Source organism: Callospermophilus lateralis, chromosome 1 (assembly GCF_048772815.1).
Source record: "Callospermophilus lateralis isolate mCalLat2 chromosome 1, mCalLat2.hap1, whole genome shotgun sequence".
Classification (NCBI taxonomy): domain Eukaryota; kingdom Metazoa; phylum Chordata; class Mammalia; order Rodentia; family Sciuridae; genus Callospermophilus; species Callospermophilus lateralis.
In genome coordinates, this window is record NC_135305.1 from 180870442 (window position 1) to 182013801 (window position 1143360).

The 1143360-nt window shown below is 39.0% G+C and overlaps 7 protein-coding genes, 2 long non-coding RNA genes and 3 pseudogenes across 54 annotated transcripts; 7 read left to right on the top strand and 5 right to left on the bottom strand.

The window, feature by feature from the left end:
- Positions 1 to 5652: 5652 nt before the first annotated feature.
- Positions 5653 to 76788, bottom strand: Dennd6a (DENN domain containing 6A). 2 transcript variants are annotated; one of them, XM_076839713.1, is made up of 20 exons: positions 76494 to 76788; positions 63016 to 63054; positions 62873 to 62915; positions 55956 to 56068; positions 52701 to 52781; positions 51561 to 51666; positions 50410 to 50489; positions 49374 to 49436; positions 48148 to 48203; positions 40850 to 40972; positions 40231 to 40326; positions 38047 to 38141; positions 18476 to 18541; positions 17482 to 17546; positions 16090 to 16179; positions 10926 to 10979; positions 10710 to 10819; positions 10422 to 10524; positions 8551 to 8625; positions 5653 to 7870 (listed from the first exon to the last, which is right to left on the bottom strand). In XM_076839713.1, the coding sequence occupies exons 1-20, from the start codon at positions 76728 to 76730 to the stop codon at positions 7739 to 7741; spliced, it is 1827 nt and encodes a 608-aa protein (XP_076695828.1). In that variant the 5' UTR covers positions 76731 to 76788; the 3' UTR covers positions 5653 to 7738. The 2 variants fall into 2 exon arrangements, with proteins under 2 accessions (XP_076695828.1, XP_076695893.1); XM_076839778.1 differs by lacking the exons at positions 55956 to 56068; positions 62873 to 62915; positions 63016 to 63054.
- On the top strand, positions 12924 to 14098 carry LOC143412117 (BCL2/adenovirus E1B 19 kDa protein-interacting protein 3 pseudogene; annotated as a pseudogene).
- A 53911-nt stretch (positions 76789 to 130699) lies between the features above and the next one.
- On the top strand, positions 130700 to 290016 carry Slmap (sarcolemma associated protein). Of its 19 annotated transcripts, none has more exons than XM_076839893.1 (25): positions 130700 to 130784; positions 130990 to 132275; positions 197715 to 197868; positions 208443 to 208515; positions 213145 to 213181; positions 215196 to 215258; positions 218344 to 218439; positions 219604 to 219675; positions 220467 to 220607; positions 222726 to 222863; positions 224532 to 224700; positions 224789 to 224839; positions 225480 to 225530; positions 230081 to 230143; positions 246783 to 246842; positions 252775 to 252855; positions 253126 to 253185; positions 269619 to 269741; positions 271551 to 271625; positions 273901 to 274221; positions 274797 to 274914; positions 279601 to 279772; positions 284553 to 284687; positions 286663 to 286752; positions 288133 to 288220. In XM_076839893.1, exons 2-24 carry the CDS (start codon positions 132078 to 132080, stop codon positions 286744 to 286746), a joined length of 2535 nt encoding a protein of 844 aa, XP_076696008.1. In that variant the 5' UTR covers positions 130700 to 130784; positions 130990 to 132077; the 3' UTR covers positions 286747 to 286752; positions 288133 to 288220. The 19 variants fall into 19 exon arrangements, with proteins under 19 accessions (XP_076696008.1, XP_076696164.1, XP_076965305.1 ...); XM_076840049.1 differs by having other exon boundaries at positions 197715 to 197862; XM_076839976.1 differs by lacking the exon at positions 130700 to 130784 and adding an exon at positions 130795 to 130880.
- Positions 290017 to 348940: 58924 nt separating this feature from the next.
- Flnb (filamin B) lies at positions 348941 to 494472 on the top strand. 6 transcript variants are annotated; one of them, XM_076841327.1, is made up of 47 exons: positions 348941 to 349419; positions 409165 to 409413; positions 410988 to 411085; positions 413595 to 413742; positions 425062 to 425180; positions 425978 to 426055; positions 427543 to 427705; positions 428476 to 428673; positions 432302 to 432439; positions 433953 to 434079; positions 435951 to 436087; positions 437438 to 437631; positions 438902 to 439015; positions 440463 to 440606; positions 440823 to 440946; positions 441279 to 441439; positions 442702 to 442792; positions 443047 to 443216; positions 448398 to 448515; positions 450715 to 450977; positions 452188 to 452785; positions 453456 to 453629; positions 454227 to 454389; positions 455098 to 455258; positions 457943 to 458110; positions 459424 to 459516; positions 460312 to 460435; positions 461453 to 461609; positions 462723 to 462912; positions 464687 to 464934; positions 467956 to 468027; positions 468747 to 468849; positions 469610 to 469750; positions 471903 to 472031; positions 472970 to 473143; positions 474014 to 474172; positions 474457 to 474660; positions 475312 to 475464; positions 475564 to 475686; positions 478464 to 478730; positions 479248 to 479385; positions 480350 to 480465; positions 483709 to 483841; positions 485589 to 485765; positions 490591 to 490809; positions 491932 to 492135; positions 492751 to 494472. In XM_076841327.1, exons 1-47 carry the CDS (start codon positions 349128 to 349130, stop codon positions 492936 to 492938), a joined length of 7902 nt encoding a protein of 2633 aa, XP_076697442.1. In that variant the 5' UTR covers positions 348941 to 349127; the 3' UTR covers positions 492939 to 494472. The 6 variants fall into 6 exon arrangements, with proteins under 6 accessions (XP_076697442.1, XP_076697459.1, XP_076697487.1 ...); XM_076841344.1 differs by having other exon boundaries at positions 467956 to 467994; XM_076841372.1 differs by lacking the exon at positions 467956 to 468027.
- A 6369-nt stretch (positions 494473 to 500841) lies between these two features.
- LOC143408568 (protein SPMIP1) lies at positions 500842 to 504544 on the top strand. The gene is made up of 2 exons (XM_076868437.1): positions 500842 to 501364; positions 504426 to 504544. The coding sequence occupies exons 1-2, from the start codon at positions 500842 to 500844 to the stop codon at positions 504542 to 504544; spliced, it is 642 nt and encodes a 213-aa protein (XP_076724552.1).
- A 6778-nt stretch (positions 504545 to 511322) lies between these two features.
- On the bottom strand, positions 511323 to 578190 carry Dnase1l3 (deoxyribonuclease 1L3). Of its 16 annotated transcripts, none has more exons than XM_076841524.1 (14): positions 578047 to 578190; positions 577817 to 577896; positions 573918 to 574005; positions 547936 to 547971; positions 547028 to 547086; positions 542976 to 543098; positions 537153 to 537316; positions 530521 to 530609; positions 526092 to 526181; positions 525426 to 525538; positions 519904 to 520016; positions 516407 to 516564; positions 512925 to 513021; positions 511323 to 512619 (listed from the first exon to the last, which is right to left on the bottom strand). In XM_076841524.1, exons 7-14 carry the CDS (start codon positions 537291 to 537293, stop codon positions 512503 to 512505), a joined length of 918 nt encoding a protein of 305 aa, XP_076697639.1. In that variant the 5' UTR covers positions 537294 to 537316; positions 542976 to 543098; positions 547028 to 547086; positions 547936 to 547971; positions 573918 to 574005; positions 577817 to 577896; positions 578047 to 578190; the 3' UTR covers positions 511323 to 512502. The 16 variants fall into 16 exon arrangements, with proteins under 16 accessions (XP_076697639.1, XP_076697579.1, XP_076697725.1 ...); XM_076841464.1 differs by having other exon boundaries at positions 537153 to 537386; XM_076841610.1 differs by having other exon boundaries at positions 537153 to 537386; positions 573918 to 574024.
- Positions 578191 to 578285: 95 nt separating this feature from the next.
- Positions 578286 to 611238, top strand: LOC143399562 (biotinidase-like; annotated as a pseudogene).
- A 5627-nt stretch (positions 611239 to 616865) lies between these two features.
- LOC143408577 (uncharacterized) lies at positions 616866 to 635423 on the bottom strand. The gene is made up of 3 exons (XR_013092503.1): positions 634720 to 635423; positions 634195 to 634310; positions 616866 to 617695 (listed from the first exon to the last, which is right to left on the bottom strand). It is a non-coding gene; the product is annotated as an uncharacterized LOC143408577 (long non-coding RNA).
- A 2176-nt stretch (positions 635424 to 637599) lies between these two features.
- Positions 637600 to 825647, bottom strand: Ankrd28 (ankyrin repeat domain 28). Of its 7 annotated transcripts, XM_076841951.1 has the most exons (32): positions 825268 to 825647; positions 824634 to 824718; positions 824419 to 824478; positions 823247 to 823333; positions 785385 to 785457; positions 758162 to 758245; positions 726220 to 726298; positions 719273 to 719343; positions 712400 to 712600; positions 710608 to 710695; positions 705556 to 705698; positions 701925 to 702137; positions 694579 to 694657; positions 693091 to 693205; positions 691702 to 691784; positions 689767 to 689830; positions 687725 to 687793; positions 685335 to 685475; positions 665315 to 665426; positions 664104 to 664130; positions 663688 to 663762; positions 659084 to 659285; positions 657414 to 657501; positions 657053 to 657170; positions 656272 to 656491; positions 652434 to 652521; positions 652258 to 652341; positions 651483 to 651628; positions 650546 to 650628; positions 649877 to 649959; positions 648520 to 648611; positions 637600 to 639506 (listed from the first exon to the last, which is right to left on the bottom strand). In XM_076841951.1, the coding sequence occupies exons 5-32, from the start codon at positions 785400 to 785402 to the stop codon at positions 639220 to 639222; spliced, it is 3153 nt and encodes a 1050-aa protein (XP_076698066.1). In that variant the 5' UTR covers positions 785403 to 785457; positions 823247 to 823333; positions 824419 to 824478; positions 824634 to 824718; positions 825268 to 825647; the 3' UTR covers positions 637600 to 639219. The 7 variants fall into 7 exon arrangements, with proteins under 7 accessions (XP_076698066.1, XP_076698098.1, XP_076698121.1 ...); XM_076841983.1 differs by lacking the exon at positions 823247 to 823333; XM_076842006.1 differs by lacking the exons at positions 823247 to 823333; positions 824419 to 824478; positions 824634 to 824718.
- On the bottom strand, positions 669362 to 683126 carry LOC143412128 (palmitoyltransferase ZDHHC6-like; annotated as a pseudogene).
- Positions 825648 to 825790: 143 nt separating the features above from the next.
- On the top strand, positions 825791 to 827958 carry LOC143408583 (uncharacterized). The gene is made up of 3 exons (XR_013092504.1): positions 825791 to 825839; positions 826595 to 826690; positions 827734 to 827958. It is a non-coding gene; the product is annotated as an uncharacterized LOC143408583 (long non-coding RNA).
- A 249103-nt stretch (positions 827959 to 1077061) lies between these two features.
- Positions 1077062 to 1117142, top strand: Galnt15 (polypeptide N-acetylgalactosaminyltransferase 15). Its single transcript, XM_076842069.1, has 10 exons — positions 1077062 to 1077674; positions 1090797 to 1090963; positions 1093679 to 1093883; positions 1099102 to 1099269; positions 1100821 to 1100938; positions 1102310 to 1102507; positions 1108849 to 1108980; positions 1109394 to 1109498; positions 1112267 to 1112410; positions 1115109 to 1117142. The coding sequence occupies exons 1-10, from the start codon at positions 1077130 to 1077132 to the stop codon at positions 1115253 to 1115255; spliced, it is 1929 nt and encodes a 642-aa protein (XP_076698184.1). The 5' UTR covers positions 1077062 to 1077129; the 3' UTR covers positions 1115256 to 1117142.
- Positions 1117143 to 1143360: the final 26218 nt, after the last annotated feature.

A 1143360-nucleotide genomic window follows, 5' to 3' on the forward strand; every position in this document is an offset into this window, starting at 1 on the left:
AATCAACACCCATAAATCAAAGGCATTTCTGTATATCAGTGACAAATCCTCTGAAAGGGAAATGAGGAAAACTATCACATTTACAATAGCCTCAAAAAATAATAAAATAGGGGCTGGGGATGTGACTCAAGCGGTAACAGTGCTCGCCTGGCATGTGCGGGGCGCTGGGTTTGATCCTCACATAAAAATAAAAAAATAAAGATGTTGTGTCCACCGAAAACTAAAAAATATTTAAAAATTCTCTCTCTCTCTCTCTCTCTCTCTCTCTCTCTCTCTCTCTCTCTCTCACACACACACACACACACACACACACACACACACAATAATAATAATAATAAAATACTTGGGAATCAACTTTATGAAAAAGGTGAAAGACCTCTACAATGAAAACTACAAAATGGTAAAGAAATTAAGAAGACCTTAGAAATGGAAAGATCTACCTTGTTCTTGGGTATGCAGAATTAATATTGTCAAAATAACCATACGACCAAAAACACTATACAGATTTAATACAATTCCAATCAAAATCCCAATGACATTCCTCATAGAAATAGAAAAAGAAGTCATGAATTCATCGAGAAAAATAAGAGACCCCAAATGGAATCTTAGCAAGAAGAGTGAAACAGGTAGCATCACTACACGAGACCTTAACTATACTACAGAGCAATCATTTAAAAAAAAAAAAAAAAAAAACAGCATGGTATTGGCACCAAAATAGACTTGTACACCAGTGGAACAGAATAGAGGACACAGAGACAAACCCACATAAAACTACAGTTATCTTATACAAAAACATACATTGGAGAAAAGATAGTCTCTTCAATAAACGGTGATGGGAAAACTGGATATCCATGTGCAACAAAATGAAATTAAACCTCTCTTTCACCATGCATAAAACTCAACTCAAAGTGGATCAAGGAGCTAGGAATTAAACCAGAGACACTGTATCTATTAGAAAAAAAGTAGCCCCAAATCTCCATCATATCAGTTTAGGCCCCAACTTCCTTAATAAGACTCCTATACTGCAAGAGTTAAAATCAAGAATCAATAAATGCGATGGATTCAAACTAAAAAGCTTCTTCCCAGCAAAAGAAACAATCAGTGAAGTGAAGAGAGAGCCTATATTTTGGGAGTAAATTTTTACCACACGCACATCAGATAGAGCACTAATCTCTAGGATACATAAAGAACTCAAAATCTTAACACCAAAAAAAAAAAAAAAAATAACCCAATCAATAAATGGGCCAAGGAACTAAACAGACCCTTCTCAGAAGATGATATACAATCAATCAATAAATATATGAAAAGATGTTCAATATGTTTACCAATTAGAAAAATGCAAATCAAAATCACTCTTAAGATTTCATCTCACTCCAGTCAGAATAGCAGCTATTAAGAATACAAACAACAGTAAGTTTAGCGAGGATGTGGGGAAAAGACACATTCATACATTGCTGCTGGGACTGCAAATTGGTGCAGCCAATATAGAAAGCAGTATGGAGATTCCTTGGAAAAGCGGGAATGGAACCACCATTTGATCCAGCTATCCCTCTCCTCAGTCTTTACCCAAAAGACTTAAAAACAGCATACTACTGGGATACAGCCACCTCAATGTTTATAGCAGCATAATTCACAATATCTAAACTGTGGAACCAACATAAATGTCCATCAGTTGATGAATGGATAAAGAAAATGTGGTATATATACATAATGGAATACTATTCAGCATTAAAAGAGAATAAAATCATGGCATTTGCAGGTAAATGGAAGGAGTTGGAGAATATAATGCTAAGTGAAGTTAGCCAGTCCCTTATATCAGTCTCTGATATAAGGATGCTGATTCATAATGGGGTTGGTGGGGGAGCATGGGAGGATTAGACAAACTTTAGATATAGCAAAAGGGAGCGTGAGGAAGGGAGCAAGCATGGGAGTAGGAAAGACAGTGGAATGAGATGGATATGATTACCATAAGTACATGTATGAAGACATGAATGGTGTGATCCTTCTTTAGTTATGAAAATTTATGCATTATATGAATTGTATATCATTCTGCTGTCACATATAACAAATTAGAATTTTTAAAAAATGCCTGGGGATGAACTTAGTAGTAGAATGCTAATGGGTCCAAACCCCACTACCACAAAAAAAAAAAAAAAGTTATATTCTGTTTTACTCAAGAAGATATGGACAGGGGTTGGGGTCGTAGCCAGTGGTAGAGCGCTTGCCTCACATGTGAGGTACTTGGGTCCAATCCTCAGCACCACATAAAAATAAAGGTATTGTGTATATCTACAACTAAAAATATTTTTTAAAGAATCCTGACAAAAAAAATGTCATTTTTTCAGATTGAATTCAAAGTAGAAATAACCTATATGCTACCTACAATAAAACATTTAACTATAAAGACAAAATAAGGTTATGAGTAAAAGTATGGAAAAGATATAAGCTGGGCATGGTGGTACATGCCTGTAATTCCAACTCAAGAGGAAGAAGCAAGATGATCCCAAGTTTGAGGCCATCCTCAGCTATTTAGCAAGACCCTCAGCATCTTAGCAAGACCTGTCTCAAAATTTAAAAAATTCTAAATATCATTTAGAGACAAGGTCTCACTAAGTTGCTAGGGCCTCACTTAGTTGCTGAGGCTGAATTTGAACTCGGGATCCTCCTGCCTCAGCCTCCCGAGCCACTGCAATTACAGGTGTGTGCCACCGTGCCCAGCCGAAATTAACAAATTTCTTGAAAGACAAACTACCAAAACTCTCTCAAGAAGATATGGATAGGGGTTGGGAGTGTAGCCAGTGGTAGAGAGCTTGCCTCACATGTGAGGTTCTTGGGTCCAATCTTCAGCACCATATAAAAATAAAGAAAGGTATTGTGTATATCTACAAAAATAATATTTAAAAAAGAAGATATGGACAATTTTAATAACCTTTTAATCCATTTGAAAGATTGAAAGTGTAAACACTACTAATAATACTTTTATTACCTCAAAGAAAACTCCAGGTAAACCAGATGCTTGTGATGCAGAAGGATCATAAGTTTTAGGCCAGCCTTGCCAACCTAATGACACCTGTCTCAAAACATAAATGAAAAGAGCTGGGCTGCGGATGTGGCTCAAGCGGTAGCGCGCTCACCTGGCATGCATGTGGCCCAGGTTCGATCCTCAGCACCACAAACAAAGATGTTGTGTCCGCTGAAAACTAAAAAATATTTAAAAAATTATCTCACTCTCTCTTTATTAAAATAAAATAAATAAATGAAAAGAGCTGGAATGTAGAGAACCCCTGGGTTCAATCCCCAATACCACAAAAACAAAACTAAAAAATTATTGTGTTCTACAACCAAAAGCCTCTGACTATAAAAATATTTACCTCTTTCATTAAATGAAAACAATCATTTCAATAGTATCCTACTGAGGTATGAAAATACATTCACTTAATAACAAATATAACAACTTTGAAATGTATACTTACTATTTTCCAAAAAGGATTTTCAGTGACTCTAGAAGCAATTTATACTATAATGTATTCATACTGGCTGACATGAAAAAACGTGGGGGACAGAAGCAGTCAACCACAGTGGTGAAACTAGTAAAACAGAATGAGACCTATGGTTATTAGTTGACAATGATTTTTTTTTCACATTTTTTTGGTAGTTGTAGATGGACAACATGCCTTTATTTTATTTATTTTTATGTGGTGCTAAGGATGGAACCCATTGCCTCACAAATGCTAAGCAAATGCTCTATCCCTGAGGTACAGCCTCAGACAATGATCTTAATTTGGAGAAAGGTTTACCATTCAAGTAGCAGTAAAGAAAGGCTGGCATTCAGAAGTCTGAAAGTAACACTAGAGAAAAGGATGTGGTGAAACTCTACCATCTTTTCTTCCTCAACATCTGTACATCATGAGATAGGCAATGTTATAACTGTGAAAAAAACATCATAAGCTGGGTGTGGTAGCCCATACCTGTAATCCTAGCAACTCAGGAGGCTGAACTAGGAAGATTGCAAATTTGAGGCCAGCCTCAGGTAGTGAGGCCCTAAGCAACAAAAAATAAAACAAAGACATGAAGATCATAAACTTATTTTGCATTAACCAACTACTAGATTAAAATTTATTTATCCAAAAATTGGTTAATGTGGAATAAATTTTAGTAATCATATTTCTGTATCTTATATAAAATTGTTAGATCTTTTTAAAAACAGGGAAATGTAATTAGAAAAAATTTGGCTTTTTCATTAACAAATGCCAATTTCCACTTACAAATACTGAAATTTGGCCAACTTTTAGATGGCATATATGTAATACATCTTGGATATATGAACAGATAGTTATTTATGATAATTCAGTCATTACTTATACTATCATATAAGTTAATTATTTTGTTATTTTAAAATATTCATAATTAGGAAAGCTTTTGCCTTCAATATTTTGTAAAACTAATACTGGAAAATATATAATTTTTCCCCAAATTATGATAAAAAAGGAAAAAATTAATAAAACCCAGCTCTAAAAACCAATGAATGAAGTTATGAGAAAGTGAAAACAAAGACAAGTTTTAATGACATCTATGCCAACCTTTTCCAAGTCAAGGAGACAGGCCTCAGAATGAGACCTATACTGCTTAGACCTTGATCTTGCATTTCTAGTCTCCAAAATTATGAAAAAATAAGATTTCTGTTGTTTGGGCCATAAAACATATTTTAATGGCATCTCTTTTACTGCAATATTTTGCAGTGTATAATCTTGTAGGCCATTTATTATCTGTAATTTCAAAGAGGAATAACATCTAATATGTATTTAACAAACAAGTTAAAATTCAAAGAATAATGTATTTGCTATTTTAACATTCTATTTTTTCTTTTTGGCAGCACTGGGGATGAAATTCAGGGCCTCATGTGTGCTGAGCCAGTACTCTACCACTGAGCTATATTATGCTTGTTATATTTTAAAAGGAAGAGGAAGAAATAAATGTAACTTATTTAAAGCGTTACAGATTTTAAAAGTTTTTTCTTAAGTAGTAAATGAAGGATAATCTTAATAAAATCTAGATACTTAAAAAGATTTTTTTTTAAGACAGTGCCTTGCTATATTGCCCAGGGTGCTCTCAAATTCATGGGCTGAGGAGATTCTTCCACCTCAACCTCACAGGTAGTTGGGACCATAGGAATGTGCCAGTATGACTGGCTAAAATATTTTTATTGGAATATTTTGTAAAATCAATGCACTGTTATAGAAGGGATATCAAATCTCTTAATTAACCTGTTACTAATTGAACTATTCATCTGTTCATAGTTAGTACACAGAGAAAGGTTTTTTTTTTGTTGTTGTTGTTGTTGTTTTTTGGTACTTGGGATTGAACTCAGGGTCACTCAACCATGAAGCCACATCCCCAGCCCTTGTTTTTAGAGAAGGGGTCTCACTGAGTTGTTCAGGGCCTTGCTAAGTTGCTGAGGCTGGCGTTGAACTCAGAATCTGCCTGCCTCAGCCTCCTGAGTTACTAGATTACAGGCATGTGCTACAGTTCCTAGTGTTCATTTCTTAAAATCTGTCCAAAAATAAAAGGAATCTCTTAATGCATTAGTTTCATTAACTATGCTTTGCTTTTCCAAGCATTTCAAACTTAAAGAAATAAGACAAGACATCCAGGTGCTTTAAAATCCAAGGCCTTTAATTCAGTTTTGGTAATGACCAAAATGCCTTCACAAAATCTCTTTTGGACTATAAGTAGAAGGCACTCTAGGCATTACTTAATACCCTTAAAGCAGTGATTCCTTCTGATGCTGGTGGAGAGAAAACATTAAATGGCAGGGCTTAGATATTAACAAAGTCTTCTTAAAAAAACTCTGAAAATCACACAAAAAAAATTACCAGTCTTTCTCAGTTTCCAAAGTAACTTTAAGTTATTCTTACAAGTACATAATTTGAAATTAAAGAGATAAACTGTGTGAGTATAATGTTTTCAAACATGTTAAGTTTCAGTTACATACAGTAAATGAGGACACCATTATCATGCTAATTGGCATCTTTTGCTACTCTTCAGCTGTGCAAAATAAACTTGAAATGACACATCCTGTAGTGGTATAATTTAAAAGATCCTTGATATGACACTAATGACTCAAATTCTGGTCACAAACTGTATATAAATTGTAAGATTATTAAAATACACCTTTTTGAAAAATAATAAGATGACCATTTATACCTAAATAAAATTTCCAAGAAAGTTATGAAATACTTTAGCATAAAAAAGTAGTTGCCCCTTTTCTGAAAGGTCAACTGTTGTTTCACAAAATAACCCCTATGATGCTAGGCAAATGAGTTCTTCCAAATGCCATATGCTAGACGTAGAGGTATGCTTCAAGATACTGCATCCATGAGGAAAGGGCACATCTGGGTATCGAACCACAGTAGACCAACTTACAAACACAAGGAGCCTTTCTTAGGTCAGGAATGCCCTTTAGAATTATAGCAACAGAGAATAAGAGATAGCTTCTGAAGTCGCTTCTTTTACAAATACATACAACTATATTTGGTAGTTGAGAGGGTAATAAAGACACAGCTATTTACATTTGTGCTACATCATGTGTGCCTATTTCAAATAGTGGCTTCTGTAGGATATTCTCATTCAACACAAACCAATCTTACTAAAATAAATCACATTCTTCTTTTTTGGCAAGGAAGTATAAACAAAAGAGAAAATAACAACAACAACAAAAAAAAAAAAAAAAAAAAAAAAAAAAACCATAGTAACCATAACATTGATTCAAAACAAAAGTTCCCATGTTAAACAATAGGAAGAATGTTCGGAGAAACATTAGTTTTGGGGAAATAACACTACCCAACAAATAATGCTGGAAATCAACCTTATAATCACTCTAATAACTATCGAATAAAAGGCTTATGAATGCCTTTGAAATAATAAAACTTCAGTTTTAAAAAATATTTGATTATGAGATTCATAATTAGAATTGTCTTTAAAAAGCATCCAAGCTTATTAATTTACATAGACCCAATGAATAAAGGGTAAAGGAAAATAAAGTCTTCCATAATTAATACTAGATGCCTTCTTGCCTCTGGAGAAAGTGGTAAGATTACATTTTGAAAACAGTGAAGAAAATAATGAAATAAAAACCTATATGACAATTGAAAAAAACCACCATGCCTTCTAATAAATATTTTTAAGCATTGATTACTCAATATAATCCTTCATAAAATTATGTTTCATAATCAAATAAGAAAAAGCCTCAAGAATAGCAGCTGGACTTTGGGAAACATGAAGGACAACGAAAGGCACTACATAAGCATCAACTATAGTTGGACAGTTCAGTCTTTTCCTTCTTAAGAAGATAGCCAGTGTGAATGTTATTTTTATAACCCCCTGAGTTTTAACATGATTGGGCAAAGCAGCACCAATTTAAAAAAATATCTGCAATGCCAGCACTGCAGTTTGGAATCACGTATACCGATGGCCCCTCAGGTCTCTCATAAGAGCACTTTAGAACATGATTAAAAATATAGAACTGCCTTCGGTGTTTCAGTATTAAAGTGGAACTACCACAGATATCCATTTTTAAAAATAATGCAATAAAAAGTTCTGTTTATACAATACAGTCTTTCCACCCTGTATCTTAGCATTCACAGCTATTTTCCACTCTGCTGCCACTGGAAGATCTTTGTGCGTCTGGTTGAAATGTCAGTATGCTTCATGATGCACAATCCTTTTTGGCTGGAAAATATCACGTCATGCCTGTTTTGAGCAGTATGCCTTGCAGGTCCTCTGGTAATGCTAAGATAATTGCATCTATGTGTGTCCGTAACTTTTCCATAGTGTCAGGTTTCACAGGTAAATGCTCTCGATCAGCCTGCAACTACAACATTTGGCAGCATTTAAATGGATCTTTATTAATATATTATGATCTCTATATAAACAGTCTTAACAGTCTAACAACTTGGAAACTTTCAGTCTTTTTGTTCTCCTTTTTTTTTTTTTGGTACTAGGGTATTTTACCACTGAGATATACCCCCAGCCCTTTTTATTTTTTGAGACAGGGTCTTAACAAGTTGCTTAGGACCTCACTAAGTTACTCAGGCTGGCCTTGAACCTCAGATCCTCCTGTCTCAGCCTCCCAAGTTACAGGGATTACAGGTGTGCACCACCAAGCCTAACTGGAAACTTTCCATCTCAGACTAGAATTTACAGAAACTAAAAAATCAAAGAACATGCCATTTAAAAAAATACATGATTAAGCCAAAAAAGGGCTCCTATATAAATTCATAGATAAAACCTAGATATACTACATGATATTAAATATAACTGGCAATGTTTTTGTAGAATTCATTAAATTCATGTAAAAATATTTAGAATAATATGGCATCTCTATGATCTCCCTGAGTGACCAAATATTTTTGTTCAGATCTACCATCAACAGACCAATCTCAAATCTCCTTATTTTAAGTTACATCTGTGATACATCATACAGCATTAGCTCAAATAAAAAGAAAATATCTTCACACACCAATTTAATCTTCAGCTGCTTTGGCTACATACCAGCTTATTTTTCAGCTTCAGTACAAGGTCTACTATTTCTACTTCTGTGTGTTTCTGGATCCAGAGAAGTAGGTCCTAGAACAATAAGCAAATCCCAAATCAGTATGTACTCAATATTCAAACCTCTTTATTTTAATAGCCAAGGCTAATGCAAAAGAAGGAAAAAAAAAACAGTATTTAACTCATATATACCATTACAATATAAGAATAATTATCATAGTATTCTAGAAATTGTTCATTAGGTAAGTTTTGACATTAGTTAGAAAAAAATTTATACTATTTGGAAGTAAAACAAAATGGAAGAAAGTTCCTTTCTGAGATAGTCCTTTTAGGTCAACCAACAAACAGACAACTAAAACACAAAATTGTGGCTGGACACAGGGGCATATGCTTGTAATCCCAGCAATTTGGGAGCCTAAGGCAGGAGGATCACAAGATCCAAGGCCTGCATCAGTAATTTAATGAAACCCTATCTCAAAATAAAAATTTAAAAAGGAGGGCTGGGGATGTGGCTCAAGCGGTAGCGCGCTCGCCTGGCATGCGGGTGGCCCGGGTTCGATCTTCAGCACCACATACCAACAAAGATGTTGTGTCCGCCGAGAACTAGAAAATAAATATTAAAAAAAAAAAAAAATTCTCTCTCTCCTCTCTCACTCTCTCTTTAAAAATAAAAAAAAAAAATAAAAAGGACAGGAGATGAAGCTCAATGGTAAAGCACCCATGGGTTTAATTTTCAGTACCAAAAAAAGTAAAAATTATAGCTCAATGCAATATTAAATTCCTTTCCCATACCAATAAATAATTTATAAGAAATATTAGTAGCTGGATGTAGTGGTGCACACCTGTAATCACAGCGGCTCAGGAGGCTAAGACAGGAGAATCGCACGTTCAAAGCCAGCCTCAGTAATGTCAAGGTGCTACGTAACTTAGTGAGACCCTGTCTCTAAATAAAATACAAAATAGGGCTGGGGATGTGGCTCAGTGGTCAGGTACCCCTGAGTTAAATCCCAGGTACCAAAAAAAGATATATATATATATATTGATTAACAAATCAAGAAAGCTGAACATGAATGTATTACTGGATGTAAACTTTGTATCTTCAAATAAACTCTCCTGGACTTACTTTGTTGTTTTCTTCATTCTTTTTCTCAGAGCCAGAATCACTGGGAATTTATGATTAGAAAGAAAACACTGAGGCTAGGCTGCCTCAATATTTAAAGCTAAATACAAATGAAAAATAAGACTATATATTTTCACAAGTAGTTCAATTTAAAATAGGCTGGTGGTAAATTATACTGTATGGAAAACCAATCCAAGCCATGAAAAATTTGTTAATACTGAGTGAGAAAGATGAGTAAATCATATTGGGAAAGAACTGAAGTTAGATGGCTTGAATTTGAATCCTAACTCCCTCCAGTTGCTGATGAATATTAAGCAACCAGTTCTCCAGAAAAAGTCTTTATAGTATTTGCCAACTGTATGCAATTTCAAACTACCAACCTGAAGTCACTAAATGCTTAACTAGGAAAAGATGTGCACAATTAGCTCTTATGGACAAATGTAAGTGGACTCCAGAACACTGCTGGCTCTGCTACTTAGTGGTGATGTGAAATTAAGACAAGTCACTCAAGTTCTAAGTCACAAGTAAAGATCCTAACATGCCTATCTTGATGAATTGTGAAGATTAAAAAAGAAGTACCCTTATAAATCATCTACACACAGTCCCTGTCACAAAGTATATAATCTAGAAAAGTTAAATATCATTGCTATTTATAAAGATGCAGACATGGACATTATCTTTAACCTCTAAAGATAATTTTATCTTTACTTTCAATAGTTGTTAGTCATCACACAAACACACTGTTTTCTACCTCTTCACAAAGAGCTTCTAGATGGAGTGCCTCTAGTTTTTGAGTCATTTCTTTTCGCCGAGTCTTGAACCAGCCATCAAAATTTGGAGACTTTAGAAAATGCCTATTAAAAATAAATGCAAGAAGCAAAGTTTGACTATGACTTATTTCCTCTCTTTAGTACATTTCTTATCTATAATTCAGAAAAACATTCCAAATAATAGAATTTTCTAAAAAGAATGTATAAGGCCATTTTTTATTTTGTTTTCTTTTTAAATAAAGCTCTACAGATGAAGGGAAAAGACTAACCGGTAAAGTCCAATCCAATCGCCTTTTATTCTAGAAGTTAGCTGAGGTCCTGTTTTCTCAAGTGTTCTCATAAATTCTTCTGGAAGGAACTGTCTTAATTGGGGTGGACTCTACAAAACAAGATATACTATATTAAGAAATTAGAAATGGATACATTCAGAGAAGTTAATTATAATTACAAATTTTAAATAGGAATTTATTTGGATATATTCATACCTTCCATGGAGAGATACTTTTCTGCAAAGGCATCAAGCTTGCCACATACCTCTCCTAAAACCAAAAAAAAAGTTAATAAGGGCTGGGGTTGTGGCTCAGTGATAGAGTGCTTGCCTACCATGTATGAGACACTGAGTTCAATTCTCAGCACCGCATATAAATAAAGAAAATAAAGTCCATTGACAACTAAAAAGATATTTAAAAAAATAATAAGTTAAAAAAGTTAGGCATTCTTACCTAAAGGTCTTCTGGGGGCAGGGGCAGCAGTTACTAGGAACTGAACCTAGGAAGCACTCTACATACAGCCACATCCCCAGCCTTCTTTTTTTGTGTGTGGTGTTGCCAAGTTTTCCAGGTTTGACTCAAACTTGTGATCCTCCTACCTCAGCCTCACTATTTGCTGGGATTACAGGTATGTGCCACCATGCTCAACCCAGAGCTCTTAAACTTAAAAAAAAAAAAAAAAAAAAAAAAAAAAAATGGGTTTCCTAGTATAATATTATGATATATATTTTGGGGGTTTTATCCACAGTTCCTGACTTACAACTTCCTTCTCAAGGCGGCCACAGAATCTCTCCCAAGGTGGGTCATAGAGACTCTAATCTTCCATCTAACTAGGAACTGCTGAACATATAAATAAATTCTCTGATATACCTTGTCTGATAGTAGATGATGAGACCCCCATTTCAGAAGGGGTCCTGTCCCATACCCACAAGGAAGGAATGCTGAAGAATATGAATACACACACCTTGCTGGTTTTCTCTACTCAGTCTATTAGCATTAGATCATATCTTTTTTGTCCAATCACATATTAACATAGTTATCCATGCTTTAATCATGCCAATGCAATAAAGTCTCCATAAGAACCCAAAAGACAGTGTGTGTAGAACTTCCCAACAGCTGAATACATGAAGTTCCAAAGGGTAGTACAACAGGAGAGGACATGGAAGCTCCATGCCCCTTTCCCCCCATCTTACCTTATGCATTTTTTTATCTGTATCATCTGTAATACCCTTTATAATAAACCAGTAAATGTTAAATGTTTCCCTAAGTCTGTGAGTCATTCAAGCAAATTAATCAAACATCAAGGAGGGGATTGTAGGAACCCAAACTCCAGGCAGTTGGAAGCACAGGTAAACAACTTGAGGTTTCTGACTGAAATCTGAACAGAAGGGGTGCAATCTTGGGAACTGAGCCCTCAACCTGTAGGGTCTGATGCTATATCCAGATACACAATGTCAGAATCAAAATAAAGGACATCTCACTGGTGTCTGTGGCAGAACTGTTTGCTTGCTGGTGGACAGAAAACCCACACCATGTAGAGTCACAGAAGTGATCTATGTTGTGAGTGTACAGGAGACTGAATCATTTTTTTTCTACTCACCATCATATGCTCTTTCAAATTAACAGCAACAACTCCATCAATGCCCACAATAGATATAGCTAAATTTAGATTGAGTTGGAAGTCATTTACAACAAAAAATGTTACTAAATCTTTGACAATCCAAGAGAGAACATTTTTTGCTTTGTTTTGTTTTTTTGAGATGAGTGTCTCACTATGTTGGCCAAGTTGGTCCCAAATTCATGGGTTCAAATGATTCTCATACCTCAGCTTCCAAAGTAGTTAGGACTTACAAATATACATCACTGCACCCAGATCTTACTTTAGTGATAACTGCTAACCTTACTGAGTAACTATGTGCCAGAAAATATACTAAACATTTTACATGCATGATCTCTTGTAATCCTTGCAACCATGCTCTGTGTTAGGTATTACTGGGAAACCAAAGCTTCAAAAAGCTAAGTAACTTCCCTCTGTCTCTGAGCTTTGATCCCAGCCTGAAAGGTAGGTATATAAAGAGAACAAAAGTAATTGACATCCACACACCAAGAAACAACATTTCTTCCCCAAAATGAACAAAGATCTTCAGATTGCCCTCATATAATGTTCAGATAGATTATATTAATAACTAGACAAATAACTAGACAAAACTTATGATGCAGTCTCCAGGTAAGGACCACATTGTGATAGAGTCTGTATGTTTATGACATTCCACTGAATTTCTTAAAATAGTCATATCATTTATTTACTCCATAAATATTAGAATGCTATCACATGCCAGACTGAGGAAATGATAACAAGACAGACATGATCCCTGTCATCCTGAAGGATAGTTTCATGAATATGATATCAATCTATATTTAAAAAACCATAACAGAGAAAGAAAATCCAAGGTAACCTTCTTTTAAGGTACAAAACACAACAATCAAAATAGTATTTCAGCCAGGCACAGTGGCAGACACTTGTAATCCCAGCAGCTCTGGAGGGTGAGCCAGGAGGATTGTGAGTTCAAAGCCAGCCTCAGCAAAAGCGAGGTGCCAAGCAACTCAGTGAGACCCTGTCTACATAAAATACAAAAGAGATCTGAGGATTTAGCACAGGTAGAGCAATCCCCCAGCACTCCCTCCAAAAAAATAGATTTCACATTAAACTAGTATGTGGATGTGCCTAGGACAAGCTCCTTCTTCAGACTGACCCATACAGAGGCATAACCCTCAGCTCTGCATTGATCCCCAATCAGGCAGCTGTAGCTGCCCTCCAAGGTCATGTCAGAGCAGTTTCCAGGCTGCAGAAGAACCTGAAGAGCTATTGGATAGAACTGCACTTTAGCAATAATGGAAATGGGAGCAGTGCTTCAGTTTCAGTTTTTGTTTATAATGATGACATGGAAAAAATACTGCCAGGTGCCCAGCATGAATCTGGGATGTAGTAGCTCCAAGAGTTCTCAATGTGACAGCCCTCTCACTCATAGGCACCACTAGATACAAATAGAGCTTCTGAAACAGACACCCTTAGCATTAGAGAAAACAACAGCTCTCAGTCCAAGAAAGATGTTATTAAGGAAAGAAGCTGGAAGATCTTGAAGAAAAACTTGGATTGAATAAATGGCTGATCAAGTCATCTAAAAAATATATCTCCCCAAGGAGTTCCTCCTTAAATACCAGAAGTACACATCTACTCTCAGTATGAGAAACACCACACTAAAGAGAAAGGAGCATCTTCTTGGTGAAATTTCTAAAGGTTTTTCATCTCTGCTGCTCTTTCCTCCACTGGCCATTGGCCCAGGAACTATGTTAGAAGGCATATAACAGCCTCCACCAGCACCTTTTGATAAATAATTAGGTCTGACTTTGTTCATACAGTATGGATATATAGCTGAGCATCTGACAGTAACTGAAGACCTAACATGATCCTTGGATTGTTGTTCAACCTGTGTTTATTTGTTTTGTAAATGCTGTATTCCTAATATAGTAGATTGAAAGAACAGACATTAAACTATTATTACAAACCTGTGGAATCAATCAATAAGTGTGTCAATTGATTCATTGCTACTATAACAATTTAGTGTTGAATTTTCTTTAGATACTAGGGAAAAATAAATACCTAATGTAAATAATTATACTAAACCAGTCATGATGTATGTAGTATTTTCAAAATTACCTATAACTTGGGCTGGGGTTGTGGCTCAGTGACAGAGCGCTTGCCTTGCATATGTGAGGCACTGGGTTCAATCCTCAGCACCACATAAAAATAAATAAACATGGCTGGGGATGTGGCTCAAGCTCGCCTGGCATGCGCCGGGGTGCTGGGTTCAATCCTCAGCACCACATAAAATAAAATAAAGATGTTGTGTTCGCCGAAAACTGAAAAATAAATATTAAAAAATTCTCTCTCTCTTTAATAAATAAATAAACAAACAAAATATATTGTACCCATGTATAACTAAAAGAGTATTTTTAAAAAATTATCTATAACTTTAATTCACTTAAAACACTTTGTTTCCAAAGAATGAATAACACTGATATTAAAATCACTACATTAAGAGGTTTATACAAAATATTGTGGTCTTATATTCATCAACTGTAGAAAATACTGTTTAATTTACATAGTTGCAGGGTATCTACTAAAGACTACAATTAACTATGCTAATAGTTATTAATAATATAAATAAAAGTCCAGCTACAAATTATGCTGTAGCTAAGTGTAGTGGTGCAGGCCTATAATTCTAGCTACTTGGAAGAGTAAGACAGGAGAATTGGAAGTTCGAGGCCGGTCTTAGCAACTTAACAAGACAATGTCTCAAAAAATAAAAAGGGCTGGGTATGTAGTTCAATGTTATAGCACCGCTGGTTCAATCCCCAGTACCAGGATAGGGAGTAGAAAAAACATCCACTACTATATAGTTCATACACTAAACTGATTTTGTTTTTGCAGTATAAAAAAATTCAACTTCTGATTGTTAAGTAATCATTTGGATGATCAGTTTTATGTCAAAGGCACCTACTTAATATCTTTCTTTTTTTTTTTTCCCTGTATTAAGGACAAAACAGGAGTACTTCACCTCTGAGCTTCATTACCACCTTTGTTTGTTTGTTTTAATTTTGAAACAAGGTCTCTCTAAGTTGCCCAGGTTGGCCCCAAACTTGTAATTCTCCTGCTTCAGACTTCCAAGTTGCTGGGATTACAAGTGTGTACCACTGTGCCTACTTTTTCTTGGTATCTTTTACTGTTCATCACTCTGGATTATTGGATTTAATTTTATCACTCGCATTCAACTTTTGTGTGCTCTTAAAATCATCTTTATTCTAAGCAAAACTGTATCCACTTTCAAAGAATGGAAATAGAAAAAAAATATTTTTTGCCAAATTAAAAAAAAAACTCAGGTCAATGATCTCATTTAAGATTCATACATGGGGGCTGGGGATGTGGCTCAAGTGGTAGCGCGCTCGCCTGGCATGCGTGCGGCCCGGGTTCGATTCTCAGCACCACGTACAAACAAAGATGTTGTGTTTGCCGATAACTAAAAAATAAATATTAAAAAAAAAAAAAAAAAAAAAGATTCATACAAACATGGAAAGTATTTAGGTAAAGTAGAATTAGCCACCTATTACAAACATGGAAACTGAAGAAAAAGAGGAATGAACTGGCTTATCAAAGTTGCACAGTTAATACCAGAACAAAGAATCCAAGTCTCTTGCAAAGGGCTTTATGCTAAATTATTAAGCAGGCAAAACACACAACTTAAGGCTTTGAGGATGGGAAAATAGTTCATATACCTTCAACAAATCATTAAATTAAGCAAAGACACATTTGTTAACTTACTAATGGAATGATGAAACTTTGCGTCAGTTCCAAAAAATATCGACGGAGAATCACACTTTGAGCCTCAGAAGGACGTTTCTGTTGTACACCCTTAAAAGAGGAAATAATGAAAACCTATGTTATAGTGCCCAGAAATATAAAACACTGATAATTACCAAGTTCAACTTTGTAAACATACATTTATATTAACATAAAAAACCTAGAACTTAATCTTCCAGTAATTTAATTTGAAGTTAATTGTGTCTTATCCTGTGAAATGAATCATTTGCAAGAAGTTGGAAGAGTAGAGGGAGGGGAGATAGAGAAAGACTGATCCATTAGTTCTAAGTTACAGCCAGGATCAAGAAGTTCTGGTGTGCTATACTGCACAGTAAGGTGACTATAGATAACAATTATGTACTGGATATCTCAAAAATCCAGAAAAAAAGGAGTTTGAATGTTTTCACCATAAAAAAAAATGATGAAAAAAATTGATCTGATTTAAGCATTAAATAATGCATACATGCATCAAAACATCACATGGCACACCACTAACATGTATAATTTTATGTTTTTGCTTCAATTAAAAAATAAATTTTATTTAAACACAAACAGAATCTTTAAAGCAAAACTTAAAGAGACTTTAGCTTAGGGAACATCCTATACTTAAAAACGTCAATTCATGCTGTACACAGTGGTGCACACCTGTAATTCCAGCTACTTGGAAGGCTGAGGCAGGGGGCCTGCAAGTTCAATGTCAGCCTCAGTAACTTAGAGATCCTGATTCCAAAAAAAAAAAAAAACAAAAAAAAAAACCGGGGGAGGGGGGCGCTAGGGATGTAACTCTGATAGAGCATCCCTGGGTTTGAACTCTAGTAACACATACACACATCAAAAAAAATAAGTTCATAGTGAAGAAATCTTAATTTCATATTTTCTATATTAATACTATTTACATTTAAAAACTTTATCTCCTACCATTAGATGCTGAACTACCTCATGGTAGAATCGATGACTTTCTTTTTACTATAACTCCCAAGTTTCTAGAAAGATTGGCACTCCTTAGTAGATACAGCTTCAATATTCAAGCTATTACTTTGACTTTTATAAAACTTTGGTTTTAAAGTGAGATTCACTGGGATTGGTGGCACACACTTGTAATCATATCATCTCTGGAGGATGAGGTAGGAGGATTTCAAGTTTGAGGCCAGCCTCAGCAACTTAGCAAGACCTTGTCTTAAAATTAAAAAAAAAAAAAAAAAATGGACTGAGGATGTAGTTCAGTGTATGTATAGCACCTGTGGGTTCAATCTCCAGTAAAAAAAATAATAGACTCCATTTCACAAAGCATATATTGCCTAAATAGATATTACATACCAGAACAGAGACTTCATAATATGAACAAGTAATTACCTTCTGTAATTGTTTTATGATCTCTTCATCTCTATTTAGATATGGCTTATAAGAAGTATAAACTCCTAAGAAGAAAAGAAAATATGATAAAGAGAAAAATTATACTACCAGAAAAGTATATATTTAAAAATTAATAAAAGTCAATACCATCTCTTCCTGAACAGTGCCTGAGGTGGTCTGAGGTGATCTGTGAAAATGGTTCTTATTCTCTTAACCCAGAAAGTCCCCCAAAAATCACACAAATCAAGAGGTTCAAATCTTTGTGTTCACTTTAAGAATACCTGTGAAACTGCTCAGGCTATCAAGGACATGCATACATGAAGAGCCACCAAGTATTTGAAAGAAGTCACTTTAAAGAAGCAATATGTGCCATTCTAGTATTACAATGGTGGAGTTGGCTGATATTGCAGGCCAAGTGAGGCTGGACATAGGGTCAGTGACCTATAATTTTTGCATTTAGAATTTAAATTATAATAAAATTAAGTTCTTAAATAGTTAATTTCAATTAAATCCACTTATTTTAAATAGCTAAATTTTTAAAATTTTTATTCATTTATTTTTAATTGATTCTAATTACTTACACATGATAGAAGAATGCTTTTTGACACCTTGTACACAAATGGAGCACAACTTTAAATGGTTAAATTCTTGAATTTAGAATTTTTGCAATACCTGCTTAAAATGCAGAGAGTAATGGTGAACTTACATGTCGATTCTCTGATTATTGACCATACCAAGGGAACAAAGCACACAAAACACACTGCCATATTTAGAGAGCTCATGGTTGAATTAATCCATACATGAGCTCCCCTACTACACTGAAATGATCCTCCCTGAAAAGAAATAAACTGTTCCTAAACCAGAAGAGAAGGTTGCACAAAAGAAAAAGACATCCTAGAAGAAATAGAAGAAATCAAAACTTATGGCACAGAAATAAATTCAGCATAAAATAAATGTAAATAAAAGTAAGAAAAGAAAAAAAAGAAGTCAATACCAGGTTTTGAATCCAGAGTCTTTAGGTTCTTCAATTTTTTCACTTTAACTTGTTTAGGAATTTCACCTGAAGGAAACAGCATAAGCATCCTTATTAATGATTATAATCATACATATTACAAAACTAAAACTTCATATGATTAATGATCTAATAACTGTTTGTTAAGAGTGCTGTAAATAAAGCATTATTCTTAACATCAATTAATACTGAAGAGTTCATTCCTAATATATTAAAACTGGAAAGGGGAACATTGGATTATTAACACTATAGAAACAATTCAGGTAAACTGTACTAAAAATTGATATTTGATCTTTGATTAATATGTATCTATCATTACTTAAATTGTTCCCTTTTTGTTACTCAATTTGTAATTTAAAATGTATGTGCAAAGTACATGAAACTAGAAAATTATGTTTCAAATAGGAATAAGATACCCTTTAGGAGCAAATGAAAGGGTAGGGGTGTAACTCAATGGTAGAGCACTTGCTTAGCAGGCACTTGCTTAGCAGGGTATAATTCCTGGAACCACCACAAAAAAAAAAAAAAAAAAAAAAAAAGTAAATAGAAAAGAAAGAAACTCCAAAGTGACCAAGCAGATATAATATTCAAAAGTTTTATTTTTTGTTATTTCCACTACGTCCATCTTTGGACTATAGAAACTTACACTGTCATCAAGTGATAAGAGTGTGTGCAACCACCACAAGTCTGAGCCACAGATCACAGAGCTGAGAAGGCTGCTGTGTCGAATAGTATAGTACAGGTAATGGCCCTGGTCTTGTGGTCAAAGAAAGCCATAACCTGAACAACCCATATAACAGGCAGAAAAAAAAAAAAATGCCTCTAGGATCACACTTAAAAGTGTCACGAACAGGGCTAGGGTTGTGGATCAGTTGTAGAGTGCTTGCCTAGCATATGTGAGTTACTGGGTTTGATCCTCAGCACCACACACAAAGAGAAAAAATAAAGTTATTATTTTTTAAAAAAGGGTCATGAAAATACATGTTTTAAAAAACATTTTTTTCCTATTTTCTGCCCTCCCTCTCTTTGCTAAAGAGTAAAAGAAACTAAAGACTGAAAAAAAAAAAAATCTAAAAACTATCTAATCCAAGCATCTAAATTTAGAAAATATCTTTCTTTAAACATTACATAGATCAAACTGGTAAATGTGCTATATACAGGGGTGGGATTGTTGCAATAAGGAACACTTTCACTGGCAATCTTATATTGTTAAAAAAAATTTTAAGAGTATGTTCTATGGTAAAACAGATATTTTAATAATCTTTTTACCCTGAAATAATTTCAATCTTACAGAAAAGTTGAAAAACAATTCAATCTATACTCCAATTTTTCCAGCTGCCCAGATAACTTTAAACAGATACATGTTAAGAAAATCACAGATTTGCATTATTTTTCCATTGATCCAGTAAATAATGCAAGCGACATATAATACAGTCATAAAACAACTAAATCCTGATACCAAGAGGCTCATAGTCTAATTGAAAAATATGACACATAAAGATAACAATTCAGAGGAATACATGCTAGGGTAGAATTATAAATAAGAGACCATGGAAAAAAGAGTTTCCTGTACAAAGGAGTGAGAAAATTATTGAGGGTTCCTAGAGGAAGTAACATATAAGCAGTCTTATAAGAGAAATTAAAAAAAATCTGTATGTAAATGGGGGAAAACAACTTTCAAATAAATAGTTAAATCAAGAAGCATGAAGAACATGCTGCTTAAAGAGTTGTGGTAAATGGTAAGGAGATTAATAGTTGCTATTTACTAAATTCTTATTCTGTGCCAGTCTTTGCTCTGGGAAAACTGCACAAATTATTGCATTTAATTTTCAAAATAAAAGTGTGTTTATGATACCTATTTTAAAGATGAAGAAATTAAAGCATGAGCCAGGCACAGTGGTGCATGCCTATAATCCCAGTCTCTCAGGAAGCTGAGGCAGGAGGATCACAAGTTCAAAGCCAGCAATGGCAAGGCGCTAAGCAACTCAGTAAGACCCTGTCTCTAAATAAAATACAAAATAGGGCTGAGAATGTGGCTCAGTGGTTGAGTGCCACTGAGTTCAATCCCGAGTACCTGTACCACCCCCTCCCCCAAAAAAAAGAAAGAAAAAGAAATTAAGGCATGAGCAAAACTAGTGTTCACCTCATATGTACCAATACCAGTTGTTTACTGTTGTCATCCATTCTGACTGATGAGTACCCCTTTCAGACAGGTTGTTAGCTCTAATACAACTAGACTCAGAAAAACATGTCTAGGGATACACAGATAACATGGCTAAGTCAGGATATTAAGTAGGGCAACCAACTTCAGAGCTATCATGCTTAACCAAGACACCAAAAGAGCAGGGATGGAGAACTAAGTTACAATGGGCAGGAGATGATGCTTGAGAAGTGCCGTCAAACCAGGAGGAATTTTATAAAGATATCTGACATCCAAGGTAAATGAGTGATTGGAAGCACGGACATGTGAGAAATAGTAAATGAGGACAGTATAATGACATCATCAAATCTGTATTCTAACACACTCATTGCCACCAGGTGGTGATAGTGTATGCCACAATCAAAGGACTGAGCCAGAGCTATTGTGCCTGCACACAGGAGTCTGAAGTGCAAGAGAGAAAACTAGAGGATAACATGTATACATGGTAGAGCACTGCTCCTAAGTGGAAACAGCACCTGAAGCAAGGCAAGTACATCAGAGAAAGGCGAGAGGGAGATACTGGAGCACCATTGAGATAAAACCTATAGATTTACAGGATAGACTGAGAGAAAGGAAAGAATCCAGAAAACCTGGATTTCTTCCTCCCTCCCTCCTCCCTCCCTCCCTCCCCCCCGCCTCTCTCTCTCTCTCTCTCTCTCTCTCTCTCTCTCTCTCTCTCTCTCGTTCTTTCTTTTTCTTTCTTTTGGTGTGTATGTGGATTGGGGATTGAACCAGGACTTTGTTCATGCAAGGCAAACACTCTACCAACTGAGCTATACCACCAGTCTCAAACCTCAGATTTCTGTTTTTAATATCATACCCCGGTTTTTATTCTGTCAATTTAGTTTACCTATTCCCATTTATTAATTATTTTGAGAATGCCTCTCTTCTAGAATCTTAGGGTATGCTTCACAGAATTCAGCATAACTTGTCATCACAAGACTCCCCTCTCCTTCATAAATGCATATGTATTAATATATATTTATCAGATAACTAAAAAGCCATGTGACTCAGACACCAAGAATCCAAAGAATGTCCAAGAGTCAAAACCACAATGGTTTGAATAAGTACTTACATGCTTATTTTCTGTTTCCTTTTACTCCATCACAAAAGACCATCAAATCCTCTATCAATCAACCCTGTTTATTACAATATATTACAGTCTCAATATCATTAGGAAAAAGCAAATTAAACCCACTGTCTCACACATTAGATGGTCATAATGAAAAAGACAATATCAAATGTTGGCAAGGATGTAAAGAACTGGGAACCTCAAGAGTTGAAGGCTCAGTAGTAGAGCACTTGCCCAGCATGCACAAGGTCCTGAGTTCAACTTCAGATCAAAAAAAAAAAAAAAAAAAGAAAAGAAATAAAAACCTCAAACATTTTGTTAAGAATGTAAAGTACTGGAACACTTTGGAAAACAATATGGTAACTTCTTCCAATACCTTTATCAGTTCCTGCTACTGGAATAATAATTTTGTATAAAATTTCTCTATCTACACCCCCCCCAAGACAGTCATGTTTTAATATGGGAAGGAAAAATAAACACTAGTCTAGTATATTACAATTAATCAAATAGCCTAGATTAACAGAACCAAACCATGAAAATAAATATGAAGATTAAGGATTTTTTAAAATTCTCCTGTCTTCTTATATCTAAGATTCTAGTATGCTCTAACTGTTGCTCTCTGAACTATCATTAGTATCAAACAGGACACCAATGAAATGGCAGGGGACCATGACATTTATAGAGTGCCATGCAAGAGGTATTGTATTTAATCAAAGAACTTGAAGCTTACAGAAGCTGTTCTAATATCACACAGCTCTGATTGCCAAGGTGAAGCTCTTTGCTCTTTCCCCTATTTCATAAAGCTTCTAAGGATTTCAGATTAAGACTGAGTCCAATATTTATAAATAACATGATTTAAGATGTTATCTCTGACTCTAATACATCAATCTATATGTATGCGTATAGTAGAGAAGATAGCTTAAGAAATGTTATTTAATAATACATTAAACATACCTGTATATACCAAAAGGAATAATTTTCAAAGGTAGCATGTTATCTCATGTTCCAATTATTTCAGTGAAAATTCAGAAAGTCAAAGGACCCTACATTTTCACATAGGAGCTAAGTCACAAAACACCAGTGGATTGTGCAGTGCCTGCTGCCAAACCCCCCAACACCTCTCCACTCTCTGAGTATGTAGCACAAAAGGCAATAGAGTCCTTGACATGCTGCAATACCAATGTCAGCCCTGCCCTTGGACTGTGCAGCACAAAGGGCACCAGAAGGAACCTGTGCCAAACAAGTTCCATATTCTGCTTGGTAACATGCTGCAATGTCAGCACCTGCCCTGCTCTTGGACTGCACAACCCAGATAACTCTGGAATAAATCTTTTCCAGGAAAGCCAAGTTCTGCCTTATCTCATTCTGGCATGCAGGGCAGCTGAGAGGTAATCCAACTGACTATAGTCACAAACCACTCATGCTGGTTGCTTGGCAAGCATCATAGAGGAAAGAAGTAGAGAAATAATCCCCAGCCTTTGCTCTCTTCAAGAAACACACAGCCTAAAATGACACAGAATGAAACTCTGATCAGCACAGGTTGCAAACATCTGCTATTGCCTGCACAATTGAACACTTCAGTGGAAAAGAAAGTTTTTATTTTTTATTAATATTTTTATTACTGCCAATTTTTGTTTATATATACATATATATAAAGAAATATAAATATTTCTTTCTCTCACTTTTTTTTTTGGGGGGGGGATACTGAGAATTGAACCCAGATGGGCTCTACCACTGAACTGCACCTTTTCATTTTTATTTATTTTTTTAGTTGTATATGAATACAATATTTATTCTTATGTGGTATTGAGGATTGAACCCAGTGTCTCACATGTGCTAGGCAAGTGCTCTACAAATGAGCTACAACTCCAGCTCCTTCATTTTTATTTTGAGCCAGGGTCTTGCCAAGTTTCCAAACTGGCCTTAGAACTTGGAATCTTCCTGCCTTAGCCTTTAGCCTCCCAAATAGCTGGGAATACAAGCATACATGACTTATTTATTTATTTTAGTTGTAGATGGGCACATACCTTTATTTATCTATTTTTATGTGGTGCTGATTGAACCTGGTGCCTCATAAATTCTAGGTAAGTGTGCTCTACTATTGAGCCACAACTCCAACCCCCACCATTGCTCTTAATAATTTTTTCTTTTCTTCCCTTTTTTCACACTTTTTTCTTTTTACTCTTTAACTTTTCTCCTGCTTTCCCCTTTACTTTTTACAAGTTTTAATTTTTATTATTTTTCTTCTCCTTTTAAAAATTAATTTTAAATTTTTTATTTGTTAATACTTTGGTTTATTTTACATTATGTTTGCCCCCTTTCTTTTCTATTGTTGTTGATGTTGTGGGTTGTTGCTTGGTTTTTCCTTTTTGGTACCGGGGATTGAACTCAAGGGTACTTAACCACTGAGCCACATCCTCAGTCCTTTTTTTTTTTTTTTTTTTTTTGGAAACAAGGTTTCATTAAGTTACTTAGGGCCTTGCAAACTTGCTGAGGCTGGATTGAACTAGCAATCCTCCTGCCCTAGCCCTTTGAGCCACTGAAATTACAGGTGTGTGCCACCATGTCCAGCTACTTTATCCGTTTTTTTGGTTTAATATTTTGTTGTCTGTTTTCTTCTTTCTACGCCATGCTTGGGATAGGGTTTTGCCAATAGGGGTTGTAATATTACTGAGTTCCACTTTCAGCCCAACTCAGAAAAATTGCATCTTACTCCAGTCAGAATCTAGTCCCAGTTGGACCCTGGTGCATAATTCACCTTAAAGAATAGAGAAATAATAAGGCAATATGACACCTCTTAAAGTCCATAACTCTCTAGTAACCAATTCCAAATATGCTCAAGTGGATAAAATGCCATACATAAGAATCAATGTTTTTTAAAGCTCAGTGAATTCCAAGAGGATACAAATAAGACAATGCAGGATATGAAGGAGCAATTTTTTAAAAACAGTCAAACAGAAATCTTGGAAATAAAGTTTAATAAAGTTTAGATGAAAAACTCAGTAGAAACCATCACCAATAGACTAGATCAAGAGGAAGAGAGTTATCACGTCTCAAAGATAATTTCTCTAGGAATCATCATATTCAGACAGCAAAAAAAAAAAAAAGGGAAAAAAATAAGAAAGAATGAATAAAACAGAAAAGATATCTGTGACACCTATTTGGAATAGGCAAGAGGAGAAGGCTACATGCTGAAGGTATAGAAAACCTATTCAGCACCAAACATGATGGCACCTGTCTATAATCCCAGCTACTTGAAAACCTCAGGCAGGAAGATCCCAAGGTCAAGACCAGTCTGGACAACCTAGTGAGATCCTGTATCAAAGTAAAAGGTACTAGGTACACAGTTAAGTGATAGAGTATTCATCTAGCACACACTAGGCCCTTGGTTCAATCCCCAGTACTACCCTCCCCCCAAAAAAGACAAAGATAAATAGGAAAATTTATTTAGTAACATTACAGCAAAAACTTTCCAAATCTAGGGAAAGACATGGACATTCAGAGGAATTTAGAACCCCAAATAAACACAACCAGAAAAGAATCTTTCAATCATGTATTATAAACTCCCAACAGTATAGAATAAAGAAAGAAGATTAACAGTTGCAAGAGGCTGGGTGTGGTGGTACATGCCTGTATTCCAAGTGACTCAGGAGGCTGATGAAAGAGAATCACAAATTTGAGGCCAGCCTCAGGCAACTTAGCAAGATCCTGTATCAAAAGAAAAAAATAAAGAGCCAGGGTTTTATGCTCAGTGGTAGTGTGCTCCGAGGCTCAATCTCCAGTATAACCAAACCAAACCAAAACAAAAACAAATTGTAAGAGAGAAGCACCAGGTCACAACTAAAGGTAAACCCATTAGAGTAACAGAAGATTTCTCAGAAGAAACTCTAAAGCCCAAGAGAACACGGAAAGATTATTTCAAGTCCTGAAAGAAAATCACTGCCAGTCTAGGTTACAATTGTGGGAGGCCAACCTTCCGGGTGACTGGATTACACTCCCCAGCTGGGTGCTGAGGTGCTCAGTCACAGAAATGGGTGTGTCTTGCTACAGCCCCATGGGTGAAGCTATGATCACCTGTTCCTTTGTAATATAACCCCTTGCCCTGTTTAGGATAGAGTCTTCCATGGAAGTGCCTTGTGTGTGTCCCCTCCTCTTACTGTGCCCTTGGGTGTGGCCTACCCAGGTGTCAGTCAACCTGCTGACAGTGGACATCATGAAGATAGGCTCAGCCCCCTGAAACCTGACCCCTTGCCTCATTTGAATAGCTTCTCCTCAATAAAAGGGGTCAGCACATGCTCTCTCTCTCTTTCTGTGGACCCTTAAGGTCAGAGGAGCCGTCACAGCAACCCCAAAGAAAAAGGTATTTGTGTCTCTTGTGTGGTTATTTCGTGCAGCCCAGTTAGCCCAGTTTAACTAGAGTGACCCCTGAGCCTTTTAGTCATGAGAACAGAAACCCAGCATACAATACTCAACAAAATTTTGCTTCAGAATCTAGGAGAAATAAAGACCTGCTATGAAAAGCATAAACTAAGGAAATTCATGGCCAGTATTAACAAGCATCACAGAAGATACTTGCTGATTTGATTAAAAACAGAACCCAACAATATGATGTCTGCAAGAAACTCACATCACTGTCGAAGACATACAGATGGAAGAGCAAATGGAATCCATAAGCAAACAGGAGTAGCTATACTTGCAACATACAAGAGAGACTTTAAGCCCAAATCAGAAGAGTCAAAGAAGGTCATTACATAATGATAAAGGTAACAAATCATCAAGAAGATATGATTGTAAATATAATGCACTGCATATAATAGTACCCAATTTTATAAAATAAACATTATTAGACATAAAGGGAGAGATAGAGTCCAATACAATAATAGTGGCTGGCTTCGATATCCTATTCTCACAAACAGATAGAGCATATGGACAAAAAATCAACAATGAAAGATGAGAGTTAAATAAGACAACAGATCAAACAGACTTAACAGACGCACACAGAATATTCCATCCAGGGGCTGAGGCTCAGCAGTAGCAAACGTGTCTGGCATGCGTAAGGCACTGAGTTAGATTCTCAAATAAAATGAATAAAAAGGTCTACCAATAACTTAAAAATATCTATATAAAAAAGAGAATATTCCATCCAACAGCTGGAGGACAGATATTCTTTTCATCAGCATATGGATCTTTTCCAAAACAAATATCAGACCATAAAGTCAGTCTTAATAAATTCAAAATATTAAATAATCTTATCAAATTATAATAGACTGAAACTAGAAATTAACAGCAAGAGAAAACTACAGAAATTATACAATCCATGGAGACTGAAAATTACACTCTTGAACAAATAGTAGGTGCTGAAGAAATTGTAAGGGGATTAAGATATTCATAGACTCGAATGAAAAGAAACACAACATACTGGAATCTAGGGGTTACAGTGAAAGCCATACTAAGAGGAAAGTTTATAGCTATGATTGCCTAAATAACCTAATGATATATCTTAAGGTCTTAGAAAAATAAGAACAAACTAAACCCAAAATCAATAGAGGAAAAAATAATAAATATCAAGGTAGAAATAAATGAAATATACACTAATATTATAGACTATATAATATAAAGGATCAATGCAACAGTTGGTTCTTTAAAAAGACAAAATTGACAAACCCTCCACTAACTAATCAAAAAGAGAAAACACAAATAAACAAAATTGGAAATGAAAAAGGGGATATTACAAAAGATACCACCAAAATTCATAGCATCATTAGCGAACTGGAAAATCTAGAAGAAATGGATTTCTTAACACATATGACTTAACAAATTTGAACCAAGAGGATATAAAAAACAAAGACATCGGTTAACAAGCAGTGAAATTGAGGCAGTAATAAAAAGTCTCTTAACTAAGAAAAGTCAAGGACTGGACAGATTCACTGTTGAATTTTTATCAGACATTTAAAGAAGAACTAATACCAATGTACCTCAAACTATTTTATTTAAAAAACAACAACAACAACTATAGACCAACATTCTTGATAAACACAGATGCAAAAATTCTCAACAGATATTTGTAAACTGAATTCCAAAGTACATTTAAAAAGTTCATACAAAATGGACATGGTGATGCACATCTGCAATCCCAATGGCTCAGGAGGCTGAGGCAGGAGGATCATGAGTTCAAGGCCAGCCTCAGCAACTTAGCAAGGCCTTAAGCAACTTAGTGAGACTCTGTCTCAAAATAAAGTACAAAATAACAGTTGGTGATGTGGCTCAAAGGTTAAGCATCCCTGGGTTCAATCCCTGGTACCAAAAAAATATATATCAAGTTGGTTTCATTTCAAGGGTGCAAGGATGGCTCAACATATGCAAATCAATGAATGTAATAAAAGCCATGTGCAGTGACACACACCTGTAATCTTAACTATTCAGAAGCCTCAAACAGAAGGATCACAAATTCCTGGCCAGCCTGGGCAATTTAGTGAGACTGTCTCAAAATAAAAAAGGTTGAGGATGTAGAGAATCCCTGGATAAAATGCTCATTACTGCAATAAATAAATAAATTAGATAAATATAATATACCACATAAATAGAATCAAGGATAAAAACCACATGATCAATTCAATAAATTCAGAAAAAGCCTCTGATAAAATCCTATATCAATGCATGATAAAAGCCTTGAATAAATTTAGGTGTAGAAAGATTATACTACAAATTAATGAAGGTTATATACAACAATCTCACAGCCAACATCATAATGAAAGGGGAAAAAGAGAATGCATTTCCTCTAAAATCAAGGATGAGACAAAGGTATCCACTCTCAGCACTCTTGCTCAATATAGTACATGAAATTTTAGCCAGAATAATTAGGTAAGAGAAAAAAAAAAGAGATACAAATAGTAAAAGTAGAAGCCAAATTATCCCTGTATGCAGATGATGATTCCACACTTAGAAAACCCTAAAGACTCTATCAAAAGATTCTGAAATTTTAAAAACAATTTGAGTGAAGTAGCACAATACAAAATCAACATACAAAAATCAGCAGTTTTTTCATACACCAATAATAAACTAGCTGACAAAGAAATTGGGAAAATAATCCATTCACAACAGCATCAAAAGAAAAATAAACACAAACAACAACAAGAATTCCCTAGAAATAAATCCAAACAAGGAGGTGAAAGATCTTTACAATGAAAAATTACAAAACCCTGAAGAAGGAAACTGAAGAAGATGCTAATAGAGGCGGTGGGGGGGGGGCCTCCCCAGGGATTGGGAGAAATAATACTATCAAAATGATCATACTAAGGGGTGGGGTTATGGCTCAGTGATAGAGCACTCGCCTCGCACGTTCTAGACCCTGGGTTCAATCCTCAGCACCACATAAAATAAATAAATAAATAAATAAAGTTATTTAAAAAATGATCATACTACTGAAAGTGATATATAGATTTAATGCAATCCCCATCAAAATATCAATGCCATTCTTCACAGAACTAGAGAAAAAAAAAAAAAAACCCAAAGGATAGGAAAGGCAGCAGAATACAACAGACACTAGTATGGCAATATAAAAATCAATGGAAGTGTAACTGATGTAATTCTGCAATCTGAATATGGGGTAAAAATGGGAGTTCATAACCCACTTGAATCAAAGTGTGAAATATGATATATCAAGAACTATGTAATGTTTTGAACAACCAACAATTAAAAAAAAAAAAAAAACCTAACCTAAGATTCATATGGAAGCATTAAAGATCCTGAATAGCCAAAGCCATCCTAAGCAAAAAGAGCAATACTGGAAGCATCATAATACCCAATTTCAAAATATACTACAGATCCCCAGTAACAAAAACAGCATGGTATTGGCATAAAAATATACACAGACCAAGAAATAAACCCATATATCTACAGCCAACTGATTCTTAACAAGGGTACTAAAAGCATACACTTGAAAAAAGACAGCCTCTTCAATAAATGGTGCAGGGAAAACTACCACATGTAGAGGACTGAAACTTGATCCCTATTTTTCACCCCTTGAGTTTAAAAAACTCAACTCAAGATGGATCAAAGATCTATAACTTGGAAACTAGTACAGGAAGATATAGGGAAATACTTTTAAGATAGGCATAGGCAATGATTTCCTGAATAGAACTTCAGTAGTTCAGGAAATAAAAGCAAGGATTGACACATGGAATTAGATTAATTTAAAAAGCTTGTGCACAACAAGGAAACAATCAAAAAAGTAAAGAAACAATTTACAGAATGGGAGAAAATTTTTTCCAGCTGTGTACCTCACAGAGGATTAATATCTAGAATACATAAGAACTTAAACAGTCTCAACAATAAAATTACAAGTAATCCAATCAAAAAGAGTAAAAGTTCTTAGCAATTTCTCAAAAGAAGTACAAATGGCATTTGTATATGAATATATATACATATATTTCATATAAATGAAAAATTTTCAACATCTTTAAACATCAAGGAAATGCAAATCAAAATTACACTCAGAATCCATCTAACCCCAATCAGAATGGCTACAACCAATAATAATAATAATGACAACAATAATAACAATGATGATAACAAATGCTGATGAGGATATGGAGAAATAAGACAATGTGTGAAGGTAAATTAGTACAGTCACTATGGAAAACAGTATGGAGTTTCCTCAAAAATAAAAAAATCTAAAAATAGAATTTATACCATATGATGCAGCCATTATCACTCTTGGATACTTATTCAAAAGCAACCTTCAAAAGAGGTATCTGGGGGGATCCAACATGGCGGCGGGCAGAGAGGCTGCACTTTTAAGGCACACCCAGTGATGGGAACATAAAGTCGCAAGGATAACTCTTGGATTCGACCAACGGAGATTCTCCTAGCAAAATTCCACTGAAGAGAGACTGCCCGGGAGCTACTAGAATTTTTTTGAAGCGTCTGTGTGACCCGGACGAGCGGGACCCTGCCAGAGACGCGGAATTCCAAAACCAACAGCCACAATCCGCGCACCGCGGGCACAGCTGCAGATCCGTCCACCCGCCCGCAGCCAAAGTGACTGGGTCCTGCTAGACGCCGAGACACAGCTTGGCAGGAAGAAGTCTTTAGCCAAACCTCCACAAGCCAGAAGCTGAGGCGAACCCGGCCGGACCAGTCCCACCCCTCCCCTCGGACACTCCCGCAAGGAGCCTGGGGCCCGCCATAGCAGAGAGGTGACGTCATCGGAATTCGGCCGGCGGAATTCCTTCCTAGCAGAATCCACTTTAGCAGGTGCGTGACTTCCCATACTGATACAAGCAGCCAGGAAACATCATTGACTTCTCAGGGTTCGTGTCCGTAGGGAAGCAGAGGGGATCCCAGACCCCCAGCCCCACATATCACCAGCGGCAAATCCCGAGGTCTTAGCCACCAGTTTACCACAGCACTGGGGCTTAAAAGGGACACGGGGTGGGGCTGCAAGTGTAACTAGACCTTGGGGGAGTCACTTCTGGGGAACAGGACCTGGCTGGTAGACTGACAGGAGGAAGGGGGTTAAGAGCTGGAGAAGTGAAATGGCTCTGGACTGACAAGCCTGAGAGACCCCCAGGAGACGCCCTACAGAGATAGCTCTCGGCAGGTAGAGAGCAGACGCTCCGCTTGGAGGGCACAGCACCGCCTACTGGAAGAGAGGAAGGTGGATCTCTAAGACTTTAATTTTTTGTTGTTGTTGTTGTTGTTGTTTTGTTGCTGTTGTCGATATTTTATTCTCTCCTTCTTCTCTCCCTGTTCCTTTCTCCCCTTTTCCTTCTCTCTTTCTATCCCATTTCAAGTTTTATTGTTCTTTTCATTCCCCTCTAATCTATCTCTACCTCTATCCTTTTTTCTTTTTTTAACAGCACCCTCATTCCCCTAACCCCCAACTCTCATCCCAAGCATTACATCTTCCATTGCGTGTAATTGTCTAAATGCAAATACGTGAATGTCTCGAGGCTGTCTATAAGACTCATGAATACCTAGCTACTATCAGCACCCTGATCCAATTGCCTGGTAGTATCCACCTTCAGTGGAGCAATCTTCTAAAGTAGCCAAGACATACTAACCATCGTACGACCAGAGCACCCAACCTAAACATATAGTCCTAAGAACAAACAGCAAAACATTATATGCATACAGAACCTAGAAGCCTTATATGAATTGAATGAATCAGCTGTAAAGTACGACAAAGCCCAACATTTCTAGGCATAATCTCCCACCACAAAAGAGAGACAACAGAGATATACAAAGCCAAAACAAATGTATAGGAGAAAGCAGTTACTAAGCAGTCAAACAGAGCTGGAAAGCAACGTGAACAATATGAAAAAACAAGGAAAAAAAGGGTTACAAACAATAGAGGACAACCTAAATATACCTAAATATACAGGAGGGCCTAGAAGAATCAGAAACATGGACAGGGAAAGAAATCAAGGCATACCTAATTCAGATGGAACTGAATATTAGAGAAGACATGAGACAGCAAATCCAAGCATTGAAAGTATATTTTGAAGAGGAACTAACCACACAAATTCAATCCGCAAAGAATGAGCTTTATTAGGAGATAGAGGTGTTAAAAAAAAATCAAGCTGCAATCATAGAAATGCAAGAAACCGTAAATCAGATTAAAAGCGCTAATGAGAATATTACAGACTAGATCAAGTAGAAGTCAGAACATCAGATAATGAAGACAAAGTTTATCAAATTGAAAAGAATATAGTCAAGACAGAAAAGATGCTGAAATCTCACGAGCAATCTATCCAAGAGATATGGGACCTCATCAAAAGACCTCATCTGAGAGTCATTGGGATAGAAGAAGGCACAGAGAATCAATACAAAGGAATGGATAGCTTATTAAATGAAATAATACTAGAAAACTTCCCAGAGATGAAAGATGGAATGGATTGCCAAATCCTGGAAGCTTACAGGACCCTAAACATCCAAAACCATAATAGACCAACTCCAAGACACATAATTATTAAGATAGCTAACATACAGGACAAGGAGAGAATACTAAAAGCTACGAGAGAAAGGAGGCAGATTACATTTAGGGGTAAACCAATTAGGTTAACGACTGATTTTTCATCACAGACTTTGAAAGCAAGAAGATCCTGGAACAACGTATTTCAAAAACTGAAAAATAATGGATTCCAACCAAGAATACTGTATCCAGCAAAACTAAGCTTCAGATTTGACAATGAAATTAAAATATTTCACGATAAACAAAAGCTAAAAGAACTCGCAGCTAGAAAACCAGCACTGCAAAGTATGTTGAGCAAAATATTACAAGAAGAGGAATTGAAAAATAGCGCCCAAAACTAACAGTGGGAGGTATCTCAGTAAAGGGGGAGAAAAATAACCAAAGAGGTTATTTATTTATCTAAAATAAATAAATAAATAAACATGACTGGAAGTACAAACCATATTTCAATTATAACCTTAAATGTTAATGGCTTAAATTCACCAATCAAGAGACATAGGCTAGTAACCTGGATTAAAAAAAACAAATCCAACAATATGCTGCCTTCAGGAGATTCACATGATAGGAAAAGACATACACAGACTGAAGGTGAAAGGGTGGGAAAAATCATACTACTCACATGGCCCTCGGAAGCAAGCAGGAGTGGCCATTCTCATATCGAATAAAGTCAACTTCAAACCTAAGGTAATCAAAAGGGATAAAGAAGGACACTATATACTGTTAAAAGGAACCATCCACCATCAAGACATAACAATTATCAATTTGTATGCACCAAACAATGGTGCTGCAACGTTCATAAAACAAACTCTCCTCAAGTTCAAGAGTCAAATAGACCACAACACAATTATTATGGGGGACTTCAACACACCACTCTCGCCATTGGATAGATCCTCTAGACAAAAGCTGAACAAAGAAACTATAAAACTCAATAACACAATCAATAACCTAGACTTAACCGACATATATAGACTATATCAACCGTCATCAAATGGATACACATTCTTCTCAGCAGCACATGGATCCTACTCAAAGATAGACCATATATTATGCCATAGGGCGACTCTCAGTAAATATAAAGGTGTGGAGATAATACCATGCACCATATCTGACCATAATGGAATGAAACTGGAAATCAATGATAAAAGAAGGAAGGAAAAATCCTGCATTACCTGGAAAATGAACAATATGTTACTGAATGATCAATGGGTTACAGAAGATATAAAGGAAGAAATCAAAAAATTCCTAGAGATAAACGACAATACAGACACAACATACCGGAATCTATGGGACACAATGAAAGCAGTTTTAAGAGGGAAATTCATTTCCTGGAGTTCATTCCTCAAAAAAAGAAAAAACCAACAAATAAATGAACTCACACTACATCTTAAAACCTTAGAAAAGGAAGAACAAAACAACAGCAAATATAGCAGAAGACAAGAAATAATTAAAATCAGAGCGGAAATCAACGAAATTGAAACAAAAAAAACCATTGAAAAAATTGATAAAACTAAGAGTTGGTTCTTTGAAAAAATAAATAAGATCGACAGACCCTTAGCCATGCTAACGAAGAGAAGAAGAGAGAGAACGCAAATTACTAACATACGGGATGAAAAAGGCAATATCACAACAGACACTACAGAAATACAGAAGATAATTAAAAAATATTTTGAAACCCTATATTCCAATAAAATAGAAGATAGTGAAGATATCGATAAATTTCTTAAGTCATATGATCTGCCCAGATTGAGTCAGAAAGACACTCACAATTTAAACAGACCAATAACAAAAGAAGAAATTGAAGAGGCCATCAAAAGACTACCAACTAAGAAAAGCCCGGGACCGGATGGGTATACAGCAGAGTTCTACAAAACCTTCAAAGAAGAATTAATACCAATACTTTTCAAGCTATTTCAAGAAATAGAAAAAGAAGGAGCTCTTCCAAATTCATTCTATGAGGCCAACATAACCCTGATCCCAAAACCAGACAAAGACACTTCAAAGAAAGAAAACTATAGACCAATATCTCTAATGAACTTAGATGCAAAAATTCTCAATAAAATCCTGGCGAATCGAATGCAAAAGCACATCAAAAAAATTGTACACCATGATCAAGTAGGATTCATCCCTGGGATGCAAGATTGGTTCAATATACGGAAATCAATAAATGTTATTCACCACATCAATAGACTTAAGGATAAGAACCATATGATCATCTCAATAGATGCAGAAAAAGCATTTGACAAAGTACAGCATCCCTTTATGTTCAAAACACTAGAAAAAATAGGGATAACAGGAACTTACCTCAACATTATAAAAGCTATATATGCTAAGCCTCAGGCTAACATCATTCTAAATGGAGAAAAACTGAAGGCATTCCCTCTAAAATCTGGAACTAGACAGGGATGCCCTCTCTCACCACTTCTATTCAATTTAGTTCTTGAAATGCTAGCCAGAGCAATCAGACAGACAAAAGAAATTAAAGGCATAAAAATAGGAAAAGAAGAACTTAAATTATCGCTATTTGCGGATGACATGATAATATACTTAACAGACCCAAAAGGGTCTAAAAGAAACTGCTAGAGTTAATAAATGAATTCAGCAAAGTGGCAGGATATAAAATCAACACACATAAATCAAAGGCATTCCTGTATATCAGCAACAAAACTTCTGAAATGGAAATGAGGAAAACCATTCCATTCACAATATCCTCAAAAAAAATAAAATACTTGGGAATCAACCTAACAAAAGAGGTGAAAGACTTATACAATGAAAACTATAGAACCCTAAAGAGAGAAATAGAAGAAGATCTTAGAAGATGGAAAAATGTACCCTGTTCATGGATAGGCAGAACTAACATTATCAAAATGGCGATATTACCCAAAGTTCTCTACAGGTTTAATGCGATGCCAATCAAAATCCCAACGGCATTTCTTGTAGAAATAGATAAAGCAATCATGAAATTCATATGGAATAACAAAAGACCCAGAATAGCAAAAACAATTCTAAGCAGGAAGTGTGAATCTGGAGGTATAGCGATACCAGAGTTCAAACTGTACTACAGAGCAATAGTAACAAAAACAGCGTGGTACTGGTACCAAAACAGGCAGGTGGATCAATGGTACAGAATAGAGGACACAGAAACCAATCCACAAAATTACAACTTTCTTATATTTGATAAAGGGGCTAAAAACATGCAATGGAGGAAGGATAGCATCTTCAACAAATGGTGCTGGGAAAATTGGAAATCCATATGCAACAAAATGAAACTGAATCCCTTTCTCTCGCCATGCACAAAAGTTAACTCAAAATGGATCAAGGAGCTTGATATCAAATCAGAGACCCTGCACCTGATAGAAGAAAAAGTTGGCTCCGATCTACATATTGTGGGGTCAGGCTCCAAATTCCTTAATAGGACGCCCATAGCCCAAGAGTTAATAACAAGAATAAACAAATGGGACTTACTTAAACTAAAAAGGTTTTTCTCAGCAAGAGAAACAATAAGAGAAGTAAATAGGGAGCCTACATCCTGGGAACAAATCTTTACTCCCCACACTTCGGATAGAGCCCTAATTTCCAGAATATACAAAGAACTCAAAAAATTAAACAATAAGATAACAAAAAACCCAATCAACAAATGGGCCAAGGACCTGAACAGACACTTCTCAGAAGAGGACATACAATCAATCAATAAGTACATGAAAAAATGCTCACCATCTCTAGCAGTCAGAGAAATGCAAATCAAAACCACCCTAAGATACCATCTCACTCCAGTAAGACTGGCAGCCATTAGGAAGTCAAACAACAATAAGTGCTGGCGAGGATGTGGGGAAAAGGGTACTCTTGTACATTGCTGGTGGGACTGCAAATTGGTGCGGCCAGTATGGAAAGCAGTATGGAGACTCCTGGGAAAGCTGGGAATGGAACCACCATTTGACCCAGCTATCGCCCTCCTCGGACTATTCCCTGAGGACCTTAAAAGAGCACACTATAGGGATACTGCCACATCAATGATCATAGCAGCACAATTCACAATAGCTAGATTGTGGAACCAACCTAGATGCCCTTCAATAGATGAATGGATAAAAAAAATGTGGCATCTATACACAATGGAGTATTATGCAGCACTAAAAAATGACAAAATCATGGAATTTGCAGGGAAATGGATGGCATTAGAGCAGAGTATGCTAAGTGAAGCTAGCCAATCCTTAAAAAACAAATGCCAAATGTCTTCTTTGATTTAAGGAGAGCAACTAAGAACTGAACAGGGGGAAAGAGCATGAGAAAAAGATTAACATTAAACTGGGACGAATGAAGGGAGGGAAAGGGAGAGGGAAGGGAAATTCCATGGAAACGGAAGGAAAACCACATCGTTATACGAAATCACATATATGAGGTTGTGAGGGGAAAGGGGGGGAGGGAGAGAACGGAACAACAACAGATGAGGTAGAGAGGGAAGATGGGAGGGGAGAGGAGGGGGGATAGTAGGGGATAGGAAAGACAGCAGAATACAACAGTCACTAATATGGCATTATGTAAACATTGTGAATGTATAACTGATGTGATTCTGCAATTTGTATTTGGGGTAAAAATGGAAAAGCATAACTCACATGAATCAAATGTATGAAAGAGGAAAAAAAAAAAAAAGGTAACTGCATACTCATATTTATTGCAGCCGTATTCACAATAGCTGGGATACACAATCAGTCTAGATGCCCATCAACAGATGAAAGAATAAAGAAAATAAGGCATATATACACAATGAATAATTATTCAACCACAATGAATGAAACCATGTCATTTGCAGGAAGATGACTGGAACTGGAATACATCACATTAAGTGAAATAAGTCAGACATAGAAAGACAATTATTGCACATTTATTCTCATATGTCCAAAAGAAAAGGAAAAAAAAAAAAAAAAGATGACCCAAAAGTAGAAGAATGACTATTAAAGAAGGGAAAAATGGCTGTGGAGAGGATGGAAAGAGAAATAGAAAAGAGAAAATAGATGGGAAGGTGAACATGATCAAAGCATGACATACACATGTATGGGAATGTCACAGTGAAACCCATTAATTTGTATAATTAATGAGCATTAATAATTTTAATTTAAAAAAATTTTCCCCAAAAAAAGAATCCACATATTTTACTGGGAACTTACATTCTTCCCCAAAGGCTTTAATTTAGGATGCCTTAAAGAAAGCTCCAACAATGTAAAAAGTAACCAAGGAATGAAAACAAAAGGGAAGAAATAAACCTGCTCAGTCACATTACACACTAAGAATAGAATACCAAGTTTATACTTTACCTGCAGGCTTAAGGTCTCCTATTCGAATAATGTGTGGCCAATGCTGGAGTGTTTTAGCAAAAAAAGGGTTGGTTACTCCTAATATGACTGAGGGCCTATATAAAAATAAAATAAAACAAAATTTAAAAAGGTAAGAAAAATATGAATGTTAAACCAATGAAGAATAACTTATAATTCCCTTTGAGTGAACAATATATAGATATCTTTTCCTTTACTTAATTTATTAATATCAACTACATGCCAGGCAACATATTTAGTACTTCAAATAAAGATTAAAAGCACACAGAAAGAATACATACCTAAATATCATGCCCAAAATCATGACACTGAAGGTAGAATAAAATGCACAATAATCACAAAGAAGAACCTATGGTCTGCCAGGGTATTAAAGGACAGCCTCACCAAAGAAATGACATTTACACAAAGACATGAAAGATGAATAGTTTTCTGTCAAGTGAATAAAGGAAGTTAAAGGTAATGCAGGAGAACAAACAGTATGTGCCACGTGATGAGGTGAAACAGTAGTCTATTCATAGATCTACACACAGTTCAGCATTTTGGAACACAAAATGAGAAGGATGAGTAGACAAAAATGAGAGTAGATGGATGAATACCAAATTTATATCTAAGAAATTTAGATGTTATCTTATATGCAGACAAGCTATTGGGAACCAAGTGGAGACAAGTCACACGAATGAAAAAGAGATGCCCTACAAAGAAGGGTGGGTAATAGGGGGAAAGCAACAGTGGATATGAGAAAGACTAGAGACAATAAGACTGGGAAAGGAACAACGGAAAGAAGATAATAAACGTTAGGAAAAATATAATAGAATGCTGATTAATAGAATTTGGTTAAAATTTGACAGAGGGCATGTTAAGGAAGAGAAATTTATGACAATTTCAGATTCTGATAACTAAATGCCATTAAGACATGCAGGTGGCAATGTGCTTAAACAACAACACAACCTAGATACATAGGTCTGAACCTTAGAGAGAGATCTGGGGCAGGAAGATATTTTCAGTCATTAATATAGGGTTTTGTGCTTAAACAACATGCAGGTGGCAATGTGCTTAAACAACAACACAACCTAGATACATAGGTCTGAAACTCAGAGAGAGATCTGGGGCAGGAAGATATTTTCAGTCATTAATATAGGGTTTTGTTTTTTTGCTTTTAGTACTGAGATTGAACTGGAGGGGCACATGACCACTGAGCCACATCCCCAGCCCTCTTTATTTTCTGAGATGGGGTCCTGGTTCAGGACCTCACTAAACTGCTTAGGCTGGCTTTGAACTTGCAATCCTCCTTCTCTGAGTTGCTGGGATTATAGGTACGCACTACCATGACTGGTGGTACAGGATCTTTTAGCTTTCTTTCTATTTTCTTCTTCCTTGAACCCAGAGCCTTGAGCACACTAGGCAAGCACTCCACCAATGAGCTACATTCCCAGTGCCTCATATAGGGTTTTATCAAAGATCATGGGTACCAGCAAGACTATACAGAAAAAATTATCAGACTGAAATCAGGACCAGAACACAACAGTGGACAACATCAATACTTAAAAGGTTAATAGAGAAAAAGTCTGTAAAGCAGACTGAAATGTACCACCAGACAGCCAGAAGAGAGTGGGATCAAGGATTAAAATAATTTCAAGAAAGAAAAGGTGGGGCAAATAGGGAATAATACACCCTCTGGATCAGGCAGTAAGAAATATCTTGGTGAATAAGGCAAGAACAAATTCAGTGGATGCAGAGAAGTTGACCTGCAGTTCACTGAGAAGCAACCAGAAAATCAAGAAGTATAGACATCAAATGGAGATTTTTGTTATTCTAGAAACTTAGCTATGAAAAGAAAATAAGCAATAGAACAGGAACTAAAAGAAAAAGGAAAAATTATTTTTTCCTTGCTACAGATTGGAAAAGATTTTTCATAATGACAGCAGAAACAAAAGTACAGTCTAATGACAACACAGATTCCATTAATAAATAAAATTGCCCAAATAAAATAAGTTAGTAACACTTGAAATATAAAATTATTACCAGCAGCTCCTCAAACCTTCCTTTATAAAATCAATCTGCCTATAATTAAAATTTTAAATTAAAAATTTATTACCAAAAATAATTCTACATAATTTTGGTTACAAAGTTAATACATGATGAATAAAAGTTATTCTGTTTACTCACGGAGCTTGAGTACGGGTAGTATATTCTTTGAATTCACTGTCATGGATAGTAAAATAAGGTCGGAAATCACTGAAATACTTTAGTGGAGAAATACAGCTGTGGAACAAGAAAAACATGTAAAACAAAGGACAAAAATTAAAGGTCCTATGCCATAACTATGAAGCATCTGTATAAACAGTATATACCCACTGGGATAACTTATTTATTTTGATAAAACTAATAAACTCATTTCAAGGAACTAAAAAGACAAATGGAAATATGCAATATGGAATGTCATAATGAAAGAACACTGGGTTTAATGCCGCAAATAGGGTGAAATTCTGGCTTTCCCATTCACCAGCTATGTGCCTTTGATTAAACCCTTACCATTTGCACACTAACAGTTTTCAAGGGTTAACTTCAGGTATGTGAATGAATGCGCTTGTTTCTCATAACAACAAAGACACAGTTCTAGCCCTCATGGAACTTGAATGAGTATTCTCATCCATAAAATGCTGCTACAATAAAAACTACCTTGTGACATAATTGCTGTGTGGATGTTAAGTAATGATGTATTGGGAAACATACCACAGATGGGAAAGTGCTGAAAATATCACCATCAGGAAGCAAATATACTCACTTAACAAGAGCCAGTACAGTCTCTGATGACTCTGATGGTGATGGTGCCATGACCACAATGGGCTCTCCCAAAAGCACCAGCTCCCAAAGCATCTGACTATGAAGGAAAACTGGGCAGAAACACCTGGAAGGTATTTACACAGAAGAAATATTTTGTTATTTATCCAATCCTGCTTTTTAAATCCCTGTATAATCATTCTAAAAACTTCACACTGATCTAAATTCTTCCTGGTATTTGTATCTTGATCTGATATACTAATTTAGAACATGGCAATGTATAATCAAAAGCTTTATTTATTTATTTATCAGTGCTGGAATTAAACCCAGGGCCTTGAGCATACACTATACCATTGAGCTTCTACTTTAACTCCCTTACTTTTCTTAAAAGAGACAAGGTTTCACTGGCCTCAAACTTATAATCATTCTGCATTAGCCTACCAAGCAGCTGGGACTACATGCATACACCACATACTAGCTTCTAAGTTTCTTTTATACACACAAAAGTATATTTCAATTTGACACGTGCCAATTTTTATAAGATTAAATGCAATACATTATTGAAAAATGAAATAGCTGACAAACAACAAAAGCATATAATTAAACTGTTTTACCATATGATAATTCTATTTTATTAATATTAATAATTTAAATTTCTGTTCTAAATACTTTGAGAGAAATTTTGAAAACTAATTTTCTAAGGGGGGCATTTATTGGATGTGCTTAATTTACAAACCAGTGCTGGTCTCAGTGGTACAGCAAGTGCTTATTAACATGCCTGAGGCCCTGATTCAATCCCCCTCACCACAAAAATATGAAAAAGACAAAAGCCAATGCTTTTTTCATTTACTATTTATGATCCAATGCAATAGTAGGAAGGGGGAAGAGCAGAATAAGAAGTTTCATTTGTAACTGTGATACAATAAGAAGTTTCATTTGTATCTGAAGATACTGAGAAAATTCACTATCTTCAGATCAATAAAAAAGCAAGTACATATGTGTGTGTGTATGTGTGTACATTTTTTTTTTTTTTTTTTTTTTTTACTTTTCTTGTACTAGAGATTGAGCCCAGGGGTGTGTCATCACTGAATTACAGCCACAGTACTTTCTACTTTTTATTTGAGACAAGTCTCGCTAAGTTGCTGAAGCTGACCTCAAATTTGTGATCTTTCTGTCTCAGTCTCCCAAGTCCTTGGGATTACAGGTGTTTGCCACTGCACCTGGCTCAATCTTTTGATGTTAAAAATAATAGAGGGCTATTCTATCAGAGATAAATACAAACATGAGAAGGGAAAAAAGCTAGAGCAAACACTGTCATATTGTGTTGTAACTGAGGGTATCAATATGACTTAATGGTTATCAATATATATGGGTACATAAACACACACACACACACATATATATATAATACAGATTATGTGTCTATATGTGCATATATTCCCTCTCCTCCAGACACACCCTAGTTTTACCCACTAAAAAGGTCTAAAAACAATGATATCCCATACCTATTGTCTACTCTGCAAATGGGTAGAAAACCAAAATCTCTTCATTCTTAACATACAAGGGGATATGAGAGGGAAAATCCATAAAACTATGCCTAGGAACCAACAGTCAAATACCGTCATGTAAATACCCCTGACCCTAACTCTAAGAGATTCTAAGCCAAGAGAATGACAGTTTCTTTCAACTATTTTAGAAAACTGCTCTTCAATTCCAATCTCAACTTAAAAACTTAATGAAAGGACTGTTTCTGTGGTCAATAGAGAGAGATGAAACCAAACACATGGTCCTTGGGATAAACAGTAGCCTAACAAGTCTTGGACAAATGAAAGGAGGCACACAGGCCCCTAAATTCAACTGCATTTCTGCCACTCAACCTCATAAGCCTTTCCAGATTAGGTGTCTGTTCTTTGCTCTCAAACTCAGTCCTGGGGGCTGGGGTTGTGGCTCAGCGGTAGAGTGCTCGCTTAGTACGTGCAAGGCCCTGGGTTCGATCCTCAGCACCACATAAAAATAACAAATAAAACAAAGGTGTTGTATCCAACTACAACTAAAAAATAAATATTAAAAAAACCTCAATCCGGGGCTGGGGATATGGCTCAAGCGGTAGCGCGCTCGCCTGGCATGCGTGCGGCCCGGGTTCGATCCTCAGCACCACATACAAAACAAAAGATGTCGTATCCGCCGATAACTAAAAAATAAATATTAAAGTTCTCTCTCTCTCTCTCTCTCTCTCTCTCTTTAAAAAAAAAAAAAAAACCTCAATCCTGTTTTAACAATATTGCTTCAATATAATTGATATATATTTAAGTTCTCATTCAGACTAATAAATATAAAATTAAGTTCTACATACACAAAATAGAGTGCTATTATAGACAAAGTATTAAATGCTTGACATAATACTATCATTGTGTAAGATTATTTTTCAAAGTTTAGTTTTCTCATCTCTTGAAAAGTATTAAAAAAAAAAAAAACAACAAGTTGGGTTGGGAATATATCTCAGTGGTAGAATACTTGCCTAGCATGTACAAGGCCCTGAACTCAATCTCTAGTACTGCCAAAGCAGCAGCAGCAGCAACAACAACAACAGCAAACATCCTAGTTTGAAAACATTAACAAGTAACATATTCAGAAAAGACACACACTAATCAAAGGTGTTAGTGATGGAGGTAATTAATTACTCTTATAGCACAGATATCGGTAATAAACAAAAGGGCTTCACACTTATTTCTGAAGTTCAAAAAAATAATTTCTGTTAACTGAATTCTATGTTAATTTATGCCAATTTCTCAAATCATTTATTAATGAGTCATATATCAAAACTATCAGTAGCATGCCTGTAACCAGCTACTTGGCAGTCTGAGATAGGATGATCACAAGCTCAAGGCCAGCCTGGGCAACTTAGTGAGACCCTGTCTCAAATTTTAAAAAAAGGCTGGGTGTGTGGCTCAGTGGTAGAGTACCCCTTGTTTCAACCTCCAAAACTGCAATAAAACAAAAAAAAAAGTAGGAATAGTATATATCACTCTGAGTATATTTCCTGTGATATCTGTGTATTCATTTTGGGGACACTCTTTTTAAATTTTTTTTAGTTATAGATGGACACAATATCTTTATTTTACTTATTTGTTTTTATGCTACGGATTGAACCTCATGCTAAGGATTGAACCCAGTGCCTCACGCATTCTAGGCAAGCACTCTACCACTAAGCCACAACCTCAGCCCCCTCTTTTCATTCTAAGAACGCTCTAACATAATTTCTTAAGAAAAGTAATTTTGTTTTGAAGTCACATTTATAACCTATATACAGTAAGACTTACCCTTACCAAAGATAAAGAATTGTTCCATCATTCAAAAAATTTCCTAATTCCTCTTTTTTTAAAAAAATATTTATTTTTTAGTTGTAGTTGGACACAATACCTTTACTTCACTTATTTATTTTTATGTGGTGCTGAGGATCGAACCCAGGGTCTCACACATTGTGAGGCAAGCAGTCTACTGCTGAGCCACAACCCCAGCCCCTATTTTATTTATTTTCATATGGCGCTAAGGATTCAACCCAGGGCCTCACATGTGCTAGGAAAACACTCTACCGCTGAGCCAAAATCCCAGCCCCCTCATTCCTCTTATAATCAATTTTCCTTCCCCAGCCCCAGCAGAACACGGATCTGATTTCTATCCCTAGAGTTTTGCCATTACCAGAATATTATATGAAATCTTCCACTGAGTAGCTTTCAGAAGTATGGCTCCTTTCACTCAGCATGTTTTTGAGAGTCACCGATGTTGTTGTGTGAATCAATGGCTCATTTTCTTTTTCTGCTAAGTAGTATTCTATGGACATGCATGTATTATGCTTTGTTATCCGTTTACCAATTGATGGGTATTGAGGTTGTTTCCAATATGTGGATGTTATGAATAAAGCCAGTACATGCCATTATATAGTATAAACATTTGCAAACAAATCTTTTTTTTTTTTTTTTTTTTTTTTTGAGGGACTGGGAATTGAACACTAGGGGCACTCTATCACTGAGCTATAATCCCAACACTTTTTATGGGTCACTTAATTGCCCAGACTGACCTTAAATTTGCAATCTGACTGCCTTAGCTTGGATTATAGGTGTATGCTATCACACCTAGTACATACAATTCATTGTGTGGACATATGTTTTCATTTTTATTGAACAAATACCTAGAAATATAAGTAAGTATACAAAATAAATCAAGTATATAAAACAAATAAACTTAACTTTTTTTTTTTTTTGGTGGTACTGGGGATTAAACCCAAAGTTGCTGGGGCTGCGGTGTAACTTAGTGGTAGAGTGCTTGCTTAACATGTGTGAGGCACTGGGTTTGACCCTCAGCATCACATAAAGATAAATAAACAAAAGTATTGTGTCCATGTACAACTAAAAAAAAATTTTTTCTCTAAATCCAGGGGTGTTGGGGGCTGAGGTTGTGGCTCAGTGGTAGAGCGCTTGCCTAGCACATGCAAGGCTCTGGGTTCGATCCTCAGCACCACATAAAAATAAATAAATAAAGGTATTGTGCTCAACTACAACTAAAAAATAAATATTAAAAAAAAAATCTAGGGGTGCACTCTACTGCTGAATTACACCTGCAATGCATTCCTTTTTTTTATTTTTATTTTGAGACAGAGTGTCACAGGCTAACCTCCAATTTGTGATCCTCCTGCCTCAGCCTCCTGAGCTGCTGGGATTACAGGCATGTACCACCACATCCAGCAACAACTCAACCTTTGAGGCAGTATTCTATAAAGTTTAAAGTCATCCAAAAAATATAGCGGGGGGGGGGAGGGGAACTCCCCCTCAAAACCAAAAAACCTTACTCTATGTCTTTCACAACTTTTTTGACATATAGTAATCGCTCATTGATAGTAGTGGTTTCTCAAGCTGGGCTATACATCAGAACTTCGTGCAGAGCTAGAACTGGGTACCAATCTAAAGACTCTTATTTGGATGCTCTGGGTAAAGGCATAAACACTAGTATTTTTTCTTTTTCCTTCCTTCTTTTTTTCATATCATGCTAATTTGTGACTACATTTTATTATTTAGGGTCTAATATCCAGAACTGTTTAGATTTACAGAAAAACTGAGAAAATAGTATACAGAATTCACATACTGCATACATTCAATTTCTCATGTTAATACACTAGTATAGGGCTGGGGATGTGGCTCAAGCGGTAGCGCGCTCGCCTGGCATGCGTGCGGTCTGGGTTTGATACTCAGCACCACATACAAACAAAGATGTTGTGTCCGCCGAAAACTAAAAAAATAAATATTAAAATTCTCTCTCTCTCTCTCTTAAAAAAATGCTGTTTAAAAAAAATACACTAGTATATTTTATTATTATAATAGTTTTTTATTATTATTATTTATTATTATGTTTTATTATTTAAAATATACTAGTGTATTTTATTATTTATTGCCACAATTAACAAGCCAATACCGAATCATTAATAATAACAGAAATATATACTTTATTCAGATTTCCTTAGGTTTTAATCTGATGTCTATTTATTCTCTAGTTTTTATGCCCCCATAGGCTTCTTTTGGCTATGGCAGTTTAGATTTTCCTTGTTTTTGATCATGAGAGTTTTAAGGGGTGCATATTAGGTAAATTATGTAATGTTTCCCAGTTGGTATTTGTCTGATGTTTCTCTTATTAGACTGAAGTATAGATTTTAGGAAAAAAATCAAAGAGATAATATGCCAATGTTATCACATCATATGAAGAGAGTACAGTAAGATTATTTTCTCTTTTCCCTCATTTCCACATCGAAAATTTTGTGAGGAAGTCTCTATATACAGAATGAGTAGAGATTTACTCCTTGAGAATAGAGAACATACATAATTAATCTAAATGATTTATGCAAGGAACACTTATTTAATAATATACTATATCATTATAAATTAATGTATATTTATCTTGTACACTGGTTTTAGTTTAATCATACTTTATTTTTGTCATTGGGCACTCTTTCAGTTTGCTCCTAAAGATGTAAACTCATGAGTGTGGAGGTAGTGAGTCTATTTTTGTTATAATTTTATTTTTATTTATTCATTAAAAAAATTTTTTTTCTGGTCATATACAAAGTATATTCACACCATTCGTTTCTTCATACACGTACTTAGGGTAATGATGTCCATCTTATTCCACCCTCTTTTTGACCCCCATGCCTCCTCCCTTCCCCTTCCACCCCTATGCCCTATCTAGAGTTCTTCTAATCCTCCCACACTCCCTCTCCCAACCTCTCTATGAATTTTTCTTCCTTCTTAAATGCCAGAGTATCTATTTTTGTTTTTTTGCTTTGTGTTTATTTTTTATTTTTTTGGTGTGGGGGATTGAACTCAACGGCACTCAACTACTGAGCCACATCCCTAGCCCTATTTTGCATTTTATTTAGAGACAGGGTCTCACTGAGTTACTAAGCGCACCTCTTTGCTGAGGCTGGCTTTGAACTCCCAATCCTCTTGACTCATCCACCCAAGATGCAGGGAACACAGGCATGCACCATCAGTATCTCTGTTTTTTAAACTTTGCATTTTGAAATTTCCAAACATACAAAAATGAAGACAAAAATGTAAAATCCCCATATACATAACACGTAGATTTAACAATTAGTATTTGCTGTTTTTACATCATTTATTTTTTCTTACTAAAGTATTTTAAAATAAAACACAAACATCATGACATTTCACCCCAAAATTCTTCAAAATGCATCTCTAAAAAAAGTGTATTTTCTAACATCATTCCAAAACCATTCATACCAAACCCCCCCCAAAAAAAAAACAATTTGCTTTTACCATGAAATAGCCTGCCCATATCCAAATTTCTCTGTCAAAGCTTATAAAGATGCAGGCAGCCAGGGATGACATTAACCATTAATTGATTTTATTTATTTATTTAGGTACTGGGGATTGAACCTGAGGTACTTTACCACTGAGTTCTTTCATTTTTATTTTGAGACAGGGTCTCACTAAGTTGCTTAGGGCCTTTATAAGTTGTTGACACTGGCCTCAAACTTGTCATCCTCCTGCCTCAGCCTACCAAGTCACTGAGATTACAGATATGTGCTACCACAACCAAAGAACACTAATTTTGTTTTCTTTTTTTAAACCGGCAAACACAAATTTTTATCATATAAAACATTATGAGTGTTTTCTTCTGGTTTTTTACATATCCTACATAAGAACATTCTTTTTCTCAACAAACAATATCACAAAGCAAGAGAAAAAAGACATTTTTAAAAAGTTTTTTTTTTTTTTTTTTTTTTTTTTTTACCTGAAAAGATCCACTTCATGAACAGTAGGTAAAATAACAGATATGTGTGAGTCTACCTAAGAGGTAAAAGACAAAAACAAAAGAGAAGATGTCACTAAAAGATGCAGAAATTGATTTTTAAAGTATGCTTATCTCATGATCAATAAGCCAGGCTTCCCTGTCTACCTTTTGAAAATTCTATTCTGCTAGAAGGAACCAGAGAGAAAATGGGTCTTACCAATTTCCCATAGTATGGCAGAAGACAGAAAACACAGATACTATGAATAAAGAATTAGTTCAATAATCAGATGTAAGATTAGTTCACAAATGTATGAAATACTATCATTAATATAGTTGACATATGTAACAGAAAAATATCAGCTTTTTTACTGCTCTCAATTTTTACTCAATTCAAAGAACAAAGTGAATGCTAGCTAACACACCAGTTAAAACATTTCAAATGAAAAATTCAACCCCACCCATGAACAGATGTTGCTTTTGGAAAACTGGAGTGGAATCATAACTAGGGAATCTTTTGTCTATGTGTATGTGTGTGTGTGTGTGCACTACTGAGGATTAAACCCAGGAGCCCGCCTTTTTAAAAGTTTTTATTTTGAGATACAGTCTCCCTAAGTTGCTGAGGGTGGCCTTGACTTGCCAAACTCCTGCCTCAGTCTTCTGATTCACTGGGATTACAGGCAAATACCACTGTGCCTGGCACCACAGAATCCCTTTGACTGAGTCTTTTAAAATCAGATAGCTACTGACCACTCTTCTAAAATAACTGCTTTTGCCAGAATTAAGGCTTTTTTGGGGGAAAAAAAAATTCACATTCTCCTTGTCATCACAATTAAAGTTCTGGGTTCTCCAGTGTCTCCTGGAGAAATACCAAGGGGGAAAAAAAAGCCCAAGAAATATTAGAAAGTTTATTATGAATTAAGTTAAAAATTATTCAATACACTGGGCATGAGGAGGCTGAGATAGGAGGATCGGGTGTTCAAAACCAGCCTCAGCAAAAGCGAGGCACTAAGCAACTCAGTGAGACCCTGTCTCTAAATAAAATTTTAAAAATAGGGCTGGGGATATGGCTAAGTGGTCAAGTGCCCCTGGGTTCAATCCCCAATATCAAAAAAAAAAAAAAAAAAAATTCAATGGAATATTTTAGTGACATTCAAAAATATATAATGAACAAACTGCATTTGCTCATTTAAAACTTCTGGGATCATTTCACCATAGTAGCACACTACCTGCTGAGTTAACTGTACTATTTGAGTTGTTCCAGGCTTGTCATAACATGTGGGAATCCGTACCTTAAAGAGAAAGAAATTATCTTTGGCTATGAAAAACAAGAATAAGAAGCACCCTATCTTGCTACTTAAAGGTATACTTGGCAATGTCTAAAAAGCTATAAATATTAAGTATTCATATCAGATTTTAAAACTAAGGTCATATTAATTTTAGCCACAGTAGAAAGTAATTGAACCAAGGACTCTGTAACCGCATGCACAGAGAATAAATCACTAACCTACTGAGAAGTACAACTGTTGAAAAACAGAAAAAGGACATCAATCTCATACTGTTTCCTGTTTATCATACCAATCTTTGGTTCATTAATATACACCCACCCAAACACACCCTCTTAATCTTGCCAAATTTTTGAGTAAATCCCACAGGAAACTATCAGTATTATTTTTCATGATTTCCCATGGAAAAAAAGAATACACATTTAAAAAAAAATAAGCACATCTAAAAAGAGAACATTGTCAAAAGTAGGTCCAACTAGATAGTGAGTTGCAAAGCCTGAGAGTAAAATGCTAATTAATTTTTTTAAAAAAATCATCTTAACAGAGAATACTTAGGGATAGATATGTTTGGTCAACACTACATGTTAAGAAGATCATTTAGGTCTGAGAACTAAAAGGTTTCCAAATTTCTCTTAAATATTCAATTAAAAAAATGAACTGTTTCTGCTTACCACTGGAGGCATTAGTAGAAACATGGAGTTGTAAACTTCTAAGAAGCAACATTTATGTTTACACATATTACACAGGAATGATACTCCTGTGAAAACTCCACAGGATGCAATGGGACTGGATCTGCAGAGTTGTGTGACTAATGATTCTGTCAAGCAGGATAAACTGTAGTTTCTTTGTAATGCCTCACAACAAACAAGTGAAAACAATGACACTACAAAATATTATGAGGAAGTCAGTAAGTAAAACCCATGTGATAACTTCCTACCAAGTTCTTTAAAAAGGAGACAAATGAGCTAAAAGCTATTACCTTCATCACTACCCCCATAATGGGCAGATGTAATGTTTTCCCCGGCACTGGAGCAGGCCATCGATCAACATCATTACAAGCTGGAAAATATTTTCAAACAAAATGTTTTCTTGGTGTTAAGTAGAAATATTAAAGTGGGGTGTTAAAAATTAGAACTCTACTTTCTATAAAGCAGGAAAAATATACTGGGAAGAATGGTAGAGAAATAAAGTACAAGTGATGAAAATATCTTAACATTTCACTTAGAAACATGTTACAGGATATAAACTGATTATTTATATATATGTGTGTATATGTATGTATGTATGTATATAGATATATAGATATACAGATATAGATAGATAGCTTTTGTTGTTGTTGTTGTTGTTGTTACTGTTGTTGTTGTTTAGCATTAGGAGTTGAAACAAGGGGCACTTTACCACTGAGTTATATCCCCATCCCTTTTTATTTTTTATTCTGAGACAGGATCTCACTAAATTGCTTAGGGCCTCACTAAATTGTTGAGGCTGGCCTTGAATTTGTAATCCTCCTGCCTCAGCCTCCTGAGTTGCTGTGATTACAGGCACCACTGGGCCTGGTTAATAATTTTTTGAAAGCAACAAATTAATTTAAAGGAAGTCCTCCTGTTCATTTATTTTTTATGGTATTGGGGATTGCTTTACCACTGAGCTATATCCCAGGCCCCCTTCCCCATTTTTTTAGACAGGATCTAGCTAAATTACTGAAGCTGGGCCCAAACTGGCAATTCTGCTTCAGTCTCTAGAGCTGCTAGGATTACAGATGGTTGCCACCGCACCTGACTCCTGTTCACTTATTACTATTAAAGTTGGCTACAAATACACACCACACTCCAACTGTATCAAGTTACTAAGGATTCTGTTCAATGATAATAAGAACTGTCAACTCAAAATTCATTTATTATTATCCTCATAAATAGACATTGTCTATGTTGTTAGAGGAAATAACAACAGATACCATTTTTGGTGTTTGTGGGGGAAAAAGTGCCAAATAATTTTGTTTCTCTCTCCCACCATATAACCCTTAAATTCTTCTGATTTTTTCAGAAGGTAAACTTAATTTCTATCATACATTTTCAGTGGTCTTTTAGACTCCTTCATAAAGGTACATAACTCTTGCAATGATTAGCTTACCTGCCTCCAAATAAGGTTCATTCTTTTCAAAATACTCTGGTGCTATCTGTTTGAGCACGGTGTGAAAAAAATGAATATAAGGTAGTTTGCTGATCAAAACCAAAGACTGGAGGGGAAAAAGAAACAATGTTTCTTTTAAATGTCTAATGATTATAATTTAAATTTGCCATTCATGTCTCACAAGAACAATTACTAACAAATTGAATTCATCAAAAAGTATGCATTTTGAAATAAAAAGGCGTTTATAGCAGATAGTTTAAAGGAAATACAAAAATATAGCTACGGAATGCATAAAGTTTAAGCTTACTATCACACTTGAAAAGCATAAAGAAATAACTCAGATGTTCCTGTACTTTAAGAACAATTTACAATAAACAGATTAAGGTCATGGATAATTTCCAAAGCCTAGCTAATATTGTCCATAGCACAGGGACGTTAGGAATTAGCCATATGAAATCATCCTATTAAGGAAAGAACAAACTGTGATGCTTTCCCCAGAGACCAGAGACCTATGACTGTTGTGTTCTATAGTTCAATTGTCATAGCTATCTAATTAGAAATTGTGACCCTCTACTTGGATCACTTCAGATTTGGATTATGCCGATTTTTTTTTTTTTAATGAAGTTTTCCTAGAAAAACACTCTGTCTTTCTATACAGCATCCAATGGTGGTCAGGGCAAATTTTGGTTACAAATGGAAAAGGTGTGTCCTGCTAGCTGAGATTAAATAAAATTGAATTGTTTTTTTCTTTTTTTAAGGAAGAAAAAGACTAAGTTTACAAGAAACAACCGTAGCTAAGAAGTTGCTAAAATTTACTTATTGGCTCTTAAAAAAAAAAAGATACACAAGCTTTTATTAGTTGTAACAATATCATAATCTGTTTATTCTTTCTCTTATTCTTAAAAATCAAAATCAAGCAGACTCCTCCATATTAACAAACATTATCAGGAGCCTAGCACAGAGATAGCAAAAATTCAACAGCTGTTCAAAATCTAGGTACAGGTATCTAATAATCTAAAAAGTATAAAGTCCAGTATGTTTAAAGATAAAATACCAAAAATTGAAAAGTATTAAGCATAATCATTTCTACTTTACTAATCACAGTATAAAAATATTTGTACTAGTGTATATGAAAATTACCTTCTGAAAGTAGCCTCTTTTAAGGGTTTTATCTCGAACTTGCCGAAAGTATACATATCCATAAAAATAAGCAGGATCTTTCTAAGAAAGAATTGAGCAAAAAATAAATAAATAGCCATCTTTTAACATTAACATCAGCTTCCTTTATAAACCCAAATAGAGATGTTAGGTATATACACAAAGAATTATTAGTGCTTATCTAACAACACAATTCATGATAGCAATTACCAGATAAAAACCTTCTAACCTGTCCAAATTACAAAACAATCATAATCTAAATACTAAATGAGACTTTTACCCCTGTAACTTAGCTTACGTTCTTCATTCCCATCAATATTAGTTAAACTGAAGATATTTAAAATCTATATTTTCCCCAAAGCTATAGTAAGTTTTATTTTTTAATTCTGATTAAAATTTTGAGTTTAACAAGACTAAGGGAGCAGTCTTTTTCCAAACATGAGATGCCCTGATATAAAATCTTGAAAGAGAAAATAAAAGGAGTTAATGCAATCTGAATCTTACATAGCCAGATATATGTTAATCCAGTAATAAAGAATCATTAGAATGTTATTAACACATGATCTGACAGGTGATTACATTCCAAAACCTTTAGGGCTTTTATATCCTAATGGAATATTTTGACTCAGTCCCTTATTTGACTGTTATTTCTTAAAAAAAAAATTCATTGACAACCTACTTTAAACAATGTATTGTGTTAGAAAAGAAAAAGATGCATAAGACACAGTTCCTTTAGGAGAATACAATTTAGGATAAATAAGAAAAGTACAAAAATTATTATTATATAATAGGAGGAGGGTTACTAATGCAAAGCACAAAGTATTACAGGAAGGGCAAGAGAGAAGAATATGATTTTTTAACTGGACATTGAAGAATGGATTAAACAAAAACAAATACATTCTAGGTTTAGAGGGCCAGGAGTATGAGCAAAAAATAGAGACCAAAAACCACAAGCTATTTCAGGAAAAAGTACATAGTTCGGTTTTGCTAAAATATGGCACATGTATAGAAGGGAAATGAGGACGAAAACTGAAAAGGTAAAGGGTTTTATTTTATTTTTAAATCTTTATTTTTTAGTTGAAGGTGGACACACAATATCTTTATTTCATTTTTATGTGGTGCTGAGAATCGAACCCAGTACCTCACCCATGCTAAGCAAGTACTCTACCACTGAGCCACAACCCCAACCCCAAGGGTTTTATTTTATTTTTTTTTAATATTTATTTTTTAAGTGTAGTTGTACACAATACCTTTATTTATTTATTTTTATGTGGTGCTTAGGATCGAACCCAGGGCCTCGCACGTGCTAGACAATCGCTCTACCGCTGAGCCACAATCCCAGTCCAGGGTTTTATATTTAATGGTCCAAAAAGAAAGGACCCAAAAAAAAAAAAAAAAAGTACTATTATTAGCTCTTTTTTTCATTCAGCAATTGGTAGTCATTTTAGATTCTATTTTTATAATATATATGTATACTTCAGCTGGCAACAGCATGTAAGATGTAGTGTGTTAGAAAAAACAGCCACATCAATGTTTATAGCAGCACAATTCACAATAGCTAAACCATGGAGCCAACCTAGATGTCCTTCAGTGGATGAATGGATTAAAAAAAATGTGGCATTGGGCTGAGGATGTGGCTCAAGCAGTAATACGCTCGCTTGGCATGCACGGGGTGCTGGGTTCAATCCTCAGCACCACATAAAAATAAAATAAAAGATGTTGTGTCCACCAAAAACTAAAAAATAAATATTAAAAAATTCTCTCTCTCTTTCTCTCAAAAAAATATGTGGCATTTATACATAATGGACTATTACTCAGCATTAAAAAAGAACAAAATCATGGCATTTGCAGGTAAATGGATGGCGTTGAAGAAGATAATGCTAAGGCAGCAAATCCCAAAAAAACAAATGCCGAATGTTTTCTCTGATATAAGGGGGGTGACTCATAGTGGGGTAGGGAGGGAGAGCATGGGAGGATTAGAATAATTCTAGATAGGGAAGAGAGGTAGGAGGGAAAAGGAGTGGGAAGGAGATTAGCATGGATGGTGGAATGTGATGGTCATCATTATACAAAATACATGTATGAAAACTTGAATTGGGTGTCAACATACCTTATTTACAGAGATATGAAAAACTGTGGTATACATGTGTATTAAGAATTGTAATGCAAAAAAAGTACATGAATAATGGCATAAATTGATGTGAACATACTTTATATACAGAGATATGAAAAATTGTGCTCTATATGTGTAATAAGGATTGTAACTAACGCATTCCACTATTATTGTGTATTAAAAAATAATAAAATCAATTAAAAAATAAAAATAAAAAAAAAAAAATTAAAAAAACAAGAGGTAAATTTCCTGGTAGTAAATTTCTTACTCTCACGGGCGCTCAATTTCCTCATCTGTAAAAAGAACCCTTTCAGAGGACTATAGGTAGTAAATAAGTTAATCAGTGCTTCTTAATACAGTGCCTAGAACACAAAGAGCTTTAGTACATATTAGCTATTATTATCATCAGTTGGAAGAGCATGTTGATTGTGGTAGCAACAGAAAATGAAAATGGAGTAACTAATGACTATAAGACTCAACATTTCAAAAGGTATTATCCGTGCTGAGAGCAGGTTCCTGCTCTTAGTAGAAACAGGAAGGTTAATTTGTAAAAGTTGATTTTAGGCAAAATGATATTAAGTTCATATTTATTGTGCTGACAGGACATCCAAATGGGAATGTTCTTTATCTAACCAGACATACAAGCATGGAGTACTCAAAGAGAGAAACTTACATATTCCGAAATCATGAATTACTAAAATTGTTTATAACAGTAACTGCAAAAAAAATCATTAAAAATATAAAAGAAACAACTATATGTATGATGGACAACTTGGGGAACAACCACTTCAACATTAGATGATATTGACTACCTAGTACCACTCTACCCCCACATTCAAACAAATAATTATTAATGAAAGAAAATTACTTCAGCATTCTAATTCACTTTTATAATTCACAATGCCATTATGTTTCCAGAACATATTATAACTTATAATTTTATAAGGTCTCTTTCACTTAAACGCTGAATTCTTATCAATTAGACTCAAATTCAGCTATATAATAAATAAAAGCAAAATCAAATTTCTGAAAGCTATCAGAGGTAATGGAATAAATGAGTTCTACAGTAATAAGCTCTTCAGTTTCTTCTCACATAGACATTTTTTTATGACTACTTTTCCAACCTTTAAGTAAACTGGTAAATCTTTGTCAAATTGATCCAGGAGACAATGCAGTGACACCTTCCTCCCAGAAGACTGTCGAAATCTAAAACAAAACTGGGTATCTCCAAGACAACCTAATAAAAACAAAAATGAAAGATATTAAGGATAGCATAGCATAATATTTACTTATCCAGTTTCATCAATTTTAAAGGAACCATATGAATCGTTTTTTAAAATGTTTTTGGTTGTAGATGGACATAATACCTTTATTTATTTATTTTTATGTGGTGCTGAGGATCAAACCCGGTGCCTGACATGTGCTAGGCAAGCACTCTACCACTGAGCCACAGCCTCAGCCCTTGTATGAATAATTTTAACACAGTCTGTCATGTTTTTAAAAAGAAAAAGGAGATCCTAAAACTTCATGTGCCTCAAAAGACGACTCAAGACCTGGAGCTGTGGCTCAGTGGTACAGCGCTTGCCTAGCATGTGTGAGGCACTGGGTTCAATTCTCAGCACTGCAAATAAATAAGTAATAAAATAAAGATCCATCAACAACTAATAAAAAAAAAAAGATGACTCAAACCATTTTGCTGGTTAGAGGCAAAGCAATAAGTAAATGCAGAGCATAGCATAATATTTATTTATCCAAGTTTCATCAATTTTAAAGGAACCATTTTTTAAAATAGTTTATGTGAAGGAACCATTTTTTAAAATGTTTTTAGTTATGGGCTGGGGATGTGGCTCAAGTGGTAGCGCGCTCGCCTGGCATGCATGCGGCCCGGGTTCGATTCTCAGCACCACATACCAACAAAGATGTTGTGTCCGCCGAGAACTAAAAAATAAATATTAAAAAATTCTCTCTCTCTCTCTCTCTCTCTCTCTCTCTCTCTCTCTCTCCCCTCTCTCACTCTCTCTTTAAAAAAAAATGTTTTTAGTTATAGATGGACATAATGCCTTTATTTATTTATTTTTATTTATTTTAAGATATGCCCCTAAAGCATATCTTAACTCTAAAGTCTCTTTAATTTTTCTATTCCATTTCCCACATGTAATTAAAAAAATTTTGAAAACTGTTGCTGTTGAGCAAAAGAAGTCAAGCACAAAATAATACATATTGTTCAAATCCATGTATATAAAAAAGTTCAAAGCAAAACTATAATGATAAGGAGTACATGATTGGGGTCTGGGGTTGTGGCTCAGCGGTAGAGGACTTGCCTCACACGTGTAAGGCACTGGGTTCAATCCTTAGCACCACATAGAAATAAATAAATAAATAAACAAACAAATAAAATAAAGGTATTGTGTCCATCTACAACTAAAAAAAAATATTTTTAAAAGGAGTACATAATTGGATGATAAAAGTATAAAGAAAAGGGCTGGGGATGTGGCTCAAGCGGTAGCGCACTCGCCTGGCATGTGTGCAGCCTGGGTTCGATCCTCAGCACCACATACAAACAAAGATGTTGTGTACACCGATAACTAAAAAATAAATATTAAAATTCTCTCTCTCTCTCTCTCTCCCCCCCCCCTTTAAAAAAAAGTATAAAGAAAAGCAAAAAATTTAGTGGTTACATTTGAAGGTGAGGGGAAATAATATTGGAGGTGGCATGAAGAAGTTTCTGAGATGTTAGCCAAGTTCTGTTCCTCAATCGTGGATTGTTTCATATTTCACAATAAAAGCTCTTTCCTACACCACCCCATCCAGTACTGGGGATTGAACCCGTGGCTTCACATAAACTAGGCAAGCACTCTACCACTGAACTCATCCTCAGCCCAAAAAGCTTTTTTAAAAAGATATACTACAGAAGATTAAGAGCTCAAGTAATTGATTTACTACTGAATTTAAAATGAAGTTAATTATATTAGCCAATCTCTTTAAATGCAAACTTTAAGCTGTCAGGTATTAACTTTTTTAAAAACTATAGATACTCTAAAAAAAAACATGAAATAACTTGTCCCTCAAATTTTCCAAGTTACTATATTTAGAATTAGTAACTTTGTAATAAATGTGAAATGTGCTCAATATATTCCACCCATGGGGTGATAAAACTGTTTTAAAGTTGATTATGGCAACAGTTGCACAGTTCTGTGAATATACTAAAAATTACTGAATTATGTGGGACTGCAGCTATAGCTTAGTGGTAAAGTACTTGCCTAGCATACACAAAATCCTAGTTTGATAACCAGCCAATCGAAACTTGGATTGCATATTTATGGGTAAATTTATGTTATGTAAATTATATCTCAACAAAGCTATTATTTTTTAATTCATTTCACTGCCAATTGGAGAAAAAATGAAACTTTTCTTCATTTAAATACAAAAGCCCCTCTGAAAAAGGCCCCTCAGATCACAGAGCTCTAGAAATCAATGGTCTCTGGGCCATACTGTTCATTCAAGGAACCAATTCTTTCAATCATGGCTCCTCCTTCACGAGCAGGTAATTCAGCAAAAAGAGATCTCCCATTTTAAAACTATCGTAGGCACAGAGTATTCTGTAAGTTTTCTTTCCATCTGATACTCAAACTGAGACTGCAAAGTAAATGTAAACAGATGGAATCTTCCTATACCCCCCAAAAAAAAGTTTTTTTGAGAAAAAAAAAAGATTAAATATTTTACCTAAAGGTAACACATAACTTAAAAATATTATTTCTATATTATCACAAACACAACTACAGAGTGGGTTAGAATATGTATGACTAAGAAAAAATTTCTTGAGTCATCCCCATTCCTGGGCCCTCAACTTTACATAGTCACTCCCCCTGTGAGTAGCATGGCTAAATTGGAATTCCTGAGAAAAAGTACTTTAGATTAGAGATTCTCAAAGTGTAGTTGTTAGAATGATGCCAGTCCGCAAACTTTTGTTACTTATCCAAGACCAAATAAATAAGGACAGTGAGAATAAATATTTGAAAGGTTTATAGCAATTGGACATTGCTGTGACAAACTGAGATTTTTGTTTTGCATTCCTTGTTTTTTTCATTTTGTGTCATTAGATTATTTATTATTAGATAATTATCCATTATTAAATAATCCATTTAAATTGCATTTTACAAAAGTGTTGGTCCACAACAGACTGAACATTTAAAAAACCCCAAATGATCCTTCAATATAAATGTGCAAAGTGTAACATATGTAATAATGTCACTGCTGTATATAGACAAGAAATCATGAGACAAATATTATCAAGTCCACCCAGAGCAAAAACTGATTTTTCCCTTAGATTCATCAATGCTTCAAATTCTCTCTACTAATGCTGAGTTTTCTCTCTGGACATGTTATATAATACAGTATGTACTGTACTTGGGTAGCCAATGTAGCTTAAGCTGCAAGAACACCTAAATACAAATGATGTTAATGATAAACAATAAGGAGGAAAAGAATCTGACATGTATGTATCAGAGGGAAAGCTACTCAAATGGAATAAGGAATTGAACCCTAAAAACAAACCAAAGTTTTTTCTCAAGTCATTAGGATCTAAAGTAAGTGTGTGTGGGTTCAATCCTCAGCACCACATAAAATAAATAAATAAACAAATAAAGTGTGTGTGTGTGTGTGTGTGTGTGTGTGTTCGTGTGTGAGTGAGAGACAGACAGAAAAGGATTGTGAGACTGGCAAACCCATTCCACTGAGAATTCCAAAATCATTTTATCAATATAGCCTTCATACTGTCTAAAATGCTGCTTTACTTTTTCTTCTGCATATCCACAAACACAAAACCTTGATTTATGATACTTTCCTAAAGTCTGCTCCACCATGTCCTTCCATAGCACTATAAATCCATTCCAAAGTTGGCACAGCTTCCTTTTATTAGACACAGAAGAGAAGCAAACTGTTTGGAAATCATAACTGGGACCAATGATCTTAAACATGTACAAAATACATAGTCTCTTGCTGTCTAGTTAATGTTCATCAATTCAGATGGCAAGGTGACTACTTTCAAAATCTTTTATCAATTCCACTTGAAGTACCAATGATACTTTGGATAAAATGATGTGCAGGTTATTAAAAAAAGGCATTAGGGCTCGGGGTATAGCTCAGTGGAAGAGCGCTTGCCTACATGCGTGAGGCACTGGGTTCAATCCTCAGCACCCAGAAAAATAAATAAATAAACAAATAAAATAAAGGCATTTTGTCCATCTACAACTACAAAAAAAAAAAATTTTTTTAAAGGCATTAAAAAGCATCTCTAAGGCCAGACTGGTGGTGAATGCCTGTAATCCCAATGACTCAGAAAGATAAAGCAGAAGAATCACAAGTTTAAGGCCAACCTAGCCTTAGCAATTTATTGAGAGCCTCAGCAACTTACCAAGATCCTATCTCAAAATAAAAATAAACAAATAAATAGGGCTTGGAATGTAGCTCAGTGGTAAAGTGAACGTGGGAATAATTCCCAATACCAGAAAAAAAAAATGTGGGTCATTTATATGCCTAAAATATTGGAAAAAATTTTTTTTATTTACATAGATATACAATTGAGTTTAACTTCCAAAAAGAAAATGATACATGCAGAGGCTAACTATAAAACTAGATATTAAAACAGCTACTCAAACACCAAGGTATCTTCTTGAGAAATTAACTTCTATGACTGGGGCTGTACTCAGTAGTAGAGCACTTGCTTCACACTGAGTACAATTCTCAGCACCATATAAAAATAAGTAAATAAAATAAAGATACTGTGTCTATCAACAATTAAAAAAATATTTACCAAAAAAAAATTAACTTATATGCTTGCTGGGGTGGAGTGAAGTTTCTTCTCCACTCTCATAGGTTTAATAACTAGGACCCGTGTATTAAATCGACCAAAACAGATTAACAAGAGAAAATATTTATTTCACATGCACCTGAACACTTCACAGAAAAAAGTAATGACCTCAAAAGTTAGTTAGATCTGGGAGTTATGTAACATTTTAGCAAAGGGGATAAACTGCAGAGAAATGATTAGACTTGGGGTTTGGCTTCTCAAAACCAGTAAATTGTGGAACAAAAAATACATGTCGAAAAAAAACTAATGGAGGATAAGGTTATTTTAGTAAGACCTACTTATACAAACTGAAGCTAATACCATTCCAAGGAAGAGTCTTTTTCTTTTGTCTTTATTTTTTATTTACTTTTTTATTTTTTGCATTACTGGGGATTGCAGCCAGAGCCTGGCACATGCTAAACAAGCATTCTACCACTGAGTAACATCTCCAGCCCTGTTTTTCAGTTTGAGACAAGGTCTTGCTAAATAGCCCAGGCTGGCCTCCTACTCATGATCCTCCTGCTTCAGCCTCCCAACTACCTAGGATTACAGCATGTGAAACCATGCTCACCTAAGATAAGAGTCTTCTACAATGTTTCAGAATCTTTCTACCCTTCTCAGTATGACAAAGGAGCAAGTAAACACCTTCATAAATTTATGTCCTGCTTTTCGGAACACAATGAGAAAGGAGAGGGATCTTTGCAACTGCTGTTTCCCAACTGCCTTCAGCTCAAAATAATCCTGAGACCAAGCAGCATGAAGAGAAGGGGGTCTCTGATCCCCTTATGCTCATGTACAGATATGAAAAAAAGAGAGAGCTATGACAACCAGCTGTGGTCTAAAAGAGAAGAGCATAATACAATCCACTGGACTTCAATCTCAGAAATTTAATTCATCCTATAAACCACACAACTCAGTTGGAGTCCTAGAAATCCACTCCAACGCTAACTACAATTCAGAACTGAATGTGTAGATTTTATAAGAATAATATTGACTTAAACAAGGACAGATCCTAGAAGACCTCTATGTAATTATTTCATTAATAGGCAAAAATTAACTCGGTGCTGTGGCGCACACCTAATCCCAGAAGCTCAGGAGGCTGAATCAAGAGGATAAGGAGTTCAAAGCCAGCCTCAGCAACTTAGCACGGCCCTAAGCAACTTAGGGAGATCCTGTCTCTAAATAAAATACAAAATAGGGTTGGGGATGTGGTTGAGTGCCCCTTAGTTCAATCCCCAGTACCCCCCCCACCAAAAAAAAAAAAAAGGCAAAAATTACTAAAAATTCTAATAGTTACAGGTCAGAACAAAAGACCTACTATAATCTCCCAAAGGCAAATATCTAATTTACTGAGATATCTATCATTTTTCTTCCATATATTTCACCAAGGCTGCAAATTCCAAATGTATTGAAAAAAAACTCTAGAAACATTTATACAGAAAAGAGAAAAATGCTTAAAATTTTTAAATGTTAAATCTCCCAAATCAGATCAACTGAACTAAATTAACAGGATATTAGAAGTAACCACAAAAGGAAAGGGAAGTGGAGTGATTCTGCTTTATAGAGTTCTAATTGTGTGTGGCCCAAGAATCTGAATGTTCTGGTCACTGTAAGCCTAAAAAGTTGTTTTGAAAGTAAAATATAACAGGCAACCTGAAAAATGTCAACAATTAGGACCACACAAATGATACTTTGAAAGAGATTAGCAAAGTGAAGTTTAACAATAAGCAAACACATGATTTTTACACACCAAGCACTACTGCAAATACTTGTCATATTAATCCATAGAAAAATAAATGATAGTCATGTTTCATAACTGGATTCACTCTGTTGTTGTTTCTTCTTCTTACAGTTAGGCAAGCTCATAAATTCTGAACTCAAAGTAAACTACATACTCTAAGTCCCCAAACATACCAATGTTGTTAATTTTCAATCTCACTATTTCAACAGTTTATTGTCCCCTGATGTATTATTACCTCAGCACACTGTAAAAGTTCCTTTAAGAAATGAACCAACTAAAATCAACTATGACATGATTAGACATCATTAAATCAGGAATCAAAATCACTGATTTGTTGGGCTAAAATTGAGACTTCATTCTAATATGCCATTTCAATTAACTTTCACAGATTAAAATTATAACCAGTATTCTTAGTATATAATTCAACAGAACACCACATGAAAAATAGTTACCTGAATTTGAATCTGGAAAAGACAAATAGCAAATATTGGTTTTCTGAAAAAGAAAACAAAAGCTATATATGCTGACATACACACATCAATAAAAACAAACAGAAATATAACAACAGATTATACGGAGCAATAGTTCTACTTACTTCTTTATCAGTAAGTTTGGAATGTTGAGGATAAATTACCTGGAAGAAAATAATTAATTTTTGTTAGGCATATACATTAAAGAATACTTCTAAAATTCTAGTTAACTGTGGTAAAAAAGCTATAGGAAATACTTCAAAGCTAGTTATGGTGGCACATACATGCAGTCCCAGCTACTCAGGAGGCTGAGGGAGGAAGATCACTTGAGCCCAGGAATTCAAGGCCAGCCTGGCAAACTTAGACCTGTTTCAAAATTTAAAACACATGGGTTGGGGCTGTAGCTCAGTGGCAGAGCACTTGCCTAGCATGTATGAGGCACTGGGTTCAATCCTCAGCACCACATAAAAATAAATAAATAAATAAACAAATAAAGATATTCTTTCAATTTACAACTACAAAAAAAATTATTTTTTAATATTAAAAATATGGGACTGGGGTTGTGGCTCAGTGGTAGGGTGCTCACCTAGCACACGTGAGGCACTGGGTTCAAACCTCAGCACCACATAAAGATGAAATAAAGGTATTTTGTCCACTTACAACTAAAAAAATTAAAAAATATAAAATAAAAAGGTAGCTTAGTGACAGAGCCCTGGATTTGTCCAAATAAAGAAAAAGAAAAGAAAGGATGAAAGGAAGGAAAGACAGAAAGATAAGAAAAAAAGAAAGAAGAAAAAAAAGAATACAACAGGAAGAGAGAGAGGAAAAAAGAAACAAAAGAAAAAAATCTAAGCCAGGCACAATGGCTCACACCTGTAATCCCAGTAATTTGGGAGGCTAAAGCTGGAGGATCCCAAGTTCAAGGACAGCTTTGGCAATTTACCCTATAAAGAAGGAAACCTATCTTTCCACTGGGATCAACATTTAAGAAAGAATTTGATTGATTATAAGAAGTAATATACATCATTAATTACATATTAAGAGAAAAACAAAAAGAAACAAAAGAATTACCTGAAGTTTAAAAAGTCTTCCCTTCATTTCCCTTAAATAATCATTATACATTTCCCCAGACTGGTTAGTTTAGTACCTTCAGTGATCACAGCACCTTCTGAGAACTACTGCCCCTTGGACCCTTTGAAAGAAGAAGGATTAAGGCAGAGCATCTGCTGTCAGAAAAAACACTATTCAACACCAAACCCAAAGGGCATCTGTTCTATAGAACAATCCACTGCCACATTATGACCATCCTGATCTTAGAAGATGAGCAATAATTCACTAAAGTGACAAAAAGTGGGTACTCAATACTTGTTAACTAGCTAACTGACCCTATACATTCTTGAAGTACAAAAGGCATATTTTGGAACTGTCAGTAATACCTCTTCGTTATGGTATCAATATCATAAGACTGATTTTTCAAACAGGACATCAGAGGTTTGGTGCTGAAGGGCAATCTAAGGTTGAATGTTAGGCCCACAACACAAACATACATACACAATTTAGTCTTCCCTGTATAACAGGCAATGTTATAAATTTTTCAAGCTGTAAACTTTTCAATTCACAGTAAACATTTTGTAGTTCAGTTTTGGTTATTTGATGGAAAGAAACTTTAAATTCATACGCAGCCAAATCTACAGACTATGATTTACTATTACTCTTAGAAAGTTCTTTCTTCAACCTTTATATATTAAATCCTTGTTTTCTAAATAATCAATTTAAAAATTTTAATAGTTATTTGTATTTTAAGTGTACAGAGAAAAAAACCCCTAACATTCAAAAAATCAAAATAGCCTAGATACAAATGCTTGAGGCATAGCAAAGTAAAAGCAGCAGGTAGAGGTGGGGTGATGAGTCCAGTTAAAAATATTCAATAGTAGTACAAATAATATGACAGGGAATTGAAATTTGGAAAACAACTATTAATATTAGCACATTTTCCTCTAGTATTTTGTGGACTTCTTCTTATTTAATTCTGAGCTGTCTCTCAAACTGGGTTCCCCCCCCCCTTCAAATTTCGAATATTCTCAAAACTATTTGCTCCAAACAAAAATTCTATTTTACCATTGAGGCTGAAGATAGAGCTCAGGGGTAGAGTGCTTGTCTAGTTTGCACAAGGCCAAAGGTTCAATCCCCAGAAGCACCATCAAAAATTTTTTAAAATAATTAAATTACAAAGCTATTTCTTCCAGGCACGGTAGCACATGCCTAAATTCTAGTTACTTGGGAGGCTGAGGCAAGAGAATCACAAGTTCAAGTTTAGCCTCAGCAACTTAGCAAGACCCTGACTCAAAATAAATGGCTTCAGACATTTTTATTTCTCAGTGAAAGAGCACATCATGGTTCAAACCCCAGTGCAGAACAGGGGGCTGAGAATATTTGCCATTGATGTGTGATGCTCTATTGTTATCTTTCAATAACTGTTTCCACCTGCTATTAATATATTTAATAATTATATTTCATATCATTTAAATATAAAATATTTATCAGACCTCTACAGTGAAACAGCAGAAAGATAAGAGAAACCAAGTTCTTACCACATATTTAAACCATAAATTCAACTGTCCTTTGGATCAGGCATACCTGAGGACTTTATAATAACATGGATAAATTCTATTTTCTTATTCCAGTTTGGGCTGTTTTTGTCACTTTTAACAGAAAGAAGCATGGTTGACTTCTTTCCTTGAGAGAAAAAGGTACTGCTAGACTTTAATTTTCTAGACTTTAAATTTTCTTTGCATTAGAAAGGTATTTAAGGGAAGTCTGATTCTTTTCCCTATTGGCTATAATCCTTCTTGGTCCCTAAATAGAGACATTTGCTAAGGGTTAAATGTATCCTTTGTAAAATGCTATGCCATTCTTAATTTCCAACTATATAAATCCCAAACTATTTATCCATTTTTGTCAAAAATTGTTATTCATCACAATAAAACAGTCCAACATATGTCATTTAGCCATTCCTATACAAATGACTGCTAAAAGGAAAGGACTTAACCCACTTAAATATAACACTAAAATCTAACTCTCACATCAAGTTGTGGTTCTTTTGGTTTTGGTACTGGGGGTTGAACCCAGGGGCGCTTTACCACTGTGCCACATCCCCAGACCTTTTTATTTTGAGACAAGGTCTAGGTTGCTAAATTTGGCCCCAGACTTTCAGTCCTCCTGCCTCATCCTCCCAAGTTGCTGGAATTACAGGTATGTGCCACTGTGCCTGGCTTAATATCATGTTCTTTATTTTTTTTTTTTAGTTGTAGATGGACACAATACCTTTATTCACTTATTTTAATATGGTGCTAAGGATCGAACTCAATGCCTCACATGTGCTAAGCAAGCACTCTATCACTGAGCCACAACCCCAGCATTCAAGTTCTTTTAACAGTCTTAGAATCATTTCTCTAATTCTTTTTTCCAGAATAAATACAGCGTTATAGAATACCTTCTCCCCTTCTTTCCCCAAGTGCTGTGGATCCAACCCTCATATACTAGGTAAGCTCCCTAACACTAAGCTACACATCTAATCCTAGGATATCTTCTTGATGTTAATTTTTAAAGAAGTATCCCTTCAGTTCAGAAATCAATAGGAAATTCTCCCACAAAATAAATGCCTTGATAAATAGTTACTGTTTTCTTCTGAGAAACATATTCTTCCAAACCCATAAAGAATATCTCACACAAAATTCCCCTCTGAGGTCACATGAAACTGTGGCTGGCTTCTAAACTGAGAATAAATTTAGTTTTAAGAATCATTTTCAGGGGCTGGGGATATGGCTCAAGTGGTAGCGCACTCTCCTGGCATGCGTGCGGCCCGGGTTTGATCCTCAGCCCGGGTTCGATCCTCAGCACCACATACAGACAAAGATGTTGTATCCGCCAATAACTAAAAAATAAATATTAAAAAAAAATTCTCTCTCTCTCTCTCTCTTTAAAAAAAAAAGAATCATTTTCAGGGCTGGGGTTGTGGCTCAGTGGTAGAGTACTCACCTAGCATGCACAAGGCAATGGGTTCAAGCCTCAGCACTATTTAAATGTAAAATAAAGACATTTTGTCCATGTAAAACTTAAAAGAATCTATTTTCTCAGGAAATCTGGGGATAAATTTGGATTCCAATTCTGAAATGTCTAGTCCATTTGGATGGTACTATAACTGAATTGCCTCCCTAAAATTCTGATGTTGAAAGCCCTGAGCCTCATTGTAATGAAACTTGGAGATGCAAACTTTGGGACATAAGAATAATTAGGACATAAGAACAGAGCCTACATAAGGCTAGGTTCCTTATAATAAGAAACATGAGGGGTTGGGGTTGTGGCTCAGCAATATAGCACTTGCCTAGCACATGTGAGGCGCTGGGCTCAATCCTTAGCACCACATAAAAATAAATAAATAAAATAAAGGTATTGTGTCCAACTACAACTAAAAAAATTTTAAAAAAAAGAAACATCAGAAAAATTTATTTTTATTACACCATGTAAGGACATAGTAAGAAGATGGCTGTTTGAAAGCCATAAAGAGAGATCTTAGCAGAAACAGAATTGACTGGCACCTTGTTCTTGAACTTCCCAGTCATATTAAACACAACATCTATCTATCTCTCCCTCTCTTTTCAGTGCTGGGTATCAAAACCAGGGCTTTGACCACCCTAGCTCAACATAACACCTCTCTTTAAAAAGAGACCTACAAGATGCTGCTAGTCACATACTGACCTTCTTCAGGATTCTGCTGTCCTTGGTCTAATTCTGAAAACTGAAGGCTCTCCAAATGACTTAAAATAAAGTCCAAGTCTGGGAAGAGGTGGTTCAGACTTGAACTTAATTGATTTAGTGAAAATAATGACTTAAACATTTGAATTGGAAGAATGGAATTCATATTCCCTTTAAATCTTTCTTCCCTATTTTATGTTCAAGATTATACTGAACATATTAATAAACATTTTTTAATTTAATAATAAAATGAACATTTTCATTGATTTAAAAATAAGAGAGAGAGAGAAATCTAAAATAATCTACTATGTTTTGGATATGATTTGAGCATGTCCACTAAAGGTTCACATGCAGGGAACTTAGTCCCAGTGGGGGTTTTGAGGTGGTGGAAAATATCAGAGGTGGGGCCTGGTGGAAGATAATTAGGTCATGGGAGCCCTACCCTGAGAAGAGATTAATGCTGTCTTGAGGAGCAGATTAGTTCCTTGGACAGGAAGTTGTTATAAAAAAAAGCAGCCTGGGGTTGGAAATGTAGTTCAATGATAGAACACTTGCCTAACATGTGCAAGGCCCTGGGTTTGAGTTCCAGCACTGCAAACAAACAAAAAAAGAGCAGCATAGCTCCCTGACCCCACTATAGTCACTTTTTTTTTTTTTAATTTTTTAGTTACAGATGGACACAATGTCTTTATTTTATTTATTTTTACATGGTACTAAGGATCAAACCCAGTGCCTCACACGTGCAAGACAGGCCCTTTGCCACTTGCTTTTTATCTTAATCTGCCCTAATATGTGCTTCCACCAAGATTCCATCCACCCTGTTGTCATATAGCTAGAAAGCCCTCACAAGATTAAGCACACAACAGTGCCAGGTTGTTGAACCTCCAAAACTGTAAGCTAAATAAACCTAGTGTCAGATATCTCGCTACAATATCAGAAAACACAATAATATAGAATTCTCTCTGACTGGTGCTATATAAAAAAAAATTATTATAGCCTATCCAAACAGCCTTAGTACATCTTACAACAGGTACCCATCAAAAATTAACAATACACGAAAATTGATCCTTTATAACTTATAAAAGACTCTAGAGTTTGGCAGGAATTCATTAAATGACTAATACGGATATAATTCCTGCTGGAGAGAGTGGTGCACACCTGTATTATCAGTGACTCAGAAGACTGAGGCAGAAAGATTGCAAGTTCAAGGCCAGCCTCAGCAACTTAGTGAGATCTTGTCAGTCTCAAAATGAAAAAAAATATTAAAAGGGCTGGGGATGTAACAAAGGGAAAGCACTCCTGAGTTTAATTCCCAGTACCAAAAAAAGGAAACAACATAAAAAAAGAAAAGTATGCTTGAATGCCCTATAATATCAAGTTAACTATGCAGTATAGAAAAACTGAAATCTATTTATTCACCTAATTCTAGCATAAAACTAGATAAGGAGGGGTTGGAGTTGTAGTTCACTGGTAGAGCACTTGCCTAGCATGTGTGAAGCACTGGGTTTAATTCTGAGCACTGCACATAAATAAATAAAATAAAGGTCTATCAACAACTAAAAAAAATTTTTTTTTAAACTAGATAAGGATAATGGTTACCCTTGGGGAGGGAGAAGTGAGTGGTCATGATTGAAAGAGGAAATTTAGGGAAATTTCTGGGGCAATAGTAATATTCCGTTTCTTGATCTACATGGTAGTTATATGGGTACTCTCACTTTATGAAAATTCACCAAATTACAGACTTAGGATTTGTGTGGTTTTCTCTATGCATGTTATAGTTCGATAGAAAAGTTCGTTTTCTTTTTAAAAGTGGAAAAATGCTCTAATATTACAGTATCAGAAAAGGCTGGGCCTCAGACTCCAGCTCACTAAAAATCTAAGCTAAATTACACTACTGGAAAACTAATACTTTAAACATGGAATGAACAGTTAAGCACTTCCCTCAAAACAGGGTAAAATTTAGAAGCAATTGTCAATGTTTCACATCACTCACTCTTACAGTAAATAGAAAAAGCATAAAGCATTTGTGCAAAGGCTAACTGGATAAGAGGATGTCTCAGATTATCTCCAAGATGGGATTATATAATTTCATAACAGAATCATTAGTTATTAAAACTAAAGAAGCCTTTGTAAAAAAAAAAAAAATCTGGGGGGGTATAAGTGGCTCAGGAAGTCACTTGAGGCTTTATCTTCCAAATCAAAGAATTATATCAAGCTACTTATGAAGTACTACCAGGTTGTGAGGAAATTTAAAGGCCATTAATACCCTGCATTTCCTCCTATTATCATGGCCCACTTTTCCTGATACTATAAAACTCCATGAAGTGGGCAATGATTAAGGCTACATCTCCAGAACACATCTGTATTAGGAACATGGTAGTTGTCCGCTAAATATCTGAAGAGAGGGCTCAGTGAGACACCCTAGCAACATAACCCATTTCAATTAAAACAGTAAACTTCTGAGGATCAAACAGAGAGCATGGACACTCTGATGAAAAGGGCAAGAAACACGCAACTGCCTTTATTCTCTTCAAAAGAATAAACAAAGCACTGACATGTAATTCTTCTCTATTGTTAGCTTTCAATTTAGTTTGCTTCTGATGATTAAATCTAAGTCATTTGGAGGAAAAAAAAAAAAAGGATCAACAGAAACTTTGCTAAGATAAAAAAAAATGTGGTGACACTCCAGGATCTACCTTTTTACCAGATAAGGAAGGAACAGGCAGTAATTAAAAAAAGCAGGAGAGGGAGAGTCAATTCTGCTAACTGCTCTTTTAAAAATGGCCTAAGTTTCTCTTTACTGGAGACCAGAGCTGGAACAGTCCATCTATACCCAAGGCTATTTTATGACCCAAAATATTAAAAAGTGTTTATCTTTAGGGACTGGGGGAATAGCCCAGTGGTAGAGTATGTATTTACCATCCAGGAGATCCTGGGTTCAATCCCCAACACCAAAAGGGGAAACGAAGACAAAGATTTATCTTCAGTTTACAGGGAAATTAAAAATACAGGACAAAGGAAAGTATCTCATTATAGCTTAGTGGTAGAGTGCTCACCTGGCATGCATAACACCCTGGGTTCATTTCCCAATACAGTAGTCAAAAAAAAAAAAAAAAGGAAGGGAAGAGACCAATAATCATAATAAAGTCTATAAATAAATTAATGATACTTTCCTGTTTTATATGGATAATTTAAGTGGTCAAAAACTCTTTTCAACAAGAAGTAGAATGCAAAATTTATGTACATATAAATAGGCTGTATCGTAAACTATCAGCAAAATGAAATCTAATAAATTTGATTCCAGGAAAGGCTTTTAATATTGATGATATACATGCATTCCAGGAAATTGTGTATCTTAAAGAAAAAAAAATCACTTGACCATGGTTGTATATCAAAATAGATTCTACTGCCGTGTATAACTAAAAAGAATTTTAAAACATTTGTAGGCAAAATAATGGGAATGGGTGATTAGCCAAGAAGAGTCCCATTATGATTATTCAATTAGTCTATAAAATAAACTAATATATTGAGCAGGCATTCAATGATAGTCATCAGTTCTTACACGCATTCTCTCTTTACCTTCAAGAGTACTCGCAGGATATTTTCTCATTTTATAGTTAAGGAAAATGAGAGCTGATGAAATGAGAGCTGATGAAACTGGCTATTAATCAAGACAACTAGAAAATATTCAAAACCCCAAAGGTTGGGCTCTTTTCACTAGATTGAAATTCTGTCCAAGAAGTTGATAAGTCATAGCCTTCAAGACAGAGAGAGCTGAGTGATGTTTTGATTCTTACAAAATCTGGGGACCAGAGTGGATCAGGCAGCAATCCCAAATTATGGAAACATCAACCTTCTGTGAAGTGCCATATATTCCTAAAACATGAAGAACCTGAAAAATGGAGAACATCTCCAACATGTATACGAAGGAAGCAAACAACCCCCTACACTGTGTAAATAATATTAATAACTAAATATTAAAATTCTATGAAGAGTCTCTAATGATCCAGCAAATTGTTTATGAAAATGTTTATCAGGGGGCTGGGGATGTGGCTCAAGCGGCAGTGCGCTCGCCTGGCATGCGTGTGGCCCAGGTTCGGGTTCGATCCTCAGCACCACATACAAACAAAGATGTTGTGTCCGCCGAAAACTAAAAAATAAATATTTAAAAAAAAAAAAAAAAGAAAAGAAAATGTTTATCAGGTACATGTTTGTGGGACTGCTGCCCAATCCATGCAATAGAAGTGTCCCCTTCTATTGTAGAGGTAAGCCTAGGTGGCCTCTATTACTACTAACACTCTTATCTCCTGACCACAGCTGACTGAACCAAAGAGGGTACTGACCTTTGCTGAGTCAACTGGAATTTCTAGTATTTGCATTATGCTTCATACTGGTTTCAAAAGAAAAGTGTAGATTTTGGCTAAAATTAATACCAGGTACCTAAAGTAAGGCATAAGTTATGAAGGAGTAGCAATTGAGGCTCTGTTTACAGAGAAAAGGGGCATCAGGAAGGCATATGGAGCAGACATCCAAAGAGGAGCAGAAACAAAAGACCCAGAGACAAAGGCAAAAGCCTGGGCTTTCAAAATCCCATGAGGGTGGGCTGGGGTTGTGGCTCAGCAGTAGAGCCCTTGCCTAGCATGTGTGAGGCCCTGGGTTCAATCCTCAACATCACATAAAAATAAATAAGTAAAATAAAGGTATTGTGTCCAACTACAACTAATAAATAAATAAATAAATAAAGCGAAAATAAATAAATAAATAAAAATTCCATGAGGTTCATCCTTGCTTCCTGCACTTGGGTTTTGAGACTTCCTAGAAGCTTCTCAATCAATCTCCCTTTACTTGTAAATGAGATTTTTGTTCATAACAATCACATTGATCCTTAATTAATGTAAAATTTTATAAAGAGAAAAAAGCATAAACATAAATGCCAAATATTAACAGAAGTTTCCTCTTAGTAGTGGAATTAGGAGGGATATTTTCCAGTGTTTATGATTTTCTTTTTGGGTCAAGTTTTCAACAAGGAACATGTTACTATCATTCAAGAAAAAAACATTTTTTAATAAACTAGACAGTTCTGGATTCAGATAATTCAGCCCTTACTATATAATCAGATAATTTCAAAGTTAGAAGTGCAAGAGTCTATAAAATCCAGGGAGTTTCAAACCTTATTTCAGAGGACAAGGATTGTATGATGCTATCACTTCAGGGGAAAAGGTAAGTACATCTCCTAGAGTCAACACAATTTTCAATCTTTTCTCACCCTAAAAGATGTCCTTAACATCTCCCTTACCTAGGACAGGGCCTTCCACGGACATTTAATACAAGGTGAACCACTCTCGCACCCAGCCAGGTCTTCAGTCAATTGTATCTCAGTGGAAACCTGCTCAAAACATGGCTACCTTCCTCTGGTGTTTGGAAGATTCCAAGTATAAAAGATTCACTCTTCAATTATGCAGTTAAAAAGGGCAACTTCCACACCATAAAGAAGAGAGAAGCAGAAGTCAGTCTGTAGGAAGAATGTAGCATGAAAAAGATCCACAAAAGAGAAAAAAAAGAACAAGATTTCTTTTTTTTCCTGGCTCTGAGCTCTAGCCATTTTCTGAAGCTCTACTTGAATAGCTTTTAACACTCCTTTACTCCAAGGTCCCCTTTTCTGTTTGAACTAGCTTAAGTTAGTTTCCGTAGGGGCTGGGGTAGTAGCTCAGTGATAGAGCACTTGCCTAGCATGTGCGAGGCACTGGGTTCTATTCTCAGCACCACATATAAATAAATGAATGAAATAAAAAGATCTATCAACATGTAAAAAAAAATATTTTTTTAAAAAAGTTAGTTTCTGTAGTCCACAACCAAATACACACATGCAAGCCCAATTTTACAAATGATAAAACTAGGGCCCAACTTCAGAATGCAAAAGTCAGGAATTCTCTTCACTGAAAAAGGGAATTTCTAGGAAATAAGTGTTTCCCAAATAAAAACTTACATAGATTTGTTTCCCAGGCACTGTTCCAAATGCTTTACAAACATTACTTTGCCTTACCCGCACAAGAATGCCATAATATAGGTAGTTGTCCTATTATAAAGAGGAGGAATGTGAGGCTCAGGAAAAAAAGCTAAGTAACTTACTCACATGGATTTTGGCAGTTCAGCTCTAGATTCTAGGTTCTTGATCACTATTCCATACTATCATTTTAGTAGGGATTTAAGCTCAGTTAAGTGTCACTGTGTTTTTTTTAATATTTATTTTAAAGTTTTAGGTGGATACATATCTTTATTCTACATTTATATGGTGCTGAGGATTGAACCCAGTTCCCTGTGCATGCTAGGGGAGCACTCCACCACTGAGCCACAACCCCCACCTGAGCCACAACCCCCATCAAGTGTCACAGTTTATGCAATTGTAAGAAATCTACCAATATATGCTGTCAGGGCAGAACAGTCGCCTCAGTCTCTCTCAGGCCAAGGTTCAATGACTGCCTTTTTGATAACACAGGTGGGTTCCAGGATATTACTTTCCAAATTTTCTTTACACCTATTCTTTAATTAGTGTTCCTCTTGAGCCTCTTTGGTTGTACATTATAGGATGTAGGGTTATAGCTACTCTATGTCACTTCTCCAACACAAGTCTACACATTTCCATTCCAGCCACCCCTTTTATCCATTTCAACATGGATATGGTCTTAATACAAAAGTGAAACATTTTTTAACTAGTTTTTATACTAGTTACTAATTTGTGTTCATTTTCTGGTTTTTGTTTGTTTGGGTTAGGGGGGTTATTTTTTGTTGTTGTTGTTTTGTTTTTGTTTTTTTGTTTTGTTTTTTTAGTATTGGGGATGGAACCCAGAAGCCCTTTAACACTGAGGTACATTCCCAGTCTTTTTTATTTTGAGACAGGGTCTTGTTAAATTGCTTAGGGCCTCACTAAACTGCAGAGGCTAGTCTTGAATTTGTGAGCCCTCCTGTCTCAGCCTCCCAGTCACTGGGATTACAAATATACAAGATTGGGCTGGGGATGTGGCTCAAGCAGTAGCGCACTCGCCTGGCATGCGTGCGGCCCAGGTTTGATTCTCAGCACCACATACAAACAAAGATGTTGTGTCCACCGAAAACTAAAAAATAAATATTAAAAAAATTCTCTCTCTCTCTCTCTCCATCTCTCACTCTCTCCTTAAAAAAAAAACAAAAACAAATATACACCATTGGCTCGGTCCATTTTCATTTTAAAAGAGGCAAGGTACAATATTCCACATTCCTCCTTTAGAAACAAATAAAGCAAAATTGTTTTGTATCTCATTTAATGTGCTAATCTTTCTTTATTAGGAAATCTTTCCCACCCTCATCCTACACCTTCTAATATCAGTGATACTCAATCTGGAATAGAAGGTTCATGAATAAATTCAAACAGTCCATCAAAGCATATACATAATTTTGTCTTAATAGACATTTTGTAATAGAGAATTCATGGTGTTGACATTTTTTGAAGATTTAGGCACAAAAGAAGTTCAGAACTACTGACCTAAAGGAAACCCTGTACAGTTTGGGGAAATGAAATTAAAAATAAGTACTTTAATAATTCACATTTTTGCAGAACCTCAACTATGATAACCATCTTATTTCATTAAAAAAAGCAAAATCATATTCATATTGTAAAGAATGTTCCAAATGATGAGAATCCAAAAGGATCTCTTTTAGCTATTTTAAAATGCAGTCAACTACAAACACCCAATCCTATGCTTTCCGGCTAAATTCTACTTTACTGTACTTATAACTTCAGGTTAACATGTCAATGTAAACATATATGGTCTATCAATGTCTTGCTCACATATTCACTCATTCTGTCAACAAGTATTTACTGAATGCCACTGTGTCTGGCCCTGAATTAATTCTTGAATATACAAGAATATACAAGTTAAAGAATATCATTATACTTTAACTTGAATATACAAGTTAAAGTATATCATTATATTTATATGCCTAGTAACTTGCATACTGCCTAGATCTTAGCAAAAACTCAATGCTTATTGAACTGTATAATGATAAAACATCAAAAAGACAGGTTAAATATAAAAGCAGCAGTTCTGATCAATTTTTTTTCTCCGTCCATTTAGACCACCAAAGTCATAATGAGATTAAAAACTGTCATTAACACCAAAAGAAAAAACAACAACAAAATTTCTAAATATATGACCTTTTGATAACTTTTTTTTTTGGGGGGGGGGGTAAGGAGGAACACATAAAGACAATCTTTTGTGTTACAAAAAAGGACCTAAACACTATCAAAAATTACTGAAATCAATAAGATGACATAAAAAGACAGAAAATTTGAGATTTACAAGCAAATTATTTTCCCTATGTTCATCTTGACATAAGTCCTCAGGCCAACTACTCCAGAAACAGTATTAAGAAATAACAGAAATGAGTAATAAAAAGAAGGAACCGAACAAAATGCCTAAAAACTTGTTTTTTCAATTTCAGCTATTACAGTTCACCATATGTCAAAATATTGTTTCTTTCTCATGCAAGTCTCAAACATCCTGCCTGCTTCCTTCTCTAGGTGCTGCTAACTCTTTCAGTTATTCCTGTGACTTTTTTACATTTTTTTTTTAAGACAAGCATTTAGGAGGGGCCTATAGCTCACGTTTCAACCCTAGCCACAGCCCAAGATCCTCCCAAGGGAAGGGCAGACGGACCGCAGCCAGGCCCAGCCCGCGGAGGGGCGCGGGCCACGCCCGGATGAGCGGCAGCTGGGGTCTTGGCCGGCCGGCCCGCGGGCCACAGGCTCTGCTGGAGCCAGACGCGCCCGCGCGGGGGCGAAGCGTGGAGACAGGGTGCGGCCGAGCCTCACCTCCACCGCCTGGCCCAGCTCCAGGTCGAAGCCCACCACACACACGCAGTGCAGCCATGCCGAGAAACCGTCCCAGCGCAGCAGGCCCCGGCCGCGGCCATCGTCCTCTTCATCGTCCTCCAGCGTAGCTCCCGTCGCCACAAGGGCCGGCGCCTCGCGCCCCTCGGCCGCCGCCACAGCCTCGTCCAACGCCCCGCGGGAGCCGGGCCCCAAGCCAGCTGGGCCCCGCAGAGCCATCGGCCGCCCCTTTGCTGTTCGCACCGCCTCCACCGTGGACCGCGCCGCAGAGCGCGCGGCTCCGCGCACGCGCAGCAGCCGCTACTGCAGCCGCTGGGAACCCGCTTGGTAGGGGCGGGGCCTCAGGCCACGTGACCCTGGGAGCCCGGTTCGGCTTGGGTCTCCCAGAGCCAACTCGCAGACCTGGAGACTTCACGATGCTGCCTGTCTCGGTCTGTGAAGCTGGCCTCCTCTTAAAGCTCCTGAAGACTGAAACCGTGGCGTATGAATCTTTGCCACTCTCGTTCTCCGTCCAACGACCAGGCAATGACTTATTCTTGGAATGACAGCATTGACCATCACAGTAAGGTAGTATTAAATTATTTAAACGGCATTAACAATGGCAAACATTATTAAACTCTTACCCTGTGCCATTTGATGTGCCCGGTTCAAGTACAAATATTTACACATATTATTTACACCCCTCCACACTGAGGACTGGACCCACTGGCGCTCTAACACTAAACTACATCTCCATCCCTTTTTATTTTATTTTTTGTAATTTTTTTTAGTCGTCAATGGACCTTTATTTTATTTTATTTATATGTGATGCCGAGAATCTAACTCAGTGCCTCACACATACTAGGCAAGCTCCCTACCACTAAGCTATAAACCCAGCCCCTTATTTTTTATATTTTATATATAGGATCCTCCCACATTAGCCTCCCCAGTAGCTGAGGTTATAGACGTGAGCCACTGCACCTAGCCACATATTACTTTTGAATCCTCACATCATCGTAAGTTGGTAGGCATTATTTATTTCTCTTTAAATATAAGGAAATTCAGGTTTTGAGAGGTTACATTACTGGCCCAACAAGTATGACAACTCCAGTGACTGCTTGAGCTGTACCTTCCCTCAGCTGTTCTCTCTCTACTGACGCCTCTCCCACTTTTGTTGGTCTACAGGTTGACTTTCACAGCAACTTGTGGACCATGCTGTCTGCACACTAGGACAAGGGCTGGTCTCAGGCTTCTTTGTATTTTCTGAGATCAGCACTAGGCTGCACCCAGACGCACTTGTTCTGTTGAATTATTACTGATTATTGCTACAGCACCTACTATGCTGGCAATAAACAGGAGTGAAAGTAAAGAGAAAATACAATAATACCCCAAGAGAAAAATGGGTAGAAAACAATTGATGAGAATATAAAATGAACATATTTTTTAAACAGCAAAATGTTTATACTCTCATACTTATTATCATATCTAATATTCCCAACTACCCCAAAAGTCCTATTATTATTCCTATATAACTATTAGAAAATTGAAGCCCCACGTGAAGAATGTGTCACATTAATAGGCAGCAAGGTAACAAAACAAACTTAAACCCAGGTTTTCTGACTCATTCTGATCTCATAAGTATTTTTGCTGCACTACCCAGTTAAATCTACTCCACTGGACAAACACTACCCTCTCCACATCCTAGTAATTTTTATTTGGAGTAAGTGTTGGAATCTTTATTTTTAAAGCGATGGTCAAGTGTTCTCAGACATCAGTATTGGTGTCTGCTAGAAACTTTATTTAGGATAAAAGATGAACTAAAGACACCATTTAAGTTAGAGGCCAAGTCTTTGATCAAGTCAACCTGCCAGTATACTCCACAGAACCACTATCATTAAGAGAGGAAAATGTGGACTGGGGTTGTAGCTCAGTGGTAGAGCACTTGCCTCGCATGAGGCCCTGGGTTCCATCCTCAGCACCACATAAAAATAAATAAATAAAGGTATTGTGTTCAACTACAACTAAAAAAGAATTCTTAAAAAAAGAAGAGAGGAAAATTATATTCTGCCTTCATGAAAGGTTCTAAACATACTATATAGAAGAAAACAGTCAATATAAGAAAGAGGATTGGACAAAAAGTCAGTCTGGATACTAGTGCCAGCCCCATGCATGATCATGGTGGGCAAGAAGCTCTGGGCCCCAGTTTGTGCATTGGTAAATGAGAATGACCATTACTTCATTAACTGTTGGGGAGAGTCAAGCTATCCTAACACACACATTTTACTGGATGCTACTTCATTATTAATGATTAATGACCTCCAAAGACCAGTTGCTCCACAGGGCTAGTTCTTTGACATTTGACCACAAACTGCCATTCTCTGAAATGCTGCTTTATAATATTGGGCTAAAGGTAATCTTATCAGGGCAGGGGTCATAGCTTATCGATAGAGCACACATAAGGCACTGGGTTCGATCCTCAGCACCACATAAAAATAAATAAATAAAGATATGTGCCCATCTTTAAAAAAATTCTTAAAAAAAAAGTTAATCTTATCACAATATTGTACCCTTGAAACAACATATTAAGGAGCTGGGGCTGTAGCTCAGTGGTACAGTGCTTGCCTGGCATGGGTAAGGCCCTGGGTTCGATCCTCAGCACCACATAAGAAATAAATAAATGAAATAAAGTTATAAAAAATATATTTATTTTTAAAAAACAACATATTAAGAGGATCAGACATTTTATGAGAAATCAAGCTCACCAAGAATATAGAGAGTTTTTTTTATATTTATTTTTTGGTTAGACACAATACCTTTATTTTGTTTATTTATTTATTTTTATGTGATGTTGAGGATCAAACCCAAGGCCTCACACACACTAGGCAAGCACTCTACCGCTGAGCCACAACCTCAGCCCAAGAGTTTTTTAATGGAAAAAAAATCTTCAGTCTGTTTTGGAAAACATGCACATTTTATTACTTAAACCTTCATAACAGAATCCTTAGAGTCTATTTTGACAGTTTCTAAGGTTAATACTTGTATGGAACCTGGGAGGAAAAAAGAGTAACACCTTCTTAAGTTTTTATCATTAGAATCTTTGACTCTGGAAGGATCTTGGATCAGATCATCTCTTCAAACTTCGTATCCTATCCTTTCATCTTCTGATGTTCAGTCAACCTCTTTTCTTACACCCCCAAGTTAAAGTTAAGTCACTACCTTTCAGAGCTGCTGTTTTCAAATGTTCATAAGGTCTAGAAATTTCTTCCTTTTATGGAGAAAAGAGATCAGACACTTTGTAATGTACACCCATCAGTCTAAGTTGGGCTTGCTGAGATTACACAGAACAGTCCAACTCTTCTACATGATAGTCCTGTGAATGTTCCAAAATAGTTATCCCACACCATCATGTCTTCTAGTTTCCAGGGTAAATTATCCCAGATCCTCCAACTGTTCCTCAAAGGATGTAGTTTCTAGGCCATTCATCATTCTATTGCCCAATTTGGGCATACTCCAACTTCTTAGCATGGCTGTTAAAATATAGAGGAAATACCATCCTCCAGGTATGACCTGGCTACCGAAGAATATAACATGGGACTATTACTTTGCTTGTCCCAGCCACTAACCTTCTATTAATGGCAATGCAGATCAGATCACATTTGCTTGTTTTGGCAGTTAGGTCACATTTTGGCTTAGGTTGTGTTTATCATCAGCTAAAGCCCTAAGTCTTTTTTTTTTTTTTTTTTTTTCATGTGAGGAGCACTAAAGTCAGGGTAGGCTGCTTTAGCCAAGAGCATGACTGGATTCATGGCTCTATTGCTCTTCTAATATTACCAAGAACACTGAACACAGGATTAAAAACATTCCTGATGTCTCTATCACCCCTAACCAAACTCCTGGCATTTCAGTAATTTTCATAGGAGAGAAAGGGTAGGAATGTGGGGAGGGAAAAAGGAATTGCAATGTCAGATTTCTGAGCTTCGTTTTACCAAAATGACCTACAGGGAGAATAAATGCCTTAAGTATCCATCTGGTTGAACAACAAGGGGATTTCCCTCTTGCTTCTGAGCCAAATGTGGCCAAGGCTCCTGGGACATAACTACAATGCAGTGGCAAGAAAATATGTAGAGAAATACACAAAGGCCAGTATTGTGTTATCTCTGAAAGACAAAATGTTCTAATGCAGATTTTGAAGGTAAGACTGAACCAAAGACTATAAAACTATTAGGTGCTTCCTCAACAGTGTTCATAAAATCTTTAAAAAATTGGAAGAGTGTCGGGAGCCATTCTCACACGTGACTGGGTGACTCCCGGTTAGGGTCTGAGGCGCTCTGGCTGTGTCGGAGCTTTCCCGGCCCTCTCCTGTTGAGAGAACCTGTCCGTGTGGGGGTGTAACTGACCACTGACCCCGGAGGCCCAATCACTGACCCTGACCTTGGAGTGCGGCCCCCCTTCAACCTTCATTGGATGGAATTCTCCCCTGAGTTTCTTGCTCCCCAATAAAAGGCTACTCCCTGGCGTGCTCGCTCTCTCTCTCCTGCTAGCCCTGAGTAATCCTTGCTGCCCTGCCGGGCGGTTAGAGGAGGGAACCAGAGAGGGGAGCCGTCTCGGACCTGGTCATAGAAAAAGGTAACTGAGTCTGTGTGTTTATTTCGATCTCGCTAGCTAACTTTTATGCCAAGAACCTCATTAATGAAACCATTGTGCTGGCCGCATGGTAGAGAAGAGCTTTGTATTTTTTCATCTTTACATTTTAAATATGTATACAGTACCTCGCACATGGTGGGTACTTTAGTAAATATCTACTGGGAGTGAAAAAGTACACACACACACACACACACACATAAATATATACATCTCATATATATTACATATATCACTGTTCTCTTGTTCTACGGAATTTCCCTTCATGGTCAGTTGTGTAAACACATGAAAAGTTAATATAAGATCTTTTTGTATGTGTGTGTGGTACTGAGGATTTAATCTAGGGGTGATGTACCTCTGAGCCACATCCCCAGCCCTGTTTCACTAAGGTCTCACTAAGTTCCCAAGTCTAGTCTCCAACTTGTGATGCTCCTACTTCTGCCTCATGTGCATCACCACAACTGGCTTTAGATTTTCTTAAATATAGTGCACCCTTAGCTTATGAAAAGTAAATATATTAACACTTTACTTATTTGAAGGTTACTTTTCCAACTGTCTGACACAGTACCAGGAAGTAGATTTCACAGACCTAATAGCAGCTGAAATTCAAAGCAGAAAAGGTAATCAGTAAACTTCATGCTTTTCAATTAGAGAGATGTGAGGCATTCTCTCATGTATTTTTTTGTCTGAATTTTACATATAATTCTAACAAATATGTTTGTCTGATATCCCAAACTAAGCAGAAGAGCAAAGAGGCTACTTGAGGCTGAGAATGAAAAACAAAACAAAAGGTTTACAGGTTATAGAATAAATGTAAAAGAAAAAAAGCAGGAAGCAAAAAGAGTCAGAAAAATACACAGTAAACCATTAGAAGTAATTGTATTATTTGCCTCATGGAGAATAGAAGTGTTGGAAAATACAAGTACAGGTGAATAAAATAGGGAATTTTGCTTTTTATTTTACCAACTTCCATATTATTTTAGTTAGAGAGGGCCTATATTGCTTTCATAATTAAAACATTAAGAGATACTAAACTAATGTACCAACAAAAAATGTGTAAAGGAAAAAAAAGAAATATTAAGAGTATAAAAGAGTTGTTTATAGGGCTGGGGTTGTGGCTTAGTGGTAGAATGCTTGCCTAGCATGCATGAGGCACTGGGTTTGATCCCCGGGGCCACATAAAAATAAACAAATAAAATAAAGGTATTGTGTCCACCTACAACTAAAAAAAATATTTTTAAAAAAGAGTTGTTAATAATAGAAGAATTGGAAACCACCTATTTATTCAACAATGAGGACTGGATATGATAGTGTACCCCTATAATCCTAGTGACTCAGGAGGCTAAGGCAAGAGGATCACAAGTTCAAAGCCAGCCTCAGCAATTTAGCAAGACCTCAGCAACTTAGTGAGACAGTGTTTCAAAATAAAAAGTAGACTGGAAATGTTCCTTAGGACCCCTTCTTTCAATCCCCAGGACCAAAAAAAAATAGATAAATAAATGTTCAGTAAAAGGAAATCGATTGAAAAATATATATCCATTTAAAAGACTATTATGCAGTGAATAAAAATGTCACAGATTAATATTTTAGAAAGTGTTCAAATTATATATATGTGTGTGCAGTGTGTGTGTGTATGTGTGTGTGTGTATATACATATATTTATTTATTTATTTATTTATTTATATATGTATTTGTGTTTATTTAAGGTGCTGAGGATTGAACCCAGAGGTGTTCCACCACTGAGCTACATCCTCATCTCTCTTTTTTATTTTTATGTCTTTTTTCTTTTCCAGAGTGCTGGGGATTCAACCCAGGGCTTCACACATTCTGGGTAAGAACTCTACTAGTAAACTGTACCTCTAGCCTCTTATTTTTTATTTTGAGAGAGGGTCTTGCTAAATTATGGAGACTGGCCTCAAACTTGTGATTGTCCTGCCTTGACCTCCTGAATAGCTGAGATTACAGGCATCCACCATCAAAGCATGTGTTTTAAGTTGAAAATAGTAGGTTACAAACAAAATATAAGAAATGGTGACACATCACCCCAATTGGAGGAGGCACAGAGCAGAGCCACCGCCTGCACCCAGAACAGACCCAGTGGCCCACCAGTGTGGTACATACGTCACCCCAATTGGAGTAGGAGCAGAGCAGAGCCGCCCCACGTGCCCGCAAGGTAGGCAGACCTGCGACCGACCAGAACAGGCCCAGCGGCCTGCCAGCAGGGTAGACACACCACCCCAATTGGAGGAGGGGAAGAGCCGCCGCCCGTGCCTGCAAGGTAGGCAGACTTGCAACCGACAAGGAGAACAGACCCAGCGGCCCGCCTGCGTGGTAGACACATCACCCCAGTTGGAGGAAGGGCCCAGCTGCCGCCCACAAGGTAGGCAGACCGTGAGTCCCAGAGAAAGGGCCCAGCGGCCCGCCGGCCTAGTTGAAAGATCACCCCAATTGGAGGAGGGGCACAGCCGCTGCCCGCGCCTGCAAGGTAGGCAAACCTGCAACCTGGAGAACAGGCCCAGCGGCCCGCCAGCATGGTAAATAGATCACCCCTATTGGAGGAGGGGCCCAGCCGTTGCCCACAAGGTAGGCAGACCACGTGACCTGGAGAAGGGGCCCAGCGGCCCGCCGGCATGATAGACAGATCACCCCAATTGGAGGAGGAGCACAGCCGACGCCCGCCCCTGCAAGGGAGACTTTGCAACTATACAAGAGCAATATAAATATGTAGGGGGAAAATTCAATAACACAACAGTTTCACCAAGCAGAAAGAAACGCGAGCAGTATGAAAAGACAAGGAAAGAAAGGACCGCAAGCAATGCAGGTCAACTCAACTTTAGAAGAGGTAATAGCTGCAGCAGATGGAATGTCAGATAAAGAATTCAGGATTTACATGCTTCAGATGATCTGGAGTCTCAAGGAAGACATTAGACAGCAAAATCAGACAATGAAAGATCACTTCGACAATGAATTACATAAACAAATCCAAGAAGCAAAAGATCAACTAAACAGGGAGATAGAGGTTATAAAAAACAAACAGAAATCCTAGAAATGCAGGAAGCAATAAACCAACTTAAAAACTCAAATGAGAATACTACCAGCAGAGTAGAACACTTAGAAGACAGAACATCAGACAATGAAGACAAAGTATTTCAACTTGAAAAGAACATAGACAGCTCAGCAAGACTCTTAAGAAACCATGAGCAGAACATCCAAGAAATATGGGATAACATAAAGAGACCAAATAAAAAAGTCATTGGGATACAGGAAGTACATAGGTCCAAACCAAAGGAATGAGGAATCTGTTCAATGAAGTAATACAAGAAAACTTCCCAGACTTGAAGAATGAGACAGAATCCCAAATCCTAGAAGCCTACAGGACGCCGAATGTGCAAAATCATTAGAGACCCCACACCTAGACACATTATAATGAAGATGCCCAACATACAGAATAAGGAGAGAATTTTAAAAGCTTCAAGAGAAAGGAAGCAGATTACATTTAGGGGTAAACCAATCAGGATAACAGCTGGTCTTTCAACACAGACTCTGAAAGCTAGAAGATCCTGGAACAACATATTTCAAACGCTGAAAGAAAATGGGTTCCAACCAAGAATTGTGTATCCAGCGAAATTAAGCTTCAGGATGGAAGATGAAATTAAAACCTTCCACAATAAACAAAAGCTAATAGAATTTGCAGCTAGAAAACCATCTCTTCAAAACATCCTCGGGAAAACATTACAGGAAGAGGAAATGGAAAATAACAATGAAAACCAACAGTGGGAGGTAGTACAGTAAAGGGAAAAAATAATCAAAGAGGAAAAACAAACCATGTTAAGTAACAAAAATAAACAAATATGGCTGGAAGAACAATCCATATCTCAATAATAACCCTAAATGTTAATGGCTTAAACTCACCAATTAAGAGACACAGGCTAGTAGAATGGATCCAAAAAAAAAAAAAAAAAGATCCAACAATATGCTGCCTAAAAGACATACATAGACTGAAGGTGAAAGGTTGGGAAAAATCATATCACTCATATGGACTTCGGAAACAAGCAGGAGTGTCCATACTCATATCAAATAAAATAGGTTTCAAGCCAAAGTTAATCAAAAGGGATAAAGAGGGACACTACATACTGCTCAAGGGAGCCATACACCAACAAGACATAACAATCATAAATATATATGCTCCAAACAATGGTGCAGCTATGTTCATCAAACAAACTCTTCTCAAGTTCAAGAGTCTAATAGACCACCATACAATAATCATGGGAGACTTCAACACACCTCTCTCACCACTGGACAGATCTTCCAAACAAAAGTTGAATAAAGAAACTATAGAACTCAATAATACAATTAACAACCTAGACTTAATTGACATATATAGAATATACCACCCAACATCAAGCAGTTACACTTTTTTCTCAGCAGCACATGGATCCTTCTCAAAAATAGATCATATATGATGTCACAGGGCAACTCTTAGACATTATAAAGGAGTAGAGATAATACCATGCATCTTATCTGATCATAATGGAATGAAACTGGAAATCAACAATAAAAGAAGGAAGGAAAAATCATGCATCACTTGGAGAATGAACAATAGGTTACTGAATGACCAATGGGTTATAGAAGATATCAAGGATGAAATTAAAAAATTCTTAGAGATAAATGAAAACACAGATACAACATATCGGAATCTATGGGACACAATGAAAGCAGTGCTAAGAGGAAAATTCATTGCTTGGAGTTCATTCCTTAAAAAAAGGAAAAACCAACAAATAAATGATCTAATACTTCATCTCAAAATCCTAGAAAAAGAAGAGCAAAACAACATCAAAAGAAGTAGAAGACAAGAAATAATTAAAATCAGAGCTGAAATTAATGAAATCGAAACAAAAGAAACAATTGAAAAAATTGACAAAACTAAAAGTTAGTTCTTTGAAAAAATAAATAAGATCGACAGACCCTTAGCCATGCTAACGAAGAGAAGAAGAGAGAGAACTCAAATTACTAGCATACGGGATGAAAAAGGAAATATCACAACAGACACTTCAGAAATACAGAAGATAATTAGAAATTATTTTGAATCCTTATACTCCAATAAAATAGAAGATAGTGAAGGCATCGATAAATTTCTTAAGTCATATGATCTACCCAAATTGAGTCAGAAGGATATAGACAACCTAAACAGACCACTATCAATTGAGGAAATAGAAGAAAACATCAAAAGACTACCACCTAAGAAAAGCCCAGGACCAGATGTGTATACAGCAGAGTTTTACAAAACCTTTAAAGGAGAACTAATACCAATACTTTTCAAGCTATTCCAGGAAATAGAAAAAGAGGGAGAACTTCCAAATTCATTCTACGAGGCCAACATCACCTTGATTCCTAAACCAGACAAAGACAATTCAAAGAAAGAAAACTACAGACCAATATCTCTAATGAATCTAGATGCAAAAATCCTCAATAAAATTCTGGCGAACCGGATACAAAAACATATCAAAAAAATTGTGCACCATGATCAGGTAGGGTTCATCTCTGGGATGCAAGGCTGGTTCAATATACAGAAATCAATAAATGTTATTCACCGCATCAATAGACTTAAAAATAAGAACCATATGATCATCTTGATAGATGCAGAAAAAGCATTCGACAAAGTACAGCATCCCTTTATGTTCAAAACTCTAGAAAAACTAGGGATAACAGGAACATACCTCAATATTGTAAAAGCTATCTATGCTAAGCCTCAGGCTAGCATCATTCTGAACGGAGAAAAATTGAAGGAATTCCCTCTAAAATCTGGAACAAGACAGGGATGCCCTCTCTCACCAATTCTGTTCAACATAGTTCTCGAAACACTGGCCAGAGCAATTAGACAGACAAAAGAAATTAAAGGCATAAAAATAGGAAAAGAAGAACTTAAATTATCACTATTTGCAGATGACATGATTCTATACCTAGCAGACCCAAAAGGGTCTACAAAGAAACTATTAGAGCTAATAAATGAATTCAGCAAAGTGGCAGGATATAAAATCAACACGCGTAAATCAAAGGCATTCCTGTATATCAGCGACAAATCCTCTGAAATAGAAATGAGGACAACCACTCCATTCACAATATCCTCAAAAAAATAAAATAAAATACTTGGGAATCAACCTAACAAAAGAGGTGAAAGACTTATACAATGAAAACTACAGAACCCTAAAGAGAGAAATAGAAGAAGATCTTAGAAGATGGAAAAATATACCCTGTTCATGGATAGGCAGAACTAACATCATCAAAATTGTGATATTACCAAAAGTTCTCTATAGGTTTAATGCAATGCCAATCAAAATCCCAACGGCATTTCTTGTAGAAATAGATAAAGCAATCATGAAATTCATATGGAAAAATAAAAGACCCAGAAGAGCAAAAACAACTCTAAGCAGGAAGTGTGAATCAGTCGGTATAGCGATACCAGACTTCAAACTATACTACAGAGCAATAGTAACAAAAACAGCATGGTACTGGTACCAAAACAGGCGGGTGGACCAATGGTACAGAATAGAGGACACAGAAACCAATCCACAATATTACAACTATCTTATATTTGATAAAGGGGCTAAAAACATGCAATGGAGGAAGGATAGCATCTTCAACAAATGGTGCTGGGAAAACTGGAAATCCATATGCAACAAAATGAAATTGAATCCCTTTCTCTCACCATGCACAAAAGTTAACTCAAAATGGATCAAGGAACTTGATATCAAATCAGAGACACGGCATCTGATAGAAGAAGAAGTTGGCTACAATCTACATACTGTGGGGTCGGGCTCCAAATTTCTCAATGGGACACCCATAGCACAACAGTTAATAACTAGAATCAACAAATGGGACTTACTCAAACTAAAAAGTTTTTTCTCAGCAAGAGAAACAATAAAAGAGGAAAATAGGGAGCCTACATCCTGGGAACAAATCTTTACTCCTCACACTTCAGATAGAGCCCTAATATCCAGAGCATACAAAGAACTCAAGAAATTAAACAATAAGAAAACAAATAACCCAATCAACAAATGGGCCAAGGACCTGAACAGACACTTCTCAGAGGAGGACATACAATCAATCAACAAGTACATGAAAAAATGCTCACCATCTCTAGCAGTCAGAGAAATGCAAATCAAAACCACCCTAAGATACCATCTCACTCCAGTAAGATTGGCAGCCATTAGGAAGTCAAAAAACAATAAGTGCTGGAGAGGATGTGGGGAAAAGGGTACACTTGTACATTGCTGGTGGGACTGCAAATTGGTGTGGCCAATTTGGAAAGCAGTATGGAGATTTCTTGGAAAGCTCAGAATGGAACCACCATTTGACCCAGCTATTCCCTTTCTCGGTCTATTCCCTAAAGACCTAAAAAGAGCATACTACAGGGACACTGCTACATTGATGTTCATAGCAGCACAATTCACAATAGCAAGACTGTGGAACCAACCTAGATGCCCTTCAATAGATGAATGGATAAAAAAAAATGTGGCATTTATACACAGTGGAGTATTACTCTGCATTAAAAAATGACAAAATCATAGAATTTGCAGGGAAATGGATGGCATTAGAGCAGATTATGCTAAGTGAAGCTAGCCAATCCCTACAAAACAAATGCCAAATGTCTTCTTTGATATAAGGAGAGTAACTAAGAACAGAGTAGGGACGAAGAGCATGAGAAGAAGATTAACATTAAACAGGGATGAGAGGTGGGAGGGAAAGGGAAAGAGAAGGGAAATTGCATGGAAATGGAAGGAGACCCTCAGGGTTTTACAAAATTATATACAAGAGGAAGTGAGTGGAAAGGGAAAAAAAACAAGGGGGAGAAATGAATTACAGTAGATGGGTTAGAGAGAGAAGAGGGGAGGGGAGGGGAGGGGGGATAGTAGAGGATAGGAAAGGCAGCAGAATACAATAGACACTAGTATGGCAATAGGTAAATCAGTGGATATGTAACCGATGTGATTCTGCAATCTGTATACGGGGTAAAAATGGGAGTTCATAACCCACTTGAATCAAAGTGTGAAATATGATATATTAAGAACTATGTAATATTTTGAACAACCAACAATAAAAATTTAAAAATAAAAATAAAAAATAAAAAAAAAGAAATGGTACTGTTTTTATAGACTATATGCAAAAAATTTAAAAAGCCACTGGAGTAAGGAAAAAAAAGTCCTGGTATAGAGGGAATTTTTTTCTTGGAATTAAACATTTCATTTACTTTACCTGTGTAACATCTTTGAAATTAAACAATTTTTTATAACAAGAAAAAACTCTCAGCTAAAACAGAAGGAAAATAAAATTTAATGTTTTCACCAATATTTCTTGTGATAGAAACTGCTAGTCCAGAGCTGGGGTTGTGGCTCAGTGGTAGAGCTTGAGAGACCTGGGTTCGATCCTCAGCACCACATTAAAAAAAAAAAAAAAAAAAAAAAAAAAAGGTATTGTGTTCAACTACAACTAAAAAATAAAATATTTTAAAAAGAAAGAAACTGTTAGTCCACTATGATAATTAATTTTATGTATCAATTTGGCTGGACCATGAAGTGCACAGATATTTGGTTAAACATTTTTCTGGGTGTGTCTACAAGGCATTTTGGATGAGATTAACATTAGAAAATAAGTACACTTAATAAAGCAGATTCCCCTCCCCAGTGTGAGTGGGCCTGAAGAGGAAAAAAAAAAAATGCTGAGTAAGGGAGAATTTACTCTCTGCCTGACTGCCTTTGAGCTTGGACATTGGTCATCAGCCTTCTGACTCAGACTTGGTCTGGAACTTGTACCATCAGTTCTCAGACCTTTGGACTTAGAGTAGAACTCTTATCTTAGGCTTTGCTTGGTCTCCAGTTTACCAACTATAGACCAGCCTCAATAACTGTGTGAGCTGATTCCTTATTTTATATGGGTTTGCATATGTATATTATTAGTAGTTCTGTTTCTCTGGGGAACCCAGACTAATATAGATTTTGAATCTGAGAGTAAGGTGCTCCTATAACAATATCTAAGAATGTAGAAACAACTTTGGAATTGAATAATGGGTAGGGGCAGGGGGAATTTTGAGGTGCATACTAGAAATATAGGTATTAAGGATAATGGTTTTGGTGAGGTCTTAGGAAAGAGCTAAATATCTAACTGAATATTTAACTGGAGATTGTAAGCAAAGTGTTGAAGCAGTGCCTTAGTGCTTCTTCACTGTTTATAGTAAAAAGCCATGAAGGAAAAAAATCAATTGAAAGAGGAATTGTTAGGGCTGGGGTTGTGGCTCAGCGGTAAAGCGCTCGCCTAGGTGTGCGAGGCACTGGGTTTGATCCTCAGCACCACATAAAATTAAATAAATAAAATAAAGGTATTGTGTCCAACTACAACTAAAAAAAATATTTTAAAAAAAAGAAAGCGGAAGTGTTAAGCAAGAAGGAACCAGAACTTAAATATTTGGAAAAACTTCTCAGCCTATTCATAATTTTTAAAAAAGAAAAAGAAAAAGCTTATTTTGAAGAGAACACTGAATGTGGCTGAACAGTCATTTGATAAGGAGATTAGTACATATGAAACCTAGACCTAATGAGCCATTCTTTTTTTTTTTTTTTTTTAGAGAAAGAGAGAGAGAATTTTTTTTAATATCTATTATTTTTTTAGTTCTTGGCGGACACAACATCTTTGTTTGTATGCGGTGCTAAGGATCGAACCCGGGCCACACGCATGCCAGGCAAGCGCACTACCGCTTGAGCCACATCCCCAGCCCCATCAGCCATTCTTTAACTAAAGGGGATAGAGATGGGGCAAAATGCAGGAAGGAAATGGGACTTCTTAGAGCCATAATGTAATCATTATCATTGAGCTAAAGAATATTTATCTCACAAGGAAAGAAACAATTCTTCTTGAAAAATAATCTTCAAAAAAAATAGATAATTGAATTCATTCTCTCTTCATTCAAATATTTATTTAACTTATGAAAGATATAGTGCTAGCCAGGCATAGAGGCTCATGCCTGTAATCCCAACTACTTGGGAGGCTATGGCAGGAGGATCTCAAGTTCAAGGACAGCCTCTGCAACTTAGTGAGATTCTTTTTTTTTTTTTTTCCTTAGTGAGACTGTGTCTTAAAATAAAATAGCTGGGGATGTAGTTCAGTGGTAGAATTCCCTGGGTTAAATCCCCAGCACTGCTTAAAAAGGAAAAATAAAAAATAAAGTGAATTGTGAGGAATAAGCTGAATAAGATGTTTTCCCTTTTTTCCATATTTTTATTGCTGCATTATAATCATATGTAATAGTGGGATTCATTGTTACATATTCGTACATGCACACAATATAAGATACACACACACATACACACATAGAGCATATTTCTAGGACCTTATAATTTAATTTAGCAGGGCAGATAAAAAAGAAACCTATGTATACAGATGGGTTTTACACAATTCTCTGAGAATTAGGGAATTAGAGAAATAATATTTAGAAAACGTTAAAAATCTTATAATATTATTAGAGCTATTGTCACATTCCTCACGACTAAAACACTCAGGGTCACTCCGGGGGAACTGGGCTGCACAAAATAACCACACAAGAGACAGAGATACCTTTTTCTTTGGGTTCCTGCGATGGCTCCTCTGACCATAAAGGTCCTCAGAAAGAGAGAGAGAAAACACATGCTAAATCCTTTTATTGAGGAGAAGCCATTCAAATGAGGCATGGGGTCAGGCTTCAGGAGGTTGAGTCTAGCTTCCTGATGTCTGCTGCCAGCAGATTGACTGACATCTAGGAAAGCCACACCCAAAGGCAGAGCAAGAGAAAGAGACACACAAAGGGCGTTTCCATGGAACATTCTATCCCAAACAGGGCAAAGGGGTAATATCACAAAGGAACAGGTGAGTGTAGCTCAATCCATGGGGCGACATGCCTACATCTGAAGAGGCGTCCTCAATCTCCGAGACTGGGGCAATGTCCAGGTCACTACAAGATGTAGTGACAATCAAAAACCTCTCCATTCAGGGAAGGAGAATGCAAATCATTCAGACTGGCTCCCCACAAGCTATTAGAGTTTTTGGAGATGTATTGATTGTCCCAACACATGGTAAAGGAATTTGTAGCTTAGCAAACCAATGCCTTTCACTGTCTCACTGTCTCTGTTAGGAGAAAAGCAAAATACGAAGAAGTATTTCAAACTATGATTTTTCTTCAGCACAACCTATAATGGAAAGAGAATCTCAAAGGTCACACAAAAATATCCTTGATTATCCTTTTATCATTTAAAACAACCAAGGCTCCTCTTCAGTTACCAGAGTCTGGCTTCAGCTTTCTGTCATGGTTTTTCCCTCATTGATTTTTGTTTTTTATTAGTCTAACCTTGCCTGAGAAAAATCCCAAGCAACTTGTTTTCAATATGTTTATTCTCTTCTCTATTCTAGGAAAACTAATAGAATCTGTACAAAGTAAGAGAATTAACCTAAATGAAACTGAATCCAGGAAGTCTTCTTTGGCAGATTTCCCAGTACAGCAGTGACAGCCTGAACAGAAGACTAGGATACTGCAAATTCTAATTCAATCGTGTGTAAGAGCTTTGTCTAGGAAGAATAAAGGAAATACAAAGATGCCAACCTAAGACTGCTGTTCCTGGACACTGTCCTGTTAAGAATTTACAAAGAGGATTAGTTCTCATTATAAATAACAGATATGAACAGGTATTTTTACATTGTCACTGAGATGACAACTCCTATGAATGATTTAAGATAGTGGATTAACATCACACTATAGTGACACAGCCACATCAATGTTTGTAGCAGATCAATTCACAATAGCTAAGCAATGGAACTTGCCTAGGTGCCCTTCAACAGATGAATGGATACAGAAAATGTGGTGTATACACAGTGGAATATTACTCAGCCATTAAGAAGAATGAAAGTATGGCATTTGCCAGTAAATGAATGGAACTTGAGACTATCATGCTGAGATAAGGCAATCCCAAAAAACCAAAGGCCAAACATTCTCTCTAATATGCAGATGCTAATACCCAATAAGGGGGTTGGGAGGGAAGAATAGAATTTCATTGGATTAGACAAAGGGGAATGAAGAGAAGGAAGAGGGAACAGGAATTGGAAAGACAGTAGAATGAATCAGACATAACTTTCCTGTGTTTATATACAAATGCACAACCCGTGTAACTCCACATCATGTACAATCATGAGAATGGGAAGTTATACTCCACATATGTATAATATATCAAAATACTCTCTACTGTCACGTCTATCTAAAAAGAACAAATTTTAAAAAGATGGTGGGTTAAAAATTTAGTTTCAATATTGAAGTTGGAAGACTCATACTCCCTGATTTTAAAACTTACTACAAAGCTACAATAATCAAAACAGTGCAGGAGTGAGTGGCATAAAGACAGAGAGTCCAGAAATAAACCATTGCATACATATTCAAATGATTTTTTTTCAAATCATTTTTAATATGAGTGACAAGACCAGTCAATGGAGAAAGGACAGGCATTTCAACAAATAATTCTGGGAAAACTGAATATCAACATGGAAAACAATGAAGTTGCATCCTTACAACATCAATATCTGACATCATATTCAATTTATAATTAAAAATGGGTCAAAGATCTAAGCATTAAAATCAAAACTACAAAGCTCTTAGGAGAAAACACTGAATAAAACTTTATGACATTATATGTGGCAATAATTTCTTAGATATACACCAAAAGCACAGACAGCAAAGGAAAAAAATCAATAAAACTGGACTTAATCAAAATTAAATTTTTGTGTATCAAAGAATACCTCCAATAGAGTGAAAAAGCAACTCACAGAATGGGAGGCAATATTAGCCAACATTTATCTGATAAGGTAATAATAGCTAGAATATATAAAGAATTTCTACAACATAAAAACAACCCAATTCAAAAACAGAAAAAGGACTTGAATTTATTCAAAGAGAATAAACAGATAGTCAAATCAGCACATGAAAAGATGCTCAAAATCACTAATCATTAGAGATTGCAAATCAAAGCCATGATTACATACAATTTCATATCTATTAGGGTAGCTATCATTAAGAAAGAGAGAAGGAAGGCGAGGTGCATTGCAGTGATGGACACCTGTAATCCCAGCAGCTCAGGAAGCCAAAGCAGGAGGATTACAAGTTCAAAGCCAGCCTCAGCAAAAGTGAGGTGCTTAACAACTCAGTGAGACCCTGTCTCTAAATAAAATACACACACACAAAAAAAAAATTAGGGCTGGGGATGTGGCTCAGTGGTTGAGTGCCCCTGAGCTGAATCCCGGATATCCCCTCACCCCCCAAAAAAAGAAGTGAGAGAAGCAAGGCAGGAGCAAGTAAGGGAGGAATGGCAAGAGCAAGGAAGATCCAATTTCAACAAGGATGTGGAGAAACTGAACACTTATGCATTGTTGGTTGTAATGTAAAATGGTGCCACTGCTATAGAAAATAGTATGGAGGTTCCTCAAAAAATTTAATATATTGGGGCTATGGTAGAACACTTGCCTAGTATGATTCCACCATGAATTTTGAAACCTCCATAAAACTCCAAGAGGACAGGATTCAGAGATCTTCCAGGTTAGTGAACATATCAGTGCTTAGAGAGGGCATAGAAGCTCCACTCTCCACTTCTTTGGCTGTTTACCTTATCCATTTCTTCCACTTGGCTATTCCTAAGTCATAGTCTTCATAATAGATTTCATAATAGCAAATAAAATGTTTCCCTGATTACCATGAACCATTCTAGCAAATTATCAAAACTGAAGAGGAAATAATGGGAACACCTAAGTTATAGCTGGTTGATCAGAAGTATAGATGGCAATCAGGACTTGAGCTGACATCAGAAATGGGAGAGCAGTTTTGAGGTTTGAGTCTTTAATTCGTAGAATATGCTGCTGAATCTAGACAGATTGGGTCAGAAGTCAATTGAATTATTTGATAACCCGTTGGTATATGAAGAGTTCAAAAATTGGTTAGTGTGAGGGAAAAACCCCACATTTTTGGTTTCAGAAATAATGTAAGTAAAAGCAACATGGAGACTGCCATAACAATAGATCACTGACTGGGTGGTTTAAATGACAAAAACTTATTTTCTCATCATTCTAAAGGTTAGAAGGTCAAGATCAGTTAGCTTTCTGGTGAGGCCTTTCTTCCTGGTTTGTAGACAGCTGATTTCTTGCTATATTTTCTCATGAAATGTCTTGAGTGTGGAGAGACAGAGATACAGATAGACAGACTGAGAGAGGTCTGATGTCTTGTCCTCTTCTTATAAGGACATCAATTCTATTGCATTGGGAAGGCCTTATTACAAAATACAGTCACATTGGGGGTTAGGGCTTCAACAAAAGAAGGATTAAATTGACGAGGATTAAATTTAATCTATAACTCACAGGGAGGGCCTCTCAGAAGAAGGGACATTTTCATTGAGACCTAAAGAATCTATAGGAGCTTATTATGGTATGAGCCAGATAAAGGTCACTTTACAGAGAAGAAATATGTGTAGAAGTGTAAAGTGCATTTGTTATACTGTTTGAGAATAGTAAGTTATGCTACAGGTGAAAATTAAAAAAACAAGGTAGATAGATGAAACTCAAATGTATTAAGTAATTAGTGGGTGGAGCATGTGTATGTTAAATGTAGATGGAAATAAAAGGATTAATATTAATGTGATTAATATTAATATTAATGTAATTAATATTTTTTTTGAAGAGAGAGAGAGAGAGAATTTTTTTAATGTTTATTTTTTAGTTTTCAGCAGACACAACATCTTTGTTTGTACGTGGTGCTGAGGATTGAACCCGGGCCTCACGCATGAAAGGCAAGCGCGCTACCGCTTGAGCCACATCCCCAGCCCAATGTAATTAATATTAATGAGGCATAAATATACACAAAACACCTAAGGCACTAAGTATTCATAACAAATTAAACGTATACCAGATAGTTAATGTCCAGGATAGACTGACTATATGTGAGTGTTTAATATTTATAAGGTTAAACATTTTTTTTTAGTTGTTGATAGACCTTTATTTTATTTATTTATATGTGGTGCTGAGAACCAAACCCAGTGCCTCACACATGCCAAGCAAGTGAGCTACCCTGAGCCCAAGCCCCAGCCCCTATTTATAAGGTTTTAACCATTCATTGGTAATAACTATTCTGGTTCATGTGTCTTCTGACCAAAACATGTAAACTTATGGCCTAAATAAAACCCATATTTGTAGAGTTGGGGATGTAGTTCAGTAGTTTAGTGCTTTTCTAGCATGTGTGAGGCCCTGTGTTCAACCAGCACCACAAAAACAAACAAAAGCCATGTTTTGTTCAACACGACCATTTTCGAGTCGACCTAGAAGTCGTGTGTACTTGTCTCTCCTGAGTCCTTCTGGTAGAACAAATGTCCATACATGACCCCAGGCAAACTTCTCACTGTGACCCCTTTCTTTGAACCTCACTCTGGCCCATCAGCTGAGAAGACCGATGCAACACAGAAATTCTAATATTTCTACCTTCCTTGTATACTTTCATCATAATATTTGAAATTATCCCATTTCTTCCCCCCTTGCTTTACACTGTATTTTAAGTTGATTTAATAAACTGTGTGTGTGGTTCAAGCATTTTAATTTAGTCTGTTAGCCCTCCTGTTCTTCAATATTTGGGTTAACTTGTCTGATAATATAATTTAAGTCTACCATTGCATTAATTTCCTACATACAAAAAGAAAGGTCTTAAAATGGGACAATTTTGATGTCTTCTAGAATTGCCCTGCTCAATATGATAGCCACTAATCATATGTGGCTATTTAAATTTAAAATAAAATTAGAAAGTCAGTTCCTCACATTTTACATGCTCAATAGGTACATGTGATTGGTGGGCGCCAATGGACACCTGAACAGTGTAGAAGAACATTCTCATCATCATGGAACATTCTATCTGGTGGTGATGTTCTAGAAACTTAGAGGCCAGTTTGGCTTGAGGGTAATGCTGAGGACAGTGGCAAGAGTTTAGAGAGGAATGCTGTTTTGATGCTAAATGGGGACTTGTGCACCATGGGAAAGAATTTGAATTTTAGTCTAAGTATATGATGCACATACTCTGATTTATATTTTAAGAAGATTCCTGCTAGCAATTGACAGAAGAATAGGTTGGAAGAAGACAGTTAACATAGCAGGCTTGATTATTATCCTTTGAAAGCCCAGCTTACATATTGGTCCTTGGCTGGAACTTAGATTTGGGGAGGGTTCCTATCACCCAACTGATAAGAATGACTCATTGTATGTAAATTGTACAATGTACCTTATGATAATCTTATTAGTCTTTGTGGGCTGATATAAGAAAATATCATAAATTAAGAGGCTTATAAGCAACAAAAGTTTCTCACAATTTTTGAGGCTGGGAAGTCGAAGACCAAAGCATTGGCAGATTCTTTATCAATTAGGGGTCTGGCTCTGTTGCTCATAGATGGCACCTTCTTGCTGTGTCCTTGCATGGTGGGAAGGATGAGGAGTCTCTTGCCTGTTTAATAAGGACACAAATCCCATTCATGAGGACTCTGCCACTAAGATCTTAATCACCTCACAAAGGCCACACCTCCTAATACCACTGCCTCGTGAGTTAGGCTTTCAACACATGAATTTTGGGAGGACAAAAACATTCAAGTCATAGCAATTCAGAACCATCTGCTTTCCTTTGAGGAATCTGGAATTTTGGCACATGCCAGGCAGTGATTAAGAGACTAGCTTACAATAAAATTCCTGGGGGTAGAGTCATTCATAAGCTTCCATAGTTAGCAACATTTCACTTAATGTTGTCACAATGCAATGTTGACTCACGGGAGAGGACCCTTGGAAGTTTGGGCCTGATTTCCTCTGGACTTTGCCCCACATGTCTTTTCTTTATGTTGATTTTGCTTTGGATCATTTTGCTATCATAAATCATAGCTGCATGATTATATTCTGAGCCCTGAGTCTTCCTTGCAAATCACTAAAACTGTGCTTGGTCTTGGGGACCCCTGATATGGAGGGGGAGGAGATTTCAATAAAATGGGAAGATAATTTAATAGGCAATTTTAATTCAGGTGAGAGAAAATGATGGCTTGGACTATAATGGTAGCAATTAAGATCAAGAGAAACAAACAGGTAAATATTTCCAAACTATTATCTTTGTTGTAGAAATACAACTCAGAAATAGAATGGGAATCCCCATTTGAAATGGTGCTGGGAATTTTTTTTTTCTACCCAAGTCCCCACCTCTTCCAGTGTGTTAACTTTGATTAATTGTAGTAAGTATTTACCTGCCTGCTTATTATCTTCAAAGGGTGAGGTCAGCTATGTGTAACTTGCCTTCATTATCCATAACCACGCAAACCTATGTTTCCCCGACTTACACTGCTCTCATTTCTATCCCTTCCATCTCTTCTTTACCGTTGCTGGCCCCACTGTTGTATGTCTTATGATCTGTATTAATGTATCAATTTAGAAAGTCAGTCTTTCTAATCAGGTTCTTCCATCCTTAACCACTCTCAACATGATCTAATCTTCCTTGACTATCAATCTGTTCCTATTTTGGGCACATTAAATAACTTTACCCCAGTTTCAAGACTCTCCCCAAACCTAATCTCATCCTATTTAGCTTAACTTCCCATCTTTGTCCTCCCTGGCACTTATCCTCCTCTCCACAGGGCCCCACTGACAAAATGTGCTCATTCCTACCCCCAAGGTTTTAGTTATGTACTTCCCCCTTCACCCCCAATTTTCTCTTTCTTTGTCTTTTTCCAATTCATTCAAGACCCATTTTACTCATAAAAGCTTTCCCTGACTGGCCTTTCCTTGACTATATTTAGTTAATCCCACTCAACCAAAACATTTAGAGTAGATATCATACAATTTAGGATTTAAGTTTGTATCAATTAGGACTCTTTGGGTTTCAAGGGACAGAAAACTCAACTCTGAATATATTAAACAATAAGAGGTAACAATGATTCATATATCTTAAAAGTTCAGAGAATATCTTCCTTTATTGAAGCTCTATCCAAAGTCTCCAACAATGTCATCAAGATTTTTCTTATTTCTTCTTTTTTTTTTTTTAAAGAGAGAATTTTAATATTTATTTTTTAGTTATCGGCAGGCACAACATCTTTGTATGTGGTGCTGAGGATCGAACCCGGGCCGCATGCACACCAGGCGAGCGCGCTACCACTTGAGCCACATCCCCAGCCCCTTCTTTTTTTATTGTTGTTGTGATTGAGGATTGAACCTAGGACCTTGCATATACCAGGTAAGCACTCTATAACTGAGCTACATTCCCTTTCCCTACTATTGGGATGCTGTTTCTGGGTTCTTCCTCTCACTAAGTTGTTTTATTCTCAGAGAAGCTCTATGTGATTCCTCTTTTCTTCTCCCCCACCCAACAGCTTCAACTTCATAAATATCCAGATTCAAATCCAATGGAAAAATAAAGAGCACTTCCTCATGGAAATTTTCAAGAAACTCCTGGAATTCCATCTTTCAAATTGAGCCTGTCACCATAAACACTGTGGTAATAGGAATTCTGGGAGCTGACTGGTCAAATTTGGGTCACATGTTCCAACATGGTATTAGTCAGTTTTCTGTTGCTGTAATGAACACCTGAGATAAATTAACAGATAAGGAGGAAAAGTTTATTTTGGCTCACAGTTTCGAAGGTTTCAGTTCATGATCATTTGGTCCTACTGCTTTTGGTCCTGTGATGAGGGGGCACGCTGTGGTGAAGAGTATGTGCCAGAAAAAGATGTTCTCATAGTGGCTGGTAAGCAAAAGGAGAGAAAGAGAAGAGAGACAGGATCCCAGTATCCCCTATAAAGGGCACCCCCCCCAATGATCTAACTTCCTTTCTACTAGGCCCTACTACTTAAAGGTTCTACCACCCCAATGGGCCATCAGCTAGGGACCCAGCCTTCAACACATGAGCTTTTGGGGGAAAGTTTAGATTCAAACCATAACAAATTCTAAACCTGGAAGTTGAGCCCCAGTGACTCAAATGAACTCAGAATGGAATAAGAAGATTCTAAAAGAAAACTGAGATAGGATTATCTGAACACTGGAAGGCAAAAACATTCTATAATCACTATAATTCATGCAGCCTTAAGAACTGCTTCATAACCTGCAGAAACTTCACCTGTTATCTTTTTTATTTTTAATTTAATTTAAAAAATTTTACTCGTCTTTATTTTAATTTTTTTAAGAGAGAGAGAGAGAGAGAATTTTAATATTTATTTTTTAGTTTTCAGCGGACACAACATCTTTGTTTGTATGTGGTGCTGAGGATCAAACCCAGGCCGCATGCATGCCAGGCCGGCGCGCTACAGGTTGAGTCACATCCCCAGCCCTCTTTATTATAATTTGCTCTTTTAAAATCAAGTTAAATTTGGCACTGACTTCATCTGCTTAATTAATGCAATGACCACTGTTCAAGTACCTCTTACCCTTGAAGCATATAGGAATTCTTGTAAATTATGGAATCCAGGAAAGTTGAACCAAGAAGCTTCACCTTTTGTTCATCATTATCAATTGGAAATATCTACTGAGCTTATTTTCCTTTTGAATATGAGCAGCTCTGCAGACGTGATTTTCTCTCTCTCTCTCTCTCTCTCTCTCTCTCTCTCTCTCTCTCCCCCTCCCTCCCTCCCTTCCTCCCCTGTCCCTGTTTTGGTTTGGGGGATTAAACCCCAGGGTGGGTGCTTATCACTGAGCTATATCCTACATCCCCAGTCCTTTTTTTTTTTTTTTTTTTTTTTTTTAATTGAGACAGTCTTGTTAAGTTGTTGAGGTTAGCTTCAAACTTGCAATCCTGCCTCCATCTCCTAATTGCTGGAATTACAGATGTGTGCCATAATGGTTGGCTTAAGGTCATCTAATCTTTGTAGATTCATTGGAACTTTTATTATAGATTCCAAAGCAAATTTTCTTAGTATTGAGGGGCCCAGGTACCCATATACATCTTCATTGGTTTTGTACCTCCCCAGGACAGTTCAGAGGATCAGGACTCACATCTACATTAGTCATATACTTAAATCCCCTTTAAAGTAACTACTACACTTGTTCATGGGTTAGGTTTTTTCCCAAGCCAAACCGTTTCATAATTTGTCTTTGTATGTCTCACTATGCTGAGCATACATAATCCAGTAAATACTTGTTGATATGTACAAAGAAAAGAATACGCAGTTTCTGTCTAAGGGAATTTACAACTTCCCAAGGAAGCAAAACAAAAAGGGTAAGGTCCAGAAATGGCCACAAATCAAGGAAAAGAACAGGAGAATGAGAATAAAAAGGAAGGAAGCACAACAGAAGATTTTAAAAGAAGAGATTTTGCTGAGAGTTCAGAAGGACATATAAAGACAGACACATTTAAGAATATCCATGAAGCCTTTAACCTTTTCAAGAATAAAAACAAAAAAGGAGGGAGACTTTTTTTGATTTTCTAATTTTTTTGAAAGCAGTATTAATAAATCTAAAACAATACTATTTGGGGGGGAATGCAGAAGTCTGGAATACATTCTATTGTCTCTCCCTCTTGAACTCTCTTTATTAAGATTAGGGCTTCATTTAAATTTAATTTCCAAGAAGTATCATTTTATTAATTTAACATTTAATATCTATTAATTCAAAGTTGAACTGTGTAATTTAATTTCTTAACTAGTAGGTATGCTATGAGTTTTACCTTTCTGTTACCCATTCTTCTCTGCCTTCATGTCAGCAGTGGGAACCCTCCTCAATGGCAGTCTGTAGTGACAAAGAGGTTAACCAGCAGTTTAGGCATCAAGCACTTATTTCGTCACTTACCCTGCCACCAATTCCCAAGCCCAGAATAATGGTATAATAAAGTCAAATTTACCTATGCAGGGCTGGGTTGTAGCTCAGTGGTAGAGCACTTACCTAACATGTGTGAGGCACTGGGCTTGACTCTCAGCAGCACATATAAATAAAATAAAGGTACATTGACAACTTAAAAATATTTTTAAAAATTTACCTATGCAACATCACAAACTTACAAATACCATAACTGCCATGATACCCTTCCTCTTTCCAGGGACTTTTCCAATAAGCCTGACAATAAAACTGGCTGATATGATGTGAGACACTGGTAAAGGAGATCATGGTGACTTAAAGAAAGCATTCTCTTTTATTACATAAGAAAATGTTAAGAAGCAGAGAAATAAACATTTAATTACTGATTTATATTTCATTTGTATATTAGTGATGAATAACTAATCAAAAATGAAATTCTAGAATGCTACTACCATATTTTTGAAAAAGAAATATGAGTATAGCGTTTAGCACAATCTCTCAAAAAAAACAGTACTATAGGCTGGGGATATAGCTTAGTAGAGTGCTTGCCTCACATGCACAAGGCCCTGGGCTCAATTCCCAGCTCCACAAAAACAAAACAATACTACATAACAATAGAATCATAACTAAACTACTGTATTTCAAATAACTCTCTGCAGGACAGGCTAAGGAAGTGGGATCAGAGTTGGAAAGATAATGCAATATCAAGAAAACCAGTATTGGGCTGGGATTGTGTTCAGTGGTAGAGCTCTCGTCTAGCACGTGCAAGGCCCTGGGTTCGATCCTCAGTACCACATTAAAAAATAAATAAATAAAAAGGTATAAAAAAATTTAAAAAATAGTTAAACCTTTAAAAATAAATAAATAAATAAATAAATAAACAAAATAAAGGGATTAAAAAAAAGAAAGTTCAAAACACTGAATAAAAAAAAAGAAAAGAAAAGCAGTATTAAGGATAGAAACTGCCTTTCAGGAGCCAAGAGTTTTCTGATGGTTCTTTGAAGATTAGTATATATCAAGTATTAATTGAAAAAAATGGCTTGTAGGGTCCTTTAAGAGAATCACATTCAATAGATGCAAGGTGAGGGCTAGGAATCTGCATTTTTAACAAACCCTCTAGATTATTCAAATGGGAGTGATCTAAGGATTCTACCTTGAGAAACATTGCACCTTTAGAGCAGTCATTCCTTTATATTTTCTACACACAAGGCAGAAAGTGGAAAGCTCTCTAGTTGGAGAAGGTGGCTAGGTGACTTGTCCAGAAAGTTGTTTTAGAAAGAAAATATGTTGTATGTTTATTTGAGTTACTGAGGGGCTCCTGAGGGAGACTGGGACAGCCATTGGTTAAGGGATGCTCAAATGCAGTTCTTCTTAAGTTTTAAGGTACACATAAATCACCAGGGATCTTATTAAAATGTAGATTCTAATTCAGTGGAACTGGCTGAATTCTGAGAATTCTGTATTTCTAATAAGCTCTCAAGTGATGCTAATGCTACTGGACTTGGCACCTAGATAAGCAGGACTTTAGACTGAAAGTGAGGTATATTAAAAGAGAGATATGATCAGAAATTGCATGTGAAATGGAAAACCAAGACATGAAGTATAGCCAGGGTCTGAAATAATAATAATAATAATAATCCAAAGGTTAAGCAATTTTGAATCATGAAAGGAGAAATGGCTGAGTTAGAACCCCACTCAACCCACATTGGTTAAAAATAGATCACCAAGATTTTCAGTCTTTCCCACACTCATTTTGCTCTCCCACTGTGGAGCATGTTTGAGGCCTACCTGAAAAGAGAGGATTATATACATAGGCCAGGTCCTATCAGCCTGTATGTGGAAAATGTCTTTCAAAGTTTCTTAAAGTAACTCACTATTTTCTCTAATTAACAAATCCACTCCCCATCCTAGAAAATGTAACTTTTAGGGCTGGGGATGTGGCTCAAGTGGTAGCGCGCTCGCCTGACATGCGTGCAGCCCGGGTTGGATCCTCAGCACCGCATACAAACAAAGATGTTGTGTCCGCCGAAAACTAAAAAAAATAAATATTAAAAAAATTTTAAAAATTAAAAAAAAAGTAAATATAACTTTTAAACACAAGACAAGTAATAATCTCCACAGAAGATCCCCCAAGTGAAGATCTTATCATATCTTCCTCTGCTGAAAATCCTGTCTAGTTCCTGACAGATAGGGATTATTTATTTTTTTTAATATTTATTTTTTAGTTTTTGGCGGACACAACATCTTTGTTTGTATGTGGTGCTGAGGATGGAACCTGGGCCGCACGCATGCCAGGCGAGCGCGATACCGCTTGAGCCACATCCCCAGCCCATAGTTCCTGACTGTTAAGAACAAACTTCAGAATTCTGAACTTTGAATTCAATTTCCACCTTCTGTTCTATTGCTATGTTGCCAGTCCTTTCTCTTACCAAAAACCCATCTTGTCACACTTTTAAGTTTCTGCTCCAAGTGCAAAGACTGGAATACCCTTTTTCCTAATATGTTCTCCAAAGCCTATCTTAAATACCATAATAATGGTGCAAAAACAACCTATATGTAGAGAGTCCTTCCTGTTCACTAGACACTGTTACCTCACTGAATTTTCATTCCAACCATGAAAGATAGGGATTATGATTGTCTATTTGTTCATTTGACAAATATTTGTTGAGCCCTTGATAGTGGCTGAGAACTACTCTAAACACTGAAAACTGAAGAGGCAAGTCCCTTCCTCCAACAGCCTCCTTCCTCCAACAGCCTGGCATTCCAGCTCTAAGAAACAAATAACAAACAAATAATTAACCTAAACATACAATATGACTATGATAAGTGCTATCAAGAAATATGAGGATGTGGGCTGGGGTTGTGGCTCAGTGGTAGAGCGCTTGCCTACACATCAACGTGTAAAGCACTAGGTTCAATCCTCACCATCACATGAATGAATAAATAAATTAAATTAAATAAAGTTATTATGTCCATCTACAACTAAAAATATTTTTAAAAAGAAATATAAGGATGTGATAAAGGTAATATTTTCAACAAATACTTGAATGGAGACCACCATTAGCCTTTGAGAACAGCTGAAGGCACAGAAAACAGCAAATACAAGGGGCATATGTTTGGCAAGGGTAGAATGACTGAAAAGGAGGATGGTTAGATCAGAGAAGTGGGAGAGATGGATAAATCACACAGGGAGGTTTGTTGCTTTTTCCTCTAAATTAGAGAAAAAGCCATTATCTATTTTAAAAGTCAGAGGCTATTGTCTTGAAAATCGATCACAGGAAAACAAGAATAATTAGGGAGCTGTTAGGAGCTACTGTAAAGCCCCAGATAAGACATGATGGAGGTCTGGCCCAAAGCCAAAGCTGTAGAGGTGGGGAGAAGTGGTCAGATTTTGGATTTATTTTGAAGGTTCAACAGGCAGAATGTGATGGCATGAGGGCAAGAGAATGAGAAGAGCAAAAAACAACTGAGTTTTTTAGCCTCCACAACTGGAAGGATAGAGTTGCTATTTGTTGCTATCTTATAGATAAAGAATTTGAAGTTTAAGGAGGTTAAGTAACTCCTCAAAGGCAACTGTCTAGTTTTCTGTTACAGGATTATCTGGAAAGATTGAGTGGCAATTCCCTTTCTCCCCATCTCCTCAAGAAAAGTGCACTGGAGTCCTCCCCTTCCTTTGACCCAGCAGGGAATTAATAGGCCTTTGTTCTCCAAGAACTCTTTGCTAATATAAAGACAAGAAAAAACTGCACTGAGACTGGGGAAGTATTGTGGGATTTGGAGTTTTCCAAGTGTCTGCCTCCCTTAGAGAATCCTGCAAAGGACAGAACTCAGGTCAGGATGCCTGCAGGAGGCCTGGGAAACATGTTACAGGGTGGCAAAGGCTTATAATCCCAGCTATTTGTGAGGTCGAGGCAGAAGGATTGCAAGTTCAAGGACAGCCTTGGCAACTTAATGAGAACTTGTCACACACACACACATAAAATAGAATATACCTCATTGGTAGAGTGCCCCTGGGTTCAATCCCCAGTATGACAAGAAAAAACTAAACACCTTGGGAATAATCTGAATGATAAATGTTCAATGTTGTAGGAAAGGTTGATTAAATTGTATTTATATAGAGTATGGTGCCATGTACCCATTTAGAAAGCTAGAATAGATCCATATTTATAAGTATGAAAAGATGTCCACAGTGTGTAGCAGAAGGAAGGATCAGTGTATGTAGAGTATGATTCTACATATGATATACCCTGTACATAAATATACATATACAAACATGAAGGAACGGTTAAACACACGTTCACAAAATATTAACAGTGTTTATCTGTGGCTAATAGGTTTATGTAATTTATTTCCTGCTTTTCTGTATTAACTGACTTTTAAAAAATGAACATGTCAATTATGTAATCAGAAAAAAAAACAATATTTTGTTTTAGAAAAAATGTCTTCTATTTAGGATTTTGCGGTTTTACCTTTAATTCTGTTATAAAACTGTTTAAAGTATTCATTAGATATTTTACACCTTAGAAAATTTTTATTAAGCCTCCTTTTTCATCATTTTAATGTTGAAAAAATTAAATACATTAAGTGGTGTCTCTTTATGCTTGAGTTCTTTCCAGTAGGCACTCTGATAAAAAACACAGCTCCATTTACTGTTTGGGTTTTTTTTCCCCCCTTGGTCCCAGGGATTGAACCCAGGGGCTCTTAACCACTGAGCACAGCCCCAGTTCTTTTTTATTTTTTTTATTTTGAGACAGTGTCTCACTAAGTTTCTGAGGCTGCCTTTGAACTTATAATCCTCCTGCCTCAGCCTCCTTCCTGCCTCAGTCTTCCCAAGTGGCTAGAATTACACCACCACACTAGGCTCATTTATTCATTTTTTACATCACTTTCCTTTGTATTGACAAAGATTAAATGGCTACTTTTTAAAAACCACAGCTATTTCCACAAATAAGGTGGCATAAATTTTATTGGTAGTAATTTTTTTACTGAGGTAAAAATAGTTTTGAAACAATCAAAAGTTCTGTTCAAAGTCTGGCATTTTAGCCCATTTACTGCTGTGATTCTCCTTCCCAGCTTCATTATAAAACTATGATTTATAAATAAATTTTCCTTTAATCCTTGAAATACTAATGCTATGCACACCACATTTCCATATGGTATTATTTCTGAATACATAATTCTTGGGTAAGTAGAAATCAAGTGAACTGATTGAACTCCAAGTCTTGTAGTATTGGGTTCTAGACCATACTTAGAGGTTAAAATCACTCTGTTATTTGGAAAACAATTTCAAAGAATTAGATGGCTGTGGACAATGAAATCAAGAACAATGATATCCTCTCCAGTACTCAATAAAGGAAATTAAGATCCCTGCCACACCTATTATATATTTAATAAGGGGGAAGGATTTGTTTTGTTTTGTTCACAAAGAGCAGGAAGAGGAAAAAGAAAAAAAAAACAGGAGGAAGTATCAGATTATGAAGCTGATGCAAATTGACTGGAAAATAGGTGAAGTAAACAGAAGCAAAATTTAATTAATTTTTTTAAAAATTGGTGATAGGGCTGGGGATGTGGCTCAAGCGGTAGCGCGCTCGCCTGGAATGCGTGCAGCCCGGGTTCGATCCTCAGCACCACATACAAACAAAGATGTTGTGCCCGCCAATAACTAAAAAATAAATATTAAAATTCTCTCTCCCTCTCTCTACCTCTCTCTCTCTTAAAAAAAAAAAAATTGGGGTTAGAAAAATGGGTCATAGAGCCTAAAAAATTAGAGGTGATGAAATAAGCATATCAAAAGTTCAGTCTCTACATTTAATTAACCACCAGGTTCGGATGATGTGTTTAATCCTCAGCAAAACTGAAAGATATTAAAAAGTAGTCTTTGAGTTACTCTCACTACCTCTATTTGGTTCTAACCTAATTTTATCCCAGTTCGTATTTAAATCTTATTTTTAAGTGGCTTTACTGTTACCAGTTCAAGATAAATCTAGAACTCTAAATTTTATTTAGATTTTATTTTGCTCATGAAATTATTTACATTTTAATAAGGCATGCATGCATGAAAAAGCCTCCATATACTTAAATCCTACTGGGCATGCTGGCCCACGCCTATAATCCCAACAGCTGGGGAGGCTGAGGCAGGAGGATCAAGAGTTCAAAGCCAGCCTCAGCAAAAGTGAGGCACTAAGCAACTCAGTGAGACCCTGTCTCTAAATAAAATACAAAATAGGGCTGGGGATGTGGTTCAGGGGTTGAGTGTTCCTGAGTTCAATCCCCTGTACCAAAAAACAAAACAAACCCTTAAATCTCTTTCAATCTGACCTCACTTCCTCTTGGTCCTGCCCCAGAATAGTGTTTCTAGTTGCCTGCCCTCTGTACACATCTACTTAAAAGTACCATTCAAACTCACCCCATTACACCAAAAAACTTTCTTCTCCTCCTGGTTCTCACCTCTTCCCTTTCGTTTGTTTCTCATATTCTAAAAATATATCTCCTTTAACCCTCCAAGTCTATTTGTTCTTCCCTGTTCACATTGATAAGGTCTTAATCATTTTTCATCTGATTGTGCAAGAGTTTCTAAGTGATCTTTCTGCCTCCAATCCATTTTCCATTTGACCATCATTCTAAAATTTACTGTTGATTTATGTCAGTTGCTTGTTTTAAAATTCTTTAATGGCTCTTCATTGCCTTCAGGATAAAACAACAGATACAAGGAGATGGCACAGAAGGTCCTTTGTGAGCTGTATCCAGTCTGCTCTTCTAATCTCTCTCTACTTCATTCTTTAACCATGCACCCCAGCCATGTGGAACTAACTGCTGTTTTTCAAATAAGTCATGTCTTCCTACTTCTGGCGGTATGGTCAAGTTTTTCTTTCAGCCTGAAATGACTCCCCTTGCTCCACCTGCAAGCTCCTAGTCATCGCTGAAGACTTAACCAATAGTCATTTTTTTAAATGTTTCTTTTTTTTTCTGAAGACTTTCTTGACCTATGTAGGCAGAGTTTTACATAGACATAATTTCTATAGAATCTACAATGTACATTTTTTATTATCTATTGCTGCATAACATATTATCCCCAAACTTAGTAGCTTAACAAAAATATATTTATTATCTCTCAGTTTCTATTGGTAAGGAAGTTGGGAGCTACTTGGCAGGACAGCTCAGGCTAGGAGTTCTCATGGGGTTCAGTAAGATGTTAGCTAGGACTACAGTTACTTGAGGGCTTGAATGGGCTAGCAGATCCACTTCCCGGGGCTTACTCACATGGCTGGCAAATTGGTGCAAGCCTTGGCTCCTTCCCTGGTGAGTCTCTCCACAGAGCTTCTTGAGAGTCCTCATGAGATATGAGATGACTGCTGGCCTCCTCCATATCAAGCAACCCAAGAGACCAAAGCAGAGGCTGCAACTTACTCCTCAAAGTCACTAACTATAACCTCCGCCATAATTATTTCATTTAAACTAATCCTGATTCATCATGAAAGAAGACTACATTAAGGACAAGAAAACTAAAAAGTGAGGATCACTGGTAGTCATCTTGGAGACTGGCTCTCACATACAAAGTAACTCAATTATACATCAGATCTCACCAGTTAGTGACTATAAAATAAAATTATACTTAATTAAATTTTTTTGACAAATAATAATTATATATAATGGAGTTCAATGTGATAGATACACTATGGAATGATTATATCCATCATCTCACATTATTTTCTAGTGTGAATACTTAAAATCTATTGCCTTAGCAATTTTGAAATATATGTTACCTTATTATTAACTGTAGTCATTATACAGTGCAATTGATTTCAAAAACTTATTCCTTCTGTATAACTGAAACTTTAAACCTATTAACTAAGCCTCATGTAACCACTATTCTATTCTTCCCTATTATGAGTTTGACTTTTTTATATTCCACATATAGGTACCTGGTTTATTTTAATTAGCATAGTGACTGTCCTTCAGGTTCATTCATGTTGTTGCAAAAGGAAACTTTTTTCTTTTTTAAGGCTGAGTAGTATTCCATTGTGTGTGTGTATGTGTGTGTGTGTGTGTGTGTGTGTGTGTATATATAAATAGATAGATAAAGAAAACATATATATGTTTTCTTTATCCATATATTCTCTCTCTCTCTCTCTCTCTCTCTCTCTCTCTCTCTCTCTCTCTCTCCATATATATATATCCATTGCTAGATACTTAGATTGATTCCCTATCTTGGCTCTTATGAATAATATACTTCAATGAATATGGGAGTACAGATATCTCTCTTTGACATACTGATTTCAAATCCTTTAGCTGTGTTCCCAAAGTGGGATTGCTGGATCATATGGTAGTTTATTTTTAGTTTTTTTGAGGAAGCTCCATACAATTTTCTATAGTGCCTGTCCCAATTTAAATTCCCACCAACCGTGTGCAAGTGTTCTCTCCATATCCTTAGCAACCCTTATCTTTCATCTTTTTGATGACAGATGCAAAGTGGTCTCTCATTGTGGTTTTAATTTGCATTTCTCTGATGATAAGAGATGTTGAATTTTTTTTCATATACTTGGAAGCCATTTGTATGTCTTCTTTTGAGAAAAATATCTACTTAGGTAATTTGCCCATTTTTAAATTGGACTATTTGTTTTCTTGTTACAGAGTTATTATGGTTTGGATATGGAATCTCTCCCCAACATCTCATGTGTTGAAAACATGGTTTCCAGTGCAACAAGGTTCAGAGGTGGGGCATTTAGGCAGTGACTGGATCATAACAGCTTGGACCTCATCATTGGACCTCCACCATTTGCTGGATTAATCCACTGATAGCTGACTGGACTATTGGGAGTGAGGACCTAGTTAGAAGAAGAAGGTCACTTGGGCCATGCCCTGGAAAGGTTTATCTTTTCCCAGTCACACACCTCTGTTTTCTAACTGCAAAGAGCCAAACAGCTTTCTCCTCTTGTGACCTTCTGCCATGAAGCCTTGGAGCTGGCTGACCATGCACTCAATTCTTTGCAACCATAAGCCAAAATAATCTTTCCTCCTCTAATTTGTTCTTGTCAGGTAATTTGGTCACAATGATGAAAAGTTAACTAACCTAAGAGTTCTTTAAGTTCCTTATATTTCTCTCTCTCTCTCTCTCTCTCTCTCTCTCTCTCACTGTGGTACTAGGGATTGAACCCAGTGGTATTTTACCACTGAGCTACATTCCCAGCCCAGTTTACTTTTTGTTTTGAAACAGGGTCTCACTACATTTCCCAGGCTAGCCTTGAACTTGCACTCCTCCTGCCACCGCCTCCCAAATAGCTGGGATAATAGGCGTGCACCACCATGCCTGGCAATAGCTTTTATATTAAGGTTATATTTAAACTTACTGTTCAAATTACAATGGCTTAACTCTCATGGCTCATATCCTAGAAATAGCAACCTCTTCCTCTCCCCACATGTCTGATAACATCCCAGGATATAGCTCTCGTGTTTTCTGAAGCAGTCCCTCCTATTCTGTCCCTAGCCTTATGGATCTGCCGCAGCTCTGCTATCTCTCACCCTTGTGAGTATGCAAATCCACTAGGCACCACTGTATTGATGATTGTCACCATTGCTCCCATCACTGACTTTGGGAAGTGCTGATGTTCCTGCAAGAAACTGAAACAAGACAAATAGCACAACTGAAACCAGGCTGTGACTTTTGACAAGTCTTTAGACTTTTGTTTATAGGAAGTAGACAGGGCAATTTATATGGTCATTAGCAGTGGCTTCTCTGAGAGGTTCATAGTCTGGACTCACCCTCAGAATGGCACAAACCTAGGTCCTCTAGAAGTTCTACAACCACCAGATGGTGTCCTCTTGATTTACCCTACAGAAGAATAAGTACAGCACAGTCTGTCATCACTCCAATTCCCAAGGTCTAGGATTTTCAGTCTTTAATATCACAGGTGGAACTCAATAATCCATGCCACACAATACTGAGCTGAGCACCTTTCCTCCAGCATTGGCTGAAAAATCAAGTCTTCACTGTCTGTTAACATTCCTCCATCCCACTTCCACAACTCTCATAAATAATTGCCCAAAGAACGAACAGTCCTCTTAACTCTGCAAAGATAAACAGTGATGCACAAGCATAGGTCAGTCTTAATCCAACCTTAGAGAAAAACATAGAGGCGGGAAACTACTAAGAAATACTCTATGAGCCTGAAGTATCTACCTTAATTAAGCTTTACCTTAATTTTTCAGGCCTTCACCTTGAGCTAGACATGGGTGATTGCTTTGCATTTACATAACACTTGAGGTTATTTCCCAGGACTAAGGAAGAATGGGTACCAAAAGGAAATTGATCCCTTGGTTTTAGAAGTTAATGTTTCTAGCTGCTTCACTCACCAAGGTTAAAAAATAAAATCGTGACTTGGCCCAACTCAGTTATGATATCAACTGCTGTAATTACTTGCTGGAAAGCATGCCTCTTTTTCATTAGAGCTTGGAGGTCAGATAGCAAAAATAGAAGCTGGAAGAGATATTAAAGAAATATGTGGTGCCTACTGATAGAAAATGATGTCAAACAGTTTGTCACGTGAGAACAGTGGTCTGTGGTGAAATGATGAGAGATTTTGGACTTGAACAGATGTAAGTCTACATTTTGGTGGGACACTTCCTCCAAGGTAGGATGACTTGTACTTAACTTCTCCGAGCCTTAGTTTCTTTACATGTAAAGTGATGGTGATAATCTTACTTCATAGGATTGAAGACTAAATGAGAAAACATAATCAAACTCTGGCAGACAGGCAGTCAGTCTATGCTCAAGGTCCAGCACAGATGCTGGGAATAAAGTGGTGAACAGATGAAAATGAGCTACGATCAACTGGGCATTGTGGCATATACCTATAGTCTCAGCTACTTGTGAGACTGAAGTGAGAAGATCACTTGAACACAGGAGTTCAAGACCAACCTGAACAACATCTTGAGATTCCATCTAATATATATATATATATATATATATATATATATATATGCATATATGAAAAATATAAAAAATATAAGGATCCACTATCCTGTCCAGAAGAAAAGACAAGCATTAAACAAAGATCTAATTACAATTATGATGAATACTATAATGAGGCCTAGAGTATCATAAGAAGAGGACTGACCTAATTTAGGATGGCAGGGAATGTTGTCTTGAGGAAGTGATACAAAAGCTGAGGAATCTAGGTTACATATGTAAAATTTCAGTTAAAGCATTCTAGGTTCACCAAAGGTGCTCAATAAATGGGAGCTACTATAATTATAATTTATCCCAATAAACATTTATTGTCTATTATGTATACTCCACTACTATGCATACTGAGGTACAATAAAAATGTCAATTTGAGCCAATAGCTTAAAACTTATGAGCCTCAGTTTGCCCATCTATAAAATGAGAATATTAATAGTATCTATGTGAGCCAGGCCCAATGATAACTAAGGAGGCTGAGAGGGGACAATTACTTAAGCCTGCACAACACAGTGAGATCTATCACAACACACATACACAAACACACACACACACACACACACAAGTACATATTTAGTCTTTTTTAAAAGAATCAATGAGATAATGTATGTGAAATATTTAACATAGTGCCTGGCATAGAGAGAACATAATATATGTCAGTAATATTATTATTGTTCACTAATCAGGACTGGCTACATAATTTGCAAAGCTTAGTACAAAATGAAAATGTAGGGGCTGGAGATGTGGCTCAAGCGGTAGCGCGCTTGCCTGGCATGCGTGCGGCCCGGGTTCGATCCTCAGCACCACATACAAACAAAGATGCTGTGTCCGCTGAAAACTAAATAAATAAATAAATATTAAAAAAAAAAAAAGAAAATGTAGAGTTCCTTGTTAAAAAAAAAAATCCAGAATTTCAAAATGGCAATAGAAGAACATTTAATCAAAGGAAGTCCGAGTCACTACATAGTTACCACACTCATGAAGACAGCTATGTTAGTCTTTTCTTTTTTTCTTGGCAGTGCTGCGTGTCCAACCAAAGGCATTATACATGATAGGCAGATCCTCTGCCACTGTCCACACCCCCAATTCCAGCTTTCTGTTACTGTAACAATCATGCCTGAGATAATCAACTTAAAAGATGAAAGGTTTATTTTGGCTCACAGTTTTGGAGGTTTCAGTCCAGGACCAATTATCCCTGTTGCTTTAGGCCTGTGGAGCACAGTATGTCATGGAAGGAATGCTCGGTAGAGGGGGACTATTCACTTATTGCTAGGTTCAAAAGACAGAGGAAGAGGAAGGGATGGGGTTTTACTAGTCTCTTAAGTGAATATCACCAGTGACTGGAAATCCTTCCACTAACCCTCAACTCTCTTTTTTTTTAAATTTTTAAAAATTGTTGATAGATCTTTATCTTTTTTATTTATTTATATGTGGTGCTGAGAATCGAACCCAGTGCCTCACACATGCCAGGCAAGTGTGCTACCACTGAGCCCCAGCCCCAGCCCCTAGGCCTCACCTCTTAAAGGTACAATCATCTTCCAATTAGGCCACATGATGGAGACCAATCCTTTACAACATGGACCTTTGGAAGAACTGATCCAAACCACAGCAGCAACCCTGTCACTATTATGTCTATACATATATGTATTTATATAGCTTACCTATTCAAAGAGGTTGAATTTTTCTTGGGGGCAACTTTCATAACTCAATCTGTTGAACTTAGTATATAACATACATATACATATACACATATATATATATATATATATATATTTGATATACATATACATATATATATATATATTTGATATATCACTATATGATTGGTACTTCTATTTTTCTCAACATTCTATTAAGAAAAAATTTAAATAGCCAAATTCCAAGAATTTTACAATGAGCATACGTATAGACACCACCTAGATTTCACCTCTAATATTTATTATATTTCCTTATTATACAAACATGGATACTCCTTTATCCATCCCATTAGTCAATTTATATTGATTTTGATGCATTTCAAAGTAAATTCCAGATATCAAGATCACTAATTACATTTCCATTTGCTGTTTTTTCCTTTTTAATGTAAAATTGTCATACAGAGGAATACACATATCTTAAGAGTAAATGACAAATGCATACTGAGTTCTGACAGATGCATACACCTTTGTAACCAAAACCTCTATAAAGATGTTGAGCATTGCTGTCACCCTAAAAAGTTCCTTCATAATGTAAATTTCTACTAAATCCTCACCCCAGGTGCCAATAAAAGACCTTTCTTTGTGTGTATGTGTGTGTGTGTGTGTGTGTGTGTATGTGTGTGTCTGTGTCTGTGCGTGTCTGTGTGCACATGCACACGCGCATGCTTACATTTTTCAAAAGGAACCTTGATAAGTACTTAACTCCAATGCTTTCTTATAAGGGTACATAGAAAATCCTGTAGCCTGTAAACTAGGAGAGATAAATCTAGTATATTTGGGTGAAATCATCAAATATTTGTTGAGTCAAGCAGTAAAACTAGTGAAATCACTTGAATGATTTTTCTTTTTAATGTTTTATTCTTTGGTAAAAGTAATACAATGAGCATTCTAGAAAAAAATAATATGAAAAAATACAGAGGAAATTAAAAATCAACCATCATGGAAAGATAATATTTTGATGAAAAAACAGTGATTCTGTGTATGAAATTTGACATAAATGGAATCACATACATGTTATTGTGCAACCTAATTTCATCATTTAGTAATATATTATAGATATTTTTCATCAATAAATATGGGTTGAAGCTATACCACTCCTTGATATCTATCCAAAAGAATTGAAATTAACATATTGTATATGCATAGCCATATTTAGAGCAGCACAATTCACAATAGCCAAATTATGAAGCCAGGTTAGGTGTCTGTTAACAGATGAATGAATTAAGAAAATGTGCCATAAAAAAGAACAAAATTTGGGGCTGGGGCTGGGGCTCAGTGGTAGCGCACGTGTCTGGTATATGTGAGGCACTGGGTTCGATTCTCAGCACCACATATTAAAAAAATAAAGTTCTATCAGCAACTAAAAAAAATTAACAATTAAAAAAAAAAGAACAAAATTGAGCTGGGATTGTGGCTCAGTAGTAGAGCGCTTGCCTAGCATGTGTGAGGCACTGGGTTCAATTCTCAGCACTGCATATAAATAAATATAGTCTACTGACAACTAAAAATATTTTAAAAAGAACAAAATTATGTCATTTACTGAAAAATGAGTGGAACCCTAGAGCATTATGTTAAATGAAATGAATCAGACTCAGAAAGTCAATGGTCATTTTTTTTTTCCTCATATATGGGAGCTAGGGAGAAAAAAAGAGGGGAGATCTCATGAAATTAGAAGGGAGACCAGTAGAATAAGGGAGGGGGTCAATGGGAGGGAAAGGAGAAGTACGGGATAATGAAATTGAGCGAATTATGTTATGTGCATGTACAAATACATCACAATTAGCCCAACTATTATGTTTAATTATAATACACAAATTAAAACATTAACTAAAGAAAATCAATTGACCTTAAAAAATATGGCTTGAAATAACCATTTTAAGAAGTAACCTAGATGACTATACCCTTCTTAAATTAACCTACCCAAAAACATTTAGACTGTTTCCAAAATTTCAATATTATCAGCAACATTGCAATGAGGATCCTTTTACATGTATCTTTTCTGAAGCATGTAATTATTTCATTAGGATAAATTGCTAGGGGTTCTCAAATCATGAGTACATTTTACACATTTCCAAAAAAATAAGCACTAACTTACACCCACTGATTGTTTTACATTCTTCAGAAAAGAAAAGAAAATGTTTGTTTCATATTTTTCCATTAGACTAAAAAAGAAAGAAACCTATATGGCTAATAAGAGTATTAAAACCAGCAAGCAAAGTTGTATGTATGTAGATGCGCCCCTTAAATCACTCAGTGATAGAGTGCTTGCCTAGCAAGTGTGAGGCACTGGGTTAGATCCTCAGCACCACATAAAAATAAACAAATAAAATAAAGGCATTCTGTCCATCTACAACTACAAATAAATAAATACTGCAAATTAATCCAGTTGATTAATTGAATTAAACACTTATTAAACACCTACCATATGAAAAGATAGGGCTACCTACTAGGAAAGGTGAGAAGCCACGGAACCAATTTAAAATATTCATAGCCTTATAGGACAACTTCCCTAGTTATAGTGATTTATTCTACTTAAGCCTACATGGTAGGAATAGACTTCAACGAGTTGTTCCTAAAGAAACAATGACTCGTAGGTTGTTTTGGTACAAATTTCAAAAGACATAAATATAAAGCAGTCTCCCTCCCTTCCTTGTCATCCAGCTCCATACTTGTATTTGTAGGTCCCCTCTTCAGAAGTTATCACTATTGTCGATTTCCTGTATATATTCCCAGAAAATACTCTGTATATCTGTATATGGGCATGTACTAACCAGACAAAAATACTGATTGTCTACTTGTTACTTACTCATTTATGCAATCTTTTAATATGATAGCATTATAGTTACATATGATTTTGCAGATCACTCTTAAAAATACATATTGGCGATTTATCTGTATCCATTCATACAGATCTTTCTTTCTTCCTTCCTCCCTATTTTTTAAAATATTTATTCTTAAGTTTTAGGTGAACAAAATATCTTTATTTTACACGTATGTGGAGTGGAGGATCAAATCCGGTGCCTCGTGTATGCTAGGTGAGCACTCTACCACTGAGCCACAACCCCAACCCCAGCCTCTCTCTCTCTCTCTCTCTCTCTCTCTATATATATATATATATATATATATATAGATAGATAGATAGATATATAGATATATATAGATATATCTACATATATATATATATATACATATATATATATATATATTAGTTGTAGTTGGAACAATACCTTTATTTTATTTATTTATTTTTATGTGGTGCTGAGACTTGAACCCAGCACCTCGCACGTGTTAGTGAGCACCAAACCACTGAGCCACAACCCTGGCCCTTTCTCCCTCTTTTCCTCCCTCCTTCTCTCTCTTTCTTGAGGTCCTGCTATGTTATCCATATTGATCTTGAATTCCTGCACTCAAGCAATCATTCTGCCTCAGCCTCCCAACTAGATAGGACTACAGATGTGTACCACTGTTCCTGGCTTCATTAATTTTTTTTCCCTTGGAGTTTATTTCATACCCACTCTTGTAAATCTGCTTCATTTTTTTCTTACTATCCTCACAATATTGCAATATGCAATATTTATGCAATACAAACATTGCATGAATATTTTTAACCATTATTCTATGGTTGATTGGTCCAAAATTTTGCTAATACAAAGGCTGCTATGATTATCCTGGACTGAAATATTTTTGTAGTAAGAAATGACTGTGAAGTTAGTAATATTTGACTTCAAGTTGGTAAGTACTTGGCAGAGAAAATTTGGGGTCATAAACAAGTACTTAAAAATACAAAGCAGTAACTATATACACTGTGTCTGAAATACATCTCCCCAAACAATTGTTTTTAAAACAAAAGTATAAAAGCCAAAGGAAATCTCCACCCATTTAGTCAGACTCCTCAAGAAGAGTAAATAGATAGGCCTTATCCAGTGTCTTACAGGCCCATAGTGGAGCTCTGTCACACAAATAGCAATAATTCATAAGAGTACATGCCTTGGCACTAAGAACTTCCCCTAGAGTTTGGATCTAGCGGTAGAACACACAAATGTTCATTTGTCACATAATAATTCATCAAATGACCCTGGGACGTGCTAGTGGAAGAGCACATTTCCTCTGTCCTGCCCATTGACATTCTTTTCAATTTCATTTTGAAATAATTATAAACTTAGAGACAACTTTCAAGAATAGCACAAAGAACTTTTACATATCCTGTATCCAAATACACAATTGTAAAAGCATTTTGCCAGTTCCCTCTCCAACTCTATAAATGCATACACATTTTTCCTCTGAATTTTTTGAGAGTAAGTTGTATAATATCATGCCCCTTTATCCTTTAATACTTCAGTGTGTATTTCCTAAAAACCAAGATTTCTTATTAATTTTGGGGATGAGAAATTAACCTGGCCACTTTCCTGTTACTCTTTTTTTTAATATTTATTTTTTAGTTATAGTTGGACACAATACCTTTATTTTATTTTCTTATTTTTGTGTGGTGCTTAGGATAGAACCTAAGGCTTCGAACATGCTAGGTGAGTGCTCTATCACCACACCATAACCGCAGCCCCTTTTCTCTACTCTTTTATAGAATCATGGAATTGTTTCCAGAGGCAAATGTATCTCATTTTTAAGGGGTTCAGGAGAAGACTAATTTTCCTGAATGCATACTAAGTGGGCTGGTGAGTGGACATCTATGTTTTTTGCCTGACCAGATACCCTTCTCCCATCCCCTCTGAAAACAGCTTTAAGAAATCATTATTTTTCCATTAGATATAGAGTTAATGGGACTGTCCTTCAAAGTACCTTGTTCTCCTGGCCATGAAACAGGCATATGACTCAACCTAGGTCAATCAGCTTCCCTAGGCACCGGGAATCTTGAAGAGACTCAAAGATTGAAAAAGTTTAAGCCAATTGCCCCTAAAGGTGATGTCCTGAAGATGCTCTTATCTCTCATCAACTCTCTCATCCTTCCTCAGATGGGTTTCTTCAGCATTTCTTTCCATCTTCTGAGCTACCCCATGTCTTTCAGATAATTTTCAAACATTTAGGATGGACAGGGTCCCTTTTGTTGATTGGAAATAGGGCCCTGCTCAGTAACAGCTGACTTTGAAACTTTTTGCTTTCAAAAACACTTTCCCAAATGGAACTTTGATTTAGACTATACCAAAAAAAGTTAGCCCTGAGTATACCCTTCCCTGATCTGCCACTTGGTCTAATGACATCCTATTTTCACACTCCCCAAAGTGACCATTACTGAAAAAGCAGAGCAGCCCTTCTGTGAGTTGTAACACTTAGAAATGTCTCCAGCAAAGGGGCACTGTTTTAGTGGTTATTTTAACTCCACTGCCCCCAAACTGCTCCATGTGAGAGCCAGTGTGATGAAATACAATCTAACTTGAGCACGACAGCCCAGGACGGACTCCCGGTCTGAATAACTCCAGAGTCCACTGCCAGGAGGAAGTGAAGACACTGCTCATTGTTTTTCTTGACAATCTGTTCCTGACCTACTGTGACAACTTTTAGTAGGAACTCACACAAGCAATAATACACTAATTTCTCAAAAAGGACATTTAGTATAATCTAATTTACATCCTGGGAGGGGGAATCTCCATAAAAGTATGATCATGGACTGGGAATTATAATTCAGGGTGAGAATGATTGTCTGTCATGTGTAAAATCCTAAATTCAATCCCCAATACTGCAAAGAAAAAAGAAGAAGGGGCTGGGGCTGGGGTTCAGTGGTCGAGCGCTTGCCTAGCATGTGTGAGGCACTGGGTTTAATTCTCAGCACCATGTGTTAAAAAAATGAATAAAATAAAGGTCCATCAACATCTAAAAAAAAAATAAATAAAGAAGACAAAAAGCATAATCATCCACACAGGGGTCCCCAAGTTCATTTTAAAAACAGCCTTTTCTTTTCTTCCTTAAAGAAAATTATTGTAGGCTGGGGTTGTAGCTCAGTGGCAGAGTGCTTGCCTAGCACATATAATGCACTTGGTTTGATCCTCAGCACCACATAACAATAAATAAATAAATAATAAATAAACAAATAATAAAAAATAAAGGTATTGTGTTCATCTACATATATATGTAATTATTGTGCATAAAGGTTGAGCTTCTCAGACACCCAAGAACCAGACTTCAACTTTATCTCTGCATAACCAAAAATTCAATTTGGTTATCCTTGCATAACCAAAAACTGAGGACTGGATGTAGCTCAGTAGTAGAGTGCTTACTTAGCATGTGCAAGGCCCTGGGTTTGATTCCTAGCCCCACAAAAGAATAAAAACTCATAGCTGGGCTTGGTGGCACACACCTATAATCGTAGCAATTTGGGAGACTGAGGCAGGAGGATCACAAATTTGAGGCCAGTCTCAGCAATTAGTGAGACCCTGCCTCCCTCACCCCTCTTTTTTGGTACTAGAGAATGAACCCAGGAGTGCTAAACCACTGAGCCACAGGATCTTGCTAAGTTGCTTAGGGCCTTACTAAGTTGCTGAGGCTGGCTTTGAACTTGCAATCCTACTGCCTCAGCCCTGCAAGTGGCTGGGATTACAGTTGTGGACCACCATGCCTGGATTCCTGTATCAAAATGAAAAGGGGATATAGCCCCTGGGTTCAGTATCTCTCACAATAACAAACAAACAAATAAACATTAGCCCATCATGTGCCAAGAAGTGTGCTAGGTGCTGTAGGAAAGCAGAAATAGGGTCTTCATTCTCACAACACCTACAGTCTAGAGGGGATACAGATATTAATCCAGATGTTATATTAATATCTTATTAGAAATTGTTACTATGAAAGACAAGTACAAATATCTGTGTGGGAGATTAAGAATAATCTGTTTTCCTAAAACAAATAGTTTCCAGAATTCCATGTAAATTTCTTAAAAGAATTTGAAGACAAACCCTACCCTACCCTTTAGTCTGTAAGTGGTCTATAATTGCACTAGCCTAGCCCAATCCAAAATACAGTAGATCTAGTCCTCCTTTCAGAGCCAAACCTATAGGGTCTGCCTTTATTTTTTCAATACATTCATCATTATTGTTTTCAAAGTCAAATAGAAGAGAAAAATATTTCAGGGAAAATATCCTTAAGAAAAAAAGACTATCATTCAAAGGCAAATACAAATAAGAAGGTACATTTGTTATCTATTGCTGCCATAATAAATTACCACAAATTTAGTGAGCTAGAAACACCAATTTATTATTTTAGAATTCTATGTTAGAAGTCTGAATGGATCTCACTAGGCTAAAATTAAGGTGTCAGCACGACTGGGTTCCATTCTGGAGGCTCTGTGGGAGACTGTTTTCCTTTCATAGGCTGCTTTCATCCCTTGGCCTATGGCCCCTCTTCTTCCATCTTCAAAGTCAGTTACATGAGGTTGAGTCCTCATGTCACATCTGTGACCTATTCTCTGCCTCCCTCTTCCACTTTTAAGGACTTGGGTGATTGACAGTATGTCTGCCCAGATAATCCAGCTCCCCAGCCCAAGTTCTGTACCCTTAATCATATTTGCATTGTCTCTTTTGTAATGTAATGTAATATATCCACAGTCCTAGGGATTAGGACATGGACATCTTTGAGAGGCCATTACTCTGCCTGCTACAGAGGGCGTGGAAAATATTCAGGTTACAGGTGAAATGAAATAAAGATGTGTAATACTATACAGGCAAAGCAAGAGTTACAAGGTGATGTCATTTTTCTGTATGGCACCAAACTACTTACAGTGATTACCCCTAAGCAATGTAATTATGAGTAATTTTTTATTTTATTCTTTAAGCTTCTCTGTTTTCTATTTTAAAATAAAATACTTTAAAAAAAACTCCATATATTGTGATTATTTAAGAGAATGTTCCCATTGGTAAATGTACACTGATGTGTTTTTGGATGAATTGTCTGCAATTTACCATCAAAGAATTAGAAAACACATACATTGATAGTTAAAGCAAATATGACAAAGTGGTAGCAGCTTTGAATCAAGAAGTTATATATTTTGCATTCATTGTAATTTTTATTTTAAAATTTCTGTACATTTGAAATTTTTATTATATTAAGTTTGGGAAAATGTTTCCAAATGCAAATTTTTAGTGGACAGAGATTCTATATTGATGCTATATTATTCTCTCTCTCTTTTTTTTTTTTGAGAGAGAGAGAGAGAATTTTTTTTTTAATATTTATTTTTTAGTTTTCAGCAGACACAACATCTTTGTATGTGGTGCTGAGGATCGAACTCGGGCTGCACGCGTGGCAGGCGAGCACGCTACTGCTTGAGCCACATCCCCAGCCCCATATTATTCTCATTATCATTTTCAGGAGTAACTTCAGAGTCTAAGCTAGAATGAGAAGTTACAAAAATCAAACAAGCTGGGTACAGTGTCACCTGCCTGTAATCCCAGCAACTCAGGAGGTTGAGGTGGGAGGGCCTTAGCAACTTAACAAGACCCTCAGCGACTTAGCAAGACCCCCTAACTTAAAATTTTAAAAAAGTAATAAATAGGATGTGAAGAAAAAAGGATGAGTTTTACACTGTCTGTGGGATTGTAAATTAGCACAACCACTATGGAAATCAGCGTGGAGGTTCCGCAAATGACTAGGCATAGAACCACCGTATGACCTAGCTATATCACTCCTCAGTATTTATCCTTAGGAATTAAAGTCATACAACTACAGTGATACATGCACACCAATGTTTATAGCAGCATAATTCACATAAGCCAAACTATGGAACCAGTGTAGGTTCCATAAATAGATGAATGGATAAAGAAAATGTGTATGTATGTACACACACACACACACACACACACACACACACACAATGGAGTTTTATTCAGCCATAAAGAGGAATGAAATCATGTCATGTCATTTGCAGAAAAATGGATGGAACTGGATAACATCATGTTAAGAGAAAAAAGCCAAATTCAGAAATTCAAGAGTCGTTATTTTCTTTCCTACGTGGAAGTTAGAGAGGCAAAAGGAAAAGAAAGGTAGCGGGAGGGGAATCTTATGAAAATCAAAGAGATCAGTAGAGGAAAGGGACCAGGGAATGATATTGACTAAATTATATTGAGTGCATGTATTAGTACGTAACAACAAATCTCATTATTATGTACAACAATAATTCACTAATAAAAAATGGAAAAAATAAATTTAAACAAAAAAAGATAAAAAGGATTGGGGATGGGGATGTAGCTCAGTAGTAAAGAACCAAAACCAAACAAAAAAATCAAGGTAAGTTTTTTTCTGCTATTGCTTATCCCACTGGTTCTAACTTACCATATAATTAGATACTGTGAAATGGGGAAATGGGCCTGTCTGATTTCACTTAACGGGTCTAATTTCTCTAGGGTTACTGCTTCACTGTCAATAGCTCGCTAATTTCTTTCTCCTACAGCATTTCCCATATCATGCTGGTCAACATGCTTGCCTTGTACAGAGAAAAGAAGGCTGGGGTCTTGAAGTGGTTTATTTGAGGCAGGACCAGCTGTATAATTTAAGGGAGCCCGTGAGAATGAAAATGAAAATTATTGTTAAAAAATTGAGAATTTTAAAACAGTGCAATCCTTCCATGCATGGGCACGGATGTTGACCATTATCTGTGAGAATGCAATATAGTAGCAACCATGCTTTATCTGAAACAAAAGCTCTAAGGGAGCTTATTTAAAAGAAACACAAATAATTACATTTAAGAATGATTATTCCAATGTCATAGTTTTCCAAAATGAAGAATACACTTTAAAATTCTTTTAAAATCACTAGATGAACAAAACCACCACATATAAATGGGGCCTCTATTTTAATTGCTAACTAAGAAACAAACCCAGATATATCAATAAAAATTCAGAAAGAAAATGTCTGGTATGGCTTTTTGACCAGGCCCTTTTATCTTAAGCATATACTACATTCCAAGTAACATTATTAAATTAGGAAGAGCACAAGGACACTTTCAGTTATCAAAGGAGACCAATATAAGAGTGACAAAAATAAACATAATTTCTCTCTTCTTTTTTCCGCAACACAGGCCTTTTGCTGTCAATATAAATTATTTATCACTTTTAAGAATAAGGCTCTTGGTATTGACTTTCTTATTTCTATTAAATAATGTGGCAGTTTTTAAAAAAAAATTTTTTAGTTGTAGTTGGACACAACACCTTTATTTCACTTGTCTATTTTTGTATGTGGTGCTGAGGATGGAACCCAGGGCGAGGATTGAGCACGATACCGCTGAGCCACAACCCCAGTCCCTATAATGTGGCAATTTTAAAAGGGCATGCCTCATGTGGCTTGGAAAATATATCTGGAAGGATATAGCTGTTAAACTTAACAGCCCTAGACTGGGTATATATGACTGGGCTAGAGAGGACTTTTTAATTCCTTTTGATTATTTGAATATATGCAAACAGCATGCATTCCTATCAGTAAAAAAAAAAAAAAAAACAATAAATTTTTTTAGAAAGAAAAAAATCTCAACATGTATTTGGCTCTAGTATGGTAATTTAGAATCAGTCACATTGAAATGTTACAAGAAAATGCTTACCACATGATAAATACATATTTAAAGAAGTTTCTTTCTCTGGGCCTCAGTGTCCTTCCCTATAAAATGAGGAAGATGGATTAGTTGTCTGTGATATTTTCTAGAGTTAATATTCTGATATTCTGATTCCCTCTTTTTATATTCACAGAAAAAGATTCCTAGCTGAAAAAAAAAAATGTCTTTACTTGTCTTCAGGTAATTATTTTTCTTTCATTTCCTGAAGAACCAGGAAGCCAAACACAGATGAGCAGTGATTCTGGAATGTCTGAGCAACTCCACCCTGGGCACCTGGGAAATGACAGGGTATTTCCACTCATTAGAATCTCCCATTTGAGGAGAGCCTTCTTTAGTGGGAAAAGAATCAACTTCATTTTTAATAAGCAAGTATGTGACATTAAAAATATTATATACCCTCAGTTTTTGTCTTTGAGTTCTTCTACCTTACTCTTTTAATTGGTCTGCTTACCTACACAGTATTTCAATCCAGATATCTGCTTAAACAGTTATGCAAGGATTCCATAATTTATTATATCCAGTGTCATTAGTTAAAGTCCAATTGACTATTATCAGTTAAGGAGGGGTGCATATTAACTGAGCTTATAGAGTTATCTCTTGTATATCTGAAATGTTTAATACCACCCATCTTTGAGGGTACTAGTATAATAAGCTTAAAGTTATCTGCTTTTCTAAGGTTGAAAAGTAGCCTGAATCACAGAAATCATAGTACTTATCAGTCTATAAAAGGATAAAAAATTTAAAAGGGAGAGAGCAAGCTACAACATCAGGAAATATTGCCATTCCAATTTCTCAAAACATGACATGTTTTTTATTTAATTAAAATTTTGTATGGATACAGAACCATAGAGAGGAACACCCACATGGCTTAGAATTCAAAATATCTCATGTATGAGATTTCTTAATTTAAGCCTTTTCTGTGCCTGCCAAATAACAGTGGGTGAAGAACGCCTTCAATGCCATTTTGGCATTTCTAGCACCCTGTGTGTAAGCTTGGTAGGATTCTTTACCCTGCCAGGTTATAGTAGTCTCAACTTTTCTTATAGAAGAAAGCCCACTACGTTAGTTTGAAATTAATTTTAAGAGATGTAGTAGTACTAAACACAAGGAGACAGTTTTTATTTTTATGACCAAGTTATACAAATTAGAGACAAAAAACAAACAAACAAACAACTTGCTTCTTACTATATGTGGGAGGATGTGAGAATTTTATTAGCAATAATAATAAAAAATAACATTCTCAGACTTTCTACTATTTTCTAGGCATTATGGTTGGCATTTTATTTTGCATCACCTATTTAATTCCAACAAGATTCTGTCAGGTATTATCTACTTTTTTTTTTTTCCAAAAGGAGGAAACTGAGACTTAGAGACACTAAATAATTCACCAGTTACAGTGTTGGTAAATGGCCACATCATATCTGATTCTGAAATTTGGACTTTTATTACTCCATTTTGACCTTTTAGAAAGAAGATTAAATGTTCTGAAGTCTGTTGTATTGCCTACAGGCTTTTTAGCAGCAGAAGCCAACTTTCTTTTATTGGGGGAGGGGGTACTGGGGATTTAACCCAGGGGCACTTAACCACTAAGCCACAATCCCAGCTCTTTTTTATTTCTTATTTCGAGAGAGGGTCTTGCTAAGTTGCTGAGGCTGGCTTTGAACTTGAGATCCTTCTGCCTCAGTCTCCTGAGTCACTGTGATTACAGGTGTGTACCACCACGCGTGGCTGAAGCCATACTTCTGACCCCCTCCCACACCTTCTCTTTCCCCTTATGTGCCATTAATACAGATCTTCTTGTAATTCCCTTAAAAGTCCTGTTCTCTCAAGTCTCTGGGCTTTTGTGGATGATATTTTCTTGGCTTAAAATGTCTTTATCTCACTATTATTGGACTAATTGACCTACTCCTTTTTTTTTTTTTTTTTTTTTTTTTTTTGGTACTGGGAATTTAACCCAAGGATTCATAGAGCAACATGACTTACATCCCCAGCACTATTTTTTTTTTTTTTTTTGAGCCAGGGTCTCACTAAGTTGTTTAGGGCCTCACTAAATTGCTGAGGCTGGTATTGAACTTGGAAACCTCCTAACTCAGCTTCCCAAATTTGTGAGTTGCTAGAATTATAGGTGTGTGCCACCAGGACTTAATTTATTCCATTAAGTAAGGATCTTACAGTGTCAACATCTAAACTGTGAGCATTGTTGTAGTTCCAGATCCTGTATCTGTTTCTCAGAAGGTACTCAATTCGGTATTTATCAAATGAATGAAAGAATACATAAATGACTTACAAATTTATGCGCAGAACTCTTTAGGAATGTGTGGAGAGGCTTTCTTTGTTCCATTTAAGTTCAAAAGTTATCAGAAATGAAAAATTTCCATCCTCTTATAATAAATAACTTTCCAACATGTCCTTATAATTCTCTGGAACAAAGTATCTAGGACAGAGTAGTAATGAAACCAAAGTTTTGAGAGAAAACTCAATTCACTGCTTCTACTAGCAGATGGGGTCTGCACAAGTTGTAGACATCTGCAGCTAAGAAGCCTTCCAGATCTTAGTGGTGTACCATCCCCTCCAGTGTTGCAGCAGACCCCAGCAGTTCACTGTCAATTTCTTCTTCTTTTAGGAATCTTGTCCCGCGAATTCGAAGAATGAAATCCACAAACCAGGATAAGTAAGTGTAAGACTGGGATTAATTGAAGGATAGAAAAGGAATAGAACTTAACCATTAAAACATAATAAGAGTAGGTCCAATAACAGATTTTCTCCATCCACATATGCTAGTCTAGGAGTTTATATAGCACTTGAGTCACTGTTAGTGGTCTAAACTTATACACATTAGAGTTTGAAAAAGTACCAACCAACACCATTGGTTCAAACTTGCTAACTGGGGTTTGGAAATGTACTGAGGCTATTGGTCAACTCTTGAGTTCCATCTTCCTTTCAGGACTGCCCCACTCTATTTTCTCACCACAGGTCAGGAAGTTGAGGTCCTCAGATGGTCTATGTTTGCAGATTCTAGGCCACAGTGGGCTTCTGCAATGGGTGTCCACACGATGCCCAGGCCTGGATGCTGAAGGGTAACAGGTTGGCACACTTTGGCTTTGCCTTGTTTTGTTGGTAGTTTGCTGTGCCTTAGGCCTACCTTGCTGGTGTGGCAGGCTCCACATAGCTGTTGACTGTGCTTGCCGCCTGCGCTCCAACCCACTCAAGCTGCCACTCTCTGGTCTCAATTATACACTGCTGCTTCTAGGCAGGGACCAGTAGGCCAGCTGCATGACTTGGCAGCTGGGGAACCAAGTCATTCTCACCTCTGAAGAAGTATGCCTAACTGCTGTTAGGGGAAAGGAGTTATGTCTGCTCTGGCTATTTCAGGCTGAAAAGGGGCATCGAGGGGGGAACAGCAGTCAGGGTCTTTCTACAGAGGCCTATCTAAGTGTACCCAGTAGAAGGGGAGCTTGATTTTGGATTCCATGTGTAAGGCTATTTGGAACTTGTGAATCTCGCACATCAGTCGAGGTTCATGGTGGTGGTTGGTAGATGACAGAACTATGAATACATCAGGCAGATATCATGTTAAGACAACAATATACGAGTAAACAGCAGCACAAAAGCAATAAATTATTAGCCAATCCCTGAAAACCATTAAGATGGGTAACTTATTAAAGATTAAGGTGGAGGTCTAACAGTAACTCAATACATATTTGCTGGATTGATGAAGTCTTTTTTTTTTCCACATTTTTTATTGGTGCATTATAATTGTACGTGTTCATGAGATTTGTTGTTAAATATTTATTTGTACATATACACAATACACAATATAACAATATAATTTGGCCAATATCACTCCCTGATGAAGAACCTTTTTTAAAAAAAAAAAATATATTTTTTAGTTGTTGATCGACCTTTTATTTTTATTTATTTTTTATGTGGTGCTGAGAATTGAACCCAGTGCGCCAAGCATGCTAGGCAAGCACGCTACCACTGAGCCACAACCCCATCCCCTGATAAAGAATCCGGAGGATGTAGCTCAGTAAGAGCATTAGCCTAGCATGCACGGTGGCCCTGGGCTCAGTCCCCAGCGTATTAAAAAAAGAAAGAAAAGTAAAAAGAAAGAGCAAAGTACAAAAGTACCTGTCTTAAGCCTATTATCTCCAGACTCATTTTGCGCCACTTCTAATCATTAGTAACAGTATGTAATCTTTTCATCAATGCATCAAATATTTATTTAGTCCTGTGCCAGGCATATTGGTGTGCAACTTTTAACAGTCTCATTTCTTTTCTTGCTATCCCTTTTCCTAGAAACTTAGGAAACCATTCAGTAAATACCATATTTATTGTGGTTCTCCTATCTTCCTTCATTCAGTTCGGTTACCCAGAATGGTGATCCCTTTAGCATCTACTGCTTGCTTCTATCTTATGTCTGATTACATCAAAGTGAAGTTATACTTGTGTTTGACACCTCCTCCAAGCCCTCACCTTCCCCAATCTGAAACCAACAACACCTGCTATCCTCTCAGAGGGAAAGGATTGAGGTTTTATTCACCTACATCACCAGGGCCCAGCACAAAACCTGGGGTGGGGATAAAATTCTATAAATAGGTAGTTTAATGAACAACATGGTTTAACATCTTGAAGTCTCTCTACAACAAATGAGTTAAGTATTATTATCTTCATGATATAAAAGAGAAATAAAGGCTTGAAAACGCTTTGGAACTTCCCCAAGGTTACACTGTGGTGGAGCCTGTAGTCCCTGGAATTCAAAGAATGAAGTAAACATTGATGCTAAATGATAAAGATCTTCCCTATCTTTTCTTGAAGTTTTCATTTAGTTTTTGCTAGGTCTTCTTTAGATCAATGATTCCTTATCTACTTTAGGATTGTGAATGATTTTTTCATATCAGCAATTGGTCATCCCTCTCTGGAAGTAACACAAAAAACTTTTTTTTTAAGTCTCACTCTTCCGGGGTAGAATCCACGTAAGAGCCCTGGGGCACACAGTAGGTCCAGTAAGAAGAACGGTCATTCGAAATTAAAGAACTAAGAAATAGTTTTTCTTCCAGTACGAAACACAACGAACAGTTTAGCAGGAGGAGGGCAGTCTGCCTCACGTTCTCAAATCCTGAGACTCGTGGAATTTGCGGGCTCACACCTAGGGCGGCAGTGGGTGACTGTGTTGCCCACAACTAAGATGGCTGCTGATGAATATCACCTTTGAATGCTTTGTCCTCTTTGCTAGTTAGTATTCTCAGTGATAAATGCACTGAAGAAAACTTGGTAAAAGTTGGTACCTCCTTACTTAGAAGGTAAAATAGGAAGTAGGCATGGTTCATTTATGAAACTTTCAGCCACTCAAATTCTTTCCTGCCCTCAACCAAAATGGTGGTCAAGGTTTTCTGGAGGGCTGAAGCCTTCAGCCCTTAACTAAGATGGCACCCAGAATTTGGTTAAAAATTAGTTTGCCCTCGACCAACATGGCCTCCGCAGCGTCGTTCACGTGACATTCCCGGACTACGGCACGGGAGAGGGGGTAGGAGGGCCCTTGAAAAGGGTGCGCGTTCCCGTGGCGGTGCACCGGGTAGGTTTCAGTCAGAGTCACTATGGCGGCCGGCGCTGGCAAGGTAAGCTGAGGCGGCGGCGACCGCAAGGAAGGCAGGACCGGTCGTGGCGTTCTTGCTTCAAATCCCCGCAGCCTGCTTGCGGAGAGATCCACCGAGGTCGTGGTCAGCGACGGGTTCTGGAGGGGGTCTGGCTGAGAGGGGCGAGGGCTGAGACCAGCGGACACCGGCTCCTGACGGCCGTTTGTTTTGATGTTTTCCCCACCAGGTCGGAAAGTTTCCTGCCTCGTCGGGCACAGCCTGAGCTTGCCCCACTGGCCGCGAGTGGTGGAGGCTGCGGCGGACCCAACCCGGGGCCTCCAGGCCTCTCCCTCAACCTTCGGGCCAGTCTCCCTCCCCCACCTCTTCGTCCTCCGGGATCTTCGGCTGCCGTCCCTGAGATGCGACCCTCCCGGGGGCGATCCTAAGGGGTTGTGCTGAGCGGCAGCCGAGAGCTCAGGCGTCCAAGAACCAACTTCCCGCCGACCCGGTCGTCCGAGCCTCCCTGGGGTAGCGCCTCGTTCAGTCCGCACCGGCCTGTGGAGCCGGGTCCCCGCCCTGGTCGCGGGGACGTTCGCCAGGTGCCCGGGAGTCCGGATTCGGCTGCTGCCAGAGCCCCTGCGGGCCTCCACCCCTCGCGCTGAGGACCGCCGCCTCGGCTCGTGCCTGGCCGGGGACCCTTGCCCACTCCCGGGCGGCCTCCGCGCAGCAGTGGCAATGCAGACTGTCCCGCTGGCCCTCTAGACCCCCTCGCCGTCGCCTTCGCTTCTCCACCCCCGAGGCCCTTGAGCACTAGCGGTGGCTGCCCAGAGGTGCTTTGGCTACACCTTCCTTTGGCCTCGAAGGACCTTCCTGGCCGCACCAAATCGACCCTTCCTTCATGCTGCAGTGCTGCAACGTTTCCGCCACCAAGGGGGAGAAGCGCCCGCGATCTCAAACAAAACACAAGAATTGGTGTGTGACTCATCTGCTTGGATACCTTCAGTCCCAAACTGTCTTCCAGGAGTTTTCTTGGCCGAAGCTGCCCGATGTTTGAGCCTTTCCTTCCCAGGGAAGATGGACTGAAAGATGCTGGTTGGGGACTTTTTGTGATCTGGGCACTGCTGTGTTTTAAAGGAGGTGATGGGACTTGGGCTTGCTTGTCTCCCCACCCAAGTGAAGAGTTGTTGATGTTCACTGGTTATGCTTAGACAATGTGCAGTGTGTTTTAATTTAAAATTTTTGGGGGGATAGGGGTGTTGGCTTGTGAAGAGCATTCCGAATCTAGAGGAACTCCTTGTTGTCCCTGGTAGGAGAGACATCCCCAGTCTGTCCTCGATGCCGTCTGCCTTGGCCATCTTCACTTGCCGCCCGAACTCTCACCCGTTTCAGGAGCGTCATGTCTACCTGGATGAGCCCATCAAAATCGGCCGCTCGGTGGCACGCTGTCGACCAGCACAGAATAATGCCACCTTTGATTGCAAAGTGCTCTCAAGGAACCATGCTCTCGTCTGGTTTGATCACAAGACTGGCAAGGTAATTTCACCACATTGTCTAACAATCTTTTCAGTTTTTCTTTGCTGAGAGCCATAATGTATGCAGGATCCCAGGGTTGCATCCAGAGGACCCTGTCAAAAAGGCCATGGAACCAACTTTTTGTGTGCCTTATTCTAGTGAAAATCTAATTGAGGTGGTTGAATGAAAACAGAGAAGGTATTGTAATTAAATGACTCAGGAGGGCAATGGCATCTTGATAACGTGGTCATTCCCAGTGAAATCTCAAACCCTAATTCTTTTCGGAAAACTAGATAGTGAAATTTGGCATCTTGCTTTCAATCTTTTTAGAAAGGTGAATCTGCACTTCAGTGCTTGATTAAGCAAGCAGCCTTTCCCAAAGCAATTCGGGAAATTTGGCCTGTATTACACTGGGGCTCAAGTGTCCCTGTGGTGAAATGTAGTTAACACAGCTCTTAGTTGAGTTCAGATAAGGGCCTTTCTAGTAAGGATAATCGCTTGTGTAAGCTTAATGTTTTTCAAAGGTCTGTTACATATTTATACTTTTGAAGGAATAATTTGCAATAACCAAAGCAACTTAATTGTGAACAACTGTAAATTTTTGTTTTCAGAGTTTTGTTTACAAGTTGGGTGAAAAATATACCTATTATTTTTGAAAATCACTTTTTGATATTCTCTGCAGCACTTATTTATTTAGTACATAATGCTTACTTACAGGGTGATATTAAAACATTAGTGTTAGGAAATTAATTTATTTTCTGAAATTATATCCAATGCTATCAATTACAGCATTACTTAAATATAACAGAATGAGTTCAGTGCATTTCATTTTAAGTGTAAACATTTTGGCATTTTTATGTTGACACTCTAATTAATGTATGTGTGTGCTTTAATTTAAGAAATCAAAAGAGTAAGATCCTTTCATTTTTTAATCTTGTATGGGGGGGGGGGTATGTATACCAAAGAGTTCATCTTTGTGCCTAAACCTGAGGTTTTATTTGAACTGAATCAATTTATACTGAATCAATTCCAACTTAAAGTAAGGTATGTAAGGCTAATAGGAATATCTCAGGTTTCATCTCCTGACTTTTTGCCCCCTCTTTGAGTTAAATGATCAAGCTTTTCTTAAAAGAATAAAAGTCTTCAAGAGTAGTTTTTTGAAATGAAAGAAACATGAGCCTCATATCGAAGCAAGAAAATACTTCTGTGGCTACTGACTTAAAGAATTATTATTATTATTATTTTTTGTTTAAAGAGAGAGAGAGGTATAGAGAGAGAGAGAATTTTAATATTTATTTTTTAGTTATCGGTGGGCACAACATCTTTGTTTGTATGTGGTGCTGAGGATCGAACCTGGGCCGCACGCATGCCAGGCGAGCGCGCTACCGCTTGAGTCACATCCCCAGCCCCTTAAAGAATTATTAAATAAATTACCTTTTAAATAGAGGAGGATGAGATTGCCCAAGTGTGTGTGCTTGTATAATACCTATAATCTACTCTGTGTAGGATAAAATCTGAAAAATTATGTCAATTTTTCTGTATTAATATCAGCTGCTCATTTACCTGTGGAACAGACTCCTTTTTCTCTCTGGAAGCTAAAGCTTAGGTGCTTCAAAGACTTCATACATTTTCTGTAATCCTTTAAAATGAGTGTTCTCGGAGCTTATCTTTCCAGCTATTGAACTAAGTATCAGTTAACTAGTGTCTTAATTCAACCAGCTTTTACATTTTTGCCTTTTTGTCCCTGGACAACAGTTTGGTCCAACTTAATCAGATAATAGGTTTACTCACAGTGTATGCTATTAAATATACTTTCTTTGATTCAACACTAAAAGGAGACTACAGATTTTCTTTTTTTAAAATAGTGTTGCATGCACAGTGCTTCCCATGGCTATACCAAAACCCTCATAGTAGGTTAATTTATAGATCAATAGGAGCTGGGGAATAGATTGTTTAGTGGTAGAGCACTAGCCTAGCATGCAGCACCACAAAAACAAACAAGCAAACAAAATCCCAACTATTTTGGGATGACTAAGAATATATCAGTATTGAATAGTTATGAATTTAGATGACATGTTGAAATTTAATGGAATTTGTTATTTACTTTTTATCTTTTGGCTGGGAATATAGCTCAGTAGAGTGCTTGCCTAGCATGTGCAAGGCCCTGGGCTTGATCCCCAGTACTCACTCCCCCACACACATGTAAAAACCCAAACAAACAAAAACCTTATTTTTGACGGATAGACTTGTTTTATTTCTATTATTTTCACTTGTTTTTTTCTTTTGCCTTATTAGCTAAAATAACATTCAGGATATGAGGCAATTAATGTGTACATAGAATTATAAACTAACTACCACATAGTCTAGTTAAAATAATAACCTCTCAGTTCTTGCCATGCTTTCAACTTGTTTTAGGAATTAAAGCTTGATTTGACTAGACAGGTTTTTATTGAGCATCTATTATGTGCCAGATGCTGGGAGTTACTGAAGAAAACCATACCAGTTTGACCAAATATCATCATCTACTATTTTCTATGTGAACTTTGTAGTTTGGAAATTTATGCTGTGATCAGCTAAAAACAAAAATCCTCAGGCCTAATATATATCTCCAGCAAATTATAAAACACAAGAATCCTCTCCTATAAGAATCATTTCAAAGAAGTTTGTTGTTTAAACATTTCTAAGCTTCAATTTTATTTTCTTTTTGGTGCTTGGGTGCAAAGCAGAAGCTTACCACTGAGCTGTATCCCCAGCCCCCCTCTCATTGTTTTGAGGATTGAGATAATTATGTAAATCACTTAGCACCTTGTGCCTGGTCCTTATTAAGGGCTCAGTACTCAGAGAAGGAGGAGGGTGTTTGTGGGGGAACAGAGAATCCTTTTGACAGAATAGCACTTTGTAATTTGCTATTGTGCTATGCAATTTTAGGAAGCTAATGAAAAATCATTTTTCTTTAATGTGATACACGTTGAAGTAATTTTAAAAAGAGAAACTAATGAAGTTGATAACTTTGTCCAAGTAGACATTTTGCTTGAGGGGTTGGAAATGGGAGTAATATGCCCTTTGGTTGACTTTCAATTTGTGGGTAACTTGGGAGGGCCATTAAAAGTTGGAAGAAATAATAAATACTTGAAACTTTTTTGATTATTCAAATAACATTCATTATAGAAAACTGACAAAATGTAGGCAGATGGAAATCTAGCTGACACTTTTTAATGCTAAATCCATGGAATGTTTCATTGTATTTAAACCTGCATGTTGGAGGATGACAGGTTTGCCACAAAGTGTAGTTTTTAATATCTTTCCCAAATCATCTTCTCAGGGATGTAACAATTGTCCTGGCTCTGTGTATCATCCTTCATTGCATTTTGGAGTTCAGAATCTTCAAATTAGGTAACAAAACGATTATTAGTCCTTCAATTGACTCAAAAGTGCTCATGAGCAAGCAAATCAACCCATAAGCTAGTTGCACAGAAGGAGTTGGTGAATGTGATTTGAATGGTACCTTTTGATTTGAGGCTTTGGGCACTGGTGACAGGCTAGTGGTTGACACAGTAGTCTACCATAGTCTCATTGTAATTTACTTAGTAGTACTGGCTGTCTTGCCATTCTCACTTTGCATATGTTTGAGCACCTGTTCTGTCATGGTCTGTTTTAATGAAGGATATGGTATTGAGGTGAGAAGAAATGGCAACTCCTAAGAAGTGATTATTTCTTCTTTGTAGGAGCTTATTATATATTATATACAGAGGGTGATTATTCACCTTGAAAACAGTTGATTGAGATGATAATATATGTGTTTAAATCATAAGAAAGTGATGGGGTGGATAAATAAAAGTAAAGCTTTTTTTAGTTGTTTTTGTTTTCAGGGGATGTGGGTAGAATAAAAGAAAAGGAGAAAGGTTTGAATCAGCTTGGCATCTTCCCATTGCTGAGGAAACTGATTTTATTATATTGGAGTGTTCTTTTGGAGAGTTATGGGTAAACATCATCCATTTTATGGGTGTGATGTTGTTTTTATGTTTATGTCTTTGTAATTAATTATCAGACCCTGGAGGAGATGTGTCTGTTTCCTGCTATTTTGTATAAAGTAGATTTTGAGTAAATAAATCTGAGTAGTGTCATGTCAGGTTGTGCAGTGCCTTCATTACCAAGCCAAGAATGTGGCACCTTTGTTTTAGTAAAGGTCAAGGAGAGTTCTGAGCAGAGGCACTGACACCAAAACCACCATTTAAGAAAGAATGATGTGGGCTGGGGTTGTGGCTCAATGGTAGAGTGCTTGCTTATCATGTGTGAGGCCCTGGGTTCGATCCTCAGCACCACATAAAAATAAATAAATAAAATAAAAGGTATTGTGTCCAACTACAACTGAAAAAGAAATATTGTGTCCAACTACAACTGAAAAAGAAATATTAAAAAAGAAAGAAAGGAAGAAAAAGTAATGCAAGAACAGTATGTATAGACTGACCTGGAACAGGGAAAAATGAGTAAGTGTTTAACCAACACTTGGGCAATAACTATATGCCAGGCCCTGTACCAGGTCCTGTCCTAAATGCTTCACACATGCCAGGAGCAGTGACAGAAGCCTATAATCCCAGCAACTTCGGAGGCTGAGGCAGGAAAATCACAAGTTTGCGACCAGCCTTAGCAACCTTGCAAGACCTATCTCAAAAGAAAAACTTAAAAAGGGATGGGAATATAGCTCAATGGTAGAGCACCTCTGCGTTCAGTTCCCAGGACCAAGACAAGACAAAAGAGATTCAATTAACTGTTTTACCTTTAACTTATTTATTTAATCCTCAACTCTTTGAGATAAGTGCTTACTTTTTCCACACAAATGAGGAAATCGGGGCACAGAAATTAGGTTAGGTTAACTTGCCCAAGTTCACATACCTAGTGAATGGTAGAACTGAGATTTGAGCCCAGATATTTTTACTCTTGACTCTAGAGCCTGAGCTCATAACCAAAACCATTCCAAGACTTTGTAATATTTTAGCTAGGATGTGTGTGATTTTTGTAAGGTCAGTTGGAATAAAAAGATTAATTGCCAGAAATGAAATCAGACAAGAGTGTTAAATTGTCCATTAGAACTTCAGCAAAGAGAGAAACTGTAAGAACTAAAGATTTTATTGACCTTAGGACTGTGTGTGTGAGTGTGTTACTGCAGATTGAACTTAGGGTTTTGCTCTTACTAGGCAAGGTGGCCATTGAGCTTTAAACCCCAGTCTCTAGACCTTAAAATTTTTAATAAAGGGCACTCTATTTAGATAGAGTCAGTCAAGGAAAGGAGGAATTGCTTAAGCAAAGGCAAGGAGGATGAAGGATAGGACATGTTCCAATGACATTGCAAGGAAGTCTTTGCAAAGGAAAAAACCAAGATTGGTTCTTTCCTTTTTCTTAGCATGTCTAAACATGACTGCAAAGATCCTGGCCATATCTTTTGAGAAAGGTAGATTATACCTTCACTGGTTTTGTGTGTTTAACAGATAACTAATTTTTTTTTTGTTGTTGTTCACAGAAGTAAAAAGGTCATTAAAAGGTGCTGTTTTTTTTTTTTTGTGTGTGTGTGTGAGAAAATTGTTCGACACACACTATATTTAAGGTTAATGTTAACATGGATAGAAAGCCAGGTTGTATATATAAAGCACATATTTATTTCTTTCTATGTTACTTTTTGTGGTCTCACTAAGTTGCTTAGGGCCTGGCTAAGTTTTTTTGGGTGGGTGGGTGGGTACTGGGGATTTAACCCAGAGGTGCTTTACCACTGAGCCACATTCCCATCCCTTTTCATGTTTTATTTTGAGACAGGGTCTTACTAAATTGCATAGGACCTCACTAAGTTGCTTAGGCTGACTTTGAACTCACAATCCTCTTGTCTCACCCTCTCTAGTGCTGGGATTACAGGCATGCACAACCACACCTGGCCTGACTAAATTTTTGAGAGTGGCCTCAAACTTGCAGTTCTCCTGCCAGAATTGCTTGGAATTATAGGTGTACACCACTGTGCTCAACTCAGTGTTACTTTGTACAATAGTGGGAAATTGATGAACTATTTTCTCTGTTATTTCAAGTAGTTAAAAAAGTATGGGTGGTGGGTTGAGAATGTGGCTTAGTGGTATAATGCTAGCCTAGCATGCATAGCCTTGGGTTTAATCCCCAATTCTAATAACAAAAACAAAAAAAGTATGAGTGTTGGGGGGGTACATGCCTGTAATCCCAGCCACTTCGGAGACTGAGGCAGGAAGATCACAAGTTAAGGCCAACCTGGACAATTTAGCTAGACCTTGTCACAAAATAAAATGGGCTGGGGATATAGCTCAATGGCAGAGCACTTGCCTAGTGTGTACAAGGCCCTGAGTTCCAAGCTACCACAGGGTGGGGAAAATATACATATGTATAATTTTATGGGTGAGTACACTTAAAACCATTTTTTTCTCCACTTATTTGTAAGTAAGGTTAAATTCACTCTGGCTTCTCAGGCTCTTATTTGGTTTTCGTAAGTGGTATTTATGTTAGAGCTTAGTATCCATTCTCTTTGGTAAATAGAGAGGAGAGTGTCTGTCATTTAGGGTTTAAGTGAAAAGATTGCGAGATTGGTTCTTAGTGTATGTTGGTTACTTGGTGATTATTTGAATCAAGAAAAAGGTTGGCATTTATTAGCTGCTGAAATGTTGTCAGTACTCTTTCCTCTCCTGGGTACCACGCTTCTCTTACTGGTACTTCAGGTAGATGATTTATAGCCCTGTTTAAAAATCTTGGTTGTTGCCCCATTAATGTTTAATATTAAAATCTGTTCCTTGTTTTCTTTTTTTCCTCCCAGCCTTATCTTTTATTACAGTTTTTTCTTTATCCCAAACTGTGTATCAGCCTTTTGACAACGCTTACTGTTTCTACAAGTGCCTTTTGCTGTATTCCCTTCCAGAATGACCCCTCTCCTTCATACCTTGAGGCTTTGTTCCAATGTGAAACTTTTCCTGTCTCCCACTAACTGAAGAATTAATTGCTTCTTTCTCTATATTCCTATAGAACTTTGTATATAATTTCATTATAGGATATAGACAACAAAACAACCATGATGCAAATGTACTATTTCCCTGAGGCAAGCACTTGAGAACAAAGGAGTGGGTACTATATAAATTTTGAGTAAATGAAATATGAACAATGGAGTAGTTGTATTTCTACAAGCCCCTGGAGAGTCAAAGGGCAGAAGGTCATTCAAGTTAGTTCTCAATTTGAGATCATGGACTCAATTACCAATACATAGTCTTTGTATAAATCATTGTTGATTGAGAATAATAATGTTCAAGACACTTTGCTAAGTGTTTTGGGATTGTAGGTAATCATGTTTTGTTTTTTTTTTTTTTTTTAAGAGAGAGAGGGAGAGAGAGAGAGAATTTTTTTTTTAATATTTATCTTTTAGTATTTGGCGGACACAACATCTTTGTTGGTATGTGGTGCTGAGGATCGAACCCGGGCCGCATGCATGCCAGGCAAGCACGCTACCGCTTGAGCCACATCCCCAGTTCCCTCTTGTGGTTTATATTAGTTTTGAATATACATACATACACTCATGCAGAATAATACTTTCTTGGGGGAGATTTTAAAGTATTTTCTTATTTTATTTGATCTGTTTAAAACTCTTAAAAAGTAGAACACTTGTTTAACATTCTTAAAAAGTAAGTAAAACACTATAGTCTGGCTCCTTTTATCCAAAAAGAGTTTGTTTAGAGTTTATTTGCACAAGGTCATTTAGTAGTAATTAAAACTAGAATCTAGATTTCTTATCCCCCAAATAAAAACCAAGTACTAGACCCTTATTCTAAATTCTCACTCCCCACCCTGCCCTACCACTGGGGATTGAACCAGGGACACTTTATCACAAAGCTACATTCCCAGTCTTTTTTATTTTGAGACAGGTTGCTAGGGGCAGGGAGTAATGGGGAGTGTGATTGTTAATTTAGGGTCAACTTGGCTAGGTTGTGTTTTTGGTCAAACTCAGTCTAGATGTTGCTGTGAAAGTATTTCTTAGATATGATTAACATACCAATAGACTTTGAGTAAAGTGCATTTCCTCTGTAATGTGAGTAGGCCATTGTCAGTTGAATCAGTTGAATCCTAAGGAGAAAAGACTGAGACACCTTACCCCTGCCCCCAAGAAGGAATTCTGTCCCCACTGATTAAAACTGCAATAACAGCTCTTCCTGGACTCTCCAGTCTGACATTGCTGATTTCAGACTTGCCAGGCCCCACAATCACATGAGCCAATTTCTTAAAATTAATCTCTCTGGGGGCTGGGGTTGTGGCTCAGTGGTAGAGCATTTGCCTGGCACATATGAGGCACTGGGTTTGAGCCCCAGCACTACATAAGACTAAATAAACAAAATAAAGGTATTTAAAAACATTAATCTCTGTGTGTGTGTGTGTGTGTGTGTGTGTGTGTGTTTTCATACACATGTTATTGGTTCTGCTTTTCTAAAACCCTGACTGATATAGAGAAATACTACTAAATGGGTACAGGTTTCTTTTGGGGATGATGAAAATGAAAAATCAACTCTGGTGATAGTTGCATAACTGTGAATCGTATAATTTATTTACACACATATAAATATATTTATTTACCTTTTTTTTTTCCCCCAAACTGGTGTTTGAGCCTAGGTTCTCACACATGCTAAGCAAGTGCTCTACTACTGAACTACAGCCTTGGCTCTTTTTTAGAATTTTATTTTGAGGTAGGTTCTCCAAAATTGCCTAGTCTGGCCTTGAACTTGTGATCCTCCTACCTCAGCCTCCCATATAGTTGGAATTGTAGGTGTGTGCTACCATGCTTGGCTTAAGTTATATACTTTAAATAGGAAATTGTATTGTAGGCAAATTATATCTCAAGAAAGCCCTTAAGAAAGCCCTTATTAAAAAAAGGAACATTAAATGGAGTAATAGTATTAGTTTAGTGAAACAAATTAGGATGTAGGAATGGAAGAGAGTGAGTATTCAGATGTGAATTAATTCAGCATCTTTTGCAATATAGTTTGATTTGTCTCTATTAGTGCAAATGTCTTATTCTTGGACCTTTGCTTTAACAAATAGTGGATGGAGTATTTCCAATTAAAAAATATTTGTGGGGTTGGGGTTGTAGCTCAGTGGTAGAGCACTTGCCTGGCATGTGTGAGGTACTGTGTTCGATCCTCAGCACCACATAAAAATAAGTAAAGGTATTGTGTCTATCTATACAAGTAAAATATATTTTAAAAAATATTTGTAATTTGCTACAACTGTGGTATTATTTGGAAATTGTAATGCTAGAGTCTTAACGTGGGCATTGAAAAATGATTTGTAAGATGGAGTTTAAAATTCCCTTTCTGAACTTAGGAAATGTAAGATAGTAATTTTACTCATCAGTGATTTTTGAGGTATATGGCCATATAGAGGTTGGTAAAATATTATGGGAATGAATGATGCTGGTTGTTTTTTTTTTTTTTAAAGTGGGTGGGAGGGGATGGGGATTGAACCCAGGGTGCTTTACTACTGAGCTGCATCCTCAGCTCTTTTTGAGACAGGGGCTTACTATGTTGCCTAGGGTCTTGCTAAGTTGCTGAGGCTGGCTTCAAACTTTTGATCCTCTTGCCTTAGGTATGTGCCATTGCATCTAGCAAATGATGCTGTTTTGATTAGTAGAAACTATTCACTTAAATTGTAGTTGAACTTAAACTGGGATCATTATGCATTCTAGTCTAAAGTTTGCAGTGTAATATAGTGTCCAGTAGGTAGCTCTGTAAAAATATAATTATAATTCAAATAAATGGAACAATAGAAGTATCTGTGATTCATTGTTTCCAGGGAGCTAGGAGTGATGTGTTTCTTCCCCCAGGAATGGGGGCAGAAAGTGTGGGAGGAATGAAGAGGGCTTCACAGTGAAAGTTGTTTTTTAAGCCACTGTTTGAAAATTGAGTAGGGTTTTGCTAGGTGGATAAAAAAGAGCAGTGCATTCTAGCCTGAGGCAACAGCATGAGTTTAAGGCAGGAAAGTCTAAAAGAGAATGATATATTCTGGGAAACACAAATCCAGAAGTTAACAGAATTGGGGAGGGGAAATAAAACTGCTGTCAAGTCTCTGAGGTACCTGAACACTGCTGGCATAGGCCTGATTGAGGAGTAGTTAAATTTTTTGGAGTTGGTCTCCCTGAGTTGGAATCATGGCTCCATTGCTTCCCAGATGAGTGACCTTGGGGAGTCTTTGTGCTTCATTTTCCCCTCTATAAAAATAGTCTCGGGCTGAGGTTATAGCTCAGCCACAGAGTCCTTACCTGGTGTGCTCAAGGTCCTGGATTCAATTCCCAGCACCTCAAAAAACACAAACTAAAGAAAGCTAATAGTAAAATTTAGCTCACAAGACTGTCATCAAGATTTAATAAGAATTCATATAAAGCACATAACAGGATGTCTGGAACATAAGTATTCAATAACTTGTGGCTGTTATAATTTTTTCTTGTTTTGTGTTGCACAAAATACTTATATGCTTATTTTCTGTACAAGTACTTTTTCATTGTTAAAAATTTTCTTCTTTGAATAACTGTCTTTAGAGTTTTCTAAACAAAGTAAATTATTTTACATGTGTGAAATTTTTGAATGTGTTAAAGAAAGTCTTTTAGTAATACCTATTATTCCATACTCTCAGTTTATATATTTTCACTCTAAAAGCAGGAAATATCAGTAGCATGCTTGGTCTGTCTTACTTGAAGTTATGAAATTAAAAGAGTTCAGTAAACTAAAAGACAAGAATCTAGTCAATCAGGAAACACATATCAAAGTTTGTAATAGGCAATAGATCATAATGAACTTATTATGATGTTACTTCAGTCTTCAAGGATCTTTTAGTTTAATTGAGAAGCTAAAGCTAACTGCTGTTAAAAATTAGGGAAGAATTAAGTTGTAAATGGAATTAAGAGCACTGTATGATCAAGATAGGAACAGCTTATTTTTCTAGGAAGGAGCACTGGAATTAGAACCTGAAAGTTTAGGATAGATAATAACATATCTTTGACATGGAAAAGCCTAGCACTAAAAGACATAAGAGCAGAGTAATTATCAGAAGGCAACTGAGTCTAGAAGAGCTGTACATTATTTGGAATTTTAGTTGTGTATCATAGATACTATCTGTAGCTGATTTAAGCAGAACATCAATGTATTGAAAGGACATAGGGTAGCTCACAGAATTGCTGGGAATCCAGGTTTGGAAACTCTGATGCTAGATCCGTAGCCAAATCATGCCACAGAAATGGTCTGGTGTAGAGATGCTGCTGCATTCCTTGACACTGGATACCTTCCCTTATAATGTGACATTTGGAATGGGATGATTCTTTTGGCACGGTTGTCATTGCTACCTCTGGAAAGTGTGTACTTTCTACTCTGCCACCAATCATGTATATTTGTGATTCTAACTCCTCATGTAGGGTCAGAGGCTAAGGTGTTTGATTGGCTGAGCCTAGGTTATATGTCATGACTTAGTGTTAGTCAACTCTCTATCTCTGTGACAAATACCTGATATAAATTAACTTATAAGGAAGAAAAGTTTATTTTTGACTCACAAAGTTCAGAGGTTTCAGTCTATGGTCACTTGGCCTTGACGCCTTTGGGGCTGTAGTAAGGGAGCACATGATGGTGTAGAGCATGTGGCAGAGGAAGCTGCTTACTTCATGGAGGCATCCTTCCAGTTTAATTGAGAAACTAAATTAAAGTGATTAACTTCGACTAGATCCTACCTCTTAAAGGTTCCACTATCTCCTAATAATGCCACAGACTGGCAACCAAGCCTTCAACACATAGGCATTTGGAGACATTTAAGACCCAAACTATATATAGAACTACTATATGATCCAGGTGTCTTACTACTGATTATATATCCAAAGGAACTGAACTGAATGTGTTTCAAGGAAAGATCTGCATATGCAAGTTTATTGGAGTTGTCTTTATTTATAAAAAGTAGTCTAGGACCGGGGGTAAAGACAGTATATGACATTTCAGCTTTTGGTTGGGAATAGGCTTTGCTTCCTACCAAGTTGGTTAATTATTCAGTCATATCCAGGAATTTTAGATTCTGGTGTCTGGGAAGATGACCATTGTTCTCATCAAGCAGAGTTTGTGTATTAAGGAACCCTGCAACTGGATTGACCAGCTGGGTTAGGTTAAATGACAGAGATAAACTTGTTCCATTTTAAAAGAAGTTTGTGGAGGTACATGGTTAATGGGGCAAAAGGAAAAAAACCTTTAGGAAATAAAGACATAAACCTTGGGGAAAGAATTTTGTAGTTGCAGGTATGCGCAAAGCTATGCTTTCCTGAAATCCATGAAGGTAATCCTGATAACTAAACTAGTATGTTTTGAGGTGAATTGTGAAATACTCATCTGCTTTAGCATGCAGACTTCATAATAAGAAGATTAGAAAATGAGGAATATTGGATTCACAGGTATAGGGAGTGAATAGGTAAGACTTGAAGACATTACAAAATATGATTTATTATTTTCAACATTATTTCTATCTTGGCATATTATTATGCTTATGTATATTGTTTTGAGTTTTTTTGCCAATCACTTTAAATTTTGCAATAAATTTATTTAAATACCATTTCTCATATTGTTAGAAGTATAAATTTAACAATTTGAATGAAAGCTGAAAGAAGTTGCCAGGAATGATGGCTGGTATGAAAGGCAGATATGAAGTGATAGTACCTACTTCAGAATATCAATATGAAATATATTTTGAAACAAAATTTACGTAGTAGTTCTAGTCTTGTCATTTTAGATTGATATTGAGATTTACTCATAGTTCTAAGTATGTGGAGGCAGAGTTTTCAGATGAGCATCGGGTAAGTTTATTGGCATTACACTTGATTTTTATTTTTTATCGATACTTAATGATTGTACATGTGTATGGCATACATTGTGATATTTCAATACGTGTAATACGCATACAGAATGTAACAATTGGATTAGGGTAATTGGCATATACAGTTGGCATATACATTCCTTTTTTTTAAAATAATTTTTTAGTTGTTGATGAACCTTTATTTATTTATCTATTTGTCTATTTGTTTATTTATTTGTAGTGCTGAGAATTGAACCTAGGGCCTCACAGATGAAAGGCAAACACTCTGCCACTGTGCTACAACCTCAGCACTATATGTCATTTCTTTGTGTTTCAGGAATATTCAAAATTCTTTCCATTAGGACTGGGGCTATAGCTCAGTGGTAGAGCGCTTGCCTAGCATGCATGAGGCACTAGGTTTGATCCACAGCATCACATAAACATAAACAAATAAAATAAAGGTATTCTGTCCGTCTATAGCTACAAAAAAAAAAAAAAAAAAATCTCTCCATTAGGGCTGGGGTTGTAGTTTGGTGGTAGAGTGCTTGCCTAGCACTTGTGAGGCACTGGGTTCAATCCTCAGCACCACATAAGATAAAAAATAAAAGATGTTGTGTCCACATGTAACTAAAAAATAAATATTTTTTAAAAATTATAAAAACCACAAAATACTGATACTATACTTGGTATTAGTAATTTTTTTCTACCTCTCCCTTACCTATGATCTATGATCTTATTTGAGAATTGTGTCAAATCACACAATTCTCATTTGTGTGACTTGGCTGTAGCTATTTTGAAAGATGATACAATAGGCAAGCTATTCTAATAGTGTGTGAGAAAGTGATTAAAAACCATTTGCATTAAATTGTGGCATTGCTAAAATTAGTCATTATTGCTTCTTCCTTTTACAAATCTTTATTATTATTGCTTTATCACATAGCAATGTAAATGCTTAGGTGCACTAAGGAAATTATATACTTTAATATTATTGAGAATTATTTTCTTGATTGGCTGCTATACTGCTGATTGGCTGTTATTTTCTGTGTTTTATACATAAATATATGCATGCATGTGCACACACAAACACACATAAAGTGTTCATGTTTTATATATAAATCTTGCTGCAAAAATATTATTCCCCAAACCACGTATTTGTAGTGTTGATAATCTGAATGTTAGGGCTGATGGAGAAAAGCTTATGTTTCAAGTTTAGCCACTTTAACATGATTTACTGGAAGAGATTATTCTTTCTTCTTTTGAGAATCAAGCCATAGCTCCATTTTATGACTATGTAGTACTCTGATAATAGTAGCAATTAATACTGTTCTCTAAGTCATCTACCCTGTCAACTTTTTCTGTGTGTGTAATGCTAGATATATAACCCAGGGCCTTACACATGCTAAGTACATGCTGTATCTCTAAAGTACATTCCCAGACTTTGAATTTCCCAGTTGTCTGCATTGTTGGACTGGGTAAATCTGAGTTATATATGTGAGCAATTCAGGCACACAAAATAAAAATTTTATATAATTTTTTAAATGATTTTTTTAGTTGTAGATGGACATAATATCTTTATTTTTATTTATTTATTGTTATGTGGTGCTGAGGATCAAACCCAGCACCTTGTGTATACAAGGCAAGTGCTCTACCACTGAGCTACAATCCCAGCCCAATTTTATGTAATTTAACATTATTATTCTTGTTATAAACATTTCCCATTTCCTGTTGATATCACATGCCAGGTTTTATACTAATTCATACTTTGTGGTTTTTATCATTGACTCTTAAGTATGGATATATTTTAGACAAGTTCTGGATTTTGTTGTTATTCTAAATCAGAATTATTAAGGAAAGTTAACAGTTTATTCATGAAATTTTTCTAATGATCATAATTCTCGTTGATTTGTCCCTGCCCTTATTATTTTAAACTTTGATCATGTTTAACCCTTAATTTAACCATTACGTATATATTGCTTTGGGTTAGCTCTTTGGTTTATACAAGTTGAACATCACTCATCCAAAAATCTGAAATGCTTCAAAATCCAAAACTTTTTGAATGCTAACGTGTCACAAATGAAAAATCTCATAGCATGAATTTTTATTTCATGGCACAAAGTTATTTTTTAAATTGTATCAAATTATCTTCAGACTGTGTATAAAGTATATGAAATGTAAATTTTGTGTTTAGATTTTGGTCTCCTCCCTAAGATATCTCATTATGTATATACACATATTACAAAATCTGAAAAAAATCCAAAATCCCGAACATTTCTGGTTCCAAATATTTTTGAATAAGTTATGTTCAACCTATAATCTGCTTAAAGGTAATTTTAATAGACTGTTGTGTTATAGTTCTACAATACAGGTATAGTCCCTGGCAAGTAGTTAAAAAACACAATGCCTTTCTCCTCAAATTATAGAAGTCCTAGCTTTTTTTTTTTTTTTTTTTTTTTTAAATACCTCTTAGAAGAAAATGTAGGAGAATATTCCTGTGACCTTAGGGGTTGGGAAGGATATCAGTAATTTACAAAAAAAGGACCCACTGAAGGAGAAGATTGATAAATTAAAATACATTAAAATTAATTTTGTTAAATAGATGCCACATTTTTTTTATCCATTCATCTATTGAAGGGCATCTAGGTTGGTTCCACAGTCTAGCTATTGTGAATTGTGCTGCTATGATCATTGATGTGGCAGTATCCCTATAGTATGCTCTTTTAAGGTCCTCAGGGAATAGTCCGAGGAGGGCGATAGCTGGGTCAAATGGTGGTTCCATTCCCAGCTTTCCCAGGAATCTCCATACTGCTTTCCATATTGGCCGCACCAATTTGCAGTCCCACCAGCAATGTACAAGTGTACCCTTTTCCCCACATCCTCGCCAGCACTTATTGTTGTTTGACTTCCTAATGGCTGCCAATCTTACTGGAGTGAGATGGTATCTTAGGGTGGTTTTGATTTGCATTTTTCTGACTGCTAGAGATGGTGAGCATTTTTTCATGTATGTGGCATCTATACACAATGGAGTATTATGCAGCACTAAAAAATGACAAAATCATGGAATTTGCAGGGAAATGGATGACATTAGAGCAGATTATGCTAAGTGAAGCTAGCCAATCCTTAAAAAACAAATGCCAAATGTCTTCTTTGATTTAAGGAGAGCAACTAAGAACTGAACAGGGGGAAAGAGCATGAGGAAAAGATTAACATTAAACTGAGATGAGTGATGGGAGGGAAAGGGAGAGAGAAGGGAAATTGCATGGAAACGGAAGGAAACCCTCATCGTTATACGAAATCACATATATGAGGTTGTGAGGGGAAGGGGGGGGGAGGGAGAGAACTGAACAACAACAGATGAGGTAGAGAGGGAAGGTGGGAGGGGAGGGGAGGGGGGATAGTAGGGGATAGGAAAGGCAGCAGAATACAACAGTCACTAATATGGCATTATGTAAACATTGTGAATGTGTAACTGATGTGATTCTGCAATTTTTATTTGGGGTAAAAATGGAAGTGCATAACTCACTTTAATCAAATGTATGAAAGATGAAAAAAAAATTTTGTTAAATAATTTCCAAAGTGAAGGAGAAAAATATTGTATAAGAGATTTGTAATGCATGTTTCTTGTAAAGGATTAGTAACCAGAATATAGAAAGAACTTGTCCAAATTAAAAAAAAAAAAAAAAGACAACCCAACAGAAAAGAAATAGTTAAAAGATACAAATAAGAATTTCACTGAAGACATAAGAATGGCCAATAAACGATGTTTATTCTAACTTGGGAACTGTAAATCTAAACAATGAGATACCATTTTTCATCATATAAGAAGTTGAGCATCAATTATAGGTAACACTGTAGAACTAGCTATAGGAACTCTCACACTCTGTTACTGATATGATGAATTATGTTGATTTTTTTTTTTTTTTTTTTTTAATGTTAAACCAACTTAGCATTCCTTGGGTCAATTCCATTCCTTCTTCTCTTTAGTAAGAGTATCACTTTTTTATTTTTTTTGTACTGCAGATTGAAGTCAGGAGTGTTCTACCTCTGAGCTCATCCTCAAACCCCCTCTCCCTTTAAAAAATTTATTTTAGGACAAAGTATCATTAAGTTTCCCCAGGGGGAGACCTGAATTTTTTATCCTTCTACCTCAGGCTTCTGAGTAGCTGGGATTATGGTCTAAATAGAGATAGATAGATAGATAGATAGATAGATAGTTAGTCACCACCACACCCCAATTGAATAATCATTTTGACAGAGTTTGACATAGTTTAATGCTAAACTTGAATATCTACCTAACAACCCAGCAGTTTTATGCCTCGGTATATATTCTATGATGTGTGTGTGTGTGTGTGTGTGTGTGTGTGTGAGAGAGAGAGAGATGCTGGGATCTAACAGAGAGCTTTGAAAAAAATTTTTATATCAGCATCAGGATTCATTTTCAAGCATGTTTGTAGTGGAATTTTCATAGTAGCAAAAAATGAAATAATGAAAATGTTCATAGACAGGAATATGTAAAGCAGTTAATTTACACAATGGAGGGCTGTACAGGAGTGAACATGAATGAATAGTAGATGCATATATCCGTGTGGATCATCTCAGAAATGTTGAATGAAAAGAATAAGTTGCAAAGGAATATTTATACTTGATGCTATTTAATATAATTTTTTTAAAAAGTCATACTATTTACTCATGTTTACTACTATCCATAGTAATAGAATGGTAAGTGTATTTCCTTGTGGGGAAGACAGAAAGTTAATACAAAAATAGCTACATTTTACACATTATATGTTTTAAATTATTGATAAATATATACTTACTTATTCATCACTTCTTAATACTTAAAGCAGATACTTGTTATTTATAGCTTAGAAGCAGAAAAATCTTAACTTACTAAAGTCACACTTCTAATAAGTAACAGTCTTTGTAATCAGATCCAAGGAGTCATCTCAAGTCTATATTTTTAACAAGTAAGCCCTACTGCTTGTCATGATGTTTAGTCCGTGGCCAGCGCAGACGATATGAAGGTTTGGCTATGTGGGAAAATCCTAAGGGAGTTTAAATTAAAGACACAGACTCCAATTACCTTTAAACCAGCTCTAGGAGGGCTCCTCGAACCCCCAGCCTCAAGTTACCCATTAAAGTAACAAGGCTTACTGAAGAGGCTATCGAGAGACAGTGAGCGCGCCAAGGGGAGGACTTTTATTGGGGAACAAAAAATTCTGGGGAAAATCCCATCTAATGAAGGTTAAGGGGGGGTCAGTGTTCCAAGGTCAGGTGAGACGTGGTCAGCCACGCTCCACACAGACAAGTCCTTGGACCCAAGAAAGGTGGGGAAAGCTCTAACACAAAAAAAAGTGTCTGAGCCTTTCTTACCCAGCGGGACAAGTCCTTGGACCCAAGAAAGGTGGGGAAAGCTCTGACACAAAGAAAAGTGTCTGAGCCCCTCTCACCCAGCCGGGGAAGTAACTCAGTCACGTGCAAGGATGGCCTTCCACAGTGATGGAGAACAGAAAGGGGCTTCTCAAGCTGAGTGTTGGGGTGTTGGGTGAATAGAAAATTTGTTTTAATGATTTCTCTTTGTCTTGTTTGTCTGTTTTTTTGAGGCACTGAGTCTCCCTTTTTCTAGTGCCATTTAAATTCTTTTTTGATTGTCTTCTGCATCTTTTGGACAGTGTGCATTCATAAGCAAAACTTTACTTTTCATACTTTAGTATTATAACCTTATATTTAAACAGTGTAAAGACTGTTTTGTTAGTGTGACTGAGTTTTCATTTACTTAAAAAATAAGAAAAGTCTGTGTTTTTATGTGGTCCAAGTATTTCTTCTTAACTCCCTCCTTGCCCCAGCACTGGGAATTGAACCCAGGACTTTACAAATGCTAGACAAGCATTTTACTACAGAGCTTTGCCTTCGATATAGAAGAGAAAACATTTTTCTTTTAAGACAGGTCTTGCTAAATTGTTGAGGCTGGCCTTGAACTTAAGATTTTCCTGCCTCTGCCTCATAAGTAGTTGGATTACAGGTGTACACCATTGCACCCAGCTCCTTTTTATCTTTTTAAAACTTTATTAAGAAGTTTATTTGAAAAATGAATATGGAACTATTTTTATAAGCTTTTTAATTTAGTCTTGGTGCTTTAGAGCAAGAATTGTATGGGTGTTGGAGAATTACAAAAGTTGAGGTTCACTTTGTAGTGTTAGCTTAATGTTAGTTTTTAAATGAATATACAGTTATAGGATAAAATGGTAGCAAGATTCAGCAAACATAAGCATGTACTTTGTTTTAGAAAATTTGAGCACATCTCTTAATAATATATATATATATATATATATATATATATATATATATATATATATATATAATTTAAAACTCAATTTTATGATAGGTTAGGGATTACACCAGTCATAATGATGCCATAATTTCCTGAGAATCTTAGAGAATGAGTCATTTTAGCAAATTGTATTTTTTGATCAGATGAGAATTTACACCTTTTGCACCCAAATCTTAAAAAAAAAAAAAAAAAAAAAAATTGTACTTGGTATTGAGCCTAGGGCCTTGAGTGTGATAAAGCAAGCACTGTACCACTGAGCTATATCCTCAGCCCTTTTTAAATAAGATATTTTACTTTTGAGACAGGATCTCATTTAGGTTGCCCAGGCTGGCCTCAAACTTGTGATCCTCCTGCCACAGCTATGATTATAGGTATGTGCCACCACCCAGCCCAAATCATTTTTGGATGGTAGATTTTCAGAAGAGATCAAACACTTCCTTGTTATCTTAAAAAGAATAAATGGTATAATTTAACCTTTTCTTAGTGAACTAGTTGTATCTACTAATAGAATTACATACATAGGGGCATGAGAGATTATAATTTTTTTTTTTTTTACCCCAGCTTTAAGTGACTTTAGATTATCATGTTTTAAGATTACCAATATAGGGCTGGGGATGTGGCTTAAGTGGTAATGCGCTCGCCTGGCATGTGTGGGGCACTGGGTTCAATCCTCAACACCACATAAAAATAAAATAAAGATGTTGAGTCCATCGAAAACTAAAAAAAAAAAAAAAAAGAAATTAAAAAGATTACCTATATATGTTTATATTTTGGTTCTTCTGGATTATTGTGTTTTCCTTGTCAGTCATTCCTATGTTCTTAAATTCTTATTTAGTAACAAAATAACTAGACTTATACATTAAATACAAAATTACAATTAAAGTTTCTACTCAGAAAGGGCTTTTATCCCTTCCACTGGCATTTCATTGACCAAAGTATGTCATGTGGCCATACCTGATGGAATTGATCAGGGAAGTATAATTAATCGCATGTAGGAAAAAGCTGTAGAATAATGAGTATGGTAATATATTCTACCACACTCAGCTTTGCTTCCAATTTCTCAAGCAAAAGTTAGGTAGTAGCATTGGTAGCTATTAAGGATGCATTTGAGCCAGGCATGGTGGTACATGCTTGTAATCCCAGCAACTCAGTAGGCTTAGGCAGGAGGATCACAAGTTCGAGGCCAGCCTCAACAACCGGGAGACTGGGGATGTAGCTCAGTGGTAAAGTGCACCTGGGCTCAATCCCCAGTGTTAAAAAACAAAACAACAACAAAAAAAACCACTTAAAAAATAAAGTCGTTTTTCAGTCCGTTATGAACATTCTAATATCTATAAGGTAATTATCTTTTAAATTTTTTTAAAAAATTAAGGTATGATGAAATTATAATTTGAAGTACTGTTTTTCTTTTTATGAGAGAAGACTATGATTGATATACTACTTTATATCTTTTATGATTAATTCTGACATCTGATATTGAATTAAAAGGTTAATCAAAAGTGTTTTTTTCTTTTCACATCTTTCAGTCTACTTTATCTTACATATTCATCTGCTTTGTTGTGGACAGAATTTACATCAATCACATTTGAAGTAAAATCCTTGCATATTAGTTCATGGGGTGAGATGTTACAGTATTTAAAATAGGGAGTTTCAGGAATTATGGAGCATTTGCTTATTGGACATTTTTATGGCACATTTGTCAATTGACAGGAATCCAAGGGTGAAAAGATATGATTCCTGCTTTTAGGGATTCTGCATAAACAGACATGTATACAGATAATTATAATACAGTGAAATAATTGCTAACCAAGCTACTATTCAAATAAACTGCAGTTGAAATATTGAGGATGGAATTACCAGTAATAAGACAGTGAAGAAGGAAGGATTGGAATGGTTTCTCTAGAGGTAAAAATTGAAACAAGCCTTTAAAGAAGAGTATCTTTTGGCAAGGAAGTTAGGGGAAACACATTCTAGACAGAACTAATAAATATCTTGAGTGATAGCATGAAAAATAAGTGGCTTTACCTAGGTTTGGCGGTGCCCAGCAGCTGGGAAGGCTGAAGCAGGAGGATCACAAATTCTAAGTCAGCCTTAGCAACTTAGTAAGGCCCTGTCTCAAAATTAAAAAGGACCGGGGGTGTGACGAAGTGCCCCTGACTCCGGGTTCAATCTCTGGTACCAAAAAAAAAAAAAAGATGGCTTGTTTGAGAAACTGATTTTGTGTGGCATCATATGGGAGGGGACAAGAGATTAGGACTCCTATGTGAAGGACTTTAATCTTATGCTGCCTTTTCCTTTAGGATCAAGTGGTCAGGAGTTCCAAAAGATTTTAAGTGTAGATAGTCCCCAATTTATGATGGATCCACTTAGGAATTTTTTTCTTTTTGGGGTTGCTGTGGACTGAACCTAGGGCCTTATGCATGCTAAGCACATGTTCTACCATTGAGCTACATGTCTAGCCCTGGATTTTTTGATTTTATAATGGTGTAAAAGCAATATATATCCAGTAGAAGCTGTTCTTTTATCTTGTTCTTTCCTTGGACAGTGGCAACAGCCATGCAATTAGGGTAAATAACCAGTATTCTATACTGTACTGTGTTTCTAAGCTATCATGTTCAATAGGTTAAGTTTATTAAATGCATTTTCTTTTTTTTTTTTAAGAGAGAGTAGAGAGAGAGAGAGAGAGAGAGAGAGAGAGAGAGAGAGAGAGAGAGAGAGAATTTTTTAATATTTATTTTTTAGTTATTGGCAGACACAACATCTTTGTTTGTACGTGGTGCTGAGAATCGAACCCGGGGCGCACGCATGCCAGGCGAGCGCGCTACCACTTGAGCCACATCTCCAGCCCTATTAAATGCATTTTCAACTTAAAATATTTCAAAGTATAGTGGATTTATGTAGACATAACCCCATCATGAGTTGAGGAGCTATGCAATAGACTTGTGGTTAGATCTTTGTTTTTTGAACAGCTGTCTTGGTGATAATTTGGAAAATATATGTGCCTGGAGGTAAGGGGTCTGGGTAAAGTGATACAATTTAAAAGAGGGGGGGGGGAGGGAGGGAGAGAGAGATATTGATTTATTTAGTTCTTGGAGTGCATCCGGCTGGTTTGAGTGGAAGTAGATAGATTTGGGAGTTATCAGCCTCCATAGTGAAGGCTACAGATAATATACTCTCAGGGAAGTTTGTAGATGTCTAGAAAAGTGGATCCTGGGGAAAATCTTGTGGATGACCAGTATTTGAACAGCTAGTGGGGGGAAAAATATAGACTTGTATTTGAACAGCTAGTAGGGGAAAAGAAAACAGACTTGACAGAAAAAGAGAGGTCAAAAGGCCAAGAAAGATTGGATTTGTGTGGTACAGGGTAAGGAAGAATTTTTGAGAAGGGATAGCATTCAAATGTCCCTTTATAAAAGCTGAAAGTAGTCCTTGGATTTGGCCAGTAGGGATCTGTCTCTTCTGTGGCATGGGGGCTGTCAGTGGAATGGTTAGCTAGTGAGTATGAATGCTGTGAAAGTGCTTATGTGAGATGGTACCAAGAATAATTAAGCATTTCCATATGAAAAAAAATGTTTGTACACTTAAGGATGATAATTTGATTTTCCCCTAGTTTTGATTGTTGCCACTCAAACAACAGAGAGCCCTGCATGAGGGGTGAAATGTGGCATTAGAAAAGCTATGTAGGTCAGGCACTCTTTGTCCCAGTGAATTCCTCAGTAGGCTTACTTGTTAGTTGAAATCTTATTGAGTTAAATATAATTTGTGCAAATGGGACATGAGTCACAGATGTCAAATTTATAGAAATGTTAAAACTTTCTAATTCAGCATAAATTAGAAATTTAATAGTCATAGGTAATATTTTTTATGCTTGGAGTTTTTAAAGCTAGGAATTTATCTTTGCATTATTTTTGGTAGAAAAAAAGTCTATGAAAAGTCTTTGTAAATGTGTGTGTGAGGAGGGGGCTGGATATATATTCAGTTCTTACTGTGTCTAAAACATATGAATGAGAGGTTTTCTCAGGATTGTTTAATATGAAGATGACTGATTTTGGTTTTCTTTAATTTTTTTGGTACCTAGAATTGAACCAAGGGGTATTAACTACTGAGCTACATCTCCAGCCCTTTTAAAAATATATACCTTATATATATTTATATGTATATTTTATTTAGAGACAGGGTCTTGCTTAGTCTCTTAGAGCCTTACTAAGTTGCTAAGGCTGGCTTTGAACTCACAATCTTCCTGCCTCAGCCTCCTGAACCATTGGGGTTACAGATATGCATCAGCTAATTATGGTTTTACTTATGGCTCAAAATTAAAATTTTAACTAACATTTTATAGAATCCAACAAAAGGTTTGAATGTTTTAGTGTCCATCCTGACAAATACCTCACTTTGAAAGAAAGGTTACAAAAACTTACAAGGTCAGGACAAAAAAAAAAAAAAAAAAAAAAGTGAAATAATGTGGTAAAAGTATTAATCTGTTTGCAGTAAAGAGCTGTTTTAATTATCAAATTTAACTTTATCAACTTAACTTTAATACTTTTACCATTTATTTAATACTTTTACCAATCTATTCATCTAATTTTATAATAATATTTGACTTTTACATTCCTGTTTTTGTGGTAAGTGATGAATATGTGACTCTTCACTAAAATAGACATTCAACATTAAGAAAAATGAAGATATCAAGCAATTACCAATTAAAGACATGATGAATAATTCCTCTTCTTTTATATTGTCTAAAATGAGGTCATATACGTGGAAATATTTTATAAACTAGGTACCTATAAATTGGTTACCTTTAAGTAGAGTAAAACTGCCAAATATTCACTAAATTTAGTAGAAAAGCATAATTTAATTGCTTTTGAACAAAGGAGTCAAAGAAAATATTTTCAGTTTTAAAGTATCCGTGAATATAAAGATAATAAAGATGTACTGAAATATACATTTTAAGTACAATTTATGAGTTCTGAGATGGAAAACTAATTTCGGGCAGGGCTTGGGAAAGGAGGAGATTAGAGAAATAGGTTTTTGTGAATTTTTGGCACAGTATAAGTATATAGCAGTCTTATTTTTTAAAACTGCATCATTTGCCAGGCATGGTGGCACACACCTGTAATTCCATCAACTCAGGAGGCTGAGGCAGGAGGGTGGCAAGCTTGAACCCAAACTGGGCAACTTGGCGAGACCCTGTCTCAAAATAAAAATGGGCTGGGGATGTAGCTTAGTGGTAGAGTGCATTTGGGTTTAATCTCTAGCACTGCAAAATAAACAAAGAAAAAACCAAAAAAGATTTTAAAAAATAAAAACAAACTGTGTCATTTTATTTAGCACATGTTGTAGTTCTGAGCCTTAGTATTCTGTACTTGCATAATGTTTATCTATTGTAAAGCCTGTATGTCATAACCCCAAATCTGCATTGTCACTTCCTTCTTGAAAATCCTGATGTTACTAAGATAACATGATTGAAACAAGAGTGTTAGTTTCATCAAGTTGTAAAAAACAATTTGAGAACAGAAAAAAAAGTTAAGGTATGAACAATTTTCTGGTTACTACTGTTATTATTTAAAAGTTCATTTCAGTATTTTCAATAAACCATTCAGTGAATTTGTTTAGCAGAAAACTCTAAAAATTGCCTAAGCTTCTGAGCATAACATCTAAGTTGGCTCAAAACTACTCAAAACTTGTAATTTTAGTGGATAGTAGAGATCTCATAATGTGTATCTTTTACCAAACTTTAAAATTCAAATTGATTCATATAAAGACATTCATTAATGATATAAAATTTTGTTTTATATTTTAAATTTAGATAAAGTCTTAAAATAGGTAAATCTGAAGCAGTACTCTAATTTGGGAAGTATAACAGGGTATGTTAGTGACTTTTATTGCTATCTGTTCAGAGGAAATTGAACATGGGCTGTAGTTTTAATTGTATATGTCTGTTGCCTGCAGTAATCTTTAAAAAAAAAAAGTGAGATGAACTAACTAGTAACATTTATTATTGTTCTCACAATAAAGTACTTGGATTTAAAGAGCAAAATTTTATAATAATTGTTTTGATTAAAATTTTAAATGCAATCTTCTTAGTGATTTTTATATAAAATGGATGATACTGACTTTACTATTTAAACTTTTATATATTTGTATTAATGTTTCATAAAAAAATCAGTATCTGGGCTGGGATTGTGGCTCAGCCGTAGAGCCCTTGCTTAGCATGGGTGGGACCCGGGTTCGATTCTCAGCACCACATTAAAAAAAATAAATAAATAAAGGCATTGTGTTTTGTCCATCAACAAAAAAGATTCTCTCTCTCTCTCAAAAAAAAAAAAAAAATCAGAATCTTTTTTTTCTTTTCCATTTAAATTTGTAAGTAAATTAGCTGAGTCAATTATTGTTATCAGGACTGATAATGTAGCTAAGTATTAAGAGTAGTTGCAAAAAAAAAAAAAAAAAGAAATTAGTCTTATCTTTGTTGTAGCATTTATTACTGTTTTTTTTTTATCTATTCCTTACTTAGTTCTTCTAAGAATTAATTTTCTTAATTCCTTTAAGTTGGAGGCCTGTCTTATTTGCTTTTGTTTTCATCATTCTTAGTTAATATTTAATAGATTTTGACAGTTAGGTTTTATATTTCCATTTTAGATCTCTCAGATATTGGCTGTGTCCTCTTTTGTTTAAGGGGATTTTATCTTAGATATATTGTGTTCCTTAAATTTACCATGATGAATTTTTTCATCATGTGTGATGATGCTGGAATGGAACCCAGGCATATTAGGCAAGCACTATACCACTGAGCTATATCCCCCACTTGACCTGTCATGATGAATTATAAGTGAACTGTATATAGTTATTTGTGTCACCTAAATAGTTAAATCTTTAAGGAGTGCATGAACTCATATTTTTCAATATACTGACAGTATAAAAAAATACTAAAGAAGAGCCAAGAATATAGCTCAATAGTGGAATATCTGCTTAGCATGTGCAAGGACCTAGGTTTGATCCCCAGTGTCTCTCAAAAAAATAAAAAAACAAAATGGTGGTAGAGGCCAAAGATGCTACCAAGCATCTTAGAATGAACAGAGTCATTTCCTCCAAAGAACAATCCTGACCAGAATGCCAGTAATGGTAAGCTTGAAAACCCTGCTCTAGACCACTCTTAAGATACATACTTTATACTGCATCTTGTTTTTTTTGTTGTTGTTGTTGCTTTTTGGTACCAGGGATTGAACCCAGGGTCACTTATCCTCTGAGCCACATCCCCAGTCCTTTTTATTTTAATTTTGAGACAGGGTCTCATTAAGTTACTTATGGCCTTGCTAATTTGCTAAGGCTGGCTTTGAATTTCTATCCTGCCGCCTCAGCCTCCCAAGCCACTGGCATTCCAGGAGTGTGCCACTATTCTTGGCTACTGTATCTTATTTTATGTTGTCCTCTAATTGGGATGGTTCAATGCACATGAGTCTCAATCCCAGTTTTTCTACATACCCAGTTGTACAATAGTGCCCATGTTATTTAATTCTGGAGGTGAATATCCCTATCTGTGAAATGAGATAATAATATTTAACTTAAGGATTGTTTTAATGATTAAAATTAATTCAAATTAAAAAGGAAATTTATTAATATATTTAAGCATTTAATAACAGCAAGGGGCTAGAGTTGTGGCTCAGTGGTAAAGCACTTGCCTGGCATGCATGAGGTCCTGGGTTCAATCCTCAGCACTGCAAACAAATAAATAAATAGAAATTAAATAAAAGATTCATTGACAACTAAAAGTACTTTTTAAAAAATAACATAAGCAAGTTATTTTGTTTCTTATGTTCCTATCAGTTTGGTATTTTGATGGAAATTCTTACATGAAATTCTAGTTTTAGATCTCAGATCTGTGGCTTTTTAATCCATTAAAATCCTTTTTCTTGATGTGTCTTCATAAAACATATACACTATTTTATAGATTTCAAAGTTCAGTTCATTCTTTTAGTTAACTGTATTGCACGCTTCCTGTGTGATAATCACAGTTCCAGGTAAACTAAAGTTCCTATCCCCTGTCCCCACGAAGCTGACATTCTAGTGTGTAGAGTGTCATCATCCATCTTTCCTCATCCCCTCAACCTTGGATGCATCAGATTCCTCAGATGTTTTTCGTCCATTTGTAGTAAACTTCTAGGAGACTTGACATATGTGGTTGAAAGGTTGTAGAATTAAAAGTCTAGCATAGTGAATAAGAGCATGGATTCTGGAACCCACCTGCCTGGGTGTAAGTTCTGGCTGTGTAACATCCTAGCTGTATGATTTTGAGCAAATCATAGTTTTCTCTAGGCCTTCATTTCATCCCTCAGAATTGTTTCAAGGACTAATGTTAAGGTACATAAACAAGTCAGGATGGCACCTGTTATTTTGCCAGAGAAATGTTAAGAGTCTGTAAACAAGTCTGCATGGTGCCTGGCAAAATGCCAGAGGGAGTGGTTTGTGAAGTAACAAAAGCGAGCCATTAAGTGTGGAGATTCCTTATTGGTTGACTGCTGTATCTATTTTATGCTAATTAGATAAGCTGTGTAAAATGTATAAATATCGCTCAGGTCCTACAATAAACGGCTCCCATTCCTGCTGCATCAACGTACACAAGTTATTCGTCACCCCCTGGTTATTTTGCTGCAGCCGGACTGCGGCAGATGGTGGCCCGTACGGGGAGCCCCAGGACACTCGGGGGTAAGTGACGAAAAAAGCTGCCCGTCCATAGATAGGACAGGAGCAATCTGCTCGTCCCTAGGTAGATAGGGTGAGAGGAAAAATGGCCATTTCGAGAAAATGGAGAAGATTGATGCAGTATGTTTGTGTCTTGTTTTGTCTTGAAATGTTGTATTGTCTTTGTGATGAAAATATGGAAGGGGTGAAAAGTAAATTGATAAGGGAAAAAGGCACCCCAGTGGAACCAAGAATAGTTAGGGCATGTGTTGATAAAAGCCCAGAAACTCTAGTCAGAAAGAAAAAGAAAGTTCAGAAGAAGAAGGATTTTCAGGAAAAAAGTTGCAACAAAAGGCTATTACTGAATACTTTTCGATACCGGAGGGTGCGTGAAATGACAAGGCGCCTGCCACCTGCCCAAGCCAATCATGGCTCAGCAAGAATTTTCCAACCGGCAGTTGCGGGCTCTTCCCTGCCCCCCTGCCCAGGGGAGCAGATTGCCACTGTGAGCCCAAATCTAGACCTGACCTGGAGGCACAGTCTCGCAGGCTTTTGCTCCCTGTGCCCAGAAGCAGTTTGAGCCCAGGACTCTCCCCGGGGCCATCTGGGGCTGTCCGGGATGCTACAGCTCACAGAAGACGCTAGTGGCTTCCCTGAAGTTTGATCATTTCCAAGGCCAGTAACTACAATGGGTCTCCCACACCTGGAGGCTGATGAGTAATGAGTACTATTAAGGCTTATTTCAAATGTAAAAAACCTTGAGATAATGTACTAAATTGTTCAGAAGGTTGTTTTCTTAGTGAAATGCTACAGGATTTTCTTTAGCCATCCAGAGTTCCTGCCTTCCTCCCAGTGACGGTGAAAACAAAGGTGAAAGAATTTACAGTGTTGCTGAGAACCTGAGGAAACTTCAGCTGAGAATCCGAGGAGACTTCGGAGCTGTTGCTGTTTCTGCTGCTACAACTTAAGCTAGCTGCCTGCAGAATTTATCTGGACTGGGATTTACCTGGACTGTGAGTTAATCTATTGAGACACTGCTTTATCTGGACTGAGACAACAAACTGTAATCTACACAAATTATAACTCGGTATCTTTGCTAATGGTGTCGTTGATGGTATAATTTTTCCAAGGGCTTCTTGCATGGAGCCATCAATTGGCTTAATATTGTAACATTTTGTATCCTCCCTTTCTGTTTCTAGCAGGTTATTTATGGTGTTTCTGTAAAAAACACTATGGTCGTTATTTAAATTAAACAAAAGGGGGAAATGTTAAGGTCTGTAAACAAGTCAGGATGGCACCTGGTATTTTGTCAGAGAAATGTTAGAGTCTGTAGACAAGTCTGCATGGTGCCTGGCAAAATGCCAGAGGGAGTGGTTTGTGAAGTAACAAAAGCGAGCCATTAAGTGTGGAGATTCCTTATTGGTTGACTGCTGTATCTATTTTATGCTAATTAGATAAGCTGTGTAAAATGTATAAATACCACTCCTGTCCTACAATAAACGGCTTCCACTCCTGCTGTATCAATGGACACAGGTTATTCGTACCCCCCCCCCCCCCCCCCCCCCCCCGTTATTTGGCTGCAGCCAGGCTGCGGCAACTCAAGACCTCAAATAAACTGCCTGTACAAAAACACACAACAAGTAAGCAAAGGTAGGAGGAAAGGATAAGCCCAAAGTCCAAAATATTCTGCTTCACAATCTCGAAAATATCTAAGTAGAAAATTAGCTGAAATTTTCAAATGTCAAATTTAAGAACCATCCACTTCACTAAAAATATTCCTGGTAATAAATAATTTCATTAGGAAGGATCTTGTATACCTGTTAAAGCAGTTAACATTTATTGGGTCCTAATGGTGTGCAAGGTCCTATTATTAAGTCCTTTATATACATTAATTCATTTAATTCTCACAATTATCACGAGATATTATTATTATCCTCACTTTATAAACAAGAAAACTAATGCACAGAGAAGTTAAATTTCTCGCCAAATGCCACCCAGCAATAACAGGCAGAATCAGGATATAAACACATGCAATGATCTCCACTGCTGTACTCCTCACTTCTCAGCTCTTTACTACTCTACTACCATGACTTTTTTGTTACAGTCCAACTCCTCATGTTGTAGATGAGCAAACTGTGTTCCCCTTGGAAAAGAGAAATTCATTCAAGATTCATAACTATTTAATAGCAGAACTAATTTCAACAATTTGTTTTTCTATTCACATCATAAGGTTTTTCACCTCATTGGATCCTTTCCAAAAATAATTTGCTTTTCTAAGTATAAGATACTTAATATTGAAATCAGGAGAAAACAAAGTACAGAAGAAAATAAAATAACCCCTCCTGGTTTTCAAGGAGAACCACAGTTAATAGTTTAGCAAAGTTCTTCATACATATTACACAACGAAGATTCCACTTACCTTGTGTTTTTAAAGAATTCAGGGACATATTCTATATAGAGCAGTATATTTGACTTTTTCACTTAAATTGTTCCATAACATTTATATTCTCACACAGTATTAATATCTTTTGACAAAATGACTTAAATGGTCATATTATATTTCATACATTTCATAACCTATTTAAGGTCAACTAACTATACACGATAGACTTTTTGCAATCAGTCTCTTGGTTAAAATTATTATAGGTATGTGTTTATACTGCATTTTAAATAATGTTCTCAGATTCTGAGTCCCTAAGAGTGACATTACTGAGTTAAAGGATACAAGAACTAACACATGATGGTCACTATTGCCAAAATGTTTCAAGCACATCACAAATATTCTAAATTATATTTGAAGTTGTATACATATATTCACAGTGTATAAACACTTCACAGCACAGATATTCTAAGTGCTTCACAGAGATAGACTCTTTTAGTCTGCCGCAGTCCGGCTGCAGCAAAATAACCGGGGGGTGACGAATAACTTGTGTACGTTGATGCAGCAGGAATGGGAGCCATTTATTGTAGAACCTGAGCGATATTTATATATTTTACACAGCTTATCTAATTAGCATAAAATAGATAAAGCAGTCAACCAATAAGGAATCTCCACACTTAATGGCTCGCTTTTGTTACTTCACAAACCACTCCCTCTGGCATTTTGCCAGGCACCATGCAGACTTGTTTACAGACTCTAACATTTCTCTGACAAAATAACAGGTGCCATCCTGACTTGTTTATGTACCTTAACATTTTCCCCTTTTGTTTAATTTAAATAACGACCATAGTGTTTTTTACAGAAACAGCATAAATAACCTGCTAGAAACAGAAAAGGAGGATACAAAATGTTACAATACCAAGCTAATTGATGGCTCCATGCAAGAAGCCCTTGGAAAAATTATACCAGCAATGACACCATTAGCAAAGATATAGAGTTATAATTTGTTGTAGATTACAGTTTGTTGTCTCAGTCCAGATAAAGCAGTGTCTCAATAGATTAACTCACAGTCTAGGTAAATCACAGTCCAGGTAAGTTCTGCAGGCAGCTAGCTTAAGTTGTAGCAGCAGAAACAGCAACAGCTCCGAAGTCTCCTCGGATTCTCAGCTGAAGTTTCCTCAGGTTCTCAGCAACACTGTAAATTCTTTCACCTTTGTTTTCACCGTCACTGGGAGGAAGGCAGGAACTCTGGATGGCTAAAGAAAATCCTGTAGCATTTCACTAAGAAAACAACCTTCTGAACAATTTAGTACATTATCTCAAGGTTTTTTACATTTGAAATAAGCCTTAATAGTACTCATTACTCATCAGCCTCCAGGTGTGGGAGACCCATTGTAGTTACTGGCCTTGGAAATGATCAAACTTCAGGGAAGCCACTAGCGTCTTCTGTGAGCTGTAGCATCCCGGCAGCCCCAGATGGCCCCGGGGAGAGTCCTGGGCTCAAACTGCTTCTGGGCACAGGGAGCAAAAGCCTGCGAGACTGTGCCTCCAGGTCAGGTCTAGATTTGGGCTCACAGTGGCAATCTGCTCCCCTGGGCAGGGGGGCGGGGAAGAGCCCGCAACTGCCGCTTGGAAAATTCTTTTTTTTTTTTTTTTTTTTTTTAAGAAAGAGTGAGAGAGAGTGAGAAAGAAGGAGAGAGAGAGAATTTTTAATATTTATTTTTTAGTATTTGGCGGACACAACATCTTTGTCTGTATGTGGCGCTGAGGATCAAACCCGGGCCGCACGCATGCCAGGCGAGCACGCTACCGCTTGAGCCACATCCCCAGCCCCTTGGAAAATTCTTGTTGTGCCATGATCGGCTTGGGCAGGTGGCAGCCGCCTTGTCATTTCACGCACCCTCCGGTATCGAAAAGTATTCAGTAATAGCCTTTTGTTACAACTTTTTTCCTGAAAATCCTTCTTCTTCTGAACTTTCTTTTTCTTTCTGACTAGAGTTTCTGGGCTTTTATCAACACATGCCCTAACTATTCTTGGTTCCACTGGGGTGCCTTTTTCCCTTATCAATTTACTTCTCACCCCTTCCATATTTTCATCACAAAGACAATACAACATTTCAAGACAAAACAAGATACAAACATACTGTATCAATCTTCTCCATTTTCTCAAAATGGCCATTTTTCCTCTCGCCCTATCTGCCTAGGGACGAGCAGATTGCTCTCGTCCTATCTATGGACGGGCAGCTTTTTTCGTCACTTACCCCCGAGTGTCTTGGGGCTCCCCGTACGGGCCACCATCTGCCGCAGTCCGGCTGCAACAAAATAACTGGGGGGGGGTGTGACAAATAACTTGTGTACATTGATACAGCAGGAGTGGAATCCGTTTATTGTAGGACAGGAGTGGTATTTATACATTTTACACAGCTTATCTAATTAGCATAAAATAGATACAGCAGTCAACCAATAAGGAATCTCCACACTTAATGGCTCGCTTTTGTTACTTCACAAACCACTCCCTCTGGCATTTTGCCAGGCACCATGCAGACTTGTCTACAGACTCTAACATTTCTCTGGCAAAATACCAGGTGCCATCCTGACTTGTTTACAGACCTTAACATTGAGTTATCTCTTTGATGAAGGTATTTTGAAAAACTTTTTCAGCACTAAAAATCTCATATTTTATTTTCTTCAACATGTTTTAATTTTATAAATTAATCATTTAATTGCTGCATTGGTGATTGAACCCAAGGGTGCTATAACACTGAGCTACATCAGCCCAGCCCTTTTTATTTATTTATTTATTTATTTTGAGAGAGAGAGAGAGAGAATTTTTTTAATATTTATTTTTTAGTTTTTGGCGGACACAACATCTTTGTTTGTATGTGGTACTGAGGATCTAACCTGGGCCGCACGCAGGCCAGGCAAGCGCGCTTCCGCTTGAGCCACATCCCGAGCCCCCCAGCCCTTTTTATTTTGAGACAGAGTCTCCCTAAGTTACTGAAGCTGAGCTTAAATTTGCAATCCTCCTGCCTCAACCTCATGAGTAGCTGAGATTACAAGTGATTATACACATGTGCCACCCATAGAAATTTTTAAGGGTGTATAATATTTACAGGCACCATCTTCAGTTTTAAATTTAGAAAATGGCATAAAACCCAAGATAATATACTCAGTTGACCACCCCATTATAGGAAAAGCTAATATTATAACCTAAACTCAGCTAGAAATGGTAGAGCATGACTTCCAGCTTAATTCAATTGATGCATAGATATCCAAATGTTAGTAAAAAATAAATCAAAATATGTGAAAGTCACCTTCAGAATCAGCAACTATAATGAAATTTGTTTTTGGAATCCTGAACAAAGACTACAGAAATAAATTACTTTCATATTGTATCATTTTCTTTCACCAACTATATGAAATAATTAAGTTCTTCAATGAATATTGACTCACTCAGCTCTTGGATTGCTTTGGAAATTTTTGAGCAAGTCACACTCTGGAATCCAAGTATGTAGTGGCAATCCTAATGAAGATGGTTATATTTCTTTTTCTAGAGGGGTAAGAATGGAAACTATATTTTAATACATTTATTAGATCTTTATCAACTCTTTGTTTTATAATATAGTATAACTTAGTGGCAGCCTGCTAGAACGGTCATTATTTCTTTTAGAATATAAATTAGCAGAGCAACATTGCCAAGAAACAAAGGAGAATTTTGCCATAGTTAAGGGCCACAATTTGTTACATAGATAATGGAAGACATTCTCTACTAATTTAATAACTTATTTATAAAACATACAAGCTAAGCCTCATCACAGGAGAGAGAGAGTGTAAGACGTCTTCTGGTTTGACAGTTATAGCCAGTGGGTATTGTGACCTACTGACAGAAGGGAGGGCTTTTCCTTGCCTTTGGATTGGGTTTATCCAAGGGTGAGTTGTTTATGTAAGTATACAGTAGATGTGAGGAAATTCCTATTCTATATGGCAGTTAACTTATTCTATCTTCCCAGAGGTTTAACTCATTTCCTCTAATTCCCCACATATGTACTTCTTTGTGTCTACTGTTAGTTGGGTTCCATTAATTACAAGTTTTTATATATCTCTCTGAATGCCGAATTTCTGAGCTTTTCCTTTAGACATTTTGAGCTTTTTGTTTTTGTTTTGTTTTTGCCCCCTAATAAAATTTTTTTGTATCTTAATCTATAAGAGATCGATAACATACTTGCTTCTGAACATGCAAATTGGAAAGCTGTGGGTGGGACATTGGGAAGATGTACTTTTGACTTTACCACTAGACCTTTGGAACCTACTGAATATTTTTTCCAACTTTTAAAATGCAGTGTTTATGGAATAATTTAACCATTTGATTCACAAACTTGTTTGTTTTATAGGTTTTACTCTTAACAGAGTTAGGAATATAAAGTTTCTTAAAGTTGACCATGAATGATCCATTGAAAACATAATAATAAATTTATAATCTTCTTTTAAATGATCTGCTTAGACTTGGTCCACTGATAGGCACCATGGACTTCAAAATACACAAGTGATAGCCTAGTTCTACAGGTAGTTTGGGATCAACTGTAGCAAACTGGATACCATTTTTTTCTCAACGTCAGTTTCCTTTGATTCTTTAACACTAGCAAGATTGATCTTTACCATTTTATCTTTGAGAAGTGTAGTGGAGTCACTCTTTTAACTTCTTGAATTTCAAGTTGTGTATTTGATAACTGAGTCCAGGATTCTTCCTTGATAGTGGTAAGTCTGCAGCTCCAAGAGTATGGTCCCCTTTCCACATCTACAAGAGAGAGACTTATTAATTCCTGGACATACTGAATGTTCTTTCTCTCTACCCTTAGCCCAGGAATAAAGTTGCTTCTCTTGTAGTAATCAGTGCTGGATGCTGTTCTCTCAGCAGGTGCTCCCATTTTGTAGAGGTTTTATTCTCATAAACAGGTGAAAATATGAGGTAATTCCACAAAGTTGCCACCCTGTAGACTTAAAATATAAAGTCAATCAGATCTCATCTTTCCATTATACTTTCAGGCCAAACTGGTACCAGTTTCTAATGGATCTGAGCTCTGACAATGCCATTGCCCCTGTAGAAATTCTTGCATTATATGCATTGTTCTACTTTTCCTTTGGCACAACCTATTCTTCATCTTGTAACCTCTACAAGAATTTATGGGGGGCTGGGGATATGGCTGAAGCGGTAGCGTGCTCACCTGGCATGCGTGCGGCCCGGGTTCGATCCTCAGCACCACATACAAATAAAGCTGTTGTATCCGCCAAAAACTAATAAATATTAAAAATTCCCTCCCTCTCCCTCTCCCTCCCTCCCTCTCTCTCTCTCTCTCTCTCTCTCTCTCCCCCTCTCCCTCTCCCTCTCCCTCTCCCTCTCCCCCCCCCTCTTAAAAAAATTTAAAAAAAAAGAATTTATGGGACAGGGACTGGGGTTGTGGCTCAGAGATAGAGCACTCGCTTAGCATGTATGAGGCACTGGGTTCAATCCTCAGCACCACATAAAGTAAAATAAAGACATTGTGTCCACCTATAACTAAAAAATATTTAAAAAAAAAGAATTTATGGGACAGAAAATCTTTCAGTAAAGCTAACACCATGAACCCAGTAGCTGTGATGAGGTGTACTGTGGGATTTATCTCACCTGAATACCGCTACATTAATCTTCCTGATATAATACAAGAGACAGACACTAAATAATAGTTTTTTTGTTCATACAGCTGATTCACCTTTAATTCTATTTAATTCCATTCTGTACTATTGGAGTCCATATTACTTGCTGGGCATTGTTGTGACAAGAGGGCTGCCTTCTTCCATTTCATAATTTTTAATTTGCATCATTTGCAGTATTTTAGGATCCCACCAGCACTGTACTAGCTGGCTTTGGCGTGAGTCCACAGGGTAAAATGGGATGAGCATCTCCCTCTCCCGAGCAGATAGCAGTGTCAGTGATGTCACTCTCTGCTCTTGGCTGCAGGACTACAGAAATTGTCCCCCCCCCCCACTACACCCTTTGGTGCTGGGGATCGAGCCCAGGTCCTTTCACAGTCTAGGCAAACATTCTTATCACTGAGTTGCATACCTAGCTCTTTTTATTTTATTTTGAGACAGGGTCTTCCTAAACTGCCCAGACTGACCTTGAGCTTGTCATCCTCCTGCCTCGTTTCTGAAGTAGCTGTGATTATACACATGTGCCACCCATAGACATTTTTAAGGGTGTATAATATTTACAGGCTATACTTTTCACATCTTTCCTTCTATTGAATGTGTACCTGGTTTCTGCTTTTTAAACCACTATTAATCTTGTTTTGCTGCATATATTAAAAATCAGATAATTTTACATAACATTTTTATTAATTTGAATCTTGAGAAGTATATCAATGGGCAGGTTTTTATTTTTATTTTTCTCCCTCTACCTTCTTTCTTCCTAAGGGTGGGAGTTTTTGTTTTTTTCTCCACTCATTAATTTTCAAAAAAAATTTTATTTGTTCTTTTCAGATATACATGACAGTAGAATGTATTTTGACATACCATACATTTGTACATGATGTGGAGTTACGCTGGTCGTGTATTCATTATATGAATAGGAAAGTTGTATCTAATTCATTATACTGTCTTTTTCATTCCCATTCCACATCCCCCCCATCCAGTGAAACCCCCCGCCCTACATACACCTATTGTGAGTCAGCATCCACATGTGAGAGAGAACATTTGGCCTTTGAGTTTTTTGGGGGATTGGCTTGTTTCACCTAGCAAGATAGTCTCTGGCTTCATTCATTCATTGGCAAATACCTTGATTTCATTCTTCTATATGGCTGAGTAATATTCCACTGTGTATGTGTACCACATTTTCTTTATCCATTCATCTCTTGAAGGGCACCTAGATTGTTCCATAGCTTAGCTATTGTGAATTGAGCTGTTATAAACATGTGGCCAAAGGGCAGGTTTTTAAAGATTCCTTAGTATATAATGATAAACTGCTTTCTAGACAAGTTGTACCAATTCAGATTCCCCTTACTGTCAGTTTGTAAAAACTCTTATAGCAGTCTTGGAAGCACTAAATATGTATTATTTAAATTTTTTTTGTTTTTATTAGTAACAGATTGAATCTCCTTAGTTTATATGTTTTAAGGTCATTTAAAATGTATACACATGTGGTTGGATAATCTTTTTTATCGTTTTTTCTGTTCATTGGCTTAAAAATAGAAATAGCTTTATTGAGGTATAATTTACATGCCATAAAATCCATCCCTTGTAAATGTAAGTTAAGTATATGATGTCAGTGATTTTTAGTAATTTATTTGGGGGGCACTCTGGAGATTGAACCTAAGGCTTCGTACATATTAAGCACATGCTCTACCACTGACCTGTGTACCTAGTCCTGATTTTTAGTAATTTTGTACAGCTTTACAACCATCACTGTAATCCAACTGTAAAACATTTCTACTACCTTAAAAAGTTCCTTTATGCCTCTTTATAGTCAATCCTACACCCAGCCTCAGGCAACCACCAATCTGTTTTTTGTCACTATAGGTTTGCATTTTTTAGAAATTTTAAATAAATGGTATCATACAGTATATAATTTTTGTGTCTGGCTTCTTTCACTATATTTTCAATATTCTTCCATGTTGTAGAATGTACTACTAGTTGATGTATTTTTTAATGCTGATGTATCATGTTTTGTTTATTCAGTGGTTTATGGACATTCTTCAATTTTTGGTGACATGAACAATGCTGCTAGGAACATTTATATACAATTCTTTGTGACTGTCATTTCTTTTGGGTAGATACCTAGGAGTAGAATTGATTGAAACTCATTAGGTTTGCATCATTATTTAGCCACAAAAAGTTTCTTTTAAAGAATAAATGATAGGACTATACTTGAGAAGAAATATACATACAATTGAGTGATAAAAAAGAATCATAGTGGAATCATAGGAGCAGGCAAATGAAAATTTCTAAAGCATGTAGTATAACTATATAATAATGAAGACAACTTTAGAACTTCTTAAGGGGCTGGGGATGTGGCTCAAGTGGTAGCGCGCTCGCCTTGCATGCGTGCGGCCTGGGTTCGATTCTCAGCACCACGTACAAACAAAGATGTTGTGTCTGCCGATAACTAAAAAATAAATATTAAAAAATTCTCTCTCTCTCTCTCTCTCTCTCTCTCTCTCTCTCTCTCTCTCCCCTCTCACTCTCTCTTTAAAAAAAAAAAAAAAGAACTTCTTAATAAATGAAAAACTACCAGTTGAAGGCCACAAAAAGTGAATGTGCATCCAGATAAACACTGACAACTTTGGTTCCATGAAAAATGAGAAAAATAGAAGTGAATCATGATTTGCACTCATTGTGACAGAAAAATGAATGAAAAAATATATTACATAAAGTGTTCTTTCCAATATAAAAAATGACCATCAAGATAACTGTAGCCAGATATGTTGGCTCATGCCTATAATCCCAGCTGTTTGGGAGAATGGCAACTTAGAAACTAGCCTCAGTAATTTAGCAAGACCTTTCTCAAAATAAAAAGGACTGGGATGTAGCTCAGTGGAAAAGTGCCCCTGGGTTCAATCCCCAGTAGTGGATGAGTGGATTAGATCAGTAGGCAAAGGAATCAAGTAAATCATTTGAGATTTATATTCAAGGGTCTAGAGAGTAGATCAATGGGAGACTACTTGCCTAGCATGAATGAGGCCTGGGTTCATTCCCCGTCTTGCAAAAACTAAATATATAAATACACATACACACACACATTCACCTATTTATACATACATATATATATATATATATATATATATATATGTGCATCTCTCTCTATATATATATATAGTCAATGTAGTAAATGAATAAACATTCTTGGACTAACCACAGAAATAAATATTTTGCTAACTGGTTGTTACATTAAATTAGCAAAATCAGAATATGTAGTGTTACCTTATGATGGTAACATGAACTTTGTATGTTGGATTAGTGATTCTGAGGTAAATTTTCATTTTAGTTTTCTTGAGTATAATTAAAATGGTTTAGTAGTAAATTAGTAAGAGAGAGAATAAACCAAAAGGTAAGAGAGGTTACAGAATTTCCCATGGGCTGAAGTCAAGTCTGATCATGCCTTTCTCAACTCTTTCTCTTTGACTCACCCAAACTCCGGAGGTGCTAACCCAGCATAACTTCTTTTTGGACAAGAGAACTACATGTGTGCTCTGTCTCTGAATCCTGCTTTTCTAGCTTTGACTAAATCATGAATCCAGTTGTTCTGTAATTCAGTGACTCATACCTTAGGAGTTTGCCCCACCTACTCCAATAAAACGCTGATAACTTTTTCATTTCAAATAATTCTGTGTGTCCTTTCTGCTTTTTACTGATTTTGCTATAGACATTCATCTGAATATATGTTTCCTGTTGATATTTTTAAAGTTCTTTGTGGAGTTCTGTATGAGTGGGGCCAAATACTTATGAGTTACTCCTTCTTAGTTATACAGTCATCCAAGAGTAAGTGATTTTTAGTTTTATGAAGTATCTATCAAAAAGTGATAAAGAAGCTAAAAACAAGAAACGGAAATTGGTCTTTGCTCTATTTTCCCCAGTATCATTTTTTTCCCCCAACATCAAAGATTCTTTCCATTTTTTTATATTTTATTTGTTTTGGTTTTAGGTGGACACAATATCTTTATTTTTTATTTTTTTTAATGTGGTGCTGAGAATCGAACCCAGAGCTTCACACATGCCAGGCGAGCACGCTACCACTTGAGCACATCCCCAGCTCCAGATTCTTTCCATTTCTGATAATTTTTATTATTTGCATTGGTAATGTTTTTGTGTGATTACTAACATTGATGTTTCCTACATTAAATATGTTTTCTTGTTACAAGGGGATGTATGATTTTTTAAAAATATTTATTTCTTAGTTGCAGTTGGGCACAATACCTTTTTATTTTATTTGTTTGTTTTTATGTGGTGCTGAGGATGGAACCCAGGGCCTTGCATGTGCTAGGCGAGCGCTCTGCCGCTGAGCCACAAACCCAGCTGTATGATTTTTATACTGTTAATACTTGAGTTTATGTGAGGTCAAAGATGAGGAGGTAATGTGTGAAGAACAGGAATGATAAAAAGTATAGTTTATTCTTTTGGTTTTTGAAACTGGGAATTGAACCCAAGGGCGCTTAATCACTGAGCCGCAACCTTAGCACCCACCCAGTCCCCTTTTTGAGAAAGGGTCTTGCTAAGTTGCTTAGGGTCTCACTTAATAATTTGCTGAGACTGGTCTTGAATCCACAATCCTCCTGCCTCAGTCTCTTGAGCTTCTGGGATTTCAGGCATGTGCCACTGTATCGGGCCTCATTTTATATACTTGACAATTTTTAATTTATTGAAAATATATTACCAATTTAGTGTAAGAATTTTCTTTACACTCTACTATAACTGTAAATGATCTACTGCAGGTAGTAGTACATCTGTTAGGTTCCTTTAGTCTTTTCCATTCACATTAACTTGACTACTTTAGGACTCAAGAAGAGATGTCCCTATAGATTCTACTAATTTTTGAAAAGTTAATACAATAGAATTAGAAAGTCCAGGTTGTTACGTGATGTGAGTTTTGATCTCTTTGGATTTCTGTCAATTTATTTTGGTCACCTATGGGTTCTCTTTATATCCTGACTGGTAGAAGTATAGCCGTTGGCTGTTTTCCTGGCTTCTTTGTTATTTTTTTTCTGATATTTTTCCTTGTAATTTTCTGACTTTTGTATCTGAAATCCCTTTAAATATTTTCTTCATTGATTGATCCTTAAATTTTAATGTTCTTAGATGTTCAGTCACTGTTTTCTCTGTAAGTGTGCTTTTTCAGTAATTTCATATATTATGATAATTTTATTGACCACTCATATAATGATGCTTTTCAGCATATTGAGCCCTATGTCTGAGTTTTCTGTTTGTCTGCCTACATTTACTCATTGGATGTCCTATGGAGAATCCAAAAGTAATGAGGCATAGTGGTGCACACCTGTAATCTCAGTGATTCAGAAAGTTGAGGCAGAAGTATTGTTAAGTTCACAACCAGCCCCAGCAATTTAGCAATACCCTATCTCAAAAAAAAAAAAAAGTAAGAAGAACTGGAATGCAGCTCAGTGGTAAAGAGCCCATGTATTCAATACCCTAGTACCAAGGTGGGTGAGTGGAGAGGAATCTAAAAGTAAATATCCGAAACTGAAATTATTCATTCACTAGCCATTCCTCCTCCATTATTTCTGAGCATAAATAATGGCATTATTGCTGTCCAGTATCCCAAACTAGAAACTTATCTTTTTAACACTAAACACATAGGATCTGTCAATAAACCCATTTTACCACTTACAACTGTCCGAGTTCAGAACCTTGTTTATTTCAGTCTTGTACCCCTAGAGCCATTTTCATCCTAAACAAAATATCAGTTTTATCTTAGTACTTCCCTGCCTAGACCCTATATTGGTAAAGACTGTAGTATTTTATGTCTTGAGAGGTTGGGTAATCTCTTTACCCATCATATCTTTTAATTCTCAGCCTTAATTAATACTTTGCATAATAACCTTTCTCTCTCTTTCTCCTTTTAGCCCCACACATCATGCTGTTTGCTCATGCTATTCAGTCCTTTCCCCACTCATCCTGACTCACCCTCCATCAGCCTTTATGGCTCAGCAGGAGACAGCCTCTTTAGGAAGCTTATTCTAAATCCTGAAGTCTGAGCCAAATGCCTTTTCTCTCTACTGGATAATTCTTGTTAGTGTATAAGACAGTATACTTTTTCTTTTATTAAAAAAAAAAAATGTTCTCAGCTGGCACAGTGGTACACTTCTGTAGTTCCAGCTATTTGAACTGCTCTTAAGGCTGAGGCAGGAGGACTGCTTGAGCCTAGGAGTTTGGGGTCAACCTGAGCAGCAAAGTGAGACTCCATCTCTTAAAAAACAAAATAAAACAAAACAAAAACTCTTGATCCCACTTTCCCTTCTAGCTATTATTTATTTCTTTGCTTCACTTTAGAACAAAATTTAAAAGATTTGTCTGTATATGTTGTCTCTCATTTCTCTCTGTTCATTTTCACTTGAATCATTCTGGTTAGGCTGTCATCCTCCACTGTTGTTTTCTTTCTCTTCCCCACTCTCCAGGGATGCTCTGCCACTGAGCTACATCCCCAGTCCTTTTTATTTTTTTGAGACAGAGTCTTGCTAAATTGCTAAGTGTTGCCTTGAACTGCCGAGGCTGGCCTTGAACTCGAAATCCTCCTGCCTCAGTCTCATGAATTATTGGGATTACAGGCATGAGCCACAATGCCTGTCTTCCACTACTGTTTCCTTTTTCATACTTTTCTTATCAAGATCATTAGTGGCTTCCATGTTGCTATTTCCAGTGACCAGTTATTGTTCCTTACCTTACTTAATCTATCAGCATCATTCAACAATTGTTCTGTCACACATTCTTGGAAGATATCCTTCACACAGCTTCTAGGACATAGCACTTTCTCCATGTTGTCATATGTCACAGGCCGTTCTTTTAATTTTCCTTTGTGTATCTTCATCTCTCTGACCTCTAAATTTTACACTGTTTCAGGGCTCTGTCCTTGGACTTCTTGTGTATCTATTCTTGCTCCCTATAGTCTCATCTTGTCTCTTGACTTGAAATTCTACTTACATTCTGATGGCAACCAAATTAATACCTCAAGTCCATACTTCTTCCCCTAAACTCTAGGCTCATATATTCAGCTGCCTTTAAAAATGTGTTTTTAAAATTACAGTAAAAACATATAATGCAAAACTTATCATTTTAACCCTTTTTAAATTTAATGTCTTTTAGTATTGTTTTTATAGTTTTCATTGTACAAATCTTTTCCTGGTTAATTTCTAAGTATTTTATATTTTTATGCTATTATAGATGCATTTTTTGAGACTGAGTTTCACAACTAAGTTGTCCTGGTTGGCCTCAAACTTTTGATCCTCCTGCTCAGCCTCCCATGTAGCTGGGATTACAGGCATGTGCCACCATGCCCAGTTTAATATTTTTAGATTGTTCATTATTAGTATATAGAATTCCAACTGATTTTTGTGTGTTGACTTTGTATCCTACTTTGCTAAGCTTATTATTAGTTCTAACAATTTTTGTGGACTCTTCAGGATTTTCTACATATAAGACCATGTTTCCTGGGAAAAAATAATTTTACTTCTTCCTTTCCAATTTGGATGCCTTTTATTTCTTTTTCTTGCCTAGTTGTTCTAGTGAGAACTATGTTGAGTAGAAGTAGTGAATGTATATATCTCTGCCTTGTTCCTGTTTTTTTTCCCCATTGGGAATGTTATTCACTGTGAGATTTTCATATATGGCTTTTGTTATATTGAGGTAGTCTCCTTCTATTCCTAAGTTGTTGAATTTTTTTTTTCAATCATTGAAAAGTGTTGAATTTTGTCAAAAGATTTTTCTGTATCAGTTGAGATGATCGTGTGATTTTTCCCCCCTTCATTCTGTTGCTGTGGTATATTACATCAACCAATTTTTTTAATGTTGAGCCATCCTTGCATTCCAGGATTAAATTCCATTTGGTCAATATGTTTAATTCCATTAATATGCTACTGAATTCATTTTGTCACTAATTTTTGAGGATTTTGCATCAGCGTTCATGATATTCTTTAGTTTTCTTGTAATATATTTGTTTAGCTTTGGCATCAGTGTAGGCTGGCCTCATTGAATGAGTTAGGAAGTTTTTCCTCTTGAGCTTTTTGGAAAGTTTGAGAAGGTTTGATGTTCTACTTCCTTTTTGACATTCCCATCTGATGTCTAACATATATCTCAAATTTAGTATGTTCAAAAATGAACCACTACTATTCTCTCCACCCCAATTAAAATACTTCCCATCTTTCACTGTCTTGTAAAGGCAATTACATCCTTGTAAGCTGCGTGGGCTCCAAACTTGAGCATCCTTCCTGACTTCTTTCTTTCATGTCATATATCCAGTCTGTCAGAAAATTTTGTTCTGAACAATTATCATTTTCTGTGTACTGTGTTGCATAAAAGGTTAACATTATGCTTTTTCAGTCTTATAGCATTATTTTAAGGGCAAAGATCCTGAAGACCACAGTTATACCAAGTGCCTTGGTTTAAATTATCCTTAGGTAAAAAAAAAAAAAAAAACTCTCGTGGGTTATTAAAGAAAGTGATTCCTTTCAGAACTGGATCCTGTAATCTGAAAGAACAAAAGAATAACTGAACTGTAAAAACTTATCAAAAATCAGTGATTTTATTCCTGGTGTCAGTGGTTTGACTTCTGAACTCTGTTCCTCACATGTGTGGGTTGATGACAGTTTACTAATCCCTTTGAATGTATTCAAGTCTTTCCTCTTTCATCTCTCTTGATGTTTGTCTCTTTTCTCTGTTTTTGTGTGTATTTATCTCATTGTATAGTAATATTTGTCTTATGTTTTCTTTGTTCCCACCTTTTCATCTTTCTTACATTCTTTTCTACTATATTACTATAATTTGATAAAACTTTATATTCTTAGTCTTTTTTTTGTTGTTTTTTTTCATGCTGGGCAAGTGCTGTACCACTGTGTTACATCCCCTCCTTTTTAAAAATTTTGAGACAGGGTCTCACTAGATTGCCAAGATTGGCCTCAAACCTGGGATCTTCCTGCCTCAGTATCCTGAGTACCTGTGATTACAGGCATGAACCCCCATGCCTGGCTTTATATCCTTTTTAATTTAACATTTAACTCTGTAAGATTTATTTTTGTGAAGATAACTCTGTGGATAGTTTGTTCTCTAATGTGTCACATATTTGTTATATTAACGTATTACGTGTGTGTCATTTGTTATGGTTTAGGGATGAAGTGTTTCCCCAAAATTCATGTGAGACAGTACTAGAACATTCAGTGAATAAATGTGAAATGATTGGATTATGAGAGCCTTAACCTAATCAGTGCATTAATCCACTGATAGGGATTAACTGGGTGGAAATTGTTGGCAGGTAGGGTGTGGCTACAGTTGGGTCACTGGGGGTGTGCCTTTGGAGTATATATTTTGTCCCTGGTGGGGATTGCTCTCCCTGATTCCTGATTGTTATGTTCTTAGCTGCTTTCTCTATGGCCTTCACCTAGTCAAGAGCAGTGGAGTCAGCCGTCTGTAGACTGAAACCATGAGCCCCAAATGAACTTTTTTCCTCTAAAATTATTCTTATTAGGTCTTTTGGTCACAGAGTGAAAAAACTGACTAAAACATTATTCTTTTTACAAAAAGGGATTGTTGTATATTTAGTTATATGTTAATTCCTGTACATATAACTCTATTTAATTATCACTAATGATTACACAATATTTCACCAGATGAAAATACAATTAGAGTTGTTTCCAGTTCTTAACTGCTATTAGCCTAGCTTCAGTGAAGATGCGAATAAGTTTGCTAAGATACATGCGAATTTCTGTAGGAATTTTAGATTCCTAGATGTGGAATATCTGAGTCCAAGGGAATAAGCATTTAAAATGTTCATAGATATTACTGAGCTGTTTTTAAAAAAATCAGTTTATACTCTTATACCTAGTATATGAGAGTGTGATATCTCCACATTCTGGCCAGAACCAAGTAATACTAGTCTTAATCTTTGCCACTCTTATATCGAAACCACTTTAATTGTCCATCCTCCTGAGTTTTAAGTGTCTTAAGTCTTTAAGTGTCTTTAAGTCTTGACTGTCTGTCTGTATCTCTCTGTCTTTTTTTTTAGTTGCAGATGGACACAATACCTTTATTTTTTTTATTTAGTTTTATGTAGTGCTGGGGATCGAACCCAGGATCTCACATATGCTAGGCAAGTGCTCTACCACCGAGCTACAACCCCAGCCCAGTTTTAAGTCTCTTGACAGTTTTGGAGTCACCTATTTGTCCCCTCTCATACATGTCTTTTTTTTTTTTCTTTGTGGAAATTGTAAATAGTATAGAGGAGTATAACTGGAAAGTCCGTATCTTACCATAATAGTTTATAGGGTATCCCAAGAAGCATTTTGGATTTTTAACAGAGTGAGTTATGGCATTCTGTTAGCATCATTCTATGGCCCTGTCTTTCTGGTCCAGAAGTATAAGGAGGGCTCTGTTTTAGAAATGGACTTAATATGTTCGCTAAATACTACTTGCCTTAATTTAGTCATAGACTAATTCACACTGTTAATTGATCTGTCGATTGCTAGTCTAATCTAATATATATATTACATCTAAGCATATTTAACATATACACAGTAGATGAATATAATTTCCTTTTGATATAACTTTGTTTAGGAATGCTCTAATCCATACTATAGTGTTTCCTATGAAACAAAGGCTTTTTTTCTATACAGAGGTTGTAGTTATTTATGATAATGTTCATGTATAATGAGGCAATGGTAAACTATTTTTACTACCTGTATGTGTTAGATTTTAGCAGCTTCTGATCTATATGTCAATCAGGCATTTACTGTTTAATGAACTTGGCAAAGATCTTTTTTTCTAAGAACCTTAACCAATAGTCTTGAAGCAGTTGCCTGAATGAAGAAAATCACTGTGATTACATATTTATGTAAACTGTCAGTTTAATAATGGCCACTGGTTAACAGTTTCTATGTACAAATACTATGCTAAATCCTTTATATCATGTAACCTTTACTACAAACACTCAGAAGTAGGTACTGATAGTATCTTCAATTTAAATGTAACTGAAAGGAATCTCAGGTTAAGTAACTTGCTCATAGTCACACAATAAGTTAGAAGGTACTAGAGCAGGAATTAGAACCTTTGTTGTGTTCTGTGTTCCATATAGTTCACTGAATGTGATAGTTTGGCCTGCTCTGTGTTAAATCAAAACTTCATATTTACCATTCTAGAGTATAAATTAATTTATTGCTTCTGTATTTAAAGAAATTGTGACTTGTGCCTATTGAAACTTTCTGACAGGAAATGAAAGTTTATAGATGGGAAAAGATGGTGCTGTTCAAAGTGTGATTTGGAAATAGAGGTTTGAAAATTAGTCTCTAGTCGGAATTGAAGGGAAAGCGAGGAATGAGAGACGGGTAAGCAAGAAATGAAAGATGGGAGACCAGGTAGAGATAAACAAGAGAGATAATTTGTCAGAGCTGACAAAAAGCCTATCTCTCTATAGGAGAGAGAGACAAAATAGGCTTGAGTTCTGAGACTTTTATGGTGGAGGCTCAGGAATCAGAGCCAGGTGGGTCCTAATTCCGGCAGTTAAGGGTTGAGTTGGTGTAAGGGAGTGGGGAGCTGGCCTTTGGGTAGGAAAGCAACTTTTTCCTTAAAATGGCAGCTGTCACTTAAATGGCCATCCAGATGCTAAGCAAGGACCTTATAGGAATAAAGGTCAAGGAGTGTGTTTATTTATGAGAAATGTCATCTGAAAGAAAAATTTTATTTCTTACAATATTTAAATTAAACTTCAGAAAGAAAAGGAGACTTTTAACAGGTAGAGTGTGTGGCCAAGTGGAAGCAAGGGTTCTTCCTGTCCAAGAACCACATAAGCAAACCCAGAGGTCCAGGGCTTGTTTGGGGAGCTGCTAGTAGTTAGGCAAGGGTGAAATGGATGATTTTAGTAAGAGTAGAAGATCATTGTTAGTGGGATGATTAGGGTTATTTTGAAAGACTTTGAAAGTTATCACAGCTCTTGGATTTTATTTTGAAGTCAGCAGAGGATCAGTAGCCCTTTTATGAAGTGAAACAATGTGTTCAGGTTTGTATTTTAGGAAGTGAATTCAGTATCATTGTAGAGGGTGAAGTGTGGGATCATTTTGACAATAGTTGGGGGCCTGAGTTAAAGGAGAGTAGTAGGAAAGGTAAAATGAAATTGAGATTGTACTGAACCAGAATTCATAGAAATTGGTGACATAATAGATGCTCTGTGGGGTTATTGATTTTCTTTTTTCTTTCTTTGGTGTGTGTGTGGGGGGTGGGGGTGGGGGTACCAGGAATTGAACCTGGGTTGCTCTACTACCAAGCTATATCCCCAACCCTCTTTATTTTATTTTATTTTATTTTTATTTTGGACAGAGTCTTGCTAAGTTGCTGAGGCTGCCTTGAACTTGGGATCCTCTTTCCTCAGCCTCCCAAGTCACTGGGATTATGTGCCACCTAACCTAGTTGATATTTGTTATTACTGATAGCACAATAGCCCCTTGCCCAAGTTTTGCTTTCTATGGTTTTATTTATTTATTTTTTTTTAAAGAGAGAGAGAGGGAGAGAGAGAGAGAGAGAATTTTTTAAATATTTATTTTTTAGTTTGTATATGGTGCTGAGGATCAAACCCGGGCCGCACGCATGCCAGGCGAGCGCACTACCGCTTGAGCCACATCCCCAGCCCTGCTTTCTATGGTTTTAGTTACTCAAGGTCAAGTATAGTCAAAAAATATTAAAAGGAAAATTCTAGAAATAAGCAATGTATGAGTTTTAAAATGTGTGCCATTCTGAGTAACATGATGAAATCTTTCACAGTCCTGAGTAGTGTAATGAAATCTCTCCCAGTTCTGCTCTGTCCCTCAGGGATGTCAATCATCCCTTTGTTTAACATACCCCACATTGTGTACACTACCACCCAGTGATAGTCACTTAGTGACCATCTGAGTTATCTGATTTAGTGTTGTGGTATGGTAGTACTTATGTTTAAGTGACTCTTGCTGTTTTTTTTTTTAATATTTTTTAGTTATCAATGGGCTTTTATTTTATTTGCTTATTTATATATGATGCTGAGAATCAAATCCAGTGCTTCACACATGGTAGGCAAGCACTCTACCACTGAACTGTAATCCCAGTCCCAAGTGACTCTTATTTTACTGAATGATTATTTCAGAGCATAAGAGTAATGATGTTGGCAATAATGATACATCAAAGAGAAACCATAAAGTACTTTCTTCAAGTGAAAAGGCAAAAGCAAAGAAAATTATATGCTGAGGTTGCTAAGGATCTATGGTAAAAAGGAATCTTCTCTCTGTGAAATTGCGAAGGTGGAAGAAATTCATGCTAATTTTGCCATTGCACCTCAAACTGCAAGTTAAGGCAATGGTGCATGATAAGGGCTTAGTTAAAATGGAAAAGCATTAAATCTGTGGGTAGAAAATACGAACAGAAAACATGTTCCAGTACACGGTAACTTTCATATTACTGAGGTTCCAGGTATCCACCAGGAGTCCTAAAACATGTCCCCCATGAATAAGGGGTACTGTTGTATTTATTAATATTACTACTATGCTTTTGCTGTGATTGGTTTATGATAGTCACATATTTATTCTATTACCAATGGCTGCTGATTGAATTTCTGACCAGAAATACTGAGGAAATGGTGGGTAAATGACAAGATACATCTAGACTGGATATATTACACTCATGAAATATTTATTTTAAAAACTTCTTTTTTTAAATCATTTTTTAAAATATTTATTTTTTAGTTTTAGGTGGACACAGTATCTTTATTTTATTTTTATGTGGTGCTGAGAATCGAACCCAGTGCTTCACGCATTGCTAGGCGAGCGCACTACTACTTGAGCCACATCCCCAGCCCCCCAAAAACTTCTTTTTTAAAAAAAATATTTTCAGCTGTAGATGAACACAATATCTTTATTTATTTTTTATGTGGTGCTAAGAATCAAACCCAGTGCCTCACACATGCTAGGCAAGCGCTCTACCACTGAGCTTCAACCCACCCTTAAAATACTTCTTTTTAAGACCCATAATGCCTAAAGCAATTCTAAGACAAAAAAAGACAATGCTAGAGGCATCACAGTACTACTTCAAATTATACTACCGAGCAATAATAACAAAAACTGCATGGTACTAAAACGTGGCAAACCCACACATCTGCAATTATCCAATCCTTGATAAATGTGCCAAAAGCATACATTTTCTGTGTAGAAAAGAGAGCCTTTTTAATAAATGGTGCTGAGAAAACTCGTCATCCATATGTAGAAGAATGAAACTAGACCCTTATCTCTCACCCTGCACAAAAATCAACTCAAATTGGATCAGAGACCTTGGAGTTTGGGGCTGGGGTTGTGGCTCAGTAGCAGAGCACTTGCCTAGCATGTGTGAGACACTGGGTCCGATCCTCAGCACCATAAATGAATGAATGAATGAATGAATAAAAAAGGTACATTGGGGCTGGGGTTGTGGCTCGGGTAGAGCACTTGCGTAGCACATGCGACGCGCTGGGTTTGATCCTCAGCACCACATAAAAGTAAATAAATAATATATATTAAAAAACATAAATAAAGGTACATCAACAACTAAAAAACATTAAAAAAAAAAAAAGACCTTGGAGTTAGACCAGAAATGATGCAACTCCTAACTTTACACCAAAAAAATCAAATAACCCAATTAATATATGGGCAAATGAATTAAACAGACATTTCTCAAAAGAAGAAATACAAATGGCCAATAAGTATATGAAAAAAATGTCTTTTCAAGGAATTTGTAGTAGTTATGAGGTGTCTAATAGGCTGTTTGCTGTCCCTGTTTTTTTTTTTTTTTTTAATAATTTTGGGGAACATCTTTTAATTCCTGTCTTTTCATTAGACATGGCATACTGCTAGCATCATGGTATTCTGAAGTTTAGTCAAGGTAATTTATATAAAGCATACTACATAGGCTCTGGCACAAACAAATACTAGTTCTCTTCTAACCTTCTGTGGACATGGAAATTAGAAGACCCAATTTTTTATTAGAATTGTGTCAGATAGTATATGAATTTCTGAAATAAATTTTTAGTTTACCTTTATTGAAGTTCTAATTGCTGTCTTATTTTCATCATTGTGACTATAGATAGGTCACTTGCCTTAATTTGTCAGCCTCAATTTACTGATCTGTAAAATCAGTAAAATCATTCCTGTTTCATAGGGTGTTGAGAGAAACAAGTGTAGTATAGGTTTAAAATCACCAAACATAGTGTTGAATGGTTGAGATCAAAAAGTTTGAAATGGGGGCTGGGGTTATGGCTCAGCAGTAGAGTGCTTGCCTTGCATGTGCAAGGCCCTGGGTTCGATCCTCAGCACCACATAAAAATAAATAAAAGTTATTGTGTACAACTACAAAAAAATAAATATTTTTTAAAAAAATTTGAAATGTTTTGGAGGATCTTTGGCATGCTACTTAACCTCTTAAGTCCTAATTTCTTTGTCTATAATATGGGGATAATATATGAACTGCCTCAGAAGATTGTCGTAAAGATTAAGTAAAAAAAAAAAAACACATGCAAAGTAGTTTATCCAAGGACAAGGTATGCACTCAAAAACTGGTGGTGATTTTTATAAATTGTGAATTTCTTTTGTCACTATTGAAAAATTAACATTCTTTCTTTGGTTTGCTCTCTAAGGTTAAAATTTTTGTATAGCTGAATTCTGTATGTTAGTGCCTTCAAGGTCTTAAAATCAAACTTTGGCCCTAGGGGAAGATGACTAGGGCTTATATTTAATCCATAAATGGAGGAAAAATTTGCATGTAATACTATTACTAAATTTTAGTTCAAATTTTTAAAATAATTAGTGATTGTTTACTAGAAGCATTACTTAACCTGAGAAGCAAGTGGATATTATGAGGGATATTGGGAATAGATTGTGTTTGAACATTGGAATCATGTGGCAGCCAAAAATGAGGAGCCTCTGCACTATACTCAACCCTGTAAGGAATTTTTTTTTTCCTTAGTCTAAAGAGTCAATTTTCATCTCCGTCAAAATGATTGTTTCACAAATTGTATTGTTATTATTTCCATTTTTTACTTCTAGCCCTCAGTAACTTTGTTTCTTTTTCTTTTTTTTTTTTTAATACCTTTATTTTATTTATTTTTATGTGGTTCTGAGGATTGAACCAGGGCCTCATAAGAGCTAGGTGAGCGTTCTACCCCTGAGCCACAACCCCAGCCCTTTTTTTCTTTTTCAAAGTAGAATTATTATAAAGAACTCTCCCATTGATATGTAAATTGTCAAAGCCTTGAGGAGTTAAACACTGTGGAATTAACTATCAATAAAAATGGAGACACATAAGGGGGATGGAGTTGTAGCTCAGTGGTAGAGCACTTGCCTAGCATGTGTGCAGCACTTGGTTCCATCCTCAGCACCACATATAAAAAAATGAATAAAATAAAGGTCCATCAATATCTAAAAAAAAATTTTCCAAAAATGGAGACACATAAATAAAGACCAAGGTATTTTAAACGGTAAAATTATGTTCACTTAAGTGGTTGTGCCTAAATAACTGAAAAGGTCATCATAATTATTTTCATTACCTTATAAAGCATTGTTAAAAGTTATGAATGTTCTTCGATGGGGAGATGTACTATTTGTATTTTTAAACATTTTTACTGAATTTGTTGGCCAAATAAATTGTTTTATATGTAAGAAGTTTTTTTCCCCTAAATAATATCTGTTTTTCTATGTGTTGCTGATTTTGCCAATCTTTTTAAAGGAAATTTTTTATTTTTAGTTCCTCTTTCCCACCTCTTTCTTGGTGACTTTATAGATCAATATCAACTTTCCTTATGTTGAGCCCATTGTGTGCATTATTAAACAGTATGTAAAGCTTTAAACATAGTGATCTTGTTCTTTTTTTTAAATTTTAAAAATTTTTTTCTCTTTGCTGAGGATTTTTATTTATTTTTATTTTTTCCCATGCTTTTCTTATAATACAAAGTGATAGAAAATTTTTATAAAAGCAATAAGAAGTTATTGATCTTAGAAAATCATTGAACTATACATTGGTTCCATGACAATATGTTTTTTTTAATATTTTAATATTTATTTTTTAGCTTTTGGCGGACACAACATCTTTGTTTGTATGTGGTGCTGAGCATCGAACCCGGGCCGCATGCATGCCAGGCGAGCGCACTACCGCTTGAGCCACATCCCCAGCCCCGACAATATGTTTTTTACATGGAAATAATAAATGGATAGGATATATGTGTCAGACTTTTTAGAGTCCTAGAACATTATTCATAATACTGTCACCATCAGGTGTTGAAAATGTGAATATCCATACAAGACAGTTTCTTCATGTAAAATAAGATTAACAAAAGATTTTATCTTGACATAAACTCTTTTTTTTTAATTGTTGACATTTAAAATTTATTTTTTTTATTATTAGTTGTTCAAAACATTACATAGCTCTTGACATATCATATTTCATACATTTGATTCAAGTGGGTTATAAACTCCCATTTTTACCCTGTATACAGATTGCAGAATCACATCGGTTATACATCCACGTTTTCACATACTGCCATACTAGTGTCTGTTGTATTCTGCTGCCTTTTCTATCCTCTATTATCCCCCCTCCCCTTCCCTCCCCTCCCATCTTCTCTCTCTACCCCCTCTACTGTAATTCATTTCTCCCCCTTATATTTTCCCCCTTTCCCCTCACTTCCTCTTGTATGTAATTTTGTATACCCCTGAGGGTCTCCTTCCATTTCCATGCAATTTCCCTTCTCTCTCCCTTTCCCTCCCACCTCTCATCCCTGTTTAATGTTAATCTTCTTCTCATGCTCTTCATCCCTACTCTGTTCTTAGTTACTCTCCTTATATCAAAGAAGGCATTTGGCATTTGTTTTTTAGGGATTGGCTAGCTTCACTTAGCATAATCTGCTCTAATGTCATCCATTTCCCTGCAAATGCCATGATTTTGTCATTTTTTAGTGCTGAGTAATACTCCATTGTGTATAAATGCCACATTTTTTTTTATCCATTCATCTATTGAAGGGCATCTAGGTTGGTTCCACAGTCTAGCTATTGTGAATTGTGCTGCTATGAACATCAATGTAGCAGTATCTCTATAGTACGCTCTTTTAAGGTCTTTAGGGAATAGTCCGAGAAAGGGAATAGCTGGGTCAAATGGTGGTTCCATTCCCAGCTTTCCAAGGAATCTCCATACTGCTTTCCAAATTGGCTGCACCAATTTGCAGTTCCACCAGCAATGTACAAATGTACCCTTTTCCCCACATCCTCGCCAGTCATAATGGCTGCCAATCTTACTGGAGTGAGATGGTATCTTAAGGTAATTTTGATTTGTATTTCTCTGACTGCTAGAGATGGTGAGCATTTTTTCATGTACTTGTTGTGATCTTGTTCTTTATTTCTCCTAAGTGTCATCTCAATGATTTCTTTTTGTGGCAAGCAAGGCTGTTACTCTATGGGTAGAGTTGGGTTTTTTGTTGTTGTTGTTGTTGTTGTTGTTGTTTTAACTCAGAATGGTGGTACAATTATTTTATTGCTGTTTTAATTGATCTCCACATGGTTTAAGCTAACATTTTGTGAGGAGAATACTGACCTATAAATTATAGTCAGATCATGTGTGTATTTAAAATACCACAGTATCTTATTTTGTCCCTAATATGCTAAAATATATGAAACGTGCATAAATGTGCAATTATTTTAGATACTAGAATTTACATATTTTGAAGTAATTAGAAACCTCTTGAAGTTGAACAGATTGATTTTGGATAATAATTATCCAAGTAGGAGTCCAAAAAGAAAGAAAGGTACCCTACTGTGATTACATACTATCAGCAGGAAAAAAATAATCAGAATTTACTTGTTGATACATTAGTTTTGTGATGAGGGAAATAGGTTACTCTGCTCAGAATTAGAATTTTGTGTGGGCTTTCAATAGCCTCACCTCTTGAAATTGTAATGTTCTGATGATGTGTCTGTTTTTTTTTTTTTTTTTTTTTAGCTGTAGATGAACACAATACCCTTATTTTATGTATTTATTTTTATGTAGTGCTGTGGATCAAACCCAGTGTATCACACATACTAGGCAAGCCCTCTACCACTGAACTACAACCCCAGCCAACAGTGTGTTTGTTTTTATGTTGCTGATATTCAGAAATCTAATTTACTTTGTTTTGAATTCTCAGTGAAGAATTATCACAATTTGAAAGCATATTTGCTGGGCGTAGTGGCACACACATATAATCCCAGCAACTTGGGAGGTCGAGGCAAGAAGATCATAAGTTCAAAGCCAACTCAGCAACTTAATGTGGCCCTAAGCAACTTAGCAAGACTCTTTCTCAAAAAATAAAAAGGGATGGGGATATGACTCAGTGGTTAAGCACCCCAGGGTTTAATTCCTGGTACCAATAACAATAACAACAAAAACAAAAAATAAGGAAGCATGTTTAAGAAAGATATAATAATGCTACCTGTGTTGTATGTTTTGTAATGTTTCAGTTACATTTTTAAAACTTTCTCCTTCTTACCTTCTCTACTTTTGTCCTTCATAATCTTATCTCTGCTTGTATGTAGAGAGATACAAATATCTTTTCTTTCTCCTTTTTCCCCTGTGAAGTGGCCCCACAAGATTTATTGTACAGTGTCTGGAATGTCACTTGGAAAATGGGGAAAACATTTTGGCAAATTCATATTTACAAGATGTTTGAGTGAGAAGTTGACAAGTTTCATTGTAGTATGTGTGCAATTTCATTTTGGTGAAAAACATTTCAGCAATTTTCTGTATATTTTCCCTTAGCCTTCGAATAAAACTTGATATCCCTCCTGCTGCCTCCAGTGGCACAATTTAAAAGCTCTAGCTTCTGAAATGTACAGGAACTGGAAAGGCTATGTAAATAAATAAATTTATATTGAACATGCTTATAAAGACTAAATATGAGTACTCCATGAAACAACTAAATAGTTTGTGGCAAAAATGAACAAGTCATAGGTCACCCTATTTCTAGTGACTCCCACTGCAGTTCATCCTACACACAGCTGCTAGATCACCAGAGCTGTTAGAATGATTTCCTCAAAACAGTATTTTCACCAAATCCTTTATTAGTACCTTTTGTTTTAAGAATCTCATCTCCTTAGGTCAATGTTAAGGCCCTCTCTTCATAAAGTCATCTATCTCTCCTTTTTCTACTTGTCCCTTTGTTTTTTGTTAACTCTCTGGTGCTGGGCCCTAACTATATATAAATGTACTGTAATACCTGTTCCTTCTCCTCCTCACCTTTTCATTTCAATTACCACCCTCACTCATAATCTTAGCAACTGATTATGTTCTAACTATATTTCTCATCAGCCTCTCAGGATTTTGACATTTAATTCATACTCTTTTAATTTATTCTAAACTTAGGTTTGCCTTGAATATGGTTTTATGGATGTGTGGTTTTTTCAAGATGGGTGTTAAGTTAATGTTTACAGATTAAATGATTCACACTAATGATAGAGTTAGATTGAAATTAGCTCTACGTATTCTAATTGCTTCAAGAAAACTTCATAGGTGAAGTGGGGTTTCATCTGAGGTTTGGAATCAGAGACCAGAGAGTGTTTAGTCTAAATAGGGAAGGAAGGCAGTGTGGAAAGTTCTGTAGGAATAATTGTGTCAAGTCTACAATAACTGTGAGACCATGGCAGTCTGAGCCTCAGTTCCTCAGTCTATGAAATAGAATGGTAATATGTACTTTAATGTTGTTCTGAGAATCAGAAATAATTCATGTCAAATACCTGCATATAGCAGGCAGTCAGTAAATGGAAGCTATTATTGATTAGGAACTTGTTTGATTTGGCCCAAGTAAAGATTTGTAGATTAAAGGATGAGTAATGAGATTGACATCATGTAAAATGGTGGAGTAGGGGAGCTCCAGGAGTTAGTTCCTTCCCCCCAAAACAACTGTTGAACTAGCGTGCATTGACTGAAGCAACTATTTCAGAACTCTGGAGTCTAGTCAAGCATTTGCAACATCCAGGAGAATGCTTGATAAAGAAAGGCTGTTAAGTTTTAAAGGATTTTACTGTTCTGGTGTTTTGCATAGTGGCTACAATCTCCCATCCGTCATTTTTTCAGTAGCCACAGGGACAATGACCCATGTTTATGATGTGACTTGGTGGTCCCAGGGTGAGCAATAGGGACCTGGGGAAAACTGGGTTAAGAAACCCATTTTTTTAATTCCTGAGGGGCCAGTACAGAAAATGGCCATCCTTTTACACCTGCCACCTACCCTCCTGGAGTGGCTTACCTGGCATCAGACAAGGGGATTCAAAGAAAAAGAATTCCCCCACAACCCTGTACCTTTTCTTACTGGCTCCAGGCGTTTAAAGAAATCTGTTAGGTCATTAACTGTGAAGATAATGGAATAGACTTCAGTGACCACATACAACAAAGAATTTAGTCCTTGCCAAAGGGGGGGGGGGAAAAAAAAAGAAGGACAATAGTTTGAAAAAGTTACTAAACAAATGAATGTCTGCCACTTTCAAGTAACAATAGCAGTCTCTGGGGAAAGAGGAGCCTGATTTTCAGAGTTACCACTTTATAGTGGTCAAAATGTACAGTTCTCAACAAGAAATTAAAAGGCATACAAAGGAACAGGAAAGAATGGCCTATTGACTGCGGGGGCAGGGGAAATGTGATAGAAACTATTCTTGGGGAAGCCCAGATATTGGACTTACTAGATAGACACAGACTTTAACTCCCTGAAATATGCCCAAAGAGCTAAAGGAAACCATCGATGAAAAGTCAGGAGATTTCTAAACAAGCAGAGAATATAGATAGAAGTTATAGAAAGTAAAATAGCTGAAATAATTTATGGGTGGTTCAACCACAGATTTGAGTGAGGGAAAGAAAGAACCAATAAACTTGAAGGTCGAGCAATTGAAATTGCTCTTTCTGATTAGCAGAGAGAAAATATATGAAAAGAATGAACAGAACCTGAGGCACCTATATGAGCCAAACCAGGTATACCAATTTATGCATTCTGGTAATCTCAGAAGAAGAGAGAGATAAGAAAAGAAAAAATAACTGAATAAAGAATACTTGGAAAGTATTTTACGGTTTTAGCTTTTATGTTTAGGTCTTTGATTCATTTTGAGTTAATTTTTTGTATGTGATGTGAGCTAGGGTCCAACTTATTTATAATTTCTTTTTCTGTAATATAGGGATAATTATTTTACATGTGTCTATCCAGTTGTCCCAGTACCATTTTTGTCCTGTCCTCATTGATTGGTATGTATTTTTGTTGAAATTCACTTGACTGTAGATGTATGTATTTATTTCTTTTAATTCTCTTCCATTGATCTATATGTCTATCCTTACACCAATACCACCCTGTTTTGTTAGTGTAGATCTGTAATAAATTTTGGATTCAGGAAATATGCATTCTCCAATTTTGTAACTTTTCAAGATTGTTTTGCATGTTAAAGGTCTTTTGCCAATTTTGTATCAATTTGAGGATTTACTTTTTGATTTTTGCAAAATGGCTATTAGAATTTTGATAGAAATCGTGTTGAGAGGCTGCTTTTGGATGTGCATACACCTCTAATCCTAGCTACTCAGGAGGCTGAGACTGGAAGATCACAAGTTTGAACCCTGTCTGGGCAACATAGTGAGACCCTATCTCAAGAAAACAAAGCAAAAAAGATTGTGTTGAATCTTTAGATTGTTTGGAGTAATACCAACACCTTAAGAATATTAATTCTTCCAATCCATGAACATGAGACATCTTTATTTAGGTTGTCTTTAATTTCTTTATATAGTTTTCTGTGTTCTTAATATACAAATATTTTATGTCCTTGGTTAAATTTATTTGTAGGTATTTTTTTAAATGCTATTAAAAATGGAAGTGCTTTCTTAATTTCCTTTTTGGATTGTTCATTACTGGGCATATAGAAACAGCTGCTGAGCTGTGGGTGTAACTCAATGATAGAGCACTTGCCCAGCAAACAAAATCCTCAGTAATTTAAAAACACAAGTGCTTTTTATGTGTTGATTGTGTAAGCTGCAACTCTATTGAACTTATTAGCTCTAATATTGTTCTTGTGGTTTCTGTGGGATTTTCTTTTTTAAAAAAAAAATATTTTTTTTATTTGTACACAATACATTTATTTTGTTTATTTATTTTTATGTGGTGCTGAGGATCAAACTCAGGGCATCGAACATGCTAGGCAAGCGCTCTACCGCTGAGCCACACCCCAGCCCCTTCTGTGAGATTTTCTACATATGGGATCATATCATGTGAATATAAACATAGTTACTTCTTCTTTTCCAATTTATATTTATTTTATTTCTTGCCTCTGGCTAGAACTTCCAGTACATTGTTAAATAACAGTGGTAAAATCGGACGTCTTCAGCTTGATCTTAGGTGGAAAGCTTTCACTCTTTTAGTATTGTGTAATAGGTTAACTGTGGGTTTTTCATAAATGCTATTTTTCATGATGAACAAGTTCCCGTCTAATCCTAACTTTCTGAGTGTTTTATCATAAAAGAATATTACATTCTGTCAAATGCCTTATCTGCATAAATTGAGATGATCGTGTGGGTTTTCTCTTTCTACTAATGTGGTGTATTACATTGATAGACTTTATTAAGTTGAAGCACCTTGGATAAATCCCACGTTTCTAGGAGTGCCAGTCACTTTTCCAGCTTCGGTGAGTTCTAAAGTTGGCAAAATAAGGACTAGAGATGTAGCTCAGTGGTAGAACATCTGCCTACTATGCATGCAAGGCCCTGGGTTTGACCCAGCTCTGGGAAAATAAAAGGGTTATTGAGTTAGGCCAAACAAAGATAAGAAACTTTTTCAGCCCTTCAGGTCACCTCCAGAAAGGTTAAAACAGACATTATAATTTGTGATTAAGGTCTGCTCTGCTCCCTCTGGAATACCAGGTACCAGGATCTCACACTAGCAATGTTGGTGGCTGACTTTAGGACTTCTTTTGTGCTGGAGAGAGGGATGGGACAAGGGTAAGTTAGGCCCAAGCCTTCCTACGTTTTTAAGTTGTCATTTTCTTGATTTGTATTTGCTTGTTTGCTGTAAACCAGAGTTGGTTCTGATGGTTTTCTTGATTTTTCAGTGTTTCTCTGTAGTCACAGAAACTTGAAGTTGCCTACGCTATTTTGCTGGTGATACTTTCTTTCATTTCTTTTTGATTTTAAAAAATTTCCTCCCTTTTCCCCCCCTTATATTTCTCTTCAGACATTGTTATATTTAGCCACACTTATGTTCCTCCTACTTTGTGTTCATTTATGAAATGTTCTTTCCTTTTTATTTCTATTTCTTTTTTTTTGAGGTTTCTCTTTAAGAGTTTTATAGTTATGATTGATATTGTTCTTTTGTTTCTTAAATTATTTCCTAATAGCTTTTAGCTTGTTTTGAAATGGACTACAATTTTGATCTGTTCTCAAGGTGTCTTTCAATTTCTGTAAGATGTTATTCTGCTCCTTTTTCTCTTTTTTCTTAAAATAACTGTATGAGATGTGACATTGATAACTTTTTATTGCTCACTTTTATGTGAAATTGTTTTTTCTGTACTTTAAAAGGAGGTCATGGTTCACAATAACTTTTGTAATTCACAGAGCTCCCTCTTCTGTTGTTTTTGTAAAATGTTCAAAAATATGGTGGCCTCCTTTTTCCTTCTTCACTTTTATCTGGACCTTTTCTTTCTTTTTCTTTTGTTCCTGTCCTGCTCAATTTTGGTTCCACTCCTGGAAGCTTTTCCTCATTGTAAAGCCCTATCTTGGGAGCTAGCTTTTGAGTTCCTTCAGGTTGGTTTTAAGAGTTTACTTAGGGACTGGGCATGTAGCTGAGTGGTAGAACCTGGCTCACCATGTATAAGGCCCTGGGTTCAGTCCCAGGCACCAAAGGGAGTTATCTGACTCAAACTATTCCAGCCTTTTATGGGGCTTGCACTAATTTGTTGTTGGATTGAGCTAGACCTTTTGGCTTTCAGCTTCTCCTCTCAAACTGGCCCCCATACCATCCAGTGAATACCTAGTGCCTATTTTGATGCTCTTCTCAATTTTCTCATATGCCCCCCTTGCCTCTATGTGCGTCCTCCTACACAGATACTGAAACTGTGTGGCTCTGTGCTTCTTGGTAGTTTTCCCCGTTCACTTGAATTTTGGAGTTTGTGTGGATGCTGCTTCACCTACTCTTTTTGTAAATGGGATATTGGTTTGATCTTAGATTGTTTGATGTTAGATGGTGACTAAGGTAAATTAAAAATCTGTTGTAATCTGCCTTCTACACAGAATCCATTTTGTGTTTATATTTTGTACTCCGCCATCTGGACTTAGAGTTCATGGTGATCTATGGCATTTCTGCTGTTTGTGCTTTGTTGTGAAGCATTAGCTTACCTGTTAGTGTTTGGATATTGCCAAATTTATCAACACAGAAAAGGGTTAGAAAGAAGCAGTATATTGTTATAATAGAAACAAAAAGTATTTATAAATTGTAGCAAAGTTAAAAGTAATGCAAAATGCAAGTGTGTTTGATAGCTACAGCAAAAACTTTCTGAAAGCCAGAAAGCAAATTATGCAATCTGGGACTGGGGTTGTGGCTGAGTGGTACAGCACTCACCTAGCATGTGTGAGGCACTGGGTTCGATCCTCAGCACCAGATAAAATAAAGGTATTGTGTCCAAAAAAAAAAAAAAAAAAAAAAAATGCAATCTGAGTAATGCCGTGTCTGTCATTGAAAGTAATCAGCAAATGACTGAGAAAAAATGACTATGTGACAGAGGAAATTCAGAGGATTTTGGGGAAGTTAAAGTTCCCTCAGGGGAAAGCAAGAAGTTAATTGAAGAATTAAATACTGAAAACAATGGAAAGCACTGTTGTTGAACTTTGGCTGCAAGCCACAAAGGATTTTATAAAAAGTTTAGGGTTCCTTACACACCTGCTCAACATCAAAGTGAATGGTGGCTGTTGCAAACACTTAGAGCTATTAGGGCATTCCTAGGCTGCTGGGAAAGAAAGATAGTTAAGACTTCAACAGATTTAATTTTTTTTCTTTAGTATGGTCAAAACTGATTTCTTTTAAGGGGAGGGAGAGCCTGATAGAGGTTTCTTGGCAAAGAGAACACTTCTGATTTGAAAGTGACAAAGGACCAAATAACATACCTATTTCCTGGAAATGTATCCAGGATTATTAAATAAGTCCTTTTCCAATCCCTTGTAAACAAGTTGACATCTTTAGTAATAAATACAATAACTTCTATACAATATAATTTAATATTAACAGATTATTTTATAGACAGTACAAAATCATTATTTTTAATATCAGTCAGAACAACCAAGGGCATATATCTCTACAGGGAACTAAACTTAATGCATGTAGCGATACACAAATGCAGAGAGTCAAGTACATAAGTGGATTGATGTAATTGAGAGGGATAAGGGAGAAAAAGAAATGGAGTGACTGAGTTCAGAGAAGGAATCAGAAGCCAGATCATGTAGGACCCTAAAGGCTACAGTAGTCCAGACTTATGGAAGCCATCAGGTTGAGAAGAGAGAAAGATTGAGCAAATAATGGAAATGATATGTTCAAGCTTAAATAAGAGGCTCATGTACTACGATGTGCTTTGAACAGTAATATAGATGTAAAAATGAAAAGAACCTGGGTTAGAATTGATTTATATTTTTTTAAATTTGAAAAGGTGTTGCTATTTTGGAGTTACATAGGAACGACAAATGTGCGTGTATTTATTTGTTTTTCAATAGGTTTTGTGAAGCAGTACTGAACCATAGTTCATGTACTTTATTTTTATTCTGTTCCCTTTCATTTAAAAAAAAAGTATTTATTTTTTAAGTTGGACACAACACATTTATTTATTTATTTATTTATTTATTTATTTATTTATTTATATGTGGTGCTGAGGATCAAATCCAGGGCCTCGCACGTGCTAGGTGAGCACTCTACCGCTGAGCCACAATCCCAGCCCACCCCTTTCATTTTTTTTTTAAGCTAGTTGCAATGCACTAAATTGACTTAACCTACTAATGGATTACTACTTGAAGTTTGAAACCACTATAAATCTGGTATAATCCCCTTATTTTAATTGTCCAGGCACACATTACTGAAAACAACTAAACCAGAATCTAGTTATTGCCACATTTACTAAGAATATCTTTATTAAAAAACAAAAACAAGAAATAACTCCCATATACAGTAAATGCCAGTGCAGGGAAGAAAATAAATAAATAAATAAGTGAGGATAATTGTTCCTACCTGAAAGTATTGCCTGTGCTTATCTCCCTGGTGTTAAATGTTAAGGCCTGTAAATTTCAAATGGCTCTGTAAAATATGAACACAATTTTCTTTATTAATAGTCTGTAATTAAATCTATAAAGTCTAGCCAAAGTAACAGTTGGTGTAGTTGAATTATAAACAGAATAAGTCATTTATAGACAGCCTGATAGCCTTTAAATTGTCACACAAGAATTAATAAAATGAAATGTCATTTTCACATTTGCTGTCAAATTTCTTAGTCTTTGTTGTGTTTCATTTTGGAAGAGTACTGTGGTAAGAGTGAAGGGTAAATGAAATAATGAAGTTCAGCATGAAGTAATGGGGGAAAGTGGCCCTTTTATTTCTATTTTTGAATCCTTATTCAAGTGTTCCCTAGCTTTGTAACCTTTGGAAAGATATTTAGCATGCCTATAACTTTCACTTTTCTTGTTTATAAATGAAAGTGCACATACCTATACATTTATAAAGAGAGAAATATGTATACATGTATAAGGCTAAATAAGGGCTTAATGGCATGAAGTATATATTAATATATATTAGGTGTCTTCTTTCCATCCTTTCTTGGGAAGGAACTTCAGTGAAAATAATGTTGTTAGAATAAGTAGGACTGTAGAATGTCAAAAAATACAAAAAGAAAGGTGGTACATCTATTCTTTATTGGTTGTTCTCATCCTAATAAGTTGTGTATTCCTAGTTGTTGTTAATTACTTTTAGGTTTGCTAGGTGATAGACTTCCTGTGCTGCCTCCTATTTCTCCCATCTTTACTGGGGATTAAACACAGGGCACTTTACCCCTGAACTATATCCTCAGCTCTTTTTTTTTTTTTTTTTTTTTTGAAACATAGTCTCACTAAGTTGCTCAGGCTGGCCTTAAACTTGAGATCCTCCTGCCTCAGCCTCTTGAGTAATTGGAATCACAGGTTTTCACCACTGTACATGGCTTACTCCTTCCCTTTTTTAAAAGGGAAGATTATCCAAGCAACGAAAGGCAAGTTTGGGAGGCCAGAAAATAGTACTTTCATAGATGATTCCAATATTTTAGTATCTCAAATCTGCTTGATCACAAAGAATTTTTGAGGATGCATCAGTCTTGATAGCAAGTTATGTTAGATAATTGATAGCTATTAATTATAGGTGTTACCAAAAACCAGTTGCCCTTGCTTGTGCAATAAATACTGCTTCCTCTGGTTGGATCCAGTTACTTAGGAAAAAGATTGTAAAGTCAGGGTGTAGTGGAAAGAAAAAATTTTGTCTAGATAACCTTTTTAATTAATTTATTTATATATGATGCTGAGAATTGGACCCTGTGCCTCACACATATGAGGCAAGCACTGTACCACTGATCTAGAACCCCAGCCCAACAAATTTATTAAGATACAATTCAGATGCTATAAAATTCACCTTTAAAAGTGTACAGTTCATGGAGCTGGGATTGGGGCTCAGCGGTAGAGCACTTGTCTAGCACATGCGAGGCCCTGGGTTCAATCCTCAGCATCACATAAAAATAAATAAATAAAAATAAAGGTATTGTTTTTTTTAAGAAGTGTATGGTTCATTGGGTTTTCATTTTGTATCCTTCACTGCTACTTTTAGATAATTTTCTTCACTCTGCCAAAATGCTTTTACCCCTAAGTACCTAGTCTCCCTGCCAACCATTGTTTTTTGTAACCACTAGTGTACTTTTTGTCTTTATGAATATGCATATTCTGAATGTTCCATACATTTGGACTAATATATATGGTCATCTGTGATTGGCTTCTTTTATTTCCCTAATGTTTTCAAGGTTCATCCATGTCACAGTATGTATCAGTACTTTATTCCTTTGAAATGACAAATAATAATCCATTGTGTGGATTTACATTTAACCATTCTTCAGTTGATGAGCATTGGCTTTTTCCTACTTTTTGCCTCTTATGAATAATGCTCCTATGAATATTTGTGTACAAATTTTTGTGAAGATGTTCTCAATTCTGTTGAATAAATGCCTAGGAGTTTAGTGGTTGGATCATATGCTTTATTTGTGGTTGCACCATTTTGTGTAGTTGGATTTTATTTCAACTATTTTTAGGGTTTTAATTTCATATGTTGAACATTAGCTGAAATAAGTTTGAATTGATGAGGGGAATCCATCTGAAAAGTTTGCAAAGTTGAAAGTGCTTATTTTTTAAAGTAGATTTGGAATTATTAATCTTTGGCTTTTTTTTTTCCCCCCAGTTTTATCTCCAAGACACTAAAAGTAGTAATGGTACCTTTATAAATAGCCAGAGATTGAGTAGAGGCTCTGAAGAAAGTCCACCATGTGAAATTCTCTCTGGTGACATTATCCAGTTTGGGGTAGACGTGACGGAGAACACACGGAAAGGTACGGGTATGGATCGATTTTTCCTATTATTTGTTTCTTTAAGATTGTTTCTTTGTTTTGTCAGTGTTACAAAATGTTACATTCTTTTACATGCTTACAAAAGCTATTTAAATACAGCATTATATCTATACAGCGAGAAGTCAAATATCCTACTTCCCCTGTTGCTTTTCTAAATTTTAAATTCTAAAATATCAATTTATAATTTATATTTGTAATCACATTATGAAAACAGAGTGTTGTATCAGTTAGGAAACAGTTATTACAGTGACAGTATACCCAACTAAGATAAACTATAAACCATGGGGTATTTATTATTCATTTACTGAGACTTAATGAAAAGTCTGGAGGTAGATAGGTCTTATCATTTGTTCAGTTGACTGAGTGATATCAGGGTTTTAGGATCTTATGTCTTCCTGTACTGTTTCTGTGACTCTGTTTTGAAAGAACAATCTTTCACAGAATGCTTCCAACGTATTTTTTCTTATGTCCCACTGACCACGCAGGTCACATATATAGATACCTATAGCTACAAAGAAGCCTGGGAAGTTTTTTTACCCAGCAAAGGAGAGCAAGGAAATCCCATGACTGACATAGATCAGTTTTGATTTATCTTCTCAGGTTGTGTGTGCATTGTTGTCCCACCCCTACCTCACCCCAAATCAGAGTTTTGTTAGCAAAAAGGAAGAGGTAAAGGCTATTGAATGCATGCAGTTAATAGTACCTATCACAACTATAAAGAAAAATTTCATGTCTTAGAGTTTTTGAAACTAGAAGTTCTCTAGCTAAATAAATGTAGATTGGTTTTTATTTTCACAATTCTAAAGCTTCTTGGCTCTATCTAGGTCACTATTTTGTGACCATGACATTGTATGGCTCAATCATAAAACTAAATGGTTAGAAACCAAAAGTGTGCAGTTCCACTATATTATTTTAATAGGAACAATAGACAATTTGGCAAGTTTCTCCTTTCTGAACAAACTCTGATCTGGTGATATACTAAGTCATTAGACTCTGGTATTTTGCATAGTAGAGGTGAGCCTGATGGTGCTAATAGTGGTGAAGATGCAGATGTTAGTGTGTGTACATTCACATCCATATTTGTGTATATACATTCACTGGTATTGCAACAGTAGTTAGGTTTTTACTGGGTTTTGTTGGTCTCCTCGGGAAGTTAGTTTTTGATATTTGAGTTTGTACAGTCTTAGAAATTTTTATTTGCAGTTGTAAAACACAAAAGAAAGAGTTAATTTTGGTGCAAAATAATTAACTACTCCTACTAAAAGAACTTATGTATGACCACACCAGGAACAGCTGCATTGGATAGTCCTGTATTTGGTGTTATTATAATGTACCTCTCGTACCAAGTCATTCAACAAAGAGTAAAGCAGCCCAGCTGTGAGTAATCCACAGAGAGGTGAAGAATTTGATTACACTGTCTTTTTCTTCAAGGAATGTCTGTTACCTTGGCTTGTATTTCCCTAAGTGACTTATTAGGTGTTAATTGATGAAAAAAATGAAGTAATCAAATACATTTAGGCAGTTTAGTTAACCTAAAGTAAGCAGAGCCTTTAATATGCTAACATATGTGCAGATTTCTAGAGTGATGGCCATTATAGAATGTAGCTCTTTCCAAACTTCTTTCTATTCTTCTTTCCCACTTAGGACTGAAGAACATCTGTTTAGAAAATACTGTAGAAAAGCCAAGGATGACCCTGAAATTTAGGGATACTATTAGTGTATTGTCATTTCATCAATATTAGATTCTTGCAGGCTTCTTGGAAACTTCATTTATTTCCTTGCTTAATTACTTATTTATTTATTGTGGTTCTGGGGAAAATTGAACCCAGGGCCTCTCATATGCTAGCAAAAGGTCTACCACTGAGCTAATCCTAGCCTCTGTGTTAGCTTTAAGGAATTAAGTAAAGAAAAATTTATTCATTTAAAATGTTGAGAGTTTTTTTGTACTGACTGGTTTAAAACAGTCAACATGTTATTCAGAGTATACAAGTATGTCACAAGTTGAGATTACCTGTTTATGCTTATGCCAGAAAAAAAGGGTGGATTTTTCCTATACTATATAGTACTATGATTAGCTTTATACTATTTGAAGATTTTCTCTTGAAACTATATAGTATTATGGGATAATCCCAAAATCAAAGAAAAAATCAAAAGGAGTGTTTTAAACTGTGTAGAAAAGAAAAGAAACTTTTTAAAAATTTTTATTTATTTTTTTAGTCATACATGATAGCAGAATGTATTTTGACATTTAAAACATACATGTAATATACATACATCAATCATATTGTCTATTCTATTCTGCTGTCCTTCTTATCCTCCCTACTCCTCCCCTCCTCTCCCATCCTTTCTCTCTATCCAATCTAATGTGACACACTTTTTTCTTCTTTTTCTCAATACAACATCATATATGTATTCTGTATAACAATGAGATTCTCCTTCCGTCTTCTGTGCAACTCCCCTTCTCCCTCATTTTCCCTCCCACCTCTCTTCCCTATTTAGTGGTAGTCTTCTTCTCATGCTCTTCCTCCCTATCCCATTTTGAGTCACCCCCCTGTATCAGAGAAGACATTCGGCATTTGTTTTTTAGGGATTGGCTAACTTCACTTAGCATTATCTGCTATATCTTAATCATTTTAGCATTAATGATATGCTAACTTCTTTGAAGGATTTTGAGAGTTTTTTTAATCCATGTTTGGGATAGATAATGTTCACCTATTATCACAAGTGAAATTACTTATGGTTTTAATTTTTGTGCAGATAATGTTCAATTAATCTGTTTTTACACATAAGATCAAATTGAACTGTGAATCTCTATGATGTCTTTTCAATGGTGAATCTTTAATAGCTTTTTAGTCTCTTTCAAATAAATTGATTTATACAGGTTTTCCACTTGGGATAATTTTACTAGGATAACATTATTTTATTTTTTTGGTGTGTGGGGGGTACTGGGGCTTGAACTCAGGGGCACTCGGCCACTGAGCCACATTCCTAGCCCTATTTTGTATTTTATTTAGAGACAAGGTCTTGCTGAGTTTCTCAGTGCCTTGCCATTGCTGAGGGTGGCTTTGGACTCACGATCCACCTGATAGAGTGTGAGTTTTATGGGTCACATACAAACCATTACAGTAACCCTTTGTTGCAAATCTTGGACCAGTTTGTTCTATAAATTTCATATATAACTCTGATCAGCTCATCATCCCAGATCCACTTCACAGATATTTGTTTGTCAGTTAAACTCTTAATGAACAAAAGGCCTGGTAAAGTAAGGTCATTGGTATCTTATATTAGCTTTGCTCCAACTACAGTGAATTAAATTTACTTCCCACAACAGACCTTGCCTTTTCTGACCTTTGCACTTGCTTTTTCCATTCCTAGAAACCTTTCTTAATCCCACAAGGATAGATGAGGTGCTCTCCATTCCCCTGTTACACCCCATACCCTTCCCTTTTATGTATCTGCCTTCCTTATTAAACTGTAAGATATACAAGAACAGCTAATCTGTCTCCCCTCCTTATAGAATCTCCACACTCAGCCTGGCACATACTGCTTGCATAAATTTTAAAATGTCCCATGAATTTTCATCTACCATTTTATAAAAGTTCTTTCTGGCATCTTAACCAAGATTTTGACAACCCTCTTCCTAATCTTCGGAGGCTAATGTGAGGACATGATATTGGCAATCTTATTATCACTCACAGACTTTTTTATTCTGCCATCTTTCCTTAACCAGTCTAACCCTTAATTTCTTCATCTTAAAAAATGAAAATCATGGGGCTGGGGATGTGGCTTAAGCGGTAGTGCGCTCGCCTAGCATGCATGGGGCTCTGGGTTCGATCCTCAACACCACATAAAAATAAAATAAAGATGTTGTGTCCACCAAAAACTAAAATATAAATATTAAAAAATTCTCTCTTTCTCTCTCTAAAAAAAAATGAAAATCACGATCTTATTATCTACCTTACTGACTTGTGGTACGGTGTTTAATTTTCACTTTGCAGCACAATGTTCAATGTGAACATTTGAAGAGTATATATGAAGTGCTTGACTTGGAACCCAATAGTGTTGTTGTTACTAAAGTCTTTGCAAATTGTTTGTATAGTTATTGTTTGTCATTAAATTTGCCCCTCTTTCTTAGTAGATTCAGCTCTAGGGTTCTTTGTCTTTTGGAACCCATCATTGATCTGTTGAAAGTTACTCTTAATTTCCACTTTCCAAATGTTAAGGGAAATTACAAAGCTGATTCAGCACAGACTGCAGTAAATTTACCATATTGGCTAAGGGAACTTTTCGGGATTGAGCCCAGGTACATTTAGCCACTAACCCACATCCTCAGCCCTTTTTATATATTTTATTTAGAGACAGGGTCTCATTCAGTTGCTTAGGGCCTAACTAAGTTGCTGAGGCTGGCTTTGAACTCATGATCTTCCTATCTCATCTTCCTAAGCCACTGGGATTATAGGTGTATGCCACCATGCCTGGCCCAAGGGGAACTTTACTGATGGCATGGTTCTCAACCCAGACTTACTTCAGAACTTTGTACAACTACAGATGCCTGGACTCCTTCCTTCTGTCCTAAGAAGGAATATTGCAAGGGGTGGAACCTGTGATTCTGTTGTCCAACTGGGTTTAAAAACCTTGCTGAAATAGGTTCCTAGCATCGATTGTTTTGTATGCTTTCTCCTGTCCTAAAGTCCTACATTTCCCTCATTACCTTGTCTGCTATGAAACCATTCTTGGTGGCTCAAAACCTGTATGTACTCCTGATGTCTACTTGCTGTTTTCTCTTGAATGTCCCACTGTTGTCTTATAGTTATTTTATACAAAACTTAATTCCCTCTTCAATCCAGAGCATTCTACTGACTTCCCAATGTCTTTTATTGTTCCTTTATTGTCTCACTCTCGCTCAAACTCGACATCTTTTCTGATTCCTGTTTTACTTACCTCTAACAGTATTGTTGTCTAGATCATTTTCCTCCTTTCCCTACAACTTCCGTTGTTTTCCTATTGCCACCCCAGAGTGTTACAGTGGCTCTCCACTTCTGTCCATCATACTCTGCCAACCTACTGCTTCTAGGATATTCTTCCTTCACAGCTTTATTTATGGCTTCTTTCTTGCTTTGAGAAGCAGTGCCGTAAATAAAATCTGAAATGCTTAATTGTATATTTGAGGTCCTCATTTCAATCTTTTGATTCCCCCCATCACTCCCCTTAAATATGCTAAGCAGGGTTATTTAGAAGATGGTATGTAGAAAAGATTCTTTTGAATCTTAGCACTGCCTTTGATCAAAGGTCTGATCTCAAGGAAATTACTTTGGCCTCTTTGTCCTTAATCACCTCATCTATAAAACAGGGAATAAAAGTAACTATTGACATGGTTCATCATAAGTAGTTAACATGTATGTTTTCTTTGAGGCCTGGCATCCAGAGGACCTTGAAATGTAGTTTCTTTATATTCAATTTTCTCCAACTGCTCTCCCTACATGTACACTTTCTCACTTCCTTTTCTTCACTCATGCCATTTTCTCTGCCTTTCCTTCCATTTCCAGCTTTCAAATTTTATTCTGTTTTAGTTTTTTCTTTTTTACTCTTCATAAAGCCTTTTTTGACCTTGCCCATTCCAAATGCCCATAGTAGTTGGTACTTCTTATAGCCTTTATGGTCCCCCTCCTCATCTGCTTTCATTTTATATTAAGTATTTCTAGTTTATTCTTACTGTATTGAAATTTCCACAAAGCCAGGGATCTAGCTGTCATAATCATCTTGGTTTTTACAGTCATTCCCAGAATATTGCTTTGCAGCCATCATAATTTTTTAATTTAATTTCTTGATAAACCAAATTTTTACTCGCAAAGTTTAGTTTCAAAGGTTAGATTAAACTGTTTACAAGCAGGTCAAGTAAATCCCTTAGTGAATTTTTATTGAGTAAATAGGTAAAATCACTCCCCACAGACAAGTCAAAAAATAGATCCATGTGCAATATCACTCCATGGTATGCTCAGAGAAATAAAGTACTAAATGAATAACTATATTTAGAGAAAGAACTCCTTCTCCCAACTGTATAGAACCAAAATTCTTTGGAAAAATAGCTGACTCCGAGTCTAGAAGGTTTTTTCATGTCATAAAGCAATGAGCCCATCTAACACTGCTGGACTTCTAGGAGTTATCACAAGTGAGTCCCTGCTTATCAAAGATGGACAATTTGAGCATTAAACAATAATAATAGTAGTGATTTGAAATATATCAAATATGTTCAGATCAGTATGCTTACAGTGATACTAAAAAGGACAATAAAAGGGTTTTATTAACTTTGGAAGAACTTAGGAAAAAATTTATCATTCTGAAAACAGATAATTAAAGAGAAAGGATAAAGCAGTTAGCCATCTTTTCCTGTAAAAAGTATTCCTGAGACTGCTAATTTTGTAGCTCAGTGGTGGAATGCTTGCCTAGTACACATGAGGCCCGGGGTACATCCCCAGCACTGGGAAAAGAAAAAGAAGAATTTTACCTGAGGTAAACAAGTAGTTAAAGAAGGAAATTTTTTTCTGATGGCTGCACTACAGCTCATAAGTGAAGACAGAATGAGAGAAAAAAAATTCTAAGACTTAGAAGCTCTATACAGAAAAAAAAAATCAAGATTGAGAGTTCTTTTAACTATTTATCTTATAGTCAAAAGGCAGTTAATGCAGATAATTCCTCAGTCTAAAAATGCTTATGCCTCTGATTTAGGTCTTGATTTTTTTTAAATGTTCCTTAGGTTTTTATAGTCACATTCATTGACCTTCCTATTGCTACCAATCATTTTAAGAGGTCTTTCAGACCATTCTTAAGTGTAAAGTGGTATTGACCTTCTTAATTCTTATAGGGCCAGACTACAACATAACCCCAGAGTTTCAGTCCCCCATGGGGTCCAGGGACTCTTAACAATTTTAAACTTACCAAAGTGAACTGGGCCCTCTAAGTAGTATTTGTGTGAAGAGGCTGTAAGAAAGGCTGGGTGGGGCTGGGGATGTGGCTCAAGTGGTAGCGCGCTCGCCTGGCATGCGTGCGGCCCGGGTTCGATTCTCAGCACCACGTACAAACAAAGATGTTCTGTCCACCAATAACTAAAAAATAAATATTAAAAAATTCTCTCTCTCTCTCCCTCTCTCATTCTCTCTTTAAAAAAAAAAGAAAGGCTGGGTGTATGTACAAAGTAAATATGTTAACTCAAGAGCAAAATAGGTGGTCTGTATAATAAGATAACATAGGGAAAAAAACAGACAAGTAGCAGTCAGCACTAGTGTTACTCTGATATTTAATAGCCTCATACCTATAGCAGGCAAGTGCAGATTGTTCTTCCAGATGCCTTATTTTCTCAATTCATACACACCTGGTTTTTATGTTTTTAACATTTCTGAAATTTGCATATGTCTTATAAATATATGTGTATATTTAATATGGCAGTGTTCCAGTGGCCCCCTCACCCTCCTGGGAAGCTATTCAAATACTTTTCTGTTGAAAATCAAAAAGATAGCTAACATTTCTGTTGTCTGTGGATCTGGTTGACATGAGATCTTTCCAAAGGCAGAATTGGATGGACCAGATTGGCAGCTTAGCTAGACATGGTCTTTCTTTGAACTGTCTCTGAAACTGTGGCATTCCTATTCTGCCCAGCCAGTAATAGCCCTTGGTTTACCTCAGAGATTTATGTATCAGTCATTTGCTGAATTTCAGGTTGGTATATCTGTGCAACATAGTTCCTAATATAATATATCATCAATTATCAGTTCTGGCACTGCAGTTTTGTTTGTAACTAGTTCCCTTATTTGAAAAAAAAAAATTTTAATAACCATTTAAATATATTGTTAAATGTAGTTTTAACTGGATTTTCATCTTATATTGTGCTCTTGTATTTATTGTAAGCTCTTTATAGTAAATCTTTGGTGAAGCCATGAAGTTGGGATAAATCCATCCCTTCCTTGTCTTCTGTTAGGGAAAGAAAGGGGCTGGGTGGTTCTTATAAATGATGGTGAACCCTAAAACTTAGAAACATCTTTATCCCTGAGTAATGGGAGCTGTAAAATATTAAGCATTAATATGTTCTTTGACATAGTAAGCTTTTATTCAGTTTCCACTTTGTACCAAATGGAGACTGTCTCTTTGGTGAAGAATCAGAAAAGTATGAGCCTTTAGGATAAGTGGTATTGGTCATTAGGCAAGGGAACAAAGGATATCACTGACAAAAGGGATAGTTTGTATAAAAGCTGTGGGGTTATGAAAGTGTGTGTAGAGTGCAGATAGCTTGGCTTACAGGAAGCCTATGGTGACAGGATAGAGGATGAATCCAGAAAGGAAGGAGCCACATGGTTCATGACAGTGATTGCTATTCTATGCAGCTTTGAATATTATCTAATAGCTAGGCAGGTGGGCACACGCCTGTAATCCCAGCTAGTCGGGAGAATGAGGCAAGAGGATCTCAAGTTCCAAGATCAGCCTCAGCAACTTAGCAAGACTCTGCCTCAAAATAAAAAAATAAAGGGCTGAGAATATAGCTCTGTGGTCGAGCACCCCTGGGTTCAATTCCCAGTATCACAAGGGAAAAAAAGATGGTCCAAAGCCTGTGGTCTCCTTTTTCAAATGGGATTCTTTTAAAAACACTGAAATACAGGAGACTGAGGTAGGAGGATAGCAAGTTCAGGACAGCCTGAGCAACTTTGCGAGACCCTGTTTCAAAATAAAAAATTCAAAAAAAAAAAAAAAAAAAACCGACTGTCTAATAGGTGATTCTTGATCTGTTAGCACTTTTTGTATAATCGACTAATGAAGATCAATATTGAATAAACTGCCCTGAAATCCTTAAATTGAACACACATTACTAGATGACAATCATCGATGCTTCATGTTTATAATATTGTCTTATGTTACCATCCAATAAGTTGCCCCAAATGCATTAGCTTTGTTCTTTAATATCAGTTAAATTGAAGTGTAATTTATTCACACATCAATTTTACATATACAATTCAGTCAAGTTTGACAAATGTATATAGTCAACATAACCATCACTCCTCTTATCATTATATGGTGTATTCTTATCAGCCAACATCAGCTTTTAATCATTTTGTTGAACTAGATAATCAATTAGACCCTGGAAAGTACAGTATCTGAGGAATAAGGAAATTAAAAAAAAAAACCAGTCTTTAAATGAGGAACCAATTTTTTTTTCCCTATAAAATCCACACAAAGAAGCTCTGTACAAGTGCTTCATTGGGGTAGGTGTATCTCTTGAAGTCTTCAGTAGGAAAAGGAGAAATTGAAAAATAATGATGTGAAGCACACCTGTAATCCCAGAGGCTCAGGAGACTGAGACAGAAGGATGGTGAGTTCACAACTAGCCTCACAACAGAAAGGTGCTAAGTAACTCAGTGAAACCCTGTCTCTAAATAAAATACAAAATAGGGATGGGGATGTAGCTCAATGGTCGAGTGCCCCTGAGTTCAATCCCTGATACTCTTCACCCACCGCTGTCAAAAAAGAAAAGAAAACAGCCGTCAAAAAAGAAAAGAAAACAGCTGAGCATGGTGGTACACACTCATAATCTCAGAGATTTGAGAGGCTGAAGCAGGAGGATTGCAAATTTGGAGCCAGACTTGGCAATTTAGGGAGACACTGTCTCAGAATAAAAAGAACTGGGGATGTAGGTCAGTGGTAAAGTACCCTTGTTCAGTCCCTAGTACCACACCAAAAAAAAAAAAAAAAAAAAAAGCAAAATAAAATTTTTAAATTGAACTGAAGGAACCTCCCATGTGAGTTCTAGCAGGCATCTCTTGTATATTTACTACCATAGAATTGTGGAGGCACTTTCACATATCTGAGGTCTTGTAACCAGCCACCAAACCAAGGGAATTTGCCCGGATTGGCTACCTGCTTGCATAAGAAATAGGGGAATGATAGAAAAAGAAACAGAAATTTCTTTGTCTGTTTCTTATGTGAACAGCTGAACCTGGCTAGCTGGAATCTAGACAGGTTCCCTTGCCATGGCTGCTAAAAGTCTTGGTTTCCTTGCCCATAAAAAGGGGGAAATAATAGTATATTCTTAACTGTATTCTGAAGAATTTTAGCATTGTGTGAGGTGTGGTCAAGGACAGGAGAATTAGTAATAAGGATTATGTGTTAAAGGAGAGTCAAAGAATCCATGTTTGATGTTGGTAAATAGGGGGCAAAAGTGCCTTTTTCCTCTTCAGTTGCATTTACACATGTTCGGCATTTATTTATTTATTCATTCATTCATAGAATTGGATATTCAATCCCTGTTATTGTTATAAAACGTATCCTATCTATCTATAAATAAATAAATAAGTAATTTAGGATACTTTTTAAAATAATTCATTCTGTAATTCTTCCTAGCAATTGTGGTTCATTATGGACAGGGATATTTCTCCTGGGTAATATTGTCATTAAGTCACCAGACTTATTTATCCCCAGAAGTTACTGCTCTTAAGAATAAAATATACGTTTAGATACAAGAGATACAAAGTTTTATATTTTTAAACAATTACTTCATGTTATTTGTTTGTTTTAACCAGTTACCCATGGGTGTATTGTTTCCACAATAAAACTTTTTCTACCAGATGGTATGGAAGCCCGGCTCCGCTCAGAGTGAGTATAATTTAGTGCTGTGAAGTTTTTGGATTAATTACCTTGGATAATATTAGAAGATGATATGATCCTAATACTTCAGGGTCATTTTATAATTTTATAATATCATTATTACAAAACTGATGTGGTGCTTTTTGAAATATACTTGTTTAAATTGTTTTTTACATTATTTGCAATTGGAGTAAATAATAATGTACTCGGGGCAGAGGTTATTTTATTTCCAAATGTAACTTTATAATTTATATATGGAAGGATAATTAGTTACTTTCCACAATGTTTAGAGTATGTTATTGGTGAATGATAACATCTTCTTTGATCTTCATTTAAGATAGAGCTTCGTCAACTGTGATGAGCTTCATCAACTGTGATTGCCTCTGAAGTTAATAGCATTGTTATCATCTTATAGGACCTTGGTGATGATAATATAGTTAGTAGCTTATTTTGTTCAGAGTATAAGTACGCTTCAATCCTGTCCTTTTCAGATTAACATTATACAGTGTTGAAGGAAGTTAAGCAGTATTTAAACTTCAACTTTTTTTTATTTGGGGCAGGGAGGATCCCTTGAATATAGTAAAAGCTTGTTTCTAGACTCAGTATTTTCTGTCCACCAAAAGCTGTTTCTAGCCAGGTGGGGTGGTACATGCTTATAATCCCAGCAATTTGAGAAACTGAAACAGGAGAGTCACAAATTCAAGGAGAGTCTGGGCAATTTAGCAAGATCCTGTCTCTAATTTAAATAAATAAAAAGGGATGGGGATAAAGATCATTGATAAAGTGCCCCTAAGTTCAGTTCAGTGCCCACCCTCCTCACCCCCCTCACCCCCGAAAAAGCTGTTTCTATTATAACCTCTTTTTTTATTAGCAACTTGGTTTGGGTTACATGACAATACCTAGAAGTTAGAATAATGAGTTGGAAAGATGACGCAGAGAGAGGCCCTTTCATTACTGTGATAGTCTGCTTTCTTTGATTTGTATCACATTCTTTATGCATCAATTAGAAGCTACCTTTTTTTTTTAAAGATAGTTGAAGCAAAGCAGAAAATATTTTAAACATTTTTAATTTAAAGCATTATTTCCTATTTTAAATTAACTTAATAAAATTGCATTGAATTTTAGGAAATTTAACATAACAGCTTTTATTATGAGTCCAGAGTTTTTGTTTTAGAACTAGTCAACAGATGATGTATGACTTTTTAAAGAATTTGATATTTGTATTTGAGAACGAGATTTTTCTTTCATAAAGTTGAAAGCTTTGAGCAGTTACATAAGGAGTTATCTGTTCTCAGATTCCATCTAATAGAGCATGTGAATTTTTTCAAAGTCTGATTGCATGACTTGTGTCCCTATTGCTCTTGTTTCCCCAATCGTTTTAATCTTTGTCCCTGTCTTCTCATAGTTTCACTTTCCTTGTATAGTTAAATATTAACACCATTCAAATTTTTGCTATAAATTTCATTGTGTATAATTGGACTGACTTTCTAAAGAAAATGAATTTTGAACAGGCAATTCTCTAAAGCTGAAGTAAGATTGGAATAGTCTTTAGAAGTAGATAGTCCAGTTCAAAACCTGACATGACTTGTTTTGTATTTAGTTGGGCCTCAATTTTCTCATTTGAAACATGAAGATGTTAATAGTACCTGTTGAGCAGTAATTAGGGGGATTGTGAGGATTGCATACTTAAAGAGTTTACTGTATTATCTGGCATATAATAAGCCCACAATAAACATTAGCTGTTTCTGTTATTATAACCAAATTTTTATTAACAATATACATGGTTTTGGATATGCTAGAATACCTAGAGTTTAAGTCCACTGTGTAAATACCATCAGTGATTTTAAGGTCTTCATTAGGTCGTTCTCAGAAGGCTGACTTTTTTCTTTTTTCATTTTTGTTATATTGCATAAATAATTTTTAGATGATAAGAAATGGAGAAATGCTGGGCACAGTGGCACCCGCCTATAATCCCAGCAACTCAGGAGGCTGAGGCAGAAGGATCTCAAGTTCAAAGCCAGCCTCAGCCACTTAGCAAGGCACTAAGCAACTTAGTGGGACCCTGTCTCAAAAACCAAACAAATAAACAAACAAAAGGCTGAGGGTATATTTCAGTGATAAGGTATGAGAGGGTTCAATCTCAGTACCAAAAAAAGGAAGAAGAAAGAAAGGGAAAGAAATTGCTTATCATCCCATTATTGAAACATTAAGTAACAGTTTTCATTTTCTACATTCCCTTTTTTTTGCTTTTTGTATTCATGTAGATTTTTTTAGTTGTAGATGGACACAGTATCTTTATTTACTTATTTTTTTGTGGTCCTGAGGATCAGACTCAGTGCCTCACACATGCAAGGCAATTGCTCTACCACTGAGCTACCGCCCTAGCCCGCATGTGGATTTTTAAAGAACTCAAAATAAACCATATCCAAGGTAGTTTTTTGAAGATACAAATATCATTTATGGAATGTGTTGCTGAATACTTAGCCTTTTTTTGTTGTTGTTGTTGTGCTGGGAATTGAACTCAGGGCCTTGGGCATACCAGGATTTTCTAGCCTTTCATTTGTTAGTCAGATTTTCATGGGAACAGAAGAATTTGTACTTGGGTCTCTGGGAAAACTGGTTTTAAAAATTCTTGTTAATACTATTTGCTTCCACTTAGACATTTTTAAGTTCACTATTCTATATGCACATATCTGAAGAGTAAAGGATGTATATTCAAAGTGGTTATCTCTGGGTACTGGTATTGGATAATTTCAATTTATTTCATCATGCTTTACTTCATATATTTTCATAATCTATATATATTGCTTATATAATCAAGAAAGGTAAATGTATGGCCAGGTGCAGTGGCATATGCCTGTAATCCCAGTGGCTAGGGAGGTCAAGGCAGGAGGATCCCAAGTTCAAAGCCAGCCTCAGCAATGGCAAGGTGCGAAGCAACTCAGTGAGACCTTGTCTCTAAATAAAATACAAAATAGAGCTGGTGATGTGGCTCAGTGGTTAAGTGCCCCTAAGTTCAATCCACAGTACCCCCCCCCAATAAATAAATTTATGTTTGAAATGTCTGTTGTAGTTTTGTAGTATGAAAGTGAAAAACTTAAATTGTATATAATTTTTTTAAACCTTCACTAGATATCAGTTTTGTTAGATTCTGTGATAGTTTCTGGGGATGCAGAGGTGAATTGATAATAGTTCCTGAGACACAGGTGTATAATCAGAGAAGTACAGTATAGGATTATATAGGTTCAGGATATCAAGGGTGCTGGTACTTAATATTCTATTTTACAAGTCAGTTTCTCAGTTTTTACACATGATTAGCCACAGGAATCTGGGAACTTTTCCTAGTCAGGTTTTAAACTCTGGCTGTCACTTTAATGGATTCTAAGTTGTGGAGTGATAGCAACCAGTAGATGGGTGGCAGCCTTGCTCTATGTCCCATTGCCCACCCTCATCTCACATATAGTATATGAGCATTGTCAAATAGAGACCCTGACTTCCTCAACTGCTTACTTCTCATGGGAGTGGTCATAATGATCAGTTGTTCCTATATTTTCGACACTGTTTTAAGCTCTTTATTTATGTTAACACATTTAATACTCAAAGTAACCTAATGGGATTGGTTTTATAATTATCTCCATTTTATGGCTGAGGAAGCTAAGACCTATCTTTATAAGGCAGTGTGCCTTTCAGCTAGTAAGTAGATCCAGAATTTGAACCCAGATAGTACAGCTTCTAAGCCTGCATGCTTACCAGCTACTGTATTACCTGTCAATAGATTTTTATCAGGGCAGAAATGAAATTAGTACCAATTAAGGTCATTTATTTAAACTTTTTTCTATTTTATGTGTACATGTATCGGAGGTTAGTACTGGGGATTGAACTCAGGGGCATTTTACCATCAAGTTACATTCCCAGTCTTTTTTTTTTTTTTTTTGAGACAGTGTTTTGCTAAGTTGCTAAGGCTGGGCTAAAGCTTGCAATTTTTTTTACCTTAGTCTCCAGAGTCACTGGGATTATAGGCACATGCCATTGTGTGTAGTTTAATGCTTTGTTTTAAGTAATATTTCTTTTTGGTTGAACTTTACTTTTTAAAACTTTTTCCATATAGGAGTGTTTTAATTTTAAAATAATTTATATGTTGTATATAATTCAAATGGATGATTTAAATAGTACTTCTTTTCTGTATGAAATCAAGGAATTCACCATAACCCACAATAAGTAGTCGATCCTCAAGGAACATTTAGTACATTTTGAATTTAAAAATTTGATGTGGTGCTGGGATTGTGTCTCAGCGGTGGAGCGCTCGCCTAGCATGAGCGGGACCCAGGTTCAATCCTCAACACCACATAAAAATAAAGGCATTGTGTTGTGTCCATCTATACCTAAAAAATAAATTTAAAAAAGTAAATAAAAAATAAAAATTTGTTAGAAATACATTAATGTATTAAAAAGTTTTAATATGTATTACTTTATTTTCTACTGATTTCATCCATTTATAAAGGATTGAAAGTTTCATACTCTTTTAATTATAGGAGGGCAAATGTATCAATTTTGTGGTTTAAGATATTCTGGTTCTATCATGCTGTGTTTCCTCTGTTGTCAGGAAATTAGATAAAAATTCTAAATTTTACATTTCAGTGTCATCCATGCTCCATTACCAAGTCCTGTTGACAAAGTAAGTTGCTAATGATTATTTTTTCCTAAACTGTGCTTTTAAAATGTTTGTTTTTAATATGCTGTACCTAGAATTTATTTTACAACAAAACATGTGAAGTGCATAAAACTATACAGGTAATTTAATCTTCTAATCTTTAGTATTTGAAGAATTTAGAATGAATGTTTCTTTGGGAAAAAAAAAGTCTTGTAATTTTGAGTAAACTACTGACTGTGTAGACTAGGAGTACCTGTTTTGCTCTTAGCCAAAGGTAAGAAATGTTAGCTTTTACTTTTTATTCTGAATCAGTTCTGTCTAGAAATTTGTTGAAGCATCTACCCAGTTTAGTTTACTCAAAATATTACCCCTAAAGGAAAGTAGCACAGAAATATGAATTTACAGAAATTATTCCTTTATTATCTTTGAAGGTCAGTTTTAACACAGTTTGATTAGAAACTGCAGTAATTGCTTGCTACAAAAACATTCTTTTTTCTGTCAAGAGATAGTGCTGTCACTGGTAAAGAGCATAAAAACCAACAAACAAAAACCCCAACAAAACATCTTTTTCATCATTTAACATTAATGTGGATGTTATTTTCTTAGTGCAATAATTAAACTATTGGGGGAAATATTTTGCATCTTTTCTTCCATTTGAGTGAAGAGCAAATGGTTACCTGAGACTGAAGTGGTCTCTTAGATTCCTTTATTAGAATTAAAAAGAGGTTAATCAACTTCTGCAGTGCCAAAAATTATTTCAGAAGTAAATAATGGTCTTACTGATCTAGGACTAACTTTAAAAAATAATGCCAACTCTTTTAGTCATCATATTAATAAAAATATACTTTCTGTGCTTAATGAGGAATAATATGGTAATCAACTAACACAGTGCTTATTCGTGTTGAGGATGTGGGTAGATATTATAGCAACCAATTAAGTGCTCTTTTTTTTTTTTTTTTTTTTTTAATGCGGTGATTCTATTTCCACAGCCTTGCTAGGCCGTGCAGTAGTGCTCGCCTATAATCCCAGCAATTCAGGAGGCTGAGGTAGAAAGATCACAAGTTTGAAGCCGGGCTTAGTAACTTAGTGAGGAAGGGCTGAAGATGTAGCTCAGTGGAAAATCACCTCTGGGTTCAATCCCCAGTACCACCACCATCAAAAAAAAAAAAAAAAAATTATATATATTTCACAGCCTTGAAAAACTCTTCTAGAAAGTGCCTCTTCTAATACTCTTGGATTCTAAACAATTTGACTGATTTGTAGTGTTTAAGCACCATTATTAGGGCTGAGGATGTAGCTCAGTGATAGAGTGCTTGCCTGGCATACAAGAGGCTCTGGGTTCAATCCCAGTACTGCAAAAACAAAAAACAAGACTAAACACCATTATTTTCCATCTTTTCCAGAAAGTGTATTTATAATTGAAAGGGGGAAAAAAAAAAAAGAAAAGAAAGACAGGTCTGGCTGGGATTGTGTCTCGGTGGCAGAGCACTTGTCTCACACACACATATGAGGCACTGGGTTCAATTCTCAGCACCACATAAAAGTAAATGAATAAGATAAAAATATTGTATCTATCTTCAACGAAAAAATATTTTTAAAAAACTATTTTTATCCCCTGACCATTGAACATTGATAGATTTTATGTTGCCCTCCCTACTTCAAATAACATCTTGAAGATGGTTACTTCTAAATGAATTGTGAGTTGATATATTGAAGAACTATTTAATGATGAATCTTAAAGGGAAAATATGTGGATCTCTGGATTTAGGAGGTTTATCTGGATTAAGAAAATACTGGATGGCCTTTATACTATAAATTTGTGATTCAGCTTATCAAGGAGTGTTTTCATGAGTAGCACTTGTTGTACCACTAAGGAAATCAGTTAATTTGAAAAATAAACTTATGTGCATATTTAAATAGACATTTCAAGGAATTGGTCTTAATTTTGTTTTGTTTTTCTTTTTCTTTTTTCTTCTGTCTTTAATTTCTTTTATGAAGTTTTTTCTGTGACTGTTGACACTTTGACTTCTTTTTCTAGGTTGCTGCTAACACTCCAAGTATGTATTCTCAGGAATTATTCCAGCTTTCTCAGTATCTACAGGTAAAAGTAAACTTTGAAAATTCTTAGTCTTTAGAAGTACCATTAAACAATTTATATTTTATTTTGCCGGTATGCAGATAGAGGATAAAAAGTGTTGGCTAGATACAAGTACAAAAGAAATATCTTTTCAAAGAAGAACAAAGGATTAAAAATAGTCTTATGAAGAAAAAAGAAGTCAATTGTTAAATACAGAGAACATAAGCTTCTGTATAAGATTTTTTTCTTCAATATGAAGAACTTCCAAAACAGTTTTTTAAATCTATAGATGGCTTTTAAATAAAATTAGACCTGCTAAATAATAATATCATTATATTTTGGGATGCTTAATAATGTTAATATCGCATAATTATATAACACTATTGTACCCTAAGTTTCATTCTAGCACTTTACCTATATTAAGTCATTTAATCTTTACAGCAGTCCTATGATGCACATATTTTATTCCCACTTTTACAGATGGAGTAACTGAGAGACAGGAAGATTTAATAACTTACATAGTATCAAACAGCTAGTAATGGATACATCTAGGATTTGAACCTAGTCTGTGTTTATAGTGATTCAATAGTCAGACCTCTGAGTCTGCTATACTGTGCTACTGGATACATAGAAAGATTTATTGATAAAGCAGATACTTGGAATGGTCTCCTGAAGCAGTTAATGTCATATTTAAAGAGTAATTCAAATCTTTAAAAAGCCAACAAGTGTTTGTTTTTTTTTTTCCTGGTTTATGTAGATTTGGGCTGGATTGTGGTGAGAGAATAGTTAAGGAAAACCCTTGATTAGGAGTTTAGAGATTGAAGTCTTTTTCTTGGTTCTGCTTCTCAGTTAATTCTGTGTCTTTGGGTGAGTTATTTTACATGTGTAGGCTTTCAGTTGTCTTTTGTTTAAAATTATAGAATTATTCAATTATTAACAGGACTCAATGACTGAGAGCAGTTCCATCTCAGTTAAGAACATACACATCTGTAAAAATGATCTGAAAATAATGAATGAATTAATTAGATCTTATCTTACATCAGGCATAACGTACTGGTGCATAGAAAATATTTTTGCACATTTGTACTCTAATCAGATTCTCTAGATTCCATCCCTGACTTTAATTTCTGATTTGATCAAGAAAGTTGTTTAAAACCTTTGGACCTCATTTTCTGCAGGTCAGAAAAGGGTAGAACAATACTACCTCACCAAATTGTGAAAAATATGTAATTAATACACATAAAGCACTTAGAACAGTGCCTGGCACATAGAATGTATGCCATAAAATGTCAGTAGTCATTTACCATTCAATAGGAAGGCACCTTAATTGATTTAGGTGTCCTTATTAGAGGTAGAAGAAAACTGAGATTAATTTGGTGTACACTTATTTTTTATGAGAAATATATTAATATATTTATATTTTCTGAAACTATCTAGTGTTGTTAATAGCCACCATAGCCTGGGACTTTAATGCCCTGACTCAGAGTCTTTTTGACTTTTTGTCTGTTCTTTGAACATCCACTTTGAATTTGTTTAAATCACACCCCACAGTCTTTTCTGTATACATTCTTATTGAACTGCTGAAGTTCTTATTTAAATTGTGAACCTTTTGAATAAAAGCTGGAATAGATGCATTTTATGTCATAGAACTAAAAAGACCATTCCTGGAAATACTATATTTCTGTTAATGTGGTTCAGAATTAAGAAACTAATGGAATTGAAGGATAAGTGGTGAAATTACACCATCTAGTGGAGGTAGATTTTGTTTTTTAGTAAAACATTTTATGTCTCTTTAATTTCCTGGATATTATGAATGTTTTAGGAGCTTAAACATGGCAAATAATCTCTTTTAAATGTATACAGTTTTTGGGATGGGGATGTGGCTCAAGCGGTAACATTCGCCTGGCATGCACGCGGCTCTGGGTTCGATCCTCAGCACCACATAAAAATAAAATAAAGATGTTGTGTCCACCGAAAACTGAAAAATAAATATTAAGAAATTCATTCTCTCTCTTTCTCTCTCTCTCTCTCTCTCTCAAAAAAAAAATGTATGCAGTTTTAGTATAGATTCTTAGTATAGTTTTAGTATAGATTTGGTATGATTTTTAAAACAAAATACTTATATTCTGATTAGGCAAGGTTTCTCATAATCATTATTTATCAAGGATATAAAGAGCAATAAATTGCTTTAGACGTCAAATACTATGTTTAAAGCATACATTTTTCTATTGAGGTGACTCAAAGCCAGTAGGATAGTACATGTTCTTTGTATAATGACAGTAATAGAAGGTCTAAATGTGCCAAAATCAAAACAATCCTGTGAGCATTTCACCTTGACTTCTAGTGAAGGAGACTGACCTTATTAACAGCTATCAAATGTTATAAGTCACCTAGAAATCAAACTTTGCTCACCAATATCTTTCTTTGTAAAATATTTCTTGGAGCTGCCAAATATAACTCCTTGGCCTCTTGATTGCATGGAACCAATATTTGGTGGATGCAGTTTATTTGGGGTATTAATTCCTGCTCAGTGACATGTAGTTAGGGAAAAGACAAGAACACCTGAAAATGCAATAGATTATGAGAGTAAAGTAGTCTCTCTTTAAATACACAAATATTTATATTTAATAACATGGTTAAACGGGAAAATGTGAAGCTATTATTTAGATATATTGTGCAGTTAAGCCATTGTAAAGTAATCTTTGCTGGTCAGATTATTTTTTTCTTAGTTTGTGACAAATTTGTTCTGAAGTATATGCATATTTGTGGGTGTGTATGTGTGTGTAATACAAACCTACAAGATTTGTTAGCTTTTTAGAGTCTACGTTTTTTACAATTCATTTTCCAAATTAGGAAAAACAAAAATAAGTAGGTGACGTGTTCTGTTGTGGGGGAAGGTTGCAAGAAGAGTACTTCTAACTTAGAGCCCAACAGATAAAGCTAAAACAATGTGGTACATATATACTTCAAAGGGTTATTAAGTTTTAAATACTTTGAAATATGTCAAGGGGATATAAGACTATATTCAGGAGGTACAGAAAATTGATTATTCTTCAAAGGAATCATGATGAGTTTATTAGAATCTCTTTTGTGATTTTTATAATATTAGGAGGCCTTACATCGGGAACAGATGTTGGAACAGAAGTTAGCCACACTTCAGCGGCTACTGGCCATCACCCAAGAGGCTTCAGATACCAGTTGGCAGGTATTCCAGTAGCCTTTATATTCAAGAAGCATTTAAACAACTTAATATTTCATAGGTGTTGGATGAACCAAAATTAAAATTTTGTAATAAACAAAGGAAGGGGAGCGCTGAGGTGTAGCTTAGTGGTAAAGTGCTTGCCCAGCACGTGTGAGGCCCTGAGTTTGATCCTCAGCACCATGTAAAAATAAATAAAACATAGATATTGTGACATTCTACAATTAAAAAGATAATTTTTAAAAAAAATAAAGAGGGCTGCCCATGTAGCTTAGTAATAGAGCGCTTGCCTATTGTGTGCATGACCCTGGGTTCAATCCCCAGTACCACCAAAAAAAAGAGGGGAGAGTTATTTCCTAACTAAAGAATAGGTATTATGCCAGGTGCATGGAATACAAACTTGGAATACAAGTGATTTCGGAGCCTGAGGTAGAAGGATCAAAAATTCAGTATTAACTTAGTAAGACTGTCTCAAAATAAAAAGTTATGCCCAAGCGTGGTGGTGCCAGCATTTAAACCCAGTGACTTTGGAGGCTGAGACGAGGATTTGCAAATTTGAAGCTAGCCTCAGCAATTTAGGCCCTAAACAACTTAGCCTCAAAATAAAATATTAAAAAGGGCTGGGGATATAACTCAGTTGGTAGAGTACTTGCCTTACACGCACAAGGCTCTGGGTTCAAGCACCACACACACACACACACACACACAAAAAGTGCTGGGGGCCAGGAGCAATGGCACACATCTGTAATCCCAGCAGCTCAGGAGGCTGAGGCAAGAGGATTGAATGTTCAAAACCAGCCTCAGCAACTTAGTGAGTCTCTAAGAAACTTAGCAAGATCCTGTCTCAAAATAAAATATAAAGATGTGGCTCAGTAGTTAAGCACCCTAGATTCAGTTCCTGATACCAGTACCAAAAATACATAAATTTAAAAAATAAAATAAAAAGGCTGGGGATGTAGTTCAGTGGTAGAGAACACACCTGGGTTCAGTCCCTAGGACAGCACAGGGGCACTGGGGGGGAAGCAAATCAAAGTGTTAAAAAGTTAGCATTTACAGTGGATGTTGATCAGTTTTATAATTTTATTTATTTTGATGGCTGTAGACCTTTTTGATATATAGGGTTTTTTTGTTACTCTGGGATTTTATTTACATTTAATTTTTCTTCAACAGGCTTTAATAGATGAAGATAGACTCTTATCACGGTTAGAAGTTATGGGAAACCAATTACAGGCATGCTCCAAAGTAGGTATTTAATCTGTTACATAAAGAAGAATACATGGGTTTTTTATTATTTTTTTATTTATTTTTTGTTATTATGAGTATATGCTAAAACTTTTGTACATTTTCAACATTCTTTTGTCATGAGAAATATCAAACATACATGTAAGTAGAAGGAATTGTATAATGAATGTCAACAACTGTCTTTTTTCTATTGCAGTTGATGTTTGTTGCAAAAACTGGGTCATTTGCCCTCTCGAATTTGTCTCAATTTACGTTGTTATTTAAATATTTTTCTAGCTCCTATACACTCCATAAATTAGTATTTTGATCTAGATATTTGGTTTAATTTAGGGTGTGTGTGTGTGTGTGTGTGTGTTGTTTTTTTTTGTTTGTTTGTTTGTTTTTTTGCCAAAACTTCATGGATAATAATGTGTTTTTTTTTTTTTTATCAGAAGATAATACATTTGCCTCAAAATACTTGGTGCTTTTGAAGATAATTATTTTTTCCTACAGTGTCAATATGGTGACTTGCAGAGAATATCACAAATGTAAGAATGATTAATTTTACATATTTAAGAAAATTTCTCAATTGCCTTTTTTTTCTATTGGAAGCAGGAATTAACATATTTGTCAACGTATAATTTACTGATGCGACTTTTAAATATACTTCATTTAATACAGGGCCAGCATTGTTTCTGTTTGGCGGTATAACACAAAATTTAAAGAGCATCATAATGTGTTCAGCTTTTTCAGATAGTAGAAGCTTTTTAAAAAATAATTTTGCTATAATTGTAAATTTTTTTTTATTCTAGAATCAGACAGAAGATAGTTTACGGAAGGAACTTATAGCATTACAGGAGGATAAACACAATTATGAGACAACAGCCAAAGAGTCCCTGAGGCGGGTTCTTCAGGAGAAAATTGAAGTGGTTAGAAAACTTTCAGAAGTTGAGGTATTTCAATTTTAAAAATACTACGTGGTAACTTTAGATAGGGCAAAGGGGAGGAAAGGGAAGGGAGGGAGCATAGGGATAGGAAAGATGGTGGAATGAGATGAACATCATTACCCTAGGTACGTGTATGTGTATGATGGCACTAATGGGTGACTCTACTTCATGTACAACTGGAAAAATAAAAAATTGTGCTCCATTTGTGTACTATGAATCGAAATGCATTCTGCTGTCATGTGTAACTAGTTAGAACAAATTAATTAACTAATTTTTAAAAATGCCAAGTAGTAGTATTATTTTTGTGTGTGTTTGTTTGTTTTTACTTTAAAAATTCCAGGGCCCTTTAAACATAGGTATTATTATGTAGCTAGGATATATTTTCAGTCTCTCAAATGGGAAAGAACATGTATGCTGCTTACATTGACAGGAATTCTTAATATAATCATGTGAGTTCTGGTGCTTATGGTCCCGAGTCAGTGGCTAAGGAAATAAAGCCTAACCAGCTGGGTGCAGTCGTACACTCCTATAATCCCAGCAGTTTGGGAGATTGAGAAAGGAGGATCGCAAGCTCAAAACCAGCCTCAGCAATTTATTAAGGAAAATCCTGTCTCTAAGTAAAAAGTATTTTAAAAGGTTGGGAATGTGGCTTAGTGGTTCAATCCTTGATATAAACAAACAAAAAAGCCTAACCAGGGAATCTTACTGTTTGCACTCTGATGAGGATTCAGCCTCCCTATAATGGACCTTGATGTTTCAGGGAATTGATTTCTTGGCATAGATTTTGCTTTTTTTCTTGGTCACTGTAAGACCAAGAACATACATGTTCTTTCTTTACCTGTCCTCTCTAAATTTTCCTCTCTAAAATTGTCTTATACTTTGGAAGCTCAAAGGGAAACTCTCCAAGGCCCTTTCTGGGTCTTTTAAGAGTAATCAAACTGTGATTCTCAGGGCTGGGAGTGCAACTCACTGGTAGAACCATGGGTTTAAAAAAAAAAGAAAACAGTGTGTATGTCTGTACATATGTGTGTATATATATATATATGTGTGTGTGTGTGTGTGTGTGTGTGTGTGTGTATACATATATGCGTATATAAAGTATATATACTTTTTTATCATTGCATTAGGGGGAAAACCCTAATTTGTAATATGGGTCTTATTATTGTGTGTTATAATTAACACAGAAATTATCTGTCCCTCAGATTGGTTAAAATGTCCATCTTAAACTAAATAGTAACATATCCTTAGAACAGCAATAATTTCTATAATGACCTTATCCCAGAGCGCCTAATTCATTTTTATTTAATTTATTTACAGTTGCTAGCTGTCTTCTCTTTTTGGTGTTAATTGCTGCATATTACTAAACATACTTTAAGAATCAACAGACTTAGCCAGGCACAGTGTACACACCCCTGTAATCCTGGTGGCTTAGGAGACCGAGGCAGGAGGATCTCGAGTTCAAGTCCAGCCTCAGCAACTTAGTGAGATCCTAAGAAACTCAGTGAGACCCTGTCTCTAAATAAAATACACAAAAGGTGGGGGGTGCTGGAAATGTGCCTCAGTGGCTGAGTTCAAACCTTGAGTTCCCCTGAGTTCAATCCTTGGTACCAAAATAAAAAAAGAATCAACAGGCTTAAAGTATTTTCAAGTCTAAAAGTCACAGCTGTTGACCTTTTAAAAGTGTAATTAGCTGAGTACAGTAACACATGCCTATAACTCCAGTGGTTCAGGAGATTGAGGCAGAAGGACTGTGGGTTTGAAGCCAGCCTCAGCAGTTTAGTGAGGCTGTAAGCAAACTAGTGAGACCCTGCCTCAAAATAATAAATAAAAAGGGCTGGGGATGTAGCTCAGTGGTTTAGCACCTCTGGGTTAAACCCCCAATACAAAAAAAGATGTAATTACAGTGTCCCCTACCCCCCCAACATTTTAAAAAAACTTATTATTGTTTTAGTATGTAAATTGAAATCATTATGTTATTTAACTCAGCTTTATATAAAGTTCAGGAAATATGTTGATTTAGAATAGCCCATGGAGTTATATTTTTTACAAATTGAATTTAGAAGGAATGCTAAATAATAAATGTACATTTATTCAAAATAAATTGTCTGTGAATTTGAATTTCAGCGAAGTCTGAGTAATACTGAAGATGAATGTACCCACCTGAAAGAAATGAATGAGCGGACTCAGGAAGAATTAAGAGAATTAGCCAATAAATATAATGGAGCAGTTAATGAGATTAAAGATTTATCTGATAAATTAAAGGTATGTATTTATTTAATCTAAAAGCATGTTAAGTTAATAATCTCTACCATACTGGGTAGCTTTAGATATTGTTTAGATATTGATGAATAGTTGTTGTAAAATAAGGTGCTTCTATTCTATTTAGTTCAATCTCAATGACCAGAGATAATTGAAAGCCTGTAAAAGCTAATATATTTCCTCTGGAGGAATTTGAGTCACTGCCTCACAATTGGCATCTTTTGATATAGAAGAGGAAGTAAATGAGAATCAACAAAACCTAAGATATTCAGGGTTTTATTTTGTTCACCCTGAAACTGTTTATTTTTATCCCATTCCAAAGGTAAAGCCCAACTATTTAGTACTGGAATAAGCCCAGATGAATCTTAGAATAATCTGCTTGATTGCTGTTAGCCTTTAGGGATGGAGTTGATTCTGCTTCCACTGCCATTCCTTATAGCTGTGGCACATTTAGGATAAGGAGAGATCACATCATAGAGTAATGTCTAGTTGGTCCTTTGAAATCTTATATCTGAACCAGGCTCTTGGGAGTCTGAGGCAAGAGGATCTCAAGTTCAAGGCCAGTCTGGGCAACTTAAGAAAACATTGTCTCAAATATAAAAAATAAAAAGGACTGGAGATGTAACTCAGTGGTAAAGTGTACTGGGTTCAGTCCTCAGTACTGTAAATGAATGAATGAATTCTTATAACTGAGTTAGTGAAGACCCATATTATTATAATTCAAACCATGAATTGAATGCCTGGAAGATATTAATTTATTAGAGAAGACCAATGCATGGTCTTCTGTGTGGTTGGTTTACCCATGGTAGTTCTATTTTTATTCCATTCTTCTTTCTGTGGATTGAACCCAAGGCCTTGTGTGTGTATGCTATGCAAACACTATTACTACTGAGCTACATTCTCAGCCTTTTTCATTTTGAGACGAGGTCTTGCTAGGTTACCCAGGCTGACCTCAAACTTGTGGTCCTCCTGTCTCAGTGTTCCAGGTAGCTAGGATTACATGTGTGTATCATTGTGCCTAAATAGGCTATGATGGTTATAAAGATTGGTCTTGTTAAAAGGAAGTCTTTTTAAAAAAGACTTATACCATCATCCCTTTATCAAAGCATGATTTTGTTTAAAATTTCAGAATAAATTGTATTTTAGAACTTAAAAATTAAAACAATAATAATTTTAGGGGAACATATTACTTCCCACATTAAAATTGTGGTGTTTTGGGGTTAAGGATGTAGCTCAGTGGGTAGATTACCTGCCTAGCATGTGTGAGCCCCCTGGGTCTAATCCCTAGCACTATCAAAAAAATTTAAAAATAGAGTTTCATTTTGACCCTTTATCTCTAGATGTAATAAAACTGCTTGCTTGCTACAAGGTTTTCTTTTAGGTGCTATTATGGAGGAGTGAACCCAATGCAGATCACTTTTGACATTAGGTCTTTGTCTTTATTTTCTTTGCTGGTTTAGAAAAAATGGCTACATGTGACGCACTGGGTTTGATTCTCAGCACCACATAAAAATAAGTAAACAAAATAAAAATATTTTTTAAAAAAAGAAAAATTGGCATTATAAATACAATCTGAAATTTTGTATACATTCCTTAGAAGTTGAATAAAGGCAGTGCTGGCTTAGGCCTCTTAAAACAGCATCAGATTTAAATCTTCTTCTTCCTCAACAGGTAGCAGAAGGAAGACAAGAAGAGATCCAACAGAAAGGACAAGCTGAGAAGAAAGAATTACAACATAAAATAGATGAAATGGAAGAAAAAGAACAGGAGCTCCAGGCAAAAATTGAAGCTTTGCAAGCTGATAATGATTTCACCAATGAAAGGCTAACAGCTTTACAAGGTAAGTTAGCTAATCTAAAAATTCTTTTGATTTGATTTTTTTTTCTTTTTGTCTGTGAAATATCTTTTTCTTGGACTTTTATTTACAGTACGGTTAGAACATCTTCAGGAGAAAACTCTTAAAGAATGCAGCAGCTTAGGTAGGTATCATCCAAATTTCCTGTTTAAAGCTAAATTTTGTCATTATTAAACTTTTGACTTTGTTTATTATTTCATATTAGGTTCTTATTTTCTGTAAGTGGTGTTTTACATATTAGGTATAAAATAGCTACACTCTTAGAAAATTTCTTTTTAAGGGGCCTGGGTGGTGGCTCAGAGGTAGAGCGCTTGCCTAGCATGTGTGAGGCACTGGGTTCGATCCCCGGCGCCACATAAAAGTAAAAACAAATAAAGTAACAGTATTGTGTCCATCTACAACTTAAAAAATATATATATTTAAAAAAAAAAAAGAAATTTTTTTTTTTAAAATATGCTGGATTGCCACCAGTGGGCACCATTGTTTAGTCCTTGAGATAAATGAAATTTCTGCATCTGAGATGTTCTACTTAAATCCATGAACAGTAGAATCCTTTTTCTTTTGAGGTTCATTGGAAGGCCACTAAGCCTGAATTAATGAAAAAATAGCATGTTGAATCCTTCTTGTAAAAATAAATATAAAGTGTTTTATACAATCTTAATGTGAATAGGAATACAAAATGCCATGGTTACACTTGAGACCAAGTGTAATACTTAAAACATTACTTTCTCTGATCAGGCAATGATATACTGTCTTAATCCTAGGGATACAAGTTGATGACTTCTTACCTAAAATAAATGGGAGCACAGAAAAAGGTAGTGTAAAAAACTTAAATATTTTTCTTTCATGATAACCTTTTACTGTTTAAGCAGAATAGGAAATTCAGGGTTTTAAAGTTTTAACTGTTTGGAATGCAAAGCATACTGCTCACACATTATTGAATTCTATCATTTAAAAATCAGGGTTCCCTTTATTTTCTAAGACTTGTGCCATGATCTATTATTAGATATCCTTTGTTATATGGAAATTTCCATTAAATGATAAAAATTATAAAGTTCAACATTAGCAATGACTTGACTTAGTATAACTGTTTTTCTCCCAATGTAATTTTTAGAGAACTAGACTATCATTTTGTTCCATCAAGCTCTGCTTTTGGCTCCCCATCTTTTGGGGAGGGTACCGGGGATTGAACTCAGGGACACTTGAGCACTGAGCCACTCTCCAACCCTATTTGTATTTTATTTACAGACAGAGTCTAACTGAGTTGTTTAGCACCTCGCTTTTTGCTGAGGCTGGCTTTGAACCCGCAATTATCCTGTCTCAGCCTCCCTAGCTGCTAGGATTACAGGCATGTGCCATTATACCCAGCTGGTCCCCTGTTTTTAATGTGTGAGTTTATTTAAAAGCCCATTGTGCCTTGGACATGTAGAAACTGCTTTCTTTTTTCCATCTGTTTTATTGGATAGAGGAAATGAGGTCAGTTATTCTGCCATCAGAAAAAATTATTTTGTTAGTTTTTGGGTTGTGACCCTTTCTTCTAGACAGCATAGATGTTCTCTTGCCCATAACTTAAAGCCACTAGATATTGATTTTACTGTTACTACATGGACTGCTTTTTGCTCAATGACTTCTATAATCTTTTAGTCTTGAAGATACTTTTCGCCTTTTACACTTCCCCTTTCATCCAACGTTGATTGTCAGCTATGCCAAATTCTGCACTAAATACTTAGAGTACCAAAGAAATAAAACTATTTTCTTGTGTATACTGATATCACTATGTGCCTCTCATCTCAATTTTTATATAAAAATTAGTGGAAGATATCAAGGTTCATACCAAACTTCTATAAAATATTTAAACTCTATTAAATATTTTTTCCATATATCAGGGGATATCTTTATAGTTCTTGAGCAACAATCAAATTCTGGTAAAGTTGGGAAGTGGTTTATTTTTGTTTCGTTTGTTTGACTTGTTTTTAATCAAGAACTAGCAAAATAGGCTCAGGTGATCATTATATGTGAGCTGCAAGGTCAAGACCTAATAATATTTTGTTTATAATGGATTTTGGAACTCTCAATTAAGAAAAAGTTTCTTTAACAATTGCTATTTGACTATTCTCTTTATTTTTGTAAAATGCATCAATTTTAAAAATTCCAATTTGAATGAGTTTCAATTTGAGAATTTTTAAAGGTGTAGTTTATATTCATTGCACAAAAACTACTTGTTACTTTTCATTTAATAAACTTAGCAAACTGATGTAAAATGAATTAATCCTTTTCTTCTAAAACTTTGTCTTCCTTAAATGATTTTGTATTTTCTGTTATTATTTTGTTTATTTTTCTTTCTGGTATGTACACTTTTAAATCAGTCCCTCACTCTTTTGACTTGAATGTGTATTTGTTCATAGCATTAGAATTAACCTAAACTGAAAACCTCCTCTTTCTTCAATTGATAGAATTCTTTTATATACACAGAACCATCTTTTTACTATTTATATTTGTCAAATTACTGCATGAAGTTTTAGCCAGTTCCAACTGATTTGGGAATAGTAGAATGTTTTTATATTATAGAATATTATGGATTCCTTTATTCAAGATTAAATAAGATATTTTAGCTATTTAAAGGTAACTTCGTGCTTTAAGTATTTTTTCCTTATTGGTATATTTGGTTTTTGGCGATAATAAATTGAGTAATGTGGAGAGAGACTAATAGGATATTTTAAAAGATGCTAAGTAGGGCTGGGGTTGTGGCTCAGCGATAGAGTGCTCACCTAGCATGTGTGAGGTGCTGGGTTTGATCCTCAGCTCCACATAAAAATAGATAAATTAAACAAAGGTATTGTGTCTAACTACAACTAAGAAAAATGTAAGTGAATAAATAAATAAAGGTATTGTGTTCAACTACAACTAAAAAAAAAATTTTTTTTTAAAAAAGCTAAGTAGTAAATTTCTAAATAAACACAAAACCTTCATCACACCAGATTTACATAGTGAACTTTTGAGATGGGTTACCAGTAACATTCTGAATCACTTGTCATTTAATACAAACCAATTACCAAGCACTCCAATATTACCAAAATCTAGAACCATAATATTACCAGTTTTTAACTAAAATTATTCTCTAAGCAGTAGAACACCAAGAAGGATTATAAAAGAATATTTCAAAAATGTCTGAATATGTTAAAATTAATGTTTCTTCTAGCAAACGGCAATTTTTGAAATTAAATATAATGGAGCTGTTAAAAGCACAGGTTTTGTGCTATTTTTTGTATTTTATTTAATAATTATAATTTGAACATCTCTTAAAGAGTATTAAATAATGCAATCTAAAAGAAATATAATTAGAGCCACATATATGATTTAAATTTTTCTGGTCGCCACATTAAAAATATAAAAAGAAGCAGGTAAACAAATTTTAATAATATATTTTATTTAACCCACAATATCCAAAATGTTATTTTAACATGTAACCAGTTTTCAAAGATTATTAATGAAACCTTGCACATTACTTTTTTCTTACTAGTTGAATTCATCATCTCTTTGTTTTATATGTACATCTCTTTGTTTTATACTAGCCACATTTGAAAGACTCAATAGCATGTCTGGCTACTGACTGTAGTATTGGACAACATAGGCATAAAACATTAAAATCCATAGGAAACTCACATGTATAAATAAAACTCATTTTAAGTAAAGTGGTTTTCTACTTTACATTTTCATATTTGTCTTGTTTACATTCCTACAACACTGTTTAATATCATAAAGACCCCTTTTCTCACCAATAAATATCTACTTCCTTTTGGATTATCTGTGGCACACATTTTTGTAGCTTTGGCAGAGTGATTTCCAAAAGGCCTGAATTTAAGTAATAGAATATTAAAAGTGTCATAATATAAAAGCTTTATGTATACTATCCGTAAGACACTTTTCTTAAATGTTTAGGAGATGCCTTTGTAGAAGGGATATGTATGTAACTTTTATATTAATTTTAGAATTTATCTAAACAAGTTTATGATAAACATTTTTGTATCATGTTCAGATGTTAAAATCAGAGCGGATAAAAGGTTGATGTTTATCTGGTCAGATATGGTTGGGATATCCTACTTCAGTAATTTGAGTCTTTTGATATTGTTCTGAATTTTGGCTTCAGATAAGTTTCATAGAAGCCTTTAGTTAGGTTGAAATTTGGTTCCAGATGAGTTTTGATGTTTAACATGATGTTATGTAGTTTGAGTTTTGAAAGTATCATAGCTTAGAAAGAATTTATGTAAAATAGTTTTTTTATCTTTGTAGTTGCTATTTTACTAAGGGCTCCTTTTTTGCTTTAGTTGGCTCTGATTGATAAATTGTTTAAATTTTTTAAATTTTAAATTTCTGTAGCAGTTAGCATGTTTATGATGTGTATCTCAGTATTATGTTGTAACCAAGTCATGTGTTGATCTTTCTAAAACATGAGGTTATATCAGACTTTTTTTCTTCATGTTTTTGTCTATACTGATGGTTATTGTAAAGTGGAGTGCTCTGTAACTAGATAAAGAATAATAAATTTGAGAATAGAGGTAATGAAGGCAACTAACAGGAAGGATGTTGAGAGAGTGAGGCACCATCGTGCAGAGTTGAGATAATTAAAGAGGTAAAGTAGGCTGAGATAGAGAAGAGAAAGGAGGGTTTTACAGTGAGAGTGGTGCTGACTCATGCGTCCTTTTTTTGAAGATTTTAATGATTTCACACCTTTCACATCATATTGAAATATAATTTTAATACTGAAGTTTTCATAGAGAAAGGGTTATTTTATTTGTGTGTGTGTGTATATGTATACATGTATGTGTGGTGCTGGGGATTGCAAGTGCTCTAACACTGTGCTATATCCCTAGCCCTTTTTAAATTTGAGGCAACATCTTGCTAAGTTATCCAGGCTAACCTTGCACTCTTTTGATCCTCCTGTCTCAGCCTCCTGAGTAGCTGGGGTTACAGCAGAAAGGTATATTTCAAAGTGGGAGAAGCTGTTTAGGGCAGTATGTTTGGATATTTTTTGTTGTTGCTGTTGTTTTGGTTTGGAGGTTTTGTTTTAGTCTGGTGTTTTGTTTCGGGTTTTTTTTTTTTTTTTTTTTTTTTTTTGAGCTCTTTGGATAAAAACTGCACCTTTAAAAGCTCACTATTCAGGGGATAAATTAATGGTTATAAAATCACTATTTTCAGTCATTTAATTCTAAAATATGTTTGCTTGTAATATTAAAATGTGTATTCAACTTTTAGTAATCCTACTCAGAGTTACCCATGTTGATACATTTTTGTTTTCCTGTCTTTGCTGTTAGTTTTCAAAGACAGCAGCAAACTATATCCTTAAAGGTGTTTCTTTCTTCATTAGAGCACTTGCTTTCAAAGAGTGGCGGGGACTGCACTTTTATTCATCAATTCATAGAATGCCAGAGTGAGTACAGAGTATTTTTCACATTGATTTTAATAAAGTCAGGGACTGAAGTTGAAAAGTGAGAGTAATAATGAGGATCTTGATATGTTTATTATAGCAGAAGTACACAAAGCCAACTTTTGTGTGCCAACTAGACAGCAGTGAACCTTTTCAGACTGTTTCTGTTTTTGTTTTTTTGAGAAATATATTCCTATTGTATCAGCCTTCACAGAGTATTTTACATTAGTCACACACACAAAAAAAGACAAAATTTAAAACTTGTCAATGTGCCATCATTACTGTACAGAAATAAATTGGACTTTCAAGCACCTCAGCCTTTTATGTGAATACTTAATAAAGAGATGGTAACCATAATCTATTTTAAGTTGTAGTTCAATCACGATTTGAATTTTGAGGTTCTTAAATGAAGCCTTAAAAAGTTATTCAGTTTGGTCTGGGCACAGTGGCGTTTGCCTATAATCCCAGCAGCTCAGGAGGCTGAGGCAGGAGAACCACAAATTCCAGACCAGCCTCAGCATCTGAGCAAGCCCCTGTCTCAAAATAAAAACTTGTAGAAAAAGCTCTGGGGAGTGGTATTTTTTAATTAGTGACAAGCAGATTGCCACATATATAGTAAAAAATTGCTGATAATGTATATGCTTTTTCCTCTTGTGCAAACACTCTCAAGCACTTTTCTCTTCCTGTTCTCTTTGAAATGAATGGTTTTCCAAATTTTTATGCACATCCATCTACAATTTTAGGAGGATTTGAGAATTATAAAGGTCACAACTAGTATAAACAGCAGCATCAGTTCAGTAGATCAAGAATTATACTCCTTAGAGTATTTAAGGAAATGAGAAATTTCATTAAATGTTTTTAGAAGAGCTCTGATTTTTTCAGTCTTAAATATTATAATATTAAATGTAAGTTTAATACTACTTTGAGGCAATTTATTTAGTCAATGTGGCATTTCTTTTGTTCTTTCAAACAGTATTCATAAAGCAAAGATTGGTGCATCTTTATATTATCTTCTAATTACAAAAATCTCACTTTATTCAAAAACAGTACAGTGATTTGGGGCAAGATAATTGGTATCCACTGAAACCAGGAAAAAAGTATATAATCTAAAATATAAACTTTTTTAGAAGAAAAACTTTATACTTTTATTACATGTGATGATTCTTGGATAAGTTATTTTTATTTTGAACTTTCAAAGTTTATATTTTGAGCCCCCCAAAATAAGAGAATTGTCACAAGAATGTTTTACTGAGTTGCAGTTTGCAGAAATCCTTCTTTCACTTTAGTGACAAGAAAAGGTCACTAGCCTTTATTTTTATCACTTGATTATTTAAGAAAAAAAAATTTAATCTCTAATTTGTTGTCAAACATTTCATTCAAAGTAATATTATAAAAATATCTGTAGTTTTAATACAGAACAATGTTTATTTTAAATAAAGCAAAAGATGTTTCAGATTTTTATTGCATCATAGTTATGGGGGGAAATGGACTAAATAAACATAAGTGAGAGCACAAAAGTTAGGTAAATTATAAGAAATCCTCTCAATTAGAGTATTTGACCAGCTTATAAAATTATGTTTATAAGAACTATGTAATTGCATGGGAAAATATTAAACGTGGTACATAGAAAAAAAATCCATATAAAATCCCATTCCTGTTTACAAAGTATGGACCAAAGATGAGAAAAAATGAAATATAGGCATTCCTAGGTATCTGAATCCATTGGATTTCTGAGTACCAACAATAAAAATTTAAGCCAGAGCGGTGGCACACATCTGTAATCCCAGTGGCTGGGGAGGCTAAAGCAGAAGGATCATAAGTTCAAAGCCAGCCTCAGCAAAAGTGAGGTGCTAAGCAACTCAGTGAGACCCTGTCTCTAAATAAAATATAAAATAGGGCTGCGGATGTGGCTCAGTGTTTGAGTGCTTCTGAGTTCAATCCCCCTACTCTCCCCCGAAAAAACAGTGAAAGTTTAGACCATAAGCTAATATAACTAGGGTAAAGCCTATTATTTAAATGTTTGGTTTGAATTTCAAGTAGCAAGTAGCAGTCATTTGGTTAATGATGATTCTACTTGTATCTCAAAATTTTCTAAATTTGTTCAGTTCCTTAAATCTGTTTAGCCAGAGTTAAAATAGTATAGGTTAGTTCTTGCTCAGTTTATTATCAGAAGGAACATTTCATTATTTTATGACAAGCTGCCATTGTAGAAATTATTGATTTTAATGAGTATTATCACAAACAAGGCAAATTCAGCAAACATCTTACTCAGGTGAACTTACCCTCAGCACTTTTAAAACAATTTTGGAGTATTTATTGACGAGTCTACCCAGACTTTTGGGGGGGTTTTTTGCTTATAAGTATCATAAACTGGTTTATGATCTTGATCATAAAGTATAAATTTATTATACTGTAGTACTTAAGATTCTCAGTTCCTTTCAGTCTTGAAAAAAGCAAAGTTAAATACTTTGCCTTCATTATTTACTAGTGCTTATATAGAATAAATTCACCTTGTGCTTTAAAAATTATAAAGCAGATAATTCACTTCCTTTGTTTTTTTGGGGGGAGCGGGGGGTTGGGTTTTGGGTTTGTTGTTGTTGTTATTTTTTGTCTTGTTTTGTACCAGAGATTGAACCCAAGGGCACTTAACCACTGAGCCACATCCCAGCTCTTTTTATTTTTTATTTTGAGACAGGGCCTCCCTAGGTTGCTTATAGCCTCACTAAGTTGCTGAGTCTGGCTTTGAACCTGAGATCCTCCAGTCTCAGCCTCCCCAGCTGCTGGGATTACAGGCATGTGCCACCACACCTGGCTTCCTTTGGATCCTTTATGTTTATCTTTATTGTATTGATACATTTTTTTTTTATTGTATGTGTGTAAGAGAACATAATTGTTCTCCATAAAAAGACAACTTGATTTTTGGAAAATAAATGAGTTGGGACACATTTCAGACTTGTTTTCCTTTAATGGTAAAACAGATGATTTTTAAAAATGCTTCTTTTGACCTAAAGTTCTTAATCAAAGAGAAGGAGTTTGGAATTTAAATGTTTTGGGCTAGGGATGTGGCTCAAGCGGTAGCGCGCTCGCCTGGCATGCGTGCAGCCTGGGTTCGATCCTCAGCACCACATACAAAAATGTTGTATCCACTTAAAAAAATATATATATATTAAAACATTCTCTCTCTCTCTCTCTCTCTCTCTCTCTCTCTCTCTCTCCCTCTCTCTTTCTCTCTCTCTCTCTCTTTTTTTTAAAAAAAATGTTTTGCACAATTCCCTAAGCATAAAGTAGTATTCTGTATAAAAAGAGATTCATAGCATAAAATCTAGAATTAAAAAGTAACTTAAGTAAAACTTGCTCAAATTTTTTAACAATATTTTTTTCTAGGATTCAGAACATGAGTTTGGTTTAGTCAGAACTCCACACTCAACGTTCCCTGCACATTTTAATTATTTCAGATTTACTGTATTAACTTAATGGACACATTGAGACTTTTGTATTCTGTTAACGATGATTTCTGAGCCAACAAATTGTGCGCTTCTCAATCTGCTTCTACATGTCCATGAACTCTTGTGCTTGATTGACTTACATACTGAGCAAAAAATTGACAGGTGAAAGGTAGAAAATACAAGGCCATGGAGATCTTCCATCTCTTTTAGGCATAGTAAAAGTCATCTTTCTCTGAACTGTTGCCTGACACTTTGATTTTTCTTGCTGTTGTCTGTCCTGATGAGGGGAGAGGCATTTCTGCTGGGCACCAGAGAAACTTTCTCTGAAATCTATCTTTTAGAGATAAACTTTCCCCTTTACCCAGAGTATCTTCCTCTTGATAGTGGATTTAGCATTTCTCCTGAAGTGAACCTCACGCCTTTGTATTCTTAATCCATGTTTACCGTTTTGTTATTATTAGTTAAAAATTGAATTATCTTAACGTTTCGTATCTTACTGGGCTGTCTCCTAATTTTCAAAAAATTCTCTCCTTGCTCCCCACCTCATTTTGAATTTATAGGCACTATCTCTGTGTACTTCTTTTTTTCCCTCCTTCCTGCTAGGGCTTTGCTCTCACACAGAAATTGCCTTCTTTGGAGGAATGTATTGAATCAGTGTTGCTGTGTAACTGAATGTTTACTTTTCTTCCCTCTATGAGGTCAGCCTCTCTAAATAATCTCAGGATTATTCTAATTACATATTCTCCTTGAAACAGATTATTAAACTTTTTTTAAAAAAAAATGTATTTATCTAAGCCAAAACAGTTAATTTATGGCAAAGAATGGAAGGCACTTGATGTGTGTTAGATTATGTCCCTGGTATAGGAAACAGAGTGTAAACTAGATGGTGCTAATTTATTATTTCTTTGTCCTTAGTTTGTCTAGTCTAGGATACATTAGAGAATTATATTAACTAATTTTATTCTGCAGAATTGTATAACCTCGTGAGGGTCTGCATTATTGTAATTGTAACACAGAACCTTTCCTTTGCAATCCTAAAGCTGTATTTCGACTTGTGAATTGCTACTCTCTGAAGGTAGAGAAGTTGCTAGCTTGCTATTGAACATTAATTGTAATTTTCTACTTTTGTTGTATCATGATGTTCGTTCTAGTATCAGTTTCTTTACCGTATTTGTCTTTTTTTAAGGAATTTTTTTTTTGGTAGTTGTGGATGAACAGAATGTCTTTATTTTTATTTGTTTATTTTTATGTGGTGCTAAGGATAGAACCAGTGCCTCACACATGCGAGGCAAGCACTCTGCCACTGAGCTATAGCCCCAGCCCCCATATTTGTCTTTTAATAATCTTTTTGGTAACTTTTGCTCATTTCTATTTATGATGATTAGAATTGGATTTTTATATGAATCTTGATTTGTCCTCTCCCTGGTAGTGATTCTGGGCAAATTAACCTCCATTCTCTCATTTACAAAATGGGATGGTAATACCTACCTCAGAGGATTATTATAAAAATTAACTGAGATTGTATTTACTAAGTGCTCTATAATGCCTGACACACAGAAATACTTGTTAGGTAGTAGGTAGAAAATATGTGGGTAGGTGGGATCATGGAGAGGTGTTAGCAGCTTTTTTTGTCAAAATAACCTGTTTTCCTTTTTTTTTTTTTTAACTCCCCATCGTCTGACAGTAAAGACGGTTGATCTGTCTTCCCTATCACCCTCACCCTTGCCAGTACCAGGGTACTTAACCAGTGAACTATATCCCCAGCCCTTTCCTTAATTTTTTTTTTTTTTTTTTTAATTTTTGAGACAGCGCCTGACTAAGTTGCTCAGGCTTGCCTCAAATTTGCAGTCCTCCTGCGTCAGCCTCCCAAGTCACTGGGATTACAGGCATACGTGACTATAGGCATGTGCCTGGCTATCTAGCTTTTTATTGTTCATGTTAAAACAACATTTTCTCATAATCTAGAGATTTAAATTACCATATGCATACCTTCTTAAAATTTAGTCTCAAGCACATTGCTTTGATGGCCTAGTTATAACATTATTTTTTGAAAGCCAACTGTGAGATTTAGAAATATTTTAAAGTTGGCAGTTATAGCAGCAGATTATCTAGTTCTTTTATATTTACCTACTCTTCTATTCCACCAGATTGTTTGGGATCCCTAGGTAACTAACATCGGTAACTAACATCAGTATGAGATAGGCCATGCTATTTGAGTTTATATTCTGCTTTAACATTTCAATTAGTTGTAGCTGTCATGTGAGGAAAATGGGTCTTTTGCTTTAAGAATTCAATCCAATCTTGGCACACCTGTGCTTTCTTTGAGGTCATTGTTTGCCTTATTCTTTATTTTTATTTTGTGCTCAGTGGTAACATAGGACATAATTTATTTCTTTCAACGAAGAAATAAGCTTGGTTCTCTTTTGATTAGTTTTTAGGAAGATTTAACAGTTTTTGTAACTCTGTCACTTATTCTCGGACTAAACTTAATGCTTAAGTGATAGTTCTCAAATGTAGTCAAACCATCAGTTCTACTCCTTGGTAGGTAGGTTCTCTATGTGAATGCCTGACCATACATTTCAGGTTCAAATTCAAGGTTGTTTCTTTATTTTTTAAATATTTTGTTGTTGTTGTTGTAGATAGACACAATATCTTTATTTTTATTTACTTATTTTTATGTGGTGTTGAGGATCAAACCCAGGGCCTCACACATACGAAGCAAGAGCTCTACCACTAAGCTACAACACCAGCCCAAATTCGGGGATGTTTCTAACAGCAATATATACAATAATTCAAAAATGGAAGCAGCCCAGAACACTTTCACTAGCAGATGGATAAATATACTCCAGTCTGTTGGGTGAGAGAAGCCTGACATATAAGAATACATGCCATAGTATCCCATTTATATGAAATACAAAACTACTAAAATTATATTATTTAGTCATGCATATTTACATGAGGATTGTGAGAAATTAAAAATCAAGATAGTGGTTACCATTAGGAGAGGGAAGATTTGACTGAAATGGAGAATGTGGAAACCTTTGGAGCTTGGTGGGAAGATTCTGTTTGTTGATATGGATTGTGGTCACACAGAAATTTGCTTTATAAAAATTTATCTATCTAGGGGCTGGGGTTGTGGCTCAGCAGTAGAGCGCTTGCCTAGCATGTGCAAGGCCTGGGTTCGATCCTCAGCACCACATAAAAATAAATAAATAAAATAAAGATATTGTGTCCAACTACAACTAAAAAAATATTATCTGTCTATACTTTTGTGTCTCTCCTTTTATGTGTGTGTGTGTGTGTGTTTGTGTGTGTGTGTGTTTTAACAATAGGTACCCATGGTTTTTAAATAGGAGAAAATGAATAGTTAGCTCTCTGGAGTAAACTTAACAGAGGAAGTTTTTTTGAAAAACGAAAGCTCTCTTTTCTTTCACTCGAGATGAGTCAAATAGCTCTTTCAAAACACCTGTAGTTACCATTATACGGAAGTTCTCTTTGTGAGGGGTCAAAGGCAGAGATCTGATTCTCAACTGTTTTGATTGTATGTGTTACCATAGTAATTTTCAATCCTCCTAAAGCCTTGCAGTCACCACTCCACATTTGAGACTCAATAGAGATTTTTTTTAATGATATATATTTTTTAATTCCTTCATTATAGGCCATTAGTGATTCATTGGACTAGATAATATAACCTTAAATAATTTAAAATGATAATAATAGCAGTTAATTATTATTTAGCTCTTATATGCCAGTACTGTTAAACTTTTACATACATAAAATTATTAATTATGTTTTTTAGGATAATGAAAGCATTCAAACAATTTCTCAAAATTTTATTACTTTAAAAACAGATACTTAGCTGGGCATGGTGCATACCTATAATCCTTGGGAGCGTCTTGGGAGGCTGAGACTGGAGGATTGCAAGTTCAAAGCCAGCCATAGCAACTTAGTGAGGCCCTGTCTCAAAATAAAATATTAAAAGGGTTGGGGATTTGCTCAGCAGTTAAGCACTCCTTAACAAAACAAAAACAAAACAAACTCAATCTGTGCTTTCAACAAATATTAATTAAGCATCTACTATACATACACCAGGCATTATTTTAGCTATTGGGGCTTTAAAAATGCATGAGACAACCGGGAGCCATGGCTCATACCTGTAATCCCAGCAACTCTGGAGGCCGAAGCAAGAAGATTATGAATTTGAGGCTAGCCTTAGCATTTGTGAGAACTTCCTTCAACATAAAATAAAAAGGATGTAGCTCAATGGTATAACACACCAAGTTCATTCACCAGTACCAAAAAAGAAAAATAACTAAATAAACAAAACAGTGAGTTTTAGAAAACTTTGTATTAATGGAATTTACATCTCTTGAAGGGACCAAAATTTTAAAAACTGGGATTGGTAAATCCATTAAAGAAAAATAAAAGCATTTTTTTTCTTAGCGAATGAGATTCTAACTGCTGACCAGTTTTTCATTTTCTCTCAGTGAAAGTAAAGGAATTTAAGGTGATAAGAAGCAGCAAAGTTAGTATATAGCTGAACAAAAATGAGATTAAACTGTGTAAATTTTGTGTGTACACAAGGAAAGTATGTGGCGAGGTGGTGCATGCCTATAATCTCAGTTGCTCTAGAGGCTGAGGCAGGAGGATCCCAAACTTAGCAGGACACTGTCTAAAAATAAAATGTATAAAAGGGCTAAGGATGTAGCTCACTGGTAGAATGCTTATGTAGCATGCACAAGGCCTTGCGTCCAATCCCCAGTACCATACACAAATAAAGAAAGAAACTATGCGATAACCTAAGACTGAGATTATAGAGGTTTAGAACACCACAAATACCTTTTTAAAATAGAAGGCCAGATAGTAAAAATTTAGGTTTTGCAGACTATCAGGTTTCTATTGAACTACTAAACTCTGCCATCATAATATGAAAATGAATGAACCTGGCCATGTTTCCACAAAATAGCAGGTTGGATTTGGCCTGTGTGACTGTAATTATCGGTTTCCTGTGCAGAGCATATGGATTTTGTACATTGTGGTAAGGACTTGAGGTCTTGTTTTAAGGGTTGGTGACAGTTTTGAGCAATAAATTAGTTTTTGATGTGTTTTTATAAGCTGATCTTTAGATCTTCAGTATACTATAGAACAACTAGAAGAGTTTTCAAAGTCTGTTTATACTGTTTTATTATTATGTTTGAGTGTTAGTAATTTGTTACTATCTATTGTGTGCCAGATCTGTGTTAGGAATTAAGTTATTGATAAGATACCTCCCTACTATGACTAAACCCTAAATTCCTAGATTTATCACAGATATCTTTGTAATCCTTCGGAATTACTAATACCATGCCTAATGCAAAGTAAATATTTTAAGAGATTATTAGTATACTTCAGGGATCCGTGGGCCTTATATAATTGGTAGTTACAATATACCTTTATATAGACATGAATATATGAAAGCTTAGAGAGGAGAGAGAGAGAGAGCAGATGGTAGAAGAGGAATTCAGTTTTAGACATGGTGAAAATAAGCCTCTGGAGTTTCTGGGAGAAGATATTAGTAGAGTTCTGGATATTAATAGTGTTAAATTTGGCATCAGCATTTAGAAATTATTCAAATGCAGCAGGTAGTCAAAGCCATTAAAAAGGAGTTTGTGCTGGGCACAGTGGCACACACCTGTAATCCTAGTGGCTCATAATGCCTATAATCTCAGTTGCTTGAAGGAGGCTGAGGCAGGAAGATCTGAAGTTCAAAACCAGTCTCAGCAACTCAGCGAGGCCCTAAGAAACTGAGTAAGACCCTGTCTCTAAATAGAATATAAAAAAGGTCTAGGGAGGGCTGGGGCTGTGGTTCAGCAGTAATGCATTTGCCTGGCTATGTGAGACACTGGATTCGATTCTCAGCACCACATAATAAATAAAATAAAGGTCTATTAACAACAACAACAAAAAGAAATCTTTAATAAAAAGGGGGGGGTTAGGAGGGATAGGGATGTGGTTAAGTACAGAGAATCTGTAGATTGGGATACTTCAAATGTTGCTGAGAGGGGCTGGGGTTGTGGCACTGTGGCAGAGTGCTTGCCTAGCATCTGTGAGGTACTGGATTTGATTCTCAGCACCACATATAAATAAATAAAAATAAAGGTTTATTGACAGCTAATATATATAAATGTTGCTGAGAGTAGGGTGGACACAAGCGTCTTAGTGGAGAAAAAAAAAGTGGGAGAAATAAATGAAAGCCTCTGTAGTAAATCAGAATGCTCAGCACCACGTTTATACTCCCTCTGAATGCTGGTTAGAGGATTCTATTCCAGAGATACCCATCAGACAAAGACAAAATGTTTCTAAGCTTTATCTTTTCACCCCATAAATTGCCACTTGTCACCTAGCAAGTAAGAAGCCTGCATATTTGAATTGAACTGTGTCAGCTTTTTATTGCCTCCCCCTTGTGAATATAAAGAGACAGCCAAGATGACCAGACTTTTGAGGAAATTCTCTATTGAAGAAAACAATGATAAAAACAAACAAACAAATAAAATGCGACTAGGGAAGAAACAGGAAACAAATTTAAAAAAAAGGAAAAGGAAAAAGTCTTTTTTAAAATTAATTTCAGAGAAAGATAAATGTTTCATGTATGAAACAAGATAAAGATGGTTATATAGGTATGTATGTATTTGTGTGGTACTGGAAATAGAACCCAGGGCCCTTATGTATGCTGGGCAAGAGCTCTGCTAGGCACTGAACTACATTTCTACCCCTTTTTAATTTTATTTTGAGACAGGTTCTTACTAAGTTGCCCAGGCTAGCCTCACACTCGACATACTCCCACTTCATTCAGCCTCTCGGATAACTGGGATTAAAGGTGTGTACCACTACACCTGGCTGAGATGACATTTTTTTTTAAAGGAACAGAGTACACATTAAATTTTTGAAAAGTAAAACTATAACCAGATGTGGTGGCACATGCCTATAATTCCAGTGACTTGGGAGGCAAAGGCAGGAGAATCACAAGTTAAAAGCCAGGCTCAGCAACTTGGTGAGACCCTGTCTCATAAAGAGACTAGGGATAGGCCGGGTGTGGTGGCACACACCTGTAATACCAGTGGCTCGGGAGGCTGAGGCAGCAAGATCACAAGTTCAAACTAGCCTTAGGAACTGTGAAGCACTAAGCAACTCCGTGAGACCCTGTCTCTAATAAAATACAAAGTAAAGCTAGGGATGTGGCTCAGTGGTTGAGTGCCACTGAGTTCAATCCCTGGTACCAAAGAAAAAGAAAGATTAAAATGTGATATTAGATTTATTTTAATCATAAGGGTTATATGAAAAAATAAAGGAAATATTTCAGAAAATTAATAAAATAACAAGCTTTTTTAAGAAAAAAGGGGAAAATTCAAGAAAATTAAGAAATATTACTGGAGTTTTAACATCTGAATGAGTTTAAGAATAGAAGGGGAGGAGAATGGGAGAAAATGGAGGATAGACAACCAAATTTATCAGTTACATAGAATACAAAATGATTCACCAGTGCCGGGTTTCTGTTCTCTCGACTAAAAGGCTCAGAGGTCACTCTAGTTAAACTGGGCTAACTAGGCTGCACAAAATAACCACACAAGAGACACAAATACCTTTTTATTTGGGGTTGCTGTGACGGCTTCTCTGACCTTAAGGGTCCGCAGAAAGAGAGAGAGAGAGCAAGAGCATGCGCTGACCCCTTTTATTGAGGAGAAGCTATTCAAATGAAGCAAGGGGTCAGGTTTCAGGGGGCTGAGTCTATCTTCATGATGTCCACTGTCAGCAGGTTGACTGACACCTGAGTAGGCCACACCCAAGGGCACAGTAAGAGGAGGGGACATACACAAGGCACTTCCATGGAAGATTCTATCCTAAACAGGGCAAGGGGTTATATTACAAAGGAACAGGTGAGCATAGCTTCACCCATGGGGCTGTAGCAAGACACACCCATTTCTGTGACTGAGCACCTCAGCACCCAGCTGGGGAGTGTAACTCAGTCACCCGTAAGGTTGGCCTCCCACACACCAGAATTGAAAGATAGGATCCTGTAAACTGAAAAGATACCCTGAATGCCCAGGACAATATATTTTTGAAGATCAAAAACTAACCCTGCCACAAAAGGTCACACACTATTTTTCCTTTCTTATGAAATATTCAAAATAGGTAAATCCATAGAGATGGGAAGCAGAGGAGTCACTTCCGGGCACTGGGGAAGTGGGGTGGAAAGTAAATGATTAAGGAATATGGGACTTCCTTTTGAGTGATAAAAATGTTTTGGAACTAGATACAGATGGTGGTTGGACAGCATCATGAATATACTAAATAACTACTGAATTCTTGCTTTAAAATGGTTACATTAGGTGGATTTATCACAATTAAGAAAAAAAAAAGGCCATATGCTGAGGAGTAAGACATTTAAGAGCATTAGGATAAAGGGAAGATTAAGAAAACTTGAAGAGAAAAACAAAGGCTCTCATTAATCATAATAAGCCAAATTATAATTTTTTAAATATTTATTTTTTAGTTGTAGTTGGACACAATATCTTTATTTATTTTTATGTGGTGTTGGGGATCAAACCCAGGGCCTCACCTGTGCTAGGGGAGTGCTCTACCACTGAGCCACAACCCCAGCCCCCCAATTATAATTTAGTAGCAAATAAGCTTAGGAATCCCTTTTTTACTCCTTTACTCTCTTTCTCTCCTCTCTTCAAAACCTGAATATTTCTCTTTTTTTTTTTTTTGTCAAAATGTGATATCTTTTTTATTTTTATTATTTTTTTATTTTTATTACTTGTTGATGGACATTTGTTTATTTATTTATTTACATGTTGTGCTGAGAATCAGACACAGTGTCTCACAGTGTCTCTCAGTGCTCTACCACTGAGCCACAACCCCAGCCCAAAACTTGATATCTTTTTAAAAAAGATATTAGTTGTAGATGGACATGTTACCTTTATTTTATTTAGTTATTTATCTTTTTATGTAGTGCTGAGGATCGAGCATAGTGCCTCACACATGCTAGGCAAACACTGTGCCAATTGAGCTACAACCACAGCACCCAAACCTGAAGTCTTAATAGCTTAATTTGACAAACATTTATTTCTTACTCACGGTACATGTGCATGATGTGCTCCACATTGTCACTCAGGGGTCTAGACTGATAGAGCCTGCCAATTTATGGTGTTGCTGTCTTCATATGTTTTTAGAGTTCCTTTAGTGGGAGATGAGAGGGGATAGAATAGTCCCACTTTCTCTTAAATGTTCTAGCTCTGGCTAGCATGCATTCTATGAACTTCCCTCAGTTCTAAGGAGCTCAGACATAAAATCCTCCTAGGTACTCAGAAAGAACAGTCAGACCAGGTATAGCTGAGCACAAGAAACCTCTACTATGTATGCATACTCAAGAACAGGAGTCATCCTATCATCAGGCTTACCTTCTGGGTAGAAACTAGAAGACAATATTGTGTAAGAAAGGAAATATGATGCTTTCAAAATTCTAAAGGAAAATTATTTCTTATAGAATTATGTCTCATCATACAGTCAGTCAATCTGGGCACGATGGTACATGCCTATAATCCCAGAGGCTCAGGAGGCTGAAGCAGGAGAATCTTGAGTTCAAACCCAACCTCAGCAATTTATCAAAGCCTTAAGCAACTCAGTGAGACACTGTCTCTAATAAAGTATTAAAAAGGACTGGGGATGTGGCTCAGTGGTTAAGCACCCCAGGTTCAATCTGTGGTACAAAAAAAAAAAACAAAAAAAATGTCAATCAAATAAATGTGAGGGTAGAACATTAATAAGATTTTTCAGAAAAACAAAGTTACAAAAGCTTTTACCCTCTGTCCACCACTTCTCAGGATATTATCAGAAGTGTTACAAAAAAAACAAGAGAATAAAATAGGAAAGGAAGATTTAAAATCTAGGGTCAGGGAGTTTTGTACAGAATACAACACAGACTAGAGCAATAATGTTAAAAGACTGAGCAGGTACATTGCACACACCTGTAATCCCAGCCACTCAGGAGGCTGAGGAGGAGAATTCCAAGTTTCATGCCAACCTTGAGAGACTTTTTGTCTCAAAAAAATAGAGAGACTTTTGTCTCAAAATAAAAAGTAGAAAGAGCTGGGAATGTAGTTCAGTGGTAGAGCTTAGGTCCTGGGTTTAATTTCCAGCAGACAGACAGACAGACACACACACACACACACACACACACACACACACACAGATTATAAGATTGAGAGAAGGGAGGGATGGATGGATAATGTGATAGATTACCTGGATGTTTGACAGTATTGAGGAATTTTATTGTTCTCCTAAAACTTGGACTGTGTTTGAGAGAGAGATTTTTAAAAATCATTAAACAAAATGTGGCATTACAAACTCCAAAAATACTAAGTGTTGTGTAAGAAAGGAAATATAATCATATTATATGACACATATATAAAATAGTCAATAAGAATATTGATTATAGACTAGCAAAATGTAACTCTTGTGATGATAATAGTAAGTAACATATCAGAGAATAATCCTAAAGATTTTGAGTAATACCTCAAATGGAAGAGTTTAAAAATCAGTTTATTATTTAGTAATATAAATGTAAATAACCAAAAAATTACTAAAAGTTAAAAAGTTGTTGCTTGTAGGAAGGAAGTGAATTTCAGGAATAGAATGGAGTAAGAGGACAGGTAGGACATCTTACATTTTACTTCTTATACTGATGCCTTTTAAAATTATCTAAATCTTTTACTTTGAATTCTTGTTTTTAAAAAAACAGGGACAAATAGTCAATAAGAAATGAAAGTTATGTGAAGTAGCTATGGGCTTTGGCAGACAAAAGTTTGTAATGATCATGGAGTCGTTTCAGTGACTGACTGATGGGTGTAGGCAAGTTACAGCTGGTTGAAGAGTAAAAGAATACAGCACTTATTTCACAAATTGCAAAAGTAGATTAAAGAAGCTGGGTCCAGTGGCGCGTATCTGTAATCCCAGGGACTTGAGAGACTAAGGCAGATGGCTTACCAGTTTGAGGCCAGATTGACAATTTAGTGAGACCCTATCTCAAAATACAAAATAAAAAGATCTAGGCATGGCCAGTCTCAGTGGCACTCACCAATAATCCCAACAATTCAGGAGGCTGAAACAGGAGGATTGCAAGCTTAAGGACAGCAATTTAGCAAGACCATGTCTCAAAATACAAAATTAAAAGGACTAGAGGGCTGGGGATGTGGCTCAAGCGGTAGCGCACTCGCCTGGCATGCGTGCGGCCCTGGTTCAATCCTCAGTACCACATACAAAGATGTTGTGTCTGCCAAAAACTAAAAAATAAATATTAAAAATTCTCTCTCTCTCTCTCTCTCAAAAAAAAAAAAAAAAAAAAAAAAGGACTAGAGATGTAACTCGGTGAGTGGTTAAGCAACTCCAGTTTCAACCCCCAGTACTACTCTTTTGTTGTTGTTGTTGTTGTTATTTTGTTTGTTGGGATTTTTTTAATATTTATTTTTTAGAAGTAGTTGGACACAATACCTTTATTTTGTTTATTTATTCTTATGTGGTGCTGAGGATCGAACCCAGGGCCTCGCACATGATAGATGAGCACTCTACTGCTAAGCCATAACCCCAGCCCCTGTTTGTTGGGTTTTTGTTGTTGTTGTTGTTTTGATATCAGGGATTGAACTCGGGCACTCAACCAGAGCCACATCCCCAGCCCTATTTTGTATTCTGTTTAGAGATAAGGTCTCACTAAGTTGCTTAGCACCTCACTGTTTCTGAAGCTGGCTTTGAACTCACTGCCAAAGCCTCATGAGCCTCTGGGATTATAGGCATGCACCACCGCACCCTATACTACTTTAAAAAAAAAAAAAAGAATAAATTGAAGGATACCGATTGGCATGCAGGATTTTAAAAAGGGATATTCAGAATAGTTATAGTCTCTAGTGAAATGTAGAATATGAAAGTATGATTTCAAATAAATTATAAAGAAGATACGTTATACCTTTACTGATAATCTTACATAAAACAAGACTTTTTTTTTTTTAAGTTGTAGAATTTTTCATTTTCCTGAAGTATGTTCTATAGGCATCTTTGTTGAATTGTGTCAGCAGGGAAAAGTAAACTATTGGTATGACAAAATTTTTATTTCTCGTCTAAGTAAAATTCCTTTACAATTATTTTATTTCAGCTCAATATCCTTGACTTAAAAAGGTTGCATTGGGGGCTGGGGTTATGGCTCAGCGATAGAGTGCTCACCTTGCATGTGCAAGGCCCTGGGTTTGATCCTCAGCATCACATAAAAATAAATAAAATAAAGATGTTATGTCCATCTATAACTAAAAAATAAGAGTTTAAAAATGGGGGGGCTGGGATTGTGGCTCAGTGGTAGAGTGCTCACCTACCACGTGTGAGGCGCTGGGTTCAATTCTCAGCATCTCATAAAAATTAATAAATAAAGGTATTGTGTCCAACTACAACTAAAAAAAATTTTTTTAATTAAAAAAGAAAAAGAAGGAGGTTGCATTGGTTGTTTCCTCTGATTTCCTTCATAAAAAAGATCTAGACTTGCTTCTTTTTGTATTTTAAATAATTTTTTATTTTGGAGAATAGTATAATTTGACTTGACCTATGACTTCAAATAGGAATAAACAAATAATTAAATCCTGTTTCAAATGGAAAATATACATGTCTAGAGCTTTTTAAAAATATGTCAGTATAGACAAAACAAATTGATTCATTGCAATAAACAGGAGTTTACTATCTACTAATAACTAGTAAAGGTTAATTTTCTAAACTTTGAAGGTATGGAAGCAAGGCATTTTCATATAGACCATTTCATAGATTTTAAATGTTCTCAAAAAATTATAAGTATGGAGGTAATGCATACATTATTTCAATTTAGTCAATTGACAGTGTTTTAATTTAGTCAATTCACAATGACTTACTTATTAAATAAGGTGCACTCTAATGAAAATAAAATGCAATTGTCTCCCTACCCGCAGTTTTCTGCATTAACCTGATTGCTCTCTCATAGTTTAAATTCTCTTAGTTCCCCTTCCAGGTTCAAGTTTTTGTTCAAGCTTGGTCATAGGAGTAATGTTATCATCTTTAAATTTGGTCATGGAATGTGTTACACTGCCTCGCTCAGGGAAATGCTGCTCCATTTGGGCTTGGATAGTAACATTTATTTTCTTTGGCAGAGAAGCTGATCGTAGAGGGGCATCTAACCAAAGTGGTAGAAGAAACAAAGCTTTCAAAAGGTTCGTTTCTGTTTTTCTATGGTTTTTCAGAGTTCTCTGGGAAAATGAAGATAGATAAGTGTAAATTTTCAAGGTCATGGTATTTTAACCATCAGTTTATTTTTTGCAGCTTACAAAATGGCAATCTAGTAACAATTTCAGATGTTATATAAAATAGTTGGATTTCTCTTTTAGGAAAGATTATCTTGATTGGGAAGTTTCTTTCAAAGTGGGCATATATGTCTGTTTTTGTTTTTTGAAAGTTAAAGCTTGTTATAGATTTCTTCAGGCATTAAAATTGTGTTGTGATCTATTTCACTTCCAGCATTATTTTCAGCTTTGATCTTAAAATTTTAATCAAACACAATATGAACTTATAAATGCTTGTGGTTTTCCCTAGGGGTTATAGTACCTTTAAAATTTCTTATATTTCATGTTTTGTTGATTTTTGATATCTCAGTTTGATTTAAACAAAAACAGTGACTTTTGTCTGTAGAATTGTCTTATATTTTGTAATGAATGGTTCAGCAATTGTCCAAGGTAGTTTGTAATGTTAATTCTTTCCATTACAGTTATCAGACTTAGAGAAGAAAAGTGAGTTTTAATGCATCGAATCGTATTGTCAAGTCACTTTTATGCATGAGGAAAATTAAGCAAATAAATCTGGGTGGGATGTGCTCATTGTCATAGTAGAATTTCTTTTAGACTTTGCCAGTGTAAAACTAGCAATCCTTTTGGTCTGTTAAAACAATGAATGATAAAAATTTTATACTTAGTTTTAGTACATTTTGTTATGTTTAAGTAAGTTAGAGTCATTGGCTTTTTAAAATGTCTAAACAGATGTTGTTATTTCAGATATCTGGTGGCTTCTATTCTGAATTTCTTTTCACAGCAGATAACCTTATTTGGGGAAAGAATGCATAGAATATGCATCACTAATATTGTTCTGACAAACAGGCATTGAGTTTCAGAATAGCAAACTATTTTTAGGACAAATGGCAATTTATTTCATCTTATTAAAGGGAGATGAGAGCACACTTTAAAATAGCTTTTTACTTCATCACCTAAATACCTATTCAGATTAGTTGGTTCAGTAGCCAGCACTTTGAAATAAAAGTTAAAGCTTGGGGGGAGGGAAGGAATCAGTGCTTCTCTAATGAAAGAAAAGTGCCTTGCTGTCTAGTGCTTCTAATTAATGCATTCTAAATTTCAGTATGTTTGCTTCAAATCATGTGCCATTATTGAAAAATCTTTATGCAGTACTGCTGATTTTATTATTAAGTCTGTATATAAAATATGCATTGAAAGTTTTAAAGAATATATTTTTCATTCAGCAGTTTCACTTCTGGTTTGTTTTTTTTTTTTAATTTTTTGTAGTTGTAAATGGACAGAATGTCTTTATTTTATTTGTTAATTTTTTAATATTTATTTTTTAGTTGTAGTTGGACACATATCTTTATTTATTTATTTTTATGTGGTGCTGAGGATCGAACCCAGGGCCCTGCACATGCTAGGCGAGCGCTCTAGCACTGAGCCACAACCCAGCCCCCTGTTTGTTAATTTTTATGTGGTGCTGAGGATCGATCCCAGGGTCCCATGAATGCTAGACAAGTGCTTTGCCATGGAGCTACAGCCCCAGCCTTGGGTTTTTATCTTAAGGAACAAATTGAACAAATGTGCAAGGATGTTTGTTTCAGTGGGGTTTATTGTTTTGTTTTGTTTACAGTACTGGAGACTGAATTCGGGGCTCTCTACCACTAAGCTACATCCCCAGTCCCCCCCCACACACATATGCTAGGCCACTCAGCCCCAGCCCCAGCCCCCAAAATTCATCTTTTAAAAATGAAAATATAAAGCTAAGTTTTATATACCCAGGGATTTTTCTATCAGTAGTCAACATTTGTTCCCATTAATCTTTAGAGCAAACTGGATGGCTAAAATATGTTACATTTTAAACGTTTTCAGTCCATTTATAAAGCTGTTTTTTTTTTGTTTGTTTTGTTTTGTTTAATCTGGCTAAATGTCTCTTTTTTTAATGCTTTCATTGGTGATATTTTTGGTGAAATTTCTTTTTTACATTGAAAATATCAGTTGTTAGAAATTGACAATTGCAAACTGTTACAGTCTTAAGTATATCGTCTAAAGATTTCACCAAGTGTAGTGTGTTATCATAAATTGTATATGTTTTGTGTTTAAGGCCTAACTCAACCTAATCATTACAGTAGCTTTGGAAGTAAAAATAGAAAGAATACAAGAAGATAATTTTACCATTAAAAAACTATATGTTTTCAGACAACTTACTGTGGCTCTTTAAACATCAGTTGCCTCATTTGTAAAATGAAGTTTTCACTTGTCAGATTGTTGTGGGAATTTAATGAAATGTTGCTTAGTAAGCAGGAAACACTATTATCAGGTTTACCATTTTTTATATTTAACTTTGTTTTCCTGTTCCAGTGGTACAGGAAATTGTATATGACCACTAAATTCGTTTTGCCCATCTGTAATTATGTCTACTCAAAGATACCTTTTTTAGGATTCCCAGTTTGGGAACCGTTTTGGTATTGATTTGATAGCTTTCTTCCATTTTCTATATATTATTAATATACATCTTATTAAGCACTGCAGAGACAATCAGTAATAGGTGGATTGGGGAGGGTTTGTTACAGAAACTGAACTCTGGGTGCTCTATCACTGAACTATATCCTCAGCCCTCTTTATTTTTTATTTTGAGTTGCTGAGTTGCCAAACTAGCCTCACACTTGTGTTCCTCATGCCTAAACCTCCCAAATTTCTGGGATTACAGGCATGCACTACCACACCCAGTGATTTTTTTTTTTAATACTAGAAATTGGTGGCATCTTCATAATTGGAGAATAGGTGTTTTGAAAATAAGTTAATGCTCTAACTGAAGAATAGATGTTTTGAAAATAAGTAGACAGTCTCACGTTAGTTAGTTCATTTAGTTTTGTGTTTCATTCTTGAATAGAGTTGGTTTGCCACTGGGGGTTTTTTGTTTTGTTTTGTTTAAAGTGCTGGAGACTGAACCCAGGGCTCTCTACCACTAAGCTACATACCCAGCACCCCCCCCTTTTTTAATATTGTATGTGTGGCCTGTTGTATCAGGCCACACAATGATGGACTGTCATTTGACTCCCTGAAAACTTGCATTCGTATTCCAAAGTAGATGTGTACCTTCAATCAACTTCCTTCCTTCTTTCATCTCTTTCAGCACTGTTCTATGCATAGAAAATATAGTAGTTAATGAAATAGACAAAAATCCATTCTCTTAAGGAGCTTACATTTTAGTGAGATCTTGATGGAAGATTTGGTGCCCCACATTTAAGGCAATTTTATAGCACAAGTTAATACTCTAAATATAGGACAAAACTTCCTTCTAAGTCAAGGAAATACTTTTGAATATACACACTGTTAAATCCATGACACAAAGAAAAGACCATCGACTCCAATTTTAAATCAAATTAAAGCAAGCTTATATTGTGTACACAAGAGAACTAGTTGGCCAGCAGCTGTTTCACCCAAAGCAGAGAACAGCAGCCCAGCTCTCCAGGAAAAAGCTTTTATAGCACAAAAACTTACAAACGGGGGTTTCTTGGGAACTTACAGCTAACAGGATTCTGGCAAGCATAATTCAAAGGCAGATAGCAGATTAATGATCCACATGCTTTCAAGGTAGGGAGTAAATTGAGATTCCAACAACAGAATTTCTGAGGGGCTGCTAAGGTTTTAGGGAGGGTTGTTATCTGGTCAAGGAGAGCCAGGCAAAGGTGAGTTTAGAGCAGGGGAAAGAATTCCAAATAAGATTAGCCCTCAGAATAAGGTCAGGCCAAATAGTTATCTTAGTAAAACAGAAACGAACTTTTAATAACTTTGTGACAAGATGGTTCCCAATTCTACCTCTTAAGATAGAATTAGGTTGGGTTCATCAACACTTGTTTCACTTCAAAGTAAAGATCATAAAATTGCCAAAAATCAGCAAACATCCGGGGAGAGCCATTTTCCTATCTGTTCTTCCACAATGATTCTTTTTCTATCATTTATAGAGATTAGGTGTACAAGCATGTTTTATTTGAGAATATAACTTTGTGATCAAAACCAGAACATTCAGAAATGTCTGTCAGTGGCACACCATAATGTAGCAGAGGTCACAGATTAGGTTCCCATGGGCCTTGATGATCACTTCTAATCTGAGCTTCCTGTCACTTAGCAGTTGACTTTTTGACTAAAAATGGCAGTGAAAAAAGAAGCAAATTAAGCCACAAATTCTAGGAGTGTTTTAATATGAAACACCCTTAACAAGTTACATTTTAATATATTAAGTATTTTGACAGTAATAGCTGTTTTAAATGTATTTCTAATTTCTTTCAAAATGGAAAATATCTCAATTAGAAAACAGTATATATAGTCACTACAAAAATGTGAAATAATAGTTTAACTATATGAAATTAATAAATGTTTGCCATGAATCTTTCTGCATAGTTATACATACTCTTTTACTTAATAGTAAGTGTATCTTGAATATTTTCCATTCCACAGTATGCACATTTCATTTTCCCATAATGAACAATATAGTATTGAGCATCAATATACCCTGCATATACCTTATATAGACTTTTGTTTCCTTAGAAAAAATACTAGAGTTTGCACATTTAAAATTTTGATATATATTTCCACAAATAGTACAAACACATAATATTATAAGAAATAAGCATACACTTAGTGAATTTGTAATCCCACTAGAAAAATAAAATATATACACATAGACTTAGGTATAGTGGCTCATGCCTTTAATCCCAAAGTGGTAGAGCACCCAGGGTCCAAACCCCAGTACCACTATAAACATACATTTGCAAATAAATAAGATACAGAAAATTAGTAATAAAAATAAACATCATCCTGGAGAAATGAAAAGTATCTTAGAGATAATGGGGAGTTCAGCTTTATCTTACAGAAGGAATAGGCCAAGTTGAGGGTAGGGAAATACTTACTTGAGCAAAAAATTGTAGACTATTATGAGCTGGTACACCTCCCCTATAAAGAAGCTGACATGACTCAAGCAAAACTACTGTGGGAATTAATTTATGTTGCTAAATTCTGCAACATAAAGTTTGCCTGAGGGATTGTGGAGAATGAGGAAATGCTACAGGATTTTGGGCAGAGAAATTGCCTTCTTTGTAAATGCTGCCCTAAAGAATAGCATAGTATATGTGAATATGCCATTACAGATGAGAATCTGGAGCCTAATTAATTACCAGTCATCTTTAATAAAATGTTGGCCTATAATTAGGATTTTTGAGAGCAATTAGTTGAAAACTAGGCCTAGGGTGTCTTCATTGGACCTGGCAGAGCATCCCTTGCAAATAAGTACCAAACTTTTAAAAAAGTTTTTCCTCAGTGTGATTCCATATTTATGGTTTCTAAAGAAATAGATTGTTATTTTCTTATTCTAAAGGTATTTTGTAACAAATGTGATTTTTATAGGATTTTATTACATGAGTATAAATATTACTAAGGCAACCTTCTAGCTAGTGTTTTTATATAATAAAGCCTTTTTCTTTCATCCTCTTCATACAATGTCCACATTGTACTGGTAATTTTGCTATATTTGTTGCAGTTCTCTGAATACTTCAACAAAGCTTGCTTCATTTTTATTTCTAGTTGGCAAGTGGACAACCTTGAACAAACAAAAAAAAAAACCCAGCCCTCTGTGTAGCAGATACAATCCACATTATAATTTAATGTGAGCTCCGTGTAATAACCAGCATTCCATTTTGGACTGGGGTAGTGACAAAGTAAGATTCAGTGATCAGTTAATTTTTAAAATCTACTACTTTGCATAGTAGTAGATTTTGAGCATTCATACCCTGAAGCAGTTTTCTTGTTATAAGATATTTAATTATAATAAGATTTTTACTTTTATGTTTTTTCTTGGTAGAAAACCAGGCAAGAGCAAAGGATTCTGACTTATCAGATACTCTGAGTCCAAGCAAGGAAAAAAGCAGCGACGACACTACAGGTGAGTTTTAACCTAATGTTTACAAATCTACAGCTGTTAATAGCACTTTAGGTACGCAAGTTAATGTAGATGGAGATTTCAAACTTTGTAGGGGAAAAATAGTGCTTTCATTTGTCAATTCACTCCCTTGACTGTTAGATATTTCTTTAAAAACTACTTTTAACTATCCAACTATAGTAGCTGTGTAAATTTAGTTACTTATTTTGATAATAATAGATTGCTGATAGTTCTGAGTGCTCTCTGTAATTCTCTTTTTTCACCTTTCTATAGACGCCCAAATGGATGAGCAAGACCTAAATGAACCTCTTGCTAAAGTGTCCCTTTTAAAAGGTACTTTAATAGTTTTTATGACATTATAATCACCTTTTCACCTTTTGCCAGAAAAATCTGTGCCATATATTGTGTGAAGTTTTTAATTAAGAGTTTAAAATAGATTCTGTAAAGTAGCAGAAACTAAAATTTTAAATGTTGATGTTGGTGCCCAATGCTTTAAAAAATTATATTTAACATGTAGAATAATTCAGATCATAATTTTAAAATTATGAAGGGCAAAGCAGTAAGTGGTAGAATATGAAATGTTTACATTTGAACTTATTAACATAATCATGATAAGGTGAAAACCTTAATTTTCTAGAATCACCTGTTTGCTGTTTTCATATGGTAACAGTATAAATTTGCTAATTTTCTAATCTCCCTAGTTCTTAGGGCACTCATCAAGAAATTCTGGACCGAGAAATTTTAGATATGGCTAAAATAAGCAATACATGTAATTAAATCTTTTACTTGTCTAACCTCTAAAAAGGAATTACATTTATTTCTTGATATTTGTTTATATGAAATGGGTAGGAAATAAATCAATATTTATGAAAGTGTCTTTAAAGTACAGTGGGGTGCCTTATTGATAAACCTATGATTATCATCATTTATTCTCTTTTATATTGCCTTATTATACACAAGAAAAATTGACATAGACTATTAGCCCAGTCAGTTAAGCATATCAGAAGTGGTAGACTGACACCAGGAAGCTCTCTGGGACCAGAGCAACAGTAAGAGCCTAAGGAAGTTTCTTTTTGAAGAAGTGCCTATTGTTCTGGCTGAGGTATTAAGAGATATCACAGTCAGACCCTGAGCTTTGAGATTATATTTGAAAGGAGTCCTAGTTTCACCCTGCATGACCCAGCTGTTGGCCTAGTTGTATAGTGATGGGGATGGAGGGAGATCATCGAGATTTTCTTAGTGTCCTTTAATCTGGACCTCCTGGCTTTCTTTTTTTCCCCCATGGATACTGAAAACTATAAGGCTTCTTGGACTACCTTTGATTGAATTCCACAATCAGGGAAGTTCCTGAAGTCTGCTGGCCCAGGCAGCCAATTGCCAGTTCTTAAATTTGGTCATGGTTTCCAACACATTTACTGATCGATACTCTTCTTGGGGGACCTTTGATGTTAACAAGACATCCTTTTATTCTAGTGTCATGGTAATAAATATGTTAATGTTTGTAGGAGTCCAGGAATCTCCTCTCAGAAACACAATACCATTATTGTATAAAATGTTGTTTCTGATATTGAAAAAATATGTCAGAACCTGTGGGCATTTATGGGAACATGGAAAGCGAGAGGGGAGCTGAATGAATAATGAACACCCCTCATACAAAAGTAGCAATTTTTATGGTGTTTTGTACTACAAAAATTTCTCAGAAATCTTTTTTTTTTTTTTAGGGGGGGGTGGCTGTTACTGGGGATTGAATTCAGGGGCACTCAACCATTGAGCAACATCCCCAGCCCCATTTTTATATTTAGAGACAGGATCTCACTGAGTCGGTTAGCGCCTCGCCATTGCTGAGGCTGGCTTTGAACTTGTGATCCTCCTGCCTCAGCCTTCTGAGCCACTGGGATTAAAGGCATGCAGCACAGCGCCTGGCTCCCAGAAATATTTTTTGCAGCCAAGTGCAGATTAGTTTCTAAGTAGCATTTAGTGCTTTTTCGTTTTTATTTTTTTCAATCTGTTTTAAATTCGATTTTAATCCCATTGCCTACCACAATGCCAGTTATTCATTAAAATTTAGTTGTTTGATGAATTAATTAATAATAGGCCTCTTACATCTAAGTTATGAAGCCTCAAAACTATTAGGAAAATAACACATTCTAGCCACAGTACTAAGTGAATCCTGACTTTGCCATTTATTTGTAATATGTCATTGGGCAAATTGCTTAACTCCTCTGTGCTTTAGCATTTATCTTCCTCACTTATTAGATTGGGAAAAACTGTCTTCATAGAATTATTGTGAAGAGTACATACAGCAACATACATGGACCATGTTCCATAGTGGGAATGTAATATGTCAACCACCATAATGAAGACACATGATGGTGGTGGTGATGGTTGAAATCTATCTATTGAAGAACTTTCATTAATAGAATAAAATTTGGGGATTTTAAAATATTTCCTACTTTATCATTTAGGTAATGAATCTTTTCCAATAAATAATGCATCCAGATGTCAGGAAAATAATTTTAATCTATGAGTGTCATAGAAAGGCTAAAATCTGTCAAAGTGACAGATACTGATTCTCCACAATATAGCCTAGAGGCTAAGGGCGAGGGCAGGAAGAGAAAGCTGTAGAAGAAAAAGAGGTTTGAGATTTGAGTGTGCAAGAAGGATAGTGGGTATGCAAATACTGCTAGTAATTCTTTCAGGTGCTATCAATGAAGATGGGTCCAAATTTCCTTAACCTTGCTTTATCTAAAATGACAGAACCCTCAAATTTTTCCTTTTTTTTTCTATATGATGGGCAACTTTTGTTAATGAAATAGTATTTTTATCAACACCTATTGAAAGATTTTGCATCTTGATTTTAAGAATAGACCCAAGTTGAATTAGTCAATGATTGCATATAAAGAAAAAGCATCCAATTAGAGCAGGCATATTTTAGAAGAACTTCTAAGAAATAATCACCATAACTCTAAATGGTGATGATGGTTTTCTTTTATAAGAGTTTTATAATTTTCTTAAAAATAATATGTTTACTGATATATAATACAAATGTTAGGTTATATTTCATTTATTGTGTGTGGGTATGCTTTGTAATCTTTCTAATTAGCTTCAGTGCATTGACATAATTTTCCCCTAAGGGAAGTTTATAAATTTTTATACCTCACTGTCAACTTTTAGAGCTACAGAAAGGAATTACATATAAGTAGCCTACTTTTTTCTCTCATCAAAATGCTTTATCCAACTTCCTATGCCATAATTTTCATATTTTATTATTTCCCTTTTAAAAAACCAGCAAAGCTTTATTGAGAATTATCATATAGTGTCTTCATGTTATTCATCTAGGATTGGGAAAATAATCTAAAGTAGACTAAGCATTCATCATGAGATGTAAATAAAATTATAATAACAGTAGTACATTTTTTTCTGATATATTAATCGTTTCAATCAATTTATGACTTTTTCCCCTGTGGTACTGGGGAATGAACCCGATGATACTCTACAACTGAACTACATCACCAGCCCTTTTTATTGTTTTTATTTTGAGACGGGATCTAAATTGTGCAGGCAGGCCTTAAATTTGCAATCCTCCTGCCTCAGCCTGCCAAGAAGCTGGAATTACAGGCATTTGCCACCATGCCCAGCAACTGTTTATTTCTCTTTTGAAAGGGTAATAAAGAGTGGATCAAACTGCAGTTCTCTATGTGCTTGAAATCACCCGTCACCCGCCACGTAAAAAAAAAAACAAAAAAGGCCCCCCCTCCCCCCCCCGCGCCTGCAAGGTAGGCGGACCTGCGACCCACCGGCAGGTCAGGCCCAGCAACCTGCGGAGGGGCACAGCTGCCCCACGCGCCTGCAAGGTAGGCGGAACCGTGACCACTGACAGAACAGACCCAGTGGCCAGCCAGACACATCGTGCCAGTTGGGGGAGGGGCAGAGCCGCCGCGAGCCTGCAAGGTAGGCAGACCTGTGACCCACCAGCAGATCAGGCCCAGCAACCCGCGGAGCAGCAGAGCCACCGCCCGCACCTGAAAGGTAGATGGACCTGCCACCCACCGGCAGGTCAGGCCCAGCAACCCTCGGAGGGGTACAGCTGCTCCACGCGCCTGCAAGGTAGGCGGAACCGTGACCACCGACAAAACAGGCCCAGTGGCCTGCCAGACACATCGCCCTGGTTGCGGGAAGGGCAGAGCCGCCGGGCGCCTGCAAGGTAGGCGGACCTGCGACCCACCAGCAGAACAGGCACAGCAATCCGCAGAGCGGCAGAGCCACCTCCAGCGCCTGCAAGGTAGGCGGACTTGCGACCCACCGGCAGGTCAGGCCCAGCAACCTGCGGAGGGCACAGCTGCCCCATGCGCCTGCAAGGTAGGCGGAACCGTGACCACCGACAGAACAGGCCCAGCGGCCCGCCAGACACATCGCCCCGGTTGGGGGAGGGGCAGAGCCGCCGCACGCCTGCAAGGTAGGCAGACCTGTGACTCACCAGCAGATCAGGCCCAGCAACCACGGAGCAGCAGAGCCACCCCTGGGCCTGCAAGCTAGGTCCACTTGCCACCCACCGGCAGGTCAGGCCCAACAAACTGCGGAGGGGCAGTTGAAAACAATTGAAAAAATTGACAAAACTAAAAGTTGGTTCTTTGAAAAAATACATAAAATCGACAGACCCTTAGCCACGCTAACAAAGAGAAAGAGAACTCAAATTACTAGCATACGGGATGAAAAAGGCAATATCACAACAGACACTTCAGAAATACAGAAGATTATCAGAAATTATTTTGAATCCTTATACTCCAATAAAATAGAAGACAATGAAGGCATCGATAAATTTCTTAAGTCATATGATCTTCCCAGATTGAGTCAGGAGGATATTGACCACCTAAACAGACCAATATCAATTGAGGAAATAGAAGAAACCATCAAAAGACTACCAACTAAGAAAAGCCCAGGACCGGATGGGTATACAGCAGAGTTTTACAAAACCTTTAAAGAGGAACTAATACCAATACTTTTCAAGCTATTTCAGGAAATAGAAAAAGAGGGAGAACTTCCAAATTCATTCTACGAGGCCAACATCACCTTGATTCCTAAACCAGACAAAGACACTTCAAAGAAAGAAAACTACAGACCAATATCTCTAATGAACCTAGATGCAAAAATCCTCAATAAAATTCTGGCGAACCGGATACAAAAACATATCAAAAAAATTGTACACCATGATCAGGTAGGATTTATCCCTGGGATGCAAGGTTGGTTCAATATACGGAAATCAATAAATGTTATTCACCACATCAATAGGCTTAAAAATAAGAACCATATGATTATCTCGATAGATGCAGAAAAAGCATTCGACAAAGTACAGCATCCCTTATTTCAAAACACAGCATCCTTTTATGTTCAAAACTCTATAAAAACTAGGGATAACAGGAACATACCTCAATATTGTAAAAGCAATCTATGCTAAGCCTCAGGCTAGCATCATTCTGAATGGAGAAAAAATGAAGGCATTCCCTCTAAAATCTGGAACAAGACAGGGATGCCCTCTCTCACCACTTCTGTTCAACATAGTTCTCGAATCACTGGCCAGAGCAATTAGACAGACAAAAGAAATTAAAGGCATAAAAATAGGAAAAGAAGAACTTAAATTATCACTATTTGCAGATGACATGATTCTATACCTAGCAGACCCAAAAGGGTCTACAAAGAAACTATTAGAGCTAATAAATGAATTCAGCAAAGTGGCAGGATATAAAATCAACACTCATAAATCAAAGGCATTCCTGTATATCAGCGACAAATCCTCTGAAATGGAAATGAGGACAACCACTCCATTCACAATATCCTCAATAAAAATAAAATACTTGGGAATCAACCTAACAAAAGAGGTGAAAGACTTATACAATGAAAACTTCAGAACCCTAAAATAGAAATAGAAGAAGATCTTAGAAGATGGAAAAATATACCCTGTTCATGGATAGGTAGAACTAACATCATCAAAATGGCAATATTACCAAAAGTTCTCTATACGTTTAATGCAATGCCAATCAAAATCCCAACGGCATTTCTTGTAGAAATAGATAAAGCAATCATGAAATTCATATGGAAAAATAAAAGACCCAGAATAGCAAAAACAATGCTAAGCAGGAAGTGTGAATCAGGCGGTATAGCTATACCAGACTTCAAACTATACTACAGAGCAATAGTAACAAAAACAGCATGGTACTGGTACCAAAACAGGCGGGTGGACCAATGGTACAGAATAGAGGACACAGAAACCAATCCACAAAATTACAACTATCTTATATTTGATAAAGGGGCTAAAAGCATGCAATGGAGGAAGGATAGCATCTTCAACAAATGGTGCTGGGAAAACTGGAAATCCATATGCAACAAAATGAAACTGAATCCCTTTCTCTCACCATGCACAAAAGTTAACTCAAAGTGGATCAAGGAACTTGATATCAAATCAGAGACATGGCGTCTGATAGAAGAAAAAGTTGGCTATGATCTACGTACTGTAGGGTCGGGCTCCAAATTCCTCAATAGGACACCCATAGCACAAGAGTTAATAACTAGAATCAACAAATGGGACTTAAACTAAAAAGTTTTTTCTCAGCAAAAGAAACAATAAGAGAGGTAAATAGGGAGCCTACGTCCTGGGAACAAAGCTTTACTCCTCACACTTCAGACAGAGCCCTAATATCCAGAATATACAAAGAACTAAAAAAATTAGACAATAAGATAACAAATAACCCAATCAACAAATGGGCCAAGGACCTGAACAGACATTTCTCAGAGGAGGACATACAATCAATCAACAAGTACATGAAAAAATGCTCACCATCTCTAGCAGAGAAATGCAAATCAAAACCACTCTAAGACACCATCTCACTCCAGTAAGATTGGCAGCCATTAGGAAGTCAAACAACAACAAGTGCTGGCGAGGATGTGGGGAAAAGGGTTCACTTGTACATTGCTGGTGGGACTGCAAATTGGTGCGGCCAATTTGGAAAGCAGTTTGGAGATTTCTTGGAAAGCTCGGAATGGAACCACCATTTGACCCAGCTATTCCCCTACTCGGTCTATTCCCTAAAGACCTAAAAAGAGCACACTATACGGACACTGCTACATCCATGTTCATAGCAGCACAGTTCACAATAGCAAGACTGTGGAACCAACCTAGATGCCCTTTAATAGACGCATGGATAAAAAAAAATGTGGCATTTATACACAATGGAGTATTACTCTGCATTAAAAAATGACAAAATCATAGAATTTGCAGGGAAATGGATGGCATTAGAGCAGATTATGCTAAGTGAAGCTAGCCAATCCCTTAAAAACAAATGCCAAATGTCTTCTTTGATATAAGGAGAGTAACTAAGAACAGAGTAGGGACGAAGAGCAGGAGAAGAAGATTAACGTAAAACAGGGATGAGAGGTGGGAGGGAAAGGGAGAGAGAAGGGAAATTGCATGGAAATGGAAGGAGACCCTCAGTGGTATACAAAATTACATACAAGAGGAAGTGATGGGAAAGGGGGAAAAATATAAGGGGGAGAAATGAATTACAGTAGAGGGGGTAGAGAGAGAAGAGGGGAGGGGAGGGGGGAGGGGGGATAGTAGAGGATAGGAAAGGCAGCAGAATACAACAGACACTAGTATGGCAATATGTAAATCGATGGATGTGCAACTGATGTGATTCTGCAATCTGTATACGGGGTAAAAATGGGAGTTCATATCCCACTTGAATCAAAGTGTGAAATATGATATCAAGAACTATGTAATGTTTTGAACAACCAACAATAAAAATTAATTTAAAAAAAAATTTATGAAATTCATGGGCATAATAGCACATGCCTGTAAACCCAGCTATTTAGGAAGCTGAGACAAATTATAAATGCAAGGCTAGCCTGGGCAACTTAATGAGAGTCTGTCTTAAAAATAAAAGGAAAAGAGCTTGGGATATATTTCAGTGCTCAAGCATTTCTTAAAAATATTACTAACATTTACAAATCCATGTTTGAAACGGGAATAAAACCTGTTAGGAGTCAAGTGTACAAGAGCAACCATGTGGTGGAGCATAAGTTCTATGGGACAAATACAGTGAAAGATAAGACTTGGACAGACAGAAGACAGTGTCCAGGTTTGGGACTTCTCTGCATGAAAATGGATGGTGGTAGCAGAAGGAATTTCTAGAAAGTAGAACCAGTGGGAATGACAAAGGTGCCAACAAAAGATCCAACTTCAAGGAAGAATCCTGGCTGGTTAGAATGAATGGCAAAGAGGTAAGAATCAACTTTGAAGAGGCCTTTAAATTAGGCTGCCTCCTCCACCTGAGAATATCTCCTACAGCCTCCTATATCCATGATGGAAAAAGATTATGAAGGTTGTTCTTAGAAGCCAAGATTTTCTAAAAGAAGAAGCAGTGGTAGTGTTTCCTGCCTCAGCTAGATCACTCCTGTCAGTTGATATGACATATGTTTTAGCTAGATCAGCCTTCAACAAGCATGTACATGCAAATAGACTGGGGAAAAAATGTTTTGATTTGACCCATTACCGAGTGATTTCAATCACATTTAGAGCAAAGATCAAAGTTTAAGTTAAATCTCCAGCCACCTTTCTGAAGCTAAATTGGTAACACACAGTTTAATTTAGAATTATATTTGGTATTCCATAGGCCAAGGGCTAATTAACTTAGTGGGTTCATGCATTATGTGAATTTATATGAGTTAGCCTTAGTCTAAGAAAATCTGGTCCCTGGCTCATACTGTAAATCAAGCAATTATAAAAATGTACCATTTCTGTTAAGGGGAAAACAGATTCCGTTAATTTTTCTACCTGTCATAACTCCTAAATAACATTTATTTCCATTTGAATTGTACATCTAAGTAAACTGGATTTGGCTTAGGAAGGCTTTCATGTACCTTCATCTGAACATTTTGCATTAATACGCATCATCAGACTTTTCTAAACGTTATAGATTAAAATAAACACTCCCTTTCTAGGACAAGAGAGAGACCCCATGAGAGTAGACCTAAGCCACAATAAACTAATAATGCATTTTCCCACCCGACTATGTGAAATACAATGAGCTTTGATCAACCTTAACACAAAAAGATGTGCTCATTAGTCTTTGGTTAAAAAATAAATAAAAAATGTCACTTGGTTGTCTGGAAAGAGGATCTGCACACTAATTACTTATGAGTTTGTAGTCATTTGTGTTTACTAAACTTAATTTGTAAAGCTCATAGAAGTATCTCTACTTCTGTGTTCAAACAACACTATAAAGAGTGTGTTTGCATAATTTGATACATGGCAAATGTTCTAATTAAAATGCTTATTCTTTTCATTATATGATGCAGAGAATTAATTTGCAGATGGTGGGACCATGAGTTAGCATATCTCATATTTTTGCCTTGATGATATTGTTTCTTTTTTTTAATGTATCCAGCAACCAGTTTGATATTTTTTATTGATTTTTTTTATATATGTGACGGTGGAATGCATTACAATTCATTTTACACATATAGAGCTCATTGTTTTTGTATCTCTGGTATATAAAGTATATTCACACCAATTTGTGTCTTCATACATGTACTTTGGATAATATGTTCATCACATTCCACCATATTTCTAACCCCTGCTCCCTTCCCTTCCCTTCCCTCCCTACTCCACTATGAATCAGTCTCCTTATGTCAGAGAAAACATTCAGCATTTGTTTTTGTGGGATTAGCTAACTTCACTTAACACTATCTTCTCCAACTCCATCCATTTACCTGCAAATGCAATGATTTTATTCTCTTTTATTGCTGAGTAATATTTCATTGTGTGTATATGCCACATTTTTTTTTTATCCATTCATCTACTGAAGAGCATCTAGGTTGGTTCTGCAATTTAGCTATTGTAAATTGTGCTGCTATAAACATTGATGTGGTTGTGTCCCTGCAGAATGTTGTTTTTAAGTCCGTTGGGTATAGACTGAGGAGTAGGATAGCTGGGTCAAATTGTGGTTCTATTCCCAGTTTTCCAAGGAGTCTCCATACTTCTTTCCATATTGGCTGCACCAATTTGCAGTCCCACCAGTAATGTATGAGTGTACCTTTTTCCCCACATCCTCGCCAATACTTACTATTGTTTGTCTTCATAATAGCTAGAGATGATGAAAATTTTTCATATGTTTGTTGATTGATTGTATATCATCTTCTGAGAAGTGTCTGTTTAGGTCCTTGGCCCCATTTATTGATTGGGTTATTTGGTTTTCTTTTTTTTGGTGTTACAGTTTTTGAGTTCTTTATATATCTTAGAGATTAGTGGTCTACCTAATGTGTGAGGGGTAAAAATTTGCTCCCAAGATGTAGGCTCTCTACCCACCTGACAGATTGTTTATTTTGCTCAGAATAAACTTTTTAGTTTGAATCCATCCCATTTCCCATTTATTGATTCTTTATTTTCTTTTCCTTTTTTTTTTTTTTTTTATTTATTTGTGGTGCTGGGGATTGAACCCAGTGCCTGTGCATGCAAGGCAAGCACTCTACCAACTGAGCTATATCCCTAACCCTGATTCTTGATTTTAATTCTTGTGCTATAGGAGTCTTATTAAGGAAGTTGGAGCCTAATCCGACATGATGAAGATTAAGGCCTACTTTTTCTTCTGTTAGAAGCAGGGTCTCTGGTTTAATTCCTAGGCCCTTGATCCACTTTGAGTTGAGTTTTATGCATGGTGAGAGATAAGGGTTTGATGATATTGTTTTTTGAAACATAAGAGATAAAACCTGTTCCATTATTATTTTCTTTGAAAAACAAGTATTAGTTTTATTTCACAGCATCATTGAAAAAGGGAAGTGTTCTACTATAGACAAGAATTTGTTTCAGTCAGGCACAGTGGTGCATGCCTGTAATCCAAGAAGTTCAGACTGAGACAAGAGGATTGCAAATTCAACACCAACCTCATCAAAAGCAAGGCGCTAAGCAACTCAGTGAGACCCTGTCTCTAAATAAAATACAAAACAGAGCTGGGGATATGGCTCAGTGGTTGAGTGCCCCTGAGTTCAATCCCTGGTATCCAAAAAAAAAAAAAAAGTCTGTTTTTATTAGACTGTAAACTTTAATGGAGGTGAAATTACGTATGAATCTTCATTATAAAAGGATTCCTTGAAGCAAAACAGTCCTCTTTTAGTTGTTGCAATAATTCATTTACCATTAATAAGCTTATAATAATAAATGCAGAAGGACAAGATAAGTTGATACAGGAATTTAAGCAGAAATGGTTGAGGCTTCTTCTAAGATGATAACATTTTGATTGGTAATTTCAAGAGACCTTTCCTAATTATAAAAAATAACAAACATGAGAAAAGTTGAAGAGAACAAAAAATACCCATATATGCTCATTAGCTAGATTTAACAATTGTTTTATCATATTTCCCTTTTCTTCATTTTCTTTTTTTTTATTGGTTGTTCAAAACATTACAAAGCTCTTGACATATCGTATTTCATACATTAGATTCAAGTGGGTTATGAACTCCCATTTTTATCCCAAATACAGATTGCAGAATCACATCGGTTACACATCCACATTTTTACATAATGCCATATTAGTAACTGTTGTATTCTGCTACCTTTCCTATCCTCTACTATCCCCCTCCCCTCCCCTCCCATCCTCTCTGTCTACCCCATCTGCTGTAACTTAATTCTCTCCCTTGTTTTTTTTTTTTTTTTGCCTTTCCCCTCACAACCTCTTATATGTAATTTTATATAACAATGAGGGTCTCTTTCCATTTCCATGCAATTTCTCTTCTCTCTCCCTTTCCCTCCTATCTCATGTCTCTGTTTAATGTTAATCTTTCCCTCATGCTCTTCCTCCATGCTCTGTTCTTAGTTGCTCTCATTATATCAAAGAAGACATTTGGCATTTGTTTTTTAGGGCTTGGCTAGCTTCACTTAGCATAATCTGCTCTAATGCCATCCATTTCCCTGCAAATTCTATGATTTTTGTCATTTTTAGTGCTGCGTAATACTCCATTGTGTATAAATGCCACATTTTTTTTTATCCATTCATCTATTGAAGGGCATCTGGGTTGGTTCCACAGTCTAGCTATTGTGGAAGTCTGAGGGGTTAGACTTTTACATAGTCTTAAAATAGCTCTGCACAAGAAATAGTTAAAAATAGAAAATAATAACTTTATACTGGAGAAACCAGGGAGACAATACCTTAATAATATGCTCAAAGTTAATATCACCAGTGCACAATTCAATATCAGGTATCTCCTGATATAATAATACCTAATATTACTTTATTGATCTTGTCAAAAACACATTAATTTAATTATGAGGAAACATTAAACATATAAACAGAAGAACATTTTAACTGTCTTGTGCTCTTGAAAAATATCAATTTCATGAAACAGAGAAAGACTGAAGTGGGCTGGAGTACAGCTCAGTTGGTAGAGTACTTGTCTTGCATGCACAAGGCCCTGGGTTCAATCCCTAGCACCACACACACACATACACACACACACACACAAAAAAAAAAAAAGACTGAAGAACTAACTGTTCTAGGCTAAGGGAGAAAAAAAGAGACAGGACAATTGAATGCAATGTATCATGCAGGATTGTCTTTTGTCATAAAATACATTATTGAGATAGCTTTCAAATTGTGAATAAGGTCTATAAGATTTGAGAATAGTAGCATATTTCACTGTTAACTTTTACTTAATTTTGAGAATCATATGAAACAGGAACTATGTATTGAAGTATATAGGAATAAAAGCTATAATGTCTGCAACTGACTCAATGATTCAGGCTGAGAAGAGAGGGAAAAGAAAAGAAAGATTAAAATATTAACAACAGATAGGGGTGATATGTTAATATTTGGGGAATCTGAACAAGCATATGGAATTCTTTGTTCTCTTACTGCAACTCCTCTTAAGTCTAGAATTATGTCAAAGTAAAAAGTTAAAATAAAAATTTCTGGGGCTGAGGTTCTGGCTCAGTGGTACAGCGCTTGCCTAGCATGTGTGAGGCACTGGGTTTGATTCTCAGCACCACATATAGATAGATAAATAAAATAAAGGTCCATTAACATCTAAAAGAATAAAAAATAAAAAATAAATTTCTACATGTGATAAAACAAGAAAAACCAGGTATGGTGGCAAATGCCTATAAGCCTAGCAGCTCAAGAGGCTAAGACAGGAAGATTGTCAGTTCAAAGCCAGCCTCAGCAATGGTGAGGCGCTAAACAACTCAGTGAGAACCTGTCTCTAAATAAAATACAAAAAACAGGGGCTGGGATTGTGGCTCAGCGGTAGAGTACTCGCCTAGCATGTGCAGGGGGGCCCTGGGTTCGATCCTCATCATCACATAAAAATAAAAATAAAATGAAGATATTTTTAAAAATTACAAAAAACAGGGCTGGGGATGTGGCTCAGTGATTGAGTGCCTCTGAGTTCAATCCCTGGTACAAAAAAAAAAAAAAGGGAAAAAAAATATGGCAAGCTAGGCAATGTGGTATATACCTATGGTGGCAATTCCAGAGACTTGGAAGACTGAGGATTGTAGCCTCAGCAACTTAGTGAGACCCTGGTCAAAAATTAAGGCAAAAAAGAGAGAGAGAGGGAGATAGCAGGATGGGGATGTAGCTTAGAGATAGAATGTTCCTAGGTTCAATCCCTAGTATGTCCACACCACCACACAAGAAAATGACTAGTAGGAGACATTTGGGTTTTGGAGATTTGGGTTTTTTTTTTTTTTTTTTAACATAACCTAGTCCTTCTTTTATCTCTTTCTCACTGGCCCAAAAGTTATTTTAGGTTCATCTTGTACTTTCTCTCTCTTATCCCTAAAATCAACCATTTCTTCAGAGAACTCTGGTAGAAAATGGTATTTAGAAACCAAGATCTTTAGTGTTTGGTGTCCTCATTGCTACTGGTGTGTCATTTCTTCTAAGCCCACTCAATAGACAGACTTAAGAAATAGATGTGTAGGGCTGGAAATGTAGCTCATTGGTAGACTGTTTATGTAGTATATACATGGCCCTGGATTTATAATCCCCAGCACTGTAAACAGGAAAAAGTGGAGAGGGGAGGAATAGATGTGGGTACATATTTATATGCACACCTCCATATTTACATGTATGTTTACATAGTATCGCACAAATCCATATTAATTTTTTAATATCTTTATTTTGTTTATTTATTTTTATGTTGTGCTGAGTATTGAACCTGCAAGGCGAGCGCACTACCACTGAGCCATAACCCCAGCTCCCCAGCCCTTTTTTAATTGTGAAACAGGTTCTCGCTGAGTTGCTCAGGGACTCACTGAGTTGCTGAGGCTTGCTTTGAATTTAAGAACCTCCTGCCTCAGCCTTTTGAGCCTACTGGGATTACAAACGTGTGCTGCCATGCTTGGCTCCACAATATAGTTCTTTGATTGTTTTTAGAATACACAGGAAATGGATTCATTAGATACCGAGGCATACACCTATATAATCCTAGTGACGCAGCAGGCTAAAGCAGGAGGATCACAAATTCAAGGCCAGCCTCAGCAACTTAGCAAGGCCTTAAGCAACTCAGCGAGACACTGTTACAAAGTAAAAAATAAGGGCTGGGGTTGTGGCTCAGTGGTAGAGTACTTGCCTAGCACATGTTAGGCTGTGGGTTCAATCCCCAGCACTACATTAAAATAAATAAAATAAAATCATTATGTTCATTTATAATTTAAATAAATGAATGAATGAATGAATAAATAAATATAAAAAAATATGAAGAACTGGGAATGTAACTGGGTGGTAAAGCATCCTTGAGTTCAATCCCCAGTACCCCCTACCCTTAAAAAAAATTATTGAATTATTGGCCAATGTTTCTGTGGAAAAGAAAGCCATATGTAGGTCTGCTTGGTTTTTTTGGTTTTTGTTTTTGTTTTGTTTTTTTTTTTAATGTTTATCAAGTTGGAGCAGTAATCCTTGACTTGGGACCTTTACCTACGAGGGGACATTTGGCAATATCTGAAGACATTTTTATTTGTTATGATTCAGGGAGGTCTCCTGACATCTGGGTAGAGACCAGGGAAACTACTAAATATCCTACAATGCACAGAGAAGCCACCACAGCAAAGTATTATTCAACCCAAAATATCTGTAGTGCAAAGGTTGAAATTAACACAGCTAGGAAAATATTTACTCAACAGTTTTCAGTAGGATTTGTTTGTTTGTTTGTTTGTTTGTTTTTCTTGTCAAACCACTTGAAAGTAAGATACTTTCTTTTGTTTCTTTTCTTTTTTAAAATTTATTTTTTAGTTTTAGGTGGACACAATATCTTTATTTTATTTTTATCTGGTTCCCAGGATCAAACCCAGTGCCTCATGCATGCCAGGCAAACAGTCTACCACTGAGCCACAACCCCAGCCCAACACTTGATTCTTAAATACTCCTGAATATTAGGGCACTGCCTTACATGATGACTAAATCCAGAGACATAGACCAGGACCTTGCAGACTTCAACAGACAGTATGGAAAGAGTTGTCAAATAAAATTTGTAGCTGGTATGACAGTGTCTCTGCCACTAAATAATTTCTGTTTGTGTTCCCCACCCTGACCAAAAGAGCTTTTGAAATACAAATTGATAGATTGACTAGTATAAATGAACCCAGAATCAAAATTTTTGACAGGGAAAATAGAATGTGACCTATGAGTATGAAAATACATGCATATAAGTAATATCTGAGACCTACTATAATTTTAAAAAATTTTCTTTAGTTGTAGAGGGACACAATACCTTTATTTATTTATCTTTATGTGGTGCTCAGGATCAAACTCAGGGCCTCACACATGCTAGGCGAGTGCTCTACCACTGTGCCATAACCCCAGCCCTATGAGACCTGCAGTAATTTAATTGTGAAAAAATATTCTCAGATCTATTTTGAAGGACCAAAGTTTTTATGGCTGAAGTACCTGTAAAATAAAGTCATTCTCAAATAGAATGCAGTAGAAGAATATGGCTTGCCTGATTTGTTTATCCATCAGTAGCAGAAAGATTTAATAGAATGGAAGATGAGCAGCAAAACCAGAGAGAAAAGTGGTTAGGGGAAGTGTCATATTTGAGATGTAATGCTAGATTTAATTTATTTCAGTAAAACCACTTATATCATTAATAGTTCAACATATATTGATCTGTTATGTGTGTAGAGTTGGGGAAATGGTGATGATGAAGTAGGCTCAGTAGAACTCCCAGCCCCAGTTTTTATTTTGTTATGTAACTGAGATAATGATGCTAAACTCTTTTCTTTTTTCTATCCTTCCCTCCTTTCTTCCTTTCTTCTTTTTCTTTGTTTCTGTTTCTTTTTTTCTTCTTGAAGAAAAGTTTATTTTGTATTTCTATTTCCAGTTAAGTTCCAAATGAAATTTTTCTGACTTATCATAAGTTTTTAAATCAGTCAATGGCATTATGCCTATTTTATGGAATTCCAGTCTTGTATCAGCAGTACATGAGTGAAACATATCACTTAATATATATTAATATATGTATTTTTTAATTCCATTACCATAAATTACTAATATATGTGTGCATAATCATTTTGTTTGTTTATATAACTGTATTTGTATTCTTTCTCCAGGGTAAAATGACTAAAATACTTACTATAATTTTTTTATGCTTACTATAATTTGCTTCTAAGTTTTATTTAACTCAGTTGTGCTATTATTTAACTATGCATGTCTAAATATGAAAAAAGATAGAGATTGTTGTGATACTAACTCTTGCTTTTAAATTAAACATGTTTCTGTCAGATGACTTTCAGGGTGCGCAGTCAGAAATTGAGGCAAAACAAGAAATTCAGCATCTTCGCAAGGAATTGATTGAAGCCCAGGAGCTAGCTAGAGCAAGTAAACAAAAATGCTTTGAACTTCAAGGTGAGATCAAGATTACTTTGATTTGTCAGGGGATGTGAGGAGGCAGCTCAATATGGCTAGGTGGCCCCAATCTTGGAGTCCAGAAGTGTGGGTCCTTGTTCCAGGTCCACTAGTTTTGGATTTCAGGGCATTTTAGATTTCAGATTTTCAGATGAGGGATGCTCAACCTGTGCAACAAAAGGAGAAAACATAAAATAAATTTCTAAGTTTTAGTTACATGTAACTTTAGATACTCAGTACAAAGACAAGGGAAATTTATGTTCCCTCTGATGTTTTGGTATATTCTTCAGTAAATAAGAGGAACCAAGCAAGATTATGGCATAGAATCGTCTAACATCCAGGCCACTTTCTTTCCTAGTAACTCACTTATCAGTGTCACAAACCAGTAGAGTCTCTGATGTTTCCCTAGAGCTTGTATTTATTCACAGTAATTACCTTTTTTGTAGTTAATTAATATCATGGAGCATCTCGAAATGAGAAAGTGAATGACCTATGGAGTTCTCATGTTTTCTAAGATGGTCTTCCTGATCAGGAAGAAAATTAACATCCCAGGAAGAAACTGGAAACTTCTTATTATTATTCCCTGCTTCATAAAGAAATTGGTATCTTAAAGATAGTGACCTAGCTCAATGGAAGAGTACTTGCATGGCATGTTTGTGGCCCTGGGTTTGATCCTCAAAACTATCAAACAAAAAGAAAAGAAAAACAAAAGAATTGGCAGTGTTCCTTTAACTTGAAACTTTTTTAATATCCAGGCAGTGTGTGTGTGTGTGTGTGTGTGAGAGAGAGAGAGAGAGAGAGAATGAGCGGGAGAGCAGGGGTTACTGGGGATTAAACCCAGAGGGACACTTATCACTGAGCTACATCCCCAGCCCTTTTTAATCTTTTGAGACAGTGTCTCACTAAGTTGCTGAGGCTGGTGTTGAACTTGGGATCCTCCTGTCTCATCTTCCCAAATCATTGGGATCATATGCATGTACTGCCATGCCTGTCCAGGCGAATATATTTAATTACAATGAAGCTATATTTAGCTGTAAGCAACAGTTTAGTTCGGTGCTTACTATGTGCTTGGCAGTAAACATGAGGATTTTAAGACTTTTAAAAAAAATATCTATTTTTTTAAAAAAATATATATATAATATATATTTTTTAAATATAAGCTAAAAATGGATGATTAACAGTTAATGAAGAATGCTTCTTATGAAGAATACCAGATACTGGGCTGGGGCTGGGGCTCAGTGGTAGAGTCCTAGCATGCATGAGGCACTGGGTTTGATCCTCAGCACCACATAAAAATTTTAAAAAATAATAAAATAAAGATATTGTGCCCACCTATAACTAGAAAATAAATATTAAAAAAATACCAGATACTATCTTAGTAGTAGGATGTCTAGAAACTGTACTACTCCATACCTATAATCCCATTGACCCAGGATGAGGAGGCAGGAGGATTGTGAGTTCAAGGTCAGCCTCTGCAAAGCCTATCTCAAAATTTAAAAAATAATAAAAAGGACAGGGGATGTAGCATGTAGCTCAGTGGCAGTGTCCCTGGGTTTGATGCCTACCACCAAAAACAACCAAAAAAAAAAAAAAAAAGACTCATTTGAATAGCTTTATTATTTACTACTGTTTTGTGTTCCTGAAATCTTTAAACTGTCTAACTACTAATACTGATAATACTTATTGCTTAAGTATTAATACTATTGTTTGTTTCAGTAAGCTTTAGGAGAGTTTCTTAGGCATTTTTCAGCTGCTCGATTCTGAATACTTTAATTCATGAAATTAGATATACTGTGTTTTTACTTTTAGCTCTTTTGGAAGAAGAAAGAAAAGCCTATAGAAATCAAGTTGAGGAGTCTGCTAAACAAATACAAGTTCTTCAAGGTATGGAGCATCCCAAGGCTATTTAAAGTTGTTATTGTTTGTTTTTAGTATTCAAAAGGAATAGAAAATAAAAGTACAGAGGGTCCCCATTTGTTATGGCTTTGGTTCTTCTTTAGAACCTGACAGAACTTGGCTCTTGGAGCTTTTTTCCTTAAAGAAGATATAAGGGAAGATTCTCCAGTAATCCATTATTAGACACCTGGAGTGGAAAGAGCAGGGGTGAAGATTTGGATTGGATAAGACTGACAATTTCTGGTTTATGCCATGAGTCACTAAGGAGAAAGCTTTGGACAGGAAATTTGTCTGAGCTACACTTGTGCCTCTGCACTTTTATATTGCTGGTGTCATTTTATCTAATAATGCTCAAAACACACCTATATTACAACATGGAATAGAACAATGGTTTCTGTACTGCCTTTGTTGGTAATGGCTGCTCTTCACACATACCATTTTGCTGTCTCTCTGGGTTATCACAGGGTCATTAAAGAAATCACCAGAATGACCCCTGCCTGCCAAATGTCTACTTCAAGCTGAAATCCCTGGTCTTTAAAGCTATAATCCTGAGATAACCCAGGAGAAATCTTCCTTTCTTGTGCCAGTGTAAAATTCCTAAAGCAAAATTAATCTGCCTTCATTATCAAAAAGGAACCAATATTATTTTAAAACTTTAGCTGAAGAGGTAAAGTGAGAAGAAATTAAATAGACAAGGAATAAAACTTCAGAAAAGATGGGGAATCATCATGTGAGCCGTTTGATATTTACCCAAAAATACTCCATAGAAAAACTAGTTTTTTGAGTCCTGTTATTTTTGAAGTAGGACATTTGAGTTATTTAAATTTTTGAATTTTATTATGGTCAAATTAGAATTTCTAGGGTAGGTTGTATATATGTTTTAAAATTGAAAACTCTTTTAATTCTTATTGTAGTTTAATGCCATTTATCCTTTAGCTCATATAAATTGATTTACATCTATATTTCCATCAGATAGCGTGTATGAACAATTTTCAATAAAAGTTCCATGACAGTGCTGCATTTATCTTAAAGCTATATTGCCCAGGCATCATTGACTGCCCTCTAGTGCCAGCTTGTATATTTTGAAAATTTATCAACAAGACTTATCTATTGCCATTGTACCTTTTAAGATTTTGAACCTGTTACTTCAATCTTTCCTACAAACTTAAAAGGTCTATTGTCATCTTTAGTGTTTATGTTGCAACCTCCCTCTCCCCAAGCCCTAAGTCCTCTTAAATTATTTTATTATCCTTTGGAACTTTTTGTATTCATAATTTCCTGTTGTTATAGTAACCAAGACTAGTATGCTGGTTCTGAGCCAAATATGACTTTATACAGTTTGTTTCCAGGCTGGGTCATCGGGGCACGAGATCTGATCTTTTAGAAACACACCTCTTCAGTTAGAGATAAAATTCATTAATTCTGTAAGTTCATTAATTCAACCAATAGTTTTTTATTGTTCACACTGCCAGATATTTGGGATAGAGCAGTGAGCAAAACAAAGGCCCTTGTACACATGAGGTATATCTTCTAGTACAAAAGATAAACAGTAAACAAAAAATATGTAATGTGTTATCCTATAAGAGCTTTGAAAGAAAATAAAGCAGAGTAAAGGACTACAGAATGAATTATAGCTAATTTTTAGATAAGTCATCAAAGAAGACCTCTTTAAGGAATTTTTAATTTAAGGAAAATTTGAACAGAAAAATGAATCTTATTAACATCAAATGTTTAAAGCTTACCATTTGACCAAGCAATTCCACCTCCATGATTCATGCTAAGAACATTATCAGGATTGCATTATGAGCAAGATTGTATGTAATGATTAAAAATTGAAAGCCTAAAATGAAGGATTAGTTAAATAAATAACAGAGTAACTATTTTTGTTGAAAGATTTTCATCAGCTGGAGATATAAAACATAATATATATGTTATATAAACATTATATATTATGACCCCTCCTTAATGTTTTTGTATTGCATATAAAGATGTAAGAATAAGCTGGAAAATACCAAAAATGTGAGAATTAATTTTCTCTGTGTGGGGGAAATAAAGATCATCCCCCCACACACACTCTTATATTTTGGCATTTTCTGCATCAAATGTGGATTGTTTATATAATTTACTCAACAGCAACAGCTCTGACAGGTAGGCTGTGCAGTAACAATATTTCTTTATTGGGTTATTTTATTCTTAATAAGATATTCTTAATAAAATCATTTTCTGTGAACTAATAAAATAATAGATAAATATACTTTTGTAGGCCAGCTGCAGAGGTTACACATTGATATTGAGAATCTCCGGGAAGAGAAAGACGGTGAAATCACAAGCACTAGAGATGAATTGCTTAGTGCCCGAGATGAAATTTTGCTGCTTCATCAAGCAGCTGCAAAGGCTGCTTCTGAGCGGGACACTGACATTATTTCTTTACAAGATGAGCTTAAGAAGGTTCGAGCTGAACTTGAGCGGTGGAGGAAAGCCGCATCTGAGTATGAGAAAGAAATCACAAGTCTGCAGAACAGTTTTCAGCTTCGATGTCAACAGTGCGAAGACCAGCAGAGAGTGGAAGCAACAAGATTGCAAAGTGAGTAAATAAACTCTTAACTCCTGACAAAGATAACATTATAACTTAAACAGAATAACCAAGCATGTTTTTCTCTTTGACAGCAATCAATTATATGAAGCAGTATAATGGGCTATAAATATAATCTTATTCTACAAGTTATACAATAAATTGCAATTTTTACAATTCTGTACTATACATTTAAAAATTATATAGTATTCAAAATTGTCTTTACAAAAGTGAAGTAGAAAAAAAATATTACTCATGTTCAAGATGATGGAACTTCCTTGAGGTATAAATGCAAAGTAAGAAGAATCAAAAAAATAGCTGTGTAGGGCTGGGGTTGTGGCTTGGTGATAGCACTTGCCTGGCATGTGTGAGGTACTGGGTTTGTTTCTTAGCACCACATATAAATAAATGAATAAAATAAAGGTCCATCAACATCTAAAAAAAAAAATTTTTTTAAAGCCATGTAAAAACTCTATATGCTTTAGTTGGGGGGCAGGAGTATGTTCTCTAAAATATTTCCTTTTATCCTTTGAATAATAATAGAAGTTATGTTTCTGTATTAATAATATGTTTTGGGACTATTTTAGGTGAACTAGAGAAGTTGAGAAAGGAATGGAATGTATTGGAAACCGAGTGCCATTCTCTAAAAAAGGAAAATGTTTTGCTGTCATCAGAACTGCAGCGGCAAGAAAAAGAATTACACAAGTATGCAAGAACTCTATTTAAACTTAAAAATATTTGTCTTAAGGGTCTGGGGTTGTAGCTCAGTGGCAGAGCACTTGCCTCACACGTGTGAGGCCTTCGGTTTAATCTTCAGCACCACATAAAAATAAATAAGTAAATAAAATAAAGATATTGTGTACATCTACAACTAAAAAATATTTTTTTAAAAATTTGTCTTAAATTTTTATCTAAATTAAATATAATTTTGATACTTAAATACCTTTTGGGAGCAAAATGTTCAGCCAAACTCTATTTGGGTTTTAGCTGGGTAACTATGCTAATAAATAAATACCTCTTCATATTTTTCTTCCACCATCATCATCCTACATGTACTTTCCTTTTGGTGTAGCATGGAATACAGATTCATTAAATGTCCTCTCCTCACCAAAAAACAAACAAACAACAAAGGTCTATAATTAGTCATTGAACTTGACCTATAATCAACTAAATCTTTCAAGTATCCAGTACCTTGCAAGCAGACTGATAAATGCAATGGCTTTACATCAACAAATTAAGTGGAGTCCTGTTTTACCACCAACATTTGCCATATTTAAATAAAATACAAAATTGGTTTCTTTAAAATGTGGTCCATATTAATTAATGTTAATTTTTAAATCAATGTTTGTGTTCTAATTCAGAATTATGAAAATTAACATATTTCTTTTTGAAGTCACTCTTAATTAATTTCAGCTCCCTCCTCCACCACCCAAAAATGGAAATCACTCTCTTATTAACTTTTGTGTTTTCATTCCTAGAGAGCATTAAGTTTAGCAAAAATAAAAAACAAACCTTAGAGGAAAATAATGACAGTACTAGCTATATCAGAAAATAATGGGGTTTTTTTCCTATTTATAAAAACAATTGTAATGTTGATTATACATTTAAAGCATTAAGAATTGCTGGACTCGGCAGCACACATTTGTAATCCCAACAATTTGGGAGGCAGAGGCAAGAGAATCACAAGTTCAAGGCCAGCTTCAACAAAATAGCAAGACCCTGTCTCAAAATTTTTAAAAAAATAAGATAAAAAGAACTGGAGATGTAACCCAGTGACAAAGTAAATAAATAAATAAGAACTAACTAACTGAAGGTACAAGAGGTACTGATTTCTTCTCTGCAGTTCCTCCTTACAATGCCATGCATTTACAATATAAGTATCTATAAAGCACTTTTATTTTCTCTTCTAGTGTTATAACTTTTCCTTAATCTTTTTTTTTTTTTTTTTAATATTTTCTTTTAGTTTTCGGCGGCACAACAAACATCTTTATTTGTACGTGGTGCTGAGGATCAAACCCAGGGCTGTGTGCATGCCAGGCGAGCACGCTACTGCCTGAGCCACATCCCCAGCCCTTCCTTAATCTTTTCATATACTTTTTGTGTTACTTTTTGAATGTGGGAAGATAATTAATAACAAAGAATAAAACAGATGTTTGTTTATAACATATAAAAGTTCATAAAAGTTCTTCAAAAATATGAATAGGACATAGCCAGGTGCAGTGGCACAAGGCTGTAATCCCAGCAGCTCAGGAGGCTGAGGCAGGAGGATCTCAAGTTCAAAGCCAATCTCAGCAAAAGCAAGGTGCTAAGCAACTCAGTGAGACCCTGTTTCTAAATAAAACTCAAAATAGGGCTGGGGATATAGCTCAGTGGTCAAGTTCAATCCCTGAGTTCAATCCCTGCTACCAAAAAAAAAAAAAAAAGCTATTTTATACACACACAGTTGTGTGTATAAAATATATTATTTTGTATATTATATATAATATTTACATATTAAATATATATTTATTCATATATATATATATATGAATAAGACATAATAAAGGCCCAAAACACAAATATTTATATTTATATTCATATATACATATATATGAATAAGACATAATAAAGGCCCAAAACACAAATATTTACGCGGTTGTGTGTGTATGTGTGTAAGAGAACACATTTGGACAAATTATTTGGTATAAAATGTGTGTAAAATGATGCACAGATATCAAAGTTCTTCATGTTTAGAAAACAGTAGGAACTTGGTAAATCCAGTTAGGTTGATATTCTAGCAAGCAAGAAATAACAGTGTTTAATTATTAGTGTTGATTATTTTAATTATTCTTGTTTTAGAAATATTGATATTTTAAAGAAAGTGTTGAAAAACAAGTCTGCAGACTCTCTGTGATTATATGGCCTAAAAATACTAGGCCCCATTCAAGCATCATGACATATCTGTAGTCCCAGCTACTCAGGAGGCTGAGGTAGAGGATTGCTTGAGTCTAGACGTTTGAAACTGTGGGGAACATAGTGAAGCCCAGCTCAAAAAAAAGGAACAGTTAGGCATGGTGATACATGCCTGTAATCCCAGCAGTTTGGGAGGCTGAGGCAAGCAGGTTCGAGGCCAGCAAGAGGTTCGAGGCCAGCCTCAGCAACCTAGCAAGACCCTCTCTCAAAATAAAAAGTAAAAAGAACTGTGGGTGTATCTCAGTGGTAAAACAACCATGGGTTCAATCCCCAGTTACGTCCTCGCTCAAAAAAAAGAAAAAAAAAATGCCATAAAAGAAGGCTACCTTCTAAATACTACTTAAATTCTGGGGAGGCTTACCAAATAAATTTAGAGAACTGCATCAGAAATTTTAAGAAACAGAATTAATCTATCTTATATACTCTATGCAAGTTTATTCAGATGACCAATGATCTATTTTTCTGGATCCTAGGAAAAGGAGCCACTACAAGGTCTTATATGCCATTGAGTTCCTAGCTGTATTGCCCTGACATCATCAGAATCACCCCTAAGAATCTGTCTATCATATAATCTGATATAGTCAGAATAGAGTTTATACTGTATCATATCTCAGTTACAATATTAAATCTGATTCTGATTCTTATGATCCATTCTGAAAGACCATATACTGTCACCTTAAAAACCTTACCTTTTTGTTGTTTGTTTGTTTGCAGTACTAGAGATTTAACCCAGGGCCTCACACATGCTAGGAACCACTGTGCCACTGATGTGATCTCTTATTTTTAATTTTGAAATAGGATCTCAGTAAAATTGCCCAGGCTGGCCTTGAATTATGATCCTCCTGCCTCAATCTCTGGGATAATGGGTATGCGCCACCAGGCCCGGCTTGAACAAGGAATTTTTATTTACGCATATCAAGCTATTTTCCTCATGTGTAAATAATATTTTTATACCAAATTATAAAGTAATTATATAGTTTAAACTTCATAAATTATTGAATTCAGCCCTCTTGTTTGATATTGAAAGACATTGACACTTCCCTTTTGTTATTTGTATCTGTATAACATAGTACCTGGCACAGGTCTAAGCACAAGAAATGTTTGTTGAAAGAATAAAATGTGGGGCTGGGGTTGTAGCTAAGTGGCAGAGCACTTGCCTAGCATGTTTGAGGCACTGGATTCGATTCTCAGCATCACATATAAATAAATAAAGAAAGAAACATCAACAACTAAAAAATATTTTTAAAAAAGAAAGAATAAAATGTATTGCTAGGGATGTGGCCCAGTGGTAGAGCACTTGTCTCACTGGGTTTGATCACAAACACTGCAAATAAATAAATAAACAAAGAATAAAATGTACCCATTAATTGACTTGCTCAACATCCCACCGTTAAATAGTAACAGAACCAGGATCTAGATACAGCTTCCTAGTTCTTTACCCCATGCATTTCTCCCAGTTTGATGTTACTTCTCATTTGAGCAGGTTTATCTTTATAAGTTGATAGTAACACCAAGCTTTTAAGTTCCTTCCACCCATAATATTTGCCAGGTACTTAAACATACAAGAAAGTAGTTGAAACGTATATATTCTTTTTCTAGGGAAGACCTACTTCAATCTTTTAATGATACAATTAATATAATTTTATAAAGCAAAATATATAATAACCTCCTGTTTTATTTATTTATTTATCTATTTGTTTGTTTTGCAGTGCTAGGGATTGAACCCACAGGCTACCACTGAGGTACATCCCCAGCCCTTTCATTTTTTTTTTTTTAAGAATTTTTAATATTTATCATTTAGTTTTCGGGGGACACAACATCTTTATATGTGGTGCTGAGGATCGAACCCGGGCCGCACGCATGCCAGGCGAGCGCACTACCGCTTAAGCCACATCCCCAGCCCTCATTTTTTATTTTAAGAAAGGTACTCACTGTAGCTCAGGGATCTGAGGCAGGAGAATCACAAGTTCAAGGCCAGCTTCAGCAATTTAGCAAGGCCTTAAGCAAATAGTAAGACCCTGCCTTAAAATACAAAGGACTAGGGATGTAAAGGATGTGGCTGAGTGATAAAGCACCTGTTAGTTCAATTCCTAGTACCAAAATTAAAAAAAAAATTAAAAAAAGAAAAAAGGACTCACTCACTTGCTGGGGCTGGCCTTAGACTTGAGCTCCTCCTGCTGAAGCCTCCAAAATCACTAGGATTATAGTCTCAGCCACCACTCCTGGCTTCTATTTTTAAAATTTCAACCTTTATATATTATTTGATTTTAGCTTTCAGGGTGTTTTAATGCTTTTTATTTATTGAAAAAGTCTCATTCTGTTTTTTAAACTTCCTTCCTCCTCTGAAATCCTGTCTCACCTAGTGAAATATTTAAGAACTTGGACTTCTTGCTGTGTCCAGTTTCTACCTGTGAGTAACTGTTGATATTTATGTTGCAGTTCTCAGAAGCAGAGTTTAGAACTTACCAGTGATCTCAGCATCCTTCAGATGACTAGGAAAGAACTTGAGAACCAAGTGGGATCCTTGAAAGAGCAGCATCTTCGGGATTCAGCTGATTTAAAAACTCTTCTCAGTAAGGCTGAAAACCAAGCAAAGGATGTACAGAAAGAGGTAAAGCGAAAAGACATTATGAGCCCAATTATGGTTGGACTTAAAGCCAAAAGCAAATCAGATATCCATGCTAGTTAGAAATAAAGGGAAATGGAAGTCCATTACTTGTCACAAAGTTGATATTTGAAGCATCCCTGCTTGATGATTTCTAGCTGTATAGCATGGTCCGTGTATAGAGAATATATTAGTAGGGTTTGGTCTTAAAATTACAAATATATAAAAGTACATTTTGATTTTTTCTTTACCAGTTGATCCATTGTTTATCTTGCAAAGAGATTATCATATTTAACTTAGAATTCTTTTGGAAAGCAAGCTGGGGCCATACTATATAATGCTGGGGTTGTATCTGAGTGAAACTAGCCTAAAAAAAAATTACTTAATTTACCTCATACCCAGCCTGCCAAACACATTTTCTGACTTTTTACTTTCTCCTTCCCCTTCTTCCCCTTATGCACACTCAATTTTCAAGGCATTTGCTTAAAACCTTGATTTGGGTGACGTTTTTAAAAAATCATGTTAAAAAAGCTGAGGAGTATCTTTGGAACAGAGATCCTACCCAGCTTCTTCCTGAGCAACACAGGTACCTTTCCTTTAAGTTGACAACAGGGCAGTAAGACCTGTGATCAATCCTGCTGGTCTCAGATCACTCTCTGCATTGTCTCTGGCCAACCCAGGGAATAGAAAAGGCTGATAAAACTTATCTGCTCATCCGGGGACCACCCCAGCTATAGACTCACTTAAAGGAAAGATGCTTTATAAATAAGAAAAAAGTTGAAGACAACTTTTTGTCTTTAATAATGAAATTTCCCAAAATTGTTTTTTGAAGATCTGTTTAATCAATGCAGTTTTTCTGTGTGCTTTGCTTTCCTTGTAGTATCCTGAATTTTGAAATGGTTACTGTTCCTCTGTTTTTGTGTTTGTTTCTAAAGAAAAAAACTGTAACTTTATTTATTTTCATGTAGGCATATTGATTTTGTAATGTGTCTGTCTTTACCTTGCTAAGGATATGTGTTTTAGGAGAATTATAATTTTTGGTTGGAACACAAATTTTGTGCCAAAGTAAATTTCCTAGTATTTAATACTGTAAGCACTTTGTGTCCTTCCAGTCCATATGCCATAATTCTTTGAAAATCTGGGAAGAATGCTGTGGTTGGAAGGTGGTTCTGTTGTGTGTTACTATGGATGCATTTAGCCATTTTGTCGCATTATTTGTTCGCCTGATTTGGGTCACTGAGCAATCAGTGCAAAATGCTTTAATTGTTTCCACAAATGGCAGTGGCATGTTGTCACAGCGTCTAAACTGTTGGTAGTCTTTGGATTGCATTAAATGCAGCACATTTAAAAATATGTCTGAGCTTGTCAATATGTTTCCTATTTTCTTGTTCACTGTTTTCCATTGTGAAATGATGTGTAGCCATCATATTCTTTGTACTTGTGAAATTGCTCTTTCTGTTTGTCTGGATTTCAGTGTATTAGATACTAGTCTGTAACTAAATATTCTTTTCTGAGGTTCTATCTCTGTGTAATCCACTACAAATTAATTACCTTTTATTAATATACATCTATTCCCTTTCAACATTTTCCCTTTATTCTCCTTTCTCTCAAAATCATACTTAATATTAATATGCATAGTATCATGATTATGTATCTTCACTGTAACACCAAACTATTACAAGTTAAGCAAAGCCCAGATATGATTATTTTTATGAAGAAGAACCAAAGGTATTGGTGTAATATGTAATATGTCCCTCTTAATCAAGACTGAGCTCATTTCTCAACTCAAAGTTAGAAAGCAAAACTGGGCACAATGATACACATCTATAATCCCAGCAGCTTGGGAGACTGAGGCAGAAGGACCCAAAGTTTGAGGCCAGCCCGTACAACTTTTTGAGACTTTATCTCAAAATAAGGGGAGATAGCTCAATGAAAGTGTACCTCTGGGTTCAATCCCACTATCACCATCCCCCCCAAAAAAAGTTTAAGAACAAGATGGAGCAAAAAGTGATATCCAAGCAAGGTGTGAAACCACTGCTGCAGAAGGTGTTGTGTTCCATTAATTAAATTTTTATATATGGCAGTTTTCATATGAATGAATATCTTATAAGAAAGTAGAAAAAAAATAAATTTTAAATTTCAGTATTCAGAGAAAATAATGATCTATCACCTATATATTTAATATTAGAAAGCATCTGTGTATTTTAATTTAATAGGAACATCTGTAATTTAAGAGTTCCTAAAACATTGAGCACATGTCTATTCTATTGAGTTTGTCAGGGCTGGGATGTAAGGCTCAGTGGTATAGCATGTGCCTGACATGTGTGAGGCCCTGAGTTCAATCCCCAGCACTGTTTACAAAAAAAAGAGAGAGAGAGAGAGAGAGAGAGAGAGAGAGAGAGAGAGAGTTTGGCTTCACCATCCTGCTGTTTAAGCCAGTCCTCCCCACCCACACCCCTGCTAGAGGTGAGCAGGAAGATCTTTCTGAGCTGCCTTCCTGTGGTTCTGCTTCACAACTCCTGAAATGGAGAAATGATTAAATCCTTTGGTGTAAAGGGCAGTCTGGATGCAAGAATGGTGGAAAGGGAAAGTAAGGGAAAATTTTATTCAAGAAAGCACTTTTTACTTATACTTTATTAGTCACTGTTAAGAATCAGTTCATGGATCATTGAAAATTGATTACATTCTAAGGTACAGAAACTGGTCTAGGTTCACTGACTTTGCCTTGGCAGCCTGCCTTGGCAGCCTTTCTGCTTTCAGGAAGAAGTCCATAGACCTTCACATCAACTGGAAAGAAAAACTGTTATAAAGCCTGTGAATTTTACTCCTGAGTTCATTCTCTGGCATACTATTCAGGTTTATTCTGGGAACATTGTAAAGTAAAAGGGAATTTCTTTATATATGAATATTTTAGTTGAAGATGGACACAATATCTTTATTTATTTTATTTTTTTAACTTTTTTCTTTTTTTTTTTAGTTGTAGATGCACACAATATCTTTATTTTTATTTATTTATTTTTATGTGGTGCTGTGAATCGAACCCAGGGCCTCACATGTGTGAGGCAAGCACTCTACCACTGAGCCACATCCCCAGCCCTCTTTATTTATTTTTATGTGATGCTGAGAATCTAACTCAATGCCCCACACATGCAAGGCAAGCACTCCACCACTGAGCTACAATCTCAGCCCACAATACCCTTATTTTATTTATTTTGTATATAGTGCTGAGGATCAAACGCAGTGCCTCACACATGCTAGACAAGTACTCTATCACTGAGCCACAACCCCAGCCCAAAGGGAATTCTTTCATGTCTTTCTTACACCTTTCTGGTAATGTCCATGTTGACCCTGACCCTTATTCCCTCCCATCTCTCTTAATTACACATTTTTTTTATATAATAATTTTTTTTTCATCTTTCATACATTTGGTTCAAGTGAGTTATGCATTTCCATTTTTACCCCAAATACAAATTACACATTTTTATGCTTATTGAACACAATGATGAGTTCTAGTCACTCTGAGGTATTTGAATTTTTCAGAAGCACCATTCTAAAGGTGTCCTTTGTTGAGGAATTTTAGGACATAGGTAGAGAGGAACTATAAACCCTTCAGCCTCATAAGCCATATTTCAGGAAGAGGAACCTTTCTGACAATCTATACCCATTGTGTATTTATTTTGTAGTCCTTGTCTTTCTGTCTTCCTTCTGAAACATTCAGAGATGGCAAAGGGGGCAGTGGATACAGAGGCAAAGGCATGCCCAACAGAACAGTCTTCTCTTTGGGAGCCCAGTTTGTATGTAAGATGCAATATCTAGAGTGGAAACAGTTTAGAAGACCAGCTTTCTAGGGAAATTTAAAGTAGGGGCAAACAACACTATATTACATTGGTCTCACCTGTTTTCTAGGGATAGTTTATCTGAAAGTCAGTCATATATAGCTGTGTATTACATATTTTATATGGATATAAATTTATATTATAAACGTTTGAACCATGTTCAAACTAGAAAGTGGCATTTACTCTATAGAAAAATTTCTATCAGAAACAAAGTTGTTAAAATCATTTTTTTAAGAGAGAGAGAATATCTTTTTTTGTAGATGGACACAACACAATGACTTTATTTTTATGTGGTGCTGAGAATCGAACCTGGGTCCCACCCATGCTAGGCGAGCGCTCTACCGCTGAGCCACAGTCCAGCCCTGTTTTAAAATCATTTTTAATTAATGTTGATAGATTTTAAGGGGAGAAGTTTCCCGATCATGATGGGGGGAACTTTAGGTACATTTTTTTGCTTCATTTGCCAAAAAAAACAAAATCACTTAGCCAGGACACTTTAATACCTGGATAAAGGGAGATCTATTGGAAGTTGTTTTGTTTGTTTGTTTGTTTGTTTGTTTTTTTAATTCAAAACTAAAATAGCTTGGCTGACATTGCTTACTTGCCAGAATATAAACTCAGATTTCCTAACATTGCCATTTAACTAGGCAATGAATATTTTTTTTACCTGCTTTTCTTTTGCTCAGTTTGAAATTTCCCTTTTCTCCCATAACTCACTTGGTGGAAAAAGTGACCTTTTGTATTAGAAACAGATGACAAAATAATGTCTTCTGTTCACTTTTTTTTTTTTTTTTTTTTTTAACTCTAGGGCCAGAAAATTCTTACAACAAAAAGGCTTGACTTTGATGTTGAAGGTGACTAAATGGGATCTGGAATATAAGCCTGACTAGAACCATTACTTCATACCCATTTTAAGTCAAGTCTGCACACTCTTTTTTCTTTGCCTTTAGTATGAAAAGACACAGACTGTACTCTCAGAACTGAAGTTGAAGTTTGAAATGACTGAGCAGGAAAAACAATCAATCACAGATGAGCTCAAACAATGTAAAGACAACCTGAAGCTGCTCCGAGAGAAAGGAAATAATGTAAGTCTTTGCCAACTTGGCTTAGCTTTAATTGAGAGGAAGGTGAGAGACTTGAAATTGATATTCATAGAACTTTATGCTGATTTGAGAAACTAATTGGCCTTGGGTATAGATGAAATATGCTCTTCATTATGACATTCTATGATGAATCATTGTGCTGTTGGATTTTTTAGTAAGAATTTATCCCTTTTCACTTATGCCCTATAAGAGCTTGAAGACTGCCTGGAGGAAGAACCTTGTTTGCAATAAAACAATTTACCTAAGAACTTTCAGCTTTTCTCAGATGAGACTGAAGTTCTATCATCTGGTTCATATTTATTTCTTGCTGGGATGAAGCACTGTACCACATCAGGGACCCATTTAAGAAAAAGTACTACATATTGATCCTTAGCATTTGATTGTATTAAAAAAGGGAAATTTGAGATGGTTTTCATTTTATACTAATAATGTTCTCACTAAGGCACATTCTTTAAAAGCTCAGTGTCTCTTTGGCATAGTGTAAGTATTAGGAAATATTCAGTGAAATTCTGTAGGGCTGAGAGAGAGAAAGTATATATATGGGAAAGAGAGAGAGAGAAAAGCAGACAGGCAGAGGTAGGAGAATGTTTTGATATGAATTGAGTTTGACAATATTTGTTTTTTATTTCCTAGAAAGGTCTTTATAAAGATGTTATACTAAATAAATGTCATGTTGTACGTTTTGGTGATCATTGCCTTTGTGGGCCCTAATTGATGGATGTTCAGTGTGGTTGGTTGTGCTCTGACTTATTTCAAACTCTGTCATGGCTTGGACACTGTAGTGGACATGAGCCACATGCTTCCATGGAGGAAGGCACTTTGCTTAACTTACAGCACAAGTACAAGAGTGATGTTGCATGGCTATCCAGTTACACAGTTGTACACAGAATGCTCATGAGTTGTGTCCAGCTGTCCTTTGCTTAAGCATATGTTAGATTTAAACAGTAAAGGATTGTTGCTTTGATAGAAGCCTTTTAGAAATTGATAAATTGGATGTGAAGGCTTTCTGCTAGCAAAAATGGATTGCATTTGTTTTTTCAAATGTAGATTATAGAATTATTCTAAAATCAGATCATAATGATTTAATTACTACTCTTTTTTTATATTCATATCCCTCTGATGATGAAATTTTAGTCCACTTCCTGCTAAATTAACCTATGAAGACATCTAACGTAATCAGAATGGACCTCCCTATATATTTAGAATCTTTTCAAAAGTAACCATGTTGTTACTATTTATGTTGTTTAAAAAAAAAAAAATCCACCTTGGGGGTGAATTTCCCTTTTTTGCCATACTGAATTTATGGTTCTAAGTAATCTCTTTACATTTAAAAATTCAATTATATTCTAGTATGAAAACCTACTGAAAACCCTGAGACTCAGTTGCCTTTCTGTTATATGCCAAGTGTTTTCTCATACATTGTGACACATCTTTTGCCTGATTCAAGAAGTACACATGATCACAGGGCATTTATTTTTAAGCTTGAAAGTAGTATTAGCTCATTAACTAGAGTTAGGGTTGGGAAAAAAGCAAAAGGTCTTTGATAGAGGGATGAAATAAACATTAGCTTTTGCAAAAGGAGTGCATTATCGAGTAATGGGTTTCAGATACAGAACAAAATTAATATACTGTCAAACAGAGCATCATTTGGTGAAGTGTTGTCAGTGCTCTGACTTGTTAATGTGCTAGATTTCATTTGAGTGTTAGGGACACCCACAATGATCATTGTTTCCAGATGTTCTTATTAAAGTGGTAGTTTGCCAACATACACACCACAGTCCATCATTCTGGATTGTGTTAGATGTCTTTAAAATGTTTGAATCAGTGCAAAACCTGAGTGGTTTATTTCTATTACCTCAGTCTTCCTTTCCTTCCTCCCACCCTCCTGGGGTCTAAATCATCTTATCTGATTTTTTTCATAGCATAAAATGATTTTAATATCCCTTCCCTTCTTTAGCCTTCCATATTACAACCCGTCCCAGCCGTATTCATCGGCCTATTCCTGGCTTTCCTGTTTTGGTGTTTCGGTCCATTGTGGTAGAGAAAGGTACAAGCAATACTGTTGAGTCCTTGTCTGTTTGTCCCCGTCACCTATTTGTGCCATATTTGTAATATAGTGCATGGCAAAACCACACTGATATTTTGTTACCTGAAGCAAACCCTTCATTTAGTATGCCATGTGTTTGTGTCATACCAGTGAATGAACAATCAACTAATCACATAACATTTTGTCTTGTTTCCTTTGTAGTAATGCTAACCATGAGTTAATTCCAACCTAACCAGTTGTTAATATGCTTCCTTTAACTAAGTCTTTATCTTTAGCAAACTGGAGTAAACAGTGAATTTCTACATTAGTACCCCCTTCCCAATTATGTGTTTAATAAGATTTGAATGAGAAATGAAGAGTTTGCATCTTTGAAGTCTTCAGCCAGCTTTCCTCCCCCTTCTTCTTTCTCCTTTACCTTTTATAGCATAGCGTTTCTCTGTTTCAACCCTTTGCCTGTTTGCACTTTAGCTATGAAGATGAAAGAGAATGAAATTGGCATAATGAACTATTGGCTCACAATCTCAAACCCAAATACAATTTACCTGTAGGGATCTGAGCCCTATCCCATATTTTTTTTCTGAGTCCTGATCTGCAAATCAGAATATTTCTTTGAAAACCAACTTCTTCAACAAGACTCTTGCAACAATAAAGGTACCAATCAAAGCAAGTTTCATTATAAAGCCTTCTGAAAGTTAACAGGAAATAGCCCATTCATACTTGCCTCTAACTGGCATGCATATTAGTAGAACATATGACATGGATCACATGACTTTAATGACTTTATTACATTGGACAAGGTCTTTATCAGAAGTATCAGATAGGCAGTGTCCATAATGGCACTTCCCTATCTTGAACCTATGTGATTTTGTCTTCGTTGGTTTTAAGTTAGAGGATCAAAGTCTAGACCATTTTTTCTATCACCTAAGTCACCAGGCACTGTATAACTATCCTAACAGCTGAGCCTTGTTTTCATAAAAGAATAAATATTTTAGGAAGAAACATACTACAGGCATCGGTTATATGTACATCAGTTATATTGGAATCTGGGGTACCAGAGTAAATAAAGCAGGCCAACCCCAAAGGATTTTTAGAAGTCACTATTATATGTCAACTATAACAAAGTTGAGAACTGCCCAAGACTTTTCTGGGAAGTATTAGGCCTCCAAATAATGACCCTGCTATTATATAGCTCTCCTTATACTTGCACTCCTTCTCTCCTTTTTTTCTTTTCCTTTCTTTTTATACTTTATTCTTAAAATGCAAAGATAAAATTTTTCCAGTATTCTGTTAAGTATTCAGGACTCTGTGGAACCAAGGGGTTAATAGGAATGAAAAGAAAGGGGAGAATGTGATATTGACTCTTGGTTTCTTTCCACACAGAAACCCTGGCCCTGGATGCCCATGTTGGCTGCCCTGGTTGCGGTGACAGCCATCGTGCTGTATGTGCCAGGTCTGGCCAGAGCTTCTCCATGAGAGCGTTTCTTGAGTCCGTACACCGTCCTCCCTCTAGAAGCTGGCATCACACTCATGCTGGGGACAAACAGAACCATTTTCTTCTTTTTTACCTCTTAAAACAGCAGAAGTGCAAGAATACAACTGTAGGGTCATTGCTTTAAATTATATAAAATGTATCTGTCTATAGAGAGAATATAAAATTGTGAGTTTATTCTACTGTAAGCAATAATTTGCTTGCAATTTTTCATGTAATTTTTAAAAAGTATGTTGAGATTCTGAATATTATGGTGGCCTAATGTAGGCTTCTTGGTACACCAAATTATTTATACCATTAAATTTATGGGTATTTTACTCTGAATTCTGATGGCCAGATAATTCATTTTTCTGATTCGATAACTACCCAAACCAAACAACCTATACATACATGGGAAGAGAGGCCCTGTGTGCTCAGTGCCTATCAGTTTGAAATATATGCACATATATATATATTTTTTACATATTTACGCCATTTTTACTTGTTATAAAACCACTGAGCTATTGGGAACAAGACTTAGAGACAACTCTTTGTGTGGGTTTTTTGTTTTGTTTTGTTTTTAAGGGAAAAAAAAAACATTTGGAAAATATTCCATTTTAGTGATCATTTGGGGAGTAAGTGCACGCTTGTTCTGCCTTAATGTGACTTGAAGATGTGGAGGACATCAACTTTGAAAAGCTTTCCATGAGAGTGTGTATTTTCTTGAGCAACCTGAAGTATTTCTGGGAGCAAAACATAGTAATTACACAATTTCATTGCAGTCAACCAAACTGTTGAGTCAATTGGAATGTAATTTTATTAAACCTCATGTATTTAAAGAGATATTTTCTTTACAAGCCAAGTTACTTTCTCATATACAACATTTTAGGAAGCATGATTTTTTTTCTATCATCTGTTCCTCCAAGCATGTTTCATTGAAGAAAGAATTATATCTCTTTAGATAAGCTTTTATTGACTTAATTTGGTTATGATGTTTCAGAGCTAATTCATGTTCAAGGTGAGCTGTAACTTAACAACAGGTTTCCTGGTTGGGTACGCAAGTGGTTATTTTCTTTTTATTGTTATTAATTGGAACTTTCTGTTAATTAGAAGCACTATTCCCAAGATTGATAGTGTTCCATGCACAGTGAAGCACCTAAACACTGCTTGATTTTATAAATTTAAAACACAGAAGTCAAATTTTAGCTATGGTTTTGTGCAGCACCATAGTTATGTCAATAAAGTTTATTTAGGTCATAGAATATCCTAAAGTATCACATAGTTAAAATTTTCAGTCAGTAGAGACTGGGAGGGAATATCAGTGAATTGGCTTGAAGGTTCTGTGGGAATTCACAGGTCTAGCCAAATATTGAAATAGGAGTTTAGGATATAATTTGCCTTGTGATGTTTGGCAGTTATTGTTTATACTTAAAGGTTATATTTTAAGCTATTTGGGATTGCTGTTGGGAGGATCACTAGATTTATGGAGGAATTAGTCACAAACGACTATAGAAAATACTGTCATATAGTTCATTTTCATCATTTTCTGTTGCAGGAAGCCACTCCACCACAGAATGCTAATATGCCAGTGGTACCCAGTACCTCTTGTATATAGGTTATTGCAAATATTGTTCTGAAATGCTTAACTTCAGAATTACATTTTTTAAAGTAAATAATTGTTTGAAATCTATTTTGTAAAGATATAAAGTACAATAGAATTTCTGGAGTACAGATTAAACTATTTGCACTAACACACGTGATGTGCATGATTTAATAAAATAACTTTACTCTCCCTATGCATGTTTGAGTTGGACATCATTGAAATTTTTAGTGCTGATTCTACTATTCAGTTGTTAATAATCTTTGCTTGAAATGACTCTTTAGGCAAACATACCTTTGGTGTTATACGGGGTTTAAAAGAAAACACAGAGCTGTTTCCTCCAATTTTTATTAGCCTTTTATTTAACTTACTGTTTTAATTTTTTTCACTTTTAGTACGGTTATTGTTAAAATGTGACTCACTTGCCAGACAAGTCTCATTGACTATAATAAGTTCTAGTGTCAATATTTACTTTATTCAAATTGAATAAATGGGTTTTTGTAGTTACTTCCAGTTTTTTTCCTCAAGAATATAAGTGAGCCTATTCATAAGCAATACCTTCAGTTTTGTTCAGTCTACTTCTGGGTTAAATAAAGAGTAGGATTATTCCCCCATAGTGATAGTCATTAAGAAATTTTAAGGGCTGAGATTGTGGCTCATCCGGTAGAGTGCTCACCTCTTACGTGTGAGGCCCTGAGTTCTGTCCTCAGCACCACATAAAAATAAATAAGTGAAATAGAGGTATTGTGTCCAGCTACAATTAAAAAATAAATGTTTTTTATTTTAAAAAAAAGAAATTTTAAGCATAGCAGTTAAGAATCAAACAACCACTCTATAATGATACACTTAAGAATTATTCAAAGGTGGTATACGAGGGTCAGAAAATGAAAAGGACATGGTGTTTAAAGCTAAACGGAGCCAGGCACCATGGCGCACACCTGTTATCCAAGCAGCTCAGGAGGCTGAGACAAGAGAATCTTGAATTCAAAGCCAGTCTCAACAACAGTGATGTGCTAAGCAACTCAGTAAGACTCTCTCTCTTAATAAAATACAAAATAGGGCTGGGAATGTGGCTCAGTGGTCAAGTGCCCCTGAGTTCAATCCCCAGTATAATAATAATAAATATATAATAATAAATATATAAATAAAGGTAAACAGATCTATATTGACATCTTGACTCTGCCTTTTATTGGCTTTGTTACCTTGGGCAAATCACTTATCTCCTCTGAGTCTCCATTTCCTGATCTATAAAATGGGGAGAATAATACTTATATTTGTGGTGGTGGTGTGAAAATTAAAAAGATAATGTATATGAAGTACCATTCAAGTGATAAATAAGTGTTTATGAGAACATGATATTGAAAAATTGTTGCAAATATTAAAGTTTTAGGTTAATCAGTACATCTATTTTAAATGAATTGATTGACTCACCTATTCAGAATTTTTATGCATGTGAGTGATATGTGATTGTAACATTGTAAATCTCAAGAAGGCATTATCACCTGACTTAGTTCTTCCCCTTCATTGTTGTCTCTTTGGGAAATAATATACTTAGTTTGGTAATGAACCAATCGCCCATTACAGTTTGGAATTCCTACTATAATATTATTCAGACATTTTGAGTGACATTGCTGTATAGTCAGAGGCTTTCAGATAAAAAATAATGATGTATAGTTTGATCTCTCATTTTAATCACTAGACTTAAACCCCAGTAACTTTTGGTTTCTTCCATTGAGTATATATCTACTATCAAAAGGATGGGAATCTGCTACCAAAGAGAAAAGTAAAATAAACATTTAAGTAAAATAAACATTATCGGTATAGAATAGCATGGGTTGTATAAAGGAAAAAATGTAGACACAGCAGTACATGAATGAAATCCTAGTTGCTCCAGAGGCTATGGCAGCCTCAGCAATTTAGCATGGCCCTAAGCAAACTAGTGAAACCCTGTCTTAAAAAATAAAAAGGGCAATGGTGAAAGAACTCCTGGGTTCAATCCCCAATATCCCCCACACACACACCAAAAAAAAAAAAAAAAATGCAGCTTTAGTGCCAGGTGTGGTGGACATGCTTATAATCCCATTAACTCAGTGGGCTGGGGATATGGCCCAAATAGTAGTGCGCTCGCCTGGCATGCATGAGGCAGTGGGTTCGATCCTCAGATAAAAATAAAATATTGTGTCCACCTAAAGCTAAAAAATAAATATTTAAAAAATAATAATCCCATTAACTCAGGAGGCTAAAGCAGAAGGATCACAAATTCAAGGCCAGTCTTTACAAAAATAAGCAAGACCCTAAAAATTAAAAGGACTGGGAATGTAGTTAGTAGAGTGCTTGCCTAATTTGTACAAAGCCCTGAATTTAATCTCTAGTATAAAAAAGAAGAAAAAGAAAAGAAAATGCAATCTTGCTCCAAAAAAAAAAAAAAAATTCACTACTGCTGGGCACAGTGGCACACACCTATAATCCCAGGAACTCAGGAGGATCACAAGTCTAAGGCCAGCCTAGGAACTCAGTTAAAAAAAAAAAAAAGCAGGAGGTCATGGGGGAGCTAATTCATACTGTTTTAAGTAAAATAAACATTATTGGTGTAGAATAGCATGGGTTGTATAAAGGAAAAAAATGTAGACATACAGGATATGTTGGAACACTTGGAAAAATTTATATCCAGAAAATAGTAGTGGTTGTCTTTGCATGATTATCTGTTATTACCCTTCCCATTAATGATTTCAAAATTATTTTTAGTATTAAATATATGTTACTTTTGTGAATTTTTAAAGAAAACGTTGGTTTCGCTTTAAATTACAAACAAAAAGACTCAAAGTTTATTTTTATAGTTAAATGAATAACTTGTACATGTCTAAAGGAGCTAATGTTCATTTGTATTTGAATTCTAGTTGTCATTTAACAGTTTTATAATTTTAAACATGCTTTATGCATGTACATAGAATTATAATGCTCAAGGAACGCTTAGCAATCCTGTCTCACCTTTTTGCTCATCAGGGAGAAGATCCAGAGAGTTTTTTACTTGGAATCATAATAACAGTTTATTTATGAAGATGAAAACCAAGATATTCGTTTCTTTTTTCTGCTACTCTGCATGTGTCTCCAGGTTTCAAGGGCTTTATAATCATTCACTTAACAAATAATTATTGAATATCTGATATAAGAGACACTGTTCCAGATCCTGGCCCTGCTCAGTCCCTATCTTCATAGAGCTTTTAGTGTAGAAGGGAAATACAGGCAAGGAAGCTGACACAATACAATGCAATAGAAGAGACAGGAGGCCTGGAACCATAGGGGAGAAGTGCATTTCCCCTTACTTTCAACCACACTGTCATCCAAGCCCAGGAAATCCTGCTGCAAGCCAAAGGTGAGTTGTACTTCTAGATGGTCTGGAGAGCAGAGCTCATTTCTCTGAAGTTCTGTTTTTCTGAAGTACTTGATTTTGAAAACCATTAAGATCTGAAATTAGTTTTCTTAGAAAAGGCATTGTGAGGGGCTAGGGTTGTGGCTCAGCGCTAGAGCGCTTACCTGGCATGCACAAGGCCCTGGGTTCAATCCTCAACACCACATAAAAATAAATAAACAAAGGTATTGTGTACAACTAAAAAATAAATATTTGAAAAAGAAAAGGCATTATGAGGGCTGGGGCTGTGACTCAGCGGTAAAGCGCTCACCTGGCATACGATGTGAGGCACTGGTTTGATCCTCAGCACCACATAAAAATAAAATAAATGTTTTGTGTCCACCTACAATTAAAAAATAAGTGTTTAAAAAGAAAAGAATTCTCTCTCTCTCTCTCTCTAAAAAAAAAAAAAAAAAAAGAAAAGGCATTGTGATTGAGAAGTATTTTTAAGGTTTGGGGAGTACTGTCCTAGAATTTTGCCATGTTAAATTGTTTGAACTGTACCTTGCAAGTAACAGGTAACTAGTAAATGATTTTTTTTTTTTTTCTTTTTTAAGCAGAGGAAAAATGTTTAGCCAGACTCTCTTTGAAGGAGTCTTCTGCCAGGCACAGCGTGCACACCTGTAATCCCAGCAACTCAGGAAACTGATGCAGGGCAAGAGGATCATAAGTTCAAGGCCAGCCTAGGCAACTTAGCAAGACCCTGTCTCAAAATAAAAAATGATTGGGCATGTAGCTCAGTCATAAAATGCCCCTGGGTTCAGTCCCTAGTACTGCAAAAAGCAAAAAGAAAGGAGTCTCTTATTGACGGCATTGGGGCATGATTGGATGGATCCAATAATAAATCCCTTGCAGATGGAGGCATTTATTCATCAATCATCTCTTATTGCTTATATTTAGTGCCACTCATTCATTAGACTATGCAATGACATATTTCCTCCTAAAGATTTAGCATGTTTCAGTCCAAATCTATGATTTTTTACTCTATTATGCAAGGACACTGAGATAAAGCCCATAAATCTTAAAAAAAAAAAAAAAAAGACAGGAATATTGAGAATAAATAGACAAAAGGGACCAGGAGAGAGATGGGGGAGCAAGTAGAGAAGCTTTTGTTCATTATACTTCTGCTGTGCACAGTTGCTGTTCACCTCATCATCGCATTTTCTCCTCTTGAGCTAGCCAGTGTGTATCTAGATAGTCAGACCTCATTTAACAGAAATTCATATTTCTACTCTGTGAAATTACATCCTTTAGTTTTTTCATCATAAATTTTTGTGATTAGTTGTTCCATCTTTCATTCCACACAAAATTTGAATCAGTCATGCCACTTGAACAGCATTCATTTTCATCTTAAACAGATCCTTTCTAAATGTTCAACAGCTCTACCAATTAGAGAAATGCAAATTAAAACTACTCTTCAGATTTCATCTCGGGGCTGGGGATGTAGCTCAGTTGATAAAGTGCTTGGCTTGCATGCACAGGGCCCTGGGTTCAATCCCCAGCACCGCAAAAAAAAAAAAAAAAAAAAAAAAGATTTCATCTCATGCCAGCCACAATGGCAGCTATTAAGAGTATATAACTGGGGGCTGGGGATGTGGCTCAAACGGTAGCGCGCTCGCCTGGCATGCGTGCGGCCCAGGTTCGATTCTCAGCACCACGTACAAACAAAGATGTTGTGTCCGCCGATAACTAAAAAATCAATATTAAAAAAAAATCCTCTCTCTCCTCCCTCTCTCACTCTCTCTTTAAAAAAAAAAAAAAAAGTATATAACTGTTGGTGAGGATGTAGGGGAAAAGGCACACTCCTACGTTGCTGGTGGGACTGCAAATTGGTGCAGCCAATATGGAAAGCAGTATGGAGATTCCTTGGAAAACTGGGAATGGAACCACAATTTGACCCAGCTTTCCCACTCCTCGGTTTATATCTAAAGGACTTAAAATAGCATACTACAGGGACACAGCAACATCAATGGTTATAGCAGCACAATTCACAATAGCTGAATTGTGGAACCAACCTAGATGCCCTTCAGTAGATGAATGGATAAAGAAAATGTGGAAAATATACACAATGGAATAATACTCAGCATTAAAAGAGAATAAAATCATGGCATTTGCAGGTAAATGAATGGAGTTGGAGAATATTATGCTAAGTGAAGTAAGCCAATCCCCCAAAATACAAATGCCAAATGTTTTCTCTGATATGAGGATGCTGATCTATAATGGGGATGGGGGTTGGAGCATGGGAGGAATTGACGAATTTTAGATAGGGCAAAGGAGGAGAGGGGAAGGCAGGGGGCATAGGGTTAGGAAAGAGTGGAATGAGATGGACATTGTTACCCTAATTACATGTATGAAGACACGAATGGTGTGACTCTACTTTGTGTACAACCAGAGACATGAAAAATTGTGCTTTATTTGTATAATATGAAATGCATTCTGCTATCATATATAACAAATTAGAATAAATAAATAAAAACCAGGATCCTTTCCCACTAGGCTGAGAGAATCTTTCCTAATGGCAGATTCTATCGGTAGATAAGAGCTCCCAGAGCACTGAAAACCTCTACCATTTTCTCTTATTTAATCCCAGATTCCCACCATAAATTACATCCCTATTCATAGACTCTTCACGTAGTTATATCATTTTGATTGGGTTTTGTTTTATTTTGTTTTTTGTTTTTTGTACCAGGGATTGAACCCAGGGGTGCTTAACCACATCCCCAACCCTTTTTTGTGTTTTATTTAGAGATGGTATCACTGAGTAGATGAGGCTGGCTTTGAACTCACAATCTTCCTGACTCAACCTCTCAAGTCATTAGGATTACAGGTGTGCATCACTTCACCTGGCTCTGAGTTGAAAACTTACTGGATAATTTAGCCTCCCTATCACTCTCCTTTCTGCACTCCAGAGCCAATCTTAAAAGAATTAATTAGGGTTTTGTTTGTTTTGTTTTGGGTTCTGGGAATCAAATCCAGAGCCTATCCCATGCTGGGCAAGTGTTCTAACTAAAATATAGCCTCAGCCCAGTTTTGAATATTTTCAACCAAATTTTAATTTTCTTGAAAAAACTTACGTACCTGATTACTTTTTTTTTTTTTTTTTTTTAATGGTGCTGGGGATTGAATCCAGGGCCTCGTGCATGCAAAGCAGGCACTCGAACAACTGAGCTATATCCCCAGCCCCTGATTACTTTTTTCCCCTGCAAACTGAATTTGGTATAGGTTTTAAATTGGGCATTCTAATCTAGCACTTCATGTTGCTAATAAAAAGCTTTTTTTTTTCCTTTTAATTTTTGTCAGGCAGGTGTCTGTAATCCTGGCAACTCTGGAGACTGCTGCAGGAGGATCACAAATGCAAGGTCAATCTGGGCAACTTAACAAGACCCTGTTTCAAAAAAAAAAAAAAAAAATGGGATGTAACTCCTTGGTAGAATGTCCCTGGGTTCGATTCCCAGTATGTAAAGAGAAAACAACAAAACCTATATTCTGAGCAAATAGAAAAGATTAGCATCATTTCTCAAAACTGGGGAAGAGTAAATGGGGATTCATTATACTATTTGTTCTACTTTTAAATGTAATAGGATTTTGGGGGTGCTGAGGATCAAACCCAGGCCTCATGCATGCTAAACCCTCAGTCTACCCTTGAGCTACACTTTCAGCTCCTGATACATGTTTAAAATTTCCCACAATTGGGGCTGTTGGCTCAGTGGTAGAGGGCTTGCCTAACATGTATGAGGCACTGGGTTCAATTCTTAGCACTGCATATAAATAAATAAATAAAGATCCACCGACAACTAATAAATATATATATATATATATATTTTTTTTAATTTCCCACAATCCTTCCACCTTCTTCTCCTTTCCTCCTCTCTTTCTTCCTTTACTAGGGATTAAATACAGCTCCTTGTACATGCTAAGCATGTACTTTATCACTGAGCTACATCCCCAGCCCCACATCATTTCTTTTTGGGTTTTATGGTACTAGGGATTGAATCCAGGTCCTTATGCATACTAGGCAAGAGCTCTAACACTGAGCTACATCTGAAGTTTTTTTAAAAAGTTTTCATTTGAAACAGGTTGTTCCTAAGTTTTCCTAGGCTGACCTTGAGCTTGTGATCCTCAATTTCCCAGGTAGGTGGGATTACAGGAATGCACCATCATCCCCTTTTTTGTTTTTAAAAATGTACAATAATCATCATTCTCAATGAGGTGACTTTAGTAGCATTTTCATTAAGGCTAAGAACTAAACATAGATACCCATCCTCATTCCAGCTTCTCAACATTGAACTAACTAATGCAATATGATATAAGAAATGCAACATAGGAGTTGAAAGGGAAGACATAATATTAGATATTATGATAATCTGTGTAGAAAACCCAGCTGGGCACAGTGGCACAAACCTGTATTCCCAGTGACTTCAGGAGGCTGAGGCAGGAGGATTACAAGATCAAGGCCATCCTCAGCAAATTAGTGAGACCCTGTCTCAAAAAGAGCTGGGGACACAGTACAGTAGTAGAGCACCCCTGGATTCAATCCCCAGTACTGGCGGGGAGACCAGGGGAAAGGGGAGTCTTTCATCAAAGGAAATCAGGACCTAATGATGTAATTGCTGAATCCTATCAAACATATAAAGAACTAATTCTTCCAAAAGATATATAACTAGCAAGTTCCTGGGGGAAAAAAAATCAAGATGTCCAATAAATATTAAATCATTCAGGGAAATGCAAACTAAATATAAATATCATTCCATACCCTTCACATTAGAAAAACTTGATAGTTTTATATACTCTTAGCAAAGTATGTTAAAAAAAAAAAAAAGGAATTATCATTCATTTGGGTGGAACTGTAACAATATAGCCACTTAGGAAAGCAATTGAACAATATTTTTGAAGTATATAAGTAAATGTTAATTAGACAAATTTATTAGTAAACAGCACAGAAACAGATCATAATCATTTGGTAAACTCAGGGATTAAATACAGTTTTATTAAATAAAACTCAGTGAAATCCCATTTCTGTGTTCCTCTTGATGCTTCAACCACACCTTCCACAAAATTTTCTCTTTAGACAGATGTAACAGTACCCTGAACGCATAGCTTAACCTGACAGTCACTAGGCCAATTAAAATCATCCAGGATCAACTCCAGACATGACTAACCCTAAGTGCTATTCTGAAAGATAGAAAATACAGAGTTTATTGGATCCTATGGTCTTGACTATAAGGGAGGGGAATTTCCCCAAGTATTTTACATAGTTGAAAAAATATAACATTGAAAATGAATAATACTTTGAACAACCCCTCTACTGGTTATACCTATTAAAGAAACATGCACCAGGAAACAAAGATCCCCATTCACTGAAACGTTCTTTGTGATAGAAAAACTTACATATAGGGCTGGAGATGTAGATCAGTGCTAGAATGTTTGCCTATCATGTGTGAGGCCCTAGGTTCAATCCCCAGTACCACCAGAAAAAAGTAAAAATTTACTGGGCATGACTGATAGCATGCCTGTAATCCCAGTGATTCAGAAGACTGAGGGAGGAGGATAGCAAATTCAAGGCCAGCTTCAGCAACTTAGAAAGGCCCTGTCTCAAAAAAAAAAAAAAAAAAAAAAAATGTTTACATTGGGTGGAGATGTAGGTCAGTGTTACAGCAACCCTGGATTAAAAAAGCATCCCTGAGGGGCTAGGTTTGTGGCTCAGTGGTAGAGCGCTTGCCTAGCATATTCAAGGCCCTGGGTTCAATCCTCAATACCACATACATACATAAAATAAAGGTTTTGTGTCCAACTACAATTAAAAAGTAAATATTAAAAAAGCACCCTGAGGGGGCTGGGGATGTGGCTCAAGCAGTAGCGCGCTCGCCTGGCATGCATGCGGCCAGGTTCAATCCTCAGCACCACATACAAACAAAGATGTTGTGTCAGCTGAAAACTAAAAATAAATAAATAAATATATTTTTTTAAAAAAGCACCCTGAGTTTGATCCCCACCCCACCCCCGCTCTCTCACTCATACACACACGCGCACATACACACACAAAAAAAAAAACAACTAAAAATGTTCAGTAGAGAAACATGAATTGCAGTATGTGATGGGTCATTATGTAACAGTTAATGACTTGGGTTTATATGCATCAGCTCCAATAAAGTTGAAACAATATTAAATGCAAAAAACACTCTACTTTGTCTATGTAAAAAAAATATAAATAGTAGCTATATAATTACCAGCTTCCCAGATTTGCTTATGAAATGGTGGTAGAAGGAAAATTAAATTCAGTGGGATGAAGAAGGAGAAATGGATGTTTATTTACATATTTATTTAGCAGTACCAGTAATTGATATGAACTACACCCCAAACCTGTTTATTTTTAAAAAGGCACACATTGGAGCTGGGCATAGTAGCACACACCTATAATCCCAGCTATTTAGGAGACTGAGGCAGGACAATTGAAAATTCAAGGTCAGTTTGGGCAACTTAATGAGACCCTGTCTCAAGTTTTTAAAGTCTGAGGATGTAGCTCTGTGGTAGAATACTTGGCTAGTTATGTGAGAGGCATTAAGTTCAGTCCCTACTGCCTAAAAAACAAAAGGCAAGAAACAGGTCCTAAACTTTTCTTTTTAAAGGGTATTATAACTCCTAAAAAATAGGATGTACCTAATGTGCCCCTAATCCACAATTCCTTATGAAACCCTGGAGGCCAGATGTATTTTGTAATTGAAAGTTATTTTTTATTTTATTATTTATTTATTTATTTGGGTGCCAGAGATTGAACTCAGTGGCACTCAGTTAATTTTTATTTTTATTTATTTATATTTTTGAAAGTTAGTACAGTGGGGCTGGGAATGTAGCTCAGCAGCAGAACTCTTACCTAGGAGGTTCATTTCCCAGCACCAGAAAAAATAAAAGGTAATATGGTATTCCATAATCAAATGCAAAATTTCTACAGTGAACCATACGCATATTCAACTAAGCAGAATAAGTAAAAGCTATAAATTACCATATGTCAATTCAAATTAGGGTTTTCCACCAAATGAACTTTGGCACCAAACCAAAAAACTTAGTTTTCAGGGACTTCTGAGTTTTATCCCTAGCACAACCCAACAAACCAACAAAAAATTAAATAGACTAGCTTTCTGAAAACCTCAGTACATTGCCCTTCTTTTTCTTTTTCTTTCTTTTTTTTTTTTTTTTTTTTTTGTGTGTGTGTGTGTGTGTGCCCATACTCAGGTTTGAACCCAGGGCCTTGAACCGGCTGGCAAGGGCTCTATTATTGAACTACAATCCCAGCCCTGGCTAAAACAAATCTTTTGTCAACTGCCTCACTTTATCTCACTTTTGCAACAGGGAGACGCAACACGCGATAGCATTTCATAATGTAAAATGTTCCTTTCCACTAGAGTTCTGTCTTGTATGTCAGCTGCAATGGTCCTAGTTCTGTCTCTGCCCCCCAAATTGAATTGCATCCATGATCCTCTTCAGTTACTGGAATACACCCATCTAAGCTGGTAGAGGATCCACTGAGTTTGGCTTCCTCAGTGATCCCTGTCAGGTGGCAAAGTTGTCCTTGATGTTGAGTGCCAAGTACAACAGCAGTATTCTGTCAGATTTTTTAAGAATAGCTTCCTAAAGGATCTGAACTGCAAAGAGTGCAGTGGGATTGATTAATCAAAATAGCTTTATGTCTATGCATCTGGAAGGAGCATTAAATTTTGAACATCCAAGTTAAATTGATGATTCACATTGACTCAGAATCAAATGACTTCTCCAGGGATCAGCCTGAGAAATGAGTGACTTTGGAGACAGGCCTTGGACTTATTGGAGCTGTAACAGGAAGACCTTGCAAGAGGAAGGTGGGAAACTGTCAGGTGTCAAAGAATAGTTTTATGCAGACTCCAGTGAGGCTGACAGGGAGAGCAGGATTTGGAAAAGACACAGGGTAGGGGAAGCTTCAGGTGGGAGAAGTGGTTGAAGTGAAAGGGAGCTACACCCTCAACATGCAAAGGCTGCCCCACTGCAGGGGATGATTCACAATCTTAGTTGTGAGGAGGTAGCATTAACAGAATCAATCATGAAACCACTTCTGTTTCTCTCTTTCTGTCTTCCTCCCAGTTTCCATCAAAAATTGCCAAAGCAACCTCTCGTGCTCTCAGCGCCTGAAGGACATTTTAATAATCCTCCTCACCTTGAGCACTTTCCATTGCAGGAGATCTGTGGTGTGGTTTCTTTTCCTATTTACATAAATAGGACTATGTACTCACCTGAACCACCCTGTGCCTTAGGTGGTATATAGAGAAAATCTGAAATTTTGACCCTTCAGGAAGGTACTGAAAAATTTCCCCCTTCTATTTTGTTTTTTTGGGTTGGTTTGTTGCTTTGGCACAGCGGGTAGGGGCGGTATACTGGGGATTTAACTCAGGGGCTCTTTTTATTTTGAGACAGAGTCTCACTAAGTTGCTTAGGGCCTAACTAATTTGCTGAGACTGGTCTTTATCTTGCAATCCTGACTCAACCTCTCAGATATCTGGGATTAAAGGCATACACCAAGCCTGGCTCCACTTGTGTATTATTTCCTACAGTCCCTTGCAAAGATTCTGTTCTGTAGTTCTGGGCATTTATTACATTATTCTGATTAGATCTCTTTTCTGAGCAGGATGTTTTCCATATCAGGAAGTTTAATAAGGTCTTGAGTAAGCCACAGGAAGAAGAGTGGGGTGATCACAATTTTTTTTCCAGTTCCTGCATTGTTTTAGCACAAGAAAGGGATCTGGATCCTTTGCTCAACTTCTGTGAGCACCAGACTTGATCACCTTAGCTAATTCAGTGCAGATAGACTTCCTTTTCTTTGTAATTTTTTATTTTGATATGACTTCAAATTTACAGAGAAGTTACAGAAACACATGTAACTCACATTTACCCTTCACCCAGATTTACAAACTGTTTACATTTGCCCCATTTGCTTTTTTCTGAGCTGTTTACCTTTGCCTCTATAGACTTTAGTGTGTGTTCCCTAAGAACAAAGGCATCTCTTCTGTTTTTACTTACCAGGAGTTCTGGCTTCTTGCCCTAATATGGTGTTGACTGCCAATCAAAAGGTGGGGGAGGGCACCTGATGTATCTGAAGGAATTAGTCAAAAAGTGGTCACAGATGTACTGGGGTTGTGGCTCATGGGTAAAGCACTCACCTTACATGTGCGAGACCCTGGGTTTGATCCTCAGCATCACATACAAAAATAAACAAGTGAAATAAAGGTGTTGTGTCCAACTACAACTAAAAAATAAATATTAAAAAAAAAAAAAAAAAAGTGGTCACAGAATTCCCTTCCTCCTAACTAGACCTTGCCTGGACAGAAACTCACATGGACAAGTATGGGGCTGGGTATCTGTGGAAAAGGCGACCTGTTGTTTCTGGGTGAAATGCAAGCCTTGACTTCAGAGCCATAGTTTAGGGAAAGTGGCATCAATTAAGCCAGCCAATGGCAGACTTTGAAACATTTTTGAAGTGGAATCCAGAAGGGAAAGAAGTGATACTGTTGAAATTGTAAAGAAACTTTCTGTTCCACCTCCACCCTTGCTGCCTGAGGTTACAGTTGCAATCCTAACATCCCACCTAGAAGTTATCTCCCTGCCATCATCTGAGGCAGGGGTTCCCTAAACCTTCCTGCTTTTAACTAAGTTTCCAAAGACCAGGATTCAGGGGCACTCAGAAGCATCATGGGCAGCCACCCTCATTAGAGTCCCTTATTTTTAAATTTATTATTATTTTTAGTTGTAAATGGACATGATACCTTTCTTTTATTTATTTCTTTTTAATGTGATGCTGAGGGTCGAACCCAGGGCCTCAAATGTGCTAGGCAATTGCTCTACCACTGAGCTACAACCTCAGCTCCAGAATCCCCTTTTTGGGTGATGCCTGGTGGGTAGATAGGTAGAACAATTTCTTTCTTTTTCCAAATATAAAATCAGTACATACTTTCTGCAGGGGAAAAATCCCAACTATAGAAAAACATGAAGGAGGGATGTAGCTCTCCTGTCAGCTTGCTATGGTTCTGATACTCCTTCAGATCTGGCTCTGCCATTACTAGCTTGAGTAAGAGAACTAAGTTTTGGGGGGGTTTTTGTACTGGGAATTGAACCCAGGGGCACTCAACCATTCAGCCATATCCCCAGCCCTTTTTTAATTTTTATTTTAATTCGAGTAGAGTCTCACTAATTTGCATAGGACCTTGCTAAGATGCTGAGGCTAGCCTCCTCAAATTTGCAATCCTCCTGTCTCAGCCTCCCGAACCACTGGGATTACAGGCATGCACCACTACACTGAGCAGGAACTAAATTTCTTTCTCTTTAAGACTCAGTTTCCTGTATAAAATAGGATAGGACTGGGGTTCTAGCTCAGCGGTAAAGTGCGTGCCTACCCCACGTGAGGCACTAAGTTTGATCTCCAGTACCACATAAAAAATACTAAATAGAGCTAGGGCTGGGGCTCAGTGGCACAGCACTTGCCTAGCATGTGAGACATTGGATTCAATCCTTAGCACCACATAAAAATGAAACATGAAATAAAGGCATGTTGTCCATCTACAACTATGAATTTAAAAAATATAGCAAATAAAGGTATTATGTCCATCTACAACTAAAAAAAATTTAAAAAGAAAAAATAAATAGGATAATAATAGTGCCTGATTAAATAAGCTAATAAGCTAATACATGTCAAGGGTTTAGTCCAATACCTAACACCAAGCAATTGCTAACAAGTGCCAGTTCTAGATGACAAAAAAGGACTCATGCCAAACCACTGTGGCAGCCTACTATTTTCTCTTAGCTATTGTTTATTCATTCAACAGTTTTTGGTTTTTGTTTCCAGTACTAAGTATTGAACTTAGGGCGCTCTGCCACTGAGTTACATCCTTGGCCCTGTTTTTGATTTTTGAAACAGAGTCTTGTTAAGTTGCCCAGGTTAGCCTTGAACTCATGATCCTCCTGCCTCAACCTCTTGAGTGGCTGCAATCACAGGTGTGCACCACCATGCTGAACTCAACACATATTTTTTTGATCACCCACTATATGCCACAGGCATAGTACTAAGACCTGGCATTTTTTTATATTTATTTTTTAGTTGTAGCTGGACATAATACCTTTATTTTATTTATTTTATGTGGTGCTGAGGATCAAACCCAGGGTCTTTCACGTGCTAGGTGAACTCTCCACCTAGTACAACCCCAGCCACAACCCCAGCCCAAGACCTGGCATTTAAACAACAAAATCCTTGTCTTCATGAACTTAAATTGTATGGCGCATGCCAGTAATACCAGTTTATTTTAAGGCTGAGGCAGGAGGACTACAAATTTGAGATCAGCCTCCACAACTCAACCCTGTCTCAAAAATTTAAAAAGGGCTGGGGATATAGCTCAGTGGTAAATCACTCCTGGGTTTGGTCTCCAATACCCCTACAAAAATTGTATGGAGAGAAAGATAACAAGTATAAAGTATATCATGGGCTCATAAGTCCTCTGAGGAAACTTCAATGTGATAGGGCAATTGGCAGATTGTTATTTTATATTAAGTGGTCCCAGCACCTTTGAGTGGTGTTTGAGCAGAAGTCTGAATATTGTGGGGGCAGAACATCTGAAAGTGAGAATAAGCATGTGCCAGGACCCTGAGGCAGGAGCATGCCTGGTGTGTTCAAGGACAATGGAAAAGGCCATGGCAAAATTGAGTGAGGAAGAGGATATCAGGGAGGTAAAAGGAACCAAATTTTTAGGGTCCTGTAGGCCCTAAAAAGTAGGTATTTTACTTATAAGTATTTTTTTCTGTTTCTCTGAGTTGAGATAGGGACCCAGGGGAAGGGGGAAGGAGGAATGATATAACCTCACCCTCTTTAGATCTCAGTACTTGCGTAGCATAGTTGAAGTGAAAAGTTGCCCAGTTCCTTGGACTCTTAACCAGTTCACCAGCCCTGTGAACTCCTCCCCACCCAGAGCATCACTTGATCCACAGCCTGCCTGACATGATACAGCTCCCTGCCACCACAACCTGTTTTTTACATGGGACTTATATCCCGGCAGCATACCCAGAAGTTTCCAGGATAGACCGTACTATGCCTGGCCATAACAGCTACAAAATTCTTGTCATAAACCAGGCCCCTCCACTCAGGAGCTTGTTTAATCCTCACAGCCATCCCGCCAGGCAGCCGCTGTCATTTTCTTTTTTGTAGCTGGAGCAATGATTGATCTGATTCATGCAAGTTTCAAAGCTAGCAGGCAGGGAAAACAGGACTCCAGCCCAGTCTGTCAGACACCCAAGGACAGGGGGCAGAGATGAACAAAGGGGGTCCCCACAGTGTCTGGCACACCACAGTCACCCAGACAGCAAGATAGAAGGCTGCCTGAATGAATCTGTGCTCTTTGTGTCTTCCTAAGCCTCACTCTGTTGAGAAAATGTCTGAGAAAGCATTTTGCAAACTGGAAAACATTATATGAGTGTGGTTATGAAGATGATCAGGAGTCTGAAACCCCAGATTCTGGCTGGGCCCTTGATTTTTCTCATGGCTGCTTCCTCCTGGGTATTGACATGTCAGCCCCAAACACCTGAATTTCCCCAAACCTCAGCACAGCCCCCAGCTTCTCCTCTGCTTTGCTCCAAACAAAGCAGGTCTTTGATAAGCGGGGAAGAGGGCATGTGGTGGCCTTGCTTTGGGGAACATGCTTTCACCTCCTCCTAGTTCATTGTTTTCATACAAAATTCCAGACACACAGGGCAGGCAAACAGAAGTCTCATTCATAGCCAGTGGTCTCCCAGACTGGTGTGTCCACACCTCCTTCCCCTTCCCTCTCATTTTCAAGCATCTGGACCCACATAAGGCCATAGAGGGAGGCATAAGGCAAAGAGATTTTATATATAGCTGATGGGAATGGAGCAGAGTGGCCATAGTAGAAAGAGCCCAGGCTTTACCTGCCCATAGACTAAACTGCACTCCAGGTTGGTTCTGGTAATTAATACTCAAGTGACCCTAGACAAGTCCCTTATCCCTTCTCTTCTGAAAAATATGATTCTCAGAGTCCTTCCCAAGTCAGTGTTCCAGACAGCCATTTGCCTCCTGTGGGCCAAGAAAATGCCTTCTTCCCTGTTTGGTTAAATTGACATACAACTGAGCATGAGGGCTCCTGGTGGTTCTGCTAAATTATGTCCTGGTTTATTTAAAAAAAAAAAAAAAAAAAAAAGTCCTTATATAAGACACGCCTTTCTCATTTTCCACTGCTTTCCAAATCCTTCTGGCCCCACACCTCCCTGATTTTTGTCACTTGCAAGTAGTAAAACTACAAACTGCACTGTGTGTACATGTTTTTAAAAGCCTCAATCATTGACTTCCTCAGCCCCACACCTTCTGGTCGGCACAGGGCACAGCGCTGTGGCTCCAGACAGGCCTGGGCAGCAAGGGGAAGCGCCCACGACAGGGCTTGTGGGTGGGAAAGTTGTCTGGTCATGAAATCCAAATTTGTAATGTGTTGCTGTCCTTAGTTGAGCATTAATGTGGCTCTCGTGAACTGGAGGAGGTGTGGGTGACTGGTCTGAGATTTGCTAGGCAATTAAAGGGAACAAAACAGAAGTGCATACTTTCACACCAAGTGGGCCCTGTTCATAGGATGGCGGTATTCTCTAGAGTGTGTAATTCGGGAGAACATTTATTCTGTATACCTCTGTGTCTAAACTTTATGCAATACAATATGTATTGATTCTAGACCACATTTCTTAAATCTAAGATGTCATTTATTAAAATACATAACATTATTTTAGGTACTACCATGAAGGATACCACTACCAATTATACTATATATTTCATCTATTAGCAAGATACTTCCAGGTTTTTTTGTTTATTTGGCAGTACTAGGGATGAAACCCTATTTTACCACTTAGCTCCTAGGGATGGAACCCCATTTTACCACTTAGCTACATCACCAGCCCTTTTTATTTTTTGAGACAGGATCTTGCCAAATTGCTGAGGCTGGCCTCAAACTTGTTCTCTTCCTGCCTCAGCCTCCTGAGTCATTGGAATTATAGGCATGTGTCACGGTGCCTGACTACATCCAGATTTTGAGATGTTAAACTGGGGGGCTAGGGAGGGGGCCCGATGTACATTTTAGAATCGATGGAATGATACAATTTTCTTTTTTTAGTTGTAGGACACCATACCTTTATTTTATTTATTTATTTTGATGTGGTGCTGAGGAGTGAACCCAGTTTCTCACATGTGCTAGGCAAGTGCTCTACCACTGAGCTACAACTCCAGCCCAAATGATGCAATTTTTTAAATTAAAAAATATTTTCCATTTTTGGATAAAAAAAATCACTTAAGTTGCTTTTGCCTTTTACCCTCCTGCTCACAGTGATTTCCTCAAAAAACTGAAGGAGCAGTGTCTGGAGATGACTTAATTTATTTTTAACATTTATGTGCCAGTCTCGTGTCAGGCCCTGTGCTTTCTCATCCCTGAGTCTATCAGGGCCTATGAAAGCTAGTGGGAAGGGAGATAACTCTCCAAATAAGGAAGCTGAAGGTCAGAGTCATGTTCCTGATCACACAGTTGAATAAATGAGAGAAAGAAGATTCAAACTCAGCTGTTGTCCACTCCCATCTCACCTCAGCCTTGGATCTAAAAGTATCCAGAGAAAGGAGGCAATTAGATCCTTGGCCCCTGCCTGAAGCTTCAGTAAACAATGGGGCCAGGGGTTCACCCTATCCTACAAACTCCACTCCTATCTGGTTCAGGGAAGCTGACTTCCTCCTCACACATGCTTCTGCCAATCTGAGTGAGTCAGCCTCAAAAATGACCTCACAGTCCTTAGTGGGCTGCTTGACTGCCTGGTTTGTGTCACTGAGCCCTGGGTCCCAGCACCTCCGGCATGGGTTTATGAGCATTTTTCTCTGCCCTACTCCTCAAATGTGGCTAGATTTGAAAAGGTCACCCTTCCTTGTGCCCTCTGCCTCTCAGCTTCCTGTTCCCAGGCTGGATCTGCCCTCCAGCTGCTTAAAATGACCAATGATGGGAGGGCTGTTTTTCTCCTGCCAAACTCTGTGTAGACTGCCATCCATGGAGAGCTGGGAGCTTAACCTGGATGTTCCCAGTATCTGAAAAATCTGGTTGGATGACGGGGGACATTGCTTACCAGACAGTGGGCAGTTCTGGATATATGCTATAGCAAAGTATAATTTTCAGAAGGGATCTCATGCAAGTGTTTTACCAGCAAAATTGCAAAGCTAGTTTAAGAGACTTGAGAAAGTGTTCGTTTGCTAGGACTGCCATAACAAATAACCACCAGCTGAGTGGTTTAAACCAACAGAAATGCATCCTTTCGCACTTCAGGAGGCCAGAAGTCTGAAATCAAGGTGTTAGAAAGATTGGAAACTTCTGGGGGCTAAAAGGGAGCATCTGTTCCCAGTCTCTCTCCTGGCTTCTGGTGGTGGCTGGCAGTCAATGGCATTCCTTGGCCTATAGATGCATCACTCCAGTCTCTGCCTCTGGAGTCACATGGCCTTCTTCCTTGTATCTGTAGGCTCCGGATCTTCCTTTCCTTATAAGGACACCAGCCATTGGATTTAGGGCCATCCTAATCCAGCATGACCTCATCTTAACTTGATTATATCTACAAATTCCCTATTTCCAAATAAGGTCACATCACTGAAGGTTAGGACTTTACCATATCTTTTTGGTGACAAAATTGAACTTTTAACAACTACCTTACAAACTCATTTCTCATTCATTACTCAGCAACACAGACCCCAGAGCAATTTGGGGTGATAGAAAGAGCAGAGCCACAAGTAATTTTGGTGTCAGCTTTGCTCTGTCTCTGGCATTCTGAGATGCCTGTTAATAAGGCTTGGTGGAAGTCAAGCTGTCTCCCTAGGGGAAGACAGTACTGCACAGAATGTAAAGAGGGAAGCTTGAAGTCACCTTCCATGTTCATCTTCTAGCTCACTCCCCACTGGGTGTGACTCCTGATATTTCTTCACCTTGCTAGGTCTCAGATACCTCATCTGTGAAATGGAAGTACTCAATAGTACATACTCCATAATATAGTACTTAAAACAGCATATGGAAGTAAGCTCTAAATGTTAACTGTTTATTATTATTATTATTATTATTATTATTATTATTATTACTATTATTATTATTATCTAAATGTTCACTGTTATTATTATTAGGATGATTATTATGATCATCCTAATTACTCTCAATGAAAATTTTCCAGCCCTTGCAAAAGCACAGCGAGACCAGTTCCTCATTAAGATGAAGGAAATCTCTCTGTTTTTCACCTGTCCCGGGGATCTGTAGGATAGCGCCAGCTCAGTACTTTGGCCCTGCTTCCAAACTTGCCCTACTTTTGTGAATGAGCTCTTTTGGTTGCTGGTTCCAGGACTGATTTGAAAGGTGATTTCTCCAGTTTTGTTTTTAATACAGTCTTTTAGAGTTGATGCAACTGGCTGTTTCCCTTTTGAATATCTATAGCCCATGATAAGCTTGGCAGGGTGGTTTGGGGCCCAGAAGCAAAGACTGGAGAACAGCAGCCTCCCTGAGGCCAGCATGGCCAGTTAGAGACCTGTAGGGATCAGGTCTAGCCTTCCCATTCCAAATTGGGTGGAATAAGACCTGTCAGCACTTTCTAAGTGCCTAACCCATTGATCCTCTAGGGAGTGAGGGGTTCTTGTCATCTGTATACAGACTATGCATCCTTTCTCAGATGGATGACAACATGTGACCAGGCCAAGCCCAAAGAGTGGCTATTGTAACTGCTGCTGCCATTGCTACCATTTTTATTACTGTCTGTGGAAGGAAGACATTGACTGGTGGGACCACTATAGCCCCTTCCCACCTGGGCCTGACTCAAAGTTCATCTGAGAGTTCTGAGTTGAAGATGGAAGCAGCAGCCTGGACTCCCTAGGGCCCTTCTCAAACATACCCTCCCAACCCTTAAAGTCTTCCCTTTGTAATCCTGGGAGAGAACAACAGCTCTTCCTGGGTGGTTTTTGTTTTTGTTTTGTTTGTTAGAGGTAGATGTTGATTTCTACTGAAGACAAAAATTATATAGACATAAAGATCATAAAGCCTGAGGCTGGATGGAGGTAGGATTGATAGAACGTGAGCAAATGGTGCAAGGGAGGTATTTTCAAACTGGTTGATAATAGTGGTTGCACTATCATGTAAATTTATTAAGACTCACAGAACATTACACTTACTATGAGTGAATTGTATGGTGTATAAATTATTCTTCAGCAAAGCTGTTTAAAATGTATATATATATATAGGGGCTGGAGTAGTGGCTTAGCAGTAGAGCATTCACCTAGCGCGTGCGAGGCCCTGGGTTCCATCCTCAGCACCATATTAAAAAAATAAATAAATAAATAAAGGTATTGTGTCCAACTACAATTAATAAATAAATATTTTTAAATTGTACATATATAAATTGAATTCTCTCTCTCTCTCTGGTACAAGGGATTGAACTCAGGGGTGCTTAATCACTGAGTCACATCCTGAGCCCTTTTTTTTTTTTTTAATATATTTTTTTAGTTGTCAATGGACCTTTATTTATATGCCGTGCTGAGAATCAAACCTAGTGCCTCACACATGCTAGGCAAGTGCTGTACCAGTGAGCTACAAACCCAGCCCCTGAGCCCTTTTATTGTTTATTTACAGACAAGGTCTCACTAAATTTCTTAGGGCCCCTCTAAATTGCTGAGGCTGGTTTATGAATTTACAGTCCTCCTACCTCAGTCTTCTGTGCTGCTGGGATTACAGTCATGCACCACCGCATCGTGCTCAGAATTTTCTTAAAACCACAATTGGTGAGGGATTGCCATCTCCAAGGTATTTTCTAGGAGACCCTCTGATAGTGATACAGAATTTGGTGAAGTTGAATTGTAAGCTATGGACATTATGTGACCAAGGTCAGGTTTATACCCTCTCTGGCCTCAGTTCCCCATTGATGACATCCTGATGCTCTTGGAGGAGGTGAGGGATGCCAGGATGCTGGAGATGTGACTCCCATGCTGCCTCTGAAGTTGCTAAAGCCCTCAGGTCACACTGCAAATGGTGAGCTTTGCCTTTGCCCCAGGAGCACCTCTGCCTTCCTGTCTTTGTGCAGAGAATTTCCTCCTTCCAGCCCCACAGAGCAAACATGCAGCCAGGAACAATGGGAAAATCCGGGGTTGGCCTGGCCTTGTTTCCCCCCAATCCTGGCCCTCTGACCCAGACCAGGGAAGCAGCCAAGACACTGTCCTAGAGAAAACCCTCATCATGGATCAAATGACCTGAGCCATTTACACTTTGCCTGCTTTCCTTAATCCACCAGCAGCCCTGACAGGGAGCCTTAGCCCATATCACAGAGAAGAAAGTGGAGGCTCACAGGGAGAGGCTCTGTGTCCAAGACAGCACAGTGATCAGAGCTGAGCTTCCTGCAGTTTCCTGAGAATACCTGCCTGGAAACAGGTCAGACTCCTTGCTCAGGTGGCAGCTGAGCACACTGAGATGATGTCTTGCCTTCCTTCCTCTCCTGCCTTTTTCATTCTCGTCAGAATTCCTAGACAACTGAAATGCCTCCTCCTCTAAGAAGCCTTCCTCCAAACCTCTACCCACTCACCTAGCACTCAACTAAACAGGGTCCTTTTCAGGAACCACAAGAAACACCCCCGAACCATGAAACGAATGAGGACTTGGGCATCAGAAGAAAACCTGGTGCTATAGTCTGAATATTTATGTCCCCATAAAATCCAGGAATTGAAATCTTTTTTTAATGTTTATTTTTTAGTTTTTAGGTGGACACAATATCTTTATTTTATTTTTATGTGGTGCTGAGGATCAAACCCAGTGCCTCACGCATGCCAGGCCACATCCCGAACCCGAGGAATTGAAATCTTAATGCCTAAGATGACCATGTTAAAAGAGAGGGCCTTTGAGAGGTAATTAGGCCATGAGGGTAGAGCCTTCATTAATGCAATTACTGCCCTTGGAAAGGAGGCCCCAGAAACAGGGACACAGGGAGATTGTCTGTCTGTATGTATGCATGTAATTTTTTTAACATTTATTTTTTAGTTGTAGTTGGACACAATACCTTTATTTTATTTATTTATTTTTATGTGGTGCTGAGGATCGAACCCAGGACCTCGCATGTGCTAGGTGAGCACTCTACCACTGAGCCACAACCCCACCCCTGTATGTATGTATTTTGTGGTACTAGGGATCCAACCTAGAGTCACACCACAAGGCTAGAGTGACTATGAGGCATGGTCTATGAGGAATTGCATAAGCTTTCAGCACCTTGACCTAGGACTTCCCAGCCTCCAGAATTGTGAGAAATATATTTATATTGTTTATAAACCACCTAGTCTATGGAATATTGTTATAGCAAACTGAACAGGCTAAAACACCTGGCTTTTCCTCCAAAGGCAGTAGGAAGCCACAGCAGGATTCTGAGCAGGGGTGGGAAAAGCAGATGTGGCTTAAAAGAGTCACATCTTTTAACGGATAGAGTATGGTCAGATCAGAGTGGGGCTGGGAGGCTAGAGGACCTGGGAGGAGTATGCAACCTGAACCCCTCCATATGGGGCACTTGTCCAGCAGGAGGTGGAACACCAAACCTACTTTCCCCTGTTCCCTGCCTCTCCTTCCTCACACTGTTCCTGTCCCCTGGCCTACTCCCTGGAGCCGAGAATTGCCAACTTGCCTGATAAACTCTGGGGAGTGCCCACTTCCTTGCCTGCTGCTCCTCCCAGAAACTTGTTTCTTCCTGAGGTGTATTGGAAGGCTGAGTGGTGCAAACACAGGACCGAGTGGCCCTGGGGCAGCTAGGGCAGGGGAGGGGCTCAGCCCCAGGATGGGCTGGGAACAGGCCCAGGTCCAGGGAGAGTCCTGAAAGAACTACTCCTGGCTGACTCAGACCCTCCTGCCCTTCTTATCAGGCCTGACAGTGATAAGGGGCCAGTTCCTGGATGCGGGTGCTAGGCCTGTGTTTGGGGCCGCCAGGAAGTGACTTGTGGGGTTTGCTGTGGCTTAGGAGTGGGTCTGACTCACAGGGGCGAGGGGCTGGGTGTGGCGGCGGGTGTGTGGGGGGGTGCTTGCAAACACCAGGCCCTGGGCCATTCTGCACCAACAGACCAGCCAGAGGGAGGTCCCTCTGGGAGTGTCCATCCTTCACACCCTCCTGACAGCCAGCCACAGAGAGGATTCCTCACCCTGCTAGCTTAAAATGGGAGGGGTGGCCCAGGGCGTCTCCTCTTAATTTATTCTTCAAACAAAAAATATTTTCAGAATATTATTCCCCAAATGTATTGACTGTTTGCCAAATGCCAAACATTAAGTGCTTTGCCTGCGCAGACTTCTTCAATTTTCACCCAGTGACAACCACCCTGGGAGCTGGTGTATTACTGTCCATTGCAGATGAAGAAAACTGAGGATCAGGGAGAGGAAGGGTTCATTTCAGTTTCAGGACTCAAGTCCAAATCAAAATTCATAGACAACGCCCTTAAAAAAAAAAACAAACAAAAAAAACAACATGAAAACAATTAGGATAAGCAGGATGGACTTCAGGAGTTCTGTTGTTATCATTATTACTATTATTACTATTCTTTGTATTTGTGCTAATGGAACCCAGAGGCCCTCTATCACTGAGCCACACCCCTAGCCCTTTTTATTTTAAGAGGGTCTCACTAAGTTGCCCAGGCTGACCTCGAATTTATGATTCTCTGGACTCAGCCTCCCATTTATCTGGGATTACAGGTGTGCACTATCATGCTCACTGGCTTCAGGAGTTGTGTGAGTACCTCAGAAGCCCTCCATAGCCTCTCAAGAGAGCCTAAGCAAACCACTGTTTCATCCCACGGATTCCACCAAGATGGAGAAGGTACCTTCTCAGCCACAGTTCCCTCATGAAGGTGATGAGCAGAGAGACCAGATTAGGTGTTTTCCATGAACCAGACATTCAGTGAGTAATTTAAATTCAGAAATGAGCAGATTGGTGACCCTGCATCTGTCTGGCTCAGGCTTCCAGGCTCTTGAAGGGGAGGAGGGTGGGTGTGGTACTTGAAGATGAGATAAAAGCCCAGGAAATTCCCAGCCCAGTGGGGGAGACCAGCCTCTATTAGTCAAGACAGAAAAGCAATTCCGAAAAAAGGAAGGTTCTGACTCAGGTCACTAAACCATCTGTTGTCTTCAGGACTCTGCCCTCTCAGCTTATATCAATCAGGGCAGACATTGTTACCTAGATGACAACCAAGATGTCCTTTGGATGCCCAGGTTTATGCCCTGCCAGCCTGCTGGCCCTAGTGGAAAATCTCTGGGGAAAAAAAAAAAAAAGTCCCAGAAAAAAATTCTGATTGATTTATTTCGAGTCACATCACTGCTGTGGTCTGTGGAAGGGATTTTCTGATTGGTCAAGCCTGTCTTTTACCACCCATGCAGCCAAACTACATGGAATAAATGGGAAGTGGAAGAGATAGAGGCAGGCAAAAGACTTGAGACCTCATCTAGCGTTTACCTCCTCACCCATACTGTTTCTCCACACCTAGGCTCTGCTGGCCATTCCTGTAAAGTCAAGGATGATAGAGGGTTATCACTGGAAAGGAGCCACTCAGTTCTCTTAATTTAGGTAATGGATTGTGTGTGTGTGTGTGTGTGTGTGTGTGCAGTAGAAATTGAACCCAGGGATGCTTAACCATGGAGCCACATCCAAAGCCCTTTTTAATTTACTTTACTTTTCTTATTTTGACAGTCTAAGTTGCTTAGGACCTTGATAAGTTGCTGAGGCTGGTCTCCAATTTGTGATCCTCCTACCTCAGCTGTGCAAGTCTATGGGATTACAGAAGTGCAACACCATGCCCGACTTAGGTAATGAATTTTTAACCTCGGCACAATAGATAAAATGGGGGCCAGATAATCCTTTGTCCTTTGCACTATTAAATATTTAGTTATCCTTGGCCTCTATTCACTGTAAGTCAATAGAATCTTCCCTCTTCTTCCATTGTGACAATAAAAAAAAAAAAAAAAAAAAAAAGTCTTAATACCTTGCTAAGTGTCCCTAGGGGACAAAACCAGCACAGTTTGTCAAGTGCAGTGGTGCACACCTGTAATCCCAGTTACTTGGGAGGGTGAAGCAGGAGGATCAAAAGTTCCCCGGGCATCCTGGACAACTTACTGAGACCCTCTCTCAAAAGTAAAAAAAATAAAACAAAATAAATAAAAAGTACTAGGCATGTAGCTTGGTGGTAGAACACCCTGGGTTCAATCCCCAGTACCCGGAAAAATACAATAAAATAAAACAGCACTGAATGAGAGCTACTGATTTAGATTATTCCAGCAGATTTTAAGGTGAAGATCTCAGGAGTATGAGTAGAAGAGTGGGAAGGGAGTCTACCATGCGGCCAGCGCAATGGTTTCATTAATGAGGTTCTTGGCATAAAAGTTAGCTAGTGAGATCGAAATAAACACACAGACTCAGTTACCTTTTTCTATGACCAGGTCCGAGACGGCTCCCCTCTCTGGTTCTCTCCTCTAACCGCCCGGCAGGGCAGCAAGGATTACTCAGGGCTAGCAGGAGAGAGAGAGAGAGAGCACGCCAGGGAGTAGCCTTTTATTGGGGAGCAAGAAATTCAGGGGATAATTCCATCCAATGAAGGTTGAAGGGGGGCCGCACTCCAAGGTCAGGGTCAGTGATTGGGCCTCCGGGGTCAGTGGTCAGTTACACCCCCACACGGACAGGTTCTCTCATCAGGAGAGGGCCGGGAAAGCTCCGACACAGCCAGAGCGCCTCAGACCCTAACCGGGAGTCACCCAGTCACGTGTGAGAATGGCTTCCGACCAGGGAGGGTGGAAGGAAGGCTGACGATACAAGGGGAGGGAGCTTGTCACTGTGGGAAAGGGGGGCCAGATTCCTCAGAGGAAACCTGGGAAATAATATGGAACATGAATCTTACAGTTATCCCAGCTGACAGACAAAGGAGCTGGGGTACTTACACACTATGAGGGCCACTGGGGTGGAGAGGCATCAATCCAGGATGTGTCAGGTCTGCTGTGTGGCACAGATGGACTCTGGCGACCCAGAGGAAGCAGATGCTGTCAGCTGAAAGTTTGGTAGCAGACACTGAAGTGGTCAGGAGCAAGAGGTTATGGAGACTACACTCAGCCATGACAGAGCTTCCTGATTCTTCTTCCTTTGCTTTCCCTCTTCTAACTTCTATAACCACACAAGGATCTGGCTCTGAGGGCAGTCTGTGGGCCTGCCATAACCTCTGACTCCTTGCAAGGACTTCCATCTTCCAAGGCCTCCTCCCACCACCCCAGCCTCACTGACCTAGGTTAGAATCCTGACCCTGCTGTGTCCAAGCTGTGTGACTGTAGGCCTGTTTTATTTTTCCTGTGTTAAAACAGGGCTGATGACACCTGACATATGCTTCAGGGGATACTGTGGTTAGAATCTGTGGGTTCCCTCCAAAATTCATGTTGAACTTAATTCTCCAATGCAGCAGTATTAAGAGGTATGGCTTTTAGGAGGTGATGAGGCCATGAAGGCTTATTGCATCTACCATGTGAGGATGCAGCAACAAGGAGCCATACTGCAAGCGGAGAACAGCACCACTGACTCCACTGGTGCTTTAATCTTGAAATTTCCAGACTCTAAAACTGTGAGAAAGTAAATTTCTCCCGACAAGGTGGTGCACATCTGTAATCCAAGCCACTTGGAGTCTGAGACAGGAGGATTGCAAGTTCAAGGCCAGCCTCAGCAACTTATACTCTCAAGCAACTTAGTGAGACCCTGTCTCAAAAAATGAAAGGGATTGGAGATGTAGTTCTATGGTAGAGTTCTGCAAAGAAAAGCAATTTTCTATTGACAAGCTGGGGATGTAGCTCAGTATAGAGTATTTGCCTAACATGCAGAAGGCCCTGGATTCTATCTCTAGCACTGCAAAACATAATAATAATAATAAAGTAAGTAAATAAATAAATTACCTAGGGTAAGGTGTTCTGTTATAACAGCAAAAATGTACTAAGAATTTATGAGGCTTTAAAGAGCCCTATAGTAGCTGGGTCCAGTGGTACATGCCTGTAATCCCAGTGGCTCAGAAGGCTGAGGCAGGAGGACCATGAGTTCAAAGCCAGCCTTAGCAAAAGCAAGGTGCTAGGCAACTCAGTGAGACCCTGTCTCTAAATAAATACAAAATAGGGCTGGGGATGTGGCTCAGTGGGTGAGTGCCCCTGAGTTCAATCCCCAGTACAAAAACAAAACAAAACAAACAAACAAACAAACAAAAACCTGTAGTAGAACACAGAACATACTAGTGGTAATACAATTAACTAGCTTCACTATCCCCTCCTCCCATTAGTGACTGCAGCATCTTAGGGAAAAAATTCCCCCCTAGGTATATACTTATACTAGAACTCAAAACTAGGGCAGGTGGCTATTGGCAGAAAGGCTGAGTCAGTGGCACATGAGCACTAGACGGGGAGTGGTTCAGGAGCTCTATGCATTGCTATTGGATGATCACAGTGCAGTGCCCAAGGCAGTTATCCTGGCCTGAACCTTATTATCTTCACCCATTGATTGTTCATCTGAGCCCCCAAGGAGCTCAGAGCACAGCCTAAGTTCCCCCGGGTAGGCCTTGCTCAATCACTTATCACTGTGTGACTTAGGGCAAGTTCTTCACCTCTCTGGGCTCTTCATCTTCTGAAAAGGTGAGACAACTGGAAGGTTTTTGCCAGAGCCAAACAATAAAACCACAAATCTGACACTTGATAAGCACCTGCAGTATGCGTGCATTACGTAACTGAATCCTGACTGTATGATGCAGCTCCTACCCTTATCCCTATTTTATAGACACGTTAATGAGGTTCTGATAAGGTTTAAAATCCAGGTCTGCAAAGAAATCCTCGCTTTCCTGGCTCCTCCCAGGAACCTAAAAGATGAGTCTCTGTCCCCCTATGAACACATCTCACCCTGTTCAGCACCAATACTAGCACAGTGTCTGACCAGGTCAATAAGCTCCCATTCCAAACCTAGCTGTCAGGCACTATGCCAAGCACTGTGCTTGGGCCTTGTCTCCAAATCCTCCCAGAATTGCTATGAAGTGAGTAAGATTAACACCCTCATTCTAGAGAAGAGGAAACTGAGGCTCACCAGGGCAAGCTGTCTTCACACGCTAGTGAATGACTAATAGAGCGGAAACTTGAACCCAGTGCTAAATGAGTAACCAGAGCATAAACAAACAAGCCCAGGACCCAAGCAGGGCACCGCTAAGGAGATGTTGGTGGCCTCAGAGTGGAGGAGACACCCTCTGTCAGGACAGAGGCCTGGTAATTGTCCCTGCCCAGAGAGCACACAGCAGCCAGTCTGGGCATCCGCCCTCCAGCAGCTCCAGACACTGTGTGTCCCTCATTCACAGCCTGCTTAGCTCAGAAGAGGGTCCAGGGCCAGTGTCTGGGCCAAAGGGGCAACCAGGACATCCAGAAAGCGGCAAAGCAGACAGTGGATGGGGGCTCCGCCTCCCTCTGAAACCTGCCCCTGCTCTCCTGGGAAGGTAGTTGCATTACTGGATTCTGGCCAAAACCCTGGAGTTTTGTGGGTTTAATTTGCCACCTCCATGAATCTCTGCTGGATCATCCCATCAGCTCACCTCCATTCTGCCCCTAGTAGCACTCAGGCACCCAGCCTGCACAGAAATCTTCTGTGACTGTTACATAGATTTTTAAGGTATTAGGATGGGGTGAGCTTTGTATACATCTAGAATAATCCCGGCAGGGAACCCGTGGCCCTTTTACTGGAATTCCTGGTGATCCACAGCACAGGGATCACTCAGTATAGTATCAGTATATTATACTCTACCGATAGACTGGCAGGTGTGGTGGCACAGGCCTGTAATCCCAGCGATTTGGGAGAGTGAGCCAGGAGGATTGCAAGTTCAAGGCCAGCTTCAGCAATTTATCGAGGTCCTAAACAACTTAGTGAGACCCTGTCTCAAAATAAACATAAAAAGGTCTGGGGTGTGACTCAGTGGTAAATTGCTCCTGGGTTCAATTCCCAGTTCCAAATAAATAAATAGGCCTGGGGATGTAGCTCAGTGATAGAGCACACATCCACAATAAGGCAAAAAACAACAACAGCAAATTCTTAGGCAATGACAATTTCATCACGACTGCTGCCTGGCCAATAGCAATTGTGAAACTTATTGATCCTAATGCAGAGATGGTAAAATGCCCTTCTTGTAATTGATGAAATACAGCAATGCACTTATCATGGCTCCCAAGACATCATAGCATTGTGAGGACCCAGAAGAAAACATTCCACAAAATTACATAAGGCCATATATTTGCAAATTTATCCTTGACGAAAACAACAACAAAAGAAATACAGCAATACAAGAGGAAAAAAGCAGGGTAAGGTTAGAGAAAAGGCTGTATCTTTTCATTCTTGTTTGTTCACTCATCTATTTGATAGGTATTTCCTGAGCACATGCCGACCCCAGGAGACCTACAGAGGAGAAACCCAGTGGGAATTGGGGATGGAGAACTTCAGAATGGGAGCCTTGTTTTCTGAGACCCTCCCTCCCCCTTCCTTACCCACCTCCCCTGACATCAAAGTCTCTCCTAGTCATTGATCTAGAATGCTGGGAAAGAAAAAATAAAGTTGCTTCATGTGCCAGGTAGGGAGTGAGTTTTGAGGCCACAGAGTCAGGTGGGACCTAGGCAGGTCTCATGCACTCAGCCTGTGGTTCCTCCTGTTACACACAGAGGCAGGAAGCTCTTGTGTCCACTTGTTTCCCCAGCTCCTAACCCCTAACCCATCCAGCCCCAGCCCTAGGGAGGCAGCAGAGTCCTTGGCATTCCTAGGATCACACAGGATGCCCCTCAAACAGACCAGGGCGTGGTGGTGCACACCTGTAATCCCAGTGGCTCAGGAGGCTGAGGCAGGAGATTGTGAGTTCAAAGCCAGCCTCAGCAACTTAGCAAGGCCCTAAGCAATTCAGTAAGACCCTGTCTCTAAATAAAATATCAAAAAGGGCTGGGGAATGTGGCTCAGTGGTTAAGAGCTCCTATGTTCAATCCCTGGTATGCACACACACAAAATCAAACAGATCAGGACTCAAGTCCCTACTTGGCCTGTTTCCAGCTAAGTGACACTACCTGCTATGTGCCTCAGTTTCCTCCTCTGTGAAAGGGAGTAATTACAGTTTGACATTGATTTAGTTGTCATGAGTATTGAAGCAAACAAGCCATAAAAATGGCCTGGAGCATGGTAAATGTCTACATGTTAGCCCTTTTTATATTTTATATATTTTAGGTGACCTCAGCTCTGGGTCTCCCACTGGGTGCATCTGCCTTCTCCCAAATAGTACCTGTAAGTTTTTCTGCAACCTACTGACTATCATCCATTCTCTTCATGACTGACTTATGGTGACCTCAGGGTCTATTCCTACATAAGGTCCCAGGTTAGCTCTCTGCTTTCTCTCATTAGGAGACAGAGTTGAGCTTTGCAGACTCCCCATGAAGCCGGCAATGGAGAGCCTGGAAGTGAACTCCATTGTGGTGGGGCTGGATCTGCCGCCTCTTGCCCATGCCAGATTCTGGGGCTCATTATGCCTTGATCAGATGCAGGGCTATGCCTCCCCATCCTGTCCATCTTCCCTTAGGGAAATATGCTGCCCATGGAAAGGAAAAGTGTGTGAAAGATGTGACACAGCAAAGGAGTAGACATTGAACTAGGGCAAAGTGCAAATGCCAGATGCTCTTCAATCACCTATCACTCATAGGGCTCCGGGTCTACAGGTAAGTGCATGGTTCTGGTTTAGGTAGACCTGAGTTGACCCTTGACTCCTCCATTATTAGTCCTAGGATCTTGTTCCAGTCTCAGTTTCTTCATCTGTAAAACAGAATTTTATTGGAAATAGTGTAGTTGAAACTAAAGGGATTTACCAACACCCATGTTCTCTTCTTCTTGGGTCCCAGCCAGAATGCAATTCCCAGATCCCCTTGGTCTGGGCAAAGCTTTCTAGAGGGACTGGGAATAGTTTTAACTTAACAATTTAATTTAATAGTTTAGTTTTTATGAATTGATTTTTGCCTTGGGGGGATTGTAAATTGTGGAATTCAGTTACAAGTTAAAATGATCTGGGGAACTTTTAAAAAATACTGATGGCTGGCTTCTACCTCCAGATATCTGGATTCAGTTGTTGTAGGATAGGGCTGGGCAGAAGAGTTTTTAAAAGACCCACTGGTGTTTCAAATGTGCAGCCACTGATGTAATTAGTCATGTTTCAGGGTCATTTGAACTTGTAGTTCCTTCTGCCTGGAAGACTATGACCAGGTCCTCCCATGGCCCCATGCTTCTTGTCCTTCAGGTGTTGTGTGAATTTCCTAGGGTTGACATAACAAATCATCAGAAATGTGGCCTCACAATTCTGGAAGCCAAAACTCCACAATCAAGGTGTGGGCAGGGTTGGTACCTTCTGGGGGTGCTGAGATAGAATTGTTCTCTTCTCCATTCCCATGGCTACAGGCAACCCTCAGCCTTCCTTCCTATCTCTGCCTGTCTTCACATGGTCTCTTTTTCTGTCTCTTTATTAGCATATTTACTATTGGATTCAGGGCCCACATTCCTCTGGGAAGATCTCATCTTGAGATCTTTTTTTTTTTGTCAGAGTTTTTTGTTTGTTTTTGTTTTGTTTTTTTGCAGTGTTGAGGATTGAACCCACGGTCTCACGTCTGCTAGGCAAGTGCTCTACTTCTGAGTTATGTACCCAGCCAAAATTTTTGGGTATATCAATACCCAAATTCAAATCACTACACATCTTTTTTTTAAATTTTTTTTTTAATATTTATTTTTTAGTTATCGGCTGGCACATCTTTTTTTGTATGTGGTGCTGAGGATCGAACCCGGGCCGCATGCATGCCAGGCGAGTGCGCTACCGCTTGAGCCACATCCCCAGCCCCTCACTACACATCTTGCCAGGCACAATGGTGCATGCCTGTAATCCCAGTGGCTCAGGAGGATCGCAGGAGGATTGAGAGTTCAAAGGCAGCCTCCGCAACTTAGCGAGGCCCTAAACAACTCAGTAAGACCCTGTCTCTAAATAAAATACAAAAAAGGGATGGGTATGTGGCTCAGTGGTTAAGCACACCTGGGTTCAAACTCCGAAACCAAAAACAAACAAATAAACAACAACAAAAAAATCCATCACTCCATATCTCAAATGTCACATCCTCAGAGAAACCTTCCCTGACAACCCTTTCTACAACAGACACCACTATCACTATTATCGATGTTTTTTATTCTTCCTAGCATTGATTGGTACCTGAATTTAAATTATTTATTTATTTGATGGAGAGGCTTTTTTTTAATTAAGTGTTTTTTAATCTGTCTCTCCTCCTTCCCACAGCAAAATATAAACTCCAGACAGCAGGAATCATATTCATCCTGTTCTCTGCTATATCCCCCTCTTCATCATATAGTATCAAGCACATAATGAGGATCCAATAAATATGTGTTAAATGAATATACAAAGCATCTGTCTAGGAAACTCAAAACCAGACCTATCTTTACTAAGTGAGGGAGTTTCGTAAGTCTGTTTAGGCTTCCAGCCTCACTCTGGTCCCCTATTACTCTTATTTTCATTTCATCTCTTATTTTCCTATTTTTAATCTATTTTATCTTGCTATGTTGTGTTCAGATACATTTTCAGGGTGTCCTAAATAATTTGTAAACTCATGCATTCAGACATCCAATATAGGCCACTATACTCTTCTAGGCCTAAATATATATCAGTGAGGCCCTGGTGGTGGTGCATGCCTATAGTATACTTAGCAACTCAGGAGGCCAAGGCAGAAGAATCCCAAGTTCAAAGCCAGCCTTGGTGACTTAGTGAGAACCTGTCTCAAAATAAAAAATAAGCTGGATAGTGGCACATGCCTGTAATCCTAGCTGCTTAGCAGGCTGAGGCAGGAGGATCACAAGTTCAAAGCCAGCCTCAGCAATTTAGTGAGGCCCTAAGCAACTTGGTGAGACCCTGTCTCAAAATAAAAAATAACAAAGGGCTAGGGATGTGGCTCAGTGGTAAAGCACCCCGGGGTTCAGTGGTAAAGCACCCCGGGGTTCAATCCCTTGTACCAAGGGGAAAAAAAAATCTTATGATGATTGAATTTGGATGAAGGCATACAGAAATGAACTTTTTCTACTGCTGACTATTTAAAATTTTTCATAATAAATTTATTTGTTTTCTTTTTTGTCCTTTTTAATTGTGATAAAATATCCATAACATAAAATTTACCATTTTAGTCTTTTTTGTTGTTGCTATTTGTTGCTTGTGGTGCTGGGGATGGAACTCAGGGCCTCAGGCATGAGAGGTAAACCCTCTACCACTAGCTACATCCCCAACCCCATTTTAGCCCTCTTTGAGCATACAGTTCGGTGGTATTCACATTGCTGTGCCACCATCACCCCTATCCATCTCCAGAACTTTTTTTTTTTTTGGTGTTTATTTTTAGTAAAACAACCAAAGTTGTGTACAAATGTGGTATCATCTGAGTGATTTGAGGTAGAGATGGGAATGAGTAGAGAGCTGTACAAAATCTGAAGAAAACTGTGGAGAGATTAACCCTAAAGATTGATGGGAAACCACCACCAGAGTGGCTAAAGCCACCCCACTTTCTTGGATTTTAAGTTTTGTAGGCCTGGAGGGGAGGGTCCCATGAGGTCATCCTATCTAACCCCTTAACTCCAGGCAGGACTTAACCCCACCCACGTCCAGGTGTGGGGCTGACTCACCCCCCAGTTATTCACTGGTAAATTAAGCTGTTTTCTCCTCATCCTGCCTTCCAGGAAAACCAGACTTTTGGGAAACCTGGAGGCTAAAGCTTGCCTCTTCCTGCCAGGGGTGTGATGAGGGATGGATGGAGGCAAAGTGGTAGGGGCTAGCTCATCCTGACCTCATCACTCCTTGCAGCCAGGAGAGGTGAGTGGCTTCCACTCCTAGCCTTCCCAAACCTGCTGCTGTGATTTGTGCACTGGTTTCCAGATGCCATATGAATCAAGTGGGCCTAAGGACACGCTCCAGGAAGGGACCTATCTGCCTCCATTTGGAGAAGAAGCAGCCCAAACCTGGGCTTGAGAACTTGAGCTGCCATGTCATGTTGTATGACTCCAACTCAGTTAAACTATCTTGAGTCGGGGTAAGGATGGTGCCTAATATACAGAGTCATGTTGAAATCAGTCGAGATGCTTTAATCCTCTGCATAATTCCTGGGACATTGTTTTTGTTCAGTAAATATTAACTACCTGGAAAGTGAAAATATTAAAGACAAAATACTTTTTCCTTAGGTGATGGACCACCTACCACCAGTTTGATGAGACTGATAGTGCCCCAGTCTAGGCTCTGGGATGGGGACAGTGTGGAAGTGTCTAAGGACTAGCATAGCTAGTGGGTAAGGGTACAAACCTTGAAGCCAAGTGGCCTGGGTTCAGATTCCAGCTCCACCTGTCATTATCTACATGATGTTGGACAGATTACTTAATAACCTTCTGTGTACCTCAGTTTCCTTTTCTATATAATGAGGATAATAACAGCAACAGATTCATAGGGACAGCATGAGAATAAAATGAATTCTACATGAAAAGCTTAGAACATTGCTCTACAGTGCCCTATATCTGTGCTGGCTCTTGTCACCTGCACCATTGTGCCTGTCCAGAGCCCTCTTTGCCATCCCCAGTCATAACAATGACAAGAATAACAATAATAATATCAGCAGCCACTGGTCAGTATCCTCTCCCTCATATTTTATCTCAACAAACCCACAACACCATTCTCATCTTATAATTGGGGAATCTTAGGCTCAGGAATGCTAGGTGAGGCACCCAAGGTGACACTGGGGAGTCAGGACTTGAATTCAGGTCTCTCCAGAACCCACACTCTTAACCTTTTACTATATGTCACTACATAACACCTCATAAAACAGTGAGAGCAAGAGACAGTGGCCAGGTAGAACTGTTCATGGCCTATTGCAATGCAGGTGTTCAGGGGAGACTGAGTACTCAGGAGCTTGAGAAGTTGGAAGGGCCCTAGGGAGGAGATGGTCTGGCCTCTGGACCTTGAGGACTAGGCAGGATTTGGACAGGTGCACTGGAAAGGGTGTGGTTTCAGGTGGGGGCAAAGGTGTAGAGGTGGGGTGGGCAGGGCCTGGGCAAGGCCTTGGTCAGAGGCAGCATCTGGGGTAAGGTCTGGAGCAGGGAAAAGAGCTGGCCAGCTTCCAAGTGGAAGTCAGGCACAGGGCAGAAGGCTGAAGCCTAAGGCCAGGATCTGAGTACTCTCTTTTCCTGTGAGCCTGAGGACCCTCCTCCTCAGGAGGAGATTTTAGCTAGAAGTGTCCCTGTCCCTCAACATCCCAGAACTTAGAGATCCAAAGAAACAGTAGGTCCCCCTGGTCAGATTCAGCCTAAAGAGAGAGCAGGAAGATTGGGTGGAGGCCCACAGTCCCATATTATTGGTTTGTTCTGCTCTCATGGTGAACACACCCAGACCCGATCCACCCTTCCCTCCTTCCTTCCACTGCAGGATGTGGAGTGGGACCCACTCCTGATACAGACTCACTCTTGATCCAAAATCAAATCCACACCCTACCACCCAGAAGTGAAAGTTGTAGGGTTGGGGATATAGCTCAGTTGTAGGGCACTTACCTCGCCAGGAATGCATGAGGCCCTAAGTTCAATCCTCAGCACTGAAAAGAAAAAAAAAAAATCTGAGATTCCTTTCTCCCTACCCATAAGAGGCATATTTTGAAGGGGTTTCTCTGATTAGTCGTATCTCCACCCTCAAACCCTCACTTCCTATCCTGACCTTAGGCCTTCAGTAGAAAGCCTGAGGTCTTATGTTTGAACTGATCACACCTTTGCAAAGTGTTTTTACAAGGTGTTTTCTTTGTGTATGTTGGGGCGGGGGTGGGGGGGGGGGTGGAGGGGTGGGGGGGTTGTTACTGGGGATTGAATCCAGGGGCGCTCTACCACTGAGCTGCATCTCTTTTTTTTTTATTTTTTATTTTGAGGCAAGGTCTTACTAAATTGCTGAGGCTGTCCTCAAATTTGAAATCCTCCTGCCTCAGCCTCTTGAGTAGCTAGGATTACAGGTGTGTGCCACCATACCCAGCCAACCTACATGTTCTTTGTATTTTATTTTTTAGTTGTAGGTGGACACAATACCTTTATTTTATTATTTATATTATTATTTTATTTATTATTTAAATAAATAAATAAATAAATAAATAAATAAATGTTTATTTATTTATTTATTGGTACCAGGGATTGACTCAGGGGTATCCGACCACTGAGCCACATCCCCAGATCTATTTTGAATTTTATTTAGAGACAGGGTCTCGCTGAGTTGCTTAGCACCTTGCTTTTGCTGAGGCTGGCTTTGAACTCAGTATCCTCCTGCCTCAGTCTCCAAGATCCAGGGATTACAGGCGTGGACCACCACTCCCGGCTCCTTGATTTTATGTTTATGTGGTGCTGAGGATCAAACCCAGTGCCTCACGCATGCTAGGTAAGTGCTCACCTCTGAGCCACAACCCCAGCTTTATGTTCTTTATGAAAGAGAAGTTATCCCATTTTCTAGGTAGGAAAACTGAAATTCAGAAACTCCACACCCAAGTTGGCACTTCCCAGAAGGGGCACCTAAACTCTGGCCTCCAGGCTTCCTTAACCTGGAGTTGTTTCCCTCAAAGAAAGAAGCCAGGTACGAGCTGAAGGGATTGTACAAATGCTGCCAACCTCAGCAGCAAGGGGACTTGGGAAGAAAGGTCATCCTGGGGTCTGATGAGTCAGGGAAGGATGGGGACATTCCCCACATCAGCCTCAGTTCTGCTGACACAGGTCTGATGTGGGCCTGGCATTCGTCTGGGGTTGGGTGGGGCTGTTACAACATGAGAAATTACAGTTAACAAAATAAATAAAATTAAAGATGGTCCTTCTGGTTTAGCAGGAGGTGAATGGAGACAAAACAAAATTGGGAATGGGGGAGAGGAAGAAGAATAGGGTTTTATGGTAGAATCTAGCACAAACAGGCCCCAAGCCTGAAAGGAATTTTGTCTGAGGCCATAAGAAATCAGGCCCCATGTTGCCAGTTGCCACACATGTTGATAACACCTTCCTAAGGGACATGCATGCAGCCTTATAAGGAAACCCATAAAGGGATCATAAAGAGGAAGCTATTTAATTCTGCTTTCTTGGTTTCCTTGAATGAGGTTACATTATTATTATGGAATGAAATACAAATCCACAAAATAAGCTTGTACCTTTTGTAACCAGGCTGTTAATAATCTGGCTGACAGTATTTGAGCACTCTAAGTGCCAAGCATGAGACAGGCCTGGTGCTGCCCCTTCACATAGACAAGGTGCAGAGATTGAGAGAAGAATCTTTGAAACCAAGCTAAGTGCTCTCACACCCCAGTCCAACAGAGAGAAAGGAGAATCAAAACCTTTATTCAAGAAAGCTTATCATAGGGCTATTTGTCCTGTTTGAGTTCTCACTAAAACTTAGGACACCCCTATTTTTTAAAATGAACTTTTTATTTTGAAATCATTATAGACTTAAAAACTGTTGTTAAGTTAGTATAATGAGTTCCCTCCTCAGTTTCCCCATTATTGACATATAACCACAGTATATTTGTTAAACTAAGAAATTAACATTGTCAGGACTGGGTTTGTAGCTCAGCCTTCCATGTGTGGCACTGGGTTCGAATCTCAGCACCACATAAAAATAAATAAATAAAGATTTTGTGTCCATCTACAACTAAAAAAAATATTTAAAAAAAATGAACATTGTCACATTGCTGTTAACTGAATTACAGACTTGATTTGGATTTCACCTGTTTTTTCCTTAAATGGTCTAATATGGTGTTTTTTCTTTTTCCTTTTTGAACTGGGGTTTGAACCCAGGGGCCCTCTACCACTGAACCACATTTTTAGGGGGTATCAGGGATTGAACTGAGGGGCACTCAACTACTGAGCCACATCCCCAGCCCTAGCCCTATTTTGTGTTTATTTAGAGGCAGGGTGTCACTGAGTTGCTTAGTGCCTAGCTTTTGCTGAGGCTGACTTTGAACTCACGATTCTCCTGTCTCAGCCTCCCCAGGTGCTGGGATTACAGGCATAAACCACATTTTAAATTTTGAGATAGGGCCTTGCTAAGTTGCCTAGGCTGGCTTCAAACTTGTGATCCTCCTACCTCAACCTCCTGAGTCATGGTAATTACAGGCGTGTGCCACCATGCCTGACCAGAAAAATCTTTATTTTTGAAATACTAATTTAATTAGCTTTAAAAAAAAATTCCCATGGTTTGAAATGCAAAAAATACCAAAAAGAAATGTCTGTCTCACTTCTGTCCCTAATGTTGCCACATTCTTGTGAATCATTCCAGAGGTATTTTAATGCATAGACAAGCAATTAGGTATATTTTGCTCCACCTTTTTTACACAAAGGCAACACCTGTTTTGCACCCAAGTACAGGGTTGCTTGCACTAGTGAGACCCTGTAAGCAGCCCAATTGTCCCACTATGAGGAAAAGTTAAGTAAATTACATTCTGTATAGCAAAGGCCTGGCCATAGCCACAAGCAGTTACACAAATAAATGGAATCTGTCCTCATGGAAAAATAAGGTGTTGAATGAAAATAAAATCAAGGGCAGTGTACATTATGATTTCAATTGTGTGGAAGTTAACTGTTATGGGAATAAAGTGTAGAAGAGATCATAAGAAACTGTAAATTATTGATATAATGAAAGGCTTGTGAGTACAATGTTTGGCTAAGAATACAAGGAAAATAAAAAGATGGGGCTTGAGCCTTTGGGAACGCAAACATCAGGATACTGAAGCTGCCACAGGTGGATGGCAAGTCTGTGTTACTTTTTTCCTGGTCAAGGAGGGAAGGGCTGTTTGACCTTCTAGAATCTGTCTCCTTGGATTGACAGTGTTTGCAGTTAATTGCTTTGTGGAATTAAGAATAAACACCCCACCCAGGGCAGGAACAGGATGTAGATGCTTCAGACATGATCTGTCGGGCTTGAGGCCACACATTTGTGGGTGCTCCATGTCCTAGCCCTACTCACGGCCTGCAGGATGAAAGTTGCTCCTCAGCCTGACATCCTTTCATGCACCTATCCATCGCTCCATCTATCCATCATCCACTCATTTGTTTCCTGTGTTCACTCAGCATTTATCATGTGGCTAACCCGACACCATGGCCAGGAGTACAGCTGTGATTGAGAAGGACACAGCCCTTCCTCAGAGGGTTTAAGGTCTGTGTGGAACTTCCCAAGTGATGGGGGGAACACTTGGGTGTCCTTACAGTGTCCTGAGATCTCCATGCACTCCCCAACACCAGGGAACAAGCAGGCTTTGGGTTGGAGGGAGCAGCCAAGCTGAGCTGGGAGTTATCAGGCTTGGAGTACTGAGGAGAGGGAAGGGAACAAGCAAACACCCATACACTGTGTGTTGGACAACTCTTCATTGCTGTGACCAAGTTACCTGACAAGGAAAAGTTTATTTCGGCTCACAGTTTCAGAGGTTCAGTTCATGGTCTACTGAGTCCATTACTCTGTGCCCAAGCTGAGGCAGAACACCATGGTGGAAGGGTGTGGCAGAGAAAAGCAGCTCAGAATATGACAGCCAGGAGAGAGAGAGAGAGAGAGAGAGAGAGAGAGAGAGAGCGAGCGCTCACACACACTAGGAGCCAGGGACAAAATATAATCCCCAAGGGCATGCACCCAGTGACCTATTTCCTTCAACCATGCCCTACCTGCCTAAAGTTATCATCCAATAGTCCATTCAAATTATTAACCCATCAAATGGGTAATCCACTGATTAGGTCATAGCTCCCATGATCTAATAATTTTACCTCTAAACATTTTTGTGTTGTCACAGGAGTTTTTCAGAGGATACCTCATATCCACACCATAATAGACTGGCTCATCAAGCCCTTTCTCAGTCTGGGCCCTACTGGCTCTTGGCAGTCACAATTTCATTTCATCTCTACGGATACTGCCATGTCCATTGTAAAGAGGAGGATGCCAAAGGTAAGACAGATTTGGGTGACTGGCCCAGGGCCACACAGCCTATAAATAGCAAAGGCAGGTCTTAGATCAGGAGGACTGGTTGCAGAGTCTGTGGGTTTTGTTTGTTTTTGAATCGAGGATTAAACCCAGCGGTAATTAGCCACTTAAACACTGAGCCACATCCCCAACCCCTTTTTATATTTTATTTAGAGACAAGGTCTCTCTAAATTGCTGAGGCTGGCTTGGAATTTACAATCCTCCTGCTTCAGCCTCCCAAACTGCTGGGATTACAGGCATGCATTACCATACTGGTCTCAAGTCTGTGATTTTAGCCTCTATGGTATTCTTGAAACACTTAAAACTATTTTCCTTAGCCTCAGACAGTCTCCTCATTCTTTACTCTCAACAGAGAACCCTCACTAGTGGCAGCTGTTAGACCAGGACACAAGAAAAGACCACTGACTCCAATTAAAATCAAATTAAAGCAAGCTTATTATTTCGACCGGCCGGGCTGCCTTTCCCTCCCAAAACGGCGGGAACAAGACAGCACCCCAGCTTTCCTTCAGCCCAGCTTTATAGCCCAGAAAGTTACACAAAGTGGGGTTACAGATAACAGAACTCTGACAAGCATCATACTAATGGTAGTTTACATTTTTTGCTGGCCCCAACATCAGAATTTATGAGGACCATTAGAGCCTCAGAGAGGGTCGTTGTCTGGCCAGGGAAGGCCAATATTTATGAGGTGTCACTAAAGTTTCAGAGAGGGCTGCTATCTGGTCAGAGAGCCAGGCATGGGTGAGTTCAAGGCACGGGCAGGCATTCCAAGCAGATTCAGAATTTGCAGTAATTTATAGTAAAGCAGAAATTATCTTTTTCCTGGCTTTGTGGCGAGATTGCTCCCAATTTTAAGAAAAGATCAGGTTGGGTCTATCAGCAGCCACTGCTGCCTTCTACACCTCTGCCCAGGCTCTTCCTTCTACCTGGAGCCCATACCATCTCTGTACTACTTTAACTTTATTTGAAGTCCATTTAAAAAACAGATCTGGGGGGAAGTGCTGGGGAGTTATATTGATCAAATTATATTGTTATATTGTTTGCATGTCTGAATATGTAACAGCAAAACCCATCATTAGGTAAAACTGTAATATATGAATAAACAAATGTGGGAGTGATGGGTGCAGTGGTGGTGGTAATCCCAGCAGTTCAGGAGGCTGAAGCAGGAGGATCACAACTTCACCTGAGGTCAAGGTTGGTCCCAAGTTTCACTCTCTGAATAACAGAGCACATTCTTTTAGCTGGGTTCCTTCAGGGTTTGAAACAGAGGGAGACTGGAAGGTGCTGGGGTGCTGGATATGTGTGTGAGTTCAGTGTGCCAGAGCTCTGGCCTCCAGTCCAAAACAACATTGTTCCCATGGGCCCCAGGCCCCTGCAGGTTTCCTGAATGGAAAACAACCTTTGTCTCTCACAGCCACCCTGAGGCAATGTGTGTAAGGCCTCAGATTTCAGCTGCTGCAGAGTAGTTAGCCTTTCCCTGTCTCTGAGGACTTCTCCACGCTTTCCACCCTGACAATCTGAGCATTATTCATAACTAAAATATCTCAGAAAGCCACAAGAGCCCTGCCCTCCACCCAGAACTATAACAGTCTTCATGGCCCACGTTCTTTTAAAAGGCCATTTCTTCCTGTTGTCCATTGCTCAACCCACCCTAGGTCCTTCATGGCCCATCAGCTTCCCTGGACAAAGTAGAAATTGCGACTGGTGTCCCTAACTGCTCAGCCCCAACCAGGAATTTTCCCATTGACACCACTTTCCTCTCAGTGCCAGGTGCTGGGCAGCCAAGCCTTCCTCTCAGTCACCTGTGGTGAAGGCCTCACCTAGCCCTGCATGCTGTTACCATTTCCACCCCAGCCTGTCCAAGACAACATGGACATCTGGGAGAAAGCCTCTCCACAGACAAAAGGAACACTTTTAAACTGTTAGTGAGATTGTAAATTAGTATAACCACTATGGAAATCAGTATGGAGATTCCTCAAAAAGACTAGGCATGGAACCACTATACAACCCAGCTATATGACTCCCTGGTATTTATCCTAAAAAATTAAAGTCATCATATTATAGTGATATATGTATAACCAGGTTTATAGCAACACAATTCACAGTGGCCAAACTATGGAACCAGCCTAGGTATTTATCAACAGATGAATGGATAAAGAAAACGTGGCACATATACACAATGGAATTTTATTCAGCCATAAAGAAGAATGAGATTATGTTATTTGAAGGAAAATGAATGAAATTTGAGAATATTATGTTAAGCAAAATGAACCAAATGCAGGTCAAGGGTCATATGTTTTTCTTCATGTGTGGAAGTTAGAGAGTAAAAAGGAAAGAAAGATAGTGGGGGGAAAGGTCTCATGAAAATCCAAGGGAGATTAGCAAAGAGAAGGGACTAGGGGCTGGGGTTGTAGCTTGGTGACAGAGCGCTTGCCTCACACATGTGAGGCACTGGGTTTGATCCTCAGCACCACATAAAAATGAATAAACAAAATAAAGATATTGCATGCGGCTATAACTAAAAAATATTTTTAAAAAAAGAAAGAAAAGGGACTAGCAGGAGGGTGGAGGAAAGCGAAAGCAGAAATACTGGGCAAATTATATTGCTATATATTGGTCAAATTATATTGCTATATATTGTACATCTGTGAATATGTAACAGCAGGCCTCACCATTACATGTAATTATTATTTTTTTAAATTAATTTTTATTGTTGGTTGTTCAAAACATTACATAGTTCTTGATATATCATATTTCACACTTTGATTCAAGTGGGATATGAACTCCCATTTTTACCCCATATACAGATACATGTAATTATAATGCACCAATTTTTTAAAATGAAAAATCTGGGTGTAGTGGCTCACACCTATAATCCCAGGAATTCAGGAGGCTGAAGCAAGAGAATTGCAAATTCAAGGCTAGCCTCAGCAACTTAGCTAGGCCCTAAGCACCTAAGCAAGACCTTGTCTCAGAATAAAAAATAGAAAGTGCTGGTAATATGGCTCAGTGGTAAAACGCCCCTGGATGAAAAAAATTTTTGCAGTACTGGGTGTTGAACTCAAGGCCTTGTGCATGCTAGGCAATTACTCTACCACTGAGCTCTATCCCCAGCCCTAAGACAATATTGAATTGCCAACATTTACTGATCACTTTCTCAGTGCCAAGCACTGAGCTTAGCTCCTCATATGTCTTGACTCATTTAATACTGTGACAGCCAGTGCTGTGAGGTAAGGACCGTTACCACCTCCAGTTTACAAAGAAGCTGACTCAGAGCTAGGGCTCCAGGCCAAGGACCTCCTCCCAGGAACCCATCCTGGGCCAGCCTGAATTGCTTTCAGTTCCTCACCCTGTTATGCTGGCTCACTGCCTGACTTTTGTGCTCTATAGCAAAGGGATGTTAAACCCTTTGGTCATACAGTCAGTTAGGGGTTGAACCCCTGGATTCTAGAGATCCCACTGGGCTCAGATCCTGAACATTTACCACTTCAGCTGGCAGAATAATGCCCCTAAAGATGTCCTTATTCCCTGGATGTGGTGATACATACCTGTAATCCCAGCTACTCTGGAGGTTGAGACAGGAGGATCACAAGTTTGAGGCCAGCCTGGACAATTTCATGAGACCCTATCTCAAAATAAAATAAAAAGGTGCCTAGCCTGTGTTCAATCCTCAGCACCACAATAAATAAATAAATAAATAAATAAATAAGCCAGCCAGCCAGCCTGGGGATATAGCTCAGTGTGAGAGCTCTGGGTTCCATCTCCAGTCCTGCAAATAAATAAAGAAATATTTTAAAAGGGGTTAGGTATGTAGCTTAGTGGTAGAGTGCCTGTAGATTCAATCCCCAGAACTGGAGGTAAAAGATATTAATAGTAAAATAATAAATAGGCCAAGGGATAAGGAATAGTGCTGATCAGAGGGAGCAGCAAGCAGGAAGGCCAGGATCTGAGAGAAAGCTGTCATTTGAGGAGCTGAAAGCAATTTAGTCTGGCCAGAGGACAGGGCTAGAGGGTGAAATTACAGAAGCCAGGTGGTGCAGTGGTTAGGAAGGTGGGCACTGGAGTGATAGGTGCTTGGGTTTGAGGCCCAGCCTTGCTACCTCCCAGCTATGTGATTTGGGGCAAGTAACTAGATCTCTCTATGCTCCTTTCCTCCATTGTCTGTTACGATAACAAAATTTTGGGAGGCTTAAATGCATGAACAGCTTTTGGAACAGTGTTGTAGAGTAAGGGCTTGCTAAATCTGTTATTTGTGCCTCCTCATATGAATAAGGGGTTGGACACACCCTTGGTGCCTGGGTGAGGGCAATCCAGGGCTAGCCAATGTGTATGGGATTGGGTCAGAAACCAGAACCAACAGAGCATCAGTCCCAGACTTTGGTTAGATTTTCTGGGGAAAAAAAAACTCTGTCTCCTGATGGGGATATTTGTTTTGCCACCATATGGGAAGGGCTTGCCTGAGAAGGAAGTCTGGAGGGGAAAGCAGAGCCCAGGATGGAGTTAGGCACATCTTGGTGATGCATCAAGGTTCCTGGATTCAGGATCCACCCCTTGGACTGTCAGATTACAGGAACCAATCAATTCACCTTTTTGGTTTAGGAGTTTTATCTGAGTTTCCGTCACTATCAACCAGCAGTGTCCTGACTAATAGATGGGTACTCAGTGAGGGACTGAGTAAGCATTGAGGGTTCTGGCATTCTCCTAAGCCCTTTAAGTTCTGGGGTGATTGCATGGTAAGTGCTCTATTTCCCTGTAGAACTATAGGGACTTGCAGGGAATTCTTCGTTTGACCTGGGAAAGTGCTCTGTTCTTCTCCCTTGCTGAGTCTGGTGTCCAAATCCAGGTTTCTTCACAAGCAAGATGAGCCAGCTACTTGGGAGGCTGAGGCAGGAGGATCACAAGTTCAAGATAACCTGGACAATTTAGTAAGAACCTGTTTCAAAATAAAAAGGACTGAGGATGTAGCTGAGAGGTAGAGTGTTCATGTTTGAGCCCTGGGTTCCATTCCGGCAAGCATATGAGCACACGCGTGCACACGCACACACAGACAACCAAATAACATAAACAAAAAACCAAAGCAGGGCTGGGGATATAGCTCAGTTGGTAGAGTGCTTGCCTCACATGCACAAGACCTTGGCTGGGTTCAATCCCCAGCACCACACACACACAAAAAAAGCAGAATGAGGTACCTTTACACATGACCCAAGAGACTGACTCCCTGTTTTCCTTTCCTTGATCCAAACCCTCCCCAGCAAAAAGGAGTTCAGAAGGGAGGTGGAAATAGGGATGATTGCTGGAGTCCTGGGGACAGCCCAGAGAGATAAGTACCTTCATGAGTCTCATTTTACAGATGAAAAAACTGAGGCCAGAGAGGTTAAGTTACCTGTCCTCAAAGCAAGGTCCTGTTAAATGGAAATCAGCCCCCAGATCACAGCTTCCTCCTCCTACGTGGTGTTGGTAAATGTTTTCTGATTTCCTTGCCCTCTCAAATCTGGGTATTCTGATTCCTTATTATTGCCCACTCCTTGTTCTTAGGTCATAAAGAACAATGTGTAGCAGTTGGCTGGACCTGGATTTGTGTCTATTCCATGCTGTACAAGCTGTGTGTCCTTGACCCAATGTTGTCACCTTTCTGGGGTTGGTCCTTTCAACCAGGGCTATGGTGATAGCAAAACCAGATCCTGGGCTTTTATTTTTATTTTATATAAGTTATTTAATTTTTATTATTTAATTTTGTGATGTTGGGAACCAAATCTGGGTTTAAAGATGCTAGGCAAATGCTCTACTATTGAAGTACACCTCCCAATCCTGCTGTTATGAGGAGCAGCTGAGTTAACACATGTAAAATGCTTCAGACAATAAGTCCTTTAGAAGCACCCAGTAAATGCCATTATCACAAAATTCATTTCCTTCAGCTTATATAATACTATAGTGTAGTATTCCTTGAAATGCAAAGGGGCAGTAGAATTTCCAAAAATAAGTAAATAAATAATATAACTTTGAAAACTGAAGTTTCACCAACCTGAAATTTCACATTTTGCTATTTAATTTTGGAGTTTTTATCCACACAGGCAGAAGAGTCCTGGTGGGGGTGGGTTGGGGATGGGGGCAGGTGCTTCCTGCTTTTCTTTTTGTGTGTATGTGTGTGGTGCTGGGGATTGAACCCAGGGTCTTATACATGCTAGGCAAGCATTCTACCAACTGAGCTATATCCCCAGCCCTGCTTCCTGCTTTTCACTATGGTCTTTATATCAGGGCATATCAGGGCAGCCTTCCCACCAAGGACATCTAGAAGTGTTCCAGAAAGACAAGCCCGAAATTTGCAGTTGCCCCCAGGCTTTGAACTTTAATAACTGTGATTAATACATTTGGGAAATTAGATGATAAGAATTATAGCAGAAAACTAGAAACTATTTTTTAAAAAAAGAATGAAACGGAAATTCCAGAACTAAAAAATATACTACTTATACTAAAATTTGCATTTACTGAGATCACAGGCTGAGCCACACCACCCAGGTTTAGGACCTAGTTACAACCTCTACTATTTACAATGCCAGGCTTCCTTCCTTCCTTCCTTCCTTCCTTCCTTCCTTCCTTCCTTCCTTCCTTCCTTCCTTCCTTTCTTCCTTCCTTCCTTCCTTCCTTCCTTCCTTCCTTCTTTCCTTCCTTCCTTTCTTTCTCTTTTTTTCTTATTAAGGTAAAAATTCACATAACATATAGTGAACAATTTAGAAGTGTACAATTTAGCAGTATTAAGAATATCTGCAATGCTGTGCAACCTCAGTTCTCTGTAGTTTTAAAACATTTTTTAGGTCTGGGGATCTGGCTCAAGCGGTAGTGCGCTCGCCTGACATGCGTGCAGCCCAGGTTCAATTCTCATCACCACATACAAACAAAGATGTTGTGTCCGCTGAAAACTAAAAAAAAATAAATATTAAAATTCTCTCTCTCTCTCTCTCTCTCTCTCTCTTAAAAAAATAATAAAATAAAACATTTTTTATCACCCTACAAAACATCCTGAACTCTCTATCCCACCCCCCACTCAGTAACCTTGAATCTGCTTTCCATCTCTTCAGATTTGCCTATTATGGATATGTAATAGAAAATAAATCATATAGAGTCTGTGTGCTTTGGCGCATGCCTGTAATCTCAGCTACTCAGGAGGCTGAAACAGGAAGATCACAAGTTCAAAGCCAACCACAACTTAGCAAGATTCTTAATAACTTAGTGAGACCTTTTCTCAAAATAAAAAACAAAAAATAAAATGGGCTGGGAATGTAGCTCAGTGGTAAAGCACCTGTGAGATTCAATTCCTAGTTCTGGGGGAGAAAGTGATCTTTTGTGTCTGGTTTCTTTCACTTAAAATAACATTTTTGAGGTTCATTTAAGTTACAGTATTTTATTTCTTTTTTAAAATTTTTAGTTCTGGATGGAAATAATACATTTATTTATTTTATTTATTTGGTACCAAGGATTGAACTCAGGGGAGTTCACTGAGCCACCACCCGAGCCCTATTTTGTATTTTATTTAGAGACACTGTTTCACTGAGTTGCTTAGGGTCTTGTTTTTGCTGAGTCTGGCTTTGAACTCGTAATCCTCCTGCCTCAGCCTCCTGAGCCACTGGGATTACAGGTGTGAGCCACATTGCCCAGCTATCTACATATTTTATATGGTGCTGAGGACAGAACCCAGTGCTTGATATATGTGAGGCAAGCGCTCTACCACTAAGCCCCAGCCCCTTAGGGCTGCTTAATTTCTTAAAGGGCTTAAACCCCTTAAAGGGCTGCTTTATTTCTTTTTATGGCTGAATAATATTTCATTATCTGACTAAGCCACATTTTGTTTATCCATTTATCCATCAGCAAACATTTGGGTCATTTCTGCCTTTGGGCTAGTATGGATAATGTTGCTATAAACATTCAAGTAGGCACTCAGGAGTATTGCTTAATGGACTATGTGCAAAGCCCTGGGTTTGACCGTCCAGCACCAAGAAAAAAAAAAAGAAAGAAAGAAAAAAAAAAGTACAACTCTCTATGGTCATATATTTCTTCATTTCCCTTGGGCATATATGAAAATGTGGAATAATTATTTGTTTAAGACCTTGCTACAGTTTCCATGTCTATAAAATAGGGCTGGTGGTGATCTTAATTTACAGGGTTACATGAGACAATGCCAAAGTGCTTAGCTTGATAAATGGTTGCTGTAGATCACAGTTGTTACTCAGGCTCTAAGTATTTGTTGACATGTCTGTCTCTGTAGTTACGTTGCAGGTTCTTAGAGGCCAGGAATTTTCTTCCTTCTTTCCTTTCTTTTTCTTTTTGCAGTACTGGAGGGCACTCCAACACTGAGCTACGTCCCCAAACCACTTTAATTTTTATTTTGAGACAGGGCCTCACTAAGTTACCTTGAACTTGCAATCCTCCTGCCTCAGTCTTTCAAGTTGCTGAGATTACAGTGTGCACCACAGTACTGCTGGGAACGGGAGCTTTATAATACATGCTTGTATTGTCAGTGCCTGGCATTCTAACTGGCATGGAGCAGATCTCCAGTTATTTTGCATTCTAGAAAACCATTTAATTCAATGGACTCTGTCTCATCCAGCCAACTTGTTCAGCTGCCCAAGCCAATGGAGGTATTGCAATCAAAATGAGGAACCTACCCATCATCCCAAAAAGTGTAGGGGAAAAAAAAAAACAAATGTCTCACACTTCGACCTCACCTCATTGAGCTGGGCCATCCATATTCTAAACGTCTTCTTCTTCTTTATCACTGAGCTTCGGTGGCCAAGAGTTTTTCCCACTTCGGCCTTTAGAGAAACCAAGGAAATGTGCTCTGTATTAGTTTGAACCCCTCCTCTCCTCTTTCCATTAAAGACCTGCAGAGGATTCACCTCTAGCTATTTTGGAAGGGCCTATCAATCTCCTATCAGGTGCTGATTCTGGTCTGAGTTGAAAATGTATTTACTGGCCAAAGTCTGCTCCAAAGTAAACATGTCATCAACATTCCTTGCAGCCTGTAACCTCCACAGGGAGAGGAGTAAGGGAGGTGAGGAAATTTTATCTGACTCCATTTCAGCAAGATCCCACTTCATTTGCTCTTGGGGGACATAGGGGAAAGAAAGGAAGAGAGGTGTTTTTTTTTTTGTTGTTTGTTTTTGTTTTTTTTTGGAGGGGGTGGGTAATGGGGATTGAAACCAGGGACACTTTACCATTGAGCTACATCCCAAATCTTTTTATTTTTTATTTTGTGACAAGGGCTTGCTAAGTTGCTGAGGGTTTCACTAAATTGCTGAGGCTGGTCTGGGACTTGTGATCTTCTTGCTGCAGTCCCCCGAGTCACTGGGATTATAAGCATAGGCCACTGTGCCCAGCAGAAACAAAGCACATCTGGTACACCTGTCCTCACAATGACGGGTATGGGGAAGTAGAAGATTTAAAAGGCAAACATGTTATATATCAAATAGTAACCATTTTTTATGTGGGTATGGCTTTGAATTCTTATTGCTCATTTTCTGCCTATAAATGTAAAATAGACTTGCTTACTTTTCCTTTTCTTTTTTCTTTTTCCTTTCCTTTGATGATTGATGTACAGTAAACTGCACATAAAGTATACAATTTGAGGTCTGGGGTAGTGGCTCAGTGGTAGAGTACTTGCCTAGTGCATGTGAGGCACTGGGTTTGATCCTCAGAACCTCACACAAAAAAATAAAATCTACAATTCCAATGTTTTGACACCCACCCATACATGTAGACACATATACAGAAGTGTATGTATTTCCATGAAACCATTACTACAATGAAAATGGTGAAATATCCATCAACCAAAAAAGTTTCCACATACTCTTTGGTAATCTTTGGTAATCTCTTTCTCCTGTCCCTCTCTGCCCACCCACTATATTTTCCAGACCAGCATTGATCTGCTGTCAATACAGATTAGTTTACAATTTCTAGAAATTTATATAAAATGGAATCAAACAGTATGTACTTTTTTTTTTTCCTGGCTCCTTTTACTTAGTGCAATTATTTTGAGGTTCATCTATGTGGTTGTGTGTAGCAGTAGGTAGTTCTTTTTCATTACTAGACACTATTCTATTGTATGGGTGCAACAATTGTTCATCCATTCACTGGATTTTGTTTTATTGTTTTTTGTTTTGGTACTAGGGACTGAACCCAAGGATGCTCTACCACTGAGCTATATCCCCAGCCTTTTTTTTTTTTTTTTTGAGGCAAGGTCTCTCTAAATTTCTGAGGCTTGGTCTTGTGTTTGTTTTTGTTTTTGTTTTTTGGTACCAGGGATTGAATTCAGGGACATTTCAACTACTGAGCCACCTCTCCAGCCCTATTTTGTATTTTATTTAGACAGAGTCTCACTGAGTTGCTTAGTGCCTTGCTTTTGCTGAGGCTAGATTTGAACTCACAATCCTCCTTCCTCAGCCTCCTGAGCTACTAGGATTACAGGCGTGGGCCACCGTGCTGGCTTGCCCTTGAACTTGCAATCCCTCTGTCTCAGCCTCCCGAGTGGCTGAGATTACAGGCATGTGTCACTGTGTCCAGCTTAATTGAATATATATATATATATATATATATATATATATATATATATATATATATATATAACTTGATATTTTAAAAATAGTTATCCAAAATTTATTTAGGAAAAATGTGGATAAATGGATTTTCTATTAATAAAAAAACAACATTCCTCTTTCTTTTCAAAATAAAGGATTTATTTCATGCACAGAATGTAACCTGGCCTTTTAACTTCTTTCGACTTGCCCTGGGATTACAGCTGTCTAAGCCAGTTAGTGTCAACAGGGCTGTTAAAAGGCATGCATCTCAAGTGATGCACTAAAGATCACTAGGTCTTGGTGGCCGTATGCAGCCCTGACCAAGAACTATGCCCACATGATCCAAAACCTGAGAGAAACTGTCACCCAGTTGGATTGTAGCTTGGTGGCACAAGCCAAGATCAGACTCAGTGTTGGGGGAGGAGAGTGTTTTAACTTTCCCCAGAGGGTGCTATTTACCCCATCACTGGTTGTGACAGGTGGCCCCATGTGGAAACCTGAGTTCAGTGGCACCGCATTTCCATATACTCTAGTGCCATTTTCGCTCCTTCTGGACTGGCACCAGCTCTATGCATGCATTCTCATATATTAGTGCTAATTTATTTTAAATAATGTGTACACAAGTTGGATTATACAAATTCATGTTGTTCCTCCTTCCCTCTTTTTTTTTTTTTTTTTTGGTACTGGGGATTGAACCCAGGGGCCTTTACCACTGAGCTATATCCCAAGCCTTCTTTTAAATTTGTTTTTAATTATCGATGGACCTTTATTTTATTTATTTACATGTGGTGCTAAGAATTGAACCCAGTGTCTCATACATAAGAGGCAAGCACTTCACCACTGAGCTACAACTCCAGCTTATCCCCAGCCATTTTTATTTTGTATTTCGACACAGGGTCTTGCTAAATTGCTGAGGCTAGCCCTTGAACTTGCAATCCTCCTGCGTCAATTTACCAAGTAGCTGTAATTTCAGGCATGCATCACCATGCATGCGGGGCTCCCCATCTAACAATTAATATTGAAATGAGCCTGTAGGGATAGATTCATTACATTTTTTTTTTTTTTCTTTTCAGTACTGGGATTGAACCCAGGGCCTTGTGTATGGTAGACAAGTGTTCTACCACTAAGCTACATTGCCAACACTTTCTAAATTTTATTCTGTTACAGGGTCTTGTTTAGTTGTAGAGGTTTGAATTTGTGATTTCCCTGTGTCACCTTCCAGGTATCTGGGATTATAGGCACATACCATCTAGTCCATCACATTCTTTAAAAAAAAAATGCCAAGGTAGTTTATCTGCTGGATGTTTGTAAGGCAGTTCTTTTCAAACTTGAATAAGCAGGACTGGGGTTGTAGCTCAGTGATAGAGCACTTGTCTAGCACGTGTGAGGCACTGGGTTTGATTCTTAGCACCATATAAATAAATAAATAAAGGCATTGTGTCCATCTACAACTTAAACAAGCAAAGAAAAACTTGAATAAGCACTTGAATTACCATGAGGGGGTGGTTGTTGGACTCCAGCTTCTGATTCAATAGGTAGGGTGGTAACCTGACAAGGCGCTCACTCCCAGGTGATGTCCATGCTGCTGGTAGGACTGTGCTTTGAGAAGGAAAGCTATAATGCATTTCATCAACCTACTAGCCAGAGACACTAGGTTATCATTAATACCACTGCCAAATACAGTGGTACAAGCCCATACTTCAAGCCACTTGGGAGGCTGAGGCAGAAGTATCCCAAATTTAAAGCCACCTCAGAATCTTAGAAAGACCCTATCTCAAATTAAAAAATAAAAAGGGCCAAGGATATAGCTCAGCCATAGAGTGCCCCTGGGTTTAAACCCCAGTTCTGCAAACCAACCAACCAAAAACAGTGCTGCAGTAAACAACCTTGAAGATAGATTTTGGAGCACTGGAGACAAGGCTTTAAGGTCAGAAGGCATAAATAATATTGAGTTCTGACCATTACTGTGTGACCTTGAGTAAGAAACTTTACTTTTTTTTTTTTTTTTTTTTTTGATACTGGGGACTGAACCCAGGGGCGCTTTACCACTCAGCCATATCCCCAGCCCTTTTAATTTATTTTTTTAAATTTTGAGACAGAGTCTCCCTAAATTGCTAAGGCTGGCTTTGAACTTGTGATCCTCCTGCTTTAGTCTCCCCAGTAGCTGGGATTATAGTTGTGTGGCACCATGCCTGGTCACTTCACTTGTTTGAGTTGCCAGGTAGTCCCTGCTCTATGGCAACTGAGAAAGTGGTCACAATCACCTCACTTTTTTTAGATTGCAGGGATAAAGATAAACAGCATCTGTCCTTGAGAACTCTTAGAACATTACTAGTGATCCTGGTTTGCAGTAGATGATATAAGGTTGGAAAGAGCTTTGTCAGCCATACAGGCAACCACAAAAAGAAAGTGTTGTTCCAGTTGGAAGCAGGCAAGCTCTGCCAGGTGATCAGTGGCTAGACAGGTTTCTTTAGCAGAAAAGTGCTCTGTGGCATTTGTCTGCAGTTAAAAAAAAAAAAAAAAAGTAGACTCATACATAAATCTCCAGAAGTGAAAACCAGACTAGGTGGAGGAAGAGGGCCCCAGTCATTTGCAATTTTTTTTTCTTTTGCGATTCCAGAAAGATTGGGGTGGGGTTCGGGGCTGGCATTCCATCTTGGACTGGGAAGGCCCTGGTAGGAGGTGGGAGGAAGTCAAGGGCTTAAGCAGGCTGTATATCTCAGCCCTGTTGAATGCACAACACACAAATGTAGGGTGAATGGTGGCAGCTGACTTCATTCCTTTTCTCTCTAGGCAAGCTATGCTTTGAGTAGCTAGGGTTGTGGTCCTGAGGGACTGAAAAATTTAGCAATTCAGAACTGACTTCTAGAGTTGGTTAGACCATGGTTTGAATCCAGATTCTCACACCTAGTACCTATAGGACCTTGAGTAAGTGAGTTGGCATTTTCGAGCTTCTGTTTCCCTATTTGTAACAGGGAGATGATGACAGTATCAGGCTCACAGTGCTCTTGAGAAGCTTAAAAAGATAACTCATGGCCATGCACAGTGGTGCATACCTGTAATCCCAGCAACTCAGGAGGCCTGTCTTGGCAACTTAGTGAGTCCCTGTCTCAAAATAAAAATAAGAAGGTCTGGGGATGTTGCTTAGTGGTAAAGCTCCTCTGGGTTCAATCTCCAGTCCTGGAGGGGAAAAAAAAAAAAAAAAAAGGCGGTGGCTGTGCTCATTTTGAAATTTTGAAGCCCACCTTCATGGATTGGTGGGTTGGGGTGGGAAACTTGGGATAAGGGTCTGGCCTTCTTTAAACAGCATGCCTGGGGCTGGGGTTGTGGCTCAGTGGCAGAGTGCTTGCCTAGCATGTATGAGGCACTGGGTTTGATTCTCAGCACCACATATCAATAAATAAAATAAATGTCCATTGACAACTAAAAAAAAAAAAATATTAAAAAATCAACAACAACAACAAAAACAGCATGCCTGTCAGTAGCTCCACCTTATCTTCAGGCAGGACTGTTGGAGTTTCTAGGACCTTCAAAAATACCAGGATTGCCAGGTGCAGTGGCACACACCTGTAATCCCAGTGGTTCAGGAGGCTGAGACAGAAGTTCAAAGCCAGCCTCAGCAATGGCAAGACGCTAAGCAACTCTGTGAGACCCTGTCTCTAAATAAAATACAAAATAAGGCTGGGATTGTGGCTCCATGGTTGAGTGCCCCTGAGTACAATCCCCAGCACCCCCCTCCCATGATCTTTTGCTACTCTTCAGGGAAGGCCAACCTTCCTAGTACCCCTCCACCTTCTTCCCACTAAAGGGTTTTTCTCCTAGCACCACACCCAATTTGTTGCAGGACTTTCACAGCTGGGACCAGGGTTTGGGGTGGGAGTGGAGCCCTCTACCCCTCCAGGGAGTTGCTCAGGGAACCAGTTACTTTCCCTCTGGGCAGTAGAGGCACAGCGAATATTCTCAAATATATTTTGCTTCTCTTTTTTGCTGACAGGGTGTGGACACTGGTGTAAGATTACAACCCAGAAGGTCTGGGATAAAGAGGCCTAGGGCCCTGCCCCAGAGACCACATAAATTCTTCCTCTCCTCCTCCTCCTCCTCCTCCTTTTTTTTTTTTTTTTTACAGTACTGAGGATTGAACCCAGGTGCGCTCTACCCACTCATATACATCCCTAGACCTTTATTTTTTATTTTGAGAGAGGGTCTCACTAAGTTGCTGAGGCTGGCCTGGAATTTGTGATCCTCCTGCCTCAACTTCCTAAGTTGATAGGGTTACAGGTGTGCCTCTCCACACTCAGCCAAAAAAATTATTTTGCAAGGTCTATTTCTTCATTTCTGTTCCCTTTGGAAAGTGGGTGTCTACATCTGAAACTTGAGGTTTGGGGTGTAGCTCGGTGGTAGAGCACTTATACCTAGTATACCCTAGACCCTGGGTTTGACCCCCAGCACCACAATCAATCAATCTATCCAGAATATTCAATTGGTACTCTTTGGATATTCACTCCTGAAGATATACTAATTACCAGTTCAGTTCCCAAAAAAATTATATATATACATATATATGTATATATATATTCTAAAATATTGATTGCATGTTGAAGTGATAATGTTTTGGGTATAGTAGTAGGGTGACTAATTTGTTCTGGTTTGCCAGGGACTTCCTGATTTTAGGACTGAAAGGCCTACATCCCAGGATATGCCTTATCCTGAATAAATCCAGACATGTCCCCCTAATGTTTAATTAATTAATTATTATTATTATTGTTATTATTATTATTTTAATACCAGAGATGGAAGCCAAGGTTCACTTAACTACTGGGCCACATTCCCAGCCTTTTTTATTTTTTATTTTGAGACAGGGTCTCACTAAATTGCTGAGGCTGGCTGTGAATTTGTAATCCTCCTGCTGAAGTCTCCAGTCACTGGGATTACAAGCATGTGCCACCATACCCATATAAATATATTATTATAATAATTTTACTCATTTATTTTTACCTTAATGATACTTAAAAAAGGGAAACTTAGCACATTAGCAGCTACCAATTGGGCTGAGTTGATCATATAAGTTCCTCCCACCTGGCAGAGAGAGGTCCCTAAGGGAGTAAGAGACTGAGTGATAAGTTTTGAAGGATGGGGCTGGGGATGTGGCTCAAGCGGTAGCATGCTCGCCTGGCATGCGTGCGGCCCAGGTTCAATCCTCAGCACCACACACAAAGATGTTGTGTCTGCCGAAAACTAAAATAAATAAATAAATATTAAAAAAATTCTCTCTCTCTCTCTCTTAAAAAAAAAAGTTTTGAAGGATGAGTTGGGTGGAAGCCTCAGCTGGAAAGCCAAGGTTACCAACTCTGCCTCTGGTAAACTGCTGCTCGGGGGTCCATTGTGTGGACAAAGGCAAGTCTCAGTCTGGGCAATAGCACCAGGGCCCTTGGGCAGCACACAGGCTTGGAAATTAAACCCAGGTTCAAGTCCACCTTTGTTTAGTCTTTCCCAGCTGACCTCCAGCAAATCTCTTATTAATCAGTATCAAACAGTTATTGAGTTCCTATTATGGGTCTGGTCCAGGCAATATATACTTTCTCCCAGGCTGCTGGGTGCATTTCCTAGGAGTGAGGCAATCTGAGAAAAGTACTTCAGCCAGGTGTGGTGACTGACACTAGTAATCCCCAGTGACTCTGGAGGCTGAGGCAGGAGAAGCTCAGGTTTAAGGCTAGCCTGTGCAACACAGTAAGCCCCTGTCAAAAAAATGGCACCGGGGTGGGGTGGGGTGGGGTGGGGTGGGGCGGGGCGGGGCTTACAATTGCTCTACTATGGAACTAGAGTAGAGCACCCCTGAATTCAGTCCCCAGTACCCTCTCCCGACATACACAAAAGAGGAAAAAGGTCTTCAGTGTTGTATGCAAATGACAAAATGTTTATACTGTTCTCATAAATCAATGGATTCATCTGGGCAACCCTCAGGTCTGGAAGCCCTTGCCCTCTATTTTGCTCAATCTTTCTTCCTCAGGAAGCCTGCCAGTCCTGAATATCTCTCCCAAAGCTGGGTTAGGAGTCCCTCCTTTGGTTCCAAGACATCCTGGGCCTCTCTCATAGAGCTGGCTTCAAATTCTGATTATGCTATGTGTACCAGGTAAGTCACTTAACCTCTCAAGTAACTCTTGTCCAATGGGTCCCCACAGTAAGAAAATTGCTTAGCACAGTAAAAAAGTAAGAGCTCAAAAAATCAGCTCTTATTCTTAAAATTATTTAGGCTTTTAATAATAGAGAGCTGATTTGGGTCTCCACTGTTTCCAGCACCTACCACAGAATCTGAGTAAGTACAGAGTAGGTGTTTGATATATGATGGTAGGCAGAATAATAGCCCCCAAAGATGTTTACATACCGATTCTCAGAACCTATGACTGCTATTTTATATGGCAAAGGAAATTAAAGCTTCAAATGAGATTAAGTTTTCTAATCATCTGATTTTAAAATAGGGAGATCAAGGGTGGCACATGCTTATAATTCCAGTGATTTGGGAGGCTGAAGCAGGAGGATTCCAAGTTCAAGACCTGCCTCAGCAGTGTAGTGAGGCCCTAAGCAACTTAGCTTAACCTTTCTCTCAAAATAACAAAAAGGACTGGGTTGTAGCTCAGTGGTAAAACACCCTGAGTTCGATTCCCAGTACAAGAAAAAAAGGAAGAAAATTATCCTGGCCTAAAAACTGTCCCTATGTAATCCAAAGTGTCTTTAAAAGAGTTGCGGGTATGCAGGACATGGTGGCACATGCCTGGGGATCTATCAGTGGTAGAATGCTTGCCTAGCGCATACCAGGCCCTGGGTTCAACCTCACAACTGTTAGGAAAAAAAAGTCATTAATATTATTAAATCTGGATCTGTGAGTGAATACCTTTTTTTAATAAATAAATTTATATATGTATTTCAGTTGTTGATGGACCTTTATTTTATTCATTTATTTATATGTGGTGCTGAGAATTGAACCCAGTGCCTCACACATGCTAGGCCAGCACTCTACCACTGAGCTACAACCCCAGCCCCGTGAATACCTTTTTAAAAAAAATAGTTTATATTTTATATTTAATTTATATTTTACTTTGTTTTTTGGTGGTACTGGGGATTGAACCCAAGGGAATTCTTCCACTGAACTTCATTCCCAGCCCCCTTTATTTTTAATATTTGAGACAGGGTCTTGTTAAGTTGGTCAGGCTGGCCCAGAATGTGCAACCCTCCTGCCTCACCCTCCTGAGCTGCTGGGATTACAGGCATGCACTACCACACCAAGTTCTGATTTTGCAGGCTTTGAAGATGAGGAAGGGAAGGGTCATAGTCAAGGCACGCAGGCAGCTTCCAGAAGCTAGAAAAGGCAAGAAAACAGATTTCTCCCCAGAGACTACAGAAAGGAATACATCCTACTAATACCTTGCTTTTAGTTCAGTGAAGCCCACATTGGAAATCCACAAAACTGCAAGATAAGAAATTTGTGTGTGTGTGTGTGTGTGTGTGTGTTTTTTTTTTAACACACTGAGCTTTGATTATTTGTTACATCAGCAATAGGCAACTAATGTTTCATAGCAAACATTATGGTTCATACTACTACTAAGCTGTTTGTGACAGTTGAACATTAGCCTCTGAACTCCTTGAGGTTATGGAATACAAATAAGACAAATAAGGCAATTTGTCTTATTAGCCACTGCTTTGCAGGCTGAGTGCCTGGCACACCTCAGGAGCTTAACAAAAATCCTTATTGAATGCCCTCCCCACGCGCCTCTCCTCACGTCGCGGTCCCTGCCTATTCTAGCCAGCTACCTGCTTCCGGAAAGTTCCCTCACTATAGGCCTGGCCCGAGACTTTCTCCTTTAGCGACATCCTACTGAATAGAGCGGCGGGACACCTTGGAGACAGTGGGGAGCTGTGCACGCTTCAGGCGGCAGGGGGCGAGCGTGGCCCGGGAGCTCCCTTGTAGGCCCCTATAGGGCCGGGCCGGGGCGGGACTTCGAGGGCGGAGCGGCTCAGCGCGCAGGCGCAGGGCCAGGCGCCTCGCGCGCTTGGAGGAGAGCGACCGCAGAGCAGCTCCGGCCACGGCTACGGTAGCAGCGAGTTCGAACCCCCGCTCCCGCTCCGCTTCTATTCTCGCTTCCCCGGCCCCTGGGCCTTCCGACGCCAGTCCCCGGCAGCTCGTTGCGCTTTGCGTTTTCCCCGCCGCCAGGATGCCGGTGACCGAGAAGGACCTGGCGGAGGACGCGCCGTGGAAGAAAATCCAGCAGAACACGTTCACACGCTGGTGCAATGAGCACCTCAAGTGCGTGAACAAACGCATCGGGAACCTGCAGACAGATCTGAGTGATGGGCTGCGGCTTATCGCGCTGCTCGAGGTGCTCAGCCAGAAGCGCATGTACCGCAAGTACCACCAGCGGCCCACCTTCCGCCAGATGCAGCTCGAGAACGTGTCTGTGGCCCTCGAGTTTCTAGACCGTGAGAGCATCAAGCTCGTGTCCATCGGTGAGTACTCTGGTCGGGCCCAGGCGCCAAAAGGTGTACAGTCCTGTCCCAGCTCATGCACCCGTGCGAGAGGCAGGGGCTCCCCAAAGCATGCCCTCACCGCACTCCCCCACCGGGGCTGGGTGTGGGCGAGGAGGCAAGGAGAAATAGTACATGAGTGTGGGGACGTAGGGACCCAGGCCACCTCCTTGGTGCCATAGCTGAACTGGGACCTGGCGTGATTGCTCCCCGCCATACGCCCCAGCAGTGTTCCTGGGAGCTGGCTGTGGGTTGAGTGTTATTGTTGGGGTCGCAGGTGGAGATATGGCATTTCTTTGTGCCTGCGGCGCTCCTGAGAGAGATAGGGCCTGGAAACCCATGTCCGTGGCCCTCGGGGGCGGGACCGTCGAGTCAGAAGTTCTGGGGAGCGCTTGCCTTCTGCGCCCAGGACGGTGCGGTCAGTGGCTGCCTAGTGGGCGTTGGCTGGGAGGCTGGGCGGGGAGACCTGGGGAGGGACTCTCTGCGTTTGGGACCTCCTTGCCTAGGTGGAGAAAAGGACCTAGTACCCTCGCCTGCAGTCTCCAGAATGGCTGTGGGCCCAGAGGTTGAAGGGGGAGCCGCGGGGGTGTGTGTCCTTCTTGTTCCTTCTGCTCCCAGCTCACCTGGGGCCGGTTGAGATAATTTAGGGGTGGATGGAGTAGTAACAGCTTGTCTTGTTGAAGTCTCAACAAGACAACTAGTGCTGGCTGTATGTCTACAGCCCTCTGCTTTATTCCAGTCCCTATACACCCAATGAACTGAGGTGTAGACCCATTTTACAGATAAGGGTGTTCAGAGGGTTAATTGACTTCCCCGGGGTCAAGCAAGTAGGGCCCAGTTTAGAATTAAAGGAAGTGGGTGATAATTGGAAGGTGGTGGTGTTTTTCTTTCCCAGTCACCTACCAGGGTCTTCCTGAGAGAGGGAAAGAAGTGGTGTCTGGTTGTTCTTTTGCTGGACTGGGGAACAAGAATGAGAATGAGGTCTCCCTTATGGCCTGGGGGAGTTGGGGATTTCCAAGAGAATCACAGGGCTGCTGAGGATGTGTGCTGCGACAAGAGCAGGGGATTTGTAGTGTGTGTGTGTGTGTGTGTGTGTTCAGGTGTGTGCAGAGAATGTATGTGTATTGTGTATGTGTACAGAGAGGATGAATTTGTGTGTACACAGCATGGATGTGCACAGTATGTATGCAGAGAATTGTGTATATCTACATTGTATGTGTGTATCTTACCAGGGAGGGACTGGCCTGGGTCTGTGGTGTCTTCCTGAGGAAACCAGGCCATTACAGTGACTACACTGACAAAAAGGAAGGGAGGTAGGTGTGGCTGCTAGGACTTTCTCCGGTGAAAAAGGGGTTCCCTCTAGGCTGAGCTCCTCCTGGCTTGCCCTGCCTTCTCCCACACCTGTCCTACTTCCTGGGCCCAGGCAGCTGCCACTATCCAACTGGCTTCCTAGCTGGTCTCCCCTCCCAAGGATGGCTTCTGTATAGAAGGCAGCTGAGTGGGGTGCTTTAGTCTTATTTTGGGGAGGCTGTCTCCTGAATTAGGGAGGAAAAATCCCTCTGGATTCTAGAATTCTTTCCTTTTTAATAACCCACCTTTCCTCTAAGGAATCTCAAAGCCTGGCTGATCTCAACTTGAATCCATTCTTTGTTTTAAAAATATGTATTTATTTAATTAACTGAACAATGAAACTTAAAGTAAACCAGGAGTATCCAAACATGACATAAAATCTCTTAAAACAAAACCCACAGCACCAGAATATCCTGGACTGCTTTATACAGGCAGCAACTGCTTCCAGTGTGGCTTCACATCAGTGCTTCGAGCTCGTAGATCTCATTCTAGACTTTGTCTGGCCCCTTATATTTTTTGCTCCGTCCTGATTTTCATTTCTGAACCCACTCTGTCCTTAGGCCTGTGTAGTTCTGAATTCCAGGATGGGCTTCCCTTTCTCTGAGGTGGACCCATTGGCTGTTGGTAGCTGCTGCTTCTTCTTCTTCTTCTTCTTTTTTTTTTTAAGAGAGAGAATTTTTAATATTTTTATTTTTCTGTTTTCGGCCGACACAACATCTTTGTTTGTATGTAGTGATGAGGATTGAACCTGGGCCGCACGCATGCCAGTTGAGCACACCACCGCTTGAGCCACATCCCCAGCCCGGTAGCTTCTTTTTTATGTAGACCTCTTTTCACCACAAGTTACGTTGTTTTCTTTTTCCTTTTTAATTATTTCTTGGATCATATTCCCTAAAGTGACATTCCTGGGTCAAAGGGTGTGACCACATTTATGACTCCAGCCTAGTTAGTTGCTCTCCAGAAAGCTCTCTCACAGCAAACAGGTTTTCCAGCCTCTGGAAACCAGAGGAAATCTTGCCAGGTGCTAGGACTGCTGTGGGGGGTAAAGGCTGAGGCCTCATCCCTCTGGTCCTGGGGCTGTTTCCGGTAATGGCCCTTCCAAAGCTCAGGGTAGAATGGGGGAGGGGGTGTTACCCCCTGCTTGGATTTCAGTTTACTCATTCACTTCTTGCTTCTATGTTACCTTTTTCGACAATGACACTAGTTCCATCTGGGGGCACCCACTAGGTGTTAAGTGTGTTCTGTTGACCATTTGCATTGAGTACCCCAGAGAATTATTGACTGATAGCAATTATTGCCCTTTCAGCTAATGATCTGCCAGTCACTAGGAGGGTAAATGGCTTGACTCTGTTCTGCCTACCACAGGTAGGTATGTAGAAAATGGTTGCTATTATTATTGCCCTGGTTGTTGTTAATATTTTTTCCCTTCCTGGGAAACAGGAGTGAAGTAACTGTAGTGGTGACCTGACTAGGAGGTAAATGGTGACTAGAACTCAGGTCTGCAAAACTGTTGAGTTTGAGCCATAATTGATCCCTCCCAGTGTCAAGAGAAGAGTAAAATACAGCCCCTCTCCCCACATCAGAGGGCCCTTGCAGGATTTGCAGGTCTGGGGTGTTATAGTGGCAGCTGGATACCCACCCTTAAACCTCTAGACTTGGACAAAACGGGGATGTCAAGGCCTTGGATGAGTGACAGAATTACCCTCTTATGATGAGGGTCCCAGGAGTTGAATGTCCTGTCATGATAGTAGGTGAGGGGACTTGCATTGCTCATTGTTGAATCCACTGATGGATGGCCACTCTGCTCCATTTTGTTATTTTGTTGTTGGGATTTCCTGCTACTCAGTAGATCATATTTTACTCCATAATGCGGAAAAGTATTATTGAATGAATACAGGGTTTTGTGTGCTTTGGATAGCTCCCAAAAATATGCATCTTAGGAGTGCTCAGTATGGTGTACATGTGCCCAGTTGTGAGACATAAGATGGTCAGGCAGCTGCCAGAGGACTGTGTGGCTTTTCTACATAGAACTCACTGAAAGACAGTTCTGGCTATTTACTCACATTAGGCACTATCCCAAAGTTGAATTACCCCCCCCCCCCCCCCCCCCCCCCGGGCCATTTGTAAAATTGATGCATTATAGTTGTACATACTGATGGGATTTGTTGTTACATGTCTATATGTGCACACAATACACAATGTAACAATAAAATTTGGCCAAGATCACTCACCAGCACTCCCTCCCCCCTCCCCTTTAGTTTCTTGCATCCTGGGCAGTTCATAGTGAGGCCTCAGCATTTTTAGTTCCAGTTGTTTGCCAGGAGCTGGCAATGTTATTTACTTGTTTTTCCAAAAAACTTTCTGACTAGACAGCCCAGGCAACTTGGAGCAAAAGGGGTCTCCTGGCTCAAGAGGGTTGATTGAGGCTGCCTAGAAGTTTGGGAAGTGTGCTGTGGTTTGGCTCCTTAATTGATTCATAATTAATTATTTTTTGTGGTACTGGGTAGTGAACCCAGAGCCACTCTACCACTGAGCTACATTTCCAGCTTTTTTTATTTTTAATTTTAAGTCAGGGTCTCCCTAAGTTGCTGAAGCTATAGTCTTGAACTGCTTTTTAGCCTCTGGGCTAGCAGGCATACACTATCACATCTGGCAGGTTTGGTCCTTTAAGGAAAGGAATTCTGTTCAGTCTCCAGCACCACCACCACCAACACACACACACACACACACACACACACACACACATAAAAAAAAAAAAAAAAGGAAAAATTCTTTCCTTTTCTGAGATTATGGAGTGACCCTAATGTTTACTTAATTACCTGTACCAGGCTAGTGCAGGAGCAGTTGATGTGTGTTTCCAAGACTTCCAATCACTGGGCATTTTTTTTTTTTTTTGGCCCTAGGGATTGAACTCAGGGGCACTCAACCACTGAGCATCATTCCCAGCCTTATTTTGTATTTTATTTAGAGAGTCTCTCACAGAGTTGCTTAGTGCTTCACTTTAGCTGAGTCTGGCTTTGACCTGGTGATCCTCCTGCCTCAGCCTCCTGGGCCGCTGGGATTACAAGTGTGGGCTACCATGCCGGGTTGGGCAGTTTTTCAGGGTGGTGGGTCACCACTTCAGTTTCTTTTCCTTCCTCTTTTGTTATATCACCATCAAACTAATGTATAAATGACCCTAAATTCTGCTGTTTTCTAAGCTGTTGTGATCTCAGAAGGTACTTTAAAAGAAACAAGAGTAGCATACTTTGTCAGAATTAACAAGTTCTGGGCCATTTGCAACAAGATAGCACATTAGTGTGCTATGTGGCTTGTGTAGGGTTAATAAGAGCAAGAAGTCTTGGTTCAAACCTCACTTGCTGCTTAAGTGGCTATTAAGAAACTTTCATGCCTTGGCTTTCTTATCGATAAAATGGAGATAATAACTACCTCTGTAAAATGTTGTTGTAAAGATTAAACAAGTTAATATTTTAAAAAGTGCTTAGAACAGTTCAGGGTACATAGTAAGTGCTTGCTCACTAAATCAGGTACTGTCAATAATACTCTCAACAGTCCTGCTTGAGGGGTTTACACACTGAATGGACATTTAAAGTCAGCACTTCTCTGGGGAGACAGGCTTGGTTGTCTAATGTTGATCCTGCTTGCAAAAATAGAGTTATGAATTACCTAGAGAGTGCCCCTTCTTGGAAGGGGATGACCCCTGATATGTTATGGCTGCCTCCTGGGCCCATTCATACCAGCTTTGTTTCTGAACTGGATGGGAGCTCCAGGCGACTGGTCATTCCAACCTCCCACCCCGTTCAGGAATCTCTGGGCCAAATCACTTCCAGATGGTGGTTGGGCCTCTGTGGAGCTCCTCTAGCAACGCTGGAGCCAGAGTGCCAGTCAGCAGCCGCCTTCGTTCTTGGAGAGTCTGTGCGGGAGGAGGGCTTTGATTTGGAGCCAAGTTAGGTCTCCTGAGCACTCCACCCACGGGTCCTGGTTCTGCACTCTGATGCAGCATCAGAGTAGCCTGCTAGATTAGTTCAGATGATTTCCTTGTTCGTTGGGGCAGCAGATGCTCAGAGCCTGAAACTTTTAGGCCTTGCCTGGTTACAGGGTCAGGATCCTAGTTATCCTACTTTCTCTGTACACAGACAATAGGTCAGTGCATACTAGGCCGTATTGAGCCTAATAATTCAGAGAATGGGCCTGAAGCTAGAATGCTTGGAAGCTGCCCCCAACAGCTGAGCAACATGGACCCTTTCTGAACCTCTGTGTTCCCAGCTATAAAAATGGAGGAGAGTCATAGTTTTTAATCTTAGTTGCTGAGAGTATTATATTAGATTGGGTTAAGATATAGTACAATGCTGGCATTGTCATTGTTACTGTTGTTGTATTTTTGAACCTAAGTCTAGGACTTTGTCTTATTTTCCATCTATTCTCTGGCCGGTCCTGATGTTTTTGGAGTCCTGTTGCTGTCATCTGCTGTGTTAACTCTCCCCCTTCCCCTGCTCCCAACTTGTAACTTCTGATGAAGATGCCTCCTAAGAACCTTTTTTTTTTTTTTTTTTTAATCCTTTCCTCATTCAAAAATAAGTGAAAGACCAACTCTGAACCAAGTTCTAGGTGTTAGGATCACTGGAATAATGAGAAGTATGTCCCCTGCCTGCCTCATACACTGTTCAATAGGGAGAAGAGACAGGTAGCCAGAGAATTTCTTAAAGAGGAGGTCTTCTCAAACCTCCAGGCATGTACACATCACCTGAGATTGTTAAAAATATAGATCTGATTTGAGTAAGTGAAGGCTGAGATTCTTCCAAATGCTGTTGTCTCTGGACCATGCTGTGAGTAGTAAGGATCTCTATGGCAAGCCCTCTCAAGAAGAGGAACACCTGCCCCCAGGTTGGAGTGTGTGATATGGAAGGCTCCCTGGAGGAAGCATCCTTTAAGCTGAGAACTAAAGCTTGACTAGAATTGGGTAGGTAAAGAGGCAGCCAGGTGAGTACAGAAGAGTGTATCAGGTGGAAGGTCACAGTACTTGGATCAGAGGTGCAGTGGGAGATAGACAGGGCTGGTTCACAGCAGGCTTTCTGAGGCTGAAGGATGCCAACTGGGTGTTCTTCTTGGGCAAGCTTAAAGTAGAGTGGGTGAACCCAACTGAAGTGGATCATCTAATCTGGGGTCTTCCAACTATTGTTCCTGTTTTTATCAGTGAAAAGTTTTAAATGTTCCCCTTTCCCCTATGTGTACATTTATAAGCTGTATATGCATACCACTATCAATCATTCTGTGTATGTTAAGTGTAAAGATTAGTTTAGCTTCTTTTTAGAGAAATAATCCAAATGTAAGATCTAATTTTCCTGGCTCTTATGAATTATCTTGTGTGTCCATATCATGCCCCCAAGGGCCTGTGTTTTTATATTTAGTATTTTGTTTGTTTTTTGCTTTTACAGTGCTAGGGATCTAACCCAGGGCCACACCTCTAGCCCTTAAGTTTTTTTGATGCCTGCTTATCTGTCTGCCCTCCCATCCATCCATCCATCCATCCATCTATCCATCTGTCCATTTATTTATCTGTCTGTCTGTATTGGGAAACCCAGAAGTGTTCTACCATTGAACTACTTCCCCAGCCCTTTTAATTTTTTTTTATTTCTGGGTAGAGTATATGCTAAATTGCAAGAGAGCTCCTCCTGCCTCAGCCTCCTGAATTGCTGAGATTATAGGTGTGTGCCACCATTGTGCCAAGTTCTTTTTTTCCTCTCTTATTCTGCACTTAATTTTCATCTGTGGTTATCCTTAGGAGTTTGTTCTATAGTTATAACTCCTTCCCCCTATAAGTTTGAAGAGATCCAATGGAATGAACCATTTCAATCTAAAGGGAGCTATTTCCTGCTTTTATAATGATTCCAGTTGCCTTTAATGATACTTTACTAGAAGCCATCTTATATTACTGTTGTAAATCTAGTTATTCATTAAATGTTCTCAGGGATCACTTAATAGTCTCTGGTTATCATGTAATAAACAATAGTATTTTCTTATTCAGGGGCTTTGAAGTGGTCATGGATTTTTTTTTAGGTGCCCAGCTGACTTTTGTTTGCTGGGGGGAGGTACTGGGGATTGAACCTAGGCTTGTTTTACTACTGAGCTTCATTCTTAGCCTTTTTTTTTTTTAATCTTTATTTTATTTATTTTAATGTGGTGCTGAGGATCAAACCCAGTGCCTCAATACATGCGAGGCAAGTGCTCTGCCATTGACACACAATCCCAGCCCCCACTCCCAGCCTTTTTTACTTTTTATTTTGAGAAAAGGCCTCACTGAGTTACTGAGATTGGCCTCAAACTTGTGATCCTCCTCTCATGTGTTTGGGATTGCAGGTATGAGCCACCATTCCTGGCAACATCTAGTATTTTTGAATACCTACTTTTTGCTGAGCACTGTCCCGAGTGACCTTTATTACATCTAATCTTCATTATGAACATTGCAGAGCTAGTAGCTTCATATATTCCCATTTTTCAGATGAGAAAACCAAGCCTTGCCTTGCCCCACAGACCAGGCATCCTGCTTACCTGCATCATACTGTAATGTAGTTTCTTGTTGAGAGTTGGGGTCAGTACATTGTGAAGTGATGTATTGAGAGGATGTTGAAGAGACTGTGGTTTTGTACTGCTTCAGTTTTGTTTGTTTTGTTCATTTCTTTTTGTTTTGCTCCAAACTTTATTCATTTGTACTTAATTAATGTGACATTGAAATTTCCTTCTATAAGGGGCTGGGAGTGGGGGCTGGGAGTCGGGGCTGGGAGAGTGGTAGAGTGCTCACCTAGTATCACGAGACACTGGGTTCGATCCTCAGCACCACATAAATGTAAAATAAAGATATTGTGTTCACCTAAAATTAAAAAATAAATATCTAAAAAAATTTAAAGAAATATCCTTGTATAAGACAAAACTTTCGGGGTGGGGATATGGCTCAAGCGGTAATGCGCTCACCTGGCATGCGCGGGGCGCTGGGTTCAATCCTCAGCACCACATAAAAATTAAAAAAAAAAGATGTTGGGTCCGCCGAAAACTGATAAATAAATATTAAAAAAAAAAAAAGACAAAACTTTCTTGGGCCCATTTACCTGTTACAACACCAGGGAGTTTTGACTGGGGCCTTTCCTTCCCTCTCTGGAGACATTTCTCTAGATCTTTTCCTGCCTTTGTTTGGTTCCCAGAGGCAGTGATGTCACTGCAGGTCAGGGCAGCAGGGACCAGCTTTAAAGCTTTCTTCAAGGGGGCTGGGCAGGGCCTGGAAGCCAGAGGTGAGGAAGGAGATGCCCCTGGAATTCCTCCTGCTGCTGTCTTATATCCTAGGGGGCTCACAGTGCACACACAGGGCAGGTGTGCTTGAGTGTATGTATGGGGTAGGGGAGGGAGTTGTTGAGAGCCAGCTATGCCAGGACATCCTGGGTGACAGTGGACATTGGCCCAGTTCCGCTCTGTCAGAAATGACCACACCCACATCCCTTCCTTTTGTATCCTTAAACATTAACTGGTGGGAGGGTGTGCTGGGTTGTTTGCTGATGAGCTGAGGGTGCTTTTTTTTCCAGGCCTGGCACCTGGTGATCAATCTGGCAGCTCTGTTCAGTGGGCAGCCTGCTTTCACTCTAAGCAAGTGGCTTTCCACTTATCTTTAGGCAGCCTCATGGGCAGTCCCCCTGCTGTGTGCCACACAGGGAAGCTGTGAAGCTGCAAGGCAGCCCTGCTCCAGAGCCCAGCTTACATCCCCTGAGGACTTCTCCTCTCCTGTCCCATTCAGTGCTCAGCCTCCCCTGCAGCTCAGGGCTGGCTTGTTGAAAGGTCTGGGCGTTAACACAACACTCCTGTTCTCCCTCTCTGTAGGCTCTTTATGCTGGCATGAATTCCTTTTCTCATGGAGATCTGAAAGCTCTTTTGACTAAATGGGTCACCTTTCTGGGTATTTTCATAAGGCCGGTCAGCTTTTGCCATGCCAGACAACTTTTCTGGAATTTCCTTTCAGATAGAAAGGCAGCCAATGAGGTTGGAATTATTTGGAACACAGGATGGAATTTTGGCATTCACACTATGTAGGGAAACGGGTGGGGATTTGTGGCAGGGACTATGTAAATTTGCTGTGGCACATAAATTCAGATTTGAAGATGAAAAAGGGCTAATAGCAGTCAGCTTTCCTTTGAGAGACAGAAGGTTACTTTCTACCTTCTGCTGAGTGGGACTGAGGAGAGGCAGGTCTCCCATGGTGGCTGGCTTGGGAAAGGTTTTCTGAACCTAAAATCAATTCCCTTGATCTCCTCTGTGATCCCACGCCCCCTCAAGAAAACAGTCCAGTTCTTATAATGCTGGTACTGCACTTGTGTGAATCACTCTGACTTCCCTGTACCTCCCTGGAGTGACTTATCAGATTCCAGGGAAACAACAATGATTTGGCATTCTTCAGCCTGTGGGACACTGGCTGGGCTTGGAGCTTCTTGCCCAAGAACAAAGCAAACGTCCCCTTGGTAGTCAAGCAGCCAGGGAATGGGTTAGATGGAAAGGCCCTGTCTCCCAGGGGACCTCAGGGGCTGAGAGACTAAAAGGCCTTTGTGACTTTGCAGTTCTGTTAATTGAGTTCTGAGTTTTGTTGACAAGATTACTTTTCAGAAGAGGCAGAGGTGTGCCCTGGAAGATCAGGGATGTGCTGCTGGTGGGACAGAGGGCCCTTCAGTGGAGCTTCTGGAAACCCAGGGGCAGTACACTCAGAATGTGTTCTAAGTGAAGGAGCCTAGGCAGATCTTGACTTGAAGCACCTGTGCAGTCGCATTCCTCTTCTCCACTGAAGGAGGCTGGGAGCTAGCACCTGGGGGTGACTCTCTCAGGGAGTCTTTTACAGGAAGCCATCCAGATGTCACATTGCACTTCCTGCAGATCTACCTCTCCTAGCCATTTCATCTGTCCTATTTGCTTGGTTCTCTTGTTTGACATCCATGGGGAGTTGCTCCTGAGTTGGAGGCCCAGTAGAATTGGAGGCTGACTTGGAGGCAGGTAGAAGCAGAGGCCCCCTCTTGGACACCCACGGCCCTGTTTCAAAGCTGGATTGGTCTCCTAACCTGCCTGTCTTATTCTTCTGTGGATCACTGCTTTTTTGGGGTGGGACTGGGCTGTGTCACTTGTTCACTCCTGTCACTCTGAGCTTGGCTCCTAGTAGGATTTTGGTAATAACTTACAGAATAAACAAAGTTTCCAGTACAATGGGTTGAATAACAAGTCTGGAACATTGACTTGTTTGCAGTGTTTTCAGAAAATGCATAACAGTGGGCCTTTGCAGCTTGTGAGGTGGGAATAATGTATGGTGGACAACTGGGTTCGATATCCCTATAGAACACCTCAGGGTTTGAACTGTAATACTGAACTTAAAGAACTCAGCACTTCATATTCATCCCCTGAACATCTATTACTTACTTCACCTGTTAGAGGACAAGGCCTTTTCCAAGTTGCCAGTCACAATAATATAAGAAGAGTTTCCAATAGAAATAGTACACATGCCATGCGTGGGGGCACACACCTTGTAATACCAGCCACTTGAGAGGCTGAGACAGGAGGATTGCGAGTTCAAGGCCAGCCTCAACAACTTAGCAAGGCCCTAAGCAACTCAATGAGGCCCTGTGTCTAAAATACAAAAGAGGGCTGGGGATGTGGCTCAGTGGTAAAGTGCCCCTGGGTTTATTCCCCGGTACCAAAAAAAAAAAAAAAAAAAAAAAAAGAGAGAGATAGTGTATACATTGAGTACCTACCAAATATCAGGCATTCTTAAAAATAACTAAAGGAAACCCCAGTGCAACTCTGAGGTGCAGTTATTTTTGTAATCCTCATTATATACATGAGGAAACTGAGGCATACCCATTTTGGCTAGTGAGTTTGTGTCTGGCTATTATTCAAATCTCTGAGATTTTAATCTTCTGGTCCTATTGCTTCTTCTTTTTTTTTTTTTTAATATTTATTTATTTATTTTTAGTTTTTGGCAGACACAACATCTTTGTTTGTATGTGGTGCTGAGGATCAAACCCCGGGCCGCACGCATGCCAGGCGAGCGCGCTACCGCTTGAGCCACATTCCCAGCCCCCTATTGCTTTTTCTAAGGAAAGCCATCAGCTCAGATTGCTTTTGAAATTCACTTTTAAAATTCACTTTTGAAAATGATATTTTTTGGACATTAAAAATTTATATTTGTGAATTTATTTTTGTACAGGATTGAATCCAGGGGTGTTTCACCACTGAGCCATATCCCCAACCCTTATTATTATTATTATTACTTTAATTTTGTAGTTGTAGATGGACAGAACTCGTTTATTTTATTTATTTATTTTTTTTAATGTAGTGCTGAGAATCGAACCCAGTGCCTCTCACATGCTAGGCAAGCGCTCTGCCTCTGAGCTGTATATACCCCAGCTCTTTTAATTTGATTTGATTTAATTTTTTTTTTTTTTTTTTTTTTTGAGACAGGGTCTTGCCAAGTTGCTTAGGGCCTTACTAAGGTGCTGGGGCTGGCCTCAAACTTGCAGTCCTCCTGCCTCAGCCTCCTGAACCACTGGGATTACAGGCATGCGCTACCGTGCCTGCCTACATTTGTAAATTCTTTTCTTTTTTTTTTTTTTTAAGAGAGAGAGAGAGAGAGGGAGAATTTTTTTTTTTAATGTTTATTTTTTAGTTTTCGGCAGACACAACATCTTTGTTTGTATGTGGTGCTGAGGATCGAACCTGGGCCGCACGCATGCCAGGCGAGCGCGCTACTGCTTGAGCCACATCCCCAGCCCCTGTAAATTCTTAACTTTGCAAAAAATTACAAGAATATAGAAAAGCATTTAAATTAAAAGCATTTAAATAAAGAATTTCAGCAAGTCTTTTTCTATTTTCAGGGAGTTTTGCTTACAGCTGACTTTTGATTAGAATGAGAAAGAGGGAGATGCAGTTTCTCAGGAAAAATAGAGACTGTGGACTGGAAGTGTCTTGTGAAATCATTCTGATCATACTCATGGTTGTAATAAGATTCGCCTTTGAGTTATTGCTGAGCTCTGGCCAGCATTAAAATTGGAGTCTTATTTGAGTCTCATTATGGTTTGGAAGTCTCCTTTGGTCCAGGATTATGTTCTGGTCAACCATGGAACAGGCAGGGGTGTTGCAGAGTTTTTAGGACCAAATTTTATAGGGCCTGCCAGGGTCTGTTAATAACAGTTGTTATGTTGGTAACTATCGTTACCTTGTCTAAGGGTTAGTCTAGCATAGAAACTCATTTAGTTTTTAGTTGCTGAACTCCATCTGCCTTTTAAACATGTTTCAAAAGTGCCCCTAACAGAATGGTTCACTCTTGCCTGCTGGAACTTGTATAAGACTGAAAATTATATGCAGCCCTGAGGTCCTCAGCACACTGGGTCCTTGAAATCACTCCATCTCAGCTGTGTTTGAGGCAAAGGAGATGGAGGGGAAACACTTGGGCTACAGATTGAGCCTCTTCCCAAGTGTTTAGGAATATGGGTCATATACACTCTGGCACTTTCTAGCTGGGAGACTTGGGGAAGGCTGCTTGATCTCTGTGAGATTCATTATTTTCCCTCCTGGTGTTGTTGGAGGGAAAATAATGTATCACTGTATCATGACAACATGATACAGTCTCAATTTAGCACTTGCCCTGGTCCTTGAGGATCATATGTGCCCATGAATGGTCATCATGCCCACCCCCTACCTTTCTTTCTTACCCTCCACCCCATTTCTGGACCTGTGATGGCCCCTGCAGATTGGAGGACGATATGACCTAATTATCTAGGAAGGAGAGAGGTGATTGGAAGTATGCCCATAAATTGGTCAAAGATGTCTTATATCTAAAAGACTCTTTTCAAAAGAAGAGGTCACCTGAGATTTTATAATTTTAATAGTTTGAGTAACTATGAACCATAGGCTCGTGGCATTTTTCTGGTCTTCTGGCCAACCTTGCTTTGGGGGTAGAAAGCATGCCAACTTTTCTTGATGGCTTCCTCTACTTTTCTTGCTTGTTTGGCTAATGGACCTTTACAAAAACAAAAATCAAAACCAAAATACCACCTTTGCCTGCTCACCTTCCTCCTCTCTCTCCTCGGTTCCCCCCATTTTTTTTTTTTTTTTTTGCAGTGCTGGGGATTGAAAAGTTCCCTTTCTTTAATCCTTCCCCTTTGTCTCATGGAATGTCCTTCCCTCCCTTTATTTTCCTGGTTTTGTCTTTTCCGGATACCTCTTGGAGAGATGGGGTCTGCTGCAAGTGGGTATAATTATAACAACCTGGTCCTGTGTTTATTTGCTCATACATCTGAGTCTCAGGCTCTGCCCCATAGTAGCTGGCTGACCCCAGGAAACTGCTTTCCTCCAGGAGCATGTCTTCTAAATGCAAAATGTGACAATAAATGCTTTTACTGGTGGACTGACCTATAGTCTCAGGGGTGAGGCTGAAGGGAAGCCAAAGTTAGAGGATCACTTGACTCCTAGGAGTGAGTTTAAGACAAGCCTGGGCAAGATGCAGATTTTGTGTGTGTGTGTGTGTGTTTGATGTCTGTCTGTCGTCTCTGTTTCTCTCTCACACACATATACACATAGCTCTCCCTTACAGAATGCTGAGGTATAAAAGAGAATGTGCATCTAAAGCTTTTGGCACTGTGCCTGGCTCATAGTAATTGCTCAGTAAATACCAGCTGCTGTTATTGTGTCCTTGGTTAGCATCAGTGTTATTGCTGTGAGGCTTCGCACTTCCCACTTAATCTCAGAAAAAAAAAAGTCTTCATGTTAATGCATGGAGGCAGCTCCTGCTTCTCTTTTCAGGGTTTCTGGAGTGGGATGGAGAGTAGGGTATTGGAGACACATGGAGTCTTCTCTAGTTTTAAGCCTTACTCAGGGTGAGGCTGTGCTGGCTGTGCTGGCTAATATATATATATATATATATATATATTTTTTTTTTTTTTGCTCTGGAGTAAAGGGAGGTGTGCCAGATGCTTCCACCTCCAGGAGCCTGGCCCCTGCCTTGGCCCTGGGCATGGCTTTCTTGCCTTCTAATCCTGTCCATTTGACATCTGGGATCATGGTGGGGCTGCTTGGACCATCAGCCAAAGATCTTTGCTGCCCTGGGTGTGGCCTTAACTCTAGCACTATCCAACCTTGTGTCATAGAGCTGGGGACTTTGTTTTTAAAGTAGTGCTTGGAAACTACCCTGTTCATTAAGGTTTCTGGGCCAGGGTGATCAGAAGAGGCTGGTTACAGGGAATTTGGTGGCTCCTGAGACAAGAATGAATGGGTGGGGTGGGGGAGCACTGTTCTCAGGTCTTTTCAGGGATCTGTCAGTGTCTTGCACAAATCACCTGCTTCCTCCATTTCACCCCTTGAAACACAAGCTGCCTAATACTGCAGCATTACTGTTACTTTTAGGTCATCTCTTATGGGAACCCCACACCTTTCCCAGAGGTAGAGCTGGTGAAAGTTTTACTCACTTGACTGAGTGACTAATGCACATCTTTAGTTTTAACAATGGGAAGAAATTAGTCAGCCCAGGTGCTTTTTCCATGTGATAGGGCAAAAATTTAAATGGCTTGCACAATGGCTTTTGTTTCTCTGGCTATAAAAGTTGACTCTCAGTTAGCTGTTATCAATAAGATCAGCAGGTGTTAACCCACTACCCTTAGGCAAACCAGTTTCTGGCCCTAGGAAAAGTCCAGGGCATGCTGGGTTTGGTAAAATTGAGGATCCCAGGGGATGGCAGCACTCACTTTTATTTCCACACATACTCTGCCATCACTAGGACCTTGATTCTGAACCTTTTCTTCCATCTGTAAAATGGGAGAACAGGGCTAGGTCTGGTCTGTGTTTCCCAATCTTAATTCATAAAGGAATCGCCTCTCCTATTTTGCTACATCCTATAGCTGTCTCTATTTCATTTTTCACTTAATATTATTTTCCCCTACAGTTGACTCACTTTTTATAACAGATGTATTTGAAAAGGAGACTTTGTGTCACTATCATAATGGAAAAGCAGTGTCACTAAGTACATGGAAGGTAACCATAAATAAACCCAAACAGTGTCATTAAATCCCAGCCAGCAGGCTTGCCTGTTCTCAGCATGAAGCCTCCTGTCTTTTGGTTAAAAGGGGAAATTAGCAAGAGAGGGGTTGAAGATAACCTAGTCCCACACTGAGCCTTTCTCTTTGATTTACTGTAGGATCCAGAAAGAATTGGGTTTGAAAAGAGAATCACATCTGTCTGTGATGCAAAGTTACTGGTAGAGCTGAGGATAGGGCAAAAATTTAAATGCTAAGTGCTTGGATTAGTAATGTGCAGTGGTCTCCCCTTTTTAACTGTTTTGCCCTCCATGGTTTTAGTTACCTAAAGTCAAATGCAGTCTGAAAATACTAAAGGCAAAGCTACAGAAATAAATGATGCATGAGTTTTAAATTGTCCTCAGTTTTGAGAGTGTGGTGAAATTTTGTACCACCTTCCAGGGCAGGAATCATCCCTCTGTCTAGCACATCCACTTCCCACTAGACAGATACAGTATTATAGTGCTGATGTTCAGGTAACCCATATTTTACTTACTAATGATCCCCAAGTGCAAGAGAAGCAATGCTGATAATTTGAACATGTCAAAGAGAAGCCAAAAAGTATTTCCTTTAAATTAAAAGGTGAATATTATTACTATTTTTTGGATTGAACTCAGTGGCACTCAGCTACTAAGCCACATCCCCAGTTGTTTTGTATCTTATTTACAGACAGGGTCTCATTGAGTTGCTTAGTGCCTTGCTAAGTTGCTGAGGCTGGTTTTGAACTTGTGATCCTCCTGCCTCAGCCTCCTGAGCTGCTGGGATTACAGGCATGTGCCACCATGCCAGGTGAAAAAGATGAACATTCTTGACTAAAAAATTGTATGCTGAAATTGCTAAGATAAATCATGGAATTGTGAAGGAGAAAGAAATTGGTGTTAGTTTTACTGAAGCATCTCAAATTGCAAAAGGTCCTACCACAGTGTGTGATAAGTGATTATTTAAGATGGAAAGGCATTAAATTATAGGGCTCATTACTATCTCTAGGTTTAGGCATCCACTGGGGGTCTGGAGTGGATGCCCCATGGATAAAAAGGAACTATTGGCTCGACACTTTGAGTACTTGTGCCGCTTTTAACATGTGCCAGGGATATTGGGGGGCCATGAGGTTAGAGGGGGCTTTGGGACTTGGTCACTGATCTCAGATTGCAGGTGGTTAGGAGGGGAGAAAAAGTCACAGGAGTAGATTGAATGTAAACGAAGAGTGGAGAATGCTGCAGGGGGTTATGTAACAGAGTTATGAAATAACGAACCTTACTTATCCCCCCAAAAGCTGATTTGAGTTTTGGACCTTTGGAGTCTTTGTTAGTTGTAACAAGGTAAGCTAAAACAAGATGTCCTGATATACTCCTTGCAATGCTCATCCCCTTCCTCCATTAGCATATATTGTAATTTCTGCAAAGCAAGATATACACCATGGGGCTGGGGATATAGCTCAGTTGGTAGAGCCAACTGAGATAGCCTCCCATGCACAAGGCCTTGTGTTTTTAAAAAAAAAAAAAAAAGATACACACCAGGAATGGACCTTTGCCTCTGAAATGCCCATGCTATTGTTCTCTAGGAACAAACAGGTATAGCACCATTAGCCCCAAAGAAGCAAGTGGAGTTCTTTTGAAGTAATAGGATATAAGGCTGAATGATTTTTTTTGTTGTTTTTTAAAATCCATTCGGTAATTTAGGGCTCCACTTGCTTCTTAGGAGCTTTCAGAAGGGAAGTGGTGGTAAAGAAGGAGAATTTGGGAATCAGGCAGTTGAGGGAGTAATCATAGTTTCTACCTGAATGAGTAGGTATGGAAATTTAATGAGCTACAGTTTATAAAGTGCTTGGCACATGGGAAGTAGGACGTACTCATAGGCAATCCCACAATTATCCTATTGAAGGGGTCAGGTTTATACTACTCTGGGCTGGTAATGCATGAGACAAGGGAGATGTCAGATTTGGGGTTTGGTTAGATCATGCCGACTGGCATCAGGACATTCAGAAGGAAGATGGAGTTTGGGGCTAATGGTGCTATACCTGTTTTATTCAACTTTGCATTCTGTAATCAAAATACCTGACAAGAACAACTTAGAGGAGGAAAAGTTTATTTTAAAAATTAAAATTAAAACTTAATTTTATTAAGTTTATTTTATTGGTTTATTTGGTTTATATTGGTTTATTATTATGAATGTAGAGGTTTACTCCATGGTGGGCTGATTTCATTACTCTGGGCCTAAGGTGGGGGAGGACATCTTGGAGGAAGCGGTGTGGAGGAGTACTGAGTCATTTGCGACAGCCAGAAAATAGAGGGAGGGAAGAAGGGGCCTCTGGGAAAATGAATTCTTTTAGGGCATGCCTTCAGTGACCCACCTCCTCCAGCCACACCCCATCTGCCTGCAGTTACTGCCTAGTCAATCCATTCAAACTATGATGGACTGATTAGGTTATAGTTCTTACAGTCCAATCAGTTCATCTCTGAATACCTGTGCATTGACATAGGAGCTTTTTGGGGACATCTCATAACTAAACTATAACAACCCCTAAGATATCATGTATGGGTTGAATCAGGATGTAATGGAGAGCAAGAGGAGCCAGCCCTCAAGGAGGGAGTGGAGCAATTAGGATTCATCTATAAGCAATAGATAAAAAAACTTCCTCACTGGTTCCTATTGAAGGAAGTTGACTGGTTCATGTCAGCAAGCCCAGACAGCATGGATTATAGGTTTCTGGAATCCAGTGGCTTACTGATGTCATCATGGTCCCAGGTATATCGGGTCTCAGCTCTGTTGTTTTCATTAATCCTTCAGCTATTTCTTCTATGATTTTCCATAGCAGGGAATTCCTATAAGGTTGATAGAGAGTTCTTGAAGAGTTCAAAGAACTCTCCTAGAACACTGAAGCAAACCTCACCTTAGTTCTCATTGGCCCAAGTTGAATCACATGGCTGTTTTTGGACCAGTGCCTAGTCTGGGGGATGAATTACCCTCAGACCCATCGGGCCTTCCCTGGAGTGTGTGTTTGTGTGTATTATTTTACTTATTATTATTTATTTCTGATATTAGAGATTCAACCCAGGGGCACTCTACTACTGAGCTACATCCCCCACCCTTTTCACTTTTTATTTAGAAACAGGATCTTGCTAAGTTGCTGAGGCTGGACTCAAACTTGTGATCCTCGTGCCTTGGCTTTCTGAGTCACTGAGATTACAGGAGTACAGCATCATGCACATCTAGTGATAATTTCTTTGCCATTAAATATTTATTATTTATTTGAAGGAGGGATTGAACCCAAAGCTTTGTACATGCTAGTTAAGTACTCTACCACTGACCTCTATCCCCATCCCTTTTTTGAGATAGGGTCTCACTAAAATGCACAGAACTGGCCTTGAATTTGGGATCCTCCTCCCTCAGCCTCTTGAGTAGCTCAGATTACAAGTGTGTGCTGGAAAATATCATTTAAAACATGATCTTTAAATGGTACTCCAATCATAAGGGGTATATCCTTTTAAAATAAATTATATCTTTAAAAATGGAATGAGTGACTAAAAAGGAATCAAGTGGGGCATGATGGCACATGCCTGTAATCCCAGTGACTCAGGAGGCTGAGGCAGAAAGATCTCAAGTTTGAGGGCAGACTCAGCAACTTAGACCTTGTCTCAAAATAGAAAAATGAAAAGGTCTGGGCATATACTCAGTGGAAGAGTGCACCTGGTGAGGTCCCAGTACCAAAAATAAAAAATAAAATAAACAAAATAAAAAATGAGTCAACTAGAACTCTGCTGAGTTTGGGTTCTCCTAATAGCAGGGTTAGACACAGGGACCTGCGCCCAAGTGGAGGTGTTTTATTTTGGGAGGCTACCCTTGGAAGCAGAAGAGAGCAGGTAACGAGTGAGACGAGGAAGTAGGAAAAACAAATATTAGGATGAATTCTCAAGGTCACAGCTGTGGGTAGCAGGAGCTTAGTTCTGCTAGGACCCCTGAGAAGTGTGAAGGCACCTCTAGATTTATCCATCTGAAGAAGGATTGGAAGCTTCGGAGACCCATCACCTCCTGTTTACCAGCAATGAAAGCATTCATTGCCTGAAGCTTCTGAGCTGGGCACCCATGCATGTGGGTCCTGGTAAGGCAAAAAGGGAAAAGAAAAGCATGTGCTTGGGTTGGTCAGTAGTCCTGGGAAGGTGATCTGAACTGCCACAAAACTGTCAATATAGCTGTGGCTGAAATTCAATGTGGGTCAGTGGTGGATGCAGGCAGCAGAGGAATTTCAACGTGCATAACCCTGCAACATTTTACAAACATCATATAGAGTGGAAAAAGCAAACTACAGAGAGTAACATGCTGTGATATAATGTATAATGAAAATACAGATATAGTCACAGGGGTGATTATCAAACTTGAGATGGTAGTTGCCAGTGTGTGTGGATAGGGAGAGGGTATGAAGTCACAAAGGGGTATGCAGAGGTTTTTGATTCTCTGTAACATTTTATTTCTTCAGTCACATCATAGTTAATACTGTATTATCTCCTCCTTGTTTTTTTGGTGTGTATTGGGCTGAGTATAGAGGTGCACACCTGTAATACCAGCTACTTTGAGGTGGGAGGATTGCTTTAGCTCAGGAGTTTAGGAAAGTTTCAGTATAACACAAGTAAAAGTCAGCTTGACCAGGGGAAGGGGAAAAAATACCTAGCATTTATTATTTTGTTTGTTTTAAAGACAAGTTTGGGCCCAGTTTGTAACAAAGAAAACAGATCCTCCTCAGGATGTCAGGATGATATTAAGACAAAAGACATCCATGCTTAGCAGGATTTCTAACCCCCCACCCCCAATGTGTTGAAATGCCTGAGCTAATTACCTTAGAATGCAAGGCCCTCCTGGTGCTTGTGAACATGGCAGGCTTGGGGTTCTCAAAGACTTGGAGCTTCAGAAGTTTGCCTCCAGGAGCTTCCAATCAATAGCTTTTTGTCTAAGGGAAGGTGATGTTTCTCAAGGAAATATTTCAAGGGACTACTGGAATATTGCATTATCTCCAGAAGTAGGTCAAACTCCAGAATATTGGATAGTTTAACAGGGGGATGAATGTTATGAGAGAATTGGATTCACCTTTGCATTGTGGCCAAATTCAAGCTGGTCCATTTTTGTGCCTTGGTCGTCTCCAAATAATGGACTGTGGTCTGATCTCCCAGGTATCTGAATATATGAGCTCAAATGTGTTTTGTTGTTGTTGTTTATTTATTTTTATTTTTTAGTACTGGGGAGTGCATTCAGTGGTGCTTTATCACTGAACTGTTGAGTCTCATTAAGTTGTTTTCGTCCCTATAAATCACTTTACATTTTAAAGAGTTTTATATGAATGGAATCACAAAGTATGTACTCCTCTCTTTTAACCTAGCACAATTCTGAGACTCATCCTTGTTATGTGTATTAGTAGTTCTGTTCCTTTTCTGGTGCTGAACAGTATTCCCATTTTGTTTAACACCTTCTTCTATTGGTAACATTTGGGCTGCTTCTACAAGCTATTACAAACATTTTTGTGCCAGTTCATGTATGGACATCTATTTTTTTTTTTTTTTAGTGGAATATCTGGATTGTATGGTAGAGATAAATGTTTATCTTCTAAAGAAACTGCCGAACTGCTTTCTGAAGTGTTTGTATCATTTTACATTTCTATTGGTAGTGTATGAGAGTTCCAATTCTTGCACATTCAAGCCACAGGAAGTTTTTTTTTTTTTTTTTTTTTTTAACCAGCATTTTTTAAGTTCGTTGGTGAAAGTGCTCTGGCTTTAGTCACTATTTATTTGTCTGTCCACAGTTTCTGTAAATAACTACAGGAAAATGTCCCTGTAGTTCTAACATATAGCTAACTATTGGAGTGGTGGGTGCTTGTTGGAAACAAAACACAGTCACAGCCATGTTTAAGGCCTGATGGGTTAGATCATCCCTGCTGGGTGCTAGGGACTGTGTGGATTTACATGTGTATCTCACTTAACTCCAGCACTTCTCTGAAGTGCTCCATTTTACATATGGGGAAAAGGAGGCACTAGGAGGTTTAGTAATTTGCCTCATAGTCTAGAAACAGCAGAGACAGACTTTGAATGCAAGTGTATCAGTTAGGATGCATATAGTTCCAAGTCATAAGAAACCCAGCTTAATCCTCATTCAGCCCAAAAGGGAACTTTCGGATTCTAGCAACTGAGAAGTCTAGAATGTTGGACAGTTTTACCTAGAGGATTCCAGGTCACCAGAGAGCCCTGGCCCTTTTCTCTATGATTCTGTTGTGTCTGCATCAACAGGCTTGTGCAGCAGTTCCAAACCCCACAGCCACACCCTATACTTCCTATAAGAATAAGGCAGGTCCTGGTCCGGTAAGTCCCAGGAAAGGCCCGACATTGTGATTGGTCTAGCCTGTATACCTGCCCACTCTCCAACCAATCACCAGCCATAGTGTTTGTTGGAATTGGATCACACCAATATGACATTGAAGAGGATAGAAGAACTGCTTTCTAAAGTGTTTGTATCATTTTCCTCCTGGATTACTGTTATACTACCTTGCCATTTTTTCTTTAGAACCCCGCTTCATTTTATGAAACACTGTGTCACAGGCTGTGTATTTCTTGCCTGGTGACTTGGGGTAAACACCTTGTTCACACCCATGAAATGAGATTACCTCTTCACCCCACAGGCAGATCAAAGTGGGGGGTGGCAATACACACACATGTAAATTGTAGAGTGCTTGAGGTTTCTTTTAAGCTGTCTATATAATTAAAAGGTGCTACTTAGACATGGATATGAAATCAAATCTGACTTCAAGTTTAAGTGGCATAAAAATGCCTTTTAAAATACCAGAAAACATCATTTGTGAGCCTCAGTCTTGCAGACTTGGATTCCCATCTGAAGAGAGGGTGCAAAATGGTGGCTTAGTGAAAGCAGCAGTCACCCCCACCCACTTCTCAGGAGGAAGAGTTGAGAGACAGAATGAATGTGTGAGGAACAGGGGATTTGATTGCCATCCAGGATTTGTGTTGAAGGAGAGGAAAATGTAGCTCAGCCACAGTGACTCTCCCCAATTAAAAACTAAAAAAAGATTGTGGTTATGGGGCTTGGATTTCTGACAAGCCAGCAGCCTCAGTGAGTTTTGAGTGTTATTCCAGATTGGAAGATTCTGTTGGGAGGAAAGTGGAAGCTTCGAGAATTCCTAGTTGAACAATTAGAATGGCTCATCACAGCCCCTAGGTAGAGGAGACTACCTTGTTCATTGGACAGATGAATTGGCTACATACTCTCAGGCAACATAGGAAAGGTTTTATTGGAACCAACCTTCTGCGGAGATGGACTTTCTAGTGAAACCATCCTTTCCTCACTGGTGAGCTCACCAAGGCCCTTATTCCACAAAGCCTAATTGTTTTGGACCCACAAATGTAAGCTTCTTAATTAATTGACTCAAGTCTTAAAAAAGATTTGCTTTTCTTTATAAATAAATCCCTGAGCTTAAATGCTTCTGACTCAGAAGAAAGAGGATCCTGGAGCACAGAATAAGAAGGACGTGGAGTCGGAATTCCTGGTTCTTCTTTTTTTTTTTTTTTAATTTGTTCTATGTAGATAAACACAACAGTAGAGTATATTTTGACATATTATGCATACATGGAGTATAACTTCTCATTCTTGTGGTTGAACATGATGTGGAGTTTCATGGGTCATATATTCATATGTGAATATAGGAAAGTGATGTCCAATTCATTTCACTGTCTTTCCTTTTCCCATCCCTACTCCCTTCCCTTCATTCCTCTTTGGGAATTTCTCGTTCCTGTTCTGACCATGCTCTTCATCAGCTTTGTCTTTGGGCTCCATTTGCCCATCTGTAAACTTCAAGGATTGAAGCAGACTTGGGATCAGCATGTAGCAAGCACCCATGCTGCACATTCCTCCCTCCACGGCTGGTCAGTCATGATGTTCTTTCCCACAGAGCCCAGCCTTGGCATTAGAATTCTTTTCAACATGGTACTCCTGGTAGTTGATGGATCCTGGAGATGAAATCCACTTATCCTCTTGATGAAACTGCATGAATTTTAACTCCCTTTTGTCTTTGGTTTTTGAATCCCCCCTTGAGAAGTGCCTGCAAGGTACATTGTGCTTGGTAGGCTGCTGGTGTGACCTTCTGTCCCTTGCTTTAAAAATTTTTTTTTTAATTTTTGAAATTTTTTTGTAGTTGAAAATGGACAGGTTATCTTTATTTTATTTGTTCATTTATATGTGGTGCTAAGGATCGAACCCAGTGCCTTGCACATGCTAGGCAAGTGCTCTGCCAATGAGCTACAGCCCCAGCCCCGGTCCCTTGGCTTTTTTATTTTTTTATATTTATTTTTTAGTTGTAGTTGGACACAATATCTTTATTTTATTTATTTATTTTTATGTGGTGCTGAGGATCGAACCCAGGACCTTACACATGCTAGGTGAGCACTCTACTACTGAGCCACAATCTCAGCCCATGTCCCTTGCTTTCGATAGATGGTGTAGCTCTTCTTCACACCCATGCACCTTGCTCTTGCTTCTGCTAGACTGCTTGTGTTTTTCTTGTAGTTCAAAAACCAATTCAGATTTTTCTATCCTTTGTACAGTCCTCTTCCAGTCCTTCACATAGAATTAGTCATTTCTTTCCTCGTGTTCCCACAGGACTGAACATATAAATTATAACCATAAAATAACCCTGATAGTGTTTATGACTGTTGTCCTCCATGGACCAGTCTCTGAGCTTTATTTATTTTTTGTATCAGGAGTTGAACTTGGGGGCACTTAACTACTGAGCCACATCCTCAGCCCCTTTTTATATTTTATTTTGAGACAGGGCCTCACTAAGTTACATATAGCCTTACCAAGTTGCTGAGGCTGGCTTTGAACTTCGGATCCTCCTGCCTCAGCTTTCCGAGCCTCTGGGATTATAGATATAGATATTATATATCTGTGAGCTTTTTGACTTTCTTTTATCTCTATGATGATTTTTCAAGATGCTAATATTATTTTCTGAATGTTATTTTCTTTACATTTACTCATTTTTAAAATTCCTTTATTTCAAAAGGAACCATGGAACATGGTTATAAAAATAAAACCTCTGTTACTTGCCAGAAAGAACAGGCAACTGTTCTTTAAAAGACAAATAAAATCAATGAAAACAACAGTGTTAGTAGATTCTTAAGTTTATTGATGACTCTCAGCCGGAGGCTTGTTTTTACTATTACAAAGAGAGATTAGTGTGTGAGCTGCCAATGTCCTTTTAGCACTAGATTAAAACTGGCTTTCTTCCTGGCAGAATTTGAGTCTTTGTGAATAGATGGGTTTTAAAGATCTGCCTGCTCTTACCTGCAGTGATCTGCTTTGTCTATCCTGCCCCTCATACTCAGAGGGGCCCAGCCTAGGCCCCGTGGAACAGAGAGGTCTCTGTAGATGTGAGCAGCTATGTTGACTGTCAAAAGAAGAACTGCATAAAGATCATCAGCATGGTTGAGTGGTAAGTCAGACATGAATGGTTTTGGTTAGTTAATTGCCTTTCACTAGTTAGGATTTTATAGGGAAAAAAAAAAACCAAAACAAACAAAAAACCAGAAATGTGATTCTAGGCCAAGCATGGGGGCACATACCTATAATCCCAGCAGTTTGGGAGGCTGAGGTAGGAAGATCACACGTTCAAAGCCAGACTCAGCAATTTAGCAAGGCCCTAAGCAACTAAGCAAGACCCTGTCTCAAAATAAAAATAAATAAAATAATAATAATAATAATAAAAAGGGCTAGGGATGTGGCTCAGTGATTAAGCACACCTGGGTTCAACCCCTGGTACCAAGAAATAAAAATGTGATTTTACCTTTTTTTTTTTTTTTTTTTTTTAATATTTTTAGTTATAGATGGACACAATAACTTTATTTTATTTATTTATTTTTTATGTGGTACTGAGGATTGAACTCAGTGCCTCACACATGCAAGGTAAAAGCGCTGTATCACCGAGCCACAGCCATAGCTGATTCTACTCTTTTTTTTTCCAATATAGTAGTATATTGTTTTTTTTTTTTTTATTAGTTGCTCAAAACATTACAATGATCTTGACATATCATACATTTGATTAAAGTGGGGTATGAATTCTTTTTTTTCCACGTGTACAGATTGCAGTGTCACATTGGTTTTACAGCCACGTTTATACATACAGCCATATTAGTGTCTATTGTATTCTGTTACCCTTCCTATTCCCCTCTCCCCTCCCTTCCCCTCCCATCACCTCTCTCTACCCACTGTATGACACTTTTCTTTCTCTCTTTTTTTTTTATTCCTCACACCATCTTATATGTAATTTTGCATAACAGTGTGTGTGGGGGGGTCTCTTTTCATCTTCTGTGTGATTCCCCTTCTCTCTCCCATTCCCATGCATCTCTCATCCCTATTTAATGGTAATCTTCTTCTCATGCTCTTCCTCCCTGCTCTGTTTTGAGTCACCCCCCTTATATCAAAGAAGACATTTGGCACTTGCTCCTTAGGGATTGGCTAGCTTCACTCTTAGCAAATTCTTTGTGTGTGTGTGTGTGGGGGGGTAGTGGGGATTGAACCCAGCAAGGGTGCTTTACCACTCCAAACCTTTAACAAAATTATTATATTTTGAGACAGGGTCTCACTAATTTGCTGAGGCTGGCCTCAATTTTGCAATTCTCCCAAATTGCTGGGATATATGCTACCATGCCTGACTTGAGCAAATTCTGAATGGAAAGTGTTATCTTGGTTCTTTTGAGCTTTGAAAAGTGAGATTCACAGTTGACCAAGTCTTGGGGGAAACTTGGTTCCCACATCACACCTTGTTCCTACCAGACTTAACTTGTAGTTCAAGATACTAGGTAACAAACCAGAACCACAGTGATTAGACAGAGCAGAACTAGCCTCTGGGCTCTGAAAATGGAAACCTACTGGGGGTTCTTCTCCTTCCAGAGAATCCCAAAGTGCTCTGATTTGCTCTTGTAAGGACACAGTCACTTTATTGACCAATTATCCCCACCCACTCTTTTTTTTCTCGAAATGGTACCATGATTTTTTGGTGGGTAGGGTGTTTCAGGATTTGGCCTCAGTTGTTCAACACTCTTAGCGCCTGCTCCCTCCAAGGAGGTGGAGTCTCATACTGGGAAGAGATGCTCAGAAGTGAACTAGAGTCTAGGGGCTGTGTCTGACTGTGTCTGTTGTGCTCCCTCTTGGGCAGGATTAGCATTTGTTGAATATTGGTATACCCTGACTCTGGGTGCACTGTTTTGGGAGAGCAGATGAGAAAGTGCAGTTGGGTAGGAAAGGAAGCTGCAGCAGAGTGTTAATAAACAGTTACCTTCTACCCAAACCCCACGGAGCTGGCCTCTGACCAGCAGCATGATAGCTGTTTACATTTTTTATGGAGTCCTTGGCCTTCTCATTAAGTGGGAGGAGGTGGGAGCCTTCTGGTCTATGCTTGAAAGTCCTGATGGAACTGGGGTATCCAATGGGAATGGGTCTGAGGACCTGATTCTTTAGAGTGTATCTGATTTTCTTTCCCTCTATATTATTTTCTTTTAAAAGAGAGTGGGGGGGGGGGAGAGAGAGGGGGGGGAGGGAGGGAGGGAGGGGGGGGAATTTTTTTTTAATATTTATTTTTTAGTTCTCAGTGGACACAACATCTTTGTTTGTATGTGGTGCTGAGGATCGAACCCGGGCCGCACGCATGCCAGGCAAGCACGCTACCGCTTGAGCCACATCCCCAGCCCTCTATATTATTTTCTAAATATAATTCTCCTCCTCTTCCTGTTCTTCCTCCTCCTCCTTCTTCTTGTAGATCACAAAACAGATACAAGTTTGTTTACAATAGTTTGATTATTGTAGAAACCTAAAGTATTATTAGAGTGCTAACCATATGGTTGAATGCTTATTCTATGTGTACTAAGCAGCCTGTTAAACCTCATCTTGCTTAATGCTCATACAAGGTCTGAGAAATGGTGCTAATCCCCACTTCTCAGATAAAGGAAAGAGAGCTCCCTTTAAGGTCACCCAGCTGGTAAGCAGGTGGCTGAGGCTGGATGAACCACAGACCTGGATTGACTCCACAGTCTAGAGCTCTGTGGTGTCTCTGTGGTCTGTGGACAGAGAGATCTAACTTGATTCTTTTTTGCTTTCAGTATCATTTTACGTTATTATAATAAGTATGAATCATCAGGTGTTTGCATCCATCTCAGCCAGCTAAGCCCTTCTGTACTAGATTAGTCCGTGAGCCAAAGGACACATTGTCAGGGCCTCTGGGCTTTCTGATGCGTCCTGGACCCAACGGGCTTCTTGTTTTTCTTGAAGGACTTGCTTTTCCTGAACCAACCTTCTTTCCCAACAAGTACCTCCAGTGGCGTGAACCTATCAGTGTTAAGCCCACCTTCTCATTTCTAACTGTTTCCAAAGGATAGGCCACATATCCACCCTCATTGCTTTGGTATCTCAGGCGGGGGAATTAAAATACATGCTTTGAATCTGCCTTGAGCCAAATAGCCTTGGAGTTAGCCTTGGAATCAGTAGTCCCTTGTTTTAGCAAACAGAAGTTAAAGCAGCTGTGTAATTGCTCTGGGTCATCTGGCTCTGTGTTTTTGAAATTCTTAAATCCTACCTTACAAATCCTTCCTGGAACCCTGCTTTGCTCTTCTTTATGGACTTCCCTCAGGAGGCCATCCAGCCTGTCTTGACTGTAGTCAACTGGGTGGTCCCAGCCATACAATTTAACTGAAGAACGGCTCCCAAAAGGGTCCTTGGCCAGCTGACTTGCCTGAGTGCCCTCCCTTATTGCTTTCTTTTTAGAGAATTTGGAATCTCATTAGAGACTTTAGAGGTTTTAGCATTCCTGAGATTCTTTGTGTGGCATTTTAGTAAACCCTCTCTTCATTTCCCAATTGACCCAATTGTTTCCCTTGCCCTTCAAGGGATCATCTTAGGTGCTGGCCAGTTTTGCTTTCTCAATGAAGAAAAACTGCCTATGTTTGATGCATGGGGGTTTTCTGCAGTCTAGGCTGAAGTTTTTCAGAATCCTGAACTGTTCCTGGTTCATGCCAGCCTGGTTTTCCTGAATTGACCAAGAAAGATACCTGTGGTGACTTGGGTTCAGTATGCACTAGCCCTGTTTGATTTAGAGGACCTGATTAGTGTGTGGTAGTGTTGCTCATTCACATTTTAGGAGCTTTAGTGACTACAAATTCAGTCCCTCTCTTATCTCTTGCTGCAAAGCAGTTCTCAGGTTCTTCCATGTTGATTATTTTGCCCTAGGAATGTTTATGACAGTGATATGGGGCCCCAAAAGGAAATTAATTTAAGGAGGCGCAAGATTGGACAATATCGAGTGTTGACCACAGTAGGTTGATATTTCTAGACTTCAGTTATGATGGACTGGAAAGCAATTGGGAAATTTCATGAACTTTTTCTTCATCGTTGGATACTTTTGAGAAAACAGTTCATAAACCCAAGATAAGCAGTTGTTTTGGAAATTTGTTAGGCTTTTTTTTTTTTTTTTTTTTTTTTAAATCAATTGCAGTTCTGGGGATGGAACCCAGGTGCACTCTACTACTGAGCTACATCCCTAGCCGTTTTTAATTTTTTATTTTGAAATGGGGGTTTCCCTAAGTTGGCCAGGTTGGCCTTGAACTTGCAATCCTCCTGCCTCAGCCTCTAGTAGCTGGTATTCTAGGTATGCTCCATTGTAACTGGCATAGGCACTATTCTTTTGAGTATAAGTGAGAAAATCTCACTAGCTTAAGTTAAAAAAAATTATCTTTCATTACAAGAGTTTTATGATTCTTTTTTTAAAGTGGCGAGTGGTAGAAACCCATTTGAAATTCCTTAAAGGTATAAGAGGGAGCCACTTGCCCCAGGAACTGAGAAGTCTGAGTAGGACTCTAGGTCACCAGGGTATGATTTCTCTGCCCATCTCCACAGTGTCTGCAACAATCTTGGGACCTAGATGGTGAAAGAGTGGTTTCTGGCATTTCTGGACCTTTAGGCCTCTCAGATCAAAGCATAGCCAAGAAAAAGAGGAGGGGAGAAAAGGAGGGAGAGGGAGGAAGAGAAAATAAGCACAAAACTCTTTCCTTTAACTCCCATACAAGTCCTAGGATTCCCTGTTGGACCCCTTGAATCACATGCCTTGGTCTAAACTTAGGAGGGGCTGTTACATGCACCCACCTCTATACTGGGCCTTGGAAACATCCACTAATCCCTACAAGAAACCTGGGTTCACAGACCTGCAAGTAATCTGCAGTGGAGATTTAAGGAAACATGAAACCTAAAATAGAAAAGGCATCCAGTGGGCCTCTGGTTCCTGGTATCTTTCTTTCCCTTCTCACTGTACCTGAGTCCTGTCAGCACTGTACACAACATGGCTTTCCCACAGCTCCTGCTGTTTACATTTCACTCCATCCAGCTCTGTGTGGAGACCTCAGGAAAATCTGATGGAGTTTATGTTGCAGGTTCCACCCTATTCCAGTCAGCTGTGGACAGAGAGGGGCTGAGGTGGGATCTTTCAGACAATTCTGGGTGGTTGTAGTCTGCTCTTAGTGATGTTGGGCGGTATGGTGCACCCATGCAATCCCAGCTATTTGGGAAGCTGAGACAGGAGGATAACAAGTTTAAGGCCAGCCTGGGTAATTTTTTTTTTTTTTAACAGTTTAATTTCATTATTTATTTATTTTTAATTTTTTTTAAGAGAGAGTGAGAGAGGGAGAGAGAGAATTTTAATATTTATTTTTTAGTTTTCAACAGACACAACATCTTTGTTTGTATGTGGTGCTGAGGATTGAACCTGGGCCGCACACATGCCAGGCGAGCGCACTACCGCTTGAGCCACATCCCCAGCCCTGCAGCCTGGGTAATTTGGCAAGACCTTGTCTCCAACAACAAAAAAAGGTGTGTGTGCGTGTGGGACATCTGGCAAGGTAGATCAGTGAGTGGTAGTGTGTTTGTTTAGCATTCATGAAGCCCTGGATTAAAAAAGAAAAGAAAAAATGTTGGGATGTAGGTGGATGACCCATAAGGATAGACAGGTAGGTATTTTTGTCTGGCTGAGAAGCATTGTCTTAAGTACAAAATGTTGATAATAAATACTATCAAGGGCCTCTCTCTAAACAAGGAAAATGTCAAATGCAGTTCTAGCTGGACTACATGGACAGTCACTTCCTGCTGGGAAGCGATGCCCAGATCAGCACCTTGGGACCTCTCTCTGCTGGCCTCTCTGCTCCAGTGTGGGCCTTTCCTTCCTGCAGAGGAGACAGCATCAGTCTGAGAGGCATGAATGGGAATTTCCTCCTTCTAGGCCCAAGTCAGCATGACTCGGGATGCGTCGCCTGGAAAAACTGAATCAAAGAGTGCGCTCAGGCCAAGGATTTCCCCAAACACTAATCAACCCTGATTGCTTCCAGCATGTTGCCCTTGGCTCCATGAAGAGTTTTGTCCATTGTGGCTCCAGTGTCTGACTTCTGCTGCCCAGAGATGAGAAATGGGTTTGTAGGGATGAACCTGGGAGAAGGATGTGTTCTTTTACCATCCTGACCTCTATTTGGTGTGAAAAAGCCAGTCCATGGTCAGTGACTGGCTTTGCCTCTAGTATTAACACTTGCAAGTATGTCAGGAAAAACTTCCATAAAAATCCTCACCACAGTCAGCGCTGAAAATGAGTTTTCTCTCATGTCTTTGTTTTTCCAACTGAGTTACATCGCTGAGAATGAGGAGAGACGCCATCTGAGGGAAGTAACTCAAGACCGTGAACCTGAAACTGGATCTTGGATAAACTGAATGAAGTTTATTATTCTCTCAAGTTCACAGAAGTCTAGTCACAGAAGTGCTGTTTAAAATAGAAGTAAAAAGGGCTGGGAAGTAGCTCACTAGTAGAATGCTTGCCTAGCAGGTGTGAGGCCCTGGGTTCAGTCCTCAGCATTGCCTTTCCACCGCCCAAAAAGATTTGGAGTTGGCTTTAGTAGAATGTCTTGCAGAATCTCAACCTCAGTATGCTTTCTGGTCCAGCCCCAAGTTTTACAGATTGAAAGATAAAAGCTGGACTGTATCTAGTCTAGGTGACACAGGGGTTGTGGTGGCTGGGCTAACATCTAAGTCCCCTTGGTCACAGGTCACAAGAATTTGGCTTCTCTTAGTCTTACTTATAACTGTGGTACTACCTCTTGTTAGGAAGAATAAGGCAGAGCTTGCAACCAGGAAGAATGTATAGGATTTAAAAAAACAAAAGCCAGTTTTATTGAGATTCATATATCATAAAATCCACCCCTTTATAATATATAATTTTTAGTTTATTCACAGAACTGTACAACTTTCACCACTGTTTAATTTCAGAACACTTTATCTCTTAAAAAAAAAATGACTTGTAGCTGTGGAGATGGAAAGGACGGTAGAATGAGACAGACACCCTGTATACATGTATGACTACACTACCAGTGTAACTCTGCTCTACATACAGCCAGAGGAATGAGAAGTTGTGCTCCATTTGGCTCCTTTTGTGTACAGTGTGTCAAAATGCATTTTACTATCATGTAAAGCTAATTAGAACAAATTTTAAAAATAAATAAGTAAAAAAATAATACACTGATAAGCTAAATAAAACAGTAAAAAAACAAAACCCAAAACAAAACCCTGTACCCACTAGCAGTCACTTCTCCTTGCTTCCTCCCCTCAGGTGTTGGCAGCCACTGGTGTCCTTGTGTGTCTGTGGATTTGCCCGTCCTGGGCATTTCATGTAGTGGAATCCTACAGTGTGTGCTGTGGTGTGACCAACTTCTTTCACTTAGCAGAATGTTTCCGAGGTTCATTCATTCCATCCATACTTCATTTATTTTTATGACCAAAATATTGGGGTGTATAGGATTTGAATTTGGAAATAAAGCTATAAAGCTTTCAGATTTATTTTTTCCGTTGCCTGTTGTTGTTGTTATTATTTTAATCATTTAATGGAATGCCCAATCTCTTCTGCGAAGATTAAATGTGAGTCTTAGGCTGGGGATATGGCTCAAATGGTAGCATGCTCGCCTCACATGCGTGAGGCACTGGGTTTGATCCTCAGCACCACATAACAATAAAATAAAGATGTCGTGTCCACTTAAAGCTAAAAAATAAATATTTAAAAAAAATGCGAGTCTTTCTCGTCCTCCTGGTACCTTTTTTTTTTTTTTTTCCTTTTTTCTTGGCTTTTCTTAAGTATTTTGCACCTGGGAGAAAAGTTGGTTTCTGGAAGAAAGTGTGTTATTTCTTGTACCGCTAAGAAAATTAATACATTAATACAGGTGCTCATCAGCCAGAGTTGTAATGAACTTTTTTCTTGAATTTTTTTCCAGTGCTTGACATATTTAGAAAAATTTCATTTTTGTAATAATTCTCTCTCCCAATTCCTGGAAACTTTCAAACCTATAGGTAGTATTTTTAAAAAGTCACAGCACAGTCATAAAATGTTCCCCTATAGTCTGCAATAGTTATTGTTTTGTCACTTTTGCTTGTTTTGTCACTCTCTCTAAAAATACACATCACATACTTTTTTGGGGGGAGGAGGTACTGGGTATTGAATCCAGGAGTACTTTACCACTAGGCTACATTCCCCAGTGCTTAAAAAAAAAAAAAAAAAATTGAGATGGCCTTGCTAAATTAGTGAGGCTGGCCTCAAATTTGTAATCCTCCTGCCTCAACCTCCCCAGTTGCTGGGATTGCAGGTGTGTGTGTGTGTGTGTATGTGTGTGTGTGTCTGTGCCTAACTCCAAATCACACTCCCTCCCCACCCCTCAGGCCTCACACATGCTAGGCAAGTACTCTACCACTGAGCTACATCCTCAGCCCACACACTTATTTTTTTTTTTATTGAATCATCCACTTGGAGTTACCTAGTTTACAAGGTAGCCCTTCCCGACACCATACTATGACACAGTAGTAATATTATGTCCCCAGCCCTTTTTATTTATTTTTTTATTTTGAATGGGGTCTTGCTAAGTCAGTTAGGGCCTCACTAAATTGCTGAGGCTGGCCTTGAATCTCCTGTTTAGCCTCCTGAGTCCCTGGGATTATAGGCTTGTACCACTGTGCCTGGCTGATATTTTTGAAGAAGTTAGACCAGTGGTCTTGTAGAACCATCTCAAACATTAGGTACACACATGAGAGTCACTACTACTCGGGGCTCAACATTAAAATGCACATTCTGATTTAGAAAGACAGTGGGGGCCCGAGAGCCTGTGTTTCTGGCAAGTTTTCAGGTGATGCCTGTGCTGCAGGTCTGCTGCCCACACTTGGAGTAATGAGGCTGTAGAATGTTCCATGTTCTAGATATTTTTGTTTCATCTTGGTTAAATTCAGATTAAATATTTTTGGCAAAGGCCCCTCCAGTGGTCATAGGTACTTCCCATGGCAGCACCCCAGTAAGCATATCATTTCAATTTGTCCTGTCATTAGTGGTGATGCTAAGTGTGATCATGTGGCTCTCCATGGAAATGGTACCTTTCTCCTAGTATAATTATTAAGTAATCTGTAATTATAATTAATAAGTAATCTTTGAGATGGCATAATTATCCTGTTCCCCAACAATTTATTTTCACCCATTAATGAACTTTTGGGGGGAAAACGGCATCATGCAATTATAATCCCCTTCTGGCAACATATGCCTGTTTTGTAATAAGCAATTAATTGTGTGTAATTTTTAAAAAATGTAGTTAGTAGCGGATTTACTTCCACTTGTACTGTAAATATTGGCCCCTATTGCTTCCCAAATTTTGATGTTATGATCCTATTATATGTAATGCTGTGAGAAGTATCTACAACCAGGAGTATGAGGGCATATTTTAAAAAATAAATAAAAAAAATTTTTTTGAGAGCCTCTTGAGGTTTCTTGCTAGGATTCTAATTGTTACCCTTAAATATACCAAAGACTGCAGAAAATCACTCTTCTAAACTGGATAGGCAATTCTCACATGTTACATATTATTCTTTGTTTTTTATTTTTTTTTGTAGTTATAGGTGGACAGAATGCCTTTATTTAATTTGTTTATTTTTACGTGGTGCTGAGGATCAAACCTAGTGCCTCACATGTGCTAGGCAAGCGCTCCACCACTGAACTACATCCCCAGCCCACATATTATTCTTTTTGATTAAAATAAAGAGTTGGGTTGCCAAGAAGGAGCATTTAAGTACTTTAAGCTCAAGGGTCTCAGGTGGGTTTGGTGCTCCAGGGTTCTTCCAGCTATGGAGAAGCTGTAGAGGTGAGATTTCCAAGTGAGGATGGTGTGCTTGGCTATTTTATACATTGGTCCAGAACCTGTAGGAAGATTATGGTAAGGAGTGTTCAAGCTCTCATACTGAAAGCTCTGGCTCTCAATCCCAGCCCCACCTCTCATTGGCAGTATGGCCTTAGGCAAGTTTCTGAGCCTTATTTACCTTGTCTGTGAAATAAGAATAATAATGGGTCTTGGCCTCCTAGGGGTGTTGGAAGTATGAGGTGACTTTGTGCAGTGCTTAACACAAGGCCTAGTTCACTGAATGCACAAGCCCTGTTTATTGAATGAATTTCTATAGTTTGTTTGTCTCTCTCTCCTTCCATTGAACCCAGGGCCTCACACATGCTAAAGTGTTCTTTCACTGAGCTACAAACACCAAGTTCATTGGTTCTTTTTTTAAAGAGAGAGAGAGAGAATTTTATTATTTATTTTTTTTTAGTTCTTGGCGGACACAACATCTTTGTTGGTATGTGGTGCTGAGGATCAAACCCGGGCTGCACGCATGCCAGGCGAGCGTGCTACCGTATGAGCCACATCCCCAGCCCGAGTTCATTTGTTCTTAAAAAAGGATCTTAAACCTATTTTTGACTTAAAACTTGTAACTACATAGCATATTTATTTGCTGTTTTTTTAAAAAGAACCCATGCTCTTGATTTTTAATTTATTGCTAGTCAACAAATGAATGCTAGCCCATATAATCAGAGATTCTATGTATAAAATTTTGGCTTACTAATTTAAGAAATGAAATCTTCAAATTTTATACATTTGTACTATTATATGCTTGATATAAGTCAAAAGGGGTAGATGAATGAAGAAATTACTAGTGGTCATTTTCAACAACATTATTCAGGAAATAAACCTCATTGATGAGATTCCACTGCATAAGTATCACCTGAGCTTCTGTTCTGTGCCAGGCACTTTTCCAGTCCAGGGTGTACATCCTTGCCCCACAGAATTACTCCTGGTGATCAGAAATTCACATTTTCATGTCAGGCCAAGCTATTTTCTCTGACAATCAATGCATTGGCTGGAGGCCCATGGATTTTCTTACATAAATCACATTGAAAGTGCATTATATAGTTTCTAGTTTGGGCATTTTTAAAGTGGAGTAAGCATACTTGTGAAGTAGTGAAAATGCAGAACATTTGGATTTTTGTTCCATTCCCCCTACTACTTCAGTTTCTTATAGTGATTTCACTTATTCATAATTTAGCAGCCCCTAAGTTTCCCCTAAAGACAACTTAGTGTATATGTATATATATGTATATATGTTATATAACATGTATAATATATACGTATATACACACATACATACACACATCTAATAAGTTTGTTTATTCATTTATTTGTGAAGTGCTGGGGATTGAACTCAGGGCTTCATGCTTGCTCTACCACTACTGTACATCCCCTGCCCTATTTATGTTTTTGTTAGAGCATTTCTTGAAATCTTCAAGTGATAGTTAAAGATTCACATGTGGGTTGGGGTTGTGGCTCAGCGGTAGAGCACCTGTCTAGCAAGCTCGAGGCCCTGGGTTCAATCCTCAGCACCACATGAAAATAAATAAATAAATAAATAAATAAAATAAAGGTACTGTGTTCAACTACAACTAAAAAATAAATATTAAAAAAAAAAAGATTCACATATGTTCCCACCAGAGTTGCCAGAGAAAACACAGTTAAATTTAAATTTCAAATAAACAACAAATAACTTTCTTGTATGTCCCAAATATTACGGGCAGTCCTTACATCCTACAAATCATTACATGGAATATACTTATGTTAACAATTATTTGTTGTTTACCTAAATTCATAGGTGACTGGCATCTTCTGTTGTTATTTTTATTTGTAAAATCTGGTGATCCCTAGGTCCCACCACTGGCTCACAGATGCCCCAAGTTTGTGCATTTGCTAAGGGTGATGTTTGCAGCTGCAGAAGGTCCCCAGAGCAAGATTGAACTGTGGAGGCACCTCCTCACTGTGGCTTTGGGCGCTGGGGTGGGGGCCAGATTAGCAATTAGCTAAACATGACCTCACACAGGAGGAATGTGCTCTTGCTAGGTATTAGCAGAGGTTTAGGCTCCAGGGAGCCATTGTCAGGAGCTTGTCAGTGATGTCATCAGCTGGAAAAGCCAGCTTCCAGGCCTCAGGAAAAAACTCCAAAGCCAGAACTCCAGGTTTGGTAATAAATGGGAATGGAGTTTCACAGGTGGGGTGTAAAGGAATTTATTACCACAGGAAGCCTGATGGAGCCTCTTGCCTGTGTGCAGCCCCCAGCAGCCAGGTTTCTGAGTTCTGATGAACAACCAGAAGCTTCTAACTCAGGCTGTGATTACACTGTTGGCCCAAGGCCCTGGAAAAATTGGCTTGTTTTCTGTGAACACTCCAGGAGTTGCAAAGGGGGTATCAGAATTGTTTTGCTGTCCTGAGTGGGGACTTAAAACTGGGGAGAGGGGAGGCTGATGTGGAAATTGTTCATTAGGCTGTTCCAGAAAATTCTTTTTGTCCCGTGTGACCATCTGGGTCTTTGCCTTCTCTCTCATCCTTTACTGGGGAAGCCCCTTTCCCCAGCCAGGTGGGGTAGACCTCTGTATTTAGACACTCACAAGACTTTTGTTTACCTTGTGAGTTGGAAGAAATAGAACAAACTTTAAAATTTCCTACTCATATAAATTTTGTTTGTTTGTTTGTTTATGTGAGCTGGGGATCAAACCCAAGACCTCATGCCTGTGAGGGGAGTGGTCTATCTCTGAGTCACACCAGAGCCCTCTCCCAGTTTTGAAAGGATAATTTGCAGTACACAAATGGACTGTGAGATTAGAGATGGAACCTAACTTAAATCAATTGCTGTATATGGTAACTATAGCCTCTTAATTTTATTTGAGGTCTCCACAGAACATTCTGAAATGAGGGGTTCCAGAGTGCGAGATTCTCCTCATGGACTGGGTTTTGCAGTTCAGGTTTCTCTGGGCCCGTTGGAGGTTCCACTTAGGGAATGACTCTAGGCAGTTGTGTTGGGCTGAAGTCCTAACTTCGTGCCCAGCTTCCGATCTGTCTTTTGTCAGATTAAATTTTGGAAACATTGACCCTAAGTCACCAGGTGGGCTGAGACAGATTTGCCCAGGACCCCTTTTCTTCTATGTTGTCCAGGGTCCTCTCACTTATTGACATGTGGCCCTGAGGAAATAACATAGCTTTTCCAAGCCTCTGTTTTCATTTCTATAAAATTAGATAGTATGCATATTCATTGTGGGTGAACTGCTTTAGTCAGGGTATTTAGGTAAAAGCTATAAACCTGTGGGTTGCTGATATTGGCTGTTGGCTGATGAATGACATTTTAGGGAAAACCTATCTGTGTTGTGCCTGATCACAGTTTTGCCTGTGTGTACGTCTTGTCTTGGCCTAGCCATTCATTGCTTGGGACCCTCTCAATCTCTCAGCCCTTTTTGTAAAATAGGTGAGCTGTGGAATAGCATCAGGAACCAAAGGAGGTCTCCTCCAATGAGTGCTTGCCTCTCATTGCCTAACGCCAATCTACTCCCCTTGTGAGAAGAACAGTGGTTCTTTAGGAAAGCTGGTTTTTCTTTAGGAAAGAATTAGGAACATAGGGTCCTTCTAGCCCTCTCATCACCATTATGGCATATTTATTCCAAGGGACTGGCAGAATCATCTTTTTTTTTTTTTTTTTTAAGCTAGAATGTGGTTTCCTTGCTTTGAGACAGGTGGCTCACTAGTGTACATGAAAGTAGAGAGCTGTCAGGGGCACCACTAAGTTCTGAGGCATAGAGTTCTTGCTTTTCTTCTCTCTTCCTGGGTCCCATTCACACAGGAAGACTACTTGGTCTTGAGTGGTGATTTTGGTGGGACTTGTGTGAGGTCTACTTGCAAACAATGGTACTAAATATTGGTTGCACTGTAGAACCAACTAGAAAGCTTTTTAAAAAAATTACTGATTACCACCCTACCCCCAAGAGATGCTGATTTCATGTTCTTTTCTTTTCGGGAGAGGCATTTCTTTTCTTTCTTTCTCTCTTTTTTTTTTTTTTTTTTTAATTGCATGCTAGGTAGCCAGGGATGAAACTCAAGTGACTTCAGTGAGTAACAGTAGTGTTGAAGCTTGAGAAGAAAAGTTGGACAATCCAAACCTGAGGTAGGTAGGACTGGGGACAGTCCTACCGTCACATGGCTGGCATTAGCACCAAGTGACCATGACATGTTGGAGAGCTGGCTTGAATAGATGGAGTCAGGGGAGTGACTCATTTTATTACATTCACACTTGGAATAAAATTTAGATTGATTGTATTGGTGTGGTGGCTCATGCCTGTAATCGAGTGATGTGGGAGGCTGAGGCAGGAGCATTGCAAATTTAAGGTCAGCCTCAGCAATTTAGGAAGACTGTAAGCAACTTAGTTAGACCTTGTCTCAAAAAATTAAAAAAAAAATAAAAATAAAAAAGGGAATGTAGCTCAATTGTAGAATGCCCTTGGGTTTAATCTAGTATTCCCCCCCCCCCAAAAAAAAAAAGAACAAAAAAGAAAAATCAACAAAACAAACAACCCATAAAAATTTAGATTGAGGTATTTTATAATTAGAAAAAAATTGATGATCAGGAAAAACAAAAACAAAAACAAAAACAAACATACCATGTACTAACATAAGAGGTAACTGGAGTGGAGTTCCTTCAGACTAAGAACTTCTTCGAAGTAGACTGTCTGTGTCCAAACCCATTCTTGTATCTAGCATTATAATGGCCTCAGAGGTGGCTGGTTTCTCTTCCTTCTCTGAGGGAGGGTCCAATAATAGTGGTGCAGTCATTTGGCTCCTGGCCTGGTGAATAAGACAGCTTAGTAAGAGGGGAAACACTGCCTTGGGTCAGAAAGACCAGGCTAATGAATAGCCCCATTTTCTTATCTGTTCAGAGAAGCCCAGAAACCACACAAACTTCAGCTTCCAGACTGGTTTGTGTGCAGTGACTGTGACATTGATATGGATGGCAGGTTATCATCTGAGCAGCCAGAGCAATAGCACACAGCTTTGTAGCTCATGGCTGGCTGGTGTCCCTGCTGTACACTGATCTGGCCTGTGTGACTTTGGTTTTGTGGTCAGGCTTGGGAGGAAGTACTAATGGGGTGAGTGGCACACTCAGAGGCTGTTATGGAACGCAGCTATTGGGTAAAAGTCATGCCCTGTCTGGTCCTGTGATACACCTCTAACGGCTGGCTGGCACCAGAGCCCATTGTCACCCTGGTGCTTCTAAACTTCTACCCCCTGCCTTCTCCAATCCATGTTTATGAGGCCATTAGTATTCACTAGGCAATTATCATTTATGTTCCCCACCCTACCCCTTGTACTGGAATTGATCTTGTACATGCTAGGCAAGTGTTCTGTCATTGAGCTCCGTCCCCAGCCCTTTTTTATTTTGAGATACAGTCTAGCTAAATTGCCCAGGTTGGCCTCTAACTTGTGATCCTCCTGCCTCAGCCTCTTGAGTAGCAGGGATTGCAGATGTGTGCCATTGTGTCAACTCTCATTTATGTCTTTTGGCACTGTGCTAAGTGCAATCCATTGCTGCAAGATGAGAACATTGTTAGCCTGTTTTATAATGAGGAAAATGGAGGTTTTGGGAGAATGAGATCATGTGATGATGGAATCTGATGATAACTGTCAGATCAGGCTGTGCAGGCAGCAACCAAAGTTGGCAGATTTAAAAGGGCCGCTGAACAGGCTTTATTGAGATATCACTCCTGGGTGGAACTCAATCAGACCCACAAAGGGGACAGGAGAAGGGTCTGAGGAGAAACCGAGTGGAAGCTCAACCGGACTGGACTTTTATGGGGCTTACAGCAGGAAGGGAAGGGCTTGGGACAGGAAAAGGTGTCTCTAGGGTCCCTTGCCCCCTTGGAGTTGGTCAGGGGAGTTGGCTGAACTCCAGGATTGGCCAGGGGGTCCTGCTGATTGACAGGCGTTTCCGCCGGCATCTGATTGATGCTCAAAGCAGCGCGGGCTGCTTTGTTCTAAGTTGCCACTAACTCGCCACCAAGTTGCTGCCACGGACCTAACAATAACCATGTAGCCTAACCTCTCTGTACTATAGATCAATCGGCACTTTAGGTTTTCCACATTCATCTAGATTCTAGCCTTTTAAAAATGTAATAAAACAAACCAGGTGTGTTGCACACTTGTAATCCCAGCTATTTAGAAGGCTGAGGCAGGAGGATTTCAAATTTAAGGCCAGTCTCAGCAACTTAGGGAGACCCTTTCTCAAAATAAAAAATAAAAAGGGCTGGATATGTAGCTCAGTGGTAAAGCTTTTGCCTAGCATGTGCAAGACCCTGGCTTCAATCCCAGTATCACCATAACCAGAAAAAAAAAAAAAAAAAACAAAGCAGATTTTTAGTTAAATGTATTAATTTCAGAAAGTGGTCCTTGGCTACAGTTAGAGGATGTTCATTTCACAGAGTATAGTCTCACCAATTTCAAAGGTCTTTGGCTGGGGACATGACCTCATCTTCAAGTATAGTTATCTTGGAGTGAAGAAGAGAATGTGCGTATGTTGCTGTGGTATGTTTTATAGAGCATGGCTCATTATAGAACCTCCAAAAGTGGTGTCAGGGAAGGCCTGGGGGCCAGGGTGGGGTTGTGAACCTTGGGAGTTCAAGGGTGGGTTTAGGAGACAGGGGGCAGTCTGGGCTACAGAACTGCTTGGGCCTGGGAAGGGTTGGTGTGGAAGAGAACCTGGATTACCTGTTGCCTGGCCTGACTACAATGTTTGGTGCTTGCAGAGTATTGGAGAATCAGTTGTGATGTTGTGATGTTGGCTGAGGCATAAAGAACCTCAGAAACCATGTAAAAGGACTTTGATGTGAGAAAAATGTAGAATTGTGTTATCTACTAGCCACATGTGGCTAGTTAAATTTAAATTAATTACAATTAAATAAGGCTTAAAATTTAGTTCCCCGTTTAGCTGCATTTCAAATGTTGGATAGCCACCTATGGACTGTGGCTACTGTGTTGGACAGTGTACATATCAAACATTTCCATCATCACTGAAAGTTCTGTTGCCAAGTGATGTAATTCGACAAGAGTGTTGTACTAGGGGGTGGGGATATAGCTTGTGCCTTGCATGCACAAGGCCATGAGTTCAATCCCCAACACCACCATTAAAAAAAAAAAAAAAAAAGAAGAGTATTGTACTGTACAGATGGGCAAACTATGGCCTGTGGGCTAAATCTGGCCCTCTGCCTATTTTTGTAAATAAAGTTTTATTGGAACCCAGGTGACACCCATTCATTCATATATTATTTATAATCACTTTCTCATTATAGAGGTAGATTTGAATAGTTGCAGAGAAACTATGTGGCCCACAAAGCCTAAAATATTTACTATCTGACTCTTTACAAGAAAAGTTTACTAAACCCCACTTTAGACCTTAGGATAGGAGGTCTAAAGTTTCAAGTATGAAGTAGCATAAATGTACCTATGGCTTAGGAAGACCAACTCAGGTGGAGGTGGGTGGGCAGATTGGTGGGGAGACCCCTTCATAGTGACCTCCAAGGGGCCCTAGGAGAAATGACTGAGGTCTTGCCCTGGCATGAATATTCCCATTAATCTTTGTTTCTTTTTACAAAACATCCATCCTTGAATTCTTTTCACTTCTTGGTTCTAAATTATTAATTGAAACTAAGGTTCTTAACTATGGGTCTTGGATTCCTTAATCTGTCTAGAGACCCCACTCTTATGCATAAAATTACATATGAGGTTCAAAGCAAACCAGTTATATTGAAATATAATTATTAGAAATAAAATTTGAATATAGTAATATGCACATCTGTATTAATTTAATAATAAGATTTAGCAGCAAGTCTAATTACTGGCATAATTTTGACATAGTAATAAACAAAAAATTTCAAAGTCTTTCTAACAGTGGGGCATGATAGAAAAAGATATGATTTTATTGGTGATAGTACCACAGGTACTGCTAATCAGCCATGTTAATATGGTCTCCATTCATAATGGAAAGAAATGCTGAATTTTAGTTAGTGGTTACCAAAAATGAAGATCTGACTTTTTTTGTATTCAAGTTCCTATGTCCTCGAGCTCCCTTCTGCAAGACTGCCTGACTTACAATATCAGTCATAGGAAGCAAGGAGACTGTTTAGGAAGGTAGTTTCTCTTGCTAAATGTCCATGACCCTTGGCTTCCTAGTAGATCTTGTAGGAAATTTCACTTTTATATGGTCAGATATTCTCTTCAGCCGTAAAGCACAGAGACAAAGGGAAGGGAATGTGTCAGAGGAGGCTGAATCTTTTTTTTTTTTCATACCAGGGATTGAACCCAGGGATGCTTACCACTGAGCCACATCCCTAGACTTTTTTTTTAATATTTATTTTTTAATTATAGTTATTTTATTTATATGTGGTACTGAGAATCGAACCCAGGGCCCCCCACATGCTAGGCAAGTGCTCTACTGCTGAGCCACAACCCCAGCCCTCCCTAGACTTTTTAATTTTTTTATTTTGAGACAGGGTCTCAGTTACTTAGGACCTCATTAAAGTGCTGAGGCTGGACTCGAAATTGTGATCCTCCTGCTTCAGCCTGCTGAGTTGCTGTGATTACAGGTGTGCACCACTGTGCCTGACTACAAGCTGAATCCTGACAGATGACTGAGAAGGCAGGAGGGCAAAAGATGGGAGGGGAGGGCTACCGGCATTCCTCAGAAAGGGAACAGCTTGTGTTAATACTGGAGGGATACACAGTTGGTGTTCTCCTGATGACTGGAGCATAGGAAAGCAGCCTATGGAGAATGAGGCGAGCTGGGTGAGCTGGGTGGGCAGGCAGAGAAGAGCCTAGAGGGCCTTGTGACTTTGTCATGGATGCTGGAATGTTTGAAGACTTTGGGCCCTGAGCTGGGCATAGCAAATATAATAAAACACACTTACTTTCATCCTTAGCGCCCCCCCTCCCCCAAAAAAAGTGTTTACATGAATTGCTACAAAATAATTTGAAAGTTAAAAAAAAAAAGGTTTTTGCTTATATTTGTATTTTATTGTTTGGCTGTGTTTAATTCATTTATTTTACTGTAATTTCTCAGAAATCTTGGAACCTGAGAAAATGAACCTATAACTTGTTTTCAAGAATACTCAAATTAGTGATTAGTGAAGGCATTCATTTTCAGGCACTTAAGTCAACATTTAATAGTTTGAATATCTCTCAATTTTCTTATATTTTGTGTCTAGTCTAACTTGTCTACCTCTACCTAGCATGCAGATTGTTTCATAGATTCTTCCTGAGAAGCTGTACCGAGGGATATGAGGTGGCCCTGCTGGGGTTAGTTTGGGAAGAGTTTAGATCCATAGGCCTAGATGGCGTGGCCACCAAAGTTAGCCTGACATTAGCAGGACTGGGGAGCATCTCAAAGATGATCTGCAGGATTGGGGAAAAGAATAGATTTGGTGGGAGAGGGCAGGCAGGGATGAGTCCAGCTGGGATTTTATGGCTGTTTTGGAGTTTGGTTGAGGGGTGGATGGTCTTCTGTTGGTTGGTTGTTGGTCACTGGTTGCATAGTTAGGTTGGTTAGTTGATTGGTGGTAGTTGTTGAATAGTTGGTGGTTTGGTTGGACTGGTTTGTAATTGGTTGGTTGACTGGTTGATGGGTGGTTGTAGGTTAGGTAGTAGATGGTAGTAGGTCCCTACTTTCCCTTTTCTCCACTCCTTTTCCTTTTCTTCTTTCTACTGTGTGACAGGCACAATACTAGGTACTAGAATCACAGTGATACTAAAGGCAGGACCTGGGTTCTGTCCCTGTCATACATTACAGTTGACTACATCTTGGGTTTGGTTCCAGAACCACATGGAAGTTTACAGAGTGGATTTCATCAGCATCCAAACTGTGTGACTTACTGGCTATTATTTGGGCTTACGGGTTTTTAATCCCTAAGTAGCGTTTCAGTTATTATGGAAACAGTTCTTCCTTTCACTAAGTTCTCTCCCCTTTCCCACCTAGGATTTTTAAGCTAAGTGGCAGTGGGTGGAGGTTCTTGAGATCTCCCCCGTTCATAATGTTATTCCATTTGCCTCCATCAGAACAACTCTTTTCTACCCACAAACAGTGGTCCAGATTACTGGGTTCTGTCTCTGCTACTTCCCTTTTAGCAATATGTTATCTGTGGATGAAGATTTTGACATCCAGGAAGGAGAAGGCTGGTTTTGCCATGAATTTTTCTAAATTATTGCCTGTGTTTAAGATGTACAGTTTGTCCTGAAGCAATAAGATATCTCTCAGTGTGGTTTTGAGTGAGTTGGTTATCACAAAGTTTTATAAACACTGTGGTTACCGAGTTTGTGCAAGGGTGTGCTTCCCTTTAGCACCCGTGGTTAGGAATGATGCTTTGAGAGCTTGCTTTTTTCTGTTCCTCATTTCTGAAACGTTTTGATTCTGAGCATCAAGGTTCTCATTTCTTAAGCACTGACGCAGAAACACTTGTTTCCTGCATTCCTACTATTGGGATTAGTTATTGCCTGTCTCTCTCACCCTACCTCTACATTTTTATGAAATATAGTCTCCCAGATTCTTAACATGTTTGGGAGAAGCTTGTGGAGGATCTGAAGAAGAGTTTAAGATAAAATTCCCCGAAGTATCTTCTATACAACATCAGTCCCCTTTGAGATAGAATTTTAAAACGTTCCCCTAGTCCCATAACATTTTGGAAATTCTGCATGATATCTTAGTCCTTCCTTGGAGATTGTCAATTTACATTTGCATATTAAAAGCTCTGAGAAGTCCTGCAGTAATTTAAAAATTGTTCAGAGCCAGGAATGGCAGTATGCCTCTATCTGAGGTGGGAGGATCACTTACCACTTGAGCTCAAAAGTTGGTGGCCAATGTGGGCAGCACAATGAGACTTAAAAAAAAAAAAAAAAAAAAAAAAGACATTCAGTCTGTGTTTCCACAGAAACTCTTTTGTCTGGATAGCCAGCAAACATCTAGTGCAGTCTTTTCTAAGGCATGGTACTCAAGTTGATGCTTAGTGTTGCACAACTGACATTTAACAGTTGTAGCTGGTATTTTTGTATGTATTTAAAAAGTGCAGTTCATTTATTGAACCTGTGATTTCATAGGTGTAATTGCTTAAGATAGGAAAAAAAGAAAATATGAATTGATTGAAGGAAATCACTAGTAGATAGCTCAGGTGGTGAGAGGAGAGGGCTGGGTTTATGTGTGCTCTGGGGAACGCTGCACAGTGCTCCTTAGAGCCAAATTCAGGCAGTGCAGCTTTGAGTTGTAGGCTCCAGGGTGTTTTCTGGGAGCTGGGAGGGAGCTTCTGACTCTAGCACAGACTTTCGAGCCTATAATAAAGAGAGGTGGCTGTGGACTGCAGTCTTTAACCATAGTGGCAGCTTATGGCTGGGGCCGTGTCTTGGCTATTCATCGTGTGTCACTCACTTGCTCTGCACTGGGACAGTGTGCCTCAGGAATGTTAGAACGTGCTTCCCTTTCAGCGAGGCTGACCTGCTGTGTATTTGGTCTGTTTATCTTACTGCCATGACCGTCTATCATGGGACAGAGTTCAGGGGCACAGTGATAAATCTCTTAGGAGGATGATGTAACCCTCAGCATTTCCTCTTTCTTGGCTTTTTACAGTTTTGGCAGCATTTGTATCACCACCAAGTCCATGTATGGGCCTCTTCCTGTTTGTGCCTCTTCCAGGCTCCAGGGTGGAATGGTCAAGAATGGATTCTGGAATGGATGACCTGGGTTCAAGTTCCTGCTCCACTGCTTATGGGCTGTGTGGCTTTGGGTTTAGTTTACTCATTCATCAGTTTTTTAAATCTGGAAAATTGAGCTAATAGTACTTTATAGAGCAGTTGTGAGAATTCAGTAGGGTATTTGCCCTGGACTAGGTTGGACCTCTGCATCATGAAAGAGTGCTCTCAGGGTGCCAGGAAGGGGTCCTGAAAGGGTCAGAAAGGTATGGAGTTGATTTTGTTGTTGTTGCTGTTGGCTTGAAAAGCACCAGTAACAGCAACCAGATGACTTTATCCTCTTGCAATGTAATCTTCGGCATCTTCTAGTCCTCTGGCAGACTGGAAATGGCAAAGGCCATCTCCTAAGGTTTGGAGCCTGCTTGTCCAGGAGGGGTGTGTCTGGTGAGGAATGGGAAGCATTTAGTTGGCCACTGTGAGAAGATTGAGCAAAGGAGTTCCTCAGAAAGACAACTAGTCCCTGGGTATTCATTGTGGAGAGGTGACATCACACAAAGTGAAAGGCATGTGAGGTGTACAAGGTGAGGGCCCCTTTCTCTCCTACTCCTCACTGCCTGCTTCTCTACCCAGAAGCAATTGCATGATCAGTGAACCATTTCTTATCTCTTTGGGAAAGATTCTGTACACCAGGAGCCCAGTCCCCTTTACTCAAATGCAAACTAAGCACATTGCTTTTATCTTTTGATGAAGCCTGTTGATTTTTCCACATTAGTGCCTAAAGATTCCAACAAGCAACTTTGTTAAAATGAAGAGCTCCTTAATATAGACATTATTTCCTGGTGTGGTAGCATACGCCTATCATCGACCCAGTGAGCCAGGAAGCCAAGTCAGGAGGATGGCAATTTTGAGCAGGTCTCAGTAACTTATTGAGACCCTGTCTTATAATAAAATAAAATAAAATAGAATAAAAAGGGTTGAGAGTGTAGCTCAGTGGTAAAGTGACCCTGAGTTCAATTCACAGTACCAAAAGAAGAAAGAAAAAGTACATTATTATCTTTCTTTTTAATGGGTGATAGGTACTAAAATTTATTATCAAAGGAATATATGTAATTTAACATTTAAAAATTCAATAATTCAGAAAACAGTAACAACAAATGAAAATCTTCTGACACCACCTCCTGGGTCTTCTTCCTAGAGGGAACCAGGGAGGCCAGTGGTGTGGGTGCTTCCAGGCCCTTCTGTTTAGATGCAGAGCCAGGTTTTTTAAAAAACAGGATTACGTGATCCATACTTCTCTGCAGCTTGTCCTCTTCCCTTACTTAATACATCATGGATGCCTGTCACAATTGGAAGAAACACATCTTTCTCATTCTTTCCACCACAGCTTGTTACTCTTTTGCTTGGAAGTAAAATTTGTTTACCACTTTTTGTCAGAGAGGCATTTAAGTTGTGTTCTGCCCCTCCCCCCGCCATGTTTTATTGTTGTAATGAACTATTTTAATAGCTAAAATGATCACTTTAATACCCAAATCTCCCCCATCTCCTATTAGAAAAAGAAACCACATTATGGGACTTTCTTGAATACTTTGTGCTTCAAATTGAATTTATTGACTTTGCATTTAATTTTCTGTCAGCAGTGGCCTGGCCCATCCCCTGCAGACTGCTCAGGAATCTGCTGGAGGAGTCGGGGTGGCCTGCAGATTTTAGCAAACTGCCAGTTCATTCAGCAGCTCACTGAGCAGAGAACATCTTGATTCTATCAGCTTTAATCCCAGGGCCCTTATGGGCCTGGCTTTCGTGGTTGTTAGCAGATGGAATGCTTGTCTGTCTTGGAAGGCTGAGTTCTGGGGCATTGGGCTTTGAATAGTCTTGAACCAGAATAGAGTGGCATTGACTTTTTTTTTTTTTTTTAATACTAATGGGGCATTATTAGTTCCTAAACTTGTGTCTATTTATATTATTATAATGGAAGTAATAGTTGCTGTAGTCCCTGTTGATAGTATGGAACCACCATAGGCAGGGGTTACTGCCATTACTGCCTGATGTTACAACAGCTTGATGAGATGAGCCCAGCTATTATTCTCATTGTTCAGATGGGGAGACCAAGCACAGGGCATGGACCCCCTCAGTCCCACAGCTTCTGTGTCCTGCATACGGGAGATGAACCGGGCTTCTCTGACCCCCCCTCGATACCGGGATGTCTGGGCTTCTGGCTGCTTCATCACTGACTCACCTAATGTCTGTGACCTGGGTTACTTGAGTACTGCTGTATTTTAGCAGACTGACTCTTGAGTGGGCTCCGTGCCTTTTGTGCCCCCACCCTGCTCTTTTTACTCTGGATGTTGGAGAAGTGGAGTTCCACCTGTAAGATGGGCTGAGAGTTCTTTGGGGTTAGCTCTGTCGTGACTGAGCAGGATGTGTGTTCAAAGCCTTCCTCACTCATTGTGGGTTGAAAAGCTTCAGATTTGGGGGTGTACATTCTAGCAATCAACCAAGCTAATGTCCTAGTATAAGGAGGAGAACCATCCAAAAAGTGTCTACGAAGGAGAGCCGGGAAAGTGTCCCCTTGTCTGTCCTCTGAGAATTTCTTTCCTCTAACCTCATCCTCTTTCTGGGGTGTTGGCGAGAGCCAGCAGTTATAAATTATTTGGAATTTCCCGCGGCTTGATTCCTATTCAAGACTGTAAGTTGGGAGTTTTGTTCCTTTTATGACTTCACAATCTTTGGGCAGGCTGCCATTGTTGTAACATGAGGTGAATTACAGGCAGAAATGCAAACTGATTTCTCCCCTTTCAAATGAGGAAAGTCACCTTGTCTGGTTTTGTAACAATGTTGAACTTTTACAAGTTTGCAGTTGAAGGATGAATACGTATTCTATTCATTATTATAATTTTTATTTAATTTTTAATAATGAAAAAAAGAAAAGAAAAGAAACCATAGCCTAGCATGGGGCACAAAGAGCCAAAGAGTTTTTTACTCTTTTTTTCACCCTTGAATAAGATCTTTAGCATCTTGTCCTATGGAGACACCAGTTTTCATGTGTAATAATGTTGCCATCTCTTTGTGGAGTGTTTTAGAGCCAATCAGTCTACTTTCTTATTTAAAAGTTTATTTTGTTATCACAAGGCCTGGAGCTCAGTAGGCAGTTAGGAAATTTTCATTGGATGTAAAACCAGAAGATAACAAATTTGAGCCTGGTGTGGTGGCACATGCCTGTGATCCCAGTAGCTCAGGGGGCTGAGGCAGGAGGATCTTGAGTTCAAAGCCAGCCTCAGCAAAAGTGAAGTGCTAAGCAACTTAGTGATACTCTCTCTCTAAAATACAAAATAGGGCTAGGGATGTGGCTCAGAGGTCGAGTTCCCCTGAGTTCAATCCCTGATTACCCGCCGCACTCCTCAAAAAACCAAACCTCAAAGTCAAAACCCAGAAAATAACAAATTGGGCTTTCAAATAGATGAGGCCCCGAATTTCTCTTTTTCAGAGAAGAGCCAGGCTGACAGCATTGGACTCAAAGGATAGCTGTATCTTTTCCTAAGGAGTTGGCTAAGGAGGGGCCCTGTGCCAAGCTGTGAGATACACTAGGGACCTTCTGGATGCAGGACAAGACCATGATCATTAGAGAACCAAGGATTATAGTAGATCAGGCTCCCATTTGCACTTTCTGTGTCTTATGTAATCATTGTATGTACTGTCCTTCCGCTATGTTTTCTCCTGGAGGCTTATGGAGATGAAGGGAATAACTGGGTCAGGTAGAAGTCCAGAGGCCCTGCCTGGGAGTCAGAGAAGTCTGGTTTACCTCTCAAGGACAAAAACTTATTAGTTATAGGATTGTTATTCAGTCTTGTCATCTGCAAAATGAGAGTAATGACTTCTGGATTTATCCCATTGACCTGTTGTGATATAATGTGGATTCAGAGAAATAGCAAGATCTAGGCTCTCCCTATTTGTCACTGGCTTCATCTCTGTAGACCTGTTATTTCATTTGTAAAATGGGATTAACCATAAAAGTTCCTGTGAAGGTTTCAGGAGGGGATGCATGGCACATAAGGCCTGGCTCAAGGGAAGGGTCTGTAATACAGAGCTGTTTTCTTGTTTTTGTTGCTGTTGACAAATTAGGAGTCTTTCCCAGGTCTGATTTCTCCTGCCCTCATTCCTTTCCTCAAGGGCTTCTCTGAGGCTTGCAAGAGCACAGGGCCCCTGGGTGGGCCTGGCTTGTCTCCCAGAGAATGGAGCTGTTTGTCAGGTGAGGTGGCCTCTGCATATGACAAACTGAGTTGGAGTCAAAAGGTCAGGAGGATCTCCATTCACAGCCAGCATTTGTTATTTCAGCTGGACATATTCTCAGAGTGGTCAGTAGCTGGAAGCTGTGAGCCAGAGCCTAAAGGTCACCATGCAGAGGCCTGAGGGGATCCCACTGGGGTTTAACCTAAGCCTCCCAGAGGCTGGATTCTGAGCTCCTCAACTTACTGCTCATGCTCAGGAGTCCTTGGGGGCCTTGTCCTGTTAGTCGCTTAGTATCTGTATGGTAGTAACAGGATGAGTTTGTGTGGGGACCTATAGCTTTGAGGTAAGAACCCGGTTTAGAATGCACTGCTTTGACCATGTTGGAGTGCCTTTTCTTCTTTCTCAAAATCTTTCTAACAAGGTTACAGTCTTTATTCTAATAATTTGAAATTTCCCTATAATAGTAAGTGAAAGGGTACTATAATCTAGGCCCTTTAATATACCCATCTCATTATTTAGTCCTGTGGGGTTTTTTTGTTTGTTTTTTGAGGTGGGTATTGAGGATGAATCCAGGGGCACTCTACCATTGAACTACAACCCAGCCCTTTTTATTTTGAGACAGAGTCTTGCTAAATTGCTGAGGCTGGCCTCAAACTTGATATCCTTCTGCCTCAGCCTCCTGAATTGCTGGGATTACAGGTGTTCACCCTGCTCAGGTCTCACTGTGGCTTTATTGTTGGAGGTAAACTAATTTCTAAAAATTTTCAAAAGTGGCATTGAAAAGAAAACCACTGGGTGATAAAAATGGATTTTTAAAAATTATTTTTATTTGTTTTTTGGTAGAGTTGAACCCAGAGTGTCACACATGCTAGGCAAGGACTGTATTCCTAAGCTATATCCCCAACCCCAAAATAGAACTTTTAAATAAAGTGATGCCTCTTAACCATAAAATAGGGTGTTTGCAAAGCAGTTCATCATCAATCTGTGCTTTGAAAGTTCACCAGACTCTTTATGCCAAAATAAAAATCAGGTATTTATGAAACAGTTGGTTCCAACTATTTCAGGCAAAAATTGTCCAGCAAGTGAGAAACAGAAGGGATAGTTTACAAAATAGGAAATTTGAAGTGTGAGTTTATGCCTAAGGAATGTTTTATGGGCCTATAGTAGAAATCTCAAATTAGAGATTTGGGAATGTTTACTCAATTCTTTTGCAGAGAAATACTGGCCACCCCTTCTCTATGCCTTGCCCAGGACAGACATTACCAATCTGCACAGTAATCTTTCCTGAGCTTCCATTCCACATAACTTTTCGTGGCAGGTGTTGGTAATCCATTTTAGCAGTCTTTCTTGCTGAGTCCAGATGTGGCCTCAAAATCATTCTCAATCCAGCAAAAGGCTTTTCATACCACGTGCCAACACCATGGTGTGTTTTATCATCTCTTGAAAAATTACCAACATAAAGACCTTCTGAATGAACTCCTAAACAGTCTAGTCCAATTGCTCCTTTACAATCCTTGAACAGTTCATGAGCAGGAAAGAGAATCAGAAATCCAGCTGGCCCTGGTTTCCTGGTCTATCCTAATTTTATTGTGGTCTGTGTTTTCTCTTAATGATTGAAATACGCCCATGTGACTAAGATCTTCTAAAGCCCAGGATGTCTTCTTGTTGTAGTTCAACTACCATAATAAAGACGTCTTTTAAAAAGAACAGTGGTGGAAAAAATGTGAAAGGATGGTATTTTTCACCCTCAGGTTGGCATCTGATTCTGGGACCCAGGTTTCTTCCCCTGTCTTGCCAGGCCTCTCCCCAGGCAGGTCATATCGAGGTGTCTGGCTGGCAGTGGTGGAAAGTGTATGGAGAATGCTTGCCCATGACCCAGGGCCCCAAAGTGAGGGCATGCTTCACTTCTGCTCACTGTCCATTGGGACACAGCTGTACCACTGAGAGGCTGGGAATAGTTGTCTAGCTGGAAGCCATGTGCTTGGGAAGAAGGGGAAAAACTATTTCCCCCAGATACACTTCAGTCACTAGGTTGTAAGAATCTGCCTCATTTCCTACTGCCCCTCAATTGGTTTGCGAAGGGCTGACAGAGAAGAGGGGAGAGAAGCTGGTCTGGCCCTCTTTATCCTGCTCAGGGACCTTGGGAATACCTGAGCCAAATTGCACTGTCCATCATCAGCTATGTGAATGGGTTGTTAGACCCTTGGAAATGTGACCCTGGTCCTGGGCGACTGACTGAGATAGATCCTCTTTAACCTAGTCTCAGGGATAGGTTAGGATTCTAGGCATCAGAACTAGATACTCACTGAGGAGAGTGGTTGACTGCCTCCTTGTTGTTCAGGCTGCTCTCTTATTTAGACTAAGCCTGAGGACTACAATCAAGCCACCCATCACCTCCAGGGGGTGGGGGGATCTGAAAGAAGACCGGATGGAGAGAAACTGCAGAGCCAATCTGGCATGTCAGTGGGCACTGGGTCTTGCTGCCCAGAGTCTGGACTAGGTGATTAGAGCTGCAGTGTGGGTTACCTTGGAGCAGCCCTGTATAGGCTACTGCTGCTGCTTCAGGCTCACCCAGCAGCCAAGGCCCACAGGAAGCCCCAGTTGCAAAGTTGCAGAGCTCTACCTTGAATTGCTAAGCTTTCACTTTTTCCTCCTCCCTTTGCTGTCTCAAGGTTGATAAAAGTATGTGGAATCAGTGATAGTAAGAATATTAATAATTAATATCACTAGCACCATGTGAGGATCTGAGGGCTGCAATATTACTGCATTTGGTCCTCTCAGCAGTTCTACACTCATGTTCCAGCATCATCTCAGTTTACAGACAAAGAGAGAGTGGGTGGTGGAGCTGAGCCCATCACCTGCAGAGTCTGTACCTTTTCTGATCTATCTCTCCCTGGCTTCTGTGCTGCCACATGCTGTGTTATAGGTAGGGGCAGCAGGGTTCAGAGATGACCACAGCCTGGAACAGTTTAGATTTCTGTCTGAAGAGACTGTATATTTACTTTTTTTTTTTTTTTTTTTTTTTTGAGATGATTGTCTTGCTATTTTTCCCAGGTTGGACCACTCAAGCTACTTCAGCTTCCCAAGTAGCTGGCACTAGGGAATACACCACCATGCCTGGTTTATTTTTTGCATCTACTTTACAACATGCAGCACTGCCTCTCCTAGGACGCTGGAGGTGAGAAGGTGCCAGGGAGCTGAGTATTTGTTAGCTTGTTCCTCAGAGGGACTTGGTAGCAAAATCAACTAGGTTCCTGATTTTGTGGGGGCTGAACTTTTGCAGAGGAGGCACATGTGCCAGGCAGGTGATTCTTTAACAGTTGTAGGAGGTGCACTGAAGGAGAAGGGCATACACCCTGAAGGGTGCTTTACAGGGCGCCTTTTCTAATTTTGTGGAGTTGGATGAGGTAGAAGAGACATTAACCAGACCAAGAAAAAAGGAGATGGGAAGGGAATTCTGGGCCAAGTGGGCTGCATACCAAGGGTGAAGGGTGAGCTTGGGGCACCATGAAGCTCGGAAGTCAAGGGAGGGCTAAACATCCACCCAAAGGAGCTGCTCGAAGTTCTATACTCTCTTTCAGGAAAGTATGACAAATTATCAGGAGTTCAGTAGCTGGACTTTCTCTGGGTTTCTGTTTGGGGGGGTCTCAGGCCATGTTGGTCTCTTTTCACCATTCAACTCAGAAGTATTCTCCTTGTATAGACCCCACATGTCCCAGGTTTACTGCAATGTGGATCCGCATCCCCTGGGAACAAGAGAGCTCGGCCTATCTAATGAATTGCTTGTCTCAGAGAATTGAAAATAGAACATTTCTTTTTTTTTTTTTTAATTGGTTGTTCAAAACATTATAAAGCTCTTGACATATCATATTTCATACATTAGATTCAAGATGGTTATGAACTCCCAATTTTATCCCAAATACAGATTGCAGAATCACATCGGTTACACATCCACATTTTTACATGAAAATAGAACATTTTAATCATGTAAATTCGTAGCATATTTTCTTTGATTTTCCATAACACTTGGATTATGGCTTCTGGCTTTCTGGCACTAGGGAAGAGTGTTTGGCACAGCAAGTACTTAAATATCAGGTGAATACATGAGGAAAGAGAGAGTACCTACTGTGTGTCCTTCATTGTGCTCAACTCTTGGCATTCTTTGATCTGCCTACTCTTTATAACAATCCCATGAAGTTGTTCACCTTCCTACTTAATAGATGGGGGAGGAGGGGTCATTCTAAATGAAAAACAGTTGAGTTGCTGCTGGTTCTGGAGCCTGTTATTGCAACTACTCTGCCATGCTGCCTCTTGGAGGGTGATGGAGCTGAAGGGACAGGGAGAGAGAGCATGGCATTCTATTCCCAAAAGATCAAATCATAGTGTGGAACATGACTTTGGTGACATGTCCTAGCCACACTGTATTACTCCTTAATTCCTGTAGTCACTCATTGGCTGTTTCTGACCTTTCTATTAGCTGTGTTGTGGCCAAAGATAACCTTTCTTCGTGGGTTACCACCTCAAGGTGAACTTGGTTAATTGTTGACAGCCTTTGGGAACCCTGTGGATAATGCAGTGTTAGATGTGGTGGATTTACAGGTGGTTGCATGGATTGGCCCTGCCTATGGGAATGGAGATCAGAAAGGCCTTCGTCCCCCTTACTCTGGGGAACTGGTTCTCTAAATAGCCGTTTCCAAGATGCTTTTGCAGAGAGACTAAAAAGAGCTGGCTTCTACCTGTAAATACCCCCATTTCGTATATGGAATACATCTTAATGAGGGCTGGAGAACTGATGTGCAGAAATGACAAGTAGCTCAACTGAATTTTCCAGCAATTAAAATTTAAAAACAAACAAACAAACAAACAAAAAACTTCTGACCTCACTTAAAAGCAACACTGGATAATTTAACATAGTTCGAGAGAGAGTGTATGGTTTGAAGATCAGTGTTGTCCGGAACCAGGAATGGTTATGTAGGAATTGCAATTTGGGGTTTGGGAGGAGGAATGAATGCTCAGATTCCAGTTTACTGACATCTGCCCCCACCAGGAGATGGAGCAAGCATGCTGGGTGCTACCTTATTTCTGAAAAAGGCCCTCAAGCAACGCTCAACGTGTAGAGGCGTTTGACTGATTTGACCTTTTCCTCCTTCTACATTTCTTTTTATTTTGGTAGATGGACACAACAGAATTAATTAATTATTTGTAGTGCTGAGGATCGAACCCAGGGCCTCACTCATGCTAGGCAAGTGTTGTACCACTGAGCTACAGCCCAGCCTCTCCGTTTACATTTCTGCTCCATGTTTACAGTCAGTATAAACATTGCTGAGCACACTCAGGTCTGAAAATTCTGTAATCTGTGGTCATGGTTAGACAGTGATTCTGTGATGTTGTGTAGCCTTTTGTTTTCAAGCCTGGGGAGTCTCCTGTTTCCTGTGGATGGGAACTGGGGAGGCCTTTTGGGTAAGTTGCCATTTTTTATTGTTCCAAGAATGTGGTCAGGCATTTGAACTTTCACCTGTCAAAATCACTTTTGGAACAAGGACTGTTTTTCCTCCAGCTTCTTAGAATAGCAGAATGAAGGTATCATTTATCCCAGTGAGACTGTAATGGGGGCTTTCCCATTTGGACACCCACCTTGAATTCATTGGAAACAGAATCCTGGGCATTATGTTTTTCATAAATTTGGCTCAGACTTTAACTGAGTCATATTTCCCCCTCAAATCTTTTTGATTTAAAAAAGATTCTTGTCTCTTTCCTTTAGAGCAGCATGTGTAAGCTAGATAAAAATACAGCAAAACAGCAAACTTGCTTTGTGTTTTGAATTATGCATTAAATCTTCAGGTTTGCTTTTGAAAAGCATTTAACACAAAACTGAGAGGTTTTGAGTTTTGCACTCTGGTGGCTTGTGGCTGGGTGACACACATAAACTTCACTCCCCCACTTTCTCTTTCTCACCCTCCCACTTTTTTTTCAAAGTACTAGGGATTGAACCTAGGGTCACTTAACCACTAAGCTCCATTTGCAGCCCTTTATATTTTTTATTTTGAAACAGGGTCTTGCCAAGTTGTTTAGGGCCTCATTAAATTGTTGAAGGCCTCAAACTTGTGATCCTCCTGCTTCAGCCTCCTCAGTCACTGGAATTACAGATATGCACCACTACACCTTGCCTGCCCACATTTTTGAAGATTATTCTTCAAGCCTTTACCTTGAATAAAGGAAACTGGAATGGAAATTTGACCTGGAAATTCTGATGATCGATAGGTAATAAGTTGGCAATGAATAGCATTTCAAGGACAACCTTGTAACAGGATATATAATCCAAAAATTTTAGTCATGGTCAAGGACTGCCATGAATTAATTGCTCAGATACCAAGTGGAGAGTCCAGGGTTTTCTGTGGACCACTGCTCCTATATTGACTGGAGGACCTTAGAAGCAGGACTGGCCTTGTGTTCACACAACCTGTATGCTCAGAGGGGTCTCCACTTGATTTAATGATGTTGTAGTCTTTAAATTCTCCATGCTTTTTGGGCAAAGGGCCCTGCATTTCCATTTTTTTTTAAACTAGGTACTATGAATTATGTAGATAGTCCTGCTTCAAAGTTATTATTTGACAATTAATTACATAGAAAATTCTTGGATACCTTCACTCTTAGAGTGAAGATTGCTTGAATTTAGTTTGTCTAACCAGCCAGTTCATGATAATCTTTATTTGTCCAATGTACGTGATCAGGTTTTATTATGCCTGAATCTGCAACTGTGAAATTAGTTCTTGGTTTCTGTGGGTTTGGGTGTGGGCTTTTAGAGGATCTTTTGTTGTAAGAGATCCAACAATAACCAGCTTAATTTTTATATTTTTTTATTTATTTGTTTTTAAAACTTATTTTTTAGTTTTAAGTAGACACAGTATCTTTATTTTACATTTATGTGGTGCTGAGGATCGAATATTTTTTATTTTGAGACAGGGTCAGTGCCTCAAGCATGCTAGGCAAGCGCTCTACCCCTGAGCCACAACCCTAGCCCCAACCAGCTTAATTTTTAAAAAGCCCTCAGTCTTTCAGTTTTGAGTGGCACACCATGCACTCCTTAGTGGCATGTGGTTGTAGTTGGGTTTCATTGTGTGCAGTCTGGTGTATGTCTAACCCAGGTGGCTTGTGGTGGGGCACAGGGGTGACTCAAAGATGAAGAAGGATTAGTTACTCTCTACTAGGCATTCCTGGGGCCTGAGGGTAGGAGTCGGGGAAATGGACAGAAGGTCCTGTATTGAGGGAGAGGTCCTTGGCATGTTTACAACACACATGCTGGTGGGAATGTTGTACCACCAACCTTGAGGTTTGTGCCCGAATGATGAACCAGGGTTTGTCTTGCAGGAGGATGGTGTAAAGAGTCTTTACATCAAAGGAATACAGAATACCAAAAGGTCCTGGGGTTCAGAATAAGATATCTTGGGGGAATAGGCCATCTTTGAGCCTGAGAATGGGTTATGGTGGGTGGGTACGGGTGACAAGGGTAAAGCTCACTGGAACTTGTGTAGGTTCTTGTGTTTAAGGAGTTGACTGTGGGGAAGTCAGGACCAGGGAATAAGGACTAGAAAGATGGTGCTGGGTTATGTGAACAGAGACTTAACTTCTTCGATGGCTGTTCAAGATGCTGCAAAAGAGGAGAAGGTTGATGTTTATTGGAAAAGTATAGAGATTTTCCAAGAGATTAGGGTAGGGGGAGATGATACACTGTGCAAACTATACCAAGGGTTTGAAGGAAGATCCCAAGGTGGTTCTACTGTTTTCATCTTGGGGTCCCTGTACAAGGGGGTGGGGTGGATGTTTGGTGGGGAGGGAGATAAGAAACTGAGAGAGAGGGAGATAGAGATATTTAAAGATAATATTTATAATGCTTGAGTTTTTGTTTTTTTTTTATTTCATTTGTATGGGGGATTGAACCCAGGGTTGCCATATCACTGAGATACACCCCAGCTTGGTGGCAGGGTCTCATTAAGTCGCTCAGGTTGGCCTCAAACTTGTGATCCTTCTGCCTCAGCATCCTGAGATGGGACTTCAGGAATGCACTGTTGTACCCAGCTGTTGTTTGAGTTTTGTGGGTGTGGATGGAAGTTGGAAAAAGAACAGAGAACTGGAAGCGCTGGTCAAGGTGTGGTGTTTTGTCAAGCAGAGGGAAGACTAGAAAGGGGCTATGACTTTGGCTTCCCACTTCCCCCCTTGGCTTTGCCCATTTGTGTCATTTTAACTATTAAATTATTTCCTCTTTTGAAAAATTGACTTGTCAATTTTTGTCAAAACTGAAAACACTGAGCATTGGTGAGATTTAAGAGGACTCTGTCCTCTTAAACCTGTAGATAGGAGTATAAATGAAAACAATATTTATAAGGAAAGGATGACTAAGACATAATTAATAGTGAAAAGAAGCATTTAAAAGCTGATTGTAGGGCTGGGGATGCAGCTCATTGAAAAAGCACTTGCTTAACGTGTGAGACCCTGGGTTCCATCCCCAGCACTGCAAAACAGTCAACAGTATAGTATAATATACATTCAGGGCAGCAAACACTGTGACATTAGTGTATACAAGCATACACACAAACAGTCTAGATTGTGACACCAGGTTAGCAGGTGATTTTCTCAGTGATGCCTCCACCTCCTTTTAAAAATTTACTTATGTACCTATCTATTTATTTAAATTTTTAGTTGTAGATGGACACAATACCTTTATTTTATTTATTTAGTTTTATGTGGTGCTGAGGATTGAACCCAGTGCCTCACCTGTGCTAGGCAAGCGCTCTGCCACTGAGCCACAACCTTAGCTTAGATCCCTTTTTATTGTTTATATTTCTGAAATGATTTTTTATAAATTGTAAAAACTTTTTCTTATGAAAAATTTCAAGCATCCCCATAGAGACAATAGTATAGTGCATTCTCATGATCCAGTGGTGCCAGTGAATAACATTTTGGAATCGTATTTCCTCTATTCCCATCCTCAAGTATTTTGATGCAAATCCCAGCATTGTGCCCATTCACTCTCAAATATCTCAGGGGTGAGAACTTTATTCACTCAGGGACATGATTCATGTTTGGGTCACCCAAAAGAATGACCACACCTATGCCTGTCTCCACAGATAGCAAAGCCATTGTGGATGGGAACCTGAAGCTCATCTTGGGCCTGGTGTGGACGCTGATTCTCCACTATTCCATCTCCATGCCCGTGTGGGAGGATGAAGGGGATGACGATGCCAAGAAGCAGACACCAAAGCAGAGGCTTTTGGGATGGATTCAGAACAAGATCCCCTACTTGCCCATCACCAACTTCAACCAGAACTGGCAAGATGGCAAAGCCCTGGGAGCCCTGGTAGACAGCTGTGCTCCGGGTAAGTACCCTGTCTGCCTAAATCATCTCTTGGGATGGGAGTCATTGGGCCCTAAACTTCTGGGTTGGCCTCAAGCTTAGCTATAACTGGTGTGTGTCTCCTGGCTTTAGCCTACTGTGTGACAAATAATGGAACTAAAAATGACTGTTCACCCTTCCAGTGGCAGATGTTCTAGGTGTGTCCACAGATATGTTGGAGCATTGAATCTAGTCGTCTAAATTCCCAGCAAAGGCCTCAGTGCTTATGCTTGGAGCAGACCGTGGGTTTAGCTTTCAGATTCCGAAGTCCTATGTCTTCCCAATTGGTGCCTGGTTTCTGGATGGCTTTGGCAGAAATATGTAACCCTCTTAGGTGGCTTGGCATGAAAATTTAAAAACTTCCATAGAGTGGAAAGTTCTTGTTTTTATTAACCACTGGTTTGACTATATATGGCTTTTTTCACTCCTTTCTTTCTGTATTGCTGTGGAATAGTGCTTGATCAGGATCCAGTTGGAGTCTTTTCCACCCTTGATGGGCTCTTTTCTGAGTGGTTCGGTGTACACCAAGATTGTAATTATCCTCACTGGAAGGGTTTAGATTGATGGATAGAGTTTACCGCCCTACACTCAATAGAAAAATCAGAGCCAGTGTTTACATGCACCCCTTAAAATTGTTTTTAATAATAAAAAAAACTACTCTGATAATTATATTTTCCATTTACTGAGTGATCTGTATATGCTGGGCACATTAGATTTTTGTTTGTTTTACAATCTTGGTGTACACTGAGCCACTCAGAAAAGAGTCACCAGGGATAACCCAGGGGTATTCTACCACTAAGCTACATCCCCAGTCCTTTTTATTTTCATTTTGAGGCAGGTTTTCACAAAGTTGCTCAGGCTGGCCTCGAACTTGTTGTCCTCCTGTCACGGCTTCCTGAGATTCTGGGATTACTCTGCACCCAACTCACATTAGTATCTAATAAGGTAGTATCTAATAAGGTAGCAGTCCTAAATACAACCAAAGGAGTACTAGCTAGTGTCCTTTGAGTAAAGGAGGAGGGCTGATCAAGCTGCATTCTTCCTTGAGAGCCCATAACGTGGTATCATTCAGGAAGAACTTGAAGCACAGCATTAGTTCATCTCCCACTGCCCTCTTCTTCCATTCATTTAAAAACAGAACTTAGGATGCCTCTTCCCAATTTCAATCTGAGAATTTTTACTCCAGTCCTATACTTCTTGTGTTTATAAAGACTTTGAACCACACAGATGCTAGTTCTGTCTTTTTCAGCTCTATCCAGGAATAGGATCAAAAGAATTTCTCCCTGCAAAAGTCATGAAGCCCACATAATCTTATTGACTTTGTCATAGCAGATCTTCAAGGAATGGGGAGCCCCTGTCTTAAAGCGGGAACATAGCGGCCTAAAGGAGAAGCCTCTGCTAATGTAGAAGAGTGTGATCCTTAAAATATAGAATTCATTGAGATTTTAGTGGAAATTTTTTTCTTGAGTTAAGAGAGTAAATGGGTTTAATTTTAGACACGTGGCTTCTTTTAGTCTCTTGGATCTGTTCTGCTAAAAGCATATTTTGTGTTAACAGGTCTGTGCCCAGACTGGGAGTCCTGGGATCCAAGGAAGCCTGTGGATAATGCCCGAGAAGCCATGCAGCAGGCAGATGACTGGCTGGGTGTCCCACAGGTATAAACACACGTGCCATGTCCCATGAACCTGCCCCATCCATTTATTTCTGCCACTCTGGATACCTTTCTGGGTCATAGGGGAAGTCTGATCTTGGCATTCAGCCTTCCAAGAACATGGCCTTTGGCCCTCTCCCACCTCCCTAAGTTTACTCATAATAAATAATAGATTCTCGTGGATTTAGGTGCTTTTGGATCACCCAAAAATCTTATGTCACTCTTCTTTGTCACATGCTGGTAAACTTTGTTTTTCTTTTACTTTTTCCTTGTGTGTGTGTATGTGATATGATAATCAGTATTTATTACTAGGCAAGTATTACTGTACAGAAAAAAAATTATTCATCTGAAAGATAAGAGGTAAAGAATCCTCTGTTGCAGACCTGGAAGGGTGAGTCTGGGTGGGATGGCTGGGCAGAAAGAGCTCAGGTGGAGTCTGCTTACGTTTTTCCCCGATGTTGTTTTTCGTCACCATTTTCAGAGCAGTTCAGGGCTGCTGGAACCTCATGGACCTCACCAACTGGGAGCATTCTGTATCCATGTTTGTCCTCAGCTACATGCACAGCCAGTGTGGCCTGCGGTGTCCAGCTTGGGCCAGAACAGACACCATCTCAGCCTCGGTGTCCATAGGGCTAATTGTCACCTGGACTTCCTTTCCCTATCTCCAAATTTTCTACTTTTTTTGCTCCAAATACTTTAAAGGCAGTCTTTAAGCCCCAAGTAGCAAATGAGGACCTTAGCTATTAGGTTGAATCATAAAAAATTGCTAGTATTCAATCATCTTTTACCTATATAAAAGAAAAACAATTTCAATCTGATATTTTAGGGAAAGTCATAGGACTTAGACTTTTTTTTTCCCCATGAGTGGCAGGGGGGTTACTAGGGATTGAACTCAGGATCACTCAACCACTGAGCCACATCCCCTATTTTGTATTTTATTTAGAGACAGGATCTCACTAAGTTGCTTAGTGCCTCACCAGTGTTGAGGCTAGCTTTGAACTCAAGATTCTCCTGTCTCAGCCTCCCTAGCCACTGGGATTATACGCATGCAACACCATACTAACAGGACTTAGAACTTTTAAAAACACTATAAACAGGGATAACTCACTATTAATGGGAATTGTAGAAGAATTTGTATTGCCCAGGAATAACAAAAGAACTTGAAAACAGACTAAGATACCATCTATGATAGCCACATTGCTTAGCTGATGTCCATTCTTCCTAGCAGGGAGAAAATCCAGTGTTTCTTTTTAAAAAAACTACCTTTGATAGTTAAGCAACCATGACTGTCATGGTCAAAGTCCTGATCAAAGAGAAGTTGTAGATAGTTGGTACTGCGCTGCTGAGGACCTCATTGTAGGCTCCACTAAGGTCTGAGTTGGTGTTCAGAGCTGATTTCAGTGTATTTTGTAACAGGATTCCTAGGAAGGTAGAAAAACTTGCCTATTTCCTTGGTTTGGTTTTGGAATCATGTCTGTGCTACATGACCCATTTCTTGGCTCACCCACCCTCAGGAAGTGGTGTGGTATGTTTTTCATCTCCTTTTAAACCTAAAACCATCTCCTTTTGACGTTCATATGATGTTAGCACTGTAAAGTTTTAAAGGAGCTGCTGGGGAGAAATGCCAAACCTGTGCACATCAATTTTATATGGAATGTATTACAGGCCACTGTTGAAACCCAAAGAGCTATTTTGTTCTTGCAGACTAATCATCAGAATGTTTTCCTTTGTTGCTTTTTATGTCAGGGAGGGGGAAGTTGAATACATCGGTTTATAGCGGTTGGGTAACCTGGGTCAGGAGACCAAGCCTTCCCTTTGTTTAAGGAGTGGTGGCTTACCCGCTCAGCACCATTGTTGGGGACAGGGAGCATTTGGCATGCTGTTAGGTCTGGATCAGTGGTGGAACTGAGGCTTTTAACATCTTCATGGAGGTCACCTGTCCAATGTGGATCTAATCTTAAGCTGAGTGTCAGGAGAAATTCACCCACTCCCCATTTTATTTTTTAATGACTCCTGGTAGATTGAGACCACATATCTAATATGCCCCTGTATTGTCTCCTACTGATTTTGTTTATTTTTATTAGTAGAGTTAATAGAGATGTAGAGAGTGGATTTATAAGTAAAATGCTATTTTATCTATGTACTTTTTAAAATGGTATTTTTTAATCCTATGTGTTTCCTTCTTTCTTCTTCCTCCTGTTTGCCATAGCTTATTGCTTTATCTTTTTTTGGAAAGTTTGACCAGGGAAGAGAGAGGAGTCTTATTTTAGGAGGGAAGAGAATGAATCTCTGGAAATTATGTGGAGAATTTTCTGGAAAAGATCCCCCCAGCTTTATCCTCTAAGAGGTTAAAAACGCCAATCTGGGCATTTTGGTTTAATGTATTTCACTTCAGTGAGAAGCTGACTCAATTTCTTAGCATTTGTAGCATTTGGTTTAAGAGCTATTTGCAAAATTTTCAGTGGTTGCCAAGTGAGACATTCTGGGTATTCATCTGCCATGTTTTTTTCTAGGTCATCACTCCTGAAGAAATTATTCACCCGGATGTGGATGAACACTCAGTGATGACTTACCTGTCCCAGTTCCCCAAAGCCAAGCTCAAACCAGGAGCTCCTCTTAAACCCAAACTCAACCCAAAGAAAGCCAGGGCCTATGGCAGAGGTAAGAGCTGGTCCTTTTGGCTTTGAGGCTTGTCCTCTGGTATTGGGGATTGTTATGTGGTTTTTCCAGGAATGTTCTGAATGAAGACGATAGGACAGGCTTAATCTTTCTAGATATCCTAGGCCTTCTTTGTTACGTGCCTTTTTTCCTTTTATCCTAGAGATCCATTATTTCTGACCATCTTATGATAGAGAATGAAGAGTTTGCTGCTTTGTGATGTTATTGTAGTGACCCTGCAACAGAGAAAGGGCCATTGCTCCCATTTTCAGAAGAGAAATCAGAGCCTGTCCACAAGGAGTGGGGATAGGTCTTGCCTCAGGTCACTCATCACTGATGGGGGCAGGCAAGAGCTTGAGTCATCTGACCCTTGATTCATTTCTCCCGTTATGCAAAAATGGCCTCAGGTTTCCAGATGGGATGGGAGTTATTGTTAACCCCTGGCAGAAACTTCCTTATTGAGACATCCTGTTTATGAGACTCGGAGGCATCTACAGGACAGAGTGTTGCTCAGAACAAGATACTGGATTGAAGCCATTTCAAGGTATTTGGTGCCCTGGTTGGCACCTGGCTTCAAGTACACTAACTTTGAAAAGAGAACAGTTGTGTGACTGTACAGTTTGATTTTTGGTAAGGATCGGCACAGTGAGATACAACTTTCTCTCTTTTCTATGCAGAAGAGAAGAAGTGTGTTTTATTAATTTTCATAATTGCAGTCGGGATAATATTTATACACACTATATCCTATATAACCCATACCAGAATTAATAATTGTTACCATTCTAACTGAAGAGTTTTCTTTTTGCCTTTGTGTTTACATTTATTTGTGTCTTTCTATGTGTGCACTTGTTCAATTAGTAAAAAGTAAGCTGGGCATGGTGGTGCAATCCTATAATCCCAGCAACTTGGGAAGCTAAGGCAGAAGAATCATGAATTTGATGCCAGTCTTAGTAACTTAGTGAGATCCTGCCTCAAAATAAAAAGAGCTGGGGATGCAGCTCAGTGGCAGAGTACCGAGGGGTTCAGGAGTTCACCCTGGTACCTGAGACCAAAAAAAAAAAAAAGATGCAGGTATAGTGACATTTCACATCTCAATTCATCAGTAAGCCTCTCCTCAGAATAAGATGGCCTCTTATTTAATCACAGGATTCATTATCACATATAAGAAAATTGACCATAATTTCACATCATCTGATATCTGGTTTGTATTCAAATTCTCCTGAAAATTTTTCTATTATAATAGACAACCTTACATATCAAGATTTGATTGAGGTTTATATGCTACATTTGTTTGTTATTCCTCTTTAGACTCTTTAAATATAGAATAATTTCCCCAAACTTTTTTTTTTTTTTTTTGGTAGTATTGGCTTTTTGCAGAGTTCCAGGCATGTGTCTCACAGGATGTCCTGTAAACACATTCCCTTTGAGTAAAGTGTTTTCCCTGTAGGCATCAGCTAAGCCTTAAGATGACACATGTCAGACCAGAGATGTTGACCAGGTGTTGTTCTCGCTTTCAGTGGCTGGGTCTTCTCATGGGTCTTTTTGGGCACGTTTTAGACTCATGGAAAGCCTAGTAATGCTGGTGAGGATGCACTTGCCACTCTCTGGCATTGAAGTGGGGTCTATGCAATGATTTGTGTTTGTAGGAACTGGGGACTTTGTTGGAAGTCCTCCTTCCATTTGTACTTACTCAAAGTTGGCATGCTCGTGTTGTTTTCTCTGAACCATAATTGGAATGAGGGGATCCCTGAGTTTGAAGACTGTGCTTCTTTGTAATGGCATAAAAGCTGCAAAAACAAATCCCTGGTCAACAAAATTGACCAAACTCCTTGAATCTAATCAAGACATAAAATGCTTGTTTGTAATAATCTTATCACTGGCTGTCCCATTCCCTCATTGTTAAATGTGACACGGCTTCCTTTCACAGTGCTGTTTTCTAGAATGTGACCATTCACTCTGGTTCAGGAATGTGGCTGGTCGTTGCCATTTCCTCCTTCTGTCTCTTTGTAAGTGTTGGAGACAGGAGGAGGAAACAAACCTTTATTTCTTTATATATGTGTAGCTTTTTGTATTTTAGAAATCATGGTAGAGTGTTCTCTCCTCCTGGTAACCTCTTTTTTACTTTTTGTCTCTGTGAATTTGCATAGGTACCTCATAGAAATGGAGTCACACAATATCTGTGCTTTTGTGTCTGGCTTACTTCTCCTAGGATGTATTTTTAGTGTTCACATTGTCACATGGATCAGAATTTTATGGCTGAATATTCTGTTCCATGCATGTGCCACATTTTGTGTATGTATTTGTCTGTTGGTAGATGTTTGAGTTGTTTCTATCTCCCAGCTCTTGTGAATAGTGCTACCATGAAAATGGGTGTGCAAGTATCTGAATCCCTTCTTTTAATTCCACAGTGGACTTGCTGGCCCACCTGGCAATCTGGTTAACTTCTTTCCCCTTTTAAACTAGGACAGCAAAATGGTCATTTTAGGTGACAGGGCCACAATGTGAGGCTTCATAGATGGGGCCTTGAGACATTATCCTTATTCCATGGTGAAATGAAAGCCAAGGCTGGTTTTGTGCTCTCTCCTAGGTGGCTACATTGCTTTGTTTCTCTACCTGAGCCTAGGAATTGAGAATATTCCATCTGGTTTATAAAGGGTTGAGGGATTTACTCCCCCCCCCCTCTTTTGGATGTTGAATAGATTCTTGTGGCCAGTGAGTTAGCATTTGCAGATCCAGTCATTGAGCTCTGACTTGCCTAGTTTGTGTTGAGGGGGAGGTGAACCCCAGAGCCACAAAAAAGTTTTTGTGTGGTGGGCTCCCTTGCTGGCTTAGGTTTGTTGGAAGCATCCATCCATGAGCTCAGCAGAAACCTTTTCCAAAAATCTCTGTTCTATATGAAGCCTTTACTGCCTAGCAAGTCTTAAACACCCTTCCATTGGAGCAATCAAAGGAACCAGCTGTTTCTCAGCTTGGTGAGCCCAACTCCACAGGAGTTTATGGAGTGTGGGGCTGTGGTTCAACCTCCCAACCAACCATGGTTAGCTAGGGCCCCCCGAGCCCAACCAAGCCTTGATAAGATGCAGTAAGTTGGTGTTTAGGCTGTTGGAGTTAGATGAAGTAGATGTTTATCAATGTTGTAGGTGCATGTTTAAATTTATTTGTTAAGTGTTACCCAATCATCATGTAAATTTTAAGCAAAATGAAAAACCCATAGTAAACATAAAGTTAAATCCCACTTCCTAGTTGCCCATTCTTTTCCTTCCACCAAAGTCTGAGGCATTTCTTTCTATCCTTTTTGTTTGTGTGTGCTGCATGAGTTCTGGTTGTGATTTCTTCACTTTGGTTTTTTTTGGGGGGTGGGGGAGTACCAGGGATTGAACTCAGGGGGGCACTCAACCACTCAGTCATATCCCCAGACCTATTTTGTATTTTATTTAGAGACAGGGACTCACTGAGTTGCTTAGCACCTCGCTTTTGCAGAGGCTCAGCTTCCAGGGTTGTTGGCATTATAGGTGTGTGCTTCTGTACCCGGGTCACTTTGCATTTTTTACCTAACAGTATGAGGTCTTTATCCAAAATATTGTAACAAATGACCCAGTGTCTTAAACAGATTGGTATGAAGGATTAAAAAAAAAAAAAAATAGGGACATTAAGAGAGTAAATGAAATTTAAGAAATTATACGAACTTTATTTGGTTCCAAACTGACTGTTAGAAAGCTTCATGAAATTTATAAGATAATGGGAAACTTGAATTCCAACTGAATATTTGAAGATATTAAGGATTATTTATTATTTATTGTTATTTATTATTTATTGTTAATGTTTTTGATGTGATGTTGGTCTTGAGGTTTTATTTTTGTTTTCTGATTGTCTGTTTGTTTGTGGTGCAGGCCCTCACCAAGGCTAGGCAAGTGCTCTGCAACTGAGCTACACCCCCAGCCCTGGTACTGACTATTTACTAACAGTGTTTTTCTAAAGACACAGTGAATGTTCATAGTTGAAACCTGAGGTCCACAGCTGGTGTTAAAAATAACTCAGAAGGAGGAAAGAGGTCAGGGTGAAAGTGAAAGAGGTCTGGAGTTGATAGTTGTTCCATGGGGCTCACTGGACAGTTCTCTCTACAGCTGTGTAGGCTTGGAATTCTCCATAATAAAACGTTTTAAAAATTTAACTTTAAATTATTGCTTCTGGGTAGAGGAAGCAGGACTTTTTCTAGTTCTTCTTGCTAAGAACCACTAAATATCCTGGGTGTCAAATGTTAAGACAAAACCTGAGTAGACTCTGAAGGAGGACAAGTTGGGGTAGCTAAGGCCTGGACCCAAGGAGGGACACAATAGTGAGCTTTTTGGGTTTTCTTCAGCTTTGTCTATCCCAAACTTGGGGCTGAAGAAGATGATAAACACCAAAAACCCCAACAGAAGTCTGCTCTCTGTAGCCCAAAGACCAGGAAAGGGCCTAGTAGGGCAAAATGCTTTATACCATAGCTGCTGTCTCTACTCCAGCCAAACACCATGGAAAAATCAGTGCCCTGCCTCTTACACATGTAAAAGCACTTGGAGAGCCTAGAGTTTTACCACTCTAGAGAGAAGGAAGCAATGATGTCAGTAGAAGCCAGGTGAGGAGCAATAATGAGACACCCTGTCCCCTTTCAGCCCCTTGTGGAGGCCTTGTGGAGAGCTGGAACTCCCACCACCACCCACCAGAAAGAGCAGCCCAGAAAGGTGAGGCCTTGAGGATGAGCAGAGTTTGAATGGAGATCCCCAAAGGCAGCAACAAGGTGTGCACCTCCCCTCCCCTGCTGGAATGGAAGTAAAAGGCCAGTTTGTAAGCAGAAAGTTTATGGTTTATGTAAGATTCAGAATCTAGATATCCAAAGTATCAAGATTTCAGTTAAAAAAAAAAATCACTTGTCATAGAAGAGCCAGGAAGATCTCAAGCTAAATGAAAAAGATAAAACTGAGTTGATAAAGACCTTAGAGTTATCTGATGAAGATTTTTAAAGTGGCCATTTTAAAGAAGACTTCAACCAGCTATTATGGACATTCTGGAAACAAATGAAAAAAAGTGAACAATCTCAACCAAGAAATAGAATGCCCTAATAAGAAATAGAAGACATAAAGAATGGGAAGCTGTTCATAAAGCTGTACATAAAGAGGAAGCTGGGCATTGTGGCACATGCTTGTAATCCCAATGACTCAGGACGCTGAGGCAGGAGATCACAAGTTTGAGGCCAACCTCAGCAAATTAGTGAGACTCTGTCTCAAAATTAAAAATAAAAAGGGCTGGGGATGTAGCTCAGTGGTAAAGTGCCCCTGAATTCAGTCCCTGATACCAAATAAATAAACAGCCAGATGGAAATTTTACAGCTGAAAAGTATAATAAAATGAAATAAAAACTCATGTGATTGGGCTCAGTGGTAGCATGGGTGAGGCACTGGGTTCGATCCTCAGCATCACGTAAAAAAATAAATAAATGTTATAAAAAAAGTTAAAAATAGCAGAATGGAAGGACAGAAAAGAGAACCACTGAACTGGAAGATGGAAAAAAAGATATTACCCAGTCCAAAAAAGAGAAAGTACATAGCCTCAGGGACCTGTGGGATTATCACAAAACATCTAATGTTCATGTTAGAGGAGACCCAGAAGGAGAATAAAAAGAGAGTAAAACTCAAAAACTACTCAAAAAATAATTATACATATATAATTTTAAAAAATTAAAAAAAATTTTTTTTTGGTACCAGGGATTAAACTCAGTTGCACTTAACCACTGAGCCACATACCCAGCCTGTTTTTATATTTTATTTAGAGATGGGGTCTCACTTAGTTGCTTAGCACTTCGCTTTTGCTGAGGCTGGCTTTGAATTTGTGATCCTCCTGCCTTAGCCTCCCTAGCCACTGGGATTACAGGCTTTGCACCACCATGCCTGACTTGAAGAAATAATATTTGACTGAAGACTTTCTTAAGAAGTTGACCGAACCTCAGACAGGGAAAATATTACACACACACACACCAAAAAAAAAAAGACCAAGAAACATCTCACAAAACTAAGACAATATGTTTATTATTTGGTACTGGGGATTGATCCAGGAGTGCCCCACCACTGAGCCACATACCCTTTTTATTTTTTATTTAGAGACAGGGTCTTACTGAGTTGCTTAGGGCCTTGCTATGTTGCTGAGACTGGCTTTGAACTCATGATCCTTCTACCTTAGTTCCCCAGGTTGTCAGGATTGTGGATGTGTGCCACCATGCCAACAATACAGAAGTCTAAAAGCAGCAAGAGGAAAATGGCATCTTACCCAAGGGGGCAGAATAGTTAGAATGAATGACAGGTTTCTCATTCAAAACCATGGAGGCCAGAAGGACATAACACAACCTTTTTCAAATATTCAAACAGAAGAATTTTCAAGCCAAAATCCTGTATCGAGGGAAAACATCCTTTAGGAATGAAAAGAAACCATTACATTCTCAGACAAAGGAAAACTGAAAGAATTTGTTTCTAGCAGTCCTACCCAGAAAGATGGCCTTTTAAAGGAAATTCTTTGAATAGAAAGGAAATCTAAATTAAAGAAGAAATTGTGGGGGGGGCTTGGGTTGTAGCTCAATAGCAGAGCGCTTGCCTAGCACCTGTGAGGCACTGGGTTCGATCCTCAGCACCACAGAAAAATAAATAAATAAAATAAAGATATCGTGTCCATCTACAACTAAAAAAAAATATTTTAAAAAAGAAGAAATCTTGGAATAGTAAAGAGAAAGAACATGATGAGTAAAAATGTATCTATTTGTAGGAGACGTCCCTCAACAACCACAGACTACCAAAATTCAACCAGAATGAATTAGATAACCTGAACTGATCCTATAAACATTAAGGAAATTCAATTTGTAAAATTTAAAAGCTCTGAAAAAGAAACCTTCAGGCCCAGATAGTGTCACTGGAGAATTCTACCAAAAATTTAGAGAGGAATGAAAACCAATTTCATACAATCTCTTTCAGAAAATTTGAGGAAAGAACACTTATCAGTTCATTTTATGAAACTAATAACCAAACCAAGAAAGATACTAAAAAAAAGAAAACTGTAGGCCAGTATTCCTCAGAGTTTAGATGTAAAAGTCCATCCCAAAATATTACATATAAAATGACATATATCATGAACAAGTGGAATATATTCCAGTCATGCCTTCTGGCTCACTGTTGGAAAAATCTATCAGCATGATCTGCCCTATTTCAGTCACTGGCTAATAAAGAAAAATTACATGACCATATGAATTCAGAAAAAATCACCTGACAGAATTCAATATCCACTGGGCATGGCGGCACACACCTGTAAGCCCAGCAGCTCCGGAGGCTGAGGCAGGAGGATTGCAAGTTCAAACCCAACCTTAGCAACTTAGCGAGGTGCTTAGCAACTCGAGACTCTGTCTCTAAATAAAATACAAAATAGAGCTGGGGATGTGGCTCAGTGGTCGAGTGCCCCTGAGTTCAATCCCTGGTTACCCCCACCCCCCGCAAAAAATCAGTATCACCCATGAGAACTCAAAAGAGGGACAAAGAGGGAACTTCCTCAATTTAACACAGAATACCTACCCCAAGAAATCCATAGTTAACACTACAATTAGTGGTGAAAGACCTGAATGTGTTCCGCTAATACTGTTCTTCAACTTAAAGGTTGAAGCTTCCAACAGTGAAGTTAGACAAGAAAAGACATACAGATTGGAAAGTCAGAGATAAAACTGTCCCTATTTTCAGATGAATGTCTTATTGTCTTTGTTGAAAATCCCAAAGAATCTTAAAAACAAAAAACCCAAAGTGGGAAAAAACCTTCCTTGGATGAGTAAGCTCAGAGAGGTCACAGGATCCAAGAGCAGTGTACCAAACTCAGTTCTGTGTCATAGAGTATATACTAGAGGAAACATGTGGACCTCTGAATTAAAAATAGCATACCATTTACAATTTAATCAAAAGGAAAAATGAGAAATTGGTATAAATCCAATAATGTAAGTATAGAGCTTATAGAGTAGAAACTACAAAAATAGTGATGAAGAAAGAAAAGATCCAAGTGGAGAGACATTCTGTTTCACATGGATTATAAAAGGTCAAACAGTGAAGATGTCCGTTGTCCCCAAATCATCATGTCAGCATAATTGTTGTTAAAATCCCTGTAGTGGTTGAGTGTTTGCCTAGCATACTTGAGGCCCTGGTTCAATCCCTAGCACAGCAACAAAACTTAAAAAATGAAAAAAGAGAGAAACAAAACAAGAATAACAAAAACTCAGCAAGCATTTTCATAAATAGAGGCAGGATTCTTCTTTTAAAAGGTGTATTGAGGTGCGTATCTGTGTGGTACGGCATGTGCCTAGCCTGCTTGAGGCCTTGGGTTCAATTCCCAGCGTTACCACAAACAAAAACAAACCCACCACTCTTTTTCCTAAGATCTCTTTCTTCTAAATTTATCAAAACAAGCCCCCCAAACAGTCCCAAGCCAGGCCATGTTGTCTGTTTTACTTTGTGCTATCCGGTCACCTCAGACAGATACTCCATAGAGTATAGTATTTCTTTTCTTGTCCCTGTCAGGGGTCATTTATAAGAACTTGCGGACTGGATTTTACTTCAAAGATGTTTTGAAACAAAACTTTTTGTAGCTAAGAGGATGAGAAGACAAGCTAAAATGTTTGCAAACCATATATCCAGCCAATTGCCTGCACCTAGAACATCTAAGGAATTTGGAAAGCTCAGTAGTTGAAAAATGAATGGTGACAACAACCACCAAAAATTCACCTAACCATCCAGCCAGAAAACAGGCAAAAGACAGGAACATTTTCACTGAATAAAATATACAAATGCATAGAGGCATATGAAAAGCTGGCTCAATATTGTTAAACATCAGAAAACAAGAATTAAAACCAGTACCCTAACAGGGGCTAAAATAAAAATTAATGATGACAAGCTGGCGAGGATGCAGAGAAACTGGATTTGGATCACTTCTGTTTTGCTGGTGGAAATGTGAAGTGGTATAGCCATGCTGAAACAGGTCTTGGCAGTATCTTTAAAATCAAAACGAGCTGGGTGCAGTGGTGCAAAACTGTAAACCCAGCAGCTCAGGAGGCTGAGGCAGGAGGATCACAAGTTCAAAGCCAGCCTCAGCAAAAACAAGGTGCTAAGCTTCTCAGATCTTGTCTCTATATAAAATACAAAAATGGGCTGGAGATGTGGCTCAGTGGTTTGAGTGCTCCTGAATTCAATCCCTGGTACGCGCCTTCCCTAAAATCAAAATGACTAGCTGGCATGGTGGTTCACAGCTGAAACCCCAGGAGTTTAGGAGGCTGAGACTGGAAGATCACAAGTTTTAGGTCAGCTTCAGAAACTTAGAGAGGCCCTAAGCAATTTCATAAGACCCTGTCTCTAAATAATAAATAAAAAAGGCTGGGAATATGGCTCAGTGGTTAAGCGTCCCTGGGTTCAATCCCTGGGACCATAAAACCAAAACAATACAACTAAACATGCAACTATAATACAACCCAGCAGTTACACTCCTGATATCCCAGAGAATGAAAGCTTATTGTAAAGGAAAACCTTTTTCTTTTTATGTCCTCACAACTATGGGAGAAAACTATTTCAACTCTTAGTACTTTATTTACTTCTGGTCACCAAACTGTAAATTTTTTCTCACATTGACCATTATTCCAATTTATTATTCAGCAACTGCATGTCTTGTATTTTCAGTTTGATTCTGACACCGTCTGGAGGCAGCACAGGCAATGTTCGTTAAGGGCTCAGTCCTTAACTGTACCCACTTCATACACCAGTCATAAGGAGTGGGTCCTTAGGTTCACTCACAATTTCTTTCTGACTTGGCTACGAAGTGGAGGTCACCATGACCACCTCCATCTCCTCAGGTTGAATCAGTTGCTAGTGGGGCTCACAGAACTCAGGGAAGCACTTACTCATGTTTACTGACATAATACCTGATAAAAATGGATACCAGATGAGGAAGTCTATAGAATTAGGTTCAAAAGGGTCCTAAGTGCAGGAGTTTCTGTCCCTGTGGAGTTGGGACGGGCCATCTCCTGGCACATGAATGTGTTCACCAACCTAGAACCTTCCTGAACCTCATATCTCTGGGATTTTTATGGAGGTGTGATAAATACTCATCTTTAGCTCCTCCTTTTCTTTAAAAGAAGAAGGTGGGGCGTGGCTGAAAGTTCTAGGCTTCTGATGACAGGTCTTTCTGGAATCCAGCTCCCAGGTAGGAGCCCACTAAAAGTTGCCTCATTGCAACAAAAAATGCTCTCACCCAGGAAATTCCCAAGTGGTTTGGGAGCTTTGTGCCAGGGACTGGGTTGAAGACCAAACATTGGAGCAAAAGGTACTCCTACACCTTTAGCACTTAGGGAATTACAAGAATTTTGGGAGCTCTGTGTCACAACCAGGGGTAGATAATACACGCTCACACATACAATTATTATTATTATTTCACATTTATGTTCTCACAAACCTGTGAATATTTATGGCAGCTTTATAAGTAAGAGACAACTGGAAACAACTCAGATGTCTTGAATGATTAAGTAATCCCAGAACATGGAATATTACTCAGAAATGAAAAATAAGTGTTGTTATAAGCAGCAACCTGGATGAATCTACAGAGAATTTCTAATGTAACATAATTTGAAATGGTGAAATGGTCGAGATGGAGAATAGATTAGTGGTTGTCAGGGGAAAGAAGAGGGTAGAGTTGGAGGGAAGTGGATGAGACTCTGAACAATCCCTGTGGTGATGTAGTTTTCTGTGTCTTGATCCTATCAGTGCAATACCTGGTTGTGATATTGTACTGTACAGTATTGTACAGGAGTTTTGCATGATGTTACCATGGCAGGGGGAACTGAGTAAAGGGTGTTGTACCTTACACCCGCATCTATCTCAAATGAATTTGCTTCGTTTTGTTAAAATAAAAAATGGAATTGAAAAATGATCAAATATGATTTTTAAAAAATGTAATCAATACAGAATGGTGTTTGAAAAATGAGCCTTCTTCCTCCCCCACATTGCTTCCCTTAAGGCAAACTCTGCTGCTAGTTACCAACACATTGTGTTTCACCATTGTCTGAATTGCTCTATTTCAGAATTGGGTGTTGCTTATTTAACACGGACAAAAAAACACGGACAAAATTAAGGCTTTGGACCTGACTGATTATCCTGACCATGACAATTTGTCCGTGTCTCATGTGGGATTTGCAGGGCATGGTCCCATCTCTCTGTTCCCTGAGAGAGGCAAAGCAGGTGATGGCCTGGCCCAGCTTAAACGTTCTTGTGTAAACTCCTGACAGGAATCGAGCCCACTGGGAACATGGTGAAGCAGCCGGCCAAGTTCACTGTGGACACCATCAGCGCCGGGCAGGGAGATGTGATGGTGTTTATCGAGGACCCAGAAGGGAACAAAGAAGAGGTATGTTGGAGGACACTGCCTCTCCCATCCAGAATCCCCTGGAGACTAGGGATCTTTAACAGGTTCAGGGTCTGTGCCTCTGTTTTCTACATTTTAGCTCATAATGAAAATGTTCTTTATCAAAAGGATACTGAAGCTCACAGTGGCTAAAGTAACTTTCCTGAGAGCTGTGCTTTGAAATATAATAGAATTTTTGATTCCCAAGGGCACAGTGTTTATTAAATAAAGAATGTTTTGGATTTGGTAAAGACCTTGTTAATTGAGGTGTTAGAAGATTCTGGGAATTCTTGCTCCATTCACTTTCTTCCCATACTGACCTGTCTTTGGGTCCTTTCTTAGGGCATTTGCACATGCTCTTCTTGCTGTTTGCTTATTTTCTTAGGACCATACTTTATTTCTAGCGTTTAGCACAATCTGAAATTCTAAGCTTACTGATGTATTATCTATTTTTCCCTTTGGGGCAGAGACATGCCCAACTTGCTTATTGTTTTATCTGGCATTTCATAAGCTCTTAATAACTTCTGAGCTGACAAAGATTTGTGTTACTTGCTTCGTGTTCTGTCTCATCTGGACAGTGCCAGCCCTGAGACAGTGAGTCTTGAGTTGGTGCCGCCTGGTCTTGTTGCTATGATTTGGGCTGCTTCTCTCCTGGCATCCCCTGCAGGAATGGTGGGCAGGAAATAGCAAGTGCCTCCAGGGTTCCTGCTCTGCCTGCCTGCTGCAGGATTTGGCTGGCACAGCATGCTCTTTACTTACTCCCAGCACCTTCTCCAACTAATTTTCATCTTCCTTCCCAGGCACAGGTGACCCCTGATAGTGACAAGAACAAGACATACTCTGTGGAATATCTGCCCAAGGTCACTGGACTGCACAAAGTAAGAAGAGGCGCCATGGCTCTGGCTTGGGCTGCTGTTTTGGCCTTTTTTTGGGGGGGGGGTGGGGAATATATGCACAAGAGAGTTTAGGAAGTAGAGTTTTTTGGGTTGTGGTGCTAGAGGTTGATCCCAGGGCCTCTCTACCACAGAGCTATACTCCCCAGCACAGAAGAGTGAGGTGTTTGTTTTGATTTTTTTTTTTTTTTTTTTGGTGCTGGGGATTTTACCCAGGGCCTTGTATTTGCAAGGCTGAGCCATATCCCCAGCCCAGAAGAGTGCTTTTCTTGAGTTAACGTCAGTTATCGAAATATCCTTGCTCATTGTAGATAATTTGGAATCCCTGTGAATCAGTCTTGAGATATTAGCCAATTATTCTTGAGATATTTGCCATTGTTGAAACCCCACAGGCAAGTTCTTTGTAATGTCATAGATCCGTCTTGACTCCACCTTTGGGTGGCAGCTGAATGCCTGGAATGTAGATGCTTCAGTGACTAAACTGGTCCTTAGTGCTTCCTTGAATTCCCCTTTGAGGTAATCTGGAGGATCTGTCTACATTGAAACTTGGGGATTGAGGAAATGGCCCACTCAGTCCCTGGAGAAATGACTTTGATGGAGCCTGCAGGCCCTTCCTCTCAGTGCCTTGAGTTCTGTCTGAGATGGTATCCTGTGGCCCCGAGGGCAGAGGCTTAGACAGCCTGCATGATAGGAGGCTTGGATGATACAGGAGTGTGCCCTTCATTGGAAGGAAATTCTTAGCAGCACACCAAGGCCAATCCCTGTATACCAGGCCCAGATTGAGACATAGACACTACTTACTATCTTGGGCTTTGGTGAATTCACCCAGAACCTTGGCCTTAGGTTCTTCTTATACTGCTAGAGCATCATGAATTTGACAAAAGAGAAATCCTGAAGGGAAGCATTTATGATGTCATTCATTCATTGTAGCCAATCATGGGTTCACATGAAACCCAACCTAAATCCCTTGAACAACTTCAGTCAGAGAAATATGACTCAAGTTTCAGATGGAAATTATCGTACTTTGTCCCAAATCCGTGTATCTAAGAATGATCTTGTTCCCTTGGAAAACACTTTGGCTCTGGGTTTGAAATCTTGGGATTGTGCATTAAATACTGGGGGAATAGTGGCCTGTTCCATAGCCCCTTATTCATGTCTAGAGATTCTTGTATAAGTGGTTATTAATTTCCTTTTAGAAAGGCTAATTGTAGCTGGTGTGTGTGTGTGTGTGTGTGTGTGTGTGTGTGTGTATGTATTGCTAAAGGCCTGATGTCCCAGACACAGCCTGAGGCCAAAGGAGAAGGTGTGGTACTCACTGAGGTTGCTTTACTTTTCCCAGGGCTCCTGGTTTCAGCTCTTTTTGTGTGTAGCCTTGAGAAGGTGGAAAGAAGGTCATCAGTGCATGAGGCTTGCTAGTGGTCTTATGAGGCATATGGAGGAGGAATTATAGCTTACTTCTTTGTCGTTTGCAGGTCACAGTCCTCTTTGCAGGACAGCACATCTCCAAAAGCCCATTTGAAGTGAATGTTGACAAAGCCCAGGGAGACCCCAGTAAAGTCACTGCAAAAGGCCCAGGTTTGGAAGCTGCAGGAAACATTGCTAATAAGCCCACCTACTTTGACATCTATACAGCAGGTAATATGCCATTCCTCCATGGATTGAACTTTTGGACTTTCTTTCAAAGCCTGAAATATAATCCTCAGGAATTTGAAGGATTTGAGATACCCTACCTCTTATCTTTTGGGGAGGGTACCAGGGATTGAACTCAGGAGCAGTTGGCTTCTGAGCCACACTCCTAGTCCTATTTTTTATTTTATTTAGAGAGACAGGGTCTCAGTGAGTTGTTCAGAGCCCCACTGTTGCTGACTTTGAGCTCGAGATCCTCCTGCCTCAGCCTCTGGAGTCGCTGGGATTACAGGCGTGTGCCACCATGCCCGGCTCCTCTTGTCTTTTAGATTGAACAAACAAACAAAAAACCTTTTTCCAATGTGTGAGTTGCATTTTTCAAAATCAGCTTTTCTTTTTGAAAGACTTTTCCTCAGGTTTGACTTTGATTAATAATCAATTTCTTTGTGCGTGTCTGACTTCATCAAATTTTCCAAAGACACTAAAGTTTAATAATCATATACTACACCAAATTCTGTGTAAGGTCTTACAGGGGGAAAAAGAATGAATAAGAAATTTTCTTGAATTCGTTGACCTTCTTTTCAATTTAGAAAATAAAGGAATGTGAATCAAAGAGAAGTTCAGCACTAGCCCCGTACTCCAAGATCACAGCTGTGAATACCTTGGCGTTACCTTCCCAAGTGTCTCTCTGACCCCTTTTGTTTGCATTTTGCACTGATCAGTAGTGAGTTTTCTGAGAGCGGAGAACTTGAGCTCATGAAATGCTTGCTGTTTCACAGGAGCTGGCGTGGGTGACATTGGTGTTGAGGTGGAAGATCCCCAGGGGAAGAACACAGTAGAGTTGCTTATAGAAGACAAAGGAAACCAGGTGTATCGATGTGTGTACAAACCACTGCAGCCTGGCCCCCACGTGGTCAAGGTCTCCTTTGCCGGGGAAACCATTCCCAAGAGTCCCTTTGTTGTGCAAGTTGGGGAAGGTGAGTGACAGTGTGGCCAAGTACATCTATTTTTGGCATAGATACTGTGTGTGCCTGGACTCTGAGGCCTTGAAATTGGCTGAGGCCTGACACTGAGCTGTCCTCTCTTCTCTTTCTGCCAGATCCACTTCAGTGGGAAATGACTTCTTTTCCTCAGTATGTTAATACTAATACAGTTTCTGTCACTGTGACAAAACACCTGAGATAATAAAATGAATAGGAGGAAAGGTTTTTACATTGAGAAAAGGTTCACTGTTTCACTGTTTCAAAGGTTGCATTCTCTGGTTGCTTGGTTCCGTTTCTTTGGGCCTGTGGTGACACAGTATATCATGGTGGGAGTGTGTGGCAGAGGAGCTGCTCACCTTGTGGCAGATGGGAAACAGAGACAGTAAGGGGCTTGGATCCCAGTAGCCCCTTCAGGGACACATCCCAGTAACCTAACTTCTTCCTGCTAGGTCCCACCTGTGACACCTCATCTCCCAAACTTGTGGACTTTGGGGGGACATTTTAGATCCAATCCATAGTACAGAGTGAGCATCCCTAATTCAAAAGTCCAAAGAATCTGAAATGCTTCAAAACCCATAGTACAGAGTGAGCATCCCTAATTCAAAAGTCTAAAGAATCTGAAATGCTTCAAAACCCAAACCGTTTTAAGAACTGACACGATACTCAAACAGTTTCAGCTTTTGGAGCATTGTGTATTTTCTGATTAGGAAGTTTCAACCAGTAAAGTTGATACAAATATACCCCAAACAAGAACAGTAGAAACTCCCTGAAATCTGAAATGGTTTTGGTCCCAAGCATTTTGGAGGCAGGATGTTCAATCTGTATCTTCTATGAGCCACACAGAGACCTAAGTATATTAATTTGTGTTAGCTCACTTAATGAGTTAATTCCTCAGAACACTCCTACAGAGGAATTGGCACCTGTGATGGAGTTGGCAGCAGCAGGTGCCCTGCAGCCTCCTTCTCTTGGCCTTGGCTGGCTGCCAGGCACTTAGCATGACTGCATCTAATCGTCACACTAGCCTGTGTGCTACAGGTGCTATTACTAGTGCCAATTTGCAGGTGGAGACCCTGAGGCTTGGCTAACACAAGGTATCAGCCCTATGAGGTGTCAATAAGAGTAGCTGTGTGGTCTCTCTGGACCTGCCTTTAACCACTCTGCTAAACTCCTATGCAACAAGGAGCATACATTTTCCTCTAATATAGACTTTCTCCTGACTTGGTTGCTCTTTTTTGTTGGTTTGTTTTCCAACTCTGCTGCCTTTTCTAACCAATACTTGCCTTTCCCTGTTCTATCCTCCACATCTGCATCTGCAGACTTGGCTTCTTCTTCCGAATCCTGCCTCTGGGCCAACCTGGACCCCGAAGCTGTTGGCTTCCTAGTTGCGAAAACTGGGCCAGAGGCTTTTGCTTGGTAAGGGCTGGTTGGGTGGGGCGTCTGTGCCAGTTCTTTGTGCTTCTTGTTATCATCAGCTGAGTCTGTGCTGTTTGTGTGAGTTTGTTTCAGGAAATTCCTGTGCAGGTGTTATTACAAATTGCACAGCCAGACCCTAAGCATACTCTCTAATTGCATTTAAACATACCTAAGGCTTTGCAGGATGGCAGAAGATCTGGTGGTTTCCTTCAGACTCTGCAGCTCCACTTATTGTTTACACGAACAGAGCAGTTACCCTTTTGATGTTGAGGCTTCTGCATGTATTCAGAATTTCCATGAGTGTGTATATATCTTTTAAGACACATTTAAGACTTCTGAGGAAGTCCTGTCATCCTGTTGTGACTTATTTCTGGTGTGACCATCTTTTCTTTTTTTGATAAAGAAAAAAACCCCAAAATGTCCAACATATTCACAAATAAAACTCTTTTTAATATAAGGAAAGAAAGAATTTGGGACAGTGTTCACAACTCAACTAATGTTCCCCAAATTATTCTTACCTCATGGACTGTCCTTGTTTCTGGAACATCCATTCCACCCATCACTTATATTATGCAGTATTTAATCAGTAGACCTTCTCTTTTGATTTAAAAAAAAATTATTTTGGTAGTTATAGATGGCCAGCATGCCTTTGTTTTATTTGTTTCATTTTTATGTGGTACTAAGGATTTAACCCAGTGCCTCACACATGCTAGGCAAGCACTCTGCCACTGAGCTACAACCCCAGCCCCCTCTTTTGATTTTTCTCCCCTGGACTATAGTGATTTTATATTAAAAGAATCTTAGCCAGGTATGGTGTATCAAGCCTATAATTCCAGTTAGGAGGCTAAGACAAGAGAATCACAAGTTTGAATCCAACCCAGGTAACTTAGCAAGACCTTGTCTCAAAATAAAATAAAAAAGGACTGGGGCTGTAAAGGAGCTCAGTGTTAGAGCACAGTACCTAGCATCACAACAAAATAACAAAAAAATGTCCAAAAAACAAAACAACAACAACAAAAACCCCAAAATTAAAAGCTCTATCACATTGGAAAAATCAGTGTCACTTTAATCAGCTTTTTTTTTTTTTTTTTTTTTTTTTTTCCACTTTTTGTGACCAAAAGACCTGACAACATCAATAGTAAGGATGAAAATTTTATTTTGTGGTATGCAGTTTCAGAGGTCTCATTCCAAGGACAGCCAGCTTCATTACTTGGGACTCAAAGTGAGGCAAAACATCATGGCAGAAGATTGTGGTGGAGAAAAGTGACACTCAGGATGTCACCAGGAAGCAGAGAAGAGCTTCACTCACAAAGAAAAAATATATACCCCAAAGTCACGCCCCCAGTGATCCACCTTCTCCAGTCACACACCCATCTGCCTATAGTTACACCCAGTTAATCCCTATTAGGGGATCAATGCACTGATTAGGTTAAGACTCTTCGAACCCAATCATTTCACCTCTGAACTTTCTTGTATTGTCTCACACATGAGCTTTTGGGGGACACACTTCTAAACCATAACAAAGTGCTACCATAAACTTCCATCATCAATTTCTTTAACTTCAAGCATGTTTGTGTGCCTCTTCAAGTCAGGAGTGTAGCATTTACTGCTGATTCTTGCTTTTGTAGCTGTTCATTGCCAAGGGCCTTGTAACAGCCAGCACAGAAAGGCTGGTCTGCGGAACTGGTCTCTCTTGGCTCTCTTTTGTTTTGCCTGGCTGTTCGTGTGGAGGACAACAGCAATGATTAGACCTTTAGAAATGGCTGACCCAGGGTTTGGAACACAGATATTTTCAAGCACTGTATTTTCCAAGTCGACTTGAGAAAGTGTAGCCTTCCCAATTACTGGGCCCTTGAGGAAGGCAATGAGGTTTGAATAATGTCCAGCACTCAGTCTTAACCGCCCTCTACCCCATGAAAGGGATAAATGCCAGGACCCAGGAGCACAGTGAAGGTTTGCTGCATTCTCCTGTTTTTTGTTGCCAAAGTAACATTCCCCAGCCTTCTGTGGTATGGCTGGACAAAATTATGCTGTGTCCTTCTTTGCTGGTTAGTGTGCTCCCTGAATGGCATCGCTGGTCTTGGGCAACTGCTGCATATTCTTTGTGCAAAGCAAACATTTTCTTGGTGGGTGGCTCCAAGTTACCTTGGCTTTCTCATCTGTGACTAAAGAATGAAAGGTTGAACTCATGTCAAAACTGTGCTTGCAGCCTGCAGTCCAAATGCCTGCCGGGCCAGTGGCCGAGGCCTGCAGCCCAAAGGTGTCCGCATCCGGGAGACCGCAGACTTCAAGGTTGATACCAAAGCTGCTGGAAGTGGGGAGCTCAGTGTAACTGTGAAGGGTCCTAGTAAGTGCTCCTTTCTTTTCCCATCTCAGGTGTGATTTCAGCTAATTTTTCAGTCAGGGCAATTTGGATTTCATCCCACATACAGTCCGGATTGATTTATCCCAGAGAGCTATGACAAAGATTTAAGACTCTCTGGCTTCCATGGAAAAGGGAGCAGTAATTGATTAGTAATGTCTGCCCTGGATGTGGGCTAGAACTGTGGGTGGCTTGACAGTCTTACATTATATTAATACCTCTGGGAGTAGAAAAAGTAGTGATGCAAGGGAGTTAGGGAAATGTTGCTGTGGGAACAACTTGAAATGGTCCATTTTTCATTTGAGGAGACCGAGGCCCTGAATAGAAAGTTCTTACTCAAGATCACATAGCTTGTAGGCACCTGAGCTGGTATTCAAGCACAGTCTCCAAGGCCGATGATTTCTCCAGCACAGGTTGCATTTCATTGACTATGAAATTACATCAGTTACTACAGTTAGTGAAAGGGAATCATATTTCCCCAGATGAAGTTTTCATTGGAGATAAATGTGTGGAAGGCAAATTACACCCAGCAACCCATTCTTTGCTCCCTCTTTTGGGGAGGAATATGGCAGATATGAGGTCAAGCATCCTCCCTGCTCACAAGTTTTTCCCTGGTACAGAGATGCAGCTCTGCATTTCTGGTTACAGATATAGCTTACTGGTGGCTTTTAGTTCCTTGGCTTATGGGATGTGAGCTTCCTGTGCCAGGACTGCTCTCATCTTCTGTGCTTCCATTAGACTGGGGCAGAAGGGTTCCAAGCTCCAAAAAGTTAATATTTGGTCTCAGAACACCAAATTTTGAAGCAGAATGTGCCCCGAGGGCAGCCAAGGTTCTAAACTGCCCAGACCTGGAGCCAAGCTGTGCTGTGGCTGCCCTCCCTCCCAGCTTGTTGCAACAGGAGTCAGGGAGACATGTTTTCCTGACCTTGGAGACTTGCTTGACTCAACGGCTTTCCTGGCCAAACCTCAGGGCTCAACATAAAACAAGTTCTAGCCTGATGGCTGGGTCTGGGGTTTGTGGTATGGCATCTAAAACCCATCTTCTCATAGATAGCGAACATAAGGGCTTTATTGCTTTCGTTGTCCAGCGTTAGCAAAAAAAAAAAAATGATATCCTGGGATGCACAACTTAAGTCAAATACTCAGAAAGGTTCTCCCTCCCCAGTGTTTAAGGGGGAACTGAGAAGGGAAATGTTGAACTGTAACTAGATTTCTTACATAGATCCACAAGGTTCAGGACCTCAGGGTTCCTCAAACCTGAGAGAATTATCAGAAGCCACTTTGCTGTGAAATCTTCCATTTGTTTACAGTCTGAAGCAGAGATGTGTCTGCTTTTAGCTTTCGAGTCCTCTCCCATGTTTTGGGGGGCCTGCCACTCTGCATTGGCCCACTTGATTCTTAGATGGCTTACGCTTTGTGGATATTGCTACCTTTCTATTCTTATCACCGTTGTGAGGCTAGAATTGCTCTGGCAAGATTGTGTGCTTCCTTCCTGCAGAGGGCCTGGAGGAGCTGGTGAAGCAGAAAGGCTTTCTGGATGGGGTCTATGCATTCGAATATTACCCCAGCACCCCGGGGAAGTACAGCGTTGCCATCACATGGGGGGGACACCACATTCCAAAGAGGTGAGTCTTGGGCTGGGGATGCTGGGGACGCATCTTCTCTGGAGGTGTGCTTGGCTCAGGGCAGACTCACAGGCTGCTGCTTCCCAGGCTATAGGAAAGAAAGAGTTCTCCTTTGTTGATAGCTGCCCCCACCCCCGCTCCAGCCCAGCAGCACACAGACACTTGGCTTGTTTGCAAAAGCAGCAGAAAAGTTGCTGTGGTTTCAGCTGCCTTACTTTAAATCAGATGCTGGTGGTTCAGGGCTGGTGGGAGGCAGGGAAGCCAGAAGGCACAGTTATAGAGAGCAAATGGACTGTGTGTGTACACCCTCATATAAACTGAGATTCTCTTTTTTCAATGAATGCCTCTGTTCACAAATGCCACGGAGGCACAGTCTGCTATGGTTTACATTAAACCCATCTACGTGAGTTCTCTCAGGACCAAGGGACGCTGTCTACAGCTTTGCCTTGTGGGCGGTGAAGTTTCCACTCTGCACTCATATGTGTTTTCCAGCTCTCCTGGGGGCAGCTTTACATTCTGAATTAGTTTAGTTTGCCTCCAGAAATATTTGAGTGTTACAGTAGGCACCCCCTTATCCACCAGGGATACATTCTAAAACTCCCAGTGGATCTCTGAAACTCAGGTCATGCCAAACCCTATATGTCCTTTGTTCTTTCCTAGACACACATATCTCTGATAAGTTTGATTTATAAAATAAACATATTAAGAAGATTAATAGCAGTACTTAATAATAAAATAGAAACAATTATAAAAACTTACTGTAATAACAAGTTATATGCATGCAGTCTTTCTGAAAGTATCTTCCTGTGCTGTGCTCACTCACTCTTTTTGTGCTAATGTGATGAGGTAAAGAGAAGAGAATGATGATGTAAGTGCCCTGGCGTAAGATTGGCTACTGTTGACCTTCTGTTGATACATACTGCCTTTGACTGCATGTAACTGAAACTTTAGAAAGTGAAACAGAGGATAAGTGGGGACTATTTTATGGTGTTCTTGGTTTCTAGGCAACAAAGTTAAAACATGTTTGTTTGTGTATATGATAAAATCTGTTGTGTTAGTCAGCTTTATATAGCAGTGACCAAGTTACCTGACAAGAGCAACTTAGAGGGGGAAACCTTATTTGGGGCTCATGGTTTCAGAGGTTTAGTTCAGGGTTCTGAGCCTGAAGTGAGACAAAACGTCATGGTAGAAGTGTGTGGTAGAGGAAAGCTGCTTAGCTCATGGTAGTCAGAAACCAGAGAAAAGACAGAGTGCCAGGAGATAGGGACAAAATACATAATCCCCATAGCACACCCTCATTGACCCACTTTCTAGCCATGTCCCACCTACTACAGTTACCACCCAGTAATTTGTTCAAATTATTAATTCATCACATTACAGTTAATAAGGTTATAGCTCTTATAATCTAATCATTTCACCTCCTAAATTAATGCAGGAGCTTTTGGGGGACACCTCATATTTAAAACATACCACCTATTCAATCTGTTTTTCTTGTTGTAGCTGAAGTAGGATATGGAGAAGTGTGAACTTTTCTTCTCTCTAGGGCTTATAGTCTGGACAGCCCTGCACATAAGAGATTAATGACCAGCAAGATATGCAAGGCACTGAGGCTTGAGGGCCAGCCCAGTGGCCTCTGAGCTCCTGAGGCAGCCACATTACATTATATTGTTGCATAATAATGGCTTTGAGGGGTCCTTTGTGGGGGAAGAGCTTGCCTGGAGTTTGGGACTCCTGGTGAAAAGAGCAGTAAGTGGGAAGAATATGTGTTAAGAGTTTTTAGCTGTAGTTAGCTCCTTCTTCACTCTTCTTTAATGTTGCTTCTAAAAAAGAAAGAGAAAAAAAAAATGTTGCTTCTATTCCCTTCCTTCTAGCCCTTTTGAAGTTCAAGTTGGTCCTGAAGCAGGCATGCAGAAAGTCCGTGCTTGGGGCCCTGGCCTCCATGGTGGAATTGTCGGGAGGTCGGCAGATTTTGTGGTAGAATCCATTGGCTCTGAAGTGGGGTCTCTGGGTAAGTGGAGGCAGCTGACCAATAGCTTCTGGATGACTGAGGATTTTAGGGCACGGGGTGTCCTGGTGTCAGGTTGGGTGGGGGGCCTTGCCCAGCTTCACCACCCACCACCCTTAGCTTCCTGGCCTCCTGACCACTCCAGGTCTTCTCTGGTTGCTGCTGTACAAGTTCAGTTCTCTTTCCCCTCCTGCCTTTCCAGTTTCTACTGCCTCTGGCACCAGCATTCATTCATCCACTAGACCTTGAGGGCAGAGGCCTTATGTGGGTATTATGCCTAAACAGTGCTTAGAACATAGTAGTCACTTAGCAATATTGTTGACTGCCCTTAGTTTAGATGAATGAATTAATTTTGCTAAAATTTGAAGTTTGGGTACTAAATATTCTTTGAGCCATGACAACATATTTTACATATGCATCCAACTTTTTATATGATCATTTTAGATTAGAAGTCAGCAAATCTTTTCTGTAAAGGGCCAGATAGTAAATATTTTGTGGGTTATTAAGGTCTCTGTCACAGATATGTGACTCTACCATTGTAACCTAAAAGCACCTGTGGAAATGTCTGAATATGGCCCTGTTTCAGTAAAACTTTATTTATAAATAGACAGTGAGCCAGATTTGGTCCTTGAATAGTTTAGTGACCTATTTTAGGTAAAGAAATTAGCAAAAGAGGGAAAAATAAGAAATCATATTTAATTTTCCATACTGGAAAGATGAATCATCTTGGTATATTCTTCTAGTCTGCAGATGGTATTTAACCTTTTGGCATATCCTTCCAGACTTTTTTCATGTATATACATATATAAACATTGATTTGCCATATAAGCATTGATTTGCCACATAAACTATCTAGGGGAAGACTTTATATTTTTACGCATCAGATAAATATAGGGTATGCCTTTATTTTCTGTGGCTCCCATGGAATTCCATTGTATGTGTATATCTATTGTTGGGCTCTCCAGTTATTTCCAGGATTTGCTCTATAAACAATGCTGAGTGCATATTCTCTGTTATTTCCTTTAGATAAAAACCCAGAAGTGGGTTTGTTCAGGCAAGAAGTGGGTGTCACTTTAAGGCTTTTGGCACGTCTTGGCCATATTACCAACACAACGATTTGCTGGTTCACACCCAACCCCCCACCCCATTAGATCATGTAAGAAACAAATATATCTGATCAACCCTTCCATCTCCAGTAAAACATGGTGAACTGGGTTTTATGGAAAAGGAACACAAACAAATTTTATTCTGGCCAATGCTTGGCTTTTGCGGGGACAGAGGGAATGAACTGGTGGCAATAGAATAGATGATTCCTGCCATGTAACCAGGCTGGCCCTTCCACCCCATCCCTAGGGTTTGCCATTGAAGGCCCTTCCCAGGCGAAGATTGAGTATGATGACCAGAATGATGGATCATGTGATGTCAAATACTGGCCCAAGGAGCCTGGAGAATATGCTGTTCACATCATGTGTGATGATGAAGACATCAAGAACAGCCCATACATGGCCTACATCCATCCTGCCACAGGAGACTACAACCCAGACCTGGTGGGCCGCCTGTCCTGTTCTGTCCATCTTCCATGGCTCCTGGCACTCCCTCAGCCCCCAGGCCTGCAGAGTTGCCATAAGCAGCATGCCAGGAGATGGCAGAGAGGAGCTGTTGAGATCTTAGAAAGGAAATGGGACTGAATTTGAATTCTGCTGGTACTCTTAGCACTTTTGTGATGTTGGGCAAGTAATTTACCTCCCTGACTCTTGGCTTCTTCCTCTATAAAATGCAGATGATGGGAGGAGGGTCTACTTTCTAGAGCTTCTGAGATGGTTCAAAGTCACATGCAGAAAGACAGCCTGTAGCACAAAACCTGACCTATGTAGGGGGCTCTACAGCTGCTAATTTCTTGCAACCTGGAGCATCCTATTTCAGTGTTAGCATTGTCTGTAGTTATCATTTCAAGATGCTCCATAGATAAAGGTTGTTTCCACACCGCTGTTATTGCCCCCCCAGCTCCTCTTTTCTCACATTGGATCAGTATTTCTAAGGGCTTTCTCTCCAGCCCTTGCTAATCACCAAGTCTGAGTGAAGCCTTCAAATTGGTGACCCCACACTCCCTTGTGTGCTGCTTTTGACCCCTTGGGGGCAGCTCTGAAGAGGGTCTGGTCAATTTGGGCTGATAACTACCTTTTCTTTAACTAGCTGCTAGTCCTTTGATCCCTGGGGGCTGCAGATTTTTTTTTCCTAGATATTTTATTCATATTAACCAAATGCAGCTACAGCCTTTTTTTTTTTTTTTAAGAGAGAGAGAGATAGAGAGAGAGAGAGAGAGAGAGAGAATTTTTTTAATATTTATTTTTTAGTTCTCGGCGGACACAACATCTTTGTTGGTATGTGGTGCTGAGGATCGAACCCGAGCCGCACGCATGCCAGGCGAGCATGGTACCGCTTGAGCCACATCCCCAGCCCCGGCTGCAGATTTTTGTACTCTTGTCTCTGGTTAAAGGTTTTGAATTTCCTCAGAGTGAGAACATTGAAACTGGGCAAGGCTAGAGGTTCCTGCCCCACTTACTACAAGTTCTGTCAGAATAAGGCAGGGAACCTGGGCTTGTTTGGGCCTGGTTTTAGAGTTTTTATGAGAGGTTAATAATACTATTTGTCTTTAAGTTATGGCCTGTTATAGCTTTTTACTTCCCATAACCATGCTGTTACATGGATACCAAAAAATCAGGCACAAATCATTTTGTTCTCCCCTCGTTTACGAGTTATAGGGGCTTATTTGAGGCATTATACAGAAAGAGAATCATTATTGTTCTTTTCCCCCAGGTCCAAGCATATGGGCCAGGTTTGGAGAGATCTGGGTGCATTGTCAACAACCCAGCCGAGTTCACTGTGGATCCTAAGGATGCTGGAAAAGCTCCCTTAAAGATATTTGCTCAGGTAAATTTTGGGAGGCCACCTGTGCAGGTAATTGTCAGATTGAAAGTGTAATGGCAAGGGATGTGGCTCAGTGGTAAAGCACCTCTGGGTTCAATCCCCAGTACCAAAAAAAAGAATGTAATGGCAGGTCACTCAGGGTACCTGATCCTCAGTTTTCTTATCCACACATTGGGGATGATGAGAATATTATCTCATGGAGTTACATGAGGATTAAATGAGATTAGCATAAAGCACAGTGTTTTTCATGATTTTTATGATTAATATTCTGTGGAAAGACATTTTAATTGTTTCAGACTACCCTATAATGTCTTTCAGTTTGACTTAGGCTTTAGTGGGAAGTTTGTAAACAAATTAAAAATGTTTATCTAATTTAATAGAATTGGCCAAAAGAAGTAAAAGCAGAAATTGAAATTAGTAAGCATTGAGTATTGGGGCTGGGGTTGTAGCTCAGTGGTAGAGCGCTTGCCTCACATGTGTGGGACACTGGGTTCAATCCTTAATACCACATAAAAAATAAAGATATTGTGTCCATATAAAACTAAATTAAAAATTTTAAAAAATGTAAGTTTTGGGTGGCCATGGCTTGGGGAGGAGGGCAGGATTTGCTCTTAAAAATAAATAAATAGGGGGCTGGGGTTGTTCCTCAGTGATAGAGTACTTGCTTAGCACTTGTAAGGCACTGGGTTCAATCGTCAATACCACATAAAAATATAAAGGTAATGTATCCATCTACAACTACTACATATGTATATAGTATATAGATATTTATATATGGTGTATATAATATATAAATATTATTATATAATATGTTGTATATAAATATTATTTATATATACAGATATATAAATAAACAGAACTGGGTGTGGTGACATGTACCTGTAGTCCCTGCGCTTGGGTGGCTAAGGACAAAGGATCAAATGAGCCCAGGAATTTCAGTCAACCTAAGCAACATAGTGATACCCTATCTCAAAACAAACAACAACAAAACAATAACAAAACAGGCATGTAGAGCTGGGGTTGTGACTTAGTAGTAGAGTGCTCATCTCACATGGGTGAGGCACTGGGTTTGATCCATAGCACCACATAAAAATAAAATAAATGGGGGGCTGGGATTGTGGCTCAGCGGTAGAGCACTTACCTAGCATATGCGAGGGCCTGGGTTTGATCCTCAGTACCACATAAAAAAATTAAATAGAGAATGTGTCCAACTACAACTAAAAAATAAATTAAAAATAAAATAAAATAAAGGAATTGTGTCCACCTACAATAAAAAAATAATAATAAAAAAAAACAGGCATGTAACATTTTGTCAGATGTTGTCATTATATTGAGACAGTTGGTACTTTGTGGTTGCTCCATGAAGTTTTGTTGAGTGAGTGGATGGTGGCCTCATTTGGTGGAGACCATGTGAGGGATATCTCTGTTCCTAGCTGTGGCTCTTTTGCAGGATGGGGAAGGCCACCCTATCGACATCCAGATGAAGAACCGGATGGATGGAACTTATGCCTGCTCATACACCCCAGTTAAAGCCATTAAGCACACCATTGCTGTGGTCTGGGGAGGAGTGAATATTCCAAACAGCCCCTACCGGGTAGGTTGTGAGGTGAATCCTGGCTGATGTGTGAAAAGCCTGGTTATACACGAGGTCTGAACTCCATATGAGGTGAACCCATTCTTGGTGGGCCTGGAAAGGTGGCATGGCCTAAAGGGCTGCATGCTTTAGGCTGCCCCAAAGGACCATTTCTAAGAATGTTTTCCTGGGTCCATGTGGAGGAGTACTTGATGACTTTCTCCATGTCTTTTCTAGGTCAACATTGGGCAAGGAAGCCACCCTCAGAAGGTTAAAGTGTTTGGGCCAGGTGTGGAGAGAAGTGGTCTGAAGGCCAATGAACCCACCCACTTTACAGTGGACTGTACTGAGGCTGGGGAAGGTGAGACTGTGCTTCCCCAACCCTGTGACTCTTGCTATTTGGAGAAAGAAATTCTTTTTGTAACTTTCAGAAGGCAACAAACTTTGACCGGGAGGTAGTCCCTCTGTCTAGGTGACTGTTCACCTAATGAACACTGTGTCAGTTCCTTGGTGATATATCTTTGCTAATCCTCCATCCCTTTTCCAAAGCCCTGACTTACCACCTTCCCTTTCTTAGGTTTTCTACTGGAAACTTCCCTATTGTTCTTTTGGGGTGTGTTAGCCTGAGGTACAAGTGATGCAAAGGACGTGCTGTTTCTTGTAAACTTATGTTAATAAGCTGGTCTCTTCCAGGTGATGTCAGTGTTGGCATTAAGTGTGATGCCCGGGTTTTAAGCGAGGATGAGGAAGACGTGGATTTTGACATTATTCACAATGCCAATGACACATTTACAGTCAAATATGTACCTCCTGCTGCTGGGCGATACACTATCAAGGTTCTCTTTGCATCACAGGTGTGAATTGGGGCCTGGGAGGGAACAGAGGAAAGTGGGCCTAAGATCGTTCTGACCACCTTTTTGTATATCTCCTTGTGGGTTTTTTTTTTTTTTAGCAATAAGGAAGGTGTCTTGAGAATTCTTCTCAGTAGTTTTTCTTCAGTTCCTTAAAGCCAAGAAGGGAGAAAAAATAAATTTTCGCCACTTTCTAAAAGAAGTGAGGCACTATATTCAATGGTCAATAGCAAGGTTCTAGAAAGAGACTATTAAAAGCAATCTCAAGATTTTGATTAAAATGTAACTTCTAGATGTTCTACTTAGGTCTGTTTGAAGCGGTAACTCTGGCCTCTGTGCTTAATTTTTTTTTTTTTTTTTTGGTATGATGAGCTGCATCCCCAGCCTTTTTTATTTTTAGATAGGGTCTCACTAAGTTGCTTAGGTCCTTGTTAAGTTGCTGAGGCTGGCCTCAAATTTGCCATTCTTGCTTTACCCTCCCTAATCACTGGGATTACAGGTATGTACCACTGCCCTAAAACTTTTATACAGAGAGGTATTTTTGAAGTGTTAGGTTTATGTTGTGATGATAGGGTGAGCAGTACCCTGAAACAGGGAGTTTTGAAATCCTTATCATTACATTTGCATAAAAACAGGAACCTCAGGAGAACATTCTGTGCCTAAATGCAATGGTTTTCAGTTGACTTCAGTTAACCTATTCTGCCTTTATCCTGATAGTCTATAACTTTCTTTTTCTTTTTTTATTTAATATTATTTTTTTAGTTGGACATAATAGTTTCATTTTGTTTATTTTTATGTGGTGCTGAGGTTAGAACCCAGGGCCTCAAACGGGCTAGGCAAGCGCTCTACCGCTGAGCCACTGTAACTTTCTTTTTGAAGGATAATAATTGATGTATTTCTAATTATTTCGTTATAGTCCCCAAACATTAGCTCTAAGCTGTCCCTGCAGGATACCTACCTCCATATATTGTTGTCAGTTTGGGTTTTATTCTAGGTAGTGGTTTTTCATCCTCAGTATCCAATGCCGGTGTTAAAGGTCAGAGTCTTCAGTTCTGTTCATGTTGTCAGGTTCCAAAAGTGAGCAAGGACCTGTCATGGTCTTATCTGATGCTAGGGTATGCAGACTTCTCTGGCAGTAATGGAAGTTTGCTCACCACCTGCTGAAATACATGTCATGCTAAAGTTCGCCCTTTGCATTCGGGCAGAAGGCTAAGCTCTGGCAATTGTTCAGGGACTTTCCTTCTGAGACCGTGTCTCTGCTACAGGAAATTCCTGCCAGCCCTTTCAGAGTCAAAGTTGACCCTTCCCATGACGCCAGCAAAGTGAAGGCAGAAGGCCCGGGGCTCAGCAGAGCAGGTAAGAAGGCACGGGTGAGGCTGTCCTGAGCCTTCTGTGGCCAGTGTCATTGGGCATGTTTGGTCGGGACCTGGATAACTTATCTCCACAGATGGCTCTGATGTGGCAGAGGCATTGCACCTGCCTGAGCCATGGGCCAGCCCAAATGTTGGCTGGCCGCCATGGCAGAATGGTACTTTGAACCTGTCAAACTGGTTCTAAAATGAGGCCTGTCTGCCAGCCCTGTCTCCCCGCTTCACGGTATGTCCTTCCAGGTGTGGAAAACGGAAAACCGACCCACTTCACTGTTTTCACCAAGGGAGCCGGGAAGGCCCCACTCAACGTGCAGTTCAGCAGCCCCCTTCCTGGTGACGCTGTGAAGGACGTGGATATCATCGATAATTATGACTACTCTCACACCGTTAAATACACACCCACCCAGCAGGTAGAGTCCTTCTTGTCCCCTGCTCTGCTGGCCAGGCCCCTTTCCAGGCATTGCTTGGACCTCTGAGGAGTGATCTGGTGCTTGTGGAGGTGCTTGGCTGTGGGAGGTGGCTCCTCTTGCCTTTTGTGTGACCCTTTGGGAGAGTACTCACTGAAAGCCTGTGCAATTCCTGAAGAAGAACCAGGAAGCCAGTCCCACCTCCATTTGGGGATTTGTCAGAGAAATGCTAAGTTCTTGATATTTAGGATCTAATATGTAACTTTCTCTTACACACACAAACACACACACACACACACACACACACTCCCTCCCTCCCTCCCTCTCTTTCTTTCTTTCTCTCTCTCCCTACCCCACCGCCCCCCACTTCCTTTTCCAGCTGCCTCTCAGTCTTTCATTAATTACAGAGAAAGAGCTGCCACACCTGTGTTTTTCCTTGCTAGACTTTTTGACCTAGTTTACCCTTTTATGAGGTGTTTTAGTGGGGTCTTTCCTCAAAGAGCCAGTTCAGTCTTTTAGTCCCTAAGGCCTAAAACACTATTCAGGGCAGCACATTGTTCTCCTTTACAAAATGCAGAAATTCAGCTGGATCTTGCCATATAGTGTGTTTTACTCTGATTATTTTCTGTGATAAGGATTTCAAAAAAAAAAAAAAAAAAAAGAAGAAGAAAGAGCACCCCTCTGTTTTCATGTTTCTTTGTTTAAAAATTTTAAAATTAATTATTTGTTTTATCATGGTAAAATTCACATAACATTTGCCATCTTAACCATGTTAAGATGGTATTAAATACATTCATTGGTATTAAATACATTCATCATATTCTGCCACCACCACCATCCATTTCCACAACTCTTTTACACTTATGAAACTGAAACTTTGCACCTATGAGAAGTGTTAAAAAAATCTTGTTTTGCTTCATGTTTATACCTCTAGAATCTGGACAGCAAAAGATCCTGGCAGAAAGGCTGGATTTTTATACTCACATCTAGTGTTATAAACAGTTGTTCTAAGCCTCTGAAATTCTTTCATTCTGGAGGGAAAAAGTCCCTGTGTTCAAAATGCCATTTATAAGCTAAAGCTCTGGCTTCAGAGACTGCTCAGGAAGCATTACTTCTCCTGGGCCTCCCCAGTGGAGCTGGCAAGAGTGAGTGGGGAAGAATGAAGGAACAGGAAGATGAGGAGATGGTGTAACTGTTTTCTTTGCTTTGAGGGCCGCACATCCTTGCAGACCGAATCTTTTCTGAGAACTTCTCTGGCAATGGAAGGAGTTCTCTGGGGCAGGTTCTATATGTCACATTATGAATGTGACCTCTTATCTTTAGACTTGGTGATTTCTCTGCCCTAACAAGGGGTTCCTTATTGTAGTAGTGCTTCTACTACATGCTTCTGAAGCTACTGTGTCCTTTTCACATCAGGCTGCTCTTTTGAAAGTAGGTAATTATTTTCTCGCTGGTAGTTCTGAGGGCTGATGGAAGCCTTACCACCATGATTGTATCTTTGTTGCCAGTTCTCCACAACCTTATGAGAAGGGACCAGAAAGCCATGACCATGCATACTGACCAAGGTCACAAGGTCATATATGCTTCTGAAAACAGTTTGTTACTTGTGGGTTTTTGTTTTTGTAGTACTGGGGATTGAACCCAGGGCCTTGGGGCTTGCTAGGCAAGTGCTTTACCACGGATCTACACCCTTAGTCCATGACTTGTGTTTTATCCTATGCTTTTCTGACAAGGTCAGTTTGCTCTGTACCCCTGGAAAGAATAGTAGAACCCATTCCCCTGGTTCCCAATTGTCAGTCCAGGTAGAAGTCAAGAGCCCATATCTAGCTTTATTGAATTTGAAGTAATGCTTCAGTGGGAGACTCTTTATTTCAGTCACTCCAAGATCAAGTTCATCTAGTTCTCTGATAGCAATGGATTTGAGAACTGTTGGCACACTCAGTAGCCTCTAGCAGTTATTTGTTCAAATGCTGGCCATGATATGTGGAGGAGCTGGTAGAGTCGTCTTGATGTTAATTGTTGCCTTTTATGTGAGTGGATCTGATGGTGCCCCTTGGATCCTTCTTGTTTGTAGTGTAGAGTGAGGTTTATAGTTTCATTATTGGGGACACTTGCAATTCCGCATATTTCTCTGTAGCAAAGAAAATAGATGACATCTCTTTTGAATTGTGAGTTCTCCAAGGATATATTATGACCTACATGTATCTTCCTATCCCTAGCTCCAAGCCCTGGGTCCGGCACCGAAGGGGCGCCATATGGATTAATGACTAAAAGGGTGAATCAACAATGTGACGCCTTGATGTGATGCAGAAATGGCCTTAGGAGCATTGTAACTGGTAGAAGAGTTGGGCTAGCACCTCATCCTGAGGAGCCTCCAAAAGCTCAAGATCAGGTGCAGGAAGTGTGCCTGTGAATTGTGCTCTTGGATGTGGTTAAGAGGCCTGGGCTGCCCAGAAAGCTGCCAGCTCCATGGAGAGGGACCTACTTTGAGGACTGATGCCCCTGGGCTTGTGATGATGTTGTTTGGGAATAACAAACTGGAACTTTCCAGAAAGGCATTATTTGAGGTATGTGGAAAGGCATGGCTATGTCCTGGCCTTAGGTGGGTTGTTTCCACCTCAGAATACAGACTGTGAGGAGCCACTACCCTGCCTACCTGAAGAGACTGGCCCCTCAGGTTGATTGCTGGCTTTTGTTCCCTGCAGCTAAGAGGCTGCTGATCTTTCCTCCAGGGCCCCTCAGTTTTAGCTCACCTGCCTGGAATGGACTCGTGATATGCATGGTTGGGGAGGTGTCTGCCTTTATCAGGATATAGTGATTAGAACTCTTTTTGCCTTACTGGAGTGGGTTGAGGCTTGAGGACCCTCCTAGATTAGGGACAAGTAATTATTTTCCTAAGGACTTTTGCCTTGTTTACCTTTGGTTGTCTGTGGCCTCAAGTGGCTTAAAATTCTCACTCCAAGCTCCCCAACCCAAAACAGTTTGAGAAATTGGTGGCAGCAGTTACAGTACTTGCTCTGATTAGAGCCATTAGGAATTTCAAAGTGCTACTATGGCACCTTCAGGATACTTCATGAGCTCACAGAGCCTCATGAGGTAATAATCTTTACCTTGAATTCCCCTCCACCCTTGGTACTGGGGGATTGAACCCAGACTGCTCTACTAACCCATTTTAAATTATTTATTTGAGACATGGTCTCACTAAATTGCTGAGGGTCTCCTTAAGTTTCTGAGGCTAGCCTTGAACTTGCAATCCTCCCACCTCAGCCTCCTGAGTGACTGGGATTACAGGCGTGCATCACCACTCCTGGCTTGATATGTTCTTAATGTGGTGACCATGGCTCCTTGCAGGCAGCTCTGGAGGAGGGGATGCATTGGCTGACTCTCAGTCCATCCTCATCTGAGCTGTTGGGTCAGGGCCCTTGTTTATCTGTGTTTTGCAGATAAGGGTCAGGTCTCAGAAGCATATAGGGGGAGAATAAAACAGTCCTGCAGTCAGCAACATCTTGCTGGAATGAGCAGGTGGTCACGGCCCAGGCTGCCCTTATTTACAGCCCTGTGGTAATAAAACACAATCTATTTCTTAGCTGGGCCTCGGGAAAACTGAAAATGATATTGGTACTAGAGATGCAAATCTTGAAAGTTTTTTTTTCCTTCCCCCTTGTTAGGTTATTTAAGATAGAGTAAATTTCCTATCTGGATTTTTGTTTTGCTTTTGTGACTGGTAAGAAAACATACTTTGTTTTATGAGATTGGTGGACTTAACTGCAAGAGGACTTTCCCCGCCTTAGCACTTCAGGGAAGTGGCCAGAAAACTCATGGGGGTGAGGGAAAAGATATTTCCAGGACCCCTGGTCAGCCTTAAAGCCTAAGAGTTAGGGGCTTGTGACCAAATTTAAGCTCAGGAAGAGTTGGCATGTTGGGAGAGGTTAAGTAATAAATCAGTCCTCCCTTAAACATTACAAGGAGACCTTTCCTGTCCCTTGGCCAACTCCCAGTCCTGTTGAATTTGACCTGTACACATTTTATCATGAAATGTTATACCCTTGAGGTAGGGGTCATTGGCTTTGTATGCAGTATTAAAAAATCCTGGAAAATCAATCCTTCCCCCTTCATTGATGTAACCAATTCTTTTTCTTGGCTTTTTTCCCCTTCGTTATTACAAAAGGAATGTGAGAAAATATCCATAGGCCAAAAGCTACACCCTTTAATACTTGATCAGCAACAGCTTTCAGCAGGCCCTGCACGCCAGTGAGCATGATGGATTCTTGGGGAGAATCATCTCTCCTTCCCATGTCCCTTATATTATGCCTGGATGATTGAGGTGATGGGGACCTGATCTGTGAGATGGCAGTGGTCTTCCTTGGAGCCTTGGCATGGTGGATGGGGACTTGGCCAACGTGGAGAAAAGAAACCAGCAGTGAGCTGGCCTGGGATCATTCGGAGGATAACAACAGCAGCACACATGGCCATTGTGTGTCTCTGTGGCCATTGGGGCCACCGACAAGGGGACATGCCATTTCTGTAGCACAGTGTGCCTTTGCACTTGTAACTTTTTTTTTTTCTTTGCTAGAAACAGCAGTTAAACTGTATGCTGGCCTAACAACAGTTCTAGGTGAACCACTTTGCAGATCCCTTTTGCAGCCTGGTATCCTGAAACTGATGGCCAGGAGATGGAAAAACTGGTTCTATTCACTGAGAAGCCCCAGGCTTAGTGGCTTATCCATGGCCACGTTGGCTGTGTGTTGGGTGGGGAGGTGGTGTGGGAGCAGTGAGTAAGATGGTGGGTGCTGTGGGTCTGAGGCCCAGTGCTTATGTTTACCAGGTATGTGATAGGGCCACCTTCCTTTACCTCATGGAACTACTCTTTCTATTCTTGGAAAAATGGGGATGATAGAAGAACTGCCCCTTAGGACTTCATTCTTGAGATAGAATGAAGGGAATGTTTAAAAGAGCATATAGCACAGTGCTTGGCATATAGTAAGCAATTATTAAGTTGTCCTGCTTTTTGCTGCTCTTATTTGATCTGGTTTTTGATTATTATTGTCTGAGATATTCTCTAAGTCCATTGGAGTCATGCCCACTGTGTCTCTGGGAGGAACAAAGTGTCTGGAGGCAGATTTAAATACCCAGTGAACATGTTGGTACTCAAAAGTGCACTTTTTCCCCCCTCTCTTATTCTAGGGCAGCATGCAGGTTCTGGTAACTTATGGTGGTGATCCTATCCCTAAAAGTCCTTTCACCGTGGGCGTTGCTGCTCCGCTGGATCTGAGCAAGATAAAAATCAATGGGCTGGAAAACAGTAAGTATCTGATGAGGAGAGGGTCATTGAAGACCAGGAAACCTGGCTGCCATTAGGTTTCCTCGCAAAAATGAATTCAAGAGAAGCCAGTTCTATTTTAAGAGACTGCAGTGAGACAGACTTGGGTTTAAATGAGGGCTGTGTCATGAAACAACTGTGACCCTTCTGCCACTTAGCCTCAGCTTGCTCGTTAATACAGCAGGGGTGAGTAGATGAGAACACTTAACTTTCACAGGAATATTGTGAAAATTAAATGAGCTAATGATTCAGAGGCTGGCAGGTAGTCAGACTTCAGTAGCTATGTATATCGCTGTGAGAAGGTGGGGCCTGTTGCTTTTGTGTGTGTTATCTTTCCTTGGCTTCTGAATGCCATTCAAACATAAAAGCCAACTCCCTGGTGCTCAGTAACCACAACCGTAATGCACCCCCCTACCACCACCAATATTCCTTTAGTTTGTTAAGAATCTTACAGTTATAAGCTTGTTTTGTTTAGGGTGATATTTTCCCTTTTTTTTTATTATGGAAAAAAATTGAAACATACAAAAAGAAAGAGTATTGTGGTGTTGAACACTGATAGGCTCATCACTCAACTCAGATGTTTCACACATGCTCATAAAATCATTCTTACACAAGGAATATGTAAATCCAGTTTTCATCTGAAGCAAAATTACAGTTAAGAGTTCATTCCATCATTTCTGCCCCTTCCTAGGGTTGACCGAAGTTGGCAGTTCAGTTCCTCTGCTTCCACACCTTCTCTCTGTATCTTCATGTATAGATATTCTAGTAGAAAAGATCTGGCAAGATTTATTTTGCATTAATGTTATCCTGCTATGTGGTATGTCTCCAGCTAGCCCCTGTGTATGTCTCCCACTCAACTACATCCTCAACCTCAACCTGCCTTTTTTTTTTTTGTGATTCTGGAGATTGAACTCAAGCCCTTCCTTAACCTTAGCCAGCCTGCTTTGTGGTCAGCAGTGCATCTTGGAAATCATTCACACCTACATCCTCCTCGTTGGTGTTAACTGCTGGATGCAGACAGGAGGGACCCCTGCAGTGCACATTCAAGTGGTTTCAGAGCCACCAACCCAGCAGGCTGTGTGTAGCCTCAGGGCAGGGCTCCTGTGTCCCCTGTGAGGGTTGCTGTAGTGTCCTCAGTGAATACCTTCATTGATTTGTGACCTAAATGGACAATTTGTCCACAAGGCCGGATCCCAGTTCTGAAGGCTGCAGAGCAAGAGCTCCATGTGTTGGCTTTTGTGGGTGATGACAGGCAGATGTGAGCATAGGAACAGTCACTGCCCAACCTTTCACCAGGACACCAAGTGTTCTTACTCTAGAGCAGTAAAAGCTTGATGTCTCTTAGGAAAAGCTCTTTCCCTTTGGATCCTGAGGCTTCAAGATGCCCTGCTTGTGGTCCAGCAGTGTTCATCTTGGCAAGCCCCATACTACCCCAGAGTCAAGATTTCTTGGATTGTGGCAGGGCCCTGAGTTCCCAGTGCTTTTGTTTTAGTTAAAGTACCTTCCCCGTTTTTGACAAATATAACACTTAGGTTTCCTGTGGACTCTCAAGACCTTTCAAAAACCACACGGAGTCAGTTCTCAGGATGAGATTCAGTGCTCTTGCCTTTGCCAGCACTGTGTCTTCTTGTGGGGTGAGGGAAGCAGCTATATAGGATTGTATTTCTTGCTAAGAATTATTAAATAAAATATGGACCTATAAGTGTGTTTTCACATAAAGTTAACATGAAAAGTAAGTAAAGAACAGAGGATAGTGTCAGATTATAATTTATTGGTCTGCAAAGCAGATTGTAAGATTAAATAAATTTAGATTTGAGTCCCAGCTTGGTTGCCTGCTGGATATGCTACCCTGGCCTCATTTTCCCCACCTGTTTAAGCCATTCATTAATAATAAATACCCTTTGGAGTTTTGGTGAAAATCAAAGGAGACAATGTGTGCTGTTCTTTGTGCCTGGAATATAAAATGCCTGTAGTAATGACAGTTGTTATTATCATTAACCACTGTTCTTATGCCAATTGCTGTTGAGGCTGAAGTGCAGTTATGTTCACTTAGTCTTTCTGCCTTCTTATTGAAGAGGCTAAGACAAAACCCCATGTCCAGAGAACCATCCTTCCCTGCTTATAATGGTTCTTGCCTCTGGAAGAGGGCAGCTTCTCACTTTGACTTGCTCCCTTCCCCAGGGGTCGAGGTTGGGAAGGATCAGGAGTTCGCCATTGATACCAGAGGAGCAGGAGGCCAGGGGAAGCTGGACGTGACAATCCTGAGCCCCTCTCGGAAGGTTGTGCCATGCCTGGTGGCACCCATGGTGGGTCGGGAGAGCAGCACAGCCAAGTTCATCCCTCGGGAGGAGGGGCTGTATGCCGTGGATGTGACCTATGATGGACACCCCGTGCCCGGGAGCCCCTACACAGTGGAGGCCTCTCTACCACCCGATCCTACCAAGGTCAGCTTTTGATTTTGTTCTAGAACTTGCCCATTTGTTGTCAGATGTGATACCACAGTCCTTCTCTCTGGTCCTGCCCAGCAAAGACCTTTGGAAACTCATTTTGTGCTGAAAGTCAGTTCTCAGTGACCAACTTTGGTTCTCCCATCTATCAGCGTGAAGAGTCCCCTGGGCAGCTGGGCCAACCCCTGCTCTTTCCTATCACTGTCTGGCTAGAAGATTTTGGTGAGGGACTCCCTGTCCCTGAATTCTTTTCCTACGCTCGTAGCTTAATACTGGTACTTGGTTCAAAGCCAGCCTGTAAGTATAAGGCAAGCTAGTGAAGATGGAGACCTCTGGCCAGTGTCCGACACACAGACTGAGCTCACCCTACGGAGACTATGATAACATAAAATAAAAAGACTTTATCTAAACTAAGCATGGTGCTACACACTTGTAATCCCAGTGACTCGGGAAACTGAGGCAGGAGGATCTCAAGTTCCAGGCCAGCCTCAGCAATTCAGCAAGGTTAACTTAGGGAAATGCTGTCTCTAAAAAAATAATAATAAACCATATTAAAAGGGCTGGGATTGTAGCTCAGTGGTATAGATCCCTGGGTTCAATCCCCAGTCCAAAAAGAATACATAATCTTCATTACTTCTTCTGGTAGCCCTGACTCAAAAAGTTTTGGGTTTTTTCCCATTGTCTGAATGGTGTGAATCTATGAAATGGACTTAGTTGTTGAATCACAGATGAATGCTTCATCCCTCCCTCATTTTAACAGTTTGACTTTTTTATTGTGCAAGATTTATTGAATGAGATGTTGCATTTGTAGTTGCAGTGAGGTCTGGCCTTCTGCAAGCCCTTGACCAGGGAGACCTTTGTATGCTTGTTGGATAGGATGCTAGTTCTCAAAGTCTACCTCGGGGGTTCAGAAGAATATGGGATAGCAGTTAAAGGTGGGATTGCCATCTCAACTCCAGTTCCTGTCGCTTAGGCAAGCCTCCTGCCTGTGCCTTTCAGCAGTCATTGAGTTCTTAGCATTCTAGCTATTCATGGCATTTCATCACAGCTCTAACTTGGGGGTGTGAGTGAGTGGCACAGTAGGGCTGGGGAGAAGGACCACTTAGCGGAGGTACACTTCAATGCTGGTTGTAATCTTGCAGCAGACCTGGCTGAGCAGCAATACCAGTGCCAGCCAGGATTTAACTTTAATTCTTTCTTCATATAGGTGAAGGCCCATGGTCCTGGCCTTAAAGGTGGTCTTGTGGGCAAGCCTGCTGAATTCACCATTGACACTAAAGGAGCCGGAACTGGAGGTTTGGGCCTAACCGTGGAAGGTCCTTGTGAAGCCAAAATTGAATGCTCTGACAATGGTGATGGAACCTGCTCTGTCTCTTACCTTCCCACAAAACCTGGGGAATACTTTGTCAACATTCTTTTTGAAGAAGTCCACATACCTGGGTCTCCCTTCAAAGCCGACATTGAAATGCCATTTGACCCCTCTAAGGTTGTGGCATCAGGACCAGGTCTCGAGCTCGGGAAAGTGGGTGAAGTTGGGCTTCTTAGCGTTGACTGTTCAGAAGCAGGTCCTGGGACACTGGGCATGGAAGCCATCTCAGACTCAGGAACAAAAGCGGAAGTCTGCATTCAGAACAACAAAGATGGCACCTACGCGGTGACCTATGTGCCACTAACAGCTGGCATGTACACACTGACCATGAAGTATGGTGGGGAGCTTGTGCCACACTTCCCTGCCCGGGTCAAGGTGGAGCCCGCTGTGGACACTAGCAGGGTCAAAGTCTTCGGGCCAGGAATAGAAGGAAAAGGTGGGTTTTATTTTTAAATAAGGGAAAGGCTGGAACTTAAGGGCTACCAGAGGCTCACAGAGCAGGGGCTGTAAACCCAGCCCCCTAGACTTTTAGGGGCCAGGTGAGGTGTAAGAGGACATGTACCTGTGGCCTCTGCTTCAGAGAATGGTTGTGGGGAAACCTGGATGAAGTGGGGAGCACATTGCTTTTCCAGAGGCTGCTCTGCTGCCCAGCCCTGTTTCTGTTTCCCCGTGGGGAATGGGGTTCAGCATTGTCAGCAGATTTTCCAGATTTTTTTGTGGCAAAGCCAGAAATATTGATTTTTTGGGGGTGGGGGTCAATATTAGAAACAACTTATTTCATTGTCAACACTTCATTGAAAAAAATAGTTTAAATGTGATGCTGGCTAACACCACACATGCTGCAGACAGCAGGTCCGCCTGTACCCTTTAACTTGTCCTAGAACCCCACCTCTGTGTATGCAGGTCAAGACTTCCCTAAAAGGGGTTGTGTTGTCATAGACCAAGACTATCCTGAAAGAGGAAAAGGGGTTAATAGTCCTGATTTTGAGAGTAAGGAAACCAGTTGTCTGCTGTCATTGAAGTTAGACTTAATTCTAATGTTTTGGGGTTTGCTATTGGGTGCAAGGTGTTGTTGGGACATTCTTGTCTGTATTGTTGCTCTGCAGATGTGTTTAGAGAAGCCACCACTGACTTCACTGTTGACTCAAGGCCCCTGACCCAGGTAGGGGGTGACCACATCAAGGCCCACATTGCCAACCCTTCAGGAGCCTCCACTGAGTGCTTTGTTACAGACAATGCTGATGGGACCTATCAAGTGGAGTATACACCCTTTGAGAAAGGTAAGATTTGCTCTTCTTGGATGTGACCCTTAATCAAAGCCATGCTGACCCCTGACCTATGTGCTGGACCCATCTCAGCAGATGCATGTATAAACTGAAAAGGAATGTGAAACCTCCCTCCCCAGTAGGCTACTTGCCTGCTCAGTGCCTGGCTTGCTAGTCTTTTTGTATAACAGGTAGGCTGGGACTTAGCCTCAGCCTCACCTGAGCAGGTTATGGGGTGATGTCAAGGTATGTTGTTCATTTGTGCTACTTTTTTGTAGGTGCATATTGGGTTTCCCGTAGTCTGTTGGTTAATAGCTAGATGGAGTTTTCTTGAATTAGGATAATATACTTAGAATTATTGATTTGAATATAGATATATTGATACTTGCTTGGGGTAGCATGGGTGTGTTATGTCAAGTAAATTGCATTAATAGTTTGCTTTTTTTTTTTAAAACAAAGAACCCATCTATACCAAAATTATTGTTTTTTTCAACCTACTCTTTTCACATGACATAGACTTGAATGACAGATAAAACCCTTAAGTACAATAGCACTTTCCACAAATAAGTGAACTTTATGCAAATATTTATTTCTATTTGTTGTTTTGAACAGGTCTCCATGTAGTGGAGGTGACATATGATGATGTACCCATTCCAAACAGTCCTTTCAAAGTAGCTGTAACTGAAGGCTGTCAGCCATCACGGGTCCAAGCCCAAGGTCCTGGATTGAAAGAGGCATTTACCAACAAACCTAATGTCTTCACTGTTGTTACCAGGTAGGCAGGGCCCTGGACTCCATGTATTAAGTCTGTAAAAGGAATAGTCCTATGTAATTTAACTGCTTTAAAAAAGTTTAAGGGCTGTACCCTACAGATGTGTTATGGTCTACCATCATATGTTGAAATGCATTTTTGTAATATGTTAGTCATTTTCTTTTATAGAGACTATGTTGTAGAGAAAGACCAATTGTAGTACCTAATAAAAACCAAAAAATAAACAAACAAACAAAAAAACTTCTAAGCAAACTAGGACTAGAGAGAAGCTTCTTATTCTGATAATGCAGAAGTGTATAGCCAACCTTATATATAAAGGAATAATTAGAAATATTCCTATTAAAATGGACCACAAAGAAGGCTGAGGGTTGGGTCGCTCAGTGGTAGAGCACATGCTTAGCATGCACAATGCTTTGGGTTCAGTCCCTTGGGTGGAGTGGGCACGTATCTACATTGTATTTGCATTGTTAGCCAATGCAACTTGATAAGAAAAACAAATGAAGGAAGCATTGGAAAGGAGAGGTCAAGGCTGTATTTATATTATTAGACTGTTGAGAAATACCCTGGGAGAGAGGTGTTTACTTGTTTGCAGAATGAGGATGGCTCAATGAGATAGTTACTTATTATAAAGGGATTTTAAAATGAATTCTGGCAATAAACAGACCAGCATGGACTGTAAACATTTCACTTTTTTCTCTACCCTTTTCTCAGAGGGGCAGGAATCGGTGGGCTTGGCATAACTGTTGAGGGACCATCAGAATCGAAGATAAACTGCAGAGACAACAAAGATGGCAGCTGCAGTGCCGAGTACATCCCCTTTGCCCCAGGGGATTATGATGTTAATATCACTTATGGAGGAGCCCACATCCCTGGTAAGCTATGCAGTGGACAGCAGTCCAAACACTAACTGATTTTGTGTGAAAATAAGTTTGATTTTGCTTATTTCTTTTGAATAGGAAAAAAAAAAATCTGGTATTTGTGGTAGCTATAGAGGGGGACTTTTCCCTTTTCAGGATAGAGCCCCACCCCAGGAACCCAGGAATAGGAAGAACCTCAGTGGCTCATATAGTTTTCTCAATAACCTGGCATGATGCTGAGAGGGAAATGGGCAGGCTGAATGCCCCACTTATGGCTTTCTGGATTGACTCCTAAGAAGCTTGAGTCACCACACACTTCCCTGATTCTGTCCCCTCTTTCTCTCTTACCATGTACAAATGTGCATACATAGTCACAGTCACTCTCTCACACACATTGATCAGAAAATATTGGCATTGAACACAAATTAATTCTACTCACATGTCCATATGAAATGTCAAAGGGACAAGTTTTTCTTCAAATTTGTGCTTGTACTCATTCAATAGAGATTTTGAAGATTATCAGGGTATTTCAGCCTCTGCCTCCTACCCCTAATACTTTCTATTGTTTTTGCAACTGAAACTTGTAATAATTGCTAGAAAGAAGAATGGAACTAGGTGACAAGTTAAAGTTACAGGAGTTTTGGAGTTTTGAGAGAATTGAGCATCAAGAGGGAGAACATGGTGACTCTTAACTAGGTGGGTGATAAGCATCTGGTTGTGGCAGCATTAGAGCTCCTTTTGACTCTTGGGAAAGTGCTGGGTACCATCAGCCTTGGAATTCCCCTACAGAAATGGATAAGCATTCAGGCTCTGGTGGCTGACCCATGAGCTTACTAGAAAACAGAAAAAAGACTCATTTTGGGTATTCCCAGTAGATGTTAATGATGTCTGCATTCATTTTCTCCTGAACCCCAGAACTCTATCTGAAGCAAAGACATTTAGTTAAGTGATGGTTGTAGTCTTAGTGTTAAGCTATGTAGCTAAGGTAACTCCAAATGCACTGAAACATTTGGTGACCTGCTAGCTTCTAATTGCTTTCGTGGGAATTCTGGGTGGTTAAATATGAGCCCACTTTTTCCTAGAGATACAAACCTCTAGTGGGATTTTGTTTATTTGTTTTTTTGTCAGTGCTAGGGATAGAACCCAGAACCTCGTGCGTGCTAGGCAAGCATTCTACCACTGAGCTCCCTACCCAGCCCTCTAGTGGGGTTTTGAATAAAGTATCCTGTCATGCTCTTAATGGCTTATTTGTTTCCTGTGGTGGACCAGCTGTGGTCTGTTGGTGACTGCCAAGACCACCAGGTTGACTAGGATTCAGAGTGTGTCAGGAGGAAGGGCTGCCATGATTGATTGATGTCTGACTGAGACAGGGACCAGGGGACTGAAGGCAGACTTCCATCTTGAAATTAAGATTTTTACCTTTATGTGTTGCTTCATACCTGCTCTCATGCTGATTCTCTGATGACTTAGAGAGTGGCCCCAGAGGTAGTCCTTGGCCACGCCCCCTTGTCATTGAAGTCCTCATCTACTATGAAATGAAGCTCCAGTTTCTTTCCCTAAACCACAGCATGGAGGGCTGTGCTCATCTTTGCTGGGGTCAGCCATTATTTCATTTACTTGAAGAACTAGATGCCATTGAAACTCAGCTGTGTTGTTAGAAAACCAGGGTCTTGGTTCATTGTGTGGTCATTGTTATTTACCACCCCTAGATCTATAGATAAACTTTCTAGGATGTAAGACAGAGACTTTGGATTCCACGGCTGTTAGACATCTGGTAATTGTCAGGTGTCATGGGAAACATAAGAACTCTACACATGCAAGGAGTTCATGGAGCTTGGCAAGGGACTTGGCAGTTTAAAGACTGGTACTGAGGACACTGGGGCTTCTGTTTCTGGGGAGGTCCCTGTCCTTAGGGAGTTCCATTAGGATTCCTGCCCCAGACCTTGTTCCTCTGTTTAGTGCTTTTCTTATAAATTCTGATCTTCCTGCATTCTCCATATTTTACTGGTCTTTAAAATTGATACTGTGGTAGGAGTCAGAGGCCCTCAGGTTTGCTCTTGGGGTCAGCCATGCAGCAGGTCTATCCAGAAAGCTGTTGGAACCAAGAAGGCTGTGTGTGTTTGGGGCATGCTGGCTGTGTTGGAGGGATGGAATGCAGGAACCATTTGTGGGAGAGGAGGTTGGATATAGTCTTCAAGGCCTGCCTGTTCTCCCATCACCCAGCCTTCTCCTTCATTCCTCCAGCAGCCTGTCTTCCCCTCACCTCTAGGCTTCTGCACAAGCTGGTCCCTCTGCTGGTCCATCTACTTCCACTGGGTGATAGCTGCTCTTTCTTCTGTCTCAACTTAGATGTCACTGGAAGGTTTCCTCTGGTCTCCTAAGACAAGGTTCAGTGTCTCCTAAGTATTTCACCTGATACACCCTCCCACATATGTTATGTAGGATATTAGAGTGACATGCTCACACCTTGCCCTGCCTTGCAGGCTCCTTAAGGGTTGTTAGCCACTGTGTAGACACCTGGCACAGTGTCTACATGTGGTAGGTGCTCCATGACCATTGATTGGGCACATGGGTAGGCACAGCAAGGTAGGGGGAGCTGATAGAGGACTATTAAAATTGAGGTCCCTCGTGTGATTCTGTGTGTGCATAGATGGGTCTCCAATTACTAGACACTCAAAATCCCATGACCTATTTTCCAGGTAGCCCCTTCAGGGTTCCTGTGAAGGATGTTGTAGACCCCAGCAAGGTCAAAATTGCTGGCCCAGGGCTGGGCTCTGGCGTCCGAGCCCGCATCCCACAGTCCTTCACGGTGGACAGCAGCAAAGCTGGCCTGGCCCCATTGGAAGTGAGGGTCTTGGGCCCCCGAGGTAAGTATGTGTCCTGCCTCCCTGCCAACATCACTTATCTGGGTGGGGACAGCCATGACCCAGAAAAGGTACTTTGCTTTCAAATATGATCATGAACTTAAGATTACATTTCTTAAGTTATTTTATTGCTGATAATCTAGCTAAACTGTAAAAGATCCTGTTTAAAAGTAGGCAGGGCTGTTATTTCTCTAGAAGTCTGTCTTCCCCCATCCCCTTAACGACATGGCCTTAAATTTCTTTCTTTCTTTCTTTTTTTTTTTTTTTTGATACTAGGGATTGAATTCAGGGACACTTGACCACTGAGCCATATCCACAGCCCTATTTTACATTTTATTTACAGACAGAGTCTCACTGAGTTGCTTAGCACCTCACTTTTGCTGAGGCTGACTTTGAACTCACGATTCTCCTTCCTCAGCCTCCTGAGCTGCTAGGATTATAGGTGTGCACCATCGTGCCTGGCTCTTAAATTTCTTTTAATAATTTCACTTGTTAGAGTAGCTAGTTGAAGCAAGTAGTATATGGGCTCTCATGTAAAATTACTGCGATTGCCACAAGCAACTCAGTGAGACCCTGTCTCTAAATAAAAGTCCCTGGTACCAAAAAAAGAAAGAAAGAAAAATTTTGCTACTTCTTCATTACCTATTTCAGCATTTATGAGGTGTCTAAGGGGGAAGTCCAGAGGTATGGAAGGGGAGAGATTTGAAGGCAGTAATTCTCTTTGAGATGCCTCCATGCTCATGTAGAAAATTCCAGAATCTCTGAGAGTGCTAGCTTTGTGGTATTGTGTGGTTCAGCCTCTGGGAGAAGAAAGAGGGTCTTTTGGGGAATGGGGTGGATTTCCCCCCCCCCCCCCACTGGCCTGCCCTGTTTGCACTCTAGAATTTAGGATTGGTGTGGCAAGCAGGGTATTTGGGGACAAAACCCCAAACTGTGTTGAAACATGACTTTTTGGGTAAGTGACTGCATTTACATTCCCTCTTTTGGCATCTAAAATGTGCCTTTATTCTCATACACAGTTCTTAAATAATCTGGATTTTTCCCCTGTTCTGTGTTCTTGGCTTCCAGGAGTGACAAATAGGGGGTTCCTCCTTTGAAGAGGAACCTTCTCCTTAATGGGGTTCAGCAGGAGGTTAGGCCCTTTGAAGCTCAGGGCAGAAGTGGTTTGGGGGAAATGAGGTCATGGGACTAGACTCCAATTCTGTGAAGTTACTGAGCTTTAAGACATGCGTGCGTGCATGTGTTTGTGTGAAAGTTTTACTTAGATATCTTCTTTTATCATGGAGAACTCTCAAGTAACAGCCTTTTAATTTTAGCTGATGAGATGGATTCCCAGTCATGGCGCAGCCCCTTGAAAGCCATTTCAGAGTTCTTTAAAGGTGACCCGAAGGGTGACTTTATGGAGACAGGTTTGCATTTTTCCATTGGGCTGCTGCTTTAAATTATGTAACCTAAATTCTTCTTGCTGGCCTTGCCTCTAAAGTTGGCTGCCTCACCTGCTTTATTTAATGAGCATGCTATGCTTTGATTAGCCTACCCTGCCATTGACCGATCTTGACTCTCATGTTAAGGACTGCAGTCTGGAATCTATCAACACAGTGCATGCCTTGATTATGCTTTAACGTGATCTCTAAGCATCCCCTACAGACATCACATTGAAGGTCCCCTCATCCCATGAGATTGACACCCTCACCTGCCCTGTACCTATACCCCAGCCTGCTAGCATTTTATAGTGGTCTTTGCTCAAAAATGATCACAGATCTTGACTGGCCATCCCATTGGTTAACTTTTGCTGCTCAGGGTTCTGGGCTTTTGGGCACTTTCTCAGCTACAGAGTAAAAATTGCCACATCCCAAGCATGCCTAACCAGCTTGAAAGGATATAGCATGTCCACAACATGTGCCTTCACCATACACCCTCCAGCAGCAAGCACAGGCAGTCTCCTTAATTATACTCTAGGGCAGACTGAGTGTACTTTAGCCAACCCCAAAAGCTAAAGGTGTCTCTTGGGGTCATTTCTGCAACCATGAATTGGGGATCCTGGGATTTCTTAGGCCTATGATTATGGCCTGCTTGCCTTTATGTTACTCATCAGTGGAAACCAATAGCTCTTGGGGATAGATGTGATGCTGTTTCAGACGCAGCCAAGGGTGAAGTGAATTGGAGGCCAAGCAGTCACTCAGACCTCTCATCTCTGTCCTCAGGTCTGGTGGAGCCAGTAAATGTGGTGGATAATGGGGATGGCACACATACGGTGACTTATACCCCATCGCAGGAGGGGCCTTACATGGTCTCAGTTAAATATGCTGATGAAGAGATCCCACGAAGGTAAGTGCCTCTCACCTGAGGCATGGATCTAAACCAGCCTCAAGCCCACCCAGCTGCAGGATTGGCTAACATTGCTGTGGTAGCCCCACCCACCCACTTACCCATTCATCCAATCAGCAGATTTTATCCTGAACCTGTGTTTTCCACACACATTATACACTAGTTTGTTATTTGTGGTTCCCATTCTGCTGTCCTGCCTTTACTTTTATCCATCTTTAGTTTAAAAGCAAGCTGAAATTAAGAAGATGGGGAATTTTGGAAAAACAAGGAATGTATTAGTTTACCAGAAGCTCCCATTTGGTAACTGTGCAAATGCTTTTCTCATTAAGACAAAGGTCTTTACCACTTCATTTGAGAGTCTGGTTGACAGTAAACATTCTCAGAAAGATGTTGGGTAGCAGCTTTGTTCCTTGTTTATATCAATACAAAAAATGTGTAAGTTCTTTAGCTCTGGAATAACATCAAAATTTTTTTAATCATGCCCCTTAAAATGGAAGACTTACCTCTAACTTTAATATATACATTTTATATGGAGATCAAAACATAGCTAGCTCTAACTGTGTAGAAATTCATTATTTATGAATTACACTTGCATATTGCTTTACTTGACGATTGTGTACCATGTAAAGCATACTAAATATAGAACAAGAATAAATATCATTATAGAATGAGATAAAATATTAAAGACTGGTATTCTTTCCATTTTGGTTACCATTGTCTTAGCATAATAAAAGTATTAAATGGGTTTAACCCTGAGTTTCCCAAACTAATTTGGGAGCCTGTCTTCCCTAAACTATTTATATTTCATGAAATGAACTCAGGGCAAGGCTGGTCTGGCATATGATGGCTACTGCCTCATAATTCTAAATTTCTACTGGACTTAAGCCACTTTGATTAAACTCATTTTCTTATCTCCTATAGAAATACTCCCGTCAGTCCTAGTCTGGCTGTGTAAGAGAGGTCAGATGTGGCTGGACTGACCCATATCCTTACTGACGAGGGTATTTGTCTATCAAGTCCCTTTAAGGTCAAGGTTCTTCCCACATTTGATGCCAGCAAAGTGACCGCCAGTGGCCCTGGCCTCAGTTCCTATGGGGTGCCCGCCAGTCTGCCCGTGGAGTTTGCTATCGACGCCAGAGATGCTGGGGAAGGCCTGCTTGCTGTCCAGATAACGGTAACCTTGAACTGTTTTTTTGAGCCAAACCTTATTAGTAAGACCTAATTTTCTCGCCAAGGATAAGAACAAGGGTTTTCATAACTAAAACCAGAACTGATTCAATTATTTGTTAGATTTTCCAAGAGTCACTGTATGTGTGGGAGAATAAGCATGCTCACCTGAGAGGCTTTATTTATTTATTTATTTAGATGGTACTGGGGATTGAACCCAGGGCCTTCTGTATGTGAGGCAAGCACTCTACCAACTGAGCTATATCTGCATCCCAACCTGAGAGGTTTAACTCTGGGTGTCACTTTGTAGTAAATCTCCTGTATTTTCATGTTACATCTCTGTTTTTATTTTTTAAATGTTTTAAATTACCTATTGGATCATTTGGGACTACTTTCTGCTATATATCCCAGTAAACCCCCAAATAACTATGGCTTCAACATAAGATCATCCTCTCTTGGTAAAGAAGCCAGGTGATAAGCCACTGAGATATTCTATGGCTCTCCAAGGGAACCAGCTCCATCTCTGTGCTCCTCTGTCCTAGTGTGTGGCTTCTGTCTTTAAGTTCTCCTCATGACCATGAGACTGTCAGTGCTCTGGCCATCAGATCTACATGGCAGGCCAGGAGGAAGAAAAAGGGAAGATGGAGAAGTGGGGTGCTCTTCCAACTCAGTCAGCTATCTTAAGCAGCCCCGTCAGAAGACTTCCATTTGGTAGAAGTTAACCATGAATCACATGGCCATGTCTGGTACCAAGGATGCCAAGACATGGAGCTTTGTATTTTGGGGGCTATGTACCTCGCCAAGAATGAGGGAGTCCTATTAGTAAAGGACACAGGGAGAGTAGATGTAGCAGTATGTGAGCAGGAGATTCTCCCCTTACCTCTGTATTTCATGCATTTGGAGCTAAAACATTATTTGTTTGCTTAACAGATCATTGTGGTATGATCTGTGACCCTGTCCTCTGCCTACCAACAAAGCAGAACAAGATTATATTAAGCCATCACTCTGTCTCCTCCCACTAAAAGCACAAATCAATGAGCAAGATATGTCAAGGATTTCCATGAACTTGCTCTACCTGTTGGAAGCAACATCCTGAGTAGCATATCTCTTTTATCCACAGGACCAAGAAGGAAAACCCAAAAGAGCCACTGTCCACGACAATAAAGATGGCACATATGCTGTCACCTACATCCCTGACAAGACTGGACGCTATATGATTGGGGTCACCTATGGAGGGGATGACATCCCGCTTTCTCCTTACCGCATCCGAGCCATGCAGTCGGGTGACGCCAGCAAGTGCCTGGCCACGGGTGAGTGCAGGGTAACATTAGGGCCAGGAGGGTGGGTTGTGGAGTCAGAAAGCCAGGTTCTAGCCCTTCTCCACCACTTAATAGCTGTGTTATCTGGGCGAGTTGCTCAATCTCTCTGAGCTTCAGTCATACATAGATTGAAGATCTATTTGGGGAACACTCAGGTTCAAGAAGTTCTTGCATGGGTCAGAGACTGTTCCACAGGATTATTGCAAAAATTAGATGAGGGTGAGGCATGAAAAATGCTAAGCACAGTGCCAGGTTCACGGGAGCTATTTATTATATCACTTTTGAAGTGGCTATATTTGTTGAGGTCTCAACTATGATGGTGACTCCCATGAGAAGCTGCAATTTTCTGCCTTCATGAGTAGATGGTTGAGTTTTTTAAGATTCAGGAGCATTTCAGTTCAGCATCAGAGAAACACATGAAAGGATCTAGGGTTTTCCTTTCAAGAATTCTCCATGGATAACTGAGCCTCACTGTTCCTTCAGTTTCTTAGGCATGAATAGTTGACTGTCATAGGCCTTTCAATTTGTAAGAATAGCTCCTGCAGCTCAGGGTTGCTGCTCAAGCAGATTTCAAAACATGAAATGAAATAGATTTGCTTCTCTTGGGCCTGGGTTTTTGTTTTTGTTTTTGTTTTTAAGTCTTTCGTCTTACTCTGGCTTTTAGGTCAGGGTTGTCAACTGCTCCTCTTGGTCCTTTTTGTCTTACTCATGGCAAAAATTAAGAAATTTTGAAATGTTGGCCAGATTGCCGCCCCCCGTTCCTGTAGTGACCCCTGACCCTAAAAGGGCATGTTAATGTGGGAAGGGGGTTTCCTTTTTGCTTTCCAGACTCTGTTTCCTCCCCTAGCACAACCAGAGTCCTGAGCAAAATACTCTCCTCAACGGTGTGGTTCCTGTTGGCCAAACCTCTTGGTCTGTCCTTCATGGCCTTCCACAGATTGGCTCCAGTCTTCTCCTCTACCTACCCTCTGTGCAAATGTTCTTACCACTCCCTGATGCGCCTAAACTTCATGCTCATTTTTGTTGATGTGTTTTAGTTCGCACTTCTCTGTACTTTCTGATTTTATATAGATCCTGGGTAAAGGAGTGCCATAAGTCAGAGAAAGAGACTGGCTATTGTTTGGAAAGAGGTTACTAAACAAATGCCTATCCTTCAGAGTTGAACCATTTTTTTCTTTTTTGGGGGAGTGAGGGGGAAGATTGCCATCTATCAATGTGGCAACTCTTGAGATGTAAATTCTTAGAACCTTTGAATAGCTGGGAGGTGGAACACTTATCAGAAGAACGATTGATTATTTTATCTATGACTCAGTCCCTGCTGAGCCATTTCCATGGCAGATAGAGCTGTCATTGTTAGCACTGGCCCACATCTGTCTTGTTAGACTATGAGCATCTCAGAGGAGGGACTGTGTCTTGTTTCCCTTTGTATGGGCCTGGCTCTTAAGAGCATGCCTAGTGTGTTTGCTGATGATAGTCGACCTTCATTTCCATACCCTTGGACGTGAGCAAACCAGGCTGTTTCCTTTGGAGCTGAGGGGAACTCAGAACTGACAGTTGCTCTTATTTATGAAGGATGGGTGGGATATTCCTTAAGCGGCACCCGCTCCCTCCGAAAAGTGATCTTTGGGAGAGTCCCATGTGGCAGCAGTTAAATGCCTAATATATACAGCTACAAGTAGCACAAATGTGCATGATTTGTTCTTGGGCCTCTGGAGCATGTGTCCCTGCTCATGCTTCTATTATCTTCTCCTGAACCTTTCCACAGGTCCTGGCATTGCCCCCACTGTGAAAACTGGCGAGGAAGTGGGCTTTGTGGTGGACGCCAAGACTGCTGGGAAAGGGAAAGTGACCTGCACAATTCTCACCCCAGATGGTACTGAGGCTGAGGCTGATGTCATTGAAAATGAGGATGGCACCTATGACATTTTCTATACAGCCGCCAAGCCCGGCACTTATGTGATCTATGTGCGCTTTGGTGGTGTTGATATTCCAAATAGCCCCTTCACTGTCATGGTAAGTAAAATTCCTTCTCCACAGTGTGCTCTTTTTAGCAGATACAGTTACAGCAGCCATTTGTTGAGCCCTGACTAGGATATCCTCTTCCACAGAGTCACGACCTCATAGAGCCCTAGCATAATCTCCAGAATCATAGAGATCCTTTAGCTCTAAGGGTTTTGGGGGAATCTCATCAGCCACTATCATGCAATATCATGCAATATCATGCACTATCATCAAGTCCCTATCATGCAGAGGGACTTGGACAATGCCCTGGCCTAAGCCCAGTTCAAAAAGAAATACTCTCTTGAAAAATACACTTTTATAAAACAGAAAGGAAAACATGACAGTTTTCACTCTGCTAGTTCTTCCTGTGTCTTCCTGCCTACCTCCATGGTTAGAGAAGAGAGAGTCCTGAGGCTTTTCTGTTTGCAGATTTGATTTTCTTATCTCAGGACTCAAAGTACCTGCAGTTGTTTTTAGGGAAGGTTCACACTTTACATATGAGAGGGGAAACACCTTGTCTTTTTTTTTTTTTTAAATAGTTGTAGATGGAAAGCATGCCTTTGTTTTATTTATTTATTTTTAATGTGGTGCTGAAGATCTAACCCAGCGCTTCACACATACTAGGCAAGCGCTCTGCCACTGAGCTACGGCCACAGCCCAATACCTTGTCTTTTGAAGCAAGGAACATCTGGAATAGAAAGGAACCAGCATGTGAACATCTGGGCTAACTCATAACTAGAGTCTTTAATTTTCAATTTTTTGGTTGAAATAATCAAATCTTCCTCTAGTTAGGTTATTCCACCAGGCGTGGGGATAGAACTTTAGGAGAATTACCTTATGTAACCCTCAGCACCAAGCCTGTTGGCCCTTTTACAAATGAGGCGTGCCTGGTCTAGACAGATACCAGGTGCCATCCAGTCTCCCTCCCTATGCCCTTTGATGCAAGGAGCAGCCTCCATCCTCCACAGATTCATAGGCCCCTGATGACCTGGCCCTGCCCACAGCCTGCAAAGTGCTTTGTAATTATTTCTTGTTGTGCAGCTATGGAGAAGGACATAAAGGTTCCATTCCAAACAGAAGCCTGAGGACTTTCTTCCAAACAGTCTATAATAGATTATTTTTTTTCTTTTCCCTTGACATTTGTATGTTTGGAAACATCATGCCAGAGGTCTGGAGGTTTTTTTCTATCTCAAGTATGTAAATACTTGTCAGCTTTGGATGTTGTCCATTGGAAGTGTTTTTCCCCTTCAGGGAAAAAAGCAGTGTAGCTCAAAAGTGTGTATCCTTATTATACAGAAGAGTCCCATTGTAAGTTTTAAGAATCTGGGTTTTTTGTTTTGTTTTGTTTTTTTTGTCCCTAGTGAGTTTTATGTTGTTAGAATTGGATGGAAGAGCAGCCTCCAAGTGGAGGTCATGGCTCTGCTGGTACAGTGGCCTGGGGATAAGAGACTCCAGATTGATAAGGTCAGAGTGAGAAAATCAGGGTGTAAAACATTGGGAGCCATCTTAGCAGGTAAATGAGAGAGGCTGAAGTTGAGGCTTTTAACTTGGTTAGAATAAATGTCCCCTGATCCTTGAGTAAACAGGCAAGGATACTTTGTGGATGTTCACTACCCCCTGACCACTGCTGAAGGTAGAAAGGCATGATCCTTCATGGTACCTGGTTTGGTACTTTATTCTCCCATTTCACACTTTCCCTAAACATTTCTAAATGAATTGACTTCCACTGGATAAGTTTTCTGCCTTCCCTTAGAAGGTTAAAGGCAAAAGGACATGGGCACCTGGCACTGCATTGGTAGTGTATATCTCAAGGAGACCTGCAAGCTTATTCAGTTAGGTCCATCACATACATGGCCCATGGCATCATGGATGAGCAGTTTTACTGCTTGTCACTGTTGAGAAGTCCTAGATCAAAGGCCATAGTCTAACCCTTGGAAGATCTTTCTCCTAGCCAATGTAGCCCTGCATTCACCCCAACTTGAACAGGCCCTGCAAGGCCTGTTCCTAAACTAGCAGCTCACAAGGCCTGCAAACAGACCCCTTCTTGCATATACCACAGCACATAAAAAGAGCTAACCTGAGCACAAGGCCCCTGTAGAAGAAGGCTTTGCTGCTTATTCTGTTATGACAAAAGAAAGATGTTGAGGGGCTACCTCCACATTGGGTCAGTTAGATCAGAAGCATGAAGTCTTGAGATTTTTAAAAAATGAATTTATACCAGTGACTTGATGCTGAGACAGGAGGATCACAAGTTCAAGCTGGTCTTGGCAACATAGCAAGAAACTCAGCAACTTAGGAGACCCTGTCCCCCCAAAAGGACTGGGGATATAGCTCAGTGGTAAAGTGCCCCTGGCTTAACTCTCTGGTACCAAAAAAAAAAAAAGAAAGAAAGAATTTATTAAAAAAAAAAAAAAAACAACAAAAAACCCTGAAGATATTTATCAAGTAAAAAGACCACTTCTTTCCTGACCCCATGCTTCAGAGAGGACTGGTGTCAGTTTTTCTCTGCTTATACAACAGATACCTCAGTTTTGTACATAATTTTGTGTAAAATAACATATGTTATTTTACAACTTGCTTTCTTTTTTCAATATGCCATAGATACCTTTCCACATTAATTAATGGATTTCAGTGCTTCTTCAGAATGGCCACTCAGTGTTCCCTTGGACAGTCTTACCACAATTTATTTGACCAAAGTATCTTACTGATGGATATTAGGTTGCTTCATTCTTTCACAAGTGGCTCCTAGTAGAACTCCCTGTGCACATCAGTCATCTATGGTGTTTCCTGCAAGCATAGGCCTGCTAGAATTGGGATTCAGGATTAAAGGACATGTGCATTTGACAATTAAAAAGAGAACACCAACTTGTCCTCTAAAAGGTAGTATGAATGTATCCTCCTGCTAGAGCAAGCCCCTTCCTGCTGTACCAGGTGGAGCAGTGGGGAGGAGGCAGCTCCCAGGTTGTAGCATTTGTTGAGTTACAATATGCCTCCAATGTGATTCCCAACTAATCTCCATTTGCCACTGACCAGGCCACGGATGGGGAAGTCACAGCCATGGAGGAGGCACCGGTAAATGCATGTCCCCCTGGATTCAGGCCCTGGGTACACCTTTGTTTTTGTTTTTTCTTTTTCCTTTTGTATTTCTGTGTTTACTCAACCTTCATTTCAGAAAAACTGCCACCTGCTTCTCGGGATTGCTTAAGCCCTCTGGGTGTCCTGGTCATTGGTGTGTTCCTCCTACTGATCAGTCCATCATGATGATCCTGCTTTTTCTATAAGATCCACCTTTGTGTCAGCGTCCATGCTCCATGAATCGCCAGCCATCATGTCTGTGATCCCTCTTGGTGCAGTTTGTCTTCGTGTTTAAAGAGCAAGGTGGACAGTTCTCTGCAGGCCTCTTGCTGGCTCAGAGCTGCCACTTGCCCATTTGTTTTCTGTTCAGGGGCACAGCCACCTGCTGCTATTCTCTGGCACATAAAATGCACCTTCCTTTCCAGGCCACAAGCAACTAAACCTCTCCAGGTGGAGCCTCTTGGGACTTAGACATTGCTGTGTCTTACTTTTCCACTTTCTCATGGGCTCTGCTGGGAATTTTACAAGCAGGTTGCTGAGTGAATTTCTAGCTATTCATCAGTGGGACTTCTCCAATCCTTCAAGTTCTGCTCTGGGCCCTTTGGTTAGTTAGACACAGTGCATAGGCAGCCATATCCCCAATCTTGGCCTCACTGACTTGCAGAATTCCCAGCAGCTCTGCTCCCTATAGCTTCATTAGCTCATTTTGTTGCCCACTTGACCAGGTGATCACTGCTTCCTGTTTTTAGGTAACTGAAGAGGCATATGTCCCAGTGAGTGACATGAATGGACTGGGATTTAAGCCTTTTGACTTGGTCATTCCATTTGCTGTCAGGAAAGGAGAAATCACAGGTAAGCCTTCTTTGCATTGGGAGCCGAGAATGGTATTGGGGAGGTACCACTATCCCACAGACCTAGGATCCTTAACCCACTGCCCCTGGTGCTTGCTCTGGGGCATAGTCCTGTATTACTTTCTTAGGAGAGCCTGTGATTCCCTCTAGGTTTAGAATTGATATTTTAGATACCCCCTGACTGTTAGGTTCCTGTTCCCCCTTTTCTTTCTGCCTTTTTTTTTTTTTTTAAATATTTTTTAGTGTTGACAGACCTTTATTTTATTCATTTATTTATATGTGGTGCTGAGAATTGAACCTAGTGCTTCACACATGTGAGGCAAGCTCTCTACCACTGAGCTACAACCCCAGCCCCTCTGCCTTTTCTTATTTGCCCACTTTTCCAAATGCAGTTGATGCTGAGGTTAGTTATACAAGAGTTACTTTCTCTCCTTGCCCCTTTCTAATGCCAGCTTCTCTTTGAGTAAATGTTCTATTTATCCTTCTGGTTTTGTGGTCCTCTCAAATCCTATTTGAGCTTCTAATTTGCCAGTTGTAGAAACCCTTTACTTATGAGTTGCCTGCTGCATTTTTTGGAAGCCAAAGGGAACCAAAAAAAGCAAAATAGGTCTCCATTTTCCAGCTGTGGGACTTGGATGTTTTAGGCAGCATCAGTCTTCTTGGGTCTGAAAACCTGTGTTTTGAGGACGTTTCTGTGTTGCGCTCAGCTTCTTGGAGAAAGTCACCATGAGCCCATTACCCTGTGTCCCTGTGCTCCACAGGAGAGGTCCACATGCCTTCTGGGAAGACAGCCACACCTGAGATTGTGGACAACAAAGATGGAACAGTAACCGTCAGATATGCCCCCACTGAGGTCGGGCTCCACGAGATGCACATCAAATATATGGGCAGCCACATCCCTGGTAAGTGGGATTCAGCAGCGTGGCCAGCAAAACCAGCAGGACTCTACGATTCAAGGACCTGAAAAGCTGGGGGGCTGGCAGACGTTCCAGGCAGGCCGTGCAATAAATGGTTCTCAGTGGCAGGCTTAGGGAATGCAGCCTTGGCATCCCTGTGAAACCAGGAAGCCTAGGATCCCAGCACATCCAGCCAGTTTCCTGAAGAGATGATGCAGCTCTGCCTCCTGGGTCTCAGTGCAAGCCTTCAGGCCTGTGGTTGTTTGTCTTTGTTGCTGCATGATGGAGTATGACCAGAGGTCAAGCTGGGAGAAAAATGTGAGGCGCAGTGAGGGACTTTCCAGCCTGGCCTGCAGAACCCTGTGTGGTGTGGGGTTTGGGGCAGGGTCAGAGGAGGAACAGAAGGGTGGACAGCCTTGACGAGGAAAGCCAGCTCAAGTTTCGTGGCCATCAACAACATAGTGCTAGTCTTGTTCTTTTTTTTTTCCCTTTTGTCTTTGTTCAAATATTTTTTAGTCTCATTTTTTTGAGTAAGTAGCATATTCACATGGTTTAAAAACAAAAGCCATGTGGAGAACTGTTTCCCGCCCACCCACTCATTTCTTCCATCTACCCTCTTCTTGAATATATTAGTGATTTCTTATGCTCGATTTCAGGATATCTTAAGAAATGGATTAGGCACCCCCACCTCCCCATAAACATAAATAGTAGCATCTGTACACATTTATCTATCTTTGCTCTTTTCATCTCTCATATGGACTTTCACCCTGTTTGGATGAGCCATTATATATGTGACCAGTTTCCTTTCAGAGGGCATTTTTGGTTCCACCTTTTAGCTGTCACCAGTCTTTTTACTTCCATCTTCTCACATTTTTCACTGGGTACCTGTGGGAGTTAGGCCTTAGAGGTGTGGGACACAGGTGCTGTCTTCTGTGGGTTGGCTATATCTTGCCAAATTGTCCTTCCTGGGGGCTACTCCATCCATACCCCCACCAGCAGTGGAGGAGAGCACCTGCCTCTTCACAGCATGGACAGGGAAATGTGCTTTCAGATTTTTGGATCTTTGTGAGTATGAAGTTGAGGAAAGCAGTATCTCAGAATTGCTTTATTTGCTTTTCTCTTGTGAACCAGATCGAGCAACTGTCCATGCATTTGAGTGCTGTTCATATTTCTTTTGCTGTGAACTGAACATTTCTATCCTTGGTCTATTTTTCTATTTGGTTACTGGCCTTTGTCATATTGATTTTGGAGTACAATGTAAATATTAGAGAAATTAGCCCTTCATGATAGCAGTTGCTAATACTTGTCTGAGTTTCGCATTTCCTTTTGTTTATGTTGGTATGTATGCATGATATTTAAAGAACAAATGTATTATCTACATCTGTTTAAATATTCTAGAGATACAGATGGTAGAGAGAGTAAGAAAATGTCTTTCTCACATTGCCTTTCTACTCCCTGCCTGGGTAAATCAGATGTTTCTCTGTATCCCTGCTAACATGCATACAGTTGTGTTCTGTTTTGTTTTTGAAAGAAAGACAAATTGGTATTAATATTATATAGCAACTTACTTTTTCTCTTTTTAACACAACCTACTCTGGATAATCTCTCAAGTTAGAACACAAAAATCTCTCTCTCTTTTATTTTTAAATGGCCAACGAATAGACCTATTTCTCCTGTATCGTTGGACACTGGGGTCTTTTCCTGATTTGCATGTGAACACTGTGGGAATTAAAGTGTTCTTTGCATAGGGCTGGGAATGGATCCCCACTGTGGGATCCATTACTATCTCCCTAGATCAATAAGGTTGAATGGCACAGGCAAATGGCCTTCCAAAAAAGACTTTTCCAGACCTTTCCCTCTAGTAGTAGATCACTACCTCTCATACAGTGCAGCGATTCCTCTGCTTTAGCCACTGGCCCCCAACCCCAGTCTGGAGTAGCCCTGGGCACTGTTTTTCTCTTGTAATTGAGTGAAGGACTGATACTCATTTGACCCCCTCAGAGTCCTAATGTGGTGAGGCAAGGCATCTCCTTTTATCTTCCGCCTGTTCTCAGGAACCTGCCTGTGGTTGGGTGAACTAACATTAAAATACTGTCATCTGAGTGCTCGTTTATCATCTAATGAATTCCAATTTTGTGTTTTTCTTTGGCAAACCCAGAGAGCCCTCTCCAGTTCTATGTGAACTATCCCAACAGTGGGAGCGTTTCTGCATATGGTCCAGGCCTGGTGTACGGAGTAGCTAACAAAACGGCCACCTTCACCATTGTCACCGAGGATGCAGGAGAAGGTACTGGGTGGTTTACATGTTTATGTGCTTCTGGCCTTTCATTTGGGGAGTTAAGTGGACATGATTCCAGGGAAGCTTTTTAAGATGAAATTATTACCAGGTACTGTGGCACACACCTGTAGTCTCAACACTGGAAGGTTGAGAGGGGAGGATTACTTGAACCCAGGAATTTGAGACCAGCCTGAGCAATGTAGCAAGACTTTGTCTCCAAAAAAAAAGAAAATATTGAGTAGTAATATTTGCATTATCTTTTCTTTCACGTAGATCTACGTATCCTTTAGGTCGACTCTGTCTTCTACCTATCACAGAATTTCTTTTTCTGGGGACAGAATCGATGACTTTGAGCATGCTAACCAAGCACTCTACCTACCACTGAGCTATATGCCCAGTGTTCCAATTTTTGAAGTCCTGTGTTCCGATTAAAATCAAATTTGTACTATGAAATATTTTATATGACTCACCTGGAATTAACGTGCTTTTGTTGAAGATGTTCTTCTTGTCCTTTTTGCACATGTATCCACAGATCCTCCTGTAAGTTATTTTAGCGACTCATTCTAGTTAAAGCTCTGTGCCCATGTCCCTTGCATTTCCTAACCTGTGGTTCTAGTGGATTTCTGTGATGGTGTCTAGCTAACAGGGATAGAATGTGTCTGGCACCACCCTGTATGTGTTACTGACCTACAGGGTGGTGCCATTCTTGTCCCACACGTCCTGAAGAGTTAGGGGTTACTAGAGAGAACCCAAGGCAGACAATGGGGTGTCTGCCCAGTGAGCTTTTCCCTCTTTAAATTGCTTCTTTGTTACCTAGGCCCCTTGTACAGCACACACATGGAGTGTGTCAGCCTGTTGTCCCTGGCATCAGGGTTGCCCTGGCTAAGTTGTCCCTGTGGAGACAAGGAAAGTCTCTTAACTGCCCTCCCTCCCTGGTTCACTCACAGGTGGTCTCGATTTGGCTATTGAGGGACCCTCTAAGGCAGAAATCAGCTGCATTGACAACAAAGATGGGACGTGCACCGTGACCTACCTGCCTACACTGCCAGGCGACTATAGCATTCTGGTCAAGTACAATGACAAGCACATCCCTGGCAGCCCCTTCACAGCCAAGATCACAGGTGGGTTCCCTGGTTTGCTAGGGTCGTCCTCATGGGATGATATACCTGCCTCAGACAGCCATTCTCTCTGCATGAGACCAAGGGTGGCAAGCTGTATCTGTCTTTGGAGGAGCATCCATGGTGTAAGTCCACCTTCAGGCAGGCTAAATTCTTCTCTTCACTGATAACCTAGGGAAAAACAAAAGCTACCATTTTGAGGGTGATTGTTTTACACCAGTATAACTTCATCATGCAAAGAACAAGCCCTCAGAGAGAGGCATGCAGACAATACTGCATGAGTACAATAGTTCAGAGAAGTCCAGCATCACTACCAGGCAGTTTTTCTGTTCTCCATTTTATAGATGAGAAAACCATGGCTTGGTAAGGTAGTAGCTTAGTTGAGTTTTCGTGTGGGTATTCTAAGATTCAGGATAAGTTATCCTATTCCAAAGCCCATGTTCCTAACCGCTGTTCCACCTGTTGGGTTTGGTTCTAATTTTCAATGGGTTATAAGGAAAAAATACAAGTTGAGGTTCATGTCCCCGTGGTGTTTCGACTTGTCTGAAGCAGTCAGTAGTCCTCTGTGGACCACGATCAGTGCGTCCCTGAGAAATGCCAAACCATGACAACAGGTGGGAAGTGCCTTCCATTTCCATTCAAAGAGTGGCCTATAAGGATCCACATCCCCAGCTCCTGCCAGCTCCTAGTCTTCCCTTGAACCAGGCATGAGTACCAATCATTCTTTGTTGGTCCTGTGTGCTCATGGTCAGAGCCACATTTTGTCACTTAACTGGGTATTTAATTCTTACCTGTTAATGTGTCAGTGGCATTTGGAGTGAGGGCTTCCATGCAGCCACATGTAACAGGAGCCTTGTTGGGGCTGTTTCCCAGATGACAGCAGACGTTGCTCCCAGGTGAAGTTGGGCTCAGCTGCTGACTTCCTACTTGACATCAGTGAGACTGACCTCAGCACACTGACAGCCAGCATTAAGGCACCATCTGGCCGTGATGAGCCCTGTCTCCTGAAGAGGCTGCCCAACAACCACATCGGTGAGTGCCTTCCAGGTGGTGAGCTTGGACTCATGGCTGGGGGATGGGCTCCTGAGGTGCTTTCTTGGTGGCACATTGGAGTGTGACATGGTAAACTTGCTGGGTCACATGCATGATGAAAGTCTTCATTCTGATATTGACACCCTTGGATAGTCTGGGTTGTTGTAAATTTAGGAAGGAAATTGTCAATTATAATTTTGAGAATATGACATTCCCATTTCTCCACTTTCTCTCCTCCATCTCCTTCTTTCCTCTTACATACCTCAATGTGTGTTTTGGTCCAGGCATCTCCTTCATCCCCCGGGAGGTGGGTGAACACCTGGTCAGTATCAAGAAGAATGGCAACCATGTGGCCAACAGCCCTGTGTCCATTATGGTGGTCCAATCGGAGATTGGTGACGCACGCCGAGCCAAAGTCTACGGCCGAGGCCTGTCAGAGGGCCGGACTTTTGAGATGTCTGACTTCATTGTGGACACAAGAGATGCAGGTCTGTGGCATGGTTCCAGGGAAAATACCCAGAACTTGTAGGAACTGGCTTCTTTTTGCTCAATCTGCTTCATCTTCATCCTACCAACTCCCTTTTCTCTCTGAATAGTCTTTAAACTCAGAGAGGTACTTGAGGGTCTTTTTACCTACATAATCATTGAAACCTCATGACCATGGAATGAAAACATATTTGTTTTATAAATAAAGAAACTAAGGTTCACAGGGCTTATACCTGCATTTGCTCCTGAGATTTGAACCCAGATCCACAACAACTCACAGACCCGTGTTTTGTTGCCTATACTGCCCTCAGTTTATTCTTCTCATGGTGAGTCTCCTGGTTTTACCCTAAGGTGAAGAATGTTGGGCCAGGTGGCCAAGGTAGAGTTCTCCTGACTGCTTTCATGGACTTGGTAGATGTTCATGAGGAAAGAGTCCTTTGGATAAAGCCTTGTTCAGCAGTTTAGTCACTGCATGACTTCTCAGAGGCTTTTAAACTGCTCTCCTGTCCCAGGCTCTCCAAATAGGGCTGCTATTACTTTCTACTGTCTAGAAATAGTTTGCTTTTCAGGGGTCAAATGTCCCTTCTATAGTCAGTGGGCTCCCACTTGTCAGGGAGTTGCTATCAGAATGGCCGGGGGCTGCTGTGTTGCAGGTTATGGTGGCATATCCTTGGCAGTGGAAGGCCCCAGCAAGGTGGACATCCAGACAGAGGACCTGGAAGATGGCACCTGCAAGGTCTCCTACTTCCCCACCGTGCCTGGGGTTTACATTGTCTCCACCAAATTTGCTGATGAGCATGTTCCTGGTATGTGTTCTCTCTGCCTTCCTTTTCTGGTGCTTAGGATTTCTGTAAATGCTGTGCCTTGGCCTCTGGACGCTCATGAGCACCTTGTTGGTTTTTCAGGAAGTCCATTTACTGTGAAGATCAGTGGTGAGGGAAGAGTCAAAGAGAGTATCACCAGGACCAGCCGGGCCCCCTCAGTGGCCACTGTTGGGAGCATCTGTGACTTGAACCTGAAAATCCCAGGTGGGTGCATGGGCTCAAGGCATGGTAGTAGGCACCACAGAAAACCAATTCCAGACCTAGCTCAGAACGAGTTACCTGAGTCAGCTCTGGTGACCTTTTTATTTCATTTCATTTTGTTTTCAATATTTATTTTCACAGATGCCTATTTAAGAAAAATAAATTTATTTACCTGCTATCTTTCTCTTCTTCCAAATGAAAATGGCTTTATTATATTACATGGGCAGAACATGGATATGCTTTTAGGTTTACTATTTGCCAAAAAGAATAATGTCAGTGAGAGCACTGGTCACACTTCTAGATACAGATGCCAGTGTCTGGAAGGATTTATGTGACATTGGCCCTGCAGTGGCCTTCTAACATTTCTACTCATCTCTTTCATGCCTAAAATTAGGAGGAGGGCTGTACCGCAAAACTGGGTGGGCCACATCCAGCCCTTTGGCGATGAATTTTTCCTTGTAGGGCCAATGAGCAGTAAACAGGCCACACAGTCTGTCTGGAATGTGGTTCTAGTTCTTTCTATAGGGATCCTCCCAAACAAAATTCATGGTGTCAGTGAGAGTTCTGAGCTCCTCCACCCATAAGCTGGCATGCACCGATTCTGCAGAGAAGGAAAATCAAAACTTGGGTGTGATCTCCTTGAAAGAGGACTGGTTTTTCTGTTCCTAGTATATTGTATATCTATTTACTCTGCCTTCTCGGCTGTAGTTGGTAGGGTCTTCTTGTGTAGGCACAACAATGTTGGGTCACATGGGAATGTGTGAAGAAGCCTTGTCAAAACAAGATCACTTTAAGCTGGGCATAGTGGTGCACACCTGTAATCCCAGTGACTTCAGAGGCAGAGGCAGGAGGATTGCAAGTTTGAGGCCAGCCTGAGCAACTTAGAAAAACCCTGTCTCAAAATAAAAAAATAAAAAGAGCTGTGGACGTAGCTCAGTGATAAAGTGCCCCTGGGTTCAATCTCTAGTACCAGGAAAAAAATTAAAAAACAAGATCACATTAGAAGAGTTGTATAGATTGTTTTGTGATTGTAAAAAGTGCATATGTCCCACATTGGAGGGAGAATGCATGGCCAGAAGGGGGAATGCTGGGTGGTACATTTCACATGCAGCCATGACTTGGCTGATGGCCCTCCAGAAATGTATTGGTGCCCATTTCTACATATTTTCCACCAGCACTGCCTTTCATTCTCACTTTGGCCAACTTGATGGAAAAACACAATATCTGGTTTTCATTTTCATTTCTTGAATTATTAGTGATGAGGACTGTGTTTGCATTTGCTTTATGTTTCTGATTTTGCAAATTATCCATTCTGTTCTTTTTTGCTTATTTATTTCTTGGAGGAATTAGCAATTATCTTTGTATTAGTGTGGATGCTTGTTCTTTGTCTTAAGTCTCTTAAGGACTTTGTTATTCTTTTTGGTTACTTGGTAGCAGATGACTCTGGGAGGACACACAGTTCCCCTCATTACCCACATGGTCCCCTCTCCTCTGTTGGGGTGGCTCATCAGCTTCCAGACATCCTCAGGACCCAGGCTTTGGGCAGGGGGGACTGGATCTCTTGGTCAGTTTGGATTGCTATAATGTTGTAAATGAAGGACTACCAGCAGACATTTACTTCTCATGGTTGGTCAAGACTGGAAGTCTGAGATCAGGAGCCAGCATGATCGGGTTCTGGGGAGGGTGCTCTTCTAGACTGCAGATAGCTGCCTTCTTGTATCCTCCCATGGTGGACAGCAGAGAGAAGTTGGTAGGGTCTTCTTGGGTAGGCAAGCTCTTTTAAGGGGACTAATTCCATCCTGAAAGTTCTCCTTTCATGACCTCATCAAATCCTGATTTTTTCCTGTAGGGCCCCACCTCCTAAAACTACCACACTGTGGGGTAATGTTCAACATGAATTTTGGAGGAACATAAACATTCAGTACATAACCTGGGATGACCTCTCCTCAACCTCCCTTCCTTCTCTGTCCTCAGGATTCAGAGTCACGAACTCCTCCACCCAGATCCTGTAGGGCCCGAGGGTGCAGTTTCATATGGGCTGTAGGTGATGGTAGTGCTCAGTGTCCTATGTGTCCTCTGTCTGCCTGTCTCCTTCACATTGGCACAGGCACAGTTGTTAGCATGATGCGAGCAGCTCACAGCGTACATGTGGTCTACACCCTGGTGCTGGTGACCGAGGCATCTTGTGGCCTCTGTCTGATCTTCAGTCTGAAGCCTTTGCTTCTGAAAGCTTTTGCTCACGCATGGTTTTCCCTTTGCCATTGAGACTGACACGTGTTCACCTTTGTCTCTGCATCTGGTATTATTGCCTAGAAGAAATGCAAAGCTTCTTGACAGTAAAGGGTGAAGACCCTTGTGTTTTCTCCACCCTCACCTGCCTGGTGGAGAAGAACCATCCAAGCATGACAGATGGCCATGTCACCTTTGTTCTGGATGTACCTGAGCTACTCTGGTTTTTTATTTATATGTTGCAGCTCAGTTCCTGGTTTGAAGCTGTCACATCAGATTAACTCACTTCCAGCCAGGAAGGCTGTAAATATACTTGATGGGGCAAGAAGTGTCAGTACCCTAGAATGCAATCTGCACTGGGTGCCTGAAGGGCCCCACCCACTCTGCTGGCCACAGGAGGACAGGCCTCCAGCCGGAAGGGGAGGGGGCCTAGCACCCTATGTCCACCAGGCTGCACCTGCCTTGCCTTCTGCTGCTACCCTGCATGTTCCACCTGCCCCTGGCCCCTACTCTAATCCTCCTTTTTTTCCCAACCTCTTGCCTCCTTTCAGAAATCAACAGCAGTGATATGTCGGCCCATGTCACCAGCCCCTCTGGCCGTGTGACTGAGGCAGAGATTGTGCCTATGGGGAAGAACTCACACTGCGTCCGGTTTGTGCCTCAGGAGATGGGCGTTCACACGGTCAGTGTCAAGTACCGTGGACAGCATGTAACCGGCAGCCCCTTCCAGTTCACTGTGGGGCCACTTGGTGAAGGGGGTGCCCACAAAGTTCGGGCAGGAGGCCCTGGCCTGGAGAGAGGAGAAGCAGGAGTCCCAGGTGAGCATTCCAGCAGCTTGGAGGAAACTGAGAGTTGTTGGGGATGATAACCTGCACCCCTGGCTCTAAAGGGAAGACTTCTCATGGATGGCATTCAGGGACATTCCTTATTCAAGGCTTCTGTGGCTAAGTAAGTTTGAGGATTGCCCAAAGCTAAACAGGCTTCCAGGACTTCTCAGAGTCTATAACTTATTAGTATGGATCTGAAGCTCTAAGAGGGTCTGATGTGCTATGGAACACACTAGAATGCTGCAGAACCAATCGTCAGGGTCCTTTATTCCCATCCTTTTCTGGCTTCATTTGGGTGTATTCAAAAGATGCCAGTTATCTGTGAACTTAGTAATCATGGGCAATGCTTAGGAGACCACAGGGATGGCCCTTGCTTGGATCCTGCCTAAGGTTAGAGAAAGAGGAAAGGGCTGGTGAGGGACTAAACCAAGCACTACAGATTTGAACAGGTAGAGGGGCTGGGGCTGTCCTGGGCTCAGTCACTAACCCAGTGTTTTTTCACTCTCAGCTGAGTTTAGCATCTGGACCCGGGAAGCGGGTGCTGGAGGCCTCTCCATTGCTGTTGAAGGTCCCAGTAAGGCCGAGATTACATTTGATGACCATAAAAACGGATCATGTGGTGTGTCTTATATTGCCCAAGAGCCTGGTATGTACTCAAGGGTTGACTGAAAACATTTTGCCTATTCAGAGATGGTTAAGTTGCAAGGAACAGAAACCCATCTAACTCAAGTATCCAAGGCATTTGTGGGAGGAGGCATAATAGAGAGCTTTCTAGAAAGCCAGTTGCAGAAAATAACTGGGTCTCAATGGGGTGGGGACTCTTGTTATCATTTTTTTTCACAATTCTTTCTCCATTGCCATATTTGCTTTTTGCTTTCTTTCAAATGTTTCTGTCAACTCGTGGCCCAGGACAGGGACATTTGCCCCAGGATAGTGGCCTAGGTGTCTAAGTTTCCTAGAGCAAGGTTCTTCATCTATTGTGTCACAGGGATCCTTTTGGCATCTGGTAGAGTATATGGGGTCTGTTCTTAGGATGATATTTTGAAACAAAATATATTAGATTATAAAGGAAATCAATTATATTAAAATGTAGTTATCAAAATTAAAACATAGGTATTGATAGTTATCAGATATGCACCATAACAGTATATATTTCTCTCTCTTAATACATTAAATCATAAGATTTAGTGATGGTATACTAATGACCTTAATTTCAAAATAGTGATCAGTACAAATGATATACAAAATATTTATAAAACTTAAAATGGTATAAAAATACTATTTTTGTTGGTGATAAGTCATAGGTACTTATCCTGTGCTGTGATTTCTTATTGACATTTCTAAAGACTAAATTTCATTAAAGATGTGATTTTCTTCCCCCATTCGAGTCTGTGGATCTCCTGGATTCTCTGCATAGACCCTTTGGGGACCCTGTGGGCCTAACCCTGCAAAATTAAGAAAATTATACTGACTCTTTCATTCAGCTATGGCCATGGAGCAAGGCTGTGTCTCTCTCTGAAGACATTTTAGTCCTAGCTAAGAAGCGAGAGGCCACTCTGGAGGTAACTTTTTAGAATCTTTGAAATGATGGAGCTTTCCTATCCCTACAGGTAACTACGAGGTATCTATCAAGTTCAATGATGAGCACATTCCTGAAAGCCCCTACTTGGTGCCCGTCATCGCGCCCTCTGACGACGCCCGCCGCCTCACTGTTATGAGCCTTCAGGTGAGACGCAAGGAAGCATCCGTCTCCTTGGCCACAGGCCAGCCAGTGAGACCCCTGGACTCCTGAGGCCTCTTCAATCCCCACTTGGGTGCCAAGGCCCCTAGTTTCACTTTGACCTCAAGTCTTGCCCCTTGTGGGCAAGCATTCCCATGACAGGGTCAGCTCCCCACGAACTCAGAGCAGAAAACAGTTGGGTCAATCAACAGCACACCTAACGTTTGGGGACAAGTTTACTTTTAAATATTTAAGAGAAACAAAGGAAGCCTGTTAATAATTGGTTAAGGGATAAGGAGAGACTTAAACAAAACAGACAGAAAACCAGCAGCCCATTGATATTTAACCTGCTCTTGTTTGGCTGCTTTTTCCCTCAAAGTCAATTGCGATTTATTTTATAGGATGATTTTTTTTATAGAATAGTTGTAGCAGCCAGGATCCAGCTAGCATGAGATGGCAGAATAAGGTCTCTCTGACCCCAGAAACTGGGCTGTTGACTGCAGTTGCCTGAATCTTCACCCTGATCTAGAGGCAAATGGTTGCTTTGTTCACCCTACTGGGATACCAGGAGATGCAGCAACCCCCAACCCCATCTCAAACAGGTCACTTCAGTGTTGCATTGGCACCTTTAGCCAAACTAAGAGCCACTGGGGATGCATCTGCATCTGTTGCTCAGGACACTGAAAAATAATTTGGTGTGTGAAATCAGAAGTAGCATTTAAGTTGTAGAATAACACCAGACTCTCTAAAGAGGATTTCTGGTTAAGGGGCTTTCTGTATAACCTTTGGCTGCCCTGACTTCTCAAAAATATTGGCTTGATTAATATCCACTTTAGTATCTCAGTTTGGTGATATCATTGCATCTAGTTCCATAGGCTTCATTTACATTTGAGATTCTAGTCTTATTCTGGGGGAATTGGGATACTCCTAGATATTCCAAATGTTAGTCTTTCAGGTAGGGACTGAGACAGAACCCAAATCAGCATCATAGTTCATAGATTGAAGAGGCCTCATGTGGAGAATACCAAGGGTACTAACTGGTCACTGTGGTATAGATGTATTTCTTGTGTTTCATTTAAAGGCTTCTTAACAGAAGCTTCTTTTGTGGCTGGCTTAAACCTTTGGAGGGAGATAAACCCAGCATTTGTTGAGGGCATAGAGCTGCCTTCAAGCATCTCAAAGATTCCTTTTGGATCTTCTGAGGTGTTTATCTCCCTCTTGAGGATTTAGCGGCAAGCAGATTCAGGTAAAGTAAATGATTGTGTCCAAAATGAGCTGGTTTGGAGAAAACCTCTTCCGAAAACCTTTGCTATGAAGTCCTCACATCACAGTTTGGTCATAAATGTTTCAGTAAGCGTGCAGGAGGCCTTCTATCAAGCTTTTGCAACCAGCTGCTACAGCAAGAGGGACCTGTGTGTCTACATTATCCCCTGTTCTTTCTGGGTTATTTGATACTGAGGGTTGTGTAAATTATTTATCAGAGCCTTAGTGGAGGCCTGCACAGCCACATCTGGTGCTGGTTAGGCAAGAGAGACATGTATTGTTTTGTCTTGCTTTCGAGACTTTGTAGAAAATTGGAGTCGGCTGGCATTTCGTGGAGGAGGGAGTGGAATAGGGGTGATCTGGTGATCAAAGAATCCTTAATTTTGTGTTACGTCCTTCCTCCCCAGGCTGTAAGCTCTAGGCAACACAGTAGAGTAGAACATTCTGCAGCAATGGAAATGTTCCCCATTTTCACTGTGCTGCATGGTAGTCCCTAGCCACCTGTGGCTGGCTATTGAGCACTTGAAATGTCACTAGAATAACTGATAAGTGGAATTTGGAATTTTATTTAATTTTAAGTGCTTTGAATGCAAATATATTCATTTTATAGTCCATACATACGTAGGCTACATGTATTTTTAATTTCTATATTTACATACATACATATAACCACATGCGGCTAGTGACTATCTAACTGGACAACACAGCTTTAGGGACTTGCTACTAACATATGGTCCTTAGACCAGCACCCTTGGCATTTAGAAATGCCAGCACCTGGAAATTTAGAAATGTCAAATCCAGTCCCCACTGAGAATCTGATTAGATCTCCTGATGATGTGCTTGCATGGGAAGTGTGATCTCTACTTTCATTAGTGTCTGAGGTGTGGCTGTCTAATCAAGTTTAAAATAAAAAAGTGCTGACTTATAAAATTTTGCTGCTTGGGATTGGCCAGTCTTAATGTGTATTAAATGTTGCTGTTTGGTTTAGTTCCTAAGTACCTAGTTCTCTGTCCTTCCAGGGGAGGCTATTGGGTCCCAAATAGAACATGTGGAGTAAAACTGACCCAGGGAAAAGCAAAAACTACATTTCTCCCCATTGTTTTTTGTTTGTTTTGTTCCTTTGTTTTCGTTTGTTTATTTTGTTTTGGTGGGATGGGTGTAGGCATTTTGAAGCCTTTCTGTGTATGGGCCAGGCCTTGTGCTGAGTGTTGTACCTGTGTAACTTCATTTAATCCTCTCAACAGCTCTCTGAGATAGATGAATTTATTACATCCATAAATAATGTATTATTTATGTAAGTAATTCATCATTACTTACTGAGACTCAAAGAAGGATCAGCAGCTTAGTCATATTGCTAGGAAATGGTAGTAAAACTAGGTCCAGCTGATTTTTCATCTCACTGTACAGTCCTGCCTACATTAAATGTTCTTTCCATTCCTACCCTTGAGAGAAAAAAGAACAGTGGTATAAAACTTTAAGTTAGGGAGTGCATAGTTTGGTCAGCTTCTAGGCTTCTCTTAAAGGGGAGTTCTTATAACTTGCCTGGCCCACATGAGGCCCTGGGTTCGGTCCCAAGTGCAGAAAAAGAAAAAAAAATAAAGAAAACAAAAAGGAGTTCTTGGTTTATTTCAGCTTGGGAGATACTGCATTTTCTGCCCTGTACAGGTCTTGTTTGAGATGATTAGACAGTAGTATGATTGACCAAGCTGTCCCAACCCTCCAACCCCAGGAGCTGTCTCTTCCAGCCTAAACCAGCCTAAATGGTTTGAGTACAAAACTGTGCAGATGTGTGTCTTGGTTTTCTTGAACCCTGTACTAGAAATGTACGTGATCTGCTCACACTCTTTTGTTGCCAGATGTTATTTGGAAACATATTCTGGGCCTATTTGCACGAGAACTGTCATCTGAAGTCCTGGGTCAGGTCTGTGTGTGCCACTGAGCAGGAGCTCCAAGGGCCATAACCTGTCTAATATATTAAATTCTCAGGAATCGGGATTAAAAGTTAACCAGCCAGCATCCTTTGCTATAAGGTTGAACGGTGCAAAAGGCAAGATTGATGCAAAGGTGCATAGCCCCTCGGGAGCCGTGGAGGAATGCCATGTGTCTGAGCTGGAGCCAGGTAAGCAGGAGGCCCGCAGAACATCGCTGTGTGTCCCAATTCTGGTCACTGCCAGCGACATTGTTTCTAAATTGTGATTTAGACATGGAACACAGAGACTCTTGACTTTGGCATAAAATTCTTTTTTTCTTCTTCCTCCTTCCTCCTCCTTTCCTCTTTGTTCTTCCTTTTCCTTCTCCTTCTTCACAAATTCTGCTTTCCTTTCTGTTTGTTTTTCAGATTCTTTTCACTTGACATTCTTTGTGATTTTTCTCTCATTTTAACAAAATCTTACAGATTTTTGTTACACTGTTGACCTTATGACATAAGTAAGTATACTTTGATTTCATTTTGCTGTGAGGAAAAAGTAGATCAACATTCATCTGTAAAGTGAAAAAAGAGAATTTAGGTTCTTGAGCTTATTACCCTAAGATTTTCTTGTGTGGTGCCCTGGTATATGGAATTCTCTGACAACGATCAACTTTAAGGAGATCAACTTTAAGAAGTGAACATTTATTGTGTCAAGACATGGCAGGAAGATGAGGCTGGGGAATACATGCCCCCTGCTCAGAGCTAGTGAGCAAGGCCAGAAACCCGCACCACCTGGTAATGACCCCCGATGGTTCCTTTGTCACAGGAGAACTGATCAGCAGCTGATGAAAATGTTAGAGCAGGAGAGAGAAGCAGGATCAAAGTGTCTGTTAGCAGTGATTTGATTTGGTCATTCAGCTGTGTTCTCCAAGCCCCAAAGATCTTGACTTTTTCTTTTGCTTTGTGTGTCATTGTGAGGCTGGCTTTGGTAGCAAGATGGCTGCATCAGTACCAGATTTCCAGTCTTCACACTGCACCATCCAAGAGACATTTTCCTCTCAGAATTCATTTTCAGAAGTCTGAGAGATGCCTTTTCTTGAAGTCTCCAGCAAAGCTCCCCTTCCATCTCACTGAACAGGGACACATGCCCATGACTAAGTCATTTCCTGTAGCTAAAGAAATTGACTTAGACTTGAAGAAAGAAGGGTTTTCTTTATTCATTCAGGGCCCACATCTGGACATGAGAATGGGTACCCAGCTGGGAACTGCTATGGGAAGTACAGAGCTGAGCGGATTAGGGTGGGCAGCTCTAGGATATTGATCTCTGGAGAGTACTTGAGTAAAAAAGAAGAAGGTTTGGGTGGAACTTTGAGGGAACAGATTCTACAGGAGATGAAGGTACAAGGAGCCAGGGAAGAATTGAGAGACTAACCAGAGAGGAGGAGGTGAAGGAGGGCAGATGCTCTGCATCCCAGGCTGGAGAGGGTCACCTGGGGCATAGGAGATGGATAATCTAGGTGCCCACTTCAGTTAACAGATTCTCTTGCCACATGCTGTGACCCACACTCTCAACAACAAAACCTGGCTGTTGCCTGTGGTTGTTAGCTTTGGGCTTAATCAAGGAGCATTAATGCCAATTGGAACCATTTATTCCCCTTCAAGAGGCCAAGCAGCAAGACATTGTGAGAAGTGAGCTTTTCATAAAGGAAGTGTCCTGAGGCAGAGGCCAGAGTGTGAAACCAAATTTGAGACTTGGATGCATTTCCCAAAGGGCTGACCAGGGACACACAAATAGACCCGTCTGGTTTTGAAATCCACCGTGTTATGTTCCAGGCTCCCAGCAGAACCGTGTGTCTTTTTAAATGATTTTAAGGGTGGCCTGCAGTTCTGTGTCCTCACCTAACTCCAGCGTGTTCATCTGCCTGGTTTCACTCTGTAACTTTGATTATTCTCCTAGATAAGTATGCTGTTCGCTTCATCCCCCACGAAAATGGCATCCACACAATTGATGTCAAATTCAACGGGAGCCACGTGGTTGGAAGCCCCTTTAAAGTGCGCGTTGGGGAGCCGGGACAAGCGGGGAATCCTGCCCTGGTGTCTGCCTACGGTGCAGGGCTCGAGGGGGGCACCACAGGTAAAATATCATTTCATTTCTTATCTTTAACAAAGCCAGCTCCAGGGGCAAAGCCAGGTGGAAATCTCCAAGGCCTGCAGAAGCCACCTGTACACTCCCCCTGGGAAAGTGGAGTAGCATGTACTTTGGAGGCTCCTGCCGTCCACCATTGTTTAGGGAGATATGGCTTGACCTGTGATAAAGCCAGAGTGAGATCTCTGTGGCAGTATTATCGTGTCATTACTGTTCATTGTGGCCCAAATGTCTTCCTTCACCAAGTTCCTGGACCCCAGGGATAGGACACTGATAGTTGGGGAACATACCTGGTGTCATTAGTTATGAGTTTTTTTTGCTTGCACAGAATTCACTGGTATCATCCCTCCCCATCAGTTCTTCTGGTCCCTGGATTCCCAGAAATACACCAAAATAGTATAAAATCTGTCATGGCCCATTTCCTCCTCCTTTCTTCTCTACTCCTGAAATGGCTCAAGAATTCTGAAACTTTTTGGACTCATTACAATATATTTTTAATGTTTGCTCCATTAAAATGGGACATATCTGATTCTGGAAACATAGGAACTGAAGAAGGATTTAATGTGAAATTTACTTCCTTCCTCTGCTCCTGCCTCTCCCTGGCCCCTGGTCCAGGAGCAAATACCCCTAGCAGCTCAGAGAGATCTTCATACCATCTGCCTGTCTCTCATTTGTCTTCATTCTTGCTGGCTAGGTTGGTTAGCTACTTCTTTAAATGGTCAGATGGACGGTTTTGCTTCTTTTATTTTATGGAAGTGATCTTATTGCACAGATTGGTGAGCAGCTAGCTTGCTTTCTTCCCTTGACATCTTAAATATTTTTCTGTTTCCAAACATACAGTTCCACCCCCCTCTAAATGCCTATAGTTGGTTTTCATACTGTGAACTAACAGCTGTTTGCATGGTCAGCTAGAGATGGACATTGGCTGATATTCACTGTGTCACTGTTTCAGAAGATGCTGGGGCGGGGAATTTGTCCTCTTGGGTGTCTCTGCAGGGGAAATCTGTAGAGTATCTGTAGTGCATTTGATGTTACTTGGGGCCCTCTTGGGAAGGCAGCCCAGGCTGGTTTCTCAAGTCCCTTGTTTGTGTGCATCTCTCCTCTTAGCTCCCCTGCCCCCACCACGCTGCCCTGCTGTGAGTGGGATGGCAAAGAAATGTCTTCCTCATGGGAAAGAGGATGAGTGGCCATGGTTCTTGGCATCCAGTCCTGGATCAAAAGCGTCCTAAGTTCCCAAGGGTCCCTACTCAGATTCATGAGTGACTGATGGGCTGGAATGGCCTTAACAGCCCCCGCCCCTCCCGGGATGGCATTAATGCTGCTGGACTCCTCAGACCATCCAGATTGGCCCCCACTGAACTCTGAGCCAGCAGTTTGCCCTTTGTGAAGGGCCTTAGGTGAAATCCATTTGACAGTTGAGGAAAGGGAATCAGAGAGGTCCATCACCCCCAGACTCACTCAGGTAGGATGAGGCAGAACCAGGACTCAGCCAAGGTCCATGATCTGAGAGCCTGGTGATAGCCTAACCCCCAGGCTGTACCTCTTCCCTAAGTGCGCACTTACCTGGAGGGCACGCACGCACCTTCAGCTCACTTTGTGTAGTGTCCTAAACTAGCACTCCTGTCTTCCCAGCAGCCCTAGAATAATTTCCAACAGTACAGGCATTTGACCCTTGGCAGGCTACCCACTGAGCACTGAGGTGGGGTCCTTCTGCTTCTTGAGTGCACAGCAGCCTGTGTTCCCTGTGCCAGCCAGCAACCATCTGATCCCTCTGTTGGCTCATGCCTACAGTACCCAGTCTCTCCCACTTCCTCTTGGCGGATTGCATGCCTTCTCCAGAGCTCGGGTTTCAGACTGAGCTTTGCAAGCACTGGACATTGCAGGGAGAAGGAGCCTGTCTTGGAGGGAAGCTTCTGGCCAGGAGAGGAGAGTACAGAGCATGCTTGTTTCAAACCCTGTGTAAATATTGCTCTTGTCAAGGAGAAGGTGTCTTGTTTTTTCTAGCCCTCCCATTCCCAAGCCTTTCCCCAAATATCCATGTGGAGGTTACACAGCTGCAGTGTGAACGGATGAAGAGGTATCTGCTCTGCTGCTGAAGGGTCCAGCATGCTGACCTTCAGCACAAAGCAAACCTCCCTGTGTTTATCTTGGGTGGGTTTGTTGTATCTCTTGGCTCAAACTTTCAATGGTCCATTCTGCAGATTTAGGAACAGGGCATGAGGAGAATTTAGGGCAGGGCTCTGCTGAGGCTTGGAGGTCAGGAGTTAGACTAGGGAGGTTTCCACTCTTTGGAGCAACTGAGTGTGTTTCCTGATAAATGCTCCCGAACCCCAGGATACACCCTATGCCTTCTCCCCCTCTACCCTCTCTCACCTTAAAGACTAAGTTGCACTGCATTAAACATGCATTGAACTCACAGGAACTCAGCCAGGCTGGGGTAGGGGAAGACCATCATGTTGAGGTGTTTCTGGGTATCAGATCCTGGTTGTAGCTGGAGGTGGTGGTGAGAGACTTCTGTATGCAGGCTTTCTCTCTCCTGTCTTCTCTCAGACAGGTGTCTTAGTTCCAAGTCAGACAGACCTTATGTCTACATACCAGTTCTGCTGGTCCCCAGCTGTGTAACTCTGGACAAGTTCTTTGCCTTTCTGTATCTCCAATTCATTTTCTGTGAAGTGGAAATAAGGAAGCCTAGTTAATAAGCTTATTCTGAGTATTAAAGTAGCTAATAAATAGCCAGGTAGCTCTCGTCCTGTACTTCCTAATTTCCTTTTCCCACCTTATCATCTTTGCCTTTTTGGGCTCTCAGAGTCAGAATGAACTGATTTTTTTTCCCCCTCAGGAATGAAATAACTTGTTAAAAAGAGTGGGGTGGGGGGAGTGGAGCTGGACTAGGGATAGAGCTCAGTTGGTAGAATGCGTGCCTCATGTGCACATGGCCCTAGGTTCAATACTCAGCACCACAAAAAAAGAAAAAAGAATGGTGCTGGGCTGGGCAGCTTAGTGTTAGAGCACTTGCCTAGCACGTGTGAGGCACTGGGTTTGATCCTTAGCACCATGTAAAAATAAATAAATAAAGGTATTGTGACAATCCAGAACTAAAAATTAAAAAAAAAAAGAAAGAAAGAAAGAAAGAGTGGCGCTGCCAGGTGTGGTGACACATGCCTGTAATCCCAGTGACTTGAGATGCTGGAAGCAGGTAGATCGCAAGTTCAACAACTTAGTGAGGCCTAAAGCAACTTAGTGAGGCCTTTGTCTCAAAGTAAAAAATGAAAAGGGCTGGGGATGAGGCTCAGTGGTTAAGCACCCCTGGATTCAATCTCTGCTACCTAAGGGGGCAGGGGTGGGGTGGGTGGGGGGAGTTGGAGGTCTGTGCACTATAGCCAGGCCTTTTAAACTTCACTTTACAAATATCTTTCCTTATCGCCACCTTACAGCTACTTCCTGGACACACCACCCACTTGTTACAGACTCTCTACTTCCCCGCAGCGTGGCAGCTGCTGCTTAAGGGGCTTCTCACCTACATAGATTAGGAACCTTGACAAAGTTGAGATAGTGGGAGGGACTTGGGACAGGAGCCTTTGGAACTTCCAGAAACAGCTGGGCTGGGTTTGAAGGTCACACAATGGCAGTTCCTTTTCTTTTATTGATAACCAGAACAGTAATTCCTTCTATGATCTGAGGGCTATAATTAAACCAAAACATTCCCAACTGGGGTGGTGTCCAAGGCTCTGGCAAAAACAGCCTCCTGTGAAGGTGGTGTACTAGGGATGCCCCATAGAGGGCACTGTAGGGGGCACGCAGCTGATATTCTGACACCCAAGTAGCCCCATTGACCCCTGGAGTTGAGAGAGGGGAATGGAATTTTTGTGGAGCTGTGGGCTTAGGCAGGAGTGCCTTCATGGCCATCGGTTGGTGCTCTCTTTTGGGCTTTTGACACAAGCAAGATGCCCTGGGACACCCAAGAGGTTAGGTATCCTGAGGTTGCAGCTTGGGCACCTCCACTGTCTTTCCAGTGCCAAGAAGGGACTGGGCACCAGAGCCTTGCAGACTTGGTTCAGATGCTGCTTGCTACTTTCTGATGATACATCATGACTGGCAAGTGGTCAAACCTCCCTTAATCTTGGTGCCATTCTGTGAAACAAAAACCACTGTGAAAGGGTCCCATGCACATGCATGTAAAATAATGCCTGGCACAGGGTCTGAGCTTATGTGGGGTCTGTGGTTCTCAGCAGGAGCTCCTTTTTATTCCTGTTTTTGTTGCTGGAATTCATGGCCAAGGGGGTGGGCTGGCAGATCATAGTGATTACTCCAGTTTTCGGGATGGGGTGCAGGGTAAGGAGCCTAAAGGGGAAGAGAGGGGACACTGGGCCTCCTTGGCATCTCTAAATCTACCCAAAGGAGAAAAGAAAGGTCAAAGGGGCCCACGCCTCTCCTTCCCGCCTGCAGGCAGAGCTGGGCCAGTGGCTGAAGCAGCACTTTAGGCTTGCAGTGATGACTCAGGCTCCTCGCCCTCAGCCATGGCTCATGCCCGGAGGAGAGAACAGGGTGTCCAGGCAGTTTACACTTGTGGGCGAAATGTCAGCCACACTCCTGCCTCACCCTGGGTTAGGAAGCTACCCACCCAGGACCCAAGGTTCTCTGTGCCAGAAGTCAGAGCTAGACCAGTGGGTTCCCATGCCATCAAGGCAGGCCCTCTTTGAGGAGACTTACGTGTACACCACCATTGCTTTAACACCCCCAGCAATGTCCCCCACATGACACCCCTCATCCCTCCAAATCATTTACAAGTGCATTCCCTTTTCCTCTCTCCCAGGCATCCAGTCTGAATTCTACATCAACACCACCCGAGCAGGCCCAGGGACGTTGTCTGTCACTATTGAAGGCCCATCCAAAGTTAAAATGGATTGCCAAGAAACCCCAGAGGGGTACAAAGTTATGTACACGCCCATGGCTCCTGGCAACTATCTGATTGGTGTCAAATATGGCGGACCCAACCACATTGTGGGCAGTCCATTCAAAGCCAAAGTGACAGGTAATGATGAACAACCTCAGAGTTATTCTGCCCTATGAAGCTAGTCTTATCTGACTAACAATATGATTTTAGATATTAAATCTACTTTGAATCTTGAATGTAAAGAAATAGTATGACATTCCAGAGGCCAGTGTGTTGAAAACTTGCAAAAATAAGTCCACATAGTGAGGCAGTATAGACGTGGAGAAAGCAGGTTAAGTGGGTGTTTTTGTTTTTTGGTGGGATTGTTTTCCCCTCTATTAACAGAAAAGAAGAAATGTTTACATACTTGAAATCTAATGTATTTGTTTAATCAGAGCCTGAAAAAAAAACTTTCTAACCTTTTCATTTGAAATAATCAAAAAGTTTTTTTTTTTTAATTTATAAAAACATAGGCCAAGTGCAGTAATCCCAGCAACTTGGGAGGCTGAGGCAGGAGGATCACAGGTTCAAGGCCAGCCTCAGCAATTTAGTGAAGCTCTAAGCAACTTACTGAGACCCTGTCTCAAAATAAAAAATGCTGAGAATGTAGCCCAGTTGTTAAAGCATCCCTGGGTTCAATCACCAGTAAAAACAAAACAAACAAATTTATAAAACAATGTCTTTTTCCAAACACTGAGGGAAAAAATGCCAAATAGTAACAACTTCACAAGCTGGCACCCAAAGGTAACCACCATACATACTGTAGTAAATCCCTTCCATGATGACATGATTCACTGTTAGATAAGTAATATAGGTTCATCGCAGAAAAATGAGAAAACTTGGGGAAAACATCCTCTGTCATGTATAGAATCAATTTTGATAATTTATGTATGTCCTTTCAATGTGTATATGCCCTGCTTATACACAGAGTATTTTATATGAATGGAAAGATAAATTCTGCAGGGTGGCAGAATTTGTCAGCTAAGGCCAGACTGGTCCATTTGCCCAGAAAGGCAAATCCTAGTTGTGTGTATGGGTGAAGCCTCAGGGGATTTGGAAGACACTGTGGTTATGTGATATGGATATATAGTGGCTTTTGTATCCAGGTGTTGGGCTGTGGGGATCTTTCTGAGACTTTTACATGGGATACCTGCCTGTCCTCTGACTGAGAGTCCTCTGGTCTGGCCATGCATCCCTCCCTCCTGCTCTCCCATGTCCTAGGTCAGCGCCTGGTCAGCCCCGGCTCATCCAATGAAACCTCGTCCATCCTGGTGGAGTCAGTGACCAGGTCATCAACAGAGACCTGCTATAGTGCCATCCCCAAGTCATCCTCGGATGCCAGCAAGGTGACTTCCAAGGGAGCAGGGCTCTCAAAGGCCTTCATGGGACAGAAGAGCTCCTTCCTGGTGGATTGCAGCAAAGCTGGTAGGTAGCGTGGTTCCACTGGGGTGGGGTGGAAGGGAATGGGGCCTAGACAGGCCAAGTGTCCTCCTACACTTTGACCTCCCCTGCAAAGGCCTTCAGTAGCATCCACCCCCCCTCTCCCTTGCCCCATGCAACCCAACCACCATCAAACAACCATGTTTCTTGCCCTATTCTCCTGCACTTAATGTCTATACCTGTTTGTTCTCTCTTTGCCCCTTGATTCTTTGAGATGACCCCAAGGTAGTCATGAAAGGCAGTAGTATTCCCATTACAGATGGGCAGACTGATTTGGTTAATCTAGTCCCTTCTCTTCCACTAATTGCTCTAATTTCCATCTGAACTTGGGTGTCGGGGGTCAGTTGCCCAGGTTCTGACATCCAGAGCACCTGGACTAGAAACCTGGCTCTGCCATTTCACTTATTTGTTCTCAATGCTGGGCACATGAACCTCACTGTCAAGCTCTGTAAGTCTCTGTTGGTAATCACCACAGCCTCCCACCTGCTCAGGGGCCTAGCGTCCTCACAGAAGCTCAACAAGCAGTCCCAGGCTTATCTCCCTTGGTTCACATGTTCTCTTTCTCCTGCCCGGAGTGACCATTTTCCCTTTGCTCTTCAGGTTCCAACATGCTGCTGATTGGAGTCCATGGACCCACCACACCCTGTGAGGAGGTCTCCATGAAGCATGTGGGCAACCAGCAGTACAATGTCACATATGTTGTCAAGGAGAGGGGGGATTACGTTCTGGCCGTGAAGTGGGGGGAAGAACACATCCCCGGCAGCCCTTTTCATGTCACAGTGCCTTAAAATAGTTTGCATCAAATCCTGGGAGGAATTCTTATGGTTGCTTTTATTGCTTGTTTGTAATTCATTTTATACCATGTCCTCCAGCCTGTTGGTGGGTCTAAATCCCATCCCAAAACACTACCATTCTAAAGTGCCTTCAGAAATAAGTCCTAGACTTGACTCTTGAGGGGTGCATTGGGTAATCATAAGAAATGCAGATTTGTCCAATGGACTAAGAAGATCCAACGTATACTCAGTTCACCTCAGACCTTGGGGGCACAGGTCACTGCAGACAGACCAAGAATATGAGGAAGACTGACATTTTTTAAAAATGAAACTGGCCAACCTAAGCTACAGGTTTGCTGTTGAGCCTTTACAAAAGATGGGGGGTGAGGGTGGGGTGGAAGGGGCCAGGAAAAAGAGGAGACCAAGTTTAGGTTGTAATTTAGCAAAGGGATTCCTTCAGACCAGCTGGATCTAGTCCAGGGCCCATATTCCATAGGAAAAGGCTGTTAGGTGCTCCACCATGTTGACACTACTTCTCACCAATCACCCATTGCACTCTGGCCTCCTGACATTCTTCCTGGGCAGAGCCAATTGGTGGCACATGGCTTCCTAGTGTTTCTGCACTTCTCCTCTGGTGATTATTTCCTTGCAGAGTCATAAAAGTGTAACCATTTGGCTGCCACGGATCTGCTTTAGGTTTCCAAGTCCATTTCAGTCACTTGGTGGAGGAAATTCTGCAGTGACTAGCAGCAGCCCACTTGCCAAAGATCCCTTCTCACCAACACTAGCCCTTGCTTCTAACACACGCCCCAGTCACTTGTCAGCCTTACCAAAACCTTTAAAGTGACCTCAGGTGGGTGCACATGTTAGTGTTCGCCTCATGAAGGCCTATAAGGTGACACAACACTCATAGCCACCCCTGCCAACCTTGTGGGTCACTCAGGAAAACATTAGTATAGACAGGAAAGAATGAAGCTCATGCCAACTTTTGGCTGAGTGTTGGGGAATTGTTGAGGGGCAGGGAAAGGCAGCAGCTTCTTTGGTGATCTCCCCCTTTTGGCAGAACAGTGAAAACTGCGTAGCTGACAGTTTGCATCAAATCCTGAGAGGAATTCTTATGGATGCTCTTGGGAAAACAATAAGCAGGTGCAGATTTTTTTTTTTTTTTTAAATGGGGTATAGGGCAGTTTGCAAGCCTTTTGCAGACCTGAGCTGGCTTTGGGATTAAGTTAAAGCAATCAGGGATGTTGCCTCATGGCAGAGCTCAGATGTGTAGCTTGGGCCAGGCAGGCTGACTTTCTGATTTGCTGCTTAGTCCTAAGGAAGTGGCCACTGTCATCATGGGTGTGGTAGGGCTCTGGAGGTGTAGCAGTTGGAGGTGGGTGTTGGTGGTAAAAGTCCACCTTTTAGAAACTGGAGGCAGCCGGAAGCCTAATGTGAAGGGACCACAGGCCTTGGAAACGGGGACAGGGAAGCCAAACTGGAATCAAATGCCGACTGTAAATTGTATCTTATAACTTATTAAATAAAATGTTTGCGCCGTAAAGTTTCCCCTGGCGTTCCTGGGTAAAATCTTTTTTCTGAATAAATGGTTTGAGCCTCTGACCAGCTCTCCCAATCCCTGACTGAAAAGGCACAGAAGAGCAACTCATTTTGACAATGAGCCTGATTGATCTCTTTCTTCAGGGAAAGGTCTGTGTTCTCCTGAGAGGCCAGGTGGCACAGCCTGAAAGGTGAGGGGACTTTGAGAAGAGGGTGTGTGGACCCCAACACCAACACCTCTTGGAGAGTTCTAGATAAGAAGCTCACCCAGGTAAAAGCAGGGGTGGGTGGAGGCTTTTCCTGATTACATCAGGAAGTCCTTATTTTCCAGGATGTTCTCAAACAAGAACAAACCACATATCATCCCACTGCCTTAGACATGCAAGGTTAATATTCGGTGTCACCATCTGCCCTCTGTGTGCTCATGCTCTTTTTTCTGAGAGCTTTTTTTTTTTTTTGTGGTGGTGGTGGCGATTGAACCCAAGGCCTTATGATGCAAGGCAAGCACTTTACCAACTGAGCTATATCCCCAGCCCTCTCTTTTCTGAGAGCTTCTGGTTGCTGAATGGCTAGGATGGGCCTGGCCCCTTGCCTCCTCCTAGCGTTCCTAACAGTCCTGTGTCACCGTTGACAAGGCTATTGGGTGCAGTTTGCACACCAAATTTGCAGACACAGCTTACTTGGGGTTAGTCCCTGGCCCTTCTGACCCCAAATGGGAACTCTGCCCCTGTTGACACTGCTATGGAAGCAGAAGCCCTTGGGCAGTGGTTGAAAGTCCCTGCTGGGCCCCTGGCCCTCCAGTGTGGGGGCAAGAAACTGGATCTTTCCTATGTTTCTTCTGACACCCGGCTGTGAATCAGAATGATGATTTGTGTACCTGTGAGAGGTGGGAGGAAGAAATTGGAGGGAAGGAACACCCTTATCTGTGGCTTAAAGGACTAGCCTGGGCTCCTAGCTCAGGGGGCTGTGGGCTGTGGGGAGTCCACTCAGGCTCTGCCATGATGTTCTGGCTTTGCCCACCAAGGAGCACAGGGACATAGTCAGTGACTTCTCCACCTTCCTGAAGCCTGACCAGGCATTTGGGGAAGGCAGCATTTGTAGGTTAACAGCATGGACTTTGACATTGTTATCCCAGAATTTAAATACTGGCTGCACAATTCACTGGCTCTATGACCTTGGAGAAGTCATTTCACCCCTCCCTCTGGGTGGTGATGAGGAAAAGATGAAATCCCACTGGAAGCTGTAAGGAACAGTCTGCCTGAATCTCCCACTGCTATGGCTTATACCTGCTGTAGTATCAGGACTGTACCTGGTGGCCCCTACATGGGATTGGAGCACATTTCCACTGTAAAAATTACACCAAAGATATCTCAGAGTAGAAATCTGCACACCTCTTTACTGGCCAATGGCTAGAACCAGAGGGCGATTTTTATCTGACTTGGGCTTGGCTGCCATGGAAACCTGCTGTTGTTTGTGCAAACACCTTGAAAACTTTGAAACTTGATCCCTGGACAGGCCAGGTGCCAGGTCCTTTCCCACTTTCACTAGTTGACTTTGCCCCATTCCTAGCAGGGAGCTGACAGGATTGTCACTCTTCAGCACCTGGTGGAGGTTAAGCAGACAGCAACTGGCAGGTGCTCTGCAGAGATCAATTCTCAACACAGAAGAGGCCCTGTCTGCCATGCATGGATGCCCACCTCTTCCTCATTGGGGTTCACTTTGAGACCCAGGGCAGCACCCACCAACTGCTGCCAGGAAGGAAATGTTTTATTACCATGTCTTTGCTTCTAATGCTCTTGTGAATACCTGGGGTCTTGACCCCAGGTCTAATGCTAGGACTTCAAAGGGGCCCTGGAAGCCACATTGTGATGAGTTTGGTGTAAAATGAGTTGGGTTCATAGGGATTTAATTTCCCTTGAAAATTGCTCAGCCTTGAAAAATAGAATAAAGGTTAGTGGCAAAGTGAGTGCTCAATCCTTGCGAAGTCCTCAATAAATAATAAATTATTTATTTTTGGTTCCAGGAATTAAACTCGGGAGTGCTCTGCCACGGAGCTACATCCCCAGCCCTTTGATTTTTTTAATTTTGAGACAGTCTCACTAAGTTGCTTAGGCTTTCAAACTTGGGATCCTCCTGCCTCAGCCTCCTCCTATGTTGCTAGGATTATAGGTGTGCACCAACAAGCCTGGCTCAAGTTTGTCTTTAAACTGAGGAAGATCATTTATTATGATGTCTATTAACCTTGGTACTTGGCCTCATCTCATCCAGTAGGGTCAGGAAAGGAATGGAGTCTTTTCAAATCTCTGTAACTTGGCTAGAAGTGGGGGCTTCGATGTATAATTAGATTATTTCACTAATGAAAAATTTCTCAGAAATGTGTCTTACTTATTTTGTTGTTGTTTTGTTTTGTTTTGTTTCCTTCTCATAAATACCACATTGCAGGGAGTTAAGGCCCCAGGCTTGCCTGGATTCAATTTTTCTTCTCTGGCTTTGTCCCAAGGATGCTGCCCAAACACATGGTGGGAGGGATTTTTTTTCCCCCCCAAACAAAGGAATCCTTCTGTGCTTTGTGGCTTTGTCTGGGGGCAGCCCACGGGGACAGCTCATGTGTGTGGAATTTAGGGAGACCTACCCCTCACACCCTTTTTCTGTTCCTCGAGCATTAAAGGCAGGAGGAATTTAGGAGCCTGATGTGGGACACATAGCCAACCTTTCCACTTGCTTATCTTTCCAGGACAAAGACTGCGGGCCTTTTATTGCTCACCCTTTCCCCTCTGCCCTGACCACTGCCTTCCCAAGGCACCCGGACACCTCCCCCTGGCTTGGAGCTGCCCTTGCTTCTAGGCAGTAGACATTCTTAGGGCAAAGTTGGTGCTGGATCCTGGCAGGGTGTTCTCAGAGGAGAAGGAACCCTTGGCAGAGGTGCCAGGCCCTGGAAAAATTAGACTTCCGATGGAGCAACAAGCAGCTGCTTTAACAGCAGCAGTACAACCGTGTTGAGAAGTGCTCAGCAGATGCTACAGCTCAAGTCTAGATTCCAATCCCAGCTCTGCTGCTTACCAGCTGAAACCTCTCAGGAAATGCCCTCTCTGCCTCAGTGCCCTCATCTGTATAATGGGATCATAACAAGAAACTTCAAAAATCAGAGACCTACACTTTCGCTCCTCGCCCCCCTCCCCCCCCGCCCCCCCCGCCCCCCCGCCTGACCTGGGTAAACCCTCAACTCAGAACTGCCAGGAAAGGGGCTGCCTGAGTGATCCCAAAGTGGAGTGGAAGGAGTGACCCATTGTGGGGAAAGGTGGCTAGCAGGGAAGTTATTTAGCACAGTGGTTATGAGTACAGGCGTGGGCTTCCCATCCTGGCCCTTGCCATGACCTCAGGCAGCTCATCATCCTCATAGAAAACTGTGCCTCGGTTTTCTTTCCAATGAAATGGGATGGTGGGACTCACCCCATTGAATGTTCTGAGTATTAAACAACAAAATCTATATAGAGGGCAAATCTCAGTGTCCAGTCCATGATGAGGGCTCACAAAATGTTATTGGTGTAAGGTGACTATAATTGTTCATCAGTGGGAATGGTTGGGATGGGCCAACCACTGAACTCTGAGCTGGGATGTCAGTAGCCTGGGGGCATGGCCCCAGTGGTGGGAGGAAAATTGAGTCAGAGGTACTTGGAAAACACATCCCCGCCCCAACAACCTTTGTCCTTTTAGAGTTTCAGCCACCCTTTCCCCTTAATACAGGCCTAGACCAGAGACAGACCTTCACAAGTTAATTTTTCCAAGTATGAAAATTTTCACAACTAAGACTAATGGTAGGCTCAGAGACACATTATCCCTATTTTTTTTTTTTTTTTAATCCTAGAGGAATGTACCAAAACTCAGGTTGAGTGACTTGCCAGAAGTCACACAGGTAGTAATTAATGGTCAAGCCTCAATTTAGGAAAAGGGCCATGAAGTTTACACTGCTCCCAGACTCAGGGAACAGAATTCAAAAGCAATTCTCCTCATGGACCATCTGCTGTCCTTAGGCCCATTGGAAGGCATCACTTTGAGGAAATCTTTCTTTTCTTTTTTTTGAAAGAAATTGTATTGAGCTGAAATTATTTTCTTTAATATCTTTATTTTTATTTGTTGATTTTTATGTGGTGCTGGGGACCAAACCCACTCATGCAAGGCAAGCGCTCTACCACTGAGCTACAACCCCAGCCCTTGAGGATGCTTTTCTATACCTTCCCCAATTCTCTACCCTTGTCTACCAGGGTTCACCTTAGATTGCCTGAGGGCAGTCCCTGCAGTGGGAAAGGCGTGAGGTCTCTGAAGGCCCATGAACACCTGCTTCTGCCTCTCTACATTCAGGACACCCAGACTTACCAGTCCAGGGGCAAGGACAGCCTGTGCTCTGCCTGTCTTCATCTACCTTTGGCTCAGTGCCTGGCACAGGGTCAAGAAAAAATGAATTTTGTTGAATGAATGAACAAGAATACAGCTGGCAGCGAGCAGAGGCTTCTTGGAGTTCCAGGATCATACCCATTCCCCATGATGGTTTGACCCCAGACTCCTGGCACCCTGGGCCCTGCAACTCCTGATTCTTCCCTTCATTCCTCACCCGACCTGCCCCTGCAATGGGACCAGTATGAAGTGTGCCTGTTCATCATTTCCTTGAGTACATTCTGAGCACTGTGCTAGGCACCACCCCTAGACATGCCCTGAAGATAGATAAGGTTCTGGGCCAGACAGGGCCTGGAAGCATAAGCTCTGTGAGGCAGGGCGTTTTGCTGGTTTTGTTTCCTTGCAGCTCCTAGCAGAGTGTAGGCCCTCAGGAAAGAAGGAATGGAACGTGTGCCTTGGTCAGGAAGCCTGGATTCTAACCATCGGTGACCACTATGGGTGCTCAACCAAGACAGGTCGCACTTAGTCTACACTTAATCTTTCCAGATTTCCCAATCTCCCTTCCTGCCATCTCACCACAGGGGCAGTCTGCAACTGTGGGTTGCATGATGGGTGACTCCCTCCACACACCAGCTGTGGCCCTGGCACATCATAGCATTTCTCCATACATCCAGTCTTTCCTCCCCCACTCTGCCTGGCTAATTCAGGTTCGCAGTCTCTGTCAAAGGTCACTTCCTCCAGGAAGCCTTTCCTCCCCTCCACCCCCCAACACACCTTGTTAATGATTCTGTCCCTCCTTCTAAATTGTGAAACCTCCCTGTCTCTCCTTATCGGCCTTTTGGATTTGCCCAGTGGAGTTGAAAGCAAATGAATGTTTGTCAAAGGGATAAATGATAGCACACCCAGCCGAGTGGAAAGACAGTGGTCCCGGAGCATTGTGGGTAGCCTCCTTCTCTCTGGTATTCACCAGAAAGGCCCTGGTCTGGGAGGCAGAAGGTGCAAGGGTCCAAAGACTGACTTCAGGGTGCTGCTGGGCATCTGGTGAGCCCTCCTCTGCTCCACCCTGCCTGTGCCCTCTTGTGGTTGTCACGGTCCCTGGGAGTTTTGTGTCTATGACATCCATGGGTTTGGGAGTCGATCCCAAAGCAACCACTTAACATTGTCAAGCCTCAGTTTTCCTCACCGGGAAATGTGATGTTAACCTGTCTGCAAATCACTCTAGAATTGAGATAAAGCAGGGAAGCCCCAGCCTAGGGTCTGGCACAGAATGGGTGGCTCCCTCCACACACCAGCAGTGGGCCCTGGCATTTCTCCACACATCCATTTCCCTATCTGGAAGGAGCCATGGATGCCCTAGCAACACAGTGATTGTGGAAGACAACTGGTACCCAATTGGTGCTTGTTAAAGTTCAGCTGATTTTGATGGAGGGTTGCATAACACTGTCAACTCATTCTCCCAATACCAAGGGGAGTTCTCAATATCATTCCCCTGTGCACTGAGTCCACTGGGTTAACCAAGTGGCAGAACTCTGTTAGGAGCTGAGCTGCAGAATTGCTATGTTTCCAGAAGCTTCCTGAAGGTGGCATTTGGGTTTCCCTTGGGTGCCTACTGCATAGTAGGTGTACATCAAGGTTTGCTGCATGGAATAGAGGCCCTGGCTCTCCATCCACCTCTTGGGGACTCTGGGCATGAGGTGAAGGCCTGGGCCTGAGACCTTTGGGGGAAGAACAAGGCTCCTTGCCAGACACCCTGGGGTGAGCCTATGTAGCCAGGCTCTGCTCCTTTCTCTAGCCTGCTCTGTGCTTCTGCCTGTGGGTGGCCAGAGTCCCCTCACCAGCCCAGCCCCTCCTCTCCAATGGGGCCTTGTCAACCCAGCCCTCATTGGCTACACGTTTCCTTGGAGACTGACACCAGCTACTCAAACACAGGCCCCAGAACTATGGGAAGAATCTTTCTTTCTTCCCTCCCCGACCCTCCCCAGCCATGAGGGAAGTGTCATTCTCCCAGAACCAGGCCTGCTGGCAAGAGCACATCCAAAAAGAGACTGCTGCCCGGGTTGCCTGGAATATCCACTATGGCCACAAGTTCCTGAAGGAGGGGACCAGGGCCAAAAAACAGCCCAAGCAGGCCCCCTTCAGATCAGCCCCCGTAGCAGGCCAGGTGCCTGCCAGCAGCTCCCTTGTGAGCAAGGAGGTGAAGGTGGGACATCCACAGGTCCAGGGTGTCCAGAACCAATTGTCCAGTTTAGTGGGTGTCCAGGTCCCTCCACCCAGTGGTGTCAGAATAAGGAAGGCCAGAGGAGCCACTCAGGGCCCAGCAGGCCACAGCAGGCCAGAGGACTCAGTGATGAGGCAGGCCCCCTCAAGCACCCTGAAGCTGCTCTTCAAAGGTGTCTCCCACAATGGCGAAGGCCGGGCCCGGTACCTCCAGGAGCGGTATCAGCAGTTACCAGAGGAGAAGTTCCGGTACCCGATCCTGTCATCCTGGGAGTATGGCTGGCATGTGGGTAAGGGCACCATTCTCTTGCCATTTCAGGCCTTTGGCCAACCTCATCTTTCATCATCCATCTCTCCTGGCACATCAAACTGGCTTACCAACCCTGCCTTTTCATGTACACAGGTGCATATCCTGGCCTCCCCACCTGGAATGTTCCTCCTGCCCCTTCCTCTGTCCTGGCCAGATTTCACATCACCTCCTCTGAGAAGTCTTCCAAGAGTCCCAGGCAGATTTGTTGAGTTCACCTTTGTGCTTCTGCAGCTTTTTGGGTCTACAGAAGCACCAGGCCAACTGTCCCCCATTCCTTGTCCTTCCGGTCTGGAGAGCCCTTTGAGTTCCAAGACTTCTTAGTTAACTTTAGGAATGTTCCCTCAGCTTCCAAACTTGGGAGTGGTTCTCAGTGATGTGTAATGAATGAACAAATGAATGAACATGGACTAGAGAATGAGAACTTTATTTGGAATCAGGGGATATGAGTTCAAATCCTGATTCTTTGAGTTGTGTGATCTTTAGGCAAGAACCTGAAATTCTCTGGGCCTCAGTTCTCATATCTGTAAAATATAAAAAAGCTAGTACCTTCCTTCCTATGTCACAGAGTTTTTGGAAAAATTGGGCAGGATTGGGGAAAGCACCCGAAATAGGAATTATCCTAAAAACAAAACAAAACAAAAAAAACCCTGTGCAGTGGGATCTGAATGTGACACTTAATTTGGGACATCCTGTAGAGGAAGAGTTGAAAGTACTGAATGCCAGCTTTGCCCCCAAACTAGCTCTGTCCCAGCAACTTGGGAGGCTGAGGCAGGAGGATCACAAGTTCAAATCCAGCCTCATCAGTTTAGAGAGGCCCTAAGCAACTCAACAAGACCCTGTCTCTAATAAAATATAAAAAAGGACTGGGGATGTGGCTCAGTGGTTAAGTGGCCCTGGGTTCAATCCCTGGTACAAAAAACAAACAAACAAACAAACAAAAACTAGCTCTGAAGAATGACTCAGTTTGAAATTAGGAGACTTTGGTTTGACTTCTGTTTCAGTCATTCTTTTTTATTTATTTATTTATTTATTTTTTGTACCAGGAATTGAACTCAGGAGCACTTGACTACAAGCCACATCCCCAACCCTTTTATGTATTTTATTTGGAAACAGGGTCTGACTAAGTTGCTTAATGCTTTGCTGTTTCTAAGGCTGGCTTTGAACTCTCAAACCTCCTGTCTCAGCCTCCCGAGCTACTGGGATTACCAGTGTGCGCCACCACGCCTGGTTTCATTCATTCTTTCATTCAACAAATGTTTCAACAAATGTTTATTGAGTATGTGTCAGGAACTTTTGTTCCTGGGACTATATCAGAGAGCAAGATTAGACCAGAATCTGCACTCGAAGGGGTCAGGCCACAAATAGATACACAATGTAGGTCAGGCAGTGAGGTCCATGCTGCAAAGTGACACTTTTGGATCTTTACTGTGCATGAGGCCATCAGTGCAGTCTTGTTAAAAGGCACGTTCTGATCCAGTAAGTGGAAGGGCTATGGAAGAAGATTCTGCATTTCCAACAAGTTCTCAGATGCTGCAGCTGTTGGTTTGGAGACCACACTTGTAGTGTCTTAGGCGGTTAAGAGGAGTTAACTGAGGATGTAGAGGTTGTGGCTAAGGGTACTGTCCTGGTAGGTGGCTTTCTGGGGAAGGGACATGGGAGCTGAGTCCTGGGATAGGATGTACTGCACAGGACTTCTGGAGGAAGGGCCTGACTGCCTGCGTTCACAATCAGTCTCTGTTTTAAGTGTTGTGCAACATCTTTCTCTTCTGCTCTAGTCCCTGGGTCCATATCCACAGCCTGTGAAGGCAAGTCAATGTCACCAGCTCTCGCAAATAAAAATGCAGAATACCTGGTCTCATCTGAATTTCTGATAGCTGAACCTTTTTTAGTGCAAGTATATCCTAAATACTGCATGACAACTGTAATAAAAATTGAGTCATGTTTATCTGCATGTCTTTTTTTTTTTTTTTTTTTTTTTTGTACTAGTGATTGAATTTAGGGGAGCTCTGCCACTAAGCCACATCCTCGGGCCTTCTTTATTTTTTATTTTCAGACAGGGTCTCACTAAGTTCCTGAGGCCAGCCTCAAACTTGTGATCCTCCTGCCTCAGCCTCCCTAGTCTCTAGCTATTTGCATTTCCAACATAATTGGACATTCTGCAGCCCAATCACTGGAGTGCCAATACCCACATCAGAAGGCCTGATCTTGGATGCTCCCTGAGTTCTAAGGCAATTTCAGCTTCTAGGCAGAGGTAGAGAGATTGTTTACCTCTCTAGAGGTTCTACTTAAGCCCACAGTTGCGGCCAGAATCATTGGATCGTTCTGTAAGCCCCTGGCCTCACACCCCGAACCCAAGTCCAGTTCATGGATGAGTTGGAGAACAGATGATAGACTACTTCTCCCCTTCCTACCACAATTAGGAACTACATCAACCTAGTGGATACAAATAGACACAGGGAAGAGGAGTTGAAGGCATTGTCTGGGCTCCAACTAGGTCAGCCACAAAATGCCCTTGTATACTTATAAAGTGTCAGTTTAGTGCCTGGCACATAGTAAGTGCTGAATAAATGATATCTGGTATTATTGTTGACTCAAGAGGCAGTATTTACAGCTTACAGGCATTTTGGAGCCAATTTGGCCTTGGACCAGACCCCAGAGCTCTTACTATGGGTCACTGGGATGAGTGGGGTATCCCTGATAATGGGAGAAATGTGATGATGGATTGGAGTGAGGAGAGGGGTCCAATAAGTTAACCATTAGCATGACATCAGTGTTATCCATCAGCGAAAATTCTGTTCATGGTGCCAAAGCAGGATCTTGGGGTTCTCATGCTATCTCAGGTATTAGCCTTCAGTTATTGGATCATAGGGAGGCCTGGGATAGAGGTCAAGAAGCATAAGAGGGCAGTGACTATTCCTAAGTGACAGAAGTATTTCCATAGTTGTTACACTCTATCTCTGCTGGCCCCCAGTTCTTTGGGTGGGGTGGTGCTGGCAGGAGGATGGTGAACCCTGGTCACCCAGGTCTCTGCTGTATTCCAGGGGATGCCATGAAGAACTTCTCGACATCTCCGTATGCCAGGACCCAGACCATCGCAAAGACATTTTACCTCAAAAGTAGCATCTTCCATTTACCACGGCGAACAGACCAGCTCATGTGAAGTTGGCTGGGGAAGGGCCCTCAGCTGCTACTTTCCTTCCTCCTTGATCTATCTGGATCCTCCAGGGGACATGCTACCAGCCAACTCTGCCCTTCACTCTGCCTTTTGCTAAGCCCTACCTCCCTGGTTATATGTGGATGGGCATGAGTGTGCCTCTCATGCAGATGGACCTCTGGGATGTACAGGTGACCCCCCCCCAACCCCACAGGTTCTTGTCTGTGCTTGCAGATCTTCACTCCTTGCAGACCTGCCCATACCCTACCATCATCAATAAGGCCTGGGCACTGGTGCTCATTTCTTGGGGAATCAACAGAGTCTCACTGTGCTCTAGCAGCACACCTGGGGTGGGGGAGGGGCTCACCAAGTCCTTAAGGTGCTAATGGGGATGTGTGTGTGAATAGCTCCATGCTTTTTATTTCTCTACAGTCCGTTGTAGGGATCCAAATCAGAGTTGCTGTATCCCAGTGTATCCCACAGTTTAGTGAAGAAATAGTTTTCATTTCTTCTTACTGTTTCTCTCACACCCAGGAGCCTTCGTTAGTCAGGTTGTTATAGCCTCACTGCTATAACAAAAAGCTCCTAAATCCCAGTTGTTAAAACCAATAAAGATGTATTTTTTACACCATAATCCAATTTGATGTTCAGTGGACAAGGGTCCAGATGCTGATCTAGGAAAGGCTTCCCTCATCTGCTGTCTTGGCCATTGCCTAGGGCCTCAGAATCCTTCCCAGAGTCCTCTACATCCAACTGGGGGACAAGGAAACATGGAGTGTAGAGACACACACTCAGTCTTAACCACCTTGGCCTTCTCCTGGAACATTCTATTGGTGAGAACAAGTCACATGACTTCTAGGTGAGAAGAAGCCTGGATTGGTCTATAATTGTGTTTCAGTCAGCCTTTTGTCCCTGTGACAAATACCTGAGAAAAAGAACTTGAAAAAAAAAAAAAAGGTTAATTTTGGATCATAGTTTTGGAGGTTTCAGTACATGGTTGGCTGGCTCCAAGATACAAACACTATGGTGGAAGGGAGTGGTGGATGAAACCTCTCAACATATGGCAGCTGGAAGGCAGGAAAGGAGAGAGAGAGAGAGAGAGAGAGAGAGAGAGAGAGAGAGAAAGGAGGAGGAGGCTGGGTGTGGTGGTGCATGCCTGTAATCCTAGCAGCTCAGGAGGCTGAGGCAGGAGGATGAGTTCACTAAGCAACTAAGCAACTCAGTGAGACCCTGTCTCTAAATAAAATACAAAATAGGGCTGGGGATGTGTCTCAGTGGTCGAATGCCCCTGAGTTAAAAGTTCAACCCCTAGAACCAAAACGAAAAATAAACAAATAAAAGAAAGAGGAGAAAAAAAGAAGAGGTGAGGGACAAATTATAGTCTTCAAGGACACCCCCCCCATAGCCAACTTCCTCCAACTATGTGACTGCTTATAGTTTCCACTGTCTCCCAATAATCCATTCAAATTATTAATCTACTCTTTAGATTATAGTCCTCATGATCCAGTCACTTCCCAAAAGCCCCACTTCTGGACATTGTGTCCATAGGACCAAAGTCTTTAACTCATGAGACATTCCAGATCCAAACAATAACACTGTGTGCCCAGAAAAAGAGGAGAAAAGATTCCCAAACATCTAGCCTGTCCCTTCCCTGAGGATGGATTTGAGACACAGTCACCATCCTAAATTCAGTCATCTCCTGAATTAGTTTCCTCAGGCTACTGCAACCTGAGGGTCTCAAAACCACAAAAAATCATTATATCACAGTTCTGGAAAACCAAGGTGTCCGCAGGGCCATGTTCCCTCTAAAACCTGTAGGGGATGCTTCCTTGCATCCCTAGCCTCTGGTGGTTTGCTGGCAATCTTTAGTGTTCCTTGGCTTGAAACTGCATCTCTCTGACCCCTTCATATCACATAACGGTCTATCTGTGGTCTGTCTTCACATGGCTGTCTTTTTTTGGGGAGGAAGGGGATACCGGGGATTGAACTCAGGGGCACTCAACCAGTGTGCCACATTTCCAGTCATATTTTGTATTTCATTTAGAGACAGGGTCTCACTGAGATGCTTAACACCTCATTTTTTGCTGAGGCTGGCTTTCAACTCACAATCCTCCTGCCTCAGCCTCCCTAGCCACTGGGATTACAGGTGTGTGCCACCACTCTGGACCACAAGGCTGTCTTATAAGGACATCTGACATGTTGGATTAGGGCTCAACCTACTCCTGATTGATCTCTTTCCTAATCACATCTGCAATGACCCTATTTCCAAATAGGTCACATTCTGAGGTACTGGTGGTTAGGACTTCAACAACCTTTGTGGAGGGACACAATTCAGCTAAGCCTTGGTTACTGGGACCATGTTGATGGTCCTTCCTCTTTTTCTTGGTAAGTGGTCTTTTGCAGAATCCCAGACCATGTAAAGGTCCATGCAAGTCCATTGGATGTTGATGCCCATAGCCTTTCACAGCTTAAAAGGCCTCAGGGCATAGCTAAGTATGGTGGCACACTCCTATAATCCCAGCTACTCCGCTTGCTAAAGAATAGGATTGAAAGTTCAAGGCCATCCTGGACAACTTAGTGAGACCCTGTCTCAAAATAAAAATTTAAAAGGGCCAAGGGTGTTGCCCAGTGGTAGAGTGCCCCTGAATTCATCCTCTGTAACAGGGGATGGGGGAGGCCTTGGGCATAGAGAGCCCAAATAGTCATCGCTGTGCATAGCTCTTTGCAAAACCAAAATGCTCATGGGTTGGTACACCTTGTTTAATCAGAGCATCGTAGTACCCTCCTCTATCCCCACTGGGTCCCAAAGCCCAACTATTCAACAATGCTGTTGCAGTGCAGAGGCAGCCATGGACGACAATATAAAACAAGGTGGACTTGACTGTGTTCCAATTAAACTTTATTTGAAAAAAAAAAAAAAAGATAGTAGGTTAATTTTGATCCACAGACAGCATTTTGATGTACTCTGGGTTAAATTTTAAAAATATATTTAAGTTGATTTTAACCCCCCCCCCCCCAAGTGTCTGCTAGAAGATTCTAGGTTGCATATTGACTCACAGTGTATCAGTATTGGACAGAGCTAAGTTAAGCATTTTACAATTTTAATTCTGGGGGTTAACTTACCTTGGGAGAGGGATGGGGTGGGGTGTGTGTATGGTGTGTGAATTCTCATGACAGTTTAGAGAGCTCCCTAGCCAGGTTCCCCACTTCTGAGTGTGGAGCACTCCTGATTGCTTCCTGCTAATATCTTGACCTGAGGCTTCTAGTCCTAGATTTCCCTTGGGACTAAAGGGAAGTTCCTTGAATGGCCACCAGGTGATGCTGTTAGTCTACTTGGTCAATGCCTGGCTCTGCCACCGCTTTGCTATGTGGTTTTTGGACTTCAATTTCCTCCCTTGTAAAATGGAGTTAGACTAGACTAGTGAGAACATGAACTTTGGGGGCAGACAAAATTGGATTTGAATTCCAGCTCCATCAGCACCTCAGTATGACTTTTGTGGGTCCCAGATACTTTTCCTTTTAGGTGCCTTCCTCCATCAAAATTATTTTAAAATTATATTTTATAATGATGTCTGATATAAAGAAAAATATTAATACCGCATATTAAAATTTTTCTTCAACTAAAAGTTTATCATTTCTGTGGCTCCTAAAATTACTGTTGTGCCTACCTTGCCCAATGGGTGAGTCAGTTCTATCCTCCTCTGCTCTAGTTGTGTGAACTTAGGCAAGTTGTTTAACTTCTCTGAGAATCAGTTTCTTCATCTTCAGAGTTTGGATGATATCAAACCCCACCCTTTAGTGCTAGGATTGAAATTCAGTGAGATAGTGTACCATGCCTTCTTAAAACACAGCCTAGAACAGAGGAGGCTTTGCAAATGTCAGCTATTATTTGTTATTTTTGTCTTCTTTTCCACTCTAACCTCTGTGAATTGATGAACAGATCTCAAAACAAGCAGGAATCTCAAGGCAAATATCTCAGAATAATAAAGTGAAGTTTCCAGGGTATTTGATGGAGAAAGTAAAGAGTTTTCTAGAGAACAGAGTAGCAATAGACGTTTTTGCAAATGAACACAACTCCCTCCTGCCTTCAGAGAACTCATGTGAGGCAGGAACATGGGCTTAACCACCCAACCAGAAGCTGAGCTAGCTGGAGAATAAGTACCAGAAAAGGGAATCCTTGGGAAATGTGTGTGTATGTGTGCATGCGCTCATGCATGCATGTTGCACACATATATCCTTGCTTCCTTACGTTTCCTTTATTTCAGTAACTTCCCTGGACTCCTAAATCTTGAAGCCAGAGGTACCAGGGTCCTGTGGGTTAGCTGACTCCATCAGGATCATTCAGGGAAGCTTGGGGGATTATTCAGAATGCTGACTCCTTCAAAATCATCATCATCAGACTTGGCAACAGATGAAGGTGTAAGCCTCTTTTAGCGGATCTGATTTCCACCCACACCTGCCTGGGCCCAGTGCCTTTTCTTGTTCTGGAAGGGATGAGGGCTTTGGCCTCCAAGTTAGTCACCCTTTACTGGTTTGGCAACTGCCCTTTACACTTGCTTTCTCCTAGATGAGCCAGGCTTGCTAAACTGGAGAAACCCTCCCCATCCCCAACCTGGTAACAGGGACAAGGTAAAGGTCAATAAGGGAAGGTTTCTGTGTGTGAGGCAGGAAAGGGATGTTACTAAGAAAGAGGACACGACAAGGACTAGACTTAGGGGTGTCTTCGTTTCTCAGAGCTTGGTTGCCAAAATTCCTACTGTGGTGAATGATAAAGCAACAAAAACGGCAGGTTTCCTTCCATGGCAAAAAGGCATTCTGAATAATTAAATGAGAGCAACATGAACCCAAAGATGTTAAGCTGTCTACTGTGACAGAACAAGTTCTGATAAAAATATAGTTTCCATTTATGAAGGATTTAGTGTCATGCTCATACTCAATGTCCATCACCCAATTTAAACTTTACCTGTGAGCTCGATTCTCTTCTCATCCCCATTTTGCTCATTTAGAAATGGGAAGTGACCTACCTGCTTATGGTTGTACAGCAAGGAGGCAGTACAGAATATGGCCCTGAAATGACCATGCTATGCCTCTTCTAAGGAGGGCTAGTAGAGGAATTTCAAAATCTGGTCCTCAGATTACCTGCCTTTAGTATATCTGGGTTCAAGTGGGGGTGGTACCTGTTAAAAATGCAAGTTCCTTGGGGCTGGGGTTGTGGCTCAGTGGTATAGTGCTTGCCTAGCACCTGTGAGACACTGGGTTTGATTCTCAGCACCGCATATTGAAAATTAAATAAGTCCATCAACAATTAAAAAATATTTTTTAAAAATGCAAGTTCCTAGTTAGTAACAGTGGCATAGCCTATAATCCTAGAATGCTGATGCAGGAGATTTGAAAATTAGAATTCAACTCCACTCAGCAACTTAGCAAGACCCTGTCTTAAAATAATAATAATGATAATAATAATAATAATAATAATAATAATAATAATAAAATAATAATTATTATTATTTTAAAAAGGGACTGGGGATATATGCAGTGGTAAGTGTCCCTGGGCTCAATCCCTAGTACTGCAACAAACTAACGAAATCATGGAGGTTCCTGGAACCCACCCCAATCTTCTAAGAGAGACTCGGGCACCTGCAGCCTGCAAATTGGCATGGTAACTGGTTCTCTGGGATTCTGGTACATGAAAAGTTTCAGAAACTTTGGACAAAGTCAAGGCTGAGAGGGTGAGTTTGACCAGGGTACACACCCCTTCCTGAAAAACACTGGCACTCCTTGCCCTGCTTAGGCCAGGTGACCCAAATGGATGGGAGGTCTGTAGTTGCATTAAGTAGTGGACAATGAGGACAAGTCCTGTTCTTTGCCTCTTGTCTGGCAAAGTTTGACAGAATAATAGCTGGCAGGTGCTTTATAACCTGCTGTGGAGTAAGAAGAGGGGCACTTCTTGCTGGGGAGGAAGCTCCAGGGTATCAGGATTTGCTGACTCCAGGTCAGAGCTATGACTAGGCTCCTGTTTAGTACCTGTTCCACCTTGTCCTTGCCTCTCCACTGAACAGAGTCTGGAGCCCGTGGCCAGGGCCCTTGCCCAGTTGTGCCAGCTATCCGAACTTTCAGCCCTTTATGGAAAAAGAATGATGCCCTCTCTCCAAGATAAGCTTATTTGTGAAATGTTTGCTTGACCATTTTGAGCCTTGGAGATTGGAAAGTTTTCTGGGATATCCGTGCCTCAGAAAAGCGATGACAAATGTTAGCAGCCTTTCTGAGATTGTTGAAGTTAATTGGACATGTGGGGAAGATGGATTCTTTTAATTAGGCCTTTGGATTTTATTCCCTCATTCAGATGTTACATAATTGTGGATATCAGGCTGCTGTAGTTTGGATCCGGAGTGCAGCGCTATTGGGAGGATGTGGGGTCTTTAAAAGGTGGGGCCTGGAAGGAGGAAGTGGGGTCATGGGAGCAGGGCGAGCCCGCGAAGGGGATACTGGGACCCCACCATTTCCTGTCTCTCTGCTCCTGGACACCATGAGGCGAGTCTTGTGCGACGCTTCTTGCCCTGCACGATGTTCTGCTCCACTGCAGGTCCCAGAGTCATGGAGCCAACTGACTGTGGACGAAACCCCTGAAACTGTGAGGTGAGATAGACCTTCACTCTTTTGCCTTTGATTTATCTCAACTTTGTGTCACAGTGACAGAAAGCAAACACAGGCGTATGGTCTCTTTTTTCTTGCATTAGTCACACTGACCCTGACATAAGGGGGAAAGCAAGGAGCTGAACTCATGTGGTATTCCACACTTTATTTTAATTACATATGGTGCTCATTTTTTCACAAACTCTGGAAGTGCACATAATCTGGTCAGGGGCAGCTTGTGAGACGGGAAACCAGGGAATAGCGTTGCCATGTGACATTTCTTTTTCTGCTGCTGCTTTGGCACTGTGAGCATATTTAGCCTTGCTCGTGTTACTACTTGAACAAAGGCATAATATCAATAAAAACAAATCAAAACATAAAAATGCATATCTCGGTATAGGCAAAGTAGTTCCATGTAGCTCTGCACATTTGCAGAAAAAACAAAGTCCCAGCCAGCCAAAAGGGCATTTGTCACACTAAGACCCTCAATGAACTCTAGTACTGCCTTGGTGACAAATACAATGTGGTACATGTTCCAGTGGAGGCATAGGAAGTGGTGTCAAGGGCCCTTAATCCAGTCTGTGGGGCAGGGCAGGGCACCCAAGATGGAGCCAAGACCTGGAGGGAAGGAGAGCATATGATGGGCAGGGAAGAGTTGTCCTGCTCGAGCATGCAGTGCAAGGTATTGTCAGAGACCTTTATGATGCCCAAAGACTAAGCTCATGGTGATGAGAGCCCCTGAAGGATTATAGGGAGGTGATAAGAATGGGGATGAGCTGTAGACTGACTGGTACATCAGAGGATGACACTGGTGCTCACTGCGCTGGCTGACTTGAAGGAGGTCAGTCTGGAGATAGGGAGAACAAGTGGGAGTGGCCTCATCCATCCCTGTGATCTCAGACTGAAGGACTTGAAGGTGAAGTCTTAAACCAGTTAATTGCCCAAGTTATGTGGTGCAATTGGGGCCTTGGCATTTCTGCTCATTTCCTAGGAATTGGATCCCTCTGAAAGCTGTCTGTCTGACATCCTCCTGCAGCCTCCAGCAGAACAGGGTTAAGTAAGGACTAGTGACAAAGGATGGGGCTTGGGGACCTAAGGCCATTCTTTTGCATCACAAAGACCAACTTTTCCTTTAGGACAGTTCTTGGGAGGTATGAGCCAGAAGGGATGGCAGAAAATTCTCCCAATTTGGCTCAAGGCAGAATTAACTCAAGTGAAAAATAAAAGCAGCTGGACCAGTCATCTTTCTAGAGTGTGCAGGGATCAGCTAATACCTGTTAGGACCATTTATTTAGAGGCAAGAAATAGTTAATTAAACGGTGCCTTTGTATTTAGGAATGATTGGTCTTTTTTTTCCTCTTTGGAGCAACAGATTTTTTGCGGTTTGTGAAGGCCCTTGAAGACTGTAGTTTAAATTCAACTGGAAAGTGGTCACTGACATCCAGGGCCTATAAGAAGAAAACAGAATTAGTTTGAGAATTAGAAGATACTTGGTATAATGTTGTCATTTTGGTAATAAGCAAATTCAGGATTAGAGGGGAGATGAAATGCCTGAAGTCACCCAGTAGAACTGTTGAGAATGATCCTTGGTCTGGTGTCATTAGAAATTTTGGCAGGCCTTCAAATCACAGAGTCATAAGTATTGAGACTGCAGGTCCAGTGGCCCAATGTGGCATCTTCATTGGTGATCTCAAAGGGTTATCTGTACATCTTTCCAGGATGGTGACTCAGAAAGACAAGATGGCAGCCTTACCTCCTCTTCAGATAATTTGTAGGCTTTCTGGAAGTCAAAGGTGCCATTTGATCTGGGAACCACAGATTCAACTATCTCTTGCCCTCGAAGCACAATCCTGGAGCAAGGGGAGGGAGGACAGTCATGCTGTTGATTTTTAAAATCAAACCAAGATCTGTGTTTGACATCAGAAACTGTCTAAGCAGCCTGGCCCTTTCATGTGGTGCTTCAAGTCAGTACCTGTGATAGTTTGCACCCTAGAGGACAGTGCCTACAACTGTAAAATAGGTTCTAGGCTTGCTATGGCTCTATGGGCACCAGGACAGTGTCCCCTGTGTTGGCAGGTGTTTGGTGATACAAGAGCTGTTTTTATTCCCAGTACTAGAAATTAAACCCAGGGGCACTTTACCATGGAGCTACATCTCTAGTCCTTTTTAGTTTTTATTTTTGAGACAGGGTCTCACTAAGTTCCTGAGGCTGGCCTTGAACTTAAAATTCTCCTGTCTTGGCCTCATAACATGCTAAGATTACAGGTATGCACCACTGTGCCCAGCTTTAGGAGCACATTTTATTTAAAATCCATTGACACTGTACCTACCATGTAGTAATGGCTTGCATACTAAGATTGTTCCCCTTTCTGTCGTTTTTTTTTTTTTTACTTTTTTTGATTTGATTATGGAGAAATTCTCAGGTAAGTGTTGGTTTACCTTAAAACCTCCCTAAGGCCCCAGTTTGGCAAAAAGGACAGACTGCCACCTTCAAGGCAAAAAATTTAAGACAGAATTTAACACTGGGCAGTTTTCACTGAGCTTCTTTTTTTTCTACATTTTTTATTGGTGCATTATAGTTTTACATAATGATGGGATTTGTTACATATTTGTACATGAATACAATATAACAATATAATTTGGCCAATATTCAGCTGTGAAGAAAAATGTAATTATGTCTTTTAAAATTAATTTATTTCACTAAGAAACTAATGGATTTAAAGAAAAATATAAAGAAAAATCACAGTATAGGTGCTTTGTATTGATGACACCATTGGGAATTTGTTATTAAAATGGGTTTTGGCAGCAGACTCTAATGTTAACCTAAGTGTAGTGAACCAGGTGGGGATATACAAGGTCCTGACTAAGGAATAGAAGGTAAGACAAACTGCCATTCTATGCTACTCCATTGAGCTTTTCCAATTCTTTTTTTTTCTTGGTACTGGGATTGATCCCAGGGGTACTTTACCATTGAGCTACATCCACGGCCCTTTTTATTTTTTTATTTTGAGACAGGGTCTGGCTAAGTTGCTTAGGGCTGGCTTTGAACTTGCAATCCTTCTGCCTCAGGCTCCTGTGTTGCTGGGATTACAGGCATGTGCCACCCTGCCTGGCAAAAGCTTTTTCTTTTTTTTTTTTAAACTGAGCAGAGAGCAATGAGCAACATATTTAAAGCTCTTCTGTTTCTGACTTCTAGGGATATGTACGGGTCTGCTCTTCATGTTGTTTTCCCACTGTGGGTCAGGGCACAGATCAGATCTTGAACATCTTTGCTTATCCACCAGTGCTGAACACATGGGAGGTGTTCAATAAATATTTGAACACAAAACAAAGTGTCTCAATCCTTTTTTTGCAGGGTTGGGGGGCAGTACTGAGAATTAAACCCAGGGGACTCTACCACTAAGCTACATGCCCAGCCCTTTAAAAACTTTAAAATTTGAGGCAGTATGTCACTAAAGTGCTCAGGCTGGCTTTCAACTTGAGATCCTCCTGCCTCAGCCTCTCAGATATCTGGGATGACAGGTGCCACTGCATCTGGCCTAAGTCCATTTTTTAAACATCATTTGTAAACCACAAAATATACATTGTTATGGAAGCCAGAAAAACTATAGCATCAAGATAAAAAAAAAAAACTAATCTTTAAAAAATTTGGCATACATGTGTATAAATGAGGGTCTTTTTAGGAAGCATCTCCCCTGCCCCCAGTCTGAGGATTGAACTCACAGGCACTCTACTACTGAGCTACATCTCCAGTACTTTTTTTTTTTTTTTAATTTAGAGACAGGATTTTGCTAAGTTGCCCTAATTGGCCTCAAACTTGGGATTCTCCTGCTTCAGCCTCCTGAGTCACCAGGATTACAGAAATGCTCCACCATATCCAGCTGAAACATCTTTTCTTAACGGGTCTCACCATCCAACCTGATCTGCAGTAGACATCTTTCCTTGTGATTAGGTACTCTTTTGCATCATTATTTTTGATCACTCCCCTCTCATTGGCAGATCAGTGGGACTGGAGAAGGGATGTGACCTGTCCAAGGTCCCAAAACTGGCTTGGCTAGAGGCTCTTCCTGAATGAGGGAAAGAGATCTGGATGCTCAGTCTCCTCTGACTTCCCACTCGGGTTTCCACTTTTGAAAGTTGGAGTGATGACGTGTACGAAGGAAACACTAGCCCTGAAAGTCCCAAGAGGAACAAAGGAGGCCAGGGGATGGAAATGAAAGCCAGACCTTAAGACTGAGAAGTGAGAACTTCGGGCTGATTCCCACAGATGGCCATCTTGTGACACCTCATGTTCACTCAGCAACAGGCTGAGCTCTGGGAACTGTGGCCACCCACTGGACCAGACTCTCAGGGATTTCCCTGCCTGTGGTCTTTGATGGGGACTATCACTGATGTTTAATGCTTCAGGCACTCCCACTTCCCTCTACTTTGAAGAAGCAAAAGTGAAAGTCCTTGAAACTTTCCCAGCCAGACGTTAGAATGCCATTATTTAAATGTATTCACTCACTTTTAGGAATGTATAGCAGAAGCTTTAAAAATGCAAATCCTTTGCAGGAATTGCTCTCATTTTTATGCTTATACCCTGAGGAAATCAGAAATATTTGCACAAAATGAATATATAGGATGTTGGTTTCAACAGTAAACTCTTGGTAATATCTAATGACCAGTGAAGGAGACTGGGTCACTAAACTGTGATGTGTCTTTGTGATGGTATAGGGAACAGCCAATGAACGATTGAGCATTTCCGTACCCCAATTCATGTTAACAGCTTTATATATGTTTCTTCATTTAATCCTCATCTTCCTCAAAATCCTGTCTCTAAATTAAATTTACAACTGAGGAAATGAGGACACAAAGAGCTTAAATCATCTGGTCACAGATACATTAGGTGGTAGAATCAGGATTTGAACCCAACCTGTCTGATGTCAGAAGCAGTGCTGTGAGGCTTTGGTGTATAGCTCAGTGATAAAGTGCTTGCCTTGTATGTAGAGCCCTGGGTTCAATCCCCAGCACTGCTCCCCTCCCCGCAAAAAAGGCAGTGCTGGTTACTGCTAAGCGTTAATGCCCAGGGCAAAGAGTCATGCAGTTCATACACTGTCAGGGTCTGTGGTGGCAGGTTCTGAAATGGAGGTGACTTGGCTCTCAAGCTATGTGCTACATATGCCTAGAGGGAGGCTGGTCTTTCCAGCTCACAGCAAACACTGTAGGGGCTAGCAGGCCTGCAGAGCCACCTACCTGTCATATGCACAGTTGGTACTCTTCTTAACTGTGGTGTCCTCTTGGTCCCCAATCAGCCAGATGAACCTCTGGTCAGTTCTTAAGCGAATGTTTTTCCAGGCCTTCTTGGGGACATAGCTGCAGCCAGCATTAAAGTCACCCATGAAAATGAAATTCTGAAAGGCACATTTTGGGAGCATTAGCTGGTGGTCACTGCTACACAACACTTTCCCCAGAGATTACAAGCAGTGACACTACCTCACCGGCCCAGTTAACAAAGGGGTCTGTTAGTAACTGAATTGTGTTCCCACCCCAATTTATACGTTGAGATCCTGACCCCCAGTAAGGAGTAATGTGACTATGATTGGAGATAGGGTGTTTAAATAGGTAAATAATGTCAAATGTGGTCAGATGGGTGGGCCCTAATGTCTGGGAGAAGAGATGTCTCCAAAGAAGGGTCCAAGGAGTTCTTAGAAGAGAGAGGGAGCTCAACTCAGGACCAGTGGGGTTCTTGGCATACATGACAGAAAAGAATTTCAGCATGAGCCAAAGGCATAGACAGAAGTTTATTTAAGAAGGTAGATATACATTCAAGGGAGAATGTGGGCTGTCTCCAGAGAGAGAAGCAGCCCTGACTTGGGCTACTGGTCCAGTATTTATAGAAGGACTGTATCAAGGGCTGGATTGGAGGTAGATCCAGTGGGGAGCTGCACAATATCACTCCAGTTTTCCCTCATTTTACAAGAGCATGGGTCTAGGTTTACAACTGTTTTCTCCATCTCAGTGGCTTGACTCTGCATTTCAACAGCTTGTGGGTATTTTCCTTAAGATTCCATATTTCTCTCTCTTTATCCTAAATCCCTGTCTCACTAATCTAATAGGATTGGCCTTCTTAAAAAAAGAGGAGTGGTGGGGATTAGCTCATGCCAGCACAAGGCCCTGGGTTCCATATCTAGCACTGCAAGGAGAGGCTAAAAGGCAATTAGCATACAGAGAGACACTTAGAAAAGACAGTTGAGACAAGGGAAGAAGATGACCATCTACCAGCCAAGGAGAGAAGCCCTCAGGAGGAAGCAACCCTGCTTACTTTAATCTTGATGTCTAGCCTCCATAACTGTATTGTTTAGCCCACCCAATCTTTTGTACTTTGCTATGACAGCCCTTAGCAGATTGATAATGGGCTTGTCTTAGTTTTCTTTTTAAAAGAACAGGTGGCTTTACAACTGAGTCTGAAGGCTTTTTGTTTGTTTGTTTAACCTTTATTTTATTTTTATGTGGTGCTGAGGATCAAACCCAGTGCCTCACACATGCTAAGCAAGTTCTGTACCACTGAGCCCCAACCTCAGCCCCTTGAGTCTGAGTTTTGATGACTACCTGGCAAGTGAGTACGAGGAAGGTGAGATTTTTTGTTTTGTTTGCAGTGTTGGGGATGGGCCCAGGGCCTTGTGCATGCTAGACAACCACTCTACCACTGAGCTATATCTCCAGCCCAAGTAGGGTGTTCTTAATGGGAAGAAGGATGTTTGCTCTCATTGTTCCCTCTTGTTCTTAGTCACCATGTGTGTAGTTCAGCTGCAGAAATAGGTAGGAATAGAACCATCTAGCTAAGATATTCTCATGCATCTTTTGTCTCTGGTCCACATTGCTGCAGGACATAAACATATGAATGAATCAACATCTTTGTTTCCAAGCCAGAAAAATGTAGTTGGGTGGTGTGCTGGCGCCACTTTCTCTCTGCTATTGTTTTGAGATTGGAGACTTATTCCTGTGGAAATTCAGTCTTTGGAGGAAATGGGAGGAGGTTTAAGGGGAGGGGGTCATTGGGTGAGGTGTTCATCCCCACCCTAGGCCACCAACAGAAACTTTCTATTTTGGAAGTATTTTTCCCTGCAGGGCTCTTGGAATAGCATTTTAACATTCCATAATACAGAGGAAGTGTCAGATTTCCTTGTTTGAGCTATTGTTTGCGGTAGTTGCTGACTTTGAGTTTTCTTCAAGAACATTTCATCTTGACCTCAGCAATCAGAATTTCCCCTGAGATTAATAGGCACAGTTGAGGAAAGGATGACATCCCTACCTAACCTGAGTGATCAACGTTTTCTAATGCAGGGGTGATTTGCTGAACATTCACTATAAGGCAGGGCCAGCATTAAGTGTTTTCTAAAATTCAAATTGTTTCTTACAACAACAAACACTAGGAAGTAGGAGGCATCATTAAACCCAGTAGAAACAGGATAAGGGGATTAAGTGACCTGTTGTAGGCTACATAGATCAATAGTTCAAGAGGTAGAGAAACCCAATCTGCCTCACTAAAGGCTCCTCATCATAAATTTCCCCTTTTGTTTACCTTTGGGCACTGATACCACCCCAGGGCTGATGCTCAGTAGATGATCAATATATTCTTGTTGAATGAATGAATGATTTCATAATTTGGGGGATGAATAGATGAGACTTTCCCTTGTCCTGCTATTTACAAATAAATAATTAAAATGTGGCCCTTGTCCATTTCATGTTCCAACTCTGATCAACTGTGTTCACATTTCACTCATTTTGCACTTTGAGCACGGAACTGAGGAGGAGGAAGGGCCATCATAGGAGGCACCTCTCGAAAGAAGAAAAGAAGAATGTGGCGAACAGTCTCCAGAGCACTTCCACACTTTCCAAAAGCTTCCAGGGACCCTCATGGCCACAGGTGGTCCTGTTCCTGACCTCCAGATGAGGAAATAATATGACCCAGGAGGGATGACAGACATAATTTGCTCCTCCATTCAATGAGCCCCTTTGAGAACTTGTCACTTGCAATGGAAACACCCCTGACTTCTCTGTGCCTCTCTTCTTAGTTACAAAGTAGGACTCATGACAGTAACTTCCTGGGACTTTTGGGAGGATTGAGTACACTTTTGTTTTGGTACCAGGGATAAAACCCAGGGGTGGTTAACCACTGAGCAACACCACCAGCCATTTTTTTGTATTTTATTTAGAGATAGAGTCTTGCTGAGTTGCCTAGGGCCTTGATAATTTGCTGAGGCTGGCTTTGAACTCACAGTCCTCCTGCCTCAGCCTCCCTAGCCACGGGGATTATAGGCATGCACCACTGCGCCCAGTGAGTACACTTATTCTTGTGAAGCCTCAGCACTGTGCCTAGCATGAGTGAGTCACTCAGTAAAAATGTTGGCATCCATTATAAATTGTTCAGAGCATGAATTCCCTAGTCCTACATGGATGGTGCCCAGGCAGATTTAGCAAGAAGGATGTTTAGGGGTTGGGGTTGTCGCTCAGTGGTGGAGCACTCACCTAGCATGTGAGGATCCTCAACATCACATTAAGTAAGTAAATAAAAGGTATTTGTGTCCATCTCATGTGTGTTTATGTGTGTGTGTATTTATAAAAAAGAAGGATGTTTAGGGCTGAGGAAAGATCTAAAGTGAGGCTATGAAATGGTGGTGGCCTGCACATGCCTGCCCCCTCATCCTCCTTCACATGGACAGGACTTTGACAAACACAGAGATGCTCACCTCTGCATTCCAGCGCCATTTCACATCCTTGTAGACTTCAGCCAACTCATCAATCTCTTTAACGGATGTCTCCGGGGTTGTATGCAGGGGGACAATCACGAAGTCCTTGACAGCTAGGAAAACAGGAAGCACCAGAAGTCTCAGGCTTTCCTTGCCCAGCACCCTCCAACACTGCTTGTGGAAATAGGCGTTCCCTTCTAGAAGGCATGAGCTGTATGGTGTGGGTCCCAAGATCCCATAGGGTCTAGCCAGTGGCTAAGATTTTAATAATCTTGAGTCATTGGGCTGCTTATTTTTAGTACATGAAAGACTTTTTCTGTTGGGTGTCGTGGCACAGGTCTGTAATCCTAGTTACTCCCTAGGCTGAGACAGAAGGATCACAATTTTTTAAAAAAATATTTATTTTTTAGTTTTAGGTGGATACAATATCTTTATTTCTGTACTTATGTGGTGCTGAGGATTGAACCCAGTGCCCCATGCATGTTAGGTGAGCACTCTTCCACTGAGCCACAACCCCAGCCCCAGAAGGGTCACAAATTTGAGGACAGCCTTTGTGAGACTTTGTAAGTCTCTGTCTCAAAAACTAAAAAGGGTTAGGGATGTGGCTTAGTGGTAGAGCATGCTTGTGTTCAATCCTCAGCAGGAACACCACCACAACAAAATTCTTTTCTACCACTTGCCCTTCATTGCTAAAAGAAAAAAGAAAGCTGGTAGGTAGTGTTCCTTGCTAGCATTGTGGATGTTTTCTCTCTCCCTCCCTCCCTCCCGCTACTTCCCCCCTCCCCTTACCCCTCCATCCCTTTCCCTCTCTCTATCTCCCTTTTTCTTGGAAATCTGTATTTTTCTACTGGTTCATTTTATAAGTAAAAATTGTACATATTTATGGTTTTATTTCTTCTGCTTCTTCTTTCTTCTTCAATGCAGGAGCACTCTAACATTGAGCTATGTCCCCAGCTCCTTTATTTATTTTTGAGACGGGGTCTGTCTTACGTTGCTCAGACTGGCCTTACACTTGGAATTTGTTATAGGGCAGAGGCTTGCCACAAAGCTGAGGCAACCCCACAGGCCTTTTCTTTACCTTAACTCTTGAGATCATGTTAGAAAGATTTCAGTTGAGTCACTTAAAAATAGCAGGCATGAGTTTATTAGAAGGGATAGGAGATGGGAAAGGGAGAAACTCTCAAGGGAGAGAGTGGATACTCTTAGAAAGGAGAAGAACCTTTGGTGAAGGCGTTCCTCTTCCCACTGTCTTGACAAGGTCACAGTGAGGATGAAAGTCTTTGGCAAGGCTGCACTTTTGGAAACAGAAACCATGAGACCCTTTTTTATGTAATTGAGACTTTTTATTTTATAAACCTAATAGAAGGCATGAGTATACTTATTGCTAAACCAAATTAAATTCTAGAGTATAACAGGTGGTTGATGACTTAAAAGGCTGTTTTACTATCAGGACATTGAGGACAAAACAGAAAAGTATCAACAATCATTCTGGGAAATGTTACAGGAACTCTAGGTACCACAATTGATTATATCAACTAAGAATCCAAATTCATATGCTCGGTCTCTCAAAGAGCCTAAGCAGATAGTTATGCCTATTGTACGAAACCCACTATATGTAGCCTATTTGATTAAGGATAGGCTATGGTATTCATCCAGAGGAGAAAAGGCTAATAAAAATATATTTCCCTTCTAATAGACCCTCCTTTACTTTACACAGAGATTTATGATAAGCATAGTTAATGTTAGTGGCAGGGGGATTGACATATAGAGCCTGCCCTTTAGTTAAAGATTAGTAAGGAACTGGTGTACTTTGACTAAGGAAAAAAAAAAACTCTCTGAGAAGGCAGCTCAACCAGTTTTATGAGAATAAATGTTGGCATTTTTAGATGCTTTTAGAATATACTATAAGATTGTTACAAGGGGACTTTTAAATGGGATCCTATATTAGAAATAAAGTACAGGTGTGCTTTAAACTTAAAGGTTAATGACAGGTTAGGAGACAGAGTCTGGTTGCATAGTTTGGCATCTGTTAAACAAGGAAATGTTACATCCTCGGAAAATCTGGAAATTGTAAATTAATGATACATTTTACTAATGAGGAAAGGCAAAATAAAAGGAGACAGAGAGAAAGCAGTTTTATAGCTCTCTCTCTCTAGAGGTTGCTCCAACGGAATGACTCCTTGTCTCATCCTTTGTGCTGGATGCCACTCATCCTTCAGGACCCCCTGACCTCCTGTCTTTCCTGTCCTCCAGATTTAGTGGGGTTCCAGGGAAGTTTCCAGAGAGTTCTGCCCAGGTCCACCTCTTTACTTTTGACAGCAGGATGACAACAGACATGAAAACTCTAAGTCACTTTGGCCCATGCCGCTCAGTTCTAATTGGAACCAGTTCTTACACATTTTTATGGTTAAGGGGAATTATCCTTAGCTGCCTGAGATGTGGGGTCTGGTTTGTGTAAGGATCACAAAAATCCCCCCTTTTAGGGTAACTTATTGGCATTTCAAGCCTGCATCCCTCCTGCAGATAACAGGTTATTTGCTGAGGAATTTAACATATCCTATGTGGAGAAACTGCCTTTTTTTTTTTTTTTAAAAGAAAATAGTTGGGTGTGGTGGCACATGCTTGTAATCCCAGTGTCTCTGGAGGAAGAAGCAGGAGGATCCCAAGTTCAAGGCTAGCCTCAGCAACTTAGGGAGACCCTAAGAAACTTAGCAAGATCCTGTCTTAAAAAATAAAAAGGGCTGTGTATGTGGCTCAGGCTGGGTATGTGGGGGTCAGCACAGTGGGCCCAGCTTATAGAATTATTTCCTTAACCTTATATTCTCAGTGCCCATGTCTGTGCCTTACCAAAATTCTCCTGCTTCAGCCCTGAGTTGCTGGGGTTAAAGGCATACACCACCACACTAGGCTATATTTTATATTTTTAAAAGTGTAAATTTTTAAAGTTTTTATATTTTATATAAAGGGAAATTTTTTTCTAATTAAAATTTTTTTTGAAAAAAATTGCGACCAGTTCATACTCCTTTTGTAATCAAGAAAAAAGCCTAAAAAAGTTACTTAAAAAATAAGACAGCCTTTTGTGGAGTGTTTGAAAACCTTCCCCCACCACTAGGGATCTGTGTGACCATGAAGGCAAACATCAGAATCTTGCTTGCCTGCCTGCCAATATCAGTTGTCCTGAGCATCTCCTCCTCTGACTGGGTCCCCAATCCTGCCTCAAGGTGAGACTGTGGGGTGATCACTGCTCAAGCCACACTGGGGAGCCATCACTTAGACAAGCAAGAGATTCCAAGAGGCAGGCTGATGCCCCAGCCACCTCTGCTGGGCACCTCCTTAGCCTCTGCTTCATTTCCCAACCTCTCTGATCTCCAGCCCTCTGTATGGCTGGCTTTGACAAGTCAGAGCCCAAGAGGCCATCCCTAGTCACCCCATTCCTTGTCTTCTCCAAGAGGCCATCCCGAGACACCCCATCTAAGGTAGGCCCCCCATTCCACTATCCAGTGCACCCTCGTGATTATTTCCTTCATACTCTGAAATAATTTTCTTTGCTTCTTCTGTATTTAATCCACTAGAGGTGGCAGCAGACTTGTCTGTCATGTTTACCCTCTTTGCTCTATTATCTAGCACAGTGCTCAGCACACTGAAGGTGATCCAAAATGATGGATGAATGAATGGATTGGTGGATGGATAGACAGATGAATGAATGAAATAGCTAAGTCTTTGCATCTTTAATCCCAGATCAAGGGAACATAGATTTCCTGATTCAAGAGAGAAAACTCCATAGAGGGAGTGCTGTCTCAAAAGAGAGGGGATGGCTAGGGAAGGGGTAGGATGGAGGCTCAGGGCAAACTGGTTTGTTTAATAGTTCACAAAGGTTCAGGACTCTTGAGAAGAAATAATTATTTGGGGGTGGGGAAGCTTTCCCTTGTCATCCAAATACAAATTGTTTATATGACAAAAAAAGGATTACTGTATATGCTCTCTGAAGGGTATTTACCACCCTCAATATCCTCCTTCTCCTCCATGTTTATTTTCTGGAAATGTTCCTCCCTGAAAGAATTAGCCCTGGGCAGAAATAAAACTTCATGATTCAGGATGTTTGTATTGGTGTTTATATTGTTTATATGACAGTATAGATGATACAGATGTACATGTAGGTGAACTAATAAATCTACATATATTTGGTAATGGGGATTGAATATAGGGCTTTGTGCATTATAAGTATGCATTCTACCATGGAGCATACCCCTAACCCAGCATATATTTATTTGGTCATGATCTGTATGCCCTGCTAAAATATAACTCCATGGGGGCAAGGAGCTTTCCTGTCTTGCCCAGTGCCCTCAACATAGCCTGGCACTTAATAGGTACTGAAAATATATTTTATTCTGTGAGGTTGCAATCTTCAAACCAAATTTAATTCTTGTCTGTCCATTGAGTGCTGCATAGTGGTTAAGAACATGGGCACCTGAGACGGTGGCTTGGATTACAATCCTGGCTCATCTACTTGAATATCTGGGTGACCTAGGAATGTGGCTGCACCTTTTTGAACCTCAGTTTTCTTAAATGTAAAGAGGAGACAATCCTAGTCCCTACTGTGTAGTGTGTTGCAAGGGTTATAGGAAGCCAACACTCAATCAGGGATCAATAATATTGTTGTCAGAGCTCAGGGTAGAAATGATTTTGATTTCCTGTCTCCTGGCAGTAGTTCATGGGTGAAACTGCTACCTAGTGACTGCAAGGAGAGTGAAACTTTCAGCCAGGGTTCATCTTTGGTGGTCATTACTGGGACTTTTTAGACTTTTTGTACTGGGGTTTGAACCCAGGAGTACTCTACCAAGGCATACATCCCCATTCCTTTTTTAAAAAAATATTTTGTTTTTAGTTGTAGATGGACACAATATCTTTATTTTATTTATTTATTTTTATGTGGTGCTGAGGATCAAATCCAGTGCCTCATATGTGCTAGGCGAGCGCTCTACCGCTGAGCCACAAACCCCAGCACACTCCGAGCACTTTTTATTTTTTTATTTTGAAACAGGGTCTCATTAAATTGCTTGGGGCCTCACTAAGTTGCTGAGGCTGGCTTTGAACTTGCAATTTTTCTGCCTCAGCCTCCCAAATCGCTGGGATTACAGGTATGTGCCACCTAACCTGGCTCCCTGGGGCTGTTTAAAATTAAGGAATACTGTATTTGAGAGGGACCATGGAATTGCAGCAAATAATTTCCACGAGCCTAAATACTACATGGAAAGTAAGAATAGAATATTTATCACTGATCCTGGGAGATGAGATCCAGGTTGGGTGGTCTCGAATTTTAATATTCTGAGAAGCAAGCCTAGTGCCATCAAAGTACCTTCAAGGTATCAGAAGCAATAGCACATCTTCATCTCAAGCCTAGTGTCTGCCTCCCTGAAGATGCTGCATGTGCCCGGGAACCCTGTCCACATGGTATTCAGGTCTGCCACCCTCTCATGGGCCACTGAGGAGGTTCATGGATAAGAGGGCCCTGGGGGTCTCACCAGTGTATGGTGACTGGAACCAAACCACAAAGGGCTCCCTGGAAAACACATCTGTATCCCCATCCTGATAGTCATGGTAGAGGTACTTCTCTTTTACAGACACCAGCTTTTCCCTAGAAGAGGGGAAAAAAAAAAAACAAAACAGAATCTATGTTTGCTTACTTTGAAGAAGTAGAGATTTAGGTCCCCTTAGCTTTCAGAGCAGGCTCCAGCACTGGCAGCATCTTTTGCCTGAGAAAAAGGCTGAGTCAACTCTTCATATTGCCTGGGCCCTGGGGAGTTGAAATCTGGGTTGTGCTAGTCATCTGGGACTCCCACAAGGGAGTGTTCTGACAGAAATGACTAAAGAGAAGACTATGAAGTTCAGGAGTCAGTCATGCTGGGCAACTCTGGTTTCCAGCCTCAGGCCAGGACTTGACCATGAAGAATAAAGAACTGTCCCAGGCAACCATCAAGTCAACCAACAAATTAGGTGTTAGAAAGCTGCTCCTGTTTTCCAGTTTGAAGAGTTAATGTTTTGTATCCATCCCAATTTTGATAGCAATTATTTTTATTGATAATGAGAATTGGTTAGAAATCAAAATCTGGTTTTGGAGAAAAATTAATTTTTGACTAAATTTGTGTTCACAGTTTTAATTAGAACCAGACAGCATAGATTATACTTACTTGTAGATAAAGGCATACTGTTCTTTATATGTGTTTCTTCCAAGACGAGAGCTAATCACATAGCTGTATGTAATGTCTCTCCTTGAATTTCTAGAAAACATAAAGATTTCACACTGTATCTTAAAGAATGAATATCCCCACCCACCCCAACCCCCCAAAAGAATGAACATTCTGTGCTGCATACATTCTCCTCACTCCAATCTGCCTCCATATTCTCTATGGCATTGTGTGGAAGAGCTACCGATCACTATAGCTTTTCAGTCTGATAATAAGAGCCACCATTGATATTGGAACTGTGATCTGCCAGACCTTTACAGCCTTTGTTTTTGTTTTTTTTTAACATTTTATTTACTTATTTGTTGTGCTGGGGATCGAATCCAGGGCCTTGAGCATGATAGGTAAGCACTTTACCACTGAACCAAGCTATATCTCAGCCTGGCCCTTATTTCTTAGCCTAAGAAAGTGGATAACCTTTGTTAACCTCCCCTTTTGTAGTTTATGAGTACAAAACTGGGATTTGAACACAGATATGACTCATTCCCAAACCTACAAGCTGTGGCCTGCAACTGTTGAGACCATAGGTAATTCAGGCCGGCCCAGAAAACCTGCTGGGCTGCCACTCATCCTTTCTGTTGGAGTCAACCTTATCACGTGGCCTTGTCTGTGGCAGCCCCTAAGCATTCATCACATGTGAGAAAACTCTCCTCTGAAACTCAGGCATTTTCTCCCAAGTACGGGGACTGTGATTTCAAGTCACTCTTGTTCATGTCCTAGAGATGGGAATATAGTCATGACAGCCCATGAGCCCCACGTCTCGCCTACATCGGGGAAACTACTCCTTGTGCCTTTGTCAAACCAGCTGGTGACTCCACTTTGGCAGAGCCTGACACAGTTTCACTCCATCTACCCAAGAAAAGATCTAGGACCTGTCTACAACTGTGGCAGAGTCTCAGTGTCCGTTGGGAAAGAGCAAAGTGGCTATTTAGAGCCAGCTTGGACTCTGCAGAAATTCCTGGTACTTCAAAGACATGTTCTAAGCCAGATAATAGGGCCTCAGGAGTGAGGATGGGTTCTCAGTTCAGAAAACTGGCTCTCTCCTGAATCCAGCCTGTCAAGGCCTGAGTTGCAAATTGTATGCAGTGACTCAGCTGTGAGGTGACTAAGGCTCTTCCTGCCTATGGAGGACAAAAAGATAGCCTCGGTGACTGTTAAGTACAGTGACAGAGTGTACTCTTAACGTGTGGGAGGCCCTGGGTTCCATTTCCAGTGGGGTGGGGGGAGAGAGAGGAAAACAAAAGGGGCGAGGGGAGTCAGAATCCATGGCACAGTCAAGGCAGGTTGGGGAGCACTAGTGGTAGAAAGACGTGCCCTAGGTTGACTGTGGGGAGATGCCTGGGGTCCACCTGTACCCCACACTCCTGAAAACTAACCAGGGCCACTCCAAGGAAGACCCAGGGGGCTAAGAACAGAGCACTGGTTTTGAGTCTAACATGATTCGGGTTAAATGTAGGCTCAACCATTTACTGTCTGGGTGACCTTGGGCAGGACCTTCCTTTTTGTGCCTCAGTTCCGTCAGCTATAAGGGAAGCAGTAATAGTACCCACTCCACTGGGTTCTCTGGGGAGTAAATGAAATAGCACATGTAAACAGATTGGCAGCTGCCTGACCAGGAGTTGCATGTGGCCCCTTGGACGTCACCTGCCATTATAACTCCTTTTCATTTAGTAATTATAGACACCACTGGTACTTACTGATCATGCCTTTTCAGAAGGCACTGTTCAACCACCTTACGTGCAGGACTTAATTATCATCCTTGGATGACTTTTACATTATTAGCCCCATTTTACATTTGGGGGAAATGAGGCACAAAGAAGTAATTTGCCCAAGGTTGTGGCACAGCCAAGATCAAAATCCAGGTAGTCTGAGCAAAGCATGGGCTCCTAACCCCTATGAGGTGTCTCTGTCTCTACCTTTCAAAGATCAGATCTAGAAACAAGAAGACCTGGTGAGACTGAAAACGATAAGCTTATCTGGACTATTTTCAGATAAGAAACTAGGGCTCAGAGAAGGGTCGGGGCAAGTCTAAGAGGCCCTGTGGAAGCAAGAGAACATTCCTAGTTTTCCCTTACCGGGTCTAGTGAGTCCAAATTGACCCTTCCTTGCTAAAGAACAATGTGAGTTTTCCTAACTATCAAAGTCTAATAATGGCCAGATGTTTCTGTTTGTTAAAGCACAGTTTTGGGGCTTTTATGTATGTTTGAGAAATTTCATAAGAAGGGGGAGTATAACATTCTTATTGGAAAACGTAGAAAAATTAGTCTTAAATTGATTTTAAATTTGTACCCTGAAATAGTTACTGCTAATATTTGCTGCATTTCATTTGAATCTTGCTTTTTTAAAAACAATTGAGAGAAATCGGGTATGATGTTGCACTCCTGTAATCCCAGCAATTCAGGAGGCTAAAACAGGACGATCCCAAGTTTGAGGCCAGTCCCAGCAATTTAGCAAGGCCCTAAAGAACTTAGTGAGACCCTGTCTAAAAATAAAAAATAAAAATGGCTGGGAATGTGGCTCAGTGGATAAGCACCTCTGGGTTTAATCCCTGGTACCAAACAAAACAATTGAGAGAGCATGGTACCCATTGTGTACTCTTGTTTGTTGCTTAGTCTTATTATTTATAAAACACACCCATTATATTAGAAGTTTTAAAAAATTAAGGCATGTCAAGCTGGAGGTGTAGCTCAATGGTAGAGCACTTGCCCAGCATACACAAGGCCCTGGGTTTGTGGATTTCAATATTATAATAAATAAACAAAAAATTAAGGAACATCTGAATCACCCGGAAGCTTGTTAAAATACATATTCTCTTTCACAGATCTTCTTATTCATTGGGGTGGGGAGCATGAATATACATTTTAAACTCACTTTGGGGTGGTCACTTGGGTAGGTTTGGGTAGGTTCAGTTCTCATGGTTTGGAGAAGTGTCCTCTAAAAGCCCAAGAGTCTAAGGCTTGGTTGCCAACCTGTTGAGCTATTGTGATGTATGCAACCTTTGAGAGGTGGGGCCTGGTAGGCGGAAGTTAGGATACTGGGAGCATGCCCTTGAAGGGGCTATTAGAACTCTAGTCCCTTCTCTTTTCTCTCTTTCTTTGCTAGCCTGCTGCCATGAGGTCAATAGGCCTCCCCAACCACACATGCCCACCATCATGTTCTGCCTTACCACAGTCCCAAAAGCAATGCAGCCAACTAACCATGAGCCAAAACCTTCAGAATTGTGAGATGAAGTAAACCTTTCATCTTCATAAATTGTTAATCTCAGGTATTTGGTACAGTGATTGCAAGCTAACTAGTGAGTTGAATCTGCTGATCGTTCAGAAATAATATAAACCGTAAATATCAGCTAATGTCATTTAAAACTATTTGAGGACACTACGTTTTTGTTGCTAATATTTTTTAGTTATAGATGGATGCAATAACTTAATTTATTTACTTTTTTGTGTGGTGCTGAAGATTGAACCCAGTGCCTCACACGCTAGGCAAGTGCTCTACTACTGAGCCACAACCCCAGCCCCTGTTGCTTTTATTTTTAAATTATAAAAATCAACCTGGACTGATTATAAAATATTCAAATTATACAGATGTATTAAAAAGTAACTGTTCTCCATTCCTTAAGTGACCCATTCCTTTTCAATCACGCCCCCCTGGAGCTATTAACAGTCTGGAGCTCCCCTTCCAGTCTCTTCTGTGGTCTCCCAAACACAAATTTGCCCTTATTCGTGGAAAATATAACATGGGGTCTAGAATGAGTTGCTGTACTTACAGTTCTAAACTTTGTATTTTCAATATATTTCAGCTATCTTTTCATGCTAGAATATTACTTATTTTGTAAGCATGTTTTTTTTTTGTTTTTTTTTAGTACTAGGGATTGAACAGGGGGCGCTTTTCTATTGAGCTATATATCCCCAGCCCTTTTTATTTTATTTTGAGCCAGTCTCACTACTGCCCAGACTGGCCTTGAGCTTGTGATCCTCTTGCCTTAGCCTCCTGTGGAGCTGGGGTTACAGGTATGTGTATTCATGTCTGCCTTGTAGTAGGTGGATTTTTTTTTTTTAACAGTTGCATGATGTTCCAGCCTGAAAATACATCATAATTGTATTTATCTTACTTCTATTGTTAACATTCAATCTTTATAATAGAACTTCTTAGCTCAGAATCTTTGTTTTCATTTCTGTTTTAACGCATCACCTATTCCCCTTGTTTTATTTTATCATATTAAAACCAGTCAGGTAACAGTTTTAGGACCATGGCTAAGAGAGTAAGAAGTCTGACCAGCACTGGCCATCTGATTTTTATGGTCAGAATAAGTGCTGGCTCTCACACCAGTTTCAGACTTCCTTCAGAACCTCTGTCCCTTCCCCCTTGTATTTACCCGTTCAGCTTATCCATCAGCATGGGACAGATCCTATTGTTGCTGTCCTTGATTTCCATTAAGAGTATAAGGTCACAGCGTTTGATGACCTGCAGAGAGAGAATTCCCAGAGGGTTGAGACCATTTACTATAAATTATAAAACCTTTTATTAGACACTTATTGTGTTTTGAGTATTACATTAATGCTTGTTGAAATAATTTCTTCCCTGAGTTAAATGAAGGACTCTGTATTAAGTTCATTTTTGAGATAGGATCTCCCTATGATGCCTAGGCTAGACTTAAACTCCTGGGCTCAAGTGATCCTCCTGTCTCAGCCTCCCAAGTAGCTGGAACATAGGCACAGATACAGTTGTGCCCAGCAGGTTTTTGGTATTTTTTATTTTTATTATTTTTTGTATGTCAATTTTAAAGATAATGAGACTGAGGTTCAGGGAAAGTCAGATTAATTACACAGTCACCCAGTTAGAAATGGCCAACATAGAGTTTGAACCCAAGCAATCCAGAGCCCATAATCATGACCCCCTGTACATCCTACCTCTTGGCTTTGCTTGAGTAATTCCAATAATAATGGTAATAAATACTTATGCAGCCCTTGGTAATTAAATATACCAAGCTGGGTACTACAGAAATTAAAAGATATAATGTTAAGAGTTAAAATTTATCATGAACGTATTTAGTCTCACAACAACCTTATGAAATGACTGGTTATTATTCTACTAAACAGGTGGAAAATAAGCTCAGAGTGGTTGAGTGACTACCTAAAGTCACACAGCCAGGATAGATGGGAGATTTGACCTCAGATATATGACTACAAAGTCTACCATGCTAACCTCTTAAAATAAGGCTCTGCTGTCAAAGTCTTACAGTACAGTGAGAGGGACAAATGCAAACAACTAGCAATAATGGGAGGAAAACAGAATTTGTGCTGTGGGAGGTGTTGGGGAATAGTGAATTGCTTCTGCCTAGAGAATCAGGGAAGGCTCCTAGGGGGAAGTAGCATTTGAAAAGTCCATGATGGTGAGAAGGAATTCATTGGAAAATTAATATAAGAGAGATCCTTCAGGTTGATCAACAGCTTTTATCCAAGGTGCAGATCAAGCTTGCACCGCTTGGTGACCTCACAGGCCTTTCTGTGTATGGGATCCTGGTGACTTGTTGGTCAAGGATAAGGCACCACTAAGGTAATTTTGTCCTCTTACATGGCCACCAAAGAACATGAAACATGAGCATTATGTCACTGTCACTCCATTTTCACAGCATATGCTTTAATTCTGTCTTCAAGGGGTAGAGCATGAAGAGATAGCAGCACCCTACAGTCTAGATTGCCCTGTGACCAGGACTCAGCCTTTAAGAAGCTGCCCTGGGCTAAAAACCATCTGTGTATTGCCTGAGGAGGAAGATTGTGTCCCAAGCTGGGATCCTTCTATCAGCAAGGCTTGAAATCCATGGCATTAGCTGCAAAGGGATTAATGGGCTGGGTGCCACTGGTCAAACTACCCTGCTGGTTTAGCCACTGGCAACTGCCACATCTTTCTGGAAGAGACTTTAAAATGTATATTTTCTTTGATTCAGTTTTCCCACTTTGAAGAGTATCTTCTATTATAAGGAAATATCCACTACTTCTCTGCACCTCATCTATAAATTGGGATGAAAACAGTCCATCCTTTACAGAGTTGCTAAAGGGTTAAGTACTTAGAATTTTGAACAGCACCAGCCATGTAGGAGGCACATAGTAGATTATTATGATTACTTGTGGAGATCAAAGAGGAAGATGCACTGCAAAAAAAAAAAAAAAAAAATGGAAACAACTTAAGCATCCCCAAATAAGAAAGCATTCAATTTAAGGTGTTACAAATAGCAGACAGAGCATTATGTAACATTAAGTCATGTTTTGGGACTGCAGAAATAGCTTTGTGGTAAAGTGCTTGCACCTAAGTCATGTGCAACACCCTGAGTTCAATCCCCAGTACTATAAAAAGGACATTTGGAAGCGGGGTTTGTTTGTTTTGGCTTTTGCTTTGTTTTGTTTTGTTATTATTGTTGGTTGGTTGGCTGGTTTTTATGCTGGGATTGAACCTAAAAGTCATCTTTTAGAAGAATAGTACCATTGCAGGGAGGAATTTGTGGGGAGGAGATGATGGCCAGATTTTATTAGGACACGACAGGTACATTCCTAACTTATTAGACAGAAGTTAAATGAGTTGTCCTATATAATGAACCTAATGCTGTGGCTGGCACACAGTGAAATCTTCATAAAAGGTAGTTTTTATTACTGACTCACTAAATTTTCATTGTTACCCTTTGAAGTGGTCTTGTTAATGTCCCTACTATATAGTTGGCTACTCTGAAGCTCAGTGAGTTTTTGTAATCTGAACACCAAAGGAATATGGGATAAAGGGACATCATACTTGAGCCCCTTCTTGACCACTACGCTCGGAAGCCAAGGAGATCAGCACGTACTTGTGATAGCTCTTTCTCAAAGAGCAAGGTCTTTTTGGGCACAGTGGCACACATCTATAATCCTAGTGACTCAGGAGGCTGAAGCAAGAATATAAGCTCGAGGCCAGCCTCCGCAATTTAGTGAGTCCCTAAGCAACTTAGTGAAACTGTCGCAAAATAAAAGATAAAAAGGGCTGGGAATGTACCTCAGTGGTAAAGCACTGCTGGGTTCAATCCCCAGGTCCCCAAAAAACAACAAAAACAAAAGTCCCTTTTTGTGTTACCTATTGGCATTGGTACAAAGCAAACATAGGCCATGAGTTCAGTCTCCCTTTGCTGAGAGAGAGAGCTCAGCCTCCAGATTTCCTGTTTACAATCCATGTGTTGCTTAACAAGCACTTCTGAGCCCCACATCTCCAGCTGTTACTAATTTCTACTTCCCTTGGCTGGTCTCCTTGGTATCTCCGGGAATATTTCTTATAGACAAGAATCTACACTGCAATGAGCAGTAGCTCAAGAGCCCATTTTCAGAATTCTTCTCAGGATGGAACCTGTAATTTCAGCCAGTGGGCCTTCATTCATCCATGTACGTATCCTCCCACTCCCACCCATCTCTCCATCTATTGGTTCATCCATCTAACTAAATTTCATTATGGGTCTGCTGTGTGCCAGAGCACATGCTAGTCCTTAATTTATTCACAAATTTATCCCCAGCTCCTGCTGTAGCATCTGGCATGAATGAAAGAAAGACAGGAAGGAGGGAGAACCACTCTAGAACCAGTTGGGGCAAATTCATGAAGCACATATTATCTTTTCACTTTTAAATCTTCCTTGTAGCATTGAAAAAATGGGAATTATTTCCCTATTTAATTTTTTAAGAAATAATTTTGTTGGGCTGCAGATATAGCTCAGTGATAGAATACATGCTTAGCACATGGGAAGCACTGGGTTCACTCCCCAGTACCATAAAAAAAAAGTTTGTGTTGTAATTTTTTCTAATAGTAAAAATAATGGTGCTTTTTGTAGAAAGTCTAGAAAATTCAGAAGACAGAAGATTGTAAAAATCACAGATGACCTGAAACCCCACCACCCAGACTTTTCTCATGATTTCTATGCTTATTTACAAGATTGCCATCATAGTGATTAACCCATTGGTTCTAACTGTGGACTTTGAGTTAAATGGCCTTGGGGTTCATGTCTTGACTCAAGGTCACCAGCTATGTGACCTTAAGAAGTTTACCTAACCTCCCTGAAACCCCAGATTCCTTATTTGTGAACTGGGAAAAATAATACCCTTCCTATGGGAATTAAAGACTCCTCATAGGAATTAAAAGACATAATGTATATAAAATGCTCAACCTAGTCCCTGACACAGAGCAGGTGCTCAGCAAACAGTGGTGCCATTTATCATATATTTATTCTTGCCTGTCTAGACTAAAATTATATTGTAAGCATTTCTCCCACTATGATTGAATATTTACTTTTCAAATACAGTCTTGACACATTTTTCCTTACTCCAATTTCAGACCAGAGGATTAGGAAAAAATGTATTTCTCCTGGTTTCATCTCCTCAGGAGAAACCTGCAAGGATGAGGGCTCCAGAGCCAAGCCTTGAAACTCTTGAGATTTCCCTGACTAAAGCAAAATTCCTGACTGTTTATAGGAAAGGAGTGAGAATTTAAAGGGCTGTGTGTGGCTAGCATGAATGGAATTGGGCAAGGGGTGTCATGATTGGGCCAGGGGAAAGGAGAAGGGACAGTCTGGAGGACTCTAGAAATATCATGGACAGAGTAAGGCTCATGAAATCATACTTCATATCTCTAACCAGGGAGCAGCATAGCATGGTGGGGAAAACCCTGTGTTCTAGCCCTCACCTTGCCACATATGTGCTTCACAACCCTGAGCAACTTACTTTTTCTCCCTGGGCTTCTGGTGCCTTATCTATAAAATGGGCCTAACAACTAGAGTAGTTGGGAGGCTGAAATTGGATACTACCTATTAAGGGCCCAGCACATCAGAAGCACTCAGAAACCATAATTATCATGTGCAGTAAGCTCTGGGAAGAGGAAGACAGTGCCTTCTGTGTCCACTATCCCACCTCCAGTGCCTTGGAGTGTCTGCCACATCATCTGCCTTCAATGAATATTTGTTGGATGAACAAGCTGTGCACTGTAAGGGCACAAACTGAAGAACACAAGCAGAAGCAGGTTTTCCTGGGCAGGGTGTAGCATCTGGAAAACTTCCCATGGTAGGGGAGGGCAAACCCAGATGGAGAAGACGGCCTACCTCATTCTTCAACCTCCCAGTAAAGGTGAGAATGACAATGCGGTTATGGTGAATTACCTCCAAAGTGACAAGTCCATACGAGGAGTAGAAGAGGCATCCCAGGTTACATGGGTGAGTTATGTGACTGCATCTGGCGCAGACTCTTCCCCACTGGCTATGGAAACCTAGAGAGTCACTTCATCACTCTGATGAAGTTGAAGTGGGGGAAATGCCACCTATGCCATAATATTAAATAAGAATATAACTCCTGGCCTGTAATAGGTGCCCAGTTGACAGATCCTGAAGGCAATACTATTTTGAATCCCTGGCATTTGGTTTTAATTTTGAGTGCTCTTTTAAGTGGCTCTAACAGTGCTTTAGAATGGCCTCTGTTTACAGGATGGTTTTGCAGTATTTAGGAGGGTAAGGCAGCCTTGATAAAGACTTTATACACACTTGGTAGGATACAGTAGCCCAAGGGAGATGCTTTGTGTAGGAGTAGAATCACCACAGCAAAAAAAAAAAAAAAAAGCCTATAAGATTGTGATGACATTTTCAGGGTAGAATAAGTGAACTTGGTTCCCAGGCTCCATGAGGCCATGTGTGAAAAAGTGAGGAAATAGTCAGAGTTCCCCATTGAGCATGTCAGAGTTCCCCGTTTAAACAACGTCTAGAGGTCCCTGGGTACCATTCAAGGGACAGGGCTGACCAGGGTTGAGGACCATCAAAGGAAGAACAGAGTATGTCAACACTGTCTCTCCTGACAACACAAACACTTGCCTGTGGCAGGCTATGCTGGGGGGTCTCACCCCCCTGAATTCTCAACCAGCTGGTGCTGGTGCTGTAGGTGGTGCAGCCTCATTTTATGGGAAAGGCCTGGAAGCTGAGGGAGGTGAAGGGACTCCAGAGCTCTTGCACCTGACAGGTGGGATCTGAACCTAGGGCTCTTTGCACTCCCACCACTCCATGGGGCCTCTGGGTTTTTTTTTTTGTTTTTAAATATATATATATTTACATTTTAAATATATACATATAGATATTTAGTTATACATGGACACAATATCTTTATTTTGTTTATTTATCTTTATGTGGTGCTGAGGATCGAACTGAGTGCCTCACATGTGCGCCGAGTGCTCTGCCACTGAGCCACAGCCTCAGCCCACCTCTAGGTTTTTTAAAGCAATAACCACCACACCAGAGTCCTGGGGAACATTTTAGTCCCAGCATAAAAACAACAACAACAAAATTAACCTGTCCAACAAAGAATAAACTGACTCTAGAGAACTGTGATTTGTGGCATCTGCAAATACTGGCCATGTTACCAAGGACAGCATTCATTATCTAAGTGCAGAGAAAGAACAGAATTGAGAGTTGGGAGGAAATCAGAAAGTATACTTCATGGATGGTATGGAAGTCCAGGCTGGGCTGGCATCCCAGCTCCCTCTCCTACTCACCAGCTGTTTGTGCTGCTTCACCTTTCTTTGTTCGTCATCTCTGCATGGGGAATAATAATCCTTGCTCATGAGATGATGAAATAAAATCACGTATTTACAGTGCCTGACACAATCATTCAGTAACTGGTCCTAAAATCATTCTAGCCAGTCAATCCTTTTCTGGAATTTACTACGAGCCAGATACCTGTATTAATAGGCTTTATATTTACCTGTTCAGGGGGCAGGCAGTGGAGTGCTCCTATGGGAGGCACTGTTATCAGCCTTGTTTTAAGGTTTTAAGATGATGACAGGAGGTACTAAGAGGTGAAGTGGTTATTGTGACTACTGCTGTTCTTATCAATACCAATTCCAAGCCACCTGCTACCTTCACCCTGAAGGCAAAGTTTAAATTCCTTCAGAGTCTCCTAAAGTCTGAAGACAGAGGAGAGGGCATGAGGCATGTCCAGGATCCCACTGATGGGAATAGGGGCTCACCTTCACAATGACATCCATGGCATTTTGGTTTTCCTTCTTGCTTTGCCCAAAGGATCTCACGTTGAAGGAACAGAGCCTCAGGGCCAGGGAACTGTCGAGGGTGAGGAGGAGAAGCAGCAGGGTGGATAGACTCAGGGACATCCTGGCACTACTCAGGCTTCAGGCTGGGTGAGAAGACAGCAGTGCTGGGAGTGCAGGCTTCCGCCACCTCCCGGCACACTTGACTTATAAAGCCTGTGGATAACAGGAATGACTGGATTCCTCTTTGCTACTTTCACTTCTCTGAGGAACTGAAGATCATGTGTTTGAATCCCCAAGGAAATGAAGATACTGGGCTAGCTTTTTAGAAGCCCCTGTTATTGTCACCTTGGTGAGAAAACTGGCATGCCTATTTTAGGCACCATCCTCTACAAAGTCACTCCTATCTAGACCAGGAGCCAGCTCTGACCACTGGTTTTCTCTGCTGTGGTTGCATGCTATGGACCTTTCCCTGACAGTTCATTAACTTGGAAGCAATCTACCCAGAGGTACCTGGGGCAGAGGAGCCTTCTGGGGGACAATGAGGCAGTGAGCAGTGGGAAATCCTGCTGAGTTTTATATAAATCATTGGGATTTGGTGGCCAGCTGTCCCTAGATACACCCAGGCAGTTATTCTCTAAATACCCTGATGGGCATAAATTAAACTCAAATTGTTTGAATGACATAATTTTAAGGCAATTTTACTATGTACAACTTAACACAGTGTGTTGCCAGGAATGGCAATGCTGATCTGCTAGGATGGGCCAGTAAAATATCCTTGGACTTCAAGGACAAATAGCCTGTTTAAGCCTGATATTACTTTAATGTTTGTGGGATGTTCTTTGACCCCAAGAAAGAAAAGTTCTGCAAGAATTATAGACTTTCATCTGGGCGTAGTGGTGTACACCTGTAATCCCAGTGGCTCAGGAGGCTGAGGCAGAAGGATTTCGAGTTCAAAGCCAGCCTCAGCAATGGCGAAGCACTAAACAACTCAGTGAGACTTTGACTCTAAATAAAATAGAAAATGGGGCTGGTAATGTGGCTCAGTGATTGAGTGCTCCCTTAATTCAATCCCCAGTACAAAAAAAAAAAAAAAAAAAAAAAAAAAAGCCCAAACTTTCTTAGAGTTTGGGCAGGAAGATACAAAGATCTGAAAAGCAAAGGAAATATAAATTTACTCAGGTTATATTTGTGAAGTTTGGCAAGGACAATTCTGCAAGAAAAAGATAGAGAATGAGAATAACTCAAAGCTAACCTTGGGCTCTCCAGACCATCCCTCTGAATTGGCAGGGCTGTGACTACAGCCTCAGGGAAAAGCATAAGAAGGTTGCAAACAGTCAGCATTCAGAAGGCCACTCATGCCCAGGATATCTAAGAGAGAATCTGAAATTGTACATGGAAGGAGACAATGGTTTTCTTCAGCTCTTGGATAAGATGAATTTCCCCACTGTCTTCAACTTCAACCTCAGGCCTTTTTGAGTCTCTGGTAAGAAGTAGCCCTCGTTAATTTAATTGGATGGTTAAGTATCTCCCTCCATGAATGGATTTCTTCCAGCCAGAGGAAGATATAGAATTAAGTGTAAAAATGCTCAAGAAACTCAATCATAATACAAGCTTTTGTATTTAAAGATGAAATCTGGTATACCCCTGTAATCCTAGCAACTCAGGACACTGAGGCAGGAGGATCACAAGTGCCAGCTTGATAACTTAGTGAGACCCTGTCTCAAAATGAAATACAATGGCTGGGGATGTAGCTCAGTGGTAAAATGCTCCTGGGTTTGCTCCCTAGTGCCCACCCTCATAAAAAGGTGGAACCTGTATATGTGTACTTTTTTGTTCTAATTAGTTATACATGACAGTAGAATGCATTTTGACACATCAGACATAAATGGAGTATAACTTCTCATTCATCTGGTTGTACATGATGTAGAGTTACATGGGTCATGTAATCATACATGCACATAGAGTAATAATGTCCAATTTGTTCTACTATCATTCCTACCACCATGCCCCCTCCCCTGCCTTCACTCCCCTCTGTCTAGTCCAAAATACCTCTATCTCTTCTCCCTGCTTACTGTAAATTAGCATCCATTTGACCTTTGGTTCTTTGGGGATTGGTTTATTTCATTTAGCATAATATTCTCCAGTTCCATTTATTTACTGGCAAATGTCATAATTTCATTCTTCTTTGAGGATGAATAATATTCCTTTGTGTATATATACCACAGCTTCTTTATCCATTTATCTTTTGAAGGGCACCTAGTTTGTTCCATAGCTTAGCTATTGTGATTGAGCTGCTATAAATATTGATAGGATGCTGATTTTAAGTCCTTTTGGGTACAAACCTAGGAGTGGGATGACAGCGTCAAATTGTGATTTCATTCCAAGTTTTCTGAGTAACCTCTATATTGCTTTCCATAGTGGTTGCACCAATTTGCAGTCCAACCAGCAATGTATGAGTGTACCTTTTTCTCCACGTTGTTGCCAACATTTATATTGCTTGTATTATTGATGATTGCCATTCTGACTGGAGTAAGATGGAATCTCTGTAGTTTTTATTTGCATTTCTCTAATTGCTAGAGATGTTGAACATTTTTTAATGTATTTGATTGGTTATCTTTCTTCTTATGTGAAGTGTCTGTTCAGTTCCTTAGCCCATTTATTGATTGGGTTATTTGTTTTTCTGGTGTTAAGTTTTTTTGAGTTTTTTATATATCCAGGAGATTGATGGTCTATCTGAGGTACATGAGGTAAAAAATTTTTCCCATTCTGTAGGCTCTCTCTTCACGTTATTGATTGTTTCCTTTGCTGAGAAGATTTTTAAAAAAAATATCAGGTTATATTCTTTCTTTCTTTTTTTTTTTAAAGATGGACAAAATATCTTTATTTATTTTATTTATTTTTATGTGGTGCTGAGGATCGAACCCAGTGCCTCATACGTGCTAGGCGAGCTCTCTACCGCTGAGCTATAACCTCAGTACCTTGGGTTATATTCATTCTTTCTTCCTTCCTTCCTTTCTTCCTTCCTTCCTTCCTTCCTTCCTTCCTTCCTTTATTTATTTTTATGTCGTGCTGATGATTGAACCCAATGCCTCACACATGCAGGCAAGCACTCTACCACTGAGCCACAACCCCAGTCCCGAAAAGAAGCTTTTTAGTTTGATTCCATCCCATTTGTTGATTCTTGATTTTTCTTCTTGCACTTTAGGAGTCTTGCTAAGAAAGTCAGTTCCTAAACTGACATGGGCCTACTTTTTCCTTCTGTTAATTGCATTGTCTCTGTTCTAGTGCCTAAGTCTTTGATCTACTTTGAGTTGATTTTTGTGCTGGGCAAGAGGGGTTTAATTTAATTTTGCTACATATGGATTTACGTTTTTGCCACCACCTTTTGTTGAAGAGGCTATTTTTTTTCTCCAATGAATGTTTTTGGTGCCTTTGTCTAGTATGAGCTAACTATTTTTATGTGGGTTTGTTTCTGTGTCTTCTATTCTGTTCCCTGGTCTACTTATCTGTTTTGGTGCTAATACCATGCCATTCGTGTTACTATGGCTCTGTAGTATAATTTAAGTTCTGGTATTGTGATGCCTCCTGCTTCATTTTTCTTGCTAAGGATTGCTTTGGCTATTCTGGGTCTCTTATTTTTCCAAATGAATTTTATGATTACTTTTTCTATTTCTAGGATAATGTCATTGGGATTTTAATAGGAATTGCATTAGATCTGTATAACAGTTTTGGTAGTATGGCCATTTTGACAATGTTAATTTTGCTTATTCAAGAGCATAGGAAATCTATCCATCTTCTCAGATTTTCTTTAATTTCTTTCTTTAGTGTTCTGTAGTTTTCTTTGTAGAGGTCTTTCACTTCTTTTGTTAGATTGATTCCCAAATATTTTATTTGAGACTATTGTGAATGGTGTGTTTTCCTGATTTCTCTTTCAGTGGCTTCATCACTGAAATATAGGAATGCATTTGATTTATGGGGGTGTTAATTTTATATCCTGCTACTTTTCTGAATTCACTTATTAGTTCTAGAACAATTCTGGTGGAATTTTTGGGATCTTATAAATATAGAATCATGCCATCAGCAAATAAGTGATAGTTTGAGTTCTTCTTTTCCTATTTGTACATGTGTATCTTAAGAACTTATATAACATCTGAGAAATTTTTGGCCTGTTAAATTGAGAATTTTGTAAATACAATATGAAGTGTGCAATTAGGTGGATGAATTATTAGATTTGTGACATTTATTTATTTTTTATTTTTACTTGTTTTTTTTGGGGGGGTGCCAGGGATTGAACTCAGGGGTACTCAACCACTGAACCCCATCCTTAGTTTTATTTTGTATTTTATGCAGAGACAGGGTCTAACTGAGTAGCTTAGCACCTCATTTTTTTGCTGAGGCTAGCTTTGAACTCTCAATTCTTTTGTCTCAGCCTCACAAGCTAGTGGGATAATAGGCGTGTACCTCACACCTGGCTAGATTTGTGACTTTTTAAGTTGAAACCTTGCCAAGTTTATGTACAGATCTGAAACATTTTTAAGGACTTTGGGTTAGTACTATCTTTGCAGATTAATTTATTAGACTTAGACATATTTAGTACCAAAAAAAGGTGACTTTTAAACACTTGTTAGCTCAAACAATTGAAAAACTTTAAAAAGTAAGAAAGATAGGCCATATTAAATCTGCAAAAGAAATTTTGAGTGTTTGTAAATAGGTCCAAAACTGCTTGAAAGTAATTGGGGTTTAGGGTTTCCAGATTTAGCAAATAAAAATACAAAATGGTATATAGATTAGAATTTTAGATAACTTAATTTTTGTTTGTTTGTTTGTTTTTGCACTGGGGATTGAACTCAGGGGCACTCGATCACTGATCCACATCCCTGGCCCTATATTTTTATTTTGTTTAGAGGCAAGTTCTCACTGAGATACTCAGTGCCTTGCCTTGCTGAGGCTGGCTTTGAACTCACAATCCTCTTGCCTTAACCTCTAGAGCCTCTGAGATTACAGGAGTGTGCCACCATGCACAGCTAGATAACTTAAATTTAATTGGATGATTTCTATTTTATTTCAGAGTTTTAGTTGGACTTATAAAAATAATAAGAACTTTTGTAAGCTAAACCTACAAGTGTGGCATTTGGTAAGAGTACTGACAGAAGGTGAGGCTGTAGCTCCATTTCATCTCACCATGGGCTCAGTAAATCGTAATCACCTTCCACGCACTTTACTTGGGATATCTTTTAGAATTCCTGGGTGTGAGTGCCTGAAATGCTGACTGTTCTATGTTTGCAATGCAGGTGCACTTTGCCCTGTGTTTATGGCTACAGCCCCAGTCACTTGCTTCGGGAGTGGTCTGGAAATCCCAAGGCTAGCTTGGAGTTATTCTTACAGAATTTTCCACAAAGACAACCTGATTGGATTTTTCATTTCTTTTGCTGTTCAAAACTTTCTCTCTTCCTGCCTAAATCTTTAACAGTCATTGTAGAAGTAGTTCCTAGCATCAAAAAACAGCTAACCTGGGCTGGGGTGCTTAGTCAATTGAGGTTTTACATCCATTCCCAGTACTATACTAAATAAGCGAATAATTAATTAGCTAACCTGTAGGATAAAGAGAGTCAATTAATTAGTTTTTGAATTCTTAACTAATAATTTGAATATTAATTTGAAAAATTAAGTCAACCTTTAGTGATTTCTGCATATAGAAGATGCCCTTGAGGACTTAAAAAATTGACATAAACAGCCTGAAGAGGTGGATACAATTTTGTACTTGGCACACTAACTGCATAAAATTGAACTTTAAAAAAGTACCTGGATTCTAGAGAAACTCCTGAGTCAAATTTAACTGAATCCAACTCAGTGCAGGTGCTGTGTCCAGAGCTTTCTGTGTTTCAAGTCATCCAATACTCATCCAGTCCCAAGGATACTAAGCTTCTGCAAGACAGAACTGGGATTTGAACTCAGTCCCTCTAACTCACACGGGACTTCTCCCAACCTAAGCTAGGTTTCTCAGAACCATCTACACTGTGGAGTGAGAGGCCGTGGGGAGGAGCTGAAAGGGGGACTTCCACTTTTGACTATATGAGCTTGTATATTGTTTGACTTTTTTTTTTCTTCTTCTTCTTTTTTTTTTTTTTTTTTTTTACAAACACATGTACTTTAGTCATTGAAGAGAAAGAAGCAAGTGCTAAATGCTTTTCATACTAACTATGCCCATGCAAAAACACATTTCTGTCTCCGGGTGCCACAGAGTCAAAGGAAGTTCCTGCTCTCAGGAGTCACTGAGAAGGTGGAGGCCTAAATGTGTCTCTGCTCCAGTTAAAATTCTTCAGAGGCTCTTTTTATAGAAAGACTGAGAGAAAGTTTTGAACAGGGTAGTCCTGGGGGCCCAGGGAGAGAGGAGCCCTTCCTCCTGCTCTGAAGTTGGGTCCTAGTGCTGGGACTCGGGGCTCCCTGACAGCTGAGAACCTGGGAGGAAAGTTAGAGACTGGCCTGACCCTCACAGACCATTCTAGGCTCTCCTTACTTCTGTTATTTAGTGGCTGTGAATGACATTTCCTGCTGCATGTACTTTCAAACACTAGTGTGCAGGATGCTCATGGAATACAGGATAAATATGTATCGCTCCTTTCAAGAGACTTACAAGGCCTATTAGTGCATCAAATGTTCTGAGATGACCTGTAATTTTAAAAAAGTTGCTTAAATGAGTTGAAACAGGATGTTCCAAATTTATTGTCCTTCTACTTCCCTTTTTCCCCCCATGGGGCTAGTGGAGGTTAACCCAGGACCTCACACATGCTAGCGAGTGCTCTACCCCTGAGTCACATCACCAGTCCTGTTGTACTTTTTTCTTCAAGATTGCTTTGAATATTTTGAGCAACATCCACCTTGGGAATATGTTTGATTGTGCAGGGTTAATCAGATGACCTCAAAGCCTCAAGCTCTTGTTCTTGTTGGTAAGTCTTATGCATGTTGGGTGAATGGGCAGAAATGAGGGCTGAGAGTTAAGACACATGACCCCAAACATCACCAGCAGCCACAGCCATTTGCACAGGCCCTGGTGGACAGGGTACCTTGGAATCTGAGGAAGACACAGAGTCCAGGAGGAGCAAAAGTGTCACAGGCTGAATCATTCAAAAGCAGCAAAGAAACAAGGGACCGGCAGGAAAGTCCTCGCTACTAGCAGGGATGGGCCATGTGATTCAAACAGGTGTTTCCAGTGACGGGCGCTGCCCTCTGTCTAATGATGAATGAGCCCGGGCAATAATCTCATAATGCATGCAGATTGCTCCATGGTCACGTTTCACAACCAGCTTGTGGCATGGGGGTGAGGAAGGTGCATTATTTAAGGTTGTGTAATTGGGACAACTTCACCTTTGTAGGATGGTTTTCAGCTCATGAGACAGGCTCTGGGTTTCAACCTCACACAGCATCTTTTATATGGGACTATGCCTGGACCTCAAGAGGGACACTCTCTGAAGGACAGGCCTGAATGGGTCTCTGCTCCAGTTAAAATTCTTCAGAGGCTCTTATTATAGAAAGACTGAGCTCCTTGATGGGGCCTCTCCCTACCCACATTGTCAAGGCCATGTGCTCTACTCCTTCCCCACTTCCTCTCCCAGTGCCTCCCGTCACACTGCCCAGCTTTCAGTTCCCACATCAGGGCCTTTGCTTAGCTATCTCCTACCTGCAGTGCTGTACATGTCTTCTGTTTTCACATGTTGGCTTTAAGTTATTCCCTCAGTAGCCTTCCTGGCCCCCTTAGCTCATCAGGGTCTTCCCTCCTCTTATTCTATTTTATGGCACCCAGGTCTTCTGCTGCCTGGCATGTATCATAATGTATCATTGTGTGTGTGTGTGTGTGTGTGTGTGTGTGTGTGTGTTTCCTTGCCTAATGTCTTATCTCCCTGCTAGGTAGCTCTGGGGGATGGTGGTGATAGAGAAACCTCCATGTGTCTGTGCTGACCAGAACAGGTTGGGAATGTAGCAGATGCTCACTAAATCATTGTTGAACGCAAGATATAATGCTCTGACTTCAGAACCCAGGTTCTTGCCAGGTTGTCTGCAAGCCATCATGGGCTGTGTGTGAGAGCTATGCACATTTGAGTGTATGAGGGTACTGGCCTGACGTCACTGTCTAATTGGGCTGTTCAATATATGTGTGCCTTTCCTCTCGCTCTGCCTATGATCCCACACAGCACCTGAGATGGGCATGACTTGCCAGGATGTCAGTCAATCTGCTGACCACAAGACATCACTAAACAAGACTCCACCCTTTGAAACCCAATCCTTTGCCTTATTTGGGTGGAACTTTCTCGAATGTCTCTTCCTCAATAAACAGAAGGTTTAGGATGTGCTTGTTCTCTTGCTCCTGCCAGCACTGGAGCTGACCTTTGGGTCACTGAGCCATCATGCCTGAGAAACTTATGTTCATGTGATGCGTGGTTTCTTCGCCATTTTTTTAATTGTTGATACAGCCAGTTCCTTTGAACCCAGCTGATATTGCCAGTCTGGCCAGCTGGTGATACTAGGCATGGTGGTACATGCCTGTAATCTCAGCTACTAGGGAGACTGAGGCAAGGAGAATTGTAAGTTCAAGGACAGCCTGGGCAATTTAGTGAGATTATTTCTAGAAAAAATAAAATAAAAAGACCTGGGGTGTAGCTCAGTGGTGGAACACCCCTGGGTTCAATCCCCATTCTGGATAAAAAAAAAATGAGCCCAAGTTCACCACCACCACATAGGTGCTGAGCCAGAGGAACTCAGCTTCTCTGAGTAAGGAGAGGGAACCTGCCACACACACCACAAAAGGCAGCAGTGACAACAGCCACAATAGTGCCTCCTCTTATGGAGCTCTCAGTGCCAATTCTGGCCCTAACTCCCTGATTCAGGAGTAGAGCATAGAGCATACTTCTAACCCTAACCATAACCCTAACCCTACTGACATCTTGGGTCCTGCTACAGCTTGGATCTGGAATGTCCTCAAAGGTCCTTAAAGCTTAGTCCTTAGCTTGCAGCTATTAGTAGGTGGTGGAAACTTTAGGAGGTGGGGTCTGATGGGAGGCTGTAGTCACTGGGGCTGTGCCCTCAAAAGGAACTGTAGGATCCATCACTTCCTCTTTCTTCTTTGCACCTCAGTGAGGAGATGAGCAGCTTTGTTCCACTACATGCTCCTACCATGATGTGCTGCTTCACCACAGGCTCAAAAGCAACACAGCTAACTGACCAGGGGCTAACCCCGACCCCCAGATTGTGAACCAAAATAAACCTTTTCTCGTTATAGGTTGATTATCTCAGGGGTTTGTTATAGTGATGGAAAACTGACAAATGCAGGGCTAGATAATTCTTTGTTGTAGAGGCTGACCTTAGTATAGGATGTATAATGGGATTCCTGGTAACTACCCACTAGTTTCCAGTATATCCCTCAGTTGAGACTACCAAAAAATGTCTTCAGATGTGGATAAATGCTGTCCCAGGAGGGCAGGAATCATTCTATGTTGAGAATGTTGGTGTGGAGGTTAAAGCATGTGCGGTTCTATTTACTGGCTATTTGACCTTGGAAAAACAACTAAACTTCTCTGGGGCCATTTCCTCGCCTTTAAAATGGTAGAACTTGTGAAGATTTAGCCAGTTGATAATTAAAGGGCAGATTCAGCACAGTGCCTGGCCTTTTGTGGTACTCAGTCAGGTTGATATTCTGTCTTCAGAATAAATTGTGCTATTTCCATTTTGTAGATGAAGACTTGGAAGTCATCCTGGATGGCTATGAAGTGATGTCAGAGGCAGGCATTTGGGTTCTTAGGACTAACTCCTTTTGCAAGGCTTTTCTTTACAGGTGCAAAGGGGCCCATGTAACTTCAGACCTCATCTGACCAAGTGCAGGCCCAGAGCTGGTGGTGTTGCAATGAACAGATGGATAGATCTGTCAGTACAGAAACAAAACCTAAGGGAGTGACAACTCAGTAATCAAGGTCAATAATCTCATGCAATATTTTGTAGAAATAAAAATCAATGCAGAAAAAAATCCACGATGAATAGGGTATATACATCTTAAATAAAGACACCATTCGACCCTGCCCTTACACTTGACAGAGTCTCATTCACCTTGCCCTGATCCTGCTTCTGGGATTTTGCAGATCTGTAAAAAGCAGCCAGAGTCCAAGCTTGCTGCTACTAGAGTAGGAGATGGGGAGACCACGCCCTCTTATGGCCAATGGGAGCACTGCTCCTCTCCATGGCGCAGGGCTCGCCTTTCTCATCCCCTAAAGGCAGCATCTCAGCACTACAACACTTCTGACCCTGAGACTGCTAGGTTAAAAGGCAGGGGCAGGTCTAACGATGACAGCGGAGCACCCCCACCCCCACCTCGTCCCTTTTCACTGGCTGCACCTTTCTCATTGCCTTCTGTGTAAACATTTGCAGGACATGTCACCACTTTTGTGGCGATCCTAAAGCAGCCTGTTACTATCAAGCCGGCCTTTCCAGGCTGACCACAGAAGGATGCAGTGAGGCAACAAGGCTGCTAATCGGGGGCTCCACCTGTTTGGTGGGCCCAGTGCAGGCGAGTTCCTTATTCTCCTAAGAGCTTAATAGTTTCTTAGCTTCGCTTTACTTTTTATTTTGAAATAACCTACAATGTGCATAAAATCACAAAAATAGTACAAAGGACTCTTATACAACCCCTACCTAGATTCCAAGGAACATTTGTCACATTTGCTTTTTCATTAGCTTGCTATAGGGTGGGCATATAACTTGGTGGTAGGCTACTTACCTAGTATGTGCAAGGCACTGAGTTTGATCCCCATCACTACAAAAAAAAAAAAATCATTAGTTTGCTATCTGTACAGGTATTACTTTTGCCCCTCAGCAGTAAGTTAGAGACATTGTAACTCTTTACCATTACTTCAGGAAGTATTTCTCAAGAACAAGTACTTTTTTGTATATAACCACAGAACAATGATCAAAACCACAGGGTTTTACAATGATATGGTATTATTAACTAATCCACAAGTCTTATTCCAGTTTTACCAATGGTTTTAATAATGTTCTTTACAATAATTTTTTTTTTCTGGTCTAGGACTCAATCCAGGATAAACATTGACTTAACCTCTTTTCTCTGGCTCTACTTTGATCTGAACCATTCCTTAGTCATCTCTTTGGTATTTCATGACTTTGATATTTTTTATTTTTACAAGCTATTTATTTAGCTATATCTCCCTCAATCCGAGTTTCTCTGAGGTTCCTCATGATTGGATTCAGAGGATACATTTGGGGCAAGAAACCGCCTAGGAGATGTGTCTTCTCATGAAATTTCTATTTGTTTTTTTTAGGGCTGGGGATTGAACCCAGGGGTGCTCTGCCACTAAACTACATTCCCATTCCTTTTTATTTATTTAAAAAAAATAGAGACAAAGCCTCACTAACTTGCAGAGGCGGGCCTCCAATTTGCTATCCTCCTGTCTCAGCCTCCTAAGCAGCTGGGATTAGAGGCAGTCTTGAGTGTCTTTTGTAGCAGGGTGACCCTGATATACAGGAAGCAGATTATGACTTGAAATCTGCTAATAATATTAGCTGAAGTTACTGATACTCTGCATTCCATGACTTGGGAGATATTTTCTCTTTGGAACAGTACAGTGTGAGGTGTTGGATCACAACAATTATAAAGCAATAATAGTGGCTGCAGGTGCTTAGCTATATTAGGCTTCACATGCAACATCCTCTTTACGTGGATTGGATGCTTTAAGTCTCAACCACCCTGAATACTACTATCTTCTTCATTTTACAGATGAGCCTCAGAGAGGGTAAATTACCTGCATCAGTTCTCACAGTAAGAGGCAGAGCCAGGATGTTTGATCACCTGGTTAGGCTCCTACCCATTTCTCTTCTGCAGGTAGCAAGGGCTGCCAGGCTACCATACCAAATGAGAACAATGTATGTCCCGCTCCCAAGATTTCCAGAAGATGGGGATTTCTCTCTATATTCTGGAACTCCCCTACTTAGTTCATACTTGTCAACCTAAATCTCAATTGGAGAGAGATTCTCCAAAAAGTAATCACATTTATTTAGAAATGGCAGAACACTGCTCTGAGAATATGTGTGCCATAGTAAACATGGGCATGCTCAAAGAGGCTGAGGCAAGGGGAACTTTTTCAAGGTAAAATGAGGGGATTGGATTACAGAAGATATTTTGAAACAATAATCCTTAATCACAAGGCCACTAACAAAGGTGGCACCAAGTCTGAGAGATAGTTGAGCAGATAGTTGGAGGGCAGACATCCTTACAGAAGTATTTTTGCATGTCAATCTATTCTCCATGATTATCTTCTCCTTCTAGCTCAGCCTGCCTCATCTTGCTCTACTCTGTCCCAATGTCTATCCTACTTTTGACTCTTTGGATTGTTCCCAGATACTTTAAGGTCTCTGGCAATACATGACTAATTTTTATTTTATTTTTGGTACTGGGGATTGAGCTTGGGGGCACTCGACCACTGAGCCACATCCCCAGCCCTATTTTGTATTTTATTTAGAGACAGGGTCTCACTAAGTTGCTTAGCGCCTTGCTCTTTTTTTAAAAATATTTTATTTACATTTTGGTTTTTGGCAGACACAACATCTTTGTTTGTATGTGGTGCTGAGGATCGAACCTGGGCCGCACGCATGCCAGGCGAGCGCGCTACCACTTGAGCCACGTCCCCAGCCCCCGCCTTGCTCTTTTTTGTTAAGGCTGGCTTTGAACTTGAGATCCTCCTGCCTCAGCCTCCCAAGCCACTGGGATTACAGGCATGCGCCACAGCACTCAGATACATGACTAATCTTGATTGTTCCTGCTCCTGACACTGTTGGGACTCTAGAACTCTTTATCCCCAGAACCTCAATCTAAGCACCAGGACCACTATCTGAAGGGTGACTGTGGCCCATTGTTATGAATACATAACCCTAGTTGCGCATGACCTTAGCAGCTCAGAGAAGAGAGGACATGGGAAAAAAATGAGGATGTGTTATCCATGAGATGAATTAGGAGCATCAGAAAGCATCATGACTGGGCTGGGGATGTGGCTCAAGCGGTAGCGCGCTTGCCTGGCATGCATGTGGCCCCGGTTCGATCCTCAGCACCACGTACAAACAAAGATGTTGTGTCCGCTGAAAACTAAAAAAAAAATTAAACATTAAAAAAAATTCTCTCTCTCTCTCTCTCTCTCTTTAAAAAAAAAAGAGTGAAAACGTCATTATTTAAAAAAAAAAGAAAGCATCATGACTTAATTAGCATAAGTTAGCATGAATCTATATATGAATATGAGTATACATGAATACATATATGAATGTGAGTATGAATATATATGAACACAAAAATGAATATATAAATAATATGTGAATATTAATATATATTGATATTTACATATATGAATATGAACATGAATATATGTGTTGGTATGAATATATAGGAATATGTATATGTGTGTGTGTGTGTGTGTGTGTGTGTGTGTATGAGGGGCATGTATTCCTGTGTCCGCCCCTTCAGGAAAGTAGATTCCAGTGCTGTCTGTTCAGTATGGAGAATGGGTCAATGTGCCCTCCACTACTTGAGGAGAGATCTCCATGCCCTCCTCCCCATGAAGGGAGTAGGTCCCAGTCTGGAAAGTCACTCCCTGTGTCCTTCACCCAATGAGGAGTTTAGATATCCATGTTCTCCAATAGTGAGTGGAGTAGAATGATGCATATTTCACCCAATGAGGAGAGTTAATCTCTGTACACTTGATCTGATGTGCTCCTACTCCAGTTCAACCCTCAAAGTACAAAATAGGAGAAGACGTCTATATATGACTATGTATATGAATATATATAAGTATATATGATTATGAATAACTATATATAATATATATGAGTATACATATGAATATATACATATGAAGAATTATACCCCTGTGCCTTCCACTCAGTATGGGGAATAGATCACCATGTCTTCTGCTAGATGAGGGGAGTTGATATCCATGCCCTCTGCCCCATAATAGGAGTAGGTCCTGGTTGGGGGAGTAGGACCCTGTTCTCAGACATTTTCCTGTACAGATACATATTTGTGAGCAATTCACATTTTTGTATGTGTACATGTACACATTCATGTCCATGCACATATTCATATTTATGCATGCAGACATGTACATTTTCATATTCATGTACATGTACATTTTCTTATTCAGGCACATATTCAATTTCTTGTACAGGAACATGTCCATTCACATATTCAGATTTATGTACATGTATACCTTCATATTAATGTATGTGTAAATGTACATATTCATACCATATCCATATCCATATATGTTTACATATTCATACAAAATTTCATATTCACACATTTGTACATGCTCATATTCATGAACATAAATATGAATATGCATATGAATTTTGTGTGTACATGAAATTGAATGTGTGCATGAATATGTGCACATACATAATATTTATATTTATACATATATTCATATTCCTACATACATTCATATACCTGTATGTATACATGTACAGATATATGTATGTGCACATGTACATATGTATTCATGTATGCATACACATTCATATGTACATAGTCATATTTATGTACCTGTACATTACATTCATATTGCTATTCATAAACATTCATATTAATATGCCTATTCATATATAAACATGCATATATTCATATACATATATCTGTACATATTTATGCAATTATTTATGTTCATATTCTTCTTCAGATTCATATTCCTTCTTGTACATTTTCATATTCATACTTATTCATTCTTATTGATTTTATCTCTAGAGATTTCATCTCTAGAGCTGGGAATAGAGTTAGTGATGTTGAGTAAATGAATCATGTTTAGTAATGCTGTAATTGTATAGATGTGTGGATAATAATATCATTGTTTGATACTAACTATTCAATATGTATTTTGGGGTGACTCTGGTTAGTGGAGGAAGGTCTCCTAGGGATAAGAGTACAATGAGAATTATCAAAATTAGTAGAGGGAACTTATTTTATATACTAGATAATGACAGGGTGGTAGTTTTTTTGTTATAATTGAATAACATAAATATATTGATTGTAAGAATAATATAGATAAATATAGTTAATGTGGGATTAACTATAATAACATATTATTCAACCTATATGGGCAATTGATGGATATGCTAAATTTTGGTTTAGTCCTCCTCAGTCCCCTAATATAATAGATAAGACTGCTATTGCTATTATTAGGGAAAAGTTAATTGATGGCGCAATTTGAAATATGATTGAGACTGGAGCAATTTTTTGTCATGTTAATAGGACTAGACGTGATATTAGTGAATTCATTGAGTAACTTCAGGCACTCATAGATGAAATGGGACTAATCCTATTTTTATTGATAAGACTGTGACAAATATTAGGTATGAAATTTGGTTGGAAATATTAAAGTTCACTGTCCTGTATTTATGAAAAGAATAATTATGGCTATTTTTTTTAAAGAGATAGTGAGAGAGGAGAGAGAGAGAGAGAGAGAGAGAGAGAGAGAGAGAGAGAGAGAATTTTTTGATATTTATTTTTCAGTTATCGGCGGACACAACATCTTTGTTTGTACGTGGTGCTGAGAATCGAACCCGGGCCACACACATGCCAGGCAAGCGCACTACCACTTGAGCCACATCCCCAGCCCAATTATGGCTATTAAGATTATTGTTGCAGTGACTTGAATTAGAAAGTATTTTGATGCTCATCTGTGGGCTGCAAATTTGCTTTATTAATTAGAATAGGACTAATAGCTAATATGCTTATTTCTAGTCCTACTCAGATGAGTAGTCAGTGAGAACTAAATAGTTGAATGAGTGTTCCTGAGAATAAAGTAAAATAAATGGTAGATGAAGTTAAGGGATTAATTAATATGGGAAGGATATAAACCAACATTTTTAGGGTATGGGCTTGATAGCTTATTTAGCTGACCTTACTAGTAGGACATGGTGTATAGGATAGCACGAAGAATTTTGGGTTCTTATGTTAGGTCATATATGGTTCTAGAAATAGGAGGGCTCAAACTTCTGTTATTTACTCTATCAAAGTAACTCTTTTATCAGACATATTTCTTTAAGTTTGAGGGGGAACACATGCTATAATAATAGGTAGGGACATATGTTATTTGCATAAGACTAGTGTTAGGGGTAAAAGTTTTTATAATAGAGTATGAGTTAATCATATCAGAATCATGGATATGATACTTGAATTCATAAAAATATTGAAGTCAGGAGTAAGGTTTTTATAACAAAACTAAATGTAAAAGTTTCAAAGATTCATGGGTTGAAAAAGGCTCCTATGAAAAGGATTGTGGTTAAAGAATTTATTATGATAATATTAGTATATTCAGCTTTGAAGAAAGGACAGAGGGTCCTGTGGCATATTCTGTGGTGAATACTGATACCAGTTCTGATTCTCCCTCTGTCAGATCAAAGGGTGCTCTATTTGTTTCTGCTAATGTTGAGATAAATCATATTATTGCTAGGGGTCATGATGCTTAATAGTAGTCATATTTATTGTTGGGTTGAGATAAGGGTTGATAAGTGACCCATTTATTAGTAGGACAGATACTAGAATAATGGCTAGAGTTACCTTGTAAGAGATTGTGCTACAACTCATAGTGCTCCGATTAAGGCATTTTTAGAGATAAATGCTCATCCTGATCATAAGATTGCATAAATAGCTAAACTTGATGTTGCAAGAATAAAGAATATTCCTGGGCTGGGGATGTGGCTCAAGTGGTAGCGTTCTTGCCTGGCATGCGCGGGGAGCTGGGTTCGACCCTTAGCACCACATAAAAATAAAATAAAGATGTTGTATCCACTGAAAAAACTAAAAAATAAAAAAAGAATATTCCTATGGTTATAATAATAAGGGGGTATGGCATGGGTAGGGGAATTCACATCATAAATGCCAGGGTAAAGGCTAGGGAGGGGACAATAATTAATAGTAAGATGTAGAATGTTAAGGGCTTAAGTGGTTCTTTAATAAATAATTTTATTGCATCAGCAAATGATTGAAGTAAACCATAGGGTCTGACAACATCTGGGCCTTTTTAGAGTTGTGTATAACTTAATATTTTTTACTCAATTAAAGTCAGTAATGCTACAGCTAGTAAAATTGGGATAATTAAGAGAAGTGAATTTACTAGAAACTTGTTAAGAAAAGGGATTGAGGGCTGGGGTTGTGGCTCAGTGGTAGAGTGTTTGCTTAGCATGCACAAGGCACTGGGTTCACTCCCTAGCACCACATTAAAAAAAAAAAAAGTAAATAAAATAAAGGTATTATGTTCATCTACAACTAAAAATTTAAAAAAACCAAGAAGATAAGGAATTTAACCTCTGGTTATAGTCTTAAATCTTACACAATTATGGGTCTCTGCCATGTTAACAAACTCTGTTCTAGGGAAGGGTATATAATAATATACTAGATTTAGATTATTTCAGTCTGTTATTTTAAGGCACTTATGGGAGAAACATCTTGAAAGTGACCTAGATTTCTCCAGTCTTAAATCATGTAGAACTTTAATTGTTGAGTAAACGAATCATTAATAGTGGTTATTCCATTTTTTTTTTTAAGAAAGAGAATTTTAATATTTATTTTTTAGTTTTTGGCGGACACAACATCTTTGTATGTGGTGCTGAGGATCGAACCCGGGCCGAACCCGGGCCGCATGCATGCCAGGCAATCGTGCTACCGCTTGAGCCACGTGTCCTGATTCAACATTGAAGTTGTAAACCCTATTATGATTATGTACTCTTGAATAGGATTGCACTGTTATCCCTAATGTAATTTGTGGCATTGGTCAATTATTTGGATCAATTGATGAATTTAAATTTGGACAAGCTTTGTCTGGATTATAATCATTTGTAGGTTAATTTATACTCTATGTGAAAAACCAGCCTCTACCTCAGAGCAAAGCCTGTCCAAGGAAGGGACATGACCTTTGTCCTTGGAAAAACCCACAGAGCGCTCCTAGGCACATTCCCACCCTGCTAAGTTGTTTATCTACAGGAGAGATCTGCTGCACCAGGTGTCCCTGACTCTGTCAGGCTAGGTGGGGACCCAGAGCAGCCCCCTAGCAGCCACCAATCAGCATGAGACAGGGAAATACCTGGGATGCCAGATGACCCTCCCAATAGTTTATGATGTTGGGAAACCGTGTAGTTCAGCACGTACACCCCTCTTGGCTTAAACCAATCAGTTCAAACGAATACCCCCTTTGTACTGACCAATCACCCCTAGACAACTTGTTCCCGCCAGTAAATGTGCTAATCATGTTTTAGAGTTGTTATTTGATTTTCCCGCGGTGTGTGATGATTTGCTAAAAGAGGCTATGATGTATGTGAAGTCCCTGCCCTCTCCAAAAAATGTATAAAAATACTGCAAACCCTGGGTTCGGGGCCTCTCAGCGTCACCAGTTGCTGTGTGTGCGTGCAGAAGACCGAGCTAGCTCTCAATAAACACCTCTTTGCTGCTTACATCGATCTTGGGTCTCTGGTGGTCTTTTGGGGGTCCCGAATTTGAGCTTAACATATGGTCACTCCAAGCTTATTGGTGAAATTTTATTTCTTATCGAAATTGATTTAAAATGCTTAGGCTAATAAATTTAAGCTCTTGTCTTATTAACTTATTCCTGTCTCTTCATTGGGAAGTCAGTTTCACTGATTAAAAGTAAGAGACAGTCAAACCCTGTCAAGCCATTCATACAAGTCCTTATTTAAAAAACAAAGGATTTTGCTACCTTTCCATAGTCAGTATACTGTGGCCATTGAACATGTGTCACTGGCAGGCAGTTCTTCTAATACTGTTGATGCTAGAAGTGATATTTTTGGTAAACAGGTGGGGTTGATGTTTGCCAAATTACTTTTGCATTTTTTAAAAAATATTTTTTTTAGTTCTACATGGACACAATATCTTTATTTTGTTTATTTATTTTTATGTGGTGCTGAGAATTGAACCCAGGGCCTCACATATGAGAGGTAAGCACTTTGCCACTGAGCTACAGCCTCAGTCCCTTCCTTTTGCATTTTTAAATCTGTATGCATCACAGTGTTGGGTTAACAATATAATTAATAATGGTTGAATTATTCATATTATATTATAAGGTCATTAACTATCAATAAATTATTCTGATATAAACTTATACAGGGAATGTTGAGAGCCACAGCCCAGTCAGAATGGCCCCTGGCATTTTGCCAAAAGGAATGGTTGAGAGATGATGCCAGGAGCCATTAAGATGAAGATAATTAAGTTAAGCTGGGTATAATTGCTGTGACTGGATGACGCTGGATTGAAACAGACTGTGTATTCAGTTGTATATTAGACCCCTGCTGTCCGGCAATGGGGCGGCTCCTGCTGCCTCTGTGCCTGCTACTTTTGAGTTCTCATTGAGCTCTCACAGGGATTCCTGGAGAGTTTTCTTGGTTGGTGAAGTTCCGGTGGAGGGAGTTCCGGTTGGTGTGTGGTGTTCCTGGAAGGGCTGCGTGAGTGGCGTTCGCAGGAGTTCAGGCAATAAAGGAGTTCCTGTTTGAACCCACAAGTGCCTCGTGGTTATTTTGTGCCCAGCCAGACTGCCGCAAGGGAGAAATTATTTATTGTTATTTATATTAACATTATTGCTGGGGCTGGGGATGTGGCTCAAGCGGTAACACACTTGCCTGGCATGCGTGCGGCCCGGGTTCGATCCTCAGCACCACATACAAACAAATAAAAAAATAAATATTAAAAAATTCTCTCTCTCTCTCTCTCTCTCTCTCTCTCTCTCTCTCTCACCTCTCTCTCTCAAAAAAAAAAAAAAAAAACAACAACATTATTGCTTCTATAAGTTTATAGATTAGTCCAGTTTAGAATTAGTAGGTCAATTAAAATATTAATAGTAAGTTTAGTCAGAGTTTAGTTAAGCTTGAATGCTTTTTTAATTGGTGGCTGCTTTTAGGCCAACTGTGGAAATTTAAGATTTACTCTTATTTCCTTTTTCTAAAGAGCTGTCCCTCTTTCGAGTAACATTTAAACTTACATTAAGATTGTTGGTTCTTTAGGTAAATTTGAAGTCAAACTAAGATTCTAACCTGGACAACCAGTTATCACTGGGCTATATTGGCTTTTCACTTCTACTTATAAGTCGTTCCTCTATTTTGCTACATAGACATATTAGCTCTTTTAGCTGCTGGTAAGTAGCTTGTCTGGTTTTGGGTTCTTGGATTAAATTCTTTTTGTGAAGTTCATTCTGGTTAAATCATTATGCAAAAGGTAAAGGTCTTTGCTTTTTTGTACTTTAAATTATTCTGTAACCTTTCCTTTATGGTACTATCTCTATAGCTCCATTTGATAATTTCTATATTTTATACTTTTATAAAGGTAAATGTTTTATTTAATAAAATTGTGATATTAGAGTTTTGAGGCTTGTGGGCTAGCATTAGTTCAAAATGTTCAGTTGTGTGAAATCTTCTGAGTGTAAGCCGGATGCTTTGAATCGTTAAGCTACATTTTGATTACTCCAAACATACTTTCCAGTATGTTTACCTTATTATGATTTATCTCTACTTATATCATTGGTGAAACAAAATTTTTAGTTTATAATTCATAGTACTTGAAGAGGGTGACGGGCTGTATGTACATATTTTATTACTCTATTCAGTTAAGCTTTCTATTCTTTTTTTTTTTTCTTTTTGTATCAGGGATTGAACTCAGGGGCACTTGACCACTGAGCCACTTCCCCAGCCTATTTTGTATTTTATTTAGAGACAGGGTCTCACTGAGTGCCTTGCTTTTGCTGAGGCTGACTTTGAACTGGCTATCCTACTGCCTCAGCCTCCTGAACTCCTGGGATTATTAACCTGTGTTTCTCTGTCTGGCTAGGATGATTTTTCATGTAAATCCATATAGAGGGGCTGAAGTTGTGGCTCAGTGATAGAGCAATTGCCTTGCACATGTGAGACACTGGGTTCGACCCTTAGCACCATATAAAAATAAATAAATAAAGGTATTGTGTCCATCTACAACTAAAAAAAAATTTTTAAAAATTCCATGTAGAAATTATGACATTTATTACATATTTATTAAGTATGCTTTTTGTTTTAGGTTTTGTTGGGTTTTCTTCAAAACCTTCATCAATTTATGATGGATTAGGATTGATTATTAGTGGGGGGATTGGGTGTGGAATTGTATTATATTTTGGTGGGTCCTTTTTTAGGTTTACTGGTGTTTTTAATTTATCTAGAGAGAATATTAGTAGTATTTGATATATAATTGCTAGAGCAACAGAAGAATACCCTAAGACCTGGGGGTCTAATGTTGTAACTTGAAGAGTGTTATTATTAGGCTTTTTGGTAGAATTATTGATTGTTTTATTAACAGTGCTGTATGATGAAGTGGAGACTGTAATTGAGTTTAAAAATTTAGAGGACTGCGTAATGTTTGATGGTGATGAATTAGTGTTAATTCTTGAGGATTTCGTGGGGGTGGCTACTTTATATGATTATGGGAGTTGATTGATGGTTGTTGCTGGTTGATCTTTATTTGTTAGTATCTTTATTGTAATTGAAATTATTCGTGGTAATTAGATTACAATTGCTAATGCTACAATAATAGTAGGAATGAGAAAAATAATTTAATTAAAACTTTGTGATTGAAAGTTATGGTTGAGGCTATAATTTGGAGGCTTGCAATTGATTTTGGAGTTGTTTTTTTCTAATCAGATTAAGTCTAATAGGGTTGATGCTGATTTTTGACTTGTAGTGAGGTTTAGGTGGGGATATAGTCAACGAATTATAATTGGAAAATAATATGTTTGAGAATTTGGAATATTGGAATAGTATTTAGTTTTAAGATTAAGAGTTAATTGATTTAATTCTATGGCAATTGTGATTAGTAAAGCTGTAGTTTTAAAATATAAAAGTATAGTTATGAATAGGGTATTTATAAAAGGGAGGGATGTTATTAGATAGGAGAAATCCTTCGAAAACACTGCCAATTAAAAGGAGTTTAATTGAACTAATTAATTGGGGATTTTTTTTAATAGAAATTAGTGTAGAGAATCGAGGCTGTCCAAGGAAGGCATAAAAGATAATTCATATGCTATAGATGGCTGTATGGGAGGTAGCAATGAGTGTAATTAGGGCTCAGGCATTGGTATACGACCTGTTTGCAGATTCAATAATTAGGTGTTTGTAGTAAAATCCAGTTAGAAAAGGCATTCCTAAGTGCTAGTCTTCCAATAACAAGTAAGGAAGAGTTAAATGGCAGGATTTTGAACACTCCTCCTATCTTTTGAATATCTTTTTTATTTTAATATTTATTTTTTTGTTTGTCATTTAAGTTATGAATAACTGATCCAGAACACATAAATAATATAGCTTTAAGAATACATTTGTGGGCTGGGGATGTGGCTCAAGCGGTGGTGCGCTCGCCTGGCATGCGTGCGGCCCGGGTTCGATCCTCAACACCACATACAAACAAAGATGTTGTGTCCGCCGAAAACTAAAAAATAAATATTAAAAATTCTCTCTCTCTCTCTCTCTCTCTCTCTCTCCCTCTTTAAAAAAAAGAATACATTTGTGGGCTGGGGATGTGGTTCAAGCGGTAGCACGCTTGCCTGGCATGCGCGGGGCGCTGGGTTCGATCCTCAGCACCACATAAAAATAAAATAAAGATGTTGTGTCCACCGAAAACTAAAAAATATTAAAAAAATTCTCTCTCTCTCTTAAAAAAAAAAAGAGAATACATTTGTGCTAATGTGAAAAAATGCTAGTTTCTAGGGTTGATTAATGCCAATAGTCACTATTATTAACTCCAGTTGACTTCAGGTGGAGAATGCAACGATTTTTTCTTAATATTATTTGGGTTAATGTACAGATGATTACAAATAGTGTGGTGATGACTCCCAAACATAAGTGTTTGGATGGTTTTATTATTTTCTATTAGGGGATTGAAGCATACTAGGAGGAAAATCCCCACTACAATGATTGAGCTAGAATGCAGATTTCATCTCTAGAGATTTCATCTCTAGAGTATCTGCCCCAGTTTCATCATTTTGGGGTTTGAACTTGAACATTTTGGAGTGGGATCTCATCAGATTGATGGTATATTTATTTATATTGATGTTCACATACATATGATTAAACATTCATGCACACATTCACAATCATTCATGCATATGTATGTGTGGATGTTTATATTCCTATTCATGTACTTTTTAAGGTACATGTACCTATGCATATTCATACACTTATTCAATTTCGTGTACATGTCCACATGCATTCATATTTATGTACACTACACCTTAATATTCATAGTCATGTATGTGTACATTTACATGTTCATACCATACTAATATCCATATATATTTACACATTCATTTCATACTTATGCATGTGTACATGTACATATTCATATTAAGCACATAAATATGAAAATATGTATTTTTTTATTTTTTAGCTTTAGGTGGATACATTATCTTTATTTTATGTGGTGCTGAGGATCAAACTCAGTGCCTCACGCATGCCAGGCAAGTACAATACTACTTGAGCCATATCCCCAGCCCTGAAAATATGTATTAATATATACATGTACATGAAATTGAATGTGTGCATATGTGTACATATTTATGTGTGCATATGTACATATTCATATTTATACATGTTCCATATTCACATTTCTGCACACCTTTATACTCCTGTATGTGTATATGTACATATTTATGTACAGGCACATGTATATGTATATATTTATATTTATACATATATTTGTATTCATATTCCTCTTAATACACATGTACCTATTCATTCATGTATACATACACATTCATATTAATATACTTGTACATGTATATAGTCATTTATGTACCTGTACACTGTATTCATATTAATATTCATAAACATCCATATATTATACAGATTCATATTTGTCTGCATATATACTCATTCATATTCATATCCATATCCATGTACATATTTTTGCAATTATTCATGTTCATATTCCTCTCTAGATTCCTATTTGTGTACATGTACATTTTCATATTCATACTCATTCTTATTGATTTCATCATTTTGGGGTTTTAACTGGAACATTTTGTACTGAAACATGTCATTTTCATATTTGAACAAACTTTCATATTTATACTTTCTTGTACAGATTCATATTTATTTGTACACATTATCATGTACATGTATACTTTCATATTCATGTACATGTACATTTTCACATTTGTACACATATTCATATTCATTATACATTGATATGTGTATGCATCTTTTTGTACATGTATGTTGCATTTTTATGTTCATGTACATGCACATATATATTTTTATATTTAAACACATATTCATCTTATATACCTGTATGTGTGTATGGACATATTCATACACATATTTATATTCATGTTCCTTTTCATATGCCTGCTCATATTTATGTATAGATCATACACACATTCATATTCATATATGGTTCACATTCATATTCGTACATTTTTATATTAATATTCATGTACAAATACATATTCTCTTCCATATGCATACATATTCATATTTGGATCATATATTCACATTAATATTCAGGTACTTATACTCACTCATATTGATGTTAATATACATATTTGAATAGATATTCATACAAATAATCATAAATATATTTATATACATTTTTATGGCTTCTCCATTTATACTTTGAGGGTAGAACTGAAAACAGCTGGATTTGGAACTCATCAAAAGGGGTGTTCGTGTACACTATATTCATATTCATATAGATTCATCTACACAGACTTATCTATATCGATTTCTCTATATAGCATTTGCTCCAGTATGCATCCCAGTTTCATCTCTTTAGGGCATTAATTGGCACATTCTGTCATCAAATGGAGGTTATTTTCACATACACATTAACACAAATATTCATATTCATGTACATGTACATGTGTACATTCATATTACTATTCATGTACATATTGATATGTACACATACTTTTCTGTTTGCATACATGTAAAAATTCTTGTTATATATACATATTTCTATTTACATGTATATGTACACTTTTATATCCATTTCCATGTCCATGTCCATTTTCATATTTGTACACACAAATATTTATGTACACATTCATACATATATTTGCATGTACACGTATACTTTCTTAATCATGTATGGTACATGTATATTTTCACATTTGTACACATTCATATTCATGTACACTTTGATATTCATACACATGTTTTTGTACATATGCATGTACACTTTCAATGTACATGCACATGTACATTTTTCTATCTGAACACATTCATATTCATGCACATATGCACTTAATATTTATGTTCATATACCTGTATATGTGCATGGACATATTCATACATATATTCATATTCATTTCACATGCATATTCATATTTATTTATAGATCACACATATTCATGTCTTTACATTCATATTCATAATTTTCATGTTAATATTCTTGTACAAATATACATATTCACATCTGTAAGCATACATATTCATATTTGGATCACATATATTCACATAAATATTCATGTACCTATACCTCATTCGTATTCACGTTAATGTACATATTCAAATATAGATATTAATATTCCAATAAATAATAATTATCTTCATATAAATTTTTATTCCTTCTCCATTCATACTCTGAGGATAGAACTGGAAACAATCTGGATGGGAAATCATCAGAAGGACTGTACATGTACACTGTATTCATATTTATATAGATTCATCTATCTAAATCCTTCCACCTATCTAGATTCATTTATCTATCTGGATTTATCTATCTAGATTCATCCATCTATATTCATCCATTTACCTAGATTCATCTATCTAGATTCATTTACATATCTTCATCCATTTATCTAGATTCATCTATCTAGATTCATTTATATATCTAGATTCATCTATCGATGATAATCCATCTATGTAGATCAATCCATCTATCTAGATCAATCCATCTAACTAGTTTCCTCTTTCTATATAGATCCATCTCTCTAGATCCATCTGTATAGTATCTGCCCCAGTATCCACCCCAATTTCATCTTTTTAGAGTATGAACTGGACATTCTGTAATGGGATCTCATCAAATGGAGGTTATATTCACATTAACATTCATATACATATAAGTGTATCTATTATTATCATATTATGTACATGTACACATGTACCTTCATATTCCTATTCATACACTTTTCATGCAATATTCATATTCATACACATGGTCACATTCATGTACATATTTGCATCCATATCCATGTACATGTATATGAACACATACTTGTACATGTTCATATTCATATACATATACACATTCATATTTGTATGCATGTTTGCATGTAGATGTATACTTTCATATTCATATACTTGTACATTCTAATATTTGTACACATATTCATATTCATGTACACATTCATATTTGTATGCATATTTTACATGTACATGTACAAATACTCTCATATTTGTCTATTTGTGCAAGTACATTTTCATATTTGTGAACATATTTATATTCATATGCACATTTTGTACATGTACATATTTATATTTATATAACATACATGTATCTGTACATGCATGTATTTATATTATATATAAATATACATCTGTACATGTATATTTATAACATACATATATCTGTACATGCATGTATTTATATTTGTACATATTAGTATCTATGTTCATTTTATATGCATATTTGTGTACATATTTACATGAATATTCATGTGTGTTCATATTCATATTCACACATTTTTATATTGATATTCATGTACAAATCTACATGCATACATATTCATATTCAGGTTCATGTATATTCACATAAATATTCAGGTACATATTCTGATTCATATTCATGTTGATGTACATATTCATATATACATATTCATATTAATTCATATGATAAATATATTCATATACATATTAATGCTTTTTCCATTTATACTTTGAGTGTAGAACTGAAATAACCTGGAATGTGAAATCATTAGGACTGCACAGAAATGACTCCCCAGATTGGGTGGATTATACATGGTTCTACCCGCCCACCCCCCACCCCCATGGAGGGTATGGGAACCTGTGTCCCTCAATATGTGTAGTACACAGGTACCTATTTCTTCTGAGAAACTACTCCCCTCACTTTTGGGACGGTATGGAGTTATATTCTCTCATTTGGGCACAGCATACCATACCCCATACTAAGCAAAAGGCACTGGGATATTTCATCTTTAGATTGATCTGTAGATTCAGTGTAGATCTGTAGACCTATCTATAGATTCATCTGTAGATACACATATAGATCCATCTATCCATACTTCTTACTATTAAGATTTGAACTGGAATATTCTGGAGTGTTATCAGGTAGACCATACAGTGAAAGTCCCTTTATTGGGTAGAAGATAAAATCAACTTACATGGTGGAGTTCATGGGTATCTACTCTCCTCATGGGGTGAAAGACCCAGAGACCTACTCCCACTTGGGAACCAATAGTCCTCCTGATGTGGGGGGTGTGGATAAATACTCACCTCCTCCAGCAGAGGGCAGGGTGATCCATTCCCCATATAAGCAAAAAGCACTGGGATCTAATTCATATATACCTGCTTACATATACATGTACATATATTTGTATATTCATAAAGATATTCATACATACATTTATATTCATATATCAAAATCACAATACTTACGTACATGCTCACATTCATATTAGTATATACTATTCATGTATATATTCATGTACATATTCATTTACAAATATATGTACATATTTATATTCATGTAATTATATATACATGTACATATCTTATGCACACTGATATTCATATTCATGTACATGTGCTCATTCATATTCATTCATGTGCATGAACATATTCATACCTCTAGTCAGGTATGTGTACATATTCATATTCATATGTATGTTCATATTCATACATGTATTCAGGTATGTGTACATGTTCATATTTGTGTGAATGTTCATATTCATATACATTCATATTTGTGTGCATGCATGCATTTATATTCATATTTATGTTAATAATCATGTTCATATTTGTATTCATATGTACAAATATTCATATGCACACATATAGGTTCATGTTCATATTCATGCACGTTAATGATAATATTCATGTATGTATTAATAACAATATTCATACATACATATTAATATTCATATATTCACATTCACGTGCACATTTATATTCATATTGATTTCCACATTTATATATACATATTCATTTAATGCAATATGAATATATATAAATATTTATGTGAATTATATCCCTGTGCCTTCTGCTCAGAATAGGGAATGGATCACCATGCCATCTGCTAGACTATGTGAGTCCATGCCCTCTGCCCCATAATGGGAGTATTTCTCCATTGCTGTTGCAATGTTCTTCAGCCCATTTGGGGAATACTTTCCCATGCCCTCCACGTGGTAAGGGGAATAGAACCATGTATTCTCTACCTAATCAGGAAGTTAATCCCATCTAATGATTTCCCATTCCAGAATATTCCAGTTCAACTCCCAATGTATGGAACTGAAGAAGACATAAGTATGTCATATGTGTAACTATATGTATAGATATATGTTAATATATTCATACATATATACATGAATATATGTATATGTATCTAGCCCTACGCTAGATGAAGGGAGTTGATTTCCATGCCCTCTACCTTGTGTTAGGAATTGTCCCCATAGGAGGTGTAGGATCCTGTGTCCTTCACCTCATGAAGGGAGGGATCTTCATGTCTTTCACCTGGTTAGTAAAGTAGAACCATGCATCCTACACCTATCAGGGGAGTTAATCCCTGTACATTCCTTATAATGTTTTCCCATTCCAGAACATTCCAGTTCAATTCCTGAAGTAAGAAACTAGAGAAAACATGTATTGTGTGTGTGTGTGTGTGTGTGTGTGTGTGTGTGTATGAACATATATATGAATATACTACATATGAATCTATGAACCCATATATGAAAATATATATGGATACCCCTGTGCCTTTGGCTCAGTTTGGGAAATGGATCACTGTGCTCTCTGCTAGATTAGGGGTGTAGATCTCCATGCCCTCCCCACTGAGGGAAGTAGGTCTCTGTGTCATTCACCCCATGAGGGAGGTAGGTCCCTATGTTCCCCACATAGTGAGTGGAGTAGAACCATGTATTCTCCACCTGATCAGGTGTGTTCTCATTCCAGAACATTCCAGTTCAATCCCTAAAGTATGAAACTAGAGAAAACGTGTGTGTGTGTGTGTGTGTTTTCATATTTACGTAGTTATTGGAAGGGTCCCTCAAGGGCCCTAGGAGAGATACCAGGGACAGCTAAGGGGGAGAGGTCCAGGTACAATGACATCAGTTAATTGGATGATGAAATGAAACCAGTGAGGCATCCAGCTAGAATCTTTGAAAGCTTTTTGTTTTCTCAGTGTGAAGAACTCTGCCCTGAGGGGTGTACATACCTGCTAGTACCCTTCACCCACTGATCCAAAGCTCCTGTTTTTATATAGGAATATTCAGGGGTGCAATGTTTAGATTATGAGAGCTAAATCTAATATGTACAACCTCATTTGAATGAACTAACTGGATGGTAACTGTAGGTAGGTGCCATGTGACTGGAAGAGGTGGGTCACTGAGAGAGTGCCCTTTTTTAAGGGTTCTTCATCTTCCCTGTGGACCCTTCCCCAACTCTCTTGGCTTCCTGGCCACCTGGAGTGGAACAGCTTTTGTCTACCAAGCCCTTCTGCCACAATATCCTGCTCCATCTTGCACCCAGAGCAATGGAGTTGGTTAACCATGGACTGAACATATGAAATCATGATCCCAAAATAAGTTTTTCCTCCTCTGAGTTGTTCTTGTCAGGTATTTTAGTTACAGCAATGAAATGCTGACTAACACTCATATTTTTTTAATTTATTTTATTTTTAAAAAATATTTATTTTTTAGGTGTAGATGGACACAACACAATGCCTTTATTTATTTTTTTATGTGGTGCTGAGGATAGAACCCGGGTCCCGCCCATGCTAGGTGAGCACTTTACTGCTGAGCCACAATCCCAGCCCAAATAATGTTGGGCTTTAAGTATTGCCCTATTGCATCATGGGAGTGACAGATTGAGGGGATTTGGGAGTTCTTTTTGGAAGAGGCAATCTTAAGGTTTAGAGAGTAAAAGTGTTGCTGAAAGCTTGGCCCTTGTCCCTGATGGCAATCCAATAACGAGGATAAGGTTTTGAGAAAAAGGAAAAAGAAGGGTTATTGCTTTGCTAGCAAAAGAGAAACACAGATGACCCCTGTCCCAGAGACTGTGATTCTGCTCATCAGCAGGAACAGGAGACTTAAAACAAAAATAAAAACAAAAAAACTACACAACACACACATATTTTTTAGTTGTAGATGGACACAATACCCTTTATTTGTTCATTTATTTTATGTGGTGGTGAGAATCAAACCCAGTGCCTCACACATGCTAGGTGAGTGCTCTACCACTGAGCCACAACCCCAGCCCAGAAAAGGAAGCTTTTAAAGAGGTAATTTAAAGGCTACATTCCTTAAGTTCTCTGTTGGAGTTGTAATTCACTTGTTAATTAGGGAGATAGTAATTTCTGAGATCTGGTACCATCCCCAAAGTCTGGATTACTTCCTTCCTAGGTGGGTGTGCTTAAGGTCACACAAATCTACCTAAAATGGGGAAGAAAGGTAATCCACTGTTCCTGAGATTAGGGATGAGTAGGGAGAGAGGAAGAAAGAAATATGTCCATTTTAAAAATAAGTTGCAAGCTGGGCACACTGGTGCACCCTTGTAATCCCAGTGGCTCGGGAGGCTGAGATAGGAGGATCACGAGTTCAAAGCCAGCCTCAGCAAAAGCAAGGCATTAAGCAGCTCAGTGAGACCCTGTCCCTAAATAAAATATAAAATAGGGTTGGGGATTGGCTCAGTGGTCAAGTGCCCGAGTTCAATCCCTGGTACAAAAAAAAAAAAAAAGATGCGGTGGCAAAGGCTATATTCAAAGCATAAAGTAGACCACTGTTACAAAAGTATATTTTGGTGGTTTAGAAATGGAAAGGTTAGTGTGAACATTTGAAGGCAACTGGGCTAAGCTGTACAGGGGTTAAAGTCCTTCACAAGAGAAACAAATTAGAAATGTCATGATATAGAGTTTGGTGGAAAAATTATGACATATATTTAAATAAACTATAGAGAGGGCCAGGTTTCAGGGCTTTGCTGGGGACAACTGTCATGGCCTGGGATAATAATTTGCTTAAATTTTTTGAGACTTAATTTCTTCATCTCACTACCTCACCCTTAGAGGGTGGTAGTGAGAATTAGAGAAGTATGTAAGATATCTACTGGCCCTGTGGAGTGTGGTAATGGGAAGATACTGCCATGAAGTTCTTTAATAGAGTCATACTTTCTGTTGGTAGCCATCAGTAGCTACTCTTACATGAGACCGCATGTCTCATAACTCAGCGATTTTTATAGAAGAAGTGGAAAAAAAACTGAAACATAAATTAGTTTACTTTTAGTTTACTGGGGATTGAATGCAGGGGTGCATCACTACTGAAGGAAAAGTGAGGAATGAGAGATGGGTAAGCGAGACATGAAAGATGGAGACCAGGCAGAGATACACATGAGAGTTTGTCAGAGCTGACAAATAAAGGCCATCTCACTATAGGAGAGAAAGGCAAAACAGGCTCGAGTTCTGGGACTTTCATGTGGGAGGCTCAGAGCCATCTGGATCCTAATGCGGCTGGGTCCTAATGCCAGTGGTTAGGGTTGGGTTTGTATGAGGGAGTGGTGAGTCTTTCTCAGAAAAGCCCTGGGGCAGGAAAGTGAAACTTTTTCCTTAAAATGGTGACTGTCATTTAAGATGGCCGTCCAAATGCTAAGCAAGGACCTTATGATATCTCCAGCCCTTTTCATTTTTTGAGACAGTGTCTAAATTGCCTAGGGCCTCACTAAATTGATGAGGCTGACCTGGAACTTGTGATCCTTCAGTCACTGGGATTATGGGCGTGCACCTCCACACCCTGCAAAGTCACCCTTAAAAGAGTTTTCCAAAGTAAAGGGTAGAAAATTATCTCTGGTTTTCATTTTTTACACTGTTATACAAGATTTGATATCCTCATTGATTTTGTGTCATCTTTATTAAACTTAGGTCCTTGTGGCCTAAGGGATTGTGTCCTTTTAGGATGATGGTTCTTAAATTGAGGTCATAAGAGTCTTTGAAAGTATGAGAAAAGTGAAAAACTGTCAAAGCGCAGTCCTATTTCTCTTGTTATTTCATAATCCTCTATGTAGGAATCCCTGCACTGGGATATCACAGCTAAATATAAGCATCTGGTTGTGATACATGGGTTACTGTGATACTTATCATGCAAAGAGCACACAGTTATGATTAGTAGTGTAAAGAATGTTGAAAAGCATGTTGGGCAATGGTGTTTTCATTGAGTGAAATATTTCCCTTATTTGGTTAATTTTCAATCCTATAGGAGTATTAAAGAAATATACAGTATCCTTCAGCTGGATCCACCAGTTGTTAACAAGGCTTTAGCTGTCTCTATAAATATACATTTTTTAACCAATTGAAAGTAAATTGCATATATTGTGATACTTTACTGTTAAGCACTTCAGGGTATATTTCCTAAAAGTAAAGATAGTCCCCAAGAAACACAAACCATGATCAAAATGAGTGGTATAGTTTAATGATCTAATGTTTTGGGTGAAAGCATTCAAATAGAAATCAGACATATGCTGAGATTTATTTATATATTTATTTATTTAGTACCAGGAATTGAACGCAGGGGCACTTTACCACTGACCCACATCCCTAGCCCTATTTTGTATTTTATTTAGAGACTCTATCAGTGAGATAGAGTCTCTCTGAGTTGCTTAGCACCCCACTTTTGCTGAGGCTGGCTTTGAACTCAGGATCCTCCTGCCTCAGCCTCCCAAGTTGTTGGGATTACAGGTGTGTACCACCATGGCCCACATGAAGTTTTATTTTTGTAAAGGGAAAAACTGACCATTATTTATAGCTTGACAATAAGCCCTAAAAACGATCATGAGCTAAAATAAGGAGATCTGGGGGCTAGAGATATAGCTTAGTTGGTAGAATGCTTGCTTTGCATGCATGAGGCCCTGGATTCAGATCAACATTTTTAATTTAATGATATTTATGTTCATTTAGCAAGATTCTTGCTTATGTGACGCTTTATTCTTTCAAATCATTCTCAAGCCAGTTCTTTCAGTTAGGCCACCTGGCCCAGAGACTGCTCTTAACCACCAGGCTCCCCTATCTCCTGGCAGAAAACAAGATTCTTGAGATTGGGAATGTAGCTCAGTGGTAGAGCATTTGTCTAGCATGAACAAGGCCCTGGGGTTGATCCATAGCATCACACAAGGACCCAAAGACAGAGACACAAGATACACACACACACACAAAGAAGAAACAGCTTCTTTTAGTACTAATTTTTTTTCAATGACCTCAAAACAATTTCCACACTTTTGCAAATTTTTAGTATGCAGTTGAGGAAGCCATGAACACACTATTCTGAAAGAGTAAAGACCCTTACTCTAGGATTGTCAACGCTTAGTGCAGTGCTATGCCCAGGGTGCCTAGCCACATGGGGAACACCTGGTAATTTTTAGGCAAGTGGGTCTCATGTATAATTTTTCACATTTAGGAAAAGGAGATAATCTGGTTCAGAACTGCTTTACCTGTACATGGTTTCCAGTTTCAGTGCAGAAAACTCAAATGCACTGTCTCCCTTTTCACAGAAACCCAGAGTTTCTATCTTTAGCCACTATAGCAACTGCAATAACAAATCCCAAACCAATTCCTATTGCTCCAGAGGTATGAGCATCAAGCCTGTTGAAGAACAAAACTAAAATAAAACTTTGGGGCGTGTCACAGAGAGTGGGATTAGCACAAAACTTTAAGTCATATTTACATGGATCATAGAAAAATAAAGAAATGTAAAGACATTCTCTTTCTTTAATATAAATTTTTTTTAGCTAGATGTGATGTGCATGCCTGTAATCCTAGAGATCTGGGAGGCTGAAGCAAGAGGATTGCAAGTTTGAAGCCAGTCTCAATAACTTAGTGAGATGCTGTCTCTAAATAAAAATTAAGAAAAAAAAAATGCTGGGAATGTGGCTCAGTGGTAAAGTGGCTCTGAGTTAAATCTCCAGTACCAAAGAATATGTATATAAAATGTTTAGACTGATTTGTCAAGGATAGCAGTATGAGAGGAACAAGCTACTCTGATTGTTTGGAGAACTGTAAATGTATCCTTAGAACACTGAGTATACAAATTATCACATGAACACTAAGGGATATATCAAGTATAAAATCTCTACAAAACCTTATCTAAGAATACATTATGAAATATATTCTTTTACACTAAGCATGTATAGTTTTCAAATGTTTCCTTAATCTGCATTATTATAATTTCAAATTAAAAACACTATAATTTCTTAGAAGTCTTTTTAAAAAAATATTATTTTTTAGTTATAGTTGGACACAATACCTTTATTTTATTTATGTATTTTTATGTGGTGCTAGGCAAGCGCTCTACCACTGAACACAATCTTAGCCCTCTTTTTTGGAAGTCTTACCTTTGACAAGGAAGGTAGTTTTGAAGCACAGTGTGTCCAATGTCCATAGTATTTGCTCCTTTGCTTAGCCTAAAATCCTAGGCAGTTGTTGGTACTAGAGATTGAACCCAGAGGTGCATTACCACTGAGTCACATTCCTAGCCCTTTTTATTTTTAATTTTGAAATGGGATCCTGCTAAATTGCTTAGGGCCTTGCTAAATTGCTGAATTGACCTTGTGATCCTCCCTCCTCAGCCTCCAGAGTTGCTGGGATTACTGGCATGAATCACTCTGCTTGGCAAGGACAGTTGTTCTTGAACATGATAGAATACTGTGTAGGCAGGGATTTTGGGAAACTAATTACTAAAACAATAAAGAGGAATATACTCTAAATTAGATTGAGATACATTGAAAATAACCAATTTCAGTAAGCCACTACCAAACTAAATTGGATATAGGTAACAACTATAAGCTATAAGATTCCCAAATGGCTGTTTCATGGCCACCCTCAGAAGCTAACTGAACAATCCTGTGGGTGGGGGACTTATCCCGTAGTCCTAATTTGGGATACAATCAAATAAGCCACAGAATATCTCTCTTCCTGGAAATCCACAATGCATACTAGCATATTAAAGATACCAAGAAGTCCTATAGTAAAGATTGCTAGGGAACACTGGGTTAAACAAAACTAAATAACCTTATCTGAGTATTCTCAGGAAAACAAGTGCCTTAGAAAAAGTTTTATCCCTGAATATTTTCATCTGAAATGTGGTGCTAAATTTAAAATTAAAGGACTACAGAAGACAGTCTGGAAATATAGTTCTCCCTCCACATGCTGGAGAATAAGGGTACACTGTATTCACTATTCTACAGTTCCTGAATGAAGATAAAAATAGCAAGGTAAATGCCTTTGTTTAGCCATATGCCTTCTGGTGCTCAACAAAAACCACCTGGGGCTTTAACAGTAACAGTCCCAACTAGCCCTAGCACTACCTCTTTGTGGTTTTTATTGTATGACTGTGCAGCATCGAGATTTCTAGGAACATGTATGTCACAGACTAAGTGAGCCATGAACCTGAAGTGTCTGAGTTTCATGGGGTCTAAGGGAACCTGAAGTGTCTGAGTTTCATGGGGTCTAAGGTAACCTTCAATGCAGCCTCACTGCTCTTTGTTTTTTCCCCTCTGAGTTTTCTACCACTTGCTCTCTGCAGGATACTGCCATGGAGTCTTATCAAATTGTTCTAAAAGCTAAAAACCCACAAGTTTTCTTTCCTTTTTGAAAATAAATTTTATCACATTAATATAGGATGTCTTCTTAAAGAAGACACACTGCTTGCTATGCTATTCTACCCTTCTCACTGCTCATACTCTCTGCTTTTCCTTTAGGCAGGAAAAGACTGATATGGTAAGCTTTTTTTGGGTCAGGGTGGATTTCTGCCAGATGCTGGGATTCCTGTAGGACACAGTGCAATGCCACCATCTCTATATCTTATGTTAAGAGCGCTTAAGCCCTCTTCAGTCTTTGACACTTAAAGAAAACCACCCCCTCCATAGAACCCTTATAGAAAGGCTGATAAACACCTACAGAGTCTTGTGATACAGATTAAATGCTCCAGAGTGATTTCATATGTGACTGGAGATGCAGTTTAATATCACATACTTATGATAACAAATATCCAAAATCAAGTGATAAATGTGACAATATTTTAAATCTCCTATCATAATGGAGTAAGTATATAAGATATATACAAAAATAAGAACCTGGACAAATCACTGATTGCAATTTGGGAGAGTAAAAAGCTCTTTATTAACTTAGAAAAATAAAATAAAATAAAAACCTAAAAAAATTTCCATCCTGTAAAGCTATTTTTTGGGCTGTAACCCAAAACTCCTTTTGGAAGTTGCATTATAATTTTTCAGACAGTGGGATCCTACTTAGTAAATCCATTTGCATTCTGAATGACTTTAAATTTTCAAATGCCTTCCAAAAATGCTGAATTTACAGAAATATGAGCTAAGTATAAAAAGACTAAGTTTGAAAGTTATATTTTAGAATAGTTTCCCTTTACAGATTTGGTTTAAAATAGACATTAATATTTCAAGAACCATTCCTTAAAAGACCAGTTCACACAAACTAAAAACCTAGGCAAAAGTTCCTACCTGTTTAGTAACAGCATCTACGTCTCCTAGCAAAGTCACAGCACCAGAAGAAGACCATTATTTTCCAATTCTTCTGCACAGATGTCAACTTAAAAAAAGAGAAAAAGCTGAAGAACAAGTCATGTTTATTCTTAAAATATTTAACAAGTCAATTAAGGGATTGAGAATATAACTCAGTGGAAGAGAACTTGTCTAGCATGTATGAGGTCTTGGGTTCAATCCCTAGTACCACCAAAAAATCAAAAACCAAACAAAAAAACACCAAGAAGTCAATAAAGGCTGAATAAATAGACTGTGTTATATGTAAAATTTAATAAAGAAGATGTGATATTCAAGAAGTGAAGTGAAGTAAAGTAAAATAAAAAGGGCTGGGAATGTAGCTCCTCAGTGGTAGAGTACTGGCCTAGCATGCTTCAGGCCCTGGTTCAATCCCTAGTACTTTCAAAAAAAAAAGTAAAAATCCATAGATCTATTCAAGTATCATAGTATAGAGAACCTCATCATCTTCCCTCATTTTAAAATCTACTCTATGGGATTCTGGTATTATACCATTTGAGCTGATCAATTACAGTTTTGAATCTAACCTCTACTGAGCCAGGTGTGGTGGCATACACCTGTAATACCAGTGGCTCAGGAGGCTGAGGCAGGAGGATCTCAAGTTCAAAGCCAGACTCAGCAACTTAGCAAGGTGCTTAGCAACTCAGTGAGAACTGTCTCTAAATAAAATACAAAACAGGGCTGGGGATGTGGCTCAATGGTCAAGTGCCCCTGAGTTCAATCCCTGGTACCAAAAAGAAAAAAAAGAAAAAAGAAAGAAAGAAAAAATTCTACTGAATTACATCATTAAGGATTCCTACCTAGAGCAGGGGCTCTCAAATTTGAGTCTGTACTACCTAGTGGGCTTATTAAACCATACATTGCAGGAGTCCACCTTAGTTTCTGATTTCATTAATTCTGGAATGGGGTCCAGAAATGTGCATTTCTAACAAGTTTCCTAGGTGATGCTGATGCTGGTAGTTTAGGGACCACATTCTGAGAACCACTCTTAGAATATGGCATGATTATTCCATTTGCTCACAAGTTCCATTTCTGGATGGCCTTGGATAAATGAAAATAGATTTTGCAAAAAGGAATAATTTAGCTTCGCTAGAGGTGATGCATGGTACAGGTCTTAGGTTCAAGAGGAGAATGCTGGGGCTGGGGATGTGGCTCAAGCGGTAGCACGCTCGCCTGGCATGCGTGCAGCCCGGGTTTGATCCTCAGCACCACATACAAACAAAGATGTTGTGTCCGCCGAAAACTAAAAAATAAATATTAAAAACTCTCTCTCTCTCTAAAAAAAAAGAGGAGAATGCTGAATGTTTCATTTTAATCTATAATCCTACTTAAAATTCTTTTCTTTACCTTAAATATATCTAAACATGAAGAAGAGGCAAACTGTGCTTTTCAAACTATTTGAAACTTGATTTGAAAGGTTTTCTGGTCAGAAGTAAAGTGTAACACTACATTTTCTAGGTTTGAAAAGGCAGCTTACTTTGGTACCAGTAATTATGTTAGAAAATTTATAAAATCTACTTTTGTAAAAATAGAAAAGGTTCCTTACAAAAGCCAAGAAGAAAGCAGAGCTGATAATGGCTGAGAAGGAGAACAATGAACCACAAATAGCTCTCATTTGAAATCTCTTCTGAGTACCTGCATAAACTTAATATATGGCTGTTATATTGGAGGCAGCCCAAATGTAAAATCCAATTTAGTCTCTCCAATTGCAGAGGCCCATTTAAAAAAATCTGATATAACACAAAAAAGCATATTTGAATTTCTTATTTAAATTATTCTGCAAGTATCTCTGAAGTCTAAATAATTTGGAGCTTATTTATACTTTAAGCTTACAAATTAGCTTCAAGGGTAAATCTGATCTTTTAAACTAAAGTAATAAAAATCCTACTCTGTGTAAATGCTAACGTACAAGATGAACTAAGTAGAATAAATATGGTAGGTGGGGAGAAAATAGCAATTGCAGATAACTCATTAAACATCAAAAGGGATGGGGCCAAACCACATAGGGCAAACAGGGTTGTAAGCCACCACATAGGTAGTGTTTCTCTTAGGACAGAAACTGTAAATTTTATTTCATTTGTTTATTATGTTTTTAACACCTTCACTTTAGATAATGTGGAAAAAATAGTGAAAGTATAAAGAAAACTCCAAAATAACCCCATAATAATATCAACTTATAAGCTATCATTAGTGCCCTGGGGTCTTTTCATACAGTCTTTTTTGATATGCAAATTTTTTCTATAAATGAGTTTATATAATACTGGCTCATACACTTTTACTTATTATAAATGTTCTACTTTGTCATTAGTTCTTAAAGTTTTTAAAGGCTACATTTTTTTACACATATACCACAATTAAATATTCTTCTCAATTGCTGGATAATTTTTGGTATTAAGAGCACTGCACTATACATCTTTATGCTTGAATATTCTTTCTTTTTGTGCTGCTGAAGATGAAACCCAAGGCCTTAAGCATGCCAGACAAGTGCTCTACACTGAGCTACATCACCAGCCTTTTTTAAAAAAAAAATTGAGACAGGATATTCCTAAATTGCCTAGGATGGCCTCCAATGGCAATCATTCTGCTTCCATTTCCCAAGTAGCTGGATTATAGGCATGTACCACCATACCTAACTTGTGTTTAAAACTTTCTCTCTCTTTTTTTTTCTTGGTAATGGGGATTGAACCCAGGGGTGCTTTACCCCTGAGCTACAACCTTTTCCTTTTTGAGACAGGGGATCACTAAATTGCCAAGGCTGCTCTTAAACTTGCAAGCCTCCTGCCTTAATCTCCAGAGTAGCTTGGGGTTATAGGTGTGTGCCAATTTATGGGGTTCTACTGTGTAATTTTGGCAACTTACTTGTACATTGTCTTTCTCATCTATAAAGTGAACATAATTCAGAGCATTGTTGTGAAGACGAAATCAGTTAATACATGTAAAACACTCAGAATAGTGTCTGAACACAGTAAACTCAGTAACAGTTGACTTTACAACAATCTGCCTACTTGCTAGCCAAATATGATCATTATGTCTTGATTGCTCCAAGAATCTGATAAAAGACAATCAAATCATACCCAACTACACCGTTCTCTTTAAGACAAACATACTCTTGAATGTCTTCTGATCCTGTTGTCATATTCCTTCTGAATCATCCTGTCATTTCCTTTAGTTCAGGCACTAAGTCTTGGTTGCCCAATGGGCATATGTGCTGGATGTCCCACATGCATCTCAAACTCACATTCCAAATTGAATTCATCACCTTTCCCTTCCAAATTGGCTCTTCCCTGTATATTTCCCAGTCTCCGCCAGCGGCTCTATGGTCCACATAGTCAAGCAAATCCCAAAGAGAACCAGTCACCCATTCTGTACTACTACATTTCCTATTTAAGTATATCTTTTTCTGCATATCTTGCCTTTATCCTCTCAGAATTTGATCAAATTGAAGGTCAAAACTTTCCTTTATGTTTCTCTCTCCCACCAGTTATGGAGCACAGTATCCAAAACATAGTACACATTCAATAAATGTTTTCTGTATGAAGACAGCAGTGGCAGGTAAACTCACTTCCAGAAAAACAGTAAAGTATAGCTCATATTAACAGATCAATCACTTCATCTTCTCTCGATAAAAGAACAGAAGGTTCTCCCAACTAGGAAGAGTAAAAGTTAGAGGTAAGGGTATAGCTCAGCGGGAGAGAACTGGCCTACCATGCATTTGGAAAGCACTAGAGAAATGGTAAGCACTGAGTGTTTGCAATGAACAGCTGCTACTATTATCTATCATCGCCATAATGCATTAGGTTACCTGAGTCCTTACCACTTGCTAATTCCTCATCCTGACATACCTAATGTCCAGCTCCTGGGATGCAAGGGGGATGTCCGTGGTCACCGGGATGCCTAGGACGCCAAACACGAATTCCACATCCTGCGGGCAAGAGAACCGGGAATAAACTCTCGGTCCCACCCACGTCGCCGCATCCTCCGCTACCTAGGGGACGCAAAAAGGAAACCCCTGTAAGCCTCCACCCACACGATCTCCTGTCTACAGGACAACGCTTGGGGACCCGGCGGCCACCTGCACCGCGCTAATGTCGCTCCACTCTGTGAAGTTACTTTCCGGCATTTTCCATCTAAAAGTTCAAAGCACTCTCGCAGCTGACAGCCAAGCTGACATAAAGCCGCCTAGCAAAACAAACCCAGAGCCCTACTCAAGCTGCTCTTGCTGCCTCTGACTGACAGCAGGGTAGCCAACCGCTTTATATAACGGGACGGAAAGGGCGGGGCTAAACCAGTGGGCTCCCGGCGAGGTGAGATATGAACCGTCCTCTTCCCGGCGTAGGGTGTGAGAAGGAGGCAGGACTACTAGGAGGCCTCGGCCTATCCGTAACTCGGAAGCTTCTCGCCTACACCCAGCTCCACTGTCCTGACCCTCTTCTGCACAGGTGGCGCAAGCGCACGTAGGGCGGTAGGAGGGCGGGGCTTCCCCCCAGAAGGGGGCGTGGCGCAAGCCCGCTCCCGGCCCCACCTGGGCGGCTCTAGGGGTTTGAGGCCTGCGCAGAGGTTGCGAGAACTGGAGTGGCTGGAGCGCGTCTAACGGAGAAGTGGTCTGTGGGTTGTGTTGTCATGCTGCTAAATCCTCTGGCTTCATAGCGTTTGCACTCCATAAATCATAGTATTTCACGTTACTTAAATCTGCAAGCAGAAATATACTCTATCCCAGTTTCGTAGGTGACGCTGGGCTTCCATGAGGAGAGAAAGCCTAAAGCCCTGAGGCCCTGACTCTACTCTTCAGACTCTACTCTTGCCCGCTACCCACACTTTGGCCCTTGGCATAGGAGAAATTCAACCCTTGCTGCTGACCCATTACTCTCAAATACCATGTTTCCAATTTAGAAAATGCAGCTTTTCACAATTTTTAGGCAAGTCCCTACCTACAACCAGCGGGACCCCCAAAAGACCACCAGAGTCCAAGATCATGTAAGCAGCAAAGAGGCGTTTATTGTGAGCTAGCTCTGTCCTCTGCGCACACAGCAACTGGTGACACTGAGAGGCCCCCAAGCCCAGGGTTTGCAGCAGTTTTATACACTCTTTGGGGAAGGCAGTTACTTTACATACATCATAGCATCTCTTAGCAAATTATCACATACCACGGGAAAATCAAACAACAACTCTTAACATTGATTAGCACATTCACTGGCACGAACAAGTTATTCAGGGGTGATTGGTTAGTACAAGAGGATTCCTTCAAACCGATTGGTTTAAGCCACTGAGGGGTGTATTGCTGAATTACATGGTTTCCCAACATGTTATCAACCATCATAAATTACTGGGAGGGTCATCTGGCATCCCAGGTATTTTCCCTATCTCATGCTGATTGGTGGTTGCTAGGGGGTTTCTATGGGTCCTCACCTAGCCTAACTGAGTCTGGGACCTCTGGCACCACAGATCTCTCCTGTTATTTGCAGACAAACAACTCAGCAGGGTGGGTATGTGCCTAGGAGTGCTCTGTGGGTTTTTCCAAGGACAAGGGCCACACCCCCTTCCTTAGACAGGCTTTGCTCTGAGGTAGAGGCTGGTTTCTCAAAAATGGAGTCACATCAGATTCTCAGTCTCTGATCCCCATAGTCTTTCAAAACACTACAGTGGGAAAGATGTTTTGGTGTGCGATTTCTGAGGCTGTCTCAGTTATTAGATTGCTTCCTCAGTATCAATAAACATAAAAATAGCTAATCTAAAAAGTTTAAAAAAAGCTTAAAAAGTTAAGGTCACTTAAAAGTTAAAGAAACCCCAACAAAGTCTCCAATTATATCAAAAAGTGGAATTCAATTTTTTTTTTTGAGATTTTGTAATATTGTTAAATAAAAACGTCAGTGATAGAGGGCAAAGAGCCAATATGAGTGGGGGACAAGTCAGGTCAGTGAAACGAACGAGAAGCACTGGAAGTGAAAGGATTTCTAAACCTAGAGATTTTCAAAGTGTAGTTCAGGCCCTTTCAAAAGGCCTTCCCCTCTTTATTCCAACTCTTCTCCCAACCCTAAGCAGAGGAAAATTAAATGGTTGCCACCCTGTATAAGGGGCCCATCTAAGATGGAGATTTTTTTGAAGTCTTTAGAGTTCATCTAAAGAGTAAATGCAAACTTTGCATTCTACTCCAGAGTAGAATGTCATTTTTGACATATAAATGATACTTATTAAAGTCTAATAAACACAAATGTAAAACTATCAACAGTAAAATGAGTTTTGACAGTTATGTACACCTACATAACTTCTACCCAAAATAAAAATATTTTAAACTGCTTATCTGTCAAGCAAAATTGACATTCTAGAAAGATGCAAAACATTTTTCTGTACTTTGAATAGTTGTTGGCACAGGGTATCCTGCCTCTGAGATACATGAACCCCATTCCCCTCTATCATGTACAATTGTTTATATCAGCATTGCATGACAATTCCAACTCTCTGTGCATCAGAATCACTTAGAAACCTTTTTTGAAAACATGGTTGCTTGGTCCTACCCCAGGACTTGTTGTTAGACCACGACGCAAGAAAAGACCACTGACTCCAATTAAAATCAAATTAAAGCAAGCTTATTATTTCTACCGGCCGGGCTGCCTTTCCCATCAAAATCGTGGGAGCCAAGGCAGCGGCCAAGCTTCCTTGCAGCCCAGTTTTATAGCCCAAAAAGTTACACAAAGGGGGGTTACAGATAACAAAACTCTGAGGAGCATAACACAAGTTTACATTTTTGCTGGCCCCAACATCAGAATTTATGGAGGTCTTAGAGACTCAGAGAGGGTCCTTATCTGGCCAGGGAAGGCCAGAATTTATGAGGCGTCACTAAGGTTTAGGAAAGGGTTGTTATCTGGTCAGGGAAAACTGGGCATGGGTGAGTTCAGGGCATGGGCAGGCATTCCAATCAGCTTTACAATATTAACTAATGGCCAGGCCATACAGACATCCTAATATTTTTACAGAAAACAGAAATGAATCCTTCATAACTTGTGACAAGCTGGCTTCTGATCTAAAGAGAGAATTAGGCTAGGTATATATTGTGAATCAGCTTCTTGGGACAAGTTAGGCACTTGTTTGTGTGTATTTGTTTTTTAATTTTTAAGGTGTAGATGGACACAGTAACTTTATTTATTAATTTAGTTTTTATGTGTTGCTGAGGATTGAACTCAGTGCCTCACACGAGCTAGGCAAGTGCTCTGCCACTGAGCTACAACGGCAGCTGTGTGTGTGTGTGTGTGTGTGTGTGTGTGTGTTGAAGCAGCTACCTGATTTTGATTTGGTGAGAACAATTACCTCTATACTAATGCTGAAGGCAGGAATTTATAATTAAATGTCTGATTACCTAACTATTACCAAGTAATACTGTAGCAGGGAATGAGGGTCAGGACACAAAGATCTGGAAGCAATACTTTATTAGTGTTGCCGTGGCCCAAAGGGATAATTTCCAAAGTCTGAGTCCTGAGTACCACAAAGCTTTTACTTTTATACATAAGCAAGTTTGAGTACCTCAAGGCAAGGGAGTTGGTGCAGTTCTATTGGAGGGTGCATTCTATATTCCTTACATGGATGCAAGCTTGTCAACAGCCTAGGGACTCTTAGCTCATACAACTTAAAGACCTTTACTGCACTAAGCCTAAAGGGGGATTGTTCTGTCCCCATTGCTCTGTTTCCTGCTTCTGCTACTGCAGTTATCTTTTACAGGTATCTGTTAGACACTGCAGGCCTCTATGGTTAAATGTCAATAAGCAGAGCTGTTGTGTGTCAGTGTGCAAAACCACAGCCTGTCAGCTCTTAAGCTGCTAAAGTTCCTATTTTTCTCTACCGCAGTACTGTTGATTAATTTGGATTTACAGGTTCAAGACCAAACTTGTTTCACATTGGCAGCACAAGCTGTATAGATGCTTGTCAATTCATGGGATCTTGTGTCTGCTTTCCTGTCAAAAGAATCACTATCAGAAATACTCTATGAAGTGCAATGGAAACTGAACTCTGAGTTGAAACAATTCCCTAGGATTCAAATTAAGTGGTTTTGCAAAAGGAGAATTCCTTACCTGGCTATATACTGCCAGTTAGCAAAGAGAAAAGTCATTGAGATAGTTCTTGCTTTTACTTTTACCCCTTTCAGTTCAGTTCAGGGTGCAGCCATCCACTGTTCACTGGCCTATGATGATTCAGCAGGAGTGGTGAATCCTACCCCTAACAAGACCAAGGAGTAACTCCTTTTCAATACAATTGTAGTTAAAAGATCCTAGGATCTGGAATTTATCCAAGGCCCTTTGAATGGACTTCATAAGCATTGACCATGTTCTTTATTACTTTTGTTGGCAATAGGCATGGGTTTTTAATTTGTTTTGTTGACTTATTTATTTTTTAAAGAAGGAATAGGCCTAACCTTTTTTTTCTCCTAAAGAAAAGGCTGTTATTGATAACATCCTCTCCAAAAAGCAGAGCCAGTCATCCAAACCTGCATGTTAATTATTTGGGGTTATAGATTTCAGGTTATGGAAAGGAGCTATTTGACAACCCTCTTTCATCTGGGTGGAGACAAGATCTAGGCCCCAGGTAATTTAGTAAGAATAGTAAATACAGTGTCTAGAGAAAATATACTATCAGAAGACTCCAGCGTCTATAAACAGTAACTGCTTAGAACCTCAAATTATGATAGTACATCTTAATTTCAGTAAACAAACAAGGACACTAAGAATCCTTGTGATTATTTTAAAGCATAACACTAGATGAACTTATGGGAAATGTCCTCACGAACAATCTTTTATCAAGATGTGAACTGTGCCTGGCTTGGTAGTGCATGCCTGTAATCCCAGTGACTCAGGAGCCTGAGGCAGGAGGATTATAAGTTTGAGGCCAGTGTCCACAACATAGTGAGACCCTCTCTCAAAATAAAAAAATAAAAATGAAGTATGCAAATACTGCCAATGTGCTTGGGATGTGGCTCAGTGCTTAAGTGCCTCTAGGTTCAAGCCCCAGTACCAAAAATTAAAAAAAATAATTTTAAAGGGAAGTATATGGTTATCAAATGAAGAAATGAATCAGGGTTATTTGTGATGACATTATAAAATGGCTGAAAATGAAGTTGGCTGAAATATGAAAAAATTGAAACAGAATATCGTAAAAACAAAAGTCAGCAACAAGAAAGAAACTCTGGGGCTGGGGTTATGGCTCAGCGGTAGAGCACTTGCCTAGCAGTGCTGGGTTCGATCCTCAGCACCACATAAAAATGAATAAAACAAAGATATTGTGTCCAACTACAACTAAAAAATAAATAAATTTTAAAAAAAGAAAGAAAATATGTGAGGCATACTGTATTTAAAAATAACACTTAGGGCTGGGGTCATAGCTCAGTGGTAGAGTGCTTGCCTAGCATGTGTAAGGCACTGGGTTTGATCATCAACATCACATAAAAATAAATAAATAAAACAAAGGTATTGAGTCCAACTACACCTAAAAAATAAATATTAAAAAAAGTAACACTTAAAACTATATATCAGGAAATGTGATGTAGGAAACATGTCAAAAGAGACAAAGCAGGACATAAAATAATGCAATAAAATGGTTCTTTGAATAAAACAGGTTTAATTGATTTTGTTTTGTTCTCATTAATGGACTGCAAAGTACAAAAGCTCAGGGATAGTCTTGAAGCAAAACGGGTGAAAAGCAACTTTATAATGGAGCCATCGGTGACAGTGGACAATAACTGGATCATAAAAACTCCCAATGCCTGTTACAGGGTGACAGGCACTGAGAGTTTTTCCCAGTGCCTTCTAACCTAGAGAAATGTTGGATTTTTGCCCCTGACTTACACTGACAAGCCCTTAATCTTTGCTCTACATTTTTTTTTGAGAGCGAGAGAGAGAATTTTTTAATATTTATTTTTTAGTTTTCGGTGGACACAACATCTTTATTTTATTTTTATGTGGTGCTGAGGATCAAACCCAGAGCCCTGCGCATGCCAGGCGAGCGCGCTACCGATTGAGCCACATCCCCAGCCCTGCTCTGAATTTTTAAAAAATATTTTTTAGTTGTAGAATATCTTGGGCTGGGGATGTGGCTCAAGCGGTAGCGCGCTCACCTGGCACACATGCGGCCCGGTTGGATCCTCAGCACCACATACAACCAAAAATGTTGTGTCTGCTGAAAACTTAAAAATAAATATTAAAATTCTCTCTCTCTCTCTAAAAAAAAAGCCAGCAACAAGAAAGAAACTCTGGGGCTGGGGTTATGGCTCAGTGGTAGAGCACCTTTATTTTAATACCAGTGAGACCTAGGACTGGAATAGGGAGCATTATGGGAATAAGATGGGAGGAATGTTGTTTCCCTGTTTTAGTTTTGCTTCATCCATTAAGTATTTTTGTTTTTTAAGCAAAATTTTTCCCCCTTTAGGTGGCAGGGAGGGAACCCAGGGCTTTGCACATGCCAGGTGAGTGTTCTACCACTGAGCTGCACCCTCAGCTGTACATTTGGCACAGTTTGACATCAGCAGTAAACGTCACTGACAAGGACATTTATTTTGTGTGAAGTGAGCCAGGAAATGGCAGCAATTGTATGTTGTGTTGTGAGGACATAAGAGATTCATATCAAATGGCATAGAAATCATGATATAGACAGGTGTGGTGATGCATACCTGTAATCCTAGTGATTCAGGAAGCTGAGGCAGGAGGATCCCAAGTTCAAAGCCAGCCTCAGCAATTTAGTGAGCCCCAAGCAACTGAGACTGTCTCAAAATTTAAAAATAAAAATAAATACAGGCTGGGGATATGGCTCAGTGGTGAAGCACCCCTGGGTTCAATCCCTAGTACCAATAATAATAATAATAATAATAATAATACAATAATAATAAAAAATTGTGATACAGTATTTTCTCTTTTTGTGATGGAACTTCATACTTGGGAATGGTCCTTAGGGTAGGGGGACAGCTGCCACATATGAAATGTGGTACTAGCATCACCAGTATTGAAATATTTTCTGCTCATCTGTTTCTTCTGTTTAGCCATTATCATGCATTATAGCCCCTTTCTTCAATTTTTAAAACTGTACCTTTTTACTGGGCATGGTAGTGCACACCTGTAATCCCAGCTACTGGGGATGTTGAGGCAGGAGGATCATAAGTTCAAGGCTATCCTGGGCAACTTAGCCAGACCCTGTCTCAAAGTAAAATAAAAAAGGGCTGGGGGTGTACAGTGGTAGATCACTTGGCTAGCATGTGTGAGGCCCTGGGTTCAGTCCTGAAAAAATATTGTACCTTATTGCGTTGTTTTGCTTTTCATCTACTCTCTGTGTCAGCAAAACAAGACTCAACCCTAGGGCAGACTCTGAGTGATTCCTAGGGTGTAGAGGTGAAAGGGTACAATGCCACGAGAAAAACGTTTTCATGGTTAAGAACTTATGCCCAGAAACTTGTCTTTTCATTGTAAAGTTTGAGTTTCTTTTTGGAGCTTAGCTGTGATTTGTTGTTTCATACATTTAACATTTATGACATCTTTTAGACAAATGAAAGGAACAGAGATTAATACATCTATACACAGCACCTGGATTAAGAAATACAGCATTACAAATACAATAAGCCTCTGGTGTGTTCTTCCCCCATTGCATCTCCTTCTCTATCCCATAGAGTTAATAGCTATCTCTCTCTCTCTCTCTCTCTCTCTCTCTCTCTCTCTCTCTCTTTTGGTGGGGGTGCTGGGGATTAAACCCAGGAGCTGCATCCCCAGCCCTTTTTTTTATTTTTTGAGACAGGATCTCACCAAGTTGCTTGGGGCCTCAAAAAGTTGCTGAGCTGGCCTCAAACTTGCAATCCTCTGGTCTCAGCCTCTTGAGCCACTAGGATTACAGGTATGTGCCACTGGGCCCAGCAGATTAACCACTGTCTTGAATTTGATGTTTATAATTCTCACATTATCCATATTTAAGGTGATGGACATTATCTTAATCCATCTTCTGTTGTTGTAATTGAATAACTGAGACTGGATAATTTATAAAGGAAAGAGGTTTATTTTGCCTCATGATTCTTGAGGCTAGGAATTGTAAGAGTATGGTGTTAGCATCTGCTTGGCTTCTGATGAGGGCCTCATGACAGAAAAAGCAGATATGTGAGGAAAAAATGAAAAGGGGCAGAGCCCCTGAGATTGTGAACCCACTTATGAGAGAAAAGGTTGAATCCATTCATGGGGGCTCTGCTCCTATGAGCAGACACTTCCTGCTGAGCCCCCACCTCCCAGCACTGCTGCAGTGAGGAATTAAGATTCCAACACATGCATTTTGGGGAACATGCTCAAGCCGTAACAGATATTTAGATCCTCTTTAACTTTTTAGTATATAACCAGTGTGCTCTGAACATCCTTGCATGTTTTCCTATTGTGTGTAGGAGAATTTCTATGTATAGATATCTAGGTGGAAGCTCACTATCAATTTTACTAGAAAATGCCCAATTGGTCTCCAAATTTATACTTTCTATAATGGAGTCCACTGTAGGTTTTGAGTATAAACCTTGCTGCTTATATAAACCTTGCTCAGGTCACTTATTCAAAACTGGCATTTCCCCCCGCTTCTTCCTCACTCCTTTTCCCTAACAATAGGGGAAATTGTCAGGACAAACATTTTCCTGTCCCAGGGTAATCTATCATGTCTTTCAATGCTCCCAAGAATAAAGAAACCAAATATGGGAACTGGAGCAAGGGCTCTCTCAAGGACACCAGCTGGACTTTAATTAATTATGTCTACTGATAATATTTGGATCCCTGCCCCTATGTTCCTCTTTTAAAAGCCCTGTGTTCCTCTTGGCAGTTAGAATCGCAGGCTTTGAGACCTGAGTCTTCTGCACTTCTCTTTCATTTTTTCTCAAAACCTTGTCCTAGTTTTTGAATCAGCACTTGGAACAAGGACCAAGCTTTTAATATCACTCCTGCAGACTGTGTATGAGAACTCTCCTTTTTGTGTGTCCTCAGTTGGAAACTTTATTTTGCCACTCTGATGGATGTGAAATGGATTCTTTCTCATTTCTAGTATGCAGTCCTCTTTTTGTATTTTTATTTTTAATTTTTTTAGTTGACATAACACCTTTATTTTATTTATCTGTTTTTATGTGGTGCTGAGGTTTGAACCCAGCGCCTCATCGGTGTGAGGCAAGCACTCTACCATTGAGCCACAGTCCAGTCTTGCAGTCTTCTTCATCTGTGAATTTTCTCTATTTTTTGCCCATTTATTTATTAAATTATTTGTTTTTCTCATTGATTTATGGATGTTATTTATATATTCAGAATACTAATTCTTTTAAATTTTTGTTTACAGTTATTTTTGAGATGTGTTTTTTGTAGCTACATGTGACAATTTCCTTTCTGTTTTAAATTCTTTGTATTTTAAGAAAACCCTCTCACCTGAGGTTATGAAGTCTTTTTCTGTATCAAAAAGTTTTAAATTTTATTTTTCATATTCATTTATTTATTAAAATTTTTTTTAGTTGTAGAGGGACACAATACCTTTATTTAATTAATAAAGGTATTGAACCCAGGGCCTCACACATGCAAGGTGAGCACTCTATCACTGAGTCACTATTTTTCATACTTAAGTCTATGGTCTACCTGAAATTTTTTTTTTATATTATGGGAGGTAGGATTCCAGTATAATATCTCTATCAATTAGGTTTTCCGGGTAATTGACTATCCAAAACTTAGGGGCTTAAAACAACTACCATTTATATAACTTACATTCCTGTGAGGCTGGGCTCAGCTGGCTCACTTCTGGGTCTGTGGGAAGTTGCCTGTAAATCGCTCTGCTACTAGGGGTTGATTAACTGGGAGGTTGTCCTCCTGGGCATCTGTCATATCTGCTATGCATCCCTCATCATCCAGCTACCTGGATTTCTTCATATGATGTCAGCAGAATGCAAAAAGGAACAAGCCCCATTGTGTAAGAGTCTGTATGTCATGTGTGGTAGCATCCCATTAGCCATGGCAGGTTTCATGACTGATCTCAGACTCAGAGTTAAGGCATTAAAATTATATAAGAAGGAGCTGGGGTCGTAGCTCAGTGGTAGAGCACTTGCCTAGCACATGTGAGGTACTGGGTTTGATCCTCAGCACCACATAAAAAAATAAAATAAAATAAAGGTATTGTGTCCATCTATAACTAAAGATAGATATATATATATATATATATATATATATATATATATATATATATATATATGGATAAGGAATCATGGAGACTGAGAGGGGATGAATTTTTGGCCATTTTTATAATAGTCAGTTTATCAGTTATCCAAGCACCTTTTATAATATAGTTCATTCGTTTTTTTTAAGTATAGTTCATTCTTATTCCAATGAAACATAATGTTATCTAGTTTCTGTAAAAAAAAATAAAGAATACATAAGTATATATCTATTGATGTACTTTCCATATTTAAAACTATCCTTACCTATCTTGTTTATTTTGAAAATGTCTTGATGTTGGAAATAGGTAGTTCCTCTGCTTTATTCTTTTGAAAACATCTTGTCTCTTGTATTAGTTTTAAGGAAATAGAAGGGATGGAAATCTATAGATTAAAAGACAAAAGAAATATTAACTTTTAATGGGCAAGACTATAAAACAATAATGTCTAGGGATACATATTGGGTGACAAAGATGTCTTTTTTTTTTTTTTTTTTTTGGTACCAGGGATTGAACTCAGGAGCACTCGATCATTGAACCAGTTCCCCAGCCCTATTTTGTATTTTATTTAGAGAAAGAGTCTCACTGAGTTGCGCCTCATTCATGATCCTTCTGCCTCAGCCTCCTGAGTCACTGGAATTATAGCATGTGCCACTCTGCCCACAACAAAGATATTTTTTTAAAATAAGGATGCCACAGTCTGGCTGGGCACAATTCAGGAGCCACTTGTCAAAAGAAACGAACTTTATTTTTAGAACACACAAACCAAACCACACAGCTCCTCAGGAAAACCTTCAGAGCCCAACTGCCACCACCGGCTTCCCACAAGCCTTTCAACCGCCCCCACTCCTCCTGCTCTTGAGGCTGATTGGCTGGGTCACGTGGGCAGAGCCAAAAAAAGTCCCCCAATGAGCAGCTCTGTAGTCTGAAAGGGCGGGGAAACAGCCCAATGAGCATCACCGCAGAGGAGCCAATCAGTTGGCAACTAGAAGTTTGCTGGGGCCGCTGTGAGCCAATCATCAACTGGCAGCTGGAAGTTTGCTGGCAGCTGGAAGTTTACTGGCAGCTGGAAGTTTGCTGGGGCCCCTTCGGCTGTGGCTCTCAACATAAGGAAGCAATGACCATAAGAGTCAGGGTTATTCTTACTTGGTCACTTCTGGGTAAGGTTGTCAGGTTTAACCAAACAAAATCAGAAAACTAGTATATCCAAATTCCCAGTTAAATTTGAATTTCAGATTAATAGTGATAATTTTTTAGTATGTTCTAACATACTTGTTTATATGAAATTCAAATTTAATTAGGCCTCCTGTATTACATTTGGCAAAGCATAATTTTGTTCAAGATGGGGGTTTGCCTGCCTCAACCCTCCCTGTAGCTAGAGGTGGTCTTGGGTCTCTGCATGGATCAAATCAATTTAAATGAAGGTCACCAGGCAGGGCTTTGTGGAAGGCTGATGGAGCTAGCAGATACCCTTCCACCTCTGCACGGCAGGGTAACTGGAGTTATATAGTCATCTTGCTACCACGAGGTGACCCTGAAGATGAAGACACGTGCTAAGGACAATGAGGTGGAAAGAGAGGAGGACTCAGGTCTCACCTGAAGTCCTCGAGCTCCCACCTGTCAGGTTTTGTTATCAGAATTTTATCATTTCTTACTATATTCTGGGTCACATTAAGTAGCATCAGCATTATTTGTTCCTTTGAGGTTAGAAGAATTCCTGTAGAACTTTTCTGAGCCTGTTTAGAAGGTGAAGAATGAGAAGGAATATTAGTTTTGTTAAGTATTTCTTCTGTGATTCTTGGCTTGGTTTGGCTTTCTCTTTTATCTGAAGTTTTGGTAAAATAATTTTTCTAGGAAATTATGATTTTATTTTATGATACCCTGTTTTTTAAGATTTTAAAAATTTTGTAGATGTAGACGGACAGCATGCATTTGTTTAATTTATTTTTATGCAGTACTAAGGATAGAACCCAGTGCTTCATGTGCTAGGCAAGCCCTCTGCCACTAAACCACAACCAAGCCCCCTGTTTTATTTTATTTGGGAATTGAACCCAAGGTATTCCACTGCTGAGTAGATCGTTTTATCTTGTAATTTAATTTTTAATATTTATTTATTTATTTAAAATTTTTTTTAGTTGTAGATGGACACAATATCTTTATTTTTATTTGTTTATTTTTATATGGTGCTGAGGTGTGAACCTAGGGCCTCACGTGTGTGAGCCAAGTGCTCTACCACTGAGCTACAACCTTAGCCCTAATTTTTTATTTTTTAAATTTTGAGTCAGGGTCTCATAAATTTGCTAAGGTTGATCTCAAACTTACAATCTGCTTGCCTCAGTCCCCGAGGAGCTGGGATTACAGATATGCACCATCACATTCAGCTGAATGAAGGAAGCTTGTCATAAAAGGATGGATATTATATGCTTCCACATTAGACCAACCCCCCCATCCATTTAGAAATGGAAAACAGAATGGCAATGAGCAAGAACTGTTGGGGAGGGGAAAATGAGGAGTTGTTGGTTCACCGGGTATGAAGCCTTTCCCAATTGCAGATGAGAGTTCTGGAGATGGGCCACACATTGTGAGGAGGCTGGGCTGCCTATGACAGACAAGTGGTTGAGTTGGGATGCAGATCTTTGGCTTGCAGGAACATTAGTCAGACCCAGCTTTTAACCAGGTCTACTTGGATAATCTCTTTTGATTAACAAAATTAACTGACTTGAGACTTTTAATTACACATGTGAAATCCCTTCACCTTTACCATACTCATTGGCTAAAAGCAAAGCAGTTTTTACCTATACTCAAGGAAATGTTGTTAGGAGGAGTCCTCACAGGTGTGGCCAGTACACATTGTTTCCTCCTTCTTGTTCCGATTATCCCACTATACATATGCTGGAGGTCAGTTACCTGTCCTCTCCTATCATTCTCTCTATAATTCTATATTCACATTCATGTTGCTCACTTTTCTAATTCCTGAACCCCTTTCATTTTATTTACAGTATGATTCATGTGCGCCGCTTCCATATTTGCCTTTTTTTTTTTTTTTGTTATCTGAGCTCTGCCAGATGACACTTCATTTCTCCTTCCCCATCTTCTCCTCTCCTTCCCCTGCTCTTTTTCTCCCTCTTGCCATTTGTTACAGTTTGGATGTGAAGTATCCACCAAAAGCTCACATGTGAGACAATGCAAGAAGGTTCAGAGAAAAAATGATTGGGTTAATCAGGGTTAATCACATGATGGGATTAATTGATCGGTAACTTAAGGCAGGTGGGGTATGGCTGGAGGAGGTGGGCATGGGGGGCGTGGCTTTGGGGTATATATTTGTATCTGGCTAGTGGAGATCTCTCTCTCTCTCTCTGCTTCCTGATCATCATGTGGGCCGCTTCCCACATTCTTCTGCCATCTTCAGCCTCACCTGGAACCCCAAGGTAAAGTGCTAGACTTCTCTGAACTGAGACCTCTGAAACCGTGAGCCCTCAAATAAACTTTTCCTCTTCTACAGTTATTCTGGTTGGTCTTTTTTTTTTTTTTTTAAGGTTTTTCAATATTTATTTTTTAGTTTTCAGTGGACACAATATCTTTGTATGTGGTGCTGAGGATTGAACCCCGGCCGCCCGCATGCCAGGCGAGCACGCTACCGCTTGAGCCACATCCCCAGCCCCTCTGGTTGGTCTTTTAGTCACAACCATGAGAAAGCTGACTGAAACAGAAATTGGTACCAGAGTGGTTCTAGAGTAACAGAACTGTAAGGATGAATTTCCTTAGTTGGTTTTGTGGTTTCTGGAGTTGGCTGTCTAAATTGGTTAGGCCTGAAGTTGCTAAAGTCTCTCCTACTGGTACTATGGAGACCACTGATAATCCATGGTATGAACTGTTTAAAGAGATTCATAAAGTAAATGCATTTGATGCTTCCAATTTGCCCACTTGTAAAAAGCAAGGAGTTTAGTAACTCTATAAATGATACATTTGAACAGTTCTGGAAAACTAAGAAATATGATGATGTTGGTTTGTTGCTTCTGGCCTTTACTGGACAAAGTAACAAAGGAGAATGATGAGCTCAGAAATTCAGTTTCTCAACTGCAGATGTGCATAACTGATTTGAAAGCTGCTAAGTGCTCTGAAGATGAATCTTATTTCTTATAGTTCTAGGGCTGAGGGAGCTGAAAACCAAACATAAACCCTCATCTTGAAATTGGCTGAATTAAGATGAAAGTTTAACTGTCAGCCTGGAAAGGTGTCTAAGGTTAAAGTGAGGGCACTTCTTGGAGAACAGGATATTGTATATTGGGATGGCCACGAGTATGGGAAGTGCCTGAAGGGGCTGGGGACATTGGAACTCTCATATTCTTTTTTTTTTAAATTATTTTTTTTAGTTGTAGGTGGACACAATACCTTTATTTATTTATATGTGGTGCTGAGATTGAACCCAGTGCCTGACCTGCGTGAGGCGTGTGCTATATAGCTGAACCACAACCATAGCCCCAGAACTACCATATTCTGATGAGTTTATTCTGCCAGAAGTTGTCAAGTCCTCACCCTTAACCACGACTGAGGTATCCCTACTCTCACCCTCTGTGGCTTTGGCTTCTTCACCTCCCTTGGAGGGAATAAATTCTGTGTTGCCTATGGAAACAGTAGCAACCTTCTGTGATTCAGTTGCTCAGCTGAAAATGTTGATACTCCTCAGGATCCAGCCTCACCACTCACTTTTGCCTCCAGGCTATAACTAGATCCAAATCTAAGCAGGCCCCTAGAGGTGAGGTACAGAGTGTGGCCCACAAGGAGGTACACTGCTCTCTGAAGGAACTTCTTCAGTTTTCTAATTCATAAAAGCAGAGGTCTGGGGGCTGGGGTTGTGGCTCAGCAGTAGAGTGCTCACCTAGTAGGTGTGAGGCCCTGGGTTCAATCCTCTGCACCATATAAAAAAATAAGTAAATAAAGATATTGTGTCAACCACAACTAAAATAAATATGTATAAAGCAGAGGTCTGTGGAACATGTGTGGGAATGGAATTTAAGGAAGTGGGATAATGGTGGAAGGAACATAAAATTAAGTCAGGCTGAATTTATTGATATTGGCCTATTAAGCAGAGATTCTAGATTTAATGTAATAGCTCACAGTGTTAAAAAAGTTACCAATAGTTTGTTTGATTGGCTGAAGTATGGATCCAAAGATGGCCTACTATGAATGAGCTGGAAATGCCTGACATCCCTTGGTTTATTGTTGATGAAGGAGTTCAGAGGCTCAGAGAGATTGGAATGCTGGAATGAATCTGTCATGTAAGACTTTCTCCTCTATACTGGGAGCGTCCAGATGATGTGCCCTTTACCAAAAATATAAGAAACACATTGAGTGGAGCGCCAGCATCCTTGAAGAGCCTTTATTGTTGCTCTTCTTTGCATGCCAGACATTGCTGTGGGAGCTGCAGTCAATTAATTGGGAAACTCAAATACAATGGGAATAATTAGATCTCAGGGAGGAAGGGGCCAAGTGGCAGCCCTCAATCACCAAAGACAGGGTGGCCATAGTTACCATAGTGGACGGCAAAGGGGAAGAAATCAACAAAATGTTCTGGTGTTTCTAGAAGCAAATAGATGGGAAATCTACCAAATTCTTAATTGACTTATAAGCAGAAAAATTCCAAATGTACAAAAGTCTGCCCTGGATCATTACAGTAGAGAATCATGGCCCCTCACCCACTTCCCAGATTTGAGTCAACTTACAGATCCCAAACCCCTTGAATGAAGAGGAGGCCAGGTCCCCTTGAGGAAGGACCCTGGTACAATACCAAAAATCTTTGCTGTTAATCTTTCTCCCATCCTTCCCCAAAGGGACCTAAGGCCTTTTACCAGGGTAACTGCATTGGGGAAAAGGCAATGATCAGACCTTTTGGGGACTATTAGACATAGGCTCTGAATTGACATTGATTCTGGAAGGCCTGAAACATCATTGTGGCCTTCCAGTAAAAGTAGGGGCTTATGAAAGTCAGATGATCAATGGAGTTTGGGTCCAGTAGGCCCCCAAACGCATTTTGAGGTTATTTCCCCAATCCTGGAATATATAGTTGGGATAGATTTACTTAGAACTCTGGCAAAACTCCCACATTGGTTCTCTAACTTCTGGAGTGAGGGCTATTATTGTGGGGATGGTTAAATGGAAGCCTCTGGAGTTGCCTATACCTGGGAAAATAGTGAGTGAAAAGCAATACCACATTTCTGGAGGGATTTGTAGAGATTAGTGCCACCATCAGGGACTTGAAGGATGCAGGGGTGGTGATTCCCACAGCATCCCTATTTAACTCTCCTATTTGGCCTGTGCAGAATACAGATGGGTCTTGGAGAATGAGGGTTGACTATTGTAAGCTTAATCAGGTGGTGACTCCAATTTGCTGCTGCTGTACCATGTGTGGTTTCTTTGATTGAGTAGATTAATGCATCTCCTGGTATATGGTATGCAGATATTGATTTGGCAAATGCTTTTTTTCTCTGTTCCTGTACATAAGGACCACCAGAAGCAATTTGCTTTCAGCTGGCAAGGCCAGCAGAATACCTTCACTGTCCTTCCTGAGGGGTATGTCAATTCTCCAGCACTGTGTCACAGCTTAGTTTGCAGAGATCTTGATCACCTTCCTCTTCCACAATACATTACATTGGTGCATTATATCAATGACATTATGTTGATTGGAACAACTGAGCAAGAGGTAGCAACCACTTTGAAATTGCTAGTGGAGCATTTGTGTATCAGAGGATGGGAAATAAATCCCACTAAAATTCAAGGGCCTTCAACTTCAGTAAAGTTTCCAGGAGTCCAGTGGCATGGGGCCTGCTGAGATATCCCTTTTAAGGTAAAGGATAAGTTGTTTCATCTGGCCCCTCCTACAAATAAGAAAGAAGCACAACACCTGGTGGAACTATTTGGATTTTGGAGGCAGCACATTCCTCACATGAGTGTGTTACTTCGGCCCATCTACCAAATTACTGGAAAGGCTTCTTGTTTTGAGTGGGGTCCAGAACAGGAGAAGGCTCAGCAACAGTTCCAGGCTGCTATGCAGGCAGCTCTGCCACTTGGGCCATATGATCTGGCAGACCCAATGTTACTTGAGTTGTCAGTGGCAGATAGGGATGCTGTCTGGAGCCTTTGGCAGGCTCCCCTAGGTGAATCACAGAGGAGGCCTTAGGGATTTTGGGAGCAAGGCCCTGCCATCATCTTCAGACATCTACTCTCCCCTTGAGAAACAGCTCTTGGCCTGCTACTGGGTCATAGTGGAAACTGAACACTTGACCATGGGCCACCATGTTACTACATGACCTGAGGTGCCCATCATGAACTAGGTGTTATTGGATGCACCATGTCATAAAGTTGAATGTACAAAACAGCACTCTATCATCAAGTGGAAGTGGTACACACATGATTGGGTATGGCCAGACCCAAAGGCACAAGTAGGTTGCATGAAGAAGTGGCTCAATTGCCCACAGTTCCTACTCCTGCTGCAGTGCCTCATGTCCCTCAGCATAAACCTGTGGCTCCATGGGGTATACTGCAGCACTACTTCCCCTCTCTGGAACAACCCTGAAGGATGGCAGTGAAGGGAAATCTTCACAATGGGCAGAACTTTGGGTAGCGAATCTGGTTGTGCATTTTGGCTGGAAGGAAAATTGGCCAGATGTGCAACTATATACTGATTCATGGCCCCTAGACAATGGTTTGGCTGGCTGGTCAGGAACCTAGAAAGAATATAATTGGAAAATTGGTGACAAGGACATTTTGGGAAGAGGTATGTGGATAGACCTTTCTGAACAGGCAAAGGATGTGAAGATATCTGTGTCTCATGTAAATGCCCACCAAAAGGTTTCTCAGCAGAGGACTTTAATATAATCAGGTATATAGGATGATCTGATCTGTAGATAGCAGTCAACCTCTTTCCCTACCCACCCCTGTCATTGCCCAGTAGGCTCATAAACAAAGTGGTCATGGTGGTGGAGATGGTGATTACAACTGGGCTCAGCAGCATGGACTTCCACTCACCAAGACTGATCTGGCTACAGCCACTGCTGAGTGCCCAATTTGCTGGCAGCAGAGAGGGACCCTATTCCCCTGTTACGATATCATTCCCCTGGAAGATTTATTGCCTCCAGCTTTACTTATTTTTGGTAGGGCTGAAAAGTATACATCTTAAGGACTGTGCTTAGTTTATACTCTCCTGCTTAGTATTTAAGACCAAGTTGGTCAAAACTGATCTTGTTCCTATCTACTCTTAAGAGTCAGTTGAGATTCCTCAGACATAACTCTTGGGGACATATGTGAAGCTTCTTGGCTCCTTCAGCTTTCTTTTACCAGTGGTGCCATCTGCCAGGATGGGTCTGGGTCTTGCTGACCATACATAGCTTCTCTTGGAAGCATCAGGGAGGACATTTCCCTCTCCAATGATTCTCTTTGCAGAATGTGCACTGGTTGGCTTCCTGTTCTCTAGGGTCCTCTCAATCTCCCTGATTGGCAGATTGGTGACTCACCAGAGTTTCAGGGCCCAGAGAGGGGTCCTGTCATTCTCTGGATCCTGGCCAACTTTAGAGGGTAAGGGACAAAATGTTGGCTGCTTTTTCCTTGGTCCTTTTACATCCTTGTCTTTGGTCTCCAAAGTTTTTGGTTTTAAACATCCACAGGCCAGTTTCACCAGCCTTAAAGTGGGAGTAACAGGTTATAACTTCAATATCTATAATTTACAGGTTCCCCTTTGATTTAATTGGGGGTAAGTATTAGTACTGGAAGTCAACATTATATACTATCTGTCCTTTAGGTGATGGCTTATTATTTCAAATTAACTCAAGTTGTTTTATTAGAAGCAGTACCCTCTATTTGCAGGAGGTTTATATGGGAGGTGAACAAGGCCATTCTGTATCAAGGTACTTTCTCTCAGCTCTTTGAATATATCATCTTGCTTCTGTTTGTTGTTCAAATCACCTTATTTTTAAAGGTAAACTCTTTTCCCTTGAGTTGCTTAAGGGTTTTTTTTTTTTTTCCTTCAGGTGACCCCTGTCCTGCTCTGAATCTCCCTCAGGAGTGCTACCTTGGCATTTCTATTTCTCCTACATTGAAGACTCCAAAGATTTGACCAATAAATTGCCAAAGTTTTTCAACAGGTCGTGGGAGGGCTGGACTAGAAGCCAGGAGACCAGTCTCATTCTCACCATGAACATAGAATTTTCTCATCTGCTTTCATGGCTTTGCATGTCAGGAAGATAAACAGAAATAATGGATGTTGCTTGGCATGGCACATCTGTAATCCCAGCAGCAGCTCTGGAGGCTGAGCAGGAGGATGATGAGCTCAAAACCAGCCTGGGCAACTTAGTGAGACCCTAAGCAACTCAAAGCAACTCAAAGATATCCTATCTCTAAATTAAATACAAAAAAGGGCTGGGGATGTGGCTCAGTGGTTGAGTGCCCCTGAGTTAGGAAGGATGGATGTTAATAGTTTACATGGTATGTAAATTGCAATGTAACTTTGATACAAACTTTTGTTCCTATAGATTGCTTAACTTGGCCATATTTCCCTAAGCAGTGCTATATAGGTGATCAGTATCACTTTTTAAATCCAGTCACATTCTATGGACTGTTACAACTATAAGAAAAAAAGTTGCAATAAATTTAGAAGTTGTGAATAAAAGATGTAATAATTGTGGAATATGGTGAATAATAAAAGCTTTCATGAAACCAAAACTTGGAAAAGCACATGGTTTCTGGTTTTCTTATTGTAAAAGATATAGATGAAGTGTTAGGTTTTTTTCCTCCTTTCCTTCTTTTAATTTCTATTTATTGCATAAGAATCTCTGTGCTCTGTACTGTCGGGTATAACAAACAACAAAAAATTTGCTCTGCTATTGTGATTCTTAAAATACCCACTTGGAATTGCGATACTCAGTTGATCCACAGGGTGGCAGTAGCAAACCTGTGAAATCTTGGCTGACACAGCTGGGGTTCTGTCTGTATAATGTGAAAAAGACCATGACTTTTATCCAATTACCATGGGCAAAAAAACCTTTGGTAAAATACTTTGGAATTTTAAGAAAATGTTTGAAATTTGGGGGATTGAACCTAGGGCCTTGCACATCTAGGCAAGTGCTTTACCACTGAGCTACTTCCCCAGCCCAGGAAAAATTTTATTTTCCTTAAATTATGAAGATAATTTCCCACTTGAGAAGAGGGATATTTAAGTTACTATTTTGAGATCCTTTGATTGTTTATTTAGTTTAAGATAAATTATTCTAGTTAATGCAGTAGAAATTAGCCTTAAAGGCATAGTACAAAGTTACTTCTGTATATCATTCTCCTTTTTGAAGATAAAAGCTGTATTTTTTTTTTTTTAAGTGAAAGCACAATTTATTAGTTCAACCCAGTGGCTTGGTAATTTACTTATGGTTCCTGTGTGCTCAGCCTTGGATTTTGACATCATCATCAGTTACCAGTCACCCAAGTCTTCACATTTGACCTTTCCAACTTTGATGTCAAAAGTCTTGCTGGTGGAGGGGTCTGAATAAAGCTGTCCAAGCTGGCTGGTACAGACAAGCTCATAACCAGCATATTCAGATGGGAAAACCAGAAAACAAGAGGCAGTTATAAAGCTTTCTGGGAAATAAAAGGTCTCTTCTATACATTCAGATTAAGTAAATTAGGTGGTGATGGACATTATTTCCTATATAAAAGAACTTAGATGAGGAAATCACAAAATTTACAATAGTTTTTTTTTTGTGTGGGGAGGGGTACCAGGGATTGAACTCAGGGGCACTCAACCCCTGAGCCACATCCCCAGCCCTATTTTGTATTTTATTTAGAGACAGGGTCTCACTGAGTTGCTTAGTGCCTCACTGTTGCTGAGGCTGGCTTTGAACTCAGATCCTTCTGGCTCAGCTTCCCAAGCCTCTGGGAGCCACTGCACCCAATAAGAATAGTTTTTAAAGTAAACTGTAGTTTTTTTTTTTTTTTTTTTTTTTTTTTTTTTTGCATCGTGCCAGCTACACATAGACTGTGCAGGTTCCTGATGTCTTAGCAGGTCCATCAGGGTTTTTCCAGGATTTGACCTTTCCTGTGCTACTTTTCCTTATTTCCCTTTCCAATCATGGAAGCTTTATTCTACCTGGCAAGTAAAGTGTGACAAGATCTTTTATTACAAAGATTAATAAGTCTGCCTCTGAAATTGTCTTATTAAGAATGACTTAATAATCCTTCTATTGCTAAAGGCACCATTGTAACAGTGTGGCTTGGAAGGAAATACAGCTAATTGTCAAGATGAATCATTTAGCAAGGTAGGGAAAAATGTCCCTTACATATAAAAATATCTAGTGATTGACATGTTACCAAATATCTATGAAATAGATTTTTATGTAATTTCAATTTTGATTTCTCTTTTCCTTGATCAAAAGAACCTCCCTGATCAGGATTGGTGTTGGAGAAAAACTTTTCCTTATGAACCAAGTAGCAGAGCTGTAGGTTTTGCAAACATCAGTTGCTCACCTAAAGATGCCATTTCAGCATCTTTTCCAACCCTGTCAATCACTTCCATCCACTGGATACTTCCTGTTGGCATGTTGCAAGGACCTTGGCTTTTACTCTGTAGGAAAAGTGGGAGTCATTAGAAGATTATGAGGAGGTACTGTGATTGACCTAGGCTTTCTCTGGCTCTCACTGGCTTTTCTAATGAGACATTCTAGAGGAGGACAAGGGCTATGCAGGGAGGGGTTAGGAAGCCAGTGGGCTGTCCTATTATTTCTCTGTGATTCCATTTGGCATTCACTGTTCACCTAGGTTCCTTGACCCCATCTTCACTGCTGTCCTTGCAGCCTCAGGCCCTCTGCCAGAACCTCCTATTCCAGAAACCTGAATGCCTTCCATTCAGATCTTTGCTCAAATATCACCATCTCATTAAGGCCTTTCCCACTCAGTGTTTAAAATTTTCCCCTTCCATTCTCCCACCCTCCCTACTCCTTCTCTGCCTTTATTTCTGCTTTGTGCTTGTCACTATCTGACTTACATGTGTTTATCTGATCATGCTTGGTCTCACCCTGGGTAGACTGAGCTCTGTGAGGGAACCTGTTCACTGCTGTATCCCCTCATGCCTACACCTGGACCTGGCTCAGAGTCAGGTATTGCAGATGTCTGAAACAAATGCCCTCCTGGCCCTGCCACTTCCTGGCAGTGGGTTTCAGGTCACCTTTAGCCAAGGACTCCATCTCAGAGAGCAGAGCATGCTCACACAGGACCAGCACATCGTCACCTCAATTATGCATCCATACAGGTCCCCCTGCAGTTCAGTCTCCTATGTCAAATGCCTTTCAATAAAGGAGACTTTGTACTGCCTTGTCAGGCCAGGCACACCTCTGGTCACCATTTGCTTTAGGATCCAGGTCCTAACCATCACTAAAGATTAGTCAATTTGCTTGATTTCCAAAACCTCTCTGACTCCAGAGCTCCTTGTTCCCTGGGAGTCAGACACCCCAGTCCACCTGTGCATACTGTTGTGAGCAACCTGTGTCAAGTGTGGGGGTCTTCTTGGCCCCCTCCAATCCTGCCACTTTAAAATTGAGCAGCCCCCACTTTTGTTGCCTGCTGAGCCCTTCAAAGTCTCTGCCCCAGCTCCTTTTTTTCCCCCCACCTTGGGACATATATATGATGCCAAATAAAGGGCAAGTCAGCATTTGCAGCTCTAGTTAAAATGTCTCCTGGTTCACCGCTCTTTGGGAAGAGCAAACAGTTGTACCTATTTTTATTGTAATTATTCATTCTCTCCTACCTTATTAAGCTTGCCATCTTTCAAGCCTGAATACCTGGTTAAAATCTGCATAACCTCTTATTATCAACCTACCTTTGTTCTCGAACAGATTGCCACTTACTGCTCTCCTACCAGGCTCCCTTTGTAAATAATATAAATTTCATTTTCTCAAAATAGAAGGAAATGTGATATCTTACTGGTTTGGTAGTTTCCTTATGTTCCTGGATTCCAGATTTTTAAATTTCTTTCTTTTGTACTGGGGATTGAATCCAGGGGCACTTTACCACAAAACTGCACCCCCAGCCCTTTTTAAAAAATTTATTTTTCATTTTGAGACAGGGTCTTGCTATGTTGCTGAGTCTCACAAACTTGCTGGCCTTGAATTTATGATCTTCCTGTCTCAGTCTCCCAAGTTGCTGAGATTGCAGGATGTACCACTGTGCCCAGCTGCTGGATTACAAATTTCTTAAATGTTTTGTGTCCCCAAATGAGTGGTTCAGAACTGTCAGTTGAGGAAGGGGGAATGTCACTCTGAGCCCCAGGAACTCTTGACCTGCCTCCACCCCAGCCTGGTTTCCATGTCTCCTGGTGGGGCCATTGCCTTCCACTTTAAAAATACTGGCAATATAACTTTGAAGATGAAAGTTCTCTCCAGAGCCACTCCCCAGTCATCATTATGAGAGTAGAGATGGAATAGAAAATAGATTTTTGAGGCATTTTAAATTATTCCTTCCTTGTCTTTAGAGACAAAATTCAGATAAGAGGGCTTATCAATTATACTTTTGTTTCTACTAAAAAACACTGCTCAAAGGCTCGTTGTTCTTATCCGAAAACATTGTTGACAGTGTCCCAGATGAATGGCATCAAATGCTGGCATTTGGTGTTTGGATGGTACATTTATTCCCTGGGAAAAGAAGTAACAGTTTGAGATGGGGCAGGGATGGGAGGGAGAATGCGTCTTATCCTGAGAAGTATTAGATTTTGCAAGAATTCTGCATGAGAATCCCTAGTCATATTCTATTGCTGAAAATAATTTGTTTCTGGAACTTTGGACAAAAAAATAAAAAAAAAACTTATGACCTAGGAAGTTTGTTCTCAAATGCAAACACTAGAGTTAGTAGTTGAGATTTGGACAGAGTTATTTTTTTTTAAAGGACAGCAGTATGATTCCTTGATTTGTCTTTGTTACCTTGATGTTTAATTTGGATTCTGGAACAGTTGGTCACCCCCAGCTCATCTCCACAGGGCAGGTGGTCTGGCCATGGCACACCACCTGGTCAACCTGTGTGTGGAGGGAGGAGCTAGAGCTGGGAGGCCAGGTTTTCAGGATAGAATTAAAAATGCTTAGTACCACACACTATTAGAAGTAAACATTCCTATTCTTGGAGGAGTGAGGAAACACAGAGAAGTGTCATTCACTTCTAGTCTCTTATGGTAGGAACTACAATATGGAATTTACCTCTTAGAACATTCCAGTCTATTTTCTACAAAATTCTATTTGATCATTGCATTTTAAAAAAGGATTTTATTTCCAAGTGAGTATGTATGATAGCATTTCTTAAGTCAAGGAGGAACACAAAGCTGTGCTTTGGTTAGGAGACTGCTTTTTGCCTTTTGCCTATCCACAACAGAGAGAACAAGTGGCATTTAAATAGAAGTCTGCTGTTTCTTGGCCTCAAATAAAGAATGTTGTGCTGATTAAAGGGAGCATTTTCCATTGTATTCATTACTAACCAAAGGGAGAATTTTAATCTTTCTGGTTTTTACAGCTAGGAAAGCAGAGCTGTATTATTAGGATCATCATGACAATCATAGCTGGTATAGATATTTGACTGATGGTGTGTGTGTGTGTACAGAGGGCAGGAGGTGGAGTATGAAATACATCAGAGTTACATCCAATAAACAGAATAATTACTATTGCTTAAAATTTAACTGCACAGCTAGGAAAGTAGTGACACATTACAGCCTTGCTGAACACTGGGTAAGAAAATCATGGCAAACATCAAGTCTGTTTTGGAAATGTTCTAAAATGAGATTGTGAACACAGAGCCATTTTAAACGTAGCTTGGTACGTGTTTGGAAAGAAACACGCTCCTCAGGAACATGAAACAAACTCTTTGAGCTACAGTATCATGTGAGTGAGTTTAATTGCTGGGACTAATAAATCACAGCTGCAAACGTTAGATTCTTGGCAGGATTCCTTACTCAGCTGTTTTTCCCTTGCCCCATTACATTCCAGATTTATGGCCTGTATCTTGTCTGGAGCCAGCAGGAAACTTGCTCTTTTCTTCGTCTGTTATGTTGATTCCCTGGGAGGCCAGGGGCTTAATATTACATGGCAGCCCTTTATGAACACCACTCAGTCCTGAGTCCCAACCCTCTAGCTCTCACTACCCACCAGCAGGCCTTGGAGCTCATGAACCAGAACCTGGACATCTCTGAAAAGCAAGTGATGACTGCAGCCCAGAAGGCAATAAACACTCTCAGTAATTACCTGGGCTCCTGTCACAGAACAGAACAAAGTGTGTTTTGACCTTGGAGCAGTGGCTGGGTGGCCCTACACTTTCTATAGTCTCTGTGGAAATCATTTCAGCACGTAAGCCTGAGTTGACGTAGGTGGCTAGAGTCTTGCTATTTGGAGAATGGCCCGTGGTCCAGTGGCATCAGCAGCACTCAGTTAGAAATGCAGAATTTCAAGCCCCACCAAATCAGAATCTGCGTTTTAGCAAGATCCTCAGGGGATGCTTTTGTCCCTCAAATTTGAGAAGCCCTAGGCTCAGTTACAGATTCTCCATATGGCTGTGCACAGGAATGCCTGGGCCAGTTGTTAACAAATGTGGGTGCCTGGGCTCCTGAGAATCTGCTATATAATTGGTCTGGATGGAGTATGATCTGGGCATTTTATTTATTTAAAAAAATTTTTCAGTACTGGGGGATTGAACCTGGGGTGCTTTACCACTGAGCTGTATCCTCAGTGCAACCCCCTACTCCTGCCAATTGTAAAAAATTTTTTGAGACAGAATCTCACTAAGTTGTACCAGGCCTTCAACTTATGATCTTTTCACCTCATGAGGAGCTGGCATGTACCACCGTGGCACTGGGAAATATTTTTTTAAGGCTCCCTGGGGATTCTCTTATGCAGAAAAATTTGAAAACTGCTGACTATAATGAACTCCTACACTATGAGGCTTTCACAGCTCACCTGAAATAGTCAAATGTCCAAAGAACTGCCACTTGATGCCTGCAGATTATCTGGGGCTCACTTCATCTCTTATGCCAGACTGAACAGTCGGAGACCTTCCCCCAGACAGAGCTCACTCCACGACAAAGGGCAGGTCAGTGCCAGCCTTTGTAAAGGCTTCCTGCTTGGCCTCATTCCTCTCCTGCCAGGAAGCCTGAGGATGGAGGAGAGGTGCCCCATAGGGCAGAGGGGAATGTCAGTGTCAGAAGTGAGCAATTCCCTTCTGGGAAACCCATAACCAGAGGAGATTGGGCTTTAACCCTGGACCAAGTCCTGCTGCTTCAGAAGGCCCTGCTCTGCCTCCAGGGGAAGTAAACTCCTGTGCTATAACACACACAGGATATGTATGTGTATGTACACAGAGCTGATATTGGAAGGGAGCTTCTGATGGGTGACACACTGCTTTTTGTCCCAACTGACTCGTTTCTCCTTGAACACCTTCAGGGGCCCAGAACACACTGTTTGTAGGTGCACTCTTTCAGTGGTGGGAACTTCTGGATAGGCCTTCCTTTCAGTGAGTACCACTATAATGGCTACCACAGTTCTGTCCTGGAGCTAAGAGAAGAGCCCAAGTCCCTTACCACAGTGCCATCTTTTGAGACTGGCTGCAACGGCCCCCAGAATCTTACCCCCAGGCTGTTATTCCCAGTTCCTTGGGGGGCTTCCATCTCCAGCCCTGTGCTCACAGCTGTGTGCTGCTCTCCAGGTGCTGGCTGACAGTGCAGACTACAGGACACACTCACCGTCCTCATTCCAGACCTTGTCCCCTGCAAACTTGGCAGTGATTTCTCTCTGTGGATTCACAGAGCTCTTGCTGTCAACTAAAACTCCTGTGCCCTTCTCTCACACAGACACATGTGCTGCCATTACTTCCTGTACTTAGGAAGCTGAATGAGCACAAAAGCAAGCCTTCACACTAATGACATTAAATGTCATCATTCCAGCCTGAGGGATGGATTTAGGGATCTTTACTTGACCTCCCACATATCAGTTTCCTGTACGTCATTCACACATTTGGTACATACCTCATTTATGTCTCTGCTGAAGTCAGTGTAAAAAAAAAAAAAAAAAATCCCAGCCATGCCCACAGATGACCTGCTGCCCCCGATCCAGTCAAGGGCAGCATTCCTTGGGTGGAGGTGTTTGCTCCACTGCACTGAGTCTAGCACCTCTGTTTCACCCTCTCTTGCTTCTCCATCCTGTTCCCAAGACCGTCCTGGGACATTCAGTAGATGCCACACTGAATCCCAGAGATTGTGAGTAGGATTCCCCAGCTTTCCAGTTTTAATGGAAACTGGTGCCATGGTTTTGAGGAGACTGCACAGGCTGCAAGACACCGTTGCATTATTAGTGGTCCAGGGGAGGGGATGGAGCTATCAGAGGATCCGTTTGGTGCTCACTGGTCGCTCAGCTGCTCTACATGGCTGCGTGTGTTAAAGCAGCTGCTTAGACAAACTAATGGGGAGCATGTGTCAGAGTTGTCCATCAGATTTGCTTTAAGGGCACAGGTTCCTAAACAAGCCAACTGAAGTATTGCTCTCTTCGCGGAGGCACTCCGGGAAATAGGAGTTTACAGATGATTAGCTGGTCAGGCACTTGGGTTGGTGACCTTCCTTCATTCCTTAGAGGGAATTCTTGATCTCAGCAAAGTCTATCATCAGAAAATGGCTGGTGATGTTCACCAGGAGTGCTGACAGCTTGTCACATCAGACCCAAAGTTCTGCCCAGCTCAGGCTTAGTTCCTAGCCTCATTCCTGGCTGCTGTGTACTCATGGATTGCAATTTAATTTTTGTATTAATCTAATATGTATACATAAATCCATAAGGAACCATCCAGTGCTCTCAAAATTTTGATTTGCATTAAGGAAAATATCTGTTTACACATAAATTTCAAAAAGTTAAAGTATGACTTTTTTTTTTTTTTTTTTTTGGTACAGGGGATTGAACCCAGGGGTGCTCTACCACTGAGCTAAGTTCCTAGTCCTTATTTTTATTTTGAGAAAGGATCTTACTAAGTTGCAGAGGCTGGCCTCAAATATGATCTTCCTGCCTCAGCGTACAGAGTTGCTGGGATTACAGATGTGTGCCACCATGCCCAGCGAAAGCATGCCTGCAAATATAAATGAACAAAGTATTTATTTAATTCATTAACTAACGAAGTAACCAGTAACATGGTAAAGCTAGTTCAAAGGAGAATATGAGGAATGAAAATGTATCTATCAGCAGCCCATGGAATAGTGAAATGAATCTGCTAATAGATACAAAACTGACTAAAATCATATAGGACAACACAATTGTAATCTTTTTTAAAAATATTGTTTTTTTAGTTGTTGATAGACTTTTATTTTACTTATGTACATGGGGTGCTGAGAATCAAACCCAGTGCCTCTCACACAGCCAGGCAAGCGCTGTACCACTGAGCCACAGCCTTAGCTGCTGGGATCATCTTTTTAAAAACTTTTTTTTTTTTTTTTTAGTTGTAGATGAACACAATACCTTTGTTTTATTTATCTTTTTATGTAGTGCCGAGGATAGAACCCAGGGCCTCACATATACTAGGTAAGCACTCTACCGCTGAGCCACAACCCCAGTCCCTGGGGTCATTTTTAAAATAATAGTGGTATAATCTTTAGATAAATAAGCCTTAAGTGATCCTGTTAATCAATACTCCAGTATAATTTGGAAAAGCACTCATTCTTCATCTTGCTTTACTTCTAAAATTGCAGTAATTTTTCTTTATACAATCAACTGGTAGGGTATGGCCAGTCTCACTGTGCTGCAGGTCGTATACCTTAGTGTAACCTTTCTGGAAAGCTATTTGACAATGTGTGTTGGTAAGAACTTAAAATTGGGACTGGGGATATAGCTTAATAGCAGAGGGCTTGCCTTGCATGTGAAAGGCCTTGGGTTTGATCTATAGCACCAAAAAGGAAAAAAATATATAATTTTTCATACTCTTTAACCCAGAAATTTAACTTATAAAAGTTCATTCTAAAGAAACATTGAAGGATTTGGGCTGGGGTTGTGGCTCAATGGTAGAGCGCTCACCTCCCATGTGAGAGACCCTGGGTTCGATCCTCAGCACCACATAAAAATAAATAAGCGAAATAAAGTATTATGTTCAACTACAACTAAAAAATGTTAAAAAATGCAAAAACTTAAAAAAAAGAAACATTCAAGGATTCTAAGACTTGTGTACAAACCTCATTAAGTAAATGTTTTGAGTATGCTGTATGCAAATGGTCACCAGAGTTTTCTTTTTATCATAAAATGTTGGAAACAATTCAAATATACAATAACAAAGGAGGAAGTATGGTGTCCTCTTAATGTGGACATTACAAATGGATATGGAGATATGTGTGTGTACACACATACATATGTGTGTACACACACACACACACACACACACACACGCTTTTTGTTTAGATAGGGTCTCACTAAATTGCCCAGGCTGTTCCTGAACTTGTCAGCCTCCTGTCTCAGCCTCCTGAGTCACTGGGATTACAAGTGTGCACCACTGCCCCTGGCTAGGGTTGTAAGTTCTTCATTTTTCTGTTTTCTGAATTCTCTACAGTTAAACTTTGAAGCTTTTATAACCAGAAAACAGTTTCCAGTGCACTTCAGAAATAAGTGTCTCAGACTTGCTTGCTGTGTTAGATTTTCACACCTTCTAGAACCACCAACCTTGTCCACCTTCTGCACAGGGGCTGTGTTCTAGGCTCGATGTTTTTATTTTTTACTTATTTTTTTAGTTATAGTTAGACACGATACCTTTATTTTACTTATTTATTTTTATGTGGTGCTGAGGATTGAACCCAGGGCCTCGCACATGCTAGGTGAGTGCTCTACTGCTGAGCCCCAGCCCCAGTCCTAGGCTTGATGTTTTAATCCATGTGAATGGAGAGCAACAGCAGAATGAGGCACGGGTGCTGAGGGTTGACCCGTTTGAATTTTGTTAGGTTGCTGCAGACATCACAGGGAACTCAGGTTGCCCCCAGGTGTGGGAGAAGGCCTGTAAGGTGCCAGAGTCCTAATGTGGGCCTACTAATTCCCAGTTGGGAACTGAGATTTCAAGTGAGTCCTCATTTCCATGTTGAAATCAACACACTTGATTCTTACCCATTGGTCCCAGCCTTGGCTGCACATTAGAATCACCTGGGGATCCTTTAAACAAACGCTGTTGCCAGGATCCCATCCATAGTTAATTGAGTCAGACTTTTTAGGGGCAGGCCCCAGGATCACTGGTTTTTCAGAAGTTCCCCAATTGCTTGTAATCCTAGTGACTAGGGAGGCTGAGACAGGAGGATCACTAGTTCAAAGCCAGCCTCAGCAACTTAGCAAGGCCCCATAGTAACTGAGACCCTGCCTCAAAAAATAACAAGGGCTGGGATGTGGCTCAGTGGTTAAACACTCCTGGGTTTATTCCCTAATACCAAAAACAAAACAAAACAAACCCAGTTCCCTGACTGATTTAAAACAGAATGAAGTTGAGAACTACTGGAGTAGAGAGGCACCTCATCTGTTATTGGGTCCAATGTTTGAGGCCCTTTGTAATCAGCTCCACCTCCTATTTCACCACTGAGTACTCCAGACCTCTTCTAACGGCCTGCCGAGTAAAATTCTGCTCCTTCAGCAGCTTACTCACCCTCCTTCCCTGACACACTCAGGCACAAATGATGCATGTTCCTGGAGGACTTTGTCTTTGTGCCTTTAGGGTTGGACCAAGCAAGCCAGCATCCCCAACACTAGGATCCCTGATGAAAGTCCAGCCACCAGCTCTGTATCTCTGGCTCTGGTACAGTTAACGCCTCGGTGGTTGCCCAGGGTGTGAGCTAATGACTGAAGTGGCGCTTCTCGATGTCTGATACCAGACTACACTGTACTGTTATGACTTGCAGGGCGTGCAGATCATAGTGTTTCCAGAAGATGGCATCCATGGCTTCAACTTCACAAGAACATCCATTTACCCATTTTTGGACTTCATGCCATCTTGGAACCTGTGCCTGGAGTCCCACTGTTTCAATGACACAGAGGTACGTGAGGACCTTAGTCTTCCTCTTCAGCAGGCTGAGGGCATGGGGAGATGAACCAAGCTAGCACCCGAAAGCCAAGCATGCTAACTGAGATCTAAAGGAGACCCAAGGTCCCGAAAAATCAAACCCAAATTCCATGTGCCATATATTCATTCAGCTAAAAGACTGTCTGGTGGTATTAGGCATTTTCCATCAATGGATCTTTCCATTTATTTTCTACACAAGAAATACATGAACATAAACTTATTAAACAAGCCAAAGAGAAGTAAAAAGGTAAAAGTTTTTGTAAGCATATAGAAGTTTTTCTGTAAGATAAAATTCCTAGAAATGACATTTCTTGAAAGCTGTGCAAATTTTAAATTACCAAATTGGGCTAGGGCTGTGGTTCAGTGGCAGAGCACTTGCCTAGCACATGTGAAGCACTGGGTTCGATACTCAGCCACACAAAAATAAATAAATAAAAAAGGTATTATGTAAAAAAAAAAAAAAAGTACCAAACTTCTCCCTAAAGAGGTTTTTCACTTTCCATCCCCAATAATAGTAAGACCCGTTTTCCCATCCTTTGGTCAATGCAAATAGTATGACCTTTAGAATTTTTGCCAATCTAATGAAGGTGAAAAATAATATCTCATTGTTATTTTAATTTGCATTTCCCTATAACTCATGTGGTTCAGCTTCTTTTCAGCTATTTCTTGGCCATTTGTTTTGTTCTTCCTGAATCACCTGTTCATCTCCTTTGCATGTTTTCAGTGGTGATTTTTTTTCTATTGACTTATGAGAGCTATTATGTATTATAGACTCAATGAAGAATTTTTTATTAAAAATATGAGATAAAAGGCAGAATATTTAAAATTCACATTTATGCCCTTTTCTGCCCACCCTTCCAAGGTCCTCCAGTGCCCGAGTTAAATGGCCATCAAGGGAGAGATGTTCTTAGTGGCCAACCTTGGGACAAAATAGCCATGTCATAGCAATGACCCAGGGTGCCCAAATGGTGGGAGATACCAGTTTAACACAAATGTCATTTTCAGCAATAATGGAATCCTTGTTGACCGCTACTGAAAATACAACCTCTACTTCGAAGCAGCTTTTGATACCCCTCTTGAAGTGGATCACGTCACTTTCAATACCACCTTTGCTGGCAGGTTTGGCATCTTCACCTGCTTTGACATATTGTTCTTCAACCCTGCCATCAGACTGCTGAGAGACCCCAAGGTGAAGCATGTGGTGTACCTGAGTGCCTGGATGAACTAGCTCCTGCTCTTGGCAGCCATGGAGATTCAGAAAGCCTTTGCCATTTGGCCTTTGGTGTCAATGTCCCGGCGGCCAACATCTACCACCCATCTCTGGGGATGACAGGGAGTGGCATACACACCCCTCTGAAGTCCTTCCAGTACCATGACATGGAAAGCCCCAAAAGTCACCTTATCATTGCCCAGGTCGCCAAAAATCCACTGGGTCTTGCTGGTACAGAGAATGCAACAGGTAAAACAGACCCTTCCCACAGTAGGTTTTTAAAAATCGTGTCAGGTGAGCCATACTGTGAAAAGGATGCTCAGGAAGTCCACTGCGAAGCTGCCAGGTGGAAACATGGATGATCCTCCCACCTTTCACTCTGAGATGATGTATGACAACTTTACCCTGGTCCCCGTCTGGGGAAAGGAAGGCTATCTCCAAGTCTGCTCCAACAGCCTCTGCTGCCATTTGCTATATGAAAGGCCCACCCTGTCCCAAGAGATGTATACCCTGGGGGTCTTTGATGACTTCCACACTGTGAATGGCACTTACTACATCCAAGTGTGTGCCCTGGTCAAGTGTGGGGGTCTTGGCATCCACACCTGTGGGCAGGAGATCACAGAGGCCATTGGGATATTGGAGTTTCACCTGTGGGGCAACTTCAGCACTTCCTATATATTTCCTCTGTTTCTGACCTCAGGGATGACCCTGGAATCTCCTGACCAGCTTGGCTGGGAGAATGACCACTCTTTCCTGAAGAAGTGAGGACTGTCCTCTGGTCTGGTGACAGTGGTTCTCTATGGGCGGTTGTATGAGAAGAACTAAGACAAGTGTGTGATTTGTGAGTGGGCCCTGGCTGTCACATGGCAGCCCCGCCCCTCCACAGGCCACAGAGCATGTACACAGGAACACCTCCCCCTGGGGGTTGCCACCCACTTCTGGGGCACCAGATCCTACCTGGGAACTGTGGGAAGAGGTGGGAGAGGCAGGTTCCCTTCTTCTTCCTACACGTCAGCGCTTGAGATGTTTTCTGGTATTTTCTAATTTTTTTTAAGTTGTAGATGAACACAATACCTTTATTTGTTTTTTTATTTTTATGTGGTGCCAGAGACCGAACCTAGTGCCTCACACATGCTATGCAAGTGCTCTACCACTGAGCCCCAACCCCAGCCCCTGGTATTTTCTATTAACATTTGTCTTTTCAAGCCACGTCTTCCTCTAGCACATCTCTCAGTACACAATTAGTTTTAAGAGCCAAAACAAAAAATAAATGTCAGTTGATATTTTATTTAATCAAGTGACACACAGATGTGTAAATATTTCACAAGTTTTGAATGTTCTCTAAAGTAAGAAACAAACTCTCAAGAGCAAGAGAGGGCTGCTGTGGGGACCTTTTTTGTTCTGGTCAGCTGAACTCTATCCAGGTGAAATGGCAATGCCAGAGCCATCAGCAACGTCAGAAACACAGAACTGGAAACCGCTTTTAAAAATAGAAGTTTTCCTCTCGTCTGCTTTTCTGTCAGTAAATGAATGTGTAGGCAGAACTTGGAATAACTGGAGAGAAAGTGCAGCGCTCTGGGGTGGGGAATGGAAAATGCTGAAGAGAGGCACAGTGAGGGGGAGGAATGAGTAACAATTTTTCTGTACAGCACACAGCGCATCTCATCCAGGGATTCCAGGGGCCTTCATAAATTGCATGTTAGCTTTGGGAAAGCTGTTCAACTGTGCAGGACACAGTGACGCTGGTTTAATTCCATTTGTTTGCAGTCCCACAGAGGGTGTCTCCTTTGCAGGGAGGCAAAGTACCCCATAAAATTAAGTGTCAGGAACTGCCCCGGAGGTAAGCCCACTTTGGTCAAGCATTTAGTCATTCAGCAGGTGGTTTTGGAGTGCTCATGAAGCTGCAGAGGGGCTTCACAGGATATTAGTTCTAGATGCAAAATTATATTCAGTATGGTGAAGACATTTTTAGGCCATTGATTTCTATATGATTTGTAAGCAGTGTTTCAAAGGCATTTTTAAAGGATTTTTGTTTTGTGCCTCATAACTGTTGCAGATAAAATTTTAAGTGCAGAATGGATGATTAGTCTTATTTGCCTCTTAAATGTTGTAGCTATTTAGTTTTATCTCTTTTTTTTTGTTGTTGTTGTTTATTAAAACAGTACATGGGAGCTGAGGTTGTGGCTCAATGGTAGAGCATTTGCCTTGCACGTGTGAGGCACTGGGTTCAATTTTCAGCACCACATAAAAACAAAGGTGTCCATCTACAACTAAAATAAAAAAAAAAAAAGTATATGCTAGATCTGGGTGTGGTGGCACACAGCTATAATCCCAGCAGCTTGGGGCAGAAGGATAACAAGTTCAAAGCCAGCCTCAGCAACTTAGTAAGACCCTGTCTCAAAATAAAAAAAAAAAGGGCTGGGGATTGGCTCAATTTTTGAGAGCCCCTGGGTTCAATCCTGGTGCAACAACAAAGGAGTGTATGCTAGAAAAACACAGACTTACATAAAATATGAATTTCTCTCCCCATTCTCTGGCTGTGTAGTCTTCAAACCAGTCTGACAGGGTTTAAATGCATGGCCTCTCTATTCAGTCCTCACTGGGTAGGCCTTGACAACTTACTTAAACCTTCTTGTGTCCTCTTTGCTCATGTACGGAATGCATATGGACTATGCCAACTGGGAAAGAAGCAAAGCCGTCCCCAGCTCCTGCTAACTCACTGCTCCCTTGAAAATGCCGGGAATGAGTCACATTTTCAGGAAATAAACAGCATGACTCAGAATTCCTAAGGAAGCCTTGGGATCCCTGTGCCCTGGGAAGTTCCCCTGAAGCAGAAGCAGGAGCAAGACCTCTCCCACAGATGACTATCCCCCTTGCCCTCCCAGTGCAGACTCTGTCAGAAAAAGTGAGCTGGCAGGCCGGATGTGGTAGTCCAAGTCTATTCTGCTTCCCTGCCCCAGACCCTAGGGAGACCCAAATATTTTAAAAATGCATATCAATGCTTTATGTCAAGATGATTCTGTTCAGCCTGAGAAAAGCCACTCCTAAATACAGATTTGGTGGAACTACTTTACTCAATAAGAAACTTGTAAGCATTTGCTGGATCCATATTCCACCCAAAGTTCACACACCTTCTCTGAGCTTTTTTTTCCCTTTCTCCTCTCATGTTCTCTATTCTGAGATGGCCTCACTAAATTGTTGATGTTCTCACTAAGTTGCTGAGGATGCTCTTGAACTAAGATCCTCCTGCCTCAGCATCACAAGTCACTGGGATAGCAAGGTGACTGGGTGGTCTCTAAAGTTGTTTTCTCCTGATGATTGATAATGAACTGCTCATGAAACTGAAATAAGGGGGAAATCAAATAATGGTGGTACACAGTGATTTTTATAAATGAAAGAAGTGGCTGCCAGATGGCAGAACAAAGTGCAGGACAGTGGAAAATGAATAAAGTAATTTTCATGGAAAAAATATACTGAAATAATGACTAACGATTGTGACATGCTTTTGTGAACTGTGAGCCTAAAATTCAGGAAGCAAATGGTAATCTTGACCATAACACAGAGGCAGGAAATGAAGTGTATTTTTGGTTGAATCAGACTTGGGGAAGGAGCTTAGTCTGTGTGGTTTCTGATTAGGTGCAGCTGTGCCTGGTTCTCAATTTTTCTCACAAAGTGAGAGCCACAGTGAGCTGCATTATGCTGCACTTAAAATACCTGCTCCCTATCAAGTAAAAACTATGTCCTCTCACAGACTGTCCAGTCCCAGCACTGGCCAGCCTCTCTAGAAGGGCAGACTGTACATAGCCCCAGCTGAGGGGAAATGCACCTGGCCATTCCTTACCTACCCTCTGGCCACGGTACCCTGTACTAGAAGCAGGCACCTGATTTCAGACCAGCTAACAAGAGGGCTGGCTGGGAGCTTGTGAAGTGAGGGGCAGTGATGAGCTGTAACCCTGATGCCCAGTGAAACTCAGAACTGCTCACATTATCACAGAAGGAACACATGGTTTGTCAACAAAGTTGCTTTACAAATGGCAAGATAAATAGAAATGAAGTTAGAATAGTCTAAAATGTCGTATTGTGCAAAAAGGCCTAGAAGTGGCATGGAGGTGCTTGAGGACTGCTGTGGAGGCTGCTATTCCTGCAGAGGAGGGCCCACTCTCCCTGCTTCAGCCTTATGTCCTTGTCAAGCCTTCTGTTGTCCATTCCCACATAACAAATCACCCCAAGACAAGATGTGGTTTCTAATCTTCACATGAGTCTCATGTCTGTCACCCTAGGGTTCTAATGTGTTATCTGAAGATAACCACTCTGCTAAAAGCAAAGATACCACCTTTCTCGCTTATACCCTAGATGGTGTGGATGACTAGAACTTTACATTTTCTCTGAGTATGAAATTCATACAATGGAGCTGGAAGAACTTAAAATATTTTAAAGTGATTCCTGAAAAATTAAAAAGTGCTAAATTATGTACAGTGTGATTTTAAGATATAACTGTAGGGGTGTTAATTCTTTGAAAATTGTTGATCCAATTACTGATATCTTTGCAAATTTCAAAAACTCATGAATATATAACTGGAGACTATCATGCTAAGTGAAATAAGCCAATCCCAAAGGCCGATTGTTCTGATATGCGGATGCTGACTCACATTAGGTGGTGAGGAGGGAGGACTGGAGGTTCATCAGATTGGACAGAGGGAAGAGAGAGGAAAAGAAAGGGAACGGAAATGGGAAAGACAGCAGAATGAGCATAACTTTACTATGTTCATATGTGAATAGACCACTGGTATAACTCCACATTGTGTACAACCACAAGAATAGGAAGTTATACTCCATGTATGTCTGATATGTCAAAATACATTCTACTGTCATGTATATAACTAAAAAGAACAAATTAAAAAAAATTATTTTAAACAACAAAAAACAACTCAGGTATACACGTATGAAAATTGAGCATTAGCTCTGTGTTAAATACTGTGCTACAAATGTGGAGTCTGTATTCACATAAGAAAAGATCTTTATAGAGAGCTTGTTACACAGTGTTCATATAAACACAGGGTTTAAATATACACACATGTACCCAAAAAGAAATTGGTGAAAGACACTGTGGTAGATTGTATTTTCCCCAAATGTATTTCTAGTATTTCAGTATTTCCAGTCCCACTTACTCTTCTAGAACTTTGCCAGAGTTCTGATTAAGAGGAAGTCTACACTGTTTTCCTGACCCTGGGCAGGGCTTTGCAACTGCCTCACAGACCAGAATGCAGCAGAAGTGATGATGTATGACTTCCAAAGCTAGGTCACAAACCATTCAAGTCTGTCCTCTAGGGCTTTTACATGTAGAACCTGAACATTATGCTCTGAGGAAATGCAGGCTATGTGTGGAAGTTCCCATGGTAAGAAACTATGACCCCCAACCCTTAGCCCCAGTCAGCTCCTCACTGATAACAGAGCCAACTCGTCAGGCTTCTGCATGAATCCTTGTGAACTTGAGTCCCACAGCCTCAGATGAACTGCCCCGACTAAGGTGAGGGTCAGGAACAAGCCTTACCCACTTTATATTGCCCGACTTGCAGATATGTCACTAAATAAAATAAGTGATTATTGTTTTAAGCCATTAAATTTTGTGATGGTTATATATCAGTCAATAGTCAGAACTGGTATCAATCAACTATCCAGTTTTGGCATGTTTGAAGAACTAAAAAAATTAAAAACATCAAAGACTAGCAAGACTCCAACTGCGGGGGAGGGAGGCGGCAGTGTCACCCAGGTCCTGCAGGCTGAGGAGGAGTTTGGGTCTATCTGGGTAGCTACTGGAGGTGCTTATCAGGAGAATGACATGGTCATTTAAAATGACTCCTCTGGATGCTGTTGGGTTTTCATAAACCCGATCTCCAAGTCTTACCTCGTGACCAGTCAAGACCATTCAATGCACCACGAGGGAGTGCAATGAATGGCAACTTAAGGGAAAAATAGCACTTGTTAAAATTTATAATAAATAGCAATTCAAGATTTAAAAAAAGACAGTAGTTCTTTGGAATTAGCCAATTTAAGCTTAATGTTTTTTAATATAGTCCTGTGTCAGTTTTTAAAAAGATGAATAGACACATCAAAACCAAAAGAAGAAGAAACCCTTACATTCATAGATAACAGAAAGGCATTTGTTTTCAGTAAAAATACACATCTTCAAAGAACAGTTGCAATCCGAATCTTTCAGCAACCATCAAAAGAACAAAGAGGGTTGTGTCCTTTGAATTGAATATGCTTTTCATCTAAACTGCTGTGCATGGGGAAAGGGTGAACCATGCTGGGAGTTTGACGTATGTAAGGAAAATTATTGGATTGATGAACTGTAAAGACAAAGATATGCTTAAAAGGAGAGCCAATATTTTGGCATTATAAATGAATCCTGAAAGGGTGAAGAATTTCATTCCTTTGCAATTAACATACCACAGTATGACTCCTATATCATACCAGCCCCTGAAAAATTTCATTTCAGACCTACTGTTCACATAAATACAGGATTTAAATATACACACATGTACCCCAAAATGAATTGGTGAAAGACAATGTGGCATATTGTATTTTCCCCAAATGCCTGAAACAGTATTTCTAGTTCCACTTACTCTTCTAGAACTTTGCCAGAGTGCTCATTGAGAGGCAGGAATGGGTAGTTTATGTTGAACATATAAAACAAACATGGGCCACAAAACTGATTTTTCCTGCCAAGTAACTGTCAAGTAACTTTTTGTCACTGTGAGAAAATATCTGAGGTAAACAACTTACAAGGAGGAAATTTTTATTTTAGCTCACGGTTTCAGAGGTTTTTCAGTCCATGGTCGGCTGGTTCCATTGTTTATGTGTGTGTGTGAAGCAGAACTTCATGGCAGGAAGCACATGGTGGAAATATAACTACTCACCTCATGGTGTGTTAAGAAGCAGGAAGGGGTGATGAGGGAGGGAGAAAGACAAAGAAACAGGGACAGAGAGAGGACAAGGTCTCGATATCCCCTTTCAAAGACATGCACCCAGTGACCTAAATTCTTTCCACTAGGATCCATCTCCCAACAGTGGCACAGGCTGGGGACCAAGCTTTCAACACATAGCTTTTGAGGGACATTCCAGATCCAAACTGTAACATTTTACCCCGGGCCCCCAGAGACTTATGTCCATCTTACAATGCAAAATGCATTCAGTCCATCTCCAAGAGTCCCCAACGTCTTAACAGTTTCAGCCTTGCTCAAAAGTCCAAATCTAGTCTCTTCCCAGATACTATGAGCCCCTGAAAAACAAAACAAAGCAAGTTATATACTTCCAACATACAATGGGTGCATAGGGTAAACAGTCCTATTTACAAAGGAAGAAAAAGGAAAATAACAAAGAGACACCTGACCAAAGCAAGAATGAAACCCAGCAGGGCAAACTTAAAATATTGTAGTTCCATGTTTAGCATCTGGGGCACACAGGGGAGGGATGTGGGCCTTTAAGAACTTTGGTAGCTCTGCCCCTATGAACTTGCTGGGTGCAGCCCACAAGGCCACTTGCTTGGGCTGGCTTTGCTTGCTGCCTGTGGCTTCCTTTAGCAGGTGTTCTACATTCCTGGCATCTCTGATATTCTGGAGTCTCCACTGCAGCTTTGTCTTCACTCTCACAGCTTCTTATTATCCTCTCAGGCGCTGCTTGTAGGGACTGCCCCAGTCACACACTGCTTGGCTTTACAAACTTTCCTTTGAAATCTTGGTTTTAGACTCCACTACCCCAGAACTCTTGCATACTCTATGTCTGTAAAATCAGCATAGATGGATGATGTCAAGGTCTGCTGCAGGTGTGAGCACTAGCCAGGCCCACTGGGACCATAGCTGCAGAAGCCCCTGAGTGGATGGCTGAACACCAGAAACAAATTCCAGGGAAGCAGTTCTTGAGGCCTTGTGCAATCACGGTTCCTCCATGTCTGTCTTCTCAAATGAAAGTCTTGGAGCCTAAGGTGGATGTGGTCTTTATTCCTGAAATACACCCAAGGCATCTTTCCTATTATCCCCAGTGCAGAATACTCTGTCTGTGTGTGTGTGTGTGTGTGTGTGTGTGTGTGTGTGTATGTACGTATGTACTGAGGATTGAACTCAGGGGCACTCAACTACTGAGCCACATCCCCATCCCTATTTGTATTTTATGTAGAGACAGGGTCTCACTGAGTTGCTTAGCACCTCGCTGTTGCTGAGGCTTACTTTGAACTTGCAAGCCTCCTGCCTCAGCCTACTGAGCTACTGTGATTACACGCGTGCACCACCATGTCCAGCTTTTCTTTTTAAAAGCACTCATCTCTTCAGCAAATGCACTCTTCTTGGCCACAGTGGACTCCTTTTTTTGGCTGAACTGTTGAGTTTTTAAAAATCTTTACATTGTTTATTTTTTTAGTTTTCAGCAGACACAACATCTTTGTTTGTATGTGGTGCTGAGGATTGAACCCGGGCCGCATGCATGCCAGGCGAGTGCACTACCGCTTGAGCCACATCCCCAGCCCCTACACACTCTGTTTTTTGCTCCTAATTCTCACTATAAATTTAGCTAAAAGCAAGCTAGAAATAACTCATACCACAGCCCAAATGCTGTTTGGCCTTGAAATTTCCTCTTCCAGGTTAATTAGTCCATGACCTTTCAACTCAGGTTCTCATAAAGTCTCAGGGTCTGGACAAGTTCTATGTCAGCATGTTACATGAATGGCCTCTAGCCCAATTCCCAATAGAGCCTTCATTTCCATCTGAAATTTTATCAGTACAGTCTTTACTGTTCACATTCCTCTCAGCATCCTGTCTCCTGAGCTCCAACCAGAATTCCCCATTGAGCTCTGCTTACACAGTTCTAAGCTTTCTGTAGTCGTAGTCTGCTTCTCTGAACGTCTCCAAATTCCTCCTACAAATCAATTCCAAAGGTTTCTGAACCACACTGTCAGGTATAATTAAAGCAGTGGCTCCACTCCTGGTATCCATTTCCTCTGTTAGTCATCTTTCTATCATTGTGGCAAAATACCTGAGGTAAATGACTTAAAAGGAGGAAAGATTTATTTTGGCTTATGCTTTCAGAGGTTCAGTCCATGGTCAGGTGGCTCTGACGTTTTTGGCTCTGTGGTGAAGCACAGGTGGGAGCAAGTGGCTGAGCAACCTGCTCAAATCAAGGTCAGGAAGCAAAGAAAAGAAGGAGCAGAGGTCCTAATGTACTCATTCAAAGGCACATCCCCAATGATCTAACTTCCCTTCAGTAGGCTCCTCCTCCTAACATTTCCATGATCTATCAATAATGTTCCAGGATGGTGACTGAGTCTGACACGTGAGATTCTGGGGGACACTACAAATCTAAATTAAAACATTACAAAAAAGTAAATATAGTAAAAGTCTAAAAATTTAAGAGTGCTGATTTTAAGAGGAGTGCTGGCTTGGGAGTCGAGACAGGACTTGCTTCCCCCTGAATTTCTCTGTGACCTTGGGCACATACATGCCTTTACCTCCCTAGGCCTAAGGTTCTGAAAGAGGAGACTAAACTAGATGATTCCAGCTCAGAGGCCCTCTGATGTTTTCATTCTTTCCCATTTGCATTTCTTTTTTTTCTTTCTTTTTTTTGTGGGGGTGGGTACCAGGGATTAAACTCAGGGGCACTGGCCACTGAGCCACATCCCCAGCCATTTTGTATTTTATTTAGAGGCAAGGTCTCACTAGTTGTTTAGGGCCTCACTAAATTGCTGAGGCAATCCCTCTGTCTCAGTCTCCAAGGCCGCTGGGATTATAGGCGTGTGCAATTGCCCAGCTTTCTGTATTTTCTGATAGTAAATAAAGGGGGTAAACAGTATCACATATGACAGACAGAGAGGCTCTTATTATAGAATATTTTACGAAACAAAAACAAAGTTTCAACTTATTATATGAGTCATCTCTCTTCCAGTCTGGAGGCTACCCACTCTTTTCCAACTCATTCATCTGTTTAATATGTTTAGATTTTCACAATCAGTGTTGCGATTATCTATTAAGTTATTCTTTTGAAACAATGGCTCGCAAAACCATTTTATTTTGCTCTTGAACTTGGGAAGGGATCAGCTGTACTGCTCATCTATTTCCAGCTGGACTGGCAGGGCTGGAGAACATGCCCAGCATAGTTTTTCCAAGTGATAGGGACAGTGGGGGCGCTCCTCTGGGTCTCTCCATGTGCTCTTCCAGCATGCTGATCTCTGTGTGGTCAGACTTCTAACAGCTCATCTCAGGGTTCCCTGAAACAGTGTTACAAAAGACAGAAGAGGAAACTGCCAATGCATTAAGTAAGATTTGGGTCAGAAACAAGCACAGTGCCACTTCTGTTTTATTCTATTGGTTAAAATTGCCACAAAAGATTCCTAGATTCAAGAGGAAGAAACATAGACCCCAATTGTCAGTGGAAAGAATGTAAAAGAGTTTGTGGCTATCTTAAATCTTCCTGAAAGTTGGCTGCTATACTGATAACACATTTTATTTACTGAGAGTTTACTATTCTTGGGCAGAGTATCTCACTTAACCTTTTTAATAACTATATAGTCATTTTTTATTATCCTCATTTTACAGATGAGGAAACTGAGACAGAGAGAGGCTATATTACTGGCCCAAGACTACCCAGCTACATGTAAGCTAGGGTTTGAACTTGGGCAGACTGTACATGAGAAATCAATGAATTAACTAGGCTATTTATTTTTATAAATTCTTACAATAGTTTAGGGAAAAAAGTATTTTGTAAAACAAATACAAAGTTTTAATATATTATATGAGTCATTATTATAGAATAATCAAAGCATATTACGAGCACTATGCAAGGAGGTAGCCTTTCCATATTTTCTCAGGTGGGGATGGTCCCAGCTGCCATTTTGCCATGGTTAAGTCATGCGTCACGCCTAGAGGTTAGTAAAGGACTGCTAAAGGGCATCTGCCACCAGAATCTGTTGGCTTCTCTAGGTATAAATCTTGCAAATGATATAAAATTCTCCAAGTAGGTGCAAAAAAAAAAAAAAAAAAAAAAGAGTACCAGGGCCTAGGATATAATTGGTATGATAAAGGAAACAACTGAAGGGAATATTTTAGAGAGAATACAAGTTACATTGGCACACTCATGGTCACTATCTCCTGTAGAGAGGTGACAGATGGCACAACTAACAAATCCCTGGTCTGCATGGAACACTTGTGCTGGCTCCTTTGATGGCTATTACCTGGTTAATGAAAGGAGTGTCTCCTTTCAGCACCTGTTACCTGAGCAATGCCATGCTGCCCCCAAGAGACAAGCAAGAGTGTGTTTGGGTGCCAAAGTGATCAGCACCAAGATGCTCTTGTCAGGCGCTCAAGTACAGCCTCCGTATACACAGCCCACTTTTTACCTTGCCCACCTGCTAGCAAGCATCACTTTTTAACCTGATATTCAGATCACATTTTTTATTTCCTTTTTGCAGTACTCTGAACTGAACCCAGGGACATAGTACCATTGAGCTACATCCCCAGACCTTTTTATTTTTATTTTGAAACAGGATCTCACTAAGTTGTCCAGGCTGGCCTAGAACTTGTGATCCTCCTACCTCAGCCTCCCAAGTCACTGGGATTACAGATGTGAGACACTGTGCCCAGCTCAGATGGCATTTTATGGAAGTCAAGCCACTTTAATCCCCAGTCTCCTAACAATCCACAGTGCTCTACACTTCTAGGAACTGAGTTCAGTCCTCCCACCTTACAAGTTACCTCGTACCTTTAGCTTTCCCTGACCCCATTGGGAATACAAACTGCTCTGCAGTCTGTACTCAAGGCATCCTCTAGGATGGCTTATTGAGTCCTTACTGTCTCTCACTTTTTCCTGAACACTTTTGGCTGTCAACTTATCTAGTCCTCCCTAGGACCATGGAGTACACCCATCCACATCTGATGGCTTGATAACAGCTTAGAGAGGTTAGGGAATTTTCCATTAGTCTTGCCTGCCTCTACAATCCATGAATTTGGTCACACAGCTTTGCTGCCCCCAGCCCAAGCACAAAACATGTACTATCTCCAAGTCTAGTTCCCCATCAGGCAGTTGAACCCCACTAGGGCTGGGCCTAGTGCCAGGCAAGATTCCCAACACCTAAGAAAGGATTTTAGGTTTTTTTTTTTCTTTTTTTTAAAGTTGACGACATCTCCAGGGCTGCATAGTCTAAGAATTCTAATGCAGAGTTAAGTCGTCTTACACAACTCCTACTAAGTTAAGTTGTCTTACACAACTCCTACTCTAGGAAGCATAACTGACCCAGGTTTCCACTGCTGTAGTTTGAAATCCATCACTGTGCTTGCAATGGGACCATGCCACATAGGCTGCTTTTCATCAATGACTTAACAGCAGGGATGTGAAGACAGATTCATTCCTGGGAAAGAAGGCACTCAAGATCAGTAGCCACCTTGGCTCAAGAAGTCCCAGGTGCTATGTTAAATCTTCATTAGAAACAACCTTTGGGCTGGGTGTGGTGGCACATACCTGTAACCCCAGCAGCTCGGGAGGCTGAGGCAGGAGAATCTCAAGTTCAAAGCCAGCTTTGGCAACTTAGTGAGGCCCTAAGCAACCCAGTGAGATCCTGTCTCTAAATAAATATTTATTTATTTATTTATTTTTAATAAAAACTTTTTTTAATTATTAGAGCTTTATAGTTACACAGAGCATTTGGGTTCATCCCAACAAACTCATACATGCCTGGAATTCTATTTCAGTTTGTGATCTCCCTTTTCCCTCCATCCTCTTTTCCATTCTCCTTCCTCTACTAGAGTTCCTGTAGCTCGGCTATTAATTGGTATTTGATTGGTTCTTTATGTAATTTTTTTTTTAAGAGAGAGAGAGAGAGAGAGAGAGAGAGAGAGAGAATGAATTTTAATATTTTTATTTTTTAGTTCTCGGCGGACACAACATCTTTGTTTGTATGTGGTACTGAGGATCGAACCCAGGCCGCACGCATGCCAGATGAGCGCGCTACCGCTTGAGCCACATCCCCAGCCCTAAATAAATATTTTAAAAAAGGACTGGGACCAATATCCCTGATGAACACAGATGCAAAAAATTCTCAATAAAATTCTGGCAAATTACATACAAAAACATATTAAAAAGATAGTGCACCATGATCAAGTGTGACTCATCCCAGGTTGGTTCAGCATACGGAAATCAATAAATGTAATTCATCATATTAATAGACTTAAAAACAAGAATCATACGATCATCTCAATAGATGCAGAAAAATGCAGAAAAAGCATTTGACAAAACACAGCACACCTTCATGTTCAAAACACTAGAAAAACTAGGGATAGTAGGAACATACCTTGATATAGTAAAAGCTATCTATGTTAAACCCAAGGCCAGCATTATTATAAATGGAGAAAAACTGAAAGCATTCCTGTTAAAAACTGGAACAAGACAAGGATGTCCTCTTTCACCACTTCTATTCAACATCATCTTTGAAACTCTAGCCAGAGCAATTAGACAAAAGAAAGAAATTAAAGGGATACAAATAGGTAAAGAAGAATTCAAAATATCACTATTTGCTGATGACATGATTCTATATCTAGAATATCCAAAAAATCCCACCAGAAACTTCTAGAACTAATATATGAATTCAGCAAAGTAGCAGGTATAAAATCAACACCATAAATCAAATGCATTCCTATACATCAGCAATGAATCCACTGAAAGAGAAATTAGGAAAACTATTCCATTCACAGTAGCCTAAAAAAAAACAAAAAACAAAAAACAAAACCTGGGAATCAATCTAACAAAAGAGGTGAAGACCTCTACAATGAAACTATAGAACATTAAAGAAAGAAATTGAGGAAAATCTCAGAAGATGGAAAGACATTCCATGACCTTGGATAGGCAGAATTAATATGTCAAATGGCCATACTACCAAAAGTGTTATACAGATTTAATGCCACTCCTATTAAAATACCAATGACATTCTTCATAGAAATAGAAAAAGCAATCATAAAATTTATTTGGAAAAATAAGAGACCCAGAATAGAAAAAGCAATCCTTAGCAAGAAAAGTGAAGCAGGAAGCATCCCAATACCAGAACTTAAACTATACTACAGAGTTATAATAACAAAAACGGCATGATATAGGCACCAAAACAGACTTGTAGACCAATGGTACAGAATAGAGGACACAGAGACTAACCTACATAAATACGGTTATCTTATACTAAGCAAGGGTGCCAAAAACATTCATTGGAAAAAAGCCTACTCAACAAATGGTGCTGGCAAAACTGGAAATCCATATGAAGCAAAATGAAATTAAACCTCTATCTCTCACCCTGCACAAAAATCAACTCAAAGTGAATCAAAGACTTAGGCACTAGAACAGAAACACTATGCCTAACAGAAGAAAAAATAGGCTGAAATCTTCAACACACCAACCTAGGATCTGACTTCTTTAAAAAGACCCCTAAAGTGCAATAATTAAAACAAGAATCAATAAATGGGATGGATTCAAGTTAAAAAGCTTCTTCTGAGCAAAGGAAACAAAAACTTGAGGAGAGAGTCTACATACTGGGAGAAAATCTTTACCACTTATACCTCCAATAAAGCATTAATCTCTTAAGATATATAGGCAAGTGCTGTACCATTGAGCACTCTATCACGTGTGAGGCCCTGGGTTCAATCCTCAGCACCACATAAAAATTAATAAAAAATAAAGGTATTGTGTCCAACTACAACTAAAGAAATATTTTTTTAAAAGAACTCAAAAAACTTAACACCACAAAAACAAAGAACCCAATCAATAAATGGGCTAAGGAACAGACACTTCACAGAAGAAGAAATACAATTGATCAACAAATATATGAAAAAGTGTTCAATATCTCTAGCAATTAGAGAAATGCAAATCAAAACTACTCTAAGATTTCATCTCACTCCTGTCAGAATGGCAATCATCAAGAATACAGGCAACAATAAATGTTGGTGAGGATGTGGGGAAAAAGGTACACTCATACATTGCTGGTGGGACTGCAAATTGGTGCAACTACTATGGAAAGCAGTATGGAGATTCCTCAGAAAATTGGGAATAGAACCATCATTTGACCCAGCTATCCCACTCCTTGGTTTATACCTAAAGGACTTAAAATCAGCATGCTATAGTGACGCAGGCACATCAATGTTTATAGCAGCTCAATTCACAATAGCTAGACTATAAGACCAACCTAGGTGTCCCTTAATAGACGCATGGATAAAGAAAATGTGGTACATATACTCAAAGGAATATTACTTAGCTTTAAAGAAGAGTAAAATTATGGCATTTGCCAGTAAAATGGTTGGAATTGGAGAAAATCATGCTAAGCGAAATAAGCCAATCACACAAAACCAAAGGCTGATTGTTTTCTCTAATATGAGAATGTTAATTCACAATAAGGTGGTGGGAGGGAGGGGGCTCTAAGGAAGAATAGCGTTACCTTAGATTAGGTAGAGGGAAGTGATGAAAGGGAAGGGGAGGGGATGTGAGGATAGGAAAGATAGTAGAATGAAACAGACATTATTACTGTATGTATATATGTGACTACAAGAATTATGGGAAGGATAAAGTACAATAATGAACCAACATGATTCTGCAACATGTACACTCAGAAAAATAAGAAATTATATCCCATCTATGTATATCAAAGTGCATAAATGCATTTTACTGTCATGTATAACTAATTAAAACAAATAAAAATAATTTTAAAAAAGTAAGTAATGAATGAAGAAAGAAAAAAGGGATGTGGCTCAGGGGTTAAGCACCCTGGGTTTAATCCCCAGTAACAACAACAAGAACAACAACAGCAATAAAAAGATCAACCGTTGGTCCCTATCACTTTGAGGTTAGACTTGCATTATGGTTTAACAGCTTCTCAGGCATCACTGCTTCCACAATCTCTATCTCCTTTCACACAGGCATTTCCTCTGTTCAAATTCTTGCAGTTTTAACCCTATCTTGACATCTTTTTGGAGCACCCAGATTAATGCTATATGTATTTCAATCTTTGTGTGGTTGTCATTAATGACAGAGTCTAGTTCTACTCCCTCGGAGGCCATGCAGATGAGGGAATAGAATTTCACAGCAGCAAAGCCCTTTCTGAGCTGCCCTTCAAGAATGCTTTCCACATGCCAGGTCCTTTCTATGCAGCCTTTCTTTCATTCTCCACGACCCTGGGATGCATATACTATTCTCTCTCATTTCACAAATGGGACATTTGAGGGTGGGGGGAGCGGTTAAATTACTTGCCTGAAGGTCATTAAGTGGCAGTCAGAAAGTGGCAGAGGTTCAGATTCTAGGCTGTTCATTATCATACTTTATCCTTCCCATAATTCAATGGATTATGTAAGAATAATTATAGCTACCTAGCAGCTCAGGAGGCTGAGGCACAAGGACCACAAGTTCAAAGTCAGTCACAGCAACAGTGCAGTGCCAAGAAATGCAGTGAGACCCTGTCTCTAAATAAAATGCAAAATAGGGCTGGGGATGTGGCTCAGGGTTTGAGTGCCCCTGAGTTCAATCCCCTAGTACAAAAAAAAAAAAAAAAAAAAAATTGCTAACATTTGCTGTGTGCATATTACGTGCTGGATACCTCCAATATGTCTTTTCATTGAATTCTTAGCCACAACCTGAGAGAGTATTATAGAATACTATGGTGGGGGAGTATTGTTTCACAGCCAAGAAAACTGTGGTAGAGAGAAATCAAAAGGTTTGTCCAGGTTCACTCAGGTGGGAGGTGAAGGTGTCAGAATTCCTGCTGGGCAGTCTGGCTTCCACTCATCATAGCATTGTCAAAGCCATTTGAAAAGGTGATTGCTATAGCTGCTGTTTATGTAATTCTGCTTTCATATGCTGCTACTCAGGAAAGGAAGGACTTTCAACCTGGGAAACTAACCTTTCCCTGATTTCCTAGCCAGATTTGGTTCTAGTCTGGCTTTTGAATACAGGATCTTCTGATTTCCCACAATTTAAACCCATATAACAGCCTATGTATCCAGTATCTCAAAATGGAACAGCAGGAAGTTATTAAGCACCATGCTTATTTACTATTTTGTGTTTATACAAATGTATATTTTGATACTGACATGACCATAGGTATGTTCTGTGTTGACACAAAAAATCATAATAGAGCAAGTAAAAATAATGTTACACCACATCCTCACCAACATTTATTATTGCCTGTATTCCTGATGATTGCCATTCTGACAGGAGTGAGATGAAATCTTAGTTTTGATTTGCATTTCTCTAATTGCTAGAGAAGTTGAACACTTTTTCATATATTTGTTGATCAATTGTATTTCTTCTTCTGTGAAGTGTCTGTTCAGTTCCTTAGCCCATTTATTGATTGCGTTCTTTGTTTTTGTGGTGTTAAGTTTTTTGAGCTCTTTATATATTTATATATATCCTAGAGATTAATGCTTTATCAGAGGCGCATGTGGTAAAGATTTTCTCCCAATCTGTAGGCTCTCTCCTCATGATATCGATTGTTTCCTTTGCTCAGAAGAAGCTTTTTAATTTAAATCCCATTTATTGATTCTTGCTTTTACTTCTTGTGCTTTAGGAGTCTTGTTAAGGAAGTCAGATTCTAGACCAATGTGTTGAAGATTTGGGCCCATTTTTTCTTCTCTTAGGCGCACTCATACATTGCTGGTGGGACTGCAAATTGGTGCAACTACCATGGAAAGCAGTATGGAGATTCCTCAGAAAATTGGGAATGGAACCACCATTTGATCCAGCTATCCCACTCCTTGGTTTACACCCGAAGGACTTAAAATTAGCATACTATAGTGACACCAGCCACATCAATGTTTATAGCTGCTCAATTCACAATAGCTGAACTATGGAACTAACCTAGGTGTTCTTCAATAGATGAATGGATAATATCTTCTTATTTCCTCTCTCTATAGTGATTCCCTTTTTATCCACAGGGGATATATTCCAATGTCCCCAATGGGTCTGAAACAGTAGATAATACTGAACCTCATGTTTTTTTCCCCTATATTTACATATCTATAATTAATTTATAAATCAGATGCAGTAAGAAATTTACAACTAACGAAATAGAACAATTACAACCTACTGAAATAAAAGTTATATGAATGTACTCTCTCAAAATATTGTTAATCTTAGCATATGATTCCCCCCTTTTCTAATTCTGTCAAGAACTGACCCTTTTGTTCAGAGGAAGCCCACAATCTCTTCGGCATATTTGAATTGCTAGCATCGCTGCTCTTTGTGCTTTGAGGCCATTATTTAGTAAAATAAAGGTTACTTGAACACAGGTTTGCAGGAACTGATTTGATAACCATGATGATTTTCAGGTGACAAAAGGTGGGCAGTGCACACTGCATGGAAATGCTGGAACCAGGGGCATGGAATGGGTTGGTAAGAGATTTCACTACTACTTAAGAAATAGTACAGTTTGAAACTTATGAATTATTTCTGAGATTTTCCATTTAATACATTTGTCCCTCAATAGAACTACAAACAAGGAGGACTGCTGTATATCTTATTTGGTAAAGTGTCTATTATAGTGTTTAGTTCATTTTCTAAAATGGGTTGAGTTATTGAGTTTTAAGCATTCTTCATATATTTTGGATAACAGTTTTCTACTATGCCTTTTTTTGCAAATATTTTTTCCCAATTCACGACTTATCTTTCATTATCTTTTGTAGAGCGTAATTTTAAAATCTTAATGTAGTCCAGCTTATCAATTCTTTATGGATTATGTCTTGTCATAACCAAACCTAATGTCATATAGGATTTTTTTCTGTTATCTTCTGATTTGTAGTTTTGCATTGCATCTGTGACGTATTTTGAATCATGTTTCATGAAGTAAGTTTTTCTAGTCATTTTGTTTTGCAGATAAGTGTTCACTTGTTCCAGCACCATTTGTTGACATGGCTACCTTTGTTCTACTATATTAAAGAGCTTTACTTTTTTGCTCCAGATTAGCTGGCTATACTGTGGGTCTATTTCTGGGTTCTCTGTTCCACTGATCCATTTGTCTTTTTTCCTTTCTTTTTGCTAATACCACACTCTCTAGATTTCTGTAGCTTTACAGTATGTTGTGAAGCCAGGTAGTGTTAGTGGATTAACCTTGCGTCCTGTAACCCTACTATAAACTCCTGTTGATTCTAGAAGTTTGTCAAGCCTTTCAGATTTTCTACATAGATCAACATGTCATCTGTAAACAAAGACAGTTTGAATTTTCCCTTCCTAATTTGCATATTTTCTTTTCTTTAGTGTCTTTCTTGCATTGTGTACAACTTCCAGGATAGTACTGAAAGGCAGTGGGAGATGGGATGGGACATTCTTATTTTGTTCTTGGTCTTAGAAAGTTTTGAGGTTCTCACTATTAATATTAGCAGTAGGAATTTTTTCAGGTGGGGGTACTGCAAATTGAACAGGTACATTGTTAGTCCTTTTGAGACAGCATCTTGCTAAATTTGCTGAGATGGCTTGAACTTGTGATCCTCCTGCCTCAGCCTCCTGAATTGTTGGAATTATAGGCATATGCCACCTCATCTCAGCTAGTATAGTGGTAGGATTTTTATTTGAGTTGAAGAAATTCCCCTATTCTCAGTTAACTGATTTTTTAAAAAATTATAAAAATGGGTGCTAGATTTTGTCAAATACTTTTCCTGCATTTATTGATTCAGTCATGTGACTGTTTTTAGTCTATTAATGGGATGGATTACATCTTTGATATTTAAATATTGAACTAAACTTGCACACTTGAGATAAAATCCATTTGGTTGTGGTATTTTAGAAAGTATTACTGACAATTTCTCTAATAGAGTTATTTAATTTTTTTTTAACGGATTATACCTTTAGAGGAATTGGTTCATTTAATAATTTAGGTTATCAAATTTGTGGGATTAAAAATTATCATAGAAACCCTTTATTAATGTCCCTGGGCTCTGAGTGGAAGCCCTTTAATTTCTGGTTTAAGTTATATCTTCTTTGTTTTCTTAGGCTGGCTAGAGGATTATTGCTTTCATCAATCTTTTTTCAAAGTATCTGTGTTATGATTAAATATTGGTTATCCCACAAAAGCTCATTTGTAAGACAATGCAATAAAGTTCAGAGAGTAAATGATTAGATAATGAGAGCCATAACCTAATCAGTGTACTAATCCCCTGATAGGGAATAACTGGGTGGTAACTGCAACAGATAGGGTGTGGCTGGAGGAGGTGGATCACTGAGGGTGTGCCTTTGGGGTTTATATTTTGTACTCCTGAAGGGAGCTCTTTATACTTCCTTACTGTCATGTCTGGAGATGCTTTCCTTCTTCATACCCTTCCGCTATGATGCTCTGCCTCACCTAGGGCCCAGAGCAATAAAGCCAATCATCTATAAACTGGATCTTTTAAACTATGAGCCCCAATAAACCTCTCCTCTTCTATTTGTTTTTGTCAGGTCTTTTGGTCATAATGGTGAAAAACCTGACTAAAACAACCAGTTTTGGGTTTCAGTAACTTTCTATAATGAAACTGTTTTCAAGTTCACTTATTTCTACTTTTTTTTTTTTTTTTAATCTTCTGTTTACTTTGGACTTACTTTGTTCTTTTTCTAGGTTTCTAAGTAGATGCTTAGAATTTTTTTTTTTTGAGAGAGAGAGGGAGGGGGAGAATTTTTTAATATTTATTTTTTAGTTTTTGGTGGATACAGCATCTTTACTTTATTTTTATATGGTGCTGAGGATCGAACCCAGCGCCCCTTGCATGCCAGGTGAGTGTGCTACCGCTTGAGCCACATCCCCAGCCCAGGAAACTGATTTTAATCCTCCTTATTTTCTAATATATGCATTCAATGCCATGAACTTCTATTTAAGCACTGCTTTTGTGACATCCCACAAATTATGATGAGTTTTTCATTTAGTTTTTTGGTCATGTTGGGAAGTGAATTCGGGGCCTGTGCACGCTGAATAAGCACTCTACCACTGATATATACCCCCAGTATTCAATTCAATTATTTTAAAATTTCAAGATTTCTTCCTTGGGCTGGGGATGTGGCTCAAGTGGTAGCGCGCTCGGCTGGCATGCGTGCGGCCCGGGTTTGATCCTCAATACCACATACAGACAAAGATGTTGTGTCCACCGAAAACTAAAAAAAATAAATATTAAAAATTCTCTCTCTCTCAATCTCTCTTTAAAAAAAAAAAAGATTTCTTCCTTGACACTTGTTGTATTTAGAAATACTATTTAATCTTCAATATTTTGAGCTCTTATTCTCATTTAATTCCATCACTGTCTGAGAGCAGGTAGTGTATGCTTTCTACCCTTTTAAAATTTGTCAAGGTGTGTTTTATGGGAGAATGTTACATGTGAGCTTCAGAACAATGCATATTTTGCTACTGTGTTTATAGATGTACATTAAGTACAGTTGGTGATGATGAGTTACTGATTTTTATCTCCATTACTGATAAGAGGGATATGGAAATCTCCAATTATAAAAGTATATTCATATATTTCTCCTTGCAGTTGTACTAGGTTTTGAATCACTTTATTTTTTTTAAAGACGAAGTTTTTTTTTTTTTTTTTTAAAGAGAGAGAGAGAGAGAATTTCAATATTTATTTTTCAGTTTTTGTTGGACACATCTTGTGTTTTGTATGTGGTGCTGAGGATCGAACCCGGGCCGCACGCAAGCCAGGCGAGCGTGCTACCGCTTGAGCCACATCTCCAGCCCAAAGACGAAGTTTTTAAAAACTTTTTTTTTTTTTTTTAAGTCTGAGGTTCAAGTGATATTCCTGCCTCAGCCTGAGTAGCTGGGATTATAGGCCCATGCTACCGGGCCCAGCACATCACACATTTTAATGCTCTGTTGTTAGATGCATTGGCCAATGAATGAGAATGAGAATTTGAATGAAGAACATGAATGAAAGGGAATGGGAATGAGGTACATTTGGGAATCAGACTGTGAAAGAGGTCTAACTTTGTTTTGTTCTCATTAGTGGCTGCTATGCTATACCAGGAATGTGGTTGTTGGTTTTCAAAGCTACCACAGAGTTGGAGAGTAAGAGATGTAATTAGTACAAATTAAAATGCCACAACCATTTTTATAGATATTTAACAGTTTTTTTTTTAAAAATATTATTTTAGTTGTCAATGGACACTCTATTTAAATATTTATTCATAGGAAGTGCTGAGGATTGAACCTAGTTCCTCACACATGATAGGCAAATGCTCTATCACTAAGCTATAAACCCAGTCTCTCAAGTTTTTATTAAATGAATGCTCTTAAGGTTGCTGACAGCCATTAAGGTGCAAGACTTCTGTGAAAGTAGATTCTGAATATCTATATATTTTAGTTGTAGATGGACATAATACCTTTATTTATTTTTATGTGGTGCTGAGGGTGGAACTCAGGGCCCCACTCACGTGAGACGAGCACTCTACCATTGAGTCATAACCTCAGCCCAATTCTGAAAATTTTTACCAGTTTATCACTACTTTTGAGGCAAGGCAAAATTTGAGGTCCTTACTCTGTCATTTTCACTGATATCATTGGAAAAACTTCTGACTATTTATGGTATTTTAGGGTCCTGTTCCTCTTAATCACTAAACTGCAGGCAGCTGAGGTCCTTTTTCCTCCATGTCCTTAAAACATACACTGGCTACTCAGGTGCAAGGAGGCACAAAACTCTCCTCCAGAAGCACCCTCTCCTTGAATTCCTTCCACATTCTCTTGAATTTCAGCATTCCCTTTTGAGACTTAAAACATTAGAAGCACAAGTAACTTTTCTTTCACATGTGCCAAGTCCTGCTGTCTCAGTGACAGAAACTGGTGCTTAAACCAATAAACCAGTCCTCCTTTCTAGTCAAAGGACAAATGATTATGGGGTTAACTTATTATATGTACTTGGGTTAACCTCACTCAGAATCCTCAGGTTTGCTTTGGTGAATAAGCTCAGCATCTCATCTGTCCTTTCCTGCTTTTATTAGTCTGTTACTTCAAACACTCTACTTAGCAAAAAATCATTTCATCTTCCATCAGAAATGTGTTTGTGTAATCCTATAATGCATAAACACAAGCCATCGTTTTATCCTCAAGGACCTCTCCCAAACACTAGAACCCAAACAGTTCTCAGTTACTGTCATCTTTCTCTGCCTAACAATCACCTGGAATCATCTTGTCTGTATTCCTGACTGAAATTTAAGTGTCCCAAGGGTAGGGACTTTATCTGGTTCATCGTTAGGTCCCCAGGGTATCTCCAGTATATTTAAACAGTGCCTGCCACAGAGCACGTGCTTAAGAAATGTTTATTGAAGGAATAAACAGGCTTCAAAAATGAAAATTTAATTTAAAGAAAGTTTAGAGAAGGGCAAAGAGAGCCAGGTATGGTGGTGCATGCCTATAATTGTAGCAACTTGGGAGGCTGAGGCAAGAAGAAAGTAAGTCCAAGGCCAGCCTGGGGAACTTAGCAGGATCCTCAGTGAGGTAGTGACTCACTAATAAAAAAAATAAAAAGAACTGGGGATGTAGCTCAGTGGTAGAGCACACCTGGGTTTAAATCTCAGTAAGGGGAAAAAGGGTAAAGAGAGAAAGAATTACTATTTTCTCAAATTAACTTTTTCTGTATTTCAGTTCTCATTAAGATAGCAGACAAAATCAAGAGGGGATAACCACAAGGAAATGATAACTAGCACAAAAGAAGAATGAAGCAGAGGGATGGAAGAAATGATCTAGACAGAACATACAATTTTATATTATCAGCATTTTTTGTTTTGTTTGGTCTTAACAAGTAGTCACTGGCCAAACCTTACCATCTTCCTTTAGAGCAGGATCTGCTTTGGAGGGATGGCCACAGTTAAGACACCAGAGAGGGGACTGATGTTACTTTCTTCTGGAGACTGAAGTGGACAAGAGGTCGGTCCTCTACCTTAGGAAAAGAGCAGATTCAACAACTAACTGATCAGTCAGTCCTGAACTGCCAAGAATGATCTTTCCAACTCAAAATACATTTTTGCTATCATGCTTTATATCTAGACCACCCACACTAGAAGAATAGCACAAAAAGGGTAGGAACAAGCACAAAGAAAGACTACCGAGCATGCCCATGAAAAAACTGAAAACAGCAACAAACTAGTTGGCTCAGTTCAGGGCTATGTAAATTGTGGAAACTGAACCCAAACTATCCTCCCCCAAATGATAAAGAATACTGGCCCACCCCATGGAGACTGGCTTGGCCACATGACTTGCTCCGGCCAGCAAAGTCATCAGCAGAGGTGATGCACACAGAGGTACAAACCATGTTGGTGTGTGGTCAAGCTTGCCTTCCTGATTCCTACCATGATCGTGAGAGCTTCTGTATAACTTTTGTACTTCAGCCCAGGTCCAAGGATGTGCACAGATGGAGCAGACTGAAGTCCACCTTCTAACGGGTGGCAAAGCCCCACGGAAGCCCCAGCTTGAAGCAGAGTCACTCAGATAAGCCTATGTCAGCCAACCTGCAAAGGCATGAGTGAGAATGATTATTTTAGGCAATTGAGATGCAGGTGGTTAGACAGTAACTGAAACATAAGTAAGTTCTTTGAGGATGAGCTAAGACTCCTGCTCTACTACTGTACGCCTAGAGCCTCGAACAATTCCTGGTACACAGCAGGTATTCAATAAACATCTGTTGTGGTCAGATTTGTGTTTCTTCTAAAGACAGTAACCTCAGAGAATAAAACAGAAGAAACTTATATATAATTTAGTAGTTGATTATGTGTCCCAACTTCAAAATGACCAATTTCAACCAGAAAGCCTGTGAGAAGTCGTCAGCAGCTTAAAAACAGACTATGGAAACAACTACTTGGATTTGTCTAGTTTCACAAATTACCAGCCAGGTGATCTTGGGTACAAGTTAATTATTTCTCTTTCTTCATATGTTAAATGGTGTTATTAATAGTACCTACCTCATAAGACACAATGTATTTCAAACATTTACAACCTTGCCTGGTACATCATAAATGCTGTATAGGCATTTTCATATTATTACTTGCACAGAGATGATTTTAAGTAATTAGAGTTCTTTTCACCTGCCCCTCCAATCACCTAATTATATCTATGGGTTCTTACTTCTATTATCTAATCTCTATACATATTTAAAACCAGCTCTTTTGTAAGTTTCATGATTTTTTCTATGCTAAGGAATGCTGGGTACTGGTATGTACTCCATCACAAACTGACACTCCACCAACCATTTTAAGAATTTCTGGTTTTGGTTTCTTTACCTAGGATATTGTTTGACCTTCTCAACCTGCTAAAAACTTGTTTGATGTCCAGCCTTTGTGGCCTCTTCATGATGCCTATTCTGTTCTTCCCTCTCAAAGTGATATTTTTTATCTTTTTATTTTCTAATCTTCCTTAGCAATTCATCTCTACCTCAATCATACTTTTATTATTTTTCTCTTTCCTTGATAAAATTGTAAGCTTCTAAGGGACACCATCACAATTTTTACACTTTCTGTCCATTCTCACCCCTCAAGTACACAGCAGTAAGCAACAAATTTCTTTTTAATTAATATATTTGAAAATTTCAGTTAGGTTCATGTAACGTCTTATACAGCTTTAACGAGAAGCCATTAAATCCTAAAGAAAAATATAACTTGTCACAGCCAGACATGGTGATGCATGCCTATAATCCCAGCAACTTGGGAGGCTAAGGCAGGAAGATTACAAGTTCAAAGCCAGATTATTAATTTAGTGAGGTCCTGTCTCAAAATAAAAAGGGCAGTGGTTAAGTTCAATCCCTGGTACAAACAACAACAAAAACAAACTTGTCCTAAATGAGCACTAATTACACAATAAGACAAGGGAAAAGTTGCTCATATGTAAAGAAAAAAGACACTTTTTTAATTGCATTAAAAATTTTATTTAAAAGATCCAATATAAGCCAAATTAAACCCCAAATTTACAGCTACATTTTTGAGGTCTTCTGAACTAAATGGCACTGTTTTGAGTTGAATGTCCTTTTAAAGGAGGTCTTTGCTTTTACCATCATTTCCCCAAGTTGTTTCTGAGTAGAAGCTGGTATTATAATACACATCAGAGATTTCAGATGTCACCTTTCATGCAGAGGTTAAAAAAAGCAAAAAGGCTTTTCCATTCTGTGTGAGATAAGAAACACAACAGGGCCTGAATGCTTTTGACACATGAGGTGTAACTATAAAGAAACTTACTGTGGTTCTGTGTCTGCTCATTCAAGTAGCTCATGTCCTTATTCCAAATACTGATGCAGTTCAAATATTATCTCGAACAGTACATTGCAATCCCCCTCATCAAGAGTGTATCAGAGAAAATGGTTGCACAAGTTGGGGGACAGACTGTCACATGTGTGATTAAAAAGCAACAGAAAAGTTGTCCTAGTGGGCAGGCAATCCAAGAATTACTCAAATGTTTTCAGTAATGGCATCATTTACATAGAGTGATGCAGGATCTAGTTCTAGTATGTGTGAATATAAATGAAAAAAACTCGTTACTTTATAGCTACACCTTGGATTTCATTATATGTGATAAATCTGAGAGTGTGTCTGATGAGTCCTTCGGAAATCACTTCAGCAAAGGAGTCAACCTGTGAAAGAGAAGACATGGCAGAGGGAGGGAGACTCATCCTTCCAACATTCTCTCAGAGGACAGACCTGAGCCCAAGGACAGAAGTTACCAGGAGGGAGGCGTCAACTCCATCTAAGGAAGACCTTTCTAACAGTTAGAGCTGCTCAACAACTGAATGGACTGCTTGGTGAGGTAGAGTCACTGGAAGTATTCAAGGTGGAAAGATCACCCTTGTAGAAGGGACTCCTGCATTTGTTAAGAGGTTAGACTGGATGAACCTCAGGTCTCTTTCAATTCTGAGATTCTAGAAAACTCCCTCAGGGAATTCAGAAGAGAATTCCTAAAAGGAAAGAGAAAGCACACATATGTATACTTTTAGAATCCTCTTGAGTTTTCTTATTTTTCAAAAGGTACAATAGAAAATGTAGTCTACTGTCTTTAAAATGCATATTTACCTTCCTACCACTAATAATTAGGAAGGTTAATTATGACTTCTCTATATTATAAAGAAAAATGGATGATTATAATCTTTGTAAATATTTTAGAAAAAAGGCTTAAAATCTAGTAATCAATGCCCTAGAAACTTTATAGATTTTTTAAGATAATATGCACAGATACAAATACATTATTCATTAAATACAACTCACATCTGTGTTTTATTATACTCTAAAATATACAGGAATCTTGATGTACTGAAAGAGTGCAAGTAAATACAGTATTCAAGCAGTCACTATTTCTATGTACATGCTCATTAATTTTTCAAAAAACCCACAAAATTATCAAATAGATCAAAATACTGTTCTGTGTTTTCACACTTTATATTCAGAAAACCAGCTGATAATTTACAATGTCATAAAGTTTCCAGTTTCACAATACAAAAGGATAAAATAAAATTGGGTATCATTTTGCTGCAATTTATGAACTTTACCCAGACCTCTAAGACCCCCTACATAGGTGAAATAATTTTTACTGGGAAAGTGACAGTTACAGTAAAATCAGAACCACATAAAGTATTAGTCCAAATGTCAGCCTTTTCTCTTTTTTTGTTACTTGAAAGGTAGCCTTCAATTTGGCAGGCAAGTGCTTCTCCCTCCAAAGAGTAACAAGTTACCAACATGCTACTCCAAATCTGAACCTTGCCTAATACAGAAATGCCTTCCAAGAGACTTGACGATGTTAAATTTATGAACAACAAGGGAATATTTCTTTTTGATTCTGTACTTTTTCAAAACTCAAAGATCAAATAAATGATAACAAAAATCCTCTAACCCATTATGGAGGTATGAAAGTAACGTAAGTGACGAATCAGTGTCATTCAAAGTAGTGAAGTTGACTTTCATTCCCCAGGACCACTTAATTGCAATAGGGTGAAATAATCTACCTTTTGATTCCATGAAGTTTTTATTCTAGGAAATTCCTTACCTTTTTAAACAAAAATAGTTCCATTTTGAACCCAAACCACTGAAATCTGTCCAACAGCCCCAACCCCAATCCATCTCATGTCTATTTCACAAGTATTTTCACCCGTACTGCACCCAGTCAGCTGGTTTTCAATTCTAATATTATAAAAATTGGAATTTTAAAATTTTTATGCAAAAGAAAAAAATGCAAAAATACATCTGCTTTCTTTCATGGTTTAATACAGTATTGGAAGGCTTTCAAGATGTTTTCTTTAAAAAAAATCAACATTTAAAACCAAATTTTGACTTCATTTTCAGAAATATTGAAGTTTGGTTTAGGTAACGTCTCATTTCACCTACTCCAGTTTCCACAAAATGGCATTCTATTAAAAAAATCTTTAAGTTATTTGGTCCTTTGGCAATTTGCTGTGCACATAATGCCTACTGTACCAAACTTTTATTGCCTTTAAATTTAGTTGTACTTTTATTGATAATTTTAAATCTAGTGTCCTTATCTCTTCTTTTACAATAGTGTTGCTTGTGTAAGCAGGTTAGGGTGCACAGTGTCCCAAATTATTTCTGGCACTGCAAAGCCAAATTAAAAATTCCACAAAGCAATCTGACATCAATGTGTTTTCCTCTGGTCAAGTCTATTTCAATAATCTAGAAGTTCCTTTTGCAAAACTTGCCTTTAAAATTCTTCTTCCTAATGTCATCGCATTTCTTACATTTGCTCACTGTGCGCTCTTTCCTCTTAGGTTGAATATGAATAACAAAGTGCTTTTTTCCTGAAAAAGCACAGTTTGCAGCTTTAGTGTCAGAACTCTTTCCTTAGATCTTTTGCTTAGCCTCTCAGTAGGTCTCAGAATCAGAGTCATTGAGCTCATCGACGTCGGTGTATAAGTATTCCTGTTCCCCACCAATATTGTTGAAACTGCAGTAGGAGCTAGGTTCATTCCTCATGATAGGCAAGGCTTCAAAGCTCACTGTTTTTGAGGTGTTGGTATAACGGTTAATAGCATTGAACGTCAGGGATGATAAAGGGCTACTAGATGAGACAGGCATCATGGTGGCCAAAATGAGAGCCAGGCAATCAGCCACATCCTTATTGGGAGCACAGGCCAAAGCTGGAGTATAGCCTAGAATTAAAGATAAAATAAAAAAAATTAACATTGTGAGACGTACTTCATTAAATATATGAACATGTCTAATGGTCTCTAACTTGGGACATTTTAAATTATTTGGTTTATAATAAATTGTCATCAGAATGATTTGCAACTTTCCAATAAATAGAAAGAAAAGTACCGTAAAAATCTAGGGTGGGAGGAGACCTTACAGACTAACAGAAGAAGAAGCTGAGCCAGAGATACATATTTCCTAAAGATCTCACAATATATATATATATATATCCAACTAAATTCACAGAAATATTGGGTTAGAATAAGGAAAACAAATAACACAAATAAACAACAACAAAACAACCCCCCAAGATCAATCAATCTTTCATTAGATGGTGAACAAAGGCATACTATTAATTCAGAATTATATAAGTAAATCTTTATGTACTAAGAAATCTAAATGTGTATAGATCCATGAACAAGGCACTAGGCAGGTACTAGAAAAATATATATTAAAAGAATGACACTTGGTTGTCAATTTAACTTTTCTCTTGGGAGTTTTCATCCATTGAAGAAAACAGTAAGTAAACTTTAAAAATCTCTAATCCAAGACAAATGAATTTTTATAACTTTATTTATTTAAAGCAGAACACAACTGACATTAGACACAGGCCCTATAAGTATTAATACAGCAAAGGCAGGAGGAAAGATCTAGTACCTTTGTTGGTATAAAACCCAGCCTTGAGGATGGAATGAGAAGATGTTAATAATATACTGTGTGAAGGCCAGATATGGTGGCGGATACCTGTAATCCCAGCAGCTTGGGAGGTAGAAGCAGGAGGACTGCGAGTTCAAAGCCAGCCTCAGCAATTTAGCGAGGTGCTAAGCAACTCACTGAGACCCTGTCTCTAATAAAAAACAAAACAGGGCTAGGGATGTGGCTCAGTGGTTGAGCGCCCCTGAGTTCAATCTCTGGTACCCTCCCCACCACAAAAAAGAGTATACTATGTGATGGCCAGTTTCAATTATTCCACGTGGAAGTTTTAGTTCACATTTACTGTTTTAACTTATGTGAAGTCAATAGGCATTTAAGCTGCAAATATTTAAAAATTTTAATCTATTATGATTTGTTGCACATCTAAATATTCCCTATTACTACATTTACATTTTAGTATTCATATGCATATGTGCATATTTATTTCAAAAGCCACGTTTGTTTTTTAAATAGCAGATTGATTTATCACAAAATAAACTTTTGTATAACCATAATACAGGTCAAGAGAGAGAACATTACAAACAGATGAGAAGTCCCATATACCTACTCCCTAACATTACCCCTTTTTTCTTCCACCATAGTAACCACAATCCTGGCCTTCTATGTTAACCATTTTCTTGATATTTCTGGTCATAAATACTAGTTTTGACCTTTTTCTTTTTAATGTGTTCTAATTAGTTATACATGACAGCAAAATGCATTTGACACATCACACATAAATGAAGTATAATTTTTCATTTGTCTGGTTGTACATGATGTAAAGTTACAGATCATGTAATAAGGTAATAATGTCCGATTTCATTCTACTATCATTAGTTTTGAGCTTTAAAAAAAATCTAATATAAACTGAATAATACATATTATTTCATTCATGCTATGTTAGCCATGATAAAGAAAACACAATAATATTTTTCCCTTTATGAAATCCCCATTTTTGTCAGGCTGGGGTTGCTAACCTAGCAACCCAGTGAGGCACTGGGATCGATCCTCAGCACCACATAAAAATAAACAAAATAAAGAGGTATCGTATAAAAAACATTTTAAAAAAAAATTCCCATTTTTGTCAAAGGAACAACTAATTACCTTGCCAAGATGGCAGGGATAGCGGAAGGATGTACATGTTTTTAATTAATTAAACCATATTTGCTCAAATGACTAGGAGAAGGATAGTGTTTCTTTGCCCACACTTCTTTCAAGGGCTCTTCTGAAGAGCTGAAGATGCTGGCTGCTGATGCTCTTGCTGGCAAGCAGACTCATGAGTGTTTTCTAAATAGAATTTGACTAAAAACATACTCGTCTCTTGGTTTAGTCAGCTAAACAGAAATATAAAAGCAGCACACTTTTTGAGGACATTCTGTGCAAATGTAACATGTTCTTTCTCCTCCAGAAAAACCACCAAAATGTCACTATCTCCTTCTGAGAGTGAATAACAGGCACAGGATGTACTAGCCCCTTCATCTCACCTCTATTTAGACTTCAGAGCCCAATTAATCAACTCCAGTAGTTACTTGAGCAATTTATAACCACATCACTAGAAATAATTATAAAATGAGACTAGTATTTACCATAACTTGTCAACTCAGGACCACAATTACTATAAAATACTATGAAGTGTGTTAGAGGATATCCACATCACCACCACTTACCTTCATGTTTTATTATTCTTTTAATTTCATAAAAGATAAAATCAGATATACAAAATCTTAAAAACGGTTAGCAGATCTACATATCAGCAGGCATCAGTGATTGACTCAGTGTCTCATTATGTGGCCAAATGTCTTATATATGTTAGCATTAGGCTCCTCATTTTATATTATTTTGGGGGGTGGTACCAGGGATTGAACTTGGGGGCACTTGACCACTGAACCACTTCCCCAGCCCTATTTTGTATTTTATTTAGAGACAGGTTTTCACTGAGTTGCTTAGCACCTTTCTTTCTTTTTTTTGCTGAGGCTTGCTTTGAACTTGAGATCCTCTCGCCTCAGCCTCCATAGGTGCTGGGACTACAGGCATGAGCATGAGCCATGGCTTAGGCTTCTCATTTTAATCTATATAGTAGTTGTATCTCCAAAAACTTAATTCCGATAATGCAAGATTCTTTTAAAGCTAGGTGTGTTTGAATTTGTGTTTGTAGATGACATCCCTGCCTCTATGGATTTCAAGAAGTACATATGCTATTGCCTCAAACTCTATGTCCAACCTAGATCTTGCTTCTGGACTCCAGATCCAAATATCTAATTTCCTTCTTAGGGTTTCCACTGAATTTTTCTTCATTTTCCCCAAATGAACTAAAATCTGTCATCCTATATTCTTTACTCAATTAATGATATGTCTATCCACACAAGTACCACAAGTCGGATGGCCTGTGATTTTTTCACCCTCCAAACCTCTTCTCTCCTTGACCAAGACCCATTGAGCCTATCTTAAGATCTTTTTTTTTTTTGGGGGTGGTGGTGGGTGTACTGGGAATTGATCTAAGGGGCACTCAACCACTGAGCCACATCCCCAGCCCTATTTTGTATTTTATTTAAAGATAGGGTCTCACTGAGTTGCTTAGCTTTTGCTGAAGTCTGGCTTTGAACTTGTGATCCTCCTGTCTCAGCCTCTTGAGCTCCTGGGATTACAGGCCTGTGCTATCACACCTGACCTATCATAAGATCATTATAAACCATTTACATCTTTTCATCCCAGATGCCTCTACCTTAATTCTGACTACCATCTACATCTGAACTTTTAACTAATTTCCCCATTCTAGTCTTGCTCCCCTTCAGACTAACTACTATTTTTCTAATGAACAGCTAGATCCCTTATTATTTGATCCAATATTTATACTCACCTCGCGTTATATCTCTTACTCTCTCAGCTGAAAAACTGCCCTCCCCACTTTACACTTATCCTTTACATTCTGGCTTAGAAATTACTTTTTTTGAGAAGCCTTTTCTCTGATTTTATAAGAAAGGGTTTGAAGAACCTTTGATGTATTCTCACTGAACTTTAGGTTAACTCCAATTAGAGAACTTCAAGTGCACTGTAACAACTTGTTTATACTTTTGTCATTATAGGAGTAGAATATGTCTCATTCCACACTGCATCCTTAGAACTTAGCAGTGTTTGGCACAATCATTCATGCAACAAAATATTCACTGAGCTTCCACTATGTCCAGACATTCTTCTAAGCACTTAGTATACATTAGTGAATACAAATGACAAAGATTCCTTGATCTTGTGCAGCTTATATTCATTCTACTCAATAAAATAAATCATACACAATACGTGAGAAAGTAAGCTCTAGGGAAATTAAGAGGATAGAATAGAGAAGGTTAACAAGGACCAAGAATGTTGTGATAGGAGCATCCAGCAAGTTGTAGTACAAACAGGTAGTTACAAGAGGTTTAATTAAGAAGATGAAATTTGAGCTAAGATGTGAAACAAGTGAAAAATTAAGTCAAAGAATGCCTAGAGGACAGAGTGTTCCAGACAGAGGAAAGAGCCAGAATAAAGATTGTAATGCACACAGAACCCTGCAATGGAATCGATGTAATGGAATGATGAAAGAGAAGGAAGAATAAAAAAGTAATGCAGTAAAGGACCATGTAGGTCACTATAAAAACTATAAGTAATTATATGGGTATATCTCTGGGTCTTCTGTTACAATGGTCTTCATGTCTGTTTTTATGCCAATACAATGCTGTTTTTGTTACTACAGCTCTGTAGTATAATTTAAGGTCTGGGTATAGTGATGCCTCCTACATCACTTTTCTTGCTAAGTATTGTTTTGGCTATTCTGGGCCTCTTATTTTTCCAAATGAATTTCATAATTGTTTTTTCTATATCCATGAAGAATGCCATCGAAATTTTAATAGAAATGAAATCTGTACATTGCTTTTGGTAGTATGGCCATTTTGAAATATTAATTCTGCCTATCCAAGCACATGGGAGATCTTTCCATTTTCTAAGGTCTTCTTTAATTTCTTTCTTTAGTGTTCTGTATCTTCATTGTAGAGGTCTTTCCCCCCTTTTGCTAGACTGATTCCCAAGTATTTTATTATTTTTTTTTTGAGGCTATTGTAAATGGGATAGTTTTCCTGATTTCTCTTTCAGTTGATTCATCATTGGTATACAGGAATGTAATTGGTTTATGGGTGTTAATCTTATATCCTACTATTTTGCTGAATTCATTATCTCATACTAGACAAAGGCACCATAAACATATATTGGAGAAAAGATAGCTTCTTCAACAAATGCTACTGGGAAAACTGGAAATCCCTATGTAGTAGATTGAAACTGAACCTCCTATATCTTACCCTGCACAAAACTCAAAGTGGATCAAGGACCTAGGCATTAGACCAGAGACCCTGCGCCTACTAGAAAGTAGGCCCGATGCTCCTTCATGTTGACTTAGAAACTGACTTCTTCAATAAGATAGACCCTAAAGCACAAGAAGTAAAATCCAGAATCAATAAATGGGATGGTATTAAATAAAAAAGCTTCTTTACTGCAAAGGAAACAATCAAGAATGCCAATAGAGGGCCTATAGAACGGGAGAAAATCTTTACCCCCTGCGTCTCTGATAGAGCATTAATCTCTAAGACATACAAGGAACTCAAAAAACTTAACACCAAAAAAACCAAATAATCCAATGAATGGGCAATGGGATTGAACAGACATTTCACAGAAGAAATACAAATGGTCAAAAAAATGTATGAAAAAATGTTCAACATCTCTAGCAATTAGAGGATTGCAAATCAAAACTACTCTAAGATTTTACGTCGTTCCAGTCAGAATGGCAATCATCAAGAATAAAAGTAACAATAAATGTTGGCAAGGATGTGGGAAGAAAGGTACTCTCATATATTGCCAGTTGGACTGCAAATTGGTGCAACCGCTATGGAAAGCAGTATGGAGATTCCTCGGAAAACTTGGAATGGAACCTCCATTTGATCCGTTTTCCTACTCCTTGGTCTAAACCAAAGGACTTAAAAATCAGCATACTACAGTGACATACTCACAATAGTCAAGCTATAGAAACAACCTATGTGTCCTTCAACAGATGAATGAATAAAGAAAATGTGGTATATATACACAATGGAATATTAATCAGCCATAAAGAAAAATGAAATTATGGTATTTGCTGGTAAATGGATGGAACTGGAGAATATCATGCTAAGTGAAATAAGCCAGTACCAAAAAACCAAAGGCTGAACATTCTCTCTGATATGTAGATGCTGACCCACAATAAAGGAGGGTAGGGAGGGGAAGAATCTAAGTTCATTGGATTAGACAAAGGGGAATAAAGGGAAGGGGGATGGGAATAGGAAAGACAGTAGAATAAGTCGGACATAGCTTTCTTTTGCTCACATATGAACACATGACCAGTGTAACTCCACATGATGTACAACTATAAGAATTGGATCCTAATTGGAATAGATAATACTCCACATATGTACTACATGTCAAAATACACTGTCACGTGTATCTAAAAACAACAACAAAAGAACTATGAGTAAACTGACATCCAGAAGAAAAACATGTTCTTATATATATATATATATTTTACTGTATAATTTTTTTTTTCCCCTAGTACTAGGGATTGATTCCAGGGGCATTTTACCACTGAGCTACACCTCTAGTCCTTTTTATTTTCTATTTTGAGACAGTGTCTTGCTAAGGTGTCAAGGTTGGCCTTGAACTTGCAACTGTCCTGCTTCACTGCTTTAGTCTCCTGAGTTACTGGGATTACAGGCATATGCTACCACACCTGGACCTCGTGTTTTTTAAAAAGGATCCAACAGGGCTGAGGATGTAGCTCAGTGGTAGAGTATGTGTCTAGAATATGTGAGACCATGGTTCAATTCCCAGTACTGCAAAACACACACACACATACACACATACACACACCTCAGCAACAACCCACCAATGCGGTATAAATAGAGAAAAAAGTAGGCAAAGATAGATACATTTTAGAGATGGACTCACTAGTACATGCTGATAAAGTGTGTACTGGGTATTACAGCAATCAAGGACAACTCTTAAATTTTTGAGAGCAATATTAAGGAGAGGAATCCCCCCCGCCAGGATGACTATCATTGTTTTCATGACCTAATTAATTAATTAATTAATATGTAGTGTTGAGAGAAATCCCCCCCAAGGATGACTGCTGTTGTTTTCATGACTCTATCTATCTACCTACCTACCTACCTACCTACCTACCTATCTATCTATCTATCTATCGTGCTAAGGATTGAACACAGTGCCTCATATGTGTAGGCAAGTGCTCCACTAAGCAAGAACCCCAGCCCAGGAGAGGAATTTTCTTCAATCTAGATTAGCATGTCTGTGGGGAAAACAGGCTTTGTGATGTGTGTGTTTGTGTGTGTGAACATTTGACAGTTCAGACCTAGACTTATTAGGTTTGAAATATTTCTTAGACCTATATGTGCTACTGTCCGTTAGGCAGCTGGGTATAGGAAAATAGAGAACATAAAAAATCTAGGCTGGTAACATAAGTTTTGGAATTCTTAGCATTAGGTAGTTTTTAGACTGGCTCCTAAAATCCTCCAATATTAAAAAGTTAGGGAGGGGGCTGGGGATGTGGCTCAAGTGGTAGCGCGCTTGCCTGGCATGCATGTGACCCGGGTTCGATTCTCAGCACCACGTACAAGCAAAGATGTTGTGTCTGCCGATAACTAAAAAATAAATATTAAAAAATTCTAAAAAAAAAAAAAAAAAAAAAAAAAAAAAAAAGTTAGGGAGGCTGGGTGCTGTGGTGCATGCCTGTAATCCCAGTGACTTGGGAGGCTGAGGCCTTAAAAATTTATGGAGATTTTATCTCAAAATAAAAAAGGATCTGGAGATTCAGTGGTAAAAGGCTTCTGGGCTCTGGCTTCAATCCCCCATCAGGGGTAGAGGGGGAGTTAGGAAGAGGGAGAAATTTTGTGAAAGAAATTAGAAAGAGTAAACAGTAAAGTAGGAGGAAAACCAAGGGAGTATCAAGCCCCCAAAAGAAAAAAAGTTTACCAAAGGTAAATAAAGAGATAATTTTTTTTCCAAAAGCTGATCTGTTAAAGGTACTGAGACCTAGGAATTGACTTAACATCATGGGGTAGATTAGTGATTTTGATGAAAACAGTTTTGCAGTGTGGTAGAGGCAAAGGCCTGACAGTAGAAAGCCAATTCTTGAGTAGTTCTGCTGTAATGGAAAACAGAGAAAGCAGCAGCTGGCAGCAACAGGATATTAAAAGATTTTTTTCAAAAGACAATAGAACGAGGGGCTGGGTTGTGGCTCAGTGGTACAGCACTTGCTTAGCATGCATGAGGCACTGGGTTTGATCCTCAGCAATGAAAAAAAAAAAAAAAATCAAGATATTGCATCTACCTATAACTGAAAAATAAATATAGAACCAGTTATATCTAGGAAGAGAATAAAGAATTCTTGCAGAACACAAAAGGGAAGAACTATTGAAGGTGATATTCTCTGGTAAGAAAAGATACACACTCTACTTGTATGAGTTGAAAGACTGGCTTTGCATAATAAGACCCTTCAGTAGGGCCCTGATAAGTATTTATGGAAAGAACAAAAACAATGGCTACTAAGATGAACAATGTTGGTAAGTATAAATGGTAAATACTAACAGATAATATATTTATCAGATAATATGTAAATTCAGAAGTTCATCTCTTAAACTTTTCCTGTTTTTCTTGCCCTTATTCCTTTGCCATGAAGTACAACTCAATATTAATTTCAGCTTTCTTCTTTGCCCTATTAAAAAATAATAGGGCTGGGGATGTGGCTCAAGCGGTAACACGCTTGCCTGGCATGAGCAGGGTGCTGGGTTCGATCCTCAGCACCACATAAAAATAAAATAAAGATGTCGTGTCCACCAAAAAAATCTGAAAAATAAATATTAAAAATAATTTCTCTCTCTTTAAAAAAAATAATAATCCAAGGTTTATTTTACTTCAAATATGTACCATCAAAAGATAAAAGCTTAGTTGGGCATAGTGGTGCACACCTGTGATCCCAGCTACCAAACTACTCAGGAGGCTGAGAGAGGAGGACAGCATGTTTGAGGCTGGCCTGGGCAACTCAGTAAGACCATGTCTCAAAATAAAAAGGGCTAGACCTGAAGCTCAGTGGTAAAACACATGTCTAGAATGTATAGGGCCCTGGGTTCAATCCCTAGTACTGCAAAAAAGATGTAAAGTTTTAGCAATATATAGGTTAAAGGAAGAGAATACAGAAATACAGAGCCTACTTACCATTTTCATCTACTGCAAGGACACTTGCTCCTTTCCCCAGAAGTTCCTGAACCACCATTGTTAGCCCATTTCGGGCAGCAACATGCAGAGGTCTGGGGGAAAAATCGTACATGTACACGTATGAGCAGTGCACAAAGACACATGCCTGGTTGTAAAGAGCATTACTGCCAAATGGTAAAGACCCAGAAATATAAACGTGAGAAACCTAGTTCTAACCATAATGAAATGGGGGTGAGGACTGCAGATCTTCTGTACAATGTAGTGTCATACCCCCCCCAATGAGTATAAGCTTAGCCACAGGTTTCCATCTTCATTAAACCCTTTTGTTACACTCTAAGACACAATGTTTAAAAGATTTAATCAATGAAAAGGCATTCTAAAGTTGTTCTAAAACATGAGGTTGATAAACATACATAACAGAAACTGCAGTAGCACAGACTTTGAAAACGGCTCACAGACCTTGTGATTAATTTTTGGACCCTCAAGGGATCTGACTGACCTCTGAATGTGAACCAGTACTCTTAAAGATATTTTTTCTTTAACAAAAAGTGGGTTTGTTTGTATTATTAAGAACTTGATTTTTGAACATGCTTTTATAGTGATATATTTATAATTGAAGGAAAATAAACTTTCTTTTTTGGTACCAGAGATTGAACCTAGGGGTGCTTAACCACTGAGCCACATCCCCAGCCCTATTTATATTTTATTTAGAAACAGATTCCTGCTAAGTTGCTTAGCACTTCACTAAATTCCTGAGGCTGCTTTGAACTTGTGATCCTCCTGCCTCAGCCTCCTGAGCTGCTGGGATTACAGGCATGCGCCACCCGACCCAGCAAAACTTGACTGACTACTTCCAAAAGCTCTTTAGATTATCATTTATTCCTAGCGTCAAATAAGATTTTTACAGGGGAATTCAATAAAATACACAAAATAGTACTACTTTCCTTCAGAAAATTATGCAGGTTAAATAGGTTGTGAAAATATACATTATTGCCAATGTTCTAATACAGTTTCAGTTCAATAGCTTTTCTAGTATTAGGCTTTATTTTTATTTTTTCGTACTGGGGATTGATACCAGGGGCACCAAGCCACAGCCCCAGCTCATTTTTTATATTTTTTGAGAGAAGCCTCCTGAGCCACTGGGATTACAAACATATGTCACCACACCTGGCATGTAATAAGCTTTTCAATTGTGATGATTTCAGGAATAAGTTTTGTAAGTTGTAAAAACTGTTCTTCACTTTTTAACTGCTTCTATGACTTGTGAGACACATTGGCTACATACTTAAAAAATTCATTTGTCATTTTAATAATTATAAAAATAACAATATTTACACTAGATACTGAAAGTACTCACGTTTGCAAGGCTGCATTGGTTGCGTTGATGAGGTTTCTATCTGTTATCTTTTCCAGTATTAACAAGGCACTAGTTTCATGACCCTAAAATTGTGGCAAGCAACTCTTAAAAACTTGAGTACCATTAAAAATAATTTAAACATCCAACAATTCCTAAACGTAGGTCATACTATGTGTAATACTATACATATGAATTTTCCTGGCCAATCGCTTAAATATTTGCCCAAACATTTGTTAGGAGTGAAAGTAAGGGGAGAGGACAAGAAGAATTAAGAAACTGTGTTAGGTTTGTCTTCCACAATTTAATTTAATTTGCGTACATACACACGTATGTACACAAATACACACCCGCCTCTTTCCCTCTCCCCCATACTGGGGATTAAGTCCAGGGTGCTTCCCAGTGAGCTATACCCCTAGCACATTTTAATTATTTTTAGATAGTGTCTCACTAAGTTGCCTGGATTGGCTTGAAACTTGCAATCCTCCTGCTTCAGCTTCCTAAGTTGCCAGGATAATGGTAGTGTGCCACAATTCCTGGCAAAGCCAATATTTCTTTTCAAGAAATATGATATTGGCAATCATTACAGAGGTTCACTTAAGTGAAGTTGAAAAACTTCTAATGCCACTGTTGATTTATAACAATGAATATATCCTTAAAATCTGTACATACCTTGCCGCAAGCCAAATGGAGGGCGGTGTTTTTACTGTTATCTTGTAATGTCAGATCTGCACTAGCACTGCTAACCAGCATTTCTGGGAGGAAAAAGTGCATCAGTTCTTATGTTTATGAATATGTTTCTTAGATTATCAATAACTCACTGTAGAGAGATGAAGACAGAGCAAAAAATATCCCTCACAAAATCTTAAGTGCAAGAAAAATATCGTAATTCATAACATACGTAAGATAATGTGATATAATTGTATGTAACAATTATATTCTTGTGTAAATCAGACACTACCAACAGCAATTAACATTTTTGAGTGCTTACTAAAATACTATTTTAAGTGCTGTGGATTTACAGTGATTTATGTACCCCACCCCCAACAATCCTAAGTGGGTATGAAAAAACTAAGGCACAAGCTCTCTTTTAATTTTGAAATAGGGCCTTGGTAAGTTGTTCAAGATGGTCCAGAACCTGTGATCCTCCTGCCTCAGCCTCCCAAGTTGCTGGGATTATAGGCATGTACCACTGTGCCTAGCAGAGCCAGAGTTGTTCTTTTTTCTTTTCTTTTCTTTTTTTTTTTAGTACCAGGGATTGAACCCAGGGGTGCTTATTTTGAGACAGGGTCTCAATAAGTTGCTTAGGGCGTCACTAAGTATCTGAGATTGGCCTTGAACATGCAATCATCCTGCCTTACCCTGCCGGGTCACTGACATTCACTGTTCTTAACTGCTTTGTTATGTTGCCTTGCTAAACTAACTCTTTATATCAATAAGGGCAAAGTAAAACATTGTGCCTCTAAGTGAAAATGTGGACTGAAGCAGGTAAAGACTTTCATATCTCAGGAATAGTGAGATAATTAGTGGAAAACAGGGTTGGGACCTAAGTTACATATAAGCAATTTATATATTTTAGAAAAACAGAATTCTTAAACAGTTTCTTTACCAACTGTATTTGTTTGTCCATTTTCTGCAGCCATCATGAGAGGTGTTTTTCCAGAAGAGTCCACAGAATTGACTTGAGCATTATGGCTGAGCAAAAGCTGTAAACACTCTACATGGTCTGTGAAGGCAGCTGCATGCAGAGGAGTTCTGTAACACAGAGAAATTGAAATGCATGACTAAATGTTGTACACATTGGAAAAAACAATTCCTTTTTCCTTACTTATAACAAGCAATTTTAAGGGTTTATATATTAAGGCATTTCCTGGATACAAACAGGATCAATGGAGCTTACTAATTTTTGCCACAGAAATCTGCACTTTCAGTAATGTAAGAGGCTTAAGTAAACTAGAACTAGTCTAAAATAAGCATCAATTACAAAACTACTAAAATAAAATTACATTAGTAAAGAAAACTTCAAAAAGAAATAGATCCTGACCCCAAAACTACTACATATGCAACGGCTGGACTCTTCTTTCAGCTTTTATTCCTGTTCAGAAATTGTTAACTTTGTAAAAACATACTTCTTAAAAGAGGATGAAAATCTTTATATTTTAAAAAAATTAAAAAAGATTGACTAAAACCCAAAAATAATTATAAGAACCCTGGTACTAGTGGGGAAAAAAAAGGATTTTATAATAAGTTATACTTGCAAACATGAAATTCAATTTTCAATTAATTATGGCTTTTCTGTAAATTGTTCCACACTTGGTTAGTTGTTAAAATTTTTTTTCCTGTAGAGTTTTCCTAAGTGAAAAACTACATAGTTGAATTCCTACCTTCCTTTTGAATCTGTGGTGTTCACAATGCTGGCACCTAATGTATCAATTAACATCTCAGCAGCACCTTCGTTGTCATTTATCCTGTGTAAGGTAACAAGGTGATCACTCTCACAGCCAATGGTAAATTTTCTAAAACACTCAAAATAAATTTGATTTATTTAGGCTTCACTTACACAGCACAATGCAAAGGACTGAAAGCATTTCCTTCCATTTTCTGGAAAACTTCCTGTTCTAAAAGAAGTTCTACACATGTCTCATGGCCTAAGTAGATAAGCAAGAACCAGTTATTAAAATCTAAAAAGTACTGGCAAAAATCTCAAAAAGGAAAAAGTACAAATCCCCGTCTCCATTCCATCTCCCAGTTCTACTCTAGACTGTAACCACTGGTCCCTTAAGAGTTCCAGAAAATCTCTAGGCATATATGACTATAAGTGTATGCATACTTTCTTTTTTATGTAAACTGAGATTTTCCCCTGCAACTTTCTTTTTACTTAATAAACTATATATGTCCTTTTTTAGTATACAAATCTTATTCTTTAAAGTTCAAAGACTTCACAGTATCACTGTGTATCAAACATGATTTGATCTGGGCTGGGGTTGTGGTTCAGTGGTAGAGTACTTGCCTAGCATGTGCGAGGTGCTGGTTTGATCCTCAGAACCACATAAAAATAAATAAATGAAATACTGTGTCTAACTATGACTTAAAAAAAAAAAAAAAGATTTGATCTAACTATGGATTTTGAGGTGATTGCTAGTCTTTTTTTTTTTTTTTTTTTTAAAAAAAAAAACAACACTTTGTGATATTATTAACTAGTCTGTAATGATCTATTCTGGTCCCTTTTACAAAGCCAAGGATTAGTAAAACAAATAACCTACCCACCCACCTGTAGTACAGGTTTAGTATCTCTTATCTGAAAAACTGCTTTACATTTCAGAGTTCTTAAGATTCTGGAATACTTTTATATTTTACTGATTGAGTATCCCTAATCAGAAACTCAAAAATTCAAAATGCTCTGAAACCTGAACTGTAATGTAAACATTTTGAATTTCAAACTTTCTTTTAAAAGAGAGATGCTCAACCTGTAATATTTGTAAAAGGAAATTTTACTTCTTGCTGGGTGTATAGGTGCATGTCTTTAATCCCAGATACTTGGGAGGCTGAAGCAAGAGGATGACAAGTTCCAGGCCAGTCTGAGCAACATAATGAGACCCTATTTTAAAATTAAAAAAAATTAATAATAATAATAATAAAAAGGAGTAGAGTTATTAATGGTAGAGTGAGCCTGGGTTCAATCCCTAGTACCCCCAAACAAGACAAAACAAAACAAAAAAACCTGCTTCTTTTATCCTGTTATTCATTTGGGATCTGTTTTAGGAACAAATTTAGATTTCTACAGTCTACTTTCATGGTTTAATAGTTGGCTAGTTAAGCGATGCTGTACTTGGTTAATTACTCTTAATACTCTCAAATAATAGCTCAACTATTTAAAATTGTTTTGTAACTGTTAGGAAATCTGTGATTGTGCTCCATCTTTTATCAGATCTTTTCTCTAATTCTGTGGTTTTCTTTTCTTTTTTTTTTAAAGAGAAAGTGAGAGAGAGAGAGAGAGAGAGAGAGAGAGTGTGTGTGTGTTAGGTTTAATATTTATTTTTTAGTTTTTGGCGGACACAACATCTTTGTTTGTATGTAGTGCTGAGGATCGAACCCGGGAAGCACGCATGCCAGGCAAGCGCGCTACCGCTTAAGCCACATCCCCAACCCAAATTCTGTGATTTTCAAACAGCACAACTATGCCTTTCAGGAGGTATTTGGCAGTGTCTGAAGACATTTTTGCTTATCACAACTGGGTGTAGGAAGTGTTATGGGCCTTGAATGGGCAGAGGGATGCTACTATAGTATCTTGCAGTGCAGTACAGTCTCTCACAACAAAGAATTATCTCGCTCAAAATGCTTAGTTTGAGACACTGCTTTTAATTTCATCTCCTTGAATATTAACTCATTACTAAGAAATATCAATGGAAAGATGTTCAATGTTGACTGAAAAGCTTCTCATTATCTTGGCACATGGGTTCTTAGTTGCTGATGGACCTTTATTTTATTCATTTATTTACATGTGGTGCTAAGAATCGAACCCAGTACCTCACACATGGTAGGCAAGTACTCTACCACTGAGCCACAACCCCAGCTCCTCCTTGACTTTTTACACAAACAAAATTCACATTGGTAGATGTTTTCCCACTATATTAGTTATTTTAGGTTTTCCTCATATTCATAAATGTCAAGTCACATTATAAAAACAAATTAAATTTTAATGGAAAACTACAGTATCTTCTTTGAGTTAGGACTAATCTTTGGCCATTACAGTATAATCATTAAATACAAACTTCAGTGAGCTGAAAGGGAAAAAGAAAAGTCAAAGCCTATAGTTTTCAAAACTATTTTAGTTAAAGATAAAAGGTAGTAAAAAAGAAAAACAGACCAAGCTAAGCTTTTGGGATTCATAACAGATTTAATTATTTAAGTTTTTTTAATGGTTCTATTCATACTCCGAGTTGAAGGATGACCAACTATAGGATAAGCCCCATCTCCACACCAAAAAGAGAAGAATCTAAAAATTTTTGACAGTGAAAGAATGAAACTTTCAAGTCTAGCACAAGAATTGGTATAAAAATGGAACCTAGGAAATCCTATGAACATTAACTTAAACTGTAATTTTAAAGATTCAGATTTTTCCTTTTACAATAATTCAGTGGCATTGTCACAATGGCTCTCACAGTAAAAACCACAAGGCCACAGATTACAGGCAGGGAAAACCTCAATTATTTGGTGAACATATTCAGCTGATTTCAGAACAGATGCAATACTTGAATTAGAGCTTTGTGGACATGCTATAAACAACTAACATTAATCTCAATGTTATAAGTGAAATTCCTAACAAGTTTTAAAAACTTCTCTACCTGCGAAAGGCTTAAGCCCAAACTTTGATAGGACTGATGATCACACTGTATGTAATAAATCTGAATGTTTTCTAAGATGATCAAATCTATGGTCTATACAAGGAAAAAAAAAAAAATCAATAAACTTCACAATGTAAATTATTTTAGTGAACATTTCTATAAGCTAAACTCCTTTTTGAACAATTTTTTGGTAATGGGTGTTGAACCCAGGATTACTCTGTCACTAAGCTCCATCCCCAGTTCGTTTTTTTAAATTTTGAAAACAGGATCTCCCTAAGTTGCATAGGGCCTTGCTAAATTGCTGAGGCTGACATTGAACTTTTGATCCTTTTGCCTCAGCCTCCTGAGCTGCTTGGAGTATAAGGTATATGTCACTGCACCTGGTTCCAAACTCCATATTTAACATTAATATCTCAAAAATACCTTTCTGCTACCCTGAATGACCTTTTTGTGGGTCTATCTATAAAAGAGATGACTGTGACTGAGTCTCTAGAAAGCTAGAAATATTCTGTTCTAATAATGCAGAAAAGTTAACCTATGAAAGTTTCTAACATCTTAGAAACTAGAGGGTTTTATTGCTTTAAAACATTGAGCATGCATGTTAGTGGTGATTATAAGGATTTTATCTTTTGATGTGCTCAGGAAACATACATAGACTTCAATTTGGAATGTGATGCATTTCATTGTTTTCCCCACTTTACTAATTTTTCCTAATATAAGAACATTTAGAAAGTAAAAGTACATAATAAAAATACAAACATACCACACAAAAGACACAGGAAGTATATAAAACCTCTTAAAATGCAAATTATTGAAGGTCTAAGAACAATTTTTTAAAAGCTATCATTGCTTATCTCAAAGAACTTTGACAACTGCTATCCTGGCTTTTAGTATGATAAAGGATAGGACGTAGCTATATCTGATTGTTCCCAGGCTTCCTACTAAACTTAAATTTTAAGTTTACAAATATATTAATATTAGAATGTATTATAGTTAACTGTCTCTATGCAATATACAACAGGCACTTAATTCAATTTTTATCTATTACTTAACCATTGTAGCAAGCCCAATGAAGTGCTGTATATCCATGATTGTCTGCTATGGCTGGATTTGCATCCATAGATGCTGCTGACTGCAAAAGGGCTCCAAGAACACCAATGTGTCCACAGGCAGCTGACAAGTGTATAGGTGTCCGACCCCTGCTATCCCGTAGTAAACACTTAGCACCATGTTGAAGTAATGCATCTACACATTCTTCATGGCCTGTAACCGCCTAAAAGAAAAACAATTTACTTGTAGTCAAATGTATTATGCTGGATGCTATATGGCAACTTTAGTTAATTTAAAAGTTTTGAAGTACATACTCCTCATATCTTCCTGCTAACTAGGGCCACTTATTATATTCCAAATAATTCAGTATATTTTTATTAGAAGTGGTTTAAAAATTCAGATAAAGTAGTAATTCTGTTATAAAGTACTAGTAATATGAAAAACAAGAACAGAGGAGATACCTGTAAGTCAATGAAAATAATAATTCCAAGGTGAAAAGATTAAGATAAAAGTCTAAGAAAATAGTTAAGATAATGGAAAAATGCCAAAAACATATTAATTTTATTCAAGGTTTTAGGTATTTAAAATGTTGTTACAACATTATTGTTCTCTAGATTTTTACATATTATAAGTATTCCAAATTAGTATTTAAAAATTTAATTAAGAAACTCCAGCACTTATTGTTTGGTAGAAATTTAATAAAGAAAATAAACACAGTCTGGTTTAGTTCTAGGTAATATAAGGTCATAAGAGTTTTTTTTTGCAAAGAAAACAGATGGCTTACCCCTCTATGCAATGCTGTCCTTCCCCATTTATCTTTGGCATCTACATTTGCTCCTTTGTTCAGCAGTGAGTACACACAGTCTGTATGCCCGTTGAGCACAGACAGCATGAGAGGTGTCCTGAGCAACAACAGAACAGTTTTAGTGCTATCACTTAAGACTGTACTATATTTAAAAACAACAACAACAACAATAATAATGTGTTGGCCTGTTTTCTAAATATGCCTTGTTGGGTGTAACTGTAAGTATACTTACATTAAAAACTATTATTTGATTTACTCAGTTACATTACTATGACAGACTTACCAAGGTATGTAGAAAAACAAACACCTTAAAAGTAATTTAAAAATTATTGAAACTTACTGTCCATTTCCATCTTGGATATCTACTGCATTCTGTGGTTCTGCATTTCCTATTAACAGCCGTAAGCACTCTGAATGACCATTTGTTGCTGTAAAGTGAAATTTAAAAATTTCAGTAAATAATAAAAGAGAAAATGTCCATCTTAAACATTTTCTATTTTAGAGCACATTTAAAATGTAACTTTGGGGGCTGAATATGTAGCTCAGTGGTAGAATGCCTGCCTAGCATGACTGGGACCCTGGGTTTGATCCCCGCTATTAAAAAAAAAAAAAAAAAAAAAAGTCTATAACGTAACATTGGGATAATTTCACTGAATTCAATACATAAGAAGGAAAATTACATGTACAAAGTAGGTTTCTACTTGCTTTTGTTATTAAAGCTGAACAGACATGAATTCCTGATCAGAGCAGGCAGGCTGCCTACCACCACCTATTCTTCAACATGTGCCATACTAATAGAATGTTCACTGCACTTAGCTCTAAGTAAGAGAAGGTTGAACTGCCTCCAGTCAATGGCCAAAATGAAGTAAATTACATTAGACCAAGTCAATCATAAGAACCCCAATATCCTCTGATAGTGATCAGTTGCAAGATGAGTACTACTTCCCAATTTGACCACTGTGAAGTTGAGAGGCCTAGAAAGCTTCTAAGAAACCCTTTTTAACTCTGGATAATGGAAAGCCCCCTTCTTTCATGATTTAGGATGTGACCCTGAAAGAAATAGCCAGTATCCTGCAACATAAATACGAAGACAAGAGGAGTAACAGAGAATCTGGTGGCAGTCTGACATCACTGTGGAAATCAACCAATTCTGAACTGCATCTGCCTCTGGATTATTTTATGTGAGAGACAACTAAACCCCTGTCACTAGTCACTTTCAGTTGGGTACCCTGTTATTCATAGTTGAAAGAATTCCAAATGCTGTGTACATATACATGTGTGTGTATATATAAGAAAAACGACACATCTATAAAGAATATTTTTATATGTCCAAATGCATAAAACAGGCAAGTAGAAGTAGCTCAAAGAAAACATGCAGCCTTGAAACTAAGTTAAATATGCAAAATTCAAGACTTAGTGGTATTAATCTAATAATATAAAGGCAGCCTAGTTGGATTTCAGTAAAAGATTTTTTCAATTGTATTACTCTTGGCTATTTAAAATAAACACTGCCTTAGAGAGTTGTGAATTCCTTCAGAGTTGTGAATCTGTATCTTCTAGTGATACATTCCTGGCACCAAATTACCTGAATGACTTACAGATTTTAGCATTTTTTACATTTGAAAATAACAAAATTACAACTTAGAGTAGTTCTTGCATAAAGTAGATGCTCTATAAATTTGCTGTACAATGATAAAAATAACTAAAAATGTTTATCAACTGTTAAATGAAAGCACAAACCAATCTGAAATAGCTCCCATCAGAAGGTAAAAAAAGAAATACTGTACTGTTTTGTGATAAAATATTTCACAAGGTAGATTATTACATAAATCCAATTTCTAAGGCACATATTGAGTTATTTAAAAAAATTAGTCTTGCTGTTGGTTTTCCTCTGAAAATACAATCATTTGACCATTTTAAGTTAAAAAAAAAATCAAGATATATATCAGGAATATTATATACCAGAAACTGAAAAAGAACATTAGATAAATAGCATAGAATTTGGCATACCTGCTGCATGTATAGGTGTTCGCTTCAAAATGTAATCTTTTACTAAGATTGAGGCTCCCTGATTAATGAGTACATCCACACACTCAACATGGCCCTTAAATGCTGCAAGATCTAAGGGAGTTCTTCCACTACTATTTCTCACATCAAGATCTAACAAAGACTGTACCAACACTTCCAGTGCTTGATGGTGACCATGATATGCCTAGAAATAAAAAAAAGTAAGTCAATAAAAATACATATTTAAAAAACAATAAAATTCACATATTTAGACTTTCTACATTCTTTTCTTTTTTTCTTTAGTGCTTGACTGCCAATGAGCTGTAACCTCAAGACCAAACACTTTAGAAAAATGTAAAGTAAGCAAAGTTGTCTTCAATCATTATTATATTTGAGATATACAAACTTCTATACTGAGAATTCAGAAAATTTACTATACATTTTTTAAAACAATCAACACAGCACACTACAGTGTTGATTAGAAACAGGTATTCTGCAATTAACAAAAGTTTAATTAATTAAAGTCTATGGTTCCAAAAAAGTATTCTTAATCATAGTTCATTGAGTGTTTCATGTTAATTCCTGATAGATTTTTACTAATATTAGAGGGACAGCTATAGTAATGAATTGAATCAATACTTCAGTCTTTTGATTTCTCAAATTTAATTGACCACTCCATCCCATAATGTGCCATAGTTCAAAAATAAACTTTTCTCTTAGCACAAAAATACTTAATCAAGCTCTGCTCAAACGTCTGCCTTGTGCCAGGCATTGTCCTAGCTATATAAGAGTTATATATGAAGATTGTCAGACTGAAGGTTCCCCACTCCCTCCTTTCCTCAATCCAGTACCGGAGGCTGAACACACTGTACCAATGAGTTACACTTTTAGCCCTTTTTCTTTTAAATTTTGATATAGGGTCTCACTAAGTTGCTGAGGCTGGCCTTGAACTTATAATCCTCTTACCTCAGCTTCCAGAGTAGCTGGGCTTGCATGTGACACACTGGCTGAAGTCTCTTCTTTATATAGTATAAAATAGGGGGCTTTCTTAATAATTCATTTAAAAAGCCAACATGTATACTCAACACTTACAATGGACTGGATGTTGAGCAGGACATTAGACAATAATAAGATTTAAAAGACTACAAAGCTATTTCTTATACAAAATATTAGAAAGTACCAGCAAGAGATGAAGTTGCTCTGGGTCTAAGTGATCTCTTTGATGCTTCTGTGTAGGAAGTTCAATGACATATAAGCTTGACTACCTCAAAGATTAAAGTGACTGTACATCACAGAACACTATTGTTCTATTATCACACCAGTTTTTTTCATCAACACCCAATCACTGAAATTACATTACTTAAAGAATGAACTTTGAGGAATACTGCTGAATGTATAAGAAGAAAGTACAAAAAGAGAAAATAAGAGCTATGAGGCTTTGGTCATAGGGTTGTTGCCCTCCATCACATCCTCACAAAGGACTGGGAAAAAGAATGTGTATGTCTGGTACCAACAAAGTTAGGAATCAAGATTAGTTTCTGTAACCTCAGGTTAGTGTTTTAACTGTATCAGTAGCTCAAATGGGAGGTTAGCGTGAAAAATAATACAACTAATTTTTGAGGATGTCTTAGGGTTAGACATGAAATGCAAAGGTGGTAGTATAATCACATTTCATTGAGCCTACTTAGTAAATTATAAAACTGCTACTGTTTCTGCTTAAAACACTATCTAGCACATTCATGTTCACAGCAGTACTTATTCAGATAGCCAAGAGATGGAAACAACCTAAGTGTATAGTGATATAGGAGGAAACAACCTAAGTGTATAGTGATATAGGAAAGTATAAACAAAATGTATATACATGCAATGGGGTATTGTTAATCTTAAATATGTAAAAAATCCTGGCCATTGTTACAACATGAATAAATCTTTTGTTTTTCTTTCTTTCTTTTTTAGTTTAGATAGACAATACTTTTATTTTTTTTTTATGTCGTGCTCAGGATGGAATCCAGTGCCTCCCATGTGTGAAGCAAGTGCTCTACCATTGAGCTACAACCCCAGATCAACAAGATGGATAAATCTTGAGGAGGATGGTACATTAAGTGAAATAAACCAGTTACAAAAAATACTGGATTCAGTATTTTTAGGATTCAACTTATATGGGTTTTCTAGATTAGATTAGTCAAAATCATAGGACAGCTAGAGGGAGGGGGAATAGGGAGCTACTATTTAACGACTATATACAGTGTTTAGTTTTGCAAGGTAAGAAATTGAGACTTGGAGTCTGGGTGTACAACAACACAAAAGTATTTAACTCTCAACGTGAAAATATTTAACACTAAAACTGTACTCCAAGACAGAACATTGTGCTGGGCATAGTAGTGCATGCCTGTAATTCCAGCAACTGGGGAGGCTGAAGAAGAGAGGAGGATCCCAAGTTCAAAGCTAGCCTTAGCAACTTAGTGAGACACTGCTTCAAAATAAAAAATAAAAAGGGCTGGGGATGTATGTAGCTCAATGGTTCAGCATCCCTGGGTTCAATCCCTAGTACCAAAAACCAAAAACCAACCAAAAAAACCCCATAAACTTTACATTATTTTTTGTTGTCTTACCACCACAAACAAAACAAAACCCTTGATTAAAAACCAAACAACCCTCGCAAAACAAATGAAAACAACGACAACAAAAAAAAAACACCATATATGCGTGCGCCCCCAACCCACAAAACCAATCAATAATCAGTCACTGCATGCTTATAATCCCAGAGACTCAAGAAGCTGAAGCAGGAGAATTCCATGTTCAATGTCAGCCTAGGTAAATTAGTGGCAACCTAGAAAGACCATGTCTTAAAATAATAAGGGCTTGGAACTCAGTGGTAAATTGCCCATGGGTTTAATCCCCAGTACCAAACCAAACCCAACTACCACCAAAAAACAATAAATGAGACAGGGGTGGAGGGGAGACAAAGTGAGAGTGAGTGAGCACCCACTATTTAATGCAGATCATAGCGTTCATCTACAAGCACAAAAAGAGAAACTTGCCAAGTTGGTGGGGATATAGGGAAGGGCGGAAAAGAAAAATGTGAAATTTCAAAGGAAATAACATCATTAAACTAATAAGAGAATCCTACAAATTGATAAAAGAATTGCCTTGTCATTTCTTGACACCAATGGCTACTTTCTCTACACTGGTTTTACCTTTTCAGGATTATTTATTGTTCAAGTTTGGTAGAGGTGATAAGTGTTTCCAAGGACTCAAATGATAAGGAATAAAAAGCTTTAATATGCCTTCTTATTTAGACCATAACAGGAATTACTACTTCCATAGTTCTATACAATTTCATATGAATATAAAAATATTTCATATGGATATGAAATATTCATAAATTTATTTCATAGTACACTGGGAAAGAAAGCAGAAAATTCAGTGTGTCAGTGTTAGAACATATATAAGAACATTTAGATAAAAACTAACAATACACATGAAAAGAAACAAATGGGTCACTGAACTTGTAGTGATCCCCATTAAGTCATATATCCTAAAAAGCATTTTAGTATATTTAACATGAGACGTGTCACAATAGCTAGTGATAGTATCCTTGTCTCCTAATTATCAAAAAGATCCCCCCACCCAACCAACTATAATATACTTAGTTTAAAAAATAAATTCTTTTTTCCTGGGGATGTATCTGGGTGCTAAAACACTTGCCTAGCTTTTATGAGGCCATGGGTTCAATCCCCAGCACCAGCCAAGAAAAGCAACGATAATACAAAAACCTCAAAGAAAAAGCTAGATTGGGCTTTACTTAAAATTTCCTAAGGTACTGTAGCTCGCAAGTTCAAAGCCAGCATCAGCAAAAGCCAGGCGCTAAGCAATTCTGTGAGACCCTGTTTCTAAATAAAATACAAAATAGGGCTCGGGATGAGGTTCAGTGCCCGAGTTCAATACCCAGTATCCCCACCCTACCTCCCACCGGATTTTCCTAAGGTAATTCATTCCCATATTTGATTAAAAATTTTTTTGGTGAAATTCTTCCCTAACTTTCTGTTAGTGACTGATATTGAGAGGAAAATTCAGAGCAATCTTTAAAGTGGAATGGACATTATAGATCATGTTGTTAAATCCCATAGTGTGAATAACTTAAGTAGCACTGAAACCACAACTAATTAGAACCCCAAGATCACAAATTAAGCAAAAAACTGTAGAAATACCATAGAATTTTTGTTTATTTGTGTATATCATCTGCTTAGCAAGATAGAAGTCCTTCTACCAGGACAGCATTTGAAAGTTTATGTCACAGGCATATTCTTTTTATTTTAGAGTAGTCCCTGGGGAGAAGCCTGGGAGGGGGAGAAAAAGAAGAAGGGGGAGGGGAGAGTGAGAGTGAGAATGAGAGGGATAGGGAGAGGGAGAAAGAAAGAAGCAAGTAGCAAATTAAAAACATTTAAGTAAAGAATTCTGTAGATTAAAAAAGTTCTTAAAGTTTTAACTGCATGAAAACTACTACATGGACCAAAAAGTTTAGGGCACTAGTTTGAGTCAACATAAACAGATATTAGATATTTCAGTAAAGCAGCCATCAAACTGGCAGTGAAGGTAGTACTCACAGCCAAGTGTAAAGGGCTTATTGTTGCTCTGTTATCGGAATCACTCAGCATGTCTGTCCCTGAGGTTTCCATTAACTGAAAAAGAAGGGGCGTTTTTAATGTCAGGAATGAAACTATAGCAATTATTGCTCCCATCACCCTGTTCAAATCCACAATTCAGTAAGCTAATAGAATAGGATTATTACAAAAGTACGGTAAGGACCACATACTAAGATCTTTGAGGAAGGCTGTAAAACCAAGACTTTGGGGAAATATTATTTACCTTCCACCAGTAAATATCTCCATTCCCCAATATATATAATTTCTGCCACTATCTTTGTTCTCAAGGATATGTGAATACATCTTCAGCTTCAATTCTAATGAAGGCAAAGAAATACAACATTCAGAATAGTAGGGGAGAATCAACTAATACTTACAACATCTAAAGGAGTTTCACTCGCAATCTGAAATAAAGGTTAAAAAACAAAATATTTAGTTCATGAAATATATTTATATGAAGTCTCTATTTACACAGGGCATTTTAAACTTCTGTTCTAAAACCATATTTTCTTTGAGTCTAAAAGATTAAACCTTTTTAGTAAACAATTATAAATGGATCACAAATCTACATTTGTACGTCTAAGAATTTAGTCTGAAGATCCATAATCTAAAAAATATGTGGTATTTTTGTTCAGTATTCTAAATGGTTAAAGATATATTAACCTTGATTTTCTTTTATATCCTCTCTCCTTCAATTTTATTGCCTCTTGAAGGGAAGCAAAGTTTAATGTAATCTGAATTATAAGTCTATATAAAGGAACCTTTAACCTGAAGCATCTACTACACAGAAGTACATTTTAACTTATCCCTTAGCTTTTTTTTTTTTTTGGCAAAGTGGGGTGAGGTGAATGGTACATGTTCCAGGATAAACCACAGTGGAAATAAAAATTTCTTTGGCAGAGGAGAGTCTCCCTTATTAAGAGGTATTGTGAAAGGAAACAGCCTTTCAGAATTTCCTAAGAATAAGCTTTCTCTCATTGGAGCTTTTATTTCTCACATGAGACATGGTTAATTTTTTAGAAGCTTACAGAAAACATTTATAAATGCTGCAGACACACATGTGGGGTAATATAAGGTAAGGATGTAAGCAGACTTTTCCAGAGATTTGCTTTTTTTTTTTTTCTTCGTGTTTGAGATTGAGAATTTGGCTGTATTGAGAATCAGTACACAGACATTTCACTTTGTACACAATTCTTAACACACGTACCAGAAACCTAAAAAGCCTAGAGATTTGCTATTTTTGAGTTGGGGGTTTTGCTATGTTGCCCAGGCTGAATCCAAACATCTGGACTCAAATGCTCCTTCTGCCTCAGCTCCCTGAGTAGATGTGAGTATAGATGTGTGGCACTATACCCAAATCCTCATCAGAGACTTAATTTTATCCTTTCACCTTGCTTTTAAAAAGGAAGAGAATGAGTGATAACTTACTAAGAAGGCAAAGATGAATTTTAAGAGTTACATGGATTCTGAAAATTTTAAAAAGCAAAAGAAAGTTTGTTTCTTGAATCATTTATTCTCATTCTCTTTTCATTATGTAACTAGACCATAAGCTCATATTATTCCTTGAATAACAACTGAGAAATCTTACCAGTTGCAGACATAGACGGTGACCATAAGCAGCTGAATAATGAACTGCATTGTATCCTTGCTTGTCCCGGATCCCTGGATTTGCATCATTTCTTAATAAGTATTCCAGGCACCTATATACAGTAACAACATAATGAAAATTCTAAACCCTGCATAAAAAAAAACTTTATTTATTTATTTTTATGTGGAGCTGAGGATCAAACCCAGTGCCTCACTCATACGAGGCAAGTGCTCTACCACTGAGCTACAAAAATGACAATTTTTCTAACACTTGATTAATGCAAATATCACAACCATATCTATACTATAAAAATCTGTCATTTGAATGACATTCACGGAAGTATAAAAATACCAATGTAATGTACATACAAGAATCTCTATCCTTCAACGTGAATAACTCTAAAGTATATCAGAATAATCAGTATGCCTGAAAATTTTTAAAATAGCCACTATTTATGGCACCATTTACTCTACTCAAAACAACAGGACTAAACTCTTAGTAGTGTTAAGCATATGATGATGGCAATATTACCACTCCTCAAGAACACAGAGTAAATATAATGTCTCAAGAAGCTCAAGAAAGGATATTTAAACAAAAACAAACAAACAAAAAACCCCTGTAAGAAACAAACATTAGAACTCAACGATCTTGAATTAGAAAACCAAGAAGGGTAGAAAGAGTAAAAATGGTATGGAGGAAACAAAAAAGGCCTTCATTTTTATTTATAAAAAAAATAAAAAAATATTTTAATAGTTCAATGGTAGATTACTTGTCTAGCATGCATGAGGCACTGGGTTTGATCTTCAGCACTGCATAAAATAATTAAATAAAATAAAGGTACTATGTCCACTTACAACTAAAAAAATAAAAAATAACTTAAGTGTTCATTTCGGTGCAGTGGCACATGCTTGTAATTCCAGCTATGTAGGAAGCTGAGCAGGAGTTTTCCAAATTCTAGGCAAACCCAGGCAACTCAGTGAGATCCTGTTCCAATTAAACATAACAAAAACAAAGGGTTGGGGATGTAGTTTGGTAGTAGAGCACCTGCTTAACATCTGTAGAGCCCTGGGTTCAACCCCCAGTTTGAAAAATAAATAATAAATTAAAAAATGACACTGAGGTTATCTAAAAACAAATGGAAAGGAACTCAAGGAGATTCAAGATGGCAGATTAAAGGAAGGCTGAATTTCCACTTGCTCTATGGCTTGGGATTCAAGCAGCAGGAGTACTGCTTCTCAGCAAGGTAGAAAAGGCAATCAGAGTCTTTTAGAGACTCAAAAGTTTGTGTGCACCGAACAAAGAACAAGAGAGTATATTGGAGCCAAGTTAGCTGCAGGAGCAGCGACACTAATTCATCACAGAAAGGAGAGATAACACAGAGATAGAAACAATGGACAAATTAAGAATGAAAAACCTGTACATCAGAAAAGTAGCATAAATTTAGCTGATCTAGAGGCTATGCAGCCAATTGGTGTCTGTGCACACATTTCTCAAGTGGTAAGAAGAGAGCTGAGGTGGGAGCCATCATGAGGTGGCGATGTATGCATGCATGCAGCTGCTGCTAGGAAGCTAGGTAATCACAGCAAAAATCTGTCTCCACAAGCATCTACATTGTGGCCTAGGGTGTACCTAGAACAATGTGAGTGAAACAGGCATAGAGAAAACTACTCAGGAGGATTAAAGTTAGAAAAATGGAGGGGAGTACAACTTGCCTTTGAGTCTGGTGGCTCACATGAACAGCTCAAGAAGATTGGGAAACTTAAGAGGTGGGCATGGATACATACATTCAGAGACTAAGCCTGGGAAGGCTGTGTTTGTAGGTGGAAAAGTATGTGGAGGATTGGCTCTCCTGCCCTGTGAGTAAAATTCTTGGAGACTCCTGAAATCTAGACTCCTGACAGATTGGCAACAGGTGGGACCGAGAGATACGTTAATCTAATCTTTCCATAGCAGATGCCACCCAACAAAGTTCCTAAGGTTTCATTAGACCTAAGCCCCAGCCACCAGAAATTCCACCTCAGATTTTTGCACAGGTGGCCACTGTGATTGCATCAATCTGGCATGTGTGGACGAACCCCCAATCTACAGTATTTCCTATGCCATTCTACTTTATACTGATGGGAAGGGAACTCAGTTACTTCAACCAGTTTCAGTTTTAGGTTATCCCAGTAGGCAACACAAAGAGAGAAAGGATTAACAATCCCCACCCCACAAATCCCCTCAGCACATGGCCTAAGAAGAATAGGAAAGAAAGACAGTGGGGCATAGGCAGCTGACCAATGGAGATAACTCATTTTTCATCAAAAATCTTTTTATTTTTTTATTTTTAGGTGGGAGGTGTTCTTGCTGTGCTAATTGGTTTGTGCACATACATACATATTTCTTTCTTTTCTTTTTATAATAGTTATTTTTCCTTGTCTTTTGAGGGCTAGAATTTTTTGTTTCACTTGCTGTCTTTTCTTCATTGTTTCTGAACATTCTAAATTTTTTAACCTTCCTATTACATTATTTTCTCTTAAATGATCTATATGTTTACCATCTTTTAGAACTACGTGGTTCATAAAACTCCTGCCCCATCCATTTATGTTGCTGCAGTTATTAATACTGTGGATGACATGGTTGACACCTGCAGTTTGTTTCAATGTCAGGTCTAGTTCACAGCTATTTCTTGTTTTTGCTGTTGGCAATTATTGACCCTCTATCACTTTTTTTTATGGTATTAGTGTTGCAGATGTCATAGTAGGCATCAGGTATTTATTTTAATGCTATATATTGTTTTCTTAAGTTTCTGGAAATCTACAAGGACATCCCAAGTTCACTGAATAGAGATTCTGCTGCTGAATAAAACCCAGCCAAAGGTTAGCACAATTTGTTTCACACACAAATTAACCATACTCAGAATTCAGTGATATTTTAATACAAAGACCAGAACAGACAAAACCCCAAAGCCATTTCCAAGTAAATTCCCACTCATGGATGTCTATTCCTACAGCAAAAACAGAATACACACAAAGGCTATGGATACCTCACCTACTAGGGTTCTTAATCTAGATCTCTCTAGGAAACAGTGGCAAGAGAAGGCTGAGTCCTAAAAAAGCCCACACAAAAGAGTGAAAGAGAAATCCACCCCAACAGGTTCATAAAACCCAACACAGGAATACAAGAAATATGAAGAAACAGGTAACTCAACATATCGTAAAGTTCATAATTTACCAGCAACTGACTCTAAAGATATTGAAGTGAAGAGAATATAAGAGAAAGATAGTGGCCAGCCCATGAACACAAAAACAGTTTTAAAGAAAAGAAGTAACCAAGATCTGAATGTACAAGAACTCTGGGACAACATTAAGAGACCAAATTTAAGAATTATTGTTATTGAAGAGGCTGTATGATACAGACTAATGGCATGGATCACTTCTTCAGGGAAAAGATAATAGTAAAATTTCTAAAATTTGAGAATGGGATGGACATCCAGAAGCACAACACATTCAGAACCCCAAAGAGACAATATCAAAAATGAACTTTTCCATATCACATTATAATTAAATGCCTAACATTAAAAAACATAGAATTTTAAAAATAGAGAATACCCACTGATCTTTGATTTGACAGAATCCACATTATTGAAAGATAGGTAACAAAAACTGAGCTTATAATGAATATGACAAATGAAGTTCTTTAAGTATCTATAATATTATATAAGAAATATCAACTGAGGGGCAAACAAAATTATCACATGCTTCTGGTAAAAGGGGAACTCAATCTGCAGGTGAAGTCCAGAATGTGTAGCACATTTAAAACCAACCAACCAATGGCACACACCTAGATAAAACACAATTAGCTTACTTGAGTGAAATGTTTTTCCTTTTAGGAGGAAGAAGAAAGAAGTGGTAAAGAGGCAAGAATTCAAAGGCATGTGTAGAATGGCTTCTCTATTTCAAAATGGTAATAAAAATATTTAAATCATGGCACCAGGGAACCTCTGAGGAAAAGAATACCTTAAACAGAGTAGGCTCATTGCATAGTTTTTAGTAATAAGTACAATTTTCAAGTTGACGTAAATGTAAAGAATAATTTCATTTTAACAGTGGCTATATTGTTTTTCTTCTTGCCCTCTGGGGCTAGATCTGCTTAAGCATGACAGGGACACTTTTCCACATGGTTTCTAGGGAACCATCCTCTTATTCTTGGAACATCTACAAAGTAATCACCCAGAATTTTGTCTCCACATAAGCAGCATCATAACCCTCTTGTGGCTAAAATGAACTCCCTTTTTTTGTAGCTGTATTTGAGGGTTTTCAGTGTAAAAGATTGTGATGATTTTGTTTTCTTTATTCAATGGACAGTAGGCATGACTATAATCTTCTATGACTTTATAGCAAACACTTCTGACCCTCTCATATGCTTTTTGTTTCCACTGTTCTATTATTACACTGTAGTGGCAACAGTCTTCTCTTATTGGCCCCTCCAATTGATTTTCTGGGACCCTTGACTATGTAAATACCTTTTTAAAGTTCTTCCAACTACTTTCCACATCATAGGGGAAAACAAAAGACTGCATCTAGTTGGCAATATTGAATTTGATCTTTAGCCTTTTCTTCAGTCCATGATTCAAAATGTTTTGTTTCTGATTTTTTTTTTTTCACGTGGATAAAAACCATAATCCTAATAGCTATGGTTGTTTCTAAAGTTAATCCCAAGGCAAACAAGGTGGCAGCAAATGCAACTAATTCGAAGGGAACAACTGGAAGAGGATCTCTCTGTCTGGGCTGCACTCATATCAATCTTTACTGTGTTCTACTCAAAGGACAGCCAATTATAAGTTGAATGTACACAGTCATAACAAAAATGAAAGCAGCATGAATAAAACACAGTGGTGCTCAAAGAAAAAAAAAGTATGAACAAAGCATGATTTTGGTAACCACAACAGTTATTGATTCAAGGATGGTGATGGTCCATTTTCATTAGACATCTGTTACATGCTCTGCAATGATATAAAGACGGTGCCTTGTATGTTTGGCAAACAAGCTAACCTGAGTTTTCCAGTTTCCACCCCAAAGGAATAAAGCTGGGAGAGACAAAAATGGAGTTGAGCCAGGTGCTGTGATGCATGCCTGTAACCCCAGTAACTCAGGAGGCTGAGGCAGGAAGACTGCAAATTTGAGGCCAGCCTCAGCAATTCAGCAAGACCCTAAGCAACACAGAGAGACACTGTCTCAAAAAATAAAAAAGGTTGGGATATAGCTCAGTGGTAAGACACCCCTGTGTTCAATCCCCAGAACTAAAAACATTGCATTGAAGAAATTATAAATTTCTTTTTTTTTATTGGTTGTTCAAAACCTTACAAAGCTCTTGACATATCATATTTCATACATCAGCTTTAAGTGAGTTATGAACTCCCATTTTTACCCCAAATACAGATTGCAGAATCACATCGGTTACACATCCACATTTTTACATAATGCCATACTAGTAACTGTTGTATTCTGCTACCTTTCCTATCCTCTACTATCCCCCCTCCCCTCCTCTCCCATCTTCTCTCTCTATCCCATCTACTGTAATTCATTTCTCTCCTTGTTTATTTTCCCATTCCCCTCACAACCTCTTATATGTAATTTTGTAAAACAATGAGGGTCTCCCTCCATTTCCATGCAATTCCCCTTTTCTCTCCCTTTCCTTCCCACCTCATGTCTCTGTTTAATGTTAATCTTTTCTTCCTGCTCTTCCTCCCTGCTCTATTCTTAGTTGCTCTCATTATAATATCAAAGAAGACATTTGGTATTTGTTTTTTAGGGATTGGCTAGCTTCACTAAGCAAAATCTGCTCTAGTGCCATCCATTTCCCTGCGAATTCCATGATTTTGTCTTTTTTAGTGCTGCATAATACTCCATGGTGAATAGATGCCACATTTTTTTAATCAGCAATAGCCAGCAATAGCTGGGTCAAATGGTGGTTCCATTCCCAGCTTTCCCAGGAATCTCCATACTGCTTTCCAAATTAGCAGAACCAATTTGCAGTCCCACCAGCAATGTACAAGAGTACCCTTTTCCCCACATCCTCTCCAGCACTTGTTGTTGGTTGACTTCATAATGGTTGCCAATCTTCTGGAGTGAGATGGTATCTTAGGGTGGTTTTGATTTGCATTTCTCTGACTGCTAGAGATGGTGAGCATTTTTTCATGTACTTGTTGATTGATTGTATGTCCTCCTCTGAGAAGTGTCTGTTTAGGTCCTTGGCCCATTTGTTGATTGGGTTATTTGTTATCTTATTGTCTAATTTTTTGAGTTCTTTGTATACTCTGGATATTAGGGCTCTATCTGAAGTGTGAGGAGTAAAAATTCGTTCCCATGATGTAGGCTCCCTATTTACCTTTCTTATTGTTTCTCTTGCTGTGAAAAAACTTTTAGTTTAAGTAAGTCCCATTTGTTGATTCTTGTTATTAACTCTTGTGCTATGGGTGTCCTATTAAGGAATTTGGAGCCCGACCCCACAATATGTAGATCGGAGCCAACTTTTTCTTCTATCAGACACAGAGTCTCTGATTTGATATCAAGCTCCTTGATCCATTTTGAGTTAACTTTTGTGCATGGCGAGAGAAGGGGATTCAGTTTCATTTTGTTGCATATGGATTTCCAGTTTTCCCAACACCATTTGTTGAAGATGCTATCCTTCCTCCATTGCATGCTTTTAGCCCCTTTATTAAATATAAGATAGTTGTAACTTTGCGGATTAGTCTCTGTGTCCTCTATTCTGTACCATTGGTCCACCCGCCTGTTTTGGTACCAGTACCATGCTGTTTTTTGTTCCTATTGCTCTGTAATATAGTTTGAAATCTGGATCGCTATACCACCTGATTCACACTTCCTGCTTAGAATTGCTTTTGCTATTCTGGGTCTTTTATTTTTCCATATGAATTTCATGATTGCTTTATCTATTTCTACAAGCAATGCCATTGGGATTTTGATTGGCATTGCATTAAACCTATAGAGAACTTTTGGTAATATCGCCATTTTGATGATGTTAGTTCTGCCTATCCATGAACAGGGTATATTTTTCCATCTTCTAAGATCTTCTTCTACTTCTCTCTTTAGGGTTCTGTAGTTTTCATTGTATAAATCTTTCACCTCTTTTGTTAGGTTGATTCCCAAGTATTTTATTTTTTTTGAGGATATTGTGAATGGAGTGTGTTTCCTCATTTCCGTTTCAAAAGTTTTGTCACTGATATACAGAAATGCCTTTGATTTATGAGTGTTGATTTTATATCCTGCCACTTTGCTGAATTCATTTATTAGTTCTAGTAGTTTTTTTGTAGACCCTTTTGGGTCTTCTAGGTATAGAATCATGTGATCCGCAAATAGTGATAATTTAAGTTCTTCTTTTCCAATTTTTATGCCTTTAATTTCTTTCGTTTGTCTAATTGCTCTGGCCAGTGTTTCGAGAACTATATTGAATAGAAGTGGTGATAGAGGGCATCCCTGTCTTGTTCCAGATTTTAGAGGGAATGCCTTCAGTTTTTCTCCATTCAGAATGATGCTAGTCTGAGGCTTAGCATAGATAGCTTTTACAATGTCAAGGTAAGTTCCTGTTATCCCTAGTTTTTCTAATGTTTTGAACATAAAGGGATGCTGTACTTTGTTGAATGCTTTTTCTGCATCTATCGAGATGATCATATGTTTCTTATCTTTAAGTCTATTGATATGGTGAATAACATTTATTGATTTCCGTATATTGAACCATCCTTGCATCCCAGAGACGAATCCTACTTGCTCATGGTGCACAATTTTTTTGATGTGCCTTTGTATCCGATTCGCCAGAATTTTATTGAGGATTTTTGCATCTAGGTTCATCAGAGATATTGGTTTGTAGTTTTCTTTCTTTGAGGTGTCTTTGTCTGGTTTCGGAATCAATGTGATGTTGGCCTCATAGAATGAATTTGGAAGAGCTCCCTATTTTTCTATTTCCTGAAATAACTTGAAAAGTATTGGTATTAATTCTTCTTTAAAGGTTTTGTAAAACTCCGCTGTATACCCATCCGGTCCTGGGCTTTTCTTGGTTGGTAGTCTTTTGATTGCTTCTTCATTTTCATCCATTGATATTGGTCTGTTCAAATTGTGTGTATCCTCCTGACTCAGTCTGGGCAAATCATATGTCTTAAGAAATTTATCGATGTCTTCACTATCTTCTATTTTATTGGAATATAGGTTTTCAAAATAATTTCTAATTGTCTTCTGTATTCCTGTAGCATCTGTTGTGATATTGCCTTTTTCATCCCGTATGTTAGTAATTTGAGTTCTCTCTCTTCTTCTCTTCATTAGCATGGCTAAGGGTCTGTCAATCTTATTTATTTTTTCGAAGAACCAACTTTTAGTTTTGTTAATTTTTTCAATAGTTTCTTTTGTTTCAATTTCGTTGATTGCCGCTCTGATTTTAATTATTTCTTGCCTTCTGCTGCATTTGCTGTTGTTTTGCTCTTCCTTTTCTAGGGCTTTGAGATGAAGTGTGAGCTCATTTATTTGTTGGTTTTTCCTTTTTTTGAGGAATGACCTCCAGGCAATGAATTTCCCTCTTAAAACTGCTTTCATTGTGTCCCATAGATTCCGATAAGTTGTGTCTGTATTTTCATTTATCTCTAAGAATTTTTTGATTTCCTCCTTTATGTCTTCTGTAACCCCTTGATCATTCAGTAACATATTGTTCATTTTCCATGTGATATAGGATTTTCCCTTCCTTCTTTTATCATTGATTTCCAGTTTCATTCCATTATGATCAGATAAAATGCATGGTATTATCTCCACCCCTTTATATTTACTGAGGGTGGCGCTATGGCATAATATATGGTCTATTTTTGAGAAGGATCCATGTGCTGCTGAGAAAAAAGTATATCCACTTGATGATGGTTGATATATTCTATATATGTCAGTTAAGTCTAGGTGATTGATTGTGATATTGCGTTCTATAGTTTCTTTATTCAACTTTTGTTTGGAGGATCTGTCCAATGGTGAGAGAGGTGTGTTGAAGTCACCCATAATTATTGTGTTGTGGTCTATTTGATTCTTGAACTTGAGGAGAATTTGTTTTATGAACGTCGCAGCACCATTATTTGGTGCATAAATATTGATAATTGTTATGTCTTGTTGGTGAATGATTCCTTTTAACAGTATATAATGTCCTTCCTTATCCCTTTTGATTAACTTAGTCTTGAAGTCAATTTTATTCGATATGAGGATGGCCACCCCTGCTTGCTTGCGAGGACCTTGTGCGTGGTATATTTTTTCCCAGCCTTTCACCTTCAGCCTGTGTATGTCTTTTACAGTCAGATATGTCTCCTGGAGGCAGCATATTGGTGGATTTGTTTTTTTAATCCATGTTACCAGCCTATGTCGCTTTATTGGAGAGTTTAAACCATTAACGTTTAGAGTTACTATTGATATATGGTTTGTACTTCCAGCCATGTTTGATTATTTATCTCTCTCTCTCTTTTTTTAAATTTAGTTTGTTTCTCCATGATTAGCTTTCCCCCCTCAGTCTGTCTTTACTGAGGTACTTCCCACTGTTAGCTTTGGTTACTGTTTTTCATTTCTTCCTCGTGTAGTGTTTTGCTCAAGATGCTTTGCAATGCTGGTTTTCTGGCTGCAAATTCTTTTAGCTTTTGTTTATCGTGAAAGATTTTTATTTTGTTGTCGTACCTGAAGCTTAATTTTGCTGAATACAGAATTCTTGGTTGGCATCCATTGTCTTTCAGTGTTTGAAATACGTTGTTCCAGGATCTTCTCGCTTTCAGCGTCTGGGATAAAAAATCTGTTGCTAACCTTATTGGTTTACCCCTGAATGTAATCTGCCTCCTTTCTCTTGTAGCTTTTAATATTTTCTCTTTGTTCTGTATATTGGATATCTTCATAACAATGTGTCTTGGCGTTGGTCTACTGTGATTTTGTATGCTCGGTGTCCTGTATGCATCTACAATTTGTATATCTGTTTCCTTTTTTATTTCTGGAAAGTTTTCTGTAATTATTTCATGTAGCAGGTTACTCATTCCCTTAGTTTGAATCTCTATTCCTTCCTCTATCCCATTGACTCTTAAATTTCTTTTTTTTATGTTATCACATATCTCTTGGATGTTTCTCTCGTGATTTTTAACCAGCCTATCTGAGTTGGCTAGACTCTTTTCAAGATGATATATTTTGTCTTCATTATCTGATGTTCTGGCTTCTACTTGCTCCACTCTATTAGTGATACTCTCATTTGAGTTTTTAATTTGGTTTATAATTTCCTTCATTTCTAAGATTATTGTTTGATTCTTTTTTATAATCTCTATCTCCTGATAAAGATGCTTAACTTCTTCTTTTATCTGTTTATGTAATTCATTCTCAATGTGTTCTTTCGCTGCTTGAATTTGCTGTCTCATATCCTCTTTAAGGTTCCATTCCATCTGTCTAAGGTATTCCTTGAGTTCTTTATATGACCATTTTTCTGATGACACTATATCCTCCTGAATATTTAGGCTTTCCTGCATTGTCTGTAGTCCTTTTCTTCCTTGCTTTTTCATGCTGCTCATGTTGCTTCTTGTTCTGTTTGACTGCTGAGTTACTGTTTACTCCTATAAATTTATTTGATGTAATTCCCGGCAGGTCTCCTTTCAGCGGAATTTTGCTAGAAGTTTCTCAGCAGGTCGCATGTAGGTGTATTAATGGGTCTTTCTGATCCCGTTACTGCAGAGGCATTGAAAGTGCTGCCTCCTCGCCGGCCACCATGTTGGGTGTCTCGCAATTATAAATTTCAACAGTCCAATTTATCAGCATAAAGTTCATACTTCCTCCAGTATATAAGGAACTCAGAAAAATCTCAAGTAGACAACCCAATGCATCTCAAGGTGTTTAAAAATAAGAACAAACCAATTCCAAAAAGTATAAGGAAAGCAATTATCAAAATCAATGAACTTGAGAATAATAATAATAAAAAAACAACCCAAAGTATCAATGAAATAAACAGTTGGTTCTTTGAAAAGATATACCCTTAGCCAAACTAACCCCAAAACAGAGAAGACCCAAATTAACAACATTAGAGATGAAAAAGGAAAAATCACCACCGACATTACAGAAATCCAGAGGATCATTAGGGACTATTTCAAAAACTATACTCAATGATCTGGAAAACCTAGAAGAAATAAATATATTCTAGACTCATGACTTTCCAAAAGTGAATCAAGAGGAGATAGCAAACCTAAACAGATCAATAACTAGCATGAGAAGACGAAGTAATAAAAGGCCTTCCAACAAAGAAAAGCCCAAGACCAGATAGATTTTTAGCTGAATTCTACTAGAGCTTTAAAGAAGAATTAAAGCCAATGCTCCTCAAGTTATTCCATGAAATTAAAAATTGACTCTATGAAGCCAGTATCACACTCATAGCAAAACCAGTTAAAGACACTTCAAGGAAAGAGAACCACAGTCTATTATCCCAGACACAAAAATTCTTACTAAATATTACCAAATTGTATTTGGCAACATATTAAGAAAACTGCACATAATGACCAAGTTGGGTTTATCCCAGAGACGAAAGGATAATTTAACATATGCAAATCAATAAATGTAATTCGCTACATAAACAGAATTAAAAACAAAAATCATACTCTTCTCAATATATGCAGAGAAAGCCTTCAATAAAAGTCAGTACCCATTCATGATAAAACACTGAAGAAACTAAGAACCTACCTCAACATCATAAAGGATATATACAACAAATCTAAAACCAACATGAGGGGAATGGACCAGGAAGCATTTCCTGTAAAATCTAGAATGAGATGACAATGTCCACTCTCATCACTCCCATTTAACATAATACTAAAAATCCTAATCAGAGCAATTAGGAAAAAGAAGAAAATAAAAAAGGTAAAAATAAAAAAGGAAGAAATAAAATTCACTGTTTGTAGATGGTATGATAATAGATGACCCAAAAATCCTCACCAGAAGACTGAGTTAATAAATTCAGCAAAGTAGCAGGTTATAAAATCAATGTATAAAAAAAAACAATAGCTTTCTTATACACCAATAATCAATTTATTGAGAAGGAAAAACAATCCCAATCACAATAGCCTAAACAAAACAAAACAAAGCAAACAAAACACCTCTAGGAATAAAACTAACCAAGGAAATAAAATATCTCTATATAAAACAGTTAAGAAAGAAAATGAAGAAGACATAAGATGAAAAGACACCCCCCCCTCCGCTTTTCATGGATAGGCACAATTAATATTGTTAAAATGGCCATACTACCAAAAACAATATAAAGATTCAATGCACTCCCCATCAAAATACCAATGATATCCTTTACAGAACTAGAAAAAACAGTTCTATTTTCATTTGGAAAAGATGCAGAAAACCCAAAACAATTCTAAGCCAAAAAAGCAATGCTAGAGGCACAATAACTGACTTCAAATTCAAATTATACTATAGTGCTGTAGTAAAAAAACAAACAAACAAACAAACAAAAAAACAAAACTTAATGGTACTGGCAATCATCTGATCCTTGATAAAGGTGCCAAAAACATACACTGGTAAAAAGATAACTTTTTTTTAAAAAAAATGGTACAGGAAAGAATGAGACTAAATCCTGATCACTCACCCTGAACAAAAGTCAACTCAAAATGGACCAAAGACCTAGGAATTAGACCCAAAATTAATGTACTAATAATAAAACATGGGAGGGAATGGAGTTGTGGCTCAGGGGTAGAGCACTTGCCTAGTGTGTATGAAGTGCTAAGTTCGATCCTCAGCACCACATAAAAATAAATGAATAAAATAAAGGTATTGTGTCCAAATACAACTAAAATATTTAAAAAATGGGAAAAAAAGCAGCTCTAAAGCAATATAACTGATAATTCAGGAACTCTATCATATAAATTTGATTGTATAATTATATAAACTCTATAATATATGTGTGACATACGCACACACACACACATTTATACATAAGGGTCATCCTTTCAATGAGAACCTTTATTTCTTTAATGAATTACGTAAAACTCTTTAGAATTATTTTTGGAATTTTGATTTGATATAATACCCTCATGTTCATTCATTAAAGTGGAATTTTGGTATTTATGTATAGCTAAACTTGTTAGGAATCAAGGATGATGAATAAGGAAGACTGTTAAAATCGGTATCATTATGATTAAAAAAAAAAAAAACAACAAAAAAAACTGAGCCCAAATCTGGCTCTAAAGTAACAAGACTGTTATTTTTCAGTTTCATAAAATAGCTTTGAGGGAGTTTCAAGAACAGCAAATGTTTCAGGCCACATGTAAGTTGTTTGTTTGTAGACTTCCTATGTGCTCAGTTCGCTCCCTGAAATGTAGAAAAGGCTTGTCAGTATGTAGGTTAGTTTCATTACATCCCAGGCACAAACATTTTACCAGAAGGCATTACAAAACAAAATAAATAAGATATATATCTCTGTCCATATCTCTTTAATTATGTTTTCCAGATGTGAGGAAATAGTTCTCCCTTAGTGAGACCGGAGTATCAGGCACAGTCTATCAGTAGAACAAACTATTTTAAGATAACTCACTGATATATGAGTACTGAATAAAAGACTTATTTAAGGAAAGCAAAACAAGTTCTTGTTTACTTTCTAAAGTAGGAGACAGCCAGGCACAGTGGCACAACCCTGTAAACCAAGCGACCTGGGAGGCTGAGGCAGGAGGATGGCAAGTTCAAGGTCAGCCTCAGCAACTTAAACTCTGTCTCAAAAAATAAAGAGAGTTGGGAATGTAGCTCAGCGGCCCTGGGTTCAATTCCCAATATTCAAAACAAATCCCCCCTCCCAAAAGCCCCCCCAAACACAAAGAGGTAGGAGACTATGTTCCAATGCATTATTTACACTTTTCAAAATTTATATCACTAAATGATTTGAAATAATTGTTACACATGCAGTAGTTCTTAATGAACCACATTTCTTTAATTTTTAGCATTCACATTATCACAGATGGTAAACCTTATGCTACACAACAGAACTAAGTTAATTAATATTAATAAAACTCCTTTTACTGATAATGCCTTTAGATTTCACCAAGCAATATGCATTTTCATCACTATTTTATTAGATATGCTGGGTAAGCATTATCTTTAACACGTGAAAAAAATTACTGACACTTAGGAAAGTTAAATGACTTGTCCCAAATTTTTGCTAGAATAAAGTAAAGCAAGGAATAGACAGACCTCTGGTCTTATAATCTTCACCCATTTTTTTTTCTTTATATGCTCCTATAAAACTTCAGTGCAGTGGCTAATCAGTAAAAGATAAAGCTAAACTAAGTGGTTTGTAAAATACTGAATTAAAAAATTACTTGATACTAAAAATCTGGACTTAAATTTTAACATGAAAATGAGTGTGGGAGGTGAGTGACTGTTCTTTTTTTCAGATTGTAAATTAACACATACTCTTATAAAGCCAACATAATTAATACATGAAGATTCTCTACATTCTTTCTTTCCCCTGAAATGAAAATAAGTATGCAAAATCTGAAAGAATATTATGGCTTAAAAAAACACAACTATTCTTGCTGTTATAGTTTGTTTTTCTCATTTAATATGTTAAACAAACTAAGTATTTTTATCCCAATTAAGCACATAAAATAAATAAGAATGCATTTCAGATTAAACTTCTCCTACTTTCCCCCTGACCACTCATGAACCCTGACAATTTCAAGTTTGTACAAATTTGAACTGATTTAAAACTTCGTGTCCCATGGCTGGTCAAAGTCTTGGCTAAGGACTACTCCACCCAGATAAAGGGACATAGCATTGTTACTCCCAGAGGACTTCCTTCTTATAATGGTGTGTAATAGTGGCTGTACTTACAAAAACAACCAAACAGTTAATTTAAAATAAAGTTATCCTTCAAAGAAAAATTATAACATCCCAGCTAATATATTAAACCCATTTAAATCTCACATGGCTTATGAGTGTGATTAGGTTATTATCTCCATTTTATAAAGTAGGCATAGAGGTTAAGTAAACTATTCAATGGTCCACACAGTAGGCAGCAGAGCCTGTATCAAACACAGTGCTTTCTTACAAACATATACAAAATGAGTACAACAAACTTTGCTGGTAGAAATCACATAAAAATCAAAAGTATATTTTCTATATAACATTACAAACAAAAAGAAATTAAAGGTTTTGGCAATAAAATTTCACATACTTAGGAATAAATCTAAGAATTATAAAATCTCTACACAAGAACAACTGCGTGATTCCATTTAAATAAAGTTTAAAAACAGACAAACAATGGTGTTAGACCTCCAAATGTGATTCCATTTCATAAGACTGGCTGTGGTCTGAATGTTTATATTCACCCCTCCCCAATTCATATACTGAAATCTCAACCTGTCATGATTTGGGTATATGTCTCCCAAAAGCTCCTGTTAATGCAGGAATATTCAGGTGAAATTATTAGATCACAAGAGCTGTAACCTAGTCAGCCCATCCTAGTTTGATTGGACTGACTAGATAGCAACTGTTGGCAGGTGGGGTATGACTGGAAGAAGTGGGTCATGCCCTCCAAAGGCGCATCTTCCCTGTGACCCCTTCCCTCCTCCTTCCTTCTCTGCTTCCTGACCCTGCCAAAAGCTGAGTAGCTTTCCTCTGCTAGGTCCTCCCCGGACAAGTGCTGCCTTGCCTTAGGCCCAGAGTAAAACAGTTGGGCATCTATGGACTGAGCCCTTTGAAATTGTGAGCCCCAAATAAACTTTTTCTCCTTGTTGCGCATTTTGGACACAGGGATGCAAAAGCTAACTAAATCAAACACCAAAATATTAAGAGATGGGGGATGGGGCCTTCAGGAGGTGATGATGGTGCCCTCATGAGTGAGATTAGTGATCTTATTAAACATCTGAGGGCCTGAAGGAGTTCTTACACTGCCTTCCCTCATGGGAGGTTAAAGCAATATGGTGGTCAGTGAGAAAGTAGGCCCTAGTGAGACACTGAATCTACCAGCACCATGACCTTAGATTTCCCAGGCTCCAGAACTGTGAGAATAAATTTCTGTTGTATATAAGCCACCCACAATTTATGATATTCTGTTACAACACCTGAATGGACTAAGAAAACTGGTACTGAGAAGTACTATAACAAATATCTAAAAATATGGAAGGGGCCATAGAGTTGAATAACAGAAGCTAGAAAGGTAAAGGACTGGGGATATGGCTCAGTGGTTAAGTACCCTGGGTTTAATCACCATACAAAAAAAAAAAAAAAAAAAGAAAAAGGAAAGCACATGCAAGGCCTTTAACACTGATAACATGAAATAATCTACAAAATAAATATAAATAGAAGTGTTAATGATGATGTTATCTCAGAGTTGGCACAAGCTTCCTTCCTCATGTATGGTATAATCAAGAAAAACCATCTCAACCTTTCCCTTGTCTAATACACATTACACATAGGTATGAGGGAACCCTCACCATTCTTGCTCAAGCACAGTTTTACTTCTCTTCAACTGGCAAAGAGAACTGCATTTTTTTGTGGGGTGGGTGGGTACCAGGGATTGAACTTGGAAGCACTTGATCACTGAGCCATATCCCCAGCCCTATTTAGTATTTTATTTAGGGACAAGGTCTCACTTAGTGCTTCGTTGTTGTTGAGGCTGGCTTTGAATTCACAATCCTCCTATCAGCCTCCCTAGCTACTGGGATTATAGGCATATGCCACCGTACCTGGATGAATATTTAATGTGCTTACTATGTTTCTAAGAGGAGTCAATTTTTTGTTGTTGGATTCTAATATGAAGTGGAAATAAGGCACTTCAGAGGATTTGCTAACTCACAATTTTCTACAAAGAACACAAGTATCAGGATAAGGAGGGCAACTAACAGAATAATTAGAATGGATCAGAAATGATTTCATGTAGTTTCCAATACTTATTGAAAGTGAGGACAGAGGAACATAAGGCATAAGAGAAGTGTAATTACTATATGTCCCATCTAAATAGTAAAATATCAATGTCAGAGCATCAAAAATTCCAAAGAGCCTGGTGTGGTGAAGCATGCCTGTAATCCAAGCAGTTCAGAAGGGTGAGACCTAAGTAATTTAGCAAGGATCTGTCTCAAAATAAAATATATATATTTAAAAAAGGGCTGGAGATGTGGCTCACTGATTAAGCAATCCTGGGTTCAATCCCTGATACAAACAACAACACTACCAAAAGAACATATAAACAACATTGCCTGGTGTGACTTAAAGGCAAGAAGTGGGATGCTGACAGGGGATTATTAAAAAATAAGGCATCGTGGTGTATGCCTGTAATCCTAGAGGCTTGGGAAGTTGAGGCAGGAGGATCGAGAGTTCAAATCCAGACTCAGCAAAAATGAGGCACTAAGCAACTCAGTGTGACCCTGTCTCTAAAATAAAAATACAAAATAGGGTTAGGGATGTGGCTCACTGATTAAGTGCCTCTGAGTTCAATCCATGGTACCTTTTCCCCCAAAAAACAAGGATGGGGGGAAGAAAAAAAAAGATAAAAACCTGAGTTTATACTTTCACAAAGATTCCTAAGGAATACATCAATGAATCAATACATGATGACTTTAGACAGGACCCCTGGAATTCTGATACTTTAAAGACATGAATCAGATGCTCCAAGTTTCTTTTATACATACTATCTCATTTAGATTCATTTATAACTCTTAAGTGAGTTCCATTTTAATTTTGTAGAGAAAGAAACCTTTGCTCAGTAATTAATTACCTGGCTTGGGCTCAAACAGGTTCAATACGGATATCACAAGATTTGGGTCTTTCTGATTCTGAAAGTTCATAATCTTTTATTACATCAGGCTGCTTAACAGATACTCTGACAATAAATGTTTAAATAATTAAAGCCACTAGCCTACTTACTCAGAAAAGTTTATATTAGGCAAGAAGACTAATGATTTAATTTATTTTAATACTCACATAATTGTATAGAAAAAGCATACTGGCTAAAAACCACAAATTCCCAATACTATGCATTGAAATATGCTATTCTTCTGCCATAAGAATTCAGGTTTGCTCTTTGTGCTTCCTTGTTACCATGTCCTGGGCAACTTTCCTCTGCCATACCCTTCTGCCACGAAGTTCCGCCTCACCTCAGGCCCAGAGCAACAGTCATCCATCTATGAACTGAGGCCTCTGAAACTGCAGTTAGAAGACCCTTCCACAATTGTCAAAGATTTTAATAGCTAGACTTTGAATTACTAGGTCCTCAAGATCCACCAAGTTCCCCCAAGGCCACCTTCCAGCTGCTGCCACAGTCATTTTATAATGCAGGACTCGACTTAGATATCAAACCCTATTCTGTTACTGATGCATAACAAAACACCTCATTATCTCTCAGAGTCCCTTGGGGTTGGGAGAGAATTCACATTTAATGCAATTGTCTAAGGGCAGGAGGAACAAAGCACAATCTGTTGGGGGGGTATGTTTGTCCTTCAGTAGAAATTAGATTATGCTGAGTTATATCTAATAATCAGTCTGTGCGAATGGTAAAAAACTACAGATGGTGATAAAATCACTATAGATAAAAGCTATTTTCAGAACATCTAGACAGGCATGGTGGCACACGCTTATAATCCCAGTGACTCCAGAGGCTGAGGTTCTAAGCAATTTAGCAAGATTGTCTCAAAATAAAAAAAAGCAACAAATAGCTATAATTCAAACCCTGAAATTTAATAAACCAAAGTATTTTCTAATTTAGTCTTTATCACAGATTTTCTTTAAATAGCTATTATCACAAAACATACTTCAAATACTCCTCCCAAAGTCTATCTCTGTCCAACTTTTCTGCATATATATCAAATAGTCTAAAATGACATATTCCTGAAAATAAGAAGTATATTTTACTAATGCTGTGAAAATTAGAATTTTAGCCACAGACCCAACAACAACAAAAAGTTAACTAGAGAAATGATTTGAAATTAGTTACAGAATTTATATACAAAATTAACATTTGTCAGAGTTGACTACAGCTCAGTTGATAAAGTATTTGCCTAGCATGCATGAGGTCCTGGGTTTAATCCCTAGCACTTTCAGCCAACCAACCAACCAACCAACCAACCAAAAACAAAACACAAAAATAAACATTTATAAATTATATCACCAAATTATGCCTTTTAAAAATTATTATTTTTTAATTGTAGATGGACACAATACCTTTATCTTACTTATTTTTATGTGGTGCTGAGAATAGAATCCAGTGCCTCACATGTGCTAGGCACATAATTCAAACCCTGAAATTACAAAATTAATAAACCAAAGTATTTTCTAATTTACAGTCTATCTTCTCTATCACTGAGCCACAACCCCAGGCCCAAATTATGTTTTTTGAGGATAGAAAGTAAATATTAAAAGCCAAAGAAATAATTCTATGCTAAATGCAACTTCCAAGAAGTATGTTTATAAACATCTTTCCAAAGGAGTCATTACTTTTCCTAGCATTATTTTTACTCTTCACTGACTTTAGATAGCATGGGGAATACCAAAGACACTGAAGAGCTTTTTTCTGTTTTCAATGAGTTTACTTCTTTCAAGAAGAAAAAAACTATACTAAGGTAATATAAAATGGTCTGATAATTGAGTATTGCTTATAGAAGTTTATGTATTCTTTTGTTCTCATTCATTCTTGGCCAGCATTTACTTAGTCTGTCATCTAATTTAACCTTTCAAATGGGAAAAGTATGAAAGTGATATTAAAACTATTGTTTTACTATAACTATTTACTATAAACTATTGAGGAGGAAAAGAAGGGACCTTTATCTTTTTTACCACATTAGTCAATAAGGCAGGTTACTGAGCTGAGTAGGTAGTAATAACTATGATTTAGGAATAATAATAAAATCAAACTTATTTCTTAAAGACTCAGGGAAAGGTAATCAACAACAAAAACAATATAAAAAGGAAATACAAATATCCAATAAAAACAGTCTTCCACATGAAAGAAGCCAGTTTACAGAAATAATCATCTTTCACTCTTACCCCATGATACTTACTTGCCATCTGTGTCTGATGTAGCTGCATAATGTAGGGGTGTGCAGCCTCTTTCATCAAGGTCATTCACACTTGCTCCTGATCCCACAAGAGCAAACAGGCACTGGTAATTGCAGTTGGCAGCAGCATAGTGCAGTGGAGATCTGTGTGTCAAGTTAATAAAAGATAAAAGCCAGGGACATAAACAAGAGCATAGTTGACTTTTACTCTACATTTATAAACACTGTGTTTATGATGGGCCTTTCAATGACTTCTAATATACACCAAGTCTTTTTAGAGGACATAAAACTAGGAGGAGAAAGCAAAGTGGTAGAGAATGTTTTGGTATAAAAAATATAATCAAAACAGTTATTCAATGGTTCTTAAACAGCTGTAATTCAGTCCCCTGAGTGGATTATAATCTTCATATTCTGATCAGAAACTGGAAAGCTTTCATTTTAACAAAGCTTCTCCTACTGCTAATAAAAAAAATATAGAAGCAGAAGCCTCTACTCAAGTCTCAGTAGAGAAATAAAGTATAAGAGAAAAAAATAGAAGCATTATAAAGAATGCTCCATTATATCAACTGCATGATAAGCCTACATAGTAGTAGTATCAGACTTCTCATGCAATAAAGACAATTTTGAAGACTATTCACTACTCAGAAGAGTTAGAGTACTGTTTTAATTTCTAAAGACTGAGTATTTGTAGTTGATTTCTTTTTTGGCATCAGGAATTAAATCAAGGGGTGTTTAACCACTGATTAACAGCCCCAGTACTTTTTGTATTTTATTTAGAAACAGGGTGTCACTGAGTTGCTTAGCGCCTTGCTAAATTGCTGAGGCTGCCTTTAAACTTACAATCCTCCTGCCTCAGCCTCCTGAGTGACTGGGATTACAGGCGTGTGCCACTACCTTCCAGCTGTAGTTTATTTCTTTGTGGTTAATAAAGTGAAAGAGAATGTTACTAAATTATGAGTAAACTATTTTAGGATCACAAAACTGATGATTCCATAATTTCACTACCCTCCCCCAAACCAAGAAATACGATTGTAAAGTACAGTTTAGTCTTCACAGTACAATTTTTACCTAGTAAAATATTATTCTGTCTATGGTACATTATATAGATATATATTTAAAAATGCAATTAATCCTCAATTCTTTAAAGCTTATAAGGTCAGAATTTGCTTCAGAAGTCCCCACTGCTATTTATACTACAGAGTACTTGATATGCAATAAAATTATTTTAGACAGATTAAAGTATAATTATTAAAGCAAATTAACTATAAAATATTGTATTCCAAAGCCAAACAAAATGATTATGATATTGTGGGTCATTAGTTCCTTCCATTAGTAGGCTTATGAGATCAATCTGTTATTCAAAGCCATTATGGGGGTCAAACAGTTTTTTCTTTTGTTCTATTCATTTTTTATTTCCTACATGCACTGATATTTGCACATTTCCTTCTAATACACACTCTTCCCTGTCATAGACTTTGATAGGCACAGTTCTCAACTGTTGACACGTAATTTTGTTCATGATGCCACTTCTATCTTTCAAACAAATACCACCCATTAATTCTTTCCTATAGAGTCTTAATACATTCTGTGCTTTGACAGGAATATACAATGGTAGCTTCAAATATCACTACCACAAATGCTAGTTACAGTAAAGCCTGGGGCTGAACAGTGAGAAAACTGGCTGAATGACAACAAAGAAATCTGGTCATTTCATAGCTAACTTTCTGAAGATTATTCGCAGTGGGATATGTGAATGGGTGTATGAGATTTACATAGAAGAGACAGAAAACTCACACACACACATATTTGAAACCTATTTCCTCTCTTTAATAGTGCTTTGTAACCAGAAATAGCAAGTAGGATGTCTCACAAGGGAATGACTTTGGGCAAGAATTGTTACTGTATCCTAGGTACTATGAATTTCTTGAAGGACCATAGGTACCAAGGAATATCAAAATTTTTATCACCATAATTATGGGAGAAGTGGTATCAAAAAGCACTTACTTACAAGGGTAAGGCTGTGGCTAGTATTCTAGGGCTTTGGGAGGGGACCAGGTGGAAGGAGACTAAATGAGAACTAATATTTAGAAGATATTGACTTCAGATAGGACTCTCAATGAATCATGATCACAAAGCCAAAGATATGGAATCTTTAATTCTGTCTTCTTTTTGGTTTTTAACAATTCTGAGACAGGCCCTCGTTAAGTTGCTAAGGCCATCCTTGAACTTGTGATCCTCCTGCTTTAGCTTCCTGAGTCACTGGGATAACAGGCATGTGCCACTGTGCCCATCTCTGAATTGTTAATTTTTAGAAATCAATTAGAAGGTAAAGCAAATCGTTAAGTAAATAAAATCAATCAGTTTCTACAGAGAAACTATATAACATGACCTACCTCCCAAATTTGTCCTTTTTGTTGAAATCTGCACCAGTATTCAACAGGAGGTTTAGGCACTCCAAATTCCTATTAGGTAAAAGAAAAAACTTAATTGTCAGATATTTTGCAGTAAAATTGGTAAGTTTAATAAGAATTTTTATTCTTATTTATTTTTTAAGGTGGACACAATGTCTTTATTTTATTTTTATGTGGTGCTGAGAATCGAACCCAGTGCCTCACACATGCTAGGCGAGCGCGCTACTACTTGAGCCACATCCCCAGTCCTAAATAAAATTTTTTAAATGAGGATAAATATGAAAAAAAATAGCATGATTTACATTCTGTGAAGAATAAAACATTAGAATTCATCTTATCTAAAACTTAAGAAATTATGTATATAAATACTGGTACATTCACAGGAAATAACAAATGACTCATATCATTGTTTAGAAGGAAGAGCACATTTGTAAAAGAGGGCCTAAGGAAATTTTGGGAAACCATATGCTTGTAATTAAATGGTTTAAATTTAAGTGGTTTTCAATACTAAATTTAATAGATTAAAAAACCAAAAAACTTTAAAAACATACCCAAGTCAGTTCCCTATTATCTTCTCCTAAACTATTTTTTTTCAGTTGTAGAGGGACATAATACCTTTATTTATTTACTTTTATGTGGTGCTGAGGATCAAACTCAGGGCCTCACACATGGTAGGCAAACGCTGTACCCCTGAGCCACAACCCCAGGTACTCTTCTCCTATGCTATTAATGCTTACTTAGATGCCTCAATTAAAATAACAGGAGAAAACATAATACTCATGGGATTCCTGTAATTTAATTTTTATAATTTTGAACATCAATTTAGTTGAAAACTATAACTGCCAAATAATCAGACAAGTCTGTTGGTCCTCTCTCTGAGGGTAAGTTACATGGAAATTAGCTTTTAACCATAACACTCTCTGGAGACCACAAAAGAATAAGGGAGTCAGTCACATTCTCACAATCCATTTATGGATTGTGGTATTCTTGATTTAGAGCACACTTGTCCTCTGAAGTCTCTGGAAATTTTTAAGGAATTATCATTGGAAATAAAGTTCTTGCAAAATGTCCTTCTAACAATCACAAATTAAAAGTAGCTTATCACATATCTAAAGAAGCATTAGATTAGCAACATGCTTTCAGAGACTTAAGGGTTTTAATTGAAGTTTGTCATTCAACAGAACCAATTGCCTTGTTTCCCCATAAGCTATACAGTCCAAAATCTCCAATCTCAAAATTTTCTTTTCCCAGTAGTATCAAGACATAAACACCACCAACATTTTTTTCCCTGAAGATATGGTTTAAAAAGTATCTGAAGAGCATTAGTATTATAGAGAACATTCTAAATGGTTTGTTGTTCTCATTTGACTTTAGAAGACAATTTTTACTTGAGGAATCACTTTATTCATTTCTTCTTTTATCCAGGAATTGTTTTCACTTAAAAAAATATATATATACTTCCTTTTGTAGGCTTTCTCTCCTTCCTCCAGTTAAAATGTATGACTTAGGTAAGAGAGGATTGGGGGTGGGGGTGCGCGAGTGATTTCTGCTACTTTGGACTTCCTTTAGATATGTGTGTGTGTGTGTGTGTGTGTGTGTGTGTGTGTGTGTGTGTTACTGGGGACTGAATCTAGGTGCACTCTACCACTGTTAAATCCTCAGTCCCTTTTCTTTGTTTTGAGATAGGATCTTGCTAAATTTCCTAGGCTGACCTTTAACTTGAAATCCTCCTGCCTTGGTCTCCAGAGTTGATGGGATTACATGCATGTACCACTGCACTCAGGACTCGCCCCCAATCATTCCTTTTAAGTTTTCTTATTTTTTGGTGACCCAGAAATAAGTAAGAGGAACAAAAACAAGAAAAACTGCCATGACCAGCTTTCTTTGTCATTGTCATTGTGCTGGGGATCAAACCTAGGACCTCACACATTCCAAGAAGCATGTGCTCTACCAATGAGCTATATTATATATACTCCCAGCCTCCCCTCCTATTTTTAAAAGAAATAAAAATAGTATTTACATACCCTCCAGCTGCAGCTGCATGTAGACAAGTCCTGCCAAAATCATCTGGGGTATCGATTTCAAATCCTGTAAGAATGTATGTCTTATCAATTATATAATATTATAGATGTGTTACTTTAAAGTATTATATCAAGAAATGTCAAGAATCATAACTTTTCCTCCAATCCTAAATAAAAACTATGAGTTCTGAATATGAACAAATGAATGAAAATATTTTTAATAATATATAATATTACAAAAAACATTTACCAGTATTAGATTGGTGTTTCAAAACAAATATTAGAGTGTTCTTTTTAAAAGGCAATACCAGGCATGGTGTCATGAACTGTTAGTCTCCTAGATATGTAGGAGACTGAGGCAGGAGGATCACTTTTCAGAAGTTTGAGGTCAACCTTGACTATTTAGCAAGATCCTATCTCAAACAAACAACTCAGACTTCTAAAAAGGCCACAGGATACCATGGAATATTATTCAGCAATAAAAAGATAATGATAATGACACAAAGATGACCCTTATGAACACAGTAATTCCATTCTATGAACTATTCAAAAGGGGCAAATTTAAAGACATAGAAATTAGATTAGTGGTTACTTAGGGATAGGGGAGGGCAAAAATGGAGAATAATTGCTAATGTTCCTTTTTTATTTTTAACAAGGGATTGAAGATTTTTAAAAATGATCTGTTATAATGGTTATCCAACATACTAAAATACATTAAACTATATTCTCTTTTTTAATACTTATTTTTTAGTTGTAGTTGGACACAATATCTTTTATTTTATTTATTTATTTTCATGTGGTGCTGAGCATCGAACCCAGGGCCTTGCACATGCTAGGTAAATGCTCTACCACTGAGCCATAACCCCAGCCCCGAACTATATTCTTTAGAGGGGAAATCATAAGGCTTTTTCAAAGAGCAATAAGTGCTTGTTACCTGTACATTATTACTGCTAAGAGATACTATTTAGTATTTTATTATCATTATGTATTTAATAATTGAAAGCACTTAATAAGAATCATAAATTGGTAGTAATAACTTAGAAATCTATCATCTTGGTTTTGTTTTTTCCTTTTTGATACAGGGTCTCACTAAAGTTGCCCAAGCTGGCCTTGAACTTGTGATCCTCCTGCCTCAGCCTCCTGAAAAGCTGGTATTACATGTGTTAAGACATAGCACCCAGCTTGATCCTGTTTTGTTTCAAACAGACTATTAGAATTTAAACTACTAATTATATACTGCATAAATAATTTCATCAGATCACAGAACATACTTGTTTCTTGAAATGGAAGTCAAGACCAATAAGACATACAAATGAAGATTTTTTGCTTCCAGTTATTAAAGGACAATCCAAGAAGACTGCCATCTAATGAACAGAAGAAATATCTAAAAATATCCCATACCCCACTCCAGCTAAAAAAGAAGAGGAAACAATTATAAAATATTTTCTCTAGCTGATGAGAAAAATCAAGTTTTACAATTATACTATGTTTATGTATGAATATAACAAAATAAATTCTGTATATGTACACATCTATATAAAACTATAATACACTAATTGAAGTAAGAATATTAATATTGGTACTGTTAGAAGTACGACTACTACTAGAAAGAAGGTCAGTAGAGCAAGAAAATGGGGCAAAGAAGAGGAGCAGCAAAGGGAAGGTCCTGGGAACTGCGACTGATCAAATTATGTTATGTGCATGTACGAATATGGAACAATGAATTCCTCTATTATGTATAATTATAGTGCACCAAAAAAACAAACAAAAAAACTGAATAGTCAAACATCTAAGAGGTATTAATGAGTAATCTATACTTGGATCTATTTATATGTAATTAAAAAAAAAAAAAAGATAAAGATATTGTCTTAGCACTAGGAAGGGAGGGAAAAAACCCACAGAAAAACAAAAGAACTGGTCTGTGAAGGCTCCATTTACCTGAAGAAAGAAGTTTCCTGCAGCAATCTGAAAAACCACTTAAGGCTGCCAAGTGAAGGGGGAACATTCCATGTATGCCACGCCTAAAGTTAACAGAATAATACATTAATTACAACACAAGAAAAATATAATCATTTAAATAAATTACATACAGACTACTTAAGTAAAAGATACCAGTTGAGTCAAAATCCCCCCAACTTTGGAGAATAATATGGTCAGAGTGTGAAAGTAGGTAGAATTTACTACACAGTTATATTTTTCCTAGAGTAGGTTTTTTAACCTCAGCACTATTGTCATTATGAACTTTGGAGTATACACTTTACGTTCAGAATGTTCACCAGCATTCCTGGGTTATACTTACTAGATATAACATCTTCCTTCTCAACCAAAAATGTCTCTGGACATTAGTTTAGGGAGCAAAACTAACTCCCATTTTGCCCTACCATTTAAAACCATTCCCACAAGGCAAGATGTTCAAGAATGTTCATCAAACTTATTAAAAGTAAAAAGTAGGAAGCAAATTATGTTTGCAAGTAAGGAGGATAAAGTGTGAAACATTCATATAATAATTAAATCCCACAAAATAAAAGAATAGAGCTACTGGTAGAGACATCAATCAGTTCCAAATTTATATCTACACAGTAAGTCAATGTGAAATTCTTATAAAAGTTGCAAAAAAGATGTACAGTAGATATGTACAGCATGCCATTTATAAATGTATAGAAGATATAAAATTTCTTAAGGAATAGATAAATGTGATACACAGAAATAATAAACACTAATTTAAGTACAATATTCATTTCTGCAAGGCCCATACACAAGATCTCATCTTTCAAGTAAAATTTCACAGGAAACCTTATTATGTAAAATAAATAAAAGTGAACTGATCTGACTAAAGTGGGAAGCAGGGGACACACTGTAGTAGCAACCAAGGAATCCATGAGCTCTGCATAACACTCTGAAAACAATCATCTAGATAGTATTTTTGGATGAAAACAAAAAGTGTGTACAATTTTGTCAGACTTCCAAGTCCCTGGGATTACAGATGTGTGCCACCACACCTGTTAACTTTTTCCCCCAAGTCTCTTAAATACTTCCACACTAAAAATAAAGATCTCAAAAATTAAAAATCTGATCAAAATTGCAATTAGTTATGTTTGAAAAAGAAATGTAAAATATGTAAAAAAAAAATGCTACCTTGACTTGACAAGAAAATTATATTTACACATTTATATACCATACTGGCAATAAAAAGAATAAGGAAAAATTCAAGTATAATACTGAGGACAGAAATCTACATTTCCATCTGAAGTATTTAGAAAACTATACTTCACCCTCCTTTTGTATTTCCCTGTGATAGCTATCAACACCTCTGTAAGTACTACTTACTTTGCAGTGTCAGCACCACTTGTGATAAGAGTGTTGATCAGCAGCTCATGCCCATAACGTGCTGCTATGTGCAAAGGGGTGTTTCCATTCTTATCTTCACAGTCAATTACAGCTCCTGTAAAAAAAAAAAAAGGGCACAATGTCAGACCCTGAACTATATAAAGATCAAGTCCAACTTATTATGTGCAATGTAACATAAAACACCTCTTAAGCAGAAACTATTGGATACAGCACTTCTAACTAAATTTTATTCATACCATACTTACTGGGTCAAGAAGTTGGGGTTACAGGTTTTACGGCTGAAGCAGTTTTGTAAATTGAGCATAAAATTTTAATATACTTTAAAGCCAAGCATGGTGGTACACACCTGTAACTCAGCTATCCAGCTACTTGGGAGGCCAACGCATGAAGATCACAAGTTTGAGGTCAGCCTGGGCAACTTAGTAAAAATCTTTCTCAAAATCATAAAATAAAATAAAGGGCTAGGTGTAGCCTAGTAGTCGTATACTTGTCTAGCATGTGCAAGATCCTGGATTCAATCTACAGTACTGCTTATTAGAAGAAAAAAAAAAAAGATTTTAATATACTTAAAATTGACAAAAAGACTTCAAGGGTCTAGCAAAATGTAAAAACCATTATGTTAGAACAAAATCAAGCACACTTCTTTAGAACAAAATTTTTCAGAGCTTCAATGTGCACATTCTGCACCATTAAGAAGATTGTATATACTGCTCGAAAAATTATTTGATTATGAATTTGTTCCTAGTTTTTACCTACAAAACTATAGTACCAGCTGAGTGTGTGTACCTGTAATCTTATCAATTTGAGAAGCTGAAGCAGGGGGACTGCAACTTTGAGGCCAGTCTCAGCAATTTAGCTAGACTCTGACTCAAAAAATTAAAAAACAGCTGAGGATGTAGCTCTGTGGTAGAATGCCCCTGGGTTCAATACTCAGTACCAAAAATAAAAAAGCAGAAAAACAAACAAAAACACAAGGAAAACCTATAGTACTTATTCTATCTTGAGGACTATTAAATAGCTCCTTCAAACACGGTTTGTGAAATAATGACTTAAACATACCTAAAAGTTTTTTATTTAAAAGTTTAGCTTGTCTAATAATAAAGTCAAACACAAAATGAAAGAAGTTCATAAAAATCAACTAAAATTCTAAAAATTTAAAATATTCAAAAGGCAAAAAAAATAATATATGTTAATATATATAATACTTGTAGTGGAAAGGCAGTTTTCTACCAAGCAATGTTGATTAAAAAAAAAAATCAAAACTAACTGCTATGGAAAATTTATATATAGAAAATTAAAATTCTGAAAGATACACATGCATAGCATTTTATACTCTATAACTTGATTTTTTTAAGAGATCTGAAGTCAAATATTAAAAACTTATGGATTACAACAATTAATACCACTCATTTTGTGGATGTTTTTACTAAAATAAAGAAATAAAAAACAAACAGAAATACTTTTTACCACTCTGGATAATGGTTTGTGATCTGGAGAATCTACCGTGGAGGGCAGTCATGTGCAGAGGGGTTTTCCCATCCTTACTCTGAAATGATTGAACAAAAAACAATTTTTAAAAATTACTATTATTATATTAAAAAATACTATTAGAATATGTAATGTTTAGTTTTATTTTGAATATCCTCTTCTTCATCTTCTACAACTATTTCTCAAGCATTAAGTTTAGTTGAAGCCTATGGAGATAAAAATAGCTGTTCTGTTCAAAATTATGAACAAAATTTTTAAGCATGAATATCATACTATACAAATGTACAAAAAACTCCATAATCAAGTTTATAAAAAACTCTGTATGGTCCATAAGATATGATCTTAATATTAATCTTATTCCACAGGTGAGGAAACTGAGGCACATAACCATGAATGACACAATCAAGATGTGCTTCCTAAATTTAAGACTCAAAATTTCATACAGTTTCAATGCTTTCATTCTATGAAATCCTAAGCCCTATCATTTTTGACACACTGGGGATTGAACCAAGAGGTACTCCACCACTTAACAGGCCCTTTTGTTTTTTATTTTGAGGCAAGGTCTTGCTATACTGTCAAGGGTGGCATTGAACTCATGATCCTCCTATGTCAGCCTCCCAAGTCACTAGGATAACAGATGTGTGCCACCAAGTCTAGCTTGAAGGAGGGTCTTGACCAAGGAAAAGTAAATATTGGAATTAAACTTGGATACTATAAATCATTTAAAAAACTATATATAATAATTTGTTTATAATTATTTGTAATCAACATTGTTAATCATTTTCTCAAATCACTTAATACATTAAACTGGTTGTGCATTTATATACTATAGAAATTCTAAAGGCATTCTCAATATGAAGAAAAATAATCCCTGATGTAGGTAATAACTTTTCTTCAGAGTTAGGTAATTTCTTTCCCCCACTAAAGCTTTTAGGTTGGCTGGGTTCAGTGGCATATGCCGGTAATCCTAGCTGCTTGGGAGACTGACGAAGGACAATTACTAGTTTAAAGCCAGCCTTAGCAATTTATCAAGGCACTAAGCAACTTCTGTCTCAAAATAAAAAATAAAGAAGGGCTGGGGATGTGGCTCAGTGGTTAAGCACCCCTAGGTTCAATGCCTGGTACCAAAAAAATAAATAAAAAAACAAAATCTTTTGATTAATAAAAACATACAAAGAAAAGAAACTGTGTTGTAGTTCTAACTGCTGAGCAATACCTAGCATATTGATTGTGTACATACTGAAACTGAAATGTGACAAGTGCCCTAGGTTTATACTAACACCATTATAATAGAGACCTCAAGAAAGCCTCATGCCATGTGGACTATTACGAAAGCACATCATAAATACATAAACCTAGGTGTTTTAGTTTATAATTACAAAAAAATTTTTTTTAGTTGTTGATGGACCTTTATTTTTATTTATTTATATGTGGTGTTGAAAATCAAACCCAGTGCTTCACAACTGCTAGACAAGCCATAACCCAGCCCAAGTTCATAATTTTATATAAAATTTTCACACACACAAGCAAGTGATCCAAGTAATCTTAAAACCAAGTAATCTTAAAAAAATTTTCAATCCTGGAGGAAATTTGAAAAGGGATGAGGGAGAGAGGATACATGCTTGCATTGCTACTTGCCATAAGCAAAAATTTGGACAAGTTTCCTACTTGAGACTTCACTTCCTCAACTGAAAATGAAGATAATAACTAACATCTATACATCATAGATCTATTGTTCAGAGTAAATATGATACTTTTTGGAAAACTTCATATACCATACATACTATAAATGCTTATTTTAATATAAAATTATCATTTTTACTTCAAGCTTTTTTTTTTTTTCCTTTCGGGTAATAGAGATTGAACCCAGAGGCCTCTACCACTGAGCTACTTCCTCCACATCAATTTTACATTTTTTCTTTTGAGATAGGGTGTCACTAAGTTTCCAAGGCTGGCTTTGAATTTGCAATCCTCTTGCTTCAGCTGCTGCATTGCTGGGATTATAGGCATAATCCGTTGTACCCCAATTTACTTGATGTTTTAAAGCATGTCAGTTTTTTTTAAATTTTAATTTTTAAGCTATAGATGGACACAATATCTTTATTTATTTTTATGTGGTGCTGAGCTCACCACTGAGCTCTACCATTGAGCTATAACAGCAGCCCCCAAGTTGTTATTCTTTCAGTCAGGAAAAAACAAAACAAACAAACAAAAACCCCACAACAACAACCAAAAAACAAAACCATTTTAATAAAATAATTCTAATTCATTATTTGAAAATGTTTCCTACGTTGCCAATTTCATCTACAGCCTTTTTATTTGGGGTGTGTGTATATATGTGAGAAAGAGAGAGAGAGAGGTACTGGGGATTAAACCTAGAGGTACTTTACCACTAAGTCACATCCCTAATCCTCTTTACTTTTTATTTTGAGACAGGGTCTTAGAAGTTGCACAGGGCCTTGCTGAGTTGCACAGGCTGGCCTTGAACTTGCAATCCTATTGTCTCAGTCTCCCTAGCCACCGAGATTATAGACATTGGATACTAGCTCTACAACTTTGGTTCCCACAAAAAACAAAAACACCACCAAACAAAGAAAGACTTCTAATAAAAACTAGGATTCAGGGCTGGGATTGTGGCTCAGGGGTAGAGCATTCGCCTGGTGCTTGCAAGGCCCTGGGTTCGATTCTCAGCACCACATAAAAATAAATAAATAAAAATAGAGGGATTGTGTACAACTAAAAAAAATAAATATTTTATAACAAACCTAGGATTCATGAAATGATGAAATTGGGATGATCTCACTAGTTAACATTTATACACATAGTAATCAGTATATTTCAGGCCAGTTTTAAAACACTTAGATATACATATAAAATCAGTCATTTAATCCTCACAATCCTATTAGAAAGATACCATTGATCCTATTTTATATAAAAAGTAAACTAGGCCCTGAGGTTAAGGGACTCAACCAAGTCTCTGATCTAGTAAGTGGTAGAGTCCTTTATTGTAAGCCTACAGGCACCATTTGAGTAATATTTTTACTTTCTGCATACTGATCATAAAAAGTATTCTAAATATACAAAGGAAGAAGAGCTTTGCATTACCACATAAGAAGTCTGCCTTAACATGTTAGGAAGGCATATTTATTTCTCTCTGTACTGAAGAAGCAACATGGAGTTTTACTTAACCCCTCAAAGCAAATAAATAGAAAGACCCACAAACATTTTAAGAGTTGATATTGAATATGACCAAACCCCAGTAATAACAAAAAGGCCACACATTTTACAATTCTTAAGTTTAAATATTAAAAGAAGTACTTGATGTATTCCGTTTAGTTGACTCAACTTTATTCTTAAAGAACAGAGTGGGTGGGGAAAGGAGAGCTTATAAGTAAAACAATCAATGCAGAAGGGCTCATGTTAAGCAAATTTATAAAAACCAGACCTATGTTGCCTTTTAAAGTCCACTCATTTACCTCTTCCACTCTGTAGAATAACTGACTTAAAACCTTAGAAACTGAATTTTTATAAATTAAATGATTACAATTTTTAGTGATCTATATAACTTAAGGAAAGAACAACAATATGGAGACTAGTGTAGGAGGAACCGAATAAATGGAGAGGGGAAAAGAGAGAACATTAATGTTAGAAAAAATATAAATTTTAAAATTAAATTAAGTTAAAAGTTTAACTTTAAAATTTTAAACTAGGTGCACATCTGTAATCTCAGAAAAGTGGGAGGCTGAGGCAGGAAGATCACATGTTTGAGGCTAGCCTGGGCAACTAAAGGAGAACTTGTCTTAAAATACAAAAATAAAAGGACTGAGGATGTAGCCTCAGTGGAAGACTGCTTGCCTAGCAGCCTAGCATTTGTGAGGTCCTGGGTTCAAACCCTAGTGCTTAAAAAAAAAAAAAAAAAAAAAAAAAGTGGGTATTAACAAGGCCTTTTAGTCAATCAATGATTTAATAAATACTAATTTGACAAATGCAGTTAAATACAGATTTCAGAAATGAATACTTATTCTTTCTGGTTGAAAATGTAGAGCTATCAACAATTTCTGTATAATTTCAGAGTCAGAGGAAAATCATCAACATGGTAAATGTGTTTCATTGGAACTTGGCAATAAAATAACTTGGACAACTGCACATTAGTAGGATGTCACAATTCTTCAGAGAAATCAAAGCAACTTTTATAAAATCTGTTTCTAAATTAACATCATAGGCTGTTGCATTCAGATTTACTTAAAGGGTAAATCTTAACCCCTTTGCTAAAAAATTCTCTGTCATGTATGAATTTTCAAATTCATGAAGAACAAAACTTCAAATAGGACCATTGTTCCGAGTATTTCATAACTTGGCCTCTTATGGCACTGACACTCAAATTTCAAATTTCAAAAGAAAATATACACTTAATGTAATCACAGATACTAAACTTAGCTATGTAGACTGTAATATGAACCCAATGATTCATTATCAAATTATACTAAATATTCATTCCTAAATGTCAGTGTATAAATCAGGAAGCCTAATCTTTTTTATTTAAAGATAGCACCATGTAATAGAAAAATGTACAATAGCTGGGCATAGTGGAAAAGCCTGCAAACCCAGCAACTCAGGAGACTAAGGCAGGAGGGACACAAGTTCAAGGCTAGCCCTGGCAACTTAGCATGACCATGTCTCAAAATTAAGGAATTTAAAAAGGGCTGAGGATGTAGCTCAGTGGTAAAGCACACCTGGGTTTGATCCTCAATTTATCTTTCTCTTACACACATGCGTGCGTGTACACATGCGTGCGTGTGCACGTGCGCACGCACACACACTTCAATGCACAAGAAAAATACCTAATGATACTGGTAAGCCTCCATTATTTCCATGATACTTACTGTTCAACCTGAAAGATAATTTTAACTATAGCCATTTTAATCATAAACAGGTCCCACAGAGACCAAAAATTTGGTTGTAATCTTTGTTTCTAAGGAATGTTAAGATGATGCAGATTTTTTAAAATTTTTGATATAACCTAATTATTGGATCTTTTCGGGGGTGGGGGGTGGTGGGGGGTGGTGGGGGTGCTGTGGAGGGGAAGTGTTGAGGGCCACAGCCCAGTGGGATGAGGAATGGCATTTTTACCAGAAGGAAGTGTTTGAGAGTTGACACCATCCAGCCATTGAGATGATAATGGTTAAGTTAAGCTGCATATTCAGTTGTATATAGACCCTTGCTGTCCCCCTGGGGGCCTGCTAGGAGTTCTCCAAGGGATTCCTGGGGAGTTGGTGAAGTTCCAGAGGAGGGATTTCCGGTTGGGGTTGTTCCTAGAAGGGCCGCATTGGTGGCATTCCAGGGAGTTCGGGAACAAAGGAGTTCCTTTTGAACCTACAAGTGCCTCCTGGCGGCTCGGTTATTTTGTGCCCAGCCAGACTGTGGCAAAAAAGCAATTCTCCTTTTCTAAAGAGCTTAGCTATTTTTCTGGGCCTCAATTATCCAAAAAACCAAGAATTGTTCAGATTATAATAAGTTGTTCAAACTTAACAAAACATTTTAGAGTAATTAGTAAAATTATTAAAAAGGAGTCACTTATTGGTTTGTTCAAAAACTGAAAGCCTTAAATGTTTATTCCTCTTTATTCTTTGTTGTTTTGGTATTGGGGACTGAACCTAGGGGCTCTTTACCGTTGAGCTACTTTTTAATTTTTTGAGACAGGGTCTATCTAAGTTGTTAAGGCTGGCTTGAACCTGCAATCCTCATCCATCAGCCTCCAGAGTCACTGGGATCACAGCTGTGTACCAACATGCCCAGCTTAGTTTGTTTTTTTAAAAGATAGCTTAGCTCCAAGCATAATAGAAGTTCTTACTCATACCTCATGCCTCTCCTTCCTTGGGTGTGATATGAATAAATTTTATCCATTTGCTGGGAACAGACAATGTAAAGCAATGATCTAATTATAGGTGGGCTTGATGATGCTACAGCTGTCTGAGTGATTCAGTGCCATCATTAAAGGCCTCAATTAAGTTAGGTGAAAAAATGGATTCCCTTCCTATCAGTAGTCCGAAAGACATTTTCCATCATACCTAGCAAAGGATCTAAAATTGCACTTATGTAAAACTCCCTGTAAACCACATTTTTCTTTTTTGATATAGGGTCTCAATAAACTGCCTAGGTTGGCCTCAAACTTGCAATCCTTCTGCCTCAGCCTCCTTAGTTGCTGGGATTATAGGTAAGCGCCACCAAGAATGGGTTTCTGTAAACCATGTTTTAAGCTTAAATATTTTTAATAATCTTAAATGGTTCTGTGGTTTTCTTTTCTTCTTAATACAAAATATAGTTTGCAAGCAACAAGTGAGAGTACCTTGGAAAAATCTAAAACGATTATGTACCATATAATAGTGATGCTCAAAATCTTGGTCGTATGTGCTTTCTCACAGAATTAAATACAGTAAATTAAGAGTTGACTTTTTTTTTTTTGGTGGTCCTGTACAATCAGAAAAATAAGAAATTATACCCAATTTGATTCAAATGTATGAATTGTCAAGATTATTGTCCTGTCATGTGTAACTAATACTAAAAAAAAATACAGTAAATTATATTTTGGCTCTAAAATTTTGACAAATTTATAAAATCCAAATGCTTGTTACCGAACGTGATCATGACCAAAAAGTCAAAAAAGAACTATTCTTTGTATGTAAAACACAGATACTGCCACCCAAGACTGTGAAAAATCTCACAGAATTGTAGTGTAAATTTCCATATATGGACCATCTGAATTTTGCCACTAACATTTACTATGTCTTTTATCACATTATCAATCCATCCATTTAATTCTTTGATGCTTTTTAAAGTTAATCACAGACATCATTATGTGTCACATCTACACACCTCAATATGCATATCACTAGTCAACATTTAGGGTTTTTCTTCCTTCTGAGAAAAAATTTCCATACAACAAAGTGTATCAAATCTTAAATTATCACCTTATGAGTTCTGATAAATGCTTATCTATATAATACAAAATCCTGTCAAAATAGAAAACATTACCATTATTCCATAAAGTTTCTTCATGCCCCTTTCCCAGTTGATCCCTCTACTCAGAAGCAACAACTGTTCTGATATTTTAACTACAGCTTCTGGAACTCCACAGAAACGGAATTTCCTGTGTTCTAGAACTTTACATAGATGGAAACAGTATATATATATTCCTAACCTTAGGCAGCATATATTAAAAATTCATTCATGTTCTTGAGTTTATTAGTAGATAGTTTTTATTGCTAAATGGTATTTTCTAGTTTTAGTAAATGAAATACCTCAAAGATTCTGATTTTATTTCATACCTTCATATTGACATCAGCCCCATTGCCAACTAAAAGTTCTAAACACAGTGCTCCATGTGTTGATGCAGCAGCAAAGTGCAAAGGAGTAAATCCTTTTTCATTCTTTTGATTTACATTAGCACCACAGTCTATAAGTTCATTCACGACAACATCTTGTCCATTATAGCAGGCCACATGAAGAGGTGTGTTTCCATAGGCATTTGGTTCATTCATCTATTGGTAGAAAAAAAATGTGCAAATGTTAAAGTAGTCTTGATGACTATCATTATTGTGAATTATTTTAGGAATTTTCGTGTGGTTGTCATCAAATTATTAAAGCAAAAAAAAAAAAAGGAAAATACAGATGAGATCTACAGTGCTAAAATTCCTTTAAAATAATGAATATAACAAGTATTTTGGTGTTAAATGGATTCAGTACATTTAGAGATAGGCAATTCACATAGGGAATGTCTATACATATACAATGTCTACATCATGACAAAACTGAATGATTCCAAAAGGAATATTTTTAGGAGAATGAAAACAAGCATAATCTATTTTTAAAAGGCTTCAAAGTTAGGGACTTGATATGAAATTAACTCCAATAATTATGAAAAAATTAATCTGAAGACTGAGGTATATTCAGTTCAGTACCATGTTATTTTCAGCTTTTCATTTTGCAGTGACAAGACTAAGGTTACTAACAGAGATCAGGATTTTTAAAAATAAATGAAATTCTATTCATTTTTGTTATAGACTTGTAAATACATTCCAGTTTCACATGTTGACATTTTCATCAAAAGGCAGAAGAATGCTCAATAATGAGAAATAATCCATCCAACTCAGGTGGCTACCACCACCAATTCATTTCAAATAAATAAAATAGGGCAATAATTTAACATTTATGTAACTTTTGTGCAGTAAAGTTTTACCTTGATTGAAAAAAGATCTAGTCTTATCTTTGACTTTAGGGAGATAATCTGTGACATATCCCATACCTCAGGTTAGGTTGAAGAAACAGAATAGGTTTGACACTTGATACTAAGGTAGGGGCCGATCATACCAGTTTTAAACCAACACTGTGATTCAGGGTGGGGGTTTTGGGTCATTAGGTATCAGCAAACTTGGAGACTAAAATCAACCACTTGGGCAATAAATTAATCATGCCTATGATGGGGCCCCATTAAAAAACTAGAAATTAGTGTACGCACTGCATGCATCTGTAGTACTAGCAACTCAGGAGGCTAAGGCAGGAAGATTGCAAGTTTGAGGCCAGCCTTGGCAACTTAGTGAGACCCCATCTCAAAATTAAAAATAAAGGGGCTGGGGTTGTGGTTCAGTGGTTGAGTGCATGTGTGAGGCACTGGGTTCTTAGCACCACATATAAATAAATAAGGGTCCATCAACAACCAAATAAAATATTTTTTTTAAATTAAAAATAAAAAGGATGGGCTCAGTGATAAAGCATTCTTTGGTTCAATCCTTAGCATCCAAAACAACAACAAAAACACCTGTGAAAATGAAGCTCAGATGAGCATTCCTAGTTGACAAAACTTTGTGTATATTGTTATAAACTGATGCTGGGAAAGTAATGCATCCTGATTCCATGAGGAGGACAACTTAAGAACACTCCTTAGCTTTGTCCTATGTGTCTCCCTTCCTCTGGCAATTCTTAATTTGTACTTTCCTACTATAATAAACCATGATTGCGAATGTAATAATTTTCATTGAGTTTTTCTGTATCATCCTAGTCACTGAATGGTTTCATTTATTTATTTGTTTGTTTATTTTCTGGTACTAGGAATTGAACCCAGGTGCACTCTACCATTAAGCCTATCCCAGTCCTTTTTTTTTTTATTTTGAGAAAATTTCATTAAATTGCCCAGGCTGGACATGAACTCATGATTCTCCTGCCTCCACCTCCCAAGTTGCAAGGATTACAGGCATGTACCACTATATTCACCTTAAACCTCAATGTTTCTAGAAGCCCCACCACCACTTGTGGTTGGTCAGAAGTGAAGGCAGACTTGTGTAGAGAGAGACATCCCTCTAACCATGTAGTTGGCTCCAGTTTGTCATAATTTTGATATTTTCTTTTATGAGATGACTGGTAATAGAAACTGGAAGAATAAAAAAGTAACAGAGTAGATTTTGCCACTCTCAAAACCTTCAAAAGGAATCAACTTTGCAGAAACTGTGAATTAGAATTTCTATATCCCAGAATTTTTAGAGATTAGTTTCGTTCATAGTAAAGTTTTAGTTCATGGTAATTTGTTAGAGTATTCCTAAGAAACTAAAAAAAAAAAACCCATGCAATAAGAGATCATATATCACTAAAAGATCCCAAGTTGGACCATTTATTCTAAAGAACATTCTGCCACCAGAATTTATAAATGTTCGTTTTACTGTCAATAAAATAAGCTTCTAAATTGTGCTAGGATGAATTTAAAAGTGATTAGAAATGATGTTGCCTTTATTTGTGTTAAGGGTCTTTTAAGACACTAAGTTACTCTGTTGAAACAGGGCTATTAAGAACTATTGAGCTGAAATGGAACTTCTCTACTTTCCACTCTCCAAGAGCCCACAAATATGTTTGGTTTTTTAAACCTCTTCTGAATCCCACATTTTCCATACTTATTTGTTTTCAGCAAAGTGTTTCCCTATATCCTAAATTAGCAGTCCATTCAGCTCTATTGCACTGAATGAACTCCGTAGTGTCAAACCAGGATATCACTTACTTTTTGTTATTTTATTTTTTTTGCAGCTGAAAACTGCCTCCTTTTAGTAGATCCTTGCCTTCTCTTTCCTCCTAATTTGCTGCTTTTAAAAACAACCACGTTTGTCTTAACCATATAAAAATAAGAGTAAACATATTCAGACTAAAGAATATGTGTTTAAAGGATCACTTGTGAAAACTACAGGTACTATTAGTTGTCTCAGTTTAAGAATTAAATATACCCAGATACAGCAGTACCCCTTCCTCAAAAAAGAGAATCATATATTAAGCAACACTTAAACTTGGTGAGCAAGAAGTCTCTTGTCTTCCTACCTACCTCTTCCTGATATCCTATAATGGGTTCTGTGACAGCCATTTAAAAGGGAATACCTGACTAATTAAGTGAATAAGACTAATAATAACCTAGTCACATAATCCAAGTGTGCCTGACCTGCTGGTTTATGCAAAACTGGAGGAAATGGACCTACAGAGTTTGAAATGTGATGGAAAAGAAAACCTTCTGGAAAATCACCTTTGGAATTTACTTTACCTCCACATACTTTGACATATTACCTTGATTATAAATTAATACACTGAACTATAATCATTTGGTTAAATGACAAATATTGTAAGAAATCTTTTTTTTCAGGGGGGGGGGGTACTGGAGAATGAACCCAGAGCTGTTTTATCACTGAACCACATCTCCAGCTCTTTTTAATTTGGAGTCAGGGTATCACTAAGTTGCTTAGGGCCTTGCTTAGTTGCTGAGGCTGGCCTTGAAGTTGCGATCCTTCTGTCTCAGCTTCCAGAGTTACTGGGATTACAGCTATGATTCATCAAGCCTGGCTTCTGAAATCCTTTTAAATCTGAAAGTGTTTGCCAGTGTAATAAAGTTCATAAAATACTCCATTATTTTATATTGTTCTATATACCTACATCTACTCCAAGATCTAGAAGGTACTTGACTACACTGATCATTCCACTGGAAGATGCTGCATGAAGAGGCGTATAAGACTTCTTATCTTTGCATGTCACTTCAGCTCCATGTGCCACAAGTAATTTCACTACTTCAATATGACCTGGAAATGTGTTGAAGAACAAAATAGAGATGAGCATATATAAAATATTAAATATAATCCTGAATATATTTAAAGAAAGACAAATATGCATATTCATCACATAATGCATGATAACCAACAATCAATCTCGTTACAATTTGAAAAAGCACAGACAGAATAAAAGATTTCAGAATAATTTCTATAAATATTGGTAGAGGTAAGATTAAATATGATGCACTTTATTTAATTTGTCCAGTGTCAACACTACAACTGATAAATCTTTTGCCTAGATCTTCTGGTCCCCTCATACCCTCACAGATTGACTTAATGCATTCTTAAGTTAGTTTTAATTTTTAACCTTGTTTATATTTCTCAGCCTTACTGGAATCTTGTTCTTATAAATCTGGGAGTGACTTTGGTTTGTTTCTTTCTAATTTTTCTTTTTCATGTTTGAGATGGGGCATTGCTATGTTACCAAAGCTCAAATGCATGGACACAAGTGATCCTCCTGACTCTTCAAGGGAATGCCACAGCACCTGGAAGGCTTGTTTCTCAAGAAATTAGGTTTTCTTTTTGATACTGGTGATTGAACCCAAGGGCACTTTATCACTGAGTTACATCCCCACTCCTTTTTATTTTGAGACAGGGTCTTCCTAAGCTGCCTAGGCTGGCCTCCTGCCTCAGCCTCTGGAGTTGATGGGATTACAGGTGTGCACTACTGCATCCAGATAAAGCCCTGTTTTAAAAGGGGGTTATATATAGGGAAGTGAGCCACTAAAAACATTAAAAAAGGGTTTTCCATAGCCAGTTTGGAGGTGATTCATTTCAAAGAAAAAAGGGGAGAAAAGTTCTAGAGTGAAACAAATTATATTACTTTGCCTGGGTGGCTGTAGCCAAAAAAAGTCAATTTATAGAAAGATAAGCTGAGGACCAGAATTTAATTCCCATAGGGTTCTCTACCCTTTCAGTCCCAGTATAAGGGATTGAACCCAGGGGCACTCTACTCCAGATATATAGCCATGCCCTTTCTTATTTTGAGTCAGGGCCTTGCTAAATTGCAGAGGCTGACCTTGAACTTGTGATCCTCATATCTCAGCTTCCAAAGTTGCTGGGATTACAGGTGTGTTCTACCATATTTGGCTTCTAGAGCTCTTTTTTGAGTGGCATCCATGAGACATTATGGTATATAGATTTTAGAAGAAAATAATAAACACCATCTTTAATTTAATTCCCTTAGGAATTAAGAACATTTTCCACATTTTAATTTTGTTCAGGAATTTAGTTTTCTTGTCTAAGAAAACTAAAACAGGTTGTGTTAGAATTTATTTTCAGGGAAAGGAGGAGGAAAAAAACAGTTCATATTCATTTAAATTATGCACTGCTTCAAGAAGAAAAAAAAAGTTAACAAGTTGCTAATCAAGTAATATTAGCTGGGCAAGATGGACCATGCAGCTCAGGAGAGAGGCTGAGGCAAGAGGATTGTAAGTTCGAAGCCAGCCTCAACAAAAATGAGGTGCTAAGCAACTCAGTGAGACCCTGTCTCAAAAAATAAAAAGGGCTGGGATGTGGCTCAGTGGTCGAGTGTTCCCGAGTTCAATCCCTGGTACTCACACCCCCCAAAAAAGAAAGGAAATATTTATTCAATGTCAAAGTCCATAGTAAGAGGATTTGAGGCAGAACATGCCTGGATAAGGCTAAAAGTACTGAAAACACTGAAAAGATTGAGGAAGGATGATGGTAGAAGCAAGCATAAATTGAGGAGAGAGAAATGGCAATTTATTTGGGGTCAGGGTTGGGGCTAGAGAATCCTAATAGAGACTTCAATAACAGCATAAGGAGGTGGGACCTAATGGAAAATTTAGGGAACCTCAACCAGTGGATGAAAGGAAGCCTGTGAGAAATAAATCACAAGATTACATGTAATCCCTAGTATCTACTGTAATGTTTTTGAAGGGTGGAACTGGGGATTGATCCCTGGGATTCTTTACCACTGAGTTACAACCCCAGCTATTTTTTGAGACAAGATCTTTTGCTAAGGTGCTTAGGATCTTGATAATTTGCTGAGGCTGGCCTCATGTTTTCAATCCTCTTGCCTCAGTTTACGGAACTGCTGAGATTACAGGCATATACCACCAAACCAGGCTTCTTACACTAATGTCAATGGATTCTCTGGACATAATCTAGAGGTGACAATGTTTACACTTTAGGCTTGTCTTTAAGATGGGTGACCCATCAACAGTTTCCTGTTTTCACTATTTAGTTCTTTAATCCCATATGCCTAGAGTAGTTTTAGAAGCTATGTGTCATCTTGTTCAATGCTTGCAAATGAAAGGAGAGTTATGAATCTGAATGCTTATGCTCAAAAATTAAATGGCCAGTGCTATAGTTTCAATGTGTTCCAGCACTTAAACTTAATATCTAATGCAACAATGTTAAGATATAATTTTGTGTGGGAATGGGTTTGTTATAAACATTGAATTTAACTCTCCCTTCTAACCAGCGTGATGTCTTGTACCATGCTATGATGAGGCACAGCCTACACCAGATGCCTATGCCTTCATCTTGGGCTTCCAGCCTCCAGAACAAAAAGGAAATAAATTTCTGTTCATTACAAATTACCCAGTCTCAGGTATTGTTATGGTAGCACAAAATGGACCAAGACATGTAGTGATTTCCAAGAAACATTGAATTACCTTTTTCAACCATACTAGAAAGGTCTAAAATATGATACTATATCAGTGACCACAAAGCTATGCTACATCACCCGAGAAACACATAATCAACTATTTATGGAGTTCAATTATAGGAAACTACAAAATTACTCTGGCCTTCCATTTCATAAAAATAGCTGTTAAGACTAATTGTTCAGGAGGAAAAAGGCCTGATGCATTCTATTTAATGTGTAAATTTTTTAATATACAGTATTAGTTTTAAATCACAGTACTGTTTCTAAACCATCTTGAAAAATAAACTACAACAGAATATTCAAGAAAGTTTCCAAGACTTAAAGTAGAAAACTATCAGGTGTGAGGAAGAAATTTTAGTATGCCACAGAAGACTTGCTTCTGAATTTTTTACCTAAAAAGAAATTATCCATTACATATCTAAAGGCACATACTTTTGGTATGAAACACTAAGTTTTCAACCTCTGGCTATCAAAATATTTTATCTATCTATCTAATTTTGAGACAGGGTATCACTAAGTTTCTTAGTGCCTTGCTAAACTTGAACTTGTGAGTCTCCTGTCTCAGGTTCCAGAGTCACCAGGATTATGGGAGTTTGTTACCATACCTATTCTGGCTATCAAAATAGTAACATGTAACAAAAATGTTAATTTTCATTTTTAATCATTCTTTGCACCTATACTAAAATTTCAGAATTGCAATTCAGCATGGATTCTTCTGCTTTTGGGTATTTTACAGAGAATGGACTTTGCTGGACCTGAGAAGTATCTGTACTAAAATTTGATAAAGATGATACATAAGATTTGATACAGAAAGATACACATACATTGAGTGTTACAACTTATTTGCATCCATTTTACAATGTTATATAGGTTTTTAAGGTTAATCATCTTCTACTTAAATCTTTAATTTTTAAATGAGAGATAGGAAAAGACAAAACCAAGAATAGAAAAACAATGAGGAAAAGCTACAACTATCACATGATTCTTCCAAATTAGAAGAGACACAATAGCAAAAGCAGAATTATCAGAATGTGTAAGGCCCTGAGTTCAACTCACAGCCATGGCGGGGAACCTAAAAATGAATTACAACCTTTGGCAGAAAGAGAGGAAGTCCTGGGCTCCATGGATGCAAAGGGAGGGACTTCAAAAATAAAATGTCTGTTGAGCACAGTGGTACACACTTCTAATCCCAGCTACTAGGGAGGCGGAGGCAGGAGAATCACAAGTTTGAGGCCAGCCTGGACAACTGACAGAGTCCCTGTCTCAAATAAAAAAAAATCAAGGGCTGGGAATGTAGCTCACTACGCACTTGCCTAGTATGTGTGAGGCCCTATGTACAATCTCCAGTACTGCAAAAACAAAACAAAAACCAAATGTCTACACCCATGACTTTCTCCAAGAGGTAAAACCTAGCCTTAGAAGACTTCTAAGGTTCATGGCAGGTTATATTTCCTCCATGCTTAGAGATCTGTTTCTATCTGCATGGTCTCAGCACTCACAACAGAGTAGGAATGCTATTTTTATGCATTTCAAAATATTCTAAGATAGGCTGAACTGCCTCTTTAGTTTTCCAAATTATCTCAAGAATCAAACAATGTTTTTTTAGTGCTTGTATCACTAATTTGCATAAAGTACTGGGTGGTCTATCCCAGGATCATTTTCCTCATGAGGTCTAGTTTTATTTATTTTTATTTGTTCTAATGAGTTATAAATGACAGTGTAATGCATTTTGATACGTCATACATAAATGGAGTATAGCTTCTCATTCTTCTGGTTGTACACAATATAGAATTATATAGGCCATGTAATCATATATGCACATAGAATAATAATGTTTGAGTCATTCTACTATCATTTCTATCATGAGGTCTAGTTTTAGAGGGCAATCAAATAAAAAATGAAGATGCACAAGAAATTTAATGCTTGGCCCAATATAAGATTTCTTAATACATCTTCATAACTTTTAATATTAGAATGAAAACATAACCACAACTGGCTCATAGTAAACCCCAATCTTAAATTAAAATCAGAGGCCCATATTGAGATCTTCCTCCCTTTATAAATAATTTCAAATAGCATTTGTAGCAAAATTTCACTGTTACCAAGATGGTTCCACCTGAGCAGGAAAATCAGATACGGTGTATCTTTTAATTGTGTTAGAAATGTTAACACAAATAGCAAAAAATAAAATGTACTACTTTCCTAAATATATAATGTGAAAAAGTAAATTCAAAAAGTACATACCCATATATGCTGCCCAATGGATAGCACGCCTATCCTTCTTATCAAAAGCATTAATATTGGCACCTCTGGACAAGAGTAGCTTGACCATCTAGAATAAAATAAACACAGTTTCAATGAAATTCAGAAGTAGAATTGTTCAGCCTTGTGATGAGTACTTATCTTAATTTCTCTGGCACTATATTTCTGATAGAAAAGGAGCCAGATTGATTATTTAAGGCCATTTAACATAACAAGATAAAATATGAAAAATGCGTTCACTGTGGGTGTTACTGAAGTCAGGTAGTATCTTTCTAGAAACCATTTATTTCTGTCCTGGTATTTTATGAACAACTAAGTATAAATAAGAAGGTCTAAAGTTAGAATATTTAACAAGAGATTTTATTCCTATTCATAGTCCAACTGTTATTAAAATGCAAAGTGAATACTCTTCCCAGAAATGTCTTAAATTTAACTTAGGTACAAACTTAACATTTACAAAATGATTAAACTTGAAGGTTACTACATAGTCTACTTATCTCACAAAGTACCAAGAATAATAATTATACCTAATCATATTTACAATATTATCTTTGTTGAAGGGAATTCCAGATTTAAATTAGGACACATTTTGTGACCTTAATTATAATGGAGGCAAGGATTTATGCTGCAAAATCAGAGAAGTATAGTGGAAAGAACACTGCAGCCGACAGCTCCCCAGCTATGGAATCTTGGGAATGATTCTCTACCACTTGGGATTTTTGTGTCTACAAAAATGAAGGACTAGGAGCTGAATATTGTAACATATGCCAGTAGTCCCACCTATTCAGGAGAGGCAGAAGGATCACTTTAAGCCCAGGAGGTGGTAACCAGCCTGGGCAACATAGCAAGATCCTATCTCATTTTTGAAAAAAAAAAAAAAAAAAAAAAAAAAAGGCTGGAAAAGTTCACCTCAAAGGTTCCTGTAACAGTTTGGTTCTTCCCTGTCCCTTATGCACTTATAAACCCCACTCTTTGATAGGACAACTATTATAAGTGATGTTTGCTGGAAGACAACAAAATACTAATTTTCTTAAATTGATTTCTTTTGATGGTCTGTCACTGAAGAACTCTCTTGACTAAATGCTGAAACTAATTTATAAGAAAGCATGTTTCAAAATTCTTTGCCACTGGGCTGGGGATGTGGCTCAAGCGGTATCACGCTTGCCTGGCATGCGCGGGGCGCTGGGTTTGATCCTCAGCACCACATAAAAATACAGATGTTGTGTCCACCGAAAACTAAAAAATAAATATTAAAATTTCTCTCTCTCTCTTAAAAAAAATTCTTTGTCACTATCATTCTGAGTGAACAAAGAAATTGCTGTCTTCCCAGATTCATTTTTTCCACAATAATAGAACATACTTTTCATATTATGTTAGCTAGCAGGCTGTTACTCCAGGTTGACTATAAAATTCAAGTGCATAAGCAGCACAAACTAAACAAACTTCCAAATTTGAGAAAGTTTTATCATGGAAAATAAAGTTTGAAGATTTGCTATGGACAAAATTTGACAAATATGAGTAAAATATTTTTATTTCCTTTTACTATGGACTTATAAATGGCTAACAAAGGGAAATTCAGCCAGGCACAGTAGTGCCTGCCTGTAATCCCAGCTGAGGAGACTGAGGCAGGAGAATTCCAAGTTTTGAGGTTAGGGCAACTTGCTGAAATCCTGTCTCAAAATAAAAGTTTAAAAAAGGCAGGGGATGGGGCTTAGGAGTATAATACTTCTGGATTCGATTCCCAGTACTATGGAAGGGAAAAAATGTCACCTACCTCACCATGTCCACTGAAAGCAGCATGATGTAATGCAGTTCTTCCGGCTCGATCAGACACATTTACATTACTCAGAAGAGGTACCAAAGCTTCAGCACACTTTACAGCTTTATTAGCAGCAGCAATGTGTAAAGGGGTTTGCCAATTTTTGTCTCGAGCATTAACATCTGCAGAATGCTTCAAAAGCACCTGAACTGCTTCCTAAAACATATGAAGATAAGTTATAAAAGACAAAATAGTTAACTGTTTTAGAAATAAGAAAATTCTGCTATTATTTAATGTTAAGATGAAATTTATTAAAGGAAAAAAATTCAGAATTTACAGCTGAGACATTCTCTTTACATATGTTTCCATTAAAGGACTAACAATCTCTAACAAAATTATGGAACAAGCCAGGTTGTGGTGGCACACCTTGTAATCACAGCTACTTAGAAAGCTAAGGCAAGAGGATCTCAAGTTTGAGGCCAGCCTGGGCAAATTAGCAATATTCTACCTCAAAATAAAATAAAAAAGGACCTGGGATGTAGCTCAGTGGTAGAGTGTTGCCTACCATGTGCAAGCCCCTGGTTCAATCCTCAATACCACACTCAAACACACACACAAAATTATAAAATTAAATATTGACAAGCGTTCTTTAAAAACATTCATTTTTTAATATCATGTTTCTGTTAATAAGACACAACTTATATACTGAACAGTATTAGGAGATTTATTATTTTTCCAGTGAAAATATAAAAATTTGAAGTATAATATTTCTCAAAGTATTACACATGCTACATTTTTAAAATTGAAAAAAATCACAAGGTCTAGTTCATTAAATTATTTTTTTTCCAAGAAGTACATGGAAAACCCCACACCACCACATTAATAAATTGAGCCTCATGGCAGAATTCCAAGGATTTTAGTATGTAATCAACATTAAGCAATATAATCAGAAATAAACTTTGCAGAAAATTTTTTCTTACAGTGATAATCCTACCTTTGGTAGATAAATACCAAACTATGTATGAAAAAAAATACCAGAACCAAAACAGAATCTTAGTTCTGTTATTTACAAGGTATTCTAGTCAATCTTATAAAACTTGACTTCTGGTGGTTTTATCTATAAAAGTAGGGAGTGATGTGGTGGTATCATAAATCTTCTCAATTTTGCTTTAAGGCTAATAAATTAATATACATCAAGTTTAAAGTATAAATTGCTATAAATATACAAAGTATCAAGGAAGACAAAACAAAATACTATTGTCTATCAATCACTAACAGCTTTTTAAACCCTTAAATTAAAAAGTAATCAAAATCACGAAACGGCACAAGTACCTAATAGGGTTGGCAAAAAACTGAAGAGATGCGTAGTAATTCATGGGCATCCTACCTGCTAAGGAAGCCAATTAGCTAATCAAAAATGGGGGAGGTATGACTCCACAATTCCACTCCACTTATTTGCTCAATTATAAAAGCAAACAACAACAACAACAACAAAACCCTCAAAAATCAGCAAACAAAAAAACCCACCCCAGATCCATCTAAGAATGCTCACAGCAAGCCATGTATGGTGGTATATGCTATAATCCCAGCAACTTGGGAGGCTGAGGCAGGAGGATCCCAAGCCTGAGACTATCTCACTATTAGATAGTGAGACTCTATCAAAAAACAAAACAAAACAAAACCCAAACAAAAAAACTTCATAACATTTTTTAAGTCAAAAACCAGAAATGCAAATGTCTATCAATAGAAAAATGAAAAATAAACTGAAATACATTGTGCAATACAACTCAGCAGATAAAAAGGAATAAAGCAATAATAAATGTAACATTATAGAATCTAAAAATGTTATGTTAAAGAAATTAATACTCATTGAATGATTCTATTTTTATGAAGTTCTATAATACAGAAAATTACTCCATAATGAGAAAAATCAAAACACTGGTTGCCTCTGAAGGTGCCCATCCCCACTTCTAAGAAGGATACAGTATGACTTGGGGACAAAATAAACACTTTATTGGGGAAAAAAAGTGATAGGTATGTTAGTGGATGTCTTAGAAAATAATTAAAAATAAAATGTGTTAGAGTCTGTAAACAAGTCAGGATGGCGCCTGGCATTTTGCCAGAGAAATGTTAGGGTCTGTAAACAAGTCAAGATGGTGCTGGCAAAATGCCAGAGGGAGTGCTTTGTGAAGTAACGCCAGCGAGCTATTAAGTGTGGAGATTCCTTATTGGTTGACTGCTGTATCGAGTTTATGTTAATTAAGACAAGCTGTGTGAAATGTATAAATACCTCTGTTGTCCTACAATAAACGGCTCCCACTGCTGCTGTATCAATGTACACAAGTTGCTCGTCACCCCCCGGGGTTATTTTGCTGCAGCCGGACTGCGGCAAAAATGAAGAATTTATTACTGCATATATTGCAGGGTCAACACGCCTAGTAAAGATGCTGGAAATAATACCATTAAAACTTCTGCAGAAATATTTATGCTCTATTAGGAAGAACAGTAAAATCAAAACTATTGTTTCACTGGAAAGCAAGAATAAATCCAGTTCGTGGGGAGCTGGGGTTGTAGCTTAGTGGCAGAGTGCTTGTCTAGCATGTGTGAGGCACTGGGTTTGAATCTCATCACTGCATATAAACAAACAAACAAATAAAATAAAAAATTCTACAATGTAGTTGTCTATCTATAACTACAAATTTTTTTTTTTAAATCCAGTCTGTGAAAAGTAAGGATATGTAAAGTGGCACCTAATAAAGGCTGTAAATAAAGCAATTAAGACTCATAATCAAAATAGATTAGTGTTTAATTTACTTACTACTCAGAGTAATACTTATTCAAGTAGCAACCTCAGAGAAAACCAAAGAAAATTTCTAAAGGCTGGGACCTTTAAAAAGGTGAAATTTCAGAAATACAAATCAAAGAGCACAATGTCATACCCTACTAAAATTCGAGATCATATTATTGGTACATAAGACAAAAATGTGGGGATAACAAAGGGCATAAGTGGTTTCACCAACAATAAATATTACCATAACCTCAATTCTAATTTTTCAGTTATTACAGGGTATGTGTAAGAAATGCCTGCTGGTGTGCCTCAATTGGAAAAAAACCAACAAACAAACGAAATTTAAGTAACATTGTGAAATATAGAGTTATGGTAAAAGGTTATATAATTGTCCTCATTGTATTAATATCTTTGGAACAATCTAGACTAAGATTCCACAGTAATAACTAGCTTTCTCTTTGGTTCTGTCTGCCTTTTCTTTCTTTTTTTTTTTTTTAAAGCAATTCTTTTTTTTTTCCTATGGTTTTGCTTTTTATTTATTTATTTATTTTTTTATTGGTTGTTTGAAATATTACAAAGCTCTTGACATCTCATATTACATATAATAGATTCAAGTGGATTATGAACACCCATTTTTACCCCAAATACAGATTGCAGAATCACATCGGTTACACATCCACATTTTTACCTAATGCCCTATTAGTAACTGTTGAGTTGAAGGTGGCACTGGAAAAAGAAGGGTTAGCAAGTTTACAATAAATACAAAGTCTAGATGAACCAATAACATACAATATAACTGTATAATTTAAACTCAGCTATCTTGACAGAACTCTTGATTGGTCTTGATTAAGTAAAAAATAAGTTATAAGCCCTATAGAGGGTTCAGGAGTATGATGTAGCTTCTTAAAACACAAACACACACACACAAGAAAAAAATTAAAAAGAAACCCTAATACTAATAAAATTTATTTTCAGAAGGATATGCAGTACTTATAGAGAAGTGGACTATATGCTGCTCTTAAAGCATGACTGTCACAAATCAGAGTGACAAAGATTTAGGTAGCCAGTAAGGAGATAGTGTTTGGAAACCAGGTCACCAAAGAAGAGCAAAGAGTATTTTCCCTGAAGAAGTCATTCTCAACACAGGTTCAGTGAAGAAACTGAGCCATAAAGGATTAATGTTTGTGATAAATTAACTTCTCTCCTGTGCATCTTAACATGTTGTTAGCTATGCATGTCCTTGTGGAAATTAAGAAAATGATCAATCCAAATGGGCATGGTAGTACATGCCTGTAATCCCAGCAACTTGGGAGGTTGATGCTAGAGTTTGAGAGCAGTCTCAGCAATTTAATGAGCACTTGTCTCAAAATAAAAAGGGCTAGGGACATAGATCAATGGTATAGCATGCCTGTGTTCAATTCCTACTATCAACGAAAGAGAGAATGAGAGAGAGAGAGAGAGAGAGAGAGAGAGAGAGAGAGAAAAGAAAACAATCACTTCAATTATTTTGTATAGGGTTTTTCTTGTGGTATGTCAAAAACCTAAACTAAAAGCTACTTAAAATTTTGCCTCTGAAAGACCTACCTCTTTACATATCCCTCTATGTCCACAGCTATATAACCAGTAAGTATAACTCACTTTGCTCTTAGGATGAATCAAAACAATTAAAGGAACACAGTGAAACTGATAATTTTGAGTAGGTTCTGTATCAGTCCTTTAAAAAATTTTTTTTCTGTAGTTATAGATGAACAGAATGCCTCATTTTATTGGTTTATTTTTATGTGGTGCTAAGGCTTGAACCAGTGCCTTACACATGCTAGCCAAGTGCTCTGCCACTGAGCTAGAGCCCCACCCTATAGCAGTTCTTTTAATTCTGAGATTTTCTTTTTAAAACAAAAATGTTCCACGTTTACAGAAGGTATTTTATTGTAACAACCACATTTTTATAGCTGTTTCCCATTATTCTGCAAGAGTATTAATCCTACATAGTTCATTCATATTTAGGCAGAAAAGCAGACTTAAGATCAGGTGAGTATATAGTTTTTTAAAAAATATTTTTTAGTTATAGACGGAAGAAATATTTTGTTTATTCATTTTTATGTGGTGCTGAGGATCGAACCCAGTGCCTCACATGTGTGAGGCAAGCGCTCTGCCACTGAGCACAACCTCAGCCCGTACAAGTATACAGTTTTAAGAAACCAGGAGTAAAGTCTTTGTGTGGAATCTGCCACAATGCTCAAATGCTATTTTTTTTTAGAACTTTTGGTCTGTTTTATAACCACTGCAAAAACAGAAAGTGTACCTTCTGATTATTTTATTCTGGTAAACTCCATTACTTTTAATAGCTATGTTCACAAAAGTCATATTGAAAAATGGGTAGATATGGCTAACATTAATAGGTTTTACTAAGAATAATGTTTATTTTGATTGCTAAAGAAGCATCCTTATGTGGGGCTAACCCAGAAAGACACTAAGTAAACTTTTCACAAAATCTCAAATTCATAGTTATTTTGGCTAATATGTCTTAGTTTTCATAATAACCCCCAGATCTGTTCATGATTTAGATACAAGATATCCTCCAAAAGCTCATGAGACAATGCAAGAATTTTCAGAGGCAAAATGATTAGCCCATGAGAGGTATAACCTAATCAATGGATTAATCCACTAATGTGGATTAACTGGGCAGTAACTATCGGCAGGTAGGGTATGGCTGGATGAAGTAGGTCACTTGGGTGTGTCTTTGGGTTTTATATTTTATCCTTGGTGAGCAGAGCTCTTTCTCTGTTTCCTGGATCCCATGTCCTGAGCTGTATTCCTCTGCCACGATTTTATACCTCATCTCAGGCCCAGAGCTATAGAGATGGCCAATCATGGACTAAACCTCTGAAATAGAGAGCCAAAATAAACCTTTCCTCCTCTAAATTGTTCTTGTCAGGTCTTTTAGTCACAGTGAAGAATAGCTAACTAGAACAACATCACACAAAAACTTGAGGTGATATCTTAAGCTGCTTCTTCAAATCTAAGTTCCATAAATTTATCAGCCACAGCACATCAAAGTCTCAGATTGGAATCAGACGGCGTGCTCAAGTGTGGACCCTTCCTCCTTCTCCTTATCAGGAGGCTTCAGCTAACACACTATATGCCTCTGTCATATGACAGGATTTGTAATCTGTCCCAGTTATTATTTCCCTCTACTTCTCTTTTTGTGCCAGGCTCTTATACTGGGTTCAATATATGGTTACAAGGAGGAATACAAAGTAGAATAAAGAAGCAGGAATTCTCCCAATTTTTTCCGAGGCACTAGATAGAGCTGCCTTTCCTTCTCTAGAACTACTTGGTCCCATGATGGGAGCAGGAACAGTTGCTTCATTTAGGAGTTCCTTTCTTATCTTTCTCAATTTGAATAACTGAAGAAACACTGAATTAATATCAATTAACACAATCACATACTTTCACATTTTAAAAACTCAAACAAGCCCTGATATCAAACTAGGTAAAAGAGGTGCTTTGGACACAATGTATTTTAGAAAGGCATAGTATACTATATAAAGTAGTAAAATGACAGGCAAAAGGTCCAGGCTTTCGTCTCATCACTACCAGCTGAGTAGTTTCTAGCTGCCTTTAAATGTCTATCCCCATAAAGTTGTTAAGAAAGACAGAAAATACGAAAGTTACAAAAATACTTTGCAAACAATAAACATTCTCTAAAAATGTCACTTATTTTGAAGAATATATAATATATAAAGTTACAAGAAGGAACTGTTCCTTCTTTTAAAAAACCTTATACATTTTAGGATTATGTATTTCAAATTGGTAAAATGGGCAATCAAGTAGTATTAAAACTAATTTCAGTGTTTTAACTAAACAATAGTTCAAATAATCATTACACATTGATGAGATTATGTCTTCATTACAATCAACAGAATCTTTGCAACAGGTTATTGTGAACCAGAAGAAAAAAGATCTGAAGAAGATTAATAGTTAAAATATGGAACAATTCATTTGGTTTGTATAAATTCTCAAGTAAAATGACTAGTCTAGATAGTTAAAAACATTATTTGAATATGGACTCAGGCAGGCCTACTTGAGAAATTTCATACCTCACTACAAGATGCAACTGCTCTGTGTAAAGGTGTCAACCATTTGCTGTCTTTGGCATTAACTCTAGCTCCTGCAACAAGAAAAAAATAAATAAATTGAAATATTTTACATAAAATACTTAAAATAAATCTCTTGAAATAAGAGTTATATATGATCCAAACTGGAATAAAAAACAATTGAAAAACTGCTTTTTTATACTTTCTAATTTAAATTACCCTTAAATCATAAAACAAAATCATCTCTTAAAAAGTGATACAATTATCCAACAAGGTAATAGCTTCTATTAAAAATAAAAAAATCATTTATTAATAAGCTAGATAAGCCACCTTTATATAGAGCATATTCAAGAAAGATCAGATCCCACTTGGAAATATGAGTTAAAAATTGAAATACTCAAACAAATGAACATAATACTACTTGGAGATAAATAGCAGATTATTCCAACGTATTCATTACATTTCTTGCTAATGAAAGTATGTCATAAAGTAATAAAATAATACCAAAATACTTTTACAGCTATAACTAAAAAAGTCTGGACTAGAAAGGAACTAATCCACATGTCTTTTTGGGTTATACCTTAACTAAGGTTTAAAGGAGGAATTAAAAAAAAAAATCAAGTATGTACAAATCAAGTATGTTTAGAAATCATTAAGTCAATGGACAAAAATTACCCTTAACAGGATACAAACACATTTATTAAGACAAAAAGTATACTACATAATTGTTACCAAAAGTTGGTCCTTGTCCCTGATATCAACTGAATAACAAGGACACGGTTTTGAGAAAAAGAAAAAAGAAATTTTACTGTTTTGCTAGCAAAGAAGTAGTACTGGAGATTCCTGTCTCAGAGGCTGCAATTCTCCCTATCTGGGAGAAAAGAAGTTTTTAGAGAAGGGATTCATTCCAGATGTCCTGGCTGGGGAAGATGGGGTTCTACATGTGCTCTGATGGGGGTTGAAATTCACATACTAAATTGGGAGACGGTCATTTCCTGTATCTTCTGGTGCCATCTCCTTCCTGTTATGGGTGTGTACAGATAACTTTAGGCCTAGGATGGGACAAAGGTGATCCTGTGGCCTTTTACCTTCAGGTTAGGGAGAGGAAGAGGAAGAGGAGGAAAAGAAAACATGTACATTTTAAAATAAGCCTCAGTCGCAGAGTAGCAAGGCTATTTTAAAAGCATGAAGTGGACCACTGTTACATCATGAGGGAAAAAAATCTACCTTTTACATGAAATCCATTCATTTGTACTCAAACCCCAGTCAAAAAGAAATAGTACACAGGATCACTCTATAAGTAGATAAGAAACAGCTCTGGCTCTTGGAATTGGCAGACAGGTCCTATCCTGTAAATAATCCTATTTATATCCCAAACCCTAACTAAATCCTTCCTTCCTGGATGATGAAATAAAGGTACAATGAATAGTTCAACATCAGTCGTTAATAGCAGAACCAAGTCTAGAATTCATACCGCTAATGCTTACATTACATCTATGTTTTGAGTATGAGGATCTGAGGGATAATCAAGTGCAGTGACTTCCATATTACAGCTCCAACAACTATTAACTATGGATCCCTAACTATAACAGGGATTTAAAAGCTGCTTTTGCTAAAAGTACTGAGTCTTTATTTGGGTCTGCAGAGGCTCAATGGCTTAATATCTCTGACTTCATTTTCTATCTGTTTTTGGATTCCTGCTCAGCTCTGTTCATAGGTATGCTAATCATTTAAGCAGTATTCATCCCCAAACTGCTAATACAAGGTTTATTAGCCCCAATTTTATCAAACTTGACCTATCTCTCTAAAAGAGTAACTAAGAGTAACTAAGGTATTTTCAGGATTTGCAGGGACATTCACCTACCAACTTTTACAACATCCTGTTCCAGACACCAGAGTGGGACTTAAAAGTCTGTAGTCATTGGCCTACACCTTCCAAGGAAACAGCAGAGTCTTGCAGGCAGATCACCAACTGATGAGAATGCCCCCCACCACCACTAAGAAGCAATCATCTTAACAGAACTGAATTGCCCCTTTCCAAGATCATAGGTCTGATTAACACCCTGAATAGCAAACAGAGACTTCCCCCTCAATCTTCAATTAAAAAAGGACTTCTGGAGATTCACAGAATGAGACCTGAGATAATGATTGATCAGATCACAGTTTAACCAATAATGCTTTAATTATGCATATCTCTTACCCCTACCCCAATTCTTCTTCTTTTTTAAACTTAAAACTCATGTCAATACTCCAAAGACAAGGTTGAGATGCTTAATGTCACTTTGTCTTTCCAATATGGCTATCAATAGAGTTCTTTTCACCATACTTTTTCCATTTTGAGTGGCGGGCCTGATCTGTTGGTATCTGAAGAGTCAGGATTTTGGCCTAGAGCTGCAGTAAGAACTAGTTGTGTTTCTTCATGTAAAAAACAGATTTTATTATATCTTGCTATAAAGATTAACATGTAATAAAACTAGTACACACAGTGTGAATATATTAGAGGTACACTTAAAAGCCTTGAACATAAGAGAAAATAAAATGAGGGTTTAGGAAATATTCACAAATGAAGTAGTGAAAATTCTCAAAGTAGGTAGTAACAGAGAAGACACTAAAAGAATCAAAAGCTGATGAGTGAGCTTTCAAGAATGCTCAGAGGGGCTAAGGTTGTGGCTTAGCAGTAAAGCACTTGCCTAGCATGTGCGGGGCACCTGGGTTCAATCCTCAGCACCACATAAAAATAAATAAACCAAATAAAGGTGCTTGTCCATCTACAATTAAAAAAAAAAAAAAAAAAAGAATGCTCAGAATTAGACTTTGGGAAAAGAAAAATCAGCAAAATAAAGACCCAGACAGAGAAAGAACAATTATAATTAAAATTTTTAAGTTATTCTGATTTAAAAATTGAAATCAGAACCACACATATGCTAGTAAGTACTCTACCACTGAGCTACATCTCAGACGGAGAGTAGTATCTTTATGAAATAAATACTTGGGCAACCATCTTATAGAAGATGGTTAAAACACAGATAGCCTGAACACTGTAAGGTCAGCATTTGTTTGGGGTAGGACGTAGAATAAAAATACTAGAAACATTTGAAATACCCACTGGATGGAAGCCTGGAGTCCCAGAGTTAGTGAAAGGGTGATACAGAAACTAAGGTCCTTCATTCTCTTATTCATTTATCTGCGTAGGACTTCAGTGGTTCTTTATACATGCATAGCAGAAGGGCAAGCCCTGACAGTAAGGCCTAAAGGGTATATACACACTCAGAAGAAAATCTAGTCAGTGTGGTGGTGCATGCCTGTAATCCTAGCTACTTGGGAAGCTTGAGGAAGGAGGAGATAGTTTGAGGCCAGCCTGGACAATTTAGTGAGACCTCTCTCAAAATGAAAAATCAAAAGGCCTGGGAACATAGCTCAGTGATAGAGCACCCCTGGATTCAATCCCAGTACACAAACATAAATACACACACAAAGTAAAAATCTAAAAAAAAAGCTTAAGTGCACATTCACATTATGTCCCAATAAAAATAATCAACAGTTTCAGAGAAATTAAGTGTATAGTTTTAACACAAATTTATAACTCAACTTCTCAATTATCAAAGGTACTGTGTTTCAGTATTGCAGTGTTAGTGTTCAAGAAATTCTCTTTACTTGATACAGTCCCAAACTACAAGAGTAGTGATGCTCACAATTTGGATATGCCAAAAGAAGCCATAATGTGAAAAAGTCAAAGTTACTGACAATAAGGAAATTTAAAAAAAAAATCATATGCTGAGGTTGCTAAAATCTACAGCTAAAATCCATTGTTGTTAATCTCTTATTGTGCCTAATTTACAAAGTAAACTTTATCACAGGAATATATATCTTGAAAAAAAGCCCACCATAAACAATACAGTGTAACAACTATGTACATAGGTTTTTACATTTTATTAATTATTTAAGTAATCTAGAAATGTTTAAAGTATACAAGAAGATGTACAAATGTTATACTGCAAATATTATGTCATTTTATATAAGTGACTTGAACATCTTCAGATTTTGATATATAATAGGGGTAGAGGTCTTAAAACTAATCTCCTGTGGGTACAAAGTGATTATGTTCACTCAGAGCCTTCTAGGTATGTGAATAAATATGCTATGGAAACAAAGCAGACTAAATCCCTGACTTCTTGAAGTTTACATTCTAGTACGGAAAATAACAAAAAACAGGTATAATAGTAAAAGGATCTCAGATAACTATAATAGGAAAAAAAAAGATAACAAAGGAGAGACTAGACAGTGGAGGTGATGATATATTTTGATATATAATATATAATATATTATATATCAGATTTTGATATATAATAGGGGTAGAGGTCTTGAAACTAATCTCCTGTGGGTACAAAGTGATTATATTCACTCAGAGCCTTCTAGGTATGTGAATAAATATGCTATGGAAACAAAGTAGACTAAATCCCTGACTTCTTGGAGTTTACATTCTAGTACGGAAAATAACAAAAAACAGGTATAATAGTAAAAGGATCTCAGATAACTATAATAGGAAAAAAAAAGATAACAAAGGAGAGACTAGACAGTGGAGGTGGTGGTAGTGATCAGAGAAGGCCTCATTGATGAGGTGACATTTGAGCAAAGACATGAAAAAGGTAAAGGAGTAAGTCATGTGACTAACTAATTAAAAGTCTGAGGCTGAGGAAACAATGGTGCAAACACCCAAAGGTAGAAGCAGGCCAGAGGGTCAGAGCAGAGCAAGCAAAAAGGAGAGTAACAAAAACTAAAGTAAAAAAAAAATCGGGGGTGGGGAACTGAGGTACATATAAAATGTTCAGGCCAATTGCAAAAACTTACCTTTTTATAAGGAGAAATGTGAATAACTAAATTCATTTAAAACTTTATTTTTCCTTTGAAAAGAAGCTACATGAGCTATTCTACCTTATGAAACTGATAAAATATCATATTAAAATATTTTTCAAAGGCAAGCTGAAAAAGCTTTTTATAAACATACTTCAGTTAATTTTATACATTCTCTCAAATGTGGACATCTGAACACACAAGACTCATCTATCATACTTAGAAAAAAAAGGATGTCAATCTTCTACAAAAAACTGAAAATCCTTTTGCAAACATTCACATTTAAAAGGAGGGGATTAAGTTGACCATGAACATGTGGAAAGTTTCTTGTAGGCATAAAAATCTAAAATGACATAGCTCAGTGGCAGAGTGTTTGCTACCAAGTACAAGGCTCTGGGGGTTCAATCCCCAGCACTTAAAAACGGAGGGAAAAAACCCTTTCATGTTGAATCAAATAAAATAATGTCTATGCTAAAACAAAAAGTAACAATTAGAATTCTATGTTAAAATAAAGAAATACAGCAATACAATTCTTACCAAAGTCATCAACATTAAAGTAAATGAAAGCCAAGAATGGTGCCGTACCCCCATAAAACTAGTGACTTGGGAGGCTAAGGGAGGAGGACAGCAAATTTAAGGCCAGCCTCAGCAATTCAGCAAGGCCCTAAAAGCAACTTAGTGAGAACCCTGTCTCAAGTAAAAATAAAAAAGGGATGCAGATGTAGGTAAGTTGTAAAGTACCCCCAAGTACCAAAAAAAGTATAAATGAATGAATGAATAAATAAAGTAAATGGAACTCTACTGTTTGTAGCATGACTAATTCTCCATGTAAAAAAAGAAACTGTTTCTTGGATAATATTTGTGACAAAACTTTTCATTCACACATAAATCTGTGGCCTATCAATTTACATTATTAGAGAAGATGCCCCAGTTAAGAAGAAACAGGATTTATTTCCTTTAATATCCTCAGTTTTTATCTCTGTTAAATTTTAGCTTAAAACTAGCGAGCATCTATAAATGAACAGATATCTTCAGGGAAATACATCACAAATAAAATAATTCATATACTAAAAAATGTAAGTTGAGTCCATACCCACCCATATTGATTCTAATTATTATGAAGTTCATTATAAGCATAGACTTTTAAATTTTATGGGTTTATAATGGCAAAATTCTATAAATTCTATTTAACAGGATCTTTGTATAAGATTTCTGTTCTTAGGAACTGAGAGAAGTAAAGTATCAAAGGAATATCCTAATTAAAAATATCAAAGGAATACTACTACTTCTCCAAATTCACTATGCATATATCTGTGCAATCTGGCAAAACCAAAATCTGTTCAACTGCAGGTATTCTTTCCCAACAAATATCATAAAAATCTAACTCTAACAAAATTTTTGTCCTATTTTTTTTAAAAAAATTGTTTTTAGCAAAAATATTTCTAAGATCTATTTGACTACTTATTTTAGAAATGTAGGCAGTCTAACCACAATTGGAGCTATTTGAATACAGTTCTAGCATTACTTCGAATTATAAACAATGCAAAGAACTGAGCAAAAATTTTTTAAAAAAGCATGATTTCTTGAAGAACGTTATAGACTCTCAAACAGAATTAAATAAAAACTACTCAAAGACAGAAAACCTACTGGCACTGTTTTGAAAAACACATTTATAATCAGACTATATCTTAACCACTTCTACTGCTGCACTTGTTACCAAACTGAGGTAACAATGAGGCCTATTACACAAACTTATACAATAACATTTATAATGCTTATCCCCTACTCACATTATATTGATATATTTCTCATTTTTCTCATAGTATTTATCTTTTAATATACTGTGAGCTTTATTTGTATTTATTATTCATATTCATCTGTTCATCCTTATTAGATCATAAATTTTTGTAAAGGCAGCAATCTTTGTTTCATTCTTTAATGTACTCTTAACATCCAGAACAGGATCTAAGTAATCAAAATTTTTATAGTAAGAATAAATAAGTTTCAGACATGAAACAAATATAAAGAATGACTATTTTTGAGACACATTATAACAAAAATACACATAATGTATTCTTATTACATAGGGATGACCATACCAGATAGAATAAGGAGTTCAATGATTTCTGCATCTCCAAGGTAGGCAGCAGCATGTAATGGGGTTCTCTTTTCATTGTCCTGTAATAAAAAAGGAAAGACAGCATATTGGTTTCAAAATGAAGTTTATTTTATACAGCTTAAATGAAGAAAAAATTATTAATTTTCAACTTATTATTTCAATAACTCTAGCATGCAAGTCCCACTGACAAAACATAGGTTATTAGGTTATTTCCTTGATAAGAAAAGCCTTAAATTTTTTTTCTTTTTTGGCCTTGAAACAATAGCCTGGGTTGAGCATATTTATGTTGAAAATCTGATATCCAAAATGTGCACACAAGTACCAAATATTTTTGAGGGTTTTAATGACTCAAATAGAAAATTTCATACCCAGAAACTTTGTTTCGTGCACAAAATTATTAAAAATGTTGTATAAACATTATCTTCAGACTATGTGTTTCAGGCTTATATGAAACAAGTGAATTTCATGTTTAGATGTGGGTCCCATCCCCAAGATATCTTATTATGTATATGCAAACAATACAAAATTGGAAATCTAAAATCCAAATCACAACTGGAGCATTTTGGCAAGGAACACTCAATCTGTACAAAGTGTATTAAAGAATAAAAACAAAAATTTAAAAAATTGCTTCTCAGTCTTTCTTACACTGCTATTATACACGGGCAAATTCTTCTATACAATACTTTTTTTCCCTTTCCAATATAATTTCAGTTTTTATATAGTCTAGAGTAGTTGTTGACTTAATAAAATAAATCTTAACAAACTAAGAGACTTACTTATCAAAATGTTTCAACAGGAATACTCACAGTGGCACAAAGAAACTGTTTCTAGAGATTTGAAATGATCTTTTACAACAATTTTAAGTTTTTTACTTAATGTTTTTGCTATTTTAACTTTTACAGCCAAAACATGAATGTCATTTTTAAACATAAGAAAACACATTCTTCCAAATCTTCCTCCAGAAAAGAAAATTACATTTAATATGCTTCATGGACCTCCTTCCCCTGAACAACACTGTCTTCCAGTTGGAGAAGCAAGGTCTTAGGACAATATCACATTCAGGAATTTTATAATTAACAGATCCCATCTAAAATTACAATGGATTATTGCTGACTTGACTACATTTGAAAACTATTAATTTAGAAATACTTATTTTTTAAGTTCATATCCAATGTTTCTGATGTAGGCTTTTATGACAGACTATTAGTTGTTTTCTGCTTTGTCTCCCCTTTGTCCATAGAACTAATGTTTCAGCTAGTCACTCAGCCACAGAAAAAGATACATTCCTACCCTACGGAGTTACTTATGATCAGTATGGAACAATGGTATATGCTTGCAAGTTAATAGGCAAACAACTTCCAGATCATCTTCAACTTACAAAACAGCTACCTCAGAGGTGGACTAATATTTTCCCACTTCCTTCAGGCTGGAAAGCAGATGTGAAATTGAGCACGCTTTGGCCATGTAGATGTAGACCAAAATCCTAGCTGACTTCCAAGAAACAAGTTTCTGAATGATCTCATAGAACAAAATTGCCCACCAGTTTGGACCACTAACTTCCAGACTATTAAGAGAAATAAACTTATGCAGTTTACCATTTGGAAATAATTATTATAGCTCAAAATTTGTTTTAAAATAAAAAGTTTATTTCATAATAATTTTCTATTTAGGGAATCACTCAATTATTCTAAGAGAGTTAAGCCACTGAGAATAAATCAGGAGTTAAAAAAAAAATACCAGGCAAAACAGGGGTTAAACATTGACAGGTAAAAATAATGATGATATATTATAAGGGAGGTTGGTATACTGCCATTAACATTAAATTGCTTAGTAAGCTAAAAAAAGTTCTTGTCTAACCATAGTTAATTTCAACAAGACCATGTTTTTTATTCTAAGATATGTCTCAAGAAATAGAATACACTGCACAGAAATTATTCAACAAATAATTACTAAAAAAAAAAGCTAACAGAAATATCTAGCTATCAAAGCTGAGTACTGATTTAGTCATTTTTTAAAAAGAGATTCTTGGTCTAGGCTTTTCAATGCTAATCACTAAAACAGCAAACTTCCTCAGTGTTTAAATATGATCCAACCTAGTCAAATTGAGAAATATATCTATCACACAGGGGAAAACATACACATAACACAATGACACATAAAGTGAGTCATTTGTATGTGAGAGATGTCTGGATTTCTGTGATTCATTGCCTCAAATCCTATTAATGTATTTTATGACTCATATGAACATAATTTTTCCTCTTTACAAATAAAATTTAAGAAAAAAGGGGAACTGATTAAATGCTGGGGTTGCTCAGTGGTACAGCACTTGCCCAGCACATGTGAGACACTGTGTTTGATCATCAGCACCACATAAAAAAATGAATAAATAAGAGAAAGGTACTGTGTCTATCTCAACTTAAAAAAATTAGGCAATAAAATATTTATTATTCCCATCATCAAAATGTGTTAAGATAAAGTTTAAAAAAAGATAATCTCTTGATACAAAGTAATTACATGTCAAGAAATTTTTAAAATAAAAGATATTTCTACATGTGCACAGAATCAATGATTAACTATACTGACTCAAACAAAATGCTGGAAACAATATTGATGCTTCTCAAATGGTTACCTAAAATTATGGTACACAAGAAGCTCTTAATCTTCATTTAACAGATCAACATGATTAATCAATACTCTTGAATAAAATTAATGATGTTTTTGATACACTAAGTATTTTGATTAGTAATGTAGTATTAACACACACATTTTTGTTGACACAATGGCTGTGTGTTTATCAAGGGTAAGATATGTTTGTGACCACTTTTGTTTGTGCTAACTTTATCCATTATCCTAGCAATATAATTTATCTAACAGCCTACAAACTGATGATATGAAAATCCTAAAAGAAAAAAAAAAAAGGCTGTTATTTCATTATCCCAGGCTAAATACTATAAATAGACCAAATAAAGACTTGCTACCAAAAAAAGAAAGTGCTATTTACTGCATATGGCTAAAACAAGGAAACACTAATTCGAACAATAAACAGTAAAAGTCTCAAGGGTTTGCCTTAAGTTTGTTTCCTAAGGACCTAATTTCTCACATCACTTCAAGAAACTCAAAAGGCACAAATAATGCATTGTGGGTATGATCTAAGCAAGAAAGAGGACAAAGGACTCCCATCAGTGGACAATACATTATCATTGAAAAAGTCTAGAATCAATAAAAAAAAAAAAATCAAGCCAGACTGGGTGCCACATAACTATAATTTAAGCAACAGGGGAGGACAAGGCAGGAGGTTTGCAGGTTCAAAGCCAACTTCAGCAACTCATTGAGGTCCTGTCTAGAAATAAAATTAAACAAACAAAAGTCTGGAGACACAGCTCATGGTAAATCATCCCTGGGTTTAATCCCTAGTGTATACATATGGATACATAACAAATACACACAAAAACAAAATCAGCTAGTGCACGTACATTGTTACCCTGAAATGCTTAGAGATCACTTATAAGATTCCCAACTACCACTTATTAACATTATTAGATAAGAGGTAAGAGGACTGTAGATCCACACAATGAAATATTGTGCCTCTAATTTAAAATAAGGAACAGACCTCAATATTCCTATCAATGGAACAATCTCTACTGCACAGTGTTAAATGTAGCAGAGCAACTGTATATATAAAAAAAAGTTTTATATATGCTTAAGCTTCAATATATATTAACTATTTCTGAGTAAAAATACTCAAACACAGTGACTGACTTTGAGGAAGTCAGAAAGCTGGTTGAGTAGAATTTCAAGTATGAGAGTCATTGTTCAGGTTTCTTAACAATGCACATGCTTTAAAAAAGTAAAAGTAAAGATGGCCCAAAAGTTCGCTCATTAAAACAGATCATAATGAAGAGTAAGATATTCTGACAGGTGTGTCTGAGGCAATACACTGTAAAGTAGCAGGGAAGTGACAAGATCCCTGTGGAGCATCAAACCCAAGATAGGACCTCAGAAAGAAGAATGAGGTACACTGTCTCTCCCCCCATCTTCTGTTCCAAGACTGGCTAGGAACCAAGACGTCTCCTTATGGGGCACGGTAAGCTGGAGACCCCAAAGTCCCTAATGCCACTGAAGACTACCCAGGAGACTCTTATGTCCCTGGATAGTTTATAGAGTTGCTGAGAATTCATCCAACTGTTTTGCCACAGAATACAGCCCATGTATATATCCTCTACAACCATGATATAAGCTGCTATGATCTGGTATAATCATGAAAACAGATCCACCTCTAGAGCACATACCTCCTGCAAGGGGCTCATTAGCCACAGGATGACCCCATACTAGAGACTGTTATCATTCCACCATGATTACATACATTGGGTTGCAGCACCACAATCCTGGCTGCTCAGATCCTAGGCTCAGTAGAGAAGGTGAGCCCCCAGTTTCCAAACAGGGAGCCAGCAGACTGCACAGAGGAGAAGTCAAAACACAGGGGTGGCTTGTGTGTGCTTATGCTTATGCTTGACCAGACAGCCCACTGCACAGCTAGTTGAACCACAGCACCCATGCACACCCAAACCTAGTCTGACAGTCATCCAGGTGGCAGCACAGCTCTACCACAAATACACATTTGCAGCCCAGGCCATTAGTGTAACTATAGGCATCACTGTTAAGAATTACAAGAAATTTCAGAGGCAACAATACTGAGTTCACCCCAAATCAAAGTTTATATACCATACCAGGAAAAAAAAAAACAAAAAAAAAACCCTATCCTTGTGGAAGAAAAAAAAAATACCAACAAAATCGGAAAAGGTGACTGTTGCATAGATATCAGGGTAGGGATAACAGATAATATGAATAAGAAAGAAACAAGGCACCTTCAAAGATTATTTTTCAGTGTCTAAGCCAAAAAAAGTAAATTTACAAAATGTCTGAAAAAAAATTCAAAACAATCCATGAACGCTTAGTGAGATAAAAGAAAACTGAAAAAAAATTTTATCAATGAAATCAGGAAAACAGCCTGAATGAGAAATTCAACAAAGACTTTATTTTAAAAAGAACCAAAAGAGGGTTGCAGCTGAAAATCTCAATGAATGAAATAAAAATTCACTGGTTGTGGTGGTGCACACCTATAATCCCAGTGGTTCAGAAGGCTGAGGCAGGAGGAGCAGAGTTCAAAGCCAGCTTCAGCAACACTTAGGACCTAAGCAACTCAGTGAGACCTTGTCTCTAAATAAATACAAATAGGGCTGGGGATGTGGCTCAGTGATCCATTGCCCCTGAGTTCAATCCCCAGTGCAAAAAAAAAAAAAAAAAAAAAAAAAAAAAAAAAAAAAAAATCAATCGATTAAGAACCTCAACAACAGGTTACATGAAGTAGAAGGAGGAATGTCTAAACTTGAAGGTAGGTCTTTCAAATTAATGCAGTCAGAGGTTAATAAAGAAGAAGAAAAACAAAGAAAGCCTCTGGGGCACAATTAAGGGAATAGGGACACTTGCATTATGGGAATTTCCAGAGGGAGGATAAATGGAAAAAGTCACAGAAAACTTATCTAATGAATTAACAGCAGAAAACTTCCCCCCAAACTGACAACTTTTAGACATGAAAGAGAAATAAAGCATTTTTCAGACAAGAAAGAACAGAAAATTAATCATCACTAGATTGGCCTTACAGGAAATGCTTAAGGGAGACTGAAATCTAGAAGTAAAACAATGGTAACTACTGCCAGGAAAACATGTAAAGGGCACCGTGCTCACTGGGCCCTCAAGACACCTGGGCTACCCATGATTCTCAGCTCATGATATGGGTAATTCCTGGCATGTCCTGGTGTATATTTGGTGTAATTTCACATGCCTGCACCATGCTGAGCTTCCTGCATCTGAAATTTCCCCCTTCCTTGACTCAGGAAATAAATCGTATTTAACTTATATTTCTAGCAATAAGGATATGAAACCTCGGGAGCTCTCCACTACAGCACAGCATTTGGTCTTCAGTCAGACCTGTTTCAACAATGAAACAATGAGAGAAAAAGCACGGGAACTGAGACCCACCTACCCTGCTGAGGCGGTCCGCACCTCTGCTTACTGCCTGAGGGTCATATCGGATTCACACTCTGCACTTCCCCTGAGTCATATCACACTGTACCCCAATGCACGTGGATGAGTACTCCTGCTCCGTGGCTTCAGCTTGCTCTGCATTGTGCTCACCTGCCTGTAGAAGCCCGGCCATTCTCCTGAGACTGCTGGAGAAACATCACCAACCAGAATGACCAGCTTCTGTTGAAACCATTGATCACAAAGAATAAGAACTTAACATTCCCAAGCAATCTCGTGGTTTTCTCCAGGAGGGTATGTCTCCCGCTATCAGATAACTTCTCAGATCCCTCTAGTTAAGCCTCCCAGGAAACCAAAACTCCCATCACCAAACCGCAAGCTCACCACATTCATCTGCTACTTTCCACCTTCTCCCCAGAAAGTACACTTGTGTATCTCTCTGCTTCTATCAAAGGCAATTGCTTCAGGGAACTGGGACCCATTTGCCCATCTCCACCGAATAATTTCCAAGAACACACAAACACTTCTCTGTGTTCATTATATATGCAAAAGGTCTTTAACTCCACCTCGCCTCCCTGGGAACTTCACCACCTTAGTGACTGTGCCTGCACCTTAACATCATCTTGTTTTTATTTTTCTCTCTTCATCCATGGATTCCATAAAAATGTAGGAAGGAAGGAAAGAAGGACAGAGGGAAGGAGAGAGGGAAGGAAGGAGGGAGAAAAGGAGGATGGAAGGAAGAAAGGGTAAACATGTAAAACCAGTGACTTGGGAGGCTGAGCAAGGAGGATCACAAGTTTAAGGCCTGTTTGGGAAACTTAGCAAGTTTCAGAATAAAAAAGATAAAGGACTGGGGATATAGCTCAGAGGTAAAGTGTTTCTGGGTTCAATCCCCACTATGTGGGGTTGGCAAAAAAAACTCATGGTCGAATAGATACACAAGTGAGAAAGTAATCAAGCTTTACTGCTACAAATAACCATTAAATCACAAAGACTAATAATGAGAGGAGGAAAAAAACAAAGGATATACAAAAGATCCAGAAAATTAACAAAATGAGAAGAGTAGGTTATTACCAATCAATAACCTTGAATGTAAATGAATTAAATCCCCCAACTAAAAAACAGATCAGCTAGATTAAAACAAAACAACAGGAAAAAAAAATCCCAAGATCCAACTACATGCTACCTACAAGAAACACACCTCATCAGGAAAGACATATACTGACTGACAGTGGAATAACAAAAAAAAAGACATCCCATACTAAAAAGCTCCTGCACAAAAATAAAAACAAACAAACAAACAAAAAAACACAAAAAAACCAAACCAAAACAACAACAAAAAAAGCTCCTGCACAGAAACAAAAGAGACAACCTGAAGAATGGAGAAAATATTTACAAATTATTCATCCAAGAAGAGATAAAGATGCAGAATATATAAGAAATTCAAAACAGGAAAAAAAGTTTCATTTAAAAATGAGCAAATGATCAGAAGAGACTTTTCCCAAAAGATGATATATAAATGACCAAGGAGTATGTGATTAAATGCTCACTTAATCACCAGAGAAATGCAAATCAAAACCACAACAAGGAATCATCTCACCCCACTCAAAATGGCCATTATCAAAGATAAAAATTAATTTAAGGGCTGGGATTGTGGCTCAGTGGTAGAGCGCTCGCCTAGCATGGGTGGGACCTGGGTTCAATTCTCAGCACCACATAAAAATAAAGGCATTGTGTTGTGTCCGTCTACAAAAAAAATTCATTCTCTCTCTTAAAAAAAAAATTAAAAAACAAACTAATTTGAATTACCATATGATCCAACAATCCTATTACTGGTATATATATAAAGCAAAAAAATAAGAGTCAAAAAGATATCTGCATTACTATATTTACTGCAGCACTATTCACAATAGCTGAGATCTGAAATCAATCTAGGTATACTTGGATGGATAAACAAATTTTAAAAATGAGGTGCATATATACCCAATGGATTATCATTCAGACATAAAAAGAATAAAATCTTGTTATCTGAGAACACATGAATGGAACTGGAGGACTTTATGTTCTGTGAAATAAGCCAAGCACAGAATGACAAACATTTCATGTTCTTACTTATATGTAGAAACCTTAAAAAAAAAAAAAAAAAAAAAGTTGATTTTATAGGAAAAAAGTGAACAGACGCTGTGAAAGGGGTGGGTGCCTGGCAGGTAGAGGGAGGATGAAATGGAAATGGGTACAGGGTGCAGCCATAGAGAAGGAATCAATTCTAAGGTTCTTTAGCACAGTTGGGTGATTATAGTTTATAGCAATTAATAGTACATTTCGAAATAGTTAGTAGTGAATGTCCTTAATACAAAGAAATGATAAACGTTTGAGGTGATGGATATGCCAATTACTATGACTGGATCATTACACACTGTATATAAATGCATTGAAATACCACACTGAACCCACAAATATGTACATTATGTTACATATTTTTAACATTTATTTTTTATTGGTGCATTTTAATACACATAATAGTGGATTCATTATGCCATATTCACACATGCACATAATTTGCTCATCTAAAAAATGTCTTAAATAAAAACAAAATTTTACATAATTTATTTTAATCAACAAAGAATCGTTTTAATAAAAATCCTAAAACAATTTCCTATGTCAGGCATTTCAAAAGTACTTGATAACCATTAAAAAAGTAAAAATTTTCTTAGTTAGATGTAAATACATTTTTCTTACACGTAAATGCCATGAAAAGGTATTTTGCACATATGATTAGAACCATAAAAATGTGATTTGTGACCATCCCCAAATGAAAGCAAGCAAAAACTACCTTTACCTTTTATAACCGATTATCCTGAAAGAAAACATTAGGTTAAATGACACCAATGATTGCTAACTACTGCTGCCTGCATTACCAAAGAAGTACACAAGTAGATGAAATCATGAGGAAGCTCCTTTGCAGTGATCCAACAGTTCTGTATCTTAAATACACTGGTGGCTAAATAAAACTACATATGAAACAAAATGTCACAGAAACATGCATAAAGACTACTGCCATTACTACATCACACACTGTCTTCTCACAACTAAATTTTCACAAAAATTGCCAGAAGTCAATAAGCTTTGTGGTCTAATTAGTTGCATATGCTCATATTAATCTAGCTCAATGCTTCTAAACATACAAGGGGAACCATTAATCACCTATAAACTATGCATCTGTATATATTCTAAAGACGTTCTTCAGGCTACATGAAAGTAATAATTATATTCTCTGACAATCACAAAATTAAGTTGATAGTAAAGTACAAAAACTCATGTGAAGAGAAAGTATCAAGGAACATTATAAAAATATTTTTAAAAAAATGAAAATGAAATACAACATATTAAAATATGTAGAATGAATATGAAGCAGTATTGAGAGGAAAATTATTAACCAATAAAATACTTTAATCAGAAAAGATGGTCTAAAATCAGTGATTTAAGCTTTCATTTAAGAAAACAAACAGTAAAACAACCACCCAGCAAGCAGAAAAATGGAAATGATAAAAATCAATGAAGGAGAAACAGAAAAACAATAAAGAAATCAATAAATCCCAAAACTAGCTATTTGAAAAGATCAATAAATTGGTAATCTTCTAGCCAGAATGACCAAAGGGGGAGGGGACCAGTACCAGGAATGAAAAGGAACACTATCAATAAAAATCTCAGATACACAAAAAGATTATGTGAATATCACAAACAATTCTATGCATATAAATTCAACTAATTGGATGGAAAAGATCAGCTCCATATATGATGCAAAAACTACTCAGGAAAAAAGATAACCCGAATAGTTTTATGATCATCATAGAAACTAAATTCATACAATTTTATTTCCAACAACAACCCGCCTGCCTTCAAACCCACATAGTTTCAAGGGTGAATTTTATTAAACATTTAAGGAAGACATAATACCAATTTGTATATCTTTCCCAGAAAGGAGAAGAGAAGGAAACACTTCCACACTATGAAGCCAACATTATAATATCAAAACCTAACAGAAATATTACGAGAAGAGTACCAACATCCCTTATCAGTGAAGGCATAAACATTCTCAACTAAATATTAGTGAACTGAATTCAGCAATATATGAAAAGGACATCTCAACCAACTGGGATTTTTTCTGGGATTGAGAGTTTCATTCAACTATAATCAACTAATCTAATTCAATATATTAATAGATTTAAGAATGATACTATCATACTTAATTACAAACCTATTCTTGATTTTAAAAACTCCTAGCAGTCTCAGAAAAGAAGGAAACTTCCTTAATCTGATAAATGGTATTTATAAGAACCTACACATGCTACTTAATGGTGAACGACCAAGTTCTTTCCTTTGCCAATCAATAATGAGACAAGAATGTCTACTCTCTTCACTGCAAGTCCTAGTCAGTAAAATGAGAATTAAAAGGCATATAAACGGAGAAGGAAGAAATAAAACTTCAGTTGTACATGGCATATTATTTGAGAAATCCCAAAGAACATTACAAAAAAGATCTTAGAATTAGTATAGAAAAGTTACTGAGTGCAAAGCCAATGTATACCAATCCCATTTCTACCTACTAACAAGTAGAAATTTTTTAAAAAGAATTTAAATTTTATTATTTACAGCAGCACCAAAAAGTAAAAAGAGTAGAAGGAAAAAAAAATGCTTAACCATAAATCTAACCAAAAATCCGCAAGATTTATATGCTGAAAACTGAAACATTTGAGAAAGAAAATATAAATATAGACCAAGATGCCATGTTCATGGATTGGAAGACTCATTGTGTAGACACTCTTCAAATTGATGTATTGGTTTAGTGCAACTCCAATAAAAATCCCAACCATATTCCTTAGAGATACAAATTCACACAATTTTATGTAAAGAAACCAGAACAAAAACAATTTGGAAAGAATACAACAATGCGGGGAATCTCACGCCACATGATTTCAATAACTACTACGAAATAAATAAGGCAGTATGATATGAAGAAAATGACAGACACTCCCAGAATAGAGTTGAGCAATAAAACTACACAGTCATGCACTGCATTAACAATGTTTTGTTCAACAATGGACCATATATATAGACAGCAGTCCCAATAAGATGATGCAGCAACCTTAGTTCATGTAACACTCAATGTTTGCACAGTGAAATTGCCTAACCATGCATTCTTCAGAACATAACCCTGTTGTGAAATGATCTGTGACTATATGATAAATTGATTTTTGATAAAAGTAAATCAACTTAGAAACAATCTTTGCAACAAGTGATCTTGGACAAGGACCTACACAGAAAATACCTCAATCTATACCTAATACCCAACACATATTTTAAAAAGGATTACACAGACCTGTCAAATCTAAAAAGATAAAAACTTCTAAGACGAAAAAAACAGGAGAGAATTGTGGGCTGGGCAAAGAGCTCTTTGATGCAACACCAAAAGCACATTTTATGAAGCTGATGAATTAACCACAATCAAAATGAAACTTTCGCTCCTAGGAAGACACAGTTAAGAGGATAAAAAGACAAAAGCATACATTGAGAGAAAACATTTGCAAAATCATATCCAACAGAAAAGTTGGACTCAGAATATGTAAGACATTCTCAAAACTAAAAATGAGCCAACAAACCAACAAAATATGAGCAATTAAATTGTATAAGGACAATATGAAATATTATTGTGCAGAATAATTCAGATCCAAATGAAAACATATTATATGATCAATTTTTTTCAAAGTAAGCAAAACGAAATTATATTGCTTAGAGGGTGAATGACTAGGTGGCTAAATTATAAAGAAAACCAACAAAGAGACTATTATAAAAGTCAGATTACTGGTTACATTGGGGATGTAAGTTTAAAGTTTTGATTATAAAGTTCTGACCATAAAGGACAATTCTGTGGTGTTAGCGAAATGCTGTTTCTTGTAACGTATAGTGGTTAGTTTTATTAAATTCTATATCTGTCTTACATAATTTAAGTATGCAATACTTAACTATTTTTAAAAGGTTAAAAGAAGGAGGAAAAACAGATGTGAGTGATCATCCTTTCAAAAAAAATCACGTGCTTAGCTTTTTGAGTTCTTTATATATCCTAAAGATCCTTAGCTTTTTGAGTTCTTTATATATCCTAGTTCTTTATATATCCTAGTGCTCTATCTGATATGAGGGGTAAAAATTTGCTCCCAGGATGTGGGCTCTCTGTTCACCTCACAGATTGTTTCTTTTGCTGAGAAGAAACTTTTTAGTTTGAGTTCATCCCATTTATTGATTGTTGGTTTTAATTCTTGCACCACAGGGGTCTTATTAAGGAAGTTGGGGCCTAATCCCATATGATGAAGATTAGGGGCCTACTTTTTCTTCTATTAGAGGTAGAGTCTCTGGTCTAATTCTAGGTCTTTGATCCATTTTGAGTTAAGTTTTGTGCATGGTGAAAGATAGGGGTTTAGTTTCATTTTGATGCATATGGATCACCAGTTTTCTCAGCACCATTTGTTGAAGATGCTATCTTTTCTCCAGTTGCATGTTTTTGGCATCTTTGTCTAATAAAAGATAACCGTAATTTTGTGGGTTAGTCTCTATGTCCTCTATTCTGTACCATTGGTCTGTTTTGGTGCCAATACTATGCTGTTTTTGTTACTATCGCTCTGTAGTATAGTTTAAGGTCTGGTATAGCGATGCCACCTGCTTCACTCTTCCTGCTAAAGATTGCTTTAGCTATTCTGGGTCTCTTATTTTTCCAGATGAATTTCATGATTCCTTTTTCTATCTCTATGAGGAATGGAATTGGGATTTTGATCGAAATTGCATTAAATCTGTATAGTGCTTATGGTAGTATGGTCATTTTGAAAATATTAATCTGCCTATCCAAGAGCAAGGTAGATCTTTCCATCTTCTAAGGTCTTCTTTGATTTCTCTCTTTAGGAATCTGTAGTTTTCATTGTATCTTATTTTTTTTTTAATTTTTTTTTTTTTTGAGGCTGTTGTGAATGGGGTAGTTTTCCTCATTTCCTTCTCAGAAGCTTTGTCACTGATATACAGAAATGCCTTTGATTTATGGGTGTTGATTTTATATCCGGCTACTTTGATGAATTCATTTACTAGTTCTAGAAGTTTTATGGTGGAGTTTTTTGGGTCTTCCAGGTATAGAATCATATTGTCAGGAAATAGTGCTAATTTAAGTTCTTCTTTTCCTATACGTATTTCTTCGATTTCTTTCATCTAATTGCTCTGGCCAGTGTTGCATGAAGTATGTTGAATGTAAGTAGTGAAAAAAGCTAAGCCCGGAAAAAAACAAACAAACAAACAAAAACAACCAAATAACCCAATCAAAACTGGGCCACGGACCTGAATAGACACTTCTCAGAAGAGGATATACAATCAATCAACAAACATGAAAAAATGCTCATCATCTCTAGCAATCAGAGAATTGCAAATCAAAACTACTCTAGGATATCATCTCACTCCAGTCAGAATGGCAACCATTATGAGGACAAACAACAATAAGTGTTGGAGAGGATGTGGGGGAAAAGGTACACTCATACTGTATACTGAAAAGGTACACTCATGCTGGTGGGACTGTAAATTGGTATAGCCAACATGGAAAGCAGTATGGAGATTCCTTGGAAATCTGGGAATAGAACCACCATTTGACCCAGCTATCCCTCTCCTCGGACTATACCTAAAGGACTTTAAAAACAGAATACTACAGGGACACAGCTACATCAATGTTTAAAGCAGCAAAATTCACAATAGCTAAACTATGAAGCCAACCTAGATGTCATTCATGGATGAATGGATAAAAAAAAATGTGGCATATATACACAATGGAATTTAATTCGGCATTAAAAGAAAAAAATCATGGCATTTGCAAGTAAATGGATGGCGTTGAAGAAAATAATGCTAAGTGAAGTTAACCAATTCCAAAAAACAAACAAACAAAACAAACAAATACCAAATGTTTTCTCTGATATAAGGAGGCTGACTCATAGTGAGATAGGGAGGGAGAGCATGGGAGAATTAGATGAATTCTAAATAGGGAAGAGGGGTAGGAGGGAATGGGAGGGGGAAAGGGATTAGCAAGGGCGGTGGAATGTGATGGACATCATTATCCAAAGTACATGTATGAAGACTCAAATTGGGTTTCAACATACTTTATATATAAACAGAGATATGAAAAATTGTGGTAAAAATGTGTAATAAGAATTGTAATACGAAAAACAAAACCACAACAAAGTACATGTATAAAGGCATAAATTGGAATGAACATACTCTATATACAAAGATATGAAAAACTGTACTCTATATGTGTATAAGAGTTGTAATGCATTCTGCTGTCGTGTATTTAAAAAAATAAAATCAATAAAACTAAAAAAAAATCATGAAATACACATTAAATCTAAAGGGGAAAATATATCAAAGTATTGACAGAAGAGAGTCACTGAAATGGTTATTTCCAAGTTAAGAACAGAAGCTTCCTTCGTTGGTTTAGGAAAATTGGTCCTTTTGAACTAAAGTTCAAAATGAGAATGAAAAAGTCACCTAAAAATTGAAGAAGTTACTCACCCTTTGCACCCATGCTCCTCTCTTCCCCAACCACCAATTTGGTTCTAGAAAGAACTTAAGAATAAAGGCAGAAATTTTATTACAAGAGATCTGTGCAAGGCAATCTTGGGGGTGAAGTGGGGAAAGAAAGTAATCTAGTTTCCATGTAGACAGAATCCAAAAACCTTCACTGTTTATTTTTCAAACCAATGATAAAAACTTGACCTATACCAATTTGTAACTGATATTTTCTTTTTCATATGCAAAGACTAATGTGTCTTAGAATGATTATTATTTTTTACCTGGTATAAGATGACATGCTTTATATCACTTTGGTGAATTATATTCAAATCATTGATTCTCTATTATAACTACCAAAAAAAAAAAAAAAAAGCCAGCGCATTATTAGTTTAAAATGCTTGTATAAGTTGCACTACTTATTCAACAATTACAATAAAGACATGAAAAATAGGGCTGAGGTTATGGCTCAGCAGTAGAGCACTTGCCTCACACATGCGAGGCCCTGGGTTTGATTCTCAGCACCACATAAAAATAAATAAATAAAATGAAGTTATTGTGTTCAACTACAACTACAAAAAATAAATATTAGGAAAAAAAGATATTAAAAACAGCTCTAATTATTCTTATAACTTAACGAAAATTGCATATTTGTTTACTAATTAATCTATTGCTAAGTTATACGTTTCATAATAGATAATCTAAAATTATGTAATTAAAATAAAATACAAAATATTTTCTTTGTGAATACATTATTTGGATGGGACAAGAACTTTTCTTTCTCAATTATGTCTCAAAGTATAAGTACTTCGATTTACACAATTATCAATGTATCAACTATTTAGACTTATTCATATGTGCTACTATTTTAGCAGCATGATCTGAAAAGTGAACCCCATGTTATCAGAAACCACATATTTGGCTTACACAGCAGTTCACAATGAATGGCAGCATCTAGCATCCATCCCTTTCATCTTCACCCTTGAATTTTCCATTATTTTCTGTGTTGCTTTTGTGCCATTTTCAGCAATCTTGTAATACTTACTTTTAGATCTGTAACACAACAGTAAATACTCTAACTTGTAAGGAAAGCTTTAATGCTAAGAATTTTTATTAAAGGCCTTTCCTAGAACCAGCTGCACTTCTGGATACTGAAGGCAAGATTATTTGAATATGTTCTCCCTAAAATTCAGATGTTGCTAATGAGGTGGTCATAAGAGATAGAACCTCTAAGAGATTAGGCCAAGAGAACCCCTCCCTTAGGACTGGGATTAAAGCCCCTATAAAACAGGCTTCACAAATTGTTTGTTTCTCTTGCCTTACCACTTCCTGGAAAGTGTTCCTCTTCCTAGAGAACACAGTTCTCACCTAAAAACCAAACCACTGGTTTCTGACTTCCTAACCTTAAGGACTGTGGCAAATAAATTTCTGCTCTTTATAAATTATCCATGCAGTCTCTATTTTTTTTACAGCAGTACAAATGAATGAAGACAATGGAATTCAGTATAACTTGTCCCTTTAACAGATTTATTCTCATTCACCCCTTCAAAAATCACTGCTGCAACAGATCATTAATAAAAAGCTATAAATGATAACAAAGTATTACTTCATAAATACTGCCTGTCTCCATAAGAATTTCCAGTTCACTTGCTTTTGTTTGTTTTAATAAAACTCACTCTCTCTACATCAAGTTAATTTGTAAGGTATTCCATGCCATTTGGACTTTCAGCTCCTAATTGCACATGGGCAACCAACACTTTTTTTTTCCCATTGGTTGTTCAAAACATTACAAAGCTCTTGACATATCATATTTCGTACATTAGATTCAAGTGGGTTATGAACTCCCATTTTTACCCCAATTACAGATTGCAGAATCACATCGGTTACACATCCACATTTTTACATGATGCCACATTAGTGACTGCTGTATTCTGCTACCTTTCCTATCCTCTATTATCCCCCCTCCCCTCCCCTCCCCTCCCATCTTCTCTCTCTACCCCATCTACTACAATTCATTTCTCTCCTTGTTTTTCCCCCCCATTCCCCTCACAACCTTATATGTAATTTTGTATAACAATGAGGGTCTCCTTCCATTTCCATGCAATTTCCTTTTTCTCTCCCTTTCCCTCCCACCTCATGTCTCTGTTTACTGTTAGTCTTTTCCTCCTGCTCTTCCTCCCTGTTCTGTTCTTAGTTGCTCTCTTTATATCAAAGAAGATATTTGGCATTTGTTTTTTAGGGATTGGCTAGCTTCACTTAGCATAATCTGCTCTAATGCCATCCATTTCCCTGCAGATTCCATGATTTTCTCATTTTTTAGTGCTGCGTAATACTCCATTGTGTATAAATGCCACATTTTTTTTTATCCATTCGTCTATTGAAGGGCATCTGGGTTGGTTCCACAGTCTAGCTATTGTGAATTGTGCTGCTATGAACATCGAAGTGGCAGTATCCCTGTAGTACGCTCTTTTAAGGTACTCAGGGAATAGTCTGAGAAGGGGAATAGCTGGGTCAAATGGTGGTTCCATTCCCAGCTTTCCCAGGAATCTCCATACAGCTTTCCAAATTGGCCGCACCAATTTGCAGTCCCACCAGCAATGTATAAGAGTACCCTTTTCCCTACATCCTCGCCAGCACTTGTTGTTTGACTTCATAATGGCTGCCAATCTTACTGGAGTGAGATAGTATCTTAGGGTGGTTTTGATTTGCATTTCTCTAACTGCTAGAGATGGTGAGCATTTTTTCATGTACTTGGTGATTGATTGTATGTCCTTCTCTGAGAAGTGTCTGTTCAGGTCCTTGGCCCATTTGTTGATTGGGTTATTTGTTTTCTTATTAAGTTTTTGAGTTCTTTGTATACTCTGGATATTAGGGCTCTATCTGAGGTGTGAGGAGTAAAAATTTGTTCCCAGGATGTAGGCTCCCTATTTACCTCTCTAATTGTTTCTCTTGCTAAGAAAAAACTTTTTAGTTTGAGTAAGTCCCATTTGTTGATTCTAGTTATTAACTCTTGTGCTATGGGTGTCCTATTAAGGAATTTGGAGCCCGACCCAACAATACGTAGATCGAAGCCAACTTTTTCTTCTATCAGGCGCAGAGTCTCTGATTTGCTATCAAGCTCTTTGATCCATTTTGAGTTAACTTTCCTGTATATCAGCGACAAATCTTCTGAAAGTGGAAATAAGGACAACCACCCCATTCACAATATCCTCAAAAAAAATAAAATACTTGGGAATCAACCTAACAAAAAGGTGAAAGATTTATACAATGAAAACTACAGAACCTTAAAGAGAGAAATAGAAGACCTTAGAAGATGAAAAAATATACCCTGTTCATGGATAGGAAGAACTAACATCATCAAAATGGCAATATTACTAAAAGTTCTCTATAGGTTCAATGTAATGCCAATCAAAATACCAAGGGCATTTCTTATAGAAATGGATAAAGCAATTATGAAATTCATATGGAAAAACAAAAGACCCAGAATAGCAAAAGCAATTCTAAGCAGGAAATGTGAGTCAGGCGGTATAGCGATACCAGATTTCGAACTATACTACAGAGCAATAGTAACAAAAACAGCATGGTACTGGTACCAAAACAGGCGGGTGGACCAATGGTACAGAATAGAGGACACAGAGACCAATCCACAAAATTACATCTTATATTTGATAAAGGGGCTAAAAGCATGCAATGGAGAATGGATAGCATCTTCAACAAATGGTACTGGGAAAACTGGAAATCCATATGTAACAAAATGAAACTGAATCCCTTTCTCTCGCCATGAAACCAACACTTTTGATAACATGGGCTTTATTTTTCAGATCATGCTGTCAAACAGTAGTGTATATATACCAGTGTAAACAGATAATAAACACTCTGACTTCTACCAATCAAAAAAAGAAAACAAAACAAAAATACCCACTATATACATACCCAGAAAGCTCCTTCCACAAACAAAAACACAGACAAGACAGTCAAATACCTTTAGATTATAAACTTGCTAAAGTCAGTCTATTTCATAATTTCTTTTTATTCATTTCTAACACTTTTGAAATGGCTACTTGCTATGATTTAGACATGGTTTGTCCTCCAGAGGTTCTTGTTAAATGTCCCAGTGTGGTGATGTGAGAAATGATGAAATCTTTAAGAGGTGGGGCCTACTTTGGGTTCCTTAGGTTAATGGAAGAATGATCTCAGAAGGGACTATGGGACTCCTCTCTCTCTCCTTTGAGACATGATCTGTTTTTCCCACACATGTTCACCATGGCCACGCACCATAAGGTGATACAGCCAAGGGCAGCCCCCTAACAAGGGCCTGATACTCCATGCCATTTGGACTTTCAGCTCCCAAAATTGAGCTAATAAACCTCTTCCTTATAAACTTAATCTGTACTTAGGCATTTTGTTACATTAAGAAAAATGTTACGCTAAGTGAAGTTAGCCAATGCTAAGTGAAGTTAGCCAATCTCCCCAAAAAACAAATGACAAATGTCTTCTCTGATATAAGGGGGGTGACTCAAAATGGGATAGGGAGGAAGAAGATTATCTCTAAATAGGGAAGAGAGGTGGGAGGGAGAAGGGGAATTGCATGGATGGTGGAAGGAGACCCTCATCATTATACAAAATACATGTATGAAGATGTAAGGAAAAAGAAAATAGCGTTACCTTAGACTAGGTAGAGAGAAGTGATGGGAGGGGAGGGGATGGGGGGATAGGAAGGATAGTAGAATGAAACAGACATTATTATTACTGTGTGTATATATGTGACTGCATGACCAATATGATTCTGCAACCTGTACACTCAGAAAAATGAGAAATTATATCCCATCTGATTCAAATGTATGATATGTCATACTGTCATGTGTAACTAATTAAAACAAATATTAAAAAAAGAAAAATGAACTAATCCACTACTATTTACCATATATTGGATATAAATACAGAAAATAATTCAAATAAGGTGTCTGTTTCCAGAGACCTAAAGTTACTAAACATGACAGAAGTCAATTAACATAAATGCTTTACAAGAGAAATTCAAAGTACAATGGGGCTGAGTGAATGCCAGTAATCTCAGAGACTTGGGAGGCTGAAACAAGAGGATGGCAAGTTCAAGGCTAGTCTTAGCAAGTTAACAAGACCCTGTTTCCAAAACAAACAAACAAACAAACAAACAAACAAAAAGAACAAAAAATAAAAATAAACAGGGCTGAGAATACAGTTCTGTGTTAAAGCACTCAAGGTACAATCTCCAGTACCCCCTCCCCTGACAAAAAAAATACAACGGGCATCTAAAAGACTGATATAGTAATACTGAGGAGACCAAGAAAGGTGTTTCAGAGAGATATACTATGTATTAGTTTTCTATTGCTTCATAACAAATTGTCACAAGCTCAGCTTAAAAGTCATTTTTTTTAGTTTGCAGTTCTCTAGGGCAGATATTCAGAGATGGTGTTGCTGGGTTCTTTGCTCAGGGTCTTAAACTGAAATAAAGGTGTTGATAGGCTTTATTCTCACCTGAAGCAATGACTGAAGAAGGATCTGCCTCAAAGATTCATTCAATTCTTTTTGGTTCTAAAATAACCATTTTCCTACCTGGCTGTCAGTAAGAGGTCACGTTCTATACCAACATTCCTTGACATGTGGTTCCCTCCAATGTAAAAGACAAACACAAGAGAATATCCCTCACATCAAATACCTCTAGTACTTCTAATCTCTTGGTCCCCTTATTTCTAACTCTACATTCATATATAAAGAGTTCACATGACTAGGGCAGACCCACCCAAATATTGCTGTTGTAAAACTGGCTATGTCAGATGACATAAATTTATCACATGAATAATATTCATCAAACTCTATACTCCCAAAGATTATACAGTAGACCATTTTAGAATTCTGCCTATCACAGGCTACAGCCAGAACAATGAACAAAGATTGAAACTGGGGCAAAGGAGTTGGGATAAATATAGGCATAACTGATATTCTGGAACCAATCAAGCATGGAAAAATACTGGGAAAACTGTAGTATAAATGAGCTTGCCTTCCTGGGACCAAGAAGAGTACCTGATGCATACTATTAAGGGAATGAACTAACATAGTTAGATCAAATAAACTATCCAGCTCTGAATAAAGAGTTTGTATGCTTAGAGCTACAAGACAAAATAAATTTCTTAAAACACCAAGCCACTAGGTAAAAGTGAGAGGTAACAACTGAGAAGCCAAAAACAATGACAATATACTAAATTGGACACAAAAGAAAATTGGGTTCTTATGAGATCTCTGCTAAATGGAAGGGACAAAAATTAAATAATTAAAGAGTGTTAGTTGCGCCTCATTGTAATGGAGATGATTTAATTACATGAACTCTAAGATCCCTTTCCAGTGCTAACTATCCTACAAAATGGAAGCCATGTCCTAGGACAAAGTTTTCAAAGGCATTTTGAAAATCTGGTTATTAATTCATATTTTACTCGACATTACTCCATTATTCACATTATTAAAGACAAATACACAGAGCATTGTATACTGAATTCATTTCCATTCTACAAATTTAGAAGAACACAAATTTACACATCAGTAATGGTCCTATAAAAATAAGAGGAAGCAGGAGTGACATCAGCTCCAGTTTTCTGCTCAGAGAAATCCAAGTACAACCAATCACAATGGATTCAAACCTTGGTGAATATAAAGCCAATAAGCCCAACCAGGAGATAAAAGACTAAAGAAAGGTCTACTATTTGCATGCAGCAAGTAAGGACCCCACGGAAATAATTCTCAAGACAGTATCTTTCTGGACAAAGAAAGCAAAGGACTTTTAGGAGAAATTTATACATATTCATAGGTCATGCTTTGGTCTGAGGTGATGCTTCCCATCTTCAAAACAAAACACAACACCCAGAAACAATGGCCTCTCGTTGAATTTAGTATTATGAGAAACAAAGTTTATTCTTGGTCAGCTAAAAAGAGTAAGTCAGAATGACTTAGTGACTTTGGTTCCTTGTAAGTTTCTCTGGAAGGTCTTATCTGAAACAAAAACTTTTGACAGTGTTAAAAATTATCTAAAGGGGCAGCAGCTATAAGAAAGCAAAGGTGACTGCCCCCAAACCTACCTGTCTCGTTGTTAATACTATTAAAAACTATTCACAGGGGCTGGGGATGTGGCTCAAGCGGTAGCGTGCTCGCCTGGCATACGTGCAGCCCGGGTTCGATCCTCAGCACCACATACAAAGATGTTGTGTCCGCCGATAACTAAAAAATAAATATTAAAATTCTCTCTCTCTCTCTCCCTCTCTCTTTAAAAAAAAAAAAAAAAACAAAAACAAAAACAAAAAAAACTATTCACAGAGAATACCAACTTTGTAAATATCCCAGAACTCAGTAGTGAGGCTAAGACACCTTGTTGGATGGCAAAACTGAGAAAAGCCACATTAGAAAAAGGGGTCATGCTGGCGCTCACCTGTGATCCCAATGGCTCGGGAGACTGAGGCAGGAGGATTGTGAGTTCAAAGACAGCCTCGGCAACTTAGTGAGGCCCTAGCAACTTGGCAAAACCCTGTCTCTAAATAAATATAAAAAAGAGCTGGGGATGTGGCTCAGTGGTTCAGCACCCCTGGGTTTAATCCCCAGTACAAAAAAAAAGTAAGAGGAACATTTTCATTTTACCTGTAACATGCCCCCGCCAAGATGGCAATGCACCACACAGGAGATTCTCCGGGCCCATGGTTTTTCTATAGCTAGAGGTAGACAATTAACTTCTTCAGCATCTTAGGATTCTTGTTAGGAGGTCCACTTCTGTCTCACACCCTGGGGAACCTTGGGAATATGAGCAGGGCCAGATCCTTTGGGGTCAGTTACAAATAAATAAGTGGACTGGTGAGTTCACAATAATTAGTTTGAGGACCTTTGTGGTAGTTCTGCATTCTGGCCAAAGGAGGTATATCACTATACACTGGCTAACAGTATCACTTTGAGCCAAGATAAACCTTTTTTGCTCATTAGCTGATTTATGTCAGGTATTTGTTACAATTATGGAATGCTAACAAAACTGAAACACTATTCAGCCACTTTAAAAAAAAAACAACAAAACTGTTATTTGTAACAATATGGATGATTCGGGAAAACACTATGTTCGGTTACATAAACCAGGCACAGAAAGGCAAGTCCTTGAACAGTATGATCTAAAAAAGTTGAATTCATGTAAGTAGAAAAGTGAGGAAAAGGGTAGATAGAGAACTATTGGTTAAAGGATACAAAGTTTCAAGTTCTACTGCACAGCAGGGTGACTAGTCAATAATAATTCAGTTTTTGGCTATATTTTCAAAGTAGCTTTGAGTGTAAATTTCAAATTTTCACCACACACACAAAAAGATACTTCAGGTGATGGATTTTATCAATTAATCAAGTTAATCCACTTGATTTAAGTATGCCACAATGTAACATTTATCAAAAACTACAATGAACCCCATAAAAGTATACAACTATGATTTGCCAGTTAAAACTAGCATTAACAGCCCTTTAAAAGAATAAGAGGAAGTAGAGATGACACCATCTATAACTGAGCTATGAAATATACTTGTTTGGAAAACTACTGTGTAGAATTTCTAGTTGAAAAATACTGCTGGACTATAATATAGAGAAAAATGTTCGTTTCACAAAATGTAAGGTTTAAGTTTGAAAACATTCAGTGGAATATCAGCTGCTTCAATAAAAAATTATTCTTAATGGCCAAAGTATTTTTTGTTTGTTGTTTTTTAAATTGTCTGCATTGAAGAGACAATCTAGAGAGAACAAAAGGTCTAGAATTCTCAGTTATAAAGAGAAGAAGACTGGTAGAAGGAGAGAATTCCTAAGATTGGTAGAATAACTCCCACTGGTATTTGGCTGAGTATTGAACATTGCACGTGTGCAAGAATACTTCCTGAGGCTAGTGAAAGAACCATCCAAAATCATTGCAGTAGTGATTTTCAATCTTCTTTCTTTTCCAGTCACCCCTTTCAATTTATTCCTAACTCCTGTCTATGAAATTAAAAATGTGCCTTATTTCCAATTTATATACTTAGGCCCTCTTGAGGGCCACAAACTATTGAAACATGGTAAGATTTTTCAAACATATACACACATCCTTACAAAGAATATATTTTTGCTCAGTTGGGAATGATATAATCTCCAATGGGAATGCATAGATTACAAGGAACCAAGTGCCCTGTTCCACCTAGGTGGGTACTCAGGAAAAATTAATTTTAATAATAGAGAATAACTGGGCTATTTTCAAATCACATAAGACTCATATTAGGATAAAAATTTGAATATGGATAAGTCTTACAAATCATGCATAAAGGAAACGATGGCACATTCAAGGCCAGCCTTAGATATTTAGTGAGATCCTGTCTCAAAATAAAAAAATAAAAAGGGCTTGGGATGTAGCTCAGTGGTAAAGCCCCTGAGGAGACAAAAAACAAACAAAAAAACAGACACGCAAAACAAAAACAATACTTTATTAACATGCTATTTCTTGCCAAATTGATGTATAGATACAATCCAATCCCAATCTTCCTTCCTTTTCCTCACCCCTCTCTCCCTCCTTCTCTCCTGTCCTCTTTTGAGGAAATTGACAAGTTAATTCTAAAATATATATGGAAATTTATAGGGCCTAGACTAGCCAAAAGAATTTTGAAGAATAAAATTGTTGACTTTGAAGCCTATTATAAAGCTATAGAATCACAAGTGTGGCAACGGTATCAGACATACAAGTAAATCAATGGTGTATAATAGTCCAGAAATTAATCCAAACATATGGACATAAGAAATTTAACAAAGATGCAAAGATAATCCAATAAAGAAAACAGTCTTTTCAATAAATGATTTTAACAATTAGACATATCCATATGTTTAAAAGTCAACTCTAACATATAGCATGCATCATACAGAAACATGAAGTCAAAATACACTGTAGATTTAAATGTGGAGCTTAAAGACACAATAAAACTATGTGACACTAGATAGATTTTCGAATACAACACTAAAATCAACATCTGTAATGAGTTAATTGATAAATTGAACTTCTAAAAACTCAGCTCTTCAAAAATATTCTCAAGACAATGAAAACAGAGCCACAGATTGTAGATATATATCCAGAACATATAAAGAATGCAGAAAACAAAAGAGTAAGAAAATAATCCAATGTGGGGGGTGGGGGGAGAACCTGGCAAAAACATTTAAAGAGACATTTCACCAAAGATACATAAATTGATAATATGAAAAGATGTTCAACATTACTCATTATAAAAATACAAATTAATAATATTTAATACCACTAATAAAATATGTAATATTTTTAAAAGACTATGCCAACTATTAGTGAGGATGTGAAAAAATTAATTCTCAATCCTGCTGATCAGAATGTAAAATGGTACAAGCAGTTTGGGAAACAGCTGGGCAATTTCTTAAAAATTAAAAATTAAAAATGAACTTACCATACAGTTCAACCATTCAACCACTAGATATTTACCTGAGACAAAGTAAAGCATATGTTCATACAAATACTTGTATGTATATGTTCATGGTTGCTTTACTTGTAATAGGTGAAAAAGAGAAGGGGAATGGAGTTAAATAATTGTGTGTATTATAATGCAATGCTACTCATCAACAGAAAGGAATCAACTATTAATACATGCCACTACATGGGTGAATCTCAAAACAAGTGTGCTGAATTAAAAAAGCAAAAGAAATACTGAAGCAATTATAACTGAAATTTCACCAAATGAATGTAAAAACAGAAAATCACATATCCAGGAAAATATCAAACATGCCTATAATCCCAGCTACTCAGGAAGCTGAGGCAGGAAGATCACAAGTTCAAGTTAGCCTTGGCAATTTAGCAAGACCCTGTCTCAAAATAAAAAGAGCTATAGATGTCACTCAGTGGTAGTCCTTGGGTTCAATTCCCAATACCGCAAAACAAAAACAATTTTAGAAGAAAAGTGATCCAGTCAGAAACTTTGCTCTACAGAAAGGAGGAAGAAAATAAACTCAAGAAAGCAATAAAGTAAAATAAAACTTTTTATTTTTCTTACTCTTCATTGATCTAACAGATTAACAGTTTGTTCCAAATAACAGCAAAAATTATTTGCTCTTTGTGTGTATACATCTGTTTATGTAAACTCATATATAAGTGAAATGAATGACAGCAATGTTACAAAGAAAGAATTAGGGGGCTGGGGTTGTGGCTCAGCAGTAGAGTGCTCGCCTGGCATGTGCGAGGCACTGGTTCAATCCTTAGCATCACATAAAAAATGTATAAATAAAATAAAGGCATAGTGTCCATCTACAACTAAAGAAAGATTTTTAAAAAAAGAAGGAATTAGGATTATTTTGTTATTAGGCACTTAAAACTATCAGTGAAGTGTTCTAGTGTTATTTGAAAATATACTTTAATGATTGTAAGTGTATATTGAGAAGAGTAGTAGAGTTTAACCACTAAACAAGTTAAAAAAGAGGTATAATTGACATCCTAGGAAAGAAAATAGAATAAACACTCAGTTAAAATCACAAAAGTTAAAAAAAAAAAAAAAAAGAAGGAAAAAAAAACTAGGATCAAAGAACAAAGGCAACAAATACAAAGCTGGCAAAACCCATAAATATTAGTCCATCTATATTAACAATCACTTTGAGTACCATTGTTCTTAAAATATCCAATTAAAAGACAAAGACTGTCAGACTGGATCAAAACCCAAATATCTAACTATATGGGATGTAAATTTTAAAAATTCCTTTTAAAAAGAAAGACACAGACAGAACTCTAAAAAGTAAATGGGTGGAGTGAATTCTGGCAATGTGGTAGAGTAGAAAGCACCAACAATTTCTCCCCAAATAAAAAACACATTGGCAGAATTTCTATGATGGAACTATACTGGATTTTATAGTCTATAGAAGACATTCAATGTTCACTGGGAAGGATTAAATGGATAGTTTGTGATTTATTTTGGTTATGGTTCACTGTGGTTAATTTCAATCCTATTACAGTAATGACTACCCATCCCCCACATCATGACAGGCAGCTGTGCTCTTCTTGGAAGAGCTTGCACAGAGTTTCCTGGAGCTTCTCTGGGCAAAAATGAGCTATCTTCCAAATATGTGGGGATCTGTGCTCTCACTGACAATTCTGTTCACAGAGAAGACAAGGCAGTAGCAACTATGGTTGCACATGGCCTCATTAAAATAAGGCCTTCTTACACACTATTGACTTTCAGAGGATTTAAAGGATCCTTTTCTCCCTCCCTTCATTTTTCTCCACACCCTTTTCAGGAAACTGATAATAAAGACTAACATAGTCAAAACCCAAATATACAGTTGAAATTAGAAAATAACCATACATATTCAGGGAAAGATGCAGGCTCAGAAAAAGACCTGTGAAGACCTTAAGTTTATACCTGATCCTAAGTTCAATAACAGCCTATAACCAGAAAAAGGAAAAGGAAAGAAAGGGGGCAGGGGCAAGTCAAGAACAGCAAATATAATGAACCCTGAAGAAAGGGGACAACCTGACATCCAGAATTAACACTCAATTATATTCAAATGTCCAATTCACAGCAGGAATCACACGTCATACAAAGAAATAGGATAGTATTGTACATTTAAAGGAAAGAATGACAAAAAATATCCCAAATCAGAAACTATCCCTGAAAAGATCTGATGGCATATTCACTAGATTTTAAAACACTGTCTTGAAGGTGATCAATTACCTTCACCAATTCATGTATACAAGGATGATAAAATTACTTTATAACACACCATGTAGAGAACGTGTAATCTCTCTGGGAAGATGATAATATGTTTAATGATTCAATTATTCTAAGATTTTTGCTCCCTCACTGAAGCAGAATTTTTGTCCAATAAGTGAAAATCTCATATTTTCCAATGAGCAAGATTAGTAATAATCCAAATACCCTCTAAAAGGGAACTGGTTAAATAAACTATGGTATAAGCACACAATGAACTAATATGCAACTATAAAAAGTAAGGGAACACTCTAAAGACTACTATGCCCCAATTCTCCAAACACATTAGAGATGAAAAAAAAAAAATCTAGGACATATATACTATGTATTAACTAAAAATAAATATATAAATGAATTATAAAATGTTTCTAACTACTTTGTTTTAGAAGCACCAAAAAAGTGATTTAGTCATACTGATAGGCGACACACACTCATTATTGGATCTTGGGGGGAAACTTAACCCTGGTGAAGAAAATTTTAAAATTTGAAGCTGGACTCTAAAGACACTAGTGAAAGTATCATTCCTAGGCCTGAGGGAACTACCTGGAATTCTCTCCTAGATAGAGTTGGGTTCTTCATCCATGCTCCCTACCTATACTCTGTATTCCATACAAGTAGTTGGAAGCTGAGTGGACACATCTGATATGGGACTAAGGGCTCCAATTTCAATTACTATAGCTATAGAATACTATTATACACATATGGTTTCAGGAGACAGTGCACATAATCTCAAGTAATGAGTGAAGAGGCTTTTTAAAGCTCAGAACATCAATAGCTTGGTATACTGACAGGCATGTGGCCTCCAGGAAAGATTTATTAAAGGTTAGAACATTTAATGCTAATTCCCAGAAACAACCAAAGAACACATTGGATGGGGTAGGTGATATTCAGGGAGTTTACTATTTTATATTAACTACCAATTATGTTATTGTAAAAGAAAGCTAATGATATGCTAGACACACACACCACACACACACACACATTTATTTGATGACAAGTAAAATCAACAACATTTCAAGGATCCCACAAAATACTTTTAAGAAGTTAGGGGACAGTAATAATTTAGAAGGCAACTTGGGAAAAATGAGCAAAAAAACATTTAGAATAAAAAGTGTTTTTAAATTCAGAAGCCAATGAGCAAAATACACAGGCAGCATTTTCAAAAACATTAAGCTAAGGCTGAGACAGGAGGATGGCAAGTTCAAAGCCAGCAACTCAGTGAGACCCTGTATCGAAATTTAAAATCAAAAGGGCCGCAGATGCAGCTCAGTGGTTAAGCGCCCTGCATTCAATCACTGGGACTAATAAAAAATTAATTTTTTTTTAAAAAAAGCAAGCTATTATATTTGGGTTTGTTTTGTTTTACAGTACTAGGTCTTGTACCTTAAAATAAATAAACTAACTAATAAAATAAATAAACAAACAAACTCAAAGGAATATATATTCTTTGTTAAAATTTTGCAGCTTGTTTTTCCTATGGTATTATCAGTTTCTAATAGGCACATATTAAAAAATTTACTGCTTCATACTTAAATCAGCTCTTTTTTGAGTTTAAAAAGGTCAGTCATAATCTAGGTCTTCCTCTGTTTAAACAGTAGAAACCATTTTGGCCAGATTATAATTGCCCCTAGTATAATACTACCTTGAAAATAAGGCACTAACAGAGGCTTGTGCACTCATTTTTTTGCAATGCTAGTTTTTAACTGTACTTGGTAATATGAAAATTAGGATCATATTTGTGTCACTGTCTAAAAGGCAGGCATCCATAGGGCATATACGTTAACTTCACTGAAGGAAAAATACCTGTTTTGAACCATTCTGTTTCATAGTACTAGCTGGCAAAAATACCTGCTTTATTTTTCCCCAGTTAGTTAACTCAGACAAAGGTTTAAAGTCCTGTTCTATACCTCTTGTTCCTGATGCTTTTAAAACTCTCTTTTAGTTTTGTCACCTATGATAAAATGGAAATGTCACTCAATTACTTTACAATATTGTTGCATGAGGTAAAAAGTCTCAGGCATATATCTGTGTCAGAAGTAATCTATAATTAAACCAATTTTATCACTATGGATAGAGAAAAAAATTCTACTTATAAAAAAAATTTTCTCAGAAGAATCAAATCTTTCTCCCAAAATGTGGTATTATTAATATTTTAGATTAAATTATTTGGGTTCTATAACATGGCATTAAGTTCTAGTAAATCCTAAGGAAAGGTGTTATTATTATTTTGGCTACATAAAGAAAGAAAAACAAATGAAAGCTTCTAGATAAAGGCAGGCAGTCATAATTTATTATGACTTTTTAAAAATTATTCATAATTTTTAATTTTTAAAGCATCCTTAACTTGGGTTGGAGAAAAATCTTAAAAAGATTTATTACATGACCCCACATATCACAATAAAAAAGAGTGCTGGGCTAGGATTGTGGTAGAGCGCTTGCCTAGCATGTGTGAGGCATTGGGTTCGATTCTCAGCACCACATATACATAAATAAAATAAAGGTCCATCAACAACTAAAATAATAATAATAAAAAAAGAGACCTCAAGAAGTTAAATAGATGTGCTCAAGTTGTACAGTCAATATGTAAGAAGATTCAAATTGTAGTCCAAATATGTTCTTTACACTATGGCTTAAACTCTGTATTTCCCTTTTTTGGTTTACCATGCTTTTTTCCCCCCACATCCAGTAACTTTCAATTTTCAATTATTTTTAGGCAACCAATAATCTATGTTTAATAAATTACCAATCCAAATCGACTACTTTCCCAGATATATTTCCTTCCTTCCTTACTATGAAAATCCCAGTTTACTCCAGATATGGCAATATATTCAATGAAGCATTTGACTAAAAAAAAAAAATGAAAATTAAACAACGGCTATTAAATAGTAGATAAATCTGAATTTAAATACATCCTAAAAACGTTAAAAAAAAAACAACAACAACAAAGAAAGAAACTTCAAATAATGCACAAAGCTAAGTTTCAAAAAGATGGATGTTATTTTCAAATATGTAATCCATGAAGACAACAGAGTCATCCTCAAGAAGGGCCATCAATGAATAACTGATGTTCAAAATATTGAGTAATATTTTAAAATTTAACATACTTTCATTATAGCAGAAAAACTGTATAAGCTATAATAAGCTTTGTAATAATGGAGAAATTAGCTACAATAAATGAGATTATGGCTCAAACTTTCTCAAAGTAGGATTTGTTAGTATTATTAAAGTAAAATAAAAGAACCCCTAAGAGTTACACAGAAGAGAAAGCCTGTTTTCATCTCTTTCATAAATCTATACTCCTATACCTATTTCCAGTCTTAAGAAAAGCAGATTTGCCAGATTAGGTAAAGTGAACAGGCACTTTTAAAATAAATAAATAAATCCTGAATTAGGTGCACAATCCTACAACTAAATACAAACTTGGAGGTAATTCACTTAGAAAGGATTTAAGGGAAAATATAATGATAGCATTCTACTCAATATTCAATATTAGAAGTAGCCATTTTAGCCAATGATTTCAATCTATTCAGATAATTCAAAATTTTAAAATAAGATAAATCTTTTTATATCTACTTTAAGTGGTCAGTAGTACCGGATGAAACAGAAAGATGAATTCAAGATGAGTTTGCAGGGTATGCTTTCTTAGAACTATAATTATTTCTATATCATCTATTTTGATGTTGCTATAGCAACTTTACGAATCATGAGCATTCACCATTCACCCCTTGATAATTCAGAGGTACATTTGTTTCCAGTAAAAATATACACATTAACAAATTTGATTGTATAGTAAATTTACTATTTACTGTATATTTTTACTATATACTATTTACTATGTATATAGTTACTAAAAATTAATCAGACAAAAAGCACTGAAAAGTGTTTGTAAAATGCTTACCATGATTTATGGAAAGCAAATCTAATCTCATAATCAAGTCACATATGTTAGAAACTTATTAGTAATGTTTGGTATCTCAAGTTCACAAAAAAGAACCCTCAACTGAAATGTACATGGTAAAGCGCTAGGGTTTCTGAAACTTACTTTTAAATGGGTTTCAACAAAAGAATGTACATACATATACACACATATTTGTGTATATATATATATATATATATATATATATATATATATATATATATATATATATATATATATAAAATCTTTGCAAATATGAATGAAAATTTAATGTTACAAATGTTATTAATGCTGAACTTAAGCGAAGGGTACACAGGTGTTGAGAGTATCTTTTTCAACATTCCTAAGTTTCAAATTAAAAGCAAAAATTTCAAAGTAAAAAGTTGGGAGAACAAAGGACTGTCACTGGTGTCCAGTACTCTTTACTTTTATTGCCCTGAATATAAGCCCAGTACTTCCCTTTTTTCTGCAAGACCCTCTGTCCTCATTTAAGACCGCTGTTAACAGAATTAGATTATATATTTTAAACAAAAATCACTATTCCAGGAAAGAGTTTTAAAAAGCAAGTTTAAAGGCTAGAATCAGGGAATTAATTGTTTTACCTGAAAGTTAACATCTTCTTTCTTAAATATTAGTGCTCGAACTTCATCGGGATCTCCATTAAAAATAGCTTGCACCAGTGACGGCTAAAATATGAGAAAATAATAAAAACATTAGTCCTACCTCATGAATAATTCTATTTCCATTCCATAAACAACTTCTTTCTTTCTGGTGCAGTACTAGGAATTGAACCCAGGAGCACTTTACCACTGAGGTACATCCCCAGTCCTTATTTTTATTTGCTTATTTATTTATTGAGACAAGATCTTGCTATATTTGAGCCCAGGCCGGCCTCAAACTTGTGATCCTCCTGCCTCAGACTTCTGAATAGCTGTGATTACAGAATGTGCCACCATGCTGAGACACATAACTTCTAATAATAAGTGACAGAAGTTTCATGAAGTCAAATGATATCAAAGTACAGAATTCATCCTTGGGGGTGGGAGAGGGCTTAATTTTTTAAACAAAAACGTATATGTCAATTCAGTTTGATTAAAATTAAGCAGTATAATAAACACAATCAGGTTTATTTCTTATTTGGTGGAAGCTTCTTGTTTATATATGATCAAAAGAAAGACTACCAAATAAAAGTTTGATATCTCAACATCTACTTGTGGATTAAGACTTGTCAAATAGCAATACCCAGTGCATATTGAAGCCCATGAAAGCATGGCCCTTTAAAAAGGCCTGTTTAGGGCATAAAAAAATATGCATGGGTTAGTAACACAAGACATAAATCCCAAGAAAGTAAACTTGGCAGCTAATAAAAATAACTACTACTAAAAGACCAAAAAATATTGTAAATGTGAATAACATGAAAAGACAAACACATGCAGGTCTAAATATAATTTCTTAATCAACAACATAGACTCTCTAAAGTATCATATTATACTAGTCACATAAGAAACCAGTTTGACAACAGTATTAAAAAGAAGATTCAGGATAAAGTCTTGGTCTTTTTCATATAAAGCTTTACATGTAAATACATAAATATTCTCTATAGAAACAACTATGCATTGGTGTTGCTAGTAGAACTCAACCTTTCTTAAAATACGCAGTTCCTGATTCTTGTCACATCACTTCTAAAAACCACAAAATAAAAACAGAAATGTGGTTGTCAAAACTATTTCTTTATTTTTAAAAGAAGTCTTAAGAGATTAAGAAATAGTAAAGTCTGAAATGTTATCTAAACACTTGAAAAAGTAAAAATCAGAAATGTTTTTATTTTATACAGAATATTGTATCCTACTGACAAAATGAAACTAGTGGAAACTAAATCAAGTTTATTCTTAAAAATAAATTTATAATACTTTAAGCTCAGCATAATATAGGAAATATAAACTCTCATATCTTACCAATATATTTCCAGAAGGTAGAGAATGCAGGGATTTATTTTCCTGTGGCAATTTAGAAATGAATTCAGGAGACTCATCTTCTACCTCCTCCAAAACAACAATACACACTCGACTCATTCGCTCTTTTAAAACATTAAATTCCAAGTTTTGTGATAAAAGCCACAGTTGAAAGAGCACAAGTAGTTTTTCCTCCTCTTCTGAACAACACTTACAAACATTCTTTGAAGAACGCAGCTGGTTTTATAAAGTTACTAAGTACTATCACAGAAACTGAAATTTAAAATTATGATATATAACTTGAAACTTACTAAAAATAACAAAATTCTGTTTTCTGTTAGTTACTATAATACTTAAAAAGCCTTTTAATCAACATGTCAATAATTATAACTGAGTCCAGTACAAGCTCATTTTAAAATATTTCCCCCACCAAAATAATAATATTGCTCTCTGAAATTTACTTGTACAAAACAATCATTGTTTTTGGTGACATAACACCACACGATACAGAATGAAGTAAGAAACAACTGCTATGACAGAGATGATCACAGCTATACCCACTCTTGCCTGCAAGGTCATATAGTAACCAGTAGGTTGGCTTGCTTTCAATTAAAAATAAAAAATAAAACCTCACTATTCTGTTTCCACTTCTAATTTGTCTTCATTTCTTCAGTTTCACTAATTCAATGAAGATCTTATCCAGGAAATTTAAAAAATAAAGATCTAGAGCTCAGCACAAATCCTGAAAATGAAGCTCAGAGGTTAACAATTGTTTCTGTGTTTGGAAAAGGGGGAAAAATACTCTGCATTAATAGCAAAGCTGCAGTACATTTACATGTGATGAGTCAGACCACAAGAGACAATAGGACTCTTGGTACTAGAATACAGCTTGATTAATCCAGATTTCCCATATAATAGAAGAAACACAGATAGCTTTATTCCCATCGATAGAATAAGCAAGGCAGAGCTTTCATTCTTTCTCTATCAGGCAGTTGTCCGTGGCTGCTCCAGTAAAAGGGCACAGGCACCAGGCAGAAATGGTTATAGTGGAGAATCCTAATAGAACAAGCAGGCTGTTCGAAGGAATTAGAAGGCATTTGAGCTCAAATTACTGCTTCAGGGTTTTCCTTTTAAAACGAGAGAGAAGAAGAAAAAAACCAGTTTATCATTCCTGTGTTTCATTTGATCTCCACATGAATACAGCTTCCGTTTAACAGTCTTCATTCAGAGGGAAAAAAAAACAGCAGACTGTGCATCTTCTTTGAGCCAACTACTTTATTCAATCATCTGCCTCTGTGCCAATATAGTTTCCTTCCACAGAGAAAACCGCCACAGTTATTCTTCTGTCAATTTCAGATGCTTTCCTATTTCCTCAGATGATCTTGCAAAATGCCAATGATATCTCCAAATGAATAGTCTGTAGAAAATATCTACAGAATCTCAGGATCGGCCTCTCAGAAGCATTCCAACTGAGCAACAGTCTGAAGAGCAAAGACTGCAGACCCGCAGGATGAAATGCCTAGTAATGCTCACATGTTACACTTACCAAGAGAGCTGAGCTACTGCTCAGGATGTAACTTCCTCTAGCAGGAGAAAAAAATAGTGCCTTTGGACAGCCTTCACAATTAGAAGGTTCATGCCAGTTCTGTGACTAATCTGGATCAAACTGAAAAAATTCTATAACTGAAAAATGAGTGTGCTTTTAACATTTTCCACTAAAAGCCACAAGGAAATCTGGTGTACTGCCTCTGCTGACTAACACTGGTTTTAGCAAGTAAACAATTTCAAACAGTTTAACTGCTTTCGTATGCTACAATATAGCAAATGTTTAACCCTATAATGGTGCTGCAGTAAGGATGTCGCAGTGAACTCATCAAAGAGATTTAGAGAAAAATACCTTATGAGGTATTTAGGAAAAATACCTTATGCGGCTTTAAAAACCAAGAACCTAAGTTAAGGTGTTATTTTTGCCAAGATCTCCCCTGCCCAAGATATATGCTTTTTTTTTTTTTTTTTTTAGGATTCAAATTAGTTTAAACAAAAGAAATTTGAGATTTTTCTACCAATTTCTAGTTTGTTGAATTTAATCAACTGACTCATATTTTTAAAGGAAAAAAAAATACAAACTTTACAGAAGTCCAAATTCAGTGAAGAAATTAAATAATCCGACCTTTCTAACTGGAACTGTAATAAAGCATTAAATGTCTGTTAAATAGCTATAAAACAAATGCCTAAAATTCTTAGTCCTGAATTATCAACATGTCAAAAGGGCACAGGACAATGCAAAGAAAAAGACTCTCCCTTCCCCTATAAAAATAATATTCTCAAAGCTACAAATAGGTGTTCAAACTATTTGGTGGGGGCGGGGAGCTATATAGTTCAGTGGCAGAACTCCTGCCTAGCTTGTGCAAGACCTTAGGTTAGATCCCCAGCACTGTTTAAAAAAAAAAAAAAAAAAAAAAAAAAACCCTAACCATTTTGTAGTTGGCTCCCTCCACCATTTCTCTGTTTACCAGATGATGGGAATATTCCCTAAATCAGTCAGTATTTTTATTAATAAACTTAACAGTTTTATGTGTCAAGGGCTGTACTTTCTCATTTAATACTCAGAATAACCCCATTATACTCCCATTTAATAGAAGAAATTAAAAAAAAGACCCAGAAAGTTTCTTACCCAAAGTTATTCAAGTTACTAAAATTGTGCTTTATCCCAAACATCCATACCCAACCCCCGATTTTTACAACCTATAATACAAGCCTATAAAAGTAATCTTGAAAGACAGGTAACCTATAATGGCTGTGAAATTTTTAGGTAACAAAAGAATGTCATCTACTGCAAAAATATTCCCAAATAAGTTATTTTAAATGAATTATTTCAGAGTTAATCTGATCTCATGTATTTAAGTTAGTTTACTTATCAAACTATGGGAAAAAATAAATAAATAAAACCAACATAATATAGGTAGATTAAAAATGCCAAGAACTGAAAAACCATTGAAAGATATAGAGTATCAGTCTATAAAATAACCTATAACATTCTTATGGGTTTGCTAGTTATTTTACCTTTTACTGTTGTTGTATTTTTGAAATGGGTTCTCATTACGTTGCCTAAGCTGACCTAGAACTCCTAGATTGGAGTGATCCACCTGCCTCAGTCTCTGAAGTAGCTGGGACAACAGGTGTTTGACACCGTACTTGGCTCTAGTAGCTATTTTAAAATATATAAAATGGGGGATGGATTTGCAGCTCAGTGGTAGAGCTCTTGCCTAGCGTGTGTGAGGCACTGGGTTCAATCCCCAGCACCACTTAAAAATAAACAAAATAAAGGTATTGTGTTTATCTACACAACTAAAAAACAAATAAATAAAAATAAATAAATAAATAAAATGAAGCCAGGTTTGATGGTGCACACCTGCAATCCCAGAAACTTGGGAGCTGAGGCTGAGAATAGCAAGTTCAAGGCCAGTTTTATCAATTTAATGAGATCTTCAGGAATTTAGCAAGATCTTGTCTCAAAAAAAAAAAAAAAAAAAAAAAAAAAAGAAGAAGAACGGGGGATATAACTCAGTGGAAAAGCACCCTTGGACTCAATCCCTAGTACCAAAAATAAACAGGTAACTAAAATACTTTTAAACCAAATTACAGATATACGAATATTTTAACATACTACCTTGGCTGGGTCAAACATATCATCTTAACATTTGAAATATCTAAAAATAAACCTTATAACATTATATCCTCTATGTCACCTCAGGGTTTTTTATCCCCCAAATGGAATGTCTTTTTATATAGATAATTTAAACCTGTTCCAAAGTATCTAGAACCTAAGTTCACCTACTCGGTCGGGGTTAATCAAGTACAAACCATTCCTTGCTCTAGATCAACTTCAGTATTTAGATTCTGCCTACCATAAAAGCAAGTTCCTTAAAAGCAGGATCTTTGTTATATATAATGTTTGTACCTTCCCACTTTCTTCCACCTGTAAATAATTTCATTGAAATTCATTCTACGATGTTACAAGACTCTAGAGTGGCATTTTTATTATTAAAAAAAAAAAAAAGGCAATCCGAAGACATAGGAGGCATTAAAGTGCAAAACCATGAGTTTAATACTTCTAATAAGTGAACTAAATCTCAGAGATGAAAGGCTAAAAAAATAAAAACAACAAAGGGTAATGGCTAAAGTTAAGGGATAAGTAGCCAGCCTATCTGAAGTTCAAATTCTGATTCCATCATTTACTAGCTATGTTGTGTCCTAAGGCAAGTTAAAATCCCTGAGACCACGCTTCTTCATACTTATAACAACAACCTCCAGAGATTTTTATGAAGAAAAACACTTTAATAGCATGATGTTTGAGAATGTAAGCTTTGTAGTCAAATTGCCTGGAATTCAAATCCACTTCCCATTAACTAACCTGACCTTGCAACCTTGAGCAAGTTACTTAACCTCTATGTTCAACACCTAAGTAATATTAACAATATGTCACTGTCATACTGTTGAATATAATAGCTGTGAAATTAAAAACTTTCCTCCATTTTTCAGAAGCCTCAACAGACGGCTAAAAGCTTGTCCTAAGACTCCAGTAACCAGGCAAGTGCTTACTTAGTATTGAATACATATTCAAGAAATTAGAAATGAAGGAGATATTTCTGAGAGAAAATTACTGACAAAGATTTTTCAAACTCTAAGTCCAACAATTTTTGTATCCCCTAATGAGTGAAACTGCAGGAGAATGTGATTGTTTTTTCTTTAGGTCAAATTAGATTAGGCTTTTTGGGGAGGCGTGGGGGTGGGAAGGGAGACAAGTTCTTTCTATGTTGCCCTGGCTGGCCTCCAACTCCTGAGGTTAAGAGAACCTCCTCCTGCCTCAGTCTCCCAAGTAGCTGGAACTACTGCTATAGACCACTGTGCCCAGCCAGATTAAGTTTTTAATAAACAAACAGGTTCAATCCTAACAATTTCATAATCCTTCCATTCTTTATGTAAAATGTATCCTATCAGGAGCTTATTCCTACTATTCACAGAATTATGTAATGTTAAAGTACCTATTTAAACCTTAATTTTACTGATAAAAACACAAGGCTCTGAAAGATTATTCTTTTTTTAAATATTTATTTTTTTATTACAGGTGGATACAATATCTTTATTTTTTATTTTATGTGGTGCTGAGGATCAAATCCAGTGCCTTACAAATGCTAGGCAAGTGGTTTACCTCTGAATAACAACCCAGCCCTCTGAAAGATTATTTTTAAAATTTCCTTTCTATATCAGGATTAAAACAATGGGCAAGTTGTAGCTCAGTGGTAAAGTGCTTGCCTAGCATGTGTGATGCACTTGGTTCGATTCTCAGCACTGTAAATAAATAAAGATAAATAAATAAAATAGAATAAAGGTCCATCAACAACTTAAAAAAAAAGATTCAAACTAAACTTCAACTTACCCTTTCATATCTGCAAACTCTATACTGATAATCATGGAGTAAACATTGAATATCCCTATCCAAAGAATTCTGAAATCTTAAACACTTCTGTTACCTAACAATTCCCTAAACAATACAGCATAACAGAAGTGTTTAAGATTTCAGAGTTCTTTGGATTTTGTAATATTTGCATAGATTTTACCAAAAGTAAACTGTCAAAATCCAAATTTTGAAATGCTCTGTAATACAAAACTTCTTGAGTGTCATGAATGACAGTACCAAGAGCCAAATTATTCTCCAAGTATACATAGTTGGCTCTCCGTAGCTGTAAGTTCCACATCTACATATTCAACCAATTATAAATTAAAAAGGGAGGGTGGGTGGTGGGTATTGTGTCTGTACTGAACACGTACAGACATTATTCCCTAAATAATACAGCATAACAACTATTTACATAGTATTTATATTGTATTAGGTATTATATGCAATCTAGAGATGTTAAAGCACACTTCAAGGATGTGCATTCACAAATACTACACCACTTTATACAGGCTATACTTCCCAAATGGCTAATAAGTAATGTCATTTAAAGATCTTAAGTGATTAGATCTCATTGGTACATTATAATGGTAATAAGTAACAAATTGTTAGCCCTTCCAATACTACTGTTATATATTGCATATTGTCAACATATATTAATATTACATGTATTTTTTGCAATTTTTTGCAATACTGTTATTATGCATCCTTTTTTTTTTTTGGTCATCCATTGAACTATAAAATCCAGTTTTTAAGTGGATATAGAGCCTCCCAGAATAGACTACCTTTCTCAGCCTCCTTTATAGACCCTCCTCAATTTTATTTGAAGTCTAGTACACTAAAATAATCTAAAATAAATACACTAAAATAATCTAAAATACTTAGCCAAGACTATCTTATTTTAAAAATATTCACCAAAAATACTGTAGCATTGACTCTACAAATATTTAATGTTCGTGTTTCTACTATATACACCACACCAAACCATTACAAAATATGTTTCATCTTCACCTTCAAAGGCCTCTGCCAACTTTAACGGTATAATAAGAGAAAAACTAACCAATATGAAGTAAATACACAAAATATATTGAAAAACAATCCATATTATTAAATATACACTGTATATGCCACAAATTCCACCATCATGAGAAAGAGAACAGCATATGAACTTAATTTTAATTGGCATATAAAGATACTTTCTAGGGGCTGTGGATGTAGCTCAGTTGGTAGAGTGCTTGGCTTGCATGCTCAAGGCCCTGGGTTCAATCTCCAGCACTACACACACACACACAAAACAAAACAACACAACAACAACAACAACAAAACACTTTCTAACTGTCCATTCTCTAAAAAAGTGAATGCTTTTCTAAAGCTATCCGTAGTAAACTTCACTGTTATTTTTCCTCCTTTAATTTATTGGAAAGATGCTTTCTCAGAGGAACCATTTAACATCAAAACTCACTCCTAATTACCACATTTTAAAGAAAATAGTTGAAAATTTAAAACTATGTTTTATAAAGCATGAATGTTTAACTACTCAAAGCTTACAGCATGTCTAAAAGAAATACAATAATAGCCACATTTATAATTTGAATTTTCAGTAACCACATTTTAAAAAACAGGTATAATTAATTTTAGCAATACTTAATGTAACTCAACATGTTCAAAATATTATTTAAACTTGTAATCAATATAAAAGTTATCAGATATTGTAAGTTGTTTTACAAATCAAAATCATCAGATATTTTGCATATTTTATAGTCTTTTAAATTTGTCATTTTATACTTATGGCATATCTCAATACTAATACTTAATTTTCACATACGTAACTGATGATCTGTATTTAGATTTTACAAATTTATAGCTGTTGAGGTACATGCATGCCCAAGTTGTTTGAATGTATTTAAAGTTTTCAAAGATTAAGCCAAGTATCATTTTTAGTTTCAATTAATTAAAATTAAATTAAGAATCAAATTCTTCGGTTACATTAGGTAGCTACATTTAGGTACTGAATACCATAGGGTATAACACTATACCTTTTTTGTTTTGTTTTGTTTTTTAAGGACAAATGAAAGAAAGAAGAGGGCTGACAGGTAAAGGAACAGCACAAAGATGTAGAGAAGGGACATGCTTTCCAGTAGGGGAAAAGTAAGATCAACAGGAAACATCTGAAGATACAACTTCTACTTGGCCAAAATTAAGATGTAGTTTTACTATTTCATATTCTTAGAGTATATGGTTTTCTTACATTTGACATTTCTTACATTTTTCTTGTTATGAAATGATTTTCTTTAGTCAGTTTTAAGATGAATTACTGATTAGTGACTTTTCCCCCTTTAAAAAATCTCCTCAGCCCCCAGAGTATCCCAATAGTGTATTGAGATTAATTCATAATGGTGGGGAGATGCTGAGATTTAATTTTTCTATATAATACATAGTATACTGTTGGTTATCTAATTACCAACCATCAACCCTTTCCTTCTTACAGACTACCCCAAGTCTGTTTGGATATCCATTTCTATATCCCATAAGACTTTGGGAAATCTTGAATAATATAAGCTGATCACAGTAATCCTATTCAACCCAACAGTGACTCATCTGGGAAGAAACATGTGATCTGAGCCAGCTTGGCGCTACTTAAGTCAGGGAAAGTCAGCTTGTAAAACTTCTAGGAAATTCTTCCTTGCACTAAAAAGGGAAACAAAGAAATTCCCCCTTGTCTTGACAACGGTGTATGCTTGATGGTGCCACTTGGTATGGCAGATATTTTCTGACTGGGAAGAGTTATCCTATCCAGTCTATGCTGGGTCTTATAAAGAGAAAAGCTGAAAGAAGCCTAGATTCTGTGTGACAACACTGAGTAAATGAATCAAGTCACTCTAAAGTCTCGTTTTAAAAAATCTTGCTGTTTGTGATAAGTCCTTTTATTGTTTTTATAAAGTATTTATAAATACTTTATAAATACTCCTGATATTAAAGAAGAAACATTCTATTACACAGAAAAGTAGACATTCTGTGGAAAGTCCATTAAGATAAAATGATGAGCCTCACTCGGCGCAGTGGGACATGCCTGCAACCCCAGCGACTCAGGAGTCTAAAGCAGGAAGATCAAAAATTTTAAGCCAGCAGCTGGGGATATAGCTCAGCTGTAGAGAAAGTGCTTGCCTTGCATGCACAAGACCCTGGGTTTAATCTCCAGCACCACCAAAAAAGGAAAAAAGAAAAAAAAAGGAGCTCAAAATCAGCTGCAAGCAACTTAGCAAGGCTCTAAAGCAACTTACTTAGTGAGACCCTGTCTCTAAATAAAATGTAAAAAAGGGCTAGGGACGTGGCTCAGTGGTTATGTGCCCCGAGCCTCAGAATTTTAACATCAGAATTATACTGAGTCAAAAGTTTTATAGGTATCTTTGCAATACTGAATATAGACAAAAGTCCAAAAATTTCTATGATAATTGATAGGAACTTTAATAACCCCATCAGTCAGGAATGGACTAGCAATCTGACAGGAACTTCTTTTTTCCTTTTAAGACATTCAAAACTGACTACATATAAAGTAATTGACAGAGTTAGGGATGTAGGGATTTTGCCTAGGCTATGCAAGGACCTGGGTTTGATTCCCAGCACCACAAAAATAACAAAAGGAATTAGCAGAGCTTAACTATGAATTGACATTTAGTTACAAGCATGATTTTTTATGTATTTATTAGGGTCATAAAAACATATTTTAAAAAAGAAACTCCAGGGGCTGGGGATGTGGCTCAAGTGGTAGTAAGCTTGCCTGGCATGCGTGCGGCCCGGGTTCAATCCTCAGCACCACATACAAACAAAGACATTGTGTCCGCCAAAAAAAACTAAAAAATAAATATTAAAAAAAAAAAAAAAAGAAACTCCACACCCGAGGCACATTAGAACCATATTTTCTTTCTTTCAACAACAGAAGTTGCTATATAAAATTACAGCACTCTTTGATAAAAGGAACTGAATAATATAAATAATGTTCTAAACAGTCTGAGTCATTATTTGAATTTTAAAATAGTATGTTCAGTATCTGTCTCCACCCTTCTAAGGTTCAGAAAGACATGAATCATAAGTATTTCCCAAACGATAGTTACTTTAGAACGGAAATGATATATGCACTCCCAATTTGTATGTGAAATAACCAGTGTACACTTCAGCTACTGATCTTTCTGCACTCAGGAGAACTTCTTGGATGTCTCATATAATTATTGCTTATAAAGGTAAACACTGGGTAACCATAGCAACTTATTTTTAAATTAAAGATTTTCTCCCTTCAGCTTTTATAGTGAAGTAACTTGATACTAAATTTACCCCAGGGTCACCACATTATAGAAACCAGAAAGAACTGTAAAAAACTTTGTCTCATTTCTTTTTTTTTAAGAAGGGCAAAAATTTTGCCTCTTTAAAATAATTTTACACCCTATATTATTTGTAATATTGGGGCTAAGTGAGCTTCAGGGTCTTCGACATCATAGACAAGCACTCTACCACTGAACTACACCCACCCCTCAAGCCCTTAGAAACCAAATTTTTAAATTTTATTTATCCTAGATTTGATAAAACACAAGTCAAACGCTAAAGGTGCTGCTAATCACATTAACCTTAGCTAAACATTATTCGTAATTTAAAAGAGATCAAAGGAAACCTCTAATTCAAACTGGTCTTCAATCCAGTCTGAATGATGAGTGACTGTGTTTAAACTACCTCTTAAGGTAATAAAATTATGAAAAAAATCATTTTAAAAAATATTAATTTATAGTACTATATACTTGTTAAAATATTTCTCCTTTTTCCTTCACTTTTTGGCATATTAGCTATATTCCAGAAAACTTGTGCTGTTTGACTTGTTATATTTTTTGTTTTTATTCTTGTGAAAGAATTACCTTTTAAAGACCTAAATCTGCAAATAGTCACCAAAATATTGAATAAGACCTTACTTAAGTTCTTGTACATAACTCTTAAATTTATGCTTTCCTAGAAAGCCCATTCCACATTTGGTTTAACTGAAACTTACTATTTTTCTAAGCACATACTTTTCTAGCTTTAGCTGTTCTTTATATCTTGGGAATGCCTATGTGTATATGTTGGGAGGAAAGAAGGGAGAAGAATGAGTATTTCCCTAGCCCTCCATTTTAATTTTAAAATGCTACCTGTGTATCTGCCTGTAAAAACACTGCTTCTTTTTAAGTATATGCCACCTAACTAGGTAACCCTTTTTACATTTCTTACTCCCCAGTTCACCTGCATCATAGCTGTCTGTCATCTAGGTGACCTCATTTCCTTATAGATAACATTTTGAACATCATACTATTTAACAACCTCCACCCCAGTGATCATCTGTACTTGGTCCTAACAAACAGCATGCCATATATCAGAAAAACAAAACCTTGGCATTTTCTTCCAATGGCTTAATTTCTCCACCATTATGAACTAATCACAACACACTAACACTGGAAGATACTCTGAAGGCTCCGCAGATTTTTAAAAGAGGGGAAAAATCACTTATTCATACTTCATCTTAAAACAGACTAAAGGAAATCATTTTATAAATGCCACTTACATAATAAGTAAAATGTCAAATATAAGAAAATAGTATACTTTAGAGCATGAAATAGTAAAATTACACCTTAATTTGACTTACTAAGATGAAAATTTTATCTTCAAATGTTTCTTATTATTCTTCTCTATAAAAAGCAAGACTAGTAGACATTGGCCAGACCCCATCTAGAGTGATAAATGAGACTAGAAGATATTCAAGGAAGGCAGCCAGAATGACAGTAAAATCTAGAAACCATATATTTCATAAGAGCCAATAAAGTTAAACAAGTTTTGCTGGGAAAGGAGTCAGTGAAATATGTCAGCTTTGAAATATATTAAGTATTGTCACAATAAAGAAATACCAGATTCTACAGTTCTAAAGAGAAGATTAGGATCCACAAATAACAAACAGGAAGATAAAAATCTGGTTCAATGTAAGACACTACTTTTTCCTAACGTTTTTTAAAATCTGAAGATGGAAAAGGATTGGGTACTCACACGGGGAAGGTACATCCCAGAGAAACCACAGCTACCATGGTTGGAGGCACTTGTAACAACATGCCTGCAAAGTAGTTTTGTTTTTGTTTTGGTGGTGGGGAGGGTGGAGATAGTTTTTAAACCTGCTTTCATGGATCAAAATCTGAGCTAAACAAATTAAATACTGAAATTACAAAGCTAAGAAGTAGGGAAAACGAATCCAGGTTTACCAGTCTCTACACATCACACAACTAAGTTACATAAGTCACTGTTAAAGAAGCAGAATTTTTAAATTGGTGAGAAGCAAGTATTACCTATTTGAAGACCCATTCAAAGTTAAGATGCCAGAAACAAAAAAGTATTACTCCCTTCCATTTGTATTAATACTTTCTAGTTTAAAACTGCTTTCACATCTATTCTCATTTAAGCTAAGTTTAGAAAACATTAATTCTTGGCATTCTAAACTTCAGAGAGAAAAAGGACAGCAAGTTCCTTCTGTTTTACCTCCAAACATGCCTGTATTTTCAATTTTCCCCCATGCTCTTTCATTTATTCAACAGTCATTTATTAAAACAATTCTTGGACAAGCCAAGTACCAAACCCCAATAATGATTTGATAGGGAGACTCAAATCTGCAAATGGTCTCCCCATTTGCAGGGAAAAAAAGAAAGTTCATTTTTAAAAGGATTCAATTTCTTGGGCTGGAAAGGGTAGAGTGCTTGCCTAGCATAGATGAGGCCCTGGGTTCAATCCCCAGCACCACATACAAAAAAAAAGTATCCAACTTCTTATAGATCTTACTTTGTTAATTTTGATTTCTTTCTTATATAACTTGGATTTTAAAAATCAGCCCTCAGGGCTGGGGATGTGGCTCAAGCAGTAACACACTGGCCTGCCATGTGCAGGGCACTAGGTTCGATCTTCAGCACTACATAAAATAAAGATGTTGTGTCCACCGAAAACTAAAAAGTAAATATTTAAAAATTCTCTCTCTTAAAAAAAAAAAAAAAAAAAAAATCAGCCCTCAATGCTGTCTCTCTTCTTTTCTCTTGGCTTACAGAAAAAATTTCTGCCTCCTTATCAAGCTATCACTACATTTTTAATAATGTCATTCCATTATAATCTGGTTTCCTACAAACTAATCAAGTAAAATTACTCTAAGGTTACCAATGATAATCGACTGCAAAATTATTATTATTCAACTATTCTATACTACTGAATATCAATGACCTTTATTAATAAATTCTCTTCCTGCTGCTTTTTCTTTTTTTCACCTATTTTTCTAAGCCTTCTTTTTTGGATCCAGTCACTTGGTTTTTCTTTTATCACCCATTTTTTAAAATACTAGTTGTTAATGTGGTATATATACACATGGAATATTACTCAGCCATAAATAAGAATGGAATTATGGCATTTGCTTGCAAATGGGTGGAGAATATAATCCTAAGCCAGTCCCCAAAAAACAAAGGCCAAATGTTCTCTGATATGTGGATGCTAATCCACAACAAGGGAGGGTAAGAAAGTGTAAGAAGGTCACTGGATTAGACAAAGGGGAATGAAGGTAAGGGAAGGGAAGGTGAATAGGAACAGGAAAGATAGTAGAATAAATTGGACATAACTTTCCTATGCTCATATGTGAATACATAAACAGTGTAACTCCAAATGATGTGCAACCATAAGAATGGGATACAAATTGGAATGGGTTACACTCCACATATGTATAATATGTCAAAATACACCCTACTATCATGTATATCTGAAAACAACAAAAATAAATAAACAAACACAAATACCAGTTCTTTTCAGAAAGCTGCTTTTCTTTCTTTTCATCTATAATCTTCTTCTAGAAATTCTCATGCCAAAATTCAGCTTATCATCTCTATTTCACTCCCTTCAAAGTGTTCTTTTTCTGAATTTCCACGTTGATTAATAGTAATGGCATTATCATATACACAATAATCCAACACACAGTATACTTCGTTTAATTTATCTCCTATTTCCAATCACTAAGTTTTAAGCATTTTACTTATTATCTTCCTAAACTCTCTTTACTCACAGTGATCTACTTCACACCCACTTCGGTTCTTTTGAGCTATCATAACTACCTTTTAACTGGCTCCCCAACTCTTGACTGTCCTTCTATTTCTATCCATCCTTGTGGCATTCCTTCCTTTAAGGAGTGCCTCTGGTCTGCAGACACACAAGAAACCCAGGCCTGGTGAGAATACTACCTAACCTCATTCACATGTCATGTCTACTTTAGGAATGAGCACATGACTGAAAACAGACAAGGTTTTCCTCAGGACTTCACTTTCCTGCCAAGGCTGTCATGAAAAATATTCTTTTCTTTTGGTATTGTGGGTAACAAAAATGTAAGTTAAATTGCCCATAGAAGTAGAGAGGGGAATACCACTTTCATCAAGTCCTGGATCTACCTCTGCCTGCCTATCTCTACTGCCTGACCAATAAATAAATTCCTTTTACATTTAAGCCAGTTTGAATTAGATTCCTGTTATTTTTAGCCAGGGTGCTGATTAATAATACTCTGTATCACAAGTTTCTTTTCTAAAATAGAGATTACATTATTTCTCTGCCTTTATTTAGCCAATTAAAGTGCAGTATCCTAATGACTTCCACCACTACCATACCTGTAAGTTTCACATACAGCAATGTGCTTGTTGCAATTCAAATATAACATACCATTCTCTGCAACTGTGCAATTGTTCTCTCTGCTCTCCTTCTACCTCCTTACCTACAAAAGATACGGTATTTGAATAAAATAAATTGGAAAGGGGTTTTGAATGCCACAGTAAAGCATACATTTTCACTCCCTTCATACCCTTCTGAATAAAGGGTATGTCATTAAAAGTTTTTAAGTCAAAAAAATGACATAATCAAACTTGTACAGTGAAGAAATTACTGTGGAAACAGTATCGTGACATAAAAATAAGGTGACGCTAACAGCAAAGAAGGCCTTATGTAAGCTATTCCAAAAATTCTCACAAAAGACCCATGGAAAGATAATAAAAGGAGTAAACTGGGACTTTTCTAGGGGGAAATAAACAGTGGACAACTATAAATAGCATCAATAAATCTGTCAGACATTAAGCTAGTGATTATATTTTAATCTTATCTTTTTAACTTTTTTATATGTATTTTTAGTTGTAGATGCACACAATACCTTTTATTTATTTGTGTATTTTTATGTGATGCGGAGGATCAAACCCAGTGCTTCACAAGTGCTCCACCACTAAGCTACAACCTCAGCCCACTTATCTCTAATTTTTGCAAAAAAAAAAAAGATATAAGAAAATTTCTTATTAAAATATACAAATCAAGATTTATTTTTTAAAATATTTTTTAGTTGTCAATGGATCTTCTATTTTACTTATTTATTTATATGCTGTGCTGAAGATCGAACCCAAGATCTCTCACATACCAGACAAATGCTCTCTGCCACTGAGCCACATCCCTAGCCCATAAATCAAGATTTAAATGACAACCTAAATGTTGACCAATAAAATAATGATTTAAAATATAATATATACTCTTACAATGGAATCACATATTATATTTAGAAATAAAACAAAAAAAATTTTTTTTTGCAGTGCTGGCAACTGAACCTCAGGGTCTTAAGTGCTAGGCAAGCACTCTACCACTGAACTACATACCCTCAGCCCCTAGAAACCACTTTCTAAAAAGGTTTCTAAAAACATGGGATCATACTTCTGTATACAAAATAATCTTAATTATGTTAAATAATTAAAGAGGTTTTCTGATTTGTTTGTTGTTGTTGGTACCAGAAATTGAACCTAGGGGCTCCCAATCACTGAGCCACAACCCCAGACCTTTTTATTTTTTGAGAAAGGGTCTCACTAGGGCTGGGGATATAGCTCTGTTGGTAGAGTGCTTGCCTCACATGCACAAGGCCCTGGGTTCAATTGCCAGCACTCCCCACCCAAAGTACTGAAGAAAGGATCTCACTAAGTTGCTCAGGGCCTTGCTAAGTTGCTGAGACTGGCTTGAACGCTTTTGATCCTCCTGTATCAGCCTCCTGAACCACCTGATTTTACAGGTGTGTGCCACCACACTGCAAAGTTTTTTTTATTAAAAGCAACAATAGATCATTTATGCTAGCATCAAGATTACGGGTAATTTATTCTATCATTCATTGTTCACATATTTAGTTTTTTTCCTAAGAAATTTTAGTTCTTAATCATGATTCTTATTTGCTAAACTTAATCACTTATGGACAAGAAAAATATAGCCTAGAAGGGTTAAATGACAAAAATGCCTACTATCAAAACTTTCTTAAAAATTAGTTATACATGATAGCATAATGCATTTCATTTCACTGTATACAAATGGAGCACAACTTTTCATTTCTATGGTTTTACAGGATGCAGAGTCGCACCATTTGTCCGTCTCATTCTACCATCTCTACCAAAACTTAAAACACTGCCTATATTAAGAACTACTGCTATGAAGCAAACTGATAAAGCCAAAGTTATTTAACCCAGAGCTCCTGTGAACCTTGAAGGCAAACCGAGGCTGTTGGGCCTTTAAGCTTTCTTAAGCCAGACACAATAGCACATGACTACAATCTCAACAACTTGGGATACTGAGGCAGGAGGATCTCAAGTTCTAGGTCAGCCTCAGTAACTTAGGAAGACAAGTCTCAAAAAAGAAAAGGGTTGGGATATAATTCAGCAGCAGAACACCCCTGGGTTCCATCCCTAGTACTGCAAGCAAAAAAATAAAATAAAATAAAACCATTTCTCAAAAGCTATCAAATACAGCTAGTGAAGAGCAGACTATAAGAAGGGTAACTTAAGATGCTTGTTTTCATAACTTTGTTTCTTCCCTGAACTAAAAATCTCCATAGTCTTGTTACAACCTCAAATGAATTCTACACACATCTAAGTATTCAACTCATTCAAACAGAATGATTAGCAAAAAGTCATTTACTAGCTTAAAATGCAGAATTTGAATATAATATCTGTGAAAAACAAGGCTTCAAAGAAGGAGTTTGAATGGCTACTGGTTAGAAGAAAAAGACAAATGATCAATCATCAAGGACAGTTTTCAAAACCAGAGCTAATTGTATTTTTTAACATCACAAATTTTAAAAAATGGTGGTTTTATTATATGATATTTATTATTACCTATTTAACTCACAATAGGGTGCTTGTTTCACATGTGAATACCCTGAGTTTGACACCAAGCACAAAAAATAATGATACTGCCTAAAAAATTGAAACATCTAAAATATTTAAAGGAGAGATCAAGGATTATATTAGAAAATAGTCAGATATAGCTCTTAGTCACTTCACATACAAGTGTTTTTTTAAGTACATACATTTAACTTGCATATTATAACATGTGCTGATTATTTTACTAGTTGAATTTGCTTATCTGCATATAACCACAATCTTAATTGCATGATGAATTTCTGAAATTTGTTTTAAAATCATAAGTATTCAATCATACTAAATGTACAGATTAACAGGCTTCACTGTGACATTTCCATACATGCACACATGCTGTCATTTTATCCACCCTCCCCACTACCTTCGCTTGGTCGTCCTTTCATTCCCTTTAAAAAAGTTTAGTTTACAAAAACCAATGCAAAAGCACCATCAAGTGGTAAAAGACGGTAACTGCAATGTGTATACACAGATGACAGAAAAAGCAATTACATCTCAGGACTCTAAATGGTCTTCAACGTACATTATCAGTAAAGAAAAAACGGGCTATATGAAACTGATGGTGCTTTCTATTTCTTACTATTTTCCCAATCAAATATCATCCCTACTATTGAAAGTTTTACAGGCTGCTTGGTTTTCTGTCTTGTCCACCCATGATTCAAATGCAAGTTTTAAGATAGGGCCATTACAAGATTCATCCAAAGCCTTTATTAAGACAGAGGCTGTAAAGTGGTTTTGATAGAAAATAAAGTGTGATAGGAGAGAAATTTTCAATAGATTTCCAGTAACCCAACAGCCACCCCAGGTAACAAAAATGAGTTTTATCCAATAAACTTTAAAAAAACAAACCAAACAAAACCAAACAAACAAATGTGGTCATGTGGTAGTTAATCTAATCCTTTTTGAACAAAGGTCAGGAAGATTCAGTTATACAGACAATAGAATTTTTAATACAAATCTTGAATGTGATCATATTTACTACAATTTAATGTTCCTAATAATCTCATACTTTCCTACAATAGATGGATAAAATCTCTCCATCTTCAACATAAAAGCTTTCTAATCACCTCTTCTTAAAAACAAAAAGTTTAATACAACAAAGAATTGTTGAGAGCCACAGCTGAAGGAGCCCCAGCAAACTTCCAGCTGCCAGCTGATGATTGGCTCACAGCGGCCCCAGTAAACTTCTAGCTGCCAACTGATTGGCTCCTCTGCGGTGATACTCATTGGGCTGTTTCCCCGCCCTTTCAGACCACAGAGCTGCTCATTGGGGGACTTTTTTTGGCTCTGCCCACGCGACCCAGCCAATCAGCCTCAAGAGCAGGAGGAGTGGGGGAGGTTGAGAGGCTTGTGGGAAGCCGGTGGTGGCAGTTGGGCTCTGAGGGTTTTTCCTGAAGAGCTGTGTGGTGCGGTGTGTGTGTTCTAAAAATAAAGTTCGTTTCTTTTGACAAGTGGCTCCTGAATTGTGCCCAGCCAGACTACGGCATTTGGTGGCCTGTACATGCCTATATGGGGAAAGGACTGACGGTAAGTGATAAGGTAAACTGCTTGCCCCTGAGGGCAGGGCGAGAGGATGGGTAGCCATGTTAAGATTCTTCTTTTGTTTTACTTCACTTTTCTTTTAAGTTGCCTGTCCCTGGAGATGTGTAAAATGGAAGAAAAACCGCTCACATCTGAGGAACAGAAAGGGAGAAAGGACGGATGGACATTTCAGGAGGATAGAAAGGCTGATATAATGATTTTTTGTTGTTCCAATTTTGTTTCACTCTGTTTCAGTTTTGTTTGGCGTTATCTTGTTGGGTTGTATTATAGTTATAGTAGAAAAATATAAGTAAAAAAAAAGGTCTCTCGAGCTAGTCAGAGGAAAAAATTCAAGTAAAAGAGAAGGTCTCTCGAGCTAGTCAGACAGAGGAAAAAATTCAAGTAAAAGAGAAGGTCTCTCGAACTAGTCAGACAGAGGAAAAAATTCAAGTAAAAAAGAAGGTCTCTTGAGCTAGTCAGACAGAGGAAGAAAGTTTAGAGAAGAAAAAGCCATCAGGGGGAAAGTTACAACAGGAGACTGCTACTAACACCTTTCTATCACCAGAGGGCGTAAGTGTCCAACCAACAACGCCACCTCCATATGCTGGGAGGCCCCCAACCCCCGCAGTTGATAGATGGGATCCTGAGACATGATCTCAAATATTAATATGCCCTGTATTTGAGCAGGCAGGAGGGCAGTGAATTCACAATGCTTTAAATTTTAAAACAGTGAAGCAGCTAAAAGAGGCTGTAACAACCTATGGTCCTCAAGCACACTTCACTGTAAGCATGGTCGAATCCATTACCAACTTGAACATGACGCCAGCAGATTGGGCTAATATGTGTAAAGCTGTGCTAAATGGAGGACAATACCTGTTATGGGAGGTTGCCAATGAGGAATTTTGCAAGGAGACGGCTAGGCGAAATGCAGCAGCTGGTTATCCTCAGAGAAATCTAGATATGTTGTTAGGAAAGGGACCTTATGAGGATCAGCAGCAACAAATTGCATATGATCCTGGCATATACTCACAAATTGCTGCAGATGCGGTTAGGGCATGAAAGAATTACAAGGACATGGAGGTTTACAAGGTCAATTATCTAAGGTAATACAAGGAGATAATGAACCTTACGCTGAATTTGTAGATAGGCTTATTCAAACAGCTACCAGAGTTTTGGGGAATACAGAACAAGCAATGCCATTAATAAAACAACTGGCTTATGAGCAAGCGAATCATTGGTGCAGAGAAGTCATTAGACCATGGAAACATGAAGATTTAAACACATATATTAAATTATGTAGAGACATTAATGAACAAGGGCAAGTCGTGGCAGCTGCAGTACAACAGGTTTTAGATGCCAGGCCAAAAACATGCTACAATTGTGAACAAACAGGACATTTTAAAAGGAATTGCCCCATAGGAGGAGGATTTACAAAACTAGGTATCAAAGGAGTAGAATATCGGGTATTTGCCCACGATGCCGTAGAGGGAGACATTGGGCTAATGAATGCCGTTCTCAAACCACCGTAGAGGGTACTTCATTATCAAAAAACGAACAAGGACCAAGTGTTTATCCACAATATCGTTGAGAAAGGCATCGGGCTCCATTGCCAAAAAATGGACAAGGGGGCCCAATGCTCCGGGGCCCCAAACCACAAATATACGGAGCACTGGAGGAACCCAGCAACCCCATCAGGGTAGTACCCAGGACACATTGTCCATCAGATCCCTCATCAGACAAACTAGAGGGAGCGCAGAGTTGGACATCTGTGCCTCCGCCAGAGTAGTACTAACTCCAGAGATGGGAGTCCAAATCATTCCCACAGGGGTAAAAGGACCTCTTCCCAAAGGAACAGTAGGCTTATTATTCGGACGCAGCTCTTCTACTCTAAAAGGACTTATGATAAGTCCTGGGGTAATTGATCCTGATTATGAAGGTGAAATAAAAATTACAGCCAGTTCTCCAAAGGGTATATCAGTAATTTCACCAGGAGATAGAATAGCAGAGTTAATAATAATACCCAGCCTACATGATAAATTTTCCAGTGGTACTGTAGAAAGAGGTTCCAAGGGATTAGGCTCCACAGGTGTAGATTGGGCTATGCTTTCTTTAAATTTAGATTTTCGCCCCATGCGAAAACTAAATATTCAAGGACATGAATTTAATGGGCTACTCGATACAGGCGCAGACCTTAGCATCATCTCTCGTCAAGAATGGCCAAAACATTGGCCATTATAACAAGCCACTCAAACACTTCGAGGCCTAGGAGTGGCGACTAATCCCCATAGAAGTGCACTGGTATTAGATTGGAAGGATCCTGAAGGATGTGAAGGAACTATACAGCCATATGTATTGGACCATCTTCCTATAAATTTATGGGGACGAGATGTCCTAGATCAATTAGATTTGACATTAACAAATAACATCAATCAAAATGCACCCACTATTATGGCTAGACAAAGTTTTAGGAAAGGAAAAAGATTAGAAAAACAAGAACAAGATATAGTAGCACCAATACAAATAGATCAAGGAACAGACAAACATGGGTTGGATTTTCAGAAGGGGCCACTGAGACAATAAAAATTACTTGGAAATCAGAAAGACCAATATGGGTTCTTCAGGGGCCCCTGACTAATGAAAAGATACAAGCAGCCCATGACCTGGTCAAACAACAATTAGCAGAAGGACATATACAACCTTCTGTATCTCCCCATAATACTCCCATTTTTGTCATTAAAAAGAAATCTGGTAAATGGAGATTATTGCAAGATTTAAGAGCCATTAATAATGAGATGGTTATTATGGGACCTGCTCAATCGGGGATTCCTCAATTGTTTGCTTTGCCAAAAACTTGGTATGTTTTAGTTATAGATATTAAAGATTGTTTTTTTTCAATTCCAATTCATCCTGAGGATAGTCCACGTTTTGCATTTACTATCGCTGCACTGAATCATGAAGGTCCTGATCAGAGGTATGAATGGAAAGTACTCTCTCAAAGGATGGCTAACAGCCCAACTATGTGTCAAATTTATGTTAACAAAGTAATCCAGCCACTTAGAAATCAAAATCCTGAACTACAAATATTTCACTATATGGATGATGTATTATTAGCACACAAATATAAAAACACATTGCTAGAATGTTATGCCACACTTACAAACTTATTAAAAAATTATAATCTAGAGATAGCAATAGATAAAGTACAATTAAATTTTCCAATTAATTATTTAGGAGTTCTATTATCCTCAACCATGGTCCGTCCACTAAAAATTCAAATACGAGTTGATCAACTCAAATCACTTAACGACTTTCAAAAGTTATTAGGAGACATAAATTGGATAAGGCCTTATCTAGGTATACCAACAGGAGAGTTGGGACCTTTATTTGATATCCTAAAAGGTCCATCAGATCCAAATTCACCCCGAATGTTAACACCTGAAGCAAGAAAGGCATTAAAAATCATTGAAACATATATGGAAAATATGCATTTGGATAGAATTCATATAAGTCTGCCTTTATTATTTATTGTACTACCAACAAAAAATATTCCTACAGGAGTATTTTGGCAAGAAGGTCCATTATTATGGATACAATTATCTTATTCTCCTAACACTATTCTTACTAGGTATCCTGAGGCTGTAGGACAATTAATACTCAAAGGAATAAAAGCAGCAAAGGGAGTATTTGGAATTTCTCCCAATAAAATTATTACTCCATATACTATGGATCAAATTGATGAGTTAGCTAATGAGTTAAATACTTGGGCAATAATCATGTGCAAATCTAATGTTTCATTTGATAACCACTTACCATCTAATCCTTTATTGTCTTTTTTGGTCATTGCATCCTATAATTTTTCCAAAAATGACAAGAAAAACACCTATCATGAATGCTCCAAATATATTCACTGATAGGTCAAATAATGGTACAGCAGCAATAGTTACACCTGATCAAAATTTTATATTTTTAGTACCCAAACAATCAGCTCAAAAGTAAAGCTTAATGCAGTATTACAAGCTTTTGTGATGTTTAAAGATTCTGTATTTAATTTATTTTCCGATAGTCAGTATATAGTTAATGCTAATGTATCCCTTGAAGATGCTGGTAGGATTTCCCCTTCCTCTACTGTTTTCTCTTTGTTTTCCACTATACAAAGTCTAATCTGGGACAGAAAAGATCCATTCCTTATAGGACATATCAGGGCACATACAGGATTGCCTGGAGCCCTTAGTTTGGGCAATGATTTAGCAGATAAAACTACACATGACATACATATTTTCTCTACACTAGAAGAAGCTACAAATTTTCATAAAGTTCCATGTCAATGCTAATACTTTACAAAAGTGTTTTAAAATAACTAAGGAACAAGCTAGACAAATAATAAAACAATGTCAAAATTGTGTGACCTTTTTTACCACAAGTTAATCTTGGAGTCAATCCTAGAGAACTGATACCTAACCATATTTGGCAGATGGACATCACACACTTGCCACAATTTGGAAAATTAAAATATTTACATGTTACAGTTGATACTTCTTCCGGATTTTTGATGGACTCCCTTCATGCCGGAGAAAAAACTAAAGATAGTATAGTTCATTGCTTACAAAATTTTGCCACTGTGGGGGTTCCAAAACAGTTAAAAACAGATAATGCCCCTGGTTATACTTCTACCTCTTTTAAACAATTTTGTTCATCATTTGGCATTACTCATATAACAGGAATCCCATACAATCCACAGGGACAAGGCATAGTTGAAAGCGCTCATCAAACTATTAAAATGTACCTATTAAAGCAAAAAGAGGGAATTGGAAAGGGATATATATTCCCCAAAGATAAACTTAAAATAACCCTTTTTACTCTAAACTTTTAAAATTTGGATTCATCAGGACTTAATGCTGCAGAAAGGCATGTGTCTAAAAAATGTACATAAGCCCAAGGTACTTTGGAAGGATATTCTAACAGGACAATGGAAAGGTCCTGACCCAGTAATTGTCTGGAGTCGGGAGGGTCTGTTTGTGTACTTCCACAGGGAGAACAGGAGCCAATTTGGATTCCAGAGAGATTAACTAAGCTCCTGACCCAGTGATTGTCTGGAGTCAGGGATCTGTTTGTGTGTTTCCACAGGGAGAACAGCAGCTAATTTGGATTCCAGAGAGATTAACTAAAGTGATTTCTACAGACCAAAAAGAAGATGATTTGGTTCAAATCCATAAGAGCTGATATCCAGAACTCCAGTTTGGCTACCCTTACATCTTCGACAGAACCAGGATGCTTTTTTCAACATCTATTTTATTATTACCCTTTCCCACATCATGAAGTTCTATTTTGTTTTTTGAGCTCATACAGACCTAGGTTAATGTTTTGCTGATCAGTTCTATTTTTTCACTATAGAGTTTTTAAACATTGCAATGGAGATTTCACCTGTAAAAAGTTATAAGGCCTTTACTATTATGTTATGTGTTGTATGTATTATATTATGTGTGCACACTTGTGTTTTATGTTGTATGTTTGTATGTACGTATGTCCATATATCATATATGATGAGCGCTCATGAAAAAATGGATCCAAGTATTTTTTTTTTTATTCACATGATTTAAATGGTTTAATTTAAATTGGGTAAACAGTTGTTGAGGATTGTTTTAATATGTGAACAAAAAAGGAGGTTAACAGATCTGTTTGTTTACTTTCACCTTTCCTTTTCATTATATTTAATAATTCTGTTCAAGATAATGTAAATTGTTAAGAAAATCGTTTTCTTTTAGTGCCTTCTGGAATGTTACATAATTTTTTCTTTAGCCATTATTGCCAAAATTCCTATCTTCATCCCAGTGCCGGTGAAGACAAAGATAAAACCAATCTACAGCTTCTGCAATAGCTATCACTGAACTGCTTGCAGAGCTTGCCTGGACTATGTATCACTTATATGCATTGTGAACTCACTTGTATGCATTGTGAACTATCTATTGGTGCAGCGACTTGTGGTAGTGTTGGGGTATTTTTGCTGAGGGTGTCATCGGTGATACAAATTTTCCAAAAGGAGCCATCACTGAACTGCTTGCAGAACTTGCCTGGACTATGTATCACTTGTATGCATTGTGAACTATCTGTTGGTGCAGTGATTTACTGTGGTAGTGTTGGGGTATTTTTGCTGATGGTGTCATCGGAAGTACAATTTTTCCAAAAGGAGCAGTCAATTGGCTTGGTGTATCTTCCTCCCTTCTGCTTGTGATGGTCGTTCAGCTAAAATTTGGGGGCCAACAAACGTGAGGCAAAGAACTTCACCCCCGTGCTGGTACAAAGACCTATCCACAGATGTGGCTGTATGCTGGACCGGTAGACAATGACGGGTAAGATCCAATTGCAATGGTACCAACCTAAGACAGGAGGCTGACGCCTTGAGGTCAGCTCATCCAATGACGGGTAAGAACCATATGTAGTATTGGACAACCTAAGGCACGCACGGTCCCTAAGCCACATGCTTGTTGTTTAAACAGAGAGGGGGAGATGTTGAGAGCCACGGCTGACGGGCCCCAGCAAACTTCTAGCTGCCATCTGATTGGCTCCTCTGCGGTGATGCTTATTGGGCTGTTTCCCCGCCCTTTCAGACCACAGAGCTGCTCATTGGGGGACTTTTTTTGGCTCTGCCCACGCGACCCAGCCAATCAGCCTCAAGAGCAGGAGGAGTGGGGGAGGTGGAGAGGTTTGTGGGAAGCCGGTGGTGGCAGCTGGGCTCTGAGGGTTTTTCCTGAAGAGCTGTGTGGTGCAGTGTGTGTGTTCTAAAAATAAAGTTCGTTTCTTTTGACAAGTGGCTCGTGAATTGTGCCCAGCCAGACTGTGGCAAAGAATAAATTAAAACAAAAACCAGTAAAGGTGATTTTCAAAGAAAAATTTTGCTTTAAGTCTATTTAATATCAAATGGTATTACTGTTTGGCAATTATAAGATTCTTAAATTTAAAGGACTACAGCTTTGTAATGATGTGAGAAACCAATTACTGGGCCATAATTCCTTCTTTCATATTCTCTAAATCTTTGAATATGTTTCAATTTCAAATGAGACGCTTAACAAATGATACCCAAGCTATCAAACAAACATATGATGTCTTTACTAGTGCCCTCAGACTAACATCTCTAGGGTTTAAAACTACTTTCATAAAAATACATGGGTCATTCAGATCATCAAGGTCCTCCAATGATTACTAAATGACTGATAAAGTGTGTGCACCACGGAACATTTAACGTTGAGAGAATGATCTTTAAGCTCATTGGATAACAGGATGAAAACATTTAGCAACTTATTAGATTTTCAGGACAAAATAAAACTAATCAACTAGTTGTAATACCATTCATTATTTTCAGCTATTTAACATTTTATTCTCCAAGCCACAACAAAGAAATATCAGCTTTATAAACCTCCTCCACTGAAAATAGAATTTGAATTTAAAAGTTGCTATATATCAGTAAGTCTTCTACTACCACTGGGCCCACTATTACACATAAAATAAAATGTCTCCAACAAAGGATTTTGCCTGATACTAAGTATTTATTCACATATAGTTAGGTATGTTTACCTTGTAGGAGGCATAAATAGCAACATACTAATGAAAAACAAAGAGCTGCCTGTATTACTTCAGAGACTACTAGAAAATAACCTACCATAAAAGGAATTCCCATACTATTTTCCTCTGGTAGAAGCAGTAGTTGTATTGTTTCAATTCCAATCACAGGCCTGTGGCAGAAAACAGATATCAAAAGCAAGAATATGCTGATGCTAGAAATGAAGAGCTATGTTACAAATAACTACTATCTTTTAAAAACCCTGAATTTTTACATAATACTTAAAATTTACTTTGCATTTTACTAATTCAGAAATTTAGCTTTATCCTCTTATCAAGAAAGAAAATTACTATTCTGTGCAAGACTTAAAAAAAAAAAAAAAGGCTTTCTCTATACATAAAACAATCTTTATTGGATTCCCAGAAGAGACTGTAAAGGTGGATTTTTTTTTTTTTTTTTTAAAGAGAGAGTGAGAGAGGGGGGGAGAGAGAGAGAATTTTTTTAATATTTATTTTTTAGTTATCGGTGGACACAACATCTTTGTTTTGTATGTGGTGCTGAGGATCGAACCTGGGCCGCACGCACGCCAGGCGAGCGCGCTACCGCTTGAGCCACATCCCCAGCCCTCTTAAAATTCTTAACAAATTGTCCTCAACATTCTTAAAAACACATACACACAAAAACCTATTTAAATGTATTCGATAATATATGCAACTACTTACTAATTAACAACTGTATATTTATCCATGGGATGTCAACCTAAGAAACTGCCTATGAAGTATAATAAAATATTCAATTTTTAAAGTTCTCAAAATGTAAAACATTCATTTTAGAAATACATAAATTTAATAAATCACAATATCATCTCCCACAGACAAACACTGGTAGTTTCTATGTATATTCTTTTTAAAAATTCTGGGATAATTTATTATTTAGTAACGGGCTTTTCCCCAGCTGACTTCATTCAACAATGTGAATTTTATGCATGTCCTTAAATATTCCTTTATAACACTCTCAATGACTACATAAAGTTCTATTAAAAAATAATAGCTTACTGGACTAGGGTTATAGCTCAGTGGTAGAGTACTTGCCTCGCATGCATGAAGCCCTGGGTTTAGTGCCAGCACCATGTAAAAATAAACAAATAAAAATAAAGATATTATTGTCCATCTACAACTAAAAATATATATTTTTTAAAAAAAGTAATAGCTTACTAAAACATGGGGGCACATGCCTGTAAGCCCAGAAACTATGGAGGCTGAGACAGGAGAATCACAATTTTGAGGTCAGCCTCGGCAACTTAGTGAGACTCTGTCTCCAAAAAAAAAAAAAAAAAAAACAAAAGGCTGGGGATATAGCTCAGTGGTAAAGCACCCCTGAGTTTAATCACTGTCACCCCCCTAAAAAAAGTAATAGCTTATTGTATATAACCAATTTATTTGCTAAGATTAAATATTTGGGTTGCTTTAAAAAAAAAAATATGGGGGCTTGCCTAGCATGTATGAGGCACTGGGTTTGATCCTCAGCACCAAATAAAAATAAAGGTATTGTGTCCAAGTACAACTAAAAAATATTAAAACAAATATATAATGAATAATTTTTCTAAGAATAACATATTTTATACAATAACTATCCCAGAATAAAAGTAAATTTCATACCAGCTAATTTTAGTGAAGCTTGTTTTCTTTTTACTAGGGATTGAACTCAGGGGCACTCAGCCACTGACCCACATCCCCAGCCTTATTTTGTATCTTATTTAGAGACAGGGTTCTCACTGAGCTGCTTAGTGCCTTACTTTTGCTGAGACTGGCTTTGAACTCACAATCCTCCTGCCTCCACTGAGATTACAGGCATGCACCACCATGCCAGACTGAAGCTTATTTTCAAATAAATAAAATGAGGCCTTAAATAATTACAAAGCCTTAATTTTCAGGTGCAATGACCTGAAAAGAACAAATGTCAGAATTAAATTCTCTATTTAAAAATAAACAAAAAAGAGGCTTCCAATCATAGTTATTAGTCCAAAAGAACCATGAGTTTTTAATCATCTTCATCATAGTAATTATCTGCTAATGCCCTCCCATGCTTTTCCAAAATAAGTAGAAACCATTCTATTCACTCTGAAGAAAGAAGGTTAGCTTTAGTTCTAAACATACTAAAATATGTTATTTCTCTTTTGTCAAAATTATTTATGAGCAAATTAAGTTTATGGAAAAAAATCACATGAATATTATTTTTAGTATATGCTCTACAGTATGTGATACACCAAGTAATATAATTATTGCCATTTGGTGGTGGCAAATATAAAATAAATTTCCTCTCTATTTATTGCATTATTAGCAACACAAAGGCAAAATATTGCTGGAGTTCCATATTTTATACAAGAATTTCAAATGCAAAAGGGGGCTTTATAGGTTTTCACAATTACATTTTAATCTTATATTAACAGTTAAGCTGAAATCTCATGGGCAAATTTCTGATGAACCTTCTTGTACAACAGCATTTACCAATAAAATTTAATTACCTCAAATATTATGGGACTCTTGACATTTATCAAATAGCATGTAAATTCAATGACTTTTTCCTCTGTACTAAACTTTTTGTAAAAATTCTTTTGTAAAAATTATACTTTTCTCCCTTTAACCAAAGACAGCTAGCTAGCTTAGCATCCTACCGTCACAAATACTTATTCAACAACTGTTTGTTAATAACTACTTTTTTTGCTAAGTGCAAGGATTACAACATTGAACTGGAGAAATTTTTTCTGGCTTCATGAAGCTTACACAAAATCTTCACGTCTTTGGTCCTGATTTGAAATATGGGGTAGTAAAACACCAGCCCTTCACCTATAATTTACAATGAAAAAAATACCAAGCACACATGAAAAAAAATTAAGAGTAAGGAAATACTTATTTATTATGACTTCCTTAACAGTTTTCTGTTGAAATACTGAATTATTTCAGAAGGAAAAATGTTTGGTGCCCTTCAACTAAAATATTTAAGTTAAAAAAGTATGCAGATAATCTTCTCACACAAAATTATCACAAAGCAAAGTATGCCTCACTCCTCAGTAACTTATATAATTACTGCCAAAGAAAGTGTCAAGAGGCTAGGATCACAAATGAATTCAAACTGAGATTAAAGTTGCACATGATAGATTTATCACAGAATTAAACATATCCTAAGGCTATAAAAGCCCAGACTTCCTCAGAGAGAGCATTCAAAGCAAGGAGGGGTTGTATCTCATTCACATCAGATACACAGCTCTATGATTTTGCTTAAACATGTGACAAGTGACAAACATTTTCTCATGAATGAACATTTCACATACTAATGATTCTACCTTCTTGGCAAAAGTACTTTTTTTTTTGGGTTTCGTTTTTTTGTCCTAACTAGAAACAAGATTCTTGTAGGTTATACACTAATATCATCAGTTTCACACAGTCCAAACTAATACAAAATATTTATAACATAAATTCCCAGAAGGTAGGTACCACTACTTACTCCCATTAAAAGCCCATCTAATCTACTCAGGAAGAAGTAAATGTAAAAGGTAAAACTACAAAGCAGTGTAATAAGTACCTTCATAGAAGTCCTATGTATACATGTCTGTAAGAAGGAGAAATATATACATGCATACAAGTATATTAGAAATCATGAGATATACTAGTCAACAAATGATATCAAGAAATTGGTAAGCAACTGAAAAAAATTCCTTTCAACAGAATTCCTTTGCCAAGTGATCACTAAACTGAGATTTACATACTTAAAAAATATAATAAAAGTAGCAGGAAAGTACTGACTGATTTCAACCTAAGATGGGAAACATGGCAGGGATGTTCTTCTCTCTTACCGCTCATAGAAGATCTAGAACTGTAATACAGCTATAATAAGAAATAAAAGACCAATAATTTAGAAAGTAAAGTATAAAACTGTAAACAACATGAGAGTCTCTGCAGAAAATTCCATGGAATCTACATAAAAGTTCCTATAGGTAAATACATAAAGTTAGCAAACTTATAGGTTATAATTTTTATCTCTACATACTATTAATGAACTAGAATAAAAATTTAAAGTATCACTTATAATAATGATACTATTCATAATAACACCAAAAAACAAAAACAAACAAAACAAAAAAAGACCCAACCTGGAAATACTATGGTATTTAACAAAATGTGTTCAAAATCTTTATGTTAAAAACTACAAAATAGAGACTGGGGGGTATACCTTAGTGAAACAGCACCTTTGCTTAGCATGCTTGAGGTCCTGGGTTTAACCCCAACAATGAAAAAATAAACAAAAAACAATAACAAACACCAAAAAACTACAAAATATTAGAAATAAAAAAAAATGTGTTTATAAGGAATATGATACTCATGAATGGGAGGACTCAATATTCTTAAAATGTCAATTTTTTTCTCATTTAATCCATACATGAAATGCAATCCCACTCAAAATCCCAGTGGGCTTCTTGGGGAAGAAATCATTAAAAGTTATTCAAAAATTCACACTGGGGCTAGGGATATAACTCAGCTGATAGAGTGCCTGCCTCACATGCACAACGCCTTGGGTTCAATCCCAAGCACCACCAAAAACAAAACAAAACACTGAATGGAAAAGGACCTTAAAGAGCCCAAAACAAATTTAAAAAAAAAAAAAGTTTGGGGTGGGGGTGCTGGGGTTGTGGCTCAATGGTACAGAGCTTGCTTAGCATGTGTGAATTGAAAGTTCCTATCACCGCACATAAATGAATGAATAAAATAAAGATCCATCAACATCTTAAAAAAAAAAAAAATAAGCTAGGCACATAGTGGCACTGTAAGTCCAGTGACTCAGGAGGCTGATACAGAAGGACCAGCCTCAGCTATTTAAAAAGACCCTATCTGAATATAAAAAGGACTGGGGAGGCTAGGCATGGTGGTACACACATGAAATCCCAGTGACCTAAGAAGATGAAGCAAAAGGATGGCAAGTTTGAGGTCAACCTGGGCAACAAAGCAATACCCTGTATCTAAATAACAACAACAACAACAAACGGCTGGGGTTTAAGTTCAGTGGTAGAACAACCCTGGATTCAATCCCCAGTAGTGCAAAAATGAAAAAAGATAAATAAAGCTGGAGGATTCACATTACCAGAAAGATATAGGAATCAAGACACTGTGATACTAGAGGACAGATAGATCTATAGAACCATACAAATGCAACCAATAGATTTTTGGCAAAAAGTACAACAATAATTTTTAAAAACTGAATACTTTTTCCAACAAATGAACAACACATTTAGAAAATAAGAATAACAGAGACATTTGCTTACATAGCTGTATAAATTCTAGGTATCAACAAATTATATTTAGTTGGCTATATTAAGGGGAATCAGATAACTCAGGGATAATGTGGACAGAAGTGAAGGAGAACAATTTTATATTCATAACCTTCCTATTCCTTTGCAATTATATGATTGTGAAAATTGACTCTTTTAGGGGACGGGGTACTGAGCATTGAACCCAGGCGCACTTAACCATTGAGCTATGCCCCCATGCCTTTTTACTTTTTATTTTGAGACAGGGTATTACTAAATTGTTGAGGCTGGCCTCGAACTTGGGATCCTCCCGTTTCAGCCTCCCAAGTTGCTAGGATTACAGGTACATGCCACCTTGTCCAGCTAAAATTTAATCTTAAAAGTTATACAAATGAGTCAGATGCATATCAATAATAAGATTACTTAAACACTGTTTCACATGCATAAGGCATAAAGCCCTGGGTTTGATTCTCAGCATGTGTGCACACATCCTCCATCCCTCAAGAAAACTTTTGAGTAGATCTATGCTAACAAACCTTTGAAAGGTATGTGACACAAGGAAAATAAAAATGCAAACTGGATTAGCTTTAAAATACTCCCCAAATGTTGATAATTGCTGAAGCTGGGTAATCAATTCATAGGAACTCATTAGTGTTTTTTCTGCATAACCAAAAGTTTAAGAATTATATTAAAAGGCCAGATGTGGTGGTGCATGCCGGTAGTTAGTTACATGGGAAGCGGAGGCAGGAAGACCACTTCAGTGCAGTAATTCAAGGCCAGTCTAGGCAACATAGTGAGACGCTGTCTGAGAGAGAGAGAGAGAGAGAGAGAGAGAGAGAGAGAGAGAAAGAGAGAGAGAGAGAGACAGAGACAGAGGGAGAGGGAGAGGGGGGAGAGGGAGAAGGAAGGAGGGGAGAAAGAATTATATTAAAAATTAAAGTAAGAAAGTCAGTTATATATGATAAAATACAATTATTCTACTCACAGATAACACTATTTTATAAAGAGGATCCCCTCCCCTGACAAAAAGAAATGTTAAAGCACTTAGGTCCAAAATTCATTCACTATATTTTATAGCATTGCATGTATCAGCCAATTGAAATAATCTAAGAGATGGGATAAATCTAAATCTGGATTTCTCAGTATTAGCACTATCAATATTTTAGGACATACTTTGTCATGGAGTTTTGTCCCACACATTGTAGGGTATTTAGCAGAATCTATGGACACTACCTACAAGGTATAACTCATTCCAATATAGTAGCCAGAAATGTCTCTAGATACTGACAAAAAGGCTACCAGTGAACAATACTGCCGCCTGTTGAGAAACACTAAACTAATGATTTCTTAGAATAATAAGTCATACTATAAAAAGCAAAAAAAGAAAAAAAAGAAATAGTTATGTTCCTCAAAATTTCAAATATACAATCTGTACACATGGAAAAATGACAATTCATACCCTGTTTGAATCAAATGTATGATACATCAAGATCATTGTATTGTCTTAAACAACTAATAAAAAAAATAAATAAAATTTTTAAAAAAAGAACCTAAGCAACTTAGCAAGACCCTGTCTCAAAATGAAAATATTAAAAAAGACAAAAAAAAATTTCAAATATAACTTGAATTAAACGACATTAGACTAGCTAGCAACAGACAAGGTATTTTCTCTATCTTAATATCAGTACAAAACTCAAATTGTTTAAGATTTACCTTTTTAAAAAGTGTAAATATATACATTACTTTTAAACACAATATACTAAGCAAAGTAAGCATTTAATTACTCAAGAAAATGAACAATACATCCATTTACATTCAGTTCACTCTAAAAAAGTGGGAGTGACATCACAAAATATGGCAGAGTAGGGACTCTAGGACTCCATCCCTCCAAGGCAAGAAATAAATAGGCAAAAACTATCAGAATCAACATTTTCACATATTAGAGTCTAATCAAAATCTTACAAAAAATAACAGAACGCCTAGTGAAAAAAGTTCTGTGGCATTTTACTTACCTACTTACTACTCCAAAACTTCTCTAAATGGCTGCAGCCATGATAATAGCATCTCACATTGGTGCAGTTGTTGGTTCCAGAGATACCAACGTGGACCTTATGCTCAAAGATCTGTGGTTGTTTTTTGAACTATATAGGGAACTGTCTCAAGAACTTATAGTTCCATAAGTCTTGGATATTCTTAAAACTGAAGCAGCTTCCCCAATGGTATTTGTTCAAAGTATTAAAGGGAAATGTTTAGCCATGGCCACATGTGGTAAGATATAACATTTGGGGTAAGAAACAGATCTAAAAACCTGGAAAGGAAGGGGATAGGGTAGGAGATAGATACTTAAGGGAAAAAAGGCTCTGGAAACACTCTATATGTATCATAAAATCTAGAAGGCACAAACATGAGTAGGGCTAGACATGTGCCCAGAAAATATCCAAAAAAAAAAACAAAAACCCAAAACCCAATTTTTATTTATTTATTTTTAACTTCTGGGGGGAACTTTCAATTCTGTATAAGGCAGAGCTAGAAGTTGTTTGGCTGAGCACTGAATGCCCTAACACAGAAGCATTCCACAAAGACCAGGGGAGGTTTTGGTTGCTTTTTGACTCAGGTGTTTAAGAAAATCTCTGTCAAAACTATCAACTCAGAGAAGGAACAGAGAATTCAGTTATTACACACAATAAAGAATATAGACTGCCAAAACCAAAAAAAGTTTAGGAGTCATTAAAAAACCCTTAAGCAATAATAATAATCCCTGGGGAAGGGGGGAGAATTGGATTTCCAGCTATATTATCATATTCAAAATGTCCCAGTTTCCAACAGGAAAATTTAAGGCATGCAATAAACACAAACATAGATCCTGCTCAAAGGTGTGTGTGTGTGGGGGGGGGGGGGGTGATTAATAGAAACTGTCCCTGAGAAAGGCAATAAATACTGGATGTATTAGACAAAGACTTTAAATCAACTGTCTTAAATATGCTCAAAGAACTAAAGGAAATGCTGGACAAAGAACTAAAATGAACCAGAAAAATGTCTCTCCAAAAATAGAATATCAATATCAATAAACAGAAATTATAAAAAGGAGTCAAATAAAAATTCTAGAGCTAAAAAGTATAATTAGAGTGAGAATAAAAAAGCCAGTTATTTGAAAATATCAACAAAACTGACAAAACCTTTTGCTAGACTAACCAAGAGATTCAAATTACCAAAATTAGAAACAAAAGTGGGCATAATCATTACTATCCATCCTAAGGGGGAAAAAGTTACTACTGTTAGGGTAGTACTATATATCCATCTACATGAAGTGGACAAATTTCTAGAAACACATAAGCTACTAAACCTGACACTGAATAGAAAACCTGAACAGACCCACAACAACAAGAGATCAAGTAAGTAATTAAAAGCCTCCCTATAAAGAACAGTCTAGGACCAGAGGGCTTCACTGATGATGTCTACTAAAAATTTACCAAAAATTAACCTTAAGTCTTCTGAAAATAGAAGAATGACTTTCTTCAATGAACAGAGCTGGAACAAATGGACAGCCACATTCTTTGAGGCCAGCATTATTATCCTGATACCACTGCTAGAAAAAAACATTATTAAAAAAAAAAAAAAAAAAAAAAAAACCACTGACCAAAATCCTTTATAAATAGATATAAAAACATCTGCAAAATACTAGCAAATCAAATTCAGCAGCATAAAAAAGAGAATTATAAACCATGACCAAATGGAATTTATCACAAGAATGCAAGGTGGTTCAACATTGCATTCAAAAAATTTTTTAAAAAAATCAATACTATATCATATTCATAGAATGGAATGAAAAAGCACACAATAATTCCAATGAGAGAAAAAGCTTCTGACAAAATACGATGTCATAATAAAACACTCAACAAACTTAAAGTAGAAAGAAACTTCCTTACCACAATAAAGAACATTTATAAACAAAACAAAAAGACCTACAGCTAATACCACACCTAAAGGTAAGAAACTCAATGACTTTTTCCCACCAAAGATCAGTTATAAGATAAGGATGTACACTTTTACCACTTCTATGTAACACTGTGCTTTAAATTCTAGTCAGTTAACCATGTAAGAAAATGAAATAAAATCCATTCAAATTGGAAAGGAAGCAGTAAAACTACAAAACAAAACAAAAACAGTCCTCTAGTTGCAAGTATGACCTTATGTATAATCTTAGAATAAAAACCCATCAGAACTAATGAATGAATTTAGCAAATTTGTAGTCTATATGGTCAATTCACAAAATCTATTCCTTCCATACACCACCAATGAACAATCCTAAATTAAGCAATTAATTCCTATTAAAATGGAGAAAATACACCATCTGTTGTTAGCTAGTCTAATGTCATTTTATTAATACAGCAGAATTAACTCACTGGTAAAGAGCTATTCCTGAAAAAGAGAGCAGGATGCAAAATGGGCTAGTGTCCACAACAATAGTGACACACTACTGGTGGGAACATCAATTGATACAACCTCTATGGAGGGCAACAGCAACTACTAACAAAATCATATACACCCCAATGAAAAAGATCTCTAAGATTTATCAACTGGGGGTTAAGAAAGTACACAAAAATCAAGTAAGCCATCCTGTGTGTTAAAAGGGTGAGAAAAGAAAGAAGAAATTTGCTTCATTGGAAATCTGCATCACCAATACCCCTTCTACGGTCTGCAACAAGGCAGATACCCGGAACCACATTTCCCAGAATCTCTTTTCTTGAATGATTTAAGGATAGTCAATAAGGGACACTCATGCAAGAGAAAATGAAAGCAGATTATTACTGTCTGATGATAACTGTAAGTAAATGCATACGAAGAGAACTGGCATTAGGTTTGTTAAATGAGAATCATTTGCTTTTTCCATACTCAATAATGTACAATGTCAATTTTCTAAATTAAATATATAATCTCAATGGAATACCAACTAGTTAAGCTCAAAAGGAGTTCTCAAAGCACTGTGATTTTTTTTTCTTCTAATTTTATATATAAAAGCACAGGGTAAAGAGTCAGTTTGGGAGAAAACAAAAACATATACAGGAAGGAAATTCCAGGTTAGTCCAAAAAAAAAAAACCAATTAGGAAAAGGAACTGCAAATTTTTTAGAAGGAAAAATAATGGAATATTTTAAAGACCTTGACAGGTTTATTACATGAGAAGTTTGGGAGGGGCCACAAAAGATTTTTAAATATAATTACATTAAGATCAAAATGTTCTAAAAGAAACCTCTAACAAAATAAAAAGTCTAGCCATTCATGAAGATGTATAGCAAAACCAACAAGATTCATAGTAGACAGATAGATACAGATATATGCTTATGACTGCATTGTAAAGAAAAAATAAATGAGCAACTGGCAAAAAATCAAACTGGTCAAAATATATGAAAATACATCAAACCTCAATAGGATTACAGGAAAAAGGTATTATACTAAGATACCACTTCACATACACCACATGGCAAATGTAAAGTAAAAATTCACAGCAAGTTTGAGAGCAAAGAGGAATTAATATAATTGCTTCCAGCCAATATAACTGATAAAACCACCTTGAAGAAAATCATAATTTCATAGTAAAGGTGAACATGTATATTCCCTATGAACAAGAAACTAACTCATTTATTAATCTTAGAAATGTTGTACACAAAAATATATACAAGAATTTCTACCAGAGCACTATTTTTTACTTTTTTTTTTTTTTGGTGGTGCTAGGGATTGAACCCAGGGCCTTGTGCATGAGAGGCAAGCACTCTACCATCTCAGCTATATCCCCAGCCCCAGAGCACTATTTTTAATAGCTCAAAACTGGACATTACCTAACTACAGTGTTTTAGAGGAATAAACTATGGTTTATGTGTATGAATATATAGCAATTTTATTATCTTAACATGGATGAATTTTAAAAGCAGTGTTGCTTGCAAGAGACACACAAACTATAGCACTTATTTAAAATTTTAGAAAACAAAAGTGATAGCACACATTGCTTATTACATTGTTTATGAATATGTAAATACAGCATGAATGAAAAAGCTTCAATGATATAAGACACTTTTAAGGTGGCTATCTAGAAGAAAAATGGGAATATGGCTCTAGTGTTATATATATAAAGCAAATATGTATTGACATCTTTAACATCTATAAACATCACCTGTTTATTCCAGGTGATACTTAGGTTTTTTTTGAATTATATTTTATTTATGTATCTGAACATTTTAATTTAAAACATTTTTCAAGAACATTCTGATTGGCTTGAGTATAGAAGATTGAATTGAAATGCAATAAGACTGGAGAAAAGCAGACCGCTCAGAGAACCAACTACAGCATTAATTGAAGTATAAAATGAAAGCAGCATGAATGGCTATCAAAGTGGGAAGGAGATCAATATTACATATACATATGAATTAAGACTAGAAAGTTCCTCAGTTATGTGAGCGTGGTATATCTGGATCATTTTCTGTCTTTAAAATCTTATAGTCAACATTTTTCAAAAGAAAATATACAAATGGCCACTGGGTATATGAAAAAAATGCTAAAAAACCACTAACTATCAGGGAAAGGAAAATAAAACCCATAAACTATCACTTTACACCTGTCTTTATGGCTATTGCCAAAACACAAAGAAAGGTAATGTTGGTGAGGATGTGGACAAAGGGGAATCCTTATACACTGTTAGTTGGAACGTGAGTGAGTATAGCCATTAGGGAAAACAATACAGAGGTTCCTCAAAAAATTAAAAATAAGGGCTGGGGCTATAGCTCAGTGGTAGAGTGCTTGCCTAGCACATGTGAGGCCCTGGGTTCGATCCTCAGTACCACATACAAATGAATAAATAAAATAAAGGTATTTTAAAAATTTTTTAAAAATTAAAAAATAGAACTGTTATATGATCCAGCAATTCTACTATAGTGTACAAATACAAAAGAACTGGAATCAATATGTCAAAGAAAGATCTGCAGCCTCATATTCACTGTAGCATTATTTACAAAGCCAAAATGTGGAATTGACTTAAGTGCCTGTGAACAAATGGATGATTAAAAATTATAGTATAAGCTGAGTGCCCCTATCTTAAATACTTGGGACTGGAACTGTTTTTGGATTTTAGATTTTTTTGGATTTTGGAATATCTGCATATATATACATAATGAGATTCTTGGGGATGAGACCAGATTCTAAACACAAAATACATGTATGTTTCACATAAATGGGAAATGGGGTGCAAAGGGAAAGGAGGGCTGAGATATTGGTCAAAGGACACAAAATTTCAGTTAGGAAGTATAATTTCAAGAGATCTACTACACTGTGTTTACCACAGTTACCGATATATTATATCTGAAAACTGCTGAATAGCTTTTAAGTGTTCTCATAACATACACACACCCCAAAGTATTGAAAGGCATTATGTATGTTAACTAATTCAATCTAGCCAGCCAATAATGTATACATATTTTTAAAAATCATTTTGTATATCAATATGTACAACATCTATTTGTCCATTAATAAATAAAAAATCTACATTACATTGTTGAAATACTCTGCAGATACACTAAAGTAAAAAAAAAAAAAAAAGTCAAAAAGTCCCCAATATTGGTTTGATTTTTGTTTTCTCAAAACATTCAGGTTCAATTATATCAACTTAAGAGTTAAGTGAAATTAGGAAGCCATTCTACAAAAACATTTAGTAAAAAATCAAAGCCTAACGAACCTCTATCCAGAAACTCTGCAATACTAATTATTAAACCTGATTCATAGCATTATCATGTCTGTATTACTAATACAATGGACCAAAGGGCATGTCCTTGTCAGCCTTAAACCAAAACTTGTCACTTTTACTGTCAGTGTTATCATATGAAAGCTGGAAGCTCACAAGGTCTAAAATTAACCTCAAAATTTGGTCTCAATAGAGAACTGAGATAGATTACAGGTAAAAAAAAAAAAAAAAAAAATACTGCAAATTCCAAAAACATATGCAGAATATCAGATAATAAATCAACTTGTTTTAATAAACAACAATATTCTTCTGTATTTCAGAACTTTAAAATTTAAGGGGAACCAATGTGATGCTTAATTATGTCTTGGAAGAAGTAGTCTATGACACAGCTAAACTAGAATAAATTCTTCCATACACTGAACTGAAATCACTTCCTGTGGTTTTCATCCATTAGTTTCTAGTTTGATATACAATAAAAGTCCATTCTGCTTCCCTGTGAAAGACCTCGAAGTATCTGAAGCAGCCATGATGCCTGTACTCCCATTCCCTTGCCTAGGCTAATATTCCCAGCTTTATGTTCCTAATTGTCCTAACCATACAATGGAACATGATTTCAACCATATCTCCTCTCTACCCTAAGTGTGATAATTCAGATGTCAAAATAAAGGCATCCTTGTCACTTTCCTTACACCAACCTCTACATTTCTTTTTACCATATGCTACTGGTAACAAGATGTGATCTCATCCCCAACAATATGCTACTGGAATTAGTTGGGGGATAGAAGGACAGGATCTTACCGTTTCCCTCTTCAATTTTCCCTTGTCAAATTTCCATGAAAACTTGGTTTATTAAAATTAATTCTCTTCATTCCTTAATCTGCCATCCAAAGTCCTCAGTATCTTAGTCAATACTGCTGTCCACCTGTATTTCTGGTTTTCTTCCTTCCAAGAGTATGGAAGAAATACAGTTCCTTACCCATCCAACATTAAGGCTGGGTGTGGCCACATAATTTGATTTGATCAGTTAAATGTGAGTTGAAGTGATGAGGCCTTTGAGAGTGGGATATGCCATTTTTCAGGGTCCCTTTCTCCTGCTACAATGTTCCAGAAGATAAAAACTCCAGTCTCAGTTTGTGTATGGAATACAACAAAAAGCAGAACATCTTGTCAACCTGACTGTGAACTGTAAATAAACCATTTTTGTTTTTAAGCCACTGAGATTTGTTATTTACTACAGCAAAATCTAGCCCATCCTGGCTAACATGCTATCCTTCCCATATCTGCCATGTGCAAATCTGATGAACATTCCTTAAACCTAATGCAATCCATGAGTGTGGCACACATGTACATACGTGTGGGGCGCGCGCGCGCGTGCACACACACGCTCAGAGGTTAGGCTGTTTTGATTTGTTCTTAATGAATTCAAGTTAGGTTTTTTTAAATTTCTTTTTTTAGTTGTAGATGGACATAATGCCTTTATTTCACTTATTTATTTTTATGTGATGCTGAGGATTGAATCCACTGACTCACATGTGCTAGGCAAGTACTCTACCACTAAGCCACAATCCCAGCCCCTCAAGTTAATGTTTAATGATTAGAACTTCACCTCTCTTGGAAACGATTTATTCTAGAGTCTCACCTTAAGCCACATCAAGCTTCATAATCTACTTTCTTCCCTTTCTGAAAAACAGAATAATCCTTCCCTTCTGTATTGTTCAGCACCTGTTTTCCTAACTCAACAGTGTCCGCAAACTTTAAAAGTGATTTAAAAACTTAAGTTCTTACAACCATAGGATATATAATTCTTTCAAATCAAGAACAAACAGTTGCTGGAACTGGGGTTGTGGCTCAGTGGTAGAGCGCTTGCCCAGTACATGTAAGGCACTGGGTTCGATCCTTAGCACCACATAAAAAAGAAGAAATAAAATGAAAGTATTGTGTCCATCTACAACTAAAAATGTATTTAAAAAAAAGAACACTTGCTAAATTTAATCACCCCTCTAGATTTCATTTTCCTTATTCTGTTACCTCTTACTAGTCTGCTTTAACCCAGAGGCAGACCTTATATGAACATAGTTAAGAGAGAAATCCTTTATTTCAGAGGTAATATACATGTTACAGTCAGTGGGATAGTCTCTTTGTTCTCTGCTATGCACTCACTGCTGAAAATAATCTACTCCAAAAACATTTACCAAGTACTTATTATCTATTAGGCAACTGCTTGGTCTAGGACATAATCTACCCTCAAGGACCTTAACAATTAAAAATGCCAAGTAAATACCAGAGAGAGGTTAAAAGGGACAACAATAGAGGTTATGACTGTCCTACTTAAGTTTAAATAATATAGTGCCTAAGAACATAAACCCTAAAATCAGAAAGTCCTGGATTTAGGTCCTGGTCTCAATTTTCTCATCTGAAAAATCACATTAAAAAAAAAAAAAAAGGCAAAGGATTATTAAAGCACTAATCAGTCAACAAAACTAATGGACTTAGCTATTTTAATGCTATTATCCTGAAAGAAGTGTCCAATAATTCAAACAATTTAAGTATGACCAATCAAATTTTTATTTTATAAATATTATGTTTTAAACTCAACAGCAAGAACAAATTAGTTCTGACAGTTCATAATCAGGTTGACAAAGGGAGGACCTAAAATGAAGAAAATCACTTTTAAAAGACTGTTGTACTAATCAATGGCTCAGGGAAGCAGAAAGGATGAGAGATGGAAGGATGTCTAATATAGTAAGACAGGATCAACAGAACTTAATGATCAACAATATGGGAGAATAAGGGAAAAAGAAGAGTTAAAGAATGACTTCTAGATTTACAACTTATGGAACTGGGCAAATGAGAGGACAACTAATTCAAGGTGGAAAAAACAAGGGCCACGCAATTTTCAGAAAGAAGCAAAAAACGGGCTGGGTTGTGGCTCTGTGGTAGAGCACTCGCCTAGCATGCATGAGGTACTGGGTTTGGTCCTCAGCACCACATAAAAATAAAGTAAAGATATTGTATCCACCTAAACTAAGATAAATAAATAAATAATTTTTTAAAAAAGAAGCAAAAAACTCAATTTGGGGCATGTAAAATTTGAATACTATATTGGGACATAAGAGATGACTCTAGGAAACAGGAATATCCATGATCTTAGTGTAAGAATTAAGTTAAATTAAGATTTAAAATAAAAAACATGAATTGTAAAATGAGAGGACTAAAATTAGAAATCAAATACAAACAAAATATACTTAATAGGTATTTTGAATATGATAAAGGTTATTTTGAATGGCAGATATTCTGCATACATAAATGAATCATAGTAAGTAAGACAGTGCTTAAAAATTCTCATCCTCCAATACACCACAAAGAATAAGTTTCTTTTGTCTTTTTTGATACTGGGGATTAAACCCAGGGGTGCTTAACCAGTCAGCCACATCCTCAGCCTCTTTTACTTTTTTCACACAGGGTCTCACCAAGTTGCTTAGGGCCTTGCTAAGTGCTGAGGCTAGCTTTGAACCTGTGATCCTTCTGTCTCAGCCTCCAGAGCCTCTGGGATTATAGGTGTGTGCCACTGCACCCGGCAAGAATAAGTTTCTTAAAATTTTTCTGTGTGGTTTGCAAAAAATTTCTCAACCTTGATAATTTAAAGGGGGAAATCAACAGATAAAAAGCCTGGAATCTGTTAATACACACCCAGTATAATTCAAGTTTCAATAAAATAAGAAAAAAATTACCAAAAAATGTTTAGTCTTTGGTTCTGACTAAAAACTGCAGAAATTTATGTAAGTTATACCTCCTCAGGCCTCAGTTTTCTTATCAAAGATTTGAAATTGATGATTAAAATTTATTTCCATTGTATCATCTATCTTTAATGACTATACATTTTATGTAGTTATGTCAATTTCAGTATCCTTATCTCTTAAAACAAATATCTTAACCCCAAAACCAAATACTAACAATTACCTTCAAAAACAAACAGGAAACAGAAATATCAAAGGCATGCAGTATCAAGGACTAGAACTGTTATCTGTGCTTAGGTTTTTATCTGAGAAAGCAAAAAACAAAACCCAAATAAACGATGTTGTAAATCTAGAAACTAAACATTAAGTTCTCATTGCAACTTGACCATCTTTAGCACTTTGTAAATAAAAACTCCACAGATTTCCAGATAACATAAAAAAAATTTCAATATATATTTTTCACGGTAAATTTTTGATAAACAATTTCAAAGTTAATAACCATCTAACAGCACCTCCTATTTAATTTCTTATTTAGTTAACACTAACAGATGGGGCAGGGCAGGGGGAGGGGTCTAAATTAGGAAGTAAAATTATTTCTCTGCAGGCATAATGAAGGAGGGAAGATAATATTGACAAGGATAAGAGAAACTAAAACAGTGTACGAATAAAATGGTATGGCCATTTATGCACACCTTGCAGTAAGGTGGCTCCTCAAAATATTAAACACAGAATTACCACAGGAACCAGACAATTCCACTCTGAATACACACCTGTTATAGTCTGGGTTTGAATTAAGTGTCCCCCAAAGGATTAAAGACTTGGTCCCTAGGGTGGAACTGTTGAGAGATGGGGCCTTTCTGGGAGGTCCTTAAATGACTGGGGATGTAACATTGGAAGGAAGTTCTTGTGGAACTCCCTGGTGGGATAATAAATATTTTTTGTTTGATTAATTTTAGGAAGAGCTATTTTGGCTTGGTTTTGTTTTTGCGGTACTGGGGATTGAACCAAGGAGTGCTCTAGCACTGAGCTATACCCCCAGCTCCCTCTTTAAAAATTTTTTTATTTTTTTAATTTTGAGATTGGATCTCCTTAAGTTGCTGAGGCTGATCTCAAACTTGTGATTCTTCTGACTCAGCTTCCCAAATCACTGGGATTACAAGTGTGTCACCACTCCCAGCAAGTATTTTTTAAACCTAAGGTAAAATAGTATTCTAATGGGTTTCATCTCTCTGTGTATCTCTGTGTCTGTCTGTCTGTCTCTCTCTCTCTCTCTCTCTCACACACACACACACACACACAAAACCCAAGACATGTGCCCTTAAAAAATCTCATGTCATTGTTCAGATAGGATAAGAATGTAATCATAAATCATTTTATCTCAAAGAGAGAGCAAAAGAAAGAAAAATTAATGTGGAATTTAAAAAGATAAATACATCTACTCAAATGTTTCAAAAAGTATACCGGCGATTAGAAGAAAAAAAAAATTAGGCATATTCTTAAAGCAAGAACTTACCTGAATTTAACTAGTAAAAAATATTCAAGTACAAATATCAATGTTAATTATTAATAATTTGTGCTAGCACTTGAAAAAACAATGTAATTAACTGAAAATTTTTAAATGTTTTAAAAAAGCAAAATGTGAACAAAAATTTTTTAAATTGTCTTTTTCTACTATTCTAGTTCTTAACCTCCATGAACTTTCCATGGATTACAGTATTACATATGAAAACTATATTTACAGAATCAGCTTATCAAAATGTTAATATCTTGGTAGAAATCATTGTCATTCTTTTTTAACCCAACTGTTGACCAATTCTCCCTATTTTCTCTGGATCTTCCAACAACATACTTATTCAATGACTTCATAGATGATTCTCGAAGATCTATCTAAACATATACCGAACTTAACCTTTGAAAGGTGTAATAAGGCCAGTGATTCTGACTAATTTTATACAGATAAAGAATCACTGTGGAAAGGTCTCTTTTCCTCCAAGTCATTTCCAGTAACATTCTCCTAACTGTTGCCTGAAAATTATTCCACAACACCTACCAATAATTCATTTTATTTTCAGGGTTTTTAGAAGCAGAAAAAACTACTAGTTCTTTTTCTTTAAGGTTAGACTAAAGTTGTAATGTACTAATAATTAAAACACTCCAATGTGTCACCTTTTATTTAACATGAAATCTCTTACCTTCAAGAAGTTATTAAATATTATCTTGTTTCTCCAAGACTGCCATAAGATAATGCTTTCTCTCATAATCATTTGCCTATTTTGACCAGTGTGAATGCAGGGTATGAAAAACAGACTACCAGGCAGTTTTGTGCCACTGCCTTGATCTCTATCAAGATATTCACAGTAAACACCACTACTTTTATACCATTAGTGTAATGTAAAAGGCTCATATTGCATTGTTATTATTATGAGTACAGTTTTTACCTTAGAGAATAATGGACCAGGGGTCCATGGACCACACTTTGAAAAACAATGGGTTACATATACAAACAAGTCTCTAAGAAATAAAAGTTGGGTATAAACTACTGGTCCTAAATTCTATAACACCTTAAACTTACTTCTAATTACTCAGGTAGCTATTTGTTTCCAAAGGGGAGGGGGTGGGAATCCATTGAAATCCAAAGTGTAAAGAATTAACCAGTGCCAAAGACCTGGCCCTTGTTACTACCTCTGGGAGGTAACACTTAAGCCCTTAGAAAATTCTGTTTGATAAAAAGCGTCTTTGCTTACTTGGCCATGTTGATCTACATGCCAGAGTGTCTAATAGTATGAGTTATGGTGGGATGTTTAGGCCATGGCTTATCAGCCTGATCTTGGGAGGGTATGGAGATTAGCCAAGGTGGTGGCTGGCTATACCTGTGTGACTGATCCTCCAATAAAAACTCTAAACACCAAAGCTCAGGTAAATGTCCCTTGTTGGCAGCACTCCATGTGTTATCATACATTTACTGCTAGGAAAAGTACGCATGATCCACAGGACTTCACTGGGAGAGAAGAATGGGAATTTTGTGTCTGGAACTGATCTGGATCCCTGCCCTATGCACTTTAGTCACTGCTGGTTTTATGTGTACCATTTTAATATAATCAGCTACACCATGAATTGAACTGTTTTGCTGAGTTCTATAAGTCCTTCTGGCAAATTACTGAATGGTCCTGAGGACCCTCCCAAACTGTACAGAGTTAGTCACAATCAAACTCCTCAGTACATAAAAGCCAATCCACCACCTACAAATTTCTCTACATAAAACATTCAGTTTTGTCCAAGGTTAAAAACTGGTGTGTGGGTGTAAGTCCACGAGCACATGCATAGAATATTCATGGATTCAGACTGCACTGCCAAATTCTGTATTAACTAGCAGGCTTTTCTCTAAAGCAGCTCGTTTTAAATCAGGGTTTCTCAATCTTGGCAATACTGACATTTCAGACTAGATGATTCTCTGCTGTTGGGGACTGCCCTGGTCACAGCAAGATTTTAGCAGTATCCCTGGCTTCTATCCAAAAGAAACCAGTAACATCTTTCCCTTCTTTCTCCCCAGCTGTAACAAGTGAAAATGTTTCCAGACACTGCCAAAAACACCTGAAGAGCAACCCTCCAACATTGGGAACTGATGTTTTTGAGGAAAATCATCTAGGAAGTCTGACTTTGCCTTTTTTTTTTAACAACAAAAGAACAACCTCATTTTTAGCTCCATCTTCCCAACTTTCCTAAATTTAATTATTTGATGAAAAGTGATTATTCATTTGGAGTCCTATCTACCAACAATATTTGGATAACAGTGTTGAACTAAACTCGTCCTTCTAGGGAACTCTTCAGGTTACCATTTCAAGAATAGAGAAAATCCCTAACAATTACTTTTCAGTAAGGACATAATATGTATCTTCTGCATCTTATATATATCACTGTAAGCCACAGAGTGAAGACAATTTCTTAACCTTCAGAATATTAACAAAGTGCTAACAAAATAACTAAAGGTACTTTTTAAAAAAAATACAGATGCTATGACCCACCTCAGACATATCTAATCAGCATTTATTATTCAGCAATTATTTGACTGTCTGCTATATGCAAAGCATTGTTACAGGTGATAGGAATACAGCTGGGCCCTGTCCTCTGAGAGCTCACACACCAGCAGAGGGAGACAGATCATAGCGTAGACAAATAAACATGACCACTTCAGACAGTGCTGTCTGGAAATAAAACAGAATTATGGGACCAATTTCCCTACATCTCAACACTACCAATAAAGATATCTTCAAAGTATTGAATGTGAGTTGAGCGTGGTAACACATGCCTATAAATCTCAGCAACTCAAGACGCTGAGGAAAGAGAATCACAAATTCAAAGTCAGCCTTGGCAACTTAGTGAGACCCTGCCTCGAAATCAAACAAACAAACAAAACAAAAACAACAAAAACTGGAGATGTGGCTCAGTGGTTAAGAGCCCCTGGGCTCAATTCCCAGTACCACAAATACATAAATAAATAAACAAACAAATAAATATATATGTATGTATGTATGTATGAACTGTGGTAGGTGAAAATGTTATTTTGAATTTTACTACTTAGAAAGCCCATGACAGAATTTTGTGCCTAAATTAAAAATTCCTTGTTTGACACTGGGCAAAAATGTGACCCCAGGGATTGGGGCTCAGTGGTGAAGTGTTTGTCTAGCATGCCTGAGGCACTGAGTTCGATCCTCATTACCACATAAAAATAAAATAAAGATATTGTGTCCACCTTTAAAAAAAAAAAAAAAAAGTGACCTCCAATTCTTTGGTAAATATTAGGCTCAAGGCTAAACCAGTAATTTCCTATCAGTTTCAAATCTAACTTCTAGCATTTCAATGAAAACACTGTGCTAAACTCTTGAAAACTGGAGCACTTAAATGACTTCATAAATAAGGATAAAAATAGCTCCTGCATTCAAAGGGGCAACTGTAGAATAATGAGTGTAGTCCCCAAACAAGGTCTTCTGCAGTAGTCATTCAAAGGGGGGAAAAAAACCTACTGACAAGAACTGTGTGTAACAAAATCTGCGGAGACTGGAGGAAGGGACTATTTTTTCTCTTTCATTTTACATTCTAAAGAACTGGCAGCAAAAATCAAGAATCAATAAGTTTTTGTTCTTCAATTTTTCCTTAGAAACAAAAATAAATACAAATAAAAGCCTTTTACATATCCTATGATTAAAAATAATAATTATGTGTGGGAACCAAGTGAGTAAGAAAAGAATTAAACACTTTCTTATTATGTTAAAATTACTAAAAGGTACTGATACATGCCTAGCATTCCTTTAAGAGAGATTGAGCATGCCAGAGGATGTTTTTCTAATCTTTCCATACAACCCATTTCATTACAACCCATTACACAAACAGTAAGCAATCTGTTCATCCTATTACAGCATTTCCCAAACTGTTATTTCACAAACCTTACAGAGGGCTACCATGATTCCCACTCTACAAACTATACAGCATTCTCCACAAACCTGTGAATATTTTAAGCCTGAAGAAAATAGCTACTTGGATATAAACAGCTTTTGATTGCTTAAAAGAATAAAGAAGTGACAGAGAAAAAAGGCAGATTCATCTTCTTGGAGGCTTGATTTGTTTCTAAATGAGCCTTCAGGATCTAATCTTTGCAAAGTCCTTTCAAAGGCTCAAATTTGATAACAGAATTCTGTATAAAACCTTCCTTGATGTAAGAATTGTATAAAACCTTCCAGTTCTTGCTGTTGTTCTCACAGCTGTAAGAATAAAGGTGAAATTCTACAGCTTAGAACTTAAGATAGTTCAGGAATTGGTTCCTACATACTTTCTCCTAGACTCACCTTATGCCATACTTCTTAATCCTTATTCAATTAATATCATGTATAAGATCATAAGATATACATGATCCCAAACAGAGAAGATAGGAGAGAACTGGCTAATCTAACATGCATTCTTCAGAGAATAAAGATGAAAGTTAACTACTAAAGGAAATTTTTTTGGATGAAAGAATGACACCAGACAGTAAACTACATTCCACATGAAGGAAAAAAAGCAATGGAAAAGGTGATTACAGGGAAAAAGTAATTTAAAAGGTAACTGCATAAAAAAAATCAAAATTATATCATTTGGTTTATCATATAAAGATTTAATATATATGACAATCATAGCACAAAAAAGGAAGGAGGGAATGGGGCTACATTAAAGAAATTACACCGGATGATAACCTGAATCCACAAGAAGAAATGGTTAACTATCCAACTTAATAAGACTACAAATTTTGTTCTCCTATTCTTTAAAATGACAAATATTGTACAAAGCAATAATTAAAACTGTACAATGAGTTTCGTACATAAACATAATATATACAATAATAGCTGGAGCATTATTAATAATAATCTCAAGTAGATGGTAATAAATCCATAAAGCAAAAATTAAAAAAAATGTAGTTTTCTATAAATCAAGAGAAATTAAAATGATAAAACAAAATATAAAAGTTAATAGAAGAGAGAAACAAAAAAGATAGGAGATGTATAGAAAAAAAACAAGCACAAACATAAATCCAATCATTTCAAAAGTAATACTAAATATAAAAGAATTAAACACTCCATTAAAAAAAACATTGTTGGACTGCATTTTAAAAAGCTATATACTACAAAGAGACACTTCAGATTCAAATACACAAAAAGGTCAAAAGGATGGAAAAGATGTATCATGTAAACAATAACCATAAAAGATGGACTGTTATACTAATATCTGAAAAAACAGACTTTAAGTTAAAAAAAAAGTTACTAAAAAGAGAGGCACATTTTACAATATTAAAGTACCAATTCAACAGGAAGATATAACAAAAATAATAAAGTTACTTAATAATCCCAAAATAGAAAAACAAAACACAACATAATTAAGGGTGAAACTGACAATTCATAATAATAGGTAGACTTCAATATCTCATCCTCAATAATGTATAAACAAGTAAACAGGAAATTGGCAAGGATACTGAAGACTTGAGCAACACTATTAACCAATCTGACCTGACACCTACAAAAGATTCTATCCAAGAACAGAATACACATTATTCTTAAGTACACAGGGAATATTCTCCAGGATAGACCATACATTACAGTCATGAAACAAGTCTCAAATTTAAAAGAAGTGAAGTGATACAATAATGTTCTTCAATCACAATTCAAGTACATTAGAAATAACAACGAAATTTGAAAAATTCACAAATGTTTAAGAAATTAAAATAATTCTAAATATGGGACAAAGATGACAATCACAAAGGAATATATTTTTAGTTGAATGAAAATGAAAACAAAACATTCAAAAAGTTATATAGGATAGAGTTAACAATGTTTTGAGGGAAAGTTTGAGCTCTGCACACCAATATTAAAAATGAAAATCTCAAATAAGTTTCCAACTTAAGATATTAGAAAAAGTGCAAACGAAACCCAAGGCAAGCAGAAGAAGTAATAAATAGTAGCAGAGGAATCAAAAGCTGAATCTTTAAAAAGTCCAAACAATTGACAAAGTTTTAGATCAGTTGACCATGAAAAAAAATAAAGATACAAATCACCAAATTCAGGAATAAAAGAGGGAATTACTCCAAAACAGAAAAATTAAAAGGATTATAAGGGAACAGATGCACAATTTTATGCCAACCAATATAAACAGATAAAAATGAGCAAATTCCTAGAAAAACAAATTATTGAAACTGACTCTAGACAAAAAAAAATCTGGACAGATGTACTATATATATCAGTAAAGGAACTGAATTAGTAATTAAAATCTTTTAGAAAATGACTGACCCACACAGTTTCATTGGTAAGTTTCACAAAACACTTAAAGAAATAAAAATCCTTCACAAACTCATGTGGATATTTAAATAGGAGAGCATACTTCCCAAATTCATATTATGAGGCCAGCTATATGCTTCTGGCAATACCAAAGCAAGACAAAGACATCTCAAGAACAGAGATATTAAAAACTTCAACAAAATAATAGCAAACCAAACCTAGCAGCATTAAATAGAGCATATACAGTTTAGTCTTAAAACATTTGAAACAAAAACTTGCCATATGGCCCAGCAATGTTACTCCTAGAAATCATACCAAGATAAATGAAAAATTTTGTCTTCACAAAGATTTACATGTGACTATTCACAGCATCATTATTCATAATTACCAAAAATGGGAAATAATTCAAAATTTCCTTCAACTGGGAAATGGGTAACATGTAGTATATCCGTACAATGAAATATTATTCAGCAATGAAGAACTAATGAAGTTTACAACATGAATTAAATCCAAATCATTTATACAAAATGAAAAAAAAGACAAAAAATGATCACATATCTTATGATTCCATTTATATGAAATGTTCAGAAAAACACTTGATAGATTCCTAATCAGTAGTTGCCTGAGGCTTGAAGTGGGATCAGGAGTGACTGATTATAAAATGGGTACAAAGGAATTTTTTGGAGTGATGAAAATGTTCTAAAATTGGATAATGGTGATGAGTTTACTACTCTCACCACTCTTCAAATGTGCTAAAATTAACAAATAAATTATACAAAAATAAGCTATTGGTCTTATCAACCATGAGCTCCCTTAACCCAACTTGAAAAGTTGATAAGCAAAAAATAATAGAAAACAACTGTAATTGAAAAGTACTAAGTTGCGCAAACGAGATAATTTTTAGACATGGAGATTAGGTGCCAAGGAAGGTGAAGCCAATAAAAACTATATAAACTCAGCACATTTTAGAATCAATGTGGTTCAAAGAGAAAGCTGTCTGGGTCAGATTTGCTCAATCTGAGTTATCAGAATCTTAATAGATGGTGTTCATCTAGACACCAATAGGTAAAAATATGCAGGGTCAGAGAGGACAATGCAAAGGAATAAATAAAAACAAGAGAGAAATAATACCTCTAAGTTTCAGTTCAGGACAGAATTAGGAGTACAGCAGAAGCATAGCTTGCAAAAGAAAAATGAATGTTAATTCTTTTGAGCCAAAAAGAAGAAAAAAGAAGGCTGGTGGTGTAGAGGGTGTGCTTCGTGTTCACAAGGCACTAAATTCAACACGCAGCAATAACAACAACAAAGCAGAAAACAAAGTTCACAGAGAAGTAAATGATTTGCAAGAAAGAAGATCAATAAGAAAGTTTACATAAATAGCAGACTCTTTTTGCTTAGTAAATTAGAGAGTGGGAACTGAAAGAATGGGCAAGTTGCCAGTAGCACAAGATGGAAATAAAAGGAAGATGACTGAAGGTGTGTATTAAGTTTGTGCCAAAAGGACTAAAGGGAGAGAGGCGGCAGTGAGAAAGCAGAAATAAAAGCTAAAAGGTAGTTAAAGGTAGGGTGACAGTTGAAGGAAAGGGGAATGAGTATTGAAGAAAGCAAAACAAAAAACAAAGCTACAGAATAATCAATATAAAGGGCTGCAAAAGTATGAGTTGGATATCCCAAAATTGGCCCGATGGAAATGAGAATAAAGCAGGAGTTGGATAACCATGTCTATCATACCAGGCTACCTACCCTCTTGAGTCTGGACTGGGGGCAAAGAATTGTCAGTTAACATCTGGTAATCAAAGTAGACAGGTCACCCACATAAAGTCTTAATAAACACACAAATAAGAGCTATCCACATTTTAAAAAACATTACTATAAACAAATCAGGAGGTCAAGTTTTCTAAAAAGTGAGTATGTGGCCAAGTTGAACCTAACAAACTATATGCAATAGGTTCCAAAACAGCAAGGCTCAGGTTCATTGTGGCTGAAGTGGGAGAACAGGCAATGAAAAAAGCTGTAGTTAGGGAAAGAAATTCCAACTTTGAAATTATGGCTCCATGGAGCTAAAGGAACAAGAAAAGGAGATTAAGAGTTCATATAACTTAGAATCTGGAAGACTCAGAAAAGAGAATATTGTTAATAATGACTACAAAAAAAAAAACTGATTAGAGACATTTTTCCATGTTTTTTATTGGTACATTATAATTGTGCATAATGGTTCAATTCATAGCTACATATTTGTATATGCACAAAATAAGGCAATATAACTTGGCCAATATCATTTCCCAGTATTTCCCCTTCTCCCTCTCCTTGGTTCCTTTTCATCTACTCTACTGATCTCCCTTAGATTTTCATGAGATCCCCCATACCTTTTTTCCCCCTTTTGCTTCTACAAAGGACAGAAAACCTACAATCCTTGACCTTCTACAGTACATATATCCTGTATTTCATTTGACCCTCTTGACAAGTTTCTCAATTTGGAAACAGTCCAACCAGGTTTCTCTCATTGTCCTTGCTATAGCATCAAATGAGAATATCTGAAAGGTTACAGCTCCCTAGCATTATTTACTGAAGTCTCTTAATTCTAGACATCTCTATTTGAATCATTCAAGCTCTCACAGACCTGTTAGTTTCTAACTACCTTTCTTTTTTTTTTTTTTAAAGAGAGAGAGAGAGAGAGAGAGAGAGAGAGGGAGAGAGGGAGAGAGAGAGAGAGAGAGAGAGAGAATTTTTAAATATTTATTCTTTAGTTATTGGTGGACACAACATCTTTGTTTGTACGTGGTTCTGAGGATCGAACCCGGGCCACACGAATGCCAGGCGAGCGCGCTACCGCTTGAGCCACATCCCCAGCCCTCTAACTACCTTCCTAAACCTTGGCTTAGGTTACTTATCAGACCTACTTGACAATACTACACTTGCTCTTCTGGTCTATTCACTCAGTTTAAATTTCACTGTTTACCCTAGTGTTGCAGTTTATTTATACATCCCCTAAGTCAGCTATTTGTTAACACCCAAGTCAAACTAACTCCAGGAACACACCTATTTCTCTCAGATGTGGTTGTCCACTGCCCATGTTAACATTTCTCATCTCACTCTTGGCACATTCAGTCTAATACTCTGGAGCTACACACTGCCTAGCATAAAACCTATCAAAAAAAAAAAAAAGAAAGTTGGGAAATACCTCACCATTCCGAAAGCTATTCAGTATAGAAATTTACCTAACCACCTCCACACACATACTGATTAAGAACTTATTACCAAAGATAATAAGTAGGACCTTCCTAACTTTCACTATATCTAAAATTTCCCTGAAATGTAATTGGAGAAAAGAAAATGCAATAAGATACTTCTTTAAAAACAAAAAAACAAAAAGAACAACAACACTTTAGTTAATTGCAAGAAAATTTTAATAATATAATTTGTATCAGGACTAAGATTTGCAGTGTTTTTTGTTAGAGATTAAGAAAAAGCACATGCTCAATCAAAATATTCCCATGTAATAAAAATTATCAAAAAAATGCACTTGTAGATCTAAAAGGACATTTTATTTAGCCTATGTATGGCTCCAGTCCACTAAAGACAAGAGAAAAATACCACAAGAACATTAGTAAGTAAAATCCCATTTTGATAAACAAGTAACCCTCCCAACTTCACCCTTGGGCTCAATTAACCACTTCTACCTTAATGTCCCCAAAGCACAGGTAAAATAATTCCCTTATCTAATTCCCTCTTATTCCATACTAAGAGGTAGAGACCTTGTTTTAAACATAGATGTATCCCCAGTATCAAGGTTTAATAGGTAGTAAACATATAAATATCTTTATCTAATAAAATAATAAGAGGGCTGGTGATGTGGCTCAAGTGGTAGCGCGCTCGCCTGGCATGCGTGTGGCCCGGGTTTGATCCTCAGCATCACATACAGACAAAGATGTTGTGTCCACCAATAACTAGAAAATAAATATTAAAAATTCTCTCTCCCTCTCTCTCTCTTTAAAAAAAAAAAAAGAAGAATGTTAATTATAACCACTTCTATTAAACTTAGTACAAACAAAACACATGAAAGGTCTAAAGTCAACAGCTGAAGACTTCCTATACATCGAGTTTAAAAACAAAATTAGAACAAAAGGTAACCAAGGGCAATGGTTCCCTAATTCTGATCCTTGAACAATAATCTAAGGAAATGTACTGATTAAAATAAAAGTGGTTATTATAATAAATACATCCCCAAACTATGATATAACACAACAGTATGTTTCATGCTTACACAAAGTCCAAACATCCTTGTTAATGATCACCTAAAGACCTGAGGAGGCTGGAGATGACCCAGGCTGACAGAAGTTTAGTGCTCTTAACTCATCATTTCCAAAGTTTATCTAGCAATAGGTGGGGGCAGAGAGAATTTACTCAAGGTAGGTTTGTATTTGCCAAGGTTAAAGTGACACTCAACACTTTTGCTTAACTGTCTATTACCAGATCTCAAACATATGGCCACCTCCAAATCCAAAAAGGGGTAGTAAATTTAAGTTAGTTTGGGGCACAGAAGAAAAAAGTTGGCAGAGAACAAAACTAATCTTCATCACAGATTTTTTTTTTTTTTTTTGGTTATTGATGGACTTTTATTTTATTCACTTATTTTATATGCAGTGCTGAGAATAGAACAAACCCAGTGCCTCACATAATGCTAGTTAAGTGCTCTACCACTGAGCCGTAACCCCAGCATCCCCGCCCCATCTCTGTTTTTGTCTTTGTAGTGCTGGGAATTAGAACCCAGGGCTTTGTCAATACAAGGCAAGCACTCTCCCTACCATCTGAGCTATATCCCTAGCCCAGAAGATTTTAAAATACTAAGTCTAGAGCATTATCCAGGATGATTCTCATTCAGCAGGTCTAACTGAACCCCAAGAATCTATAAGCTTGCCACGTGAGTCTGATGTGTGCCCAAATTGGGAAATAGTGGCTTAGGAAGTAAAGAGCATGCAGCAAATAGGAAAAACATTTTCACAGAAAAGCTTAAAACAATGTACTGAGATAAAAGGAAAACTAAAAAGTGTAAAATTTTAATTAAACCTTCAAGCTTAAAAGAATACAGGTACAACTTTGGCCTGTGACATCAGTCTCTCAAGGCTTTCTTCTTAACTCTAGTAGCACTTCATATATTTTCATCTATTCATTCCATAGACAATATAATATTGTCTATTATATCCTCCTTGGCCATGAGTTCTTCCCATTCTCTCAGTGACCTCATTCACTTCAATCACCACCTAAAATACTCTTATCTGAGTCCAGTTTCACATTTAACTGCCCACAATAACAATATTTCTCCATTTAGATGTTCTACAAGGACTTCAATATTTCCAAAATCAAATAATCTCCCTTCAAACCAACTCCTCCTCTAGCAATGCCCTATCCACTCAGGTCTCCTATTCAAAACCCTAGTTGTCACTGAAGACTCATTCTTCTTCTTCAGTCCCTATAATCCAGTCAGCAAGTCCTATCGATTTTACTTCCAAAATATTTCTAGAATCCATCCCCACTGCCAGTGTCTTAGATCAAACCTCTTTTCAAATGGATTTAACTTCCCACCAGTTCTCCTGCTTCCAGTTTCACTCTCAACATACTGATTCATATTCTATATTATCTCTTTTTCATAATTCATTCAAAATACAAATCTTATACTGATTTCCTACTTTGAATCTTTCAGTGGCTCATTACTGCTTTCAGAATAAAGATCTATCTCTTTAGAGCTCAGGATTTTCATGATTTGGCCTCTATCTCCAACATGGTAATTTCTTGACACACCAAGTGCCCTATACTGCAACCCTAGGTATTCTTTGACAATTCTTCAAACACATTTTTAGGTCCTTTGGAGTCTGGCATAGCACCTAATACACAGTAAAATCAGAATCAAATAAATGCCTAAACAGTCATGTTAAATTTGGGGTGGTAAAGAGTGGCAGCCATTATGAAGTCAAACAACAATAAGTGTTGGCGAGGATGTGGGGAAAAGGGTACACTTGTACACTGCTGGTGGGACTGTAAATTGGTAAGGCCAATATGGAAAGCAGTATGGAGATTCCTGGGAAAGCTGGGAATGGATCCACCATTTGACCCAGCTATCGCCCTCCTCGGACTATTCCCTGAGGATCTTAAAAGAGCGTACTATAGGGATACTGCCACATCAATGATCATAGAGGCACAATTCACAATAGCTAGACTGTGGAACCAGCCTAGATGCCCTTCAATAGATGAATGGATAAAAAAAAGTGGCATCTATACACAATGGAGTACTACGCAGCACTAAAAAGTGATAAAATCATAGAATTTGCAGGGAAATGGATGGCATTAGAGCAGATTATGCTAAGCGAAGCGAGCCAATTCTTAAAAAACAAATGCCAAATGTCTTCTCTGATATAAAGAGAGCAACTAAGAACAGAACAGGGAGGTAGAGCATGAGGAAAAGATTAACATTAAACAAAGATGATTGGGGGGAGAGAGAGGGAGAGAGAAGGGAAAACATATGGAAATGGTAGGAGACCCTCAATGTTACACAAAATACATAGAAGAGGTTGTGAAGGGAAAGGGGGGGGAAACAAGGGAGAGAATTGAACAACAGCACAAGAGGTAGATAGGGAAAATGGTAGGGGAGGGGAGGGGGGATAGTAGGGGATAGGAAAGGTAGCAGAATACAACAGTCACTAATATGCCATTATGTAAAAAGGTGAGTGTGTAACCGATGTGATTCTGCAATATGTATTTGGGGTAAAAATGGGAGTTCATAACCCAATTGAGTCAAATGTATGAAAGATGATTTATCATGAGCTTTGTAATGTTTTGAACAACCAATAAAAAAAAATTGGGGGTGGTAGCATACATATAGCTAACTGAAATTATCAAATAGGCAAATGTCAAAGAAATTTGAACCTAATTAAAAACATAACATTTGGGACTTGCCATTGAAGAAATAATATTTGGAAGTTTTCAGAATGGGAAAGTTCTGTGAGTAATGTGATCTTGGTTGAAACCAAGATACTGTTCCTTCCTAAGCTTTCATTTTATTCAAAAACCTACAATGCCCAACATGGGAACTTGATTTAATATCCATGTTTAAGAATTTCCCAATCAACAGCCAGACATGGTGGCACATGCCTGTAATCCCAGCAGCTTCAGAGGCTGAGATAGGAGAACTGAGAGTTCAAAACCAGCCTCAGCAAAAAGCCAAGGTGCTAAGCAACTCAGTGAGACCCGTCTCTAAATAAAATACAAAATAGGGTTGGGAATGTGACTTAGTGGTCGAGGACCCCTAAGTTCAATGCCTGGTACCCATCTCCCCGCAAAAAAAAAAAAAAAAAAAAAGAAGAAGAATAATTTACCAATCAACAAACCAGGAATAGAAGGAAATTTATTCAACCTAATAAAAGTCATTTACCGAAAACTCATTGGTAGCATCATACTTAGAGAAGACAGACAGAAGATCATGATCAACACAAGGGTGTCCAACTCTCCACCATTTCTAACATTATTCTGGAGGTTCTAGTTTGGGCAAGTAAGCCAGAAGAAATAAAAAACACAGAGATCAAAAAGTAAGAAGTAAAATTATCTCTCTAATTACAGATAACATACTCTCTATATAGAAAAGTCTCATGTATCCTCTAAAAACCCATTTCTACTAACAAATGAGCTCAACAAAGTTGCAAGATATAAGAGCAATATGTAAAGGAACTGTATTTCTATACATTGCAATAAACATTGTGAAAATTTTAAAAATTAATTTCCAATAAGCATAAAAAAATCCTCGCAACTTATTTAACAAACAGTTCAAAACTTATAACCTAGAAACTACAAGATCATTAAAAAAATTTAAAGAATCTTATGGAAAGCATCCCTTGTTCACAGACTAAAAGACATAGTAAGAAAACAACATATTTCCCAAAGTGATGTACAGATTAAACACAATACCTGTCAAAATTCCAACTGTCTTTCTGGCAGAAACTGACAAGCAGATGTTAAACTTAATATGGGAATATTAATTAAGTGACCTATAAAAGTCAAAATCTTAAAAAACAAAATTTCCTCTTTTTAAATTAATTTATTTATTTTAATAAGGCATATATGACATCAGAATGCTTTTTGATTCATTGTACACAATAGAAGATTTCCCTTTTTAAAGTATTTTGATTGTCCTGTGCTGCATGTTTTAATATTATCTATGGCCCTAAATTCTTAAGTGTAGGAAAGATATGCCTTTAAGTTTATAATAAATTCAGATGAATAAACCCTTGTCAACTAAAAATTTGAACTTAAATTTATTAGGCAAAACTAGCCTTTTCACTAAAGTCTGCTTTGATGGTCTGTAGCAACCATGGTAAACAAGTCTATTGGCACAATTTTTTCAAAATCTCATATGATCGTCAGCATCTTTTTGCAGTGAAGTATTTTAATTAAGGTACATACACTTTTTTTTTTTTTTAGACATAATGCTATAACACAATACACACTTAACAGACTAAGTGTAAACATACATTTCATGTACACTGAGAAACCAAAAAATCCATGCGATTTGCTTTATTGAGCTATTGATTTTACTGGAGTGATCTGGAACACCAAATCCATATATCACTTAAGGCACACCTGTATAACTAAATACTAATTGTGGAGGATGGGAGTGGAAATTTTACTTTCATTATTTCAACTATAGTTATACACCATATCCCAATAACAGTTTAAAGTTTTACTGGTTTAAGTTAAGCGGAGATTTCATTATTTTGGTTGTAAATGAGTAGTATGATTGATTTGCTTTGACCTATTGGAGACATTACCTAGATCAAGACTTAATTCTGAACTATTTTCTCCAGGCACAGAGCATTTTCCAGGAGCATCTCATCCCATCCCAGCACTGACTGAATATAAACTTTAGATAAGACTAGAAAAACAAGACATGACAAAATGCTAGAAAACTTTGTGCAACCCAAATCTAATTACTTGGATTATTTACTATTTTTTAATCACCATAACCAATGTTTAAGTATATTTTCAAAGTTTAATTTATCCTAGTGGGACTATGAAACAGGACACTCTAATTTATACAGATCTGTAAGCCATCAATACAGCTATAAGGAATCTTTCCAAGATATTCATTCCCCCTGCTCAGTATTTAATGTGCTCAGTTTGTACTAAAATATTTTGTGTTTTAAACCATAGAATCATTTACCTCACTGATCTTGGGGGTCCCTGTTGTCCATCTTTTGTAATCTACCCTTTTAAAACCTGTAGTGGTTATTTAAATTTTCAGTGTCGTGAAACCCTTTGAGGACCCAATAAAACCCATAAACCCTATTTAGAAAAGTGCACTATATGCACATTATTGCTAAAACCCCCATGGGCTCCTATTTAAGAAGGCCCAGCTATTACTTCTCATCATCAAATTCTAGCCTCATAGTCAAAGTACTTCATAATGTACTTAGTACTGAGATAATCTAACTCCCATCCATTCAATTATACCAGTCAGGACTATATCCTCATTACCCAAAAAACAGGAATATCATCCTCTTTTCTGGCTTAACTTCACAGTTCCCTCTTGTTGCTTTCAAGTACAACTGTTTGCTTTCAATATCATCAAATCCTTCTGGTGAACCTAAAATCTCTCTCCTTTGCCATAAGATTTCTCTCCCTATAACTGATACTTTCTGAATTCTAAAACATGTAATCCCCATCAGTTATGGAGCCCACCAGGTTGTAATCTGTATTATATAAACAAGATATCCAAAAAGTGAGAAAACAGGAGGGATGTTATGGTTTAGATATGAGGTATCCCCCAAAAGCTCATGTGTAAGATAATGTAAGAAAGTTTAGAGGTGAAATGATTGGGTTATGAGAGCCTTAACATAATCAGTGTGTTAATCCACTAACTGGGTGGTCACTGCAGGCAGGTAGGATGTGGCTGAAGGAGGTGGGTCACTGGGGGTATGCTTTTTGGTTTATATTTTGTTCTGGTTGCACAGGTCTCTCTCTGATTCCTAGTGCCACTTCCTGAACTAGGCAGATCAGGAAGTGGCACTAGGAAGAACACCATAATGTTCTGCCTTATCTCAGACCCTGAGAATGAAGTCAGCCAGCTATGAATTGAGACCTCTGAAACCATGAGCTCCAAATAAACTTTTCCTCTTCTAAAATTGTTCTTGTCAATCTTTTGGTCACAGCAGCAAAAAAGCAGACTAAAACAAGGTACTTACTCCAAATAAACTTTTCCTCTTCTAAAATTGTTCTTGTCAATCTTTTGGTCACAGCAGCAAAAAAGCAGACTAAAACAAGGTACTTACTTTTGAACTGCTTGTTCATCAACATTTTCAAATAACAGGCTCCATGTTTTCCTTCAACTCGACAAACCTTTTCATCTGAAATATCTCTTACACCCTATATTTATATGTCTTTCTCCTCTTCTAGCCATAAGACCCCCTACAGGCAGAGAAGGTAGCTGCTTTTTCTTTAGACCCTGCAGTCTCTAGCACAAAGCAGGGAGACATTTGATAAATAGGTGGGCACCAGTGTTCTTTAAGCATTTCATGCGTTCTATAAATCTAGTAAGATTTCTCAATTTTTTTTTTCTCTCTCTCTCTCTGCCACCTTACTGAAAGGTCAAACAAGTCTCCACTCTTAGCAAGTACCTGATCATGTGAGAACTTTTTACTATCCAAAATCGTGCTTAAATTTCTATTCTCCTTCATTCAACACTTACTCACTGATATATGTCAACCCTGTTCAAAACCAAAACACCATCAACATATAAAGAATCCTCACATAATAACCAAATCTAGAAGGGAACACACAAAGATGGCTCCTACACACACACACACACACACAATCAAATGAAAGACAAATACTGCATATTCTCACTTGCATGAAAGCTTAAAAAGCTGATTTGATTAGAGAGAACAGTAGTTACTAGAGACTGGAAAGCAAGGGAGGTGATAAGGGATAGTTAACAGATACAGGAGTACAGTTTGATAGGAGAAATGACTCCTAAAGCTCCATAACAGTATGCTAAGGTTGACAATAATAAATCTATTTCTATTTTGCTATAGCAAAATATTTCTATATTTCTATAGCAAAATGAAATATACAACTCTATATTTCTACAACCAATAAGAGAGAGGATTCTGAATGTTCCCAACACAAGGAAATGGTAAATATTTAAGGTGAATGAATGCTACACAACCACCCTGACGTAATCATTATACATTGTACTATACACCGAAATGTCACACTGTATCTCCATAAATATGTACTTTATGCAGCAATCAAAAAAATTTTAATGGGGAAAAACAAGACTTCAAGAAACCTACTTACTATATACAAATGGGCAAAAGAAAAGAATACAAAAAAAAAAAGCTATAGGGGCTGGGGATGTGGCTCAAGGGGTAACGCGCTCGCCTGGCATGCGCGGGGCGCTGGGTTCAATCCTCAGCACCACATAAAATAAAATAAAGATGTTGTGTCCACCGAAAACTGAAAAATAAATATTGAAAAAAATTCTCTCTCCCCCCCCACTTAAAAAAAAAAAAAAAAGCGGGCTGGGGATGTGGCTCAAACGGTAGCGCGCTCGCCTGGCATGCGTGCAGCCCGGGTTCGATCCTCAGCACCACATACAAACAAAGATTTTGTGTCCGCTGAAAACTAAAAAAAATAAATGAATATTTTTTAAAAAAGCTATAATCCTTTAGTACTACTACAAACAAAGTTTAACTCCAGTTTTAAAACAAACTGTGAAAACAGAAATAAATACTAAGATTACACATATATGCTGTAAGTAAAAAGACATATACATGAATTTTTTTAAAAGAACTCTTCAAATATGATACAAAAGTTTATGAATGGGGTTGGGGGTGGGGGTGTAGCTCAATGGTAGAACACTTGCTTAGCATGCACAAAGTCCTGGGTTCAATCACAGGCATTACAAAGAAGGGGAAAAAAATTTATGATCATTTTGCCATTTTATATTTTTTTGTGGGGTTCCAGGGATTGAACTCAGGGGCACTCAACCACGGAGCCACATCCCCAGCCCTATTTTGTATTTTATTTAGAGACAGGGTTTCACTGAGTTGTTTAGTGCCTTGTCCTTGCTGAGGCTGGCTTTGAACTCCTGATCCTCCTGCATCAGCCTCTGGAGCTGCTACTGGGATTACAGTTGTGTGCCACCTTGACTGACTAGTTATTTTTAGAAACAGGTTCTTGCTAAGTTGCTTAGGGCCTAGCTAAATTGCTGAGACTGATTTTGAACTTGTGAAACTCCTTCTTCAGCCCTCTGAACTATTGGGATTACAGGAGGACACCACCACGCTTGGCTTCCTATTTTAAACTGTTGTTAACTTTTCTTTTTTGGTGCTGGGATTGAACCCAATGTCTCGTGCATCCCCGGCAAGTACTCTTACTACTGAGCTACATTCCCCAGTCCTGAAAACTGTTTTTAATAGGAATTTTATTTTGTAGTTTGTTTTCTCTAACTCGTCTAAATTAGCAGTTACAAACTAGTTCTTACTGGCCCCTTTTTAGAATCACAGAATTGACTGCCATTGGTGGTTATCAACTTGCCAACATTTACAGATTTTGCGTAAAAATTTGGATTACTGGCTTCTTAAAAAATTTGTATTCTAAAACTACTATTACACCTGCAGAGCAACAAAGGCCTGGAGGAGAGCAGCAACTAACATACTTGATCCCCATGGTCATCATCTCTATCATTCATCATTTTCTTCTAAATACTAAATAAAGCCAAGTGTTAGCTGTCATTTAGTTTCCCAGTTGGGAGTTTGTGATTCCTAATCTAAACAAAAACCTTCTACTGTTCTTATTACTGCTGAAAATTTCAATGTAATCATGGATGATTATTTTTTACTAATTGAAAAAAATAAAAATTATGACATTGACACCTAATGAAATAACACCCGACATTTGAATCTTAATTCATGTTGTATAAACCAAAGTGAAATAATTCAGGGGAAAAAAAAATCATGTGCCTAACTCCTACAGACAGAAAACAAATTATTTTCATTTTATTTACAATTAAAAATTATTTCCATCTACAGGTAAACAGAAAGTAGGACAGTAATTACTTCTTATACCCATTATGTGTCAGCATAAAATGAGAGAATACTGTTCTAATTCAAATTGAATGGACAGGAGAACTCCTTTATTTACTCATTTGTTTCATATTTAAGAACTAAAGCTTCCTTGCACAAAGAAAACTCTTCCCCACTTGCAGCTTCTCTGTATTAAACAATGTTTTACAAGCCAAAAGAAAACAAAATACAAGGTGAATAATAAAACAGACCTAGAAAAGCAGATTCTACTACTTCCTATCTCAAGTGTATATAAGGCTTTTGAGATAGAAGCTGTATCAAGTACCTTCCACGTTTAAAATTCTGTGTACTTATCCAGATCTTCTCCTCCTTTCCTCCAAATAAAGTAATTCATCTAGCTGAACTGCTTTTCCTGCAGATGGGAAAAGTTAAGAGTATTTGCATTCCATTTCATTTTTATTCTCACTTCTAACAGTTAATAAAATATCAACATATAAGATATTGCTAGAAACAGCTATTCCCTTTAAACCAGGCAAAACAAACTCATTTCTCAAAATCTTTCAAAAGAAAAACCAGATAGGATAGAGATAAACCTCTCTATTTTCTCCTAGTCATCCCATTTAATTAACTTGTCCAAGTATTCTCAAATTTACAGATTATATTTTAAAGAACAGTGTCACCACTGTAAGTGGACATCATGTAAAACTGGAGTAGTATCACAACTGCTCTATAATTGTAATTTCTAAATACTCAAGTGCAAAGATGCAACTTCATTTCCAACTGAAATCCTATTTCTGCTTAAATCTTATGGCAAATAAAAGAGGATGTCCTCCTAAAAGTCCACTGCATTCCTAGTGCACACAATAATCTACAGCACAAAAAAAAAAAAAAAAAAACTCTTTCAAAAGCAAAGGACTAGAAATAGAAATGAAAGCACAAAATTCCACTAAACTGATAAAAAAAGTTAGTAGAAAACCTAGACTTTGAGTTTCATTCTGTTTAGAGTATAATGTGCACTGACTGTAGGGGAATTAGATAAGGTTTATACTTTAACTGTGCTTTACCTGTTATTAACAGGTAAATAATAAAACTTTGTGAAACACCCTAAGTGTTCTTTACCTGTCCTGATCAATACAATAATCAATAGCTATTATGGTTGAGCTTTTGAGATATGAATAGCATAACTATGGAACTCAGTTTATTTTAGTTAAATTTAAGTTGTCACATGTTGTTAGTGGTTAACATACTGGACAATGACTTTTAATATCTAACTTGAAACACAAAGTATAAATTTTAAACAGTTTTTCAAAACATCTTGCCCTGATGTTATTAACACCAGCTAAAGCTCTCCTGATACGAAATGATACATAGGGCCAATCATTACTCTAAAGATAAAATCCCTTTGGAAGTGAGAAGTCATGGTATTAACTGTATTCATAATTTAAGGTATGCTATTTGCTAAGAGACCCCATTGTTTCTGTAAAAAGGGGTACTCACTTTCAGAACAGTTTCCCAACGTATGCAAGTTACTTTCCCTTCAAATCTGTTCAATATCTTCTGTTCAGAAAAACAAATAGCAAAAATAAGTTTTCAGCATCATTAAGTTCCCGCGACTCAGTAAATTTCACGTGTTAATTTTTCATTTCCTTAAAAGACAGATACAAATATCAGAAAACGTCTGCATCTCTCCCCAGGTTTTTAGGTGTACTAACCTTTCAGGTATAGTTGCGATTTAGACACAAAGTACTTTTCAGTCCCCAACTGTCTCTAGCACTTCGGGTATTAGATCAGCTCTTCCTAAGTCAAGAAAAGTAACCAAGATGGTGCACAAAATGTCAAAAGAAAACAAGTCTGGGGACTTACACACCAACTAGTCCCTAGCTGAATCAACCAGTTTTTATTTTTTTCTTTCCCGGAGAGAGTAAATGTCTCCAACTATATCACGAAGCAAACAGGAGAGCAAGGTCGTGACCCCAGGTCACGGCCGCCAGCACAGCTACAGCCTGGCAGGGGAAAGCCACCTGTTAGGCCCGAGCCTCACCTGGCAGGCAAGAGGAGGCGCCTACCCGGCAGCGCGCCCGACGCAAGGGCGGCGAGCGCGGAACCCGCCCCTCTCTCGCGGCGGCGAGACCCTGGGCGGCACGTGGGCTTACCCGGGCCCGAGCTACCCTGACAAGCAAGTCGCTCGCGGACCCAGCCCGCAGCCTGGCGCCCTTCCCCGGCCCAGGACCCGGCTTCCCTCGCAGCAACACTGCCGAGCGGGCGCCCTGGCGGCCCACACCTCTGGCCCGCCTCTTTCCCTTCCTCCCCAAGCGGCGCGATCCCGCCCTGCCGCCCCTCACCTACCTGGTCGCGGAGTTTGAGAAACGCCATGGCGGTCGCCTCCGCGCCCACTCCAGCCTCCGCCCGGCCCACTGCTCCCGCCCCAGTAGCTTCGGCCGATGCCCGATGCCAGCGGGTCGGCGACCGGTTGCGCTGAAGAGACCGCGGGCAGGGGGCGGCACCGCCTCCCCGGACACCCGCCGCCGCCGCCGCCGAGAGGTGAGGAGCTTGGCCGTCCCGCCTCCTCCTCAAAGCACTCCCCGCCCTCTTCCTTCCTTTCTTTCTCTCTCCTTGGGCTGCCTCCACACGCAGTCCCCGCCACTGCCGCCACCGCCTCCTCACGCCCCCTTCCCGAAATACCCTGGCAGCCCCCGCCGCCGCGCCGCTCCAGCCCGCGGCAGCGGCGGCATCCAAACTCCACTCCACAATATTACCACCACCGCCCGCCGCGATTGGCGGCCACGCGGGGGAGAGGCCAGAGTAAGCCGTGCGCCCATTGGCCACGCCGCCGCGCTCCCTCTGCCCCCCCCCCCCCCCGCTTCCCCAGTCCTCGCCTCCTGCGAAGGGAGGGGGTGAAGAGGAGGAAGCAGCGAGGGGTGGGCGCGGAGCTGCGGTGCATGGGGCGGGGGAGTCGGGAGGAGAGCGGGGCCGGGGGAGGGGCGGCCAGGTGTCCCGGCGTCTGGGCGCGCGCCCCAGGCAGGGTGGGCGGAGCCCGTGGCTGGAGGTGGGGGAAACTAAAAAGCGGGGTAACAACCTAGGATTTGCACGTGGAACCTGAGTGGAGACGCTTCCCTAGACCTGGGGAGGATTGAGGATCCTGGTGAGGGGCCGGAAACCGTGTGAGAGATGGGCACCTGCGGGGAGCTGCGAGGGGAGAGGGGTGAGCCCCGGGCTCGCATGTAGAAGGACAGTGAGAATGCGCCTTTTGAGTTTGTGGAAGATGAAGGAGCCAGGGGAGTGGGGGGAGAGGTGGCCACAGGGTGGCTGCTACCCTCTCAGCGGCGGTGGACCGAGCGAGTGAGGGGAGGGGGTTAGCACGCTGAACGGAAGGGCGTCGTCTTTAAAGCCGAACAGGTTGTGGACGCCGGAACCCTTTTTCTGCCCGCAGACCCAATATCCAAAGCAATGCTGCTGGCGATTCTCCTCCTCAAAGCTTCCCTGCCAGTCTTGCATATTTTTTCCTTTCTTCTTTCACATCAAAACGGTTTAAAGGGTGTGTGTGTGGGGTGGGGGAGATGGGCAGGATTTCCAATAAATAGCATCCTTGGATGGAGAAGAGGAATGACTCTCTTACCCAGCCACACACACCCCCACGCCACCCCACAGCTCTGAAACGGCTTTTCTTTCTTAGGCAGCCACTCAGTTGCCATTCCAGGCTTGTGTGGGAGAACATTGTTGTGCGCCTGTGTCTCTCCGCCTGAGCGGCTCCAGCCCCTAGTTTAAAAAGGTACAGATGGTTAGAACACAAAAGTGTGACGTCAGGCTTGGTTTCTAAAACTCCCCCTTTTCCCTACATCACTTGTCTCTCTTGGGACAGACTTTATATAGAGGATCGATTTGAGCCTAATGGCAATCTAGAGAAATGAGGACCTATACCAGGACTGTCAGTTTATTGTAATGCTGCACTTAAAAAAGCACCAATGATTAGTAGTACAATCCTTTCATTATTCTGTGATATATCCATGTCATGACTCTGTTGATATATCCATGTTGAAATTACATTCTTCATCATAGATATTTCCTAATTAAAATGGAGGAATTCTCTTAACTGCAATGTTACCATTATGATGAGGCTAAAAAGAAAGTCAAATGGCTCTTGCTTTGCTTTCTTTTAAATACCTAACTCCTTTCTCCTTTACTTTGCCAATTCTGGCAGATAAAATACTATTTGTCACCCAACCTGTACTTATCAATTCAGTGAAGGTGAATGAATTATTGTTGTGAAGGCATTTGTGTTCTCCAAAACAAAAGTATTGTAACAATATTACTAGAGTAGTTTGTGATTACAAGTCACTTTTGTAAATAATTACCCATGTGCTGTATCCAATAGAATTCTACCTTAGAAGGTATAAGAATTCACCCACAATTATACATATGCTTAGACACTGGATGTTGAGCCAGGAATTAATACATACATAAACACACACCCAACTCCAGTATTCTCTGGGTTAAAGTTCCAGAATTTAAAAGTGCAACAGGAGCTTGATTAGGGGCATGGCAAAGATTGACTTTTAGGAACACAAGTGTTTTTGAGAGTATAAATTTAAATTATAGACTGAATATACATTTTAATAGGTTTTGTGATTGAGCTAATGAAACTTTTCAGTACTCTTCTGAAAATTTCTAATTAACAGTAATTAATGAAAATGTGCACTATCTCTGCATCATGGTAGTTATGAGCTGTCCTGACAGAGGATGAGGATGCTTTAGATCTAACTGGGTTTTCACCCTTCTTCACCTTGAACACTGTTTAACTTCTCTGTGTTTCAGTGTCACCATTTGTCAAGAATTAAGCTTATTACGTGGCCTACTCATCTCACACAATCAAGATAATGATATGTAAGACTGGTAACTCTGAAGGACTGTTCAAATTTCATATTAGTATTGCAGCAACTATATTTCCATGGCTGGTAGGAGGGTAACAACTACTCTGGAAAATAGAAATAAAAAACCTATATAATTGAGCAATAAAATGAAATAATATTCATGTTCAAACTCTGGTAATTTTTTATTATTAGATTATTCCTGCTTATTATAACATATCTAAGTATTAAAAGGAATCTACATTACTGCAAAGTGCAACATCATGGAAGTCAATGGTGCTAGGTATTTAAATGATGTCACTAATTTTTTTTTTCTCCTTTATCTCTCCCTTTTTTCTACATGTCACTTTTATTCTCCTATACTAAAAAATAGCAACTCTGTTCATACATTAAATAGTCTGAAGTCATAAAAGAGCCAGTATTCCTATCAAGTCTCAACAAGTAGCTGATTGGTTGATTTGGATCCATGTGCCAGTTCCTCAGCCAATCATTACTGCCAGATCTTGGAAGTAATGGTAGCCTTCTTTCAGAATTCATAACTGAAATAAATGACAAATAGAGATGTGACCACCAGGGAAATTTCTGTGAGATAAGCAACCACACCAAATTTTATTTACTGCACTAACAGATGTTGGACACTTAATCTGTACCTTGCATGCTTTACCTCATGTAAATTTGTCATTAATCTCTGTATGTTGGGAAAATGGGGCCCAAAGAGTTTAAGTGAGCCCAGGATTATCCAGCTAATAAATGGCAGGGCCTTGATGTATGAGGTACTTGACAGCCAAAAGAGCAACTTATATGGTAAAAGACAGAACAACTGTTGAGGGGTTTTGAGCCAGATAATCCCTTTCTTATAAAAATGATTTTTATGAAGAGCCTAAAATACAAAAGAAAATCATATAATTGACTGCCAAAGCAGCAAGGCTGAGTTCAGAGATCTTAGAGGATATCATTAGAAGACACAGCATATATCTAAAGAGTTTATGGAGGAGAGAATATAGTGAATGTAAATTTTTCAGACTTGAAAAATATGAGTTATCAGATAAAAAGGTAGAAACTAAGTCTCAATAGGAACAAATTTTTAAAAAGCACTGCAGATAGTAGTGAAGTTAGAACATGTCAAATACACTAAGAAAATATTAAAGGTTACCACTAAGAAAAGTCAGATTCCCCTAAAAAGAATGACAGTCATCTGGTCAGCAGATTTATCAGCAACATTTGATTACAAAAGGTGATGGAAAATATCCCTGAAGTATTGAGAGACTTACCTGAGAAACTAGAATTCTATAACTAGCTAAACAGTCTTTCATGGGAAAAGACAAATTAAGCATGTTTTCATAATTTAGACTCAAAAATGCTCATCAAAGAAAGTCTTAAAGAATATACTCCAACAGAGAAAAGCTAAGTCTAGAAGAAAGAAACAAGTTGGGAAAAGGATAAACAGATGATTTAGGAAATATCTTGGTCAATGTAAATCAGTAGTATTTAAGTGATAGCATTTTGGAATTTTAAAACTAGGTGAAATTAAAATATGAGCCTTTGAAATATAGTAGATTTGGGTAAGAGGCAGTTTAGAATTAAAGTATTTTAAACTTTTATTCAGATGAAGTGAAATATTCTGACTTTAGATTTTTGACAAGCCATTATATTGGTTAAGAATCCATGCAGGAATTTCTTAAAATGATAACAGCTTACAGAATCATTGGGAAAACTAATAAAAACAGCTTAGGCTAAGCTTGAAAAAGTGCCATAAACTGAGTAAAAAATGGTCTGATAAACTGCTGCTGTACTCACCAAGCACCAAATGTCAGGGGTTCCACTTTTCTTCATTTGCTCCTAACGTCAGCATCAGGATCACATTTCAGTGGGTCCTTATAGTTAGAAGAGCCTGAATCACAGGCCTACATCCTAGCTGCAAGAGAAGCAGGGAATTTCACTTCTGACTTCTGTACCAAGGAGGTAGGATCTATAATTAGTGAATCATCCTATGATAGAAAGGCTATTTAAAAAATTAGAGAGCCTTGAATACAACAATTTTCTAATGTGCATGTGAAACATTTAAAGATACAGAAATAAGAGAGTAAAATGTGTAACTTCCAAACCTATAAAGGGAGAGGGGGAAGCCTAGAGAAAACTTAGTAAATGGATTAGTAGGCAAGAAAAAAGAAGGCAGTTAATTTATCACAGTAAATGTAAATGGATTAGAACTGTATTAAAAACAACAACAAAACAAAACAAAAACAAACACACCAGGCTCGGTTACACAAGCCTGTAATCCCCAGTAGCTTGGGAGGCTGAGGCAGGAATATCACAATTTCAAAGCCAGTTCAGCAATGGAGCTGTGTTAAGCAACTCAGTGAGACCCTCTATCCAAATAAAAATACAAAATAGGGCTGGGGGTGTGGCTCATCGGTTGAGTACCCTTGAATTCAATCCCTAGTACAAATTTAAAAAAAAAAATTCAAATTAGATTTTTTTTTAAATAGCTATGTGCTCTTTGCAAGATATATGATTAAAACATTTTAAGAGTTTGGGGAAAGAATTTTGAAAAGAGCTATGTATCAATAAAATATTAATCAAAAGATTGCTTATCTAATATAAAAATGTAAGGCAGGAAGGATTGATGGGAATAAATATGTCATAATCATAAAAGGAACTATCTACTAAGAAGACATAGTCACAAACTTGTGTACATTTAACCACATAAAATAAAATTTCATGGAACTATTTAAGGAAGTTAGCAAAGGCACCTTCAAACATTAATGCACGAGCCTGAAAAGGATTGAATACCACAAAATCAATAAGGTTGACATCATGTGATATTATATGCACACACATACATAATCTATACTAAAAAAGTGTACAACACATCACTGTCCCAAGACGCAAGGTCCAGTCATTTTATAGGTGAATCCAAACAAACGAGAAAATGCTTTCCCTATTTTGTTTTACAAAGTAAGGGGCTAAAATCAAGTATAATCACACCAAGAATCCTGACACAGAAAGTGCTTCTCAGACATTTTCTTCCAACTTAACCCTCGGATGTCCAATTTGTTTACAAGTACTGTTATATCAAAAATAGGGCCATTCATTTATTCAATAATTTCTGAGAGGATCACTGTATCACCTTGTTAGTGATGGCACTTCTTTGGTTGGAAAATGCACATGACAGAATGTATAAGATGAATATATGCATAGGTATATACATAATATATAAACTCTAAACAGGCACAAATTTATGAATCGTAAACACTTTAAAAGCCTAGTAGAAAGTATATCACAATATTAAATTATATTTGAATGATAGAAGTATGAGTCATTTAGTTTTTCTGAACTTGTACATATTCTTTAGTGAGTTTTCATTTGAATAGTTTTCAAATATATTGGCATTTACATAAACTTAAATTGTGATTCCATTACTTCATTGGAATAAAAAGTACACATATAGAAGACAACTATTCAAATGGCAAAAGAGACCTGGGCATGGTGACACACCTGTAATTCCAGCAACTTGGGAGGCTGAGGAAGGGGGATTGCCAGTTTCAGCAACTTAGCAAGACCCTGACTCAAAATAATGTCTCAGTGATAAAGGGGATGTATCTCAATGGTAAAGTGTCCTGGATTAAATCTCCTGTACCAAAAAATAAAATGGCAAAACAGGAGCTAAGGGTTTTTCTAGCTCAGTGGTAGAGTGCTGCTTAGCATGTATGAGGTCATAGGTTCAATCACCAGAATCCCTTCCAAGAAAAAGTAAAAGAAAGTCTAATTATGACAGTAACTATAAATATAAATAGACTAAGCACCTCCATTTAAAAGGTAGATTTACTAGACTGAATAAACAGTGAAATCCTATTCCATGTCACCTACAAGAGACCTACCTAAGACTGAAGTAGATTGGGAAAAAAAAAGAAAGAGTATATGGTGAGTAGATGAGTAACCAAAAGAGATGTGCAGTGGTTATAGTAATGTCAGACAAAATAAGGAATTACTACTGGAAACATTTTGATAAGGGTTAATAATCTAGAAAATATAACCATTATAAAAGTTGTATAAGAATTGACCTCCAGGGGCTGGGGTCATAGCTTAGTGGTTGAGTGCTTGACTTGAATGTGTGAGGCACTGGGTTCGATCCTTAGCACCATGTAAAATAAATAAATAAATAAAGATATTGTGTCCATTTACAACTAAAAAATAAAATAAAAAAAAGAATGTACCTCCAAAATATGTAGAGCAAAAGCTGTCAGAAATGAAAGGAAAAATACATAATTCATCATTAATAATAATTTTGTAAGGACATAATCCATTTATGATAGCATCAAAAAATAGGAAGAAATTTAACCAAGTGAGTGAAAGACTTGGACATTGAAAACTCTAAAATATCAATGAGAGAGATTAAGGACACAAACAAATGAAAAGATGTCCAGTGCTTGTGAATTGGAAAAATTAATATTGTCAAAAATGTCCATACTGGGCCGAGGTTGTGGCTCTGGTAGAGGACTTGCCTCACATGTGTTCGGGTCTCAGCACCACATATGAACAAATAAATAAAGGTCCATTAACAATTACAAAAAAATATTTTTTAAAAAATGTCCTTACTACTCCTAGCAATATACACATTCAATACGATCCCTATGGAAATTCCAGTGGGGGGACTGGGCAGTAGCAGAGTGCTTTCCTAGCATGCGTGAGTCACCGGGTTCAATCCTTAGCACTGCATAAAAATGAAATAAAGGCATGCTATCCATCTACAACTTAAAAATAAATTAAATCCCAATGGCATATCACATTTTTTTAAAATTCTAAAATTTCATAGAACCACACTAAATAGCCATAGCAATTCTGAAAGAGAAAAACAAAGTTGGAGGCATCATACTTAACTGATTTAAAAGTATGCCACAAAGCTATTATAATCAAAACACTGGGATAATGGAAGAAAGACAACAGACCAGTGGAATAAAATAGCTGAAAAATGGGGCTGGGAATATAGCTCAGTTGGTAGAGTGCTTGCCCTGCATGCGCAAGGCCCTGGGTTCAACCCCCAGCACTGCCCCACCCAAAAAAAAAAAAAAAGCTGAAAAATAAATCTGAGCATACATGGTCAACTACTATTTGAAAAGGGCACCAAAAAGGTACAATTGGAAAAGACTGCATCTTTAATAGATGACACAGGGAAACCTATTTCCAAATGCAAAATAAAATTGGAACCTCGCATTGTACACAAAAATCAGCTCAGGATGGATAAAAGACCTGAGCATAAGACCAGCAAGAAGATATATATCCTGATTTTTATTTTGCTTGGTACCAAGGATTGAACCCAGGGTTGCTTAACCACCAAGCCATACCCCCGGCCATTTTTATATTTTATTTTGAGACAGTTGCTTGGGACATTGCTAAATTGCTGAGGGTGGCTTTGAACTTGCACTGTTCCTGCCTCAGCCTCCCGAGTTGCTGGAATTATAGGGATGCTTAACTCTGTGCACACACCTCCCAATTTGATTTAAAATATTTTGCTATGTTTTATTTTAAAATGGGCAAAATGCCTGAGTAGATACTTCTCCAAAGACATAAACATGGCCAACAGGTTTATGAAAGGCTGCTCAAAATCACTATCAAGGAAATGCAAATCAAATACAATAAGATTCCGCCGTACCCCCATGAGGATAGCTATTTTAAAAATAGTCGGAAGATAGATGGAGTTGGTGAGGATGTGGAGAAAAGGAAACCCTTATACACTATGAAAAATGTAAATTGGTGGAGCCATTGTGGAAAACGTTATGGAAGTTCCTAAAGTAATTAAAAATTAGAACTACCCAGATGATTCAGTGATCCCTCTTCTGGACATATACCCAAAGGAAATAAAAGTCACCACCTGGTAAAGATAACTGCATTCTCATGTTCATTAAAGCATTATTCAAAATAGCCAAGAAATGAAAACAATCCAAGTATCCATCAGTGGATTAATAAATAAACTGGAAATAATATGACAGCATACATACATACACATACACATGAATATTATTCTGTCTTTAAAAAGAGGAGATCTTGACATTTGCCATGGATGAACTTGAAAGACATTATGCTAAGGAAAAGGGGCCAAAGAAACAAAATTACATGATCTCACTTATATAGAGAATTAAGGGGAAAAAAGGTCAAATATATGTGTTGCTGAAAGCTTGGTCCTTGTCCCTGATGCCAATCCAATAATGAGGACACACTTTTCAGAAAAAAAGAAAAAGAAGGTTTATTGTTTTGCTAGCAAAGGAGAAACACAGAGACTCCTGTCCCAGAGGCTGTGATTCTGCCCATCAGCAGGAACAGGGGGCTTTTAAAAAGGTGATTCAATTCAAAGGTTACATTCCACAAGTTCTCTGTTGGAGTTGTAATTCACTTGAAATCTTGAAGATAGTTATCTCCAAGATTTTCTGGTACCTTCCCTAAAGTCTCAATTACTTCATACCTAAAGTGGGTATGTACTCAAAGACAGATTAACTGTCTAAGATAGGGAAGAAAGGTAATCCTGTTCTCCCCCTCCCCTGAGATTAAGGAGGAGCAGAGATTGGGGAGGAGCTGGAGGAGAGGTAGAGAAAGAAGCATGTCCATTTTGAAAGCAAACTGCAGCTGGGCACTGTGGCGCATGCCTGTAATCCCTGCAGATCAGGAGGCTGAGGCAGGAGGATTGTGAGTTCAAAGCCAGCCTTAGTAATTTAGTGAGGCTTTAAGCAATTTAGAGAGACCCTGTCTCTAAATAAAAAATAAAAAGGGCTGGGGGAGTGGCTCAGTGGTTTAGTGTCCCAGGTTCAATTCCGGGTACCAAAGCATAAAGTGGACCATTGCTATACATGGAGATAGAGAATAAAACAGTGGTTACCTGAGGCTGGAACAGGGGAGAAACTGTGAGATCTAAGTCAAAGGATACAAAGTAGCAGATATGTAGAATGAAATGTCTAGAGTTTCAATGTGAAACATCAGGACAATTTTGGGGGGATGGGGATACTGGGGGATTGAACCTAGGCACTTAACCACTGAGCCACACCCTCAGCCCCCAACCTTTTTTAAAAAACTTTAAGACAGTATCTCACTAAGTTGCTATGGCCTCCATACCTTGCTTGGGCTGACTTTGAGCTTCTCCTGCTTCAGCCTCCCGAGTTACTGGGATTACAGATGTGCGCTACTGCACCTGACCAAGGACAAGAAAAGTGCAAGGGGTTGGGGTTGTGGCTTGGTGGTATCATGCTTGCCTAGCATGTGAGAGGCACTGGGTTCGAGTCTCAGCATTATATATAAATAAATAAGTAAAATAAAGGTATATCGGCAACTAAGAATATTATATATATAAACATATAAATAAAAGTGCATTATATTCAGGATTCTTGCTAAATAAGTGGATTGTAGCTGTTCTTTTTTAAATCTTTTTTTAAATTTTTATTATTGATTGTTCAAAACATTACATAGTTTGACATATCATATTTCACACATTTGATTCAAGTGGGTTATGAACTCCCATTTTTACCCTGAATACAGATTGCAGAATCACATCGGTTACACATCCACTGTTTTACATATTGCCATACTAGTATATGTTGTATTCTGCTGCCTTTCCTATCCTCTACTATCCCCCCTCTCCTCCCCTCCCCTCCCATCTTCTCTCTCTACCCCAAATACTGTAATTCATTTCTTCCCCTTGTTTTTTTTCCTTTCCCCTTACTTCCTCTTGTATGTAATTTTGTATAACAATGAGGGTCTCCTTCCATTTCCATGCAATTACCCTTCTCTCTCCCTTTCCCTCCCACCTCTTGTCCCTGTTAAATGTTAATCTTCTTATCATGCTCTTCCTCCCTACTCTGTTCTTAGTTGGTCTCCTTATATCAAAAAAGACATTTGGCATTTGTTTTTTAGGGATTGGCTAGCTTCACTTAGCATAATCTGCTCTAATGCCATCCATTTTCCTGCAAATTCCATGATTTTGTCATTTTTTAATGCAGAGTAATACTCCATTGTGTATAAATGCCACATTTTTTTTATCCATTCATCTATTGAAGTGCACCTAGGTTGGTTCCACAGTCTAGCTATTGTGAATTGTGCTGCTATGAACATTGATGTAGCGGTGTCCCTGTAGTATGCTCTTTTTAGGTCTTTAGGGAATAGACCGAGAAAGGGGATAGCTGGGTCAAATGGTGGTTCCATTCCCAGCTTTCCAAGAAATCTCCATACTGCTTTCCAAATTGGCTGCACCAATTTGCAGTCCCACCAGCAATGTACAAGTGTACCCTTTTCCCCACATCCTCGCCAGCACTTGTTGTTTGACTTCCTAATGGCTGCCAATCTTACTGGAGTGAGATGGTATCTTAGGGTGGTTTTGATTTGCATTTCTCTGACTGCTAGAGATGGTGAGCATTTTTTCATCTACTTGTTGATTGATTGTATGTCCTCCTCAATAGTTTCTTTTGTTTCAATTTCATTGATTACAGCTTTAATTTTAATTATTTCTTGCCTTCTACTTCTTTTGCTGTTGTTTTGCTCTTCTTTTTCTATGGTTTTAAGATGAAGTGTGAGATCATTTATTTGTTGGTTTTTTCTTTTTTTAAGGAATGAACTCCAGGCAATGAATTTTCCTCTTAGAACTCCTTTCATTGTGTCCCATAGATTCCGATATGTTGTGTCTGTGTTTTCATTTATCTCTAAGAATTTTTAATTTCCTCCTTGATGTCTTCTATAACCCATTGATCATTCAGTAACCTATGTTCATTTTCCAAGTGATGCGTGATTTTTCCTTCCTTCTTTTTTTAATTATTTTTATTTATTTTTATTTTTTTTAAAGAGAGAGAGAGAAAGAGAGAATTTTTTAATATTTATTCTTTAGTTATTGGTGGACACAACATCTTTCTTTGTACGTGGTGCTGAGGATCGAACCCGGGCCGCACGCATGCCAGGCGAGCACGCTACCTCTTGAGCCACATCCCCAGCCCCTTTTCTTCCTTCTTTTATCATTGATTTCCAGTTTCATTCCATTATGATCAGATAGGATGCATGGTATTATCTCTACTCCTTTATAATTTCTAAGAGTTGCCCTGTGACATAGTATATGATCTATTCTATATATGTCAATTAAGTCTAGGTTATTAATTGTATTATTGAGTTCTATAGTTTCTTTATTCAACTTTTGTTTGGAAGATCTGTCCAGTGGTGAGAGAGGTGTGTTGAAGTCTCCCATAATTATTGTATGGTGGTCTATTAGACTCTTGAACTTGAGAAGAGTTTGTTTGATGAACATAGCTGCACCATTGTTTGGGGCATATATATTTATGATTGTTATGTTTTGTTGGTGTATGGTTCCCTTGAGCAGTATGTAGTGTCTCTCTTTATCCCTTTTGATTAACTTTGGCTTGAAATCTATTTTATTTGATATGAGTATGGACACTCCTGCTTGTTTCCAAGGTCCATATGAGTGATATGATTTTTCACAACCTTTCACCTTCAGTCTATGTTTGTCTTTTCCTATCAAATGCATCTCCTGTAGGCAGCATATTGTTGAATCTTTTTTTTCGATCCAGTCTACTAGCCTGTGTCTCTTGATTGGTGAGTTTAAGCCATTAACATTTAGGGTTATTATTGAGATATGGATTGTTCTTCCAGCCATATTTGTTTATTTATGTTACTTAACGTGGTTTGTTTTTCTTCTTTGATTATTTTTTCCCTTTACTGTACTACCTCCCGCTGTTGGTTTTCATTGTTATTTTCCATTTCCTCTTCCTGTAATGTTTTGCTGAGGATGTTTTGAAGAGCTGGTTTTCTAGCTGTAAATTCTTTTAACTTTTGTTTATTGTGGAAGGTTTTAATTTCATCTTCCCTCCTGAAGCTTAATTTCGCTGATACACAATTCTTGGTTGGAACCCATTTTCTTTCAGCATTTGAAATATGTTGTTCCAGGATCTTCTAGCTTTCAGTGTCTGTGTTGAAAGATCAGCTGTTATCCTCATTGGTTTACCCCTAAATGTAATCTGCTTCCTTTCTCTTGTAGCTTTTAAAATTCTCTCCTTATTCTGTATGTTGGGCATCTTCATTATAATGTGTCTAGGTGTGGATCTCTTATGATTTTGCACATTCGGGGTCGTGTAGGCTTGTAGGATTTGGGATTCTGTTTCATTCTTCAAGTCTGGGAAGTTTTCTCGTATTATTTCGTTGAACAGATTGCTCATTCCTTTGGTTTGGACATCTGTACCTTCCTGTATCCCAATAACTCTTAAGTTTGGTCTCTTTATGTTATCCCATATTTCTTGGATGTTCTGCTCATGGTTTCCTAACAGTCTCACTGAGCTGTCTATGTTCTTTTCAAGTTGAAATACTTTGTCTTCGTTGTCTGATGTTCTATCTTCTAAGTGTTCTACTCTGCTGGTAGTACTCTCATTTGAGTTTTTAATTTGGTTTATTGCTTCCTGCATTTCTAGGATTTCTGTTTGTTTGTTTTTTTATAACCTCTATCTCCCTGTATAGTTGATCTTTTGCTTCTTGGATTTGTTTATGTAATTCATTGTCAAAGTGATCTTTCATTGTCTGATTTTGGTGTCTAATGTCTTCCTTGAGATTCCAGATCATCTGAAGCATGTAAATCCTGAATTCTTTATCTGACATTCCATCTGCTGCAGATATTACCTCTTCTAAAGTTGAGTCGACCTGCATTGCTTGTGGTCCTTTCTTTCCTTGTCTTTTCATACTGCTCACGTTTCTTTCTGCTTTGTGAAACTGTTGTGTTATTGAATTTTCCCCCTATATATTTATATTGCTCTTGTATGGTTGCAAAGTCTCCCTTTTGTGGAGAAAGACAATGTTAACAGTTCTCAATATCAATAGTACATCATCTAAGCACACGTTTTCCTTGTTACTACATTTATAGCTAGACTCTATGTCTACAAATGTTGGTTTTGATTATCGTTTACAAATATAGTCTTTAGTTTCATGAAAGGCATACTGTTTCTGGTATCTTGAAGAAAACTGAATTTCAGGTATAGGATGTTATGTTTATGGAGAAAGGAGTGAGGGTATGGGGTTAATCTAACTTAGTAACTTTGGAAAGCTCTAACCAATAGATGGGTAATTTATGGAAGAATGTATAGATTCAAATTCCTATCTGTATTTATAAGATTACCCTACTTATGAATAGTAAAATTTAGGGGGTTGCAAGTGGGATAGAGAGAGTAAGAGGGAGGAAAATAAATAACAAGGAAAGGAAGAGAAAAAAGAGAGCCGGAAAAAGAAAATACGAGAAAAAAGAAAATAAATAAAAAGTGGGGAGGGAGGTGGGGCATATGCAATTCCTCTATAGTACATTATTCTGGTGATTCAGTTGTTAAAGACCTTTTTCATGCACAATTTTTGGTTTTACATATGTTGAGGTTTCAAGGACCCGAGGGGAAGGTTAGAGGAGACTGGGTGAATGGCTGAAAAGAGAGAGAGAGGAGAGAAAAAGAAAGAAAAAAAAAATGTCTCTCAGAACTCTGTTTTCATTTCTTCCAGTTGATGGCGTTGTCTATTCCTAGCTTGAGTTTCTGGGTTCAGGATGGTGGTGGTAGTCAGTGTGAGAGGACTTGAGCTTCTACCTGTGGCCTCTCTACTCTTATTCTCTGAGATGTAAACCAGGTGCTTGATCCGCTGCAGAACCGCACTGGTAGCCATGCCAACTGGTTGGTGGGTTTTAAGGGTTGGTGGAATTTTCCAAGATGAGTTCCATCAGTTTTTCTCATAAGGTGTTTGATGAGGTGGGGGTGTTGGGGAAACCTTATGTTTGTCAAGAGCTCGGTCAGGTGACTGCACGGGTAGGAAGCAGGGCCCCTCCTCCAGTTGGAGTGGTCTGTCTACCCCACCGGCGGGTCCCTGGGCCCCTTCTCCAATTGGGGTGATTTGTCTCCTGTGCCGTAGGGTCACTGGGCCCCTTCTCCAGGTCGCGTGGTCTGCCTACCATGCAGGCAGCGGCTGGGCCCCTCCTCCAATTGGGGTGATCTGTCTTTGTAGCTGTTCTTGCCACAAAAGGGGAAGGTAATTGTATGAGATGATAGGTAAGTTAATTTGCTCCTCTATATTTTACTATATAGTTGTATCTCATAACATCAAGTTGTATACTTTAAATATGCAAAATAAGATTTTTTTTTTTTTTTGGTACCAGAGTTTGAACTTAGGGGCACTTGACTACTGAGCCACATTTCCAGCCCTATTTTGTATTTTATTTAGAGACAAGGTCGCACTGAGTTGAGTTGCACCTCGCCATTGTTAAGGCTGGCTTTGAACTCGAGATTCTCCCATCTCAGCCTCCCAAGCCGCTAGGATTACAGGCATGCGCCACCGTGCCCAGCCAATAAGACTTATTTTTTAAAGAAGAGATTTCAGTACTCCATTCTCAATAATTAATAGAACAATGGAAGACTTTGATAACAGACAACTCTCTTGACTTAATTGATATTTATAGAACACACAACCAAATGACTTTAGAGTACATCTTCTTTTCATGTATATGTGAAACATTCTCCAGAATAGACCATAAGCTAGATTCCAAAATAAGTCTCAAAAATAAAAATATTAAAATTATATAAATCATATTTTCTGATTACAATGAAATTGATAGATCTATAAGAAAGAAATCTGAGAAAACACCAAATATTTGGAAATTTTAAAACACACATCCAAATAGCCCATGAGTTGAAGTAAATTAAATTGGACTGAATGAAAATACAAATACAACATCAAAATTTATGGTATACAACTAAAACAGTGCTTAGAGAGAAATGTGTAATTTTAGATGCTTATATGTGAAAAACAGGTCTTAAATCAAGAACTTAAACTTCCACCTTAAGAAACTAGAAGACAGGGTTAGAGTTGTGGCTCAGTGGTAGCGTGCTTGCTTAGCTTGCGTGAGGCACTGGATTCAATCCTCAGCACCACAAAAAAATAAAGATAATAAAGTACATCAGCAACTAAAATAATATTTAAAAAGAGAGAGAGAGATGAATAAATTTGGACTCTTTTTTTTTAAAAAAAAAGAAAGAAAGAAACCAGAAGACAAAGAGCCAGTTCAACCTAAAGCAAGCAAAGGGGATGAAGTAGTGAATTTTTTTATATACCTTTATTTTATTTACTTATTTTTATGTGGTTCTGAGGCTCAAACCCAGGACCTCACACATGCTAAGTGAGCACTCTACCAATGAGCTACAACCCCAGCCTTGAAGTAATTAATTTTGTAACAGTAGAACAGAGAAAACAATTTAAACCTCAAAAGTTGGTTCTTTGAAAAGTTTAATAAAATTGACAAGATCAGGACTGGGGATGTGGCTCAAGTGGTAGCGGGCTCGCCTGGTATGCGTGCGGCCCGGGTTCGATCCTCAGCACTACATACAAACAAAGATGTTGTGTCCGCCGAGAACTAAAAAATAAATATTAATAAATTCTCTCTCTCTCTCTCTCACTCTCTCTTAAAAAAAAAAAAAATTGACAAGACCAAGAAAACAAGAGAATGACACATTACCAAAATCAGGAATGAAAGAGGGATATTGCTAACCAACTCTATAAAATTTTAAGAAAATATTAATAACTTAATGCCCACAAATTAAACAACTTGGATGAAATGGACAAATTTCTAGAATTACACAGATTACCAAAATTGACTCAAGACAAAAAAAAAAAAAAAAAAAAAAAAAACTATAACAAGTAAAGATATTGCTTTAGTGATTTAAATAATTGTCACAAAGAAAAACCCAAGACCTAATGGTTTTACTGGAAAATTCTACAAAATATTTTTTCAAGATAAAAATAAGTCTTTCACAGACTCTTTCGGAAAACAGGAAGTTCCCAACTTATTTTATGGGTTCAATATTACCTTGAAGGGCTGGGGTTGTGGCTCAGTGGTAGAGCGCTTGCCTAGCATGTGCGAGGACCTGTGTTCAATCTTCAGCACCATGTGAAAATAAATAAATAAAATAAACGTATTGTGTCCAACTACAACTAAAAAATTGAAAAATAAAAAAATATATTACCTTGATAGCAAAGCCAGAAAGGTAACCATATAAAAACTAGATTCATGGGCTGGGATTGTGGCTCAGTGGTAGAGCACTTGCATAGCATATGTGAGGCACTGGATTTGATTCTCAGCACCACATATAAATAAATAAAATAAAGGTCCATCAACAGCTAAAAAAAAAAATTAAAACTAGATTCATGAGAAGAGATGCAAAAAGCCTCAACAAAATATTACCAAATTCCATTCAGCAACAGAAACAAAATTAAATTATATTACCAAATGGGATTTATCACAGGAATATAGTGACTTTGACATCTGAAAATCAATTGATGTATTAAAGTAGAATAAGGGTCAAAACATAAACACACAGTCTTCTTAATTGAGTAGAACAGCGAAAGAAACTGGAAGAGAAAACAGAAGCCAAGAGAGAGTGCATCTCAAGATAGAGGGTGTGTTCAACTGGGCAAGTTCTGCTAATTCCAGCAAAAACAGAATTGAGAACTGATCATTGGATTAGGTCATGTGGAGATTGCTGACAACTGTAGACCGGGTTTGGGGAAAATAGTATAAGTAAAAATCTAATTTAAACAAGTTGGGGAGAGATTTGAAGTAAGGAAGTGGGAAAAAGGAAAACAGACAACTCTCCCAAGCTTTCTTGTTTTAAAGGACAGCAGAGAAATGGGTCAGGAGATGGAAAGGGATGAGAAGTCTAAGGAAAGTTGGTTTTGTCTTTTGAGTAAGAGATACTATATCATATGTGCCTTTTTATTATTTTATTATTTATTCATTTATAGTATTGGGGACTGAATCCAGGCATCCTCTACCATTGAGCCACACTCCCAGTCCTTTTTAACTTTTATTTTGAGGCAGTCTCACTTAAGTTGTCCAGGCTGGCCTCAAACTTGAGATCCTCCTGCCGCAGCCTCCGAAGATGCTAGAATGTCCCATCGTGCCCAGCTGATAAATATTTTATTTACATATGACTAACTAAATAGTGAGAGAAATAATTATCATCTTACCCTCAAGGGTTATATGTGCTAACTAGAAGATAATACATATATACCCAGCAAAAACTAAATGGTAATGCAAATGTTGCAACATGGTGGGGCTGGAGCTATGGCTCAGCGATAGTGCACTTGCCTGTCATGTGTGAGGTACTGGGTTCGATTCTCAGCACCACATAGAAATAAATAAAATAAAGGTCTATCAACAACTTAAAATATATATATTAAAAAAAATGTACCAGCATGGTAAGGAAGAAAGAACACCTGCCTAAAGCTGTAAATTTGTATAAATCATTTAATCTCATCAAGTCTCAGTTTCCACATTAGAAATAGATTAGATGATTCCCTCTTCAAATCCTAACACTCCACAATTCTGTGATATAAAATGATACCTATTTCAACAGGAAGTTAGGAAGAATACACATAATTATTCAAATTTCCCAGAAAGAAGAAACTGAACCATGATTTATCCAACATTAGAATGTGAAGTTGGGTTATTGTTTTAGATTGTATAGAGTGCAGTGTATGGACTCTAATCTGCATTTGCTTCCATTCACTTTTATGAAGTTGTATTTGTTCATTATCTCTATTTGGGTCTAACCAGGTTATTATTGCTTGTGTCAAAGGAACAAAGAAGATACCGTAAGAATCCCTAACTGGAATACCAATGTTGAAAACAGCCTTGAAATAATACATTGTGTGTGTGTGTGTGTGTGTGTGTGTGTGTGTGTGTGCGCGCGCGCGCTGGGGGATTTGAACCCAGGGCCTCATGCATGCCAAGCAAGAAAGAATACATTTTACAGGAAGCAAAGATGTATGTTGCCCTCCAGGAAATGTAAGGTGCCCAGATGTAATTAGGTTGACTTGTATTTTCTTGGTAAACCCTTAACATTAGAATAATGTCAGGGTCAGATTGGAGAGCAAGGTTTGGAAGGCTATTATGCAGATGAAGGAAACATTAACAGTTTTTCCTCTGTAAAGGTAATACCAGGCCTACATCTATAATACATGTAAGCATATTAAGTCATACATTAAACAAATCTCAGTAAGACCCAACCATATGCTGAGCACCATTATGAAGGCTGAGAGTATTGTGTAGAAAGTCTGTCTTTCTTTGCTAATGAACACTGAGTGGGAAAGATAGACATAAACAATAAAATGAATAAATAAGATATTTTTCAGCATACAAATGCTACAAAGAACAGAACAGAGTAAAACATATCTTTTACTAGGTTTTGTGGTCCCCCATTTAGAATATAAATACCACAAGAGCTAGAATCTTGTCTATTTGTCAGTGTACTTACTTTGCTTGGTTATTGAATTTGTGTGATTGTTTATGTAGGATTATTATGAAAGGTATCTGTAAGGTGCCATCTAAGTTCAGAACTAAAAAATAAATAAAATAAAAAAGGAGGAGTTTCAGCCAGGCATGGTGGTATACACCTGTAATCACAGCTACTCAAGAGGCTAAGGCAGTAAGATCTCAAGTTCAAGGCCGGCCTGGGAAACTTAATTAGACTCTGCCTCAAAATAAAATTTAAATGGGAGTGAGGGGTGGGAATGTAGCTCAGTAGTAGAGTCCTTTTATCTGTGAAGCCCTGGGTTCAATCTTCAGTATGGGGGCTGAGTTCAGGTAGGGGGTAGTTCTAGCCAAAGATCCAGAGACAGAGAATTCTGGGGAAGAACAATGTTAAATTCCCAAGGAAGCAACAAGTTTGGCATGTTTGAGAAACATAATGAAAGCCAGTGTGGCTGGAGAGCTATAAAGGAAAGAAAGTGAGATTGGAACAAGAGGCAAGGGATAGAATAATGGCTTAGCCAAGGTATGACATTGGAGAGTTTAATCTGGGATGTTATATGACCTCATTTTTATTTTAAAAGTTGATTCCATTAGGAGACTAAGGCAGGAGGATCGTGAGTTCAAAGCCAGCCTTGACAATTTAGCAAGGCCGTAAGTCACTCAGTGAGACCCTGTCTCTAAATAAAATATGAAAAAAGGCTCGGATGTGACTCAGTGGTTAAGCGCCCCTGGGTTCAAACCCTGGTACAAAAAAAAAAAAAAAAGAAAAAAGTCAATTCCAGAATTTATGTGGGGAATAGACGGAGGGAAGTATGAGAGGAAGCAAGAGATCAGTCAAGAGGAGAAAAGTGATGGTGGAACCTAGTGCAAGGGAAGAAGTATTGAGAAGTAGCTGAATTTGAGTTGTATTCTGAAGATAGAATAACATGACTATAACAATAACATGATTGGAAGTGGATGTAAAGAAAAGAAGAGAGACAAGGAAGATTCCAATGGTATGGCCTGAGTAACTTGGTGGTTTTGGTGCTACTGACAGAGAAACTGGGAAAGGAGCAGAGTTTTTCCAGGCAAAAATTAACAATGTGTTTTTGGCCCTCTGAAATTTACAATGCCTATTTGACCTCCAAGTGGATATGTAGATTAAATAGTTGACATAGGAACATGACAAGATGTCAGATGTGAAGCTATCTTTTTTATGAGTCATTACATTTATATTCTATATAAAGCTACAAGGCTGAGATCACCAAGGGAGGACGTGCAGATATGAGCTCCAAGGACTCCTTGAATATCTGTCACAGGACTTCAGTTTTTGTCTTTGGATTATATAATATTTTATACAGAAATGCATTACATTACATTACAGGTAAATTAGTCAGTTTTAAAACAGCACTTCCTTTACCTCTCTCTTGGCAAGTAGTAGGATGTCATCTTGGAAGGAAGCCATCTTGGTGTGAAGCACTAATCACAGGCAGCCCCTAGGATTTGCCAGTCTGTCATCCGAATATGGGGAGAGGCTCCAGTCCCTACCATGCCTTTCTCTCCCATCATAGGTCTTCCTGACTCCCCCAAGCCATTGTGGGGCACTCTTTCTCCAAACATCTGTATTCCTCAGTAGACATTTATCCCTATGTTGTAGCTATTTAAGCAGGCAAATGCTCTACTGTATGTTTCCCTTTCCTTATACAAAATTGTTTTTTGTTTTTCTACTCTCTCTATTTGGATCTATTTAGGTTGTGATTGCTTATCATCCCTACTTTTAACAACATTGTAACTTTCTGGAGGGCAGGATATTCTTATATATATTTCTATCCCTTATCAGGTTTTGAACTTCTCCATTTGGAATATAAGTACCACAAGGGCTGGTTGTCTATTTATCACTATGCTATTTTTTTAAATTTGTTTGTATGCTTTTTAGTTGTCAGTGGATTTTATTTTATTTATTTCTATGTGGTGCTGAGAATTGAACCCAGTGTCTCACACATGCTAGGCAAGTGCTCTTCCACTGAGCCACACAACCCCAGCCCCCTATCACTCTACTCTTTGAGCCTGAAATAGTGTTCTCGAATAGGCACAAACAGAATGAATGAATACAATATCTATTGATAGATTATAAATCTAGATAGGTGATCAGGTGTCCTGCCTCAATGCAAGACTTTCTCCCTTTTCCCTGGTAAGTATAACCTCCACTTTTGATCCCTATGAGCTTGACTACTACAGACACTAATACTGCCATCTGGAGAAGTGTTTTACTTCTTACTACCTTTATGGACCCTCCACAGGTTCTGCTGATACTGGAATAGATGAAAATAGGGCATATATTTATGGTCTGTGTAGTTGTCTGTAAAAACAGCCATCAACAATTTATTTCATCTCTCTATGGACATGTTGCTCCTTCTGAAAGAGGTGGAGTCTATTTTCCCTCCCCTTGAATCCAGATGACCTTGTGACTGTCTTTTACTAATAGAATGCAGAAGAAATAATGTTTTGTGACTTTGGGGTCTGAGACTGAAGAGATCTTGGAATTTTCATTTTTGCTGTCTTGAAATTTAAGTATCATGTTTATCGACAAGCCTAGACTTTTAGATGATGTGAATCTGCATGGAAAAAAGACTAGCCAATGCTCAGCCACTACAGCACTGAAAGTGAGGTGTGAAATGTGAATAAAACAGTCTTGGGTCTCTAGTCCTAGTCAGGCTGTCCCAGCCATCCATATGAAGCAAGAATGAGCCAACTCCGTAGGTTTTTACCCAATGTGTGTAAATCTGAAAAATAATATTTGTTTTGTTTTATTAAACTACAACTTTGGGGGGTAATTTTTTATAAAGCAGTAGGCAACTGAAGTAGGGTCTGTTTTAGCATCCCTTTTATAACAAATCTTTCAGAAACACATTGCATTTAAAAACAGCTTCTGTAAGATGGAGCAGAATTTAAAAAGCAATTATCCTTTGTTCTAGTTATCTCTCTTCTAGGAATCTAGAAAGATAACCTGGTAAAATTACAAAGAGATACATTGACTATTCCTTGCAGTACCATTTGTAATAGCCACAAACTTTAAATAGCTCAGATATTTATCAGTAGAGGACTGGTTGAATAAATTGTGAAGCATTCATGTGATAAAGTAATGTGCAGCCATAAAAAACAGACAAGGAATACCTTTATGAACTGTCATGGAGTGCCAGGCATGTTGGCACATGCCTGTAATCCTAGTGGCTTGGGAGGCTGAGGCAGGTGGATTGCAAGCTCAAAGCCATCCTCAGAAAACTTAACAGGGCCATAAGCAACTTAGTGAGACCCTGTTTCAAAATAAAATATTAAAAGGGTTGGGAATGTGGCTCAGTGGTTAAACATCCATGGGTTCCATCACTGGTACCAAAACAAACAAATTGCCGTAGAGTAATCATCAGGATATACAGTTGAATGAAGGGGAAAAAAAAAGCAGAGAAAAGCACATTTAGTATGGTATGTGATTGTTTCTTTCTTTCTTTCTTTAATTTTTTTTAAAGGATGATTTTTTTTAAGTTGTCAATGGACCTTTATTTATTTATATGTGGTGCTAAGATTCGAACCAGGGCTTCACATATGCCAGGCAAGCGCTCTACTGCTGAGCCACAACCCCAGCCCCTGGTTGTTTTTTTTTTTTAAGAAAGGACAAAATATAAAAATTTTAAAAGTAATTATTACCTATGGGTGAGGGATGGAATAGGATAAATGATAACATAGGACTATAACGCACAAACCTTAGACTATAAAAAACTGTATTTTAAAAACCCAGGTTTTTTTTTTTTTTCTGCAAATAAAACTTAAAGAAAATGAAAATAGAGTGGGAATATAATGATATAAAAAGGGACTTAAATCCATATGTGGTGCCTCAGGAGGCTGAGGCAGGGAGATTATAAGTTCAAAGCCAGCCTCTGTATCTTAGGGAGGCCCTAAGCAACTTAGTGAGACCCTGTCTCTAATTAAGAAAAGAAAAGGGACTTAGGGACATATCAACCAGTTGTAATTTATGACTTTATTTGTATTTTTGTAATTAAATAAAAACATTTGAGGGTACAGTGGGGGAAGTTTAAACACTTGTCAGGTATTTGATGATATAAAGAAATTATTTTTTATAATAATGATAGTATAGTTATGCTTTTAAGAGAGTCTTAACATATTAGAGATACACATTGAAGTTTTTATGGATGAAATTATATGCTGTGGGAGGTGGTCTCACTGAATGACTGACATTCTCCTTCCAGTGATTGGAAGAGGCTCTGTCGGTCACTTTTGTAGTGACCTGGATATTGATTGTCCTGATCCTTGAAGAAGCATAATGTGTCTTCAGACGTAGGCATGCCTTCCTGCAGCCCCATGGGTCAAATTACTCTCACCTGTTCCTTTGTGATATTACCCCTTTGCCCTGTTTGAGATAGAATGTTCCATGGAAACACCCTTTGTGTGTCCCCTTCTCTTACTCTGCCTTTGGGTATGGCTTTCCTAGATGTCATTCAACCTGCTGACAGCAGACATCACGAAGCTGGACTCAGCCCTCTGAAACTTGACCCCTTGCCTCATTTGAATAGCTTTTTCTCAATAAAAGGGTTTAGCATATACTTGCACACTCTATTTCTGCGGACCCTGAAGGTCAGAGGAGCCATCACAGGACCCCTAAAGAAAAAGTTACCTCTGTCTCTTGTGTGGTTATTTCCCGCAGCCCAGTTCTCCTGGAGTGACCTTGAGTGTTTTTGTTTTGAGGAATGCAACAATATTCCATTGAGAGTTGCTTCACAGTAATTAATTGGGGCCAGGAGCAGTGGTGCACACCTGCAATCTCAGTGACATAAGAGGCTTAGGCAGGATGATCACAAGTTTGAAGCCAGTCCTGGACATTTAATGCAACTCTGTCTCAAAAAAATAAAAATGGCTAGGGTAGCTCAATGGTAGAGCACCCCTGGATTCAATCCCTAGTACTGCAATAATAATTTTAATAATTATAATAATTATTAGATGGGTTAGTGAAATTATGGATAAAATAAGATTCGCCATGAGTTAGCAATTAATGAATCTGAATGATTGGTTCATGAAAGTTCATTCTGTTATCCCCTTTAGTTTTGTTTATATTTGAAATCTTTCAAATTAAAAAGTTTTTAAAAAGAGGGAGGTCTGGGAATGGGTGGCACATGCCTGTAATCCCAGCAGCATGGGAGGTTGAGGCAGGAGGATCACAAGTTCAAAGCCATCCTCAGCAATTTAGCAAAGCCCTAAGCAATTAAGAGAGACCCTATCTCAAAAAATAAAAGAGGCTGAGGATGTGGCTCAGTGATCAAGCACCTCTGGGTTCAACCTCTGGTACCAAAAAAAAAAAAAAAAAAGGAGGGTCTCTGAGACTCAACATTTTAAGGGCTCCAATCCATTTTTCATCATAGTATCATCCCTTGATCTTGATCCAATGTTCCAGATACAATGACTGTATCAGTTGGAGATTGTATCAGTAAAATCATGATGAGTCTATAGAATGTGTGTGATTGATGCCATGTAAATGATATTAAAGTTATAATGAGTTCTAAGAGAACCAACTGTTTTTGTTGTTTTGCTTTATTTTTGTTTTTAAAATAATTTCCAGTGTCTTTATTTTCTTGCACACTTAGTAAAAGTTTTAGCTAACATGTGCATAGTCCCCTTATCCTCTTCCAAACATGTATAATTCTGTCATTCAATCAACACTCCCTTTGAGTTTCTATGAGACCTCCTAGTGTTAAGGAGAGGCTGATGCTACCAAAAGGGTCACCAGCTCAGCCACACACCGTTGTCAGTTTGCATGCTTACAGTGCCATTGCTATGCTTTGGATATGGCTTGAGTGTTTCCTCCAAGGTTCTTGTGCTGAAAGCTTGGTTCTCTACTGCATGCAGCTGTTTTTCTTTCTGTTTTTCAGCCATTTATGACACAGCTGGGCAGGGCATGGGGTGGGGAGTTCACCAAGACTCTGGTGCCATGCACTTGGACCTCCAGAACTGTGAATTAAATGACCCTATTTTCTTTATAGAGAACCTAGACTCAATATTGTATTATTGCAACACAAAACAAACTAATAACCAAGGAGTACTCAAGAGATATGATTCAGGACATTGAAAGGACAGAGGAAGGGCTTGGTTGTTTTGTCCTTTAGAAGGTGGTAGAAAGAATAACAGAATCAGGGTTGACTTTTTTGGAGGAAAGATGTAAGCTGATGCCTTTTTGTTTGTAAAATTCTTTCATTTTTCCAATACCTGTCCTCTCCTCTCTGCACCAAAATGAATAACATATATCAGCATTTTTCAGAGTGTGGTCTGTGGATCAGCAGTATCACCATCCCCTGGGAAGTGGTTCATACACATGCTTGAGCTCCACCCCAGACCTACTGAACCTGCAACTCTGGAGGTGAACCACAGGCCTGTTTTAATAAGCCTTCCAGGTGGCATTGATGCTTGCTCTAGTTTGAGAACCTCTGGTTTAGAGAAAATTAGTCAGGATTCTATAAATGCAATTTAAAGAAGGAGAAAGAGGCCTAGTCTCTTATTCAAGTTTTTTAAAAATGCTGATTACAGGGGAAATTTTGAGGGACTATAAGGTAAAAAATAGTTAAGCTTTACTGAGGTCTTGACAGAGCAGTGGTTGTGGAGAAACCCATTCTCCACAAAGAGAACCACAAACACCAGCCTGGGTAGCTGCTGTCTGCCACCCAGGAGTGACTGCAGGTCAGAGAGATCTAGACTTATGGAGACAAGGCCTGTAGGATCTTTCTCTGAGATACCAATCTTTAGCCAGGGAGAACTGAGGCCAAAAAGTAAGTATAAAAGTAGTTACATTTTTAAAAGAGTCGTTATATGAATGAGAGTACATAGGAAAATATATTTGTGGATGATAAAACTGATAAAATTATTATAAAAACATGTCTATTTATTTTCACTTAGTTTAAGTGACTACATGGAATAAAATAGCCTATATAGCTCTCTGTTTCTGATTTGCATTTTATTTCTACTCATACTTGTATTAATACCAAATGATACCAAGGCAGTGAGTATCCAGAACCACAAACCACTGTTTCTTATTCCTATGCAATTTACGTTTATATATTTTTTCAAGAAATATTTTAGTTGTAGATAGAAACAATACCTTTCTTTAGTTTATTTATTTATTTATTTATTTATGTGGTGCTGGGGATCTAACCCAGTGCCTCATGCATGCTAGGCAAGTGCTCTACCACAGAGCCAAAGTCCCAGCCCTTATGTTTATATTTTGGAGATAGCTTAATAATACAAACCATAAAAAGTCATGCAGAAACATGTTTTATATCTGTGTCCTCACAAAGTGGTTTATCAAATTCTAGAAAAATAGATTTGTTGTCAGGCACAGTGTTATACAGCTATAATTCCAGCTACTTGTGAGCCTGAGGCAAAGGGAATACAAGTTCAAAGCCAATCTGGCAATGTAATAAGACCCTGTCTCAAAATTAAAAATAAAAAGGGCTAGAGATGTAGCTTAGTGGTAACACATCCCTGGGTTCACTCCCCAGTACAGAAAGAAAAAAATAATAATAAAGAAAATGCAAATTCTCACTGTATAACAAGTACATATTTTTAGTTTTATTTCTAATTTAGATCAACAAACTGGCCTTCTGATTTATGAATCATTGTCTTATGAATTTGGTTGGCATAAGTCCATCACTGAGATATCAAATGCCTTTAATATACCGGCAAACTTGGTATCTCACCCAATAATTGAGAGATGCATTGCAGTCCAGGCTGCAGAACTCACACTCTTCAAAATTGTCAGTCAATTTCAATACTTTTTTTTCCTGTTGAGCCTAGAGATAGCCTTAAATTCCTTTTTAACACAATGCTCTGGAAGCTGCTGCCACGTGACTGATGAGACCCTCTGGTTTTGCTGGCCTATGTAGTGACCTAACAAAATCAATCTTCCTCAATGTCCAGCCTCACCTCACTCTCATCTTTTCTTTTTCCCCAAATGATAAATAGGTTCTGATGTTAATCCAGAAGGTTTGTGTACACAATGGGGACCTGAGAAGAAAAATAACATTTTAGGAAGTTAAGTCTCAATAGGATGACGTATTTCTACTTTTCCAGAGGCAAGCTCAAAGGTCTGCATGGAGGTCCCTTTAAATTCTAATACTATATGTGATTTAGAACTCACCAGGAAGTTTCAGTATAGGATTTACTACAAAAATAATAACACTAATTCCCATATTCAGATTATTTCACTGTATATAATAGAAAGTACTCCCAAATTGGTGGTTTAAATACAGTAGTTTTTTTTTTCTTTCATGTGAAAAAACTTAAGAGGAAGGTAAGGTTAGACTTGTATAGAGATTGTCAGACTTGTATAGAGATTACCATTTTAGTTGTAGCTTCTATTTGTAGGTCACTTCATGGGCTAAGTTAGCTTCCAAAACACATTTGCATCAGGAAGAAAGAAGGAAGGGCAGATTTATCCAGTTGTCTGTTCTCTATTTAAGAAATTGTGGTAGGTAGCATAGTGGCTACCCAATGATGTCCATTAGAATGAATATTTTACCTGATCAAAAATGACTTCACAGGTTTGATTAAGTTAGAGATGTGAGATAGGGAAATTATCCTGCATTATCTGGGTAGGCCCAGTATAATCAAAAGGTCCTTATAAAAGGGAAGCATGTGTCATAGAAGATGTAAAAACAGAAGCAGAAGTTGTAAGTGCCCTCTAGGAGCTGAATAAGACAAGGAAACAAATTCTTCCTCGGAGACTTGAAAGAACACAGCCCTGACAACCCATTTTAGGCTTCTGTGATGGTTAATTTTAGTTATCGACTCAACTGGGTTCTTTACTAGTATGTGGATATCTAAAAAGGTGATATAGTATTTATTTCTGGGTGTGTCTGTAAAGGTGTTCCCAGAAGAGATTGAGAGTTAAATGAGTGAAATGGGTAAAGAACATTTACCCTCAATCAATGTGGGTGGGCATCATTCAATATTTTGAAGACCCAACTAGAACAAAAAGGCAGAGGAAGGATGAGATTATATTCTGGGGATGGAATTCCCATCCTTTCCCGCCGTGGGAATCAGAACTCCAGGTTCTATACCCCAGGACTTGCACAGTGGCCCACCAATTTCTTAGGCCTTTGGCTTCATACTGAGAGTTGCATCATCACCTCCTCTGGTTCTCAGGACTTCAGGTATGGACTGAGCTATACTATCAGCTTCCCTGTTTCTCCATTTATAAATGAATATTCTGGAACTTCTTAGCTTTCATAGTTGGTTTGAGCCAATTTCTATAAAAAATCTTCTCTCTCTACCTATTTGTTCATCTATCATCTTATTGCTCTATTTCTCTGTGAAACCATCACTGATTGGGGTTTTGGTGTCAGGAGTGTGGTTTTGCTATACAAATATCTGAAAATGTAGAAGTGACTTTGGAACTGGGTAATTGGCAGAGCTAGAAGAAATTTGAAGTGCTTGCTAGAAAAAGTCTGTATTTCCATAAATGGGAATACATAATCTGTTGAGGGTAGATAAGATAGAATAGGTAATGGATAAAACTAGGGCTTTTTTTCACATGTAAAGGCCACTCCATGAAAATAATCAGATACAGTCCAACATTCACCCCAAGCCTTTGCCCTGGAGTGGCTGGAAAATTTATGTGGGGACAGACCTGAATGGTGTTACAGAAAAGTTTAAACTCAAAAACTAAAAGAGCACAGCCAATTAGAAGGTCATGGGCCAAACCAATAGCCTCAATACTTTTCCAATATCTGTTTAGCATAGATTTTAACCAATATCCTTGGTATTCTTCTAAGACCTGATTACCCAGGAGCTATGTAAGTCACTAGCCTAGTACATTTAATTGGCAACCCCTATCAGGGCCCCTCTCACCCTGCAGGAACTCTACCCTTTTCTTCTCACTTGAATAAATCCTACCCTTTTATGCTCACCCTTCCTTGACTGTAGATTTCAAAATTTCTAATTTTATGAGACAAGAACCCAGAAAGAAGACACTGGTGGGCAGCTGGGGTCTGCTGCAACACTACAGCAGCAGAAGCTGAAAATCCAGTTTCAAGGGTTCAGAAGAAGAGGAGAGCTGTAGAGAAAGTGGTCATGATCAGAATGTTGGTAGGAAAGTAAAAGTCACATAATGAGGTCTCAGAAATGAAGGAAAAAGTTATTGGAAACTGGAGGAAAGGTGATCCTTCTTATGAACTGGCAAAGAACTTGACTGAATTATTTCCATGTCCTAGTGTTTTATGGAAGGTTACACTTCTGAGCAATTAAATAGAATATTTAGTAGAATAAATAGCTCAGCAAATATAGCATAGCTTCTCATAACTGCTTAAAATAAAATGCAAATAGAAATGATTTAAATATGGAATTTACCATCAAAAGGAAAGCAAATTTTAAAGATTTGGGAAAATTTCATTCTATAAATAATCATAAAATGTGTTCAGGAGAGAACATCAAGGGTGTGGCCATTCAAACACTTGATATTAGTATGGTAGAAGGATGTTATTTATTAAGACAATGGAAAAATGACCCTGGAGGCATTTTGGAGATCTTTGGGACTGCCTCATCATAAGAGGCCTAGGTAGAATGTCAGAGCTTTAAGGGAAGAACAGTTTCAAAGATCTGCTGTCCACATTCCAATACAGTCCTCAATCCCAACTGTGGCAGCTCAAGTGAGCCTAGGTATGGTTTGGACCACTCTTCCAGAGGGCACAAGCAGGGAAACTTTGGTGGTATCCACTTGGTGCTACTTCTATAGGTATACCAAGTATAAGAGCTGTGGGGGTATGGCTGTCCTGACCTAGATTTCAAAGTGTATCTAGAGAGCCTTATGGTCCAGGTAGAGAACTGCCACAGGGGTGGGACCACTGCATAGAACCCCGACTAGGGCACTGTCTAATGGAGCTGTGGAAGTGGAACCACACCCAAGACCTGAGAACTGTAGCTCCCCCAGCACAACTCCAGCCTGGGAGAGCCTGACTTCAACCCATGAAATATGTCTCTTGACAGCCATTGAGGGGAAGCCAGCTGGAGCCAAGGGGCCCAACCCTCTTCCCCAGCATGTCTAAAAGGTAGGACATCAAGACAAAGAAAATTATTCTTAAACCTTAAGACTTAATGTTTGCTCTAAACTTAATGTTTTGGATTTATATAGGACCAGTTGCCCTGTTCTTCCTAATTCTTTCTTCCTTTTAGAATGGGAGTGTTTATGATAATGCTGGTCACAGTGGTGTATTTTGAATTACAGAACTTGTTTGATTTGACAGGCTTACAGCTAGATGAGAGTTTGCATCAGGATAAATCATACCTTGATTTCATCTATATCTGGTTTAGATTTTTAGATAAGATTATAAACTGTAGACTTCTGAGTTATAACTTTGGGGACTATTGGAATGGAATAAATGTCTTTTGCATCTGAGAAGAAACATGAATTTGAGGGAGCCAGGGGTGAATGCAATGGTTTGAATGTTTGAATCCTCCAAAATTTATATTTTAAAATTTAATCTCCATGGTAATGGCATTAAGGAGTGAAGTCTTTGGGAGGTAACTATGCCGTATGGGCTCTTCCTTCATGATAGAGAATAGTGCCCTTATAAAAGAGCCTCATGGGAGCTCATTCACCCTTTCCATCTTATGAGGACACAGCAAGAAGTTACCATCTTTGATGAATGGAACCTCACCAGATAACTGCCACATTGGACTTTCCAGCCTCTAGAATTATAAACAATAAACTTCTGCTGTTTATAATTTATCTAGTCTAAGGTATTTTGTTATAATAGCCCAGACGAAGATAACTTCTGATCTCTGTAACTACAAAGTAATAAATTTATGTTGTATTAAGCCAGTAAATTCATTACAGCAGCAATATTCATTTCATTTTCAATAGAAAACAGGTAACTGAAGTTTTTACAGAGATCCCTCTCAAAAATTCCAATTGCAAATTAGCTAGAATTCATCTCATTGGTTAAAAGTAAGTTGTATGACCACAGATGACTGCGAAGAAACCTGGGTACATTGAAAACTCCAATGATCTGAAACTAAGTTAATGAGAAAGAAGGGAATAATGGATGGTGAGTGGACAACTAAATGCCACTGTCAGTTAATAGGAGCCCAGTACTTTGCTGAACATTTTTCATGTATTGTATTATTTACTGTTCACAACTCTAGGAGGATAGATACTTTCTTCATTTAACAGTTCCTTGGAGCAGATAAGTAACTAACTCATTAGATAATTTTCTGTTGGAGGACAATGATTGTATCCTGTTGTATTCTTCAAGACTAGCAACTAGTTGATACTAGGGATATAAGGAATGTTAATTAGATTAATGAAATCCTAAAAGCAAATATTTCATCCCAGATCTGACTCCAGGTCCCAAGCTCCTGAGTAGTCTATGTGTGTATGTGCGTTTGTGCACATGGGTATGCATTTCTACAGTGGGAATGCTGACACTGCTGCCATTTTAAAAAATCAAAGAATGCAATCAGAAGGCGAAATTATCAACATAAATCAGTGGTTGTGACAAAAAAGGATGATGTCCATGAGGAAGTGACACTGACAAAAACTTCACATTAAAGGAACTCTCAAGGATATTTCAGGATGTTGAATGTGCAAAGGATAAAATGTTGGAAGCTGTTCCAAACTTAGAAATGGTATGACAAAGTGCCAAAACAGAAAGGATGCTCTGAAGGTAAGCGCTGTTCAAAGTCTCTTGATAAGATTTGAACAGAGAAATAAAACATTTTATCAATGTTGTTAATATTTTAAATCCCAATTTATAACATACATATTAGTTATACTTTTAAAAATTCCCTATACATTTACAATTGACGATAAAAGAGTTTTTAATGTTTTGGCAAATTTTTTTATGGAGCACTGATACTTTCTCCTACTAAGATTGCCTTGCACAGTTTCAGTTTGTGTGATCATTTTTATGATTAGACCACACCAAGTGGGAACTACCTGGTTGTAGGTAAAACAAGAAGAAATTCAAAACAATGTAACTGTACTAGTGTTTTAGCAACATAAGTATATTTTAAAGTATATTTGGAATTTGAAAAAATGGCAAAAGAACTGTAATACTGTAGACACATCTGCCAAAGCAGTAACTCACATAGCTATTACAATGGTGTGTGATAGATGTGAGGCAGAGATTATCTGGGTATTCATTTGCCTGAAAATGGAAGAACAGGTGAGAATCACTATAATCTTTTATTAGAAAATATGGCAGCCAATATGAAACTATCTTAAACATTTAATTCCTTGAGGCATGATTCTGCACCAATTAGAAGGTCATTTGAGTACAGACACCTCAGAACTCTCTGAGCATTTCTTTTGACTCTGCCTTCTACTTGCATATTGGCTGTATTTCCTGCTGGCAGCAAATCGTGACAGCTGTACCAGGCATTACATCCAAATGCAGATAGGGGCTGGCTCTTCCAGAGCCTCTTCAGGAGTAAGGGAAGCTTCCCTTCCCATCCTATTGGCTAAGTACTGTAGCAATCAGTATGCATTATTGATATAAAAGGCATAATACAAAATTAGGGTCATACTTGAAGGCTTGGAGAGGAGAGTTTCTGAACTCTATCGTGGATGAGAGGAGTTAACCCTAAAAGATTTTAGCCTGAAACACCTAGGTGTGTAGTTCCTAGAGTTTGGACTAGAAAGCTCCTGGGAATCTCTCCCTTTCCATCTATGTGACTATATCTATCCAGAGATATAATGCCTTTCTCTTTCCAAATCTTGCCTCAGTTTCTCTCATGAATAGTTACCTGGAATGTTACAGAGACTATGATTGTGGAAGCATGGTTCCTAGACTTAGGAGGGAAGGATAATGGGAAGGATTATGGCAGCAGACAGCACATCCACCACTAAACCAGCCCCAACAAGGGGACAATCTGCCAGGATAGGTTGGATCCATCAGGATTTACCCTTGATCCTGGACATGGGGTATGGTCAGTCTCACCTCTGTCACATAGGGAATGGTTGAGACCCACCTACTTTTCTCTCAAATCAGGTCCTGACTAGCAAGGAAAATGAACAAAAAGCTGTTGGTTAGAAAACCAGTAGTGCTATATACATTATATAAAAAAAAAAGTTATGTATCACAGCATAATCATAATTTTCTTTGCAAATAGACATATTTGTTACTAAAGCAGCTAGCTATATGTTTTAAAGAAATATGCTGTATAACATATTATAACATTCACCATACATACCTGTTATTACCCAAAAGGTACAATCTCCTACAAGCAGTTCAAATTTCAGGCTAAATCATAAAATCATAGCCAGCTGATTGTTAATTTATAGGGTTACTATTCAGTTAAAAGTTAAAGCTTCTTTAGAAAATTCCTCCATTAACTCTTCTCCAGATAACAGACCAGATTTATTGGCCTGCTGCTTCAATGTATGCCTTACCAGCTCCCTAGCACATCCTCGAATTAATGAACTTATTTGCATGGCTGGAGTTTACAAGATTGGCCATCCTCTCTCTTGCTGCTGATCTTCCTGATTTTCATTTGGTCCTCACAGTACATCCCACTTAATTTCATTCCAGTTTTCTGAGATACTGCAGGGTTAGTTTTCCCTTAGGAAAAGGAAAGCTGAGGGCTATGAATCTGTTTGGGAGCCTGAGGAAAGAATGCAAATGTCAAGGATGCTAATTTCTGATTTTCCACCACGACTGTGTAATGAAAATCTTTTTTATAAGAAAGACTCGAGAACAAGCCTTTTTGGAGGTTATCAGGAAAGTTATGTATGTGCAGGTGCCAGGGAGTGGCTTCTGTTCTAGAAGGGCCCCACAGCTCAGCATTTCCTCCCACATGCCTCCTCGAATATGCAAACGGCATATATATTTATAACTCTGCAGTAAAAAAAAAAAAAGTGAACTTCATTAGCAGAGATAACTGTCATAATCCAAGCAGTTGCACTCTATAGAGCAACCAGAGACTACATACATCCAGATTATGCACATTCAGTCAAATCATATGAAAATGTAGGGGAATTGTGAAACACTAACTGGGGATGAATGAGGAAGACAGAAGGACTAAAGTTGACCTTGCTCATGGGGAATCAGGGGCATAGAGAACATGTCTGAATGTTTCTTCCAGGGAGTTATAAAGTTCTTGAGGGCAATAACTTCATCATGCATTTTTACATCCACACATCCTAGCAGTTGCCCTCAATAAATGTTTGTTGAATGAAGAAGTGAATGAAATGTTGACCTTGGCAATGATGCACAGCAACTCCGGAATTGGTCTATGTGTATGCATATCTTCTCCCTGCCTATTTAAACATTTATTATAAATCAGTGGAGCCACAGCTGTACAATCAAAAAGCCACACTCGAAATCATTATTAAGCCAAGTGGAGCTCCAAGCCAGTAGTTCTCAGCCTTGGCTGGCACAATAGAATCACTTAGGGAACATTTGAAAATCCCAGTGCTCAGGCTTTACCTCAGACCAGTTAAAATCAGAATCTCAGGAGTTGAGCCAGGGTATCAGAATTCCAAGGTTAAGAACCACTGCTCTAAGCTAACATGAAAACCGCCTGGTTATTTAAGAGATCTAGAAGAAAGCCTTGAGTCCAAAAATTGCCAGCACCACTTTCACTGAGGTCCAAAGTGCAGATAGTCAGAAAAGAAATAATTCTGATGAGACTTAGGAATGTGTTTTTGTACTCATCTGAAATTTAAGCAGGGGAGGGTGTGTCACATGTCTTGGGAATGCATACACTTCAAACAATAAAAGGATGCCACGCTGTGAAAAGAGATGGGAAGCTTTGAATATCTCTAACCTGCCTTAGTTGATGTCCCCCCTTCGCAGCCTTCAAAGCTATGGGAACACATGGACCCTGGGTTTTCTGTGCCCAACAGCCTCATTCCAGAGCTATGTTCTTTCCCTTGTCCTGGTACCATTTGGGTGAAAGATGGGACAGAGGAAGGTAACTGTTGTTTTGATTTGTAGTCATCTTGGGCAGTGAGGGTGGAGGGAGTGACTGAGCTGGAACTGGGGGAAGGAGAGCTATGACTCAGGGGAAATTCTAAGTCGCTACAAGCTGCAGCAAGTGTGTGTCAGTGGGAAGTGAGAAAGACAAACAGAGAGCTGAAAACCAAGCCAGGAACCTGCCTAGTGGATAATCAAAACTCGACTATAAATAACTATTGGAACAACTAATGTGTTTAGTGAAGTTATTTTCTAAAGCAGTATATAAGACAAAATGAGTGCTTTCCTTGAGCAAATCCTCAAGCTGTTCTAGAAGTCCAAGTAAAAATACAGGAGCACCTGTTTGATGGCAGTGTCTTTACATAAATGCTTTTTCCAGATAACTGGAAGCTAACCTTGCTGGTGCCAAAACTTCCAACATTTTAGTTGCAACAGGGACACCTTTCTTAAACAAATTATATTCTCCCTAAAGATGATGGACAGGGTGCCTTGTCATTTATTGGTTTTTGGTGGTCCAAGATTCAGTAGTAGAATCTGAATTTTCTTTCTTCTTCTTCTTCTTTTTATTTATTTATTTATTTATTTTTTATTGTGGTGCTGGGGATTGAACCCAGGGCCTTGTGCATGCAAGGCAGCACTCTACCAACTGAGCTATATCCCCAGCTAGAATCTGAATTTTCTTCTCAAGTACCCTTCTCATACATCCTCAGTTTGGTCTCCAGGCATAAAGCAGAGACCTAAGTTTAAGGCCATGATGGTGTCTTGTTTTGCCTGGCTATAGGTCATGGGCTCTAATGGTGCCTAGACTTTGTGACAACTATTTCCCTTATTTTGAGTCCTTTCTGGTCCCAGGCACTCATATATGTTTTGGATAGATGTAACTACTGCACATATAACCTTTATAAAGTTGAGAGTTACTGAAGTGAATTTACTATTATGTTTTAGTGTTCTTAAGATTCACTTTGTAGGGCTGGGATTGTGGCTCAGCGGTAGAGGGCTCGCCTCACACACACGAGACCCTGGGTTCTATCCTCAGCACCACGTAAAAATAAATAAGTGAAATAAAGGTATTGTGTCCAACTATAACTAATTTTTTTTAAAGATTCACTTTGCTTTTTGAATATTTTCAAAAGACTCACAGAACCATCTCATGTTCTATGACCGAAGAATATACTAAGGAGAAACATACACACATACACACACATACAAAATTGCTAATCTGAAATAGTCTCTACCTCATTTCAGTCTCATTTCTCACAATTCTGATCTGCCTGGGTATCCTAGACATCACAGTATCAGAATATCCATCATGTCATAATTAAAGTAAAATAAGGCACCATACTATGTCTTCAGCAATTAGCTTTTTGGAGAATTGTGTCATTCATTATAAACCTATAAGAAAAAAAATCTGTACATTGTGGCAAATTTTGCACAAGACTCTGTGTACCTGACTCTGTAGTGACTACCTGCCCCTCCCCACAGATGATGGTTTGGAATTGTGGGTGAAATTAAGCCCAATGATGGATCAAATTCCTGTAGTTGGTTCATTGCTGAACTAGTGGAAGGAGCAGAGATGCTGTCAGAAGCTACCAAATCAAGATGTGACAAGGGTAGAGAAGCAGCCAAATGACTCCCAGCTGCAGAGCTATAATTGTGGGGAAGACAGTCCTGTAAGCCTCACTAGGTCCTGTTTTAAGGGCATCATTATTATAACCCAGAATGACAAGTGAGGTTCACAGTTATAACCCTGTGTCATTAAGAGCAGTTTACAATTAAGGCTACATGGCTTTTTTCCAAGGCAGGGAAGTGTGTAATACATTTTAGAAAGCTTTATGTCAAAGAATGGTTAGGTATGGACATTTAAAGTGACAAATTGGAATTATCTGAAGAAAATACTTATGTGGACTTCTTTAATTCCAATTAATAGGATGGAAATTTGAAAAGGGAGAGGAGACTAAACTTATAGATCTGCTGTGTTATTAATTAGCTATGGGATCTAGGACCTTGGTTTCTTCTCTTTAAACCCAAAAGGTCTAGATTTGCATTCTGTAAAATGGTGCCAGTTGTTATATATTATTTAAATTGAAAATAATTTAAAATAAATAAAATTTAAAATTCTTTTCCTCAGATACATGTCAAGGGCTCCATAGCTCATATGGTAAGTACCTACCACATTGGAAAGTACAGATAAAATTATTTCCATTATCACAAAAATTCCATTGATCTATAGTGATCTAGACCCTGATATGTTGTATCTTTAATGCCACCACCTACAGATTGGTAATAATAACAAAAAACATCTCTGGGTTGTCTGCTCTGGCTGTGAACCACCCCTGCCCTTTTTGAGAATTGCTCTCCAATTCACAATGGTGAACTCTAGGTAGCCATATCGAGTGCTGGACATTTGCTTTTATTTATTTATTTTTTTATTTATTTTATTTTATTTTATTTTTTTAGTTGTAGATGGACCTTTATTTATATATATATATCTGTGTGTGGTGCTGAGGATCAAACCCAGTGCCTCACACGTGCAAGGCAAGCACTCCACCACTGAGCTACAACCCCAGCCTCTAGACACTTCTTTTTAAATTAGAACAAATTGGGCAGGAGTGGTTACCTGATGCAAGCACAATCAATTATAGTCAATCTTCCTCAGGAATTTGGGGCTGAGATTCAGAAACAGACTTTGGAGAAGAGTGTAACTGGAATACATTAATGAATGCTAAGCAGGGTTGTAGACATTAAGCAAGTTGGAGATACAGAGAAAGCCAGACCACAGACTGAAAAAGTGAAGTAAATAGGCAGACATATGCAGAGACAGGGGCAGAGTCCTGATGACTTTCTGGTTTCTCATTTTCAAAGCCTGGCTACATTCTTATGTTGAACTTTTTTTGGGTCATTCTTGTATATTTGTATAAAATTCCTTATTTGCTCAAGCTGGCTCAGTCTGGTTTCTGTTACTTGTAGCTGAAGAGGCCTTTCTAAGTCAGTAGTGGTTTCCTAGAGTTGAGAACTCTGAAGCTTTATTCATACTCAGAGGAAGAATATAATGATTGATGATGTCTGTCATGAGCACAGGATGGGGAGCTGAAGCATCTGTGCTGGATATTTGCCATTCCTGATTAGTCAGTCTCTGAAGTGATCTTCACTCTCAAGTTCCTTTTGTTTCTCTGATGAATTCTTAGATTTTTTTCCCCCTGATAATCCTGGATGTATATCATGTTATTCAGTCCCTAATGTTTACTATTAACTGCTTCCATTGATGAAATAAAGTATAATGATACTTTAAAACCTTAGAAAAATAGATGATAAATTGGAGCCATTAAGAATCAAAGTCTTCAAATTTTATATAAAATATGAGCTACAAATCCAACGCATTTTCAGGAAAATATGATTTGCCAGTCAAATTCCCTAAAGCTAGTGTTCTATAGGTTTTTTTTAATGATCATTAGGCTAAAAATAAATTTAAATAATGACAAATTTATCAAGGCAGTTGAGTACAGATGATCTAAAATAACTTCTTTTTACCTAAATAAATTTGAAGAATATTTTTAATAACTATAATTTTAATTTAAGTATAATTATAATTATTACAATGTGTTGTGTTTGACCCAATGAGCTTTTACCATATTATAGATATGATAGAATACTTGAAAATTGAGGTAGGAAATTTTTAAAAAGTTATCAGTGTGGGGCCAGAGGTGACTATAAGAATGCTGAGGTAGAGCAAGTCTACATAATTAGGCAGGAAAAGCCCACAATGGAAGCAGTGGTCAGGACACAGGTAAGTATGTATTTGACAATACATACATACACGGAGATAAGGCAGGTCAGAAAGCAAGGTAGTGCAGCAAAGCCATTCAGGATAAGCAAGGAAACACCTTATGGCTTGCTTGCTTAAGATAGTCTGGTAGTAAATGGAAGAGTTAGGAGACCATGAAGCTTCCCATTAAACATCCTCCCTCCTTAACTATTGTGGTAGACAGACCCTAGTGTGATCCCATTTTCGTGACTCATGTAATTCCTTTCCTTTATATGTGGGTGGGACCAAGGACTTGCTTGTTACAAATAGACTGTGGCAAAGGTAATGGGATAATCACCCCAAGGGTTCATAGAAGAGACTTTCTTTCCATTGCTGCCTTGAAGAGGTAACCTGCCAAGGCCTGGGAGGACTTAACATTTCCTGACAGCAGCCTCAACTGCTATCCAGGAACAAAACATGACCTCAGTCCTATAATTCCAAAGAGGTGAATTCTCCCAACAACTTGAAGAAGCTTGGAAGCAGATCTTTTCTCGGTTAAAATTCTGTTGAAACCACAGCCTCGTCTAATACCTGGATTGTAGCCTTGTGAGACCTTGAGCAGAGGACATATAGCTTTTATGAGTCCACAAAAGTTTAAGAGCAAGTATTCATTTGGGGTATCTTGCAGAAGCAGAAGGGCCACGAACAAAAGAAGGATACCATGCAATAGGTACCTGAAGCAATGGTCAATAGAATATATAGTATGAATATAAATGGGCTCCTTGGTATGCTAAAATGAAGCTTTTATCAAAGATGGTGTTAGTTCAAGAGCATGAGTTGTTGAGTTCATCAGGTTTTAAAAAGGCAGGTCAAAATCATCAGTGATATATACAGAAATTTGTTGTCAGGACGCTTAATGTCTCAGTTGATCTACTGCTTTATAGTAAACGACACCATAACTTAGTGGCTCAAAGCAATAGCTATTTTGTTTCTTTGTTCATGATTCTATAGTTTGAACTCAGTGGGGAGGTTCCCGTATGCTCCATATGGTGTCCAGTGAGGTGACTTAACTGGAGTTGACAGATCCTTTTTTTTTCTGTTCTGGGAATTGAATTCAGGGACACTTGGTCACTGAGATACATCTACAGCCTTTTTATTTTGAGACAGGGTCTCACTAAGTTGCTGTGGGCCTTGCTAAATTGCTGAAGTTGTCCTCCAACTTCCTCTTTTCCATCAGCCTCCCAAATCACTGGGATTATAGGTGTGCCCAGCCTAATGGATCCACTTCTAAGACGGCCTCAGCCACATCCCTGACAGTCACATGCCTGGTGACTTATTGGGAGTCAATGGCCAGGAACATTGATTCCAAATTTTTATATGGTGGCTAGCTTAATGCCAAAGTGGATGCAACCAAGACATCTTAAGGCTTAGGCCCAGTGACTCACCATCACTTCAATTGGTGGAAGCAGGTCACATGACCAGCTCAGATTCATGGGAAACAGACTACAAGGTTGCACGTATTGGGATCCATGATTGACAGTGGGACCACCAAATTAACAGCCTGCCACGCCTGACAATGCTGCAAAAAATGATTTTGTTTATTCAGTCTAACCACAAACTAAGAGAATGGCTAAAATATTAAATTTAGATAGTCAGTGTTAGTTCTTACTGGCTTTAGTAGTTAAGGAATCTCAAGCTCCCTAACATGCTAACTGAAGTGAAGGATCCAGAAAGACATATGTCAAATACTTGTGAAATAAATAGAAGTTTTCTTTCCCTTTCCATCTGCCTGTGCAGGCTGAGGTTCTTAGCCAGAGTTGTCAATAGAAATCTAATATGAACCACATATGTAGTTTCAAATTTTCTTGTAGCCACATTTTAAAATTTTTAAAAATTTAAAAATTAATTTAAAACATTATTATTTCAATAAGACACCAATATGAAAGTATTAATAATATCTTTAAATTGTTTTTTAACATTGGATTTTTGGAATTCAGTAATTTTTTTTATACTTACAGAATATCTCAACCTGAACACTAAATTTTCCCTGGAGATTCTTCATCTGCACTTCCTAAATTTATAGTTGAGAAAGAAGTAGATTTACATGGTCGATTTGTTCCAAACATGCTTGAAATTTTTTAAATAACTGAATTGAGTGTCAATTTTTTTAAATGCTTATTTTTTTAGTTTTAGGTGGACACAATATCTTTATTTTATTTGTTTATGTGGTTCTGAGGATCGAACCCAGTGCCTCATGCATGCTAGGCGAGCGCTCTACCTCTGAGCCATAATCCCAGCCCAAGTATCAATTTTTAAATATAAATTATGGTTAAATAAAATTGATCACTCAGTTTTTCAGTTGCACTAGCTACATTTCAAGTGCTCATCAGCCTCTGTAGCTAGTGGCTACCATTTGAGAGAGTGCAACCTTGGATCCTCATCCCTTTCCCTTGAACTTGGCTCTGGTACCATGTGGGGTGAATGGAGGAGGGAAGGAGACCCCCATGTCAGTCACATTGGTGTTGTTAACATGGTGTTTGATGAGTTCTTGGAATCTAGGAATCTTGTCCTGCCACTCATCCACTAAATTCCAAGACACTATCTTAACACTTACTTCCTTAGTAACAGAACTTGAGACAGTTTCAGTGAACACAATTTGTTGAAGGATGCTCTGGAAAGGAAGTTGTAAGAGAATAAGGGAAGCAGTCTAGGCAGGGGAAGGAACTGAACAGGGATGTATTCTCAGACAAATTCTAGCCTCGGCCTACTTGGAGACTATGGATAAAAACTACACTACTGATTTGTCCCACCTTGAGGAAAGGAGACCAGGCCTTCATGCCCCTGTATCCATCAGTCATTAGCTACTTGGGATGAAAGTGGGGGTGATGCATTCCAAGGTTTTCTGGCTAAGACAGTTCATCCAAGAGCAAATATCCGAAGAAGGTTGCAGGTGGAAACTTAGCTATAGCACTTGCAGCAGCTGGGAGATAGGTCTACTGTCTAGTGAGACGATTTGGGCAGGACACTAACAGGCTATAGTGACCTAAGTATGGAGGAACATTCCAGGACCAGAAACACTTTACTACCTACTAGCAATTTAGCCTCAAGTCTTGGTGCAAATTCATAGTGAGCAGGGCTAGACCCTGTGGGGTCACACGGTCTTGCTTGCATAGAGGCCTAAAGTCTAGAATTTAAACAGGTCAGGCATTCTCCATAACCCTCTCTTCCTAGATAGACATTAAATATCAGCCTTCTGTATCACACAGAATAAGGTAAAGCAAAGAGAATCCCCAAAGGAGATACTAAACCCTAACACCACAGCTCTGTGAGAAGCAAATCCTTGTTCTTCATTCATTCCCCTAAGAAATATTCAGTTGAGTGCCTCTGCTGGGCCAAGTACTGTGTGAGACTGTGAAGGCAAATTCCAAGGAGCAGTTCCAAGGCCATTTTGAGCAATGGTAGCATGACTAAAATAAGTGCTGCTACAGAGCTTAAGTGTCCCTAAGAAGGGACAAGCCAAAAGAAGTGGGGTTTGGGAAGTGTGTAGGTCAGCGGGGAGTGATGAAAAGTACAGCAATAGGCCACAACCAGTCTGCCAGGGACTCCAAGGGAAGAGCTGAAGTCAGAGTCTGGGGTGTTGGCCAAGTGGCAAAGGCTAAGAAAGCAAGTTAAGGTCAGTGTTCAGAAGCCCAGGCCAGGGAGAAGGGCACTGACAAAGGCAGTGCCAGGTGCTGGGTGAAGGATAATAATAACATTTAGCACCCACTGTTTTCCAGGTACTTTGCATTTAATCTTTCAGATAGTCTTACAAGATAAGTATGCATTTCAGAAAGATTGAAAGTGCTTCTCAGACCTTACTGAGCATATCTGGGGATAGTTTTAAAATTCAGATTTTTTAAAAAATATATTTTTATTAGTTATCGATGGACCTTTATTTATTTATTTGCTCATATATGGTGCTGAGAATCTAACCCAGTGCCTCACATGCCAGGCAAGCACTCTACCACTGAGTCTGAGCCACAACCCTAGTCTAAAATGCAGATTTTGATGCAACAAATCTGGGGAAGGACCCAAGGTTGTTCATTTCTAATATGCTCCCAGTTGATGCTGATACTGCTGGTCCACAAACTCTGCTAGAAGTAGCAAGAGGTGACTATGAAATCAAGTGCTTTTGGTATGGAAAATAAAGATAGAGAATGAAAGGCAGGGAAACCAAAGCAGTGTAGTTTGAGAGTCTAATCTTCCAAATAAAGTCATGGTTATGGTTCCTGGATTGTAGCTGTATGCTCTCTGAGATGAGGACAGGTGCAGGCAGAGAGGCTTCATGTTCTGAAGAGAAGAGTGGCCTTCTCTGGATGATTAGGAAGTAAGAATGGGCTCTGGGAGTTCTTCTGGGAGTGACTACATTCATTTCAATGCATATACTCAGTATATTTAAAGTCATTTTGTATAGTTGGTTTAATGATTAGTTAATTTGAATAACATATTTTGTGATAGAAATTATTTTCTAGTAGTTACTTTTTTGGCCAAGGGGTGGGGCAATATCAAGGATTGAAGGGCACTTAACCACAGGCTGTCAACATGGGTAGATGATAAATAAGGCTGCTTAATATCACCTGTCAGGCCCAGGCAGCACCACAGCTGGAGAGGATCTGACACACTTATACTCTCACCCCAGTCCACCAGCTGCTAGGTCCTCCTACCATTTTTTTGCGTAGTCTCTCCAGGTTCATGGGCATCATTTTGGTGGCTGGATTACCATCCTAGGATAAAATCAAGTTTAGCCCAGACAGTATAAATGAAGTATTTAATGAAGGAACTGCTTACAGTGGTATGATCCAGGTCAGGCAAACAAACAGGATGCTGAGGCACCCAGAGACTAGCAGCAGTGAGAGGCTGTTACCATTTTGCAGACTTGGAAAGGGGAAGGGGAAGAGAGAGTGTTACTGGAGCTTGTGTACCTGTGGAGGAATACTGCCAAGGCCAGATATGTGGTGCAAAGGAGAAAGAGAGCAGAACTACCCTGCATGCTCTCTCCTCTCACCTTCTAGTCACCTGCTAGTGCTTCTCATTGCTGAATCCAGATGCCTCTTGCCCATTGGGGAATCCAATGGGGTCAGCCTCCCTTAGCAAGAACAGCAAAGAGAAATGTAAAAAGTATGTGGAGGATGGCAGGGAGCTAGAAAAGAGTAATCAGCACAGAATCACACTAGTTCTTTCTTTCCATCCCAGTAATACTAGACAGACCTTCTTCTTCGATCCACTTCAGTTCCATGTGCTAGGCTGTAATTCCCAAATATGTATATATAATTCATTCTCAGACTCTTGGGTTTTCTGACCTAAAGTTCTTTTTACCAGTGAGACTTCTCTGCTATGAAGAAAATGGACTGGCCAACAAGAGAATCCTGAAATGCTCTCATGTCAGTTTTCTGGATGTTGAAGCCAGTCTTCAAGATTTGCATTGCTCCAGTGTAAAGCTGAATGTGGGCCATGCCTGGTGATGGAGGATGAGAAGTTCAGATTGAGAGAGGCAGTGGTGTTGTTCAACGATACCTGTGATACCAGTGGCACCAAGGTCTTCTGAAGAACAAGGTTCACACCTTGGGTATCTGAATGTCAAAAAAGTTTCAAAGCCATTGACTTTGTGAGGACAGAATCTAGAACCAAAATTGCTTCAACTCTAAATACCACCATTCACTGGCTGAAAGCCCTAGTGAAGCCCTAATCTCCATGTGATTGCATTTGGCTGGATGACTTTGGACAAGTTATTTAACTTCTTATGAGCCTCCTTTTCCTCATCTGTAATATGGGAATAATAATAGTATCTATCTCATTGGACTGTTTTGAAGACAAAGTGAGTTAATTCACCAGGTAGATTTTTGAATCTTCTCTGGTACATTGTAATCACCATATAAAAACAAAATTTCAAAAACTTGTAAGCTAATTTCAAAAATGAGGGTTCTTGTTTTGTTTTGTTTTACCAAAAACTGGTGAAAAATATATTAAAATGAAAGGAAATGTAGACAGGTGGTGGGAACTCAAATAACAGGAAGTATAATGAATCCTATTGGAGGAGATGTATCCATCTGCATCTATTTTTTGCATTTCAGTTTCACCATGAATCTATCTGCTATGGTGAAATTTGATATTAAATTGGTGAATATTTATTGACAACCTCTGTAATTCTCCCAGGGAAAGTCTCTCAAGATTTAATGCTTCACTAAATTAGTATCTTTTTCAAAAAAGAATTCAGTTTACTTGGTGCTTGACTAAATATTTGAATTATCTTAAAAGAGCCAGTTTGTTTTAGTCAGCTTTTTCTTAGCTGTGACTAAAAGATCTGACCAGAACAATTTTAGGGGAGAAAAGGTTTATTTGATGGTTCATGGTTTCAGAAGTCTTAGTCCGCGGAAGGCTGGCTCCATTCCTCAGGGCACAAGGTGAGGCTGAACATCATGATGGGAGAGTGTAGCAGAGGGAAGCATCTCACATTGATCAGTGAGCAGAGAGAGAGTTCAGATACAAAATATATACCCCATAACCACACCCCTAATGAACCACTTCCTCCTGCCACACCCCACCTGCCTTCAGTTACCACTCAGTTTGTCACATCAGGGATTAATTCACTGATTAGGCTAAGGATGTAACCCAATTATTTCTCCTCCAACCCTTCTAACATTTTCTCACATGTGAGCTTTTGGGGGATACCTCACATCCAAACCTTAACACACAGTTTAAGAAAATTTCCCAAGATTTTATTTCTCCTTTGGAAAAACCAGGGAACAATATTCCTTCTTGACAAGATTGCTCTGAAGAATAAACACATAGTAGCACATGATGCTCAATAAATATTAATAACATTATTGTTATGTATGGTTTCAACTTTGAAAAATTTGCAAGATTAAAAAAAAGTACACTCAGAGCCAGTTGTAATCCCAGCAACTCAGGAAGCTAAGGCAGGAACATCACAAGTTCAAGGCCAGCATCAAGAATTTAGTGATACCCTGTCCCAAAATAAAACTAAGGGCAGTAGTGTAGCTCAGTGATAGAGCACCCCTGAGTTGAATCCTCAGTAGCTAACGTAAAATAAAATAATGAATAAATTTACTCAGAATTGTTACTGCGTTGAGGAATTTGGTTCCATTTTTGGACAGTTAAGCTATAAACCTGCTTATATGTGGGACTCATTTATATACATTAGTATTATAGATGAAGGTATATAATACGGCGATAAAATCATCTTATCAAGAAAATAAGTCTTCACCATATCAAATCGTAAATCAATCACTGAGACATAGAAAATATAGAAGATATTAGAACATGTTAGGGAACACCATGGGGTTGTAATCTACAAAGTCAAAATTGCAGGTGTTATGGGCTAAACTGTATTTCCCCCAGATTCACATATTGAAGCCCTAATCTCCATGTGATTGTATTTGACAATAGGGCCTTTAAGGAGGTAATAAGTTTAAATGAGATCATAAAGATGGAGCCCTAGTCTGACCTAACTATTGTCTCTAAAAGAAGAGGAAGAGACACCAGGAAGAGTGTGCCCCCCACCCCTCGGCTTGTACCCACAAAGGAAATGTCCTGCAAGGCAGGATGAGTAGCCTCACCCCAAATCAATCCAGCTTACACCTTGATCTTGGACTTCCAGCCTCAATACCAATGAGAAAATAAATTTCTGCTGTTTAGACTACCCTATATGTGGCATTTTGTTATGGCGGCCAGGGCAGAACTGATATTGCATAGGACAAACTTGGTTTCTTTGACAAATAAATTGCAGTGAGAAGGAAAGCAAGCCAGTGAATAAACAGGTATGGCTGTGCTCAACTGTAATTCCAGTAACTCTGAAGGCTGCAGCAGGAGAACTGCAAGTTTGAGGCCAGCTTGGGCAATTTGAGACCCTATCTCATAAAAGAACTGAGGCATGTAGCTCAGTGGTACAGCATCCCTGGATCCAATCCCCAGTAAAAAAAAAAAAAAAGGTGGGGGAAGAAAACCTCAGGTGAAAATACACCCCAAAGATTACAGAGATTTAAAAGATTCACCCACCAGTTGCAATGTGTGAAGAAAAGGAGGTAGAGACAGAAAGAGATAAATACACTATTTATGACATTTATGAGACAACTGTAAATTTGAAGACTGATTGGATATGTTATGATATTAAGGAATTTTATTATTTCTTTTAGGTGTAACCAAGTTGTTGTGTTTGCTTGTAAAAATGTATTAGGTTATATGGTGAAATCTTTACAGAAAAAATGATATGATGCCTAAATGCATAAAATAATATGCTTAAAATAATAGGAAGGAGGCAGGTAACAGATGATAGAATAAATGAAACAAGATTGGCTATGAGTTAATAGTTGTTGAAGCTGATGATGGGTTTGTATGGGTTCATTAACCTGTTTGCTCAATTTTTGTGCATGTTTGAGATTGTACATAATAAAGAAAAACAAAAAATAATAATGGTTTTACAAAAACTAGAAAAATAGTTTACTCTTGGTCTCAGAAATGTCTAAAAAATACAATCTATCTATAATGTATTGGCAGTAACAAGATTTTATAGGTAAGTGCAATCTTGCCAGGAAGGTCGCGTTGGATGTATGGAAGCTCTCATGAATGCATGTGCAAGAAGAATTCTTGGCATTAATATTCAATAAACACTTAGTAAGCATCTGTTAAGAGAAGCATACTCCTGGGTACTGCCAACAAGACGGACAAAGTCCCTGACCCCTCATGGCTTACATGCTAGTTGGTCTAATTGATTAAAAGCAAGTTGATTATTAGATTTTTAAATTACTTTTTGAGTTAAAATAATTGCTGTAAAAACAACAAAGGCTGAGATCAGCTTGTTTAGATAGAGACTAGAATAAGTATCTGCAGGAGCTGACAGTTAAGCTGAGACCAATAAGATGGGGAAAAGGAGCCAGCCCCGGAAACAGTGCAGAGAGAGGGTTCAGGTGAGGGAACAGTATGGACAAAGGCTACACGGTGGAAAAGAGTTTGGTTTGTTGGAGAAACTGAAGATACCAGTATTACTTGGGTGTGGTGATTTGAGAAAGCAAGGAGTAAAATATCTGGGATGAGTTTAGAGACTAGACAGGGACAGAATTATGCAAAATCATTTAGTAAGAAGTTTGGATTTTATTCTGGGAGTTATGGCATCCATTGGAGAGTCTCAGCAAGGAGCTTAACTTGTTTCAGAACTAGAATGGAAATTAAGGGAAGTGTGAAGGTAAATAGGACTCTGAAGGAGCAGGGAGGAGGGTGATCTTCCCTCTGGGCCCCTGGAGTTGCTTTGAGGACTTGGGATAGCAGTGGGATCTTCCAAGTTGTACCCTGTGTCCAGTGCCCAATGAGTGGGTTGTTAAGTAGGAGAATGTTCTTGTTATCTGCTGCTGTGCAACAAACCATCCCAAAATTTAGTGGCTTAAAGCAGCAGAATCAGGAATCTGAAGTTTGGGCAGAGGCTGAGGAAATGATTTGCCCCACTTCATGCCATGTATGGGACCTCAACTAGGATGACATGGCATCTTATTCTCTCTTCATGTAGACTCAGTCAGGGCCCCTCTGTAAAGTTTCTCATTGTGACCTCAGTATACTTGGACATCTCCTACAGTACAGGCTCCAGAAGCATGTTCTCCAGGAGAACAAAGTGAGAGTTTCAAGGCCATTTTGATCTAATTCCAGAAGTTATACAGTATACTTCCGTCAAATTCAGTGACGCAGGGGCAACTTTTGTTTTTGGAAAGGATACTTCCAAAGGCATGACTGAAGGATATGGAAAATAGCATCCCCCAAGAAAAGGAGAATGACCACCTCCAGGGAGAAAAGGAGAACAATGTGGTCCAGGAACAGGAGAGGGGAAGGCAAACAAATGCACTCTGGGCTCTGGATTTTCATCCCAGTAACTATGAGTTTCAACTTTTGCAACTGTTTCCCTGAGTTAGAATGAGTTTCCAGTTTTTACAGCTGTTTTCCTGAGTTATATATTTTTTTAATATTTATTTTTTATTTTTACGTGGACACAATATCTTTATTTTTATGTGGTGCTGAGAATTGAACCCATTGCCTCATGCATGCTAGGCGAACGCGCTACCACTTGAGCCATATCCCCAGCCCCGAGTTAGATTTTTAACCTGCACAACTAGTTTCCTGACTGCCCAGCTGGCATGTCCCAAGTCTCTAAGGATTAAGTCACACTAAACATTAACTCTTATCAAAAGCAGACCTCTCCCTCTTGGAATCAGTCACCATCTTCTCCCCTGAAAATGTGCCATTCAACCCCTGCCTAATAAAGACAGTTTGCTGATCCAAGGTCTGCTCCAATTTTCAGTTATTTTTGTTTACAGTGATCGTTAGCTTTGGAAGCTAAGAAGAGCTCATAGATTTGTGTCCACTGAATATGGGGGAGGGATGCTCAGGTACTCAAAGCGACTTGATCTAGGACCCATAGATAATTGTGATTGCACTTAAACTTAGGTTTCCATTTTTCAAGGTAGAGTGTTGCATCTGAGAAGAGCTGAAGTACTGCTGCAAGGGCTGTTTAGAGAAAAATAGGATGAGAGAGAGGTGAGAGGATCTGAAGGGGACAAAGGTTTCTGATAAAAGTTTTCAGAATCAAATGGAGTTATTTAGCTCAAACCCTAACAAAAATAAGTAAATAAATAAAGCCAGGTGATGACTAAGGAGGGTATCTCATGCATGTATGCTTGATAACAAGAACTCTGATAAAAGACTTCTAGAACCACAGCCTTGCAAACTTACACAAAAAAATACTTCTGCAACTATATCTTCCTAGAAATGGCCTGTTCAATCTTGAGCTGATGCCACCTTTATTATTGATCTTCGAGGCCAAGAATAAATGTTTCAGAAAATGTTATGTAAACCATTTAATTTTACCTTTAAAAGCCCTTGTCTTCTTTTATCTTATTGGATATGCCCACATGTATTCCCATTGCAATGTTCATTCTGGAATAAACTCATTATCTTTGGAGACTCTCTCTCCATTTGTTATTAGGTTGACAATCTAATGGGGAATTTGATAAATTTTCACTATATGTAGTATGTGAAGTCAATCCTCTCTTCTGTCTCTCCAAAAAAATTCTTCAGTAAATCCTTTCTTTTGTTAATGCATTGTGGCTCTCTTCTGAGGAATACATCAAATGCTGATGTCTTTTTCAAGGAGGACTTGGGATGACAGTAGATGCTGCCTAAGGGAGCCTGGCTATCCCTGAAATACTAGAGGATAAAAGGAAAACTAAGCAAACAAACTAATAAATGAATGACTCTTGGAATTTCTATAATTCTCCACTAGTTAATGATGATCCCTGGAAAACCTGCAATCACTTCTATATGGTCTTCAGACAAATTTTGGAACTGGCCTGCTCCATTTCTTCTCTCTATCCCAATTTCCCTTCTTCTTTCTGTTGTTGTTTGTTTGTTTTTCTTGTTCACGCTGTGGATTTGGGGATATAAGTAATTTCTATAGCATGAACTCTCTGTTTCTTTAAAACAGAGACTTCTTCAGGATTAAAGATTACTTTGATTCTCTGATGTGTATTGGGTGCTATGCCAGACATGGTGCTATGTGTGCAGTGGAGAATTCTGAGAATAGACTGACTCACAGGAAGAGAGGTAAGACTGAATTATTCTATAAAACAAGAAGCAACAGCTGCCACAGAAGAGGTAGGAGTAAAACGTAACCGTTCAGAGTTGGGCTATCATTGGGAACAGTGCAGGATAGAGGGTCAAGAAAAGCTTCACAGAAATGATGGCATCTAAAACAAGCCTTAGATTAAAGGTGACCTTTGAACATGAAGATATAAAGATCAGAAGGGAAGAGCTAATGCTGAAAAGGGGGATAGAATAAACAATACTACCGGAGGCGTAGGATGTGGGGAGAGAAACTGACGTACAGAGAAAGAACACTGACACTGTGTTCCTTTAACTGTGATGAACAAGTAAAAATCCGTGCCTGTGTTTTGATCTTGAACATGAACTTCTAGAAGGTGCATTGTAGGTATTCAATGTATGGTAGCTGAACTAGCATTCTAAGACTTAGGGCAGCGATGCTTAACGCATGGTCCCTGGACCTGGAACATCAGCATGAACTTGGAACTGTTTGAGAAGCAAGTTATGGAGGCTTCACCCTTGACTTACTGAATCAGAAATTATGGAAGTTGAATAAAGCAATCCATGCTTTTACAAGCCTCCAGGAAATTCTAATACAAGTTAGAGAACCATTATTTTAGGGTATCTGATCCTACAAAAAGATATGCTTGAGTTCCTTTGGGACATCAAGAACTCAGCTGCTTTTATTTGGTACCAGGGATTGAACCCAAGGGCACTTAACCACTAAGCCACATTCCCAGCCCTTTTTATTTTTTTATTTTGAAACAGGTTCTCACTAGGTTGCTTTTAGCCTCAATAAGTTGCTAAGGCTGGCTTTGAATTTGCAATCCTCCTGCCTCCTGAGTCACTGGAATTATAGGCACATACCACCATGCCTGGCTCAGCTGCTTTTTTGTTTTCCAATCTGTGATAAACATCCTTATCTTTTTTCCTTTCCCTCCACCCCTTGACAAGAAAAGAGAGAAAGCGGGAGAGAGGGAAGAAGGCAAAGAAACAAAGCATCCTAAGGTATTACCAGTGACCAGTAAAAAAATAAATCATTAATGACAGGTTGTTTTCCTTCCTGGAAAAAAAAAAAAAAAAAAAAAACAGAAAATTTGACCGTAAAAATATATATTCAATGATTTTTAAAACAGACTTTTTATAGAATAGGAAGAGAGCAAAGAAAAATGTGGAAAAAAAAATTGAACTGTGGTTTTATGTGAACCTGCCTGCCTTTCCTCCCAGACAAAACCACATGCTCATCCTCCTTGTCAATCTGCATTGTCATCCCTTTTTAATTCCCAGGCACTGTCAGCATGTTTCCTTCTGAAGTGGAGGATCCTGTACAATTCTTTTGTTGTTGTTGTTCACTGACAATGCTTCAGGATTCATGGGACAGGAAAAATAAATGGGATTCTCTGTTGGTATGTACTTTACCTGGCAGATAAGGACAAAAAGAAGATTTGTGTGTATCCATATAAGATCAATCTCCAAGTAAACATGACCCTCTCTAGGCGCTCAAGACTACTGGCATACACATATAATTATGATTTTATTCCTATCCTCATCACAAATGGCTCTTCTTAGATCAGGACTTTTGAGTTTACAAAGTGTTTTACATATACAGTTTCATTTGATCATGATAACTGTCTTTGGAGACAGCATATGGAGACTATACAGCAAGGTAAATCCCAAACCTGGATTTATCAAATGAGCTTTTGATAAACTCAGAGGAAATCTCCCCAGTAATGGCTCATTGGGTGGCTGAAGAGGTGGGTGTAGTCTTAGGAAGACAAGAGAGAATTGTGACTCTATGTATGAGAGCTAAATCCAAACAGTAATGGGATTTGATCTGGAGCTGGCGGGGAGGGGGTAGCAGAGAATAAGAATGTTTATAAAATGTGCCCCTTGAACTGACTTCCACTTAACAGCCCGCTTAACAGATGTGCTGTTTTCTCTGTAAAATATACTAATGATTGTCCACATCTCACTAAAATTTCTGGCAGGTAGTTCAGTCTCTTTTATGCCTGGAATTTCTGCTTCTACCAATTATGCTAAACACTCTCCTAGAGCTGGTTCCTGGAGTTGCTCCCAAACCTGTTTATACCAGTTGTGCTATTTTGACCACGAATTCTTGTTTTTATGAAAATTAAGTTGGGTTCTATGAAAAGAGTCGACAAAAATATTTTGATTAAAATAAAATTGCTTTTGAATGATACGTAATATATAAGACAACTGTGATTATGGTAAGAAGCATAAAAATCTGGAAGGATTCAGCTCTCAAGTGGCTTCATAGGGGGTATTTATGTTCTTGTTCCACTTTAAAGAAGTTTAGGAACTGGAAATGATAGAGGATGCTACAGGGATGGATTTTATGCAAGAGAAATGAAAGAGATTTTAAGGAAAAAACCTTAGACCTAAGATAGAAATTGAATTGCCTTTAAATGTTTTAGAATAAAATATTGTGTGTATTTTAAATGATTTCCTCATTGTTTTCTAATTAATATTTTTAACTTAATTTTTAAAATTCTATTGACAAGCTATACTTCTAAATCTTGCTAAATAAAAGGGCTTTGTACTTGTACATCTGCACGGAACATAGACAAATAAGAGTTAAGGGTAAAGAATAAAAATAAAGTTGGTGGTAGTCTCTGGAGCTGTCCATTAGAGAGAAAGACTTGAAAAACTGATAGTTTGAGTTTATCCTAGATTAATGTCATTGGCCATTGGGATTGTTCAACATTTCCCTTATTTTGATTTTCTTTTTACTAAGAAATCCTGTTTATGATCTGGCCACCCAGGAATACATCTTCCTAGAGGAGAGGACCGCAGTACTGATTCTCAAAAGTGAATTATTTCCATAATGTTTAATTTATAGGGTACAATACCTACTGCCTTCCAATGCTTCTAGTGAAAACATATCTCAAGGAGGGTGGAAGTCATTCAACAGTGTTAATATTTATCTGCCAAGTTTTAAATGTTAACAACTGACTCAAAAGGTTTTAATACCCCCATGTGGCCCAAATTAAACCATCAATTTGCAATCCATGCTCTAGATCATAATGAAGAAGGAAATACACTGAAAAAAGACAAGGTCAATCCCACGATAAAGGAAATTGGAGCAGCATCTATGGGCTATGTGCTTTGTGTGACCCCTGCACTGCAGAAATGCTAACATCTGGTAACAGCAGGCAGCTTCTCCAAGGAGAGTTAAGCCCTTCTGTGACACTTCAATAGCCAACAGAATAAATGTTATTGATCATTGGCTCCTTATCATGGGCTAGGTACTGTGCTAAGTTGAAATGCATTTAATTTTTACAGAGAATTTATGAAGAAATTGAAACTCAGAGATGTGAAATAACTCATCCAAGCTCATATAACCAGTAAATTGGAGAGATCAGTATTTAAATTCAGATTTATTTTATGCCACTACTTCGAGAATATTTCCCAGTTATAGTAACTACTTGTTGAGTGACTGTTTTCTGTGCAGCAAGCTCTTCCTGTACATAAATACATTTAGATATGTAACTATTTCATTAAGTGTATGTAGGAAATTAAGTGTATGATACTTTGTGTCTCTTCTGGTTATAGCTGGTTCTTTATTTGGTGGTTAGAAAAGGGTGACAATGATGTAAAAATTTTATCTCAGCCAATTGTTAATTGTTATAGGAATAATTAATTATATAGGAATAATTAATTGTTAATTATTATAGGAATAAAATCAAGATTTTTAAAAAATCAAGATTTTAAATGTGTGAATACATTGCCTGGCACATCAGGAGCATTTGGGAAATGGTAACCACTGAGATTGACAACTGTATTGTCATTATTTGTTGATCTTCTCTCCTGCTTTGTTGATTGATTCATTCAACACGTATTTATTCAGCACCCACTGTGTGCAGGCACAGAATTATGTGGGACACAAGGTAATGTGATCTAGATAAACAAGGTTTTTTCCCTCCATGAGTTTACATTGCAGTGGGAAAGACAGAAAATGAAAAAGCAATAAGTAAACAAGCACGTGTATTAATGTATCAGATTGGTATAGTGTTGCCAGGAAACCCAGGATGTGCTGCGGGGTGGTGGGTGGAGTAAGGTGGACCCAAATGAAATAGATGATTGGCAAACCTCTCCTGAGGAGGTGACACTTCAGCAGACATCCTAAGGAGGGAGAAATGAGACAAGCTTCTCAGGAAGAAGGAAGCCTGGGAGAGCTGGGGCCTGTAGAGGTGGCTGGAACGGCTGGAGGGTGAGGGCAGTAGGCAGAAAAGGGGGTCATAGATATCCTGGGATTCAATCTCACAGGGCTTTGCAGGTGTGGTGAAGGGATTGGATTTTATTCTGAGTGCCAGGAAAATCCTCTGGTGGGTTTTAATAGGTCAATGGCATGGTCAAATGGTAAATTAACCAAAAAACAGTTTGGTTGCAATGTGGAAAATAGATGAGAGCCAGTCAGGAATACAGCAAAGCAAGACAGGCTATTTGTAGAGGTGAGGATGAGAAATACCAGTGCCTTGGACTAGGGTGTGCCAGCAGAGGTGGAGTTAAATGAACAACTCTTAGGTATGCTTTGAGACTGTGCACATCTCAAGGGTCAGAACTGGCCCAAGATTTAATTTGGGATCACAATGAGTAGTGAAGTGCCTACATTGTGTTCAATAAGTGTTCATGCAATTAGACAGTAGAAACTGACTCTCTATGATGAGACTGACTATAATATCATAGGAGGTTTTAGTATAACATAAATTTAAGAATGTGGGCCTTAGAGTTGGGGGGACTCCCCCACTTACTGGTCATAGAGATCTTCATTGATAAAGATGAAATGACATCATGCACATAAAATGCATTCAAACACAACTGTTCTTCATCTTCACTGAAATCCAGGAAGGTCTGCCTTTCAGTGTACTCTGCCATGTAACACTTAAGAACACAATTTGCTCATTTTCCCTTTTCCTATTTGCCATGGAGCCCAGGAGCATTTTAAAAAATAAATCTCTTGTTAATTCCAAGTCATTACTCTTCCTCCTTTGTAAAAAAAAAGAAAAGAAAGAAAAATAAATAAATGACAGAGTACTTTTTCTTTGGGGCAAATACCATTTGAATATAGAAATCTCTGCCCCTGCAGTCCAGATCCAAACACAAGTTATTCCTCACATTCATCACTGCCTTGTCTATCCCAGTTCTCCATCCTTGCATAAGACCCATGTATTCATTACCCACCATTGTGTAACAGATCAGCTCAAAACCTAGTGGCTTCAAACAATAAACATTTATTATTTTACAATTTCTGGAGATTGGAAATTTGGAAGCAGCTTATCTGGGTGGTTCTGAGTCAGGGTTTCTTATGAGGTCCAGTCAAGATTATACTGGGGCTGAGTGATCTACCAAGATGGCACACTCACATGGCTGCTGGAGGGATTCTTATTTCCTCACCATCTGGAACTCTCCTAGGGTTGTGTGAATGTCCTCACAGCACTTCAGTTGGCATCTCCAGCATGAATGATTCAAGAGAGAGCAAGAAGAACATCATAATGCCTTGAATCCTAGTCTTAGAAGTCATATGCTATCACTTGATGCACATTCTGTTAGGACCAAGCCACTAAGTCCAGTCTACAGAGAAGTAAAAAGAAATCAGCCTCTACCTTTTGTTTTGTTTTTGGTACTGGGGATTGAACTTAACCACTGAGCCACATTCATAGTCCCTTTCTATATTTTATTTAGAGACAGGATCTTACTGAGTTGCTTAATGCCTCCCTAAGTTTCTGAGGCTTGCTTTAAACTTTCCATCCTTCTGCCTCAGCCTTGCAAGCCTCTGGGATCACAGGTGTGTGCACCTCACCCAGCTCGCCTCTACCTTTTGAAGAGAAGAGTGTTAAAGAATTTTTGGATATGTTTTAAAACTGCCCCAAGCACTGATACTTAAACTTAAATCTTGACAAACTTAAATCTTAACAAAATTCTCATTCTCAGATCTGGCCTGTAGTTTGTTGTTGGCAGAGGAGTTTACCTCTCCTTTTCACATCCCTCCTCACAATACACACACATTTAAACATAAAAATAGCTTAGCTCTTTTTCTCTAATAAGTTTTCCTGGCACAAAGCAGGGAATTTATGCTACATAACTGGCCCTTCCTGAAGTAGCTCAAATAATTCTTTTTAAGGAATCTAGCAATTGTGATGTTAAAGAAAATAAATTATGGACTTTATAAGATATCATGATAATAATCATTGCAGTTTATTGAGGACTTATTCCATGCCATGCAATTTATTAAGTACTTTCTATATGCTATCTTGTTTGATTACTTTATACCAATGCTATGAAATAGGTAGTTACCAGATATCCCTAAAACACTTAGCCAAGTTAGGAATAATGGTATGATTTCCCTACACTGACTGAGGCACAGTAGGAAAGAAGCTATGGGAAAGAGAGATTAAAAAAAAAAAATCAGTGGAGCAGAAGAGATCACAGTGGCAGCCCATGCACAGGTAGAAACTATTTACTACAGAATGTATAATTGCAGATTGTTAATGAAGGATGGACCATTCCGCGATCAGATGTTTGTACAGAAGAAAAAAATGTCAAAATTCAGGTAGACCTGGTGACCCATATCAGCTACTTGGGAGATTGAGGTAGGAAGATTGCAAATTTGAGGCCAGACTTGGGCAACTCCGTGAGATCCTGTCTCAAAATAAAAACAGTTTTTAAAAGGACTTGGAATGTAGCTCAGGTGGTAGAGCACCCCCTAGATTCAATTCCAGTACCACCAAAGAGAGGGAGAGAAAGAGAGACAGAGAGAGGAAAAACTCGACTGAGAAAATAAATGAAAGGCATTCTTCGGAACAGAAGTCATGAATGTCTAATAAATATGCAAATGTGCTCAAGCCCATTTATAATTAGGGAAGTGTAAGTTTAACAAGAATGGATATTATAATGCCCAAGTCAGTAAAATATTTTAAAAACATGTTGGTGAATCTTTGGAATAACAGAAACTCTGTGCACTTTTTGGTGGGAATATAAATTATTCCAACCACTTTTGAAAATAATTTGGCATTATCTAACAAAATAAGCATAGCCATGTTCCATGACCCAACAATTCCCAGGGATTTGTGTGTACATGCACACATGTGTGCACCTATACAAACACATCCTAGACTGACTCTTGCACATATACAACATGAGGTATATACAAAAATGCTCATAGTAACTTTTTTTTTGTAGTAGCAAAAACAGACAACTTAAGTTGTTATCCACATATGAATGGATAATTTTGCTGTACTTATATAATGGATGCCTTGCAGCAATGAAATTGAATGCACTTCAGTTGTATTTATCAATGTGGATACATCTTTCAAACAAAATGACAAGTGAAATAAGTTAAAGAAGAACACATGCAATATAACATTTATATAAAGTGCAAAAACAGGCAAAAGTGAACTGTAGAGTATTAAGATGTGATAATCTATTTTTTAAAGTGATGGAATGATATGAAAGGGAAAGGGAAACTGATAGAATAGAGAAAGGGGACTAAGGGTCAGGGAGGAGGGGAGAATAAGGAAAGTTTCTGGGGAGTGAAATAGATCAAATAATGTTATATACATGTACCAACATACCCCAATGGAATCCACCATTCCTTATAATTAATACGTCCCCCCAAAAAGTAATGATGAGCATAAAATTACATTTGGGAGAAGGAAAGGCAGGAGACTGGCAGGGAGGAAGGGCACAGAAGGTCTTCAACAGAAATGATAATATTCTCTTTCTTGAGCATAGCTGTATATCTGTGGGGGATAACATTATCATCATTATTAATACCTTAGATATTTCATGTGGTTTTACAAGTATCAAATACAGAAAAAGATGGAGATAACAGATGAGAAGATGACTAGAATGAATGGCTATTAATAACTCAAGGAAGTGATATCTTTTGGGCATACCAACCCAGTTTTTTCTTTTCTCTATCAACATTGCCCATCCCTGCTACATCCTGCTGCAAAAACCCAATACAACAAAATAAGTATATAAATAACCTGTAATAAGGGTAGAATCGGTCCTTTAAAAAGCAAACCCACTTTTTGAAAAATTGATCTGTAAAACCAAATAGAAGTTACCCTCCTAGAGGATGTAGAAAATGTTCAGCCGTGACAGTGACTCTTCACAGCCACTTGTACCCTGCATTATATGACATGAGCATCTGGTGGTGATAATCTGGGAAAGGTAGTGGAGGGAATCAGGGTGTGAAGAGATTGCTGTTTTTGTTTTCTAAGCCCGACAGTAAATGATTTTGCTCAGAATAACTCAGCATGGCTGTCTGCATAGCTTGGAATTCCTCCATGTACACACACATCCAATCACGCATCCACCTATTCGTTCTTTATCTTTCCTCTGACATTTGTTGAGTTTGTCCTCTATGCCTGGGTAAGGAGATGCTGAAGGTGACAAGGAGAGAAGTCAGAGCCAGTGCCCTGCAGGATGATGGTGTAAGGTTGGAGTCAGGTCTCCAACAGAGCTGGGCACCAGGTCACAGGGAGTTTTCTCTGCCTGCCCAGAGACCAGAGAGGGCTTCCCCCACAGGCAAGAGGCTCTGGGTTTTGATGTGTCTTATAAGAAAGAAAAAAGGCGGGGGCTGTAGCTCAGTGGCAGAGCATTTGCCTAGCATGCATGAGGCACTGGGTTTTTTTATGTGGTCCTCAGCTCCACATAAAATAAACAAATAAAATAAAGGCATTATGTCCATCTACACCTCAAAAAATTTTTTTAAAAATTTAAAAAAAAGAGAGGAAAAGCTTTCAGACATGTGGGCTTCAAATTTTTGGTTGGTCGTGTATTGCTAAAGGAATCTGAAAAGCCATGTACTGCTCATAATTTTTATGTGGACATCTAAAATTTAAGTTGTTATAAAGAATGCAGTTCCCTGTTTATTACATACATTGACATTTTAAAACAAGCCTGGAATAAAATTTTTTTAATGTTTTAAAATGTAATATGAAATTTGGTATATATTCATCTTTTTAAAAAAATACAAGAACAAGCTCTTCTTGAAATATTGACATTTTCAAATAAGACTTTTACATCATTTTTTAAAAAGATTCCCAATGAAATCTATATACTAAGTGATTTGATATTATCATTCTTTAGAAATGGAATAAATTCTTCCCTTAAATTTTATATCATTCTTTCTTCTTGGATTTATATTTTCATTCCTTTAGTTTATAGAAGTATCTTTATGAAACACACATTGTGTCATATTTCTCTGTAGCTAAAAAATGTATATAAAAACTCATAGTCCAAGCCAGGCGCAGTGGCACATGCCTGTAATCCTAGAGACTTGGGAGACTGCAGCAGGAGTCTTAAAAGAGAGGCTTCAAAGCCAGCCTCAGCAAAAACTAGGCACTAAGCAACTCAGTGAGATCCTGTCTCTAAATAAAATATAAAATAGGGCTAAGGATGTGGCTCAGTGGTTGAGTGCCTCGGAGTTCAATCCCCGGTACCCCCCCAAAAACAAAAACAAAAACAAAAACTCATAGTCCATAAGGCTCTACATCTCTGGATTGAATCATCACAATTGGCATACAGTTGGTCAAGACAACACAAATATATGATTGTGGACATAACCTTTATGGAAGTTGACCCTTAAATGAGAAGAGTAGGGTTTTTTCTTCTGTGTTTTGCTTTTAATTTTTTGTTTGTTTGTTTGTTTTTGTTTATTTATTTAGGTCCTGGGGATTGAACCCATGGGCCCTTAACCACTGAGCCACATCCCCACCTGTTTTTATTTTTCATTTTGGGACATTTTTATTAAGTTGGCTAGGGCCTTGCTAAGTTGCTGAGGTTGGCCTCAAACTTGCTATCCTCCTGCCTCAGCCTCTCGAGTTGCTGGGATTACAGGCATGGGCCACCATGTCCAGCTTTTGCTCTCCTTAAAAAAAAGATGATTTGTTATATTTATCATTGACTATTACTTATTGCTATAGTTTGGATATGAAGTGCCCCCCACCCACCCTCCCCAAGTCTCATGTGTTGAAAGCTTGATTCCCAATGCAGTAATGTTTAGAGGTGGGACTTTTGGGAAGTGATTGGATCATTTGGCTCTGATCTCATCAGTGTATTAATTCATGGATGGGGTTAATAATTTGGTGGCATTCTGAGGAGGTAGTAAAAACTTTAGGTAGAAACTTTTAGGGTCTAGTTGGAGGAAGTAGGTCACTGGTGGTGTGACCTGGAAGAGTATTTTTTTTTGTTCCCTTCTGTCTCTTTCTCTCTGCTTCTCTGCTGCAATGAGCTGAGGAGCTTTGCTCTGTTAGACCCTCTTCCATGTTGTTCTGCTTCCACTTGGGCCCAAAGCAACAGATCCCTCCACCCATGGAACGAAACAGGGAGCCAAAATAAATCTTTACTCCTCTAAGATGTTTTTTTCTCTCAGGTATTTGTCACAGTAATGAAAAGCTAACACACTCATTTCTAGAACCAAACAGAATTCAGTATCTATATTCTCATTCTTTTCCTTGATAGATATAAATGCTGAGGAATTCTGTTCATGTTTAAGCAGTGGGATTGGAAGTTTTATTGTAGAAATGTCATTCTTTGAATTCTTTTTGAGTTAAAAAGCAAAAAGAATTTAGTGACTTTTTTCCTCAAAATTATTTTAAAACAGTTATCAGAAAGAATTCATATATCCTGCAACTTTGTTTAGAGCAATTAACCAATGCCATTTGGCTTGTGAAAAGATTTGTAACCAATTATTAGAGTTAGTCACTTTATCAACAATGATATCAGTATTTCAAATCATAGCTCTACTTTGGAAACCTGGGGTTTTTGCACCCTTAGGAAATGCACCATTATAAGATTTGGGATAGAAAAGAGGAGTGCCTTTCCTCTGTAAAGGTGGAGAGAAATACATTGTAAAAGTGAACTTAAGGGGCTGGGGTTGTGGCTCAGTGGTAGAGCACCTGCCTAACACTCGTGTGGCATTGGATTCAGTCCTCAGCATCACATAATAAATAAATAAATAAATAAATAAATAAATAAATAAAATAAAGTTATAAGAAAAAAAAGTGAACTTAAAACTTTTGACCTCCTTCTTTCTTAGGTATATAAGATGATAGAAACTTTTATATATAAGATGATAGAAACTGATGCAGAATATGCACTGGACAAAATTCCTTAAAGTTTAAGAACTGGGACTTTCTGCAGAACCTGTGTATGCACACTTGCTCTTGTGTAGCTTTCTTCCTAGTGTAGCCATCATTCAAATCCCTCTTGAGCATCTGCTTCTTGTACTCTGGTTTCTTTTTGTTTTTTTTTAATTATTTTTAAATATTGATTTATTTTTAAATAGATTTATTTAGTTGTAGATGAACATACAGTATCTTTATTTATTTTTATATGGTGCTGAGGATCGAACCCAGTGCCCCACACCTAAGAGGCAAGCTCTTACCACTGAGCTGCCTCAGCCACTTGTACTCTGGTTTCGATTCTCCAAGAAGTCACCTGGTTCAGTTTCTAGCAGCTTGTGAGGTCTACTGCGCTGGGCTTTCTGACTCTGCAAACAACTTAAAGACCGATTATGAAAAACCAGATGGCCCCTAAGGGACTCTTGTTAGCAGTAGCTGATAGCTATCACTTCCCTCACACCAATGGTCAGATTTGGGTAAGAGATCCTTTGTATTTCCCAAGTGTCTTTCAAGCTTGTGATTTTGAATTACTGGATGTTAAGATTGGCAAGACCTGTCTGTGTCATAAGAGGTTTCTCCTATCATCCCTGTGACCTTGTCATTAGGAGAACATTTATTATTAATTAATTATTAAGAGAGCTATAAATAGAACCTTTTTTTTAAGGGAAATTAAAACCCTAGTCAAATAGTGGGTCAAATGCTACTGTTTTTAGCAAGAAGAAAATGGCTGATCATAGTTTTGAAACACTTTTGCCTTTCCCTGTATTTTTGCTGTGTTGACAGTTGTGCCATCTAAACTTGGCCCTGCCTTCCTCCCGCCCTCTTGGCCCTGAATTCACTCTTCCTGTGTGTGGGATTCCAGATCTGTAAACAAGGGGGCCTGGCGCCAAAGCCTCCCTCTTGGTTGCAAGCACCCAAGTGTCAGTGGTATTTGGAAGAAGAAGAGCAGTCTGTTGGGGGAAGCATTTCCCTGACATTATTCTCACTTTGCCCTCACAACGAGAAAGTGTACAGCACACTGAATAGGGCAAGGACAGCCCTGAGTTCAAAGCCTGCCCAGGCACCTAACCTCTGTATTTCTCTCTGAATTTCTGTGCCTCTGCTTATAAATGGCTGTCATCTCAAAGGGCTCTGAGAGAATTAAACAAGACTTATTTAAGTGGATCAGCAAACATTCAGATGCTCTATGTAAGTGACTGTTGTTCTTCCAAAACAAATGGACGGTGCTTTTAAAATTACTGCATCATAAAATTATGGGATGTTAGGCTCGGGCAAGCTCTTACAAAATCATCTTTGTTGCTGAAGAAATTGGAGGGAAATGGAGTCTGCAGTAAGGAGCCATGCGTCAGACTTTACAATAACACCTATATACTAATGATAACTTGCAGTGATGTTGGCTGAGAAGGGACACATTTCTCTATAGCTCATCAGCCACAAATCAGTGCTATGGGTTATAGAACTAAGAAGGCAGAACGTTAATAGACAAGGAGAAAAAGAGAGAGGAGAGAGAGAGAATGATGAATACAGTAGAGCAGAAGGAGCACAGTGCTGAGAGTCCTTAAATGCACTTTTCTGCTTTGAACAGCATTTTGAAGAGCAAAATTATGGATTCATATCAGTGGTTCTCAAAGTGTGGTCCCTGATCGGCAGTATTGACATCCCAGGGGAACTTGTTAGAGGTACAAATTCTCTGACCTCACCCCAGACCTGCTGAATCAGAAATCCTAGGAGTGGAGCCATGGGATTCAGTTGTGTGCTAGTGTTTGGGAATGACCCATTCACATCATGTCAGTTTATAATTCCCTTTTCCAGTGCAAAGTAAAATAAAATGATAAATGTCTTAGCATCTTAAATTCTTTACCCCCTTGTCACATACATACTGTGAAAATTCCCAGATATTGTTGTCTGCTGATTCTTGCAGAACCATGCACAAGCCATTACCAGGTGTAACTTCCCCAGCTGCACTTATGTGGCATTTGCTTAATCATGAAGCAGTAACGTAGGAGAATGATTTTGAACATTAAGCAAATGAATCTGCTGTCAGTTCTGTTCTTTAGAAATATCTTCCTGCTGGAGTTACAATATACTTATAAATGTCTTAAAATTGTACAAATCATTAGGTCTTTATTTCCACACCTTCACAATCCCATCTCTAGAATTGGTTAAGATGAAGTCCTCTGTTGTCTTGAGTCATGGCAACATCTCTAATGATGTCATGATGTCCCACAGGCAGAGACTTTGGGCTCCTTGGGGGAGTGTTGTCACTCAGGCTTGCCTTCTGCTTCTATGGAATTTCCTGTTTGATGGTTAAAAGTCAGGGGGAAAGCCAGAAATTAAAACTTTGTACCTAATATATCAAAATACACTCTCGGTCGTGTATATCTAAAAGGAAGGAACAAACAAATAAACAAAAAGCTTGTGCCATATTCCACCTCTTAATCACATTTTCTAACATCTTTGGTTATTTAGGTTTCTGCCTCAGTCACCCAGATGTGGGAGGGTCCACCGGGTAAATTATCCATTTATGTCTCCTGTTAGGAAGTCAGACAAGTAGATGTTTATGGACGTAGCTGGAAGACTTATTGAAGGCTGTGAAACTCGTGTGAGAGTCCCAGCTGCTCTCTCTTGCTCCCTTTATTATACCATCTCTGTTTAGCAGGTGGGTGTTTATTACTTTATATCCACTGGCATTTTTTAGAGATTTTGTAAGTGATTGACTGTGTTCATCCTCCAAATTCTACAGAAATTGGGCTTTGTAAATATAGTGGAAGAAAGGAGATTCACAGCTGAAAGCTTCCTAATGAGGATACCACGAACATGTTATTTTCAACATTCAACTCTCAAGTTTGAATAATTCATGAAAAAAAAAATCTATTGAACTAGAAGTGACTGGGCTATTTTAATGAAAGTAGAGATTTAGAATGTTTTAGAGCTTGAGATCAACACCCTTAGTTTGCATGAGGGAATTCAAAGCAGGCAGAGGAAATGCCCAGTCCAGCACACAGTGAATTAGTGAACTCAGGTCCTCTCTGTCCAGTATGCTCAAGGTCACTGAGTGATTAGAGGTCAATCTGAAACTAGAACTCAAGCCTTGAGATTCACATACCGAGGTCCTTGACCTGAACCACTTGATTCACAGAGACACCACGGGATTGTCAGGCACAAAGTCCTGCTCTCCTGAATTACTAGGGCACAGAAGACATTTCCTTTTCCATCTTCAGTGATTTAGCCCAGTTGGTTTCAGCTCTGCAGGCACATTCTCTAGGAAGCTCTTAAAAAAATCCTGATGCCTGGAACCCACCCTAGACCAATGAAATTAGTCTCTGGTGGGGCCCAGGCTTCATTCAGTTTTCTAAAGCTCCCTAGGTGGTTCCAGTCTGCAGCTAAGTTTAAGAAACACTGACTTTAGCCCTTTTCTTTCTAGTTTGCTATTATCTTGAAGGCTAGAATCTTCTCTTGCTCTGATTTTTCTTTTTGCTAACCCTCAGGTTTTAATGCTGTAACCACATATTTTGCATTTGGAATGCTACCATTCCAAGCCATTTAAGACATTGGACAAACACTTAGTCTATAGTTTCTTACTCATCTATTTCTCTCTTTGATTTATTTTTTTAGTTGTTGATGGACCTTTGTTTTATTCATTTATATGTGGTGCTGAGAATTGAACCCAGTGCCTCACACATGCTAGGCAAGCACTCGGCCACAAAGCCACAACCCCAGCCCTCTCTCTCTGATTTTTTTAAAATTTATTTGTTTTTGTGGTTCTGGGGACTGAACATAGAGCTTCACACATGGTAGGCAAGCTCTCTACCACTGAATCCCCAGCCCTTATCTACTGTCTCTCTTTCTCAGCTTGGCTGGGTCTCTGCCTTCCTCCTCCTGAGCTCCACAGGGTTACCCCTCAGGACTCCTATGGGGCTCCCATTTGCAGCCTTTTCCTACTCCCCTCTCCATACCTCCCTCCTATGATTTCAGCCCCTGGCAACTGTGGGACTGGACTTGAGAAACTGGGAGCCCAGGTTGGATGAAAGCTTTGGGGATAACTGCTTCTGTGATTATTGGTCTCAGAGGGAATAATTCTTCCAGCAGCTCTTCTTTTCTTGCTGGCTAAGTGTGTGGGTGTGCAGCAGGCTTTTGCTAGGGAACATCCGCAAAAAATAAAACTTTTCAAGCTTCAATTCTGCCGACAGATTGAGAGGCCTCCCAACAGTTCAGAATTGCTGAATCTGGTTCCATCCACCCACTTCCTTCACTCCCCAGGAAGTGGTAGGTCAAGTTCAATGTTTTTTGATTTGTTAACAGCAGCATAGATTATGGGAATTTAAATCATAAGAGTGATATTTTAAGATGAATCAGTCAAGGAGTACTTACTGAACATTCCGTGAATTCAGAGCACTGTGCTAGGCACTGATTAAACTCAAATAGGAGGTCATCTTTCCTAAGGGTACTTTATGGCAATAGAAAAAGAGGGGAATAAAAATAGGAAGGAAATAAAAGAGCCATAAAAAAGGGAAGCAGAGCCGGTAGGAGTGGCAAGGTGACAGCTGTGTGTTTAACTTTCCAGGATTTAAAGCCTTGAACTGTTTGTCAGGTCCATCCTCACCAACCATATTGTAGCCTCCATATTGTTTTAATCTTGCCATTTTGACCCCCAAGACATTTGGGTCCCTCAGAGAGCTCTGCAAACACCATCCCAAGACAGCCGCTGCTTCTCTCTCAATCTGTTTCCATGTCCCTTTTTGTCATTTTCTAACTCCCACACCATCTCCCTTCTATCTCTTAGATACACAACATTTTTTTTCATAGACATGTATGGGCATAGAGCCAAGCTTTCAGCCTTTCATCAAAGTAATAATGAATATGACTGGTAGACACAGTCAACACACACACACACACACACACACACACACACACACACAAAGATTAACAACAGTTAAAACTGCACATAGAGAAAATGGTTATTGATGGAAAATTCCCTGAAGAACCAAATCTTGACAAAATGCAGACATTCAAATCTGATCAAGAAAAATTGGATTCGGTAGACTTAATGGTCACAAAGTAAACTCACCACAGCAGATTCTATAATTGGTAAAAGTTGATACAGACAAAAACCTGATAATCAAGTTTTGTGGTAAAATTTAGACAGAAAAAGAATTGATGCCAGTGAAAATAACTTCACTAAAGTATTAACAAAAATGGTAAAAATGTGAAGCTAACTCTGTTGTATGGAGAACTAGTCAATGAATTTTGTAACTTAATGACATTTCTTCTAGAGACTCTTTTCTTGATGGTAATCTATCAATGTTGGCATAATTCCGATGAAAATGTTTATAGTCAAATTTACACTGGGTTAAAATAACAGTAAAAAATATTGTAGCCCCCACAGGATCTGCCTGATGAAGAGGCAACCAGGCGGAAGCTAAATCACCATCTGGAAAAGGGCTGGGAATCTGTACTTCCAAACAAATCCTTCACCTTTTGAACCCAAATTTAAACTAACCAAATAAAAAAAAACAGTAGTTTGTGGCTGATTCGGAAAATTTGAACATGGATAAGATGCTGGAGATTATAAAGCAATTATTATTATTTATATTAGGTATAATAATAGTGTTTTGTAAAGATTTCTTATGGACTGAATTGTATCCCCCCCCCAATCCATATGTGGAAGCTCTAATTCCTAATGTGACTATATTTGGAGAAGGGTCTTATATTAGCTTTGTGCCATTATAATGAAGTACTTGACATAGACTACTTATTAAGTAATATGAGAGGTTTGTTTTGACTTATTGCTCTGCAGGTTCAAGCCCAAGATCGGGTAGGCCTACTGGTTTAGGCCTCTGGCAAGTGCAGCACATCACGGCAGGAATGAAAGTTGGAGCCAGTGTTCACATCACCAGCCAGGAAGGGGGGAGAGAGAGAGGGGGAGAGAGAGAGAGAGAGAGAGAGAGAGAACAGGCTGGGGTCCCACAATCCCTTTTAGAGGCATACCCCTAATAACCTTCCATTAGACCCCATGTCCTAGAGGTCCACAGCCCCAGCCAACAATGCCAACCTGAGGACCTAAGCTTTTAACAGATGGATCTTTGGGAAACACTAATCATATTCACATCATAGCAGGCCTTTCAAGAGGCCATAGCTGTAAGGCCCTAATCCAGAAGGATTAGTGTCCTTATAAGAAGAAGAAGACACATGGGAAGGATGGGGATCATATCAAGAAAAGGCCACGTGAGGACAGGGTAAAAAATGGCCATCTATCCACAAACTGAGGAAAGAAACCTCAGGAGAAACCAATCCTGCCAGCACCTTGATCTGAATTTCTAGCTTCCAGAAACCATGAGGAAATACATTTCTGTCGTTTAAGCCACCTGTCTGTGGTATTTGTTAGAGCAGTCCCAGCACACAGAGACAAGTCTTTATAGCTGAGATAGCTACTGAATAATTTATGAGTGGAACAATATGATGTCTAAGTTTTATTTTAAAATACTCCAGAAACAAAAATAGAGGGTGCTGGATAGATAAAAAAGACTGGCTCAGAGTTGATGATTATTGGAGCTGGGTAACAGGTGCATGGAGGTTCATATACTATTCTCTTCTACTATGGAGTGTTTGGAAATATCCAAATATATTTTACCTATTTTAACAATGCTGAGGGTTGAATCCAGGGTCTTTCATATGCTAGGTAGTGCTTTACCAACTCTAAATAATTTTAAAAAATTGATGCCAACAATTATACAGGAGATTTTCATGCACATCCAAGTAGATGATTGCCCAAAAAAAGATTTCCCCATAATCTTGTTCTTACTTGGTCTGCTGTGATCTGGAATAAGATGTATTAGTAACATATATTTAGAAATAAAATAACTAAATGTAATAAGGCCATAGGGAAAAGAATCAAAATGCCACGTGCCTACAGCACGGAGCTGTAGGCCAGGGACAGGTAGACAGGGAAGAGGGAAGCAGCAGTTATTAGGACCTAATGCATATTACCGGGTGCTTTGTAAACACTCTCTCTGAATATGCACAAAGGTCAATGAAGGAAATTTTAAAGATTTTAATCCTTTAAAAATCTTCAGTATTAAGAAACCAGGGCCAAGGAAGGATGAGTGAATTTCCAAGTGGCTGAGCTAGGATTTGAATCACATCTGCCTGCCGCCAAAACTTAGCATTCGTTTCCTTATCCATTGTTTCCTCCCTAAATATTGCCAAAAGCCAGATCAAAATGGATGGGAGAATTCTGACCCCATGAAGAAATGGGGTCAGTAAAGACTAACAAATGAGTCAGATTGGAGGTAGAGAAAAGATAAGCAAATACCCCCGGAAGGGGAAGAGATAGCAAGATGCAGAAATGTGGTAGTAGACAGAGAGTAGGATTAAGATGAGATCCCACTGCTGGTTCCTAGGAAGATGTGGTGAGGGCAGGACTGGGAAATGGGCAGTAAAATGGAAAGATAAGATGTCTCAAGGCTGGAGCCTGTCTGGACAAGATTCATAATAATCACAATTGTCCTGCCTAGATGGGAAAATGTTTCCTCCATCAACAGCTGAGGAAGGCCAGGGAGAAGTTGTTTCAGGAGGGGAGGACAGAAAGATGCATTAAATATTAAACACGTGGAATTGGAGATGAGAGTGGAAAGTCCTAGTAGAGAGGCCCAGATTAGGCTGACTTGACAGAATTTTAGTTTTGAAAAAGCATCTGGTCTACCCCTTTGTTCAAGAACTATGACTCTAATAAGTAATCATTCAATGCCCTGAAATACTAAGAAGATTTTTTTTCTTCTTGGTTTTTGCTTATGCTGCAGTGGGAAAATGTAGACATTTAGTGAACCTACTATGTGCCAAGTGCTGTTCTAGTGTTGGGGGTGCAATCATCCTGGAAATAGATGGATCACCTGTATTATTATAAAGATCTAACTCCTGGCCTTCCCTCTACTTTTTTTCCCTCAGGAAAAGAATGGATCTCTGCCTCTTGCCCCACCCATTGTGCTGTGGAATATATACTCTGCCTGGCTATAAAAGACAGTTCTAGGAAACTGCCCTTTATAGTCAGATTGTGTCTCTGCTCTGCTCAAAACCCTTCAGGAGATCTCTTCTTTGTTCCCTGATATGTAGGCCTCAGGGCCTTTGCACTGGCAGTTGCCTCTATCTAGGAGGGTCTTCTGTCAGTCATTATAATTGCCTTTAAAGCTTTATTAAATGTCACCATCTCTTTCAGGCCTTCCTTAACCATTTATTTTAAACTATAACTACCTTCATCTTCCCATTACATCCCTAAACTATATCCTGCTCTACTTTTCCCCTTTAACATTTATTTCTTATTAACACAACATTTATTTTTCATTTTTAAAAATGTTTGTCTCCCTTCATTAACATAGAAGCTAGACAAAGGCAGGACTTTTTGTCTCATTTGGTCACTGCTCTAACACCAAGAAGTAACAATCAGTGCCTGGCACATAGAAGGTGCTCAGTGAATGAATGAATTCACCATTACTGGAATGAAATTTATAGCATACCAAGGAAAGTGATAGAGTAAATATAAGGATAAAGTGCTGGAGAAGAGATGCCAATTCTACCTACCTGGGGACCCCTAGATGCAACCACAAGAATCCTCATAAGGGAAAACAAAGGTAGATTTAGCAGCAACAGCAGCAGAAATCAATGTAATGCTAAAGCAAGATGCTTTGTTGCTGGCTTTAAAGATAGCAGGAGGAGCCCCCGCCCCCCCCACCCCGCCAAGGAATGCAAAGAATGCAGCTCTAGAAGCTAGAAAAGGCAAGGAAACAAATTCTTCCCTGAGCTTCTGGAGGGAACAAGTCCCCGCTGACCCCTTGATTTCAGCTCAGTGAAACTGATTTTAGATTTCTGACCTCCAGAACTGTCAGAGAATAAACGTGTGTTGTTGTAAGCCACCAACTTTTTGATAATCTGTTATAACAGCCATAGGAAACTAGTACAGAAGAAAAGGGAATCTTAGTAAGAGGGAATCAATTGTTATGTATAAATCAGGAAAGAATTCTCTGAGAAATTTAATGTTCTTGGCTTGGTTAGGCAGTAGGGAGTAGAGAAAGATGGGATTGGAGAGGTAACAGGAGCTAGACTGTAGAGACCTGGCATGTCATGCAAAGGGGTGAGTGCAGTGACTGCTGTGATGTGCCATCTAGATTGTACTTTAATCCTGAAGAGCATTTTCTCCTGTCTCTGCTTCTGACAGATGACTCTTATTCTCATCCCTTCTCTGAAATCTCTCCTCCACAGACAGTTGCCTGGCCCAAGCTCATGCTAGCTCCCTAGGGTACCTTACATTTCATGACTGGTCCTCATAGGAGTACGGAATGCTCTAGGATCAGAACTCCCATGGGGTTAACAATAGATAGAAACAAAAGTCAGTTTGACTTGCTTCATCTTAAACACTTAGCAAAGACAGTCAAAGCCAAAACACAGCTATTCCTGGGCATTTTTAAACAAAATAATAGTTAAATGTAACTTCCATAAATAAGTAAACTGGAGGCTTCAAAAGAGATTCTCAGACAGGAATGCCTGATAACTATCAAAAGGAACTGCCAGAGTAGTTTTTAGTTCAAGGCTTTTATTTCTAACCTACACAGGTAGGCATGGTGTTTGCTTGTATGGTTATCCAGCCCTAAGTAACAGAATTAAAGATTTCTCTATTAGACACAGAGGTCAAACTAGTAAAAGGATTTTGCAAGATCCGATGACATTAAATTATTAAACTGTGTCTTAAGGGAAAGGACATCTATAACCCTAAAAGTTAAATGTTATGTTTACAGTCCTGGTAACTGAGGATGTTAAAGCCTGATGAGGGAACTTATGTATAGTGACATGTTCCAGCTTTTGCAACACTTATTCAGTACTCATGGTTTTTGTTTCTCTCATAGAAACACCCATCCCCAGATGACAACCTGTTTTTCCCCAACCAGATCTCAAATGGAACTGACTTCTAAATGGGAACTCACATCCCCCAAGTTGCCCCCCACGTCTTCAAGCCCCCTCATGTTCGACACCCCTTTTTCAGCTCTGAAGCAGCCAGAACGAGTCATCGCCCCTTCTCCACACAGCAATAAAGTTCCTAAAATTAGGGGGGAACAAAGCCAAAAATGGAAAGGCAGTGTAGATAGGTAAATCGAGTCAGGTTGGATCTAGGAGGCCAATTTTAAGTAAGTCTGGAAAGTTAAAGACTGTCCCCTGAGGATTACTGTTTACCAAGATGTAGAGTCTGCCTAAATAGGCCCCCAACTGAGGGAACCATGATTGGTTCCCAAGTTTCCAGACAAAGGGGGGAATGAAAGACCCCAGCCCAGAAACCCCAGACCCCATTGTGAAACCATCAGGGCGTGTTGCTAACCCACTAAACACTGGAGAGGTCTATCTGTTAATCAGTTAAGGGTAGTCTATTGTGAAAGGACAGGATGGTTGGAAAAGAACAAAAAAAAAAACCAGGTCCCAGGGCATTCTTAGGCAAATAGGAACTGATAACATAAAGTGAAGAACAACTTTGCCCTTTAGGTAATCTATATGCTGGGTTCAAAATAACCAATAAGAAACCTGTTGCTTACCGCGCACGCGTGAAACCTGCCCCATTATCTTATAAAAGACCTGTACCCTAAAGCCCGGTGTGCCAGTTCACCAAAGCTCCGGCTGAGGTTTTGCTGAGCACCCGCAGGCGTCTGTGTCTGAATAAACCTCTTGCGTTTGCAGCCAGTGCCTCGTGCGTCTTTCTTGGACAGGGAATCGGTGGGTCTTTCATGATAACTTGTGAGTTCAATTTCTCTATCGGTCCAGTCCTGCCTCCTTCCCTCCCTTTCTTTCATGGGTATTGATCCTAAGAATGCTCTCTAATGAACATCTTGCATTCTGGTCTGTCTCATTGTTTCCCTAGGAACTCAGCCTGCCAATGGAAGCTAAGAAGTCTTTAAGCAAGAGAATGAAAAGTTTGGATTGGGTAGTGGTGGTGTTAACTCAGATCAGTATGAGGATGGTCTAAGTTAGAAAGATACTGGAGGAAAGATTAGTTAGGAAACTGGGGCAAGATTCCAGGTGAGAGATAGTGAAGTCTGGACAAGAATATAGGCAAAACCAACTCTATATGTGGTCATCAGCTTTTCCATATTTATCCTCATAGAAAAAAAGTCATTATTCCCAGAGGAACCTAGTCTACAGCATGTCATTTAAGAGAAACCCTTTCCCCTAAATAACAAAAGTGAAGATAGACACATGGTATCTATATTCAAACTAAAATGCTTCTGTACATTAAAGAAGACAGCAACCAAGCAAAGTTATGGAATAGGAAGAAATATTTCTAAAACATTCATCTGATAGGGATTAGTATCCAAATTATATAAGGAATTCAAACAACTCGATATTAAGAAAGCAATAGTGATATAAAGAACTAAATAGCAATATTAAAAAAAAAAAAAAAAGAAAGAAAACAATAGTGCCTGGAACTATTCAGCTTGGCCCAGGCAGTTGCCTTCTAGAGAGGCAGCTCTCTCCTAGGTAGCTGTCTTGGAAAAGAGAAAGTCCAAAAAAGGGCTGAGAGTAAGGGTCATCTGCCAGAAGCACTTCCTAGAAACGAAGTGCTTAACCTGATTAAAAAATGATCCAAGGACCTGAACAGACATTTCTCAACAGAAGACATACAAATGGAAAAGAGATTTATGAAAAAAAATCACTAATATCAGAGAAATGCAAATTAAAACCACCATGAGCTATCACCTCATGCCTCTTTGAATTGCCATTATCAAAAAGAAGATAAGTGTTGGTAGGGATGTGGAGAAAGGCAAACTGTTATACTGTTGTTGGTAGGAATGTGAATAAGCGCAGTCTTTATGGAAAATAATATGGAGGTTCCTCAAAAGATTAAAAATAGAACTCAGCACATGATCTAGCTATCTCACTTCTGTGTATCTGTTCAAAGAAATGTAACCAGTACTGCGATTACATTTTTGTTTGTACACTCCCATGTTTGTTTTGCCATCATTCATAAAACTCTTTCATTCACTGAGCACCTTCTATGTGCCAGGCACTATTGTTCATTTTTGGTGTTAGAGCAGTGACCAAATGGGACAAAAGTGAATGATTGGATAAAGGAAATATGGCATACAGACATAGCGGAATAACTATGTAGCCTTTAAAAGAAGGAAATTCTGTTATTTGTGACAATGTTGAACAAACTTAGAGGAAAGTATGTTAAGCGAAATAAACTAGGCACAGAAAGACAAGTGTGGCCTGATCTCATTCACATGGGGAATCTGTGAAAGTTGATCTCATGGAGACAGTAGTTATGGCTGTTACCAGGCTTGGAGGGGAAGCAAGGGTTGGGTGGAATTTGGTCAGTGGATATAAAATTTCAGTTAGACTGAGGAATAAATTCAAGAGATCTGTAGTTCAATTTGGTGACTTTAGTTACTAACAATGTATTATATTGTTGACACGTCCTCAAGAAAATAGATTTTAAGTGTTCTTATTTAAAAAAAGTACAGGAAGTAGAGTATATGTTAATTAGCTAAATTCAGCCATTCCACCATATGTATATATTTTAAAACATCATATTGTACACCATAAATATATGTAATTTTTATTTGTTAATTTAAAAAATAAATTTTAAAGAAGCCTTTCCTTATGATGATCCAAGTCATTTTGTCCCTCATTTCTTATCTGGGCTTGTGGAACAAGTCTACTTTCTTACCTAAACATGCTATTTCTCCAGTGAACGACTAAAGTTCAATAAGCAGCAAATTTGATTAACCATTCTCCTAAGGCAAGAAACCCATCATACTGAGAAGTGTTCTTTCAACTTCTGCTTGAAGACGCCCAGTGTCAGAGAGCTCTTTATATCAGAGAGCTCTTTATCTTGCAAATCTGGATATTCTCCTCCCTAGTAGACAGCTTTATATTAAGCCTGGAACTGCTCCTAGTTCTCCTTTGGTTCTGGTTTTGAGACATAATCATCAGCAAGGAACAAAGTTGTAGGACGCCGCAGCGCACTAGGAATGGAAGACACCACATGACGCAGATCACCAGAGAGGTTCCGCTTTATTACAAAAGGCTGTGGGTTTATATGGATCTAAGGAGAGATGGCAGGGCCTAGGTAAATGACAGGCCGCCGGTTTATTGGTAAGTTCTTCCAGATGTCAGTTCCGGAGCCTAAGAAATTAGTTCTTATTGGGGCTAAGGTTTCCGGCCATCGGGATTTGAATATTGGCACCGGCAGGAGAATTGGCGCCTGCGGGAAAGGGAGAGGAAGGAAGAGAAGCCCCTCAGGCGCCATGTTGGGGTTTTGGGGTGTGGCTGCCATTATATGTTTTCCCAACAAAAGTGTTTAGAAGTCCTGGTTTTAGAGTCAAGAGAAGTTGGTTCAAATTCAGTCTTTGCTAAAATGATCTTGCTCCATTTATGTCAACTAGTTTGATCAATTGGAAAATGAGATAAAAATGAAACTTATCTCATAAGGCCGTTGACAACAACAACAAAGATTGTGTCGAAAACATGATGCGTGGCATGGAACAAATGCTTCATGAATGGCAGACATTATGGATGTAAGATAGCAATTGAAAATGTCTATTCAAAAAGCATTGTGTTATGGTATTATATTTATGGTGTACAAAATGATATTTTAAAGCACTGTGTTCCCTCTCTGTGGGAGAGGAAGGGGCAAAAAAGAAGCTCCGCCTTCTTATGGAATTGTGAATGGATATGCACCTGGCTCCTTTACATGTATGTATGTTAAGCACAGTACTGGTGGGTGGATTTTCATTCAGGACAGGAGGAGGGTGTATCAAGGTGTCTCCCAGGGATCCTTTCTGCCTACTTAGGAGAAGAATTCGCTTTCTATTTACCAAACAGCAGGCCTGCATAATAAGAAGGGATTGATTTTCTCTGTAAACCATTAGCTCCAGGTCTTTCAAGAGAGCTTAATGCACCCCAGTGGGGAGATAGATTGCATCATCAGGGAACTGGAAAGGGACCTTGAGAGGGATCAGGCTGGAGACTTTCAAAGGGAATAACTCTACTCTGTTCTACATTTGTCACATATGTTTCCTCATAATTCTTTAAAGCTTGGTACCCTGTTTCCACACTTCTGATCCAGACACATGTTTCATAACCAGTTAAATAATAAAGAGTAGATTTTCATAAATCTATAAGAACTCAAGGCTATCAGGTGGTGGTCAGGTGAGAAGTACTCAGTGGTGATGTGGAAACCCTTTGTATTGATGGTCTGTGCACCATCAAATGACCAGTGGGTGAGAGAAAAATCCAGTTCATTCACTATAGCAGAGGAAACTGCTCTCTTTTGGAGGTTGGAGTGATTTTTTACCTCAATGAAGAAAGGTTGCTAACAGGAGGATTTTGTGGGAAATATAACAAGTAGTGTAATGGCAAATTTTTAACAACAGACTCTGAGGAGTAGGGGCCCCTGAGTTGTAGAAATTCTCATTTCTCAACACTACCAGCATGACTTCATTGAGCATGGTCCCGGAGCATGTGCAGCAGCACACCATTTATATGGTGTTTCCACCACCCAGATACAGTGAATGTGAATCAACTCAAGAATAGAGGTGAGCCAGGAGTGGTGGCACATGCTTGTAATTCAAGAAGCTTGGAAGGCTGAGGCAGGAGGATTGTGAGTTCAAAGCCAGCCTCAACAATGGTGAGGCACTAAGCAACGTAGTGAGACCCTGTCTCTGAATAAAATACAAAAAGGACTGGGGATGTGGCTAAGTTGTTGAGTGCCCATGGGTTCAATCCCCAGGGCAAAAACAAAAAAACAAAAAAGAACAAACAAAAAGCAGGGATGATTATAAAATGTAGTAAAATAATCAGAAAGAAATGCATTTGGAGTATTTGATAACTATAATTAATCAAGTATTATTATTATTATTTTGGTGATGGGGACTGAACCCAGGGCATCATGAGCGCTAGACAAGTGTTCTGCCTTCTTCACTGAGCAACACCCCAAATCCCTAAAATTATTATTATTTTGGGGGGTGATACTGAAGATTTAACATAGGGGTGCTTTATTACTGAGCTACATTCCCTAGGCCTATTTATGTTTTTATTTTAAGACAAGGCATCGCTAAGTTGCTAAATCTGGCCTCAACCTTGCAATCCTCCTGTCTCAGCTTCCCAAGCTGCTAAAATTACAGGTGTGTGCCCCTGTGCCCACCTAACTCACCTTCCTTTCTTTTTTTTTTTTTTTTTTTGGTGCTAGAAATTGAACCCAGGGCCTATGCATATCAGGCAAGCACTCTACTATTTTTAGCCCTTAACTTTATTTTTAATACAGCTTATATAATTTGATTTTTAATTATAGCTAAATTTAACAGCCAACTCTCTGAATTCCTGAAAGGTTGACAATTACATACTCATATGAACTCAAACAATTCAAAGACAAAAGGTCATGTTTTCCTTGGATAGTCTGGGTGGGGGGCAGCGATGGCAGGCATTTAAACTTCTCCCTGGCCCAGCTCCTATCCCTAACCTGTGATATAACCACTCACTCATTCGTTCAGTTTTTATTTATTCAGTTTTTATTGAGCACTTGCTATGTGCTGGTAATACTGAAATGAGCAAGAGGAGCTGGAGAGAGATATAGGAGCTAACAATTACAGAAAGAGTCTAATAAATCTATGATAGTTAGGAACTGGCATGTTGACCTAGAAGAAGTAACCTCTTGAACGGGGGCTTGGAAGCCCTACTTGCTGCTTCATGACCAGTTTGATCTCAGATACATCCCTTTCCTCTCTGTTTTTTGTATCTGGTCTTCAATTTCCAGGATACCATTGTCTCCTGGTTGTCCTCTTACCTTGTTGGCTACTCCTTATCAGTCTCTCTTGCTACTTTGTCCACACCTCCACAAACTCCAAATGTTGCAGTATCCCAGATTCCAGTCCTTGGATATTTTATCTTTCCTACTTCCCTCACCCAATGGTAATTTATCCAATTATTGTCTAGACAATAGACAATCTAGTCACCTCCAACGCTGACACTCCCCTGAACTCTAGTCATCCACTTGAAAATCCAACTGGATGGCTAGTGATCTCAAACTTGACATGCTCAAATATAAACATCTGCCTTCCCAAACTTGTTCCTCCTCCATATTTTCCATCCCAGGAAACAGTAACTTAGACCTTTCTAGTTGCTCAGAGGCTCAAAACCTAGCGGTCATGCTTGCTTCCTCTCTTTCTCAATATCCCAAATTTAATCCATTGGTAATGATTATGGACTCTCTTAAAAATATCCAAGATGCAGCCACATGTTTCACCATCTTCACTACCTCCACTGTGGGCCCAACTACCATCTTTCAATGGGGTTATTGCCATGGCCTCTTAATAAGCCTCGCTGCTTCTACTCTTGTCCACTACTACCCATCCCCACCTTCCACACTTGTAACCAATTCTCCACATAGTGATCAGCAACATCACTTTGTTTCCCTCAGGATTCTTGTGCCTATTAACGGTGTCTGGCACATATCAAATACTCTACTTTTGTTAACTGTTATTGTTGCACTTAAATTTAAGAGCTATTATATTCTACTACGTGATTTTTAATATGAGATTTTGTTGATTCTCAAAGATGAATAGTTTATGCTTAGCATGGGGTACACATGATTGTGGAAGTAGCCCAGTAGGTATAAATTAAACATAGTGAAATCTCTCCTTTTTAAGGTACTCTATTATGAGTTTTGACAAATGCATATAGTCAGGTAACCACCATCACGACTCAGTAAAACTTACATCTCTTTTGAGTAAAATCGGATTTCTGGGTCTACTATGTTGTGGAAAAACCTACATTTTAGAGTATTCTTAAGTAAATGCAGAACAATTACTCTCAAATCTATGATGTGTTGGTTAATTGTATTTGTCAACTTGACTGGCTAAGGGATATCCAGATAGCTGGTAAAATGTTGTTTCTGGGTGTGAATGTGAAGGTGTTTCCAGAAGAGATTAGCATTTGAGTTGGTGAGCTCCATAGGGCAGACGGTTCTTCCCATCATGGAGGAGCGTGATCTAATCCACTGAAGGTCCAAGTAGAGTTAAAAAGTGAAAGAAGAGCAGTGAATTTGCACTCTTTTTGAGTCGGGACTTCCATTTTCTTGGATATTGGCTGTCTTGGTTCTCCAACTTGCAGACAGCAGATATCTAAGTCTTCATAATTTCATGAGCCAATTCCTATAATAAATCTCCATATATCTTTATATGTATATCTCTATCTATCTATATGTACGGTATACAAATGTATGCTGTATTATACATATATATCTCTTGTTGGTTCTGTTTCTCTGGAGAATCCTGTTTAACAATACATACGACAAACACTGATATAAAGGGTAAATTTATTCTATGCCTTGGAGGATCTTCTTTGTGTTTCAATCAATAAGAGGAGGGGTTTGTAAATTAACATAATCATCATTTGCTCACAGTGGTTTTATTCAAAATAATTTTTAAGAACTTAAAAATAGTCTGTTGACTTTTCTTCTTAAGAAAATAGACATCTCTCTTGTTTATACACATCGATTTGTCCTGTGAGCATCTTTCCCACTCAGCGTTCTGGAGGCAGCTGGTTTGCACACTGGTTTCCTTGTCGTGGGTGAGATCTTGCCATGCGTTATGGGTCACTGTATTATGATCAAATTGGTCCCAGGGCTTTAATCCAAGTTATGGAGCTCCCTGCTCCTCCCTGCTTATTTTCCTTTCTCTTAAATGAGATAGTTCCCTATAGATACAGAAAATATACTTAATCAGCAATAACAATGGAAATAGGCACATTTTCAATATTCCTTGCATAATTAAGAATCTGTCTCTTCCTAACTAACATGTTCTTTTATTAGCATACTTACAACTTTTTGTGGGATTTTTACATTTTAAGGATTTTTTTTTTTTTTTTGTACTCGGGATTAAACTCAGGGGCACTTAACCACTGATCCCCAGCCCTATTTTGTATTTTATTTAGAAACAGGGTCTCACTGAGTTGCTTAGCACCTCACTGTTGCTGAGGCTAGCTTTGAACTTGGATCTTCCTGCCTCACCCTCCCGAGCTGCTGGGATTACAGGCCTGCACCACCTCACCTGGTTTAAAGATTATTATTATCGATGTTCTTATGGTGACGATTATGATGGTATAATGGTTGTTTTCAAATCTGGCTGCATATAATAATTATAAAGGATCTTTGAGAACAAACAAACAAAAATGATCCTAAGGCTCACCCTAGAACAATGGAATAAAAACACAGGAGAGGAGGACCCAGGACTTAGAAAATTAAAGAACTCTCCCAAATATTCTGATGTGCCAACTAGATTGAGAACCACTATTCCAGCTGGGCACATATCTTCATGCTTAGTTTTGGAGGCTTTCCTTGGAGTACTGTGCAAATCTGGCAGCACCCTGTGGTAGGGGGAAGATTCCAGACCAGAAGTTAAAACTGATTCCAGCTCTGATGCCAACTAGCCCTGTGAACTTGGCCTCTTTGGGCATTAGTTTCAGGGTCAGGCAAGGGCAAAAAGTAAGGGAAGGTGACTATGGTTAAGAGTTTAAGGAGACACTCTCAGAGCTGACTGTACTGACTCTATCCTGAAAACAAGTGCCTCCTTAAGTTTTGCCCCAGTGTCTCATTTGTTTTACTGTCTGCTCACTTTGTAAAGTGAGGAGTTGGGCTTGACTTTCATCTTTTCCAGTGCTACACTTTATGTCCTACACCTAAAGCTTAGGCCAACATAGAACCAGTCAAAATAAGACTCTCACAGTTATCAGGTTGTGTTTGGTCAAAGTTGTTATGCTGTTCAGAAATGTTATTTCATAACCTTTATGAAAATGATGGAATGTTATGAAATATTATTTCATGCAGATGGAAAGTGCTCTCTTTTTCCACAATAAGAGGGTAGATTTTTCTTTGCTCTGCAGTTCAGGAAAGTCATAGGGACAATGCTCAGTCACTATATACCTTAGTTTTATCAACAGTTCAATGCCCACTGGCTCCAATACTTCTCTTTGACTTTTATCCCAGGCCATTTAGAAATTGCCTACCATCTCTTGCCCCATATGTAAAATTTCTTTGTGTAATCCAGAAATTTCCAAAACGTGTGTGTTGACAGGGGAGAGTGATTGATATTAAGGTATATAAATAGCTAGGTCTGCTAGGGGTGACATTTATTTTAAGTTTCAAAGAATACAAGGAGAATTTGGATCAGTGGCATGTAGAGTTGATTCTTATTGACTGGTGAGAGTCGATTGTTCAATTTTATTTTTTAAATATATATATATATTTAAAAAATTTATTTTATATATATTATTTTTTGTAATAGATGGACACAATACCTTTATTATATTTATTTATGTGGTGCTGAGGATCAAACCCAGTGCCCCACACATGGAAGGCAAGCACTCTACCACTGAGCCACAACCCCAGCCCCTGATTGTTCAACTTTCAAGAATTTGGTGAGTGCTTGTGAAATGCAACATCATTCAAAGTTCAATTAGGTAAAACTACAATTAAATTATATTAACAAATGTAATAAATGCTAAAATTATTCTGCTATTGTCATTGTCTCGAGGTTATTTATGTCTATTGCATCTAGTAAGGGTTTTGATTTTTATAGTCTTGGGATTGAATCTAGGCAAACACTGTACTACTGAGCCGCATCTCCAGCCTCATCTATTATGTCTGTGTGATAGAAACTCTTAATGATAATATGCTACCTACTTCCCACTCTGTATTCAGTGATATCATATGGCAATGGGAGTATTCACACTGCAGACATTGTCAGGTGCAGTGGTGCTTTTTCACTTGGCAATCCAGTTGTTAAGCATTTTTCATATACCACTTGCTTGAATTAACAGAAAAGTTGGAAAATATAGTATTTGGGATTTTGTTTTTGCCTTGTATAAAGCAACTTCAGGCAGTGGAGAGAGCTCTGCCTTGACAAGTTCTAATAATTTGAGAAGATTTTCTCTGTTTTTCAATTTCTTCCATCTCTGAAGCAGGCAAAAGCATAATATATTCCCCAGTTATTCTATAACATTATTGACAAAATATTTCATTTTTAGCTCTTAAAAATAGTTCTGTGTTTTATGAGTTTTGGTTTAATGAAAGGGCTTCAAAAAGTGAATACTTCATACCAACACAAGCCCTTGTTGCAATGGATCATACAGTCTCAAGAGAACAGTTAGCAGATATGAAGACATGAAGCTAGAAAATAAAAAATGTAAGTTTTTCACTTTTGCTATATTCTTTGCCTCAATGTCTGACTGGAAGAGAGGAGTGATAGGATGGTTTTCTTGTGGCCATGTTTGGAACCTGTGTCTTAAGGGAATCCTTGATGCACTGAAGCAGCTTTTAAGGTGGCATGTTGTGGTTATCCTGGGATAACTGAGTGCCTAAATTAACTCCTGGCTAAAGCTAAGGGTTATTAATAACTCAGAATTTTATGTTAAAATTATTCATTTGTAGGCATTTTTTTTGCACTAAAAAATGTTTGAACAAAATGTGAAGGTATTCATTTAGCACTCAATCCTGTGATTTATTCATTGGAATAAAGTGATAAGGTGGCACTTATCTACCCCAGTTTTCACCCTTTACCAGTTGTGAACTGTGAGTTTGGGCTAGAGATAGACACTCTCCATTCCTGAATCCTTCCCACTTGTGGTCATTAGATACAACTTGGAGTAGTCTGAACCCAGCTGTGAACTATTTACCCTTGGGGAGGTAAAAAGTTGTTGCAAGGATTCTGAGTCCTTTTCAACCCCCAAAGATCTGTTTGTAGAATAAAGAATAATTATTTTAAAAAATGCATCCAGGTATCATTATGAATCACAAAGAATTCCACTTCAAAGTCTTACTGAATTCCTAACATTTTAGGGTCATCAGGGTCATCCTATGGCTGCAGAAATGGTGCTCTGGCTAAGGTCATTCAGCTGAAGGAGGTTCAACAAGGGCTGAAAACCAGCCCCAAATCCCCTCCCTGAGCCTACTTTAAGACTGTATCAGCCTTGAGAGGAAATTGTACAGTCTTCTAATTGATCCATCTGTAGAGTCAGTCCTCTTTTACTTCAATTTCATAAAGACATGCAAGTAGCATTAGGGAGTCTGTAGGCATTATGTATATTTTCAATCAACAAATATTAACAAACAGCTACCAGAATGCAGGTGTCCAAGTTATTTTTGCTGAGAGAGAGAAAGGGACAGAGAGAGGGGGTTGAGGATAGAGAGAGAGAGATATTGATTTATATCCCAAAGAGCTGGGAAACCCTGGGCAAGATTTATTCTAATTCACTTTTGAGCGTGTGTGTGTGTATGTGTGTCTGTGCGCACGCGTGTTGGAGAAGGGGTAAAGAGAGGAAATGGGGTTGTAAAGGTCCCCACCCAGTAGAATCAGAGTTGCTGGATTTTACCAGTTTTCATCTTTCCCAGATTCCACTGAAGGTTCTGCTAATATTAGGATTATCATGGATCTATCCACAATCTACCAATAGCAGAACAAGATATCCCCAAACTTATGCTAAAACAATAAACTTTTATTATTTATCATTTAAAAAAAAAAAGAAGGACAGCACAATTGAGGATGGTTCAAAATGGCCTCATATATCTGGTTAGCTGGGGTGGGGGACATCCTTGGCCATTTTTTTTTTTTTATCATCCAGCAGGTTGGCTTGGACATCGTCATGTGGTGATTGCCTAAAGGCTCCCAAGAGCAGCAAGAGAGCAAGTCCTGATGTGCAAGCAGTTTGACAACCTCTGCTTGTCTTGTGTTTGCTAACATCCCACTGGAAAAGCAACTAGCAAGCCTGGCCCAGAATCTGAGAGGGAGGACATGGTCAATGATGGTGAATGAAATTGTGGCCTTGATTACAAATTACCATATGCACAGGTTTTAAAGACACTAGGAAACAAAATTCTACTTCTAGTTTCCATTAGGAAAGAACAAACAAACAAAACCCTCCCAAGCCCCCCAAACACCCTGTTTTCCACTTTGCTTAATAGTATTACTAAGTAATTTAAAATTTTGTGCATAGCTACGTTAAGAAAAGTAAAAAGAGGGTTGGGGTTGTAGCTCAGTGGTGGAGCCTCTTATGTGTGAGGCTCTGGGTTTGATCCTCAGCACCACACAAAATAAATAAATAAAATAAAGGTAGGGTGCTATCTATGAAGAAAAAAGTATGAAGAAGTAAAAAGAAATAAGTAAAATTAAGTTTCATAATGTTATTTTATTTAGCCCAATACATCCAATGTTATCATTTCAGCATGTAATCAAAATAAAGAATTATGAGATTATTTTTCTTTTTTTAAAAAAATTACTAAGTCTCCCAAACCTGGCATGTATTTCACACCAAGAGCATATCTGGATTTGGATTAGCTACATTTTAAGTGCAACAGCCATATGTGGCAAGTGGCTCTCATGCTGGTCAGCTCAACTTGAGAATACAGACTCAACTGTGTCCACTCTGAGGCTCAGGGAAGGTAAGTAGCTTTCCCAGGGTCACATGGATGGTAAGTGGTTGAGCCAGGATTAAACCCCAAATTGCTCTTCCACTACACCACATTGGCTGCATCAGTGGGCATGAGTTTTGAGTGGCAGGGAGGAAGCACTTGTGTCACACTCCCTCTTTTGAGATATAGACTATTCCCCTTTTCCTTTAGCTAGTTGTTCTTATTCTCTGTCTTTCAAGCCCATCTATAATTGACCTTTTATCCTAATCCTCATTCCCAGTGTTCTCCACTCAAGCCAGTCTCCCTCCCCATCCTGCATACACAGTGCGGTTCATTCCCATTCTCCCTGCACTTCGGAGTTCCGTTCATCAACTCTCTGATTCATATATGATTTTCTTTCTTTCCTGATGTTGTTTTATCCCCCAGGAAGGTTGTGAGGTTATCAGGAGCAAGAGCTACATCATTGACTTCTGTCTTACTCTCCACATAATTCTTTCTTGGTAGTAGGAGTTCAGTAAGTCAGTAACCCTTGTGAGCTGATATCAGAGGAAGGACTAAGCTGCTCAAAAGGGAATCTAATGTCCCTAGGGACATGGCCTTAAAGGTACTCTCCTCCTCTGGAAGGGAGAAAGGACAGCTGGCTGACCATGTGGCTCTGTGACAGGCACAGGGCAGCCTGGGACACCAGAGGCCCTCAACAGACACAGCAAGGATGGGTACTTCTAAGTTGATTTGAGCTCAAAGCAAAGAGGGATGACAGACTGTCCACCACACCCACAAAATTGATAAGCATAGCATTTTAAAAACAAGTAAATTCTGAGTATAAACTCAGTGACAGAATGAAAATGGATATTCTGATCGATGATTAAAAATAGCAATTAAAAACTGCTCAGTTTCTAATGGATCTTCTCCAACATTATATCTATTTTTCTATCTGAAGAGAATATATTTTCCAACTTCTATGTTTCCCTGGTGAAAAAAATAGCAATTAAAGATGATTTCACTTCAGATTAATCCTTTCCAACATTTTACATATTTTTCCATTTGAAGAGAGTATATTTTTAAAGTGCCCCCCCCCCATGATACAATGGACCACTTTTGGTTCTTGAAGTTTTTATTTTTTTTCTCTTTCTAAGCAATTAAACTGATTAGTATCCCATATGGAGTGGAAACAATTGGTTTCACGTATGCTGGTGTACAGTTACCCACAGAGCTGTAATTGTTTACATGTTTCTCATTTCCTTGTGGAAATTCTTAGACTTTGTTAGATAACGATCTGGCAGACTCCAACTTTGTAAGTATTCCAACCTTTGGTTATCAGAGATGTGGCTGTATCCTGTTCAGTGGCCTCTGGGATGAAGTTGCGTAGTCTAAAGTTTTGTGCTGAATGAACTTTGAAGAGCAATTCGGCATCCATTTCCTCTTGCCAGGAAATAGCAAGAGGTCCACACCATGCAGACCTGAGATTTAGGGAAACTGGCCCTGCCTCCTGCAGCATCATGCACCTGATTGGTCTAGAGGTAACCCTACTTCCTTGCCACAGAGATTAATTTAGAAATTTAAGACCTTAAATAATTAGTGAATGACATTCTTCAGGCAATGGATTGTTTCAGCAGTGGACATGTGACCATTCTGGCCAATGAAATAAAATGGAAGATTTTTGTAGGAGCTTCACGGTAAGAGAGTTCCTATTCTTTTTTTTTTTTTTTTTAATATATATATATTTTTTAGGTATAGATGAACACAACATAATGCCTTTATTATTATTTTTATGTGGTGCTGAGGATCGAACCCGGGTCCTGCCCATGCTAGGTGAACGCTAAGCCACAATCCCAGCCCCGAGAGTTCCTATTCTTAAATGTTATGTTACTAAATGGAAGACAATTAGTGTAGAGAAAGGGGATGGGGGTGCAAAGATAATAAATTAAATAACTTATTATTTAATTTATTGATAATGATTAACCTATGTTATTAGCATATATGAATATGCCACAGTGAAACACAACATTCTGTACAATTAATATTCATTTAAACAAACAGCAAAGAATATCCAACCCGAAGGAAAAAAAAAAAGTGATGTTACTGTATGAATTGGTCTCTCTTCCTGTGGACATTGTTATGGCCAGATTGTGAGAACAGGAGAGCAAGAAGTGAAGCAGAGTTGAAGGTTGATGGAATTTACCTGGTGATTACCCAGCATGTAGACATTTTCAGTTAAATGAACCGATAAATTCCCTTTAAGATATGACACAATTGAAATGAAACTTTCTGTTACCCAGAGCCAAAAGCATCATTACCAACGTAGATAATTTTATCAAAGAAATGTGAATCATAAAATGGGAACTCAATTGTATGAAGTAAACAAACATAAAAGTGTGGGTGCATATAGGGAATAAAACAGAGTCCTCGGGCTGGGGATGTGGTTCAAGCGGTAGTGCGCTTGCCTGGCATGTGTGTGGCCCGGGTTCGATCCTCAGCACCACATACAAACGAAGATGTTGTGTCCGCCGAAAACTAAGAAATAAAAATATTAAAAAAAAATTCTCTCTCTCTCTCTCTCTTTAAAAAACAAAAACAAACAAACAAAAAACAGAGTCCTCCCTTTTTCTCTCTCCCAAATAAAGAATCAAGTTCAGAGAGTTTGACAAAGCTTATAAATGGCAGAGTCAGAATTCCTGAAAGGCTTTAAAAAAAAAAAAAAAATCCTGTACTCGGACAAATTCCTCCAGAGAAGCTCTATGGGCAACCTCATATCAGAGCCTACCTCCACTTAATCTTAATAACTAAGCCCAAGGCCTTCTCTTTTGCTATGATTCCTATGAAATAGTTGAATAAAAAAAAAAAGTTCTGTGGTGTCTTCTTGTTTTTCTACACAAGTTTCTGTCCTGATAATCTTGTCATTTTTCTTTAAGTGGCTTCATGGTTCTTTATGAAGAAATGGTTAAGAAGTTAAGTCCTCCACTTGTCTACACATGAGTGTGTCACTCTGATCAAATAAGGTAGTCAATTCTATCTGACCTCATTCTTTATCCCAGAGCAATTTGTTAAGATATTTTCCTAAATATAGAGAGTTCTCTTGCCAAGAATTCTGGTGGCAGTTGTCAGGCAATCCAACTGCAATTTCCTGGCTACAAATGAATGAACAAATGGATGGTCTCTCCACGGGTAGATGACATCATATTGTATAGATACATTGCCACTCTCTTGAACAATCTGTTGCCATTCTGTTTTATTTTTTTATTTTTTGTCTGTACATCTGTTTTATTCAACCAGTTAATATACATGAAACACTTCTTATTTGAAAGGCACTGTTCTAGGTGCTTAAGGTAGAACAAGAATGCCTTGGCCTGGGGTATAGTTATGTATGGTTTTGCTGCTGGCCATCCATTTTGGGAACTCTGTGCTTCTCTATTTCCAGAGAACTTCTGTGGCAGGCTAATATATTTTCCAACTTCAGTTGATATTAAATCATAAATACATAAATAACAATGTAATTGTAACTTCATAGTCAAAATCTGAACACAAGTTTAGTTTTCTTTTCTTGTAAGATTTTTAAGTTGAACATCAGGAGTAGGAACTTTAAAATTTTTCTAATAGACATTTAAATTTTTAAAAATTTCCTTTTTGTGGAAATCATACATTCTTGAAACACATTCAGACAACATGAAGAACATAAAGAAATGTTAGCTTCCCCATTTGTCCCCTCTCCTCCCCATCACATGGTGCTTTCTTTTTTTTTTTATTATTATTTTTTTTTTATTTTTATTTTTTTTTTTATTCAAAACATTACAAAGATTTCAGAATCACATCGGTTACACATCCACATTTTTACATAATACCATAATAGTAACTGTTGTATTCTGCTACCTTTCCTATCCTTTACTATCCCCCCTCCCCTCCCCTCCCATCTTCTCTCTTTACCCCATCTACTGTAATTCATTTCTCTTCTTATTTTTTTCCCATTCCCCTCACAAACTCTTATATGTAATTTTGTATAACAATGAGGGTCTCCTTCCATTTCCAAGCAATTTCCCTTTTCTCTCCCTTTCCCTCCCACTTCATGACTCTGCTTAATGTTAATCTTTTCCTCCTGCTCTTCCTCCCTGCTCTGTTCTTGGTTGCTCTCATTATATCAAAGAAGACATTTGGCATTTGTTTTTTAGGGATTGGCTAGCTTCACTTAGCATAATCTGCTCTAGTGCCATCCATTTCCCTGCAAATTCCATGATTTTGTCATTTCTTAGTGCTGCGTAGTACTCCATTGTGTATAAATGCTACATTTTTTTTATCCATTCATCTATTGAGGGGCATCGGGGTTGGTTCCACAGTCTAGCTATTGTGAATTGTGCTGCTATGAACATCGATGTGGCAGTATCCCTGTAGTACGCTCTTTTGAGGTCTTCAGGGAATAGTCCGAGAAGGGCAATAGCTGGGTCAAATGGTGGTTCCATTCCCAGCTTTCCCAGGAATCTCCATACTGCTTTCCATATTGGCCTCACCATTTTGCAGTCCCACCAGCAATGTATAAGAGTACCCTTCTCCCCACATCCTCGCCAGCACTTGTTATTGTTCGACTTCATAATGGCTGCCAATCTTACTGGAGTGAGATGGTATCTTAGGGTGGTTTTGATTTGCATTTCTCTGACTGCTAGAGATGGTGAGCATTTTTTCATGTACTTGTTGATTGATTGTATGTCCTCCTCTGAGAAGTGTCTGTTCAGGTCTTTGGCCCATTTGTTGATTGGGTTATTTGTTTTCTTATTGTTTAATTTTTTGAGTTCTTTGTATACTCTGGATATTAGGGCTCTATCTGAAGTGTGAGGAGTAAAAATTTGTTCCCATGATGTAGGCTCCCTATTTACCTCTCTTATTGTTTCTCTTGCTGAGAAAAAACTTTTTAGTTTAAGTAAGTCCCATTTGTTGATTCTTGTTTTTAACTCTTGTGCTATGGGTGTCCTATTAAGGAATTTGGAGCCCGACCCCACAATATGTAGATCGGAGCCAACCTTTTCATCTATCAGACGCATAGTCTCTGATTTGATATCAAGGTCCTTGATCCATTTTGAGTTAAACTTTTGTGCATGGCGAGAGGAGGGGATTCAGTTTCATTTTATTGCATATGGATTTCCAGTTTTCCCAGCACCATTTGTTGAAGATGCTATCCTTCCTCCATTGCATGCTTTTAGCCCCTTTATCGAATATAAGATAGTTGTAATTTTGTGGATTGGTTTCTGTGTCCTCTATTCTATACCATTGGTCCACCCGCCTGTTTTGGTACCAGTACCATGCTGTTTTTGTTACTATTGCTTTGTAGTACAGTTTGAAATCTGGTATCGCTACACCTCCTGATTCACACTTCCTGCTTAGAATTGCTTTTGCTATTCTGGGTCTTTTATTTTTCCATATGAATTTCATGATTGCTTTATCTATTTCTACAAGAAATGCCGTTGGGATTTTGATTGGCATTGCATTGAACCTATAGAGAACTTTTGGTAATATTGCCATTTTGATGATGTTAGTTCTGCCTATCCATGAACAGGGTATATTTTTCCATCTTCTGAGATCTTCTTCTATTTCTCTCTTTAGGGTTCTGTAGTTTTCATTGTATAAATCTTTCACCTCTTTTGTTAGATTGATTCCCAAGTATTTTATTTTTTTTGAGGATATTGTGAATGGGGTAGATGTCCTCATTTCCAGTTCAGAAGATTTGTCGCTGATATACAGGAATGCCTTTGATTTATGCGTGTTGATTTTATATCCAGCCACTTTGCTGAATTCATTTATTAGCTCTAGTAGTTTCTTTGTAGACCCTTTTGTGTCTTCTAGGTATAGGATCATATCATCCGCAAACAGTGATAATTTAAGTTCTTCTTTTCCTATTTTTATGCCTTTAATTTCTTTCGTCTGTCTAATTGCTCTGGCTGCCATTCTGTTTTAGAGTGTTATATGTTTATCTTTTAAAAAGGCTCTCGACTTTCTGAGGCTTAATTATTAGAACAGAATATTTTTAAAAACTTTTCTCAGCATTCAGTAATGGGTATTTTATCACTGTTTATCATGCAAGTATTATTGTGTACATTGTAAAACACTGCAGAGTTACACTTACCTACTTACTTAATTCAAAAGTTTCTTTTAAGAAAATGACTCATAATTCCATAGGACAGTAAACATGTTGGACTTCAGAGGAGAAAACTCTCACTGAACCCTAGGTATCAGAGAAGTTTTTAGCAGTCACCCTTGTAGGTCTTATGGGATTCAGGTAGGAGGGAGAAAATAGAGAGGTCTTCTCATCCAGAGGATGGTGTGGATATGTGTTTGGGGAGGGGAATATACCCAACATATTTCAGAGAACACTCAGTTCACAGGTCTGGCTGGAGCAGAGGATAATGGGGAATCCTTTTTGAAAGGTAATGTTGCAGAAAATCTTAAAACCTGAACTAAGAAGTCCGTATTTCTTTTTCTTCTGTAGATACATGGGAGTCTAGCCCAAGAGGACAAGAGGGAGGGTTGAGGGTTTCAAGAAAGTGAATCTGGTGGCAGAGTGCATGGTCCTGGGGGCTGGTGTCCATTTCAGATGAAACGACATGGTCCACATCCAAGAGGAACAGCCTGACTGAAGGAGTAGAAGGGTGGAAAGGAGGAGCCAGAATGGGAGACATTAGGAAGAAAAAGAATTGGCAGCTCTTGGGGACCAACTGGAAAAGGAATCCAAGAGATTCTGAAGTTTGCAGTCTCCATGATGGGTGGACAACACTACTGGAAAAAAATCAGGAAATTCAGAGAAGGGAGTTAGAATTAGGAGGTGAGAAAAGAGATTTATTCCCAGACACTGAGTTTGAGGTGAGAGTAAGAAAATGAAGTATCATGGCTCAGGAAGTGTCATGGTTTGGGTATGAGGTGTCCCCCAAAAGCTCATATATGAGACAATGCAAGGAGGTTTAGAGGAGAAATGATCAAATTATAAGAGCCTTAATCCAATCAGTGCATTAATCCCCTGATGGGATTAACTGATTGGTGGCTGAAGGCAGGTGGGGTGTGGCTGAAGGAGGTAGCTCACTGAGGGCATGCCTTTGGGGTATATATTTTATACCTGGCAAGTGGAGTCTCTCTTTCTGCTTCTTGGTGGCAATGTCCTGACCTGCTTTTCTCTGCCACTCTATTCTGCCATGATGTTTTGCCTCCCCTCTAGCCTAGAGGAATGGAGCCAGCTCTCTGTGGATTGAGACTTTTGAAACTGTAAGTCCTAAAATAAACTTTTCCTCCTCTAATTGTTCTTGACAGATCTTTTGGTTACAGCAACCAAAAAAGCTGACTAAAAGAAATAATTGGAGGTGAGAAGAACAGTCAGGGCTGGAAAAATGGATCTTGGAGTTGTCTCTGAAGGACTTCTGGGAAGGATTTTTCTTCCTAATAAGTGATACCTCCACGAGAAGGCCTATTTTGCTTCCATTTCTTTCCTTCCTGCTTGTAAGCCTGTCAGAGAACCATAGGATCTTTTGGGGTGGAGGACAGCCATCTCCTTCCCCTTTCTTGAGGGCTATGACAGACACATTGGTGATAAAGCACAAAAACTTTAAGAACCGTGGTCACTTATAGCCTTGTGGATCTACCAACCCAAACTTGGAATTGCCTACCTCCAGACTAAATAGCTACATGTATTTGTTAAATGCCTTTATGAACTCATGGTTAGTTGGTGTTTTATTACTTGTGGCTGAAGGTATCTTTACTGTTGTAATTATTAATGCCTGTGAGAATGGATGTGACCTTAGAGGAGGAGTAAGATAAAGCCTGGAGATAGACTCAGATTTAGGAAACAGGAGACTTTTGCTAATTAAACTTTAAGGTTTTCAATTTTTTTTGTGGGGGGGGTGGTGGTGCTGGGGATTGAACCCAAGGCCTTGTGCATGCTAGGCAAGCACTCTACCAATTGAGCTGTATCCCTAGCCCAAAGTTTTTAATTCTAAAAGCTACAGAGAAAGCTTGTTGAAGTCATGCTCTCCCTGCCTTCCCTCAACACACACAGGGCAACCTCCCTCTTGAACCACTCCTAGTGCATTTTCCAGAGAGCTGTGTTTCGAATGAAAGGTCAAAAAGGAGATCAGTTTCAGTTTGAAGCTGCAGGAGGGTAGTTATTTCTCTATGTGATTTGCTTCCTATTGCTAAAATACAGTCTGTTCAAATGAGATTGTTTGCTAAGTGAGGCATCTCCTTCCCCTTTCTCCCTTGGATGAATTAGAGAGCAAGAAGAATCAGTCGGAGGATCCTCACTGTGACAGACTGAGGAGCTTTATTTATTCCCCATGGATAGTGGCCTGCCACCAGTGAGCCACAGGCTGGAGTGAGGGAGCTGACTCATAGGGTAGGGAGAAAATGGCCTGGATCTTTGACAGAGGTAAGCAGTGTCCGATTCCTCCAGGGGGGGCGGGGGTTGGGAGGTTATGGCAAAGAAAGCCCTATCTATTCCACTGAGCAATTAATGCCACTGTTTTTCTTGAAAACACATTTTCTCTTAAGCCGCTGAGGATAATTTAACCCCCATCTTGACAGGACATACTAATGACTGCTAATGGATACATTCTTTTAATAAATGAAGAGGCACAAGAAAATTGCCAGATATTAAATAGAGTCCCACATGTCTTATCTGAGTCTATAATGGCCCTATCAAGTGACCTGAGTGAAAGAAATGTGACTCTTCAGAGGTTAAAGGAGTCTATTTTTCCTTAGTGTGATCTAAATTCACTGCTAGGAAGAGCAGTAATTCATTGGTCTATCCTAGGAAACATATAAAGGGGGGGTCATAGCTCAAGTTAAATGATGCATTTCCTATTGGTAGCAAAGAATATGAGATAGGTACCTTTGTGCACTGTGGGTTTATGTAATGACTCCTTCCTGAGCAATAGGCCCTAAAAGCTCTGTGGAGTTTCTGACCTTTGGAATTTTCAGGCAAGAAATCAAAGAGCCTGTGTAATTTGTCACTATTTTGTTAATTCATTTTTTTTCCAAAATCATCCAGGGTGTGTTTTTTGGCTTGTCTGCTAATTTTAAACTCTATTCTAGAAAGTGTTTCTCAACTTCAAGCAATTCCTAATACTTTACTCTTAGGGGACGCTTCCTAAAATATATAAATAACTCTAATAAATCAGTAAGAAAAAGGGGGGAGAAAAAAAACAAAGACAAATGGACACAGAAAATAAAACAGAAACTCAAAGAAGAGGAAATAGACAATAATCATATGTAAAGATGATCTGTATTGTACTCTTCTCCAACTTGATGTTTATAATTCAACACTATGCTTCTAACATGATATTGTGCATAGCAATATTCATTTTTACTATTATGTTTCCTTGTATGAATATTCCACAATTTCTTCTCCTTTTAATACATGTAACATGAATCTATATTTGTAAAACTCAAAAACAATTCAAAATTATAAAATAGATTGTGTAAGATATTGACATACTTGATAGAGCTCTCATTAAACAGAAAGTAATGAAAGAAACTGTCCTCAAGTTAATACTTCCTGAGTTCCAGGACTTGGGATGCTGAGGCAGGAGGATTGCCAATTCAAGGCCAGCCTCAGCAGTTTAGAAAGGCCCTGTTTCAAAATCAAAAAATAAAAAGGGCTGGGGATGTAGCTCAGTGGTAAAGTACCACTGGGTTCAATCCTCAATACCTCCCCTAAATAATAATTCCTTGGGGGAAGGAGAGATTGATATTGAGAATAAGATGAAAGATGCATCAGTTAATTATTGTTGCATAACAAACCAACCCAAAACTTGGTGGTATAAAACATAGCCAGTTATTGCTGTAGATTCTCTGGGTCAAGTCTTTCAGCACAGCTCAGAGTGGGGTTGGCTTGCCTCTGTTCCACACTGAACCATTTGCCTCACTCATGTCTGAATTCAACTGGGCTGGGCTGGAGTCGACTGAGCCCTTGGTGTTGTGTATTGACTGGGGTGCCCCAGACTCTCCATACCCCTTTTTTCTCCATGTTGTTTCTCATTCTTCAGATCTTCTTTTTCCCTTCCAACAAGATGGATGAGGTTCTTTCCAAAGAGAAAGCATCTATGTAAGACTTGTGTAACTAAAACTCGGTGATAATGAAGACATGTTAACCAACAAAGGTGTACTCTGTGCTCACATACTTTTGAGAAATGCTGCCCATAGCTCCTCTTGGAGATTCCCAGGGCAAAACACACAATACAAAATAAAAATAACCCACAAACAACAACAATAACAACACCCCCATAAAAACAAAAAACTTTAAGGCTCTGAGAAGTCTTGGGAGGAGCAAAGAAAAAAAATTTTTTTTGGTGTAGCAATATTCATTTTTACTATTATGTTTCATTGTATGAATATTCCACAATTTCTTCTCCTTATAATACATGTAACATGAATTACATGTTAGGCAGTGTGGAAAGAGCTGGAGAGAAAAGGCAGAAATGGTACCCCTCCTCTTTTCTCAGGGGTACATGAAGGGAGTACGGGATTAGTGACGGCTAGAGGGCTTTGTCCTGTAAGAGAACATTCTCCTCATCTGAATTCTGCTCTTCCTCTCTCCATCAGGGTTATAGCATTACTGTGGGTGGCGCTGACCTCCAAGGCCTCTGCTCCCTCTGTGGTCTGTAGGTAGGAGCTGCAAGGCCAGCAGGTCAACAGTGCCTCTCCTGGAATCAGGTTACTTACATTTCTGCCTCCTCCTCGACACCCTGCCAGTGACCTTGTCTTGAATTAGCTCACTTTCCTGACTCCTGTTTATTGTTTGCCTTAACCTTTATGACCTATCCTGACCTCTCTGGACTTATGGACCTTTGGCTTATCCCTCATGCTTGGTGGCCAAAGCTCCTTTTTTTTTTTTTCCCTGTAATTTGAAAGCTAATCCATATTGTTTATTACAAACTCAATACCCAAAAGTAAAAGCTTATCTTTATTCCAGTTCCACTGTCAACAGTTAAGCAGTTCAGTTTCCTTCCAGATGATTTTCCATGTTTATACGAACACACATGTGAGCTTGCTTATTTGAAAAAATTGGGTATCAACATGTCCATGTAGTTCTGTGATCCCCTTTCGCATTTAACATTCTATCAGGTGCCTCATTGCAAGTCTGTATATACAGACTGATGTAACTCCTTCTAATAGTGGCAGTATTCCAAATTACGGAAGTTCTTTTATTTATTCATTCTTTTCCTCCGAGACAATGTTTATGTTGCTTCTTATTTCTTTTTTTTTTTTTTTTGCAATTATAAACAAGGAGGTCCACAATACATGAATCTTTGCACATTCTTGCCAGCTGGTGTCCTGAGGGACATTTTTCCAGAAAGGGCAGTGCTGGACCCCAGGGCATGCCTGACTTCCCTGCCTCATTATCCTCTTACCCCTGATGTTCCTGAGACCTGTGCTGTCACCTGCCTGTCTTCCCATACCACAGTGTGTTCATTCAGGCCAGAGCTGCTTCTTGAAGGCCAGTCCCCTACCATCTGCTCTCTAAAGCTTTTCCCTAGAAGCCTGTGTTGGTCACATCAGTTGATAAGTGCTCAATAGCACACACCACATTTTGTAGAATTATTTTTCTACTGTCCTATTCCGGAATTTTCCAAAGGCATCATCAGTGTCTGGAATAGGGCTTGGCACTCTGTGAATGAACGAATGAGCAAATTTGATTGAACTCATGCTGTGTGCTAAACACTGTGTTTAGACAGCTATGAACAAAAACCAAATTCCTTGCTCTTGGGTGGGAAGAGACATACAATCGGCTAACAAGTAATGGTAAATAACTGGTCAATGATAAGAAGCATGGAGAAAAATAAGGTAAGATATGGCACTAGAGAAGATTGTTGTTCACGGGTAGCTGATATTTGCACATAGACGTAAATCAGGTGAAGGATTGAGCTGATTATGTCGGAAGACCATTCCAGGCATGAATGAATGCTTGCACGGAGGCTAGATTGAAGGTTCCCCATTCCCTGGCATGGTGGCGGGATCTGATAAAGAGTCCCCAGGGGCCTAAAGGATCTGAAACTGAGTGAACTTGATCAAGGAGGTTGACATGAATGTCACAGCTTGGCTGTCTCAGGAGGATGCCTTCACTTTGTAAGGCTGTGCAGTTGCAGGGCGGGCAGCTCTCTCTAGATGGTTAACAGGGAAGCTGGGACTGAGCCTGGCTAGGAGTAGAGCAGAATAACCAGGAGACAAATCACCGTAGTTTGCTTTATAAAAGAGGAAATTTAAGAAAAATCATTGTAAATGGGCTACCTGAAAAAGACAAACTAGACCTCTAAGGACTCATGGAAATAGTATCTCCAGGAAGCAGCCTCTATTTATAGAGTCTGGGGGACACAAGGAAGCAGTTGAAATAATTAAAACTTGGAAATTCGGAGGAGGGCATTGATGACTGGGGCCCCAAACTTCGGAGGAGCAGGATACTCAGCTGGTGCTGGTGTCCTGGTCAACATGAGGCTGGTTTTCTTGAGCGTTGAAGAAACTGCAAACTAAATTCAGTTGCTGCTATGAATATGTGTTGTTGGGGTGATGCTTACAGGAATAGTTAGAAACGGAAGCAATCCGAGGAAGAATTCTGGGAGTGAGTCCCTGCCTCCTCCAGCCTTGCAGCCTCCCTCTCAACCCACACTTTGCTAAGCCTAGCAAGAGAGCCGCCCACAACACAGGAATTTGGTTTGCAGGGTCCCTGTCCCAGCATCCCAAAGCTGAGTATAAAAGGGTCGGTTTGGAATCCTACCCTTACCAAAGGGAAGGGGTTACACAAAAGCACAGACACAAGGTAATGGAGGTCCCTGGGAGCCGTTTTTGAGGCCACCTACCACAGTTGCCTTTCTTGCTGTGATTTGCACTATAGTGGCACTAACATTTTAGAAATAGTGGTAGCTGTTTGGCACATGGATTAACACACTGGGAAGGCTCGGTTGGGTCTGTGTTGAGACTCCTGTTCTAATCCAATTACACTTCGTCAGAAAGTTAATTTAAGGCTTATATAATGATACCCGTAAGTATTATGGCGCTGTATGGTAATTAGGCATCCATGTGGTAGAAAACTCACCGAAATGACTGTAATTAGTATGACTTCTACACAACCAAATCTATTTAACTTTTCTCTTCTTATTTGTTTGTGTCGCCAGTATCTCTCAACAGCTTCCATGTTTCATAGCTTTCTCCCATACCACCTATCATTTAATTATCACCTCACGTGCAAACTCTGACACTCACATAAACCAAATTACAAAGATTCTTCACCTCTGCCTCCTTCTTCTCAGTGTTTTCCATTTCTCCCTGCTCCCCAAATGAAAACTCCTGAGTGGCTGGGAGCTGAGAGCTGCATTCCTCATGGGAGGTACTGATAGAGGGCCTGGTGAGAACAGTTCAAACTTGCTCACATTTCAGAGTGGTCTACTTGAATTATTAAAGCGAGTTGCCCCTAGATCTCCCCTGCCAGTTGCATTTTGCTTGGGGTAATTTTAGTAGGGAATAAAGTCCTTACACTTTCAATAACAACAAAAGAGTGTGCAAATGGAAGCAAGAGAACATATTCGTATTGAATGAGTTTCAGTTACATTGAACCTGTTGTCAGATTTTTTTTTTTCTTGTTTTGATGCGGGAATGAGGAAGAACAGGAGCCAGAAGAGAGGGAAAGAAAAAGGAAACCATTGGAGGTAAGGGGTGGGTTGGGCAGGTAGAGGGAGGAATTGATGACCTAGAGATCTGACAAGGTAGGGTTGCCAGATAAAATACAGGAAGAACATCCAGTTAAATTTGAATGGCCAGATTTAGTGAGTAAAAATACAAGGCTCTCAGTTAAATTTGAATCCCAGATAAACTATGGAAAATATTTCAGTATCAGTGTATCTGATGTAATACATGAGATACACTGAAACTGAACATTATTGTTATTACTCTGCAATTCAAATCTGAGAGTCCTGTATTTTTAAGGGAGAAGATGCTGCACATTCACCTGAGGTCCTGCTGCCTCTGTTTCCTCAACATGTTTAGTTTCCATGGCACTTGACCCCACTCTAGCCTTCCAGAGTGCTGACCATACAAGTCTCTAAGCACCCATGATCTGAGTGTGTAAATCCAGCATGATAGACAGATTTTGAGACTACGGAGGGGCTCTGGGTATGGGTTTAAATGTGTGCAAAACTTTTCTTGCTGAATAGTTCACGTTAAAAGGGAATTTAGTTTGATCCTTGGTGAGCAGCCTGGGAAGGTAGTTGGAAATCTACCCCTGTATGGCTTCCTCCAAAATTTCTCTTTCAGAATTCACAGGATTGTTTTTTGGTTAACAAAGCAGATGAAACCATAAGAAATATTCACTTTTTTATTGCAGAAGGGGAAAATAACTGCTGGCAAGGGTGTGGAGAAAAGGAAACCCTTACACACTATTGGTAGAAATGCAAATTAGTACAGTCATTATGGAAAACAGTATGGAGGTTCCTCAAAAAATTAAGAATAGAACTACCAAAAGATCCAGCGATGCCACTCCTGGGTATCTATCCAAAGGAAATGAAATCAGTATGTCAAAGAGATATGGGCATTTTCCCCATGTTTATTGCTGTACTACTTATAATAACTCAGAAGTGGAAACAATCTGAGTGTCCATCAACTGATAAGAGGATAAAGAAAATGTGGTACATACACACAACAAATAGGGTTCAGCCCTAAGAAGAATGAAATACCATCATTTATGACAACATGGATAGAACTGGAGATCGTTCTGTTAAAGAAAGACAAGTACCACATGATCCCACTCATGATCCCACTCTAAAAAAGTTAATCTCACAGAAATTGAGAATAGTATGGTGGCTCCCAGAGTCTGGGCAGTGTGGGAGTAGGAAGGAGTAGGGAGAGGTTGATTAGTGGGTACTAAATTATACAGCTGAATAGGAGTTAGAGATTCTGATGTACCTTTGCACAGTAGGGTTACTATAACAATGAAACAATGATAATGTACTGTTCATTTTCAACAAAATAAAGGAAAGGATTTTGACTGTTTTTGCCATGGAGAAGTGATAAGTGTTGGAGGAGATAGATGGGTTTAATCTGATTTTAGCATTACACAATGTATACATGTATTAAAACATCACATGGTACTCCACTAATCTATGCAATTTTTATGTTTTTATGTATCGGTTAAAAACAAATTTAATTAAAACAAAGGAAAACAAAATTTGAGTCTCCAAGGTTTCTAATAAACCAAGAAAAAAAAAAAAAAACAGTTTCCATTAATGCTAATCTCTTCCTCTAATTTGCTCTCTATTCTTCTATCTAATTGCAGTATGGGTGAAATTGTTGCCTGGAACTGGGAGAAAGCTATTTTTTTTTTAAGTTTTTTTTTTTTGCCAGTTGTCCAAACAATGGAAATTTCCTGGATTCTATGCTGCATTTTCTTAAGGTTAATGGACATATGCTGACTTTTTAAAATCTATCTGTTACTAGGGGCAAAAAGAAGTAAAAAAGGAAAATGTGTTTTACTTTCTGTCTCTTTAATAGAGGTGACAAAATCTTAAACACAAATGTCCATGGTTGTCTTCATAAATCTGAACCCTGGTACTCATACTGTATGTTTTAAGTCCCAAGAGGGATATTAAGACAGGGAGGATACAAGGAACAAGATAGAGCCTGATCATTACAACCAGGGTCTAGCATTATCCCGAGTGGTTTCTGCTGCAGGCTAACTGCATCCTCTATTTCTTCCTTCTTTCCTTTCTCTGCTCCAGCAGCCTGAGCTGCTCTCTGCTCAAGTGGTTTCTTCCCTCTGTGCCTGTATCCTTTCTGACCAGCTGTCGCCATTCCACTCCCCTACCACTTCCTATCCTTTAACGTTAAACATGGGAAATGCCTCCTCCAGGCAGTACCGGTCCAACCATGTCAGGTGTCCTGCCAGTAGGTTCCTAATGATACTCTCTGCTGAGCTCCATCTTTTCATGAATCACCATATATATATATAATATTGTTGGTTTGGGGCTTAGTGTCCCCCATGGTATCTGAACAACTTGAAGTCGGAGGCTGTGTCTTGTTCATCTTTGTTCACCTAGGTCTAATACAGAACCCAGTTCACAGCAGGCAGATAGGTGCTCAGTGGGTGGCTGGATAGAACATGACTTTGAGACGCCTGATAATGAATTCTAGTACGTTGGCTGGAGGTCTTTGTGTCAAACCCACCAAGAGATTGTGACAATAGTAGTAAGCAGCTGGGCACTATTTTCAAGATATCTAGATGCTCATTGGATGACACACATTCATCCTCTGACAGAAATGTTCACTCATTGTTTTTTGGCTGGAATTCCACCTTCTCTCTCTGATGATCCCACTTTTTTTTTTTTTTTTTTTTTCATGAGGGACAGAAGATGTGATTGTTTTTGTTTTCTGCAGTAATAGGGATTGAACCCAGGGGTGCTCTTCCACTGTGCTACATCCGCATCCCTTTGTTTTGGGGTACTGAAGATTGAACTTAGGGGTGCTTAACCACTGAGGCACATCCCCAGCTCTTTTTTGTATTTTATTTAGAGACAGGGTTTTACTGAGTTGCTTAGGGCCTTGCTAAGTTGCCTAGGCTGGCCTTGAACTTGAAATCCTCCTGCCTCAGCCTCTTGAGTTTGGTATTACAGGTATGAGCCACCACACTCAGAGAGAAGATGTAATTGTGAGTATTGTGAGAATACACTTGTTCTTTTTTTTTTAGAGAGAGAGAGAGAGAGAGAGAGAGAGAATTTTTTAAATATTTATTTTGTAGTTTTTGGCGGACACAACATCTTTATTTGTATGTGGTGCTGAGGATCGAACCCGGGCCGCACACATGCCAGGCGAGCGTGCTACTGCTTGAGCCACAACCCCAGCCCCAAGTTCTTTTTTTTTTTTTAATGTGCAAATTATCACATAAGTACATAATATGTTTTGTTCATTAATTTTTGTTTTGTGTGAGGAGGAGTAAATAGAACTACAAGCTAAGTTGCACAGGACAATTTTTTTTTTTTTTTTTTGTGGTAAAATGGAGGCACCAGTTTTATGTTTTTACTCATTCATTTATTCAAGTTTATATTACATGCCAGGCTCTTTCAGGAGCTCCAGAAATAACAGTGAATAAAATGCAGATCCTTTCTTTCTGGAGTTTACCTTCTTTGGGGAAGAAAGTTAATAAACAAACCAATGAATACATAAGAAAATACCTGATGATAGAAGATGCTAGAAGGAGATTATAGTGAGGGACTAGAGTGGTGGAAGGGGAGGCCTTTGCTAAGAGGTGATATTTAACCTGACATCCAAATGACAAAAATGTAAGAATAAGGGCACTTCAAGAAGAGGCAGTCATGCAAATGGCCTCCCAGGCAGGAACAAACACAGCTTTTGTAATGACTTCTTGGTATACTTGTTTTTTTAAATCTGTCTCCACTGGGTTAGGAGGGACAATGTCTATTTTATTTCCCAACATATTCCTAGCGCCCAGCATAGTGTCCTTCTGGCACATGATATGTGCTCAATATATGTTAATGAATAATGAATGAACCTTTGCCTGGTGTCCTTCTTGCCTAGGGTCAGGGCAGTTCCTGCAGGTGTGGGTCCTGGGGCCTCAGCTATGGAGAATGGAGTGAGACAGAAGCTGATCTCCCCACGAGTCATGCAGTGAGAGAGGATCAGGGACTCAGGGACTGGGTGATTGAGCAACACGCCTCCGCCACCTTGCTCCCACCTACTTTTTTTTTTTTTTTTTTTTAACACTTGAGATTGAAACCCAGAGTCTTGTGTGTTGTGTGTGCCAGGCAAGCAGGCAAGCAGCCCACCACTGAGCTACATCCTCAGCCCCTCTCAGCCACCCTACCTAAGGCGGGGAGTTCCCCACCTGTGGGAATCTTAAGATCAGATTATTCTTATCACTCAGCTGCACAATGACTTCTGGGCACAAGGAAGCTTCTAATTAAGAGTTCAATTCCCTCAGAAGCTCTGTGTCAAGCCATATATGTGAACCAATCCCAGGCTGCCTCCTCTGGTATAAGTGGCATCTGCTAAGTGGCATCTGCTCTGGGCCAGTTGGGCTTCTACCTGAAGCAAAATAACAACTGCGGGTTGGGGCTGTAGCTCAGCGGTAGCGAACTTGCCTGGCATGTATGAGGCACTGGGTTAGATTCTCAGCACCACATATAAATCAATAAATAAAAGTATATCAACAACTTAAAATATATATAAAACAACAACAACTGCCACAACATCTAAAAAGAAAGAAAGAAAGAAAGAAAGAAAGAAAGAAAGAAAGAAAGAAAGAAAGAAAGAAAGAAAGAAGAAAGAAAGAAAGAAACTCTAGCTTTTGGTTTTTAGCATCTGGGGTTATTTGAAGGCCCATTTTCTACTAGTTGCCTTGTATCTTCTCTTTTGTGAAGTCCTGAGATATTTAAGGTCCTTGAAAACCTTAGGCCTACTTACCTCTAGGTTGAATATCTTGTAAGTTCTACCCACATTTCACATTAGATATAATGCTCTTTGTTCTGGCTCTAAAATATTTGTCTCAGTTACTAATGCTGTGTAACAAATCACCTCAAAACTTTGCAGTTCAAAATAACAATGGATTACCTTTCATGGGGTGGGTCTTCTGCTTCAGGTGGTGTTAACTGGGACAGTGATGTCTGCAGTAATGTGAAGTCTTCACCAGGAGGTCAGCTGAGATCGAAATGTCTGGAATGCCTTATCTTCAGGAATCAGATGGATCTTGACCGGGAGATTAGCAGGGTCTGTCAGCTGGAGGCCTTTTACTTTTCTGTGTGGGCCTCTCCATGTGGCTGCTTGGATTGCCTTACAACATGGTGGCTGAATTCCAAGAAGGTCTATTCCAAGAGTAGGCATTCTAAGAAGGAAGAAGCAGAAGCTGCCAGGTCAATTAAGAAATAGTCCTGGAATTGGCTTAGTATCAATTCTTCTACATTTTATTCATCAAAGCAGTGAAAAGGCCAGCCAGCAGTCAGCATGGGAGAGAATCACATAAGGGCATGACACTGGGGAATGCATTCCTCTGGATCATCAAAACAATGGGCGATGACAAGTTTTAAGGTAATTATTATTTTGGTACTTCAGCTAAGCAAAACATAGCATTACTATATGAGTCAGCAATTCCTCTTCTGGGTATACATCCAAAAGAATTGAAAGCAGGGACTTGAACAGATATTTGTACATCCACATTCATAGCAACATGATTTGAAATAGCCAAAATGTAGAAACCACCTCAGTGCCCTTCAATGGATGAATGGATAAACAAAATGTATTGTCTTAGTCCATTGGGCTGGTATGACAAAATACCACAAATTGGGTGGCTTATAAACAACAGAAATTCATTTCTTACTGTTCTGGAGGCTAGGAAGTCTAAGAACAAGGAACTGGCAGATTCAGCATGTAGCGAGGGACCTCTTTGTGGAGAACTGTCTTTCTAATGTGTCTTCATGTGGTGAAAGGGATGAGCCATCTCTGTGAGTTGTCCTTTATAAGGGCACTAATTCCACTTATGGGCCTTAAGACCTCATCACCTTCCAAAGTTCCTACCTCCTACTGCTGTCACTTGAGTGTTAGGATTTCTTTTTTCTTTTAATAATTTTTTAGTTGTTGATGGACCTTTATTTAAACAATTTATGTATAGCAGTGCTGAGACTCGAACACAGTGCCTCACACATGCTAGGCAAGAGTTCTACCACTGAGCTACAACTCCAGCCCTGAGTGTTAGGATTTCAGCATGTAAATTTGTGGGTTATACAAGTGTTCAAACCAGAGCCAGTATATACATAAAATGAAATATTGCTGAGCCTTAAAAAAGAGTTAAAATTCTGACCTGTACTATAACATGAATGAACCTTGAAGACATTATGTTAAGTGAAATAAGCCTGACACAAAAGGATAAATATTGTATGATTCTATTTATGTGAGTATGTTAGACAGCTTTTTGTTGCTATGACCAGAGTACCCAATAAGAACAACTTAGAGGAGGAAAAGTTTATTTTGGGCTCACAGTTTTAGAGGTCTCAGTCCATGGTAAGCTGCCGGTTTCTGTTCTCGAGACTAAAAGGCTCAGGGGTCACTCCAGTTAAACTGGGCTAACTGGGCTTCATGAAATAACCACACAAGAGACACAATACCTTTTTCTTTGGGGTCGCTGTGACGGCTCCTCTGACTTTAAGGGTCCACAGAAAGAGAGAGAGAGCGAGAGCACACGCTGACCCCTTTTATTGAGGGAAGCTATTCAAATGAGGCAAGGGGTCAGGTTTCAGGGGGCTGAGTATCTTCATGATGTCCACTGTCAGCAGGTTGACTGACACCTGGGTAGGCCATATCCAAGGGCATAGTAAGAGAAGGGGACACACACAAGGCACTTCCATGGAAGATTCTATCCTAAACAGGGCAAGGGGTTATATTACAAAGGAACAGGTGAGCATAGCTTCACCCATGGGGCTGTAGCAAGCCACACCCATGCACGAGACACCAACCCTCACATCCAAGAAGGGTGCCACATTTCTGCGACTGAGAGCCTCAGCCCCCAGCTGGGGAGTGTAACTCAGTCACGTGTAAGGTTGGCCTCCCACAGTGGGCCAACTCTATTGCTCTGGGCCTCAGGTGAAACAGTATCATGGCAGAAGGGCATGGTAGAGGAAAGCCCCTCAGCTCATTGGCAGCCTGGAAGCAAAGAGAGAGAGAGACTCTAGGGATAAAATATAAATCCCTGTGATCTACTTCCTTCAGCCACGCCCTTTCTTCCTATAGTTACCACCCAGTATGGTAGTCCTTTTGAATCATTAATCCATCAAATGGTTCAATGCACTGATTAGGTTACAATTCTCATAATCTAATCATTTCACTTCTGAACATTGCTGCCTTGTATCACACATGAGATTTTGGGGGACACTACATATCAAACCACAACAATAAGGTATAGAACAGCCAGATTCATAGAGACAAAGTAGAATTGTGGGCTGGAGAGAGGACAGGAATGATAGATATTGTTTAATGGATAGAGACTTTTGGCTGGGGAGTTGGATAGTGATGATGGTTGCACAATCATTTGAATGTGCTTGACCTACTGATCTGTACACTTAAAATTGTTAAAACGGTAAATTTTCTTATGTGTATTTTACCAAAATAAAAATTCCTTTTTTTTTTTTTTCAGTTTTGTAAAAGTATACTACTTACGTTACTTTTTTGCAGCATTCATTACACTGATAAGTATATAAGTATTGAGTTGGGCTATATTTAACTCTTTGTTATTGAAAGTCCACGGGCCAGAAGCATCACTTGAAAGCTTATTAGAAATGTAGGATTTCTGGTCAATCCCAGATCTACTAAATCAGAATCCATAGTCAAAAAAGTTCCCAGATGTTTTTCACACTTATTAATGTTAATTACTTGATATTATGATATATTTTGTAGATATTTAATTAAACATTTATTGATTTTGATTGTGCAATTTTCTGATGCAGTTTTTGGGATCATTATCCTTTAAAAAAAAATGTTTAACATTTTTCATAGATTTTGAGATGCTCCTGGGTCCTAGGTACCATGTCAGGAGTGTTCCAGGTATGTTTTTGGTAAATTCTTCATATAGTTGCATCCCTTCTGGTCTTAATCCCTAACTCTGCCTTACACAATGAAAGTTCTTCAGATCATCTCTCTGGTCGCAACAAGAGTTCTTCCCTGAGAGGTGGTTACTAAGACAACTCCCTTAGTTTTCAGAACCACAACCTGTGACTGAGAGACTCAATCCCTGAAAACAAACCCAGGTCTCTCTCTAGTATACCACATTCCAGGGTGGTTCAGGGGTCAGAGAGGCAAAATCAACCTTGTTACTCCAATCAGTTCAACCTTGAAGCTCCTACTGGAGAAAGCTTCTCAGCCCCATTAACAAACAAACAAACCAAAAAAAAAAAAAAAAAGCAAACAGAAAACACTACCACTGGCTGGGCATGGAGGCACATGCCTATAATGCCAGCTACTCAGGAGGCTGAGGCAGGAGAATTGCAAGTTCAAAGCCAGCCTCAGCAACTTAGCAAGGCGCTAAGCAACTCAGTGAGACCCTGTCTCTAAATAAAATACAAAACAGGACTGGAGATATGGCTCAGTGTTTGAGGGCCTCTGAGTTTAATCCCCTGTACCCGCCCCTGCCCTCCGAAAACCCCACCACCAACTATTTACTGAAGTTTAACATGCATGCAGAAAAGTGCTCGTCTGAATTTGCAACTCTATACATTTTCATAGGCTGAAACTCACATAATCAACCCACAGATCAAGGAACAGAATATTACCAGCCACCAGAAAACCCTCTAGTCACTACTGCCCTATCTCCCCAAAGGTTAACACTACTATTTGGACTAAGAGTATATTTTAGTTTTTACCAATTTTTGTTCTTTGTATAAATGGAATGATATAGTATGTTCTGTTTTGTGTCAAGTTTTTTTTTTTTTTGTGCTCAACTTTATAAGATTTCATCTATGTGTAATTATAATTTGCATTCTTATTGTTGTATAGTGTTTCGTCGTGTGAATTCATCACAATTAAAGAAATTCATTATATCATTGATGAGCGTTTAGGCATTTTCTAGTATGGGGCTATTATCTATAGTGCAGCAAGGCACATCATAGTACTTTTGTCAATGGAAAGCACCTGCCACATTTCTGTGGGAATTACTTAGCAATGGAGCTGCTGGGTTACAGGCAAGGCCTGTGCTTTGCTTTAGTGATCCTGCCAAGCCATTTTCCAAACTGTTAGCCCTGTTTTTTAATCAAAAACTGAACACTCCCATCCCCATTCTGTTCCTTCTTAAGAGTTGTGACAAATCTCAAGCATGACATTACTCTTTCGCGCAAGATTTACAAATTTCTACCAAAAGACCAGGGCTAACATTTCAAAATAAATAAATGCCTCCATGAAATCCTCAGCAGTGGCAGACTGAAAAAAAGCAAAGGATCCGGATGACAGCGATAATGCTGAGATGCTAGGATGGTTTTCTTTGTTTCTGAGAGGGCCGGCTGGGGCGCCTTTTGCAAAAGCTGCTGCCAATCAGGCTTGCCTATCTTTGCAGGGCTAATTAACAGCACAAGCAAGGGGGGCAGGCGCCTGCACAGTGATGCGAATTGAGCCATTCCAGGGCTTATGACTAATTATAAATACAAAGCACTTAAAGACTGCAATAACCCCCTGCCCCCCACAAAAGAAATCTCTTCAGAATTCTAATGCCGGCTTGGTTGTGATTGCTAGTTAGGAGCAGGGGTGCCAGCAAAAACCTCCCACTACTGACTAAATCACACAAGCCCCCTACGTCATGCACCACCCTCCCAATCATACACCGAGGAAGGGCTTTCTTTGTGTCATGCAGGATTTGGAGGGAGTGTGTCAATTCCATTTCCAGAGGTGCCCTGGGCCCTAGCATGATAAACCTGTTATTCCCCTGCTCTCACTAAGCATGGAGGAACAGATTGGAGGTAATCCAGGGCCTTGCAGGGGTGGGTGGGGTGAAGTTGTATATGCGAGCTTTGATCCCCACTAGCTACAAACCACAAATAATACACAAGGTATGCAAATTAGGCCCCAGTTAATAGCACTTATTAACATCTCCTGGCACCTTGCAATGAGAGATGCTCTGAATGTTTGCCAGGGAGGAAAGCAACACTTGTGCACCTCACTGCAAAAGCATGTCTGGTCAGGCGAAAAACACTGGGCTTGCTGGAAGGGAAGAATGAAGCTCAAACTGAAAGGCTGCTTTGGTGCCCTCAGGTCATCTGGAAAAGTGTCCACACAGTTCAGGCTTGAGGAGTGACTGGATGTGAGATGAGCAATCAGATGAGAACAAATTTCCTTCTTCCCTTTTCCTTGGGGCACTGCCAGATTTAGGCTATCATGAGTTCTGAATGAACAGTCTCGGGACATCTGAGGAGAGAGACCAGGACAACCCAAGCCCCTAAAAAACCAGAAGAAGGGGGCTAAGCTGAGGGGCCAAGGGAAAGGGAAAAGAAAAAAGAAAACTATTACTTAATAGAATAAAATCTTAAATATATAAAATATGGTATATAATATTATATTAAAAAGCAGCTATCAAATTATTTAAAATGTAATATGGTAGCAAATACGCTTCTTTACTAACATGAAATATCAAAACTCCAATCATGTCAAAGCAATAATGAACATAGGCAGTATTTTAAGGCACCTGCAATAATTGTAATGTCATATTAAAAATACCTGGGATTTCCCTTAGTGACAGTCACAGGTGCTGCTAACTTTCCCGTGGGATTAAACTATATTCACAATGGAAGGAAAATTAACAATGCAAAATTAACCTTAGTTGTTAGTGAAAATAAAGATGCATTTTTTTCCCATTCAAGTTTATATATTTCCTCCCTTCTAAGCACAGACTCCCAGTTAAGAACCTATAAAGCAGGTTCACTAATAACCAATCCCAAGGGAAGACTCCTGGCTGTATGAAATGGCAGAGATTATCACCATGCTAACCATCAGGAATAGAAGTCCAGACAAATAGGCCCACTGTTTTTTTGGTTTTTTTTTTAATATATATATATTTTTTTTACATTTTTTTAAGTTGTTGATGAACCTTTATTTTATTTATTTATTTTTATGTGGTGCTGAGAATATTGAACCCAGTGCCTCACACATGCTAGGCAAGTGCTTTCCACTGAGCTACAACCCCAGTCCAGGCCTACTGATTTTTAGCTGCAGTTTATCAATTGCCTTATAGGAAGCAGATTTATTACTTACAGATAGGCAGCAAGGGACAAAAGAAGACTAAGATCCATTGTGAACTGGTGGCCAGAGGCTCAAGGAAAGCTGCTCAGGGCGAATGGAGTCTTGACTGCATGTGTTCTATTTGCACAGCAGATGGGAAACCCTCCCTCCCACCCCCAGAAGGCATCCTTCCCTGGGTTTATACCTCAGGGGCGATGTGGCTTACTGAGAAAAGCTTTGAAGGACATCTTACTTCCAGGGGAAAGAGGAACAAAGTCTGGGCTGTTTCAGCCGGTTCCTCCCTATCTCAGGATATTGCATTTCCAATGTATTCTACAGTTACTCTGAGAACTATAGGGAATAAGTAGATGGGGAGGGTGAGGGTCACAGACTGGGTTAAGTTATCCAGGGCTGGTCAACAGAGCCTCTTGTCTTCTATCATTTACTAATGGCATAAACTGGATTTAGAAAAATATATTCAAGGTTATCTGCAAATATTTCCCTTGCTTCAAAAATTAACAATAAAAATTATTTCTGTGAAAAATCACTTATGTAGACATTGCCATTAAAATATTTTAATGTCCTTTTAGAATAATTGAGTCAAGATACAGAGACTCATCCATTGATCCATTTACCTAGTAAGGATTTACTGAACACTGATGCCCCATGTTAGGGATAGAACCATCCATAGTGATTATAGCAAGCTTAGCTGATGGCAGACTTAGCTGTCCACAAAGGTTTGTCCTTTCCTTCCGTAGACTTGTTGCTGAAAAGTGGATGCCAAGCCAGGGACTGTATGTGTTTGTCCCTTGTATCTTATAAGGTCTGAATGAGACAGTGAGTTCTATTTAGTTTTATAAGAAACTGCCAAACCGTCTTTCACAGTGGATGTATCATTTGACCTTCTCAAGAGTAATGAAAGAGAGCTCTTGTTGCTCCACATCTTCACCAGCATTTGGTGGTGTCAGTGTTTTGGAGTTTGGCCATTCTAAAATGTTCATAGTGGTAGCTCGTTGTTGTTTTAATTTGCATTCCCCTGATGACATGTGATGTGGAACATCATTTCCTGTATTTATTTGCCATCTCTATGTCATTGGTGAGGTGAGTGTCAAAGTCTTTGTTTCAGTTTTAATGGGTTAATCATTTTTTAAAAATTGTTGAATTTAAAACTTCTCTGTATATTTTGGATAGCAACCCTTTATCAGAATGTCTTCTGCAAGTTTTTCCTCCTGGTTTGTGTCTTGTCTACTAATTCTCTTGGCAGTATCTTTTACAGAACGGAAAAACTGAATTTAAGTGAATTCTAGCTTATCAATTCTGTCTTTCATGGATCACATCTTCAGTGTTGCATCTAAGAAATCACCACCAGCTATAGGTTATCTAGGTTATTTTCTAGGATTTTAATAATTTTTTGCTTACCTTATGTCTATGATTCATTTTAAGTTAATTTTCACGAAGAGTGTAAGTTTGTGTACAGATTCTTTCTTTTTTCTTGTAGAAGTCTAGTTGTTACAGCACCATTGATTGATTATCTCTTCTCCATTGATTTGCCTTTGTTATTTTGTCAAAGTTCAGTTGACTATATTTATGTGGGTCTATTTCTAGGCTCTAAATTATGATCAATTAATCTAGTCTTTCACCAAACTCACATTTGTTTACTGTGGCTTTATAATAAGTCATAAAGTTGGATAGTATCAATCTTCTGACTTTACTTATCTTCAGTATTGTATTGGCTATTCTGGGTCTTTAATCTCCCAGTATAGAATTTAGAATAATTTTGTCTATAACTATAAAATAGCTTGCTGGAGTTTTGATTTGAATTGTATTGAATTTGTAGATTAATTTGGGAAGGATCATCATCTTAACAACATTGATTGCTCCTATCCATGAACATGGAATATCTCTCTGTGTATTTAGTTTTTTCCTCAATTTATTTTATTAGAATTTTGTAGTTTTCTTTATAAAGATCTTGCACATACTTTTTTGGGTTCATACCTAACGTTTTCATTTTGGGGGGTGCTAATGTAAATGCCTTTGTGTTTCAAATTATGTTTCATGTGAACTTGAGAAGAGTGTGTATTCTGATGTTGGATGAAGTAGTCTCTATATGCTCATTATATTTAGATTGATTAGTGTTGTTGAGTTTGAATATTTCATTACTGATTTTTCTGCCTGTTGGACCTGTCCACTGTAGACTCCAACTGTAATAGTGGATTCATCTATTTTCCTTTCACTTTTATAATTTTTGCCTCATGTATTTGAATTTTGTTTTTAGGAAGATTGTTATATCTTCTTGGAGAACTGAGCCTGTAATCATCATGTGATAGGCTCTCTTTATCCCTGATAACTTTCCTTAATCTGAGAAATATTTTGTCTGAAATATAGGTATTCCTGCTTTCTTTTGATTAATATCAGTATAGTATATCTTTTTCCATTTACATGCTTATTTATTTAAAATTGGTTTCTTGTAAGAAACATAGTTAGATCTTGTTTTTGATCTACTATGATATAGCTCTGTCTTTTAATTGGTGTAGTTATTATTATTGTTAATTTGTAGTGCTTGGGATTGAATCTAGGACTTTATATATGTTAGATAAGTGCTCTACCACTGAGTTAAATCCTCAGTCCCTGGTGTAAATACATGCACTTAAGAATACTCTACTTATCATGAATGTTATAGCAGATATTACAGGTTGGCTCACTGAACTCCATTCTAACTTCTTTGAAGTGAGCAAGTTAATCTGTAAAAATTCAATGATATTTCCTTATTTCCAAAACATCCATTTTAAAATATATTTTGGCACTGGGGATTGAACTCAGGGGCACTGGACACTGAGCCACATCTCCAGCCTTATTTTGTGTTCTATTTAGAGACAGGTTCTCCCTTGAGTTGCTTAGTTCCTCACCATTCCTGAGGCTGGCTTTGAACTCCTGTCTCAGCCTCCCAAACCACTGGGATTACAGGCATGTGCCACTGTGCCTGGCAAAACATCCATTATTTAGTTAAAGTTTCAAAGAGAAACTGAAGATTTTGCCAAGAAGATGTACTGTGGAATTTGGGAAGCGGAAATGAGCATAGTGAGGTGGAGGTCATGTTCTTTTTATTTCTACTTTTTCTTCTGTCAAGTAGGGTTGTTAAATTACAAGTAGTAGAAAACAAACCAAAGTGGTTTAAACTTGGAGGAGCTTATTTTTCTCATACAGCAAGAAGTTTGGATGTAGGCAATTTCTGGGTTGGTGCATGATTTACCAATATCAGTGTCAATCAGGACAATTCTTTTGGACTTTCTTTAATAGTTACAGGGTCACTCTGGGAGGTACAGTCATCAACTCTCTTTTCAAGGCAAAAAAAAAAAAAAAAAAAAAAAAAGAACAAACAACAACAAAAGTAGAAAAGGGGAAACGGCAATACCAGCTATGCCTACATCTTACAAGGAAGGCAAAAGCTTTCCTAGAAGCCCTCACAGCTTTACCTATAGATTTACCTATAGATTTCACTGTCCAAAATCAGGTTCATTAACAACCTGAACAAAATTAGGATTCTATTAACAAGAAAAAATGGGGAAAATGAATGTAATATAATGCATAGAATTCACAACTCCTGCCTTTAGGAACTAATGATGACTTGTAGAGACAAAATATGTGCATGAGTACTTGAATAATAATAATAATAATAAAAATAAATAATAATAATAAATAATAATAAAGGAGTTAATAAAAGACAAGGTATTGACTTGAGTCAGTGACCGAGCAGAAATTTTAGAGGAGATGGGGACTTTAGAGTTCATATATAGTCAATCCTCATTTTAAGGAGAGCTGATATGAAGAGCTGTGTGTTTCAGTTGGGATCCATGGACAGACTCTTTCTTGCTGCCCTGTGTCTAGTTGATGTCACCTGCCAGGGAAAAAGTGTGTTCTGAGTCAATGTCCAGATGACATTCCTTCTTCAGGATTAATGGGCAGGGAGTAGTGAATTTGTCCTGGACTCCCAGGGATGAAAAATAACTGTGCAGCCACAGGTCTTTCTTGCTTCCCTAGCCCCGAGGGAGATCAGATGAGAACATTCTAAAGTGTCAAATTCAAGATACATATGTCTTCTTTTGGTGGAAGCCCAAACATTTGTTTAAACTTTTGGTTCATTTCTCCTAAACACTGTGACTTGACCTATTTATATTTGTTTTCTTTCTTCCATATGCACTTGGGATTAGTGACTATAATAGTTTTCTAGGATTGCCATAACAAAATGCTGTAAATTGGGTACCTTAAACAATAGAAAATTATTATCTAAGGTCAAGGCATCATCAGGATTGATTCCTTCTGTAGGTAGTGAGGGAATCTTTCCTGTGTGTCTCCTAGCATTTGGTGGTTTATGGGCAGTCTTTGGTGTTCCCTGGCTTGCAGATGCATGACCCAGCTCTCTGCCATCATGTTTGCATGGCCTTCTCCCGTGTGTGTCCAAGTTCCCCTTTTATGTAAAGACACCAGTCATCTTAGATTATGAGACCACCCTACTCTAGTATGATCTGATCATAACTAATTACATCTGCAAAGACCCTATTTCTAAATAAATTCACATTCAGAAGTGCTGGGATTAGGACTTCAACCTGTGAATTTTGTTAAGGATACCATTGACCCATAACGGTGGTCCAGGGAGGAAGTTTAGTCCGATGGTTCAGAGCTAAGGCCAAGTGAAACTGCCTTGGATTAAATTTGTACTGTGCCCCTTACTTGCTCAGTGACTTTGGGCAACCTGTTTAACTTTTCTGAATTTTATTTTCCCCATCTATAACAGCCACTTTAGAGATTTATTGAGAGAATAAAATTTATTGAAGAGCACAAAGCAAGTGAGAATAAATAAAGTTTTGTTTTGTTGTTACTCTGGGGATTGAACCCAGGGCCTTCTGCATGCAAGGCTAGCACTTACCAACTGAGCTATATTCCCAGCCTAATGATTCTTATCACTGTTCGGAACTTGTTGTCCATCTGCTCTTTGGTACTCCTCCCTTTGGCAGACTTTGGGTAGCTCTTTGGACTGGAATCCTCTCTCCATCATCAATGAAACTTGGAAATAGCTGTGGTTCTTGCCCTTGGCCTTTCCAGAATTGCCAGAGTGCTTCCATTCTCACAGTGAATTGACCACATTGATGTTCCTCATTTGATGTAAGAGCCTTCTCAGAGAAAACCAATGCATGCCCAGAGATGGTCTTTCTGAATTAAGAAAACTTTCCCCAATACCTAAGCTTCTGAATTTTCTCCAATACCTCTTTGCTGGAAAAATAAACCAGTTTCCAAATTTTGGTGATGTTTTTGGTTAACTTTCACCTCAAGAGATTACAAGTGTTCATTGTTTCTTTAGCATCTTCCATTAACACAAACAAATGCTGTTGTTTCCACACTGCCTTTCTTTCTGTGACACACAGTAATACCCACTGCTTGCATAGTAGGAAGCTGGCTGTCTAAGGACTGGAACAAAATTGATGATTAGCAGACTTAGAGGGTTTAAGAGATAGAAGATCCCTTGAAGAATAGGAGTAAAAAATGAGATCTGTAGGCACTGAGGTAAAATACAGAGGGAGAGAAATTTAGGGAAAAGAAGCAAAGGAAACACATTTATTAAATATGAAAAATTACTTTGAGCAGGGTACTTGACTTTTTTTTTACGCAGAATTAATATTATCAAAATGACCATACTACCAAAAGCGCTATACAAATTTAATGCAATTCTGATCAAAATCCCAATGACATTCCTCATAGTAATAGAAAAAGTAATCATGAAATTCACTGGAAAAATAAGAGACCCAGAATAGCTAAAGCGATTCTTAGCAGGAAGAGTAAAGCAGGTGGCATCACTATACCAGAACTTAAACTATACTACACAGCAATAGTAACAAAACTAGCATGGTATTGGCACCAAAACAGACTGGTAAACTAATGGTACAGAATAGAGGACACAGAGACTAACCCAAAAAATTACAATTATCTTATATTAGACAAAGGCACCACAAACAGGTATTGGAGAAAAGATAGCCTCTTCAACAAATGGTGCTGGGAAAACTGGAAATTCATATGCAACAAAATGAAATTAAGCCCCTATCTCTCACCATGCACAAAACTCAACTCAAAATAGATCAAGGACATAAGAATAAAACCAGAGACTCTGCATCTAATAGAAGAAAAAGTAGGCCCTAATCTTTATCATGCCAGATGAGGCCTCAACTTCCTTAATAAGACTCCTTTGGCTCAAGAATTTAAATCAAGAATCGATAAATGGGATGGACTCAAACCAAAAAGTTTCTTCTCAGCAAAAGAAACAATCTGTGAGGTGAATAGAGAGCCTACATCTGGGGAGCAAATCTTTACCCCCCACACATCAGATAGAGCACTAATCTCTAAAGTATATGAAGAACTCAAAAAGGTAAGCACCAAAAAAATGAATAACCCAATCAATAAATGGGCCAAGGATCTGAACAGACACTTCTCAGAAGATGATGTACAATCAAACAACAAATATGTGAAAAAACGTTCATCATCACTAGCAATTAGAGAAATGCAAATCAAAATCACTCTAAGGTTTCATCTCACTCCAGTCAGAATGGCAGCTACTATGAAGACAAACAACAATAAGTGTTGATGAGGATGTGGGGGAAAAGGCACACTCATACACTGCTGGTGGGGCTGCAAATTGGTGCAGCCAATATGGAAAGCAGTATGGAGATTTCTTGGAAAACTGGGAATAGAACCACCATTTGACCCAGCTATCCCTCTCCCTGGACTATCCCAAAGGACTTAAAAACAGCATACTACAGGGACATAGCCACATTAATGTTTATAGAAGCACAATTCACAATAGCTAAACTGTGGAACCAACCTAGATGCCCTTCAATAGATGAATGGATAAAAAAATGTGGCATATATACACAGTGGAAAATTACTCAGCAATAAAAGAGAATAAAATCATGGCATTTGCAGGTAAATGGATGGAGTTGGAGAAGATAATGCTAAGTGAAGTTAGCCAGTTCCCAGAAAACAATGCCGAATGTTTTCTCTGATATAAGGAGGCTGATTCATAGTGGGGTAGGGTGGGGAGCATGGGAGGAATAGACAAACTCTAGATAAGGCAGAGGGGTGGGAGAGGAAGAGAGGGGGTATGGGGTTAGAAATGATGGTGGAATGTGATGGACATTATTTTCCAAAGTACATGTATAAAGCATTAATTGGTGTGAATATACTTTGTGTATAACCAGAGATATGAAAAATTGTGCTCTATATATGTAATAAAAATTATAATGAATTCTGTCATATATAAATAAAAATTTAATAAAATAAGATTCATATACTATACATAAAAATAAATATTTTTTTTGTTTTAGGTGGACACAATATCTTTATTTTATTTTTATGTGGTGCTGAGGATCAAACCCAGTGCCTCACACGTGCTAGGAGAGCACTCTACCACTTGAGCCACAACCTCAGCCCATGACTAATTTGACACCAACTATCCTCTCCCCGCTCTCAAAGGGCCCAGGTTTCATGCCACTAGAGGGAGCCATTCACATCTTTGTGTGGAGCATGGAAAGCCCAGTGGGGTGAGGGGTTCCCCCTCTTTTCTGGAAGTTTTCAGATCACTTTTCATTACCGGTGATGACCCACACTGTTCCTTGCTTGGATCCCCACTCTTCTCTCCCCTCCAGCTTCTGATAAAGCGCCCCCCACCATTCACGACCACACAGTTTGACAATCCATTTTCAACATATTCTTTGGCTTCACTGACCTCTCCCATTGCCACAAGCTTAGCCTCATGTGCAGTGATCTGTTCCCCGTCCTGTTTCTGCTTTAAAAATGGAGTGGCTGGAAGTCCTGTCAGGGAAGACCAGTCAGACAGCTTTACAAACACTGTTTAGTCTTCAGAGATTTGGGCAATGTGCCTTTTCTTTTGTCAAAAAAGGAGAGAAGTTAATTAATCATTGTCCAAATGAGAAGATATCCTGGGGTTTGGGGGTCTTTTAACAAAGGTTATGATGTTTATCTGAAATGTTATGGAGTTGGCGTGTAACTCTGTATGATGAGGTCATGTTGGGTCACTTCCACTGGTTTCATCTCTAGACATACTTCAGATAGATCCCACCAGATGAGGGAGGAGGCCGAGTCAGACAACTTTATTGGACCCTCTCCTATGCTGTGAGTTCTTCTTGAAAGGGTTGGATCCTCTGCTTTTCTTGTAGCAGAAGTGCTGTGGGGGGTGGGGTTCGTACATATACTGATGAGTTATCACCACAATAATGCTATATAAAAAGCATCCCCAAATCCAGTGACTTAAAAAAACAATCTATATATTCTATATAAGCTAATGATCTACAATTTATCTGGGTAGCATTCTGTCCCAGCTCTGGAATGTAGATTAAATTCAGGTCAGCTCCATATTTTGTATTCTGGGCTCCAGGTCAAAGGGGAAGCAGCTACTTGGAATATATTCTTCTTATGTTGGGTTACCAGAACACAAAATCACAGCCCAGCCATACAAGCATATTTCTAGCCTCTGTGCAATCACATTGTCCAGACCAAAGTCAGGAACTGAATATTCTCCACCTTTTGTGAAGCTATTACAAGATGGTGAATATTTCTATTATAGAAGAATGACAGATTTGGACTAATAATTGAAAGTAACATGTACCCTGTGATAATGTTGACATGAATCTTTTCAAATAAATTTTTGTTTCTACTTGGATTTTCCTAAGTTGTCAAAGTAAGTGTCTATGTCATTGGGAATTGAGGAATGAGGAGTAGGCATGGGAAGAGGAGAGTGAGAACAGCACATTCACATTTTCAGGATTCTGGGTATCTACAGCTCTGTGCAGATATGTTGCTCTGTGTGTTTATGCATTTGACAAAGCAAAGAAGGACATGGAAGTTGTAAAACTGCTTTAGAGTTAATTCACTAACTTCTAAAAAGAAAGCCCTTCGAAAAGATGGTGGAATTTGGTGTCAACATACCTTATATACAAGCAGAGATTTGATAAATTGTGGTATAAAAGTGTATTGAGAATTGCAATGCAAAAAAATTATGAATGTAATGCACTCCTCTATTGTGATGTATGTAAGAAATATTAAATAAAAAAAGAAAAGATGGTGGAATGAGGTGATCATCGTTACCCTAGGTGTATGTATAATTGCAAAAATGGTGTGACCCTACTTTGTGTACAACCAGAGATGTGAAAAATTGTGCTCCATTTCAGTGAATTGAAGAGCATGCTGCTCTCATGTATAACTGATTAGAACAACAAAACAAAAAAGTAATACAGGGGCTGGGGTGGAGTTCAGTGGTAAAGTACATGATTAATCTGTAAGGCCCTGGGTTTGATCACTGATACCAAAAAAATAAAATAAAAGTTAAAAAAAGAAAGCCCCTTTATTTCTGAAAAGACAAACGCTTAAAGCATATAAAAGAAGTACATGGCACAGAGCAGTTCTTTTTCATTTTGTTTGATTAGTGGTGTTTTAAAGGGAAAAGTTGGTGTCATTAGTAAGATGCTGCAAAACTATTAACTAGCAATTTTACTTACAGCTGGTAAGTCTATGACTAATTAACAAAGGTAGGGAGAAAACAAGGGGGGAAGAAATTAGTGGTTGTACCAATATTTGTTGGCACCATTGATTTCCTATTTGGTAGCCACTGAATGACAAAATTAGCACCATTCAAGGGTAGAGAAAGGGAGGGATGGGGGGAGATTGTCTAACAAAGACAGCTAGATAAGAGGAATATGCTACTGTGTGTTATTTTTAAATATTTTGAGTTTAGCATTATATACTATATGCATGTAATAAATTATCATACTGTACCTAATAAATATATATAATTACTCTAATGACTAATGATGTTGTGTATCTTTTTATGTCCTGATGAGTGACTTGAATATCATCTTTGAGAAGGATCTACTGAAATCATCTACCCACTTTAAAATCCATTTTGAGTTAATTTTTATAAATGGAGTGAGGTAGGAATCCAAGTTTATTTATTTATTTGTATATGAACGTCTGGTTGTTTCATCATCATTTGTTGTAAAAATAATTCTTTCCTCACTGAATTGTGTTGGCATCTTTGTAAAAAAAAAATCAATTAACATAATATGAGGATTTATTTTGGACTTGTAGTTCTATTTCACCAGTCTATATATATGTTTATCATTATGCTAGAACCATATCTTTGAATTATTACTTTTTTTTTTTTGAGACAGGGGTTCACTACGTTGCCCCGGCTGGCCTCAAGTGATCCTCCTGCCTCAGACTTCTGAGTAGCTGGGACTACAAGTTCCCACCATAGTAAGTTTTAAAATTGGGAAATGTGAGTCCTCCAACTCTGAGAAAGGAGTTTTCCAGGGAGTTGTCTGATCAAATAGTGACAGTTCTCTAGGAATGGGGCTTTTGGGAAACCCAAATTTGTTCCAACCTCTTTAGGGTCTACTCGGGTGCTGGTTTTCACAGCAAGTATGGTTACAAGGCTGTTAGTTTTCAAGGTAATTGGGGAGCTAGGGAGATAAGAATGGGAATAGATCAAGTTAAAATGCCACGGAGCTCCTGATCCTTGTCAAGTTTCAGCCATTATTTTTTCTTGAAGAAATGCTCCTTGGATTGTTGAAAGCCTTTGTTCATTTTCAGAGTTCTTAAAAAAGTCTATTTTGACAGTTTTTTCCAGTGTTCTTGTTGCATTATGGAAGAGTAAGTTTTCAGAAGTTCTTACTCTGCCGTTATAGAAGTGCTTCTCTTTTGTTATTTTATTTTTAAAATTTTCTAACTTATTCTTTTGTTTTTAATATTCGCTTTTTAGTTTTGGTTGAACACAATACCTTTATTTTTATTTATTTTTACGTGGTGCTGAGGATCGAACCCAGGGCCTCGCACATGCTAGGTGAGTGCTCTACTGCTGAGCCACAATCCCAGCCCCACTCTTTTGTTATTTTAAAATAAATATATGTGGTAGATGAGAGTGGAGGACCAGGAAACTATAGGATACCTCCAGTTCCAAATTATCATATCATCAGTGTTATGTATAATAGATAAACATGTTGACACAGAGTGTGTATGATGTCAGAAACTACCTAAGTTTACACTTAGTTGTAAGACAAAAGTCAAAGCCAATTAAACAATTGTTTCTGGAGCAGGTACTATGATGATCCAAGTACTACATCATAAGAAGAACAAAGATGAGTGAAATTTTATTATTTAAGAATCCTACTGCAGAAGCAAACATTAACCCAACTTGAACTTGTCTACACAAGGAGAACTTTCATAGGAAGAATACTGGGCTGTCTTATGTAATAAAAGTGGAGGTTAGACAACCATACTTTGGGTAGAGTGGCTATAAAGCTGTGAGATAGAGTGTCAGAGCCCCTGGGGCCAAGGCTCAGAAACCTCCACAACACTCCCTCTGTCTTGCTCTCATCTCTGTTCTTCCTCTGAAGCTTCTTTCCCTCTCACCATGGAACAGCCTTCTCCATCTGGCCAGAGTGATAGCAGCAGCAGATTTCATCATCAATCCTGAATCTTTTACCATGTGACTTTACTACTCTTCTCACCAAAGACTCATTTAACTTAAGAGTAGTCACGGGCTGGGGATGTGGTTCAAACGGTAGCGTGCTCGAGTGGCATGCATGCGCCCCGGGGTTCGATCCTCAGCACCACATACAAACAAAGATGTTGTGTCCGCCGAAAAAAAAAACTAAAAAATAAATATTAAAATTCTCTCTCTCTCTAAAAAAAAAAAAAAAAAGAGTAGTCATATGACTTGCTTTAGCCAATAGAATTAGGTGTAAGTGACAGAACTCTATTGAAAAGAATGAAGGTTATGAAATTCTTCCCTACTTGTAAACTATTCAGTTAGCCTGCCACTGTTTCATGGATGCAGATAGAAGACATGTGATTGCTGTGTCAGAGAAAAGGACTTTTTTTTCATGATGCAACAGACAGCATGAACTTCATGTTTGCCTCAATCCCTTTTGCTCCCTATCAAGTTCCATTGAGATGATTCAGAGGGGCTCAGGTAGCTGCCACATATGCAGTAGATATGTCAAGCTGAAAAACTCCAAGTTTAGGGAACCCAAATATTTTATAATGGACAATAAGCCTGCTTGACCTTTGTCCCAGGGAAAGACATTATTATGACTATACTAACAGTAAATTGCTTATCTTTTGATCTAGAGGGAGACATTATTTTTATCCTTGAAGATATAAGCAAATTTGGCCCTTTCTCTGGAGGGTGATAATATCTCTGCTAACAGGGCTATTTGTAACATGAAGTTTGGAACATGCTCAGTCAATGCTTTGCTAGCAAGATATAAAGAAATGTGAAACCCTTGAAGAATCATCTAACATGTTCAAGTTCTGAGCCCAGATCTCAAGAGGTCTCACATGTTTCCACTTGCCTTATTTTTCTTTTACCTTCCTCTATGAGAAGAACATTCCATAGCTAGTACACTTATCCCAGAAAGAGAATAAAAGACATATGCAAAACAACGTCTCACCTTAGCCTAGCCAAGAACAGCTGACTGATTCTCAAAGACTCAAAGAAGCATGAACTTCATGAATACTTTCTCTTAAGTTCCTATGAGGACTTGTGGTTGTTCTGCAGTAATAGCTTCCTGATGCAATGGCCTTGGATGGCAACTCAGTTTTCCATCTTATGCTCTCACCACCCAAGAGGGACTGGCACAAGCTGTGTGGGGTTCTGGCAAAGGACTCTGATTGGCCCATTCTTAATTGTAAGTTAACAAGTTAGCTAGCCTCAGTTTCATGTAAGTAGGCCAATAAAGTGTGACCACAAAGACACAATAAAACATAGATATTATTACCATCATCATGTAAGTAAATGAGGGACAATTCCTGGAGAAGGAAGGTATGGGCACATAGCTCAAGCATTCATGGTCTGGGAGGGACAATGAGACTCTACTTAAGTACAGTGCAGCTATGTTCTACCTATGCCAATTCAAGTATCCATGTGTGTGTGTGTGTGGCTATTAGAGGTCAGAATCTGTTATTAATTCAGACAGCCTAAATTCCAAGTCACCATTCAAAAGATTAAGTTATTTGCTGCACTGAATATGGCTCTAGTAATTTTTGAACAAATATTTTATGCTATACATATAGTATATACTTACTTGTGCTTCTTTCTGTATCGGATTTTTATTACCATATTACCATATATACTATACTTGGTGGGAAATTAAAGAAGTTTTTAAGAGTAATCGGCTTGTTGTTCTCTGTCCATTCTTAGTAAGTTCCTTCTCCAGAAATTAAATAGGTGTCAGGTGGGAAAGAGAGCCTGAGTGGGTAAACGTTGTTTTAATTATCTGGTAGGATAGAGGCTATTTAAGTAGAAATTAAGTACAGTTTTATAAAAATAAAGCATTTTTAAAAATGTAGCTGAATTTGTGGATTACAATTCATGCCTGTGACTTTAGTCTTTTAGTCAGTCTTTTATTATAGAAATGAAATGCAGTGGTACAAAGGAATTCTAAATAGTAGTGACAAAGAATAAATTACTGCTACATTGAATGACACTGATAAACCTTAGAAATAAAATGTTGAATGAGAGAAAAAAAGATTTGTTATGAAAAGTATTTACTATATAATTCCAAATACACTAGGTTTAATACCAGGAAAAACTGATCCATAATGTAAGAAATCAGGAGTCAGATGAAGAAACAAATGGAGTTTAGGCACTGGCTGAACACTTGAGATGGAATCTTGTGTGCTGAATTTTTCCCCAACAGATTGAGGCCCCACAGGAGACAATGATGGATCCACCAAATCAAACAGAGGAGAGCCTGTATGCTACATTCCTGGAGACAGTCCAGAAATTCAGGGAGGACTTGGGGATTTTTCTTTCACACATCAGAAGAAATGTGAGTAGATGAGTGTGATACATTGCCACTAGGCCTTCTGCACTGTTCAAAGCTGGGCAGGAGCAGAAAAAATATTCTGGCTCAGGTAGGAGCAGCCTAGATGCAGCATAGCGGACTGGTGGTCTTGAAATGTGTTCTTTGTTTGCACAAGGATGGCCCAGCCCAGACCTGCTCAGAGCAATAATGAAGGCTGTGTGGAAGTGAGGATGCCTGGGCAAATGCCAGTACAAAAGGCAAGACCTCGGGAAGAATTCTGCCCTGCCCATTTGGCATCTACAGAACCTAGATTATGTTTCCACGCTTGAAAGCTATTAAAAAAAAAAAAAAACAATAAAATAAAGAAGTACTTGAATTTGTGACCTGAGAATTGCTTCTACATTTTCCAATATCTTAAATCTGATTCAGTGGTATATTTCATAAAACAGATGTGTCTTAATTTATTTTGTTTCTTCATGTGAGACATATATTTAGTTTTCAATTTATTATTATTATAAATAGTGACACGATAAGTATCTTTTACACAAGACCATCTCTTATGCTTTTGTAACACTATTATTAGCATTATTATACAGTATTAGTGTTATTATATACTATTATTCTCATTTTACCCTTGTCCCAATTGAGAATTCATTTTAATATATATATTATAATATGTAAATATATAAAATATATAAATATATATGAATATACACACACATTTGTGTATACATACACATACTCTCTCTCTCTCTCTCTCTCTCTCTCTCACACACACACACACACACACACACACACACACACATTTGCAGTGCTAGGAATTGAACCCAGAGTCTTTCACATGCTAGGCAAGTGCTTCTATCACTGAGCTACCCCCCATCCCCAGCATTATATATCTTTGAAAACATATGTATATTTTTAGAGCAGTTTTAGGTTCACAGCAACACTGAACAGTAGATACAGTTGTTTCCCATATTCTCCCTGCTCCACACATGCCCCCATAATCAACATTCCCCACCAGAGTGGTACATTAGTTGGGACCTCGTTGGTGCTTCCCTATCACAAAATTCATAATTGACATTAAGGTTTATTCTTGGTGTTGTACAATCATTGGGTTTTGACAAATATATGATGACATGTAACCACTATTACAATACCAAGCAGAATAATGCAATTCTTTCTCCCATGGATCATGCCTGTGGTGTTCTACCTTAAAAGTCATTGCTATACTCAAGGTCATCTAGGTTTTTCCTTATGTTATCTGTAAGGAGTTTTATAGTTTCATGTTTTACATTTTATACTATGACCCATTTTGAGTCAACTTTTGCCAAGGTATAAGGTCTATAGGTAGATTATTATTATCATTACTTTTGTATGTGGATGTCTAGTTGGCCTGGCACTATTTGGTGAAAAGACTATCTTTTCTGTATTGCAATGCCTTTGCTCCTTTGTCAGAGACCAGTTGACTCTATACACAGGCATCATATGCATTTTTCACGTTCCTCAAAATTTTCCTGAAACAATATAAAACACAAATAAATAGATAAATAAATAAATAAACATAAACCACATTTATGAAACAAAATTCAGAGTGCTTAGTGTGACAGATGAATTCACAGAGAAAAAACTGTCCAGACGTTCTAAGGACCATGAGGTATACAGAAAACAAATCATGGAAAGTTCCCACCCAACTGTAAAACAGGGATAACAACACCTTCTTTACAAGATTTTTGGGAGTATTAATGAACAAATCCAGATGCAGCCCTTTGTGCAACATTTGGCTTTTTGTAAATGCTCCATAAGTATTATTATCATTACTGTCATTGACAACAGGTAAAAACAATCACTTTTCAGTGGCAAACAAGAAGCAATATGGTGGATTAGTTAACAGACAAGAGGGCACTGCTAGCCACCATGGAATTTTCTGGAGAAGCCAGCTCTTTATTTTATCCTTTCTTCAGAGCTTTAAGAGTCTCATAGAAATGATACAGACTTAGATACAGTAGTGCCTTTGGGATCAGGATCCCAATGGAACCACGGACTTGGAAATGGTTATGATTTCTTCCATGGCTTGCCTCTGTTTCTCTCTGTGGTCTTCTCCTTCCTCTCTTTATAATGACAGGTTTTGTATCCTAGAGGACCAGGCCACCAACCATAGTTTTATATATGACAAGTTCAAATGCCTGGAGAGTGACCCACCCCTTTTCTAAAGTAAAGTCAAAATTGCCTGGGGGATAAGATTGATTAGCCTAAATTGGGATGGTGCCTTACCCAGAGTTGATAGCTTGTAACTGGAGGAACAGGATAATGTTGTGCAAACTAGTAGTTCCCATGGAAACCATGTAGCTTGGTCTTTAGATAATGGGAAGGCAAGATCCAGAAAAGTAGAGATGGTGATAGGACAGACAATGTTATAGATATCCAGTGTGGCTGGTCTTTCCTGCCATCTTTTTATGACCACTGTAGAGGAAGATGGAGCAGGCTTCCCTGAACACACATCCAGGGAAGTGAGAATTGGTTACTCGCTTGGCTCTTACTTCATCTAGCCTGTGAAAACGCCTTCCTCTAAGCTCTCTTTGTTTCTATTTACCAGCTGTTTCAGTCAGCTTTTTCGATGCTTTGACTAAAGGACTCAACTAGAACAACTGTAGAGGAGGAAGAGTTTATTTAGGGCTCACAGTTTCAGAGGTCTCAGTCCATAGAATGCTGACTCCATTCCTCAGGGCTCCAGGTAAGGCAGAACATCACGGCGAAAGATTGTGACAGAGGGAAGCAGCTTGCATGAAGATCAGGAAACAGAGAGAGATTGCACTCTCCAGATACAAAATAAGAGCCCATAACCATGCCCCCAATGAACCACTTCCAACAGCCACACCCCACCTGCCTCTAGTTACCACCCAGTTAATCCCATCAAGGATTAATTCACTTATTAGGTTAAGGCTATAACCCAATCATTTTTCCTCCAAAACTTCTTGCATTGTCTCATGTGAGCTTTTGGGGGGACACCACATCTAAACTATAGCACCAGCTTATAGACAAAAGAAGTATTTTGGGGGCTTCCAAATAAAAGGTGCTATTCCATTTTACAGAACTCTGAGGACCATCCTTTGGAACAGTGTGGTTCTTTGCAATTCTGAGAGCAAGCACATGGAGGTGTCTTGAGGAGTGAAGAACCAGCTCACAGAGATGGTGAAGTGTATTTTAGAACCCAAGCTGCTGTCAAGGAACATATGGATTTTGTTATTTCTAGCCTTGCAGCTTACTCTCCATGGGTTTTGTCACATGAATTTCTGAGAGAGGGAGTGTTTTCTTGATTGACATCTCAGAAATGCTCCTTTGTGACAAAGTCACAAATATTTCCAGATCTTACTGGGCATGGAGTTGGCTGAGCTGCTGGAGAGAATCTGTTGGTGTCACTTGACACAGTGTGTGAGGTCAAGCAGGGGTGAACACCGTTGGTTGGATACAAAGGCGGAGCACTGTGCGCTCTGTGGGGAGCCCATCAAGCCCAGCCAGCTCAGGAGGGAGACTGACACATGTGGGTCATTGCACGGAGCCTTTTCTCCCTCACAGAGCAAAGCAAGCCTGACATTTCCGGAAGAAAATGACACTGAAAGCATTCAGACAAAGGATGGGAAGCATTACCAAGGCTTTCTGGAAAGCCCTTTCTTCATGGACTCATGCCAATCATTATTTTACTCACCTTAGCTAATCCATTTAAAAATTTTTTTTTTTTTTTGTTCCTTAGTAAAGTCAATTGTCATTTATTGAATTTTTACTGTATGATAGGACCAGTAGGTGTCAAGGTGGCCTGGACAAGCTTGTGAGAGTTAATTGTTCAACTTCCAGAAATTCTGAAATACAGCTGTTAAACATAGCTATTATTAAATACTTAAATTTTATTAACTTATGATTAAATTACATAAAAACAAAAGTAATGACAACTCAAAACTCATTACATTCTAACTATTTCACTACACTTTACTGTTAATTATGCTCTCAAAGTTATTTGTATCTACTGCCTCTCTATCTTGGAAACACTGTGAAATAACTTGCAACTGTTCATCTCTTTGTCACATCAGTGGCATGAAATTGGCCGTGGTGAGAATATATACACCACAGAAATCAGCAAATGCTACCAATGCAGGCTTTGTTGTTTTGTTGATTGTTTAGACTTAAGACAATGATGAAGAAAATGTTAATAATAGGAATTAAACTTAAAAATGTTTCATATCTGTAGCTGATGTATTATGAATAGTATAAAAAATTGGAGAAAATGTTCTTCCAGTATTTGAAACTATTTCTTTTTATTTATTTATTTATTTCATTCATGACAATAGTGGAATGCATTACATTCATAATTATCCATTCACAGCACAATTTTTCATAACTCTGTATATAAAATATGTTCACGCCAAATTATGCCATTATACAAATGAGCTGTCTTATTGATTTTTTTTTGCATTACAATTTTTAATACTATTTCTTGATTCAGCAAAGAAGGTGTAGTTGTTCATACCATTGACCATTGAGTGAAGTTCTGACATACATTTTTATCTCATTAATATAAGCAAAAATATCAAGTGACATCCATGTCATAGTGATACTCATTTTGTCATTTGCAACCATAAGTAGACTGTGGACACAAGAGTTCAGAAAAAATCAATGAAAACATTTTGTGAGAATTGGCTAAACAGAATTTACAATCATGAGTATTATACGTCTCATTATTATTTGTCAATTGAATGTTACACATCCTTTCTGTTACCAATTTCTGACCCCTAACTAGGTCCTATTTCCAAGTCAGAATCATGTAATAAGTAAATGAAGCTGAGTCTGGATCAAGGGGCAAAGGAGGCTTTTATTTTTGACTAACAATGGGAGAAGTGAGAAGCAAACTCTCAAATTAACTTCTCAGAACAAAGACTGAGAATTTTTTTAATCTTTAAAATACTTTTTTAGTTGTAGATGGACATAATACCTTTATTTTATTTATTTATTGTTTTTATGTGGTGCTGAGGATTGAACCCAGTGCCTCACACAGGCTAGGCAAGCGCTCTACCATTGACCTACAACCCACAGCCCAGGCGGAGAATTATTTTAAGGGTTAGGGAAGAAAGGGACTATTTTAGATAATGAGTGGAATGATAATCATGACTTTGCTGGAGAAGGAGTGGGCCCACCCCTTCCCCCAGACTTGGAAATACCTTCCTTTAACCCTTCCATGGGCCGGTTCTAGTCTAGGTGGGAAGCAGAGGGCCACAATGGTTGGCAGAATTTTACTAGTGTAATATATTTTAATGGGATGGTAATAAGTCTTAGGATGAATGGCAGATCAACACGGCACCTTTTGTGGCTAAAACTGGCTTTGTTTGAGTCTATCTTCCATCCTGTCCAGGCCTGTGGGTGTTGTGTGGTTGGCCCAGGCAGGTATCTTGTCTGACACAGGACGCTGGTCAGCAAAAGGATTGTTTCCCTCAGGGTTGGATAGTGTATTTGCCTGGTGTCGTTTTTATCAGTAAAATTTACATAAACCTATATGAATACTCACATATTTTGTGGGGAGAGAGCCAGTTGTGATTATTAGCTATTATTTCCTCTGCTGTGAGTCTCCTACCCTCTTTATCTCACCCTTCAAGACCCAATTCAGAGTCTAATCTGTCCCTTCTTTGGGGTCTTGTGTTACAGAGTGCATTAGGTTTTGTGTAGTTTCTTATACTTCTTAGGACAAGTAGAGTTGAAGGGCAGAAACCTTGAATTATTCAGTTCTGTTTATTAGGGGTGAGCTCCGTGCTTGTGTACACAAAAGATATCCAAAAGGTACTAGCTGAAAGGAAAAGCAAGTTCCTTGGGGGCAGAGGGGAGCAAAAGACAAAAGTCAAGGTCACATATGTATAAAAAGGACAGTGAAGAATGTTCTAGATCACTTTATATCATTTAAATTTCCTTGGGGGTTCCTAAAGGTCTTGATAAACTGCAGCAAGCTTTGATTGATCAAAGTACAGCCAAGAAGAAACCTTGATAAGATAAAGTAGATTGGGAGTGGTCAAGTGTTTAGAGGAAAAAGACAAGTCATAAGGTAATCAGATCCAGGTATTTGACATATCTTGGGTGAATTCACCTCAGTGGCTAAATCCTTTCAGACAGTTTTTTTTTTAATATTTATTTTTTTTAGTTGTAGTTGAACACGATACCTTTATTTCACTTATTTATTTTTATGTGGTGCTGAGGATCAAACCCAGGGTCTTGCACATGCCAGGCGAGTGCTCTACTGCTGAGCCACAACCCAGCCCATGTTTTTTTTTTTTTTTAACTAGCATTCATGAACTCTTCCTTGAATGTGGCAGGTTCTGGATTTTCCTTGCATGTGTGTAAGGGGTGCGACAATGGGATATCAAAAGTCCAGGAGAACTTATTCTCCTCCCAATCAGCTTGTCCTGCTACTCATCCTGGCTGCCAGCTCCTTCTCACACTGCTGGAGGGATCTGGATGCTAGCTGTCTTAGTGGAAAAGTATTTTCAATCTTTAAATCCCAGCCATTTTTGACGGACGGGCTGAATTTCCTGTTCAGAGAATGTATAATCACCCATCTCCCCCAAGTGTACCCCAAGCCAGGACAAGTTCCTCCGGGCTAGCCAGCCATTCCTTCAAAATGAGCAGTTGCCCACAAGCTTGGAAGGAAACAAACAGCCTTTCTCCCTCACTACCCCCATCACATTAGTCATGACCCCTGGGGAGGGTCAGTCTGAAACTGTCCAGATTCCAGCCATGGCCCAGTGCAGAGCAGACATGTCAAAGAGAACAGGAAAACTCACTTACCTCCATCCTTTCCCTCAAGTCTTTTTTTTTTAAATTTTTTTTTTGAGAGAGAGAGAAGAGGAGAGAGAGAGAGAGAGAGAGAGAGAGAGAGAGAGAGAGAGAGAATTTTTTAATATTTATTTTTTTTAGTTTTCGGCAGACACATCTTTGTTTGTATGTGGTGCTGAGGATCAAACCCGGGCTGCACGCATGCCAGGCGACCACGCTACCGCTTGAGCCACATCCCCAGCCCCTTTCCCTCAAGTCTTAATCGTCATTTACTCAAAGAGCCTACGATGGGCATATGAAACAGGGTGTGGATCATCGTTTCTCCCCAGATCAAGCGGTGGACTTTCTACATTTGCCCTTGTCCCTGCAGGTCTACTCTGAATTCAGAGGCCAGAGGGGTCTTATAAAGGCACATCAGAGTATGTCACTCCTTTGCAATGGCTGCCACTTCAATCAGAGATAAAGCCAAAGCCTTCCAAAGGCTAACGTTTCCACATGGGATCGACCTGTATCCTTCCCCCATCTTTTATAAATCTGAGTTCCTGCTAGTAATATCTCACCCCTCGACAGCCACAATAATCTCGGTGCTCCTTGAGCTCACCAGACACCTCCTACCTCAAGATCTTGTCATCTTCTTTGTTCTGTGTGGCTGAGACACTGTTTCCCCAGACGTCCACATGGCTCACTCCTCCTTCAAGTCTTGAGGCAAACCTCAACTTCTCCATGAAGTCTAACCTAACGTGAGATGCTATTTAGTACTCCAAACTGTCTCCTTTCTCTCTATTATTGTTCCTCCTCACTCAGCTCTATTATTCCCATGGAGTTTGTCATCTCCTAGCATAGCATATCATTTACATATTTAATGTTTGTTTTTTCTCCCTTAGAAAGGATTCCAAGAGGACATAGAATTGTCTTTTTTTTTTTTTGCCTATTTTGTTTGCTAATGTATCTCAAATGTCTAGAACATGACACATAATAGGAGTTCAATAAGTATTTTGGAATGACATGCACCCCCTAAGATGCCTACTCAAATTCAAAAGCTTTGAGGCTTCTGGGAGTGGAAATCAGTTTCCTCCATGCAGGAACCCATACTCATCATGGAATCCTCACTTCCTTTTCATCCACAGTGGGTCTTAGGGGGAACTTCCAGGGAGCTGAGTAGACAGATGCCCTTGGAATTCTCTTCATTTATTTTTTCATCAAGGTCAAAATTGCCATGTGAAGACTCTAAAATGTGTGTGTGTGTGTTTTTTTTTTTTTTGTTTCCCAGATAAAAACATTTTCTTGAAAATGTCCTTTGATTTGGATGATTTTATTTTCACACATCCAATACTTGGTGGTGGCGGTTGTGGAGTTGGAGAGAGGGAGGGGGTGGTTGAGGAGGAGGAATATAGAAACATCAGCTTAATCATGTGAGCTGCTCTATTAATAAAGCCAGTGCCTCCTTTATGACAAGGAGCTCTGGGAAACCAAATAGAAACTTGCTTTGCTTTAAAGAGACAGACTTACTGAGTCATCACCTCTGAATCCCCTGTCACTTCTCACTTGGACTGCTGATGATGCTATCTTTAATTATCTAAGGAGGTTTATCATCAAGATTAGTCTCCATAAGGTTCTTTATCACTAAACACTGAGGTAACCTGCTGTTATCTACTGCTGTGTAATAAATTACCTCAAAACTTGATGTGTTAAAAGAGCAGCCATTTAGTTTGCTTACCCACAGCTCAGCTGGATGGTCTTCCTGTTTTCCTGAGATGGTTCATTTGGCTGCATTTAGTTAGTGGCTAGGCTCAGCCATAGGTTTGGTTTCACTCTTGTCTCTGGTGCCTTGCCTCACCTCCATATGGTCTCTCTTTCTCCAGGGACTTGGGTACCCTTAAAGCACAGTGGTCTTAAGGCTCAGCATTGGAAATTGCATAGCTGGACATCTACCATATTCTATTGATCAAACAGGACACAGAGCTACCCTGTGCTCAAGGAGAGCGGATTCTCTTGGGAGGAGTTGCAAAGAATTTGTGATGACTTAACCCATTACGTAACCAAATATAGGTCATCAGTGCCCACTTTTAGTTGTGCTTTTTCTCACTTCTCTGCTGAATAACAGATATAAAAAGATGTTTTCAAGGAATCTTGAGCATCCAAAATATGCATCTCCATTATTTATTAATCCTCTCACCTTGGTCAAAGGATCACTTTAGGAGTTTTTCTACTTCCACCTCTGTCCCTAAACAGGGAGCTACTTCTGCTTGGAACTAATCTGTCTTGTCACAGAAGTCACTTCCCAAATCTCAGGTCTCTATCACTGTGAATCCCTCACAGCCAAACTACCCCTGTTCCCATTGCTTATACTTTTCCTGAGACCTTAGAGACTTGGAATATCTTTTTATTTATTTTCTTAAATATTTTTTATAACATGTAGGACTTTTTAAAAATGCTATAATTATTGTGAATCCCACCCCCAAAAGAAAATGTGGTCCCTTTTTACTAATTCCTTGACTTGATGTTGGTGTTGGAATTGTTTTTCATAGGAAACTGTTGGATCTGCCAAGTCATACATTTGGTTAAGCCAAGCAGCAATTCATTGTAACATGGAAGTTTTATATCTGGGACTGATGTTCAAGACTAGAGGGTATGAGCAGACGGGAGGAGCGGGGAGCTCAGATCCCCACTATACCCACCACAGTTGCACCAGCCCTCCACCCATAGCCCACATCTGAGGCCATATGTTGGATCCTATAAGACCAGTCAGAGGAAAAGAAAAGAAGCTTAACTTGTTTTATATTTGTATTAGCTCAGTAAGCAAATCCATTTGGAGGGTCAGTAAGGCCTATGAAACATTTACTAAGAGTGATCAGCTATTAGTCCACAAGAAAAATTTTAATACATTCCAAAGACAAGAATCATGCAGGCCATAATCTTGGACCATAATGTAGAGAAATTGATGCCAAAGCTTAAAAGAAGAAAAAAAAATCTCAACACACTCCTACATAGCTTTTGAATCAAAGATAAATCAAAACTGCAATTGCATATTATTTAAAAACAACAATAATGAGAATATTATATAAGTGAGAAGGCCAAGGTTGTACATAAGAACAAGTAGGAGTTTTAAAGTCTTTTATAATTAAACAAGAAAAAAAGTGTAAATAAATTGTTCAATTAGAAGTTAAAAAGAGAACCAAGATCATATGAAAAGGAAAATAGTAAGGAGAAATTGACAAAGATAAAGCAGAAATTAGTGTTATAAAAAAATCAGTAAATTTGCTAAATAAATAAATAAATGGTTCTTTCAAATACTAGATAAAAATAATTTTTTTTTGCAAAGCTAGTCAAGAAAAATAAAAGGAAAAATAAGCAATTGGAAAGAGGACAGGCATATAACCACAAGTGCAAAAGAGATTTATGTGTCTTATTATGAACATGACTATGTTGAATTCTCTAAAAGCTGTGAAATCTGGGGAAAATGAATGACTTTCTAATAAAACACAAATGATCAAGATTTATTAAAGAAAAAATAAATACATCCAAGACCATAGAAAAAAATTTAAGAGTTTAAAGCTCTCCCGAAGATGGATTTCACAAGCTAATTCCATTAGAATTTCATGGAGCACATAATTTCCTTGTGATTTACACTATTTCAGGGCACAGAGAAAGATGAAGCACGTTTTACTTAATTTTACCCAGCTATTATAATCTTGATATCTAAACCTACAGCAGAAATATTTTACTGTCTCAGATATAAACATAATTCTAAGAATTCTAAATACTGAAAAATCAAATTCACTAGCACAACAGAAGAGCAATGTAATATGAGTGAAGTTCTCCTGAGAATGCAAGCAGAGTTCAATAATGAAAAAATTTCAAACGTTGGTGGGAAATAAATTGGTATAGCTTTTTGGGAGGATAATTTGGTGGAATCTATCAAATTTAGAAACACATTGAATTTTTGACTAAATTCCTCTTAAAGTTATCTGGATTCTATTCTCTTTTATTCTTTGAGACAGGGTTTCACTTTGTTGCCCAGGCTGGCCTCTAGTTCTCAATCTTCCCACCTCAGCACCGCCCCCCAGTAACTGTAGCTATCTGTATTAAATCTATCTATCTACCTATGGGCACAAGATGTTTGTACAAGAATAGTTACTGTATTAAACATGAGAGAGAGAGAGAGCGAGAGAGAGAGAGAGAGAGAGAGAGAGAGAGAGAAAGAGAGAACCTAAATATTCGTAGGTAAGAAAATTACTGTCACAATATTACATTAAAGAATACGAGGTGGCAGTTTAAAAAGAATGTGTTACTCTTTATGTATGGATGCAAAAATCTCTTATAAATCAAGTAAACAAAGCAAAATAAAAACTCCAAATTGTGTACTAAATTATATTGTAGAATTATCCCATTAACTTTTGAAAAAATAGACCTACACGAATATATATATATATATATATGAAAGTGGATGTAAAGATGCTCTGTCTATAGAGGCTGGGGTTGTGGTTCAGTGGTGGAGCATTTGCCTAGCATGTGTGAGGTGCTGGGTTTAGCACCACATAAAAATAAATAAAGGTACTATGTTCACCTAAAAAAAACCTATATATACATATATATATATACACACACACACATATACATATATATGCATATATATATATATATATACATATGTATATGTATACTGTCTCTCTATATAAAGATGCTCTGTCTATAGAAAGTAACTGCAGAAGTGAGAACAGGGTCAATAGGAGGTAATGTAATGAGCACCAAAGAGATGGTGCTGTTATTTTTTGATACAGTTCTGTATCATTTCACATTTTTACAACAAGGCTATACTCAAATGTTACTTTTATAACTAAAATTAAAAAAAGATCAAATAAAGTATTTTATAATAATTCATCCTATCAAGAGTCAAAAAAGAGAGAGAGAAAAAAAACTCACTCTTGATAGTTTCCAGAAAAGCTTCTACCTTTTACTTATTCCTTTACAAAATAGCTTAAAGAAGAGAAAAGAAATTTTTTAAGTGAACAGGATCAAGATTATTGAGGCGATGATAATTATCAACTTAATAGTGAAAGTTTAAATCAGTATCCAATAAAGTAAGGCAGGAGACTTGGAGAGTCAATAATATGATCATTACTGAACACTCTGAAAAATTTTGGCCAATTCAATTGAATAGGAAAAGGAAAAAAACCCAGTATCTGTGAGATATGGAGAGAATGTGTGTGTGTACATTGTTTAAGAGGAAAATAAAATAATTGCTGTTTATAGGTGTGATACACTCTGTGGAAAACCCGAGAAGATCAACAATAAAAAATTATTTGCATATGCTTTTGGCCTACCAGACCTATGCTAAGTGCTTCTCAGGCATGATCTCACTTAATCCGCAAGAACCCTATGAGGGATATTTATTTAACAGATAAGGAAAGTAAGTTCCAGAAAGGTTAAATAGGCAGTGAGTGGTGAGGCAGTGGAGCCAGGGTCCACCCCGAGCCCACTGATTCTGGAGCCTGCTTGATATTCTCCAGCCCTGCTTCACACTGTTTAAAGGCCAAAGGGTATCTTTTCATAAGAAGTCAACATACAATGAATATATTTTTTAAAGCAATAGTGTTTATACATAGTATCAACAACCAATTTGGAAATATCAGGGGGAAAAAAAATTCCATTCACCATGGCAACTAGAATTATATATTATCAAATGGCACACTTTAAAAAAAGACCAGTACAAGGAAAACTTCAAAACTTTATTCAAGTTTTTAAGAAAACTTGAATACATGGAGAAGCATGCTTATTTGTAGCTTAGAAGTCAACCTAGAAACGATTTCAGTTATTCTCAAACCAATCTACAAACATAATGGAAATTCCAAACAAATTAGCGTTTTCGTCAGAATTTCACCAAATTATTCTTATAATAAAAAATCTAACTTCAAAAATTAATTATATTAAACAAATCAGAAGCGTGTCATGTAAAACATTTCCCTTAGAAGTAAACACTATTGTTTGGAGTTTCTTTCTTACACACACACACACACACACACACACACAAGCACACGACCTTGGTCTTTTAGCATAATAAGAACAAATGGTATGTTGGCACATATTGGGTGCTAAGAGCATATTACTAAATTTTTTTGGAATTTTGCAATCTGGTTGATAAACACAGCCATTATTAAAAATCAAATTACAGGGCCTGGGGTTGTGGCTCAGCCTTAGAGCCCTCGCCTAGCACATGTAAGGCTCTAGCTTCGATCCTCAGCAACACATAAAAATAAATAAATAAAATAAAGGTATTGTGTCCAACAACAACTAAAAAATTTTTAAAAAAATCATATTACATGAAGTAATATTTAAGGTTATTTCAAAGCCATAAGTAATACATTCTTAAAGCTTATCCCTTCCTAATTATTTTACTACAGTTTGCTAACTCTGTGTGTTTCTAAGGTCATTTACATCTAATGTATCTGGAGGATAGAGGTGTTATACAATGGTGTGCTGCTGTGTATCATCTCTTCCCAACTCTGTGATCAGTGACATCATGTTAGTAGCTTGCCATTGACCATGGTGGGAATATTTACAACCTGGAAGCTGGCTGTGTTCGTCAGCTTTCTATTATTATAATAAATACCTGAGACAATCAACTTATAAACAGAAAAGCTTTATTTTGGTTCACAGTTTTGGAGTTTCAGTTTGTGATTGGTTGGCCCCATTGCTTTGGGCTTGTGGTGGCCCAGGATGGTGGGAGACAGGTGGAGCAAAACAACTTACCTATGCATAGCTGGGAAACCAAGGAGAAAGAGGAAGAAGTCAGGTTCCACAATCTCCCTGATGGTCCTCCAATGGATCTGAAGACCTCCCACTAGGACTGTGCTTCTTAAAGCTTCCACCAGCTTCTAGAAGCTGAGGGAACAAGCCATTAACATGTGTCTTTGGAAGACATTCAAGATCCAAACTACAAATGCTACAAATCAAGGTCTTGTCTTCTTTTCAGAGAGTTGATTGTTAAACACCGAATGGCACACAACTGGTAAAAAACATGCCAGCAGGAATCGTACGTATTTGTGTGTGTATACTTTGCAACAAAAGGGGGAGAAAATCAAATTACAGCTCTCTATTTAGGAGTAAGAATAAATGGGGATGAGAAATACATTCTGTCTCACAATCAGCACTAGACGAGGCAAAAAGGATTTCCTTCCGGCAAAGTACTTAATTAAGATTTATCATATTTAAACATGTCATGAATTTTTCTTTTATAAATAGACCTCTCAGATTTGCTGACCTTTGATGAAAATGGAGTCAGTAAAATGCATCTAAAATATTTGGGAAAAGCAAACATGCTTGTCTTTTCGAGGCAAAGGTTAAGTTGCAAAAAAAGTGTAAGAGAGTAATGGCCTTTCAAAATAATCTCATGCTTTGGAGAGAGTATGCTGAAAATGAATGGCGGAAGTGTCTCCAGAGTTCTGTGATTTTTTTGAGGCTAAAAATGACATAAATGAACCACCTATTAGATCTATCATATCTGCTTCCTTTTAAAAATTTGGAGACAAAATATTCTAAACTTATAAAAATCTTCTAGAATAAACTAACATGTTAACAATGTGAAAAGATAAAGCCTTCCAATTATTTTGCAGGCACAACTAATTGACATCCAGAATAATGAAAGTTGTTGGCTGAATCTCAACAAAGACCTCTTCGTCTTGGTGAAAGAGACTGAAAACGAATGTCACTATTTATTAGGCAGAGTCCACAGAGCACTTCTTACATTTGGTATCAGTGCATGGTAGAGAAGCTCCTTTTCAGTTATTTCAAAACCAATTACTGAAATAATCTGAATTTAGAACTAGAACAGCAAACTAGAACGGCTAAGAATGTCATAAAGTGTTGTTAAATCAAGATTGTAAAAAGAAAACATATTTACCTTTGCTAAAACACATATTTTTTACATGTGAGCAAAAATACGTTGAACCTTAATAATTAAAATGATCATGCTTATACATATGCTCATATATAATTTTAATATATATTTATATTTATATATATATTTGATATTTATATATTATATATTTTAATATTACATATATATTTTACAAAATTCCGAAGTGTGGAATTTTGTACTAGCAGCATCAGCATCTGCTGGGAGCTTGTTAGGAATGCAGACACTCACCATGCATCACAGCCCTTGCCTCATTGATTTAAGTTAAATGGAGGAATTGCCTGCATTGACCAGCTTTAGCGTAATATCCTCAGGAGATGACAAAGGTACTTTGCTCTTCAGTGGATGGGCAGGTGACAGGATGGGGAGTGGTGTCCTCTTCAGGTTGAAGATTTTGAAGATGAGAATAATTCCTGACATTTTGAAGCATATTTATGTTAAAACAGAAGTAGATGGAGCCCCTACTTCATGTAATTCCCAAACCTACCTTTATAATATCACCAAAAAGCTATTTATAACAAGACTATTTATAAGTTATGCTGTGGTTTGATATGGTTTAATTGTGTCCCCCAAAATTTCCTATGGCAAGAGTTTGGTCCTCAGTGAAGTGCTGTTGGAAGGTAGGACTTGTAAGAAATGGGGCCTAGTGGGCAGACCTTAGTCAGGGGGGTGCTGTTCCTGAGAGGAACAAGGTACTTCTTTGAAGGCCTTGGTTAGTTTTCACAAGAGAGCTGTTATAAAAACTTGATCCTCCCCCACCCAGTTTCCTGTTTTTAGATGTGATCTCTTCCCATGTAGCTTTAGCTGTTGCTCTCTGCCATGAGCCTCCATGCTGTTTGGATTTTCAGCCTCCAAAATTGGGTGAAAAACCCTCCTTAATTTTATAAAGTTAACCTGTATTTTTTAATAGTAATTATACATGGACCAATATACTAGCTAACATACAACACTATGTGCTAGGTATGATCCTAAATTGTCTTCATGAATTAATTCATTTAATCTTTCTATAATGATAAACAGTGGGCCTATTAAATATCCTCAGTTTACAGACAAGGGAACTGAAGCACGGAGAAGTTACTTGTTCAACGTCACACTGCTAATAAGTAGCAAAGCCAGGATTTGGACCCAGTTAATCTAGTTCCAGAGCCCATGATTATAATGATTACTCCACACTGCCTGTGTAGAATATGTACAAATAAATAAATACCTACATATTAGGTACACATGTGCGAATTTTTTAATTAATGGGAACATGGTCACAAAACTTGAGGACATCAGCTTAGGGATAAGGTCAAATACTACTGTGACATTAAAAAGCCTTCCATTATCAGATACAACCAATTCTTTTGACCCTTGCTCTCCCCTTCTTGAAACCTGTGTTCTGAGTTCCACCATCTTGACCTAGCACCATCTTGAGCTCCATCATCTTGACCTGGTGCCCTGCATTCCTAATACCTCCTCTGTCCCTTAACCCTACCTGTCCTTCAAAACTCAGCTCTGGTGCTGCTCTCATCTCCTGGCTAAATGTTCTTTCCTCTCACAAGAGCATACCAGGTATCCTGGCTCCATGCATTTTGTGCATACTTCTCTGACACTCATCACACAAGTTTTTAAGTATATATTCACTTGTTTGTCTACCATCCTTGAAGGCAGAGCTCAATCTTCATTATTTTTTATGTTCTAGTGCAGAGCCTGGCATAAATTAGGTGGTTTGCATGAATGAGTGATTAACAATGAACGATAAAGCAGCCTTTGCCCTAGTTGTTCTATGATCTGTTATTTGTATAATGGCCACCAGAGGGGGAAAGACGAACAGGGTCCACTGAACAGCACCCATCCAGAACTCTGGGTTGTGGATTTAAAAAATTATTTTACATCTAGAAGGAAAATTCAGTGGTCACACAGGCCACTGTTTTAGAAAAGAATAAATACTTCCAGGTAAGCACAGTGACATTTAAGGTTTAAAATTTTAAATATATTTTTCAATCCTAGAAAGACTTTGAATCAGAAAACTTGAATTCTGGATCCAGCTCTAACATTATTTAGCTTGTGTGATCTCCTACAAGATCTTTGGATTTTGGGAAGCTTAGTTTCCAAGTCTAAGAAATGGGTGACATGATACATTTTGTCCACCACCACATTTTGCCTACCAGGAGAATTCTGAGACTCACTAGTCTCAAACACCCCAAAAATGCATGCAAATACCCAAAACATGATGCAGCAACAAATAAATACTGTTATAATCAAGGAGCTAAATAAAAATAACTTTGATTTCCTTTGTTCAAAATCAGTTTTCTAAAATGTGAATTGAAAGCCAAGGAATCCTTTTAGGTCAATGAGCATGGACTTGTTTGGAGAACATGATATGTTAAGATTTCAAGCTGTGGATTGTTTAGTCCATTTCATTCATTTGTTTCCTATTTGTCTATCTTAGCTCTATTGCCGGGGCCAGCTGATAGATCTGCGTCTGGCATTATCTATGCCTGTACAGTTCGCATATATTGCCACATGCAGTATCTTTTCTCTGTAAACAGGCATATATGCTGTTGCAGCAAATAAAACTCAAATTCATATAAAAACTTTGAGTTTCTAATCACATCATAATGTATTTTTTTAAAATCAATGAATATTGAAAAATATATTTAGGGTAGAGTTGCAAATTTTGACTTACATGCTTAGTAAAAACAAAAATAAAAACAAACACAAATTGAAACTTTAAAAAACCTCACAATTAATAAGAAAACATTAAAACCACAGTCATTTAACAGCATTAGCAATTTGGTTCAATGAAGGCATGGCCAGGCTAAGCCTCGATTGGTAAATATGACTGCTTCTCTTTTGTGGGTATCAGATCCTCAAAGGTCTCTCAAAATATAGTGTATTTCTGTGATTGTGAGTAATTTAAGGGAATTTAAAGGGAGATTTCTTTTATGGGCAATGTTTTTGTCTTATATTTTGTCTTTAGAACTTAACCATTATGGTTTGGATGTGAGGTGTCCCCTGAAACTCTCATGTGAGACAATGCCAGAAGTTTTGGAGGAGAAATGATTGGATTATAGCCTTAGCCCAACCAGTGAGTTAATTCCTGATGGGATTAACTGAGTGGCAGGGTGTAGCTGGAGGAGGTGGGAATTGGGGGTGTGGCTTGGATACCTATTTGTATCTGGAGAGTGGAATTTCTCTCTCTGCATCCTGATCACCATGATATGAACTGCTTCCCTCAGCCACACTCTCCCACCATAATGTTCACCCTCACCTTGAGCCCTGAGGAATGGAGCCAGCCTTCCATGATCTAAGATCCCTGAAACTGTGAGCCCTCAAATAAATTCTTCCTCTTCTATAATTGTGCTGATTGGGTACTTTAGTCAAAGCAGTGAAAAAGCTAATATAAAAGCTAATAATAGTAAAATATCTACTCATGGAAGATGCTACTTCAGATGTGGAGGGACTGTGAAATTTTTTTGATACAATATAAGCTCTAGTGGAAACTACTGAACTAGCCCAGAAAATGCTGAGACTCTGGTGGCTCCCCATAGATGCAGGAGAAATCCACACCTCTCACTTCCAAACCAGTGTTCTTTCTACCCACAACTGTGCAAGTTAATATTTCATTCTGAAGGATGTTCTCGACCCAGGCCTTGGGGAAATCTGTGAGCTCCAAAACTGTTTTAGAAAAGAATAAATACTTCCAGGTAAGCACAGTGACATTTAAGGTTTAAAATTTTAAAATATATTTTTCGATCCTAGAAAGACTTTGCGAATCAGAAAACTTGAATTCTGGATCCAGCTCTTCCATTTTAGGAACCCCTGCCCGCCTAGTTTTTACCCACAAGTCTTTGTTTTCGGGGTCCTCCTTGGTTGTCATTTCCATTCTTTTTCTTGTTTTGCCTTTATGTTGGAATTAGGATGTGAGCTGGCAGAGATTTCCAAACCAGTTTTGTACCTCAGACTAGGTAATCAGAGGCATGTAGGAAAATGTCCCAGAGGCTGGGGCAGCCTTCAGAAAGCCACCGGCATTTGATTTCCTTCCTCCCAAGGCCAGATGCTTCCTATTCCCCAGCGGTATCTCGCCTTCCGACCTAGCTTTTGAGCTTCCTTTTCCTCTTGGGCAAGGCTGTGCTTCCTTGGCACTTCTCGCCTCTATTCCTTGAAGGCCAAAAGACACTTGTGGGGAGGGAGGAGGGTTCCTTAGCAGGGTGCTGGGGGGAGATCTGGCAGCAGCTGGCAGGCCTGGGTGGGCACCAGGACTGACTGCTCACTCACCTGCTAAACTGGCAGGGCTTCAAGTGCTGCTCCAAGCTGGCTTCCCTCCTCCCTGGTGGACAAAGAGATCTCTTTTGAGAGGGGAAGTTTCACCGTTGAGCTTCTACTACATTAGACTCCAAATCCCAAAGGAGACTGTGGAAAGTAGGATTACCAGGACTCCAAAGGCTTACTGAAAAAGTAAGGAAAAAACTCAGTTGAAAAACGGAGGAAGATTCTATTAAAGATGGTAGAAATTTCCTCTGGCCCACAGCTGGGTGACCTGAGCTTCCATGGGCATCATTTAGTTAGATCCCAAGGAGAACTTCCCAACGCTGAGAGTTCACAGACCCTAGGACATGCTGTGAAGGAAGGCAGTGGGATCTACTCTGGAGGTCTTTAAAATGAGGATGACTTCTCTCCACTCTGAAATTGTCTGGAATGATATCCTGTAAGGGGGGAAAAATTGAAAACACGACAACCGCAAAGCTCTTAACCCTAGATGTTAAGCTGTTTTAGATTTGTGGCCAGTACCCACATTCTTCGATTGCCTGCACAATGTCAAACACGTACCGAAGATGCTTTGCAACCCACTGAAGCTCCAGTGTGGAGGAAGGACTTTAATATTTGGTAGGGAATCCTAGGGAGATAACTTTTATGGAAATTATGTCCACAGCACCAATGGAGATTCAAAACTCACCCCCAGGAGTTTTCCTGTTTTAAATAACCTCCATATAGCTGTGGGAGGGGGTTTGGGACATCTGTACCTCTCCCCAGGCTCCTTCCTCACTTCCTTCCTCATCTAGTTCCTAAGACTTCCAGAAGACTCTCTTGGTAGGTCTTTAATCCCTGATTACTGCTTTAACTGGGAAACATGGAGGCAGGAAAGTGGGGTGGGAGAGGCAGCCTGGGAGGCAGTCAGGGAAACCTGACCTCAGAATCCCTCATCTTCCCTCTGCCTTCTCCCAGTCACACCCTTAGACCCTGTCCTCCACACTTGGCCATGTTTTCTGAACCAAAAAAAAAAAAAAAAAAAGTGGAATCTGACAAGGGCAAGTGTACTTACGAGCAAAAACAGGATGCAGGGTACTTGAGACTGGTTCTGTCCCAGGGAACTGGGAATCCTAATCATGGATCACACACTGAGCCCCAGCCTTAAAAATCAAGTACATGCCAGTTACTCTGTAGGCCTTGTCAGAGTGGCAAAGGTTTTACGAACAGGTGAATTCACAGGTAGGTGAGTCTGTATCAGTGATGACTTAGGGACAGCAGATTAAGAGCCACTGTAAGATGTTCAACGGCACCAGGCATGCTACCTTTGTCAGTGTCCCCACCATCCCAAATGTATTAAAAGGTTTTTTCATCTCCTTGGGAAGTATATAAAAGTTGTAGAGTAGACATTATGTTCAAAGAATGTTGCATTTCAATTATTTGTTGAGTTGTATTTATTCTATTTAAACTATATATATATATATATATATATATATATATATATATATTTTTTTTTTTTTTTTTTTTTCAGATCTAGAACATTTCTTAGATCAAAATCTTTTGACCTCAGACATTCCCCCTCTAGGATCTAGTGGTTGAAGTGTCCTGGGCACCTGGAATTAGGAGGTGGGGCCTAGTTAGAAGAAGTAGGTCACTGGGGGCATGCATTGAAAGGGTTTAATTTGCTCCCCAGTCTCCTTCTTGTGCTTTCTCTCTGCTTCCTGTTCACCATGAGGTGAGCAGCTTTGCTCCATCACATGCTCTCTGCCGTGATGTTCTCTCTCACCTCAGGCCCAAGGCAATTGAGACGCCTGAACATGGGCTGAAACTTCTCAAACCGAGCCAAAATAAATCTTTCCTCCTTAAAGTTGTTTTCCTCTGGTATTTTATCACAGTGAAAAAAAAAAGTTGATTAACATAAGGAACAAATGTCTTTATGGGAGAATAAAGACATTTATTTTGTTTTATTTTTGAGGAGCTCTCATATTTATCAATGCTTTCCCATGGGTGGGCTTTGTGATTTTGGCTCACCAGGCCACAGGTGTTAAAGTTCCACACAAGTGAGGACTGACAGTAAATAAAAGGGCATCAATAAATGAGGACAATTAAGATGTCGGTAAATGCTATGAAGAAAACATCTAGTGGTGTGACAAAGAAGGATGAGAGAGAAGGTGTGAGGTTACTTTAGAGGGCACAGTTCAGGGAGAACACTAAGGAGGTAGGATTGAAACCAAGCCTTGAGAACTGAAGGAGACAGCTGGGGAGAAGGTCTGTAGGCAGAGTCTTCCAGACACAGGGGCCTGTTGATACAATGTCTGTTCAGTGAGAACTTTTGCAAATTTCAGGAACACAAAGAAAGCCAATGGGGCAGGAGCAGAGGCAGCCAGAGAGAGGACTGGGAGATGATGTCAGACTCAGAAAAATCACAATGTGTTTACCATTCAGCCCAACAGTTGCTGTGGTGCCCTAGACACTTTGTCCTCCCAGAACTGGGAGTCCATTTCTTCTTGTTCCTTTGACTCAGTTGCTTTTTGCCTGAGCTTTACAGTTTGCTTTATCATTAGCATCTTTTTGCTTGTCCATTCCTCTCTCAGTTCATTTTGCATCAAAAATTCCTAAGTGGTTAACCAGCCTCAATAAGAAGTGGTTCCATCAGGCAGAGTTTCACGTCAGGCCTTCTTACAGGCTGCTGGTCTCCCCAGGTCCAGCTTTCCCCTGGGCTCTTGGTGCAGTTGTGGTCCAGGTCTCATGACCTAGAGCATTGCAGCTTCTTTTGAAGGAAACCATAATGACCACTTTCCTCAGGACTAGGTTATGTGCTAGGCCAAAATTAAATAGGCTGGCAGAAATTTTACAGAAAGGGCCAGGCATGATGGTGCATGCCTATAATCCCAGTGGCTTGGGAGGCTGAGGCAGGAGGATCACGAGTTCGAAGCTAACCTCAGCAAAAGTGAAGCGCTAAGTAACTTAGTGAGACCCTGTCTCTAAATAAAATACAAAATAGGACTGGGGATGTGGCTCGGTGTTCAATCCCTGGTTACCCGCCCCCCCCCCCGCCCCCCGCAAACAAAAAAAAAAAAAAAAAGGAAATTTTACAGAAAGGATATTTGTGATCACTCTCAGACAACAAGCCTAAGTGGGCTTCTTGACAGATAGCTTAGTTCTTAGCTACTCATTGAACCTTCTCAGGGACCGCTGAGAAGTACCATCCAGACCCAAGCACTTCTTTCTGTCATGGATGGTCACAGTTATATCTCATCCCACATGTTCTTATGCAATGTGTTCTTCCTATTTTTCCTCCCCTTTGAATCTGGACTGATTTGGTGAGTGGTTTGAACATTTAGGACGTAGAAGAAGTACTCTATGTAAGAGAATAGTACTTCCACATTCCCCTGTAAGAACACCCCATCCAGAACGCAGCTCCCATGCTGTGAGGAAGCTCAATTAGCTTCCTACCGTGACAGGCTCAAGTAGAGGAGAACTGAGTCCTCCAGCCACAACTCCAGCTGAGCTCCCAGCTGAAGCCAACAGCCACTGCCAGCCATGTGAGCAAAGCCAATTGGCACTTTCCAACCATCCCCGTAGCCCAGCCACATCAATGATGCCCTTGAACGCCTAGTTAACCCACAGAATTATGCAAAATAGAAGCCATTCTATTCTAAGTCCCTATATTTTAGGGTGAGTTTGCACAATAATAGTTAACCTTGTTAGAAGACAGTGAACAGATCATACCTAGTAAGTCACATTTGGCCTTATAGAACTTCAGAATCAGATGTAGACAGTTAAAATTATAGAGCTACCCCACCCAAAATGTAAAAAACACTCAATAATCACTTCCCTTTGGAGAATCATTAGGGAACCCCTTTACATGATAGTGGCAAGCAGCTGAGGCTTGACCCTGTTTGGGTGGAGATTTTAGGGGGAGACTATAGGAACAGCAAGGAAAGAAAGAACAAGGGCAGGTGTGTATTCAGGTGCAGATTGGGAATACTGACTCTTGACATTTTGATCTGAGAGTTCAGAATTTGACAGGGTTTCTGATCTGAGGAGGGAAATTGTTTTATGATTTAGGTCCTAATTCTTTGAATGGTGAAATGAGAAACTTCCTGTCCTTTCTCTCCTCTTCTTTCTCTTTTCTCTTTCACTTTCTGCTTCTCTTTCCTGAGTTCACGCTATTTCTTTCTTTCTTTTTTTTTTTAAAAAAAGAAAAAACAATAAAGATATTCCAATTCGTAATTGAACTCCAGCCTGTAATTCATATTTGGTCTTTACCCAAAGTCAATATTTTGGAAAAAGTTTGAACTAAGTCATTCATGCAAACTTGGATTTCAAGTATGAAAAAATCCCCACAGTTTTTCACTTAAAAAGAAATAAAAAGCCTGAAAACTATGTACTGAAAAGCTCTCAGATGTGGGAGGCTGTCACCAAAGGAGGATAAAATAACCACCAAAGGAGGAAATTCAAGTCAAAGGTGAATAAAGTGGCCAGTGCTTGTTAATGTGTTAAAGGCACATGGACCAGAGCTTGCTCAGGGCATCTGTGAGTAAAAACTTACACCATGACAGCCCAGTCACTGAGCAGGGGCTTCTAACTCTATATGGACCTCATGTCTAGGACCACCTGTCCCCATTGGCTGGTGATCTCATAACTGGTCTCCCTAATTTGAGTCTATGTCTTTTTAAATCACAAATCCAATCAGGTCATCTTCCTGTTTTCAAACTTTCTGGGTCTCTCCATTACCCCTGGGATAAATGGACACTTCTCAACAGGTCTTAAAAATTGACAGGCATGACCTGGCGCCCATTCTCTCTCTGGCCACATCTCTGGCCACGCCCAGCCTCACACCCTTTCCCCTGGTCATGCTGGACTCCTTGGTGTTGCAAGAACTTTCGCTGTTCTCCAGCTCAAGTCCTTGTACATGCTGTTCTTTCTGCTGGAACTGCACCTCACTCCCAGCTCTTGTTTATCCACCAATATCACCTCAGATGTCACCTCTTCCAAAAAGGATAAGGGGTACCTCCTCTGAATGCCCACAACGTTTGGAGATTTTTCACGCAGTGTAATAGGCATCGATTTACAAATACACTTCCCCCCACTAAACTGTGAACTCCCTAAGGGCAGTTATCATGCTGTTTTTAATTTTTAATCCCTAAAACTGAACACAGAGTGTCTGGCTTATGATAAATGCTCAGTAAATCATTATAATAAAAAATTAACAAGTACCCCTACATTTCATCTGTTTTGAATCATGAGAAGAAACCAGAGGTTTTCAGGGAGAGGGCAAACAGAGCTGAGACCCTAAGACCCATAGACAATTTTATTCCCATGTCAGATTTTTTTTTATTGGTACTAGGTATTGGACCTAGAGGCACTTAACTACTGAGCCACATCCCCAGGCCTTTTTATTTTTTATGAGACAGGATCTTGCTAAGTTGCTTAGGGCCTCACTAAGTTGCTGAGGCTGATTTTGAACTTAAAATCCTTCTGCCTCAGTCTCCCAAGCTGCTGTGATTATAGGCATGTGCCACCATGCCTGGCCCATGTCATAATTTTGCCTGGGGTTAATCCATCCCTGTAAAATAGGTTCCATGAGAACCTAAACTCACAGCAACTCAATATGACAGTGTTCTTGTTTGTAGAAGCATTGCCATCATGCTGTCTGTGTCACAGAGGTTTTGAATTTACTCATTTAATTAACAAAGATATTTTGAGCTCCAGCTTTCTTCCAGGAGATTATAGTGGGGTGGGGAAGTGGTAATGGGATTTGGTTTTGATTTGATGCTATTGTTGATGTTATAAGATTTCTGGAAGTAAATGTTCCTTTTGGAGGAGGGCTGTCCCACTTAACAGGGAACTTGGCCAAACAATGTTCCAAAAAATGTTTTAGATTTTTTTTCCCCTGAAGAAAAACAATGCATAAAGCTCACCCAAGAGAGTAAATATGGATGACATCTCCCACCAGGGGAACAAAACATCAGTTAAAAAAAAAAAAAAGACACATTAAGAAATAATAAGATACAGGCTGCAGACAGTTAAAAGTTGGAAATTCAAACTGCAGGCTTCTAACATACCTCAGTTACAAGGAGGGAATGGACTTCTCTCCCTAGAGGCAGAATCTGTCCCTAAAAATCCTTGAGAATCATGGTCCAAATTCTTTGTATGGAAATAAATTGTCCTTGGGTGAGATGTTTGCTTAGGAAAGGGAGACAGTGGGGACCCAGAATGGGCCCTGGGTCCTGTAGGTCAGGCTTCAAGTACACCAGCTCATATTCAAGGCATGAAATTGATGCTGGGAAGGTTGCCAATATGTAGGTGACACTAGTCAATGGACCTCTGTCAGTGGATCGCAGGAGTTTAGGATAAATATTACATGGCAGAATTTGACTTACAGACATTAGGAGAGCAGATAAACTTTCTGTGGTTGAGATTGAGGTGGTAGGAGACAGATTTGGGTTGCTGTTGATCTTCTTCTTCTTTTAGCTTGTTTTCCTGGACTCCTATTTGTTGTTAGAGTTTATAGTTCTCCTCACTGTTCCCCACTTCATGTCCAGCTTTCCTTCCAAATTGTCAGGCCTGATGCCCTACAGCAGCTTCAGGGTTCCCCTCCACCAAACATGGAAGTGCCAGTCTTGCCCAGACAGCGTCACCAGCTCCCACCATTACTCAAGGTCTAATTCCTGTAGCAAATCTGTGTTTTTCCTTATCACTCTTCACGAATGCTTCTCTAATGGAACCCTGACTAATACAGCCCCTCCCCCATCACTTGTGAATTGGGAGATAGGACTGGCACCATTGAGAGCTCAGGGTTCTTTGTGCATGTTTTATATTTACCACAACTCTAAGCTCTCAACCACTACCCTCCCTTCTCCATCATCTTCCCAGAATTTCTCTGTCGGGGGGGGGGGGGGGGGCGGGGAGACTTTGAGCAACAAGGGAGAGAGTGTTGACCGCTGAAATCACCACAGAAAAAATATCCAACTCCTGGTTCCAGTGCACCACTGGGTGGGGTTAGCCCTAGATTTGTCATCAGGTTTTAAATTCAAAGCAGTAGGATTTCCCTAAAAATAAAAGGGGGAAAATAATTCTATTTACTTCAACATTGCTATTTTCATAATTTTTCCAGAACGAGTTGTACAGGAGTGAAACAAATGTTACAAAGATGGGTCCAAATGGAATCCAGAGTCATAATAAGAGGATGTTGTAATTCAGAAGAAAGGCAAGCTAGAACGCTTGAGATGGTATTGCAGCAATGAAAACCACTCCACGTCCATGTCAGATAAACAATCGTAGTCACAGTCCTGGGAGCTTAGGAAATGACTCATCTTCAGGAATGAGCGCTGAGTGAAGGCCATCGTTTACCTCAGCTCCTTGGTGGTTGACACAAACATTCTTTTTTAATTTTTTGTTTTTAAACCCTTGTGACTTGGACACTGGAAGATGCTATTGTAGCCATATGCCTTGGCATTCCAGCTTCTCTTGCCTGGACATTCATCTTTCCTGACCTGTCATGCCTTTTCTTCTCTGTCCTCCTATTCTCCTCAGGGATGCTCATTCTCCAAATCAATGGGTTTCCTCATAGGTGGAAAGAAAGTACTCCAGGAAGCCTCCCCTTGCAAGAAGGGCCCGTTGTTAGGGACTTTTGGTCCGAGACACTATGGCTGAGTCCAGGGAAAAGGAAGAATAGATCAGCTCCAAACTCAGCCAACCAGCAGAAGAAGAAAGGAACTGAGAGAGAGCTCAGAGATCCTAGGCTAAGAGCAGAGGTAGATCTAAAGTTAGTGGGAGAATCCTGCAAACGGGAAGTGATGGCTGGCGTCAGGGTCTCAGCCTGGCCAGGGATGGAGGAGAAACTTGGATTGGAGATGAGGCAGTTCTGAGAGTGTGTCACCAGCAGGGCTCTGGCTGATGGCACCATTGTTCTTTCTCCCCCATCTGAGGGTGTTTCATTAGAGGACCACCAGGAAAAAGTGTGGCAACGGAGGTGTGTCATCCAGAGAAATGTGCCCTTTTGCACCAGGATGTAGGGACAGCCGTATTTATAGTCATATTATTCATAATAGTTCCAAACACAAAGTACCTCAGCCACAGAGACATCAGGGAATGGTGACATATTTACAAGCTGATTAGTATGGTGAGATACCATATTTGTTTCCTGGGGCCACAAACTGTGTGGCCTAAACTAACAGAAATTCATACTTTCACAAATCAGAAAGCTAGATGTATAAAAGCAAGGCATGGGCAGGGTGGATCCTTGTGCTGCCTCTGAGAAGAATTTGTTCCATGCGTCTCTTCGGGTGGCTGCCAGCCTTCCATGGTGATCCTCCTCTCCAGCTATTACCCTGTAGTCTCTGCCCCCAACTTCACGTGGCATTCTCCCTGTTTCTCTGTGGTACATGGCCTTCTTATGAGGACATTGGTCATCCAGCATGACCTCATCCCAACTTAACTGATTGCATGTGCAAACCTCCTGTTTCCAAACAAGGTCACCATGCTCAGAGGTTCTGGGTGGACATGAACTTTCAGGGGGGACACTATCCCACTTGGTACAATACCATGCAACAGGGAAAATGGACGAACAGCCGCGACGTGCAACACCATGGATGAGACTCACAAACACAATGACTAGTGAAAGAAGGTAGAAGCAAAAGAACAGCGTGATGCTACATTATAAGGTTCAAAGTCAGGAAAAATGGAACCATGGTGCTTAGAGACCCACTCTATAGTGATGATGATATTATCATGAACAGCAAGTAAATGATTTCTACAAAGTCAGGGTAGTGGTTGCTTTCAGGAGGGAGACAGGGAAAGAGCATGAGAGGGGGTTTCTGGGATGCTGGAATGTTCTATTTCTTGATATGGCTGGTGATTCCAATAGTGCTATTTTTGATATTCTATTAAGCTATTTTATTTTCTGCCTGTGTGATGATTTGTTTGTTTTCATAAGAGAACAATGGAATTTTAGTAAACCTGCAGATTCTGCTACCAGTTGTTAGGATTTGCGTAAGTTGTCTCTCTGGACCTCTTGGACCTCTTTTCTCATCTCTAAAATGAGGAGTTTGGACATGATGATCTCCAGCCCCAAACCCCACCCTCGCAGGTTTACCAATTTGGGTGTGTAACTTGGTTGATTCTGGGTGGAGAGGTGGTCCCCAATGTGATGTTAACAAAGAAAGAAACCATTGAGGGGGAAACTACACCATCGTGTATGGTCAGACTTTGAAACCAGAAGGACCTGGTTGGAGTCTTAGCTCTGCTCTGTCTCTTTGAAGGATCACAGATTCTTTTGGATTCTAGGCTGCAGTTTCCTTAATGTACAAAATAGGTATAATAAAGAAGCTTCTTTACGGAATTGACGAGGAGATAAAAGAGTTGATGTATACAGAATGCCTAGAATCCAGGAAACCCCTGGCAATGGGTATCTAGCTAATCTGGCAAAAGCCATACACATCAGATAATTCAACAGGTGGCTCTCTAATACCTATTGTATAGTCAAGAGTTTTCCCTGGAATAGGATCTCCTTTAATCTTCAACTCTGAAGTCACTTATCCTTCTGAGTTTTTACAGATGAAAAAGCTGGGTCTAAGAGGGTGGGAATAAGTAATATGGTCAAAGTAGTTCTTTTTTGGGGGGAGCGGGGTTTGAACTCACAATCCTCCTCCTCAGCCTCTCCAGCCTCTGGGATTACAGGGGTGTGCTACCGCATCCTGCTTGGTAGCTCGGGAGGCTGAGGCAGGAGGATTGTGAGTTCAAAGCCAGCCTCAGCAAAAGTGAGGCGCTAAGCATCTCAGTGAGACCCTGTCTCTAAATAAAATACAAAATAGGGCTGGGGATGTGGCTCAGTAGCCAAGTGTCCCTTTAGGAAGTGTCCTCTGGCAGCTTTGAGGGCAGATTAGAAGGAAGAGAGAAGAACCTGTGGTGAGAAAAAGTGTCAATCAAGGATGATGATACTCCAGGCAAAACACAGGGAGGAGGGGGCACAGGCAGGGTTACAACACTGGTCTTGCTCACTGTTGTTCAGTCTCCCTAACTATTTATGGAGAATTCAGATGACTGAATGCTGCCCCTGACAGAGACACTATGGATGGAAGATATGAAAGTGTGTGTTGGGGGAGCCACTGATGATGAAGGGGTTTCCAGGTCAGTCTGTGAGAGGGGGAACAATTCAAGAGGAGTGGTGGATTTGGGGTTAGTGGTACCTGGGTAGACAAGCCTCACTGTGAACACTTTGTTGAATGGAAGATGTCAGTGGGGTTACTGTGTGGAGAGTGCTGGGCTCAGGCCAGGTTTGGATGAAACACAGTCATTAGCTTCATGGCCTCTGGTGGGTTCCACTTTCCTCTCTCCTTGCTGGACTCTTTATTGGTAGAGGGGGTGACTTTGAATACAGTCAACCCTCTCTATGCCTTCTTTCTATCTGCACTTTTCATCAATGGGCCATTACTAATTCTTGGTAAATGATGCATCTGGTTTATGACTGCCCTGGAACTAACTTTGTGAATAGGTCATCTAAATGGCACAACCCCTAATGCCTCAGTGGCTAAAATTCAGCTGCAAGTAATTGCAGCCTGGAGATCCAGCTTCTCTCCCTCTGTGCCTTTTAAGAAATGTAGATGCTCCAGAAAGGATAAACAGCCTCATTGTCCAATATTCTAGTAGGTTTAACACCTTAGCTGTTTTCTTCTGTGACAGGAGGGTGGGATACAGGGACATGGGACATGGACAACTGAGCAGTAGAAGATCATGGGCCATGAAGGGGACCAATAAACTGTGTTTAGAAAGGGCAGGGTGGGATCACAGAGGATAAATTCTAGATGCTTTAACATCTTGAATGTATATTTTTTTCTCTCTTTTGTTTTTGTTTTTGTAGTATTAGGGATTCAACCCAGGGGGGCTCTATCACTGGCTTTATCTGCAGCTTTTTAATTTTTTTTTATTTTGAAACATAGTCTCACTAAATTGCCCTGTCTGCCCTCCAACTTTCATCCTCCTGCCTCAGACTGCTGCGTTGCTGGGATTACAGGTGGATGCCACGGTACCTGCCTAACATCCTGGAATTTTTCTTATTCAACATTTCATCTTTCACTATTTCTCACGCCCTTGATTGACTAGAGGAAAAGCTTTATGATGGACCAAGCATGGGGCATTGTTTATAGCTATTAATTTATGCAAGTCTCAGAACAACTTATTTTATAGATGAGAAAACTGTGTCTCTGAGGGACCACCTGACTATGCAGCCAGTGGGGAGCAGCAGACCATGATGGCAAAGTGTTCAGCTGTGGTGGGTTTAATTCCCCGCCTACCTGCTAAGTGATCGTAAGAGAGACACATTTAGCTTCTTATGGCTGTTTTCACCTCATCCTCTTAGGGGTGGGGTGAAGATTAAGGAGGGGGATGTATAGGAATGGATCAATGATGCTCTGTAAACTTTACTTCTGATCTTAATCCTGGTAGGCAGAGGGAAGCCCTGTGTATACCAAGACAACAACAACTACAGGATGCCCCTCCACTCTCCCCCCCAACACACACTGAAGGGGGCAGGCGGTAGGCAGGGTGTCACTGATGAGCCCAAACTGGGAATTAGGAGTCCGGCTATTTGTGCAACTGGAAGTTGTGACTTTGAGATGTCTATCCTTGAGTGGATATGCACAGGAACTTTTGCTCTCTGGCTAAAGGAGGAATGATGAGTTCCTTTGGAAGGGGTGGGGAGAGGGGTTTAAAGATGGACTGGAGAAGGGCAGGGGTGATATAAGTTGCAGAACCTGGACTAGAGCTAGACCCCTCCCCTGCCCCTTTACCCATGGCCTTAGAAGAGAGGAGTGCAGGTTAGGAGCATCTTACTCCCAACTTCTCCCCTGAAACAGCAGGAACAGTGTCCAGAGCCAAGATGTTTCCTTCCAGATGGCTGCGTGACCCTCCCAGCCCCCAGCTCCACCCTGGTGTGAAAGGACAGGCTAGTTGGCACAATCAATAGCTCGTTCTTCAGCGGCAAAACAACCACCCCATTGATCAAGGAGGCTGATTTTCTGCCAAACACTTGGAATGCTTCAAGGCACATTCTGGTCAATCCCAGTTAGATTTGGGGCCAACAGGCCTGGCTTGGTTCTCCCCTCCCGATTTATTTGGTTCTATAAACGTGGAGGGGATCCATTCCAAATCTGGGTACCCACATCTGGACGGGTTATCAGGTTGGACCAGCTAAAGGAATCCAATTCAAGAGTTTCCTTTATGGCTAGAAGGAAATTGAATTGAGAAGTTGAGACAGTGCTCACAAGGCTGGCCAGCCCCGGTGAAGCCTCCATATTTCCCAAACAACATCACTTCTTACTTGGAAGCCCAGAATTTGTAAAGCTTGCTTTTGTAACTATGTTCAGATATTTTGGGGGAGCTGCTTCTGTGTGTGTTCATCTTGGGGGACAGCTGTGGGGTGGTGGCTGACACTCCTCCTGATGAAAAGACCCCTTGCTCCTGTCCCTTGTGAGGGCACGTCTGTCCAGCCCTGGCTCGGGTGTGTTTTCCATCCTCGGTGTGAAGTGCTGGGGTTGGCTTTATGTCACTTTAGGCCTTGGTGAAGCTACACACCGAGGGAAGATTGATGGAAAAACTCTCCCACCAACCACCAGGAAAGTATTTTTCCCCTGTTTAGCTGGAAGACAAAGAGGAGTGGCTGCTGAAGGGCCTGAGGAGGAGAGGAGGCTCCCATTCCCTGTGTCACCTCCCATCCCTGGGCTGCCCTTTGTCCTAGGCAGGACTTTTTTTTTTTTTTTTTTTTTTTTTTCCTCTAAGGGTCTCTCATTTGACGACCTAAAATAGATCAAACCTGTCAGCCGCTGACCTCTGCCCAGTGCCCATTCTGTGCAGACTGCTCTCTTGAGATAGCCCATGTGATCTGTAGGATAACCTTGCAATGAAGAGTCAACTGACCCCACTTCACAGATAAGGCAATAGAGGCCCAGGACACATAGGGTTCTTTCCACCAGGCCCCACGATGCCACTCCTGATGGATGCTCCGTATGCCACAATGCTTAGCCTGCATGTGACAATGAAGGAAGGAAGGGGACAATGAAGAAAGCCTCCTCAGGCTCAAGTGGCGTGGCTTTATTTTTACCACTCTGACTTCTTCTGACGCCTTCTCCTCCCAGGGTCTCAGTTTCCTCACTGGCAGAATGGACATGAACATGCTGGCTCTTGCCCGTGACCTTGGCTGATGGGTCACAGGGGAACAAAGAGGATGGATCAGCTAGGAGAGTGAAACCGCTTCACAGTGACTCTGTGAATGGTGCCAACGACGTCTCTGACCCTACACAAGGCAAGAGCAGCCCCTTCACTTTGGCATTTTTATAAGGATTAATGATGTGTGTTTCTCAAGTCCCTGGCACATAGAGGTATTTACTAACTGTTTGGGTTTTGGTTTATTTTTAAAGTCCTTCATTCAGGGAGTCTTTTATTCCCCTCTTTGCTGGGAGAAGGAGTAGAGCGGGGAGGAATAAGAGTATGGACATTTGGCTTGACTGTGCATTTATCTAGAAAGTGGTCCACAACATTCATTTGATCCTTAAAAAGGGTTCATGACCCCAAAAACATTTAAGAACCACTATAGTTGAATTTGATTTTTGACCCGTGGTTAAAAACCACTGAGCTAAGAATAAATTAAGTGCCCAGATGTTCCTGGAATCGTGCCAGGGGCTATTCAAACAAACAGAATATGGGGGGTCTGCCTTTTACAAGTTAAAATTTTAAATATGGTCAAATTTGTGAGAGGTTGCCCTGGCAGAATTAGGCCATGTGACGGGAGATGATGCAGTGACTGAATTAGGTATATATCTGGATAAATATCAGAAATGATGTGGAAGGGGCAAATTGTTAAAGACTCACTAACATTGTTAAAGCAATAGATATTCACTTTTTAATCTTATTTCAACTTTTTCCTCTGGAGAGAAATAGCTAACTATTACTGGGAACTCCCTCTGTACCAGGTGGAGGCTGTTTTTTGATCCTATTTAATCCTTATAACACACTATGGAGTAGATACAGGTACTAACTCCATTTGACTTGTAAGGAAGCTGTGATTCAGAGAGGTTAGATGATTTGTCTAAGGTCACCCAGCAAGTAAATGGCAATTTTCAATATTGAAAATTGTTGTCCTGGGATTGATCTTGGAAAGATCCTTGTTGCTTTGGCATCTTCTTCAATCCAGATAATTGAGAGTATCGGTTAAGATGTTTCTGGCTACATGGGACAGCAATGCCTTGCCTGAGCTGTATCTTAACAATAGGGAAGATGATTTTGTCCTATAGAGAGATCAAAGGTGCAACAGACTTCAGGTGGGACCCAGGAAGGGCTGTGCTCCATTTCTCTGAGATTTTCTTGTCCTGCGCACCCCTCTGACTTGGCATCAACCTCAGGGATGAGCAGAGTACTGGTTAGACACAGACTTTGTGATGTCTGGAGGAAGAGTTGGGAATGGGTCCTTTTGGGGTCTTTTTCTTAGGAATGAGGAGATACTTCCTGGAGGACCAGGAAAACTCCCTTCATGTCCTATAGGCAAGGACATGGACATAAGCTCATTCCTGAACCAATAACTGCTAAGGGTCATGCCCGTGGTTTGAATGTGTCCCTCCTTAAAGCATGTGGTGGAAACTTAACCCTCAAAGCCAATGTGTTGGGAGGTGGAGCTTCATGAGAGGTGATTAGGCCACAAGGATGGAGTGAATGGGTTAATGTTGTTAAGAGTGGGTTCACCTAGGTCCCCCTTCAACAGATAAGTGGATAAAGAAAATGTGGTATACGTACACCATGAAATATTACTCAGCCTTAAAGAAGAATAAAATTATGGCATTTGCTGGTAAATGGATGGAGCTAGAGAATAACATGCTAAGTGAAATAAGCCAATCTCAGAAAACACCAAAGGCTGAGTGTTTTCTCTGTATGTGGATGCTAATTCACATTAAGGGGTGTGTTTAGAGAAGAATAGGATTACTTTGGATTAGGTAGATGAGAGTGAAGGGACTAGAGGCGTATGGGGGTAGGAAGGATAATAAAATGAATCTGACATTATTACCCTATGTACACATATGACTACATGACTGGTGTGACTCCAAGTCATGTACAACCAGAAGAATGGGAAGTTATACTCCATTTAGGTATGATGCATCAAAATGCACATTTAACTAATTTGAACAAATAAAAAATTTTTAAAAAGTGAGTTCACTATAGCTGGAGTGAATTAATTATGAAAGGAAGAATTCAGTACCCTTTTACTCTCTCTCTTTCTGCTTCCGTCCCATAATCTTTCCACCATGTTCTGATGCCGATGAAATCCCTCACCAGATGCTGATCCCTGAATCTTGGACTTCCCAGCCTCCAGAATGGTGAGAAATAAACTTCTATTCATTATAAAATTACCCAGTCTGTGGTATTCTGTTGCAGCAGCACAAAAGAGATGAAGATAGGCATTGGATCTCACTGAGGGGTTTACTAACCATATCTTGATGAAACGCATGCTGGGTTGGGGGGGGTTCAATCTTGCAAAGAAGGATCTTTGAAGTAAGAGATTTTGGTGAGGACTGAAAGGCCAAGGTTCATGGTCGGAGATTAAAATGCACACACAGATAGCAGTGACAAAGATGAAGCACTTTACTGCAATCTGGTGCTAGTTTATATAGAAAGTGAGAGTCAGTTATCTTAAACCAGGAAGCTCCCGGGGCCAATCATAGTAAAGGTGAGGTCACTTATGGTGCACGCACGTCCGCCCTGCATAAGATTCATGGGGGGCACGAACTGTCCACGAGCGCAGAAGACGGGAGTACCAATTAGAAAATTTTCAAAACAACTTGTTATCCACCCACTGGCAACTTGCCTGATGCCGTGTTGCATTAGGGGCTCCTTATCTGAAAGCTCGGGGAGTTCTAGCCACCCACTGGCAATTTGCCCGCTGCCATGTCTGAAAGGCCTGGGGAGTTCTCAGGGAGACTCCCAACAAGGATTGTGCTGGCTTTTCCTGAGTTGTGCCTCAGTTTCTTCATTTGTGTGACAACTATAGTAGCGTCTACCTCAAGGCTGTCAAGAGCAGGGAGTCAGAGGGATGAGACACATCTCCCAGGATGCAAACAGCCAGGACCACAGCCCAGCTTGACACCTGGTGCTGGGAGCACTGTCCCTTCCCTGGCAGAGGTCTGAGGCTACACCACTGACATCGCATAGAAACTTCCACTGTGGATCCAAGAGTGTAATTAATACGTGCACAGGGAAGGGAAAAAACGTCAGTGCCTTGTCACTTTGCAGGACCGTCACATCCAGAGAGCTCTTCCCTCAGCATCAGCAACTTTTCAACCATGGGAGAAATTGGGGGCTGATTTTCTTGAAAGACTTTTTCAGAGAGAGAGAGGAAATCCCTTAGAGGAGAGATGATAAAATAGTAAATGTGGAAGCATCTGAAGCAGAAAGGCTTTGGGCAGTGAAGGATCCAGGTTTCCACACAGTTTCCCTGGGGCTGCAGGGACCAGCAGAGAGGATATGTGCTGTCAAAGGAGGTTTGTCTGAGCAGCTACAGAGCAAAGTGCTGACATCACTAATGGAAAGTGAGAGAAAGCAAGAAGGGCGTGCCCACTCATGCTTTCAGATGACTGTCTTATCGACTGTGGCTGAAAGGATTGCTTGCAGCCCCGGAGCCTGGAATCACAGGGCTCTGTTTTCCTGGGGGCTGGACACTGACCTACTTCTTATGGTCTATTCTCTTCCTGAGATATTTTCCTGCTCTTAAGCTGACATTTTCCTTTCCAGAGCCCTCCAGGTAATGGTGCATAGAGGACAAATGCTCACTACGTACAAAACATCTTCATTCTGCACATCTTTACTGTCTGTTATTCTAAGGAATTGGTGTTTGAACTTCATATCTCTATTCTCTGGTCCCACTCTATCTTCCCAAAGGAGAGGCCTTTAATGAAGGAGGTCATGGGGCTGGAGTTGTAGTGCAGTGGTAGAGCACTTGCCCGGCATGTGTAAGGCACCGAGTTGGATCCTTAGCACCACATAAAAATAAATAAAATAATGGTATTGTGTCCATCTACAAGTAAAAAAAAAAAAAAAAAAAAAAAAAAAAAATATATATATATATATATATATATATATATATATATATATATATATATATATAAAGAGCCTAAGGATGTCATACTTTTAGATATGCTGTTGTAGTTTGGATATGAGGTATCTCCCCAGAGCTCCTGTGTTAATGCAGGAACAGACAGAGGTGCAATGATTAGATTGTGAGAGTGGTAACCTAATTTAACCATCCTAGTTTGAATGGATTAACTGTTGGTGCAGAGCTGGAGGAGGTGGGTCACTGGGGGTATGCCCTGGAAGGGTGCCTGTGCCTGTGGCCTCTCCCCTCTGCTTCCTGGTTGCCATGAGTGGCTACCACTAACTCCTCTGCCACGTCCTTCCACCCCGACGTTTTCCTTCATCTTGGGCCCAAAGCTATGGAGTTTGCCAATCAGGGACTGAATCTCTGAAACTGTGAGCCCCAAATAAGTTGTTTTTCTTGGCTATTTTGGTTTTAGCAAGGCAAAGCTGACCGACACATCGGCAAAGTCCTGCTTTGTGCGAGTGGTCTTTGGCATAGTTGTCCCCTTTTCTCACTCTCACAGGTGTCCTAGGTGATCTCCTTAGTTTGGGTTCTCTCTGAAGAAGACACAGAGACAAGGATTCAAGTACAAGCAGTTTTTAGGGAAGTGCAGGGAACACACTGCTAGGAAACTAGAGGAGTAAGACAAGGAGAGGAACGCAGCTCATAAGGAGTGTTTCTATTCAGCCACCCATACAGTGGACAGCTGGAGCTAAATCTAGGGGAAACTCTGGGAAATGATACAAAATGCATGTCTCCAAACTGTCTTCCTATACAGCAGGACAAGGGAGCTGGGGTGTTTGTACACCAACTCATGAATCAAAGAGCTGCTCTTAAGGGCTATTAATTCCCTACCACTTCTGGTCTACCCCATAGGCAGAATGGCCTTTTGTGGTTCTGAGAGGAAAATAATTCCCCAGGCACAGAAAAGCAGATTCCACACTGGAAAGTCAGCACCGGTAAGTATGAAGAATGTGAGTGGATGCTGATGGTATCTGTGGCATTGCCATACCCATTACTACCCTTCCCTCTATCATTCAGCAGGCATCCTGACATCTCCAAGTTCACCAGTAACTTCCTCTTCCTCAAATTTAATAAACTTTCTCTTCAAATTTCTCTGTGGCTTCTGTCTTCATTTATTTTCTGTTGTTATAATAGAATACCTGTGGCTAGGTACTTTATGAAGAAAAGAGGTTCATTTTGGATCATAGACCTAAAAGTCAGTCCCCCAAGAGTGAGAATATACTTGTGAGAAAGGCATAAATCCATTCATGAGGGCTTTCCCCTCATGACCCAAGCATTCCCCACTAGGCTCCACCTCCCTCTCAACACCACCATGATGGCAATCAGATTTCAACACGAGCTTCAGAGGGTATAAACCATGTTCAAACCATAGCAGCTTTCTTGGTTCTTTTAATTGCTGCCCAACCTCTTCAACTCTTTGTTTTCCTGATCCTGTTTTTTTTTTCTTTTCTTTTTTTTTTTTTTTTTTTGTTTCTCAATGCTCCTATTGTCTTTGGCTAGTTGTGCACGTTTTCCAAAGACTCCCGTTTCTTCTTGGACTTCAACAGTTACCTCCATATAGATGGCTCCAAATTAATAATATTCTCTTAAATTCATAAATGTCTTTAATCCATGAAAGGGACTTTCTCATTGGAGTCTTTTTTACTCTGTCTGGTGCTCTTTCTGTGATAGTTGGCCAGTCATGGTCATGGTTTCTCTCTGGGAACCTGCTTTCTTATCCTGATTGCCTGCTTAGTGTCTCTTGATATGTTCTGCTATAGTCTCAAACTCAACGTGCTCAAAGCTTTGTTGAGTTTCACTTTGAGATTGAGCTATGCCAATCCTCAGCTCTAGAAGTTTCCTTACTCCAAAGAAGTTCTGTGCCTCCCACTTCCTGTGTAGGCTTGTTTAAAAGTGTCTGTCAGGGCAGCTTACTCTCTCTTCTCTACCTATTCCCATAGTTAAGACTATGACATGAGCCCCACTTGACCACTGTTAGAGAAGGGAAGCAGGGAAGGCAGAGTCTGCTGAGCTTCCAGCACAACTGGACCAAGCTCTCCAAGGTCATCAGCAATCTTGCTCTTTCTCTAATCTCCGCTGCCTTTTCTCAGCACAGTCTACTCTTAGAGAAAGACCCATGACCATCTGCAGCTTCTCCTCACATCTCATGAAAAAGGACTGGATCCTTTCTCTTAGTTACAAGTTTTTATTTATTTATTTATTTTTTTAAAATAAATTCTAATTGTTTAGAATTGGATCCTATCCTCACTCTGTTGGCTGAAGTGCAGGGCACTTAACATTGGCAGCCTCATTTAGAAATGAATCTCAAATGCTTAGAATGGGGAGGGGACAATTTCTCAAAGAAAGGGGATTATGTTGCCAGAAGAATAAGTGAGGGGTGTTGAGTGACTGAAATAATTTGTGTGCCATGTGTTTTACCTCATTCTGAGATCCGGTCCCTCCATACAGCCTTTTCTGGTAGTCTAGCCCTTTTGTTCTTTTCTCCCTCTGAATGGTCATCAAATTCCTTGAATATGCTACCTATCTGTCATTTAGTCTCACGCCGCCTTACCTTGTCTATTCTGTTATTACCTTAATATTTTATTTAACTATTCACCTAGTGAGATTATTCTTTCCTTAGCTTGGCTGTTCTTGGAATGTAAGGCTGTCTTAGATGACTTTTTTATCCTGCAAGACACCCAAACATGAGATCTTGCCCAGTCTGGGCTCAAAAACAGTTTGTCTGTTTGATTTGGTTCCCGCTGGGCTGTCTTTCTTGTTAAACACATCAACCTGGGAGGTCCTGGTGGAGAAAACATTGTGTGCTGAGAGTCAGGGGACCTGGCTTCTGATTCTCACAAGAGCCATAAGCTGCTGGCCAAATAACAACTCTGTTTCATAGATTTTCCATCTGTGAAATGATGTCAATAAAATGTGCCCGAACTCTTAGGATTGTTGTGAGAACACACGGGGAGCCTTAAAAAATGTGCTGTGTAAATACAAGTTATGTTTGTTTACACTGATATTTCAAAGAGGGAACTCAGATGTTACTAATAAGGTATATTTTTCAGGTACAATTCTTGCTACTAAGTCCGCATTTACAAAATTGTTTCTTTCCCTCAATTTGCTAGAAACATGAACCAGTGGTTAAGTCAGCCATTTAATTAACTTATTAAAGTTTTGTGGAACTTTAAAGAAAATCTAATAGTATACTTTGGTTTCCAAGTTTTCTATTAGGAAAACTCATTTCTTTGGTCCTATTTGGCAAATTTAGACTTTATTATGAGGTGTGTGTGTGTGTGTGTGTGTGTGTGTGTGTGTGTGTGTCTTATTTTATACTTTGGCTATTGTTTAACTATTGTTTAAATAACTTTCTGTAATGATATAAGCATTCTTTTACAACATCAACCTTTCTTTCTCTTACAGCTAAAGAATCCAGACTCTAATCCTCTTCTCTTAAACTAGCTGTGACAACCAATTCAAATTTATTCATTATTTTGTGGATACCAGATAGATATAAAATACTAGGTTGATGGGGTCAACAGGAATCAAGTAGGTCAAAGGGGTCTTAAGAAGCACCCCATTCCAGTGAAAAAGACAGATGGTAAACAACACTTTATAATTATCTACAGCTCTTCATATAACAATTCTCAAACAGTGAGCTGCTGCTCAGACAAAACAGTGTATGAATCAGGGTAGGCTAAATGCCATAACAAACACCCAAATTTTCAATATCTTAACATAATAAACTTTTATTTCTCACTTTAATGAAGTGTAATGTGTATGTTCCTGGCTGAGTGGCTGTCTTCCAAGTGGTGACAAAAAGACCCAGGTTCATTCAATCCTATGATGTCACCATCTTTGACTCATGACCTTTAAGATCACCAGGAGAGGGAATGATAGTGTGGGCAAGGCACTCTGGATAACCACCTGAATCTGGTAGATGGTTAACAAATGACCTCCACTCATTTCCGCTGGTCACATTGGTCCATCTAGTCACACGGACCATCTTACATGCTGGGAGCCTGCTTCCCAGTCACAATTGCACTGGTCAAAGGGATGCATATCTTAGGTAGACCACTAGCTGGCTTTGCCCCAAGTTGTACTATTTTGACAGATGACAAATTGAGGGGTTAAGAAACTTATCCAAGGCTACACAGTGTGTCCAGAAACAGATTTAAACACATTTGTTTGATCCATAGCCACACCCTCACTACTCTGACACCCTAACTTCCTTGCCATAACCATGCGGCAGGCTCCTGGTCATGGCTGGCTCTAAGTACATGATCTGCTCATTAAATGCCCTTTTCCTGCGTTGATCAGTCTGGAAAGCTGGTCCTGCTGCTGCCTTAACTTTCTAGGTCTGATTTTCTTCACATCTCTTGGCTGTGACTTGAGGTCTTGCTAGTTTGCCACATCTCTCTCCTTTTCCAGATGCATTCACAGCACTGGATCAATTTTCCATTTTTCATGGCATAGAAAATAAAGAAGTGGGGTCAGAGCTTTCCCAACTGCTATTTGAAGAGGATGGCAGGAAATTGCATATGTAACTTCAGGCATATTTGGCTATAAATAGTTATATCATTTTGTGTTTCCATTTCCCTTAGGTTAGTAAATGGTTAGTGTAAAAGGACAGACAGGGCTCCAAGCATTTGACTCCATGAGACTACTTGGGGTTGAATCATGGAATTAATTCATTTCGTGAGCATGAATATGTGCATGAGGCTCCTCAGAAGTAACAGGACAAATACATATAATAGAATCTTCTTTACCTTTGAGTTTTGTGTGAACAAAAGCAGAGAGCTGTGCTTGCATTCACTCTGCCTGATGCAGATGTGTGAAACATCAGTCCCATCAACAAAACCTAGATTGTATCAAGTTGTAATCACTATGGCCGTATCACAAATGACCTCTACATTAAGTAGCTCAAATAACTATGTATTATGTCCCAGATTAATGGACTTGGAATTCAGATTGGACACAGCAAGGATGGTTTGTGTTTGTTTCCCAGTGTCTGAGGCCTCCCTGGAAGCCTCAATAGTGGAGGGTTGGGTTTATCTGAATGTTTATTCATTCACAAGTCTGGGTGGTTTATGGTGGCTATTAGTTGGGGACCTCAGTTTCTTTCCACATGGGCCTCTCCATGTCATCTGTTATATGGGAGACTTGGGCCTTCTTACAAGTATGATGACCAAGTTGGAGGGGTGGGCCTCTTGAGGTAGAGAGAGAGAGAAAGAGAGAGAGAGAGAGAGAGAGAGAGAGACAGACAGACACCATGTTTTCACCTATCCTCAGAAGTCACATATCATGTCTCTGCCACATTATATTCATTGATGTGGTCACAAAGTCCTTGGTAGGTTCAAGGTGAGGAGAGATAGACTCTACCTCTTGATGGGGAATAGCAATATTCCATGGCCAATTCTGGAAAATTTAATCTGCCACACCTACTTTTATTCTGATTCTTAAATCTGGCTTAAATATTCATTATCATGTATTTACTTCCCATGTGCCAGGAACCTTATGTTCCTTAAATCTAATCCTAGAGCAGGAGGAGGTAGGACGGAAGGTAAAGGAAAGGTACTGGGAAATGAGATAGATCAAATTATGTACATGTACAAATATGGCATAATGAATCTCACTACTATATATAATTATAATATACCAATAAAATAATATAATCCTGACTCCAACTCTGCAAAGTAGGTCTTGTTATCCCTTTATAGATGAGGAAACTGAGGCCCAGAGAAGTTAACTAAATTATTAAAAGAGAGCTAGCAAATGGTAAAGTCTAATTACAAAACGAAGCCTGGCTGACTCCAAATCCCATATACTTTCCCAAAGATCCTATATAATTCCCGATAGGAATGACTCACTCTTTTAATGAAAGGAAAGTTTGGCAGGAGAAGGCTGGAATGGTAGAGTCAGGGTAAAGGGAAGTTCAGACACTTTGAATTAATGGTAATTTCCATGAAGGTGCTTGTTCTAATAATTTCCACCTTCCAGAATCCACACGTCCTTAGAGCCCATTGAGTCAAACAGATGTAATTTAAGACTCTCTCTGGTTTCCAAACAGCTGTAATACATTTACTTTGATTTTCCAGCATGTATAAAATATTACTCAAAGACCATAGAATTGCATAACGTTAAGGGACAATGAAATCCACCGTCTTTCAGGTGAGCCTAAGGAGAAACCCTGGCAAGACTTCACTAGGATGACTGAAGAGTTCATTTTCAAAATCAAGACATTTTTGAGAGTGAAAAGGAGTGCTATTGATGACTATGCTGGAGGAGGGGTATGCTGGGACTGTTCCATGTTTGAGCTGGAGGATCATTACATGAATGTGTACCCATGTAAAAAATCATTGTGTTGTAATCTTAAAAGGTAGATACTTTACTTATGTAAGTTATACCTCAACTACAATATCAAACTAGGTACAAAATAGTGATAGTTATGCCAGGACAATAGGCATAAACAAGTTCTATCTTGAGCAAATTGGGACATGGTATTACCCTAGTCATGACCAATTCCCAAGCTGGCTTCATTGGGCCTGAGCAAGAAGGTGCTTCTCACCAGGTGAGGTGCCGCACGCCTATAATCCCAGGTACGGGAGGCTGAGACAGGAGGATCATGAGTTCAAAGGGGGCATTAGCAAAAGCAAGGCAATAAGCAACTCAGTGAGACCCTGTCTCTAAATAAAATACAAAATAGGACTGAGGATGTGGCTCAGTGGTCGAGTGCCCCTGAGTTCAGTCCCTGGTACCTCCTATCGCTCCCCCCCCCCGCAAAAAAAAAAAAAAAAACCCAAACCAAGAAGGTGCTTCTGCTCAGAAATGATTGATTTTCAGTCAGGATTACATTAAATTGCATCTTTGAGCCCTCTTCTATAGTAAGTGCTCACACTCACACAATGCCCCTAGACTCATGGTCACCTTCATGATCTTCCATTCACACACTCACATTCCCACCACCTAAATTCATGTACACACACAAGTTCTCACACACTCAACTTACATCTACACACTAACATTCACATGCAGTGTACCTCCCCACTTACATTCAAATTCCTGCTCAATCATAATCACACTCACAAACACACAACACTCAAACAATGTTTATTTATACACATTCTCAATCACACACATTCATTACCTCACACACATTCATTCACACTAATACTTACACTCAAGTCCACCTATATTCACACTCAACAAACACATACACACTCCCACCACTCACTTCTCCACTCACACTCACATTCACAAACACACACACACACACACACACACACACACACACTTACACAGTCTTTCTTTAGTTGTCTTGGGAAGACTCAGTTAGAACCAGAATGGGACCTATTAGAACTCTATGCTCAGTCTTTCTGCATGGCTAGCTGTGTAAAGATCCTGTCTTGCTGCATTATTTTCATTTATGCTTTTGTGTGTGTGTGTGTGTGTGTGTGTGTGTGTGTGTGTGTTTATTCAACAGAACCTCAGGGCTTTTTGTCCCCAAATAAAATCATAGTACATATATTTATATCGCACATAAAATCTACATAAACACAACAGATATTTTTCCTAAATCTCATAACATTAAAAACAAAAGTATAAACCTATAATGAATCCAAAACTACAGCATTCATAATTATATACCTTGCATTTTAAACAGGCCTCTTAAGTTGGTGGTTTCTGTGTGTGTGTGTGTGTGTGTGTGTGTGTGTGTGTGTTGCTGAGGTTTTGAACCTAGGGGTGCTCTAGAAAATGCTTTTTCTTTTTTATTTTGAGACAGGGTCTTGCTAAGTTGCCCAGACTTCCCTCAAACTTGTGATCCTCCTGCCTCAGTCTCCTCAGCTGCTGGGATTACAGGCATGTGCCACTGCACCCCGCTAAGTTGGTGTTTTTGATATTAGAGATCGTTCTATAAACAAATCCTCAAAATCTAGGAAGCTGGGCCTTAGAGACATGGGTGTGTTTAGACCTTTTGTGTCACTGATGGCATCAAGTGGCAACTGCCCTGTTGGAAGAGGTGTCAGTGCGGGGTTGTGCATTGGGAGTGGAGGTGATGGGAGGCGGCTGGGGGAGGTGGCGGTGCTGACCATGGTTGGTGCTTTGGTGTTGTAGAAGTGGTACTGGGGGTGGTGATGGTCGATGCTGATGTAGGCTGAAAACAACAACCCTCAGGGAGAAATGGAGAACAACTCCCAGGGAGAAAGGGGGGACAGCGGGTCCCAAGGAGAGAAGAAAAACAATGGGCTCTGGACTTTCATCCTTTCCTAGCAACAATGGGCTCTGAACTTTCACAATTTCCCATTCTACAAGTCTTCCCCTGACTGCCCAATGGACACATTCTGCTATGATAAGGTCTCACTGAACCTTATAAAACTCAGACCCCTATTGTAACCAGTTGCCATTTTCTCTCTTGAAAATGTACCACTCCGTTGCTTAATATAACATCGCTGATCCATGGAGGTCTGTCTCCATTTCCTTTACTTTTTCTTTCATGTGCTTTCATTGGCCTCGGTTGTTGGGGGTGGTGAGGTCCAATCAATTATTTCCCTCCTAGGAAATCCCTGGGATTCATGTAGAAAATTGTGCACATTTTCCTTGGATTTTTGCAGACCACAAAAAGCACAGTCTCCCTGGCCCAATAAAAAGCATTTTTCCCTCATGGCAGGGGTATCCTAGCTTATATTGTCAGAGCAAGGAGTGGCCCTGCAGATAGGCTGAACTGTGATTTGACAACTTCTTTTGCTAAGGAAGAGGGAGGCGTGGAAATCCTGATGAGCTACCCTACTACCCAATTTTAATTAACCACAATAAATTGTATACAGTTTCAATTACGAATTTGGACATCCCTTGACAAATCTGTACTTGTCCTAATAAAGTTTCTAGTAAGTAGATCTCCCCAGGTATTACAGAAATGGGGACCGGCCAGGATGGACCTAATGGACAACTACCTAGTGAGAAATGTTGTGCCTGGCTGGCAATAAGTCTTTTTTCCAGGGGCTGAGGCTATGGCTCAGCAGTAGCACACTTGCCTGGCATGTGGGAGGCATTTGGTTCGATTCTCAGCACCACATAACTAAATAAATAAAATAAAAGTCTATCAACAACTAAAAATATATTTTAAAAAATAAGTCTTTCTTCCAATCTTCTGTTTCACCTCCAGATTAAACCTATATACTGGCCACCATTCCTATAACTTGACTGTGACTCCACTTATTGATTGCTTACTATGAGCCAGGTATCATGTTAGGTACTTCACATAAAGTATCTCAATGTAATTGTTGACAATAATGGTGTGAAGAAGGCAGTATTATCCCCATTACAAAGACTAAGGAACTGAAGCTCAGAGAAAGAGAGTAACTTACCTAAGATCACACAGCTTGTAAGTGGGAAAGGCTGTAGCACAGTACGTACCTCATCTCACTGGTGCAGTTCACTTGGTCTCAGAAAGAAGCCCTAAACAAGGATATTTTCAGCCTAGCCATTTCTGCCTCAAAGCCCAGCATACCAGCAGGGGCCTCTGTAAAAGACAAAAGACAGAAAGACAAGAGCTACCACTGTTGATGGGAGTTTCTCATGTCCTGTCAATGCCAACACTGAATTTCTGATGGCACGTACACACAAAAGAATATTTCTGTGGCTGAAATCAAGCCATTTAGGAATTGCTCCCTATGAAAAGATCTTTTTTCCCCCTTTTGATCCAGAAATGTTCCTTCAGAATAACACAAGGGGAAGGCTGGGTAGAAAGTTGCCTATGTTTTTCTATGAATTTCTATTTTAAAACAAATAAAGAGCTTTCCATCTGCAACATGTTTTATTAGAAGAACTCCCTTCTCAGAACAAAGCCACAGGTCTTCCTCAGGGAGCTCTGAAAAGGAGGCATCTGTCAAATCTGATGGTTTGAAGCAAGGTCATGGTGGAGCAGATTGAGACAGACAATGGGTCAGTTTTAGAAAGCCAGGACACAAGGGGCTTTCCCCCCTCTTCAAGAGAGGGGAACAGGAGAGGCCATGGCACCTTCAAAGTGTCTAGTGTTAGCCTGACTCCAAAGGAAACCTGAGGACATTTGCAAATGATGATGGGAAACTGTGGGTGAGGGAAGCCGTAAAAGAAAATGGCCCTTGCAAGGCACATTGATGGGATCTGAGGGCAATGCTGAACCCAGAAATTACACAGGAGACGCCACTTGCTTTTTGGTACCATTAGCAAGTGGTACTTATTACTACCCTCCAGGCAAATGCCAGGAGGGTGTAACAGTGCCAGCAGGGTAGACAAAAGCCTGCTCCCGCCTGCTCTGGCAGCCATGGTAGCGGAGGGTTTATGAGGACGAACATGGAGAGGGGAGGCACCACGGGGAGGGATTGGCTCCAAACCCCAGAGCTTCTGAGAGCAGATGGGCCACCAGGGACCCTGAGCTGCAAGGCTTGCTGCAGGGCTTTCTTGAGTCTCTCTGGCCTGTGAGCACTTGGCACCTCTTTGACCCTCCCCAAGGAGAGGGAAGAAGGTCGGGACAGAGTTCCAGGGATCTGCTCAAGAAAGCCCTGTGGGCCCTGAGAGATTTGGGAAGGACTCAAGAAGCCAGAGAGGGGGAAGGGGCTGTTTCCTTAGTAACTCTTGTGCTGTGGCAACAGTAGACCGGCTCCCTGCCTGTAGGGTTCCCTGAAGAGCTGTGGTAAGCCTTTCCCAGGGTGCCAGTGGAAAGCTATGCTAATGATTTCCCTTTGCCAAAGATTTCCCCACGGGTCTCTCTTGGGCTGGGTAGGAAAGGGCAAGTTGGGCCTGAACTGATAACAGACAGCATGGGCACCAGAATGCAGGTAAACAAAAATATGGGAGAAGATCTGGAGTGATTTCAACAGACACACACACACACACACACACACACACACACATCCTTTTAATACTTTATTACACTTTATGGCAGAAAAGTACTCAAGCCTGCTGGATTTCATCCATTCATCAGTCCTAGAATTATTCTATCAGTTATCGATTAATTCAGTAATTATTGATGGAGTACTTCCTATGTGCTGAGAACTTACTTGATGCTAGGGATAGTATTAATCATAAAACCAATATTTATTGGATACACCGTTATTCTCATTTTACAGAGAGGGAAACTGAGGAACAGAGAGGGGTTATGACAGTGAATGTACTAGATCTGGTCCACGTTCTAGTAAGGGAGATGCACATCAAGCAAATGATTCGGCAATTCTTCCCCCCCTGCCCTCCACCTTCTTGCAGTGGTGAGGATTGGATTCAGGGCATCACATGTGCTAGATAAACACTCTACCACTGACCTACATCCACAGCCCTGGTTGAGCAATTCTTTAATTATAATCGTGATGCCTATTATCAAGGAGATGGGAGTTTGCCATAGTCTGGGGAAAAGATGTGAAAAGAGACTGGGGATGGCAAGAACAACCACAGGCAACTCTTTTTGAGTTTTGCTTTGGAGACAAGGCTATGACTGCATGAGGCAAGAGAGACTCCAAGACCTGATGTTTACAGAGAACTCATGGGTACCCTAGGAGCCTTTCTTGCTCCTGTCCTGGTCTTGCCCAAAGAAGGTGGGATGCTACATGTCCACTTGGCTGTATTGAAGAGTGCCAGAGCATCTGTTGGCAGTGTAGGAGGCTCTCCAAGTCTCCTTAAGATGTCTCCCACTTGAGACATCATAGTAGGACTGCACATGAGAAGAAGGATCACATCTCAAAACAGGAATCCAGAGACAGAACAGAAGTTTCCTACTTCTACTTTCCTGTCCTGCCTGAGCTCCCAACCTGCCAAGATTCAGGAAGAGTTTTTCCCACTCAGTTCCCTGGCCCACATGCCAATCTTCTCAGAAATGCCTTCACAGATACATCCAGAAGTGTGCTTCACTGAATCCTCTAGTTATCCCTCAATTCAAGCTGGGACCCAAAATTAACCATCACAAGGGAGATGATGGGTAAGAAACAGAAGCTTCTGGTCTAATGGTCTTCATGAAGAAGAGGCTTGTTGGGTTGGAACGGGTGTCCAAGGACATGAGCAAGAGGTTTCTGAGGCAGTGATTTTATTGGAAGTGACAAGGTCAGAAGGGGCACATTAGAAAACAAGAGAAATGAAGTCAATGAACAGAGGAACTAAATATTGGATGAGTCATTTGTAAGGATTACAGAGCCAGGGTGGAGGGAATGATACAGAATCAAGTGCCAGAAACTTCTTTGATTTCAGGGATCACTTAGTGGTTTTTAGATAACGGGAGCAGAGGAGGGCTGGAGTGGTCAAATTTAGAGATATGAACTTCAAAAGCAGCTGGAGCTTTTGAAGGATAAAAAATGGCTTGGAAGTGGTAATGGAGATCAGGACGGCCAACTGGGAGAGAGCAGAAGAGCCCCCACAGCGTGGGCTGAAGGGTGGTGCTGCTTCAGGGAAGACTAAGGATCCAGAGGCTAAGCAAAGGCTCAGAAAAGGCATTAGGGCTCCAGAAACTGTTGTTGAGGGCAAAATGTGAGCTCTAAGGGCCCCTAGTCATTTAGGACAGAGAGGGGTAGAAGATTAGTTGGCGCATGCACAGAGCAGAACAGGGAGAGTGGCCTAGGGGTGACAGTTGATCTGACAGAGTAATCCATTTGATGGTCTGTAAAATGGAACCAAAAATGTTTTGGAGCTGGGGTCAGGGATGAGTGTTAATAGCACAGCCTGTAATAACTGATTTTTAAAAAAAATGATTTCTACTTTCAATCCTTTGATTACAGATGCTGCTAGAAAATGCTAGCTTGAATTCATCATGGGTTATAGCTTTCTTTTTCTTTTTTTTGCTAATGGAAATCGAACCCAGGGGCAATTAAACATTGAACCACATCCCCAGCCCTTTTTTAATATTTTATTTAGAGATAGGGTCTCACTGAGTTGCTTAGGGCCTCCATAAGTTGCTGAGGCTGGGTTTGAACTCATGATTCTCCTGCCTCAGCCTCTGGAGACACTAGGATTACAGGTGTGCACCACCACACCTGGCTTATAGCTTTCTTGAAACTGCTCAACTGTGCCCTTTTTATGGACTTTACCCAAATGTCATTTGGGTGCCTTGTTCTCTGCTCCTCTGAGGTTTTACCATCAGAATGAGCGGTGAGTGCTGGATTTACAGTTTTGTGCTGCTGCCTCATCCACAGCACAATTATCTCTCCACATCCACTGAAGACTTCATTCCAGGGCTTCGGGTTGTGTTGCTAATCAGAAGTAGATTTGGCGTTCCCATGAAAGAACTGGTGGAAATTCATCTGGTCAGAGAAGTCACAGCCATGCCCCTACAACAATTTCCCCTATCTAAATTCATTTTTCAAAACATTTTTTCCTTAACAAAAAGGAGAAGTCTGGGAGAAATTTTGCATTCCAGATCTCATGCAAAATTTTACTAATTCTTGTCTTTTGTCTCTAGACTTGGTGCTTTTATCTTGGAGATAGGGAGTTTAGTCCAGCAGTAAAAGGATCTGCATTGCAAGTGTGATGGGAAGAGACAAAAGTGAGGTTTTCTAGGGCAGCTAAGGTGTGCTAAGGCAGTCAGCTGGGTGGCGGTGAGGCTAGGAATCATTTCTAATTTACTAACACAGAGATAATGCATTGGGAGCTGCATGTAATGCTCAGTGGTAGAGTGCTTGCTTAACATGGGCAAGGTCCTGGGTTTAATCCCCAGTACTGTTTAAAAAAAAATTGGGAGGAAAACAGGCAATTCATAAAATCCTAAGTAACAAAAGTATACAAGAACCTAATAAACTAGACCCAGAAGGACCCAGACCCAGAGTCTCTACCAATAGTTATTTATTAAATGTCCTTCGGAAGGAGAATGCAAAGATGAAAGCATGCTCATTGTCCCTTCAGTCTTAGAGGGACACATTAGCAGAGTCCAACAGTTGTTACAATGCCATCAACCAGAGTGACCCCAGTGAATAGCTACACCTAACATTTAGAACCTGTGTGTATGTGCTAGAGGTGAAACTGGCCAAATTTGTGCCTCAGGTAATCTGAGCCCTTGGTTTAATCATAGCTTGTTTTTTTTTTTTTTTTGGTGTGAAAATGTAAATTCATTTGCTGGAATGAGAGCAAATGCTTCCAGGTCTGATATTCTGCAATTTCAACAGAAAACTTTGAGTTTATGCATGTGCAGGAGAAAAGGTATGAGTGGAGAGAAACTGGTTCTAATAATTTCTTAATTTTCTTTAGCAACTTGCTGGTTACAAGGGTCTTTTATCTAGATTATCCACTGGATTCTCACAGCAGCCCTAAGAGGTGACTTCACATCCTCTTTATGAATGAGAAGCCGAGATGCCAAGAGTAAATCTCTGCAGATTTGGGGCAGGGCCTGAGGTCTTCAGCCTCACTGACTGTCTCCTTATTAATAATGCAAAGTCAAGTAGAATGAATTCTTTAGAGACAGCAACCAAACCTTGTGCCTGGGGAAGTTGCACTTTGGGGTGTTATACAAACCAGTGAATTTTACCTCAGTTGTTTTACACAAGTGCCATTGCCGGTTGTTGGGAGATTCTCGCCTGTTGCCAGGAAGCATATAACAACAGACTGTGGATCTGACCTGAATGCTCAGTGGATTCTAGAAGATGCTTCATTTTCCAGATCATTCTAAGGAGGGATTTATAGCTAAATGCTCTAAGGAACCAACTGACATCAGCTGAAATGATTATTAAATCTTAAGTCATACAATTAAGTGGCTGTTTTGCCAACTGTGTTCAGATCACCTCTTCAGATGATCGATGCATCCCTCTGAAGAGTCCTCAGGATTGTCTTGATTCTCAGGGCGTGAATGGAGCCTGTCAGCACCTTACCACAGCATGCCCATTGCCAGGGGCATATCTCTGAGTGCTCTCAGCCGTCCATTTGGCTTCCCAAGACAGTTCAACCAGTTGGCTACATAGACCTTGCCATGGGCCATCCTGGGAACTGACCCCTCATGGACAAAGGCAAATCTTGCTATGGGTTGGAAGTAATTTAAATTAAAAGCTGCCCTGTGGGGAAAACCAGCGAGAAAGGCATCTTTTCAATTTGTGACCTCATTCTTAAGGATGACTTTACTCCTTTCTTGATTCTCTTTGTTCCCCAGAGCCTGAGGGATTGGCACAACACCACATATATCTTCCAAGGATAGGAAGCAGGGGAGCACTACACAGATGGCCCAGACAGATGGGTGGGGCTTGGAGGAGCTGGAGATTTGGACCTGAGGCTGGGGCTCATGGTGGGGCCTCATGGGTGGAGGAAGGTCAGCAGAGGCAAAGGTGGTATTCAGATGCAGGGCTCATGCCACCACTAGGCAGGGGGTTATGGGACTCTGCTGGAGCTTACTTGGCAATTGTCAGACTCATTGCTGACACCCTGGTTCCCATGGTTGGATAACTCAACATGGGTGGGCCTTGGCCTGCAGAAGAGAGCTGGCCTGAATTCCAGTAGCTTAGTGGAATCTCCACCTCCATCTCTTTCTGGGTAAAGGCAGGGGCTGAGAAATTGAGAAGGACAAAATAACTACCTTACTTCTCTATGAGTGCACAACATCATTGTAACAGCAGGATCTGTCCAGTCCAACTTTCCCAAAGAGTACATGGTGAAGTTATCCCAGTAGGGATAGCTTAGAAAAATGATGCAGGAGTAGGGAAGGAGGTTCCTTTGGTGATGCACATGGGGTGAAGAATTGGGGTTAGACAGGGACAGCAAGTGCCAGTTATACCCACTGGCTGCCATCAACTCTGGGACAGGAAAAATGTAACATGGAGCTGTATAAATGAAGAGTGCCCAGAGGAGGTAGACAGCAATGAAGCGTCCTGGAATAAGTGGTACCCGAATCTCCATGGTAACCTATTCAACCTGGGAGAGGCTTCAGAAGGTCAATATCCAGGGTTCTAGCTACATTGGGCCACCTAGAAAACTTCTTCTCTCATCTTGGAGTCCACCAGCTCACAGCTCTCTGCTGTCTCTCTTCACTCTGTTCAGGATGATGACCACACTGCACCTTGACCTTCCACCTGCAGACCTGCTTCCTCCTCCATCTGCTGCAGGCTCCCTTTTCCTCATTCCTCCATCTCCATCTCCAGTGTGGCCCATTCTACAAGCTCAGCTCAAGCCCCCATCTCCTTCTAGAAACTTTCTGTCTTGGTTTCGTGTCTGTAACTTATGGGTAAAAGTTCTTATGCCTGTTATAGTGTTCCTGGGAGGGAAAACTTGTATGAAAATGCTCATTACACACTACAAGGTCCTAAAAATATGAGAATATTACATCTTATTATTAGTTATTACAATCACAACTAGCATATGTTCTGTTTCATATTATAGTAAAGAGTCCATGTTGTATATTATTTAATAACAATGTTTCACTGGCATTAACATTATCTTCTCAATCAGATGGTGGAATCACTGAGGGCAGGGCTGTTCTGTTAGTAAATAGTGTTGCTTCTATAGACATCTTACAGAGTACAAGGTAAGTGTGAAATTTGTTGATGGACTGACAATAGCTAAACTGTGGAGCCAACCTAGATGTCCTTTAGTGGATGAATGGATTAAAAAATGTGGCATATATACACAATGGAGTTTTACTCAGCATTAAAAAAGAACAAAACCATGGCATTTGCAGGTAAGTGGATGGCTTTGGAGAAGATAATGCTAAATGAAGTCAGCCAATCCCCCCCCCAAAAATACCAAATGTTTTCTCTGATATAAGGAGGTTAACTCATAGTGGGGTTGGGAGGGAGAGCATGGAAAGAACTAGAATTCTAGTTAGGGAAGAGGGGTGGGAGAGAAAGGGAGGGGGCAGGGGATTATCAAGGAGGGAGGAATGTGATGAACATCATTATACAAAGTACATGTATGAAGACTTGAATTGGGTGTCAACATACTTTATATACAAACAGAAATACAAAAATTGTGGTATATGTGTATTAAGAATTGTAATGCAAAAAAAAAAAGAATAGCATTACCTTAGATTAGATAGAGGGAAGTGAAAGGAGGGGAAGGCAGGGGATGTGGGGATAAGAAAGATAGTAGAATGAAACAGACATGATTACTGTATGTATGTATATGTGACTGTATGACCAATGTGATTCTATAATATGTACACTCAGAAAAATGAGAAATTATATCCCATCTATGTATGATATACCAAAAGTATATAAGTGCATTCTACAGTCATGTATAACTAATTAAAACAAATAAAGAATTTTTAAAAAAGTTCAAGAACATTTGTTGGCACATGAAATGATAGTGGCTATTGAGGAAAGTTGGTGACCTTGGTAAGGGGGTAGCCCAGGGTGTCTTAGGGGAGAGCTGAGGTTTACTAGATGGTGGTGGGGCACTGAGGGAGTGGGGTTAGTGACAACTTGCCAATTAATATAGAAGTATCTCAATATTTTAACAGGTGGCTCGGCTATATTGTTGTATTACAAAGTGAATAACAGCTCTGCCTGTACACACTGTGTGCACCAGATCAAGGTCAGAAATTGTAGATTTTCTTGTTCACTGTGTAAAAATTCTAAGATCGTCCTGGAAGTGTCAACAAACAACTGAGGCTCAGTTAGTAAGATGCATCCATGGTCAAACCAAGAGATGTAAAAAGCAAAGATCTGGAGAATTCATCCGTACAACAATGGCAGGAACTGCCTGTTTCCCCAAGCACAGTGGTGCATCTAGTAGCAGAGGTGGCAGCTGTGCTGAGTGTCCACATGTAACAGGTATGGTTCTAACCATTCTCATACCTGTTATGTCTTCAGGCCCTGCAGTCAGCTATATTGAAACCTGATGAGTTTCAAATCCTTGATAAGTTCTGTAGCATCTATTTTTTTTAAATTTTTTTTCTTTAATTTTTATTGTTGGTTGTTCAAAACATTACATAGTTCTTGACATATCATATTTCACACTTTGATTCAAGTGGGTTATGAACTCCCATTTTTACCCCATATACAGATTGCAGCATCACATCGGTTACACATCCACTGTTTTACATATTGCTATACTAGTGTCTGTTGTATTCTGCTGCCTTTCCTATCCTCTACTATCCCCCATCCCCTCCCCTCCCCTCCCATCTTCTCTGTCTACCCCATCTACTGTAATTCATTTCTCCCCCTTGTTTTTTTCCCCTTTCCCCTCACTTCCTCTTGTATGTAATTTTGTATAACAATGAGGGTCTCCTTCCATTTCCATGCAATTTCCCTTCTCTCTCCTTTTCCCTCCCACCTCTCGTCCCTGTTTAATATTAATCTTCTTCTCATGCTCTTCCTCCCAACTCTGTTCTTAGTTACTCTCCTTATATCAAAGAAAACATTTGGCATTTGTTTTTTAGGGATTGGCTAGCTTCACTTAGCATAATCTGCTCTAATGCCATCCATTTCCCTGCAAATTCTATAATTTTGTCATTTTTTAATGCAGAGTAATACTCCATTGTGTATAAATGCCACATTTTTTTTATCCATTCGTCTATTGAAGGGCATCTAGGTTGGTTCCACAGTCTTGCTATTGTGAATTGTGCTGCTATGAACATCGATGTAGCAGTGTCCCTGTAGCATGCTCTTTTTAGGTCTAGGGAATAGACTGAGAAGGGGAATAGCTGGGTCAAATGGTGGTTCTATTCACAACTTTCCAAGAAATCTCCATACTGCTTTCCAAATTGACTGCACCAATTTGCAGTCCCACCAGCAATGTACAAGTGTACCCTTTTCCCCACATCCTCGCCAGCACTTGTTGTTGTTTGACTTCCTAATGGCTGCCAATCTTACTGGAGTGAGATGGTATCTTAGGGTGGTTTTGATTTGCATTTCTCTGACTGCTAGAGATGGTGAGCATTTTTTCATGTACTTGTTGATTGATTGTATGTCCTCCTCTGAGAAGTGTCTGTTCAGGTCCTTGGCCCATTTGTTGATTGGATTATTTGTTTTCTTATTGTTTAAGTTTTTGAGTTCTTTATATACTCTGGATATTAGGGCTCTATCTGAAGTGTGAGGAGTAAAGATTTGTTCCCAGGATATAGGCTCCCTATTTACCTCTCTTATTGTTTCTTTTTGCTGAGAAAAAACTTTTTAGTTTGAGTAAGTCCCATTTGTTGATTCTAGTTATTAACACTTGTGCTATGGGTGTCCTATTGAGGAATTTGGAGTCCGAACCCCACAGTATGTAGATCGTAGCCAACCTTTTCTTCTATCAGATGCCGTGTCTCTGATTTGATATCAAGCTCCTTGATCCATTTTGAGTTAACTTTTGTGCATGGCAAGAGAAAGGGATTCAGTTTCATTTTGTTGCATATGGATTTCCAGTTTTCCCAGCACCATTTGTTGAAGATGCTATCCTTCCTCCATTTCATGCTTTTAGCCCCTTTATCAAATATAAGATAGTTGTAGTTTTGTGGATTGGTTTCTGTGTCCTCTATTCTGTACCATTGGTCCACCCGCCTGTTTTGGTACCAGTACCATGCTGTTTTTGTTAATATTGCTCTGTAGTATAGTTTGAGATCTGGTATCGCTATACTGCCTGATTCACACTTCCTGCTTAGAGTTGTTTTTGCTATTCTGGGTCTTTTATTTTTCCATATGAACTTCATGATTGCTTTCTCTATTTCTATAAGAAATGCCGTTGGGATTTTGATTGGCATTGCATTAAACCTATAGAGAACTTTTGGTAATATCGCCATTTTGATGATGTTAGTTCTGCCTATCCATGAACAGGGTATTATTTTTCCATCTTCTAAGATCTTCTTCTATTTCTCTCTTTAGGGTTCTGTAGTTTTCATTGTATAAGTCTTTCACCTCTTTTGTTAGGTTGATTCCCAAGTATTTTATTTTATTTTTTTGAGGATATTGTGAATGGAGTGGTTGTCCTCATTTCCATTTCAGAGGATTTGTCGCTGATATACAGGAATGCCTTTGATTTATGCGTGTTGATTTTATATCCTGCCACTTTGCTGAATTCATTTATTAGCTCTAATAGTTTCTTTGTAGACCCCTTTGGGTCTGTTAGGTATAGAATCATGTCATCTGCAAATAGTGATAATTTGAGTTCTTCTTTTCCTATTTTTATGCCTTCAATTTCTTTTGTCTGTCTAATAGCTCTGGCCAGTGTTTTGAGAACTATGTTGAACAGAAGTGGTGAGAGAGGGCATCCCTGTCTTGTTCCAGAGTTTAGAGGGAATGCCTTCAATTTTTCTCCGTTCAGAATGATGCTAGCCTGAGGCTTAGCATAGATTGCTTTTACAATGTTGAGGTAAGTTCCTGTTATCCCTAGTTTTTCTAGCGTTTTGAACATAAAGGGATGCTGTACTTTGTCGAATGCTTTTTCTGCATCTATCGAGATGATCATATGATTCTTATCTTTAAGTCTATTGATGTGGTGAATAACATTTATTGATTTCAGTATATTGAATCAGCCTTGCATCCCAGGGATGAATCCTACTTGATCATGGTGCACAATTTTTTTGATATGTTTTTGTATCCGATTCGCCAGAATTTTATTGAGGATTTTTGCATCTAGGTTCATTAGAGATATTGGTCTGTAGTTTTCTTTCTTTGAAGTTTCTTTGTCTGGTTTAGGAATCAGGGTGATGTTGGCCTCGTAGAATGAATTTGGAAGTTCTCCCTCTCTTTCTATTTCCTGAAATAGCTTGAAAAGTATTGGTATTAGTTCCTCTTTAAAGGTTTTGTAAAACTCTGCTGTATACCCATCCGGTCCTGGGCTTTTCTTAGTTGGTAGTCTTTTGATGGTTTCTTCTATTTCCTCAATTGATATTGGTCTGTTTAGGTTGTCTATATCCTCCTGACTCAATCTGTGCAGATCATATGACTTAAGAAATTTATTGATGCCTTCACTATCTTCTATTTTATTGGAGTATAAGGATTCAAAATAATTTCTGATTATCTTCTGTGTTTCTGAAGTGTCTGTTGTGATGTTGCTTTTTTAATCCTGTATGCTAGTAATTTGAGTTCTCTCTCTTCTTCTCTTCATTAGCATGGCTAAGGGTCTGTCGATCTTATTTATTTTTTCAAAGAACCAACTTTTAGTTTTGTCAAATTTGTCAATTGTTTCTTTTGTTTTGATTTCATTAATTTCAGCTCTGATTTTAATTATTTCTTGCCTTCTACTTCTTTTGCTGTTGTTTTGCTCTTATTTTTCTATGGTTTTGAGATGAAGTGTGAGATCATTTATTTGTTGTTTTTTTCTTTTTTTAAGGAATGAACTCCAGGCAATGAATTTTCCTCTTAGAACTGCTTTCATTGTGTCCCATAGATTCCGATATGTTGTGTCTGTGTTTTCATTTATCTCTAAGAATTTTTTGATTTCCTCCTTGATGTCTTCTATAATGCATTGATCATTCAGTAACCTATTGTTCATTCTCCAAGTATGCATGATTTTTCCTTCCTTCTTTTATCGTTGATTTTCAGTTTCATTCCGTTATGATCAGACAAGATGCATGGTATTATCTCTACTCCTTTATACTGTCTAAGAGTTGCCCTGTGACATAATATATGATCTATTTTTGAGAAGGATCCATGTGCTGCTGAGAAAAAAAGTGTAACTGCTTGATGTTGGGTGGTATATTTATACATATCAATTAAGTCTAGGTTATTAATTGTGTTATTGAATTAATAACCTAGACTTAATTGACATGTATAAATATACCACCCAACATCAAGCAGTTACACTTCTATAGTTTCTTTATTCAACTTTTGTTTGGAAGATCTGTCCAGTGGTGAGAGAGGTGTGTTGAAGTCTCCAAAAATTTTTGTATGGTGGTCTATTAGACTCTTGAACTTGAGAAGAGTTTGTTTGATGAACATAGCTGCACCATTGTTTGGGGCATATATATTTATGATTGTTATGTCTTGTTGGTGTATGGTTCCCTTGAGAAGTATGTAGTGTCTCTCTTTATCCATTTTGATTAACTTTGGCTTGAAATCTATTTTATTTGATATGAGTATGGACACTCCTGCTTGTTTCCAAAGTCCATATGAGTGATATGATTTTTCCCAACCTTTCACCTTCAGTCTATGTATGTCTTTTCCTATCAAATTCGTCTCCTGTAGGCAGCATATTGTTGGGTCTTTTTTTTGATCCATTCTACTAGCCTGTGTCTCTTAATTGGTGAGTTTAAGCCATTAACATTTAGGGTTATTATTGATATATGGATTGTTCTTCCAGCCATATTTGTTTATTTATGTTACTAAACATGGTTTGTTTTCCTTTTTGATTATTTCCCCCCCCTTTACTGTACTACCTCCCACTATTGGTTGTCATTGTTTTTTTTCCATTTCCTCTTCCTGTAATGTTTTGCTGAGGATGTTTTGAAGAGATGGTTTTCTAGCTGCAAATTCTTTTAACTTTTGTTTATCATGGAAGGTTTTAATTTCATCTTCCATCCTGAAGCTTATACACAATTCTTCGCTGGGTACACAATTCTTGGTTGGAACCCATTTTCTTTCAGCATTTGAAATATGTTGTTCCAGGATCTTCTAGCTTTCAGAGTCTGTGTTGAAAGATCAGCTATTATCCTGATTGGTTTACCCCTAAAGGTAATCTGCTTCCTTTCTCTTGTAGCTTTTAAAATTCTCTCCTTATTCTGTATGTTGGGCATCTTCATTATAATGTGTCTAGATGTGGATCTCTTATGATTTTGCACATTCGGCGTCTTGTAGGCTTCTAGGATTTGGGATTCTGTCTCATTCTTCAAGTCTGGGAAGTTTTCTTGTATTATTTCATTGAACAGATTGCTCATTCCTTTGGTTTGGACCTCTATACCTTCCTTATCCCAATGACTCTTAAGTTTGGTCTGTTTATGTTATCCCATATTTCGTGGATGTTCTGCTCATGGTTTTTTAACAGTCTTGCTGAGCTGTCTATGTTCTTTTCAAGTTGAAATACTTTGTCTTCATTGTCTGATGCTCTATCTTCTAAGTGTTCTACTCTGCTGGTAGTATTCTCAATTGAGTTTTTAATTTGGTTTATTGCTTCCTGCATTTCTAGGATTTCTGTTTGTTTGTTTTTTATAACCTCTATCTCCTTGTATATTTGATCTTTTGCTTCTTGGATTTGTTTATGTAATTCATAGTTGAAGTGATCTTTCATTGTCTGATTTTGCTGTCTAATGTCTTCCTTGAGACTCCAGATCATCTGAGGCATGTATATCCTGAATTCTTTATCTGACATTCAATCTGCTGCAGATATTACCTCTTCTAACATTGAGTTGACCTGCATTGCTTGTGGTCCTTTCTTTCCTTGTCTTTTCATACTGCTCACGTTTGTTTCTGCCTGGTGAAACTGTTGTATTATTGCATTCCCCCCCCCCTATATATTTATATTGCTCTTGTATAGTTGCAAAGTCTCCCTCACAGGCACGGGCAGTGGCTCTTCCCCTCTGCGGGCTGCTGGGCCTGTTCTGTCCTCTGTAGCATCTATAAACCTCTGAAAAACTGAGCAAATGTTCGTACCTTCCTCATGGAGAGTCACAAGCAAAAAAATGAGACTTTTGATTTGGAAAAAAGTCAATTCCCAGACCTTCCACTGGGTAGTCAAAATGTCCCACAGACACCTCAGGGCTCTGATTTAGTACTAATTATGCAATCTAGGAACAGGGAGTGCAGAAGAGAGAGCACTGATACAAGAACTGAATGAAGTCTTTCTAAGATAATGGTCTTCGGGAGTTTATCCACATCCCTTCAGTTTGGTCGGTGCTGTGGTTTGAATGTTGTCTCCATAGTTTATGTGAGGTGGAGTTAGTGGGAGGTGTTGGGGTCATAGGGTCAACACCCTCACGAATGCATTAATGCTGCTACATTAAGAGTGATTTTGTTATCTTAGCAACAGATTCCTTTCAAAAGGATGAGTTTGGTGCCTTTTGCCCTTTCTCATGCCTTCCTTTGACCTTCAAATGTAAAATGATGCAGCAAGAAAGCCCTCCCCAGATACCAGCCCCCAATCTTGAACTTTCCAGACTCTAGAATTATAAGCCAATCATTTCTCTTCATTACTAAGTCTATGGTATTTCATTATAGCAGTACAAAATGGACTTAGACAATAAGTATTAACCAATTTCCTGGTCCATGATCATTTCTCAAGTAGTCTAACAAAATTGCATTTCTGAACCTGCAAAGTTTAGATCCAACACCACAAGGTAGCTCTCAAAGTTGTGGCCCATTTTCAGAAACCAACTGAAGGAGCCACCTCATATGTCCATCTCTCTAATATATTCTCTTCTTTTTTCTCCCTCCTCCTCCTCTTCTCTCTTGTTCCATTTTACCCTTTTTCTTCTTCATCCTTACAATGGATTAAATGTTGGTGTATTCCTGAATTCATATGTTGAAATCAAACAGCAAACTCCTCCTGGAAGGAGAAGGAAGGGAAGGAAGAATCAAGGCCAGGAATAGCAATCCATGATAATGTTATTCTGCTAATAATTTTTTAAAATGAAAATATCACATAGTGGAGAGTCATTGAAAGTCCTTTTCTCATTATTCTTTTTTAAAGTCTAAAACAACAACAACAATAGCAGCAATTAAACAACTAAAATTCAAGCTCTTCTATGCCAGGCATTGTTTTAAGTTCCTTACATCTATACTCTTATTAACCCTTAAAACAAAATAGTATCTATAAGGTAGAAACTACTGTTAACTCCAGCTTAAAGATAAAAGAACTAAGGTCCAGAGAGGTTAAGCCACTTGTCAAAACTCACATGATATGGTGGTAGAGATGGGCTATCTCCCTTTGCCATGACATTAAGTGGACTTTCATGCAGTCTCCAAGCTTCTTGGGAGAACTGAAGATGCATAATTCGCATAGAGGCAGAAGGATACTGCTGAAGTCAAATTTTATTTCTAATAAGATGCAGTTTTGGCATATGAGTATCAGATTGTGGTTGGAGGCAAGGAAGACTGAATTACATCTAAAAAGAAAGTTCAAAATAATCATGTAAGATGCATGAAGATCAGATCTGGGAACCATAAATCCAAGCCTATCTAAAAAAGATTCTACTTGAGTTGTCTGGATTTGGATTAGATGTGGGCAGCCAAACATCTGGAGAGGTTTAGGGCTCAGGGCCAAGAGTCCAATCTCTACTTGGCTACAAGAATCTCATTGCTCTACTTCATGGGCTGGATATCTGTTCTCTTGGAATTGTGTGGGACAAATTGGACTCTGAGTTGTTTTCTGGCTTCTCATAAAGTCATTTAGGGGAATGAGTTGCAGGACAGGTCCCCAAACTTCTGAAACACAGCTTAAGTACCGTCAAGTGTGTGGGGGGACCAGGAGGCATCTTGGCTAGGGTGTCCTGAGATCATGTTGGCTGGTGATCTGACCACAGACATTCCCTTCTCACATCTCAGGCATGTGAGCGATGCTGCTTCTTGTCTGAGTGGTAGAGGATTCATGAGCAAGCTGAGATGAAAACGCCTGCAACCTTAGACCCTGCTTCTGTTTTGGGGTGACTTGACAGACAAGATGAGTCACCAGGGATTGGGACATTCAGGGAATCTTTCCTCAAAGAACTCAAGGCTCTTAACAGTGTTTGACAAATGTTAAGATTTGATCTAGATGGAAGAATAAAGATTGACAATTTGAAGGTTACCCACTTAACTTTCTGCAGAGAAAAAAATTCATCTGTTTTGAAGATTACCAGGATTAGGATAGAGGCAGGGGCGAGTTTTGGGCTTCAATTTATGTCAGTGTGGATGTTACTTTTGCATACATCCAAAGGAGGAAAATTTAGATAAAAGCAAATTTTCTTCTTCTCCTAGGAATGCTGCTGACCTTAGCAGTCACCCATCTATGCTCATTTTCAAAATTTTAAATGAAATTTTCATGTGCTAAAAAATTTGTATTGAAGCATGACACACACAGAAAAGTGCACTTAAAGTGCACTTATCCTAAATTTATAGCTTGATAAAATTTCACAAACTAAACACACCCAACTATTGAGCCCCAGACCAAGAAACAGAATGTTCCTAGCATCTCAGAAGCCCTACCTGGTCCTCACTGCTATCCTGACATCTACCACTACAGACAAATTTCATTTATTTTTACATGGACTTCTTTCATTTGATGTTTTATCTGTAAGATTCATCCATGTTGTTGTATCTAGCAGTAATTTACTCATTCTCATTGCTGTGAAGTATTCCACTGTGTGAAAAGGCCACAATTTATTTGTCTCTACCAGTATTGATAGGTATTAGGGTTGCTTCCAGTTTTCTACTCTTACAAATAATACTTCTGTGAAGATCCAATTGTTACTCTGAACACACACACACACACACACACACACACACAGAACCTATCAGAAGTAGGATTATTGGGTCATATGGTAAATGTAAGTTAAACTTTATAAGAAACTGCTCAACTGTTTTGAAAAGTAGTTGTAGTGGGAGGATCCAAGATGGCGGGCCAGAGGGAGGCAGCAATCTGTGTTGCTCCGTGACCTGGAACTCAAGTAGTGGGAATACTCCTTCTCTGGGAGTGATAAAGGACTCCCCCCACCACATCTGCTCCTGTATAGGAATCACGGCCACCAAGGCTGCTCAGGTCTCCAGGCCTCAGCATCAGAGCAGGACTCCCGACTCCTCGCCCAGCAGGACTCCTAGGTGCCCAAGGGGACCACCAGCATCACCTGTGCAGGGTTCCTGGCCACCCACCCACAGAAATCCCAGAGGCCGCTCCCATGCAGGATTCCTGGCAGCCATCCATGGGCAGGAACTCTGGCCGCCACTCCCTTGTGGACCCTCATTCACCAATGTAGGGCTCCCCCGTTCGCCTCCATCTTGGGACTCTGCAGCCACTGCCATAGTCCCCTAAGTGTGGTAGCCTACCTGCACCTGGTGACATCGCACAGGCTCTGAAGACAGCTGATAGCCACAACACTGCAGGCCACAGAGCTTCTCTGAAAGCTTCACCCAACACCATCACCAGGCTTCCCCCACCCAACCTGACACCCCATCACTGAAAGCAGCTGCCCCCATCTTGGGTCACCTTCAAAGCCATCTTTAGTTGGGGAATCTCCCAGTTTGGAACACCAGCTGGGCAGGTACCATAGTTACCAACTCCCTCCTCTCCCCAGCAGCCATCTGGCACAGTTACTGCCCAATTCAAAACAGCTTTCCAAGACAGGTGCGCAGTCCTCAAAGCACAGCCCACAAGACCTCTGGAGAGAAAGGTCCCCGATTAGGAGGTAGAAAGGGAGAGGATGAGTGAGATACAGTTTAGAGACTAATTTAGAGATCAGGAACTGTGGGGTCTACAGGTGAGATAAGGAGATAAGACCAGGCACCCGCATCACATGAGCAGGCCCCAAAGGAGATCCTTGGCGTGCAGTCTCCCATTGGGTAAACTGTGGGTGCCTACTCAACTTCTTGCACCCAAGACCAACCCTTCCAACCTGGTAACCTTCACCATACTGAGGGTGGAGATACCAGCTAACAACAGACAACCCCACCTATGGGATGAGAAGGGAAGCAGGAAAGATACTGATCTTCAACCAAAAAATCCTTATTTCTTCCTTGGAGATTTTTTTTTTTCCTTCTCCCACTCTATTCTCCCACCCTCACATCCCCAACATATGTGAAACTAATACTTTGCATGAATTAGATACTGAGGACTGGGATGTCTGAATAGTATATTACAGTTGTGTTATATATTCTTTTTTTCCCTCCTATTTTTACAATTTTAAATTTATTCTTGATATTTATGTGTGTGTTTGTTTTATGTACTCTACTGTCTTTCCACTTACTTGTCTACTCTACCCAAAATTACTTCCTCTCTCTTCTCCTGCTACTAACCTTCTTCTGTAGATTTCCTCTTTCACATTTCCTAAGAAATAGTAACTATATATCCTCACCTCCTACCCTTTCAACATCTCATCCTACACTCACCCCTGGTTCTTTGTCCACCATCAGAAACTGTAAACCCTTTTGTAAACCATAGGTTTATTTTGTAGTTAATAATTAAACTCACCATTTCTGTATTGTGACCAAACTGTAAACGTCTTAATAGCAACTACTTGGTTTAAGGTTGTGTATTGTTTGTATTGGGATCTGTTAACATTGTCCTTCCCTCAAAGGAGAGGTTCTGGAACCCTGCAGGGGCACTGTAAGCCTACATGGTAAAACAGCAACACCTTAGATCCACAATGCTAGAAGGGAAGACACATGAATGATATGAAAAAATAAGGGAAGAAAGTACCCCAAACAAACCAAAATGCTACATTATTAGAGTACATGGCCAGCACAGCAGAAGAAATTACAGAGACGGAGTTCAGGATATACATAAATAAAATGTTCTGTGAATTAAAGGATGACATAAGAGAGCAAATACAGGCAGCAAAAGATAATTTTGTTAAAGAGCTACATTAGCAAATACAGGAAGAAAAAGATTATTTCAATAGGGAGATAGAGGTTCTAAAAAAAAACTAAACAGAAGTCTTTGAAATGAAATAAGCAATAAACCAAATTAAAAGTTCTAATCAACAGATTAGACCACTTGGAAGACAGGATCCCAGACAGTGAAGACAAAATATATAATCTTGAAAAGAACATAGATCACACAGTGAAGATGGTAAGAAACTATGAGCAGAACATTCAAGAAATATGGAATAGCATAAACAGACCAAATTTAAGAGTTATTGGGATAGAGGAAGGCATAGATTTCCAAACCACAGGAATGAACAATCTATTCAATGAAATAATATCAGAAAAATTTCCAAACATCAAGAATGAATTGAAAAACCAAATACAAGAGGCTTACAGGACACCAAATGTACAAAAATCACAACAGATCCACACCAAGCCACATTATAATGAAAATGCCTATGATACAGAATAAGGAGAGATTTTTATAAGCCACAAGAGAAAGGATTCAGATTTCAATAGGGGGAAACCAGTTAGGTTATCTGCAGATTTCTCAACCCAGACCCTGAAACTAGAAAATCTTGGAACAACATATATCAAGCTCTGAAAGAAAATGAATGTCAACCAAGAATCTTATATCCAGCAAAATTAAGCTTTAGATTTGATGATGAAATCAAAACATTTCATGGTAAACAGAAGTTAAAAGAATTTACAACCAGAAAGCCTGCACTACAAAACATACTCGGCAAAATATTCCATGAAGAGGAAATGAAAAACAACAATGAAAATCAGCAGAGGGAGGTATTACACTAAAGGAAAAACTAATCAAAATAGAAACCAAGTCAAGTTTAATACCAAAAATAAACAAAAATGGCTGGGAATACAAATCATGTCTCAATAATAACCTTGAATGTTAATGGCCTAAACTAATCAATCAAAGCCATAGATTAGCAGATTGGATTTTAAAAAAAGATCCAACAATATGCTGCCTCCAAGAGACTCATCTCATAGGAAAAGACATTCAAAGACAGAAGGTGAAAAGTTGGGAAAAATCATACTACTCGCATGGACTGCAGAAACAAGCAGGGGTTTCCATGCTCATATCAAATAAAGTAGACTTTAAGCTAAAGTTAACCAAAAGAGATAAAGAAGAATATTTCATACTGTTCAAGACAAGACATAACAATTATAAATATATATACCCCAAACAATGTAGCATCTATGTTCATCAAACAAATTCTTCTCAAGTTTAAGAGTCAAATAGACCACAACACAATAATTCTTGGTGACTTTAACACACCTCTTTCACCACTGGATAGCTCTTCCAAACAAAAGTTAACAAACTCTAGAATTCAATAATACAATCAACAACTTAGACTTAATTCACATATATATAGAGTAATTCATCCTTCAATAAGTGAATTCACTTTCTTTTCAGCAGCACATGGCTCCTTCTCTAAAATAGACCATGTATTATGCCACAAAGCAACTCTTAGCAAATACAAAAAAGTAGAGATACTATCCTGTATTCTATCAGATCATAATGGAATGAAATTAGAAACCAATGATAAAATAAAAAACAAAACCCACTCCATCACCTGGAGACTAAATAATATGCTACTGAATGAAAAATGGATTGCAAAAGACATCAAAGAGGAGATTAAAAAATTCTGAGAGATAAATGAGAACACTGATACAACATATTGAAATCTCTGGGACACTACGAAGGCACTACTAAGGGGAAAGTTCATTGCATGGAGTTAATTTCTTAAAGGAAGAAAAAGTCAACAAATAAGTAACCTCAAAGCCCTAGAAAAATAAGAACAAATCAACACCAAAAGCAGTAGAAGACAAGAAATAATTAAAATCAGAGCTGAAATCAATAAAACTGGAACAAAATAAACAATTGAAAAAAATTGACAAAACAAAAAGTTGATTCTTTGAAAAAATAAATAAAATTGATAAACCCTTAGCCTTAACCCTTCTCTTCATACTAATGAAGAGAAAGAGAGAGAAAACTCAAATTACTAACATACGTGATGAAAAAGGTAATATCATAACAGACAGTACAGAAATACTATAATTAGAAATTATAATTAATAATTATAATTAGAGGGGCTGGGGATGTGGCTCAAGCGGTAGCGTGCTCGCCTGGCATGCATGCAGCCCGGGTTCGATCCTCAGCACCACATACAAACAAAGATGTTGTGTCTACCGAAAACTAATAAATAAATAAATATTAAAAATAAAAAAATAATTATAATTAGAAATTATAATTAGAAGATAATTAGAAAGTATTTTGAAAATTTGTACTCCAATAAAATAGAAAATATAGAAGGCACCAAAAAATTTCTAGAGTCATATGATTTGCCCAAATTGAATCAGGATGATAAACACAATTTAAACAGGTAAATTTCAAGCATTGAAATAGAAGATGCCATCAGAAGCCTACCAACCAAAAAAAATCCCAGGACCAGATGGATACACAGCTGAGTTCTATAAGACCTTTAAAGAAGAACTAATACCAATACTCTTCAAATTATTTCATGAAATAGAAAAAGAGACAGCACTTCCAAACTCATTCTGTGAGGTCAATATTACCCTGATTCCAAAACCAGGCAGATACATCACAGAAAGAAAACTTCAGACCAATATCTCTAATGAACATAGATGCAAAAATTCTCAGTAAAATTCTGGCAAATCGAATAAAAAAAAAAACATATCCAAAAGATAGTGCACCACAATCAAGTGGGATTCATCCCAGGGATGCAAGTTTGGTTCAACATATGAAAATCAATACATGTAATTCACCACATCAATAGACTTTAAAAGATAAAAATCATATGATCATCTCAATAGATGCAGAAAAAGCATTTGACAAAATACAGCACCCCTTCATGTTCAAAACACTAGAAAAACTAGGGATAACAGTAACATATCTCAACATTGTAAAAGCTATCTATGCTAAGCCCCAGGTGAGCATCATTCTAAATGGAGAAAAATTGAAAGCATTCCCTGTAAAAATGGGCACGAGACAGGGATACTCTCTTGCACCACTTCTATTTAACATAGTTCTTGAAACACTGGCCAGAGCAATTAGACAGACAAAAGAAATTAAAGGGATATAGGTAGGAAAAGAAGAACTCAAATTAGCATTATTTGCTGATGATATGATTCTATTTATAGAAGACCCAAAAAATTCTACCAGAAAACTTCTAGAACTAGTAAATGAATCCAGCAAAATAGCAGGATATAAAACCAACACCCATAAATCAAAGGCATTCAGTGACAAACCCTCTGAAAGGGAAACAAGGAAAACTACCCCATTTACAATAAACTAAAAAAAAAAAATACTTGGGAATCAATTTAATGGAAGAGATGAAAGACCTCTACCATGAAAATTACAGAACACTAAAGAATAGCTAAAGCAATTCTTAGCAAGAAGAGTGAAGCAGGTGGCATCACTATACCAGACCTTAAACTATACTACAGAGCAATAGTAACAAAAACAGCGTGGTATTGGCACCAAAATAGACTTGTAGACCAATCTCTACAGAATAGAGGACACAGAGGCAAACCCACATAATTATAGTTATCTTATATTAGACGATGGAACCAAAAACACACATTGAAGAAAATATAATCTCTTCCACAAATGGTGCTGAGAAAACTGGAAATCCATATGCAACAAAATGAAATTAAACCCCTGTCTCTCACTGTGTGCAATTTTCAAGACTTCCAAAGTTGGAAGATGGAGGTGAAGTTGAAGGTATCCTCCCAGTCTTCTCAGGGGTCTGCAACATATTCAGAAGACATAATTTATTTTAGAGTATACTTTAACATCTAAAATATATAAATCTTCTAAAATTTTTCAACCAGTTGAGATCTTAGTCTCTCAACATTCCAACTCCAAAGTCACAGGAGAGAATCTGATTGCATCAACCGAGTGAATGGATTAATTTTTGCTAGAGCAGGTGTCCTTTCTGGTTCAAACATCTGTGCCCAAGGGGACAATGTTTTGAAATAAAAATATTACCATCTAAACTCATCTCTTCAGCAGCTTCTCAGGATAAAAGTCAATTTCAAAGCAAAGGGTAGAACTAGGGATGCACCCCTAATCACATTGAGTTTCAGAAACTGCAAAGTCAAGGACTTATACTGGGTCATGCATCCCTACCTAAGCACTGACAACTGGGGAGACTCAGCCCGCACAGCTTCCCAACTCTCTTGTGGTAAATTGTTATATCAGGGGCCACCTATGAACCATACCTCCTGGTATGGATACTCCCATGTACTTACATCCCACCCTGACTCTGGACTTGACCAGGGGCTTGCTTGGGTCAATGACACAGAAGCAAACTGATGCATGGAGGGCTGAAAAGTGATTGTACATTGGGTCTTGTCCTCTTAGAAGACATGTTCCTTCTTAGAAACCAACTACATGCTATAAAGAAGCTTGGACTAAATCCCCCCAAAACAAAGACTAAATGTTTTCTCTGATAAACAGATGCTAATTCACAATAAGGGGATCAGGGCTAGGGAAGAATAAAGGTACTTTCAGTTAGACAGAGTGGAAAGAAGGGAGGGGGGATATATGGGGGGTAAGTAGAATGAATCGGACATTATTATCCTATGTGCATATAAAATTACATGACCAGTGTGATTCTACATTGTGTACAACTAGAGGAGTTAGAAGTTGTATTCCATTTCTGTATGATGTGTCAGAATATATTCTACTGTCATTTATAACTAATTAGAACAAAATTTAAAAAGCTTGGGCTAAAACACAGAATGGTGAGAGGTCCTGGAGGATAAGGTGGCATCTTGGATGTCTCAGGTCCAGTCAAACTCCCAGATGAATATAATGAGGTCATGAGTGACCTCAGCTGTGCTATGTGGATAACAGTCCAATCACATAATCACCAAAATGAAGGGTTGGTGCTGTACGAGGTGAGTTTTGGGGGTGGTTTATAAAGTACAAGAGATAATTGAAATGCTTCCTTTCCCTAAAATCTGTTTGGTTTCAAAATCCATCTGGAAATCCAGATGTCTGGCCCAGAACACTTGGGGAAATTTTTTTGACAGTGGGGATGTAGCTGGAAGGCCCTGGAAATGGAATCTGGAGATGTCTTCTTTCTCTCCTGTTCTGGAAATTAAGACTATTTTACTAAAAAGTGCTGAAAAGAAAAACCCCTTTAACCAGGAAGTGTAAGAATGTTCTACTAACTAGATAAACAGACCCTCACACTCCTCCACACCTTGTTTCCTTCTAATAAGTATGTCAACAACAAGAGAAGGATAGATGTTCCTGGTCTTCTCTAAACACCAGGAAGGAAAACTCCCTGTAAAGGTTTCCTCTTCTATTTCTCAATTTCCTGTGAGGTGGCCCAATGTGTGATGGGTTGTGAGTCCTCAGAGACTGAAGGGAATACTTTTCTGGTTAATGCCAGAGAAAGTGACCTTGAAAGGTAAAGATCACCATCTTTTCAGGTCATTCAAATAGTCCTGGGTATGACATCTCAAGAATATGTAGGTTTGTCCCTGGATGAAGGGAATAAGACCCTCTTGTGTCACCAGTTGCTCACTGCCTCTGTGACACTAATTCTGGATGCATTGCTCTAAGTGTTACCTAAATGTGCCAAGAGATTTATATTCCAAAGCACCAACACCAACAATTTTTCTTTTTGAACACAGATCACTGAGAAAATCCTCAACCTTGCCAAGAAGCAAACGTTCAACAAACATTTTATCGGGTGGCTACCATGTCTAAGCATCCAGCAGGCATACAGTGGATAAACCTTGTTTGAGGTAGGGGGTCTACCTAGCAGGCAGTCCCCCCTTTTAAAGAACAAACCAAGAAATTTTTTTGTTGTTGTTTTTAGAACATGTTAGATGACTTCCTTCTCTTGGGGGCTAGTCCGATGAGGCTTCTGTCTTTCCCCTAATCAAGAATATTCACCATGATCTAAGCCAGGCCAATTAAATGTTCTCACTCTAGAATTTAAATCAAAACAGATTAATAAAACGACTGAAAACAAGTTGGTATTTGAGGATCCTCATGCCCAGTCGGGCTGTTTTTAACTAGAACATGTCCTGTCATTTTAGCTTCCTAGTTTTTAGGGCTGTCTTGTTCCTGCTTGTTTCCAAGCACCATTCTCTGGCCTGACTATAAACTCCAGATGTCCTTCCAACAAACTCCTTTTTGCTCAGATTAGCCAAATGGATTTCTGTTGCTTGTATCCAAAACACCCCGAATTATTCAAAAGATGAATAAAACAGATATGATCCCAGCTTTCAGAGCCTATCAGTTTGGCTGGGAAGACAGACACTAAACAAACCAAAAATGTATGTAATTACAAATTGTTGAAAATAAAGGGAAACAGGGTGTTCTGAGAGAAAATAATAGGATGATCTAGTTGAGATTATGGGGTCTTTGGAAGCCTCAATTGGGATCTAAAGAATGAGTAGGCATAACCCAAACGAATAGTGGAAGAAAAGAGTCTTTCTGCTGAGAGCAGAGAATAGACAAAAGTCCTGAGGCCAGAAGGAGTTTGTTGCATTCCTAGAAGTAATAGAGGCCCTTGTTTTGGGGATAAGTGGTATGAGCTGAGGTTGGACAGATGGGATTGGGTCTGATCATGCATAGTCTCATAGTTTGGGGAATGAATTTAAACTTGATTTAGTGACAATAGGAAGAAGCTATCAGAAAGTGTTAAGTCTATGAATGACATAATCTAATTAGATTTTTTAAACATTCCTGCTAATGAACTAACTTGGGGAGCAAGAGATGGGAAGTTATTGAATAATCTCAGTGGCTTAGATTAGGAGGGTAACAAAGAAAATACAGAAAGGCAGACAGGTCCTGTTCGATTGAGGATTAGTATGCAAACCCACTGCTCCAAAGCATGTCTGCCTTGTGGAAAGGTTGTAGCCCTGTTCATTTCTACATCCCATGCAAACTCTACATCCTAAAGAGTTTGTGCTTCTGTAGAATTTCACAACTTAATAAATGCCTCTGTATCCAAATCTCATTTGATCCTTGCAGCAACTCATAAGGTTGTTGAAAACAAAGTAGCTGAGGCTGAATCTCACCTCCATGGCACATTATTGGTAATCCAGGCCTCCAATCCTGTTCCTCTCCATAGCTTGCTGCCCCAGTTCAGTACTCACCTGATAAGCTGTAGAATCTCCAGAATGCCTGCAGATCTAAAGATGAACCTGGGCTCTGAAATATAAACTTAGAAGCTCATTTGCATTCATTTCCAGAATTCACCCCATGGCTTACATAACAACTGTCAGGTTTTGTTTAGCATTTGCTGAGTACTTTGGCCAAATCATACATTCCTATCCCCTTTTATCTCACTCTTCCTGGATCTCCTTCAACATTATTTTAATCATTTCTGTTGCCTTCCCTAAACTACCTACTCCCTTTGCCTGGATTCATGTCTGGACTGGCAGCATTGGCATCACTTGGCAGCTGTTTAGAAAAGGGAAGTCTCAGGCCCCGTCCCACCTATTCCATGAGGAACTATGGAGGTGGCCCTGCCATCTGTGCTTTGAAGAGCCTGCCATTTGATTTCAATGCATGCCAAAGTTTAAGAACCACTAGCCTAAATCTTTCCAGGAACAGCCCCCTCAAGCTGCAGACAGCTGAGCTCGGTTAAAGATGTGTTTTATATAAACCCATGTCAGGGACTGAAGTCATGGATGGATCTTACCCAAGCACTTGGGCTCACATTGCTGAAAGGTGGTGACAGCTCAAAGCTGAAGAATCTCATGGAGCCGTGCAGGGTCTTTGCGGCACTAGTCTCTGTTGATCTTAACCCCCATGCATCTGGGGTCTGAACCAGATCTTCAAAGAGAAAGCTGAGAAGAGGGTCAAAGGGAAAGTTGTCCAGTCCTTCTTTACCCGTATGCTTCCCTTTGTCCATCAAACAATAACTGATTAGAGTCAGGTAGCCTCAGGTTAACTGATCCTTTCTTAAAGGCAGGGCTCAGGTAGAACACGATTATAGGTCTCAGCACAAAGCATCTTAGTGGGGGGATGTGGCTTAAACAACAGCCGAAATTTATTATTTCAGAGTTCTGGAGGCTTAAAGTCCAAAATCAAGGTGTTGTCAGGGTTTGTTTCTCCTGAAGTCTCTCGGGTATCTTGCAGATGGCCAGACTCTCACTATGTCTTCTTCATGTGGTCTTTTCACAGTTCATGGATGGCTCCGAGGTCTCCTTTTGTGTCTTAATTTCTTCTTATAAGGACACCAGTTACACTGGACAAATAAAGACCTCTATGACCTTATTTAACTTTAATCACTTTTTTAAAGATCCTGTGTCCAAATATAGTCATATTCTAAGATACCAGGGATTAAGGCTTCAACATGTGAATTTGGGAAAGATGCAATTCAGCCCCTAACAGGATGTGACCAGAATACTCCTGAGCAGGGTAGGAGAGCAACTGCCTGAGGTGGTCAGAGAGGATTTCTCAGAGAGGTAATATTTAAGTTTAACCTTCAAGTATATTTCTGAGTGCAAAGGGAATACTTTCCTGTGTGTTGCTCCTATTCTCCAGGAGAACTTAATCTCCTCTTTTTTCTATCCTTGTCCCCTATCCCATATGATAAGTTCTCAGGAATCCAACTTTTTCCAGAGTCGTTAATCAAGAAACCTCTCTAAAATGTCATCAAAATATACATCAATGCAAGCTAATGATAGCACTAAAAATATGGGTGGATGTGTGTGGACATATGAAACCACATTTGATCTTTCTTTTTATTTTTTACTTTCTTCTTTTTAGATATACATGACAGTAGAATGTATTTTGACATATTATACATACATGGAGTATAACTTCCCATTCTTGTGATTGTACATGATGTGGAGTTACACTGGTCATGTATTCTTATAGGAACATAGGAAAGTTATGTCCAATTTATTCTAATGTCTTTCCCATTCCCATCTCCTCTCCCCTCCACCCCACCTTCTATCTGTTCTGGTGAACCTACACCTCTCTGTCCCCCACCACACTTGATCTTAATGGGCTCAGACAGAGTCATTCCTACTGGCTTTGGGAGGACCTTGAAGATGAGGCAGACCATAGGAATTTCACTGGCTCATGTTTTATAGGGATCCAGAATAAATAGGATGAATGAAGTACCAATTATGACAAGGAAATTAGGTTACATGAAGATGAATAAGGGTGATCTGCCCCAAATGGATAGTATTTTCTGCTAAGGCAGAATAATTATTGTGGAATTTGGCTAAGCAAAAGAATGTGAAAGAACTTATACCTTGATATCATACTATAATTCTCAAACTATTATCATCTCCTGCTCCTTCTGTTCCATCTTTTTTAACCATGGAATATTAATTTTTCCTGTTCTATGGGAATTAAAAATGTCTTTTTTTAACTTATTCTCAGACCATCTTTTCCTCAATATCATGAACCCTTCCAGTGTGGGTGCATGAAAACCAGAAAGTAAGAATCAATGGGGGTCATCTTGGAGCCTGGCTACCACAACTGCTATGTCGCTCAATAACTGTCACTAGTTGCTTACTGCCTGGCTCTAGAGTACCACTTCAGAACCCAACTAATCTCTATTCATCAAACTCAGTTCTCTAAACTCACTTTAGAAGCTCCACACCTTATACCATTTTCAGCTAGCTGCTCCCCACACAGTCTGTTCTTCCCCAATATTGACTATGCCATTCCCCCAACTCAAAGCATTCTTCCTACTCATCCCCACCAAGCCAAGATGGCCTTCCTCTGGATAGCATTCTGAACAGAAGTAGGAACACATGGAAGCCTTCTGGGAGGTAACTGATACTAGTGGAAGAGGAAGCCAGGCCCCAAGATATGTTCTAATGATGCATCTGAGGGGGTTTACCTACGGAGAGGAACAACTCAGAGAACCATCATGGGAGTGGGGCATGGAAAAGGAGGCTGCTGTCACTCAGATTTTGTCCTCAGCCAAGTTCCTATGGATTTATATCTGAGAACTGGAGGACACTGAGAAGCTGGGAGGAAGGAAACTTTCCAAGAGTTGCTCTCCCATTTATACCATGTGCCACAAGAATAAAAGCCACATGGAATTGGTACTTAGGCAACACAGTGTGATGAAAACAGGGAGGAGGCATGGTAGGGCTTCTCGGGGTGTAGGAATCACCATCAAGGAAAGCCCAGCCCAAAGTGACACCCTGGGAATACCGTCTTAAGCATTGTGGACTTCCCAAAGGGAATCAGAGTGGAAATGAGGAACTTGGTGGCTGTCATAGGGTGACCAAGAGGACTTTTCTAAGAGCACATTTAAGACACCCTCTGTGCACTCCCAGAAGAGAATGTCTTTCAGGAAGTTGGAGGTTCTGCATGAGCAAGCTTGGGTGAGAGTTAGGAAATGTCGTTTCCAATCCCAGTACTTGTACTCCCTAGAGCAGCTCCTGCTCCCGACTCTTCCTGCTGAGGTTGACAGTCAAAGTTCCTGCCCTTGGTGGAGCTTCTGAAGGTGAAGGCTTGAGAAAAACAAGTGAGTTTGTGATTTAAGTCCTCATCCATTTAATAGCAATAAACAGAGAAATATGTCCTGTTACCTCCTCTAACAAAACCCCTCAGGGTGAGTCCCTGTGTTAATGGCTGGGAAGAAGCAATGTTCGCAAAGTAAAAGAAATCCTTTCTCAAAGTCAGGGGTAAGAAGGAACTGGGAGGAACAACCAGAGGCTGGAAACAGGAAGTGTGGCATTTCCTTGTATCACTGAGGGTGGAAGCTGCACCTTAATTCATCATCCCCCTCAGAGCCATTGGTTGAGCTTAGTTCACAAAGAGTCCTTTGCCCCTAAAATATTTTAATCTGGTAGAGGAAATTCTCAAAACAGAATTTGCTGAGTGACAGCCAAAGTGGAGTGGGGTCAGAAAGGAAATGCAGGGGCATCAGACAATAAAGATGGCAGAGTTGCTAGGAGGGACATATCCATGGGACCTCATGGGTGGGTCACAGGGGTTGGGTCTTGGAAGCAGGTTTGGCAAGTTAGGCTTGGAGTAGGGGACAGGGAAGGGAAAGACATTTTGGAATGCATGAGTAAAGTTGGGAAGCTCCCCTAATCTCTACTGGTGGCTGAGAGATGTTTAACCGAGGTCTTATTACACAGAGAAGGTGCAAATACAGGTCCAACCTGGAGTGAAAAGAGTTGTGTTTCCTGTGCCTCATCTCCACCCTCTGTGTTTCCATTAACTTATCTGCAAACCAATCAATAGTAATTATGCTTTTGGGCTACTCTCCTATTTTAACCATCAGACACTAATGGCAAATGCAATATATCTTCTCCTTGGTGACTAAAGATGGATTTTCTTCTTCAAACGCTGAGTCATGAGGCTGAGGATGTGAGGAGGTTTGCATGGACAGATCTGCTAGTGTGAGCCAGGAGTGGGAGAGAAACTATCCTAGAAAGAATGTGCTTTTCCGATGTGACAGAGATGTGTGGTGGCCATAGAGAAACCCCAGCCTTGGTTGGTGGAAAACAGGGATGGTGTGGATGGCATGGAGGGGCAGGTTTGAGAGGACAGCAGGACAGGCCCTGGGAAATGATGTTGCGTTGGCATTTCCAGGCCTAGGCCACATCACTGCCCCTTGTACATCAGCCCAGGGAACTTGAATTTTGCCTTGTGTGGTTTCCATATACAATTTGGAAATAGAATCTTTGGTTCTCCCAATAATAATAATAATAATAAATAATGATGATGATGCCAGGTTTACTTTTCCCTTTTTGAGATCACAGGCTCAAAGCAACCAGTTGACCCCTCCCCGGCAGGCTTCATCCCAACTCTGACTGAAGAGCCATAACCAACCAGGTCAAGGTAAAGAGAAGGAAGGGTGTGTCCAGGCTGAGCAGGTAATGGGCAGCCCCGGCCTTGCACTCTGGGAGAGCTGCATCCTTGCTACCAAGGATATATGACTCAGAGGTTTCTTTTATTACCCCAAGTCTGTTGAAAAGCTTATAAAGTATGAATTAAGGGAGAAAAGTCCTTATCATGTCCTACAAGGCCCCGCTGTCTGGCCACGATCACTTCTTCCTGCCCAGGCTTTTTGCACACCTTGTCTCTCAACTTAGAATGTTTTTCCTCATTTCTTCACTTGCTGCTGCTTATCCTTCAGGCCTCAAGTAAATGTTGTTTCTTTGGCAAGTTCTATCAGACTCATCAATTGGGAATATGTTCGACTGAAAATGAGAGAAAACTCAAGTTTTCAAGCCAAAACGAAAAGGAGTTCATTTTTCTAACTTAAGAGGAGGTCACAGGTACATCATCAAGGGCTGTACAACAACTTGACAATGCCATTGGGAGCTAGGATCTTTCTCCCTTTCCATTCCTTTATCCTTAAAGGCATGCTGCCTCATGGTTGCAAGATGGTTGTCAAACCTCCAGGCATCACCTTCACATTTCAGTCTGGAAGAAAAGGGAAAAGCAAAAACAAAGGCCAGTACAATTAGGTTTATTTATTTATTTTTTAAATCACGAAAGAATTTTCTAGAAAGGCTGTGTTAGTCAGCTTCCCATTACTATAGCAAAACAAAACACCTGAGGTAATCTATTTTTAAAAGAGAAAAGGCTTATTTTGGCTTAAGATTTTAGAGGTTTTGTTTTCCTTCATTACCAATCAGCCCTGTTGCTTTGGGTCTGTTGTGAGATAGCACATCATGGTGGGGAGCATATGGTAGAACCAACTGCTTATCTCATGGCTGGGATGTAAAAAGAGAGGAAGAGACCAAGATCCCACAGTTCCATTCAGGACATGTTTCTGATCACCTAAAACTTCTCACTGGATCCCACCTGTTAAGGTTCTACCACCTCCCAATAGTGCCATGGGCTGAAGTCAGGGGGAACTAAGACTTTAATAATGAGCTTATCCAAACAATAGCAAAGGCTTAATCAACAGACTTCGGCTATCATTTTATTGTCCAGAAATTAATTTCATGGTCTCTCTACAACAAATTTGATGGCCAAGGAAACTAAGAGTTCAGTGATTTCTCAGAACAACCTCAAGTCATCCCTGGGCTGGGTAAAGGCCTATACACTCCAAGATAAAAAGATCTCCAAGTATCCAAAATAATCAGTGTTATGTTAGTAACAATTAATTGTCCCTTACGCCCTCGTTGGCTATCCAGTGTAAAATTGGCCCCTGTTACGCTCTCAAAGCACTTTTTGCCCTTTGCTAGGTTTACTGAAGTGTTTACTTGTGTAAACCAGACTTAAAGCTCCAGGAGGAAAGATGCTATGTATGCCTGCATTGCTCAGCACTCTGCACCCAGCAGAGCACCTGGCACAGGGTGGACTTTGCAGCTTTATTTATTGAATGAAGGAAACATCCTTGCTAAAGAGGTCATCCAGTCAGCCCAGAAACAGTTCCTGTGACAGGAAACTCCTCCTCTTCTTTGGCAGCACTTGATAGTTTGGGGTCTGAAAATTCTCCTGAATGTTGATCTGACTCCTTAAGACTTCCACCCCTATCCTGAGCTGAAGTGTGCCCCCTCAAAACTCTTATTTTGAGTCCTAACACCCAGTGCTTCTGAATATGACTGTATTTGGAGATAGGGTATTTTTTTTGTGTGTGTACTAGGGATTTAACTCAGGGGCACTTGACCACTGAACCACATCCCCAGCCCTATTTTGCATTTTATTTAGAGACAGGGTCTCACTGAGTTGCTTTGTGACTTGCTTTTGCGAGGCTGATTTTGAACTCGTAATCCTCCTGCCTCAGCTTCCCAAGCCATTTGGATTACAGGCATGAGCCACCATGCCTGGTAGATGATAGGGTCTTTTAAGAGGGAATTAGGATTTGAGATGATTGTGGTGGGCCCTAATTCAATTTGGTTGATGTCTTTTATAAGAACACAGACATAATGGGAAGATCAATGGAAGACGCGTGGAGGAGATTGACATTACAAGTCAAGGAGAGTGACCTCAGGAGAAACCCAAACTGTCAACACCTTAATATCAGACTTCCAGCCTCCAGAACAGTGAGAAAATAAATTTCCGTCATCTACCTTCTTCGTAGTCATGGCTGACAGTCATGTGACTGACTTTAGTTCCCAGCCTCTGCAGAGGTCAGGTTGATACCATGTGACCCAAGGCCCCCTGCCATAAATCACATTGTTAGCATAGGCTATCTGACATGGCCTTGGGGGTGGGGCAGGTAAACAGTGACACTCTTATCAGGCAGGATAGGCTGAAGGTTTGGAGGTTAACTTCCAGGAGCCAGGAGTCAACCACGGGCCCAAAGTTTCTTTGGGATGTGCAGGGTTTGGACCACCCAGGCTTGGTGACTTAGTCCTTTATTGCATGTATAACTTTTCTCTCATTCAGTTGGCCAAAGCAAGTCCCATGGCTGACCCCAGAGTCAGAGCGGGAGGGAACTATGCTTACACAGCAAAGGGCAAGGATGCAGGGAGCGATAAAGAACTGGGGCATCATGGTGGTTCTGCCTGGGGCTGTGCCTGGGCTAGCATCTGGGCAGCCACAGTAGCCATGATGGTCTTTTTGTTCCTAAGAAACAACACACATGCTTGTAACTCTGCACTTCTGTGTACTGTTCTCTATCTTCGCACAATTCTTAACCTTTCCAGAAAGTTCCAAATCAGGCTTCAAGATTTTCTTCCCCCCATGAAGCCCTCCCTGGATATACCCAGCAAAAGCAACAGCCCTCTCTTGTTCTGTCTCATCAGATGCTCTGAGATGGGGAGACAGCTCCATTACCACTCTCTTTCTGATTCTTTGTTCCCTTCTCCTGATGGTCCTCAAGCTCAATTTCATGCAGGACAATTATTTACCCAGCCCTTCCAAGTGCTTCAGAGACTCCTAGTCTGCTTATATTCCTGACCAAGTTCTGTTCTCTGCCAGGAGTGAAAAGTGCAGATCAATTCTTCTGAATGCTGCTTCTCATTCCCAGTTGTCACATTACTTTCTTGGTTCTTCTTCTCCTACATGCTGAAGCTATTTCCACTGCTGCACTGAATTAGATAGAACGCTTTACAATTCATGCCTCATTGCCCAAGCCTGTAAAACGCTTTATGAGCAAATGTATTGCCTTCTTCTGGCACCCGCAGTGTGGAGGTGGGATTGCAGTTCTCGTGGCCTGAATCAGAGCAGCTCCTGGGTCCATCCTGAAGATGTTGACTGTTTCTTTCCTCCCAAATGTCACCTTCTCCATGAATTTGCCTTAATCCCCTAGTGAGAAGGATTGCTACATGCTGAAATCTCATGTGTATGTCCAAACATATTCTTCCCGGCATTAATTCCTTTTCCATAAGTGCCTCTATATCCCCTTCCATGTTAAAGGTGCTCTGAGGCCAGGAACCACATCCATCTCCCTTCAGGGGACCTAAGGCTTAAGGAGTCCCATGCCGACATCTGTTCAGTAACTATTCAATGATAGCTAGTAGATGGTCTCAAATAGCATCACTGCCTTAAAATCAGGTCTAAACTGGGAAAAGAAAAGAGGAAGTCTGTTAGAGTCTGTAAACAAGTCAGGATGGCGCCTGGCAAATGTTAGAATCTGTAAACAAGTCGAGATGGCGCCTGGCAAAATGCCAGAGGGAGTGGTTTGTGAAGTAACGCCAGCGAGCCATTAAGTGTGGAGATTTCTTATTGGTTGACTGCTGTATCGAGTTTATGTTAATTATATAAGCTGTGTGGAATGTATAAATACGCCTCCTGTCCTACAATAAAGGGCTCCTACTCCTGCTGTATCAACGTACACAAGTTGTTCGTCACCCCCTGGTTATTTTGCTGCAGCCGTACTGCGGCAGAAGTCCAGGTGAGTTCTCTGTCCAGCCCAACCTTGCAGATCCAGAGCCAAGAGGTGAGTGGGAATAATAGGCCACCCACAGAGATGTCCAAGCTGAGATGGGGAAGTCACCACGTCCGTCAGGTGAGTGCCACATCCCAGAGAGTGATGGATGATTTGTTTTAGTCACCTTTATGTCCTCGATATTTAGTAAAATGCTGCCCATTCAGAAATTTCAAGACCAAACCAAGCCATGAATAAGGAGTAAGAAACAAGTTGGGAGCCAGAAGAGATAGGGCTGAAGCAAGCAGTTTCTTTTTCTTTTCTTTTCTTTTTTTTTTTTTTTTTTAATTTTTTGTAGTTGTAGATGGACAGAATGCCTTTATTTTTTTTATTTTTTTATGTGGTGCTAAGGATTGAACCTAGTGCCTCAACACATGCTAGACAAGTGCTCTGCCACTGAGCTATAGCCCCAGCCCAGGCAGGTCCTTAAAAACTTACTAGGTTGATGTGGGGGTGGGAGAGTGGCCCAGAGTGAAGCTGGTAGGTTACATTTTTCTTCTGTTCTCTCCAGGGTTGGGGGTGTGGCCTTAATGCTGCAGCACAGTCAATACTACCTCCATGCTGTACCTGTGGCAAAGACTTAGGTGGTGTTTGGGAAGGAAGCTCCAGTTCACTTCTAGATACCCAGGTGCCAACTCACCTGTTTTGGCACCGTGTTTATAGCCATAATGACCAGGGCATCTTGGGAAGACAAGTTGATTGTAAGTCCCAATTAGAGGTCAGAGAAGCCCCCAGGTGCTCTACAAACTTTAATGTGCACGGGAATCACCTGCAGGTTTTGTCTTAATGTCGATTCATCTTTGGTAGGTTGGAGTGGGGTTTGGGTGTCCATTTCTCACATGGTCTTGCATGGTGAGGGTGTGCTGATGCTGCTGGTCTGAGGTTGGAAGATGGGGGTGCTGGTAGCAGTGGTTCTCAATGTTGTAAACACTTGGTGGAACTTTAAAAAAATACCAATCCCTACTAGCAATGGAGTGGTTCTCCAAGTGTGGTCTTCAGATGTGCAGCATCAGCATCACCTGGAACTTATAAGAAATGCTGATCTTCAGGCTTCATCACAGACCTCCCAAATCAGAAACTGCAAGTGTAAGGCCCAAACACACCGAAGTTTGCTAAATTACAGGTGTGCCACCTGATCTGATGCAATAGGAGGTAGATGACATCCACAAAATCACCTATGTGGGCTGGGCATGGTGGTGCACACCTGTAATCCAGTGTCTTGGAAGTCTGAGGTAGGAGGATTTCAAGGTCAAAGTCAGCCTCAGCAACTAAGCAAGGCCCTAGCAATTTAGCAAGACCCTGTCTCAAAAAATAATAGTAATATAAAAAGGGCTAGGGATATGTCTCAGTGGTTAAGCAGCCCTGGGTTCCATCTCTTGTACCAAAAAACAAAAATGAAAACAAAACATCTATGTGGGATTCTTTTGGGAAATATTTGATGAAAAATAATCATGAGGAAACAGTGATTTCTTTTGGTCTTGATAATGCTGTGTGGTTGTATAGGACATCTTTATTTTTTTTTTTTTAAATGGGAGATGTGCTGCAATATTTCAATATCTGCAGCCTACTTTTGAATGGTTGGCTAAAGGGAAGTGGTGTGTGTGTGTGTGTGTGTGTGTGTGTGTGTGCATGTGCTCGAGCTCCATAAGAGATAAGAGATAAGAGATGTGGAGTGGGTATAGCAAGATGTTAATCACTGGTAAACTAGATAAGAGGTTTACAGGAGTCCAGTAAATTCTTACAAATTTTCTGTAAACTGAGGATTTTAAGAAACAAATTAGTAACCTTGGTAGGCTCTACCTTTAGTGTTTTCTGATGTGATTAGTTTGGGGTAAAAGATGAATATCAATACATTTTCCAAATTTTCTCTGGTGATTCAAATGTGTACCCCATACTGAGGGCCTTGATTCTAAAGGTAGCTTTTCTTAAATATTGGTCATAAAACCATCTGTATCAGAGCCCTCTGGGCCACTGGTTTAAAACACAAATCCTGAGTCTCAATTGTGCACAAAAATTGGGATGTCTGGATAGAGCCTTAACAAACACCATCGCGGGTCACGATGCTAATACTTGAGAATCATTCCTTGAAATTCTTGGTTGAAGAATATTAGGTCACCAGTGATGGCTACAGGGTCCAGGAAGTAAAATGAACAAGTGAACCTAGATGAGTGTAAGACAGCAGGGAATGGTGGGGATTGAAGCAAATAAGAGAATGTATGCCCAGTTTAAAGCTCTAATTTCCCGCTGACGATGACTTGACAAGAATGTCTTGCTGGTGTTGCCCAGTATTACCAGATCCTTCTTTTTCTCTACATACTTCAGGACTCTCGTGTTTTTCATGTGAAATATCCCAATTTTAAAATGTCAGTGACTCACTCAAAAACAATTCAAACACCACTCAAGCTAAACAAAACATCTCTGGAGGTAGTATTCAGCCAAGGGACTACTCATTTGCAACCTCTGATGAAGACTTAGCTAAACAACCAGTGTGCTATGAGGGCCATTGCTCAAGGGCACTTGAGCTCCTCAGGGAGAAAAATTCTCCCATCTATACTTTGACAGTGTAGTCATGCTCCTGAACAACAGCTTCCTCTGCAGAAGTCCTGGCAAATATCCAGTGCAAAGTTCCTCTATTGTTCTTTAACGTTGTGCTGTGTCCACAATTTCCTTTCTGGGAAGTTGAGTGAGAAAATAAACTCAGCTCAGGGAAGTTGAACTTCTGGCTGAAGCTTAATGGCACTTAATACCAAGCGTCTCTCACCAGATGCCCGGGATCCACCCACGTTCCAAGACACCTCTCGCTCCCTGGCACTGTTATAGAACAAACAGCAGGAAATTTATTGCTGAGCCCAACCTGGGGTTGGGAGAGCAGGAGAACTTGTGTGGATGGCCCTTTAATTTTAAAGGGATGTTCTTTTGTTGGGCACTTTCTATGGCTCCCAATCCCAACAACTGTCAACTGCCCCTAGATCCAGTCTATTGAGCTTCTGGTCCTATCAATTCTAACCTGTTATGAGAACTTAAGTCACATTTTCCGTGTATACCACCAGTTCCTCCCCCTAAGGAAGGAGATTACTGTCAGTGATTTTTTCAGTGGCAAAGCTAGTTTTTAAAATTCTAACGAAGTTTTACAACAAAATCCACAAAATAAAACAAACTGGATAGAGGGTTTCCTTGGGCAGTCCATTTCTTCTAAGTTTAACTAGGACATGTCAATGTTTGCCAAAACTCTCATGTATCCATGAGGTTCTAGGGAAGAGAGTTTGGAACCAATGCGGCTTGCTTATTTTCAAGGTCTTTTTCCAATGTGATATCATGTTCATGATGTTTATGAGCAATTTCCTTTAGATCTCCCATTAGTTCTTAATTTAACTATAGTAGCAAGAAAGGCCACTTCTCCAAGGCATTTGTTGAAACCTCCTGACTACACAGAACTGTACTAGATGCTATGAAGGGAAATAGCTATGGCTTCCAGTTCCCAGAGTTAGGCTAGGGTTAACCTGAGGGGTCAAAGAGCAAAAGGACATTGGGCATATTGTAATCATATATTTTGATCTATAGTTGCCTCCTAATAACCATAGAAATCTCTCAGACTGAGAGCTTTTTCTGGAACCCCTATCCTCTGCTTTGAGAAAGCTTTTGTGCAGCATTGCCTTATGTTATTTATATTATGAAAATAATAGGTATTGTTTTTAATGTTCCAAATAAAGATTATAGAATATTAGTGCATCAATGACCTTGCTTTTTCCAAAATACATATGTCACCCAAAAGAATGTGATACACTATCTCTCCCCATTCCTTGACCCAACACTCACCCCCAACCACTGAGAATAACTGACTCAATTAATTCTCCCACATTTACACCTGAGCCTTGGTTTCCTCAGTTATAAATCCTGAGGACATAATGTGGGGGGTGAGGACAGGTGATTCATGAGGATATTAGAGGAAATAAGATTGGCCTGGAGTTGATCATTGTTGAAACTGAATTATAGGCATATAGGAATTCTTTAGCATGTTTGGAAATCTTCTATAATAAAAGGTTAAAATAAAGGCAATGCTACCTATTTGTGCATTGATACTGAGTATTTTACCCAGTTGCAAATCTCAAAGCACTTTGAACAGCACCTTTATTTGCTACAACCACATTTGACCTTCGTTCCAAGACCAAGTCCTCACTTCTCTGCTGCATCCATTTTATTATCGCAGCGTCTCACATTGTGCCCTCTGAGGACAGATGAGGAATTGCAGAAATCCAAATTCAGGATGGGAGGAAGCTGCTACATTAGGTACTTATTCCTTCACCCATCTTCTTCAGGAGCAGGTAGAAGTGGTCCAGGCCACTGAAAACCCACTCTAGTCCCAGACACAAAGGTTAACACTTTGCCCCTGAAATGACTAGGTTTTCCTTCCTTTGGTCAGTGCTGCCATTCAGACTCATGCTTGCCTGAAGATTCTTGGTGTAGGTTAATGTGACCATGATCGCGTAGTTTCTGAATACGTGGTCATCAAGTCTGACAGCATGCATTGAGTACTGGGTATCCTTGGCTTGTCCGTCATGCTGAAACAACTCACCTGAATCTTGAGTGGTGAAGAAAAGTCTTCAATGACACTGAATGAATCAGAGGATGGGCAGTGTAGCCTCCAGGAGGATCACAACAGAGACTGGTAGGAATTAAAGAATTAGTGGGACTCAAACATGGGGAGGGAGAGCAGGGCACCAAAAGGTCTGACATCCAAATAATCCGCCTATGACAAAATGGCTTCCAACTAATTAAATATAGAAAAACCTCTTTTAGGAAAGATAATCCTATTGGATCAACTTGCAAGATTTTTCCAGCCAGCGTCTGCCTCTTGGAGCTTCAATTAAAAACTGTTTAGCAGATGGCAAATTCTGAGTCACAAAGTTAGACTCTTTGGCAACCATATGTGCTTTTGGTTTCCCGGGGATCCTGGCCACATATGGTCCTGAAAGAGGTGCAAGAACTCTTTTTTGTTCACAGGGGAGAGGTCCTTGCCCACCTGAGCACACAGATGACAGGCACTTCAACATGACCATCAGGGTAATTGGCAGGAGAGGATTCCAGTTAATTCAGAGATTTGGGAGCCCTGGAAGTCATAATAGGTCAGGGATGGAAGGGACTTTCAACATCATCTAGTGCAACCCCTTCTTTTTACAGAATTGGGAAACTGAGGCTCCAGATAAATTATGTAATCGGTCTAAAGATGCCTAGAGAGAGAGAAGCAGGGTCAGCACAAGGATTAGAGAGGCACTTCTTTGTTTACTTTGGGGACATAGTTCATTGCCTGTTCCTTTCCTGATACTCACTGAGCTCTTTACCAAAGACCTGACAAATTGGCCAAGAGTAAGCCAGGAAGGGTCACTTGTCCAACTCCTGCTTCAGGACTCTCCAAAGTGGAACTTCACCACTCTTCTCTTCAAAGCTCTCTGCTAATATTGAAGTCACAGCTTCCCCTGGGTGTCATCAAGGAGAAACAAAGCCAGGCAGTAGTTACATTCAGTGAAACAGGGTTTATTCAGTACTGCTGTAATAGGGGAGACACCTCAACTGTGCTCAACTCGACTAAAATAAAGGGTTAAAGGAGTAGGCTAAAGGAAAATGCTGGAGAGAGCTAAAGGAAAAGAACTGAAGGACATTAGGGGGGATGGCTGACATGATTGGGCCAATTATGTTCGTCAACCGAAGCTTCCTGCCGTTGGCTCCTAATTTTTTTTTCCACAGAGACAGGGAGACAGGAGCATGTCAAAACTCTCAAGGTCCTTGAGAAAGATATTTCTGGATTATAGAAGAAATATCACAAAGGGACACCGGAAGGACTTACAATTGCATTTTTTTTTTTTTTTTTTTTTTTTTTTTAGTAAATTTTTCTAAGAAAAAGGAGGTCAGGGGCCTATAGCCAAATTTTATTGCACTTTCTCAGGCAGGAACTTAAGAAGCCATAGGTTGTCATCCCAGGGATGTGGACTTGAGTGGTTAAAAACCATCCTGGTATTGGCTCAAGTCTCTTAGTGGAGTGTGGGTGTGTAGTGGGTATTAAGAGACTGCATTCCTCAGAGGCCAAGGCTGGGGCCTCTTTGAGAAGAGGGCTCAGAGGAGCCAAGCTCAAGAATGGTCAGGGACAGAGTCTTTGTCTGTACTGATGAGACTCCCACTGCCCTGACAGGAAGTTGATTCAAGTATTTTCCCACCACAGTTTCAGCCTATTTTTCCTCCTTCTTAAATGTGGCTTAAAGTTGGTTCATGTTCTGCCTGTCATGGCTCTTCATGTATTTGCCATCAATCTTCTCCAAACTGGATTTTAAATTGCTTAAAGGCAGGGCCCATGTGTTGCATCTTTTTAAAAAGTCTTCCATTGCATCTTGTAAGTAGCTGGCTTGATGATCACCTGTTGACCAAAACCCCAGATTACATTCCCTTTTTAATAGTGCCACCAAGCATTCTGTAGCCCATATCTTATTTCTAAAACCATTTCTGAGATTTTTTTCCCCCCATGAATTCTCTTCCAACATGGGAGGCCCAAAAAAGACTCCGTTACTCACCTCTGTGCATTTCATGAACATGGCCTCTTTTACAAAGGTCTCCAAGAATTCAATTCATCAAAACTTTGGCTGAGCACTAGCTATAAGTCCTGGGTGCTGAGGAGGAAGTTAGCAATAAGTCAAGGTTCCTGTTCTTGAGTAACCCAGTCAGGAAGACGGACAACTAAATCAGTGATTCTGATACTCAGAAGCTCTGTCACAGAGGTGCATGCACAAAAGAAGAGCCCTAATTTAGTTTTGGTAGGAAATGTCCAGAAAAAAGTTTCCCCAAAGAGACAATATTGGCTTGGTTTCCCTAGAAGAGGAGATGAGAGAGGAAACCTTGTATAAATGGTTTATCAAGAGAGAAGTGTTAGAAGAAACCTGTGAAGAAAAGGACGGAGCAGGGGGAGAAGCCAGGCAAGGCTGTGGTTTCTGCTGAAGTCTAACCTCAGTCCCATCCCAGGGGGAGATCTGAAGTGTGAATCGTACCATGGAGTTGGCCCACCTTGACTCAAGAAGACCAGGCTGTCGTACCCTCTATCAGTCAGTCCTTGGCTACAAGCTGCTCCCTGGTGAGCGTGCCTAATGTCCTACTTATTTCTGGGAGAAGAGACTCCAGTGGGCAGAGGGTGAGTCTCTGGAAAACAATGGAGTTTGGAGCTTTTAGAAGCCAGTAGTCACAGCAGATGGGGAATAGCTATTCCCTTCCCACTTAGCAGGGATCTGGGTGGGGCTGCAGCAACTGTACTACAATCCTGAACTCACTCTTGGAAGAGGAGGGCAGTCAAAGTTGATTATAGAGGGTACGTGGGAGGGAGAGGAGTTGGGCATTCTAGGGTGAGGCTACCAAGGGAAGAGAGAACAGAATGTACTTGGAAAGGGCAATTAGCTTGATATGGGTGGCATAGAAAGAATACTGGATATTTTGGTTTTTTGAAGGGTATGTGTGTGTGGCAGCAGTTATCAGTGGGTTAGGACCCTTCTCCATCTTGGGTAAGTGATGTCTCCCTTTCCTACTATGCAAGAAACTTGAGTCATAGTCACTAGGGACTGGGGATGTAGCTAAGTGGCAGAGTACTTGCCTAGTAGGTGCCAAGCCCTTGGTTCAGTCCCCCCAGCCCAGCAGAAAGACAAAAACCTAAACTACAGGAGAGGACCTGCTGAGGTTACGGGACATTGGAGTTGTTCTGATTCACAAGGTTGTATTCATTTCACCCTCAGTGGTAGGAGACACTTATCAAATCTTCTCAGGCCATTGCTTAGAAGAGGCACTTGATATTTACACCTGCAGCCAAACATCATAAAAGCCCAGAAAGTCCTGCATCATCTAGAATTGTTGACATAGCCTGGCACTCCGTCCAGAGGCCATTAATTAGTTGGTCTGGACCCAAATCCATCCTCTTCCAGCCAAACTGGTTGCTGAGGATCTCAGGTTCCGCCTGGATATCTCAGGTTGATAAATCGGTATTTTGTTCTGTTTTTTTTTTTTTTTTTCCTTTCTGGAGAAGTTATTTCCTTCTGAAAAGATGGACACTGTGTTAGCCTTTTACCCCTCAGGGACCTCAGGATTCCACATGTTCTCAAAAATAATAGCTCAGTGTTTTGAAATGATACTTGTCAACTCCTCAACTCTCCCATTTTGCTGGCTTCAATCTATCTATCTTCAAACAGTGTTCCTCAGTGGAGCTGAATCTGACACACACCATCTCACCCATGGGAGATGATCCTTGTTTTGGTGTGTGATTGTGGTTACATCTTTTATAAATGTAAAAATGGAGCTGCAGGAACCAAGAATTTGCTCTGCACTGAACTTCTAAAGGTGCCACAAGATTATAAAGGACTTCTGTTGCAATCATGTGTTAGTGAACACCCAAAAGTGACTGAACGTGACCAAACAAAGACATGGTTAAAAACAAGTATAAAGTAATAGGTGGATAAATGTAAAACAAAATACAACACAGCACCCAAACTCCACAGGTGTCCTTTGTTTTTCATTTTGCTAATAATCAAATAATTTTTTTTCATGTCCTCAAGAACTGTTCTAATTTTCGTCTTCACTTTGGAGGTATTCCCATGCACATTTCAGGTCCTAATATGCATTTTTATTTATTTTTCCACTCCATAAATATATATTAATGTTCTTCTTATGTAGCAGCCATAGTCAGGTGCTGAAAATATGATGGACAAGTAGTTCAGGGTCCCAGATCTCAGGGAGCTTACAGTTTCAAAAGAAATAGACATTGAGGAAAAATTATAAATAATATGTATACAATCACAGTAGGGACAGTTTTAAGAAATAAAAAAAAGGTATAGTCAGCACATGTATTTTCAGGTTCCACATATGTGCATTCAACCAAATAAGAAATGAAAATGTTAAAGAAAAAAAAATCTGTACTGAACATGTGCAGACTTTTTTCCTTGTCATTAATCCCTAAACATAACAATATAACAACTATTTACACCAAGAGGTAACTAGTTCTTATTCTCTATTGCTCTATAACAAACCATCCCAACACTTAGTCCTGAGATGGTGCCAATTAGACTGCATGATATTGATAACCACTCAACAGGGACAGTTCATCCCTGTTGTAGTTGATATTGACTGGAGGGCATAACATCTGGGCACAGGAATCATTTGAAGGAAAACTTATTTACCCTTCTGGCAGTTAATCATGGCTATCTGCCGGGGTTGCAGCTGGAGCCTCTCCATGTAGTCTGAGCTTCCTTACAATATGGTGACTGAGTTCATGTCACCATGACGCCTTCCTCACTCAGGTGTTTGGTACCTGGAATAGTAAGTCTCAGAGTTGGGGCAAGAACAGCTGCAGCTCCTCATGCTTCTCTGGTTCTCTCTCTGTCACTCTCTGGTTTCTCCATGAGAACCTTCATCCATCTGGGTGTTCAGACTTGTTATAGGGCATCTGATGACTCCCAGAGCGAGTATCCTAAGACAAACCAGGAGAAGTTACATGGCCTTTTCTAACCTAGACCTAGAAATCAGGCAATGTAACTGCTGTCACATGATGTTTATTCAAGTGGTCATGAAGCCCACTCATTTTTAAGGGAGAAGGGTCACAAACTTCTTGATGCTAGGAGTCTCAAAGAATCTGTAGACACATTTAAAAACCAACACTCCTACAGTGACCACATATCTCACTGTCCATAGAAAGACAGTTTTGAGAGTCAAGGAGTATACTTCTCAGGGATGAACTAGGGTTGTCCATAGTAAACTAATTTATATGGTCATCCTCCTGCAATGCCCACATAATTAAGAGCATTAAGCTTTTTAAATTCTTTTGTCTTTCTGACATCCATTGTGTCACTTTTAAATTTAGCCTTTACTGTTTTTTTTTTTCAGTTTCTTCATCTGTATTTTACATATCTTACCACTTTAGGTGGTAGGAAAGGATGTTAATAGCATGATGATTTTAAAGCACTCAGCATAGGTATCTGTTTAATATAGTCAGTGAACACTTTTGAAATGTAAGACTTGTGTTTCTGATGTACTTAGTGACACTTTTACAATACAGCAGAAGTGTAAGAACAAGTCCTCAAGAGGACTTAAGAATAAACTCAGAGAACTGGATTCCAATCCATTTCTGTACAATCTGTTGTTTCACCGTTACTCATTGAAATTGTGCCTTGAACTTTATTTTCTGTTCCTCAATAATTTCTTGCTTTTAGAGCGTGAAAATCATGTTGAGGTTGCTTTTCATAATGAATCTGGAACTTGAGAGCTACAAATCTTGTCCCACAAAATCTTTCATGCAGACTAGGACAGCTGCTGGCACCATGAATATATGTGCTTAGGATACCTTCTCCCTCTGATGAGAGAAAGCCAAGCAATGGAAGAATTTGCTTCAAGAAATGCTTTTAAAAACTTCACTTTTTGGCTAAGTGTTAAAAAAAAAAAAACAGTGATGACTCATCAGTTGAAATCAAATTCTTCATCCCCAAAAAAATGTTTTTATAAGAAAAAAAGTGGGTGTTTTTTTTCTTTCCCCAAAGGCAAACTGCATAATATTTGGTGCTCCTCTTTACTGAGTAATATATTCCAACCCAGTGGAAAGTGACAGCTTCAGACTTGAGCCAATAATATTTTATTTTCAGAGCTGTGCATAGTATCTCCTTCTCCAAGGCTCTCTTTTTGCCTACACCCTGACAGGAGGACGGGAGTTCATCCATTATACCACTCCAACACAATCCCCGCTTTCCTCCCTTCCCTTTCTTCAGCTATCAGCCTGTTTTTCTAAAGACCCTGGAGCAGAATGAATGCCTAGAGAGCGCAATTGGAAATAGCATCTATGTATAAATAAGCATGATAGGTTTTTTGTCCTTTAGGAGTCCAAAAACAGTCAATCCATGTCTCCTGATCCCTGTTCTCTACTCAGGAGTGTCACTCTTTTCACATGTCTTCCTTACAAACTTTTCCTTTCTGTTGTTTCTTTCCTAAGACTATAATTCTGAAAGAAAACACTGTGATTCAGATCTGATCCATGAATGTCAACATCCCATTATGTTCCATTTGTCTTTTTGAAAGATTTCACACAAAGAACTCCTTGCTAGAAGACAAAAATTTAAAACCTATACTTGTTTCTATTCCAGACTGAAACACACGGGAAAATCTTGTCTGAGACTAGGGCTCCGTGAAGTTCAGTCTTCATGAATTGAGAGGACATTCAAAAAGAGATGTGTCAAGAGAGTTAAGACTGGGAAAAGAGTTAAAGGAATGAGAAGGAATGGAAACCACAGCTCTCTCAGGAGAAAAGCAAGATTGGACTTAGGGTGACCAGTGTAGTTACATTTGGAGATGGTCCTTTGGGAGATATTTAGGTTTAGATGAGATCATATAGGTGAGGCCCTCGTGATGAGATTATTGATGTTATAATAAGAAATACCAGAGCTGCTTGTTCTTCTCTAGTGCTTGTTCTTTCTCTCTGCTCTCTCTCCTTCTACCCCCTCAACTTTTTTCCTTATACCCCACATCTCTGCCTGTTAGGACAAAGTAATTAATAAGGCAGTTGTCTACAAACTAGAAAGAAATCTTGCAAAAATTCACTCTATGGGCGCCTTGATCTTGGTCTTCAGCCTCCATAACTATGGGGAAAAAAAAGATTTCTGTTGTTCAAGCCACTCAGTCCATGCATGGTATTGTGTTATGGTAGCCTGAGCTGACTCATGGTACCAGTTTTTCTGGGGCTTAGGGCGCTCCTGGGATGTGAAACTTTTAAGTTTTCAATTCAGAAAATCCCAAGATCTTGAGGACAAGTTGGCCAACCTAATTGGAGTCTCTACTGGTAGCTTTATCCCAGAGAGCCAGGTTGTGCTCTGGATAAGAAGGAGGAGACGAAGATGAATCCAGGCCAGTCCTGGAGGGGAAGACAAAGCCAGAAGGACTGCTAATCATTTAGACTTCTAGGGTCAGGGGTGCTAAAGGGTATTTGGGACAAAAAGGTGGAAATGGTTAAGGTGGACAATATTATTAATGGCACAGAAATATGGAGACAGAACCCCACTCTACAATAAAAGGAATCACTTAACTTTGTAAGATGAATGAATTTCACCTGAACTTTTTAAGATCCCTTCAGATCCTTCCAAATGAGAATCCTTAGGAGTTAGAAGTGGTCTGGGCCTCTAGCCAAATTCCAGGGCTTCATTCCTGTTCTTTTCACAGGCTCTGGGACTTCCTTATCCATGCATTCCCAGAGATAAGGCATTAATTGTTTGAGCTTCCTTTTTGTCCTCACTGACCCACCATACCCCACACTACTTCAGGTCAAGAGGATAGGCTTGCAATGCAGCATTGCACTGAAGTACCAGGGTTGGAGCATGGTGGGGGTGGGGAGATAATATCAACAAGGAGTCTCTTCTCCAGGTTCCTTTTGTCTAAAAAAAAAATCCAGAAGTTGGAAAAAAATGTATGAAGTTCATTGTCAAGTTGTCTAAGGGTCATTTGATTGTCTAGGAACGTTACCGTTTACTTGATTTGATGTTGTACAATCTAAGGTTAGCTGTTAATTTGTCAAAAACCATTAAGATACAAAATACTTTTATCTAATAGCAGCACAAATAATTTTTTGCCCTATATAGAGAAAAGCAACTTCTGTTTGGTGGAAAAGATAATCCCTAAAGGTTACAGTTTTATTGCCCTGAAGAAAAACAACTTTTATATCTAACTTAAAGATTTTAATTGATTTTTTTCTTTTACTAATCATGCATACACATATTTCTTTTATGTGCTTTTTTTTTTTCTTTTTTTGCACTGGGGATTGAATTCAGGGGCACTCAGCCAATCAGTCACATCCCCAGCCCTATTTTGTATTTTATTTAGAGACAGGGTCTCACTGAGTTCACTTTTGCTGAGGCTGGCTTTGAACTTGTGATCTAAATGGTTCAGCCTCCTGAGCTGCTGGGATACAGGCGTGTGCCACCATGTCCGGCTTATATGCTTTGTTTTATCATTAATGGGTTAAAAATAAAACTTTGACAGGTACCCATTATGCATTTGTCTGAGAATTATGCTTTATTCATGTTTTTAAAACTTTTTTATTAGCTATACATGACAGTAGAAAGCATTTATGCACTTTGATATACATAGATGGAATATAATTTCTCATTTTTCTGAGTGTACATGTTGAAGAATCATATTGGTCATGTAGTCACATATAAAGTAATAATATCTGTTTTATTCTACTATCTTTTCTAATCCCAAATCCTCTCCCCTCCCCTCCCCTCCCATCACTTCCCTCTACCTAATCTAAGGTAATGCTATTCTTCTCTAGTGCCCCCCACCTTATTGTGAATTAGCATCTGCATATTAGAGAAAATATTCCATCTTTGGTTTTGTGAGATTGGCTTATATTGCTAAGCATGATGTTCTCCAACTCCATCCATTTACTAGCGAATGCCATAATTTCACTCTTCTTTAAGGCTGAGTAATATTCCACTGAGTATATATACAACATTTTCTTTATCCATTCATCTACTGAGGGACACCTAGTTTGGTTCCATAGTTGAGCTATTGTGAACTGAGCTGCTCTAAACATTGATGTGGCTGCAGTACTAATAGTATGCTGATTTTAAATTCTTTGGCTATAAACCAAGGAGTGGAATAGCTGTATCAGATGGTGGTTCCATTCCCAGTTTTCTGAGGAATTTCCATACTGCTTTCCATAGTGGTTGCACCAATTTGCAGTCCCACCAGCAATGTATGAGTATACCTTTTCCCCCACATCCTTGCTAACATTTATTGTTTTTTGTATTCTTTTTTAAATTTTAATTTGTTATATATGACAACAGAATGCATTACAATTCATTTTACACATGTAGAGTACAATTTTTCATATCTCTGGTTGTACAAAAAGTAGAGTCACATCCTTTGTGTCTTCATACATGTACTTAGGTATTGATGACCATCGCATTCCACTGTCTTTCCTATCCCTATGCCCCCTCCCTTCCCCTCCTTCCTCTTTTCCCCTTTGCCCTATCTAGAGTTCATTTAATCATCCCACCCACCCCCAGCATATTATGAATCAGCATCCTTAAATCAGAGAAGTAATTCAGCATTTGGGGGTTTTTTTGATTGGCTAATTTCACTTAGTATTATATTCTCCAACTCCATCTATTTACCTGCAAATGCCATAATTTTATTCTCTTTTAATTCTGAATAATATTCCATTGTGTATATATACCACATTCTCTTTATCCATTCTTTATCCATTCATCTACTGAAGGGCATCTAGGCTGGTTCCACAGTTTAGCTATTGTGAATTATGCTGCTATAAACATTGACATGGCTGCATTACTGTAGTATGCTGTTTTTAAGTCCTTTGGGTAAGACTGAGGAGTGGAATAGCTGGGTCAAATGGTGGTTCCATTCCCAGTTTTCCAAGGAATCTCCATACTGCTGTCCATATTGGCTGCACCAATTTGCAGTCCCACCAGCAGTGTATGAGTGTGCCTTTTCCCCCACATCCTGGCCAACATTTACTGTTTCTTGTATTCTTGATGGTTGCCATTCTGTCAGGAGTGAGATGAAATCTTAGTGTAGTTTTGATTTGCATTTCTCTAATTGCTAGAGATGTTGAATACTTTATCATATATTTGTTGATCAGTTGTATTCCTTCTTCTGTGAATTGTCTGTTCAGTTCCTTAGCCCATTTATTGATTGGGTCATTTGTTTTATTGGTGTTAAGTTTTTTGAGTTCTTTATATATCCTAGAGATCAATGCTTTATCAGAAGTGCATGTGGTAAAGATTTTCTCCCAATCTGTAGACTCTCTCCTCATGTTATTGATTGTTTCCTTTGCTGAGAAGAATCTTTTTTTATTTTTTATTTTTTAGTTGTAGATAGACACAATACCTTTATTTATTTTTAGGTGATGCTGAGGATTGAACCTGGTGCCTCACATGTGCTAGGCAAGTGCTCTGCCACTGAGCCATAACCCCAGCCCTAGAAGAAGCTTTTTAATTTGAATTCATCGTATTTATCACTTCTTGTGCTTTAGGAGTATTGTTAAGGAAGTGGGATCCTAGGCTGACATGGTGAAGATTTAGGCCTATTTTTTCTTCTATTAGGTGCAGGGTCTCTGTTCTAGTGTCTAAGTCTTTTATCCACTTTGAGTTGATTTTTGTGCAGGGTGAGAGAGATTTAATTTCGTTTTGCTACATATGGATTTCCAGGTTTGCCAGCATAATTTGTTGAATGGGCTATCTTTTCTCCAGTGAATGTTTTTGGCACCTTTGTCTAGTATGACATAACCGTATTTATGTGGGTTTGTCCCTGTGTCCTCTATTATTCATGTTTTTGAACATTATACTCTTGACTGTTCCCCCATCTCAGCCCTACTTTTGGTTTCCTTTGGACCTTCAAATTTGCAGTTTTAAGTCATGAGTCCTCTTCTTTCTGTCCCTCAAATGCAGAGAAAGGCTTGGCCCTTCCTCAGGGCTATGGCTGTGGCACCTTTGGGTTCTTTCAAAAGAGAAATTATTCAATTACAGAGTTATGGATAATTGAAAAATCTGGATACCAAGATGTCCAGCAATAAAAAACCAGAAAATTGTGGTGTACCAGCATTTAATATTATGCAGCTCGAAGTATAATCCTTATAGGCTCTTGGAGCAAAATGGGAAATGCTCAAGCCAACAGATTGGGAAAGAGTGGTGTGCATGATGGGAACTGGAAAGCGAGGCAGACTTGAAGGTATCTGGGAGGAGGGGCTCTTAGGAAGCGTTCTTGTTTTTTGCTTTGTTTTCCCCAATTTCATCTAACATGGTTTTGTCCTGTCAATGAAAAACAAAGTTTTTAAAAAGAAAGTTTAAAACCAGAGGAAATGGAATGCTAAAATAATGTGATATTGATATTACCTGGAGGCTTACAACCAACCTGGTCATGTAGCTATGGTTGAGAATAACTGTCCTTGAACTCTCCCCAGTCTTCTCTATTCTATCACCCCTCACCTGTGAAAACTTAGCTCTGAGATCACCTTCAACTCTATCATGCTATATGACTATCGCAAGGAAAGGCCAAATCTCCTGACATTAGATGGCACTTGGTGAGGTAGGACTTGTGGGTGTTGAATGAGCTTCTCAAAGCCTATAAGGACACAGGAGACTCCACCTCTCAGACCCAAGTCTGAAATATTAGCAGCTCTGCCCAGGGACACCTAGCAGCCTCTCAGCTCCCCTTGGGGGACTGTCCAGTTCTAGCTGCCCATCTCTGACCTCATGTCATGGTCCCTGGTGCCAAACATTCTACCCAACTTACCTAAATCCACCCTTGGGTGGGAGTGCTGAATATACAGCCACCAGACCCCAAACTAGGTCCCCAGGCCCCACATCCCTTCACTCAACCTGCCTTCCCTGCACCCAGCATCCGTGCCTGGCTGCGGAAAGCCCTCAGGTCACAGACTCGGCGCCAAGCTGTCCTTTGGAGGACAGACCTTTTCCTCCCCACCCTCTTGGAGGAAACCACAAAAACAAAGCCGGAGCCAGCTTTGTTCCAAGGGGAATGTTTTCACCCTGCTTCTACTCTGGAAGCTCTCTGGCCCAGAGCACAGGCAATGAAACATTTATGAGTCTTCCCGGAGGTGCCCACGCAGCAGGCCATACCTGCCAGCTCCGACCTCACTTGGGGTTGCTTTTGTGTCTCTGGCAGCTGATATTTTTAAGCAGGCTCATCTTCTAAGCATGAATATTTACAAACAGATTTTACTGATGCTCCTTATAAAACTCTTTCTTCTGAGTTCCCACTCAGTCTCTGCTCAGTGAGTCAGTTAGATGTTTTTTATACATTGGTGTCTTCTTAGTTGTTTTCCAAGCACAAGTCCCAAGCATACACTCCTGACGGGTAGGGACATATTTTACATTTATTTACAGCCCAGCAGCTAACACGGTTTCCCTGCACAGAATAAATGTCTTTTGGCAAACTGGAAACAATCCAAATGTTCATCAATAGAAGAATGGATAAGCAAATCATAATTTATTTGTACAACAAAATACGACTCAAGAATAAAAATGAATGAACCACTTACATATGCTACAACATAGCTGAATCTCAAAAATATTATGCTGAGAAAAGAAGACAGGCAAAAAAGAATGCATACTGCAAGATTCTATTTATATGAAGCTTTAGAACCAGCAATACTAATCTATGTGTTAGAGGTCTGTGCCAGACCAAATGTTTATGTACCCCCACCTAAATTCCTATGGTAAAGACCCAGCTCCCAAAGAAGCCCAAACCCCCAGTATTTGGAGATGGAAATTCTTAGAGAGTAATTAAAGTCGTAAAGGTGGGAACTCTGATCATAAATGTTAGTGTCCTTATGAGAAGAGATACCCAATAGCTGCATTGAGGTTAGGCCATGTGAAAAAAAGAGAGAGAAGGTGGCCATCTGCAAGCCAAGAGGACAGTCCTCACAAGAAACAAGTTGACCAGAACCTTGATCTTGGACTTTTAGCCTCTAGATCTATGGTATTTTGTTCTGACTGTATGAATGAATAAACTAAGAGAAGATCAGAACAGCAGCGTCTTAGTCAGTGTAGGCTGCAATAACAAAAATCCCAAAATTGGAGGGCTTAAACAATAAACATTTATTTATCACAGTCTGGAGGCTGAATAGTTCAAGATCAAGGTGCTGGCTGATACAGTGTCTGGTGGGGACTTTCTTCCTGGCTTGTAGATGGCTGTTTTCTAATAGCCTCAGACAGAGAGTTCGCGCACAAGTGGGCTCTGGTCCCTAACACCTCTTATGAGACCCTGAATCTTATCATGTAGGCTCTACTCTCATGATCTCTTCTAAGCGTAGTTACTGCTCAAATGCTCCTCCTCCAAATATCAACACATTGAGGCTTAGGGCTTCCATACTTGAATCTTGGAGAGACACAAAGAGCCCACAGCAAGTGGTTACATAAGGGAGGTGTTACTAACTGGACAGGGTACATTCTGGGATGAGGAAAATGTTCTACATGTTGATAGGGGGATGGTTACGTGAATTTTTACAAATATATAAAAAAAATTGAGTTGCACATTGGAGATGTGTGCATTTTACCATGTAAATTATACCTCAATGAAGAATCGAACAAAAACGTCTGTTGGAAAGAATGATTATTTTCCTCCCTATGACTAACACAGTTCTTGGACCAAAAAATTTAGAAAGATTTATCAAGTACCCACTGTGTGCATCATCCTTGTAGCACAGGTTTAGCAAGGTGGGGGGCGGGTGGCTAGCAACCCTGATGCGTAGGTGTTAGGGTACATTTTTCACCTCCAAAAGCAATATCTGGAAGTCCTCAAGTCACAGCCACAGAGCCAGATTGTACCAAATGCTAACAGCTCATTAAGAGACTTTTTGACACTTGGGAAGCCACATTAACTCCTTCATATTTCCACAGTGGCAGCTGTTGCCTGGTTCCTTTGAGAACCAGCCAGACCCCAGATCTGCTCAGCTCTTGGCCAGTACCACCACGGAAAACACAAAGGAAATGGGAAAGCCAGCGCCCAAAGTCTTAATGAGATTTTAAACTGCGCAACTCTGACCTTAAAGGCTCCCTACACTAGAGCAAAAGGAGCTGAGAAACGATTTACTACTGTACTTGAGCAGCTGAATTTTCCATGTTGGGTAGTATTAAGGGAGTTGTTAGCACCTTGGGACAAAAATGAGGAATTCTCCCCAGGTGGTTCCCACTCCTTTCTTTCCTGGGACTTTGGTGATGCTAATGAGGTGCAGTCAGACACCACCTCAGAAGCTTTGTAAACTGGGAGCAAGAGCTACGGTTTCCTTTTGAGGGAGAAATGTGCCATTCTCTTGGGTGCTTGCTACCAGGCTGTTTGCAAGACAAAGCCATAAAAGGCTGTTTTCATAAAATCACAACATTCAAGAAAAGGTAATACGTGGCACATGTGCTGCTTATCTTCCCTCCTGTGTCCTCAGCAGACATTGTTAATTGATCACAGCAGTATTCATCACCAAGCCCAGTTCCAGTCAGTGCACAGTGCTGAGCCGGCTGGTGGTAGCTTTTAAGAGCCAAGTGTTAATTTTTAATTTCTGTCTTTTTTTTTTTTTTTTGCTAACTTGTTGTTAAACATCCTCTTTATTAAAAATTAAATTATATGAGTTTATACTTAAATGGATTATATCAACAGCAAAGATAATGAATATTGAAAATTCACCATTCCCTTATTATTTTACAACAATTACTATTATCCACGTGGTATCTGGAAAAACTGTAAAGTATTATGCTAATGTACATCTCTTCCCAACTCTGTGTTCATTGACATAGTGCTGGTAACTTGAAATAGGCCACAATGAGAGTATGAGAGTATTTGTATCACAGAAATTGGAAAATGCTGTGACTCGGGGCATCCCCCTCCTCTGCAAAGACAGCCAGTTGTTAAACACATACCAGTATACTACTGCATGAGATCCCAGAAGAGGCAAAGCCTGCCAACCAAATTCCTGCTGACCATGATAGGGTAGGGAGGGTTGGTCACGATGCCTTCCCACATAAGACTTGGCCCGGAAAGCTGCACTTCTGAGCACTTGATCCAGTCATGCCTGAAGCCAGAACTGCTCTACTTTTTGCTAATGGGAGACATGCTTAGGGGAATCATTTTCTAATTTTCACAGACACCGCATGGATGAGTGCCTGGCCCTGGAGTGCACAGGTAATTGTTTTCTCTGGAGTCTACTGGAGGGTGCCTGAAGGAGCTAGTTAAAGACAACTGGCCAAAGTCAGCCAAAATCAGAAGGAAATATGAAATATTGCAAGAAATGAAAGAACTGAAAAGAAAGTGGGCACTTGGGAGGCTGTTGGACTTGAGAGGAGCATGGGAAGACTCCTCTCAGTGAGACTTCTGGAGCTGCTGTGGGCTCTTCCTAAGTGGCATGGCCTGGCTGCTGAGGATGGCAAAAGCCTAATGCCATTGAATCCCAAATTTTCAATTCTGCAAATATTTCAATGAAAATGACACACCTGCATTAAGTTGTTTGGAAATCACAATCTAGAGCTTATCATATAATGTATTATCTGTTATGGTTAGGATGTGAGGTGTTCCCCCAAAGCTCCTGTGTTGATGAAGGATTATCCAGAGGTGTAATGATTAGGTTATGGAATCACCTCATCCTAGTTTAAATGGACTGACTAGGTGGTAACTGTAGGGAGGTGGGGCCTGACTAGACAAGGTGGGTCCCTGGGGGTGTGCCCTAGAAGGGTTCATCTTCCCTGTAATTTCTTCCCCATCCTCTTCTGCTTCCTGGCTACCATTATCTGAGAAGCTTTCCTCCCTTGGGCCCTTCCAGGAAAAAAACTGGGGCTATTGAAGAGATTACTGAAGAGAAGCTGAGTACTTTGCACAGAGATAATAGGAAAGATGTCTTGGGGGCATCTCAGGAATCAGCAAGACAACACCCATCACAGGATCAACAGTATAATAATGAAACTCATTTAAGAGATGATGGGAGCATCCTGCTCACACAGGGGTGTCTAGAAATCTGTTCCCCTGGATTCATTTACTGTTCTCAACCACCCAGGCACTCAGAGGTTGCTGAAGCCATGGTCCCAGGTGGACTGGCTATTGCTCAGGTGAATAGCAGGCCTTGGCATTGCCCACAAGGTTGTGGTTCTGAAGGAATGCAGGATGCTGAGGTTAAGGGCTCATGAAGACTTGCACAGAGATTTCACAGGAAGGCCTGGGAGGTCAGGCAAAGTACAGCAGGGTTGGGACCCCTGTGGACAGCCTTGAGAGGGTGATGCCTGAAACTGTGAAGAGGAACCCAGAATTTGAATGGAGACCCCCCCAGAATTAAGAAATGCCAGGAACATGGACCTTCTGCTGAGGAAAGATACAGGAAGTGAGCAGAACTGGGCCAAGAGAGAGGCCACGTGAGCTGCAACTGGCAAGGCCACAGGGTAGAGCTGCCCAAGCACTTTGGAGATCACATCGCAACACCATGTGCCCCAAATGCTGAATGTACAGCATCAGGACTTGTTTGCCCAGCTGGGTTTAGATCTGGGTTTGTGCCATTGTATATCAGATGTATGTAAATTGCTTTTGATTTTTTACAGGGGCTCACAGCCAAGTGTTTGCCTTGAGTCTCAAATGAGACTTTGGACTTGAACTTTGGGACAACACTAGAACTGTTAAGACTAGGGGGACACTTGAACTAAATGCGTGTTGCATTATGAGATTGACATGAGTTTTGGGGGGCCAGGGATGAAATGCTATGGTTTGGATAAAAGGTGTCCCCCCTAAATTTGTGTGTTAGCCAATGCAGAATATTTGGAGGTGAAATGATTGGATTATGAGCTGTGACCTTATCAGTGGATTAACCTATTTGATGGATTTAATAATTTGAATGGACTATTGTGTGGTAACTTTAGGCAGGTGGAGTGTGGTTGGAGGAAGTAAGTCACTGGGGGAGTGCCTTGGGTATTATCTCTCTCTCTCTCTCTCTTTTTGTGTGTGTGTCTCTCTCTCCTTCCTTTCCAGCTGCCACAAACTAAATAACTTTCCTCTGCCACACCTTTCCACCATGATGTTCTGCCTCCCTTCAGGCCCAGAGCAATGGAATCACCTGATCATGAATGCAAACCTGTGAAACCTTGAGCCCCAAATAAACGTTTCCTCCTCTACATTGTTCAAGAAACAGGTAGTTTGTTCACAGCAACAAAAAGCCGACTAACACAACCTTAGAACCAATCCTGAGTAACTCAGGATGAACTCTCCTCTTTGGTTAAGCCACCCTTTCCTACTCTCTGATCCTGTCTGGAGAAGAAGCTGAACTAGTAGGGTGACCAACCTATTCAAATTTGCCTGAGACTTTCCCCGCCATGAAAGCCCCGTGACCTGGTAAGTTGGCAGTCATTCCCGAGGGCCAGTGTCCTCTGAGATTAGTTGGCCAAGAGTCAACCACCCAAGGAAGCAGGTCAACCTTCACCATCCACAGGTTCATTTTGCCCAGTGTTCTCCAAAATGTAACTTCACTCACAATCACATACAAAGGCATCTTACTACCTACAGCTGTGAGTGGTGATTGTTAACAATTGCTTTGGGTTTTTCTCACCTGAAAACCCCACCCATGCCCTGGGCAGTGGTTCTTATTTCTGACTGCACATTGAAATCCCCTGTGGATCATCTTTGGTCTTGTTCAAAGCTCTTGGATCATTCTGATGCACACCCAGGGTTGATACCCATCATCTAAGGCCTAGAACACTGGGCACTTAATTAGTCCCTTTCTCCAAAATGACATTCTCCAGAAAAGCATGGCCCTGCCCATGGTGTCCTGCAGCTCACCTTCCTACAAGTATAGGGTGACCCTATATACAAGCATAAGTCCTAGTTTAGGCAACTTAAAAAAAAAAAGAAGAAGAAGAACATTAGTCCCACACTCCACTTTCATGATAGTCACAGCATTTGGCATGGGTCTTGCTGATCTACTTATTTTTCTCTCCAGTTTCTTGCTATTTAAAGACAAAAACTCTGAAAGCTCCAAGTTTCATGAATAATGGCCAGGAGGATCTATTGACTGACGAGTGGAGTGTTCATGTTCTAGAAATATTTGGAATCTGATGACTAATCATGTTCCTTTCTTTGCATTGATTGCTAGGAAGCCCCAAGCTAATTTGTAGCAAACATAGCAATTGTGCAGACTTTATGATATGCATATTGCATGCTCTTTTGGTTTGGTTGTGATATATTCCCCCCAAAAGCTCATGGGTGAGACAATGCAAGAAGGTTTAGAGGAGAAAAGATCGGATTATGAGAGCCTTAATCCAACCAGCAATGGCAGGTAGGGTGTGGCTGAATGAGGTGGGTCATTGGAGGTGTGTCTTTCAGGAATATATATTTTGTATCTGGTGAGTGGAATCTCTCTCTCTCTCTGCTTTCTGATCATCACATGAGCCACTTCCCTCTGCCACATTCTTTTGCCATCATTTTCTACTTCACCTCAAGCCAGCTGTCTATGAACTGAGACCTCTGAAATCATGAACCCCAAATAAACTCTTCCTCCTCTACAATTGTTCTTGTCAGGTCTTTAAGTCCCAGCAGCAAAAAAGCTGACTGAAACATGTTCTAACTTTGCTTTTGGTTTTCTCTTACTTTCTATACTTACCTTTCCTTCCACCTGGCATCCTTAGCTATTCTATCCTATTGAATTGAATGTATGCACAAACTGCCACATATCCTTTCAGAAATGAAGAAGGGAATGCTATGTAAGTAATTATAATGCAAATGGTAACTGATAATAGAAGAGGCAGAAAACAAAAACTACTGGCAGATTCTATAAAGCAGGTCATGCTGATTCTTGGAACAGAAATTTCCCAATCTTTGATGCAAAGCTGTATCCCTGGGATCGATGGTTTTCTCTCTGATTCATGTAGAAAAAGCCCTATGGCCTTTGAGACCTCTCACGGAAGCCATCTTCTAACAGGCTTTCAACAGCATGTTATGTTATCCTTCCCAATCAAGGACACAATTATCTTGATTGGTTTGCAAGCCCAACTCCACACAATGATGTCACTGCTGGGCTGCAGTGCTGTCACAATTGCTCTAATGTATCTGATTTATTTGCAGGATTATGAGAGGGCTTTTGAAATCAGTAGGCAAAGGTAATTTAAAACTTAAGTTGAGGGGCTGGGGTTGTGGCTCAGTGGTAGAGTGCTTGCCTAGTATGCATAGGGCACTGGGTTCCATCCTCAGCACCACATAAATATAAAAATAAAGATATTGTGGCCACCTAAAACTAAAAACAAAAACAAAACAAAACAAAAACCTCAAGTTGATATTTTCAGCCAAGAGCATGAGCACTTTTAATGCAGTCTTAAACACCTGCAAGTTGTGGCTCGCTGTGGCTAATGGCTTGGTTCTCCATGGGGTTATATTTGTGCATGCCAGGAAATTGGTTATTCCAAGAATGTTCCTGTTCAGAAAGCAAGGAAATTGCATAGGATGCTCAAGATCTCTTTATTTTTCTCCTCCTTGACTATTCAGATGTTCTGTATAAATGGCTCAGGCAAAATCTCCACATTATGAGCAGCCTTTATAACTCAGTCCATGAACTGAGATATGGGGTCCATTTTCCACCATAGGATCTTAGTGCTGACAATGATCTGGGGAAACATCTAACCCAGCCCTTTCCACTTGTGAATGGAAAAGGTTAAGGGGCTTGTCCAGCATCATAGAGAATGAGTGGCAGAATCTGGACGGGAATCTTGTTCTCATCACCATTCAGACCAAGCCGGAATCAGGTGCAGAGACTTTAATTCTTGCCCCCTAGGTTAACTTCTCAAAGAGTTCCTCCAATCTGGCTCTACTTCCAACCTACTCAACATATTCAAAGTACCCTCATGATGCTGTCTGTGCTCTAGACCATCTGGATATACAGACTTCTGAAACACTGGAACACAGCCTTATTGACACCTCCCATGGGCAATGAGAGTTCTGTGTATGGGAAGCCAGGCCTGCCTCCTCTACAAAGTCAGGGAAGATCTGCATTCTTGCCTGCCTTCCCTTGCTGATTAGTAAGCCCCTGTCCTCAAGAGTCATCTCCAGGCTTTTACACTATTTCTTTCAAGGATCATCTCATCTTTTCAAGGAGGAGGCACAAGGTCTTCTAAAGACTCCTTTGGAGACTGTGCAAATGAGCACACAGTGCAAAGAACATCCAGGGAGCAATTGTCCTTTCTGTCTTCCTAAACCCAGCATTTCCTACAGTACCACAGCCCTCCCCTTCTATGTGCACATGTGTTTAAAGCTGTGAGTTTAGCATATCAGATCTTTAGATGCCACGCTAAAGGTATTCTAGTCTTTCCAGGAGGACTAAGATTCAAGCGCTGACAAATCCACCTCTTCCCTAGAAACTTGGATTTTATGCTGTAAATGGTCACAGGCTGGCTCTTTCCAATGCTTCCCCATCTCAAATGGCAACTGAAATTGGAAGAGCTCAGGCCCTGCCAAGCTGCCAAGAAGTCACAAGCTGTAGGCGGGTGACCCATTGTTTGGGTGTTTGAGATTCTAGTAACGCTGGCTGGAGTTCATTTTACACATCCACCCTGCTGTCTCCGGCTCTGATCCAGCCTACAGAAGGGAGGCAGAAGCTTTCTAAAATGATGAAAAACAATGAGGTCACAGCATAGAACATCCCAGCCCTCCTGGACCCAGTCAAGATAAAATAGTCTTAGTGGTTACAGAAGCCCTACAGTCACTCTGAATCAAGGAATCAAGGCTGGTAGGACCAACCAGGCTGGGACTCACAAATTGGGAGATCCCCTTAACCATTAAGTCTCAAATTTTCAATTCTGTGAATATTGCAATGAAATTGACACAGGCGCAAAGCTACCATAAGTGGTATGTTTATTGCTCAAGTTACATTTTTATAGGTGTTCCTCATCTGGGAATGATGGGACAAAACAGGTTAAGAGCAGTGGTTTAGGATTAAATAACCTCACACCAATCTCAGATTATTATAGGGTCTTCTACCCTAAGCTCTAATCTCTAGCACCTAATGCATTGCTTAGTACATAGAAAGTGGTCAGTTAGCTCAATTGCCTTCTTCCCTTGACTATGATTCCAGAACCTAACACAACACTTGGAACATGATAGGTACTCAATGAATGTTGGTTGAATGGTTGAATTAATAAATTAATAACTGAATGAACATATGCATGGATGATTAAATGGGTGGATATTAAACTTCTGCTTTAAACCAGTAAGTCAGAAAACTGGACTCCATTTATCTCAAGGCAATTCCTTCAGTCACTGAACATTTACTCTAAATCTTCACCATGTTCTCCCACTGAGGGAGCCAAAATCAGTCTTTCTGTGACTTGCCCTCACAGTTCCAGTTTCCCCCTGTAGTCTTCTGCTCTTTCTAGAGGAACCTTCCAAAGACAAGGCAGACCTTGCCTCTGCATTTTCTCTTCATTATCATTGGAAGCCATAAGAAACGCCATACTCTATAGCTGCAGAATCCCAAGAGAAGCTTTTAAGAAATCAGCAAGTCTTTATTTCCTCTTCAAGGAGTGCACCTGCTCTGTTTCCTCTTGCATCTTTAGATTGGTTTCTTTGAAAATTCTAGGTCAGGCATCCTTTTCTCCTTTATCATGGATAGGCAGGCCTGTGGATACCAATATGGCAGCTGCAGAGTACCAAAGCCCTGACACCTGTGTGACTTTGTAATATGTCAATTAGCTAGGCTGCTTTTCCTAAATTCTCTGTCTTATATGTTTTCAGTTAGGGTAGGTACCTTGTTTTCCCCAGTTTGCATATTTGAAAGGATTTCCAGAACTTCACGGAGGGTACTCATGTAAGATATTTATCTTAATGCAAAGGATTCAGTAAAGGGAGAAAAAAGAAGCAGCAGGGTCAGGAGACATCCTGCAGCACAAGGGCCCAGGCTTTGTACACACAGAACACATTGAATCTCCGCCTTGAACTGCCAAGGTCTGTGCTAGGAATCCTGGCATCAGGCAATGCACTGCAAAGAGCTAGGTGTCTTGTCAAATGGTGACGTAGATGCAAACCACCAGTAAAAAAGATAATAGTGGGGTTGGCTGGTAGAGTTTTGGACTTTAAATTGCATATCCCACTGCCCTTGTCTTGGTCAGGAGTCAAAAACCAGACATTCAATCTAGAGATGAATGCAGAACTTTGCCAGTATCTCTCCTGTGAGTCATAAGACAGGTTCTCAGGAGAATCTAAGGGCAGAGGGACACAACAGCCATTCTGTGGCTCACATATGCATCCTGACTCTTCCCATTGGTAGGAAGCTGGTGCAGGGCCTGTAGCTGCTCAGCCTTCTCTTAGATCCTCCATTGGAATCTCATCTACTATCTTGGGTCTAAGTGTCTGTGTTTAGCTCCATGACAAAGGGCTTTAGCTTCTCACAGGATGCCCATATCAGCTATGTCAGAGGCAACAGGAACTGACACGGGTTTTAGTCCATCCCCACGGGGCTCCACCTTGTACTTATGAGTTCTAGTTTGCTTTTGTTCCCCCACAACTTTGCACCCATCTTTCCTTCCCAACTGGCCCCCCACACACCATGAACATCAAGCTCTAACATCACATGTAAAGATAATAACCTACAGAGACTATTTAACCAACTCCCATATGAGGCCATATCTTTGTGACAATAACAAATATATACATATATATATGTATATATATATGTATATTTATATATACACACATACAGTCATGTCCCATATAGACATTTTAGTCAACCATAGATGGCATATATGGTAGTGTTACATTAAGATTTTATCACTTAGTGACACTGTCACAGGCTTAGTTTATGTAACATTGCTCTGTGATGTTTGCACAAACAAGAAACTGTTTAATGACATGTCTCTCAGAATGTATCCTTTTTGATGTTAAGTGGATGCATGAATATATGTGTGTATAACTATATGTATATATGTTTGTATATATGTGTGTGTTATTTATATATATAATACATATATATGCAAATACATTATATATTATATATATGTAAATATATGTTATATATTTGCATATCTGTCGATTGTCTGTCTACCAGTGGTTCTGTTTCTCTGGTTGAACCCTAACCCCTGACTCTGCTACCTTCTGGAAGCCTAGTCATTAGGTGTCTTCCTCCCAGTGTGTTGTAGAAAATGCCAGATGGTAGCCAATTCCCCGGACTCTGCTTCTGCAAACACTGCCACTTGTCTTGCGAACTCTTTCTGATGATCTTTGTTCTACATGCAGGAGGAAGGCGGGGTTGGCAGCCCTGTTCTCAATAATGGAAGTGGGCTAGCTGGCTGTGCAGACTAGCAGAGCCAGATGGACAGCCCAATAGGCTCAGCTAATTTCTCACAAGAGGGAAAATTCCAAAACAGTAATAAGAAATCACTGGAGGACTCCATTAGCCACAAAGAGTGAAGATCCTTGGATGTCTCAAAAATCTTGAGGCAGGAGAATGAGGAAAGGTCACTAGACAGACAGAGGTGCCCTATCATATGGATTTCAGAGCCAACATTTGGGGCATCTACTGGCATCCCCAGAATGCCTTCATGTGCACATTAGAAAAAGATATGTTTTCTCTGGGTTTGTACCCAACAGGTAGGGTTTTGCACATCTTCTATCAGAGAGGTTGCAAATTGGCAGCCCGTGGGCTGAAGTTGGGTTGCCAATATGTTTTGTTTGGCCTCAACAGTGTTTTTAAAATTTTTAAAATTTGTTGCCAACTTTTACAAATTGGATATTTCACATTTTAAAAAAATCTAAATCTCCCATTTTTTTTTAAATTCAGAATATTTGGCAAGTCTAGACCTTTTCTCTGCATGGCAAAAGTTGGCTGCAGCTGACTAACAGCTGTTCCCGTTAAGCAGGATAGGAGCTCTCCAGTTCATGTAGCCACACCCCGCCTGCTTCCCTTGCTTAGGTTACCTGCCTGGCTTCTGGAAGTGTCCAAGTTTACAAGTCCTCCTCTTCCCATCTGTAGCCAACGCCATCTGGCATCCTGCTCACATCCTTTCCCATTGTAGTAGAAACCCAAGCTGGCCTTCACACTACCAGCCTGAAAACTTTCTTTGGTAGTCAGTTTCTCTCTGTCTGCTTCCCAATAGGTTAAACATGCCCCTTTCAGTTAGTCCTCAGCTGATGAGAGCTGATGTGTAAAAACTTTAGCTTCCTCCTCTTTGGCTAGAATAGCTCCAAGGCTCATGTTGTACCTGAGTCCCAGAGTGCCCCAATGATATTTCACTCTAGTTACCCACAGCAGTAGCTGATTTGATTAAGGGTCCTTTAAAGGTCATCTGACCTTCTCTGTCTTCTCTCTTCTCCTTTCCTCTACCAGTTGTTTTTTCATCACGGAATAAACTACTTATACAGTTTGTTGTACAATAACAAGAATTTGTGGTAGTTATACTCTATAAAATTGCATGGACACTGAATTAGAAAATACTGTTCCTAGGGGTTATAGAGCGTTAGGTTCCTGTGAGCTTCCATTGAGATCATCTTTGTCAACCAATCAATACATAGCCTTGTTTATGTATGCTAATGTTTTAAGATACCTAAATTAATATATATTGTTGAGCAATATATATTCAATTCAATACATTTTAAATTCAGTGCTCATTAATGAGCTCTAAATGGACAAGAGCACTGTAACTTATGCCTGTGCTTTCTCTACAAAGTACATCACAGACTTCTTGTGCTCAGGAATGCCAGACAGCACTTTAGCACTACACTTGGGGCTATTTTAAACAGTAAATCATCAAAAAGAAATGCAAGAATGCAAAAAGCATGGCACTAGATAGAACATGAAGAGGATACTCTTCCCAGAATGAGAGCTGAAACAAGAAGCCTGAAGAATCACATTGCTTGACCTCAACTGGGAACATGTGCATCAGGTATCTCAAATCTTTTGCTGCTCTGCATGTATCCATATGTGCCTGTGAAAATGCTATGAATATTGATTTTGGGGGCTTTGGGAGCTACAAGTAAATTTTAGCGAGTGGGCAAATTTGCAAATATGAAATCCATGAATGATAAGAATCAGCTCTACCCCAGGGTCCACTTCAAGATGAAGACAACATCATTAAAAGTGCTTTCCTCTTCAAGTCACTTAGGGGCAACTAAAATAATGGTAAGAAATAGAATGTAATGGTTTTCAGGCATTAGCCAGCAAGAAGCACGGAGAGAGGGGAAACAGATGAAGTGAGTCCTATGACTTCCTCAGTGTATTGCTGGAGAGGAGAACCAGGCTGCAGTGCAGGAAGGAGGGCCCCCATCCTTCCTGCACTAACTCATGGTCCCCTGAGTTAAGGAGACAGAGCTGGATGTCTAGGGATGCCTACATGGTTAACATTTGCAGGACAGTGTGCTAGAGAACAGTGGGCTCTACGCAGGGAGAGTTCCAGAGATTTGCAGAGTTTTCATATGAATTTTGATCAGACATTCATGTAAAGAAGCAACCCAATGCATACACTGGGAAAAGGCCCATTTGGAAGGAGCAGAGGGAACAACCCCAATGCACACAGAGTGGGAGTAGTTAAGTGTTCTTGCCAGTCAGAGTGGGAAATGCTGTAATTCACAGGGCATCAGACTATGCAGAAAGGTCTTGTCTCTATAGCGAAGAAAAAAACTGGCTTAAATTAAGACTTCTAAAAAATAAAATCAAGCTGTATCCAAGTGAGTTAACTATATTCTAGAACAAATCTCAACAATCTTGATAGGAAAATGAAAATATCCAACACTCAACAAGGTAAAATTTACAATGTCTGGCATCAATTTAAAAATTATCAGACAGCCCAGGACCACCCCACCAACCAGCAGACGCATGCCTGAGCCCAGGCCTAGCCCACCTCCATCTTGGAACACTGCAGCCATCACCATAGCCCTCTCCAGGCAGTAGCCTCCACCTTGGGACAACAGATAGGTCACAGCTGCATCTTCAAACAGGCAACCCACCCTTTCAGCCCCATCTTTGAAAGTGGTTGCAACCTTCTTGGGACACCCCCACTGCTATCTTGAGCTACCTTTGCTATTGCCATCACCACCTTTAGTTGCAGTAACATTTATCATGGAACACAGGCTGGGGACTAGAAGCCCAACACCAAGGTGAACTACAGGTAATGTGCAGAGACACTCCAAAGTTATCGGGTGGAAACTAATACCTCAGACCTGCACTGCAAGAAAAGGAGACACATAGAAAACATGAAAAAACAAGGGAAGAATGTATCCCAAACATACCAAGAGACGACAATAATAGAATCCATGGACAGTGCAGTTGATGAAATGTCAGAGAAGGAGTTCCAAATGTACATAATTAAAATGATCTGTGAATTAAAGAAGGACCTAAATGAGCAAATACAGGCAAAAAAAAAATTGATCATTCCAACAAAGAGATAAGGGAGCAAATACAGGTAGTAAGAGATTACTTCAAGAAAGAGATTCTGAAAGAAAACCAATCAGAAATCCTTGAAATGAAGGAAACAATAAATGAAATAAAACTCAATAGAAAGCATCTCAACAGACTAGATACTTGGAAGATAGAATATCAGATAATGAAGACAAAATATACAATCTTGAAAATAAAGTTGACCATGGTAAGAAACCATGAATAGAACATCCAAAAATTATGGGATAGCATCAAAAGACCAAATCCAAGATTTATTGGGATAGAGGAAGGCACAGAGATTCAAACCAAAGAAATGCACAATCTCTTCAGTGAAATAATATCAGAAAATTTCCTAAACATGAAGAATGATTTGGAAAATCAAATACAAGTGGCTTACAGGACACCAAATGTACAAAATTACAACATATCTACACCAAGGCACATTATAATAAAATGCATAGCATACAGAATAAGGATAGAATCTTAAAGGTCATAAGAGACAGGAATCAGATCACATATAAGGGGAGACCAATTTGGGTCTCGGTAGATTTTCCAGCTCAGACCCTCAAACCCAGGAGATCCTGGAATAACATATACCAAGCTCTGAAAGAAAATGGATGCCAACCAAGAATTTTATTTATTTATTTTTTATTATTGATTTTTAAAAAAAAATAAATGACAGCAGAATGCATTATAATTCTTATTACACATATACAGTACAATTTTTCATATCTCTGGTTGTATATAAAGTATGTTGACAACAATTCGTGTCTTCATACATGTACTTTGGATAATGATGTCTATCACATTCCACCATCCAGGGATTACCAACCAAGAATTTTATATGCAGCAAATCTAAGTTCAGATTTGATGATGAAATAAAAACCTTTCATGATAAACAAAAGTTAAAAGAATTTACAGCGAGAGAGCCTGCGCTACTGAGTATTCTCAGCAAAATATTCCATGAGGAGAAAATGAAAAACAGCAATGAAAATCAGCAAAGGGAGGAACTATACTAAAGAAAAGGTCTATCAAAGGAGAAGCCAAGTCAAGTTAAAAACCAAAATGACTAGGAATACAAATCATATTTCAATAATTACCCTAAATGTAAATGGCCTAAATTCATCAATTAAAAGACATAGATTGACAGATTGGATTTTAAATAAAAAGACCCAACAATATGCTTCCTTCAGAGACTCATATCACAGGAAAACACATCCACAGACTGAAGGTGAAAGGATGGGAAAAAATGTACCACTCACATGGACCACATAAACAAGCAGGGGTTTCCATCCACCTATCAGATAAAGTGGACTTCATACCAAAGCTAGTGAAAAGAGATAAAGAAGGACATTTCATACTGCTGAAGGGATTCATACATCAACAAGACATAACAATCATACATATCTATGCCCCAAACAATGGGGCATCTATGCCCCATTGTTTGGGGCATAGATATGTATGCCCTTCTCAACTACAAGAATAGACTACAACACAATAATACTGGGTGACTTTAATACAACTCTCTCACCACTGGATAGATCTTCCAAACAAAAACTAAACAAAGAAACTATAGAACTCAATAATACGATTAATAAGTTAGACTTAACAGACATATATAGAATATTCCATCTAGCAATGAGCGAATACATTTTATTCTCATCAGCTCATGGATCCTTCTCCAAAATAGACCATATGTTATGCCACAAAGCAAGTTTTCACAAATTGCTGAGAGCCATAGCCAAGTAGGAATGACGCATGGCGATTTCCTTGTCAGCCTACCCAATGTTGCTTAGAGGGAGGACTCTCCATTGTGGAAATGGGCTTGCCTTGGACCCAGGTCATTTGCAGTGACATTGCATGAATGTTTGAGAAAGGTGACCCTGCTCAAGGACCAGGGTGGATCCGGGTTTAGGGTGGATCCGGGTTTAGGGTGGATCCTGCTGGGAATAAGGCAGTTCCAGGTTTAGGGTGGATCCTGCTGGGAATAGGGCGTATCCTGCTGCCTCAGGTGCCCGCTCCTTGAGTTCTCGCTGAGTTCTCATGGGATTCAAAGAGTATTTGGTATTCAGAGCCCGGTGGAGTGTGTGGATTTTCCCCAGAACGTGCATGTAGAGTCCAGAGACAGTTCGAGAATAAAGAGTTGCTGTTTGAATCTACAAGGTGTGTGGTGGCTGGGTTATTTTGTGCCCAGCCAGACTTAGCAACAAATAGAAAAAATAAAGATACTACCCTGCATTCTATCCAACCATGATGGAATGAAATTAGAAATCAATGATAAAATAAAACATAGAAGCTACTCCAACACCTGGATACTAAACAATGTGCTATTGAATGATGCATGTATAACAGAAGACATCAGCAAAGAGACAAAAAAAATTCCTGGAGGTAAATGAGAATTCCAATACATGGAACAGTATGAAAAATCTATGGAACAGTATGAAGGCAGTGCTAAGAGGAAAATTCATTGCATGGAGTCCATTCATTAAACGACAAAAAAGTCAACAAATTAATGACCTGAAATTATAGCTCAAAGCCCTAGAAAAAGAGGAACAAACCAAAACCAAAGTAGTAGAAGACAGGAAATAGTTAAAATAAGGACTGAAATCAATGAAATTGAAACAAAATAAACAATTCAAAAAATTGACACAACAAAAAGCTGGTTCTTTGAAAAAACAAATAAAATTGGCAAACTCTTAACCACCCTAACGAAAAGGAGAGAGAAAACTGAAATTAGTAAAACTCATGATGAAAAATTAAATATCACAACAGTCAGTACTGAAATACTGAAGATAATTAGCAAATATTTTGAAAATTTACACTCCAGCAAAATAGAAAACCTCAAAGACACTGACGAATTTCTAGAGGCATATGGTCAACCCAAACTTAGTCAAGACGTCTTAAAGAGATTAATTTCAAGCAAGGAAATAGAAGACTCCATCAAAAGCCTACCAACCAAGAAAAGCCCATGACCAGATGGATTTGCAGCTGAGTTCTACAAGACCTAAAAAAAAGAATTAATACCAATACTCTTCAAATTAGTTCATGAAATAGAAAAGGAGGGAACCCTTACTGATTCATTCTATGAAGCCAGTATCATCCTGATACCAAAACTAGGCAGAGACACATCAAGGAAAGAAAATTTTAGACCAATATCTCTGATGAAGATAGATGCAAAAATCCTCAATGAAATTCTGGTAAATCACATACAAAAACATAATTAAAAAATAGTGCACCATGATCGAGTGGGATTCTTTCCAGGGTTGCAAGTTTAGTTCAACATACAGAAATCAATAAATATAATTCATCACATCAATAGACTTAAAGATAAGAATCATATATCAATTGATGCAGAGAAAGCACTTGACAAAATACACTACCCTTTCATGTTCAAAACACTAGAAAAACTAGGGATAGAAGGAAATACTTCAACATCGTAAAAGTTATCTCTACTAAACCCAAGGCCAACATCCTTCTAAATGGAGAAAAATTGGAAGTGTTCCCCCTAGGGAACAGGGATGCTCTCTTTTACCACTTCTATCCAACACAGTCCTTGAATCTCTAGCCAGAGCAATTAGACAGATCAAAGAAATTAAAGGGACACAAATAGAAAAAGAAGAACTCAAACTGTCACTATTTGCTTATGACATGATTCTATTCTTAGAGTATCTAAAAACTCCACCAGAAAACTTCTAGAATTAATAAATGAATTCATCAAAGTTAGCAGGATATAAAATTAATACCCATTAATCAAATGCATTTCTATACATCAGTGATGAATCCTCTGAAAGAGAAATTAGGAAAACTACCTCATGCATGATAGCCTCAAAAAAAAAAAAAAAAAAAAAAAAACCTTGTGAATCAACCTTACAAAAAAGGTGAAAGACCTCTACAATGAAATCTATAGAACACTAAAGAAAAAAATTGAAGAAGACTTAGAAGATGGAAAGATCTCCCATGCTCTTGGATAGGCAAATTTAATATTGTCAAAACGGCCATACTACTCAAAGCGCTAAACAGATTCAATGTAATTCCAATTAAAATCCCAACATCATTCCTTATAGAAATAGAAAAGGCAATCACAAAATTCATTTGGAAAAATTGAAGAGGCCCAGAATAGCCAAAGCAATCCTTGTCAAGAAGAGTAAAGCAGGAGGCATCATTATACAGATCTTAATCTGTACTACAAAGCTATAGTAACAAAAATGGCATGGTATTGGCACCAAAATAGACATGTAGACCATGGTACAGAATAGAGGACACAGAGACAAACCCACAGAAATACAGTTATCTCAATCTAGACAAAGGAGCCAAAAACATACATTGGAGGAAAGATACCTCTTCAACAAATGCTGCTGGAAGAACTGGAAATCCATATGCAGAAAATGAAACTAAACCCCTATCTCTCATCATCCACAAAACTCAACTCAAAGTGGATCAAGGACCTAGGAATTAGACCAGAGACCCTGCGCCTAATAGAGGAAAAAGTAGGCCTAAATCTTCACCATGTCGGATTAGGCCCTGATGTCCTTAACAAGATTCCTAAAGCCCAAGAATCAATAAATGGGATGGACTCAAACTAAAAAGCTCCCTCTCAGCAAAAGAAACAATCAATGAGGTGAAGAGAGAGTCTACATTTTGAGAGCAAATTTTTGCTACACGTACTTCAGATAGAGCACTAAACTCCAGGATATAAAAAGAACTCAAAAAATGGGCTGGGGTTGTGGCTCAGTGGTAGTGTGCTTGTCTAACACATGTGAGGCCTTGGGTTCAATCCTTAGCACCACATAAAAATGAAATGGAGATATTGTGTCCACCTGCAACTAAAAAATAAATATAGAAAAAAAATCTTTAAAAACTTAACACCAAAAAAATAAACAACCCAATCAATAAATGGGCTAAGGAGCTGAACACACACTTCTAAGAAGAAGATATACAATTGATCAACAAATACATGAAAAAATGTTCAAAATCTCTAGTAATTAGAGAAATGCAAATAAAACCACTCTAAGATTTCATCTCATCCCTGTCAGAATGGCAGTTATCAAGAATATAGAGAACAATAAGTGTTAGTGAGGATATGAGGGAAAAGGAACACTCATACATTGCTGGTGGGACTGAAAATTGGTGCAACCAATCTGGAAAGTATTATGGAGATTCCTCAGAAAACTTGGAATGGAAGCACCATTTGACCCAGCTATCCCACTCCTTGGTTTGTACCCAAAGGACTTAAAATCAGCAACCTATAAACACAGCCACATCAATGTTTATAGCAGCACAATTCACAATAGCTAACCTGTGGAAGCAACCTAGATGCCCTTCAGTAGATGAATGAATAAAGAAACTGTGGTATATATACACAATAGAATATTAACATTAAAAGAGAATAAAATTATGGCATTTGCAGGTAAATGGATGGAGCTGGAGAATATCATACTAAGCGAAGTAAGCCAATTCCCAAAAACCAAAGGCTGAATGTTCTCTCTGATAAGTGGATGCTGATCCATAATGGGGGAGGAGTGCATGGAAAAAATGGAGGAAATTTGACTGGGAAAAGGGGAGGGAGGGAAGGGGAGGGGAATGGGGGCAGGAAAGATGGTAGAATGAGATGAACATCATTACCCTGGCACATGTATGACTGCACATATGGTGTGACACTATATCATGCACAATCAGAGAAATGAAAGGTTGTGCTGCAATTGTGTACAATGAAACAAAATGCATTCTGATGTCATATATACCTAATTAAAATAAATAAATTTATTTTTAAAAATTATCAGACATACAAAGAAGCAAGAAAATGTGACGTACAACAAAGAGAAGAATTAATGGAAAAAGACCAAGAGGATATAAGGAATAGAATTGGTAAACAAAGACACAGAAATTATTTTTACAATCATATTTCATATGTTTGAAAAAACGGGGCAAAGACTGTTATGTAGAAACATTGGATTTATTTTTAAAAAATCCAAATGAGGTTCACAGAGAAAAATAAGAAAGTCTGAGATGAAAAACACACTGGATGGAATTAATAACAGATTATATATTACAGAAGAAAAGAAAACTTGAAATCAAGACCACAATAGAAACCATCCAAAATGAAATTCAGAGAGGAAAATGTAAAATAAGTCAGAAGCATTACCAGCATGGCTTCGGGAGACAGGCCATTCTGGTCTGTGCCTGAGTCTTGTTGGTATACAGGTGCTCATTACCCTTGGGAAGTTCCAGAAGGGAAGTTGAATTAGGGGCCTAGTTGCCTAGATACAGTGCATACGGCTTCCAGAGCTCCTTCTTCAGTCCTTAGAGATTCCGTGGATTACTGCTTCTATAAACAACATTTTAAAAAATTAATTGACAAATGAACTTGTATATATATTCAAGATTACAATGTGTGATTTTAAGTACTTCTTCATTGTGTAATAAGAACCCCTAAATTAAACACATGCATTACCACCCACAGTGTGTGGTGGTAGAGTAAGGACTCTTTATATCTGTTCTCTCATACAATTTTAAGTAACAAGGCAGTATTATTAATCATAGCACCATGCTATACATTGGAACGATTCATCTAATGATAGAAAGTTTGCTCCCTTTGACCAACATCTCCCCATTTCTTCAACCCTCAGTCCTAGCAACCACCAATCTATTTTCCGCTTTTATGAGTTCAAGTATTTTAGAGTTCATGCTCTTTTAAGGGATTTTCTTCCCAGGAAGTGAGAAGGAATGGCTATGGGGTTTCCTGTTTTCCCAGTTCTTTCCCCATTTTTACCCTCTGTAAACACGGGCCCTTTTGGTTTTAAGACTTAGCAGTGTGTGTGTGTGTGTGTGTGTGTGTGTGTGTGTGTGTGTGTGTCTATGAGAGAAACACTGGGGATTTGACCCAGAGGTGCTTTACCATTGAGCTAAATCCCCATCCTCTTAAATTTTATTTTGAGACAATGTCTTGCTGAGGCTGGCTTCAAACTTATGATTTTCTTGCTCAGCCTCAAGAGTCTCTGGGATAGCAGGCATGATATCCACCATGCCAGGTAAGACTTGGCACTCTTAAAATAGAATAACAACATAAAGATGGAAAAAAAATGTCCTAACTATCACATTTAAACCTTTTAATGCCTCTTATTTCTTTTTTTTCTTTTCTTTTTTTTTTTTTTTTTTTTTTTTTTTTTTTGTGGTGCTGGGGATTGAACACAGGGCCTTGTACATGCAAGGCAAGCACTCTACCAACTGAGCTTTATCCCCAGCCCAATACCTCTGATTTCTATTGGGTACTAAGATGTAAAACAATGAATGGGCTTGCCTTTCTCAATAGACTTCTCTGAACCCCTGTCTTAATTAGTTTTTGGTGCTATAACAGAATAACATAAACAGGTGTTATAACAGAATATAGCAGAATTTAACAGAATAATATCACCAGAAATGTATTGGATCACAGTTCTGGACACTGGGAAGTCCAATGTCAAGGTCCTGGCATCTGGCAGGGCCTTCTTGATATGTCAAAATATGGCATATGACATCATATTGGGGAACGACAGAGAGATGGGGGAAGCCTATTCCCACACATGGCCCCTCTCCAGCAATATGAACCCACCCCCACAGTAATGACATTAACCATTCATGAGGGCAGAATCTTCATGGCTAAATACTTCTTAAAAATCGCACCTCCCAGTATGATCACAATGGCAATTAAATTTCAACATGAGGTTTGGAGGAAATAAACATTCAAACCATTGCAGCCTCTTCTCAGATAATACTAGATATATCCTGAATAAATGCTGGGGTGCTATGGAAATGAATATTAAAACTTCAATAAGATTGCATAAATTCTCTTTAAATTATGAAATATCTCTAACTTACTGAAAATAGTAGACTCCCATGCATTTACATTCCAAGTTTTTTGAAGTTGATTTTTTTTCATATTTGCATCAATATTTTGTTTTAATATTTTGAGCTTTCAGATACAGTTAAAGCTACTCTCCCCATTCTATTCCCTTCTTTTCCTCCATTAACAGAAGTGATAATTTCCCGAGGGAGTTTGTAAAGGTTTTTATGTATTATCCCACATGCTTAATATGGAGTAATATTTTCATTATTTTAAAATATTACAATTTAGAAATTTATTATGTTTTAGAAATTTATTTGTATTCATGTAAGTTTATTTCATTCATTCTACTTGAATAGAACATGTTACAGGATGTCAGGTGGGCTGTTAGGTTATTTCCCATTTTTTGCCATGAAAGTGCTTTGGTAAACATCTTACATGTCTCCTCGAGAACATGTACAAAAGTTTTCCTGGAGGTGGAAAGGCTGGGTTGTAGAGCATCTGCATATTCCACATTGCTGTACAGGGCCAAAATGTTCACCAAAGGGCACCATTTTATTCTCCAACCAATGGCAAGTGAGCTGACCCTTTCCCTCATGTCTTTGATTTGGTATTATCAGACTTTCAACTTTTAAAATCAATCTGCACCTAGACCCTTGATTCTTTTCCATGGATTTATTTCTCCCACATATGCCAATACAACACTGCTTTAAGTTTCACAGTTTTTATGAATCCAGATGCTATATATAGTTCAGATCTTAAATGTCCCCAAATGGTCCATGTATTAAAGACTTGGTCCCTTGCTTGGCACTATGGGAGGCAATGGAAACTTTAAAAGGTAAGACCTGGTAGAAGGTCTTAAGTCACTGAGGGTGTGCCCTTGAAGGGGATAAAAGGTCCCCAGCCCTTTCCGCTTCCTTTTATTCATGCCTAGCCAGGAGGTGGGTGGGTTTTTCTATGTGTTCCCTGCCATCATATGCTGCTTCACCACAGGTAGCCGTGCTGATTGATCATAGACTGAAAGCTCTGAACCAAGAGCCAGAATAAACCCTAAGTTCATTATCTCAGGAATTCATTACACAGGCAGCGAACACACTGGCTATCTGGTAAAAGGGATTTCCCTTCTTTTCCTTCAAAATCATCATCTCTATTCTTGGCCATTTATCTTTCTGTAAGAATTGCAGGATAGCTTGCCAAGATCTATGGAAAGCTGAGTTAGGATTTTAAATATAACAACAGTGAATAACTAGATGAACTTGAGGAGAATTGACATCTTTGTGAGACTGAGCCTTTCTATTCAGAGCAATGCCAAATCTCCACAAGTTTACTTTTATTCCTTCAGTAAAATGTATAGTGCTCTCCATAAACTTGGTGAGATTTATTACTGGATATCTTAAAGTTTTTGTTGCTGAGATTCCATTTTTCACTTACTAGACAGGCAGAGATCAAAAAGGTTAATAACACTCTCTACTGGTAAGAGTATAGGGAAAGAGGCATGCTCATATTTTATTAGTGCAAGTGTAAATTAATACAATCTCTTTGGAGCACAGTTTGCAGCGGCTCTAAATTTCCTAATGTGTATGTTATTTGACCCCAAAATTCTGCTTTCAGGAATTATTCACAAAAATATGCACATATATGTGCAATTTTGTGTGTATAAGGATGTTTAAGGAAATATTAGTATACAAACATAAAATTGGCAACAACCAAAATGTGCATCAGTAGAAGACTGGTAAATCAATCATTGATTAATTACTCCATTCAAAGAAATATTATGCAGCCATTAAATAAAATGAAGCAACTTTATAAAAACTTACCTATAAGTATTTATATGTGCAAATTTTTTTTATTTGCTTTAGCATTTTTTTTAATTTTCCCCTTCCCAGTGTCTTGAAGTGGTAAGTTAGATTATTGATTTAAAACCTTTTTTTTCAATAAAATTTTTTTTAAATGATATATAAAATAAATAAGACAGAGGATATTTCTCCTTCTTCCTCTTCTTTTTTAATACAGGCACTTATAGCTATAAATTTTCCTCTAATTATATTTCATAAGTTTCAGCATATTGTGTTTTTGTATTCATTTATTTCGAAGTATTTTCTAAGTTCCAATATGACTTCTTCTTTGACTCACTTGTTTTTTAGGTGTATGCAGCTTAATTCCTACTGTGTTAGTCAGCTTTTTATTACTGTGACCAAAATACCTGACAAGAACAACTTAGAGGAGGTAGGATTTATTTTGGCTCATCGTTCTAGAAGATTCCGTTCATGGTTGGCTGGCTCCAAGGCAGAAACATCATGGCGGAAGGGTGTGGTAGAGGAAAGCTGCTCGGGTCATGGAAGCTGGGAAGCAGAGGGAGAGAGAAGAGGGGCCAGGGACAAGATAAACCCTTCCCAGAGCACACTCCCAGTGACCTACTTACTCCAAGTAGGTCTATTCGGCTATCAATGGATCAACCCATTTGATGAGTCCACTAACGTGGTCAGAGCCCGAAAGCCCCCACCTTTCAACCTTACTGCACTGGGGTCCATGCTTTTAAAACATGAGCTTTTGGGGGACATTCCATAACCATGACACAACACACACACATATTTATTCATATATATGTATGTATGAATTTCTCAAATTCTTTCTGTCATTGACTTCTATTTTATTCCATTTTGGTCAGAGAACATGACATCATTGCACTTCTTCTAAATTTGTTGAGGCTTGTTGAACGATTTGGCATATGGTCTAGCCTGGAGAATGTTCCATGTGTACTTGAGAAAAATGTGTGTTCTGCAGTCTGTGGGTGGAAAACAGTGACATCTCTTAAAATTCCTTCCTCTCTTAACCTACTATCTTTTCCCTACGGTTATTTCAGAGCATCTCCCCCTCCAAATTTGAAATCCTTCTTTCATGTCCAGTCCTTAAGACATTTTTTTTTCTTTTCTCCTTCTTTCTCTTACCTCTTTATAATGTAGACTAAACCAACCCCTCCCACTAGGGGCTTATCCTTTTCCTTTTCTTCTTTCTCCTCTGCCTTCTCTTTATTCTCTGCTTTATCCACCACTAGAACCTGATAACTGACCCAAACACAATAATTTACCTGCATCCCTAGGCCTCTCTAGTTCAGTCTCTCTTTACCCTTTTTCCTGAAATCTACCATACAGCTGATAAGGAGAACTTTCTATATAGTCAGAACACTAGGGTTAAAAAGAGCTGGGGAAACTGGGTGTGGTGGCGCACACCTGTACTCCCAGTAGCTCAGGAGGCTGAGGCAGGAGGATCTCAAGCTCAAAGTCAGCCTCAGCAACAGCAAGGCACTGAGCAACTCAGTGAGATCCTGTGTCTAAATAAAATACAACAACAACAAAAAACAGCTGGGAATGTGGCTCAGTGGTCAAGTGCCCCTGAGTTTAATCCCCAGAACGCGCCCCCCCCCAAAAAAAAGAAAAGCTTAGGAAGACAAAATTCTTCCTTCTAGACCTACCTTCCATGGATCACATTCCCAGTGGGAGATCCTTGTAAAGCCAGTCATCTTCAACCATAGCAGGATTATCCTCCTCCCTCAAAGTCACTGTAAATTCCTTTTCAACCCTATCTATGTCTAAGAGAACAGAGTATAAAGCTTTGATGGTGGCAGACTCAAAGTGGGATCAATTTGACTTTAATTCATTATTAATACATTACCAAAGAGCCTTTTTGAAGTCTCAGCAAGAGCAGATGCTGAGAACACAAGATCCTTCATAGCTTTCTAAGATCTTACAGCCTAGGAAGGAGTGGAGAGGTAATTGACTTCTGTTGTTCATCTCCAGGCTTAGAGAAATGTCAGATCTTTACATTTTAATTTATTTTCTTAAAATTCCAAAATTACTGGCTTGTACATGTCTCCACAATTGCTCTCAGCACACTATGTAGCTATAAATATTTGAGGACCACACTGACCACATCTTGTTCATCTTTTTGCTTCCCAGGTCAAGCATCATACCTGTACATGGTGGATAGTGAATGATTGTTTGCACCATGAATGGAGACGACCCAATAATAAACATAGCCAGCAGGACTTCACAGTGCTTTTCTGGAAGAATAATTTTGGTTACTGCAAAGCTAATATATTGGTAACAAACCAACTCAAAATCTACTCTGGCCCTGTGCAATTTCCTTCCCAGGTACAGTCTCAAAAATCCAGCAGCATCTCCAATCCCTTCAACTCCACTTCTAGTCAGTATAATTATCTGTGGTCTGTTTCAAATATGCGCTACCAATGGGCATGTGGATGCACACACACAAACTGTACATCTTCAAGTTTTAGTACAAAGGATTGTGCACCCCTCTGCCTTCTGCATTCATTCACCAGTAGTGGACTTTTATTCTAAGAATTAGAAAATGAGGCAAAGAGATGCATGGTTCCCCTGGACCTCTCAGACCTTCAATGACATCTGGAACTCAAATGGTGGGATAATATTTTCCGGGTGCTGATATGTTTTGTTCTCATATTTTTTTCCCATACACCCTACCCTCTTCCCCATCTGACAACTGGATGCAGATAGTTCATTTGGGAAGAGAACCCAAAAAACAAAAGTGAGGGGGTAAGAGGATGGAGATGGTGAATAAAAGGTATATTGAAGAGCATGTTTATTATGGTTACCTTGTGAACAATTAGGGGTCCAGTCCTATGAAGAACTCCTCAAAGAATTTCGTAGATCATATCTCAGAATGGTTCCGCCAAGCCTATGCAGTTTTATCTGCTGAGATATTTATCACAAATTTCCTTTTCTTTTTTTTAATATTTATTTTTTAGTTGTAGGTGGACACACAATATCTTTATTTCATTTTTGCGTGGTGCTGAGGATTGAATCCAGTGCCTCACATGTGCTAGTGAGCAATCTGCCATTGAGCCACAACCCCAGGCCACAAATTTCCTTTTCTTAATGAATGAAATTGCTCCTGGAGTTAAGTCCCTAGCAATTTCGGCCTGCTCTGCATGACAGGTGAATCAGCATGCCAGGTGTTGGAGAAGCCCTCAGGTAGAGAGATGCAGCCACCTGTGGTGGCAAGTGATCTATAAGCAAGGTAACAGTCCACCTGCAGCTGCAGGTGACTCAGAGCAAGGCGAAGGGGATATAGAGCTGCCACAATCTTTTAATTCTTTTTGAGAATTTTTAAAATTCTTTTTGAGAATTAAAAAAAAAAAGAAAGTTCAATATAGATTTAAAATCCCATAGGCCAGGAGAGGAATGATTGAAGGGAAAACAAAGAGGCCTTTGATCCTAGTGGATCACAAAGTTCTCTGTGTCCCCCAAGAAGAGTGGCAGGGGCATGTCACAGAAACCCTGTGAGCTGAGAAGACCTTGTGTTTGAGGAGCAGGTCGATGTTGCAGGACCTCTGCAGAGAAGTGTCTGGAGGCCAAACAAGAGCAGGACCCTTCCAGAGGATTTTTATAGATGACAATGGTGAGGGCATCCTGGAGCTGTGTCCCAGGGTCTGAGCCCCGTGTGACCCTGCCCTGGGAGAAGAAGTGAATAGAGAAACTCTGAACCTCCTGAGATTGGTCCCACCATGGAGGAAAAGATGGGTTCACAAGTTCACTGATAGAAAAAAACAAAAAATATTTATCTGGTCTTGACCATCTAAGTTTGTGGCCTGAAGTCTATACACACAAAACACTACGCTCCCTTTCCTCCCCCTCACACCCAAGCAGAACATGTCCTGAGGACTCGAGAGAAGAACTTGAGCTTGGATCCCTTCCTTGTCTTCTATAGGGACCCATTTCCTGTGAAGGTCTTAATCACGGGTCCTGGGGTGGTAGGATATTGACATCTTTTTTTAGAGGACACAACTAATCTCCTAATAGGAACAAAGGTGAGGCAGGGAGCAGGAGAGGGCAGGCTCTAAGCCTCACACTCCAGATGGTGGAGGAAAGAGGTACAGCCCTTTCCCAGGACTGCATCCTAGATCCTGCTGTCCCACAGAGCCAGGCAGCACAGTCCCTGAAGGAAGATAACAGCAGGAATTCTCTCAGAGTTGTCCCATCTCTGAGGCCAGGAGGAATAAGATGGAGATGAAAATGACTTTTGTGCTGTTTGGGGGACCCATGCTTTGCTTGATATTGTTTCTGGGGGGACAAAGGGAGGAGAATTCCAGCTAGAAGAGGAGAGAAGCTAAGTGACAGGGTTGCAGACTGAGGATGCTTTGCCAACATCCTGGTGATACAGGGAGGATGGGGCCAGGAGGAGATGTATAGGCAGCAAACAACCCAGAGAGCCAGGAGTTTGGAGGGGGCAGAACCTATGTGGGGGAGGATGCCCTGGACCTTGCAATTAGGAAAGTCACCTGCCTCCTCTAATCAAAGGTGACTCTGAGAAACTTGGAGGACTTGGAGGAGTCTGGGTCCTATGCTAGGGGACCTATGTAATGAAGATTTGATGGGCCCCTCGGGGGTCACTTTGAGTGAACCTCTCCAGGAGCCTGGGGCTCCAGTCCAGGGCAGCATGGTGGGCCTTCTGGCATTCATGCCAAGACAGCCTGTTCCAACCCTGAGCCACTCCAGTAGGCATGGAGCAGTTCAAGAATTTTTTAGGTGACTGTCCACTTAGGAGCATGTGGGCATTTTATTTGCTTCAGCGTATACTTAAAATGTCATCCCATGATTATCAGGTATATGTAATCTTTGTAGAGTTGGTCTAAATCCCAGAGTCTTGGAAAACACCCAGACTTCCTTTGACTCAACAGCATACAGTTATCTTTATATTCATTCAACAAATGAATATACTTATTGAGTGGTTATGCCAGACACAGGTTCAGACTCTGGGGCAACAGCCATGGACAAACAAAATCCCTGCCCCTATAGAGCTTGCATATCATGCTGGTAGAATGAAAAAATCTGACAATTGAGACTTGAGTGTTTTAACTTGTCAGGTGTTAAGAAGAGCCACAGATTCTCCCCCCAAAACAGGGAACAGGTATAGAGAATGCTACATGTAGATGGAGGGGTTTTCCATATAGAAAGGGAGGGGGTCCTTGGAGGCCTTGCTGATCAGAGGACATTATAGTCAACATAAAAGTGAAGAAATGATAGGATTTGCTGATGAATTGATATGTGGTGTGAGAGAAAGAGGAGGCAACATAAAAGTGAAGAAATGAGCCACGTAGGTGCATTTCTGGGGTAAGAGAGACCAAGCTTCAATATGGCCAGGGTGAAGGTCCTGAGATGGGATGTTCCAATGAGATTGAAGTTAGTACCACTAGAGAAGAGTGGCTGAAAGCTCTGTCCCTGAGGATGGTGACAATGTCCAGTGAGTTTTCTGAAAGCCTCCTCATGTGTCATTTCTAAAAAGTGGGGTGACAATAGAATGCCATGTTCCTGAATGGTTCTCCCAAACCTAGCCAAGTTAAAGAAAGCATGAGAGCAAGCCTGGGCCAGAAATTCAGATACCTAATACCTTGAAGGACACTGGCTTCCTCTTATGAACACTGGGAACTAGGGCAAGTTAGCATTATCTGTAGAAAGCTTCTTTCTTGCATGTATGCCAGGACGATTGCTCCTTGGTGTGCTGGTCACGTAAGCAAATTGAGCAAGTTAATGCTGATGTCACTGCTTCTGCAGCCCTAGGTATAAAACCTGCTCTGAGTGGGGACAATGCAGAACTGAGAGCACTGTGGAAAGAATCCACGTCATACTCGTCCAGCTGATCACCACTGGACAAAATGCTGTGAGGGAGTGTAGGCAGTGCTTGGCAAAGCTGCTTCAGGGATGGAGGTGCTATCTGTTTCAGCCCACTGCCATTGAACTTGGAACTGTCACTGACCTCTTGTAAGCTTGCCCCCAATAAGTCATATTTCTCTCTCGCCATTTCCTGGCACTTTGTTTGGCTTCTCTGCAACCCACTCCATTGCCCTGGTGCAACTGGGCAATGGATGTGACACTGACCTTGAAACCTTTTTATTTGCCATCTCATTAACCTCAAAATGTCCCAGAAATTCTGCATCTTCCAGCGTGCCTGCCTCTTGGAATTGAAAGTCATCCAACCTCCGTCCCTCATCCCAATGTACTCTGATTTGGGATTCAAAAAATGGGGTCTGACCATTAATCCCTAGGTGCTGTCCACTGGGGCACTGTGATGGGCTATTGAGAGAACAACATATAACTCATGAGTCCACTCGGACTTTATGAATGACTGTAGGAAAAATACACACGTATACATGGGTGAGCACGTGCACACCTGTACATATGAGCTCTCACGCAGGTGCGCGCACACATACACCTGAAGAAGCAACTGAGTCAAAAGGAAAAAAATATGTTTTTTTTTTCCCATGGACTTTTTGAGCTCACATTCTAAGATCAAAATCAAAACAAGAAACAATGAGCAAGTTCATTGCAAGAATTCCCCTATGTCAGTTTTGCCTACTTCACTCCTAGAGCCACCAGAAGAATGCAGCTCCCATTGATGGTCAGTTACCCTTCCTGTTGGAGTCAGAAGCCCAAGAACTCTGTATGTGCAGGATTCTCTTCTGTCTCTCATCAATATCACACCCTCAGTGAGCTCAGGTCTCTGGGTTTCAAGCACCACCTGTGTGCTTCCGTAGCTAGAGCAGAGACCTCTCCTTAAACATCAGCTGCCATATATCCCACGGCCTACATTTTATCTCCTCTTGGGTCTCTAAAACATCTCCAGTGTCACATGTCCCTACATGAGCCACTGATTTCACCCCTTCCACCTGCGCCTCACCTTCCTCATCTTGGTTGATGACAAGTCTATTCTTCCAACTTCTCTGACCCCAAACTTGAACCTTTCCTTGCCTCCTCTTTCTCTCACACCACATATCAATTCATCAGCAAATCCTATCAATTCTTTCTTAAAATATATCTGCAAGCTGCCCACTTCTCACCACCCTCCACTGATGCCACTTTGGTCAAAGCCAATAATGTCTTGACAGAACCTGGGAGAAGTTGGTCTTCTGCTTCTGCCCTTCGCTCCCCACTGGCTGATTCTCAACCTAGCATACAGAGAGACCCAGTTCAAGTCCAAGTCAGGTTGTTTCTCTCCTCAGCTCAAATTCTGCAAAGACTCCCATCTCACTTGGATGGAAAGCCGAGATACCTTCAGTGCTCTCCAAGGGATGTCCTGCAAGATTCTCCACCCTCACCTCCCTCACTCCATCTCCCATCATGCTCCACCCTGCCTGCTCTGCTCCAGCCCTTTGCTGTTTCTCAAGCCAGGCACACTCTTGCCTCAGAAACTTCACATTTGTTATTCTCTGCCTAACACACTCATCCCCAGGTAGCTGTATAACCCTCTCCCCTACACAAAGGCTCAGTCTCCCGTGAACCCTTTCCTTACCATTCAAGGTTATTTTCAACCCCCATCTGTGCTTAATGTTTTCTTCATAGCCCTTGTCACCATATGACTCACTGTATATTTTAATTAATCATCTCTTTGTCTCCACTATTAGCATGTAAGCTCCATGAGACACACACTGTTTTGACTGTTTTATTCATTGCTATAATCCCAGTTCCCAGAACAGTTTGGCACACAGTAGGTGCTGGGGTGGGTTGAAGGGAGTTTTGCAGTTGAAGGAGCGTGCCACACCTGCTCCAGCATACCCTCCCCAGTGGCTGGAGCACAGTGCTATTGTGGGAAAAGGAGGGGCTTACATGCTGTCATCCCCTTGTTTTCAGGAGAGCAGGGGATGTGGTTCCTAGGAAGGGAAGGAGAGTTCAGTCCAGCCTGGCAGATCACCTGTGGGAGGCTGAGGGTGCAGATATCCAGGCAACTCCTCCCCTCTATGTCACAAGTGCAGCCTTTCTGCACCAGGAGGGAATACTCTTTCCTACTCCTTTGGGTGGGGAAAGAATTCTTCCTATGAATGAGATTCAAATCGGAACTCTTGGGACATTCCTGTTTTGATTTGGTTCTAGCAGTGACGCCTTCGGGTTGTGCAAAGCCTGGGAACATTGAGGGCATTAGGACCAGGAGCGAGACGCTCGCTTGGCTCTGGGCTGTGTCTGGCAGAGGGCTCTCCGCTGAGCAGAGCTATGTGTGAAAGGAAATCAGGCACTGCCTGCCGGCTTTACATCTGTTGATCTGACCTGACTTGAATTGTCCAAAAGAGGGACGGCTGTCAGCTCTGCTGCACTGAGAACCCACCAGCTCACCCCAGACATCTCATAGCAGCCTGACCATTCATGCAAAGGGGGAAGGAAACACATGGGACTAAACACCTGAGCAGAATGGATTCATTTTTTTTTCCCCAAGGAGAAAAACAGGGTAAAAGGGGAGCAAGCAATTCAGTTTAAAGTCCTTGTGAATGGGCTCTCCGAAGGCAATTAAAGAAAGCCACGCAGAGGACCTGGGGTGAAACTGGGGTCCTGTGGACTTTCTGATAAGTGGAAGCAGGTTTTACACATGCTGTTGGCAAATGTCAGATGGGAAAAAAGGAGCAGGTTAAGTGACTGGCAAAAGAAACTTCCAGGTGGAATGAGCAACCAGGTCCTGCTGCAAGCTTGAAGGAACCTGGAGCCGGATGAGAAAGCAAACTTGAACATGACCTGTTGCATCTGGCAAGTTGTAGCAACATGCTCCTAAAGAAGCGGTACAGGCATGGACCGTGCAGACTTCAGTTCCTCCTGCTGTTCCTGATGCTGGGATGCGTCCTGATGATGGTGGCCATGTTGCATCCTCCCCTGCACACTGGGCAACAGGCTGTCACAGCCCAGGCCAACAAGCACACCCCTGGAAGCCGGTACCACCTAGACTTTGGGGAATCTCAGGAATGGGTCCTGGAGGCTGAGGATGAAGGTGAGGAGTATGACCTCCTGGAGGGCCTGCCGCCCTTTATCTCGCTGCGGGAAGATCAGCTGCTAGTGGCTGTGGCTTCACCCAGGGCCAGAAGGAATCAGAGCCAGGGCAGGAGAGGTGGCAGCTACCGGCTCATCAAGCATCTGAGCAAGAGGCCAGATGAGGAAGCCTCAGAGAGGGACTGGGGGGCCGAGGAGGAGGATGGGGAGGTATCAGAAGAAAAGGAGATGACCCCACTCAGCCTGGACTCACATGGCCTCAACGAGGCGCTCAGTGCCCGCCTGCCCCTTCACAGGGCCCTGCCCGAGGTGCGGCACCCGCTGTAAGTAAGGCCCTCTCTTTCCCTTCTCTGGCGTGGCGGGATCAGGCGGCAGCAGAGTGCAGGATGCTAAGCCTCCTCTGTTGCTAGGGCAGTGCTTCTCAAGATATGGTCCCTGGGGCAGCATCAGCCTTGCTGATGAGGCACTTGTTAGAAATGCTGATTCTCAGATCCTATCTCAGACGGGGGTGGGGGGGCGGGGGGGGGTTCCAGTGATCTGTATCTAACAAGGCCACCGGGTGAGAGCCACTATCCCGGGAGAACAGAAAGTGAGGAGTTCTTGCTTGTTCATTCTCTTCCCTGCCCTAGGCTCTTGTCCTGTCTTTAGATCCTCAGGTCACACAGCTTTATCTGTGTAACACACAAAGAAAGTTAGAGCAGATGTTCTCCATGCACTGTCCAGTTCTAATACTCCAACTCCAATACATTTTTACATGAGCTTATTGTTAGTGTTTGCTTTTATTTTGGATCAGAATAACAATTGCTTTTTAACATTTATGTGGCTCTTGCCATGTGCCTGGTTTTAATTTAAGAGCTTTGCATGTTCTAACTCATGAAGTTCTATGAAATCCCTTACCACTCTGGAGATTGGGTGCTAGTATTAGCATCCTGCTACTTTTATAGGAATGAAAAATAAGGCATGGAGAGACCAAGTGGCTTTCCCACAGACACAACTAGTACATACCAAAGCAGGAATTTGAATTCCGGCATTTAAGCTTCAGACTGCCTAAACCACCACTCTGTGCCACCCTCCTTAATGTGCTAGACCAAGGGACTACTTCCAGTGCTCCGGAGCTAGACTACTGTGCTGACTGCAGCTTAGCCTGCCCCAGCCCCAGGAGGCAAGCTGAGAAGTGTGCATGACATGCAGATCTGTGCCCAGGGAGATGGTAGGCTCATGCTTTACCCTCTGGCCCTCCCTTACCATGGCTGGCCAAGGGGAAGGGGGTGGGGCACTGCTTACCAGCCTCCAGGAGCAATGCAGCTGGTTCGTTTGGGTGATCAAAGGCCCTTCCCTAGAAGTCATGGCTCTTCCCAGAGCTCAGAGGGTTTCCTGGAAAGCAAACATATCCTGTAACCCCTTGAAGCAAAAGGATATGTGTAGAGCAGCAGCTGGGAGCAGTGCATATGCTCCTCCAATCCCTGATTGGTCCCTCTCAGGCTTGCTGCTCTGCCACTCAGGCTCAGGGGCATGCAAATGCAGGGTCAGCACCTGGGTGTGAGCACCTCCTTAAATTTTGTACTCTGGTGCCTCATCACCTCACCTGGGTCTTCCCATCCCTGCTGCTCTGACCACAGGCCTTGGCTTATAAAGCACTTTTCAGGAAACTCCCACCCCATTCCAGTTTTGTGCTCTCAGCACCCTGGAGTTTAGTACTTAGTACAACTGAAGCTAAATGGTCATTGATGTATTTATTTGTTCAATGCCTGCTTCCCCTGCCATGCTGTGAGCCCCAGTGAAGGTTAGCACTGAATTTGTATTGTATATCCCAGCATGCAGTAAAGAAATGATTGCCGAATAAAGGAACAGTTTTCAATTTTTTTGATGCATTTTCCCATTGACTACAGCAGGAAGAATATCCTCATTTTGCAAATAAGAAACATTACCTCAAACAAGAGACTTTGGCTACCAAAGGAGTGTGCATGTATGCTATGCATGTGTGTGTTTGTGTTCGTGGATGTACTGCATATTGTATGTACATTGTGTTGTGTATATATTACATAGAAATGCATGTATGTTGTGTGTAGTGTATGTGAATTGTGTATTGTGTGATTCCTGTGTGCTTGGTGTGTATCATGTATGTGGTACGATGTGCACTTATTAGAGCTGTGCGGTGTGCTGTCATATGTGCATGCATGTTGTGGATGTGCTGTGTCCATAGTAATAACATACATGCACTGTGTCCATGTGTGTTTGATGTGGTGCTCGTCTTGCATATGATGTATGTGTGCAGGCGTATCATGTTGTGACCATGTTGCATGGGTATGACATGCTTGTGTGTGTACTGGGTGAGTGTGTATATTGCATGTGTTACACGTTATAAATGCATTTTGTGAGTGCAACCGGAGCTAGACTACTGTACTGACTGCAGCTTAGCCTGCCCCAACTCCAGGAGGCAAGTTGGGAAGTGTGCATAACATGCAGATTTGTGCCCAGGGAGATGGTATGCATGAGTAACACACACACAAACTTGCACAAATATGTATTTGTGCAACTTTGTATATGTATTACTCATGCATCCTGAAGAAAATGAATGTACTGTATGTACATGGTACACAGTGGGTGAATTTTGTGGCTTGAGCACTGTGCACAGGTATGCATATTTTGCATGGATGTAATGTGTGTGTATATTGTGCATGTTATGCATTTGGTGTAATGAGCATATGTATTGTGCCTGTGTGCATATGCACACATTGTAATGTAATGTTTTGCATGTGAATATGGTACATGTGTGCAAATGTATTTGTTTTGACTGCGTTGCACATTTGTATTGTGTGAGAGTGTTGCACATGTGTTATAAAAGAGCTGTGCAAGCCAGCACGGTGGTGCATGCCTGTAATCCCAGCGGCCCGGGAGGCTGAGGCAGGAGGATTGCAAATTCAAAGCCAACCTCAGCAACTAAGTGAGGCCCTAGCAACTCAGTGAGACACTGTCTCTAAATGAAATACAAAATGGGGCTGGGAATGTGGCTCAGTGGTTGAGTGTCCCTGAGTTCGATCCCTGGTACCCCTCCCCCCCCCAGAAAAAGATCAACAATGCTACATGTTATGCCTGTGATGCACATGAGTGTGGGATAGGTAGGTGTGTAAGCATGTGGTACAAGTGGGTACATTTTGTGCCAGGTGTGTTTGGGGTGAGCATGTATATGTGTGCATATGTGTGTGCACCACTTTGGAGGCTACTTCTTTCAGCCAGAGTAACCCACTGGTTTTAGTTTGCCTGGGACTGTCCCCATATGAGCATTGAAAAATCCCTGGCAGTGGGGAAACCCCTCAATTCCAGGCTAAGCAAGACAGTTGGTCTCTCCACCCCAGCTTGCCAGGCCTCCCACAGCCACCACTCTGTGTGGAGGTGTGCATCGCCCTCTGCTGGCGTCCACCGCTATGTGCAGACAGGTCTCGCCCCCAGACTCCTCTATTTCCATTCCGCAGGTCACACCGCGACACTCATTGATAGGACATTCCTGCGAAGCTAGGCAACAACGCCCACCCTCCCTCCTGCGCTCTCCTCCTCCCACCGCTCTTCTAGACTCTTAAAACCGGGTCTAAATGCAAGACACGAAAGAAATAGCCAAGCATTACGCGTCTACTGTATGCGGACCCTGCATCACCGCTTTTCCGGCTTTCCCACCAGGGCTGGGAGAGAGAACAGGTCGCTGCCTCCTGCGCAGTGTATTCGGTGCCTGCCCCAGAGCTTCTTGCAAGCCCATCCAAACTCCTTATCCAGACAAGCATCTCTGGCCTCAATTCTTTCCAAAGAACCCCCACACCCGCCCTGGCCTTTGTCCAGCCCCCTGTCTGGGCCCCAGGCCTTCTCTCTGAGTACCCCTAGAGTTCAGTTTGAATAGAGGACTCTCAAAGAAAGTTAACAATAATGCAAAGACCAAAAAAAGAGAAAAAAATCAATATAAAAGCCATCCAAAGACTGCCTCAGGCAAGAGGTAAAATTATAGTGAATATTTATTGAGCACTTACCATGTACTAGAGACTCTGCCAAGAGGTTTTCATTTATTAATCTGCATAGCAAACCCATGAAGTAGGTTTCATTTAGTGAAGGAAAAAACTGAGGCACTGAAAGGTGGAGAGACCAAGTCATCTCACAAGCGTGACTGACACCAAAGTCAAACTCAACCACCATGCTAGACTTTCTAATTCTGCCACTTCCCAGGCCAGGGATTGTGCAAGTCACATGGGATGGAAACATTTCTATAGTTTTTCTATCTTGAAGTGGGGGAAATGTAGGTAGGTCCCTGAGGAGATATGTAGGAAGAGGCTAGCCCAGCATCCTTGGTGGTCCTGAGACACCTTGTGTCTGACCACAGAGCACCAGAGGAGCTGTATCCCATGAAATACTCAGTCCCAGCTAGACACAGACTCAGCTTTTGCTCACAGTGAAGGGAGACCTTGAAAATCCTCTGCAAGAGGAAGAAGTGAAACTTATAGCATGGTATCCATAAGGGTGGTGTAAATCCACTCTAACTTCTTCACAAGACAGCCCATACTCACAGGGATGCTCAGGGAGGGCATACAACTGAATCAGAAAACACAGATGAACTAAAGAGAAGGGCCGAGGATGGAGTCGCAAACTGAGGCATAGGATTATCTCAGCCCTGCTAAGCTGCTGTCAACAAGGGGTTGGGGAGGAACAAGTCTAGCCACTTAGCCTTATGCAGCACTGGTTGTTTTCAAAGTTGTCCTTTGATCATCCTGGATCCCATGTAGGACAATGGATTCCTAGGATCCAAGAGGCTCCGCATGAGCAAGTGTTTCATACCTCAACATCCAGGGAAGCAGCTCTCCAACTTGAGTGCACATTCAAGCATCCAGAGGACTTGTTAATATACAGATTCCTGGCCTCCACCCTGCCCGCTTCGCATTCAGTAGGTCTATGTTGGGGCTCAAGCATTGGCATTTTTACAAGCTCCCAGATCCTACTTCTGCTGATCTGATATTACTTTGAGAACCACTGCTCTGAGGCACAGAGTAGGGCTTCTCAAACTTTAGCAGGTCTGCCAATTACCTGGGCAGCTTGTGAAAAAGCAGAGTCTGATTCCATAGGTCAGGGCAGCAGCCCAAGAGGCTAAGCTCCACAGACAACACTTTATAACAGCAATGGGCTACACCACTGATTCTTCTGGATGCATATTAAAAACATAGCCTTTCAGCCCCTACTGGCTTTCCATAGTTCTGAGTCAGATACCAGTAATCTGAATTTTTAAAGATGGATGCTAGACAGATCAGGGAACTACTGGTATTGAAAGTGAGTGGAGAGGTAGTTAAGTTCAGGAAGGTTCCTCCAGACAGGTGGTACTGGAATCAGGAAATAAAGAAGAGAGGCAGAGAGGAATATAGTGTTCCTCATGATCCTGGGAGATTTTCATGAAATATAAATATCAGCTTAATTGCAGTCAGTTTTATTCTGTTTGCACCAACTTATAACTTGCATTAAACTTGGATTTAGCCCATGTTTTATGGACCCACAAGTGTGACTAATTCAAACTCTCATAGAAAAGTGACCCTGGAGTTGAATCCTGGTCCTGCCTCTTACTGTTTGACCTTGTACATGTCACTCAGCCTCTCTGAGGCTCAGTCTCTTCAACTGTAAAATGGAATGATAATGATGGCCTTGCATGGGATTGCAGAGAAAAATGATAAAACATGTGTTGATCCCCCTTCCTCCAGTATTAAAGTTCAAGCAGAAGGTTCCCTTTATATTCTTCAGTAAAGGCTGGGGAAGTAATTTGGAGAGACAGAGAAAAGGTTGAGCTGTGGACTCATCACCGTTCTTTCTCTAAGCAGTTATTTTCTGTCCCTGGGGGTTGCTAAATCATCACAAACTTAGAGGCACACTGGAATTATCTGGAGAGTCTTAAAAAGTCCTGATACTCAGACCCTACTTTAGGGATTCTTATTTAGTTAGTCCAGGGTGAGAGCTGGGCATGCAGCATTTTAAACCTCCCAGGTGGTTCTGATGTGCAACCTGGGTTGAGACCCAGGATTGTGAAGCACCAGTCGGTGGAGGGCAAGGGCTCTCTCTTCCCTTTCTCCTCCCTCCTGCCTGAGAGGCCATGCTGGGCCAGGGCAGGGGCCAGAGAATCATTCTGGCAGCAGCTTTGTTGTCTAGCAGTAAGCAGTGTTGCAATTCACCAGGTCCATTCAGTTCACTGCCAAGGCTCTCTCCCTCCAGGCTGTGAGTCACTTGGGGTGACTCCTCGCCCCTCTGTTGACTCTAACAGCCTGGCCTGCAAATGAGAGAGGAGTCAACGGACAGGACATCAGTCAACCTGAGAGGCAGGGAAGGAAGAGTGAGAACAGGAATGGGCTGGGGCTGGCATCAGGGCTGGACCTCAGCTCAGCCCTCCCCACCTGCCACCCCTACCTCCTGCTAAAAAGAGGAAAAACACCCAACATGGTCAGCACAAGCCATGCTTCTGGGGACTGGCTGGCCACACCATAAAGGTAACCTACCAGCATCAAGCTTTTAGCCCTTAGGGCTAGTGTGGACATGATGGGGCACCCCTCCTCTGGATCCGTCACCCCTCAATGGGATTGTGGTGTGCACAGGGCTGAGTATAACCCCTATGGTCAGGGCACTCAGGGTAGCCATTGTGGGAGGGTTTTGTTATGTGCTTCTGGACAAACCCAGCTGGCCTTGGGGGTCACGTTAGAGGAGGTCAGACTGCACCTTGTCTTTTTAAATTCCTGTGGGAGAAAATTGATTTTATTTACGACGTGTCTCTCCAAGCGTGGTCCTCAGACCAGCAGCACCAGAAATGCAGACACTAAGGCCCCATTCAGACCTCTTGGGTGAAAATGTCTATTTTAACATGATCCCTAGGTGATTTATATTCATGTTAAAGTTTGAGAAGCTCTGATAAGGCTAATGGTTCACAGTGTGGTGGCACATTAGGATCCACTGGAGAGCTTTACAAATCATCATGCCAGCTCCAACTCAATTAAATAGGATTCTCTGGGACTCTAAGTGATTCCAAGGTGCAACTGGGCCTGAGAACCACCAATTGAAGTCCTCAAAGGTGAAAAGAAACTGAGATACTCAAGTTACTGGAGACAATGGGGTTATGCATGTTGACATTTTAGGGGGAAACAAGGGTCAGAACACCAAGATATGGAAGCAACACTTTATTGGTGGCACCATGGCCCAGAGGATAATTCCAAAATCTGAGTCCTGAGCACAGCAGGGCTTTTATTTTTATATATAAGCAAGTTTGGGGTACCTCAAGGCAAGGGGGCTGGTGCAATTCTATTGGGGGGTGCATTCTACATTCCTTATATGGTTGCAAGCTTGTCAACAGCCTAGGGACTCTTAGCTCATACAGCTTAGGGACTTCTACTGCACTGAGCCTAAGGGGGATTGTTCTGTCAATCTACTTTTTTCCTGCGTCTGCTACTGCAGTTATCTTTTATAGGTACCTGTTAGCCACTGCAAGCCTCTATGGTTAAATGTCAATGAGCAGAGCTGCTGTGTGTCAGCATGAAAAGCCACAGCCTGACAGATACTAAACTGCTAAAGTTGCTGTTCTGTCCTACCACAATATGGGGAGTAAGGAAGGAACAGGGAACTATCCAGGCCAGACCAGAGGAAGGAGACAGGTGAGAGACACATGGTCCATACTACTTTGAGGGGCTTGGCCCTCTTGACGTCCTTCATCAGGAGGTGCTAGGCCCCTGCTCCAGCATCCTGCTCTCTGTCAACTTACCTACTACTGTCTTGCCACTGAACACTACTGCCCTCTACTTGAGCAGTGGTCCAGGGACCAACTTCATCTGCCTCAGCTGAGAACTTACTAGAAGGGCAGTTCTGCAGGCACCCCCAACCCGGCCCACTGTAAATCTGCACTTAACCAGCTCCATCCGGAGCCATTCGGGTACACGTTAATATTGAGAAGCATGGCTGCTGCCTGCCTTCTGCAGCCTCACATTTGTCTTACTATCTGCCTCTCATATTCCCACCTACCTCCTTATACCTTCTTGCTCTAGGATTGCCAAACATAGAATAGGGACTCCCTACCTGGATCTTTTCTTACCATGCTTCCAGCATTTTCCATCAGCTACGGGGTGAGTGGATGCTCACTCTCACAGGACTTCTTACTTCAAGGGAAATTACCCTTCAGTTTAACAAAATTAAATGGAAACCTCCAAAGTCACCTGGGTGAGGAAGGAGCTTGGAGGCTTTTGTTCCCAATGGCTGTCTGAATGATAAGGATCATTTCACTGTCAGGCCAGGGCTCTACAGAGATTACTGTAGGTCCAGCAGGGAACAGGAGCTTCAATCACTCCTGTGGCCTCCATCGCCTGTGATCTTTGGATGTGCTGCCATGTTGCACAACTCCAAGAGGCACCATTCCAAGGTGATCTCAGTGTGGCACCTGCTGGGATCAAGCAAGGCAACAGATCCAATGGTGGGGATGTGATTAAGTGAGATAGTGCCTGGGGAAATTCTACTGTTATTCCCAAAGCACCTGACCAGGTCCTCCATTGTCCCCAAACTGCAGAGACATGCTGAAGGACAACCTCAGAGACATGTTAATCAGCACACAATGACAGTTACAGCTTTCAGTTATTGAAAGCTTGCTGCGAACAAAGCACACAACCTAAACCTTTGCTTATCTAATCTTTACACAGTCCTCTAAAGTAACTCCTTTATTATCCTTATTTTATAGATGAACAATTTGAGGCTTAGAGAGGTATACAGCCACATGAGAGGCTTGCAAGAAGTAATTATTAACATTTGTTGAGCTCTTACTATGATCAAGGCACCGAGCTAAGTACTTCATACACATTAACTCATTTGATCCTCTCAGCAGCCCCCTTTCACAGACGGGGAAGCTGAGGTTAAGCATGCTCAGAAAGGACTTAATGGAGTCAAAGGGTTGGCAAGAAATGAGAATTGATTACTGAAGATGAAAATAGGTCTGAGGATCTGAAAGTTCTCGAAAGGAAGGATGGTTTTTCGGTTTTTATCAGTAGCCTAAGTCACATAAGGACAGGCTCAGCATTTGAACCCAATGACCAATCCTGGTCTCCTGTCCATTTCACTCCAGTCTCCTCCTAAGATGCCCTAAACTAATAGTTTTGGAGCAAGGTGGGCGGAGTTTGGCTGCTCTCAGGGGATCTACGTCACACTCAATTTCTCCACTTCGCTGCCACTTGTGCCTATGAGTATAGAGAGGACTCATCCATTTTTCCCATCCCCAGGTGGCTCTGTGCTGCCCTCAGACAGGTGAAGACCATCCCAGAGCCTGTAAATCTGTTCAAATGGCACGTGTCTTTGCTATCCCTTCCTTCGTCTGGTATCCAGCTTATACCATTCACAGGTCTCTCTGCCACCAGAAACAAGATAATCAATCATGGGTCCCCTTAAAATTCCTTAAAAGGCCCTGACACACAAGGCCTTGCACCCTTCTGTTTATAATATTGAGTTCTGTCATTAGGGTCTCTGACACCAGCAGCGGGGGGCTCACGCAGAGCAGGTGCTGGTCCACCCCTGAAATATCAGACTATTTCCATGGTTATTTTCAGCTCTGGTTTCCCAGCAGTTCTGCAGTTGCCTGGAAAGATGGCTCACAGCAGTTTGTGTGGGGTCCTAAAGGCTGTGTGAGTTTCTTCCCCTGGAAGAGGGGAAAGGATCCTCTTTGAGCTACTGCCAGGAGACCTTCCTCTCTGGCATGGGGACATATCCCCCTCAAGGGTCCACCAGGCCCTGAAAAACCCTTAGCAGCCTGTCAGTTTGCCCTGCTCAGCTCTCTGCCCATCCATCAGCCTGTCATCTCTTCTGTCACTGTGAAAACACACTTAGCATCTGTTCATGAAACCCAAATAATTCAGGACCAAGAGGAGTCTATGAAATTCTCTTTGGAATGCCTGCTTCCCTGATTTTCCATCTCCTGCAAAGGGAGCCCATAGAATCAAGAACAATGCATCTCAAGGCTGCAAGAGCCTTAGAGGTACCTTTTATAGTAACGGTGTATTTGTTAATAATGGCAGCAGACATTCAGGACTTTCCCCAATGTTTTATGAGGGTCAGTTGATCTTCACAGAGGCCCTAGCCAGTGGGTGCTATTGTTTCTATTCTGAGGAAACCAAGGTGCCAAGAGCCAACTAACTTACCCAGGATCATTTGCACAGGTGGTAAGTTGCAAAACTCCAGAGACATAATCTGAATTGTCAGGAGAGACTGCAGTTCTAGAGAATGTTCCGGAAGGCCAAAGAGAAGAAGTCAGGTGCCCTGGTCACCAGCTATTCAGCAGAGCAGGACACTCTCATCTCTTAACTTTGAGAATATGCAAGAAATGTAATCTTAAAGAATTAGAGTTTAAATGAGAATTTGTTTCATTGGAGGGATCTGCGCCACATGCTGGGTGCTGGGTACTTGGTCAGACTTACTCCTCACAAAAGCTCTAAGTGGCCATGGTTGGCATTCTCATTGTGTGCAGGTGTGAAAAATCAGATGTGAAAGTAGATCAGTAGGCCATAGAGTTGATGAAAGATAGCCACAGCTCATGAAGATGATCATAAATACAGTATTTGTGCTAATTACATCCTGTCTTTTCCCCAGATGGCAATAAAATGGTCACTGAGTGCTTACTATTAGACTTTGATTCTCACAACAGGCCTAACGGGCAAATATTATTATCCTTATTTTTCAAATGAGGAAATGTATGCTTATAAATATTGAGTGTATTACCCAAGGAAACTTAGGAAGCAGCACAGTGAAGATTCAAATTGAAATAGGTCTGATTCCAAAGTTGGAGATCTTTCAACCACTTTACTACAGGGACACACACATGTCTGCTTTCCATGTCTCACCTTCTGTGGGTTAGGGTGAAGAAAGGGGTCAGACCTGTGGGTGGGCAAGACAGCCCTACATTATACGGCTCCCACAGGGATTCCAAATCCAGGCCTCTCTGTCCCCAAACTCCTTTCCTATCTTAGAACACAGCCAACCTTCCGGCAATATGCCTGAGTAACAATGTAGGGTTTTCTTTTTTTTTTTTTTTTTCCCAAACCCACTGAATTCACTGAAGAAATCTGTCTTTTCCTAGCCACTAGCCCTGGTCCTAGGACCCTTAGATTTGTCTATACCCACAGACAAGGAAATGGAGAGGATACAAAGGACACTCTGAACGGGCTTGTGAGCAGGATGGAGCAGCTGTGAGGAGGGAGTAGAAATTCTGGAAGTCACAGAATCAGGAAAGGAAAGCTCCAGTAGGAGTAGCAAGTGAGGAGGGAGAGAGTGGAAGAGGGGGATGGAGGGGTGAGAGAGCTCAGCAAAGCCTGCCTTGTGCCTGCACCAGAGCTCTCAGACTTACAGGGAAGCCATGTGCACATTGGCCGTGTTGTTTTAACAGCCCTGAACTCAGACCATAAAAGTTCAAATAAATACGTTCATTGTTTTAAGGATGATTCTAAGGACATCATCATCCATTTAGGGAAATCTTTCTACAGTACATAGGAATTTCTTTAATGAATGAAATTGGCCAAATTATGCCATGTTCACATATGAATATACCACAGTGAATTTCACCTTTAAGAGGAATGGGGGTGGGGGTGGGGGAGAGTACTGGGGACTGAAATGGAGCAAATTATTTTCCACACATGTATGATCGTGTCACAATAAACCCCAATATTATGTATAATGATAATGCACTAATAAAAAATATTTTTAAAATTTGATAAAATCTAAATATTCCATATTTGAGTTAATAGTATTGAACGATTGAACAGTTGATCAATTGAATGGTTATGGAAGATATCATTTGGACACGTTGGTTGAAGGGAACATGAGAATTCTGCATGACTCTTGCAACTTCTTGTAAGTCTTACACTATTTCAAAATCAGATGTTATAAATTGAAAGAAAAAAATTACTTGAAAGAGTGTTGCTTCCCTAAAAACAGAATGTGACTTCTCTGTGTGAGGATTCTGCTGTGGCACACTCTCCCATTTCACTTTGGCTACAAAAATCTCAGAAGCCAATTTCAAATTTGTTCTAGAAATACCTTAGCCCTTAAAAAGCTTCAAAACATTTATGGAAAGAAATAGCATAAAAACTCATAAACAAACAAAAACACTTAGCTAGCATATGAGATGTATGTATGTTTTTTTAATCATGTAGGAATTCCATTTTCTGTTACCTGAATGCACTTACCTAGAACCAATTGACCCCTGTCTGCAGGCAGGACTTTGTTTGGAGAGTCGTCTGTGTGTTGAGAGTTTTCAGCCCTATTGTGGTTGGTACCAGGAATGCTCAGCAGATAAGCAGCACAATGAACCCTGTTTCAGATGCATGTCCCTCAGGCAGGACCAGCCTCAGTCTGGTTGCCATGCTTGCCCATAGTTCTGCCTCCACAGAGGCCTTTAGGTATTGAAGGTTTAGGGTCTTGAGGTAGCCCAGATTCCAGTATCTTGTGAGGAAGGACATAGTTTTTAGCAGTTATGACCCAGAAAGAAGCACTTCAGAAACACATTTTAGGAAGGCACCTTTTGTGAATAAATGTGAGCTCCAGATATCGGGTTGTTATTACAGCTCATTTCATGTTGGGCCCACTCAGATTCTCCACAGACAGAAAGCAAGTGGCAAGCAGCCTACTCTTCTGCACAGAAGAGAAGGAAGCTCAGACAGCCCCTAGATGGGCAGCAGTGTGCACCCTGGGTACCCACCACCCATCAGGAAAACAAAAAGCACATAAGAGCTCTGAAAATAGACTATCCTGCTCTACCACTTGCCAATGATGTGAACTTAAGGATTCTTGTCTCCTCTCTGAGTCTCACCTATAAAATGAATATGAGATAGCATAACCCACAGACTTATTAGGCAGTGGGGGGGAATGTAGTAATACGTGTAAAGGACCAAATAGTGTGTCACATGTAGTCAATCCACAAATGTTAACTTTGTCCCCTCTTCAATAATAACAATAATGAGGTAACGTTTATTATGTCCTAGCTGTTGTGCTAGGTAGTGGAATTTAAAAAAAGAAGAAGAAAATAGTGTTTCTGTCCTTGAATGAATGCCAATTAGTGTTCACAGGACACCATAATGCACATCATCCTACTTAGCCTTGGGACAGTTCTCTGAGGTTGGTAATGTCATTCATTCCTGTAGTACAGATGAGGACAGTCATCTGCCGAGAATGGTGACAATACCCCTCAAGTACAATGAGAGGGGTGTGGATTAAATATAGTAAAAGGAGCTCTTGGGATCTGAGGGCTGGGAGCTAGTAGATGGCACCACTATAGGTATATTGGAGTCTCTTTCCATAGAAATTTTAAGAAAATCCAAGGAGAACTTGGATTGGGTGGAGCCATGTGACAAGGGCAGGTCCACAGAGTGAGCTCAAGGATGAGGGCAGCCTTTTCCTGACATCTCCCTGGCTCTTCCCTGCAGGTGTCTGCAGCAACGCCCTGAGGAGAGCCTGCCCACGGCCAGTGTCATCCTCTGTTTCCATGATGAAGCCTGGTCCACCCTCCTGAGGACCGTGCACAGCATCCTTGACACAGCACCAAGGGCTTTCCTGAAAGAGGTCATTCTCGTGGATGACCTCAGTCAACAAGGTAGCTATGGGTTTCCTCCAGGCTCGCTGGGGTGGGCCTGGACCCCTGCAACTTCTTATGAGTCTTAAACTATTAAAAAAAAAAAAACCTGCAAAAGAATGGGGTTTGGAAACCATTTTAGGCAAGTTCCCCAGATGCAGAGCTCCAGGTGAGAATTCATGTGCAAGGAACTTATTAATAATGAGCCCCTAGGGAAAACCAGTAAGAAAGTGGGGGAAACCAGACAGAAAAGGGGAAGAAGCCAAGGAAGTGGAAAGTTCTGGAAGGGTCCTGGGGAGGGTCACTACAGTCTGATCCAACTGCAGTCTCTCTCTCTCAGGCCCCAGCCTCAACACAGTCCAAAAAATGCTGGAGAGTCACAAGAGGGTGACCTATTTTTGAGGGCTCACTGTAACCTAGAACTTAGGTAAAGAGCTTTACAACTCACTTTGTTGAGACCAATTTACCTACTGTCCAGACAAGGAGGTTGGGGCCAGAGGAGACAACTGGTCAGAGCTGGATCCTGCCAAAAAAAATCTGCTCAAATGCTTCCCCTTCATGACAGGAAACACTAATGAAGATAGCCTGAACAGAAGGTAGACACAGAGAAGCCCCCACCTGACCTTGAGGTTGGCAGTTCTCCAACTCAGGCTGCGTCCGAGTCACCTGGCAGGCCTGACAGGGCCAGAGTTTCTGGGTCTGAGCTTGGGCCTAGGAAATCCTACTTTTAGTCGGTGATACTGATGCTGTTGGTCCATGGACCACTCTTTGAGAACTGCTGCTTTGGTTTTTGGTTCCTACATTTCTGAATTACTTAAATGACCTCAACAGGCCCCATCCAGCTTTGTAGAAAGATGAGGCTATTGAAGGGAAGCTAAGCATTTTCTGAGGTTTAAAAAACATGGTTGTTTTGTTTTATCTGGTGTTGGGGATCAAACCTGGGATCTTGTACATGCCAGACAGAAATTCTGCCACTGAGCCACATTCCCAGCCCTGAAAAGCATGTTTCTAAAGGCAGTGATAGAGGACAGGAAAGAATGACGAGGGCCTCTTCTTTCTAAGGTCCTTGTGGCAGGATTTTTTCCAACCTGACCATGGCAGAAAGTCAAACTAGCCAGAGGTTTTGGGAGTGCATGGGTTCCTGAGCTATATCTGGCTGGGTGTTGGGCAGGACTGATAAGCAGGTACTGGGCTGGACCTGCTGGTCAAAGTGCTCGGAGGGTCTTCCAACCCTCATCTGGGCTGGGTCCTCCAGGAGGGTGGGAAGTAGAGGAGCTGGTGTTTGGGAAGTGGCTGCTTCCAACATCTGCGGTGCTGACCAGTACCCCTAGAAGGCATCTGGATCCCATGCTCAGCCATTAAGGTTTGCTACCTGCTCACCAACTCTTCTCTGCCCCTCACCACTAGGCTGGCTCTCTGTTCAGTGGCCCCATGTTCCTTGCCAACACTGAGGAGCAAGGCTTTTCCCGCAACCAGGGGTGGCACTGGCTCCCTTCACCCGCAGCTTGCTCCCCTGTGACCTGTGTGCCTGCTGAGATCCAGAGTGCAGACCATAGCCACCACACTCACTGTTCTCATCTAATCCTTATAGCCACCCTGAATTCACCAACCCTGCTTTACACCTGAGGAGAACCAGGACACAAAGCTGCTGCAGGCTGCCTGGAGTCACCCCAAATTATAGTCACAGCCAGGCAGTAGAGTCAGCTAGACAAGCTTCAGATTATTCATCAGGGATAATAATTTCCACATTGAATCATTAAACCAGAAAGTGCATGGGATGCCCAGCCCATGACAGACCTCCTGCAAATGGACTTCATTGCTATTCTCTGAGAGGAACAGGTCAGGTTTTACCAGCTCCCTCTGAGCGCTTTACCCCAGGTGATCTTCTCACCTGCCTCGAAGACTCTGAGAATTTCAAATTGCCTCCTCAGTCTTCCTTAATCTATTCTGGAGCTCTCGATAGATTCTCTCCTAAATAAGACTAAGAAGGGAAGTTTGGGGTACATCAAGGCAAGGGCATTGGTGCAATTCTACTGGAAGTGCGTTCTACATTCCTTATACGATACAAGTTTGTCAACAGTCTGGAGACTCTTATAGCTTAGGGACCTTTATTGCACTAAGCCTAAAGGGGGATTGTTCTGTCCTGTTGCTTTGTTTTCTCTATCTGTAAGGTACCTGTTAGCCACTGCAAGCCTCCATGGTTAAATGTCTGTAAGCAGAGCTGCTGTGTGTCAGAGTGCAAAGCCACAGCCTGTCAGCTCTTAAACTGCTAAAGTTCCCATTCTGTTCTACCACAGTATCCCTACAGTGAGACTATCTCAGCTAGCACCCCAGTGACCTCTCAGATGCTGATTCAATGAGCCTTGTATTTACCTGCCTTGACCATTATCTTAGATTGGGTCCCTGGGAGCAGAGCTGGAGACAGGATTCATGGACATGTGCTTGTTTCAATGGATGTTTTAGAGGATGAGAGAACAATAGCAAGTTCTCTCCTCTCCTGGTTTTGCACACCAAGCCTCGGCTTTTGGTGGATAGAATTGTGACCCCTTCCAAACTAAGGAAGCCTCTTACATCTTAGCAACAACCACCTTATAACAATGCAGTTGAGTTTCAGGACCTTTTTGCTCACGATGGCTTCTAAGAGACAGCCACTGACAGTGACCCTAGTGATGGTCATCACAGTCTCATTGACTATTGCATCTGTGACCCCAATGACCAGAACCTTGTTGATTCTAGGACAACTCAAGTCTGCTCTCAGCGAATATGTGGCCAAGCTGGAGGGTGTGAAGTTGCTCAGGAGCAATAAGAGACTGGGTGCCATCAGGGCCCGGATGTTGGGAGCCACCAGGGCCACAGGGGACGTGCTGGTCTTCATGGATGCCCACTGCGAGTGCCACCCGGGCTGGCTGGAGCCCCTGCTCAGCAGAATAGCTGGTGACAGGTAACACCCACAAGGGTCTGCAGTGTGAGAGGTGGGTCTGGGAGAAATAGCCCACAGACTCAGCCACTGTTCTTTGTAGAAGACTATCCCCAAATCACAGTGACTGTGTATTACTGGAGGCAGACTCTAATGCTGTCCCATTTCCTAATTCCTAATTCCCATCCTGGTCTCACAGACAGATGGCTCTCAGAGGGACCTGGGAGACCATCTTGTCCCATCTCATGATGCCCACTATTGAAAACACCTGAGTTGCAGGGATGGTGACCACACTCCCAGGGTCACAGCCACTAGCATCTGGGCTGTCTCCTGTGCTTCCTTTACGAACCCAGAGATGAATATTAAGTCTTGTGTTATGTCTAGACCTATGTATGACTTTATATGTATGTCATTTTTACAATCTTCCCACAGTAACCCCTCATGTGGTGGCTCAGGCAGGCATTTTTGCTTCTGTGTCCTGTAGGGGACAAATGAAGGCTCAGGGGGGTGACAGGATGGGCACCCAGAGGACAGGCAGCTTATCAGGTTTCCTGACTCTGGGTCCAGTGTTCTTCTCACTGTGTATGATTTCTTTATATCTTTTTACATTGGGCAGCAGGTACTAAGGATTGAATTCAGGGGCATTTTACCCCTGAGTTATACCCCCAGCCCTTTATTTTGAGACAGGTCTCACTAAGTTGAACCTGTGATCCTCCTGATTCAGCCTCCTGAGTTGCTGGGATTACAGGTGTTTGATTTCTTTTTAAGAATTGAGGAGAAATATTGGGCCATTCCACCCTGTATCCCAGCTTTGGGACACAAGTTAAACATGGATATGAGTCCCTTGTGTTTGCTGTCACACTGGTATCACACTGTCACACTGGTGTACTCACCCAGCCTCTGACTCCGCTGCATTCCTGCCTTGCCTTCTCCCTCATGTCCTCTCTCTTCTGTGTGGTATGACTATCTTTTCATCCACCCCACACCTTCTTCATGGCTTCCTATCAACTCTGCTTCCCAGGGTCCAGCTCATAAGCCTCAGGTGTGAGGGCCTCAAAGAAAAGCTACCTGTCTAGAATCTGAGTTGTCATTTATGTCCTCTGGGAATGGCAATACCCCCTTCATGACTTGCATTTCTCCCTCAGTGATGTGACCACTTGTGGGCTTCCCAAGGCAGCTCATCGCATGGAAAGCAAAGCCACAGAGGCCACCAAATGTAGCTGCTTAGAGACAGAAAAGGGGACCTAGCTACATCTGAGGCTCATGTCAAGAGACTGTTGGTTTCTAGATGAGGAGGACCTAGTGTCTAAAAATGAGGAAAAGTCTTTAAGAATGAGCAGTGTGATAAGCCACACACCAGTTACTTCAGAGTCATAACACCCTCGTTATCATTCTTGATTCCCTATAGCGATCCCTGGAGCAGGTCTACCACTAGCCATATGCAACTTTGAATTATTTCTTTAGATTTTTTTCTTCCTCCTCACCCTTTATTCCCATCCCTCAGAAAATTTGTCATAATATACTGATTTTGTTAGAATAAGATATTAAAATGCCAACTGCCAGAAAATTGTCAAATAAATATGCAAATTTATAGTATATATAATATTAGAGGTGTTCTCTAAGGTCGAGCCCTGCACAACCCCCATAACTATACATAGCAACCCTACACAAAGTCTCTCTGTGAGCAGCTGGCTTCAGGGCAGTCCTGGAAGGTGCTGACAGATGGTCAGTTTCCATATACAGTAACAATCATGAAAATGAAGAACATCTGTCATTTCCAGCTTCCAATTGCCTGACGGGCATCTCCATTGGTCCAAGCCAAGGAGTAGAAGTCATACTGCTAAAAAAAAAATGAGGGTTTCTAAGGAGAAGGAGGCCGTCTTCAGTAGGAACCAAATGACAATGTCATTTCAAGACATTGGCTAAATTGTCTCCCATTTAAATATTGGACTGGGCCCTAAGAGATATCAAGTCCTTAAGTCACCATTACTCAGCAAGGCTAATCCTGCTTGGTGGGGAGAAACAAGGTAGGGCTGGAACAGAGCTCCTCCCACCTCTCTACCCTTCAAGTGGTTAAAAGATGGAGCAGTCAGAAATCCCCTGTGTGCTTGTGTGTGAGTGTGGGAGAGTGTGTCTAGGTGCCTGTGAAGGAGCAAGAAGGCATCAAGATGACCCCATCCCTCAGAGGGAGCAGCCACCAAAGAAACTCCCCAGCCCCCAATTCCGTTCACACCCCTTGGCATGACAAATTCCCTGATCTGACCCTGGAAGTGCTGTGGTACCAGTCCCTGAGCAGCAAGAACTGTGGGAAAAGAATTTAGAGGCTGCCTCATCTCAGTATAAAGACCTTTCCACAAAAAACAAGATTATGTGTGAAATTTCAAAATGGCGGACTTGGAGGGACATCCAGCCCCAGGAAAGTAAAGAGAGATAAGATAAACTAGGATTAATTCTTTTTTCTTGGGAAAGCATTGGCTGGGAATGTTGAAATGCGGTTACTTTGGAATCTCTGGGCAGCAGGGTATTATTAGTTATCCTCACATATTTCAGTTAGCTAGTTTTTGTTGACCATTCAAATGCCTTTGTTTGTCTTTTGAAACCCAAACACTTGACCTCCTGGAATTTGGAAAGTTTTCCCAGAGGCTCTGCCTTGCACCTGCCCGGGATTAAGAAGGACTTTTAGGGACTGGGAAGAGTGCTGGGGTGGGGACAGGAAAGGGACAGTGGAAAGTAGTAGGGTTATCAGATATGATTAATGCATGGAAAGATTGCAGTGAATTCCACCCATTTTTTACAATTAACATGTGTTAATATGATAATTTACAAATTCACAAATGCAAAGATGATGGAGTGAGCAGACACTCGCAGGTCTCTCCAAGTCTAAAGGGGTTGCTTTCCTATTTTTCATTCAGTGAATTCTGAGGACAACATATATACCTGTAGGTACAAAAATAAAAGGCGGAGGGGCTTAATATAAGACTGTGGGGAGTTTTTGTTTCAAATTGATCACTCTTTTTGAGTCACTAGTCTTATGAATTAGTTACTAAATCAGCCCTGATTGATCAGCAACCGTGATCTATGGGAATAAAAACAGAAAACATTTCTCCCTTCACTCGTTGACATTCTGTTCTCCATCTCCATCCTACATGTACTTGAGGAGGCTCATGATTCATCTCCATGTCCCCACTCAAACTACAGGAGAAAAGGGGAATTCAGAAAGGAAGGTATTGGGAATCAGGGCTAACTTAGTTATTGGAAGTGAGATTTGCATGACTCTGAGCTTATAGAAATGCAAAGTAAAAATAGTATGAGTTGCTGAGTTCTCACTTACTGATAAAAGGTCATGCCTACTGGGGAGGGATATTGACTAAACTATATTGTTATTTTGTGTGCATGTACAAATATGTAACAACAAATCCCACCATTATGTACAATTATAATGCACCAATAAAAAATGTGGAGGAAAACGATCATGTCCACCTTTGTTGAGTATACAGCCTAAAAGTCTAGGATAAATTGATTGTGTGAGTGTCATTTCCTTTGTCCTGTTTGGATGGATGAATGTAGTACAAATTTGATGCAATTCTTCAGAATTCAGCTTCATAGCTGCCCTGGGTCTTGATTCTGAAATTCCACAGAATGCTTTGCAAATAGCCAAATCCATCGCCTCCATTCAATTTTTCCCCATAGTAAATGAAGACTGGGGAGGAAGTCTGGGTACCCTTTTTCCTTTGTACTTCATTCTTGATTCATGGTTTTCTTAGATCAGTGTAGGACACTCCAAAATAATGAAGACTTAGAAGGATTGAATTCCCTTGTTTTTCAGTGGATCAATGTAAAAAGGGAAGAAAAACCTATCTAGATCTTTTCTCTAAACGTGAATACCATAATGCCCCACACCAACATCAGTCACTTAAGGAGACAGAGTAAAACAGATAATTGGATCCTGGGATTGGATCCAGATAATTGGTCCTGTTTATATGGTGTGGGCTTGCTCCTGCCCTGGCTGTCTTCAAGATGGACAAATGCAGTTGGCTGGCATATCTTCTTCCAGGAAGCTCACTTTTCCTGAAGTGGTGTCTTCAGCCTCTCCTGAGTTCAGACCAGATCCATTCCACAGCACAGATATGAAACATAATTATGAGGAGCCAGAATAAAATATAATTGAGATATTGAGTAGGTAAAGAGCAGCTTCTGGTGCACCCAGGTGATGGCTTGTTTAGTTAAAAAGTGAAATTTCAACCTATGCTGGTTTTCCACCTCTCTCTCTCTCTGAAAACTTATCACTATTAGTGCAAAAAAATGGGGGATAAACTACAGCCCCCAACAGCAGCAGAAAATGAACAAATAAAGCTGGACTCAATACTTTGCTTTGTTTATAGATACCATGTGCTCATAAATTGTAAACATTAACACCAGGGATACCTCCCAGTCTTGATGATCCTGATTCCTCAAGTCAAGGAAGTTTTAGGATACAGAAAGAAACAAGAATTAGACTGAGTCCATGAACCTCTGACATTGTGTGTGATCGTTTGCATGTGTGCATATGATGCAATTTTCTCAGGAGGGGTCTATACTTTTTCCTGATTCTCAAAAAAAGAACCACGTTCTTGGAATATTATGCTGAGAAAGATCTTTATGGGAGGTAGCTCAACCTCTCACTTTACAAGTGAGGAAACCAAGGCTAGAGGGGTGTAATAGCTATTTTAAGATCATACAACTCAGCTCATTAGTGGCAGAGCTGAGCCTAGGACACATTTCCTCTGTCTCCCGATGCTGTTAAAAGAGATTTTAAAAGAAAAACAGTGGCGGGTATACTCTTTAACAAAATGGGCCCCCATTTATTATGGAAAAACATGATTTTCAGAACAATACTATGTAACAGAAATAGAACATGAGCCATATGTGTAATTTTTAAAAATTAACAGGCACATTACAAAATAAAAATCAGCATATAAAATTAATCTTAAGACTATATTTTAGTAACCCCAATATATCCAAAATATTAATCAATATAAAATTTATTGAGGTTTTCTTATATCCCTTTTCCATACTAAGTTCTACATCAGAGTGTGTATTTTAATTTTATACCACATCTTAGTTTGGGCAAACTACATTTGAGGTGCCCAATAGGCCCTAGTGGCTGGTGGCTGCCATATTGAACAGCACATGTATAGATTTGGTTTCCATCCCTGGAAGTGAATGGTTTGCGTCCTTTGTCTGATCCCTCGATTCTTTCCAGGAGCCGTGTGGTATCCCCAGTCATAGATGTGATTGACTGGAAGACTTTCCAATATTATCCGTCCAAGGAGCTTCAACGTGGGGTCTTGGACTGGAAGCTGGATTTCCACTGGGAGCCTTTGCCAGAGAATGAGAGGAAGGCCCTACGGTTCCCCATCAGCCCTATCAGGTGAGGCCCTGTGGCACAACCTGTCCTTCCCTGGGTTCCATACTTTGTTGTGAAAACCAAATGAGTTGATATATAAAAAGCATTTAGAAAGCTCTGGGCACTCAGAGGTAAGTGTTACTCTCATTGTTGTATTGATAGAGTCCAGTGAAGCTCTTCCACGGGGCTTTGGTGGATGTTGGAAAAGTGGAAGAGGAAGAGCTTGACACAGCTCTTTCACCAGGTAGCATTGGAAATTCCTTGGCCTCAAATACTTGTTCCGCATAAATGAAGGATTTAGCAAGGTGAATATGGAAACATCATAAGTCTCAAAATACATCCAGCTTTATGGGGCATTTTTCACATATTTGATTTTTGGACAACTATTTAAGTAGATGTCCTACATATCTTCTCTGTTTAACAAGACACCTCAAAACAGTGGTGTAAGACAACAGCCATTTAATTAAGCTCACAGATTCTGATCATGCGTTCTGAAAGGACATGGAGGGGTAGGCTGGTGATTGTCTCTCCTTTACAGTGTCTGGGGTACATGCAGATTAAATAAATTGCTCAATGTCATAAAATTAATAAGAGGTAGGTCCAAAATTAAAACCTGGACAGCCAGGCTCCTGAGACCCCATGCTTTACTACTATGCTGTACTGTGTTGTAAGTACAAGTTTATAGTCCATTATTCAAAACTGAAACCCAAAGAGCTCTGAAAACCAAGCATATTTTTCCTAATTCACAAAGCAGAAGAAGCTGCCCTGGACTGATGCAGGGGTTGGCACAGGCCTGATTTATCCCACTTACTGTGAATATTTGAATGTTTCACTGAAGTAATATTGGTATGTTTGACTAAAGAGTCAAACCAGAGCTTACAAGTAGCATATGACTTCTTTTTAACTGTGATGATTTTTTAAAAAATTTTTAGTTGTAGATGGACCCAATAACTTTATTTTATTTATTTATTTATTTTGTATGTGGTGCTGAGGATCGAACCCAGTGCCCGACATGTGCTAGGCAAGCCCTCTGCCACTGAGCCACAACCCAATGCCCAGGATATACTTTTTAAAGTCCAAAAAATTCTTAATTAAAAACACACTGACCCATAGGTTTCAGAGAAGGAAGAGGGAATTTATGACACCAAAATTTAGTGAGCATGTAAATGTGGCCTCCACAGTGCTATGCCGTTGACATCACTTGTTTTCCAAACCCCCACAAAGCCCAATTATGAAACACTGTTTTATCCCAATTAGAGGAGAGGAAACTCAGCTCAGAGAGGTTCAATACCTCACCCAAGATGGGCAAATAGTGACTAGCAGAGTTGGAAACCGTATCCAGAAATCATTACAATACTGATTCCCAGTATTCTAGCAATCTATGTTCTCTTCCCATAAAACGTTTGGACTTCTGACATTGTTGTTTTGTTCCAGTCTTGAAATTAAAAACACTGAGGTCCATTTGAACCCAGAATCGGCCCTCTTGGCCACTGGAACTCCCTGCCTGGGAAGGCCCCGGTTTTGCCTGTGGTGCTCCGGTTCTGAATCGTCCCCTCTTGCCCATCTTCTCTGCAGAAGCCCTGTGGTGTCTGGAGAGGTGGTGGCCATGGACAGACATTACTTCCAAAACACTGGAGCCTATGATCCTCTCATGTCACTGCGGGGTGGCGAAAACCTTGAAATGTCCTTCAAGGTATGTCCTGTGCCAAGGGAGGACACAGTTGGGGTCTCTGGAACCCTGTGTATGGTTACAGCTTAAAGGCAGCCATAAGAAATTCAGAGATGAGGCTGTGGCCAAAGTATAAATTCATGACAATAAGGTGTGTCAAACTTCCCATTTCTCTCTCTTCTCTCTTGGGCCCTACCTTGATTTTACTCTCAGCCTCCTGAACTTGACTTTCAAAACCTGCTGTCAGGTAAGGGCATACCATCAGACATTTACATCTTAGTGAAAGATTACAGAGACTCTTGTGTATTCTCTGTTCATAGCACACTTGGCATCTCAGTTTTTTTTTTTTCAGCTCAATTTTTTTTTCAGAACCCATAGGCTAAACAAATACCAACTCTACCAACCCATTCTGTGTATTGAGTAGTTTGGTCCAAACGAATTAGTATTTGTCCTAACAACTTAGTCCCTGCTGGTACTGCTTAACTTCTCAAACCTTGGAATCAGATCAGACACCCATCATTTTCTGCCCACATTGATTTTACCACAATAGTTGCTTTTTCATCCTGACAACCTCCAAAAACATAACCCAGCAAGGACATTTATCATCAAAAGCACAAAGATATGATATTGAGTATGATTACCGTGAGCTTGCAGTTTGCAAAATGTCCAACAGACATTATTTCTCTGTTTCCTCTTAAAAATAAAAAATATCCCAGATGCCCTTAGAGGTCCCTGAGTCACCCCGGGTCACCCAGTTTGGTAACCCCCACCTGGGTACGGTCCAATTAATATGTTGCCTATCACACCACAGCTTTCATTTTAACCTTTATCCCCAAGAGTGGAATGAAAGACTTTCTGTCAAATGAACTTCAGGAATTTGAAAGTGGGAGGGAGCATTGAGGGGCAGGGAGAAACTTCTGGAAATAATGAAGACTATTTAAGGAAGACTCATTTTCACATCTACCACACACGATCCAGTGCATTTGCAATAGAAGCCTTCAAATGCTTTCAGAAATTCTCTGACAATTAGAAGCATCTTTTACCCTGGAAGCATCCTCTCAGAAGTGGGGTGCTAATACACCTGGTTGCCTCTCCCAGGTGCTGAATCTGCACATGTGTTTCAAGGGTGGCGTGTTCAGGTAGCTGCATGAGTGTGGCTCCTCATCCCTCATTCCATTCTGAGAAAACTGTCCCCATCCTCATTCTTCCCACATTGATGCTCCCCTGCCCAGATTCCCAGATCTGGAAATTCCACCCTGAGTACCTTGATGATATTGACCATCTTGTGCTCATGATTTCTGTGCGACTCACCAGCCCCTCACCAACAGAGTCCCTTCCTCCTCACCATTCTTGGAAGTGGAAGGTAGAGTCATTTACTTTCTCCCTTCATGGCAGGCCTGGCTCTGTGGTGGCTCTGTTGAAATCCTTCCCTGCTCTAGAGTGGGACACATCTACCGAAATCAGGATACCCACTCCTCCTCCCTTGACCAGGAGGCCATCCTCCGGAACAAAGTCCGCCTTGCTGAGATCTGGCTGGGGTCATTCAAAGAAACCTTCTACAGGCACAGCCCAGAGGCCTTTGTTTTGAGCAAGGTAAGGAGAGAGCCAGGTTGAGGGTGGGGGTGGGCAGTTCTGCGCCCAGTGCAGGGCCATCTGCTGGAGGCTGGGCCAGGAGGGCCCCCTCCCTCTTGCCTGAAAGGAAAAATAGAAACTTTTGGCTCCAGCTTCCCTGAGTTGCCCCCTCCCAAGTGGCTTCTCTACCTGGTGGGCCTGTCCTTTGTCTCTCCAAGCATCTCCAGGGGACATTACAGATGATCTTGGCATAGAGCTCTCTGATATCTATGAGATGACCTCTGAGGGATGCAACTCTTTACCAAGGGGCAAGAGGAGAGACTGGACACAGATAAATGATGAGACATGCCTCCAAGGGCCTTTTCATCCTGAGCAAAGTGCTCAAGGTTATGGAATTATCCCAGACAGGAAACAAATATAAGCATGAAAATAAAGAGTCCCAACAAAGCCACAGAAAAAAATTGAAAATTGAAGCATTTAATTAAATATCCACATAGTACATTTCCAATTGGTAAATTTTATGGAGTGTCACATAAATGCTACTTCATGTGAGCCAAACTGGGATGGGGGGGCTCCAAAGGTGAGATTCCCAGGACTCACAATGAACCTGAAACAGCTCCCACAAGCCCCTCACCAGCCAGCAATGCTGGGTGTCAGCTGAATATGAGGATCTCAAGCTAAAGATGAAGGCAGAGACCCTTAAGTGCAGAGACATCCCTCCAGCCACTGAATAGGCCTTTCCCTGGGTGCAGGGGAAACTCTGACAGGGATGCCCCATGGAAGAGCCCCATGCCTGCCCTTCCTCCCTGGTCTTCCAAGCTCTGTTCCTGCCAAACCTAGGTCAACCTGTTTTCTCACAACAGAACAGCTCCAAGGCCTGGAGTGTTGGTGCTCCTTGAACCTCAAGGTTGTTTGTTACTTTATCTGGGAAGTGCTGGGCTAGGGATGGGACTCAGTGGTGAGGTGCTTGCTTGGCATGTGTGAAGCCCTGGGTATGAGGAAGTGCTCATGATACACAAAGTCTCAGTTCCATGCCAAGGTCTAGACAGGTCAGAGCCCCCTCTTTATCCCCAAGAGTTAGTGACATTTTTGCACAGAGTGACACAGAGCGAACCTGCAGTTGGCAGTCTCCTTAGTTACTCCAAGAAGGGACCTGAAATGAACAAAAATTCTCACAAGAATATCATATATTTCTTTGCTAGTATCTTTGTTCTTCTTCCATCCTCCTTTTCTGTCTGTGGGAAATAGTCAACTCCAAACACCTCTCTAGGAGTCTGACAGTTATGCCCAGGCACTGTGAGAACATGATGGTTTAGGTTTAAATATTGATTTTTTTTAGTTGTATGATCCTGAATGTGATTTAGTCACTTACTGTTTCTGCTTCCTCACTTGCTAAATCTTCCTTATGTTGTTGGGATAATTTCCTCAATTAATATATCCAAAGCCCTTAGAAGAGTGCAAGGCACCAGGGAAGTCCTGCATGTGTATTTACTACCATCATTATTGTCATGGCTACTTATCATCAACAAAGTGAGTACCTGCCCTGTGCCAGGCTCTGTGTGAGTCCTTCAGGGGACACTGAATCATGCCCAACACTGTCAGATTCCTGGTGGAGGCAGGAGCTTCCATAGTGGGGACAGTGTCGACAAAGATGAGAGAGACACATTGGACAGGCCCATGAGGGACATCTCAGGGGAGGCTTCAACTCAGACATCCAGAGGAGGAGGGGTAGGGGACGATTCTGGCCCCTGAGGATGAGGATGAGGGTTTAGGCTCTATCCAGTTGGCAATGGGGTGCAGGTAGCATTTTACAGAGTTCTACAGAAGTCTACAGAGCTGCTCTGGCTTTTAATCTCTTAGCTTTCTTTTATTCAAAGCCTTTCTTTTTCTTTCCTGGGATGTTAGTATTTGCCCTTTGCTTTCAGAGGACACCTAATTAATATTGACACAGATTTCATTGATAAAGAATTCTTTAAAAAGTGTTAAATATAGCGTAGTTTCTAGGGCACTAGATGAACCTCTACTAGGCAGGCACAGTAGAACGTGGTATGTTGGCTGTAGCCAGTCCAATGCAACAGCATGGAAATTATTTACAGACCTTCAACCTTCTTCCCACAACTGTTGATGCAATTAGAAGTGCTTGTAAATAAGCACTTGGCTCCAGGCAATTACAGAAATTGGGAGTTGACATGATGGTAGCCTGACTGGTCTGCTTTTGAGAAAATTCAATCTAGTTGGTGATTTTTTTTTAAGTACTTGTTTGTGTTCAGCCAAGCTCTTCATTTTACAAAATAGAAATCTGAGGCCCCTTGGGAGAGTAAATTGCTAAAGAAAAATAGGGAGAGATGCAAAACTAGAGCTAAAAGTAGAAGGGTAACAGAACTAGAACTTGTCCCACCTTGTAGCGGTTTCTTTTCTTTTAGCTGCCTAACATCTGGAAACACTAATCCTCAAACATAGGCACCACCCACTTCTGGGAACAGCTGGAGTCCCATAAAGCATCTCTCCTCTGGTTCTGTCTGAATTTGTGGGGAGGCAGGAATGTATTTGGTATATAGAAGCTGCTCAATAAATGTTCACAGACTCACAAACTCAGCAAAGGTAAGGAATGATTTTATCCTACTTACTGCTGAAATTCCCAATACTTAGTTCAATCCCAAGTGCATAGTAGGTGCTTCATGAATATTCATAGATAGAACGAATGGATGGTCAAAAAAATTTTTGCTAAATTGAAGCCAAACTTTGGCCCTCACCTTTTAGAAGCTAGTGATCCTGGGAAAATCACTTAACCTCGGAGGCACAAGAACCGTTATGAAGATAAAATGAAATGTGCTCTGGAAAATGTAAAGTACCATCTAAATGCTAGGTTTACTTTCATAAAGTCTAAGGATGAGTTACTCTTTTCTTCTTTTATCCACTTGGGCATTCATTTTCTGATCCACAATGTCCCTCTTTGTTCATCTGATGACTTTTACAAGGAGAATGGAGCCCCTACTGGTCAGTGAGTAGAACTTTGGCAGGGATTTCTCTCTCTCTCTCTCTCTCTCTCTCTCTCTCTCTCTCTCTCTCTCTCTCTCTCTCTCTCCTCTCTGTTTTAGAAATGTCCTACCACTTAGTTGGATTTCAAGATTTCAGTGACAGCCCTGCCTCTTTGAAAGTGTTTGATAGCATTTCCTTGCTTTAAATTTAAATAGCTAAAAAAATTAATTTTGCTCTAGAGATTTCTAGCCCTCCCAAAGTGCCACATGGATTTTGAGATATAGAAATCCTGGGCACTCAAAAGACAGGCAGGGCCTCCACTTCCCAGTAGTGAGGGTTTCTCCTCTCTCAAGTATAGTTATACAGGAGGCAAAGCAGTGCTGGCTTACCCCTGTGTTTGAGGTCACATATGGGTTGAGCAGACTTGCCAATTTGTCTCTTCACCTAGAAAAGTGAAGGCAAAACTTGCATGAAGGAATATTTCTACTTTGATGACAAAGTTCACTCGTGAGAAGGACTGGATAGATCTCAAATAAACACCAAAAATGCAAGAAACTATATATACATATATACACATACTTAAAGAAAAAAGTAAAAAGATCTCTTAGGTTTAATGATGAGTAAATATGCTGAATAAACAAAAGTTCCCAGACTTACAGAAGTTGTTCTCAAACTGTGGAGAAGACTGCCCAGGAGAAAGGTCTAAAATATAGATTTCAAAATTCCCAGTCCAATGAACTGAATCTCAGTCTCTGAAGTAGGGTCTAGGAACCTACATTTTTTTTTCTGTCAACAAAAGATCCATTTTTCTACTTTAAAATGGAGAATTTTATGGTATATCAATTATGTCTGAATAAAAAAAATAGACACAGATACCCAATAAATTAATTCAAGAAAATAAAAGCATATCACATTGCAATTTAACCTTATAGATATCTTAAATATTTGTTATTCATATTCATGTTTTTATTGGTCCATTAAAATTATATATAATAGTGGGATTCATTGTGACATATTCATACATGGCACGTAATTGGATCAATTTCATTCCCCAATACTTCTCCTTTCCCTCCCCCTTTCCCTCCCCCTGATTTCCTTCCTTGATTCTACTGGTCTCCCTTCCATTCTTTTTTATTGGTTCATTATAATCACACATAAAAGTGGGGTTGTTGTGATGTATTTGTACATACACATTGCATAATTTGCCCAATTTCATTCCCCAGTACTTCTCATAAGAGAAAACAGTTGACCTTTGATTTTCTAAGTCTCGCTTATTTCACATAGAGTTCTTATCTATTTGCCAGCAAATGACATAATTTTATTCTTAATGACTGAGAAAAACTCCATTAAAACACATTTTCTCTATCCATTCATCTGTTGATGGACGCCTAGCCTGGTTCCCTAACTTGGGAATTATACTGCTATAACCATCAGTATACATATATCTCTAAAGTATGCAAGGAGTGGAAATGCCAGGTCATATTGATGCTGGTGATGAGACTTAGTGTGCTTAGAGAATCACACTTTGAGACTCAATTGGGGCTGAGTTCCGTTTCCCCAGATGTTGAATATTGAACACCGAAGAAATGCCGAGGCAAGCATAGAAAGCAAGTTTTATTTAAGGGATAGAACAGAGAGAGACTTCTCTGAAGAGAAGGGGACCCAGAGCTGGGTGTCTGAGGAAGTGGGAGTGTCCTGCCCCTTCTATACATTTTATAGTTCCGTGGTTCTCACATCCTCCTTCTCCCCTTATCTTAGTGACCAAATGGTGGGAAAGAAGCCTTCCAGGGGTTCCTCTCCACACAGCTTGATAGTCCTGTGACTTATCGTCAGATGAGAGGCCATCAAGGTAGAACTTGGATGAAGATAATGCTCTTCCTCTTCCCCTGACAAGGAAGAATGATGATGGCTGTTTGTCTGTCTCTTTGGTCTTTGGCCATTCCAACCTCTCCTTAGAGTCTCTCTTTTCTGTAAAACTATCCAGAACTTAGAACTAAACTCCTGGATGGTATTCTTTGTATTTTATCAATATAGCCAAAAACATTTATTTATGCCAGTGTGAAAGATTTGACCAGATATCTATCCTAATACAATTGTATTATAATGGAGGATCTCAAGGAGTGGGAATAGTATAGCCCTAACAAATGATTCATTAATGGAGGAAATTGGAGACCAACAAGAGAAGAAAGATAAACTTGCCTCGCCTCATCCTTATCCCAGTTTCCCAACTGACGTCATCTCAGTATCTCTGGGCCAGTTTCTGCCTCCAGGAGGCCCATGGTTCTGCACCATGCCAACACAGGTGCAAAACCCAACTAGTTCACCAGTTTCCACAGAAAAGTCATAGACATTATGATCTTTATAGACTGAAGGGTTGGGAAGTTGTGGGAAGGGGGTGATATTGTCACAGGAAAGCAGGGAGCTGAAACTCCAAACATCAGTTCTTGTGTTCCAACGAAAGAAGATTTAAAGCCAGACACCAAAAGTCATGCAAGAGAACTTCATTCGAAGTAAAAGTGAAGAGAAAATCTAATAAAAGAAAAGTGAGGCTTAAGCAAAAAGCACTCTCAAGAGAGAGACTGGGTTGTCTCCAAGCAGAGAATGACAAAGGAGACAATGCTGTCCCCAATTTTATTACTGTTTGTTGTTTACCAGGAGAGCTGTACTCTTTGCCAATTAGGTGTTCAATTTCTTCATGTCAGATGGTGGAGTTTTTGACTTTAGTTGGTCCTCTCTGCAACTGTCATGATGGCCATCTTATTTATGGGCTTTCAACTACAATTCAATTCCATGTTAATGTGGGCACCGGGGTCAATAGCTGCTCAGAAGTTACCTCAGTGCACATGTGCTACTGAAGGAATCTTCCTTCCCAGACAATTGGAGACACTTATAACCATAATTCCTAGCTTTACATCAACATCAATGGACCCTGTCAAGAGTTAGTCCCATTAATCCTTTTGTTTTGACATATTTCCCAATTAGTTCTTCTTGCTTCTGTTTATTTTCTACAAATTAACTGCCATCCCTTGCTTTCTTATCTACTTTGAAATTAATTTAAAGAAGGACCCCAAAATAATTTAAAGAATACTTGTGACCTTGTCTGCATTTCATTGCTCATTGCTAGTTACTCCCTGACAATATCACACTCATGCTGGTTCCACAGCTCTCTCGAGGTAAGATCTAGCCTACTCTTCATCCTACCCAAACCTTCTTCTTCAGGTACATGACCCCCCACCTCTGCCTGGCAGCCCTGGGAACAGTGATCTTGGGCCCCTCCCAGTCCTTCAGCTTCTTCCCATCCACCTCTGTCCCTCCCCTATGTTGTAAACTGTGGTGTTCAACAAATCTTCCTCATCTTCCTGCTGGTCCTTCTCCTCTCCCAGGCCGAGAAGCCAGACTGCACTGAACGCTTGCAGCTGCAAAGGAGACTAGGCTGTCGGACGTTCCATTGGTTTCTGGCCAACATCTACCCTGAGATGTACCCATCTGAACACAGGCCCAGGTTCTCTGGAAAGGCAAGGCATGACCCAGGGGAGCTGGGGAGGAGAGAAGGGACAGGGAAGCTTCTCAAGATAAGAACTGCATTGTTCAAATGCTCTTTTGTTACCCTGAAAGAAGTCCCAAGCTCAGAAGGGCTTCAGAGACCTGTAGTGCCTCCCTGGTCTCCTTGCCAGCCTGAGAAAAGTATCTAGGTTGCCCTAGAACCTGCCCCAGGACTCCTCACCAGGACAAATGTGGCCTGCCTCCTCCAGGAAGCTTGTCCCTTAGGATCAGTGGCTTTGAATTGGCCTCACACATTGTGGCTTTAACAATGCACCTTGAGCTTCTGCCCAGAGAATGAAGGAGAGGAGTGGGGCCTGACAAGGGTTTCTCTACCATGGAGATCACAGACAATGGGATTCACTTCTGTGTGCATGTCCACTTTCAGCTCCACAACACTGGGTTTGGCTTCTGTGCAGACTGCCAAACAGAAGGGGACATCCTGGGCTGTCCCATGAGGCTGGCCCCTTGCAGTGACAGCCGGCAGCAACAGGTGGGTGATCAAACTTCTCAGGTGGGATAGCAGCCCAAGGAAGACTTGAAAATGGGTGCCATTTTTCTAAGATGCCCCTCACATCCCTCTGAAGCAGCGCCTTTCTGTGGTCCTATGCCCCCCACAGTGATGACTCAGAATAGCTCTGTCCACCTCATCCTAAGCTATAATCACAGACAGGGGCTGGCATCTAAGAATGCATTGTCTTAGAAGGAAATGTGGAGGCTGTTTAGCTCTCTCTCACTTGGCAGGCGAGAAAGCTGAGGCATAGAATCACTAGCTCAGGGACTGCAGACTCAGATGCCTCCAGGGGTGAGGCAGGTCCAACTGTCTAAGGACAGAAGAAGGTAATTGAGTGGGGGGAAGGATCTAAATGCAGCAGGGTCATCCAGCATCCAAGTAGACCTCTTAGTCATTTGGAAGTTCTCCTTATACCTTAGGGTATTTCTTATTCTCTTCAGATTTCTATTTTGAGAATAAAGCTGAAGGTGACAGAATAATGCTGAGAGTTGATGGGTCCACTTCTTTTCACAACTTGGATGATAACCTAGCAAGCATAACCCGAGTGTGTTAGTCAACTCTATGCCACTGTGACCGAACTACCCAACAAGAACAACTTAGAGGAGGGAAACTTTATTTTGGCTCACAGTTTCAGAGATTTAGTTCATGGTGGGCCAACTTGATTGCTTTGGTCCCAAGGTAAGGCAGGACATCATGGCAGAAGGGGGTGGAGGACAGAGGCTGATCAGGACATGGCCACCAGAGAGTAGAAAGAGGGAAGGGGAAAGAGGTCACAGGGAAGATGTATCCTTCCAGGACATACCCCCAGTGGCCCACCTCCTCCAGCCATACCCCACCTGCTCATAGTTAACCACCCAGCCAGTTCATTCAAACTAAGATGGACTGATTAGGTCACAGTTCTCATAATCTAATCATCTCACCTCTGGATGTGCCTATATTAACAGGAGCTTTTGGGGGACACCTCATATCCAAACCATATAGTCAAATCTCTTTGCTTTCAGGCTGTGATAGGAGTTAAGCTATCATACCCCCAAGAAAACAAGCAACATAGTTCAGTTTCTGGAGGTATTCATTGGACAAGTCAGCTGAGGCCCTGAGAGCCTGGGGTGAATGAGGGGACATCTGGAAGGTCTGGAGTGGGCTTTGCAGTGCAGGCCCTGGACCTGGAGGACATATAGGGAAGGAGAAGCTCAGGATCCACCTGGCTTCTTCTGGCTCTTTCCTTTACCAGTCTTCCAGTACACACTGTTAGGCATTCACACTAGACACAAGGGATGAGGACATAAATTTAAAGTGCTAACTGAGGCAGCTGAGTGAGGATGACAACTGTCCAGACATGACTGAGTTTGGATCCAAGTTCCCCATTTGTGAGCTTTGTGTTTTTGGCAGGCATGTTAACCTCTTTGAGTGTTGATTTCTTCATCTGAAAGTGGGGTTGATGATGCAGCCTCCTGCATGCAAACAGAAGATTAGCTCTTTTCTGGGCTTTTACTTTGAGGAATCTAGGGAGGATTTCTGGATACAGCAATATTGTGAACTAGATAAGTGGAAATGTCTTTTCTTAAGTATTTAGATATGGTATGCTGGATTTAAAAAATATATGAAAAGCCCTTTTTTTCATGCAGAAGTAATTGATTTTACAAGAAAGAAAGGAAAAATCTCCAGGGATAAAAATCAAAAGGCAACTGAACATGGAGTCACAGGGATGGGCTGAGCCACCTGCCAGGTGGGAGGGCATGGTTTTCATCAACCTCAGAAATCCAGGGGTGTGAGCTCCCTCATGCAGCCCAGGGGAGATGAGACAGTGGAAATGAGACTCCCAAATAAAGCCAGCTTTGACCTTCACAGAGGAACTTGTTCTTGGAAAGTTGTAGAAATATCCACCTCCCCGACACAGGGAAATGGCAAAGAAAAATGTCACCATAGGGGATTTGAGTAGGAAAAAATTACTCTCCCTTAAATATTGTCCACAAACTTGCCTCTAATGTGTGTTCAGTGTTCAAATTTATGCTGATTGTGTAGTCTGGGAATGCTCAAGCAGCTACTTAATTTGCAGGGCCCAGCGCAAAACGAAAGTGCGGTATTTCTAATTTGACAATTATTAAGAATTTCAAGACAGTGATGGCAGAGTATATTAAACCAAGATCATTAGGTCCTTCTAAGCACGAGACCCCAGTGACTGCACTGGGGGTTGCATCCAGCAAGAGCAAACAGAAAATGGTTTTGTCAGGTCATGTCTTTCAATTAGTCTACACAGGCTTAGTCTACACAGTTAGAGCCCCTCTGCAAGTGTATAAACAACCCACTACTACAAGACAGGGAGGGTAGTCCTACCTACGAGTGAGTCAGCAGATATCATCAACAGCAGAGTTTCAGGAGCAGGTAAGTCCTCTCCAGAAAGAGGTCAACTTGGGCATCAGAGAGGTTCCTCCTCTGCCCTTCCAACAGCACACTCACAAAACACACAGCATTCTTTATTGCTTTATCTATGATATAGTAAACAGAACAATGGAGAAACATGCCAATGTGGAAATATGAACAGGAGAGCAGCCTGAATGTGGGGACTTCAGAGGTCAGGCTCGGCTTGCAGCCTTGTGGACTTGACCATGAGATACAGTCCTGAAGACCCCAGTAGAATCCAAGGATGGCCCCTATATGCCTGTTCTATTGTGAGTTCTTTTTGCTTCATCTCCATCTCTGAGAGAGTCTCTTGCTAGCTGTGCTGACAACCATTCCCTCTGTCCCAGCACCTGGAGCACACCAGCAGGAAAGAGATCCGCGCTGGCAGCCCACAGTACCTGTGCTTCGATGTCAGGCGAGAGCAGGTGATTCTTCAGAACTGCACAGAGGATGGCTCTGCCATCCACCGGCAGCACTGGGACTTCCAGGAGGTGAGCAACGCATTTGGGAAAGTTCAGCAGTGCTGCTGGTGGGAAAGAACTCCCAGTTGGCACATCCCAGGCTCTTCCAAGAGGTCAGGTGTTCCATAAGGCCTCTGAAGGAGGTAAAGGCAACTCATCAGGGAAGGGTACTATTGAAATGTACAACCAGCATCACTAAATGTACTACTTTGCTCCATCTCTTTATAGCCCTGCCTTGATTAAGGGGGAGAGAAGAATCAGCCCTTTTTTAAAGTTTATTAGCTCTGGTCACAAGTACAATAGTGGAGAAATTGTCAACCACCTTGGAAGTGTAGTTTGGGAACTAGGAAAAGTCCCTCTCTCACTTAAAAAGTAGTATAGACATAGATGTATAAACATCCCTTTCTTCATTTTAATGTAAATTCCATTATGAGCATTTCATCCTTGGGCAAAATTTTGACTTCTGTGATCTTTGGTGAAAGAAATTCTAGACCTTCAAGAGGTTATGAAATTTTAGATCCATCAAGAGGTTATAATATTCTAGATCCATCAAGGTTATGAAGTTCTAGATCCATTAAGAGGTTATGAATTTCTAGATCCATCAAAAGGTTATGAAGTTCTAGATTCATCAAGAGGTTATTTATCAATTACGAGGAAATAGGGAAAGTAAGTACTTAACAGAGAATAAGCAAGTCCCAGATGTCAGATTGAGAGAGAAGGTGATGGTATCCACAATAAGTGTTCACATACAGCTTTTTCTCCACTTTAAATCCTTTCTGAGTTGATTTAGAATATTAATATACCAACAAATCTGCATATTTTTAGCATTTCTTTTCTTTTCTTTAACTTCCGCTTGGGAGTAAAGAGGATAAAATAATCAAACAACTCTTATGTGCTAGTACTATCAAAGCAGGCTGTGAAAAGAAGCAAATCACATAATGGAAAATTTAAGCTGGACTCACAATAAGCAGCTGAGAACAAAACTCCTAGGGCTTTGGTGACAAGTGAACCCAGGACTAAGGGGCCTACACATGTGCAGAGAAGTCATAGAATTCAAGTTAAGGTCCTTCATGGATGATCATAAAAGATCATTCTAAGCAAGTCCTGTGAATAAGAAACATTTTAGAAACAGCATTTTAAAGTATTATATATTTTATATTTTAAGTAAAATAGCTGGGCGCAGTGGCGCATGCCTGTGAATCCCAGCAGCTCCGGAAGCTGAGGCAGGAGGATCTCAAGTTCAAAGCCAGTCTCAGCAAAAGCAAGGCACTCAGCAACTCGGTGAGACCCTGTCTCTAAATAAAATACAAAATAGTTCTGGGGATGTGGTTCAGTGGTCAAGCACCCCTGAGTTCAATCCCTAGTACCCCCAAAAAATTAAAAAATAAAAAATAAAGTAGGTAAAATATTAGCAAGACATGCCAAGCATATTTCAAACATTAAGAAATCAGACCTTAAAAGGTATTATCATTTAGTTAGAAAAAGGAATATCACATTATTTATAATAGCCAAGAGCTGGAAGTAACCCACATGTCCATACATGAATGAATAAAGTGTGAATACACACCTATTGTATAGATTAGTGATTTTCAATGGCTATGAGGAGGTAAAAATGGGGAGTAATTAGTTCATGGGTAATAGATTTCTTTGAGTAGTGATTAAAATATTCTGGAATCAGGGTGATGGTTGAAAAACTTTGTGAATGAACTAAAAACCACTAGACTATCTCATAAATAAATAAACAGGCATTTTCAGCATTGCTGAAAGCTTTTGTAATTTCATAAAGAAGTCAGATTTGGGGTTGGGGTTGTAGCTTATTGGTAGAGGGCTTGCCTCGCATGCATGAAGCACTGGGTTCAATCCTCAGCACCACATAAAAATATAAATAAAATAAAGATATTGTGTCCATCTACAACTAACAAAATATTTTTAAAAAGGAAATCAGATATTTCTTGAACAGGGGATGTTAGATTCAATATTAAATCTGGTGGATTTTTTTCTTTCTACATTTTTTATTGGTGCATTATGGTTGTACATAATGATGGGATTTGTTGTTACATGTTCATACATGAAAGCTGGCAGATTTTGATTAGGGAGCAAATCCTGAGCATGACTGGTTTAGGCTTTTGGTGCATCCTTGAAGTCTTTCTCTCTACTGTAACCTTGTGGCTGCAGTCCTGAATTGCAGCATTAACAGGGTAGAATTGATTCTTTTTTTTTTTTTTTTTTTTTTAGCTGTAAGTGGACACAATAACTTTATTTTATTTATTTGTTTTTATGTGGTTCTGAGGATCAAACCCAGTGCCTCACGCATGCTAGGCAAGTGCTGTACTACTTGTGAGCCCCAGCCTCAGCCCATTGAACCAATGCTTTTTTGAAAGCAGAAATTTATAGGTACGATGATAATGCATATCCCAAATACAAGTATAAATACTGAACATGCTCTAGTCCCTGGAATTATCATACCTGTCTTTCTAAGAAATGGCACAATAGTACAACAATAATAAAGATAATTGGATTAATGATTCCCTCAAGGCTTTGAATGACATCAAAATTCTAGGACTACCTAAATTATATTTTATATTAACCAAAAATTGCTACTGTTCCTTTACAGGCCAATTCATACCACCTATATCATTCTCTTAATGATCAGCACAAAACTTTAAAGAGTCTATCTTTGCTGATTTTTGTGGGGAACTGAGTTTTCTTCTTTCTTTCCTCTTTTCAGAATGGAATGATTGTCCACATTCTTTCTGGGAAATGCATGGAAGCTGTGGTTCAGCAAAATAATAAAGATTTGTACTTGCATCAGTGTGATGGAAAAGTCAGCCAGCTGTGGCGATTTGACCACATCCACCCTGTGGATGAACGATGAATGCCGGAAGGCAAGAGAACATGGGCAAGTCACAGTTCTGCCCCAAAGGAACTAAAGGAGTATGTTTATATCATAAAGCAGATTCTTTTGTACTTGTGCTTTTGATGCAGGAGAGAAAGTTTTGTGAAACAATATCAGAAGCCCCTTCTTTTCACCCCTTATTTCATTGACTGCTGGCTGTTTTTAAAAAGAAAGAGTGGATTCATTGTCTTCATCACTGGAGATGATCAACGTATATTACAGAAGATTCCTCCCCCTCCCCCTCCCCCTCCCCCTCCCCTCCCCCCTCCCCCTCCCCCTCCCCTTCCCCTTCCCCTTCCCCTTCCCCTTCTCCTTCTCCTTCTTCTTCTACTGAGTACATAACAATTGCTTTTTGCTTTTATCCCTGACTGGAAAGACCTGGGCAATGTATGTCTGGCAGTGTTGGGTACATCAATCCAATGGGTCAATTTCTTGGTCTTCAAGTAGTATTACCTTGGATTATCTGTGTGGCCAAATATAAAAAGTGAAAGAGCAAGAGGCTATAATTTTCTGACAGTCCGAAAACTTTGATTAGGTTTATAGGCACCAATTTCATGTTCATTGGTTGAGCCACAGCTCAGAAGGAAGGAAAGGCACAGGGAGAAGGAGAGTAGGGTTGGAGAGAAGAAGGAAAGGAGCTTTGGCTCCACTCTCCAGCTCAATTTAATCAGTTGAAAAGAATCAGTATACCTGGGATAAAACATTTTCATTTTAATGGGAATTTTCTTGAAACCTTCTATCTCCATTCACCTGCACTAACTCTTCTCTAGCTTGATTCACCACCACCAGATACAGTTGCAATAGATTTCACTTTAGTCATTTTATGTTAGAAGGATCAGCACAGACTGAGCATTCTCATAACAAACGTGTTTTCGTTTGATAAATTTCCTTGATGCCCTGTTATGGGATTTGTATTGACCTCACAAGAAATAATGAACTTTGCAAAGGGACAAAACTCCTTGGAAGGGAAATGTGAGAGTCTGAGTCAAAATTCTTACAAGATGCTTACAAAATTCTTACAAACAGTGCTGGGTGTTAATGTCTGTGAGATCTGACAGGGCCACCTCTGAGACCCTAGTATTTGCTGGGTCTCATGTGTGTTTGTGGGTTGAATTTTCAAAAGTTTGGGGACAATACACTTTAATTAGAGCAGAGATAAGGCTAACAAAGGGGAAATAGTTTTCCTTGCTGTGACCTAGTTTGGCTGTAAGAGTTACTAAGTGGGGTTAGTTCTGCTATTTGAGAAAGCACCATTTATGTGCATTTCTCTCCCAGATGGAGCTAGCTTTCCACATGGTAAGCTTAGAAACCTTCCCTTAAAAATCCTTTGGGATGTGTCAAATAAGAAAAACTAGGTAGGAAATGTTTCCAAATAATACCTATTATACTATATATTTATTCTCTGCCTGCCAAGTCAATGGCCAACTGCATTTCTCCATCCTTAGAATGCATCTTAGACCTGTGCTAATATGGTAGACACTACCAAATATAGTGCATTTAATGGAAATCCATTAAAATTAGACAAAATTTTTAAAAAGTTCCTTGATGTACTGGCCACATTTCAAGAGCTCAAGAACCACACATGGCTAATGGCTATTGGAAATCACAGATATAGAACATTTCATCATCACAAATAGAGACAGGTCTTGCTTCAGACCTGTCTCTATTTAAAACCATTTCCCCTAACATCCTAAGGCTGAGATGGAGCTAAAAATTGTCAGATGGCAACCTTGTAAAGGGTATTAATGGTTTAAGAATAAAAATTAAATAAGACATCTATTTTTTTAAAGAATCTTATTGTTGTCATTGTGGGTATTTGAAGTTGCTGGGATAAATTAATATAATTAAATAAAAGGTTGAATTCAATTGTGTAAGTTGTATTTGGTAGTAATTAATAATAGGACCCAGATGGCTTATTGCTTAATTGGTTGAACAAAGCAAGAATGTGGTGTTTCTTGCTTCCTTAACCATCCCCATGATTTACGACTCTATTATAGAATGGCTGTCAACTATGTCCCTGGCTGGTACTTACAGACCCTTAATTTAAACAAAACAGATGCCTCTATTTAGTTATAAAAGACCCTTCTCTTTATACTGTAACTGAAATTAAAATTTCTTTCTTCTCTGTGGACCCAGTGTTCATTTTATCCACGGTAATCAATTTAAAAGCAGAGAACCTTAGTAATTGAGATATCTGATTCCTGATCTTGATTTTATTTGTCCACCTGAATTTTATGATTGTATTTTTTCTGGGAGGTGGGTACTGGGGACTGAACCCAGAGGCACTTTACCACTGAGCTACATCCCCAGTTGTTTTAACTTTTTATTTTGAAACAGGTTCTCACTAAGTTGCTGAGGGTCTCACTAAGTTGCTGAGGCTGGGCTCAAACTTGTTATCCTCCTGCCTCAGTCTCCTGAGTTGCTAGGATTGCAGGTGTGCACCACTGTTCCCAGAGACTGGGAGATTAAATTTTGTCATTACGCTCACCAAGCTCATCATCATTCTTAAGTATCCCATTGGTGGGGGAGATGGTGAGAAATGTTCAGCCATCAGTCTAAAATCCCATATTCTTTATGCTATTTCACAACAGTAAAAACAGATGTTATCCTTGGAAGAGCCTTGATCAACTTCCTGTTTTGCCTCAGTGCCATAGATCCTACTGACAAACTCATAATTCCAACCCTATAGACGTCAGAGTCTTCCAGGCCCTTGAGAATGATGCTGTCACTGCAATAGAACTTGGCGTTTCAGAGATCATGTTATCATGCCCATCGTCAGGGAGTTTCATTTTCTACTAACAGGCCTTGAAAACAGGCAGTTAGATAATAAGTGATCTATGGTCAGTCACCAAATCTGGACAAACAAAATACAAACAAGTCTCATTTTTTAAAAGGTTTATTTATTTCTGCTATCAAAGAATAGAATTATGACAGTGTAATTTAACAATCCTAATTGGCTTCATTTTAAATTTTAAAATCAGGTAACACTTCATTCCATAAAACAGAATCAGTTTTCCTATGAGCCAACCACTCATCAAAAATAATTTGATGAGTTAACATCAGATAATTTATTTTGCTTACACAAAATGAGGACAAAGGAACTTCATTATTTCTTCAGTTGAGGATGGCTGTTCTCCTTCCAATCCAGATTTCTCTGGGAGGACCAGATGTGTCAGCTTGGTTTGACTGACTCCATGTTTTGTTTTGTTTTTCTCCCTGGAATATTGTCTCTGTTGAAAAACTGACTTCACAAAGAAGGTGGCAGCAGGAAAATTTCAGAATCCAAAGCTTACAAATAAGTCTTGGGCAGTGTGGGGTTATTTTCTGTCTCTGGGGGGAATCATCCAGTGTCCAAGGCCTGGGGACAGAGGCAAAGTCCCCAGCCGCACATCTAGGAGATGTCACTCTCAGTAGGGTCTGGTGTCCTGACCTTTGCTTGCCCAGGATGACGGTGGGTAAGGAGCAGCAGGTCACAGGGGTCCCCTGACCCTCTGGGAGACAGAGCTCTCCCTGGGCAGACCCCGGGGCTGAGGGTCAGCGGCCAGGAGAGAATCAACAACTGTCCCCGCCTGTGGTCCCTGAGGTCCTGGGGCAGGGATGCAGGAGGCAGCCAGTGTCACAAGACATCCCCGTCCCCAGCCAGGCCGGGCGCCTGGCTAAGCAAGGAGAAAGACGGTGTCCCTCCTCAGGGTCTGTCCCCTGTCCCTGGTCTCACTTCCTCCCCGGCATCGCCTGGAAGGGGAGGAAGTGACACCCAGGGGAAGGCCAGGAAGTGAGGCCACCGTCACATTCAAGTTCAGGGTGCGACAGCTCAGTCTGCCCCCAACAGGCCCCATACTCAGCTCCCCTTCAGGGGCCACATCCCTTCTGAGTGTCACACCCTGCCCTTTATAGGCACAAGGACCCAGAAGTTCCAGGGACACATCCATGTTTAGGTCCTCGGATCCAGAAGTTCCTCAGGGATCCATGTTTAGGCTCCCGGACCTCAGGCGCACGTCCATATTTAAGCCCCAGGATCTGGAAGTTCCATGGGTGCACGTCCATATTTAGGCCCCTGGATCCGGAGGTTCCTCAGGCACATATCCATGTTTAGGCCATAGCATCCGGAAGTTCCTTGGGCGCACGTCCATGTTTAGGCCTTAGCATCCAGAAGTGCCTCAGGTGCATGAACATGTTTAGGCTCTAGGATCCGGAAGTTCCTCAGGTGTCCATGTTTAGGCCCCCGGATCCGGAAGTTCTTCAGGTGCACGTCCATGTTTAAGCCCCTGAGTCCGGAAATTCCTCAGGCATCCATGTTTAGGCTCTGGGATCCAGAAATGCCTCAGGCGTCCATGTTTAGGCCGTAGCATCCCAAGTCTCTTTTTTAAAAGCGTACATAGTTTACAGTAAGCATACATAGTTTACATAATATGTAGAGTTATGAAAACATGGAACAAAACATTGACACAGGCTGCCTTACTGGACACAGTTCCGCTTACTTCGCTATTTATGCTTGTTCTTTAAAAGCTCTTTTAAAGGTGCAACTTGTTGTCAAATACTATTGGCCAAATTCCAAAGCACCAACAGGTCCTTCCCTGATCATTTAAACACCTCAAGCACAATACCCAAGGAGGAGGTATTTCCAGGATTCTAGAACCCTCTGGTATTTCTGTATTAATAATAGCCCCTCCAATCTCCAATCTTCTTTCTAGTTTCAACTTCTTCTTCCATGAAATGCATTCTTTGGACATGGAAGTGTGTCCTTCACATTATTTTACTATTATAAGGATTTTTGTTGGAGTGGTAGTTCTTTCCAGGAGAGCCTGAGCAGCTGTCCTTAAAGCAATGACTTCCCCCAGATGCACCAATGCTGACCTGTTCTCAAGGGGTAGGAGGTGGCAGTTAATGAAATGACCCACCCTCCAACTCCAGCCATGGGGCCAGAGTGGGAGCTGCTTTATTTCCCAGCAGAATTTCATCCCTTTCTCCCTGCTAATTGGCCCCAGAAGAATACCTGAGCCAAGCTGGGCCAATCAGCATATTCCCCAATAATTTCATCATCAAGACTTAGAAATTAGCCACTCTATAAGTTACTTAAGAGACAATGTGAAAACTTATGAGCTTTTGGCACCCTAATTTTTCCCATATGACCCTAGTAAGCAGATAAATGCAGTGTAAAGAGAGAATTAAAGGGAAGGAGGAGTATGAAAAGGAAATACAGAGATAGGAGCAGAGGCAGAGCTAGAGCATCATGACTGGATTCCGGTTGCCGGTTGCCAATTGTTCCCCAATTTGTGACTTGCTAGATCCATGTCCTAAGTCCCTGAGAAGCCTCCAAACATTTTGGTTTAATCCAGTGCTCTTCAAATTTTGCTGTGCCCACAAATCACCTGTGGATTGTATTCAAATGCACATTCTAGTTCATTAGGTTTGTGTTGGGACCTGATATCCCACATTCCTGCCAGATCTTAGGTAATGTTGATGCAGCTGCTCTGCCGACCACTATCTGAGTGGCAAACATTTAAACTTTTTCAGTAGCTTTTTTCATTGTTAGTTGGTGATTGGAGAGTCCTCAGTGGACAAATTCTTTGATTATTCTTCTCTGTTTCTCACCAATCTCTTTTTGAAATCACAGGATAGGATGGTCCAATCCTATATTTTAGGATCATGCATCTAACATAACTAATTATCACCATTGTTAATTCATTTTCCTCTCTTCACTCATCACTCTTCCTCTTTCTCTTCTACTAGTTTGGTTCTTTTGCCCATGGAAATTATTTTTTTGTTGTTGTTTTTGCTATTTGTCTGTGGTTGTAATTGTGCCTCCTTCATTTCCCTTACCTTGCCCTCTACTTCCCTCTTCTCATCTTTGATCAAAACTGCTCTTCCAGGACCATGTTTTTATGGCAGTTTTTATCTTAGACTCACTTTTCCTGTCTGAACCTCTGGGTCCTTTCATCACCAGTTCCAACTGACTCATCTTGATGGAGTGGGTGGTGTCAGTTTCTCCAAAGAATTTTTGGAACAATGAGCAAATGAATAGTTCAGATTGTAAGCTCTTCTCAGTCCCAGTTTCTCTACTGAGGGAATCCACAGTATGAGGGCACAGTAATGCTATTTAATATGTATTTGGGGATGATAGGGCTATAGGAAGTGCTGCTGGGAGTAGGGGGCAGGAATATGTACCCCATCTTGGGGAGGCAGATGGGGCTCTGGCAGTTGGCCTTACATAGAGGATCTGCACAGAAGCAGCTATCAGGGATCCCCTGTAGATAGATAGGCCAGGACCTGTGATCTCTAAAAGTAGACACAACTAATAGCCATGTATAAAATTAAATGACTGAAAACAAATCCTGCCAAAGTCCAAATTTTGATTTCTGGAATCTTCAAGTCCTATAGTGAAGCTAAAGCACACAAAAATAAGAAGGAAAACCACGTTCATTCTCCAACACTAAAGTCTACATGAGTGACATAGTCCCACCCCCATCGCTCTAGTCTTACATCTTCAATTTGCTCCTAAAGAACTTTCAAGTGTCAGTATGTGTATTTCTTTGCCTGGGTTGTCCACCCCCCAACAAAGTCAAAGAAAGCTGCTTTATGATTTGGAGCAGACCCAGGATAGCTTGGAAGTCACATCACCCCGGAGCACTTCTCACTCAAGGCTGACAAGAGTTGGTATATAAATACCTCAGCTCCCTCCCTTCTCACATAGGGTAACTCTGGGGTGCGCATCCTACACTGTTTCCCAGAATTCACTGTGGATTAGGCTCTAGTCACCCACAGACATGGCTGCCTTGTTAATGCATCTTGAATTGCTGACATTCCCTTTCTCATTCGCATAATTATGCTTCCTAGACTTATCCTCCAAGTAAAAACCACTTGCACTTAAATTCTTGACTCAGTGCCTCCAAAAACACATGGATAATCTCAGTGAAATCTTCTGTCTACAATGCATTTTGCTTATCAAATCCCATTCTGCTTATTTATCAGTAGTCCACCCCATGCTCCAGATTCCTTCTGAGTTGAACTTATCCCACCAAACTTCAAGCCCAGAATAGCAGTTTCCAGGCAACTCCTTCCAGAAGAGACTAAAGAGGCAATATGCTTAGTCCTTATGCCAAGCTTTTCAGTAACATTAAACATCCTTTCTCCTTGAGGAAAAGTGAGTAAGGGTCCAGGGAGGCCATTAGTGTTCCACTAATTGATGTCCCTTCTCAAAGAAACCTGATGCCTGGAGAAACAAGGTTCCTCTGCATCACATACATGAATATGTGCGTGTGTGAGAGCATGCACGTGCATACACACACACACACACATACACACACACACACACACACACACACACACACACACACATTTCCCTCTTAAATTTCTCTGTGTTAGAGAATATTCAGGTAACCACAGAAGTTGGGAGTGGAGCACATAATTTCTTCCCACTATAAAGTAAGAAAGATTCAGATATGAGTTGGATATTCAGGAAGAGATGGGATCCAAAGACATGGTGAACACCTAAAATGATCAAGGACATTTCATAATGAAGGCAAGAGGGGGTTAGGTGTCTAGTGTTCAATATAAAGTTGTTTGACTTATTGCTACTGGCCAGACTTTTAACAGTGATTTCCTGATTTGTGTGGTATGTTGGGGATGGGAATTGAGGTACAAGGCTGAGTTCCTCTCCAGCACAGGGAGGGAAACAGTAGCCATGCAGGTGGAATGGACACCAGTGAGACTGACTATTCTGTGGAAGAAGGAACAGGAGGGCCAAAAGGGATGGTGGTATAGGAATAATTAATCCAGATTCTTACCATATACCACCAAACAGTGGCAACCAGGACAAATTCGCTTAGTAAAGATAACATTTTAAGATTATATTAGACTGTGAATGAGGGTGGTTTTGCTAACTTTTTCTGTAAAAAGCCAACTAAGTGTTAAATTTTTTGGCTTCGAGGGCCCTATAGTTTCTGTCATCACAATTCAATTCTGCCATCATTTCACAAAAAGGGTCATGGACAGAATAAACAACGAGTGTGACTGTGTTTCAATAAAACTTTATTTATTAAAATGGATGGTGGTCAGCCTTGGCTGACAGCTGCTACCCTTGGACTAGAGTGTTTGACTCAGCTACAAAAGGAGATGAATTATAAATTCTCTCTCTTTTTGTATTGGGGATTGAACCCAGGTGTGCTTAATCACTGAGCCACATCCCCAGTTCCAGCCCTTTAATATTTTATTGAGAGACAGGGTCTTGCATGTTGGGTGTGTGGGAAACCTTGCCTTTAGGTTTCTCCCTGCTAAATTTAAATTTCTGTCTCTTGAGAAGAATATCTTGTAATCCCTTACCCCCACCACTCACTCCTTCACTGAAGGGCGCCAAAGTCAAATGTTTTCTTGACCAATCCCCGCAGGACACAGTGTCCCCTCGCCTGTTCCTAAGTCACCCTGCCAATCAGCACCCGCCAAGTCACCTAAGTAACATTTCTTAAGCTGAAACTTGCAGGCTCAGGCTGCTGCACTCCTCCTCTCATTTTCTTCCCCCTCAGGCAGCCCCCCAATAAACTCTCTTGGTTGAATTTCCACCTCAGGTGAGTCACTCACCTTTCATTGCTAAGTTGCTGAGGTTGGCTTTGAACTTGCAATCTTTCTGCCTCAGCCTCCTGAGCTGCTGAGATTACAGGCATGTGTCACTGTGTCTGGAGAATTATAGATTCTTTAAACACACACATGCACATACACACACACACACCACACACACACACACACATAAATTTCCAAAGAAATCATGATTGAAAACCGCTGGATTGTAGATTTTAAATGAGTACATTATGTGATATGTGGATTTTATCTCAATAAAGATATTTTAAAAAGAAATTGTGGATGGTCTTGTAAAAGACAAAACTAGGTGTGGTTTTGCAAACCTTTTCTGTAAAAAGCCAACTAAGTGTTGAATTTTTTGGCTTCAAGGGCCTAAAAATTTATAAATATAAATAATAAAAAAGCAAAAACAGACCCCCCCCCAAAAGGTGGGAAAAATGTATATAACACAGGTTCTCATTAGAGATAGACTCCAGGGGCTGGGGTTGTGGCTCAGTGGTAGAGTGCTTCTTGTACGTTGAGGCACTGGGTTCGATCCTCAGCATCACATAAAAATAAATAAACAAAATAAATGTATTGTGCCTATTTACAACTAAAAAAAAAAAGAAGTAGACTCTAGTTCACTTTAGAAAGAGGGAGGAATAGGCAAACCAATAAATCCTTTTCTAAAATCAAAATAATACAACTTTGACATGGTAGCCTCTGCCTCTTTCTTAGTGGGACATACAGGTTCCAGGTTCTGCTAATAGAGGTGAAGCAGAACATGCATTCCTAACCAGACCACAGGCGGCAAGGAGAACAACATGGAAGGGAGGACTGCTATGAAGAAAGTAGTAACTCAGAATTTTGGCCAAGTCAAAGGGATTAAATGACACAAATAGATAAAATTTGATATTCTACTTTTTATCCTATTGTGGAGAAGACACAAAGGGCAGTGCATGCAAACACACACCCAAACACCTCCCCCACACACACATATACACACACACAAATCCCCTTGCATTTAGGATGGAAGGCAATCAGACACAAGTTCTTGTGTGGAGCAAGGGCAATAACCTTTGCAGATTTATGCAAACCCTGATCTCTGGCTTTCAATTTCGCCAGACTTCAAAACACTCACAGTAGGAGCCAAGCCAAGGAAAAAGACTTCCAACAGCAGGGTTTGAGGCAAAGGCTACATGAGGCCAGCAAACCTTACTTCTTGTGCTCAGAAAACAACACTGGCCTATAAAATGTTGAGCAGCCAAACCCAAGGGTGCCTGCTGCCTCTTACTCTGAGGCCGTTGGATTCATCATGCACTTTTGACTATCAGTGTCAGCATATCCAAGGCCGATACCAGAGAAAATGAAGAGCCCAAGGCAGCTCCCTCTCCCTCAACTCGTGAAGAGTTCCAAAGAGATCCAACTCCATCTTTACTGCACTACTCCCCATGCTGCTGACCCAAGATATCATTGTCCAGTGAGTGTTGACCATGTACCAGGGATAGGTAGCATCAGCGATCTGGGTAGACAAGGGGAAGTCACAGCTCAGGCTGTATTTATTTAGTTATAGGGGACACAATACCTTTATTTTATTTATTTATTTTTATGTGATGTTGAGGATCAAACCCAGTGCTTCACACATGCTAGGTGAGTGCTATACCACTGAGCTACACCCCCAAACCCCTATTTACTTTTATCTTGGAGAATCTCCCCACTACCAACAACAACATTAGTCAGATGTTTGATGTAACAGAAGGATGAGAAATTCCTATTCTGACTGCTCATTGGGGAGGTAATTTCCCTCTCCAGTCAACTCTTCCAGAGTGTCCTCTCCAGGGAGGCCCTTGGAGGCTCTCCTTGATGGGTTGGTTTGCCTGGTGGTGGAGCCACCATTATCTCCTTGAGGTTCCAGCTCTGTGCCCTTGACAATGACACCCCCTCAAGGCCCCATCTGGTCAGGTCTCTTAGCAGCCTTCTCCAATCCATCTGCCTCCCTACCCAGGTGGCTCCAGTCTTGCAGGTGGGATCTAGGGGGAAATGTGATACATGTTGCCTGAAGGTGGTTCTTGTCCTACGCTTTTATTCAATATGGCTCCTGGTAGACTTATTGTCTAGACTAAGCAATAGACTTCCTTTAGCAAAGAGCCTTGGTCCACACTTCCTTAGTTTGCTCTTAGCACTTCCCTTAGGGTTGAATGCTTGATTTCATGGATTCTACTGTGGAAGAGAAAGGGAGATATAGAAGCATGACATTTCGAGAATTGGGAGAAAAATCAAGTAGGAAAAAAAAAATGGACACTGATTGGGCAACAGAGAGTAAGACCTCTGTGACTAAACATATGCACCCATCATTAGAAGAAATACCAGTAATAACCAGACTTCAAAGCCATTGCTAGACCCTTTATCTACCTTACTTTTTTATAATCATTGTAAACCAAGGAAGTAGGCATCATTATAATCCCCACTTTAAATTAGCTCATTTCATTGTTGAGGAGTAAGTCTTCCATTTGTAAATTTTCTCAAGGGCTAGAAGAAATTTCTAAATTTTCTAGAAAGTTCTAGAGCTGGATCATCTGGTTCCAAGACTTCTGCTTTTAACTTCCCTGTTTCATTATTTCACAGTACCTGTGAGTAAAGAAAATGAAGCCAAACAGTGACCATTCAAATAGGAATAGGTAAAAATAAGGGCTACGTTGTTTCAGGGTGTGCTAACATTGGTGCATCCGTTGGGATGAGGTCAGGGGCAAGTACCAGAATAACCAACCCCCAGGAAATAAAGAATAATGATCTTTTGTCATTTCATATGCTCAAGCTGAAGATAGGCAATTTCATTCTTGGTGCAATGGCTCATAGGCATCTGTAATCTGGGTTTTTTTTTTTTTTTCCTTTAACCTTCCATTCACTATTCCTGTTGTTTTTTGTTCTGATATCTTTATTTTTGTGGACCAACATGGACACAACAATACATACATCACACCTTTGCTCCAATAACCCAAAGAGGATGGAAAGAAGCAGCAGAAGCAAGTTCTCAAACATCCATTGAAAAAATAAGATTTTTCCAGAAGCCCACCAGCAGACATTTCCTTCTATTTCATTGGCCATAACTGTCACATAGTCACACTAAGCAGCAAAGGAGGCTGGGAGAGTAACTAAGAAAGTGCCCCTGCAAAAGGAGAAAGAGCACACGGACACCCAGAACCTATCAGGGTTCTGGGAGCTGAGAAAGGGAGTTTGGCTGATAAGTGGCCTGTAACATCATCTTCATTGGGGGGAAGCCTCCTTTCTCAGGCAAAACAGAATTCTGCTTCTGTCTTTTATCATTATGAGGTAAACCTGCACCACTCAGAGATGGAAACTTATAAAATTCTGCGCTCACACTTCCTGGATATTATTCACTTAGCTTATGCCTCTTTTTTTTTTTTTTTTTTTTCTTTTGGTACCAGAGATTGAACCCAGGGGTGCTTAACCACTGAGTCACATCCCCGGCCCTTTTTATTTTTTATTTTGAGACAGGATCTTGCTAAGTTTCTTAAGGTCTCACTAAGTTGCTGAGGCTAGCTTTGAACCCAGGATCCTCCTGCCTCAGCCTCCCACCTCGGCCTCCCAAGCCACTGAGATTACAGGTGTGCCATTGTGCCAGGCTCTAGATTCTGTCTTCTGACCAAGGTAGGAATTATCAACTGCTTCAGAACCAGCTCAGTGTACTCAGTTTAGTGTACATGGAGGGTAAGAAAGGCACTTGCCATCTGGATCTGAAACACTGCCTCTAAAGTTAGTCAAACATTATAAGAAGCAAAGGTGTTCTGATCTCTCTTATTCCACATCTTCCAGCAAAAACTGTGGCCTAAGCATGACAACCAATAAAACTGCTCATTCCTGACTATGAGAAATAGGTTCCTACTTGCTTTCTAAAAGAAACATAAAAGCAAGTAGTCATGGCTTATAAAAATCAGTAAAGAAAATGAAACTGAATAGTGATCATCTGAATAGAAATGGGTAAAAATAAGGCTGAAGGGGATTCACATGGGATTTATGATGATGTCTTCCTTTGTTGTATATCACATGAAAATCTATGACATAGGAAGCTGGTTGAAAATCTTGCTTATAATAACAGTGACAGCCTTTTAATCCAGTTTGCTTTCCTTCAGTGGCAAAAGGGATTACATGATAGTGTCAGGGGGCCTCTGTATTTTCTCAAGACTTTCCTATAAGGCAGGTGATAAGACAAAATCCTTCAACACTTAGCTTCCAATTCTCCTCCTAGTCCATTCAGTAACCACAGAAAGAGCAGCATCTGGCCCATACTCAGTGGAGCTGAGCACTGTGCTACAGCTAATTTCAATGGCTATGCTTTAAGTTATCTGCAAAGTACAAAGTTTCTGGGTGACATGTTTATAATCATGTTTAGAACCCAGATTATAATGCTTTTTTCCAGAGTAAATTCTAGTTAGTTATCTCTTAGGATCACTTTCCAGATTAAAAACAATAAATATTTATTGAATGCCTATTACATGCCAGGGACACTTCTAGGTCCTTATCTCATGTGTTTTCTGAACCACTGACTTTGGACATCTTGATGAGTCATCTATGAATCAGAAAATTACAAAATACCATCTTCACTGTATTTCATGTCAACACAGATTCAAAGTTGAGTGTGTATTTTCTGGTTTCTGGGAAGGCAGAGATACTTCAAAAACAATTCCAGGAAAGCAAATGAATGTGCCTTTTGATGCACTTGCCAAGTGGGACACAAAATAGACTTAGATTTATAAATAAAAATTATTTTTTCCAACAGTGCCACGAGAATATGTTCAGCATACAGTGACCCTGAAAGCACATTTTTGGTAGTAACAATCTACCTATATTCTGATAGCTCCCAGGTACATCTCCAGTTTTGACCTCGATACCCTTGAACTTCAGATGATCCATCTAAAGAGCTTCCCCGCTGAAATCCCTTCCCTGATGCCCCATCACATTCAGAGGAACACATTCAGGCTCCCTGGAACAGCCTGCCTGCAGGCTCGGCTACCCTCTGGACTAAACTTCTGACACCCATTGCACCATCTCTGAATATCAAACAATTTGTCATTCCCAATACAATACTCTTTTCTTTTCCCTGCTTTTGCCATGCTTTCTGCCCAGAGTGCCCTACCCTCTTATACTAGCCTACTCCTAGCCAGCAGGCAAGACCCAATTCATGCACCATCTCTCTAAATTCTTCCTCACAGTCCCAGGCTGAGTTAAGTGTCCCATTTGTGTAGAAATGTGTATATAGCTCTGTTTCACATAGACCACTTTGTATAACAGGTATCCCATACATTTCTTCCACCAGAGTTCCTAACACAGTATCCAACTTTGCATAGGCACATAATATATCCTTACTGAACTTGAATTGAAATGGTAAGAGCTTTCTTTTGGACTTAGAATCCAGTAGAATGCAGATGAAAAGTAAAAGTCACAGAACGTACCCTCAGCTTAGACACCTGAGAGTTCTTATCTGCATTCAAATGTAAAAAGCCTTTATCCTGATCTCTTTACAGATGGATTTAAGTTCTTCCCATGTGGCTGCAACAGTTCCATACCTCACATCCACCCCCTACACTGCTCAGTTATCTATTGCTGCATAACAAACTACACCTAAACTTAGCAGCTTAAAACAACAACTGCTTCATTATTATCACTCACAGTTTCGTCGGGCTAGAGTGAGGCATGGCTCAACAAGGCAGTTCCTCTGCCTCACGGCGTACCAAGTGGCATCACTCCGTGGCATTCAGCTATGGTTGGTCTAATCTATAGGGTTCAAAAGAGCTGAACTCTCATGGCAGGATGTCAGGCAGGCTGGGCTCAGAGTCTCTTGCCTCTCCATGTCATCTCAGGACTTCAACTCCCATGTTTTCTGCAGGAGAGTAGTCATGTTTCTTAGACTGTGCCTCGGTCTACCTAGAGATCAATGTGGAACTCACCAGCCCTCTTAAAGGCCAACTTGGAATTAAAGTAGTGTTTTCTCCACTGTATTACTTTGCTCAAAACAATCCCAGACCAGCCCCATCTCAAGGGGTCGAGGAAACAACCCTCACTTATCAAAAGGAGGAATAGCAGAAAATGTGCAGCCAACTTTAAACCAAGTCCAAGTCTATGTCCCAGAATCCCCATGAAAAACTCTGAGGTTCACCCTGACTGAACAGATGATGCCTGCCCTGAACCAATTCCTGGGACCAGGAGCTTGGGAAATACTTGGTTGGAGCTGGAGGTGGAAATAGTTCCAGTCAACATTGTGGTCAGCAGAATACAACAGTCACTAATATGGCATTATGTAAACATTGTGAATGTGTAACTGATGTGATTCTGCAATTTGTATTTGGGTAAAAATGGAAATGCATAACTCTCTTGAATCAAATGTATGAAATATGAAAAAAATAAAAATAAAAAATAAAAAGAAATTCTGCAGGAGACACTTCACAGAACATGATTAGTCAACAAATATATGAAAAAATGTTCAACATCTCTAACAATTAGAGAAATACAAGTTAAAAATACATGGAAATTTTATCTCACTCCAGTCAGAATGGCAATTATCAAGAATACATAACAATAAATGTTGGCAAGGATGTGGGAAAAAGGGACATTCATATATTGCTGGTGGGACTGCAAATTGGTGGAACCCTTCTGGAAAGCAGTATGGAGATTACTCAGAAAACTTGGAATGGAATTACCATTTGGCTCAGTTATCTCACTCCTGGGTATATACCGAAAGAACTTAAAATCAGTACACTACAATGACTCAGTTACGTCAATATTTGTAGCAGCTCAATTCACAATAGCTAAACTATAAAACCAATCTAGGTGCCCTCCAACAGATGAACAGATAAAGAAAATGCGGTATATTTACACCATGGAATATTACTCATCCATAAAGAAGAATGAAATTATGGCATTTGCTGGTAAATGGATGGAACTGGAGATTATCATGCTAAGTGAAATAAACCAATCTCCAAAAACCAAAGGCCAAACGTTCTCTCTGATATGTAGATGCTAACACACAATAAGTGGGGAGGTGGAAAATAGAAGTACTTTCGATTAGACAAAGGGGAATAAAGGGAAGGGAGGGGAAATGGGAATAGGAACGACAGTATAATGAATTAGACAAAACTTTTTTCTATGTTCATATATGAATACATGACCAGTGAAACTCCACATCATATACAACCACAAGAATGAGAAGTTATAATCTGTGTATTTATAGTATGTCAAGATACATTCTACTGTTATGTATAACTAGAAAGAACAAATAAAATTATTTTTAAAAATTCTGCAGGAAGGAGATGGTGGTGAAGATTGCTGGAGAGACATTATTTTGGGGTCATCTAGGAGTAGAACCCTAATAGGACCTTGGATGCTGGTAGTTTATTTGGGAGGTAACCCCAGGAAGCAAGAGTGAGGGAGCATAGACAGTGAGACAGGGAAGGAAGAAAAGCCAATATAAGGGTGTTGTGAGCAATGAAGTTGGATGCTTCCAAATTTGAGAGGCTGGCAGAACCAGATGTTCCAAGCAATCCATCTAATGGGCAGCAGGCTGGGACATTTTTTTTTTTTTAACAAACTCTCATCCTTATTGGTTGAAGTTTACATCCAGGACCAATAGACCTTGCAGACAGCACTTGCAAGAGGAGAGCAGGCTCCAAGGCTTCTGAAGCTTCAAGGCAGAAAACTGAAGAGGCCCAGGCCTGACCTGGATGTTGGGCAAGATGCATCTGAGCCCATATGGAAGTGTCCACCAGAGCTGAGCTGATATCCCATGGAGGGCCAGGGATGTGACATGGGACACCAAAAATATCTGCAGTAGAAACCAACTAACAAAGGTTCCCTCAGGGACAGAGCCCAAATGGACCCTAGTGAGCAATTCTGGAGCTGGGAATATCTCCTTCCTTTTTTAATAAATCAACACTAGCCATCTTCCTTTAGGCTTTTGTCCACCAGGAACACACCTATGGTCAAAGTTGGGTGTATTGGCACTCGCTGCAACAAGAAAGACCACATGCTACTGGGATTCATGGGTGTTTCACAGGAGGGTGTTCAGAGGGGCTTCTGAGGGTTAGGTGACCTGGGGATAGTTTAGGAAGCCTATTGCTCTGAATAGGACGCTGTCAGAAAGTGGGACAATTTTACAATTAGGCATCTTAATAACTGTATCTAGGAGGTAGCGGAGGAGCAGAAGGGCTAGAGCTGTAATTAATTGGCAAATGCCAGTCCTGTTTGCCAGGAGAAGAGCCATTTGGTCATCTTTGTAGTTTTCCTGTGTTCTTTTTATCTTTGCTGAGACTGGATGATAGTGTGGTCTTGCTCCATCGCTGTCCCAGATCAACCTGTCTGATGCTGATGTTCTATGAAGCTGTGTACATTGAGCAGGGAGGGGACTCGGAATCCAGGCCTAGTGGCTGGTGCCTTTGATTTCTCAGGTGTCAGGTTTTACGTGACAGGGCTCTGTGCCCTCAGAAGAATGGTGGGTGCCCATGTTAGCCCAGCTTCCTGGCTGTAAGCAACAGTCAACTCCAGAAGCAGCCAGAGATAAGAACAAATGCATATCAAGAGAACACTTCTGGTTCCTGAAAAGCTCCTTCAAAATCTGGTTGAGATGTTCGAGTGGCTTCTCTCTACCTCCTCAGTGACTCATAGGCACGAGTTCATGGCAGAAGCTTGGAGTGATGCCACCAACAAGGAAGCGGACAGGGCTCATGGATCCATTTCCTGTCATTCATTTAAGGACAACACAGCATGATGGTGACAGTTCAGATAACATTCCTGGCCACAAGATCCTTAAATTAAATGGATCTGGGCTGCCACGAAGGAGAGTGACAGGCATTCTACATGTCACAGGCTCTGCTGCTGGCTCCAACTAACACAGGAGAACTTTAAATGGAACTTGGAGCCTGTAGAGAGGTTTTGATGACAGGATTTATGTACAACCACGATGTTGAGCAATGCCGATAGAAGGCCCCAGCTGGATGACAGCACCGAGCATCCTAACACCATTTGGCAAATCAAAATTTAAAGAAATCAGCAGTTGGGGTACACAATACAGAAAGCTACATGTTCCCATGAAGGTGGAAACTCCTTGAGCCCCATCTCAGCTGTACCATTGGCACTTAGACTGTGCAAAGAAAAAAGCAGATCTCATTGCAACTTCTGGAAGCTCCACTCTTTTGAATTAGACCCATCCTTATGCCAGGTGTGGTGATGCATGCTGTAATTCCAGCAGTTAGGGAGACTAAGGCAGGAGAATCGTGAGTTCAAAGCCAGCCTCAGCAAAAGGGAGATGCTAAGCAACTCAGTGAGACTCTGTCTCTAAATTAAAAACAAAAAACAAAAAACTAAGGCTGGGGATGTGGCTTAGTGGTCAAGTGCCCCTGAGTTCAATCCCCAGTAGCCCTCCCTGTCCCCCAAAAAAACATCCTTAAGAACAGAGTCTTGCACAGAAGTTAGTATTCTGGATCTGAGCTAGAGACCATCTCACCTAAGTAGGGGCACACTGCCCAACCTGGAGCCATATCACTTTAAGGTCCCATGGGGCACCTCTGGCACCTGCATCACATATTCTTGGGCATCCACAGCAGTGAAAAGTTCTGTGCTGGCTCAGATTCCCATCCCCCTGTGCTAAGCGCTCCGCATTCTGCCTGTGTCTGTTCTGAAGGCAGAGCTCTTCACACAGTCAGGGAGCAAGCAACCTGGTTTGCTGGTCCAGTTAACATCCCCAGGCAACTCTCAACCAGTGAAGGGAAGGAACCAGTGGATAGATGCCCCAGCCTCTAGTTTTCATTTAGATAATTCTAGGAAGCCTTCTGCATGCTTTTCGGGTGGGTCCAGCAGAACCATGGATGACATGGTAATGTTGACATTATCTTCCATCCCATTTCACTTCTGCTGCTTCCCAGGTTCACCCCACAACATGCACCCAAGACCTCACTTTGGGCTCTACTTTTAGGGAAACCCAAGCAAACTAGGCACAAGTACAGTCTTTCCTTAAGACTCAGGGTCCTCTCATAGACTCTTCAAGTAACTAATCCAAGAGCATAAATCAGTATCCACAATATGATATATGGTTAAGAGATATTTGTTGGATTTATGAACAAATGAATGTGAATAATAGAGGGAGAAGAAAAAAAGAGGAGGTGGGATGGGGAAGAAAGTTTGGAGTGGGACTGAGGATGAAGTCATCTAGCCTCCAGCTTTGGGGGGACCCTGCTCTTTCCAGAGGTCGTGGCTGGTGATATCATCCCATCACCCATCAATCCTCAGCTCAGAAGGCTTCTGTGGCTCCCATTGCATGTGGTCAGACACTGACCTCTTTAATGTTATGTGCAATTCCTTCCGAACTTGGCTCTAACCACTTCTGCATACACCTTCCATGAAGGGCATTCTGGTCCACAAGCCTTGGGCCATTCTGAGAGAGCTGTACTAAGCCAGGGTCAGTGGGTCCCTCTTTGAGAAAAAAGGATTTTAAAATTAGTTTTGTGGGGGCAACATATTATCTTTCCTGTGGATTATTCTACAGCAGAACCCAGTAGGGAATAATAGATTAATATATATATATATATATATATATATATATATATATATATATATATATATAGAGAGAGAGAGAGAGAGAGAGAGAGAGAGAGAGAGAGAGACAAAAGCATAATATCATATAGGAATACAGTGGAAGGATTACGGTAGCAAAATGTCTTAAATAAAAATCGGGGGAGGGAGCATACAGAGCCAAACAAGACAGCACACACTTATAATATCCCAGTGACTCAGGAATCTGAGGCACAAGGAACACAGTTTGGAGGCCAGCCTCAACAATTACGAAGCCCCTGTTTCAAAATAAAGAATAAAAAGGGTAGGGATGTACCTCAAAAGTAAAGTGCCCCTGGGTTCAATCCCCAGTAATCCCCACCACCACCACCACCACCATTTGTTAGGGGAACAAATGAAATTCTCTCTCATTAGTTATTTGGCACATGGCTTTTAACTTCTCAGAAAGCTAGAGAAAAAACAGAATGAGTCTCTTCCCAGTGTTTTGTTGTTATTGTAGCTGCATACCTTACCTCTTCAAAATGTGGCTTTTCATGCATAAATGCAAGAGTGAATTTCAGATGAATTTGATCTGGGGTGTGGAAGATATCTTGTATTCGTGTGTGTGTGTGTGTGTGTGTGTGTAAGACACCTGTTATATTGTAGAATGCTTGAGGACAAAGGCTTTGTCAGCCATGATAAAGAAATATGGATCAATAATTGTGTTGAATGGATGAACAAGGAAAGATGCTGCAATTATTAATCATTGACTGAATGCTAGGTGCTTAGTACAGGTCGTTTCATTTAATCCTCACGCCCACCCTACAAGGTGATTTTCAACATTCACAAAAGGGGAAATTATGTCTCCCTCAAGGTCACAAAGCTAACAAAGGATTCCAATCCAGGAATGGCAGATCTCAGCGCCCTGCCTTCCACATTGGCCGGCGGCTGCCCTGAAAAGCAAACTTGCGCCCTCTGGTGGCAGAACTGGAAAAGAACCAAGTCAGAGAAAAGGAACATTAAAACAAGCAGCAGGCCTCAGTGGGTTTGTGAAACCTAGAAAAGCAAACAGGCATGCCTGTGTCTTATTCTCACCCACTACCCCACAACCAAACAGAGGCAACACAAAGCTAGAGTCAGCTAACCCGGAAGGGGGTTCTCTAGATGAGGCATGGTTTCCTATTGAAATGCAATTTTTTTTTCAATACTGAAACATGAAAATCTCTCACCACACTGTGAGAACACTTTCCAAATTTCTAGGGGCTTCCTTTGACCTCAATCTGCTGCCCCCACCCAGACCCAGCATCAGTAACACAGAAGATTTAACAGATTTAACCCTGTTCCCCTTGTCTCCAGTTCCTCTGTGAGCGGCCAGGGTTATTTTGGTGACTGTAACTCATAATATTAATGAGCTACCACCCACCAATCCATTCCCCTCCCAGGTGCAGTCCCACCTGCTCTATTTTCCTAGGTTTTGTGGAAGCTTGCTGTTCTGTTTCATGCAGTCTATTGACAACATTACTGGGAAGTTATTGTTCAAGTTGGTGTTCCCTGCCTTCTGTCTCCCTCGTAATACAAGACAACCCATTCTGCCCTAGAAAACATCATATGCACCTGGGTAGCAGACAGGTAAACATCCTCCTAGCCTCCCCTCATGTGTTTGGTGTATTTGCACCTTTTCCCTCTATTCTCTCTCCCTCCTCCCTGCAGGCTCTGCCTCCCTCTTTCATACATACAAAGAGCTGATGTGAGAACATGTATAAAACTCTACCTAAGGAGACTGGAATAGAAACACAAAGTGAATACAAAAATGTATACAGAGTGGGCTATGTAGAAAAGCTAGGTTTGTCTAGGGGAGGACACCTTGGGCCAGATGATGCATCCTTCCGTAAATCACATTAAGATTGGACTCAATGAAGAACACTGCCATCCAAGGTCAATGGTGTCTTCAGCTCCTTGGAGGAAAAAAGATAGGGCCACAAATAACTGTGACAGCAAAAGAGATGGAAAGGCATCATTTCTGTGTTTTTACTTGAAATAGGGATGTATTTTTAAAGGCATTGCTTTGCTCAGGCCAGTGGTGACCTGTCTAAGGCACTCACACAGCCAGTTACCTCTGAACACCTGTGGGAGGCATCACTGAATGCTCTCTCACAGCTGAATTCCTCTCCTCCAAGAAACTATGACTCCAGCACAATTTTTCCAATGTGTAGCGGGCAACATCCTTGGAATCAGTCCTCCCTCCCACAACTTTGGAATTAGGCATCAGAGGCAAAAGAGACTCAATTGGACCCCAAACAGAAATGTGACTGGGGAGAGTCCTTGTCGGTGTGTCTGTGTGTGTGTGTAGGGGGCAGCAGCAGAGCATAGCAGAACTTTCTGTCCATTTTGGAGTGTGTAGAAAGTAGACTGATTAATAAGGTACCATTTCTCTAACTCCTGGCACTGTGTTTGCCATACAGTAGGTGCTTAGCAAATACTTCTGAAATCAATAATAGTGGCAACACTTACTGAGCACTTTCCACTAGCCTAGCACTGTTCTAAGTTATGTTAACTCACTTTATCCTTCAACAACCCCAGGAGGCAAGGGAATACTATACTCCCCATTTTACAGATGGGAAAACTGGGCAGAGACAAGCTACAGTTCTCCAGATCAAACCAGAGACAAGATAAAGATAAGACTATGAAGCAGGTGCTGTGCTATGTGTGTTTGTTTGTCATTTCATTTGATTCTCACAGCAACACCGTGAAAGAATGTCATTGTCTCCACTTTTCATGAGGAGAAACTAAAGTGCAGAGGTGGTAAAATATTTCCTAAAGTCACACATCTAATAAGTGATGAACCTAGGATTTGAACAAGGATGAGTCTTACTCTGATGAAGACAGGGGAACTTATTCTCCTTGTTCCTTACTGTCAGCTCGAGTGAGTTGTTAGATTGTCAGGAAGTAGCCTGGCAGTGACCATTGTTGTACAAATGCCAGCTGGTCCTGACTGACAGGCCATGACCACTGGCACCATTCAGGGACTGTGGAGGGGTACAAAGCTCTCACCAACTCCTCCCATTCACCAGGTGTCTTCATATTGGCAAGGACAAATGGGAATGGGGTTGAGAGGACTGCAAAGGGGACAGTGCTTCCAAGAGAAGGCATCTCTTGAGCCTCCCTAATCCTGGTGCCAAGGGATGAGAAGGGGCACTGGGGTGCGGGTGGGAGGCTAGACAGGACCCTGGAGAGGGTGGAGGTGGGATCTAGACCATTTTATTCTGCAGTGCCGGACCTCAGGGCATATTGGGTGGGGAAGGCAGAACACTAGTTGCAAAGGGAAATGGGGGTCTAGGGCCAATAGAAGGTCTCAGCTGCCCAAAGATTCACTCTTTCACAAATTTGCAAGACATTTTTTTTCCTCCTGCTTTTAAATGCTAATTCATTTCTGCCTCTTATTTCTGTTTACAATAACAAATTATTGGAATAATCTAATTCACAATAGTAAGGGAATTTCTGGAGGAAGTCAAAGAATTACTGAATTGGTCATATAAACTGTGGTAAGTTAAAAGCAAACCTGTATAGAATTTCACTTTTGTAGGAAAAAAGGCAGATGTATGCCTGAATGCGAGAGAGAGAGAGAGAGAGAGAGAGAGAGAGAGAGAGAGAGAGAGAGAGAAGGGAGGGAAGGAGGGGGAGGGAGGGAGGGAGGGGAAGGGGAGGAGGGAATTGGAAAGATATACAGCAAGATGTTGCTAGGTACTGAGTTGGGGGGCGCAAAAGGACAGACAGTATAGGTAATGAATGATTGGGTCAGGAAGATGGGGGCTGATTCAAGAGGAGAAAAAATGCTAATACATTCAGAGCACTTTCCCCTCCTCCACCTGTTGCCAAGAAATTGTTCCTCCTTTGGGGGAGTTGTAGAACTTGTTGATGAATGCCCCCTGGGCTGCTCCCTTCGTGCCAGTGCTCTTGGAAGTCTTCTTCCCTACCTTTTGGCCCACCTTTAGGTCACATAGGCAGGATGGAGGAGGAGAGAGCATGAGACAAAGGAAATCTAAAATATATTACGTAAAAAGAAAAACAAAAAAATTTAATGGCAATTTCCCCTCTATTTCCTCTGTGCATTGCTTGGTGGGAATTTGGGCAATGAATAACTTACCAAAAATTACATGGTTATTATCCCATTTGATCTTCACAACCCTGAGAGATGAGTTTAATTATTTTCATTTTGTTGATACAGAAACAAACACTAAGTAACTCTTCTAAACTTGGGTGTGGGAAGCTGAGTCTCAAGCCCAGGTCTTTCATATCAAATGTCTCATTTTTTCGCCCTCTAAGAATATGTTACTAGGACACTGTAACACAAGTGAAGAAAGAAGGGCAATGGAAGAGGAAGAAGAAATCAGAAGAGGCTTTGGTTTCTTCAGTATGTGACTACCATACCACATTTTGGAAGAGAGCTGTCCAGTAGAACTTTCCATGATGATAGAAATGTTCTATACTTGAACCATCCACTATGGCAGCCACAAGTTATGGCCACCTCTATACATTTATACTTAAAATATGGTGGTATAGCTATCTAGGAACTGCCTCTTAATCTTGGTTAATTTTAATTAATTATATTTAATGTTTAAAAAGCCACATGGAGCTAGTGGCTGCCATGTTGAATAGACCGACTCCAGAACACAAAAGCCCTGCTGGGTGCATTTCAAGATGTCAGTGAGGCCAGTAACCAAAAGGCTGTGTTTAACTCAGATCTCTGGGGTGACGTCCTGCAAATATCAGCTTCCTTGGACATTCACATTAAGCAAGCTGCCCCTTGGGAGAGAGAACACCTGGTCCAGAGAGTTTTTGACTGCACCTTGCTCTGCTGCAAGCTGGTCTGGGCTTGGCTTGCCAAAAATTGGAGTCCAGTGGGGCACTGGTTCCCCCTACAGGCACTGTCTAGTATTGCTGCCACTTTACTCTTCCTCCTCCCCTATCAGAGTTGTGAAGCAATCTCCAAAGGCTGCCCATTTAGACAAGCCAAGACGAATTCATCCAAGAGTAGAGACAGTCATGTCAGAACAGAGCTAATAGGAACTTTAAAAGTCACTTCCCATTCCTATTTAACACTTGATAAACCAAGGCCAAGCGAGGTGACCAATATGGCCTTGTCCTCTTTGTCCAGGGCACTGATCCACTGAGTCTACAGATGGGACAGGAACACATGTACAGGCAACAAAAATAGGAACCATCTGGTCAAGGTCAGGCATTCCTTATGCCTCTTTATGTTCACATAAAAAGTGAATTAAAATTGCTAATGAGTAAGATATATGTTTGGCAAAGAGAACAAAGCTGCCAATCACCAACATACACATTTGGGTCCTTATTAGCGAAAACCATTTTTGTCTTGTTTTCAAAGATTTCTGTAATATAATTCTATTATTTAAAACTCTCCCTTGTGTAGATATTAGGCTTAGTACTCAAACCAAAAAAATGCTTGGAATATATTTATTGATTGAATGGACATCATTTATCCATTTTGGGGTAACTATTAACACATCTAACGCATTTCCAAGCAGAAAGTTTTCCTTCATGTCTAACTTCACATTTTTTTTTCTCCTGCAACTCAGCATGATACAGAGAATGCTTAGCCAAGCCAGATGGACAAGTCATTAATAGACAACATTCTGCTAGGAATATATAAGTTATATCTGGCAGACTTTATTCAAGGTCCAAAGTTTGAAGTTTCAGTTATGGCCACGCCGATCACATCGAACTTGAAGTAAGAGCTGCTCTCCTGATTTAAAAGGGTCTGGATAGCAAATTGTAGGGCACCAGCTTAATGTATAAAGGAATAAGTTGTAAATAAAATTCTCAAAATGAGTCATTCTCAAATTTCAGCAACCAGCAAGCAGACACCATAGGTGAGTAGTCTAGGTCCCCTCCCTGGGTGCTATTTTTCACTTTTAATGGCCCTGCATGAGTATATGGTCCCATTTTTCTTTATAATTAGAGCTAATAAATGTCTTCAAGTGGATGCTTATGGTAGACTTTGGAAATATTAATCTGTTATTACCAGAGTTACATTGTGAAGGAGAAGGCTGAATTTTAATATGGAAAACACAGCCAAAGCTTCACTCATTATCAAAACAAAAAGGAAGCAAAAATTAATCCCCTGGGGCTGTTATCTCATGTCTGATCAGAGACATGAGAGTTACTGGCTTGTTTTAATGCTTCAACTGCTTCCATTTTATTACTTGGAAAGTTGTTCAATTATTCAAACACTGCCACAGGAGAAGGAAAATGGAATTTGGAGTTAAAGGTGTAAGATTAAAATGCCAAGCCTGTCATTTAATGAATGGTATATTCAATTATTTTTCAGAAACATTCGCTTCTTCCTTTTAACCACCTCCATAACAGTCCCTACTGCTTGATGTTGGCATTAGGCACATGACTTGTACTGACCAGTGGAATGGTGGCAGCCATGATGTAAGCAAAGAATGATACAGACATGTGTTGGGTGCATGGATTCTTGCACTCCGGCTCAGCTGGTCCACTTGTCCAAGAGGAAGAGAAACCTGGGACCAGACCCTTTCCAACCTGCAGTTTGGAGTCACTCTGCCAAACCCAGCCAGGATCAGTCAATCCTCAGCTGACCACTAAACATTTAAGCAAAAATAAATGACTATTGCCTTATGTTTGGGGATGCTTTGTAATGCCTCAATTCTTGATTGACACATTGGCAAAGACTTGGCTTTAGTTAACATTGCTGTTATTATGGATACATCATAGAGTGATCTAAATGACATGGTGTCCCACTCCTGCCTAGGTAAATAAATGATAATTTAGCTAAACCGGGATGACACTTCTCAGAATTCCCTTCCCTATATGGTCCTGAGTTAGCACTGACCACAAGAGAAATGTTATGCAAGATTTAGAAGTTTAAAGTGAAGCAATATTCTTTTTATGCTCTAAAAGCTGAAGCAGGGCACCAGCAGGAGTGGGTGCTTGCGTGTATTGTTGCTAATCTGCTAGCTTGCTTTGTTGTGGGCCGTGTGCTGTGTAACTCTGTGGGGAGATGCAAGTTTCCCCTGGAAGTCACCCACAATGCTGAGGTTAAGGTAGTGAGACACATGTAGGGCCCAATTTATATTTGCTCTGGTTCACAATAGCTACCTTAGGTTCAGCATCAGATGCAAAGATTATAGCCTTTCCTTAATGTTTTCACAAACATGTAAAGTCATCCTTATTTTAAATTCCTTCATTTTCTTTCACTCATGGTTTTTCTGCTTCATCTTGATTGCATCTTGATGCACTATGGCTGAGCCCATTGTTGTTTTAACCCAGACCATAGCATCTCGTCATTTCAGATGGAACAAGAAATGTGTAAAATTAAACTATCATTTTCTGAGTCCTAATTATGGTCAAATACTGTGCTAACTGCTTTACATGCATTATCTCATTTAATTGATCCCAATTCCCCCATCCAGTCTGATTCACTCTCATCCTCATATCAACTGGTAGTTAGAGATACCTGCTACTGCATTAATGCTCCAAGTCCTCACTGTCATTTGGAATTGTAGGCAGGGCACTCCAGTGCCCTCTGGAGTAACCCTGGAAAGCCTGTGCTAGCTCAGGCACAAATGTGGTGCCCATTAAGGGCTTGTTTTCCCTGTTTCTTCCATCCTCAATCTTCATTTTTGTCCAATGGTACAACTTATGACCCTATTAAAAAACAGTCCCCGTCTTAAGAATGAAGTCTGGCCCCAAATCTTTGTTCTAAATCTTTATGACTGCTACCTAGTCCTGCTACCATGGTCAGGTCTCAGAAAGGAAAAGCATGTCCCAGGTATTGACCCCCACCCCCCAACGCCTCCGGGGCTGAAGCAATGCCTGTGGCTCTGTGACATGCCTCAGGATTCTCTTCTCTTACTCAATATTCCTTCTACTTGAGAACCACAATGTATTGAAACCCTCCCCATCATCAAACACCTCCTCATTTGCCAGAGAGGGTCCAGGTGACTGTCTTCTTTGGAAACAGCCTACTGGGTACCTATTCCTCTAATCTGCATGGGTAGCTAGGTCAGTTTCCCAGCATTTGTCCTGTCTCAGGGAGTAAGTGTTGTCACACGGTTTCCACAGGTTTTATAAAGATTAAAGTTAGTGGGGCTTCTAACCAAAGTATTCAAGAGAGTTGAAGTGGTCTTTGAGAATCAATAACTACGGTAGTTTTGTAATGCATTAACTTGGCTAAGCTGGGAGTTTGCAGAATTCTTTTCCCCAATATGGTTCCAGGTAACAGTTGGCTAAAAACAAGATTTAAGAAAGGTTTGGAAGATAGAAAGGAAGTGGCAGCTGTGACTCTGAAGAGCACTGCTGTTAGAGGAGGTGAGAAACAGACGTCATGGTGCAGACTAGGTATTTGTCCCCCCCTCCCCGTTTCCTGCTGGACATCTGCTTTTTTTGGCTTATCAGCTCTATTGACCAACAGCACCCTAATCTCTCCACTAATGTTTGGGTGCAAATTCACAGAAGTAATAGTGACATCAGCCCCCTTCACGGTTCCCATTTCAGCAACTGGTTGCACCTCACTTTTGGATTTCTCTGCAAGCTTGAACTTGTTTGCTTGCATCAGGACTTGGGAAAGGCTGTTTAAGTGACTTTTCTTTCCTAATTTTAGTAGTGAAGTCTGAAGGCCAGAAAACAATTTTCTTTTAAAAAATGCTAACTTGCCTTCCTAGAATCTGACCAATATTCATTCAGAAATCTACAGAGTTGTCCTTCCCCACCCCCTGAGTTTTAGGACTCTTCTTCTGCAAGTGCATAGAGGAGGGTGGCGATTGATTCCCTCATTCAACCTCCATCCCCATTTTAAGCAATTTTTGGAGCCAGGGGTTAGTATTTTTAACTGTGATTTCTGTTTTATGCTCTTTGTTTTAAACCCTTATCAGGAAATAATTTGTAAAATCGTCTCCCAGTGGAATATGTAATCATTAGCAATTTGCTT

Excerpts from the sequence above, each read along its gene's own strand:
- Dennd6a (XM_076839713.1), bottom strand. The coding sequence starts at position 76,730 with ATGGCTCTGCGGGGCCCAGCTGGCTTGGGGCCCGGCTCCCGCGGGGCG. Across the intron at positions 40,973-48,147 it reads CATGAAGTGGATCTTTTCAG|GTGTTTCTGCCCAGTTTTCC; the intron begins GTAAAAAAAAAA and ends AATACCTTCCAG. Across the intron at positions 16,180-17,481 it reads TCATAAAACAATTACAGAAG|GGTGTACAACAGAAACGTCC; the intron begins GTAATTACTTGT and ends TCCTCTTTTAAG.
- Slmap (XM_077109190.1), top strand. The coding sequence starts at position 132,078 with ATGCCGTCTGCCTTGGCCATCTTCACTTGCCGCCCGAACTCTCACCCG. Across the intron at positions 132,276-197,714 it reads TTGATCACAAGACTGGCAAG|TTTTATCTCCAAGACACTAA; the intron begins GTAATTTCACCA and ends TTTTCCCCCCAG. Across the intron at positions 284,688-288,132 it reads TCCGAGAGAAAGGAAATAAT|AAACCCTGGCCCTGGATGCC; the intron begins GTAAGTCTTTGC and ends CTTTCCACACAG.
- Flnb (XM_076841327.1), top strand. The coding sequence starts at position 349,128 with ATGCCGGTGACCGAGAAGGACCTGGCGGAGGACGCGCCGTGGAAGAAA. Across the intron at positions 450,978-452,187 it reads TACCACCCGATCCTACCAAG|GTGAAGGCCCATGGTCCTGG; the intron begins GTCAGCTTTTGA and ends TTCTTCATATAG. Across the intron at positions 462,913-464,686 it reads CAGCAAGTGCCTGGCCACGG|GTCCTGGCATTGCCCCCACT; the intron begins GTGAGTGCAGGG and ends ACCTTTCCACAG.
- LOC143408568 (XM_076868437.1), top strand. The coding sequence starts at position 500,842 with ATGAGGGAAGTGTCATTCTCCCAGAACCAGGCCTGCTGGCAAGAGCAC. Across the intron at positions 501,365-504,425 it reads GGAGTATGGCTGGCATGTGG|GGGATGCCATGAAGAACTTC; the intron begins GTAAGGGCACCA and ends GCTGTATTCCAG.
- Dnase1l3 (XM_076841637.1), bottom strand. The coding sequence starts at position 537,293 with ATGTCCCTGAGTCTATCCACCCTGCTGCTTCTCCTCCTCACCCTCGAC. Across the intron at positions 530,610-537,152 it reads CCATGGATGTCATTGTGAAG|GTCATCAAACGCTGTGACCT; the intron begins GTGAGCCCCTAT and ends CTCTCTCTGCAG. Across the intron at positions 526,182-530,520 it reads CTGATGGATAAGCTGAACGG|AAATTCAAGGAGAGACATTA; the intron begins GTAAATACAAGG and ends TATGTTTTCTAG.
- Ankrd28 (XM_076841888.1), bottom strand. The coding sequence starts at position 759,631 with ATGAGTCGAGTGTGTATTGTTGTTTTGGAGGAGGTAGAAGATGAGTCT. Across the intron at positions 758,246-759,514 it reads TACCTTCTGGAAATATATTG|CCGTCACTGGTGCAAGCTAT; the intron begins GTAAGATATGAG and ends CTCATATTTTAG. Across the intron at positions 650,629-651,482 it reads TGGACAAACAAATACAGTTG|AAATGCTGGTTAGCAGTGCT; the intron begins GTAAAGAAACTG and ends TTTTCCTCCCAG.
- Galnt15 (XM_076842069.1), top strand. The coding sequence starts at position 1,077,130 with ATGCTCCTAAAGAAGCGGTACAGGCATGGACCGTGCAGACTTCAGTTC. Across the intron at positions 1,093,884-1,099,101 it reads AGCAGAATAGCTGGTGACAG|GAGCCGTGTGGTATCCCCAG; the intron begins GTAACACCCACA and ends GATTCTTTCCAG. Across the intron at positions 1,099,270-1,100,820 it reads TTCCCCATCAGCCCTATCAG|AAGCCCTGTGGTGTCTGGAG; the intron begins GTGAGGCCCTGT and ends TCTTCTCTGCAG.